The sequence below is a fragment of the Hemicordylus capensis genome, chromosome 1 (genome assembly GCF_027244095.1).
Source record: "Hemicordylus capensis ecotype Gifberg chromosome 1, rHemCap1.1.pri, whole genome shotgun sequence".
In the NCBI taxonomy this organism is placed as follows: Eukaryota; Metazoa; Chordata; class Lepidosauria; order Squamata; family Cordylidae; genus Hemicordylus; species Hemicordylus capensis.
Window position 1 is genome coordinate 428,364,300 of NC_069657.1, and position 1,066,561 is coordinate 429,430,860.

At 44.2% G+C, this 1,066,561-nt stretch overlaps 2 protein-coding genes, 4 long non-coding RNA genes and 2 other non-coding genes across 11 annotated transcripts; 2 read left to right on the forward strand and 6 right to left on the reverse strand.

Annotated features, from left to right (window-relative positions):
* Positions 1-18,226: 18,226 nt before the first annotated feature.
* Positions 18,227-25,512, reverse strand: LOC128339806 (uncharacterized). 2 transcript variants are annotated; one of them, XR_008313223.1, is made up of 4 exons: positions 25,262-25,512; positions 23,913-23,994; positions 20,440-20,577; positions 18,227-19,258 (listed from the first exon to the last, which is right to left on the reverse strand). It is a non-coding gene; the product is annotated as an uncharacterized LOC128339806 (long non-coding RNA). The 2 variants fall into 2 exon arrangements; XR_008313222.1 differs by lacking the exon at positions 20,440-20,577.
* Positions 25,513-115,406: 89,894 nt separating this feature from the next.
* LOC128340193 (uncharacterized) lies at positions 115,407-139,329 on the reverse strand. The gene is made up of 4 exons (XR_008313515.1): positions 139,259-139,329; positions 133,667-133,867; positions 132,479-132,597; positions 115,407-115,540 (listed from the first exon to the last, which is right to left on the reverse strand). It is a non-coding gene; the product is annotated as an uncharacterized LOC128340193 (long non-coding RNA).
* Positions 139,330-161,191: 21,862 nt separating this feature from the next.
* SRBD1 (S1 RNA binding domain 1) lies at positions 161,192-413,966 on the reverse strand. Of its 2 annotated transcripts, none has more exons than XM_053312100.1 (21): positions 413,153-413,966; positions 404,291-404,370; positions 396,794-396,971; positions 391,567-391,923; positions 386,415-386,581; positions 385,635-385,752; positions 382,950-383,088; positions 378,952-379,048; positions 376,505-376,640; positions 362,032-362,135; positions 359,183-359,290; positions 355,005-355,162; positions 352,031-352,121; positions 350,844-350,951; positions 310,648-310,739; positions 273,575-273,657; positions 208,843-208,949; positions 206,132-206,308; positions 203,475-203,627; positions 168,533-168,717; positions 161,192-163,279 (listed from the first exon to the last, which is right to left on the reverse strand). In XM_053312100.1, the coding sequence occupies exons 2-21, from the start codon at positions 404,368-404,370 to the stop codon at positions 162,990-162,992; spliced, it is 2,928 nt and encodes a 975-aa protein (XP_053168075.1). In that variant the 5' UTR covers positions 413,153-413,966; the 3' UTR covers positions 161,192-162,989. The 2 variants fall into 2 exon arrangements, with proteins under 2 accessions (XP_053168075.1, XP_053168083.1); XM_053312108.1 differs by lacking the exon at positions 413,153-413,966 and adding an exon at positions 407,459-407,644.
* TRNAA-AGC (transfer RNA alanine (anticodon AGC)) lies at positions 209,370-209,441 on the forward strand. Its single transcript has one exon. It is a non-coding gene; the product is annotated as a tRNA-Ala (tRNA).
* Positions 352,354-352,425, reverse strand: TRNAT-UGU (transfer RNA threonine (anticodon UGU)). The gene has a single exon. It is a non-coding gene; the product is annotated as a tRNA-Thr (tRNA).
* Positions 413,967-440,340: 26,374 nt separating the features above from the next.
* PRKCE (protein kinase C epsilon) lies at positions 440,341-959,231 on the forward strand. Of its 2 annotated transcripts, none has more exons than XM_053312122.1 (15): positions 440,341-441,677; positions 640,385-640,448; positions 784,094-784,253; positions 788,482-788,516; positions 789,770-789,855; positions 794,655-794,784; positions 798,895-799,037; positions 805,726-805,822; positions 813,547-813,758; positions 816,140-816,313; positions 890,026-890,180; positions 924,821-924,959; positions 926,633-926,821; positions 932,795-932,941; positions 952,084-959,231. In XM_053312122.1, exons 1-15 carry the CDS (start codon positions 441,330-441,332, stop codon positions 952,228-952,230), a joined length of 2,226 nt encoding a protein of 741 aa, XP_053168097.1. In that variant the 5' UTR covers positions 440,341-441,329; the 3' UTR covers positions 952,231-959,231. The 2 variants fall into 2 exon arrangements, with proteins under 2 accessions (XP_053168097.1, XP_053168107.1); XM_053312132.1 differs by lacking the exon at positions 952,084-959,231 and adding an exon at positions 939,998-940,027.
* LOC128352005 (uncharacterized) lies at positions 567,069-599,460 on the reverse strand. Its single transcript, XR_008320170.1, has 3 exons — positions 599,342-599,460; positions 572,622-572,742; positions 567,069-567,253 (listed from the first exon to the last, which is right to left on the reverse strand). It is a non-coding gene; the product is annotated as an uncharacterized LOC128352005 (long non-coding RNA).
* Positions 959,232-988,181: 28,950 nt separating the features above from the next.
* Positions 988,182-1,034,997, reverse strand: LOC128339978 (uncharacterized). The gene is made up of 3 exons (XR_008313370.1): positions 1,034,869-1,034,997; positions 988,977-989,183; positions 988,182-988,329 (listed from the first exon to the last, which is right to left on the reverse strand). It is a non-coding gene; the product is annotated as an uncharacterized LOC128339978 (long non-coding RNA).
* Positions 1,034,998-1,066,561: the final 31,564 nt, after the last annotated feature.

A 1,066,561-nucleotide genomic window follows, 5' to 3' on the forward strand; every position in this document is an offset into this window, starting at 1 on the left:
CTTGCTGGCATTTAATGGGAGACAATATTCTCTTGCTTAAGTTTCATTCAGGCCACATTTTCAGGCTGCCCTTTGGTACTCCCTAGCCTGCCTATACATGCTTCCAGCTCAGTCTGGATTTTTGCCTCATCCAAAACAAACTTTGCTTCCCTGTTCACTTGCTTGTCTGGGTCCTAGCCTGTGTGTTCCCATATGTGCCTCTGGGTCTGCCTGCTGCTTTCTAGACACCTTGGACAAATACAAAGGCAATAGACATGACAGGAGCTAATCCCAGAACATGGTTTCAAGACATAGGATTCAGCGGTCTTGCTGAAGCTAAGCAGGTCTGGTATGGGCAGTACCTGGATGGGTGAATCATTGTGTGAAGGAGTGGTGGGGAACTTAATAAATTCCTTCAACAGGTACTATCTACTTAGGATACAGTCCTAGATATTCTGTCTTGAGTTCCCAAATTGAAGAAAGTTGGAAGATAAATGAATGTAAGTAAATAAATAAATAAATAAATAAAGATAGATAGACAGATTCTTATTGTGGTGTTCTTGGTTAATCCATTCATTGATCCAGGCCAGCTTTTCAATGGTGCTTTAGTTACTTTTATTCCAGTCCTGGAGGAGGGGCTAACAAACAGCGAGGAGCAAGAGCACTGAAGGCAGACTGCACTTGCCTCTCTGTAAATAATATCTCTCATTAAACCAGTAATATTCCTGATTCAACTCCACTGTCTTGTCCTTGGCCACCACAACTCTTTCCTCTGGATTCTACACTTATCAGCTCCTCCAGAGACTACTGCTGTCTCATGTACCTTAGAACCATCCCATGGGAGTGGTGGAATCTCCATCATTTATCTACAGCCCACGGTTGACAGTTGTACAGTATAGTTCCATGAGGAGTGTACCACACACCTCCTTGCATTTTTGGATCCGCTCTGACTTTTCTCCTGAAATCTCAGGATTCCACATGTAGTTATTATCTGTTCTTTTCATTCTTCAACAAAACAATTGGTACAGGATATTATAAAGCATTATTTAGATTCCAGAAAGGTTATCTACTCCAATAGAAAATGGATTTTTTTAACATTTCTTTTTCTTTTTTTAAAGAAATTACTCCATGACTATATAACTGCTATTTGGATAGGAAAAAGTGCTTTAAATTTCAGTTAAAAGTTGAGATTCATTATCTGTCATGTAAAAGCTACTAACTCATATACCTGACATCAAGTCATATTTCAGAACAGCAACGTTTCCCCGTTTTCCTGCATGTCATAAGGTTTGAAGTTCTCACATTGTGTTTTAGCATTGCTGCCAAAATTGCCATCAAACAATGTGTCTTTAACTTTTCTGACCCTATTGTGTCAAAAACATATCTCCTACACCCGATACTAGGCCTTTTAGTCCTATTCTCTGTTCATATCTGAGGCTTAAGAAATTCTCTACAGGAAAACCTCAGAACATACAAAATACCTTTTTTTTAAACACTCACATCTGGAACCATATATCACAAATCATGTCCAGGTACAAATGAACTGTAATGTTTTTTAAAAAATCAGACATTAATGAAAAGAGTGGTAGCGAGTTCATGGAACACTGAGAGAATAGAAAACAAAACAAAACTAGAATTATCTTCCTGCCTAAACTATCTAGAATTTTTAAGCGTCCTGATAAGTTTTTTAATTCTTCAGTGTTGAAGACAAAGAACAGAGGTTCAGTGTCCCAGTTGCAAAACAGAAGCTATCCTGTTTCTATAGTTAAAAATGGTTGAAATTGCAAACATAAAATATTTCCTCTTGCATTTTGTAACGGCGTGCCTTGCTCTTTAATCCAATTCTCTGCTTTTCAGCCCTTTGAATTCAGAAGACAGAATTCTTAAACAAAGCCTTTACAGTAACAACTATAACAATTACAGATTTAGCAGGAGGGTTTATATATGTGCTCATCAAACTTAGGGCTACATTTATAGGATCATTTCAAGTATTCAAGACCTTTGTGTCATTACATTTGGTGTACTGTTTTCCAGGATGTTTAAATCCCTCTTTATATTATTAACAGGGTGTTGGGTTTTTGTTTTGACTTGAAGGTTTCTTTTCTTGCTATTTGTACAAAATCACCAGAAACGTCTATACAATTGGATAAGGTAAGGATCTTATCTCAACACCGTATTTATTTTTATTAGGTATCTTTTGGTTAAAAATATTGTATATGAAGCACTATGTTTTTGGTTACTATAATCTATATATAAATGTACCCGTCACTAATCCCATGCGTGGCAGCTCTCATGAGAGTTCGCAAGCGAGCTGTGTGTTGGGGGGTGGAGTGAACGGGCAGGCTAATAGATGGCTGGACAGCTGAAAGTGGTACTGGGGAAAGCAGCAGCAGGAGGGGGAGGCAGGAAGGCAGCGGCTGAAGTGAGCTGAGAACAGGGGGAGGGAAGGGGAGAGAAGGGGGGAGGGCCAAGAACAAGGGAGGGGGGCTGAAAAGGGGGGGAGAGCCAAGAGGGATGCAGGAGGGCTGAGAGCAAGGGGGGAGAAGGAGGGGGAGAACTAGAGGCGTAGATGCTCTGCGCCTGGGCCAGCTAGTTTGAAATATTACACGATACACACACACACACACACAATGTCATTTTCTTTATTTTAAAAAAGTATAACTACAGAAAATGAGAGTCCATTCTCTCACGGACTGAAGGAAAAATCTCTTTCCGTCTGCAGTTCTTATAAATACTTATATTGAACATTATTGTAACTCAGTGGCAGAGCACATGCCTTACATGCAGGCGGTCAGAGGTTCAGTCCCTGGTATCTCCATATAAGGCTAGGAAAGGCACTCAACGGAAACCCTGGAGGGCTCCTGCCATTCAGTGGACAACACTGATCTAGATGCACCATTGGTCTGATTCAGTATAAGGCTATTCCATACGTTTATGTTCAACACTAAAATCTGCTGCTGGGGGTCCCTTTTAGATGATCTAAAGTTTTGTAATGGTTTAATCTAACACGTTCATTGAATACACTTTGTAGGTCAATTTCTTAGTTTTAATTCTTATTTAAAAATATTAAGTTTTAAAAGGTCTATGAAGGTTGACAAGCATTTGACAATTCCCAAGAAGAAATTTTTATTATATTTTAGAACTCTTGCATAACCTTCAAAGCCCTGAATGACTTGGGCCTCAGTTACCTTGAGGCCTGCCTGCTCCCACCTGATTAGGTCAGCCAGGAGAGTTCTGTGCCAACACCTGCTGAAGTTTGTTTGTCATGCATACAGGAGAGGGCCTTCTTGGCAATTGCCCCCAGGCTATGGAATTTGCTCTCTCCTGAGATGATTTTCATGGCTCCCTCATTCCCATTCTTTTGGAGAAGACTGAAGACTGCCCTTTTTATTCAGACCTTTGATCAATAAATTGTTCCTCCTGGATCCCATGATAGATGGCTGTAGCTGGATTTGTTGACTTTTAGTGCATTTTTAAGGACATTTCATGACTGTTTTATTGGCTGCCAATTTGAATTTGTTTTCATCACCCTAAACAATAAACTGTGTTGTTGACCACCCTTGGCATCTCAAGATGAAGGGAAGTATACAAATGTAAACAAACAAATAAAATAAAGCTTTGCGGCCTGAGGTTGCACACCAAATGGCACTCCCCTACTTCCCCTTATCTTTTTAAACATTAAAATCACAGCCAAAATTCCTTCCTTCTTTTCAAATCTCTACTCCTTCCTTCCTTCCTTCCTTCCTTCTATATTAGGAAGGAAAGAGGAAAGGTAGCAGGCTGCCATTTTGCCTTCCTTCCACTGCAGGCTATCCACAGGGGAGGTGCAGGAGGAGAGCTGGATTTGTGGAAGCAAGCATGAATTGTCCCCTTTGCTAAGCAGGGTCCACCCTAGTCTGCATTTGGATGAAAGACTACATTTATTTTATTATTTATTTATTTTTAACATTTTTATATCCCGCTTTCCCTCCAAGGAGCCCAGAGCGGTGTACTACATACTTAGGTTTCTCCTCACAACAGCCCTGCGAAGTAGGTTGTGCTGAGAGAGAAGTGACTGGCCCAGAGTCACCCAGCTAGTTTCATGGCTGAATGGGGATTTGAACTTGGGTCTCCCCAGTCCTAGTCCAGCACTCTAGCCACTACACCACGCTGGCTCTTACATGTGAGCACCGTAAGATATTCCCCTTAGGGAATGGGGCTGCTCTGTGAAGAGAACCTGCATGCCTCCCTGGCATCATCAAGATAAGGCTGACAGAGATTCCTGCCTGCAACTGGGGAGAAGCCGCTGCCAGTCAGTGTAGACAATATTGAGCTAGATGGACCAGTGGCCTGACTCAGTATAAGGCAGCTTCCTATGTTCCCATGATTTCTGCACCGCCTGTGGTAAATGGCCGGCAATCTACTACCTAAACCAGCAGCTTCACCCTGCTTCATAACAGGGGCAGCCCTGAGCTCTAATTTGATATTCTAACTCCAAGAGTTATTGTAATTCGTTTCGACATACTGCTATGATATGCAAACAGTATTAATTGTTGAATGTTTCTCTTTCTCCCCACCTACCCCCTCTCCCACCCTGCAATTTGTTCTTTGGATTCCTCTTTATATAATCTGTATAATGTTATTATTCCAAAAGTTATATTTATAATTAAATTTTAAAGTACACTGACATTTTTCTATTCAGTGGAAAGTTCCCAGTCTGACTGTATCCCCCAGGCTTGTTCTGTCCTTAGTCCAATTGCACATTAAATCAAAAACTGTTTAATTCACAATGTACTATGATCTTATTAAAACTGTCAAGGTACGTGTCTTTCCTTTGCTCACAAATAACGATGCCATGGAAAGAGTGTGGGGATTTGTAACATTTGCTGATGCAAAGCAAATATTACATGGATGGAAGGACATTAAGTAATGTTTGCACAGTGTTCCCCAAGTGGGAAACATCAAAGAAACCCCTTGTTTACAGTGATTCATACAGGTACTCCATAAAGATGCTAGTGATGTGATATTATTTAAAGTACGAGTTCCTCAAGGCTTGTTGCCTCAGCCCTCCTGTAAGTCAAGAAACAAATAATTGGAACCTCTCCAAAGGTAGCAAAAACCAATGAAAGATGGATTGGCTGGCAAAAAGCTCTTTCTTTTCCCGAGCATAGAGCACTACAGACCAAGGGATAAGGTGCCACAGACATGGTGCCAGGGTAAAATGAGCCTACCTTTTTCTGGACCCAAGTTTGGATCATTCATAATGCCTATATAGCTGAAATAAATGCTTATTCCTCCCCGTGTAACTCTACCTCCCCTCCCCTCCCCTTCCCTTCCCCTGTTGGCTCCCTTGTTGAATTTTAGATTGCAAACTCTGCAGGGCAAGGAATCTTGTATTTGTAACTTCCATTCTGGAACATAGGAGCATAGGCAACTACCTTATACTGAGTCAGACCCTTGGTCCATCCAGCTCAGTATTGTCTACACTGACTGGCAGCAGCTCTCCATGATTACAGGCAGGAATCTCTCTCAGTCCTACCTGGAGATGCCAAGGAGTGAACCTGGAATCTTAGAAGCTGTTCTACTGAGCTACAACCCCGAGGAAAATCTTACAGCACTCACACATAGTTATCCATCCAAATGAAAACCCAAGTGAATCCTGCTTAGCAAAGGGTACGATCCATGCTCACTTCCACAAGACCAGCTTTCCTCCCTAATGTTTTGTAATGTTAAGGATTGGTGTTTTAGTTCTGCTTATTTTAAGTGGCCAACATCCAAGATCACATCCTGCTCGCAAAAGATAGTTTTTCATTGGACAAGCGGGGGAGGCTATTTTTTGGCTACCCCCCCTTCCCTCTGCAGCCACCTGTGCCTGTGGAACCCTCAGGGACATTATTTTCAGATGGCAAAGGCAGCTGCAGAGGGAAGGGGGAGTTGCCAAAAATCACCCCTCTCCTTTTGTGCGATGAGAAATGCTCTTCCATGAGTGCAATGTTAGTTTGGATGTCGGCCACTGCTTTTTAATGGCTGTTGTTTCTCATTTTGCAAGCTTAACATAGCTTAAAATTAACATAGATTAAAAGCAGGGTGTAAATAAGATGGATGGATAAACAGACAGACAGAGCCCGTTCAGGCTTTCAGTAGAAGGGTGACAAAGAACGTTATTAGGGAAGTGAGGGATTTGCTATACATGAAATATTTGTAGAGATACAATAATTAATGTTTTTTAATAAGCTTCTTATTAAAGAAGCTTGCATGACATTTTCAAACTTATTCAGAAAGTGGGTCAGATTTCCGTTAGAAAATACTGAGTTTGTTCACACAAAACAACAGAGAGCGCCAGGGAGGGTGAGAGGGGGGAAAGCCGGGTAGCACAATTGGCACTTCCGCAAGTGGCATGGTGTTCTGGGGGCCGGGAAAATGCATCCCAGCCTCCAGAAATCCCGCAATGCACTGCATGGCATGTGTGGTTCCCCCATGAGTTAGGGAACTCTGCCATGCATCTGTGTCTGACCAGGGCACACAACCCTGTACCTGGGTAGAAGGGTGCACTCGCACCCTCCTACCCAGGTAATTGGTCAGGTAAAAAACCTGGGCTACCTGGGAGGGCAGCGCTGAGATTGGCCTCAATACTGGCCCTTCACACAAGCAGCCCTACCCAGGTAAAGCTACCCAAGCCCAAGTAGGGCTGCTCATGTGAACAGCCTTGATGTCTTTTTGGATTAGGCCAAACCTCCCAGTCTGCTTTTCAGGCTAGTTTTCTCTTCTTGTCCAAGTGCATGTGGCAGGAAAGACTGGAGAGAGGAAAGGGGTCAGTACCAGGCTAGCTGAAATCTTCAGGGGAGATGAGTATAGTTCTACTGCAATGGCGTTCCCAAGTACTGCATCCACCACAGAGGCGCATCTAGGGAAAACAGCGCCTAGGGCAAGCACTGAAATTGCGCCCCCTGTCCAAACATCTGATACCCATCTTTCAGTTAACTTTACCATAATATCAGCTCAAAAATACAAGTCAAGCTTGTTAATCTTTCAAAAACTATTTAGCAGTGGACTTAGCCAGACCAAAAAATGCTGGAAAACTACAAATTTCAGTATGCTGGGGCTCATGAAATACCCAAATACTATGTGGAGGTATACTTGGAAAACTAAACAGAAGTGCCTGTCTAATTCTCTACTGTGCATTGTAGCATCACTATTACATAAGTTTTAAAAATAAATGGAGAATTTGACTTTTCCCAGATACTCTGAAAATAATTAAAAGATGTGCAGAGTAAACTGTATCACTGCTTGGAATATATTCTAGTATTTCAGAAAGACAGTTAAAATGAGAGAAAGAGAGCAAAAAACTCCCAGTGGGCCTTAATACTAAGGATTTCACACTGATTCAAAGACAAACTCACCATTAATAGCCATATTATTAAAACATCACATTTAACTCACTCATCACAAGAAGCAAAGTAAGAGCAAATGAATACAATCCTAGCTCATAAGCTTCAGCTCAGTGTTCACAAGCCCTGAATCTCTGTACATAGTGCCAAATTGAATATGTGTACAGTGACTTATATTATATTTAATTTTTAAAAAATGTTTTTACCTGTAGCCCTTGGGGGGGGGGGCTTCCTAAAGGCCATGGGGGGGTCTGCAAATATTCCCCCTCCCCCCACCAGCCTCAATTCACCACTGCAGTTCATCCCGGGCTGAGGGCCTCGCAGGACCATTTGAGCATGTGTAGTGTCCATTTTTTAAAATCTTTTTTTTTTTAAGTCTCCCTTAAACAAAATGGCCACCGTGCATGCTCAATTGGCCTCTGCGAGGCCTGGCATTGGCCATTTTGTTTTCGGTGGCCATTTTAAAAAAGTTTCATTTTAAATAATGGCACCCCCCTTCAAGTGGCGCCTGGGGCACGTGCCCTGCCTGCCCCACCCAGATACGCCCCTGACCCACCATCCAGAGACATCACCAAACTAAACCTGCTCTGAACCCCTTCTAACTGGGCAAAGAATTCCACCATCATATCTTCATACAACTGCACAAAGCAAAGCAGGAACTACCCAACTTTGAAGCGGTGGCTCTCCTATGTTTGGTAGGGGAATAGCAATTAAACCTATTCATCCCAGCAGAGCATGCCTCCCAGTGGCTGCTGCTGCTGTCTTCCTTGCATTTCTTAATATTGTCAGTTCTTTAGGGACAGGAAACCATCTTTTTATCCCTTTTGCGATGCAACCACTTTGTAATTATTGTTGTTGAAAAGCAGTATATAAATAAATTCTAAATTAGGCTCCCAACTGGGTCTTGGCCATTGGGGATGATGGAGTTGTAGTTCAACCACATCTGGGGACCCAAGGTTGGGAAACTGAGGAGGAGGAGGAGGAGGAGGAGGCGGAGGAGGAGGAGGCGGAGGTGGAGGAGGAGGAACGAACGGAGGAAGGAATGAAGGAAGGAGCTGGCTGACATGATGCACAGCAGTAGGTCAGCTTTAAAAAGGCTGTGGGTTCACAAGGAATTCAAAACTCAAATCGAATCACCCTTAGAATAAAAGGCCTGATTTGAGTTCAAATTGAATCAATTCAGATTTGAGCTCAAATTGATCTGAGTGATTTGAACACCATTTTGTCTCCATGATTTTCTCTTGCTGATTGGCTTTCTGGCACTGGATTCCAATTCCTGTGGTGATGGCCCATTGCACAGTCGATCTTCTCTCCCCTCCCTCCAAAAGCCCTTGCCAGTTGCATAAATTTGTTCCTGACATGGTACTACCTCCCCTCCCAGAAGACTTGTGTGATGTCACCTTTCTTCCGTCCTTCCTCAAAAACCAACTTTAAAAGCAAAACAAAACAAACTACCACCCTTTCCCCACATCCTCCTTTAACTAAGCCTGAGCATGTGTGAACTGAAATGACTCAATATTCTTTCTCTGTTCACCCCTGCCTCCATCTCCAGTCCCCTCTTTTTCTGCTGTCTCTCATGTCAAATTTTAGATTGCAAGCTCCTTGGGGCAGGAGCCTATCTCCTTATAGTTTGCAAAGTGTTATACACATGACTGGTGCCATATACATTCCAGATGATAGAAAAATGGCAGGCAGATGGATTCTGAAAGGCATGGCTCCTCTTCAGTCCTCAGTGGCTTCATCAGAGCAAGCACAGGCGCATTGTTTAGTCATTTGGCGCCCCAGACATGGGCCATAGCTGCTTTGCTCAAGGCATGTTGCACTAATCCAGGTAATGTTTATCTTACTTGTATATACAAGTGCTGCTTGTCTTACATTTATTCAGAGGTTGGCACTCCTCCTCTTCCGCTTTATGATTTGCTTTGTAGCCTGAAACCAGATACCTCTTTCCCTATTAATATCATCATGCCGCCTGGATATATTTTAAAACCTAGGATACTTGGCAATCCACGAGTTGGATTATGTTTTTGTTGGGCTGGAGTCTAGTATATTAAAAACCCAACACAAAATGGGCCTTATCCGATAACAAAATTATGAAATCATTAGAATAGAATAGACAAGTCTCACTGGAGAAAGGGGGAGCCCAACTCAGACAGCCCAGGATATATTTTCAGTGCGCCCCCCCCATCTCTTGGCATCGTACACAAACACTAACAATTGAAACAAAGGGCAGAGGGACACCACTGTTGTTGCTGAGCAGTTGGCAACCCTCTAGGACAGGACTGCATAACTTTGACCTTCCAGCTATTTTTGGACTATGACTCCCATCATCCCTAGCTGCAGTGGTCTGTAGTCAGGTATGATGGGAGCTGTAGTCCAGCATCTGCAGGGGGGTTGAAGTTGTAGAGCCCTGCTTTAGAAGCATTCGAGCGGCTAATTAAACCATTAGGACATACATATTCATTCAGTCCTAAAGTTGTTTTGCCTGAGAAAATGAGAAGGGATAGGGTTGCTCACAGGAGAGTTCCAAAGCCCTAAAAGGCTTGGGACCAGGCTACTTGAGAAAGCGCCTTTCCCAGGGGTGTAGCAAAGTTGTAGTGGGCCCAGAGACAAGATTTTAAAATGCCCCCACCCTCACTGAAGCTCAGCTCATGAAGTAAAGGAATCTTAAATGAGGCTGAATAGTGGTAACAAAAAGCATAGTGATAGATAGATAGATAGATAGATAGATAGATAGATAGATAGATAGATAGATAGATAGATAGATACACACACACACACACACACACACACACACACACACACACACACACCACCTATGTGCCACAACAGAACATAATCCTAAACTATTTTTTAAAAGGTTTTGTAAATTTAATGGTACTAGAGAAAGGCATGCTGTTCTGGTAGCTCCAGGTCTTAACACTCACATCAGTTTCGGAGGATGAACACAACTGAAGGAAGCCCGGGTGGGTGCGCAGCTGGGGGAGTCAGTAATGTCTCCTCTTGCCCTGTTATAGCTACACCCCTGGCCTTTCCTCATATGTTCCGACTCTGACATTAAGATCTTCTTTGGAGGCCCTGCTCTGAGTGTCCCTGCCAAAGGAGGGTAGGTGGGCGGCTACTAGGGAGAGAAGCTTTTTTTCGTTGGTGGCACTCCATTTATGGAATAGTCAACCCAGTGAAACTCGCCTGGCATCATCACTGTGCCCAGACTTAGGGGCAGCCAAGCCTGGGCTTGGTGGCCCATGAAAACTGCCAGGATCCACATGGATCCCGGTGGTGGAGAGAGGCCAGTGGGGCCCCGGGTTCTGCTGCAGCCGCAGCCACCTAACCCCGCCTCCTGCATCTGACATCAGGCACAGGGAGCATTTAGCCTTGCCCCCACGTCAGACACAGGGGCATGGTTTAGCTCCCAAACGGGGCCACGCAGCCCCATTTGGGAGCTAAATCACGCCCCCACTTATGACGTCAGATGCAGGTGGCAATTCTGGAGCACCAGGCATGGCGGCCCGGGTTCTTTGAACCTGGGTGTTCAATGGTGGCTTCACCCCTGGTGCCATGGTGCCAAACCCAGCACCAAAACCCTGACACAGAGATAAATGCCTAGAGCACTGGTCTCCCAAGGGATTACCCCAATGCATCATGCTCATCGTGTGGTGCATTGTAGGATTCCTCCAGTCTCCGGAACACCATGCCGGTCGCTGACATGGTGATCGTGTGTGCAGCGGTGTGACTGGGGCTAGTCTGGATAGTCTGCAAGGAAGGTACACTTAATCCTCTCTGGCTTTTAAAATTGATGCACCCTAAAGATACACAGTTTTCTTTGCTCATTGCATCTCAGCCCCTAATCAACAACTAGTCTCATAAGCTGCACTCCCTCTCTTGAATATGAATTGCCTGCCTCAACATTCATTTCCAAAAAGGAATGGTCTCAGACTGGATTTCCAAATTAACAGCAGCATCTTTTCATCTCTGAAGTCTTAGAGTTTTGCTCCTATAATAGACTGGGAACACTCTCCCACCATATCCTCTAACCAACATGAGCTAGCCATTCACTGGTCATTTGTGCAGGCTGGTCATTTGACCTGGTGAATGAGCAGTCTGCACAGCTCAGATTAAAGCCAGGCTTCCAAACCTCTCATCTGGGGTGAGGGTGAGGAGCACCAAAGTCAGACTTCCCACAGGGTTACAAACAGAGCCAGTATGGTGTAGTGGTTAGAGTGCTGGACTAGAATCAGGGAGTGGAGTTCAAAACCCCATTCAACCATGAAACTCACTGGGTGACTCTGGGCCAGTCACGTATCTCTCAGCCTAACCTCACAGGGTTGTTGTGAGAATAAACATAACCATGTACACCGCTCTGGGTTCCTTCAAGGAAGAGCGGGATATAAATGTAATATTAATATTAATAAGAAGAGGAAGAGGAAGAGGAAGAGGAAGAGGAAGAAGAAGAAGAAGAAGAAGAAGAAGAAGAAGAAGAAGAAGAAGAAGAAGAAGAAGAAGAAGAATATAAACCCAAAGGTCAGCCCTGCAGAATCCCATGCTATAAGCAACTTTGCATGATCATTGCAAAGCCCAGTTCCCGGGGAAATGTTGGGGATGTAAAAGGAAGCAGGAGTGCATACTCCCAGTGGGTATGTTGTGCAAACTAGCCCAAGTCCAGTTAGCAAGCTAGCCACCTGACATTCTACTGACTTCCTCCCACTCCACTTCAAATCTTGGATCCATTTGGGTGGAAGAAGTTGGTAGAACGGCTGGTGGACAGCTCAGGAACCAGACTTGGGCAATTTCAGAGCACCTGCCCACCGGGATTGCAAGCTCTTTGTCTCCTACATGTCGCCAACATTTTCCCGGGAACCAAGCTTCGTGGTGATCTTGTGAAGCTGCTGTAGATAGAGAAGAAACCAAGGCATTTGTTGGTTAAATTAAAATAGTCTGACAAGATGTAATCATTATACATTTGGCAGAAGCGAGGGGACATGTTCTAGATCCGTTTGCAAAAATCAAACCCATCTTGACTTATTCATTCATTCATTCATTCATTCAGTTTCTATACCGCCCTTCCAAAAATGGCTCAGGGTGGTTTACATCGAGAAATAATAAATAAATAAGATGGCTCCCTGTCCCCAAAGGGCTCACAATCTAAAAGGAAACCTAAGATAGACACCAGCAACAGTCACTGGAGGTACTGTGCTGGGGGTGGATCAGGCCAGTTACTCTCCCCCTGCTAAATAAAGAGAATCACCACATTAATAGGTGCCTCTTTGCCCAGTTAGCCGGGGTTATCATTCACTTATGCCTACCTACTGCATAAACAAAGCAGCCGTAGCCAGACTGCTTCCAACCAAACTCCCAGAGAAGTGTTACTGTAGGGCATATATAGAAGACTACATCTCATTGCACGAAGTATGCAGGAACAGCGAGTATAAGCAAGGAGGAGAGAGGAAATCATTTGGTTACAAGCCCCTGTTGTTCTTGGCCTCTCTAGAATTGAATGGCAATTGGATGTAGCAAAAGGCAAATATAATTGCCTGTTGGACCCCCCAACTTCTCTTAGCAGAAAAAACAGATTATGATCCTGAAGACCAATATGCACATTGCATTTCCCCTAGTTTTCTACAGAAACAGGGCCCATTCCCACATCTACATGCATGAGGAAAACATGGGAAGCGAAAGCATATGGATGCCACTCATTCTGGCTGAAAACCAGAATTCCCATATGATTCATTCCATGAATCTGATCCCAGGTGAAATCTGAGTAGTACCACTTCCACAGAACACCTTTTCCAGACCTGAAAATAGAGAAGTGACTCCTGAATTTGGAGAAAACTGGGGGGGGGGGCAATGTACAAATTAGCCCCAAGACAGAGCATCTGCGCCTCTACTGCCCGGCCAGCCCGCTTCTTCCCCCCACACCCACCCAAGGCTTCTTGCCCACCCACCCCCAGCATGTTCTGGCTGGCAGGCCAGCCAGAAAGCCAGCCTGCCACCTCATCCCACCTGCCCACCCACCTGCCAATTCCCAGTGGCTGGGCTGGCCCGCTGCTGCTGCCTGCTGCTCCCGGCAGCCAGGCCAGCCTGCCGCCACCTGCTCCCAGAGGCTGGGCTACCTGCTGGTGGCAGCATCTGGCATCCCTATTTTCTCCCCCATCCCCGTCGCTAATCAGCAGCTGCTCGTGAATTCTTGCAAGAGCTGCCACGCATGGGATTAGTGACAGGTACACCTAGGAGAAATAAATATATAGATGGCTAGGAACATAGGAAGCTGCCATATACTGAGTCAGACCATTGGTCTATCTAGCTCAGGATTGTCTACACAGACTGGCAACGGCTTCTCCAAGATTGAATGCAGGCATCTCTCTCAGCCCTATCTTGGAGATGCTGCCAAGGAGGGAACTTGGAACCTTCTGCTCTTCCCAGAGTGGCTCCATCCCCTGAGGAGAATATCTTTCAGTGGTCACATGGTTCAGAGGTGCATGGTAAACTCATAGGATAACAGATTTGTAAGAGATTTATGATTGCTCAGCTAGCAGTACAATAGCTTAGACAGAGGTCATTCTCATGACCAGCCCTACCCAGGTAGGAGAGCTGTAGCCCAGGTGGGGCTGGTTGTGAGAACCACCAGTACTGGTCCCTTGCATCGGCGGTGCTGTGCAATGAAGGATGCGGGAGAACTTCCTCCTCTGATTTAAGGATATGCGAACAGGTTCATTGTCGAACTGGTTTGGTTCAACTGTTCTGGGTCAAATCCAACCACACCTGTTCAGTCCGACCCCGGTCCGAACTGCCCTGTGGTTCACAAATTTTTTTTAAATTAGAATTTTTAAAATAACACTTACCCCCTCCGGGGGAGTTGTTAAAAGCGGCTGGGGGGGGTCTTCAGAGGTTCCCTCTCCCTCTGCCAGGCTCCCTTATACCATAATTCGGCCATTCGTCGGCCTTTCCCCCTCAGTGTGGCAACCATTTTAGAGGCTGCTGCACCTGCGCAATAGGTCTCTGTGTGGCCTGGGTTGTCCCATTATGGCATAAGGGAGGCTGGTGGGGGGAGGGGTAACCTCAGTAGACCACCCCCCCACACACTGCCCCCTAAAACAACTCCCCTGGAGCGGTCAGTGTAATTAAAAAATTGCTTAAAAAAAAGAAAAATTGAGGGGAGAAACCCCAGACCAGACCAAACTGGGGCGGGGGGGGGGGGTTCAAGGGGATGCTGGACTGAACTGGCCCAGTCTGGTTCAGGTCCAGTTCGGACTTGAACCGAAGCGGACCAGCTGGTTTCTTGCACACTCCTACTCTGGTTCCTGGCTCTGCCAATCGCCGTCGCGCTGCTCATGTGGGCACATGATTGGCAGAATGATGAACAGCTGGACACCTATTATCTTGAGAACTGAAATTCTCTTGAATGGTGTTTTTTTTTTAAAAAAAAAAAATCATGACGCTTTTTTTCCTCACCAAAACCAAAACTTGTTCAAGAATCCAGATGTAGTTTTTCAGTTTCAAGCAGCCTTTTGGAGGACAACAGGTACAAGTAGAGTCCTTACTCCACACCTTCAGAGAATTTCCATTAAAAGTCCTAACAGCCTTCCCCATTCCCCCATTCTGGGGCTTCGTGGTGGCTATTCCATCATAGGATGGAAGATGTGCTAAGAAGCAGAAGCCCCAGAAGATGTATGTCTGCCGGACTCTACCATTCCACTTTTGGAAGGACAGTATAGAAATCAATCAATCAATCAATCAATCAATCAAATAAATAAATAAATAAATATTTAAATAATAAATTACAAATGGCAGACATTCCTGAGATATCCAAAAGCCTAGCCTAGAATTTTCTCCCTGACATGGTGATTTCATATGGAATCATTTTTATGTGGATGAGCTCCTTAGATCTTCCACTTCTAGTGTGAAATGGCACAGGCCAGCAAAATATATCAAGCAGGGCTTCAGCTTGTTTGTTTTAGCCTTTACATTACATGATAAACATAGGATCCATAGTCTCATAATCCTAATGTGGGGGCTGTGGGGGCATTTGTGGAGGATAATCAGTGAGCACAAGAATGAGTAACCCTCCTGAGCATAAGAGTGATTAACCTGGTGATTGTCTTCTGCAAACCCCCCCCCGCCCCCATTTTTAGTCCGTTTCCCTTCCCTAGCTGAGCTTTCTACTCTTCTCCCTGCAGTAGGCCTGTGGTGGTCCTTAGGAGGCCTGTGCAAATTTGGATTAGAAAATTTGGACTTTATCCAAAATTGCCCCAATTTGGTAAAATCCAAACCCAGTTTTAATCAGATCAGTAAAGTCACAATTGATTCTGAAATATTAAAACTGATTTTGGAAATACTTCAGAATTTCAGAATTAGCAAAATGGAAAAGGATTTTTCCCCATAAAGGTAAATGGGAGAATTGAAAAAAATCACTAAATATCACTGGTTGGCCCTAGAGCCCTGAAACTTACCACATATGAGGGGAAGGCGATCAGGGCCCACTGTAATGAATTTGAAGATAATTGGCCAATTCCTTGAGTACTGGTGAATTTTTGAATATTTTGTTAAAAATGGCTACAAATGGTGAAATCTGGCTTGTTTCAAGCGGGAACTTTACAAAAACTTCTGAAACTAAAGACCATCCTTGGGCCATCATTCTACCCCCGTGTGGAGGGATCTGCCCTTTGCCTTCAAGAAAAGGGGGAACAGCATGCCCCTTTTGCCCCCCCCTTTGTATTTCTGGAATGTATGGGCATACAGTTATAAAATCTGGTACACATGAAGACCACATTGGCAGGACTCTGTGTAATATGTTTGTTTTTTAAAACCTATGAGTCAATCAACTGGTTTTTGCTGATTTTGGGGGGAAATTTTCTTTAAAATGGCAAAAAAAAAAATATTGATGGGAAGGGAAGTTGCAGAAGACAATCACAAGATCTGAAGAGGGTTAATCACTCCACTTGTACCTATTCTCCCCCAATGGCTGCCTGAAATTGAAAAGCTACATCTTGATTTTTGAACAAATTTTGGTTTGGGTGAAGAAAGAATTCCTCACAATTTAAAAAAAAAAAAAAACATTCAAGAGAATTTTAGTTCTCACGATAATAGATGATTTCACAAAAGTTTCGTGGAACTGTTTGCTGAGAAGGATTTTAGAAAGTTATCAGATGAACATCTATTCTGGAAAGTTTAAGAGGTAGTGCACATGGTGAAACAGCAAGGCTTGCCGGCGGGGGGAGGGGGAGAGAACCAAGGCTCTAGGACCAACTGGTGATTTTTGGTGATCCATCCCCCCCCCCCGTCCTCAATGGGTAAAATCCTAATGTAAGCCAGAATTCAGATTTGGATTCTGACTCCGATCTGATATTCGATATCGCCCAGGCCCATAGAATCTCAGTCCGATATTGTCATATTCAGATCAGGTTGAATCCAAATCTGTGTCCGAATTTTCTGAATGCCCCTAATCCTTAGGGCATGGTGCCATGAGAGTAGTGCTAGTGGATTGGCAGTGTGCAGCAGCATTGATTATAAGAAGCACAAAGCATTGATGGTGGCAATAGGTACCTTCATGGGAATCTCTAACCCACTGCTGTCCCTATCAGCTCCTTCTTGTGGATCTTTAATGGTTCCAAAATTAAAATAAATCCCAGACTTCCAAAAGGTGTTTCTTGATGCAGATAGTGATGGTGCCAAATTTCCTAATCAGCTAGTTCAGTATACAAATTTGTCCAACTCATAACATTTGGCTGTGTTCCAATGGAGCACAATTTATTCCATTCTTTTCTAGTTCAGCATGTTGAATGAATATTGTTCATTACATTGTGTAGTCAGTGTTCAGCAGACCAGGGTATGACCCACTAGCCTCATCAGGCAACCACCTCGAAAAGCAAGAGACTCACCCAGTCCATCCAATCCATGTGCTACATCCTGCTCCTTCAAGCCCTTCAATCAAGGCAGCTGCCAACCATCAGTCAGAATAAGGAAACATGTCCTACAACTTCAAACTAATGAAACTACAATTCCAAGAAGGCAATGTCTATGCAAAGGCCTATTAACATGCATGCAACATTATGAACTATAAGAGTGCTCTCAGAAAACCAACATGCTTTTTCCAAACACTTGCCAAGAAAGCTTGTGAGTATTCTGAAAAGATTCTGAACTGCGTAAGGAAGAGCTTGCCCACTGCAATCAAAAGTCCATCATGATGACATCAGGAACTGTCCCAGACAGCAAGTTTTACTGTGGGTTTTCTGCAAGGCTTTACTGTGAGTTTTAAGTTGTCTCAAAAAACCGACACAAAAAGTCGATTTTTTAAAATCTCCGGATATAAACCGGGCTCCACTCTAATGCAGGATGAAAAACCTGGATTGTGTGTGAAGCACTCCCTGATAGCTCACAGGATTTAGGGGTAAATTTGGCCAATATGTAAACACACACCTCCATTCCGGAAGAGAAGTGAACTAAACGCTGGGTGTGAAAAACTTTCAGAAAAACTCAAACCAATGAAGAACTTTGCAGCTGTACTACTTTTACCAGTACTTGGTGGTGTAATTTGTCTGAAATTAAAAAGTAATTGTTTATATAACCCCCTCCTTTCCCTCCTCCTTTCTGGCAATGGCATATGCCAACCCTTCTCTGTTTCAGCAGCAACACATACATATGAAGATTCTATCTGTTCCAGAAAAGAACAGAAATATAATATGTGGCAAAATAAGAAAATAGAGATTATTTCAGGAGCCCCTTAAAGCGCACTCTGTCTGTTGAACAGTTTGTTTTGCTTCCCATAGAATTTATTTTGGCTATAGCCAGATTGAAGGTGATTAGACTTGAAAACTCTTCCAAATATCTTTTGCATAAACACTTGGTTTGTTTGTGGAATGGATTTAACACAGATTTTGATAATGAGCATGCTCTTTATTAATGATCAGCCATGAATGCCAAACATTGCTGTAAAGTGGTCAATCAACAGTGCCACAATTTACCCTTTTCTTTGCTGGGTGTTTCCGATCAACGTAAGCAGTAGTTTGAAAACTATGCCATTTCTCCCGCCCCCTGGAAAAAGCCCTAAGTGATATCAAGTGTCTTATTAGCCTGCAAAGAGCAATCTATGTGACCCGAGAGATGGCAAACGTTCCAGAATCACCCTTTGCCAAGAAACCCAGGATTAATATGATTTTTTTGAAGTCTGATACAAAGTAAATCCTGAACCTCTTCAGCATCTTTGCAGATACAATCACTAGATTTTACATGCCCCCCTCCCCCCAAAAAATAGGCAGGAGGGAGAAAGGAATCTTGATCTGCTCCGGAAAGTGGAGCAGGAAGTGCCCACTGCAGAGTCTGTGGTCCGCACGGCTTTCATTTCACAGAGACACACAGACAGCCTATTCCCTGGTGACAGCTCTCTGCACTTTCCAATCCCGCACAGGATTTCCTTCTGTCTGAAAGTGTAAGAATCGCTCCAGTAAACACTGTGCATATGCCTTCCAGCTGTTGCGCTCATTCTGCCAGTGAAGACTAGTGACAAGAAAAGTATTATTTCCTCCTAAAACCTTTTAATCTCCAGGCTGTGGCATTTTCATAGGCATGGACCCGGCACGACTCACTTCACTCTTTTCTCAGGAACTTTATCTTCATTAAATGGAACTTTTGCCACTGCGTCATGCTAATTTCTCTCTCTCTCTCTCTTTCTTTCTCTCTCTTGTACGGCTGAACAAATAAGTATTTTGTAGGTGAGTTACAGAGTGTTAGCCACACCTACAGCTGGGCAGTCACTTAGAAAAATGCCTAGTTCGCAGTGCATATAACTTCCATGCAGGATTCCACTGTGCCATCCATTTGTTTTGGCAGGATCCTGCCATTTCCAGCACATTCTTTTTCATTCTAGAGTCTGCCAGTCGCAACAACATGAGTGAGGCAAAAGGGAAGTTATTTTCAACCTGCAGTAAGGGAAATAATAATAAGACACAAGAACAAGCTGAGGACATATCCTATTACTACCACAACAATGACTTTTTACCCTAAAAAGTAACTATCTTGTCCCTTGGGGACTTGTAGTGGAGTTTTGTTTCTTAAATCCTTTCATTATAAAATGGAGGTTGGTTTTTTGTTGTTGTTTGGATTACAGACTATTGCAAGGCGCACACGCGCACACTCACACACACACACACAAACACAGACAATTATCACCCTTAACAATAAAGGCATTTTTGACAGCAAAACAGTTGTGTGAATTTACAGTGATATTAGGCAATAATATCATGGCAATAATAAAGAGAATATAGCAAAATTATGACAGAGGGGAGTTTGGGAATTAAATGGAAATGATAAGTTAAACCTAATTTTATTACTTGACAAGTATATACTAAAATTAATAAAACATCATTTTTAAAAAAGATCAAATTTTTCTGTCTAGAAAAGAGTAAGCAGGTGAAAAAAACCAGACCTAAAAAACCTCACACCATATCCTGATGCAAAAAATGCTGAACGCTTTCTCTAGAAAGTGAAGCATGACTGCACACAAATACAAAGTAGGCAAGCTATTTTGCACAAGTTTTTAATCAGTTTAATTGCATTATAACAATCAATAATTGCAAAATGCTTCTAAAGAGGACAATAATTTGTAATACATGAAAATACCAGCCACTACACTCACTGATCCCTAGCATAAGGAACTGCAATATCTTTCAACCTCTCATTTCTAATTTCCTCAGCTGCTTTAGCAAATAATGCTGTCATTGAAATTACAAAGACACCTACATCAGCAAGAAGATAAATTCTCTGGATCTCTGTACATTCCAGTGATTTACTGATAAAAGCTTACACAAATTTACCTCTCCTATTCTTAAGCAAGGGACAATGAAGGAGATAATGCATTAGATCTTCAATTTCATTTTGTCCAATTTCATTTTGACCACAAATTCTGAAACAATACAGTCCCTTAGTTTGAACTCACCATGAGAGTGTTTGTAGAACTTAACAAGTGGGAGCTGTGTAGACAGTAGAAGTCACTAGTGCAATACATTTATGTATGGAAAGGAACATTTGTTTCAGACTATCTTCTGTGCTAACAAAAGATATTGGCAGGATGTTGACTATTTTCTGCGCTAACAAAAGATACCTTGAAAGCATCTCACAATCGTGTCGTATCCTGGAACACCACAACTTCACACAGCTCTGCAAACTTCTTAACCGTGTGCAACTTCTCTTGTTGCACTAGCTCAACACTAGTCTGGATGTCCTTCAACAGTAATTATAGCTGAAACAAATTTACAAACAGAATATCGGACCTCTGAAAAGTATAAGCATGCATATGTATTCAGTAGTTGGTTTGGGCCCCTTTTGCAGCAATTACTGCCTCAATGCGGCGAGGCATGGATGCTATCAGCCTGTGGCACTGATGAGGTGTTATGGAAGACCAGGATGCTTCATTAGCGGCCTTCAGTTCTTCTGCATTGTTTGGTCTCATGTCACTCATCCTTCTCTTGGCAGTGCCCCATAGATTCTCTATGGGGTCAGGTCAGGCGAGTTTGCTGGCCAATCAAGCACAGTACACTGTATACTTTTCAGAGGTCTGATATTGTTCTATTCTACAATCCTTGTCTTCTTGGTTCCATGTAATATTCTAATTTTCTGGGATTGTGGATTTGGGGTTTTCATGAGCTGTACGCCATGATCATCACAATTATAACAAATTAAGGCTCGACTTATCTCGCTTTGCATGTAATACGTCTGTCTCATATATCAGTTTCACCTTTTAATTTGCATTACTGAAATTAATGGACTTTTGCACGATATTCTAATTTTCCAAGTTTCACCTGTATACCACTCTGGGTACCTCAAGAGCGGGATATAAATGTTCCACATTAAACTGTGGAACATGTGGGCCAATAAATTAATAGAAATAATTATATAGGATTTACAGCTCCTTCAAGGTGTGCTTCCTTTCCATTTTTCAGCATTTTCTGCCTCTCCCAGCAATCCTCCACAGCCCATCTCACTTCCTTATGGGGGTGGGTGGGTTCCCTCAATGGAGAACTTTGGAGGGTGCAGAGGGCTGCAGCGGGAGAGGTGATGGGAAAGTTCTGTTACATAAGTGGGTTTCTGCAGCTTCGGATCTCACACATCAGTATCATAATCATAAGAACATAAGAACAGCCCTGCTGGGTCAGGCCCAAGGTCCATCTAGTCCAATATCCTGTTTTGCACAGTGGCCCACCGGATGCCGCTGGGAGCCACAGGCAGGAGTTGATGGCATGCCCTCCCTCCTGCTATTACTCCCCTGCAACTGGTACTCAGAGGCATCCTGCCTCTGAGGCAGGAGGTGGCCCACAGCTCTCCGACTAGTAGCCGTTGATAGACCTCTCCTCCATGAAGTTATCCAAACCCTTCTTAAAGCCATCCAGGTTGTTCGCTGTCACCATATCTTGTGGCAGAGAATTCCACAAGTGGATTATGCGTTGTGTGAAAAAGTACTTCTGTTTGTTGGTCCTAGATTTCCTGGGAACATCATAATCATAACGATTAAAAATGATTAATCATCATCATGAAAACTTCATGATTAATAATTAAACATCATGATTAATAATCATAAACATTATTATTATTATTATGTCTTAAGCACTTAAAAGAAAACCAAGTGCTGTATAATATAAAACACTGAGGGGCTATTCTTACGATCACAAAAATCGGGCTAGGAAAATCCTAGCCCATTTTTTGTGATCGTTAGAACCACCGGGCTCGCAGCCGAGCCCGGTGGCTCCGGAGCGGCTAACCCGCTTTTGTAGCCCACCTCTTAGCCCGGGTTTGCGGAGCGAGTGCTCCGCAAACCTGGGCTAACTGCTCGTGAGTAGCTGCGGCGTGGCTCCGCGCTGTGGCTACTCACGAGTAGACCCCCAGCCGGGAGAATTAAAAGCAGCCTCCCGGCTTGGAGGTCTCCCCAGTATGCCCTGCGCGCTCACGCAGGGCATACTGAGGCTTCCGGGGGCCACACGGCCCTCGAGCTCCCCAGCCCCCACCGCCTCCATCCCGGAGCCAGACATCGTGTGGCCGGCCACCCAGGGCTCCCTGCGCGCTCGTCTGCGGGGAGAGCGGGCTTAGCCCGCTCCCCCTGCAGTTTTGACAAAACCGGGTCTCATGGATAGTGAGACCCGGCTCAAAATCAAAGGCGCTCTTACTGCTGGACTTCGGGGCTGAAGTCCAGGGACTCCACATCCCCGGGAGGCCCCCAAATCATCTTTATTCTGTCCTGGGTGGTGTGGCTTGTGCCCTCAAAAACCTACATGTCAAAAATTGATGTTTAACTTGCAGCAGGGGTAGGAGGTGGGGGCGGGGTTGCCACAAGCCAGGTCCAAGCTCCAAAATTACCTAGGTGCACCTCTGCATAGAATGAACAGCAAACTCTGCCTATGGGCTTACAATCTAAAGATATATTTTTTAAAAATCTTAATAGATTTGTACTGGTTTTAGTATTCTAATTTTAATATCTGTAATTGTTAAACAGATTTGTACTGCTTTTAAGATGCTCTGAACTGCCTTGGGGTCATTTTTAATGAAAGGTACTGTGTACATTTAACAATAAACAAACAAACAGACATGATGAAAATGAAAGAGGAAAGGGGTAAAGAAGGACCATGGAGGACTAGAGACACTCCATTAAATGTTCTCAGTTAACAGAGAAAAGTGTGTGAAAATAGATATGACTTGAGGTGCCCCTTAAAGAGTAGGAAGAACTAAATCTACTGATAGGAGCATGATATGATGCCAAAATAATCAAGGAATCAGCTTGGCCCAGGGAAGCACTGGATTCCCAAAGCAATCACTACTATTACACTATTACTAGTATTACCTCTAATTATATATCACTTTTCCAAAAAAAAAAAAAAGTTCTTGAAGCAATTTCCATAGACTGTGAGCCCTTTGGGGACGGGATCATCTTCTTACGCTTATTCTGACATAGAATAAGAAGATGGTTCCCTGTCCCCAAAGGGCTCACAGTCTAAAAGTAATAAGCTTCATCATCTCGAGCCCTAGTTACAGCCCCACCATTGACTGAGATTCGATTGGCAGGGACAAGAGACAGGGCCTTTTCGGTTGTGGCGCCTTGGATCTGGAATGCCCTCCCTTATTTGTTTAGAGAGGCTTTTTACTGTATTTGTATTATAGCTGGATGGGTTTTTAATCTTAATTTGTTTTGTTTTGTTTTGTTCTACATTGTGGTTTGTTTTATTGTGTTAAATTTTATATTACTTCTATTGTCCCTGAGCAGTATTGTACTGGAGGGGCAGGATATAAATATTTTAAATAAAATAAATAAATAATGTTACATGCCATGCAGGTTATAAAACAGGGCAAAATATAGTTCAATAAAGAGAAAGATTCACACAAAAGGATGTTTCTAGCACATATGAAAGTCTTTGCAAAAATTTGTATTGGCAAAGGAACATATGACACAAAATGGTATAAAGCAGTAAAAGGAAATTCAAAGCATTGTTGTTTTTAGAGTTATTTCTCTTCATAAACCATTTCATAATAAAACAACTTCATTTTATGCCCTCTTTTTAACACCAACAAAAATATTTTAATAGCCATTACCAAATATTTTACTGAAGCAATTCAGCATTTGGGTGGTATCCATATCTTCTTGGTCCTGAGGATCATTCTTGAACTCCCAGATCTGGTGATTAAGAGAGAAATGGAAACCACAATGGTCACAGTTTCCATTATTCTTTGTCTCGAGTGGAATGACCAAAATCGATTCAAATAGTCAAGTATCTAAAATTAAGCACTGCTGCCAAGAAAATGACAGATTTACTGATTTCCAAATAGAGCGCATCATCATCCTAAAAGAATAATGCTTGCTGCAGTGGAAAGAAGAAAACATATATTCTAAATGTTTTCTTTATTATGCGATCATACAGCCTTTACACATATCCATATAGTCAAAAATATGCCCCCTGGCCCCCAGTATCTATTCAGCGATGCCTTCACAGTGAATATCAGTTACTAGTGCTTAATGAATTTGCATGTCATATTAGAACATCCCCTCCAGATGCAGTAATTTGGTTGGTAGCATAGCATAGTAGTTATTGTGCCCGTTCATTTTCACTGCTGTGTAATACCGTTGGATATTAACCCATTTAAACATTAGCAGTAGATAGGATCTCTAAAGCCAACAATATCATTAATTTTATTTTTTATTAGACTTTCTAAAACAAAGGTGTTTTTTTTAGACAAGCAATCAAAAGCTACGGAAGGGAGGTTTGCTTCTTATTTTTAAAAGACAACCTTTGGGGATATTTTTAATGATGGAAACTTGACCCAATGGAACTTTCTCAATGGCTGTCAGTGATGCACCAGTCTTGTCAGAATTAATGTGCAGTAAATTTATCAGTCTGTCTGTTTTCCTTAGGATTGCTTCTAAATTCCATTTCAGCAAGGCTCTCCAGACAGCACATTTCAAAGGGATTATTATTGCACTTACTGGGTGATTAAAGCCACTCTCCCTACAGCCTTGTGCCTATAATGCCACCTTAGGCATGCAGTAATAACCCAGAAATGACTGGCTGTCATGTCTTATTCCTTAATTATATTGTCATGGAACCACCCTTACGAGGAGTCATTTTCAGAGATTCCAAAATAAACAATCTCAATCAGAAATGTCCTCTCTCTTTCTCCCCTTTTCACAGTTTGTGTTTTTCAAAACATTAAACTAAACATGAGCCTCCTTAAAGAAACAAATCGGCATAGCCACAGGTTCTAAAAAGTCCCAAGTCTCAGGCAAACACTTCTTGTCTCTTGAACGGATGACATCTTGCTTTTGGCAGGAATTCACTGTTCTAAATCCCAGCCTGACACTTATCACAGTCCAATCTCCACTATTCAGCCATGTCTGGCAGGCTGATTATTTTTGGCATAAATAAAAAGGCCATACATTTACTCACAGATTCCTCCTTTGAACCCAATTCACACTCAGCTCAGCCCCCTCTCCTCCAAAACGAAAAACAATGGTACTAATTTTACAGGTGGGTGCTATGATCATGTGTCTCCGGTGGCCACAGTTATGCCTGCGGTGATGTTTTATAGCTGCTTCCCTCACAAACACAAAGTATTCTTATTTAGATTTCTCTAAGAGTGTATTCAGAAACAACTCCATGCTCTCCTCCTTTCCCTCCCATTTCCTTGCTGACTTCTCTCCCCCGCCCCCCGCTCTCTACAGGATCCCCATTGGGACAAACTTCTCAACAACACAACATAAACGTTCCTCAATAGAATGCAACAGTCATGTACTCAAAATCCACTCCCAGCAGCAAAATGGAAAGTAAAGCAATAAGTAGACAAACAAAAATAGCCGTTTATTTTGTATTTGTATGTTTGGGGATGTTTATCCTGCCTTTCCACTCAGCAAGTGCCCAAGATGGCATGAAGTGAGACTAAAAATTGAAATTAAAAAAGAAAAGTGGGAACAAAACAGCAGGGCATTCCATAGGATTCTTCTCCGGAGTCTTAGTTGATTGATCTTGCTTGCCTCACCAAGAGCAGAGACTAGATGGCAAAACATCTCTTCTGCTCTTCTGTTCTCCCAGCTGCCATGGGCTGCTTCTGTTGCCTGCTGGGATGAGGGGCGTGAGGGGGGCAAATCAAGTTGGGAAATTTATTTCCCTGTCCTTTAAATGGCCACTCAAGTGGTTGGGTGTCACTGGGGTGGCGCAAAGATGTCTCTGGATGTCATCCACAATGACCATTAAACTCAGCTGCTATTGGCCAATCAAAAACTTGCTCAGCGGAATACCAGCACAATAAAGTCACCATGGAGATAGCAGTGGGAACATCTCCACAATCTATTTATTTATTTAGCACATTTTTATACTACCCCATACAGAGGTCCTGTTGGAGCTAGGCAGCATCAGCTCTCAGCTGCAATGTCTCATAGTGACCACTGGCGGGGGGGGGGGTTGGGGTCATGGCTAAAAGTCCTCGACTCTTCCCCTCTTTGTTCGTCCAGTGTGAGTTTCTATTTTGTCTCTCCAGGGATGGCTGTTATTTTTGGTCTCTCTCTTCAGCCATGAGCTACAGCTGAAATTAAGCTGCAGGCTTTTTCACATTTGTTTGTAACCTTTTCTTTACATAAATCCTTGTAGTTCTTCAATACTAAAGAACTGTCTCAAGACCTCTTGCTTTGCTGCTTTCTCACCAAACTGGTTTTGCTCTGCTATTTGGGGACTGAACTGCCATTCTTCCCCTACAAGTCCCTGGGCGGTTTTTGTGACAATCATTCATGTCACAAAACCCAGTCCACAGCTCATTGCACACATGCCATTTCAACAACTGACCTGTTGGAAGACTCTAACATCAATTGAGCCTTAACAGTCCATTGCCCAAATATGTGGTGTTAGATTACCCCAGTCTTGGGCTCAATATAATAGAATAACACATCCACAGTTAGTGGCTTTCTGTTCTTAAAGACCGTGCTTTACCTCGAGAGGAAGTAGACTTTTAGTTATTCACACAAAGACAAATGATTTTTAAATTACATCCTAAAAGGCTAACAGACCATTAGTCATTTTAAATAATGGCAAAAGGTAATTTATTGCAGTGTTTATGCTTACACAAATAGTACAGGGTCACTTTTCCATGCCATACATCAGGAAAGCAATAAGAAACTAAAACTGAATGGAAATTACGTGGATAAAAGCACAACTTTTGGTTCAAGATTATATTTTAAAGAGAAACACGCTACAAATACAATCAGACCTCTAGATAAAATCACAGTTATTTCAAGAACTTTAAAACAAACATTCCAAAAATACTGTTTTAGGATGGTTACTACTGTAAACCATCCTAAAAACCATCCTGCACAGTGTTAGGTGGGTGGTAAAGCTCTGCAGGACCCAATTCCAATACATAACAACAACAACAACTTTCTTCGTTGGCCACTCCCTAACAATTGTTCTCTGAGCAGCTCACAAAGTAATAATGCACTATAACATTGCAGCATGACAAATATTACTTAGTTTTAAAGTTTTTGTTAGTAGATTTATTGTTGTTTTAATCCTCCGTTGGCTGGCTTCTGATTTGAAAGGCAGCTTATAAACTCTCCGACGGCTCCTCCCATTTTCTCCGCCATTTTTTCAGGCAGCAAACATGGGAGAACCAATTTCAGCAATTTCTCAAGCAAGCCCAAGGCTCTCTGAGGAATTTCTCAGCCTTCTGAAAGCCACTGTTTTTTTCTTCAGACTTGACTACAGGATAACAATACATCATGGCTAGTGTTGCCACCACTGTCTGCAGAGATGTAAACTTTTTTTAAAAAAAAGAAAAATTGCAGTTATTGCTGTAGCCACCAGTACTGATAAGCTGCCCCCTTGAAACTTTACCAAGGTTTTTCACCCTTAAATTGCCCTTGTTTGTTCTGAAACCCTTCAGCACCTTTGGATTTTGTTAAAACTGCTTCAAAAATATTTTCAGAGCAACGTTGAATAAACACAGCTGCTTCTGTCCATAAGCTCTTTCCACTGATAGTTTTTCTCAGAATAGTTAGAACTAGCCAACCTGCACAGAGCATCTGTCCACTCTTTGGGGCTGGCTGTTCCCCCCTCCCTCCTGCCCCACTCTCCCTCCTCCTCCCTCCCTTCTGCCCCACACTCTTGTCCCTCTTCCCCTCCCTCCCACCCCACTCTCTTGCCCCCTCCACTCCCCCTGCCCCACTCTCCCTCGCCCTCCTCTCTCCCTTCTGCCCCACACTCTTGCCCCCTTTCCCCTCCTTCCCACCCCACTCTCTTACCCCTCCCCTCCCCCTGCCCCACACTCTTGCCCCCTTTCCCCTCCTTCACACCCCACTCTCTTACCCCTCCCCTCCCCCTGCCCCACGCTCTCTTGCCCTCCCCATCCCTTGCACTCCCCCTCCCCCCGCTCTCTTGCCTTCCCCCCTCCCCTGCTCTCTTGCCCTCCCCACTCTCTTGCCCTCCCCCACTCTCTCCTCCCCCTTCCCTCCTCCCCATTTTACTCTTAACCGGAAGCGGGCGGCCAAAAAGGGCCCCTCCGCCGCCGATCCTCCTCCCAGACGGCGAACAGGGAAATTCCGCCACCCAGTTCCTTTCCAGTCCAGCATCCCACAGGTGCCTGGCCTCGGCGCCTGGCCCCACCGCCCCCTGGCCGATAGCTGCCTCCACAGCCAGGCCCGCCACCGGGCCGAGTGCCGCATTTGCGGCTGGGCCTGCCGCTCCAAGTGCCGCCTCCGTGGTCCGCTGCCGCTGCTTGCCAGCCTCTTCGGGGCCGGATACTTCTCCCCCCACCCCCACCTTCTGCCCCAGTCTCCAGGCTGAGACGGGCCCAGGCTGCCGGCCCGAGTGCTGCCTCCGCATCTGGGCCTGCCGCCTTGCCTCGCCTCCGCGGCCGGGAAAGACCCACCACCACCATCGCCACTGCCGGCCAATTCTCTTGGGTGCGCCAGCCAATCAGGCACCTCTGCCGCCCAGCCAATCTGGCTGGGTGCTAGGATGCACATTCAAAGGCACACCCAGGAGAAATAAATATATAGATGTCCATAAGCTTCTGAGGTCAGCATGACAGGTTAGTCAATGGCGAGGGGACCTCAGAGCATAGAGAATTCCGATCCCTAGACTTCTGTGATATCACAACGGCTCAGCTAATAACAAGGACTCATGACTGACAAGTAACTGCCAGCTTGTATATATTTTAAGTTTTGTTCTTTATTTGAGCATCCTGAGTCAGGATAAGAGCAGGGAGGGGATCCCTGTGCTTGCTCAGAGACGTGCCAGCAGCTGTGAGCTGTGCCTTCCTCTGATTTAACATGCACATCCTCTTACTTTTATTTATTTAACAGATTTTTACTGAATAGTGTGCTAAGCTAGGGATGGGGGTTCAGTTCAGCACTACTGGGAACCGGCACCTGTGTCAGAGGTGAGCCATAGGCAGTTATCAAACTGGAGACAAGAACCAGGAGCCAAGTCAGGAATCGGAGGCAGGAAACAAACGGCAAAGAGCCCAGAGCTAGGAAATCGTAGCAATGCCCAGGCAGTCTTCATAGCCCTTCCTGTTGAGAAGAGCCAATGGCCAGCCTGCGTGGACGGAGCCACCAATACCTTAGGAACCCTTCAGTGGCCAGGCAATGCTATAGTCTTTGATTCTAGCCCTGGCATTACACGGTAATCTCGTAAGTCAGGGTTCTCAAACTTGTGTCCCCAGTTGTTGTGGGACTGCAGCTGCCATTCGGCCATTGTGCCTGGGATGATGGGAGTTGTCTTCCAACCATCCACATTTGAGAACCCCCTGTTGCGAGTAACAATGCTAGGCCCTATGTTTTCCTTATAAGGAACTTGATCTGCAAGCTTCTGTGGTGTTTTTTTCTGCAGTTAGCTATCAGGCTCCTTCATCTTACACATCTCGAGCAACTCAGTGTGCTTAAAAACTGAGGCTGGCTGCTGTAATGATTTCATTGACGCAATGACATGTTATGAATAGCCAAAATATTAGACAGGCATTTGAGCATTCCTTCCTTGACGCATCAAATCCCTTGTTTGCTTTATTGCCTGCACACTGTTGGGTTGTCTGGTGGGCTCATATGCCTGGTAGCTGAGTGAAGCTGTCACAATATGATTTCCAGCAGACAATCTTTCTCCAGTTTGACTAAGTGCTTTGTGGGCCTCGCATGATAACTGAGCAAAATCTCCTGCTGCATCCCTCTTGCTGACATGAGCACCCCTCCCAGTCTGAAGCTCTTCTAAATCACGCAGCCTGCCAGGCCTACAAAATGTCTGGGTGATCAGAAGTTTGGATAAAGAGAAGCATGAGTTGTGTAATGTTTTGTGATGCTTTTTAAGTCTCAGTCATCTTTTCAGCAACCCTTTAGGTCAGGGGTGGCCATCCTGAGGTTACTGGACTACAGCTCTCACCATCTCACCGCTGGAGAGCTTCAGGTTGGCCACTTTTGCTGTAGGTTATGTTCACATTTATTTGCTTGTTTATTATAGTTCTATCCTGGTCTTCTTCTGAGGAGTTCAGGGTAACAGAATTTTGCAGATGGTAGAGGAGGTAACATAGTTATTGCAGATGGCAGAGGCGGGGCGGGGTTGAATCGGGAAGATAATGAAGCTCTTCTCATGACTGGTGAAAAGAGTTTCTTCCAGGTCTGCAGGGAGAGATTGCAGCATCCCAGCCAGGGGTCTCCTCATGTGTCGCCGCACACCGCGGTGACACATGAACAACCAAATGAGGTTAAAGGAATGCTTGCTCCGTTAACCTCATTTAAGAGGAGAGGGAATTAGGAGGGCAAGCCACATTGGGAGCACTGGGCTTGCCTGCGAGCGCGGGGGTTCCCATGATACCTGGAAAGCGGGCTGCTGCCTTAGCCTGCTTTCCAGTGATCATGGGAATAGCCTCAATGGCTTGCTGGCTGGCTTGCTTCTCGCTCTGTCTCTCTCTCTCTCTCCCCCTCCCTCTCCCCCAACCATCCTTTTTACTGAATTGTAAAATATGCACATTCCATTAAGTCCAAACCTGCTGCCTTATTGTTTAATGCAGGCGATCTCAAAGCTGGGTTCTCAAAGTTCGTTAATGCAATTGGTTCTCAAAGTTGGATCCTCAAAATTGTGTGAAAAAGTCAGTCCTAAATTTCTTGGCAATCAGTTTCATGGGATGACCCCTGTTTCGACTGTTATGAGAAAGGGAGAGAATTTCTCTCTCTCTTCACTCTCTCCGCACCATGCTTAATTTTCTAGACCTCTATCATGTTGCCCTTCAGTTTTTTTCTAAACTAAGAAGCCCCAGGTGTTATAGCCTTTCCTCGTAAGGAGCTGCTCTCTTGATCATCTTGGTTGCCCTTTTCTGCACTTTCTCGAGTTCTTTAATGTCCTTTTTGAGGTATGGTGACCAGAACTATACACAGTACTCCAAATGTGGCCATACCATAGATTTGTATAGCATTATGATGTTAGCAGTTTTATTTTCAGTTCCCTTCCTTTTTCACAGCTGCCACACACTGAGTCAACACTTTCAACAAGCTGTCACCCACGGCCCCAAGATCTCTCTCCTAGTCAGTCACCAACAGTTCAGACCCCATCAGCATATATGTAAAGTTGGTGGGGTTTTTTTGCCCCAATATGCATCACATTACACTTGCTTCTATTGTAGCAAATTCGCCATTTTGTCACCCACTCACCCAGTTTAGAGACATAGTTTGGGAACTCTTCATAATCTGTGGTGGGTTTCATTATCCTAAGTAGTTTAGTGTCATGAGCAAATGTGGTCACCTCACTGCTTACCCCAACTACTAGAGCATTTATTAAAAAGATTAAAAAACATTAAAAAGCATTGGTCCCAGCATAGGTCCTACCCCATAATTACAACTCCCATAATCCACAGGCAAAAACCGCTACAGCTAGGGATGCTGGGAGTTGTAGTGAACAACATCTGGGAATCTCTGTTAGAGGGAACACTGGACCAAATTTTTACTATTCTTCATTTAGAGCAGGGATCCTCAACATTGGGCCCCCAGATGTTCTTGGACTTCAACTCCAATAATCCCCAGCCAAAGGCCACTGGGCCTGGGGATTATGGGAGTTGAAGTCCAAGAACATCTGGGGGCCCAACCAACATTGAGGATCCCTGATTTAGAGAACTGTCCATTTATACCTACCCTCTGTTTCCTGTCCTTCAACCAGTTACCAATCCACACATGAACTTGTCCCCTATCCCATGACCAGGGATGTGCATGAAGCGTTTCGTGTACATCAGGGGGTAGGGAGAGAAAGAGGAAGGCAGTCTTACCTGCCCCTCCCTTGCTCCTCAACTCCCCCCTACCACCACCACCCGTAAGCAGCACTGCTTGTATTCAGCAGCCGGGTTCTCTGTTTGCCCGGCTGCATCTTGTTGGGAACAGGGTCTTCCCAAGGGAGAAAGGCAGGGAGGAACAAGTAAGACATGCCTTCCTCCTTTTAAATTTCCTGCTCATCCCCTGCTGAAACGATTCGGCTGGGGAAGCTTGAAGCATTTCAGCTCCTCGAAACAGAGGTGGCGAAATGCTTCAAGCACATCCCTACCCATGACTGCTAGGTTTTTTCAAGAGTCCTTGATGAGGAACTTTATCAAAAGCTTTTTGAAAGTCCAAGTATAATATGTCAAATGGATCAACTTTATCAACATGCCTGTTGACACTCTGAAAGAATTCCAAAAGGTTGGTGAGACAAGATTTACCTTTGCACAAATCATGCTGGTTCTCCTTCAGCAGGGCCTGTTCTTCTATATGCTTAACCACTTTATCTTTGAGAATGCTTTCCATCAGTTTGCCCAGCACAGACATTAAGCTAACCAACCTGTAATTTCCTGGATCCCCCCTTGATCCCTTTTTAAAAACTGGTGTAACATTGTCTATTTTCCAGTCCTCCTGGACAAATCCTGATTGTAAGGATAAATTGCATATTTTCGCAAGGAGGTTGGCAATTTCACATTTGAGTTATTTAAGGACTCTCCGGTGTATGCTGTCTAGCCCTGACAATTTGTTAATTTTAAATTTTTCCAGACAGTTTACAGTCTCAGCTCTTGTCACTTCTAAAGTTTTTAGCCTCTGTCGCTGAGTAGCTGTGTTCAGGTATATGCTCAGTATCCTGTGCCGCGAAGACAGATGCAAAGAACTCATTTAGCTTCTCTGTAATCTCCATATCCTCTTTAATAATCCCTTTCACATCCTCATCATTTAACGGACCAACTGCCTCCCTGGCAGGTTTCCTGCTTCTGATGTATTTAAATAAGGTTTTGTTGATCACTCTTGATGCTTTTAGCTAAATGTTCCTTGAACCCTCTTTTCTCCTACCTTATTGTCTCCTTGCATTTATTTTGCCAGAATTTGTGTTCCTTTCTGGTCTCTTCATTTGAGCAGGTCTTCCAATTTCTGAAGGGACTCTTCTTCCCCTTTATAGCTTTGTTGACTTTATTTGTTAGCCATGCTGACATCCTTCTGGACTTGGTCCTCCTTTTTGGTATAAATTCTAACTGGGTTGCCGTGTTGGTTATGTGGGCGCATTATTAGCGGAGCTCAGAAGAGGCTCTGGTTGTCTGGGGGAAAGTAGGTAGGCTCCTGGGTCACGCAGAAGCCAATTGTGCAGGTGTGGCAGCCTCCAAAATGGCCACCACGCCAGAGGGGGAAAGCCCGAATGGGCCAAAAAGCTGGCCGAATGGGCCGGTTTGGGCTTTGTCACGCAGAGGCCAACTGCAGGTGTGGTGTCCTTCAAAATGGCCCCTGCACCAGAGGGGGGAGGCCCGAACGGGCCGAAAAGCCGGCCAAACGAACTGGTTTGGGCTTCAAGGGAGGCCGGCAGGGGTAGGGAGAACCTCCACGGATCCCCCCCGCCCGCCCTGCTGCCTCCAACAACACCCCTGAAGGGGGTAATGTAAAAAATGTTTTTTATATTTAAAAAATTAAAATAAAAGGTTCACGAACCCCCGAACAGTCAGGGGTATTCAGTCCAGGGTGGGACCAAACAGGGGATGGTTTGGTTCAACCCTGAACCTTTGAACTGAACAGGTTCGACATTGAACACATCAAACATCGAAACTGTTCGCACATCCCTGGATGTCAGCTATAAGGAAAAAAAGATCCTCCAGGAATAGCTTCAGTCAGAAGTGCTATCCAGACATTAAGGTCATTCTCATGACCAAAGTGGAGTTGGCTGGTGGAAAAACACCTCCAACAACTCCCCCAAAGGGGGTAAGTTTTTAAAAAATTATTTTTATTTTACTTTGTTTTTAAAGGTCTGCAAACCCTGCCAGACCGAACCGAACCGGGGGGGCGGGGTTCGAAGGGGTGCTGGACCAAACTGTCCTTGTCTGGTTCGAGTCCGGTTTGGACTCAAACCAAACCGGGCCAGCCGGTTCCATGCACACCCCTACTGACAACTAGACTAATGAAGTGATGCTGCGGTGTGGATCCTACAAGTGTGTTATACTCTGAAGCTGACTGTGACTCCCAGAAACATGTCCCTAAGGATCACACAGCTCTCGGGGCCATATTTTTGGGGATTGTCAAGGGTTTTAGAGGGAAGAGGAGATAGATGAAAATCATCCCTCCCTTGTACTGAGGGATGCACACAGCATTAACTGTAGGGACACTCCAATACTTTTTACAATATTTTTCACAATATCAAATCATTAACATCTCCAGTCTTGCTTTCAATAGTTGCTTGACAATTGAGGCTGATTCCTGGAGATCCCAGAGTCGAGAACTATCCTAGAGAGCTGGCAACCCTAATCCTGTGAGAGGAGATAATTCTTTCAGTATCCCAGAGTTTTAGTGTGTACATTTACAGAGAAGTTTGAGAAGAATCTGAGGTGGTGGTGGTGGTGGTGGTGGTGGTGGTGGTGGTGGTGGTGAAGGGGGGGGGCATTTATTTCAGTTCTAACTTGCAACAAGCCTCAAAAGAAAATATGTCTATATTTTCCAAATAAAGATTTTCATCCTGTATTTTATAGGAAGTGCAGATCTCATTGTAAGTTTTTATTGGCCCATCGTTTCATAGAGTGCGAGGAGGTTCTCTCATTAAGCCCTTGGCCTTTTTTGCTTGAATTTCAAAAAGAAAGCTGCAGTTTAGTTTAAATACAGTTTCCGAAACGGCACAAAGTACTTCATAATAAATCTATCAATAAGCTTCTCAGCTTCAGAGGCTGAAGGGGAGCCTCATCTCTTATCACCTCTCACCATTTGTACAGATGATGGGGGAGAGGAGGCCGATATGGCTGGCCAAACAAGGAAAGGAAAGGAGAAATGGGAGGGAGGGAACTTGATTTTTCTTCAAGAAATGTGTTTTGCTTGATTCACAGCAGTTTTGTGAGCTTTGTGGAGCTTGGCAAGAGTCCTGTGGAAATGCACATGCCCAGAACTGTGTTTCTTAGGGCAGCAGCATTTCTGTCATGCAAGAAAGCCAAAGAAAAAAGAAACACTGCATGCCTTCCTGCTGTATCTATTTTGACATGACCATAAACTGGGTTCACACGGCCATAAACTGGGTAGGAGACAGGACCTACCCAGTTCCCAGAGCTGGGCATGCTTTTGTTTTGTGCTCATGTACTTGTAAAAAGAAGGGTTGGAGTTGGGGAGCTAGATCAACTTTCGAGCCCCAACTGCAAAGGACAAACACACCCTACCCAGATTCTGTCCCCGGCTTCTGAATGAGGTAGATCCCCTGCTAATTGAGCAAAGAGGCACCTTTAAAAAGTGGTGATTATCTTTATTTAGCATGGAGAGAGCAACTGGTCTTTCCATCCCTAGCACAGCATCCCTCTAGTGACTGTTGCTGCTGTCTATATTATGTTTCTTTTTTAGACTGTGAGCCCTTTGGGGACAAGGGACCATTTTAATTATCATTTATCTGTTTCTCTAAGTAAACCACTTTGGGCATTTTTGTTGAAACACAGTATATAAATATTAGGGATGTGCATTTCGTTTTGGATACAAAATGTTTTGTGCACAAAACAGGCCGTTTCGGCTGTTTTGTAGCCAAAACAAAACACCCAATGATCAAAACAGAAAATTTTGTAGCCAAAACAAAACGTCCCTGTTTCGGATACAAAATGTTTTGTTGTTTCGACTGTTTTGGAACTCCATTTTGCAATCACAAAAATGCTTTCTCCTTCAGTCTCCATGTTGAGTTTTGACATCTGTTTGAATTTCCAGCCCTTCCAAACCACAGACTGGCCAGCGAAATCATGGGCTGATCTGCTGGCAATTGCCTCCTTATTCCTTTTAAGCAAATTTAAGCGTAAATTTTACCCTCATTGGCTAGTGGGGCAGTGTGCATTTACCCTCACTGGCCAGTGGGGCAGTGTGCATTTCATTGTTGTTGTTTCACACTGTTGTGTGTAGTTCAATTGCATTTCGGGCGGGGGGATGTGGATGTGCATGACCTTTGGAAATCTGCCTGATTTTTTCCAAAGCTCTGCTGTTGTTGATGTGTGATGTTGATGTTATTTGGGGTGGATTCAGGGCAGAAAGGGGGCTTTGGGGGCAGAAGAGTGGTTCAGGAAGTAGTGCTGCAATGGGTGCCTGCTGCCACCCAGATTCCAAAAGAATCGGAAAAAGGGCTGATTTTTAAAGAATTTCTGAAGTTGACATGTCTTTGGGGCAGATTTGGGGCAGAAAGGGGGCCTGAGGCGCAAAACAGTGGGTTGGGTGGCAGTGCCCCAAGGGGTGCCTGCCACTTGCCCTATTCCAAAGGAATAGGGCAAAGGGCTGATTTCTTAGGAATTGTTGAAGTTTACGCTTCTTTAAGGTCCCCCACCCAGGGAACAATGGAGGTTTCAGAAGACCCATAACTCCACCTGGGGGGCACTGGGGTAGCCAGGAGTGAGTAGTGGTGTAGTGCACTTAGGGTGCCAACCACTCCCATGGGTCGCTAACCCATGGGGTGCTGGGTTCTGTTGTTTCTGAGGTGTTCTGAGTGTAGATTCTCTGGTAGCAAATAAGATTTTCAATGACAAACCATGAATCCACTCTCATATGCTACCAGAGAATCTGAATCTACACTCAAACATCTCAGAAACAACACAACCCAGTACCCCATGGGTTAGCAACCCATGGGGGTGGTTGGCACCCTGGTTGGCACCCTGGTTGGCACCCTGGTCCCCATAACTGTATGGGGCAGGAATTATGGAGGTCCATCATTCCCTATGGGGAAGAACTTTACAGACGTGCAAACTCCATTACATCTTTAAAAATCAGCCCTCTGCCCAATTCCTTTGGAATAATTCTGGCAGCTTCCTTGCCCCCACTGGGCACTACCACCCACCCTACTCTGCTCTGGGTCACCCCTTTCCCCCCAACATGAAGCTATACTTTTGCTGAAACCTCCATTCTTCCCTATGGGAAAAACCCTATACTTCAAAAATTCACCAAAAATCAGCCCTTTGCCCAATTCCTCTGAAATTTGGGTGATAGTTTCCACCCATCAGGCACTACCACCCCCACCCACTAGTTTCCCCCCGGGGCCATTTTAAATCCAAAATGTTTCAGATTTGGATTTTGCAATTTCGAACAAAGAACAAAATTGGAGTGTTTCAGATTGGCCTATTTTGAACAAAGAACAAAACGGGGGTGTTTCGGATTCGGGCCAAAAACAAAACAGAAAACAAAACAAAATGCACAACCCTAATAAATATTGGGGAGGGGGAGGATGAGGAGGGGAAATTGTCTTTCCCAACTGGTACTTGTGATGATCAAGCTCTTTCCCCCCAGCCTTACTTTTGACAAACACACATATGCAAAACAGGAGTGTGCTGAGCTCGGGAAACTGGGCAGGACCTCACTCCTACCTGGTTTATGGTCATGTGAACTGCCATTATATCTGTCCCTGCTCTATCTCTTTATATAGGAACAAGTGTAGCACAATGGCTAAGAGTCTGAGCTGTGACTGAGGACTTCCCTGGTTCAAATCTTGCCTTTGCCATGAACTCAGGAGGTGACCTTGGGCAAACTGTACTCACAGCCTCAGTCCATTACCTGCAATATGAGAACTAACAGGGGCAGTCCTTTCATGTGGTGACGTGAAGCGAGTGCCTCAGGTGGCAGATGATTGGAACCAGTAAGGTGGTTGCCACTGCCATTGGAGCAGTTCTTCAGGACCTGTTTGTTCTTTCCAAGCTGTGCAGGGAGCACCTCTCCTCACACTCCTTGCAAAGCCTGCATGCAGTACAAGGAGAGTAGAGGAGGCTGCTGACCATCTTCCCTGCTCTCTGTCTCCCCAGAACGCAACCCAAGCTTGCAAGGGCCTGTTTTGAAAGAGGGCTGCAGTGGGGGGAGTTGCTGGCTGCCAGGGCTTCCTTCTTTGAAGGAAAGCTTCAGCAGCCAATAGATTGAGATGGGGAGGAGCTTCCTACCCTTAACTCCTGTTTGTGTAGCTTGGACAAACCGGAGGTGCAGGCAGCAGCATCTGGATGCCATGATGCCATCTTCACACCTGAGATCTCAGTGGGGAAACTCACTGCAGGCCTAAGGTACAAACTGAGGTTTGGGGGCTAAAATTGACCAGCAGATCAGCAACAAAACCACTGTTTTCTACCTTTGGACTACCAAAATCTTTAACCTCTGGCACGTTTGCCTTCAGTTTGTCATTGTGTCTGAAGGCAGCCAGAGTTTGGCACCTCAGCTCAGGTCCCATTGGCCAGTAACTGGATAGTCTCTCTTTCATTTTTAGATACTGCTGTTGCTGATGCTCATTATCCTGTATTTTTTAACATATATATTTGTTTTTGTTGCAAACCATTCTAATATGTTATGCAGGATTCCAGCTAGAACGTGGGAATCCCACTTTTATGCTCACTATAATGATGCTCAACCCACGCAACTCTCTATGCCACCTTCATTTGAGGTGCTACCTCTATGGCCTCCGGTTATGTCGGGCGAAATAGCTGATTTACTTAGTCGTCTCAAAACTGGTAAAGCTCCTGGTCCTGATTTTATTCTTCCAGAGGTTTTGATAGCCAACGTGGATTGGTGGGCCCCGGTCTTAACTAATTTGTTTTCGATAAACAGTACAGGTATGTTCCCTGCAAAGTGAAGAATAGTAATAGTGGTCCCGGTCTTGTTGCTCTTATACAATTATTCATCTTGTGCTGTACACTGTCTTGAGGCCAATGGCAAAAGTAAATGAAAAATAAATAAACAAACAAACAAACAAATAAAGTGTGGATTATACTATTATGAAAGAAAAATAAATACAAGCTTGGATGGCTTTAAAAGGAGCTTAGACAAATTCATAAAGGACTGGTCTATAAATGGGTACAGTACTAGTCTTGATGGCTGTAGGCTACCTCCAGGCTCAGACACAGGATGCCTCTGAATACCAGTTGCAGGGGAGCAACAGCAGAGAGAGGGCATGCCTTCATCTCTTGCCTGTGGGCTTCCGAGAGGCATCTGGTGGGCCACTGTGGGTAGCAGGATGCTAGACTAGATAGGCCTTGGGCCTGATCCAGCAGGACTGTTCTTATGTATAAGATCAATATAGATATAAAATGGCCTTGCCTCTTGCCTTCTGGTAACTAGCTTGACCAGTCTCCCCCCTCCCCAGTCAGTTAGCAACGCTGCCACCAACATCCAACCATAAGGTACTTCCTGTTTCTGAAACATGGCCTCTCTTGTCCCTGTGCTGTGGCGACAGAGCCCAACATTCCAAATGTCCAAAACCATGCAGTTATGAAAACCACAGGAGCAGTCCATGCAGCCCCAAACCCTGGCAGCCAACGTCTCTCCATTTGGTAGAATGATTAGGCCATGATGTCCTCCAGACAGTATTTACAAAAGGGAACCTTGGGCTCATAATGAAAAAGTTAAGCCCTTCCCAAGTATTGCCTCTCAGATATATTACGTGCCACTAAAGGTGTCAAGGAAAGTTCAAGAGAACTGTGAAGAAATCCTGCCAAACTTCATGCCTGAACACATTTAATAACAAAATATGTGTACGCGACAAGTCTGTCTGGCAGATCTGTTTTCTAGACACTACATGATCTTTTGAAGGAACCCTCAAGATGCTGATAGATTGGCTTTTACAAACTTGTGGTACAGACTTAAAAGGGTGGAAGACAACGGACAAAAGCTAGATGTGCACCTGATTATATTTAAGCAAGATAAGTTCTGAGGAAAACATGGGAAGTAAATAAATAAGACAAGTACATTTTAATACAGTACAAGAAAGTTACCTAATCCTCCCAGCATAATTTTGGTGAAAATTCTGTACACACAAGCCCAGTCATCAGCTATACTTACTTTTTGTTTCATGATAGCTACGTGTTTAAGCAGGTAAAATGTAAGGTTGCCAACTGACCCAAGAAAAAAATAGCATGAAATGCCCCTTTGCACCTAAACATAGCTTTATCTGCCATTAATAATAGCAGGTGGAGCTTATCTCACAGAACTGAGATAAGCTTTAGACCTGTTCTTATGATGCAATCAGGTTGAATGAAGTTATGGAACAGGCTACCTACGTGCACTCACTTGAAAGTACAACTGTATGCACACAGTGTTCTTGCCGTGCAATCTGCACCCCTAATTTTCCAGGGTTCTAGATGGTAAGGAGAGAGCATATAAATTATGCATACAGGAGAACCCCATTATTTGTGGGGGTTCTGTTCTGTGGGGGATTAGCGAATCCGTGAATAGAAGGGCATTAGGGATATGGGAATCAAGGGGCTAGGTTGACAAAAATCACCCCCAAATGACCCCCCAAACAAGTAAACGGGCCAAATCAAGTGCCCTACCATGCTCCACTGTCCTTTAGGAGCCCAAGGATGCCCCCCAAGTGTCAAACGTTCACCAAAAATTGGCCCCAAATCGTCAGACTGGATCACTTTCAGTTTGTGACTCCTGGGGATGTGGACAAGCGGTTTTGGACTGTGCGTCCTACCACCTGCTCAACTTGGCTTATTTTATCTAACAATCAGATTGTCGGAGAGGATCTGGTAAACATAATAAATGCTTCTCTGGGGGAGGGTAGGATGCCTCCTTGTCTTAAGGAGGCTATCATTAGACCATGCTTGAAAAAAACCTACATTGGGCACCTCAGAGTTAGGCAGTTATACGTCCGTCTCTAATCTCCCATGGTCAGGCAAGGTGATTGAGTGGGTGGTGGCTTCTCAACTCCAGACAGTCCTGGAGGAAACTGACTATCTAGACCCATTTTAAACAGGCTTTCAGGAAGGCTATGGAGACTGCCTTGGTTGGCCTTATGAATGATTTCCAATTAGGTATTGACAGAGGGAGTGTGATCCTTTTGGATCTCTCAGTGGCTTTCAATACCATCGCCCATGGTATCCGTCTGGATTGCCTGAGGGAGGTGGGATTAGATGTTACTGTTGAACAGTGGTTCCTTTCCTACCTCTCGGGTAGATTCCAGATAGTGTCACTTGAAGACTGTTGCTCTTCAAAGTGAGAGTTACTGTTTGGCATTCCACAGGGCTCCATACTATCTCCAATGATCTTTAACATCTACATGAAATTGCTGGGAGAGGTCATCAGGAGGTTTGGTGCAGGGTGTTATCAATATGCTGATGAAACCCAAATCTGTTTCTCCCTGTCAACTTCATAAGCAACGACATAACTTCCCTAAATGCCTGCCTGGAGGTATTAATGGGCTGGATGAGGGATAAAAAACTGAAGTTGAATCCAAATAAGATGGAGGTACTGATTGGGGGTAGAGGTCAAGACCTGAGAGATGATTTAGATCTGCTTGTTCTCAATAGGGTTACACTCTCCCTGAAAGATCAGGTATAGATTGGCAGTACTCCTGGATCCAAAACTCTCTGGTTTCTCAGATTGAGGAAGTGGCCAGGTGTGCTTTTTATCAGCTTCGGCTGATACGTCAGCTACACCCATTTCTGGAGGTAAATGACCTTAAAACAGTAGTACATATGCTGGTAACCTCCAAGTTTGACTACAGTGATATACTCTATGTGGGGCTGCATTTGTACATCGTTCAGAAACTACAACTGGTACAGAATGCAGCAGCCAGGTAGGTCTCTGGGAAAACATGAAGGTACTATACAACACTGATTCTGAAAGAATTGCACTGGCTGCCGATATGTTTCCGAGCAAAATACAAAGTGCTCATCAGGTATAAAGCCCTGAACAGCTTAGGTCCAGGTTACTTAAGAGAACGTCTTCTTTGTCTTCAAACCTGCCACTTATTAAGATAATCTGGGGAGGTCCAGTTACAGTTGCCGCCCACTCATCTGGTGGCAACGCAGGGCTGGGCCTTCTCTGTGGCTGCTCCAAGGCTTTGGAATGCACTCCCTGTCAAAATAAGAGCTTCTCCATCTGTGACTGCTCTTAAAAAGACCCTTAAGATGCACCTCTTTTCTCAGGCTTTTAATTAAAATTAATTTAAAACTGTTTAATTGTTTTTATCCTGTGAAATTATTTTAACTGTTTCACTCTGTGAATTGTTTTTAATTGTTTTTATTCCATGAAAGTGTTTTAATTTTTTGTTTGTATTTTTATATTGTAATTTGGGTTGTGTACACTGCCTAGGCGCTTTCCAGTTAAGCTGCTCAACAGCAGAAAAATGCTTCTGTTCAGGCAAATTGCATTCAAAACGTAAACAGAAGAGGGAGCAGTCTCACAAAAACTAATAACTCAAAAAAACAGCAACTTCTTCACTCTGGATATACGATGTCATAGCACTATATCTCCATGATTAAATTCGAAACAAGGCATTGTAAATATGAACGGCACCCCACTGTCAGAATAGGGACTGTGGTGTCACAACACAGGAAGTGTGTAACCACACTTCAGAGATATGTCATGACCCCCCTTGCAGGGTCTAATCTGGAAAGCGCCCTAGAGATGTATATATCAGGCGGTATATAAATATGATAAATAAATTATATTGTGTATGAAACTTAACATTCATTAATTTTTGCATTTATATCCCCTTCGTCCTTCAAGCAGCCTAAAGCAATGTACATGGCTACGTTTATCCTCACAACAACGTTATGAGTTGAGGTCTTAGATAAATGGCTAACATGACATGCCTATCATGTTAGCCATTTATCTTAGATTAAAAGTTATTGGTGGCAGAGAGAACACAAGAGACAGTAATTTAGTGGGTCATCTTCCTCATATGGGTTAAGGGACAGGAGGGATCCTAGCAAAGAGCAGTAACTGGAGACTCCTAGGTAAAATCCAGGCCCTTGAGTGGCAATACCTGGACCCTCAGCTGCCAATCCTGAGGAAGAAACGCAATCATTCATGCCAGCTGGTCTCTTTAGAGCAGGGCTGCACAGCTTTGGCCCTCCTGCAGATGTTGTACTACAACTTCCATCATCGCTGACTATTGTCCACTGTGGCTGGGGATGATGGGAGCTGTAGTCCACAAAAAGTGGAAGGTTGAAGTTGTGCAGCCCTGCTTTAGAGGGTTGGCTGAAGCATTGGCCCTATTCGTGAAACTGCTCCTCCAACAACAATTGATCTATGGTTTCTTTCATTGGAACTCAGACCGAAAAGCAGACAATAGGACACTTTGGATGATCTTTTGTCCACCTGTCTGACTCCACAGGATAAGGGCATAAGAGCACATGTCCTTCCCCCTGCCAGTGTGCAGGGGCACCTTTCCCTAATTGCATGGGAAAGTATAAACTAGTATTTCTGGTGCAATTAGAAGGGTAATTCAGCCAAACTGCCTTCCCCTTTAGTAAAATGTGCCCTGGCTCACCAGGAATGAGGAAGGACATGCACACTCATGTCTTTATCCCATAGTGTTGGGCCAATGGATGAAATGGTCCACTAATTATTTCAATAGTCCGAGGAAAAGAAAGGAAAGATTGTGCTGTTGAGTTGGTGACAGCCAACAACCTGGATGGCCTTAAGAGGGGTTTGGATAACTTCATGGAGGAGAGGTCTATCATCGGCTACCAGCTGGAGGACTATAGGCCACCTCTAGCCTCAAAGGCAAGATGCCTCTGAGTATCATTTGCGGGGAGTAATCATGTGGCTTCCGGTGGCATCTGATGGGCCACTATGTGAAACAGGATGCTGGACTAGATGGGCCTTGGGCCTGATCCCGCAGGGCTGTTCTTATGTTCTTATATCAACTCCTAGCAATCACATTCTTTGTGATTTTCTTGGTAGAATACAGGAGTGGTTTTCCATTGCCTCCTCCCACGCAGTAGGAGATGATGCCTTTCAGCACCTTCCTATATTGCTGCTGCCCAACATAGGTGACTACAAATGTATTTACTAGCACAGTCTGGGACAATAGTCTGAACCGCCTCCAAAAAAGTATAATGTGGGATCTATTTCTGCAGTGTAATAACCATGTTCTTCCTTTGCCTAACTGAGCAGTCAAAACATGCTCATTTTTTAAAAAAGAAACCCAAATGGTAACAGCAGAGTAAAAAAAAAAAATTTGACAGAAAGAGCACTCAGAGTAATGAAATGATGCCGCCAGCCTATTTTCTCAAGAACAGCAATTTAAAATGACATGATGTTAATGTAAGTCAATCCAGAAAGAAAAACAGAACGCTCACCTGCAAGCAATCCCTTGAGACTGGTCAGCCCTGTCTCACAAATTGCCCAGTGTTTAACTTGAAGTCCATTTGTTAATTTTGTAAACACTGCTGTTTCCATTTCACATTGACATGATATTGACAATATGAGTCTAATCCTGCCAGGAAGGAAGTATTGGGTTTCAGGCAGCTACAGGACGCTCCTCAAGTCTATCTTCACCTGAAGGGTTTGGGCAAAAAGTTATTGACATAAGGAAACATGGTTGTGCTTCAGGCTATAGGTGACTGAAATCTGTCTGAAAATGTGTAAGTAACCACTTCAGCACTGGTACAGGATTTTCAGGATATATTTGTAATAATGAAGAAAAAGTGCCGGAAAAGTGCCATGGCACTGAAGAGCCTACCTGGTTCATTGTTTATTAAAGATCCTGCCACAATCAACCAGCTTGCCTCTAACCGTCTCTTCTATTACATCAGGGCGCCCTCTTTCCCTTTCTGTTTTTATGTTTGTATTGAACTGTTTTTATCTTTTTGTTAATTGCCCTGGGGTCTTAGGATGAAGGACAGTATATAAATAATATAAATTCAGATCCAAATCCAAAAACCTTCCGTTTAAGATTAGCATTAAGATGCTTTACATTTTCATTCGTGCTCCATGCACCCACACTTGCCCTGATCAGAGATGCATGAGGCAGAAATTCTTCAGGGGCATCTCTAGGAAGTGATTAAGGAAACTGTGTAGTGCACCACTCAGAAGTTTGTGGAATATAGGCCTGGAATATAGGCCTGTGTCTGATTTCATTTTTATATTAAGAGATGAAATCACACCTGAACTCTGGGTGAAATGCCTGCTCGGCCTCTGGGTGAGACATTCCAGCATTGCATTGTGAAACTGGGTACTTAAGATAACACAAAGGCTGGGCTTGAGCTAATCAATATGGTAAAATGTAACTCACTATCAGATAATGTCTGTGGAAGAAATCTATGCTAATCATTGTCAATGATTGGCTCTGCCATGCCCCAAGGGGGATTACTCAGTTGCTGTCTATAGAAATTCCATCCTGGGAGAACACCTGTAGATTTAGTCTTTCCACTAACACTTGCTTCCCCCCCCCCTCCCTTCCTGAGTGCACAGATTTCAGAAGATGAGATTCAGAATTCTCTGAACTGGCCAATATCCTGAGTGATTAAAAGACATTGTCCTGGAAGTAACAGCTTTGTCACCCCTTCTGGGGAACCCAGGAAAAGATGAGATTTGTACAGAGCAAAGAGAAAATCACTATGAGGCTTTTTGAGACAGAGAGTTAGTATTCTTGTGCCTACAACAAGATCTGCTCACACGCTTGCCCAGAGTTTGCTGCCCAGCCGTGGGGCTAAGCAGGAACTCTGCCCGTGCTCAGAGGCTATGACTCTCACTGCTCAGTGAGAAGTCAAGGCTCCCCAGCCATGGAGCTCTCAGCTATGACCTGTAGCAACTGCACAACTCCTGTCTCCGCCAGCGCCTCACTGCTTCAGCTGAAGTGATTCGTCTCTCTCCAGCCTCGGATCCTGGTAATATGCTACAAGCCTTGGGAATTCCCTTCATCTTTTTCCCCACTCCCTTCTCTTTCCCCCCTTTCCTCTACTAATTACCCCAAAACCATGTCAGCCCCCAGCCTTCCTTCTCCCTCCCCGTCTTTTCTGCCTGTATCTAAAACTGTACTAGGCTCTAGGAAGATTTAAGTGCACACACATATTTAGTTAGGAACACTGGGTGGAATATTGGTGATGGCTAGAATGTTCCATTTAAATACTGTTGCTAATATTAATAGAGTATTCTGCTCTCTGCTTGGCTAGATTGTTGCTAAGCCTTTTATATTCAATAAAGCCCATTGAATCCTGTTTGAGTGGTTTGCATCTCCTTTCTTCTTTGCGCCCAGATCCAACATGGGTCACCATATAAAAGAACTTGAAGCCAGACCTGATTTTGTATACTAGCTAATGAGCATATTTGGTATACCAATCAGGCCTGGTCTGTAACAACTGCACCTGTTAAATGTCTGCCTGGATGCATCCCTCCCCAGCCCAATGCCGAACTGAAAGACCAAAGCAAAGTGTGGATACATGGAGCCTCATTTCTAAAGCCATCATCATACTGTATACCAGGCTGTACAAAGTATTTACAGCTTATGGTGCCAAAGTTAAGATGAATGCCTTTAACTTGCCATTTCCATTCTTTTTAGGGCATGAGTGAAATTCTAAAGCAGCTTAACCTTAAACCAAAGGTTTTTGGATTACTGAATTTCCAGGCATTTAAAAAAGGGAAATCTGATTAGACACTATGGGGAAGAGCTTGCCCAAACCACAAGATAGAACTTCCTGATGCTGAACACCAAAAACATTGTAAAACCTTCAACTAAGATAAAATCACACTCCCCCACCGCCTGAAAAAAACACAATTAAATGAAATTAGTGGGTTCAGTAACAGTGACAGTGTGATCCCACATCATGACTATTCAGCAGTGAATAAAGACACAAGAAGCAGGTAATTTGTGTTCACTTTAAATCTGTACTTCATTTTTTTCTTTTTCTTAAAAAAAAAAAACCCACACAGAGAGAGACAAACAACAATGATGATTACAAATAACAAATGCTTTAACAACTGTGCCCAAAACTCTTCCCAGCAATTTCCCATAAACCTCACAGTTCTTCTTGATTTAATTTTCTTCAGGATGGTCTTATCTGTAAAATAGTGGTAGGTCCTAAGCCAATCTGATGAAATAGTTGGCCTTAACCCTCTGAATTGCACCTTTTTACCATATATAGTGACTCATACTCTGCTTTTTTTGCTGGCCCACAGGTAGGAATATCCAACAGCAGCAGCAGGAACCATGAAGAACTCTTGGCCCATCCTGGTGATGAGCAGCATCACCAGGTGGGGACCATATGCCCCCACCTAGGGCCATGGTACACTGACACCATCACTTTTGCCCCTTGCCTTTCCCTCTGATTCCAACCCACTGTCCCTAGCTTTCATTATATTTTTAATGATTAATTTTAATGTTATATTTAATGTGCTGAAAATTAACCTTGGCCCCCGCACATCAAGTCATGGTTGGTTCAAGCCTACTGGGGCATTTGAGTGCACACGCCTGTATTACTCCCCTGTGTACACCTCAGGAGAGGAGAGCTGGTCTTGTGGTAGCAAGCATGACTTGTCCCTTAGCTAAGCAGGGTCCACCCTGGTTGCATATGAAAGGGAGACTATAAGTGTGAGCACTGCAAAATATTCCCCTCGGGGGATGGAGCCACTCTGGGAAGAGCAGAAGGTTCCAAGTTCCCTCCCTGGTTTCTCCAAGTTAGGGCTGAGAGAGCTTCCTGCCTGCAACCTTGGAGAAGCCACAGCCAGTCTGTGAAGACAATACTGATCTAGATGGACCAATGGTCTGACTCAGTATATGGCAGTTTCCTATGTTCCTATGTATTACATTAAAACCCTCTCAAATCATAACCTAACCAAAATTTTAAACAACTGGACTCTCCTACTGTACGGCATATCACACCCATAATGTCACTACATAATAAACAACTTAGGTCCATGGTATTTAAGAGAACATCTTCTTCACTAGGAGCCCCACCGCCCATGGAGATCATCCAGAGAGTTCTGCCTGCGGTTGCCACCAGTTTGTCTGGTGGCTACTAGGAATGTGCTAACTGAGCTGTTTGAATAGATTCGACTTGAATCTAGGCGATTTGAGCTATTCAAATTTGAACCAAATCAGCCTAAAAAAGGCAGTTTGATTTGAACTCATATTGACCCAATTCAAATCAATTCAAATCAATTTGATGACCATTTTGGCACTTTTAAAAAACATTCATTTTTAACCTTGATTGGTTAAAAAAGGTGCCAAAATAGGGTTGAGTCAATTTGAATTTGGATCAAATTAATTTGCATTGAATCGACCCTGTTTCAAACTGATTTGATTCAAATTTGAATTGGGTAGATTCCATTCAAATTCAAATTGAATTGCAAAATTCGATTCATGTACATCCCTAGTGGCTACCCAGAGGCAGGCCTTCTCTGTTGTTGCCCTGAGACTTTGGAACGCTCTCCCTGATGAAATGAGCCTACCCATCTCTGACAGCTTTTTAAAAGACTTTCAAGACAAACCAACCAACCAACCAACCAACCATATTGCATCCATTATCACATCCACATCACAAAATGCCCTGGATGACATTCTGCATAGTGGCGTGTTGGCATTAGGAATCTGCTGGGCCTACTGAGCAATGTGAAAGGCAGCCCCAATGGCGTTGTGTGAGAAGGCAGCTGCACAACAACCTAAAACAGCTTCTAGTCAGTTGAAACACACTACTTCAATTGTTTCTAATGGAAGTAGCATTATGCAAGTGCCCGGATGCTGTTTGATGTCATTGCACAGCTGCCCTCTTACTAGGGTTGCCATATTCTGACTTTTCAAATCCAGGTGCCTAATTTGCATATCATGTAAATTGGCTTGAAAATAATTTCTGAGCAGACTAGTGACTGCACGTTTTGCTCCATAACTCCATTTCTACAAGGGCTAGAGCTTAGCCTTTTTTTCTCCCCCCCTCCTTTTTTTCCTTTTCCTTTTTTTTTTTTTTAATGAAAGCTGAAATCCAGGCAAATCTGGGTGGGCTAAGCAATCTGGGTGAGATGCTTAAAATCCAGAAACCCGGAATTGGGGGGGGGGCGTGGCCACTCTACCTGTTACACAGCACCATCAGCACCTTTCAAGTTGCTCAGCAGCCCCGCTGGGCCCCTAACACTGACATTCTGCTGCATGGAATTTCAGCCCCTGTGAATCTAATTATTACAATAGCCCTATCTGGACATTCTCCCTTATTCATTCATTGGACATTGCCCGGGTGGAGGGGGGCGTGTTGCACCTGCTGGCCCTGCCCCTGATTGCAGCAAACCCACCAGCTCTGCTCCCAGGCCCCTCGTTTTCAGCAAAATGTATGAAAGGGGGCTCTCTCTGTGATCAGCAAACCTGCTATGAGAGCTCCCAACTCATTTAGTCCTAATCTTTACATGAGGACTGTAGAGAAAGTTCTCAGATGTTTCTCCTTGAGAGGCACCTTGACATTCTCTTCAATTTTCTTTTTCTTTTTTTGCAAATTAAATTTTTATTAATTTTTAACAGTAATATCCATAACAATCATAATAGACATAGATGAACTTCCTGTGCACCTCTCTTTGTGAAACATCAACTATACAGTTTACCCTTGCTATAGTATTAGTACAAAACACAAATTTAAACCTGATAATAAAAACAAAAAACCATTAAAAACCAGTAGGTTACATTGTACACTTGTACGAGTTTTGAACATAATGTGTGAATGGGCCTATAGTTTCATGACAGTACAGCCTTACCACTGTGCAATCATGTGCACTTTTTACACTTGTACACTTGTGCAACTTCGTGAACATTATATTGCAACATGTATATAATGTTGCACAGTATATTACTATTACTACTATTTTAACATTTATATCCTGCTCTTCCTCCAGGGAGCCCAGAGCAGTGTACTACATACTTAAGTTTCCTCTCACAACAACACTGTGAAGTAGGTTAGGCTGAGAGAGAAGTGACTGGCCCAGAGTCACCCAGCAAGTATTATGGCTGAATGGGGATTTGAACTCGGGTCTTCCCAGTCCTAGTCCAGCACTTTAACCACTACACCACGCTGGCTCTTCATCCATCCTTGAAACTGATAGGCCTAGTTTGCCTAGTTTGTCTTTTTCCATTTCAATGGGACTACTTTGTGTAATTTTCCTCATCATGTCAGCTACTGAATGGTACTATCTGAAGAGTTGCCCTTCTGTTTGACACAGTCTCAGGAGCGTAGATCTTTATCTCCTTTGACAATATGAAATCAGTGACTGGCTCCTTCGTTTGACATAATTAATATGCTGGCAATCCCTGAGGTGACTTTCATGTTTTTGATCCAACTACTCCGAAGCACAGCTCTAAGCTGTGGCATCATGTGTACCTCATTTGAAATGAAATGTCTTCAGTAAGAGGCTCTGATGCCATAAATGATGCCAAATTGTTCTCTGTGGGCCACCCAGAGAACAATTTGTTATGGAGCGGCTAACAAATAAAGTTGTGTTTTATTTCATTTGATTGTTTGTTTGTTGTTGTTTGTTTGTTTATTTTATTATTAACTAACACTGTCCCCCGCATGGATACGCAGCAGCTTTCCTGCCAAAGGATTACATTCAGTCACACAGCATCTGAGAAAATAAATTCCAAATATATGATACTGGAGGAGACCAGAGGCCTAGATTATATTAATGATACAGGCAGGAAGGAACCCTATGCAACTGGCACTGCAAATGTAGGGGGGGAAATCAGACACTGGCATTCTGCCCATGCCCCAACCAGCTCAGCCAGACAACAATAAATGAGAAATAAGACTAATTATCTGCTTAGTGCTTGATGATGTTGCTTTGGGGACAATGTATTGGTGTGCAAATTTTGGAAGTAAAAATAAACACCTGTTGAAGATGTGACTCCTCAAGTATCGGCTCTCTGCATCTGTTTGTCCCACTGGCCACTAGGCATGTGCAAATCGATTTGGGTACATCATGATTTGTACCCAAATCTACTTGTTTGGGGCAATTTGTGGACAAAACAAATCGCCCCTGTGCTAGCTGGCCAGATTCAAGTCCAAAACAAATCACCCAGATTTCAGACCTGAAAAATTCATAGATTCAGCCCTCCATTTTGTGGTGATCTCTCTTGCTGTCTACATTCTGAAAATCTTTTGAAAATCCCACCCTCCCAATCTTCAGATTGGTGACTTCCAGTGTGCAATGATTGGCTGGCAATCCCCACCCTCGGTTCCAGATTGGCTCATTTTCATTCATTTTTTGTGTTTCCAGGGGTGACTGACCCTGCATTGGCTAGGGGAAAGGTCAGAGAAGGGACAAGGGTGGGGCAAGTTAGAAGGAGGGATTTTCAGATGTACTTAAGGAATCAGCCAGCCACCATCCTGCCTTCCTGCCTCGTGGGAGGAGAAAGAGAAAGAAAGCCAGAGGAGCGTTGCTTTGCTTTGCTTTGCTTTGCCTTGCCTGTCTGCTGCCTGGAGTGGATTCTCTGCTTTTTGTTCCTCCTTTTCTGATTGAGGAAAAGAGAAGAGAATTTTTTTCCCCACCCCCTTCCTGCTGCTGAGAGAATCACTGCCTGCGCCTGCTGTTTGTGCGAATTGATTCAGATACAAAACGATTTGTACCCGAATCTACCTGTTCGAGGAAATTTGTGGACAAAACAAATTACCCCTGTGCTAGCAGGCCAGATTCGGACCCCAAACAAATTGGGGTTACACAAGAACAGTTGAGTGATGCGACATTGGCTTCCACAGAGTGCAGTGAGCCATGCACGCAAGAGGGATACAGGCTTATTATTATTATTATTATTATTATTATATATTTTATATCCCGCTCTTCATCCAAGGAGCTCAGAGCGATGTACTACATACTTCAGTTTCTCCTCACAACAACCCTGTGAAATAGGTTATGCTGAGAGAGAAGTGACTGGCCCAGAGTCACCCAGCAAATATGGCTGAATGGGGATTTGAACTCCGGTCTCCCCGATCCTAGTCCAGCACTCTAACCACTACACCACACTGGCTCATTGACTCCACAGCACTCACTACTCTGTCACTGCTCTATCTATCTATCTATCTATCTATCTATCTATCTATCTATCTATCTTTATTTGCTTGCTTACTTGCTTGCTTACTTGTTTGTTTATGGTACATGTACCAAATTGTGAACCGCCCCATACAACAAAGTCCCTGGGCAGTTCACAGTCTAAAATCTATGCCAGCAACTCTGAGTCAGAGCAGCTGTGCTGGACTCCCATTCGGAATGATGGGATGCAGCTGCTCTGATGTACAACATTGTTGGCATGGAGCAATGGAGTGGTGAGTGCTATGGAGTCAGCGAGCCTGCATCCCTCTTGGCTGTGTGGTTTGTTGCACCATATATAAGTCCATTATTTCCAATGGACACTGTATCATGCAAGATCACTTTTGCGCAAGGTCGAAGAAGTGTGCAAACACAGGTGCACAATAAAAGGCCTTTGGAAATATTAGCCATCTATTGCACAGCTGCATTAGTGTAATTCTTCACTCTTGCACAAGGGTGCAGCTGTGCAAATGTTCAATTTTAAGACAGACGGAGCATTGTCGGTTATGTCAGCCACTGTTGGGTGATCTGAGGATTTCTTTGTTTATTGATTTATGTATTAAAATATTGCATACTGCCCTTCCACTGATATGGCCCCCAGGCAGCTGAGAACAAGAAGAAAGCAATGTCAAAATCAATTAAAACAAAACACAATAAAAATAAGCCAAGAGCAGGTAATTAAACACTCCAGCAGCCAAACTAAGACAAAAACTAATATATATATAACGGCAGGAATTCCAATTTATATCAGATCACAGGCCTAGTGAAAAAGGTCATCTTTCTGATCCTGCAAAGGGATGCAATGCAATAGGTCAGGCAGGCCTGACAAGGGAGGGAGGTCTGTCATCTGGGCATGACCACAGAGAAGACCCTGCCACAGATCCCAGGCAACCTCACATCTGCTACCAATGGAATACAGAGCAGAGTCTTCCCAGCTGACTTTAGAAAACAGCAGCAGCCTCATATGGAGTCAAGCAGTTCTTCACATACCTTGAACCAAAACCACTTAGGGTTTCAAAGGTCGACAGTAGCACTTTGAACTCAGCCCAGAAGCATATTAGAAGGCCATGCAATATGCATAAGATTCCACAGATTGACGGCATATGCTGTGCGAAATGGGCTTCCAACAGCCAGCCCATTTTGATAGGGGTAGATTTTCTCCTGCTGACTGAGCAAAGAGTCACCTTGTAAAGTGTACTCTTTCAAGGCGTTGAAAAGGCCTTTTTAAATCTTATTCATTCATTCATTTATTTATTTAGTACATTTATATACCACCCCATACAAAAATGTCCCTGGGCGGTTCACAAGATAAAACCAATTAAAACATGAACATAATTAAAACAATTTAAAATTCAATAAAAACTCTGAAACCAAAGCTTTATAAACGAAAGGCCTGACTAATCAGGTATGTTTTTAGGTCCTTCTTAAAAACATTCAGAGAAGGGGAAACTCTAATTTTTTTTAGGCAGCACATTCCAGAGTCCCAGGGCAACTCTAGAAAAGGCCCAGTTTCGAGTCACCTCCAACCAAGCCAGTGGCAACCGCAAACTGGACCTCCCCAGATGTTCTTAACAGGCGGTGGGCTTGATGAAGAAGGCGGCACTCTCTTAAATACCTTTAGCTTGGCTTTTCATAGTGTTTAAGTGGTTTTAATAGTTTTTAACGTTTTATGTTCATATTTTAAATGGTTCTATTTTTTTCATGTGAACCGGCCTGAGACATTTTTGGATGGGTGGTATATAAATGAAACAAAGAAAGAAAGATTTAGCAGACAGAGAGTCTGCTAGACAGAGAGTCTGCTAAAGGGTCAAATCCAGCTCCAGCACAGCATCCCTCCATTGGGTGTTGCAGGTGTCAGTGGTACAAATGCACGGTACAGATGGTAAGTGGACTTCTGCGCCTGCATTCAGCATAACACGTGAATGGCTGTAGCTGTGTACAGATCAGATCTGTACCTGTGTACACTGGTTGTACAAGTGTTGAACACAATGTGAATGGGCCTTCTGTCTCCTCCCCAGAAGGTGCAGTGCTGGGGACAAAACATCTACTTAATCCCCCAATACAGCACTTGTCTCATCCAGTTTCCCTATGGGGAGAAATCAGACATATATACTCAGGTGGTGGTGGTGGTGTGTGACTGAGTTTAATGATCAAAAGGGAGGTTGTGAGCCCAGACCCTGGATCCTTTAAGTACTTAACAACGCTCCTGTCTGAAATGTTTTTCTACTCTTTTCTGTATGTTCCCATTTTCAGTGACTGATTTGTGTCTGTCCATTCCCTTACAGAGGAAGTAAGACACTCTCGTTCATCAGCTGTAAATTGCCCAAGGGCACAGAATCGTCTGGAGCCATTCCGTCCTGTCACTTTTACCTTGACCCTTCCTGGTGAAGTCCTCCAGTGACCCGGCCAACTACCTGTTGTGTAGATATGTTTCACTCCCTCCTCTGGGTATCAGATGACTTATGTCATCCTTGCTCATCACCTCCCATCACTTATTACACTGTTTAGGTTACTTTGATGTGAATGGCTTAGCCTCGTAGCAGACATCCCTAACAAAAGCACAGATACAGGTGTCTCCTCCAAAGGGGAATATAATCGCTGGGCTCTCAAACCCCGGTCATTTTATTTATGTTGTTCAAAGCCTTTCACTACTGTAATCACTGCCTTTGGGCTTTTCCTCTTTCACTTTTTTGAAGCCCCTTTCTACAATAAGCATCTTTTCTTCTACAAAGAGGTGCCTGGTCTTTTTGTTCCTACTTGCAGACTTCTGCTTTGCTTGGCTGAGGTTGTCTGGGTGAATCCCATGCCATATAATTTTGCTCTAATTCATAATTTGTTTCACTCTTTGATGATCCTCAAAATCCCCCAAAATGATTACCTGTAAACTCTAAAGACATTTCTGTTGTTGTTGTTGTTGCATGCATGGGATTAGCATTAGGAGCTGAAATAACAAAGAGTTTTCTAGCACCATAAAGACTAACATATTTATTGTGGCACAAGCTTTTCCAGATGTCACTAAAACGAAACCTTGCCAAGAGTTCCTTTTCATTTTCATGGTGGGAAATACAACATAAACCTGAATTGTGAGGGTCAAATCCAGATACTAGGCAAGTCTCGAGGAGATTACTCCGGGGAGGGGGCACAGCTCAGTGGTATAACGGAAGTCCCAGGTTTAATCCCTGTCACCTCCAAGTAGCATTGGGAAATATCCCTGTCTGGAATCCTGCAGAACTGATGCTAATTAGTATAGACCAGGGGTTTGCAACCGGGAGTACTCCAGGTATTGAGAACCTACAATTCTCATCATCCCCAGCTACACTTTATTGTGACTGGGGATGATGGAAGTTGAAGTTCAGCAACAACCGGAGCACTACAGATCAGGAACCCCTGGTGTAGACAATACTGAGTTAGATGTACCAATGGTCTGACTCAGGATAGGCGTGTGCATAAAACCGGATTTGCTGGTTTTGACCCAGTTGAGCCGAACCCAGTTCAAAATTGAACTGAGACAGCTCGACCAGCTCGAAGCTCTACTGGTAAAGGGAAATCTGGAGGATCTCACTTTACCAGTACGGGGCAGGGGGGCTTTGCTACATATAGAGGGGCCGGGAGAGGAGTAAAAATGTACTTACAAGTACAAGCTGCAGCAGCAGTGGCAACTGCTGTGGGGGGGGTGGCTTGGGGGGGCAGCGAAGGCAGTGGTCATGCAATTTGGGTGGTCATGCAAATGGCCTCTGTGCATGCTTGGATTCCCCTTTATCAGTATAGCTCCGAGCCAGCTCGGTTCAAACCGGACACAGTTTGCCTCAAACTCGGTCTGGCCCAGGCCAATTTGGTTCGACCCCGAGCCCGTCAAGCTGAGCCAGCTCGACGTTGAACCTGGCTTGAACCGAGCCAGCTCGCACACCCCTAACTCAGGATGGACCAACTTCATGTGCTCTTATTTCCACTCATCAATGCTTGTAGAATATTATTTCTTTCATTTCTATCCCACTGGCAATTTCCATAGGGAAAACAGTGTTCCTGCCGTGCAACATGTTAGAATAGTCTGAATGTAGGATTTTGTTTCGCCCACTAGACTAACATGGGGCAGCTCTGAAATTTACATATGGGATGGTATAAAAATATGCTAAATAATAAATAAATAAATGATATCAAATATATTTTTAAAATTCACTCTGAAGTGAGAATTAAAATGCTTACAATTTTCACTCATGCTCAGGGGCACAGAAAGGTTGGAGTGGGCACAGAGACAAGATTTTAAAATGCCCCCCCCCCTCAGTGAAGCTCAGCTCATGAAGTAAAGAAATCTTAAATGAGGCTGAATAGTGGTAACAAAAAGCATAGTAAAATTATATATATACTGTATGTATATGTGTGTGTGTGTACACACACACACACACACACACACACACACACACACACCCCTATTTGGCACAGTAGAACATCATCCTAATTTTTTTTTAAAGGTTTTGTAAATTGTGGACGATGCAAGCCATTTAATGGTACTAGAGAAAGACATGCTGTTCTGGTAGCTCCAGGTCTTAACACTCACATCAGTTTTGGAGGATGAATACAACTGAAGGAAGCCCGGGTGGGTGCATGGCTGGGGGAGTCATTCATGTGGCTTGCCTCTGCCCCCCCCCCAAGGCAGTGAATCCCCAGACAACTGTCACCCCTTGCCCTATTATAGTTACGCCCCTGCTCATGCTCTAAAAAGTATGGAAATTGCTACTGAAGTTGACCTTAACTTCACCCTGATGTAGGCAGCAAGTTGTTCATTCTCATATATTATGCTGGCTTTACAAATGAGACTCCAAGCAACTTGCCTTGATCTTTCAGCTGGACATTATGCTGGGGAAGGCATGCATCCAGACAGGTATTCAACAGGGAAAGCTTCTCCAAACTCTTCCTAAAGATGCCCCGGTGAATTTCTGCCTGATTCAAAGTCAAATGCTTCCCCAAAATGCCACCAAGTATAGTAAATGTGCAGGCAGAAATTCAACAACTCTATAAAATTGCCTAATTGTAGGCATTTCTCCACCTTGGTGTCAGGTTACTAAATTTATGTGTTTAATATTTGTTGCACTGGCAAATATATTAAGATACCCAAGGCAGTTGAGTATTCCTTTAAGGAGGGAGCAGAAAGCAACAAACATTGCTTGCCCCCCACCCACATTCCATGGCTACTGGGCTGAAGAGGAAAGAAGAAACACAACTAGTTCCTAAGCTCTTTGCATCTTTGCAGGGCTCTTTCCATTGTCATAGCACTGCGGGGAATGCAGCAATTACCCCCCAGATACCACATTAAGTGAGCCCAAATGCTTTTCTGGTGTCCTGACTGCACACCAGAAAGCCAACACTGAGACATTCATGCACACCTCTTTGGGGAGGGCATTCCACAACCTAATTCAGTCAAGGTTTCTGGCATCCTAGGCTAAGTTTGATTTTGGTCCATCCACCCCACCCCATCCCATCTGAGAAATTCGGAGCCCTGGCTTTAATTGGAACCACACAAGCTGTTCATTCACTGGCCAGGAGAGAGATAGCAAGGCAAAGCATAACAAAGCAAGGTTGGTTTTGCTCACTCGTTGAATCTATCTCCTCTACACACACCACTCTCCCTCCAGGGAGGAGAGCAAATGAGGACTCCTAGCAAGTCAGACATGTCAGTGGTTGCTTGGAGAAGGAAAGGAAGGCATGTTGTGCCCCCCCCCCCAATAATTGGTGCCCTAGTCGACTGCCTAGGTCTGCCTAGTGGACAGGCCCTGAGTTCAGTCAACAAGTCCCTCTCTCTCATCATCACCCATCATACCCCAGATGACCGAGGCACCATCAACAGCTCCTCTTTTTTCTTGAAGGAAGCACCCAAGCAGGTACGTACAGACAGAGATGGTCCTTAAGACATCCACAAGAGCTGGTCTTGTGGTAGCAAGCATGACTTGTCCCCTTAGCTAAGTAGGCAAAGCATAACTGGTTGCATATGAATGGGATACTAGAAGTGTGAGCACTGTAAGATATTCCCTGCAGGGGATGGAGTCGCTCTGGGAAAAGCAGAAGGTTCTAAGTTCCCTCCCTGGTGGCATCTCCAAGATAAGGCTGAGACTGAGAGAGATTCCTGCCTGCAACCTTGGAGAAGCCACTGCCAGTCTGTGAAGAGAATACTGAGTTAGATAGAGATAGGAACAGGAACATAGGAACATAGGAAGCTGCCATATACTGAGTCAGACCATAGGTCCATCTAGCTACCACAAGACCAATGGTCTGACTCGGTATATGGCAGCTTCCTATGATCCTAGTCAGTAAAGGACTACTAATTAATCCTTTTAAAATTGCTAGCTGGCTCATTAGCTGTTCTTACAGCAGTGGTTTGTATTTCCTACATTCGAACCAGCAGAGCCACAGTGCTGCCTGACACACATAGAAACACCAAGTATATAGACAATATACAAATACTGACTGACACACCAAGCAAAGATGCACCAGGGCAGTGAGAGAGCAGGCTAACATCACTTCCCAACTAACCCCATTGGTGCAGTGCGAAAGTGGCAATTTTTTACACCCTCTATTCCACAGGAAGCTCTCTGTGCCAGCTGAAAATATGTTCCTGAGGGTTGTTCAGCCTTCAGGGACATATATTTAGGGGACACAGAGGGCTTCCTAGAGAAGGGGATGGCAAAAATTGACACTTCCCCACTGCACTGATGCAGTTAGTTGGGACGTTCTGCTGGGCTGCTTTCTCACTGCACTGGTGCATCCTTGCCCTGTATGTCAGCCACTAAGACTAGAACAATAAATACAAATGTCAGCCATCCCCCTCCTTAATATCTAACGAGTTCCAAATGTTAATAAATGGAATTCATGCCTGGCCAGTGACACCTTCATCATGCAATTGCAGCTTTTTATCTTCTTGGAAAAGATAGCTCCAAATTATGAAATTTCTAAAAGCCCGTAAGCCTTACTTACTACTACTACTACTACTACTTAGATTCTACTTTGCTGGAGTATATTTTACTGTGTGACACTCCCGATGATCTGATTAAAACACAAAATAATCACCTGGAGACATCTGCATTTCTAGGCTTCTGCCGCAATATGTTACCTAATGAGAAGAAGGGTGGCTGATTCTTTTAGCAGAGGGCCCCATTCAGGCTGCTGTAGCACCTCGAGCACCATTCTGGTTCCACACATTGGTCTGGGCTTTTCATTTGAGCCAATTGTTCAGTCCCTGTAACAAGGCTGGTTATAACAGAGATCTCATACCCAAAGAGGCAGCCACCTCTAAATCTTTCCAGCTGCCTTCAGGGCCCATATAGTATATGAGGTGAGATATTGTGAAATTTCACTACACAGTAAAGAGCAGCCAAAGGGCATTTTCTAACCTTTTCTTTCCCCTTTTCCTACAATCTCCTATTTGATGAAAGTGAGTGCACTTGTATCTTCTGCTGGCCTGTCTCCCAAACAGGCTCTCATTAAAAGATCTCTCAAAGGTATTACATGCCTAGATGGAGGGAAAGATGGTGCGATAGGTATGAAAGTGGAAAGAACAAATTACTACAGCACAGGGCTGTAGTAGTCCCTGACCTCCCTGTAGTCTGTTGATCCAGTTTAAAGACTAGCCTCTTCCAAGACCTACAGCACTTTCAGCTGCTGTGGCGAAGTGCCTTCAATGGTATGCACAGTCACTTCTGCATGCAGCTGCTTCCATTTCTCCATCCTTATGTATGCACTTATGGAATGTAGATGCTGTCTTTGGCCACAAGGAACTTACAGGTGACTTGTAACAACACCAAAAATGATAAAATACAATAAAAATACAGTTTCAAAAAGAAGTAAAACGACAAAGTGAAAGTAGCATAGCCGACAGGTGAAACAGTGAAAAACTAGAGGTGTGCACATAACCAGTTTGGTGGTTCAGTTCAAATATGAACCGGATTCGAAGAGACCCAGCCCAATCCATTCCGGTCCAACCACTGAAACCAGTTCAAGGGATATGCTTGTAAGGGGGCATCTGGTAAGGATTCCCCTTTACAAGTACAGGGGGTGGGGGACCCTTTCAGGGGTAAGGGGCGGCTGGGTGGGGGCAGTGAGTAAGCAAACTGCTTACTGGCTGCGAGTATTGCCACTTGCCCTCCTGGTGGCTCCAAGGAGTGTGCTCCCACCTCTTTTACCGAGCCGCCACCATGCCAGCTGCTGGCAGCTTGGTAAAATAGGGGGGAACGTGTTCCTTGGGACCACCAGGAGTTGGGCCTCCCAACCCAGCAGCTCCAAACCTAGGTAGCCCAGATCTGCTACCCAGGTTAAAAATTAGATAGGAGGAAAATGGAGCCCATCCTACCTTCTTTTGTGGTCATCTGCGCTGCCACATGACTTTAACGTGCTCTTGGACAGCCAGAGGCCATGTTAATCATAGAGTCCTGTGGCTTGCAGGGCCAGAGTGAGGAGAGCTGCTGCATTACGGAGGGCTGCCTCTCCACTACTCCCACAACGCATTGTGCTATATTAGGAGGCCCCAGCTCCTGATTTCAGCAGTGGAGAACACTGCTGTGGCGTTCATGTGGGCGTGTGACTTGCAGAGCCCAAAGGAGGCTCTAGAAGACACAGGGTAAGAGTATGCCTTCCCTCCAGCCCATGAGAACATGCCCATTGTATGTTAAGCAACATTGATCCTTGGACTTCTTGGTATGATTAATAACAAGAGAAACCAGGACACAATCCAGGAAGCTGCTCCAGACTTCCTAGTTCCTACTCAGTTTGCTGGCAGGTCCAGCAGCAGCAGCAGCAGCGAAAGTCTGAGAGAACTGCGGCTGCTGTTGGCTTAGTAGCACGGCAGCCAGCAACAGAAAGCTACCTGCCCTCTGCACACTGCCTCCTGGTAGATGTGCACACAAACAGACAGCCACGGCACCAGTCTGCTGCTCTGCAAAGAGGAGAGGGCATCACCCGGGCTTGCAGGGCTGGGGCAGGGTCAGTTGGGGCAGGGCTGGGGCAGCACCAGCTCCCATCTGAAGCCAGCACCAGCTACCAGAACCAGAGGCAGATGGCAGGGAAGGGGGCAGCAGGGGTGCATTCTGTCGCCCCCAGAAGGCTCTCAAAGGTACTGCCTGAGGGGATTGCTTCAGTTCACCTCATGTGGGAGCTTCCCCTGATTCTGCCGTTCCTCTTTCTGGCATGGCTGCTCCACAACTATTTATTATTTTTATCCTATCTATCTATCTATCTATCTATCTATCTATCTATCTATCTATCATATTCCTATACTGCCTGACATATCCCTATACTGAGAGACAGAGTGGTGTAGTGGTTAGCGTGCAGGACTAGGACCGGGGAGACCCGAGTTCAAATCCCCATTCAGCCATGATACTTGCTAGGTGACTCTGGGCCAGTCACATCTCTCTCAGCCTGACCTACTTCACAGGGTTGTTGTAAGGAGAAACTTAAGTATGTAGTACACTGCTCTGGGCTCCTTGGAGGAAGAGTGGGATATAAAATGAAATAACAATAATAATAATAATAATAATATCCTTAGGTGATATACATAAGTTAAAATACAAGAAGTATAAAACAGGATTAAATGATGAAAACAGTTTTATGATATAAAGCAGACCATTTAAAATGAATTGACTTAAAGCCTGAGAAAACAGGTGTGTCTTAAGGGTCTTTTTAAAGATAGCCAGAGATAGAGAAACTCTGGTTTTAACAGGGAGTTTATTCCAGAGCCCCGGGGGCAGCCACAGAGAAGGCCTGGTACTACTGCAATAAGACGAAAGTCCCAAAAACGCTTCTGCCTGACAAATAATTCATGATGCAAATAAGCTTCAAGATACTGTCTTCAGGTTTTTGCAACACCTGAAAGCATATTCTGTTCACAAATCAGCCTAATTAGTGGAGGCATTTTGGCATGCAGGATCTTAACTGCCATTGACTTTGCAAACATTTCAAATTGCCTTCCCTAAGCTCGGTATTAAGCACTAAGCAAGGTTGAGATGAAATGTTAGGCAGGTTAATTCAACTGGAACCTGCTCATTATTTATCGATATATGGCTGTCAGTTGTCTCACGAGAGATTAATTGTTGTGGTGATTAAGAAAAGCTTCTATTCATTCTTAAATATAGACATAAAATAAGAAACCTGCATCTTTCTGGACAGGATTCTAATGGTGGAATGTGGAAGTAAGTTTCATAGAGATCAGTAGGGTATGTTGTACTAAACACCTCATTTCATGGCTAGGATGCTAAAAAGTATAGTCAGTTTTTATTTTCCACTGACATCTTTCAAGGAAATGTTGTCATTACATGCTAGGTTTTAAATGCAATTTTTTTCTATAAAGTAAAGTTGTGCCCTCAATTCAGTGTCGATTCCTGGCGACCACAGAGCCATGTGGTTTTCTTTGGTAGAATACAGGAGAGCTTTACCATTGCCTCTTCCCATGCAATGTGAGATGAATGCCTTTCAGCACCTTCCTATATCGCTGCTGCCCGATATAGGTGTTTCCCATATTCTGGGAAACATACCAGCGGTGATTTGAACCAGCAACCTCTTGCTCGCTAGGCAAGTCATTTCCCTGCTGCGCCATTAGGTGGCTTCTACGCTTTTCTATGGGGATCTGAAATATAGCTAGTTGGGAGGAGAACTGGCCTTGTGGCAGTGAGCATGAATTGCCCCTTTGCTGAGCAGGGTATGCCCTGGTTTGCATTTGGATGGGTGACTTCATGTGAGCACTGCCTGCTGTAGGATGGGGCCATAGCAGAGCATTGGCTTGCATGCAGAAGGTCCCAGGTAAGGCTGGGAGGGACTCCTGCTTGAAACCTTGGACAGCCACTGCCAGTCAGTGTAGACCAGTGGTTCCCAACCAGGGTTCCTCCAGATGTTGCTGAACTACAACTCCCAGCATCCCCAGCCATAATAAATTCTACCTGAGGACAGAGACGCTCTTACTCCTGGACTTCAGGGCCAAAGTCCAGGGCCTCCACACACCCTGGCGGCCCCCCAATCCTCTATTGTCTGTCCTGGGTGGTGTGGTTTGTTCCCTTAAGAACCTACATGTTAAAAAATGATGCTCCAAAGGTCTCTAGGTCCAGGCTCCAAAATAACCAAGGTGCACCTCTGGCTGGGAGTTGTCATTCAGCAACATCTGGAGGAACCCTGGCTGGGAACCACTGGTACAGACAAATACTGAGCTAGACGGACCACTAGTCTGACTCAGTATAAGGCAGCTTCCTCTGTGCCTAACCAATGGCTTTGATTCATACAAAAACACTCCTATTTGAAGGGTGTATAGCTGAGCAGTTCAACTCCAGATTTACATATGCCTCTTACTGAGGTACATAGAACTCCACCCCACCCGACCCCAAGACCGATTTGGAAGATACTCCAAACTGGCCCATTTAAATAGGTCTCCCCCGCACACTCGACATGCTATGCCACTGCCATCGAATCCTGCAGCTGGAATGAAATTGGAGGGCAAATACTGGGCTGCAGTTGAGGCTGTAGGAACTGCCCCCTGTGTGATTGAGAGTGGTTCCCCATGGACTCAGTTCTGTTTCCATTTAGGATGAGACCATTAATGTGAAATGCACGGTTGTTTTTCATTCCCAAATCTAACACATGAGATGTTTGTCCCACATGCTCTGCCCTGCCCCATAATCCAGTATGCCCCTTCTGCGCCTCTCATATTTTTTTCTGTGCCATCACTGTCTCCAGAGAGGGTGTGGAAACATTGTGTGGAAACATCGCTATCTGAAACCTGGTAGAGCCGCTGCCAGTCAATATAGATCAGGGGTCCCAACAGGTGGTACTTGAAGGGCTCCCAGAGGGTACTCAGAGGCCTCCCACTTCTCCACACTGCAGCCACACATCTGTTCCCCATCTGAGGTTCGCTGGCTAGAACCCGATGCATCCTCAGCGATGTGTCTGCTGCAAAATGGGGGAGGCAAGTGAAGACCCTCTTCCTCTGCTCTTGATTGGCTGGCTACATGCGGAACCTCAGGGTACCCCCTCCTCTCAGCCTGATGGTCAGGCTTCAGAAAATTAGCACTGAGTATTTCCATTGAAATTAATGGGACTAGTAAACCTGTCCCGTTAATTTCAATGAGACAGCTTATGAGTAACTTAGTGTGGATGTGAGCCAATGACTGTAGTAGCCTGTCTCCCTAACTGTACTTCTTTAAATTTGTTTTCATGTATATATGAGTATACATACACACACCCCACACAGACATTCTTAAATGTTACAGGTATGAGGCAGGCTACTCCACACTGGCTTACAGCTAGGTAAGTTACTAATAAGCAGTCTAACTGAAATTAATGAGGAGAGCTGGTCTTGTGGTAGCAAGCATGACTTCTCCCCTTAGCTAAGCAGAGTCTGCCCTGGTTGCATATGAATGGGAGACTAGAAGTGTGAGCACTGTAAGATATTGCCCTCAGGAGATGGAGCCGCTCTGGGAAGAGCATCTAGGTTCCAAGTTCCTTCTCTGGCTTCTTCAAGATAGAGCTGAGAGAGACTCCTGCTTGCAACCTTGGAGAAGCTGCTGCCAGTCTGTGTAGACAATACTGAGCTAGATGGACTAATGGTCCGACTCAGTATATGGCAGCTTCCTATGAACCCTATGTAAATTTTACTTGCCCCATTAATTTCAATGGGGGTATTCATGAGTAACTAGTCTGGATGCAAGTGTGTGAGTGGGGTAAACTGTTTCATAACTGCAAGACTGGAGAGAGAGAGAGAGAGAGAGAGAGAGAGAGAGAGAGAGAACGTGAGGGAGAGTGCAAACACACAAAAAATCTCAATGGAATACCTGAGTTGAAGGTTCGCCTGGGGCAGAAAGTCTACACTTGTTTTAAAAGGCGGGGAACCCAAGTGATATAGATAATGCCAAGCTATCTGATTTGGGATAAGAGAGCCTCCTTCATAGGACAATGCTGCATTTGTTGCTACATTTAGTTTCAGCCTGAATTGGGAAGGAATGTGAAAGCGCTGTATCCTGAGCAAGTGCGTTTGGAATAACCACCAGCCATTTCCTTTGGCCAGGCATCAGATCTGTGACGTTCTCCCATAAGGTCTTGTAATGATATTCTCGTTATCGAAGAAAATTGCGGTTGTCCTGAACTTTCCATTGCGTCTTTGTACATGGCACTTGATTGCAGATAAGTAGACTGCTTTCGGTCCATAGGGTGTCAGTTCTGTGGCTCTTGTTTGGGCGAATTTCTCTCCCACTCCCTCACATACCCACAAAAATCCTCAACTAAAATAAGGCTGCCTCCTTTGGCTCACACTTTAAATCTCTTTGCTCTGCCTCAGTGATTCCCAGTGAGTTCATTTCCGCAATGGACTTTGCCCCATTAACGTCCAACTTCTGGTGCCAAGCAATTAATCAAAATGCGGGGGGGGGGGACCTCTTCGCTACAGAAAGAGTTGGCTTTTATATTTGAGATCTCTCCCAGTTTTATTGCTCCCAATCTCCTCCTGCTCAAGCTCCTCTGACCTCATCAATCTCCACATAAAACATTTCTTCAAAGAAAATGTTTTCACTTAAATATTCAGGCCTCTTCAGCCGGGGATGTTGCTTATTGCTGGCTGCATGATGTTTGCTAAGAATCCATTATTTTGTTTCTAAATTAAGTAAGCACAGCAGCAATTCTTCTTTGAACTTTGGAAGGTGAGAGTGATCATACGTAATGTGTAGGGATCTGTGAGAAAGCAGGATGGATGTTCTGGCCCTTTCTGTGCCTCCCAACCCATTTCCCTTGTGGGGCCTCAGGAGGAAGTTGGAAGGGAGGTGGTTGCGACATTGGAGTCCCCTGCTCTCCCAAGTGGAACTCAACTTCTGGTTCGCTCACCTGCTCGGGTTCTTTGCCCACAACGTTCCAAGCCCTCAGAGTCCACCTCATCCTCTCACCTTCATTGTTGACTTCAGATTTCTTTATTTATTCTATTTCTTTTTAAAAGATGTGCCCGACCTTTCTCTGCAGATTCAAGGCAGCTAACAAAACTTAAAAGAATAAAATAAAAATATTACTAACTAACTGACCTGGCACAGAGCATCTGTGCCCTTAGTTTCCCTATCCCCCTCCCCGCTTCAGCCCAGTTCATTCTCCCTCCCCCCCCCCCCGCTTCAGCCCCAGCCACCACTTCCTCTCGGCAGCCAGCCTGGCTGCCGCTTCCTCTCACCGGGCAGCACTTCCTGTTGCCACCTGGACGCCAACTTGGCCGCCACTTTACTTCCTCCCAGCGGGCGGTGCTTTCTCTCACCGCCCAGCAACTGGCGGCAGTGCTTCTTTTTGCTGGTCACTCGCCTTCCTCTCCCCCTCCCCTCACTTGCGAAATCTCACAAGAGCTGCCACGCATGGGATTAACAACGGGTATATCTTAGTGGATTAGATAGATAGATAGATAGATAGATAGATAGATAGATAGATAGATAGAAGCTACAACCACTATTCCCAGGCCTTCAACTGAGATTCGATTTTTAAATTTTAATGTGTTTTTTACATGTTTTTATCTAATTTTTATCTTATGGGTTTTAAAACTGTTTTATTGTTTGTTTTATGGTATTTTATATTTTAATTGTTGATTGATTATAACTGTCTTTGTTTTATTTGTAAACCGCCCTGAGCCAATTTTGGAAGGGCGGTATAAAAATTGAATGAATACATACATACATACATACATGCAATGAATATTTATATAACATTCTTCTACATGAATTCTCAAACCAGTTTACACAGACAAATACATAATAAATATAGATGCTTCCCTGTTCCCAACAGGCTCACAATCTAAACAGGAAACTCAAGAGAGACACAAGCAAGGTGTCTGGAGGGATGCTGTGCTGGGGTTGGAAAGGGAGAATTGCTCTTCTCCTGATAAATTTATTCAGTAATCCAAAAACCTTCAGTTTAAAATGAGAGTTAAGAGGCTTTACATTTTCACTCGTGCCCTAAAAAGAATGGAAATTGCAAGTTAAGGTGCCCATCTTAACTTCCGCGCCATATAAGCTGTGAAGACTTTGCACAGTCTGGTATATAATGATGGCTTTAGAAATGACACTCCATGCACCCACACTTTGCCTTGATCAGAGATGCAGCAGGCAGAAATTCATCAGGGGCATCTCTAGGAAGTGATTAGGGAAACCGCTCCTGTTAAATGTCTGCCTGGATGCATCCAATGTCCAACTGAAAGACCAAGGCAACAGCAGTAGGCAGCAAGGCCAGAATGGCGTGGCAGGCGGGAGTGTTCCCTGCCGGCTGCTCCACCCCCAGGGCTCAAATGGCCTCCACGCATGTTGGGAATCCAAGGCAACTGGCAGGGAATGCTGGCTTGCCGGGGCCAGGAGCCAGGGGGAGGCACATGCCAGAAAGTGTGAGGGGTACGGGCCAGAATGGAACAGCGGGCGGTAGTGGTGGGCAGAAGCTGTGGCAGCAGGCAGCAAGGTTGGGGCAGCTGGAGAAGCAGAGCGGTGAGTCAGCCGCCATGTTTATTTATTGTGGGCAGCACTGTGGGCACTGCAACCTCAAACGTACAACTGCACAGACACTTTTAGCACGAAAGATGCCATTTTCTCCCTCTTAAAACCCAACTTTGAGGATCAATTGTAAGATAACAATCAGTTGGGTCCCAGGGGGATATACAAAAGGCAATTTCCTGGCATGCAGTCTAATGGCTGAAACTATGCAAATGGACTACAAAATTATTTACATAGTACTTCCTCAGTCAAAAATATTTTTTTTTAAAAAAATGCCACCAACGCTTTAAACCCCTGTTCAAAAGAGAAAAAAACTTTAAACAGCTCTATCTAAGCCACGTTCCAACAGACCTCCACCAGATTTGCAGGGGAGGTGTCTCTTGTCACCTAGTGAATGTGTACTGATGGGCAGGCAGATCGGACACATGGTTTTGATTTTATAAGCAATAGAATGTTCAGGGCTGATAATGGTGGGACGCTGAAAACACTCTCCAGCTTAACTATACTGGTACCATCATGCCAGTATAATGAAAATCATCACCTCAAAGGTGTCTCTTTTCTCAGTTAGCAGGAGTATGAACACAATAAATGCAGAATAGCAGCAGCAGTTGTGGAAATAATAATAAAAAAATAGCATACAAACAGTATAAGAAACAGAAAAACCATAATCCAATTAAAACCCAACAACTCAGGAGATTTGGGGGAAAGTCTATTGGAATAGGAATGTCTTTTGAAAAAATTTAAAAAAAAAATTGTTTATTTGTTTATTTATTTATTTATCACATCTATATACCACCCAAATGTTCGTCTCTGGGCAGTTAACATAAAACAATTAAAACACATATAAAAAGTCAAAACAATTCAACAATTTAAAATCAATCACAAAATTAAAACCAACAAATTTTAAAAGGCTGAGAAAGCTTGGTTGAAAAGATGGGTTTTCAGATTTAAAAAAAAACATTGCCAGAGATGTGGAGAATCGTATCTTAGTAGGGAGCACATTGCAATCTCGGGGCAGCAACCGAGATGGCCCATCTCTGTGTAGCCATCCAACGAGTTGACGGTAACTGGAGATGGACCTCCTCAGATGACTTCAATGGGCAGTGGGGATCATAGTGAAGAAGACGCTCTCTTAAATACCCAGGGCCTAAGCCATTTAGGGCTTTATAAGTTATATCTAGCGCTTTGTGTTTTGTCCGGAAACCTATTGGCAGCCAGTGTAGCTCCATCAGTAAAGGAGTAATGTGGTCTATCCGAGATGACCCAGAGACCAACCTGGCTGCCGCATTAAGAACCAACTGAAGTTTCCGGACTACGTACAAAGGCAGCCCCACATAGAGCGCATTACAGAAGTCAAGTCTGGAGGTCACCAACAGATGCACCACTGTTTTGAGGTCATTGATCTCGAGAAACAGGCGTAGCTGGTGTATCACCTGAAGCTGATAGAAAGCACCCCTGGCCACCGCCTCAACCTGAGAAACCAGGGGGAGGTGTGGATCCAGAAGTACTCCCAGACTGCGAACCTGTTCCTTTGGAACAGGTGGAAGTGTGACCCCATCTAGAACAGGTAGATCAAAATCGTCTCTGGAATTCTGACCCCGCACAATAAGTACCTCCGTCTTATCTGGATTCAGCTTCAGTTTATTCTCCCTCATCCAGCCCATTACTGCTTCCAGGCAGGCATTTAGGGACGATATGCCAGCTCCTGAAGAAGTTGACATGGAGTAGTAGATCTGGATGTCATCAGCGTACTGGTAACACCTGGCTCCAAATCCCCTGATGATCTCTCCCAGCAGTTTCATGTAGATGTTAAAAAGCACTGGAGAGAGTATGGAGCCTTGAGAGACACCATACTTAAGCTCAGATTTTGGAGAGCAACAGTCTCCAATAGACACCATCTGGGATCTGTCCGAGAGTTTGGAGCGGACCCACTGTAAATTGCCAGGGAACAGTTGGAAGACCAAAGTTGTGCAGTCCTGGTGTAGACAATACTGAGCCAGATGGACCAATAATCTAAGGCTGCTTCCTATGTTCCTTTTATAACAGCCTCCCTCATAAACACAACACAATATTTTGTGTATTTATTCCAGGAAAAAAATCCATCTTCTCCTTTCCCTCCCCTTTCTTTCTGACTCCACGCCCCACACTCCCTAAAAGATCCCCATTGGGACAGATTACTAGATAGAGTACAGCCGTCCCTCTGTACATTTATGGTGCCATAATACTTTTCGTTAATACTATTGAACATTGATGACACTCTTTTACCAATATAAAGCAGGAACCATCTCCTCTGGCCCCAGCATGTGTCACACTTGTTGATATCACTCCTGCTTATGTTTTTTACATGAAAAAAGTGATGTTCAGCAAAGTAACTGATCTAATGGCTGACTATCTAATGGCCCTTTGGGGAATGCTGACAACTATTAAAAAAAAGATGGGTTGAGACTGCAGCTCCCACCCTTAGCACTCCCCTCCCCGATGAAACTGCTCTAAAATATGGCCACCCTACTTGCTATGAGAAGCCACACCTTTCAATAGACTCTCCACATTAACTGTTGCTGTTGACAGTTCCTAGCTTTCCCATATACTCCCCAGTCTTTAGCCTTGGGGCTATGTGTAACATGCTTCTCACGCTTTGCTATTAATGACAGCTTCCTCACAAATTACAGCACCCTGGGTGACAACTTGGTGTTTTATTCTTCGCTGGTTGTTGACACTCATATTTTCACAGACCCACTCATCTTTATCTCAGTGACAGCATATCTATGTAGGACATCTTTAGTTCTTTGATAGTAAATTTGAAGTGTTTAAGGGATGCACTTGAAATTTAACAATATATTTCTCAATAATGATTGTTTCTATTGCTGATGCTTTGTATCTTTTATAGTTATATTGTGCTTTTAAAAAAAAATCTTTTAATCAGAACTGTATTTTTATATTCTAGCTAATATTTTAATTGTGTGATTTTTGTAGTCTTGTTTTAGGTTTTGTGTGAACTGCCTTGAGATTGTTTTAATGCAAAGTGGTATAGAAATTCGACAATAAATAAATAAATTAGCACTGAGAGGCATCATTGCTCTTTCCCTCATGGTAGGCAAGCTTTTACCAAATTTTGAATATTTATCCAGTGTATAGAAGAAGAATCTCAAGCAGCACATGTCCTTCTTGATATAGTCTCTATGTCATTCCCTCCACACACACAAAGTGCTGTCCAGAAAGATTTACACTCAATGGCTGACATCCAGTTTAAGTTACTGAACAGTGCTACTAAAGAGTTATTTTGACCACAGCTTCTCAACCTTACATCCCCAGGTGTTGTTGGACTACAGCTCCCATCATCCCCTGCTACAATGGCCGAAGGCTGTGGATGATGGGAGTTGTAGTCCATCAACATCTGGGAACAGAAGGTTGAGAACTCTTGGTCTAAAGGACTACTTGATTTTAATTGGACTTCCATTAAGTAATTTAATTAATAGGACTTCTGTTACGTTACCCCTGCTAACAGAGCAAAGAGGCACTTTTCAAAGTGGTGGTTCTCTTATATTTAGCAGGGGGAGAGCAATTGTCCCTATCCAACCCCAGCAGTGTGGCCTCTAAGGTGTGCTCCCAGAACAAAACTCACTCAGCACAGAGATGGGGGTGGGAATAGAGAGCACACTGAACCCCCAGTGCATCATCCTTCCAGTGGCTGTTGCTGGTGTCTACCTTATGTTTCCTCTTGTGATCCCTTTTGGGACAGGGAACCATCTTATTTATTATTTATTTATTTTTCTGTGTAAACCACTTTGAAAACTTTTGTTGAAAGGCAGTATATAAGTAGTAGTAATTTAATCAGCATGTCAGCCACTGTTCACTGACACCACTGATCTATGATAAATTATATTGGCCACACAAGTGTAAGAGTGGATTGTCAGCAAAACCCAGTCGTGTCATTAACTATAAGAGATTCTGAGAAAGGGTGGCCAACAGTAATAAAAATGAGCATTATGGGAGGAGTGGCTTACATGCCGCACAGTGTAACACCGGTGTTGCAGAACAGTCCACACCACTGCAGGGCTCTTGCACACGCGGCAGTGGTGTTGCACAAGCAAGCCGTGCCAGAACCACTGACCTCTTGCACAATCACGCATCATGCACTGCTTCCATTAAATAATGCATGACATGTGGTCGCACAAGAGGTCAGGGCATACATAGAAAATGGTTGCTTGTACACCCAATCAGAAGAAGCTCTAGCTGACACATACTAGTTATTTACTGTAGAAGAGCTCTGGAATGCCAGCCTTAGGAAAGTGCTAACGTCTTTATGGTTTCAAACCATGCAGAAAGAAATGCTCCTGAGAAGGTGTACCGAGGACCAAAAGAGCAGAGATTTTGTATTTGTGGAGGAATTGGTGCTTTCTTGTGCAGCACCGTCACCACACGTGTAAGACCCCCACAGCGGCATGGCAGTTCTGCTACACCCATGTTATGCTGCAGGACCTGTGAGCATATTGACTTTCCCCCCCACTATGAGCATGTTTTTTGTGAGCTTTATCAGTATCTCTACTTCCATTTCATAGTCAATAGGAGTTATCCTGTTACCTTGAGTCTAGTTATATGCCCTTAGGTTCTCTTATTAGTCTTTGTATTCATCATCATCTTCGTCTTCATCCTTGTATTATTTATTTACATTCCATTCTTCCTCCAAGAAGCCCAGAGCGTTGTACATGCTTATATTTATCCTCACAACAACCCTGTGAGGTAGGTGAGGTTGAGAGATAAGTGACAGGCCCAGAGTCACCCTGTAAGTTTCATGGCAGGATGGGGATTGGAACTTGGGTCTCCCAAGCCCTAGTCCAAAACCACAAGCCCACATTAGGTCTTTGGGAACAATGGTTCTAAAGCATGTGTATAAGTAGGCTTGTTACAGTAGCATTTTAGGGAACCGGATTTTACTTATCAAGAAAATCACAGCAACAATGAACATGGAATTTATTTTTAAGCTCACATGCTCTGGGTTGGGATGTAGATCAGCTCAAATCCAAATAAGTGTAGCTGTGGATCACAGTTATCATTCAGTTAAAATTAATTTTTTATCAAAGTAAAAAAAAAAGTAATCAAAAGCAACGCGTGTATATAAAAACACAGTATGAAATTACTGAGACACCGGGAATGTGGACTTAAAAGGTATTAACTGCGGCTCTGTTATTACTTGATGACAGCTGCCAAAAATCTTTTTTTATATAATTATAAATGAGATAAGCACAAAGCAATGAAGAGTACATTAAAACTCTGGCAAGGCTAAGAAGGCAGGTGTTTCCCATGGCTCTCTATTAAAGGGCATGCTACACTTAACGAACCTATGAAAGGTTGTCTGTAGACCAGAAACATGTGCAACAACAGAAGACTAAAGTAAAGAAAGACCTGCAGGTATAAAATGGGTAGGAAAACTGGATCTGCAGCCAACTGCGCTGATACGCAACATAGCCTCTCTTAAATCTCCAAATTGCTTTGAACAAAATGAGCTGAGCTATTGATTTATGTGCTCCCTAGTTACTGAGGAGCTAATAACATTGCTAATTCCACGGCTGGAATACATTCCAAACGTTAGTGTTGGGGTCTAGATTCCAAATAAATTGTCTTGCATCTCTACACAAGTTCTCAGTGATGTTGGAATGATGGATCGGGTGCTGTGTTGTGCCACTAAACATTGGCTCAAAAAAGACTCATAAGTGGCCTGATGGGTGATATTAACTGTGACAGCTGTATATGAAACCTTCATGTATGAATGCAAGTATTTCATTGAATGCTGTTGCAGGAGAGTGGTAGTGTGGTAGCAGTGTGGATGGGCTAATGCCTTCATGCCCTGCCTGTGGGCTTCCCAGAGGCATCTGACTGGCCACTCTGGGTAACAAAATGGCAGCCTTGATGAAACTTTGGAGCGATCCATCAGGGCTCTTCATATGATCTTGATTGATTACAAGTCTGACAACCAGGAACAATGGTCGATACATGACTATCTAAAGCAGTGTTCTGTTTTGCAAGGCCTGGGGGCCAGTGGTGGACCCCAGTGGTAGCTCCCTTTCTCATTGATTTATTGGGCCCATGTGATACTGCAGCCAAAGCTGAATACTCTGCACAGTCCCCGAGTGCCATGTGGACACAAGCATTCTCACCATGCAGTGTTGTGCCTTGCCTAGTGCTGGTGGTGGTGGTGGTGGGCGCTCCTTTAAGGAAAACTGAACCCTCTTCAGCTCCTGTACTATCTTTTAAGGTGTGCACAGAGTGCTGGGAAGTGTAGCCCTTCCCAGGGCTTTCCTCCTAGAGCTCTTAAGAGAGGGTGTTGTGAGCTGCACCTGGTATCACACTCTGTATATGCTCAGAGGGAAAGAGAGAAAGTCACATCATACATAAACTGAATTGGTTCTTGGAGATGGCGACCATGTAGGATCTGGTCGAGCAAACAGAGATAGAGAAAGACACACTCAGAAAGTTCAATGGGCCTTATTATAGAAAGTTGCTCATCAGGATAACATTCAAACAGGTCATCCAAATTAAACATGTTTTCGATTCAAGGTGTAGTGCAATGTGTCTAGCTATCACATGTGTGTGCAATCAGTAATTACAGCTGTCTAACAAATCCTAATAAAACATTTAGAGAGAAACAGAGAGAGAGAGAAGAAAGAAGGGAGGGCTTAGGAAAGGGATGGCAGTGATTAGTAGGGAGGAGGGAAGGGGGAGCAGGCTGAGCTGTTCATTGAATAGGCATCGCACCAGGTTCACAAAGAAGGCTTCAAAGGACTTGTTGGTTGCTGGGCTTGGGAACGATGTAGGCTTCAAGCAGTCAGGCAGGCTGGTGGCAGATGCCCAGAGCAACGCAGAGAGAGGGAGCACCATGGCTGGGTAGTCTTGACTTCTCACTGCACAACAGAGGTCACAGACAGTCTCTGTCCATGGAAAGAATTCCTGCTTTAGCCCCGCAGCTTGAACAGCGAACTCTGGGATCGCTCTTGAGCAAAGATCTGCTGGTTAGGCAACGCTTGCTTATTTGCCATGTCCAGAGACCCCTTTTTATGGCAGCTGGATCCTACAGACCTGCACTAGGAGTTCTTCCAAGATAGCAGTCTCAGTCATGGATCTCCAAAGTGTCAGTCACTCTTATCATAAAACTTCCCTCTCATGACAAAACTGTTTCTTTGTTAGACCAGTTCAGAGCAGCATCCTCTGCATACTGTCTTTTTGTTGTCAGGAAGCAATTTGTTCCTCTGTTTGTTCTCCAAACATCTGCATTTCTTAAGTTGTTGGTTTGTCTTTGCCTAAAAGGCAGGCTCCTAGTGCCTCTTGCTCCAAAGACTGTTAAAAAGTCAAAAGGGGTTGTTTAAGAAGGAAGAAGCTAAGCTATATGTGTGAGACAACAATTAAATTACTTCTTGTGAACATCTACCTAGTGTTATATATATATATATATATATATATATATATATATATATATATATATATATATATGACTGAATGTTTAAAGTAACAGTAAAGGGGTACATGTCTGACGCTAGTTAATCAATGCATTTGACTAAAGCAAGACAATAGAGGTATAGAAATTGAATGAATGAATGAATGAATGAATATAGGTGGCATCAACATGGTAAGCATTCTGTCAGATGAAGTAAGGGATTAGCTTCCAGCTTGTCTCCTAGGAGTTAATCATTTCACTCAGAGTTGAGTGAGGCCTTGCATCAGTGTTTCTCTCAATGGGATTGCTGGCAAAGACACACAGGCCTCAGCCTGACCCGCTGGGCTATGAGTTCTGGTCCAATACGAGTGGCCTGGGCCATAACAAGGGCTCTGTCTCTCTTAAAGGGCTCCCCCAGCCCTGAGAAAAGTGAAGCACTGTGTGGAGGGCAGCACAGTAGGAAATGGTTCTCACACCAAAGGGTTTTTTGCCAAAATGACCCGCACTGGGCTTAGGGGCTGATCAATGAATCTGTAAGTCCATGGTTCAAATCTCATCTCTGCTATGAACTCACATGGTGTCCTTTCAAAGCCTTATCCCCTCACTATGTAACATGGGTATAATAGTACGGACCTATCTTATAGATTTGTTATAAGCATTACAAGATAACGTATTCAGACATTTAAAAGAGCTGAACAATGGGACGGTTCAGATGATCTTACCAGCCCACACAATTAGAAACGGGATGTGCCAACAGCGCATTCATCAGAATGTCTTCCAGAAATTGTCTGATGCCTTCCTGGCTTATCCTTTTATCTCACGGGGGTGGGCTATTCATCTGAAAACACAAAAACATGTACATAAATACAGACATCTGTATACACAATACAAGATAATGTCTAAATAAGACTTGTATGAATGGCTGTACATGTGTTCAGTTTAGAAGTGAAGCTGGGTACAGACCCCCTCAAATGCAGAAGTGTACATGCACTGAAGATAATGTCTGCATAACTGTAGTCCATATACTGTTCACAGATTGCATATCAGTTGAATGAGACCGTAGTAGGGATGTGCTGAAACGCTTCTCCTCCACTCACCGCCACTTCCATTATCATGATGCTCCCTCCAGCTAAGATTGCACAGCGGCCATGTGTGAGCTGACATTGTGCAGGGGCAGCTGGGAGATGCTCTGCTGGTGTGCAATCATAGCTGGGGGGAGCACCACAATATCTGAACTGGAGGCGAGTGGGAGGAGGAGCAGGTATGGACCTGCTCTCCTCTGCTGTGGAAGCCTTCAGTTTTAATGAGACTGTGCTGCAATTTGGCTGCTGAATTGCATTTTGAGCACATCCCTAGGCCGTAGCTCAGTGGCAGAGTATCTGACTCTCAGGTTCAATCCCTGGTATCTCTAGGTAGGGTTGGGAAAGACACCTGTATGAAACTCTGGAGACCTGCTGCCAGTCAGTGTAGACAATACTTTTTTAGATGGACCAATGATCTGATTCAGTATAATCGGATATAAGTAGATAGACAGTCAGACTGATAGAGAGAGATATTTATAGTACATAGGGGTGACAACGAGTGCAGCAACCAGCCGCAGAATTGACAATGAAGACATTGAATTGGTGGATAGTTTCTGCCTTTTAGGATTTACTGTCAACAGTAAAGGATCCAGTAGTCAAGAAATGCGCCGCAGACTAGCACTTGGTAGGGTTCCAATGAAGGCCTTGAAAAGGATAATTGGATGCTGTGATGTGTCTACACCTACAAAGATTAGAATTGTTCGGACCATGGTTTTCCCCGTGACACTCTATGGATGCGAAAGCTGGACTTTGAAGAAGCAAGATAGAAAAAGCATTGATAATTTGGAACTTTGGCGCTGGAGAAGACTTTTGAGGATACTATGGACAGCCAGGAAAACAAACCAATGGATCATAGAACAAATCAATCTAGAATTTTCACTCGAGGCACAAATGACCAGGCTCAAACTATCATACTTCGGACACATTATGGGAAGACCCAGCTCCCTTGAGAAGTCTATAATGCTGGGGAAAGTTGAAGGAAAGAGAGGAAGAGGACAACCAACAGCAAGGTGGGTGGACTCGATTACAACAGCAATGAATGCACCACTAAGAGACTTTAAAGGCCAAGTTGAAGACAGATCATCCTGGAGAGAATCTATCTATGTGGTCACTAAGAGTCGACACCTACCTGATGGCACTTAATCAATCAATCAATCACTGTGATTTTAAAGGGTCCCAGCAAACTGCACCCATAATGTCTACCCCCCTACACATGAAGGCTGTGGGCACAGAGATGGTCTCAGGAATCAGCTGTGGGCCCTTCTGAGGTCCCCACGGTCCTTAGCAGCTGTCCAGTGAGGCCAAGACTGACATTGGCCCTGATAGTATATAATAAAACCTAATAAAATCAAAACACAACACTAACTAATGAAACTATAATTTATATCCATAAAACCATCTTCTTCCAATCACCCACAGCAGAAAGAACAGGACCGATCCCAAGGCACCACCGAGCCAAGAAGCACAGTATGTATATATAGCTGAGGAAAACACTGTGCCTTCCTGTTTCCGTGAAGAATTTCACTCATTACTTGCTTGAATTATTTCAGTTTTTCTTAACACGCACACAGCTGCTGCTGACAATTTCCCTTTTGCTACTGATTAGTTTGTTCAAGGAAGCATTTTCCCCAAAACATATCCAAGTTATTCTTCCTGGAAAAAGTCTTGCTCACATTAGAGGATACTTCTGTCACTATGAGTCATTGAGGTTAGCTCAGCTCAGCTCTTTCATTTCTATTCTGGAGTAAAATAACAAATTCATGGATGGTGGGTGCATGCCTCAAATAATTCCCCAATGTTTAATCTCCACATATGTGCCACAGAATCATTCATTTAACATTTAACATATTTGTATACCGCCCAAAACACAAGTCTCTGGGTGGTTTACAACAAAACAATAAAAACAACAAATAAAAAGGTTAAAACATTGCAACAGTTTAAAATTTAAAACAATGGTAAAACTATTAAAAATCATCAAACTATTAAAACAGTATCTAATTAAAAGCCTGGGTGAACAAATGAGTCTTGACTGCATTTTTAAAAGTTGTAAGAGATGGGGAGACTCTTATTTCAGCAGGAAGCGTGTTCCAAAGCCTCAGGGCAGCAAAGGAGAAGGCCCGTCCCCGAGTAGTCACCAGAGGAGCCAGTGACAACTGCATATGAACTATTTGGTAGCTATTTGGTAGTTTTTATGGGTATTTTAGTTGGATATTTTTATATGTTTTAATTTTGGTTTGTTTTATTGCTGTAAACTGCCTAGAGACTTTGGTAGTGGGTGATATACAAATACGAGAGAGAGAGAGAGAGAGAGAGAGAGAGAGAGAGAGAGAGATTCTTTCATGAATTTGTCTAAGCCCCTTTTAAAGCCATCCAAGCTTGTGGTTATCACCATATTCCATGCCAGAGAATTCCATAGGTTGATTATACACTGTGTGAAATACTATTTCCTTTTGCCTGTCCTAAATTTCCTGGCAATTAATCTCATGGAATGACACCTTGTTTTGAATGACTGTGGGGAAATGAGTTAACAAATAAACAAATATCAGTATCATTATTTATCATTATTGTGTACTATTTATTATTATTTATCTTTATTGATGCATGTGTGTTTCATTCTGAGGGACAAACAGTAGAATATGTCTCTTTTCACATGACCTTGGTAGCAGGAACTCCAGTCCAAATGAACATTTATGTTGTATTCTATGTAGTAGTCTTTTATATTTTGTGATTTTAGAAGTTTGTTCCAGTGAGGATTCTGTAGAATGTTTGAGGATTGGCATGAGAAAGAAAAGGGAGGGAACGGAGAAGGAGGGAAATTGAGTTGTTTCCGAATAAAGTCTTAGTTAAACCAAGTTAAGACTACTTGGTGTTTATGAGGGAAGCAGCTATAAAAATTTGCTGTACAGATCTGTGTAAATCCTGTAATGCTTAATAACCAGGGTGCTTTCCAGACTACCTGCTCAACAGCAGCAAAATGCCTCCATTCAGGCAAGTCGCATTTGAAATGTAAACAGCAAGGGGAGCAGTCTCGCTGAAACTAACAACCAAAAAATCCAGCAACTTCCTTACACCAGATACACGATGTCCTAGCTCTTTATTGCAGTGATTACATTTGAAACAAGGCATTGGAAATGTGAATGGCACCCTGCTGTCCACATAGGGACTGTGGTGTACAACACAGGAAGTGTAGAAGCACATTTCCAAGATACAACATGACCCTGTTGCAGGGTCTAATATGGAAAGCGCCAAGGAGAACACCAAGGAAAGGAATTTGTGACTTCTCAGTGGTGGTGTTACAAGTGAATTTGATCTGTGAGTCAGTAATGTTGACTTATTTGTTTAATTGTTCCAGACTTTCTGTCACTAGTCCAGATTACAAAGGTATCATCAGTATAACACCATCATAGAAGTGATCTGTATTTTGAGAGCTGGTCTTGTGGTAGCAAGCATGATTTGTCCCCTTAGCTAAGCAGGGTCCACCATGGTTACATATGAATGGGAGACTTGAAGCGTGAACACTGTGAGATATTTCCCTCAGGAGATGGAGCCGCTCTGGGAAGAGTAGAAGGTTCCAAGTTCCCTCCCTGGCTTCTCTAAGATAGGGCTGAAAGAGATTCCTGCCTGCAGCCTTGGAGAAGCCGCTGCCAGTGTGTGAAGACAATACTGAGCTAGATAGACCTATGGTCTGACCTATGGCAGCTCCCTCTGTTCCTATGAATTCAAATGTTAGCACTACAGTTGCCACAGTGAGCATGGTATGCAAAAATGGAGAGGCCTGCTTCTGACTGCTTTTCTTTTTATTATACTGGCATGATAGTGCCAGTAGAGTTGAGGAGTCATTTCAACATTCTGCTAGGGGTACGCACGGAACCGCAGAGCTGCAGTCTGGCACTGGGGTGGGGGGTTCCATTAAGGGTGGGGGGGGCTTTACTTACCCCTCCCACGTTTTCCCAACTCCGGCGCCATATTTAGTGTAGAAATCCGGTGGCAGGATACCTCCTTGCCGCCTGCTTCAATCTCCGCTTGACTCCTCTGTGGTTAAAAATCGGGCGGCAGGATACCTCCCTGCCACCCCTTCAATTCCCGCTTGGCCGTCCCCTTCAATCCCCCTGCCGCCCCCTTCAATCCCGCTCCGCTTCGTCATTAGAAAAGGGGGGCAGGATACCTCCCTGCCGCCCCTTTCTAATGACGAAGCGGAGCGGGAGCGGAGCGGGATTGAAAGGGGTGTAGAAAGGGGCAGAAAGGGGGGGGATTGAAGGGGGTGGCCAAGCGGGGATTGAAGCGGGTGGCAAGAAGGTATCCTGCCGCCAGATTTCTAGACTAAATACGGTGCCAGAGTTGAGGGGTAAGTAAAGCCCCCCCACCCTTAATGGAACCCCCCACCCTAACCCTTCCGAATCGAACCGCCCCGTGTCCGGACTGGTCCGGAGACCAGTAGAATGGCCTCCGAACCGGTCCGTGCACATCCCTACATCCTGCTATTGTAAGCCCTGAGTATTCCATTCCTCATAAGATCTAAATTATCTATTCAATCTCCCAGAAATTTCACATACATCAATAAGTGACACCACCCCTCCAAATTTTGTGCAAATCTGTTGGAAAATGGCTAAGATGAATATAGCTCATGGGATTGTTTTGCTAGTGTTAGTGTGACCAGAGCAACATTTGAGTGGGTAGCCTACAAACTAAGCCTATATGTTTTCATTCAGTATTCAGTTTAGTACTCGGATTTGGTATTTCAGAGCATTTGAAAGCTTTGATTCAGTGCTTTGGATCCCCCCCCCCCCCCACACACACACACCACCCCCTTTTTGGACTTGAGGAATCTTCAATTTGTTTGAATGTTTGTTCTTAGGATATAATGGGGAAAACCAATAAAATGCCTGTATTGTCTTCATAAGCACTGAGGCATATCTTGGAGCTTCCGCCAATATAAATAAATGCTGTTGTTGCTGGCTGCTGCAGAATTAGCTCTTCAGTTACATCATTCATTATGAGTCCATTATTCCTGTGAGTTTTTAAAAAGTGACCATATGTGCTGTGTGAAGCTCTAAAGGTGCTTTCTCAAGAGTCGCTTAAAATCAGATAAAATTAACAACATTGGCACATACTCACATCTTGTGTAAGAGAAGCTCAAAGATGCTCTCTTTGCATAAATCCCTGAGCTGTAATACTGGCTAATCTACGTCACAGACAAAAATTAATCTATTCTCACGACCGGCCAAAAACGGGCTAAGGGAGCCCAGCCCAATTTCGGCTGGTCATGAGACCAAACAGGAGCTGCAAGGCTCCTGGCGGCAGCGTGGCACCGAGCCCTCTTAAGTGGCCCGCCGCTTAACCCAGGTTTTGGGCACAGGAGCACCCAAAAAGTGGGTTAAACTATTGTGTGTCAGTGTGGCGTGGCACACCGCACTGACTCATGAGTAGCCTCCCAACCAGGAGGCTACAACAAGCCTCCCTACATCGGAGGCTCCCCAAAAGGCACTGTGCACTCCCGTCGTGTCTTATGGGACTTCCGGGGCCAGGAGGCCCCTGAACCCCGCCGCCCCAACCAGTTCCGTGACAGAGCTGGTAATAATCTGGCAGCTGATTCAGCCACCCAGGGAACACTCCTTGATTGTCTGCGGGAAGACCAAGTCAAACCCACTCTCCTGGCAAACCCTGTTTTGTTGCTTCAAACTGCTTGTGTGAAGCGCCTCAAAGTGTACAATGCAGTTTAAATTAGGTTTTTAAAAAGATTTCACATTTAGTGGGAAGTTTATTTGTGCACTGCCATCTTAAAAATGATGGCCATACCAATTCATCAGCAAGAAGGAACCAAAGGCAGAGAGGAGGAGAAGTTGCTAAGATAATGTTTTTACATTACATTAACCTGACAATCTTTCCTCTGTGGCCAGATTTTGTATATTGCTGGAAAAAAATGGAAAACGTGATTAGCCAATTTGCATGACGAGCGTCCTTGGTTTCAAATTGCCTCAAACAGCTGAATGTGCAGTGCTGTAGGGGGAATAACTTTATTTTGCATGCCTAGCTCAGCTATGGAAAATCCTTCACAGGCATGTTTCCTCCTTATATACTGTATCTTTTCAATCTGACCTGAAGCATGAACACTGACCCATATTCTTCCTTTTAAATAGGCAACCAGCCAACAACTGTTTTGAAATATCAAGGGTTGGAAAACAAGCAGGAAACAGTTCCAGCAAATCCCCCTCCTCCCTCATGTTTTGCTGCCATTTATCAGCACATTCATTTCTGTTCTTTCAAGAGATTATGGCTGTAAATCAGAAGGAACTCTAGAAGAAAACAGAACAGAATGGGCAAAGGAAAGGCGAGCTAGATTCTGGACAAGGAGCTCCATGTGACAGTCTTCCCAAAGACAAATATCTCTGTGTTTCACATTGATGGCCCAGCATGTTCTAAAATGTGTCAACTAAGAAAGAAGGCACATCCCAAAGATAAAGCCTCAATTTTTATTAGTGACAGTTCATTCTGGATAAAGGTAAAGTGTGCTGTCGAGTTGGTGTCGACTCCTAGCAACCACAGAGCCACGTGGTTGTCTTTGGTATTATACAGGAGGGGTTTGCCATTGCCATCTCCTGCGCAGTATGAGATTATACCTTTCAGCATCTTCCTATATTGCTATATACCATTAGGTGGCTTACTCCTAGTATATTAATCGGAGCTAATATACTGCACAAGCCACCTTATGGCGCAGCGGGAAATGACTTGACTAGCAAGCCAGAGGTTGCCGGTTCGAATCCCCACTGGTATGTTTCCCAGACTATGGAAAGCCTATTTCCCAGTCTATGGGAAACACCTATATCGGGCAGCAGCGATATAGGAAGATGCTGAAAGGCATCATCTCATTGTGCACGGGAGATGGCAATGGTAAACCCCTCCTGTATTCTACCAAAGACAAATACAGGGCTCCGTAGTCACTAGGCGTTGACACCAACTTGACGGCATAGGAAGGGAGCCACTGATCCAAGAAAGAAGCACTCATGCTCTCTGAGAGCCACTGTAAAGCACACCTGCACAGCTTGCAGAGCCAGGTCAGCTGCATGCCTATTCAGCATTGTGCAATTGTAGTGGGGACACTACCCTCATTGGGAATGAGCGTACATGTACTGCAAGGACATTTGCCCAATGCACTACTTTGCAAGCAGTGCAGAAGTGTTTTACTGTGCTGTGGAGCCACTGGGGCGGGGGAGAGGGGCAGGGGTGGAGCTACCATTGAGCAAATGGGTTCAAAGAACCCGGGCCACCACCAATCGGGGCCACACCTCACAGCCCCGACACACCTCCAACATCTGACATCAGACACGGGGGTGCTGGTTTAGCTCCCGAGCGGAGGCCGTGCAACCCCTGTTTGGGAGTTAAATGGCCGCTGAGTTCGCGGCGCGGCCAGGAGCAGCTCTTCCCTGCCTTATAGGCAGGGAAGAGCTGCTCCTGGCCATGCTCAGGGAAGAGCCACTCCTGGCCACGCTGCAAATGCAGCACTGGCTGGACTCGAACTCCCAAACGGAGCTGCGCTGCTCTGTTCGGGAGCCAGACCATGCCCCCCACATCTGACATCAGACACAGGGTATGGCTAGCCCCACGTCTGATGTCAGACACGGGGGGATGGGGTGAGCGGGTCCGCTGCCACGGCTGGACACAGGCCACTGGTGGGCTGGCTCTGCGCCTGGAGGGGGAGGGGGGACGGGAGGGGGAGGAGAAGGCTGGGGACCTAGGGGCCCATCTACATCTCTTGTCTCAAGGCCCACTTGAACCATGCTATAGGTATGTGCATGGAACCGCGATGGGGAAGGCAGCGGGAATGCTGCTTTAAGAGCGGGGGAGGGTGCACCCCCCACTGGCATCCGTTTTGCTAATAGCTAATCAGTGCAGCAGCGTACCTCCCTGCTACCCCCTTTGCCCCCATTGGCTGGATATGGCCGGAAGTTCCAGGCACACCTGCACAATTTGTGCAGCGTGCGCAACTTATGCAAATAAGTTTATGCAAATAAGTTTATGCAAATAAGAAAGCCAGCGTGGTGTAGTGGTTAGAGTGCTGGACAAGAGCCGGGGAGACCCGAGTTAAAATCCCCGTTCAGCCATAAAACTAGCTGGGTGACTCTGGGCCAGTCACTTCTCTCTCAGCCTATCCTACTTCACAGGGTTGTTGTGAAAGCGAAACCTAAGTATGTAGTACACCGCTCTGGGCTCTTTGGAGGAAAAGTGGGATATAAATGTAAAAATACAAATACAAATTGTGCAAACACTAGACAGACATACTCTGGTGCAGTATGTCAGCCAGTACCCAACTTGATCATAGGAACAGGGCTGTTATGATTCAATGTCTCAGACCTTTCTAATTCAGAAATATGAGCATATTTTTGTGTGCATTTGATGTTTTAAGACCAGGTAATTTGTTAACATTTGGACAGCTGTTAGAAATGCGGGGGAAACTTTGCAGGCATGCAAGAAGCGTAACAGAATAATCAAAGGTTATGAATTCATATCCAATGCAGCCTTTTGAAACATCTCCAGGGGAAATCCATTACACACACATTTGTATTTATTAGAAAGGTGACTGTACAACTGGTCTCGTATCAAATTGCAACTGTAAAACTGGTCCTTAAACGGGTCAAGTCACTTGAGGGTGCTTGAGAGTAGAAGGCATGGTTGGAACACCATTAGTATATCAGGAATGGAGCAGATCACACAGACAGTGTGTATTTTCAATCATTCTTTTAAAAATAATATTTTAATTGTAATTTTTATAGAAAGAAATAATACAGCTAAACCAAACCAAGACATAATTCCAAAAAGAACTAGAAAGCACAATGCAGATATCAAAACCAAAACTGAACATTGTCATCAATTAAGACAAATTTTCAGAGAATTATCATACAAAAATCACACTGAAAGTAATAAGCCCTCCAAAAAGGTCTTTGTGATTTGAGAATTTCCGAAGAATTATAAGAAATATTACCCATCTATTAATAAATGAGTCTGATTGCCGTTCTCCATCAGACATACATATTTGTTCTGTCAATTATTCTTGACGACTGCCTTTTACATAAAAACAGATATAATAATCTGAATATAGGTTTACAAAAATAATGTTTAAAAGGCACTGTGTTTATAATAAGCATGTATTAGAAATGTGCCAGACTGGAGTGTAACTAAAGTTTTAAAATGGCTTCTCTTTTACTTCCTGGTCTTATTGGTTTATGTTGCTGCTGCTACCTATCCCTAACCCTTGAAATAAGGCAGATTAGCAAGATCGCAGGAATTCTCATCCTGGGTCAACTCTCCCCACTCATGCCATGAGCTAACTAGATGGCTTTAAAGCCAGCCACTTCCTTGCCATCTCAGTTTCTCAGCTGCAATATTGTCTACAATGCTCTTTAACATCTACATCAGTGGTTCCCAACCTGGAGGCCTCCAGATGTTGCTGAACTTAAAACCCCATCACCCCCACCCACAATAAATTGTAGCAGGGGATACTGGGAGTTGTAGTTCAGCAACATCTGGAAGCCCCCAGGTTGGGAACAACCACTGATCTACATGAAACCAATGGGAGAGATTAGCAGGATATTTGGTACAGGGTGTTATCAATATGTTGATGACACCTAGAATATTTATCCATATCAACTTCATCAGGAAATGGCATAACTTCCCTAAATGCCTGCCTGGAGGTGGTAATGGTCTGGGTGAGTGATAACAAACTGATTGATTGATTAAGTGCCTTCAAGTCAGTGTCGACTCTTAGCAACCACATAGATAGATTCTCTCCAGGATGATCTGTCTTCAACTTGGCCTTTAAGGTCTCTCAAGTGGTGCATTCATTGCTGTTGTAATCGAGTCCATCCACCTTGCTGCTGGTCATCCTCTTCTCTTTCCTTCTACTTTTCCCAGTATTATGGACTTCTCAAGGGAGCTGGGTCCTCGCATAATGTGTCCAAAGTATGATAGTTTGAGCCTGGTCATTTATGCCTTGAGTGAAAATTCTGGATTGACTTGTTCTATGATTCATTGGTTTTTCTTCCTGGCTGTCCATTGTATCCTCAAAAGTCTTCTCCAGCACCAAAGTTCAAAAGCACCAACGCTTTTTCTATCTTACTTCTTCAAAGTCTAGCTTTCGCATCCATAGAGTGTCACGTGAAAAACCATTGTCCGAATGAATCTAATCTTTGTAGGTGCAGACACATCACAGCATCTAATTATCCTTTCCAAGGCCTTCATTGCTACCCTACCAAGTGCTAGTCTGTGGCGTATTTCTTGACTGCTGGATCCTTTACTGTTGACGGTCTATCCTACAAGGCAGAAGCTATCCACCACTTCAGTGTCTTCATTGTCAATTCTGAGGCTGGTTGCTGTACCCATTGTCATTAGTTTAGTCTTCTTTACATTTAATTGTAGTCCAATTTTTTCACTGTGCTCCTTGACTTTCTTTACTAGAGCTTGCAGATCATCCGCATTCTCAGCTATCAGAATGGTGTCATCAGAATAATGCAGGTTATTGATGTTTCTTCCTCCAACTTTAAAACCACGCTCATCTTCTTCCAATCCAGCTTCTCTCAGTATATGTTCAGCATATAAGTTGAATAAAGAAGGAGAAAGTATACAGCCTTGTCTTACTCCTTTGCCGATCTGGAACCAGTTTGTTTCACCATGTTCCGTCTGGACTGTGGCTTCCTGTCCTGTATATAGGTTTCTCATGAGAACAATGAGGTGTTCTTGGATGCCCATTTTCCTAAGGATATTCCACAACTTGACATGGTCAACACAATCAAAGGCTTTTCTGTAGTCAATAAAGCACATATTGACTTCTTTGGCTTTCTCAATTTTCCAGCGTGCATCAGCAATAATGTCTCTTGTTCCTCAGCCTTTTCTGAAACCAGCCTGAACATCTGGCATTTCCCTTTTCATGTAGGGCTCTAATCTACGTTAGATGATCCTGAGCATTATTTCGCTAGCATGGGAAATTAAGTATATTGTGTGATGGTTTGCACAATCTGTTAAGTCTCCTTTCTTTGGTATGAAGACTGACCTCTTCCAATCTGTTGGTCACTGTGTCATTCTCCAAATTTGCTGGCATGGTTTGGTTAGAGCCTTGACTGATTCTTCTTCTATTGCCTGCCATATTTCTGTAGCTTCTTCTTCTATTGCCTGCCATATTCTGTAGCATCAGTTCCTGTAGCCTTCGACTTGGTAATGACCGGCATGCTGATCTAAGCTATATTTGGCAGCAGCAATATAGGAAGATGATGGAGGAGGACAGTCACTTCAGTGACAACGACAAAGGCATCATTTCATACTGCACGGTAGAAGGCAATGGTAAACCACTCCTGTATTTTACCAAGAAAACCATATGGAATGATTATTGATGTCGTGCTGGATGATGGGCCCCTCAGGTCAGATGGTACTCAACATGCTACTAAAGAAGAACTGAGGATCTCTCAAAGTACCGATGGTGTTTATAATGCAGTTAGACTAAAGCCTTTTGGATGTCTAGCAGCTGATGTTGCTGTGTGGGGAAAGAAATTCTGAAGCTGCAAGGACAGAATTACAATGGGAATGTGGAATGTAAGAAGCATGAATATGGGAAAGCTCAACACAATGAAAGATGAAATGAATCGACTGCAGATTGACATCTTGGGCATTAGTGAATTAAAATGGCCTGGAATGGGACACTTTCAGTCAGAAAACCATACCGTTTACTACTCAGGACACAAAAACCAAAGAAGGAACGGTGTTGCTTTCATAGTCAGGAAGGATATAACAAAGACAGTACTTGGGTACAATGTGGTCAGTGACCAACTAATATCAATTAGATTTTGTGGACAACCCTTTAACATGACAGTTCTTCAAGTCTATGCCACAATGACTGCTGTAGAAGAAGAGGAAGTTGATGATTTTTATGCTCAAGTTCAGTCTGAAATTGACAGAACATTAAAGCAAGATGTGATGCTGGTGGTTGGAGACTGGAATGCCAAAGTTGGAAAAGGTAATGAGGGAAACACAGTCGGCTTATATGGCCTAGGAAACAGAAATGAAGCAGGAGAACAACTTAATAGTTTCTGCCAAGCCAATGATCTCTTCATTGCTAAAACGTTCTTCAAACAACCAAAGCAGTGCCTATACACATGGACATCACCAGATGGAGTACACAGAAATCAGATTGATTACATTATTGGTGCAAGGAGGTGGAAGAGCTCAGTTATAACAGCAAAGACATGGCCGGGGGCTGATTGTGGAACAGATCACAAACTGCTCATGTGCAAGTTCCCGGTCAAGCTAAAGCAGAAAAACACAGCTATCCAGCTCCCACAATATAATCTTGAGAATGTACCCACCATTTTCAAGAACATCAGGAACCACTTTGAAGTTCTGAACCTCATTGATAAGGAACCAGAGGAACTGTGGAATGAAATCAAAGATGTTGTTAAGGATGAATGCCAAAGGCCAAGAAACAGAAGAAAGCAAAATGGATGTCAGAATAGATGGTGGAAATTGCCCAGAAGAGGAGAGAAGCCGAAGTCAAGAAAGATAAACCTCTCAGGATGGAACTTAATAGGGAATTTCAGAAAGCTGTTACAAGAGACAAGGAGCAGTACTACAATGACATCTGTAAAGACCTTGAGGATGGAAATAGACATGGAAAAACAAGGCAAGTTTTCCAAAAGATCTCTGAACTCAAAGGGTGGTCCCAACCTCGAATTTGTATGTCAAGGGAGGGATGCCAAAGAACAGATAGTAACTGAATTAGAGAAGACTGAACAGTAATAGAAAGAGTATACTGAAAATCTGTACAGCAGGGATGTCAACATCCAAGATACTCTAGAAGATATTCCCTAACAAACTGAAGTTGAATCCAAATAAGACAGAGGGACTGATTGTGGGGGATAAAGACCAGTGTTCCCTCTAAGGCATGCACATGTGCGTGCGCTCACACATTTTTTTATGTCCACTCAGTTAATTTTAGATCTGGCACAGGTCTCACTCTGAATGCCTCTTTGTGCACACACTGCCATGACACTGCTGCCCAGAACAAATCTAATCCCGCACAGATGAAAAAAAGTAGAGAGAACACTGGTAAAGACTCAAGAGAATTTTTATTTATTTTTTAAAACAGATCTGCTTGTTCTGGATGAGGCTACATTCTCCCAAAAAGAACAAGTATGTCGTTTGGGAGTGCTCCTGAATCTACAATTCTCTGGTTTCTCCAGTTGAGGCAGTGGCCAGGCGTGCTTTTTATCAGTTTTCAGCTGATACGTCAGCTACTCTCATTTCTGGAGGCAAATGACCTTAAAACAGTGGTACATATGCTGGTAACCACAAGGCTTGACTACTGTAATCATATGCATTCTGCATCAGGCTGTCTTTGTATGTAGTCCGGAAACTACAACTGGTGAAGAATGCAGCAGCCAGACTGGTCTCTGGGACAACATGAAGGGACCATATAACACCGATTTTAAAAGAACTGCATTGACTGCCAATACGTTTCCAAGTGAATTACGAAGTGCTGGTTATTACCTATAAAGCCCTGAAAAACTTGGGTCCAGGTACTTAAGAGATCGCCTCCTTTGTCATGAACCTTGCCGCCTATTAAGATCATCTAGGAAGGTCCGGTTACGGTTGCCACTGGCTCGTCTGGTGGCAACTCAGAACTGGGCCTTCTCTGTGAATGCCCCAGGGCTTCAGAATGCACTCCCTGTCAAAATAAGAGCTCCTGCATCACTGATTGCTTTTTAAAACATACCCTTAGGACACATCTGTTTTCTCAGGTTTTTAATTAAAACAGATTTTAACCCTCAGGAACCTAGTTTGAGGTGGTAGAGGTGGCTAGCCACCTAATGGTGCAGCGGGAAAATGATTTAACTTAGCAAGCCAGAGACAGCAATGGTAAACCCTGTATTCTACCAAAAGACAACTTCAGGGCTCTGTGGTCTCCAGGAGTCGACACTGACTTGATGGCACACTTTACCTTACAGTTGGCTACAGAGGGAGGGGGATCACAAAAAAATTGTGCACCTCCCTTCATGTAAAAGAAAACCATGGAACATCTGCACAGGTTTAGTCTGGATGTCTATGGCCTGGATGTCTATATAGCTCATGTGAAATACTGTACTCGAGATAAAAATTTAAAACAATAACAATGGCTTCCTGTGATGCCAATGTAGAAAAAGACAATAAATATGGATTGTGTCCAGGTAGTCATAGATGCATCTATGTGTTCCACATTACAGCTGTTCATGGAAAGGGCCCATTCAGATGAACACATACAGATCAAGAGCCCAACCTTCTCTCCTGATCAGCATGCATTCAGTATCCACACAATCTGAATTGTGTTGCCCCACTAAAACTGTTTCTAAGGGCTGAGGAACTGGCAGGAACATCTATATAGGGGGCAGTAGAGGGAGGTGGATATGGGTCGAAATGGTTGCATGTGCAAAATATTCAAATGTGAGAGTGGCACTAGTCTGGATGCTGCTCACTGACTGGAAGTGGCCCTGCAGGGTTTTAGACAGGGGTCTCTCCCAGCTTTGCCAGGAGTTGCCAGGGATTGATCCTGAGACCTTCTATGCAAAGCAGATGCTCTATTACGAAGCTACAGCCATCTCCCACCCCAGTAGTGCAGCTACTGCAACTTAAACCAATCCATAGGCTTGAGCCGCTGGTTATAAATGGATTTAAAAGAACACAGAGAATTGATTTTATGTGTTTTTAATTTACCCTTAAAATGAATATGCATTTGAACTCTTAATTTGATATAATAACCTTTGTTAATACATAACATGAATTAGGGTAAGCACAGTTCATAAATTTCAGGCCAGTCTCTTTTATTAAATGTGCTCAGCAAAATGCATTTCACTAGAAGCCGTGAATACAATCTTGCCCATATGGTTCTGAAATCAAAATTATCTCCTTGTTTGTATGACTTACTGCCTACTCCAAATCAATTTAAACTTAAACCAATAAGCATGAGTAAGTGATAGCTGCACTGAATAAATACAGAGGTAGCAAACCCTCTAATTCGAACGTGTTTAGCTTTGGAGCACAAGAAGTTAAACACTTTCTTGCAACACGTTGTAAACATGTCAGTGTGTTTAACTTTTTTAATGTGCTCTGTTCCCTTGCCCGCGTGCTTAAAAATGAAACAGGTTATGTTGTTTAACTAGCAAATGGATGTATGTGCTCATTCCTAGTAACACTTTTTAAACACTTTGGGATGCTTAAAATTATGATGTGCCTGAGATTTGAACACGTTGACTTTTCTACACTCTTAATCCAATGAATGGTGGATGCATTCATTCTGACCAGCGCACTTTGGCCACTGCCAGAGAGTATTCATCTGGTAAATAGCCACGCTTGCATTCTAAAACTTACCTTCGGAAGTACTGCTGCTTTATATGAAGCTGGTGAAATATGTCTTCGACCCCCAAAACTTTGGACTTCTCCTGTCAAATGCACAGGTCTACAGAACTAGTTAGCCAAACTATTGATCTGGTCAAACCATCCAGCAGAGAGCAGGATATTCATGCAAAATTGACGATGCTTTTAAGCATTGTTTTAATTATTTCCAAAAAATGTTTTAAGTGACAGAAGGAGCAGGTTTCTTCCCTGTTGCTGCTGAGGGCCTCACATTGTGAGGGGCCTCTGGATTTTTTTTTAAAGACTAAGTTTTACGTAATATATTTTCATTTAAAGGTATTTCTAATGCAAATGGGTATTTAAGAGAATGTCTTCTTTGCCATGATGTCCAAATTTATGACAACTAAAAGAAGTACACTGGCTACCAATAAGTTTCTGGACAAAATAGAAGGTGCCGGTTATATCCTATAAACCCCTAAACAGCTTAAAGGCAAAGGTAATGTGTGCTGTTGAGTTGATTTCGATTCCTGGAGCCCACAGAGCCCTGTGGTTGTCTTTGGTAGAATACAGGAGGGGTTTACCATTGCCTCCTCCCATGCAGTATGAGGTGATGCCTTTTTCAGCATCTTCTTATATTGCTGCTGCTTGATATAGGGGTTTCCAATAGTCTGGGAAACATACCAGCGGGGATTCAAACCGGCAACCTTCTGCTTGTTAGTCAAGCATTTCCCCACTGCGCTACTTAAGGCTACTTAAAGAGTTTAGGCCCTGGGTATTTAAGAGAACATTTTCTTCACCATGGGCCCCATCGCCAGTTGAGATCAACAGAAGAGGTTCATCTGCAGTTGCCACCAGCTCATCTATTGGCCACACAGGGACGGGCCCTTCTGTGCTTCTGCCCCGAGATGCTGGAATGTGCTCCCTGCTGAAATAAGATCCTCCTCATCTCTGACAACTTTTTTTAAGTCCTTAAAGACACATCTGTTCACACAGGCTTTTAATTAAATGCTGTTTTGATAGTTAACATTGTTTTAAAATTGTAAATTGTTGTAATGTGTTAACTTTTTCTATTGTCATTTGTATTGTTTTATTTTAAACCACCCAGAGATGCATGTTTTGGGCAGTATAAAAATATGATAGATAGATAGATAGATAGATAGATAGATAGATAGATAGATAGATAGATAGATATTAATGTGTTTTTATCTATTGTGATTTTTATCTGTTTTTATGAATTTTAAATGTTTTATATTATGTTTTAATCTGTACACCGCCTAGAGATTTCTATATTAGGTGGTATAGAAATTCAATAAATAAAATAAAATAAAGATTTGTGTCTTCACCCAAGCTTCTTAATTTGACTGTGGTTTTAAATTGTTTTGATAAATAAATAGGCTTATTGCAAGATAACTGTTTTTTGTTGCATCTTTGCCAATTAAAAATAACTAACTGGCCCTGGTGCAGAGCATCTGTGCCTCTGGTTCTCCCTTTTCCTCCCCCCTCCTCCCCCCTCATTCTCAGCCCTCCCCACTCCCTCTTGGCTCTCCCCCTATTCTTGGCCCCGCTTCCTCATTCTTGGCACCCCTCGTTCTCAGTTGTCAAGCTTGTTATTATCTCTCCCTAGGTTAACATGATGCACAGCGACATGACACACAGCACACCTTTTCAGGGCTCTCGTGGACTCAAAAGGCAGCCCCGATGCTTCAGGGAATGAGCAGTAATGCAATCACAACAATGGGAGTAACTGCAGTAGCACTGATTGTACTGCCCTTTCTCCCTTCAGCTTCGGGGCTGCCTTACCATATTTACCTGAATCCAAGACTAGGTTTTTTCCAGGTTCTTTGATGTTAGAAATTGGGTGGTCATCTTAAATTCACAGTCCTCTTCCTTTGGGGGTAAATACAGGTATAACCTGCATTTCACCTCTATATTTTAAAAGGACTCATAAACTGCCAACTGTGGGGCAATATAACAGCATTATGGTCTGGCACTGCTGGGCCGTGACGTCGTTATACCATGTTGTGGATAAGTCGTGGAAGCCATGACTCACCTTAAATTCAGAGTCAGCTTCAAGTAAATATGGGTATGGGTCTGTAGCAGCCCTGATGTGGTACCCAAAGGTGCCATACCGCTGGGCATCATGTTGGCCATCAGGCTGAAACTGCAAGGAAGCAGATTTAGGCTAGACAGAAGAATTCCCTAACTATAAGAGTTGCTTGACAGTGAAACAGTCTGACTCACGCAGTTGTCAGCTCTCCTTCTCTTGAAGTTTACAAACAGTGGCTAGACAGTCATCTGTCAGGGACTGGAACCATCAAGTGAGGTTCCAAACATAAACAGATGTGATGATGATAGTCATCTACATATCTCCGTTTCACTGGAATATGTTCCTGTCCACTCAGTTCTAAGCATCGCCTACACTAGTCTATTGTTCATTGCTTTATTGGTGTACGATCTGTTGTTTTAGTCTCAGGCATCCTGAAAGTCTTTTAACCTGAATGGCGGTGTACACATATCTAAATAGATCTATGGCAAAGCACCATGACATCATGGCACTGAATGCCATGTACATTCATGGTGCTATGACGACAGTGGCAACAAACCAATTGGATGGCTCAGACATCACTGAAACTGCAAGTTTAAGCCCAGTTCCACACAACATCTCCAAGCTCCAGAAGCATGCAGTCCCCACTTCCCTGCCCACACGAGTTTCTCAGGAATTCCATTTCTGATTTAGATTAGAAAGCAACCAAGATCAGTTGGTTTCCAACCAACCTTGAGTTATTATCCAACCAACCAACCTTGATTTATTATAATCCAGTTGCTTGAAATAAACCTAGATATGAAGCCCACTTCAAACCTTGGGTCCATATCTAGATTTATTTCAAGCAAGTTGGTTGGAATAAACCAAGACCTGTTGGTTTGGCTGACACTACCAACTTTGGTTTCTTTCTAACCTAAATCAGAAGGAGAGGCTAACATGTGCAGGGGAGTGGAGAGCACCCAAGGCTCAGAGATGTCATATGGAACCAGGTTTTAGCTCTTGCTCCCCATGACAGACCCAGCTAAGTATCTTGCTTGGGAACTGGATGTGAATAAAGTAACTAAAACTGAATCCAGATAAGACTGGGAGAAGCCCAGTGGTGTAGCGAGACAGGCAGTAGCAACTTCTATCCAAGTTGGCCATTGGCCTCGGCCCCACCCGCTATGTTCACCCACCGACCCCCATCTGCTCACTCACCTCTGCTACCGCTGGCCTCTATGCCCCCACCCACAACATGGTGTAATGACATCACAGCCCAGCAGGGCCAGAACATGACGCTGTTATATTACCCCACAGCTGGCAAACAACAGCAAGCCAGCCATGGCAACTGCACTACATGAGTCTGCGGAAGCCAGTGGTAGCAAGCAGGCTAGAGGTTGCGGGGGTGACAGGCTAGTCGGTGGGCCCAAGGCTGAAGGCAGGCTTAAGACGGACAGGAGGGCTGTAGGACCAGAAGGCAGGACCGAGGCAGCAGGTGGCAGATGGCTGGCGGAGAATCATGTAGGTGGCAAATGACAGAACCTGTGGCAGCTTCCCCCCACCCCTGGTGGGGCCTCAGGTGGCCCATGTGCTTGAACATGGCTGCTTGATTATAGATCTGTGTCTTGGGAGGCCTACAGTAGAGGGAATGGGAAAAACAAAATGCATCAATAGATTCATATCATATGAAGTTCTTGGATATCTTGCTGCACCTGAACTTTCTAGTCATAACATTTTCCACCAGTTCCAGCTGCTAAGATGGCTCTGGTGTTTTCCATCTGGTTCATACCAAATCAGCTATCATGTATACCTTGACTACCGCAACACATTCTTTTATGGGGCAATTTGAAAGCTGCAACTGAAGCAGAAAATGACTGCTCAACTCTTGGTGAAGGAGGACCATCAGGAGCCTATTACAGCAGCATTCCAGTATCCCTGCTGATTCTGTAGAACCCCCTAAGTAGGGGGTTTAGCTTAGTAGTAGTGCATATGCTTTGCATGCATGAAGTCCTTGGTTCAATCCCTGCCATCTCCACTTAAAAGGATAACAGGGCTGGAAAGATCTTCCCCAATAACCCAACATAGGCTAAGAAAACTATAAACTAACAGTCTCTTATGCAGTGGGAGAGAGAGAACCCCTCCGTTTGAAACTGAAGACAGCAAATAAGAAGCCGACTGTAGTATATATGTCCTGTCTCTTTAAGATTAGGTTGTGTTTGGTTGGGGGTGGCTTAGCTTTCTGTTTTCTAAATACAAGCTGCCCAGAGTTTGTTGCAGACTTGTCTGAATAAAGAAGGCTTCTAAACCTACGTTGTCTCCAGCTCCTTCAGGCCCAAGGCCAGGCCAACAAAGTGACTGGTTGTGAATATGCCTAACAACCTTACCTAGGGGAAGATACTACACAGACAAATAAACTGTCCCACCCCAAGCCAGTGCATAGAGACCCAGCTTAGTAAAAAGCAACTTCATAAAGCTTGCAGGACTGCAGGATCCATCCCAGAGATGCAAAAATGTATGTCAGAACAGGCCATAAGTGTGAGCCTTCCATAGAAGACTACAGGAGGAGAAAACCTCACATTCTAAGATTTGCCAGCTTTGGTTTTAGGAACAGACATGTAAAAGCTAAATGCTGGAGTTGTTAAATTTCTGGATGCCAGCTGCATTTTTATTGGCAGTCTGTGACTTCAAAGTCTTTTTCCTGCCTTAATGCCTAGACAAGCAAGTTGCTCTGAAATGCCATTACTGTAGTGAGTTGCTTATTCCGCACGCCCCCCACCCCTTTAACTGATCTTATCGGCATGTTTGCCAGTTTCCTACACAGCATAAAGCCAAAAGTGTGTTTTAAAGGAAACAGAGAATTAAAAGGAATACCCGCCATTTTACCTGCTGCAACCTATTTCTGATTTTTAAAACATGCACCTAAAAACACACAGTAAAAATATTCCTTGGACTCGCCACACATTTCTTAAATCTTAAAAGTCTGAGCCTACCAATACCTGGTAATTTGATACTCCGTGTGTGTCTGTGGGGGGGATAAATGCTGTAATAGTTTGTGAATTTACTTCATGTAAATTCACAAAATGTCAATATATTATCATTTTGTCCGATTTAATTTGGTCTGCATGCAAATACTTAATTGAAAATAGATGATGCAATGTTGAGTGTGGTTTAAAATGTGTTGACTTTACCTCTGCTTGCTTGCTTGCTTGCTTGCTTAAGTACCATCAAGTCAGTGTCAGCTCTTAGCAACCACATACAGGTGAAACTCGGAAAATTAGAATATCGTGCAAAAGTCCATTAAAGTCCATTCGGACCTCTGAAAAGTATAAGCATGCATATGTATTCAGTACTTGGTTTGGGCCCCTTTTGCAGCAATTACTGCCTCAATGCGGTGTGGCATGGATGCTATCAGCCTGTGGCACTGATGAGGTGTTATGGAAGACCAGGATGCTTCATTAGCGGCCTTCAGCAATTCTGCATTGTTTGGTCTCATGTCTCTCATCCTTCTCTTGGCAATGCCCCATAGATTCTCTATGGGGTCAGGTCAGGCGTGTTTGCTGGCCAATCAAGCACAGTACACTGTATACTTTTCAGAGGTCCGATATTGTTCTATTCTTCAATCCTTGTCTTATTGGTTCCATGTAATATTCTAATTTTCTGAGATTGTGGATTTGGGGTTTTCATGAGCTGTACGCCATGATCATCACAATTATAACAAATTAAGGCTTGACTTATCTCGCTTTGCATGTAATGCGTCTGTCTCATATATCAGTTTCACCTTTTAATTTGCATTACTGAAATTAATGGACTCTTGCACGATATTCTAATTTTCCGAGTTTCACCTGTAGATAGATTCTCTCCAGGGTGATCTGTCTTCAACTTGGCCTTTAAGGTCTCTCAAGTGGTGCATTCATTGCTATCATAATCGAGTCCAACTATCTTGCTGCTGGTCATCTTCTTCTTCTCTTGCCTTCAACTTTTCCAAGCATTATGGACTTCTCAAGGGAGCTGGATCTTTGCATAATGTGTCTGTATTATGATAGTTTGAGCCTGGTCATTTGTGCCTCCAGTGAAAATTCTGGATTGATTTGTTCTATGATCCATTGGTTTGTTATCCTGGCTGCCCATGGTATCCTCAAAAGTCTTCTCCAACACCAAAGTTCAGAAGCATCAATGCTTCTGCTTGATATGATATATGAAATGAATACTTTAAATGTCATGGAATGTGATTCAAAGAGATCACATCCCATTATATCCAGGTGCCCTCCAGCTAAAAGCCCTATTCCCATGTTATGTTCAACACTAAAGTGTATGCAAGTAAAATTATTAGCACATTACGTAGAGCACTGGTACAACGGTACACTTCCTATCTGCACCATGTACTTGAGGCACCTGACCACAGGTTCACTTTAAAATGAATACAGGTACAGTCATTCACAGATCATAGGAGTGTTCAGGAGTGTTCAGGATCCACAGATCAGGACTGATCCAAGATAGACAGAATCACCAGTAAACATACTTATGGCGCCTCCCCCTTCAGACAAACAGCACTGTATGAGTGTTCATTGGGCAGGAGGGGGTGAGTGACAGCAGCCGGGCAGGACTTCCTCCCTGGTTTTGCCATTATAAGTGTCAGCACCCATGGTGCTGATAAACTCTGAAAAGGGATGATACATTCTAGTTATTTCCCCTTCCTGAAGCTTTTCACACTCGGCTTTTGATTTGCATCTCCTCTGGAATGGAAGGTATGCATTCATTAATCAGCCAAGTTTACCCTGAAGTCCCTGCGGGTTATCAGGGAGCACTTCACACACAATTCGAGTTTTTCATTGTGTATTAGAGTGTCGTCTGATTTATATCCAGGGTAAAAAAAAACCACTTTTTGCGTCAGTCTTTTGGGGCAATGTCAAACTAGCAGTAAAGCTTCTCAGAAAACCCGCGGTAAAGCCTGCTGTCTGGGAAAGCTCCATGTTTTCGAGCTGTGATGCTAAACACATTTATTTAGGCTGCACTCACACAATCACAAGTGTCCTGGTTAAACGGGATTTCTGAGCCCAGCAGAGTGAATGCAGAATTCAGGGCAATTCTGGTCAAACTGCTCCAATTCTGATCAAACTGCTCCAACTGCCCGCCCAGAGACGAAAGTTTGGGGTGGTATACAAATCTGATAAATAAATAATAAATAAATTAACCAGCACTTAACCAGGATAGATAACCAGGATTCAGTCTACCTTGGCTCTAAAATTCTCAGTCATGGATTGATGATATTAGGGTGATAATAGGCTTTTCCACATGATGAGCCACTCCAACTAAACAGTTTGCCACCTAGGAGTAATTGACATAGGTGGTATGTTAAAGTTGCCATTTTTCTGTGTATCTTATTTTATTTATCTATCTGTCTATCTGTCTATCTGTTTATCTATCTATCTATCTTTCTATCTATCTATCTTATTTCTATACCGCCAAAAACTTGCGTCTCTGGGCGGTTTACAATTAAAATCATTTAAAACATTAAATCAATTAAACAATTAGAATAATTGACATTAAAACCATTTAAAACCCAACATTAAAAATATTAAAACTATAAATCTAATTTATAGATTTTATAGATTCATCCATAGCCTGGATGAATAAATATGGCTTCAGTGCCTTTTTAAAAGCTGCAAGAGATGGGGAGGCTCTTATTTCAACAGGGAGTGCATTCTAAAGTCTGGGGGCAGCAAGGGAGAAGGCCTGTTCCTGAGCAGCCACCAGACGAGTTGGCAGCAACCACAGATGAACCTCTCCAGATGATCTTAACAGGCAGTGGGGCTCATGGTGAAGAAGATGTTCTCTTAAATACCCATGGCCCAAGCTGTTTAGGGCTTTATAGGTAATAACCAGCACTAGGGTTGTGCGTTTTGTTTGTTTTTCTGTTTTGTTTTCAGCCCGAATCCGAAACACCCCCGTTTTGTTCTTTGTTCGAAATCAGCCAATCCGAAACACCCCAATTTTGTTCTTTGTTCGAAATTGCAAAATCTGAATCCGAAACGTTTTGGATTTTGAAAAATGGCCCCGGGGGAAAACTAGTGGGTGGGGGTGGTAGTGCCCAATGGGTGGAAACTACCACCCAAATTTCAGAGGAATTGGGCAAAGGGCTGATTTTTGGTGAATTTTTGAAGTATAGGATTTTTCCCATAGGGAAGAATGAAGGTTTCAGCAAAAATATAGCTTCATGTTGCGGGGGGAAGGGGTGGCCCAAAGCAGAGTAGGGTGGGTAGTAGTGACTAGTGGGGGCAAGGAAGCTGCCAGAATTATTTCAAAGGAATTGGGCAGAGGGCTGATTTTTAAAGATGTAATTGAGTTTGCGCGTCTGTAAAGTTCTTCCCCATAGGGAATGATGGACCTCCATAATTCCTGCCCCATAACTGCACTTGGGGGGCACCAGGGTGGCCCAGAGCGAGTGGTGGTGTAGAGCACATAGGGTGCCAACCACCCCCATGGGTTGCTAACCCATGGGGTACTGGGTTGTGTTGTTTCTGAGATGTTTGAGTGTAGATTCAGATTCTCTGGTAGCATATGAGAGTGGATTCATGGTTTGTCATTGAAAATCTCATATGCTACCAGAGAATCTATACTCAGAACACCTCAGAAACAACATAACCCAGCACCCCATGGGTTAGCACCCTGTGTACACTACACCACCACTCACTCCTGGCTACCCTAGTGCCCCCGAGGTGGAGTTATGGGTCTTCTGAAACCTCCTTTATTTCCTGGGGGGGGGGACCTTAAAGAAGCGTAAACTTCAACAGTTCCTAAGAAATCAGCCCTTTGCCCTATTCCTTTGGAATAGGGCAAGTGGCAGGCACCCCTTGGAGCACTGCCACCCAACCCACTGTTTTGCCCCTCAGGCCCCCTTTCTGCCCCAAATCTGCTCCAAAGACATGTCAACTTCAGAAATTCTTTAAAAATTAGCCCTTTTCTCAATTCCTTTGGAATCTGGGTGGCAGCAGGCACCCATTGGTGCACTACCAGCTGAACCACTCTTCTGCCCCCAAAGCCACCTTTCTGCCCCAAATCCACCCCAAATAACATCAACATCACACATTAACAACAGCAGTCTCTCCTAGATGACCCTGAGACCAACCTGGCTCCCCCATTCTCCTCAGTTTCCAGACTAGGTATAAAGGCAGCCCCACATAGAGCGCATTGCAGTAGTCCAGCCTAGAGGTTACCAGCATATGTACCACCATTTTGAGGTCATTCATTTTAAAAAAACGGACGCAGCTGGCGTATCAGCTGAAGCTGATAAAAAGCACCTTTGGCCACTGCCTCAACCTGGGACACTAGGGAGAGGTTCGGATCCAGAAGCACTCCCGGACTGCATACCTGTTCCCTCCGGGGTAGTGTGACCCCATCCAGAACTGGCAGATTAAAATTAAAAATTGTCTCCCAAGTTCCAGCTCTGCACTATAAGTATCTCCATCTTATCTGGATTCAGCCTCAGTTTGTTATCCCTCATCCAGCCAATTACTGCCTCCAGGCAGGCATTTAGGGAGGTTATGCCTTCTCCTGATAATGCTGACATGGAGAAATAGATTTGGGTGTCATCAGCATATTGATAATGCTCTGTACCAAATCTCCTGATGAGCTTTTCCAGCGGCTTCATGTAGCTGTTAAAGAGCATCGGAGACAATATGAAGCCCTGAGGGACACCATATGAAAGTTCAGATTTTGAATAACAGTCTCCAAGAGACACCATCCTGTGAGGTGGGAGCAGAACCACCGCCAAGCAGTGCTTCCCACCCCCAATCCCCTCAGACGTTCTAGAAGGATACTATGGTGCCTTCTATCAGCTTTGGCTGATACGCCAGCTGCGTCCATTTCTTGAGATAGATGACCTCAAAACAGTGGTACATCTGCTGGAAACCTCCAGACTATATTACTGCAATGCGCTCTATGTGGGGCTACCCTTGTATGTAGTCTGGAAACTACAGTTGGTTCAGAATGCGGCAGCCGGGCTGGTCTCTGTGTCATACACTGGCTGCCGATATGTTTCTGGGCAAAATACAAGGTGTTAGTTATAACCTATAAAGCCCTAAACAGCTAGGGCCCTGGGTATTTAAGAGAACGTCTTCTTCGTTATGAACCCTACCGCCCATTGAACCCTACTGCCCATACCTCTCCATCTTACCTCTTCATCTCCATCTCCATACCTCTCCATCTCCATCTTATGAACCCTACCGCCCATACCTCTCCATCAGGAGAGGTCCGTCTGCATTTGCCACCGGCTCGTCTGGTGGCTACTCAGGGACGGGCCTTCTCCATTGCTGCCCCGAGGCTTTGGAATGTGCTCCCTAGTGAAATAAGACCCTCCCCATCTCTGACAATTTTTAAAAAGTCTTTAAAGACACATCTGTTCACCCAGGCTTTTAACTGATACTGTTTTGATTGTTTTTAATGTTGTTTTAGAATATTGTTTTAAATTTTTTTAAATTATTGTGTTTTAAATTTCTTGTTTTTGTTTTTAACTAATGTTTTAATGTTGTTTTTATCTTGTTGTAAACCGCCCAGAGACGTAAGTTTTGGGTATTATAAAAATATGTTAAATAAATAAATAAATAAGGTCAATAGTATCAAAAGCCACCGAGAGGTCCAAAAAGACCAACAGAGTCACACTCCCTCTGTCAATTCCCAATTGGAGATCATCCATCTGGCCAACCAAGACAGTCTCCACCCCATAGCCCACCCAAAAGCCAGTTTGAAATGGGTCTAGATAATCAGTTTCCCCCAAGACCACCTTCTCAGTCACCTTGCCCAGCCATGGAAGGTTGGAGACAGGCCTGTAGTTGCTTAACTCTGAGGGATCTTCCCTCTCATTCTTTATTATTTATTATATTTATATTTATTACTGCCTTACAGGTCCCACAGAGTAATGCCCACATTACACTGAGGGACATGTAAGCTATTACTGTTGTTGTCAATTTTTATAAACATTCTCAAAGTGATTTACATAGAAAAAAGGAATTAGATGGTTGCCTGTCTCATAAAAACCAACTACTGGAGAGATTATGTGAAGGGAGTTGGATATGCTCCCCTAAATATATATATATTATACAAATATGCTTTCTTTCTAACAAAAATAAGAGAATCACCACTTTGCATAGTTAGCTGGAATTCTAATAGAGGCCAATTAAAATTTTTGCTTTTTTTAAATTGGCATTTAAAAATGTCCCTGGGTGCAGTAGAAAGAAGGCTGTTGTGGCTGAGGATTGTGGAAATTGTAGTCTAACAACATCTAGATACCAAAGGTTGGGAACCCCTGATAGAGACTATCTGAGGCAGCAAGTGGTCTAAAGTTCAGGGTCCTCCTAATGGGAGATTTCCTTCTCCTGACCAGCATGACGCAGTATGCCGAGGGAGCCCCCTCCATGTAGGGACTCCTCAGTTCCTTTCTGTGCTTGTAAAAGGCACAGAACAGCCCTCTCACTTGAAATCAGTGCAGAAGCCTTGTGTGCCGGTGACTCTCTGAATGTTTTAGCTTCACGCCTCTCGGAGATTAATGTGAATATATATACATGAAGCTGCATTGTACTGACGCAGATCATATGTCGATCTAGCTCAGTATCATTTGGAAGCGGTTCTCCGGGGTTCCAGGCAGAAGTCTTCCCAGATCTACTGGGAAGATCTTCAGGTTCAGGGACTGAACCTGAAACCTGTATGTAAACCATAAACCCTGTCACCCAGCTATGGACCCTCCCAGCTCTGTTGCCAGATTTGGCTTTTTTAAAGACAAATTTTGGGTTACGACCCATTTGATTCATGAGTATACCCCTTAGGTTCTGGCCACACTGCCAGTTCCTAGATTGAGGCCTATGACTTTGTTAGCAGCTCTCTCCTTTATTCAACCTTTAACTGGACTTTAAAACTGAAAACTCTCAGGCAAAAAATAGTATCAATGTAATTCAGGTCCTCTATACATATTGCATCTTGTTGCATTGGTCCATCTAGCCCAATACTATCTACACTGCCTTGTGGCTCTTCAGAGTCTGATACAAGTCTTGCTACCTGAACTCCTTTTAACCAGAGATCCCAAGGCCGGCCCACCGATGAGGCTGAGTAAGGCAGCCCTCTCAGGTGGCAGATTTTGGATCGCTTGCCATCCTTCTCTGCTGGCCCACAAGGTCAGGCAGTCTGTGCCAGTCTGTTGCCTCCTGTTGCCCCCGCCCACCACCTTATTCAGTGGCCTCTCAGAGGAGGAACTCTAGCCTAGCACTCTGCTCCCCTCCTCCATGCTTTCTTCACTGCTCCCTTCCTGCCTGCCCTTTGAAAATGCTAGAAACTGGAGGAGGAGGAGGACAGTGACATTGGTGGTGCCAGTGCACCGCTGGGTAAGGTAAGGAGAGGGAGGAAAAGGACCTGATGGGAAGGGGGAGGGGAAAGACGCACTTGGGCATGGAAAAGAACAGCATGTGGGGCACATTGCCATGGAGATGGACGAAAGAGCCAGGAAGAAAGAGTAGCACACCCTGAGTGCTCTTGGGCGAATGGGAATGGATGATCAGGGGACAGCATCTCACCACACCACCTCAGGTGCTGGGGGAACTTGGGCCAGTCATAACTAATCTGCGATGTTGTGTATGCAAAACACGTTTGCACAGCAACTGAGCTATAGCCCCCTCCCCTCCTTAGTGCATAGACATTATTTGCTGGATCCATCCATCTAGTCCCGGTGTAAACAGAAATGAGATCAGCATGGCATCCTGACTCTCAACAGAATAAGTCAAGACTTTAAAAAAATTTCTGCCATGGCTGGTGTTATATGAATCATTTATCTCTCAGCCTTTGTGTTCCTGAGTGTTAATTCTAACAACTTGTGTTAAAATCCCTGATGTGTAGTAACTAGGATGCAGATTTGCTTTTACACATGCCACAAGTAATTTCTTTTTATGAGACAGTTTTTATTCTATTTTGTAATTTTTAATTGTGGTAACTCTGATTTACATTGTGTTTTAAATGTTGTACACCACTTAGAGGTGTACATATCAGGGGGAATAAAAATATAATAGATAGATAGATAGATAGATAGGTAGATAGATAGATAGATAGATAGATAGATAGATAGATAGATAGATAGATAGATAGATAGATAATTGGTTCTCCCATCTAAACCATCCTTTTGCATCTAGCCCCAAATAACTATTTTATACCCAGCTCAAATTGGAGAGGAGAGCTGGTCTTGTGGTAGCAAGCATGACTTGTCCCCTTAGCTAAGCAGGGTCTGCCCTGGTTGCATCTGAATGGGAGACTTGATGTGTGAGCACTGTAAGATATTCCCCTCAGGGGATGGGGCTGCTCTGGGAAGAGAATCTAGGTTCCAAGTTCCCTCCCTGGCTTCTCCAAGATAGGGCTGAGAGAGATTCCTGCCTGTAACCTTGGAGAAGCTGCTGCCAGTCTGTGTAGACAATACTGAGCTAGATGGCCCTATGATCTGACTCAGTATATGGCAGCTTTCTATGTTCCTATGGTTCAGCCAAAGGAACAAAAATAGATCCCACAAACCAAAAATTCCCCCAACCCTGATCTAATCCAGCATTTTGTTTCTGACAACAACCAGATAGATGCCTCTGTGAGCTCAAAAGCAAAGCATGAACGTGATGGTCTTCCCCTGTTGTTGATCCTTAGCCTCTGGTGTTCAGAAGTATACTGTTTCTGAACATGTAAGTGCCCTTTAACTATCACTTATATCATTGATAATCCTAATCTCCATGCACTCATATAAACAATTTTTAAAAGTCACATAACTGATTTGCAACGGAAACATTTAAAAGAGAAACGTGTAGGAAAAAATAACATTGTTCATATTCACATTAGGAGCTCGGGGCGGGGGGGAATTAGCTGTGATTGAAAGCTTTAAAAATTACCACCTAATTTCAAACTAAGAGCCACAGTTTGGAAGAAAAGAAAACCACATTGAGAAACAATAAGTCAGCAAAAGCAGATTGGGGCAGTCCATGGTACCTGGCTGGGCTTCTGAAGAGGAAAAGCTTTGAAGTTGCAGACGGCCAATAAAAATGCAGCTGGCATTCAAAGCTTTAACATCTCCAGTGCTGTTTTTATATTACTAATAGTTAAGCCAAACATCACCAACCTCCAGCCTTCGTATGAGCGGGAGGCTATTCACATACAATTAATAACTGGGTGGGAGCCCTTTAAATGGATCCAATCTAGGATGACTATTTATTAATAACTGAATGCAAAGGCTAATTACGCATTCTTAATAGGTGTATGTGTTTTTCTTTTAAAAATTAAAATGTGGTCATTTATGGTTTGCTTTGGGGGGGGGGGTGACACACACACATTTGTGTTTTAAAGTGCACACCATGAATCGCCTGAAAACAGAAACCTTCTTCCCCTTCTTAGAAATGGTTCCATTATGAAACTGTTATATGGCACAACATTTAGAATGCATTTATAGACAGTGTCTGTTTTACACTGAACTTAACTCAACATATGTAGCATCCTTTTAATCTTGTCTAATATATTCCTTAATAATACAACATCATCAAAGTCCAAATGCAAAAACCAAGCCCTCCCTCCAGCTGGCAGAGAGACATATCCCATGTTCGTGGATCCAGGCCCAGGAAAGCAGCAGTGCCTGCTCTTTTTGCTTTCATCTTCACATGTACAAATTCCAGTGTTCCCAACAGATCTGACAGAATGCTTCCTGTTCAAGAAATAAACATGTCAAATGATTTTTGGATTTAATGTGATGGATCACAGTGGTTTTTTTGGTACAATCGGGGTTCTATTTCTTAAAAACTACAGCAACCTTTACTACCAAATATAAGAAATTGCCCGCAATTTCACATTTGCAGATATTTCTTCGGCTGCCCCCACCCTCACAGCTCCAAAAATATAACCTCCCTTCCTCCCCAAAAGGTCTGCTAGAATTCCACTTGAAACAAGAGGGCAACAAGTATGTGATTATTCATTCTGACTGAAGTCTGGGGTTTTTGTTTGTTTGTTTGTTTTCTTCTTTCATTTAAAACACACACACACACACACACACACACACACACACACACACACACACACACCTCTGGGTATTCACTAAAGGTAAAATATTTCACACCAGTTCAGAAATGCAGCAAATATTTGAAATACCAACATTTTCAAATTAGGGCCAACCTCCTTCAACCTTCAATGTGCAGTTGAAGAAAGCATGTGTGCAGTGGGTGTGCTTCTTCTGGAGTGCAGGTTTCCCATGTCCTGGAGGAGAACAGTTTTTGTTGATCTCCCCATTCCCTGGAAGCGCTCTGTGCAACCAGTGAATATGTCCTTGAGGGTTGGACAGCCATTGGGGATTTATTAGCCAGTTGAACAGAGTGCTTCTGTGGAAAGGGGAGTTTGGCAAAAATCCCCCTGCATGTGGGCAGTTGCACTGCCGAAGTGGGAGGACATCCACTTCTTTTGGCAGCATTACTCAGGATGCCAGCCTTTGGTTTTCTTCCATTTTATAGAACAGGCTTTTAAAATCCTGTTGATTAAACAAAAATGTTGCCAGACATTTTGTTTATTTTTTGTAGTCTACACTCACTGGCAATGGCTCTCCAGGGTTACAGGCAAGAGTCTCTCCGAGGCCTGCTTGGAGATGTCAGGGATTGAACCTGGGATCTTCTGTCTGCAAAGCCAATGCTCTTAGGAAACATAGGAAACTGCCATATACTGAGTCAGACCATTGGTCTATCTAGCTCAGTATTGTCTTCACAGACTGGCAGTGGCTTCTCCAAGGTTGCAGGCAGGAATCTCTCTCAGCCCTATCTTGGAGGAGCCAGGGAGGGAACTTGAAACCTTCTGCTCTTCCCAGAGTGGCTTCATCCCCTGAGGGGAATATCTTGCAGTGCTCACACATCAAGTCTCCCATTCAGATGCAACCAGGGCAGACCCTGCTTAGCCATGGGGACAAGTCATGCTTGCTACCACAAGACCAGCTCTCCTCTCTTCCATTGTGCTAAGGCCCATCCCCTAAGGTTCCTCCAGATGTTACAGAACTACAACTCCCATCACCCCCAATGACAATTTATTATAATCTTACATCACTCACATGTAGCCTCCCATCCAAATTCAAACCAATGCAGACTCAGTTTAGCAACAAGGACAATTCATGCTCGCTGCTTCAAGACCAGACGTCCTCCTCCAGCTCTTACTCCTGGGCAAGTTATCTTAGGATTGCAGCTCCCATTAGCTGAACTGGCCCTGGGCTTTTACTTGAACACCTATCAATAAATAAAAGCTAACCAAAGGTAGGGCTGGGACACCAGTTGGTGGCCTGGGAGTTATCAAAAGTTCTCTGAGAGTCAAGGTGACCTCGCTTATCTCATCACGGGCTGCACTTTGTCCATGCTATCTATTTCTAACTTGGCATAAAATATTAAAGTCAAGCCGTATCAATAATTCATCCTTCCCTGGAGCTGGGTAGCTCCATGACACAGGTCAGCCTGAGTTTGCCAAAATTAAAAGTGCAACTGTTATTTCATATAGGCAGCTCTGTAGCTTCAGAGTTTTTGCTGTTTTTCATCTGAGAGAGAAAATTAGATTTTTTAAATTAATCAATCAGAAACCTGTAACTGGTAGGTATTCTTCTTCATGGTACCACCATGCTTCTTTGTTCAGAATAGGGTAGAATATCTGCTTGCTAGCATGTATACATATGCCTGCCCATTCCTCTATGCTATATCACATTTTGTTTGACTTCTCACATGCAAATCTTTGTAGATATAAAAGAAAGGTATCCAACTGTTACAAGTCATAGGCTTCAGAGCCCCTCCAGGTCAGTTTTGTGACCCCATCCTCTAGACCAGGGCTGCTCAAGTTCAGTTCCCCTGCAGATGTTGGCCTACAACTCCCATAATCCCTGACAATTGGCCACTAGGGCTGGGTATTATGGGAGCTATCGTTCAAAAACAGCTGGAGGGCTGAAATTGTACAGCCCTAATTTATATCAGAGCTGCACTACTTCAACAGATGTTGGACTACAACTCCCATAATCCCTGACTATTGGCTACCGTGGTTGGAAATTATGAGAGTTGTATTCCAAAAACAGCTGGAGAGTCAAAGTTGTGCAGCCCTGCCCTTGATGAGTATATATATTCTCCCACCACCACCACCCCCAACCTTGACTATTGAATTAAGGCTTGCCACAAGCACTGGCAACTAAAACCTTTTTTTTTTAAGGTATATATACAGCTCCTTGGCAGAGCTCTAAGCACAGGTCTGCTGCAAGGTTCCTTCTAATTGAGAACAAAGAGCAGACAGACAGCCTGGAGGTTGAGTTGTAATTAAGACTGCCAGCACCTTAAGATGACACCCACTGTGCCTTCAGTGTGCCCCACTCCACTTGCTGTGGTCCCAATTCTGGTCGCCCCACACCCTGGCTGCTATTTATAGTTTTAAAATGAATACACTGTCATAAGAATGTAAGAACATAAGAACAGCACTGCTGGATCAGGCACAAGGCCCATCTAGTCCATCATCCTGTTTCACACAGTGGCCCACCAGATGCCTCTGGGGAGTCCACAGGCAAGAGGTGAGGGCAGGCCTTCTCTCCTGCTGTTGCTCCCCTGCAGCTGGTACTGAGAAGCATTGTGCCTCTGAGACTGGAGATGGCCCATAACCATCAGACTAGTAGCCATTGATAGACCTGTCATCCATGATTTTTTTAAAGATTTTTTCCACATCAGCAGCATCAGTGACATATCTAGGGGAGTGGGAGCCCGTGTTCAGCCTCGCTCCCCTGCAGCCCTGCTGGTGTTTATTTTTGTGCACATGTGCCAGCCACACCCCTCCATGTGACATCACACGCAACGGGACTGGACCAGACCCACGGAAGGGCCACACACACATTCCATAGCTCACTTCCCAGGCGTGCTCATTGGTGAGTAATTGTTTTGTTCATTCTCTCCCTTGCTCAGAGCAAGGGAAAGAATGAACAAAAAATTTGCAGCCAGCAATTAACGTGGCTTGGAAATTAGGGCTGCCTGGGGGAGGGGGTGGGGGGAGCAGTGAGCTGTGATCCAGGTGGCCCCCAGTAGCTGGGTGGCTCAGGTTCTTTGAACCCACTGGCCCTATTATAGCCCCGCCCCTGGACAATGTGCTGAAAACAGAAAAGAGGACTGAACAGAGGAACAACATCTACGTACCTACCTAAAGGCACTTATTTCCACATTTGATTCTAAAAGAGGCCCCCAGGGCAACTTACAAGCAATCAAAAGACTTACAGTACATAATTAAAAAATGACAATAACCAGTGGTCCCTCTAATTTTTTTCATCTCTGTGCATCATGAGTTTTGTACTGGGCGGCAGTATAAAGGCAGTGTGTGTGCACCTACATTCAGAATGGGGCCTTCCTGAGTGGGATCTAAAATTAACTGAGTGGGCATCCAAAAACTTGTAAGCATACTTGCACATGCGCATGCCTTAGAGGGAACGGTGACAATAACTAAGAAACATAACAAACAACTTAAGCAACTGAAGGAAAAACTGAGAACCAGCAGGGAGCAGAACATTCAGCATCAAAATGCCTTCAAAGAAAAGAGGTCCAGGTGACTCAAGCAAGTAAGCCATGCTACAAACAACAAAAGCAACCGTTATTTAGATGTAATAGCCTTCCCAAATCAACCTGATTTTGGAATGCCAGTGAAAATATAATTGGAATGCATGTCATTGTTTATAATCATATGTGTATAGCCAGTGAACTGGCCAGATATCCAGGTATTCCTGAGGAGCAATCATACGTTTCTTCTTAGACTGTGAGCCCTGATGGGACAAGGAACCATCTTGTTTCTTTTTCTACAGCTTTGAGAATGTTTTTGTTGAAAAGCAGTATATAAATATTGAAATGATTGATTGATTGATTGATTGATTAAGTGCCATCAAGTCGGTGTCGACTCTTAGCGACCACATAGATCGATTCTCTCCAGGATGATCTGTCTTCAACTTGGCCTTTAAGGTCTCCCAGTGGTGCATTCATTGCTGTCATAATCGAGTCCAACCATCTTGCTGCTGGTCATCTTCTTCTTCTCTTGCCTTCAACTTTTCCAAGCATTATGGACTTCTCAAGGGAGCTGGATCTTTGCATAATGTGTCTGAATTATGATAGTTTGAGCCTGGTCATTTGTGCCTCGAGTGAAAATTCTGGATTGATTTCTTCTATGATCCATTGGTTTGTTTTCCTGGCTGTCCATGGTATCCTTAAAAGTCTTCTCCAGCACCAAAGTTCAAAAGCATCAATGCTTTTTCTATCCTGCTTCTTCAAAATACACATTTAAATATCTTAGTAGAGCACAAGTTAATATTAGCCAAAACTGTGATGCAGCTGCTTCCGCCTCTACACTTCCTGTATTCTGTATACACTTCTACAACCTGTACACTTCCTGTATCCTGTATTTGGTTGGTTGAATTTCTATACCAACAACTCATAATGCTCATGATGGTTTCCAAAAATAGTTAAAACAGCAGCAAAACCAGTTAAACAACTAAAATAAATTAAAATAGCTAAAATGACTACAGCAACTAAAGCAATTAAGAGAAAAGAATTAAATATCAACCAAAGGCCTGATTAAGTAGGCGTGTCTTTAAGACCTTCCTAAAGGCCACCAGAGATGTTAGGTGTATAATTCTGTCAGGCAGCACATCCTAAAGCTCACGGGTGGCTAAACAGGGAGCACAACTCACCGCCAGATGAGCCGGCAGAAGCTTCAGGTGAACCGCCCCAGATGGCCTTAATAATGGATGGGCTCATGTAGAAAAAGGCTTTTCCTTAAAAACTCCAGATTTTTGGAAGGGCAGTATAGAAATTGAATCAATGAGTGAGTGAGTGAGTGAATGTAGGGCTTTATAGGTCATTTCGTACTTTACCTGGAAACATATTGGCAGCTAATGTAATGCTTTTAAAGTAGGAATAATGTGGGCTCCCTGAGTCATCTCAGAAACAACTCTAACCTGTCCACCAAATTTGGAATTAACTGGAGTTTCTGGACTATGTACAGAGGAGCCCTACGTAGAATGCATTGCAGTAGTCCAGACTGGAATATACCAGCATGTGCACCACTGTTTAAAAGTCATTCTCTTCCAGAAATTGGTGCAGCTGATGAATCAGCTGAAGCTGACAAAAAGCACTCCCGGCCACTGCCTCAGTCTGAGGTACCAGAGAGAGGCCTGGATCCAGGAGTACTGCTGCCAAGCTGCGTACCTTTTTCTTTGGGGGGAGTGTAACTCTATCCAGGAAGACCTATCCCATCTTCTAAGTTATGAGCCCCCAGAATTAGCACATTCATCTTGCTCAAATTTGCTATCCCTCATCCAGCCCATTGGTATTCACAATAGAGCACATTCAGCCACTGGACACTTCTGGTGAGGAAGGTCTAAACAGAGCTATGGGACTCTCCCCAGATTTTATTTAAAGGGGTCATTTCCAGAGTAACGCCTTTGGAGAGGGGAAAAATGGGGAGCCTGCTCTGAACATAAATAAAATAAAATAAAATAAAATAAAATAAAATAAAATAAAATAATACTTTATTTGTTAGCAGCCCCATAACAAATTATTCCCTGGCTTGCTCACAACACAACATTAGAAATGTCCAATAGCAGTGATGGCACTGCAAAAGATGACCTACCATTTTAAGAAATGGCCACACCTCTTTGAGATAATCAACTAGTTTACGTAAACGGTATGAATCCTGTGCCCAAATTATCTGTTGAAATGACTGATTCCTCAGAAACCATTAGCATTAAGGGCCTGGTTAAAATGGCTTCACCATGCCAGCTCTGTAATATTCACGGAAAATCGCATCTGTAGCACAGCTGGAGCAGCTGTGTTGGAAAATCAATCATTTTCTGGCAACTGAGCAACTGATTTTCCATCAATCACTACACAAGGCATTCTGTTCGGTTTATAAAACACATAAATTCTGCAAATGCAATAAGTGGCTTCGAACTGCTGCAGCAAGAGATAAAAGACAGCTTGAAAGCTGCTATCAGGATTAATTTGAAAGACGCTGTATTTATACGCACCTGAAATGCAGCATTACAATAATAAACAGATGAACAGCTCGACGTGATTAGCTTTTTAAGATCGGCAGTGCCAAGAGAGAGGACCAGAAATGAAGGCTTTTCTCTTCCATTACAAACATCTTGTGCTACATGACTATGTAATTTCTCTTCCTGATAAAATAGCCATTCATGGTAACAGTTATTTCTGAGCGTGCCAAGAACTCATAAATCCCTTGCAAATTCCTTCATCTTAGGCCATTTTCTAGTGTTTTATTGGCCTATCTCATCTCATCAAACTGGACTGCAACTCTTATTGTTTTGTTGAGATTACACCAGTTAGTGTCATCATTTTTCATATATATTCCTTTGCACCAATAGCAAAAAGTACATTTTTTGTGAGACAAATCTTACAAGGATAAATGTGTTTAGTGCTAGGGCTCAGCAGTATCTATCATAAGCACACGGGATAGCACAGAACTTCTGTCTCTTGGTTCTAATGAAATTCTGGAAGCTTCAGTGCAGCCATGGGACAGACAACTGTTCACTGGGATTGCTTGTTGCACAGGGAAAGACAACTCCAGAGAGCAATTGCCTGCCACTACCAGTTATTTTAAGAGCTAGTGGAGAGGGAAAGCGGGAGGATATTTTCAGCCTATGCATGGCCTTAAATGTTGAATTCCAATCCAATGCAAAGCTACTTTGAGACTGTTGGGAGTGGTGACATGGCCTCTCCCAGCTGCTGGGTCAGGAGTGTCAGGTCAGATTGTGTTGGAATACCAACACTGTTGGCGGAAATCCATGCCCAACCTCCCTCCATCCTCACCTGTCGTGCCCTCTCCTCCTTCCCCTCCCTTACCTGAGACCAGGTGGGGGTTGGGAGACTGCAATCCTTATGTCCTCTTTGCTCCATACAGAGTGCTAAGCCAGCAGCCTCGCCATTCACCTTCCAGAGAAGCTCCTCTGTAAGAGGCATAGGTTTTCCCCCTTTAAGTTCCTTTTAGGTCCCCAAGCAATGCCAGGGATTGTTGGAGTCATAGTCCCTCCACTTAAAAAAAACCCAAAACCAAAAACCTACAGTTCTCACAATCCCTGGTAACACTTGGGGACCTAAAAGGAACTTTTTAAAAAACACCACCTTTTACACAGATAATGTGCTAAGGTTGGTGACATAGTGGCTGCATTCGCATGTAACACAGAACCAAAGGTCCAATGGACCTATGGTTCTGCACCCCCATCCCTCCTGTCTGAATTTAGATGTACTGAAAAGCAGGCTCTCTGCAGTCTGTGAGACTGCAGAGAGGCTGGAGAGCTGGCTGTGTGGGCTTCCTTCTTTACTGAATGACAGCCCACACAGCCAATCACACCACGTGCAGGAGGCGCTTCCTCCCTTGACTCTGGTTCCAGGGGAAGCAACCTGAGGTTCTGAATTCAGATGTACCACAGGCTGCCTGGAACCTTGGGTTGCAGTGACAAAGCTCACTACAACCCAAGGGTTCAGTCTGTAGTACTAAATCTGGGAAACCTGCGGTTTCATCACTGCAAATAACCCGGGTTGCCCCCATTCGGACATGGCATCTGCAGAACCACAGGCCCAATCAACTGCGGTTCTGCGTTATGTGCGGATGCACCCCATGTATGCTTCACAACCCTCGAGAACATATCTTTGGGTGAAACAGAGGGCTTCGTGGAGAAGGGGAAGGCATCAGCAATTGTTGCTTCCCTGCTGCTGCAGCGGTGCAGTTATAGTTGGGAAGGTTAGTTAAGTTGCTCTCTTGCCGCACTGGCCTGTCCTTGCTCTGTATGACAGCCAGTTCCTTTAACCCTCTTCTCACAAAAGCCTCTGCACATTTCTTAATCGTCCCGGGTTTCCTCCAGTGTAAAGCAACCCTTTTCTCATGGGAGCCAAAAGTGTGGCTTCTGGGGGTGTGGCCAATGGACATGCCAGAATCAGGGAGGATGGCCAATAGGCACAATCCTGCTCCCCTCTCCCCCCATTCAGTAAACACAAGCATTGCATGAGAAGAAAGTGTTTAAAGCTGAAAGAAGGCTGTTGTCTGAATAATGAAATTTGAGGCCTGAAATGCTTCATGTGACTCCATTTTTCCATCGCGCACAGAGTTCTATTTGCAATTACACAACCCAGAAGGAGAAATTAAGTTGTACTGCATTAGTGACTAACTGTACCCTTCAGAAATTCTGATTGCAGGCCTTTCCTGTCGCACAGAAGACACACAAATGCAGCGGCACATTTTAATTACCTGTCAGGGACTAAATAAAAGATTTGTTTTATTGAATTCTCCCTGGGTGCGTAACATAACTATGGAAACAATCCGAAAACCAATTGCCTCTTCATTTACAGGCTCCTAAAGAGCTATTAAAACATAAAAGTGAACTATATAAAACCTTTTTGAAGTTTTATTTTTCTTTAATGTCAGGACTTTCTTTTCACCTGTTGGACAATTGTTCATGTAAATATTCACTGCAGCTTGATGAACTGTGTCATTCTGGGCTGATTTTTATTTTCTTCAGATAATGTTTTAAATGAAAATGTAACCGTGTTTTCCACAACTGACAACTTTCTATAAGGTAAAAAACAGAAAAGGTGTGGAAGAGGGCAACCAAGATGATCAGGGGCCTAGAGCACCTTCCTTGTGAGGCAAGGCTACAACACCTGGGGCTTTTTAGTTTAGAAAAAAGACGACTGCAGTGAGACATGATAGAGGTCTATAAAATCATGCATGGTGTGGAGAAAGTGGATAGAGAGAAATTCTTCTCTCTCAGGGGTCATCCCATGAAATTGATGGGAATTAGTCAGACACTAATTCTCTATCACTTTTATTTATGTAGAAGATTTCTATTCTGCCTTTCCATCAAAGATTTGTCTCCAAGGTGACTTACAATACTATTTAAAACAACAGAGTGGTTAGAGTGTTGGACTAAGTCCAGGTTGACCTGAGTTCAAGTCCCCATTCAGCCATGAAACTCACTGGGTGACTCTGGGCCAGTCACGTATCTCTCAGCCTAAGCTACCTCACAGGGTTGTTGTGAGGATTCACACAACCATGTATGAATCATGTTCTGGGCTCCTTGGAGGAAGAACAGGATCTAAATGTAAAAAATAAAAATAAATTTTTAAAAGAAAGTTAAAAGAGCAGCACATATTACAGCAGAAAACAAATACATTTAAGAACTGTCAAAAGCCTGAGTAAATTTTCAGCCTGAAAAGCCAATGGTTTTGGAGTATGTATTATCCTGAGTAAGATGATTGGGTCATGCCACCCAGAACTCTCTGCTCTGTCTGCCAGTGGCCAATCCAATCCACGTCCCAGACAATGGTCTTTCCTATTGCCTAGTTCCTAATCATTTTTAACTGGAGGTGCTGGGGGGAACCTTCTGAGAATCAAGGCATCATTGAACGTAGGACCTTCGTCTGCATGCAAAGCATGCGCACCACAATGGTGTTATGGCCCTCCTCAATTTGATAGTTGTAACTTGGGCAATTTTTCACAACATGGAAATAGTGGCCAACCTCCAAACCAAGCAGTGTTGTTGAGGATGCTGTGCATGCTACAGAATAAGATCAATTTCCATCAGTTTCCCTTTCCCTCTGAAGCCTTCTGTGTGACCATCAGAGATATATTTTTGGGAGTCACTGTCAGTTTCAGAGGAAAAGGCAGATTGACGAAAAATCACCCCTCCCCTGTAGTGCATGCACAGCGTTGCCACGCCAGCACTTAATTAGTCTTGATCTTGGCCATTGTTTTAATTATTATTTCTAGAAAATATAATGTGTGAAGAGCAAAAACTTAAAAAAAAAAAAGTATTAAAAATCTAGACGGAAAGATAGACTCATTATTCTATCTCATAAGAAAAGAATATCCCCGTTTAAGTTGAGAATGTTCTCTCTCTCTCTCTCCTCCCCCAACTCCCCCCCCCGCCCATTTCAGCTGTACAATTGTCATATGTAGCTAAGGAAATAATTTGCACATTTCTGCATTCACATGTGGATAAGCCTCCCTCCCCTTCACTGTGCATAGGTAAATGCGCTCCCCATAGAGACCCTGATTATCAGATTATCTCAAAGATGCCGCATTTTTAATTTCTCTCAGTTTCTTATAAACTCTGCTAATAAAATCTGCACCCTGTGGAATCCCCTCTGCTCATTAGCTATTATCCACCCTCCAGCGACAAAAGTCTGTTTACATTACAAAAGAGATGATAAAAGATGCTTCACACCAGCTCCCCGGCTCCTATGGGAGATGCGTCACCAGCCTCTGCCTTCTAACTATCCCTTCACCTGACTTTCAGCTGCCCTAGGATAGATTTTCCTTCATTTAGGTTCTATCGGACTTTTAACAAACCACTACAACTACCTTGGATCAATTTCTTAAATCACAGTTTAATTATTTAACGGGAGTGTGCTTTTGCTCTCTGTTGAAATCGCAATCTCTACCCCCCACAGAACAACATTAAATCATTGTTTAATCCTTATTACTGCCTTAGGCCTCCTTTCCTGCTGCGGCACTGCAGAAACTTAATTTCAATATTTACCACTTAGATCACTTAAGGGCTGTCAGCTTTAATAACATTTTATCAATTGGATACTTATATTATTCACAGTTTCATAAAAATAACAAGGCCAGGTTCTGCATTTCAATCATTTCTGAGCTAGCTCTGCCAACAGCTCAGGGAGTTTATTAGTGTTTGTATGTAACGTGAGTGTTTTTCTTAAGCAATATGGATAGTGCAGAATTTACTGAAGGGTAAATCAGTGTTGCAACTGAAGATTACAATTGCAAAACACAAAAGTTAAAAGCTTTGAATTAAAAAAACCCACACCTCTTGTTTATGCTGGTTGCAGGGTTATTCTAAAGCCAAGTCTCTTTGGGGGATATGGAGCTATCATGTTTTCCATTTCCTTCTTGAACTAATATGGCATTCCTCAATGAAAGTGTTGTGCTGATCTTCCACCATCATTCGAACATAGCAAAGCACAGAGGTCATTCGAATGACCAGCCATACCTGGATAGGGCAGGACAAACCCAGGTAGGGCTGGTCGTGTGAAGCCCCAGGATCGCTCCCAATCCCGCTTCTCCTCCCCTGGGTAGCCCTGATTTAAAACCCAGGCTTAAAGTGAGGTAGGAGGACAAGTGCCTCTTACCTCACTCACCTCACTGGTCATCTGGAGCTCTGCACTGCTGGAAGCTGTTCCCAGTCTGCCGGCAAGCATGTTGATCATAGATCCAGGGGGAAGGAGCGACCAGGCAGCACAGAACTTTCCCAATGCACTGTGCTCCTCTCGTGTTGCATTGTGGAATATCTGGCAGCCCAGCTGCCTTCCCCCCTACTCTTGATTGCCACCGTGCTGCTCGTGTGGACATCCGGATGGTGGAACCCTGATTGGATTCTGGTCCTCTCCTGCCTTCCTCCTAGCCCAGCCACTTGTGGTTGTGTGAACAAGCTTATAGTATATCAAACATTATACTAGTAGATTGTATATCAAACACAATAGGATATCGAACAAAGCATTGCACATCGAGTCAGTCCATGGTCCATCTATTATCTTGATTGCAAAATTGCAGTACAACGGAGGATGGGGCCATACCTCAGTGGTAGAGTGTCTGCTTAACAGACCTGTGCAGCCTAAAAAATGTCAGATCTGATCTGACCCAACCCGACCCAAAAGAAAAATCATTGGAAAGGATGGCATGGACCCCAGATTGTCCCGTGGGATTGTGCTGGATCAGAAAGCCAAAATTTCTCCACATTCTTTTCAAACCAAGTTAAAGGACCACCTTCTCAGATGGAGACGCTGAGTTGGTCATTTCATTTTTAAATGGCCTACACAGCTGAGAGGTGGCAAGATGTCCACTTAATTTTCCAACAGCCAGCACACCACGACTCCGATAAGAGATGCTGGGCTGACCATTCCGTTTTTAAATGGCCCATGTGGCACCTCTCATTTGATTGGTGGCTCACTGACCATTTAATGTGTTCAGACAGGAATGTTGGGATTTCCTGGAATTCCACTATGACAGGAAGGATTATTGTTCGAGTCCCAACCATTTTGGGTCCCTAATGTCATGTCAGAACTCCTTCCAATTATGGCTGACCAAGGGTGTATTGGTCTCACATGCCTGTCAGACTGACACAACTGCACAGTCCTATTGCTTGGCATGCAGAAGGTCCCAGACTCAATCCCTGAACGGTCCAGGTAGGGCTAACAAAATATTTCTGCCTGAAGCCCTGGAGAGCCACTGAGAGTCAGAGTAGACAATGCTGAGCTAGCGGAATTAATAGCCTGACTCAGGAGCAGGAAGCTATGTTCCTATGCATTCTGCAAAAAAGCACCACTTCTAAAAAAATGCAGTAAGATGCAATCCGCGGTAGAAGCTGAGTGTCACATATTGCATTATGTTTTTAATGTATGTGTATAAAAGATACATATCCCAGCAGTTGCCAAAAGCAGCAGAGAAAGCAATGAGGACGATGGCAAAGGGAGGGGGAGTGGCAAAGGCTTGAAGGGCTGCTCAGACAGACTTGTTGGCTGCTATGGGGAGAGCAGGGATCTAATAACGTTTATTATCTTTGTTCATACATCCTTCATTCCCTGAGTTCCCACATGCTCAATACCCCATAGAACATTGCTCCTTGAAACCGCAGCCTTGATGAGGCTATCCACACAACCAAAAAGTGGGTAGGATAAGTGTCCTACCCAGGTTTGGGAGATGTGCATGCTCCCAACTTTTGGTTGTGTGGGAGCAAACAACTAGGTAGGATGATGGAGAAGTGATTGTATGGGAGACAGGAGCTGAGTAGGATGGTGCTGTCCTACCCAGCTTTCCTACCCAGCTTTTGACCAAGGTAGGAGGAAAAGCTGTCTTACCCAGCTCTTGTCTCCCACAAAAACAGGTCTCCCTCCTCCTACCTAGTAGTTTGCTCACACACAACCAAACATTGGGAGCGTGCACAGCTCTCAAACTGGGGTAGGACAGTTGTCAAACTGGGGTAGGACAGTTATCCTACCCAGTTTTCGGTTGTGTGAACAGCCTTACTATGTTCTATGTGTGTACAGGTGTCTGCACACATGTCGACGCTTTGGTTTGGATGACTGTACATGCATTCATTTTTAAAATGAACCTGGGTACAGGCCCTTGAAATATAGGGCAAAAATAGGAAGTGCATTGCTGTATATGTGTCAAATATAATGTGTGAACAGAACTAGTCATCCTTCCAAATAGCTGTCTTTACTTCTCTGAAAGAAGTTGCACAACTGTTTCTTTGTTGTTAACTCTTTGCCAGATTGATGCTTTGATTGATTGATTGATTAATCAATCAATCAATTAATTATATAGACTATGAGTCATGCTTCCCCAGGTGGCATCCAATTGGCTGCTGCCACTTTTTGATGACACGGAGAGCCATAGCAGTTGAGTATGAAATGAGAGAGCCAGAGGCAGACAACTGTGGGATGGAGTGTCTCAGGAGGAGGAAAAAGAAGGGGTGTGGAGGAACAAGGCCTAGACCTCTTGGCTTTGTAAATGAGGCCTGGTATTGCAAATTCATGGTATTATTAATTTATTTGAAATCCCCAGACCTCTTGTTGTAAATAAGCCCTTGTATTATTGTATTAATATTCTGAAAACTCTTCTTTATTGTAAATAAGACAATGAGGTGGGTCTCACGATCAATGAGACCCACCTTGAGAGGGTTAGCGTGGAAAGCGAGCTTAGCCTGCTCTCCCTGCACACGAGCAGGGAGGCAGGCCTGGGCAGCCGGATCAGCTGCCCACAAAACTGCCGGCTCCATTACAGAGCCGGCAGGATCTGGGAGGATCAGGGGCTGCGTGGCCCCCAGAAGCTCCAGCATGCCCTGCACAAGTGCACAGGGCATGCTGGAGAGCCCCCCGAGTCTGCTTTTAAGCCTCCCGATTGGGGGTCTACTCGTGAGTTGCCGCAACACGAAGCCGCACTGCGGCAACTCACAATCGTAGAGCCCAGGTTAGCGGAGCACTCGTTCCACTAACCTGGGCTTAGGGGAGGGTTCTTTAAGTGGGTTAACCACTTGGAGGCCACCGGGATCGCCTGCAAGCCTGGTGGTTCTCATGGTCAGGCAATATCGGGCTAGGGCCCCCCCCCCACCCGATTTCGCCTGATCGTGAGAATAGCCTCTGTGTTTTTAAAATGCTTGCAAGTCCCTGTGTATATGGGGCAAAAATTGGCAGGATCAAGAGTTCATGCCTGCTGTATTTTAGTTTCACTTTGAGAATGTCAGTTTGACAGTTTGGTTTTGGAGGGAAAGGAAGTTTTGAGAAATGGAGGGAACTTTGAATTACACTGATTGGGTTGTTTAAAAAACTGTTGGAGCAAAATTTGTGTCTATATAGAAGTGAGGCAAGTTGAGTTTGGAGGCTTTGAGAAGAAGAGTTCAAGAGTTAGTTGAAGTTTGAGTCCTGGAAGAAAGTAAGATGAAGTCAGAATCCAAAGAAGTCAGAAAGAATCACCTAGAAGCAGTCAGAATTCGTTGATAGGAGAGTCCAATAGTTGATGCTGGAGTTGGAAAGAGTTGAAGTTGCAGTCAAAGCTGGAAAAGTTGGAGTCTGGAGAGAGACTACAGAACTGAAGAATTGCTGGCACAGAGCTGTTAAAATCACTGGCAGAGAGGTGTAATCTCTGCAGAGCTGAAATAACATAGAACTGGGAAAGAACAGAATCTGAGGCAAAATGGAAGAAAAGCCAGAGTTGCTAAAGGTGTTCATCAAGGACTCTGTTAGGGCTCAGTGAGAGCCAGGTTAGTGGGTGCATTTTTGACCAAATTTTGTTTATTCCTTATGCTCTTTTGGTTAATGTTTTTTTGTACTAAACTTGTGAAGAAACTGTTGATTTAAAATCGAACTATTTGCCAAGTAAAATTACTCATTTATCTTTAAAAGAAAAACTGTAGCTTTTGTTCACTCCACCCCACCTAAAGGCCTTACCACTCTACTTAAGTTTGTTTTTGCAACAGAAGTTTAAAAGGCTGTTGTGGTAGACTCTGCCTAGAGCACAGAGACGTCTACTTGGTGGCAGGGGTTAAACTAGTTATTGTCAGGGAGATCCATGTCTCGTGTTAGCAGCAGGGTGGATGCCTCCACATGTGGTGACAAAGCAGTGGGATAGACAGCGATTCCTCTACAAGGGGCCACAAGAAATGAGAGGGGAGATGGTGCCATGGGGCCTATAGAAGGGAAATGAGGGTTCATGCTCACCTGCCCTTGGAACTCTTGATTCATTTAAGCATTGCAATCCTTAAGCCAAGTTTAGGATAGCTCCCTGACTCCCTAAGAACATATATGTCATTGGAATTTCAGCTTGGGTGTGCCATCCATCAGGCAGTGGGATTGAGACAGAAGTGCCCGATAGGACAAGCCCATCCTGACTGATTGTGAAATTCCAGTTCAACTGAACTCCAGTAAGACGGCTGGAGCGCAAATGGAGTAGGACTCATCTTGAATTCGATAAGACACAGCATAGAGTCCATTTGAAGGCCTATGCTGTGGCAGTACATGCAGCAAGGCAGCTATTTTAGTCTGTGCATATCGCATCTACAAGTTCTCATCCAGGAGAGCGGTTCCAGATTATTAGGGGCTTAACTCAAGCTTTTTCTTTTTTTCAAATCTGTTTCTGGAAACAATGTCTCACTATGATGCATTCAGTGATTTCTTTGCAGATAAAACCTCTCACATTCAGGCTGATCTGGACTCCACTATTTCTGTAGGGCCAGTTAGGGAGGTTTCCAGCAATCCCTCCTGCAATAATAGATTAGATCCATTTCCATGTGACTCCTGAGGATGTGGACAAGCTGCTTGAAGTGGTACAGCCTGCTACCTGTTCTTTGGATCCTTGCCCAACACGGCTGATTTCATCTTGCAGAGAGGTTGTTGGACCTGGCTTAGTTGATATCATTAATACCCCTCTGTTTGGAGGGGCCAAGTTTGTTTATTTATTTATTCATTCAGTTTATATACCACCCTTCCTAAAGTGGCTCAGGGTGGTTTACATTAAAATAAAAAACACAGAATAAAACAATTTAAAAACAACAACATTTCAACCAGATTAAAATTAAAACTGAAATTAAAAACCAGGCTAAAAAGATGGGTCTTTAAGGCTCTCCTAAAGGCCAAGTAAGATAATCCTCTTATATCCATGGGGAGCGTGTTTCACAACTCAGGGGTGACAACTGAGAAGGCCCGATACCAGGTCACCCTGGTGGCACCCAAAGACAGACCCCTCCTTATTATCTTAATGAGGGGTGAAGATCTTGTAGAGAAAGGTTCTCTCTCAGGTAACCCAGACCTAAGCCATTCAGAGCTGTAAAGGTAATAACCAGTATTTTGTACATTGCCCAGAAATGTACTGTATCTGTAGCCAATGCAATAAGAACAGGCATAATGTGGTCTCTCCAGGATACCCCAGGGACCAATCTGGCTGCTGCATTTTGAACTAACTGAAGGTCCTGAACTATGTACAAAGGCAGCCCTACATAGAGCACATTGCAGTAGACCAACCTGGAGATTACCAGCTGTGTGCCTCTGTTTCCAGGTCATTCTCCTCAAGCAATGGGCAGAGTTGTCACAATCACAGTTGGTAAAAGCACTCCTTGGCCACAGCCTCAACCTGAGCCACCAGGATGAGGCCCAGGTCCAAGAGCACTCCCAAGCTATGGACCTGTTCTTTCTGGGGGAGTGTAACCTCATCCAGAACAGGAGGTTCTATCCCATCTTGCAGATTACGACCCCCAACAATGAGCACCTTCATCTTGCTTGCTTGAATACAGCTTTAGTTTATTATCACTCATCCAGCCCATTAATTGCATGTAGGTAGGCATTTAAGGGGCTAATGCCATTTCCTGATATTGATGACAAGGAGAAATAGATTTGGGTGTCATCAGCATATTGAGAACACTCAGCACCAAATCCCGATGACCTCATTCAACTGTTTCATTCAAAGCATTTGGGGACAGAATGGAGCCCTGAGAGACGCCATACAGCAGTTCCTGTTCTGAAGAGCAACTGTCACAAAGTGCCAGCATCTGAAATCTACCTGAGATATAGGAGCAGAACCACTGTAAAACAGTGCCTCCTATCCCCAAATCCCTCAGACGATCCAGAAGGATATCCTGGTCAATAGTATTGAAAGCTGCTGAGAGATCCAAAATAAGCAACAGAGCCATACTCCCAGCAGAGCCCTGTATATTAAAAGGGCTCTCCATAGCCATTGCTTAGAACTAAGATTTGGACCCCAATCAGAAAAATAGGCAGAAGTTTGGGATAACTTTCTCGAGCTTAAATATGATAAGAGTCTTTTTCACGTACCTATATCCATAGATACAAGGATGTGTATTTCTCTTCCTTTCCTCCCCCCCCCCGTTTTCTTCACTATCTTCCTTCTCTTTCTTTCCCTTTGTTTCTCCCTCTTTTTCTCCACCCCCCCCCCAGCTGATGTGGTGGGAGGATGTGGATTTGGGGTAGGCAGGGCTGATTTAGGGCAGGTAGGGGAGGAGGGGAAATGACCATGTTGTAAATCACATATTCCCTTGCAATTAAAACAAAAGTGTTAATAGGGTGTGTGTGTGTGTGTGTGTGTGTGTGTGTGTGTGTGTGTGTGTCTGTTTAAATGGAAGGAGGTGATCTGTCAGCAGAAGAAAGCAGGTCATATGGTGAATGCAGAGAGAAAGCAAGTTTACCTGTGAAAGCAGATGGACTTGCATGGAAGTAGGAAGTCAGGGCAGGTCTCTCGCCTCTTTTCCTCCCTGGGTCTCTGGTAGTGCAGTCTTCTGCTATTCTCTGAGAGACAAAGGGCTCTGACTTTCCATACTTATCTTCCAAACAGGACTGATGTCCCAGGGAATACCATCACCAGTATGATGATGCACTCCTTTGCTGGCACAGAGCTCCACACCTTTGCAAACAGCACAGGCAGGGTGTGCAGTGATACGGAAGCAGCAAGCGCACCTCTCCCTCGGATTGGTGGATCTCTGTGCCGAATGTAACCCAGTGTTGGAATGTGGCTCTTGATGCTTTTTTGGCTGCATTGCTCCCCCCGCCCCCACTTTATACTTACAGAAAATATAGATGTTTCTGTGCCATGTTGTATCTAAGGAGATCATGTGACTCAACTGCCTATTCTTTTTACCGGTGACTTTAACAGGAAGACCAGGAAGTTAGCAAGTTTTAGGGCTCCCTTGGTTGTGAATATGACATATTTCAGACTGAGGTTTGTAAAGGCTTGAAAATGTCCATAGAATGGCCCTCGTTGATGTTTATGCAGAGAGGGGGGATTTTGTGTGGAGCAAGGAAGAGGCAGTTTGTTGGGGATAGCTAAAGGGTTAAGCACTGAGGGAGAGGAGGAGTCAGTTATTCTCTGGTTTAGTACAGGGACCTGGTACCTACACCAGTCCCATGTGGGAAGGTTTGTGGTGGGGCTGGCTGTGGAGGCCACAGGCATCCTTTATCGGGGGATGGGGTGTCCCCTTCCACACAGGATCCCACACCACTCTTTTTTCAGGGCCCAGGTGTTTCAGCAATGTGGGAGACGGGCCTGCCTGGGCTGGTGTGGTGAGCTGGGGTCCTGCACCTTGACCTGATCTTCCTGCAACCGCCACCACTGAAGAACCTGGGTATACCACTGCCCAAACGGATGCTACCAAACCCCAGCCAATGCCCCAAAAGGATGCTACCAAACCCCAGCCAGTGGGGTGTCAGGTCTGAGACCAGACTGCTTGAGAGGCAGGCAGGGATCTCTGCCCTGTCCTAATCTTGTGACCATATCTAGAGACCTGTCCTGAGCAAGGCCTGTGGCTTTTTTGTCATCTGGATGGCCTTCCACTCACGCATTTTTTCACATCAGGCTCTGGTAGCAGCAGGGTTCTCATATCAGGCTTTGATAGTGGCAGTGTTGCCCGCTGGGTTTCGTTATGCACTCCTTCTGAATCGGAGCTGCTTTGGTGGCAGCTGCTGAGGGGTCCAATGCCTCAACACTAATGAGTATGGGTCGCTGGTGCTTGAGAGCGTATAAGGGTTACGTACAAAGGGGCTTATTCCTTTAGCAAGACCCTGTGAGGGAGAATAACTGAAGTTTCCCTTTTTTCCAGACACCCCAAGGGAGATGTGGATGGCCTCCGTGGATTGTGGGTCACAACATCCACTTCTGGGCCCACAGGAACATCAAGGACCCAAATCTAGAACTGGCACCGGAGGCAAGTGTGTACTGGGCCTGCAGGAGGAGCATGGTTCGGGATGAGGCAATGCCTGTGATGCCTGACCTGGTAGAGAACCTCAATGTGAATGACCTCATCAGGTCATCTGGCCTAGATGTTATTTCCTTCCTGCCATGAAACATGGTGGAAATAACCAAGTTGTTCCTCAAGGCAATAGCAGTCTTTGTGAAAATGCTGCCCTGTAGGGGCGTGGCTATAACTGAATGGGGGTGTGTGTGTGCATGCGTGTGCATGCACAAATGTCCCTGGGCCACTGAGGGAAAGTGTGGCCTGCCGGCTGAGTGACATCTTGCTCTCTAAACTTGCTATGCCCCTGCTGCCCCAGGGCCTCCGAGAAGCCCATAGGCAGAGGGTGAGGGCTTGCCCCCTCTCATGCCATTGCTCCCCTACAACTGGTATTTAGTGGCATCTTGCCTCTGAGGAAGCTACACGTGGGTGACCTGTGGATTCGGATCGGGAGCCTGCGAGACTGGAGGCTTCGCCAGCCCCTGCAGTTCTTCCCTACTCCTCCAGGGCTAGCCAAGTCACCCTTTATGGGGGTTATGAGGGGATTTTACCCACAATTGGCCCTGGGGATTGGCCCTTGGATTCCGCCCTCATCAGAACGGAGTCCCCCATTGGCAACATGATTTGGCTAACTGGCTTTCACCACAACCTTGAGGGCAGGGATAGCTGGATCAGATGGCAACAATGGCAGTAATTAGGAAAGAGAGGCCAGATGGTGCAGAGAGTCTGTTTTGGCCCGTGTCTATTACCTCGCTGTGACCTGTTAGGATTCCTGTTTGGCTTTGGATTCCCTCTCTCAGCAGTTAACAGCTTCTGTGGTCACCTTCATGTGGTCGGAGTCTCCACCCACAGTCTTACTCCAATAAAACCTAGCATTGCAGAAGTCACAGGCGTAGGGCCATGTGAGGAAATGCAGAGCCAGAAAATAGATTGACAGGCCCTGAGAGAAACCCTGCACTGGGTCCTCTGACGATGGTGTGCAGGGATTCACAACCTCTGGTGGCACACGCTGCGTCCCCTCCCTCCCACCTCCTGATGACACCTGGGAAAGCATACTGGGCAGTGCAGAAGATGCCAAATGGGCATTCTCCCAAGCCCTTGCATCACCACAGGGACCCCTGGAGGAAGCCAAATCAGGCCTGGAAGCTAGGGATGTGCATGAACCAGTTCAGCGGTCTGGTGTTTGGACCGATTCAGCAGTGGGGGGGTTACCTTTACAGAGCAGGGAGAGTGCCCTTACACCACCCCGCCCCCAGGGTCAGGCACTTCCAGTTTGATGCTGACTGGGGCTGCAAGGTGGTACCGCAGGAGCCCTGCGCCAGCAGTTTTGGTGGTAGCACCAGCAGGAGAAACACGGCCGGGGGCAGGATAATGGCACCCTCCCTGCTCCTTAAAGGTCCCCTCCACTGTCAAACTGTCCAACCAACAGTTCATGCACCATCCCTACTAGAAGTCTTTTGAAAGCGGGGGGGGGGGCGCTCAAAGCATTCGGGAGTCAGGATGTAATTAAAGTTGTGCAACCATGCATAAGGCAATAGTCTTTTTTGACATTGTTTTGGAAGTAGTCAAATAATCAGGGGTGGTTTCTTTGTATGGGATATATATATATATATATAGTTTGTATAATTTTGATAGTCCCTTAATGCTGCCGCCGCCGCCATCATTATCATGATCAATTTTCTGTTATTTTATTTCTTCTTCTGTTTATTATTATGTCTCTGTTACTGTTATGATTTTGATGGCTATGTTTTCCACTTTGTTGTTATTTTTGAGACTATTTAAAATTTTGCTATGGGCATCCTTGGGGACCCATAATGAGGTCAAAAGTTGGGGTATAAGTGTTTTTAAATAAATACATAAATACTGAGTCTCAGTTTCATGTGACAATGCTAAATTAGTTTGTTTTCTAAATATGGAAAGGAGCTTTCTAGATAAATCGTAATTTGGTGGGCTGGGGGCATACCTCAGTGGTAGAGCATCTGCTTTACATGCAGAAGGTCCCAGCTGAATTCCTGGCATCTCCCGGTAGGGCTGGGAAAGAGCCTGATCTGAAATCTTGGAGAGCTGCTGCCAGTCAGAGGAGACAAATCCAGAGCTAGATAGACCAAGTGCCAGGCTCAATATATGGCAACTTGCTCTGTGCCTAACTTGCTCAGATCTGTCTTGCTTAATCACACTACAAGTTTGTCAAGGCTAACATCCAGTCTCTAGCTATGGCCAGCCAGATGCCAGAGACACTAATGTTTCCAATCATTTCCTTCTCCACCGCCCCCAACATCCAATGCAAAACACTGGGGTATGATTCAGAAATATAAAAGAAATCCATTGCACATTTAACTGAAGGCTGAACCACAAGTTGGTAATAAAGTACTACTGTATCAAACTTTTTAATGGTCACTCGGTGGGACATAGGAGAGAAGGCAGCTCCGCATGTTGCTTAGCCAGCCAACCATGCCTTTAACAAAAAGCAGGTGCTTCTAGAGGGAAGTCCTGTAATTTGCTGGTTTATTCACGTCATGCTCAATTCCGCACCATTTTCTCAGAATGCACCTCCAGCAGAGACTGTTCATGTGGCCTCAATTGGATGCAACAATCCAGATGGCAGTCCAGCTAGTCTGCCTCCTATCAACTGGAGCACGGCTTGCTCAAGTTTCTTCTTTCACTGCACATAAAAAGTAGAGCCAGGCCATGTACACACTGGAGCCCAGGGGAGACCTTGGCATTGACACTGTCCATAGCCTAGGTGTTCTTTGCCATCTCCTAAACGTGCTCTGAGGGTTTCTCTTTTTAAATAAGCACAAGCAGATCAAAGGCGGCAAATAAATAGAGGTTGGTAGCATGACCATCTTGTTAAGTAAGTCTATGAACCAACTTAATATCAGGACTAAACTCTCCTTGCAAATGCACTTTTGAACAGGGCATTTCAAACGTTCCTAGGAGGAGACAAAAGTGAGTTGCACTTCTGTTCACCATGCTTCTTAGGAACATAGGAAGCTGCCATATACTGAGTCAGACCATTGGTCTATCTAGATCAGTAGTGTCTTCACAGACCGGCAGTGGCTTCTCCAAGGTTGCAGGCAGGAATCTCTCTCAGCCCTATCTTGGAGATGCCAGGGAGGGAACTTGGAACCTTCTGCTCTTCCCAGAGTGGCTCTATCCCCTGAGGGGAATATCCTACAGTGCTTACACTTCTAGTCTCCCATTCATATGCAACCAGGACAGACCCTGCTTAACTAAGGGGACAAGTCATGCGTGCTACCACAAGACCAGCTCTTTTCTTACGTCCTAGGTTCAATCCTTGGCATCTCCAGGTAGGGCTGGGAAGAACTCTTGTCTGAAACCTTGGAGAAGACACTGCCAGTCAGTGTAGACAATACTGAACTAGATGAACCAATGTTCTGACTCTTCGAAATCTGAGCTTAAGTATGGTGTCCCTCAAGGCTCCATACTTTCTCCAATGCTTTTTAACATCTACATGAAACCGCTGGGAGAGATCATCAGGGGATTTGGAGCTGGCTATTACCAGTACACTGATGACACCCAGATCTACTTCTTCTTGTCAGGTTCTTCAGGAGCTGGCATATTGTCCCTAAATGCCTGCCTGGAAGCAATAATGGGCTGGATGAGGGAGAATAAACTGAAACTGAACCCAGATAAGACAGAGGTACTTATTGTGTGGGGTCAGAAGTCCAGAGACAATTTTGACCTACCTGTTCTGGACGGGGTCACACTTCCCCAAAAGGAACAGGTTTGCTGTCTGGGAGTACTTCTGGATCCACACCTCTCCCTGGTTTCTCAGGTTCAGGCGGTGGCCAGAGGTGCTTTCTATCAGCTTCTGCTGATACGTCAGCTGCATCCATTTCTCGAGATCAGTGACCTCAAAACAGTGGTACATTTGTTGATAACCTCCAGACTTGAATTCTGTAATGCGCTCTACGTGGGGCTGCCTTTGTACGTCGTCTGGAAACTTCAGATTGTTCAGAATGTGGCAGCCAGGCTGGTCTCCAGATCATCTTGGAGAGACCACATTACTCCCTTGCTGATGGAGTTACACTGGCTGTCAATAAGTTTTCGGGCAAAATTCAAAATGCTAGTTATAACTTATAAAGACCTAGTCGGCTTAGGCCCTGGGTATCTAAGAGCGTCTTCTTCACTACGAGCCCCACCGTCCATTGAGGTCATCTGAGGAGGTCCATCTCCAGTTACCACCAGCTCGTCTGGTGGCTACACAGAGATGGGCCTTCTCGATCGCTGCCCCGAGATTGTGGAATGCGCTCCCTGTTGAGTTGCAATCCTCCCCGTCTCTGACTATTTTAAAAAAACACCTCAAGACCCATCTCTTCACCCAAGCTTTTTAGCTTTTTAGCTTTGTAGGTTTTAATTTTATACTGATTTTAAATTATTTTGTTTTAACCTTATTATGTATTTTAATTGTTTTTATCTCATTGTTAACCAACCAGAGATGAAAGTTTGGGCGGTCTATAAATTTGATAAATAAATATATATATATATATATATATATAAATATATATAGCAGGACCACCACTTTGAAAGATGCCTTTTTGCTCAGTGAGCAGGTGTTAGCAGTTCACTACCAAAATAAGCCTTTTCAAGATTGGTCATGACCCCTTTATAAAAGTCAAAGTTGGCTTGTGGAAGAGAAAGGACCAAATCATCTTATTAAAGGAGACACACTGGCTGCTGATATGTTTCCGGGCAAAATACAAGATGCTGGTTATAACCTATAAAGCCCTAAAAAGCTTGGGCCCTGGGTATTTAAGAGAATGCCTTTGTCGTCATGAACCCCACTGCCCACTGAGATAATCTGCAGAGGTCCATCTACATTTGCCACCGGCTCATCTGGTGGCCACTCAGGGACGGGCCTTCTCCGCTGCTGCCCCGAGGCTTTGAAATGTGCTCCCTAGTGAAAAAAGAGCCTCCCCATCTCTGACAGCTTTTAAAAAGTCTTTAAAGATGCATCTTCTCACCCTGGCTTTTAATTAATATTGTTTTAATGGTTTTAATGCTGTTTTAAAATATTCTTTTAAAAAATTTAAATTGCTGTAATGTTTTAAACTTTTCTTTTTTGTTTTAACTAATGTTTTACTTTGGTTTTTATTTTGTTGTAAACCACCCAGATATGTTTGGGCAGTATCGAAATGTGTTAATAAATAAATAAATAAATATCTTGTTGAACAGTAAGCTACACAACCCAGCAGATACACTGCCAGAGCAGTGCTCCCTTCTGTGGCAATATCCAGCTTCTGCATCTCCCTGATTGACTCTGACCATGGTCCTGACACATGGCCCTGTAGACTGTCTGAGATATCCCCTGTCTCAGAAGGGATCATGGCATCACCTGGAGCAAGACAGTAGGTGACGTCCATCAGACTAGCTAAACATCTCATTGCCTTGCCCCAGGGCAAGGGCTCCAAAGGTTTTTGTTAGCCTTCAAGTGGGACAGGGATAGAGAATGGAAAGTCTCACCACACTACAGATGTGACAAATATTTATATACCGTTTTTCAACAAAAGTTCCCAAAGTGTTTTGCATAGATATCAATCAATCAATCAATCAATCAATCAATGAATCAATGAATCCCGCCACTAACAGAGATCCAGTTGGCGGGGGGACTAGAGACAGGGCCTTTTCGGTTGTGGCCCCTTGGCTTTGGAACACCTCCCCTGAAGAGCTTCGCCATGCTTCCTCCCTCAGTCTTTTTAAAACACACCTTTTTAAGAAGGCTTTTTAATGCTCCATTATTGTTTTGTTATATCTGGTAGGTTCTTTAGCTTTTATCATTTTCAGTTTCAATTTGAACCTAATAATTGTGGTTTTTAAGCTTTTTATTTTTTTATTTTTAGTTAATGTTATTACTTTTATTGCATCTGTGTCTATCACTGCTGTGAGCCGCCCTGAGGAGTAGTGCACTGGAGGGGCGGGGTATACATATGTTAATAAACAAACAAACAAACAAACAAACAAATAAATGACTCCTTGTCCCCAAAGGGCTCACAATCTAAATAAGAAGCATAAGGTGGATACCAGCAACAGCCACTGGAGGGAGTGGAGAAGGGGTGGTGGAAGGGAAGGGGTGCTTAATCATTCCAAGAGGCTATTCTCATGATGGGGGGAAACCGGGCTAAAGGAGCCCAGTCCAGTTTTCCCCCATCATGAGAACCACTGGGCTCGCGGGTGAGCCCGGTAGTTCTCTGGTGGCTAGCCTGCCAAAGTAGCCCTCCCCTTAGGGAGGTTAGCAGAGTGAGCACTCCGCTAACCTCATTTTAGTGATTGTGAGTCGCCATGGCGCGACTCTGTCCTGCAGCAACTTGCAAGGAGACCCCTGCCGGAAGGCTAAAACAAGCCTCCCCGGTCCCGGGAGTGTCCCCAGGATGCCTTGTGCACTTGCACAGGGCATCTTGGGACTTCCGGGGGCCAAGGGGCCCCAATCCTCGCAGCCCCTACCGGCTCCACAGGTGATCGTCTGCAGGGAGACTGGGCTAAGCCCGCTCTCCTTGCTGAACACTCCCAGGCTATACACACCGCTCATGTGTAGATCCTCCAAGTCTGCTATTTTTCTTCACATCCCTCACCCTCAGACAGTTCTCCCCACTTGACTAGAAAACTGGAGCCAGTTGGGGTGTTGTTGTTGTTGTTGTTGTTGGAGCAATTACAAGAGCAGCAGGATGGGAGAGTTAAGTGCCTCGACCTACTGCTTCTCCTCTTCAAATGCCTCCCCACTTCCATTTTGCATGTTGGATACAAGCTGTCAAGACCTACCTCGCTGCCTGGTTCCTCCTGTGATGTCTGGTTTCTGCCTTGTTGCCTGGGTCCTGTCTTGCTGTTTGCCTCCTCTCTTCATTAGTCCTGCTGGTGTCCCAGCTCTGCTGTGGATTGACCTTAGCAGTGGATACAAGTACAGGTTTGGGTATATTGTTTTCTGGCTACCACCTACCTACGGCCAAAGTTGGCAACTCTCTTAAAATTAAAAACTCAATTCTCATGAGTCCCCCCCCCCAATTCAAATCAACACAAAATGTTTATGAGAATATCACTCAGCTCTAAAATCAGATTTATCTTCCCCCTCACATTTGAAGTGGTGTGCTTCACATAATAGGCTTGCATGCTCATTCAGCTGTTTACTTCTCTTACCATGCATCATACATTCAGCCAGGCACACTGAGTGACTGTCCTACCCTTAAAAAAAAAACTAATTGTGAGCCACTTTCAATATGTCTCCTTTTCTTAATTTAATACCCTCGGAAAGACATAATTGGGCCGGAGGGGAGAGTTTCCCCTCAAACAGTGAATTTCCTCTATAAACACAAACACAGAGGCAAGCTAATACAGTGAGGGAATATGGGATTAATTTTGAAATTGTCTTATTAGTGGATTGTTGTCCATCAATAATTGCCTTATATTTTCCCAAGGCCCTGTCTTTATTGGAATCTGGCAAGCGCATCTGCCTACGGAGTCTCTCAATCAGTCCTAACAGCTGGGAGGGTCTTTGGAGAAACCACAATTGTAAGCCTACTGGGGCACGTTGTTACACAAAGCAATATAGACCAGGCACACAAATCAGAACAATCCGTGCTTCATTTATAACATTTGAGTTACTAAACTCTGTCCGATAGCAGTGAATTGACTATTTCTTAACAGAGTCGCTCTTGTTCTTTTGGCTTGCAAAAGTGAATGCAAGCAAAAGTAAAACCCAGTAGATCTCATCCAAAGCACTGCATCAGCTTAAACATCACCGTGAGTTATGGCAGAATTGCTTCTTCCACAGTAAGATGTATTCCCGCAGGGAGTTGTTATCAGAAGCATGCAACTGCTAGGATTTTATAAGGGGCTCTGAGGCTAACGGGAGCATAAAACAAAAATTAAGCAGAGAGCAAAGGAGCAAGGAAGTTATAGAATGACTTCATTTAATTGATAAATGGTATTCTCAATGACCTAAAGAAAAGTTACCTCTTCCATTTCTAAATGCAACCAACGTTCACCCAAAGAGTACGAATCCTGGGAATAATCTACTGAGATGTTCTTCTGCAGAAGTCATATTGAAAGGAAAGGATGGATCAAAGGCATATTGGGACATTTCTTTTTCTTTTTTAAAAAACCAAGTTCTAAGTGGTGTGTTCCCTCTATCTGGTGCTAGGATGCACATCTATCCTGTTCAGTAAAAAAAGAAACAAGAGGTAAATAGGCAATCCCCTGCCCAATCCACCCATTGCATGAGGAAGGGATATTTAATTATGTATATCCCCTTTTTAAAAAAAGGTTCAGTGTACAAAATAATAAACCAGCCAAGACTAGAACCTGATTCAAAATCTGCCCATTGGGTCACCATGAAACCTCATGGTCTAAATAGGGTCGATGGTATCATTCTTTGATCCCTAATTAAACTATGATAACCAAAGTTCTCCGTTTATGGAAGGCTGATTTCCAGCCATTTATTTATAGTATTTTAATCCCACCTTTTTTCCAAAGAGATCAGAGTAGCATAAATGGTTATCTTTCTCTCAACAAACTTGCAAGGTAGAACAAGCTCCTGTCAATTATTCCCTTCCCATGTAGACTATGTAGACAGAGTCATCAGGAATGTAACCCAGTAGAAGTGCACCTGCTTTGCATGAAGGAGGCCCAGATTCAGTCCCTGGCATCTCCAGGTAGAGCTTGGAAAAATCCTGAAACTCTGGAGTGCCACCACCAGTCAGAAGAGACGACAATACTGAGCTAAATGGACCACTTTATAAGGCAGCTTCCTATATAACCTGTGATAGTAGCACGGCACTCATTGGGCTTGCCCCTAATGTTGCCATCATGCTCCTCTGGCCCCACCCCAACACATTAGCCAGAAGTTCTAAACATGATGCTTATACATGTATTGCTGTACACACGAAGGTGTTCTATGTGATCAGAGTCCCTGATCCAGCTCTAGACTAATCGGTGCCCTTTGAAAAAACTGAAATTGGTGCCTCCCCATGAAAAATACAAAGATCATCAAAAGGGTTGGGTTTTTGGTTTGTTTTTTTTAAAGAAAGAGGATAATTTTGTTCCCTCCTTTAAATGAACTTTTTTTTGGTATGAAATAACAAATATGTGTATTATACACAGTCTCAGCAGACATGGTCTCACTCCGCACACCAGGCATTTCGTCTATGTGTGCAAAGGGTAAATGAAAGGTGCTATAGCATTGATCTTCAGTATTTTTCAAGCAGGGATCACTTGGGCCAAAGACAAGCAAACAAAAAGCTTCAGTGTGAGATCCATTTTGCGCTGTGCTGACCTCTGCACAGTTCTGCACTTTCCTTTGTGCTGAGAGAGTGCTTTATGAGAGACGGAGACCTCTCTCAAGAGCTCTATGGGGAAAGCTCTGGGCAGGGCTACACTTCCCAACACTCTGTGAACGCCTTCCAAGATGGTGCAGGGGCTCCAGAGAGCTCCGTTTATCTCAAGGGAGCCTCCTCTCCATGCTGGACGAAGTGCAGCACTGCATGGTGAAAATGGTAATCTCCATATGGTGCTGGGGGACTGTGCAGAGCTTTCAGCTTTGGCTCAAACTTCACACAGGCCTAATAAACGACAATTCAGGAAGCTGCACTTAGGGCTGATGGGAGCTGCCATGGACCCTCAGGCCTTACCGTGAAGAACACTGGGCTAGAGTATCTCCTCCACGAAAATCCGATGAGCTTTATAGTTGATATTTGAACCCAGGATCTCACCAGTACTCCTACGACACTCTGAGGTCATTCACATGACTGGGCGGGTGGGGTGGCAGACAAAGAGAAGGCTACTTAAATTCACTTCACCCCCAGCAGACCTCTCTCCCAGACAATCCGTGATGCAGGAGATGGGCACTCTAGGCATACAACTCTGTGTCGGCTGTGACTAAACATAGCCCCAGTGAACACACGATCCCGGAGCCCAGGTTAAGGGCTCACTCGAGTGCTTAACCCTTGCTAAGAGCTGGGTTTAAAAATGGAGTTCAGTGGTGCTGCCTCACTAGGATTGGGCATGCTCCCAGGAGTTCTCACACACAGCCTAACCCAGACTGGGCTTCCCTAGCCTGGGTTAGGGTGCACATGAGAATAGCCTTTCTAATCGCTACATGACATTCACTCCGTCTTTATATCTGTCTGGCCAGCAATTTTTTTAAAAGAACACGTATATTTCTGACGTTACTTCATTTACAAAAAATTGCGGGGGTGTGTGTGTGTGTTGTATTATAATAGAAGAAATATGTCCTAATGCCATTTTGCACTTATATGTATATTCTTGCTCTGAAATGCACATGTTGAACTATCCTTTCCAGCCCCTGACACTACAGGCCAATTGTACTTTACAGACAATAAATAATTACAGAACAAATATCACTGCTTATAAATGACATGTACAATGTTTGCAATATATCGGTCTTGGGCTTCTTTGTGAAGAAAAAACAAAACAGCGCAGCTCCGAGATGAATCACTTGCATTCCATTTTTTAAAAGAGCCACAAACATATGTTTTTCACTTATGGTAAATGCCATAAAATAAATGACATCACTTCTTACAGCTCACCCTCATTCCCATGGGGAAAATCCCTACCATTTGGCCCCAAGAAAGCTTGCAAAATGTTAAGCTGCTGCAGTCTCCAGCTACTTACTAACACGTCCATTAAAATCAATGAAACAACTTTGGAATATGTGATTTGAGAATTTTATTCCTAGGTCACAAATCACCAGGAATAACCCACTGGGCTGTTTTCCTGTGAAATTCCTATTCATTTCAAAGTGGCTTGCACAGAGGACTTACTCAGCAAATATGCTCCTAAGGGTGGAACTAGGCATTGATTTATTTTTATTTTATCTTATTTCTATTTCCAAAAGCACTGGAAATGGTATGACCTAATGGACACATAAATAGAGCACCTGCAGGTGAGAGGGAGATACCAGCAAAATCAGGATTAACTGCAAATACACTGGTTTCACAAAAATCTGAAGGAAAGAATCCTAAGGGGGCACCCCCTCCTCCCCGCAAAAACCTGTCCAATGTAATTCAATGGGGTAGAATGTTCAAGGATTCAGAGGGCATTTAACAGAAAACCAGAGGGGTGGCGCTAATGGAACTCAGTGGTAAGGTGGTGGGGAGGAGGGCTTGAACAAAGAGTGGGAAATTTCTCAGCTTGAAGAATAAGACATTCAAAACGCATTCTACATCTGAGGGGGAAAGGTATGTAAAACTTTTGTTTTCTCACTAGCCATTTCACAACTTTGTGTTCCTGAGCGGGAAAGGATTTGACACATTTTAAGCACTTAGTGTGGGGGTCACCCCTCAAATTATTGCTAGAATTTATATCGCACTCAATTTACATTGAGTCTTCAAGATGCTTTGCACACATTATCTTGCTTTAATACTCACAACAACCCTGTTGGGTAGACTGGTATTTAAATCAAATTGCAGATGAAAGCAGAACTCCGTGGCCTGAAGCCGAGGAGTGCATGGCAGAAGTGTGACTTGAATCAGAGACTTCCTAATTCATAGCTCAGTCTCTTAGACACCATGCAACACAAGAAACCCCTGCCCCCACCAAAAACTGCCCCCTGTTGAATTTTCTACTTATGCTCCTGTAATATGTAATACAATTGGTCCTCACATAATTATGCTGAGTTTTTCTCCGCCCTCACCAGTGGCAACCAATAGGGATGTGCATAAAACCGGTTCTCCCGGTTCGGTTCGGGTCCGAACCGGGTCCGGACCGGACCGGGGTGGTTCGGTTTTGGTTTTGCCAGACCACCCCCCCGGTCCGGTTCGGTTTCGAACCGGTTCGGATCCGAACCGAACCGGTTCGGATCACAAAAAGTGGCTGGTTTTGAAGGGGACATTGTGTTCTACCTGCCACCCAAATTTCAAGTCGATTGGACCTTCCTCTGATTTTTTACAAATTTTTTTCAAAAAATAAATTTTTGCCCATAACTCACAATGTGGAGCCCTTAGGGGCAAAAAAGCTGGGGTGGGTGGTAGCCACCCATGGGTGTCCTCCACCCCAAAAATCCCAAGGCAATTGGTGGCTCCTAGTATTATTGGTGAATTTCTGAAGAAAATTTTTTTTCCCATTGGCTAGAATGGGGGTTCGGGGCTGCCCCAGACCCACCTCTGTGGGGTGGCAGCACCCCCAAAGTGGGTCCGGGGCCATGGCAAAAATGCCCTCAGTCCCTCCCAGCAATCCCCGTAGAGATAGGAGTGATGGTTCTGTTGTTTTTCTGAGGTATTCTGAGTGTAGATTCTATGATAGCTTATGAGATTTCCAATGAGACACCATGAATCCACTCTCATTTGCTATCACAGAATCCACACTCACTCAGAACACCTCAGAAAAACAACAGAACCATCACTCCTATCTCTACGGGGATTGCTGGGAGGGACTGAGGGCATTTTTGCCATGGCCCCGGACCCACTTTGGCGGTGCTGCCACCCCACAGAGGCGGGTCTGGGGCAGCCCCGAACCCCCATTCTAGCCAATGGGAAAAAAAAATTTCTTCAGAAATTCACCAATAATACTAGGAGCAACCCAACAATTGCCACCCCATCTTTTTGGCCCCTCTCTCTGGGCGCCCTAACACGTAACACCTAGTCAGTCCATCTTAATGCCTACCTACTACCACCACTCCTATCCAAGCAAGTAAGAGGAGGACACTCAGAGAGACAACACCCACTCTCTGATCTAACAAAAAGGCCACTGCTGTGCTGCCTGCCAGCACAGCAGCAGCAGCGGAGCAGCACACTAAGCACAAGAGCAGCACACACAGAGAAGAAGCAGGAGGCGGAGCAGCAGAGCAGCAGACCTGCCGCTCTGCATGATGGGTGACGTGATGCCCAAAGGAACCACCGCCTCACTCAGTGCCTGCCACTGACTAGGCCCGACAGACAGAAGCCAGCCAACCTGCTCTGCTCTGCTCTGATGCTCCCCATGGATGATGCACACACACCCTACATCTGCATCCCAATGACCAGACCAGACCAGACCAAGTGCGCAGAGTCAGCACAGGCCAGCAGCCACCAGCCCAGCAACAACAACAGCTACTACTGCTACCACCACAACCAGTGTTGCCGCTACAATAACATTCCCAGTCCAGTCACGCGCGCCACAGCCTGAGCCTAGCACACAGCCAACAGGTGCTGCCAGCCAGTGCCTGGCAAGCCCAGCCAACATGAGGAGGAGAGAGCTAACAAGTAGACGGCGCACGCACATCACCAACCCATCACGACGGCGCAACTGCAAGGGGAGAGGGCACAATTACAGGCAGGAGGAGGAGGAGGAGGAGGAGGAGGAGGCGGGCGAGGCAATCCTAGCACAGATTTGAAAGTTTAAAATCCACCAGGACATCTTCTAGAATCTAGACTTCTGTTTTTTCTACCACCAGCTGTAGTGTCTAGTTAGTCAGTGTGCTGTGCAGCTGAGCTGAGCTGAGCTGAGCTGCATGTGAGGAAGGGTGATTGTAGCTAGTTCTTTAGTTTCAGCAGACTGAGCATTGAGCATGGGCAGTGGCCTTGGGAAGCAACACAATTACACGACACTCACCTGCTGCTGCTGGTTCTAGAAGTTGCCTCTTCTCGTCTTCACCTCTTCGTGTGTGTGTGTGTGTGTGTGTGCAGTGAGTGCATGCCTTTTGCCTTGCTGGAAAGAAATGCTTCTCTGGTCCACCACCACATATCTGCTCAAGGACACAGAGGCCCAAGGCAGAGGTGGTGGCACCAGTGTGAGTGCATGTGTGCTGGTGGTGTTTGCCACCACAGGTGTTTTGTGTGTGTATGTGTGCGCTGCTAGCTAGGAGGGGGGAGGGAGGCAGGGAGGGAGGCTGGGAGGCAGGGGGGAGGAAAGGGGAGGGGGAGAGGGATGTAGAGGGGATTGAAGGGGGGAGGGTCCGGCTCAGAGTTGGTCAGCCACATATTTGTGCACACACGTGCTCACGTGTGTGCTTCGGTGGGAGAGACCAGACTCTCATCATCTGCCAGACCGGGGTTGGGGGCAGGTGAGGCGGTGGTGGGCTGGAAGGGAGGGAGGATGGAAGGTGGTGAAGAGGAAGGGGAGAGGATGAGAGGGGAAGGATGGAGGGAGGCATGGGGGGGAGGAAAAAAAACATGTAGACAGACACACACCACACTACACACAGAAAGCATCCACACACAGAGACAGTGCTAGGCATCCATTCACACAGACAGACAGACAGACAGACACACAACAGGAAGAGACAGACTGAGCCTGCACCACACACACACACACAGACCCAATTCCCCCCCTGCACAGTTATCAATCAATATGTTGTGTTGGCAGCCAGTTCATTGCTATTCTGATGGTTTTGGGTTTTTTGCCATCAGCCAACATCAACAGTGACCACAATCAAGATGAACATAAGATGATAATAATTCATTCGTTTCATTTCAAAAAATCACCCAATCATCTTCTCCATGTAAACCAAGCCCCCCACACATGATTTCTGGTGACATTTTCAATAAAATCAATTCATTTGGCATTCATCATTTTGTTCTCCCTTTGTCACCTTTTTTTCTTTCTTTTGCATAATTTTGAGGCTTGATTTTGACATGGGGTTTTTAAAGAAAAAATTATTTACATGTTTATTTACATACAGTATTTACATATCTACACTGCATTTTAGAACGTATACCCGCCGCTGCCGCTAAGTCTAGTACTCCGTGGGCTGTGCTACTTTGGGGGGGTGTGCCGTGCCCACGCCAGGTCCCCAAATGCTGACAGGTGGATAGATAAAGGGCCTGTGCTGGTCAGCATTGGGTTTCTTTTTAGGTGGGCGTGGGCATTGTAAACATCTGGCCAGTCGCAGCACTACAACTACTACTACAACTGCATCTCTGTGTGGGCACACTACACGCTGCGACTGGCTGGCACGGCTCAGCATCTGTCACGTCAGCTCAGCTAGAGGTGGAAGGGGGGAGGGTAGGGATAAGCACAGAGTTCGAGCCAGGCAGGTGACCAACCATGGGGCAACCCACGGTAATCACTCGCCCGTCTCAAACTGCAGCTTGGGGTAGCCCAACAGGGGGAGGTTCACCTTAAGGAAGACCAGCTGCTCCACCAGACCAGGGTCCAAGCGGGAGCGAGAGGGTGTCACCACGTCCCCGGCACGTGAAAACACCCGCTCGCTCTGGACACTGGTTGGGGGGCAGGAGAGGAGGCGCACAGCCACCACCGCCAGGTCCGGCCAGACTTGGCGGCGGCTCGCCCAGAACTGTGCGCAGTCCACGCCGTCTCCCTCCACAGGCTCCTCCAAGTACTGCGCAACGCATTGCTCAGCACTGGAGGGGGGCCTGGCAGGTCGAGCCTCCCGCATACCAGGCATGGCGCCATAGCAGAACCGCTGAAACCACTGGGCGGATCTCGAGTCGGTAGCAAATGGCTGCTGCGATGGCGCCGCCTGGGATGCCGCGCTGCTGGACTGGGAAGAGGGAGGGGAAGGGGAAGCTGACGCCGGCTGGCCGCCCATGCTGCTGCTGGGTGCGGGTTGGGCCGCGAGGGCTGCCCCCGCACCACTACCAACACCCTGGTCTCTGCGGGCCCTAGCGGCCTCCTCCTCCCTAACCTTCTCGACCAGGATGCCCTTCCACCTGGGCAAGTCGTCGGCACTCACGGCATTGCCCTTGAGGGCTGGGTGACAGAGACAAGCGAGGACATACTCCTCCCTGTCTCCCAGCACATCAACGAGCCGCTTGTCAACCCCAGACCTCAGCCTCCCAGCCAGAGCACGACCCTCTGGCGTGGTCAGAGAGATATGGAGTCCACCCATCAGCTTCTCGAGACCAACAGCTGTGGGCAGCGCCTGGCTCAAGGGAGTGGTGTCGCCACACAAGCCCTTCGTGGCAAGCTGGAAGGGCTCGAGTGCCGACACCGCCTCGGACATCTGCTTCCACTCTGCGTTCGAGAAGTCGCAGACATCCAAGGACTCGTCCCTCGCCAGGGCGACAAGGGCTCTCTCCTGCTCCAACAGGCGCTGGAACAGGAGGAAGGTGGAGTTCCACCGCGTCTCCACATCCGTAGGGATGAGATGGCGAGGAAGGCCAAGGTCATCCTGCTTCTGGCGAAGCAGTCTCCTGGACTTCTCGCTGCGGTGGAAGTGGGCGGCCAGCTTGCGGGACTTATCCACAAGCGTGGCCGTGGCAGCAACAGCACCTGCGATGGGGCGGGCCCCCTTCTCCTGGGACGCCCTCAGCTCCTTAAGGCCAAGGGCGTCCCTGACGGTCAGATGGAGCGTGTGTGCCATACACCGTATGTTCACACAGTCCATGACTGTCTCGACAGCGGCGGTAACGTTGGCTCCATTGTCGGTGACAATGAAGCCGCGGGAGAGGTGTGGACACCCGCCAATCCACTCCTCTATCTGGCGGTCGAGTACGGCCGCCACCTCCTCCGCGGTGTGCCTCGTGTCCATCGTCTCCACGTGCAGGACGGCCCACCTGTGCCGTAGTGCATCGGGAGCCGCGCCGGACCCGGAAGCATCGCCCGCGGAGGTCCCCTCACTCTCCGGTCCCCACCAGTGGGCAGTGAGGGCCAGGAAAGAAGCGTGCATCCCACTGACACTGGTCCAGAGGTCAGTCGTGAAATGCACGCTTGTCCCGGCCGGAGCTGCACGCAGCTCGGCCGACACGAGCTCCCTGCACCGGCGGTACAGGGAGGGGACCACGTTCCGGCTGAACGTCGTCCTTGAGGGGATGACGTATTCGGGAGCCAGGTATTGGAGAATACGGCGGAAGCCGTTGTTCTCGACCACCTGAAACGGCTGGTCATCGGTGGAAATCATCTCCCCTATGAGGCGGGTGAGGTGATGATGGTCCACGCGAACAATACGCTGGCTGCCCGAGGACTGCGTCCACCGCTGGACGGGCAGTGTAGCCTGCCTGCTGGCTGGCACACTGCCGCTGCCCGCCCTAGTGGCAGATGCACAAGGCGCACTAGCGCTGCCAGCCTGTCCCCTGAGACCTGGGTGGTGACGCTCTAGGTGTCTCCACATAGGCGTCGTACCCAGGTGCGCAGGGTCCCTTCCACGGCTGACAAGCATCCTGCAGTGGACACAGCGGGCGTGGAATGGGGCATCTTGAGGGACCTCAAAATGCACCCATGCACCACTGCCCTTGGCCTCCTGCGCCCTGGGCGCTGTCCTAGGCCGTTTCTCGCAGGGTGGCTGCAGTCCTAGGGGGGGGGCGGCCGCCGCTGCCTGCCCACTGCTGCCACCCAACCCGCCCCTTCCGCCCTCCACAGCGGAGGAAGGGCCCGGCTCAACTGGCATCGGAGAGGCAGGCCTCTCCTCCACCACCTCGCCAGACCGCTCCCCACCAGAGTGTCGGGCTTCACGAGGGGGGGCCCCACTGAGCGGCGAAAGGATAGGGGGAAGGGGCCCCAGAGGGAGGGAGAACCTGGCTGCATCGCTGCCAGCCGCACGGTCCTCACCGCCCTCTACCTGCTCTTCCAACTCCACAGTCTCCTCCACCTCAACAACTGGCGGTAGCTCAGCAGCACCTGGTGCCGCCGGCGAGGAGGGACCCGCCACAGCCCTAACGGTGCCTCTGCCTCTGCCGCGATTGGCGGCAGCAGGCGTGGGGAACTGAATCCTGCGCACCAAAGATGGGGCCGGAGCAAAGAATTCTCCAATGGGGAGAACTGGGGTGTCCTCAGGCTCCCCGCGTCCTCTCCCTCCCCGTGCCGCAGGCGCACCCCGCACCTGGCCTCTCCCACCTCTGCCTGCCAGCCTTGAGCGAGCCCTGCCCGCCACACGGCGCTCAGACATGCTGCTAGGTCAGAAGGAGGGAGACTTTAGGAGGAAGGCCAGACAGGGTCAAAAAAATAATTTGGAGGGGCTTAGGGGCCAAAAAAAAGGCAGCTGATTTGGAGGTGGCGGGGGGGAAGTTTGTTTTCAAAAAAGGAAGCCAATTGGGGGGAAAGGAAGACTTTTTGATATGGGGGGGGAAGCCAATCGAAGTGAGGGGGAGGGTGTCCTTTTTGAATTTGGGAGTCAACCACCAAGCCAATTGGGGAGATGGGTCTGGGAGGGTTTTTTTTAAGAAAAATAGGGGGTTAAAGGGTGGAACCCCGGTGTGGGAGGGTGGCACGGGCAGTTGGGTGGAGTAGTTGTGGTGTGGGTGGCAAGTTTTTAGCTTTTTTGGGGGGGGAGAGTGGATGGGGGGAGGGCACAGCACCTACCGGGGGTGGGGGAGGGATGCAGTCAACGCTTGGGAACCTGCAGATCAAAGGAGGAAACCCTTATTTAGTGAACTGGAACACAAAGTGTGGGTTCTGGGGGGTGGTTCTCAAGTAATGCTCCTGTGGGGGGAGCATCAAACTCAATGCAGCCTATTTAGTGACTCTAAATTGCACACAACCAAAACCAGAACCCAGTCACACCAACACAGAGGTTGAACCCACCCACTCTGTGACTCTGCCTGCCCAACGCCATGGCAAGCAAACAGCAGCAAACACTTGATGGCAGCCTCATGGATTGAACATCATGATCATCATCATACGTGTGTATTGGCCCAGCATGTAGTGGCAGCATCAGAGCCCAGCCAGGACCCCACTCAGACTGCCCCAGAGGCAAGGAAGCACTCTGGCATGGCATGGGCCCAGCATGTAGTGGCAGCATCGCATCAGAACCCTGGACCCCACTCAGACTGCCCCAGAGGCAAGGAAGCACTCTGGAAGGCACCTGTTCAAAAACCACCTGCAAGACGCATGCAATGCAACGCAACACACAGCAGCAATTTCTTTACTGGGCATGGGCATGAAGACACAAGTTTTACAACAGTACATCTCCTCTCCAAGGTTCCCTCCCTCCTCCCCACACCCAAATGCATTTCAGAATAGGGGTGTCCCTATTTAAAACCGCCAGCTAGGGAGAGAAAGGGGCAACAAAAGGTGCACAATCGCACACGCACTAACCCCTCTTCTTCCGGTCCTTCTCCTGCCACTCACTGCTGGTCACGGATTCGCCGCCGCCAGCCAGCCACCCTGGGCTGAGACACAGCAGGGCGGCCGCACGAGGCACACAGGCAACCGGGGTAGTTCAACAACGATGGAGGGGCAGAAGTGAGGAGACAACACTATTTGTGTCGCTCAACTCACCCCCAAGCAGAGACAAAATCAACCAAAAACTATAAAAAGAAAAAAAAAACCGATGGCAGCCGCCAGGTGGGTAGGCTACTGTGTGCGGCTGCAGCTGTGGGAGAGGAGGTGGAAAGTGAAGGGGAGCAGAGAGAGAAAAGACTAAGAGAGAGAGAAAAGAGAGGGGGGGCAGGGACAAAGAGAAAGAGAGGAGAGAGAGAGAAAAGAAAGAGAGAGAGAGGAGAAAGAGAGATGATAGAGAGAAAGAGGAGAGAGGAGAAGCGCAGCGCAGCAGGGAGGGGGGATTCAGGTGTGGGGGGAGGACACAGCAGTAGCAGCGGTCCAAAGAGGTGGGGGGAGCAGAGAGGGTGTGTGTGGTTGGGGGCTAGTGTGTGGCAGGGGGCCTGGGGTAAGTGGAGAGAGTCGGGGGCAAGGAGGAAAAGAGGTGGGGTGGGGGGAGCAGAGAGGGTGTGTGTGGTTGGGGCTAGTGTGTGGCAGGGGGCCTGGGGTAAGTGGAGAGAGTCGGGGGCAAGGAGAAAAAGAGGTGGGGTGGGGGGAGCAGAGAGGGTGTGTGTGGTTGGGGCTAGTGTGTGGCAGGGGGCCTGGGGTAAGTGGAGAGAGTCGGGGGCAAGGAGGAAAAGAGGTGGGGTGGGGGGAGCAGAGAGGGTGTGTGTGGTTGGGGGCTAGTGTGTGGCAGGGGGCCTGGGGTAAGTGGAGAGAGTCGGGGGCAAGGAGAAAAAGAGGTGGGGTGGGGGGAGCAGAGAGGGTGTGTGTGGTTGGGGGCTAGTGTGTGGCAGGGGGCCTGGGGTAAGTGGAGAGAGTCGGGGGCAAGGAGGAAAAGAGGTGGGGTGGGGGGAGCAGAGAGGGTGTGTGTGGTTGGGGGCTAGTGTGTGGCAGGGGGCCTGGGGTAAGTGGAGAGAGTCGGGGGCAAGGAGGAAAAGAGGTGGGGTGGGGGGAGCAGAGAGGCTGTGTGTGGTTGGGGGCTAGTGTGTGGCAGGGGGCCTGGGGTAAGTGGAGAGAGTCGGGGGCAAGGAGAAAAAGAGGTGGGGTGGGGGGAGCAGAGAGGGTGTGTGTGGTTGGGGCTAGTGTGTGGCAGGGGGCCTGGGGTAAGTGGAGAGAGTCGGGGGCAAGGAGGAAAAGAGGTGGGGTGGGGGGAGCAGAGAGGGTGTGTGTGGTTGGGGGCTAGTGTGTGGCAGGGGGCCTGGGGTAAGTGGAGAGAGTCGGGGGCAAGGAGGAAAAGAGGTGGGGTGGGGGGAGCAGAGAGGGTGTGTGTGGTTGGGGCTAGTGTGTGGCAGGGGGCCTGGGGTAAGTGGAGAGAGTCGGGGGCAAGGAGAAAAAGAGGTGGGGTGGGGGGAGCAGAGAGGGTGTGTGTGGTTGGGGCTAGTGTGTGGCAGGGGGCCTGGGGTAAGTGGAGAGAGTCGGGGGCAAGGAGGAAAAGAGGTGGGGTGGGGGGAGCAGAGAGGCTGTGTGTGGTTGGGGGCTAGTGTGTGGCAGGGGGCCTGGGGTAAGTGGAGAGAGTCGGGGGCAAGGAGGAAAAGAGGTGGGGTGGGGGGAGCAGAGAGGGTGTGTGTGGTTGGGGCTAGTGTGTGGCAGGGGGCCTGGGGTAAGTGGAGAGAGTCGGGGGCAAGGAGGAAAAGAGGTGGGGTGGGGGGAGCAGAGAGGGTGTGTGTGGTTGGGGGCTAGTGTGTGGCAGGGGGCCTGGGGTGAGTGGAGAGAGTCAGGGGCAAGGAGAAAAAGAGGTGGGGTGGGGGGAGCAGAGAGGGTGTGTGTGGTTGGGGGCTAGTGTGTGGCAGAGGGGTGTTGGGGGAAGGGGAGGGGGCAACAACAAACAGCAAAGGAGAAACTGGAACAACTCGGGCAGCAGCAGCGATTAGGCTGGATGGGGTGGTTGGGGGAGGAGCTGGGCCTGGGCTAGGGTAGGGTCTGGGAGGAGGGGGGGGGGGCAGGCAGGGGGGGGAGGAGGAGGAGGAGGGTAGCAAAATATATAAAGCAATATATATCAAGAGAACACAAGCCAGAAGTTTAAAAAAAAAATTAAAAGAAAGACTATAACCAGCAGAAAAAACTTGGGGGTGGGGGTGTGGGGAGGGGGAACCAAACACAGACTCTGAGGGGGGCCACTAAGTGAACAGAGACAATGAAACCACAATTGCTGCAAATTAATAATAGCAAATGAATAAGTGGAACCAAGCAAAGAAAACTGGACTCGGTTTGGCAGCAGCAAACTTGGGAGAAGGCTGGATGGGGTGGGGTTGGGGTGGGGTGTGGTTGGACTTGGAGGGGCAAGTTTGGAGCAGGGAACCAAAACTGATTATATGGGACAACAAGAAACAACAACAGAATCCTCTGGGGGTGGGGGGGAGGGATTCAGGGAACCAACTCGCAGGGCAGCAGCAGTCAGCAGAAACAAACAAAATGGTACAATTTAAGCAAAACCAGCAAGCAATATATAACTGAAACCAATGGAATGCAATGTGAAAATCAAAAAGTTGGACAACAACAAGGCAGGACAAAGAGCAATAATTAATGGAAGAAGATTTAAAGCAATGAGGATGCAGTGGGTGGGAGTGGGGGAGGGGGAGGGTAGGCCCAAAGGATGAGAAGGGAAAGGGGGGGGAGGGGGGGGAGAAAAGCAGACAGACAAGGAACAGGGAAAATTGGGGGAAATTAAGAAGAAAGTAAAGTGAAGTAACACACAGTATACAGGCAAGAGAAGAGACAGACAGAGAGAGGAGACACACAGAGAGTCACAAAGGGCTGGTGGACAAAGGATTAGACAGAGCACACACAGAGAGACACAGGACACAGTCAGGACTCACAGAGACACCAGAGCAGCCAGCAAAGGGCAAGCAGGTCTCAGAGATGATCCCACAACTGCAGCCAAGAGAAGTTTCCAGAGAAGAGGCTTGGGTTTATATAGGTTTGAAATTCCCTCCTTTGGGAGCCCCCACCTTTGCACTCCCCCCACGGCCAACAGGGTGCCAGCTCTCAACAGTGCAACAGCCAAGCAGCCTACCAGACCAAAGGACTCATTCTGGCCAATCAAGGATCAATAGCGCAGCCAATACAATGCCTGGAAATAGCATCACAAAATGGATGCAAGGAGGAGCAAAAGTTTCGGGAAGGAGACACAAAATGGAGGACACACTTGGAACTTTAAAGAGACACTCCAGAGACTCAATTTCGTTCCCGAACCGGTTCGGGAAACCCGAGCCGGTTCGGTACCGAACCGGCTCGAATTCGGTCCGGCTCGGTCCCCGGGAGGGCCCGATTCGGTCCGGGATCGAGCCGCCGGATCCGGACCGGTTCGGACGAACCGGTCCGGATCCGAACCGAACCGCACATCCCTAGCAACCAATGAAATGAGATGGGTATGGGGAAGTGTACGTCGTCATGACACTGGGGTAGCTACACTACAGGTCACAGAGGGAGAAATCAACAGGGTGCTCTAGGTTTTGGCAGGAGTCTCACCATTCTTATGACATGCTGTTCCAGCTAGGTTGTAATCTTGAGAGGTATGTTTGAGGGCCAGTCTAACAAAAGCATGGGCATCCACAGGAATTTTTCCCAGGAGGGGGCAAAGCACATGTGTACAAAGGTGTAAAAACATGTGAACAGAATTCTAAATGAATAAAAAGACATGAATCCAGGGAGGGGCAACTGCCCCCTCTTCTGTGGGCACCCATGATCAAGAGGGTGAAGATCCATGATCAGGTACTTTTTGCAAAAAACACGCTCAGCACCCATTCACTGTGATTCCAACTGGGACCATGGTGCTAGGGGAGTGAGAACTGATTCCTTTCCTTGGCTTGGTTTCCTGTTCCAAATCACACCCGCCCCCAAAGCTGCTAGAAGATCAGCAATGGGAAAAATACTTGTACCTTCTCCCCTGCCCCACCGCAGCTGCAGGTCCAAAAGCAGCATGGGGGGTTTATTTGGATTAGGGAAATGGCACAGGGGAATGGATTAAAGTGCCTCTACCCAGCACTATGGCTCTTATCGAAATTGGAGACCCTGTGGCTGCTTTCTAGTAAAAAGGTGGTGCTTTATTTATTTATTTACCTGATTTATATACTGCCCTTCCAAAAATGGCTCAGGGCAGTTTACATCAAAATAAAAACAGAATTAAAATCAAAACTAACTCAATTAAACAATTAAAATCATTTAAACATTAAAATCATTTAAAACCAACATTACAATTTATAACCGTAAATCTAACTAAAAGCCTGGGTGAACAAATATGTCTTCAGTGCCTTTTTAAAAGTTGCCAGAGATGGGGAGGCTCTTATTTCAACAGGAAGCACATTCCAAAGCCCAGGGGCAGCCACGGAGAAGGCCCGTTCCCGAGTAGCTGCCAGACGAGTTGGCGGCAACCACAGACGAACCTCTCCAGATGATCTTAGCAGGCGGTGGGGCTCGTGGTGAAGAAGAAGAAGCAGCAGCCCATAATCACAATTGGGTCCCAGGGAGATATTAAAAAGGCATATTAAAAAGGTTGAAACTATGCACATAGACTACAAAAGCATTTAAATAGCACTCCCTCGGTCCAAAAAATGTCACCAACCCTTTAAACCCCTGAGCAAAAGAGAAGGACTTCAAACTACTCTATCTAAGCCATTTTCCAATGGATCTTTGCCATATTTGCAGGGGAGATGTCTCTTGTCACCTACTGAATGTGTGCTGATGGCCTGGCAGATCAGACAGATTGTTCTGATTTTATACGCAATAGAATGTTGAGGGCTTATAATGGTGAAACGCTGAAAACACTCTCCAGCTTAACTATACTGGTAGAATTGAGCCAGTATAACACTCTGGACTAATAGTCTGACTCAGTATAAGTCAACTTGCTGCCCTCCCCAATTCTAATAAATCCATGTGCCAGCTTGACTGGTTGCCTTGTCTCTCATTCAAATCCTATTTGTTTTTCACACAGTAATTTTATTATCTTAACTGTGTAATAAATCATTGCCAAGGATGGCAAGCTCCAGGAAAATTGATAGAAGCTGTCTAAAATAGCCTGAAGACAGGAATAAAACCAATCCAAATGGCTACTTTAAAAAACACAAATTCTATCAGACAGTGTGAGGAATGTGAGTACCATTCTGCTTGGTCAAAGGCCTTCCGCCCCCCTTGCCCCATACCCAACTTCAAAGGAATCTTTGAAAGATCTTCTCATCTCTTCCACAAGAGTTAAAATCTGTCCACTGGAACAGGAAGCGACATTGGGGAGCCCTGTCTGCTGACCTTTCCATTAGAAAATGATGTATAGCAGGCGTTCTCAAGGTTGGGTCCCCAGATGTTATTGGACTTCCCATAATCCCCAACCAAAGGCCACTGGGGCTGGGGATTATGGGAGTTGAAGTCCAACAACATCTGGGGACCCAACCTTGAGAATCCCTGATGTATAGAACGTAGTTGTGAGGCATCACTTGGGAGGGGCCCAGGGATGATCATCATTCAGACTCCTGTACTGAGCTAGACTAGGAGGCTAGACTAGGAGGCTTCCAACGTCTGTCCCAACTCTATGAGGCTATTCCCACGATCTGCAAAAATCGGGTTAGGGAAGCTTAGCCTGATTTCTCCCAATTGTGAGCAGCAATGGAGCCACACGGTTCCCGGCAGTGGCTCGGCAGCAAGCCCGCTTATGGAGCCCACCGCTAGACCTGGGTTTCAGGTGTGGGAGTGCCCCAAAAGCCTTTTCCTTGATCATGGGTCGTTGCAGCGCAGTTCCATGCCACACCGACTCACAAGTAGCCTCCCGGCACTGGGAGGCTCCGCAAAAGGCACCGTGCACAGTGCCTTATGGGACTTCTAGGGGCCAGGAGACCCCTGAGCCCTGCCACCCCATTCGGCTCTGTGACGGAGCCAGAAATCGTCTGGACGGCAAACCCAGCCACCCAGGGAGGGTTCCTTGATGGTCTGCAGGGAGAGCGGGTCAAACCCCCTCTCCCCGCAAACCCCCTTTAGGCTCTTCACACAGCTTGTGTGAAGAGCCTCTATGATTCCTCAGCAGGGCTTATATTTCTATATCAAACTAGACAGGACTTTAAGCTCATGTTATGCATGGGGGCAGGATCTGATCTAGTTAAGGATGTGTCAGGGGAAGGGGAGTTGACCTTTTGCCCCCATCCCAGTCCCAATATGGATCAGGACCCCCCTCCCACACACGCATGACTACTATTTGATCTGGAAGGGAGATTCCCATTTTCTTGTTTCTCTTTTACAGCTATTTTCAAATTGCACCTAGAGATGTGGTCTGGATTGGGACCATGGCAGGGTCAAAGTCCCTCTACATGGTCCCAGTGCAGATGGGATCCCTACATGTGTCCTATATCACACAAGCCCTATTTAGACATTATGTTGTACCTGCATTCAGTCATCTGTACACACACATACGTTTTTGTGTGAATGACTGCACATTCATTTTAAGAGTGAGCCTAGGTACAGATCCCTCAAATGCAGGATACAGACAGGAAAGCCCTATTCAGAAATTATGTTGGAAGAGTGTACAGATGTGTGTACACTTGTACATGTTTTTGTGCGAATGACTGTACCTGTATTCATGTTAAGAGTGAACCTGGGTACAACACTCTCAAATGAATGGTACAGATAGGATGTGTTCTGCTGTACCTGCATTCAACATAACATGATAACTGTAGCTGCATACAGATCTGTACCTGTGTACACTACTGGCTGTGGTTCAGCAATGTTAAGAACATAAGAACAGCCCTGCTGGATTAGGCTGAAGGCCTATCTAGTCCAGCATCCTGTTTCACACAGTGGCCCACCAGATGCCGCTGGAAGCCACAGGCTGTAGTTGAAGGCATGCCATCTCTCCTGCTGTTACTCCCCTGCAACTCCTGCTTTTGAGGTTGGAGGTGGCCCACAGCCCTCCGACTGGTAGCCATTGATAGACCTCTCCTCCAATGTTGCTGCACCGTCTACCTTCAGAACATATCCTGGGACCATCAGGATGTTGTAAACCGCCCAGAGACGTAAGTTTTGGGCAGTATAAAAATATGTTAAATAAATAAATAAATAAATAAATAAATAAATAAATAAATAAAATCAGTCCAAAACATGAATGCCCAAAGACAGAAGCCCCTTGCTTAGATGAAAAACAACTGCCCCATGCGCATAGCATTGTTAGATTATGAAGTACAAACGAACAACTTCACCAACTGTGCTGAAATCACTTCCCCCCCTTTCCCCCCCTTTTGCAATTGAATATAACCAAGAGAAGTTTTTCACACCCAGCTTTTAGTTTGCATCTCCTCTGGAATGGAGATGTACATTTACATATCAGCCAAATTTACCCTGAAGTCCCTGCGAGCTATCAGGGAGCACTTCACACACAATTTGGTTTTTTCATCATGCATTAGAATGTAGCCAAATATATATCCAGGGTTAAAAAAAATAAATCCACTTTTTGCGTCGGTATTGGGGGGCAACGTCAAACTCGTAATACAGCCTCTTGGAAAACTGGTGGTAAAGCCTGCTGTCTCAGAAAGCTCAGAGTGGCCTTCTGAAGCACGCAGGGAATCTCTCCCTTTTGGCAAGATGTGGTTGCCTTAAAGTACATTCACACGTTTCAATTGCGGAGGGATTCTTCAGTGTCACAGGTGAAATCTGAGCTGGTTTCAAATTCAAGAAGACAAGTTTAAATTTGCAAAGCTTTGCCAGATTTCTCCACTCTGTATAATTTCATTTTCTGTTTGGTCAATGACTGTAAATAAAATTACAATTACAATTTCATTTCGGCTCCAGAAGAGAAGCATACGGATTGATAACGGCTCATATTGGGTTTCTTGCAGGACAAATGTGTGGAAGTTGCTGCAGTGTTCTGGAATTTTTTAAAAATAAATAATTTGGAGGACAAGTAGCTTGGGGTTGGCATGATTCTAATCAGGAACATGGCAGGAGGGGAACGGGTAAAACCTCCCTCTCTCTGCACTGAAATCTTGATCTGGATCAAGGCTCCATGACTATTCCCCCCCCCCCAATTGAAAGATGGAAATGCATTTCACTCTTAGACCAACTGAGTTTAACTAGTGAGTGGGAGTAGCCCTCTTGTGAAATATATGGTTTATAAACTAGGGGGGGGGGTGATTAAGATGGCTAGTTTTGTTACAAGGAGTTGCACTTAATATCATTTTAGCAGGGATATTTAAACGTGGGGAACACATTCTTTCCAAAGAACAAACTTCTCATTCCACCGCACAAGGGACCACACAATGAAAGGAGTTCCCAGTGCTTATTGAAAAAACATGTGTTTCCTAAAGTCTCAGAGCAAGGGAAAAGAATAGGAAAAACTATAATAATCAGACTACGATGGCAGGAAACTGAAAACCACAACGTCTAAAAAGGAAATTGATTCTGAAGATAATAGAAATTTCCAATTTCCAATCCTTCAGCCAGCATGGAAAGCAAGGTGTTCTCATGTGGGGTGGGAATCATAAGGCATTTTCTAAACTTTACATAGGAACATAGGAAGCTGCTATATAACAAGTCAGAATATTCATTCATCTAGCTCAGTATTATCCACACAGAACCTGGCAGCGGCTTATCCAAGGTTGCAGGCAGGAGTCTCTCACAGCCCTGTCTTGGAGATGCCAGGGAGGAAACTTGGAACCTTCTGCATGCAAGCATGTAGATGCTCTTCCCAGCGCAGCCCCATCCCCTAAGGGGAATATCTTACAGTGCCCATACATGTAGTCTCCCATTCAAATGCAAACCGGGGGGACTCTGCTTAACAAAGGGGACAATTTATGCTTGCTACCACAAGACCAGCTTTCCTTTGGGCTTTGAGGCCTGTTGCTTGATTCACTGGTTCTCTATGAAACTTTGGCATTCATATTATATTAGAACATATGCAAGCTCAGATGCATCATATCAAAGGCCCATCTAGTCCAATATATTGCTTCCCACAATGGCTAACTAGAGATTTCCAGGAAGTCCACAGGTAGGATATGAAGGCAGTAGGCCTTTCCTGTTGTTACTCACAAACATCTGGCTTTCAGAAGTGCACAGCCTCAAATGTGGAGCTCTCATAATCAATAGCCATGGACACACTTGTCTTCCAGGAATTTGTCTATTTATTTTTTTAAGCCATCTAACCTAGACCTAGTAGCCATCACCAAATCAGTGAGTTTCATCGTTTACACACACACTCTGTGAAGTTGTACTTTCCTTTGTCTGCTCTGAATTTTCTGCCCATCAGCCTCATTGGAATGACCCCAGATTCTATGATTAGGGGCGGGGGAGATATTTCTCTACGCCATGTGTAATCTTACAAATCTATAACTGGCCACAGTTCTGCAGGGTTTCAGGCAGGAGTCTCTCCCAGCCCAACCTGGAGATGCCAGGGATTGAACGTGGGACCTTCTGCATGCAAAGCAGATGTTCTACCATTGAGCTTCGGCACCATATTCAAATATTAGTGAGTTTAAGAAAAATTTGGGGTGCAAGTACATGGCATCAAAGTCCTTGCATGTTATATTAAGAGACATTTAATAGAATGCCTCATTTAAGTGTTTAAGAGAGAACCTTCTTCGTTATGAGCCCTGCCACCTATTGAGATCATCTGGGAAGGTCCGACTGCAGTTGCCACTAGCTCGTCTGGGGGCGACTCAGGGATGGGCCTTCTCCATTGCCACCCCAAGGCTTTGCAATGTGCTCATGCCGTAATAAGAGCCTCCCCATCTCTGACAGCTTTTTAAAGGGCTGTTAAGATGCATTTATTCATCCAGGCTTTTTATTAGACTTCTAGAATCCATCAGGGTTTTAAATTGTTTTAATATTTGAATTTTTGTTTTAATCTGTGTTATTTTGTTGGTAAACTGTCCAGAGATGTGAGTTTCTGGCAATATATACATATGTTAAATAAATAAATATTCTAGGTATTTGACTTTAGTCAAAGTATAGGCATTGTAGAAGTGTCGCTATCTGCTAGGCCGATTCTCCAGTTGGACAGAGATCTTGCGACATGAAGCCATGTTTTAGGAACCTTCAGACCTGACTACTGTGATGCATTCTATGTCCTTGAAAACAATGCAGAAGCTTCAGCTAATGCAAAATGCTGCTGTGCACCTCCTTAAGCCAACATTGCCCCAACTGCATTGCCTCCCAAGGAGCTACTGTCTCCATTCAAGGTGGTGGTGCTCCTCTTTAAAGCCCTTCACAGGCTTGGTCCAGGGGTATAGCTACGGGAGACGGAGGTGGTGTTTTTCCCCTCTCCAGTAGCCCCTCAGAGTGAGGGATACAATGAAGAAAATAGGGAGGGGTTGAGGTGGGGGCCCAGGTCCTTTGAACCCATCTGCTCAATTATAGGTACACCCCTGCCTTGGTCCCACATCCTTCAGACTTTGCCTCTCCCCCACTGGTCAGCTTCTGAGCCTCTGACCCAAGTTCTTACTTATTAGTTATTAATTATTATTATTATTATTTCTTGTTTACACAGTCAGACAGGTGTTATTGACTGGTTTGTTTTATCCAGACATCGAGTCCTTCCCAAGGACCTGGGATGGCTGGATTTTATCTTCAATACTGTTGGTTATTATAGATATTGTCGCAAAATATAGGCTGTTCATTATTATTATTATTATTATTATTATTACATTTATATCAAGGCAAACACAGCAGAAGAGAGCTATCTCCTTCATGCCTTGCTTATGGTTACTGATGGATTTAGGAAGATGGACTAGATCAGGAGGAGGCAACCTTTGGCATTTGAGCTGTTGTTGAACTACAACTCCCATCATCCCCAGTTATAGTTCAACAACAGCTGGAATGCCAAAGTCCCCCCCACCCCGGACTAGACTGACCCCTCGGTCTGCTCCAGCAGGGCTCTGCTTACATTCTCGGGTGTCCAGAAAGCTGGACTTTGTGCTCAAGTCTCCATTCTACGTATTTTTTTCCTGCACCCTGACAGAACGGCAGCATACACAGAGCCCTGATTAAGGATTGCAAAGGAAGCGGCTGTCGGTTGCCAGACTGGAGTTCCTTTGTTTTCAGTGGCTTTGTGCCCATGTACAGCACATTTCAAATAAAGCAAGCCTGGAAATCATAAAGAGGAGCTTCGCTGTGGCTACTTCTGCATCTGACAGGCCAGGCTGTTATTTGGCCCCATGAAGTCAGAAAACGCTTTTAGCAGCTGCAACTAATTAGGTACCAGAACCAAAGACCAATCCAAGAGGAGCCCTAGACTACAGCAAGCAAACAGCAGAGGTGGGGCTGAAGATACAGGCTGTGTCTAGTGAGAATGATGTTAAGGGCATTCACTCGACTAAAGATGTAGAGGGGAGGGGAGGGCTAGCAGGGAGGCAGGCTCCTACCAGCCTCCCCGCACACACTCGAATCTAGTTTTAAGGCTCTGGCACTTGCGCAGCACACAAGCTGTGCCACAACAAGCGGCAGAGCAGGTAGATAGAGGAGGAGGTCCTCCAGCATCCCTCAGTGCACTGCGCCTGGAGTGCGGAGCATTGAGGGATTCCCCCAGAGCTGGGCGCTCTTGCCACCCAGCTCTGTGTGCATTTGGGATGTCTGCAACCTGAGTGCACACAAGACCGGGGTGTTCCTGGGCTATCTGGTGGGCAGCCCTAACAAGCCGAGGTATGAATAGCTTCTGGGTATTGCTGGAGTCATCAACATTCTCATTACGTGCCCCCGCCCCCCTTGTTTGACTTTAACTCCAGCCAGCTTGCCTTCGTCCAAATGATGATCTCATTCTAGGAATGAAAGATGTGCGATAACGACAACAGCAGGTGAGGTATAGAAGCTCAGCCAGTGTGTTAAATGCATTGTTCCTTAAGGCCACTCACTGCCTTTGTCCTTGGCTAGGTGGGGTGAATTTGTGTCCCAGTAAAATTACCTTTGGAGAGACTCAGGCTGGAAGTTGGCTGGCATGTCACCCCAGACAGCAGCTTGTGTCTGCCTTCCCCACCTTCCTGGTACGTCAAGACTAACGTCACATGATGTAATTGCACTTCAAGTTGGGGATGAGGCCATAGCTCTGGCAGAGCATCTGCTTTGCATGCAGAAGGTCCCAGGTTCACTCCCTGGCATCTCCAGGTAGGGTTAGGGGAGACTCCTGCCTGAAAATTCTTGCCTTGGAGAGCCACTGCCAGTCCGCATAGACAATACTGATTTGGTCTGCTTCCTCCATTTCAGCCTTTAAGATCTTATTGAAGATGTTTCTTTTCCACCAGGTAAATCTCTCTCTCTCTCTCTCTCTCTCTCTCTCTCTCTCTCTCTCTCTCTCTCTCTCTCTCTCTCTCAAAATCTCAGATGCTGTTCTTGCCTTGTACACCATCCTGAGTCTGTGGATTGGGCAGTATATTAAATCTTTTAATAAATAAAATACTGAGCTAGATGGACCAATGGTCAGTCTCAGTAAAAGGCTTCCAATTGCTCAGTGCATCAACATGACGTGTGGGCAGACACCCACTTCCCCTCACTATGCATTTGACTTTCGTAGATGCCATGCGGTGGGAATCAAGTAGAACAAGATCTCTGGAAGGAGTCCAGTGCAAAAGGAGCTCCATAACTATCACTTATCATACATGCTGTGAATCCATAGGAACATAGGAAGCTGCCATATACCGAGTCAGACCATTGGTCTTTCTAACTCCATATTATCTACACAGCAGCTTCTCCAAGGTTGCAGGCAAGAATCTCTCTCAGCCCTATCTTGGAGATGCTAGAGAGGGAACTTGGAACCTAGATACTCTTCCCAGAGCGGTTCCATCCTCCTGAGGGGAATATCTTAGAGTGCTCACATGTAGTCTCCCATTCAAATGCAACCAGGGCAGACCTTGCTTAGCTAAGGGGACAAATCATGCTTTCTACCATAAGACCTGCAGTCAATTTTGTTTCCTACAAAGGCCAAGAACTATGTGAGAAGATAGTTTCATATCCATGTCCATAACCTAAAATGTTTTTTAAATGTTTCTTTGAGTAGCTCCAATGAACCTGTATCTGACAAATAGACATGCCGATCAACGGGCAACTCTTTTTCCAAGTCTACCACAAGTTCAAATTGCATCTCTGATCGAAATCTGAAAGGTGCCCTGATTATCTCTGTTCAACAGCCTCTGTGGTAGCTATCTGAAGAATCTTGTCAGAAGTTTTCACTAACTCCTTTTTAATAACAGCTATAGTGAAGGGAAGAGAGCGGGTTGAATCTATATATCAGAGTGCAAACATAAATTCTAGCTTTGGAGGAAACAGTTGTTAATTTTGCATCCATTATGGAATAAATGTATCAAATTAGATATTCTTAGATGAGAAGTTAATCATCTGGGTAGTACTCCAAACAACATTACTTTGCAATGTTTATATAAACATTTTATTGCCCGATATAAATTACAAGGCACTAACCTATCCTCTTATGAAGCAAATCATGTGTTTTCAGGTGCTGTTTTCCATTTGCCATGAAAGGGTGAGAGACTAGCAAAACCAGTTTTTAAAAAATTAATCTGAAATGCTGGCAACACGTTTTTCACACCATCCCACTAATCATGACCGCAACATTAATCTAAAAGGCCGATCCCCAAAATGTATGTAGCGGGAATGCAAAATAATTTATACCTCCCTTCCTGTGGAACAGATAGATTTGGCAATTATCCCAGTTCATTTCCACGAGACAAAGCTGTTTTGGAACAGGCACTGTACCACTTAAATCCAATTTATTATACTTTAGTCATAGATTTGGGGGAGAGGAAAAATTGAATGAATTTGCAATTAATGAATTTATCATTTACTTTATCATTTCATCTGATAAAGCAGACTCTTGTTTATGAACACATGTCAGAGACTCAGCATAGGCACTTTAATAGTTAATTAATCCAAGTTAGACCCCAATCATAGGCCACATTCACACATAACGCAGAACCGAGGGTCCAATGGACCCATGGTTCCAAACCCCGCCCCCCCACCTCCAAGCACTAACCTGTCTGCATTTGGACGTAACTGCCAAGACCCGAACTGCAGTGAGAAGACTGCAGAGAGGAGAGGGAACTGGCTGAGTGGGCAGGCGAACTGGCTGCTAGGTTTCCTCCTTTGCATGAAGGACTGCTGTGGCAGCCAATCGGAATGGAGAGAGGGAGGAACTTCCATCCCTCAACTCCAGGCTCAGAGAATGCTGCCTCCAGTTCAGCATTCGGATGTTACAACCCCGAACAAAAACCTCAGGTAGGAGCAGCAAAACTCACAACAACGTGAGGGTTCAAATTGGAGTTTGGAGGAGGAAACCTTGGGCCGCTTTTTGAACGGGACAGTGGTTCCATGCATTTGGACATACAAGAAATCCAACCTCTTGTCCCTTTTAACTCCGGTTTCCAGTTATGTGCGAATGCAGTGACTTTTTCACCCTGAGGCTATCACCAGGTTAAGGGAATATCTGTTGATTGGATGTATTGGTTTTAATTGATAATTTGACTTACTAAATTTGCAAAAACCTGCATATAAATAAAATAATCGTTCTGAAGAAGAATTCTTTCTTTTTAGATGATGCGTACGCACTGCAGGAGGGAGCACCTCACAAAAGATGAGCCACGCCAGGGTCTTCATCAAGGAAGGGATGGGAAACACCACAGACCGAGGACAGCTCCAGCTGCAGCGTGTCAGCACCTTGGCTAAAACTAACTAGGGTCACAGGAGCTGGGTAATGCCACCCTTTCCCTAGTGAAGGCTCTGTCTCTTAAAGGAACCTTGATTAATTTCTTAATTCCTCTGGCTCCTATGATGCGACGGGAACATCTGCTACAACTGGTGCAACCTCAGGGCCTTCCTTCATGTTGAAGGATGAAGGCAGGACTGTATCCTTGGATTGTAGTGGAAGTACTGCTCAGGTTACTGATTCTCCTGATGGTCCCAGTGGCCTAGTGCCATCTGGGGGCTGGGTTCTAGGTTCTTCCCACCCTGATTCCCCAGAACTGTCTGCCTCACCCCTCAGTTGAGGGGAAAGGTTCTGGATTCGAGATCATGATGGGTAGTCTCTCCTGAATGAAATTGGGAGAAGTCTCTTCTAAAATGCTGCCCCTCCATTTTTGAAAGTCCTTGTGTGAGCAACAGGAGGTGGGTGGGTGGAAGAATGGGAGGAGGGTGCATGGAAACTGCGGGGAGGGGATAGGGGACAGTTGGAGGGAGGGGTATGTTGGAATAAGGGAGACAGATGCCCTCTAAGTACAATTCTAAAGACACATCTATTCAGCCAAGCTTTTTAGCTACTTGTTAGTTTTTATGGGTATTTTAATTTCATATTTTTATATGTTTTAAATGTTAAAATTTCCTGGTTTGTTTTACTGCTGTAAACTGCCTAGAGACTTCGATAGTGGGCGGTATACAAATATGTCAAACAAACAAAGTGTTGATATCAATTGTTTGCATATCTTTTTGTATATGTGTTTTGCATATGTATATGTAATGAAGACATTTAAAAAACCTTATATACTACTACTACTGCTACTACTACCACTATGAAATGTTTTTCTTAAAAATCTGCTACTTGATGGATTGGGAGCACATTTGAAAACAACTTTTAAAAGATGGATTAATTGGTTGGTTGGTTGGTTAGTTGGTTGAATGCTACACTTCTGAGTGAAATGTGCTACTCCTGCTAAGAGGCACCTTTCAAAGTGTCAATTCTCTTATATTTAGCAAGGAGAGAGAAACTGCCTCATCCAACAACAGCCCAGCATCCCCCCAGTGGCTGATGCTGGTGTCTGTCTTATGTTTCTTTTTTAGACTGTGAGCCCTCTGGGGATGGGGAGCCATCTTAATTCTTTCCCCATGTAAATAGCTTTGAAAAACCTTTTTGTTGAAAAACAACATCTGCGTAGCCACCACCACCATCATGGTCTAGCTTGCCAAGTATAGCCCAGTTCCTAGAGGGTGTATATAGAGACATCTATATAGAGCAAGTCTAAATGCTAATTTGAGCAACGGGACTCAGAGGTAGGCATCTTTGGAGACTGGAAGTGATAGCCCTGAGCCCTTTGCCCCTCACAGGCAAGCTTCTCCAAGTGTCCTTCCAGCAAACCAGTTCCCAAAGGGGTTGTACAGAAAGGGCTACGCAGTACACTGGAGAGGGGGAAAAACACCCAGATACAGAAGAAAGTTTGTCTATGATTTTGTTTAATAGAAATGTTTTTAAACAAACCATTGGACAAAGCTCTTCCCTAAAATAAAAACACTTGTCTATTGGGTATTGACATGTTAACTGAAAATAAAAATGCATCCTGCAACTCAATACATAGAACAATTAATTCTATACTGAAGGCAGAGTTAACAAATCCTCTTTTTTAGGCTGCTACACTACAGTCCATCCTTGTATTTTGGCCTTAAACAACCTTCATTGTCAGCAGTCATTCCCCACCCCCCCACCCCCCAGTAAAAACTTCTTCTAAAGAAACATCGCAGAGAGAGAACCATGGACCATTCTTTTCTGAAGATGAAAAAGAGATGAAGATAACAAATGGCAAATCCTACCTATAATAAAGCAGGTGAGGTGTTATCTACTGGTAAGTAACCTATTACTCTGCTCAGAACAATCAAGATCTCACCTTCAAATGCAGTATATACATATCTCAAATGAAATAAATAAATAAAAATAAACACATGTTGGCTAGTGAAAACTGAGGTGATGAAACTATAAGTGCTACCTCTTCACACTACGCTAAGGGGGGAGTTACATGACTTAATTTTCCTCTATTTTTTTTTAACACCCTATATAGAGAATTAGGGTGTCAAGATGGCCACACAGCTAGAAAGCTTTTCCTTGATATTTAGTTTTCTGTATTCAAGGACATTTTTTGCATGAAGAGGTATTCATTCAGGCAAGCGCTACATGAAAGTTTGAAGTTCTACAGTCTAGACAGAAATTCCCTACATTAGTGAGAACAAGGCCTAAGCGAGATCCCTCCTGACATGGTTGAAAACACGAATAGGAAAACCAGGGGTGGGTGGGAAGAGGGAAAAGACCAAAGACATGAACCTTCATAATGTCAGAATGCAACATTTGGAGCTTGCCAATGAGTTCTGGATGTCCATAGGTTCCAAGTGCCAAGCTCCTGCTTAATTGTTCCAGCATTATATTTTTGTTTGGTTCCTTACATCTTAAAGACACGGGTATGGAAAAGGAAGCCAGAGGAAACCATTCAAATCAAAATATTCTGGGATAACCTGTAGATTAAACCACAATTTGCCAATTTTAGATTGCTAGATTGACTCATTTCTTTCTATTAGAGGAACTAAGGCCCAGTTCAGTTGCTTGATGGCCCATTCTACAATTGCCTGTGAGAGTGTGTAGGTCACCAGCAAATTCATACAGTGACAAGACTGTGTATGAACCAACTGTATAGAATGGGGTAGGGATGTGCAGAACGCTTCCAGCTCAAAACAACTTGAAACAGGTCATTTTGAGTGTTTCACGCTCAAAACAGAACACTCTTCAAATGCAGGGCCTGTTTTGAGCTCAGAATGGAACCCCCTTCCAAGTTGGAACGTTCTGAGTGTTCCAAGCGCCATTTTAGAGGGGTTTCCCCCCTTTGCTGATTGGTTTTGGAACTAGCTTCCGATTGGCTTGCAATCTCCTTGGTTGGCTTGTTATCATACAAATCAAGTTAATTTGTATGATAACAAGCCAACCAAGAAGCAAGGAGATTGCAAGCCAATCGGAAGCCAGTGCCAAAACCAGTTAGCAAGGGAAAAACATGGCTCTGAAATGGCGTTCCGAACACTCAAAACTCCCAAGCTTGTTCCCTCGGAACAACCCGGTCGACCAGTTGTTCTGAAGAAGTGTTCCATTACAAGCTCAGAACAGAACGCAAGTCCTGTTCCATGCACATTCTTAGAATGGCACCTCCACAAGCAGTTTACATATGCAGCCCCTGTGATTTGTATAATCAAGGCAACATGGAGAAACAATGTCAGAACAGTATGCATTGCTGCAGTCACTTAATATGCCCCACACCATTAATCATACAAATTGGAGCCTCCACATGACTTTGGCCTGGTTGTGATGCCATAGGCAGTCTGACACACTCCTGTAGATATAGGGGCTGTCAAGTATTTGAATTGGCCTACTTTTTCAGCTCCATTCTGCTCATTATGATGAAATTATAGAAAATGTATGTTGAAATCCTATGAAATTATAGAAAATATCAAATGAAAGGCACAAGTAAACCACTTATAAAACACGTATGAGGTCCAATGTTATCCTGGATCGCTGGATGTCAATTTCACGCACTCTGACTTCGACTTTTTCTCCTGGGCCCAGGCCGAGACTTCTTCTCTTCTTTGCTTTTGAAAGTTTGTCTTCTGTTATGTTCCGGATTGGAATCAGTCCTGCTCTACCAACTCCAATATCAACAAAAACACCAAAGAGAGTAGCGTTCTCAACTCTCCCTGTTAAAATAGTTCCAACACTTAAGTCTTCAAGACAGACGATGCTCCTCTTGAAATCAGGTTTATCAAAATCTGTAATGAAAAAATAAGATAAAAAAGAACCCCAAACCCATGCTTTAAAAACAAGAGATTTTGAAAAGGATCGCCAGAGCTGAATGATGGATCACTTACAAACGGCAAATAATAGCACACTCAGAGTCTCCAGTATGAGATTGTTCATCTTTCCATTAAAAACAACGGATAGAATAGAGTAATGGTTTTCCAGTTGCATTTCAGGAAAATACAAGCTGAAAGACAGCTTGCCTGCCATAATTTATGTTAGTGATCTTCACTGTTTTCAAGCAGAGGGCACTTTGGCAAAAACCCTTCAATGTGAGAGCCATTTCCCACTTTGCTTACCTCCATGCAGTGCTGCACTTTTCCTAGCAGGCCCTTTAAAGAGAAATGGAGCCTTGTTGAGCCCCAACATCATCATGGAAGGCACTCATGGAACACTTGGAATTATAGTCCTTCCCAAAGAGCTTTTCCCCTAGAGTTTTATGGGGGAAGCCCTGGGAAGGATTACACTTTTCTGCTCCCTGCAAGCCTTCCAAGATGGTGCCAGGGCTGTGTTTCCTTTAAAGGATCCCACTGAAACTAGACAAAGCACAGCATTGCACAGTGGGAATGGTTGCCTCTGTGCAGTGCCAGGGGGTCTTTGTGGAGTATTCGGCTTTGGCTAAAGCTTTGCAAAGGCCTAATAATCAATCAGTCAAGGAGCCACACTTAGGGTCTGTGGGAGCTGCCACGGGCTCCTGGGCCGTGTAATGCAGAATGCTGATTTACGTTTTCTGCTATGTAGGGCTACAAGGGAAGCACTAGGTGCATACTTTCAGTTGACAGCAGGCAACGGAGGCTCAGTGTCCCACTGAGTGTGCACACCCAAGAATATGCCTCAGAATACTTTGCAATGTAGAGATTCTATGGCAGTTGTACAGGGTCAATTTAGAAAGGTAGAAAGCTTGAAAACCACTGGAACAAAGGATTGTTCTGTCGCTAAGCTCCTGATTTGCTGCTCAAAATGATTCATGCTAGATGTTAAACGGAGCATAGAAAAATGGGTGGAACCAGTAAAAAAAGCGGGGGGGGGGGAGTTGCTTGTTGGTCATTCAAGCTTTCTAGAAAGACAGCCATCATTTGTTCAGGCAGGGTGGGTGGGTGAGTGTTTGTGCATGCACCTATTTATAGGTTCTTTATAATACAGCTGTATAATCATAATTATATTTCAGTGCTTGTGGTCTACAGCAGGCAATTCACCTCGAGTGCTCTGGTGACATTATAAACAAATCAAACACATGCCTATTCATATCCCCCAAATTCAGAGTCAGAGCTGGTTGGTTGCCACCATGGTTGCAAAATCCATACTTCTCCAAAACAAAAGCTTTCTAAAACCGGTGATCATCTCTCAACACGATTAGAATCAGAAGAGAGTAAATAGCCAACCCATCTGCCTTTTACCAAGAAATGTTTTTAGGGCAGCAGCATTAAAGGTACCAAGAGTCCTCTAGTCCCCAGGATACTATCCAGCATCAGTTGTCTTATTTCAAGTACTTATGTGTTTTACCCCACTAATCAGCCAAAAGATGAGGTGTCGTAATGGGGCGTTGCTACAATGTAAATCAGTGCAGCCTGTGGAGAGGAGAAAGAATGAATGACCACTGGCAATAGTGTGGTATAAGAAGGACACTAGAGTCCAGGATTTTTGACTTTCTGAGGAGAATGGATGTCCAAAGGCCTGGTGATGCACATGTAGACTTATGAGGAGTGTATCTGCTTCCATATACACTAATCGCAGTCTAATTCTACTGTACTTTAAAGATATTGCTTGCCACAGATCTAGCTGTAAATAGCTTCCAAATCCAGTCTTAGAGCCAATTTGCATGTTTAGATAAATCACATGGTACAAGAGTTCTAGGGACTGTACCATTTCACATTTCAAAATCTCCCTACCTCAGGGTTTGACAAATCCCAGGCACCAGGGCACCATGGTGCATAGAAATAAACCATGTCACTTAGACTAAGATTTTCAGAGCTAGAGTTATTTTAAAAAAATCTTTATTTGTCCCAGGCAGCCCTTTTCTGTTTTAAGAATGCAACTTGTAAAGAAAGTAAAAATAAGACAATTTACTCCCACCCTGTTCGCAATGTGCATGGCTAAGTCCAGTAATTTTATCGTGTCTACTGTCCAGCTCCTAAATTTTTGGTCTGGCTCCAAGATCCAAAGAAAAATTGTCAAGGCCTGCCATGCCTGTCCAAAAACAACCACCATTACCCGTGGTTCATTAGACTGTGAGTCCCTTAGGCAGAAAGTTGTCTTCTCATCTGTTATAATGCACCACGTATATTGATAGTACTATACATGTAATAAATCATAATGACTGGGTGAAGGTTTTAGCATAGCTTTCTCCCTGAGGTGCTAGCTTTCTGCAGGGCATTTAAAAAAAATGTGGAGAGCATTCAAAGAAACAATTTCCCCACCTGTAGTCTGGGATAACACAGCCCCAGAAACTCTGCATAATGGGATTTATCACGATGCGCATATCAGTTCTGCTTGTACACTACATGAAAAAATAGGGGACGGACCCTCGAGACTGCCTCTCTCTATTCAGTTTCACCGCTTGTTATTTTTAGACTACAATTTTATTGCCCTCTTTTCTCTTCCCAGTGCCCTGTCGCTGTGAGCTTAGCAGAGACATGCTCACATTTCGCAGCAAAATATATTTGTATTCTAAGACGCGGAACCAAAAGCTAGACTCCAGTGTATTTATTTTTAAGTGCAAGGTGGTGGCGTCACCTGAAATCAGGGAGAACATTTCTAATGTTTTTGGAAAGCTTTGGGGAGAAAAGACCCTGCATAGTCAAGTCCGGCAGTGGTAGCAGTAGACTGCATGACATCAAAGTTTCCAGTGAAGGAATGCACCTAATTACTCAACTCCCAAACAGTTAAGCTTCTTGCAATATTACACTAAGCAGGACAGGCACTTTCCAGTTAAAAAAAGCCCCAAAGCCTAACTAAATAGCTTTTAATGATTATAGCAGAGATGAGCTTAGGCAGCAACTCATATGTTTTCCAAACTACCTTTTTTTGGGGGGGGGCAGCTATTCCCGGCATGTCCCAGTGACTCTGCCCCGCCCCCCACATCTATTCCCCATACATGATCAGCTGTTAAACATTTGCACTGAGAAAGCCCTAGTTTTGTGTGGTCTACTACATAATTTAAACTTTGGCTGCAAGACCATCTACTATATTTTCTGTGATTTTTATTAGCTTTCTTCACTGAAGTCAGCAGCCCCCAAATCATTTATCTCCTTACATTCAGCTAAGCAGATAAGGGAGAGTGTACAAAATATAAACCAGGGTGGATCTTTTATACTGTAATTTTGCATCTTTTGAAATGACAACTGTTTCTAAAGTACAATATCGAGGCACAGGAATGTCTGAATACATAAGATGTAACGAGGCTCCCATTATAAGAGCTTTGACAGATATCTTTGGATGCCATGGTTCTGTCTTGAGTTGTTTTGCTGGATTATGAGATGGGGTTTTAAAAAATAATTTTATGTATGTTTTCTCTGTGTTTCTTTGAATCTTTATTATGGATTCAAAAATATTATATCTTTGAGGATTTGCACTTCATTCCAAACCTACGCGTACAATGTTGTGTGGAATTCCTGAGTAACTTGGTAGTAGTTGTGGCCCAATCTTATGGCTTGGTCTTTCAGCTGCGTACCTGGTAACTGTAGTGGGCTCTGCTGTAGTGCAGAGCAAATCTGGGAAAAATTGTGCTGAATCATCTCAAAAAGCTGCCAACCATTGCTCTCAGTTTCAAAGAAATTTAACTAAGGGCTGGGCCCATTGCACTGCATCCGGTTGCCAACTTTATTTCCTCCTGTAAAAGTTCTTTAAAGAAAGCTGATTACATATTGCCTTTTGTTTTCTAAGCTGCAACAACCTTTGCTCTGGTGCAAAGGTCTAAGTGCAAAGGATGCTTTTAGTGGCAGGAAACATGCAATCCGGACACCCACAAAAACAAAACATGACATTCGTGTACAACAAATCTCAATCATTTTCTTTTCAGTTCAGTCTCACTTCCTACTACCGGGGGCGGGGGGACTCCTCCTTGGACCAGCAGAGCAAATACAAGCAGGCCAGGGATCACAAGCTCAACCGTTGCGGAAACATGCTAATTTGTTCTAATTTGTGTTCTAATTCTAATTTAGAATTTTGTGTTCTAATTTGTCAGGAGTGGCAGAGACTATCCTCCTACAGCTTTAAAGGACCATAAATTTAAAGCCATGACCCAATGTTCTTAATGATAAAACTAACACATGCTTCCCAGTCCAATAAGTAATCCAATACTTTCTTCTCTCAGACAGCTTAAGAGCTAACTTATTCATCCATAGATGACACCAGCGTCATTAAACACACACACACACACACACAGAGCAAATTGGAGCTAAGAGAATCACTGGCCGACATCCAGACTAACACTGTGCTTTCCCAATCATATGCTAATGCAAGGATGCTGCACAAGCCAGAGGCACTAGATTAGGAACTTGCATTCTCTACTAGGAGTGTGCGAGCTGGCTCGGTTCGAGCCAGACTCAACGGGTTCAGGGTCCAATTGGGCCAGCCTCAGCTGATCCGGGGTTGACCCAAACTGGGCCCGGTCAAACCGAGCCAGTTCAGAGTTATACTAGTAAAGGGGAATCCGGTGAGGACTCCCCTTTACCAGCACAGGGGCAGGGAGACTGTCTTAAGTATAGAGGGGGTGGGAGGGGAATAAATCTGCACTCACAACTACAAGCTACAAACTGAGCAGCCATGCAAATGGCCCCCGCACATGTGCGGAGGTCACTAAAATGACCACCGCATATGAACAGAGGCTTGAACCGGGCCGTCAGTGGCCCGGGCTACTCTGTGTGTGTGTGTGGGGGGAGTTGCCGCTGCCCCCCTCCCCTGTGGCTGCTGCCATTGTAAAGATTGGATTCGAGCCAGTTTGGATTTCAGGAAACCGGTTTTGTGCACATCCCTCTTTCCTACTAGTTGTTGCCCACCAAAAAAGCTGTTGCCCACCAGTTTTTGCTTGGGCAACAAGGTAGCACCCCTGATGGTTTGTGTGTTTGTGTGTGTGTGTTTTAAAGGGAATTTTTGCACAGGGGCACAACTTCAAGCATTCCTGTGTCTTTGCAAAGCTATGCAACTTTCTTGCACAAGTGCCACCTTGTTCATTGTGTAAGCACAGCATTAGTCTAGATGTCAGTCAGTGGCTCCAAATGCCTTACCTTTCCGGATGTCAAAGCCTTCAGGTTGAGTCAGGCCATCAGTGATGATCTGAAGTGTCTGTCTTGTTGTATTGAGCATTTTAGCTATTCCGTCCATCCCTTCCTTTTCAATTATAGCATTCACCTTTTGCTGCATATCCAGCTTTCCTATATCACTGGGATTTCCTCCAATGAGAGTTAAAAACCTTAAGTGTAAAATAAAAAAAGAGGGGGGGGGGAAACTCCGATAAATTTGATGTAACCTATTTGAAATAATGTTTCAAATTCCTAATTTTTGAAGCCTGGAGCACACGGGGTGGGGGTGGGGAGTATAGATGTATTCAACACAAAGTGCTGTTCCATATGTATTTGGTAGTCTCAACCATCAAATAAAAACAAATTTCAGATGAAATAATCTGATGCTGGTTGTTGGTAATAGCAAAAACAATTCCTCATCTTAAAAAGAAGAAGAAGAAGAAGATGATCCCACCCAAGCCACTGGACATGCATTTTGTTTTTTAATAGCTGAATCATTCATGGCACTTTGTCCAATTGTCAATAATTTTCCTAATTTAACCCTCATCCAGATTTTGGGAGGGATTTCTGTCCCCAGCTGGTGAGGAGCCATACTTATGGATATATCTTACCAGAGTGCAGGTAAGAGTTTGACAACGAGAACATAGCTGGGACTGTAGTGGTTTGCTTGTTTACATACGCAACTTTACGCAGCTGAGGGTGGAAATCGAACCCCAAAACCAGGATGAGGGTTAAGGATTACTTTCTCTCATATGTTCCCTCCTGAAGACTCTGATCAACATCAATGTTCTGCTCCACTCCCCCCACCCCACCCCTCACAACAGAGCTACGGTAGGTGGATACAAGAGCCTTTTCAGTTACAGCACTAATGTCATGGAATACCCTCACTCAGGGAAGCCTGCCTGGCTCCATAATTCTATGCATTTTGTCACCTGGTAAATCAGGGGCTTTTGGGGAGGTAGATGACTGACTGGCATTTTGTTTATTGGTGCTGTGGACAGTGGGATATTTCATTTGTACCACTGGCTATTGCTGTATTAGGACTATGACCTATTGAATCCAGCATCCTGTTTCACACAGTGGCCCATGAGATGCCTCTGAGAAGCCCAGAGGCAAGAGGTGAAGGCATGCCTTCTCTCCTGCTATTGCTTCCCTACAACTGGTATTCAGAGGCATAATCCTCTGAGGCTGGAGGTGGCCTACAGCCATCAGACTAGTAGCCACTGATAGACATGTCCTCCGTGAATTTGTTTAAGCCCCATTCAAAGCCATCCAAGTTAGTGGCCCTCACCACTTCCTGTGGCAGAGAATTCCACAGATTAACTCCAGGCCCCTGAACATCTTGGTTGCCCTCCTCTGCACCTTTTCCAGTTCTACAATGCCTTCTTAAGATATGGTAATCAGAACTCTATGCAGTACTCCAGATGTGGCCGCACCATAGATTTGTATGAGGCCATTATGATGTTAGCAGATTTGTTTCTAATGACCTTCCTAATGATCCCCAACATGGAATTTGCCTATTTCACAGCTGCCATGCACTGAGTTGACACTTTCAACGAGCTGTCCACCACAACCTGAAGATCGGTCTCTCCTGGTCATGTTCTGGCAGCTCAGACCCCATCAGTGGATATGTGAAGTCAAATTTGTTTGCCTCAATATGCATCACTTTACACTGAACCTCATTTGCCATTCTGACACCCACTCACCCAATTTAGAGAGATCCTTTTGGAGATCTTCACAATCTGTTGTGGATTTCACTACCCTGAATAGTTTAGTAACATCTGCAAATTTAGCCACTTTGCTGCTTACTCCAACTTTTATGAATAAGTTCATTTATAATTTATGAAGAAGTTAAAGAGCAGTGGTGCCAGTACAGATCCCTAAGGGACCCCACTTCTTTCTTCCCTCCATTGTGGAAATTGTCCATTTATTCCTACCCTCTGTTTCCTGTCCTTCAATCAGTCCCCTTATCCCATGTCTGCAAAGTTTAATCAAGAGCCTTTGGTGGGGAACTTTGCCAAAACCTTTTTGGAAGTCCAAGAACACTACGTCAAGCAGATCACCTTTATCCTATCTCAAAGAACTCCAAGAGGTCAGTGAGGCAAGACATACCCTAGCAGAAACCATGCTGGCTCTCCTTCAGCAAGGCCTGTTCTTCTATATGTTTAACAATTTTGTCTTTCCATCAATACTTCTGCTTCCCATCCATTTACCCAGCACAGAAGTTAAGCAAACCAGCCTGCAGTGCCTCTCTCTGGGGGCGATGGTAGCTGCAGGGGGGGAGGGGGAGGGGAAAGCTCCCCCTTTTCACTCTAAAAAACATCGCCGCTGACGGGGCTGGCTGGCTACAGGGGGGAGCGAGGAGGGAAGAGTACCTTTTAAAATGCACCAGGAGTTGCGGTGGCTTGACTCTGGCCCCGCTGCCCTCCAGGAACTGTAGCATGCCTTCTTCGGCTCGCGAAGTCCAGCAAGCTCCTCTCTTCATTGCCTTCGGAGCCCTGGCCACATCCCTTTGCATATGACATCATATGCAAAGGGGGTGTGGGAAACCCAGCAAGCTTCTCTCCCCCTCGCATTTCAGGCAGCAACGGCTGCCTGAAAACACAGGTGGAGAGGAGCTCGCTGGGCTTTGCAAGCCGAAGAAGGCATGCTACAGTCCCTGGAGGGTGGCGGGGCAGGAGTCAGGCCACCGCCGCTCCTGGCGCATTTTAAAAGGTACTCTTCCCTCCTCGCCACCCCTCCCTGCAACTCGCTAGTCAGCTACGGCAGCAGCAATGTCTTTTAGAGTGGAAAGGGGGAGATTTCCCCTCATGCTCCCCCCCCCCCGCCCAGCGGCACAATCATCTTTGCCTATGGGCGGCAAAGTGGTTAATCTGCCCCTGGTGGGAATGCTGTCAATTCCACAGTTTCCCCTTTTCCTGATTATAATAATTATTGGTAGAAGGCCACTGAATTTACATGGCTGAGTAGTGTTCATCGGCCATTAAATCCTACAGAAGTAACTGTTGAATCTTAGTGTTGATAGATGGACAATGCTGCACCAGAATGGTAGTGACAGGCAACAGCTGTCGGAGGTCTGACTGATGTGACAGATGTAACATGACAGCCTCCTATGAGATTTCACCCGCTTATCTGTCAGTCTTGAAGATAATATATCCTTTCTGGAGGAGGCTTACAAACTGCCTTGCATTCATAAACTTGTATTTATTTTATCAGTGATAGAAATGTACCTTGAGTACCTGGAACAGGTTACTCTTGATTCTAAACATTTTAAATATGTTTTCAATACATTTAAACCTTTTAAGCATGCCTATTTGTAAATAACAACAGGCGTGATCCAGTCAAAAGGAGGCACTTTAAGGTTCCATTGAATTAAAGGGGTACATAAACACAGCTGTCCCACTGAAATCAACAAGTTTTGAAAGTATCTCACTTTTCCCCCAAAAAGGCACCCCTACCAAGCTTTTGGTAACATGCCACTTTGTTTAAATGTTAAATAATTAATTGGTGAATAGTTTAACCAGCATTCTCTTCAGAATCATAGCATACCTCATGTGCTTAGTTCTACTGGATATGCAGAGCACAGATGGGATGGAACAGTCCATCCCATGCTCTTATGCAATCTTGCAATGTGGAAGCAGTTCCCACTAGTGCTGAACGGGCCCCTCATTTTTGCTGCCCCCATTCACCATTTTTGACACAAAAATTTGGCAAAGTGGGGGTGAAATGTGGTGCTCTCCAGCAACAGCAGTTCACCTGAAGGCTGCATCTCACCCCCCACAATGCCCCTGTGAATGATGCTACATCATCACATAGTACCGTTCTGAGGTAAAAAGCCATCATTTTTTAAACCCACAATTCCCCTCAGAACAATGCTGCGTGATAATATCAAACCAACCTCAGAATTAATGAAATAAAATAGAGGCCTCTTCAAAGAAACAATATCATTCTCCTATTCCCTTGCTTGGTTTAAGGAAAACAGTCCTTTCCGTGTCAACAGTATCCTTAATGATGGCAGATGTATCCCCCCTTTTTAAAAAAGACTGTTTAATCTGGTTACATATTTCATAGATCATTTTCACCCAAATAAACGTGCTTGGAGGGCACTTGGAACAGAAATCAATATTAAACACAAAGCTCCATCTCAGCGGTAATGCATATTGACCATCTCTATTTTTAAATGTCATTGCTAAGAACAAAGTGAAATGCTCTTGCATGTAGGAAAAATGTCCTCGAAGTAACTTCAAGGTCACAGAAAATGGAGCCAGAATATAAGGATATTATATACTAAAAGAAAGGAAGAAAAATAGACTGTGTCACAAGCAACTTCCTTTTCTCCCTGCCTATGTTTGGTTTTTGTTGGGTTGAACAATGATCTGGCATACGATATTTGACATGAGAATGTTAATGGACAACTTCCAGTTGGCTATTTTTGGGGAGCAGCTTATAGGGCCATCATGCATAATTTCCCACTTTTAAGCACTGTGTCTTTATTTGTGTCTGAAAAAACCAAGACTGTCCTTGCTAATTACAATTTATTGTTATTATTATTATTTCTTGTTTACACAGTCAGACAGGTGTTATTGACTGGTTTGTTTTATCCAGACATCGAGTCCTTCCCAAGGACCTGGGATGGCTGGATTTTATTATCAATATCATTATTATTATTATTGTAGATGTAATCGCAAAATATAGGCTGTTCCCCCAGTAAAGTTGTTTTTTGTAGCTCTGTGATGGTGATTTTTGTGGCCCCTATGGTGTTTAGGTGCTTCTCAAGGTGCTTTGGAATTGCACCTAGGGCACCAATTACAGGGATTATTTTGGTCTTCTTCTGCCACAGCCTTTCAATTTCAATTTGTAGATCTTTGTATTTTGTGATTTTTTCTATTTCTTTTTCCTTTATTCTGCTATCACCTGGTATTGCTAAGTCAATTATTTTGACTTGTTTTTCTTTCTTCTTGACTACAGTTATATCTGGTGTATTGTGTGGCAGATGTTTGTCTGTTTGTAGTCGAAAATCCCATAATATTATTGCATCTTCATTTTCTACAACTTTTTCAATTTTATGGTCCCATCAATCTTTGGCTACAGGTAGCTTGTATTTTTTTGCAGATGTTCCAGTGTATCTTCCCTACTACCTTGTCATGCCTTTGTTTGTAGTCAGTCTGAGTGATCTTTTTACAACAGCTGATTATGTAGTCCACTGTTTCATCTGCTTCTTTACAAAGGCGGCACTTGCTGTTTGTTGTGGATTTTTCAACTTTTGCTCTTATTGCATTTGTTCTTAGTGCCCGTTCTTGTGCAGCCAATATTAAACCCTCTGTTTCTTTCTTCAAGTTTCCATTCTTAAGCCATTGCCAGGTCTTGGTGATGTTTGATTTTCCAGTTATATTGTGCAAATATTGACCGTGCAGTGGCTTATATCTCCATATTATTTATTTTTCCTGCTCGATTCTTGACTTGTTCTTACTTGTAGGCCTGCTTTGTTTCATTGGTGTTGAATAGTTTCTCGTTATTGACCATTTTCAGTGCATCTTCTTCACTGTCCTTGATATATTCTTCAAAGCCTCTTTTCTCCTCCTCTACTGTTTGATGGACTTGCAGCATTCCTCTTCCACCTGAGCTGCGAGGGAGGTATAGCCTATCTACATCACTGCGGGGGTGCAGAGCATGATTGATGGTCATTATTTTCCTGGTCTTACGATCCAGCGTCTCTAGCTCTGCCTGGGTCCAGTCTATTATTACTGCAGTGTATCTGATAACAGGTATTGCCCAGGTGTTTATGGCTTGTATGGTGTTCCCGCCATTGAGTTTGGACTTGAGGATTTTTCGAACTCTCCTGATGTATTCACTTCCAATTTTTCTTTTAACTTCAGTGTGTGTGATGTTATCAGCCTGGAGAATGCCCAAATATTTGTAATGTTCTTTCTCTTCCAGGTTCTTGATGTTGTTTCCATTGGACAGTTCCATTCCTTCCGTTTTTGTTATTTTTCCTCTGTTCATTATTAATGCAGCACACTTGTCTAGTCCAAACTCCATTGCTATATCGCTACTGAATATACAGATAGTGTTTAGCAGTGATTCGATTTCTGACTGGGACTTTCCATACAACTTCAAATCGTCCATGTACAGCAGATGTGTAGAAGATTTTACTTGATGTTTTAGATGTTTGATATCCGAGGCCTGTTTTGTTTAGCATTTGTGAAAGTGGAGTCATAGTGATTACAAACAACAGAGGGGATAGTGAGCCCCCTTGGAAAATATCTCTTATTCCACATGCTCATTGCATTTTAAAATAAATATCTGAATGTTTTTGCTGGCCCCAGTTGTTTCTAAACGTTTTAGTATCCATGTACGAGGCAATGAGTCGAAGGGCTTCTTATAGTCAATCCATGCCACACTTAGATTTGTTTTTCTTCTCTTGTAATTTTCTAAAATCATTTTGTCAATCAGCAGCTGTCTTTTGTGTCTCTGGCGTTCAGGCAATTTCCTTTCTTTTCAGCTGCATGCTGCTTATTAGTTAATAAGTGTTGCATTACTTCATCTGCTATTATTCCAGTTAATAATTTGAACATGGTTGGCAGGCAGGTTATCGGTCTATAATTACTTGGAACTGCACCTTTCGCTGGGTCTTTCATTGTGAGATGACTTTTCCCAGTTGTTAACCATTGTTCATTATCACCTCCTTGCAAAATGTGATTAAACTGTTTATTTATTTATTATTATTTCTTGTTTACACAGTCAGACAGGTGTTATTGACTGGTTTGTTTTATCCAGACATCGAGTCCTTCCCAAGGACCTGGGATGCCAGAATTTTATTGTCAATTGTTATAGATATCGTCGCAGAATATAGGCTGTTCCCATTAAAGCTGCTTTTTGTAATTGGCTGATGGTGATTTCTCTGGCCCCTATGGTGTTGAGGTGCTCTTCAAGGTCTTTTGGAACTGCACCCAGGGCGCCAATGACCACTGGGATTATTTGGGTCTTTTTCTGCCACAGCCTTTCAATTTCAATTTGTAGATCTTTGTATTTGCTGATTTTTTCTATTTCTTTTTCTTCTATTCTGCTATCCCCTGGTATTGCTATGTTGATTATTTTGACTTGTTTTTCTTTCTTCTCAACTGCAGTTATATCTGGTGTATTGTGTGGCAGATGTTTGTCTGTTTGTAGTTGGAATTCCCGTAATATTTTTACATCTTCATTTTCCTCAACTTTTTCAATTTTATGGTCCCACCAATTTTTGGATACAGGTAGCTTGTATTTTTTGCAGATGTTCCAGTGTATCATCCCTGCTACCTTGTCATGCCTTTGTTTGTAGTCAGTCTGTGCGATCTTTTTACAACAGCTCATAGCAAATATTGACCATGCAGTGGCTTATATCTCCATTTTCCTGCTCGATTCTTGACTTATTCTTTCTTGTAGGCCTGCTTTGTTTCATTGGTGTTGAATAGTTTCTCGTTATTGACCATTTTCAGTGCATCTTCTTCACTGTCCTTGATATATTCTTCAAAGCCTCTTTTCTCCTCCTCTACTGTTTGATGGACTTGCAGCAATCCTCTTCCACCTGAGCTGCGAGGGAGGTATAGCCTATCTACATCACTGCGGGGGTGCAGAGCATGATTGATGGTCATTATTTTCCTGGTCTTACGATCCAGCGTCTCTAGCTCTGCCTGGGTCCAGTCTATTATTGCTGCAGTGTATCTGATAACAGGTATTGCCCAGGTGTTTATGGCTTGTATGGTGTTTCTGCCATTGAGTTTGGACTTGAGGATTTTTCGAACTCTCCTGATGTATTCACTTCCAATTTTTCTTTTAACTTCAGTGTGTGCGATGTTATCAGCTTGGAGAATGCCCAAGTATTTGTAATGTTCTTTCTCTTCCAGGTTCTTGATGTTGCTTCCATTGGGCAGTTCTATTCCTTCTGTTTTTGTTATTTTCCCTCTGTTCATTATTAATGCAGCACACTTGTCTAGTCCAAACTCCATTGCTATATTGCTACTGAATATATGGACAGTGTTTAGCAGTGATTCGATTTCTGACTGGGACTTTCCATACAACTTCAGATCGTCCATGTACAGCAGATGGTTGATTTTACTGGATGTTTTAGATGTTTGGTATCCGAGGCCTGTTTTGTTTAATATTTGTGAAAGTGGGGTCATGGCGATTACAAACAACAGAGGGGATAGTGAGTCCCCTTGGAAAATGCCTCTTCTAACGCTAACCTGTCCAAGTGTCTCGCCATTGATTGTTAACAGTGTACTCCACATGCTCATTGCTTTTTTTATAAATATCTGAATATCTGAATAGCTGACACCAGTTGTTTCTAAACATTTTAGTATCCATGTGTGAGGCAATGAATCAAAGGCTTTCTTGTAATCAATCCATGCAACACTTAGATTTGTTTTTCTTCTTTTGCAGTTTTCTACATTCAATTTGTCAATCAGCAGCTGGTCCTTTGTGCCTCTGGTGTTCGGGCAATTTCCTTTCGGTTCAACTGGAAGCTGTTTGTTAGTTAATAAGTGTTGCATCACTTCATCTGCTATTATTCCAGTTAATAATTTGAACATGGTTGGCAGGCAGGTTATCGGTCTATAATTACTTGGAACTGCACCTTTGGCTGGGTCTTTAATGATGAGATGAGTTTTCCCAGTTGTTAGCCATTGTTCAATATCACCTCCTTGCAAAATGTGATTCAGCTGTTTTGATAGTTGTTTATGAAGGCTTGTTAGGTGTTTAAGCCAAAAGCCATGCAGTTCATCGTCGCCTGGTGCAGTCCAATTTTTAATTTTCTTTGCTCTTTCACTTATTAATTCTGGTGTTATTATTAGATATTGCATTTGTTGGTTACATTTTTTGACCTCTTTCATCCAGCCTGCTTTTTTATTATAATCTATTGGATTGTCCCATAATTTTTCCCAGAATTGCACTGTTTCTTCTTTATTTGGTGTTCCTATGTTTCTTGCAGTTTCTCCTTCTATGCTTTGGTAGAAACGTCTCTGATTCGACTGGAATTGGAGATTCTGCCTGTGTTGTGTAATTCTGGCTTCATATCTGCTAATCTTCTTTGACACTGCTGTTATTTGCTGCTTTATTATTTCCAGGACTTCTCTCATTTTCCTTGAATCGAGGTGGTATTTTTGGATCAGATACTGTTTGGTGTTTTCATTCTTCAGCTTCTTGTCTTTCATATCTTTCAATTTACTAGCATCTGATCTAAGCCTGGAGATTTTATTTTCTAATTGAATCTTCCATTTAGGTGATGTACTGCTTTCTTTTTTTACAGGTCCACTGATCTTATATCCGAGCTCTTGTGTTGTTATTGTTGCTGCACTGTACATTAGTTTGTTTGTTTCTTGCAAATTATTGCTTGTTATCTCTGCAAGTGCAGCATTGACATCTTTTAATGCCTGAGTGAGTTGTTTTTTGGCAACTGTTTTTAGAGCGGGAAGTCGAACCCTGGTGGTTGTTTGGTTCATGTGCTCAGTTATTTTTTGCTTTAGTTCTTGTTGCTTTTCTGTTAAATGGCATTTGGGTTTTTGAGGTGAAGGCAAAGGGGCGGTTGCCTGGTTTTGATTTTGATACAGTTCAGTAACAGTGGCATCCTCAATTTCCAACACCTCCTCCATCTGCGCCATGGCAACTTCTTCAATTGGTGGTAATTCTTCTTCCATATCTTGAGCCTGTGTTGCTCTTTGCAGTTCTTCCAGCTCAACTCCTGTGAATACTTTATTTCTTATTATGAATCTTCTGTGGTCTGCTAGCCTTTGTTCTGTGATTTCTGTATCTGGATGCTTCTCTTTCCAAATTTGGTACATTCTTTTTAAATAACCTCTTCTAGTTGGACTAGACTTGTAATAGCAGATCATTATTTCCTTGTTGGCATTTTTCGTATATTTTTTTCGGTTAAGCGACATTTCTTCCAGTAACCTTGCAGTCTCCAGCCCTGGTTGCTCAACTGAAGATCCTGAGTCCTGTTGCCCATTTGCCACCAAATGTCCAGGGACTATAGCACCTGGCGCGGTCCTTGTTGACCTGGGCGACGACCGATCCGGTATAGATTTATTAAAGTTACGTCTCTCCATATTGTTGATGGGAGAGGCACTCTTTGTCTGGCTCCTCTGGTGAGACCTGTCCAGTATGGTTGGACCTCTGGCATAGCTCTCACCTTCCTCAGAGCACACAAGCCCCACAACCACACCAAGGTAGTGCCTCACTGGGGGTGGTATTCTTATTCTTATTCTTATTCTTATTATTTACATACTGCTATTCAGCAAAAGGTTCTCAAAGCAGTTTACATGACAAAAGAAAAGAGAAAATGGTTCCTTGTCTGAAAAGAATTCAAAATATAAAAATAAACACAAGGAAGACACCAACAAAAGCCACTGGAGGGATGCTATGCTCAGATGAACTGAGACAGTTGATCTCCTCCTGCTAAATAAGTGAGAGCCCCCATTTTAATGGGTGCTTCTTTGCTCAGTTACTGGGGATTTTTGCTGATCACCCCCCCCCGACCTCCAGACTAGGGGTTCCCAACCTATGGACTCCTGAGTCCAGATGATACTGCACTACAACTCCCACTATCCCTAGCTACAATGTATTGTGGCTGGGGATGATGGGAGTTATAGTTCAGCATATTGGGAGTACCACAGATTGGGAACCCCTCCTGTAGACTTCACTTCATCCTGTTCCAGAGAGCTCCTCAATACTCAGGATGATTTCTGGGGACATAGGCTGCAATGCCAAGGAGATGGGGAATTAACTTGTGCAGATTTCCTTCTCCTCATGCTCCTTGGGATCCAACGCAATATCTAGGCCATTCAAGTGACATAGATTAAATACTGAGAGCACCAAATTCATTATGCTAATGCAATTTAATATGCCACACACACAAGACAAGTTTTCTCAGAGCATTTATGAACTCGAGATGTCATAGTTACTAATCTGCCACAAAGCAGAACAATCTGCAACTAGCAAATTAAACATGTATTTTAATAGTTGTTTAAAAAACCATAAAGTGAAACTTTAAATATCTACCAGAATATTCAAGCAAAAGCATTCAAAGTGTCCTACAAATCTGAAAGCCAGACTTACATATTCAGACATATGCAACAATGTATATTCAAGGATGTGGGGCAGAAATTTTTCTGTGGAAAATTGTCCGTTTCTCAAAATTTCAATCTGGCTACTTGAAAAACCTTTGCGATTCAGTGAGAGGAAGTTAGTATTGTAGAGTTGTTTTTAAAAACTCTATGAACAGGTCAGATTATCAGATCTCAACCTTTTTATGGAATCAGTGATGTATAGCCCTATTCACACATTATATTCAACATAGGAACAATCTGTGGACACTGTACACACGTACAGTTATTCACATGTTATGCTGAATGCTGGTCCAGCAGTATGCTTAAAATGAATGCAGGTACAGTCATTCACCCCAAGCTGTAAGAGTGTGCAGATATCTGAAAGCAGGTACAACATAGTGAGTTCGTTGACATGTTCATTTGCTGGGCCGGGAAAGGCGGGCAGGGGGAAGGCAGGAGAGCACCTACCTCCTCCCACCCCTGATGATCCAGCAACACTTCCTGCCATGTGGCTTGCGCACCCACACAACCAGTGTTGGCATAAGCTGTGCAACATTCTGGAGGCTGGGAAAATTCTTCCCGGCCTCCAGATATCCCACAATGCACCATGCAAAGAGTGTGGTGCATTGAGGGATTCTGTCGTGAGTCAGGTGTTCTAGGCAACCTGGCCTATGACTGGTTGGGCTGTGCGCAGCACAACCCCGTACAGGGTAGAAGGGTGCACTTGTACGTGTCTGTATAGGGTTAAAATTATTGACCATTGCATGTGAATTGGCCTATAGCATTGCTGTATGATGCATAGTCCTATTCATATGTTATGTTCAATGAATATACAGTTTACACTGGTAGAGATCTGCACACAGGAACAGTTATTCACACATTATGTTGAAGGCAGGTACAACAATCCACTTCTTACCTGTGCTATGCATTTGAGGGGCATGTATCCAGGTTCACTTCTAAAATGAATGTAAGTACAGTCATTCACACACAAACACAGGTACCAGTGTACAGGCAGTACACTTGTACAACATAATGTCTGAACGGGGCTTACAGTCAGGGGACATTGTGTGAAAGGATGGCTCTAGCCATGCAAGCGCTTACAGGAGCGCCAGTGTGATGCACACCATGCACGCTGGACTGATTTTGCTCATAAACGGGGCTGTGTGGCCTCTTTTGCGAGTGAAATCAATGCTGCATCCGCGGCATGGTCAGGAGCGATTTAAAAGGCAGTGATTTAAAAGGCAGGGAGAGCCGCTCTGGCTGTGCTGTGAATGCGGCGCCAGCCAGACTTAGCTTGCAAATGGGGCTGTGCGGCCCCGTTTGTGAGGTAAGCGACATCTCCTGCATTTCAGACTCAGGGGGCATGGCTTAACTACACGCCCTGCGTCTGACATCAGACACATCTGATGCAAGGGGCAGGGCTAGGGGGCCGCGGTGGTGGGCAGAACCCGGGCCGCTGCCAGTCTCCCTCTGCCCCTGGTGCACTAGATCTGCTAGCAATTTCCTACTGACCTATGGTCAGTAGTCAAGTCATGGGACAATGACATTTAAATTACCATTTAGGGACGCCCTTGTTTTAGGCTAACATTTTATTTGGGACACTCTGTTGTCCTCAAATAGTTCCACTTTGTCCCCCCTGTACTTCCAACTTCAGGAAATTAAGTGGCACAGCGGGAAAGATGCTGAAAGGTAGCATCTCATACTGCGCAGGAGGAGGCAACGGTAAACCCCTGCTGTATTCTACCCAAAGAAAACCACAGGGCTCTGTGAGCACCAGGAGTCAAAATTGACTTGACGGCACACCTTACCTTTACCTTTTACTTCCACTTTAGTGTAGGCCGAAAGGCTTTGATCAAATGAAGCTTCCCTACAATGATTATTGTATTATATATACTGCTGGTTTATTTAGAGCAGCTGCAGAATGCTGAAGGTGAAACGTCTTGCCCATTATATTTCTGTTTAGTTAATCAACAATACATTTATACTGTTGGTTTATTATATATACAGAGCGCAGCTGGGGCATATATCTGTTTTTCAACCCGCTCTTTAGAATATCATGGGGGAATAGCAGCATAGGAAGAGAAAGAAACACTCTTAAACAAGATTAACTGGTATTAATGGCACTCAGAGCGGCATAATTGACAAAAGGAGATTCCCATATGCACAGCGCTAAACACTATTATTTTTTATAAGCCATGGCACAAGATCCCTAAAATATCAATCCACATGAAACATAATCCATAAACCAGATGTTGCAATTTGGCCACATAATATACATAATCTGCTTAACATCCTGCCTTAATGAGCATTTTCTCTGGGATTTTCTTTTGGCAAACATTTACACCTAATTAATGAAAATCATCTCACCCAATAGGCCAACGCAATGCACAGCAACGGGAAAAAAAACAAAAACATATTCTTCTACCAAGATCCCCAAGCTGGGAGCCTGGATCCATTACCTCACTGTAATTTCTGAATGCTCCCCTAGTTTCTCTAGAGTAATTCTTTTGCAATATACACTCTGAAACCGGATAGTTGGCCCATATAGAATTAATTGCCAGTGGAGGAACTGCCACCATAGTCTGTTTTTCACATACAGATTTGCTTCAGAATTACAGTGCTAAGATTCCAGGAAAACATACTGCTGTGAAAGTGCTTATGCAGAAATCTTGCTTGCATTTTTTTAAAGCACAAGATGGATCTGTATTTGCATTACTAAAATACTTAAAAACATTAATCTGCTTTATTAGAATACAGAATTGTCTTAAGTTTCATCAGGGGAAAGGGATTAAAATCTTCTGATCATTTCCGCAGCACAGTCAAAATTACCCATAGGATGTTTGCCACATATTTTTCAGAACATTAAGGGGACTAAATTCTACATGTTGAAAACATAACTACTATTTGGGTTTCCATTACAATCTTTTCATCCTTATTTTCAGGAGTTTTTAATTCAACCACAAAAAGTGGCTGCAGATTGAAGCTGGGAAGAACAAGTCACCACTTGGGAGCAATTTGGTTTAAAACCAAATTTTAATATTAAAAAAGGCTTGGTTTTTAAGGCAATAGAATGCAATTTCAAAGAAAAAGTAGTTAGTGGTTTCAAATATTTGGTCGACTTTTGATACTTCAGCAGTACTGTTTTTTAAAACTGGCAATTTTGTACACTGTAAATCTATTATATGGTCTTTTTATGGCAGATGATATAAATGGCTCCTACAGTTTTGTTATGGGGACAGATGAATCATATCTGGCTTTTATTTGGAGCCAAGTGTTAGCAGGGCACCCCCCTGCCAGGTATCTCTTAGTGGGACAGAATCTTTAATGCCAACCATAGAAGCATTCCATATGAACCACTGTTGACTAATGGACAATTAGTTGAACCCCAATGAAATGAGCCTCTTACGAGTGAAAGTATTATTTCTATAAGATATTTATGTCCCACCTTTCTGTCCCATTCAAGGGACTATCAAATGGCTAACAACATTTTATGAAACAACCAACCAATAAAACACGGAACAAAAGGGGGAAAGTATCATAATTAGAATTTTCAGAAAAGGAACACTAGAGCCATAAAACAATAAGATATGCAGAGAGCAGCACATCAATAAAAACTTAAGTGGAGATGTATGTTTTTGCCACCTACTTAAAAATTGGCAATGATGAAGCAGATCTCAGGAGGGAAGGACTTCCATTATCTAGATGCTGCTACCAATTAGGCCCTTTACCTACAACCCCACCAACTGAAACTCTGCAGGTAATGGAACACGAAGCAGAACCTCCTATGACCAAAGCACATTCCTGTGGGAGAAGGCAGTAGACCTTCAGGTATCTAGGTCCAAAGCCATGTAAGGATTGATAGGCAATAACCAGTGGCTTGAATTGTGCCTGGAAATCTACTGGAAGCCAATGAAGGTTGAAGAACACCAGACTAATATGCTCCGACCAGCAGGCTCCATATAGCACTGTAACTGCTGCTTTTTGTACCACTACCAAATTATTATTAGGAACATAAGAAGTTCCCTTATACCAAATCAGACCATGGTTTAATCTAGCTCAGTATTGTCTACACTGAGTGGCAACGGCTCTTCAAGGTTTCAGGTAGGAGTCTTTCTGAACCCTCCCTTCAGATGGCGTGGACTGAACCTGGGACCTTCTGCATGCAAAACAGATACTCTACCACTGAACTACATCCTCATCCTTAAGGTGAAATATCTTACATCAGTCAGCTCTCACATGGACACACCCATCCAAATGCAGACCAAGGCACACCCTGATTAGCAAAGAGGAAAATCTGTGCTTGCTATCACAACACCGGGTTAATTCCTTTATTATTCTGGGTTCTCACACACACACACACATACACACACACACACACACACACACACACACACACACACACACACACACACTGTATATTATTACTATTACTACTTTATTTTATGTATTTACTGCCTTAAGACCATAAGAACAGCCCTGTTGGATCAGTCCCAAAGCCTATCTAGTCCAGCATCCTGTTTCACACAGTGGCCCACCACATGCCTCTGGGAAGCCCATAGGCAAGAGGTGAGGGCAGGCCTTCTCTCCTGCTGTTGCTCCCCTGCAATCATCTATAAAAGCCCTAGGTATTGTAGCCTTTCCTCACAAGGAAGGTGTTCCAGGCACCTGATCATCTTGGTTGCCCTCTTATGCACCTTTCCCAGTTCTACACTGTGTTGACACTTTCAACGAGCTTTCTACCACAACCCCAAGATCTTTCTCCTGGTCAGTCACCGACAGCTTTACACCTGCTTACATGTGTACGCTGAAGGACTAGGTTCGTAGCTGGGGATGCTCATTGATCTAGTATTGTCACTAGAGACTCAAGTGGCCTCTGTGGCTCGGAGCGCCTTTTATCAGCTTTGGCTGATATGCCAACTGTGACCTTACCTGGACAGAGAGATAGCTTTGTCACAGTTACTCATGCTCTGGTAACCTCTCACTTAGATTACTGCAATGCATTGTACATGGGGCTGCCTTTGAAAATGGTCCAGAAACTGCAGCTGCTACAAAATAGGGCTGCAAGATTATTAACTAGGCCTGGATGTTTTGAGCATATTATGCCAGTGCTTTGTCAGCTGCACTGGCTCCCAGTCAGTTTCCGGGCCCAATTCAAAGTGCTGGTTTGAACTTTTAAAGCAGGGTTTCTTAACCTTGGGCCCCCAGATGTTGTTAGACTACAACACCCATCATCCTGACATGGCCCACTCAGTTTGGAGATCCTTTTGGAGATCATCACAATCTGTTGTGGATTTCACTAACCTGAATAGTTTAGTGTCATCTGCAAATTTGGCCACTTCATTCCTTACCCCAATTTTTATGAATAAGTTCATTTATCATTTATGAATAAGTGATAAATAGAGCACTGGCCCCTCTACAGATCCCCTGTGGGACTCCACTTCTTACTTCCCTCCATTGTGAAAACGGTCCATTTATTCCTACCCTCTGTTTCCTGTCAACTGTTTTTTTCAATGGAGCTCAGGGTACTGTTTTTACAATGAGTTATCCCTTTTCCCCTCACATGAATACTGCGAGGCAGATTAAGCTGTAAGAGAAAGACAGCAAGAGAGATTGGCACAAGGTCATTCAGTGAGATTCATCTCTGGGCAGGAATGTGAATCCAGGTGCCCCCAGTGCAAGTCTAATATATATGTAGGGTGTAATTCATTACACCCTACATATATCCTTTGCTCTATCTATTACACGATACAGGCTCTGTTAAAAGGTTTTTAAATGGTTGCTAAATATTTTCTAAGTAGCATTTTATTTCATCTTAGGTGTACATTCCCATTACAACTACTGACACATTCTCTTTGTGAGTTCAACTAAATATGGTAGGCTGTATCTCCTATTGAACCTCACTCTGCAGGCCAGAAAGCATTTAGTGGGTAAGGGTTTGATGCAGTCTATGCAGCTCCACTGGAAGGTAGGGATGTGCAGAATGTTTTGACCTCGAAATATTCTGACTTGAAACGGGCCGTTTTGAGTGTTTCAAGCTCAAAACAGCCTTCAAATAAAGAGCCTGTATCGAGCTTGGGACAGAACGACCCCGTTTTGAGTCAGAACATTTTGAGTGTTCCAAGCGCCATTTTGGAGGTGTGTTTTTCTCTTCCTGACTGGTTTGGGGACTGGTTTCCAATTGGCTTGCGATCTCCTTGGCTGGCTTGTTATCATACAAATCAAGTTGATTTATATGATAAAAAACCAACCAAGAAGCAAGGAGATTGCAAGCCAATCTGAAGCCAGTGCCAAAACCAATCAGCAAGGGGAAAACATGCCTCTAAAATGGTGCTCAGAACACTTGGAATGCTCCGAGCTCGTTCCATTGGAACAACTGGCACAACTGGATGTTCTAATAAAAGGTTCCAGGCATCTCTTATCTTAGAAAGCGCCTTCTTCTGAATGATCCCCACTGCAAGTTAAGGTCATCTGAGGAGGTCCGTCTCGAGTTACCACTGGTTCATTTGGTGGCGACTCAGAGGTGGACCTTCTCTGTAGCTGCTCCAGGCCTGTGCAATGCATTCCTGACACAAATCTGTAGTCTGAGTTCATTACTGGCCTTCAGGAAAGCCCTTAAAACCTATCTGTTTGACCTGGCCTTCCAGGGTTTTTTAATTGTTGCAAACTGTTTTAAATGTTGTAAATGTTCGGCCTGGTTCTCCAGATTTTTTAACTGTTTAAATGAGTGTTTCTCAACCAACAATCTGTGGACCGGTGACAGTCCGCAAGGTGTTGGGTACCGGTCCGTGAGGCATCACTAATAAAAATCACACACACACCCCAAAAAACCCAACCAATTTTGGGCTGGTAGGAGCCGGCGGGAGCTCTCCAGAGCTCATTTCCAGGCAGCCCTCGCTGCTGGATAATGTTCTTTTCGCTTCCTCGAAATGAACATTATCCAGAAGTGAGGGCTACCTGGAAATGAGATCTGGTGAGCTGCCCGAAATTGTTCTTTTGTGGGTTCCTGAGGCTGGGGGTGAGGGGGGCAACCCCCTTACTAACTGCTGGTCCAGGCAAGTGTGCACAAATAATGTACTGATCCATGACTCCAAAAACGCTGAGAAACTGGTTTAAATGTTTTAACTGTTAATCCATTTTATGCTGTTTTTACAGTTTTGATTTTAATGGTCAATTGACTTTAATTGTTTTTATTTTGATGTAAACCACATTGAAGCATTTTTGGAAGGGCGGTATATAAATTGAATGAATGAATGAATGAATGAATACATAAATTTGCATTCCATTGTGAGCTTGGAACAGAATGTAAATCCTGTTCTGGGCACATCCCTATTTCAAGGTGTATAAATGCACTATGGTACTTCTTTTAGGATAATTGGCATAATTCTTATACACCCAAGATATATAGGGATGGGGTTTTAGCTCAGTGGTAGATCACCTATTTTGCAAGCAGAATATCCGAGGTTCATTCCCTGACTTAGGGCTGGAAAAGAGCCCTGCCTGAAACATTATGAGTGACTGCCAATCTGCGTGGACAAGACTGAAATGGATGGATCAAAGTCCAACTCAGTATAAGGCTGTTCCTAAGGTCCTATATATGACTTACTACTATTGGCTTGTAGTCAAAGGAAGTTAGTCATGACTACATCCCACTGAAATTAATGCAGCTTAAGTTAGTCAGAACTAACCTGTTTCATTGCTTTAAATGGGACATGTGGCCCAATACTATACATAATTAGGCCTACTTAAGCCAATTGAAATAAATGGATTTAAGCATACTTCATTCTGCATAGGACTGCTGTCTTAGACATAAGTAACTTTCTTGGGATACAACCCATTTTATATGGTTCCATTTCTTTGGTTAATCATATTATTCATTATCTAGTTATAAATGACTTAATTGCATAAAGGAGATATGGCTTCATTTCAGAGATCAAATGGTCACTGGGATAATCCAGAATTTGAAAAAAGCCAAATTTTTCGAACCAGATTCAACTTGAACAGGTTTGGTTTGACTGAACTGGACTGGCCCCTGGTCCAAGATTGAACTGGGTCAAGCCTGGTTAGAATCAAACTGGTTCAAACGTTCGAATGTGGCAGATGTCATTACTAAGCTGTGTTTACAATTTTTCTGCCCTTCTTATTGGTTTTCGGCCACTGTCATCTGCTTGGCTAGAGATCTAATTTACTCTGGTTGGCTTAGAATATAAGAACATCCCTGCTGGATCAGGCCCAAGCCCTATCTAGTCCCAGCATCCTGTTTCCCACAGTGGCCCACCAGATGCCTCTGAGAAGCCCACAGGCAAGAGGTGAGGGCATGCCCTCTCTCCTGCTGTTGCTCCCCTGCAACTGGCATTTAGAGGCATTTTGCCTCTGAGGCTGAAAGTGGCCTTTAGCCACCAAATTAGTAGTCATTTATAAGACCTGTTCTCCATGAATGTGTCTAAGCCCCTTTTAAAGTCATCCAAGCTAGTGGCCATCAACACATCCCGTGACAGATAATTCCATAGATTAATTATGCACTGTGTGAAAAAGTACTTCCTTTTGTCAGTCCTAAATTTCTCAGCCTTCAGTTTGATGAGATGACCCCTGCTTCTAATGTTGTGAGAGAGGGGGGGGAATTTATCGCAGTCCACTTTCTCTACTCTATGGAAAATTTTATACACCTCGATCATGTCTCCCCACAGTCGCATCTTTTCCAAGCTAAAGAGCTCCAGATGCTGCAGCCTTACCTCATAAGGAAGGTGCTCTAGGCCTGTTGTCATTCAAATCAGAGTGTTCTCAGGGCAACTCTGCCCCCATTGGTTGGGGAAGAGGGACAAGGGAGGGGGAACAAAAAGAGTGTTTCAAACTTTATTCTTCTTCTGGTTTCTGAGGAAGAGCTCTGGCTGTGCTGCTCAGTAGGGTTGCCATATTCTGGCTTTCCAAATCTGGGTGCCTAATTTGCATATTATGCAAATTGGTTGGAAAATAATTTCTGAGCAGAATAGTGACTGCACATTTTGCTCCATAACTCCGCTTCTACAAGGGCTAGATATGAGCTTTAAAGAATGAAGGAGAAGGAGAAGGAGAAGGAGAAGAAAAGCTGAAATCTGGGAGAATCTGGGTGGGCTAAGCAAGCTGGGTGAGATGCTTAAAATCCAGGTGAAACCTGGAGTTTTGGGGGCACAGCAACTCTCTGCTGTTGTGCCTTTGGATTGCTGCTGCTGCTCTCTCTGCACCTTGATGGACTGTTGCTGCTGTTGACCCCCTGCCCCCAACCCCTCTTTCTCTGACCCTGAGATCTGCTGACCCCTGCCTGTCTGCCGGCCTTCTTCAGAACACTGCCTGCCACCCCCTTCAGCCCCTGACTTCTCGATTACCATTTTGTTTGGATTGGATCACTGCCTGCCTTTTTTTGGATTACTGTTCCCACGTTTCCGTGGATTGATTGGTGAGATCCCACCTCCCCTTTTCTATTTTGTTCTGCTTGGTTGGTTAGTTTTGTAGTTTGTTTCTTTTTGGTTTAGGAGTTTTGGGAGAGTTTGGTGCTTGTATTTTTCTGTGGTTAGGCTTAGTTCAGTTCTATTAATTGGTTTTTTTAGTGCTGCTGTAATTTATTAAGTATTGTTGTTGGTTTAGTTAGGCTGAGTAGTGGTTTTGGTGTGGGTTTTGGTGGCTTTCTGTGTTTTCTATGTAGTTTTAGGTTCAGTTTGGTTTTTTGTGCTTTGCTTTTGCTGGTGCTTTGGTGTTTAGTTGGTTTGGGTTACTTGGTTTCTTTTGAAATAGGGCCTAGTTTGGGGGAAGGGATGTCATGCAGGGTGTAGGGAAGGGCTAGGAGCAGGCTTGGGGGCAAAGGGCAGGGTGATGCCCATTTGGGGTGAGGGCGGCTAGAGGGGCCTACTCCCCAAGTCCCCCTATAGGTTCATTGCGTACAGGCTTACACTTCCGGTGACACTTGCTCCCGCAGCACAGCTGCATATGGCAGCTGAGGTGGTAGTAGTAGGGGGAAGCCCAGTCAGAACCTCTTCCCTTGGTGAGCAGAGGAGGTAGCCTCACTCCTAGCCAGCCCAGCCAGATCCCCCCCTCCCCACTGATGCTCCTTCTCAGAGTGACCCCTGCCCAGTCCAAGACTGAGGATGAGAAGGAGCATGAGAAAGTAATTCCTGTTGCTGCCAGACCTTCGCAGCCACAGACAATGGAGGGTGGTGGGGATGCTGGTGGTGTCCGACCAGCAGGCCCAGTAATGCCACTGGCACCTAAGTGGTCCAAGACCACTGGCAGCACAGTGTGGGGCCACTTTGAATGCTGCCAAAGTGAGCCTACACATGCTGTCTGTGTCTACTGCAGGGCCCAGGTCAGCAGGGGAAAGGGATGTCATCAATGTGGAGGCACATCGAACGATGTCGTCCAGGCATCCTCACTCCCGCTGGCAGCACTAGGCAGCCTGCTGTGCCCTTGACTAGCGGTGGCAAGGGCTGTGCCCCTGCTCTCAAGCAGGGCACGTTGCCTGTCACACAGTGGGTGTATCCAGTAGGCAAGCGGTCTGGTCACCCAGAGGCACATCTCATAACCTGAGCCATTAAAGAGAAGATGGCTCTGGACAACCAGCCATTTCAGATGGTGGCCAGAACCAGGAGGAGAGTGTTGGAGTGCCTATTTCTAGTGTGCAATCCATGCCCAGCAGCACCACAACCACCACTTCCCAGCCCAGCAGTGTGGTGTCCCTGGCAGCATCAATAGAGCCGGCACTCCCACCCATTCATTCCACCCTGTGGTCCAAACAGGGGCGCCTTGGTGTCTTGCCAGGGGTATGGGAGATGTCAACTGTGCCCTGCACGAGTGCTGAGCAGAGTGTTCTGTAGGTACTGAAGTGGTGGTGGCAGACCCTGAGATGGATCTCATCCAGTTTTGGGCAATATGTCACCAAGTCTGGCTGATCAGTGTCCAGAGTGAGAGGGTGTTCTCCATGGCTGGGGATGTGGCCAACTCCCATCACTCATGCTTTGATGCTGGCTTGGTGGAGCAGAGGATCTTCCTGAAGGTCAACCTCCCCCTCCTGGGCTATCCTGAGCTGGATGTAGAGGGTGAGTGACTCATGGTCAGCCCCAACCACAGCAACACCAGGTCACCCTGTCCAAACTGAATGTGTCACAGTCTGCCCATTAGTGCTGCTGACACATGCAGACACACATGCATGCCAGCGCCAGGCTGGTGATGATGAACTGGTGCCCCTGGGTCAGCACCCATTGTAAGCATAGGTGGTGTTTTTGGCTGGCTTTAAAATGTTGTTGGTTGCTTTGGTTGTTGTTACACACACACACACACACACACACACACACACACACACACTCATGATGAGTCTAGATTGGTTTCTTGATGTGTGTCAGTCTGCAAGCTGTCAGCTAGGGCCCAGCCCAACCTAAGGCCAACTTACTGCAGACACGAAGAGAAGAAAGAAGACTGTTCATCAAGTATGTGATTTTCTTTTTTCTATCTCAGCATATGCACACACACACTTACTTAAATATGCTTGCTTTTGCTGTATCTCAAATGGACAAAAGAAGAAGAACTTGGTTGTCTTGCCTGCCCTTCCTTCCTGAGACTTGAGATTTAGTCTGGTGTGGCGAAATCTCTGTCTGTTGTTGATTTTTAATGTGAGATTTGCTCCATGATATGTGCCTGTCCTCGTAGCACACTGTGGACTATGGTCTGGTGGTCTGACTCTGTGCATTCTGCATGCTAGATGTACACTCCGTCACTGGCACTTGGTGGGCCACGGTGTGAAACACAATGCTGGACTAGATAAGCCTTGGGCCTGATCCAGCAGGGCTGTTCTTATGTTCTTCTGTCAAAAGGGTGTCACTGCTTCTGTTGCTATTGAATGATTGTGTGTGAGAGCAACTTGTGGCAATGTTGCATTGGTGGGGAGGGCACCTGGCACAGTGTGGCTGGCACAGCATCTGGGTCAGTGATTTTTGGGGGGCCTGTTTTGCGCCATGTTCTGTAGGAAAATCCCTTTTTAAATAATGTGCGTGTGAACTTTTAACATGTGTGTGCAGTGCTGCTTCTGGTTCTGCCCTAGGGAATAATGGGAACTTGAACTGGCCCATTATTCCCTATGGGCAGCACCTAGGGACACCAAAAGGGGTTGGGTGGTACGTCATGACGGTTACTACCTACCACCCAACCTGCAAAGCACCTACTGATGACCCTGGAAAAAAATTAAAATTAAAATTAAAAACTGTCTGATCGTTTTGCGGGTTGGGTGTTAGGTATAATACGGCTTTTATCTTAAGCTGTGTAGTTACTCCTGCCTTTTAAAGTGGTGATTTTCTTTATTGAGCAGGGGGAGAGCAAGTGGTTCTATCCAACCTCAGCACAGCATCCCTCCAGCGGTTGTTGCTGGTATCTATCTTATGTTTTCTTTTAAAATGTGAGCTCTTTGGGAAAGGGAACCATAACTATTATATATTTTCCTATGCAAGCCGCTTTGAGAACTTTGGTTGAGGAGAGGTACATTAGTAGTAGTAGTAGTAGTAGTGGTGGTATTCAACTATTTTTGTGTTGATATCTTACCAACCCAGGCAATTAGAAAGAGGGTGTGTTGAGAGAATGCCTGTTGTTCCACAGATGTCCCCACACCCTCCTGGCACAACCAGGAGAGCTGGTCTTGTGGTAGCAAGCATGACTTGTCCCATTAGCTAAGCAGAGTCTGCCCTGGTTGCATTTGGATGGGAAACTTGATGTGTGAGCACTGTAAAATATTCCCCTCAGGGGATGGAGACGCTCTGGGAAGAACAGAAGTTACCAAGTTCCCTCCCTGGCTTCTCCAAGATAGAGCTGAGAGAGACCTTGGAGAAGCCACTGCCAGTCTGGGTAGACAATACTGAGCTAGACAGACCAATAGTCTGACTCAGTATATGGCACTTCCTATGTTCCTAACCCTTTAGTGAATGGGAGGGGGATACTGTTAGTCTGAATGGCCACTCTACACGTGCTCCAAATACTACTAAAGGGATGTGCCAAGAGGGTACTGGGGTGCCCACAGAAGATGTGACAACAGGAGTGTTCGGTGTGCCCCCTTTCTATTCACATGGTCTGGTAACTATCATCCAAACCAGCCCAATGTCAAACTATTACTGGTATTCAAAAGAGCTTGGACTGGGGTGGGGGGAGAACATTCTCGTTAAAATACAATAAAGGGCAACGCTGCCATTACTGGGCAAAATGTATCTGCAAATGTTTCTTGCTCAAATCCCACTGAAAAACATGTGAGCTGTGCCAATGGGACTTCCACAAGAGAAATGTATCCAACGGTTTCTCCCCCAAGAGGATCGATTCTCATATCAGATACAAGAGCATGACAGCAGGGATCACATCTTAAGCTGGAGTTTGCCAACTGCATTGGCTGCTAACAAGTGAGAGACACATGAACTCCTCAAAATGTTTTGTGACCTATATGAAAAAAATATTTTCCAAAGGTCATACTGAATATTAAAAGTGACATGGTGCTATGCACCTGTAGGCATCTTAATTAACTGCTGTAAACCAGATCTTAAAGCTGAGAAGTGTAAATAATACTGGGTGTGGACCTACATGTATATATGGGAGGAACAGACTATAGTACTTACTTGCAAATAAAGATACTTTTGTTCTCAAAATAACTCCCATTTAAATTACTACTTTGGTAACAATAAAACCACAACTCAATGGCAAGCAAATGAGACCACAACTCAAACAATGAGACCACAACTCAATGACAAATAAAATGTTTGCCAAAACAATAATTTATAATTCCAGAATTCGTCAGAAAAAAACTAATGCTGTTACTTTGCTACTCCAAATGCAATTTTTGTTCTGCAGCCTTCCACATATTTTTTATTTATTATACTCATATACTGCCATTGAATGAATCAGCAGTTAAAACCATTACAGCAGTTAAAGACAATCAAAACAACTGAAAACTTCAACTAAAAGCCTGTGAAAAAAAGATGCATTTTCAAGCTTTTCTTAAAGGCCACCAAAGACATTAAGCCTCGTGTCGTAGCAGGGAGCATGTTCCAAAGCTTAGGGGCACTACAGAGAAGGCCTGGCCCAAGTTTCTGACACACAAACTGGCAGTAACTGCAAGCTGACCTATCCAGATGATTTCACTGAGTGGTGGCACTGGGCTGTAGCTCAGTGATGGAGCATCTGCTTTGCATGCAGAAGGTCCCAGGTTCACTCCCTGGCAGCATCTCCAGGAAGGGCTGGGAGAGACTCCTGCCCGAAACCTTAGAGAGCCACTGCCAGTTAGTGTAGCCAGTACTGAGCTAGATAGACCAATGGCCTGAGGTGGTAGAAGGCTGCCTCTTATTATTGATTACGATGATTTATTTACTACATTTTTATACCGCCTTTCTGCCTTGACAAAGGCACCCAAAGTGGTTTACAATATTAAAAGAAGCAAATTAGAGAATGTTAATAAAATGTTATCTCAGGCTGTGGGTCTTTTCAGGAGCTGAGGACAAGAGCTCCCTGGCCTGGGTGCCTCCTTTCTTGCCTCCCTCTCAGGTCTTTCTGTATTCCTGGGAAGGTGGGGAGAGTTGTACTCTTGGGAAGGCGGGCTGCCACAACTGTCCTCACAGGCCAGAGCTGGTCTCTATGGGGGCCGATGTTATGCTCTCTCCTGGCCTGGGTGCCTCTTTTCATGCCTATGTGCAGAAGAAGGTGTTCTCTTAGTTACCTTTTAGTTACCTATAAGAACACAGGAACAGCCTTGCTGGATCAAGCCCAAAGCCTATCTAGTCCAGCATCATTTTTCACAAGGTGGCCAACTAGACTCCTTTGAGAAGCTTGTAGGCAAGTGATGAAGGCATGCCCTCTCTCCTGCTGTTGCTGCCCTGGAACATAGGAAGCTGCCATATACTGAGTCAGACCATTGGTCTATCTAGCTGAGTATTGTCCTCACAGACTGGCAGTGGCTTCTCCAAGGTTGCAGGCAGGAATCTTTCTCAGCCCTGTTTTGGAGAAGGGAAGGAACTTGGAACCTTCTGCTCTTCCTAGAGCGGCTCCATCCCCTGAGGGGAATATCTTACAGTGCTCACACATCAAGTCTCCCATTCATATGCAACCAGGGTAGACCCTGCTTAGCTAAGGTTAGCTTAGCTAAGACCAGCTCTCCTCTCCCAACTCCCTGCAAGTGGTATTCAGAGGCATCCTGCCTCTGAGCCTGGAGGTATCCTATAGCCACCAAGATTATTAGCCATTGATATACCTGTTCTTCATGAACACCTGATAACTTGGCAAAGAGGCACTTTTTAATGTGGTGATTCTCTTTTATTTAGCAGGGGGAGAGTAACTGGCCCTATCCACCCCCAGCACAGTACCTCCAGTGACTGTTGCTGGTGTCTATCTTACATTTCTTTTTAAATTGTGAGCCCTTTGGGGACAGGGATCCATCTTCTATTTATTTATTATTTCTCTGTGTAAACCGCCCTGAGCCATTTTTGGAAGGGTGGTATCAATCAATCAATTTGTCCAAGCCCCTTATAAACCATCCAAGCTGGTGACCATCACTACATCCTCTGTCAAAAAGTACTTCCCTTTGTCAGTCCTAAATTTCCTGACAAATATAGCATAAACAGCAACAGCCTAGGAGTTGCAAATCACAGTTAAGACACAGAAATTGTCTATCATCTGAATACAAAATGCGGCTGAGAAGTACCAGGACTGAGTGTCCTTGAGGGATCAATTGTTCCACTTTTTTCAAGATACATCACCATCAGCATGGGATTTTAACCATATCCAAAAGGGGGAGGGGCTTAATATATACACATCTCATTGTCATCACCCACTAAGATTCTGACATGCCCTGAGTAGGGGAAGTCTGGGACACCACGAACTAGAAATTTTCTGGCTTTGGCAAAGAGCCTATGTCTGGTTACAAGATTATGCTTAACGTCTTCCAGTTCCTTCTAGCTTGCGAGAATGAAGAGCACTGTAAATGGTGAAAGACTAACATTACAAGAAGGGACAAAATACATTTTTATAGAAACCTATCCTACTTCTGTCTTAAATAGCAGGAATCTGGCATGGATACTTGCACAGCTACCATTTAAAAGGTCTAGTGATGCATTTCCAGCAACAGTTGCTTTTTCAAGTAAGAAAAAAGGAGAACCCAACACACTGCCAGTAGGTGAGCCTTTGATACATCGAGATGAACCAATAGTGCAGCACACACACCTTAGTGCACTGACTAATGCACTTGGATCACAACCTGATCAGATCCAGTTCCAACCACTGAAGCAATCTACAGCCCTGGTATCCAGTTGCAGCTATTAAAAGGTCTGAATTTACATAGCCCAGTTTGATCAATTTACACAGGCCAGAAATTAGTCCACAATAGGCAGAACTGCAGAAATCCACTAGTCTATAGCACTTACATTTATATACCGCTCTATAGCTGGAAGCTCTCTAAGCGGTTTACAATGATTTAGCATACTGCCCCCCAACATTCTGGGTACTCATTTTACCGACCTCGGAAGGATGGAAGGCTGAGTCAACCTTGAGCCCTTGGTCAGGATCGAACTTGCAACCTTCTGGTTACAGGGCAGCAGTTTTACCACTGCGCCACCAGGCGTCTATTCATCTATGACGAATGAAAAATGATGCGTGATGAATGAAAAAAAATTCTGACGAGCAATGTACCAACATAGCTTGACAAATAAAATATTTTGTCTGGCTGATAAACTAAGCCAACATTTATTAACACTTGACAATAGCTTCCACTTCCTTTAGTTCCAACAGGCAGGAGGCTACATGTCAAAGCTCCTTGTGTCCACAGCTACACTTTTGCAATGAGATATTCAAGATTCAAAGTCATATAAGTTTCACAGCTTCTTACCACAAAGATTTAAGAGAATGCCTTCTTCAAGGATCCCACCGCTTATTAAGATCTTCCGGGAAGGTCCGCCTATGATTGCCACCAGCTTGTTTGCTGGCGATTAAGGGTTGGGCCTTCTCTAAAGCCACCCCAAAGATCTGGAATGCACTCCCTGCCACAATAAGAGCTTTAACATCCCTGATATTTTTTAAAAGAACTCTTCAGACAGATTTGTTGAACCAGGCCTTTGGTTAATTTTTTAAATTTTTTATTTATTTATTTTTCACATTTGTAGACTGCCCCGAATTTCCATCTCTGAGCAGTTTAGAACAACATAAAACAGATTAAAATGAAAACCACTAAAAACAGTTAAAAAGCACAGTACAGTTAAAAAGCTTGGATGCAAAAATAAGTCTTTAGAAACTTTTTTAAAAGTCATCAGAGATGGGGAGGCTCTTATTTCAGCAGGGTGTGCATTCCAGAGTCTTGGGGCAGTCATTTTTAAAGGTTTTGTTTTGTTTTAATTGTAATTTTATGCAAACTGCCATGAGATATTTGTTATTGGCAGTAAACAAATATGCTAAATAAATAAAATAAGATCTGTATTACCTCCACTCACAACACTGTAATCGCAGGTGCACTGATAGGCCTTATTCATTTCTATACTACCCCATACAAAAAGGTCCCTGGAAGGTTCACAGTCAAAAATGTTACTGGGCGGCCTCATGTCCAATTACACATTTTCCTTTGAAAGGCCAGGCTGAGCAAGAATGGAGCCTCTCAACATCGATGAAACTTACTTTTTATATGTGAAATTCTCCCCAAAATGGAAAGAGTAAGTACATAAGATAAAGGCCAAAATATAGAGTCCTGGGTATTTTGTTAATAAAATAAATAGCTTTCTAAACCTCACCATTTAATAGATAACAAGTTGTTCTAGTAAGAACTAATCAGCCTACTTTCCTTTCACTGTCTCTACATCTGGACTACATTTGGTGCAAATCGAAGTCCACAAGTTAGGTCTCTTGCACCTCAAATGTTCATGTGTCCGCCATCTTGGATCGGGGTGGATGTCGTCATTACAAACTGCACCACTGAAGTGCCCCTGTGTGTCATTCACTCCAGCTGTTCCAAATTTGATTCAAACCGGTTAGACAGTTCTCAAGTTAGTGCACTTGTGCCTCCAAGGCTTATGCATCCACCATCTTGGATCGGGGTGGGTGACATCATCACAAAGTACACCATTGGGGCATCCCTATGTGTCCATTCAGCTGTAGAAAATTTGGTTCAAATTGGTTAGATTGTCCACAAGTTAGTGCACTTGTGCCTCCAAAGTTTACGTGTCCACCATTATGAATTGAGGTGGATGACATTGTCACAATCTTCGCTGTTGAGGTGTCCCTATGTGTCCCTACAGCTGCAGCAAATTTGGTTCAAATCGGTTAAGCAGTACACAAGTTAGCCCACTTGCACCTCAAAGGTTTATGTGTCTGCCATCTTGAATCAGTGTGGATGACATCATCACAAGCTGTGCCATTGATGTGTCTGTGTGTGTCACTCACTGTAACTGTACCTAAATTGCTTCAAATAAAGAGCCCCTGGTGGCGCAGTGGTAAAACTGCTGCCCTGTAACCAGAAGGTTACAAGTTCAATCTTGACCAGGGGCTCAAGGTTGACTCAGCCTTCCATCCTTCCGAGGTCGGTAAAATGAGTACCCAGAATGTCGGGGGCAATATGCTAATCATTGTAAACCGCTTAGAGAGCTCCGGCTGTAAAGCGGTATATAAATGTAAATGCTATTGCTATTGCTAAATAGGTTAGGCCACAGATTGCCTGCTTGCACTTCATATGTTCATTTGGCCACCATCTTGAATTGGAATGAACGACATCATCACACACCATGCCATTTGGGCATTCCTATGTGTATGTCTATCTGTAGCAAATTTGGTTCAAAACGATTAGGCAGTTCACAAGTTAGGCCACTTGCGCCTCCAAAGTTTACGCATTTACCATCTTGAATCGGGGTAAATGACATCACCACAAACTATGCCACTGAGTTGTCCCCATGCGTCACTCACTGCAACTGTACCTAATTTGGCTTAAATTGGTTAGACAGCCCACAAATTAGCTTGCTTGCGCCTCAGATGCTCACACAGCCACCATCTTGAACTGGAGTGGAGTGGAGGTGGTCCACAAGTTAGCCCACTTGTGCCTCAAAGGTTTACACATCCGCCATCTTGGATTGGGGTGGACAACATCATCACAAACTACGCTGTTGAGGTGTCCCTATGTGTCACTCACAGCAACTGTACCTAATTTGGCTTAAATTGGTTAGACAGTCCACAAATTAACTTGCTTACGCCTCAGATGTTCATGTGGCTACCATCTTGAACTGGAGTGCATCACACACCACACCCTTTGGGCATCCTTATGTGTCCCTACATCTGTAGCAAATTTGGTTCAAATCGGGTGGTTCACAAGTTAGCCCATTTGCGCCTCAAAAGTTTACGCGTCCACTGTCTCATCACAAACTACACCGTTGAGGTGTCCCTACAACTGTACCCAATTTGGTTCATTTTGGAGCTGCGAAGTGGATAGATAGCGGGGGACACATGGACACACACACAGAATGCCGGGTGATCTCATATGCCTACTGGAAAGTAGGCTAAAAATGTAAGGTCCTCCTTCTGAGATTCAATATGGCAGCCACGCAGGAAGAGTCTTCTTTGTCATGGCTCCCTCCCTCTACAGTTTTCTCACATACAAGATCTGACTTGTGTTTCCACTCCTGAAATTTCAAGATCTTGTAAAGGCTTGGGCTTTTCGCTCCCTGTGGGAACTTTTATTCTCTGATTTCTCTCATTTTTTGACATTGTTTTTTTGCTCAGCTTATTTCTGTTTTAAAAACTAACTTTGATTGTTTTAATTTTTGTAAGCTGTCTTGAATTTTATGAAAGAAAGGTGGAGTATTTAAAAATAAATAAATAAATGATGGAGCTCTGCAACAGCTGAAACTTACTGATGTGATCTTCTTTGCTAGCAGTCCTACTTAAAATATTTCTCCTGACCCTTTCATGCCCTGCTAAATAGCAAAGAGCTGCTGAAAGCTACAGAATATCACGGGGCCCTTCATACACTTGTAGGGATTATGTGCTTGCTTCAGCACAAATAAATGTGGTAATATTCAGCTGCATTAACACTCTATATTATTTCCCCATAATTGGTTATAAAGAATTCTGCACCTACTGCTGGCATCATAAAAGCATAAATTGTAAAGGAAATGTAAACATATGAATGGAAAGAGAAGGAAAGTAACACAGAACTGCCACTACATTAGGCAGACGTTTCATTTGCAAGTTTTCATATGCTATGCACCAAAAACCAATAAGCAGATAAATACATACAAATACTAATCTAAATTTTAAAAGCACAAACTGCAAAATTTGCACCTTATTCCTACAGTGCTGAATTATTCAGATAGTCCAGTTTAAGTACAGCTTTCAAGTCCTGAAACTTAATTTGTATTTTCTAGAAGCAAATGATGCATTTGGCAGTGGACATTTTTAAAAAAACATTTTTATCTGCTTTTCCATATCTCTAACAACTTACCAATAAAACACAACAATGATAAACCATGGGGACATAGGAAGCTGCCTTTTACCGAATCAGATTATTGGTCCCTCTAGCTCAGTATTGTCTATGCTGATTAGCCGTGGCTCTCTAAGGCAAGAGTCTTTCCCCAGCTACACCTGAAGACGCCAGGGGGTGAACCTGGGACCTTTTTGCATGCAAAGAGGATGCTCTCGCAACACACCAAGCATCAAACTACATATTATATTAAATACTAACGTAGTTTGGCTCTGGGTGTCAGTTTTTTCCATTGTTAGTAGCAGTTGCAGAGGGGGTGGAGAGAGGGGCGGGAGGAGAGGAGAGCTGGTCTTGTGGTAGCAAGCATGACTTGTTCCCTTAGCTAAGCAGGGTCTGCCCTGGTTACATTTGAATGGGAGACTAGAAGTGTGAGCACTGCAAGATATTCCCCTCAGGGAATGGAGCCACTCGGGGAAGAGCATCTAGGTTCCAAGTTCCCTCCCTGGCTTCTCCAAGATAGGGCTGAGAGAGATTCCTGCCTGCAACCTTGGAGAAGCCGCTGCCTGTCTGTGAAGATAATACTGAACTAGATGGACCAATGGTCTGACTCAGTATATGGCAGCTTCCTATGTTCCTATGAATCCGGATTACAATCACATGTGAGGATGGGGGTGAGCTCTTTCCCCTTGTACCCCAGTCTTGGGGAAAATACCTCCCAAAAGGAAGCTGCCATGGCAGCAAAGTTGTAAACAGCTTTGGGGAGAGATTTGTTCACCCCCGCTCCACTTGTCGTGGTACTGCCCAGGCTGCTCTTTACAATGGAAAAAATAAACTGTATTAATATGCAGAGCCAAACTACACATTCATTGTAACATATAATTTGGACCCAACATTCAAAAAAGTCACAGTGAGCTAGGGCAAAATCAGGCTTCTAGGGAATATTCAAACCAAGGGGATGAGAACAGAAAATAGTCTTTGAGGCTGTGCATACGAGCAGCCCAGCCCAGACTAGGGCAGCCCAACCTGCAGCACCGGGATTGAGATCGATCCTAGCACTGCTTCCTCCAGGAGCCTGGGTTAAAAACCCGGCCTTTAACCTGGGTTAGAGGGCACGAGCGTGCCCTCTAACCTAGCGTGCCCTCTAACCCAGGTCTGGGATCCTGCTCATGTAGTGCATTTTGGTATTCCTGGAGGCTGGGACCAGTGCTCTCTCTAATTTTGTTCATCTGTGTGCAAAATGAGTTTTGTTCTGGGAGGCAGTGTCAAGGCAGTGTGTGCGCCCATGGATTCAGAGTGGGACTTTCCTGATTAAACCTGAGAGGGATCTAAAATTAACTGAGTGGACATCAAAAAAAAAATGTGCGAGCTAAGGCGTGTTCCCACACCTTAGAGGGAACACTGGCTGGGACTTGTTTTCCTGGCCTCCAGTTATCTGTGCTGCCGGGAGTAGAATGGATTGTGTACAAGTGTGTGTGTGTGTGTGTGTTCATATATATATATTATATATATATATATATATATATATATATATATATATATATATATATATATGAATGAATGAAGATAATATATATATCTCCTATGTGCCACAACAGGACATAATCCTAAACTATTTTTTAAAAGGTTTTGTAAATTTAATGGTACTAGAGAAAGACATGCTGTTCTGGTAGCTCCAGGTCTTAACACTCACATCAATTTCGGAGGATGAATACAACTGAAGGAAGCCTGGGCGGGTGCGTGGCTGGGGGAGTCAGTCATGTGACTTGCCTCTGGGGGCCCCTCAAGGCAGTGGGCCCCCAGACAACTGTCTCCCCTTGCCCTATTATAGTTACGCCCCTGCTTGTTGGTCATCTGGGAGGAAGGTAGGTTCATCCCTGCCCACCCACCCCACCCCCTCATGATCACATGCATGACCGCTTTGTCTGGCAGCCAAACAATAGCAATGAAGGCACTAGACAAATATCTCCAGAGAGGATCTTTTAAGACATGGTGCCAATACAAAAAAGGCCCTGTCTCTGGTCACAAAATACTTCAGCTCCAAAGTTAAGGGTTGGTAAATGACAAGCTTTTAGAGGGAAGGTATAGTGGAGGGAGAGAGAGACACAAGGAGGAAACAACTATAATCGGAAGAGAGATTGAAAGTTCAATGGGGAAGGGATAAATGGTAAAGAGCAGTATCCTGGGAGAACATCATTGGATAAGAACATCTGATGTTGCTTCAATCTGTTGGGGTAGAGTGCAGTAAATGAACAAATATTCAAAATACATTTCTGACACTGAAATCACACAGTGAACACATATAATGAACACTATGGCTCACATACTAATGTGTGGACATTAGAACATTTAGCATGTGCGGGGGCGGGGTGATTTTTGCCAATCACCCCTACCCTACTGCCTCCTGAAAATATATCCCTGAATGTGCCTCAAGCCTCAGGGAGGGACATTTTTTCAGGGAGCATTGGGGCAGCATAGGAAAGGGGAGATCAGCTAAAATTGCTGCTCTCCCCTTGTTTATGTGAAACCTCCTTACACATGCATGATGTTAGTCAGTATGTGAGTCCATATTAACATACAGGTTGAGTATCCCTTATCCGGACTTCCGAAATCCGGAATGCTCCAAAATCCGGAGACCGCGCTGTAACAAAACCAAAATGCCTCAGCTCACTCGCTCGCAGATTCCCAATTTGCTGCTTTTAAACATGCAGTCAAAACTTACTTATTTCAGAAGGCTGTAGTGACATGGGTTTTGTCTGTAATTCTCTTTAGTTGCGGCTCTGTTTTTATTGTGAAGCTTTTTAATGTTATTGATGTTCTCGCTTTGGTGCTAGAGGGAAAAGGGAAAGCCACCCCCGCTCCCCACTCCCTGCTCAGTTTGGCGCCTGCTCTGTTGGTGTCTGTTTTGGCGCTCTGGATCCCATGCCCAAGATATCTCATGATGCAAATATTCCAAAATCTGGAAAAATCCAAAATCCGGAACACTTCTGGTCCCAAGCAGTCCAGATAAGGGATACTCAAACTATACCTTTAAATAACAATCCATTTTCAGAAAATTATCAGGTCTTCGTTCAGAATACTTTTAGCACCTCAATCCAGTGGCTCCAGCATGGATATGGGAAGTTCTGATGTACACATGATCAGGGAGGGGCCGATTCTATTCTATGCTACACTTTGTGTGCGCTAGTGGAGATTCCCTCCTGCGGGCATAAGTCATTTCTCAGTGCTTCAGAGAATGGAAGCTGAGCAGAGCTTTGGATCAGTGCCAAGGACTGCTAACCTCACCACAACTATAGCGTAAAGCCTTATTAAATTCAACATGTCGCTACCCAGATTTTTCCATTATCCTGGAAAAATGACTACTTCCCAGATTAGAAGCTAAATTTGCGAACTGTAGGCCCATTGTATGATTGCTTACCTCATTGCAATATCATATGATTCTGGGTGGACGCAAGTCTGATCCAAAGGATTTGGCTGCTGAACAATGTTTGCTGCCGCTTTGGCTTTCTTTTTACCCGGTTTCTCATTTGCGGCTGCCTTATGACCCCCAGCTGCAAGCTCACCCTGTTGACTGACGTCCAAAACCATGAAAGAAAGAAAGAGATGTAGTTATTGTGAGAAGAGAGTCTCTGAAATGTACATTTTCTTCCCTATCACATAGGGCAGAGCTAACACATAATCTGCTTGCCCACAAGATTAAAACTAAGAATTCTGCACCCATTTTAGCATCAAAAAGGGGAGAGTGAAAAGGAAGTGTAAACTGAGGAATGAAAGTGAAATTCATTACTGCCAAACCTGAATTCTGTCCTGAATGGACATGCAAATATCCTAACCACATTGGGGAATATCATGTTTGCCTCATTTGAAAGGTCGCTGGAGTTGGGCAGAAAGAACCTTTTAGGGGAGGGCCCACATATCATTATTTGCAGACATAAGGCCCCAGGTTCAATCCACACAATCTCTATTTAAAAGAGTTTTCTGATAATAGATAGCATCTCCTTGCCTGAAATGCTGCTGAGCTGCTGCCAATCAGTATAGACAGTTCTGAGCCAGGTGGACCAATGGTCTGACTCGGTAGAAGGCAGCTTTCTAAGCATCCTAAAATATGTGTATCAGTGTGAAGGCTGGAGTTAACAGCACTGACCTTACAACATGCTCTTTTCTCCTACAGAAACTGTGCAAGTTGCTCCTCAAAAGTAGAAAATAGCCTCACAGCACAGATCTCTCCATCTAAGTCTGTCTAGTACAGCAGGCACCCAGGTATTAATCTTGATCCTGCATGCTTTGAGGTCGGCCTTTCAAGTATCTTCATATCTAAGGATGGGTCACTGTCTCATGCCCAGTTGCAGACTGAGTTTCAGTTGCTATTACATTACTGTTCTACTTAACAACTAATTGAATTGTCATTTGGGGTTTCTTCTTGTGGAAGCAATGAGAATGTTTATTATGACACACAGTCCCAGCTTGCCAGAGCAGCCAAGGTCAAAATAGCATTGCAAGGACATAGGAGTATTCTGAAAGAATTAAATATTACAAGAGGGAATCTATGATAAACTGCAGGATGTGGATGGCACTGACACGGCTTCCTCAAGAGACCCTTCTTCTGAGCAAACATGTATAGGACTGTGTCGCACTAGACTAACAGTGTAATCCTAGCCATATGTAATTAGAAACAAGTCCCACTGAGTTCAGGGACATTTGGGGTGGCTTCACTCTTAATGTTGAACCTGCCATTTCCCCAGTCTGAGATATGGAGGGAACTTGAAGTTGGCATTGCAGACTATCACATATCTCAGTTTGTTGGAAAAAGCCGAGTTAAGCCAGAAGTATTCCCCCTGGCCAGGCATCCCAGTCTGCCTTGAGCTGCCTTGCAGCCATTGGTCAGGATGGCAAAGAGGGCAGGATGGAAACAGAGGTTCACGAAGAGTGCACGTTCAGACATAGCAGCCGCATTCACATGTAACATGAAACTGGAGGTCCTTTCACCTCCAGTTTTGGAAACTGAACATCCAAATGCAGACAACTGCAGTTTCGGGGGGAAATGGATCTGTGTTTTCCCTCCCTGGACAGAGAATTGTACCTTCAGTTTGTAGTGAAGTCAGCCTGGACCTCTGGTTCCATGGTGCCAGTGTTGAGTCCAAATGCTGGCACCGCAGGCTGCCTGTTTCCCAACTGGAGTTGAAGAAGGAAACCCCTCCCTCACTCTGGCTGCTATTGGCTGTGCGGGCTGTCCTTTGTGAAAGAAGGAAGCCCGCACAGCCAGTGCCCCCTCCTCTCTGCAGTCAGTGAGATGGCAGAGGAGCTCTCTGTTTCATCCAAATGCGGACCAGAGATCAGGGGGAGGGGGGTTAGGGAGTCCATTGGACCTGCGGTTGCACGTTACGTCCAAAAGGTAGCCAATGTTTGGCAAGCCAACTTCAAACCTTGGCTACACATCTAGGTTTGAGCCTTCAAGTGAACCTCAGGTTCCTGCCTTGGCATGGCTTCAAACAGTCACAGAAACGTTGTTTACTGACTCTGCATTCCATATTTTGTGCCTTTTGGGAGGCACAAAGGGCTGAAGAGGGAATGGAGGAAAGGCCACACACACAGCACATCAGAAAATGCTGGTGTGCTGGTGTAGTGTTAGTCTCATGTTGGTCACTGAATTCAGGTAATGCCTAAAACTCATACATTCATTAACGTCGTCGCCCCCCCCCCCCCGGGTGACAGCCCTAGCATTTTCAACATTTCCCAAGATTTGCACCCTAGAAACAACTCAGGGCAGGGAAGAAAGCAGAGGTCTCTAAGCTTATGGCCTAACAGTTTAGGTGGGTGGCAAAACGAGCAGGGGGTGCAGGTTTTACCGCCTTTGTTGTTCTCTGTTACATCACAATATAGCAGTTTAAAAATTATTTCTCTTCTAGGATACCGGGGGTGGGTGGGTGGGCGGCATCCTAGTGGGCTCCAGGTCTAGTCCCCTGCCTCCCAGCAGAAGCTGAGAGCCATTCCATGTTCATCTGACGACTTCCCTAAACAAAGAGGTGGGAAATCAACTTCACAATCGGTTACCGATGTCTTACTTTAATACATTACCTGCAAAAAGTTCTGATGTATTCTTGGTTGACCCTGATAAAGCCAGCACACTGCTGAAATGATTTTGGGCCTAGTCCTTTGATATCTTTGAGCTGATTCCGATTAACAAATGGGCCATTCTTCTCTCGCCATTCAATTATATTTTTGGCTCTGTTAGCATTCAATCCTGCTATATGTCTGAGAAGCAGAGAGGGGAGGGGAGATCAGTTTCAGACATCACCTGGAACCTCTGTTAATGCTCAGCTCTGTGCAACATCTTTCAGCCTTGGTAGTGCATCCTCCCCACTCCCATCCTCATATGAGCATCTGCTTCCTTTCTAGATAACGATGAGCTGAAATTGGTCATGATGTCTGAACTCATCAGTCTTGGCTTGTTCCAACCTACCTCCTTCAGAAACCCTGATCTTGAATCCAAGAGATGAAGCGAGTTTCAACTCTTGGGTTGTCTGAAGCAAGAATAAGCCAAGGTTGATGGGTTCAGATCTCATGACAAACCTCAGCTTTTCCTAACCTAGAAAAGAAGGAGATGCTTGCATGGGGACTGAAGGGGTGAGTATGTGCTACCAAAGCTGAGTGACATTGTGCAGAGCTCAGCGTTAACTGAGGTTAGCATTAACAAAACAGGTCAACACAACACTAGAAGCTGCCCATAGAGCTCCTTTCATACCTTCAATCAAAGGCACTGATTTTTTGGGTGGTGGGCAAGCGGATTGGGCACAATCCCAGTCCCGTATTCACTGAACACATAATTAAAAGTAAGAACCAGGCTTCTGACTCCTTCCATGCCTAGGTTCTATTCTAGATCTGATCAAACCAAGTCTCTTCTCTAACCTCTCTGCTTATCCCCAGCAGGAGATCTTAATATGTTGAACAATATACATGAAAATCTATATGTACACATAAAAGCAGTTCTGAACATTCTGTCACACTCTAGTGTGACCAAGAGACAAACCCAGAAATGGGCAAAGGCAGAAAGGAGCAGGCTTGAGTCTTAGTGGCCCTTAATAGCTAGGATCATCAGGGGGGAGGACCAGTTTTCATTTTCAGTAGGACCCCATCAGTCTGTGTAAAAGACTAAACGGATTGCAAACTGGGACACGGTTGTGAGGAGGACAAAATCTGCTTCCCACTCCAGACGCTGGGATCACTGAGGCCAATGGGCAGCTTTAGCTTCATTGTATTATTATAATTATTATAATTATTATTATATTATATTTATATCCCGCTCTTCCTCCAAGGAGCCCAGAGTGGTGTACTACATACTTGAGGTTCTCTTTCACAACAAACCTGTGAAGTAGGTTAGGCTGAGAGCGAAGTGACTGGCCCAGAGTCACCCAGCTAGTTTCATGGCTGAATGGGGATTTGAACTCGGGTCTCCCCGGTCCTAGTCCAGCACTCTAACCACTACACCACGCTGCAGGTGGAACAAGTACTTTTTCACACAGCACATAATTAACCTATGGGATTCTTTGCCACAGGATTCAGAGATGGCCACTAGCTTGGATGGCTTTAAAAGGTGCTTAGACAAAGTCATGGAGAACAGGCCTATCAATGGCAACTAGTATCCAGCTTCAGAGGCAAGATGCAACTAAATACCAATTGTAGGGGAGCAACAGCAGGAGAAAGGCTCACCTTCTGCCAGTGGGCTTCTTGAAGGCACCTGGTGGGGCACTGTGTGAAACAGGATGCTGGACTAGATAGGCCTTGGGCCTGATCCAGCAGGGCTGTTCTTATGTTCTTAAGGGGTGTGGAAGTGGGTATATGGGATGGTGGTAGGGATGTGCCCGAACCGGTCCGGAGGCCATTTTAGAGGCCTCTGAACTGGTTTGGACGTGGCCCAGTCCGGCGGTTCGGCCTGGGTAGGGGGTCTCACTTTAAGGGCGGGGGGGGGTGTACTTAGCCCTCCCATCTTTTTCCCCCCTCCGGCGCTCCATTTTTCAACAAAGTTTTTGGGGTGGCAGCATTCCTCTCTGCCGCCCCTGCTCCCGTCGTTAGCAGGAAATGGTGGAAGTAGCTGCCATGCATGCGCCTGCCGCATGTAGCGCGCACACGTCATGCACACAACATGCACACACAACGTGCACACACAACGTGCGACGTGCGTGGCGGACGTGCGCATGGCGGCAGGCACATGCGCGGCGGCTACTTCTGCCATTTCCTGCTAATGATGGGGGCAGGGGCGGCAGAGAGGAACGCTGCCACCCCCAAAACTTTGTTGAAACACTGAGCGCCAGAGGGGGAAAAGCGGCGGGAGGGATAAGTACAACCCCCTGCCCTTAAAGAGAGACCCCCTCAGCGCCGAACCGTGCCTCCACGGTTCCGTGCACGTCCCTAGATGGTGGTGGGAGGGGTAGGAGAATTTTTCCCCCGCTTGTAAAATTTAATGAGCTTTGTTAGTTGAACATAAAGGCACTTTTCTGAAGATATATTGGAAACCAGTGTCCCCTCTAAGGCATGCACGTGTGCGCGCATTCAGACATTTTTTGATGTCTGTTCAGTTAATTTTAGATCCCGCTCAGGTTTGATCAGGAAGGTCCCGCTCTGAATGCACATGCGCACACACTGCCTTGATACTGTCACCCAGAACAAAACTCATTCTGCACACATATGGAAAAAAAATTATAGAGAATACTGTTCTCAATACAGCTGAGCATAAGAAGTGCTGTAATCCAAATCATGTGATTACCAAGACGAAAGTATTCAAGACGCACCTTAACAATATTTCTGAGCAGATGTTAATATCGACTCCGACAAAGCTGACACACTCCTCCACCACACTGTCCAGGGTCGCTTTGAGCAAGGTCTGTGATACGTCATGCTGCAAGATGGAAAGCAAAAAAGGCAAAACAAAAAGAGAGGATATCAGATTACTGAAATACGGAAACCACACAGAAATGAGAATTCCAGAGAATGGCAATTTTAATAAAACATTTGCTGGTATAATATCAACACGTGAAACAGCCCAGTAGATGAACATCTGATGTACGGCCACTGTTTTTACAGTAGAAATAGCTTAGCTCCCTTGAATTTATTTTCAAGCTGCCCCTTTTTACTGTGCAAAAAGTCTGGATGGGTGCCATATACAGGACAGACAGCCTATCAAGTTTCTTCTCTTTCAAAAAAAGACCCATTACTTCTCAAACACAGGTCTATTTTATGCACTTTTATCTGGAGCGGAGGGTGGGGGAGGAAGTTACAGAAGGAATTATTGCAATGCATTGGTTTTGCTTATAGGAATGGGGCCATAGCTCAGTGGTAGAACATCTGCTTAGCATGCAGAAGGTCCCAGGTTCAATCCCTGGCATCTCCAGGTAGAGCTGAAAAAAAGTTTCCTGCCTGAAGCCCTGGAGAGCCGCTGCCATTCGGAGTAGGCAATACTGAGCTGGATGAACCAGTGGTCTGACTCAGTAGACAGCAGATCCCTATGGATGCTTCCTCTAGATTCTTCATTATATCTACTTTCATAGCAGAACTCATTACTAAAGCCATCAACAAATGCAGTAATTTTTAGCTGAAAAATCTTCTGCGCCTCCATCCAGCAAGCAACCCTACAAAGACTGAGGTGGTTGAATGGACAATCCAGACCAATCCAGTAGCTGGGGCAACTTTGCAGAAGGTGGACGGAAGGATCGGATTCAGTCCCCACTCTTGAGCATTTGACTAGTGCAATTCCATCTTCTTTACCAGGAACATACAAGTGCAATTCTTACTATTGTTGTGCGGAGCTGCTACTGCATCAGAGCTCTGCCTGATAAATAAAGAAGAACTTTGCCTGATAAATAAATTACTTATTTGTTTATTGCATGTGTATACCGCTTCATACAAATGTCTCAAGGCGGTCTGCAAGCAAACAATGAAACCATATTGAAAACCAAACATTAAAACAGATAAAAACAACCAATTAAACAAGAACAGCAACCATAAAACCAACTTACAGCTGATCGAAGGCTTGATGGAACAAATGAGTCTGGAGTGCTCTTTGAACAGCTCTTACAGCAGGGGGTTTGTTCCAGAGCCTCGGGGCAGTATAGCAAAGGCCTGACCCTGAGCTGACACCAGTTGAGTTGTGGGAAGCAGCAGGCAGACCTCTCCCGGAGATCTTAACAAGTGGTGGGGGGTCTTGAAATAGAAGGTGCTCTCTTAAATACCCTGGGCCCAAGCCATTTAGGACTTTATAGGTAATCACCAACACTTTATATTTTGCCCGGAAACATATGGGCAGCCAGTGTGATGCTTTTAAAATAGGGGTAATGTGGTCTCTTCGGGTTGCCCTGGAGACCAGCCTCGCTGGGCATTTTGTATTAATTGCAGTTTCTGGACCACATGCAAAGGCAGCCCCATGTAGAGTGCATTGCAGTAGTCAAATCTGGAGGTTGCCAACAAATGTACCACTGTTTTTAGTTTGTTCTATCGCCTCCAAAAATGGCTATAGCTGGCATATCAGCCAAAGCTGATAAAAAGCACCCCTGGCCACTGCCTCAACCTGAGAAACCAGAGAGAAGCCTGGGACAAGAAGTACTCCCAGACTACATACCTGTGCCTTCTGAGGGAATGTGACCCCTTCCAGAAAGGACGCGTTTACCCCATCTGAATTATGACCCACCACAATAAGTACCTCCGTCTTGCTTGGATTCAGCTTTAATTTGTTCTCCCTCATCCAGCTCATTACCACATGCAGGCAGGCAATTAGGGAAATTATGCCCTTCCCTAATGAAGATGATATGGAGATGTAGATTTGGGTATTATCAGCATACTGGTAACACCCAGCACCAAATCTCCTGATGATCTCCCCAAGCAGTTTTATATAGATGTTTAAAAGCACAGAAGACAGTATAGGGATGCCATAACAGTGGGGTGCCATAACAGTAGTAGTTTCCAAATGACACTATCTAGAATCTCCCCGAGAGACAGGAGCACAACCACCACAAAACAGTGCCTCCCAACCTCTGCAGACGATCCAGAAGGATACCATGGTACTCAAGGGGACCAGCAGAGTCACACTCCCTTTGTCGATTCCCAATTGGAGTTCATCCATCAGGCCAACCAAGGCAGTTTCAAAGCCATAGTCCACCCAAAAACCGGTTTGAAATGGGACCAGATAATCTGTTTCCTCCAATTAATTTATCTATTAGTTTTAAGTAAATTTGCATATTATCCAAAGTATAGGAATGTTTTTGCAATACTGATGGAAGTGTAATGCAACTTAAAATTTAACCAATAAAAATTGCCACTACTTGTCAGAAGGAAAGGTCATTTTGGATGTTTTCTTTTCCATTGCCTTTTGCAGCAATACAGTAGAACAATATATCCACAGAAATATCTTGCTTTTAGCTCACACTTGCAAGTTAAAAACCAACCTTCTCCAGTGAGAAAGGCCCCTACTGATCACACTAATTAAAGTTTATGAATAAAAGATATGTCGGTCCTTTAATTGTCCCTTTATTGCCCAAGATGCAAAAAGCTATATGCAACATTACACACACACACAGGCCCTTGTTTACCCTAACACAGGGATTCACAACTTGGGCCCTATAGCTTTGTTGGACTACAGCTCCCAGAATCCTCAGCCACCATGGCCAATAGGCAGGGATGATGGGAGCTGTAGCCCCAAAACAGCTGAAGTGCTGAAGCTATGCAGTCCTGCTCTGCATAACCAGGGATGTGCACGAACTGGTTCATGCACTGCCAGGAGGCCACTTCAAGTACTACACTGACCGGGGCTACAGCGAGGTATGCTACAGCCCTGTAACGATTTTGGGGAGAGCATCAACGGGGGAAAGCGGTGAGGCAAGTAAGGGCACTCTCCCTGCCCCTCAAACTGCTATCTACATGCTCACCCAAGGATATTCAGAAGGGTCTCCCAACTTTGGCCAATGGTTCTTTGGGGAGCATGAGAGCTGCTTGAAGGAAAGGGGGCCTCAGAAGTCCCCAGATGTTGTATGGGGCTACTCTACAATTAAACTGTCTTTCTATGGGTATGCACATCTCCTGGAAGATCTTGGGTTTTGGCAGGTATTTAGTATTCAGGGTCAGACTACTTGGCATGTTCTTTTGTCTGCTACATTTATCTATCTTCCAAGCAGAGTCACAAGTGAATATTATGTTGTGAATATTTATATACTGCTTTTCAACAACATTCTTAAAGCAGTGTACATGGACAAAAGACAAGATGGTTCCCTGTCCCAACAGGGCTCACAGTCTAAAAAGAAGTACACAAGAAGCACTAGCAACAGCTACTAGAAGGGACACGATTCTCTCCCCTTTCTAAATATAAGAGCCACCACTTCAAAAAGGTGCTTCTTTGCCTTGTTAAAAGAACAAAAACACAGTTTTATTTTAGTGCAGAAACAGTCCTAGTAGTCAATGGGTGGATCTTCACAACACCATTCCCCATTAGGCCTATCAAGCTTTTCTTGCGTTTAGGGCAATCCCAGAATGTACAGCATTGCCAAGAAACATCAAAAACACACCTAAAGTTTATTGGCCTATTCCAGGGCTGCACAACTCAAATGCCCTGGCAGGCCAGAACTGTCCACAACTTGGTGTGCAGGGGCAGAGGTCAATTTTCAGTATATTACTACAATAAAATTAAAAACATTATTAGTTATTTGTGGATCTATTCTCCCTGTCAATGGAACCAAAGTTTTAACCAATGGTAATGGCCAGAAAATAGGTCCTGTCCCTGCTCAGTCAGTGGGGCCACTGGAGTGCATGCCAGCCCCAAACAAATGCCAAGTCCTCTCCTCTCCCGAAATTGTCATTGCATTGCGGCTGCGATCCTAGGCATGTTTACATGGGGTAAGCCTCACTGGGTAAGCTATGCAACATATTTCTGAGAAAACATGGATAGTATTTAAATTGGTTTTAAATGGTTTTAATTGTTTTTGAATTGTTTTTATATTGTTTTTAGCACTAGGTTTTGAACTGTGTGTTTTCATGTCTTTTTAAAGTTGTTGTACACTGCCCAGAGCCTCTGGATGGGGCAGTTTATAAATGTAATGAATAAATAATCAATAAATAATAGGATGGTGCCATAATCCAGCTCCTGTATTGCTGCAGGATTCCTGGGGGCTAATAAAATAGTCTCTGTGGGCCAAATCCTGCCCCTGGGCCTTACGTTGTGCAGGCCTCTGTGTATTGCCTATAGGAATGGCACATTCTCCCTCTTGAAGGTTTCAAGAATAAACCCAAGAGAAGTCTTCCCTATAGGAGTGAATGAAAATCTATGTTGTATGTACTTAGGGATGAGAACATCACGAAGTATACATTTCAGCCCCATGGCAATCAAAAAAGCAAACAAAATAAATTACTGAGATTGGGAAGACTGACAGGTCTTTGGTTACTGCTTCTGTGCCGATAATTCCTTTTCATTTCCCCCCCTAGCATTTATTCCAGTTTCTACAAGCTAGTTGTGCTTTTCCAAAGCTCAAGCGCTCTAAATCTATCTGACCCTCTTTTTCTACAATAGAGAACATGCACTTAAATCAACAATAACACGAACTTTACTGCACCAGCCCACCAGAGCCAAGAAGCCTGAATGCTTTGCAAACGTAGGAGCTAATTCAATCACCATGTTGGCTTAGCTCAGGGGTTCTTATAAGTCACTCATATAAATCTGGGCTGATCTGCAGTGGTTTTCTGATGCATCTGTTCAGGACATCATGCTGGCTTCGAGCCAAGATCCCAGATTATTTCACCCAACCGTTTGTTTTATCTTCTAAGTCACTGAGTCCCTTTAAAGATATTTTAACAAAATATGACATGCTACCAGCATCAGCCTCCATCGACTCATATTTGTAATTCATTAAATTGTGGTTAAAATCAGATCATCTCCCCAAGCCGTCCTCCAACAAGCCCCCATCCCTTTATCACGGCTTATCAGCTCTAAGTGTCCAATGACCATGATGAACAGCAAAATGGGGTGTATATGATAGGCAAGGGGACCTCCCGGCAAAAGCCCCAGATAATATCAAATGCCACTGATGTTTCAGAGGAAGTCAGGGTCATGTATGTACCCAAATCTACACCTATGTACTCTGGTTTTACAACAGCAAACACCAAGAACCTGTATAACAGCCCTTGGGCATCAAGAACCTGAACCCAGCATGGGCTTATGTATGTGATGCAATGGCTAGAATGTTGGATTTAGACCAGAGAGATCCAAGTTCAAATGACAGTGCAGGCATAAAACTTTTACTGAGTGCCCAATCGTTCCTCCTCTAGCCTACCCCACAGGGTTGTTGTCAGGCTAAGTGGAGGGGGCCACAGTATGTGCAGGAAAGCTGGTCTTGTGGTAACAAGCATAAGTTGTCCCCTTTGCTAAGTAGAGTTCATCCTGGTTTGCATTTGGATGGTGGCTGCATGTGAATATGGTCTGCGGTAAGATATACCGTTTATGGGAATGGGATAGAACTCAGTGGGAAAGCAGCTGTATGCTTGCATGCAGAAGATCCCAGGTTCACTCCCTGGCATCTCCTGGTTGGGAGAGACTCTTGCCTGAAACCTTGGAAAGCCGCTGCCAGTCACTGAAGACAATATTGTGCTAGATGGATGGATAGATATAGATAGAACCACCAGTCCACAAACACAGCTGCCAGTGATGACTATAAATAACCCTGCAACCAGCAAGATGGCGCAGCCACTTCATCCACACTACCTTGCAGGAAGCCTGATCAGTCTGGACTTTTCTCTAGGGCTGCTGGGAATTTTGAGGGCCTCAATGCACATGGGCAGAGCATGTTTAGTTGTGCAGCTGCATTCCACTTGGGACGGAATCAGAGGGATCTGATCAGCCAAGCCCACCATGGCTTCTTGTACACCACAGCTGCTTGCCTGAGCAGCTGAAACTACTTTGACTATTTTGAGGGTAGTACTAATATCTTGAACAAGAAAGGGGAGAAAGTCTCCAGTTGAGACCAGTAAAACTGAACATGAGCACGGAGTTCACAAAAATGAGGTCAAATCGAAGAGGTAGCACACTGGTGACAACATGGAATTGCTGGCTATGCAGCCCAATCAAATTCTTCATGCCCCTGAAAACTGCACTGAAATCCTGGCTCCATCATAGAAAGAAAGAAAGAAAGAAAGAAAGAAAGAAAGAAAGAAAGAAAGAAAGAAAGAAAGAAAGAAAGAAAGAAAGAAAGAAATTTGCTTCTAATACCGTGAAATAAACATGTCCTGGAGGCTTTCTCCAATAATTCAAACACTTACGAATCAACAAGTAAACTTCTTTTAGGTTATCTTGTACTCTTTCCCCCCGCTTTCAGGACAACTTGACCTAAACTTGTTTAGAAATTGTTCTCATTTTTCCTCACCCCTTTTGTAGACACCAGTGACTCCAGAGTAAACAGTCTCTAGCACCCTGTGACTCTGCGCAGAACAGTTAATGAGTTGGAAGCAGAAGGTGCTTGAAGGCCCAAAGTAGAGTTAGATCGAGAGTGAATGACCTCCATCCCCACTTCCTTCCTCCAAGGCGCTTCATCTCAACAAGGCTTTTGTAGCACACACATTAAAGGCTGGTGGAAATCAACTGAAAATGTGTAGAAGCAATGCCTAAATATATCTATTATATATTTTGAAGAATTTGTTGGTTGGCTGGTTGGTTTGTGCAAAATAAAGCCATACTTCCAGATGACCTACAGAAACCAAAATTTGCATACACAGTCATGACACTGAAATTTGCTGAATGCACCACTTTTTACACCAGAATATGTTCAGTTAAAATTTAAATAACCTTTCTGTTGTTTTTAGAAAAAATTCTGAATATCAGACTTCCCAATTACCCACAGATACAAAAATTTGCATGAACTATTCTGCCACTTCAAACAGCTTACATTAGCTGAATGCACCACTTAAATTAGAATGCACCACTTAAATTAGCTGAATGCACTACTTTTTACACCAGAATATGCTTGCTGAATGGCTTACATAATTCTTGTTATATTTAGAAGAAGTTACGAATATAATAATCATATTTTAACTATTATTGTTCTAAGCATATTTTTAACACTCAATAATAAGATTAATAATTGCAAAACAACATCATGCCCAAGAAAAGCACAAGATCTTCAGATTCAAATTTACTATGATTCAAATTTGCTATATGGCAATTGGTCAATACAATGAATAATGTGCAGTTGAAATCCTGCAAATTTCAAACTGTTCTTACACATCCCTTTTGCAAGCATATTGATAAAGAAGTCTATGACATATATAGGTGGCACTCGAAAAGTGGTTTTGCGGGCTACTTCCTATACACCAATTTAGTTATAACGGGGAGGGAGTTTTGATTATTTGCTGTTTTCTACCCCCCCACCCCCAAATTGTTCTACAGTCTAAATAGCCACTCTCCCTGCTTCTCAGCTGATATATGGGGAGATTTAAAGAAGTGGTGCCAGAGATGCAGGCTGTTCCCTCCACTCTCACCGCCTGTGCCGCTCCTTTAAGGCTCCCCATGTCAGCTGAAAAGCAGGAAGTGTATCAATTTAAACTTCCCACTTCCCCACACTTTTCAGCTGATGTGCAGAGCAGTTTAAAGTTTAAACAGCCAGTCTTCCCACTTCTTAACTGACATACAAGGAGGTTTAAAATGTATGCCCAGGCTGCTCCATCCACTCTCGCCACAAGAGTGGATTGTTTAACCCTATTTTTTGGGTTAGCTCAAACACTCCAATATCACAGTTTCCATGAACATTAGGGGTGTGCACAAACCAAAGAGCGTGGTTTGGCTTGAATTTGAATCAAACGCAAGCAGAACCATGAGCTGTGGAACTGGCCGTTTGACCAAACCAGTTCAGCAGTTAATACTTGTAAAGGGGAATCTGGGTAGGATTCTCTTTTACATGTAAAGGGATGGGGAGTCCTGGCTACTGTCAAGACGAGGTGGGAGAGGCAGTTAAATGGTCTCCTAACCGCCCAGTGTGGCTGCAAGCACCACTGCTCCCCCAGTACAGTCCATATCCCAAGGAAGCACAATCCTCCCTCCTTTACCAAGCCGCCCGTAAACAGGAGAAGAATATGCACTTATTTCATTTCAATATATAGAAACCTCGATTTTCCAGCCTAATTGGGAAGAAGGTCAGTCCAGATTAGGTGACTGTCCAAAAAATCAAGCAAAAAGCATGTGGTCACAGAAATTGTTAAATAAACATCAACACAAAATACATAGTGTTTGGGACACAAAGGTGATGGACAACAAAAAATGGTATGCTACCACACAAAACAGTCTGGGAAATGGAAAGCAATTTTTCTGCACAAGGTTGCACAATGTATGTCCAGGACAATGGTCAAGAGCCGAATGAAAAGGCAAAATTACCAAATCTGGGTTCCACAAACACTGTCCGGAAAATCCAAAATGAATTGTATCAGGGTCTTGAAAATGTGTGGTTTCTCTGTATTTAGGCTTAGTTACAGTGGAATATGGGGTGACGGGGTGGGGGGACTAAGGGGTTATGCCAGAGGTTTAAGGGGAAAGGTAAATTTTTATTTTATTTTTCAAGGAATTTTTTAAAGTATTAAGAGAGGTGGCATCATACAGGTTCGGGGAAAGAGTTCTAGGCATAAAGGGTAGCGAGGGAGAAAAGCCGTCTTTTCAGTGTCAGGATATAAAGGGCATCACAAAGCTATGAATAAGTCTCTGCTTGTCATCCACAAATCCCATATGTGTTCTTAAACACAAGAAAGTGCCCAGATAATTGAGCACATCGCCTCTCAAACACAGCTAACACTGAGAAACCTATGCAATGCACACGGTTTACATATATTTCCTCCTAAGAAATAATTTCAGAATAACTATCCCATGGAGGAAAATATTGCCCTGGAAAATGTTTGTCAGAAAATGCTTCATATGATTTCTGATAGGGCAGGTTTCTGGTTTTTTAAAAACTTCTTTTAAAGAAGGTATTCACAATATTGTACACCATTTTGCTGAAATCACAGTTTTTCACCTGGGTTCCAAGTGAGACTTTTGGCTCTCACGTTTTAAGGTTATCATCAGAGAAACAGGAAGTACCACAGGATAAAATTAGATCATTCAAATGTCTGGTTACAACTGCTGCAATAAAAAATAAAAGTGTTACACACTGTAATTAACCATCAAAGGAACTTCTGATATTAAAATTACACTTTAACCCTTAAGCTTTATAACCAGCAGCTTGTAAACCTGGTTTATACTCATGTCTCCCCTTTGAAGCTATTCACTATTTTGAAAAGGGACTGTAAGTATTTTTGGTTTCCATGGATATTGTCTTTTGATTATTTCCATGACAAATTTGCCAACTTTACAAGTTAAAAGGGTGATGGTGGATGCAAGCATACACACCATAAGGCAAATGGTACTGCATACCTAGCTACCACTTACAGAAGGTAAAACACAGATAGATACACCTAAATTCTAACCATACAAGGTACAAAGATGAAACTTTATACAGTTGTAGACTGTTTCTAGGCAGTAATCGCAAAAATAAAAACTCTGGAACTTTTAGTTTCAGGAGGCAAATGGACACACACAGAGAAACCCTTTTCAGACATTATGCTACTCATTCGTTTGGCACATGAACATGCTTTTGTGTGAATAATTACATGTGCTTGTTTTAAAAGTCAACCTGGGGACAGACCCTCTCAAATGCAGGGTACAGATAAAGGTGTACTGCTGTACATACATTGAGTATAGCATGTGAATAACTGTATGTGCATACAGATATGTCTGTGCATACCCTGTACACAGATTGTATGTGAGTTGAACACAATATGTGAATAGGGCTAAATTCAGAGAGGTAAATTTCACAAGGCAGTGAAAAAGAAAAATAGTACAATTTATTTATAAGTGCATCCCAGTTTTCTATTGTTAACCTAACACATTTTGAGTGTGACAACTCTCCATTGGAAGCAGTAGTCACTTTTCCCTCATTCACTTCTTCCCCTCCATGAATCTACTGCATGGGAAAGGTGAGGCAGGAAACATAAATCTGTGCATGGTGGTTGGCCACATTCTAAAAACCAAATTGCCTGCTAACTAGGCTCCCCCCACCAGTGTCCACCAAAGGTGTGTGTGCATGTGGGGGGGCATATTATCTCTTGACAGCATTGCAGGGGGGGGGGGACTTCAGGAGATAGACCTCAAAATTATGTTTTGCCCTGTGCCCCAGGTTACATCTCTGCAGCCCTGGTGTTTGCATATTCAACATTGTGTGTAAAGAGTTCAGTGTGTATCGGGAGGCATGGCCAATAGATGGAATCTGCTCCCTTGCATTCAATTATACAGTTCACACGACTGAAAACTGGGTACGACAAGAATCCTACTCAGCTTCAGAAGCTGTACGCAGTCCCAAATTTTGATCATATGTAGGCAAACAACTAGGTGGGAGGAGCAGGGAGTGATCATGTGTGAAAGAGTAGCTGGGTAGGACGGCTTTCCCTCCTACCATGTTTAAATGCTGGGTACAATGATGGGTAGGATGGAGCTGTTCTACTCAATTCCTTTCTCACACATGATCACTACCACCTGCAACCTAGTTTGCTAGCACACACTGAAAATCGGGAGTACACACACCTCCTGAAGCTGGGTAGGACATTTAACCTACCCAGTATTCTATCATGTGAACTGCCTTGGTATATCTTGGCGGCGGCGGTGGTGGTGGGAGATGTTGTAAACATTCCTTGTCTCCTGAATGAGTAGTTTCTTCAACTTTTAGTGTTTGGGAGACAAGAAATGACTATTGCCTCTGGTAAAAGGTTGTCACACTCAAAATATGCCAGGCATAACCACAAATTAACAAACAAAAAACTGGAGTGCATTTTAACATAGATTTTTATGAGGTTTGCCTCTGTGTGTGTGTGTGTGTGTGTGTGTGTGTGTGTGTGTGTGTGTGAGAGAGAGAGAGAGAGAGAGAGAGAGAGAGAGAGAGAGAGAGAGAGAGAGAGAGAGAGAGAGAGAGAAGGGAGGAGAATGACCTGGATGTAGCTGACTGCAGTTTCACACATTCAAGATATGAGATCCCCACTCCCTCTCAAAGCTCATAACCAAAACATGAAGTCTTAAGTGCGGGCGAGGGGCTACACAATAACTAACACCCTTTCATGTGGAGAATTAAGAAAGAAAACGAACACAAGAAAAACACCTTACATCTCAGGTAGAAGTCTCTGAGAGTTCAGACCGGAGGTTTTAATCTTTAGCGTCTCTTTTGGAAAACCCCTTTCAATTAGATTCTAAGAACACAAGCTTAACCCTCTGATGTTTGATAAAAGAGTCTTACTTCAAGACTCTCTTTTGAAGATCTAATTTTTTTTTTGGTGTGGTTTCCCCCTCCCACTGCAAACTGGGATATTTTTTGGTTACAGTCTGTACTTTTACTCCGAGTCATTTCTTGTCCTTTCAAAGGCAAATGCTGTTTGTTTTTAATAGCAACATGTTATCCTAGAAATATCCCCAGAGGCAAAGAAATCAATTTTTATTTCAATCAATCAAAACATTTGACAAACCTGAAAATACCATTATGTTTTAAATTGCATTTTGGATTATCCATCTGTATTGAATTTACCTTATTCATTTAAAAAAGAAAGAAAACCTTTACGTCTGTCACAAAAAGAATGGTGTTATAAAACAAGCAATGGAATTTAATTCATGTACTAATAATGTTGATTCATCCAGCTTAGGACCTCTGCCTCCAGGAGTGTAAGGTAAGGGAAAACAGCACCAGAAATGGGGGGGGGATGCTCATTTCCACATTAGTCTGTCCCCTACACCTAACTGTTCACTGAAAATGCATGACACTGTAAGACAGAATCCATTGATGTTATCCACACATAGAAGAATTCCGAAGTCCACAGTGCTGCATATACAGTAGCCATTTATTGTTGATTAATTTAACTGAAAAATAATGGGTAAGATACTATGGCAGCTCTCGCAAGAGTTCGGAGAGCTGTCAGATAGCCACGGGACAGGTGGGAGGGAGGAAAATGGCGGCTGTGGCTGTGAAGAAAACCAGCCAGAAATCAGGGGGTGGCGAGAAACCGGAGCGGGGGGAGGGGGGAGAAGAAGCTGGCCAGCCCGTCTGCCAGCAAGAAATTGGGGGGCAGGAGAAGAAGCTGGTGGCCCGTCAGCCAGGAAGTGGTTGGTGGGCCAGCTGGCCAGAAACAGGGCGGGCGGGAAAAGAAGCTGTCCCACCTGCCCAAATGCGACGGGGTGGGGGGGGGGGAGAAGAAGCTGGTGCCTGGCCAGCCAGAAAGCACTGGGCGGGCCAGCCAGCCAGAAACAGGGGGAGGAAGGGAGAAGCAGCCCACAAGAAATCGGGGGCGGGGAAATCGGGGAAGGGCAGGAAAAGGGCAGCATGCAGGCTGGCAGGGGAAGAAGGCAGTGGTGGCAGGTGGGTGGGTGAGTAGATCAGCCGGAGGCGCAGATGCTCTGCGCCCGGCCCAGCTAGTTGCGATTATCTGATTACATTGAAAGGAAAAAATGCTTATATTATTTACTTTATCTGTCAAATTTGTACACCACCCCAAACCTTCGTCCAGAATGGCAGAAATTATAGCCCTGTTCAGACATAGAGAAACAAAGGGATGCTGTACTCATGTACAGAGTGCCTGAGTGTGCCTGGAAGACCTGTCCTCAGTACTGATGCGCTGAGAAGCCTCTCCCTCCCCCGTGCTCCTCCCAGTATGGTGGTTGTATGAAATAAAACGCTGCAAGTGTGATGGCAGTTGCGTCTGTGGTTGGAAGGCCGGGACTTCTGAGTGCACCCTAGGACACTGTACACAATTACAGCATCCTCCCCACCCCCATGTCTGAACAGAGCTAATGCCAGCAGGCTACATTGTTGGCAGCCATTTTGTGATACATTGGCAGTGGCCTCTCACCCTTTAAGGCAAAGGTGTTCACACAGCTTCAGCATCTCAATGCATTCATTTTCTGGGTTGGTGGGGGTCTTTTTTAGCCTGCTTTACAGTAGGCTTATGAGATCACCAAGCATTCTGTTTGTGTGTCCGTGTGTGTGTTTGTCCTCCTATCAACTTTGCAATGCCCGGGCCAATATGAACCAAATCGAGTACAGTTGTAGGGTCACATAAGGAAACCTCAATGGCGTGTGTTGTGATGATGCCATCCATCCCAATTAAAGATGGTGGACACAAACTTTTGAGGCGCAAATGGGCTAACTTGTGAACTGCCTAACTGATTTGAACCAAATTTGCTACAGGTTTGGGACACATAGGACACCTCATGGGCATAGTTTGTAATGATGTCATCCACCCTGATTCAAGATGGTGGACACGTGAATGTTTGAAGTGCAAATGGGAACCGATTTTGACCAAATTTGGTACAATTGTAGGGACACATAGGTACACCTCAAAGGCATAGATTCTGATTATGTCATCCACCCCAATTCAAGATAGTGGACACATGAACGTTTGAGGCAGAAGTGGGCTAACTTGTGAACTGCATAAGCAATTACCAAATTTAGTCCAGTTGTAAGGATAATGAAAAGAAAGTAGGCAGATTAGTTCTTACTAGAACTTTTTTTTAAGTCTCCCACCCTACATACAGAAAGTTCAAGATAGGATTGAAAATTGCGGGTGGTGGGTGAGATCATCAATGGAAAAAATACAGGAAATTTTCAATCAAGAATGAATGCTTATTTTCTCTGCTTAAAGCAAAGCATTCCACTTCAATGTGATTGGCACATGGCAACTCAAAAAAGTCACTCAGGGTTGTGTGTACATGAAAGACTGAAAGCTGACAGAAGACTGGGGAACATTTGACACAAAAGAGGATTGTGCGTTCAGTACGAGTTTCCCTGGGATTCTCCAAACAGAGCACAGAAACACCAACTGTGCTGTTCACAATTGGTACAAGTTTCAGCACTGCTTATTCCAGGCCTAAGCCACTCACAATTCAACAAAAGAATGAGGGATTCATTTGTTTTAGGGCAGTACATTTATTCTTTTAAACTGTGCTGGTCACCTCCAGAGAGGTGATGTATAAATGTGATAGATATAGGGTTGCCCCATTTGTCAGAGATAATTCTTGAACACAACTATCAAAGGTGGGGGAAAATTTAAAACCTTACTTAAAAAAAAAAACTAGGATTGGAAACAGTGCTCAATGGTGGAGCATGTCGAGATGTTTTCCCTACAGTGCTCTTTGCATGGGGAGGTTAGGCGCACATATAATTTTGGGAGCAGTAGCTGGTGGGGTGGAGCTTCTGCAGAGCTTCATCTTTCATGTTGTTAACAAAAAATGCGAGTTGTTTTTTATGGCTTGTTGCTCCTTGCATTTCTTCCTGCTACTCCACACAGGAACTACAGTAGGACCACGATATTTGTGGGGATTCTGTTCCATGCTACAACCGCGGATACAAAAACCACAAATATCGAGTCATTGGGGCAGTGGGGAATTGGGGGTTAGGTTCCTGGTCACCAGAAAACCTTTCTAAAACATCCAAATTGGCCAAATTCCTTTAAAAAGACAGCCATTTTGAGGCTCCAAAACACAACATGATGGCTAGAAATGACCTCCTCTGTCATTTCTGGTCATCCCCAATCTGCCAATATAGAGTCTGTGGATATCGAGGTCCTCCTCTATGTCCAAAGTTTCTGATTCCATTACATATGCATTTTGCATGTTTCAGACACAATCTGTAATAGTTAAGGATTTTTATAAAAACTAGCTGGGCTGGGCGCAGAGCATCTGCACCTCTAATCGCCTGCCCCACCGCCTCCCACCACCCCCCGCCGTTGTCTCCCCTGTCACTGTTTTCTCTCCCTCCCACCCCGCCCACCCTCTACCTTTCCCTGCCCGCTGGCCCACCAGCCGGCCACCCTTGCCTCCGTCTTCCTTGGCCGCCATCGCCGTTTTCCCCGCCCCTCCTTCTGCCATTTTGCCCGCCTGCATAGTGTGCAGCCTGCCACTGTTTTGTCCTCCCGCTTGTACTGCGGCTGGCCAGCTGCCACAGTTTTTTTTGGCTATTGCCGCCGCCATTTTTCCCTCTCCCACCCATCCTGTTGCTTGCCTATCCGTCAGCTCTCCAAATTCTCGCGAGAGCTGCCACACATAGGTTTAGCCACAGGTATGCCTTAGAGAATTAAATATATACTGTAGATATGTCATTATAGTAGATGTGCCCTTTCCAGTGGGTATATGTAGCTTTAACTTGAAAATTTATTTATGGCTACGGTCATTAAAAAGGGGGTCACTTGCTTGATTCCATTGACCTTGGAACTGCCATGGAGTCTCAAATGACACATGTACGCAAGGCTCAGGTGGTTGGAGATGCCAGATACAGCAGTCTTCTATGAGCGCATACGCCAACTTATACAGGAAGGAATGAGGTTTTACTATTATTCCCCACCCATCTCCCTTTATTTGGCAATACTTAGGGGTCTTTCATGGAGACACTAGCAATAGGAAAGGCCTTTTGGCTTGCTACTGGGAAAAACGCCCCTCCCCCCAGCACATTGGGCTTCTTTCATGCTTTGGGTTATGCATGTTTCCAAAATAGGCATGCGATATAAACATCTGTAACACTACAACAGATCCGGTTTTACTAGCATGAGAATATAGTAAATGAAAAAGGCATATATTGTTTAAGAGTTCTACAGAAGTAGCTGCTCAAAACTAATCTGTTTTAATCTTAGTGGTTTCTCCCAGTAACTAGATAGCTTGATCCTTACTTTAGATACAATAAGCTTCTCTCTAGTGTACATAAATATATGTGATCCTATCTGTTTCTGCAAATGTGTTTACATATTAGGACAACAGCTTTGCTGGTCAAGTTAAAGGTCTGTCTATCCATCAAGCCCTAAGATGCACATTTTTGGGATTTAGAAATAAATCCATTTCAAACCACCTCCTTTTCTATAATATTTGGGAGGAAACATTGCTAAGCAAGTGTGAGTTATAAATTCATATAAAGTAGCAGTATCCCAGGAAAGTGATCTGTAAGACAGATTCCAAAAGCAATCCACATAGCCTGTAACAATCTTGCTTTTCAAGCTTCTGTAATTTATTGCAACATCTGCATAGGAGGACACATTCCCAAACTCTCCACCACAGTGTTTCCATGTGTGGTTTATACATTCCTATGCAAAATTGAGCAGGAAATTCTGATTGAGCTGCCTTAACATGCACTCTGCACTCATAGCATATAGGTGTGAATGACTGCACAAGGTATACAGCAGGAGAGAATTAGGTCATCGTACCCAGCTAATAATCCAGTCACTTCAGGATGCTGATGAGTCAGTGATCTAATTAGGCAATTTGTTTCACGAGCCTAGCCTGTGTGTTTTAGTAACATTTTAATTGCTGCACGTCTTTATAGGCAGCCATTAAGTAATGTAATTGTTTTCTAATTACTTATTTTCTGTTTCATGGTATAACACGGCATTTACTAGAGTCCCAGAGGCCAGCATAGAGCCAGGGTGGCGACCATATGTGTCCTCCAAACACTCATCTCACCTGCAGTGACTTGTTAGAACCATGCCAGGGCTTAATGGGTGCTAGAGCTTAGTCCCTAAACTGATCATGAATGCCACCACACAATTCAGGGGCAAATAAGAAAAATAAAATAAAATAAAATAAAGACGTATGAACATCTGTGGAGCGAATTTCCCTCCCTACTGGGTTACTCTAACCAAGCCCCCCATATTTTGGATAGAAGTTGTTGTTAGAAAACAATCTTAGCTGGAACAGTAGGGCAATTCACACAATCATAGGCAGGAACATAGGCACATAGGCAGCTGCCATATACCAAGTCAGGCCATTGGTCCATCTAGGCCAGTATTGCCTACACAGACTGGCAACAGCTTCTCTAAGGTTGCAGGCAGGAGTCTCTCTCAGCCCTATCCTGGAGATGTTGCCAGGGAGGGAACTTAGGACCTTCTGCATGCAAGCATGCAGATACTCTTCCCAAAGCAGCTCCATCCCCTAAGAAGGGGAATATCTTACAGTGCTCACATGTAGTCAATTCAAATGCAAACCAGGGTGGACCCTACTTCCCTGCTCCTTAAAAGGTAACACACACACCCTGCTGTCATTTGGTTTGTGCATGTCTCTACTTCTCTGTTGCTGCCCTGAGACTCCAGAATGCATTCCCTGCTGAATTAAGAGCTTCCCCATCTCTAACAGCTTTTTAAAAGGCTTTAAAGACACATTTATTCACCCAAGCTTAGGAACATAGGAAACTGCCATATACTGAGTCCGACCACTGGTCTATCTAGCTCAGTATTGTCTTCACAGACTGGCAGCGGCTTCTCCAAGGTTGCAGGCAGGAATCTCTCTCAGCCCTAACTCGGTGAAGCCAGAGAGGGAACTTGAAACCTTCTGCTCTTCCCAGAGCGACTTCATCCCCTGAGGGGAATATCTTGCAGTGCTCACACATCAAGCTTTTAACTAGAATTGTGGTTTCAAGTGTTTTAATTTTTAAAAATTGTTTTATGTTGTTATGAACTGCCCAGAGCCATAAGTTTGGGGTGGTGTACAAATATAATAAATAAAATAAAAGTGCGAAGGACCTTAGCTCAGTGGGAGAACATCTGCTTTGTATGCAGGAGGTTCCAGATTTAGTCCCTGGCATTACCATGGGGCAAACATTCCTTTTTCTGGAACCTTGAAGGAATGCTGCCAGTAGACAATACTGAGCTAGATAGACCAGTGGTCTGACTTGGTATAAAGCACCTACCTGTGTAAAAGTGTTACCTTGGGCCCACAGGAGAACACATTTACACTTCCCAGTTACTTCTTTAACTATGTTTCAGTTTTTCGATAAGCCAGTCAGGTGCCTCACAAGCAGGTCATGAAGGCAAAAGGTCTCCACTGCATCTAGTATTCAGAGATATGTTACCTCTGAATATGAAAGTGCCATTTAGCTATCATGGCTAATAACCACTGGTAGACCTATCAACGATGGGAAAAAGAGATGGGAAAAAGAGTTAAACAGAGGCCGATCAATAATTCACCTGGATACCAATCCCATGGTGCGCTCTGGAGTCTTTCTCGGGGAGGTGCCATAGCTCAGTAGTAAATGCTTTGGAAGAAGAAGGCTCCAGGTGCATTGCCTCCAGATAAGGCAAGGAAAACTTATTTTTAACCCTTTGAGAACAGAGATTGACCTTAGCAGCTTTATACAGGAGAGACCCCATTGCTCCCACTAAACCAGAAGCTCTGACAAGACATTTCTGTGGCACTCTGGCTTGACTCACAATACACCATGAACAGAAATGAGTTATGCTGAAGTATATAAGAAAGAAAATTCTCCAAGGAGAAGGCACCGTTTGATCAAAAGTATTCAGTTCGTGACATTTAATTAACAACCACAGACTGAATCGGGAATGCAAGCTTCATCTTTCTTAAGGCATACTTCTAAGTAAGATTTGTCACTTCTAAACTCAACTAACTAGTTTTTTAAAATGGATTTTAGCAGATCAAATAGCACACAGACCCCGGAAGAATCTGAACCTTCCTCATTTGTCTACAGCATGTAGCACAGTGTCATGTCATAATAACTATTCAGCAAAAGAGCAGAGTTCAAATAATACAGCTGATGCTCATAATCAAGTCTCAGCTTGCTGGCTTTCATGCACCTTCTCCTAGAGAACCACCATATTTGAACTTGCCTGACGTTCTTGATGTTTTCCCACATAAAAGGGATGTAAAGCTGAAATGCATCTTTCACTAACTTTTGAAATACCACACCAGGATCCAAAGGCATGTGTGCACACACAACTCAGTTTTGCCTTAGAATGGGCTTTTTGAAACGTACACTTGCAGAATCACCCAAATTGCTCTTTAACCTCCACCAAGCTTTTTAAAAGATCATTTAAACGATTTGGCACACAATTCTTAGAGGAGAGATTGGAAAAGGAAGAGCTGTAGCATTTTCTCTTTAAAGCGCTCTCGATGAAGTTCCCAAAGTGTTTAAGGCCCTATGGGAGCACTTATTGTTCTTGCTAAGATAAACTTTATTAAAGAAATGTTCTTTAAAAAAATTAGAAAAAAGATTTTAAGTAAGGAGAAGATATGCAAATTAAAAATATACACCTGAAAGAAATAAAATATAAATAAGAATGCAAAATAAGAAAAAGTACTTTTTGCATTCAAGTATCAATCTATATATTTTTTCTAAGGCGTACCCGTGCTAATCCCATGCATGGCAACTCTTAAGAGAGTTCGCGAGTGAGCTACCAGCAGGGGGAGAGGAAAGCGGCGGTGGCGGACAGGCTTGCTGGTGAGGTGGGGAAATGTGGGGGGTGGGAGAAAATGGCAACGGCAGCAGTGGGCAGGCGAGGGAAGAAGGTGGCAGGAGGCGGGCAAGAAGATGGTGGTGGGTGGACCGGCCGGCAGGCAGGGAAAGAAAATGGCAGCAGCAGGCGGGTGGGGAGGCAACGAAAACAGCGGCGGCCGGTGGGCGCGCATGGAGAGGGGAGAATTAGAGGCGCAGATGCTCTGAGCCCAGCCCAGATGGTGTATATATATAAATATAAAATACTTAAGTGGTATGTGGCAAGCACCCCCCCCCACACAGCATCCAATGAAAACAAAGGCCCGTGCTTGGAGGAGGAGGAGGAGGAGGAGGAGAAAGCGACACAGATAGGAAGAGGCCACAGCAGGTGGGATGGTGGTGGCAGGGATAGAGGTGGCATGGGCAGTGAAGAGGGGAGACCGAGGTGGGCATGTCAGCAGAGACAGTGGTGGGGATGCGGCCGGTAGACGCGGCACTGGTGGCAGAGAGGGGAGACTGAGGCGGAGATGGTGGTGGAGGCGGTGAAAGCTCCTTCCATGGGCCCTCCTGCTGCCCAAATGACAGGTTGGGTCGTTTTCAGCCCATTTGGGGGCTTTCTGCACGCATATGAAGAGAAACCTGAAATGGCCAATGTATCATTTGGGCGACAGGATGGCCTATGGGAGGAGCTTTCGCTGCCTCCACCACCATCCCGGATGGCAGGGGGTGGCTTAAAGTGGGGGGATAAGGCAAGACAGGGGGCAAGATTAGCCCGTGGGGGTTAGAGGCATGCAAAACTAGCATGCAGATGCTCCACGCCGGCCCAGCTAATTATCAGTTAAGTGAGGATTATGGGTTGGGGGGAGGGAGTAATAGGAGGATTACAGTAACAAAACAGGTAAGAAAAATACATATTTGAATATACCAGGGCTGCTCAACTGCACCCTCCTGCAAATGTTGGCCTACAACTCCCATAATCCCTGGTTATTGCCTACTGTGGCTAGGGATTATGGAAGTTGTAGTCCAAAAACAGCTGGTGGGGCCTAAGTGGAGCAGGCCTGGTATGCATTCACTTGGAAGGAAGAGCTTCAATATCAGATATAAAATGGAACCAGACTGCCATTGTATTGGTATAGTGCAGCCTGGTAACTGAGAAAAAAATTCAGGTGTGTGCTTCTGATCATATTTAAATAATTATTTAAAGTTCCACATGTGCTGGGCAGTTTAAACTCAATCATGATGTCTGCACACTTAGGAAGATGATAAAGCTCTAGGGTAAGGCAAAAGCTCACAGGTTTATTCTAGTTGCACAGTCCTTAAGTAGCAGGAGCTGGGAGAGGCCTAAGAAATGCCATTCTGAGTAGACAATCTTGGGCTAGAGGGATTAAACACAGTTGGCCACAGATGAGGCCAGGTGAGGTGGCTACTTCAGGTGGCAGATTGGTGGGGACAGCAGATTGTCTGACTTCCTCTACTGGTATAAAGTAAAGGTAAAGTTGTGCCATCGAGTTGGTGTCGACTCCTGGCGCCAACATAGCCCTGTGGCTGTCTTTGGTAAAATACTGGAGAAGCTTACCATTGCCATTTCCCATGCAGTCTGAGACGATGCCTTTCAGCATCTTCCTATAACACTGCTGCCTGATATAGGTGCCTGAGAAACATATCAGCGGGGATTTGAACCAGCAACCTATTGCTCCCTAGGCAAGTTACCTTCCCACTGCGCCATTCCAAATCTCAGCCAATGGCACTCACATCACCCACTGCTGCTGCCACCCCACTTCCCTTCTACTCGGCTCACCCAGCCTTTTCAAAAGGCAGAGGGCAGCATAGAGTAACAGGAAGTGTCTTTTTTTTAAAAAAAAAATCCAGCTAGTTCCTTCCTCTCCCTCTGCCTTTTGAAAAAAACTGGATAGGACAAGGAGTGCAACAGTTGCTGCCATGGCCACTACCTAGTAAGCCAGGAGATGGGTGGGAAGAACTGGAGAGAGTGGGAGGGAGATTAGGCAGGGGAAACTGCCCACCATAGCAATGAAGAAGAGACTGGGGGAAAGGATGAAGGAGAAGACTGAGTGGGAGATAGATAAAGCAGGAATGGAGAGGTATCAGTAGAAGTGATAGGAAGATCAAATGAGGGAATTGGTGTGAGGTACAGTCAATGTACTCTGGGAGCAGGAAAGAAAATGGGAGGGAGTGGAGGGAAGGAGAGTGTTTGGGTGGGGAGAATCAGGTGAGAAATTGGGCAGGAAAATCACCATGCAATATGCTTCACAAAGACAGTGGCTCATCATACGGGCCTAGGACTAAAAGACTCTGTATAAGGCAGTTTTATATGCTCATTTTTCTTAATTTGTTTTAAAACAGGAGAGGGGGGAAAGCTATTAACCTGAAGGTCACATCCAGATGGTTTTAAAAGCAGTATCTATTCAACAGAAGTCTGCTTTTCTGTTCTGTTTCATTCAATTTTGCTTTTTATTGTTCATTTATAGAAGAAGAAACAAAACAATCTGGAAAGAACATTATGAAATAAAAAGCAGCAGTATTAGTAATTAGCAGCAGACACAAAGATAACTTCTAATAAAAACAGAATTCATAGAAAATAGAAAAAAGATGGATTCTAACAAAAATGTAATATATTTTAGTTATGGGATTTTATATTAAAATATGTCCACATCCAAAGTCTCCCGTGGTAATGATGGTATGGGAAGCAAACATCTCAATCAGCACATCCATACCATGGCTTCTTTTCAAATGCAGACAAAATGGTTTTGGAAGCCATTACATCAACATGGTTACATCACCACAGCTCCCATGCCAAACAGGTAACACATTGATCAGGTTATATGCTTCTTGTCACCTTTAGTTTTGCATCTGTATATTTTATTTGAAGCCATATGATTCTTAAATTCACAATTTTCTAACTCCAAGCATTGGGTCCATTTTTAAGTAATGGGAATCACTGTATGCAATTACTCACCCAGCTAAAACCAGAAAGGTATATAAAGATGTAAACCCTTTCCACTCAAATGTTTCATTTTATACTACATAAATTCCCCTACAATAAAGGGGTTGATTGTTTCAAGAACAACCCACTCTCACAAGTATGGTTATTTTATTTAAAGGAGGTTTACTAAAAGACTATGGAGTGAACCAGGAGAAAATCAAACATCAGAATCCCAAATATCCGGGGAAGGGTCAGAGTTTTGATCTAAATCACCCTCAATGTGGCAAAAACTCTCATTTAATAAAACAATAGTGACTATACTGATGTACCAGTTCAGATAAGGAGATATTCACAATTTGATTTTTATACTAGGTAGTATATAAGTTCAATCAATCAATCAATATTTCATTTTTAATTGATACATTCAGGAGAAGAAGTTCATGAGAAAGGCATCAGATGCCATATTGGTTTATTTAATATGCAAACTAGCACTTGGTAGGGTAGCAATGAAGGCCTTGGAAAGGATATTTAGATGCCGTGATGTGTCTAAACCTTCAAAGATTAGAATCGTCCGGACAATGGTTTTTCCCATGACACTCTATGGATGCGAAAGATGGACTTTGAAGAAGCAAGATAGAAAAAACATTGACACTTTTGAACTTTGGTGCTGGAGAAGATTTTTGAGGATATCAGGGACAGCCAGGAAAACAAACAAATGGATCATAGAACAAATCAATCCAGAATTTTCACTCAAGGCACAAACTATCATACTTCGGGCACATTATGCGAAGATCCAGTTCCCTTGAGATTGAGATAATGCTGGGGAAAGTTGAAGGAAAGAGAAGAAGAGGATGACCAGCAGCAAGGTGGATGGACTCGATTACAACAGCAATGAATGCACCACTGAAAGACCTTAAAGGCCAGGTTGAAGACAGATCATCCTGGAGAGAATCCATCTATGTGGTCGCTAAGAGTCGACACCGACTTGATGGCACTCAATCAATCAATCAATCAATCAATCAAAGCACTAAGGATATTACCCCTGAATAGTTATATTATAAACAATGGTTGAATACAAAGTGAGCTTAGTCTGAGGGGAAGGCACTCCCACTCATGCAAGGTGGAGCCATAATTTCCATTAAGTCCTCTATCAATTTGCAGCTCCACCCCCCATACTATCCCATGCTGTTCCTGACTCTCCCAGCTTTGTGGGGGAGGTACAAGAGGAGGGGTATGAAAAGCTCCATTACGTGAGTGGAGTGCTGCTAGCCACTTTCCAGATCTTAGTGAATAACATTAATACAATATCATATTTCTGCATTACACCAGAGTCACTAAGCAACATCCAAAAGAATCCTGCCCTGGTTCACATGTTTAATGATTTTTCGGGATCCCCTTTGTTCCCCAAAGCTCCGGGAAATACTGGGACTGGACTGGGGGATCCTCAGAGACATATGCCAGGAATCAGCAGAGCAAGGGGGATCAATAAAAATTGTTCCACACCTGAAATGTTCTAACACAAGGGCAGCATTAATCTGGATGCTGCTCTCTGTCTGACATATCTACTTTTTCAGAACTATGATTTGCTTGGGATCTATTTGACGCCACTATTAGATTGATACAGTTGTTTTTATGAGTATAAGAAGGTTAAAATAAGTCTGTGACATCGAAGTCAGATTCTATTGGTTTGGGCACATGGGTTGTGTCAGAAAAATGACTATAAATTCAAACAGATCTGCCTGTGAAGTTGAAAGGAAAATCAGGCAAGAGAGTTACACTCTGCAGGTTTCCTATAAACAATTAGCTTACCCCACAAGCATCTGATAAAAACAGGTTAGTTAGAAACGCTCTCATCCTCATCCAATTCAGCTTAAACACACCACTCAGTGATTAAATTTATGTTGCTTTTTCTGCTTTTATGATTTATTTTTTCTTTCTTTCAGACAACGAGTTCAATTAAGTTATAACTGTGCTATCCCCCTCAGGCTTCCACATTTAATGTTCTGAAGGGGGAAAACTATTAAATAGTATTGCAGAAGTTTAAAAACCTGGCAGCTATACGATCTGAATAACTCTTCCAGCTGCTTCCACACTCGAATCTACTAAACTCCAGCAACAGCAGTGAAATTAGGCCACCCTTATAGAAAACATAAGATGAAGGCTTCTGAAGTTTTGTTCAAAGATTTTCTTAATGCTGTACCTGCAATGATTACAGATGGTCATATAAAGACTCTGTGATAAAGATGGGTTAAAAATCCAAGAAAAAGAATTAAGCATGGAAATCCTAATTGATTGCCATCAAGTCGGTGTCGACTCTTAGCAACCACATAGATAGATTCTCTCCAGGATGATCTGTCTTCAGCTTGGCCTTTAAGGTCTTGCAGTGGTGCATTCATTGCTGTTGTAATCAAGTCCATCCACCTTGCTGCTGGTCATCCTCTTCTTCTCTTCAACTTTCCCCAGAATTATAGACTTCTCAAAAGAGCTGGGTCTTCACATAATGTGTCCAAAGTAAGATAGTTTGAGTCTGGTCATTTGTGCCTCGAGTGAAAGTTCTGGATTGATTTGTTCTATGATCCATTTGTTTGTTTTCCTGGCTGCCCATGATATCCTCAAAAATCTTCTCCAGCACCAAAGTTCAAAAGTGTCAATGCTTTTTCCATCTCGCTTCTTCAAAGTCCAGCTTTCGCATCCATAGAGTGTCATGGGAAAAAACATGGTCTGAATGATTCTAATCTTTGTAGGTGTAGACACGTCACAGCATCTAAATATCCTTTCCAAGGCCTTCATTGCAACCCTACCAAGTGTTAGTCTATGGCATCTTTCTGGACAGCTGGATCCTTTACTGTTGACGGTCGATCCTAAAAGGCAGAAGCTATCCACCACTTCAATGTCTGCTATATTTCTGTAGCTATTCCATCAATTCCTGTAGCCTTCCCACTTGGTAATGACTGGAGTGCTGATCTAACTTCATCTTCCTGTACTAGAGGTTCTTGCAAGTAGGGACTATCTTCTAGAGTATCTTGGATGTTGATGTCCCTGCTGTAGAGGTTTTCAGTATACACCTTCCATCTCTGTTTGATCTTCTCTGAATCAGTTACTATCTGTCCTTTGGCATCCCTTAACATGCCAATTTGAGGTTGGAACCTCCCTCTGAGTTCAGAGATCTTTTTGAAAACTTGACTTGTTTTTCCGTGTCTATTTCAATCCTCAAAGTCTTTAAAGATGTCATTGTAGTACTGCTCCTTGCCTCTTCTAACAGCTTTCTGAAATTCTCTATTAAGTTCCTTCCTGAGGTCTTTATCTTTCTTGACTTTGGCTTCTCTCCTCTTCTGGGCAATTTCCACTACCTGTTCCAACATCCATTTTGCTTTCTTCTCTTTCTTGGTCTTTGGCAGTCTCTTTTCACATTCATCTTTAACAACTTCTTTGATTTCATTCCACAGTTCCTCTGGTTCCCTATCAATGAGGTTCAAAACTTCAAAGCAGTTCCTGATGTTCTCCTTGAAAATGATGAGTACATTCTCAAGATTATATCATGGGAGCTGTATAGCTTTGTTTTTGCACTTTAGCTTGACTTGGAACTTTCACATGAGCAGTTCGTGATCCGTTCCACAATCGGTCCCCAGCCATGTCTTTACTGTTATAATTGAGCTCTTCCACCTCGTTGCACCAATAATGTAATCAATCTGATTTCTGTGTACTCCATCTGGTGATGTCCAAGTGTATAGGAGCCACTTTGGTTGTTTGAAGAATGTGTTAGCAATGAAGAGATCATTGGCTTGGCAGGAAACTATTAAGTCGTTCTCCTGCTTCGTTTCTATTTCCTAGGTCATATAGGCTGACTGAGTTTTCCTCCTTACCTTTTCCAACTTTGGCATTCCAGTCTCCAACCACCAGCATCACATCTTGCTTGCTTGTTCTATCAGTTTCAGACCGGACTTGAGCATAGAACTCATCAGTTTCCTCTTCTTCTGCATCAGTTGTTGGGCATAGACTTGAAGAACTTTCATGTTAAAGGGTTGTGCATGAAATCTAATTGAAATTGGTCACTGACCGCATTGTACCCAAGTACTGTCATTGCTATATCCTTCCTGACTATGAAAGCAACACTGGTCCTTCTTTGGTTTTCATGTCCTGAATAGTAAATGATATGTTTTTCTCACTGAAAGTATTCCATTCCAGTCCATTTTAATTCACTGATGCCCAAGATGTCAATCTGTAGTCGATTCATTTCATCTTTCACTGTGTTGAGCTTTCCCATATTCATGCTTCTTACATTCCACATTCCCATTGTAATTCTGTCTTTCAGCTTCGGATTTTCTTTTCCCACATGGCAACATCAGCTGCCAGATATCCAAAAGGCTTTAGTCTAACCGCATCATAAACACCATCGGTGCTCTGAGAGATCCTCAGTTCTTCCTCAGTAGCATGTTGAGTACCATCCAACCTGAGGGGCCCATCATCCAGCACTACATTGACATTCCATTTTGTCTATCCATGTGGTTTTCTTGGTAAAATACAGGAGTGGTTTACCATTGCCTTCTCCCACGCAGTGTGAAATGATGCCTTTGTCGTCGTCACTAAAGTGATCGTCTTCCTCCAGCACCTTCCTATATTGCTGCTGTCCAATATAGGTGCCTGTTTGCTTTAACTGGGCAGCTGGGATGACCTTTGTGCTTTGGGTGACCCTATTGGGAGTATACTTCCTGCTGAACTTCGTTCATCCCTCCCAGGAACATCCCCCTGCCCCGATGAGGCAGCATAGCAGGACTTGGGGGAAAATAAATTATAGCCAGCTTTAAATCACAAATATCTGAAAGCTGATATGGACTTGCTTGAGAAGCACATTCTCCCTCATTTAGATACTTTATTCCTTCACATTGCCTGCAATCTAGATTAATGGTACACTAGCTAGTTCTGCTAATTTAGGAGCTTGCATTCCAGAATAGTGTTACACTGGTGCAACAGGGTACACTTGTATAAATTGTGTTGCACCTCTTTCTGTGAAACCTCTTTCCTAGTCCATATATGTTGCAGAAAATTGCACAAATCCTTGTTATATTTGTTGCCCAAGTGTAATGCTTGCACAAGTGGACCACGAGCACAAGAGGCTGTGCAACATTCAGCATCTGCTCAGGTATATGACCTTCGTGCGTGGGTGCAACTTTCTTGTACTAGTGTAGCATTAAGCTGGTATCAGCCATTATCATTTTCAACATCAAAATGTTGCCAATAATGTAACCTTTCCCTGAAAATATTTAAAAATGGAACACTCTTGAAAATGCACTCCATGGAAAGACCACTATTTACCGCATGCTAAGAACATGGTAAGGAGAACTGGTCTATGGGAGGAGAGCTGGTCATGTGGTGAAGTGTACCGTCTTGTTGGTGTTGACTCCTGGTGACCACAGAGCCCTGTGGTTGTCTTTGGTAGAATATGGGAGGGTTTTACCATCAGTGTTCCCTCTAAGGTGGGCGCATGTGCGCGCACTCACACTTTTTTTTATGTCCGCTCAGTAAATTTTAGATCCCGCTCAGGTTGAATCAGAAAGGCCCTACTCTGAATGCATGTGTGCACACACTGCCTTGATACTGCCACCCAGAACAAAACTCATTCCACACACAACTGAAAAAAATTAGAGAGAACACTGTTTACCATTGCCTCCTCCCATGCAGTATGAGATTATGCCTTTCAGCATCTTCCTACATTGCTGCTGCCCGATATAGTTGTTTCCCATAGTCTGGGGAACATACCAGCGGGGATTTGAACCGGCAATCTCTGGCTTGGTAGCAAGCATCAAATGTCTCCTTGGTTAAGCAGAATCTGCTCAGGTTAGCATTTGAATGGGAGACGACACATGAGCACTATAAGATATTCCCCTTAGGCGATGGGGTCGCTCTGGGAAGAAAATCTATATGCAGACTGATTCATCAGGAGTGGTGAGTTGCCTAGTGAATTCGTTAATATGTTTAGACTTTTAAAGTTCAACTCCTCTAACCTAGGTCTAATATAACTCAAATAAAATGTCAACTTGATTTCTGGAGTATGTGCAAGCAGCAGGTCAGGACCCAATAACCCCATAGCTATAATCTGGTTACTGGGAAATATTAGTAATTAAAAAAATCTAACATCTGATCTCATGGAGGTGGGTGGGGTTCTTGCCAAAAACGATCGTGTGAATTTGGTCTATGACATCCTACTAGGAGCAGAAATGGTCTTCCGAGGCAGGTTGAGTCACTTTTCTTCTGTAGTAGACAGGTGGATGATGATATGACAAATCTTAGTGAAAACCACAAAAAATATCCCCGCAAGATCATAAACAATTTTTGAGAGCACCAAGGAAATCTGCCATTTCCTTCATAACTACTTAAACATTAAGCTGGTTCAGACATGACTATGATTAAGGCTGGCCCTGCATGATCTCTCCAAAGTTTGGGAGTGCATGCTATTCCCCTTCCATGCAAACGTCCACTTCTGATTTAGGTTAGAATACACCACAATCAGCTGTGACATCTGAACCAACCTATTTTGGTATATTCTAACCGATTTACTTGAAAGAAACCAAGAATGTGTTAACTCACTTCAAACCGTGGGTACAGATTTTGGTTTATTTCAAGTAAGTAGATTAGAATATAAACCAAGATTGACCAATCAATCTTGGCTTATCTATACATTTAAACCTCTTGGGACCATGCATGCCCAGGATTTGGCTGCGGAACTCTCGAGACACGCTGCGAAAGTTCAGGACTGAGGGAAACATCGGTTGGGGATTGGAGGAGCTCGGAGGAGGCCGAGGGGGTGCCGCTCCGGAGGCTGGGGGCGAGGGGAGGCGAGAGGAGAAAAGGCAGCGGGCGGCTGAGCCACGCCACCGAGAGGAGCCCAGCTTGGCGGGCAGCAGCGCTGGCGGGCTCCCAAAAATGGCCGGGCGGAGGCTGGCACAGCAACTGGGGCTGCTGTGGTGGGCATGGGGGCTGGGAGGGGGGAGAGTGGTGGAGGAGGTGGTGGGCCCTCGCAAAGGAGGTGGCCAGCGGGCGGAAATGACTGGGAACAGATTGGGGCGGAAGTGTGTGTGTGGGGGGGGGGAAGCGGCGAGGAGAGAGACTAGCAGCACAGATGCTGTGCGCCGGTTCAACTAGTTGTAATCTAAAATGGAAGTGGACGCTTGTGTGGGCATTGGAGAGACGGGGTGCATGTTCCCAAGCCTTGGAGTCAGTGTGCAGGGCTGGACTTAACCATGGCTCTGCATTATGACTGAACCAGCCCTAAAGAAAATAGAACACAGTAATGTTGGTTTAAATTAGCAGTGTGTCCAAACAAGAAAATATCATGAGAACTGCTGCTCATTCTGGCCATTCAAAAATACTATTCTAGACTTTAATTCTGTGACCAAAGTGTTTCTTTGACCAGCGGCAGCAAAATAGGGAACATTTTGTCATGGAATTTCCTCATTACTTTTCAGGCCAGCAACCAAACTTACTTCTTCTATATTCCTGAAAGGCTGCCTACCTGTAGCAGTTTCTCATTCTCCAACTTTCCACCAGGGAAAAGCTGAATTGGACTGGAACTGATGCTCACTGCAATGTTCCATGGAAACAAGCAGTAAAGTAGTCACACCTTTCCACCTTTTCTTCCTCTTTTGAGGACTGGCTATTTAAGTCAAAACGTCCCTCTCAGGAAAAGTGCTCGCAAAAATGCTTAGGGCAGCAGAGGCAGACAAGCCGACTCATCATCCATCCTCCATGAAAGAAACTTGGTGAAACTGGAGACGTTTAACACAAGCCAAGAAAGGCCTCGTATCATTAATTACTGTGCCTTAGCAAAACAGTGGAAGCTGCAGTGGTTCATTTAATGGAGAGAAATGGAGAGATGGAGTGGGAAGGGAGAATGAACACACCTTGGGTTTCTTGCTCCAGTTCCAGTTTCTTGCTGACAATTTCAGGACTTGGCAACAGATACTGCAGGACAGCTGGTTCAGTAGCACAAACCCAACCCACCCTGTACTTTTCAGTGCATCTGGACACAGTCACCTCAGCTTTTAAAACCTTCCCACTTTGTAAAGTTAATCACCAAAAGGAAGCACACAGAGAACCACTTTTTTCACTGTCCACAGAGAGTTTATTCACATAACTATGTCTGTAGCACAACTATCACATGACAGCTTGGTAGGGAAATGTGCTATTCAGTATCAAGATTGGCTATCAGTGTGACAGAGGCATTGGCCAAGGCTTACCACTTTCAAGCTGGGTTCCTACTATTGAATAATTGTCTGACATGATAACAATCCATGATCCACGATGGCTGGATCAATCATAACCCATAATATCACATGCAAGGCAAAATGATATTAGAGATGTAGAAAAACCTTGCTTTTAAAAGTTAACAGCACCAATTATTAATTTATTATTTCTTGTTTACACTGTCAGACAGGTGTTATTGACTGGTTTGTTTTATCTAGACATCGAGTCCTTCCCAAGGACCTGGGATGTCAGAATATTGTTATCAATGTTGTTGCTGTTATTTAAAGCTGCTTTTTGTAATTGGCTGATGGTGATTTCTGTGGCCCCTATGGTATTGAGGTGCTCTTCAAGTTGTTTTGGAATTTCACCTAGGGCACCAGTTACTACTGGGATTATTTTGGTCTTTTTCTGCCACAGCCTTTCAATTTCAGTTTGTAGATCTTTGTATTTATGTTATTTTTTCTATTTCTTTTTCTTCCATTCTGCTATCCCCTGGTATTGGTATTGGTATTTATTATTATTATTATTATTATTATCTTGTTTACACAGTCAGACAGGTGTTATTGACTGGTTTGTTTTATCCAGACATCGGGTCCTTCCCAAGGACCTAGGATGGCTGAATTTTATTGTCAATGTTGTTGTTGTTGTTGTTGTTATAGATATCGTCGCAGTATATAGGCTGTTCCCAGTAAAGCTGCTTTTTGTAATTGGCTGGTGGTGATTTCTGTGGCCCTTATTATTATTATTATTAATCATTGTATTCATATAGCTGCCCAAGAACAGTTGTTCTCTGGGCAGCTCACAAAATCAAAGTCTCACCTAGAACATATTTCCTACATCATTAATGGAGGGGCCTTGTAAATTGAAAACATGAAAAGGAGTCATGTTTTTAGGGAGGCACTTTAAAGTCTGACAGTCAAAAAAGGAAGCATCTTGATGTCTAGCGGATATATTAGGTGTATGCTTTCATGAACTAGAACTCACTTGATCTAGGCTAAGCTAGTCTAAGCTTGAGTCCACAAAAGCTTATGCCTCAGTAAATCCACTAGTCTTTAAAAGTAACACAGGACTCTTTTTTGAGTTTGCTGTAAGACCACTCCTCTGTAAACTATGGCTGACATTCCGAGCAGCCTACCAGTAGACTGAGCAGATGATGTGCCCACACTACAGAAAGATTTCCTAGCTGTGCTGCATAGGGGAAACAGAAGCAGGGAGCAAATTTGAACAATTTGCTCTGGCTCTGGAAGTGGCCTGTGTCACCCAAAAATATGTCCCTTTGGGTCAAACAGTCCTCAGTTCAGTGCAGCTAGGAAAGCACAGAGGCATTTTCCTGGCACACTGTTGGTAGCCAGCCAGTAATATTTAGGCTTTTAAAAAATATATGTTCCAGTCACCTGTTTCTTTGTCCCAATAAGCAGCACATTTCACCCAGAATATTGATGTTTCTTCTGAACTTCCTAAACCAAAACAGTTCTGCTGCTCACACGTTTATGTTCCGTCCCCGCCACCCACCGATGCATTCAGTTCAGTCCTATGTTTCTCATTCCACAAGACCAACAGCAAGTTAATACGATCCAAAGATCTTAGAATCTTAATAAGATTCTAAGTTAATAAGATTCTAATATAATGTAAAAATAGTTGTGAAATGCTGTGTTAGTCAATTATCTGGGTGTGAGGGAAACAAGGTAGCGAGGCTGTTCTAATGAGCAACCAAGACTACTGCAGTTAATCCCAGGCTTGGCTGCCCGTGGGAAACTCCGAGAGCCAACTGGCTCTCTGTGGCACCTCGGTGGCCAACCCAGCAAAGAAGCTGGGCTCTTAAATGAGGTTAAGGGAGCGAGCGCTCTCTTAAGTACATTTACCTGGCCGTATGTCAGCAGTCACCTGGTGCTGAAGCACTGACAAGCACCCGCCCATAGCTGGGGAGATACCCACAATGCACTAGCACAGTGCTTTGTGGGATTTCCAGGGGCCGGGACGATGAGTCCCGATCCCCACACCTCTGTACTGCCCATGGCAGCCACGGACCATCTGGGCGCACGGGTCGTCTGTGGGGAAGGTGAGTTTCTGCTGCCTTCCTCGCAGCCACCGCCCGCCCTCAAGCCTTCTCATGCGATTGTGAGAAAGAGTCCGGCCCTTTTAGATTAACTGTTGTTTTAATACATATGCTTTTGTTGGTTACAATTCATTTTTCCTGATGTAGAGATAAAGCAAAATTCTAATATAAAAGAATTACCCCAATAATTTTACCCATAACGAGAGAGGCAGAATCTCACCCAAAGTTACTTATGTTTTCAAAAAGTGCAATACCTATGAGGACTACAATCCCATGCACACTTACTAGGGAGTTAAGTCTCATTGTAATTGGTGGAACCTATTTCTGAATCAACATGCTCTGGACTGCACTGCAGAAAATCAAGGGAATGTTTTCCTCCTCTTATTTTACAGAAGCATTCCACTTTAAATTTTTAGACTTTCAATACGATCTAAAACAAAACCCTTTTGGTAGGTGTAACTACGGCAGCCAGTGAGGTGGCTTGTTTAAGAGAAAGGAAAGTTATGGTCAATGATCATATGTTTCGCTGACATCTAGCAAAATAATTACATAATTACAAAACCAATCATTGCACTGAAGGAATGTACTGTTAAGACAATAACAGCCACAATTTTTGGCAAGGGAGCTTGTATATTTTGTTTTCCCAGCTAGTGAAAGGACACACTACCACTCCTTTTGCTGCCTGGAAATCATACAGCATTTCTCTCAATTTCAGGGCCTACTACAATGCCCCTTATTCTTGCCAGTGAGTGTGCGCGGTGTGTGAGGCGTAGATACCCATTAAACATTATCAGTAGTGCCTCCAGAGAAGATCTTAGTTAACGCTGTGCTGAAAGAGCTCACACAATACGTATCGCCCGCCCCATTAGGAATGAAAACAGAAAACATCCATGATGCGGACCCGATAGTAGCTGTTTGGTATATCAGTGAAAAAGACAAAGATAGTGTAGCATATTGGTGAGAGTGCTGGGGCATGGGGCCATAGCTCCGTGGTGGAACACATGCTTGTTTGGTTCAATCCCTGGCATCTCCAGGTTTGGTTGGGAAATACATGCCTGCAAATCTGGAGAGCTACTGTTCAGTATTGTATACAATAGATGGACTCCGTATAAGGCAGCTTATTATCTTGAGGGTGGAGCCGTAGCTCAATGGTAGAGCATCTGCTCTGTATGCAGAGCATTCAATGCCAACCTTCAGAAGATGCAATACTTGGCATCTCTAGCTAAGGGTAGGAAACAATCCTGCCTGAAACCCTGGAGAACCGCTCTCAGTCAGTGCGGACATTACTGAGCTAGATAGACCAATGGTCTGACTTGATGTTATGCAGCTTCCTATGTGACTATTTGAGTGGGGAGACCCAATTTCAAATCCCTATTCTGCCATGGAACTCACTGGGTGACTTTGGACTAATCACACTCGTTTGCCCACATTAGCAAACACTAGGGGAAAGGCCGTTGCCCATGCCCTGCTGGGCTTCCAAGGAGCACTTGGTTGGCTATTGTGAGAAGCAGGATGCTGAACTAGTTGGAGGCCTGATCCAGAAGGGCTCTTCCTATGTTGCAAGGCATGCCACATGAATCAATATATATTGCTGGTCATCCGTGAGAAGGCCCTCTTAAAAGTAACTCTTGCGGTCAGAAAATTTCTTGCGAGTAAATATTGGCTGTAGAGATATTGTTCATTGCAAGAAAATGAAGATATATGCTGAGGGGAAATTATTGGTACTATCTCCTGGGTGGGAAAAGATTAAATTCAATCTAGTTGGCTTTTTCTAAATATGCTTAGACTCTAATAGACTGCAATAGACACTTAAATTTATAATTAGCATTGAGATAACCATAATAGCAATTAATAGCCATATCTTTAATTAAGTATTGAACTTAGATATATATTGAAATTGTAATAATCACTTAAGTATACACTCTTTGCTGTCTGTTTGATTATTTACAATTATTATTGTTGCTTTTACTCTTTTTTTGAATATTTTACTGTTCACATTTTAATTGTATTTCTTTGTTTCCTTTGTTTCTTGTTATCGTATTTCTCTCTATATGAGGGTTTTTCTTTTAAACTTTATAGACATACTTTCATTACTTTGCTTTATGGGAGTTTTGTGGTTGCTATGGATTGGCACTTTGTAATATCATTTGTGATTTGGAATGTCTGGACTCAACTATGTTTTTATTATAATTCTCTATTAAAATGTTTAAAAATCATTTTTAAAAAAATCAATGAGAAGGCACCAAAACCCGCCTCTTCTATGCTTCTTAGTGACATGTTAGCAGCACCCAGCAATACATTACATTAACAACAAACAACAGCAACACATTAGAGGGAATGTGAAAGACTGTGTAGACAACGACATACAGGTGGGCCTCATTATCTGCCGGGATTCTGTTCCCGCCAATTTCCACAGATAGTGAGACCAGAAGTCAACAGAAATTGGGGGCTTAAATTCCAGGAAGTTAAGAAGAAAAATGGCAATTAAAGAAAGGGAAGGGGAGCAGAAATAAGTGAATAAAAGTACTGTGGCATGCTCTGCAGGTGTCCAGCAACGTCCCCTGAACACCAAAATCCACCAGTTTTGCATGAAAAATTGCAGGGATCTTTTGTTTTACCTGAGAGCCACAAATGGCATCTTTTAGCAAAATGGCAGCCAGAAATGACCTTAGAGGACATTTCCAGCCACCCAGGAACCATGGATAGATGAATATTAACTCTTTTGTATCTGCGAATAATGAGGTCGGGTCTCCATAGCCCAACTGTGGATACTCGAAACTACAGGTGCTGGGACCGTGGATGACGAGGTCCACCTGCACACAGATATGCATGTACAGGTAGACCTATATGTGACTCTATTTGTCAGTCATATGAAGTACAACAAAGTATTTTTGAAAAAACGGAAGTAGATTTTTATTTGCTGGAACTAACTCTGAAAATGAGCAAGAGCAGAAAAGAATACAAAGGCAAATTACTGAGATCTTTACTCCAAGAGCAAACATGGAATTATTTATTTATTCATTTAATTTTATTAACATATTTTTATACTGCCCAAGACTTGCGTCTCTGGGCGGTTTACAACAAAATAAAAACAGAAAGTAAAACATTCGTTAGAACAAAAACAAAAAGTTTAAAACATTACAACAATTTAAAGAATATTTTAAAACAGCATTAAGACCATTAAAACAATATTAATTAAAAGCCTGGGTGAAAAGATGCGTCTTTAAAGACAGTTGTCAGAGATGGGGAGGCTCTTATTTCACTAGGGAGCGTATTCCAAAGCCTCGGGGCAGCAATGGAGAAGGCCCGTCCCTGAATGGCCACCAGACGAGCCAGTGGCAACTGCAGACAAACATCTCCAGCTGATCTCAGTGGGTGGTGAGGTTCATGACATTCTCTTAAATACCCAAGGCCCAAGCCATTTAGGGCTTTATAGGTTAACACCAACACCTTGTATTTTGCCCGGTAACATATCGGCAGCCAATGTAGCTCCTTCAGTACAAGAGTTATATGGTCTCTCCAAGATGATCCAGAGACCAACCTGGTTGCCGCATTCTGGACCAACTGTAGTTTCCGGGTCACATACAAGGGCAGCCCCACATAAAGCACACTGCATTAATCCAGTCTGGAGGTTACCAGCAGATATACCACTGTTTTGAGGTCATTCACCTCAAGAAACGGACGCAGCTGGTGTATCAGCCAAAGTTGATAGAAGGCACTTCTGGCCACCGCCTCAACCTGGGAGACCAGGGAGAGGCTCGGATCCAGAAGCACCCCTAGACAGCTGTTCCCCTACCTGTTCCTTCTGGGGAAGTGTGACCCCATCCAGAACAGGCAGATCAAAATCATTTCTCGAGTTCTGACCCTGCACAATGAGTACCTCCGTCTTATCTGGATTCAGTCTCAGTTTGTTATCTCTCATCCAGGCCATTACCGTCTCCAGGCAGGCATTTAGGGAGGTTATGCCCTCTCCCGATGTCAACTACTCCTGCTTTCTTAAATGGAGGACATGGAAATCGTTTTCCCCACTACTCTGCCATGCAAGGCTGCAAGTTCCATTTCTAGAACAAAAGGAGGACTGGATACAACAAAAGTTGCACAGTTTTGCATGATGCTTTGGGGTGAGGATGCCAAAAAAGGGGGGGGGAGCTGCTGATTTTAGAGAACGAAAATAGACTTTATTCTTTTCATAAATCAGAATTCTATCTTTAATAAAGAGGTCTGGGTGGTAGTTTTTTAACAGGTCAAATGTCTTTACAACTCTTAAAGCATAGTAACAATATACATTCGTCTCAAGAGCAAATATATCTTTTAACAAGCACATTACAACAATAGTGTGTTATTACACTCCATAGTGACACTCCATCATCAGTGTCAAAGTGGTAGCATTCAAATCTGGAATGTGTATTCACCAGGTTCATTTGATCAACATGTGTTTTAATACAGCCAAATGCAAGGCCATGCATCAAAGAATGTAGGTCATACCTGAAAGAGAGGGTACTGCATCCTGAGGAGGGGATGACAAGAAAAGGCTGTAGGAATGGGGGTACAAAACCACCCAAAGAAAGCAAAATGCCATCATGGGATGGATGAACAGAGAAAAGTCACATAGGAGAGAATGAAGAGGGCATTACCAATGTGCTAAATGCAGTACGGAAAATGATGTCGTCTCTGCTTCCAGGGATTACAATCTCTAGTGTTATGCAAGAGGGATAACATGCATGGTGTATCCCTCTCCATACCATGCATGATTTTATAGACCTCTATCATGTCTCCCCGCAGTCGTCTTTTTCTAAACTAAATCGCTCCAGGTATTGTAGCCTTTCCTCATAAGGAAGGTGCTCTAGGCCCCTGATCATCTTGGTTGCCCTCTTCTGCACCTTTTCCAGTTCTACAATGTCCTTCTTCTTTGAGGAAGGCAGCTTAAAGAAAACAATATCTATAAACCAGAAACAGTCACTGTGGCTGACTGCTCAAGGCACTGACTACATCTGCCTTGTACTTACTCAAATTCAAAAAATTAAAAAGTTGGGGGAAAAATGCCTAACTTCCACCCCACCATAAACTAGCCACCAAACCCCATTACCTGGTGGTTAAAACAAAACAAAACCCCAAGCCAAAGTGCAGTAATGACACCAGTCAATAAACTGTACAGTGCCATTAATTCAGAATTCATAAGCTCAACTACCATATAGCATTAACACTTAAGAAGATGTAATATTAGACTCTCTAAGAAAGAAAGTGCATATTGTATATCAATACAGTCAAGATATTTGTAGAATACTCCTTTTTAACACACGAGCAGGGTACTACTATATGTCAAGGACTGTAATGGACTCAAGGTGCTTAAATTCCTGTTTTGTTTACTTAATTTTACTTCTCCTAAGCAAATAAGGTCATGAATCTGAGATGTTAAAAATATACTTCCATGCATACTTTATTTTGGATCATGGTAATAGATGCAGAAAGGGAAACTGAGCATTTGGATAGCATCCCTCCCTTATATGCTTGACTTTCAAATAGCTGGCGGGCCATTAAAGGCATGATTGGCAAAGATTAGGAGAAAGTTATGATATATTACACACTAGCCTCTCGGTTTTCAGCTGGAAATTAAAGCGTAGTCAGTGCTATAACGGTTGGTAAAGACTATGACCTTTTGTTGTTGTTGTTAGGACCTCAGAAATAGTGGACTGAAGAAATATAAGCTAGCTAGAGTTCTTTTTGACTTCTACAAAGAAGAGATCACTGATGCAGCACATTTGAAAGTTTAGAAATGGTTTATATGCCAACACATAAAATTCACATATTCCATCAGGCAAACAATGGAAGAATTACTTGCTCAGCACGAGGCAAAAGAAGAAGTAAAAATCCAATTAAAACAATTATACAACAAAAAGTTTTCAGGAAGAATATCCATCAGGTCATGTTTAAAAACACATCAGAAGCACCACTGTTAGGAATTGCGCTCTCTCTAGGCTGAGTAGCACTATTAAATTCAGATGCAAGGTTCTGTTTAGATTGGACAGGCCCCAACAGTAGAACAAAGTCAGTCTGTCTTAGTACCATAACCAAATTCTACAAGTTAACAGCTTTTCATGAAAAGCTGCCATTTCAGAATGTCAATCAAGACGGAATATAAGTGGGAACTCCTGCAGAAATAACCAGCTGCAGGTTTGAAAAACAATTTTTTTTTTGTTCAAAGTGGAAACACAAAAGATATTTGAATGGGATCTCTTTTCAGTCGTGTAACTGTAGATGGCCATTTTCACAACATCAAGGACAAAAACACAAGACAACATTGCAAATAATGTCTCAAAAAGGACCATTTGTGGGGTGATGAATGACTGAAGTTACAAATGAAAGAATTATTGGCAAATAGAAACTCATTAATATGAAGAGGTTTCTCTTTTATGAGATTGTAGTTGGATACAACATTTTTTATTACACCTGAAAGATTATACTGTACTGAGGGAGTTTTGGTCAGGATTTAACAACTTTCTCTTTTCTACAAATGTAATGTAGTACACACTACAATGACCTTACATGAAACAAAAATTACACATCTCTGATTAATTTAAAATGTCAACCAAAAGTGAACACACACTAGAGCTATTGGTTCATCATCAAATTATAAAGCTACAATTGAGAAAAATAACTTATTGGATTGATCCTAAGATTAAGTGGAAGGCTATTCACAGAATAGAGCTCTCTCAACTCCTTCTTCCCACAACACCTCCCTCCGGAAAGTTGATCCTAAGGGCCATGTATGACCTTGCCCCTGCCAACTGTTCACAATGAGCTTTAGATTGTCAACAATATATTTATTAGGGCCACAGACCACTAGATTTTAAAATTACCAACTGGCTTTTAATCTGCACGATACCATTTCAGGTTGTAGTAGGGATGTGCCCAAACCTGTTTGGTGCCTCCTTAGGGCAGCGCTGAACTGGCTCGGGCACCCACATTTCAAACCGGTTCAGCGGGGTGGGGATCAGTTCCTTTTAAAAGCAGATAAGCACTTAGACTAAGAGTCTAGGACCAGGAATACTTGGGTTCAAATATGTACTCAGCTATAAAGGTCACCTTGGGCTATAAAGGTCCCTCAGCCTATCCTATCACACAGGTTGATTATGGGGATAAAAAGCAGGGTAGAATACCATGTCCACTGACCTCAGCTTCTTGGAGTAAGGGCTATATATAAATTTACAGTCTAAAATGGCACAATCCAGAAACTGCTAGTCTCTTTTAGCTTTGGGGAAAACAAGTATATATGATAAGGAACAGGAAGTTGTTGAGTCATTGAGCTGAGTACATGCAGAAAGGGGCATCCTTCTCACAAAAAGCACCTTATAGTTGAGCTAGGTTAGCCACAGTCTTCTCCTCTGGCTAGCTGTCACAGCCGCAACAGAACAGATTCCTGGTCCTCTGGATCTAGAGTTCAAGACTCATTGGCCTCAGATGCTGAGAGAATGCAGTACTTGGCCCTTGAATTTGCCACACTGTATGCTGGATGATGGCCCAGCAAGCAAACAAGGCTAGCAGAGGTGGCCAACCTAAACAAACCAACTTCTATATCCCTATTCACACATCATATTCAACACTTGTACAATGTGTGTCCAATCTACATAGGTACAACTCCTATAGTTTATTCAACTCCTATTTATTTATCCTATAGTTTATAGTTGAACACAGGAACAGCAGAGCACTTCCTATTAGTATTCTTCATTTCAAGTTCACTTTTAAAATGAATGGAGGTGCAGTAATTCACCCAAAAACATGTACATGTGTGCAGACTCTGAATGCAGGTATAATGTAATGTCTGAATAGGGTTAGTATCTACAAGGTATATATCCACATTTATGAAAGTATCTGAAATCTAACAGATTCTAAGATTACTGGGTTAGTCCCAAAGAATTAAGATGCTGGGAAGGAAACCAAGAACAATTTTTCTGAAGGCCTCAACTCCATATTACAACAGGTATTCTGCCTAGCACCAAGGCAATGCTGGCAAAATAAAGGGTCATCAGATACCCTTTGTAGAAGCCTGCCTTTATGTTTGCCCTGAACCAGCAAAAGAAGTCTGCATTACTTCTCTCCAAATCATTTTAGCAGGCAGAGCCTTAAGCCATTTTAGCCATTTAAAGATCAGTAAGATTAAGAGAGCAATTTTTAGGGGCAGCCTTCTACAGGGCTGCCACTACAGGTGAATGCAGCAATCTGATCTTGGTAACTAAGGCACAGCTAGGCTATTCTGTCCTGCCTGCCTCTAAAGCCTGACCAAAATATTTTCACAAATCCTTCATACAACATGGCACCATTACTGGGGATCTCAGTGTGCAACGCCATAGAAAAATAATCCCACCATGAGAGCCAGTGTGGTCTAATGGTTAAAGTGTTGGATTAGGAGCAGGGTGACCCAGTTTCAATCCCCGTCAGCCATGAAACTCAATGGGTGACTCTGGACCAATCACTTATCTCTCTGCCTAATCTACCTCACAGAGTTGTTGTAAGGAGCAGACTGCTCTGGGCTCCTTGGAGGGAGGGGGGGGGAGAGAGAGAGACAGAGAGAGGCAAAAACAAAACAATGACACGTGCAACCCAGCATCAGGTCTTGTCCAAGCTCCAGAACAGGATGCAGCTGAGGGTTCAAGTCCGGCACAGGCAGACAAAGATCAAAAGAGGCCATAGGCAGAAGGATGGGCTGGACGAGGTTCCAGAACAGGCAGGTGAAGGCAAGGGAGTCTGTATGGCATCTTGTAATGTTTCGTGGCCCACCTCAAGTTTCCCTAGTAGCTCTAATATGCCAGAATTTGGAGCAGTTCCAACCCAGGTTATATTATTATATGATACCTTGTACTAGAGTGCTGTGCATTAAAGGTGAAACTAAAAACTTAACTATGTTCTTTCACATGCACAACACACAAGCAGAAGAATGAGAACTGCGATAGAACCTACCTTTCTTAGTCCTACGAGGACCTCTTGCGCGAGCATTTATGAATTTAGGAGTTGTGTTTCTCCCACACACTGGCAGACATATGGAGTAAGGAAGCACCGGTGCAACAAGAGAAGTAGGATAAAAGCACTTCCCAACTAATGCCACCAGTGCACCAGAAAGGGGCAATATTTGGTGACCTCTTCCCCAGGAAGCGCTGTGTGCCACTCTGAAATCCACCCCTTAGGGCTGCACAGAGGGCTTCCTGGCAAAGGAGAGGTCATCAAAAGTTGCCCCTTCCCTGCATAGTTCACTGGGAAGTGCTTCAGCCTGCTTCTCCCGCCGGGCTCAACTGGTGCTTCCTTGCTTTGTAGCTCAGCTGTTGTTCTTTGGATCCAACCCTGTGAAAGTGCTAAGAATTAAAAGACAGTGACTGCACTCCAAGGATATGAACTCACTGTGTATGTTGCAACAGCGCTGAATATATTCATTACACAAATAAATAATATGTACATAAAACAGATTACGTATTAAAAATTTTAAATTTTAATGAGTGTTTTTATCTATTGTGATTTTTATCTGTTTTTATGAATTTTAAATGTTTTCTTTTATATTATGTTTTAATCTGTACACCACCTAGAGCTTTTTATACTAGGCGGTATAGAAATGCAAGCAAGCAATAAATAAATAAAAGATTGTTATTGCAAATATTTACATAGAACTTTTCAAGAACCACATTCTCAAAGCAGATTACATACAAGAAGACAAAATGGTTCTCTGTCCCGAAAAAGATGTTATGCAGTTACTTCTGAAATCATCATCTGTTAAGTTTACCAGTTTGCCTTCGATACAACACAAGCAGTTCCCAGAATCAAGCATGTATGGTTAAAATACAGTTCACCGTAACTGTACGAATATGATGTGATAAAGAGCCTTGCAAACTGACAAATGCTCTTTATACAAACTTGTCAATCTGATTACTGCAGACGCAGTTGCAAAACTTTTTTAAAAAAACTTACACTTTAGAAAATTTCTCACAACACAGAAAGCCCCCCCCCCCCGCATTTTTAAATGTTGGCGTTAGCAATTGTAAGCCAAGATTACTATTCCGTTTACAGGGGTGTTAAGGATGCAAATGGTTAACAGTAGTATAAACTCTCTACTCGGTTTAAGTTTGAATGTCTAAAGCTATTACACACGGCATTCATCTGCATTCCCTGTTTATGGGAATGAAATATGTAGTCATTTGAAGTCCACAATATGTATACTGTGTTTGTAATAACTGCAGATTTTACAAGCACATTATTCTTTCCATTAGGATTAAAACCTCACCGAATAGCAATTTGTGAAAGAATTCTAGCAGGGCCCTGAGCCCAGAACTCTGACCTCTGAAGAGATGCTTGGCAGCAGCGAACTCTAAGTCTAGGCAAAACATCTGGTTTCAGTTAGACTTCCTAAAAAAAATAGCCCCTGAACTGGGGAAACTGGTATTCACTTAGCTTTGTCTATATACTTTGACTGACTTCAGTGCAGCCGCAGAAAAAAAATAAAAATACCCAACCAAGACGTCTGTCAATCACTGTAGACTTCTTGGTGGCCCTTGCAGAGGCAAAACATTTACATTAAGAAACACTGCATGTTATTTGTTCAGTTTTCTTCTGTTTTCTCCTCCTGTCAGCATTTACAGCTGCATTGTTTATTTCAAAAGCATTTGCCAACTCACAGCCATCTAATCCAAAGCTGCATTTTAGTTTGCAAATGCGTATCATTCCCCAAAAACTGATTTTATCTATTGTAATCTCTCTCTGTCTCTCTCTTTCTCTGCATGTTTTGAATTTTAAAATAACCTTAAACCATTTAAATCTATGGAAGAATCGCAGGTAGGTTCAAGTTCACCACAGAACATAATAATGGGCAGTATGAATAACTTACAAAATGAAACATTGCACAGCGTATTATGAAGAAGCTTATAAAAAAGAAAAAACAAGGACACCTGGGGTACAATCTGGCCCCATTCCATAAACAGAGTTTATGGACTAGCAACTTGGCACAGAATTAATGCCTATCACTGTTTACAGTGAGACAAAAATCCAGTTCTCACTGGCACGTTTAAAACTGAGCCTGGCAACCAACGATCAGATTGCCAAAGCTTCACACCAAAGAGGGGAAAAAAGGCTGCCCCCCCTCACTTTGGTATTATCTCGTCTGCACATCCAAGCGCAGCTCATTCATTTCTCCCCCAAAATGGTGCATCTTTATATACAAGTCTTTACCTTTTCAGGTAAAGGTTAAGTCCCTGAACACTTTTTTGTACATTTTCCAAATTGCAGGTCAGTCTCTCAAAACTCACAGGCTTTATTTAGAAATATGTATATACTTTATATGTACACCGCATTTGTGCAAAGATTCATTGGGTACCTCAGCATTAAAAAATCACTCGCAAGAGTAACACCATCTCCTGGAAAAGGCAACTGGGAGCCAATGTAAGTTAGCTCCCAAGTGTCCTCCCAAATCTACTTTGGAGCCTTCCTAAATCTGGCAGGAAACATTGTGCCTACCTGTGACTGGCAAAAGAATGGACACAATCATTCTTTAAACCTTCCTTAAGCTGTCTCAAGCAATTCTCCTGACTCTACTTCAATGTACACTGATTCAGCCAAGCCTAGATTTCTCTTCTATGCTGTAATGTATACATATTTGGAGAAAATTGTATGATTCGGTGCTTAGGCAATGCTTTGGGATTTATTACCAATGTATTGGGCCTGAATGTAAACCTTACTCTCTTGAAGTAGTTTGTGGAGAATTGATATAGTCTCAGAACAGTACAGAACGTACTGTGAGAGTATTCTGCCCCCCTACTCTCTCTGGTTTCTTGGGACCTCAAGAATCAAGAGAATCAAATTCATTTCCCCCCTTCTTCTTTGCCTTTGCCAAGAGGTTGTTAGCCTGAAGAAATCTTTTTCAGGTTCACGCAGCTCCATAAAACATATAGTGTTTATTACTTTAGTTTATTTATATTTATTTAAGTCTCCGAGGTGAAACTCCAGTGGCGGCAGAGTTACAGTTCAAACAAGCAAGGCTTATTTTATAAATGTGCCTTTGTGAATTGGAGGTTGCATTTTGCATGAACGCAGGGGGTTGGTAATCATGGTCACGCTATTTGTTGCGGGGAGGGGGGGCTGTTGAGGGGGAAATCCACTTTTCATTCCAGTATGAAATTTTACTGTTAGAACAGGCACAAAACCCTTACACTGGCAATCAAGAAACAATAAACTGGGAGGAGAGCTGGAACAAACAGTAGCATTATAAAGCTACATTTAAAAAATATATATGTATTTTTAAGAGTCTCGGTGTATATTTAATATACGTCTCAATATACATTTTCTGAAAGTGCACACTTTAGTGCCAGCTAAAGGTCAAAATGCCTACCACAGTTTTCACATATGTTCGGACAAGAATCAGCAACAGCAATACATGCTTATTAGGGTAACTTATTAAATTAACCAGGCTTGTAAATTGTCAGCCGCCTGTAACCTGGAGTGAACAGTAATCACAATCCACCAAACTGATATCGAACCTTTGCAAAACATGTTATTGTTTTAATAGAGATGTTGAGAGACATCCAGATTAATGTTGTGCATGTTATCTTAGAGAGCACCTTCTTCTACATGATCCCCACTTCACGTTAAGGTCATCTGAGGAGGTCCGTCTCCAGTTACCACCAGTTCGTTTGGTGGAGACTCAGAGGCGGGCCTTCTCTGCAGCTGCTCCTGAGCTGTGGAATGCACTCCCGGCAGAAATCCGCAATCTGTATTCTTTATTGACCTTCAAGAAAGCCCTTAAAACCTATCAGTTTGGCCCGGTCTTCCAGGGTTTGTAATTAGTTTTAATTGTTTTAATGCTATAACCTGGTTTTCAGGGTTTTTAAAAAATTGTTCTGGTTGTTTAATTGTTTTTATGATGTTTTAATTGTTAATTGATGCTTTATATTGTTTATATTCTTGTTTTAACTGTCATTAGTTTTTATAGTTTTGTTTTAATTGTAAATCGCCCTGAGCTACTTTGGAAGGGTGGTATAAAAATCGAATGAATGAATGAATGAATAAATAACAACAACCCCCGCCCCCCAATGATGTGTGCACAAGCCATTCAAGTAAAGCAGTGCAGGCACAGTGGGGACGCAATTTTAGCTGATCTCCCCTCATGCTGAAACATTCTCTATCACTTGAAAATATGTTCCACCACCTTTGATTGGTAAATTACTCACACTGCTTTACTCTGGAACTGAGTAGCTGCAAGTGTGCCTCCTTTGTTGCACGTGTGTGGTGTTAGGATGTCGGCCATTGTTTTAATTCTTGGCTTGACGGCATGCTGCTTTGGGTGCTTTATAGATCCAATACGATGGTGGCAATGGTGATTCTTCTTATATAGCACCACCCATCTACATGCTGCTTTACCAAGTATGAAAGGATAGGTCCCTGCCCCACACATTTACAATCTATTATTCAACAGAGGGAAGGCAGTGGTAAACAGGGGAAGAATATGTGTTTATTCCATTTACATATATTTAGGCTTGATCACAGTAGGTATGGCTTCCTGGCAAAAGTGGCATTTGAAGAGAGATTTAGTCTACAAATGACCAACACAGGCATGCAAAGGCAAACAAGTATTTAGACATGTTCCAGGTACGCCAGTCCTAAAAGGTATTTGTCTTCTGCTTCAAGATTCCCACCGTTTATTAAGACCTTCTGCAGAAGTCCACCTGCTAATCTGGTGGCGGCTCAGGGATGGACCTTTTCTATAGCCACCCCAAGCACTGTTCCCTCTAAGGCATGTGCACATGCATGCGTGTTCACAAGTTTTTGGATGTCCACTCAGTTCATTTTAGATCTCGCTCAGGTTGAATCAGGAAGGCCCCATTCTGAATGCAGGTGAGCGCACATTGTCTTGATACTGCTGCCCAGAACAAAATTCATTCCACAGAGAGGTGAAAAAAAATTAGCGGGACCACTGGCCCCAAGGCTTTGGAACGAATTCCCTGCTGCTTTAAGGGCTTCAGCATATCTAGCAGCCTTTAGAAGAGCTCTCAACACATATATGTAATCAAGCCTTTGATGAACTGAAACTTGGTTTTACTGTTACTGTTATTTTAAATTATTTTCAACTGTTTTACATTGTTGCTTTTATCTGTGGTTTTATTGTTTTTAACTTTCTGTGAACCACCATGAGATGCCCAATATTGGTAGCAGTATAAAATGTAATAAACCATATAATAATAATAATAATAATAATAATAATAATAATAATAATAATAATAATATAATGTAATATAATATATAATAGGTGGGTGACTGCTTGAGACAGGGCCTTTTTGTAAGGACACCTCAATTATGGAATGCCCTCTTCAAACATATTTGCCTTGTGCCTGCCTTGCTATTGGTTAGACGATGGGTAGAAGAGTCCCTCTATTTTCCATCACTTTTGACAGAATATAATTATAGCAATGTTCATGATATTTTATCTGCTATCAAGACTAATGCTGTCCTGCTCTTGATTTTAGTCAGCTTTATTTTGTATTTTATCCTTGGATTGTTTTAAGTGAAACTTCACTTGGAAGAGAAATGCATTTACAGTTTTTCCTAATTAATACCTGGAATTAGCTCAAAATATGTTCTCTTCGTTACTGGCAACAAATGATTTTCTGCACTTTATTAACATTAATTAACAGATTTAATTAATTTTATTAACAGATTTTATTCACTTCCTTTCTCCAAAAGGAAGCTTTCTTCATACAGTTAGCAACAGAGACACCTCTATAGCCATAAAATCCTGCATCATGGAGATAAACTAGATGTTAGATTAATATGATGATTTAAAAAAAAGGCAGTATGTCTACTAGTAAATAGATGGGCTAAAGTCATTCATGGTCATATGAAATTTGTACCGTGTAAATAAAATAAAAAATAAAATAAAATAAATATGCAAGTTGTCATTTTAGTGCACTGATATATCAGGAGTGGTTATCTCCTGATAACCACTTATATCTATCTTTGGGATGGTGAAAATTATTTATGACACTTATACGCCACTCTTCTGAAACTACTTGCCGAGTCAATTTATAATTATAGTCTGCTGCATCCTAAAGGCTTGGAACAGATGAATAATTAAAAAGAACATGAACATCTTTTTAAAACCCAAACTCCAATTTAAAAATCCACACCACTCTGCCAGTTTAACACTGCCAGACTACTAAATTTCACCACACTTCTGAAAGATCCTCAAACTTGGGTTTGGGTGTCTCCTGCTTAGCCTCATAGTGGTCAACCTTGCTTGAACTTAAAACTGGAGAAAATTTTTAAAAGAAAGAAAGAAAGAGAGAGAGAGAGAGACTGACAACTGTCTATAGGTATAGGATTTTGCAAGCTTGAATGCAGTTTTAGAATCATCATCTGGGTGACAGTAATAAAGACAACATTCATCTTAAGTAACACTGAAAATATGTAGTTGAATAAATTTGAATTTGTTTTGATTTAAGGTCTTCCAAAGTTGAGGCCAACTTGCTGAAGGAAAACATTAAACTATCTATAACCCTGTGTCAACATATGATGCTACTGGGAATGGTAAGTGAATTAATTTTCCAAGGAAAATTAATTACTTATGACTTACAGTTGTAAAAGCAAACAACGTAACTCTGGATTAGGGCACATTTAATTTCTGTTTAGAGTAGCGATTAATTTAATTTCATATAATTCATGGTATGTAATGGAAAGCAGAACAAAGATGAAATTTTAGACAATGACTGACACTGAAAAAAGTGTATATGTTGGTGATCCAAAAATAAAGGTCAGAGATAATAATCACTGTGTAATAAAACAAGATATTAGTTTCTATGGCAAAGTGGTGCTAGGAGAAAAAAAGTTGCAAAGAAGTTATATTAGTCAGATATCATCTAGAAAGTATTTTTTTTTAGAAGATGACAAAAAAGGCATGCTTTGTATCAACACTACAGTAGAAAAGAGAAAAGCACAGCGCTTAGAAATATTTATTGTGTAACAGATAACACTGTTTTGCTAAAGTATTAGGATAAAGCAAGATACGTAGTAAATAGGGGAACTAAAGAGAAAGCAAAAAAGTAATTTTCATAATGTTTAAAAGCTATCTATCAACTTAATCCTTTTTTTTTTTTTTTTTTGCTGCTAAGTTACTTAAAAATGCAGAAGTATCAAAAACCTGTACGAAAATCCTGGCTGGGATCCAAAGAATTGTTCAACTAGTTCTGTGAGCTCAATATAGATTGCATCTTAAGAATCAATTTTAGGCATGGTGATGTTTTGAGAAGTGTTGCAGAAGAGCTGATGGATTTACACAGCAGTGTATCTCATCACAGTTGTACCTACTCCACAGCATCCATCCTTAACAATGGAATCTGCAGCATCCTGGGCAGCAAAAGTCATGATGTTAGATGACAGATCAAATAACGAAAGAATAGAAATGGCTGAAAGATTTTGCAAACATCTGAACAAAAGATTTGTAGAGATTTGGCAGGAACGTGCCGATGCTGCGCGCAGGGTGCTCGGAGCAGCATGGCAGCTGCGCACGGCCTTTTGGAAAGCAGGTGCCATGCCCGGAAAAGCAGTGGGGCAGTGGAGGAGCATGTCCTTTTAAAAGAACTGATCCCTGCCTTGCCAAACTGATTTGAATGTGGGCACCCAAGCCAGTTTGGCGCTTCCCTAATGAGGCGCTGAACCAGTTCAAGCACATCCCTAGTGAGGAGCTAGACACTGGATGACTTAAGAACATTTAAGTGTTGCACAAGATCTTGCACAAACATAAGAATAAGCTGGGATCATACGTCTTTTTTATTTAAGATACCATATTTACCCAAACAGAAGACAACCCTGAATTTAAGATGACTACCTTTAAAAAAATGGTTAAATATTGGTTATACTATTTCCCCAAAAGGAAGAGGACCCTGAATTTAAGACAACCTCCCAATTTCTAATATCAAATAACTTTTGGGGAAACCTAGTCTTGGATTCAGGTAAATACAGTGTTAAGTCCTTTTTCTAGTGCAACTTTCTTGCACTAGGTCAGAAACAGCCTTCTGCATGTGGAGAAGCCTTCCCGCACACCCATGGAAAAGGACCTTGGGCTATAACTTGTGTTCCACACAGTAAGCCACTTTTGAAGTTGATGGCACTTCAGAAAAAGGGTGACATGACATGAAAGCAAATTGTTCAAATAAATAAAGTAAAAAAACAAAACAAAAAACCTGGGCTAACACAAGCCCCTAATGTGAACTAAAGTAATTCCTTTGCTGCTCCTGCCTATGAATGGAAAATGCAAACTATTATTACAGTATGCATTACTTATTCCAATTATGTTTATAAAGGTTTTTAATATGGGCAGGATCCAGACTAAGTTAGTCAGTACTTACTTCTATGGAAATTAAGTCAAGACTAACTTATATGGAAATTAATGGAACTGATGTTCATCATATCTCTAGTGCTTAGTCGTGGCTAACTGTCTGGATTGTCCCCTATCATCCTTATTATTATTAAAAATATTTATGTATCACTTTTCATCAAGAGTTCTCAAAGTGGTTTGCATAACAAAATGTATGAGAAAATGGTCCCCTGTCCCAAAAAGGGCTCACAATCTTCAACAGCAAAAAGCAGACACCAGCAACAGCCACTGAAAGGGATGCTATGCTGCCCTGAATAGGGACAGTTATTATTCTCCCTTACTAAATATAAAAGAGCCACCAGTTTAAAAGGCGCTGCTTTACTATGCATATTTACTGTAATATATATTCTACAGTATGTGAACGTAAGTAAACTGATTCAGCACAAACATCCAAGGAGTTCGATGCTATGGCTTAAAGAGATATTTTGTATTTTCAATTAACTCAATTTCCTTAAACCATTCATTTAAACTATAAGGATGTCACATCTAACTTTTGATATCATAGGTATGCAGCATTTTTAGAAAAGCTTTTCTAAAAAGAGCTTTCTCAGCAGGTTCTGCACTCTAGCATCAATTATACTTTAAAAACAAAAAGCACAAGTTCTTAGACGATTGGCTTAGCACATTTCCCCCCTTCTATATATTATATTATATTATATTATATTATATTATATTATATTATATTATATTATATTATATTATATTATATATTATTTCAAATTTGTATACCACCCCAAACTTTCCTCACTGGGCAGTTTTAATTTTACGTTGTTTTTTGCTGGTTTTAATTTTATGCTGTTTTTAAATTGTTAAACTGTTTTAACCTTTTATATTTGTTTTAATTGTTTTTATGTCATTGTTAACCGCCCAGAGACGAAAGTTTGGGTGGTATACAAGTTAAATAAATAAACAGATAGACAGATAATAAACCCAGAAGGTCTGAGTTAGAACTGTGATGCATGTGTTGAGCTTTTATTTTATTTTTCTTTAGAAATGCCAAGCTGTTTCGACATGTCCAAAAACCTCACTCACACTATTTATGCTGTATGTCATCAGTCAATATGATTCTGTAATGATATGAAATGTTAAGGAGGCCCTGCACATGCTGATTTGCCCCTCTCCCCAGCCCCACACCCCACTAGGGAAGACCCTGCTTCTGAGTACCTGCAGAGAGTGGATTTTTTTCTCAGTAGAGTGAGAGACCACAACCAGCCCTACTTCCACATTGGGGAGCAGGGAGAATGACTTTTAGGACAGAGGGTGTAACTTCAGGAGCTCCTTGAACCCTGGCATGTCTCATCTATCTTAAAATTTTACCAAGAAGAGGCAGATTCCTCATTCTCTCCCCCCCCCCCAATTTTTCTCTTGAGGAATGGTGCTAATTCTTGCTTTTTTCTCTATTTCTCCACACCTATCTTCCTTGCTTCAATGGGACTTACTGGTCTCCTATTGGGAGCAAAATATGCTGGGAGCACAAATTAGTTTGATTTGCTTTACAACCCTGAGCATGTGCAATCCTATATGAACTTACCAGGGAAGGATCTAAGACAGTTGAATGCAATGGAGTTTATTTTTAAGTAGACATGCTTTCCTTGCTAGTAAGTCCTTTCGGTTTCAATGAAATGTACATCCAGGTAAATGTGGTTAGATTTGCTGCCTGAGGCTGTAATTCTCCACATACTTACCTGGGACTTTTATATACAGCAGGCTTTACTGCAAGTTTACTGGGAGACTTTACTGGGAAACTGAAGTTGTCCAAAAGGACCAACGCAAAATATTGTGGTTTTTTTACTCTGGATGTAAATCAGGCTACACTCTAACGAGCAGTGGAAAACCTGAATTGCGTGTGAACTGCTCTTCAATATCTCGCAGGGACTTGAGGGTAAATCTGGCCAACATGTGAATGCAGCACCTCCATTCCAGAGGAGATGTGTCTTAAAGGGCTTTAAAAGCCCCGTGTGAAAAACCTCCTGGAATCAAACTTTACTGAATGTGTTCAGAATTCTGAGAAAACATACACAGGCTCTCACTGCATGGTTGAAAGTCTCCTTTGTTAATCTGCAGCAAGGGGCCTATTTTAATAATTAGTGTTTCTAGTGAGTTCTAGGCATTAAAAATAGCACAAATATATAGTATTCAATGTATATAACTATATATTGTGAAGTGTGCATGTGTGTATTCAGTGAAATGTATTTCCAGGCAGCATACTTATTTTGAAATATCAGACTTAAATCCTTGGGGCCCTGGGGTGTGTGGAGGCGGCATTTTAAAATCTCGTCTCTGGGCCCAATCCAACCTTGCTACGCCCCTGGAGCCATGGTGCCTAGAAATGTATCTGGGACGTCTAGAAAAGGATATTCACAGCTAGCAGTTTTAATAAAATCTTTATTTGTGGTCTAGATATGTTACCTGTAAAGGGGATTTTTAAAAAGATCATTTACAGCCACACATACAATACCAGTCTCTAACTACGGTACTTTTGTCAAGAGTCTTTGGAGGAGGCAGTTTATAAGAAAATTTTAATAAATAGTAATAAATAATGTGTCCATGGTCTGGCTCCTAAATTGTTGGGCTTGCTCCTAGATTCAGAGAAAATTGGTCAAGGCTGCAATATACCTCTACAGAACTGTGAAAAGATAATGCCAAAGTATATACATCAGTATAAAATATTAAATCATATATATATGAGAGAGAGGAGGGTGGATATAACTCTTATCATATTGTGTCCTTTCTCACCCCTTTGTTACAAGACAAAAAATTTAAGTAGATGTGCTTCCAACACCGTTAGGGACAAAGGTCCTAAGGTGCTAAAAACAAAAACAAAACAAAAGCAACCCAAAGAAATCGAAATAGCCATTTTGGAGACAAACTGCGTATTTTAATGTTGACAGCAAAAATCTACAAATCAGGCCACTGAACAATCATTCCCCTGCAAACTGTGTGGTTTAAGCATCTCTACACAAGCAGCTCACAGCGCTCACTGAAAGTTCTGTTCACCTCATAAATTAGCCACCTCATTTCCCTCATCACAAAAAAATACAAAGCACCTTCATACATATTTGTTTTAATAAAAGTAATAAACCAAGTCCTGAAGTAATAGTTGTTATGACATAATCACACCTCAGAGACTTAAAAACTACTCAGCTGCACATCATTCCTCAATATCACCTTTTTCAAGCAAACTGTCTCTAGACACCAGCCTTCTATTGTACCCAGAATACCCTGTAGTCCTAGTCATCCATCACACACACAGACACACAGACACAGACACACACAACACCTCTACATGCACAAGTACTATTAGTCAACTGACATATACTATTCATGGCTACTAAAATAAACATAGTCTATGTACATCTTATACATTCAAATTTAAAAGAAATAATCTCCAAAGATCTCAAATGCTAAATACCTTAGCATGTGTGGCGGGAGTATATATGTGTGACACATCAATGTCTCTCTTCCAACTGTTTTTAAGATCTGAGATGTAAAAGAAAGTTTCTAAACTTGTGCTGAACATTAACTGAAAGGCAGCAGTTTGGGCTAAGTAGGGTGGGCTGACGGGGGGTGATGCGTGCTGCTTTTTGGAAAATATCTTCACCGATTTAGATTCACTGAAGCTGAAGCTCCCAAATTTTGCATTCTAGTGAACATGCATTTAAAAAGGTATTTCTAGAAAATTCAAATATTCTCTCAGATTTCTATTCACTGAAGTTGAACCAAACTGAAGTTTAGTGAAAACCCTGTTGGGTGTGTTCAGACAACACGCAGAACCACAATTTATTATAACTAAGGTTTTGTTTTTAATAAACCTAGATTGGTACCACATACAATCATGTGTCCTTACAGCTGTAGCAAATTTGGTTCAAATCCATTAGGCAGTTCACAAGTTAGCCCTCTTGTACCTCAAACGTTCACACGTCTGCCAACTTGGATCGAGGTGGATGACATCATTATAAACTACACCGGGCCTGATCAAATTAGGTCCCCCAGCTGTTTTTGGACTAAGCTCCCATAATCCCCAGCCAGAGTGGCTAATAGTCAGGGATTGTGAGAATTGTAGGCCAACATCTGCAGGAGGGCCCAAGTTGAGCAGCCCTGAACTACACCACTGAGATGTCGCTCACTACGTGTCGCTCATTACAACTGTACTAAATTTGGTTCAAATAGGTTAGACAGTCCATGAGTTAGCCCACTTGTGCCTCAAATGTTTAAGTGTTCACCACCTTGAATTTGGGTGGATGGCATCATCACAGACTACACCATTGAGGCCTTCCTATGTGTCCCTTCACCTGTAGCAAATTTGGTTCAAATCGTTTAGGCGGTTCACAACCTACTTGCACCTCAAAAGTTTATGTGTCTGTCATCCTGAATTGAGGTGGATGACATCATCACAAACAACACCACTGAGGTGCCCCTATGTGTCTCTACAGCTGTACACAATTAAGTTCATACTGGTCCAGGCATTGCGAAGTTGATAGCAGGGAACACACACATAGACGGACACATGGGCAGACCTACACACAGAATGCCAGGTGATCTCATAAGCCTACTGGAAAGTAGGCTAAAAACATTGTTCTGCATGATCTCTGAACCCACCTGTTGAAACAGAGACTGTGCATTTGTGAATCTCATTATGCAGTTAAAAATGCTGATCTTCCCTTTTGCTACCAAGGTGAACAAGCTATTATTGTGCCAAGATTAATGTTTCAAGTTTTTCCAGGTTGGGGTTTAAGAATATTGTCAATCATTCTCAATAAGTGCACATGTTCACAATCTTATTAAAAAGTAATTGATATGTCTGAACCACTTCTAGATATTAAACCCGAAGATATTAGACTAAATGAAAAGTTAAAGAAAAAAAGAGAGAAAAGAGAAAGAGAGAAAAGAGAAAGAGAGAAAAGAGAAAGAGAGAGAAAGCAAGCCATTATAAATGCAACCCACAAACTTCAGTTCAATGAAGTAAACACCAGGAATTATCATGTGATCATTCAGAACCTGTAATTTAGCTCAAAGGTCCTGCCACATACACCCAATGCTGTATAGGAGCCACTTCTGTGTGGCACGATCCCTTGCAGCTGCAGTTCACAACTAGAAGGAAAGGGCAGGTGACATGATCTTTTACTTCTTTGTCACTGTCCTCAGTAGGAGTCCTGCCCATATGGTTGTAGTATTTACACACATACCCCGGTCATGTGGGATTGCACCACAGCGCAGTAGGGGTGTGTGTGTGCACTCTCGCACATGCCACAAGCGCATGAATGTGAGTTTGTGAGAGATAGAAAGAGTGCACTTGATTGATACCCATGGAACTTCCAAATAAGTATTCTTGGATCACAGACTTTGGTTTTTCTCCACTGCAGAACATAAAATACCTCTAATACTTGCACAATTTTGTTTATGTATGTTACAACGATATTTCAGTTGCAGAACACTTTTAAATATGTGAGGTGCTTTACCATTCATAAAGCATATATGTTTGCCTATTCTGGACTGTTTTATAGAACTACTAGCTGAAGGTCCATCAAAAATGATGGACAGAATGACAAAAACCCGTTTTTGGTTTTATATGTCAACTTTCTCCCTCTCTCGCATGTTAGTCTCCTTTCCTTTCCTCTGCTCCTTTCTTTCCAGCCTTCCTCTATCCCCACTTTCCCTTCTCTAGTGCTCTCTCCTTGCTGCTCTCCTCTTTCTCTCTAGCCTTCCTTTTGCCACCATCCTCCAAGGTTTATTCTAACAGGCAGCTGGGCACATTTTGTGCAATGCAAACAACAATTGTGCAGTGGAAACTACATTTTTGTGCAATTGGCCTATGAAGTTGAATGAGGTTGTTTCTTTAAAAGAAATAGAGAAGGAAGACGAGAGAGGAAAAGGGGGGGAAAGATGAATACTGTCTCCCATCAATCTTTGTAACGTTATACAAAAAGCATATCAGGGCTTACTCTCTCCCACTCCTTTGCAAGGCACCTCCATTTTTATTGCTTTCTCTCTCATCCCCCCTTCTTTCTGTCTCTTTCTATTTCCCTCCACTTTCAGTTTCTTTTTCCGATTCACAGTTATTTCCCTTTCTCTTAGAAAATTTTGGCCCAGGGGGAAGCTCATGGAAGGGAGTGAGCTGCACTTGCTATTTGTGCAGTAGGAAACAAACCTTAGAATAAATCTTACCCCCTCCTTCTCTGCAGCCCTGTTTCTTCCAGAGTTTCCTTACAATTCCTTCTTCCTTTATTCTTTCTTTCCGTTCACCTCTCCTCTTTCCCAGTTCTTCTTCCTTGCCTTCATTTCCTTTGCCTAGCCCACCATCCCAGCACCCCACCTTTCCATCTTGCCTCCACTTCTCTTTCCCCACACTCCTGTTTAATCCCATCCATCCCCCCTTCCCTTCTCCAGGTGCTTTTTCTGCTACTCAAACACAGAACACTCAGCAAGCAAACATCCCAAGAGCCATTGTTCCGTTGAAAACAATACTACTACATTTAGGAGGAATTAAAATTCTAATATATTGATTTCCTGTTGGAGGGTGGGGTATACATCGGGTCTGAATTTTTTAAACTAAATGCCCTGGAAGGTGAGGGAAAAGATGGCTTTGGAAAATGAGCAACCAACCCATGGCATACACTTGGAAATTATATCTGTTAGATTGCACTAGCAAACTTATACATAAGAAAAAACTTACTGAACAAGAAACTCAGCTCTGACAAAACTCCAGAGAAAGTGTACAACACCACAGAATAAATATGCAGAGAAATGTCAACGTCTTTCATTAGATTCAGAGCAAGTTCATCATATGCAATCCCATCAGACTTGTGAATATGTTCACAGTCTACAAATATGTCACACTAGGTTGTGACTCTCCTTGTTTCAGTCATTAACTGTACACTGACAACCTAAATAGATAAGGGGAAAATAGCCCATTTTAAGTTTACCAGTGCTTTCCTGCTTGGGGGTCAGGAGGCAATTCTTTCTTGTTACAAGCAACCATAAGTGTGGCTATTTCTTGCAATACACATTACTTTCCCCCTCTAGGAGCCTTGATAGATCAGACCAAAAGGTCAGGCAACCTATTTCCTACAGTGGCCAACCAGATGTCCCTGGGAAGCTCACCACCCTGGGATGAAGACTGTTGCTGCCTCCTAGTATTTATATACAGGAGGATCTCATTACTCATGGATCCAGCATCAGCAGGTTCGCGTATCCTCGGTCGGGTAACTGGCACCCAGCCTTAAGGTGAAACTTTGACCTTGAGGGAAAACCAGCACAAAGGAGGTTAAATGGGCGTATCTGTAGATCGGAGACAGCCAGAAATGACTGCAGAGGCAATTTTGTGAATCGGAGCCATTTTGTGACTCGTTTTTAAGAAAAAGTCTAAAAATCACAATTTTTCACACAGAAAAAAACAGATTTTGGTGCTTTGGGGGGCATTGCTGGAGGTCCATGGACCACAGTAGGGCACTATTTCACCCCCCCACCCGGTTTTGACATGTTTTTTACCGTGGTTTCCAAGCCTCCAGAAACTTAAGCCCCACGATTACATTGGCTTCAATGATCCAGTATTTGTGGTTTCCTTATCTGTAGCAATGTCAGGGAACGGAACCCCCGTGAATACTGAGGTTTTCCTGTGCAGCTTTTCAAGCAAACCTTCAAAGTAGTTTACATAAAAGCACTAAAAGGGTACACATCAATAAAAACCCACACAGCACGAACCAGATCCTGACATATTGTGTTCTTTAGGCTGAGTCTCCTCTCTCTTCCCTTCAGAGCAAGATGGCTCTTAGGTAGCTCTGTGGTCAGTTGGGGGAGGGAGGAGCCACCTCAGCCAGAACTGGAGTATACAGAGGCATACTGCTTCTGGAGATTGTATTTAGCTATGATGACTAATGCACGTCAATTGACCTATCTTCCACGAATGTATCCATCCCTCTTTTAAAGCCATATAAACTAATGCGATCACCACATCTTGAACAATAAAAATTTATAGACTTGAGCAATTTGTACCCTACCTTTTCATTTATTTAAAATGCCTGCAAAAATGTTTACAACCCCACCCCCAAAACTCAACAGCTATAAAACAAATTAAACCCAGAAGAATGCAGCAATGGCAAGTAAAATGAGCAAACTAAATGAGAAAGACAAGCACAAATAGAGAGATGCTTCGCAAGATCCTTTACTGAGCTCAGCATCTTTCAAAGAAAAACGTTATCCTTTTTCAATGGCACTTTCAGGGGTAAAGCATAAAGCTGTTTTAAAAGAAGGAGGAAACTGTTGAACAGCAGTAGAGTTGCTAGAAGGTTTTCGGTTTTTGCTTCCCTTGAAAATGGGTAACTTCTTAAATCTGAAACACATCAAGCTCAAAAAAGAATGCTGTGAAGTACCTTAAAGATTCCCTCTTTTTGTGCTTTTTGGGTGGTGCCCCTGGTTTTAGCAGAGGACAGCCACCTAATTCTGCAATGCCAAGAGTTCCTTAAACCAGGCATCGCCAAACTGCGGCCCTCCAGATGTTGCTGAACTACAACTCCCAGCATACCCAGCCACAAAAAATTGTGTCTAGGGATGCTGGGAGTTGTAGTTCAGCAACATCTGGAGGGCTGCAGTTTGGGGATGCCTGCCTTAAACCAGTGAGCACTTTTAGTAAAACCCTCCTTCTGCAATATGACTTTTCAAACAGCTGCTAGAATTGTATTTTTCTTCAAGTAGAAATGCTGCAAGCAGGTCCACAATGTCATATGAGAGGGAGTCCAAGACTCTTTCTTGACAACGCCTTCCTGCATACATGCCCATCACTGGCTTGGCCCAAGCATAAAGGTCTCATACCAAAGGGAGGTGGAGAAAACGTCCACCCTGCTTGCCAGGAGAGAGGAACTCTTGGCTTCCCACTGGGATCCAACCGAGAAGACCTTGCTATGATTTAATAGGTCTATACATACCACTAAATGTCTAAAGAATTAGGTGCAAAAGCTGTAAACCAAGTCTATATTCACATGACAGCAATACCAGCAGGACACTTGAGAATATTAAAGGAAATCTCCCACTGTCAATTAAAGGGGAAGCGACCCTGAGTGAAACAATGGTGCCTTAACTTTCAGTAGGTTATTTTTGGAAAATGGTCTCCAGCGCCTTTACGTCAATCTTGATTTAAAAAAAAAAAAAGATACAAGCATGCTTGAATGTGTGATATCCAATTTCATTTGGAATGGTAAAGCTCCCAGAACAAAATATTTGAAAAGAAAAAAAGAAAAAGAAAAAGAAACAACACCCAGAATATTTAAGTACCAAGGGAAGAGTAGAAGGCCAGAGAGAGGGCAAGAGGGGAAGGCATGGCGTTACCCGCATTGTATTTAAACTTCACATTAGGTATTTCAATTATACTTTATAAAATTCTTCTTTGATCAGGACCCTGGAGCAATACATGAAAACTAAGAGGAGAAATTAGTTCAACTGTTTTCCCTTAAGGAGCCTACGTATAAAAGCATTATTCGCAGATTTTATTTGACACAAAATGCTGGAGCTACATCTGGAATGAAGTATGCTTCCCTTCTGGGGGTTTCAAAAACTATACATATTATCTCTCAGATGCTTAGAAGGATGTTAATTTCCCAAATGTGCTAAGGAGAGAATATTTAAGAGCGTAGAACAAGGAGGTATGGATTACTGAAAAGATTTTAGAGTGGTTTACAAACATGGCTGGTGGGGGGGGTGGAATGGGTAAGGTGTCATTAAAATGATGTTCATTAGGGCCCTTACTCATGTCAAATTTATGGCATGTGAGTCACTGCAAGATAGCTAACAGGGAATCCCAGATGCTGTTGACTACAACTCCCATAATCCCCGAGCACAAGCCATTGCATCTGGGGATTCTGGGAGTTGTAGTCAACAACATCTGGGAATCCCTTTTAGAGGCAACACTGGTGGGGAGTAGAAACTGCCCAATTTGACTAGTATGCCTTCATTATGCTTCAAATTAATTTTGTGAAACAATACATTTTTACTTGTACAAGGATTGGAATATAGGTACGACATAATGGGGCCATTCACATGACCTACCGGATAGGCAGGCAGGGGGAAGGCATCCGACACTGTGCCTCCCCCCCGCCCCAGACGATTGTTGATTGCTCGGTGGGAGCGCAAAGCATTCGCCACATAACCAGCACTGCTCCGTGCAGGGCGGACTGATCTGAGTTGTCCCGGCCTCTGTGAATCCCACAGTGCATTGTGCAATACATGCGATGGATTGGGAGATTCGCCTAAGAGACGGGCGATCTAAGTGCCTATATCTGTGTGCTGCCAGGCTGGAAGCAGCCCAGCTCGCACACGAGCAAGTAGTCTGGATTTAGGGAGCGCTCACTCCCAAACCTCGGTTAGCAGCTGGGCTAAAAAGCTGGGCTAGGAGGTGCTGGCCTGCCAGGATTGGGCCTGATCCCGGCGGTTCTCACGTGCAGCCTAACCCAGGCTGGGTGTCCTCAATGTCCAAATAGGTCTTAGGAATTGCTTTAAAGTGAAACTGGAGCCCTATTCACATGTTATAGTCAGTACTTGTACGATCTTTGCACAGCAGTACAGATCAGTACACAGATACAGTTATTCACATGTTATGTTGAGCAGATACAGCAGTACACTTCCTATCTATATCCTGCATTTCAGGGGCCCTGTAATATAATTATAATTATATTTTTAGGACTGTCATGGTAAGCAGTCTGGCTTGAAGAAATAACATGAGGTACCATCTATCAGGAGCTTCTCCTGTGGAGGACCCATTTAAAATGAATATTAAATTGTATAGGGGCTACTGTATGCTCTAAAGCGGATTCTCACCAGAACTGAAGATGCATCACTACCAGAAATTTACATGCGTCACTCGTCTTCTCTGTAACTGCTCATACTTATCAGAACACAAGGTTTGTTAGCTTTCTGCTAGAAGAGCTTATGGTATTAGACCTCCACTCCAATCTGCACAACTTCTTTTCTGAACAGGAAAGGCGGGGTGGGGGTGGCAGGGGAGAGACTTTGATAGTGTGGAGCAACTATTATCTGAGCATCTTTGTTTGCACTTCTAGATGGACTTATCCTAAAACTTTTCATTTGAAAACAAATAACTACTGGTCCTTAAAGGAAGAAAAGTCACAATAATTTTCTCCTCTCTCCTTAGACTTGTTCTGTTGCCCAAGGATAATAACTCTTTTGACACACAAGTCGCACAATTTGTCTCCCAAAGTGGCAGGGAATGCTCCGGTGATTTAGAATTCCTTTACATCACTGAGCATACATCTTATATACCTTCTGGGGTGATATTTTCACTTAAAAACTTCTGACAAGAGGCTTTATCTACCTAAAGGTATTATCTGCTTCACGAAGCTGGCAAGACACACGTGTCATTTGCCCACCCCCAGCATTTCCATTGGGGTACCTCTTCACCTCAGTTGGCCTGTACAGCTTTTAAAGCATCAAAAGATGCTCTCAGGGGGCTTGTTTCAGCATCCTAGTGAACGGCAGCAGTAGCATGTCACTTATGCATCGTGTCTCTGCTCCTTTTACTCATGAACCCTGATGGGCTTCATGAACCCAGCACAAGAGATACTGCTAGCTGATTCTGATCATAAACTAATCAAGGTTTTTAAAATTGCGTATTTGGTTTCTGTGTTTATTTCTTCATCAGATTACACATCATACAGGCGTTTTTATCTACCCCATCATTTATCCCCACCTCATTTTTAATATTTTTCAGATTTTCATGGTAAGCAAGCTTTCTTGAAGAAGTAACATGGAGATCCTGGGTTCAATCCCTGGTATTTCCAGACTGGGATGTGAAACACCCCTGCCTGAAACCTTGGAGAACCTCTGCCTGTCAGTGTAGAATATACTGAGCTAAGTTGAATAATGGTCTGACTCTGTATAAAGCTAACTTGGCAAAGAGGCACCTTTTAACATGGTGATTCTCTTGGTTTAGCAGGGGGAGAACAACTGACCCTATCCACCCCCAGCACAGTACCTTTTAGATTGTGAGCCCTTTGGGGACAGGGAGCCATCTTATTTATTTATTTATTTATTATTTCTCTATATAAACCGCCCTGAGCCATTTTTGGAAGGGCGGTATAAAAATCGAACTAACAACAACAACAACATCCTATTTTCCTGTGATTAATAAGTGCAAAATGCTTGGTCATTAATTTGCAACACATAGGAATGACCCTCCCTCTCTGGCTCAGTGGGCTTGATAGCAACCTTTTACAATGCTCATCAGGTTTAGCCAAGTAAGGAGATGGTATACCATAGTGGCTAAGGGCATGAACTGGGAAGTCTCCAGATTAAAACCCATGACAAGCCACCATTTAGAGATGTGGACGGAAAAGATTTTGTGTTCCGTTCCTAGTGTGGAACGGAACACAGAATCCTCAAATTGTTCCGTAAGAACAACCGGTCAAGCTGGTTGTTCTGATGGAACAAGCCCATCCTGAGTCAGAATGCTCTTCTAGCCTCTGGCGTGCTTCTGGCCTCTGTGCATGCACGGCAGCCATTTGCATGGTGGTGCTGACCACACAGATGGCTTCCACTCGTGCACAGAGACCAGAAGAGCGACATTTTTGACTTCAAAATGGCACTCAGGACACTCATTCCGAGTCAGAATGGGGTCATTCCTTTCCAAGCTCGGAACAGGCCTTTCATTTGAAGGGCATTCTGTTCCAAACACACAACACTTTAAACAGCCCATTTCGAGGCAGAACATTCTGAGACCAGAATGTTCTACACATCCCTAACACAATTCTATCATCTTTAATTCTCCATCAGTGGGAAAAGTAATGCTGGTCTATCTTACAGTATTGTTGTTTGGATTACTGACATAATGTACTTAGAGTAATCCTGGAAAATGTACATTTTTGAACAGAGCTATCAAATACCATGGGTTCTGTTTTAGCCACGTGTGGCTACATGCATGGCTATATACAACTGTAACTACATGATGCAGAAGGACAATTCAGTGGCAGAGCATCTGCTTTACTTGCAAAAGGCTGCAGGTTCAATCCTGGCCTCTCTGTTAAAAGGATCAAGTAGCAGATAATAAGAAACAGCTCTGCCTGAGACCCTAGATACCTGTTGCCGGTCACATCAGACAATACTGGGCCAGATGGATCAATGAAATGACTGTAAAAAGCAACTTCATATGTTCAGAAAATACTGAGGGTTTTTTTAACTATGTGAATCTTGCTGTTAAAACAGAAATCTGTTTATATTGTACTTTTCCAGAATGCTCAAACTGTCATTATCCCAACCTTGAGCAGAAGCACAAAGTCTGACCCTGAAGAGGGGGAATAGTCAGGCCAGAGGAGCCAACCCCAAGTCCAGTACCATCCCAGAGCCTAAGACCCCAGCACTGGCACAAATGGAACCAGAGTCCCACAAATGAACTGGCTCCTTCCACACTCCATATCTGACGGTCCCCAGGCCTGCACAACAGCACCAGCAATAGGTCAGGTGGCACTTAATGGAGCAAAGGAGAAGTGCTAGGCTCCAGGCCAGAGGACTAGCCCTTTAAATGTCTCTACTGTTGAGGCGGGGAGGAAGAGCCTAAGAAGAGTAATCTGAGCATGGAGGTATTTAAGACCTCATTCCAGCTCTGGCCCTTATTGGAGCAAGTTGCTCACTGGGAGCTATCCAGGGTGCTGCAACCCTTACTGTCTTGCTGATTCCTGATTTTAGGACAGGGCAGATAAAAAACATACTGTGGAATCCTACAATACTACAATTCAGTCAAAAGAATCATCATCTGCTATTACCAATATTTAATTCTCTCTTGAAGAGTACACTTTCACTAATATTCATTCAAGATGTGCCTTTGTCAGAGTATGTATAAAAAAGAAGATATGTTTGTTATCATATCTGCATCACTGCAACAGATTGTTTTTTTCAAAATATTTCTTGATGTCATTACCCCTTTCCAATAAAGCATTCTATTTGCGGGGTGGGGCTGCTAAAATTTACATTTTTGAAGACACCTGTTTGATGCAATGGATTCTGTCAACTTCAACCACACATGTTTACACATACCTGGTGACATACAACTGTAACCAATTCACTATTTTTCCAGTTTCAAAATCACTTGAAATTCCCAGAATGTGCTAACATACATATGCGCACAGATGTTTCCATTACCAAAGCATTCCACAGTGCATATTTAATCAATTAAAAGTATGCAAATAAACACTTTTACAAATATTAGCTGAAGAAAGATCATAGACAAGGACACAGCCAACAGTCTCTGAGTGGAGAATCAATATCTCATAGCAGTTTCCCAAGAGAGCTTAAAAAACCCCATTGTTGTAGCTCTGTGAAAGAGAGAAGGCTTTGCAGATCAAGTTACCAGCTTGATCTGATGTTTTTAATAGACAATAAATCTGACTGCAGCCATTGCTAAGTCTTAGTCGCAATCGTTAAAGCCAGAGGATTTTTAAAGAAATAACCCTCACAAGGACTTATAAATATTTATTACCATTCCACAAATCTTTTAAAGCAGACATATAACTAGTTGACACTTAATTACTGAGCACTGTTTCAGTGTTGCTTCATATCATGTTGGATTATACTTAGATTAAAATGATCAGCATGGCCTTACCTGATACATTCCAACTCCAATGTGTTTGGGCTCAATTTTCACTAGCTCAGCTAATGGGTCCTGTACACGTCTAGCTATGGAAACTGGGGGAGAAAAACAGAGAAAAAGTTGTTTTCTGTGAAACGCACAACTGTGTAAGTACTTTTCGTTGTGTTTTTCCAGAACTGCTAACGTTTATTCTCCTCTTTTTGGCCTCATGAAAAATAAAGCCAAAGTTAAGAGTTTCAAATGAGAGAAAGAAATTTCTTACAAGGAAAGCGGCACATCAAGGTACCCTTCAAAAATAATATCTTTGCTGTGAACCACATAAATAGAAAAGTATACTAAGTGTATACTTAAAAATGTAATTCAGGGAACAAATTAAGAGGACTACATGCTGTAGTAATTCGATAACAATACACCCAGTGAGTTACCTTCCGAAGTCAACATTAATTAGATTGGATAAGTTATATGAACAGCTGAAATTGATATTTTACATCACATTTTGCATGGAAAAATCAGTAGTGTGCTTTCTAAAACATGGCCTAGTAGTGCAAAATAGTAGACTATTACGACATAAAAGGCAAATTTTTATTGGGTTGAAATAATAAATTACAGGAAGCAAGGGATATGTTACTTTTGTTGACTGATTTATCCCATTCTGTGCTAGTTAGTATCCAGTGTTATAAACACACTAGCAACATATTTTAAGCAAGACAATATGAGTACATATTAAATACAGTGGCTGAGATCCAGAGAAGCAATTTGATGACGTGCAGAGAGGCTGCTCTTAAATAGCCATCATGGAATAGTTAGAGTGTTGGACTAGGACCGGGAAGCCCTGAGTTCAAATCCCCATTCAGCCTTGAAGCTCACTGGGTGACGCTGGGCCAGTCATGTATCTCTCAGCCTAACCTACCTCACAGGGTTGTTTTGAGGATAAACATAACCATGTACATTGCTCTGGGCTTCTTGGAGGAAGAGTGGGATATAAGTGTAATAAAATAAAATAATTAAGAGTCTTCCCAAGCAGCAGAGAGTGGGCGTGGGAGGAGGGGGGGGGGAAAACTTTCATTCAGCATATTTTTCATATCATGCAGGGACATATTTTTGGAAGGTAAAGAGCACTTACGGAGGTAGGGGAGAGCAACAAAAATCACTCCCCCCCACCCGCACTCTCTGCTACTTAGGAAGACTCTGGCTGAATTAAGAGCAGCCGCTTGTGAGGAGATATAGCCCCACATTGCTGATCTGGATGTCAATGCCAGTATTTTTGTATCTGAGTTGAAACAGCTTTTCTTACAATACAGCCTAAAAACACAGGCTTTATTATGTACCTCATATACATGGTTCTGTTATAGTCAACACTAACCCTAGTTACATATTTTACACATAGACATACACAAGATGTATGTGACAATAGTGTTTGTGATCAACAGAGACAGTAGCTGCACAGCACAGTGCACATGGTCAACTCAGACAAACTTCACCTGCATGCAGATTACCCTTGCTAAAACCAAATGCTGTACATTTTAGAAAATATTTTACACACAAGCTATTCCTGGCGATATCTCCTCAAAGGTCAATCCTTTGATTCGATCTTAACCAATTTCTGAGATATTGATTAAAAATAATATTGAAGGATTGACCTTTGAGGAGATACCATTAGGAACAGCAGTTCTGCATGTGCATCAAGTATTTAAAGCAGCCTTCTGACAGAGAGGTTGCTTTAACTCAGCCAGAATTTTCCTGGGTTACAGAGTGGGCAGGCAAGCAGAGTGATTTTTGCTGCTCTCCCCTGCCCCCATAAGTGCTCTGTGAAGAAAGTTAATTAAAATTCCTTTGGTAATTTGACAGAAAAATAATAATTAGAATATATAAAAAGATAAAAGCGTTCAAAATGTCTGCTTATATTCTTCTTCCTCTTCATCAAAACTATGGATAGATCACTATTATTCTTTGCAGTTTGGAAAACTGAGGCCCAGTTCAGACCATTCCTCTCTTAACAGTGGTTTAGAGCAGGGATTCTCAACCTTGGGTCTCCAGATGTTATTGGACTTCAACTCCCATAATCCCCAGCTCCAATGGCCTTTGGTTGGGGCTTATGGGGGTTGAGGTCCAACAACATCTGGGGACCCAAGGTTGAGAACCTCTGGTTTAGAGAACAGGATGGCCAATCTGAGGCTACAACTTGTGCACCTTGCTGCACAAGCACAACCATGTCTGCTCCCTCACTCCTGGTTTTCTCCTTGGGCCCTCTACTTCCAGCGTCAGGAACTTCTGACACATCCTCCAGTGGCTGCCCACAACCCAGGAGTGGACATCCAGACTAATGCTGTGCTTAATGCAAATAAATTGCACTAGTAAAAGGATATTGCACTAGCGAGTTGTACTAAGTAGACAACTTGTGTTCCAGAATAGTGTTGCACTGGTGCAAGAGGGTACACTTGCAAACCTGTGGCACACCTCCTGCTGTGAAACCTCTTCCTCAGTCCATATATGTTTCAGGGAATGATGCAAAGCTATCCACTATTCTTGCTGCACAAGTGGACCAAGGGCACAAGAGACTGAGCTACTTTGAGCATCCACTCAGTTATGTAACTATCGTGTGTGTGTCTTTGTTTGCTGCACTAGCACGGCATTAGTCTGAATGTCAGCTAGTACTGATGAGTGGCTTGCATGCATGAGAGAGCCTCTCTAAGAAGTCAGGAGTAACTTCAAATGTGTTTTTGTTGTTGTTCTTCACTCCCCTAGATACCCCATGCCTTCACCCACATGGGTGCATGGGAATGGGCAAGGAAAGCATAAGAACCACTGCAGCAGCTTTACCATACTCAAGGGTTTTGAGAAGGAAGAGCTTTTTACAGTCTGGATAAACTAACCTTTCCACGCTCAATGTCACTGGAGAACACTCTGGGGCAGTCAAAAACATGTTTGTGAGTCAAACCACTTAAGGTTATTTGCCTTCAGGGACAAATATTTTGTTTTCTTCAGTGACCCCAGTAATAAAACTTCCAAAACTTTTTTAGCTTAGCCATTTCGTTTCTGCATTCTAACCCATTAAAACAAAAGGCCCACATCACCATCATCCAATGTTACCTGTTACCTGAAAGCATGAACTAGAGTCCTAGGGCTGTGCATGTAGCTACTGCACATACCAACATACAATCAGATACTCAGCTGAAAACAGCTTTTCTCTGAGTTCATTGATCTGGACCACCATTCATTAAAATATATTTCAATTAATTTCATTACAAGTACTTCTAAGAACTGCAGATGGCAAGCACCGTCTTAGAAGAGGCACTCCCTCCCACAAGCCACAGTGGACGAGCATCTGCACGCTGGCAAGCAGAAGGTACAATGTTCACTCTCTGGCCTCTCCAGGTAGGGCTAAGAGAAACTCCTGCCTATAACTTTAGAGAGCCACTTTCAATCAGTGTTAACAATGCTGAGCTAGATCACTCACATAAGGCAGCTTCCTATGGTCCTTCCTATGACACATAGGCACTTTATCATATATCAATACTTTATGGCTAGAGCGCAAGCTTTAATTGTTGACATGAGATGCCTCAAGCACCACAAGCACAAGACACACCCATAAATATCAACGTGCAACGGAACACAGCATCAGCCACTTCACATTCAAAGGTCTACATCCCCACCTTCTGATACAGATGAAGATGTATCATTAACATTAAGTTCACGGCTCGGTCAGGCAAGAGTTTTCACATCCTTATTACAAGTTTTAACATCCACCGACAATGGCAGCTCACAGACTTGGCTTAGAAAGAACTACACTGGTGACATTTGATCTGCCGGCTTCTATAACAGAGAAGTTGTGAATTCAAAGGCTTTCACATATGCCTTTCTTGTCAAAATCACAAAAGGTTAATCAGTGCAACCACTACAGCTTACAAGAGAAATGCTTTCCTACAATAATCGCTCATATAATTACCAATTGGCACTGCAGTGGTTCAGATCAGGAACAGCCTTTAAAAGACAGTATTATTTTACAAAGAAGACAGAGAGGGAAGGTATGAAGGGGCGGGGTGGAATGGGCAGGATAAAGAACAAAGGGGTATGGGAAGTCAGTCGTAAACATTGTGCAGAATACGGGGGGAGGGGGAGGACAAGGAACAAGTTTGCCTGGGCATGTTTAAAGGAGATATAAACATCCCTATACCCTCACCCCCTCTCCCTCCCTCTCTCCATCCCCCTCTCCCTCTCTCTCTCTCTATATACATATATATATGGGGAAACAAGGAACAAGTTTGCCTGAGCATATACACATATAGATGGATGGATAAAAGGTATCTCACCTTTCCAGCAGCATCCTCAAGGCGGTTAACAAAAATCAAATCAAATTGCACAAAGCAACTAGAAGGAAATATAGCAGGTGCTGGGATTTATGTGTATATGCATTGTCTTTGTTCTTCCCACTGGTGTATTAGATGTATAGGCCTGGGGTAGATTTTAGGATGTTCGTGTCAGTCATCGGTTCTGTAGACTGATTGGTCAGTTTGTATTTCTTACTGGATGCTTGAGTCTGCTATTTTTCTGTTAGGATAATCTTTCACTCAGAGTAGGACTGTTTATGATTGGTTATAGTTAAGTAATAAACCTCACTAACTTTGTTCAATAAATTTAACAAGCCTCGGTTTTTGCTCTATTACACTCCGCTACCATAGGCACGGCATATGTGAGAATTGTATACAGCAGGACAACTTTGAGTCTCCAGATGTTGTGGGACTACAACTCCCATCATCGCCCGCTGCAGTGGCCTTCTGCCATAGTAGCTGGCAGTGATGGGAGCTGTAGTCCAATAACTGGAGACTCAAAGTTAAGAAGCCATGATACAGGGCAGGGCGGCAAAACTTCAGTCTTCCAGCTATTGTTGGACCACAGCTCCCATAATCCCAGACTACTAACTACTGTGGCTGGGGATTATGGGAGTTGTAGACCAAATACAGCTGGAGGACTTAACCTGTGCAGCCTTGATATAGGGGATGATGCCATAGCTCAGTGGAAGTTGTCCTGAAGCAAAGTCAAAACTATATATGGAACAAGGTTTAGAAATGGAAAAGCTTCTACAGAAAAATAAAGTTTGGGAAACTTTCCGAGACAGTTTTCAGCCTCACTTCTCCAATTGGCATCTTTGGCACTCATGTGCGCCAGGTACTTCCGGCTAAAGAGGGGACAGGGCAGCAGGGAGGTATGCTGTCGCCCCGAAGGACTTTACAAAAACCGTGTGCCGGCAGGGGGAAAGCAGAGGGAAGAGTAAGTGTACCCTCCCCCGCCCTTAAAGTCCGACACACACACACCTGCCTTCGAACCTTCCAGTGTTCGAACCTGTTCGGAGGCCCATAAAAGGGACTCCGAACAGGTTCGTGTACATCCCTACCTATAATTTAGTAAGAGGGATCTGGGCATAAATCAATTTCATACCTATGACCTGTCCTCTACTTGTAGAAGATAGTTCCCCCTTTTCCAGGGCTCACGGCAAAGATATATGTTCATGTTAGATAAAACCTTTTAGTATTTGTCACCTCAGTAAAGAAATATAAGTTAAAAAGGAGAAGCAATTCAATTCACCTGATCCATGCAACTGGATTTTCAAATCCGAAATATGCTCCAAGTAGGGCCTATACAACATACCTTTTATCCTCTTCAACCCAGCATATAGCATCACCAAGATGCAGCATCTCCCAGCCATAAAGTTCCTCTCTTATCCTTTAAACGTTTGCCATCTCATGCAAAAAGGGAAACATCTCTCCTTTGGGAACTGCTCAGAAAATCTCTTATGCAATAATCGTATGCATATTTACCTGAGAGTAAGCCCTTTCAACATAGTGGGACAAGCACTACTTCTAATTATTGGCCAGTGTGGCTCCGGAAGAAACTATCCACTCTTTTTTTCCAAGCCCCCCTTCCCCCTCCATTAGCTCCGTCCACCTGCTTGCCTGTTGAGTGCCCTCTGAGTCTGAATATTTCACTCCACTGAGTTACACTGGGGCAGTCTGAATCTAGTTTTGGCCCCCTTAGGTTTCTTTTCGCTCCAGATTTTCATGAAATTGACGTATGAGTTACCCAAGTCTGCCGGTACCTCCATCTCACCCACAGGTGCTCCGTTAAGTGTTAAGTGTCCATAAGCATCATAATATTCCCAGCTTTTTTGGAAACAGATATAAAATTAAGGGTAAGTGGGTTGGATCCAAAGTTTTCATTTTGTGAACAAAAGGAGTATTAATTCCTGGGAACAATCCTTCCATGAACAGACAGCTCTCCTTCTGGGAACAAGTTTTCCTTCCCTTCATGGATCCAAATTAAATACTTTAAAACATTCTAGAATACCATAATAAATGTTTTTAAATGTCTAAACAATTTTAAAATGTAATAAAATTATCCCAAAGTGAAACAACCTCTAAGTTAACTTTCTTGGAGCAGAGTATGGCACACACACATTCTTTGAGTACAATGTTTCTTTTGCAGTATCTATGTTGCCAATAGTTCTTTCATTTATTTCTTTTTCTTTTCATAAGGGGGGAAAAACAAGACCCTAAACATTTAAGTATGACATGGTAGTAATATATATATTTTTTGGGTGAGGGGGAGTTTCTTTAAAGGTCAGCTAGGACAAACATCAAAGAAAAAGCATAATATTTAATGTCAAAACATGAGAGCTGAAGTCTAGATGTGTGAAAAGAATCTTGTGAAGTTAAACCTTACATTTTTATATAATTTCTTTTCTTTAAAATAACCAGAAGGATACACAGCATTTTGACTTTTATAGGAGGCTGTTTCAATTTATTTAGTAAACATAACCTGAAGACTCCTCCTATCAAGCTGAGGCAAAGCCTTTTAGGTCGTCAATTAGGAATAAGAGAGAATTGTAACATCTGGCATGACAACAACATATTGTGCTGTCATGCAGGAAGCCCATGTAAAAATTCACTGCTGGAGGGAAGGGGAGGGACTAGGTGGCAAACCAAATTTCATGCACATACTTTTCACCTCTGCAAGTCTGCATCCCTGACATACAAAGCAGGAATTTCAGCACAGATCCCGTCTTCAGCCAGATCACTCCGGGCACCTTGCAAAAGAGGTGATTTAATAACAGTTTGGTAGTCTCAATCTACCTCCTACTCCATATTTGACATGACAAAGCCACCACATCGTTTAGCATTTTTGCCAATGAGCAGTGACGTGCATTGACAGCGCTGGTGGGGAGAAGAGAATGGGGAGGGGTCAAGGGAGGGGAGAGAGTAAGCTTTGGCTAGTTCTATCAAGCAAAAACCCAGCAAATAACATTAGCTTTTTAGCTCGTGATTATTGATAACTAATTGAGTTCTTTCTCAAAACACTTCATATATAACCATATTGATTCATTCTCTCAGGAATGAATCTTACAGTCAGTTTTTACTGTGCCTATAATAATGTGGGTCACCTTAAGTGGGGCAGTGGGAAAATGCTTGACTAACAAGCAGAAGGCTGCCAGTTCAAATCCCCGCTGGTACTATATCGGGCAGCAGCAATATACAGTAGGAAGATACTGAAAGGCATCATCTCATACTGCGCCAGAGAGGCAATGGTAAACCCCTCCTCTATTCTACCAAAAGAAAACCATAGCAGGGTTCTATGGGTGCCAGGAGTCGAAATCGACTTGACGGCACACTTTACCTTTACCTATAAAAATGTGAGTAAGTAATGGGTGCTAGAAGAACATTATTTCACCATCAAAGTGTACAAAAAAATGGACAGAGACATGCTTTGCTCAGTTTTTGATAATACTAAAACCTGGGGTTATCCAGTGAAATTGACTGGCAAGAGACTCAGAACAGACAGAAGAAAATACTTCTTTGTACCATGCATAATTAATTTATGGACTTTGCTGCCACTGGATGTGCTTTGAAACTAACTTGGATGGTTTTAAAAGTGAATTGGACAAACTTTAGGTCTGCCATTCACTATTAGGCGCCCATATAGAACCTCCATGTTCAGAGGCTATATACACCTTTGAATATCAATTGCTGGGCGGTACAACAGTAGGGAAGAGCTATTGCCTTCATGCCATTTGTGGACTTCCCAGAGGCCTCCGGCTGGCAAATGTAGGTGATCCAGCAAAGTTCTTCTTAAAATTACAAATCACACAATCAAAGAGGCTCATTCATCCAAGAGGGCAGAAGTGGATAAATATAGGGTGTTGATTTCTAACTACAGAAACAAAGAACAACATTAGCAGGCACAGCCAAGAAGAAGAAAAATAACCACTGCCAATGCAATCTCTTTAGCACCTGTTATATCTGGCTGTACAGTGTAGAATTTGAGGATTCTTTCAGACTTTGGCCACAGTCTAGGGCAAGTGGACAGAGGTTGCAGCCTAATACAGTGATACCAGAGAATCATTTATATACAGCTCTCTTAATGCAGCCTTCTACAGTTTTTCCACAACTGCAGCTGATGCTGGTCCCCACCAAAATGAGGCTGGTTCAACGGTGTGAGGGAGGGACTTCTACTGTGCTGTACTGTTCGCTGCTATTTCGAAGCATTAGAAGAGTTCAGAACTCGAGCTCCAAAAAAGGAGACGATGTCCCATATAGTGTACACAGGCCAATACAGTTGGCACTGTCTGACCAGCCTGCCCATTGCACAAGGAGGAGACAGTGTACACACACATCTCATCTACTACCCAAGGCACATTCAGCTTATGACTAGATTAGACTAGGGATACAGACGCAGTGTATACCCTGAAGGTCTCTAGAGTAGGCCTGCACAACTTGTGACTCACCATGTCAAATGCAGCCCCTTCGTCTGGGTATGGTAATTCATAGAGGCTCAGTAAAGATATTGGTTTTGCTGCCTTTCTCAGAATGCAAAACAGGAGAGTTGTCAAGCCAAGAAAAAGAGAGAGTGAGTGAGTGTGTGCGTGCGTGCGTCCTAAAATAATTATGTATCCAATCTTAAAACCTCCGGACTGATGCTACAAGGTTTCAAACACCTTGTAGGCTCCGATACATGACTGCGGACTGTATTCCACCTGGCGTGTAGGTCTGGCCTACAATAGATAGGTCTTCTGATTGCTTCCCTGGCTTACCACAATGGAGGGCTTTCTGATAATGATGATGTTGGGGTTTTGCCACCACTCCGCGGGATGGGGGAGAGAGGCAATGCTCGGAGACTCAATCTTCCTGGAGAGGCAGCGTCAATCCCCCTCTGCCCCACAGCCCCTGATGTGGCCGTCTCCCATGCTCCGGGAGCATCTGACTGGCCCCCTGTAAGTGCTGAGACCTGGGGCAACTCTCACGAGATTTCGGCTCGAAATCCCATGAGATGCGGGAGTCTCACAAGAGGTGCCCCATGTGTCAGGGGCTATTTAAACCCAGCCTGGCCAATAATGAGGGGCCGGTCCAGGAGGATGGCTGCCAAGAGCAGGAGCCCTGTGACTCCCCAGGACAACCTGGAGCAATGGTTTGGCAGGGCAGCCTGTGAGGCTAACAGGCTGCCCATAGGGCAACTCTGCAGTCCAGAGGCCAGGGCTCTGAGGCCAACTGAATCTGCGGCAGCCGGCAGTCCCAGACCTTACAGATTATTATTAATAATAATAATGGCTGATATACTGAGGAAAATTACTCGTAGTATTCCCATTGAAATTAAAAGGACAAATTGTCTTAACAACAACACCAACAACATGAACATGTTATTTATGGCATTACTATCTCTTTCTTTTTCTTTTTTAGCTACTATGGGGGAAATGCCTAAGGGAAAAAACCAGAAGTTGGTTTGCTGAAGGTGGGGAAACGCCATTCCTTCAATTTCTTCTGCTCTTCACAATTTTTGGAACACAGATCAAATGTTTGCAATCAAATCCACAAGTATTTTTCCTCAATTCTGGTCTTGTAAACAAACACTTTAGACAGTTACCCTACAAAGCATAACCACGTGCCAGACAACTTCAACTAAAATGGTTGCACCACTCAAAGCCAACAAGACCATTTGTATATTTAAATATTATGAGCCTTCCAGATGCTGGTGGAATGGCATGATTTTAGAAACAACCATATAAACAAACATATGATAACCACAAACTATTAGGCTAGGATTCGCTCAACCTCAGCCTTCCCATAAAATAAGAATGTTCTGTATTTTTTGTTTAAGTCTTGCTATTTTATTTTATTTTATTTATTTAACATATTTTTATACTGCCCAAAACTCACATCTCTGGGCGGTTTACAACAACATTTTCTTAATGTTGAAATGCACAAGTGCCAAACATGCATTGCATGCTTGTGAATTATACCTCTTCAGCTTTAAATCTAGGTTGACACTTTTTAAAAGTGATATTAAAAGAAATTTTAATTAAAAGATTTATAAACATACGTACAGTACTTCAAGGGGGGAAATAAAGAGCAGTTTGTAATCCTTGTAAGAAAATGATTTCAACAAATTACCTAACAGAGTATGAGGTTATTTGTGCCTACTTCTTGTGTTTGAGACTAATTACCTACTGTAAGAATGTACTAAAATATTAAAAACACTTTAGATTTAAGATTAAGACAGTTTAGGTGCTTACAATTTTCACTTGTGCTCTAAAAAGAATGGGAATTGCAAGTTAAGTTGACCTTAACGTCCGCACCATGTAAGCAGTAAATATTATGTATAGTCTTAAATGTCAAAGGGTTAGGATTGAGAGATACTGAACAGATTAAAAAAGAAGAAGAAGAACACATTCTGCTACATTTAAAGAGAATTTTTGTTTAAAAAAACACCACTCTGAAAGATTGGTTCCCCTAAGCCAACAAGGTGCCAACAAGTCGAATCAACTGCTTAGGGGGTCAATATTCAAACTGCTGTATCTTGGTCACCTCTCAACAGACTGGCATGACACTTGGAATGATGGAGGTATTTGTCACCTAGTTGCTCCCTATCAAATTTCAGTTGGATTGGACAGATCATTTGGACGTGACCAATAGAATGTTCAGGTCTTATAATGGCAGAAGGCAGCTGTTATACGTCACCTTAACTATACAAGCCCTACTGCAGTGATCTTCTCGATTTTTCAAGCGGGGCCCACTTCCCACTGTGCTGACCTCTGCAGAGACCCCTCTCTACAGCTCTATGGGAAAACGCACTGGAAGGGGCTACACGTCACACATTCCAAAATGGTGCAAAGGTCCAATTTCCCTTAAAGGAGCTCCCCACCCATCCACTGCTGGGCAAAGCACAGCACTGCACGGTGAGAATGGTCATCTCTGCATGGTACCAGGGGGACAATGCAGAGTACTCAGTCTTGGCTAAAGCATCAACGGACCCAATAAACAATTAGTCAGGGAGCCACACCAAGAGTTAAATAGGGTTGCCACTGCCCCCCAGGTCTTACAATGAAGAACACTGCCCTATTGTGCCGGTATAATTAAGTTCCCTACATTCCATAACACACAGTGACCAGGGAATCAAGGAAAGGGCTGTGCAGAAAGGAAAGGACTTGAACCTTAATGCCTCAGTGGCTGGGGCCACCAGAGGTTAGTTCCCAACCTAATGGTACCCCTGAGTACACTCCTTTATATTCTCCTTGTAAAGCGAATAGCTGCCATGTATTCCTAATGGGGGGGGAGAGAGATAAAGCACTACCACTTGAGTGGGGGTAAAGGTGAAGTTGCGCCATCAAGTCGGTGTCGACTCCTGGCACCCACAGAGCCCTGTGGTGGTCTTTGGTAGAACACAGGAGGGGTTTACCATTGCCTCCTACCGTGCAGTATGAGATGATGCCTTTCAGCACCTTTCTATATCGCTGCTGCCCAAAATAGGTGTTTCCCATAGTCTGGGAAACATACCAGCGCAGATTGAAACCGGCAACCTCTTGCTCACTAGGCAAGTTACTCCCCTGCTGCGCCATTAGGTGGCGTGGGGGAGAGAGAGCCAAAGGGAAGAGAGCCTAGGGGAAAGTGAACTTATGAAGGCACTTTCTACCCACTGGTCCATATCAGAACATGGAAAGAAAGAGATGAAGCTGTGGGGTGAAGAGTGAGTGTCAGAGGGGTGTCAGGGGATGAGACAGAAAGAGAACAAGGGGGATACTTCCACAAAATTAGTTCAGGAGGGCTGGTGTAAAGAGGGCTACGGTGAAGGACTGGAAAGGAATGAGTCAAGGGGATGGAGCCCTTCCGTCACCTTAGTGTCTTCTCCTGCTTGTGAGATTTCAGAGGCCTTTTACCAGTCCACAATAATATTTACTCACTGATTGATTGTTCGGGTTTCCTTATGCCCCAGGATATTTCTATCCTGTTGACCCAAATTTCACCTGCTTAGTAAAGGATACAGTAGTCTTTGTATTATGTATTTGCTCTCAGTGGGACAGGGCTTGTGGCACAAATCTGAGGCCCCATACATTTTCTCAGTGAGGTTAAAATGAGACTTATTTTAAGCAGCTGCTCAACAGCTGTACCTCATCCAGAACTCTATTCTGCAAAAGTTGTCAGGTTTTTGTTTTGAAAAGATTAGAGTTTGGATTATTTCTGACACCATAAAACTGATAACCTGCAACTTGGCGATGATTTATAAAAACAAAATGACAGTCTTCTGTTAACAGGCAAGGTAAAAAGGAGATTTAAAAATACGAGCAGAATAAATTGATCTTATAAATAAAATATTAAAAACATCTAAAAGTAAAATCAGCAAAGTTATTTTGCAGATTAATAGCAAAAAGGAAACATGGTTATATGAATGAGGGCCATTTTTAAAGTAAAGATGTGTCTCTAAAACTTGCATTCTAATTATTGGCTAGCTAATTAAGCATTTCTGAATATTTTAGGTAGAGTAATATGCAAGAGATTATTATGTGAAAACATCTCATATTTAGTAAAGCCTCCAAATAGTGCTAGTTCAAGTATTTACTCTCTTTTCTGTTCTACTAACAGCACTAAGCCAGGTATGTATAGTCATAAGCAAGTTACACTGTGTTCAATGGGCTTACTCCTAGAAGAGTATACACAAGATTATACGCTAACACTGAAATCCAGCGCACACTTACTTGGGAGTAAAGTAAAATTCAGTAAAACTTAATTCTGAGTAAATATAGATATATAATCAGGCGGCAAAGATAACCCACACCCCCAAATTTTCAGCATATTCTTCCATAGATAGAGTTGAGAGAGTCTGATATCATTACTCTTAGCGCTTTGCCACTGAGTTAAAATATTGCAATGATTTTATTTAGATTTTGTATTCTTAGTGTTTTTCATACTTGGTTTGCAATGAACTGTTAATTTTAAGACTGATTTGAATGGTCATTTCACTTAAATCAGTCTTACAATTAATAGTTCATTGCAAAACACGTTTTTATATTATAAAAACCCCACCACACAATCTACAGAAAGATTATTGCCCCTATTCTGATTTATAGACTGATTTCATGGCCTCAGGGAAACCATATTGTAGACCTCTGGAATTCCTAAAATGAATATTCTGTGGGTCATCAGTCCAATTCTCTAGCATTTGAGCCTCATGGAATACAAATCTAGAGTGCAACATCATGCACATCTAAGCAGTTGCTCAAAGCTTTGGGGAGATGAAGAAGCATGAAAGGAAAGGCAATACTGCAGAACATTTTAAAACAAAGGTGTAGCAGATTAAAGCCTTTGTCTCAGAGCAAGTTCAAGTGAGGGGGGGGAAATGCTGAATCATCCCTGCTTGAGCTGCCTGGTTAGACTTGTCCTAAAACTCTTCTGTATTATCAGTAGGTTCAAAATGCTGCTGCTGTCACCCCTCTTATCAACAGAACTTGAACCTCCCTTGGCTTAGGATGGAACCCCAGAGAAAACTCTCTTTATTTTGCTATTGGATAAGTACAAAAATCTTCCATTTGCAAGCCTACACGTGGGGAGAAAACTGATAGCTGCCGAACGTTTGAGGATGTGTTTGCACCAGAGAAAACTCCTTTGCCCCCCCTTTTCCTGAGTTGAAAACCAACTCAGAGAAGCTTGTAAAAAGAAAAGAACTATAAAAAACAGTTTTATTCAATTACTACAGACTGCTTCCGTCTGAGGCTTTCTCTGGTTTTAAATACACTTAAAATACTTAATAGGTAACAAAAATACATAATCTTAAGGCATGCTTAAATGTTTATGAGTCCTTTGCAACACCCTAGGTAGGATGGGCATAGGCTAGTGTTTCTTGTTTCAATTACATTACAGGTAAACAATAATAGAACTGTATCAGGAATATGCAAAAGCACACACACAAAGTAATGCAAGTTTCTAACACAAAGTCTGACTAAACAAACATTTTCCTAAATTAACCTTCCCGAAGCCAAAGCCCAGCCAAACTCACCAAACTCCAGATGAGAATTCAAGCTTCCTGCCCTCCTATCTTTCAAGGATCTGCAGAGTCATTCTCCTGCAGCCAGCCTCCATGGCCACATGTCCTTCTCTGCACCTCCCACCTAGCTACAAAAGCTATACCACATATTAAAGCAGAAATTATTATTTTAAAAAAACTGTTAATGAAACATTGAAATGCACATTTCACTATTTTAGGGATCAAGTTTAACCTTTTAGAATTACCCCTGAATTTTCTCCGCTATCTCTTAAGGAAATTTAACCATTTTACTTTCTTCACACAAGGCACTTTTTTCACGTAGCTGATTTCCTCCTTTTTTGTTGCAGGTGCATTAATCTGATGGCTGAGAATCTGCAATCCTAAACTTTTATCACATTTTTTGTGCTCAATTATCCATCTAGCCGATCTCAAATTTCAGAGATTCACCATCACTTCAATGCATGCACGCGCACACACCTGTGAAATATGTGTGGAAAAATTTCAAAGACATCATCACAGTATTTATCAATTAGCACATAACTCCTGAGGGAAATGATTACTGAGCAACTGTTTGTTTCCCTCAGGAAATGAACAGCAAGAAAGAAGCAATTAATGAAAATCAACACATTTGTTTCAGCTGAGGCTCAAATGTTGCTGTTTCATTATAGTGAACCCCTAAGCTTACTTGAGTGACTTATAGTGAGACTGGGCCCACTAATGTTGGCATGAGAAGCACCCATGATCTGGGCCACCCATGTGATCAAAGCAGCAATACATTATTGATATTACTGGAATCTAGCTACAGAGGGGGACATCACAGTAACAATTATGCTACAATTAAACATATGGTTATTTTTTAGAATGGACTTATTTTATGTTGTACCCAACTTGGGGGTCCCAGGACTCAAAGACAAGGTATAATGTATAATAATACATTATCACAACCACTTGGTGATAGAGCACGTGCTTTACCAGGGTTCAGTCCTTGGCATTTCCAGGTATGACTAGGAAAAGACTGTAAGCCGGGAGAGGCACTGCTAGTCATTGGTCAATAGATAGACCAATGGTTTGACTCAATATCAGACAATATTCTGTTCAATAGTAACTGAGGCGGAGTTAAAATTCCTTGAAATACAGTCATCCCCAACTTGAGTTGCCAACATTCTTGGCAACTATACAAACTGTATAAATATACAATAAATAAAAAATGATAGTAGGCATAGTGGGGGGGGGGGAAGGGTTGATGATGATAAAGGTGATATCATGTGGTGATGGCCATTAGCTTGGATGGCTTTGAAAGGGCCTTAGGCAAATTTGTGGAGGATAGGTCTATCCATGGCTACTAGTCAGGTGGCTATAAGCCACCATCAGCCTCAGAGGCAAGATGCCTCTAAACACCAGTTGCATGGGAGCAACAGCAGGAGAGAGGGCATGCCCTTACCTCTTGCTTGTAGGATTCTCAGAGGCATTTGGTGGGCCACTGTGTGAAACAGGGTGCTGGACTAGATAGGCCTTGGGCCTGATCCATCAGGGCTGTTCTTATGTTCTTACCATCATGGGAGTTTATCATAGTCCACTTGGGCATGGACAATGCTTTCCTTGGCCAATTAGCAATTTTTCAAACAGGCAGGCATTAGTAGTAATGGGAGATTTCAACAATCCTGACATCTGCTGAAAGTCTAATTCTGCTAATTGTGAGAGGTCCAAAAAGTTCTTGCCCTCCTTTGCTGACAACCTTATCTTTCAGAAAGTAGAAAGAGGAACAAGGGGCCTGGTTACCCTGAACTTAGTCCTTACCAACAGGGAAGAACTGGTTGATGAAGTGAAAGTGGAGGGAGCCCTGGGAATATCTTGAAATTCCTGATGTCAAGGGGAGAGAAAACTTCAGGAAGTCCAGCATGTACCCTGGATTTCAAGAAAGCAGATTCTAATGAGATTGGGGGGAAATAAGGTAAAATCCCATGGCAAACGATCCTAAAGGGGGGGAAATACAAAGAGATTCCAAATAGTGAGATAATGAAGACACCATTGCAAAAAAATTCCCATGAAAAGGAAAAATTAGGATTGCGAGTGATGCTAAAAACAACAAAAATGGTGTTTTACAGATATGTTTAAGGCAAGAGGAAGGATCAAGGAAGTAGTCTGCTGCTTGTGGAAGACAGTGAAATGGTAACGGTAGCCCAGCCTGGCAAGAGATGCACAAATGAAAAAAAGAGGGAATTGCATCTCACAATAAGAAAAGAGATGGTAAAAGAACACCAAGTCCAGATGAATTACATCCCTGGGTACTGAAGGAAATTGCAGATGTGCTCTAAGAACCACTCTCTGTAATCTTTGAGAATGCCTGGAGAAATTCCTGGCTTGGCAGCAATATATGTGACAGAGACCTAGGTGTTCTAATGGGCAAGTTGAACATGAACCAGCAGCGTGATGCGGTTTCTCAAGAAGCCAATGCGATCCTAGGCTGCAATTACAGAATTGTCATATCCATAATCCAGATAATGAGAAATGACCATTCCATTCTATACTGCATTGGTCAGCCCTCCCTTGAAACACCATGTCCAATTCTGGATCCTGCATTTTAGGAAGGGTGCTGAAAAATGAAAGGGTTCAGAGGTGGGCAACAAAGACCGTGAAAGGTCTGGAAATCAAATCCTAGGAGGAGCAGTTAAAGGAGCTGCATGTTTTCAGCCTGGAGAAGAGAAGACTAAAAGGGATAGAGCACCTCCCTTATGAGGCAAGGCTACAACACCTGGGGCTATTTTGTTTAGAAAAAAGGCAACTGCGGGGAGACATAATAGAGGTCTATAAAATCATGCATGGTGTGGAGAAAGTGGACAGAGAGAAAAATTTTATCCCTCTCTCAGAACATTAGAACCAGGGGTCTTCCTATGAAATTGATTGCCAGGAAATTTAGGACCAACAAACGGAAGTACTTTTTCACAAAGGCATAATCAACTTGTGGAATTCTCTGCCACAAGATGTGGTGACAGCCAACAACCTGGCTGGCTTTAAGAGGGGTTTGGATAACTTCATGGAGGATAGGTCTATCAATGGCTACTAGTCAGAGGGCTATAGGCCACCTCCAGCCTCAAAGGTGGAGTTGCAAAGGAGTAACAGCAGGAGAGAAGGCATGCCCTCAGCTCCTGCCTGTAGGCCTCCAGCAGCATCTGGTGGGCCACTGTGTGAAACAGGATGCTGGTCTAGATGGGCCTTGGCCCGATCCAGCAGGGCTGTTCTTATGGGATATGAAAGCTGTTTTCAAATATCTGAAGGGCTGTCAAAGAGGAACAGCAAACTTGGCATCTCCAGGTAATCCTGGGAAGGACTCATGCCTGAAACCTTGGAGAGACGCTGCCAGTCAGTGTCGGCAATACTGAGCCAGGTGGACCAATGGTCTGACTCGGTACAAGGCAGCTTCCTATGTTCCTATAACTTATTCTCTGTTGTTCCTGAGGGCAAGCCTGAAGCCAATGATTTGAAATTACAAGGAAGCAGATTCAGGCTTCACATTATGGGGAATTTCCTAACTGTAAAAGCTGTTTGATACTGGAACAGTCTGCCTCATGCAGTAGCTGACTCTCCTTTGCGGGAGGTTTTCAAACAAAGCCTATACAGGCATATGTCAGGGATGCTGAATCCAGATAAGACAGAGGTACTTATTGTGCTGGAGTCAGAAATCTAGAGACGATTTTGATCTACCTGTTCTAGACAGGGTCACACTTCCCAAAAGGAACAGGTCCACAGTCTGGGAGTACTTCTGGATCAACGTCTCTCCCTGGTTTCTCAGGTTGAGGCGGTGGCCAGGGGTGCTTTCTATCAGCTCCAGCTAATACGCCAGCTGCGCCTGTTTCTCAAGATCAATGACCTCAAAACAGTGGTACATCTGTTGGTAACCTCCAGACTTGACTTCTGTAATGCGCTCTATGTGGGGCTGCTTTGTACGCAGTCCGGAAACTTCAGCTGGTTCAGAATGCGGCAGCCAGGTTGGTCTCTGGGTCATCTCGGAGAGACCACGTTACTCTTTACTGGAGTAACATGGAGCTACACTAGCTGCCAATAGGTTACCGGACAAAATATAAAGTGTTAGTTATAACTTATAAAGCCCTAAATGGCTTAGATCCTAGGTATTTAAGAGAGCATCTTCTTCACTATGAGCCTCACCGCCCATTGAGGTCATCGGAGGAAGTCCGTCTCCAGTTGCCGCCAACTCGTTTGGTGGCTACACAGAGACGGGCCTTCTCAGTGCCCTGAGTTTGTGGAATGCGCTCCCTGCTGAGATATGACCCTCCCCATCTCTGGCAATTTTCAAAAATACTTGAAAACCCATCTTTCTGCCCAAGCTTTCTCAGCTTCCTAAATTTTTAGGTTTTAATTTCTGGTTTATTTTAAAATTGTTTTTAGTTTTTGTATATGTTTTCAACTTGTTTTATGCTATTGTTAACCGCCTAGAGACGAAAGTTTGGGGCGGTGTACAAATCTGATATATAAATAAATAAAATTAAAATAAAATGCTATAGCCGCTTCCTGTACTGAGCAGGGAGTTGGATTAGACATCTTCCAAGGTGGTTCTAGGATTGGCTTTCTGACTCAAAACAACACTATCAGCAAAATTCACCTAAAAATCTCAATGTATATCTAGCACTTATCTCAAGTAATTGCCACTGACTCGGATGGTTTGAAAAGCTAGAATCAAGTTTCTAGTTTGTTTCTACAAGTCTGTGATTGACAGCAATACTGGGATAGGTAAATCACATGTCCTGTTACTTGGAAAATATTTTTGTCCACTTCTCCGTCATTCTTCCAAATACTCTAACGTCATTCACACAATCAAAAACCTGTGTTCTACCCAGGTTTGGGAACTGTGCTCCCAATTTTCAATTGTATGGAAGCAAAGCAGGAGGAATAGGGGAGCAAACACAGCTCTCAAACCTGGTTAGAACATAGTTTTTGGTTGTGTGAATGACCTCTCCATTTACGGCAGAGGTTTCCAATACTTATCCCAACCAAGTCCTGCCAAAGAAAATTTTCTATAAGAACAATACTCAAATTTCAAAGCAGTGCAATTAATTTAGTCAATCAATGCAATATATGTTGGTTCTCTATTCTTAGAAAGTGGGCTTCCTCACATGATTTGCATTAGATTTTTGACATTTATTTCCCATTTAATTTATCTGAAGAGAGTATAAAAATCAGCCTCACTTGCTTAGCTATATACAAACATACCACAACTAAATTTAATACACTGTAATATTCCAATTAGTCATGATATCCTCCAGGGCTGGCTGAAGGATATAAGCTTCTGCCTATCGATCCAAAGGAATGTAATTCTAGTATGATAGAAACCAGACACTCATCTTGATGATACAAGTCTCACTTAAGTAAGATGGTATTTACACTGCAGCTTATTTTAAGTAAATATTGTGGCTTGGATCCCAAGAACCCCTTGCATGAGCAGAAAGTACTGCTTGTATGGGGTGGGAGGTCATGGATTTCTACGGTCGTATCTCCAGCTGCAATCTTTTGAACCATGCTGCATTTGATTCTAAAGGGTCTTACAATCCTTAGAAACAGATTTTTGAGAGGCACAAGAGACAGCAGTGGGAAAGCCCTGTTGCACAGAGTGGAATTCTGCCAGCAATATTTTGGATCCAAACAAACACAACTAACTGATGTCTGACAGTATCTCAGAATACCCAGTAGTATGCAGTTTAATCCAACAACTTATCAGCACAAAATTTCAAAGGATGTCTATGACTGTAAACAAGATGAATTCAATCCATGATATTATTCAACATGTTTCAAATTCAAGGAAATGATTCAGAGAAAAACCTCGCCTAGCCAAACGTTTCAGAACAGAAGCAACAAAGAAGCAGAGAAGCACAAGGTAGAAGTCCATAAAAGACCAGAAAAATTATCCCAAGATGGTTGGGAGTTCCCAAAGATGGAGTTACTAAATTTACTTATTATATTTATATGCCGCTCAACTGACCAGCGTCCTCAAAGCAGTTTACCAAAAAAGATTAAACAACAAATCTAAAACAACAAAACAAAAATAAACTCAAAACCCTAAAACAATTAAAACAGCCAGTAAAGCGACACAAAGCCAGCAGCAGCAATTACAAATTAAAAACCTGCCCAAAATTTGTGGTTCAAACACCTGAAGGATGGTTATATAGAAGAAGAGGGCAAAGACTTGTTCTCTGCTGCCCCGTCAGTTCTACTCTCTAAGTGCTCTTACGGTTGAGAAGTTTCTCCTAAATCCTAACAGGCTTATGTTATAGGAAGGTAGATTTTGGTTGAGCATTAGGAGAAACTTCTTATCAGTAAGAACACTTAGACAATGGAACCAATTACTGGAATTGGGTGGGGGCTCTTCCTCACTGGAGGTCTTCAAACAGAGGCAGGCTGGACAGCCATCAGTTGGAAATGCTCCAGCTCTGGATTTCCTAAATCAAGCCGGAAGTTGGACAAGCTGGCCTAGAGAGCCCCCTTCAACTCTATGGTTCTCTGTTCGAAGATCTTTCTTTCACAAAATAGGTAAGCTATACCCGTGGACCTATTTTTAATTTGAAACATCCTGGAAATCCTGGTTTGAATCAACTTAAATTTGCCTCACAGAAGCCTTTGACTGTGTCATATACTAGCAAATACAGACATTTCTATCAGTTCTGTGTTCGATCCTATATCTGTTCTTACAATCTTCAATAAACAGCTAATTTTGCACTTAAGCTGAAGATGCCTGACAGCATATTACATGGTTTAGCCCTTTTACTATTAGCATGCTGTGGTGGTTGTAATGTGTTTCTAATCCTGCATTAATTCACACTGGCTCTCTGTGGTTAGTTGCAAGTATTTTCCACTTAAAACCACCTCTCTCCAGTGCGTTGTTAAGTGTCTGACTTTTCTCTGGTAAAGTTTTCTAAAAGTGACCTTCTCTTTCAAGCAGCCAAAGGGGAACAGTGCTCTTTTAAGAAGCTGAAGAAATTAGCTCAAGTAGACATAAAGGCACTATGTCCCACACATCTAATCATCAAATGGTTTTACTTTCCCTGAGATAAAGTCAGAAGAAATTATATTGTCTCTGATCTTTACCTTCCATTTGCTGGGCACTGTGACAGCTCTGAATGGTGCATCTCTATCTGTAAAAGCACCCAAGGGGATAAGCCCCTGTAGCATGACAGTCTCAAAGTCCTAACAAGCCCTGAACGCCTAAAAGGCATTCTCTTGCCATGGAAAGTGCAAGTGCTTTGCTGAACTTTGAGTGTACAATAATCCAATGTATTCTGCCCTGTGGAGGGAAGACAAGCAGATGGGACTTGACAATGCTAAGCCAAGCTGTGTTACGTGACCTTTTGCTCTCCTTCTCTTTGCCTTCACTCAGAAGCTCTCCTTTTTTTTATGGCAGCTCCTATGATCTACAGTTCTATCTCCATCCCATGTACAGCATATGCTCACCTCTGAGGCACCCAGCAGAATACCTGCACAATGGCAAACTCAAAAGACCAACCTGGGGTAGGTCTGCATCTGCTCTCTCCTACTGTCATTCGGAAAGTTTTGCTTTGCTTTGACCCCTTCACAGAACCATAGAATGTTAGGCTTGGAAGGGACCTCAGAGGTCTTCTAGTCGAACCCCCTGCTCAGAGGAGAAATTAATTAATTAATTAATTAATTAATTAATTATTGCTGCGAATATTTACATTTATTTATTTTTGCATTTCTATGCCACTCTTCCACCATGAAGCCCAGAACATTGTACATGGTTATGTTTACCCTCACAACAACCCTGTGAGGTAGGTTAAGCTGAGAGATACCTGGTCATCCCACCCAGGTATTGGAAAAGCACTGCACTGAATGGTGAGAATGGTAATCTCCACATGGTGCCATGGGGACTGTGCAGAATATTCAGCATTGACCAAAGCTTTACACAGGCCTGTTAAATAATTCACCCAGGAGCCACACTTAAGGTTGATGCAGGTTGCCACTGGCCCCTGGGCCTTACAATGAAGAACACTACACTACAGAATCCCTGACAGATGACGATCCAGCTTCTGTCTGAAAAAAGGAGCCCACAAGACAGACCACAAGGTACCCGTAAGGCAGAGATGGGACAGAGAGAAAATTTCTTCCCTCTTTCACCTACAACTAGAACCAGGGGTCATCCCATGAAACTGAACATCGGGAAATTTAGGACTGACAAAAGGAAGTACCCCTTCACACCTCTGCCACAGGATGTGGTGATGGCCACTAGCTTGGATAGCTTTAAAAGGTTCTTAGACAAATTCATGGGGGATAGGTCTCAGTGGCTACCAATCTGGTAGCTATAGCTACCTCCAGCCTCAGAGGCAAGATGCCTCTAAACACCAGTTGCAAGGGAGCAACAGCAAGAGAGAGAGCATGCCCTCAGCTCTTGCTTGTGGGCTTCTCAGAGGCATCTGGTGGGCCACTGCAAGAAACAGGATGCTGGACTAGATGGGCCTTGAGCCTGATCCAGCAGGGCTGCTCTTATGTTCTTATTCCACTGTCAAACAGTTCTTACAGTTAGAACTTTCTTACTAATCTTTAGCCTGAATTTGCTTCCTTGCAGTATCAACCCACTGGTTTTAGTCCTGTCTTCCAGAGAAGCAAAGAACAAATCTGCTCCTTCTTCTATTCAACAGTTTGAAGATGAGTATCGTCAGGGCTCAGGAAATCCACTAATCTGTTTGTCTGTGATGAGTGAAAAAATCCTGATGACTAATGTAGCAACTCAGCAAAATGAGTAAAACGTTTTCGTCTGGCTGGTGAACGGAGCCAACATTTCTTGACCCCTGACTATCATCGTATCTCCCCTCAGCCTTCTCATTTCCAGCCTAAACGCAGGCAGCTCCATTAACTGCTCATAACAGGCCTTTGTTTCCAGACCCCTCACAATCTTCGTGGTCCTCCTTCAAACCCTTTCCATTGCATCTGTGTCCTCAAAATGCAGTGCAAAATGGTATTTCAAGTGAGATCTGACTTGTGCAGAATAGATTCGAATTGTTATTTTCCATGATCTGGACACTAGGCCTCTTAACGCAGCACTGACTTTTTAAGCAGCTGCATCACACTGCTAGCTTATGCTCACTTTACTGTCCATTAAGACATCTAGGTCCTTGTCATATTCACCACTACCAAGCCAGAACTCCCTCATCTTATACTTGTGCGCATTTGATTTTTCTTTCTTAAATGCAGTACTTTACACCTGTCTCTGTTGAATTTCCTCTTACTTAATTTGACCCAGTGCTCAAGCCCATCAGGACTGTTTTCCTCTTCTAATTTCCATGCATTTCCATTGCATCCATGACTGCTCCACCTTGGACTGAAAGTTTTTCTTAGGGTTAGATTGCTTAATATCTTTGAAAAATAATCATCAAATATGCCTACAGTCAATTCTGCATCACTGTATATGTACACACAGATACACACCATCATTTATGAGGCAAAGAAATCTTGTAGGAATGGAGAACTTTGAGATGTCTCTGTGGTCCTGCATGATGGTTACCACTATGCAAGGTCAGCAATGCACATGCACACCCCCAAAATATTTGAAAAATACAGAAAGATAAATACTTTCTCTTTATTTAGCAGGGGGAGAGTAAATGGCCCTATCAAACCCCAGCACATTACCTCCAGTGACTGTTGCTGGTGTCTATCTTATGTTTCTTTTTAGAATGTGAGTCCTTTGGGGACAGGGATCCATCTTATTTATGTATTATTTTGCTGTGTAAACCGCCCTGAGCCATTTTTGGAAGGGCGGTATAGAAATCGAATTAACAACAACAACAACTGCTGAACAGATGGATAGGCACAACACTAGCTCACATTTGTGATAAAGGATGTTGAGAGGCAAATGCTCAAACTACTAGAGACATGGCAGTGAATTCAGTAGCAGTTTAATGAGGTACTTTAACCCAAAAAGGTTACTCAGTTTCAAATGGAAGATATTTCCACATAGAAATTACAAGTGTCATTACAGGCACAGATGCCACCTGTGATGATACTATGTGTTAGTTTTTCACTACATGGCATGCTACTTCCCAGTGCATGTATAGGCAGTGAAAACTGCACATGTAAGATCAGATCATTCACTATTTTACCTATTTAAAAAGGCAGCCAACCATAATAAATCCCTCAAAACAGTACAGAAGCCACCAACAAAAAGAGTCCGCATAATACTGAAACAGTGTTATAAGAAGAGGAGCAAATCTTCATAAGCAGAAAAGAACTGTAGAACAGTACTGTCACCAAACAATGATTCAACATCCAGGAAGGGGCCATATGAGCCTCTTGAGGGAAGGCTGGACACCTTAAATGCAGAAGGCTCTGTCCCACATCCTCACCAACCAAACTTTAGATGTGGTTCACATTCTCAGAACATACCGAGTTCTTGTCAGGACCCAGACTCCAACTCAGAGAAGACCCTCTTAGAGGAAGATGAATTCGCCCCAGCCAAGACGCTGCTCTTGATGAAAATCCCCTTGATCCAATAGACCCTGAACAGCCAGAGCCTGTTGCCTCTCCTGCAATCACTGCCTAGTGCCTGTCTTGGAGGAGCCCTATAGTTCTGCAGACCTAATGTGCCCCACTCCTAGGTGAGGCTCCTGTCCTGTCCCCAGACCCCTAGGAGCAAAGGTGATGCTGCATCATAACGAAATGCCAACAGCAGAAGCAAAATACTCACCTGGCTCCTCGTGGCCTCCCTGAGAGCAGTGTTCCGTCTAACAGGGATTCCCAGATGTTGTTGACTACAACTCCCAGCATCCCCAGCTGCAATGGCCTTTGTCTGGGGATTCTGGGAGTTGTAGTCAACCATATCTGGAAATCCCTGTTAAGACGGAACACTGCCTGAGAAGACAGGGGATTGGTGGCGAGCACAACTAATAGCAGGCCAGTAAGCAAACCCTAAATTTGTGGATCCCTGGATATTGTATAGGACAGTGATCTTCACTAATTTTCAAGCGGGGGTCACTGTGACAAAAATAATAATCCACAATGTGAGAGCCATTTCCCACAGTGCTGAACTCTGCACAGAACTGCCTTTTTCTTAGTGCTGGGCCCTTTAAGAGAGACGGAGTCCCAGCATTCTGTGCACAACTTCCAAGACAGTGCAGGGACTCGAGAGGGCAATGTTGAGCCCCTTAAAGGACCCATCCCTCCAGGGTTGGGCAAAGCCCAGCATTGCAGGGTAGGAACAGCTTTGCACTGGCCCAATAAATAATTAGTCAGGGATCCACACTCAGGGTTGGTGGGGGCCACCATTGGCCCGCCAGCATAACAATGAAGAACAATGGTAGAGGAGGAGATGTGGACTGCACAACATATATTCTGGTGCAAATCATAGGAAATATCAGTTTCTAGAGGCATGCTGCTATTTACATCCTAACAGCTACCTGCTGCACCTGCAATGACAAGATACAGCTATAAAACTGGACACAGGCTCCCAGGCCTGGATTAGTTTGTGAAGAAAGCGGGTTCAACTGGAAAGAACTGCAGTATGGAAAAAGGCAAAACAGAAGAAGAAGAAGAAGAAGAAGAAGAAGAAGAAGAAGAAGAAGAAGAAGAAGAAGAAGAAGAAGAAGAAGAAGAAGAGGAGGAGGAGCAGGAGGAGGAGGAGCAGGAGGAGGAGGAGGAGGAGAACGACGACACTTGGCTTTAACAGGTGAACTTGAAATTAAAATGAAAGTGTCCCTCTGTGCTTCGTTGCACTAACTTACAAAAGTAATACAGACAAGCTTTACTAAGGAGATCTCTTTTGACATAGGCTAGTATAAATGCCCTTGTCGGGAAGAAGAAATGCCCTTTCCTATCTTACTCCATGTCAAAATAAATCTTTGTACTGTGGCTTGTCTATATTTCTTTCTGTGAATCGGTGCAACGAAGCACACCAAGTTGCTAGCTTGGTTTTATGTGGTAAAAGGAGCATAAAAACAGAATTCGGGTAGAAAGACGACATTTTGTCATTAAGGTAAAAACAAATGGAAACTATAGTGACTATCTTGAAAGAGAAGGACTTCTAAATCAACACAGCAACCACCAACCAAAGCACATGAGCCAGGCTTTTCAGCTGTAGCAGATCATAACAACAATTATCACACACTGTTTTAAGGCCACAACTTTTCTCCAGGATTTGGCAACATTACCGTTGCTTCAGGAGATTGTGCACAAATGTTAATTTCACAAGAGCTTTTCCTCCCTTCAGTAGCTAGGGCAGACACAGCACTTGATCAGTTGTCATCTATATTACTGGAACAGCCAAAGAGAGTAGTAGCCTTTTTTTTTTTCCTTTTTGCATGCAACAACACATTTTCTCCCCTGTCTATTACTCGTCTACATTAACTTGTATAAAAAAAAAAATTTGGAACAGCCTAATACTGTTCTTAAATTACCGTAAAACAATTAAGAATTGGCTATGCTGTATCAGACCAAGGTCTCTCTAGTCCAACACTCTGTCTCCAACAGTGGCAAACCAGATGCTATATTCCATTTACTAGTTCTAAAAATAGAAGTTCAAATTAAGAAATGGAAATAGTATGACGCTTCAAAGTACCACTAATGTGCAATGGCCGCAGTCCAGAAAAAGTCAAGTATGCTTAAATTACATTGAGATCCGTGGGGTGACATTGCACTGTTAAGCACTTAAGTCCTATTGATTTCAACAGCACCGCAGCTTGCTAAATTTCTCTGGATAGTATCCAATGGCTGGGATCCAGAGAAAGAAAGATGGCAACAAATGAAAAAGAGGGGAAAGTTCAAGACAAGGAGCTACCTTGCAAAGCTTGACGGCAGCATGGGATTTTGAGGGAGCTTTGCAACCAAGAGATAAAGTGCAGTGCGTGCATGCTTGCTCAAGGGAGATGTTTCTCGTGTGCACCGTGGCCTTCAGCATGCATGCTGAAAGAGGCACCTTGCGCATGCACAGAGGTGCATGTGCAGTTGGGAGAGCTCCTCTCTTCTTTCCCACACCTCACCTTCCTTGAGCCGAGAGACTTGGGGCAGCGTGCATGTGGCCTCTCATTGGCTGAGCGGGAGTGGAAGGTGTCTTGCTCGACAGTTGAGAGGAAGAAAGGAAAAGGAGGGGGGAAGAGGAAGCTATTCGCACAGGGACGGAAGCGCTTACTGGCTGGCTGTGGGGAGGCCTACCGCTCCCATGAGGGGGAGAAAAAGTGAAAGAGAAGACCTGTCTGCACCTTCATCTTTGCCGTGGCCTTCACCACTGCCAACATGAGCATGGAGGCGTACGGGCCGAGCTTGCATATACTGACGTTCCTGGACACAGAGGCGGCCAAGCTGCTGGGTGCTGACGTGCAGGGTTCTGAGTTTGAGTTCACAGATTTCACTCTCCCCAGCCAGACCCAGACCCAGACGCCCCTTGAGGGAGTGGGCCCCAGCACCAGCAGCAGAAGGCCACTCTCAGCTGGACTGCTGAGAGTCCAGCTGGGGCCTGGACTGCTCAACACCTAGGTGGGGGAGGGGAAGGAGCGGAGAGAACAGTGGAGATGCCTCTCTCAAGCACAGGGAGCAGGCAGCGTCTCATGAAACTGACAGCCAGGAAACGTCAGACCATAGATGAAGTGCTTTTCCACAGGTCATATCCTTAAGCTGTGGAACTCCCTGCCACGGGATGTGGTTCTGGCCGGTGCGCAGCAGCTGTGCTCAAGAGCATTAGGAAGGAGGTTGTAGAGGCAACTGCCAAAGTTATTATGCCTGTACACAAATCTATGGTGCTGCCACATTTGGAGTCCTGCGTGCGCTTCTGGCCACCATCTCTCAAAAGGGATATTGTACAACTGGAAAAGGTGCAGTAGAGGGTAATCGAGGTGATCAGGGGTCTAGAGCACCCTCCTTATGAAGACAAGGCTACAGCATATGGGGCTTTTAAGTTTAGAAAAAAGGCGACTTAAAGGGAGACATGAAAGTGGCTTATGAAACTATACATGGTATGGAAATAGTACATAGGGAGAAAAAATTCTCCCAGCGAGTCATCAGCCTCAGAGGCAAGATGCCTCTCAATACCAGTTGCAGGGGAGCAACAGCAAGAGAGAGGGCATGCCCTCACCTCCTGCCTGTGGGCTTCTCAGAGGAATCTGGTGGGCCGCTGTGGGAAACAGGATGCTGGACTAGATAGGCTTTGGGCCTGATATTGTCTTAGGTAACCAAAATCTATGTAGCACTGAATGCTGGGGTGCATGACTAATCCAGTGGAAGAGCATCTGCTTTCCATTTAAAGTTCTCAGCTTCTAGCCCCGGCATCTCCAGGTAGGGTTGGGAAACGGTACATCTGAAACCTTGGAGAGCTGCTGCCAGTCACTATAGACCATGGGTAGGCAACCTTGGCTCTCCAACTGCTGCTAAACTACAACTCCCATCTTCCCTAACCACAACTGTTGTTGGGCTGGGGATGTTGTAGACCAGGCTCCCCCAACCTGCGGCCTTCCAGATGTTGCCAAACTACGATTCCCATCACCCCCAGCTACAACTTATTGTGGCTGGGATGATGAGAATTGTAGTTCAGCAACATCTGGAGGGCTACAGGTTGGGGTAGCCTGTTGTAGACCATAATGAACTAGACAATAGTTGTAGATGATACTGAACTAGATGCCTCAACAGTTTGACTCAGGAAAAACCACTTGCGTTCATAGTTTCAACAGCAGTTACTACTACACAGAAAATATCTTCACTTTCTCCTGTGAGCAACTTCTGCAAGTGTACGAGATCCCTCCTGAAAAGAAGTGGTCAGAATAATCAAAGCAGCTGCAGACAGTGGGATAATTCCAATACCTCTGGTGTGGTTTCTGGGCTCAGGAAATCCTGCATTTTAATCTCTCCACTTCCTGAGTCCCCTACCAAAAGGTGTGATGAATTACTAAAAATCAAGGACATGGTGTGTTAAACATATGAAACTGTCAGATACTGAGTCAGAATACCAGTATTTCATATAGGGGTCTTTCCAAGCTGTACTTCCAGGTGCTAGGAAATGAACCTGAGACCTTACATATACATAGTACATTCCCATCCACTGGAATTAGGGGTCTTTTCCCCAAAGGACTAAGAACATAAGAAGAGTCCTGCTGGATCAGGCCCAAGGGCCATCTAGTCCAGCATCCTGTTTCTCACAGTGGCCCACCAGATGCTGCTGGAAGCCACAGGCAGGAGTTGAGGGCATGCCCTCTCTCCTGCTGTTACTCCCTTGCAACTGGTACTCAGAGGCATCCTGCCTTTTGAGACTGGAGGTGGCTCACAGCCCTCCGACTAATAGCCATTGATGGACCTCTCCTCCATGAAGCCATCCAAACCCCTCTTAAAGCCATCCAGGTTGTTGGCTGTCACTACGTCCTGTGGCAGAGAGTTCCACAAGTGGATCACACGTTGTGTGAAAAAGTACTTCCGTTTGTTGGTCCTAGACCTCCTGGCAATCAATTTCATGGAGTAACCCCTGGTTCTAGTGTTGTGTGAGAGGGAAAAGAATTTCTCTCTCTCCAAATTCTCCAAACCATGCACGATTTTATAGACCTCTATCAGGTCTCCCCGCAGTCGTCTTTTTTCTAAGCTAAAAAGCCCCAGGTGTTGTAGTCTTAAGAAAGATGCTCTAGGCCCCTGATCATCTTGGTTGCCCTCTTCTGTTGTGTGGAGATATGCCCAATAACATTTCCCTTGGAATTCCTCAGGAGTGAGCTTGGCTCCAACTCATACACTGACTGATCAACCTCTGGCTGGCAGGCAGGATTCCCCCCACACCCGAGATGAGATTGGCAGTGCTCTCTGAAACGTTCTTGGGCCAAACGCAGCCTGATTTATCCACTGATGGTCCTCCTCACCACAAGGAATGGGACTAGATAGCCTTTTTATCTCCTCCGGTACTACAATTTTAATTGCACTAAAACCCAGCTAAAATAAAAACCAGCCACTTAAGCTAGGTTTGTTCCTATCCGTAAGACTAGGTACAAACTACTTCCAGGTCAATATCAATTGAGTTTACTTCCAAGCAGTAGCAGTTGGGAACCACCAATCTTTTCCAGCATCTGGAAGAAATGTGTTGGTCAAGATTTCATAAGGCAGTACAGAAGCAATGGGGGAAGAAAATCCCTTCCTTGCTTCTTTCAAACAACAGCTGCTCTGGATTACAGCACACTCATCTGTACAATTTTGTATTAGTGGGAGATTTCGTTCTTTTTCAGAAGCCTACAGTACCGATCTGTGAACAAAAACATTTGAGATGTACGCTGTACTAAAATAACCACCTATCAAGCAACAATTGTCCATAATTGTTCTTTATAATCCTTGACTTCCCCTTCTTTCCTTCTTTAATCAGCTCACCCACCACCAAAATGTAGACTGCAAGCTCCTCAGAGCAGAGGCTCGGGTTTTTTGTGCTTGATGGTGCTACCCAACGTGACGTTAAGAACCCCTCGGGGCTGCTGCACAACTTGAAAGGCAACCTCGGCAGTGTAGCCCGACATGGATGCTGCAGAATGGCGTGTGGCTGCTTCTGGCAGTCAAACACCTCTACCTCCACTGGAAACAAGCCTTGCAAGTCGCACAGAAGCTCCGGCAGCTCCTTCATGTTGATGTAGGGCTGCCAATCATGCCAGTCACCTTCTCATTAATTCTGTGCAAAGTTAGTTTTAGGGAAAAGCACTAGACAGAAAAATCTAAGCAGCCATTAAATGATTCACAGGACTATTGTCTGGCTCTCATATGGAAGTGTGTCACTTGATTTCTCATCAGTTGATTACACAGTAGCTGACAACTTGCAGCTGAATAAGTTAATTTAAATGCCTGCAAAGGAAGGGTTGGAAGTTTCACTTCTCTCCCATAGTGCTCTAGCACAAGGTATTAAAAAAGGCAGCCCTTCCACAAGCCATTTGGGATGTGCATGGACTGGTCCAGAGGCCATTATAAAGGCCGCCGAACCGGTTCAAAATTGGGCCGGGCCAGCAGTCCAGTGCTGGCGGGGTGTCTCCCATTAAGGGCGGGGGGGGGTTGCACTTACACCTCCCGCCGCTTTCCCCCTGCCAGCGCTCTGTTTCAGTGAAAGGTTTTTGGGGCAGCAGTGTTCCTCCCTGCTGCCCCTGTCCCCATTCTTGTTTGGAAATACCGGAAGTAGTGAGCATGTGTGCGCCCGCTGTGCACATCCCTAAAAGCCATGGGATTTTAAAATTTTAATGTGTTTTCATCTATTTTATCTTGCTGTGTATTTTAAATGTTTTCTATTTTATATTAACTAACTAACTAATTAATTAATTAATTACAGAATTTAATTCTGTAAACTGCCTAGAGATTTCGATTTTGATATTAAATTCAATCCATCCAATCAATCAATCAATGTGGTCATGGCCACTAGCTTGGATGGTTTTAAAAGGGGCTTAGGCAAATTCATGGAAGACAGGTTTATCAGTGACTACTAGTCTGGTGGCTATAGGCCATCTCCAGCCTCAGAGGCATGATGCTTCTGAATACCAGTTGCAGGGGAGCAACAGCAAGAGAGTAGTCATGCCTCTCTTTCCTGTGGGCTTCCCAGAGGCATCTGGTGGGCCATTGTGTGAAACAGGATGCTGGACTAGATGGGCCTTGGGCCTGATCCAGCAGGGCTGTTCTTATAAACAAAAAACACCTTCTATATGCAAATAGGCATCTTTGGATATGACCTGTTATGTTTAAAGTGGTGTGAAATGATATCACATCAGGCTTTCTACCCTTGCTGTCTGATCGGGTCATTTATATGTGCAAGTTATTGTTTGATATATGGATGAACCAGCTGGGGTAACTCACTGTCTTTTCCGCCTCAGTAGCCATGTCTTTGGAACAAGAATAATTGTGACTATCCTTACAGGATTTTTGTGAGCACAAGCTAAAATCTGGAAAGAAGACTTTGTACGTTGAAAGCACTGAGCAAATGGTGAACAGTAAACAAATATCCCCTATCCTATGGGCTAAGATAATCAATTTGAAAGGCCAAATGAGATGGCAGGCTTCGTGAAAAGAATAATATGTTGAATAAAAGCAGATGTGATTTTTTTTTAAAAAGAGCCATAAGTATACAAGTCAAGAAAATGGATCTAAAAAGGCCCGTACATAGCACACAAAAAAGCCTGGTGGTTTTACATCAGTACTCTTTATAAGCAAATACAAATCTTTTCCCTTTATTTTGCTGCACCAACTCCTTACCCTCACTATCTATTTTGTACTGAAAGAAATGTTAAAATGGCAAACTACGTTAGGATCACAGCTATCTTGTGTAATGCCTGAAATACCTTTTATTTTAGCTTCAAATGTCACACTTATTCCTGCAGCTGTCAGCTTTTCTTTTCTTTAATGAACTAAATTCAACCATGTAGGGAAAGAACTTGACGTAGATTAACACAATTAAAGCAAAAGCAAAGTAATTAAAACAAAAGGGGGAGGGGGGAGAAGTCAAATTTCCTTGACTCTGTGACCTCTCATGACCTACAATATCAAACAAAAAGGGAAATTCAGCAAACAAGAAAAACAAATCATGTCAGAAACTCATTTCATCACAGTCCATCAGACATCTTTCTGAGCCTATGTGCTGCTGCTTCCCTTGAGAAGCAGACATTCAATGTCACCTAGCTACGTACATAGATTTTATACACTACACATTGTATGTTTCCAAATAACTTGAAGAAGATAAACAACAACCATCTAGACTCCATCATTATTTACATATATGATTAAACACAAGACTTATGCATACCTAGCTCTGAGTGCAAGCATGATGAAACTAAAACCATCATCATTTGGTGCAAGTAGTAACCATTCCCTGACAAGCCCTGGATGGAGCTACCTTGGCCACCTGCCACACTTGAGGCAACAAAGAGCTGGAACTGGGCAACACAACACTGGCTACACACATGGCTCTCTCTGGGCAGGCTCAGACATATGGCAGTATCTGAGGTTGAGCAGCTAATTACCCAGAAGTCTCTACTTCTTCCAGTATGCTGAGATTGGTGTGTTAAGACATAACCAATCTCAGCATCACCCGCCCTACATCCCTCAAGGAGACCAACATCTGTAACTTACTTCACATCTAGGCTACCAAGTTCAGGCTCCCTGAGGAAAGTAGGGGAGGATCTGCTGAGACTGGTATGTTCGGATGACATGACCATTCTCAGCATATCGAACACTGGAGCAGAAGTAAAGGAGTGCATGCTCATAAGAACAGCCCTGCTGGATCAGGCTGAAGGCCTATCTAGTCCAGCATCCTGTTTCACACAGTGGCCCATCAGATGCCTCTTAGGCATTTACCATTTTAGGAATTATCTCAGAATGATAAAATGAATGAAATATTCATTACTTCATCTTCCTAAACTGGGATGTGCAGCTCTTTGGCCTAGGGAATGTAAATTAGCATGCTGGAATTGGATGCTGGATTTGAACAAACAGCAATGGTTTGGTAGCTTGTATTCAAGGATTAATTCCAGTTTCATATTTACTTTTCAATGACAAAATGCTGAGACACTTCAAAATGTCACTCTTGTTCTCCTTAACACAAATCCTCAAGTTTTTCCTAAGTTATTCTATGTTACTGCTAGGGATGTGCATGGAACCAGTCCATGCACTCCCAGGAAGGTGAGGGGGAATTGCTTTAAATAACAGGGAAGGTGCTCTCCAGAAATGTAGGCGCCAGCCTTGAGCAGGGCAACACTGCTGGGGCTGCAAATAGGAATGCTGCAGCCCAGTGCGTGCCCACCTTTTTTTGAAGAGCACCAGCAGGGGGGAAGCGGCAGAGCGGGGGCTGACAGATAGGTGCCACCTTCCCTGTTATTTAAAGCACACACAAAAACCCACCCTCCAAACCAGTGTATCAGACCAGTTCTGTGCACATCCCTAGTTACTGCATTATATTATTATTATTAAAAATATGCACTGCTTTCATCATCATCAACAACAATAAAGTTCTCGAAGTGTAACCACACAGCAAAAGGAATGAGAAAATGGTTCTCTGCCCCAAAGGAGCTCTCAATCTAAAAAAACACAAGGGAGACACCAGCAACAGCCACTGGGAAAGATACCATGCTGGAATTAATACATACAATTGCTCTCCTCACAGTAAGCATAAGAGAATCAAAAGTGTAAAAGCTGCATCTGCCCAATTAGCAAGGGTCATACTACAGTTATCCTTGCCTACAGGTCTCATGCTTAAAGTGAGGGAGTGTGCAACCCCTTGAGGAATTCTGCTCATTCTTAGTTTCCCTTGAAAAACTTTTAGAGGAAACAACTGACGAGGATCCCACAAATTCACTGTGGATTGTAAGGCAAAGCTCTGGTTACAGCCTGAGTGTGCACAAACACTCACACATACAGCTAAGAAATGGTATTGATCTTATAAAGCCCTTTTGGCTCTCACACTAGGTGACATTTTTGTGGGAACTCTAGTTTTAGTTGGTAGCTTCAGTTTCAGCAGTATATTCGACAACCCTAGGCAACAGTAAAGATACACCATAAAATTTAGAACTGGTATACTACTAAAATTGGCCAAGAGAAATCAAGGAGGAGGGGTGAAGGGCTGCACAGAAGATTCTGCCTACCCAGCAACTTCTAGCTCCCCCATAGGGAACTCTACCTCCCACATTGAGAAACTGTGGGTGACCCTGTATGATAAAATGGCTCCTATTATTTCCCTTTACTGAAGCTGGAGCCCTCCATTCTATTTGCTCACCCACTTGTGGATCTGATAGCTCTGCTCAAATAAAAGCAACGTGTTTACATGTATGCGGATCAATATTTTTAAAAGCCAAGACAAATCAGTAAAGGTGGCCAGGAGAGGACAAGGTTCAAGCATTTGGTTTTGGTTTAAAGGAAATGGTTAAATAAAACTAATAAGCTGTTTCAGAAAGCCCCAGCAGGGAAGTAACCTGCCTAGAGAGCAGGAGGCTGTTGCTTCGAATCCCTGCTGGTGTGTTCCCCAGAATATGGGAACTCCTATACCGGGCAGCAGCAATATAGGAAGGTACTGAAAGGCATCATCTCATACTGCACAGGAGATGGCAATGGTAAACCCCTCCTGTACTCTACCAAGAAAACCACATGGCTCTATAGTCGCCAGGAATCGATACTGACTCGATGGCACCACCTTTCTTTCCTTTTTTATTTGCAGCATTTGGTGGAGATAAGCTCATTTCCAATAAACTCCTTTTTGAAGGGGAAGAATCACATAAACAGGGCCTCTACATTATTGTTTGCACAGACAGCCCAGCTCACTTAAAATATTATCTGTATGGTGGACGGGAGGGCCACATAAAGATAGAGTTGACCCCTTCAACCAAAACAAGTTCCTTTGCTTTCCCCATCAGTTTGTCTTCATTTCACAGCTTCCTGCATAAATTTATTTTATTATTTTTATTTTTACATTTATATCCCGCTCTTCCTCCAAGGAGCCCAGAGCAGTGTACTACATACTTGAGTTAAACGTGTGTGTGTACTACTACTACTACTAGTAGTAGTACTAACTATTGTTATTTTTTATAATTATTGTTATTTTTTAATGAAGTATTTAAATAACTGGATGCTAAACTCAATGCATAGGACCTGCCCAATAAGTTTGAAATCCCATTTAGACAAAGAAAAAAGTATCCAACATAAAATAGAACTAAAATTATAACTAAACACTCAAGGAGGAGAAAGCGAAAAACCTTTAGATATAGGCTAACTGAAATAAATGAGCGTGGACAAAGTTACAGAGAACCAGACAATCACCACAAGGATCAGGGAGGAGAGTACAGTATAGACAAATCAGAGGGAAAAGAAAGCAGGGAATTAATATTTTGAATGTACCAATACACACGTTTTACAACGTGTTTTTTGAAAAGGTGTGCAAGGAGATAACCCTAAAAAGGCACATAAAATTTAAAAATGTTACATATTAAATACAGTATTCATTAAGCAAATACAGATAGGTTTCTGGGTGCCACTGGGAATTTGCACTTCCCCAGTTCAAAGATCATGAAATCTATGTGAAGGAGACAGTCCACATACAGTGGCAGGCCCTCCTGTTTCTGGCTGCTGCTAGAAACCCTTCATCGGCCACTCTGCGAATGGTCAGGTTTGGAACTCCCAACCCATCTGTGCTTTGGCCACTGTATGAGGCGTATTTCATTTCTGGGATTTTACAAGAGACAGGAAAAACAACCCCTTTTCAAGAAGGGTTCAAAAACGTTGATACAGATTCCAACTTCGTGGAAGTATCTTTAAAAATTGTCTTTCTACAGAGAAAGATATGTAAAATCTATCACATTCAGTTCGTCCTCTGTTAACTTCCCTTCTGGAATTATTCTTACATAAGCAGCAGATATAACATTATCACCAAAATAAAGAGTTGTCAAACATACTGAACGCGTTAATGCACACGTCATATGCTGGAGGCAATAGGTACGCTAAGCATCGTGTTAAACAGACCTTGCTCATGCAAAATTCTTGCTGGTTTCAGTATCATATGAATACTAGGAAGACTTCGATCCCAATTACGTTCTACATCAATCTAATCAGCAAGAATCCAAGACTTCTAAATAAGGAAAACTCACATGTACAGTTTATTTCTATGGCCATGGAAACTGTGCCGGGGAAGCTTCTAAAATCAGAGGGACGCATGAAAGGAAAGTCATAGTGATACAAGTGATAGCATTAACTTAATTTCACCCCTATATCTACTTAAGCTCTAACTTTCATATCATCATCTTTAGTAAATGGTTCTATAACATACAGTTCACACTGAGTGTCATATGAATAAGAAAGCAACAAAAGATTACCTGCACTTCGTAGGTTAGGATCTAAATCTGGCATCTCCTTACAAGCTTCTGGACTAACGCTGTATATAGAGGCTCCTGCTTCATTGGTAATGCTGCAGAACAGAAAGCAGATAATCAAAACTTTGCAGCAGAAGATAATTTTTTAAAAACAAAATATCATGCATACAAACTTAATACTTAAAAACTAGGAAACTAATGTTTAAGGCTGAGATGCACCCATAAACGTAAGAAAATTAAGCTTTCTAAAAATTCAGGATGTGATCCCAAAAATGTGCATTTGAAAGCAATGTGCATGGAAATCTATGTGATTACTTCCAGTATTTAGGACCTGAATGCCTGACCTGTAAGATTTATACATGTGAATGCACACATAACACAGACTGAATTATGACTCCTCCTGATATGCTATAATTATGTTAAAGACAGAAAGATTGCCTGCTTGAGTTTTGTTTTTGTTTTTGTTTTGTTCTCTTTGGTTTGGTTTTACACCATCCCCTAATCACCTGGAAATCATTTGTTCTAATTTAGGCAGCAATCCTGTATATTTTTACACATGTAAAAGTCCCACAAGGTTCAACAGGACTTCTCTATGAACAAAACTGATTCCCAATATATTGGACTATATATTGCCCACATAAATAATCAGTTACCACTTAACATAAAATATTCTGGACACATATAAAAATAGATCTAATGGAAGCAAAAGTAACCAAAAAAATGCTGCTGGATGAGGCAGAATTATAAAGCACTTTGCTTTAATTATTTAATTATCTTTGTATTCTATTCATCATACAGGTTAAATATAATGGTGGTCATATAAATGCCACTATAACATGCTAATATAACAAGACATAAATTGCCCTTTCACCAGAATAGTGCGTTCCTCCTTGTTACATATTAATTCTAAAAACTGTAGCTCTGTCATTGTAGTTAACTCCAGTGTAAAGTTACTCAGGCAAAACAACACACTTCCCAATTCAGTGCAGATCTACCAGCGCACATGCACACACGCGCACACCTCACGTATTCACAACCTGCATACATGCTAAAGCATTCCAAAACATAAAGCATAATATTAACTTGCAAAATTGGAATAGAATTTGCCCTTTCAGTTACTAGCCTGTCTTACCATAAGGCTCGGGTTTTTTCACAGCTGTCTCCTCTACAAGCTATGGGAGCCACAACATCTCATACGAAGCAGGCCTTAATAGCTGAAGTTACCAGTCCCGGAATGCAAACTTACAAGGTATCAACTTTCCTTTGCTTAAGCATATTCAAAATGCCCCCAATGTTACAGACACATATAAAAGGTGAATTAAATAAACAAGCAAAGTTTTATCACAGTCCTACAAATCCTGAGAAGATGATCAGCTAAAAAAAAAGAACTTATTTCCACCTACTATCGAAAACCTTCAGACAGTGAATACGCTGACAGAAACAATGACATTTCTGTTTGCAGCAAGTAACCAGCCCTTTTAAAGAGCTACAGGTCAGAGGTAATCGGGCTCAGTTTTATTAATATATTCAGAGACCAAGCTCCATTAAGTATAAAGAAAGCTTTTATAAATAAATAAAATAGCCATTATCAAAACATAGTCCCTCTCCAATGACCAAATCAGAGCGTAACTCTACCAATGTTAGCACAAAGGCAAAAATTCTTTTAAAAGGAACAATTAACACTCTTTTCAAAGGGTTCTGAATTACAAAGATTGCTAACACCACACCTGGAGAACACAACCCCACTCTTCTACATCGCAGGCTTTTAAAAGAAAAGGAGGCAAATTGAACTTTTATGAGTTTGACATAAAGGCCATTTTTGACAAGTAAAAAAAATGTAATCACTTGTTTTGCATGTTCCAAATTTAAATTTCAAAAGTAAAACCAGGATTGGTTAAAATGTATTTATTCCATTTCAAAAAGTCTCTTTTCCACATTCTATTTTTCATAAAAGCAGTCCCAAAGAAAAGCTTCTGTAGTATCTATTCTGAAAATGTTAGCAATTGTGAAAACAAACTAATTCTTCTAAGATGTCAGTGAATATTTATAGTCCATTTAAAGCCACACAAGAGTTCTAAACATTTTGCAGTGACAACATCATTAGCCAGAAAAATCTTTTTTTTTCGCTTAGTGCATGTACAAAAAGCACCACCTTTCAAGTAATTTCTCTCAACACTGTGGTCCATTATATATGGCGAATGCTACTAAAGTTTCCAAAGGTGCATTCAACCTCATTATATAAAGAACATTAAAATGCAACCCAATTTTAAAACATTTTACCATGCCATAACAAGAAAATGGGATTGGAGATCCACACCTCAAGATATTCCCTGGACTCTCAGAACACCATGCCATGGAAAATATCCATTTATTGCATTTATCAATAAACATGTTAACATCAATAAAAAAATTTAACATGTTAAAAACGTAACAAAAGGAATCCAAAGATAACTAATATATCTTTGATTTTCATTAGCAAATTCTAACAATTTTTTCACATGTAAAATACTGATATGGGATAAACATTCAAGAAAATAAAGCACTGTATGTAAAATTTTACAGACAGAAGAAGGTGCTTTCCCACCCACCTCCTTCCAAACATCTCTTGCATTTAGCTGGCACTAATGGTACTAATGATATAAATGGAAAAAATACTACATGGAAAGATAGCCCTTTGATATTTTTGTGAGGATGACATTCTGCATACAGAAAGCATCGTGATATTTGTTAAGATATTACTGAGAATATTATTTTCCCAAGTGTGGTGTGCTTTCAAGATTTCTGCTGGAAAAAATCCCCCCCTCCAAATATAATTAAATTTTATTGTGGTTCAAATCTGAAAATTCTCTCATGAAACAAGAGGGTATTGTGAGCAGAAGGACAAGTTGATAATAAATGTATTAGTTTCACTCATTCTTAGCCAAGATTTTATAGACGTACTGTGACTGAGGTTGTAACAGCATAGTCATTATGGTTGCCCCTCTGAATTAGTAAAGGGAATCTGGTATGTTTATTCTTGATCACAGCTATCAGTTACATATGTTTCAAGTACTGTAAGCCAAGCCGTGATGAGAATTTTATTGTTCTGGTACTGCTCAGAGTAGGGTAGGGTGCCATTCCACTTCTTTTCAGGGGGGCTTAAAACCGTCCCCCCTTTTTTCCAGCCCCGAGTCTGGTCTCATTTGAAATGAAACCATTTCAGCCCCTTTTTTACTCCCACTTCAAGTCCTGGTTCTGGGAGGAGGACGAGGAGACGGTGACGGTGACAAGGAATATGTGGCAAAGAATGGAGAGGTTTGGAGACTCAAATGAAAGGCATAATCAGGCAACAAATTCATTACACACACACCCCGAGAGAGAGAGAGAGAGAGAGAGAGAGAGAGAGAGAGAATACAAATCACTGGATTGCATTCGAGGCAAGACACTTTGGGAGGTTGGAGGAAATATGTTTGCGGGGAGTTCAGAAAAAAGAGGGGAAGCTCCTCAAATGTGTATGGAGGATCTGCACCCTTGTCACGGAAGACCTAGCCAGCCACTCAAAAGCTGAACAATCAGCTTATCATCAACCAAGTAATATGGCAGTGAACTTTAGCCCTAGCCTCAGTCCCCCTCTTCCCAGATCAGGTGACTGAAATTGTCTAATAGCTGATCTTGTGTTTGGTAGTATATGCGTGACACAGAACCTACTTGAGGCCTATAAGCCCTACAGAGCTGTCCACACCTTTGGTAGGGGAGCTCCAAGAATAGGAACGTGTGCATGGATTTGACTCATTTTCTCACTGGATTGGGATAAAATGCAGACAATACTGCAGCACATTGGAATGAGATAAAGGTAAAGCACTTCACACATTAAAAGATCTGTACAAATGATAAACAATAAGTACAAAACAGCTCAGATTTTTAAGAGGATAGTTAGAAACAAATTCAGAGATAGCATAAGCAGAGATAAACGTCATCAGGTTTCTAGGATTAATTTGGTCCATATATTTTTCCTTTGATGCTCAATATGTGGAAATGATTTTTAAATTCATTTAAGAAAAGTACAGAGAAAGGATACAGCATGCATAATCTGGATTTTTAATCAACTTCATTTTTTCTTTACATTACTTTAAGAACTAGGGGAAGTGACCATGGATTTGGCATTCTCTGTATATCTTACTCATAGCTGGTTGCCTCCAAAGAATTAATATATATCAAAGAGGTGAAGCAGGAATCTTTTTATTGGATCCAGCTTCTATATATGTAGAATATGCAGTCTTTTGAGTTAAACAGAACTCATCTGACTTCAAGAACATCTAGGTATTATTCATAAGCTTGCAGATTCTTATACAACAATGGATTTATTAATCATCCAATAAAAGGTGCCAACTTATCTAGGTTTCTCTCTTTAGCACATGGAACTATCTATCCCAATCTGTCGTATCAGCTTCGGCTGATACGCCAGATACGTCCATTTCTGGAGAAATGACCATAAAACAGTGGTTCTTTCTTTCTTTCTTTCTTTAACACACTTCTATACCACCCAAAACTCACATCTCTGGGCGGTTTACAAAAAACAAAAAACTAAAATATTAGTTAAAATAAATAACAAAAAACTTAAAACAGTAGTTAAAACAAAATAAATGGCATAGTAAAAGTTAAAACATTACAACAATTTAAAATTTTAAAACAAAATTTAAAACAATGATAAAATTGCTAAAACAATATTTAATTAAAAGCCTGGGTGAATAGGTTGGTCACCTCTAGGCTTGACTACTGTAATGCACTCTATGTGGGGCTGCCTTTGTACATAATTCGGAAACTACAATTGGTACAGAACGCGGCAGCCAGATTGGTCTCTGGGTTTACTTGAAGGGACCATATAACACCGATTCTAAAATAACTGCACTGGCTGCCGATATGTTTCCAAATGAAATACAGAGTGCTGGTTATTACCTATAAAGCCATCAACAGTTTGGGTGCAGGGTACTTAAAAGAGTGCTTTCTCTGTCATGCACCCTGTTGCCTATTAAGATCATCTGGAGACGTCTGGTTACAGTTGCCACCGACTCGTTTGGTGGCAACTCAGGACCAGGCCTTCTCTGTAGCTGCCCCGGGGCTTTGGAATGCGCTCCCTGCTGAAATAAGAGTATCTCCTTCTCTGTTTGTTTTTGGAGGACCCTGAAGACGTACCTGTTTTCGAGGCTTTCAATTGAAATTTTAATATGTTATTTATTGAGATTTTTATCTGTTTTATAAATTTTAACTGTTTCATATTGGTTTATATTATGTCTTAACTTGCACACTACCTGGAGATTTCTATATCAGACAGTATAGAAATTCAATAAAACAAACAAACAAACAAACAAATCTCTGATGTCCTTCTGTAAAATAAAAAGAAATATTGCTGCAGAGAACCAGGGGGAAGAATGAATGTAATCCGGACTGCAAAGTACTCTGTGCTATAAATGTGTTGTATAAAGGAAAGGAAAAGGTTTAATAAGTGTCTAGAAACCAAGATACATGCCAGGTCTATCCTGACAGGTCTGTGTGATCAAATAATTTTTTTTAAAAAAATCCCCGTGAAACAGCTATCATTTGTTAGGATGTCTAAAACTAGCATAAGAGATAGCATCTTTGGATTTGTGTTTCTCCGAGACCAGCCTCCATGTTATTTGGGATACCTCTTTCAAAACAGAGGGGAATTTCCAAAGGAATTTGAAATATGGCACAAAGATCTGCCATTAATTGGAATTTGTTCAAATAATATATCCTCTGGCCTGTCCTAATCACATGGAGCAGAGCATGGGCAAGAATATGCGTATGACACCTTGTCACCCACATTTAGTTGCATGGGAAGATGGCTCATCTGAACTGCCCTCGACACACAAATTAAGTACTACTTTAAAGTATTATTTAATACAACTAAATAGTTTTATATAAACAGGTATTGTGAATAATAATAATGCAGGTGCTGAAGGGCGGTCCAGATGAACCTCCTCCTATAAGATTAGGACAGTGCGCCAGATGGGGGATGGCATGTCAGATGAGGGAGCATTGTGTACCCATGCATCTCCCCAGGTGACTGAGAAGTCTGGCTGCAGTATCGTCTGAACCAGCCCAATGTGTCCTTGCCCCAAAGGCTTTTAAAATGTAAAACCTGACTTTTTAGATCCTGGCCATAAGCTCCTCCTTAGAAGGGCACATATTGTTCAGATGTTTGTTTAGCCAGGCAAAGATTCAGCAAGGTCCAAAATGTCAGTCCTGGATATATTCAACACTGAAATTAAAAAGCCATGCATCATCAGATTATTCATTATGACTGCTTGCATTTCTAAATTCCGCAATAACTGCAGCAGTATTAGGAAGACGGAAGAGAACAGTTGGTCCCCACCCCCCACCCCACTGCCACTACACATCAAAGAAAAGGAATTTTTGCCCCTGGAATGTACACCTAGTAATATTGTTTACAAGAATAGTCATTCAGTAGGGATCTGTTTTGGTTGCTCACACACTGACGGCACGTAGGTTGGCAGAGGAACCGCCACCTGTCTGTCTACACTTTCATCCGAGGACCTGAACAGGATCCTGCATGTACTACCTGTATGTGCAGAAAGCAGACTCTGTGCATGGACAGAGCCCTCCGCACATAGAGATGTGCATAGAGGGCTCCTTTCAGATGAACATGCATAGACTGAGGATGGATCTTCTTCCCCTGATCTGCATGTGTTCAGTATCCACATTATCTGAATACTGGCATTGAGGCTCCCTACCCTCAGTAGAAGTACTCATATGTAGACTGAAACATGGCGATGGAGGGCACATTTCCCACCGACCTTTAAATGACACCCCAACAATGTGAACTGAACCCTAGAACAACCCCGCAGTATTTATTCAGTTCAAGATGACACTGTGTTTGAACTTTGGTGGAAATATGTTAATATTTGCTTCCTGCCACGTAATGGCAGGAATTTGGATTGTGAACACTGCCTAGAGATATGTGTGTGTGTGTGTGTGTGTGTGTGTGTGTGTGTGTGTGTGTGTATCAGGCGGTATATGAATATGATAAATAAATAAATAAAACCTCTGCTATTCTATATAAGTCTTTGAAAGTACATTTTTCAAGGGCGACTAAGGCTCATTTGAATACCAATAAACGACTCCTCCTCAGAAAAAAAAGTAACCCTTGAGAACCTTATAAACCTCATTTCAAGTTATCAGAAGGTGTACATGGCATCATGCTCACTGCAATCACCTAAAAAATGTTGCATCAGCACCATCTGGTGACTTCCTGTGGTTACTGCTAGACATTAAAAAAAAGATTAAAGAGAGCTATAATTCTAATCTACCAATTTTCAGTATACTGGACAAAGCCAAGCACAGGCAAGGCTCACCAATAAATGAAATATTGAACTAATTACGCTTTTCTCTTTATTACATGTCAAGAATTTTGGATTTAAAAAGGGATGGATTTGTTAGGCAGTAACTCTACAATGGTTACCATGGGCATATAATCATTAAAATGAGGTTTAAAATCTTAAACACAACTTAATTTGAATTTATTATTATCTCTTGTTTACACAGTCAGACAGGTGTTATTGACTGGTTTGTTTTATCCAGACATAGAGTCCTATCCCAAGGACCTAGGATGGCTGAATTTTATTGTCAATGTTGTTTCACAGGTGAAACTCGGAAAATTAGAATATCGTGCAAAAGTCCATTAATTTCAGTAATGCAAATTAAAAGGTGAAACTGATATATGAGACAGACGCATTACATGCAAAGCGAGATAAGTCAAGCCTTAATTTGTTATAATTGTGATGATCATGGCGTACAGCTCATGAAAACCCCAAATCCACAATCTCAGAAAATTAGAATATTACATGGAACCAAGAAGACAAGGATTGAAGAACAGAACAATATCGGACCTCTGAAAAGTATACAGTGTACTGTGCTTGATTGGCCAGCAAACTCGCCTGACCTGACCCCATAGAGAATCTATGGGGCATTGTCAAGAGAAGGATGAGAGACATGAGACCAAACAATGCAGAATTGCTGAAGGCCACTAATGAAGCATCCTGGTCTTCCATAATACTTCATCAGTGCCACAGGCTGATAGCATCCATGCCACGCCGCATTGAGGCAGTAATTGCTGCAAAAGGGGCCCAAACCAAGTACTGAATACATATGCATGCTTATACTTTTCAGAGGTCTGATATTGTTCTGTTCTTCAATCCTTATCTTCTTGGTTCCATGTAATATTCTAATTTTCTGAGATTGTGGATTTGGGGTTTTCACGAGCTGTACGCCATGATCATCACAATTATAACAAATTAAGGCTTGACTTATCTCGCTTTGCATGTAATGCGTCTGTCTCATATATCAGTTTCACCTTTTAATTTGCATTACTGAAATTAATGGATTTTTGCACAATATTCTAATTTTCCGAGTTTCACCTGTAGATATCAGCGAAGAATATAGGCTGTTCCCAGTAAAGCTGCTCTTTGTAATTGGCTGATGGTGATTTCTGTGGCCCCTATGGTGTTGAGGTGCTCTTCAAGGTCTTTTGGAACTGCACCCAGGGCGCCAATTACCACTGGGATTATTTGGGTCTTTTTCTGCCACAGCCTTTCCATTTCAATTTGTAGATCTTTGTATTTGGTGATTTTTTCTATTTCTTTTTCTTCTATTCTGCTATCCCCTAGTATTGCTATGTCGATTATTTTGACTTGTTTTTCTTTCTTCTCGACTACAATTATATCTGGTGTATTGTGCGGCAGATGTTTGTCTGTTTGTAGTCGGAAGTCCCATAATATTTTTACATCTTCATTTTCTTCAACTTTTTCAATGTTATGGTCCCACCAATTTTTGGCTACAGGTAACTTGTATTTTTTGCAGATGTTCCAGTGTATCATCCCTGCTACCTTGTCATGCCTTTGTTTGTAGTCAGTCTGTGTGATCGTCTTACAACAGCTGATTAGGTGGTCCACTGTTTCATCTGCTTCTTTACAAAGGCGGCACTTGCTGTTTGTTGTGGATTTTTCTACTTTTGCTCTTATTGCATTTGTTCTTAGTGCCTGTTCTTGTGCAGCCAGTATTAAACCCTCTGTTTCTTTCTTCAAGTTGCCATTCTTAAGCCATTGCCAGATCTTGGCGATGTCTGATTTTCCACTTGTATTGTGCAAATATTGACCATGCAAGGGCTTATTTCTCCATTTTTCTGCTCGGTTCTTGAATTGTTCTTTCTTGTAGGCCTGCTTTCTTTCATTGGTGTTGAATAGTTTCTCGTTCTTGACCATTTTAAGTGCATCTTCTTCACCGCCCTTGATATATTCTTCAAGACCTCTTTTCTCCTCCTCTACTGTTTGATGGACTTGCAGCATTCCTCTTCCACCTGAGCTGCGAGGGAGGTAGAGCCTATCTACATCACTGCGGGGGTGCAGAGCATGATTGATGGTCATGATTTTCCTGGTCTTACGATCCAGCGTCTCTAGCTCTGCCTGGGTCCAGTCTATTATTCCTGCAGTGTATCTGATAAGAGGTATAGCCCAGGTGTTTATGGCTTGTATGGTATTCCCGCCATTGAGTTTGGACTTGAGGATTTTTCTAACTCTCCTGATGTATTCACTTCCAGTTTTTCTTTTAACTTCAGTGTGTGCAGTGTTATCAGCCTGGAGAATGCCCAAGTATTTGTAAGGTTCTTTCTCTTCCAGGTTCTTGATCTTGCTTCCATTGGGCAGTTCTATTCCTTTTGTTTTTGTTATTTTTCCTCTGTTCATTATTAATGCAGCACACTTGTCTAGTCCAAACTCCATTGCTATATCGCTACTGAATATACGGACAGTGTTTAGCAGTGATTCGATTTCTGACTGGGACTTTCCATACAGCTTCAGATCGTCCATGTAAAGCAGATGGTTGATTTGACTTGATGTTTTAGATGTTTGGTATCCGAGGCCTGTTTTGTTTAGTATTTGTGAAAGTGGGGTCATGGCGATTACAAACAACAGAGGGGATAGTGAGTCCCCTTGGAAAATGCCTCTTGTAATGCTAACCTGTCCAAGTGTCTCGCCATTGATTGTTAACTGTGTACTCCACATGCTCATTGCTTTTTAAATAAATATCTCAATGTTTTTGCTGACACCAGCAATAATAGCAGATGAAGTGATGCAACACTTATTAACTAATAAGCAGCTTCCAGTTGAACAGAAAGGAAATTGCCCGAACACCAGAGGCACAAAAGACCAGCTGCTGATTGACAAAATGATTTTAGAAAATTGCAAGAGAAGAAAAACAAATCTAAGTGTTGCATGGATTGACTACAAGAAAGCCTTCCATTCATTGCCTCACACATCGATACTAAAATGTTTAGAAACAACTGGTGTCAGCAAAAACATTCAGATATTTATTTAAAAAGCAATGAGCATGTGGAGTACACAGTTAACAATCAATGGCGAGGCACTTGGACAGGTTAGCATTAGAAGAGGCATTTTCCAAGGGGACTCACTATCCCCTCTATTGTTTGTGACAATATCTATAATAATAGCAACAACATTGATACTAAAATTCAGCCATCCCAGGTTCTTGGGAAGGACTCGAGGTCTGGATGAAACAAACCAGTCAATAACACCTGTCTGACTTTGTAAATAAATAAATTATTTCTTGTTTACACACTCAGACAGGTGTTATTGACTGGTTTCTTTTATCCAGACATCGAGTCCTTCCCAAGGACCTGGGATGCCAGAATTTTATTGTCAATTGTTATAGATATTGTTGCAGATTATAGGCTGTTCCCAGTAAAGCTGCTTTTTGTAATTGGCTGATGGTGATTTCTGTGACCCCTATGGTGTTGAGGTGCTCTTCAAGTTCTTTTGGAACTGCACCCAGGGCGTCAATTACCACTGGGATTATTTTGGTCTTTTTCTGCCACAGCCTTTCAATTTCAATTTGTAGATCTTTGTATTTGGTGATTTTTTCTTCTCTTTTTTTCTTCTCCCCCCCCCCCCCCTTACATGCTCCCCATCATAATAACATAAGCACTGCTGGATCCAGCCCAAAGCCTATCTAGTCCAGCATCCTCTTTCACACAGTGGCCCACCAGATTTATTTATTTAGCATGTTTGTATACCACCCACAACCGAAGTCTCTAGATGGTTTACAACACTGAAACAAAACAAACAATTTTAAAACAATTTAAAACAATAAAAGTTCAAATTCAAATAGCTAAAAACCACTAAATAGCTAAAAAGCTTAGCTGAAGAGATGTGCCTTCAGTTGTTTCTTTAAGGTCAACAGGGGTGGAACAGCTCTTAGATCAGCAGGAAGTACGTTTCACAGCTCTGGGGCAATGACAGAAAAGGCTTGCCTCTGAGCCATCACCAGACAAGCTGGTAATGAACCTCCCCTGAAGATCTTAATAGGCAGCAGGGTTCATAACAAAGAAGGCGTTCTCTTACATATCCTGGGCCCAAGCCATTAAGGGCTTGATAGGTAATAACCAGCACACTGTATTTTGCCCAGAAGCCTATTGGTGGCCAGTGTAGTTCTTTTAAAACCAGAGTAATGTGGTCTTTTCAGGATGACCCAGTGACCAATCTGGCAGAAGCATTCTGCACCAATTGCAGTTTCCAGAATATGTAGAAAGGCAGCCTCACGCAGAGTACATTGCAATAGTCAAGCCTAGAGATTACCAGCACGTGCACCACTGTCAAGGTCACTCACTTCCAGGAAAGAGCACAGCTGGTAGACCAGCCAAAGCTGATAGACAGCACTCCTGGCCACTGCCTCCACCTGAGGTATCAGAGAGAGAGGGTTGGAGATTAAGGTGCTCCAAGAAGCTCACATGTAAGAGCTGAGGGCATGCCCTCTCTCTTGCTGCTGCTCCCCTGCAACTGGTCTTTAGAGGCATCTTGCCTCGAAGGCGGGAGGTGGCCTATAGCCGTTGATAGACTTGTCCTCCATGAATTTATTAAGCCCCTTTTAAAGCCATCCAAGCTATTGACCATCACCACATCCCATGGCAGAGAATTCCATACGTTATGTGTTGTTTGAAAAAGTACTTCCTTTTGTTGGTCCTAAATTTCCTGGCCTTCAGTTTCACAGGATGACCCCTGGTTCTAGTGTTGTAAGAGAGGGAGAAAAATCTCTCTCTGTCCACTCTCTACTCCATGCATAACTTTATACTCCACTATCATGTCTCCCCATAGTCGCCTCAACTAGACTCCTCCATCCAGGTCTCTGCAATACATACTAGGTCAGCTCCATCATCCACAGTCAAATCATGAATGATTTCTGTTTTATTTTGAACAGCATTACACAGAAGCAAGGTGAGGTTCTCTGGGAGGTTGGTACTGCTCCCCAAGGTCAAAGAGCTGGCAGGGAAGCTGGAAGGTGTAACCACTGTTAAATTTCTGATCTCCCTTCCCCTATGATAGCCTGCTACCCTGCCAACACCACATCTTCCTCTATTCCCCATCACCAATGGAATTGCCACAGGGACAGTGAACACACTTCCCCCAATGCCAGGTACACCAAAATACAAAAAAAAAATCTAGCAAATAAAGAGAGAGGTTTTAAAACCACCACAGCATGACTTGCCCCAGCCCTCCGTCCCACTCACCCCAAAAGGCCGGCCCCCCTTGGGCACAGTCCTCGGCTTTATAACTACAATGGCTGCCAGCCCCTCCTTCTAGCAACAGACCCAGCTAAAAGTTTGTTACAATTAGGCAGAAGATCAGTAGGCAGCCCACAAAGTAATGGCAAAGGCACAGCAAAAATAAACACAGCCGAGTGCCTTTGCCAGCAGATCCTTCAGTTGCCCTTGGCTTTCCGTAGATGAGAAACCAACAAGCTAAGCTGGGGGAAAGCTTCTGGGGGGGAAGCTCTCAACACTGCTGCTCGGTTTTTTTATTTATTTATTACTACTTGTTACTACTTGAAAATCCAAGCATACAGTGTCACTAGAAATATTAGACACAACTGGAGAACAAGCCCTCCTTACACAGAATCAGCACAGTTTCTGCAAAGCCACATGAACTTTTGGAAATATTAACAAGCACATCAATATCACCAAGGATTAGTGTAACAAATCATCTCCTTGCAGAAGCCATGCTGATTCCCTGTTAGGAAAGCTTGTTCTTCAGCAACGTCTAACATTTCTAGTCTTCATAATGCTTTTACCAGTTAAGCAGAGATCAAAGTTAACCGACTAGATTTGTAATTAATCTGGAGCATATCCCAATTGCTTTTTTAAAATTGGTGTTATGTTGGTCAGTCTCTGGTAAGAATTATATCAGTTCTAGAGATCTATTTTAATAGTAGCAGTTATTAGTAGGGATGTGCACGCAACAGGCGGCTGCCAGTTTGAAGGTGGTGGTGGGATAAATTTATGCAGTGGGGAGGGTGCTCTAAACCAGGGATTCTCAACGTTGGGTCTCCAGATGTTATTGGACTTCAACTCCCATAATTCCCAGCCCCTGTAGCCTTTGGTTAGGGATTATGGGAGTTGAGGTCCAATAACTAATGAGGACTCAACATTGAGAATCCGTGCTCTAAACCCCCTTCCCCCACTGCGTCCTGCCACTGGCGCTGTCATTAAAAATGGGCCCCGTGGTGCAGCAGCATACCTCGTTGCCGCCCTGGTACGTCACAGACCGGAAGTGGCCAGAAGTGTCTGCTGCACGTGCACACACGGATCGGTCACTTCCAGCCAGCAACATACCGGGGCAGCAAGGAGGTACGCTGCTGCCCCACGGGACCAATTTTAATGACAGCGCCGGCAGAGGGAAAGCGGCAGGGGAGTAAAAGCATCCTCCCCAGTCCTTAAAGTTATCCTCCCCCACCACCTTTGAACCAGCCGAACCACCAGACTTTCAAACTGGTTCCATGCACATCCCTAGTTATTAGTTAAATGAACCATTTTGCATCTGAGTTCTATAAGAATTCACCAGTGAACTCCAGTGACTGTCAGTAAGTTCTAAAGGTTCATCCTAGATGTGGCATGTGATGGAAGGGCAGGGGACAGGCACACCATTAATACTGAGCAGCAAATGGGAGAGGATGCAGCATGCATATAAATTTCTGGATACCACTATGGAGCGGAAGCAGAGAGCAGGGAGGCGATGGCATCAAGTTTATACTGACTGCTGCATGACATTTGCTGCAGAGCCTTTTCATTGCTACCATAAAGGAACAACTCATGGTACGTGAGTCCCATTCCTGTCTTAGAGCATGAGCATACTCACTCCCTCCCTGTCCCTCCCCCTCTCCCTCACACACACACCCCAGGACTGCTTCTTCTGATGCCACCTTGGTGTGCCACACTTCCACATTTGCACTCCCAGGAAGAAAAAAACTGGCTCTCTCTCAAACATTTAATTTTTTTAAAAAAAATAATTCAAACTTCCCTGCAAAGAAACAAAGATCAAATGGCACCATCGTAGACAGCTGGTTCTCCCCGCAAACCGAGGATACCCATAACCCGTGTGACATAGTGGTTAGAGCACGGGCAGGCATACTTCAGGCTTACAGGTTCAACTGGGTTTGCTTTCTTACTAGAACTCCCAGGCGGAAAAATAGTAAGATACAAAGCCAGACACAAAACAGTGGCTCAGTGGGTAGAGCTTCACTGCCTATTCTCTACTAATGTGAAAACTGCCAGTCTATTCAGCCTTCTTTCCTCATTATTATTATTTTTTTTAAACCAGCCTATCAATCCTTCCAAGAATTTGCCCTACTATCCAGTGACTGATACAATTCATTACGTATGTTTGGTAAAGGACTTTGATGAAAGTGTTTCGAACATCCAAGTACAGTATATGTGCATATATGCATGTGCACATATACACACACACACACTTACACTTCCTTGGTTCTGCTGCACCTTCCCCCATTATTGTGCAATGCTGCATTGAAGCACTTCATCTTCCAACATGGCGCTGCCACCCTATTCCCAAGCCACCAAAGACGTGCAGTTAAGTTTGATATGCTCATCAGACCTCCTTTTCTGCCTCTAGGGAATGCAAGCACGTGACCTTTAGCAAACAGACTCAACTTCCAGAAGCCAAGAGGTCAGAAGCGTAAGCCTCCCGCTCTTGAGAAGACTAACCTTGTGAATTGATTTCTTAAGTGCAGCTTGTGCTCTTGTAGCAAGTGCTTCCATGCATCCAAGGCTGAGCCAGAACTCTGCAAAAGAATACTCAATACGGATGGCACAACAAGTGAAACCCCATCTCATCTCACTCATCTCTTTTCTCCAAAGCTGATTCTCAAGACACTTTTTTTTTTAAATCGCTCCTTCTGCTGAAGTAAATGCACTCCCAATCTAATCTTCACCTAGATTTAAATCCCTACTTGAGCTCACTCAATCCTTTTCATTGTTCTCCACAAAAGCAATACAGGCATTTTACAAATACATACCTTCAAGGTTATGTCAAGGAAGCACTTGCAGTGTTCGGTGAGTGAAAAGAACATGAATTTGCTACTGTATTTCTGCATGCAAACAAAAGGAGGCCTGCATTTCCGTACTGTCCTCAATAAATGTTAATAGAAAAATAGAAACAACACAAAAGCGTATTTCAAACTTTGCTGCCCATCAATGTTATGAATTCTTTTATTATTATTATTATTTATTTCTTGTTTACACAGTCAGACAGGTGTTATTGACTGGTTTCTTTTATCCAGACATCGAGTCCTTCCCAAGGACCTGGGATGGCTGAATTTTATTGTCAATGTTGTTGCTGTTATAGATATCGTTGCAGAATATAGGCTGTTCCCAGTAAAGCTGCTTTCTGCTATCCCCTGGTATTGCTATGTCGATTATTTTGACTTGTTTTTCTTTCTTCTCGACTACAGTGATATCTGGTGTATTGTGTGGCAGATGTTTGTCTGTTTGTAGTCGGAAGTCCCATAATATTTTTACATCTCCATTTTCTTCAACTTTTTCAATTTGATGGTCCCACCAATTCTTGGCTACAGGTAGCTTGTATTTTTTGCAGATGTTCCAGTGTATCATCCCTGCTACCTTGTCATGCCTTTGTTTGTAGTCAGTCTGTGCAATCTTCTTACAACAGCTGATCAGGTGGTCCACTGTTTCATCTGCTTCTTTACAAAGGCGGCACTTGCTGTTTGTTGTGGATTTTTCTACTTTTGCTCTTATTGCATTTGTTCTTAGTGCCTGTTCTTGTGCAGCCAGTATTAAACCCTCTGTTTCTTTCTTCAAGTTGCCACTCTTAAGCCATTGCCAGGTCTTGGTGATATCTGATTTTCCACTTATATTGTGTAAATATTGACCATGCAGGGGCTTATTTTTCCATTTTTCTGCTCAGTTATTGACTTGTTCTTTCTTGTAGGCCTGCTTTCTTTCATTGGTGTTGAATAGTTTCTCATTCTTGACCATTTTAAGCGCATCTTCTTCACTGTCCCTTATATATTCTTTAAGGCCTCTTTTCTCCTCCTCTACTGTTTGATGGACTTGCAGCATTCCTCTTCCACCTGAGCTGCGAGGGAGGTAGAGCCTATCTACATCACTGCGGGGGTGCAGAGCATGATTGATGGTCATTATTTTCCTGGTCTTACGATCTAGCGTCTCTAGCTCTGCCTGGGTCCAGTCTATTATTCCTGCAGTGTATCTAATAACAGGTATAGCCCAGGTGTTTATGGCTTGTATGATGTTCCCGCCATTGAGTTTGGACTTGAGGATTTTTCTGACTCTCCTGATGTATTCACTTCCAATTTTTCTTTTAACTTCAGTGTGTGCGATGTTATCAGCCTGGAGAATGCCCAAGTATTTGTAAGGTTCTTTCTCTTCCAGGTTCTTGATCTTGCTTCCATTGGGCAGTTCTATTCCTTCTGTTTTTGTTATTTTTCCTCTGTTCATTATTAATGCAGCACACTTGTCTAGTCCAAACTCCATTGCTATATCGCTACTGAATATACGGACAGTGTTTAGCAGTGATTCGATTTCTGACTGGGACTTTCCATACAGCTTCAGATCGTCCATGTACAGCAGATGGTTGATTTTACTGGATGTTTTAGATGTTTGGTATCCGAGGCTTATTTTCTTTAGTATTTGTGAAAGTGGGGTCATGGCGATTACAAACAATAGAGGGGATAGTGAGTCCCCTTGGAAAATGCCTCTTCTAATGCTAACCTGTCCAAGTGCCTCGCCATTGATTGTTAACTGTGTACTCCACATGCTCATTGATTTTTTAATAAATATCTGAATGTTTGTGCTGACACCAGTTGTTTCTAAACATTTTAGTATCCATGTGTGAGGCAATGAATCGAAGGCTTTCTTGTAGTCAATCCATGCAACACTTAGATTTGTTTTTCTTCTCTTGCAGTTTTCCAAAATCATTTTGTCAATCAGCAGCTGGTCTTTTGTGCCTCTGGTGTTCGGGCAATTTCCTTTCTGTTCAACTGGAAGCTCTTTGTTAGTTAATAAGTGTTGCATGACTTCATCTGCTATTATTCCAGTTAATAATTTGAACATGGTTGGCAGGCAGGTCTATAATTACTTGGAACTGCACCTTTTGCTGGGTCTTTCATGATGAGATGAGTTTTCCCAGTTGTTAGCCATTGTTCAATATCACCGCCTTTCATAATGTGATTGAACTGTTTTGAGAGTTGTTTATGAAGGCTTGTTAGGTGTTTAAGCCAGAAGCCATGCAGTTCATTGTCGCCTGGCACAGTCCAATTTTTAATTTTCTTTGCTCTTTCACTTATTAATTCTGGTGTTATTATTAGATCTTGCGTTTGTTGGTTACATTTTTTGACCTCTTTCATCCAGCCTGCTTTTTTATTATAATCTATTGGATTGTCCCATAATTTCCACCAGAATTGCACTGTTTCTTCTTTATTTGGTGTTTCTATGTTTCTTGCAGTTTCTCCTTCTATGCTTTGGTAGAAACGTCTCTGATTCGACTGGAATTGGAGATTCTGCCTGTGTTGTGTAATTCTGGCTTCATATCTGCTAATCTTCTTTGACACTGCTGTTATTTGCTGCTTTATTATTTCCAGGACTTCTCTAATTTTCCTTGAAACTAGGTAGTATTTTTGGATCAGATACTGTTTGGTGTTTTCATTCTTCAGCTTCTTGTCTTTCATATCTTTCAATTTACTAGCATCTGATCTAAGCCTGGAGATTTTATTTTCTAATCTAATCTTCCATTGAGGTGATGTACTGCTTTCTTTTTTTACAGGTCCACTGATCTTATATCCGAGCTCTTGTGTTGTTATTGTTGCTGCACTGTACATTAGTTGGTTTGTTTCTTGCAAATTATTGGTTGTTATTTCTGCAAGTGCAGCATTTACATCTTTTAATGCGTGAGCAAGTTGTTTTTTGGCAACTGTTTTTAGAGCTGGAAGTCGAACCCTGGTGGTTGTTTGGTTCATGTGCTCAGTTATTTTTTGCTTTAGTTCTTGCTGCTTTTCTGTTAAATGGCATTCGGGTTTTTGAGTTGAAGGCAAAGGGGAGGTTGCCTGGTTTTGATTTTGAAGCAGTTCAGCAACGGTGGTATCCTCTATTTCCAACACCTCCTCCACCTGCGCCTGAGCAACTGCTTCAGTTGGTGGTAATTCTTCTTCCATATCTTGAGCCTGTGTTGCTCTTTGCAGTTCTTCCAGCTCAACTCCTGTGAATACTTTATTTCTTATTATGAATCTTCTCTGGTCTGCTAGCCTTTGTTCTGTTATTTCTGTATCTGGATGCTTCTCTTTCCAAATTTGGTACATTCTTTTTAAATAACCTCTTCTAGTTGGACTAGACTTGTAATAGCAGATCATTATTTCCTTGTTGGCATTTTTTGTATATTTTTTTCGGTTAGGCGACGTTTCTTCTAGTAGCTTTGCTGTCTCCAGCCCTGGTTGCTCAACTAAAGATCCTGAGTCCTGTAGCCCACTTGCCACCAGATGTCCAGGGACTATAGCACCTGGCGCGGTCCTTGTTGACCCGGGCGACGACCGATCCGGTATAGATTTATTAAAGTTACGTCTCACCATATTGTTGATGGGAGAGGCACTCTTTGGCTCCTCTGGTGAGACCTGTCCAGTATGGTTGGACCTCTGGCATAGCTCTCACCTTCATCAGAGCACACAAGCCCCACAACCACGCCAAGGTAGTGCCTCACTGGGGGTATTATTATTATTATTATTATTATCATCATCATTTATATCCCGCTCTTCCTCCAAGGAGCCCAGAGCAGTGTACTACATACTTGAGTTTCTCCTCATAACAACCCTGTGAAGTAGGTTAGGCTGAGAGAGAAGTGACTGGCCCAGAGTCATCCAGCTAGTTTCATGGCTGAATGGGGATTTGAACTCAGGTCTCCCTGGTCCTAGTCCAGCACTCTAACCACTACACCACGCTGGCTTTTGAAATTTGGTCTAAGACCAAGCTTTCACTATGAACCAAAACACTGTTTGTGTAAGATTGAATGCATAAGTAAATAAATAAGTAAAATAATAATAAATAAATAATAAGTTGCAATAAGGGCCCCAGGTATACCAGGTAGATCATCAATACTGGTCCCATTTTTGGGAAACAAACACACACATACACATCCAGTCAGTTAGGCAGAGTTAGAATCACAATGCAGCACACTTCTGGGCACCATAAATAAGAACTGAACAAGTTGAACTATTTAGTCAGAAGTAATTGGTATCAACTAAATTTTACATCTTTCCAAACCGTGTGCACAATTTATTGCTGATTTTTTCTTGACAGATTTAAAACAATTCTTTTTCAAATGTACCCGCATGTGTACACAGATAAATAAATGAATTCAACTCCAATTAGGTTAGCAGAATGTTGGATTGACAGTTTGTATTGCTAGAGCCAAACTCAGCCCTAGCACAGAAGAACCCTGGAGGCACTACAGCGGCATCCACTTACACCAGGCCCCCATTTGGCAGCTAAACCTGAGAATGAATTTGGACGCCCGCAACGGGTCAAGAGAGGTGGCATATGTCTCAAAAATAATGCATCTCAGAAGGGAACTGTCAGTTTTGCAGTGTCCTTGGTAAATTCCTACTATGGAAATGTGTACTGTGCACTGGCACAGAGGAGAAAGCATCATGATCCAACACTCAATTGAGGCAGGTCAGATTTATGTCCAATTTTATTATTTTGTTAACCTCGGCATCTCTTGGAATAACTCGTGTATCAAATACTGACATATTTAATCATTCTCTCACATTCTACAGTGCTATTGAAATCCCCCTTCATAATGAATTTAAGGGAGTCAGAGAAAGTTCAACCAAAACAATGTTTACGGCGGTGGGGAGATTCTAAGCAGCCAGAAACCTGAGAAATTAAGACTATCCTGACACAGTAGTTTTCTTTTCAAAACCTCTTTCCCCTTCCAAACATTGTTATATTTATATACTACTTTTCAACAACCATAAAACGTTGATACTTGCTCATCTATCACTTCATATGGGAAAACCAACACTAGTTCTCTACCTCCTCTAAGGCAACAATGCTTCGAATGATCCAGCAGAATGATTTTTTAAAGGCTCAAATAATTGTTATTTTAAAAATTGGTATAAGAAGGAAAAATTGGCATAAGAAGGAAATACCAATAACATTATGCTAACCATTCCACTGAATCCCTGGGGAGCTTTGACTAATACAGCCATCCTTCTCACCTATTTTATATCCTTGCAATGAATAAGAGGTACTCTTACAGTGTCTCCCACTATTAATTTTTGTTTGCTTGGAGGCACCCATGTGAATTAAGTCTTTGCAATGGAGAGCAACAAGGGGATATTATTCTAATATTGTGTTAGGATGCTCCAAGTGGTGACAAGACTGCGAACTTGACAAAAAAAATAAAGGGGGCTTCAAAATTCTCCAGGCAGGAAGCAACACTCATAATGATGAAATACCTCATTGACTGGAGGATGTCAGCAACATTTTCCTGAATGTTGAGTATAAAAAGCCACACAAAATCTAGAGAGATGCATACAATGCCTCAGCAGAGGAAGGACAAGTGCAGATGTCGGAGTAAAACTGAAGGGCCTCAAAACATTATTTGACATGTTTTATGATTACAAAGAGCTCACATCCTCTGCTAACTGGACAAAGAGACACTTTTCAAGGAAGTGCTACTCTTATATTGAGCAGGGGGAGAGCAACTGGCCTTATTCAGCCCCAGCACAGCGTTCCTCCAGTGGCCGCTGCCAAAGTCTGTCTTGTGTTAGTTTTAAAGGTGTAGCTACCTTTAGTTTAGTGTGATGGCCCTTTAGTTAGTCAGAAGGTGGACAGAAAACCACCACCTTATTTTCCTATGTAAACTACTTCAAGAACTTTTTCACTGGAACGTGTGTGTGTGTGTGTGTGTGTGTGTGTGTGTGTGTGTGTGTGTGTGATAGATAGATAGATAGATAGATAGATAGATAGATAGATAGATAGATATAGTGTTCCAGTGAAAAAGTTCTTGAAGTGTTTTATATAGATATGTGTTATTTATACACACACACACACACACACACACACACACAATATTCACATTATAGATTCAAAAAGAACTGATGTGCTCAAAAAAAGAGGCAGGAGGGGATAAAAAGAGGAAAGAAAATGTGAAAACTTCAATATTCTGACTATGACTTGTATCATCTACTACATTCCTATCCTAAATTTAGCTACCTGCCTACATTTAGTCTTTGGTCCTGTCTAAATTTAGTGGCCAAAACAACAAGCTGTGACATCTTTAAGGTTACATACTGATCCGCATCGTTTAGCAATTCCGTTAAGTTGCACAGCAAGTGTCAGCTGACCATTCCAGCCAAAAAAGGATCCAAGCTACTATATTCAATGGCTGGGACTTGCCAGACAAGATGCCAATACAGATGCCAGGCTGTATTTTATGCTTGCTCTGTATGGTGTTCACAATGCTGAAATTCTGGATGAAGCTCCATATTGTGCTTTTTCAAGAGATACCTGCTTGTCAATGACAGCTAGGTTTCACACACACCTTTACAAAGGAACATGGGGAGCTGCCTTATACTAATACTACGACAAGGAATACCTATATGCCGCTCTTTAACCAAGTTCTCAAAGCGGTTTACAAAGAAAAATAAATAATACATAAATAAGATGGTCCCCTGTCCCCAAAGGGCTCACAATCTAAAAAGAAAGACAAGGCAGATATACCAGCAACAAACACTGGAGGGATGCTGTGCTGGGGTTGGATAGGGCCAGTTGCTCTCCGCCTGCTAAATAAAGAGAATCACCCCTTCAAAAAGATGCCCATTTGCTCCATTAGCAGGGGATATACTGAACCAAACCCTGACACCTATTGAGATCATTTGGGGAAGTTTATTTACCGTTGCCACCAGCTCATTTGTTTGGGGACAGGCCTTCTCTATGGCTGCCCCAGGGCTTTGTAATGTGCTTCCTATCAAAATAAGAGCCTCTCCATCTCTGGCTGCTTTTTTAAAAAAACAACAAAAAAAACACCCTTAAGAGGCACCTTTTTTTTCAGGCTTTTAATTTAATGTTTAAGCCGCTTTAATTGTTTGTATTGTGTTTTCATTTTTGTTGTATTTTTTAAACTGTACATCGCCTATATAGATATATTAGGCAGTTTACAGATACAAACAAATAAAATCGCATTTCTGCAAAATGCTATTAAAATATTGCGGAATCTCATGCACATCTTCCCCACTTCCACCTTCTTTTTAACATTAAAGGAAGTCATTTCCTTTAAAGCTTCTACACTGATGATTGTTGGTTCCCAGGCAGACTGGTGAGAACAGCAGAGAAAATTCGGAATAATAAACCTCCCCAGTATTCCATTCGGAAGAGCACCTTCCAGTCTAAAGCACTAAGTCTTCATCTAGCTTACTAAACCAAGTGTAGCAAACTGTGCAACGATGACACTGGAATTCTTTATCCATTCATCTATGAACCATGCCCTCAGCACATCTCTGCAAAGGGAAGAACGATCAGATATCTGTCTTCATCTTGTCTGAAAATGATGACATTTTTCAGTAAGAAAAGGGTCCAAATGGCAGGTGTCAAAGAGCTTTAGCTTCACACGTGGCGCTAGGAGGCAGAAAAAACAACAGCAGCGTGTGGCCATGTCAGAACTACACAGTAGCTGCTGTAAGAACGCATATCTGAAAAGAGCAAACCTCAGAGTCTGTTAAATCAATCTAGTGCCAGATGCTGTTATCAGAAGAAAGCTGGTGCCGGCAATTCATCCCCCAGCAGAAAGACACATCCCAACTTACTAGCGGAAAGTGAGGTCCTGGCATGGCAGCTCTTGAGCTTAAAGGTGACAGTTACCTGCTCTTTCCCCCCACATTGTTTTCCGTTGACAGTACAAGACAAGAAGTTCTATCTCTGGCAATGAATCTAGTCTGGACTTGCAGCTTTTCTTTTGTTGTTGGAAAAAGAACTGCCAATCTGAGTTCTTATGTCCATGGTTCACTTCTAAATTATTTATTTCTATTTCTATTTATTTATTAGAAGCATTTAATATACCGCCCACTCCAAAGACTCCAGGCAGTGTACAATGGCATGTAAATAAGGCAACACTAAAAATTGCATTAAAAATTGCAAACTAAAATAGATAATGGGAAGGAAATAAACTACAGGGCAAATGCGCGGCAGAAAAGAAAGGTCTTCAGTAAGCAACCAAAAATGTCGAAATTAGTCTTCTAGCTAAAGAACGTAGTAGTTTCTTGTTTTTACTTTCAGGCTCAAATGAGACTTCAAAACCTCTGTCTCTGTGTGTGTGTTTACATTTATAGTTCACTCTTCCTCCAAGGAACACTAAGGTAGGTTAGGCTCAGAGTCACCCATTGAGTTTCATGGCTGAGTGCGGATTTGAACTTGGATCTCACCAGTCTTAGTCCAGCACTCTAATCACTACACTGAACTGGCTCTCTATTTCCAATCCTATGACCAGCAAAGTATGGTTTCTAGCTGCTTATCTGCTTTCATTCTCTACCCTTGCAGCATTTGGCTTGCTGAGTTCACTCCCAGCTCCACAGTACAGCAGATTAGGCGACTGTCACTCTGATTCCCCATTCCCATCCAAGAAACTGGGCCAGTTTTCCAAAGAAGCCTTGCGCCTATGGGGATCTTTTAGGGTTAAGTCCCTCAGCACATTTTTAAGTGCCAAAAATCACAAAAAAGCAGGGGAAAGCAGAAATAAGAGTACAGCACAATACCTTGAACTCTCCAGCTCCTCCAGTAATGACCCCCAAACCCTCTGAATTTAGCCCAAATCCCCACTGAAAAATCTAAATACCAGGCAGGAAAGCCCCCAAATTGCTCCGTGCTGCCTCCAAGCCGGAAATGTCACCAAAAGTGTGAAATATGTATGCAGGAACTGCAAATAGCCAAAAATAACTCCTGAGATAGTGGAAATCAGGTGTCTATAGCTCAACCAAGAATAGCCAAAATTGCAATGGGAGAACCCACGGAAAAAGAGGGTGTTCTGTATACACGATTCCACATTCTCATAAGAGCTTTAGACTAGTTTTTAACCAAGAGTTCTCACTCCTACTGCCAAACACTGCTAAGTAAAAGTGTTTCAGAAATAGTTTGTAGGATGGCAGGAAGCTTGGCTGTCCAAAGAAAAGAAGCCAAAACACACCAGTGGGCACATGCACACAAACCCTTAGATGCACCTAAATTAGTTTCTTACAAACTGAATAATGATGTTTATGCAATAGGGCCAGAATCTAATCTGGGTTCCTTATTCTTCTGACCTCTAACGCATAATTTGAGATCATCATGATGGTACGATAAGGTTGCTTTGTTTCTCATTAAATGCCTCATTGTGTGAAAAGGTTCAAGGGCGGAAATAAAACCAACTTAAAGATGTCTGCATTCTCCAAGAGGGAGGTGATACTCCAGCAGAGACTTGGCCTGTGATCCTAGGCATACTTACTTGGAAGTAAGTCCCATTTAAATTAAGGAGCAAATCCAAGTCAACATGATCAGGAGGATCAGTGTTTGAAATAGAGCTCTAGGCCAGAACTAGAAGCTGAGGAACAGTATGGCAGAACATAGCATTATTTTTTCTAGTGCTAATTGCTATTTCTATTGACTTTGAATTCTTGCATAGGAAAGGCAAGGAAAGAAAAATCTTGCTGCAAGTCAGCTGAAGTCTGTACTATTTATTCCTATGGAGATGTGCTCACATTCAGAGATTGCTTTTAAAAATATAACTACTTGCTATGGGTTTGCTGCTGCTTAGATATAATATTACTAAATACCTAAGTGTTAATGTTCTTGTGATGCCTACATTTATAATTTTACTTTTTTTTTCTTTGCTTATCAGATGCCAGGAGAGCGCTCCAAAGCAGCTTGTATTGCTTATGGTATTTCTATGCCACGAGCAGATTGCACTATAAAAATATCTTACCCTTTTTGTCATATAGAATATTGCTTTTATCTGGTAAACAGTGATGGGACCCGGCACATCCAGTCAATACATTTAACGTTCACCAAAACAGCAAGAGAATCACAGGTTCAAAAGTGAAACTGCCTGTTATAGAATACATCCTTGGGAAGTTAAAAAGCAACAAGAAATACAAGATTACAATAAGAGCAAGAAAACGGAAAAAGAGACAAGAACCAGCTAAGGTTTTATATATTAAGGTATATGTTAAAAAACAGTTCCTGTAGTGTATCTCATCAGCCCTAAAGACCTACATGTTAGGAAAAATTATTCTGATAGCCACAAAAAAAACATGCATGGATTTCATGCAATGCTCTCAAAAGATGTAGTTGTCTTCCTTCAGGCCTCGTTTTGCGTCTCCTCTACTCTTCCTCATTGTCAGAGTTCTAAATATTATTTTCGCCAGTTATCGAATACATCTGTTCAGCATCTGTCATCGCAGACGCTGATCTGAAGCCAGGATGGCTCCAAATATCAGGAAATCTGAGAATCACCCCCACTCTACTCTCCAAGACAGAAGAGCAGAGATATAACCCTGCTTTCGGAGATCACACTTACTTCACATTAAAGCAGTGTTAAATCAGCCCAGGGTGTTCCAATGACATCATACATTTAATCATGGTAGATCTTCAGACATTCTTTTATCGCAGCATAGGAAATGACATGCACAGGACCTGGGCAGATATTGTTGAGAACAGATGAATTCAGTATTCAGCCAGATCAGGGCCAAGCTAGACGTAATGTGGAAGACCCATGATTAAGATCTCCCTCTGGTTTGTTTGGGTTGGTTGTAAGTTGGTTGTCTTTTCAAGTAATCAGAAGCTCCACACAGATGCTTTGGAGATCAGGAAAGTGGTGCTGAGGGAGACGGTGTTTAACGTTTTCATCCTGTGCCATAAATCACCTTGACCGTGAGGGAAAGAGAAGAGGGGGCGAGGGCAGCGAGAGAAGGTGTGTGGCAAGGCCTCAAGCATAAGATTGGCTGCTCCTCATATTTGGTTCAAAAAACAACTGAGCAAGCCCAGAACATACACATTGATACTTGATTTACAGGGGAAGAATTGCTTCAGGAGTTTCCCTGTGAGGGCTACTTCACCATGCAGCTGTTCACATCCTAAATTTTACAAGGAAGTAGCTGACACTGCTAATTAAGCAAAGAGGCACTTTTAAAAAGGCCCCTTAGAAGAGGCACTCATATTTAGCAGGGGTGGGGAGCAACTGTACCTATCCAACCCCAGCACAACATCCCACACTTAATATTTAAACTGCTGGTATCTACAGTACCTTACATGTCTTTTTATTATGAGCCCTTTTGGGACACCATTTTACCTCTGCTTTGGAACACCCTCCTGGAAGAGCTTTGCCATGCTCCCTCCCTCAGTATTTTTAAAAAACTATTAAGGAAACATCTTGTTAAAGAGGCTTTTAAATATTTTAATGCTGCTTATATCTGGTAGGTTTTCTAGCTTTTTAGTTCTTAGCTTCTAGCTTTTTATTAATAACTATTAATTTGAACTTCTTTTTAAAAATGTGATTTTAAATGTGGTTTTTGCTTGGTCTTTAAACCTGTTTAATTTTATTAATCTTTTACTTTATATTGTATCTATTTTATTAATGTTGTGAGCTGCCCCAAGCAGTAGTGTCCTTGGAGGAGCAGGGTATAAATATTTTAAATAAATAACATATGTTTCTGTGTAAACTGCTGCACAAACTTTTGTACTGAAAAGCAATATATGAATATAAATAATAATAATAATAGTCAATATGCTACACAACGTTATGGTTGCGGAAGGATGCTGTGATGGCACAACATTCGTGCACCATCAGGATGTAGAGATGTTCCACTACATCAGGAGCTCACACTGCTGACTAGTCTTTCGACTTGCACAACTACAATAGCGCAAGAAATAAGCCAATGCTAATGCTGCGCACAATCTGTGCACTTGTGCAAGAGCAGTTAGCAGTCCAGGGTGCGCTTACACAAGATAAGTTGTGCAGTTGTGCTCCCTGTGCGTTTGGACATGACACAGCTAAAATATCTTCTTGTGCTGGTGCAAATTCCTGGTTCTTACCAGCATAATGTTGCATATATTAATCAACTAGTTTATTTCAGTCTACAGACCATAAAAAAGCAAACCACTTTGTTAAAATAACACAACTTTCTAATCTGATCTTTTAAGCTGCTTTGTATAGTATTTTGTATTTTCTTTTCACCTTTTTGTCTATTATGATTTAATGTGTTATGTGTTTTTCTTGTATATTTTAATCCTCTGTTGTAAGATGCCCAGGGGACATTTTTCATGGGGTGGCTAACAAATAAAGTTGTGGTTTTTTTAAACTTAATCTATCCCCTGCTAACTGGGCAAAGAGGCACCTTTTACTGTGGTGATTCTCTTTATTTAGCAGAGGGAAAGGAACTGGCCCTATCCACCCCCAGCACAGTACCTCCAGTGACTGTTGCTGGTGTCTAGAAGAAGAAGAAGAAGAAGAAGAAGAAGAAGAAGAAGAAGCAGCAGCAGCAGCAGCAGCAACAACAACATTGACAATAAAATTCAGCCATCCCAGGTCCTTGGGAAGGACTCGATGTCTGGATAAAACAAACCAGTCAATAATACCTGTCTGACTGTGTAAATAAATAAATAAATAAATAATTGGAAAATACAAAAGTTTCACATAAATTTTGCAGAGTTAACACAGGATTAATAACAGTTTCTTAACACAACTTATATTTGATCTTGTTTTTCTAGTTACAGCTAAAAACGTTGCTGTATTTTCAGCAATTGTAGTGCTAAGATCTAAAGTGTACAAGTATAAAAGTCATGAGAATTTCCTGGGTATAAACTAAGAGTAATACTAAGAACACTGAAGATGGAAACCGTTTAAGGGAAAAGCCAATGGGGGTCACCATGAACTCCTTGGAAGAGTTCCACGGTGTATGGAAAAGGAAAAGCCTTTCTAGATGTCCCAATTTTGCAGAGTTCTAGAGATGACAAGAGGAAAGTGATCCTGTAGTTGTGATCTTGTTACCATGTTGCTCCTTCCAGATAGAGGTGCAACTTCTCATATATACCTTGCGGAGAGGCTCAAGTAGAGTCGCACATTCTCTGGAATGTACCTCAGTGGAAACGCACATCCTTTATATGCATGCAGAGGCTCCCAAGTTTGATCCTTGGCATCTCCAAGTAGACTTGGAAAGAAATCTTTCAGACCCTTGAGAGTCTGAAAACCCAGGAGGAACAGCATGCCTGTCAAGATCCTGTCCCAACAGGTCCAGAACAGCCAGAGCTTGCTGTCCTTCCTGCAGTTGCCCCCTCAGAGGAGCCTGGAAACTCTGGGGACCTGGTGCCCCCCCCCAGTAAGGCTCCTGTCCTATCTCTAGAACCCCCTCCATAGCCCCTGGGATCCCAGGAGCAGACGCAGCATTGTTCCAGGGCCAAAGTCCAACACCAGAAGCAAAGTGCTTGCCTGGTTGCTCAAGACGTTCTACCTGATGGGCCTACTTAGGAGGAGGGGAGACCATCTCAGACACCTGCTTTGACTTGGGACCAGTTCGCCCATTTTCAGCCAGCCTTTGCTAGTTCAACAGCTCTTTCTTCAAGCTCTTGACTCCAGCAGCTGCCTTGCTAGATCCAGGGGCAGACAAATACTAATCTAGATGATCCCATGGTCCAACTGAGTATAATGCAGTTTCAACTGTTATTTTAAATGTCTCAGATTCACTCATGAAATGTAAAGTTCCCTGCCTCTTGCCACCCTCTTACTCGGCACTCATAACCCCATGATTCTGCTGGCCATGGGATGGAGAACAAGAGCATGTTCCCAGGGAATCATGCCCATAGTTCTTAAAACTGGCAAATGCAAGTAAGCATGTTTTGGTTTGGGGCTTGCCATGATACACAAACATGTTTATTTGGATTTCTAACAACTGGCAAGTGCAAATGCACAAGTTCAGCTGAGAACCTTTTGAGAACCTTCTTGAAGCCTTGTTTGTTTGTTTTAATGAAAAAGCCTCGGTCAAAAGGCACTTGTTATGAGTTTATAGTCTCTGAATATGTCAAAAGCACTTAAAATATATAAAGTAACCCACAACAGGCCTAGGATGTGATCTGAAACGAGCAATCTTGCTGAAGTGAAGAGGTCTGGGTCTGAGTGGATGGGTGTCTGGGAATCTCCATGTGGGGATTTAAGCTCCTCCATGTGGTGGGCCATTAATTTATTACATTTACTTTGTATTCACTTTAAAATATACAACCATCCCATGGTTCCCAAGCTTTGAAAGCCCTCTCAAGACCTCAGACAACTGTAAAATCCAACCACAGTGGCAAAAGTTTTGCTTACTGCTTTACTTACATTTTGCATGGAATAGAGGCTGGCCTATAGGGAACTACAAGGTACCCAGGAAAGCCTTCGAGTACTCCTGGCGTACACAAAACACAACCTGGATAGTCCATGAAATTTCAAAACTCACCTGCTTTAAACTTCAGAACTCATTGGCTGACATGATGCGTAAATGTGATTGTGAAATTTTAAATATTAGTGCAATAGCCCGTTGCAGGGATGATGGGAGTTGTAGTGCAACAACAATTGGGGACCAGAGCTTGAGAACCCCTAGTCTAGTTCCTTTCAAAAGCCAACTATTTAAGAGAATGCCTTCTTCGCTATGAAGCGCACTGCCCATTGAGATATCTGGAGAGATCCGTCTGCAGTTGCCATGGGCTTGTCTGGCAGCTACTCAGGGATGGGCCTTCTCCATTGCTGCCCCGAGGCTTTAGAACACACTTCCTGCTGAAATAAGAGCCTCCCCATCTCTTACAACTTTTAAAAGGGCAGTCAAGACTCATTTGTTCACCCAGGCTTTTAATTAGATATTGTTTTAATTGTGTTTTTAATAGTTTTAATATTTTAAATTTTAAATTGTTGTAATGTTTTAATCTTTTTATCTGTTGTTTTCATTGTTTTGTTGTAAACCGCCCAGAGACTTGCGTATTGGGCAGTATACTAACGTGTTAAATAAAATAAATAATAAATAACTAAACAAGAGGACATCACTCCATCTTAATGTAAGAAGCTGCCTTATACTGAGTCAGACCATTGGTCCATCTGGTTCAGTATTGTCTATACAAACTCGCAGTGGCTTTTCCAGGGTTGCAGGCAGGAGTCTGTCTCAGCCCTAACTTGGAGATGCTGCCAGGGAGGGAACCTTCTGCATGCAAGCATGTAGGTGTTCTTCCCAGAGCAGCCCCATCCCCTAAGGGGAATATCTTACAGTGCTCACACATGTAGTCTCCCATTCAAATGCAAATTGATTGACAAAGGGGACAATACATGTTTGCTACCACAAGACAAGCTCTCCTCCTCTCAATCTCAAAGGAGCAAATTCCAGAAATTAATTATTGCTGTATAAGCAGCACTTATTTGGTTCACCAGGTATCTACCATCAAAAAAAATTCACTGGGTGACCCCCTTTATTTGGTTCACCAGGTATCTACCATCAAAAAAAATTCTCTGGGTGACCCCAAGTTCTAGTATTGTAAGACTGGGAGAAGACTTATCTCTAACCACTGTTTGTGCACATTGACACAAAAATACGTACATTCTGATGTCCTTGTGGTCCATATAGAGATGTACCAGTGCATTTTAATGAATGACACAACTAAAGGAGTAGGTGTGTGGATTGGCTTCTTCCATAGAAATGGATTAGGAAGTCCAGGTGCATGAGGGAACTCCAAGCACATGCCTGAACTCCTGTATCTACAAATAACTGCTGGACTGGGGCAAAATAACGCACTATCCATATTAACTGACCTTACCAGTGCTGAGAGAAAAAGGAGCAAGATCACTCTGAACGTCAGTCTTGCATGATAAAAATTCTGCAGAGCAGAACCCACAAAGGAAAAATGCCAACTGGTCTCACTGAATTGTCCCTTCCAAAGTTCTTCCTCAGAGTACAGAAATGCAAGTGTGTGACAGGAGTGTTCCAGTGAAGGCACATGTCTAAATCAATTCCCCGAAATACTTCTTATCAGGTTCAAACGTCAAGCCACATTTGATCAACACGTTAATTCTAGTGCATCCTACCAAAAGTACTAAATAGCTTCCGATTTGAGGCTGACTAATTTACTTGCAGAAGAGTTAATTACATTTAATTGCATGAGACAATTCAATTGGGCTAGAGAGGATGTGGGTCTGTTTGAAGAGGGTGCTGCATCATTATTTATTATTATTATTATTACATTTATATCCCACTCTTCCTCCAAGGAGCCCAAATTGCATATTGGGACTGTTCAATGCAGAATGTGGTAGCCCACCTGTTATCAGGTATGGTCCAGTATTCAAACACATCATCTGTTTTAAGGCATATGAATTGACCCTGAAATGGCTGTGACGCCACACAGCCATTTCTGGCGGCTGCCCAACTGCCTGTCACCCCTCTGCCTCCTCCCTCCCCTGCAGCCGGGCCTCAGTCTCCTCCTCCTCCAGTCAGAGGAGAATAGAGGAAGGAGGACAGGCAGCAGCAGCGGCAGCAGCTCCCCCACTTTGGAGGCTCTCCAAAGTCTGGTGTCACTTGGCGGTGGCTGCCAGCAGAGACATCTGCCAAGGTGCATCACTCCTCCCTCCCAGGCTTCTCTTCCTTTCTGGCGGCTGCCAAACTCCCGATTTCCCCCTCTCCCCAGCTGGGCCAGTGCGTCACCTCCGCCTCCTCCCTCCCTCCCCGCTGGACCTCCTCCTCCTCCAGCCAGAGGAGGAAGGAGGGAAGAGGACAGGCGGCGGCCCCACCACCACCACCAGCCCAAAGAGAACGGAGGTGGGGTAAAAAAAGGTAAACAAATTTTGCGCGGGACATTAATTATTTGTGGGGGACAGGAGGAATTTTTTTTTTTTAAAGATTCCTGGTGTGGGTGTGTGAGTGTTATGTGTGCACATGGCCTTGATAATGCCACCCAGAACAAAACTCTTTCTGTTCACTGGTGATAAAAATTAGAGGGATCACTGACTGTATTTAACCTCTACTTTTTAAGGGGGTCATCTTAGAGTCATCTTTGATTTGGGTAAATATGCTATCTTTAAACTCCCTGCAGGCCTCAGGATCTTTGGGTGAAATCCTGCTCCAGATTCCATCTTATGGAAAGGCAAAATTCTCCACTTGGAGAATCTTTATGTAGCATTTTCTTTGCTTTTCAAAGGCAGGTGAAATGTTTGTTTTAGTCGGACTTTAAAAGTGCTGTTCTTTACTTGCCTTACAGGGAAGCAATGGAAGAAGAGGGGTGTTGCCTATATCTCTTGTTTGTAGACTTCCTAGAGGCAGTCTGGTAAGTCTGCTGTAAAGTCTTTTCTTGTCATTTCAAATAAATTTTTGTGTTGAGTCTTTATTGTACAATTTTATTGGTATATTATTATTATTTTTATTAATCAAATTTGTACAACGCCCCAAACTTTCATCTCTGGGCAGTTTACAATAACATAAAACTAATTAAAAACATATACAGAAACTTAAAAACAATTTAACAATTTAAAAATAAACCAGAGATTAAAACTCAAAAAAATTAGGAAGCTGAGAAAGCTTGGGCGAAAAGATGGGTTCTCAGATGTTTTTTGAAAATTTCCAGAAATGGGGAGGATCATATCTCAGCAGGAAGCGCATTCCACAATCTTGGGGCAGCAACCGAGAAGGCCTGTCTCTGTGTAGCCACCAAACGAGTTGGCGGTAACTAAAGACGGACCTCCTCAGATGACTTCAATGGGTGGTGGGGCTTGTAATGAAGAAAACGCTCTCTTAAATACCCAGGGCCTAAGCTGTTTAAGGCTTTAAGTTATAACTAGCACTTTGTATTTTGTCTGGAAACCTATTGGCAGCCAGTGTAACTCCATCAGTAAAGGAGTAACATGGTCTCTCCGAGATGACCCAGAGACCAACCTGGCTGCCGCGTTCTGAACCAACTGAAGTTTCCAGACTACGTACAAAGGCAGCCCCACGCAGAGCGCATTACAAAAGTTAAGTCTGGAGGTTACCAACAGATGTACCACTGTTTTGAGGTTGTTGATCTCGAGAAACGGGTGTAGCTGATTTTAAAAATATGCCATTTTTTAATTCTGCAAATTGCTACGATAAGAAGCAAGGATGTGCAGAACTGGTCCGCGATCAAACCAGTCCGCTGCAAAATGGTCCGGTTTGAGCGGTTTGATTGCAAAGCACTTCAAACTGGTTCAAGCTTGTTTGACCGAACCAGTTCGCAGAGCGATGGTTCAGCCCAAATTCGTCCATGCATAGCCCTAATAAGAAGTACCTTGCTGGATCAATCAAATGGCCATCTAGTCCAGCATCCTATTTCCCACAGTGGCTCAACCAGATGCCTCTGGGAAGTCTACAAACAAGAGATAAAAGCAATACCCCTCTCCTGTCATTGCGTCCCAGCAAATTAAGTTCAGGGGCATACTGCCTGTGAATCTGTAGATGGCTATCAAGACTAGTAGCCGCTGGGAGAACTATCCTCAATAAATTGATCTAATCCCCTTTCAAAGCCATCTAAAACTAGTAGCCGTCACTACATTATGTGGTAGTGAATTCCATACATTAATTTTGCAGAGTATAAATAAATGCTTCCTTTTGTCCATCATAAATCTCCTATCAATCTATGTAATCCAATCGCCCCAGGTTTTAGTGTTATGGGAAAGGTAGAAAAACTTCTCTGTCCACTTTCTGCACATAATGCATAATTTCATGTTGCCCTTAGCCATTTTTCCTTCGGAAATATGTTTTATGATATGAATAGCCGTCTATAGATATTTTTAAACAAACAAAATAAGAAAACCCCAATGTTACCAATACTGAGAATTCCATGTATCATAATGGAGCAAATTTCAGTTCTCCTATTAATCTTCCACCACCTCAATTCAATGCAGCAGATGTGTTTGCAACCAGAGGGAGCAGAAAGAAAGCATGGCCATAAGGAGAGCTGCTGGAAAGGAAAGTCAAACAACCCTTATGTGTTTTTTCTGTGTGATTTCTTCTCTCAGAAGCCAGTGTGTGTACTGCGTTTTTCTCCTTCCCACATTCATGAAGTGAGTGTGAATGTGAGTGTGTGTGAGAGAGATTCCTTCCCCAACTGAAAGCCTCCCTTGATGTGTCTGTGTTTTTAACCCATCCCCAAACCCTTGGTTGTACTTGTGTGTGAGATTTTTAACTTGTAAAAAAATATTTAAAATGATTGGGTTTTTCCCAGTAAGTCCTGACCCATGTGATTTTCCCCTCGGAACTTGCAATGAGTTGTTTTCCTCTCCGGGGAAAAGAAAGCAGAAAGTATGAAAGAGGGCAAGGGGAGTAAAGTTTATAGTGGCATCTTGCCTCTGAGGAGCAAGGGGGCCCATCTTCACTTTCTGTTCCTAGGCCCACTCCAACCTTGCTACACCCCCACAACCCAAACATCTCCCAAGTTATCCACTTGCACTAAGATCGAGGAATGCATAATTATAAAACCAACTGTGAGAGCGACTAATGACCACTGCGACTATCTCTAGCAACTGCTGCTCCACCAGCTGGGACTGGGCCCCTCTTCCTCCTAGCATCGTGGCAGCCATTAACACCAACTGTCCTGTTAGTGGGAAAGGGAGAGAGGTGAGCAAGGGAACCTCTGCAATCTCTACCTCCTGCTGCTCTAAATGCTCAATCTATGTTGGCGCTTAGGCATTTATTTCAGGCTTTGCCTGCTTCGACATTTATAACTGTGCATGGCCAACCACATTTTAGCAACAAATGTTTCCACCAAAGGCTCCTAGTTTTATGCAACCAGGACCCGAGTTCAGACAGCTCCTTGTTCCTCTTTGTATCAGCGATCGGATGATTCCCTGGACTATCTTTTTAATCAGACCAAAACAATAATTTCAAGGAAGCAAATATTAAAACTTTAACATGTTTTAGACTATCTGGAAGCTAAAGTGAGTGTTGAATTTTGTGGCCAAGCTTATGACTAAGATTAGCCACTGAAAGGTGCCTGATGAAGACCATTTTACTCTACTGTGCTTTCAGCAAATATTATAAGGAGGCTGCTGTTTTTATTGCTGGTTATTGCCATTGGCTGTTTAATTGCTGATCTCCTTGTATTGTAGTTCTGTCTTGAATGTTTTGGTGTAGGACTTACATGCTAACTGATTTTACTAAAGGCAGAAATAGAAAGGTTAGAGATAAACATGCATGCACTAGGTCGCTGTCGAAGTATTTTTTTCTGCAAACTGAAGGCACTCCCATTCACGGCATTTTTGCCACTGCCCCCTTCTCTGCAACCCCCCGTGCACACCCTAACCGCTGAAATCTACTCCTGTGAGCCACTCTTAGCAAATGCAGCTTATCACAAAAAAGAGAAAAGGCTGCACTTCTCAAAATCTCTTTGATGCACCTATTAAGAAGAACAGGACTCTGCCCTCTTTTGCATCTGATTATCCCCATCCCCCCCCACCGCCCCCAGAAATGAACAGGAAAAGGCAACAGTGGTGTTTTCGCTGACGTGGCCCAGTTATGAGTAGCAACTCACTCATGAGTCCCAACCCACCCAGTGAAGAACAGTGTGACAGGAGACATCTTCAACTTCCTTTCATTGACAAATAAAAACCTTTTCCCCCCATATGATTATTTAATTATTTATGACATTTCTATTCCATCTTTCTTCCATGATGGGCCTCAAGGCTATGACCCCACGTGGTCAGCTATCCGGGCTCTGACTAGACCCCTACACTTGCTTCGCTCCAACAACTGGATGTATCATTTGCCTTCAGTCTAATTCCTAAGACTTTTGGTTTTAATTGTTGTTATATATTATATGGTCCAAGCATTCCCAGCTAATGGCAGGTGCAATTCTTTTCAGTTGTGGCCCCCAGCTCTGGAATGCCCTTCCAGAAAAGATTCACCATGCTCCCTCCCTCAGGGTTTTCAAGAGAACTAGCTGAACCCATCCCCTTCCTCCCCCCCATTGCCCCCCCAACGTTTACCAGATGCCTGTTACTCCCTTCCCCTGCTTGCCAGTCACCCATTCTTCCCTCCCCTTGCTCGCCGGTCACCTGTTCCTTCCCCCCCACCCACTTGCTGATCGCCTGTTCCTCCCTCTGCCCTCCCCCCGCAGCCACTGCTTTCTCTCCCCGCCGGACTGCCCGCCCGTTGGCCTTCTCTTCACCGCTGCCGTCACTTTCCTCTGGATTAGCCACGGGTACATCTTAGTGAAATATACAGAGAGAAGATAGATTCTTTAAAGAGGATTTTCAGCTTTCATTTTTGTATAGTGGTTTTTGTTTTTTACTTTTGTAAACTTGGTTTTTAGCTGGGTCTGGTTTTTAACTTAATTTTTAAACTCAAATTTTAGTAATTTTGTTCTATCTATCTGTGAGCTGCCGGCAAGCAGTATTGTACTGAAGGGGAGCGATATAAGTATTTTAAATTAAAAAATTCTATATTTTTGTTGTTGCTTATACCCTGTTTCCCCAAAAGTAAGACCTACCCCGAAAGTAAGACCTAGCAGTAATTTCTGATGTACCGCTAATTGCCCTAGTGCATTTTTGGGGGCTAAAATTAATATAAGACACTGTCTTATTTTCGGGGAAACACGGTAGGTCATTCAGTTACTTTACTGTTCTAACCTTTTGAGGATTCAGGTGATTGGTTTTTAATCTTCTTGCACTTCCTTGCTTTGCATTTTTGGAAGCCGCTTTGAATATAGTTTGTCTATAAAAGAGTAACTCACACATTTAATATGTAATGATCACCATTTTAAGAGTGACAAAAATTTCTTCTTTCCTCTTGTGCTCCCATCAGACTTGAAACAAACTGCTTTAGTGCAGCAAGAAAAAGCTTGTAAAAGGATGCAAGGCAGCTGAAACATTTGACAGACATTATTAAATGCCGGGGGGATTTGTATCAGCCATTTTACTCTAAAAGGTGCTTTGATGTTGGCTATCTTTCATGTACTTCCTTCATGGCACATTAACAAAGAAAACTGAGTGGAGGTAAATCAAGTCCCAAGGTCACCTCTAGAGTTACAGCACTCTAGATACCTGATGAATTGGGAATTAATGTCACATGAATAGCAAACATAATAATAATTTTTAAAAACCAATGAGCTGCTAACCAATCAAGTTTTACAAGTGGATCTGAACCCCCTTTTATCTGCAACCAGAGCAAAGACATCTTAATCCCTCCCACCACAGTCTTGAAATATAATTATCACAATGTGAACGTGAACATTAAGTCTCCCTTCAAACTGAAAGTGCTGTGAAGCAGAAAAGTAAAGGTTATTAAGTTGGGTGAAACACTAGAAACAGAGGGGGGCAGAGGACTTGAAAGCAACATTTCTGGAAATCCAAGAGTATAATGCAGATATTCAGCAATGTAACACACATTAAAGGCGAAAGAAGCGCACAAAGGTTTGCCACAGACACAAATAAAGACACAAAGAAACTAGAACATGAACAAAACGTTAACCAGCTAGAGACCCACATCAAAGCGAGGAAGTGGCTCTATTAGAAAAGACCAAAGTGTTTAATACCGATATTCAAGTTGCTTGCCAATGAAGTAGAATGCAATGGAAATTAGAGTATCATTGGATTTTGCTTAATCTGTTTCAGCATATATAAATGCTACCAGATGATCAACTGGAACAAATATTGCCAGTTTCTAGAGAGATGGGACAGAAGGAAGATTTTTAACAAATGTGCAAAAATAGTGCAAAATCCCACAGAAATAAAAACAAAACTGGTAACAAAGGCAAATGTCAAGCATGTCAAAAGATACAGAGGGGGAAACTGGGCATAGCTTAACGTTAAATTTCATTGTGCATCATTTGAAATGTATTTCAACTTAAATATTTAGAATCTAACCAAGGTTAACCATCTAACCAAAGTTAATCACTTTTAAAGTCCAACTTATTTCAACTGGAGAGTTAAACACTTGACCTCCTCCTCCAAAAATGAATGGGATATAGAAATCCTCGATTTTGTTTGGATCATACATTTAAAATCATAGTGTCATCTTCATCTTTACCATCTTTATTACGGTCCAATACCAGCACAAAAATCATAATGAAGTGTTCCATATAAAGTATGGCCTAAATCAGTGTTTCCCTAAACTTCTGTAAGCTGAGACACACTCCCCGCCCCCGCCCCGAGCTAAAACTGCAGTCACAATTCATTCTTACACTCTCTAAAAGGTTTACTTTCAGAGCCAAACCAGACAAAGGAGATCTCTGATCAAGTGTATCAATATCTTTATTAACGCTTAAAAGCAGCCATGGGGGAGGGAGAATTAGCTTGGGGCAATCGCTGTGAAGGAAGGCAGCAGGGTTAACCCTTTCCCCTGCAACCTTCTCCCAGAGGGTTTTCCCAGGGGAGGGCATCAAATCGCCACTCCTTGCTACACTGGTACAATTAATTGGGAAGTTCTGTTAGGCTGCTTTCTCACTGCATCCTTGCTCTCTATGTCAGCTAGTACTTTATCGTGACTGGTTTCTTTATTACTCAGTGAAAGCAATTTTGATCAGAAAATGGATTGGGGAGGAACACCCCCCACCCCTGGCACCATGTATAGGTTGGCCTGTAGAAAGAGTAAGAGTAAATGTAATCTATCCTTTAAGAAGCCCACTTTCTCCGTGTTTCCCATCCATTTTTAATTGACTCCCATCTATTTTTATTAACTTTATTAGCAATTTATAGGCCACTTTTCCACTTATGAAAGCCTTCAAAGCGGGCTGCCATTTGAAACAAACACAGACTGTAAAGTCACGTCAAATGCTTTTAAAGTGCAAATAAAATAACAGCAGCAACAAAAATTCAAGACCCTAACTAACCATACGCCAAGTCAGTAAACAACAATGATGTGAAGGCTTCAAACAATTGATGGATCACTTGCCAGAAGTGCACACCCCCAGCAGACGGGTCAGGTGAACCCACGAATGACCAGTTCATGTGCTGAACTTCCTGATTTTTGACACAGATTCACCAACTTCCATAAATGAGATTTTAAGTTGGGTAGAGAAACTTGGTAGAATCTCAGCAACCCGGGGCAGGAACTAGCAGTTCATTTGGTGAAATCACAGGACCCTGCTAACTTGGCAAAGAGACACCTTTTAACATGGTGATTCTCTTTTATTTAGCAGGGGGAGAGTAACTGGCCCTCTCCACCCCCAGTACAGTACCTCCAGTGACTGTTGCTGGTGTCTGTTTTATATTTCCTTTTAGACTGTGAGCCCTTTGGGGACAGGGATCCATCTTATTTATTTGTTGTTTCTCTGTGTAAACCGCCCTGAGCCATTTTTGGAAGGGCGGTATAGAAATCGAATAAATAAATAAATAAAATAAGACACACACCGGGAGCACATGTTCACTGAGAACCAGAAATTCCCAGCTTACTGAATTGGCGGCAATCATGTGAAGCCACCCAATAGTCTGGATGTCTAAGGCAGCCCAGCGTGTGCATGGCTGAGGCAAGATCTGAATTTACAACTTTCTTAGCTGACATTACACTTATGCTCTCAGTGTTACCTGTCTCATTGCTTGGCTTGAAAAGGAAGGGGCTGCTAAGGAAATAGGTCTTCCACTTTTTAAAAAATTGCCCAGTACAGCACGTAGTTTTAAAAGGGTCTCTATAAACAACAAACAATAATGAAAATAAGAGAAAGGGGGTGTAATTTCCTCTCTGTGCACAGCAAACTATCCCAAGTTCTGTTCTCACAGGCTGAAACAGCACAGTGCAATATAAGGTGATCCATGGGGAAATCGCCATCTATAAAAATTCTTATGAAAATCATACACATTTCAAATTTTTTTTACCAGTAAGAGACATCCAAAGGCGCAAAGTATCTCTTCATAATTAGGTCAGCGAAGTAAGATTCTGTTTCTCTGCAAGCCGTTCCATTGCCAATCACAACAGTACCACAGCTTTCAATGGGAAGAAAGAGAACGTGAAAGTTAGGAACACAGGAATATAGGAAGTTGCCTTATTTCGATTCGGACCATAGGTTCATCTAGCTCCGCATTGTCTCCACTGGCTATCAGCGCCTCTCCAAGGTTTCAGGCAGCACTTTTTCCCAGTCCTGGAGATGCCAGGGAATGAACCTGAGACCTGGTGCATGCAAAGTGGATACCTAGCATTGAACTATGGCCCCATCCTCATGGGGCCATAGGAGAGGCCTATGGGTGGAGAGCTGGTCTTGTGGTAGCAAGCATGACTTGTCCCCTTAGCTAAGCAGGGTCCGCCCTGGTTGCATATCAATGGGAGACTAGAAGTGTAAGCACTGTAAGATATTCCCCTCAGAGGATGGAGCCGCTCTGGGAAGAACAGAAGGTTCCAAGTTCCCTCCATGGGATCTCCAAGATAGGGCTGAGAGAGATGCCTGCCTGCAACCTTGGAAAAGCCGCTGCCAGTCTGTGAAGACAATACTGAGCTAGATAGACTAATGGTCTGACTCAGTATATGGCCGCTTCCTATGGCCCCATCCCGTATGAGGAATATCTTATAGCAGACAGAGCCCACATTTATTTATCCATCCAGATACAAACCAGGCCAGACCCTGCTTAGCAAAGGGGACAATTCATGCTCGCTACCACAGGACTAGCTCTCCTTCTTGTTATAAAGCCTTTCATCCCACTATTGCTTCCCCACTCCATCAGCCACCAGGAAGCAATCTGGACCTGACATCAAGTCAGAAGGAGAGACATGTTCCCACTGCCAGAGCAGCAGAGTTGTAACTCCCTTTCTTATACCATGTTGGCAATTTCACTGCACGCCAGCACAGCAAGGCAGGAAACACTGGCATTGCTGCTTGTGGGCTGGAGAGGTGCTTCTCCTCCCACTTCTATTCCTGCCCCACAGATATTTTTTAAAGATTGCCAAAACAGAGGGCATGCTTTTCCTGAGAGATGATAAGGCCCATGAAAAGCACTCCCTCACTACTCAAAATTTCGGGCCAGGTCTTACAGGGAGACAGGTAAAAACAGTTAAATCTTCTTTAACGTACTTGTAATCCAGCAGAAGTTTCCTGATCTTCTCAGCTTCACGGAATCCTTTGCCAGAATGTAAGTAGACAACATCAGTATGGAGTATTTGACCTAAAGCAACCAAATGCAAGAGCTATTTAGTTAGGAAGCATACATGGGTTATTTTAGGAGACATTTGCAGTGCATTTTTTTTTTAAGCTGGCAAAGTTTTGCATTGCCCGTCTAGGAACATAAGTAGCTGCCCTATACCAAGTTAGACCACTGATCCACCTTGCTCAGTACTATCTACACTGCAGGCAGCAGCTCTCCAAGGTTTCAGGCAGTAGTCTCTCCCAGCCCTACCTGGAGATGCCAGGGAGTGAACCTGGGACCTTCTGCTTACAAAGCAGATGCTCTACCACTGAGATACAGCCCCATCCCCTTGAGCACTGGCTCCATTTAAATAAGATATCAATTCCTGACACCCAAGTATTTCCCTGTTTTTACATTCAAGCACCTCCTTTAAGTAACCAGTGGGAATTAAAAGAATCAGAATCTTATTTATGTATTAATTATTTTTCTATGTAAACCGCTTAGAGAACTTTGTTGAAGAGCGGTATATAAATATCCGTAGTAGTAGCAGAATCGTAAAATGTTACAGCTGAAAGGGACCTCGCAGGTCTTCAGAGTCCTGACAGATGGCCATCCAGCCTCTGTTTGGAAACCTCCAGCAAAGGAAAGCCATCACTGCATGAGGCAGACTGTTGCACAGTCAAAAAGTTCTTACAGTTAGGAAATTCTTCCTAATGATTAGGGATGGGCTCACCAGCACCTCTATTTCGAGGCGCCGAAACACTTCGAGCTGCCCTAGCCAAATCAAACATTCAACCAACTGTTGCTGAACACTTGAGATGGAGTCCGCACATGCTCGGATGCCATTTTCTCCCTGACACTGGCCAAAGGCTGCTGGGAACAGGGAACTTCCTGTTCCCAGCAAGATGCAGCCAGACAAAAAGTGCACCCAACTGCTGAATACAAACAGTGCCACTCAGGAGAGGTGTGTGGTGGGGGAGAGGAGGAGCAAGGGAGGGGCATGTAAAACCTGCCTTCCTCCTTTTAAAGTGCCTATTCTCTGCCCCCCCGCCAGATGTGCACGGAATGCTTGTGCACATCTCTACTAATGATGTGATGGGCTGGATGAGGGATAACAAAGTGAGACTGGATCCAAATAAGACAGAGATACTTATAGTGTGCGGTTTGAACTCAGGAGACGATTACTACTGGTTCTGGTGCATCACGCTTCCTCAGAAAGAATAGGTAAACAGTCTGGGAGTGCTTCTAGATCCAAGCCTCTCCCTGGTGTCCCAGGTTGAGATGGTGGCCAGAGGTGCTTTCTATCAGCTTCGGCTGATATGCCAGCTGCGTCCATTTCTTGAGATACATGACCTCAGGTTACATACGCTGGTAACCTCCAGACTTGACTACTGCAACATGTTCTGTGTGGGGCTGCCTCTGTATGTAGTCTGGAAACTGCAGCTTGTACAGGATGCAGCAGCCAGGTTGGTCTCTGAGTCATCTTGGAAAGACCGTATCACCCATCTGGTGGCTATACAGGGACGGGCCTTCTCTGTTGCTGCCCCGAGACTTTGGAATGTGTGCCCTGGTGAAATAAGAGCCTCCCCATCTCTGACAACTTTTAAAAAGTCCCTAAAGACTAATTTATTCACCCAAGCCTTTTGACTTGACTATGGTTTTAAATTGTTTTAGGTTTTATTTTTGTCTTAATTTGTTTTATGTTGTTGTAAACCACACAGAGATGGAAGTTTGGGGCGGTCTACTAAACTAGTTCATCTTGGTTTACCTTAGTTAAAACTCCTTCACTTTTATTATATTTTTTCTTCATCTCTAATATGTACTGTCTTTGTCCTTAGATTGTAAACCTATGGACAGGACTGATGCTATTTTTAAGTTTTGGACAGTGCCTAACAATTTTAGATGCTTCATATAATATCTGCAGTAAACAATAACAATTCAACTATGGATAAAATACTACATAAGCCAATCTTTTTTAAACACGGAACAGTTAAACCTAGTCTCACACCATGCCCCCAGACTCATAAGCACCTACTCCCCGTCTTCCGTACCCACCCACACAAGTGTCTACTTTCAATGTAGGTTACAATAAGCTATGAGCGGCCGTGTCATCTGAACTGACCAATCTCGGTTTCATCTCACCTACTTGAAATAAGCTGTGATTTGCATTCAAGTTTTGCAGTGAGTTATAGGTCACAGCTGAGCTCAAGTAAATGGGTTAGTATAAGCCAAAATCAGTCAGTTTGGACATTATGACCAAACTTATTTTAATCTTAACTAGAAGTAGATGCTTGCATGGGCATGGAAGAGGAGGACAGCATATTCCTGAGCCTCAGTTATACTGTGCAGGACCAGAATTAACTATGGTTCTACATTCCGTGTAAACCAGCCCAATGCAAAGACTTTCACCAGGAGTGTAGGGAGGCTGGTGGCAGCCCATGTACGGCCACTGCCACGGACCCCTGGTCCCACCCCTGCATCTGACATCAGATGAGGGGGCGTGGTCTCCCTCCCAAACAGGGCCGCACACCCCCGTTTGGAAGGGAGATTGGCCCGCGCTGCATTGGGCAGCACGGGCCAGAGCAACTCTCCCTGCCTTAAGGCAAGGAGAGCCATTCCAGCCGCACTGCCAATGCAGCGTGGGCCAATCTCCCTCCTAAACGGGGCCACGCAGCCCCATTTGAGGCCAAAATAACGCCGCCGCCCCCTGTGTCTGAGGCCATGCTCATGGCCCCTGACTGTTGGTGGCCCAGGTTCTTTGAACCTGTTCACCCAATGGTGGCTCTGCCACTTTCACCACCATCAGACCTACATCGCATTTGATCCTAAAAGGCAATGCTGTGTATGCAGAGCAAATGCTACCAGAAAAGATTTGTGCCCTAGTAACACGAACACTTTTCTCAACTGGACTATCAAACGTACTGGTTGGCGAAATTATTGCCAGCTTGCAGCCATGTGAGTAGCCAGGATCAACTCCCATCAAAGTTCGTCCTCTCACAGGACTCATAAGAAGCAGCTGGCGCAGGTTCCTGCCGAACATCATTACAGATTCCTTCTCTGCATCCGAAGTTAACTTTGATCTGGGAAAGAAGCACAGCAGGTTATTTCAGCACACCAGGCCTCTGGGTGTCAGGGATCAGACAACTTGGGCATTTGTCAGAGGGCCAGGGCCATGAGAGGGCCAGGAGCTGGGTGCCACCCAGTACCACCTTTGTACAGAGATGTCAGCTGAGCAGAGTGCTGCCCTTTTCTGCCCTCCCATTTATGAATGCCAGCTTTCTTCCAGAAGTCTCTGTGATGATGCAAGAAAGTCTATTAATGAGCAGGGAGGGTGGGAGAAGAGAACAGCATCACTTGACTGAGCATCATCTCTTCCAAGCACCCTCCACATTTGCCTCTAGAGAAAGCCCATTTGCAGATGAAATGGGCCTGAAGAGGCAATCTGCTGTCTCTCTAGTTGTGAGCAGTAGAGCAAGAAGTAGGGGAACATCCACTGCTGCCCAACATAGCCGAACAAGCTTGACACAATCCAGTATGGAACACTAGGCACCTCTCCATCCTTGTGTGGCCCAACAGAGGGCTTTCTCCAACAGCCCACCAAAATCTGGCTCTGCCTCTGACCCTGGCCCCACTCCACATTATTGGCCACTGTTGAAGTAGAAAAGGAAAACACACAACGTGATGTCATCACATCATACAGTTTTGCTTATTAAGGGGAGAAGAGATGAGACCAGATGTTATCAACCCTATAATTAGGAGCATTTCTAGTTTTGCACTCATCAGTTTCCACAGCTTGATAACGGAAACACTAATGACTCAAGTCACCGGTATTTTGAAGCTAGGATTTTGATAAAAACCTTAAACGAGTCCAAAAGTTGATATGAATGTCAGTCAGTCTTTATTAATACAGCCAATGGCCAGAATTGATATGAATGAAAGAATGAATGAATCTAGTATGATCATTGATCAAATGCGTACTACAACAATACAGTAATGAATTTAAGCCATTTTAGCACTACTGATGCCTATCAAAATCACAGTCCAAGGACTCAAAAATCCCCAAGTTCAATGGGATTTTTTCAAAAGAAAGTGTGCGCACACAAGGACTGCTGCCCAAACTGATTAAATCAAGAGTATTTTTGCTATAGCCGGGCAGTTAGTAATTTTAGAAATTGATTTTATGACATATGCTTTTTCACTCTCATCCATCTGGAAAACCAAAAACACACCAACTTCGAACTTAAATTTACATTTTATTTCTACAATGTAGAAATGGCATTTCAATGGATAACACTAGCCATTATATTGTCACTGACAAAACAGATTGCTCTGTAGTCATTCCAGTACCCATAGGAGAGTTGAGACCAATATTATGACTATCTGATTGTTAATTTAGGAGCAAAAAAATGACAGAAGGAAGAACATCTATCGCTAGAGCAATTAGCTTCACAGATTCTCCCAGAGAGGTATGTGAAATGGGATTAGAACAACGTGATGGAGTGCATTACTGAAACAGTGGTTGTGAAATGGATACAATAAAACAATTTTAACAGCACGCTAGTTTGCGTCAAGACCATTATATCAATCTGATGAATTGCTCAATATAATAAAAAACTACAATATGGTACTGTCATTAAAAATGTTAAGCAAATTGCAGTTTGCATACACAAACTGTCAACTTTTCCCCCCATTGAAAATGCATTTTTGATCACTAAATTGTTTCTCAGCAGCCTAACTGCTAAGGAAAAATGCCTTTAACATGCCAAAGTTTGCATATTCTTATGATCTAAGTAGTGAATTATTAATAAGTCACTGGTAACAGAAAACACATCTACTCGTCCAGGCCTAACACACCTAGTCAGAAATAAATCCTATTATTATTTTAAGGGACCTTATTTCTAAGAAAATGTTCTCAGGACTATAGCATTACCCAGTCTGTTTTTGTATCCTGGAATCCCCTCCCTTACATAAAAACAAAGCTAATTCCCCCACCCCCACTTAAGCACTGTTTACTAGGCCTGTGCAATCAGAAATGTCGGAATGCCTAGGAAAAAAATGCAGGTTGGGTAGATTAATTGTTTTTTTTGTTTGTTTGTTTGTTTTTAAGGCTTAAAATTGTGTTTTGTACTACTATTATAGCAAGGGTAAATTTTATAGTTGATGTTTCACGAAGAGAGGTGCGCGGGAAGTTCACTTTTGTCTATTATGTTTGTTATGCATATTATTGTTAAAACTAATAAAAATTGAATTTGGAAAAAAAGAAAAAAATGTCAGAATGCCCGAATGCAGTATTCCCTCCCACCACTACAGGTAGACAGTCAATCACAGGGCAACTGCCCCAGGTAGTACAGTTGTGGGGGTTAGTTAATGCCTGTCCCAGCACTGGTGTGGGGGAGGCAGGGCAGGTGGAGAGAATGCCAGGAAGGTCTACAGGGAGAGCAGGGAGTCAAGCAGGGGAGGCTGGGATTCCTCGGAACTAGAGTACCCAAGCATCCCCATGCTGTTTCCCAGCCTCCCCACACTCGACACCATCGTCCTGAGTGACTCCCCACGGACTCTCCCAGCATTCTCTTCACCCAGCTAGCCTCCCCTGCACCAGTGCTGCATCGAGCATTAAAGAACCTCCACCACCACTGTAACTATTACCTGGGGCAATTGCCCTGCAATCGGCTGCATGGCAGGGGAGTGAATCAGGCATTCCGACATTTCCAATTGCACAGGCCAATTATTGACATAAAGTATCATATTCTGCCTAGCCACTTCAACAAAGAGATCAAAGCACCTGACAAAAAGTTAAACACAAAAATCAAACTCAATAACATTGATGCATCAGTAACTTTAGTAGATTAGGCTCCCCCGATGATGTTGGACTCTAGCTTCAATTGCCTCCACTCACAACGGCCACTGTGGCTGGGGATGATGGAAGCTGTAGTCCAACAACAATGGGGGACCCAAGGCTGGGAACCCCTACTCTAAAGCAATATGCAGTGTAATCAAGATGTGACACTTACTACAGGAGAACCTCATTATTCACGCGGGTTCCATTCCTTGCCTACTGCCGTGAGAAACGGAACTGCGAGTAACGATGCATTAGGGCTATGAGAAAAGGGGGGTTAGGTTCCAGGCTGGAGGGAGGAAAAAAATTTAAGTGCCAGAACGGCCCCCGAATGGCCCAGAACTTACGGTGACATGCTCTGCGGGTCCCTAATGTGCCCAGGAATGCCCTCCAAAGGGCAAAATGCCCCCCAAAACTGTGAAAAATCACAGGGGGAGGTCTGTGGGGTTTTTTTTAATGAGCACAAAATGGCTCCTCCTGTCTCTTCCTGGGCTCTGAGAGACAAAATGGCGGCCAGAAGTGACCTCTGCGGTCACTTCTGGCCCTCGAGGAACCAAGGATACATGGGTTCTAACCCCTTCGTATCTGCGGATACTGAAAAAGGGTGTCTATGTGACACCCTGAAAATAAGCGGTTCCACAAATAACAAGGTTCTCCTGTACTATTATTTATATACAATCTTTTCAACAACAGAAAAGTATTAGCACCCATTCAAATCTTGGCCCAAGTGTTGAAAGTACAAAAAGATGCCATTCCAGCAAGCAGCCAACCCCAATTCCGTTACGTTGATGCACATAGGCTCCAATTGCCTACAGAGAGGTGCAAGTTCTCACTGCCTTCCGTGTCAGTGAAGACCTCTTTCTCGAACACAAAAGTGAATGGGGCAGCAGGAACACATGAGTTGCTCAGGGCCCTTTGGATCAGAATGCATATCACTTCTAAACAGAACTATATCTTGCTTAGATGGCTCTTTAAGGACATTAAACAAATTCATGAAGGATAGGTCTATTAGGCAGGGTGGCTATAAAGAACCTCCATATTCAGAGGCAGCATGCCTCTAAATAGTAGTTGCTGAGAAGCAACAGCAGGGGAGGCCTATAGTCTTTAACATTCCTGGGGGCATCTGCCTGCCCATTTGGGGAAAGAGGATGCTGGAGAAGACGGAGAAGACTGTTCTGACACTGGAGAAGACAGACCTTTGAACTGATGCATTAGGGCTCTTCTTATGTTTATTCATCCTACAGGGGAAGATGCATTGCTTTACCTGAATTCTCTGCAGAGGAGAGGATAAATAAGGCGCTTATATGAGTCTTCTACCGAATAACGCAGCATCTCCATTAATTCTGGCTGTGCATAGGCTTTTGGTCGCCACCTGTAAACCAAAGATTTTTAGATTCAGATCATTTGCAAATCCTAACCAGACAAGACACAAGCCATTACTTTGTGAAAAAGAAATGGACAGGACCATTTACAGGGTCCATTAAAAGACACCTTCTTTAGCACCTTGATTGCAAACCAGCTTCTGCTCAGAACATGTATACCCATAAGGCGGCATAATAAACACCTTTAAAAGACTAGTATTGCCAATCAAATAAGTGACCAAAGCTTGAACCACTACTATTAAGCAAATGCTCTGCTTCGGTACCACTTCGGAGCTTCCAAAGGGTTCCCTTTGGCGGATGCATGAGCAGGAGTTACTTCCGCATTTGGCAAACAACAAGGGGGCAGGGGCGGCAGGGAGGACCACTGCCTCCCCGAAGATTCTGCTTAAAACTGGAGCGCCAGAGCGGGAAAAGCAGCACGAGGGGTAAGTACAACCCCGCCACCCACCCACCCCGCCCTTGAAGCAACACACACACCCCGGCATCGGACCGCGCCTCTGCAGTCCATGCACATCCCTATTCAGCTTTTCTTTCCCAGGATTTGAATTAACAATTTTTAAAAGTCTATACTGACAGGATAGGGCTATAACTTCAGTCTTTGCTTTCCATGCTGAAGATCCTAGGTTCTATCCTCGGCATCTCCAGGTAGAACTGAGAAACTCTCCTGTCTGAAACCTGGAGTCAGGACCGATCTACATCAGGACCAATCTGTCTACACAGATTGAAACCAATCTGTCACAGATTGAAACCCAGGCAGTGTAGACAGTACTGAGCTAGAAAGACCAACGGCCTGACTCATTATAAGGCCGTTTCCTATGTTGTGGAATGGGGTAGAGAGTAATGTGCAGATGCTAAATGGAAGAGCATCTGCTTTGCATGCAGAAAGTCTCAGGTTCAATCCCGGCATCTCTGGCAACTCCAGGTAAGGTCGGGAAAGACTCCTGCCTGAAATCCTAGAGCAGTGGTTCCCAGCCAGGGTTCCTCCAGATGTTGCTGAACTACAACTCCCATCAACCCCAGCTACAATTTATTGTGGCTGAGGATGCTTGGAGTTGTAGTTCAGCAACAATTGGAGGAACCCTGGTTGGGAACCACTGTCCTAGAGAGCTGCTGCCAATCAGTACTGAGCTAGGTGGACCAATGGTCTGACTTGGTATAAAGCAGTTGCTTATGTTCCTATTGTCACCTTAAGTGGCACAGCAGGGAAATGCTTGACTAACAAGCAGAAGGTTGCTGGATCGAATCCCTGCTGGTACTGTATCGGGCAGCAGCAGTATAGGAAGATGCTGAAAGGCATCATCTCATATTGAACAGGAAGAGGCAATGGTAAACCCCTCCTGTATTCTACCAGAGACAATCACAGGGCTCTGTGGGCGCCAGCAGTCAAGACCGACTTTACCTTTATTTTCCAATTTCCTAAAAAAACCATCAGCCAGCTAACAAAAAAAAGAACACACACACACAAATTCAATTTATTTATTTTTAGCGCATTTGTACACCGCCCTATACAAAGTAGTCCCTGAGCAGTTCACAATTTTAAAAAACCATTAAAACATTAACATGATTTAAAGAATTGAAAATACAATAAAAACTTCTAAAAACCAAAGCTTTAGAACTATAAACTAAAAGCTTGACTAAACAGGTATGTTTTCAGGTCCTTCTTAAAAACATTCAGAGAAGGGAAGAATCTATTTTCATTAGGAAGCACGTTCCAGAGTCCTGGGGCAACTCTAGAAGTTTGGGGTGGTATAGAAATACATAAAATAAAATAAAATAAAATAAAATAAAATAAAATAAAATAAATAATAGAAAAGGCCCGGTTTTGAGTCACCACCAACCGAGCTGGTGGCAATCTTAACAGGTGGTGTGGTTGATGAAGAAGAAGACATTCTCTTAAATATCTCAGACCCAAGCCGTTTAGGGCATGCAACTAACATACTGCCCATATAGTGATTCATACAAGATGAGAGTTTATCATCTTGTTCCTGGTAAGAAGAATGCAGCAGCCAAGTCTTGGACACCAGTAAGTTATTTCTCATGTAGTATGTTCATTGAAACATGATCAAAGTACATAGAAAGCTTATTCAAGTAAGGGCTTTCCCCATGGCCCACATTCTTTATAAATCAGACCCACGGCACCCAGACAGCAGCACCAACTGAACTAGAATTATTTCAAAATAAACTTCTTTCCTTAATCTTAAGTGTTGAAAGAATTTGCCAAAATTCCCATGAAGCTTCCAGACACATCTGACTAATAAAATTATTGTTCCAGCGCTGGAAATAAGAACAGAATTCTCGCTTTTCCCAAGCTGCAGACTGATCTCAACCATATTTACTCAGAAGAAAGTCAACAAGCCTTTACTCCCAAGTAAGCATACATAGGATATTGTGAGCCACGCTGAACAGAAGTATATTGGAGGGGTGGGGGCTACACATATATTAAATAAAAAAATAAAAATAGGATTCTGGTCCTACATCAGAAAAATATGCAACACAGTGGACCAAACTACACGGTGGACCTTTCTTAATATACAGTGTCATATGGAGGTACATTTCAGTATATAATGGCTAACATCCAGATTAAATTATTAAACTGGATTAATAATTATTAAATAGTCCTTTGGAGCAACTTCTGAATACCTTAGTCTGGATGTCAGCCAATGTCTATAAAGGGGGGGGAAGAGATTTATTTAAAATATCTCCATACATGCGATTATGCTCCTCTACAGACCTTTCATTTACACACCACCTGCAGAATTCATTCTTCACTCCATCAGGAACGTTGACCTTCACTGTCAGAATTTTCAGATTTTCTCCTCGATTAATGGCTAGAATCTAAAAGCAAATATAAATGGGAGAAACATAACACACAAAATAGCCAGAAGATTTTAAAAAAAAAACCACACACACACACAGACACCTCCAAAATCATACAGCTTCTATTGCTTGAAAACTGTACAGGACTAGATTAGCCAATAGTTCAGCTCAATGCAAGTCATCTTCATATATTCACTTTTACAAGATTGACATGGCTGCATCAATGCCAGGATTTCACAGAAGCAAAGAAAGCAGCAGTGAGCACAAACTTCAGCTTCTTGAGAATCTCGAATTTCATTTTTTAAAAGCTTTCAAGTTTCTAGTCCTTAAGACTAAGAAAACATGTTTGAAAGTGTCTAAGCAACTGGGCTATGACTCAGCAGTAGAGCATCTGCTTTGCAGAAGTAGAGCATCTGCTTGCAGAAGGTCTCAGGTTCAATGTCGGGTATCTCCAGGTAGGGCTGGGAAAGCCTCCTGACTGAAACCTGGAGAACCACCCCCATTCAGAGTAGTTGATACTGAGCAACATGGACCAATGATCTGACTCTGTATATGATAGCTCTCTATGTACTGAAATCTTACGAGATCAGAGAGGTAACTGAACAAGATATCCAGAATCCTTCCCCCATCCTATGCCTAGCAAATTCACAATTATGTAAAAGAAGAAGAAAAAAAGAAGCCAAAACTTGCCAAAAAAAAAAAAAACAACCCACCAAATTATGTAAAATTAGAAAAAGTATGCACATGTACAGGCTATCAGAGCCAGTTCTTCTTGGACCAGAACTTGAATGTCCTGGATACAGGATTTATTTATAAGCAAAAGTCCACAGAACCCCAAATATTGGTTTCTTTTTATGCAGAACATCCATTTAACTGTGTGATCTTACATCATCACATGGGGGAAAAATAGAGAGGCCTCTGATGCACTCCACAGGAACAAAAACAGTTTAACTTGTCAGTTTAGAGTAACATTTCCTGACACATTCATAACAAATTAAGAGGATGAACTAGCAAATTTACCCATTACTGGCTTCACACAGCTACAATTGAAACGTGAAAATCAAATGTAACCACCCCACCAGGATACTACAGAAGATGCAGCGATCAGTGTTCCTTATTTGAACTGAAAAGGAAGCCCAACTCAAACCCTGCAATGAGTGAGATAATGTATGACAACAGAGCTAATCGTTTTAATTTGTTAAAGTACAACCTGTGAGAGGGTTCCCTCACCCCCCGCCTACCCCCAGGAAAGTTCATGAAGAGATGAAAACATTTGGGTTTCAGCCTTTAAAATGAAGTAGGCATTACTGACATTTCCAACAACAGACAGGGTCTGCATGCAATGGTGGAGATGGCCATTCCAAAGAAAGAGAAGGGCTGTCCCTCTGAATTCAACAAAGTGGTGTGTGAATGCCACACGCAGTGCAAAGTTGGGCTGATGAAGACAAGGAGTGGACCAGGTCTGTGACATTTTCAACAGATATTTGACCATTTGATCCACCAGTGAACACAAGAAGCTGCTATATGAGCCTCATTCAGATGTTATAAAATCGCCCCACTGTAGCCATGCACAGCGGCCACAGGAATTATTTTAGACATCTGCAGCAGCATGCCCGCACTGCATGGCGCAGAATGTTAGTCACAGAGTCAGACCATTTGTCTAGCAACCACTTTAATGTGCATGCCAAAAGCATGGAGACTACCTTTCAACGTCCAGTCTAAGAACATAAGAGCTGCCCTGGTGAGTCAGACTAATGGTCCATTCAAACCCAGCATTATCTTTCCCACAGTGGCCAAGCAGATTCCTGTAGGACAGCCACAAGCAGGACATGATGGTAATAGCCTCCTCCAGCAACTGGTATACTGCCTCTGAACATGGAGGTTCCAAAAATCCAGTGACAGATTTTTCCTTCATAGATGTATCTAATCCTGGAGTCCTCCAACTTGTGTCCCCAGATACTACTGGACTACAGCTTCCACCATAAGGGTCTGATTATTGTGGCTAGGGATTATGGGAGTTGTAGTTCAATAACATCAGGGGACACAAGTTTGAGAATCCCCAATCTAATCCCATTCTAAATTCATCTAAGCTAGTGGTCATCACCACATGGATTTCAGCAAAATTTAATAAATGAATTACCCTGAAAAAAAGTTCTTGATCAGAGACCTTACAATTAACATCTGATGGACTTCTTGGTGGGTTTGACCACGTCAGTTCTGCTTCCACCACCACCCTGACCCAGAAATTAACTGCTAAGGCCTGCTGAAGATGTAATATTGCCTGATGGTCTAATAACAGTGTCTAATAATCAGAAACACCCCTCAGCCTTGAGCACTCCCCTCCCCTCCTTCCAGAGTTTGCAAACTGTAGTTTGAGCCTGGCCATGGATGGAAGAATTCCAAATATGGTGGGGAAAACGTTTACACTAACTCCAAAGCTGAAAGACAGCAGAATTTCCTCAAGAGGAAAGAAGCATAGGAGCCCACATTCACCTTGCTGCAGTTAGGTAATTGGCACCATTACATAAGAAGCTGTCTCATACTACATCAGGTCATTGATTCATCTAGTTTAGTATTATCTCTACACTAACTGGCAGCAGATCTGCAGGTTTTCAGACAGGGGACTTTCCCAGCCTGCCTGAAAATGCCCGGGACTGAACCTGGAACTCTGCTAACTAAGCAAAGAGGCACCTTTTAAAGCACTGATTCTCTTATATTAAGCAGGGGGAGAGAAATTGGCCCTATCCAACCCCAGCACAGCATCCCTCCAGAAGCTGTTGCTGGTGTCTGCCTTATGTTACTTTTTTGTGAGCCCTCTTGGGACAGGTATCTTATTTTTCTATGTAAACTGCTTCGAGAACCTTTGTTGAAAAACAGTATATAAATATGTGTCCATGCAAATTCTACATACAACTCAGGTTTTCTATCACTCCTTCCTCTCCAACTGCTCTGGGCCTACGTGCAGTACTTGTTATAGGTTCTTCTTCTGACACATAGAAGTCAAACATTTGAATGAATGAATATGCGCAAAATAAGGAGTAAGCATTTTGAACTGCCAGGACAGAGGAAACAGATGATGGCTATGAATGTTGCTGCCTGTATGTTCCTGAAAGTTAACAAAACCATGTATTTCTGAACATTAGATCTGCAGAAACCATTACAAAGCTGTTAAAAGTTGACATTCCTGTGTTGCCGCACATGTTGATGTATGCTACAGGCCTTCAGCACTGTCACAAGCAAGCTTCCAGTGTCAATCATGAACTTTAATTTAATCACTAGCTAACTCAGACATGTCACATATGTTAAACACAATGGCCTAAAAATGACTCGGGGACATAGCACCAATTTATATTCCTCAGCATTCCTGTGCTCGTTGACATACCAGGCCTGACATATCATTGAACAACAAAGCGAATAATAGAAATTACATGTGAAATATTATAGCATCAGGTACCTTGACTGCCAAAGCAAATGTTTTCATGCAGGAATTGGGGGGGGGGGCACATATTTATTAACAAAGCAAACAGGCTCCCATGTTTGTTCCAGTTTGACAGGGGAGATGAAAGCTTAAAATGTCAATTGTGAGTGAAATCAAAATTACATTGTAGGCCAACAACTTCATCAGATACAGCAACAGCATCACTTCTCACTACACACACGGGCCCCATTTTCAAGGCCTCCTCCACAAAAGATGTAAATACACAGTAGGCGAAGACCAGCTTCTGAATCACCATCACCTCTTTTTATTAATATATGCATCTAATCCTGCTACAAATGGTAAAATTATTAACATAATCAAATTTAGCTTGGTAGACATGTAGAATTCTCCATGAAAACGTGGGTGGGTGAGAAAACAAGCATCCCTTTGTAAGAGAAACCATGTTATTCTCCTGCAGCTTTTTCAGACAGTGACTTTACCGCAACTTTACTTTGGGATGGTGGGTGTGCATTCACATATCAGCCAGTTTTAGCCCAAAGTCCGTGCAACATTTCAGAGAGCACTTCACACACGATTCAGGGTTTTCCCTCCGTATCGGAACCTAACCCGATTTATGTCTGTGGGGGAGAAATCCTCTTTTTGCATTGGAATAATCCAGGGTCACAGCGAGACTCCCAGGGACAAAATCTGTGGAGGCCCTCCCCATTGCATGCCCTAAGCCATGCCCCGTGTCTGATGTCAGACGCAAAGGGCAGGGCAACCAACATCTACCCGCCGCCACTCCTACTTCCTCCTCGGTGCCCCCGAAGCCGCTGCTGCTGCCCCGCTCCTGCTTCTTATCTTGGCCTCCCCCTCCAGGATGTGGGGGGTGAGCTGAGTGGGGAAGGCCACTTCCCGTGGTGGCGGCAGGCCTCTCCAGCCAGCCTGCCTCTCCAGCCGGCCTGCACAGTTCGAATATGGACGTCACATGACCATGACATCATGGGCATGCGCCATCCATAGTCGAACTGTGCAAATGCGCAATTCGGCCAGAGAGGCAGTTCAGCCAGAGAGGCCTGCCACCACCGCTGCCACAGGGGTTGGCCTACCCTGCTCGGCTCACACACACACACACACACACACACACACCCGGGAGGCCAAGATAAGAAGCAGCGGCGGCGGGACAGTGGTAACAGCGGGCCAGGGCAACGGCAGTGGGACATGGCAGGGCGGCAGGGGGGTGGCCTGCTTCAGGGCCCCCGACCAGTGTTCCTTCTAACAGGGATCCCCAGATGTTGTTCACTACAACTCCCAGCATCCCCAGCTGCAATGGCCTTTGGCTGGGGATTCTGGGAGTTGTAGTCAACAACATCTGGGGATCCCTGTTAGAGGGGAAACTGCCCCTGACTCTCTGGGCCCAGGGACAATTGTCCCTGTTTGTCATATGAACAGAGACACTTTGCTGCACTTTGGTTCAGCACTGAGTTACTTTAATGTGTCCTTTTTTTCTTTCTTTTTCATTTTGAACTGTACTTTGCACATTAGCCCGTGTTGCAATTCTGGCTTCAAGTGGTAGTCAGGGCTCACATGGAAGGAGCTCTCTTGCTCAGGAAAAGCAGCAGCACCAGCTGTGGAAGTGCTGGACCTGGAACCCACCCCCATCCCCTTCCACCTGAATCTCCTCTTGCCCTGTGGGCTCCCATTTACAATCAGGACAGATCGTCTGCTTTTTAAGCTACGCGATGGAAAAATAGGATAACCCTATATACTGTTTCTGAAAGAGCCGAGTGTCTGCAGGAAGGAGGTGGTATTGGCAGACTTGGGGTGCACTGCAAATTTGTTGGAGTTCAAAAAGTGGGGGGGCGCCTATGGTGCCCCCTCCAAAAACACCCAAACCCAAACTGCCCCCATGTTAGTCAAAGAGATGGAAAGTTCATGGCAGAGTGTGGTTAATAGACAAGTAGGTAAGCAGAGCTAATGAGACTCTGTGGTGACTGTAGAGGGGAAAGAGGGCTTGAAGAAAAAGAGTGGGAAATTTGTCAGCTTTAAGAATACCTCCTCAAGACAGTCACAATTCCTGCTTCTGAAGGGGGACAGTGTGTAAAAAGCTCTTTGGTTTTCTCACCAGCCATTTCACAACTTTGTGTTTCTAACAGGAAAGGTGAGAAGGAGATGGGCCTGAGCAGCAGTCCTACCCCATGCCCTGCCCCACCCCCCGCTGACAAAAAAAAAACACCCAACCCAGAAAATATAAAAAGATAATATCTGCATATGAAGTAAGACCCAAGTTAAAATAGGGACTCCCATCTTTGTAGCTAACTTATGTTCTTCCACCTGGCTCTGCCAGAAATCCAAATAATACATGCACACCAGGAATATACTGCAACACTTTGTTGGAGATTCTAAAATAAACTTGTATTTTAAACAGACAACATAAGGCAAGCAAAGAAGGGAGGACTGGAGGAAGGCATGGGCCAGAGAAAAGATGGGATGGGGAAGGTATGAGATGAACTCTGAAAAGGGATGACAAGTGAGGAGAGAGAATGGACAAAGAAAAGGGGGAGCAAAATAACCAGGCACTGCAGAAGAAAAGAAAGCTGAAGATCACACATGGATTTGAAATATCCAGCCACATTTCTGGCTGCTGGCCAGCAGTCTTCACAGTGGGGTAGGTGGGGTGGAGGCTCGTTTCAAACCAGAGCACTTCTCCAAATAAGCATGCAGCACAGGAAATCCATTTTAAAAGGCTCCGGAGGATTCAGGCTGAAGGTGAAATCCAAGGTTAGGAGGAAAATCCTCAAATGGCTTTTTCCATTTAGAAGCCGACTACAAGGCAAATGAAAAACACAGACTGGGATCTACATTCCAGTTACTCTAGCCCAGAGCACTTGTAACATTTCCTAATCACGGTTAAGTGATCGGGAGACCCCCACAGGTTCACACACTCCTATGCAAAATCACCCCACTTGCCCGTTCAGTATTACCACTGTGCGCTTTTAGGTCTGCACTTAGGTTAATAAGAACATGGTTACTGTGAAGCCAGTGTTCAAACCATGGTTTGAAGCATATCTGCAAACCCTAGTTAAAGGTTAACCAAGGTTAGCATTGACTTTGGTGAAAACAATGCTACACCATGGTCAACTCTGAAAGGAGAAGAAGGGGGGTTATGCAGCAGAGGGAGCCACAAGCTGCTCCTTAGTTATTTTTATTTAGTGCCATCTATTTGTACAGCTCTTTACACAGAATGAAAAAGACATGACCCTAGATCAAGAGGCTCACAATCTAAAAACGGACATAAGGAAGAAAACAGAGAAAGGGGAGGGAAGTGGAGGTGGGGATAAACTGTTGAAGCGTGTGCAATTAGTTAATTTACATGTGTTTCAGCTTTGTTACAGTACATTACAAAGACTTAGCAACAGTACATGTGGATTGGATCTAGGGGTCTTAATGGATCACAAGTTGAACATGAGCCAGCAGTGTCATGCACCTGTTGGGTTCCCTCTTCAGCCCTGTTAATCTGGGGAGCAAGCAACATCCAGCAATGAAAGCCAGGAGTACTACCGGGAGCCAGGTGGGGAGAGGAGGCAGCTAGAGGGCAGCACGATAGAGGGCAGACAGCTGGAAGAAGGGCCAGCGGCCACATAGTGGCCAACCAAAGTGTTGTGAGAGCACAAGTTCTCGTCCTCTTGCAGGGAGGTATTTATTTATTTATTTATTTTATATATTTATTCGATTTCTACACCGCCCGTCCAAAAATGGCTCAGGGCTGTTTACACAGAGAAATAATAAAGAAAGAAAGATGGACCCCTGTCCCCAAAGGGCTCACAATCTAAAAAGAGACACAAGAAAGACACCAGCAACAGTCACTGGAGATACTGTGCTGGAGGTGGATAGGGCCAGTTACTCTCCCCCTGCTAAATAAAGAGAATCACCACGTTGAAAGGTGCCTCTTTGCCAAGTAAGTAGGGGTGATGAGAAGGGAACGGAGGCTGCGGAGGATGCTGGAATCCGTGGATTCTCCCAAGGCAACCCAGAGCGAAGCAGGGAGCAGTAAAGGAAGTCACAGGATGGGGAGACTAGGAGTGGGGGAGAGTGAGAAAAAGCTCCCCACTCCCCTACATACCTCATTCCCAGCTGAGGCTTTGGCAGGGGAAAAGTGAGGGTGAAGAAACCTTAAGGGAAAAGCCAACCATCTCAGGGCTGGGACTCACACACCTGCTAAAAAAGCTAATGCAATCTTAGGTTGCATTAACAGAAGCATAGCGGCCAGATCACAAGTAGTAATACACCCTATTCACAGAAGAACATAACAGCCATCCATGTTACATTCAATGCCCAAACAATGCATGAAACACATTTTGCAAAATTATTATAGTTCTTATTATAATTATTAATTTTTTATTATTATAATGCATAAAATGGTAAATTAGAACAAATAGCCAAGCCATTTGTTCCGACAGAATGATTTCCAAACACTCAGAACATTCCAAGTGTCATTATGGAATCCAAAATGGCACTCTTTTGGTCTCTGTGCACACGTGGCGACCATTTGCGTGGTGGTGCTGACCATGCAAATGGCCACCACGCATGTGCAGAGGCCAGAAGAGCACCATTTTGGATTCCATAATGGAACATTGCAAATGTTCAGAAAGCATTCCATAGGAACCACTGGCTTGCTACCAAAAGACCAGCTCTCCTCCTTGCGGCAGTGGTTTCCTGCACAGAGTAAGGGGTTTGGACTACAAGAGCTTCAAGATCCCTTCCAACTCTGAAATGTTGGGAGCTGAGCCTAAAGCTTCACAGAAAAGACGGGTTTTCGGGGGTGGGGGTGGATTTGGGATTTAAAGTAAAAAGAGTGGCATGGCAGAGGTGTTCCATGAACCAATTCCAGGTGTAAGGGGCAGCAAGAGAGAAAGGGCAGAGACTTTTGAAAGAGGAGGGTGCCTTTGAATGGCTGAGAGTGGTGAAGCTGGAGCAGCAGAGAAAGAAGCTGGAACCAGGTCATGGAGGATTTTGAAGGCAAGGACAGGAAGCTTGTGCAGAATCTGGGAGCCAGAGGGATCAAGGGTGAGTGCAGCGATATCAAGAGTTATAAGAGGTGCATCAAAGTGCTGGAGAAAGCTGAGAGGCGTAAGGTGAGACAATGAGACTCTACACACGATCAGTGTGTAGAGCTTGCAGGGCTTGTGCGAGGAGAGAGGGCTTGACCCGCTCTCCCCGCAAATGAGAAAATGTTGAGCCCTGGGCAGCTAGATCGACTGCCCACACAACTACCGGCTCCATGACAGTAGGGATCGGGGGCCACCCAGCCCCCGGAAGTCCCAGGATGCCTCGCGCAAGCGTGCAGGGCATCCTGGGGAGACCCCAGAGTCTAGGAGGCTTGATGGAGGCTTGATGGAGAAACGCAATCAGTAAAACACAGTTAGCTGAGCGCTCACTCCACTAACCTCGTTTTAGGGAAGGGGTTCGTAGGTGGGCTAGCCGCCATTGAACTGCCAGGCTCGCCTGCGAGCCCGGTGATTCTCACAATGGGGGGAAACCAGGCTGGGCTCCCTTAGCCCGTTTTTTCTCCATCGTAAGAATCGCTTCAGTGGAAGACCAGGGAGGAGAAGGTTACAATAGTCAAAAGTGAGAGATGACCAAGATGTAAATCAGAATTCTTACCTAGGAGAAAGAAAGGTAGGATCCTATTTTTGCAAATTTGTTTGTCAAGGGAGAAGCAAAGTGGTTTGGCAATAAACTGGATGCAGCCAAGACATGGGGAAGTATGATATCTGCACTAGGCCTCTGTGACATTTAGCCCTGGAATAGTCCTGGAATTTAGTGGGACTAGTTCGGAGTAGAGTGCTTGCAGACTAAATAACAAACCAAATTTAAAACTAACTTCTAAACAAAATATTACGATCTTCCATCCATTTTTTAATAAAATACAAACTGTCTGCTTCCACCTTGGCATCAGGAACATTTACAACATAACTGAAGTTTGCAGTTTTAGAAAGAGAGAGAGCGAACTACCAGCCTTCCAGGTCACCTTGAACGACAATTACCTAACCTTTTCTCAATGCTTCAGACCAATTTCAACAGACAGGTTTAATGCTGAGCGGCTCAGAGCATTCTTCGATCATGTGGATGTTCTTTGAGCCATTCAGCACTGCAGCGATTGACACAGCAGACATGACATTGGACAAGAAGTCGGAGGTTAGATTTAGAAAACTACAGAATAAAATTGAGCAAACTGCGGCTCAAAGCACAGCTCAAAGTGACGGGGAGGGACTTGGGGCTGTGGGGAGAAGCAGCAAGCATTCCCAACTCTTTTCTCCTTGGGAGGAAACTATTAAATATTTCATTTGTCACCAGTCACTGTCCTAGAGTAACAAAGAATGTGCTCTCATATCAGTTGAGAAAAGGTTTTTTCACATATTTCACTGCAAACATTTGTCAGATTCATGAATCATGGCCATGGGGTCAATTCTGCTGCCCTTGGATGACCGCATAAGGAGAGCGTGGTGCAGATGGGCAACACAACCCTAGTATGTTATGTCACCCGTGCAGCAGAAGCATCCCATTATGGCCAGGTAATTCACTCTCATCCAAGGCAGTCAACTTGAACACAAGAATAGCCTTGATGGATCAGGCCCATCTAGCCCAGCATCTGTTTCTCAGTGGCCCACCAAATGAGTCTAAGAAGCCCACAAAAAGGAGATGAAGGCATGCCCCCTCGCCTGCTGTTGCTCTCCTGCAACTGGTATTCAGAGGCATCCTGCACCCAAACCTGGAGATAGCTTCCAGTCATCAAGACTAGCAGCCATTGATAAGCCTGTCTTCCATGAAGCAGAGGCCTACTGAAACATAGTTCGAGACCTACCCCATTGCTTCCCAAGTCACAAGTTTTTCCCCCCATACAAGTTTATTTATTTAACATATTTTTATACTGCCCAAAACGTACGTCTCTGGGCGGTTTTACAACAAGATAAAAACAACATTAAATCATTAGTTAAAAACAAAACCGAGAAATTTAAAATACAACAATTTAAATTTTTTAAAACAATATTCTAAAACAACATTAAAAACACAAAACAGTATCAGTTAGAAGTCTGGGTCTTTAAAGACTTTTAAAAAATTGTCAGTTCCACCCAAAAGGAGGAAAAGTACCACTAAGTCCAGGAGGATGCTAGCATGGATAACAGGTACTGTCAAGGAAGCCATAAAAGGAAAGAAGACTTCCTTCAGAAATTGGAAGGCCTGTCCAAATGAAGAGAACAGAAAGGAACACAAACTCTGGCAAAAGAAATGCGAAGTGACAATAAGGGAGGCAAAAAGAGAGTTTGAGGAACATTTAGCTAAAAGTATCAAGGGGAGTAACAAAAACTCCTTTAAATACATCAGATGCAGGAAACCTGCCAGGGAGGCGGTTGGACCATTAGAAAATGAGGGAGTGAAAGGGATTATTAAGGCAGATATGGAGGTTGCAGAGCAGCTAAATTAGTTCTTTGCATCCGTCTTCACGGCAGAGGATACTGAGCATATATCTGTTCCTGAACCAGGCTTTTCAGGGATGGAGGCTAAAGAACTGAGTCAGATATAAGTGACAAGAGATCATGTTCTAAACTGTCTGGAAATACTAAAAACTAACAAATCGCCAGGGGCAGATGGCATCCATAAAAGAGTCCTCAAAGAACTCAAATATGAAATTGCCAACCTCCTTGCTAAAATATATAACTTTTCCCTGCAATCAGGCTCTGTAACAGAGGACTGGAATGTAGCAAATGTAACACCGATTTTCAAAAAGGGATCCAGGGGTGATCCAGGAAATTACAGGCCGGTTAGCTTAACGTCCGTTCGAGGCAAATTGATGGAAAGCATCCTCAAAGATAAAATTGTAAAGCACACAGAAAAACAAGCCCTGTTCTTCTCATCATCATCACCACCACAAACTGTGCCTTTGAGGTATCTCTACAACTGTACCAAATTTGGTCCATATCTGTTTCCACTTGCACCTCAGACATTCATATGTCCAGCATCTTGAACTGGGGTGGATGACATCATCACAAACTATGCCACTGAGGTGTCTCTATGTGTCTCTACAGCTGTAGCAAATTTGGTTCAAATCAGTTAGGGGGTTCACAAGTTAGCCCTCTTGTGCCTCAAACATTCACTTGTCCACCATCTGGAATTGGGGTGGGTGACATGATCACAAACCATGCCCTTGAGCCAACCCTATGTGTCCCTACAGCGGTATCCAATTTGTTTCATATTGGTCCAGGCATTGCAAAGTTGATGAGGGGACACACACACAAAATGCCAGTTGATCTCATAAGCTTGCTTTCCTTAAGCAAAGTAGGCTAAGATTCCATGATTTTCATTGTATTTGATTGTGAACCACCTTGAGACTTTTGTTATACTTTATATAAAAAGTATCAAAGAAATTAAATAAAAATTGCCCAAAATGAAACCTGTGTAGTCATAGTAGCAGGAATCCCAAATATAGCAACAAGAATAGTTGTTATGATTTATATACCAATTTTCCCTAATGGTGCGGCGGAGAAATAACTTGCCTAGAGAGCAAGAGGTTGCCGTTTTGAATCCCCGCTGGTAAACACCTATATCAGGCAGCAGTGATATATGAAGATGCTGAACTGCGTGGGAGGAGGCAATGGTAAACCCCTCCTGTATTCTACCAAAGACAACCTCAGGGCTCTGTGGCTGCCAGGAGTCGACACCGAATCGATGGCACACCATTACCCTTTTCAACAAAAAGTTCTCGAAATGGTTTTACATTGCAAGAAGAATGAAAAGATATTTTCCTGTCCCAAAAGAAGCGATAATCTTAGAATAAACACAAAAGAAACACCAGCAACAGCCACTGCAGATATACTATCGTGGTCTGAACAGGGGCAGTTGCTCTTTCCTTGCTAAATATAAGAGAACCACTACTTTAAAAGGTGCTTCTTTGCCCAGTTAGCAGGAGACTGATTTTAGTGGATCTAGAAGTAACAAGAAGCTTGGCAATTTCTACTGGATACTGAACCATTAAGCCCTCCGTAGAGCATGAAGATGTACACAATAGCCCAGCATCAAGCTCAACAGCAAGCAGGCAAGTCAGAACTTTGCATAAGAAACAATGATGTATAATAGCCTGGTGCTCTGTAAGACAGCAATAGAAACTATATTCAGGAGAAGGGTGTGCACACATCAGTACCTCTGAAAAAGTTGCTTTCAATAGAAAAATTAAAGCAGGTCACTAAATATCGAAAGACAGAACAATGGGAAATAAGGATAGGACCTGAACTAATATGCACATTAATTTGGAAAATCCTGCCCAAGTAAGAACTGCACATCTATTATTGTGTACAAATTTGCCAAACACACGTCATCACTTTCTGGCCAGATAGAAATGGCCTTGAAAATAATAGGTATGGTTTCATACACCCCTGATTTTATTTTTCATATCAGTATTAGTGGAATTTTTCCAAGATGACAAGAATATTCACTACCTTTGGTCAATTTTTAAAAAGTTATCAAGAAATATATATATTTTTACAGGAGATTAACAGACTATGACCGGGTTCAGATGCAACAACCATGAAACCATGATTTCCTGCTACAAAGTCAAAGAACTTTTTATAAATCTAGCCTTGGATTCAGGTAAATACAGTACTAGAACCAGTTCACGCACCTCTTGCTCATCTTTCACTTGCAAGAGGAGAGTGGAAGTTTTTGCTTTTAATTTGAAATAAAACACAGTTGTGACATATATATGAACTTGCAGGAACCTATGGTTTATTCAAACCACAGTTACAGAACAACCAGGACCTGAAACCAAGGTTTTATCCTGGTTTCTTACACCAACTATGGTTTGATTAAACTACACCTCCCTGAATTCGTAACACATCATTTATTTTAATTGATTGATTTTATTTGGCACATTTCTATACCACCACATATGCAAATCTCTAGATGGTGTATAGTCTAAAACACAATTAAAAAGAAACTAAAATATAGATTAAAACTCTAAACTTTAAAACTATAAAAAGCCTGATTAAACAGGTATGTTTTCAGATTTTTCTTTAAAACATCCAGAGAAGAGGAGGCTCTAATTTGGTTAGGAAACGCATTTCACAGTCCTGGGGAAACCCTAAAAAAGGCCCAGTTTTGAATCACCGCCAACCTGGCTAGTGGCAACCACAACCGGACCTCCCCTGATTCTCTTAGTATGTGGGTTCATGAAAAAGGAGGCATTCTCTGCCTTGGACACAAGCTGTTGAGGGGATGGTGGGATTTGTAGTTTAGCACCATCTGGAGGAACCCTGGTTGGGAGCTACGGTCCTAGAGCGCTGCTGCCAATTATTGTGGACAGTACTGAGCTAGATGGACCAATTGTCTGACTCAGTATAAGACAGCTTCTTATGTTAGGGATGTGCATGAAACCACGTGGGGGAGGTTCGAACACAGTGAGGGTGCTGCCTTAAGAGCTGGGGAAGGTGCACTTACCCCTCCCACCGCTTCCCCCCCACCAGCGTCCATTTTTTTCAAAGCCCATCGGGGCAACAGCATACCTCCTTGCCGCCCCGTTGGCCGGATATGACTGGAGGTCTCTAGTGCGCCTGCATGAGCTGACACAGGCACATGCATCTCGCATCCGCAGGTACACCGGAGACTTCCGTTCAAATCCAGGCAATGGGGCGGCAGGGAGATATGCTGCTACCCCGATAGGCTTTGGAAAAAATGGACACCGGTGGGGGGAAAGCGGCAGGAGGGATAAGAGTACCTTCCCCCGCTCTTAAAGTTAGACACCGTGAACATCCCTAACCTATGTTCCTACGAGAAGCGCATGCAAGCCTACAGCTCAAAGCAGCTCTTCCCGAAACAAAAAACCACGATTTCCTGTTGCATCTGAACCTGGTCTAAGTCATCTTTTTAAAAAAAATAAAATCCTAGTTATATCACGTATACATCATATATATCATACCTGGTGATGCTGAATGTTCTTTATATTGCAAGAAAAATTCTGGTATAGATGGAATTTGTTGACATCTTTTTCATTGACCTTTTTGGAGGTCACTTTCGACAAAGATGACTGCATGCAAATGTATTTCCTTTGGCACCTATATGGTAAAAGAAAAAGATGAACAGAATTATTATTGTATACAAACACACATATACTGCTTTTCAACCAAAAAAGCTCACAAAGCAGTTTACATAGAAAAACAAATAAGATAATTCACTGTTCCAAAAGGGCCCACAATTTATTTATTTATTAAGAAGGTCGGGGGGAGTGCCCTAACACACACAGTAGCCACTGAAAAAATGCTGTGCTGGAATTGGATAGGAACAGTTATTGTTCCCCTGATAAATTTAAGAAAGTCACCATTTAAAAGGTGCTTTAAGAACATAAGAAAATCCCTGCCATATTAGTCTCAACTCAAGGCCCACCTAGTCCAGCATCCTGCTTCACACAGTGGCCCACCAGATGCCTATGGGAAGCCCACAGGCAAGAGGTGAGGGCATAAAAGCATTCTGCCTCTGAGGCTGAAAGTGGCCTACAACCCTCAGACTAGTAGCCATTGATAGACCTATCCTCCAGGAATCTTACAGGCCTGCTCAACTTAGCCCCCCCAGCTGTTTTTGAACTACAACTCCCATAATCCCCAGACACAGTGGCCAATAGCCAGGGATTATGGGAGTTGTAGGCCAACATCTGCAGGAGGGCCAAAGTTGAGCAGCCCTGATTCTTAAAGACATCCAGGCTGTTGGCTGTCACCACATCTTGTGGCAGAGAATTCCATAGATTTGCTCTGTCTCTTCATATATATTAACAACCACCCTATTTGCTCGTAATTAAAAGAACTGGAATTGATCTGACCATTTTATCAAATCTCATATTACCTTATAATAAATAAACAAGGATTTCTGAATTAAGGAGTCCCCCTGATACTAGAGCAGCATCACAGCAAAATGAGTGGTAGCCTCCACTCAAACCAACTCCCTGGCTGTGTGCATCCCTGGATCCAGATGCTCTACTCCCGAGCAAGGATTCTGCTGCATCACTTCCTATTCACTATCTGACTGTGCTGGACTCCAGCTGCTGGATCACTTGCATTTTTAATTCTACTGATGACCAAGGCTTGATGCAGGCCTAATGCTTGTTCTTTCAATTTGTAAACCAGAAACCAGTCTGGCGAACACTCCCCACCCTCTCTTTCTAAGCAGACAAATGCCTGGGTAACTCGCAACAGTACGCTCAAGCTTCTGGCCTTGGTTCATGCAAGAGAGTCTCCAAACGTGACAAGTGGCTGACATCACATGGAGAATCTCACAGCTGCCAGGAATGTGGATGAGGAGTATGGAGAACTTACCACAGGGATGCCATTTTCAATGGCATTCTCCTGGCCATATTAATGTGTGGAGCCAGCATGGGGTAATGATTAGAGTGTTGGACTGGGACCGGGGAGACCCAAGTTCAAATCTCCATTCAGCCATGATATCTGCTGGTTGACTCTCTCTCAGTCCAACGTACCTCACAGGATTGGTGTGAGGAGAAACGTAGCTATGTACAACGCTGTGGGCTCCTTGGAGGAAGAGTGGGATATGAATGTAAAAATGAATCAATAAAAATGCCTGATGCAGAATCACTGGGAGGAAAGGCCAGTGTTCTCTCATCAGCAGATCAGATTTGATATAGGCACAGAGGGAGTGAATGTCTCCTCACCAACATTAAAAAAACCTGAACACACATCTTTTTAAAGAGGGTTTTTTTTTAATGTTTTATGTGCTGGTGGGTTATTTATTATATATTTTATTTATATACCTCCTGACTCCAAAGGCTTTATTTTATTGTCTAGTTTTCATAGTTCTCAGGTTTTAGCTTTTTATTAATAACTTTTAATTTGATTTTTTTTAATGTGATTTTGAATGTGGTTTTGGCCTGGCCTTTTAACTTGTTTAACTTAACCTGTTAACTTTATTCGCCTTTTATTTTACATTGGGTCTATTTTATTAATGTTGTGATCTGCCCCAAACAGTAGTATACTGGAGGGCCAGGGTATAAATATTCTAAATAAATAAATAGAGAGCATGAATACAAAAGGAGAAAGCAAGCAAATGGGAAGAGGGAGGGTTATATGTTCTTTGACATTTAAATCTTAGATGGACATTAATTCAAAGTGTGGGTGAATGGGCAAACTAAGTGCACTACATGCCTTTGCTAAAAAAAGAAGTTTGAATTCAGGAGTTCATTCAGACCTGCTGCACAATTGGCTATGGGTGGTTTGTTTGCAGAATCTGATCTGACGTAACAGGAGAGCTACAGTTACTCTCTCTTTGCATCAGTACCTGATGCAAAGGAGGTTGATCAGTTTCCCCCCCCCCCAAAAAAAAGTATAAGAAAAGCAACCTACTTGCAACAAAGATACTTACAAATCTCTGATGAAATCCAGCGTATCTTTATCTTTAGCAACCATGTCAGCCAAGATGTGCTGTACTCCAGATTTTACTTCCTCAGTATCCGAAAGTCCTAAACAAAACAAAAAATTGTTGATTCAACAACTTGATTTAACAAAATCACTACATGTTAGCTCTTCTTTAAAAAAAAAAAAGCAATTAACCAGTAAAGAAAAAAGTTAAGTGTGTTCTCTTCAAGCAACAATCATAGAAACGATATTTTATTGTCTAAGATTGCCCCCTACAGATTTATCTATAATTACACTAAGAAATACATAGCTAAATCTGCAGAATTTGTGGTATAACACAACAAGTAGAAGTTTCTTGCTGTAATAGCAATTTTTGCCTCTTCAAAACAAACATTATCCCCATCTTGTTCTGCAAACTCCTGATTCTTATTCTCAGCCATCAGTTTCATATATAGGCCTCTGTGGTTGACAAGTGTCTTAATGCAAATGATTCCCAGCACGACTGCCTGAACCTTTATAGAGAACACTTTTGTAGCAAAAGGGAGTCTCAGGTTCACATGGGGTTCCTCTCTGCTGCACCTTACTGAGCATATTGAAATAGGCCAAAAAGAGAGGAGAATTCTCAAATGCCTCCAAATAAGACTTTATTGATGGCCCAGGATGTTTCAGCAAAGTCTTTATCGGGGGCTCTTATTCCAATTTATCTTGCCAACTAAAAGAAACTGGGAGGGAAAAGAGACATACTGTTCCTTGTAGCTGAACTCCATTATTGGCTTGGTGAGCATATTATCAACACATCTAAGCTAGGTTGTACGTTGTTCATCTGTATGTGGAATATCCCACAAGTCATCACCCTTCATAATTCAAGGATGGACTGTGCAGTCAGGGAAACCCAACTTCACATTTCACACACAGTAACAGGGAAAGGTATGTGGTTTTTGCATATGAATCAAAGACCTACTCCTGCTGTTACCACATGGGACCGTACTTCTGGGAGTAACAAGCCACACAATAAATCCTTATCATACACATCTATACAGATCCATCTGCTCTGTGACAAAACTGACTCTATAGTTTTACAACCAATCATTTCTGTCCTGTTTAGGTCCTGCTCCTTGGCAGGTTTTGTTTATCTGTGGTTTTCTGTGCCATAAAGTTGGTTTTTAAATCAGTGAGAAAAAAAAGACTACAGGTGCTTTTATTTATTTATTTTAAATTTTAAATAAAACTGTTTTCACGGCTTTCTGTAGATTTTACGCTGACTTATATTTCAATTTAAATTGTATGTTGTCCTGGAACGTTATGATGAAGGGCAATCTATCAGTGTATTAAATAAGTTCAATAAATTAAATCCCATTTTAAAAATTATTCACCAAGCAAAGAACAACTGCTGTTGCTGATGTCAAGCCGGAAGGGAGGAGGAGGCAACTGCTCATCCACATTTCACAGAATATTTCTGCCTGCCTGGGGGAGAATACCGCGAGGCCCTTCTCCGCCTGTTCTTGCCTGCCACTAGAAGCTGGGTTACATGAGATTGGGAGGATATTCATTCAACAAAAAAACGATATATGCCTGTGCAATTCACTGTGCATGTGTGGTTGGCATAGGAACATAGAAAGTTATCTTATACCAAGTCAGACCACTGGTACACCTAGTTCAGTATTGTCCAAAGACTGTCAGCAGTTCTCAAAGCTTTCAGGTGGTCTTCCCCAGCTCTACATGGGGATACCAAGCACAGAACCTGGGACCTTCTGCATGCAAACATACAGATGCTCTTCCACTGAGCTAGGCCCACATCCCCTAAGGCAGGCCTGTTCAGCTTCGGCCCTCCTGCAGATGTCGGCCTACAACTCCCATAACCCCTGGCTATTGGCCACTGTGGCTGGGAAAAATTGGAGTTGTAATCCAAAAGCAGCTGGGGGTGGCAGGGGGGAGATGAGTAGGCCTGCCCTAAGGGGAATATCTTACAACGCTCATATGTAGTCTCCTGTCCAAATGAAAACCAAGGCGGACCCTGCTTAGCAAAGGGGGCAATTCATGCTCACTACCACTAGACCAAAATCCACCTTAAGTGGTGCAGCAAGGAATTGCTTGACTAACAAGCAGAAGGTTGCCGGTTCGAATCTCCGCTGCTTCTATATCGGGCAGCTGCGATATAGGAAGATGCTGAAAGGCATCATCTCATACTGAGCGGGAGGAGGCAATGGCAAACCCCTCCTGTATTCTACCAGAGAAAACCACAGTGCTCTGTGGGCGCCAGGAGTCAAAATTGACTTGACAGCACACTTTACCTTACTACCAGACCAGCTCTCCTTCCCAAGATCAACTCCTTTAGATCAACTGCATAAGATCTATATTCCTATATATGCAGGCATGCACCCTTCTGCATACCCAGAAGTACATGCAAGTCCATTAGAACCAGTATGTAATATGTGTGCATTTGGGAGAGCATGAGATCAAATGTGCAAATGTAGTTCTGTAACAGTCAAATGGAAGGACAATGCGTACACAGGAAGCTGTCTTATGAACTAGGTCCACCTAGTTCAGTATTGCATACAGTGACTAGGCTTGTGCCCGAAACATATCGGCAGCCATTGAAAAGGCCGCCGAAACGTTTCGGGTGTCGGGGCAGATTCGGCGCTGGCGGGGGTAGGGCTTTAAGGGAGGGGGAGAGTGTACTCACCCCCCCGCCGCGTTTCCCCCGCCGGCGCTCTCCGAATTTGAAGCCCCTCGGGGCGGCAGCGTTCCTCCTTGCCGCCCCGTTTGCCCCGTCGGCCGGAAGTGGCCGGAAGTTCCGAGCGCCCGTCATGCGTGGGCGCACGCGCGCTCGGAACTTCCGGCCACTTCCGGCCGACGGGGCAAACGGGGCGGCAAGGAGGAACGCTGCCGCCCCAAGGGGCTTCAAATTCGGAGAGCGCCGGCGGGGGAAATGCGGCGGGGGGGTGAGTACACTCTCCCCCGCCCTTAAAGCCCTACCCCCGACGGCGCCAATAAATATCGTGCACATCCCTAACAGTGACATGCAGTAGTTCTCCAGGATCTCAGATAGGGTTCATTCCTAATCTTACCTGGAGGTGCAATTGAACCTTTAACCTTCTACATGCAGAGCAGATGCTCACTGAGCTATGGCCCCTCCCTGATTTGCACTACTTTCAGTGGATATCCAAACAAAGCATATTTGAAAGGAAGTTAAATGTCTTTCCAACACACCATGGCAGACACACCAAGGCAGCCCTATGTAGAGTGTATTGCAGTGATGCAAAAGACTGCACCTGCATTCATTGCAAAAGTGATTTGTAGAGTCTCTACAAACCTAGCCCACACAGCCATTCTTCCTTGATGGCAGAAATGCTCCATGAGTTGGCAAAAAAGATGGCAATAATCACCGACCAGCAGATTTGGCCAGATCCCCTCTTGACACTGTTAGGTATTTTTTCAAGACAATTAGAGACACTAAAATCTAAAGATTTACTGTCCTTTGTTGACTGCAGCTAGATTGATCATAGCCAAAATTTGAAAAGAGAGTACGTTATGATTTGTATAACTCACTCTGTTATACTGCAACAGCCAAAAAACTGACTTATTCTTTAAAAAAATCAAAAGGGCATAATTCTATCCCAATATTTTATTATGATTTGGCAGGATCTATTATTTATGAACGATAAACATTATGGTAGGGAGGGCACAATCCAATTCACTCAAATTTGGAAACATGTATTTGTTGAAGAATGACCTTGGCGTTGTTGAGTGTTGTGTGTCTAATGTTTTGTAGTATTAGGCTTGGGCTTCCTCTCCCCCTGCCGAATTTTAATGATGGTTTTTATAAATTATTTATTATTATGATTTATTCAATTTCTATACCACCCTTCTAAAAATGGCTCAGGGTGGTTTACACAGAGAAATAACAAACAAATAAATGCATTATAATGGTGTCTGGTGATTTTAAAAAGAAGAAAAAAGAAATGCTCCATGTTCTCTTCCTGCTTTCAGAAGGCATGCGCTTACCTTCCACACTGGGCTTGACATAAGAATGCAGATTGAGTTCTCTTGGGTTTTCAATGAGCAAATTGGCTGCATGTTCTAATCCCAGTTGCCTGGCTCTTTGGGCTTTGGTACCTTTACTTCCAGTTTTATATGGTGCATACTAGGACAGATAACACAGATGGGATGTAAGGAATACGAATATGACAAATATTTATATGCCGCTTTTTAACCAAAGTTCCCAAAGCGGTTTACATACAGAAGTTAATTAATCAATTAATCAATTAATTAAACAGCTGTCTGTCCCCAAAGGGCTCTCAGACTAAAAAAGAAACATAAGGAAGAAACCAGCAACAGCCACTGGAGGGATGCTGTGCTGGGGTTGGATAAGGCCAGTTGCTCTCCCCCTGCTAAATAAAGAGAATCACCACTTTTAGAAGGTGCCTCTTTGCTCAGTTAGCAGGGAAAATTTTGAAAATCAAAGAAGCAGAAAGCCACATTGTATTCTGGGTTTGGATACTACCGCTTTTCATGATTTTGGGGGTGGTGTACATTTTCACAAGAAGGCAATTGTAATAATAAAGAGGGAAATCATAACAATATATTGCTGACAGGTGCTCAATGTAGCTGAAACAATATTATATGATAAAAGCACATTACAACATTATCCTAAAAACCAACAGGGGGGAGGGGGTGAATAAAGAGTGTGATCCTAAGTGTGATCCCTAGAAGCAAGCTGCACTGAAATCAATTGGGATTTACTCCCAAGTAAAATTTATTAGGCTTTGGCTGTAAGGAGAGTCAGCATATGAACAGAAGAAGATGCCATGCAGTGAATCAAATTATGAGTTCATCAAGAGCCACTGTGGTGCAGTGTCAGACGAGGACTCGGGAGACAGGCTGGTCTTGAGGTAGCAAGCATGAATTGTTCCCTTTGTTAAGTAGAGTCTGCCTCGGGTTTCAATAAATGGTTGACTACATGTGAGAGGTTTCAGATACGCCCGTTAGGGAATGGGGGCACAGCTTAGTGGTAGAGCTTCTGCATGCAGAGGGTCCCAGGTTCACTCCATGGCATCTCCAAGTAGGGCTGGGCAAGACTCCTGCTTGAAACCTTGGAGAGCTGCTGCCAGTCAGTGTAGACAGTACTGAGCTAGACGAACCAATGGTCTGACTCAGTATAAGGCCACTTCCTATGTTTCAGGCTTACTGAGTAACCTTAGGCTAGTCTCTCTCTCTCTCTCTCTCTCTCTCTCTCTCTCAATCTCTCTCTACCCAACCTACCTTACAGAAGGGGGTCTCAAACGTAGGTCCCAAATACTGTTGGACTTTAAGTCCCTTCATACTCAGCCCCAATGGCTGAAGCTGTAATCTAATAACATTTGGGGACCCAAGTTTGAAAACCCTTGCCTTATAGGGTTGCTGCAAGGATAAAATGGAAGGCACCATGTACTTCTTGGAAGAAGGGTGAGCTGAAAATGCAATAAATAAAATCAACTTAGACTTGCCTGCTCTGCACTAACTGGCAGTGGCTGCCCAATTAAAGTTTGTTCTGAACAATTAAGAAATCAGTAACAGCAAACAAACTTTATATAAGGATGGGCAAGAGAGCTAGCCCAATATGATAAAATCTTCCCTGCAATGCCTAACTCTCAGAGTGCTGGGCTACCTCTCCCCGTCCTCTGTTGTCCCTCCTTAGATTGTAAGCTCCTTGTGGCAGGGACCTGTTCACTCTGTAAAGCATCTAAACGGCACTGTACACTCAAAACTTTCACATCTGTTCTTATTGCTGTTTTATTATCTTAACTGGCTATATTTTCATGTTCTCTTATCTGATCATATTTTTACAGTATTTGTATTCTGTACACTGACTTGGTATCTTTTAGATGAAGGACAGTAAATCAATTCATTAATTTAAATGACGAAATGAACAAGCAACCATGGTACAGCAGTATGACCTAACAGGCTCAAAGAGTGAACAAAAAGATACGCCTCTAGTTAGCGGTTGAAAATAATGTATCATGTGAAGCTAGCCTAACACATATCAACCAAGGGCTTTCCTCAGAGGCAAAGGGTCTTCATGCGTCCTACTAATACACCAGTTAAAACAACTCACCCAAGACAAGAAAGCCTGTTTTAACTGGTGTACCAGAATAATACAGATTTGTGTCCGGATTTAAGAAAAACCTCAAGGCTTCATATTTGCCTTTGTTACATTTTTCTCCCATGTGAACCCTCCCACACGATAAGCTGCTTTCTACTGAGTAAGACCATTGGTCCATCTAGCTCAGTATTGTCTACACAGACTGGCAGCGGCTTCTCCAAGGTTGCAGGCAGGAGTCTCTCGCAGCCCGATCTTGGAGATAATATCTTTCAGTGCTGATACATGTTGTCTCCCACTCAAATGCAAACCAGGGTAGACCCTGATTTGAAAGGGGTCAATTCAGCTGTGTTAGTGCTGCCACCACGAGACCAGCTCTCCTCCGGGATAATTTAAATCTTGAGCTTTCTCGATGAATTGAAAAGTCTGCAAGGGTTTGAGTGCATCTGGTGATCCAAATGCACACCCTAATAGTCACTCCATAATCCACTGCAACAAAGAGGGATTCCTCAGCAGGCAAACCAATGGGTAAAGCAGGGTGGAAGTTTGAAATGAACACTGCTCAAAAAGCATATGAACAACTACAATTTAAAAATAATAATAATACTTACCACATGATCCAGCCCCTCCAAAGTTTTGCAGTTTAACAAAGCATTCAAAAGGTTTGTTGTCAGTTTTCCTTCTTTCTTTAGCTTCTGTATGGCACCATGAACCTTTTTTGCTACAGTGCTAAAACAAAACACGGCTCATCAATTACAACTATTCACATCAAATTACAGTACAACACATATGTAGATATGCAACTCCCAGATCAGCATGGATCTCCTAGTCTACTTACAGGCTGTCCCATGTAATGACATAGGGACATAGGAAGCTGCCATGCCAAGTCAGACCATTGGTCCAACTAGCTCAATTTGGTCCACACTGACTGGCAGTGGGGATTGAACTCGGGACCTTCTGCATGCAAAGCAGACGCTCTACCACTGAGCTTTGGCCCCATCCCCATAGAAAGGGAAGCTCCGCAACTCAAAAGGGACATGTGCACGAACTGTCTCCAAACCTAAGAACTGGAATCAATTCATTCAGCTATATGAAAACACCAGAGTGGATTGGGGTATCTGGAATGGGGTCAGCAATCTGCCCCCAGCAAGACTAAACTAAACTTTCGGTTGGAGGGTGGTATGTTTCCAACACTTTGCTTTCCTGCAACCTCTTCAGTTGAAAGAAGCCATGTGTTGGAAGGGATATCCAAGAAAATCATCACAAAAAATCATCATTTTTTCCTACTCAAATTAAATCCTAAGGTGAGAGGAGGCATCTCCTCCTCCAGAAACCAATTTCACTTTGCATTTACGCTCTCCCTCCACTCCACTCCACTCCCCACCACATACTGTAGCTCCTCCATCGTTTGCTGCACCTCTCGCAAGGCATCGGCTTCCAGATTGTTGATCAGCTCCTTTCGATAGCGGGCAATGAAGGGAATAGTATTGTCATCTTTAAAAAGGCGGATGATGTTTGCACACACCCATTCTTCAATACCAGTCCTTTGTGACAAGACCTGGAAAAGACAACAGAGCCTAGCACATCTTCTCAGAGATTGTTTTTAAAAACTGTTCAGCTGAAATTCAAATAAAGACAGTATTTCCAGTTAAAGCATCCACCCAAGGCTAGAAGACGGACCTGGAAACAATCTGCTTCATACCTCATCTATCAGAAAGGCCCAATAGAATCTTCTATAACCTGATTCAGATCTTAATAAAAATCACACCGCTGTAGCCGTGTACAGTGGCACAAAGGGGAGGAAATCCCGCCCCTGCTGTGTCAACCACTCTCATGCCCCGCCACTCACACTTACAGTGGGGCTTGTCTGAAGAGGGTAGAGCCCTACCCGTGATGGCGGGTGCTTCCTTGATTGCTTGTCTGAAGTACTAACAGCCGTAAGCATGATGGCAGGTGCTTCTGTGATTGAGAGGGTGGATCGATGCAGCCTCACAATCACGGAAGCACCCATCATGACCAGTAGGGCTCTCTTCCCTCTTCAGACAGCCCCACTGTAAACATGAGCAGCGAGACACAAAGGTGATTGACACAACAGGGGTGGGACTTCCTCCCCCTTTGTGCCGCTGTACACGGCTACAGCAGTGCTATTTTAACACATATCTGAATATCCTGGCCATCTCAGCAGTAGAGCTGAAGCTGAGCCCACGCAAAGGCAAGATGACCTGGCTTCATTGCCAGAGCAACAGATACTTCCTGTCCTGACAGGGAAGCCAGGTACTTGTGGTCAGAGCTGCTGTCAGGCCTGTAGCTAGATGTTCAAAAACCAACGAAGCAGGATATCCCCAGATCTTTCCTGCAGCCTGGAGAGAAAAGAAGTGGGGCGTTGGGGAGAGAAGAGGATTCAGGGAGACTAGGCCTCCTCCCCTCTCACGAATGAGTTGGAAGTGAGCCACAGAGGAAGGTGAGCTGATTACTTCTCATAGCCAATCTATTCCCCAAATCCTGACTGTTCCACAAAGAGATAAACGGGAGTCATCTCCGCCCACCCTCTCAAGCAAAGCACTCTTACTATTTGTGAATTTGTCAGGATACATGAACTAAATCATGGTATAGCAAATCTATTCAAGCACATGTGTCATCGTAAGCAACTATACTAAGAAGCAGTTGGTCCCGTACAGACCTGGAAACAAAGATTGAAAATTCAAACAAAAATTGAAAATTCAGCTCTGAATGCACTAGGCAAATGACAAAGTGCCCAGTCCTCCTCATGGGAAATTGGAATATTAATGGCCTAGCATTCTGGCCTGTTCCAAGAACGAATGGGGGAGGGTTTTAAGACAGGATGTAGTCAAGACCAACTATAGGAACAATTACATACATAGGAACATAGGAAACTGCCATATACTGAGCCAGACCATTGGTCCATCTAGCTCAGTATTGTCTTCACAGACTGGCAGCGGCTTCTCCAAGGTTGCAGGCAAGAATCTCTCTCAGCCCTATCTTGGAGAAGCCAGGGAGGGAACTTGGAACCTTCTGCTCTTCCCAGAGCAGCTCCATCCCCTGAGGGGAATCTCTTCCAGTGCTCACACATCAAGTCTCCCATTCATATGCAACCAGGGCAGACCCTGCTTAGCTATGGGGACAAGTCATGCTCGCTACCACAAGACCAGCTCTCCTCTTAATATGTCATTAATAATTGTGCCCGATATCCCGAGTCAGGAAACGCTGGTGCCAGGGGAGAAGCATAAGAACAGTCCTGCTGGATCAGGCTCAAGGCCTATCTAGTCCAACATCCTGTTTCACACAGTGGCCCACCAGATGCCTCTGCTGCATCTGGTGGGCCACCCACTGCTGCTGCTGGGGTGTTCTACAAATGCAGCTCCAGTGATCACATGGGAAGAGGGCTGCAATTTTCTACAGTTTCCACTTTCTCTGGAAGCGCTCTGTGCAATGCTAAAATATTCCCCTGAAGGTCGCGCCTGCCTCAGAGCACTTCCAGGGGAAGGGGAGGTTACCAAAATCACCCTCCCATGCAAGGGCCCGTGCTATGTTAGTCTGAAAGTCAGCAGCAGGACCACTGGCCCTTTCTCCCCTACACCAGCACTTCCTGACTCAGAATGTCAGCTTGTGATGACAGTAACTCAGCAAAGAGGCACCTTTTAAAGTGGCGATTCTCTTTTCTGAGCAAGGGAATAGCAACTGGCCCTATCCATCCCCAGGAAGAGCATCCCTCCAGTGGTTGTTGCTGGTGTCTACCTTATGTTTCTTTTTAGATTGTGAGCCCTTTGAGGCCTGGGAGCTATCTTTAGTTGTTATTGTTTTTCTTTGTAAACCACTTTGAGAGCTTTTGTTGAAAAGAGGTATATAAATATTTGTTGTAATAGCAGTAGTAGTTTAAGCTCCACTTAAATTTCAGGTAACCCAAATCAGTATTAACTTTTAAAAATGATTACGATAGCCGATTGTGAAATGGCAGAAGACATTGCAAAGAAGCAACAGGGACCAAATATTGTTATCAGGATCTGTCCATCCATAGAATGAAAACGCAATTCAGTTGCTACATTTTCACCAGTAACCAACTTGGTATGAGTCAAGGTATAGGATATCATGTCTACTTAAATTAACTAAATTATATCAGAACAAGGGAAGGAAGGCAACCAGAAAATAGAAAATTTATTCATAATTGGTCCCTTTTAATCTATTAATGGAACAATAAAGTACAAGATAATAGGCAGCCATTTGCTTTGTTAGAAACAGTTTAAGATGAGTTAAAGGTACAGGTGGACCTCAATATTTGAGGGGGTTCCGTTCCCGGCTGCAGCAGCAGATATGGAAACTGCAAATATTGAGGCATTGGGGCTATGGGATCCCGAAAATCTGCCCATTTTGGTGGGGGGGGGAATATGAGGGGGACTCCTTAACCTACTTTGCTGCTCCCCTGAGTTGTGCTGTGTCCTGGAATGCCCCCAAATCGACTGAAAATCTGCCAAAAACTGCCAATTTTCCCTTTTCCATTTTTTACTTAAACAGAGCCATTTTGTGGCTCCGACAAACAAAATGGCACCCAGAAATAACCTCCATGGTCATTTCCGGCCACTCCAGACCCACGGATACGTGAGGTCAACATGTTTATTTCCTCTTCCCCCCCACACACACATATGCTGAGGTCGGGTGTCTTTTATCTGACTGTGGATGCGCGAATCCACGGATAACAAGGTTGTCCTGAATTGCATGATATGTCTTACACAAAAGTATGTGTGTGGATGTATCTTAATATAGAGAGCATGGAAATACGCATATAACACACACTGAGAGGGGAAAATGAATCTAGAACTGTGCATGTGATGAAGAAAAGGAAGCTCTTCCTATGGTGATAAGTTGGGCAGGAGCCATTTTTTAAATGTATTTAGAAAGCTCAAAGTAACAATGTATTAACAATTGTCCACCACCAGAGCCTTTGGAAGGGGTGGTATAAAAATATAAAAAATAATAATTATAATGGCTGATATCGAGACACAGAAGCTATTCTCACGACCAGCAGAACCCGGGCTAAGGGAGCCCAGCCCGATTTCTACAGCTAGTGAGAACCACTGGGAGTCACAAGGCTCCTGGTGGCTGTGCAGTAGCTAGCCCTCTTAGCCCGGGTTTGGGGTGCAAGCACGCCCAAAAAATGGGTTAAAGGATCGTGTGTCTGCTACGGCTGCTGGCTTCCCTTTGCCCAACCCTCAGAGCTGCCAGGTGAGGTGCGGGCGGACAGCAGGAAAGCCGCCACTCATCTGCGCTGCTGATCCGCCTGCACAGAACCCTGATGTGATCATTTGTGGGGAGGTAAGCGATTTTGGGCCTCCTCCACGCAAAAAGAGGGCAGCCCTTCTCACTTGATTGTGAGAAGGGCTTCTAAATGTGCTGGAGCAACAAACAAAGATGCATCTACACAAAAAGTCAAGCAGCTGAGCAAATCCTCAAAGCTGCACAGTCTCTTGCACTCTTGGTCCTCTTGCACAAGTATTGAACTTGTGCAAGAAGGACAGCAGGTAGCTTTGCATCATCCCCTGCAAAATACATGGCTTGAGGATGCTCTCCCAGCGCGTGGTGTGTCACAGGTGGCACATGGGAACCCTATTCCATTAGCACGTCAGTAGCCTAGAACACAAGCACCCAATTTAGCAGAACAGGCTAGTGCAACATGTTTGTATAAGCATGGGGTTAGTCTGGGAGGTCATTCACACAATCAAAAACTGTGTTCTACCGATTTTTGGGAGCTGTGTGTGCTCCCAGTTTTCAGTGGTGTGGAAGCATGAAAAGAGGAAAACCTGGATAGAAGTGATTGCGTGGAAAGAAGGTAGGAGGAAAAGCGAACCAGATTTTCCTCCTACCTTGCTTCCACACACCTCAAAATTGGGAGCACACACAGCTCCCAATCCCAAGTAGAACACAGTGAGGTCATTCACACTATCAAAAAGTATGTTCCACCTGGGTTTGGGAGCTGTGTGTGCTCCGAATTCTCCTCCTACCTTGCTTCCATGCAACTGAAAACCCGGGTAGCGGCGATTGTGTGGAGGCAAACCAGGAGGAAAAACTACCTAGGTTTTCCTCCTACCTTGCTTCCAAGGTAGGATTGTGTGAATGAACTCCACAAATAACATTTCAAAATTAAACCAACACGCCTTTACAGGAAATAATTTACAATCTTCCTACCTGTGAAATGTTGTGATCTGGAACTGCAACACCAAGTTTGCTTGTCGAGTAGTAATAAGATATCTGATAGTGTGCTTCATTACAAACATTAGAATAACCTCTTTTTCATATTTTCTTGTGAAACCCAATACTAACTGCAACCTCCCTGGGCCATAAGCTTATATTCAAGCTAAGTTCTCATTAAAGCACAGGAAAGCATGCAATTGATTTTATAAAAATAAAGACCAATTTACTTTCCGGAATACGTCCAGCACTTCTGTTAAGCACAATAGAAAGCAAATTTATATTTCTTAATGCAGTCTAGGCAGATACCAGCTTTGTTATGAAAGGGAAAAGACCTTATACCTGCACTATGTCCCAGTGCATGTTATGGTCTTCATCCATTTTGGCACTCGCTGCATATTTTACAGGATTTCCCTGAGGGCATGTTGCTGATTTTAATTTTTTTAAAGGAGGCTCATCAAATGTAAAGTCTTCTTCAGACTTTTCTGCCTTCACTTTCTTTTCTGATGCCACAGTACTTGTTGAAGTAACTCCGGTATTATCCAGACCATGGGCAGGAAGCCCTTGAACTGCACCGGATCTTTTCACTGGAGGAACTGTGCGGGGTTTAACAGGAGATCTCAGCTTGGCATCTTCCTCTTCTTTAGGCTGCAACCCTCCTTCATGACCTCCAGGAGCAGAAACTGGGAAAGAGGTATCCTGCCCAAAACACCAAAACACATTAGGAAGAGAAGTTGATAGCACAAAAAAAGATATATATTGGAACTCAATGGTCTAGCCCAGGAGTTCTCAAACTTGGGTCATCAGATATTGTTGGACTACAACTCCCATCATCCCCAGCCACAATGGCCTTTGGCCTTTGGCCATTGTGGCTGGGGAAGATGAGAGTTGTAGTCCAACATCTGGGGATCCAAGTTTGAGAACTCCTGGGCTAGCCTTATAAGAAAAGCCCAAGAGTTATCAAACTTGAGTCCCCATATGGGTCCCTCAAATGTGGCTCCCCTTCCACCCCTTCTTTCTCAAGTGCAGCTTTCTTCACTGGGCTTAGCTGAAACTAACTACAGTGGTCCCTCTACTTACGAAATTAATCCGTTCCGAATGCACATTTGTAAGTCGAAAAATTCGTAAGTTGAAAAGCGGTTTCCCATAGGAATGCATTGGGAACGGATTAATGCGTTCCGGAGCCTAGAAAAAGACCCAGACCCCCAGTAAGGCTTGCAAACTGCACAGGAACATTTCTTTTCAAGAATAAACAGGCAGTAAACAGGCAGGCAAGTCAAGGAAACCGCATGTAAAATTCGTAAGTCGAGGAAACCCCATCTAAAAATTTGTAAGTCGAGGAAACCCCATCTAAAAATTTGTACATCGAAAAAACCGCATCTAAAACCGGATCTAAAACTGCCGTTTGTAACTCGAAAAATACTTATGTCGAGTAGTTTGTAAGTCGAGGGACCACTGTATTGTTTTAGCAGTGACTTGAACCCGAGTTGGGCTTAACCTGATTTCTTGATTGATCCAGGATATGAAATCATACTTGCATGAAGATCTATGCATGGGCAAAGGGCGAAGTCCTAGAGTGAAGAACATAACAGCAGCCCTGCTGGATCAGGCCCAAGGTCCACCTAGTCCAGCATCCTGTTTCACACAGTGGCCCACCAGATGCCTCTGGGGAGCCCATAGGCAAGAGGTGAGGGCAGGCCCTCTCTCCTACTGCTAATTCCCTGCAACTGGTATTGAGAGGCATCTTGCCTCTTAGGCTGGAGGTGGCCTATAGCCACCAGAGTAGTAGCCACTGTTACCAGCAAAGCTTTTCTGTTGGCTCCCAAGAGCCCCATTCATGTTTCAGACTCCAGGCTTGGAGATCTCACTCAGTATATGCTCAGGAGCCTCACAGCATCGTGAGCTCTCTGTTTATGCACATGGGGACAGGTCACTTAGTGACAGTGGTCCAGTCGCCCCTAGATTTGGCTCCTAACAAGCAAATAGTAAAGGGGAGCAGAGGCATGCCCCTCTAATTCTAAATCGACCCCAGAAGTTAACTAAAAGCAGGTTAATTCTCTGTCAAGGCTGCTCTGCACTCAGGGTGAACCGCTTTGTCTTTTCCCTCCTTCCACAAAAGGGATAACCATCAGCAAAACAAGAAAAAAACAGATGAGACTGGGGGAGATAAATTTTCCACAAAGGAGGTTGAGCAAGCTATACGAACCTAAGAGATGCACCCATCAAAACCACCAATGAGATTACTGGACTTTTCTGTTTATGTAGATCCCCCTTCTCCCATCTGTACACTCTCTTTTCATGACAAAAGCCCTGGCATACCTAGGCAATTCTCACATTGTTACACTCAGGAAGCAAGATCAGCAACAATGCAATTCTTGCAGGTCCCTCCCAACACACCTGTTAGAAAACTACAGTCAAATGCAATTTGCCCCCAGGATATGTTTTTGGATATAAGTATCCCTACTTCCATGAACCAGTGTGCTCCTTTGGAGTTTCTACTTGGGACTCCAACCAGAGAGCACTCCCTTGTGCCTCTCACTTGGGACTCCATAGCTTACTCCATCCGTTTTTTGGGCGATTTACTGTCTACCGGCCACCATGCAAGGCGGTGTTCAGTATTGCGTGCTGTTTTCCAGAGCGTCTTCCTCGCCTAGACTGATCGGCCCAGTCTTCCTCACTAACCCGGGAAGCTGGGTCCAAGGAGGAAGCACCCTCCTGGAATCGCCTCCAATGACTAACCCCTCCAGCCTTCTCTTTCCTGGTCAGCCACCAACAGCTCAGACCCCATCAGTGTATATGTGAAGCTGGGGGGGGGGTTGCTCCAATATGCATCAATTTACATTTGCTAACACCGAACCTCATTGGCCATTTTGTTGTCCACTCCCCCAGTTTGGAGGTCGCCAAGTTCCTTTTGGAGTTCCTCACAATCTGTTTTGGATTTCACTACACGAAAGAGTTTGGTGTCATCCGCAAGTATGGCCACCTCACTGCTCACTCCAACTTCTAGATCATTTTTGAATAAATTAAAAAGCACTGGTCCCAGTACAGATCCCTGGGGAACCCCACTTCTTTCTTACTTCCATTTAGAGAAATGTCCATTTATACCTACCCTGTTTCCTGTCCTTCAACCAGTTACCAATCCACATATGAACCTGTCCCCTTATCCCACAACTGCTAAGTTTTCTCAAGAGTCTTTGATGAGGAACTCTGTTGAAAGTATAACATATCAACTGAATCACCTTTATCCACACTTGGGGTGTGCATGGACCAATTCTAGAGGTTCAGTTTGAATTTGGACAAAACTCGAGCCAAACCTCTGATCCACGAACCGGTTAAGTCGAAGGAGCCAATCCGGTCCGTTTGATCGAATCAGTTTGGCAATTCAAGGAGCTCTGCTTGTAAGGGGGAACTCTGTGAGGATTCCCCTTTACAAGCACAGTGGAATCCTGGCTTTAAAACGCTTCTAAATGGTGGCTTGGTGGGGTGGGCAGCAAAAGAGCACCTTTAGAAGTAGTTGTACTCCTGCCACGCAGGCAGGTGGTTAGCAGGGTGGGAGGAGAACCAGACTGGGAACAACCTTAAAATTACTTTTAAAGGTGCCCTCTTGCCTGCCCCCTTCAACCACCCTTTAGATGCCTTTTAAAGCCAAGATTCCCCTTTGCTTGTAAAGGAGGATCCTTACCGGTTTACCCCGTACAAGCATAGCTCCTCGAACTGGTCTGCCATGTACTGGGCTCGGTTCAATTGCAGACCAAACTGCCTCTCCTGGAAACCAGTCCGGTTCACAATTGAATCATCGAACCGGCCCAGTTCGTGTCGAACTGATTTGCAATCAAATGGTTCATGCACACCCCTAATCCACATGCCTGTTGACATTCTCAAAGAACTCCTAAAGGATGGTGAGGCAAGATTTACCTTTGCAGAAGTCATGCTGGTTTTCCTTCAGCAGGACGTGTTCTTCTATATGCTTAACAATTTTATCTTTGAGAATGTTTTTTATCAATTTGCTCAGCATGGGCATTAAACTAACCAGCCTGTAATTTCTCTGACCACCCCCTCCCCCCGCAGATTCCTTTTTTAAAATCGGTGTTACGTTTGCTACTTTCCAGTCCTCTGGTACAGAGCCTGATTGTAGGGATGTGTTACATATTTTTGCAAGGAGGTTGGCAATTTCACATTTGAGTTCTTTAAGGACTCTCGGGTGGATGCCATCTGGCCCTGGCTACCAAAAATCTGTTAATTTTTTCAGACAGTTTAGCACATCATCTCTTTCACCTCTATCTGACTCAGTTCAGTAACCTCTGTCCTAGAGAAGCTCAGTTAGGTACAGGTATACACTCAAGTGTCCTCTGTTATGTTGCAAAGAATTCATTTAGCTTCTCTGCAATCTTCTCTGCATAGCTTCCTTAATAAGCCCTTTCAATCCCTCATCATTTAATGAACCAATTGCCTCCTTGGCAGGTTTCCTGCTTTTAAAAAGTTTTTTTAAGTTTTTGTTATTCCCTTTGATGCTTTTAGCTAAATGTTCCTCAAACTCTCTTCTTGCATCTCTTTTGCCAGAGTTTGTATTCCTTTCTGTTTTCTTCATTTGGGCAGGCCTTCCAATTTCTGAAGGAAGTCTTCTTCCCTTTTATAACTTCCTTGACTTTACTTGTTAGCCATGCTGGCATCCTCCTGGACTTGGTGGTACCTTTCCTCCTTTTAGGTATACATTCTAACTGAGCTTCTATTATTGTGGTTTTAAGTTCCATGCATTCTGGAGCAAAGTGACTCTCTTGATTTTCCCTCTGTTTTATTTTCACCAAACTCCTCATTTTAGAGAAGTTTCCTCTGCTGAAGTTCAAAGTGTCTATGTTAGACTTCCTTGGCGATTCTCCCCTCACATATATGCTGAATTTGATTACACTATGGCCACGGTTCCCAAAAGGTTCCACAACACTGACATCACACACCAGGTCCTGTGTACAACTCAGGATTAAGTCCAAGGCCAGTTTCTCTCTGGTTGGTTCCATGACCAACTATCTTAGGGCACAGTTGTTCAGCGTATTCGTGCAATTGGCCTCTTTGCCATTACTTGAATGTAAATTTAACCTGGGTAATTGAAATCACCCATTGATGCAACTCTGTCTCTCTTTGATGCCTCCCTGATTTCCATCTGTGACTCCCAGTCACTGTCAGTGTTTTGATCAGAAGGGCGATAGCATATCCCTAGTAGCACATTTCTTTTCAGGCTTTGTATTGTCACCTGCAGAATTTATCCGGAGGACTCCCGTCTTCCAAGGTTTTCTAGTTTGTTAGATTCTATCCCTTTTTTAACATACAGTGCTACTCCACCCCCAATTCACCCCTCCCTGTCCTTTCCATAGTTTATATCAGATTTCTTTTCACAAACAAAAAATATTGAGTACCCCACATTCCTAAGTAAGACAATTTCCCTATGCCCAATATGATCCTTTGAAAAACCTAGCTAGGTAGGCGGATCTCCAAGCATAAACCCCTTAATAGACAATTTTAACTGATGGATCAAATGCTTTGAAAAATAAAATACTGCCCACACTATCCTACTTACTGGCTCCTCTTTCACTACTGCCTTCCGATTCTTTTTACTAGCCACAGCTGGTTTCTTCCGGGTTACGGTGGCTTTTTTTGGTGTGGTCGCTTTCGCTTTGGGCATCCGGGCTCTCTTTGTAACTTTCTTTTTGGGCTCCCACTCCTCTTCATGCTGATCTTCCTCTGATTCTGAAGATCTGAATAAAGAGGGAATAAACTTTAGAAGGGGGGGAGTTATACAGTTGTTAATTTGCAAGGAGGAAAAACCAACCTCCATAACAAGCAACATGCAGGAAATGTCAGGACTATGACCAAGTAAAAGAATCAAATTCACACATTACATACAATCTGTGCACTGTGTATGCACATACAGATCGGTATGCACGTACAGGTATTTACATATTATGCTCAATGCAAGTAGCACACTTCCTATCTGTACCTGCACTTCAGGGACCTGTACCAGGTTCAGTTTTTAAATGAACACATGTACAGTCATTCACACAGAAAACATGAATGTGCAGAGTGTAATGTCTAAAAACAGCCAAGGATGAAGATCAAAGCAATCAATTGCTTCTCAGAAGCAGTGGCAGAACGTCTTTATTCCATGCACATGTGTTTGTGTGAATACATACATTTTTAAAGTGAACCTAGATACAGTCCTCCTCAAATGCAGGGTTCAGACAGGACATGTGAAACTGTACGTGTCTTGAACATAATATGTGAATATTTATATAGCATCATCCATGTAAATGGTGCTTTGCAAAGAATGAGAGCTCATGTCACTCCCTGGGAGGCTTACAATCTAAATATCAACAGAAGGGGACAACAGGGGAAGAGAAGAGGCAGGGGTATACCCCTGCTAACTGAGCAAAGAGGCACATGTTAAAGCGGCAATTCTCTTCTGCTTAGCAGAGGGAGAACAACTGGCCCTCTCCAACCCCAGCACAGCACCTTTCCAGTGGCTGTTGCTGGTGTCTGTCTTGTGTTTCTTTTCAGATTGCAAGCCCTTTGGGGACAGGGAACCATCCTATTTCTTGTTCTATGTAAACCACTTTGAGCACGTTTCTTGAAAAGCAGTAGATAAATATTGGTAATACTTTGTGCTATTGTTGCAGCTAATGAGCATTTGCAATGGTTTCAGCGGGGCATGGGACCGAGATGTTGAGCCAAAGACTGCGTGGAATAGGTAGATCTTAAGAAGAAATGTGAAGCAAGTAAGAGAGGAGACACTGTGCAGGTGTTCTGAAAAGCGGTTTATAGTATAAGGCACAGGAGAAAGGGAAGATGCAACTCTTAGAACCGCTCTGAGCCATTTGGGAAGGGCGGTATAAAAATCGAATAAATAAATAATGAATAAATCAACAGAATATAGGAAGTTGCCTTATACAGTGTCAGACCATTGGTCCATTGAGCTCAGTATTGTCTACTAGTAGTGTGCACGGACCGGTCCGGGGCCATAGAAAAGGCCTCCAGACCGGTCTGGAATTCTGTAGGTCCGGGGCGGGGAGTGTGTCTTTAAGAGGGGGCAGTAGTACTTACCCCCCCCCGCCGCTCTTCCCCCTCCGGCGCTGGACTTTCCAAAAACGTTGTTGGGGCGGCAGAGTTCCTCCCTGCCGCCCCTGCCCCCGTCGTTGTCTGCAAAGGGTTAAAGTAGAAAAAGCTGGCGGCGCGCATGTGCCCTTCGCGGCGTGCGCTCATCTCTGCCACTGGTGCGCACGCGCGCCATACGTGATGTATGTGGCGCGTGCGCCAGCAGCGAAGACAAGCACATGCCGCAAAAGGCGCATGCGCGCCGCCAGCTCTTTCTACTTTAACTCTTTGCAGACAACGACGGGGGCAGGGGCGGCAGGGAGGAACTCTGCAATGTTTTTGGAAAGTCCAGCGCCAGAGGGGGAAGAGCTGCGGGTGGGGGGGAAGTACTACCGCCCCCCTTAAAGACACACTCCCCCCAGTGCCGGACCACGCCTCCGTGGTTCCATGCACATCCCTATTGTCTACACTGACTGGCAGTGGGACTTAAAACTTTCAGCCAATGTATCTCCCAGCCTTTCTTAAAGAGGTCAGAAATTGAGGCTGGGACCTTCTGCATGCAAACCCTACCACTGAGCTACAGTCCCATCTCCTATTCTCACCCCCCACCCCCGATTTATAGCCCGTTCTTCCTCCGAGGAGCTCAGAGTGGTGTACATGCTTAAAAAAAAAAAAATCCTCACAACAACCCTGTGAGGTAGGTTAGGCTGAGAGTTAAGTGACTGGCCCAGAGTCACCCAGTGAGTTTCATGGTTGAATGGGGATTTGAACTCAGGTCTTCCCGGTAACCACTACACTATGCTGGTTCCTATGGGAATATTGAACAGCAGACAGTGCTCACCCGCTAACGTGGCAAAGAGGCACCCTGCTAACGTGGTGATTCTCTTTATCTAGCAGAGGGAGAGTAACTGGCCCTATCCACCCCCAGCACTGTATTTCCAGTGACTGTTGCTGGTGTCTATCTTATGTTTCTTTTAGATTGCGAGCCCTTTGGGGACAGGGATCTGTCTTAATTGTTTGTTATTTTTCTGTGTAAACCGCCCTGAGCCATTTTTGGAAGGGCAGTATAGAAATCAAATAATTAATAAATGAATGAATGAATGAATGAATGTAGTCACCCATTCAAATGCAAACCAGGGCAGGCCATACTGAGCAAAGGGGACAATTTATGCTTGCTGCCACAAAGCCAGCTCTCCTCCCTGTTACTCCTGCAAATACAGATGTCATTCTTGCCTTTGATCTTTACCACTCCCTTCCCCAAGAGCAGGCCTAAACAATTTGTCACCTACTAAGCCCAATCACAGCCTCCCCGGTGTTGCATTCCTGCTTTTTTTGCAGTCCCAGGAGGATTGCCATACAAGATTGGGGAGCTACATTTGTCTTGGTGGGTCACTAAGCCTGCCCTAGAGATCCAGTTCCTTCCAGATGCACATGCAGAAGGTCCCAGATGCCACTGGGGACAGTCCATAGCTCAGAGATTCAGCACATGCTTTGCAAGCAGAGTTCCAGGTTCAGCCCTTGAACTGGCATACCCAGTTAAAAATGTTCTTTAACAGAGCATGTTGATAGGCACAGAGCTACTGCAAGCGCCGATTAAAGTGGGGTCGAGGAGAGACGAGGCATGCCCAAAAAAGTTAGATGGAGAGGAGCCCAGATCTTCCATTCCGCCTCCCCAGAACCAAAAATCACCCACAAAGAAACAGAAAGAACATACACTTTGCAGCCATGGAATACTCGAAGGAAGGTTCCAAAAGGAGGTTGTTCTCCTCCAGTCAATCAACAGGTTATGGTGAACAACATTGGAAGTTTGCAGGGGTGAAAGAATTGGGAGAAGAGGGTGAGGGAAGGAGGAAACAAGGAAAACCATTGACAGATGTCGTTAAAAGTTACACAAGACACAGCCTATATAAAGAAAAAGGGGGAAGAGGTGCTATAAAAAAAGACAGAGAGAGGACTTCTAAAAACAAAAAGAAATAAACTTTTAACAAGGAGAGAGAGAGAAAAGTGCTGTCATCAGTGGTTCCTTGGGATGACTTATTTGAAGTGTAAATATTCCTATAATGTGCTGCCAGTAATTTACCTATCTCCTTAGACATAGTTGCTGGTTTATTTTGCCACGTTAGGGAGGATATCTTTCTCTCTCTCACTCTTTCTCTCTCTAAATCCCATGCTCAGAAAGGATTCCTGCTCTTTCTGACCTTCTCAAAAATGGCAGTAGAAATGAGACCTCTGATGAGGAGAACTGAGGCTGGGGCACTTGTCACGGGTGAGGTGGCAAGTCAATTTGTAGATGCTTGACATTACTAGCCATAATTAGCCTATTATGGCTTAACTGCCCTCTAATCTTAACCTTCCCATCTAGCCAAAATCACCTACTTCAAGAACCTCTCCCATGTAAACGAGCCTTCCTTACAACAATTACTTTCCTACAAGCCTCCCTCATTCTAACATTTGCCACCTCCGAATTATCATTTTATATTCTATTTGAAACCACATTAATTCCTACCCTAATCACCCTCCCCCCCAATGAGGGGGCCAATCAGAACACCTAACCGCCAGAATTTACCTCTTATTCTGTACTCTAGCCCAGGGTTTCTTAACCTTGGGCCTCCAGATGATGTTGGATTACAACTCCCATCATCTTCAGACATGGCCTTTGCAGCTGAGGATGATGGGAGTTGTAGTCCAAAAACATCTGGGGGCCCAAGGTTAAGAAACCCTGCTCTAGCCGGTTCGATACTGATACTGATACTAATTGCCATCTTATATCTATATACTACAAATGCTAACACTTCAATTAACATAATTTTACTACAACCAGAAACATCCTCCTCCTGATCAAACACTATAATTTGACTCTCTTGTATAAATAGCTTTCCTAGTTAAAATGCCCCTTTATGGCCTGTATCTTTCATTGCCAAAGGCTCATGTAGAAAGCCCTAATTGCTGACTCTATGGTTCTTCTCTTTGCTGCCTGTTCATAATTCTTATCATACTGGGACTTATTATAACCAGCATAACATGTCTATGCCAAACAGACCTAAAACTACTAATTGCCTATTCATCTGTAGGCCACATAAAGGTAAAGGTATGCTGTCTAGTCGGTGTCGACTTCTGGCGCCCACAGAGCCCTGTGGTTGTCTTTGGTAGAATACAGGAGGGGTTTACCACTGCCATCTTCCTTTATCGCTGCTGCCCAATATAGGTGTTTCCCATATTGGGGGAATATTCCCATATTCTGGGAAACATATGGGAAACTTTCCCATATTCTGGGAAACATACCAGTGGGGATTTGAACCAGCAACCACTTGCTCCCTAGGTAAGTTACTTCCCCATTGCACCAGTAAGATTAGTAATTTCAGCCTCAATCATTCCAACTCCATGAAGCATCTCCAGAACAATCACCTTAATAGTTGCCCATGGACTAACATCTTCAACACTTTTCTGTTAAGCCAACACCAATTATAAGCCAACCCACAGTCAAACTCTCCTATTAGCCTGAGACCTCCAACTAATCCTACCACTAATAACCACCTGATTATCTTATCCTATCTGTCCTTAATTCCTGGGTCAAAAAAATCAAATTCTCTCCTCCTAAACAAAGTATTTGGATGCTAATCCTTCAAAATAATTATCTCTTGGACTTCCGAAACCTATTATCCCTCAACACTTTTTGCAAAATTGCTTCTTTGAGAAAGTTACCAAAATATCTCTTGGTTTGTTCAGTCTCTTTACAGTCCTCATTCCTATTCTAACCACTCATTCAAGACTTGATTCTGCTTCACTAACCAAGCCCAAAGAGGTTTTCAATGATATTCCGTCCCAATTGTTTGACCAAATTAAGAACTTCTATTTGCTCAGAGAAACCTCTAAATTTACGATTATATTTTCTAAAATCATTCTGAATAATTTCAAATCCCTCTTTAAAGTTTTCCTTGGTTTATACCAGAACATCTGGAATTAATGGAAACATCTGTAACCATAGAGAAATAACAAGATACTGAGGCTATTCACATGATGGGGCGAAATCGGGCTAGCAGAGGCTACCCGATTTCGCCCCATCGTGTAAACCACCGGGCTCGGCTGCCTAAGTACCTCTCCCCTAAAACCAGGTTTGCGGAGTGAGCGCTCCGCAAACCTGGTTTTAAAGACCGTGAGTAGCTGTGGCGCAGCTCCGCGCTGCAGTTGCTCACAAGTAGACCCCCAGAGGGGAGGCGAAAAGCCACCTCCCGGCTCCGGGGATCTCCCCAGTATGCCCTGCGCACTCGCGCAGGGCATACTGGAGCTTCTGGGGGCCATGCAGCCCCCGAGCTCCCCAGCCCCTGCCGGCTCAGTCACGGAGCCGTCAATCATGTAGGCGGCCAATCTGGCCGCCCAGGGCTCCCTCCCTGCTCGTGTGCAGGGAGAGCGGGCTTAGCCCACTCTCCCCGCTCACCCTTTTAAACTGGGTCTCACTGATTGTGAGCCCCAGCTCACTATTAAGAACTTAAACAACAATATACCTAGCTCTGATAGGTTTCCAATTGAGTATTACACAAAATCGCAAGAAACTCTGCCGGCATCCCTAATTATTATTAGGGTAAGAGAAGCCTCCTACCCTAGTTCAGAAGCAGAGCATGATCCTGATATTTGATCTTGTCTTAGATAAAAGCAAGGTCAGAGGTGGGGAGCTTGCTCATCTGTCAAGCCCCAATTGATTAGGAGGGTTTTTCTCCTAACTCATTCCAAAACTGGGGACCCAGATGGGTAGGATGAGCACACTCTACCCAGATTCCATCCCCAACTTCAGAGCAAAGTAAGAGGAAAAACCATCCTACCCAGCTGGGGCTTAGCACACGATCAATCTCCCCGCCTCCGGCCTTGTTTTTAACTCACAGACAATCATAGAACAGAAGCGTGCACAGGTCCCAGTTGATGATAATCACGTGAATGAACCCAAGATTTTCCTCCTGCCGCTCAATACAGGTAGTCCTTGTTATCTGTGGGAGTTCTGATCTGGCCTACAACCATGGATAACAAGACCTTGAGTCAATGGGAATTGGGGGATTAGGTTCGTTAAGGTAAAAAGAGGCTTAAAGGTTTTAAAAAAGAGGTGGAAATAAGTGAAATAAAGTACTGTGCCATGTTCTCCAGGTCTCCACCTGTCCAGCAATGACCCCCCAACCTCCCAATTCCTCCAATTTTCCACAAAAAAATCATGGGGGTGGAGGTTGAAGAAAGAGCCACAAAATGGCTCTGTCCTGCAAAATGGTGGCCGGAAATGATATCCGAAGTCATTTCCAGCCACCCAGGAATCATGGATAGGCAAATTTTGCTTATTTTTAGAACTGCAGATAACAAGATTGGGTCTCTATTGCCCAACCGCAAATATGCAAAACCATGGGTGCCGGGACCACAGATAACAAGGGCCAACTATATCCTATTCTGTCCCTTTCTCGCCAATATAACACAATAGGGCTGTTCTCATGATTAACAGAGTGGAAGAAGCCTGCTCCATGCATACTCCTGACTGGACATCATGAGAGTTTTATAATCCAAGGAGGAGGAGGGGAAAATGCTCATCTGCGAGCTGGAGGCAGGGGACAGTGGTGAGTCCAGAACTTGTAGCCAACTCTAGAGTGAGGATGGAGGGAGATCCCCCACTTCCCTACTCAGCTTGCAGACGAGCATTTCCCCCTCCTCCTACCTTGACTGTTGTATTCTCACAATGGCCTGTCGGGAGTGCTCATGGTCTGGCAGCTCCTCTTCCCTTAAGAGGGTCATGAGAATAGCCCCATGAGGTTTCAGATCAGATGCAATGTTTTTGTCACAGGTTCCATTTGTTTTAATCAAATTCTCATTCCTATTAGATTGTTCAGCACTGTTTTCTATGTGTCCAAAACCGCCAATAGCTGCAATTGATAATACCCCAGAGCTATCTCCAGACACTGAACACATGGCATTTAGCAGACAGCCCTTATTTAGAATAAAACAAATTTCTGCTCACGATATAAGGAAGGAAGGCAGTTCATCTTCTGGTACAGCTGGTTTTGCTGTTGTTCTAGCTCTTCTAGGTAGCTCTGACATCTGCAGAAAGAAAAAAGGGTCAACAGCAATGGGGTTCCCCCACACACACCCCTAAGGGCTGATGCAGATGCCATGCTGACAGCTGCTTGACCATGGCTGTCATGGGATCCCATGCATTCTTCCCCACCCTCTCATTTGGATTCCTTCTGCTGGGTCCAGCCACAGTTAACCATTTATGCTGTCAGCCACATTAACTGTGGGAAGGCCTACCTAGGGATCCAGTTTAACTAGGGATCCAGTTTAACTAGGGATCCAAAACTATTCTCAAACAATTATTTCAGATGCTGTGTTAAGCACAGCCCTGTGTTGTCTTCAGTACCTATTCAGCGAGTGCACTGTGAACACAAGCACTCTTCCCTCTAAGGTGCACAGCTGCACGCACGCACACACACACACACCCCAAGCCCCCCCACGCAGCAATCCCTTACTGCCGCTCACTTCTGCGGCTGCTTCTCCCCCCCACACACACCCCGCACCGCACCGCCCCCTTTCCCCATCGCCACAAACGCTTTTTGCCTGGGCTGGCTGAGCTGCCCGACAGTTGCTTCTTTTCACACACACACACCCTCCACCTCTCCCTCACCTGCCGCTTGGGCTCTTGTGAAGGGGGAGTACAGGAGTGTCGGATACTTCCGCCTACTTCAGGCAAAGGCAGCAACGAGGTGGCAGGGAGGTACGCTGCCACACCGGTGGACACGGAGCACTGGTGGGGGGAAAGGAGAGGGAGGGGTAAGTGCACCCTCCCCCGCCCTTAAAGCAGACCCCACCACACACACACACACCCCTTCTAACTGGTAGAACCACCCACTGTTTGAACTGGTTCGGAGGCCCATAAAGGGCCTCCAAACCGTTTCCATGCACATCCCTATTACCTCCTTCACAAGAGCTGAAGCGGCAGGTGGGGAGAATCTCCCCAGGCAGAGAATCACCAGCAGGCACCCAGTGATCCAACAGAACTTGACCAGTGGTCCACCAGTTGACCACAATCTCCTGTTTGCCCACCCCTAGCTTAAGAATGTGATACTCCTGCCGTAAAAGAATGCTTATCTTATGTGTGTATGTGATGTAGCTGGCAAGCTCAAATTAATTAATTTCATTAAGATTAGAAAAAAAACAGGCAATTAGAACACAGGCTTCAAAAGAAAAGACACCATTTGTACTATACTGGAATGGGAAATTTAGAACCAATAGATTCCAAATACAGTGGAAATGTATTATGCATTCCTTAAGCACTCTGACATTTTTCACTTGATTTATACACAACTGTTGTCATTTCAAGCTGGAGGGTTTTAGCTTTTGCAGCCAACAGTATTTATTTATCAGGAAATAGCTGAAAGCTTGGGCTCCCAAGAAAATAAGTTGGAAGGATCATGAGTTGGGAGGATCATGATCATCTCTCCTATTTCTGAAATGCATCCTAGTTTCCCCTGAAAGCCTTGACTTTCTAGACCCCCGTATTGTTAAGCCCATGAGCTCTGCAGTAATTTACATTGGCCTCAGTCTTGGGACCACTTCTGGCATAAAATACATCAGTGAGAGTCAGGGGAAAATCTGGTGAGTCATAGGCAGATTTAGTCAAGTCTTTATTTCAGTCATTGACCAGTGTGAGATAGGAATCATACAATCAATCTCCAAGAAGAACAGTACTGGTAAATTGGATATTAAAAAATAAACAAACATTTTAAAATATCTAAAATAACTAAAATATCTAAATAAGTATTTAAGATATATATAAATCAGATTCAGAAGGTCTCAAATAATTGATTATTTATTCGGGATAACTTCAGCTCAAATTTTGCTAGCAATATTGTAATAATAATGTATTTAGCAACATTATACAACCTAACTGGATAATAGGCAGATCTGTTGAAGTATTGCCTTGTTTTTATTATACTCTGTAATAAAATATAGCAGAATTGTAAAATGCACTTCTTTTTCCTTCCACATTTATGGTGCATATTTACAGTGCTTAGTAATGAATAAATAGTTTCAGTGTTAATTAATAAACTGCAGAAGAAGAGAGGTGGGAGGCGGGAGAGATAAAGAAATTGTGCAGCACAGTGTGTGTGTGTGTGTGTGTGTGTGTGTGTGTGTGTGTGTGTGTGTGTGAGAGAGAGAGAGAGAGAGAGAGAGAGAGAGAGAGACTGTGTTATGTGCACACACTGCCTTGAAACTGCCACCCAGAACAAAACTGTTTCTGCTTGCTGATGATAAAAATTAGAGGGAACATTGAGCACAGGTAGAGATAACAACATCATATGTTGAACACAGGTACACAGCAGCAGACTTCTATCTGTACCATGCACTTGAGAGGCCCGTAAGCCAGGCTCACTTATAAAATGAACACAGGCACTGTTCCCTCTAAGGTGTGTGGCGTGCACATGCTCACAAATTTGTGGATGTCCGGTCAGTTCATTTTCGATCCCACTCAGACTGAATCAGGGTGGCCTCATTCCAAATGCACATGCGTGCACACTGCCTTGATACTGCTGCCCAGAACAAAACTCATTCTGCACAGAGATGGGGGGGAAATTAGAGGGACCACTGAGCACAGAGGCAGTAAAAAGGGATGCAACCCAATGCAGATTAGAGGACACAGAACAGAAATTAGATCTAGTCAGCAGAGAAAGAAAAGAGGCTAAGACTGCCACCCATTTCCTGGTTGTAAGCAAAACCACTTGGCTGAGAGCATGGGTTCTCAAAACCAAGGTCATGTTACTCCTCTCATACCAAAAGAGCAGGCATGCTTGCATGTATGCTCAGCTACTGCCACTAAAGTGGACCGGCAGCCAGTACACTTCAAAGAGCACCTTCCTAGTCATGAACACTGTCGCTTGTTAAGATCATATGGAGAGGACCAGTTATGGCTACCACCGGCTCGTTTGGTGGCAACTCGGGACAGGGCCTTCTCTGTGGCTGCCCCAGGGCTTTGGAATATGCTCCATGACAAAATAAGAGCATTTCCATCTGTTTGCTTTCAGGAAGACCCTCGAGACACACCCATTTTCTCAGGCTTTTAACTGAAATTAATGTAAAATTGATTTACTGCGGGTGTACCGGCCAGCCCGCTGCACTTCAGTCTCCCTACCTGAGCTGGCAGGGGTAGTCTCAGAGGTGGCTTTGAGTTCCCCCAAGCTTATTGTCTTGGGGGATTTCAATGTCCATGCTGAGGCCCCCCTAGTAGGAGCAGCTCAGGATTTCATGGCCTCCATGGCAACCATGGGCCTATCTCAACTGATGTCTGGCCCTACCCACATGGCAGGAAATACTCTTGAATCTGGTTTTTGAACCTGGGAATAAATGATCTGGAGGTGGGGGAGTTTGAGATAACTCCCTCGTCATGGACAGAGCATCATCTGGTGGGGTTTAGTTTGACTGCTCCGTCTGCCCCCTGCAGGGGTGGTGGACTGATTAGAATGGTTCGCCCCTGGAGGCTTATGGATCCACTCAGTTTCCAGACAGCCCTCAGGGTGTTTACCGTGTTCAAAGCTGGTGACTCTGTCACCAGCCCTGGTGAATCTCTGGAACGGAGAGACAGCCTGGGCTGTTAACACAGTTGCTCCTAAACACCCTCTCCGGCTTGGTGAAGCCCATTCTGCTCCTTGGTTTTCCCTGGAGCTTAGGGCGATGAAACAACTCGGGCAACAGCTGGAACAACACTGGAGAAAGAGTCATGATTAATCTGACCGAACACGGGCTAAAGCCCATTGTAGGGACTACTCTGTGGTGGGGGGGATAGTGAAGAAATGCTTTTCTCCACCTCCATTGCATCTGCTCAGTGCAGACCAGCGGAGCTGTTCCATGTCGCAAAAACACTGCTCCACACATCCTCCCAGGTAATTGGAGAGGAATCATCTACAGCCTGTTGTGATCAGTTCACATGTCACTTTGCAGATAAAGTCGCTTGCATCCGTGCTGATTTGGACTCCAGAGTTTTGGAAGTTCCGACAGATGTGCCTCATGTATCATCTGGTCCTACTGTGTTGGATTCTTTTCAGTTGGTGCAGCCTGAGGATGTGGACAAGTTCCTGGGAGTGTGTGAGTGATATTGTGCACTCTTGATCCTTGCCCTTCATGGCTAATAAAAGCTGCCAGGGAGGGTTCAGGCAGATGGTTGGAAGTGATTATTAATGCTTCATTAAGGGAGGGCAGGATGCATGCCATCGTGCCTCAAGGAGGCGGTGGTAAGACCATTATTAAAAAAGCCCTCCCTTGATCTGGACAACTATAGACCTGTATAGACCTACCTGGACAACTATAGACCTGTATCTAACCTTCCCTTTTTGGGCAAGGTGATAGAGCATGTGGTTGCGTCCCAATTGCAGAGGGTCATAGATGATATGGATTATCTAGAAGCTTTTCAAGTTGCCTTCCACCCCAGATATGGGACTGAAACTGCCTTGGTCGCTCAAGTGGATGACCTACGCTGGGAACTAGACAGGTGGAGTGCATCCCTGTTGGTTCTGCTGGACCTCTCAGCAGCATTCAATCCCATCGACCATGATATCTTTCCGGACTGCTCCCAGACTGTGAGTATGGGAATCAGAGGTACTGCTTCGGAATGGCTCTGGTCCTTTATTGGTGGGGGGGGGTTTCCAAAAGGTGGTGCTGGGGGAATATTGCTCGGCTCCATGGCCACTGGTCTATGCGGTCCCACAGAGTTCGGTTTTGTCCCCCATGCTGTTTAACACCTACATGAAACTGCTGGGAGAGGTCATCTGGGGACTTGGACTGAGTTGTCAGCAATATGCAGATGACACTCAGCTCTATCTCTCCTTGTCACCTGATGCTAGGGAGGCAGTGGATGTCCTGATTTGGGGGCTGGAGGCCATGATGGGTTAGATGTGGGCTAATAATCCCAATCGGGATGAGGAGATTCTACCAGTTCTGGATGGGGTTGCACTCCCCTTGAAAGGACAAGTACGCAGGCTTGGGGGTATTGCTAGACCCAGCTCTGCTTTTGGAAGCCCAGGTGGAGGCGGTGGCCAGGAGTGCCTTTGCATGGCTTCAGTTAGTGCACCATCTGAATCCCTTTCTCAAGAAGGCAGATCTGGCCACAGTTACCCACACCTTAGTACATCATGGCGGGATTACTGTCATGTGCTCCACGTGGGCCTGCCCTTGAAGAATATTCCGAAACTGCAGCTAGTGCAAAATGGGGCAGCTAGGATTTTATCTGAAGCTGCCAGTTGGGATCACATCACACCCATTTTCAAAGAGCTGTACTAGCTGCCAGTTCGTTTCCCGGTCCAATTCAAAGTGCTGGTTTTGGCCTTTAAAGCCCTTCATGGCTTTGGCCCTGGATACCTGAGGGACCTCCTTCTCCCAAGGGTTGCTGCCTGCATGATGAGGTCATCTGAGGGGGCTCTGTTCCAGGTGCCGACAATGAAGGAAGCTCGGTTGTCTTGCACGCGCGACAGGCCTTCTCTGTTGCTGCCCCCAGACTCTGGAATGCTCTCCCGGTGGCTATACGCTCCTCGGTCTCCATCACAGTTTTCAGAAAGCGTGTTAAATCTTGGCTTTTTACTCAGGCTTTTATATGATTGTCTCTACTGCTGCTGCTTTGTATTTTGTATGGTTATATTGTGCTTGTATTTTAAATATTTTTAGTCAGATCTATGTAGCTTAATATTTTAATTGTGTAATTTTTATAGTCTTGTTTTAATTTTTCTGGGTGAACTGCCTTGAGATTGTTTTAATGAAAGGTAGTACACAAATTTAATAAAATAAATAAATCCAACCATTTAATTGTTTTTATCCCATGAAGTTTGTATTCTGTGAAATTGTTTTAATTGTTTTTACTCTGTTTTGTCTTCCTTATGTTTTAAATTGTGTACACTGCCTAGAGATACACGTATCAGATGGCATATAAATATGATAAATAAATAAATTTGGACACATACACCCTTCCCCGCTGTCCACAACTCTACCCACTAACATAGCTCCAGAAATCCCAATCAACCCTTACTGGCGGGAATCCTGCCCTGTGGCCCCAGTTAGAGCAAAAACAGTGACCTGAATAAATCAGACTACTGAGGAACATACTGAACACACTTGATGGAGCCCAGTTCAGACTAAGACAATAGCTGATCAATTAGGTAGGGATGTGCATGGAACCAGTCCTTTATGGGCCTCCAAACCAGTTCGAACAGCGGGCGGTTCCACTGGTTCAAAAGCAGGGGGTGTTCTGCTTTAATGGTGGGGGAGGGTGCACTAACCCCTCCCTCTGCTCCCCCCGCCACCGGCGTGCCATGTTTCAAATGTCCACCAGGGTGGCAGCATACCTCCCTGCCACTCCGTTGCCCGCTTTACTGGAAGTAGGCGGAAATATGCGACACATCTGCACACGCTGGACATGTGCGCGGGCTTGTCACGGGCACACACGCAGGCAAATCGGATACTTCCATCGCCTTCTTCCAGTAAGGGGGCAATGGAGTGGCAGGGAGGCACGCTGCCACCCCGGTGGACTTCTGAACAACGGAGCACCGGCAGGGGGAAAGCAGAGGGAGGGGTAAGTGCACCCTCCTCCACCCTTAAAGCAGAACCCCACTCCACCTCCAAGCTTCCCCTGCCCTGTTTCCTGCAGATCCTCACAATTAGGGACTCTACCTAAAGAATCAGCAGCGAGTTGGCTTTCAAGATATTGGGTGTTACAGCCTTCAGCAGATGGTGCAGACCAAACTCAAATTGCACACCTCTCTTCCCCTGACCTTCAAATGAAGGCAGAATTGGTGTAATTGTTACCCCAGATACTGATTATAGGGAATGGATGTTGAAGGTAGTGTTAAGGCAAAAATCTCAACAGGTTATTTATTATGGAAATCTCAGCTAGAAGCACCTGAAGAGTATGCAGCACAGCAAGAAATTATTAGGAATCTTATCCCATACAGTGCATGTAGTAAATATGATGTCAGATATGATGTCAAAATATGATGTCAAAATATGATGTCAGCACTTTTGCAGAAGCGGTGCATGAATCTCAGACTAAATTGGTCATTGGGAGACCCGATATTAACACCATCACATGGGATGAATTACACACAGTCATTAGACAGATACATTCCTGACTCAGGTGCTTTCAAAAGAACAAGCAGCCCAAGGAAAAAGGCTTCCCTTGAACCCATTCAGGCAGTAACTTTGATCAACCATGGACCACACTCCACTCTCCCTCCAGGACCAAATAAATCTACTGGATTTATTAAAATTAGCAACCTGTGTCTCCCCTCAGTCCATTCTGACACACAAGTAACTGTTAGTCAAAAGGTCCCTATGCATGTAGGGAAAGATGCTCTGTAGCAGTAGTAAAAATTAGGTATAGGGCGGCTGAACCTTGACTCCAGTGAAAACTTTGGTCCTGTTCAGACATTATGTTCAACACTTGTATAATAAGCATATGATGTACACAATTCACACATTATGCTGAACACAAGTTTCTATCTATACTTTGCATTTGAGGGGCCTGTAGCCAAGTTCACTTTTAAAATGAATGCAGGTATAGACATCCACACAAAAACATGCAAATAACTGTACACTCACACTGGGCCGGTTCAGATGAACCTCGCCACACACCACCACCACCACCACCACTACTCCTGGGGGCTGTACTGAAAACTCACCCTTCCCTACATCACTCAAGGGCGTGCCTACACATTCACAGCATGCCCTTTACTCAAGTGTAAGGGATGATCATCTGAATCACCCTTCTAGATGTGCTGCAAAATCCAGGTTTTTCTCACATTGGAGCCAGTGCATTCTCAGCACTGCCCCTACATTACATAGGAATTTAGGAAGGGGCCTTCTACCGAGTCAGACCATTGGTCCATCTAGCTCAGTATTGTCTAACCAGACTGGCAGCGGCTTCTCCAAGGTTGCAGGCAGGAATCTCTCTCAGCCCTATCCTGGAGATGCAAAAAGTCAAGAGTATCTCTTCTAAACAGCAACGGGACAAATTGTGGAAATGCACGTTGGACATAACACCCCTCCCCGCATTACTTGATGTGCCTTGTAATCCCCGAGTTACAGTACTAACTGCATATACTTCATAACCTTGTGGGTTTCCAAATCCTTGTGTGTAAATCTTTGTACATATATGATGTACAAACAACCACTTTGTATATAATTGTGCTTTGGCAACGTACTGTATGCTTTGGTAGTCTGTTGGTTCAATTAAAAAAATCTTGTCCTATTAAAAAATAATAATCTTGTCCTATGCTGGAGATACTGCCCAGGAGGAAACTTGGAACCTTCTGCATGCAAGCAGGCAGGTGCTCTTCCCTGAGCGACCCCATCCCCTAACGGGAGTATCTTACTGTGCTCACCTGTAGGCTCCCATTCTAAGGGGACAAATACGTGCTTGCTACCACAAGATCAGCTGTCTTCCCATTACCATATGTAGGACAGCGGTGGACTGAGGTTCATCGGGACCAGCCCTCTATGTCCAAACCGGGGTCTGGATTATGCTTGTTTTATGCGACAGCTCTGGTCTTCATCATTTAAACAAAAATGAGGTAGACTGCCCCTGAACATTACAAGCCAGCACCAATCACGTGTACCCCACTCCTATAAAAACACGGAGGGAGGGAGCTGATAAGACTGTTCCCTTTTATTTTAAAGCACCACGAAAACCAGTCGGATGAACACAACCGCCCTCCTGTCAGGAACAGCAACCCTCTCAGGTTTCAGGATATGCACCACCACCTCTGGAGGCTCGGATCCTGGCTCCCCACATCTGCCCCATCCCATCACGATCCCATCTCCTCTCCGACTCTATTCACACACCTACCTTCCTGTAGGCTTGGGCTGAGAAAGTATTTCGCGACGATTTCTTTTCTGCGTCCCTCCACTCGCTGCTGCGCGCTAGGGGTTTGAAAGCAGCGCCAAAGCAACTTGAGCTGCAAAGTAGTCCTAGCCACGGACACCTCAAAAGGCTGCTGCAAGCCGAGCCAGGGGAGGAGCAGGAAGTGATTGCCCTGAGAAGCCCCGGAACAGCCCGCTTCCAATCAGCTAGCAGAGGGCTGGGTTTGCGAGATGTTGCTGGCTAGAGTCTCTCTCTGACAAAGCTGGGGAGCCTGCAGGATCGTTCTTGTTTCCCAACCCCAGGCACTGTGCACAGTAATTGATCTGCCTGAATAAAAATCCACTATGAGATACCATTTTGAGCGCTGAAAAGAGGTTAGATCCCCTTCCTTGCAAGACTTGGATGTTTGCGAAAGCTGCAATCCTCTGCTGACTCCTCTGAGAATAATCCCCTTGAATACAGTGGAGCGGAGTGTTGAGTAAACATGCAAAAGAGAACAGCTTAAGGAAGAGTCTGGCGTTATCTAAAGGCATCCCCCCGCATTTTAAGCACCAACTTTCCCAAATAAAGGGACAAGCTAAAATGGGAAGGCTAATGTTTTGCAGGTTTATCCTTTAGCCACCAGGTGCCGCAGTGTGCCAACAAAGCGTTTTCAAGTCGCCCTAGTGGTAGTTGTAATAACAATGGCTAACTGACAGCACACAGAAGATACAATAAGTGCAGCTAAGAAATAAAGAAAGGACAGTCTAGACATTAGCTGGTAATGTCTGCTTCCAACATTAGGCGCAAAGGATGCACGCTTCCTTTGTGCGCCCGTCCAATCGCTGCTGCCCGCTATGGGTTTGAAAGCAGCGCCAAAGCAACTTGAGCTGCAAAGTAGTCCCACCCACCCACGGACATCTGGGAAAGCTGCAAGCCGAACCAGGGGAGCAGCCGCAGGAAGTGATTACTCTGCGAAGCGAAGAAGCCCGGAACAGCCCCGCCTCCAATCAGCTGCCAGCCTGCTAGCAGAGGGCTGCGTCTGAGAGAGGTTGGGGCTGGCGGGGGCCTTTTTTTTTAGCATTAACCGAGTACCGCAGGTCGGAGGAGTGCTAGTCGTATCCCCAGGGACTGCGGCATGAGCTACTGATATTAGTGTTAAAAGGAGATTAGGTGCCCTTCCTTGTAAAAAAAATGACGAAGGGAGGGATTGGGCGTTTCTGGAGGCTGCAGAAGTAAACTCCCAATTGCATACCGTGGTGCCGATGGTTGAGTAAGCGACGCGTGCATAAGATCGGCCATTGAGTTCCCTTCCCCCGCCGCCGCCACTACTCCGCAAAGTGAATACTCGCCTTCTATTCTAACTTGTAGCCATCTGCGTGAAAATTAAAAAGCCAGGCCTCCACAAACTGCCCCACCAGGTCCTTGCACCCTTGCGATTCTCGTGCTGTGCGTGAAGAGGCCAAATATTGAGATATACAACATTTTTTTTTTTTTAAGTTCTCTTGCCGCTTGTAGCCCGAGCCTACGCACTTGTATTAAGATACCACTTTGTTCAATCCACTTTCTCCCCCTTATACCAAATCTGGCCATGGTCCATCTAGCTCAGTATTTACACTGATTTATTTATTTATTAGATTTGTATACCGCCCTTCCAAAATGGCTCAGGGTGGTTTACAGCACGATAAAAACAATTAAAACAAGTTAACAATTAAAATCAAACTATTGAAACACAATAAAACCAATTAAACAACTAAAAACCCTGGAAATCAGGGCAACAATTTAAAACAGTTAATCAATCATTTTAAACCCTGGAAGGCCAGACCAAACAGCAGCTCTCCAAGGTTACAGGCAGGATGCTTTTCAAGCCCTACCTGGAAATACCAGGGAATGAACCAGGGACCTTCTGCTTGCAAGCATGCAGCTGCTCTTCCACTGGGCTGTGGCCCAGCACTCACCGTTACATGTGGTCTCCCATCCAAATGTAAACCAAGGCATGCCCTGCTAAGCAAAGGGAGCAATTTATGCTTTCTTTGACAAGATTAGCTCTCCTCCTCGGCAGCTAGTGCTGCTATCGTCCTGCAGAAGTAACACAGCTTGCCTTTGCCAACACCTGTTGGCCTCAACAATCAGGCTCTGTACAGGAGGACTGGAAAGTAGAAAATGTAAAACCGATTTTCAAAAAGGGATCCAAGGGCAATCCAGGAAATTACTGGCCAGTTAGCTTAACATCCGTTCCAGGCAAATTGACGGAAAGCATCCTCAAGGATAAAATTGTAAAGCACATAGAAGAACAGGCCCTGCTGGGAGTGAACCAGCATGGCTTCCGCAAAGGTAAATCTTGCCTCACCAATCTTTTGGAGTTCTTTGAGAGTGTCAACAAGTGTGTGGCTCAAAGTGATCCAGTTGACATAGTATACCTGGACTTCCAAAAAGCTTTCAACATAGTTCCTCATCAAAGACTCCAGAGAAAACTTAGCGGTCATGGGATAAGGGGACAAGTACATGTGTGGATTGCTAACTGGTTGAAGGACAGGAGAAGATAGAACAGAAGATAGGGATAAATGGAGAGTTTTCACAATGGAGGGAAGTAAGAAGTAGGGTCCCCCAGGGATCTGTACTGGGACCGGTGCTTTTAAATTTATTCATAAATGATCTAGAAGCAGGGGTAAGCAGCAAGGTGCCCTAATTTGCAGGTGATACCAAACTCTTTCGGGTAGTGAAATCCAAAACGGATTGTGAGGAGCTCCAAAAGGACCTCTCCAAACTGGGTGAGTGGGTGACAAAATGGCAAATGTGGTTCAATGTTGGCAAGTGTAAAGTGATGCACATTGGGACGGAAAAAACCTTCCTCACGTATACGCTGATGGGATCTGAGATGTTGGTGACTGACCAGGAAAGGGATCTTGCGGTCGTGGTGAACAGCTCGTTGAAAGTGTTGACTCAGTGTGTGGCAGCTGTGAAAAAGGCCAGTTCCATGCTAGGGGTCATTAGGAAGGGGATTGAAAATAAAACTGCTAGTATTATAATGCCCTTATACAGGGGCGTAGCTAGGGGAGAGGGGGCCCATGTTCATCCCTCTCTCTGGCGGCCCCCCAGAGTGAGGGAGATAATGAAGAAAATAGGGATGGATGGAGCTGGAGGACCCTCAGGAGCTGTGGGCCCATGTTCTTTGAACCCTTTCACTCAATTATAGCTAGGCCCCTGCCCTTATACAAAACTATGGTGCGGCCACACCTGGAGTACTGTGGACAATTCTGGTCACCACATCTAAAGAAAGACATTGAGAACTGGAAAAGGTGGAGAAGAAGGCAACCAAGATGATCAGGGGCCTAGAGCACCTTTCTTATGAGGCAAGGCTACAACAGCTGGGGCTATTTAGTTTAGAAAAAAGATGACTGTGGGGAGACATGATAGAGGTCTATAAAATCATGCATGGAGTGGAGAAAGTGGAGAGAGAGAGATTCTTTTGCTTCGCCGCTGTGCCATTAGAGAGAGCAGGAGGATGTTGGTTCGAATCCCCACTGGTGTGTTTCCCAGAATATGGGAAACTCCTATATCAGGCAGCAGTGATATAGGAAGGTTCTGAAAGGCATCATCTCATACTGCACAGGAGAAGGCAGTGGTAAACCCCTCCTGTAGTCTACCAAGAAAACCACAGGGCTCTGTGGTCACCAGGAGTCAACACCAACTTGATGGTACAACCAACCAACCAACCAAAGTGATAAGAGACTGTAAGATTTTGCAGTTTTATTGTTTGGCCACCAGATGCTGCTGTGTGCCAGCAAAGTGTTTTCAAGTTCACACTGCATTTTATGGTTGGTCATTATTAAGGCTACCAAACAGCAGATCGATAGCATTTGGAAGATAGAATATCTGGCTATATGGGTACCAAGAAAAGCCTAAACTTTTTAAATACTGGGTACAAAGGAGCATCTAGGAGGAAACTGTATTAGCCGACAATCTGCTAAAACCTCCCTTCTCCCCTGCCCTCTATGTAAGTATTTACCGGACTAGGACACACTCAAAGGCACTCTGTCTTACCCCTGAACTTCCAGGCCAAAGTCCAGGGCCTCCACACCCCCTGGGGCCCTCCAAATCCTCTTTAGTCTGTCCTGGGCGGTGTGATCACTGCACTGCTGGCCCACACCACACCAGGCAGTCAAGCCTGACTGTGACTTGGAGTGTGGGGAAAGAACCCTGCTAACTTGGCAGAGAGGCACCTTTTAACATGGTGGTTTTCTTTATTTAGCAGCGGCCCTATCCAAACCCAGCACAATACCTTCAGTGACTGTTGCTGGTGTGTGTATCATGCTTGTTTTTAGATTGTGAGCCCTTTGGGGACAGGGATCCAGCTTATTTATTTATTATTTCTCCATGTAAACCGCCCTGAGCCATTTTTGGAAGGGCGGTATAGAAACTGAAATAATAATGATTAATATGTGGGATGGGGATATGTTAAGTTGTGTGTTGAGATGTTTCTGCCACTGCATATTTGCATAAATATACCTATTTTATATTCTTACATTCTTGTGAGTTCGGTTGCTGTTTGTGCACTCAAGAACTCATGTGTTAAAAATACTGTGTGTGTCGTGGGGGATGATGCTTAGCTTGCAGCCGCGGGGTGGGGGGGGCTCCAAAGGCCTTCAGGTCCCGGTTCCCACTCTAGACACACTGACAGTGCAGCTGGAGACTTTAGCAAGAGGAGTCTGAGGAACTGATGCTCATCAACTTAAGAATAATAGTGCTTAGCGTTTATTTAGCACTTCAGAGTGTCCAGAAATGTTTTGTTTGTCAGTAATCCCCACCGTAGCCACCTAATGGCTCAGTGGGGAAATGACTTGATTAGCAAGCCAGAGGTTGCTGGTTCGAATCCCCACTGGTACCTATGTCAGGCAGCAGCGATATAGAAAGATGCTGAAAGGCATCATCTCATACTGCGCGGGAGGAGGCAATGGTAAAACCCTCTTGTATTCTACCAAAGACAACCACAGGGCTCTGTGGGCGCCAGGAGTCGACACCGACTCAATGGCACACTTTACCTTTACGTTAATCCTCACAGTAACTCTAGGTAGGTCAGTAACATTGTCTTCACCTAGGGGACTGGGAAAGGGGCTAAAGCTGAGGAATAGTGGCATGTCTTAAGGCCACCTTATGAATTCAGGGGCAGAGATGAGATTTGCACTAGGATCTTCCCATTATTTAATTTTATTTATTTATTTATTACATTTTATATCCCGCTCATCCTCCAAGGAGCGCAAAGCAGTGTACAACAAACTTGTTTCTCCTCACAACAACCCTGTGAAGTAGGTTAGGCTGAGAGAGAAGTGACTGGCCCAGAGTCACCCAGCAAGTATTTGGCTGAATGGGGATTTGAACTCGGGTCTCCCCGGTCCTAGTCCAGCACTCTAACCACTACACCACACTACCTCCCAGTCTCAGCCACTACACTAGGTATGAATTGCATCTTTTAGGGTGACCAATAATGGATATCCCATGGTCACAGGGCATCTGCTGGATGAGGAATCTGACATGTACACACACCTGCCCATCATACTGCTCCTTTGCAGACAACAGGCAGTAGGGTTGCCAACTCTTTTCCAGCCCTTGGTCCTGTGACCATAACAGGAAATGATCTGCAGACACTTAACAATAAAATTTGTATCTTCATGTTCGGAAAAGCTTCACCTTTTGCAACTTTCTGCAAATCAACTGGCTGTTTATGGCATAAGAGTGGGCCATGTTCTTTCCTGGCAACCCAAGTCCTTTTCTGGCCAGTTGGCAAATGTAGAAGTCCTGGGAAAAGTCCGTGTATTTAACAAAACAAACTCAAATCTCACCCACCATCTTCTTTTAAATATGCAAAGACGTGTGAATATTAATAACCTAGGTTATAAATGCTAAGCATTTGCTCTAATCATCTTTTTCCCTTTTTAATATTTGTGATGAAAGGCTTGGGTACACCCCATAAATAGCTCTATGCGTCATCTACTTCCTACAGTGCTTTGCAGGAGAATTCTGTCTTTCATAATGCAAAAATTAGCTTCATTCATACCTTTTTATAGTTTGAAATCATTAGGCCATCATTCTTAGGAGATTAAGGTCTGGTTTAAACAAGCAGAAGAATGAGGTGGCAGAATCCTGAGGTGGGCAAGTGGGTTGCGTTCCTCCAGCCTGCAAGTGGGAAATGCCATTTTTAAAATGCTCTCCCATGTTTGTTTTTCATTTCCCCACCTAGGGCATCAAATATTGGGGCGGGGGCGGGGGCGGAGGGGGCGCACATTAACAGTCCCAGAATATAGCATTGCCAATTATTTTTGATCTCCCTCTTGCATTACACACCTGAAATACTGCACAGTGCTGTAAGAACATTATATGTAATACTGCACTCTGCCACCCAAAGGGAGTGCACTTTCTGCACCCCAAAATACACAAAGACTTCACATGAGCAGCCCTACTAGGGTAGGTCTGCTTGTGTAAAGCGCCAGGATTGAGGCCGATCCTGGCACTGCTCCGCTAGGGAGCTTGGAAATTTTTCCCAGGCTATTACCCAAGTAGAAGGGCGCGAGCACACCTTTCTAGCCAGGTACCTGTGTGTGTGTGTGTGTGTGTGTGTGCAGGCTGCAGGCAGCCCATGAACATACAGAACCCGGCGGCAAGAGCACCTGGCTGAGGAAGAATCCCTCAACTCACTGCACTCAAGGATGCCGGAGGGCTTCCTCCTCCAGCTCCCTGCTCTGCCACTTGCTGCAGTGCAGCGCGTGTGCCACGTGAGCAGTAGAGCTTTGGAAATAAATTTGATCGTGTGCAGGGAAGCAGGGAGGAGCCTGACTCCCCACCAGGCCTCCCCTCCCCGCCAGCATTACCGGTTGTGTGAATGACTTTACAGTCTTCTCTGCTCATTGCACTCAGCCTCCAATGAACAGTTAGTCTCTTAAGCTGCACTTCCCCTCACAAAGAGGAATGGCCTACCTCAGCATCCATGAAGAAATGGTCTCAGACTGGATCTCCAAATCAACAGCAGCATCTTTCCACCTCTGAAGTATTAGAGTTTTGCCCCACAATGGACTGGGGTCTCTCTCCCACTGTATCCGCAAAGCAGCATGGGGTAGTCGTTATCTGGGCATCCACGCAGGCTGGTCATTGGACCTCGCAAGTGGGCAGTCTGCACAGTGCAAGGTAAAGCTGGGGCTCTGCATTTCTTGGATGTGGGGGGTGGGGGCACCAAAATCAAACTAAGACCCTAAGGCTGACCCTATTCTATTCTGTCCTGGGTTGTGTGTGTGTGTGTGTGTGTGTGTGTGTTTTTAAACAAGCCTAGCAGGAGGAAGGTTCTAGGCCAGGGATTCTCACCATTGGGTCCCCAGATGTTATTGGACTTCAACTCCCATAATTCCCAACCAATGGCCACTGGGACTGGGGATTGTGGGAGTTGAAGTCCAATAACATCTGGGGACCCATCATTGAGAATCCCTGTCCAAGTCCAACCTGCCTTCCAACAACAAGAAAAAGATAAGCTGAATTTCACAACTGACAGCTGGATAGAGAAAGCATTCAGCCACTCCCCAGGCCCCACATGCACTTCCAAGGCATGGTCACATGTTAGCAAAAACCGAGGTAGGAGGAGGGAGACGTGTTTGGGTGCTAGCTGCAGTCTGGTTAGGTTGGCGGGAGCCAACCCACATCGTCTACCCTAGAGTTGCCAACATTCTGTTGCCCAAATATGGGATGCAGGGGGGGGGTCTCAGGTAAGGGGCCAGGGGAACATATCTCAGAAAAGGCTCCTGTCCCGTTTCAACCCCCTACCTATCCACCCAAAGGGTACATAATTTGCCGAGAGCCATAACACAGGAGCATAGAGTGTTCCTTTTCTTGGGAACACTCTTCCCCACCAGTGTGTTCAGCCCCCTCCCTAGCTGTTTTTAAGGCCCTTCTTAATACCTACCTGTTTCGCCAGGTGTTTGTCCTTTATTTTATTTCAGTTTATTGGTATTGGCATTGTTGTCCACCACCTAGAGTCTTTGGAGGAGGTGGTATATAAGAAAGTTTTAATTAATAAATAATGAATAAATAGTCATGCTTCCTAGAAAGCCTCCAGGCAGTAACCATGTCGATGCAGGTAGAGAAACATTAGCAAGAATAAATCCTCCACACAGATGCCTCCCCCAGTCTCTTAGGTCTGATGACCAAAAGTATCCCCCCCCGCCCAAATTCACATCACATCACACACATTCCATCACAGAGATAAGAATAAACTAGAGGAACTCACTCCATTTTCTGGATTGCACTTCCAGGTTCTTCCAGGTTCCTTAAGAAATTTCGTAGTGTCTGATCCTCCCCCGGGAACGGAAGTGAGCATTTCACAAAGAAAACATATAGAGAAATCCAGTATTTTAGCATAGCTGTGATGATTGTCCACCCAGGAACAAAAGGCAGTAGAATTCTGGGGGGCCCATCACAAGCAGGCAACATGTGCAATGGAGCCAAAATATGGGTGAAATGGCATCCTGGATGGGACGACTACTTTCCACCAAAAATACGGGGCGTCCCGGCTAATCCAGGAGTGTGGGCAACCCTAGGCCTACTCACCACTGTATCATGGCTGGAAGAAAAGCACACCTCAGACCATCCTACCCAAATCGCGGCTGGCACATGATCACTTCCCCCTTCTCCCTCCATTTTTGCTGACACATGGCTGTTTCTTGGAAGCGTGCAGAGGCCTTGGAGCCTGAGTGGACGAGCTCCTACCCAGCTGAGTCATGAGCACCAGCCCTGTTTTCCTTTTGGTTGAAGAAAACCAGAAAGTTGCTTGCAATCGTATATCAACAGTTTGCCAAATATAGTTCAGCAATTGCAGCATGTGAAATGACAGGCCGTTTGCAGCATGGGGCCTTCGTGTTCATGTGTATGTCTTTCTCCTTGCCATATGCAAACATGCTAGAGAAAAGATGCATCCATCCATCTAAGAGATTTGATTTGAAAATTGGCTTGACTAGCAAGCCAGAGTTTGCTGGTTCGAATCACCGCTGGTATGTTTCCCAGACTATGGAAAACACCTATATTGGGCAGAAGCGGTATAGGAAGATGCTGAAAGGCATCCTCTCATACTGCACGAGAGACGGCAATGGTAAACCCCTCCTGTATTCTACCAAAGACAACCACAGGGCTCTGTGGGCGCCATGAAATTATGCCTTTCAGCATCTTCCTATACTGCTGCTGCCCGATTTGGGGGTTTCCCATAGTCTGGAAAACATACCAGCAGGGATTCGAACTGGCAACCTTCTGCTTGTTAGTCAAACATTTCCCCGCTGCGGCACTTAAGGTGTTTGTACCTTTACCTGTACCTTTATTGTTCCTTTGTCCACTTTCTCTCCTCCATGCTATATAGCATACCTTGAGTCCTCCTCGTTTTAACAGGCAGAAGAGGAACAAAAAGAGGATCTGCGGGAGCAGGAATGGTGGGAGAAGCCTTTGCATCATTGTTTCTTAGTTCATGGATGCTGCTGAATGTGTAGCCCAAATCTCCCTGTGGTAAATTGGCAACCCTAGACACAGGACCTTTACTGGGGTGCGGCGGGAGAAGCTGGTAGTTCTTATTTCTGAACTTTGATATATTGTAGTTGCAGCATTCTGCAGATGTTTGGGAGGGGGACTGTGACACTGGAAAACAGCTCCCAAACTGGCAAAATCTGCATAATCCATGTTATGATATGGGACTGCAAGATTGCAGAAGCCACAGAGTACATATTCCTGTTTCAGCTGCCAGGAATTATGTTTTATTGATGGAGACTCGGAAGGCCATGCTATCTCTGAACTGAAAATGCTGTAATTGATTTATATGAATGCATGCTTTCAATTAGCGCTAATCTAGAGCACATATTTCCTCTTTAAGGAAGAATGTAATGTTCCATCATGAAAGGAAGCTGTGTACCAATCACTCCGCTAAATGCATCTGAAATCTTTTGGGTGGGAGACTCCAGCTATTTAGTTGTTTGGATGTCAGTCAATTACACTTAGGAAGCACTGGCTAAATATATTTGTGAAGCTTTTCACATCATTAAGCCATGAAATTCAATCAACTTGGATGAGCAGAGGCATATTTGCACCTAATCAGGATTTTGTCACTGCTGGTGGTGTGCCATTCCTGGAAGAGACAAGGTATCCTTCCCACAATTTATGTTACTAGTAGCATGAGTTTTGCTGCAAAAAAACCCGAGTACCACCCAGTGTGCTTAAGTGCACCTAATTCTGTTTTGGAATGTTGCTAAGCAGTCACCAACCCCAGTCCTCACAATTATTGGCTCCTCTGGGAATGAGCACGGTGCAGTAGACATGTTGCGGACTTCCTTGGCAAAGGTGGGACATCAGCTGAGCATCTTAGGAACACTGAACATGCAAAAGATTGAACCAGGGGCCTTCTGAACTCAAACATGTGCTCTGCCACTGAATTATGGCCCCTCTTTTCATCATAACATGCCTTTCCTCAATCTTGCAAGGGAGATCTGTATGCAGATGCAGGATTCACACACACAGCCATTGTGAGTGCAGGACTGCGCGTACAGAGCCACAGAGATCCTGGTTAAAGAGTTGACCAGGATAGCAGAGTTCTGCAGAGCTGAATGTGAGAACCCAGAATTCCTGGGCAATTCTGGTCAAAACACTGTGGTTAACCTGCATTTAATCAGGTTCTGATCCTGGTTTGACCAGAACTCTGCTATCCTGGTCAACTCTTTAACCAGGATCTCTGTGGCTCTGTACACGCAGCCCTGCACTCACAATGGCTATGTGTGTGAATCCTGCATCTGCATACAGATCTCCCAGAAATTCTGGTTTTCACAATCAGCTCTGAAGGGCTCATCTATCCTGGTTAACTTTTTAACTAGGATTGCTGTGATGGTGTGAATGCAGCCCATTATACATGCACAATCTTGTCCTTGTTAAACTGGATGATTGCATATTTTGCTGCAGATGGGAACATGTGTCCCATCATAGCCTATAGTTTATGAGTAAACCTGTTGTATCCCTTCTGTTGCAAACCATCAGCTCGGGGCGGGGGGAGAGGGAGAGAGAGAGATTTAAATGTTACAGTCATAGTAATTTTAAACATATTGTGTTTATTCTGTAAAATTCTTAATTGTTTTTATCCTTTTCTTATAATTGTTGTATTTAAAATGATGTATACCACCTAGGGATACACACATCAGACAGTATATAAATATGATAAATAAATAAAATGGCATATAAATATGATAAATACATAAAATAAATAAGAGCAACCCCACCATAGGGATTGCATTCATTCCTGGGGTAGTTTTTCTCCCAATTGACTTAACATAGGAATGGGAGAGATTGCACCCCACCATAGGGAGCCCATTCATTTGGGGTATTTTTCTACCATGTGTAGGAGTCCTGTCCTTTTGGAGCCACCACAGAGGAAGTACTGCTCGTAGTGATTTCTGGTCCCACCTCACTAGGCAACCTCACCTGGAGCAGGACTCCAGATGTTGAATGGAGTAGATAGGAACACTGGAAACTGCCTTATACAGAGTCAAAGCATTGGTTCACCTCATTCAGTATTGTCTATACTGTCTGGCAGTGGCTTTCCAAGGTTAAAGGCAGGAGTTTCTCTCCCCATCCCCTCAGGGGAATGAATACCTTACAGGGCTCACATGTAGTCACCCATCCAAATACAAACCAAGACAGACTCTGCTTAGCAAAGGGGGCAACTCATACTCGCTACCACAAGCTCTCCTCCCCTCTAGTGTTCCTCACTAGGCACAAGCACCTGGAGCAGGACCTCAGGTCTTGAAAGGAGTGTTTGAGGAGGTATATGCAGCCTGTCTGTCAGGAGTTTGTGACAGGCCCTGTTTCCTCAGCTATGAAGAAAGGTTCATTCTGTGGCACCACAGCTGCCCAAGTAGCCATCTTGGTTGAGCGCGCAGGGGTGTAGCTATAATTGAGCAAAAGGGTTCAGAGAACCCAGGGCCCCCCAGGTCCTGTGAGGCCCCCAGCTCTATCCCTTCCTATTTTTTTTCATTATCTCTCTCACTCAGAGGGGCCACCAGAGAAAGGGGTGAATACGTGCCCCCTCTCCCTTAGCTACACCCCTGAGGAGTACTGAGGAGCTCTCACCTGGTAGGCTCTCACTGCTAATTGACAGACATTTCCCAGCCTATTTATGCCTAGTTGCGGCCAGGTTGGTCTCTGGGTCATCTAGGAAAGACCATATTACTCCTGAGTTCAAAGAACTACACTGGCTGCTGATACGTTTCCGGGTAAAATACAAGGTGCTGATTATCACCTATAAACCTAAACAGCTTAGTAGTAGTAAAGTGCTCCGTCAAGTCGATTTTGACTCCTGGCGCCCACAAAGAGCTGTAGTTTTCTTTTGTAGAATACAGGAGGGGTTTACCATTGCCTCATCCCGCGCAGTATGAGATGATGCCTTTCAGCATCTTCCTGTATTGCTGCTGCCCAATATAGTACCAGCGGGGATTTGAACTGGTCAGGCATTTCCCTGCTGCGCCACTTAAGGCCCTGGGTATTTAAGAGAACGTCTTCTTTGCTATGAGCCCCACCGCCTGTTAAGATCATCTGGAGAGGTTTGTCTGCAGTTGCTGGCAACTCATCTGGCGGCTACTCAGGAACGGGCCTTCTCCGTTGCAGCCCCTCGACTTTGGAATGTGCTCCCTGTTGAAAGAAGAGCCTCCCCATCTCTGGCAACTTTTAAAAAGGCACTGAGGACACATTTATTCACCCAGGCTTTTAATTAGATTTGTAGTTTTAAAAAAGTAATACTGGGTTTTAAATGTTTTTAATGATTTGAATTGATAATTGATTTGATGTTTTAAATTATTTTACTTGTGAACTGCCCAGAGACGTACGTTTTGGGTGGTATAGAAATATTTTAAATAAAATGAAGAAATAAAAATAAATAGTTTGCTTTTCTGGATCTCTCCTCTCTCTGACAGATTACGGCACCAGAAAAAAGAGCATTTGTCTAAAGAAGACTCTCATAGGTGTGCAGTGACTATCACCTGTGACCCCTAGGAACACATTGCAGTATTCCCTTCGGAGAAGAACCTTGCATTCCAGCGCCTGCAGCAGCAATGGCTGCAGTCATGATGAAGAGAGCTCATTAAACATTCAGTCTCTCTTGGGGTTTGGCACACTCCTTCCACCAGATAGTGCTGTTTCTCCACACAGCCCACTTAGCATTCACAGCAGGCCATGTAAAGGTCAGGGGCTGGCTCAAGGTAACACACGGCCTGCAGCTGTCAAGCGCTTCTCATTTCACTGTGCTGCTGTATACAAGCTGAGAAAGTGCGAATGCAGATTTAAAGCACCACACAGCAGAAGCCAGTTCTTATATCCACATTCCATTTTCACATGCGCACACACATAACTTCCTGTTGCTACTTGCATTATTACTGCATTTACCTGAATCAAAGACAACTCTGATTTTAAGACGGCACCATAAAAATGCAAGTTATACCTGCATTTATTTATCTATATGTTTGTTTGCTTGCTTGCTTGCTTGCTTGCTTGCTTGCTTGCTTGCTTGCTTGCTTGTTGCATGTATATACCACCCCATCCAAATGGCTCTGGGAGGTGCACAGCAGCAAAAATAAAATCCGCGAATCAGGCCTTTAGAAACAATAATTACAAAACAATTTAAAAACAATATAAAACCATTAACAATGGAAGAAGGCGTTTTCTAAGGTAGCCCGGACCCAAGCCATTCAGGGTTTTAAAGGTAAGAACTAGTACTTTGTATTTTGCCTGAAAACATATTGGCATCCAGTGCAACTGTTTTAAAACAGGCATAATATGGTCTCTCTGAGTTACCCCAGAGACCAGTCTGGCTGCTGCATTTTGAACTAACTGAAGTTTCCAAACTACGTACGAAGGCAGCCCCACATAGAGCACCTTGCAATAGTAAAGCCTGGAGGTTACCAGCTGATGCACCACTGTTTTGAGGTCATCATTTTCAAGGAATGGACACAGCTGTTGAATCAGCCAAAGCTGGTAGGAAGCACTCCTGGCCATAGCCTCCATCTGAGCACCTGGATCCAGGAGTACTCCCAAGCTGCGTACCTGTTTCTTCCAGGGGAGTGTAACTCCATCCAGCACAGGAAGATCTAACACATCCCTCAAATTCTTAACCCCTACAATGAGCACCTCTGTCTTGCTTGGATTCAGTTTCAATTTGTTATCCCTCACCCAGCCCATTACTGCCTGTAGGTAGGCATTTAGGGAATGAATGCCATTTCCTGATGATGAGGAGAAATAGATTTAGGTGTCATCAGCATACTGATAACACCATGCACCAAATCTCCTGATTACCTCACCCGGCAGTTTCATTTAGATATTAAAAAGCATTGGTGACATAATGGAGCCCTGAGGGACTCCATATAACAGCTCCTGTTTTGAGGAGCAACTGTCACCAAGCTCCTCCATCTGGAATCTATCCAAGAGATAAGAGCAGAACAATTGCAAAGCAGTGCCCTTATCCCCAACTCCCCCAGGTGATCCAGAAGGCTACCATGGTCGATGGTATTGAATGCTGCCAAGAGATCCAAAAGAACCAAGAATGAGTCACATTCCCTCTGTTGATTCTCTGATAATGGTCATCCATCAGGCTGACCAAGGCTGTCTCAACCCCATAGCCAGCTCTAAAGCCAGTCTGAAATGGGTCTAGATAATCAGTTTCCTCCAAAACCGCCTTCAAATTTTACTCAAAAGAAGCAGGACTCTGAATTTAAGATGACCTCCTGGTTTCTAATATCAAAAAACTTGGGGGGAAACTAGTCTTAGATTCAGGTAAATACAGTATTGCAAGGTTAAACACATTTGCACATCACTACAATAAGGCCACACTACCTTAAGTGGCACAGTGGGGAAATGCTTGACTAACAAGCAGAAGGTTGCCGGTTCAATTCCCTGTTGTTACTATACTGGGCAGCAGAGATCTAGGAAGATGCTAAAAGGCATCATCTCATATTGCACGGGAGGAGTCAAAATCGACTGGATGGCACATTTTACTTTACAATAAGGCCAGGAAGAAATCCCCACCAGCCTCTCAACATTCAGTTAGAGGCTCTCAGGGTTTGAGTGTTTTTGTTTTCTTTCATGCCACTTCCTCTTGCAAATAAATATATGAAGCCACTTCTTCTTTAGTCAAGCTGTTATCTAGCCCACTATTGTCTATTCTAGGGTGGGCAGACAGTATCTGCCAGATCTACTGGTAGATCTCATCTCTGCCTGATTTGCTGTAGATTAGCAAGAGTTTCTTACTCCAATTGTTTAGTAAAAGTGAGTAAAATTGCAGGGTGTTTTATTTTATTTTAAAAATCTCTGTTATGGCTGTCCTTGTGCTAATCACTTTTCTTTCAGTCTCAGCGTTCCTCACCTGGTAAAATATGAGCATTATGGTTCCCTTTGACCAGGTGTTTTTAAGCTCTACAGACCAGAGTTTAGTGTTAGAATCTCTCGTCTATAGAAACTCAGAGGTAGATTAGTATTTGCATATGCCAGACATTCCAGTTTATGGGTCATGGGGTGCCATAAGTAATTGGTTTACTCTGCCCCAAAGTGACCATTTTTCATTGGGCTCCCTACTGCCCTTCACCTGACTCCAGCTGGTGACACTTGGTAAAAACCCAAAACTGATTCCACAAGAATCAGATGAGTGCTGGTCTTATGGTAGCAAGCATGACTTGTCCCCTTAGCTAAGCAGGGTCCGCCCTAGTTGCATATGAATGGGAGACTTGATGTGTGAGCACTGCAAGATATTCCCCTCAGGGGATGGAGCCACTCTGGGAAGAGCATCTAGGCTCCAAGTTCCCTCCCTGGCAGCATCTCCAAGATGGGGCTGAGAGAGATTCCTGCCTGCAACCTTGGAGAAGCTGCTGCCAGTCTGTGTAGACATCACTGAGCTCGATGGACCAAGGCAGGGTTTCTTAACCTTGGGCTCCCAGATGTTGATGGACTACAACTCCCATCATCCCCAGCCATGTTCACTGTGGCTGGGGATGATGGCAGTTGTAGTCCATCAACATCTGGGGGCCCAAGGTTAAGAAACCCTGGACCAAGGGTCTGACTCAGTATATGGCAGCTTCCTATATTCCTAAGCCAAAAATCTGCCCATCCCTGGTGTTGGTAATAGTTGTTAGTTGACTGACTGACTGACTTATTTATTTATTTATTTATTATCATTACATAGTAGTAGTAGTAGTAGTAGCCAACATGCTGTGCAATGAAACATCAGCATTAGAGACACACTGAACTGCTGCACATGGGAAAGCTGGCCCTGGCAGGGCTGTGCAAGAGGTCAATTGTGAAACTCTTTCAAACAGTACGAGGGCCTGTATGTTGCACAACTTCAATTGCAAACAGTGGAAGTAGCACTGCTGAAGTGCCCACCTGCTGTCTGTCTGTCTGTTTGTCTGTCTGTCTGTCTGTCTGTCTATTTAAAATATTTATTCTATCCCACACCTCCAGTACAATACTGCTAGGGATGGCTCACAACAGCAAAAGTAATATGAAATGTAAATCAATGTGCACTGCATAAAACACAGCACAGAAGAGAATCAATTAAAACAGACCCGATTAAAAATAAAAACCAAACCAAATAACAAGTCCTTCAATTATAATTAAAAAGGTTTTAAAAGCATCTCTCCAGACAGGTGGGTTTTGAGGTATTTAGAGAAGAAAACCAAACTTGAGAGAAGGAGCATTGAGAAGTTTCATAGCTGCCTTGTTGAGCAGCCCTTCCAGGGATGGCCTTTACGTGCACTTCACCCCCAGCAGGTCCCTGATGCCAACATTTCACGATATAGCATGTTAGCCTTTGTTTATTTGTTTGTACACTGTTTCTCAACAACAACAACAACAACAAAAGCTCCCAAAGTGTAGCAAACATTATTTGTTTCTAGGCTATACAGGTGAAACTCGGAAAATTAGAATATCGTGCAAAAGTCCATTAATTTCAGTAATGCAAATTAAAAGGTGAAACTGATATATGAGATAGACGCATTACATGCAAAGCGAGATAAGTCAAGCCTTAATTTGTTATAATTGTGATGATCATGGTGTACAGCTCATGAAAACCCCAAATCCACAATCCCAGAAAATTAGAATATTACATGGAACCAAGAAGACAAGGATTGAAGAACAGAACAATATCGGACCTCTGAAAAGTATAAGCATGCATATGTATTCAGTACTTGGTTTGGGCCCCTTTTGCAGCAATTACTGCCTCAATGCGGCGTGGCATGGATGCTATCAGCCTGTGGCACTGATGAGGTGTTATGGAAGACCAGGATGCTTCATTAGCGGCCTTCAGCAATTCTGCATTGTTTGGTCTCATGTCTCTCATCCTTCTCTTGGCAATGCCCCATAGATTCTCTATGGGGTCAGGTCAGGCGAGTTTGCTGGCCAATCAAGCACAGTACACTGTATACTTTTCAGAGGTCCGATATTGTTCTATTCTTCAATCCTTGTCTTATTGGTTCCATGTAATATTCTAATTTTCTGGGATTGTGGATTTGGGGTTTTCATGAGCTGTACGCCATGATCATCATGATTATAACAAATTAAGGCTTGACTTATCTCGCTTTGCATGTAATGCGTCTGTCTCATATATCAGTTTCACCTTTTAATTTGCATTACTGAAATTAATGGACTTTTGCACGATATTCTAATTTTCCGAGTTTCACCTGTATATGCAGATGCCACCACTGGCTCCATTTTGTCTCCTAAGATGGCACCTACCATGTGTTGCTTTTCCAAGAGCATGTATTAAACATAATGGAAAAACTCTCCTCCCCACTCCATCAGGGTCCCCCTTTTAGTCATTCAAAAGGTTTTTGACCATTTCAGTCAGCCAGTTTAACATACAGCCCAAGCCTATGCAAAGTTACTCCAAAGTCTGTCCCACTGAGTTCAGTGCAGGTCATTCACCAGTTGCAGGGGAGTAACATCAGGAGGGATAGCATGCCTTCAACTCCTGCCTGTAGGCTTCCAGGAGCATCCGGTGAGCCACTGTGTGAAACAGGATGCTGGACTAGATGGGCCTTGGGCCTGATCCAGCAGGGCTGTTCTTATGTTCTTATTCCCAAGGAAGCATGCATCAGGTCAGCCTAAATGTTGCATTGCAAGTAGGGATGTGCAGAACGTTTTGAGCTTGAAACGTTCCGACTTGAAACAGGCTGTTTTGAGTGTTTTGATTTTGAAACAGAACGGCCTTCAAATGAAGGGCCTGTTTCAAGCTCAGAATGGAACGACCCTGTTCTGAGTCAGAACGTTCCGACTCCGAGCACCATTTTGAAGGGCTGTTTTCCCCTTTCCGATTGTTTTTGGTACTGGCTTCCAATGGACTTGTTTCTTCCCTTGCTTCTTGGTTGGCTTGTTATTATACAAATCAAGTTGTGCACTTGATCATACAAATCCCATTCTGTGCACATCCCTAACCGCAAGTATTATGTTTGACTGTCTCCTAACAGGATTTGTTAGGATTGCCTCCTAATCAGAGTTTATAATACTGGCTGTATATCACCTCACTGCAGCTGCTATCAAAAATGGTGTGAATGAGCCCAAAGAACTAACTGGTGGGACAATATTGCATATTCCCTCCTGTTAAGAACACTGCAAACTCTCTTGCAACAGGAAGAAAATTGCAAACTCCCTCCTATCCCTTCCTCCTTTCCAAATACCACACTCACAAGAATGAGTTCTCTTCCTTGAAAGTTTAGTCTAGGCTCCAGCTGACAAGACCATTTCTCTTTGGTTTTCTATTAACTTCTCAGGCCCTTAGGGGGCTGAGGGAGGGTTTTTTTGGTAGAAGCCAAGTCTCTGTCCCCTCCAAAGATATAGAAAGTTTTGTCAATGCAGCTGATGCTGCCCAAAGGGATACTGAAATCCCAACATGTTACCTCACTGTCCCTTAGCAAGAGATGTAGGGGGTTGACTTAAGCCAGACACAGCTCATCAAAGCAATTAAGAAAAGGAAAGGAGTCCAATTCTGCCTGTGTCCAAGCTTTACATTTGTCAATGATTATCACAGTTTGGAAAGTGCTAAGAAGAGTCCAGTGGGATTGATGTTAAGATAAATGAAATGAGGCAAGGGAATTAAAAAAAAAACCAGCTGGATGGAAAATCCTAAGCAAGTCTATTCATACCAGATTTTTGCATCGTTTTTGTGCTCATGTCATGTCTTGGCACCAGTATGCTAATTATTCTGTTCTTTATTCATATAAAAAGTGTAATGGCTATCCATTAGGCAGAGGCATAGCAAGGTTGAAGTGGGCCCTAGGCCTAGATGGGCCTTGGGGGGGGGGGGGCACTTGTTCTTCTCCCCCCCCCCCGTGTATTTGCTGCAGAAGAACTGTATGGACATTTTCGCCATGCCCTTTCTCACACTCTTATGCAAATAATATCATAGACTTCTCATGTATACAGATACTGTCACACATACACTTGAGGGTGCACATTTCCCTGGCCCAGAAACATTTTTTAAAACAAATATACCTACCATAATCACCTCAAATATGCATAGAACTTCAATAGTGAAGAGCGTAAAGTGAGCTGTCAACCAGCTGGTGGGTCCCCCTCCCCCAGGGGCCCAGGGACACACACACAACACACACACACACGTTCAATTATTGATTCATTCATTCATTCATTCAATTTTTATACTGCCCTTCCAGAAAGGACATTAAAACAAAACCATTAAAATCAGTCAACAATTAAAACAGAAATTATAAAACAGTGTAAACAATAATTAACAATTAAAACATCATAAAACAACAATTAAACAATCAGAAAAATAAAAAAAACACCCTGAAAACCAGGTTGCAACGTTAAAACCCATTAAGACAATCTATATATTTAATTCTCTTGGGACATGTGTGCCCAGGATTTGGCGGCTGAACTCTCAGGACACGCTCGAGGGTTCTGAAGTGAGGACTGAGGAGGAGAGGGGGAAGAAAGTGCTGGTGGTGGCCAGCTGGCCGAGGAGTGGGGAGAGAAAGATGGTGGCGGGCAGTGGGAGAGGGGAGAGAAATGCGGCGGCGGGAGGGCAGAGGGGGGCGAGAAAAGCCGCGGCAGCGGGAGGGAGAAGAAACGGCGGTGGCGGGGCCCTTCTTGGCCACCCTCTGCGGCTCTGTGTGGGAAGAGGAACAGGAGGGGAGGAGGGCTGGAGAGCACGGGGTGGAGGGAAGGGAAAGAGAGGAGAGACCGGGGCAGGAGGAAGAGGGAGGGGAAAACAGCCAGCCCCAAAGTTCCGTACAGATGCTCTGCGCGGGGTCAGCTAGTCTATATAATTAATTCTCTTAGCCGGTGCATGTCCAGGATTTGGCGGCAGAACTCTCGTGACACGCTGCGAGAGTTCCGGTGGAGTGAGGAGGAGAGGGGGAAGAAAGTGCCGGCGGTGGTCACTGGCCACCTGGCCGCCAGCAGGCAGAGGAATGGGGGAGAGAAAAGCGGCGGCAGGGAGAGAAAGGCAGCGGGCAGGCGAGAGAAAAGCGGCAGTGGTGGGCGGGTGGAGTGAGGGGAGAGAAAAGCGGCGGCTGCGGGAGGGCGGCGGGGGGAGAAAAGCCGCGGCAGGCAGACGGGAGGGAGGAAAAACCGGCAGCAGTGGGGCCCTTCTTGGCCGCCCGCCGTGGCTCTGTGTGTGGGGAGGAATGGGAGGGCTCTGTGTGAAGGGAGGAGGGCTGGAGAGCGCGGGGCTGGAGGGAAGGGGAAGAGAGGACAGACCGGGGCAGGAGGAAGAGGGAAACAGCCGGACCCAAAGTGCCACACAGATGCTTTGTGCGGAGTCGGCTAGTATTAATTAAAAGCCTGGGCGAACAGGTGTGTCTTTAAAGACTTTTTAAAAGCTGTCGGAGATGGGGAGGCTCTTCTTTCACTAGCAAGCGCATTCCAAAGCCTGGGGCAGCCGCGGAGAAGGCCCGTCCCTGAGTAGCCAGTGACGTTCTCTTAAGTACCCAGGGCCCAAGCTGTTTAGGGCTTTATAGGCTATAACCAGCATTGTATTTTGCCTGGAAACATATCGGCAGCCAGTGTAGCTCCTTCAATATGGGAGTAATATGGTCTCTCCAATTATAGCTACGCCCCTGCCATTAGGGCAGGGATTCTCAATCATGGGTCTCCCATTGTTGGGCTGCAGCTTCCATCATCCCCAGCCACAATGGCAGAGGCGGAGCTAGCAGTGCTCAAAGGTGTCCCTGGACCACAAGCCCTGCCATCCCAGAGTGCCACCTCACTCCTTTCCCAGCTCTGGCTGGCCACTCCTCCCCCTGCTGAGTCAATATGAGTATGAATATGAGGTAGTCCCTTACCAAATGATTCCTCCTCTACTTGCATATGACATTTAATCCTAGTTCTCTAGGGTGGGACTGTAACTCTGGGGTAGAGGACATGTTTTGTATAGAAAAGATCCCAGGTTGAACGAGAATGGGAAGTAACAAAGGTCCCCAAATCCCAGGCTCTGTTCTCTTTGAGCTGGACTGCAGGAGACCCCTGTCTGAAAACCCTAAAGAGCTGCTGCTAGTTATGTAAACAAGGCAGAGCTAGACAGGTCAGAGCTCTGGCTCATTATAAAGCAGCAATCTATGACAAGAATGTAATGCCCTCCCCAAAACTCTGTAAATTCCAGGGGTTAGGTCATCTCCAGCTGATTCTATCTTAAGGACTGATCTTTGGCAATGTGAAGCAATACTATTATTGTGCTCAGGGGCAGCTCCAGCAGTGGGGCATGGGTGGGCAAGCAACCCCCCCCCAATATACAGTTTGCTCGTCTACTCCCCACCACCCAATTATGAACTCAACAGGGTTTATTTTCAGTGGAAATTTGTTCAGGATGAGAGTGTGAATGTGAAATACACTATTATTTCAGTTTCAAAAAACATGTGGGACACAGCTCATCCACCCAGAAATGCACTTTGCCCCTGCTGTGCCCACCCTCACCCCTCATTTCTTTTTTGGCGCCACCACAGATAGTGAGGTTATTCTCACAGTCTGCCAAAATCGGGCTAAGGGAGCCTAGCTCGATTTTGCCAGACCATGAGAACCACCAGGCTCGCAAGCGGGTTTTACTATTTTGCTTGTTTTATAAGGATATTCGTGAACTTTTTATTACACCTCTATTATGTAAATTTCCAGGTCGACAGGATCAATATTATTGCTCTATGTTGCTCTCCAATTCAGAGTCTGCTGTTACATCTAGAGTTGCTAGATACTGTGCTGCTGCCATTAATACTCGTCGGCGGATGATTAATAAGGGAATTTTATTGTTTTAATTTAATTTATATTATCTATTTTATTGTTATTGATACATTGTATCTTAACTAGTTTTAAAATTCTTATTTGCTGATTTCTGGTTCTGGTCAGTGACCGTAACAATAAAGACTGAGACTGACTGACTCCCAAGCGGGTCACCTGCTTAACTACCCCTCCCCTCAGCCCAGGTGAGCAGAGTGAGCGCTCAGTTAACCCGGGCTTCCGGATCATGTGTTGCCGTGGTGTGGCTCCGTGCCACGGCAACTTACAAGGAGACCCCCGACAGGGAGGCTAAAAAGCAGCCTGCTGGCTCAGGGGTCTCTCCAGCATGCTCTGCACGCTCGCGCAGAGCATGCTGGAACTTCCGGGGGCCATGCGGCTCCTGATCCCCACTGCCCCCACCGGCTCCATGATGGCCGGCAGTCATGTGGGCGGCTGATCCGGCCGCCCAGGGCTGCAGCAGGGATCATCTGTGGGGAGAGCAGGCTAAGCCCGCTCTCCCCACAAACCCATGAGATCGTGAGACCCGCCTCACTGCCTCTGAATGAGAAAGGTTAAACTGCAATCTTGTACTGAATTCAGCAGGACCTGCTTCTAGATAAATGTATATAGAATTTGGCTGCTACGTGCTGGATAAGTTGTCCCACAGACTTTATGGTCAGCGACAGCACAACTGGAAGCACAAAGCACTTGCACATTTGGGTGGCTGAGCTTATCATAACATCTGAAGTAACTCTCTGTTTCGTGCCTGAATATAACTTTTTCATCTCAGTGTAATCCCTCGTAGCTGGGATTACACTGGAAAAATACTTGTCTTAGATTAAGGTAAATATAGTATATAAATGTGTGTGTGTGTATTTGCATGTAAACTTCTGCACACATTTACTGTTATCCACACTTTACATTCATTGCAGATACAGCAGTACAGTTCCTACCGTATCTGAACTTTGCATGTAAATGTGTACAGACATCTGTACACACATACAACCTAATGAGGTCATAATGAGGTCATAATGAGGGTGTGCATGAATCAATTTTTGCTGTTTGATTCGAGCTCAAATCAAATTGCAAAAAACTCAGATTGATTCATTGAGAACAGCTGATTTGGCCAGCAGCCTCAATTAATCAATCTCGAATCACTTGAATCAATTCGAGTGATAAGGCTGCCATTTTGAGGCCCGTTTTTCAAGGGGAAATGGGACTCAAAGTGGCTTTTTCCTGGGAGAGTTGGTCTACCAATTGGGGTTGGCAAGTAGACCAGCCCTCCGCTCCAGACTCCACGTGTCTGCCTACTTCAGAGGACTACTCTACCAGCTAGACCCAGAGTGGAGGGCTGATCTACCCACCAATCCATTTTTATAGGAAAACAGGCCTCAAAATGGCATTTGAATCACCTAGATTTATTGGGTGTTGATTCTCCTCAACCCCAAATCAGGCCCTCTATTTTGAGGGTGATTAGATTCAGGGTCAAATTTGCGAATTACCCCCAATTAAACCAAAATCAATTTAAGGGCAAATTGAATCGTATACTGCTAGTCATTCACACAACCCAAAACTGTATCCTCACACTTTGGGAGCTGTGCGCGCACCCAATTTTTGGTTGTCTGGGAGCATACAGCTAAGTAGGAGGAGGAAGAAGTGATTGTATGGAATCAAGTGATTGTGTTTCGTCCTCCACACAATTTCTCCCTCTTCCTACTTAGTTGTTTGCTCCCACACAACCAAAAATTGGAAGCACACACAGCTCCCAAACCTAGGTAGGATACAGTTTTAGGTTGCGTGAATGACCTCAATATTTGAATAGGGGAAAATTCACATGAGTATTTCTGGAAGGCACATGGGATGTTTTTGGACCCACAGTGAGCTGGGCAGCACTCATGTGGAGGCATCATTTGCATCCTCAGACCACTCACTTCCTCTTAAAAGAGTGTAACAAATCAGTGACAATATTTTAAGAGTGTAACAAACTGGTAACAATATTGTTATGTATGGAACCAGTGTAGGAGGGACATTCCTCTGTAAGGCTAGTGGGCTGGACTTCTGTGTTCGGAATATCTGAGAATCTAGGTCAAAATCTTGCACAGAGTTGTCAGACACTAGGACCAGAAAAGTTACCCTTTTGGTTCCCAGTGCAGTTTCTGACACCTTTAGCACACCCACACAAAGGATTAAAGCCACATTTCTATGGACACTTACCCAGACTTAGTTTCACTGGAATTGAATTTATTTCTGGTTAAATAAACATAGCATTGGGCTGAACATCAAACCTACTGTGTATCTGTGTATTTCTATCAACTTCCTTCACACCATGCATGATTTCATAGACCTCTATCGTTTCTTGCATGATTTTATAGAACCACCATGCATAATTTTATAGGTCATGTCATATAATTCTTGCAGTCAATATTTTAAAACTTGCCAGAGCTGCAGAACCAATATCTATCCCCAGCCCAATCTTGTGCCCTATATGAGTTGATATTGATGGCTTGGCATTGGATTCAGATGGAATAACTGACATTGGGGGCGGGGGGGAGTGCCCCTGGCTTCCACAGAAATGGGAGCGTTTGGCAGCCTACGTTTTTTTTAGCAACTTTGCATTGCCTGGATTTTTCTGTTTTATGTTGTTTTATCTGCTGTGCAATGATTAAAAACGTTATGATTTTTCTTACATCATTTTTTTTTAGTTTGCTACTATGAGTGATTGTTGTGTATTTTTAAATTTTGTTTTATCTGTTGTTGCATTTTTACAATATCTTATATATAATTATATATAATATGTATATAATATGTTCAAATAATGTGTGTATAATATGAACAAATATAAATAATTTGTTTACTGTCTTGAGCATGTTTTGTGGAGAAAATTGAATAGCAATTGTAATAATAGTGAGTTACTTTGGGGACCAAACTGTTCAAAAACCAAGGCAGAAATGTTTAAACAAATATTTAAATAAAATAAGATGTAAATAAAACAAATACATTATCAGATCAAATTTATTTAAATGTCTCTTTGTTATATTCTTGGACTTCATAAAATTAAAAAAAATTGAAATACTTTAAATTGCTTCCATCATGTGCTTCAACTATTCCTATTTGTCAGTGAGGGTCTTCTTCTGGTGCCTGTCCCTGGCAAACTACAATCCTGTTACTTTACTTTACTTTTTTGTTTTTGTTTGTTTGTTTGTTTTGCAGTTAAGTAAGTCCACTGAGTTCTATGGAACTTACTCCTAAGAAAGTGTGCTTTAAGACTGCAGCAATTAGCTGGGGCCAGAGATAAAAGAGAGGCCAGATATAACCTCTTTTATTAAAAGCTGTAATCCTAATAACTCTTAGGTCTGAGTGTGCATTCTCTTAAGACTATGCAGTTTTAAAAATGGTTGTGGGCTACTTTTATTAAACCTTATATTTTAAAAAAATGTTATGGTAGGCAGCAGTTTTCTCTGTAACAGGGATTCCCAGATGTTGTTGACTACAATCTCCATCATCTTCAGTTGCAATGGCCTATGAGGGGGAATTATGGGAGTTGTAGTCTGGGAATCCTTGTGACAAGGAACTTTGGTGGGCAGTTTAGTAAGCCAATCGGTGTGCCATAGCACAATCCTTGTGCCATAGAACCAGGGGCATAGCTATAATTGAGCAAAGGGGTTCCGAGAATCCGGCCCCCCAGCTCCAACCCTCTTTATTTTCTTCATTATTCCCCTCACTCCAAGGGGCGAACACTGCTCCCTCTCCCCTAGCTACGCCCCTGCACAGCACACTATTGTGACCTGAGACAATGTCCTGTATGCTTTGTTGAGTTGCTCTTAGCTCCAAAAGCAAGGAGTTTAAACTCCCCGCTTTCCCTTTGGGGCCTGCCTCACCCCATAATACACCAGGAAAGAGACATCCTTTCTGGTATATCATGGGCCAAATCAGCTCCATGAGGGACTAAGAGTAAAGGTTATATAAGAATAAAGAAGAGGGAGGAAGCATAAATTCCCTGCTAACTGAGAAAAGAGGCATCTTTTAAAAGTGGTGGTTCTTCTTATTTAGTAGAGGGAGAGCAACTGGCCCAATCCATCCCCAGCACAGCATCCCTCCAGTGGAGGGATCGTGTGTGTGTGTGTGTGTTGTTTTGTTTTAGATTGTGAGCCTTTTGGGGATGGGGAGCCATCTTGTTCGTTTGTTTATATGTAAACCGCTTTGGAAACCTTTTGCTGAAGAGTGGTATTTAAATATTCGTCTCATTCGTAAATCAAGAAATAGAAATTGCGCTGCTGTGTGCGTGCTAGGGTATATGATGCACCCCCGTGATGTTTTTAATGTAAATGTGCCTCAGGAAGGATGAAAGTGGCTGGGGAAAACACCCGGTATAATGAACCGACCCTGCTTCTGACGGCGATTGCAGGGCAGGCTGTTGAAGAATACAGCATGGAGCAGCACAGGGAGAGGAGGAGGAAGGGGTGGGGGACCCTTGAGCAATGACGTGGGCACTTAGAGGAAGACCACATCTGTGTAGGGTGACACTGGGGTGTCCCAAGTAGGAATCAGAGGCATGCATCCCTGTTGATTAGAGGCGTTTGTTTGCGGCCAAGAACGGGTCAGCGAGCAACTCGCCCCCTTCGTTCCCTGGTCTGCAGCACCAACTTTGAAATAGGCGGCAGAGGGCGGCGGGGTGTGGGGGAAATCTCACCCAGTCCCAGACTCTCAATCATTACCCAGCAGATCTGTCGAAAGCCACGACCCCAGGGAAAGCGGCAGCCGCGAATGTGCCCCCCTCTCTCCTGGCTTGTAGCTGTTGCTGCCGGTGTGTGATCACTTTAAGCGCATTGCTCCCCCAACAGGCAAAACTTTCTGTTCACTAACTCTCTCTCTCTCACACACACACACACTGACGTCTTTTGCGCATTTCCTGCATTAGGGAGACAGACACAGACTAGCGAGAGAGAGAGAGAGAAAGAGAGCGAGCGAGAGGCGGGCGTGAGTTAGCCCTCAGCCCAGTATCAGACAAGCAAAGCCAGCAAGCACAAGCCGCCCAGAAGGCGCGGGGGTAGAATCACGGTCCTGGTTTTTTGTTTTTTTAAAAACAACAACAAAAAAATAATTTAAAAAAAAAATCAATCTCCCGAGCAGCCCGATCCGGAACAGTTTCTCCTCATGCATTGGATTCAATCCACTGGATCCTTGGCCTTGGAGGAGGAGGCGGAGGAGGAGAAGGCGGCGGCGAGGACGATCCTGCAGCCGATGCGGATGTAAGGCTCCCCAGGCTGTGTGCTTTCTCCCCCCTCTGTCGGGAGACTGTGAAGTAGGCAGGGCTGCTGCTTTGCTTTGGTGTTTCTGGTGGGGTTTCTCTCCCCCTCTCTCTTCCCCCCTCCCTTCCCCTCCCTCCCTCCCCTCCTCTGCCGCCGCCGCCGCACAGACAAGACAGCACTAGCGCGTGCAAGAGCTTCGGATTGCTTTTTGCAGGAGACTGATCCAGGATTATGATCTAAAAAGGAGGAAAAAAAAGTGGAGGAGGAGGGGGGCAGAAGGTCTGTTTTGCATCCACTCTGCGTGGACTGCTTGCTTGCACTAGGATTGCATTTTGGATTTCTGCGACCAGGGACGTCCCCCCCACCCCTTCACTCCTGTCTCCTCCTTGTTTTTCCGTTAGAAAACACACAGGCACGGGGGAAAATATATTATCTATATCTATACATACATGTATAGATGTATGCACTGGGTGTCGCAAGAGGAAAGGCTAAATTATCATAGGTGGCAAAAGCAAGCCGAAGCAGCCCCCTACCCTCAGCCTGCAGCCTCCCCTCCCTTCACTCAAACCTGCCTTCTTATTTATTGGAGAGATCTCCCAGGCTGTCTCCTCACTCCAGAGGGTGCTTAATCCCAAGGAAAGGAGAGGAATTCAAAGTGAAGCCATCTAACCATGGTGGTTTTCAATGGATTACTGAAAATCAAAATCTGCGAAGCGGTGAATCTCAAACCCACACCTTGGTCACTCAGGCATGCGGTGGGTCCCAGGCCACAGACCTTTTTGCTGGACCCATACATTGCCCTCAACGTGGACGACTCCAGGATCGGGCAGACCTCGACCAAGCAGAAAACCAACAGCCCTTCCTGGAATGATGAGTTTGTTACTGAAGTTAGCAATGGCAGAAAGATCGAGATGGCCGTTTTCCATGATGCCCCCATTGGGTACGACGATTTTGTGGCTAACTGCACCATCCAGTTTGAGGACTTGCTACAGAATGGGAGCCGCCACTTTGAGGACTGGGTGAGTCTCTGGGCCATGTGTGTGCACCTGTCCCTGTCCAGTCTGATATGGCTTTCAGCTGGATGAAGCATCTCCCTTTGTTTGACAGATGTGTCAGCTGCATGAAATGGCTTTGTTGATGCTCAGGCAGGTGGCAGAGCTGCAGATGCAGATGTTGTGAGATGAGGTTTTTGAGGCTGCCATGTGGGAGTGAGATGTGTTGGAAACAATAAGGTGTGAATCTTGACCATGACCATGTTTGTTTTCATGTCACTCACCTGGGAGTATTCTCAGGTGCACATTGCCTTACCCCTGCAAAAGAGAGGGAAAGCATGCAGATACATCTAAAGAGCACCGTTGCTGCCTCAGTCCAGTTGGGTCCATGTTGTATCTTCGGTAGTGACTGTGTCATGTTGTCCAGTCTAGCACTTCAGTGTAGACAATTTTGTTGCCATAATTGCTCAGCTCTTTTTGTGGCAAAGGAGATGCTGAAATCCTTGGCGGGGGGGGGGCACACACACACACACACACACACACACACACACACACAGATACACACACAGTGCATAATCCCACACATCCCAGGCATATCAGTGACAGAACAGCCTCAGATTCTTATATATGGTACCTAGATTCTGAGACTTCCTGGGTCACTGCTTTCCATGGCCTGCATGATGGATAGATCTGGCTGCATTCAGACTTCAGAAGCATTTTGATGTTTGTGTGTTCTCTACAAAGTGTATCTAGCATCTCATGATGTAACACGGAGGCGGGGAAGTTTAAAGACCATTGTATAGAGGCCTGGAGCATACCGAAATGAAGCAGCATGAAAGTATATTTAAAAATAAAATAAAATAGACTGTTGACAAAAGGATCTCATTTTTGAGTGAGCGATGAGGCTGGCAGATAGGGCTTTGAGGGTATTCAGCTCTTACCTTGCTCTGGCGATTCTTCCTGGGGTGACATCAGGAAAGGAATTGGAGCTTGCACTCCTGGATATGGGTAGGAGTTAATTAGTGATGTGGGAGATATATTATATATTTCACCATGAGATTTTCCGGTCCAGAGTCTCTCTTCCACTGATGAGCAGACAAGCACAAGATCCCCTCCTGATCTCATCCTTGGTAGACTCTAGTGGAAAAAGTAAAATTTAAACAGGGCCCAAAGTGTATACCTCTGTGATTGCTGTTGGGTCAAGAATTGCACAGCAGGACTGTGAAAGCACAAGTGGAATTTAATTGGGTTTAAGGGAACTGCTGTGATGTTCAGTCATGTAAACACATTGACAGTTGTTAGTAAATGTAGCTGTAAGTTTCTCTTTAAAAAATTGTGCGGCCCATAAATGTGGGTTTAGAACTCTCCGTAATTCAGAGACAGCTTAAAGTAACCTTACTGAAGGCATAAATGATATAAACATAATTCATGGGTCTTTTCACATTGCTTTTATGGAGTAAAGATAAATTAATGAAACTCCAGCTCACTGTATGGCTTGACTAGGAAGTAGATAAAGGCTCTTGTGTATCTTTGTTTTACATATTAAATCATCTGTGTACCTTTTAAACTAGTTCTCTGTTGCAAGTTGAAATCTGTACTTTGCAAAATATGTGTCTCGATGGATTGTTCCAGTGGTGCAGGAACTGAGTAAGCCTCTTCATGTGAGCATCTAAACCTGAGTTATCTGCCTCTAACCTAGGCTTGCATGCTTTTGTGGACCAGGGCAAAACCTCCAAGCCTTGATAGTCTGTATCTGGGTAACCCAGGGTCCAGCAGGGGCCCTGCTTCCTGGGTTTGTGGATTGTGGGTCCTCTTTCTGCTCCATTTGCAGATCCCGGCCACCATGGGTGTAGCTATAATTGAGTGAATGGGTTCAAAGAACCCGGGGGCCCCAGCACCACCCCTCCCTATTTTCTTCATTATCTCCCTCACTCCGAGGGGCTGCCAGGGAGAGGGGTGAACACAGGCCCCCTCTCCCCTAGCTACACCCCTGCCAGCCACCATGTTTGTTAAAGAGTGCTGAAGCTGGAGGGGCTGTGATCTGTGAATGTGCCGCTCTGCACAGCCTTCCCTATGATCACTTGCTTGAAATGACTTGAACGGGGCTTCACTCTCGTGGCCAATCAGAGCATGGCTGCTGGTGTCATGGCGTTTCCTGCCTCCTGGTCATGTGATGCATTGTAGGAAGGTTGTCCAAATTCTCAGAAGCCTTCCTCACTCTGAGCTTTCTGCTGAGGTGCTCAGCTGGGAGTGGCGGTTGCAGAGCCCAATGGAGGCTCTGCTTCTCTGCCCAGGATGGGGTAAGGACTCTTCCATGTTCCAGACCAGCTACTTCTGATTTTGTGCAAGTGCCCAGAATGTGTGAGCATTGGCCCCAGTCTTCAAGATCATCTCCAACTAATCAGCAAGATTATTTTGAAAAAAGTAATTGGAGGGTTATCATTTCTAATAGTAAAAATGGGGTTAACAGAAAGTTAAAGCTTGTAATGTAAGCAAAATGTGCTCTGGTATTTTGGCAGTAAAAGTAACACTAATTTACTTATTAAACGGTAAATGAGTGGTATTTACAGTATCTGGGCATGTGAAAATGTTTTGGCAGTCTCTTGCATCTTCTTAGGATCGATTATGTAGATGGCCTATTTGATGTTGGTAGCTTTTGGCCCTGCAGTAGCCCTGTGCCAGGCCATTGCTGTGCCCATTTTACAGATATGAAACTGAGACAGAGAAGGTGAGTTTCTAAAGGCCTCCCAGTGTGCCTACAGTTGAGCCGGGGTTGATTGAGCTTGACTGTTGGGGTCCGCCACGAACACACCTCAAATGGGAGGAGAGCTGGTTTTGCAGTAGCAAGCATGAATTGTCCCTTTTGTTAAGCAAGTTCTGCTCTGGTTTTCATTTGGAAAACCAACTACATGTAAGCACTGTTTGCTGTAAGATATTCCACTTAGGGGATGGGGCCGTACCTCAGTGGAAGAGCATCTGCTTTGCATGCAGATGGTCCCAGGTTCACTCCTTGGCATCTCCAGGTAGAACGAGGAGAGACTCCCGTTTGAAACCTTGGAGAGCCGCTGCCTGTCAGAGTAGACAATACTAAGCTAGATGGCCCAATGGTGTGACTCAGTATAAGGCATCTGCCTATGTTCCACATCCAGCACTCTTACCAATTGGACCAGATGCAGGCCCAGAAACTTGGCTTTTATGAAGTGAACCTGTGTTCAGAAGCAAGTCTTCCCAAGTAATTGACCATAGGAGTGCAGCTCTTAGCAGAACTTTTCTCCTAGAATACCTGCAAGTGAACATATAGGGGGAAAGAAAGAAAAAACTACCTAAGGGTGAAGACAGACAGGCATTCTGCAGTGGAAGTGGTTTGAGCACATATTGCCTGTCCTGAAGACAAATGCCTCACAATGCTGCAAATACAAATAAGGCCACAAATACAAATAAGGCCACTTCTACGGACTTCACTCTTACTCTGAAACAGAACATTGGTCCATCTAGCTCAGGACTGTCTATTCTGACTGGCAGTGGCTTTCCCAAGGTCTCAGACGGAGGTTTTTTGTGAACATGTTACCGGAGAGATGCCTCTCAATACCAGTTGCAGGGGAGCAACAGCAGGAGAGAGGGCATGCCCTCAGCTCTCACCTGTGGGCTTCCCAGAGACATCTGGTGGGCCACTGTGAACAGGATGCTGGACTAGATAGGCCTTGGGCCTGATCCAGCAGGGCTGTTCTTATGTGAGCCAATCTACGCTTTTTCCTAAGTGAGGTTTGTTTTCCTATTAGGTTTGTTTTAAACTGTCAGTGCGTCTTCTTCCTGCAACTACAGCACATGGAGAGGAGGGATTTATCCTTCCCCCAGAGGTCATTTTCCTTATGAAAATTGCACCCCTGCTTGCTCTTTACCCCTAAAGTGACTATTTAATAAATAACTAGTCACTATTTAATAAATAGCCACTTTGAGAGGGGGAAAGTAGTCTCTTCAAGGGACAGTTTTGGTGAGAAAAATGGCACAAAGAGAAAGAAGTAACCCCCCCCTCCTCATCTGCTATGGTTCTGATCCAAATTGGCCTCCCAAGATGGCTTTATATGAAAGAAAAGGCACGTCTGGTTTTAAGCATGCTTCTTAAAAGGGCATTTAGGCAAGTGTTTCATTTTGCCTTGGGATTCCATTCCCCCCCTCCAGCTGAAGATCAGGGATTGAATTTGGGAGCTTCTGCATGCAAAGCAAGTGTTCTGCCATTGCTATATAGGCCCTCCCCCAAATTTGCAGAGATGTCAGACTCCTCCCATCCAGCACAAGTAGCCTTGAACCAGGACCAGAGATCTTGTACTCACAAAATACTGAAAGCAAGAAGCTCCCAGCTGAGCCACACTATGTGCTCCAGTTGAGTGTTTCAGGTCCCCTAAACAGCAAAGATTCATTAATTGATAGCATGATTGTTTGGGGGATGATAGATCAATACACCGTATAAGAAATATCTGCAGTCTCTTTTCATTGATCCAGCAGAACTGAAGTATGGAAGGGTTGGCTAGTGCAGGTATATGTGTGCCACATTGTCATCTCATCTTTAGTGTTAGGCATTGATGGATGAAGCCAAATACTGCCAAGATTCAGTTTTAGTGGTTTGCAGAATAACTTCTGGCTCCATCATATGGATATTTACTTAGCCCAAGACTGCAATCAGAATGCAGCACCTTTAGTGTTCTAACTCAAAGGATATAAATGTAGGAAACTGAAAGTGGAGTGGGAATTAGGATTTGTGACTAAAATAGGGAATACTGCTTTTGGAAGGAACAGCCGCCTATTATGAGCTGTTTCACACATTACACAGAAGCCAACCTGGATTTGTCGCCTGGGCATTTGTTCATCAGGGAGCTGCAACCAGTCATGACTCTTTGACAAGCAAAACTGTAAGACACATATGCACACAAGCCTCTGTTTGTCATGTTAACATTTCACATTTTTAGGTGTACTCTTAAAACATATTAGGCGCACACTTAAAAAATTTAGCTTGTGAAGTAGCCTGGGGCAAATCTGCAACTAGTGTAAAGAAACAGAAAATTAAACAAATGTATTGAGGATATTAAAAAGAAATCATGAAATCATGATGTCAATGACAATCATTTTTGCTTCTTATGTTGGGGAAGAAGAAGGGGGAGAAGTGCACATGGCTAACACACACACACACACACACACACACACACACACACACACACACACTAACCTGAGTGTAGAAATACAGTACCCTGTTTAAATCTTTATGTTGCCAATCTCAGGTATTGAAAGAGAAACAGTTTGAAACAAGTTTGAAACAAGTTAATTCTTTAAAGCACTTCTGACAGTGGCTTCTTGAATTATTTAAAGCTTTAAAAAAAAACAGCATTGAAGAAGCTCATTCCTAATCTGTGCAAACATGGCATAAAATTAACGGAAGCAAGAAAAGGTGTCTAAAAGTTTTATTTTTAAAAAACAAATTCCTGCCTAATAATAGTCATATCTTCATGTTAGTGTAATACAAAACAAGGTCATTTACACAATGAAAAACTGTGTTCTACCTGGGTTTGGGTACTGTGTGTGCTCCCAATGTTTGGTTGTGTAGAAGCAAGGCAGGAGGAAAACCTGGGTAGTAGTGATTGTGTGGAAGCAATGTAGGCGGAAAAGCTACCCAGGTTTTCCTCCTACCTTGCTTCCACACAATCACTTCTACCTAGGTTTTTCTTTACCTTGCTTCCACAAAATCAAAAATTAGGAGAGCACACAGCTCCCAAACCTGGGTAGAACACAGTTTTTTATTGTGTGAATGACCTCGATATCTTGCAGCATCTTTGGGTAATTGGTTGACTCTTCTCATCTCACTGATTCTGTCAGTTTTGTAGCCAGCTCAGCCTTTCCATGACAGTTGAGCTAGCACGTTCACTGTCATTTTATTTTATTTTTATTTATTACGCTTTATATCTTGCTCTCCTCCAAGGAGCCCAGAGTGGTGTACTACATACTTATGTTTCTCCTCACAACAACCCTGTGAAGCAGGTTAGGCTGAGAGAGAAGTGACTGGCCCAGAGTCACCCAGCAAGTCTCATGGCTGAATGGGGATTTGAACTCGGGTCTCCCTGGTCCTAGTCCAGCACTGTAATCACTACACCACGCTGTCATGTAATTGGGTGACTACTCCTCATATGTGGAAGAGGGGAAACATTGACATCTGCTTGTCTGCCATAGGGACATGCATCTCCATGTCAACTGCTATAGTTTTCACCTAAGGTCAGCAGCAAAGTAACCTCCTGTGTTAAGCATGAATTGGCCCATAATAACATTTATAATTTATAGGAAGCTTTCTCAGCTTCCTAAATTGTGGGGGTTTTAATTTCTGGTTTATTTTAAAATTCAAAACTTGATTTCCGGGCTTTCAGTCACTGTAATTGTTTAATTGTTGTTTTAAAATGTTCTTAAATTGCTAATTGTTATGTTGTTTTTTAATTTGTTTTAGCTTTTTACTGTTTTAGTGGTGTGTTTTAATTGTAAACCACCCTGAGCCATTTTGGAAGGGCGGTATACAAATCAAATCAAATCAAATCAATCAATAAATAGATTTTGCTACATTTCAAATTAAAATACACATACATAGGCTAGAAGACCTGAATCAGGTAAAGGTTATACATGGAATAAACTTATTTATATTAGAGCCTTGTTTGTCCTTTTATAAAACTATTCCACTTGCAAAGAAACTGTGTGTTTTTTTTAAACCGCGCCCCCACCCCAAGAACATATACATTCAATTTCCCTGTTTTCTGTACATTCCTCATGGCTGTTTATTTGCTCATGTAGATTGTCTCCTAAATTCTGTTTCACCACCCTTTTGTTGTCGGGATTTGTGTGAATTTCCATTTCTTTGTAATTGCTCTCCTTGTGGCAATATTTAAATTGCTAACAAGTTTTACATGGCTTGGGTTAACATGGTATTTTTGCAGTTCAAAAAGGCATAGTGGAGATATCAAAGGAAGGTGGAACTGTCAACCCCTACCTTGTTTCTAGTGTGTTGATTCTGCACAGCTGCTGCCTTTTCTCATCTAGCATAATGCTCTTCTGTGCTGCTTCCAAAATTGCACTTTCTTATTACAATGGAATTGCCAAAATCTTAGCACATTAATAACATGTCCTATCAGCATATTAATAGCTTGAATGCATTCTGCCGTAAAACTAAGATAATTTTTAATGGTGCATTTACAAGCAAATGCCATTTTGTGTGTGTGAATGTCAGTTCTAAAGAGAGATTACTGATTATGTTCAGTGTTCTAGAACAGTTGTTAAGGAGCCTATATGTAGACATCTAAGCCAGTTTTGCATATCAAAAGGAATGCTGTATGGTTTTCGAGGAAGATTCACAGAAGCCTTTATGTTGTTAGTCATTTCACTTGCTTTAGTTGCTGTAGTTCATTACACATATTTTAATATGCTGTTTGAGACAATAATTGTGAACCTTTCCAGAAGAGGCAGAACCCATCTATAATCTCGATCTCCGATGTTATTGCAGTGATCTACCACTGTTATTTGTTTTAATCATATATTTCAGTCCTCCTTTGCATGTTCTCTTTATTATTCTAATTCCATCTCTCTGTATGTCCTCCTTACTCTGTTACTTCTCTTTAAGAGCACATAAACAACACAAAGAAAATGGTGGAGCTACTGCTGGTGTGACCCTCCATTGGCCATGGTGTGATCCAGTTGTGGGTCACAACCTGCCACTTGGAGGCCAGTGGTTTTAAGGGATTAGAGTGTTTTCTTTTTTCTTTTTCCTGTAGGAAGATACTGGATATTTCTCTCTCTCTCTCTTATGGATCTGATGTAGACTGATTCCATGGTTACAGAGCAAGCGCTTGCAGTGATACACAAGTACTGTGCATGGAATCACGATAGCAACTGTTGTATTAGGCAAAATATGATATGCGTTCAGAAAACAGCTTTCCTTTTTAGCCTATTGAATATCCGCAGTCCCCCAAATAACCCAATTGATTACATGAGCTAACTCAAAGTTTATGTTTTCTCACAGGGCATTCTTAATGGGAAGTCTTACATAATATGATTGCCAGCACATATCCAGTGACTGATTTGTTGTGTGTGGGGGGCAGGTAGTGGGGAGGCTTTGCTAAAGACAAAACAAAAAGTTTGCATAATTACAGCGATGGCTGTTTCTGGAAACAGCAGTTAGATGTGTGCTTTTCTAGACACTGTATCAGGTTTTCAGATTTGTGTGATTTTTCGAGAGCTTTGAACACGAGCTATCAAAGGTGTGATGGTAAGAGAATATCATGAACTGAAGTGCAGCTGCAATAGCTAGTGCTCAGAATGGGGAAAAGGTAAAGGTGTGCCGTTGAGTTGGTGTTGACTCCTGGTGGCCACAGAGCCCTGTGGTTCTATTTGGTAGAATACAGGAGGGGTTTACCATTGCCTCCTCCCATGCAGTATGAGATGATGCCTTTCAGCATCTTCCAATATTGCTGCTGCCCAGTATAGGTGTTTCCCATAGTCTGGGAAACATACCAGCAGCTAAGGTAGGGCTTGACAAATCCCAGGCACCAGAGAGCCATGGTGGCGAGAAATTTTAGTGTGGCACCTAGACAAGTTTATTTGTCCCAGGCAACCCTCTTTCTGCTATGTTACTGGAAAAGGGGACAAAGAGTAGTCCATTGACAGTCTTTTACCAATTTCAACATGCACTCATGCATCATAGGTATTTATTATCTATTTATCTAAAATATTTATACCCTGCCCCTCCAGTGCCCTACTGCTTGGGGCGTCTCACAGCAATAAGGTAGATACCAGATACGATAAAATTAATAAAATGAACTAAATTAAACAAAAAAAAAGTTGTCAGATTAAAAAACCCACAAACATCATTAGTTTAAAATTAGAGGTTATTTTAAAAGCTAAAAACTGAAAATGATAAAAAGCTAAAGAACCTGCCAGATATGACAACAACAACAAAAATGATGGAGCATTAAAAAGCCTCCATAAAAAGGTGCGTTTTAAGATTTTTTTAAAAAAACCACTGAGGGAGGGAGGATGGCGTAGCTCTTCAGGGAGGACGTTCCAAAGCCGAGGGGTTTGCTACAGTCGTGCAATGGCACCCTGGCTGCATGGTGTACTAGTCGCTGAGGGAGAGACCCCTCTTGTCTCCTAGCTGGCCTTTGCCGTCTTTCTCCTAGCCCGCTTGGCAAGTTGACCTGCCCTCCCAGCTGGACTTTTTTGCCCTGCCATCATATGACTGGTAGACCTGGCAGAGTGGCTCAGCGGTAAGGCATCTGCTTTGCATGCCGAAGGTCCCGAGTTCGATCCCTGGTACTGTATATCTTGGTTGGAGTGTGCACTTTCCTCCACCAGGTAGGGATGTGCATGAATGGCTCGGGCAGCCACTGCTGGGCAGTGGGGAACGCTGCTCCCTGCAGCCTCCGCGTAGCATCGGCACGCCCCAACACCGCATGGAGGCTGCAGGGAACTGTGCCCCCCACCACATGACCTTTTGGAGAGTGCGTCACCGCTGGAAGAGCAGTGAGGTGGGGAAGGGCAGGTAAGGAGCTGCTTACTGGCTTGTGCCGAACCGGCTTGTGCACACCCCTACCACCAGGTGGGATTGTGCACCCTCTGCATCCCCCCCCCGTTCCCCAGCCATAAAATGTATCACTCGGTGTATTATACACATCTTATATTTAAAGGCCTGGGGGGAGCAACTGTCCCTTCAGAAAATGCCTCTTTGCTCAGTTAGCTAGTCCCCAAGAGACTATCTATAGTTTCAGATGTTAGAGAGTGCTTCCTGGGGAAGAGGAGGTTGTTGAAAGGTGCCTCCACTCCTGAGCCAGCCGTGGAATGGAGCTGAACTTCCCAGAAGCCCTGATGCATCTCCTGGTGCACCGGGGCTTTATTAGTCAGGATGTCAGCTAGTATGCAGTCCTTCTTAGAGGGGAGGGAGAACTTCTGGACAGTGGGAAGTTGCTTTGCTTTGAATTAAAGAGGGATAGCACAGGTTTTTGACTTTGCATTCCTCTGGTCTCCGTGAAAGAATGCTGTAAAGTTGCTCTTAAGCTTTGACCGGAGTTTAAACAGTCTTATCAAGGGGGCTTCTGCACGTAGAGGATTCAGGAGGATTTTTTATTTTATTTTATTTTATTTTTTTAGCAAGGATTTGCTTGACAACTGTGTGATTTTGCTTTTTTCTTTCTGCATTCTTTCTGGCGCCAAAGAACTGTCAGTAAGATTCTGTCCTTCCGAATGGCCTGTTTCTCGCTGCCGGATTTATTTAGTGATAGCAAAGGTACTGCTTAATCAGATCTCATTTCTGTGAAGACGTCTGTGCCTTCAGACTGTGCCTTCAGACTGTGGCATCTCTGTGTGAACCAAGAGTAGTCATGTCCTACCCTGGCAGTTAAGCTCAGTAGGAATGAAGCAGTATGCTCACTGACAAGCTGTGGCCAGAAGTAGGCAACAGACACTCTTTAGTCTTTCCCTCAATAGAGGCTGTCTTCATTTGGAACTTGGTTCTGTCATGAGATCATTCTTTTTGGTCACTGTTCTTTTGGCATTAGCATATCTGAAAATAGGTTAAGTGCCTGCAGAAGGTACTCCGAAAGGGCCATCTGTGTGGGAAGCTGGCTGTGCTTGTGGACTGCCCATCTTTCTGTACAAGGCAGCCATTTTGATTGGAATGAGGAAAGAGGTAATCTGAGTACTGAAGCGCTGTGAGGCACCATTCCACCAGGATGGCTGTCAGAACCAGGGGCTAACAGGGTTCTAATGAGCATCTGGTAGGGAGCTGCGTTAGTAGCCCAGTGGAGGGGCACATTAGTGAGATGGACGACTTCCCCAAGAGTCAGAAGAATTGAGTCAGCCTAACCTACTTCACAGGGTTGTTGTGAGGAGAAACTTAAGTCTGTAGTACACTGCTCTGGGCTCCTTGGAGGAAGAGTGGGGTATAAAATATAAGAATAAATAAAATTGTTGCTGTGACTCTCATTTTCAGGCCATGAAATCCACTCCTTCTCATGAGCTAATTACACATTAATGTAAATCTACAAGTAAAATGAATAATAAATAAAGGCTGTGTTGTCATAATCACAAGGATCCTGGTTAAAAGGTTAATCAGGATCTGGGAGGCCTGCTGCGCATTCTGTTCTACCTGCCTTTGCTTTAGATCCCCTCACCTACTGAGCAGGCGTCTATAAAAGCAGAGCCTTTTCAGGTGTGGCACCAGCCTTGTGGCATGCCCTCCCCAGGGAGTCCCACCTAGCTCCAGCTGTAAGCCGAATTTAGAGACTAGGGAGATAAATGACTGTTTTTATGATGGCTTCCACATCTGCTGAATAGCTGCTTTGTTTTGCTTTCCAGCTGATTATTATTCTGAGGACTGTGCTGAGATGGGATGCTGTTTTGGCTTTGAGAAGATTGTTGCTTATTTGTTGCTGATTGTTTTTGTGATTTTCACTGTATTTTTTTGTACTGTTGCAAGCCTCTGAGGATTATTTTGAAGAAGGGTAGGGTATTTGGTTTTTATGATAGATAATGGGCAGGCATCTGCAAATCCACTTGCCAGCGCACCGGTGGCAAGTGCCCCTAGCCCTCTGCCTAGCAGGACACCCAGCACTGCACAGATCTCTTCCCTAGAGGTCTCATTACCACTGCCGTTTTGAGAATACAAAAACCAGCAAGAATACTTCCTGAGCAGTAGTAGCAGGCTCCCGATGTTTCTTACCACCTCCGTATCCCAGTGCAAATGACAGAAGACCCACTTCTCTCCTCTCAGCCTGCGTGCCGGAAAAGGATTTGAGGGGAAAGGAGGGTGGCAACCACAGATAATGGCTGGCTAGTGAGCTAAGCCTAACTTTGGGCTTCTCGTTTCATCATGTGGCCCATCAGGTCATGCAGCTTGGCCTGCAAAGTAGCTGAGAGGAAGGTGTGATGGCACTAAGGGCACCTCCCTGCCACACTGGCAGCAGAAATGCGACGTGTTTGCCTTTGCAACCCTGAGCTGCCAGTCCTGAAACCAGGGAGATGTTCTCCCAGCTGGTCTCAATGAAGAGGATGGTATTGGCAGCACCCACGCTGGAATGGTGTGAGAGAGGATGAAAATGAATGAGAGAATAGGAGCTGTATTTGTTGGGGAATACAGTCAGTAGCGCTATCCTTTGAAGAGGGACACGCTGCAGCCAGCAACGGCTGTTCTGTGTGCTGATTTAATTGTAAAGGTTGCTTCAGTGCCTGGCCTTGCTTTTCAGCTTTTTTTTTAACCTCTCCTTGCCTTCTGTAATAACTCACTGGAGCTGACAGAGCCAGGAGTTCTGCTGTAACCAGAGGACACCGAATTAAATCATAATCATTTTAGTGCAGGTCAGCTGGTACGTTAACCTCTACTTATGCTCAACGTGGCCTGTTGGTAGCAGACTGGTGGCGTGCAAGTCCTTCCCGTTCTGTTCGGTTCTGGTTTTCATTTTGATGCATTGAGCTAATCAGTGCAGTATAGAATGTACAGGCTCGCGCTTGTAAAATCTTTTGCATCTCCATGGCATAGTCAAAATGAGATCCTAATCAGTAAAAGAGGAGAGCTGGTCACAGAGAGGAGAGCTTGTTTTGCAACATTGTCCACTTTACTAAGCAGAGTTTGCCTTGTTTTGAATTTGGATAGATAATTACCAGTGTTTCCTGTAACAGGGAAGGCCATATGTTGTTGACTTCAACTCCCAGCATCTCCAGCTGCAGTGGTCTTTGGCTGAGGATACTGGGAGTTGTAGTCAACATCTGGGATTCCCTGTTATAGGAAAATCTGGCGATTACATGTGTACGCTGTCTGCTGTAAGATATTCCCCTTAGGAGATGAGTCCATAGCTCAGTGGTAGAGCATCTGGTTTGCATACAGAACGTCCCAGGTTCAGTCCCTGGCAACTCCAGGTAGGGCTGGAAAAGACTCCTGCCTGAAGCCTTGGAGAAGCCCTCACCATTCAGTGTACTGAGCTAGATGGACCAATGGTCTGACTCAGTATAAGGCAGCTTCCTGTGTTCCTATGTAACTCTAGCACTGTTCAGACATTATACTGTACATGTGTACAGAAGTCTGCACATGAGCAAGTTTTTGACTATATATGTGTTCACTTTAATAGTGAACCTGGATGCAGGCACAGATAGAAGTATAATTTTGTATGTGTACTGAACATACAAAAATACTGCATGTGCATTCAGTGTACCCAGAGGTCCTATTCATATATTGTACTCAATGCACATAAAATCTGTGTACAGTGTGTGCATGTACAGATCTGTATGCATTTACAGTTGAGCAACTTATAGTCATTCACATGTTACATTCAACACATGAACAGTAGCACACTTCATAACGGTACCTTGTGTCTGAGGAGGCCCTGAACCCATGTTCACATGTCATTCACATAAATTGTGTATACGTATACAGATACCAGTACGCACATACAACGTAATGTCTGGATACAGCTAGAATTTACATGCATTGAACATAAGGCTTAATTATGAGTGCACCCTTTATCCCGGCATTGGGATTAAGGGTGCGCTCACACCCTTAACCTTGGCTAAAGGCCGGGGTTAAAAGTCGGTCTAAGCATGAGTGCAGTGCTGGGATTGGGTTTGATCATGGTGGTGCATGTGAGCAGCTGTACCCAGGTAGGGCTTCCCCAAGCTTACTGTGTGTAGCATAGCCTTACTGTGCGAATAGGGCTGACATCATCTGAGTGTGATAGAGGGGCTGACAGTCAGCATCATAAAGGAATTAGATTTGTAGGTTTTTTTAGGATGAAGGGATATAGCCAAATCATCCGCTTTATGCCAAAACAGGGAGCAAGTCTGTGTGAGGCCCTACACACGATCAACACAACCCCTGCTAACTTGCCAAAGAGGTACCTTTTAACATGGTGATTCTCTCTACTGAGCAGGCGGAGAGTAACTGGCCCTCTCCACCCCCAACACAATACCTCCAATTACTGTTGCTGGTGTCTATCTTATGTTTCTTTGTAGACTGTGAGCCCTTTGGGGACATGGAGCCATCTTATTGATTTATTATTTCTCTGTGTAAACCGCCCTGAGCCATTTTTGGAAGGGCGGTATAGAAATCGAATTAACAACAAACAACAACAACAACAACAACGTGTAGAGCCTAACCGGGCTCGGTGGAGAGAATGGACTTAGCCTGCTCTCCTCACACACGAGCAGATAGCTGTCCCTGGGTGGGTGGATTGGCTGCCCACATGACTACCGAGCCGATAGGGGTGGTGTGGATTGGGGGCTGCCCAGCTGGGGGCTGCACAAGTGCATGTGGCATTCTGGGGAGACCCCCAAGGCCGGGAGGCTGCTTGTAGTCTCCCGGCCAGGGGTCTACTTGTGTGTCGCTGTGACGCGGAGCTGCACCACGGTGGCACATGATCAGTAAACCGGGGTTAGCGGAGCGTTTTAGGGGAGGGGTTCTTAGGCAGGCTAGCCGCTGTTGAGCCATCAGGCTCACCCGCTAGCCTGGTGGTTCTCACAATGGAGAGAAACCAGGCTGGGCTCCCTGAGCCTGGTTTCTCTCCATCGTGGGAATAGCCTCTTTGAGTGAGGCAAGGTTGGGTTAGGCACTGCTAAGGGGAAGTGGAGTTGAGATGAAGGGTCACTTTAACGCTAGAATACATTCAGACAAATAAATAATATATGCAACAAATTCAATTTGGAAATATTTTCCTGGTGTACACCACTACAGGCTGCAATTGGGGGATTATAGCTTTGAATTCTCATCCAAATTAAAGGCTTCCTGCCTATAGAAAATTAGCATGTCAGGGATAAGCATTCAGCCTAGCCTTCCATGCTATTTTTCTCTGTGTAGGGAGACTTTTGTATGTGTAAAATAAAGTTGTGCTGTCAAGTCAGTATCGACTCCTGGTGACCACAGAGCCATGTAGTTTTCTTTGGTAGAATACAGGAGGAGTTTACCATTGTCATCTCACTTACAGTATTAGATTATGCCTTTCAGCATCTTCCTATATTGCTGCTGTCCAATATAGATGTTTCCCCATAGTCTTGGAAACATACAAGCGGGGATTCGAACCAGCAACCTCTTGCTCCCTAGGTAAGTTACTCCCCCACTGCACCGTTAGGTGGCTCTTTCATATGTGTAGAAGCATTCAAACATGCAAATTCTGAAGCAAAGCCTTTCCCCCCAAATAATCACAAAACTGTTTTAGAAAATGCCCAATGTATTGCAGTATTAGTTTTCCTCAGATGCACTTTAAAAAAATTTGTGAAATTATTATTTTAAGAAGGTACTGAATGTTAAACTGAATCAATACAATTAACCTTTCTGTGAAAGATATACACGATATAATGTTACATAAACAACTCATCAAAGATACATAGTCTACTTTTAGCCACCACCGTTTTGAAACATGTTGGGCATATGTCATCATACATTTTCAGTTTTTTAGGTGCCGGTTTCAGAACTTGCCTTAAACAAACAAAACAAAAACCACCAACTCCTCTTGGGTGCTGTTCCTTTGTAACAGCCATGAACATCAGTGCTGAATTGCCTGAGCTTAGTAAGTGTGACAGCAGATGTTTCAGAAATAAAGCACTATTTTCTGCATTCTTTCAAATTAATTTCTGGTTTCAGGAAGCAGCTTATTCCTTCCTTGCTAACTCCTTGCATCTCCTTAGGAAGGCTGCTTTCCTACTTAGAGATTACGATCACAAACAGTTGACGTTGTCATCCTACCTGCTACAAAGCTCTAGTAACCCACCCTAATCTTTGAGATCAGCTGTGTGAGTGCTCCACCCAGTATGCACTGAGGCTGTGCAACAAGTGTAGTGCTACATTTGGCTGTTCCACATTTATGGAACAAAATTCTCTCCCCTTTTAAACTCACCAAAGTGGGCAACTTTTTGCAAGTTTCTCATTTATGCATCCTGGCTGTTCACTTATGAGGCAACATCTTAGCAAATTGCTTAGATTAAGCAAATATTTAACTAATTTGCTGAGTGGGACATCTGTCCTTTTCAGACAAGGATAATCGTGGAACCGGATTTTTGCTCTTCACTCCCTGTTAATTTATTGTACTGCAGACATTCATTCTGTAGCTTGTAATTGGTATAGAAAATTTCTGTGCAGTTAATTCTTTGCATTGCTATGGAGTAAAAATAAGGCTTTTAAATATAATTTATATAGACTTTAAAAATATTGTCTGTCTCACTGGAGTAGTATGAATGGGATGCAGCATATATGTATTCATTTAAGATTGCATATCCTATGCATACTAAGTATCTGAAGGGTGCATACTTGGAAATAAATGTCATTAAAATAAGTGAAATATACTTCTGAATGGAAGTGGTTAAGCTGGAGCTCTCTATGCTTTTTAAAATACTATCAGAAATGGAGTTCATCATCTCTGTAACTTTTGTTTTAGAAAGGAATGGGGCCATAGCTCAGTGGTGGAGTCTGGTTTGCATGCAGAGGGTCCCAGGATCATTCTCTGGCATTTATAGGAATGATTTCTGCCTGAGACCTTGGAAAGCTCCTGCCAGTCAATGTAGACAATACTGAGCTAGTGAACCAATGGTCTGACTCTGATTAAGGCAGCTTCTTATGTTCCAGTGTAATTCTTTAATAAACAAATTGGTTGCCTTCAAATATGGAATATATTTACATCTGATTTAATTATATGCTTTTAAAACAACATTTATTATTATTATATTATCACCATTTCTTGTTTACACAGTCAGGCAGGTGTTATTGACTGATTTGTTTTATCCAGACATCGAGTCCTTCCCAAGGACCTGGGATGGCTGAATTTTATTATCAATATTGTTATTATTATTATAGATATTGTTGCAAAATATAGGCTGTTCCCAGTAAAGTTGCTTTTTGTAATTGGCTGATGGTGATTTCTGTGGCCCCTATGGTGTTGAGGTGCTCTTCAAGGTCTTTTGGAATTGCACATAAGGCGCCAATTACTACTGGGATTATTTTGGTCTTTTTCTGCCACAGCTTTTCAGTTTCAGTTTGTAGATCTTTGTATTTTGTTGTTTTTTTCTATTTCTTTTTCTTCTATCCTACTATCACCTGGTATTGCTATGTTGATTATTTTAACTTGTTTTTCTTTCTTCTCGACTACAGTTATATCTGGTGTATTGTGTGGCAGATGTTTGTCTGTTTGTAGTCGGAAGTCCCATAATATTTTTACATCTTCATTTTCTACCACTTTTTCAATTTCATGGTCCCACCAATTTTTGGCTACAGGTAGCTTGTATTTTTTGCAGATGTTCCAGTGTATTATCCCTGCTACCTTGTCATGCCTTTGTTTGTAGTCAGTCTGTGCGATCTTCTTACAACAGCTGATCAGGTGGTCCACTGTTTCCTCTGCTTCTTTACAAAGGCGGCGCTTGCTGTTTGTTTTTGATTTTTCTACTTTTGCTCTAATTGCATTTGTTCTTAGTGCCTCTTCTTGTGCAGCCAGAATAATCATCATCATCATCATCATAGCCAATTACAAAAAGCAACTTTACTGGGAACAGCCTATATTCTGCGACGATATCTATAACAACAGCAACAACATTGACAATAAAATTCAGCCATCCCAGGTCCTTGGGAAGGACTCGATGTCTGGATAAAACAAACCAGTCAATAACACCTGTCTGACTGTGTAAATAAATAATAATATAATTTATTATTCCACCACTTTTCAACAGAAAAATTTTCAAAGTGGATTACAAAGAAGAAGAAGAAGAAGAAGAAGAGGAGGATGGTTCCCTGTCTCCAAAGGGCTCACATTCTTTTTAAAAAAAAGTGCGCGGGAGACATCAGTTTCAGCTACTGGGGAGAGTCCTGTGGTTTTCTTTGGTAGAATACAGGAGGGGTATACCATTGCTATTTCCCGCACAGTATGAGATGATGCCTTTTAGCATCTTCCTATATTGCTGCTGCCCGATATAGTACCAGGCAGGATTCAAACCGGCAACCTTCTGCTTGTTAGTTAAACATTTCCCCACTGTGCCACTTATATTGAATACAATATTTTAATTGTGTACAAACTGTTGCTCTCATATAATATTTATACCTAAGAGGCTTAAAAAAGTTTGTTTTCTCGTATTTTAATACCTAGATTTTGAAAATATGGTTCTATGGAAATAACAATTGAGGTAATACATATGAAACGGTTTCATACGAAGTCAGACCAATGATCCAATCAAACCTAGTATAGAGACACAGCAGCTGCTCACTCTTAGAGGAGGCTGCCTGGGGTACCTCTTCATGGCATAGGAGGCCCATGCAGATCAATGACTCATTCAGAAGCAGAGTTGGTAGACTCCTCTAAGGGCAGATTGTTCTTACTTTTACACATTAAAAAAACCCCTTTTTAGTTGTAAAAGCTGCTCTCATTTTAATTAAGAAAAAACCTGTTACCTCCCCTGTCAGAAATTTGGGAAATACAGGACTAAGGGCTGTAATACAATGAGGCGATTCTCACAATCACCCAAAAGCGGGCTAAGGGAGCCTAGCCCGCTTTGGGGCAATCATGTGCGGCAACGGGAACCGTGTGGCTCCCGACTGCTAACGGCCTTAAATACTCCTCCCCTTAGCCGAGGTGAACGGAGCAAGCGCTCCTTTAACCTCGTCTTCTTGCTCATGTGTTGCCGCGACTAAGCCTGCTCTCCCACAAACCCCATTACAGTGCTTCTCACTGATCGTTAGAATCGCCTCAATGTATTCTGCATTTGGGGTTTGATTAGTAGATTACAATATAATAATAATAATAATAATAATAATAATTTAAATAATTAATAATTAACAGGGTATTTCTACCCTGCTTTTCAGTCCAGATTGGCTGTTGCAGTGAAATAGGGGTATATCTTTCACTTTTGCTAAACTGTACTATATTAATTTTGTTGCATTACATTGCAAGTATAAAATAGCACATTTAATTTAATTTAATTTAATTTTTACATTTATATCCTGCTCTTCTTCCAAGGAGCCCAGAGCGGTGTACTACATACTTGAGTTTCTTTTTCACAACAACCCTGTGAAGTAGGTTAGGCTGAGAGAGAAGTGACTGGTCCAGAGTCACCCAGCAAGTATCATGGCTGAATGGGGATTTGAAGTCGGGTCTCCCTGGTCCTAGTCCAGCACTGTAACCACTACACCACACTGGCTCTTTGGGTACATTCCATCCAAGTACCCAGAGCTGAGATAAAAACAAACCCTTTAAAACTTTCAGTCAAACATTTAAGATAATTCTAAAAAGAAATTGGATTAAGATGGATAGGTTAACAATCTGAAGCATTTGCCATCTTTTTTCTCCTTCCCAGAAAAGTTGTTTTCTTCTTCTACATTCACAGAAACCAAGTGTGCAAGATATAGAGAATAAGAGCGATTTCATAACCAGGCTTTTCTTATAAGGGGATAATCTCTGTATAGGAAAATGGATCAACAGTACTATCATGGCTGAAATGCAGCTTGCCTGAGGCTTTTGTTTTTGTTAATGAAGATTGCAAGCAGACAGGGCATGCACACAGCAGCTGCCTGACCCTATGGCAAAACAAAACCCCACCCAAACGCAAATCTAAACCAACCCTGCTCTTCCTGCCCCACACATTACAGTCATTATGGTGTCAGTACACTCTCAGCTTTCTATCAGTTTAACTGTCCTGGCTTCCCCCCAAAGAATCTTGGGAGTTGTAGTTTGATGCTGAAGAGAATTCGGTCTTTAACTCCCATCCTAGAACTACAATTCCCAGAGTTCATTGGGAAGAAGAATTACTTAGACACCTTGTTGTGTTGCTAGGCCTTAAGATGATCTCCACACACAGGAAAAATCTAGCTTGCTAAGGCAGCCCTCTAAATACCATTTATCCCAATCTTAGCTATTAAGCTAATGGAGAGGGGAGCCTTTGTCTCCCAGATGTTGTTGGACTACAACGCCCATCATCCATCAGTTGCAATGGACATTGTGGCTGGTGAATGATGGGAGCTGTAATCAAGCAATATCTGGTTGGGAACCCCTGTTGGAGTGGATAGAATATTGGAATAGTACCAGGGAAACTTGGGTTCAAATCTGCACTCGGCCATGAAGCACATTGAGTAGCCTTGGCTCAGCTGCCATTCCTCGGCCTAGTCTACTTTACAGGGTTGTTGTAATGATAACAAAAGAGGCATAAGCCCACCTGCTGTTCTGAGCCCCTGGAAAAAGCATGAGATACAAGAGTGATATAGAAGTAATACAGCCAGACCAGGGAGGGGGCAACTGGCCCTATCCATCCCCAGCACAGTATCCCTCCAGTGGCTGTTGCTGGTGTCTGCCTTGAGTTTCTTTTTTAGATTGTGTGCCCTTTGGAGACAGGGAACCATCTTATTTATTATTTATTTATTTTCCTATGTAAATTACTTTGTAACTGTGTGTTGGAAAAGTGGTGAAGAAATTGTAGCAGCGGCAGTGGTCGTGCTCATACACCTTCCAGCATTTTCCTAGTGGTGTGCACAAACCAGTTCGAAGGGCATTCAAAAGGCCTCCGAACCGGTTTGCACAGGCGCCAGCTCAACAGTTCGACGCTGGGGTGTGAGTGTCTCCCTTTAAGGGTGGGGGAGGGCGCACTTACCCCTCCTGCCGCTTTCCCCCTGCCAGCACTCCGTTTTTACGAAACGTCTTGGGGCGGCAACGTACCTCCCTGCCGCCCCTTACTCCGTTCCTGGACGTAAGTGGCTGGAAACAGCGACTGTGCGTATGCCCACTGTGCGCCCGCACCCACTGCGCATGTCTCACAGCTGCACGCATGCATGGCAGGCACACACGCAGTCACTGCTTCCTGCCACTTCCTGCCAGGAATGGGGGACGGGCTGGCAGGGCGGTACGCTGCTGCCCCAAGAAGTTTCTTAAAAACAGAGTGCCGGTGGGGGAAAGTGGCGGGAGGGGTAAGTGCACCATCCCCCGCCCTTAAAGGGAGGACCCCCCCCCCACGTCGAACTGTGCCATGGCGGTTTCATGCACACTACTACATTTTACATATGAAAGAGAGGAGAGCTGGTCTTGTGGTAGCAAGCATGACTTGTCCCCTTAGCTAAGCAGGGTTATCCCTGGTTGCATTTGAATGGGAGACTACATGTGAGAACGGTAAGGTATTGCCGTCAGGGAATGGAGCCACTCTGGGAAGAGCAGAAGGTTTCAGTTCCTTCCGTGGCTTCTCCAAGATAGGGCTGAGAGAGATTCCTGCCTGCAACCTTGGAGAAGCCGCTGCCAGTCTGTGAAGACAATACTGGGCTGGTTAGACCAGTGGTCTGACTCAGTATATGGCAGTTTCCTATGTTCCTATGAAAATAGGAACATACTGGTGGCACAATATTCATAACATTAGTGCCTGTGTTCCCACCCGCCCACCATTGTATGTTATATATTACTGAAGGCTCTTTTGAGTGCCTATGTTTACTTATTCTGAAATAGTCTGTCTTCCACTAAATTAATAGAAAAAAGAGTATTTTTCCCCCTTTTGGCTAAAGGAAGACATAAATGTATGTATTTATTATATCTTGCTTTTCAAATAAAGTTTTCCAGGGTGGCTTTCACCACAAGAATTAAAACATCATAGAAAATGAAAGCAAAGAAACCCTTCAGTGAAAATAAAACAGCAGATTAAAAAAATAAAACAGTAGATAATGCAGCACAAAACCACTACAAATTCAGGACTAAGGGTTTTTTGTTTGTTTGTTTGTTTAAACATGGGAAAATAGAAAAGGCCTTTGCTTGACACTGAAAAGAGTACAGCTTAGGTGCCAAGTGAGCTTCCCTAGGGACTCTGTAATTGCCCTAAAATATATTATCAACAGTTCATAATATATAACTCATCAGCTGCTGCGGACAAAATGTCAGACTGCTCACTCCATGGTGCTTTTGTGCTAATGTTCCTATGCGTGTTCCTTTGCATGTGCAGTGTGCACTAGAGTGAAGATGGACCCCTCCCTTATTCAGAGATCTGTTTTCCAGAGACCCTTCAGAGGCAACTGTACTGCTACAATTGACAAGATCTTTAAGTTCATTCTAACAAACATTTAACAAGGAATCCCCCAGAGGCAAAAATAGGGGGAAATAGGAGCACTATAGCCCTGTTCACATGCTATGTTCAACACTCATACCATCTCTGCACCGTGTATACAGGTACAGATCTGAACACAGGTTCAGTGATTCACATATTCTGTTGAACATAGGTACAGCAGTACTCTTCATATGAAGGGGCTTTTACCCAGGTTCACTTTTTAAACGAACACGAGTGCAATCTTTCCCACAAAAATGTTTTATTTTTTTACATCCGTCTCTTCCTTCAAGGAGCCCAGAGCAGTGTACATGATTATGTTTATCCTCACAACAACCCTGTGAGGTAGGTTAGGCTGAGAGATTCATGACTGGCCCAGAGTCACCCCGTGAACTTCACGGTTGAATGGAGATTTGAAGTCGGGTCTTCCCGGTCCTAGTCTAACACTCTAACCACTGTGCCATAAAGACTCACTTGTATGTGTACGTGTGTACCAACATCTAAACAAGATATAGCATGGGAGTGGGGGTTTCACACATAACGGTGGCAGGTAAGTACAGAAGAGCTGCCGGGTCTTGCTGGGCTTGTGCTCCTGCTATTGCCAGAGTTTCCATGTTGTGCAAACCAAGAAGTGTTGGGTGGAGAACGTTATGGACCCACCTCACTCCAGTGTCAAGCCAACTTCAAATGTTGGTCATGACTCTCAGGCTGAGGTGGGTCACTGACATTCTGCTTACAACATTTCCCAGGTTTTCACAATATGGAAACAGTGGAGGGAGCAGGAGTACACACCTGACAGGACCCGGCAGCTCTTCCTGCAGCATTCCCTTTAATTATTTTCATATATGTGTGGAATAAGTTTTGTTCTGGGTGGCAGTATCAAGGCAGTGCACAGACAGGCATGTGCATTCAGAATGAAACTGTCTTGATTCAGCCTGAGTGGGATCTAAATAAACTGAGCGGACATTAAAAGAAAGTGTTCCTTTTAGGGAACACTGCTCTTCTGTACTTGCTTGCCACTGTTACATGTGAACCCATCCATAATGTCTGAATAGGGCTTATGTGACTGATGGAACCGAAGTTAAGGAAAGCAGGTTAGCTGAGGGGAAGCTGTTTCCAGGCGAACAACCTCATTCTGGATGCAGCTTGCAGTACAATAAAGTATTTATCGCAGGCCTAACCTTTCTAAATCTCTCTCTTTACAACTTTAAACAATAGGGGCAGTGATTTATCAGGGATAGTGACCAGAAAACAGTTAGAGGATATGAGTTGAGTGTCTAGTTCTGCTTGCTGCATTTCGGAGAATTGAGAGGGAGGGATTCAGAGGACAGGGGTGAAGATAAGAAAGGCTTTGGAATCTGGAACATATGGAGAAAGGCTGAGGATACCTGGGTGTCTTTAGCTTAGGAGAAAAGAAGATTAAGGAGGAAGCATGATAGCAGTTTTCAAATATCAAAAAGGCTCACTTAAAGAAGGGTTGGATCTGGGCTCAGCAGGTCTCCTAGGGATGGCCTCTTATCATTTTCAGCAGAAGGCAGGTACATTTATTGTACATTGCAGAAGATAGTCGTTACTCAGACTTTGAGAGCAAAGCATTTTTGGCATGTTTTCTTCATTTGAAGTTCAACACATATACCTATTTGCAAGCATCTTTAAAAAAAATACATATTTGTACACAGAGATAGCCCAAATCTATTTAAAAATATAAATGTAGATTTGTGTCATTCTTTGGGACTTAGAAAAGAGAGTGTCTCCAGTGGGACTTGCTCCCAGAGAAATGTACATAGGATTGTAACCTGAGACTGGCAGTGTCTGAGGTCATTTACAAGACACTTCTTAGCTGCACGGCTGCTTGTTGATTTTACATCCAGGCGCATTTTTAAAATTCTGGTATGTATACTAGAATTCTTCTCTCACAGCAAAATGATGGGGGCAAACTGCAGTTCATTCACACAAACCCTATGGCTTGGTCCGGGTTGGTGCTAGGAATACATAGAGCCCTGGGCGAGGAGTGCCTTCTGCACCTCCCTATGGTTAGTGTATCAGTGTTGCCAAACTGTTTTGCTTGTGTAGGATTGCAGTGTCTAGTAGTGTAACAGGCCCTACTGCTCCCAGGCTTTCCCAGCAACACCTGTGTAAAGGACATAGACTGACCTCTCAGTATTTTGCTGCTTTGCTGGCAGTGTTGTCTTGCTGAAGTTCTCGGATCCCAGGAGTCTCACAGCGTTCTGCAGCTTCACAACAACAACAAATATTTATATACTGCTTTTCAACAGAAGTTTCCAAAGCAGTTTACACAGAGAAATAATAAATAAATAAGATGGATCCCTGTCCCCAAAGGGCTCACAATCTAAAAAGAAACATAAACCAGCAACAGTCACTGGAAGTACTGTTCTGGAGATATATAAGACCAGTTACTCTCCCCTTGCTCAATCAAGAGAATCACCACATTAAAAAAGTGCCTCTTTGCCCAGTTAGCAGGGGTTCAACAAAGAGTATACTCAGCAGTGAGCCGCCAAACTCAGCTTGGCACTCTTGGGCAACCACCTGGCTCACCCACCCCTAAGGCCAGACTTGGGCCTGGTAACAAGGATTAACTTGTTGATCTCGCTATCCTGAAGGCTCACAGACTCCCTCCCCCTTTCCACTTTCCTCTTTCAGAGTTATTTTCCCCTCCCTGTCTTCCATTCCCCTTCCCAAGCCACTGATTTTTCATTTTTTAAATTAAACTTTTACATGTTACACATACTTGTGCATTATTGTTATAGCTGGCATAACAAACAATAAGACATAAGCAATTGTTTATAACCAATAACCTCCCCCCCGCCTCACCAGTTGTCACTATTTCCAATCTAATACTTGTGTGTCCTGAATTCCAACATTGAAACATCTAAGAGCACAATTCATGATTATATTATGCTTTCTGCCATGAGTACAGTAGATATAATTGAGTGATGTGGGATTGTGAACTTGGTCTACCTTCCTCTGCCAATTTCCAGAGGGCTCCCACCTTCTTTAATAGAGAGTATCCTGGCTACCCTGAGCATCAGGTTTCAGTGCTAAAGATATTTTGCTCATCATTATAGTCCAGACATTTGTTAGTCAGTCCCTAATTGATAGATGACAAGGCTGTTCTCACACATGGCCTAACCCAGCTTGCCATTAACCCTAGTTCTGGGATCATGTGTTCGCTCGGGCTGTGCTCATGGCATGGTGCACTGTGGGATATCCACAAAAGCTTTTTGGAAGTCCAGGTATCCCCTCAGGGATCTGTACTGGGACCGGTGCTTTTAAATTTATTCATAAATGATCTAGAAGCAGGGGTGAGCAGCGAGGTGGCCAAATTTACAGATGATACCAAACTCTTCCGGGTAGTGAAATCCAAAACGGATTGTGAGCAGCTCCAAAAGGATCTCTCCAAACTGGGGGAGTGGACGACAAAGTGGCAGATATGGTTCAGTGTTGGCAAGTGTAAGGTATGCACATTGGGAAGAAAACCCCCAACTTCAAGTATACGCTGATGAGATCTGAGCTGTCAGTGACTGACCAGGAGAGGGATCTTGGGGTTGTGGTGGACAGCTCGTTGAAAGTGTCGACTCAATGTGTGGCAGCTGTGAAAAGGGCCAATTCCATGCTAGAGATAATTAGGACGGGGATTGAAAATAAAACAGCTAATATTATAATGCCCTTATACAAAACTATGGTGCGGCCACATCTGGAGTACTGTATACAATTCTGGTCACCACATCTAAAACAGGACACTGTAGAACTGGGAAAGGTGCAGAAGAGGGCAACCAAGAAGATCAGGGGCCTATAGCACCTTCTTTATGAGGCAAGGCTACAACACCTGGGGCTATTTAGTTGCAGTTGCAGGGGAGTAACAGCAGGAGAAAGGGCATGCTCTCAACTCCTGCCTGTAGGCTTCCAGTGGCATCTGGTGGGCCACTGTGTGAAACAGGATGCTGGACTAGATGGGCCTTGGGCCTGATCCAGCAGAGCTGTTCTTATTGTCTTATCCAGTGGCTGGGGTGCATCATCTTGGCTTCTGGAGCTCCATGCTGCATGGTTCAGCTAGGATTGTCTAGGAGCATGGTCTGCGCTCCCAGCAACATTTCTGCGATAATCTGGCGGGGGAGGGGGGAGATGAGTTGGATCAATCTTCCCCCCCTGCCTGCCCACCCACCCACCCCTGATTGTGTGAATGGTCTTTACCTCTTTTATGAAAACCATTGTTAAAGTAAAGTAGGGTCCTTTGAATTCATCATTTTAAACCCCACTTTAAAGAGAATCATGACTTGTGTTAATGGACATGTAAAACCATGGTTTAATACTGGGAAGTGGAGAGGGAAATCTTAATGAAGAGGGTTCATATGAACTTGTGGCCCTTTCTTGATTTTTTTAACCATGATTAAGAGATCAGTGACAATATAAGGGTATTCTCATGACTGGGAGGCGAGGAGCGCAGGCAGGCAGAGGGAAGAGGGAAGGCTGCACTAAACGTACTTTCCCCCCACATGATCCTTCATTGTTGGTGGGAAGACTGCACCATCAGACTATGCCCTCTCACGATCTGTGCTGCTGCATGCAGCATGGATCTCCAGATCTCCATGTATCGACGTGGATCTCCATGTATCCCACAATGCACTGTGCGACGAGCGTGTTGCATTGGGGGATACCCCCATGTGACGGGCGCTCCAGGTGCCTGTCTCTGTCTGCTTGGGCTGCAAGCAGTGTGAATACCCTTTATGTCTGCACCTGATCAGAGTGGTTTATGCAGCATTATTATTGAATGAACTAGACTGGTGTCTCATCTATGCACCACCAGAAAAGCGATAGCTACCAGAGTCATATCTTGGCTGATTAGATCAAATCAATATGCTATTTGTATACATCAGGCCCAAAACCCCCAAAGCTGAGCATAGTTCATTTTGAATTGCATCAGTCTTCTCTTCCTAATTTAAGAACTATTGGGCCAGGGATCTGTCTTTCTGTGCATTATTGTCTGAAAATGTTTAACTGAAAGTTGATTTTAATGTATAGCTTTTATTTGCTAAAATAATTACATGGTACACTTTTGTTTTAATAATCTCTACTTCGTTGTTTCCCTCTTGCTTAAAGTGTTTTTTAAAGAGACAAACTATGTAAATCTGAAAGGTCCTATTTAGATTCAGGTCTACAAAATAAAACAGTAATACAGAACAATTCAGAATACTATACTGTTAGCTTGTCAAGATCCAGGCTCATATAGGTGAATTTCTGGACATGCTTTAAAACACTCCAGCAATTATATTCTTTTTTAAAAAAGCACACACGCTCCACAGCCAAGTGCTGGTTGGTTCCCCCCCCCCCTTTTCCCCTTGTGAGTGACTATTTGTGTGAGTAACTTGTCACAAATCCTTCAAAATCCTTACAGCATAATCCAAAGTTTAGATCAGAGGCCAGGTTTTTTAAGTCAGATTTGAAGTGTGAGAAGGTCATTTGGCAAGAAACTCAGTTTCTGAAAAGCTGGGGAGAAAATTAGCATGCAAGTAAAACTGAAGACTTGAAAATAAAACATGTTTGTCTGATAAATGCTCGGTGCAGACATAATGCTTAACCATGGTTTTCAAAACCACTTTTCATCACTGCTTCACTCAATCATATGAATCTAGGTTTAATGTAGGTTACCAATATTGAAGTGATTGTATGAACCCATGCCAAGATGCCTTATGGCCTCTCACCTTGACATAGGTTCACACAGTCACACTAATGTTGGTAAACCACATTAAACCTAGATTGAAACAATTGTGTGGACAAGCCTAGTGTAGCTTGCAGCCCCTTCTTAACCATGATAAATATTCAGACACCATGCTTAACCATAGCTAAGGAAAACAAACTGAGCCTAGATGTAATCTCTGCACAGGATCATAATGAGGTGATTCAGATTTAAACATGAACAAGCCAGGCACCAAATGAAGAAGTCAATCCAAGACAGCTTTAAGTCACAGTCATTCACAAACAGAACAGCTTTTAGGAATGGTGTTCCCAATGCATTTCAATGTTAATATTTTGTTAAAGGAATATTCAGTTCCTTCATAAAGCAACTTAATAAAACTGCAGTGTGACATCTAAGTTTGCTAAAAGTCACTACTATACACTTTTATTGAGCTGTTGTATGAAGGAATTGAATATCTCCTTAACAAAGAATAACATCTAAATGCATTGGGAACACTGGTCCTAGTAGCTGTTTCATTACATGAACGAACCTCAGGGTTGCCTGTTCCCTCCTCCCTTTTAAAGTTGGAGGAAGAAACATCAATAACCTGAGCTATGCTGATTACACCACTCTGATAGCTGAGAATGCAGATGATCTGCAAGCTCTAGTAATGAAAGTCAAGGAGCACAGTGAAAAAAAGTAAAGTAATGTAAAGAAGACTAAACTAATGACAATGGGTACAGCAACCAGCCTCACAATTGATAATGAAGACATTGAAGTGGTGGATAGCTTCTGCCTTTTAGGATCAACCATCAACAGTAAAGGATCCAGCAGTAAAGAAATATGCTGCAGACGAGCACTTGGTAGGGTTGCTATGAAGGCCTTGGAAATGATATTTAGATGCCGTGACGTGTCCACACCTACAAAGATTAGAATCGTCTGGACAATGGTTTTTCCTGTGACACTCTATGGATGCCAAAGCTGGACTTTGAAGAAGCAGGATAGAAAAAGCATTGACGCTTTTGAACTTTGGTGCTGGAGAAGACTTTTGAGGATACCATGGACAGCCAGGAAAACAAACAAATGGATCAAAGAACAAATCAATCCAGAATTTTCACTCGAGGCACAAATGACCAGGCTCAAACCAACATACTTTGGACACATTATTCAAAGATCCAGTTTCCTTGAAAAGTCCATAATGCTGGGGAAAGTTGAAGGAAAGAGAAGAGGATGACCAACAGCAAGGTGGATGGACTTGATTATGACAGCAATGAATACACCACTGAGAGACCTTAAAGGCCAAGCTGAAGACAGATCATCCTGGAGAGAATCTATCTATGTGGTTGCTAAGAGTTGACACCGACTTGACGGCACTTAATCAATTAATCAATCAAGAACACTGAACTCCTATTCAGACATTATATTGCATATATATACAGGCCTGTATATATATTTGTGTGTGAATGACTCTTATTATAATTCTGCATTTATGAATGCAGGGGGTACAGGGCCCCCTCAAATGCAGGGTACAGATAGGAAGTGCTCTACTACGGTATATGTGTTTGTATGAATAACTATAAATGTGTACAGGTCTGTATGTATATGCACTGTACACAGATTGTACCCATCTTAGACCTGGCGTGTGAATAAGGCTTGGGTCTGAACAATGTCGAGGATTTAATTTTTTAAAAAAATCAGGAAGAGGACAGAGTGTCTTTGACATGTCCCACATTGAAACATTCCATCTTTGGTTTTATTAGAAGATGTATTCTGTATGTAATGTGGGGCAATAACGTAGGGCAAACTCTAAACACAGAGGGGTTTCTTTCTCTCCTGGCTTTACATCCTTCCTCTCTGACACCTGGCCCGGAAGATGTAATAGTGGATGGCTGCCAACTCTACTTGCCCTTTTTGGCACCATACATTACTGGAATTTGAAATTAATCCTCACTTTTATTGATCCATTGCTATGTTTGTTTCTTTCCTTTTAAAGAAAGGGATGAAAGTCAGTGGCGTGTTCTCCGAAAGACGTAGGTTCTGTTCATGGGGCTGCAAAGGGCTAAAAAGGCTTGACAGAGTTGCCTTGACAGAGGATCCTCATGGGAAAGCTGTGTGTTTGGGGGGAACATAGGAAGCTGCCTCACACGGAGTCAGTCCATTGCTCTATGTAGCACAGTATTGTCTACACTGGGGCTATTCCCACGAGCACTGGAAAGTGGGCTAAGGGAGCTTAGTCCGCTTTCCAGTGTTCATGGGAACCACCGGGCTTGCGGGCAAGCCCAGTGCTCCCAAGGTGGCTAGCCCGCCTAAAATGCCCTGCTCCTAAATGAGGTTAACGGAACAAGAGCGGCGACACACAAGTATACTCCCTGGCTCAGGGGTCTCTCCAGGATGCCCTGTGCGCTCGTGTGAAACATCCTGGGACTTCCGCGGGCCGTGCGGCCCCCGATCCCTGCAGCCCCCACCTGCTCCGTGATGGCTCCACCGCCAATTGTCTGCGCAGGCGCGTTGGTGACTTCCGGTCATATGCAGAAGATGAGCGCAATGGGGCAGCAGGGAAGTACACTGACTCCCCGATCGGCTTTGCAAAATACAGACGGTGGGGGGGGGAAAGCATTGGGAGGGGTAAGTGCACCCTCCCCCACTCTTAAAGAGAGACCCCCCACCGCCTTTGAACCCTCGGAAACGCCGGTTCCATGCAGATCCCTAATAACGATGTGTAAAACAGAGAACAAGGGAAACTCTCAGGAAAAACAAAAGAACGAGAAAGAGGGAGAAGAGAATTGTGTGGAACAAGAAGGCCATGACGGGAGAGATGCATGCAGCTGTTCCCGCCACCGAAAGCATGGAGCAGGAAGGCGGACAATGCCTCTGCCCACACCCCTGGTTGCTGTGTGCTTTGCTGAATTGGTTAGAAGGGCCTCTATGCACGTACTGGTGTTCTCATGCAGAGGCCCTCTTTATGCATCTCGGTGATCCCAGAGAGGGCAGGGCCAGCGGCATGTCTGAGGGTGTGTCAGCATTGGGGACCTGGTCCACAGGTGTGGTTCCACTTCCTCCACCAATTTAGGGCCTCCCCTAACTTTGTATATTTCTCTGCAACTACCCTGTTGTAATGATTCCCTTAGACTGCATATGATTTTAGAGGTTGTGTTTTACGGAGGTTCTACACATGATCAATGCGTAGAGTCTATGGGCTTAGCCTGCTCTCCCTACACATGAGCAGTCACTCGTTGCTGGGCAGCCAGAATGGCTGCCCAGATGAACGGCAGCTTTGGCCGTGTGTTCCCATGCCCGGCCGTGGCTCACCTGAGAGCTCCGAGGGAAGGGAAGCACTGCCACGTGACCCCCCAGAGCCCCAGGAAGGCACAGTGTGTCAGCCACGGCCGCTACAAGGTTAACGGAGCGCTCGCTCTATTAAGGGGAAGGGTTGTTAGGCTAAGGGGAAGGTTTGTTAGGCTAAGGGGAAGGGTTGTTAGGCTAAGGGGAAGGGATGTTAGGCTAAGGGGAAGGGATGTTAGGCTAAGGGGAAGGGATGTTAGGCGGGCTAGCCCCCATGGAACCACTGGTCTCACCAGTGGTGGTTCTGACGATCACTGGAAATCAGGCTGGGCTCCCTTAGCTCAGTTTCCAGTGATTGTGGGAATAGCCTCAATGTGTTTTTAATGAATTTTGTTGTCAGTCTCCATGAATTTGTTTATGAAGAATGGCAGCGTATAGATCTTTTAGATAAGTAAATTTGGGATAACCTCTGCTAAATGGACAAAGAAAAACACCTTTTGAAAGGGTGGCTCTGTTATATGGTAGTCGGGCAAGATCAGCTGCCCCTATTCCATCAAGAATAGTATCTTTATAGTGGCGGCTGCTGGTGTCTGGGGTGTGTGGAGTGTTGTTGTTGTTGTTGTTTTAAAGAAGTTGAGCCCTTTTGGGCCAGGGGACCATTTTCTTGTATTTTTTGGTATGTGAACTGCATTGAGAACCTTTCTGCTGAAAAGTGGTCCATAATATTTTTAAAATAATAATTATTATATGTGAGGTGGAGGGAATGATTGAAGAAGGTTGAGGTAATGGCTAGATCCCCCTGACTTGGCAACATGCATGGGAGGAGCAAAGACTGGCCTCTCGCCCTGCTAAAGAACTCAGGAGCCTGCTGTGTGGCCCAGTATTTGTGTTGCCAGGGGCAACTGAATACCTGGATTTTTTGCACTGAATACTCTGCTATGTACATATGCAGTGTACATAAGCATTTGTGATAGAAACACAATCACACCAGATGAAGAAATCAAAACAAATACATGCCGTTGTAAATTGCTCAATAGTTGTCTAGATACAGATGGTCTATTAGAACTTGCTTTCTGCTGTTAGTGATGTACTTTTCAAAGATGTTATTATCTTATTTTATTATCAGCAAGTCTTGCTTGCTTGTTTGTGGTAAAAGACTCTCAAGTTTATTCAACAGATTTCTGGCAATAAAGTGTCATCTAACAGTTTGGAGAGTAATATACTCCATCACTGCCTAATTTAAGGGTCCTGGAATTCTAAATAAGACCCTTCCTTATATCCACTAAGCTGTCAACTGCCTGGGCCAAAGTTTCCAAGGACTTCTATGACATCAGAGCAGCTAAGCCAATGACAACCAAAGGAGCCATTGCAACTGAAGCCTGCTTCAAGCTCTCTGCTGTCACATTGGGCCTGGCCAGCATGGGTTATTGCAACTGACTTATCTGCAAAAATAAAACACAGGGCCATTGCAACATCATTCAAATCGCCCAGTGGCATCCAAAGGGGTGAAGCAAGAGGAAGGGTGCATAGAAATATCAGGTTTGCTAATATTTACAGTGTGTTGTGCAGAAAGGCTGTTAGCTAGTTGTTGTTAGGAGCCAGCGTGGTGTAGTGGCTAGGACCAGGGAGACCCGAGTTCAAATCCCCATTCAGCCGTGATACTTGCTGGGTGACTCTGGGCCAGTCACTTCTCTCTCCACCTAACCTACTTCACAGGGTTGTTGTGAGGAGAAATCTAAGTATGTAGTACACCGCTCTGGGCTCCTTGGGGGAAGAGAGGGATATAAAATGTAATAAATAAATAAAAATAAAATAAAATATTAGTCCCATTGTACAGAAGGAGTAATTAAGATACAAAGAGATAATGAACTGATGTGTCTAGCGACATATTTACACTGTCAGTTATACTGGGTTAACAATCTCTCACACTAGCTTCCTCTGTTTATATCTATGGGGGTAGGAATGAGAGCTGAGCTGAAAGTCAGTTTTGTGTTTCACTCCGAACCACATAGGAGTGGCAAGAACACATCCTTTCATACTTAGCTCACCCACATATGTCCATAGGTGCATATGTCCTAGTGAATAACATTGACTCAGATGCAGGATTTTATTCTAACTTAAGATGTGGGTGTTGCTGGAAATAAAAGTAATGATTATGGTTGTTAGAGCACTGGATTGTAATAGCAGGAGAGAGTGGAATGACAGTGACAGGCTATAGAATTCTTATTTATAGACATTTTAACATTTATTACATCTGTATCCTGCCGTTCCTCCAAGAAGCTCAGGGCTTCAGACATGGAAATATTCCACTGTATTCCTGTGAGTCGAGAGAGAGATTTCCCCAAGGCCTCCCTCTTCCAAATCCAAAAACAGCAGAGGGTTTCAAACTTTCTACCTTCAGGGAACCTTTTTTCACATCAACGTGTTTCCAAGGAACCCTGAACACCTGCCATGGATTCCCTGTGAACCACAGAGGATTCTGGAGCATAGTTTAGGAAACATTCAGTTCTCATGAAGCCTTATCTAGCCCTTCTAGGCTTCACCTTGTATGAACTGAAAACTACGGTAATCCTAGAGCATCACTAATGCTCCCCTGCAGATGTTCCCTGCAGGGGAAGATTGTCAGTGGAGGAACAAGACGTATTGTAGAGAAGCTTGACTGCCATTACTATTATTATGAATATTCAGGGCTCAGGAAATCCACTAGTCTAGTTGTCTGTGTTGAGTGAAAAATGATGCCCGATGAGTGAAAAAAATCCTGACGAGTAATGTACCATCCTGATGAGAAATGTGTCCTCATCAGGATTTTTTTCCCGTCGAGTAATTTACTTCGCTGAGTAAAAATTTTGGCTGGCGAACAGAGCCAACATTTCTTGACACCACTTTTCAACAACAACAAAAAGTGTACAAAGCAAAAGTAATGAGAAGATAGTTCCCCGTTCCAGAAGGACTCACAGTATGAAAAGAAACACAAGGGAAATGCCAGAAGCCGCCTCTGGGAGGGATGCTATGCTGAGCTGAATAGAGATAGTTGCGCCCCCCACCCCCCCACCCCCAGTAAATGTAAGAGAGCCTCACTTCAAAAAGTGTATCTTTGCCCAGTTAGCAGGGGGCATTACTTCTCTTTACACTGAAGAACCCCTGATAAGCTTTTGAGGAACCCCAAACTGGAGCATGATTAGAAGCGCCAAGGAAAGGATGTGCCTCACTTTTAATTTAAAATGCTTCATTTTTAATTGCTTGGTGGGCAGGCATATCACCTGATGTAGACCAAGTGCTTGTGAAACACCCAGTAATAGATCAAGTGATACATTTCTTCTATGAATGCTCCCAACTTAGTGTCTGAGGAGAACCCTAAAGGAAGCGGCTTTCATTGCATTTTGCACAGTGGAGTTACATGTAATGGCAAATGGCAAATCATTCTCCCCTCAGATAGAAATCTGTCACTCATTCTGACTCTTCAGCTTTACTATAGTTTGCGGCTGCACAATGATAAATGCATTCGAGCTTTGCTGGAGTGATACGGCCCCAGCTGGGCGCAGCCGGAGTTGTAAATGTTTGGTAACAGGTGCTGTGCCGCGGGAGACAAACATGCTTGTAATTAACACCTGAGCATGATGATAATAACCCCTAATTCCTTGGCATGTGAATATATCGGTGTGGATGGTGTCTCTGCTCTCTGTACAGCATTGTACTTTATTAAGGCCACTTCCCACATTACAATTTTAAGGACATCCAGTTTTTTGTTCTTGTTTTTAAGTGTATAAAGGGCCGGCCCTAGAGTTTTTGGTGTTCTAGGTGAAGTTTGACTTTGGTGCCCCCTGGCCAAAAAGTGTGGACATAAGAACAACCTAGCCAGGGGCGTAACAAGGTTGGAGTGGTTCCAGAGACAAGATTTTAAAATACGCCCTGCTCACTGAAGCTCAGCTCATGAAGTAAAGAAATCTTAATTGAGGCTGAATAGTGGTAACAAAAAGCATAGTGTTATTTTTATTTTTTTATATTAATATTATTTATTTTAAAAAGGTTTTGTAAATTGTGGATGATGCAAGTCTTTTAATGGTACTAGAAAAAGACATGCTGTTCTGGTAGCTCCAGGTCTTAACACTCACATCAATTTTGGAGGATGAATACAACTGAAGGAAGCCCGGGCGGGTGTGCGGCTGAGGGAGTCAGTCATGTGTCTTGCCTCTGGGGGGGGGGGGCTCAAGGCAGTGAGCCCCCCAGATTACAGGTGAAACTCGAAAAATTAGAATATCGTGCAAAAGTTCATTAATTTCAGTAATGCAAATTAAAAGGTGAAACTGATATATGAGACAGACGCATTACATGCAAAGCGAGATAAGTCAAGCCTTAATTTAGCAATAGCAATAGCAATAGCACTTACATTTATATACCGCTTTATAGCCAGAGCTCTCTAAGCGGTTTACAATGATTTAGCATATTTGTTATAATTGTGATGATCATGGCGTACAACTCATGAGAACCCCAAATCCACAATCCCAGAAAATTAGAATATTATGAAAAAGGTTCAACAGTCTAGGCTCCAGGTGTCCCACTCCAATCAGCTAATCAATCCATAACACCTGCAAAGGGTTCCTGAGCCTTTAAATGGTCTCTCAGTCTGGTTCATTAGGAATCACAATCATGGGAAAGACTGCTGACTTGACAGTTGTGCAGAAAACCATCATTGACACCCTCCATAAGGAGGGAAAGCCTCAAAAGGTAATTGCAAAAGAAGTTGGATGTTCCCAAAGTGCTGTATCAAAGCACATTAATAGAAAGTTATGTGGAAGGGAAAAGTGTGGAAGAAAAAGGTGCACAAGCAGCAGGGATGATCGCAGCCTGGAGAGGATTGTCAGGAAAAGGCCATTCAAAAGTGTTGGGGACTTTCACAAGGAGTGGACTGAGGCTGGAGTTAGTGCATCAAGAGCCACCACACACAGACAGATCCTGGACATGGGCTTCAAATGTCGTATTCCTCTTGTCAAGCCGCCCCTGAACAACAAACAACGTCAGAAACGTCTTACCTGGGCTCAAGAAAAAAAGAACTGGTCTGTTGCTCAGTGGTCCAAAGTCCTCTTTTCTGATGAGAGCAACTTTTGCATCTCATTTGGAAACCAAGGACCCAGAGTCTGGAGGAAGAATGGAGAGGCACACAATGCAAGATGCTTGAAGTCCAGTGTGAAGTTTCCACTGTCTGTGTTGATTTGGGGAGCCATGTCATCTGCTGGTGTTAGTCCACTGTGCTTCATTAAGTCCAGGGTCAACGCAGCCGTCTAACAGGAGATTTTGGAGCACTTCATGCTTCCTTCCGCAGACGAGCTGTATGGGGATGCTGACTTCATTTTCCAGCAGGACTTGGCACCTGCCCACACTGCCAAAAGTACCAAAACCTGGTTCAATGACCATGGGATTACTGTGCTTGATTGGCCAGAAAACTCGCCTGACCTGAACCCCATAGAGAATCTATGGGGCATTGCCAAGAGAAGGATGAGAGACATGAGACCAAACAATGCAGAAGAGCTGAAGGCCGCTATTGAAGCATCCTGGTCTTCCATAACACCTCAGCAGTGCCACAGGCTGATAGCATCCATGCCACGCCGCATTGAGGCAGTAATTGCTGCAAAAGGGGCCCAAACCAAGTACTGAATACATATGCATGCTTATACTTTTCAGAGGTCCGATATTGTTCTGTTCTTCAATCCTTGTCTTCTTGGTTCCATGTAATATTCTAATTTTCTGGGATTGTGGATTTGGGGTTCTCATGAGCTGTACGCCATGATCATCACAATTATAACAAATTAAGGCTTGACTTATCTCGCTTTGCATGTAATGCGTATATCTCATATATCAGTTTCACCTTTTAATTTGCATTACTGAAATTAATGAACTTTTGCACGATATTCTAATTTTTCGAGTTTCACCTGTACTGTCTCCCCTTGCCCTATTATAGTTACGCCCCTGAACATAGCTAGATCAGGCCCAAGGCCTATCTAGTCCAGCATCCTGTTTCACGCAGTGGCCCACCAGATGCTTCCGAGAAGCCTACAGGCAAGAGGTGAGGGCACGCCCCTCTCTCTCTGGCTGTTGCTCCCCTGCTACTGGGCTGGTTGGACCTCTGGCTTCAACTTAAGCCATGCAGGCTTCTCATTTGTGAGGGCCAATGACCAGCCCATGAGGATGACCAAGGAATGACTAGCCTACACTGGTTTGAGGATACAGTGGGAGAGAGATGAATACACTTCATCTACACTTCCGAGATGCAAAGACGCTGATGTTATTTTGGGATTCTATTCTGAGACCATTTCTTTCTGGAAATGAATGCTGAGGCAGGCATCTGCAGTTTATGAGATTAGCTGTTTATTGGGGGATGAGGTGCAATCAGCAAAGAAGACTCTATATTTTGGATTGCAGAATGTGCAGGATCTTTGGGTGAACATATTGCATTCTTACAGCACTGTGCAGTACTTCTGAGGTGCAATACAAGAGGAAGAGGAGGAATAATTGACAGTGCTATATTCTGGCACTATGCGTATCTTCCCCCACCCTGCCAAGAACTGGTGCCCTAGGAAACTGCCTGGAGTGCTTAGTGGATGGGCTGACCCTGAGTATATACCTAACATGTAACAAGTCTATGTGGCAAATGTATGTTTGGAGATATGTGGATCATAAAGGTGCAGTTGTCAGAGAACAAAGATTGGCTGTAGTTGTCTGTTGAGTGTTCCCTTAGTTGCAAACCTGGGTTTTCTGCCATGTAACGTGTGAATCAACCCAGCCAAAATGCACTGCTTTTTTATTAGCCACCTGAAGAATACACAAAACAGCTCACAGCTCTAAGTGCTGAGGCTGGAGAGGAGTAGGGGGAAGGAAGGCACCTACCTGCCTCCCCCCCACCCTACAATCTGAGTCCACAGAGTGCCCCACCGCTCATGTGTCCGCACGAGCAGTGTGGTAGCAACCTCTGCGGCAAGCAGGAAGGGGTGGGTGGGAACAGCCCAGTTGCCAGATACACACAGTGTACCAATGCACCATACACACAGTGTACTGCACCATACACACACCATACACATGGTGTACTGCACTGGGATATCCTTGGCTGCTGGGATGCTCCTTCCCCCCAGTTCTCTGGTAAGTACGGCTTACCACCTGCATCCACCTACCTCACTTTTAGTCTGGGTTTCAAACTCAGGCTCCCCGGTGGTGGAGCCCCGGTGCTCCTCACAATGAGTTCTACCTGGGCTAGCCTAACTGGATAGGGCTGGTTGTGAGAATGACCCCTTAGGGTCTGGTATCAAGAATCCTAGATGCAGACTGTGGATATTCTACTGACACCATCCTGGTCTGCCTTCTGAAAGCAATGTATATAAAATGTATACAGTCATAAACCAAGTAGCAGAATCATATGATTAATTACTGTAGAGTACAAGCAGGATACTGAAAATTCAGCGATGACAAGCTGCAAATTATTGTGTCATAGGATTAAAAACCTAAACTGAAATGGGTGGGGGGAGGTTTGCACATTTGAAAATACCAGAATAACAAAATATATACAATAAAAGCTCTTTCAGTGACAAACTGCTACCATGCAAATTTGGAATGCTCAGATGTGCTCTTCAACTGTCGTTAGGGGAGTTCTTTACTTTGATTCAACTGTAGCTAGGAGAATTTTTAAATTCAAAATTATTAATGGCATTCCTCACTATATTCTGTTTCTGTGCTCAGTACATATACCTCCCCCTCCTTTTGAGGATTGAGAGTTGTGCATTTTTGTATACATTGCAAAGAATTTATATTTTGTTCATGACAAGGGCCGGAATCCAAAGAGCAGCTTTGCCTGGGTGAACAGTTTATGCAAGCCCAGCAGAATTTGTGACTTTCCCCCTCTTTGAACACCTGACCCCACACCACGTCACAAATAAAAGTAGCTTTTCAGAGGGCACAAGAGGGAGGTAAGGATTTTGCTGTAGTTTTTTGTTCAGGGTTTTTTTTGGAGGGGGGACCCTTGGACTCACCAAACTAGTTGTATAGTTATTTGGATTCTGGCCCAAGAACTAGTAGGACACTAATGAAATGTGCAGGCTTGGGTTACCTATAAGAAAGAAGGTTTACGGGAGTTTGGGGGACAATTGAATTCACTTGGAATCTTGCTGTTTGCAGAACGGCTGTGCTTCTCTCATTAGGCTGTTTTTTTTTTTTAACTTAAGGTGCTCTTGGAAATTTCATTCTGTGTGAAGCGGCGAACTTCCTAGATCAAATACTCACATGTATTCCTTAACAAGGACAGAACAAGTTATTTTAAGGCCAAGGAAGGTCAGTTGAGTTATAACAGGCTCTGATTATCACACAGCTAAATGGCAGTTTACTTTGGTCCAGCTGGTCGACTCTCAGAAAGGGGAGAGATTCTTTCCTGCCTTTTGAAGCCATCAAAGAAAATGAGAGAAGCTTTCCTTTCCAAAAGGACCTGCAATCTGCATGTCGGAAAGCCCTGCAGTTCAGGATAAGTGAGCAGTAAACAAGGCACATGCAGCTGTGCGGCTTTTGTAATGTAAGGGTAGAATCCTCTGATGTGCTGGGTACCCTCAGGAAGGACAAAGGGATCATACTCAGCTTGCACTGAGTCAAGCAGTGCTCAATGCTGCAACAGCGCTTACTACACCTTTGCTCTGTTCCCAGACTGTTGGTATAGGTCATTTTTAATATGCACTTTCCCCAGGAATTCTTCTTGCCTAGTATCTTCTGTAGTCTTTGTGGGTTTTTTGCCAGATAAAAAGTAACAGAAGTTTTTTTTCAGTATGTATGAAATACGTTCTTCTTAAATGTGGTTAGAATTTAACCACATACCAAGTACTTTAAAAAGTACTTAGTAGTCACTGGCTGATTCCCTATCACCAGAGCGGGTGTGGAATGGAGAGCTAGGTGCCCACTGTGGCAAGCTTCCCCACTAATGCTGTGCCCAATAGGGGTTCCTGCCTTTCCCTTGAAGTGCTCTGGACCTGGTAGAAATATGTCCCTGGGGGTCATGCAGCCCTCAGGTACATACTTTTGTGTGGCGCAAAGTGCTTATGGGGGAAGGAGCAAGAGGTGACATTCCTCTGGAATGCGCTCCTTCCCCCAGAATCACTCTGCGACACACAGAAGAGTGTCCCTGAGGGCTGCATGACCCTCAGGGACCTATTTTAACTAGGCACAGGGTACTTTAAAGGGAAGGTAGGAACCCCCAAATTCACCCTCCCTGGTACATGCTGGCTGCAGCACAACTAGTTCTGATTGTCCACAGCAGATATGCAACTTACATTCTACATCTGCTTCATTAATCAGGATTTCAGTTACTGGATTCTGATAATTAAACAGCTCTGCAGAGAACAGGAGTGTATCTCCATTGTACACTTGAACAGGATTAATAGGCATTTCCTCTCTTCAGGGAACTCTGGGAACAGTAGTTCTCGGTGTGAGGAATTGACAGAAAGATAAGTATGGAACCCTCCCTGTTCAGAGGTTGCATGCCACTGAATACCAGTTGTTGGGGGGAAACTGTTGGAGCTAGGACCCTGGCACCATCAGCTCTCAGGAGACTGGTGGCAAAAGGATTCTTGCAAATATATGGGGAAGGTTATGATGAGACATTTGCTCCTGTTGTAAAACACACCTCAGTAAGGACACTCCTAAGCATTGCAGCGGCAAAGAAAATGCAAGTGGATCACATAGACGTGAAAACTGCATTTCTTCATGGAGACATCAGAGAAAGTATTTATATGGAGGAGCCTCCAGGATTTGTGGAACCTGGTAAAGAAAAACTTGTATGTAAACTGCAGAAAAGTATTCATCGACTAAAGCAGGCTGCAAGAGCCTGGAATGTCAAATTAAACGAGTTGCTAGTCAATGAGGGATTTATCCAAGGAAAGACTGACCCTTGCCTGTACTCGAGGCTCAAAGACAACAGATGGACGTATATACTTACTTGCATTGATGATCTGATAATTTGTTAGGAAAGTAGAGAGGACAGCCTTGAAATAATAAAGCACCTGAATTGTGAGATAGAAGTAAAAGAACTTTGGCCTGATTCACACTATCTTAGAGAAGAGAGCTGGTCTTGTGGTAGCTAGTGGTGTGCATGGTTCGGTTCGGACCCATTGGGAAAGCCGCCGGACCGGACCGGAATTCCGGCGGTCCGGTGGTTTGAAAGGGCGGGGGGTGTCTCTTTAAGGGGGGGGAGGACTTACACCACCCCCCACCGCTCTTCCCCCTCCAACGCTGGTGCTTTTACAAATCTTCTTGGGGCGACAGAATTCCTCCCTGCCGCCCCTGCCCCCATCGTTGTCCGTCTATGCCTTAAACGAAGAAGAGCTGGCGGAGCGCATGCGCCCTTCGCGGCGCGCGGGCTCGTCTCTGGCACGGGCGCGCACAGCATGACGTATGCGGCATGCGTGCCCGCGGCAGAGATGAGCGCATGCGCCATGAAGGGCGCATGCGCTCCACCAGCTCTTCTTCGTTTAAGGCATAGACGGACAACGACGGGGATAGGGGCGGCAGGGAGGAACTCTGCCGCCCCAAGAAGATTTTTTAAAGCACTAGCGCCGGAGGGGGGAAAGCGGCAGGGAGGGGTAAGTACTACCACCCCCCCTTAAAGAGACACCCCCCAAGTGCCGGCCCATGCTCCTACCGAACCATGCACACCACTAGTGGTAGCAAGCATGACACGTCCCCTTAGCTAAGCAGAGTCCACCCTGGTTGCATATGAAAGGGAGACTAGAAGTGTGAGCACTGTAAGATATTCCCCTCAGGGGATGGAGCTGCTCTGGGAAGAGCAGAAGGTTCCAAGTTCCCTCCTGGCTTCTCCAAGATAGGGCTGAGAGAGATTCCTGCCTGTAACCTTGGAGAAGCTGCTGCCAGTCTGTGAGGACAATACTGAGCTAGATAGACCAATGGTCTGACTCTATATATGGCATCTTCCTATGTTCCTAGACAGCAGCACGAGCCAGTGAGAAGGAGTTTTAGAGCTAGGACCCTGGCAGCATCAGCTCTCAGGTGCAATCTCTCATTGTGACTACTCTGTGTGTGTATGTGTGTGTGTGTGTGTGGTGGTTTAGAATCCTTGATAAAAGTGCTAGACTCCTCCCCTCTTTGTTCTTCCAGTGTTAGTCTCCATTTTGTCTCTCCAGAGAGGGCTGTTAGTTCTGGTCTCTCTCTTCAACCATGAGCTACAGCAGAAATTAAGCTACAGGCTTTTTCACATTTGCTAGTAACCTTTTTAAAAAATAAATCCTTGCAGTTCTTCAGTACTAAAGAACTGTCTGAAGACCTCTTGCTTTGCTGTTTTTCTCACCTTTTGCTTTGCTATTTGGGGACTGAACTGCCATTCTTCCCCTACAAAAACTGGAGGAGAGAGAGCTATTATTTGAACGTGCATTGCTTGCTGGCTTCTTGGAGGCATTTGGTTCACTGCTGCAGGAAACAGAATGCTGGGTTAGATGGACTGACCCAGCAGAAATGCTCTTTTTATTACTATTTTTTAACATAATTAAAATATGTTATATATAGAAAGATAGCAAAGAGACAGCCAACAAGAAGGAAAATATAGGAGTGTAAGCCCGTTCTGAGAATTTTAAGCATCCACGCTAAGCTAAGGAGAAGTCTTGGTAAATTCCTGTGAAACAGATGTGTTTGTAGTGTGGATATGATTATGACAGTAATATCTATTATTTATATAAAACCTAAGATGGGGAGGGGGGATCCCTAAGTGCTTTTCATAGATCCTGTTAGCAGGATCTCTGTCTAAAAGAGTCAGAAATTAGGGAAGGGTATTTGATATAAAATATCCCCCCACCAGCACACACCCAAAGACTCCTTGTTTTTCCATTCTTCCAAATATAATACAGTCTTGGGTAACTTCTTGTTTTTTAGACTACAACTGCCATCAGCCTTTGCCTTTGGCCACTGTAGCCAGGGACGATGGGATTTGTAATTACCCAAAATACATATTAATTTTTAATTGCAACTTAACTGCAAAATATGTATTATTATTTTAGCATTCTCTAAACAGCATAGTAATGAGTAATCTCTATAAGGCCTTAGTTCCATTTCTCATACCAAAGTGCAAAACAGTCAGGACAAGTGTTTCTACAAATGATCAGATTTGTGTCCTTCCTGTATGTCCAGAAAAAAATTAAGTTTGGAATATCTTTCTATTGCCTCCAAAAGAAAATCAGATGATCTTTTATTGATTTTGTTAATCCACATAACATAATAATCCATACAACATAGTGGAGTCTTAACATAATTTTAGTGGTTTTTATTTGCAGAAAGCTATTTAAAATAATCACTGTTTTACTTTGATAAAAACATGTTTGCAGATCAAGGCAGGAAGTGAGGTGTTGTCCTTCAAACACCTGATTAACAGAAAAGGGTATTTCTGACGCATGACCTTAACTGAACAGGAATTCCTTTGCCTCCTTAACATGAGCTTCGTCACCACAATGCATCCTTTTGCAGCTGTGTAAAATGCAGGATCACTTAATAGATGTTTGAATGAGATATTCCAACCAGGATGCATTATGTAATGGTTGGGCAGATTACTTAGTTCTAAGGGGCCACAGCAAAATTATTATGAGCAAAAGTGCCACTGATAATTTTGCATGCAATTAACTCAATCTGTACAGCAGATTTAGGAACACTGAAAGAGTTCAAGCTAATGGGAATATTGTCCTTCAAGTTTCTTAGAGAGACTTGGAGTATATCCTTTCATTGATTTATTCATTCTTTCTCTGTATATGCTCCATTTAAAATTAATAGTGACTGTAGTGACTCCCATTTAAAGTGAATAGTGACAGTGGCAGTGCTAGTTGGTTGCTCTTTTGCAGCCAAGTCTAGACTGGAAAAGTTTTGGGTAGGCTCTCAAAGCTCACCTCAGATAAGAAGCGAGCATTGCAAACCCCCCAATTCTCCTCCAGCTTGGCTTAAAATCCATACCAGAGAAGAATTCGTGGCTCACCACCCACCGACTTGGCCATCAACCCCATCCTGCCCCATTTTTCAACCATGTTAGCCCCATTCCAACTGGGGCAGCATCAGGGAGGGAGAGGAAAGAGGAGATCCTTTTCTCCTTCCCCTCTCCCTCTAGGGGGCTGCTGCTGCCCTGTCCAGGCTGGGTAAGCATTGCTGAAAGAGAAGTTGGGGCAGGGCTTGACTGGGTGAAAGAGGTGTTGTGGGTTGGATGTTCCCAATGGTGAACTGGTTTGGAAATAAGTGGAGGTATCTTTCCTGTTTTTTGTTTTTTGTTTTAAATAGCACTGTTTATTTCAAAGTCAATCCATTGAGTGAAATGTGGTGCTGGTGAAGCTTGTTCCACTCTTTGCTTGGAAGGAAGTCCCGCTGAATTAAAGTTAGGCTGTATGGGATTGCAGCTTCAAAATCATGAGGATGGGGAAATGTCATTTGAGTTTGTCTTAATGCAGACAGATGGTAAAAAACCTTGAGACAGGAATACTCAGCAGGCTATTGCCCACAACGCTGTGGTGGAAGAAGCAGAAGTGAATGTGCTCTGTGTGGTTAGATGTTCACTTTTTGAGTAGTCAGTGTTGGAATGATATTGATATACTTTGAGAGTGTATAAGTGGATCCAATTGAGTGTTGCTTATCTTTAGGCAGAGGCTTTCTGTCTTTATTATGCTTACCCTGGAAATTTAGCGAGGGAGGTCACACTGTTGAAAAATTGAGGCTTGGAAGTAACAGCTGGGATTCCAGGAGCATCTCTTGCACACGTGCTTGCATGTACCTGCATTTCTTTTTCCTTTATGACTACATCTCTTCATGCTGCCTTGGAAGGCTTGGGGAGTGGGACAGAAGCTGTCCTTGTAGAAACGGAGGGGACCCGTGCATGAGCCTAGCGTTTGCGTTTCTTTCGTTCGCAGAAGGAATTTCCAGTGACTTCCACAAAACGTCCACTGCCAAACTGCTTCCCCCTTTTAAAAACAAACATTATGTGCTGGCCAGTTCATCATGGACACTTGTGAGCATGGACAGCATGACCATGGGGGACCCACAGGTAAGAAAGTGCTGGTCAGAGGGGAGCTGCTCACTTGGGGACACCTGCCTGACAGCAGGGGATCAGAGGCACAGAAAGTGCACACGTTGCATTGGGTCATAGAGTTGCAATATTCTCCACAATCAGGGTCTGTGGGTAGGGCCCAAACAAGGCCCCTCCCCTGCTCTCTTCGCTGGTAGTCTGACTGAAAGAGGAGGGAACAGAAGATGTCGGGGACTTCGTGCAACAGGAAATGCTCCATGGCTGAGAGATCATGGGCAGCCAACCTGTTCAACCAGCTGAGAAGGCTGTTGGTGTGAACCTGAGAGTGATGGGAGGAGCCTCCCGTCAGGCCGTGCCAGAAAGCCTCTGAGGGAAGATTGACTAATAAGGGAATTCCTGGTACTTTGTCGCCTCTCCTGAGTCAACAGCTGAGTTCTGACTGCTGCCTCTTTTACAGAACCAATGCTCATCCCAGAACCCTTCGATGTGGAGTTGCCACCGGTGGGCGGTGGAAGCCCCTTTTAAACCAATTTAAAAAACATTATTTATTTAAAATATTTACATCCCACCTCTCTAGTACAATACTACTTGGTGCGGCTCACAAAGATGGCATTAAAGTATTTCAGTGGATTAATCTGAGCAATTGACTGAATGTTGCAACCTTATCATAGTTGATGTTGCTGAATATTTGAGTTGCAGCTGTTTGGTTCATGCAACCAGATCTATTGTAAGATTAGACATTTTATTCAGCATTCTTGATTTTGTAAAATAGGTGTGCTGTTGGCGGTCAGTTTCATCTACAGCACCTGGAAAAAAGCTTGTTGCAATGTGCAGGAGGTAGGAAGGATGCTCAGGAAATGACCCTATTCCCATAGCAAGGATATTACAAGTATTTTACCTGCCTTGCTATTTTCTCAGCAAAATGCTAGAGGCTGTGTTAGCACAGGAGCTTCTGAATGGTCCTTCATTCTAGCAGGCAATTGGTTTCCTTTAACCACTTTTGCTGTGATGTGTTCCATGATTTGAGTAACAAATTAGAAAACCCAAAGACTAACAGGCTTACAGTTAAGCTTTGCAACGGAGCTTGGCAGGGAGCCAAAGCATTAAAAGGTCACCTTTAACGTGTAGATATTCTTATGTATAAATTTATAGTTCATGCAAACAGCAGAGTTTGGTGAGTTTGGCTGAATGGATGTAGAAGGCAAAAGGGAGTCAGTCTGCCAGGGCCGGGCCCCAGGCGGTTTCCTGAAGTCCAGTCGCCCTTAGTGGCCTCAGAGTATTCAGCTGGGGCTGGCAGCGCTTTGATGGTATCCCAGGCCTGCCTGTTACTTCACAGGCAGGTCCCTCTGTGTCTGCTGTTGACTGTCCCCCTTAGGAGTCCCTGGGCTCCTTCTCGTGGCAGCCTTCCTCCTTGACTGTCCCCTCATCACGTGTGGGGCTGGTCTTATATAGCGCCTGACATGTGGTACAGCTCTCGCGAGATCCCTGGGTCTGGCGAGATTTCAGCCCGAGATCTCATGAGAGCTTGTCCTGATGGCGAACTCCCGCTGCACTTAGGGGACGAGCGCCATTCGCGGGCAATGGTGGGATGGGAGGGTGGCCCCGGTACTGGGTCAAAGAGGGGCAGTGCTTCCCATTCAGGTAGGGTGAGCCCATCGCAGGCCTCCTCCTCACCTGGGTTGGGGTTTGTGGAACCCCGAAAGCCAGCTATTCATGCCAATGAGCGGGCTAAAAATGCTCCTGGGTATCCCTCTCTTCACTACTTGTCTGCAGTGGCAAGCTCTGAATGTGTGAATACCTGGGGTCATGGCTAGCTGGTTATCTCCAGTTTCCCGCTCTTATGTATAGGCTGAAGGTGGTTTGGGACGACAGCTGAAGAAGGTGGTATAGCTGTTCCTGGATTGGATCCTTGTGAGGTGATATAGATGTTCCTGGATTGTACTACTGTAGACTGCATACGAGGGAGTAACATGGCAGTTTTTCAGGGAGAAGCATTCTCTTGCCATACAAAATGAGCACATCGGGTAGAGAGAAGAGGTTTTAGTCACCCTCATCCTCCTCTGAATGGAAAATTGTCCCAGCCTTGCCCTTCTCTGGGAGCCAAAGCCTTCTGTCTTCTTGAGTCCACAACACACTTATTTATTTTATTTATTTATTAGAAGCATTTAATATACCGCCCACTCCAAAGACTCTGGGCACTGTACAATGACATGTAAATAAGGTAACATTAAAAATTACCAAAAAAATTGCATTAAAAATTGCAAACTAAAATAGATAATGGAAAGGAAATAGAGTAAACTACAGGGCAAATGCCAGGCGGAAAAGAAAGGTCTTCAGTAAGGAGTTAAAGACTGGTAAAGAGGGGGCTAGACGAATCTGAAGGAGAAGAGAATTCCAAAGAAGTGTGGCAGCAACCGAAAAAGCCCTTTTGCGGGTCCTAGAACTCCGAACCTCTCGAAAATCAGGGACCGACAAAAGGGCCATCTGAAATGATCTGACCAGACGGGATGTAACTGGATGGGAGAGGCGATTCTGTAGATAAACAGGCGCCAAGCCCTGCAAGGCTTTGAAGGAAAGAACCAGGACTTTGAATTAAATTTGGAAGCGAATGGGTAACCAGTGTAGCAACTGCAGGAGAGGTGTTACCCTATCATATCTTTTGGCACCCATAAGTAGGCAAGCCGCTGCATTCTGGACCCGCTGAAGCTTCCCGATCATCTTCAAAGGTAACCCTAGGTAAAGTGCATTGGTGCTTCCCTCTTTAAATGTCCGTCTATAATACACACAACCGTGTTGGTCACTTCCGATTCTCTGTCTCATGATGGTTCCTGTGTTCCCCATCGTCCTCCCTCTTCCCTCTTTGCTCGTTGAGCCGGGCTGGATCGACTGCTGTGCTGTCGAGATCCTGCCTCCTCCTTTGGGGCTGCTTCTGTGCTGCAGCTGATGATGGGCCACTGGAGAGTGGGCCCTGCTCCTTGTTGGCTGGGAGTGGAACTTCTCATGCCTCCAATGCAGAGCATGGGCAATAAGATACTTTAGGACTGTATTCCTACTGCAGAATAATGGCAGAATCATTCTACATAATTGCAGGATAAATACATATGGTACAAGTGAAGACCACGCCAGGAACATGTAATTGGAACAGGACTCTAAACAGAAATGTGTAATAGAACAGAGCTGTTTACAAGTGCACAGGACAAGTCTCCCTATTTTCTTCGGTGAAATGCTGGAAGTTATGTTTCATTTTCACCTCTTTCAGCTGCATTCACAGATCTAACTTTTGTCTGCAAATGAAAATACAGAACTGCTGTATACCATCAGTCCATCTCGCTCTGTTTTGTCAACTCTGACTGGCTGTGAGTCTCCAAGGTTTCAGGCCAAGCTCTTTCTATCTCATTTTTTTTCCTGGGGATGCCAGGGATCAGTCGAGCAATCCACCTTTATTATGGTCAAAGACCAGCATAAAATACAGGGAAAGGATACAGTCAATACAAGTCAAAAAGCCATAAAAGGCATGGAGGCTTAAGGCATCATAAGACATGAGACATAAGAGGGTGAGGATTGCATTAAGAATTATATAAAATGCATAAAATTGTGTGATTGGCCACGAGGACCATATCATTCATAAAAAGACATAGAGGCGTAAAAGGCATAAAAAGACATGAAAGGGTAAGGATTGCATTTTTAAAAATTATATTAAAAGCATATCAAATATACAAGGGCAACCATAAATGCCTGGGATTGAATCTGGAATTTCCTGCATGCAATTATGAACATCCCATTCCGTCTCTGGGCCTAACTAAGCAGTTTTGCAAAAGCATGGGGCTGGATCAAGGGCCTGTTGATTATTATTCTCCCAGCTGAGATCCATGAGGGCTGTTCCGAACTTCTCATGGCTGTTAGATGACACTTCTGCTACCTACCTTCGGGAGCTTTGCGCCCTCTTGACCTTTGGTCGCATGTGAGTTAAAGCTAGGTCAGTGGAGAGGCAAGTGATGGTGTGTGAGGCAGGCACAGGCTCAGATGGCATTGTCATGCCCAACACTTTTTTCTAGCACACTGCCAAGGTAGAAGGAAACTCTGACTTGGCTTCTAACTCACAAATGACTGAAAACCAGGAGTATGCACTGCTCCCAAAGCTGGGTAGGACAAGTGTTCTGAGGACACTTAATGGTTGTGAAAAACAGTCTTTTGATTGTAGGCATGGAAAGCCCAATGCGAATCAAAACCCCAGACTTTAACACAAATATAAATTCTGGAGGAAGTTGTGTGGTAAAAAATAGAGGTGGGAGAGTGGAGAATAGAAAGGAAGGGAGCAGCTGGCCTGCAGAAAGACTGTATTTGCCTTATTTAACGAGGAGTTTTGTGTCTGACAAAAATGCTTTGGGCCTGAATTGTGCTGCAGATGTGTCCCAATTCTTTGACATAAACTCAAAACATGTTTGCACCAATCGCTCTTTCTCAAGCAGCATATTATAATAAACCTACTAATACACTTATGCACAGACATGGATGCTCCAGTAATTTATGTGCCATTTGCTTTCACACTTCTCAGTCCATTTGCAGTAAATAATATTACTCTGGGAAAATCATGTCTTTCTAAAGGTATGTGGTTACGAAACTGAGATAGTGATTGTTAAAGGAGGTATTTATTATTGAGTCATTTGCAAAGGACAGCAAAAAACCTGTCGCTGTATTTTATTTCATTTTATTTTTTAGTAGAGATGGGCAGAACCAGCTTCTGTTAAACAAGGAAAATGTCTACTTGACCTCACTGGGATTTCTGCCAATAAAAGAATGTCATGCTAAGGAATTGGCATTGGAGTCTGTCCCATAGGAAATCACTGAAGGGAAAAGCAGCGGCTATATTCAGAAATACGCTCATTACAAATTACAAATAAGCACATAAGAGAACAGCATACATATGTGGTTTCCTTAATAACAGGCTTCTCTGGAGAACCAGAGCTCTGGACAGTATTTGGTGGGCTGCTGGTCTTGAGAGTGCAGTGATTAGTAAGACATCTACTCCTCATTTCTAGAAAATCTTTAACTGTAGATAAGTAAGTAAAGTGTGCCGTCAAGTCAATCTTGACTCCTGGTGCCCACAGAGCCCTGTGGTTTCCTTTTGTAGAATACAGGAGGGGTTTACTATTGCCATCTTCCCACAGTATGAGATGATGCCTATCTTCCTATATCGCTGCTGCCTGATATAGTACCAGCGGGGATTCGAACCGGCAACCTTCTGCTTGTTAGTCCAGCATTTCCCTGCTGCGCCATTTAAGGTGTGATTTAACTATAGACAGCAGAAAGCAAAATCACATTTATATAGCACTGTACTAAATAAGATCCCCCGATCTAGGTAAAGTTCGTTGTGGCTAAGGGCCAAACTAGATGATGATAAAAATATAATTTTATTATTTATGTATTTATTTCTGCTTATATGTAACGATCTCTTTTTGCAAGACTTGTGTACTATCGTTTCCCCTGTGTTATAAAACATCTAAAAAGAGTTTTCAATTGTGTTATATTTTATATTGCAAAAGGCTTGTAAAAAACAAAATTCCTGGGGCGCTAAACATTTGTGTTTTGTCAATGCCATCATCATCACTTTCCTGTTTAACTTTCAGAAGAAACGAAAAGGACTTTTGCAGGACCCATTGGAAGCAGAAGCTTCTCATCACTTTCCTGTTTTATTTTGGGGTTACTAAAGATAAAAGAACCAGGGTTAAACTGCCCTTCCTTGTCAAATAACTAAGGGCAGTGTTTCTTGAGTGTCTTTAAGTTTGGCCTCCCCTTCTGAACTTATTCTGCCTCCTTGGCTCCTCCAACTCATCGCTGCCAGCCAGCTGTTTCACAGCAGTGTGCCAAGATCATTGCACACAATCATGTGGATTCAGCCTGCTGCTGTGTGCAAAGACTGAGGCACTGAGCCAACACTGGTGCGGTGCTCAAAAGGGGAATAGAATGAGGCATCTCAAACCTCTTCTAAAGCTACACAGATAGCACAACCCTCACCCTGAGCAACAGGGACCAGAAAGATCCCTGGGGGATCAGGAGAGGAGAGCTGGTCTTTTGGTAGCAAGCATGACTTGTCCCTTTAGCTAAGCAGGGTCCACCCTGGTTGCATGTGAATGGGAGACTAGAAGTGCAAGCACTGTAAGAGATTCCCCTCAGGGGATGGAGCCACCCTGGGAAGAGCATCTAGGTTCAAAGTTCCTTCCCTGGCATCTCCAAGATAGGGCTGAGAGAGATAGGGCTGCCTGCAACCTTGGAGAAACCGCTGCCAGTCTGGGCAGACAATACTGAGCTAGATAGACCATTGGACTGACTCAGTATATGGCAGCTTCCTATGTTCCTGTGTAAAGATTGAAAAAGCCCACACTGGACTGAGACCACAACATTAGACTGGACAGTAGGCCTCTCAGCCAAGAAACCTAGAATGGGCGCTCCCTGAGATGGTGCCCTCTTAGCCTCCTGAAGAACTGGCCCCATCTACACGAAGAACCTCTTGATTTCCAGAGCTTGTGTGCCATCAGGAGGCCAGGAGGGAACAGATGGAGAGGAGGGATACAAGGCTGCAGGTGAGAGGACTGGCCCTTTTAGACTCTCCACTCTCTAGGCAGGGGGCAGGGCCTGAGAAGAGTAGTCTAGGCCTAGGGACATTTACTCAGAGCTATCCAAGGTCCTGGAACTCTGGCCTCTCTTGTTGATAGCCTGGCTAGGCCTCCAAAGATTCTGCTTTGGGTCTCCTGGGGTTTCACTCAGTAAGGATGGGACAGCATAGAGAAACAACTTTAAGGAGGGGGGGAGCATTGTCTCTTCCTAAATCAGATGGAGATGAAGGGGTAAGTGGGGAAGCAGTCACAAATCTATCTATCTATCTATCTATCTATCTATCTATCTATCTATCTATCTATTCGATTTCTATACCGCCCTTCCAAAAATGGCTCAGGGCACCTAGAAATTGAACCATGACACCTAACTAGTAGATTCAGAGATAGAGTAATTTAATAAATTCTTTATCTGTCCCAGATAGCCCTGTTCAAAGTTACTTGGGTGTTACTTTTAAAGGGGATAAAGAAAAGCCCATTTACCCTGCCCATCCACAGTGCCTGTTACTAAGTCTGGTAATTTTGTCAAGCGTCCATTGCCTGGTTCATGTTTGAGAGGGCTCCTACATCCACACCCAAAGGAAAATGGTCAAGGCCCAGGCTAGTGAGGGGAGGAAACCCTTCCTGCTTCAGGATCCTATCCCTCCCTCAGACTGTGAACTCCCTCTTTCCAGGCTTCTATAACTCCTGAGGTTCAGAACCACTGACCAAAGGCCAGTACATGATCTCCAGACTCCAGTGTTTTGCAGCTCAGAAGCACAATTCATTGTGTTAATGTGCTAGGTATATTTTCTTACATAGATCTTCATAGAAGGAATGGCGCACATGTAAGGGGAACATTTCTAACTTTAGTTATTTGTGGCCAAACCACACAACCCACTTAAGATGATGTGCTGGATTGGAGTCTGTTTAATCCACAATCCTTCAAATGTATGTTGGTGTTCGCGTGGGCGGTTTACAGTATGTGGGACTTTTGGTTCATTAAAACCAACATATGCTTGTATTTCCAAAATCCCTGATATAAGGTCTCCTGCTGGCCTCAGCTGCCTGTCCCATTGTGGCCTTGTGCAGAAAGACCTCTTGTGCAGGGGGAAAAAAAACCCCTCATCTACTCACTCCACCCCCACCAATATATCATCAATGGTGACTGGGAGGATGGCTAGGGAGAAGATTGTTTTAACATCCCCAGGGTAGGGCAGTCCAGACTGGGACAGCAATATGGAGGAAAGGGGGCTTTTACCTTTTGCACTGCCATGGGCCTGATCCATATCTCAGACTGCTCTTTACCGTAGGAGCAGAGCTCCTATTGATGTCAGTGGCTTCTTCTCACCTAGGGCAGCTAGCAACTGTAAGGAGACATAGGAACATGGGAAGCTGCCGAATACCAGCTCAGACCATCTAGTTCAGCATTGAGCCAATTGGCAGTGGCTCTCCAGGCGTCCAGGCAGGAGTCTCTCCCAGCCCTACCTGGAGATGCCAGGCAGTGGACCTGAGACTTTCTGCATGCAAAGCAGATGCTCTACCAGTGAGCAAAGGCCCAGTCCCCAAATGGGTATCTATGGCTCCTGATCAGGATGGCAGGGGCAAGGCGTTCAAGCCCCACTTCCCCCACAATGCAGCCCCAGTCGGGATCAGTGGAGGGCTCGTGGTTGCTAGTCACATCAAAAGCAAAAGCAGTGCATAGCACCAAATAGTGGGATTAATGGTACAACTTTTCAGATGCTGGAAAGCCTGAGGCTGCAAAGGCTGTAGTGACCTGGCCACAAATTTTCTCTCTCAATCACTGTCAAAGAAATGACTGGAATAGGAGGCTGAATTTTCACATGTACCCTGGATGATGACATACAGCTCCTAGTGGAAAACGAGTTTGTGTCCTTTCCTTGAAAACATTCAGTCATGAGTTTGGGGAAATATGACTCTTAATCTGAGTATTTACCATTCTTCCCTCTCCCCCCCCCCCCAAGCTGGAAATTAGAGATGGAAACTATATGAGGTGAGAAATTTTATCATATTCAAAGCAGCAAAATACTATAATACTTTCCTCATGAGCCCTTGGAAAATAACACATAAATCTGCCATCCCCTGTATATTTTATAGGTTGGAACACGTTATTTGTTCCTTAAAATTCCATACGGTCTGTCAAACTGATCCTTAAAAAAAGAAAAAATTAAACCTTTTGGGAAATGCTGGAGTAAATTATTCAGTTTAATATCATCTCCTTTCTTTTGTGCCAGGATGTTTTTTAAAAAACAAAACAAAACAAAACCCCAAAATGAGTAATTTGCATTCCTGAACAATAAATTATATTTAACTTAGAGGTATTAAATTACGCATAACTTTTATGCAAGAAATGTGTTTGGAATCTCAATAGGCTTAAAATGGTTATTTGTGACAACATTTCAAAATTAGTCACTCCTACCCAGCAAGAGAGATTGGTGTGCACTTGTGATGTGGATGCAGAATCACACATCCACCACAGTGCTCTGATGATCCTGATAAGGCAGATGGTGATGTGTGAAAGGAAATGTGTGGATTTTTTTTCATTTTGGATCCCCCTTACTTTTGAGGGTTGCTTTCTGTAAATTTGAGGCTTTAATTTATCATAAGTAGGGATGTGCTGGAACGCAAATGGGACTGTCCAAATTGCCAGCACCTCTCTTTAAATTTGAGGACTTACACAGCCCTTTTATAGCAGAAGAAAGCAGTTCCGTACCTCTCGTATGTGCAGAGGCCATGTGTGTGCCGGTGCCGCATAGAGACAGCTGGGAGACACCCCGCCGGCTTGCAGGCATAGCTGGAGTGAGTGCTGGGATGGTAGCAATGGTGTCGAGCAGAGGTGAAGCAGGTACGGTCCTGCTGTCCTCTGCTTTAAAGGGGCTGTGTGAGCCCTCAAATATAAAGGCAGGTGCCAGCGATTAGAACAGCTGAATGGTGTTTGGGAAAATCTCTAATGTTAAGTCATTCTGTAAAACTATCTCCATTTTTGTATGGCACTAGATTTCCAAATATGTCTTTTAATTTCAGTTAAGATTCTAAGCAACATTAGTTGGACGTAAGTTCCACTAAAATCAATGTGATTTACTTCCAAGTTAAATGTATTGAGGATCAGACTATAAAAAGCTGATTCTATGCACCCACAGCATCTCTGGCTTGGCACAATAATCCAGTCTGGCTAGTTGTGTCCCTTATGGGGCTGTTAAGGATTCCTGAGATAATGTATGTGAAGTTTGCTGAATGCCTAAATTATGCTGTTTAAATGCTAAGCATTAACATTTCCATCAGAACATTAATGGCCACAATTTCCGGACCATTATTTAAGATAGTTGTGGGTTCTGAGTAAGTGTATAATTAAATAAAAATAAAAATCATAGGACCACGTTTGCAAGCAGTAGATGCTACTGCTGTGTGAATCAACTCTGATTTGATTCTGAGGCCACCTTGGTGCTATGGAGAGCCCCTGATTTGAGACTTAGGATTGGTGAAGTGGTTTGATTCGGGTTGAACCACTTCAGCCATCTTCAGTAGTCCTCCTAGTAACTCCCCCCACCAACCCCTTTACTTATAGACAGGAGGCAGCTGATGCAGCTTTGGTCTGAAAAGGCTTCCAGATGAAGTTTTTATTTCCTCTTCCCACAGTCCTGGGAAAGGTGCAAGTTCTTTGGGGAATTGTAGTCTTTTCCAGGGTTACAGAGACATTTGGAACCCTATGATGCAAGGTAGCAGCACTTCTATGGGCTAAGGTGAAATCCCCCCCCTCCCAATCACTATTCCAATCATAGGCAGTAACATTTGGGGAGATTCAGTTAAGTTGGGGGGATGGGCAGCAGCTGAGAGTCACCATTTTCCCCCACAGAAGCCACCTCACAGTCATGGTACTGATGATATAGTGTCATTCTAAGGAGAACTTGTGGAAGATAAAAATGACAGCTGCCAACCTCTGTAAGATTATTGCTGTCATGCATAACAGACAGCAGTAGCAAGGAATTATAAAATGTCAGATGAGTTTTGACTCCCCCTAACAACCGCAGATTTTGAGTGAAAGTTCTCTAAAGAACTCTGAGCTCAACTTTAATTTGACTGGCTGAGTGACTGCTAGCGGGCTGTGCATTTTACATGGTTGTTTTCTGATTAGAAATAATAATAATATACTAGTGGCAGACACCCAAAGCAATGGACCATTTGTGTAAGGATGTTGTGCTAGCGTAAAAATATTGCCCTAATTCTGGACCTTGAGCTCCCGATGAGCGTTGCGCCCGTGCAAGCATGTTTGCACAACAGTTGCAGAATTGCAGCATGCCTTGTTTGTTTTCATGGAAACATTTGCACAAGAGCTCTGTAGCACTACAGGGCAATTCTGCAAATCCCCACTTCCAGTACAACTACGCTAGCTTCTTGTGCTAGTGCAGATTTCCTTGTTCTGCAAGTGGTTCGTTGCTCCAAGTGTCAGCCAGTTACAACTATTATTCCTAAAATCATGGTAAAGGTAAAGTGTGCCGTCAAGTCGGTGTCGACTCCTGGCGCACACGGAGCCCTATGGTTGTCTTTGCCATTGCAAAGACAGGAAGGCTTTGCCATTGCCTCCTCCAGTATGAGATGATGCCTTTGAGTTCACACAAAATTTTAAAATGAAACAGGCTCTGCTTGCAGATGTACAATCAAATGTTAATGACAGGGCAATTAGCTTATCATCCTAAATGTAGACAGAATAAGCAACAGGTTAAATGTTCATAAAGCAGATGGATCACTTTGCCCTTCCTTGCGAAGCTCAGGCAGGAGTCCCTTTCAGCCCTATCTTGGAGATGCCAGGGAGGGAACTTGGAACCTCAGATGCTCTTTCCAGAGTGGCTCCGTCCCCTAAGGGAATATCTTGCAGTGCTCACGCTTCTAGTCCCCCATTCAAATGCAACCAGGGCAGACCCTGCTTAGCTAAGGGGACAAGCCATGCTTGCTACCACAAGACCAGCTTTCTTCATCTGGATCTGTGGATGGAGAATTGCCAAAAAAAGGGCAAGGGCCTTTGCTTGGATGGGAGAGAAACTGCCTTCCATGGTGGCCTGCAGTCCACAAATCACACTTAAGAAAGGTAATTAACCTGTGAAGATCTTAAACTGCTGATGCACCATTCTGAAAAGACAGGAGCAGCAGGATCACTTTCAGGGCTCAGCAAGAAGCTCAAGCAGGTGACTAATCTTGTTCTCTTAATAATTGCTTTATGATTATTTATAATTGAGAGCTTGGCCCTAGTACAAAGTGTCTTGCACAGTTGGGATAAATTCCAGGGTTGGGATTTATCAGCAAAAACAAAATGGTTATGCTCCCCCTTAGAGCCCATAGTCACTTGTCAGGTAAGCAATGCCATATTTAGCTGCCTTTAATATTTGATTGCATGATGCTCTTCATAGGAAGGAACATAAGAAGCTGCTGTATACTGAGTCAGACCATAGGTCCATCTTGCTCAGTATTGTCTACACAGACTGGCAGTTGCTTCTCCAAGGTTGCAGGCAGGAATGCCACGGAAGGAATTTGGAACCTAGATGCTCTTCCCAGAGTGGCTCCATCCCCTAAGGAAAATATCTTACAGTGCTTACACTTCTAGTCTCCCTTTCATATGCAACAGGGCAGACTCTGCTTAGCTAAGGGGACAAATCATGCTTGCTACCACAAGACCAGCTCTCTTCCCTGTTATCTCCTGCGTGTGAGTGTGAGAAGCAGCGGACATGCCATTTTAGGCACCAGTCTCACCACTGTGTAATGGAGTAATCAACCTGTGGCCCCAACCAATAATTCTGCAGGACTGGCATCAGGCTGTTTGTGTCCCCAGATGTTGACGGACTACAGAGAGAGCTGGCATGGTGTAGTGATTGAAGGGTTGGACTAGGATTGGGGAGACACGAGTTCAAGTTCCCATTCAGCCATGAAACTCACTAGGTTACTCTGGGCCAGTCACGTATCTCTCAACCTACCCCCCAGGGTCATTGTGAGGATAAACATAACCATATACACCACTTTGGGTTCCTTGAACGAAAAGCAGGATAGAAAAGTAAGCATAAAATAAAAATAAACAAACTAATGCTAGAACATGCCTGACCAGTGACCATCCTGCTTTTGTCTGAATACCTCTAGTGAAGGAGAGCCCACATTTGCACAAGGCGTTCCACTGTCAGTCAGCTCTTACTGCTAGGAAATTCCTCCTGATGTCTAGCCTGAATCTGCTTCCCGCTAATTTGGTCCAGTCCATTGGCCCAGTCCTGTCCTCAGGGACAACAGAGAACAAATCTTCTCCTTCTATGTGAAGGCAAAGTTGAAGCGGGCCCTGAGACAAGAAGTGAAGATGGGCCCCTGGGCTCCCCTGTGTCCTTCTCCTCTCTCCATGTCTTTGCTGCAGAAGGACTCTTAGGACATGGTGGAACACAAAACATTCTTGGCATGCCTTTCTCTTGCTCCTATGCAAATAATATCCTACACTCCAGTCAGGAGCCAGCAGCTTGCCAGGGAGGGAGGAGGGGAGCGTGAGCTGTTTCCTAGCCAGCCCCACTCCATAGGCCCAGGGACATAGGAAGCTGCCATATACTGAGTCAGACCATTGGCCTATCTAGCTCAGTATTGTCTACACAGACTGTCAGTGGATTCTCCAAGGTGGCAGGCAGGAATCTCAGCCCTGTCTTGGAGATGCCTCCAGGGAGGGAGCATAGGAAGCTGCCATATACTGAGTCAGACCATCGGTCTATCTAGTATTGGCTACACAGACTGGCAGCGGCTTCTCCAAGGTTGCAGGCAGGAATCTCTCTCAGCCCTAAGAGGTTCACGCAGATGAGACAGTAAATCTCTTCTGGAAAAGTTTGTATGGTTATGTGCAAAAAGACAAGAGTATCTCTTCTAAACAGCAATGGGACAAATTGTGGAAATGAACGTTGGACGTAACCCCCCCAATTACCTGATGTGCCTTGAAATCCCCCACCCCCGAATTACAGTACTACCTGCATATACTTCATAACCTTGTGGGTTTCCAAATCCTTGTGTGTAAATCTTTGTAGATATATGATGTACAAACAACCACTTTGTATAGAATTGTGCTTTGGCAACGTATTGTATGCTTTGGTAGTTTGTTGGTTCAATAAAAAATCTTGTCCTATTAAAAAAATAAATAAATCTTGTCCTATCTTGGAGATGCCAGGGAGGGAACTTGGATTCTTATGCTCTTCTCAGAGCAGCTCCATCCCCTGAGGGGAATATCTTGCAGTGCTCACACTTCTAGTCTCCCATTCATATGCAACCAGGGTGGACCCTGCTTAGCTAAGGGGACAATTCATGCTTGCAACCACAAGACCAGCTCTCCTCCCTAGCATTTGTCATCCCCTCCATCCCCCGCCACCATTCAAGTATAGCTGCACCCCTGATGACAACCCTTCAGATATTTAAAGATGACATAATTATATCTCCTCTTAGTCTTTCCTTCTAGAGTCTAAACATTCCCAGCTTCTTTAACTGTTCATCATAGGAACACAGGGAGTTGTTTTATACTGAGACAGACCATTGGTCCATCTAGCTCAGTATTGTCTACCCAGACTGGCAGCGGCTTCTCCAAGGTTGCAGGCAGGAGTCTCTCAGCCCTATCTTGGAGATACTGCCAGGGAGGGAACTTGGAACCTTCTGCATGCAAGCAGGCAGATGCTCTTCCTATGGTAGCCCCATCCCCTAAGGGGGATATCTTACTGTGCTTACATGTAGTCTCCCATAAAAATGCAAACCAGGACAGACCTTGCTTAGCAAAGGGGACAGTTCATACTTGCGACCACAAGACCAGCACCTTAAGTGGTGCAGCAGGGAAATGCTTGACTAACAAACAGAAGCTTGCCAGTTCAAATCCCCACTGGTACTATATCAGGAAGGAGCGATATAGGAAGATGCTGAAAGGCATCATCTCATACTGTGAGGGAGGAGGCAATGGTAAACCCCTCCTGTATTCTACCAAAGAAAGCCACAGGGTTCTGTGGGCTCCAGGAGTCGAAATCGACTTGACGGCATGCGTTACTTACCACAAGACCAGCTCTCCAAGACCATAGGACCTGGTCAGATTCTGCCCTCTGCATATTGGGTATAATGGAAGAATTGCATGTGGATAGTGTTCAAGTGTGTCAGTGGAGGTACTTTGGTACATCCATTGAGTTGTTTGCATAGGTCCTGTTCTTACATTATACCCAACACAAGGTGGGGCTGCCAGCCACATGCTGAGGGGGCCTGCAGGGCCAGCTGGCCCTATCATTGAATGTGTGGAGGGAATGCACGAGAAGAAGGTCCAGCTGTATTTCAGCAGGGTTTGCCACTGGAGTGTTAACTGTGTAGACCATTCACAGTTACCGACTGCCTGAACAGGTTTCATAGGAATGCCATTTGATATTCTTTACGGTTGAGAATAGCTTGCTTGCTGCATTCTGCCACTGCAGTTTCTCTGTTATGTTGTGTTTTGGCTTTTTCTTCTGTTCGTGTGGATATTTTTTAACATGGTTGTATATTGTTGTTGTCAGCTGCCTTGTGGGTATTTTTGGGTTCTAAATAATTTAAACATATTTTAAGGTGGTATATGAATATTTTAAATGCATCTTTTAAAATGGAGCTATACTTTTTTGTTGTTGAGGTTACTTCACCCACTTCTGATTACAATTCACCCGATGTTGGGTTGTATCACTTTTCAAATATGGTGGAAGACGAGAGGCTTGAAGTGATCTAGTTCAGCCCAGCCAGAGATACATCTCCAGAGATACATCACAAACTGTTGATCATGAGGTCATTCACACAATCAGAAATTGTGTTCTACTCGGATTTGGGAGCTGTGTGTGCTCCCAGTTTTCGGTTGGGTGGAAGCAAGGTAGGAGGAAAACCTGGGTACTTTGCTTCCACACGATCACTGCCACGCAGGTTTTCCTGTTACCTTGCTTCCACACAACTGAAAATTGGGAGCACATAGAGCTCCCAAACCCAGATAGAACACAGTTTCTGATTGTGTGAATGACCTCCATGGCTTTCTGCCCTGAACTTGTCAAGAATTCTTGTAGAAAATCACATCATTGTGGGTTGGATTCTGGAATACAGCAATTAGAAAGCAGCAGTATTTTAATATTGATTTTTTTTTTACTGCATTATACAGAATTATACAGAATGAATGGAGTGACTCTGAGTTCTTCCAGTTCATTAAGGCCAGATGTTCCTGAACTTGGCAACATTGGGTCCCTAAATGTTGTTGGGCTAGAGCGCCTAACATTTACATGCAGGACTCTAAAGAGTCAATAGAAAACATACTGCAGGATGAAAACACACTGGGTAGGGTTTAAACAATACTGATCTAGATGGACCTATGGTCTGACTCAGTATATGGCAGCTTCCTATGTTCCTAAGACATATGTCAGTCTGCTAACTGAGCAAAGAGGCACCTTTTAAAAGTGGCAATTCTCTTTATTGAGCAGGGGCAGAACAACCAGCCCTTTCCTTCCCCAGCACAGCATCCCTCCAGTGGCTATTCTGGGTGTCTGTCTTACATGTGAGGAGAGCTGGTCTTGTGGTAGCAAACATGACTTGTTCCTCTAGCTAACAAGGATCCACCCTGGTGACATTTGAATGGGAAACCACATGTGAGCACTGTAAGATATTCCCCTTAGGGGATGGAGCTGCTCTGGGAAGCACATCTAGGGTCCAAGTTCCCTCTCTGGTTTCTCCAAAATAGGGCTGAGAGAGATTCCTGCCTGCACACTTGGAGAAGCCACTGCCAGTCTGTGTAGGCAATACTGAGCTAGACAGACCAATGGTCTGACTCAGTATACAGTAGCTTCCTATGTTCCACAGCTCAGTGTTGTAGTGTTGCAGAGATGCACAGGGGCACACAGTCCTGGTACTTTCCCCCCCTCCAGGGTCTCAGCTGGGATGCAAAGCAGCTGACAAAGAGGGGAGCAATTTTGCCTTTCTTGCCTCTTGTCCTGTCTTTTCTACAGCGACTCCAGTCTCTGTGATCCGTTCTCCCCGCATCTATTGCTTGGCTGAGCAAGCAGTAATTGCCTTCCCACTTCTGTAATGATTAGCCCTTTGCTTTCTAAATGGAAATAATATGCTGCTCTTGCTATTCCAACAGTTTGTTTCATAACTGAACATTGGACTAAAACTGATGTTATTACCATTATTTCTGTCTTCTATTAAAAAGAGTATCCTCCACTCTTTGTGGCTGACAATCCAGACTGCTCTTCTGTGTAAATGACCACATGAGGTCCAAGCTTGGTAGAATTAGGAAACTGTCCTTGACTTCTTGTAAGGGGAGAGCTGGCCTTGGTAGCAAGCATGAATTGTCCCCTTTGCCAAGCAGGGTCTGCCCTGGTTTGCATTTGCATGGGAGACTACATGTGTGAGTACTGTAAGGTATTCCCCTTAGGCTGCTCTGGGAAGAGCTCCTGCAGGCTTGCATGCAGAAGGTTCCAAGTTCCCTCCCTGGCAGTATCTCCAAAATAGGGCTGAGAGAGGTTCCTGCCTGCAACGTTGTAGAAGCTGCTGCCCGTCTGTGTAGACGATACTGAGCTAGGTCGACCAAGGGTCTGACTGGGTATGAGGCAGCTTCCTCTGTTCCTAACCCCCCAGTTATTGCCTCTAAGTGGGGTGTGTGGCCGTAGTGGTGTCATGGTGTGGCTGTGGGGGCTGTTGTGCACTTCTGTTTGTTGTAACTACCCCACTGCAACAGCCACAGCGTCTGAAGGCCCAGGGGATGATGGGTGTTATAGTCTAAAAACACCTGGCGGCGTTTGAGAACCCTTGGTTTAGGAAATCCATTTCCAATCTGTTTGCAGTCTGAACAGCCACGGAACATGTCAGAGCAGCTATGAGACTCCTCTGCGCACAGTATGACTCCTAGTCTGCCCTGTAACCTTCAAATAAGTCTTTCTTCCCCTTCTCCCCACCCCGCCAGGTTTTGTTTATTCATTGTGATTAAGTGACCTGCACTTCACAATTATTCTTTCAGAGACAGTGCCCTTGTTTCTAATCTGCTGGGTTATTAAATAGCCATGAATCACACGTTATTGCTGCCTGTCTTGAAGGAGTCTCTGTGGGCCTTCTCTAGGAGGAGAGGCTTCAGTTAACCTTCCAAGGTTCTCTTTCCCCCTTTTTGCAAACGGAGTATCGACCTGTAGAAACACTAGAATTGTCTGAAGGTTTTGGTTTCAGTTTCCTTCTTGGCTCAGCTGTGGAAGTTTCTCCCCCCACTCCCCCCCGCCTGCTCTTCTCCTTCCCCTGAAGCCTGACAACTGCAAAAAAAACCTTCCTCAGGATGTGGAAACATAATCACACTGCTTTGAATCCTGCTGCATCAAATTCTGAGCCATTGTTTTTTTGTACCTGTAACTCCTCCCTACAACAGAGCAAGAATTCCTGGAACGTGAGGCCTGGTGCATAACACTGTAGTCTGCTTGGAGCCATTCCTCTCATTGGACAGATCAGGTATTTGCCTTGGCTGCCGGCAGTTGGCTGCCTGCTCTTTCCCTTCCATTTCCATACCTTGCTTTCTCTTGGCTGCTGCCTTCTGATGCTGGTGTTCTTCTTATGCTCTGTCAAGAACATCAGAAGGATCTTGCTGGCTCAGGCTGGGCCGGGGCCGTAACGCAGTGGCAGAGTGTCTGCTTTGCATACAGAAGGTCCCAGGTCAATCTCTGGCATCTCCAGGTCGGGCAGCAGACATCAGGGAAGGCATTTTGGTGACCTTCTGTGTGAGGCAGCCAAATAGGCATGGACGAGGGGTGAAATCTAGATGTGGTTGGGGAATCCTTCGGGGGGGGGGGGGGCTTCCATTCCCAGCCCCAGCCCCATAAGTCCTATGTGAACATTTTTCAGGGGACGAATTGTCTGAGAATTTGATGTACGACAGCAATAAGAAATATTTCCAGCACAAATATTTAGTTTCTAGAATACATGTATTATTGGCAAGACTCTCTCCAATATCCCCTCCTCCCTGGAAAGGAAAGAAGTGTTTGTATAGAGAGTCACAGCATAGCCAATGTAATGACATTCAAAGTTATCCTACAAACCAAATTTATTGGTGAACAGTTCCAAAAGTTCCGTCCACACATGTGAGAATTTGGCCACCTGCCCCTTTGGTTCAAAAGTTACTTTGTCTTTTGCGGCTAAGGCTACTCATCCTAAGAGCCAATCCTCAACACCTGTGGTCTTTGTCCCTTTCCATTGTTGAGGCACTGATTGTTTAGCTGTAAGGAATGGTTGCCCTTTTCTTACAGGCCTCTCAGGTGATAGGACGTAGGAGTTATTTTATTTATTTATTTATTTATTTATTTATTTATTTATTTATTTATTTATTTGAAACCTTTAATATACCGCCCACTCTGAAGACTCTGGGCGGTGCACAAAAACATGCAAAATAAGGCAACATTAAAATTTACATTCTAAATTAAAAAACTAAAGTAACTAACAAAAATGCATGCACACACACACACAAATAAGTAAACTACAGGGCAAAAGCCTGGCGGAAAAGAAAAGTCTTCGATAGAGATCTGAAGATCAGTAAGGAAGGGGCTAAATGAATATGAAGGGGAAGAGAGTTCCAAAAAGTGGGGCAGCAACCTAGAGGCCCTTTCACGGGTCCTAAAGCCCCGAACCTCTCGGAAATCAGGAACTGACAAAAGGGTCATCTGAGATGATCGAATCGGACGGGATGTGACTGGATGGGAGAGACGCCAAGCCCCACAAGGCTTTGAAGGTCAAAACCAGGACTTTAAATTGAACTCAGAAGTGAATAGGCAACCAGTGCAATGACTGCAGGAGAGGTGTTACCCTGTCATATTTCTGGCACCTATGAGTAGGCGAGCCGCTGCATTCTGGACCCGCTGTTCCTTCCCGATTGTCCTCAAAAGTAACCCTAGATAGAGAGTGTTACAATAATCTAAGTGGGAGATAACAAGGGCATGGGTCACTGTTGTTAATGTCTGCCGATCCAGGTAAGGGCGTAACTGGCGAACCAGATGGAGCTGGGCAAAAGAACTTCTGGCCGCAGCCTCCACCTGCTGTTCAAGCAGGAGGTGCGAGTCCAAAAGGACCCCCAAATCATGAACAAGCTCCTTTGGGGCAGCGACACCCCATCTAAAACAAGGTCCACATCCAGCTGCTGGCCGGTACGAGGGCTGAGTAAGAGTAGTTTGGTCTTGGTGAGATTCAGTCTGAGCTTGTTTTGATTCATCCAGACCTTAACAGCTTCCAGGCATCAAGTAAGCACAGAAACAGCATCTCCAGAATGGTTTGGGATGGCAATATACAGCTGAGTATCATCAGCGTATTGATGAAATCTCACCCCAAACTGGGGAATGACCTGACCCAGTGGCTTCATATAGATGTTTAAAAGGACAGGAGCAAGAACTGAACCCTGGGGAACTCCATAAAGGAGTGGCCATGGTTCAGAGCATCTGTCCTCAATGAATACCGTCTGGACACACCCACTAAGGTAAGAACGGAACCACTGTAAGACAGTGCCCCCAAAACCCAACCCACGCAGGTGGTCGAGAAGGATAGCATGATCGATAGTGTCAAAAGCCGCTGAGAGATCTAAAAGGACCAAGAGGTCCCCACTACCCTCATCAAGGTCCCGAAGAAGGTCATCTACCAGAGCGAGCAATGCTGTCTCTATGCTATGCCGAGGCCTGAAACCTGACTGATAAGAATTAAGATAGCTAGTTTCTTCCAAAACCCTCTCAAGCTGGGCACATACAACTCTCTCTAACACCTTCACTATAAAAGGGCGGTTGGAGATCGGTCTATAGTTGTCAAGGTCCTCGGGGTCCAGGGAGTGTTTCTTCAAGTGAGGGCGAACTATTGCCTCTTTAAGGACTGCTGGCATGAAACCCTCACATAACGAGGAGTTAACCAACTCCCATAGCCAAGAATTAACATTCCCACCGGCTGTTCTAACCAGCCAGGAGGGACAAGGGTCCAAGCAACATGTTGCTGCACCCATACCCGAAAGAATTGTGTCTATATCCTCGACCAACTCAGAGGTGTCCCATGTAACATCACAAGGCGGAATCTCCTCTATCTGATCAGATCCTATAGAAGCAGAGTCCAACTCTAGCCGAAGGTGAGTGACTTTATCAGCAAAAAATCGAGCAAATTGATCACAGCGGCCAGGTTGAACGTCGACCGGATCCACTCTCCTAAGAAGGGAGCCGGTAATCCGGAATAAGGCCACTGGATGAGAGTCAGCTGATGTGGTAAGAGCGGAGAAATAGTGAGATTTCGCCACTCTTATCATCCTAGAATATTCCCAAATATTGTTCCCATAGGCCAGGGTTTTACTCTTGGGCCCTCCAGCGGTTGTTAGACAACATTTCCTGTCATCCCCACCCACAGTGCCCAATAGGGATGAGTTGTCATTCAACATCTGCAGGAGGGTCTCAGTTGTACAGCCCTGCCATAGGACGTAGCGGGCTACTGGAAAGAATACGAATACAACAAACATTTTATACCGCTTTTCAACCCAAGTCCCCAAAGTGGTTTACATAGATATAAATAATTAAATTAAATTAAATTAAATTAAATTAAATTAAAACAAAGTTGGAATTTTGGGGATGTGTGTGTGTGCGTAAGTACTTAGACTTGTCTACGGTGCAAAATAGTCTGCCACCGGCCCTGTGCGTGCAGTATGAGATGATGCCTTTCAGCATCTTCATATATCGCTGCTGCTCAAGCCACCTAACGGCACAGCGGGGAAAGGACTTGACTAGCAAGCCAGAGGTTGCTGGTTCAAATCCACGCTGGTACGCCTATATTGGGCAGTCGCGATATAGGAAGATGCTGAAAGGCATCATCTCATGCTGCGCGGGAGGAGGCAATGGTAAACCCCTCCTGTATTCTACTAAAGACAACCACAGGGCTCTGTGGGAGCCAGGAGTCGACACTGACTCAACGGCACACTTTACTTTACTACAGATAGGCAGAAGGTAATTAAATGAGAAGCAGTTACATTTCAGCAATTGGTATTGCACTGTATCAGCCTTGTTGTGGTGGGCCCAGTCACTTTTTCCATTATAAACTCCTGCAATACAGATTGGAAGACCTTGGCACTGAAACTTCTACTCTGGGAATGCCAACTCCTTTTTTTTTTTTTTAACCCACATACTATAATGTTCTCCAGATGTTTTTGATTTCTCAGGATTAAACTTAATTTTAACTTTTTCATACGTGGATATTTCTCTAAGCATGTGTGTAGATAGATACCATGCGAAGCGACGAGGCTGTTAATTGTTTTACGTGGCACTTTTTGTAGGCAAAGGATGTTATGCTTTCTCTCAGAACCAGCTTGAGAAATAGCTAACTGTTTCGATTCCACACATGGAACTGAGCTTGACTGATAGACACGGGAACCTTGGCATCACAGAACGGAGCAGCCATGTGAAGGTTCTGATCTGTGGTGTGGTCGGTGGCGATCCAAGGCATTTTGCTGCCCGAGGAGGAGGACAGTATGATGCCCCCACGATCTGCGAGCTCAGCATTTTCAAGCCATGCTGCAGTGGCGGTCGCACACAAGCACTCTCAGACCACCAAGCCAAACAGCAGTGTCAGGAGCTTTCCTAGCTCACAATGGTGAGCAGGGGGTGGCGGGCGGGGAAGAGAGGAAATAGAGGTGCACCACAGCAAGGCAAGGAGGGATGAAGACGCTATTCATCGTGTTCTAGAGCAGGGCTGCTCAACTTCAGCCCTCTTGCAGATGTTGAACTACAACTCCCATCATAACTGACTCTTGGCCACTATGACTGGGGTGGTTGGGAGCTGTAGTCCAAAAACAGCTGGAAGGCCAAGGTTTTGCAGCCCTGTTCTAGAGCCATCTAGTTCTTGAATATGCTCCTGGTGTTGGAGCCTTGAGCAGGTTAGAGCACTGGTTAAGCTTGCCAGAATCCCCCTCCCAGATATTTAAGTCATGGGGCCAAATGAAATGTTAGGAACATAGGAATATAGGAAGCTGCCATATACTGAGTCAGACCATTGGTCTATCTAGCTCAGGATTGTCTTCACAGACTGGCAGCGGCTTCTCCAAGGTTGCAGGCAGGAATCTCTCTCAGCCCTATCTTGGAGAAGCCAGGGAGGGAATTTGGAAACTTCTGCCCTTCCCAGAGCAGCTCCATCCCCTGAGGGGAATATCTTACAGTGCTCACATGTGGTCTCCCACTCAAATGCAACCAGGGTGGACCCTGCTTAGCTAATGGGACAAGTCAGTGGGGCCATAGCTCAGAGGTAGAGCATGTGCTTTGCATGCAGAAGGTCCCAGGTTCAATCCTTGGCAGCATCTCCAGGATAGGGCTGGGAAAGACCACTGCCTGAAACTGTGGAGAAGCCCCCGCCAGTCAGTGTAGACAATACTAAGCTAGAGGGACCAATGCAGTGTTCCCTCTAACAGGGCATTCCAGATGTTGTAGACTACAACTCCCATAACTCCCAAGCAGAAGCCATTGCAGGTGGGGATTCTGGGAGTTGTAGTCAACAACATCTGGGAAGCCCTGTTAGAGGGAACACTGGAGGACCAGTGGCCTGACTTAGTATAAGGCAGCTTCAGAGGTTCCTATGTTCTTTAATCTACTTCACTGAGGGAGGAGGAGTCAGGAGCGACAAAGCATCAAGGTAAAGTGTGCCGTCAAGTCGATTTCGACTGCTGGCGTCCACAGAGCCCTGTGGTTTTCTTTTGGTAGAATACAGGAGGGGGTTTACCATTGCCTCCTCCTGTGCAGTATGAAATGATGCCTTTCAGCATCTTCCTCTATCGCTGCTGCCCGATACAGTACCAGCGTGGACTTGAACCAGCAACGTACTGCTTTGTTAGTCCAGCATTTCCCCGCTGCTTCACTTAAGGTGACTGACAAAGCACTCAGGAGTGCTTAATCCTTTCCTCACGCAATGTTTTTCCATTGAAAATTGCCCCACACGGCTTCCTTCCCAGTAGATACACATCTAGAAACTCAGGGGTAAAAACAGTAGCATGGAGGGATGATTTTTAGTGGAAGACTGGCAGTTGGGGAGAGGATTAAGTGTGCATACACACACACACACACACACACACACACACAACCTTAGCCTTTTCTATATTTCATATCACTCTCTCCTTGTGCAGTTTCCAATGAAAAGGGCTGCTAGGCTTTTATTACGCATTTAGTTAGACCCCCAGTTACTTCCGTGCGTAGACTCAAAATGGGGTATGCACAGCTGACAGTTTCCGAAATGGCAAAGTTGTGCTGAGAATGTTGAGTCGCACAATGGCAGATATTTTGAATCCTGGGACCACCTGTTTTGTGAACAGGTTAGCATTTTTGCTTGACTACAGAGGACCTGGTTAATGGTCCATTGCTATCAGAATGTTTGCTGACAACTACCAGAGACAGGGCCTTTTTGGTGGTGGTCCCACACTGGTGGAACTACTACTCTTTAGACTTAGGAGAGGAGAGCTGGTCTTAGGAGAGGAGAGCTGGTCTTGTGGTAGCAAGCATGACTTGTCCCCTTAGACAATCAGGGTCTGCCCTGGTTGCATATGAATGGGAGACTAGAAGTGTGAGCACTGCAAGATATTCCCCTCAGAGGATGGAGCCACTCTGGGAATAGCATCATCTAGGTTCCAAGCTCACTCCCTGGCAGCATCTCCAAGATAGGGCTGAGAGAGATTCCTGCGTGCAACCTTGGAGAAGCCGCTGCCAGTCTAAGGCAATACTGAGCTAGATAGATACTGAGCTAGATAGACCAATGGTCTGACTCAGTATGTGGCAGCTTCGTATGTTCCTATGACTTGCTCCTTACCCCCCCCATTTTTAAATGGAAATTGCTGCAGAAAGCTTTTAATAATGGGAAGAACTGACTTTATATTGCTGTTATTTCGTCTGTTAACTGCTGGTTTGCTGTTTCTCTGTTTATTGCATTTTAAAAACTGGTTTTAATTGTAAGCTGCTTTGCTACCCAGCTTTGAGGGTATCTGCCAAAACATTTTCTTTTTCAGATATTGAACTGACTAGCATGGGTATTGTGTGTGTGTGTGTGTGTGTTGCAAAATGTCTTAGTTGCAAACCTTCTCCCACTTAGCTGCTGATGGTTTGCTTTGCTTCAGCAAAGGCAGCCTGAGTAAATTTGTAGCCAAAGCTAAAAACTATTCTTACGCTGTAGTTTTAGAAATGCATACCAAGGGACCAGTTAGTGGGTGAAAATTATTGCCAGTATAGAGTCATTTCAGTATGGATTTGCCCATTTGTGTAGCCAACCAGGGATGGTGTGTGCAGTCAAACTCCTTTAAGTTAACTCCAAGCTGTGTAATTCTCATCATTTTACCCTCTGTTCCTTTTGACCTTTTTGGCTTTCCACTTAACATGTTTTTTTGCTGTGCTGTTGTTTTATCAGCTTCAACATTCTGTTCCTTTGTTGCTGATGGCGACAATGATGATGATTTTTAGGGAGTTATATCCAGTTTTGATTTTTTAAATATATCTTTTATGAAATCTGGGTTTAATTTTTGTTTGCTTGCTATGAATGTTAGCCATCTTGAGCATCCAGAAAGGAAGGGTGCACATGTCTCAAATAAATAAATGAACAAATAAAGCCTGTGGGTCTGGCACAGAGTAATTCTCTACTCCCTGTGCCTCTGGGAGGCAGGGGCCATGGATGGCAATGCAGGCAGTTTGACTGAGGCCACTAACATGCACCATAGGCCAGAATTCTTCTGGTTGTGGAATCAGGCAGTCCTAGACAGCCAACTCCCTGCCACAGTCTGATTTAAGGCTGCCAGATGTCCTGCACTCTTCTGAAGGGGGTGAGGGCATGAGCTACAGCCCTTTGGGTAATTGCCAGCTGTCAGCTCTGAGCACCTTCATTAGGGTTATTTCTTATGCTCCTGTACTTTAGACAACAAAGATTTTATTTTAAAATGCTTATAGGTATAGAAGATTGGTCATATATGAAAAGAAGTGTGTGTGTGTGTGTGTGTGTGTGTGTGTGTACGCACACACACACACACGTATAGACTTGCACCAATAAAATGAAAACAATATGTCGCCTAGCTTGAAAATGAAGCACCATATTCCAATATTTTCAGAATTTAACTTAACTTTATCTTTATGCTTAAGGGGAATCTCCCCCCCCCTTTTCAGTTATACTCACATATATAATTGCTATCCTTGATTATGTTATATGCACTGTTGTAATCTTATTGAAATAAAAAGGGGGGGAGGGAGATTACAATACTGTATACAATTACAGAAGAGTAAGTCCCATTGAATGGGATGGGACTCGCTTCCAGGTAAATCTACATAGGATCGGGCTGTTAAATTACTAATGGAACCTTCTCCATATTTGATCATGGAGGATATTTTCATATTATCAGCATCCTAAATTGTAACTCACCAAATGGAGAGGAGGAGCATCTGCTTTCAATACTTGGCTATTAACAGTTCAGTCACAACTGGTAAACAAAACTCAATTTCTTTCTGCTCCTTTCAAATAAGTTTTTAAATAAGCTAATAATTATCTTCCTCTTGGGTCTATATCTAACTTTTTTTGTTAAGTCCAAACTAGAATCCCTTTCCAACATCTATTTTAGAACATGCCAACAAGATCAGTTTTATAATCTCCTCATCTCTGGCAGTAGCAAACTCTTAACACAGGCCTTGACGATTTTTCTTTGGATCTAGGAGCCAGACCCAAAACTAAAGAGCTGGATAGTGGACACTTGACAAAATTACCCGGTTTAGTGTCAGAAATTGTGCAGGGCAAGAGTAAATGGTCTTCTCTTTCTTCCCTTTACAAGTAATTTACTTAGAACAGAAACAGTCTTGCCGGGAACAAATAAAGATTTTGTTAAATAATTCTGGCTCTGAATATCCTAGTCTAGGTGCCAGGGTTTAATTTCTAAGCATCATGATTCCCTGATGCCTGATAGCTATCAAGCTCTGTCTTAACATCATCAAACATCTTTAAATTTCAGGGAAGTGTAATAGTGCTATATGGCAACTGTTTAATAAATTGTTAAGAATAAATTTTCAGTATCATGCATATTTGAATTAATTTTCACAGCTGTTTCCTGGAGTTGCCCACCATTCCCACTCTGGTATGTTATTCTGTAGACCTCTCCCACCCTCAGCACCCAAGACTGAATATCTAATTTGATATATCTACTACTTTTCAGAAAAGCAGGTCTTGGAAAGTAATTTCCCTACTGTTACTGTAAATGATCTTTCAAAAAAGACATTTCCTTGTTTGTCCATATATGATCCTTGAATTGCTCTAATGAGTTTCAGATTTGGAAATACTGAAGAAAAATGTGTATTGGAATTGATTTTCCTTTATTATGTCTCTAAATATTACGGTTGAGTGATCTTCTCTTTCTCTGCTGGAAAAAAGACTCTTCAGTCCATTAAAATAAATTGCAATGGTGCTGTTTCATCACACAATGATAATCAAGACGTCTATAATTTCTGAGAACATGGAGCATTGGAACTCAGCATTTGTTAAGACCCTTTCAATTTGATTCCTAATCCCACTGCATGATAAATATAAGAGTGACTTCATAATGCAGGGTGCGGTGGGAGAGATGGGAACTGTAACCTTAAGGAATGGCCACTTGATCTCCACACCTCTCTAATAATACTTTGCTTGTGTTGATGCACTTTGACAGTAATATAATGATGAAACTCTAGCATATTCAGTAAATGCTGGAGTGGCTGTCTTTTTAACAGGCTGAAAGTATTGCTATGAACAATGCACAGAATATGGTAAAATAATGTCCCATATTATGACATTTATCCACACAAAATTATTTCCTTATAATCATCGCACTGCCCTGGCCAGTGAGATGACTATAATGAACATTGGCCTTCCGTAGAACATTGCACTATTAAAAAATACCACATCAAGATTAAACTTTTGCATGCAAATATGTAGAAATGGGTCTCTGTGGTAGGAATAACATAACTGCTATTCAGCGGGCTGAAGTTACATCTTTTATTGAAGCATGCATTCTAACCTTGCAGAGTCCCTTGGAGATTCTTGTGATTCATTACATCTTCGTGGGTTCGGAGGTTTGCATCAAAGCTACATTATCCAGTAGTACTGCTAGAAATAATACAGCACAGTAGTGAATGCTGGCTCATCTCAATATATATAAACACCTTTGTGCCTTCAGAGAGATTCTGGCTGCCGGAGAAGAGCTGCTTCTCCTTATTAAAGAGTCCTAATCTCTGCACTACAGACAGGGAAGGGAGGAGGATACCTCCAAGAGCCACCGTGATCTAGCAGTTAGAATGCTAAGTTAGCACTTAGAAGGTCCAGGTTCAGACTTTCGCTCAGTTATGAAGGCCGGTCACTGGCTGACTTCCAGACTAGGGTAATTCAGACAACCATAAACTGGGTCGGAGACGGGTTCTACCCAGTTTGAGGAGCTGCGTGAGCTCCTGTTTTGCAGCTGTGTCACATGCTAGATAAAAAAAAAGGCAGGAGATGTGGAGCTTGATTGTCTGTCAAGCCCCAGCTGAGTAGGACAAGCAGGCCTTTCCCAGATTCCGTCGCCAGCTTCTGAACAAGATAGGCAGAAAAATCGTCCTACTCAGCTGCGTCTTGGCAGACAGTCAAGCTCCCCGCCTCTGACTTTTGTTTTCAATCTGATAGAGGTAGAGGTAAAGTGTGCCGTCAAGTCGATTTCGACTCCTGGCCCCCACAAAGCCCTGTGGTTGTTTTTGGTAGAATACAGGAGGGGTTTACCATTGCCTCCTCCCACGAAGTATTTTGATTGATTGATTGATTAATTAATTAATACATTTCTGTGCCGCCCCAAACGCAAGTTCTCTGGGTGGTTTACAAAACAATAAAAACAGCCAATAAAAGATTAAAACATTTCAACAATTAAAATTTAAAAAGTTAAAACTATTAAAACACAATTAAAACACAATTAAAACAATATCTAATTAAAAGCCTGGGTGAACAAGTGCGTCTTGACTGCCCTTTTAAAAGTTGTAAGAGATGGGGAGGCTCTTATTTCACCAGAAAGTGTGTTCCAAAGCCTCGGGGCAACAATGGAGAAGGCCTGTCCCCAAGTAGCCACCAGACGAGCTGGTGGCAACTGCAGACGAACCTCTCCAGATGATCTCAGTGGGCAGTGGGGTTCATAGCAAAGAAGATGTTCTCTTAAATACTCAGGGCCCAAGCTGTTTAGGGCTTTATAGGTTATACGCAAAACCTTGTACTCTGCCCAGAAACTCACCAGCAGCCAGTGTAGATGTTTTAAGATAGGAGTGATATGGTCTCTCCAAGATTACCCAGAGACCAATCTGGCCACTGCATTCTGGACTAACTGCAGTTTCCGGACTACGTACAAAGGCAGCCCCACATAGAGCACATTGCAGTAGTCATGTCTGGAGGTGACCAGCAGATGTATTACTGTTCTGAGGTCATTTATCTCAAGAAATGGACGCAACTGGCATATCAGCTGAAGCTGATAAAAGGCACCTCTGGCCACGGCCTCAACCTGGGACACCAATAGGAGATGATGCCTTTCAGGATCTTCCTATATCGCTGCTGCCCGATATAGTGCCAGTGGGGATTTGAACCAGCAACCTTCTGCTTGTTAGTCAAGCATTTTCACGCTAATACACTGTCACAAAAAGGGAGTGTGCCCAGCTCCCAAAACTGACTAGGACTAATCTCCTGCCTAATTTATAGTCCTGTGAACTCCCCTATTCAGTGCACATCTAACAAAGTTGCACACATGCAAGAAGGTTACCAAGGTGTACAAAGGTGTGTGAGGCTGTGCTTGCGCAAACAGGATAGAGGAACAGGATGTGGACATTCCACAGTAGGAGGTGCACCATGGATTGAGGACCTTGTTGTGCAAACACACTCTATTGTGCAAGAGCAACACTAGTTTGCAACACAACCTCCCAACTTATTGGAACTAGCTTTGAAAACATGCTAGCACAGCATGTTTGAGCTAACACAGTGTGAGTCTGGATGTCAACCACTAGGGATGCGCTTGTGCGGGTTCTTGGGGGCAGTGCTGTCACAGCAGGAAGCTGCATGCAGCGGCAGAGAGCAAGTAAGGACCTGCTTTCCTCTTTTTTAAAGATCCCGCTCGCTGCTCCCCACCCCGTGGTGCTGAATCTGCCGCCGAACCACTGGAATGAGGTCCGAAACAGTGCCGAAACAGTGCACGGACGTTGCTTTGTGCACATCCATATCAGCCACTGTTCCTCAGACTAACCTTTCGCAAAAACTGCACCTTCCCCATTGCATGCGCAAAACATTCTTCTATGCACATGTTGTTCCCTGCTAACTGAGCAAAGAGGCACCTTTTAAAAATGATTTTCTTTACTGAGCAGGGAGAGAGCAACTGGCCCTACCCAACTGTTGCTGGTGTTTATCTTATGCTTCTTTTTAGATTGTGAGCCCTTTGAGGAGAGGGATCCGTATGTATGTTTGTATGTATGTATTTATGTATTTATTTATGTTTCTCTGTGTAAACTGCTTTGGGAACTTTTGTTGAAAAGCAGTAAATAAATATTCGTAGTGGTTAGTCTGGATGTCAGCATCTGTTCTCAAGTTTAGAATTATTAGTTCTTTCCCTGCTCTGGTAGTCCACATTATTTAGAATTTAGATTTAGAATTTTCTTTGAAGTTAAACCTTGCATGCTGCCTAGAGATTTAGAATTGCTGTATTACCTTCTGCAGCTTTCAGAGCACAGTTAGGTGTAGGATTAAAAATTTATAAATAAATATTCAGTGATAAAATCTATTTGTCTGATTTATATATTTTAAGCAGTGGAAAAAACAACATTAAATTTTAATGATCGAACAGGATGATCACACAGATGGTACTGCTGGGTCCATCTGACAGTATAAACTGCAGGGAATTTTAATTTTTTTCTTAGATTTCTTGTTTCCCGTTTGGAATTCAAGGTTTTTTTAAAAATGCTAAGGTCTTTTACATAATTCCATTTTTTTAAAAAAAGCCATTTTATTTTACCCAAGTTAAAGCATATAGAGAGATCAGAGGGTCAGTGTGTGGCCAGGTGACTGCTTCTCCATAGTGTCCTGAATTTTAGTTTTTTCTCAACACAGGGAGGGAATGGAAGCTGAACCAAAGTAAAATGTAATTGCATGGAAGCTAGATCAAACCAGCACAATATGTGAGACAAAAAGTGTTTATGAAGTTTGCTTGTTTTCTCTTCTACATTTGTTTTAATCTCATGCTGGTTGCTGACCGAAATAAAGAGATTTGAAAAGTGTTTATTGCCTACTTTGTATTTATTTTAATTAAAATATTTCTATCTTATTTTATTTTATTTTATTTTTACATTTATATCCCGCTCTTCCTCCAAGGAGCCCAGAGCGGTGTACTACATACTTGAGTTTCTTTTTCACAACAACCCTGTGAAGTAAGTTAGGCTGAGAGAGAAGTGACTGGCCCAGAGTCACCCAGCTAGTATCATGGCTGAATGGGGATTTGAACTCAGGTCTCCCCAGTCCTAGTCCAGCACTCTAACCACTACACCACGCTGGCTCCCCTCTAGCACACTGCTGCTTGGGGTGGCTTACAATAAAATGCATACAATAAAGCAATAATTTAAGAATTGATAATAAAGCATACATAAAAAACCAAAACAGGAAGGACTAAAACTGAATTAAAACAGGAAACTCAGTTAAAACCAATTTTAAAATGCTTCTTTAAAAAGGAGGGTTTTCAGATCCTTTTAAAAAGTGACCAAGGAGGGAGGCCATTCCAAAGACCGGGGGGCGTGCACTACTGAGGTGGACCTGTTCTTGGTGCATGGCACAGAAGTCAAGCCTTTATCATGCATCCTGGTCCCTGACCCTGACCCTGTAATATTTGGGTCTGATATAGAGGACTTACAGGATGAGGTGGTGTTCAAGGGTCCTCCACCTCCAACATCAGGGTCTCCTGTACTTGCTAACGCCCTTAACACTCCTCTACACTTGTTCTCTTAGGACAAAGCAGAGGCACCACCAATTCTACCTGCAACTACCCAACTCCACCAGGCTGTTTAAGACCTGTGATATTTTCAGTGGTGGTGGTGCGGGAGGAATTTCTGGACGCTCAGTGTAAGGCTTCAGTTTGCCTCTGCATCCAGATGAAGCAACTTGGTTGTGGATGCACTCTGACTGGTTCTGGTTTCCTCCACTCTTGTTTTTTTGGCTCCTGACCTCCTGCTTGTTGTGACTTCAACCTAGCTTGCTCCTGAAAGACTGATTTCCTGGCTCTTGACCTCTTGCCTATAGTGACATTGACCTAACTTGCTCCTGATGGTCTGCTTCCTGGCTCTTGATCCATCGGACCATTCTGACACACTTGCCCCGCCCAATCACGCTGCTGGTTGCCAGTATACTTCCAGACCCATATTCAAAGTGCTAGCTTTGTCCTTAGAAGCCCTACAAAGCTTGAGACCAGGTACTTGAAGAACCACCTACACTCATATGAACCTGCCTGGGACTTAAGGTAAAGACTGCAGGCCCTGTTCTGTGACCCGCCATTATCTCAAGTTCATAGCAGTTATCCCTGCTAACTTGGCAAAAAGGCACCTTTTAATGTGGTGATTCTCTTTATTTAGCAGTGAAAGAGTAACTGGTCCTATCCACCCCCAGAACAGTACCCCTCCAGTGACTGTTGCTGGTGTCTATCTTGTGTTTCTCTTTAGAAACATTGGGGACAGGGATCTACCTTATTTGTTTGTTATTTCTCTGTGTAAACCTCCCTGAGCCATTTTTGGAAGGACAGTATAGAAATCAAATCAAATCAATCAATCAATCAATCAATATATGGTGGTGACCACAGACAGGGCTCTTTTAGTAGTGGCTCCACAACTATGGAATATCCTCCCTGGGGAGATCTGCCAGGCTCCATCTTGGGCAATATTCAAAAGGGCCCTGAAAAACATGTTTTCCAGGAAGTCTTTAGTTTCTTGCTATAATCCACAAAGCCTACTTTTTAGCGATTGTGTTTTTCTCTTAGTTTTATTGTTACCGATGTTGTAAGTTGCTAGTTTTTGTTTAAACCAATGCTATAAACCAATAATTTATTGCTATAAACCAATAAGGCTGTTTTTATGTAATCTGCCTTTTGAGGTATTGCGCCTGAAAGGTTGGGTAAATCAAATCAAATAAACACTCTTACTTTGGGGATATAAGGACTCAAACCATGAGATGTTGGACCATTGTTCCCTGTAACAGAGATTCCCAGATGTTGTTGACTACAGTTCTCATAATCCCCAGCCAAAGGCCATTGTAGCTGGGGGTGCTGGGAGTTGTAGTCAACAACATCTGGGAATCCCTGTTAAAAGGAACACTGGTCAGGCCTGGGATTTATATTGGTGAATGCTCACCTAAAACATTGTTGTGGACAGAACTCTAATACAGAGGTGGCCCTCGTTACCCGCAGTCCTGGCACCTGTGGTTTTGCATATTTGTGGTTGGGTCATAGGGACCCACTTGCTTTATTCGTGAGCAAAAATAGGGTTATTTTGGCCTGTCCACGGTTCTTGAGTGGCCAGAAATGACTTCTGATTAGGGATGTGCACAAACCTGTTTGGTGTTCTATTCCTAGAACGCCCAACAGGTTCAGAAACCCTGTGTTTGAACTGGTTCGAACATGGAGGCAGGGGCTCCTTTAAGTCATGGGGAGAGTGCTTCCCCCTCCTTCGCATCCGCTACTTCTGGTGTTATGCTGACCGGGGCGCCAAGAGGGAATACAGCTGTTCTGTGCCAGTGGTTTTTACAGCAGCTCCAGAGGGGGAAGTGCAGCAGAGGAAGTAAGAGCACCCTCCCCTCCCCTTAAAGGAGCTCCCGCCTGCCTCCCGGGTATGCACGGAACCGGTTCCGTGCACAAACCTATTTCTGATGTCATTTCCTGCCGCCATTTTATAGTGTTGAGCCATTTTGTGGCTCTTTTCAGCAAACAAAACAAACCCTCAAAAAGAAACAAAAATTAAAGGATTTGCAGGTTTGGGGGGAATTGCTGGAGAGCTGAATCGCTGGAGAGCAAGGTACTTTGCTCATTTCTGCTCTCCACTGTTTTTTCTTGTGATTTTCAGCACACTTCAGTGTGCTTAGGAACCTAATTCCCCAATCCCCATAGGGCTAAGGTTTCTTTATTCGCGGTTCATTCGCAGAAATGGTCAGGAACAGAACCCCCGCAAATAATGAAGGCCGACTGTCTTGCAATGCAAAACCGGTTGACTTCCATGCGTCTTCTGAAATACAACAGGACTCGTTGAGAGCCTGAACTTCTGAGAAATGTAAACTTCACATCCTTGTATATCTTCCCTCTGTACTGCTCAAGTATAAATGTTTGCAGAACGATGAACCTGCATCAGCAAGTAGAGGGGATCTTTTGGTAGCAGCACTTCTGCATTGGGATACTTGGGAATCTGCTGCCCAAGCACTCCTGTCAATATGAAACACAATTCCAATCCAAACTGAGGCAGATTTTTTGTAGCTAGTCCCTTTATCCGTGGGTGGGCTTGGCACCCAGTCACGAACAGATGGGCATTTGTATAAGCATCAGCTAGGGATGTTTGGGCACAATTCCCAAAGCGAAAGCGTTTTTAAAATGTCGTGAGCCCTGAGCTCCCACAGCTAAGGTAAAAGAGATGTGTTATTGTTAATCCATCTCTGAGTAGGATTAACATTTGAACATTAGAAATAGCAACTGCCATTGTTACATAAATGGAGCTCGGTGGACCCAGATTCAATAAACAACCTGGCAAAGTGGTGCTTTTCGGCCCTGTGCATAGTTTTGTGCACGAACCACAGCAGAGATTCATGGGACTGGCGCACTTATGTGCGCATAGTTTATTATTGATTTATTTTATTGATTTATTCAGTTTCTATACCGCCCTTCCAAAAATGGCTCAGGGTGGTTTACACAGAGAAATAACAAATAAATAAGATGGATCCCTGTCCCCAAAGGACTCACAATCTAAAATGGAACATGAGATACACACCAGCAACAGCCACTGGAGGGATGCTGTGCTGGGGTTGGATAGGGCCAGTTACTCTCCCCCTGCTAAATAAAGAGAATTTATTAGGTGCCTCTTTTCCAAGTTAGCAGGGGTTAATTTGTAAACCAAAAGTATTTAAAAAATTAACAAGTATTTATTTAGTTGCTCAGGATCACAGCCTCAAAGACCTAAGATTGTGTGTTATCAAATTGTAGGGCCAGTGCATACAATCAGTAGCTCCCATGTGATAACCCCTTGGTGTGGTACCAGTGTCAGGTGTATGGGAGCCCTCAGCCAAGAGCTTGTGTGGACCCTTTAATGGGAGTGGGATCAGTGCAACCATGCTGCCTGCTACCATCTTAATATTCCTATAATGCAATCCCGCCCCCACCCCAGTCTCCTGATGAAATGGCAGGGACAGGCCATTACATGGTAGGAAAAGAAAGAGGACAGTCACCCGTGGGGCAGCCAGAGAGCACTCGGAGGTGCTGCCAGAGCTGCCACTGATATAAAGAAGGGTTCAGGGAGGCTTGCCTTGTGTGCAGTGGCAATGGCTTGGAGTGCTTCTTGGTGGGTGTACTAGTGCAGGGTTAGGCAACATGCAGCTCTCCAGATGTTGCTGAACTACAACTCCCATCACCTCCAGCCACAATTTATTACAGCAGGGGATCAGGGGTCCAGAAATGTTGGCTCAGTTTATCAGCCAGACAAAATATTTTACTCGTCAAGCTATGTTGGTACATTGCTCATCAGGACTCTTTTTTTCCACTCGTCAGGCATCATTTTTCACTTGTCACAGACTAGTAGACTAGTGGATTTCTGCAGCCCTGCTGGGGATGATGATAACTGTAGTTGTGTGCTGGTGAATGTCATTTTTTCTCACCAGGGCCTCAGAGGTCAGTCATGGGCCCTTTGATGGCCTTGGGCCCTTGGCTCAGGCCTGAGTTGGCCAGCCCTTGATGCTGTCCCTGTCTAGATGTATGTGGAGCCGTAAGCAAATTCGTGATCTGGCTGGGATCGCATAGAGGTGTGGCTGGTATGAACTGCTGCCTCCAGACATGTGGCTGTGGTGATGGTTGTGAGCCTTTGAAAGGATTAACAAGACTGCAGACCTTGCATTTGGGCTTGCTTCTGCAATTAGTTCTGCAAATCTAATTGCCTGACTGAGTGGGGGCATGGCTTTACTCTCTCTCTCATCAAGTGATCAGGATTGCTTTTACTTTCTCATTCTTTGCTCTCCAGTTTCTTCTCCCACAAAGCAACCTCTCTTGCTCCCCTCCTGCAGAAATGTTATTAGGGAATGCAATGGTTTTGATGTCAAAATCCCTTATTCTGTGAACATATACTTTTGAAGAAGCTTCCATTCTTTGACTGACCACCTCCCCAAGCCACCATTTTGAGACAGACTTGGCCTCCCCAAGCTGCTATTTTGTGCTGATAGCTCCCAAGGCTAGGAGTGTGGGGAAAGGAAGCTCTCAGAAGTCTTCCCACCCCAATATAGAGGAGGGGCCATAGTTCAGTGGTAGAGCATCTCCTTTGCATGCAGAAGGTCTCAGGTTTAGTCCTGGACCTCTCTAGGTACAGCTGGGAAGGTCTCCTGCCTGAAACCTTGGGGGCCCGCTGCTAGTCAGTGTAGGCAATACTGAGCTAGATGGACCAAGGGTCTGAACTGGTATAACCATGAAATAACCATCCATATATAAATACATCATACAAAACTATAGATGGTCACAAAACCATGATAAAACCATATACAAATGAATGCTTATCATGGTTATTTGAGAAAATTTATTTATTTATTTATTTACTTATTTATTTATTTGATTTCATTTCTATACCACCCTTCCAAAAATGGCTCAGGGTGGTTTACACAGAGAAATAATAAATAAATAAGATGGCTCCCTGTCCCCAAAGGGCTTACCATCTAATGAAACATAAGATAGACACCAGCAGCAACAGTCACTGGGGGATACTGTGCTGGGGGTGGATAGGGCCAGTTACTCTCCCCCTGCTAAATAAAGAGAATCACCATGTTAAAAAGTGCCTCTTTGCCAAGTTAGCAGGGACTAAAATATCATGCCAGTGGCCATGTGATATACTAAGTGCTATCTTGGTTGGATCTTATGTTGTTAGTTTTGGTTATATCTGTGGTCTCCAGGAGACGACCGACCAGACGGCATACTTTACCGTTATACATATCAATATACCGAGTTCTGACTCGGTATAAGACAGCAATACAGTACATGGTTTGCATCTAGAAGTTGCATATTTCATATTTCAGCCTTTCACATGGAAGCCCTGCTTCGTGGAATGGATGTTACTCTGCCATCTGGATTGGGCCATGAGCCCACCAGCAGCCCTGTGCCCTTCCAAAAACCACTGTATGGTGTCTGCCATCTATGTGAAGTCACAGGGCTCGTTCTCACAATCAAAATCAAGAGCAGGAGGAGTGTCCAGCCATGCTTCAAGCCCCATGTCTACTCCCTAGAAACAGTCGTGTGTTGGGAAACTTCAGGGGAGGAGGAGAGGAAAGTAATCGTCTGCTAGTCCAGATCTGGGTAACATGGCACACTGTGTGCTTTCCCTCCACCCTCGCTACTATGCTGGGTACAGGAGGTGGGCTGACTGCTGCCATCCTATCTAGATCAGGGCTATCAGACAATCACTTCCCCCTCCTCCTGCCTCATTGTTTGTGGACACACGGCTGTTTCTGAAGTTGGCCGGACTCTCCTCCTACTCTGGTTTTGATCGTGAGAACCAGCCCGTAGAGTTCAGGCCAAAAAGTTCAGTAGAGTTTGGTTCAAACTCAGGTTCCTGACTCTGATTCAAGCTATTCGGGGAGATTTCCCACACCCCTATATATTTTTCTAGTATTTTTCACAATATCAGGGAATTAAATCCTCCATGATTGCTTTCCATAGTCACCTGGAAATGGATGCTGATTCCTGGAGACTGTGACAGTTCTGGAGGTTGGCAATCTTAGTTCAGACCTGTTAAAAAAAACCCTGCAAACCTCTGATGCTTCTGGGGATGCATTCACATTGAGAATATAATATACAGTAAAACCTCATTATCTGCATGGGTTCCGTTCTCACAGATGACCGTAAGTAATGAAATTGCGGATAATGAATCATTGGGTCTATCGGAATGCAGGACTTAGGTTCCCAGACTAAAAACACACACACAGCCAAATCACCCCCAAAATGTGAAAACGGGCTAAATAAAATTCTCTACTGTGCTCCACGAGCTGTCAGGAGTCAAGGATGCCTCCAAGTGCAAATGTCCCCCAAATTTGGCTTAAAATTCTTTTTGTTTTTTTAATCACAAATGAGCCATAAAATGGACCCCGCGCTCAAAATGGCAGCTGGAAATGACCTCTGGGATCATTTTTGGCTGGATTTATTTTACATATGTCGAGGTTGTGTGTCCATTACCCGACCGTGGATACACGATGAGGTTCTCCTGTATGTCATTCCACGCTTCTGTGACCAAGGCTGGATCATCCACAGGAGGATTGTCTTTGATTCTAGGCTGCACAGATTTTCTTCAGAGTCTTACTGAAGCACAAAATTATTGGGCCTGGGAACAGACATTGTGGGGGGAAGCATAAATGGACTTCTCTTAATCCTTTCTGAAGAAAAATGAGACCGCCTGGTACAAATATAATAACTCTGCTGGTGAATATCCTAGTCCAGGCACTATTGACTATGTGTGAGCTACTTTCTACCAGAGACTACATGTGAGTGCTGTAAGATATTCCAGGGGCTGATCTGGGAAGAGCATCTGAGGTCCCAGGTTCCCTCCCTGGCATCTCCAAGACAGGGTGAGAGAGATTCCTGCCGGCAACCTTGGAGAGCCGCTGCAGGTTCGTGTAGACAATACTGAGCTAGATGGACCAAGGGTCTGACTTGGTATATGGCAGCTTCCTATGTTCCTATATTCCTATGTTACCCCTCTCTAGATCATTGGAAGCATGTTTTCTAAGAGATGGCAGCAAATTCCAGTACTGCTCCCAGTACCTCAGAGCTGCGACTGAAGCTATGCATTCCAAAAATAGATTTCAGTCTCACCTGCATGTTAGGCCATTGTCTCCGGGGATGATGGTTTTACTTCTTATTTGTTTATCTAAGCAGCAGCCTTCTTCCTTTCTTATTTATTTCGAAAAATGCAGTGGAGTTTATGATGGCATAGTAAGAGTTCAGTAATAACAGTGCTCTTGGTCTGGCACCAATTTTAATGTTTTCCCTTTTGGTTCACAACTATGTAAACCCCACGCACTGGTAACTAGCTGCTTTGGGCCAAGACTCTGGTGGTGGCGGGGGGGGGCAAGGAGCTTCAGAGTGTGCCAGCTGACCCAGAACTTGGACTTTCCCACTTTTTTTCTTGTGCATTGGGAACTCCTGTAGAATAAACTAACTGGGTGAGTGAAATGTGTGAGGTCATTCACACAATCAAAAAATGAGACCGGGTTTGGGAGCTGTGTGTGCTCCCAGTTTTCAGTTGTGTGGAAGCAAGGTAGGAGGAAAACTTGGGTAGCTTTTCCTCTTAACTTGCTTCCACACAATCACTTCTACCCAGGTTTTCCTTGCTTCCACACAACTGAAAATTGGGAGCACACACAGCTCCCCAACCGGGGAGCTGTTTCTGATTGTGTGAATGACCTCATTCTCTAAGATGTATGCAGGCCCTCAGGCCTTTTAGTTGCAGCCTGAAAGTTCTCACAAAAATCGTGGATCTCCATGCTTCATTTCCAAACCAATGTGCTACCTCTGCTGCCTCATGGCTACTAAAGCAGCAACAGATACTCAGACTCGTAAGGTGGCAAGAAGTACCTTCAATTGGAAGTTGTTCACATGTTAATGCCCTTCCTTCCACGTTATTAGAGGGCAGATATTGTAAAATCCCTTCTGCCCAATCAGTGTTCTCTCTAGGTTTTTTCATCTATGTGTGGAAAGAGTTTTGTTCTGAGTGGCAGTATCAAGGTAGTGTGTGCACACATGCATTCAGAGTGGGACCTTCCTGATTCAGCCTGAGCGGGGTCTAAAATTAACTGAGCAGACATTTAAATAGTGTGAGCACATGCACACACACACACGCCTCAGAGGAAACAGTGTGCCCAATGTTTGTGCCCTTGCGGCTCTGGAGAACTTGAAACGATAATGCGTGTAGTTCTCTATTGTAGATTTTATTCTGATTTGCATAATAGTTTGATTTTGTCTATTTTATTGAAATTCCCTAGCCATCCTGATGTCTTTTATGTATTGTTTCTTTTCTCTGGTCATCCTGATGTATTTTATGCATCGTTTCTTTTGCAAGGCAACACCAATATTCCCGATTGGCCCATTCTGCTACTGGTGCAACAGTGTGTGTAGTACTTCACAAGTGCTGGTATGCTGTTTTAAGTAGTTGTGCAAGCACCCCCAGGGCTGGCTTCCTCCTGCGTAGCAGGACCAGCCAGTTGGGATTGCCTGCGTTGCCTTGCACATCATGTGGATCCGTGATGTTAAAATCTGAGCCTGAAAAGCAGCGTGCTCTCTTGTCTTCCAAATAATGCACATTTCAGATGGCACTTTTTGGTCACTCCACAAACTTCCCACGTCTTTGATGTGACCAAAGGACAGATGAGGTAATGTGTTGTAGACGAATAGGGTAACTAACCACGAAACTCCTAGCGTTCATGCATTTTATGATGAAGGTCTTGGCTTGCTGGAAAGAATGCATTTTATATATTATCAGTGTTTTGTTTTGAAATCTGCATGTCTGTTTGGATGTGATCTGACAGAGTTTTTATATTATTTGCATTATATATGCTTGGAAACCCACCACCCCCGAAAATATCAGACACTGGATGTCAAAATCTCAAATACTTGTTGCTTCAGAACTGAATGTATTATCATGGTATACTCATACATATATATGGTGCCATCATCATACAGAACCACTGGTGTCTAGTAATGAACGCAGAGACACATTGCTGCCATTTCCTATTGTAGGCTGCACACATCATTCTGATATCAGGGAGCATATTATTAAAGTTAATGGAAAAAAATGTTTCCAGCAAGTGACAGACATCAAAGCCATCCTGTCCTCTGCCTTTGCTGATCAACCCGTGGGATAACAGACTCTTATCTAAAAACGCATGTAAAGGGGTGGGTGGGGAAAAAGCAGACATGAAAGATATCTCGTAGCTGATTAGAAACTAGCAGATTGCGTGGAGAGGCTGAAAATGTTAGCGCAGAGCTTTGTCTAGATCAGGGATTCCCAACGTTGGGTCCCCAGATGTTATTGGACTTCAACTCCCATAATCCCCAACCAAAGGCCACTGGGGCTGGGGATTATGGGAACTGAAGTGCAATAACATTTGGGGGCCCAGCATCGAGAATCCCTGCTCTTGATAAGCCGCTCAACACTTGTGAAAATTGTTTCTGGGCAATACTGCTTGAGATTGCAGACGGGATTGTATGATCACGTTTCCCCATATAGAGAAACTCCCTTTGTATAGACATCTAGGTGTTGGGAGCAGAGTTATAGCCTAGCTTTCTTCTTCACACTAGCTTTCTATATAATTTTTTTTTTAAACTGTGGGGAGTAATTCAGTGCTGCAGGTGAAATTGTGTAGTCTAGAGAGACAGTTTTAACACATGATGCTGCTCTTCTAATTATATATACTCTATTTACTGCTGTATAATTGTAATCTTTTTCTTTTGTTTTGGCTTGTGGCAGTAACATTAAAGATTTGATTTGATTCGATTCGTGATGCACGGTTTGCATCATGACCAGACCTTAGTTGACTAGTTGGCAGTGGACTTGGACGAGCAGCATCCATCTACTCCATCAGGGCACATGAGCGGCCTCTTTCTCAGTCTGCTCCCAACCTCAATGAAAGCGGAGGGGCCCAGGAGCCTGGGTGGGCGGGTGGCAGGAATGGTGATGAGCAGGAGTGCTGCGCACTTCCCCAACTACTGAGAATGAGACTCAGTATGAGAATGAGGCCGCGCATGTGCCCTGATGGAGACATAGAGTGTACACACACCCTCGTTCTCAGCTAGTTCCTGGCCCCGACAGAGGCAGAGGGGTGTGGGAGCTGGGGCGGGGGGAGGTGAGTGGTGGTTCCCCTGCTCCCGAGGCAGCACAGTAGCTCCACAATGGCTTAGTTTCTTAGGACACCCTTGGTTGGCCAGGGCGAGTGGCGGCAGGAGACGAGCGGCACCTGACATGCAGCTGCGCCTTGCCTCATCACTCACAGGGTGTAGAGAGCTGAGCGGGAGGTGGGGAGGTCGTTAAATTACAGTTGCTTTACTTTTATTAAATTCATTTTAATGAATTTTATTTTAAATTGATTTAATTTGATTACTTAATTAACTAATTAATTTAATATTAATTTAATAGCTAGTGCCCTCAAGTTTGGGCCTAAAAATTGACCTCAGCCCCTGCCCATCAAGTCACGGTTGGTTTTGGCCCACCGAGGCATTTGAGTGGTGCACTCCTGCTGTGGGCTGCCCCAGCCTCTGAGGCAAGATGCCTCTCAATAGGGGAGCCATAGCAGGAGAGGGGGCGTGCCCTCACCTTTTGCCTGTGAGCTTCTCAGAAGCATCTGGTGGGCCACTGTGGGAAATGGGATGCTGGGCTAGATAAGTCTTGGGTCGGTCCAGTAGGACTGTTCTTAGGATGTGGTACTTGAACTGCTGCAGATGCAGGTTCTCAGTTTAGCGTTACAAGACTGCATCAGAATCCTGCCTGCGAATGTCCCTGTAAAGTGCTGTGCAACTCTCCTGGGCGCAGACCTCCGGAGGAATGGAGGAGGAGTTCTTTTGAAAGGCAAGCCTTGTAGCAGTGCATGTAAAAGACAAGTTAATGATCAGGTGGATGCTAGACTTCTCATTGCTTATTCTTCTTGGCATGTTGGTTACTAGGAATCTGTAGGTTAATCCCTTCCATTTAGGTACAAATGTGAGGAATTTGAAGTCTCTGGTGCAGTTTGAATTGGAGCTGACAAGAGACCTAGTAACCCCGACTGCTCTGTTCTGTTCAGCAGCAAGAGAAAAAATTATCCACTGGCTTGACAGCACCTTGATACTGCAGGCTTGCCTTGTGTGGATTTTTGTGTTCCCGTGCCAGAGAGAGTGAGGGGGGGAGAGAGAGAGAGGGAAGCACAGTCCCTCTGGTTTTCATTAAAGGAACTCTAGACTTGGCAGGTTATTTCCCCTTCTTTCTTTCTCTTGTGTGTATGTGTGTGAGGACTCTAGCAGCTGAAACTACTAAAGTCATACTATTAAGCAGAGTCTTCCCTGCCCCACCACTTTCTTTCCTTGGGAAAGTTTACATGACCACTTCCCATTCTGGAAGTGGGGGAAACTTTGGACATGGGAGCACATGCTCCTGGCGGGTCTGAACCTACCCAAGTCCAGTTCCCGCGCTGCATTTTCGACATGTGCTTCAGCGCCGTATTTGAAACTGGGTGGAGAATTTCGGGTGATTGTCAGTGATGTGGTGTGGGAAGGGTCAGATGTTGCACCCACTGGGAACACACACTCTTATGTCCCAACATTTTACCACCATATTCCCCATTTCCAGATTGGCGAGTGGATATATACACCTTCTTTCTTGTCTTTCCTATCCTTTTCCTTTTCTAATTTCCTTTATATGTTATCTATACTTTTGTTAAGCCACCTAAGGGCACAGTGGCGAAATGACTTGATTAGCAAGCCAGAGGCTGCTGGTTCAAATCCCCGCTGGTATGTTCCCCAGACTATGGGAAACACCTATACCGAAGCAGCGGCGATGTAGGGAGATGCTGAAAGCCATCATCTCACACTGTGCGGGAGATGGCAATGGTAAACCCCTCCGTATTCTACCAAAGACAACCACAGGGCTCTGTGGTCGCCAGGAGTCGACACCGACTCAACGGCACACTTTACCTTTACCTTACACTTCTGTTGCATGTTGTATGTTAGAGTCTTGGCAAATGCTGCTTTGAAAATTCCAGGCCAAACTGGACATGATGGGGCAGACCTGTATATCAGATCCACATGCCTCCCTCATTCATGTATACATTGTCATGGGGAGCAGTCTGCTCTTTAAATGAAACAGAGCATGCAGAGGTGAAGAACAAGACTCACCCTTGTGTGAGATTCTGTAAAAAAAAACTTGCAAAAGATCCTTGCGTAATATCTCTGCTTTAGGCCTGGCAGAATAGATGGTACTGGACTAGATGAACCAATGATTGTGTCAGTATAAGGTGGCTTCGGGCAGTTGCTTCTCTGTTTATTATTAGAGGGGTCATAGCTCAGTCGTAGAGCACATGATCTGCCTGCAGAAGGTCCCAGGTTCAATCCTTGGCTTCTCAGTTAATAGGAGCAGGTGATGGGAAAGAGTCCTCCTTGAGATCATAGAGTGCTGATATCAGGAAGAAGAGGCAAAATTGTGCTAGATGCCCAGTGATTAAGATATTTTATGAAGGCTCTCCTTTGCATCCCCTGAGTATGGGGCAGCGACTCCCTGGTAGAGCACCTGCCTTGCATGCAGAAGGTCCCAGTTTCAACCCCCGGCCTCACGAGGAAGAGATGGGAAAGATTCCAGCTGAAATCTTGGAGAGTCACTGCCGGTCAGTTTAGGCTGGGACCTTCTGCATGCAACACGGGTGGGATCATAGAGTACTTTGTAGAAGTAGTAGTTGTGCAACTGCAGCACATCTCATTTATTTCAATGGGAACTATTGCAAAAGAGCACTATAGTGCAGTAGTGCCCTTTCATAATCCCAATTTTGGATTGCACTACAGTGCTCTTGTGCAACAGTTCCCTTTCACAATGCCAGTTTTCAGCACAGCTAAGCCATTTTCTTGCTCAATCAAACAGTGCTTGTCCTGCTTCTGATTCTTTTACCTGGATGTCAGTCAATATGCATAATAACCAATTGAGCTTTTCTATTCCTCTCACAGATGCAAAAGTGTCACTTGTACAAACAGCTTCATTCATTTTAGTGCAAATCAACCTCCGTATAATAGATTTGCTAATCAACAGCCTGATGTTTTAGTCCGCTGTGGAGCTGGGCATGGTTAAAACTCAGTGGGTGGTACCTGCAGTTTCCCTTATTTGGGATCAGGATATTTTTAGGGTCTCTCTTATTCTAGAGCTCGTTCTAGAATATTCTACACACCTTCAGCCCTTCAGCTGTTTTTGGACTACAACTGCCATCATCCCCAGCCACAGTGACCAATAGTCAGGAATTATGAGAGTTGTAGTCCAACATCTGGAGGGACAAAGTGGTGCAGCCCTGCTCTAGAGAAAGACTCCTTATTCCAGAAAATGGGAAGTGGTGAATGCTACTCACTGAACTTGAGTGTACTTAATGCCATGCTAGAGTGTGGCCCAAATTGAGTTGTTCTTCCCTAGGTAAAAGTAAGATTAGATTTCATAGTCGATCATGGAGGATCTTACGTGGCTTCTGATGCTGAAAGACAGTGACTAATTGTTATTTTTCCATCTCTGCCAGAGGAATTTATGCTTCTAACATGCAACACATTTTTCAATTTAGCATTCACATCCAAATCGTTACTATTTAAATGCCACAGTGTAATCTGCAGTGCTGTTTGACGTGTATTCGACAGGGAAGTAGTCATACTCAAGCAGTATCAGATGTTAACTCCATATGGCACTATTCTGTGTGGTGATGTAGTCTCCCCGCTAGCATTAGAACATGGTATTAGATGCAAATAGACTGTGATGCAGTAGAACCACACCTACCCACCCCAGATAATACCAATGCAAGACACAAGAGCTGTCCAATCTGTTGAACATCTCTTTCCATATTCACTCAGTCAATGCTGGGCATTGCAAGAGCTCCAAAATCAGTCCCACTATCAGAGACTGGGAGGAGCTGCCCTGCAGAAGCTGGTGAGCCTGGATCTTTGTGGAGGAAGGAGACCGCGGCAGAGGCTGGCCAAGGAGGAACTCTAGACAGTTGGGTGCCCGCCGCGCAATATTGAAATATTGCTCCTGTCCTGGGAATGGGGCCGTAGCTTAGTGACTGAGCACCTGCTTTGTAGGCAGAAGGTCCGAGGTTCAATCTCTGGCATCTCCCATTTCAGGTTGGGAAAGACTTCTGCCTGAAACTTTGGAGAAGCTTCTGCCAGTCAGTGTAGACCAGTGCTACACAACTTCAGCCCTCTAGCTGTTTTTGAGATGACAACTCCCATCATCCTCAGCTGCAGTGGCTATTAGTCAGGGATGATGGGAGTTGGAGTCCAACATCTGCAGCGGGGCCAGTGTTGTGTAGCTGTGGGGTATACCAAGGATTCTCAGCGTTGGGTCTCCAGTTCTTATTGGACTTCAGCTCCCATAACCCCCAGCCCCAGTGGCCTTTGGTTGGGGATTATGGGAATTGAAGTCCAATAACGTCTGGGGACCCAACGCTGAGAATCCCTGGTGTAGACAATACAGAGCTAGATGGAACAATGGTCTGACTCAGTATAAGGCCATTTCCTGTGTTCCTAGATTGGATTTCCTGGGTCTGGTGGTCCCTCCTCACTCCTCCCTGCTACCTATTTTGTGCTTGGAGCCATAGTGCTCCACTTCAGCTGCTCAGTTTCAATTTTCTAAAACTTTCAAATCCGTTACTGCCTGCTGGAGTCCCATTTCTTCCACGACTTGTCCACTGTGACTTTTAGAAATGTGTACGGTACTCTAACTTTCTAACAAATGACTCCAAGTGGCTGATAGCAGAAGAACATTTAAAACAGCCAAACATCAATAGAACATCAAAGCAGCAACCCTGTTGCAAATAATAATAAACAAAAGGCCCCACAGCCAAGCCCCCCCCCCCCACAACACAGTTCAAGAGTCAAGATCTGAGTCAAATCAATCCAAGCCAAAGCCAGATGTTGGCTGGACTTCTGAGGGCATGCAGTGATGGGGCCATATGGACTTCCCAAAGGGGGATTTTCTACAAAATCACCATCACCACAGAAAAGATCCTGCTCCTATTAGAAATCTGCTGAACTTCAGCTGAGAGTGGAACATGGAATAAGGCCTCAGTTGTGGGACAGGATGCACGCAGGGTGGTGTATAGGAAAAGCTGGCCCTTTGGATACGCAGGTCCCAAGACATGTAGGGCTTTGGTCTCCAAAGCATTTACTCCAGAACTATTGTATTCCATATCCCCACTTTAAGATAGTGCTGAACAGGTTCTGGCTGGGACTACCAGAATCGCATTCCCCATGTATGTCATGGGTGTACTTAGGATGAGCACCTGTCAGGGACTCCAGGGTTTGAACCTGGCACTCTTGAAGTCCAGCTCCTATTTCCATAGCCCCACCCCTTCATTTGCATTGCCCAATCCTGGATTTTCTTTTCGAGGCAGAGAGCGCAATCGGACATTCCACCTAGAGTGCGATGGGACAGCATGAGAAGGGCTGTAGCTCAATAGTAGAGCACATTCTTGGCACACAGAAAGTCCCAGGATCAACCCCTGCATCTCTAGGCTGGGCTGGACTAGCGTTGGTGCCAGGCTTGTGATGGCCCTCAGCCACATGCCTTTGTGGGCTTCCTTGGAGGGTGCGGCACTATCTCCACCCTCATTGTTGCATCATGAACACAACGGCAGGAATAGGGCAATCATGTTGTAAGTAAAGGAAGACGTCTCACTGACAAAGAGTGCTTTGAGCCACTACCCCCACTAAGAAAAACCACTGCCAAGATTTGTGGGAAGCTTACCTTGATGAAAGTGGCAACATTTTGGAGTGACTGTTGGCAGCTGTGCTGGGGGCCACCGTGTGTGTGTGTGTGTGTGTGTGTGTGTACACACACACATATATACACACACAATTTTTATATATATATTAAAAAAAATTACCAGGACTTCAGTGGTCTCAGCCATGGGCACATTGATGGCCTTGGACCCTTGGCCAACTCCCGACACTGACCGTGGCTAGGAAGGTCCCCTACTGAAAGCCCTGGAGAGCCATTGCTAGTCAGTATAGGCAGTCCTTTACTAGGTAAACCCATGGGTCTGCCTCAGCATAAGGTAGCTTCATCTGGCTTTTATGCGTGCAGAAACCTACACCAACGTCCAAGGCGATGCCAAATAAATGTCTCATTTGCCTTCTGTGCCAAGAAGACTCCTGTGACCTGTACACATTGTGCACATGTGCCTGTGTTTATCGTAATAGAAATATTATTAATATAGCGCTGCCAGTGTGCATGACATTGTGCAGAGTAACAAACAAAAAGATGGGTGTTGTGCCGAAGAGCTAAACATCGGACATAGGGGAAAGCAGCCGAGGAAGAGGAGGTAGCTGGAGGCCTGAGGCCGTAGCGTCAGCTTTCAGGGCAGAAGGCTCCAGGTTCAGTCCCTGGCAGCATCTGGAACCATCTGGAAAGGAACCATCTGGAAAGGCGTGCATGGAGTGCTGGGAAATGGCTCTCACACTGAAGGTGTTTTGCCCAATTGGCCCCTGCTTGAAAAATCGTGGAGATCACTGGTGTCCATAGTGCTGAATTAGAAGGACCAGCAGTCTGGATTTAGAATAAGGGGTGGCTCTCTTGAGCCCCACCCCGCCTTCTGAGCCCCACCCCACCTCCGCACCAAGGAAACCCTGCCACAAAGATCTGGGGCAGGCTTACTTGGCAGAAGGCTTCTGGAGTGCTCATTGGGGGCTGTGCTGGCAGCCTCCAATCTTTCCCCCCAGGAAGGGTTTCCCTCAGTTTGGTTATACAAACTTAAGTTTAGTTTCAGTAGGAAGGAGGAGGAAGCAGCCATGCCAAAGGCTTCGCAGAAAAACGGGGGTTCTCTCGATTTGCTTATTCTACATAGCGCGCTCGCGACTTCCGACGGGGCTTCAAAATGACAGTGCGCCGGTGGGGGAAATGCGGCGGGAGGGGTGAGTACACCCTCCCCCACCCTTAAAGTGAGTACACCCCCCCCCCATCGGCACCGAAGATCTTCGTGCACATCCCTAGCAAACAGACGCAGCAGACACACGATCAATTAAATGAGGTTAAGGGAGTGCTCACTCCCTTAAACCCCTTTAACTAGGAGGCTACTTAGGCGGGTTTGCTGCCATGTAGCCACCAGGATCAGGCGTGATCCTGGTGGTTCACATGAGCATGCAAAACCAGGCTGGGCTCCCTTAGCCTGGTTTTGCTCACTCGTGTAAATAGCCTCAGTGTCTGGTTTTCATCCTGGTTTTGTAAATAACCACTAGCCTGAGCCCCTGTGTGATGAAACGTCTTGTGGTATCAACCATGAATTGCCCCATTTGCTAAGCAGGGTCTGCCCTAGTTTGCATTTTAATGGGAGACAACATGTGTGAGCACTGTAAGATACTCCCGTTAGGGGATGGGGCCACTCTGGGAACAGAACCTAGCGCCGAAACGTTTCGGAGGCCTTCATAATGGCCTCCGAAACGTTTCAGGCACCAGCCTACTGTTTGCAACCATGGCGGGCACACTCGGTGGGGAGGGGGATCCCAGAAATGCACTGAGCACTTGCACAGTGCATCATTTGGGCTTTGGGAGCATGGCACTGCACAGCAGCGCTTCCTACACCTGACCCCTGGAGCGGCCGGGCGAGCCGTGAGCGAGCCACAGGAGAGCTGCTGCCCATCTGGGCGAGCGATCCACCTGCCCGGCAAAGGGTAAGTGATTGTCTGTGGGGAGGCTGAGCAAAACCTGTTCTCCCCGCAGACCTTGAAGTAGCTCTTCTCCGTGATCGTGAGAAGAGCTTCGCTATCTGGCTTGTGCAGTTCAGATGCTTGGGATGAGCATATCCAGTCTCTGACAAAATGCTCCGATGGGTGCTGTTACCACAGTGTAAGGTAAAGGTAAAGTGTGCCATCGAGTCGGTGTTGACTCCTGGCGACCACAGAGCCATGTGGTTGTCTTTGGTAGAATACAGAAGGGGTTTACCATTGCCATCTCCCACACAGTATGAGATGATGCCTTTCAGCACCTTCCTATATAGCTGCTGCCCGTTATAGGTGTTTCTCATAGTCTGGGAAAGATACCAGCGGGGATTCGAACCGGCAACCTCTGGCTTGCTAGTCAAGTCATTTCCTGCTGCACCGTGTTGATCCCGTCTGAGCTGCCGAAAAGGCAGATGCACGTCAGCCTCCATTTGAAATTGCTCAGATATCCAAAACAGGATTTCTAAACCCAGGATCTTTATGCATCTATGAAATGCCTCTGCTTGAGAGGAACTCTTGGCAGAATAAAGCAATCTGTACCCCAAGTGGCTCGTAGACAGGGCAGGGAGGGAGGCTGATTAGTTCATCCTGTTAGGCTGACTTATAAATGTCAGCACAGATGGGTGCAGTACAGATGACAGAGCAGCCCAAGCTGGCGAATGTGTCACTGCTTGGTTACTCAAACTGCTAGGAGGAATTGAGGAGGAGGAACAGGGGGACATGGCCTTGGGACTCAGCAGGGCAGTTCACATGACCATAAGCTGGGTAGGAGGTGCGTCTTACCCCGTTTCGAAAGCTGGATGCACTCCTGTTTTGTGGCTGTGTTAGAGAAAAACACGGTAGGAGGTAGGGAGCTTGATCATCTGTCAAGCCCCGCTGGCCTACTTCATTCAGAAGCTGGGGACAGAATCTGGGAAGGGGGCACTAGTCCTACCCAGCTGAGGCTTAGCAGACAATCAAACTCCCCCCCTCCTATCTTGCTTTTATCTAACACACAATCACAAAACAGGAGTGCAGCCAGTTCCGAAACTGGGTAGGACATGTCTCATGTCAAGTGTAAGTGTGTGTGTGTGTGTGTGTGTGTGTGCGTGTGCGAGAGAGAGGGAGGGAGAGAGGGATTATATAAGAAGCTGTCATATACTGATCATCGATCCCTCTTGCTCAGTATTGTCACCATTATCATCAGTATTGTTGTTATTGTACTGATTGGCTGCAGCTCTTCTGGCAGGGATATTTCCCTGTCTTACCTGGAGTTTCCAGAGATTGAACCCTTCTGCGTGAAAATCATGTGCTCTGCTACTGAACTCCAACCCCTCCCCTAACATCCATAAGTAATCTGGCTCCATTAGCCCACAGCACTTTGATTCAAGACATCATTGCACTTTGACTGTAGGCGATGCATGTCTGGGCTGAAGTTTAGCTCTTGCGTCATATCTCTGCCCTTTGAAGGTACTTGCCAAACTCGTCTGCACCTGGCTCCTGTGTCATCGGAATGCTCAAGAGTTCACAGATTGGCAGAAAATAGTACCAGGAACAGAACTGGAACCTAGGTTCAATAAATAGCACTTCATCACACATCCTACACACACACACACACACTCCCCTCCTACCCTTCAGTTACCCGACTTTCTCTTTCTGCCACCAAACTGCTCCTTGCCAACGCCTTGACATTTTGCAGAATGTGACTTTTCCAAATGATGAATGCAAATTGAGCAAGCTGTTCCTAATGGATAAAAATATAAGAATTGCCCGTGTTGGATTGCATCAAGGGCCCATGTAGTCCCATGCTCTGTCTTGAACCGTGGCCAAGCCAATATCCATAGGAAGTTCACAAGCAGAGCAAGATGAAGGTAGACACCCTCAGTTGCTTCCCTTGGACAATATGTGTTAGCATACATATACTGATTTGTGTCATTTGGTCACAGGATTCTTGTTCCCTTGGCATAGTATTTCCATTTCTTTAGGGCACAAATGAAGAACTGTCTTTGGGTACAATCATGACTTCAGGGGGACTTACTTATGCATGAGGAACCGGGGGCAGGATTTGAATCTTAACTCAGGCTCTTTCCCTCTGAATGAAGATCTACAAGCATGAAGCGAAACTTGGCCTGAGGAAAATCCAAGCCTGTGTGCATATTCTAGTAAACTGAAAGATGGACATTGGTGGGCGGGCTGTAGTTCAGTGGAAGAACACGTGCTTTCTATGCAGAAGGTTCCAGGTTCAATTCTTGGCATCTCCCGGTAGCACCATTCAGTGTAAATGGTACTGAGTTCGGTGGACCAATGATCTCAGTAGAAAATAGCTTCGTATGTTCAGCATTGCCTCTTAAAATAGACACATGCTCCCTTTTTAAGCTCTACATCATTTCTTTAAAATATTGTATGATTGCTAGCAGTAGCGGCCGGTGTTGGTACCACTGGGGCGGGGTGGGGGGAAGAGGCACCTGTAAGCATAAATTAGAAGGTGCTTACCTTCACTCCGGCAGCACCTGCAAGCATCTGAGCTGCAGTGCGTTACCCAGCACTCTCTGTGGCAGGAGGTTGGCCATGGGAGTCACCTGGAAGTTATTCACACTTGGCTTCAGGCTTCGGGGTAAACATTGGGCGAAGCCACTTAGAAATACACTCGCAGCATTGAGGGAAGCAGCACCTCCCCTCTGCTCTCGGGTTTTATTTTGGTGCAGGTTCACATGGCATGCCTCCGTGTTTTCCTTCTAGCCAATGAGGGAGGGGGGAAGGAGAGAGATTACTAAAGAGCTATATCTGCATTTCTGAAGAGAGCATGACTCTTATCGTGCTAATGATTGTATGTCAGTGCCTTTCCCATTTGCTCCAGCGTTTTCAGAAAAAGTAGCTTAAAACCAGCATTTTAAAAACCCAGACATACACCGGGGTAAGCTAGAATTCGCATCACAAAGCCTGGTTTGTGTGTGAAGTGCGTCCAAAAATTTCAAAAGGACCTCAGGTATGTTTGGCTGGTGTGTGAACTCACACACACTCTTCTGATAGCCAACAACCTGGGTGGCTTTAAGAGGAGTTTGGATAACTTCATGGAGGAGAGGCCTATCATTGGCTACTAGTCGGAGGGCTGTGGGCCACCTCCTGCCTCAAAGGCAGGATGCCTCTGAGTACCAGTTGCAGGGGAGTCAAAGCAGGAGAGAGATCATGCCCTCAGCTCCTGCCTGTAGGCTTCCGGAAGCATCTGGTGGGCCACTGTGCGAAACAGGATGCTGGACTAGATGGGCCTTGGGCCTGATCCGGCAGGGCTGTTCTTATGTTCTTATGAAGGAGATTCGGGGCAGAAGCCCTGTCTGTAAAGCCTCCTGGCTTCCGCTGAGCTGATCCATCACCAGCGGCCAGGTGAGTGGTGGAGCCTATTCCCCGCTGCAGGGAATACAGCTTGCAGGTGCTGCCGGAATGAAGGTAAGCACCTTCTAATTTATGCTTAAAAGTGCCTCTTGCCGCCCCCTGGCAGCGCCTGCACCCGCCGCTACTGATTACTAGTAGTCTTTACAGAATGAAATTGATGTAGGAGTGAGCTGGGCTGCTTCTCAAGGTCATTGACCAACCAAATACTAAGCCATGAACATGCTGTATCTCAGGGGAAAGTTGTAAAAAGGAACAATTTATATTTCATCTGCAATAAAGATTTCATCTCCAGGAATAAATCTTGAAGATAGGGTCTGGTCAACAGCTTGCTTTCTGCTTCAGGAGGATAAACTATTCAAACCACTTAAATCTGAGGAGTTCAGCTGAAGCCAGACTGAAGTTGGACTGCTCTAAAATAAGTAAACAAATGTCCGTAGCATTCTACCTTTAAAATGTACTGCTTGAAATAGTCAGGTGGCATAATGGAACTGAATAGTCCTGCTCCCCACAGGGAGATTCAAGTCAGCAAACAGGCTCATTCACACAATTGAAAAGTGGTGTCTTACCAGTGAAAACTGGTGTCTTATCCAGTTCCGGGATCTGTGCATGCTCCTGTTTTGTGATCATGTGCAAGAGAGAAATAAGGTAGGGGGCGCCAGCAGTGATTGTCAGATAGCCACCCACTGGGTGGAAGGGCTTTTCCTCCTACGTCATCCAGCAGCTAGATGCACAACCACAACGCATCTGCTGGAGGTGGCCTATAGTCACCAAACCATGCTACGGTCACAACAGCAGAGTAAAAATATCAAAAAACCAACTCTAGTGTTCACTGTGAAGAAAGGATAGAAACAATTGCATAGCAGCCCTACCAGTTGTCAATCGTGTGAACGAGCCTAAAGTAGAAGCAAGAGGGTGAGTTCAGGCATTGTACAGAACCTCGGTTGCAGCTGAGCTCCGTGCGACCTTCGTCAGCCTTGGGACCATGCTCCCCCCATCCTCCATGAGATCCTGCTTCCTTTCCTGGTTAGGATATTGGTCCCACTGTCCAAACCCACCAATCTCGGGATATTCCAACTGACTGGATAGCTGTCCCTTCCTGGAGTGTTGTACTGCAGGGATAACAACCCTGCTGGATCTCCACCTGTTCTTGAACTACGACTCCCATCAGCCCCAGCCACAATTTATTGGGAAAGACTCCTCCTATCCAATGTATTGATGGAGATGATAAAGTTTCAGTTCAACAACAACTGGAGAGCCAAGATTGCCTGTCCTTGTTACAGAGGGAAAATGCCTGAAACTCATGTGAGAACCTGTACCATCTTGTCCCTTCACTGCATATGATGGGGCCATGACAGGAAACCAACCAATCTCTGCCTGGAATTCATGTGTTAAGTTCAAAAATGTAAAGGTAACTTGGAAATATATCATTTGCTGGATGATGCTACTGGCAATTTGGTTATTGGAAGCTAATCAGTCGTACCAAGTTGGCTTTCTGTTCTCAGCATCCTGGCAGAGTGCAGAAAAGCCATCTGTATCCTATTGTGTCTTGAGCCTGATTTATTCATTGAATTCCTGCTCCCCACAGTTCAGCTCTGTGTGATCTCCACAATAACAGAAGAATATCCATATACACATCAACTGCAAAAGAATACCCACAGTCCATATTGTTACATGACAATGGCTTCATTATGAGCCACAATGGAAGAAGTTTGGAAAATGTGGACAGCAGGTTAATGAACTCGCAGCAGACAGTTGAATGTAATGCATTAAAAATTCTGCCAGAGATGAACTGGAGGATCAAGCTGGCTACACTGGTTTCTTAATCCTGTATTTGGTGTGGTAGTAATCTTGATGGGGGTGCTATCTTGGGTATGGAGCTGGCCAGCAGGCTGTGATAACTGGAATTAAAAAACCTCCAATTAAAAAACTCAACTCTCTTGGCCTCTTCCCTTGGACAGGACCTCCTGCAAGTTAACCTGCTGGCTGCTTTGTATTTGAAGGTTTGACATATCTTCTCCTGCTCATTGGCCTTGAACACTGAGATTCTTGAAAACATTCCCTCAGGATTTGAGTGGTAACTTTCATTAAATCAATGGACTACATAATTAAGGTGTTTAAAAGCAAGTGTTGGATTTCATTCCCCAGTCAGGGATCTGCATATCCATTTACCTATACATGCTGACCTGGAGCCAGGTTTTGAGAAGTTGAAGCCACACTTCTCTGAAATGTGAATAATTAGATGCATGATTAATGATGACAGATGGGAAGTTTTCCAAATCAAAATTCCAGGCAAAAATATTAATGTGGCGCAGTACTCAGATTGGCTAGTGAGTGCCTTTTGAAAGCCAAGTGTGGCTAGTGCATCTTGAAAGCAGCATTGAACCTTGAGAGCATATGTTGAGCTATTGCTACAAAAATTGTGATTCTACATCATTTTAGAGATTGTATTCTAATGGAAGAATCTGCTGAATTTAACTATTTGTGCAGTTTGTGGCAGTGTATTTGATCCCTTTTTTTTTTAAAAAAAAAATTAATTTAATTTAAATTAAAAAAATTAACATTTAATAGGAGCTTAGGAAGTAGATCTGAAAGACTGGCTGTGTCAGAAGAGTTTGCAAGATTCGAGAAGCAGTGGATCTAGACATTGAGAATCCACCTTCACTATCCAGAATTGAGATTTCCTTGTACTGCTTTGTGTGTGCCATGTTATTGGCTGCTCTTTGATAGCAGAAGGTGCTAGGGTTTCTCAGCCTCTTCTAATGTGGGTAGAGATTGGGCTGCCTTCCATTTCCCCCTGCAGATGGATGAAAAAGGCATGGAGGTGGGGGAAACAGAGGAGTAGTCAGAAATGTGGAAGAAAAAGCAGAACTTTCTTGAGCTGCTGGGCAGGATCTCCTCCCTTTCCAAAGAAATTGTAGGAACTTAATCTCTCTCTGACTCTTATAACTAATGGGAGTTCTCCTTTCCACTCTGGCTGACAGATGTCCAGGAGGCCTGCCAATGGTAGCACATAGAATAAGGATGAGAGGAGAGGAGAGCTGGTCTTGTGGTAGCAAGCATGACCTGTCCCCTTAGCTAAGCAGGGTCTGCCCTGGTTACATGTGAAAGGGAGACTAGAAGTGTGAGCACTGTAAGATATTCCCCTCAGGGGATGGAGCCGCTCTGGGAAGAGCATTTGAGGTTCCAAGTTCCCTCTCTGGCTTCTCCAAGATAGAGCTGAGAGAGATTCCTGCCTGCAACCTTAGAGAAGCTGCTGCCAGTCTGTGAAGACAATACCGAGCTAGAGGGACCAAGGGTCTGACTCGGTATATGGCAACTCCCTATGCGCTTATGTTCCTATGATGGGGTCTGGCTGGCCTGTGAATCACATGCTTCCATGTCCTAACTTCTGAAGGAGCATATCGTAATGTTGACCCTACCTTACAGGGTTGTTACATAGGAATTATTGTCTGCACAGACTGGCAGTGGCTTCTCCAAGGCTGCAGGCAGGAGCCTCTCTCGGCCCTATCTCGGAGAAGCCAGGGAGGGAAGCTTCTAAGGAAAAGATAAGAGCAGGGTTGTTCTAAGGACACCTTATTTGAACATATTTTGTCCGTGCTAGGCATCACAGTTATTATGAGCGTAGTACTAATTATTTAGCATTATAGAGCACATGTTGATTGTTCACAATACTTCCCATCCATTACCTTATGACAGCTGTGAGAATAGGACCGATATTCTATAAATAATAAATAAATAAATGACAAGCTGCCCTAGGTATTAGTCACCATATGGAAGTAGCTTTTCCATGGGGATAAAGTCACGTATAGACTGTGCCTCAGCCAAATGGCTCTGAGCTGAAGTACCCCCCACTAATACCGTGGCATAAGAACGTACCAAGAAGATATACTGTAAGTATTACTCTGTAGTCCAAACTTTTATGTTACCAACCAACTGCTGTGTTCATCCAATTTCCACCAGTTTGAAGAAAGCCAAGATCTCTCTTCCTACAAATTTCCTTCCATCCATTACTCCTTGGCAGATGGGCCTTGTCTTTCATAGCTCTCCTTTCCTACTGGAGGATCAAAGATAAAGAGTTTAAAATTAGAAGATTTGCCTTGCTTCTTACCAAGGGGTGGTCTTCAGATAATCTCACCAATTGGATAATGGCTAATGCTGACAGGCCTATTTTTAGAAGACAACGAACACCAGTCAAATTCCAGGGGTGACAACTTGAGCCTCATAAATGAAATGAGTGGCAAATTACCTCCCCTTCAGTGGCTGCTCTTTCCTCCCTTGCATTTAGTGTGGGTATCCTTCAAGGATGAAACAGTTCCAAAATACTGACTTACGTCAAACAGGTAGAAATTTTGTTACTTAGTTTACTTCAGAATTCAGTCAGATGTAAGCCATTTTAAGACTGGGTACAGATTGCAGAGACTTGAATTTAGTATGTAGACCTGCCTCTGCCTGTAGGTGCATTTTTCTCCTGTCCTGCTAGGCATGTGCAAAACCGGTTTGAATCGAACTGGATTCGATTCGAACCAGCCCAGTTAAACTGGTTTGAGCTCGAACTGGCCCGACCGTCCAAAAAGGACAAACCTGTTTTGTCAGGAATCATAGCAGGTCATAGGGGGTGTGGACGCTCTGTAGGTGCAAACGTGCATTTCTCTCCTGTCCTGCTGTGGTTCCTGACAAAACAGATTTGACTGGTTTCTGAAGTGCTACAAAAACCTAAAAACAAAACAAAATAGAGGTACTTGTCAGGAGCCTGCTCTAGTGGCTTGCTGTAAGGAAACCATTGGGACTCCTGTTGATGAATCTGCAGGCAGTATGGGGTGCAACATGGCATACCAGAACCCCCCAGGAAGCTGCAAGGTTGTCTTTGGTCTTGTTTGAGCCGCTGCTGGCATAGGGGGAAGAATCAGGGAGGGGTCTCTTAGGAAGGTTGGGGAATCACTGGAAAGAAGGGGTGGGGCTTGCAAAGGGGAAGGAAATGACCTTTTAGGAGAAACAAGGGCGTGTTAAATAAGTGTTACATCTATGATTATTATAATAACCACTTTGTGTTGTGTATAGTGGCTCACATACTGCACATTGGAAATGATGGGCTTACTATGTGACATCATTTGCACAATGTTTGCATGTGCACAATTTGCACAGCTTGCATGCATGCAATGTTACTGGACTGATGTACCCTTGTGTGGTAGGTCAGCCAGTGCTTCTTGAGTGTCCAAAGTGCTCCTCATGCGTTGCATACCAGCACCTGGTATTCAGAGGCATACTGCTCCTAGACTTGGAGGTTCCACCTAGCTATCATGTCTGGGAGGCAGTCTGCCCTTGAATGCCAGGTGGTGGGGAGAAATAACAGGGGAGGCTTGCTGTCTCCATGCCTCTGCTTGTAAGGGGGCTACTACACACATGGAGTGGCATGTAATTTTTCCTTGAGGGGTTTCGGGTGAGGGGGCGTGTTTTAAAAATCCACCCACTCATGGAGGCTATAATCCAGGGCTGCGCAACTCAAATGCCCTGGAGCTCCAAAAACAACTGTGGCTTGGTGTGCAGGGCTGAGATCATTTCTCAGCACAATTATGTTAAAATTTATGATTAAAAATATTAATGAAAGTGAAGGGGCAGAGGGCTGGAATTGGGGGTGGGGTAGAAGGTGAGGGGAAAGAGGGGTGGTGTCTGTGGGCTCTGGCCCAAGGGCAGGGGGCATCTGCTCTCAAGCGGCCAACTGCATTGAACCACTGCTGCTCATCCACACGGTGGGCCAAGAACCTGTTGCTGGAGGGTATTCCTACCTGAGGACAAGCCGAGGGGAAAAGTCCCTGCGGGTCCGATCCATGTGCCCACCCACTAGGCTTTATGTTGTGCAGGCCTGCTATCATCTGAAGCATAAGGCCCATGTGGGATGAGAGGCTTCTTAACCCTTCTGCATTCAACATTCCCCCTCCCCACCAAAAACCGGTCCCCAGCTCTGTGTTCCCCTGTGAGCGAAAAGACACCGGTACCTATGCTTATACTAATTTTTAAAAACTCTTTTTTATGATGTTTGAATGTGTGGATATTTTTATGAATCTGTTCCATCTATTTGCAATAACATCAAAGGTTGGCTTGGCCAACTAAAACAGAAAATATGGCTCCCCAGATACAACCTCTTTATTAAAAAAAAAAAATCCCCAACACAGTCCTTTTGTTTTTGCCAGGTCATCTCTAACTTGGTCAAATGGGAAACACCCTTGTCTACAGGCCTGTACTGGAACATCTCTGAACAACACACTTCCCCTGTCTGGCTGGCTACCATGTCACCCTTGTCACCGTCATCAGAATCACCTTCATATTGTATTTGTGAAACACCTGCATTATTTGGAGCTGTAGAACAGATTAAAAAGAGGAATCCCTGCGCTTAGGTCTTGCAATCCAAAAATGAGCAGCGTGATTGGAATGGAATGGAATGGAGTGGAGTGGAGGATAAAGCTAGAGGCTTTCTCCTCCATATATGCTGCTGGCACAAACATGGATCCCCTCTGTTGAAGACTCCTGTTTGGCATGACAGGCCAGTGCTTTAAAGCAAATTTCCAGTTTTTAAATTTCTCTGGAAGAAATGCAGGAAAGTCACATAATTAATTGTGATTTTATCCAACTTTGACTATTAAAGAGGTGGAATCAGGCAGAGAGTGAGGAGACTTTTGGATAGTTAAGCTGTTGGATTTAGGAACGTAGGAAGCTGCCTTATATGGAGTCAGAGCATTGGTCCATCTATCTCAGTGATGTCTACACTGACTGGCAGCAGCTCTCCAGGGTTTCAGGCAGAAGCCTCAGCCCTACCTGGGGATGCTAGCGAGTGAACTTGCGACATTCTGCATGCAAGCATGCAGAAGCTCTTCCACTGAGCGATGGCCTCATCCCTTAAGGGGAATATCCTACAGCATTCCCATGTAGTTGCCCATCCAAATGCAAACCAAGGCAGACCCTGCTTGGCAAAGGGAACAGTTCATGCTTGCTACCACAAGACCAGTTCTCCTCTCATTCCATGGAAGGCAAACAAGGCTATCTATGGTTAAAGCATATGTTCTCCAACTGCACCTCATCTCTGTCTGAACGAGTTGGGATTTTCTTTGGAGCAACTTATACATTTGGCTTATGGAAGATTTTATCTTAAACCTTTGCTTTTGGCAAGGCAAGATCCTTTATTCATTTGAAGAGAATGTAAACAATGTTGTCTTGGCAAACACATGTAGTTTCTTCTGAAGGAGAGGAGAGCTGGTCTTGTGGTAGCAAGCATAATTTGTCCCCTTAGCTAAGCAGAGTCTGCCCTGTTGCATATGAAAGGGAGACTTGATGTGTGAGCACTGTAAGATATATTCCCCTCAGGGGATGGAGCCGCTCTGGGAAAAGCATCTAGGTTCCAAGTTCCCTCTCTGGCTTCTTCAAGATAGAGCTGAGAGAGACTCCTGCCTGCAACCTTGGAGAAGCCGCTGCCAGTCTGTGAAGACAATACTGAGCTAGATAGACCAATGGTCTGACTCAGTATATGGCAGATTCCTATGTTCCTATCTGTGGTCTGGTTCGTAGTTACTGGACCACTGACTGAGCCTCTTCTCGTGAGCGGCCATCTTGTGGATGGCTCTATCACCTCAGAAACGCAAACTCATATTAACATTGAAGGTGACTATGTATCTCATGAAAAGATACATATTCACCTGAATGTATAAAATGGGGTATTTTATTTGAGAACACTTTCTTCTAAATGACCCCTGCAGCTTATTAAGACCATCTGGGGAGATCTGCCTACAGCTGCCGCCAGCTCGTCTGCTGGCATCTTGGGGTTCGGCCTTCTCCATAGCCACCCCTGGGCTTTGGAACATGTTCCCCACCGAAACATCTCTGGCAGCTTTTAGAAAAGCCCTGAAAACACCCCTGACCAGCCAGGCCTTTGGTTAGCATTTAAGTTTTAAAAGTGTTTATGTTGTTTTTAATTGCTTGATTGTTTTAATCCGTTGCAATTGTTTTAGTGGTTTTTGTTTTAATTCTGAGTAAACCTCCATGGGACTTATGTTTTTGGCAGTATATAAAATGTGCTAAATAAAATAAATAAAACGGCCATCATAATTTACTACCTTACGCAAATGCCCCTCAATGGAGCTGCATGAAGCACAGTTTGTGCTAATTAATATCTGAATCTAAGAGCCATACTTTGGGCCATGCTCTGTGCCCTGAGACCAGTGTTCCCTCTAAGGGCATATGTGTGTGCTCATACTTTCTTTGATGTCAGCGGGCAGCGGACAGGGCGAGAGAAAGGTGGCGGCAGGCGGGTGGGGGAGAGGAAAAATGGCGGCGGGGCCCTTCTTGGCCACCCGCCACGGCTCTGTGGGGGGGGAGGAACAGGAGGGGAGGAGGGCTGGAGAGCGTGGGCTGGAGGGAAGGGGAAGAGTGGAGAGAGCCGGGGAGGAGGAAGAGGGAGGGGGAAACAGCCGGCCCCAACGCGCAGCACAGATCGTCTGTGCGGGGTTGGCTAGTATGAGATTAATGCAGCAGGTGATTACAGCAGCTTATAGCAGCAGTATTTGTCTTTCCATTCAGATTACAACGATGTTTGTTTTTCACAGCTCAGCAGTCTCTTATCTTAATAAGGAGGCCAGAAAACGAGAGTGGATATTTAAATCTGTTTTGAGGAGGTCAGTACCCTTCTAGGTGTGACGTGACCTTCCAGGTTTCTGTGCATGTAACTCTGGCAATTGATGCCATTTTCCCTAAAGAAGATAGGAGAGAATGTGCATGCTTTAAATCCCCCACTGCTGTTTGGGAAACTATGGAAAATGAAATATTTCGTTAGAAGAGAAGTTACAAAAATCCCTTTATTTAAGTTTGGTTTTTTTTTTTAAGTAGGATATATCTCTGTCAAGAACATGGTTCCATAATCCAGCGGCCTTAGTAATCAAGCCTCTAGTGCATTTTGAACATGGAACCTGAAGCATGTATAGTTGGACATCAAGCTGTGCAATGCCACCTAGCTCTGGCTGAGGGCCAGTCCTGGAATAAATAGACTGACAGGACTGAAGAGGACTGAATAAATAGAACACAGGAAGTTGCCTTACACCGAGCCAGACAGGCGGCTCTCCCAGCCAGTGTTCCCTCTGACAGGGATTCCCAAGTGTTGTTGACTACAACTCCCATAATCCCCAAGCAAAAGCCTGGGGGTTCTAGGAGTTATAGTCAACAACATCTGGGAATCCCTGTTAGAGGGAAGACTGCTCTCAGTCCTCCCTGGAGATGTCAGGGATTGAACCTGGGACCTTCTGCATGCAAGGCTTGCAGTTTCATGCTACCTGAGCAAAGAGGCACTTTTAAAAATGGTGATCCTCTTTATTGAACAGCGGGAGAGCAACTGGCCCTATCCAGCTCCAACACAGCATCCCTCCATTGGCTGTTGTTGGTGTCTCTCTTATTTATTTATTTTTTTAAAAGATTGTGAGCCCTTTGGTGACAGGGAGCCATTTTATCTATTTATTTATATCTATGTAAAGCACTTTGGGAGCTTTTACTGAAAGGCAGTTGTAGTGATTAGCCACCCCTCCTCTTAAAGAGTTAACAGGAAGTGAACCCTTGTCTTGAATGACATGCTGGTGAATTCCAAGGCAGCCAATCAGTACACCAGGTGGGTGGGATGTAGGGATGTGCACAGAACCACGGAGGCGTGGTCCGGCACTGGGGGGTATGTAGCTTTAAGGGCGAGGGGGTAGTACTTAACCCTCCGGCTGCTTTCCCCCCTCTGGTGCTCGATTTTTTAGCAAAGTTTTGGGGGCGGCAGCATTCCTCCCTGCCGCCCCTGCCCCCGTCATTGCCCGGCAAAAGAGGAAGCTGAGTGCACACATGCACCTGTTGTGGCGCGCACGCGCCCGTTGCTGCTGCCATGCACGCGCCGCACATGTCACACGTTGCATGCGCATGCAACGTGTGACATGCGCAGCGCATGTCGCAACAGGCACATGCGTGCACTCAACTTCCCCTTTTGCCGGGCAATGACAGGGGCAGGGGAGGCAGGGAGGAACGCTGCCGCCCCCCAAACTTTGCTAAAAAGTCGAACATTGGAGGGGGGGAAAGTGGCAGGAGGGGTGAGTACTACCCCCACCCTTAAAGCTACATCCCCACCCCACCCCGCTGGACCAGCCCCAATCCGAACAGGTTCGGAGGCCTCTAACATGGCCCCAGACCGGTCCGGTGCACATCCCTAGTGGGATGCAGAGAGAGGCTGCAGGGAATTCTGGCAACAAGAAGGGCAGTCTTTGTTGGAGAGAAGTGTGTGTGGAAAGGCTTGGTGAAGGGCAATGGAGTTTGCTCCTCCATGGTTGAAGCCAGCATGGAGGTTTCTCTCACAGGATAACTCTGTAGATCCTTAAAAGAAAGGATTGCAGGAAGCTTGTTTCTCATCAGGAATTAGGTGAGTTCAAGGAAAAGGGAGTTCAGCATAGGGAACAGTTTGTTAGTCAGACTGCACGTTAGAAACATATATTTCTGTGTGTGTGTGTTCTGCATATTCCTGATACTGTTTTATTATCATTTACCAGAAACATAATTGAAATAAGAAACACTTGCCCATGCCCATCCTACCTAGGGTATTGTAAAAGCCTCTGTAAACATTTAAGCATGCATTAAGACAACCTATTTTTGTAAATTTACTAAGTATTCTTAACTGTATCTAAAAGCTAGAAAGCCTCAGACAGAAGCAGTCTGCAGTAATTGAATAAAACTGGGTTTTTAAAGTTCTTTTCTTTTTACAAGTCTCTCCGAGTTGGTTTTTAACTTAGAAAAAGGGGATTTTATGGTTCAAGCACATACTCAGACATTCAGCAGCTATCAGTTTTCTCATGCTGTTCAATCTAACATGTGGAAGGGTTTTTTAAAAGGGGTTTTTGTATTTGTCCAGAGGGACCTTGGATTACAGCACCCATTCCACGGGTCTGGTTCTCTGCAAGTTTTAGGGTGCTTGGTGGCAGCAAGTTGAATCTGCCAATAATTACAGTTTTAGGAGAAGCCTAGTCAGGCAGCTCAGCAGGGATGATTCAGCATTTTCTTTGCCTCACGTGAGCTTGCTCTGAGACAAAGGCTTTAATCCACTGCAGCATATATAAAAATATTTTATAAATATATAAATTTACATAAGTATTTAAATATATAAAAAAAATTGTTGTATTCATATTCATAAGGATAGCAGCCAGCTGGGTCTTGCTGTTGGTGTCACCTGAACATGACTCTACCACTGAGCTATGACTTGACCTCTTAAGGGGGATATCTTTACAGCACTCTCATGTAGTCACCCATCCAAATGCAAACTAAGATGAACTTTGCTTAGCAAAAAGGAGAAGTAATGCTTGCTACTGCAAGACCAGCCCTCTTCCTTGGGTGAAGCGTGCCTTTGCCAGCACCACCCCAGTTAGTTTATCAGGAAGCATTTCACATGGGGCTTCTGAAGCCTTTTAACTTATATCTCCTCCGGAATGGAGGGGGTGCGTTCACATACTGACTAGATTTGCCCTGAAGTCCCTGCAAGTTATCATGGAACACTTCACACACAATTTGGGTTTTTCACTGTGCATTGGAGTGTAATCCGATTTATATACGGGGTAAAAAAATGCACTTATTTGTGTTGGTTTCTGGGGACAACTTCGAGTTCGCAGTAAAGCCTCCCCATAAACCCGCGGTGAAACCTGCTCTGCGTAAAAGCCCCCAGAGTGACCTCTCAGTAATTTGCTGCTTTACTGGCAGCACTATTCTGCTCCAGTTCTGGGATCCCACTGAAGACTGACAGGCCTTCTGAAGCTTCTTCTTCCTTCTTTCTCCCTAGCTCCCTACAGAGAGTACACTCAGCAGACAGTGAGCCACCAAGCTCAGCTCTGTGCCCCCTTCAGGTAGGTGCTCTGGGCGACCACCTGGCTTGTCCTCCCTCAGGCCAGCCCTGCCTGGTCCAAGTGGCAGGCAAGGAAGTTTCCTTGTACCAATTGTCCAGAGTGGGTCAAGTGGTGCTCCCTGATCACTGAAAATACCTTCTGTACTGGACTCTTCGTTAGTGTAGGACAGGGCTTGACAAATCCCAGGCGTCAGGGAGCCATGGTGCCTAGAAATTTAACTGTGGTGCTTAGACTAGGATATTCAGAGACAGAGTTGTTCAATAAAATCTTTATTTGTCTCAGGCAGCTCATATTCTGTTCGGAGCACATTATTTGTAAAAGGGGTAAAGAGACATCCACACCGCCCGCCCACCCCACGATACCCTTCGCTAGGTCCAGTACCTTTCTCAAGTGCCCAGTGTCTGGCTCCTAAACCTCTGGGCTGGCTCCTAGATTCAAAGAAAAAATTTCAAGGCCAAATTAGACAGAATTTGTCTAAGCAATCAGGCCCCATCTTGCCTTCGTTTAGAAAGAGCTGGGGTTGAAAAGACCTTGCTTTATCTGGAGCTTGTGAATTCTGCTCCAGTCTGCTGCTTACAATGACAGGGAGATGCTGAAGAGTGAATCAAGATAATTCTCTCCTCCAGGAGTTTAACCTTCTGGTTATTCAGTGCTAGCAACACCTACTGATCCTGGACTGTCGACTGACTTAGTAATACTGCAGTCAGTGTAATTATCAGCCTCCTAGGCTGCAGCAAAGCCCTATTCAACACTCTGATTTGCATAATCTTCTAGATGCTTCTGTCTAATTATGCTTTGGTTCTGGTTATTATTGCAGGGACTTACACAGTAGAGGAGGTGTTCTCATTGTGTTACCTTCCCCTTCAACTATTCCAACAGTTATTTTCACCTTCATGAAATGTTGAAGATCAATTTCTCTCTTTTATCTGCTTACAATTGGCCTACTGCTTGTATAAGCCTGCGAATAACCAATGCTGCCATCTAGTGGCAATGAAGATTTTGCCCTGTTATATTCCCTTCCCCATGCCTGTGAGAGAATATTTTGGTTTATTTATCCCCCACCCCTGAACCCTAGACATTTATGTGTTCCAGTCAGAGTTATAAATCTCTCCCCTCCTCTGCTCTCATTTCAGTTTGTGAGCAAAAACAACAATTACAATTCCAGAACTCTGCATTTTAATATTTCTTTTTCTTTCTTTTTACTGCATTCACCTCATCTGTGCCCTGAGCAGCCACAACAAATGCTGTGCACTAGATCTTGCTGCCTCTCCCTCTTTTCCAAAGACACCTTTTTACTAAGATAGCTGTTCAGGAGACCATATCATCTTTACTAATGCTATATATCCTTTATCTATGGATATACAAGGAGTTACCCCCCCCCCACATATTTATATTTATATTTATATGTTTATATCCCGCTCTTCCTCCAAGGAGCCCAGAGCAGTGTACTACATACTTAAGTTTCTCTTTCACAAAAACCCTGTGAAGTAGGTTAGGCTGAGAGAGAAGTGACTGGCCCAGAGTCACCCAGCAAGTCTCATGGCTGAATGGGGATTTGAACTCGGGTCTCCCCGGCAGAGGCGTAACTATAGGGGGGGCAGGGGGGGCACATGCCCCGGGCGTCATCTTTTCTGGTCACGTGGGGGGCGCCGCCATGACCAATTTTTTTAATTTTTTTTTTAATTTTTTGTTAATACAAATGTTTCCTGCTCAGTGCAGCAGTGCTGCAGCAGTCAAGGGAGCACGTCGGTGCCCCCTTCCCCACGAGCAGTCCCTTCTGCACCGCCTGCGCCCCCCCCATTACTTTGCTGGCGCCTGGCGGCCAGTCAGTGGCCTGGCTTGGCGGCGGCGGCGGGCGATGGGGGAGGAAAAACCTAAGTATAATGTAGTATGTTGGGGGGGCGGGGAGCACCATTTCAGTGCTTGCCCCGGGCGCCATTTTCCCTAGTTACGCCTCTGCTCCCCGGTCCTAATCCATCACTCTAACCACTACACCACACTGGCTCAGAAGTTGATTTCTGGACAGTCCCAACTCTGTGCTAATGGCAAGCTAGTTTCAACACCAGCTTGGATCATCTTAAGCAAATGTTTCTTCCTAGGGCTTCCTAGAGACACCAGAGAATTAAAGAAAACAATCACAGATTTTTAAAAAATCCCTGTGAATCTTTCACTACAACCTTTTCTAACCAAATTTCAAAGGTGAAATTGAACCTAACTCTGTCCTTATAAGGAGAGGAGAGCTTGTCTTGTGGTAGCAAGCATGTCCCCTTAGCTAAGCAGGGTCTGCCCTGGTTGCATATGAATGGGAGACTTGATGTGTACTGGAAGATATTCCCCGCAGGGGATGGAGCAGCTCTGGGAAGAGCAGAAGGTTCCAAGTTCCCTCCCTGGCTTCTCCAAGATAGGGCTAAGAGAGATTCCTGCCTGCAACCTTGGAGAAGCCTCTGCCAGTCTGTGTAGACCAGGGATTCTCAACGTTGGGTCCCCAGATGTTACTGGACTTCAGCTCCCATAATCCCCAGCCCCAGTGGTTGGGGCTTATGGGAGCTGAAGTCCAATAACTTCTGGGGACCCAACGTTGACAATCCTTGGTGTAGACCAGGCCTGCTCAACTTAGGCCCCTCAGCTGTTTTTGAACTACAACTCCCATAATCCCCAGTCACAGTGGCCAATAGCCTGGGATTATGGGAATTGTAGACCAACATCTGCAGGAGGGCCGAAGTTGAGCAGCCCTGATGTAGACAATGCTGAGCTAGATGGACCAATGGTCTGACTCAGTATATGGCACCTTCCTTTGTTCCTGTGTATGTCAGTCTGCTAACTGAGCAAAGAGGCACCTTTTTCAAGTGGTGATTCTCTTTATTGAGCAGGGGGAGAACAGCTGGCCTTTCCCACCCCCAGCACAGCACCCCTCCAGTGGCTGTTGCTGGTGTCTATCTTATGTTTCCTTTTTAGACGGTGAGCCCCTTGGGGACAGGGAGCCATTTCATTTCATTTATTTATAGCTATGTAAACTGCTTTGGGGACTTTGGTTGAAAAGCAGTATATGAATATTCACCATATATTCATATGAAGCTGCCTTTAATGGAGTGAGACTCTAGGTCCACCTAGCTCTGTGCTACTGCCATGGCTGCCAGTGGCTCTTCAGTGCCCCTGGGTCTTAGCTTCCGTGGATTCATAGTCAAAATGAATTCAAGACTCGACTTGAGTGCTTGGGGAACTGTGCCAGTTGTCCTGACAGAAGCCTGCAGCGTTTCTATCCTTTTCATTCCTGTTGTATTCACTTGCTATTGCCGTTCTGGTTAGGGGGGCTTTGTTGCGAGACAAAAGGGATAGGAAGTCTCTCATTTAGCCTTAGGTGAGTTTTTCCTCCTTTGTGTTAGAGTAACCCTGGTTGCGGTCAGTAAGAGTGGCATGGCATCTCTGGGCAGAGGGCTATAGTTTGTTCCTGCAAAAATAATGGTTACCTGCAGAAATAGTCACCCCATTCACATGACCATGCATACCTGGGTGCAGCCTCTGACCTGGGTAAGCGTGGCCATGTGAATGGGGTGAGTCATTGGCGAATGCTTTCTTATTATTTAAAGAATGTGAGGTGGGCAATGTTGTACAATCTTCAAATAACTTAAACAAAGGGTTTCCTTGTTTTCTGTTCGGAATGTTCAGTGCAGCTATAGCTATTCTTACCACCAACATGTAGACAGAAAGATAAACTGCAAGTAAGAATGTTCTGTTAAAACCCACAGAAAAATCTGACAGCCAACCTTCACCGGCATTAGGGACCCACCAGGGCTGCTTGGCAACATGAAAGTGGTGCTTGGAGACAATAAGTTGCATGGTGGCTTAAAACCCACCGCACAACTTACGTGGATGCTTCTGCGGTGCTGCTTCTGTTGGAACCAATAGAAGTAGCATAACACAAGGGCCTACATGCTGCTTTAGGCTGTTACACAACTTCTTGCCTCCATAACACCACTAGGGATGCCTTGCACATTGCACAGCAGCCTTGGCAGGTCCTGAGCATCATTATGCCACTGCACAGAATGTTAACCACCATCTTGAAATTGCTGGACACTTGTGCTGTTATTGTGTATTGCCCAACATCGCCCCTGCCTGCTCACACAGACAGAGTAACTAGCTGCTCAAACCCTGGCCTGGTTCACACAATTGTTTGATACTAGGTTTAATGTGGGTTACCAGTTTTAGCGTGATTGTGTGAACCCATGTCAAGGCAGGAATCTCAGCTTCTTCTTGGGCCATAAGCCACCTTGGCTTGGAGTCTCACAATCATACTAGACTAGTGTCTGTAAACCTAGATACAAACAATTGTATGAACCAGGTTCCTGAAACTACCCACCCAGCTTTCTCTTTTGGTGTCAGCATGTGCTGAGTTGTATTTATGTTGAGTCAGCTTTTGGAATTTGAAGGAACAATTCCTATCGGTTTTTCCTGCGTTTCCATCTCCCTGCCCTTCCGTTGACTGCTCCCTTTTGGACAGTGTTAGTGATCTCTGATGTAAACAACTCACTGACAGCTGATCAATTTATTTAAGTTGTCCTTAAATTTTTTGTTTCTTTTTAAATTTTACGATTCCCAGATTTCTCCATGATCCCCCAGGTATTGACATTCAACCAGAGCCTTTAGCTAACAGCTTGACTTCATGATCTTATGATCAAGATATTTTCTCTTCATCTCACAAAACTGGGATTTTGGTTTCCTTTATAGCTAAACCATTATGACATTGGCCATCTGCACGAAAATTCTGGCAGAATACAGGAATGTCAGTACAGTAATACAGATACGCTGATTTTGGACAGTGGTGTGGTGTTGCTTAAGCTGCTGCCAAAACAGTTTCTTCTCTTCCTGCTTCTGCTTTCTCCTACCTGTGTCCCCAAATGTCTGGTTCTTTTCCACCAGGTTTTGCTTTCTGGTCTGCTCTTCCTTGGAGCTAACACTACACAGAACTGAACAGCTGTTGGCTTTATATGAAATCAAATCTTCAGAGTTTATCTCTTAAAAAAAACCCGTTTTATAAATGATGTGGGAATTGTTTCCATCTCCACAGAGGGAAGCGGGGAGGTTGGCTGGAGAACAGAGCTAGCTTTAGTACCAGATGGGAGCTGAGCTTGTGCAGAAAGGGTCCTTTCAATAAATTGACCCCCCTCCCCACATCTGACCTCAGTAGAGGGAATTGAAGGGAGGTTTTTTGTCTGTTTTAACATAACTTATAATATCTCACCTTGCAGGTGGCAGGCATTGACTCTGTTACAGTGATAAGCCCCTGACGTTTCTTGTGCCTTCATACATGCAGATGCATGACTGGCAATTATATTCAAAGTAAAGTTGCGTCGTCAAGTTGATGTCGATTCCTGGTGCCCACAGAGCCGTGTGGTTGTCTTTGGTACAATACAGGAGGGGTTTACCATTGCCATCTCCCGTGCATTATGAGATGTTGCTTTTCAGCATCTTCCTATATCACTGCTAGCCAATATAGAAGTTTCCCATAGTCTGGGGAACATACCAGCGGGCATTCGAACCGGCAACCTCTCGCTCCCTAGGCAAGTTACTTCCCCACTGCGCCATTAGGTGGCTGGCATCCACAGTGAACACACTTGGGGGGGAGGGGGAATCCTGCATCACACACTTGCGAGGTGCATTACTGGGGCTACGGGGGGGGCGCTATGCAGTGGTGCCTCCCTTCACCCCTCCCCCGCCCAAGCAAGCCGCGGCCAGGCACGGGAGCACTGGAGCGAAGTCGCCACTCGTCTGGCTGCCCCGCCACCTGCCCGAGGAGGGGGGGGGTGTATGCTCTTCTGCGGGGATTGCCTGCTCTCCCCACAGAATGCCTTTCGGCTCTACACACTGATCATGTGTAGTGCCTTATCATCTTGTAATATAACACAGCTTCACTCCAGTGGTTGCTGCTAGTTTCTACCTTATGTTTCTTTTTAGATGGTGAGTCCTTGCGGGACAGAGAGCAACTTTGTTTCATCTTTCTTCTTATATGTAAACCATGTTGAAAGTGTATGTTAAAAAGTGGTATATAAAGATTCGTAATTGTAGTCCTACAGTCGAAGTGACTCCACTGAACAGCACTGAGTAGAGGTCTATCTGTGGCATTATATCTCTGTTGATGCATTCACTATGCATCTTACCATTGGATTTGCAGTTACCAAGGAGAAGTTCACACGAGCATGTTGACTGCTTGATCCTTGCAACATCCACTGATGGGTGCATGTGTGAATGGGCCATCATAGAAGGTCCACCACTGATGGATTTTTCATCTCACCTCACTGTCGTGCTATTCAGCTGAGTCAGTTCATACATTCAAATGACAGCTACAGAGTACACAGAAATCAATGTAATAAATGTAAGGGACAGTCTCTACATACTTATGAGCCGAAACATTCTTCTTTTGTCAAAGAAGTCCTTAGAATCCCATAGAGCTGGACATTCTTACAAGCTTCCTTTATTCCTTAATGCTGTTATTTCTTGCAATATAGTTCTATTTTATTATGCTTGAATTCAGATGATCTTCTAAATCAGAGATGTTCAACCTCAACTGTTATTGCACTATAACTCCCATCATTCCCAACCACAGTTGGGAACATAATTGTTCAATTATACATCTCAATAAATACTAGAGATCAAGAAATTTATAAAAGAAAGAAGTATCTGATGTGTTTCTCTCACAGTTATGTAATATAGAATGCTAGATACAAATGCAGAATGCAATCCCTGTTAGCTTACAGTGCGCTGTATGGAAAAATCTCCCTATCTCAATTAACACCTGTTCCTGTATGAACCACTCTAGCCCTACTCTGGGCGATGCTCCTATCAGTGGTTAGGTGGGTGGCAGCCATACACAAGACCTTCTCAGCAGATAAATACAAGTTTATTTTCTCCGCGTCTAACAACTGATTTGTTTGCTGCTGCTCTTTTCAGTTACTCATTGCTGATGTGATTACATTGATAGGAATTACATTTATTTGGTTTTGTAGCTTATTTGCCTCTGTATTTTCTTGTTTCCTACCTTGGAAGTGTGCTTAAAATCTAGAAAAATGGAGTATACATATGTTAAATACATCAAGTAAAATATTATTTTCCCCGTCATTATGCATTTTATTGCCTGTTTTCTTCCTGCACATCTATTTTGTAAAGCACTGGGAGTCATTTAATTGAACCCCTGATAAACAGCATACTACTTAATTGGTGCAGTTGCTAGGATGCACTGAGAAAGGAAACAATAACCTACTGTTATCTGAATCTTATTCCTTCAGTAGTCGATACCGAGAATCTTTTTCTCCCTTTTCAAACTGGGCTTCTTTCCTGCTCCAATGTGTGGGAAGCCATCTGTTTCTTTTTCATACAGTTCCTAAGATTAAGGATCCAACTAATTACTGATTTTTAAATCCATTCATAAAACCATTTTGAGACTGGCTTTCTTGGTTCATGTTCCATAGAATTGGATGTGAATGGTGACACCCAGTGACAATTCATACCTTGCTGGAGAGGTGTGTTGGAGTCCCACACTGTTTCAGTAATGTCTGTAGAAAGGAACCCTTGAAGTGGTTTCTTCCTAGAGGGGTGACCCAGATGTGGATAGGAACCATGTGATTTGGCCAACCCATGTGGGTTCTAATAAGTAATAGACATTACTGTGAAACAGGATGTGCAGAAAGTTTCGAAGTTGAAATGTTTTGTTTCGGAATGGGCTGTTTCGAGTAATTCGAGTTAAAAACAAAATGGCCTCTAAATAAAGGACAAATTAGTCTTGTTTAGATCAAAATGTTTTGATGTTTTGATTGCCATTTTGGATGCCTGTTTTTGCCCTGCTGATGGGTTTTCTAGCACTGGCTTCTGACTGGCTTGTGATCTCCTTGCTTCTTGGTTGGCTTGTTATCATACAAATCAAATGTTGTCATGGGCAACTGTGCCCCCATTTGCTGGGGGGAGAGAGGAGGGAGGGAGATTAAAAAAGGAGGGAGTTTCAAAGTGTATTCAGAGGGACTGGGAGACAGAGAGAACCCTTATGCCTCTCTTGAAGAGGATACATCAGGACAGAAGGAAGGAATCAAGGAAGGTTTTGTTTTGTGGTTTTTTCTCAGCACTGGGTATAATATGCTGAGCTGTTGCTGCTATAACTGTCTAGTTTTGCTGGATCTCAAATTGATAAAGGCAGAACTTGGGTGCCTGCCTTCCTTGAGTTGTGGTTTGTTTTGTTTGTGAGATAGTGTTGTGGTGAGAAATGGACAGTGGCAGGTGTGTGTGTGTGTGTGTGTGCGTGCGCACACACACACGCGTGCTTGGTGATTGCTGTGATGAGCCCCATGTCTGACCTTGAGATTAACTTGGGCTTCACTCACTGCTCTGGTCTGCTCTGCAACCTACATTGCAAGGTGTACTTAGTCAAAATGTGGCTGATGTTGCTCTAGTTGAGCTTATGGCTATGCTTGATGCTAAGGCAAGCTGTGGCAGCTGTTGCAATGCTAGGAACTAAGGAGTCATAACTATGTGTGTGAGAGAGCGTAACTTGTGCCAGTGATGTTATTGCAGCTTAGGCACTGTGGCTGGCAGTGGATTCTGGGTCTGTGATTTGTTTTTGACCATTTGGGTTGTGTTTGAAATGTGTGTTCTGTGTTGGGAGGGACAGATTCCCTTTTACTGTGTGCTTCTGCAGAGTTTTTCAAGGCAGGGTTGCAAAATGCATTGCAAATTGCAGTGCAAAACCTGTGCATGTGCACTCTGTGGATGCAGCTTGGGGATCTTATGTGGATTTGGGGAAATCGTTGAAAAATTGTTAAAAATCGCCCGGTTGCCCATTTCTTTTGTGGGTTGGGCAGTAGGTAGCACCCATCATGCCCTACTATACAACCCACCTTTATGTCCCTAGGAGCTACCCATGGGGAACAATGGAGTGTTTTGAGTTCCTCATTGTTTCCTATGGCTGAAACATTTCAAGTTGTTTCTTTGAAACAGCCGGTTCATCTGCTTTTTCAACAAAACATTTTGGTTGTTTTGCGTTTTGTTTCAAGCTCAAACTCAATTTCATGCACATCCCTATGAAACATGGTGAGGCAGGACCTTAGAGAAGTGGCTCCCGGTCAGCTCTAGTAATGTATGAACTGGGCCCAGAAGTTGGAGCTTACAAACATTGTGATCTATGGGTCACTATCCCTATTGAAAACTCTTATTGTCTAAGAATTTATACACACACACAGGCATAGTGTCACTCAGAGGCACATTACTCCCACTTGTGCTGTTCTTATGAATGCCATAAAGTGCATGGATTGTAGCTTTATATCCACAAGAGTGTTTCTGCAAAGACATTGGACCTTTGGACAAGCCAGTGCCAGTGTTCTCTCTAATTTGTTAAATCCGAGTGTGGAATGAGTTTTGTTCTGAGTGGCAGTATCAAGGCACTGTGTGCACACGTGCATTCAGAATGGGGCCTTCCTGATTCAACCTGAGCGGGATCTAAAATTAACCGAGCAAACATAAAAAACCACGTGAGCACGCACACAGGCACACACCTTAGAGGGAACACTGGCCAGTGCTCTGAAGGCTGTGAATGTAGTTGTTCCTCTGATAAATTACCTGCAAGGTTGTATTTTATAGATTTACTAGTGGAACCAGCGTACAGCATCTGCACCGCTAGTCTCTCCGTGCTGCTTCCCCCAACCTTCCGCCCTAATCTATTACCAGTCATTTTTGCCCGCTGGCCGCCTCCTTTGCCAGGGCCCGCTGCCTCCTCCACCACTCTCCCCCCTCCCAGCCCCTATGCCTGCCACAACAGCCTCAGTTGCTCGCCAGCCTCCACCCGGCCATTTTCAGGAGACCGCCGCTCGGCCAGCTGGGCCCCTCTCGGCGGTGCGGCTCAACCGCCTGCCACCTCTTCTCCTCTCGCCGCCCCTCGCTAGCCCGCTGCCACCGCTCATCTAGCCGGGCTCCTCTCCTCTTCTCCTAGCCTCTTCTCCTCTCGCTGCCCCTTGCTAGCCGCCCCCAGCTGCTGGAGCGGCACCCCCTCGGCCTCCTCCTCCGGGCGGGCTCCTCCAACCCCCAACCGACATTTCCATTCCCTCAGTCCCATATTCTCGCAGAGTGTTGCGAGAGTTCCACCGCCAAATCTTGGGCACGCATGGTCCCAAGAGAATTAAATATATAGATAAGAGCCTCATGCGCGAGTTAGGTGATGTGAAAGCCATGCATGTCCACTGGGGGAATAAGACTCTCATCCGAAACATTCCTGCGGACGTGTCTGTAGCTTGATAGCCCTACGATTGATTGCCCACATTTTAGAAATATGTTGTGTTGATGCAGCTCTTAGTACACTTTGTTTCAAGTAATTGTTTATAGTGATGAGCAAAACTGCGTGATGAGCAAAATTACTCAACGGAATTCCATTTAAACGAAGAGGGCATATTAGGCATTGCCCAAGTTGTCTTTCTAATTGCAGTAGGGCAAAGTAGTCCTCATCGTTTCAGCCAGTTTCTTGGGTGTTTAGGTGAGACTGTGAAGGAACATTATGCAGACCAGCAAACAGCTTGACAGCTTTCTGGGGTTTTGTTACAAACCTTTTGGTTTTGAGTTTGTGCCTGTGGTTTCAAACTCCTTCTCACCCCTTTCCCCCCACCTCCAATTTTCCCTTTGAAAAAGGAATACTGAAAGTGAAACACAGCATAAATTAGCACATTTTTTCCCTGCTTTGAGTAACTATTACAAAAATATCTCAGTTTCCTTTGCAGCCGTGAAGTCTAGAGGCAGAGGGGGCAGAAGATCAAGGAGAAGGAACCTTAGGAAGCCGTAGGTGGAGGAAACTGAGGCTTTGCATACCTTCTCTTGGTAATCCATACAAAATGTGTGCAGTGTGGTTTTTGTAAGATCAGTCTTGTTGTTATCTCCAAAATGGAGATAGGGACATAGGCTGAGAGAGTGGCTTACCTAAGGCCACCAAAGGTGATAGTTGAAGTTGAGTGTTCATTGTTCACAGCTCTGACTCTCGGTCAATATGCGAAACTAGTACTGTTATGGAGTTTCACTTTCTTTGGTGATTCTCTCCCACCCCCTGCAAATCATGGAACCTTTTGTGGGCCACTGTGTTTCTGCAATGTGTCCAATGCAAATTTGGGGGTCAGAGTATGGATTATCAGTCTTGAACAACAATCCTGTCCCCTCACTGTTCATGCTACTTTTGTGAGGTTTTACACCATTCTGCTTTTGGGAGAAGACAGAGGCAAAATGGGAATTGAGCAGTTCTGTCTTCTCTTTGCCACCATTATCCCTTCATCATCTTTTCTGAGCAGTGGGTCTGTCATTTCCTTCCTTTCCGTCTTATTTCAAGCATACCCGAAAGCTCTTGGTCTTTCTTGCCAGCCACAGCTCATGCTGCATTTTAGCATTCTGGACACTAGCTAACATCCAGGTTATCTACTGAATAGCACCATTCAGGGAGCAGTTTAAAGGAGCACTTAATTTCAATAGGACTACTCAGGAGTAATTTAGTATGGCACAAAGGAAGCTTCTTTATACTGAGTCAGACCATTGGTCCATCTAGCTCAGTATAGTCTACAGTGACTGGCAGTGGTTCTCTGAGGTTTCAGGCAGGTGTCTTTTCCAGCCGAACCTGGAGATCCCAGGGGCTGAACCCGGGAGGACCTTCTGCATGCAAAGTAGATGCTCGACCACTGAGCTACAGTTTGTTCCCCCGACTCTATGCATTATCATATTGTCTCAGTTGCAGTGCTGTTGTTAAGTTTTCTAGACATCCCCACAATTTGCCCAGCACCTTCTGTTGCACCCAGCTGTGTGTCACATTCTGGACCCATGTGCCAGGGAGACAGCACACTTTGTGAGCTACCAGGTCCAACCTTGGAGAAGCTGCTGCCAATCTGTGAAGACAATACTGAGCTAGATAGACTCATGGTCTGACTCAGTATATGGCAGCTTCCTATGAAGCGCAAATCCTGCTGAGCTCAAGGTCATCTCTGGTGTCAACAGCGGAGGCTGCTGGGAGAATATGCAGACGAGCTGCTCCCATCCCAGAAATGTTTTCGTAATCTCCCCTGTGCTTCATCACCAGCTTGCATTCCAGTCGCAGCCCTTTATGTATGCCTCTTGGCAGGCAAGCAATTAATTTTTTTCTTCCTTTGATACTGGGCAATATGGGATGGCTTTATGTTAACGGTGCAAATTTGACAGGTCCCCCTTTCTCTGATGCCAAATTCTGCTGCCTCCAGTGCTTTCCTGCTCCCTCCTCTGCCTCTTCATTCATTTCAACATACACTTCTGCCTGCCCAGGGCATTTCTGCTGCTTCATTGCTTGTCTCCTTTATTCCCACTCCTTTTGATGCTGTGTGTAGGAGGCATTTCTATCCATGGTGCCCATATGGCATCTGTTGAGGATGTCCAGGATCATAATTTCAGCCCTTTCCCCTCCTCGAACCAGATCTTTTTTCTTTTTCTTTTTTTTTAACGAAGCCAGAGACATGGTATTCTCTCCATCCTTGTCTCCCACACAGGGATTCTGCCCACATGCCGCTAGATAATGAGAAGTCCTGTTCCAACACAATTATGGTGCATCCATACGGAATGGCAAGATGGTTAGGGCTAGATAAGTTTAAAGCAAGGAGGCAAATCTAGCATTAAATTGCTGGCAAACGTCGCTCGGAGGGGTGCAGTGGAGGAGGCTTGTATGGATAATGAAAAGCAGGCAGCAGTTACAGGGAAAATGGAAAACCCAAGGTGTTGAAAAATGAAAAAAAAAACACAAGAAAAAAACCATCACAGTTCATTGATACGTTAATTTGAAATTGGCAAAATTTGCCCTAATCTAATTCCCTTTACTCTGAGGAAGGGTATTGGCAGGGCCTGTATCTTTGATTGGCTTCTGATAATAAACATCTCTGAATACATGGAGGCCAATGCACTCTAGTTACATGTGGTATTTGTGGTGTTCCTTTCTGACCCAGCCGGTGGGGTCCGCTTCTTCAGGTTGGCATTCCTCTCCCCATGAAGCATCCGGTTCACAGTTTGGGTTCACTATTTGATTTGCCCATGAACCAGGCCCACACATTTTAGCCAGCTGTTGCATCTTAGGGAAAGAATGCTCATAGTGGTTTATGGTAATGTCTAATCCCCTAACGATGGAAAATAGGTGAGATCGCATTGTTGCATTTAAAGCTTTCTCTGTGTTATCACCCTTCTTTATCCCTCTCCCCAAACGATTAGGGTAAAATTGCAGTCATTTTGGCAAAGATCCCTGCTAACTTGGCAAAGAGATACCTTTTAATGTGATGATTCTCTTTACTTAGTAGGGGGAGAGTAACTGGCCCTCTCCACCCCCAGCACTGTACCTCCAGTGACTGTTGCTGGTGTCTATCTTATGTTTCTTTTAGATTGTGAGCCCTTTGGGGTCAGGGATCCACCCATCTTATTTATTTATTATTTCTCTGTGTAAACCACCCCGAGCCATTTTTGGAAGGGGGGGTATAGAATTAGAATAGATAGATAGATAGATAGATAATAACAAAGAGGAAAGAGTTAGGGTAAGGACTAGGGTAACAATGAACACATAGTTGCACTCTCTCCATGGGATAATCTTTGGAGGACATTCCTGCCAATTTCCATTCCCATTCCTTTGACAATATTGATTAAATGGGAGCCAGTGTGGTGTAGTGGTTAGAGTGTTGGACTAGGACCGGGGAGACCTGAGTTCAAATCCCTATTCAGCCATGAAACTCACTGGGTGACTCTGTATCTCTCAGCCAAACCTACCTCACAGGGTTGTTGTGAGGGTAACTATAATGTTACCCTCACAACATGTACACTGCTCTGGGATCCCTAGAGGAAGAGCGGTACATAAATGTTATAGCAATTTTTGTGTTTTTTAAAATGTTTAAAAGCCTTTATAGCACCACTGCAAATTTGGCCACTGTGGGCCTAATGGTCAGGACAATAAAATCATGATAACCCATTGAAAGCTGAAAGCATGGCAGTGCTATCACCTGTTTCCCATCTCTAGGGGTTTGAACCTTGTCAGAAATCACAATGAGCATCCCCCCCAGATGGTACCAATCACCCCAGCTGATCCATATACTAATCAGACTGGGTGCCTGTGTGGATGGCATGAAGCACTGTCATCAGCTTGGGCTGTACTGAGTGCAATATCTCCTGGACAGAGAGAGCTTGTGCCTAAATTACAATTATTGTATGGTGCTCTGTGTTTGAAGATTACTTGGAAACTTAAGTTGCTTTAAAATATGAAAGCCAATCTACTCAGGCATGCAGGTCAGTTGGGACACATCTGGCCAGTTTTGAAACCACTTTGGTGACTCCTCGTGCATTTCCAGGCACTTTTCAAAGTCTTAGGACTTGATAGGTTATTTGACTCAGGACCAAGGTATGCTGAGGACAAATGGCTCCCGTACAAACTTGTTTGCTGGTTACGATCATCTGGATAAGATAGGATCTTCTCTGGATGCCCCATCTATAGAGGTTAGGCAGATGATGATGAAGTATTAGGCATTCTTGGGAATTGTATCACAGCTTTGCTATGCCCTCCCAAGAGTGGTTTGCCTGGCTCCTCCTACGTTTATTGGTTTTAGCCGCACAGAAAGAAAACGGTTTTATTTGCCCATGCATTTTAGAGCAGGGGTTCACAACCTGTGGTATCCCAGATGTTGCTGAACTACAACTCCCATCATCTTCAGCTACAGTTCATTGTGGTTGGGGGTGAAGGGAGCTGTAGTTCAGCAACACCTGGAGTACCCAGGTTGGGAACCCCTGTACAGGAGTACAGGAGAACCTCGTTAATTGCGGGAGTTGCGTTCCTCACTTACCACTGCCAAGTAATGAGACATTATGGCTTTGGGGAAAGGGGGGGTGGGGTAGGTTCCAGGGTGGAGGGGGAAATGGCAGAAAAAAGCGAAAACACTTACTGTGGTGTGCTCTGTGGGGTCTGCGTATGTCCAAGAATCCATGTGCCCAGGGATGCCCTGCAAAGGACAAAATGCTTCCCCAAACTTAGAAATAACAGAAAAAGGTCCAATTCCCCCCCCCCACACACACACCAGAAACGAGCCACAAAATGGCTCCTTTAGACAAAATGGTGGGCAGCAGTGACCTCCATGGTCACTTCCGGCCATCTAGGAGCCGCGGATATGTGGGTTTTAACTCTTTTGTACTCACGCATACTGGAAACGGATGTCTATTAGACACCCCGTAGATAATTACGTCCTCCTATCATTCTTTCTTCCTTTCCTCCTCCTTCTGGTTTGCATTGCTGCTTTTCTGTGGTCTCATAATTTTTTTTTGTTATTTTATTTGATTTCATTAAAAAAAAAATTCTGCAAACCTCCTTGAACTTGTATAATTGAAAGGTAGGATAGAAGTGTTTCAAATAAACAAAATGGCATTCCAAATGACCAGGAAGAACTGCATAGATGCAGTGATCCATAAAATTTCAGACTGATAATTCTAGGAGAATGGATACAGAGGATCATAGCACCTGTATGAATAATTCTCTCTCCTAGATATCTGTCAAACGAAAATGTGATAGTATCAATTATTATCATTGGACTCGTTTACCACAAAATGTTCCATTTCCTTTTACATCTCTTGTTTGAAAAATCTATATGATTGTTTTAATATACCAAGATTGCTCTCTTTCAGTTAGAACCCTGAATAGAATCTAAAACCTCAAGTACAAATCCTTTTTTAATCTAGCATACAACATATATTACAAAACCACTCATAGATCAGCTATTTCATGATAATAAAACCTTCACATATTTTTTTAAAAAGATAAAATCCACTGTAAACAATACGTAAGGAATTCATACAATAAGCCTCATATTTATAGAAGTCCAATCCACTGACTATAATATTGGGAAAGGGTGCAGTAAAAGCGTCCTATGGAGCTCTGGATGAATGAAGTCCGATCCAAAGAAGCTATAAGAAGCACATTTCAGCTATTGATAAGCCTTCTTCTAGTCACTAGGACATTCTATAAAATATAGAAATGCATAAAACTATAAAAACCCCAAACAGGGCTAAAACATACATAAAGTCAATATAAAAACATTCATGCATCCTGGAAAAACCCAACTAAGCAATGTAAAACAGGTTAAGGTTGCCAGGAGGAAGCTGCTGGACAAAAATAAATTGGTGACGTTTTTACTGCATACAGATGCAGTGATGGGGAAAAGCTTTACTTTCTGAACTATTACTTGGTACAAAGCTTAAAACAGGTCCTGACAAATTTTCTTTGGATCTAGCTGAAACTTTTAGGGGTCAGACAACGGAAACTTGACAAAATTACTGACTTAGTGATGGATATCGTGGAGAGGGAGGGTATGTGGGATTCTCTTTATCCTCTTTCCAATACTTAGAACAGAAACAGGCCTACCTGGGGGGAAATAAAGGTTTTATTAAACAACTCTACCTTTGAATATCCTAGTCTACGCATCACAGTATTAAATGGCTAGATTTCTAGGCACCATTGCTTCCTGCTGCCTGGGATTTGTCAAGCCCTATCGTAGCTTGTTCCGAATGCAGCCAGCTACAGTTTGTTGGACCAGGAACAAACTGGGCCTTTTGTGGCATAAATGCAGCCAACACAGCCAATTATCTATCTGCTCTGGAACCATAAGAAAGCACCCTTCTTTCTGTTGTGGCAAAGATAATATTGACATGAACACAAATTGCCGAGTTTGATTTTCACAAGCAGAGACTTTGAAGACAATAAAAGCATTCATGGCATAACGTTCTGAAGTCATAAAATGATAAAGTATATGTAATAGTTAGAAATAAAGTTTTAGTGCACTTAATTTCACCTTGGAAATTAATACCATCAGGAGAGCTTCATATCTAAAACCACATGAAACACATATTAAACCTGACACCATCAAAAGGAATCCACATTTAAAACCTGTTTTCCTTTGACTTCCATACATGTGCAGACCATTTATTTTTGCATGCTTGATGGTAGAGCAGAATAATGACTCAAAGCTTAGTGTGGTTATTTAAAATAACCTATGTTGCCAAAATAACGGCTCAGTATAGAAGTTTTGTTCCACTGAAATACAATGGAAGGAAGCTGGATAACAGGAAGTCTTCATTATATCAGGAGATCCACACTTACTGGTATCAGCTATAGCTTTTAACTGTTCTGCACTATACAGTGTTTGGCAATGATGTTTGAATACTGAACTTTTGTTGTTGTTGCTTTTAACCTCTTGAGACCTCTCCAGTAAGAGGTGAGAATTTAGTGGAAATTGCTTGAATGCAACAGAAAGTGATGTATTGTATTAATGCTAGAACTTTTCATACTATGGGAATTCTGAAATATTTATGGACACCACACCCTCCTCGCCATTTCCTTGCAACTTCCTGACTTCTTTAGCCCCCTTCGAAGCTGCACTACAGTTTATTAGTTTTAGCACACTCTTCAGCTGTCTTTATTTCCTAGGAAAAGTCCCTGTTTTCATTGTCTCTGGGAAATCACTATCTCTAATTTGCTTTGAGGGAATTAAAAAAAAAAGTTTTTACCAGTGTTAGTGCACAAACACATGCGCTGTTGTACTTAAGAGTTTCAGCCACCTCTCTTCCCCACCAGGTCTCTAAAAATTAAATCTCTTGAATGGTATGCAATGCACCCTGTATTTACTGTGCATGCATATTATACATGTTCATGGTTGAAAACAGGGGCGTAGCAAGGTTGAAGTGGGCCCAGAGACAAGATTTTAAAATGGCCCTCCCTCACTGAAGCTCAGCTCATGAAGTAAAGAAATCTTAAATGAGGTTGAATAGTGGTAACAAAAAGCATAGTAAAATTTCACACACACACACACACACACACACACACACACACACACACACATCTCCTATGTGCCACAATAGAACATCATCCTAAATTATTTTTAAAAAGGTTTTGTAAATTGTGGATGATGCAGGTCATTTAATGGTACTAGAGGAAGACATGCTGTTCTGGTAGCTCCAGGTCTTAATGCTCACATCAGTTTTGGAGGATGAATACAACCGAAGGAAACCCGGGCAGTGGGCCCCCAGACAACTGTCTCCCCTTGCCCTTTTATAGGTACACCCCTGGTTGAAAAGAGTCACCGTGTAGTATCCCCTCTGTCTCCCCCAAATCCTGTCACAACAGACAGACAGAGGCTATTTACACACGCTTGTGAAACCGGCTAAGGGAGCCCAGCCCAGTTTTGCATGCACATATGAACCGCCAGAATTGGCCCAACCCTGGCGGTGCCACGGTGGCAAACCTGCCTGTGAAGCCTCCCTCTAAAATGGGGTTCAGAGAACGAGTGCTCTCCCAACCCCCTTTTTTAATCGTCTGCAGCTGTGGCTGCAGGATTGTGAGGAGCCTGGGGAGGAGCCAGTGTGGTTCAGACAGCATAGCTATCCATACAAACCAGAAAATACATTAAGAAGCCAGATGCTTAAAGGGAAGGAGGAAGAGGGAGTGATTGAGCTCTTCAACCACAGTTTGTTGTACCGAATGTGAGATCTGAACTGGGGTGTGTGTGTGTGTGTTTATGGGATCTTGGGCAGCTATCCTTGGTGGGAAAATGCGGATGTGCCAAGTACACAAGAGTGCCCTCTTTCCCCCCATGAAATATTGTTTAGTTGGTTGATCTTCCAGTGATACCATGTAATGCTTGCAGCCTTCGTATATGTCCTGTCAGTAAAAAAAAACTCAAAAGTTGAAAGTTTCAAGCTTATGAGTATCACATAAACTCTGTTCAGATATTATGTTTAATGCATGTACAATCCTTACAGAGTGTATTATTATTATTGTTTACACAGTCAGACAGGTGTTATTGACTGGTTTGTTTTATCCAGACATTGAGTCCTTCCCAAGGACCTGGGATGGCTGAATTTTTATTATTTTAGTAATTAAAATAATAATAATAATAATAATAATAATAATAATAATAATAATAATAATTATTATTATTATTATTCAATTTCTATACTGCCCTTCCAAAAATGACTCAAGGCGGTTTACACAGAGAAATAATAAATAAATAAGATGGCTCCCTGTTCCAAAAGGGCTCACAATCTAAAAAGAAACACAAGATAGACACCAGCAGCAGTCACTGGAGGTACTGTGCTGGGGGTGGAGAGGGCCATTTACTCTCCCCCTGCTCAATAAAGAGAATCGCCATGTTCAAAGGTGCCTCTTTGTCAAGTTAGCAGGGGTTGCTGTACTCTGCATTTGAGCAGGCCTGTACCCAGGTTTGCTTTGAAAATGAACGCATGTACAGTCATTCATACAAAAACAGGACATCTGTACATACATGCTGAACACTGTCTTAATTGGCTTTTCAGCAGGGGAAAAAACAGGATTTCCTCTAACAAGCCTCCATTTGTTGACCTTGCCTCTATGGAGTAGCTTCCCACATAAAGCTGAACAGCTACTATTTGCAAACAAGAGGCCCTTAAAATTTCATTCGCTGTGCAGAAGAACTTTATTATTATTATTATTATTATTAATTTGATTTCTATACCGTCCTTCCTAAAATGGCTCTGGGAGGTTTACACAGAGAAATAATAAATAAATAAGATGGCTCCCTGTCCCCAAAGGGCTCACATTCTAAAAAGAAACAAAAGATAGACACTTCCTAATGCACCGTTGTCTTTGCCACACATTGGAATAAAGCGTGTGTCAATCAATCTGTATCTTAATGGAGCATTCTTGAAGGCAGAGATCCAGAAGGCAGAGGTCTGTAGTGACACTCTGTGGTATTTCCTTGCTGGATGGAAGACGTTTTTGAAATTGGCCCTGCACTATCCTTTTGGGCTCTTCCCAGGTATTGCAAGCACGATGCCCACACCTTAAAAACGCAGTTCCAAATATCGGACTAACTTCTATTTTCCTCTTCTTCACTCAGATTGGCATTGCAGAACCACTGCTCCTGCCGTTTCCCTCTTTGCTTTCCTCCACACAGTGTAGTGCTGAAAAGAAGGCTGTTATTTCTGGAAATATTTTCAGGAGGTTCTGTACAGGGCTTTGTATTTGCTTGTACCCAACAATTAACTGGAAGTGATTGGAGGGGACGGGAGGGTATTATTGTGCGGATGACTGCTGGGTGTTGAATAGTATTTCTACATCTTTGCTTTTCCGAGCTATCAAATATGTAGTAGTAATTTGGATCGCTGCAGGTGGATATGCGAAACATACAATGCTTTATATTGGTCTATATAAAACAAGATAAAGGCACTCCAGTGACTGCAGTGTTCAAACAGCTTGTATTTTTTATCTGGACTGAAGGGTGGTCTAAGAACTGCACCTTGACTGCATGAGACATTGTTCTGTCAAGTGTGTGTACATGTGAAGCAGCCATATACCGAGTTGGGCCACTGGACCATCTATTTCAGTACTGCTGTTCTGATAGGCAGTGGCACTACAGGATTCCAGGCAAGAGATTCCTTTTAACTGGTGATGCCAAGGATTGAACCTGGGACCTCCTGCTTGCAAAGCACGTGCTCTACCACTAAGCTAGGGATATGTGAAACCTTCCATTTTATCCCCCCACCCCCGCCGGATGAAAATTTATATTCAGAAAATCAGTCTACAGGCAGAACCAAAAATTAGTAAGCCCTATTGGAGCATTTTCCTCCTAAAATGATTCTGGAGAAAGATTCCTCCGATATTGGCACCCGATTTGATACCATATTCAATCGTATCGGTATGTTGTCGAATAGGATCGGAGGATGGTGTGGGGGGCTTACCTTAAACAGAGAGCTGGCGTCTGTGCAGAAAGTAGCTGCTTTCTCAGAGCTGCCGCAGTGGTGGTTGCTCCATCTTCATGCCCCAGAATGCACCAGGGCAGGAAGCAATGTCTTTATGTTGTGTCCCTTTCCTAGTGCATTAGTCAGGGGTGGGGGGCAGAATGGCCGTGCTGTGTAATACAGCCATTCCTCCCCCAGTAATGCACCAGGAAAAGGACTCAACGCAATGATGTTGCCTACAGTTCTGGTGCATTTCTAGGGTGTGAAGATGGAGGCAAAGGCGGTGTTTTGAAATGCTACTGCTGCAGCCACTTCCTTTTACAGAAACTGGCTCTTCACTTAAGGTAACCTCGCCCTCATCCAGACCACCTTAAGTGGCGCCGCGAGGAAATGCTTGACTAACAAGCAGAAAGTTGCTGGTGCAAATCCCTGCTGATAGGTTTTCCAGACTATGGGAAACATCTCTATCAGGAAGCAGCGATATAGGAAGATGCTGAAAGGCATCGTCTCATACTGCGCAGGAGGAGGCAATGGTAAACCCCTCCTGTATTCTACCAAAGACAACCACAGGCTCTGTGGGCGCCAGGAGTCGGAATTGACTGGACGGCACACTTTACCTTTACCGCTGCATCAAGCTGGTAACTCATAGCTGGATACGATGCTGACCATCCTCTGCATAGCATGATGTGAGAATGGCTGGGGTTGGGATCAGGCAAATAATCTGGTCCATTTGCAGCCCTAATGGATATATAATTTTTATCAGGATAGGATATTCTGAATGATTTTTTGTTGATTTAATTATCGTAATTGCTTCAATTCTGCCTTTCGAGCTCAAAATGGGCCTGCAAGATAGCTTCCAAGTAATGTTGTTTTCTATCAAATGCACTGATTGGCTTTCTGTTGTTTATGGGGCTGGGTTGTGGCTCAAAAGACCAGACTGTTGCCCATTTTCTGATACTGGTTGAATTGTGGAACATGTTGCTCTATAGTTATCTTATTATATGTCCCACATGGAACTGAAATGACTATTTGGAGACTTGTTGCTCTAAGCGAGACAATTGTTTGTAGTTATGGACACCCATGAATATTTGTTCAATCTCTGCTGGTGACCCTATGAAAAAGGCATTTTCTCATGGTAATCTGCCCATCTCAGCCCCCTCTTAAAAAGTGTGTTAATATGCCCTGAAGCTCTTTCCTTAGGATATATAACAATTAATAAGGTAAGGCAATTTGGGAGAAGAGCTGGTCTTGTGGTAGCAAGCATGAATCGTCCCCTTTGATAAGCAGGGTCCACCCTGGTTTGCATTTGAATGGTAGACTACATGTGAGAACTGTAAAATATTCCCCTTAGGGGGTGGGGCTACTCTGGGAATAGCATCTGCACACTTCTACGCAGTGTCCAAGGTTCCCTCGCTGGCATCTCCAGATAGGGCAGAGAGAGACTCCTGCCTGTAACCTTGGAGAAGTTGCTTCCTGTGTAGACAGTACTGAGCTAGATGGAGCAATGGTCTGACTCCGTATATGGCAGCTTCCTCTGTTTCTATGTTCATATGGACAATCCATGCGAAATGAAAACATATGGGCAATTCCAAGGGTTAAATTCTGATTCCTTTACCAATGTATTGTGCATGCTCCAGACCCTTATCTATAATAGTTAAGGGTTTTGTAAAAAATATAGTCTTATAGTAGGAAAAGTTTTCTTGCCAGTGGATATCTATCTATCTATCTATCTATCTATCTATCTATCTATCTATCTATCTAATATTAGCTTGAGAATTTGATTATGGCCATAATCATTGAAAAGGGGCAACATGCCTGATTCTGTTATCCTTGGAACTGCCTATACAGGTGAATTAGAATATCGGAAAATTAGAATATCGTGCAAAAGTCCATTAATTTCAGTAATGCAAATTAAAAGGTGAAACTGATATATGAGACAGACGCATTACATGCAAAGCGAGATAAGTCAAGCCTTAATTTGTTATAATTGTGATGATCATGGCGTACAGCTCATGAAAACCCCAAATCCACAATCCCAGAAAATTAGAATATTACATGGAACCAAGAAGACAAGGATTGTAGAATAGAACAATATCGGACCTCTGAAAAGTATACAGTGTACTGTGCTTGATTGGCCAGCAAACCCGCCTGACCTGACCCCATAGAGAATCTATGGGGCATTGCCAAGAGAAGGATGAGAGACAAGAGACCAAACAATGCAGAATTGGTGAAGGCCGCTAATGAAGCATCCTGGTCTTCCATAACACCTCATCAGTGCCACAGGCTGATAGCATCCATGCCATGCCGCATTGAGGCAGTAATTGCTGCAAAAGGGGCCGAAACCAAGTACTGAATACATATGCATGCTTATACTTTTCAGAGGTCCAATATTGTTCTATTCTTCAATCCTTGTCTTCTTGGTTCCATGTAATATTCTAATTTTCTGAGATTGTGGATTTGGGGTTTTCATGAGCTGTACGCCATGATCATCACAATTATAACAAATTAAGGCTTGACTTATCTCGCTTTGCATGTAATGCGTCTGTCTCATATATCAGTTTCACCTTTTAATTTGCATTACTGAAATTAATGGACTTTTGCACGATATTCTAATTTTCCGAGTTTCACCTGTATGTAGCTGCCTTATACTGAGAGATATTTCCTCCAACTAATCCACTGTTGTCTGCTCTAGCTGGTAGCAGCTCTCTGCGGTTCCAGACTAAAAGGGATCTTTCCCAGCCCTGCTTGGAGATGCCAGAGATTCAACCTTGAACCCTTTGGCATCTAACTCCAAGCTAGGGCCCGTTTCCAAAGGCGAGAGGGTTTCTGTGTCCCTTTCCTTCTGATGTGTTGTGCTGCTCTATAAACAGCTATTGTGTGCAGGCCACCTCCACAGAAAGACCACCTGGAGGCTCTAAAAGCCACAGCTGTTACAGCACTGGTTCTGCAAATGAGATTACATCATTGGAAAAGTCCTTTTAGGGAGTCGCTTTGCATTATTGATTTCCCGAATAACGTGCCTTTTGAGCTCTCTCCTTTTCTTCTCAGCAATTGACTTCGCCTTCTCTGTTCCCCTTCCTTTTATTTTTGCTACCTGGGAATTATTTGATATCCAGCACAAGACTCGTTGCTTTACTAAGTAAACACCACCACTTTCTGTCTCTTTCTGAATCATGAATTTGTAAGGAAAAGGGCTTAGGATTTCACGTATAATGGCCATATCGTCCATAAAATTGGCCATGTACTCCATAAAAGCTGCTAATTTAATGTGGACTGATTCCAGAAAAATAGCTATGTTAGGGTTTCTTTCAAAAAACATGCCCAGTGCCATCGGAGCCAGTTAGAACATAAGAACAGGAACATAGGAAACTGTCTTATACTAAGGCTATTCCCACGAGCACTGGAAAGTGGGCTGAGGGAGCTTAGCCCACTTTCCAGTGCTCATGGAGACCACCGGGCCAGCCCGCTGCCCCCAAGGTGGCTAGCCCGCCTAAAACACCCTCCCCTTAAATGAGGTTAATGGAGTGGGCATGCTTTGTCTTGTTGACCCCCGGCCGGGAGGCTACAAGCAGCCTTCCGGGCTCGGGGGTCTCTCCAGGATGCCCCCCGCACCTGTGCTGGGCATTCTGGGACTTCCATGGGCCATACAGCTCCCATCTCCTTAGCGCCCGCCAGCTCTGTGATGGAGCCGGCAGTCATGTGGGCAGCCGATCCAGCCTCCCAGGGCTCTGCTGCCAATCATCTGCGGGGAGAGTGGGCTAAGCCTGCTCTCTCCACAGACCTCATTGAGGTGCTTCACAGACCACTGGTCCATCTCATTCAGTAAGGTGTGAACCCTTCCTGCTGGAAAGTGTGTGTGTGTGTGTGTGTGTCCTGGTCTTCTCCTCCATGTGTGCCTTTGTCTCCCTCCCCCATATGGGCTCTAATAATGTAATCATCGTATGTTTTTCTGCCGCCTCTACACATCATCAGATGCCACCCGTTTGGTGGGGATAGGAACATAGGAAGCTGCCTTATACTGAGTCAGACCATTAGTCCCTCCAGCTTAGTATTGTCTACACTGACTGGCAGTGGCTTCTGCAAAGTTTCAGGCCGGAGTATTTCCCAGCCCTACCTGGAGATGTGAGAGATTGAATCAGACACCTTCTGCATGCAAAACAGATGCTCTAGCACTGAGCTATGGCCCCATCCCCTTAGGGAAATTTCTTACAGCAGACAGTGCTCATACATAGTCATGAAACCAAGGCAAAGCCTACTAGCAAAGGGGACGATTCATGCAAGACCGACTACTGCAAGACCGGCACAGCGTGGAAATGACTTGCCTAGGGAGCAAGTGGTTGCTGGTTCGAATCCCGCTGGTATGTTTCCCAGACTAGGGGAAACACCTATATCGGGCAGCAGCGATATAGGAAGGTGCTGAAAGGCATCATCTCAGACTGTGCGGGAGAAGGCAGTGGTAAATCACTGCTATATTCCACCAAAGAAAACCACATGGCTCTGTGGTCGCCAGGAGTTGACACTGACAAAAGGGCACAATTTTCCTTTACTTTACTGCAAGACCGGCTCTCCACTTCACATGTACAGTGCAAGGATGTCAGGACATAGGAACATAGGAAGCTGCCATATACTGAGTCAGACCATTGGTCCATCTAGCTCAGTATTGTCTTCACAGACTGGCAGTGGCTTCTCCAAGGCTGCAGGCAGGAATCTCTCTCAGCCCTATCTTGGAGAAGCCAGGGAGGGAACTTGGAACTTTCTGCTCTTCCCAGAGCGGCTCCATCCTCTGAGGGGAATATCTTGCAGTGCTCACGCTTCTAGTCTCCCATTCAGATGCAACCAGGGCAGACCCTGCTTAGCTATAGGGACAAGTCATGATTGCTACCACGGAGTATGATTTCTTTTAAAATTTTCAGTTTAGTGATAACCCAAAGGCAGCTAACATAAAACTGTAAAAAACACAATTACAATTCACAATATTATACATAATAAAAGCATAAATCATTCAGCTAGATCATAAAGCCAGATCATAAAGCCAGGACAGGGGGCAATAAAATACCAGCACAGCATTGAAAGTATAATCTACAGTAAGTTTCTCCAGTTAACTCTTAAAAGGCTGGCAGAAGAGGGAAGATTTTAACGTCTTCTTGAAGGCTGATAGGGAGCGAGCATCAAGGAACCTCTGTGGAAGGCAGTCCCACAGCCACCAAAAGTATGTTTAGTACATGTTTAGTACATGTTACGGAGGAGGAAAATTCAACATGGAGCCTTTGGTTTTGCTGGCAGCCTCATGCTTCTTGTCAAGTAGCAATCTACTGATAGAAGTCCCTCATTGATAAGAAAATCAGCCTGAACTCATAGGGCTGGTTCACACAGCCGCAGGAATGTGGGCTCCACAAGGAATCCCTGGAGAACCTGCTAACCCTTGGAGAAACTGCTGCCAGTCTGTGTAGACAATACTGAGCTAGATGGACCTATGGTCTGACTCATTATATGGCAACTTCCTATGTTCCTTTGTGTGTGGGGGGGGGGTTGAGTTCACATAACATGCTCTGCGGGAGTGTACACACTTTGGGCATATTTATTTATTTTTCAAATGTGTAGACCACCCCAAACTTCCATCTCTGGGGCATCTCCACATTTGAATTTTGATTTCCCATGGAGTCCACGTTCCCACGATCATGTGAACCAGCCCATAAGATTGGCTCCTAAGATCACATTTTTGTTTTAAAATTTAAATTGTTGAAATGTTTTAACTTCTACTGTATCACTTATTTTGTTTTAACAAATGTTTTAAGTTTTCTGTTATTTATTGTAAGTAATGTTTTAACTTTTTCTGTTTGTTTGCTTTGTTGTAAACTGCCCAGAGACGTGAGTTTTGGGCGGTATAAAAATATGATAGATAGATAGATAGATAGATAGATAGATAGATAGATAGATAGATAGATAATAAAATAACTAAATTACAGGAACAGAAGTTGTCCCATTTTGCAAGAGGGAAAAGGCCAATTTTTGCTGACTTCTCTCCCTCATCAGCCCCCAGAAGCCCTTGAAAATCTGCTCCGGAGTGCTGGGTAAATCTCAGGAATGTATTTTCAGGGGCCACAAGGGGCTACAAAGGGAAGAGGAATCTGCCAAATTTGCCCCATCTCCCTTGCATAATGGAACTGTTGGAAATTATCTGTGGTGAGAGAATCCCTTTTCTCATTATAGCAGAGTGCACAGAGGCACAACACAGCGGATTAGTTAAGCATGCGTGTGTGCTGAGAGTAAAGTAACTTGGAGCCAATTCATAGTTTCAAATCAATATAGAAGTTATTTATTAAGGAACTCCATTCTAGATAGGAAAGTGAGGAGTTAGGATCTCTAATCTATCTATCTAGCTGGATGCAGATGGATTCTGCATCCTCTCTGCACATATGGTGCAGGGAGAGAGGCTTGCCATGTTGCAAGGTAGGAGGCCAGGTAGGAAGAGAGAGAGGGGAAGGAAGTCCCTGAGATTAGCAATCTACACATCAAAGGGATAGCATCAGAGCAGTGGATAAGGGATGACAAATGTCTTGACCCTCTAGCCCTCTGACTTACTAGTCTGTCCTCCACTGTCTGAGACAAAGAGACAGCGCAAAGTCCTTTAACTTCCAACAGGAAATTCAGCCATTGGCACAAGTTTATTTATTTATTTTATTTATTATTACATTTATATCCCGCTCTTCCTCCAAGGAGCCCAGAGCGGTGTACTACATACTTGAGTTTCTCTTTCACAACAACCCTGTGAAGTAGGCTAGGCTGAGAGAGAAGTGACTGGCCCAGAGTCACCCAGCTAGTATCATGGCTAAATGGATCCAGCCATTGCTTAGGATCCAGCTCCAACATTCTTTCTCCACATTTGAAGGAGCAGATTAAAATTAATTCCCCCCTTTTTAATTTAAACCGTGGTTAGAGTTTAGCAAATGCAAGAGTACTATTTTAACCTGCTTAGAGGCAGAATAAATAAGCAGACTTCTGCCTAGAATGTAAAATCCAGTTTTATGTGCCGGACTGTCAGAAAGCGAACCTTAATTCAGGGCTGGGGCAATTTTGTAGGAATTGATTATGCTCCAGGAGAGCCAGCTTTGTATGTAATTTTGTCAGGTTTTATATCTCTAGCAATTGTTTATCAATTAACATGATAAAGTCTTGAGACATGAGCCAAAGCTGTTAGGAAATGACTCACGGTCCTGCTGAACGGCTTGGCTTGGAATCTGAAAATGGATGATCTTCACCTTAAAAATTAAAATAAAAGAATGTGGGACCAACCATAGACAGAGATTAATGAAGCCCATTGGCAGCTGAAGACCTCTGTGCACCTGAGGGACCAAATGCCACCCCTCCTTTCACAGGCCCTCCCCCACTTTTTAAAGCAGGGGGCAGGAAGCCATCTTGCTGCCTTGCTGGTACCTCAGTAATCTGCTGCCTGGCTTCATGTAAGGGCTGAAGTCTTTTTCTCACCTGCCTTCCACACGTGTAGGAACATAGGAAGCTGCCATATACTGAGTCAGACCATTGGTCTATCTAGCTCAGTATTGGTTTCACAGATGGGCAGCGGCTTCTCCAAGGTTGCAGGCAGAAGTCTCCCTCAGTCCTATCTTGGAGAGGCCAGGGAGGGAACTTGGAACCTTCTGCTCTTCCCAGAGCGGTTCCGCCCCCTGAGGGGAATATCTTCCAGTGCTCACACTTCTAGTCTCCCATTCCTATGCAACCAGGGTGGACCCTGCTTAGCTACGGGAACAAGTCATGCTTGCTACCATAAGACCAGCTCTCCTCTCCTTACTGACTGAGCACTGGAGGGAAAAGAGGATTGCATGGCTGGCTCCACCCTCAATCAACCCTTGGACTAGCCAGATGACATCTGCAGAATGCAGGTGCAAAATTGTCAGTCTGAATTTATATTTATCTATGGAATTCTTTGCCATGGGATGTGGTGATGGCCACTAGCTTGGATGACTTTAAAAGAGGCTTAGACAGATTCATGGTGGACAGGTCTATCCATGGCTACTACTCCGATAGCTGTGGGCCATCTCCAGCCTCAGAGGCACAATGCCTCTCAATACCAGTTGCAGGGGAACAACAGCAGGGGAGAGGGCATGCACATACAGGTGAAACTCGGAAAATTAGAATATCGTGCAAAAGTCCATTAATTTCAGTAATGCAAATTAAAAGGTGAAACTGATATATGAGACAGACGCATTACATGCAAAGCGAGATAAGTCAAGCCTTAATTTGTTATAATTGTGATGATCATGGCGTACAGCTCATGAAAACCCCAAATCCACAATCCCAGAAAATTAGAATATTACATGGAACCAAGAAGACAAGGATTGTAGAATAGAACAATATTGGACCTCTGAAAAGTATAAGCATGCATATGTATTCAGTACTTGGTTTGGGCCCCTTCTGCAGCAATTACTGCCTCAATGCAGCGTGGCATGGATGCTATCAGCCTGTGGCACTGATGAGGTGTTATGGAAGACCAGGATGCTTCATTAGCGGCTTTCAGCTCTTCTGCATTGTTTGGTCTCATGTCTCTCATCCTCCTCTTGGCAATGCCCCATAGATTCTCTATGGGGTCAGGTCAGGCGGGTTTGCTGGCCAATCAAGCACAGTACACTGTATACTTTTCGGAGGTCCGATATTGTTCTATTCTACAATCCTTGTCTTCTTGGTTCCATGTAATATTCTAATTTTCTGAGATTGTGGATTTGGGGTTTTCATGAGCTGTGCGCCATGATCATCACAATTATAACAAATTAAGGCTTGACTTATCTCGCTTTGCATGTAATGCGTCTGTCTCATATATCAGTTTCACCTTTTAATTTGTATTACTGAAATTAATGGACTTTTGCACAACATTCTAATTTTCCGAGTTTCACCTGTACGTCTTGCCTGTGGGCTCCCCAAAGGCATCTGGTGGGCCACCGTGTGAAACAGGATGCTGGACTAGATGGGCCTTGTGCCTTACCCAACAGGGCTGTTCTTATGTTCTTATGTAATGTTCTGCTGTAGAACAGGGTTCCTTAAGCTTGGGCCCCCAGATATTGTTGGACTACAACTCCCAACATCTTCAGCCACAAAGACCATGTCTGGTGATGATGGGAATTGTAGTTCAACAACATCTGGGGGCCCAAGCTTAAGAAACCCTGCTGTAGAACAATGTCTCTATAAAACAATGTCTTTGTGTGTAACAGGCTTGCATATAAAGAAGGAGGGTTCAACACAGCCTTCTCCCTATCTTGGTTTTTAAAGAAATATATTCAGGGAGTTTTGTCATTGTGAAGGATTTATTTATTTTATTATATTTGTAGCTCACCTTCCTTCCACCATGATAATCAAGGTAGCAAAAATTGAGTCCCCAGCTGTGATTATAATAGGAGCATAGGAAGCTGCCATATGCTGAGTCAGACCATAGGTCCATCTAGCTCAGTATTGTCTACAAAGACTGGCAGCAGCTCTCCAAGGTTGCAGGCAGGAGTCTGTCTTGGAGATTCCAGGGAGGGAACTTGGAACCTTCTATGATGATGATGATTGATGATGATGATGATGGAGGAGGAGGAGGAGGAGGAGGAGGAGGCGGCTCTGACCACAGAGTGTGTTGGTACACGGGGGCATGGATAGTTGGCGTGCTTCTGATTGTCTCTCTGACCCGGATTCAGGTTGAATGTCTGAAAAGTGGTTGGCATGACTTTATTTCATATGACAATTGCTCCTCCTCCTCTACTACTACTACTTAGCAAGTTTCAACCAAAGTTCTCAAAGCGGTTTACATAGAAAAACAAATAATTGATGAATAAGATGGTTGGTTCCCTGTCTCCAGAAGGCTCACTGTTGGAAAAGGAACATAAGGCAGCCACCAGCAGCAGCTCCTGGAGGGATGCTGTGGTTGGGCTGGAAAGGGACAGTTCTCCCGCTGCTAACTATAAGAGCATCACTGCTTATCCTACTCCTTTGGCCACTTAGCAGAGTAGTCACTCATCCAGGCGCTGACCACACCTAGACTCACTCTATCATGAACAATATTAAAATATGTTAAACAAATAAAATAAAATAAATAGCTTGTGTCATCTAACCATGGCTCATTGAGGAAGTCAAATAGCAGCCTGAAATGGCAGCCGCCTCCGCCCCCATGGCACCATTTGATCCTACTTGTTATTAGAGGTGTATACAAACTGCATTTCAAACTGCGGTTTGGGTACCTTTTGGGAGCAGGGACCAGGAACTTTAAGAAAGAGGAGAGCAGGTCCTTACCTGCTTTCCACTACTCCATGCAGCTTCCTGTTGGGGCAGCACGCATCCCAAGTACCCCCGCGTGGTGCCAGTGTGCACATTTTGTCTGCACATGTGCGGGTGCCATTTGCTTGGTCAGCATGGTGTGACCACCCTGGTGTGACCGCCATGTGCATGCCGGCGCCATGTGGGGCTACTTGGGACATGCATCACCCCAGTAGGAAGCTGTATTGGATGGCGGAAAGCACTTAAGGACCTGCTCTCCTCTTTCTTCAAGTTCCTGGTCCCCGCTCCCAAAAAGTGCTCGAACAATGGTTCATTCGCTTATATAAACCGGCTAGCCCCCTTCTTCTGCCCCCGGGACAGGCACTCTTTTTAGGCTGTTTATGCAGATTCTTGACGCACACTGGTCTGACCTGTAGCATGATCCTTCCTTCCCTAGAGTGGAGTCTGACAAGAGACTGCGAAGGCATGATGAGCCTCCCAGTCAGTTCCCAAGGAGTGCCTTGAGCAAGTCAGCAAGAGAATGAATAAACAGTGAGCAAAAAATTAAAGGGAATCTAAGACTCCTTGGCACGAGTACCGATACGAAGCTTATGAACGGACTCAAAGCACTTAGAAGGAGATGGAAAGGGTTATTCTGGAGAGCTGTGAACATAGGGCATTAGCTGTGCCATCCCGTGGATCCTTCAGATGTAAATTCTGTTGAGTTTGGTGAGGATTATTTTTATTTATATTATTTGTTGTTACATTTCTGTATCGCCTTCCATTAGAACGATCTCAAGGCGGGATTGCTGAGTGCTGCTTTGGATGACAGCCATACAGTCCCGTCCAATTATTCCCACTTTTAAAATACAGGTTAAATACAGGTTATAACTGTATGTATCAAAAAAGGAAGCGGACTCTGAGTTTAAGATGACACCCGCCCCCAGCCCCCAAATGTCTAACATCAAAGAACTTGAGGGGAAAACCATTCTTGGATTCAGGTAAATAGGGTATGTTGTAAGAGTTGAAGTCCCAAAGATGTGCTGTCTGCTAATGGGTTTTGTGAGCAGGCATGGAGCCAGCCAAATGGTGGCCTGTGTCCAGCCCTGCCCGGCAGCCCCTCTAGTGACGTCCCGTGTGTGTGATGTCACTTGCACAGGGGCGTGACTTGGGCTCCGGAGAGCCCTGAGCGAGCTCTCCCCTGTCCATTTCAGGCAGCACTTGCTGCCTGACAGCATTTATTTCTCTTTCTCTCCCTTGCTGGAGGGACTTCCAGTGACTGTTGCTGGTGTCTCTCTTATGTTTCTTTTTAGATTGTGAGCCCTTTGGGGACAGGGAGCCATCTTATTTATTTATCATTTCTCTATGTAAACGGCCCTGATCCATTTTTGGAAGGGTGGTATAGAAATCAAATGAATGAATGAATGATTGGCAGCACACACTTCATTCCCAGGGGACAGGAGACTGTAAACTAGTGGTTCTTAATGTTGGGGTCTGCCAGATCTTGCTGAATTGCAACTCCCAGCATCCCCAGCCACCTTTTATTGTGGCCAGGGATGCTGGGACTCAGAGTATTAGTTCAGCAAGATCTGGCGGACCTCAGGTTAAAAACCACTGGTGTAAACCAACAACTGCTAAGATTTACTTGAAGGGAGGCAGCACGTGTGTTCAATGCTTCTTGATCCCAGTCTATATGACCTCCAATGACTTCACCAAGGAAAGACCCTTTCTTGTGAAGGCTTCCTTGAAGACTCTTTCTTAGCTTTACTACCTGATTTTCTTATTCTTAACTAGTCTGTATGCAAAATCTCCCCCCACTACCCCCACTATTTATTTTCACTGTTTCCCCCAATAGCCTTGCGTTATTCCCACCATTTTTTAAATTTATTGTGTGTGTTTTTTAATGGCCACCACGCATGCTCAAATGACCTCTGCGAGGCCCTGGGCCATGCCAAGCCTTGCAGAGGCCATTTGAGCATACGCGGCAGCAAGCAAAATGGCCACCACGCCGATTTACGGAAGCCCAAATGGGCCTAAAAGGAAGGTTTTATGGGCTGCGGCAGTAATAAATGAGGCTGGCAGAGAAGGGAGACCTTCATGGGCCCCCACCAGCAGCCTTTAGGAAGCCCCCTGAAGGGGCTAATGGTACTAAAAAAAATATTTATTTTTTTTTTTAAATCCATGAACCACCCCCTCTTGGGAACTGACCGAATCGAGGGGGGATTCGATGGGGACTGGACCGAACTGGCCTGGTCAGGTTCAAGTGCAGCTTGCACTCAAACCGAACCGGGCTAGCTGGTCTCGCACACATCTCTAATCATGAGTGTGTGAAGGAGGGTGTCTGCTTTCTTTTCTGATAGGGCTCCATTGCCTTTTAACAGCTGTGTGACATATGGGAATTAAACAGGTCAAGTTCTCCTTTCACTGCATGCATATGCTTAGGAAACATTTGCTGTTTAAAGAAGAGAGTCTGTGTTAAAAAGTGTGACAGCTCTGAGATGGGAATCCATACTGAGGCACAGTTAGTCTTGGGGTTGTTGCCTTCTTGGTCCGCCTTACTTCTCTGCCTTTAGGTGCATTTTTCTCAATCTTGTACCAGATAAATGAATCATTTGCTGTTTCTAGGGTTGCAGGCTTTTTTGCTGGCAGGACTCAAGGTATTCCGGCTGATACCTTGAAATTGATAGGACTTTTCTGTTGCAGGAAAGGTTCTGCATGCTAAACTTCTGCATGTTGGCCATTGAATAGAGGGGCACAAGCCCTATTCATTCATTCATTCATTCATTCTCTCTCTCTCTCTCTCACACACACACACACACACTGCTGTTTTTTCATGCAACTATAATCTGTGTTGAGCTTATTAGTGTCATAGTTTTAGCAAAGATTGTTTCATTGGTAAAAGATGGATCATACAGTGGGTTATGCCACTTACCTAGTTTTCTTCTCTGAGGAGAAATAGGTGGATAATCCTATTAGGATTCTGCACCATCTCTTCAAATGATGATGGAAAAAAGTTACAGTTGCTAACTTTTTTCTCTATAGCGCTACAGTGCCTTTTAAGCCAAGTCTTGACAAAGCCCAGGTGCCAGGGAGCCATGGTGCCAAATATTTAACTGTGGGTCCTAGACTGGGATTTTCAGAGGCAGAGTTATTTAATAAGACATGTTATATGTCCAAGGCAGCCCTGTTTCTGTTCTGTTTATTGGGAAGGGGATTAAGAGAATCCCACTTACCCTCCCCCTCCATAGTGTCCATCAGTGTCAGTAATTTTGTCAAGTTTCTGTTGTCTGGCTCCTAAATGTTCCAGCTAGATCCAAGGAAAATTTGTCAAGACCTGTTTTAAGCTTTACACCAAGTGGTCATTCAGAAAGTGAAGCTTTTCCCCATCACTGCATCTGTATGTAGTAAAAGCTTCACCTGTTTATTTTTGTCTCAAGCTGCCAGCTTCCTCCTGGCAACCCTTATCCTGTTTTACATGGCTTAGTTCAGTTGGGTTTTTCCAGGGTGCATGAAGACCAAGGGTTGGTGGGCTAATGCTAACACCCATTATGGGTGCCAGTAAATATGACAGGGTAACTCCTCTCCTACAGTCATTGCACTGGTTGCCTATTCGCTACCGAGTTCAATTTAAGGTCCTGGTTTTGACCTTCAAAGCCTTGTGGGGTTTGGCACCTGTCTACCTACAGACCCGCCTCTCCCATCCAGTTACATCCCATCCGGTCAGATCTGCTCAGATGGCCCTTTTGTCGGTCCCCGATTTCCGAGAGGTTCGGGGTGCTAGGACCCGTGAAAGGGCCTTCTCGGTTGCTGCCCCACTTCTCTGGAATTCCCTTCCCATGAAGATTCGTTTAGCTCCTTCCTTGTTGATTTTTTAATCTTTATTGAAGACGTTTCTTTTTCGCCAGGCTTTTACCCTGTAGTTTACCTATTTGCTTCCCCCCCCCTTTCTTTTTTGATAGTTACTTTAGTTTTATTTAGAATGTAATTTTAATGCTGTCTTGTTTTGCATGTTTTTGTGCACCGCCCAGAGTCTTCGGAGTGGGCGGTATAGCAAATGTTTCAAATAAATAAATAAATAAATAAATAAATAAAGGTGCAGTGCCATGGGAAATCTCCAGTTTCAACCCAGTTCCAAATGGGAGGGGGGACATTAAAATTATATGCAAAATGGATTTCCCCCCTTTTTTCTAGTTATAATAATCATGAGTGGGTGACAACAACAGTTCATTTTAAAGTGAATAGCAGCATAATGGTCTGAGTGGGAACAGTTCAGTATAACGTGTAGAAGACCTCCCCCTCTTCTTTTATTGGAGGCAGCAACGAGCATCAACTCAATAGGTTATTATGGCTGCACAGAGATTTCCACTTAAAACAGGATGAATCACCCTTCGTTTCACACTTGAACAGCTTAATTGAGTCTCTAAATTTGGCGCAGTAATTCTTCATGGAATAATTGTGTTTTCTATCTAATATATTTAGTAAAATGTTTACTGCAATTTCTGTGTGCATGCAGAATAGACATTGGGATAAGATCACCTCTTTCAGAGTAAAACAGTTTATTCTCCAATTGTTGGAGTTGAACTAAACAGCTATTGTTCCTGTACACTGCTAATTTAATGATTAGGCTGTGTGTACTTTCTTCCTGCTTGAAAAGTAATTTTAATACTGTCGTTTTTTCCAGGAAATGATGCCCTTGGAAATGCTCTTTTTGATGTCTTTTTAAAATCAGTGTGCTCGAATTGCTATGTAAGATTCTATACCAGTATCTTATACTATGCTCTGTCAATGGCATCTGATGCCTTATCATTTGAGTAAGTTGTGTAGAAATGAAAATGATAAAAGTAGGGAATGTACACAAACCAAAGCTGACACTTTGATTTTGAGGATTAGATTGTCTATACAGTTGGGTGAGTGATAGATTATCCTTTCCTCTTGTGTCCACTAAAGGTTTTATTTGACAATTCAGATTGTATAGTTCAGAAAGAACTCTCTGGCTCAATCTGGGATTTATTAACAGCAGCAAAGATTTTAATTGTAAAGAAATAGTGTGATTCTACTTTTCCCTCATTGAAAGAATAGTGAGCGAAGATTCACTGCCTGAATTATCAAACCAAATATGTTTGATAATTCATATTTGAAAGCTGCCTGAATTATCAAACCAAATATGTTTGTCTTTAAACAGTGGGCAACAGATTTGGGGGAATAAAATGGTCCGACTTTATGAAAGCTAGATATAATTTGCATATTATTATATATGACCTTTTAATTATCCCTGTTAAGAGATTTAATTAACTTTGAGTTTCATTGCATAATAATCAATGCTATTAGTGGTTGTTGCCTTACTGCCACTGCTGATTAGGAGTTTTGTTATTTCAAATAATACAGTATACACAAAAAGGCTGTTTGTGAAATAACAGTGTTACAAAATAATTATCCTGCCTATCAGAAAGAAAAAAACAATAATGAGATGAATTTATAACCCTGTTGTCTAGTCCTATATGTTGATATATAAAAAAAAACCCTGCCCTTCAGCACATCAGTGTTTCTAGGGAAGCTCACAAAATTAAGTTAAACAGAGCAAGCAGATAAAAACACAGGAGATAAAAACCAGTTTAAGAGTGGTTTAAAAAGCCTGAGAAATTCTTTTTAAAAATATTTTTTTTGCCTGGTTCTGGAATGACATTCAAATGGCTGCTAGGTGAGCCTCTGTAGGGAGAGCGTTCCATGAGAAGGCCTTGCCATTGTCCTCTTCACTTCAGAAAGTGGAAGGGAGGAGCTTCTGAAATAGGCCTTGGCATCCAGGCAGGCTGATCCTGAATGGAATCATCATCATCATCATCAATCATCATCATCCATCATCATCATCATCATCCCCAGCCCCAGCCACAGTGGCCAAGAGTCAGAAATGGTGCGAGTTGTAGTCCAATATCTGCAGGAGGGCCAAAGGTGTACGGCCCTGGTGCACAGTGTACCTAGGTGCAGATCTGTAAGCAGGTAGTTAATGTATTCACCTGTTATCTTGAATGCAGGTAGAGTACTGCACTTGCTATCTGTATCCTGAATTTCAGGGGACCTGTACCCAGGTTCACCTTTAACATGGTCATGGGTACAAGTATTGTGTGTACAGACAGCTGCACACAGGCTAGCCATGCCGAGGTCATTCACACAACCAAAAACTCTGTTTTACCTGGGTTTGGGAGCTGTGTGTGCTCCTAATTGTTGGTTGTGTGGAAGCAAGGTAAGAGGAAAATCTGGGTAGAAGTGATTGTGTGCAAACAGGGTAGGAGAAAAAGCTGCCTAGGTTTTCCTCCTACCCTGCTTCCACACAATCATTCACTTTTACCAGGTTTTCCTCCTACCTTACTTCCACACAACTGAAAATTGGGAGCACACACAGCTCCCAAACTCGGGATAGAACACAGTTTTTGACTGTGTGAATGACCTCATCTGAATAAGGCTCATATTATAATATATGTTGGGCTGCCGCCACGAAGGGCAGCCCCACATTGAATTCTTCTCTCCCCCCTCTTTCCATCGTGTGTAGTACAACTTACCATGTGAATAGATGCCTTTCTGTCAGTTTTTCCATATTTTCCTCCACATATTTTGTTTGCTACTGACAGGGCGAGGGAAACATTTCCCTAATGGCATCAAGATGTGGGATGGATTTTGTATTACGCAATATAATATAGGAACTGCCACAGAGGATATATATATGCTCCACAAGAGAGCTGTACTGTGTGAGAAGTACGTTTGAATTATCTGTGAGAAGTATGGATCCAATAGCTTCAGTGTGCCTGTAGGGTCATTGCGGCTTTCTCAACATGTAAGGCTTTTCCATGCTCTGATTTTAACAGGGGAGCAGTCTGTGCATGCAGTGGGGAACCCCAATGGTCACACTGAGTAATTCTTTTTCTAGAATAGAACAGACCAATGTGTACACAACTTTGGATCTTGTCCTTAATAAATTCTAGAACATAACATGGAAGCCGCAAAGTGGCAGATCTGTATTAATCCTTTGTTGTTGATAAGACTGGCTTAATTACGCATAGGATGGTGACAATGATGATAATGCTTATCTTTTACATAGCACTTTCAGGGCCAAATCAGATATTATTTTCAGCATGTGCTATACAGCTGCATGCTTGTTTTTTCTTCCTGAAATAGCATGTGTGTGGAGGCGAGGAGACCCACAGGGGATATTTAACCCTTGCCCCCACTGTGGCCCCAATCCAGATTGAGCATCCCCCCTACCGCATGTTATTTCACAAAGAAAAAACATGCACCATACTGAAAGTGCTTGTTTTTTCTACTAAGTGAGCAAAGAGGCACCTTTTTAATGTGGCGACTCTCTTATATATTGAGCAAGGGGAGAGCAACTGGCTAGGGATGTGCACGGAACCACGGAGGCGTGGTCCGGCACTGGGGGGAGTGTCACTTTAAGGGTGGGGGGGTAGTACTTACCCCTCCCGCCGCTCTTCCCCCTCCGGCGCTCGTCTTTAAACAAACATTTTTGGGGTGGCAGGGTTCCTCCCTGCCCCCATCGTTGGCTGCAAAGTTCTGAAGTAAGTATAAGCTGGTGCTATGCATGCAGCCGGTGCGGCGCACACACACCCATTGTCGCCGCCAACGCACGTGCGTGACGTATGCGGTGCATGCGCCGGCGGCGACAACGGGTGTGCGAGCGCCACGCTGAACGCATGCATAACGCCAGCTTATACTTACTTCAGAACTTTGCAGCCAACGATGGGGGCAGGGGCGGCAGGGAGGAACCCTGCCACCTCAAAAACGTTTGTTTAAAGACGAGCGCTGGAGGGGGGAGAGTGGCGGGAGGGGTAAGTACTACCCCCCGCCCTTAAAGTGACACTCCCACCTGCTGCCGGACCACCGGACCGGCCAAATTCCGGACCGGTCCAGAGGCCTTTTCCATGGCTCCGGACCGGTCCGGGCACACCACTACAACTGGCCCTGTCCAGCCCCGGCACAGCTTCCCTCCAGGGGCTGTTGCTGGTACCTGCCTTATATTTCTTTTTTAGATTGTGAGCCCTTTGGGGACAGGGAGCCATCTTGTTCGACTGTTTGTATGTAAACCACTTAGGAAACTTTTGGTTGAAAAGCAGTATATAAATATTCATCATTGTTGTAGGTTCACACAATCACTGCCAAGCCCGGAATTGGAGGTTCCTGGCCAGCACGCACTCCCAGCAAGCGTCTTGTGTGAACTTGCCGGCTGGTGGCTCCTGACCCGTCCGCCCGAGGTTCTACCGACCGTCTCCACCCAACTCCAAACCTTGGTTTCAAATGGGCAGAGAAAGTCAATTGAATCTCAGGCATATGGGTTGAGAACCTCCAGTTGTCAGGTTCGCATGACACGAACCTGACAAGAGTTGGAGGAGATCTGGTCTTGTCGTAGTGAGCATGGATTGTCCCATTTTCTAAGCAGGGTTCACCCTGGTTTGCATTTGAGTGGGAGACATGTGAGCACTGTAAGGTATTCCCCTGAGGGCATGGGGCCGCTCTGGGAAGAGCATCTGCCTGCTTGCATGTAGACGGTTCCAAGTTCCCTCCCTGGCATCTCCAAGATCGGGCTGAGAGAGACTCCTGCCTGCAACCTTGGAGGAGCCGCTGTCAGTCTGTGAGCTAGATACTGAGCTACATATCTGTGAGCTACATACTGAGCTAGTTGGACCAATGGTCTGAGCTCAATATATGGCAGCTTCCTATGCCTGCTGGGAATGTCTAGTTCCTGGTTTGTGGACTTGGCAGCTAACATGTTAACCTGCCCAAGTGTCTATAACTGAAATGCCAATAATGTAATGGATGTATATGTCATCATGCAAAGATAGACGACCCCTTAAGTGTACACAGCAAGTTGCACCTCCTCTGGGATTCCTGGTGATGGGAGCAGGGCCATTCAAGGTCTGGTGGCAACAACTTCTATGCCCCAAGTGTAGCAACGTGTTTTTCTTCATATGTCTTATTGACATCCATCAATTTATAATTGAGAAGGTAAAGGGTGAACTTGGAGGCACCATTGCTGTGGGAATTTGGTGCTGGCAACCACAGTGTCTATTGTGGTCAAATTTTGCTCCTTCTCAACTGTATCCAAGGCTGCATCCAATCTCTTTGCAGTTGTCTCCCTTTGGAGATCGATCTAACTTCTTCCGTTTTTAGTTATTGATGCTGAAAGGCATCATCTCATACTGCGCGGGAGGAGACAATGGTATACCCCTCCTGTATTCAACCAAAGACAACCACAAGGCTCTATGGGCGCCAGGAGTCGAAATCTACTTGACTGTACACTTTAAAAACCAGTTTGTTCCAACTAGCTTTCCCCATAATGTGATGGTTTGACATGGTTTCTAACTCATCTTCTCTCTTGGCCTGTTCATTCTGTTGTTTTCCTAAGTGTGTGTGTGTGTTTATTGCTGTTAGTCATGCTGAGATCATTCATGCAATAAAAAACTGTGTTCTATCCAGGTTTGGGAGCTGTGTGTGCTCCCAATTTTTGACTGTGTGAAAGCAAGGTAGGAGGAAAACCTGTGTAGAATGATGATGTGGAAGCAAAGTGGTAGAAAAACCTGGGTAGCTTTTCCTCCTAGCTTCCTCCCGCACAATCACTTCTGCCCAGGTTTTCCTCTTACCTTGCTTCCACACAGCTGAAAATTGGGAGCATTACAGCTCCCAAACCCGGGTAAAACACAGTTTTTGATTGTGTGAATGACCTTATAATCTATTTTGAGAAAGGGGAGCTTTAAAAAAAAAATTACATTGTCACATAGAACTCAATGGATCCCTTTAAGAACTGAGCCAGCCCCAACTAGCATGGTCGTGCTCCCAGTTGCATTTCTTGATGGGGCCATAACTCAGTGGTAGAGCATCTGTTTTGCATGCAGAAGGTTCCAGGTTCAATTCCTGCCATATTGAGGTTGGGCTTGGAAAGTCCCCTTCCTGAAACCTGGAAAGCTGTTGTCAGTCAGAGTAGACAAGCTGGATGGAACAGTGTTCTGACTCTGTATAAGACATCTTCCTATGTGAAGCTAGGGTGTCATCACACCCTGGAAATTAGTATTTACATATATTGATGCTTATTTAAGTAGATGAATGTCCAATGGTCAAATTTTATATGTTGAAAGTATATGATGGTTTTTACTTCTGAAATTTCAAATGTTAATATAATTCCTAATTATACATAGGAACAGAGGAAGCTGCCATATATTGAGTCAGACCCTTGGTCCATCTAGCTTCGCATTGTCTACACAGACTGGCAGTGGGTTCACCAAGGTTGCAGGCAGGAATCTCTCTCAGCCCTATCTTGGAGATGCCAGGGAGGGAACTTGGAACCTTCTGCTCTTCCCAGAGTGGCTCCATCCTCTGAATATCTTACAGTGCTCACACTTCTAGTCTCCCTTTCACATGCAACCAGGGCAGACCCTGCTTAGCTAAGGGGACAAGTCATGCTTGCTACCACAAGACCAGCTCTCCATAAAATGTATAGCATTATTTCTACAGATTCATTTGCTAAAGGATATGCACTGAATCTATCTGCATATTTCCACCCTTTAATTTATATTTCTTAAAACAGAGTTAAAACGTAATTATACTTAGATGGCTCCAATTAGCTACCTTAAGTTAACATTTTCTTTATGTGGGAGCAGTGTGAAACTCTCCTTCCTGTGTTGCTACAACTGTTGGGGAGGAGTCGGCAGCATATAACTTGAAGGGCAATACGACATAACTTGACACCTCATTAAATGTTTTAACATTGTTTTAATTTATTCTCTCCTGCATTTGGACATGGACCATAATGAATCATAGTTCCCTGGAAGATTTTTATTTATTTTTTAATATTGAGGGGTTTTTTGTTTTTGTTTTTAATTGTAGGAAAATTCTGGGGCAGGTCCAAGAATATTGAAGCCAAGACCAATGGAAAATGTAGCTAAGGCCCTAACATGTATGCCTTCCTAGATTGCCCGGGAGCCACTTGTGGCTACCATCAACCTTAATGTGGCTCCCTGACTAAATGTTTCTTTGGCTGAAGCCAAATACTCTGCACAGCGCCCCTGGCGCCATGCAGAGGAGACCATTCCCACTGTGCGGTGCTGTTCAACACATATACAATCTGTGTACAGTGTATGCGTGTATAGATCTGTATGCATACAGTTAATCACATGTTGAACACATGTACAGCAGTACAGGAGGCCCTCATTATACACAGAGGTTGCATTCCCGCCTATTTCCACGAATAACGAAACCGCGGAAAAAGATACCTTAACCCTGTGGGGATTGAGGGGTTAGGTTCCTAAGCACACCAAAGTGTGTGCTGCAAATCACAAGAAAAAGCAGGCGGAAGCAGAAGTAAGCACAGTACCTTACTCTCCAGCAATGCCCCCCAGACTTCCAAATCTTCTGATTTTTGTTGGGGGGGGGCAGAAAAGAGCCACAAAATGGCTCAGCACTACAAAATGATGGGAGAAAATGACATCTGGAGTCATTTCAAGCAAACCAAGAACTATGGATAGGCAAAAAAAATAACCCTATTTTTGCCCTGCGGATAAAGAAACTGGGTCCCTATGACCCAGCCACAGATACGTGAAACCGTGGGTGCCAGGACCACAGATAACCAGGTCCACCTATACATTTACTGTGTTTAAGAGCATCTCTTCCCAGATTCATGTTTAAAATGAATGCAGGTACAGTCATTCACACAAAAATATGTACAATTGTACAGACATCTGAATCTGAATGCATGTACAATATAATGTACATATGTCACCTTAAGTGGCGCATCGGGGAAATGCTTGACTAACAAGCAGAAGGTTGCCGGTTCGAATCCCCACTGGTACTGTATCGGGCAGCAGTGATATAGAAACATGCTGAACTTGCATTTTGGGCGGTATAAAAATGTGTTAAATAAATAAATAAATAAATAAATAAATGCCATCATCTCATACTTTGCGAGAGGAGGCAATGGTAAATCCCTCCTGTATTCTACCAAAAGAAAACCACAGGGCTCTGTTGGTGCCAGGAGTCGACACTGACTTGATGGCACACTTCACCTTTACCTTTGTGTTATATATATATATATATATATATATATATATATATATATATATACACATACACAGTGGTCCCTCTACTTACGAAATTAATCCGTTCCGAAATGCACATTTGTAAGTCGAAAAGTTCGTAAGTCGAAAAGCGGTTTCCCATAGGAATGCATTGGGAACGGATTAATGCGTTCCGGAGCCTAGAAAAAAGACCCAGACCCCCAGTAAGGCTTGCAAACTGCACAGGAACATTTCTTTTCAAGAATAAACAGGCAGTAAACAGGCAGGCAGGTCAAGGAAACCACATGTAAAATTCGTAAGTCGAGGAAACCCCATCTAAAAATTTGTAAGTCAAAAAAACCGCATCTAAAACCGGATCTAAAACTGCCGTTTGTAACTCGAAAAATACTTATGTCGAGTAGTTTGTAAGTTGAGGGACCACTCTGTGTGTGTGTGTGTGTGTGTATATATATATATATATATATATATATATATATATATATATATATATTCCATCATGGTGTTAGAGGTTAGAGCTCAGGTTCTTCCAGGTGTTGCTGAACTACAACTCCCAGCATCCCCAGCCACAACAAATTGTAGCTGGGGATGATGGGAGTTGTAATTCTGCAACATCTGGAGGAACCAAGGTCGGGAATTACTGGGTTAGAGTGTTGGAATAGCACTGGGGAGATCTGAATCAAAATTCCCATTCAGCCATGAAACTCACAGGGTGACTCTGGACCAGTCACGTCTCTCTCAGTCTCACCTACCTCACAGGGTTGTTGTGAGAATAAACATAACTCTGTACAGTGTCCTGGGCTCCTTGGAGGAAAAAAAGCCTATCAGGAAGCAACAGTTGGCTGCTTCTTCTTGTTAAGTGGGTCCTCAGAAGAACCCCCAGGCTTGCCTCAGCAGATTGTGTCAAATGACCTGAGAAGAGAGGCAAGAGATCTTTTCTGAGTGTGTTTCTTTTCCTCCCTCAACCTTTGATTGACCCCTTGAATGTATTAAACGGGGTTTGTGTTTTTTGGTGTGTGTGTGTGTGTGTGTGTGTGTGTGTGCGAGGTTGAAGTGAGTTCAGTAATTGTTATCCTAGCATGACTGATAATGTAAGCAGGCCTCTAAATATCTTAGAATGACTTCTCAGGTTTCACATTGAGGGAAAATAAAAATTTTATATTTTAGAGGGACTTTGTGGGGGCTTGGAGTGGAAAACACTTTATGAGTGGGAGGGGAAGAAGAAAGCGTTTTGTTCCTCAGTTGAAGGCCTCCCGAAGCAGCTGGTTTGCTGAGGCTGTGAGTTGAGCTGAGGCAAAAGAGAAACTCTGTAAACTCCTGGGGAAAGTTAGAATGCTGCATATTGGATATAGCCACAAGCAGTACATTGGAGAAGGTCAGTGAATCATAAATGGAACCCTTCCAAAGCTCACACTTGAGTGTTCCACACAGGCATTGTGGAGTTCTACAAGGGTCATATGAACATAAGAACAGCTCAGTTGGATCAGGCCCAAGGCCCATCTAGTCCAGCATCCTGTTTCACACAGTGGCCCACCAGATGCCTCTGGGGAGCCCATAAGCAAGAGTCGGTGACGGCATGTCCACTCTCTTGCTGTTGCTCCCCTGCAAACTGGTAGTCAGAGGCATAACTGCAGGGGAAGCTCAGTTTGCCCTGACAGGGAGCAAGGTCATGCCTGTATCTGAATCATTCTGCTCTTACAACTGTACAGAAAACCACTCTTTCCCTCTGATATCATTTTAAATGGTGGCCAATAAACGGTTCAAGTAGCCAGACCTTTCTGGAATGCTTCAATTTGAGCACTTCAAATTAAGCAGTGTGTGTGTGGCACAGTAGGCCTGTGTCCTTTGTGACACTGTTTTTAGAAGGCTGCAAGGTGGCAATGATTTGGCTACAACTGAGGGCATATGTAATGAATAATACAAAAGAAGCCAGAGACCCTCAGGCCAAAGGGATTAGAGAGAGTGTTGCAAGCTCTTAAAACACCAGTCCTGTGTTCAAAATCCTGAGTTCAAAGCCACCTTGCAGATGTTTGACCTCTTTACAAAGCAGGGACTAGAGCAAGGGTGAGGAACCTGGGACTGTCTGTCTGTTGCTGGACTACAAAACCCATCATTCCCAGCTGCAATACATTGCAGATGGGGATGATGGGCTGGAGAACCTCAGGTTGGACACCCAGCTGTAGCTGATCATATTGGTTGTACACAACCATATTCTATGTTTAGCAGCTAAACATAGTTACCACCATCCAGAACAGGACAGATGCGTGAGGAAGGGCAGATGATTCAGGCACAGAGAGGGCTGCAGAAAATGCGGGTGCATCTGTCCATCTATGCTGCATGCTCAGCTGGTTCTGGCTGTACTGGCTGGATGCTTGTTCTAGTCCTTGTGGATGCCGGTGTTGCTAATGTTGTTTTTATTGTTCTCTGTTTTTTTAGCTTTTTAACTAACTTTTAATTTGAAACTTAAAAACAACTCTCATTCTGACTGTGGTTTTAGCTTGGATTTTTAAAAACTTAATTTGGTTGATTTTATTAGTCTTATTTTACATTGTATCGGTTTTATAAATGTTGTGAGCCACCCCAAGCAGTAGGGTACTGGAGGGGTGGGGTATACATATTTCAAAAAAATAAATAGATCAACCCTCCAGGCAGAGGCGCCCGGGGCAAGCACTGAAATTGCGCCCCCCCCACTCTCCTTCCCCCCGGAAATATGGAAATGTGTCACAGTCATAGTCAAGTGGGTTGTGGGCTACATCCATGCAAGTATACTGGGACAGGAAAAAGGAAACATGAGGCTACAAGGCTCTTTAGAAATATATATTTTAAAGAAATGCCTTGCATACTAACAGCCTAAGTTTGCAGTCCTCATGGCCAGAAAATAAATGCTTTTAAACATAGCAATAGGTTTTGTGTCCCAAAATGGAAAAGACAAGACAGGTATTCTAGTCTTTTCCATCATAGATATTCTAGTCTATTCAAGATTTATGCTTATATTATAATAGAGACTTAAATTATAATAGACATATATTCTAGTCTATCATAGATATTCTATGTTTATTAATTCTATAATAATGTCTATTTGTAGCACACTTTACGTTGGTTGTATTCCTGGGAAACTCAATGGCCACATTCAGCCACCATTATTTGAGCCATGATCTCCTCCTCTTTCTGCTTCCCTCTCATACACAGTCTTAATAAATAACCTCCTGGTTTAATTAAATCACCGTTTGCCTATGCACCTGAACAGCAAAACTGAGGTTTGGGCCCTTCATATACCAGAATTGCAAACCACACTGTGTGATCCTAGTTTGGAGGGCTTACTCAGCAGTTTATTGGATGTAAGCTGTGAATGTGAATGCATCCAATTGGACTGAACGTAAGGGCAAGTTATGATTTGATTACGTAGGAAGCTGTCTACAGAGTCAGATATTGGTCCACCTAGCTCACTATTGCCCACACTGACTGGCAGCAGCTCTCCAAGGTTTCAGGCAGGAGTTTCTCCCAGCCCTACCTGGGATCTTCTGCATGTTATTTGCAATTACATCTGACTTGCTTGAAATTACACAGGCAAATCAAGAAGATCATGAATAAGTAGGGGTGAGATTTTTCTTTGTTTTAAAAAAGCCTTCCCAATTTCCTCTTATTTTTAAAACTCTCTCAAAGGAAAATATAAGTTTAATATGTAAAACAAAATACACATTGAATGAAAAACCGTGATTAACTTTTTAAAAACTATTAAGTATGTAATTAGAAGAATTCCATTACATTAAGATACCAATTTCTTTAAAGCCAGAAATAATACCTACTGAAACTTTAATTATTTAAACAAGGAGAGAAAAAGGCATGTTATCTTCCCTAACAAAGATTAAAATCAATTTAATTGGTTCTCCACTGCCTTGACATGATTCTCTCTGTGAGTCAAGCAACCAAAAAGGGAAATTAATATCGCAGCTGTTAATCAAGTGATATTTGTGCACTCTATCTTATTAAAGCTACAGGGGCAGAAAGAAAAACTTCCCATTGCTACTTTTTGGACCAATTTGTTCACACTGTATTAAATGGGATTTCCCCCCCTTCAAAAATATAGATGCTGTACTTATGTTTTGGAGACAGAACATCTACAATATGCACCAAATGAACAAGGCTGAAAATGTTGTAGACTGTATGTTGCTAATAAAAATCTGCTATAAAGAATAAACCTAGTATTAGCAATAGCAATAGCACTTACATTTATATACCGCTTTATAGCCGGAGCTCTCTAAGCGGTTTACAATGATTTAGCATATTGCCCCCAACATTCTGGGTACTCATTTTACCGACCTGGGAAGGATGGAAGGCTGAGTCAACCTTGAGCCCCTGGTCAGGATCGAACTTGTAACCTTCTGGTTACAGGGCGGCAGTTTTTACCACTGCGCCACCAGGGGCTCTTACTTAATTAATTTAATTAATTAATCCAGACAGACTGAACATTATTCAAAAATTATATTAATGAGTTCCAAATTAAATTGCCACCCCACCCCCAATGCTAAGGGATGATCCAGAAGTTGTAATTACTAGCAGAGCTGCAAAGATCTTGTGTACTAGTACTACTAGTTTCCTTTTGCAATCCCACCTCTGCAAAAGGAAACTCATGCATGCAAGCCAGGAGAGTGACTTGTGGCTCCATTTGCATTGCATGAGTTTCCTTTTGCAGAGGTGGGATTGCAAAAGGAAACTCGGGCAATGCAAGTGGAGCCACAAGTCGCTCTCCTGGCTTGCATTGCGTGAGTTTCCTTTTGCAATCCCACCGGGACTCACACAATGCAAGCCAGAAACACAATGCAAGCCAGAAACTCACACAATGCAAGCCAGGAGAGCGCCACTGGCTCCACTTGCAGGCAGCTACCCTCGGTTTGGGGGGGGGGGGTGAAGCCTGCTATGCAAAGCACAGAAGAGCTAAAAGGAGGACGTTATGCAAGGGAGTAGGGGCATTCTCTCACACACAACACACACAGGGGAGAGAGAGAGATTTGAGCAATGAAACTTACTTTGTTAATGCAGAACAGAAGAATAAAATGCAGCCAGAGGGCAGTGTGGTGGGCAAACGGCAGGCAGGCAGATTCAGGGAACGTCCCCAGCAGCAGCAGCTCTCGCAAGCTACTCCGCTCCACTCCTCCTGCGTGCAGCAAGCAGGGAGGGAGGAACTGAGACAACCAGCATGGTGGTCATGTGTTCTCCGGTAGCCAATGGGAGCTCCCGCCCACTGGAGATCTCCGTAATGACGAAAAAAAAAAATCACACAAAATTTTTTTTTTGCCAAAAGCAGGGGACTGGCAGGGGCACTTTTTGGCGCCCCCTCCCAAGTGGCGCCTGGGGCATGTGCCCCCCCTGCCCCCCCTATCGTTACGCCCCTGCCTCCAGGATTCTCCTAGAGTCTCCAGGAATCAGCATCAATCTCATAAGAACAGCCCCGCTGGATCAAGCCCAACACTGATCTAGTCTAGCATCCTGCTTCACCCAGTGGCCCACCAGCTTCTTTGGGGAATCCCACAGGGAAGAGGTGAGGGCATGTCCTCTCTCCTGCTGTTGATCCCCTGCAGCTGGTATTTAGAGGCATCCCCCCTCTGACCCTGGAAACGGCCTGTAGCCACTTCAAGACCAGTAGCTATTTGTTGATGAAACAGGGGTTACTCTGTGCTTTCTGGGGATTTACTCTCAGTAGAGAGATTGCTCTGATCCCATTCTAGGAGCACGCCGTTCCTTCAAGGTAAGTTGCCACCAGATGAAGATTTATTTAAAGCTACTGACCAGGCTTAGACACGGCTTAACCGACCGTGAGCTATCTGGTTTGGGACTTACGGGCAGTGTACAGCTGAAGTCCACACAACTCAGCTCTAGACAACAATATATTATTGAGAAAACAATTCAACAGTAGTGAATGATCTTACGAGGCACATGGGGAAGAGTTTTGCAGGTAACCCTCCAGAACAGTTACAGTAAGTTTATTGCGGTCACAGACCAGATAAACAATCACAATTAATAGCATTGATAAGAAAATTCAAAAATTTCAAAAGTTTACAAAATCACAAACTATTCAAATTACTAATACAGTCTTTACAGAGCTTCGACGCCACAAAACAGAACTTTGTCACATTATCTGAAATTACAGGTTTAAAATTGGCCAGCATAATTTCCAAATAAAATTGGTCTGTGTGACCAGGATAAATTGCTAAAATAAGAGCAATAAATTTGGTGCAAGCGTCCTTATAAAACTGGCAATAAAGAATAGCATGGGTGATAGACTCTATATCCCACGAGCCACAGGGACAACAGCCCTGATCATAAGGAAGTCGTTTGAATTTACCATCAAGTACTGCCGAAGGGAGAACGTTCAATCGCGCGAGGGTCAGAAATCTCCTAAATTTTGGTACCAAGATCTGGTCTAAATATTCAGCCAATTTATAGTTAAAAGTTTGAGAACCTAAGTAAATTCCCTTAGGTAACTCCTCCTGCAAATCTATATCTCGGAGCCATTGCTTCACAAAGCAAAGTGCCTGCTCTAATCCTCGCCCAATAAGATCTTCTTGAGATGTGCCCAAGTGATGCAATTTTAATTTCAAAGCTGATTTCCATTTGGAAATGAAACTGTCTGATAACACTAAAGGGGCAAGACCAGCTGGAAAGAAGACCAGGCTTAACCAAAATTTAATTATGCAAAACCATACTTTTGCTTTTAGAGTGGTGATCCCTGCTTCCTTATGAAGGACGGAATTTGCTGTACCCCTGGGTACCTGAAAAATAGCCCTCAGGAATTCGGTTTGTACTGTTTCAAGCTGAGAGAAATTTTCCAGAGGACCGATCTGCACCCCATAAAGAATTTGGGGTTATATCTTGGCCTTCAACAATTTTATAGCCGCTGGTACGAAAAAGGCATCCCTAGAATAAAAGAAGGACTTAATCACATTTGCTGTCTGTTGAGCACCTTGGGAAATATAATCAAGATGGGCTTTACGTGTTCCAGCTTGGTGCAATACTACTCCCAAATACAGTGGTCCCTCTACTTACGAAATTAATCCGTTCCGAATGCACATTTGTAAGTCGAAAAATTCGTAAGTCAAAAAGCGGTTTCCCATAGGAATGCATTGGGAACGGATTAATGCGTTCCGGAGCCTAGAAAAAAGACCCAGACCCCCAGTAAGGCTTGCAAACTGCACAGGAACATTTATTTTCAAGAATAAACAGGCAGTAAACAGGCAGGCAAGTCAAGGAAACCGCATGTAAAATTCGTAAGTCGAGGAAACCCCATCTAAAAATTTGTAAGTCGAGGAAACCCCATCTAAAAATTTGTAAGTCGAAAAAACCGCATCTAAAACCGGATCTAAAACTGCCGTTTGTAACTCGAAAAATACTTATGTCGAGTAGTTTGTAAGTCGAGGGACCACTGTACTCAAAAACCTTAACCTGTTCAATACTATGCCCGTTTATTGTCCATTTAAAGATTTTGGAGTGCTTTGAAAACACCATTATCTTGGTCTTAGAATAATTGATCTCTAAAGCCTCCTTCTCAGTATACTTACCTAAGGAGGTCAAAGCACAACTGAGACCTATCCTGGTTTGAGATAAAAGAGCAATATCATCCGCATAGAGTAATAATGAAACATGTCTGCCAACAAGTTTGGGGAGGTGCAAATCCAAATCATTAAAATGCGAAACTATTGAGTTTATGTAAAAATTAAACAAGACTGGGGCAAGGATGCATCCTTGCCGAACTCCTTTATAGGTAGGAATCTCAGACGAGAGGTGCCCTTTTCTAGAGCATTGTATTCTGAGATGGGTTATTATTAAATCGTAAATAGGTAAAAGTAGATGGCGGTCTATAGATGATCCCTTTAACTTCAGCCAGAGTTTGTCCCTAGATATGGAATCGAATGCTGCCTTAAAGTCTATAAAAGCAGTAAACAGGGACGATTTAGGTCTAAAGGAATATTTTTCAGCCAAAAATTGCAGTGTAAATACTTGATGAGTTGTAGAGAAGCCTTCTTGAAACCCTCCTCGCTCAGCCATTAGGATACACTGATCATCCAACCAATCCTGGAGTTTCCTCAAAAGATGCCTGGCATATAACTTGCTGACAATGCTAAGAAGACTAATTGGTCGGTAATTATTTGGATCCTCCCTTAATCCTTTCTTGTAAAGTGGTACTATTATTGAAACACCCCAGTCCTCCGGGATTATAGCCAAAGCATCTATGTAAGTAAAAAGGGAAGCAAGGAGGGGAGCCCACCAAACAAGGTTATTACTAACAAATTCAGTTATAATACAATCAAGTCCTGGGGCCTACAGAACCTTTTAAATCAGACTGAAGCCACTTCTAACTATGAGCCTGAGCCATTTTTGGAAGGGCAGTGTATAAATCAAATAAATAATAAGTATGTATATGAAATTTATTATAAAACAAGGGTTGCACACAAATTAAGGAACTTGGGAAAATAGGGGAAACTGGAGTAAATAAAATTTCATCACACCATTGATAGACCTGTCCTCTATGACAGACCATGACCTGTCCTCCAGGTCGCTACTGAATGGAATTGTAGAAATTTCAGTGGTTTGATATTGTGATGTTTACAGAGTCAATGTGAAGCAGTGGCTAGTGCAGGGTTGGCCAACCAGAGTCTCGCTGGCTGTTGCTGGATTACAACTCCCATCACCCCCAGGTGCAATTGCAGCTGGAGATTATGGGAATTGTAGTCCATCAACAGCTTGCGAGCTTCTGGTTGACCACGCTTGGGTGAGAGTGTCAGGCTAGGACTGGGGATGTCTGGAGTCCAAAACTCACTCAGCCATTCATCTCACTGGGCAACTTGGCCACGGCCAGTCACTGAGGAGGGTCTCACGATCAGTGAGACCCGGTTTTGCGGGGAGAGCAGGTGAAGCACGCTCTCCCTGCAGACGAGCAGGGCGGGAGCCGGCCCCTGGGTGGTCGGATTGGCCGCCCACATGACTGCCGGCTCTGTGATGGATCCAGCAGGGGCTGAGGAGTTTGGGGGCCGCGCGGCCCCCGGAAGCTCCATAATGCCCTGTGCAAGTGTGCAGGGCATACTGGGGAAACCCCCAAGCCGGGAGGTCTACTCGTGAGTAGCCATGGCACGGAGCCACGCTGCGGCTACTCACAATCCCAAAAACCAGGTTTGCGGAGTGCTCGCTCCACTCACTCGGTTTAAGGGGCGGGCTACTTGAGTGGGTTACCCGCTCAAGAACCACCAGGCTTGCAGCCAAGCCTGGTGGTTCACACGGTTGTAGAAAATTGGGCTAGCAGAGGCTAGCCCAATTTTCTACAATCCTGTGAATAGCCTCACTCACTCTCAGCCTAATGTACCTCCCAGGGTTGTTGTGAAGATAAAATGGAAAGAGGAAGAAGACCGCCCTGAGTATATTGGAAGAAGGGTGGCATATAAGTGTAATAGAACATCCCTACAAGGAACTTAAATATTCAACACAGGCCTGAATAAGAGAATACAGTGAATCAAGCCTGCTACAGAAGCCCGATGTTTATGAAATGCCTTTTGCAGTGGTAATTCGGAGCCACCATTTTCAGTGGTAATTCGGAGCCACTCAGCTGAGTGGTGCCAACTGGAGTCAGGTTAAAATCTACTGAAAAATAAGTATGTCGAGTGAAAGGTCATGGGTTTTCAGGAGGACAAAAAGCCCCAGAGTGTTTTCGATGCTGAAATGTAACAGAAACAACTTCTCATCTGGGCAAACTATGTAAAGTCCCCTCACCAATTTTTTAAGAACTCTAGTAGAAACGTGGACTTTTTCAGTAAATTGGATGTTTTGAAAACCCACCCCACTGTTTGTCCTCTCTATCCCTGTGTGTGTGTTTTAGATTGGCCTGTCCCCCGCCCCCACGCCCCCAATTTTACATAAACTCAGCTTCCATGCTAAGCAGTAAAAAAAAAACTGAATTTAGGGCAGTTGCCCAGTGAAAGAAATCTGAGGGTCAAACTCAACATTCATTTTAAAAAGAGGTGTGCTTTCAGCTACAAGCACCTCTCTCGCACGTGCGGGCGCACGGAGGGGGCAGAGGAACAAGGACACTAATCCTGACTTGAACTGTGGCACACTGGAAGGTTAACTCTTTTCTGCTTTCCTATTAGAAATTCCACTTGTGCTGTTTTTTGCTACTGTGAGCTGTTCCTCTGTGCATCTTCACTCACAGTGGATATGTCATGTGAGTAAGGCTATAATGTGCCTGTGCCCTTACTCACGGTTTAACCTATGGGTTCTTAAACTCAGATGTTATTGTACTACAACTCCCATCATCCCCAGCCACAATAGCCAGGCCATTTTATAACTGTTTTAACCTGTTTTGCAAACACAGACATGGATGCATGACATGAATACAACACGAAAAGTTACACTTATTTAATAAAATAAGTAAGTAATAAAAGTGACAATAAAAGTGTAATAAATGTTACACTCAGCCCCCAGCAGAGGGGCTGGGTTTCTGCAGTTTCTGCAGTTTCCCAGTTGAGGGCTTCTCTTTGATAGCGAAAACATTTTTGCCGTCTGCACCCTTTGATAATCGGTCTAGTAAAGGTAAAGTGTGCCGTCAAGTTGGTGTCAGTGACCACAGAGCCCTGTGGTTGTCTTTGGCAGCCAATAGAAAAATCTAGGCTTCACTAAGCAATGTAATTAACTACATTCTACAGTCACACTACAGTCACATTCTACAGTCAGAAGTTAATGATGGATTATGTGCTTACTGCTCAGAGATGCAAGTTTTGGGTGGTGTAAAAATCAGTTAAAATAAAATAAATAATGAAAACAAGCACTGAAGCCAGGCAAACAGGAAAATGAACCCATCTGAAGCTGCCTTTAGAGTCTGGCCATTGGCACCATCGAATCTAGAACTGCCTTCTCTGACTAGCAGCAGCTCTCCAAGGATTTAAGCAGAAAACTCTCTAATCTTACTCAGGTATGTCAAATCCCAGGAGAGAGGCACTTAGGGAAGGGGAGTGCACAGGCTAGTCTTGTCTTCCCATCAATGTACTTTTTGGCCATGCCTTCCTTACATTCAGAAAGCATTCAGGCATTTTATAATGCCTGAATAGAACTTATCTGAGAACCTTTTAGTGGAAATGGCAGATCTGAACCCAGGACCTTCTGTGTAGAGAGTATGCACTCTGTGATAACTGGAGTTGCACCATGACTGGAAGTATGCATTCTGCCATAACTCTGGTTGTGACTGAGCAATGGCTCCTCCTAACCGTCGGCTGGCCATTGTCCAAGCAGAGTTGGATGCGTGCTGCTGCAGAAGGAGCTTTTTAATACCTGAATCCAAGACTAGGTTTCCCCCCATGGTTTTTGATATTAGAAATTAGGAGGTCGTCTTAAATTCAGAGTCCCTGTTCCTTTCGAATAAATGCAGGTATAACCTGTATTTGGCCTCCACTCTTCAAGGGGGCCATCGTAAATTCAGAGTCGTCTTCGATTTGGGTAAATACGGTAATGTGCACTTAGTGCAGCTGAGTGGAACTGATATAAGACAGAAATTCAGAGAAGAGAGGTGGTCTTGTGGTAGCAAACCTGACTTGTCCTCTTTGCTAAGGAGGATCCACCTTGGTTTGCATTTGGATGGGTGGCTGCATGTGAGTGCTGTAAGGTATCCCCTGGGGCCGTAGCTGAGTGGAAGAGCATCTGCTTGCATGCAGAAGGTCCCAGGTTCACTCCCTGGCATCTCTGGGGAGAGACTCCTGCCTGAAACCTTGAAGAGCTGCTGCCAGTGACAGTAGGCAATACTCAGCTAGATGGACCAATGGTCTGGCAGCTTCCTATATTCCTGTATAATGATTTAAGGCAGTATAATCCCATGGATAGTGTGCTGGGCTGGGGAAGATAGAAGTGGGAAGATAGAAGTTAATGAACACTGACAATTTGAATGTGTGAATGGGCTGTTTCGGAAAACATTGTAGTTGAGAGGATGCAGCCGTGGAGGGAGGCCAGCTGTGGCCTGGGTTCTGCCGCAGCGGCGGCCCCCCTAGCCCCACCTCCTGTGTCTGATGCCAGATGCAGGGAGCATCTAGCCACACCCCCACGTCTAACGTCAGACACGGTGGCATGGCTTAGTTCCCAAATGGGGCCATGTTTAACTCCCAAACGGGGCCACACGGCCCCATTTGGGAGCGAAATCATGCCCCCCCCTTTTCTGACGTCAAACGCGGGGGGCATGTCTGGGGCACGAGGCGTGACCCCTGAGGGGCGGTGGCCTGGGTTCTTTGAACCCGTTGGCTCAATGGTGGCTCTGCCCCTGAGAGGATGTGAAAACTACCCCTCTGGCTTCGGCTCTGTAGCGGCTCCTTCACACATGTCAGTTACCCTTTGATACTTCTTCAGCCGTTGAGTGACAAGCATGCACCTAGATTTCAACCTAAGGAACAGAAACAAACTTAGCTACTGTGAGGATGCATTTGATAAGGATACCCTGCGATACAATTGAAATTAGGATTAGGTTAGATATGGAGATTGATATTGTTATCGCTGTATGCATTATAATGATTACCAGTATGGATCCACAACAAATGTTGCAGCATATCCCTGGTGGGTATGTGTTGCCTGAGCATGGTAACAGTTTTAGGCACCTTTTCCCCTCAGAAGCAGAAGACAGACGGACTGCCTATGACTATCTTGTGGGAGTATTCAAACCAAGAAATCCCCTGTTCTTTTTGTTCAAGCCTTCCTTCCCCCCTCTCCTTACCACTGAGTTTTGTTAGCTCTGCCCAACTGGTTATCTGTTAAGTGTTCTCTGAGTCTGCAGACATTCTGCTCCATTGAGTCTGCGGACATTCTGCTACATCGGTGCAATTTTGGTTGTGGTGGTGGTTTTTTTTGGGTGGGGGTGTGCCTCCCTTGGGGTTTTTCCCTACAGACTTTTGAGAAACTGATGTATCTGTGGGTTACGGCAAGTTTGCCAGTACTTCCCTCTTACCCGCAGGTGTATCTGTCCATAAGGATCATAATATTTCCAGCTGTTCTGGAAACAGATATGGGATTAAAATTACTGATCTCCTACCCTTTGATCTCAATCTGAGACACTCAGTTTAGTGGCCTGCAGCCAAACACTACAGAGCCAAGGAAAAACAATATGAATTGATATGATCTTGTAAATTGCCAGTTGTCCTAAGGATTCCAATTTAGGATTGAAGGTGTGGGATATTATCTATAGAAATGTGTTTTTTTTAATAGTGGTTCTTCTGTAATTTTAGCAGTGGGGAAATCACCAACACAAACCAATATAGCAAATATTTTATCTTTCCTGTTGATAGGTTTTTGACCTGTAGAAAGGTAGATGCTCGTCTGAGCGTCTGTGGCGTAGTTCACCCAAAGGTGGTGACACTGTTCTTAGACTATGCCATTTTAGGCAGCGAGTGGACTTGCATAGTTCGAGTTGTGCGTCCCTGTGGGGGAAAAATCCCTGAATAAAAATGTGTCACAATGAAAATAAGGCCCTTCCTCTTTTCATCTGGTTTTCTACACGCAAGGAGGTTTTTTTTATGTAGAAGATCTCATGTGTGATTCTCCACCTGTAGTCTGAAGTGGTACAGTCCAGGAACAGTTTTATTGCCACATCTATCATTAGGGTGAGCTTGGTCACACAGAGACAGATGAAATATATATCCCTAAAGCACAGGGATTAGCCATGTCTAGAAAAGGTGTTAACGGAGACTAAGAGATGCCTTTTCTTTTTAAAAGGACTGATACCTGGCAAAGGTTTGGTACTGAAAGCAGTTTTTAGCGTTGTTCTAGCTCATAATAAATTGTCTTAGAGCTGTAACAAATTGTAATGAAATACTTTGTGCTCTGGGGTTATGCTTATGGATGCCTTCCAAATTCAGCCGTTCCAGGAAGCCATCCAGAATGGCCATAAACTTGCTTTACATTTCCTGGCCAAATCTCCTCCACCATCACGATCATCTGTATCGTGCTGGCTCTTTATTTTTTATTTTGTTGCTACCTTTTTTTTTTAAGGTGCTGTGGTTGCCCGATTATTCCAGCAAGAGCAAATTACCAGGGCAGCATCACAAGTTACCTGCTGTAACACAGGCCTCCTGAGTCTGCTGCTTTTCCTCCTCTTGGCTGTCCCAGCCTGTTTACCTGCCCTTTCTGAGTGAGCGAGCAGAAACAGGAGCAAGGAGAATGGGTAGCAGCCTCTTCTCGCCTGCCCTGCCCTCTTTTTCTGGGCTGTGATGCAGACTGGGCCCATAGGGAGCAGACAAGCAGATGGAGTGCAAGGAAGAGGTGGGCCCACTTGGGGAGAAGGGCCCACTGAGGGCAGTTTGCCCAAAGACCCCCTAAAACCAGGCGCTAACAGTTAGTTAGTTGTTTATTTACGATCTTAGATCAAACATCAATAGACACAGAATATACACAGTAAAGAGAGAAAACAAAAACGGAAACAAAATCTAAAATGTCATCAAATACATAAAATCAGGAACCTTTGACAGTAACCGATTGCTGTGCTCTAGCTTCTCTCTTAGTTTGGTCAATGTGTAACAGAATTTAGCAACCGCCAGGGATATTGTTGGGTCCCTATCGCCTAATAAACATGTAAGAATTGTCTCCACTGAGTGGCTTTTGAGATCTTTCAGGTACTGAGATAAAAATAAATCTCTTTCATCAGTATAAAGTGGACAGTGTAACAGTGAATGCATCAATGTTTCGGGAGCAGATCCGCAGCGGCATAGTCTCTCCTCATAGGGTTTTCTCTCAAATTTCCCTGCTAACATCGCTGAGGGTAGAGCATTCAAGCGAGCTCTTATAAACGCCCAGTGAAGATTTGGTGAATAGATTGTGTAGAAATAAGAGGCTATGACCCAATCTTTCTTGGTACTTAGGAATTGTAGAGGCCTATTTATAGAGGCCCTTTCCTCCTGGAAATTTATGTCCCTAAGCCTTTGTTTAACTAGGCATCTTGCAGTTGACTCGCCCTGTTCTAACAATTGTGCTGGGCAGAAGCCCATCTTCCGGAGTCTTTCCTCAACCGTCATACACCAACGGGGTTGTGGGGTAGCAGCAAGGAGATGAGGTATAAGTCCTATCGGGTAAAGATAAGTCTTGATCCAATACAGGATAATAAGAAGCCAGGCCCTGGTCTCCAATTTCCATAGCCCAGCCGTATTAAGGAGTTCGGGACGCATTTTGGTACCCCCAACCAGGCGCCAACACTGCAAATGGCAAGGTTCTTGTTTTAAACTTTCCCATTCCCTTTGTCTTCTAGCCCACTTAGCTTTAACTGGGTTAATGTTAACGTCCAACCCAGGCACCCACAAAACCACTTGCCAGTTCACCAGTGGTGAGTCCCCCCAGCCCTTTAGTGAGCAGGGTACCCAGCACCACACAGAGCTCCTCACAGAGGCCTCATTTCTACTGCTGTTTTTGAGAAGGTAAGAAACTGCAAGGATCCTTTCTGAGCTGTAAGGGAAGGTTCCCACGGTCTCTTACAATTTCCTACCCCAGTGCAAATGACAGAAGACCCGAAGGCCCTCTGAAGAACTCTGCCTGTGCCAGAAAAGGATCTGAGGGGATTAGTGGCAACCACAAATAATGGCTGGCTAGTGAGCTAAGCCTGGTCCAACCTGATAACATCATTTTTTAATGTTTTATTTTGTTTTATAAAATTTCCCCTGAAGAAGAGTTCTGTGTCACTCAGAAATGTGCATCCAGCATTTGGAACGTTAGTTAGGGATGTGCATGAACCAAGGTTTGTGGACAGGTTTGGCGCTGCCGGGGCCGGGGAGAGCGGTGAGCGGGATCTTTAAAAAGGGGGAAAGCAGGTCCTTACTTGCTCTCTGCTGCCTCATGCGGCTTCCTGCTGCAACGGCGCTACCCTCAAGAACCCGCGCACGGTGCTGGCACGCACATGGTTCTTGCAGGGAGCGCCATCACAGCAGGAAGCTGCATGGGGTGGTGGAAAGCAGGTAAGGACCTGCTCTCCTACTTTTAAAAGATCCCGCTCCTGCTCCCCCCCCCCCCCGCCGTGGCACCAAACTGGTTCGGACCTTGCCTGAACCGGTTTGGTGCTGAACCGTGGTTTGGGCACATCCCTAAAGTTAGTCCTATAACAACATAATTCTCGTTTGCTGTGTGTGTTTTAATCTGTGAAACCAGAACAAGTGCAGAACCTAAATTTGTTCTGTATTATTCCCCCACTATCCCCAGAATCTCTGCACTCGTGAGGCAGTGCTGACATGCTCTTGCTTTGTTTCTCCTGCAGGTTTGTTTGTTTTTGGTTGGTTGGGGTTTTTTTAGAATTTTTATTTTGGACTAGCTGGTGTCTTTCAGGGCAGAGCCTCTTCCGTTCTGGCCTGAAAGGCAGGTAGGACGGATCCCATTTTTTAAAAAGCAGAAGTGGGTTGAGACTGGGGTTGCCTTGGTTTTGTTGTGGTTAAGGAATTGTAAAGGAAGCTGGAGTGAATCATAGGTAATTTGCAGTCTTCATCAAGGATGGCCATTTTGTTAAGAGAACTGGCTTCATTAATCCCTTTCTAATCTTCTAAAGTAAACAGAGCGAGAGAAAAGCTGCATAAATAAATCAAACAATGGAGTGATCCACACATACATCCCATCAAAGCATTTATCAAGTCACTCTCTGTACTATTTTTTGGTAGCGGTGATGGTGGTGGAGGTGTGTCTTGCGGCAGAATGGAAGGAGGCAAGTATACTTATTTCAGGCACAAATAAGATACTCATTTTTAGAACTGGTCATTTAAAGCCTTTGAAGACATTTGTGTTCTAAGAATTTGTGTTTCACTGTAAGAAGGTTTGGAGGCATTTCATTTCACTTGATATTTTCAGGCTTCCAGCAGAAAGGTTGAGCCCTTTCTCACGATCAAGTGAGAGGGCTTGAGGGCAGGTGGTGGGGAAGGCAGCAGAAGCTCGTCTTCCCCGCAGATGATACACGTGGAGTTGCTGGGTGCTCAAATTGTGTGCCCAGCCCCAGACTGTCTGCAGCTGCCACGGGCAGTGCGGAGGTACAAGGGTTGGGACATGTCACCCTGGCCCCCGGAAATCCCACAATGCACCGTGTGAGTGTATGGTGCATTGTGGAGATCCAACCCCACCAATGGGTGGGCGCCCATCAGTGTTTCAGCACCATCTGAAAGCAGCCGGCACTGGCACAGGGTCAATTAAATGGCGTTAAGGGAGTGCTCGCTCCCTAACCTCATTTAACAGCCCAGCTTCGTAGCCAGGTTTGCCACTGTTGTGTAGTTGGGAGCCATGTGACTCCCAGTGGTTCCCACAGGCAGCCAAGCCTGGGCTTAGCTGGTCTAGCCTGGTCTTGGCTGCTCATGAGAACAGAGAGCAGCCGAGCCTCAGAGATATATTTTCAGGTTGCATGTGTGAGGACTGCAAGATATTCCCCTCAGGGGATGAAGCCACTCTGGGAAGAGCAGAAGGCTCCCTGGCTTCTCCAAGATAGGGCTGAGAGAGATTCCTGCCTGCAACCTTGGAGAAGCCGCTGCCAGTCTGTGAAGACAATATTGAGCTAGATAGACCAATGGTCTGACTCAGTATATGGCAGTTTCCTATGTTCCTATGACTTCTATACCGCCCTTCCAAAAATGGCTCAGGGCAGTTCACACAGAGAAATCACAAATAAATAACATAAACAAAATGGATTCCTGTCCCCAAAGGCTTCACAATCTAAAAAGAAACATAAGACAGACACCAGCAACAGTCACTGGAAGTACTGTGCTGGGGATATATAGGGCCAGTTACTCTCCCCCTGCTAAATAAAGAGAACCCTTAGTTTACTGGTGCTTCTGTGCATGGGTTACCTAGAGATTGTTTTCATTCGCCATAGGAGACCAGGGGACAGGCTTTTCACAAGCCTGATTTAGTTCGTTGCAGACACTAACCAAAATGGCTTGAGTCTTGCTTCTTTCAGATGTGCCTCCCTCAGAGATGTGTGGTTGAAAATTTTATGTGGATAACTTTTCAAAGCAGAAAACATTCCTGCACTTTATTTTTCCATTAATTTTTCCATTTCTAAAAAATAATTGTTGGTAATTGTTTCATAAAATGCATTAGTAACAATGGATACCAATGCAATATTAGGCAAGCTTGGTAAAATTGTAATTAGTTAAGTTGCCATTTCAAAGTTGTAATTAATGCTTTTCAGGTGATTATTTGCAGGAAGTGTATGAGAGACTACATATTTGTTTTACTGATTGATTGCACCAATAAACTAAACCATTTATGTATGTTTTACGTACATATGTAAACAGGAGGGTTCTAAATATATAGGGCAAATCAGATACAAATCCGATCACAATCTATTTAAGGCATCAGGAAAATTTGCATTCAAAAATTGATGGAAAAACCTTAACTCTGGCCTCTCTCTTCCCAAGTCAAGACACTGCTTGTTGCCTAGGGAAATGCTCTAATCTGGTTGGTGGATCAACCAATTACGGCAGCTGCCCCAGAACCATGGATTCCTGGTTCCAGCCCCAGATGGGACTTGCCTGGGTCCTAAAAGTTGGGAAGCCTACCGCAGTGCAGCAAGCTGCCACAAGGGGCAGCAACATGCACAGTTAGAACATGACTGTATATCCCATCAGAATTAGAGTGGTGTAGGGGTTAGTGGCTGATGTATACATCAAGGAGGTGCCAGTGCAGTGAGAGAGCAGCCGAGCCTCAGATATATATTTTCAGGTTGCATGGAGGAGTTCCTGGGGAAGGGGAGGGCATCAAAAATAGCCTCTTCCCTAAGTCACCTTAAGTGGCACAGCAGGGAAATGCTTGACTAACAACAGAAGGTTGCCGGTTCGAATCCCCGCTGGCTATATAAGAAGATGCTGAAAGGCATCATCTCATACTGTGAGGGAGGAGGCAATGGTAAACCCTTTCTGTATTCTACCAAAGAAAACCACAGGGCTCTGTGGTCGCCAGGAGTCGGCATTGACTTGACAGCACACTGAACCTTTACCTGCTGCATCACCAGTATAGTTTCTTGGGAAGTTCTGCTAGTCCAGGCGTTTCCAACCTCTGGTGCTCCAGATGTTGCTGAACTACAACTCCCATCATCTCCAGCCAAAATAAATTGTAGCTGGGATGATGGGGGTTGTAGTTCAGATCCTTACTCAGCTGTGAAGCTTCCTAGCTGACCATGGGCCAGTTCCTCTCTCTGCCTAGTCTTCCTCACAGGGTTGTTGTGAGTATAAAATGAGACAGAGAAAAGAACCATAGATGCCATTCGGAGCTCATTGGAGATAGCCCGGGATATACATCTAATGTTATTAGGAACTACCCCTGTTGATTCCCTGCCTAACCTTAAAATCCGAGAAGCAAAGCTAGTTTTGCACTTGAACTGTACTTTCATTTTGTTGGAAGAGCATTAATATTTACACTGACTTCAGATTTTTTGTAAGGATGTAAATCAGTTAAATACTTGGCAAGTGGTGTGGAGCCTGGGCCAAATTATTTGCAAGGAGGGCACATTATTTAAACACTCCCTGCAAGCTCTGTTCTGCTGCTGCTGTGCTTTCTGTATCATCAGATATTCAATTATTTATTTTAATATTATTAATATTTATTTTAAAGGGGGACTTAAAAGCCAGGATTTCTCTCTAAGTCCCCCATTGTGTATCAAAGGGCCTAGATTGCCTTGGTGTGGAATAAATTTCTTGCTTCCACCTTCATAAACATGAAGGAAGGTTTTTGTATACAATACTTTGAAGACTATGCCCTTCTCATTATGTTTCAACTTGGTTAGAAGTGTCTCCTTGTTTTTCTTCTTATTTATGTTCACAAACTGCATGTCTTTCATCCTGATCTGAAAGAGATATGCATGGAGCGCAGAGAATGAATTGCATCGATGTAGCTTCAGTTGCAGGGCAGCTGGGAAATAACATAGGGAGCTGCCTTATACTACCGAGTCAGAGCATTAGTCCATCTACCCCAGTATTCCCCACACTTACTGGCAGCAGCTTTCCAAGGTTTTAGGCAGGAATCTTTCACAGCCCTAGCTGGAGATGCCAGGGGTGAAGTGGGGTCCTTCTTCATGCAAAGCAAGTGTCCTACTACTAAGCTACATGTTGGGGGTTGTTAATTTTACCCCCCAGTGGGTAAAAGTGGCGCAGCAGGGAAATGCTTGACTAATAAGCAAAAGGTGGCTGGTTCAAATCCCCGCTGGTACTACAGTGGTCCCTCGACTTACGTATTTAATCCATTCCGAATGCACGTTCGGAGGTCGAAATTTTCGTAAGTCGAAGAGCGCACCACGGAAGTCTGGAAACATTCGTAAGTCGAGGAAACCGCATCTAAAAATTCGTAGGTCGAGTAAGCTGAATCTAAACCGGCAACTACTTCCGGTCTTTTTTGTCGCTCGTAACTCGAAAACATCGGATGTCGAGTAGTTCGTAGGTCGAGGGATTACTGTATATCAGGCAGCAGTGATATAGGAAGATGCTGGAAGGCATCATCTCATACTGTGCGGGAGGAGGCAATGGCAAACCCCTCCTGTATTCTACCAAAAGAAAACCACAGGGCTCTATGGGTGCCAGGAGTCGAAATCGACTTGCTGGCACACTTTAGCTTTAGGTAAAAAGCAGAGCACCAAGCAGAGCACACACTCCAGTTACAGAGTAGGTAGCAGAGGATGGTTGTGTTGTTGCAGCTATTTAGAGAAAACACATGGAGATTCTTGTGGAACTCAATACAGAGGCGCTTCACATGATTGCTATGAAGCACCTCAGTGTGGTCTGTGGGGAGAGTGGGCTTAGCCCGCTCTCGCTGCAGACGAACAGCCACTCATACAGTAGCTGGGTGGCCAGATCGGCCACCCACATGGCTGCCGGCTCCGTCACAGAGCCGGCAAGGGATTGGGGGCTGCGTGGCCCCCAGAAGTTCCAGGATGCCCCGTGCAAGTGCACGAGACATCCTGGAGAGACTCCCGAGCCCGGGAGGCTGCTGGCAGCACACGATCGATCGCCCAAAAGGGAAGGGAAGGATTGTGACTCAGCACAGGAAATGCTGAAGAGTAAGATCAAGGGTCATAGAGTAGGGACAGATAGGCAGACCCTGACTCACTGTCTCTACTCTCAGTGCCCCCTAGTGGTCATTAGGATAGTTGGTGCAAAAGGTCGATACACTGGAACTCCATTTCCAACACTACAGCCCCAAGCTGTACATTTAAGCAACCTTAAGCAAATATAGAAAATGGCTTCCTTGAGTTTCCACCTTCTTGCTCATATGCAGGAAATGGTTTGTTCCCAGCTTTGCCATCCAGATGGTTTTCTGAGTGTTTTCTTAAGTCAATAGACCCGCCAAATCCTGAACGCTAGTTGGCTCGGGTCATGCATATCAAAAATACATAATCTCTTTCTGTGCATTCCATCATTTTTTATTATATTAATGGATGGAAATGGAAGGAACATATTATGAAGGAACTTGGAAATGATTACATTCATACAGAAGTTTGACCACAGTCTACGTTCCTTCCTTGGCTGGTTATCAAATGCTGGATAAGATGCCGATTAGGACCCCTGCTGTATGTTAACAAAAGTAATGGGAATGTGTTGGAAGGCAAAACCTTCGATCCTGTAAGCCATAAAATTTAGCAGATAACTTCCTGAGTACCTCCAACCCTGAGTAGTAATATGTTAATGATACCCAACTTGTGCCAAACTAAATGTAATGTCTGGAGATCCATGATCAGATCTCCCACTTTTTTCAAGGGCGGGGGAGCAGAATCAGATTGAGACTACGGCATTTTGGAAGGCAAGGCTTAACCCTTTCCTTCCAGGCCATTTTCTTGATCTGAATTAAATCTCCAGCTAATATGTGCCCCATGGGGAAAACATACAGGTACAAAGTCCACTGCAAGCTGCGGTTTCCAATTTCAGTTTGGAGAACAAGTATGAAGCATAATTTGTTGACTTGGATGTTACTCCAACTGCAAACCAAGATTAGAGCCATGCATAAAAGAGGAGGGTGTGTACCCCCATGGATCACTACTGACACTCCATACTATTATTTGGAAGATCATCTGGACTTGCCTGTGTTCATTTAACACAGTTGTACACCTCAATTGAACACCAGAGTCATCAACACCAGTGATTTAATATACATCCCCTTTCTGCAGGAACCTGTAGTTAGATTAGAAGGATTCAGGATCTCTCAAAGGCAATTCCCAGTATCCTCATCAAACTGCAGTTCCCAAGAGCCATTAAGGGGGGAGGTGATGACACTTGAACAGGTGGAAATCTAGTGTGTAGATGTGCTGCTTGATGTTTTCTTCTTTAAAACCGGCCTCAAATATTTAGGCCTGCTGCTTTCCCGAAAAGACATCAAGTCTGCAGCTAAACTCAATTGGTTTCATCATACCAGCCCTCTCATTTGCAGTGGTCCTTATTTTAAAATACAGGCATGTGGTGTACCAATTTCCAACTCTGTCTTTTAGGTACCAAGTCTGTCCCAATGGTAGGAAGAGCCCAGGCAAAGTTCTCTGGTTTCATAGGAAGATGTTAGCAGTTAAGGAGGATATACAAAGTTGCTTTGCAGAATGTCTGCTCATTCATCCATCTAGCACAGCTTTGTTCTTATTGACTGGCAGCAACGGCCCTCCAGGGTTTCAGACAGAGGATCTTCCCCAACCCTACCTGGAGGTGCCAGGGAGTGATCCTGGGACCTTCTGAATCCAAACCAGATGCTCTAACACTAAACTTTAGCCCCTTCCTGAGTGGCCAAATTTCCTTATGTCAGCTTCATGATTTCATCCCATTTATTTAGCCTTTATTTGGATAGAGTTTTGTTTTGTAGAGGAAGGATTTGAATTATGTCCCATCAGCCAAAAAGCTCACAGCTGTTAATCTTTCAGAACTGCCAGGCTTGCTTTCCACTAAAAACACCCCCACCCCCACCTACCCCGTTCTGAAGGTTTTGCAGGGCTGGAAAAATCATACATATCGTGTCAGTTGCTACTTATCAGTTTGTTTTTTCCAGGTGTTACATACAAATGAGCTGCTAGGACTGAAGAAAATTGGAGTGTTTCTCCATCTCTGCTGGACTGAGCAGTGGTACACTGCTTAAGTACAATAGAATCACAGGGTTACATGAGAACCAGCTGATCACCTACAGTCTCAGTAATTGTAGAAACTCTGGGAAAGAAGTGCAAGAGGAGTAAAGAATGACATCAGATAGAGGGATTATAAAAATGTGAATGTGTTGGTGCAGTCCTTGAGTCTCTGCTTTGCATAGTGCAAGTGTTATCAGCCTTGGTTCTCCAGCTGTTGTTGGACTACAGCTCCCACAGTCCCCACCCCCATTGGCTATTGTGGCTGGGGAAGTTGGGAGCTGTAGTCCAACCCAGAGGCGTAACTAGGGAAAATGGCGCCTGGGGCAAGCACTGAAATAGCGCCCCCCGCGCCCCCCCGCGCCACAACATACTACATTATACTTAGGTTTTTCCTCACAAGCGCCCGCCGCCAAGCCAGGCCACTGACTGGCCGCCAGGTGCCAGCAAAGCAATGGGGGTGGCGCGGGTGGCGCGGAAGGGACCGCTCATGGGGGATGGGCTGCCTACGCGCTCCCTTGACTGCTGCAGCGCTGCTGCACTGAGCAGGAAACATTTGTATTAACAAAGAATTTTTAAAAAAAAATTAAAAAATTTTGTCATGTCGGCGCCCCCCATGTGACCAGAAAAGATGGCGCCCGGGGCACGTGCCCCCCCTGCCCCCCCTATAGTTACGCCTCTGGTCCAACCACACCTGGAGAACCAAGGCTGGGAATGGCATAGTGAGGAACCAAAGACTAGAACTAGACATGAGCTCCCTAGTTAACTTACAGCTGCCTTACAGTAGATTTAACTAACACATTATGCTGGCAATTAGATGTCACACCCCTAGGAATCTGCAGCCATAAAGACACATATTCCATAGATCTAGATATTATCGGGGAGGAGAGGCAGATGGGGCATAGGACTCCTGGTGATGGCCTCACACCAATTGTAACACCTTCTTCCAGCTCAAGCTGCTCATGTTTCTTCACTTTCAATGGTCACTATACAATGGTCTCATTTAAGTTGCAGGTTTAAGCTGGTTTGAAAGATAACTGAGCAAAGAGGCACCTTTTTAAAGTGGCAATTCTCTTGATATTATTTTTTGACTGGTTTGTTTTATCCAGACATCGAGTCCTTCCCAAGGACCTGGGATGGCTGAATTTTATTGTCAATTGTTATAGATATCGTCGCAGAATATAGGCTGTTCCCAGTAAAGCTGCTCTTTGTAATTGGCTGATGGTGATTTCTGTGGCCCCTATGGTGTTGAGGTGCTCTTCAAGGTCTTTTGGAATGGCACCCAGGGCGCCAATGACCACTGGGATTATTTTGGTCTTTTTCTGCCACAGCCTTTCAATTTCAATTTGTAGATCTTTGTATTTGCTGATTTTTTCTATTTCTTTTTCTTCTATTCTGCTTTCCTCTGGTATTGCTATGTCGATTATTTTGACTTGTTTTTCTTTCTTCTCGACTACAGTTATGTCTGGTGTATTGTGTGGCAGATGTTTGTCTGTTTGTAGTCGGAAGTCCCATAATATTTTTACATCTTCATTTTCTTCAACTTTTTCAATTTTATGGTCCCACCAATCTTTGGCTACAGGTAGCTTGTATTTTCTGCAGATGTTCCAGTGTATCATCCCTGCTACCTTGTCATGCCTTTCTTTGTAGTCAGTCTGTGCGATCTTTTTACAACAGCTGATTAGGTGGTCCACTGCTTCATCTGCTTCTTTACAAAGGCGGCACTTGCTGTTTGTGGTGGATTTTTCTACTTTTGCTCTTATTGCATTTGTTCTTAGTGCCTGTTCTTGTGCAGCCAGTATTAAACCCTCTGTTTATTATTTTTATTATTATTATTATTATTATTATTACATTTATATCCTGCTCTTCCTCCAAGGAGCCCAGAGCGGTGTACTACATACTTGAGTTTCTCTTTCACAACAACCCTGTGAAGTAGGTTAGGCTGAGAGAGAAGTGACTGGCCCAGAGTCACCCAGCTAGTTTCATGGCTGAATTGGGATTTGAACTCGGGTCTCCCCGGTCCTAGTCCAGCACTCTAACCACTACACCACACTGGCAACTGGGAGAGCAACTGGCCATATCCAGCCCCAGCACAGCATCCCTCCAGTGGCTGTTGCTGGTGTCTACCGTGTTTCTTTTGAGATTGTGAGCCCTTTGCGGGGAGGGGGCCATCTCATTTCTGTATTTTTTTTTAAATGTAAACCTCTTTGAGAACTTTGGTTGAAGTGTAGTATATAAATAATCACCATCCCTGCCGTCATCGTAGTGTTGTGGTTGTTGTTGCTATTTTTTCGATTTCTATACCGCCCTTCCAAAAATGGCTCAGGGCTGTTTACACAGAGAAATAATCAGTAAGATGGATCTCTGTCCCCAAAGGGCTCACAACCTAAAAGAAACATAAGATAGACACTAACAACAGTCACTGGAGGTACTGTGCTGGGGGTGGATAGAGCCATATACTCTCCCCCTGCTAAATAAAGAGAATCACCACGTTAAAAGGTGCCTCTTTGCCAAGTTAGCAGGGGTTACCTCGAAGAAAACAAGTAGAAGAAGAAAACAATTTAACTAATTAACCGCCTTGGGGTTTTCTTTTAATGAAAGGCGGTATAAAAATGTAAAAATAAATAAATTAAATAATTTGAGTCTTCCTTGTTCCCTAACAAAACATAGGAATGCTAGTTCAGATGTCCCCCACCACCTTCTGAGTATGAGCCGCCAGGTAGGAGCGGAGCCCCCATATAACCAGGCCCCCAAGTCCCAACCCAGAGAGACGACCCAGAAGGATACCATGGTCAGGGGTATCAAAAGACACTGAGAGGGCCAGGATAATCAACAGAGTCACACTCCCTTTGTCTATCTCCCGGCATAGGCCACCCACCAGGGCGACTAAGGCATTTTCCATCCTGTATGCGGGCCGGAAGCCAGACTGGAAAGGATCTAAGTAATCAAATTCATCCAGGGCTGCCTGGAGCTGATACGCCACCCAAGAAAAGGGAGGTTAGAAACTGGTCAAAAGTTTGAAATGACTTGTATACGGCAGCGTTAACCAAGTTAATGTTGGCATATGGCAGATATGGAGTAGGAAAGTAAGATGATAAAGGGACACACAACTTCCCATTTAAAAGGTAGCGCTGTGAGGAGGGGAGAGAAGAAGAAATGGAACATCAAGAAGCCATTTCATTGTCACAGAGGACAGAAGCCTCCAGGCACAGCAACTGTTGTGGTGTGGTGTTTTGCATGTCAGGTTAGGATTGGGGAGGCACAGGTTCAAATCCCCACTCAGCCCTGAAGCTCACTGGGCGGCTTTGGCCCATCACCGTTTCTCACCCTAGCTTACCTCACAAGGCTGTTCTGAGGATAATCTGGAAGGGAGGGGGGGACATCTACGCTCCATTGAGGTCCTTGGTGGAAGAGTGGGATAAAATTGACAATGAAATAATCCCTCGTCACTTTCATAATCAAGAAGTCAGTCTTGGGGTGGAGAGCCGGTCTTGTGGTAAGGAGCCTGAATTGTCCCCTTTGCTAAGCAGGGTTGGCCTTGGTTTGCATTTGGATGAGTGGCTACACGTGAGCACAGTCTGCTGGGAGATGTCCTCCTTAAGAGATGGGCTATAGCTCAGTGGTAGAGCATCTGCTTTGTATGCAGGAGGTCCCAGATTCAGTCCGGCATCTCCAGTAGTGCAGGGAAAGACTCCTGATGGAATGAAATCCTGGAGAACTTGCTATCAGTCAGTGTAGATGATACTAAGCTAGATGGACTAATGGGTCTGACTGAGTGTGGCATCTTCCTATGGAAATGTACAGGTGAAACTCGGAAAGTTAGAATATCGTGCAAAAGTCCATTAATTTCAGTAATGCAAATTAAAAGGTGAAACTGATATATGAGACAGACGCATTACATGCAAAGCGAGATAAGTCAAGCCTTAATTTGTTATAATTGTGATGATCATTGAAGAATAGAACAATATCGGACCTCTGAAAAGTATACAGTGTACTGTGCTTGATTGGCCAGCAAACTCGCCTGACCTGACCCCATAGAGAATCTATGGGGCATTGCCAAGAGAAGGATGAGAGACATGAGACCAAACAATGCAGAATTGCTGAAGGCTGCTAATGAAGCATCCTGGTCTTCCATAATACCTCATCAGTGCCACAGGCTGATCGCATCCATGCCACGCCACATTGAGGCAGTAATTGCTGCAAAAGGGGCCCAAACCAAGTACTGAATACATATGCATGCTTATACTTTTCAGAGGTCTGATATTGTTCTATTCTTCAATCCTTGTCTTCTTGGTTCCATGTAATATTCTAATTTTCTGAGATGGTGGATTTGGGGTTTTCATGAGCTGTACGCCATGATCATCACAATTATAACAAATTAAGGCTTGACTTATCTCGCTTTGCATGTAATGCGTCTGTCTTATATATCAGTTTGACCTTTTAATTTGCATTACTGAAATTAATTGACTTTTGCACAATATTCTAATTTTCCGAGTTTCACCTGTATATATGGGGAAAGATCAGATGAAAAGTTAGTATGCATGATGCATTTATGTTGTGCAGGCATTTACAAAAGCCTTGAAATTTCAAAATCATATCCTACATTTATTCACAGATTCAGGCAGCGATCATGTGATTCCCCTCTAGCAAAGCCTCCATTACCTCTAGCAAGAGGGAACAATACACACCATCGGGTTAAAAGTAGTTCAGTCTTCTGTATTTGTTTCCATGTCCAGCTAATTTGCAGTCTCCCTGCTGAGAGTGCCAAGAAGTGTGCCAATTAATGTCAGTTGTACGCAGGGATTTTCTTATTATATAACCTACGGATGCTGGGCTCATACCACAAAGCTCTTCTTAAACAGGCCACTGAACATCCAACACATGCTACCTTTTCCTCTAATGACTTCATCTGACCTAGATTTAGCCTCAAAATTTCACAAGTGCACCCTGTCACTAGCCTAGAATGTTGTTGGAAGATAGGCAGCTGCTTTCTGCTGAGTCAGAACATCAGTCCAGCTCGCTCAGTTGTGCCTGCTCTGACTGGCAGTGGCTTAGGGCTAGGAAAAACCCTTGTCTGCTTGCCAGGGATTGAACCCAGGGTCTTCCACATGCAAAGCAGGTGCCCTGAGCTGCTAATTGATCTTCAGCCCTTCCCGCAGTTCTCTCTGACTTCTCTTTTTGTGGCATGGGAGCCTCTGTAGTGCAGCCCTTTACTGAAACAAAAGTGCTGGGCCCCTTGGGAGAAGCTTCGATGCTACTTTCCCGGATTCCAGCGTCACCCCATCCTTCCAAGAAACAGACAGAACACTGGCACAGGGCAGCCTGCAAAAGGCAATGACAGGGTGGCATTAAAGCTTGTGGCACTTTAAAGGGTAACAGATTGATTGTGACATCGGTTTTCATGGAATGGGCCCATTTCATTAGCTTCATTGACGTGCTGTTCTCAGTAGCAGGATATGTACATGAGAACGGAGGGGGAGGGACATTAAACTGTAGGGCCAAACGGTTGTGAAATGCCTGAGGTACAGTCTGTGACAATTTTGTGCAAGCTTAAATATTTTTCTTTTTAGATTGTGAGCCCTTTGGGGACAGGAATCCATCTTATTTATTTATTATTTCTCTGTGTAAACTGCCCTGAGCCATTTTTGGAAGGGCGGTATAGAAATTGAATTCTTCTTCATCATCATCATCATCATCATCATCATCATCATCATCATCACAGAATACAGGCTGTTCTCAGTAAAGTTGCTTTTTGTAATTGGCTGATGTAATCGGCTTTTTGTAATTGGCTGGCCTATATTCTGTGACAATATCTATAATAATAACAGCAACAATACTGATGACAAAATTCAGCCATCCCAGGTCCTTGGGAAGGACTCGATGTCTGGATAAAACAAGCCAGTCAATAACACCTGTCTGGCTGTGTAAACAAAAATAATAATTAATAGTAATTAATAATTAATGCATACAAGATAAGTATAGGGGCTATCTGCCACAGCAGTAATAAGTGGTAGTACAGTCTCCCTGACTTTGCTTTGCTAACTTTATGCCAGCAGTGGGAGAAGAAACCATTGGCCCAGGCCAAACTAGATGAAACAAAAAAATACATGATTGGATTTCTATGCTGTTCATTTGTAGAAAAAGAAATAGAAAAGAAGCAACTGCAAGGAATTGCAGCCCAGGTCACAACCATGACACCTAATAACAACTGTGCAAACAGGCCTAATATTTCTGCTCACATTTCCCCCCCTCCTGGAGCAAGTAGCAACTTCAGAGTAGGGATTTTCACCGAAACCACAGCACAGGGGGTAATGGTTAACCCCTCTCCTGCACAGCCCTGCAGATCTAGAAGGGGAGCCTGTGCAGCTGCTTGAGTTTAAGAGAGAAAAATGCAACACATTTCTTACCACATCTATTTGCCTCCAATTTACTGATTAAATTCTAGTTCAGCAGTTCCTAACTGGCGTTTGTGTTGCGTAGCCTGAATAAAGACCATTCCTGGACAACCTTGCTCCTGTTTATTCATGTATTTTGGATATCATTTCCCAGTTCCTCCCCTCCTCTTTCCCCTTTTGCAGGGTATACAGATAAATAGGATGTTTCTTTATCCATTGATTGATGCTTTGGGAATAATTTTCAGTCCTTACCCACAGGTCATTTTGCTCCACTAGTGGCGGTGGATACTGTTTGCATGTGCTGATGTCCCAAATGCACATGACTAATATCTTAGGGATATTGAATGTTGCATTTTGACAGGTAATTGATTTCCTAATGTTATTGTCTATGAGTTGTTGCATTGGCTGGCTAGCGTTTTTCTTACATTTATATGTATGCATGGATATCTGTCGGGGATGAGTACTGGATTTGTTACATAGGTCAGCTTTGCAAACAAGTCCATGGAGGTTATTAGCTTACAGTTTGTTTGTTTTCCAGGTTAGATGCCTATGATGTGTTAGTGATCTATTGCACATCATTATTCAGAAAGAGAGCGGTGGTGGTGGTGGTCAGTTTAGAGAAGTTTTCCTTTCAAGTGATCTGGAGGAGTATCCTACTTGCCCCAAATGTGTGAGTAGCTGTTTACAAGCTGGATATAGGGAAGAATTCTGTACAGTGGCTGACATCCTAACTAACAAAACATTGGTGCACAACATGGGTGCATCGAAGAAGCATCAGTGTGACACCAGTGCTTCTGGACCATTCCAGACGAACTCTGCATCAGTTCTTGTGTGTGTGAATTTCAGTGACCTCCTTTCCCCTGGAAGCCCTCTGTGTCACTTGAAAATATGTCCGTGAGGACTGTGCAGCTCCCAGGGACATATTTTTGGGTGGCACAGAGTGCTTCCTGGGGAAGGGAAGATCTAAACTTGTCCCTTTCCCCTGAGCCAGCTGTGGAGCCAAGTTAGCTGAACTTTTCAGGAGCACCAGTGTTTCTTCCATTGCACTGATGCTTCGTTAAGTAGGATGCCGGTCAGTGTCTCTAATTTTAATTAGGGTTGCTTACCTTTTTGCTGCTCTGCTCCAGTACTGGTACTGCCAGCCTGACACACACATCTGACAGCTGAAGTTAGGGGCAGCCCCAAGACAGGATGAGAAGGTGGGGCCCACTCCCACCCCTGCTGCCACCAGCCTTGCCTCCCTCCCTCCCCTGCTGAGTGTGCCACCTGCACTGGCCACACCCCCTCTTGCTCTGGCAGCACACTGGCATAGGGGGCGTGGCCAGCACCAGGGACCAATGCACGGCTGGACATCCAATGCTGGACAGCGTTTTCTTTGTGCTGCCCAAAAGGGTTTCCCCCCCCTCTCCTTCATGAAGGAAAGGAAAGAAGCACCCAGTTGGGCCTGTTAAAAAAAAAAAACGCTGGCCAGCTGGATGGGTCCCACGTGCCAGCAGAAAAGTGCATGGGGCTCAGCGGCATCCGGGTGGGGTGGAGTGGAGCTTGGTGGCAGCTGCAGCAGCCGGGGGTGAGGGAGTGCCCAGGGGGAGGGGCGAGAGGAAATTCTCCCGTGGCCCGAGAAAATGTGTTTCTCCCTTTTTCAATGGTGGCTATGCCACTGGCTGAATCGCTGCCTGGTATGGAGCTACAGTGATAGGAAAAAGCTTAACCTGTTAAATTTCTGCCTGCTGGGTTAGTCTCTAAAGGCATAGAAGCAAGGTTTGTTTGTGTGTGTGCAGAATATATACCCTGCTTTTCATTACATTACATTGCAAAGTGGCTTCCAAAATTCTAAGAACCATACAACTGCAACAAAACAAAGATAAAATGGTTGCATCCCTGCTGGCTTCAGAGCAATACATATGATATCCATGGGCAAAGGAAGAGTGAATTTTCTACAATTTGCTCAGAGTCAGCCCTCATTTAAGGGGTGGGAGAAAACTAGTTTGACTTCCCCTCCTAAGAAGAATAACTGGGGGGGGGGTGAAATTGTATTTGCTCATTGGCTAACTACATTTATACACATTTTTTCTTCCAATCCAGTCTGTATGACTCACAGTTTAATGGGTATGATTGAAAAGGAGAAACAGATAGGGGACCGGGTCTCACGATTAGTGAGACCCGGTTTGGGGCAGTGAGCGGGAAGAGCGGGCTAAGCCCGCTCTCCCCGCTCACGAGCGGGCAGGGAGCCCTGGGCGGCCGGATTGGCTGCCCACACGATGGCCAGCTCCGTGACAGAGCTGGTGGGGGGTTGGGGGAGCGGGGGCTGCATGGCCCCCACAAGCACCAGTATGCCCTGCGCAAGTACTGGGGAGACCCCCTGCACTGCGGCTACTCACGATCCTAAAAAGCAGGTTTGCTGGAGTGCTCGCTCCACAAACCTGCTTTTTACCAGGGGTTCTTGAGCGGGTTACCCGCTCAAGAACCACCGGACTCGGCTGCCGGTGGTTCTTACGGTCAACAAAAATTGGGCTAGCCTCTCCTAGCCCGATTTTTGTTGATTGTGAGAATCGCCGCAGGGAGTGTAGAAGTAAATAAGCCAGTTTGGGTCCTGTAACCACCACTGCATGAGATGGTTCTGCTATGAAGGCAGTTCTGGGAGGGGAGGAACCACATGGCTGTCGGTCCAAGCATGGCTCGCTCCTAGCGTGACTGTCTAACCTCTCTCTTTGATGCAGCCAGGTGGAGATAGTTCTGAGTGGAGGAAATTGCAAGTTAAGTAGACTCACGTGGAACTGGCTCCTAGGTCTGTCAGGTTAGGTGTGCAATGGACCCAATGGATACTATTCTAGCCCACCACACAGTGGAAAATCATTTCCAAGATAATGGCAGCATCCAAATGTGAGCCTGGCCTTGTGCCCAATGCCATGGGATTTCCACTTTGCAAAGACGGCAAAAACAACCAAAAGCCAAATCCTAAAGAGATTTTAAAAGTAAGGTAAAGTGTGCTGTCAAGTTGATGTCGACTCCTGGTGCCCACAGAGCCCTGTGGTTTTCTTTGGTAGAATACAGGAGGGGTTTACCATTGCCTCCTCCCACGCAGTATGAGATGATGCCTTTCAGCATCTTCCTATATCGCTGTTGCCCAATATAGGTGTTTTCCATAGTCTGGGGAACATACTAGCAGGGATTCGAACTGGCAACCTTCTGCTTGTTAGTCAAGCATTTCCTAAACCCACTGAAATGTAGGAAAGGCAAAACTGGCGTTGTCACAAATGCCTTGGTCACATCCTAGTTAACTACTGGAACACTCTCTAATTGGGTGTTGAAAAGGGTTTGGAAACTGCAGGTGGCATAGAATGCTACACCCAGAGTACTGAGAAGCTCACATCAGCTTCGACCTTCTGTTCTTTCTTCACCTATTTTGTTAGTTGGGTGATGGAGGTGAAAGTGGAGGAGAGGTGTTTGTAATGCAAATGAGCATTCTGGCCAAGGTGTAGTTGACCCTGTGCATCACAATGTCATTGAAGCAAGAGCTGCTTTCGGTCTGGTGTGTGTGAAGCTGCCCAAAGACTGATTCTTCACCCAGAAGAAAAAGCAAGAGGCAAATGGTTGCAGGTTGATTGTGATTGCATTTGCTCCATTTGGAGTTTTCCACTCTCCTTTCAATTAGAGACTTGTGTATTATTCATGCAAACACTCTGAAGATGAAAAATGCTAGCAAAGTGTTTTGGTGATCAGTGACATACGGCTGTGCCTCAGGGGAGAGATGTGGATTTAATTTCAACATGCAGTATCAAAATGTCATCACGTTGTGTCATGACAAACCGGAAAACCTCGCATCAATTTGACAATGCATCTTGTTCTGTCTCTGACAAAGCATAATATGAACACAGCATGTCCCTGTTTCAGCTTCTTTTAATGCCTTCTGCTGGCTCAGGCAGAAAACAGAATTCTCAGGGAGGTTTATAAACCCAAGGGCAGAATGCACAACTGTTGGTTTTTAGTGCTTAAGAACCCAGCTGATTTCAATGTTGCTTATCCCAAATAATTGGTGCTGCAGTGTTCCTGAGGGCTAGATAGGAAAGATTCCATGAATCTCTGAGGCCTTCTTCAGACCTTCTTAAAAAGAAAAAGAAAAAGCGCCACCTAATGGCACAGCGGGGAAGCAACCTGCCTAGAGAGCCGGAGGCTGTTGGTTCGAATCCCCGCTGGTGTGTTTCCTAGAATATGGGAAACTCCTATATCGGGCAGCAGTGATATAGGAAGGTGCTGAAAGGCATTATCTCATACTGCGCAAGAGAAGGCAGTGTTAAACCCCTCCTCTCCTCTATCAAAGACAACTACAGGGCTCTGTGGTCACCAGGAGTCGACACCGACTCGACGGCACAACCAACCAACCAACATGCTTGCAGTGGGCAAAGTGGGCCAGAAGTCCCGCCCCCAGCATCCCTCCAGTATGTCAGTCATCCTGCCACCCACTCTCTTCACACATAGGATGTTTGTCCAAAGAGGTGAACACCCTAAGCATACTTGCACCCATTTCTGTGATCTGCCGGCTGGAGCACCCCCGCCCGCTGATCACGCAAACGGGCGTGAACACACAAGCATGTACAATGGACTTTTTGTTGGATGCCTAAACAGAGTTTGTGTTGCTAGTCAGTTTAACTGGGTTCGCTTCCATCTGCAGCTTGGAGACATAAGACAGTGGCTGACAACCAGAGCCATATGAGTGGCAGAACAATTGCTTTGCATTCAGAAGCTCCAAGGTTCAGTCCTTGTTCTCTCCAGATAGGGCTGGAAGAGACTCCGACCTAGAACCTTGGAGAGCTGCTCCCAGAGGTTCCCAAGAGCGGGGACCGGGTGTGTGTGTGTCCTCAGAGCCTTCGTGCCTCCTCATGCTACAACCGCACTACTTGTTTCCCTTCTAAGGATCACGGGCTTGAAGAAGATGCATCCTCAGTGAGGCGTCCCCTGCAGAAGGGGAGGGAGGAGAGTTAAGACCAGGGCTGTCCTTAGAGAGCCCTGGTGGAGTGCGGCGCCCAGGGCAAATCAGCCAGTGCAGGGGCCCCTTCCAGTTCATTCCAATGGGGGTTAAAAGAGCGGGCCCGGAATGGTCACCCTGCTTGCATGCCCTAAGGACAGCCCTGGCGAAGACCCTTTCCCTCTGCTCCTGGTTGGGTGGCTATGTGCTGAAGCTCAGCATACTCCTCCCCTCCGCCTGACTGACAGGCTTCAGAAAATTAGCACTATGAGTGCACTGAAATTACTACGGGTAAACTGCTCCCATTAATTTCTGCTCCTGGTGAGTAAGTTGGTGTGGCTGTGATCTAGTGACTGTAGTAGAAGTCAAGTATTGTGACCTGTAAACCACTTCTTGAAGATGAAGAAGAGTTTTACTCGAAATGTGTCGGGATCTACTCTTTAATGAACTGTATTGTACCGTTCCTGTTTTCTTCTCTCCCTCCCTAACCATGAGACTTAAAATTGTGTTCGTGTATATATTTATTTTTTATTTTTTACATTTTATATCCTGCTCTTCCTCCAAGGAGCCTCCAAGGAAGGAGCTCTTCCTCCAAGGTGTGTTGCATACTTAGGTATGTAACACACCTCACAACAACCCTGTGAAGCAGGTTAGGCTGAGAGAGAAATGACTGGCCCAGAGTCACCCAGCAAGTATCATGGCTGAATGGGGATTTGAACTCGGGTCTCCCCGGTCCTAGTCCAGCACTCTAACCACTACACCACGCAGGCTCCTTTCACATATGTGTATGTTTATACACATATACTTTACTGTTAGATTTATGAAACAGGCTACTGCAGTCACTGCCTTAAATCCAGATTAAGTTATTCATGAGTAAAGGTAAAGTGTGCCGTCGAGTCAGTGTCGACTCCTGGCGACCACAGAGCCCTGTGGTTGCCTTTGGTAGAATACAGGAGGGGTTGACCATTGCCATCTCCCGTGCAGTGTGAGATGATGCATCTCTCTCTATCGCCTCTGCCCGATATAGGTGTTTCCCCATAGTCTGGGAAACATACCAGCGGGGATTTGAACTGGCAGCCTTTGGCTTGGTAGTCAAGCCATTTTCCCGCTGCACCATTAGGTGGCTTATTCATGAGTGCTCCCATTGAAATAATTTAATGAGTAACTGTCTGGATGTAAGCCAGCAGTAGCTTGTCTCAGAACTATAACATTATAAGTGTGTGTGTGTGTGTGTGTGTGTGTATGTATTGTGCACACCATACCATAAACAGACAGACACACACACACACACACCCCTATGGGGTACCTGAGCTGAAGGTTTGCGACAGAAGGGGCAATCTTGTTTTTGAAAGGTTGGGACCTCCTGGTGTAGACAATACCGAGCTAGATGGACCAAGGTCTGGTTCAGTATAAAGCAGCTTCCTATGTTTTAGCCGTCCAGTAAGGGAAAAGGAGGACATGCTGGTGTTAGGAAGACTGATGGTGGACACATTTTTGAGTGACATAGGACACCTTTGGAGCCATCACAATTTGTGCCTGAGGCTGTGCAGCTGGTGAGGAAGTGCTCCCTCATGCTGGCAAACCTTCCTTCCTTGCTGCCAAGAGCCTACTCTGGACGGCAGCCAGGACCTCTGAGTTATGGCCTGACCACCCCAATCAAGTCCAGGTTGCCTCCGCCCCACTTCAAAGACAGTGGGTCATGGAGTCCATTCTGCAGTAGGTAGTTGGTACATCAGCAGAAGCCAGTGTCTTTCTTTCTGCAGGGATGCACCTTCTGTGTTGCATGCCTCCTTTTGCAGACCCAAAGTGTGCCACTCCTTTGCCCTGCATTCTCTTAAGGTTTTCCTAGAGCACCTGCTGACACTACATATCCCGCACTGGTGGAAGAGTGGGTGACATCCTGACTAAATTACTCAGTAGTACTACTTAAGGAGTTACTGTAAAGGACAACTAAAACTGAGTAGGATGTCCTCTAGTAAATTTAGTCAGGATTTGATGTTAACCTCTGTGAAGCAAGAGAAGCAACAGAGAAATGGAGTACAATTATCCAAAACAAGTACATATTGGACCTTACATAATGTATCCCTTGATGTAAAAATCTGGGTTTTTATATACAGGGTCCTCCCTGTTGAATGTGTAATTTGCACAACAAAAACAATCTAAAACGTAGGAGATTAAATAGAAAGTGGAGAAGATGTCCTGTTCATTTGAAAGCAATTTTCACAAGAAACTAGATTTGAAATGAATTGTTAATTCCACTTAAGGGGCTCATATAGGCTTTTTTATAAGATGATGATGATGATGATTTCTTTTGGTCCTGGCTTTTTTGCCGTCTTGCTTTCTTCATATATTCAATTGGAAGTAATATTCAATCCAAGTAATACTCAATTCAGTTGAATATTAATAGTGATATTCTATTCAATTGGAAGTAGTAATCAATTCAATTGGACTGCAGTCCAACATTACTAATGCAATCCTTTGCCGTGTGTCAAGCCGTGTGCTCTCGAACTTCTCTTTCCAGACATTGCATAATGCACGAATGTCACAAGAAGGAAGTGCTTTTATGGATAGAAAGCAGACTGTATTCCTTAGAGGTTTTTCAGATTCTGTTTTTGTTGCTACTGTGGTGTTCAGGTTCATTTAGCTTTATGGCTTCACATAGCTCATGAATCCCAGAGAAAGTCAGGAACAGCCTTTCATTGAAGCCAGGATGGGTTTTGTTTTAGGGCTGCAAATTTTAATCAGTAGATTAATCAAATAAAATTTTAATTCCAGTTTACAATTTCCCTTCACATTTTTTAGTGGGGCTAAGATTGCCAAACACGCTGTTATGTGGACCGTAGAAATATGGTGGACCCCTACTCGTGCTGAATATGATGGGGGGACCCTAAAAAATGGTTATTAGATAGTTTGACTTGCTTTGAAGGTTTTTTTTTTTAATTACCTATTAATCTTAGATCTTTCAATAGGAAGTTATAAATGATGATAGTGGCTTACATGCAGCGCAGCGCCCCATCAATCCAAGAGTGGGGCTTGTGCATTTATTGAGGCTCTTCTCACAACCGCGCAGAACCGGGCTAAGAGAGGCCAGCTTGATTCCGCCGGGTCATATGCTGCAGTGGGAGTCACGCGGCTCCCGGAAGCAAACCTTCTAAAATACCCCTCTCCTTAAATGAGGTTAGCGGAGCGAGCCCTCCATTAATCCCATTTTTCTGATCGTGTGCTGCTGTGATGCGGCGCAGTTCTGCGCCATGGCGACACATGAGTAGACGCCCGACCGGGAGGCTACAACAAGCCTCCCGGCCTCTAGGGTCTACCAAGAATGCCCTGCGCACTCGTACGGGGTGTCCTGGGACTTCTGGGGACCGGGCAGCCCTCAATCCCTGCTGCCCCTACTGGCTCCATGACTGAGCCAGTAATTGTGTGGGTGGCCGATCCGGCCACCCAGGGACGGCTCCCTGCTCGTTTGCGGGAGAGCCCGCTCTCCCTGAAGAGCCTGCTTAGGCTCCCCACACTGCCTGTGTGGAGAGCCTCATCCTGTGCCTCTCCAAACCACATCCACACTACTAACGAGCTCGGAGAGGCTCCGTGGCTCCTAAGCACTGTATCACTGCTGAAGCAATGCTGCTCCCATTATTCCCAATGGGAGCAGCGTTGCTTCAGCAGTGACACAATTCTTGGGAGCCATGGAGGCTCTTTGAGCTTGTGGATACAGTTCGGAGAGGCACAGGATGAACCCACGCTTGGATAGGCGGGGCACCGCATGGAAGCCATTGTATACACCAGAGCCCCTGGTGGTGCAGTGGTAAAAATGCTGCCCTGTAACCAGAAGGTTACAAGTTCGATCCTGACCAGGGGCTCAAGGTTGACTCAGCCTTCCATCCTTCCGAGGTCGGTAAAATGAGTACCCAGAATGTTGGGGGCAATATGCTAAATCATTGTAAACCGCTTAGAGAGCTCCGGCTATAGAGCGGTATATAAATGTAAGTGCTATTGCTATTGCTATACAATGGCAACCTGATCTTGAAAAGACTGGCTCTTCGAGCCAAAGAAAATTGGTCTCAGCCTGGGTTAAGTGCCCCTTCCCCCCCTCTTCCTTTCCCACACCCCAGTACTTCCTCCCAGAGGAGAAGGGTCTGTTGAGGGGATGTGACGTGTGCCTTCAGTGTCACTTGTAGTACAAGGGACTTGAAGTTGTAGGAAGAATTCATTGGAACCCAATTAAACGCTGTGTGAGAGCAGGAGCCTGGTTTCGTTTTCTTCTAGAAGGCCATTTGTAGTGTCTTCCAGATGTGGTTCAAAGGCAGCCATCCTCTCTGACTTCACAACATTTACCTCGCACCCTTTTCTTCTGATCTCCTAACAGATTGCACTTAAAACATTTGCAAAATAGAGAGCGGGCATTTCAGCATCACCAGTGCCTGTTTTATCCTACAGTAATTGCTGATATTTTATTGCGCTTCATAGAAGGGGAGGGGGAACTCGCCAGAACAGCTATGATAATTTCCTGTAAAGATGTTTATAACTCTTTCCTAGTCAATCTGCAAAGCACCATTGTACGTTTTTGATCTCACCACATGGTCACCGTTTGCTATTGCCTCTCCCCCTCCCCCTTTTAAAAAGTGGAATGACTCATGAACGAAAGTGCACTTTCTGGAACATTTACTTCGTTCAGCCAAAGTTTGGAATTGGAAGTGGGAGGAAGAACTTCCAGGCTAGCTATGAGCCAAACCTCAACCCCTGGCTCAGCCGCAGCCCACCTCAACCGCTGTAGTCACCCTCTCCCCTTTCCTGCCGATATGCATGTCTTGGCAACAGTAGTGACAAGTGTCATAAGCCTGTGGCGGCCTGTGTTCTCCCCATTGCCGGCCCCCTGGGGCTGGTTTGTGGCGGGCGGCATTAGCCCTTCCATGTGGCAACTCCCGGAAGCAGCCGCAAATGAGGGGGATGGAATACATGCCCCCCTCACCACCAAATAAGAACATAAGCACAGCCCGGCTGGATCAGGCCCAAGGCCCATCTAGTCCAGCATCCTGTTTCATACAGAGGCCCACCAGATGCCACTAGAAGCCTACCGGCAGGAGTTGAAGGCATGCCCTCTCTCCTGCTGTTACTCCCTTGCAACTGGTACTCAGAGGCATCCTGCCTTTGAGGCTGGAGGTGGCCCACAGCCCTCCAACTAGTAGCTGTTGATAGACCTCTCCCTCATGAAGTTATCCAAACTCCTCTTCAAGCCATGCAGGTTGTTGGCTGTCACCACGTCTTGTGGCAGAGAATTCCCCCAGTTGATCAATAGGGAGTGTAATGAGGGTGGAGGCAAGAGGAGGGTGGAGGCAGCAAGGCAAAACAGGGGGCTGCGCAGAAGGGCTAGCACCAGCCCCCCAAAGTAGTGGCAGCTCCTGGGGGTGTGGTGACTCATGTTTACAGGACACGTGTGAACACTGGTGGCTACACCCCTGAGTAGTAACGAACAGGGACGCTCCTGCAGCCAGCATTAGGCGGCAGCAGGGAGAGGGGTCTCAGTTTGTGCCAGGCATGAGAAACCAACTTTGCCCTCCCCAAGTTCTGCTGGTATTTTTTTTATCTCAGGGGAGGAGAGATATTTTGCTTCACTCTATATAAGTTGGGAAGCTCCATGGTAGAGAGAGAGAGTCCTGCTCCATCTGTATTCTCCAAAGGTTGATGTAACGCAAGAGGCCCTCTCCAAGTATTCATTGCATGCTGGAATACACAGTAGAGTGGGTTGGGTCTGTTGACCTCATACACTAGTGTGGTGTAGTGGTTAGAGTGTCAAACTGAGGGCGATTTCCCACATAATGTGGCAAGTATGGCACACAAAAAGCCACCTAATGGTGCAGAGGGGAAATGACTTGATTAGCAAGCAGAGGTTGCTGGTTCAAATCCCCACTGGTATGATGCCCAGACTACAGAAAACACCTACATCGGGCAGCAGAAATATAGGGAGATGCTGAAAGGCATCATCTCCTACTGTGCAGAAAATGGCAGTGGTAAACCCCTCCTGTATTCTACCAAAGAAAACCACAGCAGGGCTCTGTGGGCACCAGGAGTCAACACCGGCTCGACAGCACACTTTACCTTTATGGTTACCACAAACTACTGGTTCTCAGAGCACACACGGGAGCCTGACTTCTAGTGACGGGAAGCACTGATGCTAAGAGAAAGGGTTTGGCTCAGAAGTCATGCTGCACTCATGCTGCACGTCTGCCGACTTTCCTCCTCCATTCCCAGCGGCATGCTGCACTCCTGCAGCCTGCCACTGCCCCCAGGTGCTCATGGTTCTAACCCTGAGGCAGCTGGGAATGAGGCTGCGCATGCACCCTGTGTCATCAGGGTGCATGAATACCCTTTAGCCCCAATTGCTTTGAGAGCAGAAACAGCTGGAGTGCAGCTCATGGAAGTAAGATTGTGCTGTCGCCATGAGGGGAAGGTCGCTGCTACCACTGTGGGTGCCGCCAGGGATGGGGGAGCGTGCCCCTACCGGGTGAGGAAGCATGCCACCGCTGGGTGGGGTGTGTGCCCATGAGAACACAGGCCACCTATGCCTCACTATGCCCCTGCAGGGAAGTATTCTTAATATGCCCCACATTTAATCTTCTTTCTGAGAAACAAGAGGGTGGAGCCATGGTGACTGCAAATAGTGATTGGCTATCAAGTCCAGCCGGAATTTGTTTGGCTGCTGCCTTTGACCTCATAGTGTCCTGTGAGTTAGACTGGGCTTGGACACTTGACCCGGCCTTCATCCTTGCTTCATCTTTGTTCTTGTAACCTTGGCTGAGGAACAAGTCATTTGCTTGGCCAATGAGGTGGTGGTGTGGGGAGATGAGCCTGAGCTTAGCCACCTGGAAGGTGAGGAGAGCTGGTCTATGAGAGGAGAGCTGGTCTTGTGGTAGCAAGCATGACTTGTCCCCTTAGCTAAGCAGGGTCTGCCCTGGTTACATATGAATGGGAGACTAAAAGTGTGAGCACTGTAAGAGATTCCCCTCAGGGGATGGAGCTGCTCTGGGAAGAGCAGAAGGGTTCTAGGTTCCCTCCCTGGCTTCTCCAAGATAGGCTGAGAGATTCATGCCTGCAACCTTGGAGTAGCCGCTGTCAGTCTGTGTAGACAATACAGAGCTAGATAGACCAATGGTCTGACTCAGTATATGGCAGCTTCCTATGTTCCTATGAGGTGGTCCCAATAAGGGTTGCTTAAAGGCATTCTTATCTCCCCCAGTTGTTCAATGTAGTCAAAGTAGTTTGTAGCCATAAACGGCGGCGCACCTTAAAAGGGATGCAGCAGTACGGGAGTGCAGAGTCCTCCTCTTCCCAGCAGTGATGTAATCCTGACAGGGTCTGTTATGTTCTCACATTACTGAGACATTATCATAAATAATTGAGAAGTAAACTCTACTTGTCAAAACTAATGACCAAAGTGCTGTTTGCGGGGCATTATGCAAACTCTGTGGTGTGTATGTGTGTTCCCCTCCTCAATAACTGGCACATTGCTGTGAATAACATAATGTGTATACAAAACATTTTATGTTTTCTTTTACTAGCAAATTTTATGTGAATCTAAGGGGAGAGGGCTTGAATACTGCTTTCCATTTGTAGAGCTCAGGACTAGGGAGGACTTAGGGAGGACAACTGGTCTGGGAGGAGAGCTGGTCTTGTGGCAGCAAGCATGACTTGTCCCCTTTGCTCAGCAGGGTTTACCCTGGCTGCATATGAATGGGGGACTACATGTGTGAGTACTGTAAGATATTCCCTTTAGGAGATGGAGCCTCTCTGAGAAGAGCATCTGCCTGCTTGCATGCAGAAAGTTTCAGTTTCCCTCCCTGGTATCTCCAGATAGGGCTGAGAGAGACTCCTGCCTGCAGCCTTGGAGAAGCCGCTGCCAGTCTATGTAGACAATACTGAGCTATATGAATCAGTGGTCTGACTTGGTATATGGCAGCTTCCTATGATCCTATGTACTAGTAAATATAGGCTGTAGTCTAAAAGCATAGATGAGCTGCGTGCTTTAGTTGTAGATTAGTTAACTAAGGCTTTAGTCCTATTCACACTTTCTTGGGAGCAAGTCCCATTTAAAATAAGTGAGACTTCCAAGGAAACATGTATAGCAGGGGTGACCAGCCTGAGACGCTCCAGCTGATTGTTGAGATTCTTCAGTGAGAAGATCAGCAATGACGGACAGTCTTTCTTGAAATAAAATGTTACCACTTTCCCTGTTAAGCATCTTCTCCTACCATGTCTAGCTGCAGGAATATGTTGGGCATATTTTAGGGCTGGAATTTTCAGGCTTTTCAGATTTGCCTTTAACCACAACCAGCTACATGGGACACATGTTCCATTTTCCACTGTAAATCTCTGAGTACAAAGAGCCAGCAAGGTTTTAGATTATTATCAAGGAATACAACATGCTCTTATTCTGCTTAAATCAGTGATAGTGCAAGGATCAGAGGATCAGAAGATGCCCCTATCTTCACTCGCACCTTGGCATGATAACTAACAGCTTTATGCATTGTAAATTTGTGGGTGTAGGTTTTTTTGGTCTTGAATGATTCCTCCTGAGTTTATAAATGCTTGGTAAAACTAGTTTAAACTCATGGTGTAATGAGGACACTCCTAATATCCTCACATGGTTGCGTACTCTCTCTCTCTCCCCGAAGCATAGGCAGTTGGCGCAAATACTGTCTGGACTCTGGAAATACTCTTAGCCCTGAAACACGTCACTCGGCCATCAGCAATGTGATTCCAGTCTAAAAGAGCATTTCCAGAGCTTGGGTGAGTTTTGAAAAGTGTTTGCACTCTTGTGCAAGACTGGCTATGCTTCAAAGAGCACGCACAGTGGTGCCCGGATGCTAGGAGTAACACTAGGTTGCTTGGGATGTCAGCCAGTAATTTTGCCACCGATGGAGTTGTACTTCCTCTGACAGATTTTGCTAGGGACAACATGGATGTTGTACTGAGAGCAGGAAAAAGGAAACCTGGAGAGATTAGAATGCTAAATTGCAATTAAAATCCCGAGGTTACTGCCTTTCAATTAACTCCTAAGCCCAACCAAGAGAGACAGGGTAGGCAAGAGTTAGCAGTTCTCTTCTGCATATCCAGGACCTCTTGTGAATGCAAAGTCTCAATGTTTGTTACTGTTAATGCATAAAAGACAGTCATGGTGGGAGGGACAATTCTTTTCTGAAGTTGGCTGGGCATCCTGGCAGACTGCATATTGGTGCCAAATACCCACATATATTGTATCCATGGCCCAAAGTATGCAAGAGATCACCTCCTCCTCCCATGCCAAATAAAACTTTCCAAGATCAAGTGCGAAGACCATTGAAATTACCGTCCACGTGCCAACTCAAGACAGATAGATAAGTAGCGAGGAGGTGTTCTTGGCTGCCTCTGGAACTTTTTGGAGACTCACCTTGTGGAGTGGTTGTCAAGGGCTGACTTTCAATAGCTCCTATTGCAATAGTTGGCAAGACCCTAAACCCTATGACTAAAGTAAAGCTATTGGGGAATATTGATAATCAGCAAATCCAACATATGGAATGAAAACACACCATTCGTATCTGTAAAATTTTGTTGTTTAGACAGGCATTTGGGAATCAGTTTTGGCAGAGTTTTGCAGACTTTAAAATCTATTGCGTTTTAGTTGGTTTAATATAATTTTAACTGGATATTTTATATCTGATTTGAACTTCTATGTATATATCCCAAGCTTTTGGAACAAGCAGTGCTTTAAATTCAGTAAAATACTTCCCTTACTTGTTCCCACAATGGAGGAGAGGTCTATCATCGACTACTAGTTGGAGGGCTATAGGCCACCTCCAGCCTCAAAGGCAGGATGCCTCTGAGTACCAGTTGCAGGGGAGCAACAGCAGGAGAGAGGACATGCCCTCAACTCCTGCTTGTGGCTCCCAGCGGCATCTGGTGGGCCACTGTGTGAAACAGGATGCTGGACTAGATGGGCCTTGGGCCTGATCCAGCAAGGCTATTCTTATGTTCTTATGTTTTTATGTTAATACTAACAAGTCTTGGAATGTAAGGTAGCCCATGAGGACCAAATCCAGATTGGTTAAACAAGGGAATATCCTTGCATTAGCAGGGAATATCCTTGCACTGTCACAGCATTATTCTGGATCTCAACCACTGGATCTTGGGATTCTTGTAGATATTTGGTTAAACATCCACAAGAACCCCAAAATTCAGTGGCTAGCATTCAGAACACTTACTTACTTACTTATTTATTTATTGAATTTATATACCACCCAATATCAAAATCTCTAGGTGGTGTACAGAATTAAAACATAATATAAAATATAAAACATTTAAAATTCATAAAAAGATAAAAAATCATAATAGATAAAACACATTAAAATACAAAAATTTTGGTATCAGTTAAGGCCTTGGAAAATAGGTTGAAGGCCTGGGAATAATGCTGCGATAGTGCAAGGATATTGTGCTAGCTACTTCTGCTAAGTTGGGAGCTTACCTTTCCGACTAGTATTGCACCAATGCAACAGGATGCACATGTTGATGTACCTCCTGCTGTGAAACCTCTTCCTCGTTTTGGTTGGGTTAAGACATAGAACCCAAATCTTGGATGAAGCTGAGCTCTGTCCGGCATCCCTCTGCCTTGGGAGCTTCTATGTCCTTTGCAGGTTAGCATATGCCAAGACGGGTTGTGATGTGTGATCCCACCAATCTCTGCATATCCTTACCTATTTGCCTCAAAGAAGATGAGATTGGAACCTGACTTCAAGCCTGGGCTCAGATCATGGCTTCTTTGAGCCAAACTGATTAGAATATGCTGAGATGGCTGGGATTGCAGGCCATGACCAACCTCAACATGCCGTAACCTACAAAAGAAATAGAGGCTCACATGGGGATGGGAGTGGGGGAGGGTGCACACCTGTGGCTGAGGAAGGTCGCATGGAGGAAAGCTGGTCTTGTGGTAGCAAGGATGAATTGTCTCCTTTGCTAAGCACGGTCCTTCCTGGTTTCATATGAATGGGAGACTACATGTGCAAGCACTGCACAATATTCCCCTTAGGAGATGGGGCCACTCTGGACAGAGCACCTGCATGCTTGCATGAAAAAGGTTCCAGGTTTCCTCCCTGGCATCTCCAAGATAGGGCTGAGAGAGACTCCTGCCTGCAACCTTAGAGAAGCTGCTGCCAGTCTGTGTAGATGATACTGAGCAAGATGGACCAGTGGCCTGGCTCTGTATAAGGCAGCTTCCTTTGTTCAGCCAAGGTTCTGTGCTACATCTGAACCAGCTCTCCATATATGTTGCAGGGACAGCTAGCCATGATCATTGTTGCACAAGCACAAGACTGGCACAAGCAGACTGAGAGGGCAAGAGGTTGCGCCCCTTGAAGCATCCACTCAGCTGCATAGCCTTCTTGCCTGCGTGCATCTTTGTTCGTGGCATTAGTGCAGTGTTCATCTGGAAGGCAGCCAGGGTGCTGGCTTGAGATGGTGCCTCAGAACCTGCCAGCCTTTTCAAGCCTGTGGAACTACTGGCTGCTGCAAACATACTGAGGACAATACAGGGATTTGCAGTATGAATGTAGCAAAAAATAAACAAACCTTATGAAAGTGGGAGCACAATAATGATTCTAATCCTAAATATGTTTGCTTTCTCCAATTGCAGATTGATTTGGAACCAGAAGGAAGAGTTTATGTCATCATAGATCTTTCAGGCTCATCAGGAGAAGGTAAGACCCAGGATTTTACCTCATTCCCTCATGAATAACAAGATTTGCCGCACCTTCTAGGCTCCTTAACCTGAAGATATTTCTCTATGTGCATGTGTCACATGGAGCCCAGCCAATTCAATCAGAAGCTTTCTCTGACATGTCCTTATATCAGATATACATTTTTATTGTGTTTTAACCCAGTGGTTGGCTGAGGTGTGCCTGATATTGTGCCATTCTTGCTAAGAGGATATGGATCTGGTCAGTAACTGGATGGGAGACTTTTAGAAGCCCCCCAAAAGCAACTCTGAACTTTCCAAAAGAAATGTACATATGTTAAGTAGAGCTCACCTGAAATGGCTGTTTTGGGTTGGGTTTGGGACTATGGCATCCCCCTGCCCCCGAATGCCCCTTGAAATAATCCTCTTCTGGGGCATCCTAGGAAAACCAAAATGGCAACCGCCAGCCCGAAAGGGCTGGGAGCAGTGCCAGTGATTCTTGCCCCTAAACCAAACCAAAGTGTTGCCCGAAAAGCCAAACAAACTTGTTTGAAAGTTCACTTAAGCAAAATTTTAAATTTCTACAATTCTACATTCTACAATTCATGGAATTTTGAGATGAAAAGCATAGGTGAGCATTTATTTAAGGCATAGGTTGGCTTGACCAGCAATTAATGGACTTCTGTGTAAGATCTGGCACATGAAGTTGCCATCATAATAAATATGGTGGCAAGTAATGTGCAGACAGAGATACTAAAGGCATATATTTATTTATGATGAAGGGAATGATCCTAAATTTTATAAAACAGAAGACTTCAAGACAAAAGCCTTCACATTGGAGGGTATTTTCCATTAAATGTAATTGTTGAATAGCTGAAAACAAGTGTGTTTATACACAGTTTTCAGCATGAATAGAAACAGGCCTGATTGTTTTACTAATAACAGTATGTTGCATTGTGTGTCTTCTCAATGATCTTGCTAAGGACTTTGAACTGCTGGCATCCATTTTATTAAGTAGTGTTTTACTTTCTGCTTTGGTATGAACTTAATTTCTACTTTTTGTCAAGTTGTTGTGTAAGGATGTCTAGCTTTTTGTAAACAGGCGTCTTCTAGCTGGGTATTGCTTAAGGAATGTTTACCTAGGCTTCACTAGAAAGAGAAATCGGAACTCCTCTGCCTGACACTTTGAAAGGATCAGAGGAAGAAACATTTGCTGTGCTTTATCATGCTGGTGTTCAAGATGAATAATTCCTGCACTGGAGTAAACTGTAGTTCAGAGAAGCATACAGTGGCGGACATATCAATGAATCACCAGTGCTCCATGACATGAGCCCCAAAGAGACAATAAGGGATACAAAAAGAGAGGCTGTGGAGCATATAGTTAGAAGTTACAAGGGGAATAACAAAAACTTATTTAAATATATCAGAAGCAGAAAACCTAGTGGGGAGGTGGTTGGACCCCTAGATGATGTGAGTGTGAAAGGGATTATTAAGGAGGATAAGCATATTGCAAAGAAGCTGAATGAGTTCTTTGCATCTGTCTTCATGGCGGAAGATACTGACCATATCCCCACTCCAGAACTGAGCTTCTCAGGCTTAGAGGCTGAAGAATTGGACCAATTTGATGTAACGAGAGAGGATGTTGTAAATAGAGATGTGCACGAATCATTTTTTGCTATTCAATTTGGGGTTGAATCGAATCAGCCAGATTCAATTCTACCTTGAATCTTGCCCCCTCGAATCAGCCCAGATTCAATTCGAATTCAGTTCAATTTACATATGAATTGATTTGGGGAAAATTTAAAGGGCCAGGGGGCACCAGAGTGGGTATGGTGGTAGTACCCACTGTATGGCAACTACCACCCAAATCCCAAAGGAATCGGGCAAAGGGGTGATTTTTGTTAAGGAATTTTTGAATTTGGAGTGGTTTGAAGGATTTTTTGCCATGGGAAATAATGGGGATTCAAAGCGGCCCCATTACCCTCTAGGGGTAGTGCCAAGGTGGTCCAAAGTGGGTTAGGGGTAGGGCACATTGGTTGCCAACTACCCCCAACCCTCAAGCCAGTGGGGTACTCAGTTGCTGTTGTTTTTAAGGAATTTTTAAATGTTTATAGTACTCTTTGGCGTGTTATGACTTTTTATCATAATGAATCTCTGTGGAGATTCATTACACACCAAAGAGTCTAAAAAATCAAGAATAGACTCCTCAGATTGTGAAGATCTCTAAAAAGATCTCTCCAAACCCTGTGAGTGGGTGACAAAATGGCAAATGTGGTTCAGTGTTAGCAAGTGTAAAGTGATGCATATTGGGGCAAAAAACCCACTTTCACATATATACTGATGGGGTCTGAGTTGTCAGTGACTGATCTGGAGAGAGATCTTGGAGTCATGGTGGGCAGCTCATTTAAAGTGTCTGCCCAGTGCATGGCAGCTGTGAAAAAAGGCAAATGCCATGCTAGGGACCATTAGGAAGGGGATTGAAAGCAAACATGCTAATGTTATAATGCCTTTATACAAATCTGTGGTGCGGCCACATTTGGAGTACTGTGTGTAGTTCTGATCACCATATCTTAAGAAGGACATTGTAGTACTGGAAAAGGTACAGAAGAGGGCAACCAAGGTGATCAGGGGCCTGGAGCACCTTCCATATGAGGCGAGGCTACAGCATCTGGGGCTCTTCAGTTTGGAAAAGAGGTGACTAAGAGGAGACATAATAGAGGTGTATAGAATTATGCGTGGAGTAGAGAGAGTGGACAGAGATACATTTTTCTCCCTCTCTCACAACACTAGAACCAGAGGTCATCCCATGAAGCTGCAGGCCAGGAATTTTAGGACCAACAGAAGGAAGTACTTTTTCACACAGTGTGTAATTAATCAATGGAATTCTCTGCCACAGGATGTGGTGATGGCCACTAGCTTGAATGGCTTTAAAAGGGGATTAGATAGATTCATGGAGGACAGGTCTATCAATGACTACTTGTCCGGTGGCTATAGGCCACCTCCAGCCTCAGAGGCAAGATACCTCCAAATACCAGTTGCAGGGGAGGAACAGGAAGAGAAAGGGCATACCCTCAGCTCTTGCCTATGGGCTTCTCAGAGGCATCTGGTGGATCACTGTGTGAAACAGGATGCTGGACTGGATGGGCCTTGGGCCTGATCCAGCAGGGCTGCTCTTATGTTCTTAAGCTATTCCCAAAATGACCCAAGTAAAATAAATAACTTAGTTCATTCTGCTAAGGCTTTATTCGATTTTGCTGCCATCCAGGTTTGAAGAAACAAACCAACCGGTCGGGACTGACACATGATTGCCACAAATCAGTGAGCTTCAACCTGGTTCAATCCAGTTGCAGCTCACGGATTCACCGTGATCACACTTACGGCGGCGCCCCCTTCAGAACAACAGCACCATAACTGTGATCGTCTCCATGAGGGACTGATTGACGATGGGGCGACTGGGTTAAAAAAATATTGTTTCCTGTAGCTGCTACTGTGAAGAGCACCACCACCATTACATATGCCAGGCTTTCATTCTGCCCTCCAAGGACCCCTCCAGTTTCCAAAGAGCCCAAATGGGGTGGCAAAACCTAAGGGTTGGGATGTGTGCATGCTACCTCAACCTTATTTGTTTATTTACTATATTTTAAAACCACCCCATCTTAATAGCTCTGGGCAGTTTGCAGTAAATAAAAGCAACAAAAATGTACCTTCAATTAAAATGGCAATCAAAAAAATTAAAACCATCTAAAACAATTTAAAAACCCTGGATGGCCAGACTAAAAAAATGGGTATTAAGGGCTCCCTTAGAGGTTAGTAGTGTTGTTGAGCTTCGGATCGTTGTTATAATGATATTGATGTTTGCATTAATTCAATTAATGCAATAAATGATAGCTTTTGTATTTCAGCTTGCACATATGTTTGAAACTGAATGTGTTGGAGTTGTCGGATTTCAAGTATTTGTTTCGTTACTTATGGTTTCATAGTTGTTCCATATTCGGAAATATCAGCCATTTGCATGCATTTCTTTCTCTGCAAATGTATCTGTGTATGAGCTGGAAATGGAGGGCCTGCCTCCAGGCCTCCCACAAACCTTAAATCTTTAAAAACTGAATATAATGCATTGGGGGGTGGGGGAATTGGCAATATCTGTTTTTGCACATAGTCATGAACAATAAGCAATCACAAACACTGAATATATGAGAACACATTTTTCCGATGAGAGCTTCCGTTTTCAGGATTCCAACAAGACCTCATGCTCTGCAAGCAACAGGTAATGCCTGCCTGTTTAAAAAAAAAAAGCTTAAATGTGCACAGTTTTAGCCTCATTTTCTATCTCAAACCTCAGAACTCTCAAACAATGAGCCTTTTCTCATGATTGGAGAAAGGGCTCAAAAGGGGCAAGGGGAGGAAGCCTTGTAATGCTTCGCCGCCAATTATTTCCCTGGCATTGCTGGGTGGCAGATCGCCTGCCCAGATGACTGCCTGCCTCTCCCGGCAGCACAGAGGTTTAGGGGCCAGGAAGCCCCCAGAACGCCCATAATGCTCTGCTAGAGTGTGCAGTGCCTTATGGGGACCCCCCCCTGACACGAGCCCCGCAGTCTCCCAGCAGGCAATTAAAAACAGGGGGTTGAGAGAGCACTTGCTCTTAACCTCATTTAAGAGGCTGGCCTCTTTGCGGGGTTTGCTGCCGCCGGGAGCCACACAGTTCTCGGTGGTTCATATGATCAGCAAAGGCTGGGCTTGGCTTTACTCGCTTGGTTTTGGCTGATCGTAAGAACAGCCTCAACGTTTTGGGAAGCACAGTGGGAACTGTTTATCCCCATTTGGAAGCCAGCACATGGCTTGTAATATAATAAGACCATCCCAGAAGAACAGTGGCAGTTCTACAGAGAGGGTGCACAAGCTGTGATCCGCCCAACCCTCCAGTTGTTGTATCTTGCCAGTTGTTGGATAACAAGTCCTCTTGTTGGAGGCCCAGGCAGGCAGCAAAACCATGAAGCTTGGGACCAAACTACATATATTGTGAGATCAGAACCTGCGTAAGCTCAGTGGTAGACTACCTGCTTTGCATGCAGAAGGTCCCGGGTTCAGTCCCTGGCGTCTTCAGGTCGGGCTGGGAAAGGCTCCTGCCTGAAATCTTGAACAGCCGCTGCCAGTCAGGGCAGACAATACTGAGCTAGATGGACCAATGAGCTGACTTGGTATGCTTCCTGTGCTCCTATAAAAGTTCCTATTGGTGCCAATAGCAGCTGTGGTGTGTGTGTATTCCAGATTGGGACCATGGGGGGCCAAAGGGTTAATGCTCCTCTTTCCTGCTGCAGTCCTGAAGCAGACCAGGCCACCCTGTAAATGTGATTTACACTAGAAAAATGAGAAATGCATTCATGCAATTGGCATAGTGTCTAGTTTGCCTGTATTGAGCCCTCAAAACAAGAGCATTTATCTCGGGGAGATCACAAGTTGTACAGGGCTGATCAGCAGTGAGAGATGAACATTAGCAATTCATGTCTTGTAAAGCTGCCTTTTGAAGAAGTATGCATTTGCTAAATCAAGAAATCTCCAGGGCATTTAAGTAAGTGATCCTCGTGTACCCCAAGTTTTTGTACTCTTGATGCATTAAGGAAAATTAGGTGAAGGATTACAAACCTTGATTGTAATTGACATTTGCATATGTTCTGCAATGATAGGGTCAATTTTCAGGTTATTGCATAGAAAGGATTTTAGTTAATAGTCCTTTTCTTACTGGTAGCATGAAATAGAACAAGACCTCCATTTTAATTCCAACTCATAGCCCTAATCCTTATATTCTCAGAGCTTTGAACAGAAGCTTTAAAATGTCATAGTAACATGAGTTAGCATGATCAAATTTTATCTTGCTGTTCTGCAAATTAAAGCGAGACTCAGCACAAAGGGGAGGTGGGATGGGAAATCAATCCTAATAATTGTGTGAAAATAAATGAGTAGGATTGACTTCTGCATGTTCACTCTGATTCAGCACCCTGTGTACTCTCCGAGAAGGTATGGAGCAATTCTGAAAGTGAGTTTGCATATATACATGGCTACAGACTGAGTGACTGGAAAGGGAAGCTTGTACACAAAATGAGGCGAGTCTCACGATCAGTGAGACTCGCCTCTAGAGGGTTTGCGGGGAGAGTGGGCTTAGCCAACTCTTAGCAACCACCTAGAGAGATTCTCTCCAGGATGATCTGTCTTCAACTTGGCCTCTAAGGTCTCTCAGTGGTGCATTCATTGCTGTCATAATCGAGTCCCTCCACCTTGCAGCTGGTCATCCTCTTCTTCTCTTTCCTTCAACTTTCCCAAGCATTATAGACTTCTCAAGGGAGCGGGGTCTTCACATAATGTGTCTGAAGTATAATAGTTTGAGCCAGGTCATTTGTGCCTCGAATGAAAATTCTGGATTGATTTGTTCTATGTTCCATTTGTTTATTTTCCTGGCTGTCCATGGTACTTCTCCAGCACCAAAGTTCAAAAGCGTCAGTGCTTTTTCTATCTTGCTTCTTCAAAGTCCAGCTTCCACATCCATAGAGTGTCATGGGAAAACCATTGTCCAAACGATGCTTATTTTTGTAGGTGTAGACACGTCACGGCATCTAAATATCCTTTCCAAGGCCTTCATGGCAACTCTACCAAGTGCTAGTCTGCGGCGTATTTCTTGACTACTGGATCCTTTACTGTTGACAGTCAATCCTAAAAGGCAGAAGCTATCCACCACTTCATTGTCTTCATTGTCAATTCTGAGGCTGGTTGCTTTGCCTGTTGTCAGTAGTTTAGTCTTCTTTACATTTAATTGTAGTCCAATTTTTTCACTGTGCTCCTTGACTTTCATTACTAGAGTTTGCAGATCATCCACATTCTCAGCTATCAGAGTGGTGTCATCAGTGTAGTCCAGGTTATTGATGTTTCTTCCTCCAACTTTAAAACCACACTCATCTTCTTCCAATCCAGCTTCTCTCAGTATATGTTCAGCATATAAATTGACTAAAGAAGGAAAAAGTATACAGCCTTGTCTTACTCCTTTACCAATCTGGAACCACTCTGTTTCACCATGTTCCATCTGGACTGTGGCTTCCTGTCCTGTGTATAGGTTTCTCATGAGAACAATGAGATGTTCTGGGACACCCATTTTCCTAAAGATATTCCACAACTTGATATGGTTGACACAATCGAAGGCTTTTCTGTAGTCAATGAAGCACATATTGACTTCTTTCTGGTATTCTTTGGCTTTCTCAATTATTCACCATGCATCAGCAATGATGTCTCTTGTTCCTCGGCCTTTTCTGAAACCAGCTTGAACATCTGGCATTTCCCTTTCCACATAGGCCTCTAATCTGCGTTGGATGATCTTGAGCATTATTTTGCGAATAATGTGAAATTAAGGATATTGTGCAGTGGTTTGCAGTCTGTTAGATCTCCTTTCTTTGGTATGGGTATGTAGACTGACCTCTTCCAATCTGTTGGCCACTGTGTTGCTCTCCAAATTTGCTGGCATAGTTTGGTTAGAGCCTTGACTGATTCTTCTTCTGTTGCCTGCCATATTTCTGTAGCTATTCCATCAATTCCTGTAGCCTTCTGACTTGATAATGACCGGAGTGCTGATCTAACGTCATCTTCCCATACTAGAGGTTCTTGCAAGTAGGGAATATCTTCTAGAGTATTTTGGACGTTGACATCCCTGCTGTACAGGTTTTCAGTATACTTCTTCCATCTCTGTTTGATCTTCTTTGAATCAGTTACTATCTGTCCTTTAGCACCCCTTAACATACCAATTCGAGGTTGGAACCTCCCTTTGAGATCAAAGATCTTTTGGAAAATGTGCCTTGTTTTTCCATGTCTATTTCCATTCTCAAGGTCTTTACAGATGCCATTGTAGTATTGCTTCTTGTCTCTTCTAACAGCTTTCTGAAATTCCCTATTCAGTTCTTTCCTGAGGTCTTTATCTTTCTTGACTTTGGCTTCTCTCCTCTTCTGGGCAATTTCCACCACCTGTTCCAACATCCATTTTGCTTTCTTCTGTTTCTTGGTCTTTGGCAGTCTCTTTTCCCATTCATCCAACTTATTTGATTTCATTCCACAGTTCCTCTGGTTCCCTGTCAATGAGGTTCAGAATATCAAAGCAGTTCCTTATGTTCTCCTTGAAAATGTTGGGTACATTGTCAAGATCATATTGTGGAAGCTGGATAGCTTTGTTTTTCTGCTTTAGCTTGACTTGGAACTTGCACATGAGCAGTTTGTGATCGGTTCCACAATTGGCCCCGGCCATGTCTTTGCTGTTATAACTGAGCTCTTCCACCTCCTTGCACCAATAATGTAATCAATCTGATTTCTGTGTACTCCATCTGGTGATGTCCATGTCTATAGGCACCGCTTTGGTTGTTTGAAGAATGTGTTAGCAATGAAGAGATCATTGGCTTGGCAGAAACTAATAAGTCGTTCTCCTGCTTCATTTCTGTTTCCTAGGCCATATAAGCCGACTGTGTTTTCCTCCTTACCTTTTCCAACTTTGGCATTCCATTCTCCAACCACCAGCATCACATCTTGCTTTCATGTTCTGTCAATTGCAGACTGAACTTGAGCACGACACTCATCAAATTCCTCTTCTTCTCCATCAGTCATTGGGGCATAGACTTGAAGAACTGTCATGTTGTCCACGAAATCTAATTGATATTAGTTGGTCACTGACCACGTTGTACCCAAGTACTGTCATTGATATATCCTTCCTGTCCTATGAAAGCAACACCGTTCCTTCTTTGTTTCTCATGTCTTGAGTAGTAAACAATATGATTTTCTGACTGAAATGTCCCATTACAGTCCATTTTAATTCACTGATGCCCAAGATGTCAGTCTGTAGTCGATTCATTTCATCTTTCACTGTGTAGAGCTCATGCTTCTTACATTCCATGTTCCCATTGTAATTCTGTCTTTGCAGCTTCAGATTTTGCTTTTCCGCATGGCAACATCAGCTGCTAGACGTCCAAAAGGCTTTAGTCTAACCGCGTCATAAACACCATCGGTACTCTGAGAGATCCTCAGCTCTTCCTCAGTTGCATGTTGAGTACCATCCGTCCTGAGGGGCCTATCATCCAGCACTACATCAATCATTCCATTTTGTCTATCCATGTGGTTTTCTTGGTAAAATACAGGAGTGGTTTACCATTGCTTTCTCCCGCGCCTTTGTCTTTGTCACTGAAGTGATTGTCCGCCTCCAGCACCTTCCTATATCACTGCTGCCCCATATAGGTATCTGCTTGCTATAGCTAGGCAGCTGGGATGACCTTCATGCTTTGGGTGACCCTACTGGGAGTATATCTCTCGGTGTACTTAGCTCATGTGTCCCAGAAAGACCCCCCACCACCACAATGAGGCAGCATACCAGGACTTGCGGGGGGGGGGTCAGGTGGCAAAGGGGACCCAATATTGGCAATCTGTTATTTCCAGGTTTGGACAACACTGAAAGGGGTGTAAGCACTGGCTTGTGTGAGGAGTGTGCACTCGCCAGAAACCAGAGGTTTCCTCTTTCTTACTTGCGTCTGTTATGTGTAAAGCTGCCCAATAAGTCCAAACGACTGAGAGGCTATTCTCATGACCGCTCAAACGCAGGCTAAGGGAGCCCAGCCCACTTTCAAGTGGTTGTGAGAACCACCAGGTGAGCCCGGTGGTTCAGCAGTGGCTAGCCTGCCTCAATACCCCTCCCCTAAAATGAGGTTAGCGGAGCGAGTGCTCCGCTAACTCCTTTTCTGGGATCAAGAGCTGTCAAAGTGTGGCTCCACGCCGCGGTGACTCATGAGGAGATGAAACAAGCCTCCCGATGTTGGGGGTCTCTCCAGAATGCCCCATGCACTCGTGCAGGGCATTCTGGGACTTCTGGGGGGCGGACTGCCCCCGATCCCCGCAGCCCTTTGTACTCTGGCTGCCCAGGGCTAGCCCTCTGATCGTGGCTTGACCTGGTCTCCCCGCTCTCCCTGCAGAACCCTATTAGGCTCTACACACTGATCATGTGTAGAGCCTCTGAGAGTGGTTCAGATAGAATTACCCCTGCTGAGCAGAGAGACACATTTTAGAGCTGTGAGTCTCTTATATTTAGGGGGGAAGAGCAACTGGTCATATCCATCCCCAGCACAACATCCTTCCAGAGACTGTTGCTGGTATCTGCCAATACTAATGTTTCTTTTTAGATCGTGAGCCCTTTTGGGACAGGGAGCCATCTTATTTAAATATTATTTATTTTTCTATGTAAACCACTTTGAGAACTTTGGTTGGAGAGTGGTATATACCTATACCACTCTAGTTTGGCTAGTAATTAACTGTGTGGCTTTGGAACCGTCCTGATCAACATCTGCTTTCAATTTGCAAAAAATCAGAATAACAGAGCCTAGTTTCCAAGCTTTTTTTTAAAAAAAGCATTTTGTGTATATGCATAATTAATAATGTGAGCTGATCTTTAAAACTCCTTATGAAGTCCACCCCTGAGATCTCTGGCTCTTGGCCTTGCCTTTGATTTATCAAAATGGCAAATACTGTAAACTGAACGGTTCTGAAGAAAACGCTGCATTTCCAAGTGAACGCATTTATGGTCTCACTGTTACTATCCAAGCACACTGCAGAAGTAACTCTACCAAGAAAGCAGGAAAGATAAAACAGGAGTAGGGAAACGGTTCCAAGTATTCAATTATCTGTTCTGGTTATACTGTCATTCTTTTTCACTGTATCTAAGTTCTGGCCTTAACCTCTTGTCATATTTCATCTCAGCATCTCATAGTGGAAACAGTTTTTGTCTGGTGTGTGTGTGTGTGTGTGTGTGTGTGTGTGTGTGTGTGTGTATACACCCTGCTGAGATTGGCTCGGACCTGAGCAGCCTACTTTATAAACTCCAGCTCTGGTCATCACTGAGTCAGCAGCTTGAAGGAGAAAGCGTTTCAATTCTCTTTTCTTTGATGGAAGTTGATAGTCTTAATGGTACAACATTCCTCCTCCTTTGGCACCTTTTATGTTGGCCGTGATCCAGGACCACATTGATTTTCCATAGTAAGCAGCCTTTCCTCTTCTGTAAGCATTATTTCTAGAATGAAGTACATCTACTGCTTTTTCTTTGGTTCTTATAATGATGCCCCTTTAATCTACTTCCGGTGTGCATGAAACTTATGTCTAAATTTTCTTTCTTATGTATCAGAAATGTGATTGAAGAACGAGAGCAAGAAAGAAACCTCTTCAGTTAACACAAAGGTTTTCAAAGAGTTTTGAAACTCTTTCAGGAAACCTTCCCACCACATCTTGTCTGCTGAGGTCCTCTGTGTATTGCAGATCATAGGGATGTTCTAGAGTGCACACTGGGTTCTGTTGCTCTACAGCAGTGTTTATTTATTATTTATTCATTTAGAATATTTATACCCCACCTCTCCAGTACACTACTGCTCACTGGCAGTAAAAAAGCTTTTTGCAGCCAAGCGGGGGAAGGGGCGGCAGGGAGGTATCCTGCCGCCCCGATTACTAAAGAAAATACAAGCACCAGAGGAGGGAAAGTGGCGGGAGGGGTAAGTAAACCCTCCCCCACCCTTAAAGGAACCCCCCACCCCAGTGCCAGACTATAGCTCTGCGGTTCCATGCACACCCCTAGTTACGCACTCGGGCCCTGCCAAGCCACATCCACCCCCCCGCCTCCTCCTCATTTATTTATTTATTTATTTTATTTTTACATTTCTATACCGCCTTTCGTTAAAAGAAAACCCCAAGGCGGTTTACAAAAATTAAAACATACAATAAAAGCAGTAAAAACATCAAGCAATAAAAACATCAAGCTAAAAACATTTAAACAAGCATAAAAACATGACAACAGATAACAGATTCATTCACTCAGCCCTCCAATTTCTTCGTGTGGGACAGCGGAATAGGCATGGCCCCTCCCGCCCCTGGAAAGAGCAAGCTGCAAATGTGAGAAATCATTATAAGCCCCTCATGCTCGTACTATGTGGAAATAACTTGACTTAATTTGTGGAGGGTTTGGGTGGGTTTTTTTTTGTTTGTTTTTAGCATTTTGAAATACACCAAAGCTGCAGAGCCAGGCAGATGGTTTTCTAGGCATTCAGGGCTACAAGTAAAAAGCGAGAGGGAAATGATCGATACATATTTTAAAACTCTCTGTTAGGCATTTCTGAAATAGTAGAAAGGGGCAGGTGGGCCAGGCTTCCAGAGAGGCCTATGCATAGACCTCGCTGAATGAAGCCTGAAGCGCTCCAGGCAGGCCTTGGAGATCGGCAGGAGCAGAGAGTCAAGGAAGGGTTAACTTTCCTCCCAGCCCTATTGGGTCTCCTGGAGTCTTGTGCTCCTCCCACGCTTGGAATTTGTAGGGAACTGCATTGCCCAGGAAGCTGGCTGTTGGGCTGAGGGTCTCCCTCCAAGGAAAGTAAAACACTTGCTGTTTGAAAGTAAACCCTTTGCTGTTTGTTTTGTGTGTGTGTGTGATTTGTTCCCCTTGGTCAAGCTACCATGTTGCTCTCCCCCCCGCCCATGAACCGTGTGTGTGTGTGTGTGTTGCACATGGGAGAGAAATCCCATCCTGTGTGTGTGTGTGTGTGAGAGAGAGAGAATCCTTAAGCTTTAAAAACAACCAACAAAACATGTTCAAAGTATGCCAGAACATGTACTCATGGCATGTTTTTATAACTGTCTGAAAATGGGTTTCCTTGAGTGCAGAGGCTTTTATAGGCATGTTCATTGGAATGACATAGCCACCTAATGGTGCAGTGGGGAAGTAACTTGCCTAGGGAGCAAGAGGTTACTGGTTCAAATGCCCACTGCTATGTTTCCCAGACTCTTATATCAGGCAGCAGTGATATAGGAAGATGCTGAAAGGCATCATCTCATTCTGCGTGGGAGGAGGCAATGGTAATCCCCTCCTGTATTCTATCAAAGAAAGTGTTGTTGTTGTTTTGCTTCACTCTTGCGCCCCCCACTTTGGCTCTGCTCACCTGCCTGGCACCCACCCAGTCCCAGGAGTCACCAGCCGCCACTGGTCAGACCATTGGTCTCTCTAGCTCAGTATTGTCTTCACAGACTGGCTGGCAGTGGCTTCTCCAAGGTTGCAGGCTGGAATCTCTCTCAGCCCTATCTTGGAGAAGCCAGGGAGGGAACTTGAAACCTTCTACTCTTCCCAGAGCGTCTCCATCCCCTGAGGGGAATATCTTACAGTGCTCACATGTAGTCTCCCATTCATATGCAACCTGGGTGGACCCTGCTTAGCTAAGGAGACAAGTCATGCTTGCTACCTTCTCAGGTCCTTTAGATTCACATGCTTCATGACTGACAATAGTCAGCTAATCCAAATGAGAAGGTCCAAGTCTCATACCTGCTTAGATAGCCACCCTCTGATTGGAAGCCCTACCATCATAATATCAAATGTGTACATTTTGGTTGTATCTTCTTGAGGTGTTTACTCAGAAGCCCTCTCTAGTAGGTAGGAAGGGCCCATGGAAGGCAGTCTGCTGAGACACCCTGAAGCCTGTCCTGATTGGATTGCCCTGAACGTGTCCTGACATCCAATTATGGAAAACAGGTTCTGGGCTAAGGCCTGGTTGAGGCCTAGTTCAAATTGAGCCCTAGTTAGCCATTTTTCTTCTTGTTCTCAGGTCCGGAAGCTGGCCAGACAGGGATCAGAGAGGAGTTCTTGTCTCTCTTTACAGATGGCTGTTCCCTGATGACTCTAATCGTTCATTAATTCTAATTAAAGCTTTTTCAGTTGCAGCCTTACTTGTTTGCTTCCCTGGAAAGCACACTTAACGTTTGCTGACAGGCTTATACCAGCCGGCAAGCAACTCTCTCATCTTGGGGCTGCTACTGTTTCCCTCTCTTCCATATTTGGTCCAGAAGCTAGCTAATGATTCACATCCACCTTCATATTTCCGTTTGCCATGCCTTCTAGAACCGAATGTCTTTGCTTTAAGCTCTGGAAGGCAAGGTGATTAATTACGTTTGTCTAGTTGCCTGCACTTAACTGAAAACATAGGTTCAGTTTTCAGCGCAAGAGTGGGAAGATTAAGCTTCAATAAAATATCACAGCTCATGGGTGTGGGTGGGATATGTGTGTGTCACCAAGTGTAGTGCATTGAAATCTTTCATTCCCATGCTCACAAATCATGCCTTCACAATAAACATTTCATTACAGCCTGTGCAATGGAACCTTTTCCCCCACCATAGGATGCAGAATTTCTGCATTACGTCGTAATAAAGACTGATTTCTACGGCTAGCTGTTAGGGGATAACCCTGTTAACTGTTCCTGTTAACAGGAAAACCTGTTAATGGGTTTCATGCATTCCTCTATGTATATTTCCTTTTTTTTTCATGAGCTTTCTGCTTATCTCCCCCACCACCATGATTCCACTCAGCATAATTCCATCATTTGTTACATTCAGTGGGTTCCAGTAAAAAGATCTCCAGCTGTGAGTCCATACATCTAACATTTGACTGCTGAACAAAATTTGCATTATGTAACTATGTGTAATGTAACAGGCAACATATGTGACCTATTCAGACACAATGTTATATGAGTATATAGATGTCTGACACTAGTTAATGGGTTTATGTGAATGACTGCACCTGCATTCATTTGAAAATAAATGCAGGATCTGTTCCCTCCCTGGGTACCCTTAAATGCAGGATACAGACAGGAAGTGTACTGTTGTACCTGCGTTCAACATAATGTGTACAAATCTATATCTGTGTATAATGAACACTCGTACGAGTGTTGAAGATAATGTGTGAATAGGGCTATGGTGAAAGGAAGCAAAGCATAATAAGGTAAAAAGCAGGGCGTGCACACACACACACACACACACACACACACACACACACACACACTTACACTTTAAAAGCCAACATCCAGACAAATGAAGTGTGTTTGCAGCAAACGTGCAGCTTGTGTTCTGAGGGAGGGTTTATTTTCTATTTCCTTCTGAAACCAATTATAACTCCCTAAAATATGTCCCTGAGGGCTGTACGACTCCTGGGGACATATTTTCAGGAGTTGCTGTCTGCTTCAGAGAGAAGGGGGGATCAGTGAAGATTTCCCCTCTCCCAAAGTGCATGTGCCCTTATGACATCCATAATAAGTCTGGATGTTCCCAAAAGTACTTATACGCTATCTCTTAATCACAGGAACTGGGAAGACCCCTATTAAAATCCCCACTCAGCCATGAAGCTCACTGAGTGACCTTGGCCCAATCACTCTTTCTCTCAACCTAACCTACCACACCAGTTGTTGCAAGGATAAAGGGGTGGGAGAGCCATATGCACCACCTCTGAGCTCCTTAAAGAAAGGGTGGGGTATAACTGTTGTCTCTTGGTTTGATGGGCCTTAGTATGCCTTTATGCATCATGACATAATTGTACAAATCATGACATTGTACAAACAGTAGGTGCCAAATATGTAAAATCCGAGACTTACTAGCCCTGTTAATTCCGTAGTAAGAGCAAGTGAAATGACATCTCATATTGGATCAGCTAATGTTTAAAATGCTAGAAGCAACAAGCTTCTGCATAAAGTAGGAATTCGTCACCAAAGCAATGAAAGGGAACCCCTGCCCCCCACCCATTTTTAGGGTGATACTGCCCAATGACGTCTGCTTTCAGAACAAAGTATCAATTAGCATAAAGCTGGTTCAAACATTAATGATCCCAGGAACTGCCCCTAGGGGCTGAGGTGTGGATGTAGATACAGAAGGAGGGCTGGCCTTGTGGTAGTGAGCATGAGTTACACCCTTTGTTAAGCAAGGTCTACCCTGGTTTGCATTTGGATGGGTGACGATGTGTGAACACTGTCTGCTATAAGATATTCCCCTTAGGAGATGGAGCCATAGTTGAGCAGTAGAACATCTGCTTGCATGCAGAAGGTCCCAGGTTCATTCCCTGGCATCTCCAGGTAGGGCTGGGGAGACTCCTACCTGAAACTTTGGAGAGCCTCTGTCAGTCAGTGTGGCCAGTACTGAGCTAGATGGACCAATGGGCTGACTTGGTCTAAGGTAGCTTCCTATGTTCCTAGATCCCACAGTTATGCTCCCTCTCCTCCAGTGGTCCCTCTAATTGTTTTCATCTCTGTGCGGAATGAGTTTTGTTCTGGGTGGCAGTATCAAGGCAGTGTGTGCGCACCTGCATTCAGAATCGGGCCTTCCTGATTCAACCTGAGCGGGATCTTAAATGAACTGAGCAGACTTCCAAAAATGTGTGAGCGCACACACTTGTGCACACTTTAGAGGGAACAGTGTTCTCCTCCTCAAGAAACAACATGTGACTTCACAGATGATGCATAAACAACATCTGATGACTGTCTTAGAACCAATTATCCCTGGGATATTTACGATTGCTGATATTGTGCATGTATAATATTTGTGTTTTAATGATAAATATGCTTGTACTGTTTCTTTTAAAAATATGCAAACTGCTAGGAGGCTCTACCATAAAACAAAAAAGGCTTATGAGTATAGAGCTATTTGTTTCCAGATTATTTAAAAATATGGCCTTAGCTGTACCATTGGTAAGGGGAAATCTAGAGTCAAGCCCTGATAGTAATTTCATTTCCATATGAAAAGATCACAGTGTGTATAATCTCACTGAGCTGACTGAGAGGCAGTCTTACTTAGTTTGTGATAATCAGCCATAGGAGGAGGATATGGAGTGTATAGAATTTAATAATTTGATGGTAGGGGCACAGTTAGCAGTTCAAGGTTTTCTTCCTGAAGAAAAAGTCCTTCTGGATACCTTCTTAACATCATCATAGTGTAGTGGTTAGAGTGTTGAACTAGGACTGGGAAGACCCGAGTTTGAATCCCCACTCATCCATGAAATGCACTGGGTGACTCTGGGCCAGTCATGCATCTCTCAGCCTAACCGACCTCACATGGTTGTAGGAAGAGCGGGATATACATGTACATAAATATATAAAATAAAATAAAATCATCTGCACAAGTGCAGGATGAAAATAATAAAAAGATTGATACTTTTGAGGGAAACTTTATTATACTCCCAGAAAGGCAATGGCCTAAATTTGGAGGTATCCCTGGCCTTAAATATATCCGCTACCACTGGTGTGGATAAGGAGAAGATTGAAGAGCTCACAAGAGCTGAGCAATCCTTTAACTCCCTTTTTTGTAAGGATGGCCAAAAGGGCGGGGCGGGGGCAGTGATATGTAATTTCTTCACATTTTTTTCTGTTATGATGATGATCATAGGGGTTTCTTTTTAAGTGCTTATGTGAACCATTGTGTTCAGAGAGTGCAGCCTTTTCAGTAGTTTTATTAGCAATTTGCATTTCCCCTTGAATTTAATCAAACTGCCATGACATCATGTTTCATAGTGAGCCATCAGCTGCTGTGGTCAGAGGCAGGCTCCACAATAATGTTTGCTGGCACTAGCGGAGACTTTCCAGAATCTGACTGCTGTTAGAAAGATTGGCCAGCTGTCTTTCACCTTGGCAGCCTGAAGGTGCAATTGCATTTATGAATGATTCCGTCTGCCTGTGTTTCTCATCAGGCTAGTTCTTGGGCCCCTTAGCAGTACCCAAGGCTGTCCCTGTTTGAGTCCAAGAAGAAAGCTATCTGATATCCCATCAGAGCCTGACAGTATAAGTAGCATTCACAGTGACACTTGGGGAAGGGTGTGTGTGTTTTGCAGTTAGTGAGGCTCTCCACATGAGCAGTGTGCAAGTGCACAGGGCACGCTGGAGAGACCCCCGAGCCGGGAGGCTGCTTTTCAGCCTCCCGGTTGGGGGTCTCCTCGTGAGTTGCTGCGGCGCGGAGCCGCACTGTGGCAACTCATGATCCATTAACCCGGGTTAGCGGAGCGCTCGCTCTGCTAACCTGGGCTAAGGGGCGGTCTAGCTAAGCGGGCTAGCTGTTTGTAAGCCACCAGGCTAGCCTGCGAGCCAAATGGTTTACACGAGCAGCAAAAATCAGGCTAGGCTCTCCTAGCCCAGTTTTTGCTGCTCGTGGGAATAGCCTCATTATGTCATGATGACATGAGGTAAGCTCTAATAGACATTATGGAGGAATGGGAAGAACTAGAGAGGGGTTCGTCTGCAATTGCCTCTGGCTCGTCTGGTGGCTGCTCAGGGTGGCCTTCTTTGTTGGTCGTCTCCATTTCTGCCGCAAGGTTTTGGAATGTGCTCCCTGCTGAAGTAAGATCTTCCCCATCTCTGACCAGTTTTAAAAAGGCAGTTTAGACACATTTTTTTCACCCAGGCTTTTAATTAGATGTACAGTTTGAAATAGGGTTTTTTTAAACTTTGTGTTAACTTTTATTTCAATGTGTTAACATTTTAAGTTTGTTTTAATTTGTATTGTTTTATTGTAAACCACCCAGAGATGCATGTTTTGGGTGGTATACCATTGTGTTCAATAAATACATAAATAATAAACTAGTCATGTGGCAGTCGTGCAGTTGCCATAATGTCTGGTTTGGTCCCTGAAAGAAGCTAGATGCAGGTCTGTGTTGGCCGGAAAGCATCCTAGTGGCCAGACATGTCCTTGGGATGCTGCACTGCAGACCTATCCAGACCCCTGTCTTCTCAATCCTTCCGGTATCCTGAAGCTAATGTTAGCGGTGCTAGTTGGCACAGTATTGCCAACAGCTGCTGGAAGCACTGTTTCTGAGCTCAGGTTTGTCTTCCCAATCAACATCATATATTATAATTTGGCATAGGTGGGAGACCTTTTGCTCTTGGCCCCTGATGCTCTGTTCCCAGGGCACTGATCTGCCAATTGTAGATTAGTCCTGAAGCATTGTTCAATTATGCAACTCAATAAAGACTGGAGATCAAGAATCTTATTGCTACAGAGAATACGAACAAGAATGCATTGTACGTTCATCAGTATGTGATATGTTCCCTGCACAGTTAAGAAATACAGAATGCAGTACTGGATACAAATGCAGAATGCAGCCCACATTACCTTACAGTGAGTGCACTGTATGGAAAAATTTCCTTATTTGAAAATTCCTGTCTAAGTCCCATTGACTTTAGTGGGGTCAAAGGGATGAATTAACCTCTTCTAACTGAACAAAGAGGCCCCATTTAAAGTGGCAGTTCTCATATGCAGCAGGGGAAGAGCAACTCCCCATGCTAATGACAATAAATCCTTACAAAATTTGAATTACCGCCTTCTCCCCCGTATGAACCTGCCTGTTTGCTGAGTTCATCTTCAGGAGCCCTGCTCTGGGTATTGCTGTGCCAGGGGTTAAGTGGATGGCAACCAGAAACAGGACCTTCTCGGCAGATAAGCACAAGTTTATTTTATCAGCTTCTAACAACTGATGTTTGCTGCTGCTCATTTTGGTTATTTTATTGCTGATGTGTTTATATTGAGGGCTTTTTAAAAATCTTATCTTCTTCTCCTCAATTTTCTTGTTAGTTGCCTGGAAAGTGTTCTTAAGAAACTAAAAAGGTGGAGCACACATATTTTAAATACATAAAGTAAAATATTATTTTCACTGTCGTTATGCAATTTATTGCCCTTTTCCCACCTGCACATCTATTTTGTAAAGCATTGGGATTCATTTAATTGAACCCCTGATAAATAGCATACTACTTAATTGGGGCAGTTGCTAGGATGCACTGAAAAAGGAAACAGTAACCTACTGTTGTCTGAATCTTATTCCTTCACTAGTTGTTACCTAGAATCTTTGTCTCCCTTTTCAAACTGGCCTGCTTTTCTGCTCCTTTGTGTGGGAAGCCATCTGTTCCCCCCACCAATACAATTCCTAAGATTAAGTCCCAATTAATGACTGATTTTTAAACCCATTCAGAAATCCATGTTGAGACTGGCTTTGTTGGTTTATATTCCATAGTGTTGGGTGTAAACGGTGAGGTAAAGCTCACGCAGGTTTTATTCATACTTTGCTGGAGAGATGTGTTGTGTAACCCCACACTGTTTCAGTAATGTCTGCAGAAAGGAACCTTTGAAGTGGTTTCTTCCTAGAGGGGCGATCCCGTTGTGGGTGGGAACCATGTGCTTTGGCCAGCCCGTGTGGTTCCTCTTGATCGCCATTGCTGGCACAGTGTGAAACAGGACCATGGAGAAGTGACTCCCACCAGTAATGTATGAATTGGGCCCAGAAGCCCCTAGGTGTGACAATTCTCTAGCTCTGTGCTCCTCTCAGCATTTTTGCAGCAGTATTCTGCATGGACTGAAGATTCCAGAGTCGACCTATAGAGTCAGTCCCATATGGAGTACATGACAGTAGTATCTCACTGGGATAGTACATTTTTCCTGCTTTGGGTATCAGTGATTTAGATTGGCCGCCCACATGATTGCCGGCTGATCGGGGGCCGAGTGGGGGATGGGGCGAGCAGGGCATGCTGGTGAGACCCCCAGAGCTGGGAGGCGGACATCATACCAAAGTTCAGTTTTTGAAGAACAGTCCCCGAGGGACACCATCTGGAATCTGCCCAAGAGGTAGGAGCGGAGCCACTGCAGAGCAGTGCCTCCCACTCCCAACCCCCTCAGATGATCCAGGAGGATACTATGGTTGATAGTATTGAAAGTTGCCAAGAGGTGCAAAAGAACCAACAGAGTCACACTTCCCAACCAACAGAGTCACAGTTCCCAGTTGGAGATCATCCATCAGGCCGCCCAGGGCAGTCTCCACCCCATTTTCTTGTTAATCCGTATGAAAAACCCATAGGATAGCCCAGTCTTGTTATCTCCATAAGGCAGATGGGGGGGTGCTTCTCACAATCAGCAAAAATCGGCCTAGCAGAGGCTAGCCCGATTTTTGGTGACCGTAAGAACCACCGGTGGTTCTTGAGCACCAAACCCGCTTGAGAAACCCTGGTAAAAAGCAGGTTTGCGGAGCGAGTGCTCCAGCAAACCTGCTTTTTACCATCGTGAGCAGCCACAGTGTGGCTTTGCGCTGCGCCTACTCACGAGTAGGCCCCCGGCCGGGAGGTGAAAAGCCGCCTCCCGGCTCGGGGGTCTCCCCAGTATGCCCTGCGCACTCACGCAGGGCATACTGGGGCTTGTGGGGGCTGTGCTGCCCCCGCTCCCCCCACCCCCCGCCGGCTCCGTCTCGGGACCGGCCATCGTGTGGGCGGCCAATCTGGCCTCCTAGAGCTCCCTGCCCGCTCACAGATTGAAACCAGGTCTCACTGATCGTGAGACCCGGTCCAGGGACTGAGGCTTAATTTAAGTCATTTAATGCTTTTATGTCAAAGGTGACATTTGAAGCAGGGAGTTGCTAGTCCACAGCTTTGTCTCTTGGCCAGTATGTTATGGTAAACAAACACTACTATTTATTGTTTAGGAATTAAATGTTTCCTCTTTCTTTGGTGATTTCCCCCTTTTGTCCCTCTGCTGCTCTGAAGTTTCTTCTTCTTCTTTTGGCCACTGTGTTTCTGAAAAGTGTTAAATGCAAGCATTAGGGCCAAAGAACACATTTCATTGGAACTCTGTCATTGGAATTCCCAATGCTATCTTGTAAAAGCAGCTGTAGGGCCCCTAATTTTAAATTGGGCAGCAGTGGGAGGTCTAATCCTTTCCTCCTGAGTTGTGGCCCCAACACAAATGTCCCCCTGAAGCTGGTATTACCAAAATTGTTCCCAAAAATGTTCTCCTCTGGCTAATAGCAGCAGTTTCAATAGAATTTGGATTGTGTCCATCATACAGGAAAAAAGGTTTGAACCTCCACACTAGGGTAGCCACATGTCCAGGACTAGGCTAGACATCCAGTCATCAGATATTCTGTCCAGGATGTAGGAAAGGTGTTCTGGACACAAAATGTCCAGTCAGTAAGGGTGGTAGTGGGCATCTGGGTTTAGTTGTAAAGTATATGGACAAAGAGAGTTCTCTCTGTGGGGTAGCATTGAGGCCTTACTTCTCTCTAGAGACTATTCATTGCCTGATGCAGCACCTGCAGTCTTGTAAGGACCCTTCTTTGTCAGAAGGAAGTATTGCCTGTGTGGAATAGCAGGAAGAAAAATGAAGTATACACCAAGTATAGAAGAAGGGGAAAGGTCCCAAGTCTAATTGTATTTAAACAATGGTCAGTTTGTGAACCGCCTAGAACAGGCATCCCCAAACTGCGGCCCTCCAGATGTTGCTGAACTACAACTCCCAGCATCCCTAGACACAATTTTTTTGTGGCTGGGTATGCTGGAAGTTGTAGTTCAGCAACATCTGGAGGGCCGCAGTTTGGCGATGCCTGGCCTAGAGCCTTGGAGTCAGGCGGTATATCAATCAATCAATCAATCAATCAATCAATCAAATAAATAAATAAAATTTTATTAACTGTTATTAAACAAAGTAAATACTTAATACAGATTTTTCTTCATTTCTCATCTCCACTTGTGTTACTGCCATATTTATTTCACATATATGATTTTGTTTATTGAGGGTGAAATGCTCCTGACCCACTCCTGTGTAAAGAAAGCTATAGGGGAAAACAGCTCCAAGCTCCACTGTTGAGCACTCTTTCCAGTCCTGCTAAGAAAATATGGGTTTTAAAAATCTGCACGCACACCAGGAATTCTCTCTGATGAATGTGGCGACCCTACCCCATGCCCTCCCCTCTTACCACAGCTTCAGTCCAAATAAAGGCTCCCTACACCTGCTTTTACAAGATTTACTTGTACAGCATGAGAAAACTGTTGCTCCAGTTCCTACAGTAAGCCACCCCTCTTCTGTGGCATAGCCAGAGATGCATCTAAGTAGTCTAACCACTTGTGGCTGGAAGGGATGGGATACCACCTGGAAGTGCCATGGGAAGGGGTTGTAGCTGAAAGTGGACTTAAAGTAGGAGTGGACATGGAGCTGCTCCAGAAATGGGCCAGAGGACAGTCAGAGGGGTAGTGCTGTAGCTCAGGCCCCTGACCAGAGACGTGAAGGGGAGGGATGGGAAGGCCAGTGGATAGGGATGAAGAGGCCCAAGGAGGCTAGGCCTTGCAAGTGAAGTACGCTGGAAAAAAGGGTCCCTGTGACATAATGGGGACCATAAGGAAACCTAGGCCGGCCTAGTAAGCCCAGGAGGAACACCAAATACATCCTGATGGGTGGGGCATAATGTTGAAGCTATTCCTATGATCACTAGAAAAGCGGGCTAAGGAAGCCTAGCCCGCTTCCTAGTGATAGTCGGAACTACCGGGCTCGCTGGCTTGCCCGGTGGTTCCATGGCGGCTATCCCGCCTAATTCCCTCTCTCCTTAAATGAGGTTAACAGAGCAAGTGCTCCATTAACCTTGTTTTTTTGCTTGTGTGCCGCCACGGTGCATGGCAACACATGAGTAGACCCCTGACTGGGAGGTTGCAGCCAGCCTCCCGGCCTCAGGGGTCTCTCCAAGCATCCTGGGATTTCCGGGAGCCAGGCGGCCCCCAATACCCACAGCACCGATTGGCTCCATGACAGAGCCGGTAGTCTTGTGGGCGGCTGATTCAGCCTCCCAGGGCTCAAAGTTTGATAGTCTGCGGGCTAAGCCTGCTCTCCGTGCAGCAGCCCTGCAGGCTCTACATTGGAAGACAAACAGTGAAGTCATTCACACTATCAAAAACTATTCTACCCAGGTTTGGGTAGAAGCTGTGTGTGCTGCCAATTTTTGGTTGCATGGAAGCACACAACCCAGGAAAACCTGGGTAGAAGTGATTATGTGGAAGCAAGGCAGGAGGAAATGCTACCCAGGTTTTCCTCCTACCTTGCTTCCACATAATAACTTCTACCCATGTTTCCCTCCTACCTGGCTTCCACACAAGTGAAATTTGGTAGCACACACAGCTCCCAAACCTGAGTAGAACACAGTTTTTGATTGTGTGAATGGAGCTACCCATGGAGCTACTGAGCCCTTTGAATGTGGAGCTTCCACCCCTCTGCCCAGGTGACAACGTTCCAGTCTTGGAACTCCAGTGTAACCTGTTGTTTGGTCCTTATACTCTCAAGGGCAGTACTTATTTGAAGAGGGCTTATGAATTGGCTGAGCAGATGTGATGCTCATATGTTGAACATTTATTTATTTATTATTGTTAAATTTATATACCGCCTTGTGGAACATGCGGGACAGAGCCTTCTCAATGTTTGTCCCTAGGCTGTGGAACTCGCTTGTGGTTGAGATGGCTCCTTCTCTCCCAGCTTTTCGGACTGCCTTTTTAAAACCGGCATTTGGGCAATGAGTGGCCCCCACCCAGCTCTCTTTTTAACCTGTGGTTTTGTTTTAGCAGTTTGCTTTTATTGAGATTTTACTACTGTTTTTATCTTCTTGTTCATCACCCTCGGGTCTTAGGATGAAGGGTGGCATAAAAATATAAATAAAAAATAAATAATGGACAGCCAGGGCCAGACCCAGGTTCTGCCAGGTGTGTGGCACTTACTTGTGTGTGTGGCACTTACGTTGCCCAGGTGTGCCTGTTGGAAGTTAAAGGACTTTGCGCTGTCTTTTTGTCTCAGACAGTGGAGGACAGACTAGTAAGTCAGAGGGCTAGAGAGTCAAGACATTGGTCATCCCTTCTCCACTGCTCTGATGCTATCCCTTTGAAATGTAGATTGCTACTCTTAGGGATTCAAATTCCTTCCTCTCTCTCTCCCCTACCTGCCCCTCTACTTTGCAACATGGCAAGCCTCTCTCCCTGCACCATATGTGCAGAGAAGATGCAGAATCCATCTGCATCCAGCTAGATAGATAGATTAGAGATCCTAACTCCTCACTTTCCTATCTAGAATGGAGTTCCTTAATAAATGCCTTTTATATTGATTTGAAACTATGAATTGGCTCCAAGTTACTTTACTCTCAGTATACACGCATACCTAACTAAACTACCGCTGTGTTGTGCCTCTGTGCACTCTGCTATAATGAGAAAGGGATTCTCTCACCACAGAGAATTTCCAACAGTGCCCAGGTGTGTGGCACTCACATTGCCATGCCAAATGCTATACCCCTCATTTGATGGTGCACTGAGACACAAATAACCTCCCACATTCCTTGGATTTAAAAAGGAAGCAGGGAACAAAAAGGAAGAGTGGTGTAGAGAGGAGTGATGGGCTAGAGTGTCTCCTGCCTGCTGGTCTTGTTTGTCTTTCTATCTCCCCATAAGCCTTCTCCAAATAAGTACTGCCCTCAGAGTAAGGGCCAAACCATGTTACATTAGAGCACTGCCTCAGTCTGCCTCCTGGATGAGCTGCCTATGAGAACAAAAGAGCTCCTATTGCTTGAATCAGTTGAATTGATGAGGGAACTTTATAATATGTAACTTATCTCTTTCCCATGTGGCAAACCACATCTGCTAAAATTGCCTTTAATACACCACACTGTTATAGAAACTGGAATCCTATCCACAATCTGCTTATTAAATGGTGGGCTTCAAAACTCAATGAGCACAATCTAGTCAACTAATTTGGAGGTGAGAATTAAGCTCATGCATTCTCTCCCACTAATACAACAAAAAATTATATACTTTTCCAACAAGTTCTCAAAGTGGTTTGCATAGATAAATAAGAGGGTTTTCTGTCCCCAAAGGGCTCACATAAGAACAGCCCTGCTGGATCAGGCCTAAGGCCCATCTAATCCAGCATCCCGTTTTGCACAGTGGCCCACCAGATGTTGCTGGAAGCCACAGGCAGGAGTTGAGGACATGCCCTCTCTCCTGCTGTTACTCCCCCGCCACTGGTACCCAGAGGCACCCCACCCCCGAGGCTGGAGGGGCCTACAGCCCTCTGACTAGTAGCCGTCAGTAGACCTCTCCTCCATGAAGTTATCCAAACCCCTCTTAAAGCCATCCAGGTTGTTGGCTGTCACCACTTCCTCGTGACAGAGAATTCCACAAGTTGATTATGCATTGTGTGAAAAAGTACTTCCGTTTGTTGGTCCTAGATTTCCTGGCAATCAATTTCATGGGATGACCCCTGGTTCTAGTGTTATGTGAGAGGGAGAAGAATTTCTCTCTATCCACTTCCTCCACACCATGCATGATTTTATAGACCTCTATCATGTCTCCATGCAGTCGTCTTTTTTCTAAACTAAATAGCCCCAGGTGTCGTAGCCTAGGCTCATAAGAAAGGTGCTCTAGGCCCCTGATCATCTTGGTTGCCCTCTTCTGTACCTTTTCCAGTTCTACAATGTCCTTTTTTAGATGTGGTGACCAGAATTGTATGCAGTACTCCAAGTGTGGCCGCACCATAGTTTTGTATAAGGGCATTATAATATTAGCAGTTTTATTTTCAATCCCCTTCCTAATGATACCTAGCATGGAATTGGCCTTTTTTGTAGCTGCTGCACATTGAGTCAACACTTTCAACGAGCTGTCCACCACGACCCCAACATCCCTCTCCCGGTCAGTCACCGACAGCTCAGATCCCATCAGCATATACTTGAAGCTGGGGTTTTTCGTCCCAATGTGCATCACTTTACACTTGCCAACACTGAATCGCATTTGCCACTTTGTCACCCACTCCCCCAGTTTGGAGAGATCCTTTTGGAGCTCTTCACAATCAGTTATGGATTTAACTACCTGAAAGAGTTTGGTATCATCTGCAAATTTGGCCACCTCGCTGCTTACCCCTGCTTCTAGATCGTTTATGAATAAATTAAAAAGCACCGGTCCCAAGACAGATCCCTGGGGGACCCTACTTCTTACTTCCCTCCATTGCGAAAACTCTCCATTTATACCTACCCTCTGTTTCCTGTCTTTCAACCAGTTAGCAATCCACACATGTACTTGTCCCCTTATCCCATGACTGCTAAGTTTCCTCAGGAATCATTGATGAGGAACTTCGTCAAAAGCTTTTTGGAAGTCCAGGTATACTATGTCAACTGGATCACCTTGATCCACACACTTGTTGACACTCTCAAAGAACTCCAAAAGGTTGGTGAGGCAAGATTTACCTTTGCAGAAGCCATGCTGGTTCACTCCCAGCAGGGCCTGTTCTTCTAGGTGCTTTACAATTTTATCCTTGAGGATGCCTTCCATCAGTTTGCCTGGAACGGATGTTAAGCTAACCGGCCTGTAATTTCCCAGATCACCCCTGGATCCCTTTTTCAAAATTGGTGTTATATTTGCTACTCTCCAGTCCTCTGGTACAGAACCTGATTGCAGGGATAAGTTATGTATTTTAGCAAGGAGGTCAACAATTTCACATTTGAGTGCTTTGAGGACTCTTGGATGGATGCCATCCGGCCCTGGTGATGTGTTAGTTTTCAGTTTTTCCAGACAGTTTAGAACATAATCTCTTGTCACTTCTATCTGTCTCAGTTCTTTAGTTCTTTAGTCTAAAAAGAAACATAAGACCCAGCAACAGCCACTGAGGGATACTGTGCTGAAGGTGGATAGGGACAATTACTCTTCCTCTGCTAAATATAGAAGATTCACCACTTTAATGGTGTCTCTTTGCTCAGGTAGGTGAATTGATTCTTAAGTCCCACTGACCCCACTAAAGTCAATGGGGCTTAAAAGATGGCTCTTGCCCTAATTGATTCATATTGAAAAATGTCTCCAAAGTGTTCTGCCTCTTGCTCACAAACACATTTTCCTTATTTTATATGGTGATAAGCAGAAGTTGCACCATTACATTTCATTCAAACACAGCCAGAAGGAGTGATGCAAACACAACACAAATGTGTAAAAAAAATGCAGAGATGAAACACCACCAGCTAAAAATATAAATGCTCCTGTGCATGAGAGATCAGAAACTTAGCAAGTTTGCTGAAGATGTTAGGGTATGACCTAGCCAAAGTTAAGCATTTAGAGTTCCCATTCATCTTGATGGAAGAGGCTTGTGCAAATGCTTGACTTGCCTGTTGAAATCAGTAGCCTTAAAAATGAAGTTTTGATGAATGAATTTCTCCAGGTGTGGCATTTAGTATAGTCACATATGTTATATAGGTGTCAACCTTCACATTAAATAGTGCTCTTAACACATTAAACTGTGCACTATAAATGCTACAACTACTAACAATAAGGGAAAGAAAAGTATTCATAGCATTTATAGTGCAGTATTTAATGGGTCAAGCATTTTCATTTTATTTATTTTTACAACAACTCTGTAAGGTTGTTGTTATTATTTTTGTTATTTTAGATTATCGTGTATATAGATGTTTACATTAAACCTATAACTTTACGTAATGTTCACAAAATCCTTATTGAGGAAATATAAATTTTACTCTGTGAAATTCAGTATTTAATTTATAAAATATTTCCTCAATACATATTTATGTTGATTTCTGTGCAATCTTGTTTCCCAGCAATTATTATTATTCCTTTTGAAAACTGAGGGCTACTTATGACTAATATTTATATACCACTTTTCAACAAAAAGTTCACGAAGTGGTTTACATAGAGAAAGAAATAAGAATAAGATGATGATCATTATTACTCATCTCAAGAATCCAAACTAGAGATGCTAGTAAAACTTGTATTTCTGGGGCTTAGATATGAATTTTTGGTTCTTGGAAAGAAGAAGCAAGTATTGAGAGTCCCGAATTCAAGGAAAAATTCAAGTTGGAGAATAATTCCTATACAAGCCACCCAGCTCCCCAGAAACTTCTCCTTGGAGTGGGTGGTGGACTGGAAGGGGGAGTGAGGTGGGGGTGCACAGGAGGCACAGGGCAGGGAAAAAGTAGTTTTAACTGGGAAGTAAGCAGAGCTGCTTCCTCAGTTTTGGGGAAAGTAAAGGTAAAGTGTGCCGTTGAGTCAGTGTTGACTCCTGGCGACCACAGAGTCCTGTGATTGTCTTTGGTAGAATACAGGAGGGATTTACCATTGCCCTCTCCCGCGTAGTATGAGATGATGCCTTTCAGCATCTTCCTATATTGCTGCTGCCCAATATAGGTGTTCCCCGTAGTCTGGGCAACATACCAGTGGGGATTCAAACCAGCAACCTCTGGCTCTCTAGTCAAGTCATTACCCGCTGTGAAAGTAGCTCAGATTATTTCTGAGCCAAAGCCGATACAAGCCATGGGGCGTTGCACACCTCTCCTCCCTTTCATGTCCCCACCACTACCTATCTTGACACTGGGTAAATATTGCTCCTTTCTATGGGCAGTGGGTGGGTGGCGGGGAGGAGACTGGCCTTTTGGCCTGCTCAGTCAAGAGCAACAGTTGCCACAAGAGTTGCCCACATGTGATACCAGCAAGCCCACTGCCTGGAAATAGACTTGTAAGGCCCTAGAGGCAATTGTAATTCCAGAAAGTGTTATTTTAGGAACTGCAATTTAAACAAAAATATACACATATAAAATCAATACCTGATTTGGAAGCAAACATGGGGAAAAAACCTCCTTTGTTCCTTTGACTAGGAAATTGCAAATGGCTTTTGTTGCACAGAAGCAGGAGGAGGGGACATGTATGTTTGTTAACTTCATCTTTTTTGTATTTTCTGTATAATGTCCAAAGTAGGAACACCTGTGTTTCTCCTGCAAAGAGATGCACGGATGCCTCCACATCTGGAGGTCATACATCTTCGCAGAAGGGAAATGTGCAAGTTCCCACTTCAAGAATCGCAGAAGAGGTGTGAAAGGAGGGACTGTGAATGGCTCATGATTTCTTTCCCACTTTTCTATGTCCTTTCTGAACTCCATCTGCCCCAGAATTCGTTCTTCTGACTCTCTGGGAGAAAGAAAGCTTTTGAGCAAAAGATGAAACTTACTGAAATGTCAGAGGGTTAGCGTGTGTGTGTGTGTGTGTGTGTGTGTGTGTGTGTGTGTGTGTGTGAGGCTTTTTTTTTTTTTTTTAATTGAAATGAAAGATAGAGGCTGTTCTCATGGACTAGGGCAGCTAAGCCCGGGCTTGGCTGCCCGTGGGAACCAGTGGGAGCCAAGCGGCCTGGGCGGCAAACCTGGCTAAGAAGCTGGGTTCTTAAATGAGGTCAAGGGAGGGAGTGCTCCCTTAAACCCGTCAAATTGATCGTCTGTCAGCGCCAGTACTGAAACACACACTCACGTGGTGCATGCTGGGATTTCCGGGGGCCGGGATGACACTTCTTGACCCTCTCACCTCTGAGCGGTGTGTTGTCGCTGCAGTCCATCTTGGTGCATGATTTGTGCGCCTAGCAACTTCCCGTTGCTTTATCTGCGGGGAAAGTGGACTTCTGCTGCCTTCCCTGCCGCCGGCCCTCAAGCCCCCTGAGTCATGACAAAGGGGTCGTAGACTTAGAACATTTTGAGTCTCTTCTCACGAGCAGTGAGAAGGGCTCACGGGCAGGCTGCAGGGAAGGCGAGTTAAACCTACCTTCCCCACAGACAATCACCTCCCCTTCCCTAGGCGGGCGGATCGCTTGCCCACATGAGCAGTGGCTGCTCCTAGCAGCTCTGAGGGTCGAGGTGCAGCGATGCGCCGTCACACATTGCTCCCCTGCCCCCAGAACTCTGATAATGCACTACGCAAGTGCATTGTGCATGATGGGGATGCCCGCTCTCCGAGTATGCCAGCCATGGCTACAAGCAGCCGCAGCTGACACACAAGCAAAAAAAAAAATGAGGTTAAGGGAGCTCTCACTCTCTTAACCTCGTTTTCAAGGGAGGCTACTTAGGCGGGGATGCCGCTGTGTTGCCGCCAGGATTGGCCCGATCCCTGTGGTTCACCGGTGCATGCAAAACCAGGCTGGGCTCCCTTAGCCCGGTTTTACACATGTGTGTGAATAGCCTCTTTAACATGTATTTCTCCTGCAGCATAGACTGGTATTTAATTCTGCTTCAAAGAAATAGCTTTATACTGTACTTTTAATGTGCTCTGATAATTGCATCACTTGAAGAGGGAGGGAAATTGCTTTGACAGCACAATATGCATGAAATCTGGGCAAATGAGCGGAACAAAACTTTGATTACAACCCAGTCCTATATGTGCTTATTCAAAAGTCAGTTCAATGGGATTTTTACTTCTGCAGTATTGAATCCTTCAATAGTGTAGGTGTGGAGGAATGAGGCCTAGACCACTTAGTTTTGTAAATGAATTGTATTATTATTGAATTGATATTCCCAAACCTCTTCTTCTTGTAAATAAGCCCTTGTAAAATTGTATTAATATGCACAAACCTCCTCATTATTGTAAACAGGATTCTGTGTTTGCAATTCCCTATGCATGAAAAAAGTAGCAGGGTCAAAAGCACATGTCTGCTAGGTATTTTGGTGGTTGTTTTTGTTTTGTTTTAGTTTCACATTTAAAATGTCAGTTTGACAGTTTGGTTTGGGAGGGAAGAGAAATTTTGGAAAGTGGAGGGAACTCTGTGTTATGATGATTGGATGGTTTGGAGAACTGTTGGAACAAAACTGGGTGTATATATAAGAGGCTGCTTTATCAGAGAGTCTGAAGTCAGTAGTGAGAGCTCCGTTTCAGAAGAGTCAATCTGCAGGAGAGTCCTGGAAGAAGTTAGAGTCCTGAAGGAAGCCCGTGTGCCCTTTGGAAAAGAGGGAGAAGGAGAGTCTCTCTGAAGACACAGTTGGAGAACCAGAGCTGAGGAATTGCTAGCACAGGCTGAGAGATTCAGTGGTGTGGCTAGAACTGGAGCTGTAATCACAAGAAGAACCAGGCTGGGTTGATTCCCAGGCCTGAACAGTGACCAGGATAAGAAGCTAGTTGCTGAGAAGGTAATGAAAAAGAATTCTCTAAAGTTATTGTTGATTAACTAAACAGAAATACAATGGGCAAGACGATTCAGCTTCCACCTTATTCAGCTGTTCTGATGTTAATCAATGTATAGATACCCTGCCCACATTCTTAATGGATAGAGGGACAAATAATGACTAAAAGGTTGCAATAATTAATCAGGCAGCAGATTATTTTAATACATATTTTCTATAACAAATACCTACCAGAGCTGCAAATGGGAAGAACCATCCTAAATAAGGCATCCCACCTTTCCCCTCCTGTGGGAAGGGATGCATGTTCTAAGGTCATGCCCATTAAGAGACATCTATAAAAGTAATGGAAATGCACTTTTTGATTCACATGCAGATTCGACTGACTTAACAGTTCAATCCTGTGCATCTTTACTCAGTAGAAAATCCCTCCATGTTCAGTGGGGCTTGATTGATTGATTGATTAAGTGCCATCAAGTTGGTGTCGACTCTTAGCGACCACATAGATAGATTCTCTCCAGGATGATCTGTCTTCAGCTTGGCCTTTAGGATCTCTCAGTGGTGCATTCATTGCTGTTGTAATCAAGACCAACCACCTTGCTGCTGGTCATCCTCTTCTTCTCTTTCCTTCAACTTTCCCCAGCATTATGGACTGCTCAAGGGAACTGGATCTTCACATAATGTGTCCAAAGTATGATGGTTTGAGCCTAGTCATTTGTGCCTCGCGTGAAAATTCTGGATTGCTTTTTTCTAAGATCTATTTGTTTGTTTTCCTGGTTGTCCATAGTATCCTCAAAAGTCTTCTCCAACACCAAAGTTCAAAAGCATCAATGCTTTTTCTGTGGGGCTTACTCCCAAGTAAGTGGGCTCAGGATTGCAAACCTAAAACTCAAAATCAACTCAGATTTATTTAATTAGGTCTCTAATTATTACACTTTCCAAAAATTGCAGCTTGATCCCTTGCAGATTTTCTCTTCAGTAAACATTGTCGTGTTCCCCTTATAGTTGCAACAAATGTGACAAATAAGCTTCTGTAAGACTAATATATGCGCCCAGCTTGTATGTGCCCAGCTTGAGAGGGTCTTAGAGGAAACTGGTTATCTTAATTCTTATCAGTCGGGTTTCAGGCCTTGGCATAGCACAGAGACAGCATTGCTCACTCTGGTGGATGATCTTCTTCGGGACCTTGATGAGGGTAGTGTCCCTCTCTTGGTCCTTTTAGATCTCTCAGCGGCTTTTGACACTATCGATCATGCTATCCTCCTTGACCGCCTGCATGGGTTGGGTATTGGGGGCACTGTCTTACAGTGGTTCCGTTCTTACCTTAGCGGGCGTGTCCAGTCGGTATGCATTGAGGACAGATGCTCTGAACCATGGCCAATCCTTTATGGAGTTCCCCAGGGTTCAGTTCTTGCCCCTGTCCTCTTTAACATCTATATGGAGCCGCTGGGTCAGGTCGTTTCCCAGTTTGGGGTGAGATTTCATCAATATGCTGATAATACTCAGCTGTATATTGCCATCCCAGACCATTCTTGAGATGCTGTTTCTGTGATTACTCGATGCCTGGAAGCTGTTAAGGTCTGGATGAATCAAAATAAGCTCAGACTGAATCCCACCAAGACTGAACGACTCTTACTCAGTCCTCGTACCGGACAACAGTTGGATGTAAACCTTGTTTTAGATGGGGTGGTGCTGCCCTTGAAGGCGCTTGTACATGATTTGGGGGTCCTTTTGGACTCTCACCTCCTGCTTGAACAGCAGGTAGAGGCTGCAGCCAGAAGTGCCTTTGCCCAGCTCCATCTGATTCGTCAATTACACCCTTGCCTTGATCAGCAAGCATTAATAACAGTGACCCATGCCCTTGTTATCTCCCGCCTAGATTATTGTAATGCCCTCTATCTAGGGTTACCTTTGAGGATGATCAGAAAGCTACAACGGGTCCAGAATGCAGCAGCTCGTTTACTTATGGGTGTCAGAAAATATGACAGGGTAACACCTCTTCTGCAGTCATTGCACTGGTTGCCTATTTGCTACCGAGTTCAATTTAAGGTCCTGGTTTTGACCTTCAAAGCCTTGCGGGGTTTGGCACCTGTTTACCTACAGACCCGCCTCTCCTATCCAGTTACATCCCATCCGGTCAGATCTGCTCAGATGGCCCTTTTGCCCTTTTGTCAGTCCCCGATTTCCAAGAGGTTTGGGGTGCTAGGACCCGTGAAAGGGACTTCTCGGTTGCTGCCCCACTTCTCTGGAATTCCCTTCCCCTGCAAATTCGTTTAGCTCCTTCCTTGTCGATTTTTAAATCTCTATTGAAGACTTTTCTTTTTCGCCAGGCTTTTATCCTGTAGTTTACCTATTTTCCCCCGTTAGTTACTTTAGTTTTATTTAGAATGTAATTTTAATGCTGTCTTGTTTTGCATGTTTTTGTACACCACCCAGAGTCTTCGGACTGGGCGGTATATAAAATGTTTCAAATAAATAAATAAATAAATCTTTTTATTTATTATTGTTGTTATTATTATTTATTTATTATTATCTTTGAAATTTAGCTTCTAATAATATGGTGGGATTTAGGGGTACCATTTTATTGGAATACTTTAACCCTTCAAGCCTGCTCTCTGTTGCTTAGAAAGCATTATTGTAGGTAAGCCTTTCAAAGTCTTTTGGCTGCCTTCATTATTATTTTCCATTCCACTTTGGCAGAACAACCATTGTTTGCAAAATCTGGAAGGAATTAGTGCATTATGATTACTTGCAGGCCTTCAGCTTAATGAAGAAGGCGGCTCACTGCAATATACCCATGCAACACTGCAATAAGACACAGGTGGTTTCCATTTTCCTATTTCCCCCCTCTCCCTCTGCTTTTGGAGCCAATGGCAAAACTCAAATTAATTTCAGCGAGAACAAGATCTTGACCTCCCATTTCTGACTGTTACATTTTAATGGTTAAGGTCTGGTTGCAGCAAGAATAATTTGGCTGGCTGAATAGCTGGCTTCTGCTTCCTGTTTATAGATGGGAAAACACTGTACTGTAATGGAAGTACTTTTAATTTTTGCATCACTAGGACAAACCATGCAATGAGTGGTTCATCATTCAAAAGGAACTAGACATATGAATCTGCTTCATATAAAGTCAGACCACTGATCCACCTAGCTCAGCATGGTTTGCTCTGGTTGGTAGGGAGACTCTAGGGTTGCAGATAGGGATAGTTCCCAGCCCCGCTAACTCCAATCTTCTTAACTAGAGATGTCATGGACTGAATGGGACCTTGGGGGAAAAAATACAGAGTCCTGACCTCTTTCCACTGATTTGTTGACCAGAAAGGTAAAGTAGTTAAAAAAATAAAAAGACCTTGTTCCAGCTCAGCTATTTCTATAAAAAGACATTTGAATTGCACATAACTCCTTTAGCAAATTTATTTATTTATTTATTTATTTATTTATTTATTTATCATATTTTATACCACCTGATATGTACATCTCTAGACAGTGTACAAGATTTAAAACAATATTTTAAAATCAGCACAGATCAAAATACATGAAACAAAACGGTAGCATAAAACAGAAATAAAAACAGTAACATAAAACAATTATTAAAATGAATTATTAAAATTAATTCTAATTAAAAGCCTGTGAGAACAGGTGAGTCTTGAGGGTCTTCCTGAAAACAGAGGAGCTGAGCTAGGTGGATCACTGGTCTGACTTCATGTGAAGCAGATTCATATATGTCTATTTTATGCCAGAGAATTTGGCACAAAATAGTGCCTAAGTTTTATTTCAGAGTGAAACAAGAAATGATGTTAAGCTCCTGGGACCCCTGATGCCTTTTCCCACCTGCCCTGTATCTTCTCTGCAGAACTATTTGGACATGGTGAAAAACAAAACATTCTCAGCAAGCCCTTTCTCTTGCTCATATGCAAATAATATCACACACTCCCCACATTCATCAGAGCCAGCAGTTTGCCAATGAGTCAGAGAGGCAGGGGAAGAAAGTGAAGACTGCCCCCCCCCCCGCTAGTGGATGTCTTCTCCCTTATGGGCCCAGGGACCTCTGTCTCCCTTGGAGTCCCTCCCTTGTTCAGTTATAGTTATACCCCTGTAGTCATTCCAGGTAGCCCAACATAAGAACAGCCCTGTTGGATCAGGCCCAAAGCCCATCTAGTCCAGCATCCTGTTTCACACAGTGGCCCACCAGATGCCACTGGAAGCCTACAGGCAGGAGTTGAGGGCATGCCCTTCCTCCTGCTGCAACTGGTAGTTCCTCTGCAACTGGTATTCTCCAAGGCATCCTGCCGTAGAGGCTGGAGGTAGCCTATAGCCTTTTGACTAATAGCCATTGATAGACCTCTCCTCCATGAAGATCTCTCCTCCATGTTATTGCAAGAAGGAAATCAGGGTTTTCAGGGTTTTTAAATTGTTCTGATTTCTTAATTGCTGTTTTATGATGTTTTAATTGTTAATTATTGTTCTTTTACCCTGTTTTATAATTTCTGTTTTAATCGTTAACTGATTTTAATGGTTTTGTTTTAATGTAAACCGCCATGAGCCTTTTTGGAAGGGTGGTATAACAAATGAATGAATGAATGAATGAATGAATAAGACTTCTTGAATGCTCAGTCTAAAGTTAATTATTTGGCCCCAGGGTTTTCAAATTTTTAACTGTAGTATTCAAGAAGGTTGGGGGACTTCTGGGAATGATGAGGGTTAAGGAAGGAAAGCTGGAGTTCTGCAGCTCAGAGTTCTATAGGAGCTGAAGAAAAATTGGGGGCTTTAGAAGCAGCTCTTGTGGAAGCGAGCATGGATGGCTCCACTTGCTAGGCAGAGTGCACCTTGGTTTGCATTTGGATGGGTGACTACATGTAAATGCTGACTGCTGTAAGATATTCCACTTAGAAGATGGGGCTGTAGCTCAGTGGTAGAGCATATGCTTTGCATGCAGAAGGTCCCAGGTTCAGTCTCTGGCATCTCCTGGTAGGACTGGGAAAGACTCCTGCCTGAAACCTTGGAGAAGCCGCTTCCGGTCTGCGTAGACAATACTGAGCTAGATGGACCAATGGTCTGACTCAGTATAAGGCAGCTTCCTATGTAGCTCACTTCTCATTCAGATAAGCTTTTTCAACCCTCAGATTTTCTTATCTAGGCTTTGCTTGGAGAACTTTGCTAGCAATTCTACTACAGACTGTATGTGATCATAAGCTTCCATGGGCTGGATGGAGCCCACTTTGTCAGATATATGAAGTGGGCTATAGTTCACAAAAGCTAAGGGTGCAATAGAGATGGAAGTCTCTAAAGTACTCTTGGTTGGTTTTGCTGCAACCAACTAACATTGCTCCCCACCTCCGGAATCCCAAAAGCAGATATTGAAATCTTAGGCAGGCTACAATTCTCCCTTGGTGGGAGACTTCAGTATGCAACAGATATATCCAAAGTTCGGGTTAAGAACATCCAAATCTTCTGTGTTATCCAGTCATGCTACCCACTACAGGTGAAACTCGGAAAATTAGAATATCGTGCAAAAGTCCATTAATTTCAGTAATGCAAATTAAAAGGTGAAACTGATATATGAGATAGACGCATTACATGCAAAGCGAGATAAGTCAAGCCTTAATTTGTTATAATTGTGATGATCATGGCGTACAGCTCATGAAAACCCCAAATCCACAATCTCAGAAAATTAGAATATTACATGGAACCAAGAAGACAAGGATTGAAGAATAGAACAATATCGGACCTCTGAAAAGTATAAGCATGCATATGTATTCAGTACTTGGTTTGGGCCCCTTCTGCAGCAATTACTGCCTCAGTGCGGCGTGGCATGGATGCTATCAGCCTGTGGCACTGATGAGGTATTATGGAAGACCAGGATGCTTCATTAGCGGCCTTCAGCAATTCTGCATTGTTTGTTCTCATGTCTCTCATCCTTCTCTTGGCAATGCCCCATAGATTCTCTATGGGGTCAGGTCAGGCGAGTTTGCTGGCCAATCAAGCACAGTACACTGTATACTTTTCAGAGGTCCGATATTGTTCTATTCTTCAATCCTTGTCTTCTTGGTTCCATGTAATATTCTAATTTTCTGGGATTGTGGATTTGGGGTTTTCATGAGCTGTACGCCATGATCATCACAATTATAACAAATTAAGGCTTGACTTATCTCGCTTTGCATTTAATGCGTCTGTCTCATATATCACTTTCACCTTTTAATTTGCATTACTGAAATTAATGGACTTTTGCACGATATTCTAATTTTCCGAGTTTCACCTGTACATCTCCCCCTCAAGAAATCCTCTTCCCCTCATGACAGCCTCCTCCTCCAAAACCATTTGTAATCCCTTCACGCCAGACATTATTCCTGTTTACTAGATAACCTCTGGCCATCCTCCATTTTATGGGAAATGGCAGGGAATAAATTTCTAACTGCTCGTCTTATTTACTTGAGTGGAAGCCCTAATTCCTAATTCTCCCAAATGTTATCTGCTAAAGCAGCCTCGTAAACAGGATTAAAAACATTATGTGCCCACTAAAAATGATGCAGTAGCTGATGTTCACCCTACCCATTGACCTGTGAATAATGGTGTCAGCTGTTGCATCACTATGAAGTCTGACTTGTCAACAAGCTTGATATGTCCTTTCAGTACTCAGCCTTGCGTGTTGATGTTTCCAGTTTTTGAAATGGCCCCACACTCTTGTAACTTATTTCTTCCCTTTCTTTATGTGCCTAAGGCAGAGAACAGAACTTTGGCCCATTTAGTCCTGTGAATCCTGTTCTCATCCCACACACACCAGTAAATGCTCCACTTTCCCTTTCCATAATCAGTCTTAGCATATAACCTTCCATATTGATAGCATTTGGGCCAACAAATAAAGGCATTTGTTACAACCATAAACTGGGTAGGAAAAGCATCCTACCCAGCTTCAGGAGCTCTGTGCTGTCCTGAGTTTTGATTGTCAGTCTGTAAATACCTAGGTAGGAGGAGTGAAAGTTTCCTACCACCCCCTTCCCACTGCAACTCCCTGAGCCCCCCCAAAATTGTTCCACAAGGTTGCTGGACCCTCTAGCAACATGAGCTGTGGTTTGGTGGTGTACTGGGAAGTAGGAAAATAGGGACAGCCCTCCCCTGTACAAGCAGAAATGCCATTTGCTTACACATTGGCACATTCGGGTGTAATTTATTGAGATTCAGCCGTATGTTCACTGCAGTACTGCTACTGGGGGGATGGGTAGGTGTGGAAATCTGCAGGATGTTAATTTAACCAGTCTTTAAAAACTCTCCATGCTCTGAAGCCATAGCCTGATTCAGACATTATGCTCTACAAGTGTACAGATGTCTGTACATTCATGCATGTTTGTGTGAATGACTGTACCTGTGTTCATTTTAAAAGTGCACCTGAATACAGGCCCTTCAAATGCATGGCACAGATAGGAAGTGTACTTCTGTGCCTGCATTCAGTATAATATGTGAATGACTGTAGCTGTGTACAGATCTGTACTTGTGTTCACTGTACACTCGTTGTACGAGGTTTAAACATAATGTGTGAATTGGCCTCGTGTGGCAATTCCTCCCCTTCTTGTATAAGCAGGATTATTCACATAAGCATTGCAAAATCTTCTTGCCTCTTTAATTTTGCTCTATGTCTGTTGAAAAGGTTAGTGAACATTGATATCTAAGGCCATCTTTTTAAGAAGGCCGCCTTCTAAAGTGGTGGCAGGAGATTCCGAGTCATTCCTGTCTCACCCTGTTTTTCATCACAGTCACCTGCCTGGTAGTCAGAATCCTACCCAGACAGCAGCATTCTGTCACAGCGATAAAGAGGTGGGCTGTTTTTGTAGGTGCAATATCCTGTCAGCAGATAGAAGGTCACATCAGAACGAAAGTGCTCCTGCTAAGTAATTTTACCCCTCAGTGCGTTTGCGAAACTGCCAGCTCACCTTGGCGTCATATTGTCACACAAACTTGCCTTGTGAGAAATCCTGATTTACATCTTTTAAAAACTTACAAGAAGGAAAGAAAGAGCTTGTATATAACAAAGCTGGAACAGTCTAAGAAAGCGTATTTTAATTCTTTCAGAGCAGGAACCTTGTGAACCGCTTTCTTGTAGCAGAAACAGTAGAGTTCTGTGGCTTCTTAAAGATGAACAGATTTATTTCCATATAAGCTTTTGTGCATTTGAATCTACTTCACCGGATAAATGAAGTGTCATCCTCTCTTGGAAGTGATAAATATAGCTGATGTGGGACAGAGAAAGGGCTATGAGATGAAAAAGGTACAGTCCATGACCATTATGTCAGCTATAATAGGGCCAGCATGGTGTTAGAGAGTTGGTCTAGGGTCACAGATATCTGAGTTCAAATCCCTGTTCAGCCATGAAACTCACTGGGTGACTCTAGGCCAGTCACCCCTCTTGCAGCTTAACCTACCTAGCAGGTTTGTTGTGAGAATAAACCTAACCATGTATAGGAGAGCCTTGTTACTCATGGGGATTCTGTTCCTAGCCTACTACCGTGAGAAATGGAACTGCCTGCTCAGTCTGAACCAGTCTGGGCTACTCAGGGGGAGGCTGGTGGGATGGGGGTTAGGGTCGGAGCTGCTGCCACAGCTGCTGCCAGCAGCACTTTTGGGGTACTTTCTTTCTCCCCTCCTGCCCTCTCTACTTTTAGGGAAGACCCCCCCGCCCCTCCTTACTGGTAAAGGGTATCCCTACTGGATTCACCAGAGTTATGAGCCAGGCCCAGTTCCAGTTCAAACTGGGCCTGGTTTGGTTCGAACGCTGACTGGCTGAGGCCCATCTGGTTCTACCCCAAACCCTTCAAGCCGAGTCGGCTTTACATTGAGCTGACTCGCACACCCCTATCTCCTCCTGCTCCAGTTATTTTTGACAGGTGGAGTGAGGTTAGTTGTATATGTCAGCTTTCTCTCTTTCCAGTTATGTTAATCTCCTTTATTTTTGTTTTTATCTTTGTGCCAGGAGAAATCTCCTCCTCCTCCTCTCTTTCTTCTTCCACACTGTTTTTCTAGCCATCCATCTCTCAGTTTTTCCTTCTTTGCTTTTACCCTGTCTTTTGAAGCACATCATTCTTCCCAGCATTTGCTGTGACTGTTTGTGACAGTTGGTATTACGTGTTGTGGCTTTTTGATACTTTTAACTGTGGTTTGGAGTATTAGTGATGCAGTTTTTTAGGGGACCAGCAGATGTCAATGGTCAAAATTTGTGGAAAGGAAAGCAGGTGGCGACAGGAAACACAAAAACGTTTCTATCTGCTTGCCCTTCCAGAGGCCCAGCCCTCCTCTGAAAATAATGACATTTATTTTAAGTGTAATTAAAGGTAATTAAGCTTGTGAGGTGGTAGTTTCCTGTAGGGAGATGTAATATACATCCAGTCTGAATTTTCTAAACCTTTAAATGTCCCAGAAGATGAGGAAGTATAGGTTTTGGAACATGAACAGCCAACTCATGGCAAGCACTTAAAAATTATATATATTAAATGGCTGAGCTACTTGATCCGCTTTTAAATTAAATATTATTTAGATGCACAAAATGGGGAGGGGAGAGCAGACAAATCAAGCATAGCTGCTGTTGTGCTCTGCTCCCAAAATTACTTATTAACAGTAGGGTGGCTGTATTTTGACATGTAATTGATTAACTGTCTTAATAGGTTTGAATCAATTGCAAAACAACCCTGGAACCAGGAAAATGCACAGTATTGCTCCAAGTAATTTTCCAGGCCTTTGTCACTACAACGATTGATACCCATGCTTACAACATAATGCCGGGTCTGATTTTCATCCTCTGTTGCTGTTGTGGCAGAGACTTAACAGAGTTGGCAATAGGCAGTTGAGCATTTGCCCCAGGCATGGAAAGCTGGCTCTGAAGTGTGAGCTATACCGTGGTGTCAACATGGTTTGTAACGCATGGATTCCATCCTAGATTAATGTCGGCTGCTCCTTGCTTTGCAAGTCCTTTTGAGCTCAGGATATTTTGGTAATTTTAGTTGACAGTAGGAGAGAAACAAATTAGCTTGGCCTGTCTTATCTTTTAGCAAAACAAGAGGAGAAAAAAGAGCCCAGTGTCTCAAAGTAATTTGTGGATTATGGGAGCTGTAGTCCAAAACCGAGCTGGAGATTCAACTTTGTGCAGCTCTGTTCTAAAGTATGGCTTCTAAATGAGTGCTTAGAGCACTCAGCACTGTAGTGGAAGAAACTTTGACACAGTTTGTAATATCCATTTGATAAATAAATGGTGATGTCATTCTCTTGCCTTGTTTTATTGCATATACGATCTGAAAAATACTTTTTGGCAGACTTCTGGGTCAGCAAGTCCACTGCTTCTAGGGCACTGAAATCATACCTTTCTGGAAGATTTTGCTTGTTGCTCCTGGTATTTAGATAGAGGAGCCTTGTCATCAAGCAGGCAGCTTCACCTTTGAGAGCTGTGGTTTTTACAGGCTTTTCACGCCCACATCTTTGCAACTTCCAAAAGTGTTTGTTTAAAACCAGGCTGCCCAGGGGCATTTCATTGTCACTTTTAGAAGGAGTTTTTCAGAACTGTTTCACCATTCTTAGGAGAGCAGCTTCAAACTTTCTTTTTAAATGCCCCAAATTCAGTTTGTAAGGAGTGTCGGTGGATTGGAGAATCCAATCATGTTCGTATTAAGGATCCTAAAACATTTAAAAACTAGATGGGTTCATAGATTATTCACATCATGCTGAGATAATGATCTAATTTCTTTGGTTATTCTGAGGATATGCCTTATTCTTCATTTTATGATTGAGATTTGTTATAAGACATTTTGCTCTCGGGTATTTCCAGAAGCAAATCAGAGGACTAAAAAGAAGGAAGAGCTGCTTTGTGACAGCCTTAATTTGGGAAATTACACCGTTGGCAGTGACCAAAAGATCATCTAGTTTGGACATCCTTTGCAAGGGGGATGCAGTGCTGTCTAGACCAGCCTTACTAACGTTTGCTGTACTTGCTGTATTGCTGGTCCCACCTCCTCTCTGGCCTGGGGTTCCCATTAGGCTTGTGCAAGGGCTAACAAGAGAGCCCGTGTGTGCTAGAAGGGCATTGCCCTTGGAGGCGACAAGTATTCTATAGGGATGTGAGAATCGATTCAGGTACAAAACTATTTGTACCCAAATCTACCTGTTTCATGTGATTTGTGGACAAAACATATAGCCCCTGGGCTAGCCAGCCAGATTCAGGTCCAAAACAAATCACCCAGATTTTCGGACCTGAAGAATTTGTAGATTCGGACCTCTATTTTGTGATGATCTCTCTTGCTGTCTCAATTTTGTATCAGGAATTTTTTAAAAAAATCCCGCCCTCCCAAGCTTCAGATTGGTGACTTACAGTGTGCAACAATTGGCTGGGGCCCCCCGCCGCCCGATTCCAGATTGGCTCATTTCCATTCAAATCTTGTGTTGCTAGGGGTGATTGACCCTGCATTGGCTAGGGGAAGGGTCAAAGAAGGGATAAGGGGGGGTTTTCAAATGTACTTAAGGAGGCGGGCAGCCACCATTCTGCTTTTCTGCCTCGTAGGAAAAGAGAGTCAGAAGAACTTTGTACTTATTTATTTATTTATTTGTTGATTTGTTGATTTGATTTGATTTGATTTGTATACCGCCCTTCCAAAATGGCTCAGGGCAGTTTACAACTTTGCTTTGCCTCGCCTGCCTGCTTCCTGGAGTGGATTCTCTGCTTTTTGTTCCTGCTTTTCTGATTGAGGAAAAGAGAAGAGAATTTTTTTTCACCCTTTTGCTGCTGCTGAGAGAATCACTGCCTGTGCAAATTGATTTGGGTACAAAACTATTTGTACCCAAATTTAGCTGTTTGGGGTGATTTATGGACAAAACAAATCGCCCCTGTGCTAGCTGGCCAGATTTGCACCCAAAACAAATTTATTTATTTATTTATTAGAAACATTTAATATACCGCCCACTTCGAAGACTCTGGGCGGTGTACAAAAATGTGCAAAGCAAGTCAACATTAAAATTACATTCTAAATTAAAAACTAAAGTAACTAACAAAAAGGGGAAAAAAACCCCAAATAGGTAAACTACAGGGCAAAAGGCTGGCGAAAAAGAAAAAGTCTTCAATAGAGATTTTTTTTAAAAAATGGGGGTGATTCGATTTGGGTACTAATTGAATTGAAAAAATTGATTTGTGCACATTCCTAGTATCCTAGCAGTGGCATCCTGGTTAGTCTAGAAACATAGAATCTTTGGTGGCAATAATTATTTATGCTTCCTGTTGGAAAACAAATCTGATTCCAACTTTAGATGATTGGCAACTCAAACTTGGGGAATATGACTCAATGGGCAAAATAACTGCATATATTAAAAACAAATCTGAGAAATCCCCCCCCTCGCCGTCCAAACATGGGAACCATTTATTCAATACTAGCTGGGCCAGGCGCAGAACATCTGCACCTCCGGTCAGCTGGCTCACCCACCTGCTGCCACCTTTTTCTTCCTCCCCCCCAACCCCTGCACCTTTCTGGCTGACCAACTTGCTCCTTCTCCCCCCCCTCGCTTCTCCGCCCCTGCGCCGCTTTTAGGCTGGCGGGCCAGCCAGCCTGCTTCTCCCCCCTGCTTGCTTCTCTCCACCACCACCTTTAGGCTGGCGGGCCAGCTGGACTGCTTCTTCTCCCCCCACTCTGCCCCCCCTTTTTGTCTGGCAGGCCAGCCGGCCAGCCTGCTTCTTCTCCCCCCCCCCACCGCTGCTCGCTTCTCCACCCCCCAGCTGCTTTTTGGCTGGCATGCTGGCCAGCCCACTTCTTCTCCCCCTGCCCACTTCTCCACCTCCCCCACCACTTTTTAGCTGGTGGGCCAGCCGTCTGGCTTCTTCTCCCACCTCCCGCTTCTCCGCTGCCGCTTTTAGGCTGGCGGGCCAACCAGCCAAACTGCTTCTTCTCCCCACCCCAGCTCAGCTTACTGCCCCCCTTGCTTTCCAGCCAGCCAGCCCACTGCTCCCCCCTGCCGCCAGCCACCATTTTCTTCTTTCCCGCCTGTACCCGTGGCTATCCAGCAGCAGCTCTCCGAACCCTCACTAGAGCTACCACACATGAGATTAGCCACAGGTATGCCTTAGAGAATTAAATATATAGCTAATATATTGCAGGGTTAGGTACCTCATCCGAGATTTGGCTTTTCCTTGTAGAGGAAATCAGTGCTGATGGTCAGAATATAATTTTTGTTATCTTTCAGTTCTGCAGTCAAATATTTTATAGAGTAGGGGAAGTGGGGGAGAGACACGTTGGTTGAAGGAATTCAGGTTGATGTATACAGACTGTAATGAGAATCATTGTACCAATGAGTTTTACCAATGCCCTGGTGGCGCATTGGTAAAACTGCCGCCCTGTAACCAGAAGGTTACAAGTTCGATCCTGACCAGGGGCTCAAGGTTGACTCAGCCTTCCATCCTTCTGAGGTCGGTAAAATGAGTACCCAGAATGTTGGGGGCAATATGCTAAATCATTGTAAACCGCTTAGAGAGCTCCGGCTATAGAGCAGTATATAAATGTAAGTGCTATTGCTATTGCTATTGTATTTGCCAGGTTTGATTATCTTGTTTTTCTCTTCCCGCTTCCGTCTCTTATGTTTCTCTGTTTATATCTTTGTTAAAACAATAAAATAATATTTTAAAAAATATAGAATCGTAGAGCCTTAAAGTTGGAAGGGACTTTGTATTTCCAGTCCAACCCACTGCTTCATTCAGGAAACTGCTGCAGAAGGAGCCCACCACTTTGGGTCCTCATATCGATTTGGACTACAACTCCCATCATCCTCAAACACAGTAGTAGTAGTAAGTTTAGTAGTAGCCAAACACAGTCTACAACTCCCATCGTCGACTAGACACAAATGGCCAAAGGGCAACAAAATCTGAGGCAAATTTGAGAACCCCTGTATTATAGCATCCCTATTTATTCCCTAACACAGGAAGCTGCCTTGTACCAAGCCATTCTGTTGCTAGATCTAGTGTTTGGTAGTGGTTTCAGGCAGGAGTCTCTCCCAGCACTACCTGGAGATGCCAGGGATTGAACCCGGGGTTTTCTGTATGCAAAGCAGATGTGCTGGCACCGGTGGCCATCCAGATTCTGTTTGAAAACCTCCAGCAAAAGAGAACCAATCACTGTGCGAGGCAGACTTGCTCCTCCACTGTTAAACAGCATTTACCATTCAAAAATTCTTCTTAACATGTAGCCTAAATCTTCTTTCTTGTAATTTCAACCCGTGGTCCTGTCCTCGGGAGCATCAGGAACCTTTGCGTATGGGCTGCAATTCAGTAAGAGAGCACATACTTCTTCAAAGAAGGAGAAGGTTGACTTCATCTTTGCTTGAGGAACATTTCATCTATATATTCAATTTTCTTAGCCGGCATGTGTGTCCTGGATTTGGCGGCAGAATTCTCGCGACACGTTGTGAGAGTTCCGCCGCCGAAGGGCAAGAGTTGCGGGCAAGAAAAAATGGCAGCGGGCGGTATCGGCGGGCTGCAAAACAGCCCGAGGAGGTGAGGCGGCGGGACGGCCTAGCCAAGTCAGGCTGTCTTGGGAAAGGACAAGGCGGCACAGCCTGGCCTGGCCGCTGGGAGCGGGAGGCGGTGGCAGAAGGACGGCCGGAGGAGGTGCCGGCCAAAGAGGTGAGTGGGAAACAGGCAACAGCACGAAGCCCTGGGCTCCCGTTGGAGGGTGGGGTGGGAGGGAAATGGGCGGTTGGACTTTGCCGCCCTGGAGGAGGTTCCCTGTTTGCCACCCACTGAGGTAAGATGCACAATGCCGGGGTGGGGGGGAGCTGGAGAGGAACAGAAGGGGAGGGAAGACAAGAGAAAGGGGAACAGGAGGGAGGGGGCAGGAGGAGGGAGGGCAAGACAGTGTAGGGCAGGAGGTGGCAAGAGGGGAGCAGGAGGGAGGGGGAGGGGGCAATCAGGAGGGGGAGAAGGGCGGGGGGGAGGGCAGGGGCAAGAGAGTGGATCAGGAGGGGGCAGGGGTGGGGCAAGAGAGAGGGGGCAGGAGGGGGAGGGGGCAAGAGAGAGTGGAGGGTGAGGGAGGGCAAGAGAGAGTGGGGGAGGGGCAGGAGGGAGGGGGAGGGAAGGAAAGAGAGTGGGGCAGGAAGGAGAGGGAGGGAGGGCAAGAGAGTGTGGGGCGGAAGGGAGGGCAAGAGAGAGTGGGGCAGGAGGAAACAGCCGGCCCCAAATAGCGCACAGATGCTTTGTGCAGGTAGGCTAGTATTTATTTATTTTTCCTCTGTTAAGAAGAAGGAAGAAGAGTATTTTCCGCATTCTTGTTTTTAAAGGCTTGAAAGCAGGTGCATAATGGGCAATTTTTAATTAGAAGGGGTTTTTTGGTGTTGGGGGGGGGGAATGTTCCGTGCTGTGCATTCCATTACATCTTTGTAACAAAGGGAGTATATTTTATGTTTGCTAAATCACCGTGACATTTAAAGATGTTACATAACAAGCCACAATTTTGGTAAGAGCTGGCTGCATCGAGTACAAAGACCAGCATACCCCAGCAACTCCAGTGGACTGCTGTTGCAGCCGGTTAACACTTAACACAGCGAGGTTGCTTTGCAGTGATGAACGTTAATAAAGATGAGTTAATATTAACTCCTTGGCCTGCTGCTTTGCGGTAACAATGGGTTCTTGTTGATTTAGTGTGGCATAATACGCAACTCGTTTGGCTAGAGGGGCATATTGGAAAGACAAGCGGGAGTTTGCCAGCCAAGACTCTCTGCTGTGTCACTCCCCACAATGCAGCTCTCCTAACTCTTTTCCCTCTAGGGCTGGATTGGTAACAAGAGGGCGGGTGGGAAAAGGCAAGGCTCAGAAGGCTGGACTTGATGTAGTGCAGGGGTTATCAAATGCGGGTTCACAGCAGTGTACCCTGTAACAGGGATTACCAGACATTCTTGACTACAACACCTATCATCCCCAGCTGCAATGGCTTTTTGCTGGGGATTACGAATATGATAAAAAATTTAACAACCAATTTTCAACAAAAGTCTCCAAAGCGATTTATATAGATATAAATAAATAAATAAAATGGCTTCCTGTCCCCAAACGGCTCACAGTCTAAAAAAGAACCATAAGATGGTTCTGGAAGGATGCTGTGCTGGGGGTGGATAGGGCCAGTTGCTCTCCCCCTGCTAAATTCTGATCAGGGTGGTGTTCCGTGAGTGGGGACTCCTACGATTTCCCCGTTGTCATGGACAGACCACCATCTGGTCAAGGTTGGACTTACAACCGCTTTCCACTTTCGCAGGGGCGAGGGGCCTATTAGAATGTTCCGCCTGAAGAGGTTACTGGATCCGGTAGGATTCCAAGAAGCCTTGGAAGGATTTAATGTTGGCTCTGCTGGTGATCCTGTTGATGCCCTGGTTGAGAACTGGAACAACTTGCTTACCAGGGCAGTAGACACGATTGCTCCTAAATGTCCCCTCCAACCTGCTTCAAAATTGGCCCCTTGGTATACAGAAGATCTACGGGGGCTGAAGCGGCAAGGTAGGCGACTGGAGCGCAAGTGGAGAAAAACTCGACTCGAATCCAACAGATTACAACATGGAGCACATTTAAAGATCTATGCTCAGGCAATACGTGCGGCAAAGAAGCGGTTCTTTTCTGCCCGTATTGCCTCTTCGAGTTTACGTCCGGCAGAGTTGTTCAGGGTTGTGAGGGGACTAGTATCTGCTCCCTCTCCCTTGAACCAGAATTTGGAGGCATCAGTTACCTGCTGTGGTGTGTTTAATGAATGTTTCGCAGACAAAATCTCTCGGATTAGGGCCGACCTAGATGAGGACTCCACAATTAATTTGATGTCTGAACTGGAGGTGTCCGACAACTCCTCTTATACAATTCGACTGGATCAATTTCAGTTTGTGACTCCTGATGATGTGGACAAGTTGCTTGGAGCGATGAGGCCTACCACTTGTCTTCTTGATCCTTGTCCAACCTGGCTTGTTCTATCTAGCAGGGAGGCTGTTGTAGGTGGCCTGGTAGAAATCATAAATGCTTCTCTGAGGGAGGGCAGGATGCCTCCTTGTCTTAAGGAGGCAATTATTAGACCTCTTCTAAAGAAGCCTGCGTTAGATCCCTCAGAGTTGAGCAATTATAGGCCAGTTTCCAATCTCCCATGGCTGGGCAAGGTAATTGAGAGGGTGGTGGCCTCTCAGATCCAGGCGGTCTTGGAGGAAACTGATTATCTAGACCCATTTCAAACTGGTTTTCGGGCGGGCTGTGGGGTGGAGACTGCCTTGGTCGGCCTGATGGATGATCTCCAATTGGCAATGGACAGAGGAAGTGTGACTCTGTTGGTCCTCTTGGATCTCTCAGCGGCTTTCGATACTATCGACCATAGTATCCTTCTGGAACGTCTGAGGGGGTTGGGGGTGGGAGGCACTGTTTTACAGTGGTTCCACTCCTACCTCTCGGACAGATTCCAGATGGTGTTGATTAGAGATTGTTGCTCTTCAAAATCTGAGCTTAAGTATGGTGTCCCTCAAGGCTCCATACTCTCTCCAATGCTTTTTAACATCTACATGAAAACACTGGGAGAGATCATCAGGGGATTTGGAGCTGGGTGTTACCAGTATGCTGATGACACCCAGATCTACTTCTCCATGTCAACTTCTTCAGGAGTTGGCATATCCTCCCTAAATGCCTGCCTGGAAGCAGTAATGGGCTGGATGAGGGAGAATAAACTGAAGCTGAATCCAGATAAGACGGAGGTACTTATTGTGCGGGGTCGGAACTCTAGAGACGATGTTGATCTGCCTGTTCTAGACGGGGTCACACTTCCCCAAAAGGAACAGGTTCGCAGTCTGGGAGTACTTCTGGATCAACGTCTCTCCTTGGTTTCTCAGGTTGAGGTGGTGGCCAGGGGTGCTTTCTATCAGCTCCGGCTGATATGCCAGCTGCGCCTGTTTCTCGAGATCAATGACCTCAAAACAGTGGTACATTTGTTGGTAACCTCCAGACTGGACTTCTGTAATGCGCTCTACGTGGGGCTGCCTTTGTACATAGTCCGGAAACTTCAGTTGGTTCAGAATGCGGCAGCCAGGTTGGTCTCTGGGTCATCTCGGAGAGACCACATTACTCCTTTGTTGATGGAGTTGCACTAGCTGCCAATAGGTTTCCGGGCAAAATACAAAGTGCTAGTCATAACTTATAAAGCCCTAAACGGCTTAGGCCCTGGGTATTTAAGAGAGTGTCTTCTTCGCTATGAGCCCCACCGGCCACTGAGGTCACTTGAGGAGGTCCGTCTCCAGTTGCCACCAACTTGTTTGGTGGCTACACAGAGACGGGCCTTCTCGGCTGCTGCCCCGAGATTGTGGAATGCGCTCCCTGCTGAGATACGATCCTCCCCATCTCTGGCAATTTTCAGAAAACACCTGAAAACACATCTCTTCAACCAGGCTTTCTCAGCTTTTTAAAACTTGTTTTTAAATTGTTCTGATTATTTAATTGTTGTTTTATGATGTTTTTAATTGTTAATCATTGTTTTATGTTTTATAATTTTTGTTTAATTATTAATTGATTTTAATGGTGTTTTAATGTAAACCGCCCTGAGCCTTTTGGAAGGGCGGTATAAAAGTTTTAATAATAAATAAATAATAAATAAATAAAGAGAATCACTACTTTTAAAAGGTGCCTCTTTGCTCTGTTAGCAGAGGGTTTATTATGGGAGTTGAAGTCAACTCCCTCTATTATGGGAGTTGTAGTCAACAACATATGGGAATCCCTGATACAGGAAACACTGGTCCTCAGGCGATGTTGAACTACAACTCCCATCATCCCCAGACACAAAGGCCGACCATTGTGACTGGAGGTGATGGGGTTGCAGTCCAACAACATTTGGGGATCCATGTTTGAGAACCCCTGGTGAAGTGGATAAGGTGTTGACCCAGGTTGAATTCCTTGCTTAGCCATGAAGCTCACTGAACGTCCTTTGGTTAGTCCAGAGCTTGACAAATCTCAGGTGCCGTGGCATGTGAAATTTCACTAGACTAGGATATTCAGAGGTGGAGTTATTTAATAAAATCTTTATTTGTCCCAGGCACCCTTGTTTCTGTTCTAAGTACAGTAGTATGCCACTTGTAAAGAGGATAAAGAAAAGTCCATTAACACTCTCCCACTCCCCGTAATGTCTATCATGAAGTCCAGTAACTTTGTCTATTGTCTGGCTCTGAAATTTCTGGACTGGTTCCTAGATCCAAGGAAAATTTGGAAAAGTCTGGTCTAGTCACCACCACTCAGCCTAAGCTACCTTACAGGGTTGTTGTGGGGATTAAAATTGAATAATTTTGTTTTCATGAATGTTTTACTTTGTTTTTATTTTGTTGTGAACCGCCCAGAGACGTAGGTTTTGGGCGGTATAAAAATATGTTAATAAATAAATAATAAAAGGGGGAACTGTGTTCTTAACCTGAGCTCCTTGGAAGAACAGGATGGTGGGGTGGGGAATTTGTAATATAATAGTAAATGGTAAAGTATATCTTATAGACTAGAAAATCTTCCATCGCTGCATAATCTGCTAAGCTAGGTGTCCTCAGCAAGCTTCCCATGCATTTTGCCATAAAATCCTTCATGGCCCAGGATTTTAAAACCACTGCTTTTGCATATGAGCCTGGGTGAACTTTCCGTGTAGACTTGCAGAGGTCGCACTGAACTCTGCGTAATGAGTCCATTAGAGGCAACAGCAATCAATATAGGACTACTGGCTCTTATGTATATTGATGAGCTAAAGGCTCTTGGATGGTCAACAGGGAATTGGGAGTCATTTTGATACAGTCAGGATGGCTGGTGATGGCTTCTGTAATCAAATTAAAACATCAGGCGATGTAGCGAGACATACCCGTAAGCACAGCAGAACAAATTGCAGAAATGTTGCACATGGCAAGGGCTTGATGGTACTGAAGATACTGAACCAACTGCTATAATAAATGTTAAGCATCATCTACCTTTCCAAGGAGAAAGCCAAGGACTTAGAACAGTAGGAAATATCACTTTCAGACTACTAAAAGCAGAAGGGGAGGAGAGCTGGTCTTGTGGTAAAGTGTGCCGTCGAGTCGGTGTCGACTCCTGACAACCACAGAGCCCTGTGGTTGTATTTGGTAGAATATAGGAGGGGTTTACCATTGCCATCTCTCTCACAGTGTGAGATGATGCCTTTCAGCACGTTTCTATATCGCTGCTGCCCAATACAGGTGTTTCCCATTGTCTGGGGGACATACCAATGGGGAGTCGAACTGGCAACCTCTGGCTCACTAGTCAAGTCATTTCCCTGCTGTGCCATTAACAAGCATGAATTGTCCCTTTGTTAAGCAGGGTCTGCCCTGGTTTGCATTTGAATGGGAGATGACATGTGAGCACTGTAAGATATTCCGCTTAGAGGCTGGGGCCAGGCTCAATGGAAGAGCATCTGCATGCAGAAGGTCCCAAGTTCCCTTACTGGCATCTCCAGATCGGGCTAGGAGAGACTGCTGCCTGTAACCTGGGAGAAGCTACTGCCAGTCAGTGCAGACAATACTAATAACTTTGCTTTTTATTCACCCGTATTTTAAAGTACTGGGCTTTTCCAGTGAGTGCTAACCAATAGTTGAGTTATCAAGAAGGGGCCTGGTATATAATTCTGTCCTCACATAGTCAGCATGACAAGCCACACTAGAGTGGCAGATTACTGCTGCTGCCACTATTACTACTACTTTCTATATACAATTCCCCCCCCCAAAAAAGTGTCCAAAGTAGTTTATACATAATAATCTATATAAATAAAGCGCTAAGGTGATGCGTGACACGTGCATGTGTGGCACGCTGGAGGTGCCTGGAGCGCAGAGCTGCGTGGGTGTCAAGCCCAGTCAGAGGTGGTGGGGGCAGTGCTGCTGCTGCTCCTCCGGGGGGGGGGGCAGCACTGGAGCTCCTGTTGGGAGCCGCTTGAGACCTGCAAGGAGGAGGAGGAGGAGAGGAATCTGGGGCTCAAGTGAGGGTGGAGATGTCTCTGGGGTGGCAGGGGTCTCTGCCTCTGGGGTGGCAGGGGTCTCTGGCTGTGGCAGGGGGTGAGGAGAGCAATATAGTACTAGCCCGCAGATGCTCTGTGCCAGTCAAGCTAGTATTGAATATGATATTATGATTCTTGTCTAAGAAGAAACACAAATGAGACACCAACAACAGTCACTGGAGGATTGCTGTGCTGGGGTTCAATAGGGCCAGCTGCTCACCCACTCCTAAATAGGAGAATCACAACTTTGGAAGGTGCCTCTCTGCCTAGTTAGCAGAAGGCTGGTGGAGAGCTCCCTGGGCAGTAAAGGGTTGCTGTGCTCCTGCCTAGCCAGACTCCCCCTAACTGCTCCCTGTTCAGGCCAGAACTGTCTGGGCAAGAGCAGCATCCACTAGGTTGCGTTTCCTGGCTTATGGTCTTTGGCTCATGCTTCCCAACTCCTGGCTCTCATTCAGTAGCTGCTTCCTGCCCATCTCGGATACTCTCTGAAACTCCCAATGTTATAATGCTTCCTAAATTGTTCTCCATGGCTGGCTGAGACAAATATAAAGAAGACCACACTCAAAGCACGTAGATGAGAATCCACACTCACACAGCATGTAGATCAGGCCTGCTCAACTTAGCCACCCCCCACCCCACCCCAGCCACCCCCCAACTACAACTCCCATAATCCCCAGCCACAGTGGTCAGTAGTCAGGGATTATGGGAGTTGTAGGCCAGCATCTGCAAGAGGGACGAAGTTGAGCAGCCCTGACGTAGATGCAGCACGATCTCTTTGCAGGGATCTCTCCTTTACCATGACCACCGTAGGCCCAGATTCACTTTGACCTAAGTGCCTCCCTCTCTGTTCCTTTCACACAGTTTATACTTCAAGTGACTCATTCTAATCCTAATTATTTTTCTGCAACCACATTCACAATGCATGTGTGTTGTCTCCTGTTCCTTCACTTCTGGATCCAGGCTCCATACAGGTGTTGGTAACCAAACTGATGCTCTTACAAGGTTATATACAACTCCCTGGCAAGCTCTTAACTCAGGCCTGCGGAAGGTTTTCTCCTACACCAAGGGATGTGAGGTGGAGGAGAGGCTGGGCTGTACTTAAGGTGACAGTGCGAAGTTAATTCAGGGGATCTGTACTTTTTGCACAGAACTTTTTGCACAGTATAGTAATTTCCTAGTATTCTTTTTAGGTGTATTCACGTCAGTTTAGATAGCTCTCTGTGTAAAAATACTTGTGCTTCACTCAGAAAACTAAAATTATTAAGGTATTTAAACCATAAATTAAAAATAAAAAGTTAATACATTTATGAAACTTAGCTATTCTAGTCAGAACATAAGCTGTACTTACATTATATAATATAGATATTTATAAGACATAGATATTCAGTGTGCACATTGCAATATGCCATAAAAGGCCTACATGATGGTAATAATTTGTTTTCCACTGACCAAAATATAACTCTAAAAATATTTTGCTTATAAATAATTGTAGACGCTCGACCAAATTTGTCTGCCGTTTATAGAAATTTGGCAATGTCTCCATGCCAAAATTGTGACTGATGGTCCATTAAGCAGCTGGTGCTTGTTCCTCTGACTACCAAGGCTAGTATAGAGGAGAGCTGGTCTTGTGATAGCAAGCATGACTTGTCCCCTTTGCTAAGCAGGGTCTGCCCTGGTTTGCTTTTGAATGAGAGACTACATGTGAGCATTGCAAGGTGGGGCTGTTCTGGGAAGAACACCTGCAAGTTCCAAGTTCTCTCCCTGGCATCTCTAGATAGGAATGAGAGACTCCTGCCTGTAATCTTGGAGAAGCTGCTGCACATCTTTGTAGACAATACTGAGCTAGATGGTCTGATTCAGCAAAAGGTAGCTTCCTTTGTTCCTGAAAAGGTAAAGTGTGCCATCAAGTCGATTTCGACTCCTGGTGCCCACAGAACCCTGTGGTTTTCTTTGGTAGGAGGGGTTGACCATTGCCTCCTCCCCCGTGCAGTATGAGATGATGCCTTTCACCATCTTCCTATATCACTGCTGCCCGATATAGTACCAGCGTGGATTCGAACCGGCAACCTTCTGCTTGTTAGTCATACATTGCCCTGCTGTGCCACTTAAAGTTCTTGCACTTTTTTGCACATAAACTTTAACCTAATGTAAAGTTGTTTAAAGATATCAGCATGGAGTTGTTGCTGGACCAGATAATGGTATCTATGTAAACCTTTCAACATCTATTTTTCAAATGTGCTTTTTAAAAATGGGACAATAAGAAGAACAGGTTGACTCTTGATGGACATAAAATCAAATGCGTCTGTTTCTTTAGATATGGTAAAAAATAATATTTGTTAGACTTCCTCGTCTCAATGGCCCTTCCCCTCCCAATATCTGAAAAGATATTGCAGCCTTTTTGGTGAAGTTTCCAAGCGCCAGTGTAGGGTAAAGGATAGAGCAAGGATTACCCACCCAAGGCTCTCAACTGCAACTGGGGATTATGGGAGTTGTAGTCCAGGAACAGCTGGAGAGCTTCAGATGGGCCATTCCTGGGACAGAGTGTTGGACCTGGTTTCAGCGAAGAACACTAAGTCAAGGGAATCATCTGGAACAAAATGCTGATCCAGATAAGGTGTTGCATCAGCAACCGCCAGAAACCAGCTGATCAACTTGATAGCTGGCCCCACTGCTCCATCCCTTCCTGAAGCATCAGCAGGGCCCTGATCCGGAGCATGCTCTGGTTCTGGCCTCCCCCTCCTCCTCCTGAGTTGCGCTGCCAGATGGGCACTCAGCCTCTTGGTCTCTTCCTTTGCCTGGACTTGCCTGAGCCCCTGAGGTCCCAGAAGTCATTTGTGGGGGTCTGAAGCTGGGCATGGGTGAGATGAGTCAGGGTGGGTCCCCTGAATCTGAAAAGAGCCACCCTGGAGTGAGGCGCCTTCCTAGGTAATGGTCTGGAGGGGTCAATATCCTCTGACTCGCCTTTGGATGGGGGCCTTCACTGAGGAGGTCTCATCCAGCTCTGCTGTGGTGCTGACAGGAAGGAGGTGGAGCATGTTCCCATTATAGGCTGACGCCAGCATGCTTAACTGTGCTTGGAAACACACTTTCCTTTGAGAAAGCTTCAAGGCATTATTTTAGCCTCCCATTTGCTGTTCTGTTCAAAAAACTGCTTTTAACATGGGGAGGTGAGGAGTGCCGGATAGCTTAACATTCCTTTGTAGACCCTTTCATTGCTGCCCTACAGATGCTTTGATATGATTCTTTTAACAGTTCCATTAGACTTTAAAAGGTCCATTATTCATGTTAGATGATAGCATCCATTAGCTTTTGAGAAAAAGGATATAACACATACAGAACAGGCTTCAAATGTATTCTTTCCCCAAGTGTTTTCCTCCCCATTTTCAGTAATAACATTTTCGATCATCGTTTGATTTCTACGCTTGGAGCTTCTATGCACTCCCAAACAGGTTTCAGGTATTGCTTCCTAAATAGAAAGGAAAGATTATCTGATTATTAGATTATTAAAGTACAATGGAAAGATTATCTGTATATGTGAATATTCAGAGAGAAATGTATGTGTGAAAAGTGGACAGAAATAAATTTCCGACCCTCTCTCACAACACAAGAACCAGGGGTCATCCCATGAAACTGAAGGTCGGGAAATTCAGGACCCCTGCATCTGACATCAGACACAAGGGCCCAACTAGCCATGCCCCCGCATCTGACATCAGACATGGGGCTGTCGTTTCCATCCCGAATCGGGCCGCATGGCCCCGTTTGGAAGGGAGATCAGCCTGCGCTGCATTAGCCAGCATGGGCCATAGCGACACTCCTTGCCTTAAAGGTAGGGAGAGCCATTCGGCTATGCTGCCAATGCAGCGTGGGCCAATCTCTTTCCTAAACGGGGCTGTGCGGCTCCGTTTGGGAAGGAGATCAATCGGCCCCACTGCGTTGGCAGAGAGTTCAGGAACGGCTCTCCCAGCCTTTAAAGCAGGGAGAGTTACTCCAGCCGCACTGCCAATGCAGCGTGGGCTGATATTGGTTCCTAACGGGGCCATGTGGCCCCGTTGGGGACTGAAATAACACCCCCTGCATCTAACGTCAGATGTGGGGGGCGTGTCTGGGGTTGTGCTTGTGGCCCCTGATTGGTGGCAGCCCTTTGAACCCATTTGCCCAATGGGTTCACCCCCACCTGTCGGCCTGAATTTTTTGGGGTGTGTGTGTGATTTGTATTACTGATGCACAACAGCATAGGGAGGCTGGCGGTGGCCCATGTGCAGCTGCCTTAGGGGCCACCTCGCCTTGCCTCCGCATCTGACATCAGACACAGGGGCCCAGCTAGCCACACCCCCGCATATGACATCAGACATGGGGCTGGCAGTTGAGAAACACTGTTCTAAACCATCAGACGTGATGATGTTCCAGTTGACATAGTATACCTAGACTTCCAAAAAGCTTTTCACAAAGTTCCTCATCAAAGACTCCTGAGGAAACTTAGCAGTCATGGGATAAGGGAACAAGTACATATGTGGATTGCTAACTGGTTGAAAGACAGGAAACAGAGAGCAAGTATAAATGGAGAGTTTTCACAATGGAGGGAAGTAAGAAGTAGGGCCCCCCAGGGATCTTTCCTGGGACCGGTGCTTTTTAATTTATTCATAAATGATCTGGAAGCAGGAGTAAGCAGTGATGTGGCCAAATTTGCAGATGATACCAAATTCTTTTGGGTAGTGAAATCCAAAATGGGTTGTGAGGAGCTCCAAAAGGATCTCTCCAAACTGGGTGAATGGGCGACAAATGGCAAATACAGATCAATGTTGGCAAGTGTAAAGTGATGCACAATGGGACAAAGAACCCCAACTTCAAGTATATGCTGATGAGATCTGAGCTGTCGGTGACTGACCAGGAGAGGGATCTTGCGGTCGTGGTGGGCAGCTCGTTGAAAGTGTCGACTCAGTGTGCGGCAGCTGTGAAAAAGGCCAATTTCATGCTAGGGATCATTAGGAAAGGGATTGAAAATAAGATGGTTAATATTATAATGCCCTTATACAAAACTATGGTGCCACCACACCTGGAATACTGTGCACAATTCTGCTCACCACATCTAAAAAAGGACATTGTAGAACTGGAAAAGGTGCAGAAGAGGACAACCAAGATGATCAAGGGCCTAGAGCACCTTTCTTATGAGGCAAGGCTACAACACCTGGGGCTTTTTAGTTTAGAAAAAAAGATGGCTGCTGGGAGACATGATAGAGGTCTATAAAATCATGCATGGAGAAAGTGGATGGAGAGAAATTCTTCTCCCTCTCCCATAACACTAAAACCAGGGGTCATCCCATGAAATTGATTGCCAGGAAATCTAGGACCAACAAATGGAAGTACTTTTCCACACAATGCATATTAAACTTGTGGAATTCTCTGCCACGAGATGTGATGACAACCTGGATGGCTTTAAGAGGGGTTTGGATAACTTCATGAAGGAGAGGTATATCATCGGCTACTAGTTGGAGGGCTACAGGCCACCTCCAGCCTCAGGGGCAGGATGCCTCTGAGTACCAGTTGCAGGGGAGTAACAGCAGGAGAGAGGGCATGCCCTCAACTCCTGCCTGTAGGCTTCCAGCAGCATCTGGTGGGCCACTGTGCGAAACAGGATGCTGGACTAGATGGGCCTTGGGCCTGATCCAGCAGGGCTGTTTTTATGTTCTTTTGTGATCAGTCTAAGGCTCTCCAGCTGTTGCTGCTCTGTTTCTAGTTTAGTTGATTGTCTGAATCCATCCAGAGAGACAGAGAGAAATTGCAGCTTCAGCAGCTGGCAAGTTTTGCTTGACAAGTGCAGTGGAGGCCTGTAGCTACTCCAGTCTTGATATGAGCATTTGCTGTTTTCTTCAGAGAATGAGCGGTGTTGTGTGAGTGTGTGTGTAGAATAAGACCCCAGTGCTCCACTCTGTATCACCAGATGGAAAACCACTACATTATTCTGAAGATGCAGATCTGCTTGTGTCTCAGTATTCTTTGGCTCGAGACACCAGCATTTTCCATTTTTGCTGAGCAACAGAATAATGTGTTGATTGTTTGATTGTTGAATGCAGGCTTCAGACAGGGATCTTGAGCCGAGATTCATGAGGTAATTACAGGGATCTTTCAACGGCCAGGGCAAAGTATTGTGTAAATGCACAGTCCTTAAGCACTTTCAGGATTATTGATCACATGCAGAACTCACCCAGTGATAGAAATCGATCACAGCCTCTTCTGGCCATTAACTATGTCATCAGTGTGGCCCAATAGACAACTATTTATTTCTGTGAGAAATAGATGATGAGATTCAATGTTTCTTGCTCTCTGTCTTTGAGCTGGATCTAATGATACCTTATGGGGCCCATGTGATTAGAAAAGGGATGTGCCAAGAGTGTGTTCATTGTGGCATCTTCTGTGGACATCCCAATGTCCTTCCAGTAGTTCCTTTATCATGTGCCAGGGTTGTTCTTCTGAACAGCCGCTCTCTATACATGCTTTCAGTACTAGTTTATTTGGAGCACATATAGAGCGGCCATTCAGACAAACAGGTCCTCCACACATGATAAAAGAACATGCTAGGACACCCACAGAGGACGTCACGATGGGTGTCCCCTTTCTGACCACATGGTCCAGTAAGATGTTGCCTGAACCCCACCCCTCCCTTCCCTTCCCTTCCCTTCCCTAGTTATCTTCCGTCTCCCCTTCTCTGTCTTATTCTTTAAAGTAAAGAGATGCTTGTGGATAAAGGCAGGCTGCACTCACCCCTTGTGAGCCAGCGTGGTGTAGTGGAGAGCCAGCGTGGTGTAGTGGTTAGAGTGCTCGACTAGGACCGGGGAGACCCAAGTTCAAATCCCCATTCAGCCATGATACTAGCTGGGTGACTCTGGGCCAGTCACTTCTCTCTCAGCCTAACCTACTTCACAGGGTTGTTGTGAGGAGAAACTCAAGTATGTAGTACACCACTCTGGGCTCCTTGGAGGAAAAGCGGGATATAAATGAAAAATAAATAAATAAATAAATGTGCAGAAGGAAACAAGGATAGAATACATCTTACCCATAAATCCCCCAGAAATCATGGCCTATCATGATATTGGGGTAATTCCCAGGGGGCATGGGGAATTAAAATGGTGCCTGTCATCTGTCTAGAAGAATGGTGCCACCATGAAACTTGTAGCGGCAAAGAAAAAGAGTTTAGCTGAGGGGACAGTTTTGGAGCAGCTTTTCCTCCCCACACCCAAAATATTTAGCTGAAAATTATCAAGAGGTAACTATTTTTGGCTTAGCCTTACTGGTGACAAATATTTGACTTCATTCCCCTAAAATAATTTTCTACCTCAGCGTAGACTAAGCCAGGAGTTTTTAGGCTTTGCCATATCTGGCCCAACCCATCAAGTCAATAAATATTTCATCTTGCCATCTTAAGTGTAAGGCCTGGTCTACACATGCAACAGGAAGAAGCAGGGATGAGGTGGTGGAATGAGATGCATAGGTTCAGATTACAGGTGGGATGGTCAAGGAGCAAGGCCTCTTAGAAACTCTCTCCATGATGTGCTAATTTAATAATATTTTAAATGGTTTTAATAATGAATTTTATATTAATATTTTAACTGCTTTTATTTTATGTTTTATGTGAACCACCCTGAACCGTTCTGGGATGAGTGGTATATAAATGAAATAAATAAATAACTTTTAAAATATGTTTATAATACTTTGTGTAATGTGTGGAAGATGTCTCTTATAAATGCCATTCATAAATGGAAAAATGCCATTCATTAATTGCATCCCCTACTACTAGCCAAAGTGAATCAGCCACTCTATAATCTTCAAGCTCTACTGCTTCATTCTTGCCTGCAGTGTGGGGAAATCTCATGTGGGTTATCCTCCCCACATGCTCCAGAGTGTTGGACAATCAATTAATAGTAGCCTTTGAAAGGCGGGATAGGATAACCCCTCCCAGTTCAGTTTGTCCTGCTAGAGCTCCAGAGAAGGTCATCCTCACCATGGCTTCTAGCTTTCTCTTCCTCATCTTCAGCTTTTACAAATTTCTTGCCTATCTTTTTGCTTATCCAAAAATATTTATCTTCCCTTCAAGCTTATTTCTGCCTCTTCACCTCATTATTGTAAATAGGATTCTGTGTTTGCAATTCCCTATGCATGAAAAAAGCAGCTTCTTGGTAAACACAGCCAAAAGCAATCTAGTACCATCCACCCAGATACATCACCTGGGTGATAATCATAGACACCCTCAGTAAATGTCTGTTCCTACATAAAGAACACATGGACAAGCTACATGCTCTGATCTGATGAATCCTGTCACCCAGGTCGATACCCCTGCTCACTCTGGTGCAGCATATGGGCCATGTGGTCTCCTCCATAGAAGCTGTCCCCTGGGCATGTTTCCATCTGCACCAGCTTCAATGGTTCTTCAGAACTCCATAGCCCAATGCTGGCACCTCAAGTTACAACTTACAACATCACTCAAAACTTCATTATGCTGGTGGCTACAACCTGCTCACATGGCACGGGGCCGCCCATTCCTGGACCCTCCATGAACCATAATTATGACGGATGCCAGCTTTTCAGACTGGGAAGTGCAATGCCTCAGCCACTCGATTCAAGTAGTGTAGAGTCCAGGCACAGCATCAACTGGCTGGAGCTGAGAGCCATATGGCTGGCACTGTTGGCCTTCCAAGACAAGACCTTGCACCAACATGTCCTCATCAGAACAGACATCACTGCCAAAACGCACATCAACCGACAAGGAGGGATGTGCTCCAGACACTGCATGAAGAAGCAATATTCCTTCTGTCTTGGCAGGAGAGCCATGTCACCTCTCTTCTGGTTCATCATGTCAGTGATGTCCTGAACACACAAGCAGACTGAGTGAGCAGACAAGATCTATAACCAGCAGAGTGGAGACTCAAACCACAAGTCTTTCAGATGCTGGCTCACGTCCTGGGACACCCCAGGATGGACCTGTTCTCATCAGAGACCAACACACAGCTCCCCAGGTTCTTCTCTTGCTCCCCATGTAATCAGGAGGAAGCAGTAGACGCCCTGTCTCCACCCAAGGAACTACTCTATACATTCCCTCCAGTGCCACTGCTCAGCCGCCTCTTACGCCTCTTATACCTACTCAGGGCAGAGATGGTCTTGGTGGCACACTTTTGGCCTCCCTGCCCCTGGTTCCCAGAAATCCTACACTTCACCATGGAAGGCCCATGGTTCCTGCCGGTTCCCCCAGATCTTCTCAGCCAGAGCCTGGTACTACATCACCATCCTGCGTGGTTCAAGCTTGCTGCCTGGTGACTGAATGCAGCCTCCTGAAACATCATGGATACATTGCACAGGTTGTAAACACCATACTCACATCCAGGTGGGCATCAACTAATAGGATATACCAATCCAAATACCAATCCATGTGGAGAGTTTTCCTACACTGATGCCAACAGTTTCTGTCCCGAGAAACTTGTGGAATTGCGCAACTCCTTTTTCTCCAAGCCAGCCTAGAGAGGGCCTCAAGGCAAGCACCATTAGGCACCACACCACCGCCTCGACCTGAACCCCTATAAGGGGAGGAGTATACAATCTCATCCTCATCTCAAATAATTCCTCAGAGGTGCAGCCCTATCTTCTCCGCCTGTAATCCATAGGTTCCCCTCCTGGGACCTGCACAAAGTACTTCGAGTTCTCCACACACCTCCCTTCGAACCCATAAAATCCATGCTTCTGCTAATGCCATCCTTAAAGTTGGCTTTCCTCATAGTGGTTACTTCAGAATATCAGAACTAAGAACGCTCACCTCCAGTCCCAAGTTCTGCATCTTCTCTCAAGACCCGATCTGGCTTATACCGGATCCATCATTCCAACCTAAGGTCGCCTTAGTATTCCATAGATCTCAGGACATGCTATTTCCATCATTTTGTCTTAATCCTTCCACTACCAAGGAAAAACAGTGGCACGAGCTTGATATAAAGCGCTGACTAAAGACATAGCTGTCCAGAACGGTGTCCTTCAGGGCATCAATGAGTCAGCAAGTCTTATCAGCAACTCTGGCCAGATGAATCAAAGCATGCATCACCCTGACATATGAGGTACAGCATCTTCCTGCTCCAGTTAAGATTACAGCGCATTCAACGCAATCAGCAGCTACTTCTGTGGCCTTTTCCACAAATGCCCCACTGGAAGAGATCTGCAGAGCCGCTACAAGGTCCTCCGTGTCTACATCCACTAAACACTACAAATTGGACTTTTCAGATCAGCTCAGGCTGCATTTGGCAGCGCATCCTACAATAGGTTCTTCCACCTCAATAGCCCTTGACGCTCCCGTCTGGGGTCTCTTAGCTGTGGCATGTCCCATGTGAGATGTCCTCTTTGAGCAGCCGAGAAAGGAGCATTGGTCACTCATTGTCAAGGCTTCTTCTGGCGGCTGATGTTGACGACATCTCAACCCACCCTTAGGGCATCCAGGGCTACTGGTAAGCGTAGTTTTCTGTCATTGGTTTACCTTCCGTTCATTGTTTTATTTCTGTATTTTTCATATCCTTTATTTCCTTTCCTTTCTAGGAGCTTGACTTGACCAAACAGAACTGGGAGGGGCTATCCTCTCCCACCTCCTCTTAAAGGTTTCCATTAATTGATTGCCCTGCCCTCTGGAGCGTGTGGGGAGGATAGCCCACGTGAGACGTCCTCAACACCAGCAGCCAGAAGAAGCCTTCATGGTGAGTGACCAATGCTCCTTTTCATTCCATGTTTAGACTAGGCCTAAGACTGAGAATGTACCAATCAATCAATCAGTCTTTATTATGGTCATAGACTGGCATAAGCGAAAACATTGGCACAGGCTTGACGTACGGTGCTGCCTAAAGTCATAGCTGCCCAGAATGTAAAAGGCAAGGTTGATTTCAAACTATAAGAGAAGTTTTTATGCCATAATAGGCATGAGCAAAAGAGACATAAAAGGCATAAGAGAAAAATTTCAAAAACTGCAAATTCTAGACTGGAAGTAATGCAGGTACAAGGTTATAAAATTGTTAAAAGTATAAAGGCTGTAAAAGGCTGTATAAGTATAAGGCTGTATAAGTATGGGACCATAAAAGCATAAAAGGCATAGGAAGCATAAAAGATACGAGTGGTAAAAATGCAGAACAGTAAGACTATGAAGCTGTAAAATTGTAGAAGTATAAAAACTATTTTGATTATAAAACAGTAAAAATATGGCACTACAGCCCTGAGCTATTCTATAAGGGCGAACTAGAAATCGAACAAATAAATAAATAATAAATCCTCTATAATAAAGACCCTGAGTGTGCGGCCGTGCTGCCTGTGTCTTTTTCGGTGGTTCTGAGCATGCGCGGAGCGGCCATGTTGGAGGAGAAGCGGCGGCCCAGGAGAAGCGGCCAACGCCAGGAGGAGAGTGCGGGCGAGGCTGCGGCGGGGCGACTGGCGGCTGAGGCGGCGGCGGAGCCGCGGCCTCGGCCAGACGTGGCGGTGGCGGTGGCTGCGGCGGGGTGACTTGCCCCGATGGCGGCGGCCGCCACGGTGGCAAGAGTGCAGGTGAGGCGGCCGCGGCGGGGCGGACTGGCCCCGATGGCGGCGGCTGCGGCGAGAGTGAGGCGTCGACAGCTGCGGTGGGGCGACTGGCCCCGATGGCGGCCGCGACCACAGCAAGAGGTGGCGGTAGCCGCGGGGCGGACAGGGAAGGACTGGGCCCGCTGGCGGCTGCACTCGGGGGGCGGGGGCGTGCCCCCCCATAATTAAGGGGCAAATTGGCCCATGCAATTACCACCACGGACGCCGTCGCCGACCGCCCTCCCGCCCTCCTAGGTGCCCGATTCCTCCATTGCTGCTCCCCCCCATTATTAAGGGCCAAATTGGCCCATGAAATTGCCGCCGCGGCTGCCGCGGCTGCCCTCCCTCCCGCCCTCCCAGATGCCCGAGTCCTCCTTACCTGGAAAAATGCATATTCAGAGAAGGAGAGAGGAGCTCGCAAACAGAGCTCCTCTCTGTGCAAAGCCTCTGCCCATACTGCCGCTATGGACGCAAAGGACGCCATAGGCATCCTTTGCGCTCAAAGCGCCAGTTTGGGAAGAGGCTTTGCAGAGAGAGGAGCTCTGCTAGCGAACTCCTCTCTCCTGCTCTGATTATGTTTAAAGATCACCCGACTGACACAAGCCAGAGCAAAGGATGGAGGAAAACAAAGACAAAGATAAAGAGAGAAAGAGACAAAGAGAGAGAGACAGACAGTCAGGTAAAAAAAACAAAAAACAGGGACACACACAAACACAAAACCAGAGGAAAAGAGATGAGGAACGCTTAAAGGGTGAAAAAAGGGTGGAGGAAAACAATAACAAAGAGAAAGAGACAAAGAGAGAGAGACAGACAGTCAGGTGACCAAAAAAAAAAAGAGAGAGAGAGAGAGATAGATGAAGAACTCATAAAGGGGGGGGGAAGGCTAGCGCCCGTTATTATAACGGGCTTAAAATTACTAGTAGTAAATAAAAGGCCACCTAATGGTGCAGCGGGGAAATGACTCGACTAGCAAGCCAGAGGTTACTGGTTCGAATCCCCACTGGTATGTTTCCCAGACTATGGAAAACACCTGTTTTGGGCAGCAGCGATATAGGAAGATGTGGAAAGGCATCATCTCATACGGTGTGGGAGATGGCAACGGTAAACCCCTCCTGTATTCTATCACAGACAACCACAGGGCTCTGTGGTCACCAGGAGTCGACACCAGCTCAACGGCACATTTTACTTACAGTGCTAAAGGGCTGGAGGAGTGCAAGTCTTTCAAAAGGCACACTGTGTTGGTGAGTGATGAGTGCATTGAAACTACACTGGGGAGTCGGAGGCCAAGCTATAGCTGGTTGGACCCGCTACCTACTAGCATCCAACGGATTTTGGACGCTGCCGCGCAGAACCTAGCAATGCTATATGTGTCACATAGCAGCAAAGAGATGGCGTCTTGGGTACTTGTGTAGCAATGGTAGGATGAGGGAGGAGCGAATGTCTCTGTAGTACAAACAGTGAAGAAGGGCATGCTCAGTTGTTTCAATCTGCCTGGAGTCACAGGGGCATTGTCACTCCGAGAGTGGAATCTTTCTGTAACAGCCTTCGAGCACAGCGGAGGGATGGGCATGGCAACATTCTAAGGTGCAAGCCCTCCTGTACTTTTGAACTTCTAGTTGTGTTAGGTATGCCGGGGTGGCTGGGGAGGGGAGGTGATTATCTAAGTCCTTCACTAATGAAAACGTTTGGGGCCCTACTTAGATCAGTTTAAGATCTTAGAGAGCCAGCATGGTATAGTGGCTAGAGTGCTGGACTAGGACCGGGGAGACCCGAGTTCAAATCCCCATTCAGCCATGAAACTAGCTGGGTGACTCTGGGCCAGTCACTTCTCTCTCAGCCTAACCTACTTCACAGGGTTGCTGTGAGGAGAAACCTAAGTATGTAGGTTTATATCCCTAAGAGCGGGATAGAAAATGTAAAAAAAAAAAAAAAGTTTGGCACTCAATGTCCATTATGTGCTGTTTGATGAAAGATTTGGCCTGGTTGTAGCCCATGTCAAGTAAGATTGGCAGAGGAGAGGCCCAGGGATGCTATTTTTGTCTCAGTTGTCCACTCCAATTGGATTGGAAATCATCTCATAGGGTTAGGGAGAACTAAAGATGTACAATAACATTTGCCAGGGCTTGCCAGGAAGCCATAGTGCCTAGAAATTTAACCATGGTGCCTTGAGTAGGGTATTCAGAGGTAGAGTAATTTAAGAAAATCTTTATCTGTCCCAGACAGTCCACTTTCTGTTCTAAGTATGCTACTTGTAAAGGGGATAAGAAAAGCCCATTTGCACACAATGTCCATCCCCAAGTCCATTAATTTTTTCAAGTGTCCACTGTCCCGCTTCTACATTTTGGGTCTGGCTCCTAGATCCAAAGAAAATATGTCAATGCCTGATGATGGTGCCTGATGTCACCACAAGGTGATAAACCACTGCACATTTTTAATGGTTCCTTGCTGTTATAAATATAACCCTGTGTGGGTGAAAGGGTGATTGAAATCCTTCAATTGAAAATTAACAGTTTGTTTCCCTGGCTGCATCTTGTTTTATTATTTGTTGGTTATATTTACAGAGCGTGTCCTGCTTGTACTGACATCTCATTTCAGTGCTGGAAACTGCCACGTGTTTGCTCAGGGTAGCAAATCCTCCTTTTATGTGTGAGGCTGCTGCAAGTTAAGAAAACCAAACAGCATACTTCTCGTCATTTCAGAAGAGTAATGAGCTAAAGCAAGTTTCACTTTGATGAGTACAGGAGGAGGAAACAACTGTTTATTAGATCCTGAAATGCAATGACTCAAAAATCTGGCTTATATGGTTAGTTGCATTGGACAAAAATAGCTTGGTTTCGCTGTTGTGAGCACTCTGCCTGTCAGTGCCCCAACATGAACTAAATTTAACAGCAGACGATTGAGATATAAATATACTTGAAATGAATAATAATAATAATATCAGAGCAGTTTCCCAAGGCTTCGGAATTGTCTCGGTGATGCTGAGCTGAGCTGCTTGGAAATTGATGATGGGTTTAATAATATTACAGTTGCATTAAGTTAGGCTAGTGTCGATTGCTTAAAAAAAAAATCAGCGTATGCCAAGGAATCCATAGCACGGGGTTTGTGAAGCATTGCATAGTTATAAAACTGGCATACTCAATACAAAAAGGAGTCTAGCAAATCCTATCATGATCTTCTAAGGGGCTCTTCATGTGATTGACTTAGTGTCAGCTCTGTGGGAATCTAAAGGTCCCTGCTGTGTGCTCATTCCCATAGAATGATTGTGTAAACCCAGAAAATTTCCCCCAAGGTTCCATTTTGACATGAAGCTGAAATCTGTAATCTCAGATTTGAATTTGGCTTGCCAATGTAGGCTTCATGTTGGGCTGATGCTTTGCCAACCAAAGGTTGGGGGAAATTTCTGGGTTTATATGACTGCTCTATGGAAGTTTGTGTGCACTACAAGAATCTCTAGATTCCCATTGGGCAAACATTGGTTCTATCATGTGTGGACCCATCCTGTTTGTCAAAAAATTCTGGAAGACTAGTTAGGGCCAGCACCACAAACCATTTGGAAATGGGAAGAGATCAAAGCAAAGTCCAGAGGAAGGATTAGATAATGGAAAATCTGAAGGGGAGAGCCTGATTCAGGGATAGTGAACCTGACACCAAGCAGCTACAAGGCCATTTTAGTAAGAGAGCATCTTTTCTGTTTTTTTTAAATAAATGTATTGTATGTACTATTGTATATATGATTGTATTGTATGTACCACCTTTCTGACAGAGCACTCAAATCAATCCACATGTTATAATAATAGTTTACATTGTAAGACACTTCCAAAGGCAGAAAAAGGAATGGGGAATGGAGAGGAAAATAAGCATATTCAGGCACCATCTCTCATACTGTTACACAAAGAAGTTGCATGTTCTTCCACGTGGTCTCTGTGCTCTTACATGATTGGGCTTTGTTCCTGCACAGAGACCTCACTGGAGTCTTTCCAAGCTGAAATTCTTCTCTCTGAAATGGGCAGTAGCCCCGCTCGCTCTGGTGTAGTATGCATGTGTCCCAGCAGTCCTCCTCAGTCTTTCTTCGTCTGCTGACAGATTGACATCTCTGTGAGTTGCTCCGAGTTGAAACAAACAAAAAAACGCTCTTCTAATTTCCCTTCGTAGTTTTACTCCTTCTCTCTCTCTCCATTTAGTTCAGTTTTATATGTCTTCCCTTTTGCGTTTTCATTTCTTTCCTTGGCCCCCCCGCCCTGCCCCTTAGGGCCCCAACTTCTGCCCTTTTGGTTTTCTTTTGGCCAGTAAGATCACCTTTAAGTTTTGTGCCTGGTGCAGGGCTAAACTCCCCTCCACTGACAGACACAGACACTGTTTGTTTTGCCTTGGCGAGGCCCTCAAGTTCGAAGCTTGTTCCCATTGTGCTAAATTTACCCATCAAGCCAGAAAAAAATCACGCCTCGCGCCTTTGGTCTTGGCTTTGGGAACAAGCTCTCAAGTCTTCTCACATGGCAGCAACCCCTTCCGATGCCTCGGGGATGCAGACAATGATGAATTCTCCCCCGGCAAACTCAGGCTTACAGCCCCCCTCTTCTGCTGCCTCCACTCCCACCCCCCGGCATATCTCAGAGCCTATGGCTCCTAAAATGGCTGCCTCAATCCTGACGGCCTCTACCGCCTCAGCTACAGGTTCCACTATGCCAGCTCCTGGCCCCTTGGGCTCGACCAATTCTTCTTCCTTATTGAAGAAAAAGAAGAAGAAACCTTGGCAGCCTTCTCAGGAACCTCAATGTACATTGGACGGCGGACTGGCGTTCTTCTCCAGCATTATTGTTCTCACACTCGGGCCCCAACCGTGGCTGTCAGGCCTCTGCACAAACTATCTCTCATTGGGTTACCCGGACTATCACATTTTGCTATCAACTTGCAAAGAAACAACTACCTTCATCTCTAAAGGCTCATTCCACCAGAGCTGTGGCAGCCTCTGCTGCGTTTGATAAAGCCGTCCCTCTGGATGTCATCTGCCAAACTGCTACATGGGCATCACCTTACTCCTTTTTGCAGCATTACGCCTTGGACATCTGTTCCCATCGGGATGCCGCCTTTGCACTGTGGTCTTTTAATCACTCTTTGCATGACATCCCACCTCCAGGTAAAATTTGCACGGGGTGCAGCTTGCTATGCGCCCAGTCATGTTGAGCACAGAGACCATGCCGAAGAATGACTGGTTGCTTACTTGTAACTTTGGTTCTTCTAGTGGTCATCTGTGCACTTACATGCCCACCCATCCTCCCCTTTTAGTCTTTTAGGTCGCCGGACTCATTGACTGAGGAGGACTGCTGGGACACATGCGTACTACACCAGAGGGGGCAGGGCTACCGCCCATTTCAGAAGGAAGAATTTCAGCTTGGAAAGACTCTGATGAGGTCTCTGTGCAGACACAAAGCCCAATCGTGTAAGAGCACAGATGACCGCTAGAAGAACCAAAGTTACAGGGAAGCAACGTATCGTTAGCCCTCAGCAGTCATTCATTGGCATGTGTTGTAACCCCCAACTCTCTTTGAATACTACATTTGTTTGCAGAAGCAAACACTGTACCCAAGGAAAGCTTCTCCCCATGATCACAAGCGAAAAACTCTCCCTGGGTACAGCATTTGTCTCTGCAGACAAACACTGTAGTCGGGGAGAGTTAGGGGTGTGGCTATAGAAGATGTGGAGGTGGGACTAGCTCATTTCCTCCTGTGTTCCATGTAGTCAGGTACACAGTGAGTGAGCAGTGCTATTAACTGAGTAGAATAGCCACTGCATGAGACTCTGTGTGTGTGTGTGTGTGTGTGTGTGTGTGTGTGTGTGTGTGTGTGTGTGTAGAAACCAAATCACGGTTTGTCCTATCTTGGTCAATGGAAGGGACTTTGCTGTCACCACTTTCTCAGATACATCCTGGTGAAATGGCTACAAATGCAGACAGCTCTGGAAGGGAAGGAACAAAATGGCTGCTGGTCCCAGATAAGCCAGTAGAGGAGACCACTGTTTCTCACTTCTCCCATGCATTGAGTCCAAAGACTATTGCCATGGTGAAAGAGAGGGATTTGCATTGTTCTTTCACCACACTGTTCTGGTTGCCAGTGGAATCTATGAAGAATGGACCAGTTAAGATATAGTACTAATCCATGGTTTAGCATCAAAAGAATAAGCAGTGGCCTCACAAAATCCTTCTCCTCTGTCCTCTTCCTTTGCATGCAAGAGAGAATGAAAGCTTCTCTTTTCACTTTTGACTAAGCTACAGCTTATATCATATATGAACTCCGGGATCTGTTGTTTGTTCAAACTATGGTTAATTAAAACCATCAAGAATTTGAAACCATAGTTGGATCCCAGTTCATTTTAACAAACTAGAGTTAGAAGGAAGCACAAGTCTCAAGTTTTTGTATAATGGGAATATCCTGTTTTAGGCTGATCCAGGATCAGCAAGGATTCAGGAGTGATGCAGACCTTGGACAGCTCCGAGGGCAAACCTCAGCTAGTTCCAAGCAGGAACACAGGAGCTGAACATAAAAGTGATATTGCTCCAGCAGCTTCTTGGAGCAGACTGCCAGGTTTTGTGGCTGCTGCCCAGGCAGATGGAATTAGCCCTGCCTTCAGAGGGGTAATAACTGTAACCTCAGAGGGCTCCTTTAAATCAGAGAACAAAGGCAAGGCTGTGTCGTCAGCTCTTGGTCAAGATGCTGGCTCAGCTCCCCTGTTCTCTTGGTGTCAGAGCTGATAATACTCGGCTAGATGGACCAGTGATCTGACTCTGTATGAGGCCACTTCATGGACCCGTTTCCTTATATATCCCCATATACAGAGCACAAATGGCTCATTCTGCAGGTCTCTACAGGCACAGTATGTCTGGGTTGTACAATATATCTCAGTCCTTGCCTAATAAAGTTTGGTAGCAAAGCGGGTATTTAAACAACCATCATGTAGCGGTAAAGGAAAAAAATAATAATAGCAAATATGGTATTACACCTTTTCAGAATGCTGGGAAGAGAAGAAAGCTTTAAGCTTGTTCCTCCCCACTGCTTTCAAGTGACCTGTGTTTTATTCATAATGATACATTGATGATGGCTCATTGATCCTCTTCTTAAGACAGAGGGCTCATCTGCAAAGGCTGTTTTTCAGCCAGACCTTGTTCTTCCTTCCCCCAGACACAAATGCTTTGTAGGTCGCTGCCTTATGAGCATTTTTCCTGGAGTCCTTGGTATTAATATTATCCCTGTGTGTGCTTCCTTGTAAGACTTGATCTACATCACAGGATCAGCAAAGGAGATTTTACTGGAAAGTTGATTCTTAGAAAACCATATTGAATATTAACAGCATAAGATTTCAGGAGCTCGCTCAGCTTAATTGCCATCACTGCATAGTACAAAGGCTGAAGTCAGATAATAATGGTACCTTCTCTCTTACTGAACCATTAATGAATACGAACCATTAGTGAATATCTTAGTAGCCACTGAATCTTACAGAAGGGCAAAATGGCAGAATAGACCATTAATTGGCATCAGAGTAAAATGTTATTTATTAATTAAAATGCCTATCCCCATCATGGATGTCCCAGGAAAATGGAAATTATGGAAAGTTTTTGTGTTTGCTGAAAGCTGTTAAAGATGTGAAAGAAGTCAGAAGCCTCCCAATTTACCTTTCACAGTAGTTTTAGTGGGGAATGGAGTGCATTTTTGAATTGAAAGGCAAGGGTAATATCAGGCAGAAAGAGAATGAATCAATGCACAATTCCTTTATGTTAAGTGACCAAAAAATTCAGTATAATTTAAACAGGATAAGTGAGTGGGCCGTTTTCATGGGGTCTAGTGATGTACAGAATTATTTGATTTACTTTAACATACAGTCTTTCTGTAATCCAGAGTGAACATTTAGGTGTCATAAATTTGTACATGTTTGTCATAGTACACCTTGCTTCCAAAATATTAAAATGTACTAAATTTCAAGACAGAGTTTACATACCAAAGAACATTATGATTATAGCTCCAGTTCTCAGATAAGATGGGCAAAAATGACTCAGTAACAGTCAGGTACATTTAAAAGGTGAGCTCCACTAGGTAGGCACTCAGTGTACACCAGCAAACTGTATTTGCTTATATTATTTACTTATATTTTAATATTTTAAAATAATACTTTCAATATTTTAAAGTAAAAATAATACTGTATAAATGTAAATTGGTGCATAGTATATGTACTGTAGTTCTACAGAAATAATCAGGGAGTGATTTTAAAAAACACACACCAATAAGTTCTGGTAAGAACTAATTTACCTGCTTTTCTTTCACTAGATATAATATTAATTGATAATTACCATCTTCACAAGTTAACCCACTTCTGCCTCAAATGTTCATGCATCCGCCATCTTGAATTGGTGTGGATGACATAATCACAAACTACGCTGTTGAGGTGTGCCTATATGTTCCTACAACTCTGCCAAATTTGGTTCAAATCAGGCAGTTCATAAGTTAGCCCACTTGCGCCTCAAACGTTCACATTTCCACCATCTTGAATTGGGACATCATCACAAACTACAGCATTGAGGTGTCCCTTTATGTCACTACAACTGTACCAAATTTGGTTCAGATCGGTTTCCACTTCCACCTCAAATGTTCATGTGTTTGCTATCTTTAATTGGTGTGGATGACATCATCACAAACACTACGCTGTTGAGGTGTCCCTACAACTGCACCAAATTTGGTTCAAATCATTGTGAAGTTGGTAGGGATGTGTCATGCGCGCACACACACACATCACGGGGTGATCTTATAGCTTAACTTTCCTTAAGACAAGAAGACTAAAAATTGATATAGAAATCAGATGTGAAGATTACAAGTTTAGAAAAAAATGAGCATGTTTTATGTGTAACATGTGGTTAGGATATTAAAATTAAAATTTAAAAAGCCCATTTGGCCGCTTTCACTTATGCCTTGGTCACAGCAGCAAGCCCAGTTCCACCAATCACAAGTTCCTGATGAGCAAACAATCCCGGCATGAGCTGCTAGTTTGCTACCTTTGATGTCATCTGAACTCACCATTGCCAGATTACTGAGCACCATCCAACATCGGTATCCCAGATTTGAAGTTGGGTGATGTATGTTGGGTGGTATAGGGAAGTGCTACTTGGCAACCCAACATTGGTTTGTTTGGATGACATGGAATTAGTGGCTCGCGCCAGAAGCGTGCACTCACTGGGAACCAGCTGGCAGAACTGGACTTGCCACCATTATGTGTGAAGCTGGCCATTGAGCCTTGACTGCTATAATGCAGTCTAGGAGCTATCCTTGAAGAGTGTTTGGAAGCTACAGCAAGTCCAAAATGCATCCGCTAAACTATTGTTGGGAGTCAATGCAGGGATCAAGTGACTCCCCTGTGATACATCTTTATTGGCTCCCAATTCATTTCACTGCACGTCAAAGTGCTGATTGTAACCTTTAATGTCCTTAGTAATAAAGGACCAGACCCCACCCCCCCCGCAAACACTGAGATCAACAAGGAGTCCTTACTTTGAGTCACCACCCTCAGGTTTGGTTGGCAGTGACCCTGAACAGGGCTTTCTTGGGAGTGGCACCAAGGTTGTGGAACTCCTTCCTCCCTGAGACCTGGCAGACCCCTCTCTCTGGCAGCCTTTTGCTGAGCAGAAAGGAAATTCTCTTTAGGCAGGCATTTGCCAGATATTGAGCAGTTTTTTAGGTACCTGCTCTAATTATAATACTCGCTTTGTGTTCCCCATTGGCTACTCTCCTGTATTTTAAAATTGTGTTTCAGTCTGTGTTGTTATTGTACACTGCTTTACATATCCTTTGGGCAGAAAAGCAGCACAAAAATAATAAATGAAGTAAATAATTTAAGGAATATGTGTTTAAATTCGATCCGCTTTAAATATCAAATTATTTGGGAATATAGGAAGCTGCCTTATACTGAGACAGAACATTGGGCCATCTAGCTCAGTATTACCTACTCTGAGTGGCAGCAGCTCTCTGGCAATTCAGACAGGGATCCCCCACGCCCCACCCCCCAGCCCTACTTGGAGACGCCAGGGTTTGAACTTGCACCTTCTGCATGAAAGGCAGGTGCTCTATCCTTGGACATGCACAGAGCTACATTTTATATGCTCTCTTTCTCAACAAGGGACCAGATAGACATGGGCTGGTTTAAAGCAAATCCAACTGTGCCTTCTGGACTCAATTTTAGCCTGTTGGCCTTGACCATGTCCTTTAGCTGAGTGGATTTTGCTTGCTTGCTTGTTTTTTTGCCTAGGTCTTTAGGCTATGAGAAAAATGGCAGCATTCCTAGATTTCAGTCTGTGGTCTCAGTGGCATATGAAATCTCCTCCAGGCATACAATACGAGTCCAATTTATATTCTATTATTAGTTTACTTTTGTGCTGTATAAAATGTATGCAGGGAGAGATCTCTCCTTGATTTTGTAATTTCACTCTCAATTCTTTACCCAGTGATCTTTTATTTACCACTCCAGGAGGGAACGAGCAAGGAATATGAGACTTTCATAACCATATTTTTAGCAAAGAAGCACCTTTTAAAGTGGTGTCTCTTATGTTTAGCACTGGGAGAGCAACTGTCCTTATTCAGCCCAGCATGGCATCCCTCGTAGTGACGATGACTGGTGGCTCCTTTCCCTCTCTCCCTCTCCCTTTTCAGGACCGGAACCATCTTATAATTCCTTTTTCTATACAAACTGTTTTGTGAACTGTTTTTTGTTGAGAAGCAATCTATAAATATCCTTAGTAATTATAATTAGTGGCCTACTATAGGCCTGTGCTGCAGGAAAAGGAAAGGTTATTGGTACAACTGTATCAAAATGGAAACATTTGATTTAATTTTGGTACAGTAAGGCCTCTGGGCATTCTGTAGACTCTGTCTGATGCACTTTAGCCCTGCATGTTTTGATTATACAATATTGGAACTCATACCAATATTATATATAGTGGTGCACTTTTTTTAAAAGGAAAGGGGGACCCCAATTCCAAAGCTACATAATAAATGTAACCCCTGCTCCTTAAAGGTTAAAACATTAGGTGCTATAGGCTTGTCCAGTAGGGGGCTGCAGAGCTGAGTAGGGACTACTAGGGATGTGCCAAAATGTGATTCGGACAGCCGAATCACGATTCGGACAACCAGATCGCATGTACCTCCCTTTAAAACTGAGGGCTTGCACAGCCCCTTTAAAGCAGGGGAGAGCAGGTCTGTGCCTGCTCCTCCTCTGCTCACCACTATTGCTGCCATCCCGGCCTCTCCCCAGCATGCAGGTATAGCTAGGGGGAGCGCCAGGATGGCGGCAATGTCGGTGAGTGGAGGAGCAGGCACAGACCTGCTCTTCTCCTCTTTAAAGGGGCTGTGTAAGCCCTCAGTTTTAAAGGGAGGTGCACATGATCCGGTTCTCCAAACCGTGTTTTGGCACATCCCTAGGGACTGCCATGTAAGGGGGAAAGGGTGCACTCCTCAGTGGATTCAGAGGGCCTGAAGGAGAAGCTCTCTGCCAAAGGAGCTATGTGTGTGATAAGCCTATATTGAATGATTTCAGGTTTCAGATTACAAGAAGAGGGGACAGCCACAGCAGATTGTGTCTCAACACTAGCCCAGACAGATCAAGATACAGAAGTGTGAGATTCCAGATTCTGTTTGGACATTAGTTGGGTGGAGGGTAAGAATTCTCAAACAAACCAAACAACGACGACAACAAAAAAATTATGTTTGGGACACATGCATTTGATCAAGTCTCTGTACCTTTTTGGGGGGTGGGGTGGGCAAATTCTGTCATTTGTGTTAGGAGGAGCTAAATTTTGAAGTATAAATTTATTATGTCGTCATTGTTACAATTGTGATCATTTCTATAGAAATTTAGAGGGGAAATATAACAGTTTCTACATATTGTGGATAGGTTCTTCCACAATGGCAGTATAATCTTGCCTTGTGGGATTTCTATTTCCTCTACATTTCTATAGATATGATCACAATGATAACAACTATTAAATACAGTTGTCCCTCACCAACTGCAAGCTTCCTGCAGGATTTGCGTATCCACGACTGAGAAATTGTGGCAGGTCTCGCCAACTGCACGAACTGAGTATCTGCAGTTTGGTGATTTTTTTGGGGAAATTTTGGAGTTTTCTGGGTGAATTTCTGGGTGACAGGGGCTCATTTCCGGGGGTCAGGGGGCAATTTTCAGGGGTTCTGGGGCGATTTCTGGGAGTCGGGGTAATTTCCGGGGGTCAGGGGCAGTGTTCCCTCTAAATTTTTTCATCAGTGAGTGGAGTGAGGTTGGTTCTGGGCAGCAGTATCTAGGAGGTGTGCACACATATGCATTATGTGCCTCTATAGATGCAACACACATACACACAAATACTGAAGGAAATTCTATTCTATTTATAAAATTATAATATACAATATTATTTATTCGATTTGTAAATTGGGATTTATAGCTTTATAGTGCCAAACTAAGTATACTAGCTTTTGGTTTGAAGCTGAGCTCTTAATAGTCTTTAATAGAGTCTTTTTTCTTTTTCAGAAATATTCTGAATATGATATTTTAACTATTATTCTCAGTAAAGTTTTAACACTCAATGATCTCAATAATAGTTAAAATATGATCATAATTTTCCTGAAAAATAAAAGAAATATTTTCTGAAAAAGAAGACTCTATTAAAGACTCATGTTTAAGTAACAAAAACAGCTATAAATATTTCCTAGTTAATTAATTGAAGGCTTTTGTTCTATATGTGATCCAGTTATCCCAGATCGTATCTTCTGAGGGAATCTAGCACTATTCCCAAGAATTATCAAATTTTGATAAGTGGCAGAGAAGATATAGAGTACAGCAAGCAGGAGCCTAATGCACAGGTCAAAAGCAATCACCATATCAAAATTTCTCCTCCTAACACAATCAAACAACATAATTTGCCAAAAAAAGAAAGTTACAGTGACTTGATCAGACTCATGTCTTCCAAACATAATGTTGTTGTTGTTGTTTGGTTGGTTTGAGAGTTCTCCCCCTCCCACTCAGACTAATGTCCAACCAAAATCTGGAATCTCACAGTTCTATGACTTGGTGTTGAGACACAATCTGTTGTTGCTGTCCCTTCTTGTAATCTGAAACCTGAAATCATTAAAAATAGGCATATCAAACAAACAGCTATTCTCACAGGAACTCTCTTGGCAGAGAGCTTCTCCTCCAGGCCCTCTGAATCCATTGAGGATTGTGCCTCCTCCGCCCCCACCTCTCCCCATATATAGTGGTCCCTCATCAGCTCTGCAGCCCCCTACTGGACAAGCCTATGGCACCTAATGTTTTAACTCTCAAGGAGCAGGGGTTACATAAGCACCACTGCCCTCATAGGTGGAACTGGGGGGGGGCAGGCAGGGCACGTGCCCTAGGCGCCACTGAGGTGGGGGCGCCACACCAGTTCCTGCCACCCCCACCCCATTGCCCACCTGCCCAGCCCCAGGGCCCCTCAGCCACTTGCCTCCAGCTCCGGCTGATCCGCAAGGCCTAGGATCGGCAAGGCCTGCAAACTGCAGAGCTCTTCTCTCCCCACCTCTCAGCTGATCAGTGGGTGGGCGGGGCTTCCAGAGAGGCCTCCGAGTAGGGGAGGCCCTGAAGCCTTTACTCAGCAGGCCAAGCAAGCCAGGAAGGAGGAAGCAGACAGAGTTCTCTGCATCAGCAGCAGACCCTCTGCCCAGGCCATCCAGCACAGCTTTTGCCAGGTAGGCTCTGAATTCCTTTTTGTGGTCCCCCCCTCGCCCATAGGAATCTGCTTGCCATAGGGCTTTGATATGGGGGGTGGGGTGAGACTGAGAAGTCTCTGAATATTTAATTTAAAACAGACTGAAAAATGTGCTGGCTTTAAAAACAAAAACTATCTAAAAAGGCCTATAAGTGGCTTGATTCAGGGCAGAAAATTACAAAAGCTTCTGGAACAAGTATATTTTATTTATTTTCATTCATTCATTCATTCATTCATAAATGCACTTATGTTCAAGTTGTTTTGCAACCCAGAAGGTCTGAGTGAGAACTGTGAAGCATGTGTTGTGCTTTTATTTTATTTTATTTTATTTTATTTTATTTTATTTTATTTTTCTTGTGTGTGAACTGCTCCCCAATAACTTGCAGGGACTTCAGGGTAAATCTGGCAAACGTGTGAATGCAGCACCTCCATTCCAGAGGAGATGTGTGTTAAAGGGCTTTAAAAGCCTTGTGTGAAAAACCTCCTGGAATCAAACTTTACTGAATTTGTTCAGAATTCTGAGAAAACAAACATAGGCTCACCCTGCATGGTTGAAAGTCTCCTTTGCTAATCTGCAGCGAGGGGGCCATTTTAATAATTAGCATTGCTAGTGTGTTATAGGCATTAAAAGTAGCACAAATATATAGTACTCAATGTATATCACTATGTACTGTGAAGTGTGCATGTGTGTATTCAGTGAAATGTATTTCCAGGCAGCATACTTATTTTGAAATATCAGACTTAAATCCTTGGGGGCCTGGGGTGTGTGGAGGCCCTGGACTTTGAGGGGCTGGGGGCCCATTTTAAAATCTCATCTTGGCCCATTCCAACCTTGCTATGCCCCTGGCGGTCACTACACGTGGGTTTCTGCACAACACCTGCACAGAAGAAACTTCCATGTAGAAAATGTGTATCTTGTAAATTGACCCTGAATTTTCCATCCATGACTGGGATATCTGAGAGTTAGAGTCAATAATAAAAGAACAGCACACTGCTTGTGACAGGAAGGGGCAAATTACAATGATTTCTTAGTCTGGCTGGGGCTGGTTTTGGCCCTGGCAGAACTTGGCTGTCTGCTCCTGTTGCAAATTCCTCTGTCTAGTGTGGCAAACTAATGTATCCTCCTCCCTCTTGGTGTCAAAGTAAGCACTAGTGTGGTGAATGCACATATAGCCCGTCATGAGCCAACAGTCATCATAAGACAAAGGCTGGCAGGAATTATTCACTGGTTTATAGACACACACACACACACACAGACACCACCACCACCACCACCTTCTTCTTCCCCTATTTTGCTAGTGGCTTTTTGGGCAGGTGATCCTCTAGCACAAAGTCATGTTTTTTAAAGAATGAGATGAGACAGAGAAAATGACACTTTGAATCCTCGCATAACTCCTGACTTGTTGTTCTAAGTCTTTTACAGAGATGGCTCATGTTTTCAGGTTTTGATCAACAACCATGTCTAGATGGTACAGTGTTCCTTTTAACAGGGATTTCCAGATATTGTTGACTACAAGTCCCATCATTCCTGTTTGGACAGGGGCGCAATTTCAGTGCTTGCCCTAGGCGCTATTTTCTCTAGTTACGCCTCTGACTGCCCTTAAAACCTATCTGTTGGGCCTGGCCTTCCAGGGTTTTAAAATTGTTTTAAATGTTTTAATTGTTAATGATTTATACTGTTTTAAAATTGTTTTATAATGATTGTTTGTTTTTAAAGGACTGATGCACGGGTTTTATTTTGGGGGCTGTGCAGTGCCCAGAGCCGTTTGGGTGGGGCAGTATATAAAGGATGGAAGGAAGGAAATAAATAAATAAATTAAAGGTCAGCCAGCTTTTATGTCCCTGAATATCACTGAAATTACCCCTCCTATTGCACTCCTTATGAATGGGGTGGTGAAAAGGGCGGGGTATCTTAACTAGCCCTAGTTATCACTTCGTTCTTTTGAAAGCTATGATACTTTAGTTGGTCACCACTAAGGTATTCCTTTGGTTTCAGTGGGGCTTAGTCAGAACTAACTTTAGCTGGATTGCACCCATTGTATTTCTTGGAGCTTCCACCATGGCATGCTTGCAGCTTCAGTCTTATGTCTTCTGCTTTGCAGATTTGGTTTCTCTTGTCTTTGCAGGAACAAGATCAGCCAGGAACATTTTTATTTATTTATTTATTAAAAGAAACGCTTTGGGAATTGATTTCTCATACATCTGCTGTTGCTATGGGAACTCTGTTACGAGCTGAAATGCATAGAGGTGGGAATATCACATACTGATAATGTTCTTGGTGAAATGGCAAAAACAGCATTTTCTATTCATGGTTCTTAAGAATGGGTTGCTTTTGTTTGACTCCCATGGAGCTACAGTGGAGCAAGGAGTGTTAGGATGGGCTTCCTCCTCTAAATAATTTTAAATATTCTTCATGATTTCCATACCCATCTACTTGAGAGAAGAATCAAAAGCATAATATGAAGCTTCAACTGGTGCAGAATGCCGCTGCCCACTTTGTGTCAGGTATGGAGAGGAGTCCTCACTTCCAGCCTGTTTTGTGCCATTTAAATTGGTTATCAGTTTGCTTTCAGGTTTAATTTTAGGTGTCGGTTTTAATTTGGCCTTTGACCAAGATACATAGGTACCATATACAGTATACTGAGTCAGACCATTGGTCCACCTAACGCAGAATTTTCTACACTGACTGGCAGCGGCTTCTCCAAGGTTTCAGGCAAGAGTTTTTCCCAGCCCTATCCGGAGATGCCAGGGTTTGAAATTGGAACCTCTTGCATGCAAATTAGATGTTCTACCACTAAGTTACGGCCCCATCCCCAAAGAACCAAATGATGCCCAAAGAACCATCTGAACCCGTATGAGCCCATGTATCCATCCACTCAGATCTAGTCAGTCGGAACTGCTTACTCTTCTATCTTGTGGCAGGTGAGGCTCATAGCAGCAGGGCCTTTATGGTCCCTGAATTCTCAAAGCTTCTACGTATAGAATTGCAGTAACCTGCATCCTTTGGAGGACTCAGAAGCTATAAAACCTTTCCCTTCCAGCAATCTTTTGGTTGATTCTGTTTTAGGACTAGAATATGCACTAGCATATGTATTTATTTTTTACATATTTATCCTGCCCTTCCTCCAAGGAGCACACACATCATTCATGGTTCTCCTCCCCTTATCCTCCTCATAACAGCCCTGTGCGGTAGGTTGGACTTGGCGGGGAGAGAGAGATTACCCAGTGAGCTTCACGGCCGAGTAGGGAATTGGATATCCCTTTGTCTGACATGCTCTCCTCTTCTTCATGTGCATGCCTGAACCTAAATTGTATGATGGAACTTCAAGAGCAGGCCTGCACAACCTACCAGCCATGTACTGTATGTCGGCACATGGAGGGCTCAGTAAACATGCTTATTTTCCCACTGGTAAGGAGCTGCAAAATGTGGGTGGTAGTTAAACACCTGGCAGGTCACACTATGTGACTGGTGGGCTGTGTTTGGTTTGGTGCATGGAGTTTAACGAGGAGAGCTTCCTATGTTCTGGTGACCTCATGTGCTGACATGCAGTACCTGACTGGTAGGCTGCCCTCCATGGACCCCCTCCTACCTGGGAAGCTCCCAAGAGAGTCAGTCATTCTGTTGCCACCACACAAAGGCTGTGGGTTCAGTAATAGCTTCAGGAATTAACAGAGGGTCCTTCTGAAGGCCCTAGACTCTGAACAGCTGCCTCATGATATCAGCCCCTGACACCCACTTTCAGTGGGTCATGTGCAAGCCTGTTTTAGAAGATTAACTTTCAATATAGCTTTATTTTATTGTTACTGGAGTTAAAGCATACGGTTCTGCATGACTGTGGTTTGATTATGGCCCTCTACCTTATTTATTTGAAAAGTAAACCATCGGTTCTATTGTTTGAGAAGTCTCTCTGTGGTGCACTTAATTACACTAGTGGAGACTTGCCAAATCACACAGTTTAGTAGCTCATTAAAAATAAAAACCCAGATATCCTATCAAATTCTTAAAAGCTATCTGCTAATTCGTATGCAGGTCTCAAAAACAAACAAAGAAGACGTTAAATATATATAACACCTTTTCATTAGCTTTGAGCTAGTCCAGTGACTTCCAGATGTTCTAGCATAAGCAAACTGTCTTCATATTGATTTATCTGTTGAGAAGCTCCTGCACATATTCTGTGGAGCCCCCGTCTGTTGGCAAGGATTCTGGGGAGAGTTTTAAGGTGCACTCTTTGTTCATGCAAGGCACTGGCCTCTCACTCTGGCTGCTGACCCATTTATTCTACTTATTGGCAGTGATTCTGTTGTTAAAGACCAAGGCCCATGGAAGAGACTCCAATGGCAACAGGGCTGCGGAGAGTACCTGAAATCCTAACTATAGGAGAGATCAGTGTTTGGCAAGCATACTACTCTGACCACACTGTTCCCATTGGGGCTGGAGAGATGGTATCAGGACCTTGGACAGTGAAGTTAAGAACATAAGAACAGCCCTGCTGGATCAGGCCCAAGGCCCATCTAGTCCAGCATCTTGTTTCACACAGTGGCCCACCAGATGCCGCTGGAAGCCACAGACAGGAGTTGAGGGCGTGCCCTCTCTCCTGCCATTACTCCCCTGCAACTGGTACTCAGAGGCATCCTGCCTTTGAGGCTGGAGGTGGCCCACAGCCCTCCGACTAGTAGCCATTGATAGACCTCTCCTCCATGAAGTCATCCAAACCCCTCTTAAAGCCATCCAGGTTGTTGGCTGTCACCACATCCTGTGGCAGAGAGTTCCACAAGTGGATCACGCATTGTGTGAAAAAGTACTTCTGTTTGTTGGTCCTAGACCTCCTGGCAATCAGTTTCATGGAGTGACCCCTGGTTCTAGTGTTGTGTGAGAGGGAAAAGAATTTCTCTCTCTCCACTTTCTCCACACCATGCATGATTTTATAGACCTCTATCATGTCTCCCCGCAGTCATCTTTTTTCTAAACTAAAAAGCCCCAGGTGTTGTAGCCTTGCCTCATAAGAAAGGTGCTCTAGGCCCCTGATCATCTTGATTGCCCTCTTCTGTACCTTCTCCAGTTCAACAATGTCCTTTTTAAGATGTGGTGACCAGAATTGTACTCAGTACTCCAAGTGTGGTCGCACCATAGTTTTGTATAAGGGCATTATAATGTTAGCCGTTTTATTTTCAATCCCCTTTCTAATGATCCCTAGCATGGAATTGGCCTTTTTCACAGCTGCCGCACATTGAATTGACACTTTCAATGAGCTGTCCACCCCCCCCCCCAAGATCCCAATCCTGGTCCGTCACCGACAGCTCAGATCCCATCAGCATATACTTGAAGTTGGGGTTTTTCGTCCCAATGTGCATCACAAGTTACATGCATGGCTAAGACCAACTATCAGGTAGCCCAGTTTTAAGTCCAGCCTTGGTCAGCAGCCTCTTGAGGGCTGAAAAATGCAGCAGGGAGATGTTTGGTCTTGGCACCACCTCTCTGAAAAAGATATAAGAACAGCCCTGCTGGATCATGTCCAAGGTCTGTCTAGTCCAGCATCTTGTTTCACACAGTGGCCCACTCAGTTTAAGGGATAGTAGCAGCGTTACCTTAAGTGGCACAGCGGGGAAATGCTGGACTAACAAGCAGAAGGTTGCCGGTTCAAATCCCCGCTGGTGTGATTCCCAGACTATTGGGAACACCGATATCGGGCAGCAGCGATTTAGGAAGATGCTGAAAGGCATCATCACATACTGATGGAGGAGGCAATAATCAAAAGAAAACCACAGGGCTCTGTGGGCACCAGGAGTTGAAATCGACTTGACGACACACTTTACCTTTAACTTATCAGGGACAGAGCTGCCAGAGTTCCAAGGTGACTTGGAACATGAGCCACTCCACCTCTTGGGGCCACCCCTTTTTCAGAGCAAGAGATGATATGTTACCTTCAGTAGTGCTCTTGGGGAGGTTTCTGGGGATTCCTAGGGAGGATAGATTATGCCCATGTGGTACGGGGGAAGTCAAATCCATCCAACATGTTTTGTTGCGCTGTCCATTATATAGAGATTTAAGATGTTCCTTATTAACTCCTCTTCTGACACCCTTCTCAGGTTGCTCAGGAGATTTTTATGTTTCCCATCTTCTTGTGGATAGAACTTTAGATGTCACCTGTAAGGTGGCCAAATTCTGTTCTATTGCAGTATTGTTACGGCAGCAAGCTTGTCTTTGATTGATTTTAAAAATTTTACTGATTATTTATTAGTGGATATTTATCTATATATTTACGTATTTCCTTTTCCCAATTGTATCTTTCTATGTTATGAGATGTTTTGTTTATGTTATGTTATGCTGACCTTGGGTCACAAATAAAGAACTTTGTACTTTGCTTCTCTTGGGGCCCCCTCCCCAAGAGGTGGCCCCTCACCTACCTCTTCTGGCTGCTCCACCTCCGCAGCCTGTCCCCTTTGCACCTACCTCCGCCCACTCATTTTGTGCTTGGTTGCCTCCGCCATCCACCAGCCTTTGCCATTTTCCAGCACTTCCTTCTTCTGGCTCCTGGGTAGAAGAGGGAAGTGCTTGCAAGCCGGGTAGCAGGAGTGGAGGCAAGCTGCCACCACGGGTGAAGAGGGATCCATCTATGTGTGCTGCTGGGGGAGAAGCCCCATGCCGGGTGGTGGTGGTGGTGGAGGACACAGGTCCCCTGTGTGTTAGCTACGCCCTGGATAGTACTCTGGTTCTTGAGCATGAACTCTGGTGATGCTGTAATCCCTTGATGTACTCACTACCAATTCCAGGATTAATTTGGTAGCAAAGGCCCGTTGCCAGGAGTTGGATGAGTTTTCTGGGAAGGAGTCATTAATATGAAGAGAAATACAAGTGAATGATGGAGAAAATATTGTCCCTGGGGGCTCCTCCCGTCTTCCTCCTCAGCTGATGAGGCCTGTGCAGAAGAGGGTTGCTCAGCAGTGGTGTCCTGAGATGGTCCAAAGCAAGAGTCTCTATTAATCTCAGGTCCTTCCGGCCCTCCAATGCAGAGGTTTTTGCATCTGTGCCTGGACCATGATAAGGGATGCCGGAACATTTGTCGTCATATTCATCATCATTCTGAGCAAAGCATTAGCTGTCAGGGTAATGCTTTCAAATGGGCAATTAAAAAATGATAACATTTAGATGTTTCAGAAGTTGATTTTGTTCTACTATTTCATGTCTGGTCAACCAAACATTCATGACGACATAACGTTTTCCAATGGGTGTTCCTAGATAAAGGGGTTGTTATTTAAGCAGTAAAACTCAACATGATTTTGTCTTTTGCAAACCAACACAAGGAGGCTTTTCCCACGATCAGGTGAAATCAGGCTAGTGGAGCCTAGCCCGATTTCACCTGACCGTGAGAACCAGCCCGGTGGCCTCCAGGTGGTTAACCCGCCAAACTACCCCTCCCCCTCACTGTTTTTTTAACTTGTGAGTTGCCTCAGTGCGGCTCCGTGTCGCAGCAACTCACGAGGAGGCCCCAACCGGGAGGCTGAAAAGCAGCCTCCCGGCTCGGGGGTCTCTCCAGCATGTCCTGCGCGCTCGCACAAGGCATGCTGGAGCTTCCGGGGGCCACATGGCCCTCAAAATCCCCAGGCCCCGTCGGTTCCGTAACAGAACCGGCAGTTGTGTGGGCAGCTGCTACCCCCCTCATCTCCCTGCTCTTCCCCCCCATGGCTTTTCTCACGATTAGTGATCAAGCTGTTCAGTTTGCATAAATCTTGGCTGGGAAGACCTTTAATACTCATATTTTAAATTTGATTTATTGTTGGGTGAATGAATTCAAAAGGCAAGCCAACAGTGCTCCTCGGGTTAAGCAAACTTATAGTTTGAAGTTAGTTACTATGGGATTGTACACATGGATGATTCCTGGAGGTTGAAGAGAACATAGCCAACCATGCTTGAAACAAACTTCCATGTGCTCACAAGGGGTGTTTTTATACTTCAGTATGGTAGAGAAAACGATGCCAGTTTCATTGATGTGAAACGGAATGATAGAAGAACCATAGCTGGAACTTTTGCAGAAGTCCCTTTCATTTCCATGGGACATATGTGGTAGAGCTTCTAGGCAGAATGTGCGCACACAAGCGTTTCCCCATTCATTCAGATTGCATAGGGCTGCTCAGTGGTAGAGCATCTACTTTGCATGTAGAAGGCTCCAGGTTCAATCCCTGCCTTCTCCAGGTAGAGCTGAAACATTGAAGAACTGCTGCTGGTCAACATAGGCAGTACTGAACAAGATGACCCCATGGTTTGACTTGGTATAAGTCAGCTTCCTCTGTTCCTATGCATCATCTGCATTTTGATTACATAGATTAGTGATGGCCAATATTTATTTATTTATTTATTTATTTACCACCTTTCATTAAAACAATCTCAAGACGGTTTACAAAACATTCAACAATATAAAACCATTAAAACTACACAATAAGAATGAAAATAAAATATAACAATACAAATCCAATTAAAAGTTTTAAAAAAACATGTACAATATAACCATGAGATACAAAGCAGCAACAAACAAAACCCTCATTTAAAAGCATGTGTAAAAAGCCAAGATTTTACTTGCTTTCTAAAAACTGTGATGGCAATTGGGGAGCGGAGGCCCACTGGGAGAGCATTGCAATAGTTGGGAAAGGACCACACTCAGACTTCTTTGCTCTTACACTAATTGGATTGGGATTTTTAAAGCTGCCATACCCAACTGGGGAAGTGAAGATACAGATTAACATAGGCCAAAGGTTTCTGAGTTTGGATTTTGTGTTGTGACAATAGAGTAAGGCTGCCTTCATGCCCCTCTTGTGGGCTTTCTAGTAGCATCTGGCTGGCCACTGTTAGAAATAGAGTGCTGGACTGGAAGGGCCCTTGGTTTTTCACTCCGCAGGGTTCTTCTTTGTGTTCATATGGGTTCTGCCCATTGCTAATGCTGTCTCTTACGTATGAGGGAATGAGACCGTAGCCCAGTAGCAGAGTGTCTGCTTTGCATGCAGAAGGTGTCAGGTTCGATTCCTGGCATCTCCAGGTAGGGCTGGCAAAGACTCCTGCCTAAAAAAGCTGTTGCCAGTCAGGGTAGACCAGGGCGGCTCAACTTCAGCCCTCCTGCAGATGTTACCTTACAGCTCCCATAATCCCTGGCTATTGGCCACTGTGGCTGGGGATTATGGGAGATTTGTTTGTTTGTTTGTTTGTTTGTTTGTTTGTTTGATTGATTGATTTTTATACTGCCCTTCTGGAAAGGCTCAGGGCGGTTTACAATTAAAACAAACCATTAAAACCAACAACAAAACAATAAATATAAACACCAATTAACAATTAAAATCTTTAAAAAACAATTAAATAATAAGAACAATTAAAACCCTGAAAACCAGGTTAGAGCATTAAAACAATTAAAACTTAATTAAAACCCTGGAAGGCCAGGCCAAACAAATAGGTTTTAAGGGCTCTCCTGAAGGTCAATAAAGAATTCAGATTGCGGATTTCTGCTGGGAGTGCATTTCACAGCCCAGGGGCAGCTACAGAGAAGGCCCACCTCTGAGTCGCCACCAAACGAACCAGTGGCAACTGGAGATGGACCTCTTCAAATGACCTTAACGTGTGGGAGGATCATGTAGAAGAAGGCGCTCTCTAAGATAACTCGGACCCAAGCTATTTTTTTAGTCCAAAAACAGCTGGGGGGGCCTAAGTTGATCAGGCCTGGTATAGACAGGGAGCCCTTTCTCACGATCACTGACGGGAGGGGAGGAAGCTTCAAAAATCTTACCTCTCCCGCAGCTGACCCTTTCGTTGCTGCTGAGCAGGCAGATCACCCGCCCAGACAATTGCCAGCTTGTGCCAGCAGTAGGGAGGTTTGGGGGCTAGAACTCCCATAACGCACCACGTGAGTGCATGGTGCATTATGGGGAGTAGTGTGCCACCGGCCAGGGGGGCTGCTGGTGTGTCGGTGCCACACGGACACACGTTCAGTTTGCGCCCTCAACCTGGGCTAACAGCCGGGGCTCCCTTGCAGTTTTTCTGCCGCATCACAGGCAGGAGCTGAGCAGCTCCCAGTGCTTCTAATGCGCAGGCAGAACTGGACTGGGCTTCCCTATCCTCGTTTTTCCTGCACTTGAGAACAGCCTCAATATTGAACTAGTTGGACCAGTACTGTGGCTCAGCATAAGGCAGATCGCTATGTACATGGCTTGCCATTTGGGTCTCACTCTGTTTATTTAAAAAAACAAACTGTTTCTTTTGTTTCTGTATTTTACTGACTAGTCACGTTACTGATACAGCGTGGTGTAGTGGTTAGAGTGCTGGACTAGGACTGGGGAGCCCTGAGTTCAAATCCCCATTCAGCCATGAGACTTGCTGGGTAACTCTGGGCCAGTCTCTTCTCTCTCAGCCTCACCTACTTCACAGGGTGGTTGTGAGGAGAAACCTAAGTATGTAGTATACCACTCTGGGCTCCTTGGAGGAAGAGCGGGATATAAAAAATGTTAAAATCAAATTAAAATCAAATCAAACAATTTTTACTCTTTGTTAAACATCCATTGGATAGGGATTTTATAACTGTAGCCTTCTGTTGTGCCCCTTCTTAACATGTTCTACATGCTAAGTTAAATTTGGTAAGAAAATAGTTACCTCGAAATAGTTACCTTGGGAGGGAGGAGGAATAGGGGGTACCCCAGGAAGGCATTACTGGGGCTCTGGGGGACTTCCCTTTGCCCGACCCCTGGAGCTGCTGGACGAGCCGCGGCTGGGTGCAGGAGCGCTCAAGCGAAGCCGCCGCTCGTCTGGATGGGCGATCCGCCCACCCGGAGAGTTCCGTTTGATCGTCTGCGGGGAGGTAAGCACTTTTGGGATTCCTCCCTGCATAGTATAACAGGGTAGCCCTTCCCACTTGATTGTGGGAAGATCTTCAAGGTGCGACTGTCCAATGCACCTTGGCTTCTTCTGTGGTTCAGAAGTCAAGGTGGAAGCCTTCAGTTTCAACTTCTTTGCTTTTTGATGCATAAATTTGTAAGAGCTTTTATCCTTCTCTTTAAGCGTTGCATCTTACAAATGAAGGAATCCTAGCGTTAAATAGTCCTGATCTGATGAATATGACATTCTGAGGATTATAACATTGATGACTGTGGTAAATGGCTATTTCCATTACTGAGCAACTAAATATCAGAACATGTTGAATTTAAGATTATCTTTCATCCTTCGTTGTCAAGGATACACTTGGCCAGGGATGTTGTTTAGGCAGCGGCTTAGGAGATGCTGCAGAAACATGCATTCTCTCCCTCCTTCCCTACCTCCCTCCCTTCCTCCACAACTTCTTAAAAACACAAAGTGGCTTCCCATATAAGTGTGTGTTAAGATGTCTGAACTCTTTTCAGATGCAGACAAGTAATTGGGGTGTTCAACATCAGCCCCTACAATTTTCAGGTAGGATGAAATATCTGGATTGGCCAGGCCTGATAGAAATGTTTGGAGCCTGACTTTCTGCACTTGCCTGGCCAACAGAGTAGTGCCAGCGGCCAGTTGCACTTCCAGCTTCACCCGCGACTGACCTCGGGGATGCTGAGCTGGAGAACACACCCTCCAGGTCAGGATTCAGGAATGGCTGCTCCTTGTAGTGCATCCTATTGCTCCTGGCCTCTGCTTATATTACCCTGTAATTTGGATTGTATGTACTGCTCTGTGTGGTGAGACTGGTAGATAGGTGGACGGCTCTCCCCTGGAATACAGTGGTCAGTTGTGATGGTGTCCTCCCGTCCTGCGATTCAATGAAAAGACAAGACTGGAGTCGTCTAGAACATCTCTGCTCCTTCGCACAACACCAACAGAAACAATGGCCGCTCTATTTGTATGGATTGCACAGTCACGGTAATGTGTTTTCCCATTGCTGGTCCTCTAGCATTCATTTAGCTAATCAGTGCTATTCTGAGAACTGTGCTGACGTTAGCCATGATGCTGGTGCAACAGCTAAGATGCTCTCCTATGATAAGGGGTGGCAGAAATGGAAGTCGCTGCTGTTAGCGTTAAACAGAAAAGGCCATGTTAATTGTGGTTTAATTGAGAACTCTGAGGAAATATTATGATGGAAAACGACAGCACCGGCAGCAGCACAGGGGCAGTACCTTTGCTTTCCAGCTCTGAACATTGTGCTGGTGACCTTATTAACGGGCAAGGACCTGCAACCTAAAAGGAAAGGACAGGTGGGTGGCTCTGATTTGAGAAAATGTACCTGAATACTTAGGTCCACTTGATGCATTTAGAGAGGAGAGCTGGTCTTGTGGTAGTCAGCATGACTTGTCCCCTTAGCTAAGCAGGGTCCTCCCTGGTTACAAATGAATGGGAGACTTGATGTGTGAGCACTGTAAGATATTCCCCTCAGAGGATGGAGCCACTCTGGGAATAGCATCATCTAGATTCCAAGTTCCCTCCCTGGCTTCTCCAAGATAGGGCTGAGAGAGGTTCCTGCCTGCAACCTTGGAGAAGTCTCTGTCAGTCTGTGTAGACAATACTGAGCTAGGGTCTAACTCAGTATATAGCAGCTTCCTATGTTCCATTACATGTGCACATAAAAATATAATGTGAGCAAATGACAAATACATGATGCGTATAAATACATGTCTCAGGGGCGTAGCAAGGTTGGAGTGGGCCCAGAGACAAGATTTTAAAATGGCCCCCCCCCCCAAAGTCCAGGGCCTCCGCACACCCCAGGCCCCCAAGGATTTAAGTCTGATATTCCAAAATAAGTATGCTGCCTGCAAATACATTTCACTGAATACACACACACGTCACAATATATAGTGATATACATTGAGTACTATACATTTGTATTACTTTTAATGCCTAGAACACACTAGAAAGATGAATGATTAAAATGGGCCCCTCGCTGCAGATTAGCAAAGGAGACTTTCAACCATGCAGGGTGAACCTATGTTTGTTTTCTCAGAATTCTGAACAAATTCAGTCAAGTTTGATTGCAGGAGGTTTTTCACAGGAGGCTTTTAAAGCCCTTTAAGACACATCTCCTCTGGAATGGAGGTGCTGCATTCACATGTTGGCCAGATTGACCCTGAAGTCCCTGCAAGTTATTGGGGAGCAGTTCACACACAAGAAAAATAAAATAAAAGCACCACACATGCTTCACAGTTCTCACTCAGACCTTCTGGGTTGCAAAACAACTTGAACATAAGTGCATTTATAAATGAATGAATGAATAAATAAAATTAATAAAATACTGTTCCAGAAGTTTTTGCAATTTTCTGCCATGAAACAAGCCACTTATAGGACTTTTTAGATAGTTTTTTTAAGTCAGCAAATTTTCCAAGCTGTTTCAAAATAAATTTTCAGAGACTTCTCGGTCCCTCCCCACCCCATATCCAAGCCCTATGGCAAGCAGATCCCTATATATGGGGTGGGGGTGGGTGGGAAAGGTAACCACAAAAAGGAGTTCACACTCTACCTGGCAAATGCTGGTCTGGGTTAAGCAGGGCAGCAAGGGCTCTTCTGCTGCAGAGAACACTCTGGCTGCCTCCTCCTTCCTGGCTTGCTTGGGCCCTACTCGAGTTCAGGCTTCAATGCGGCCTACACGGAGGCCTCCGTGGAAGCCCCGCCCACCCGCCGATCAGCTGAGAGGCGGGAGAAAAGGAGTTCTTGGCCGCTTGCCTGCTGCTTCGATTGCGGGCCAGCAGAACAAGCAGGAGAGACGGCGAAGAGGGCAAGTGGCTGAGGGGCCTTGGGGCTGGGCAGGGGGCAATGGGGAGTCACATGAGGTGCCTCTGGGGTGCCCCTCCAGGCAGTGGGGCCCCCAGACAACTGTCTCCCCTTGCCCTATCATTGTTACGCGCCTGACATGTCTCATCTGGGTATGCACTATAGCAGGAGTGAGCAAATTTGGCCCTCCTGCTGTTGTTGAACTACAACTCCCATCACCCCCAGCCACAATTTATTGTGGCTGGAGGTGATGGGAATTGTAGTTCAGCAACAGCTGGAGGGCCAGGTTTGCCTACCCTTGCACTACAGAGAACTGGGAGTAGCCACAGCTCTGCATATATGAGGCTGCAAATCTGACATTTGATGCTGTGTGATGTGTGAACATGTTCTGAAGCTGCTTCTGATGCCTACATCAGATGTATATATAGCATACATGAATGACTGTAAATCAATCTTGGATGGTGATTTATTTGTAGAGATAAAAACTTCACACTTAAATGGCTGTTGCCTTTGCAGTTTCTTAGGACATCAGGGTAATGGGAACTCTGGTTCATGATAAACCATTTAATCTGTGTACACTACATGAATGTTGGGGGCAATATGCTAAATCATTGTAAACCACTTAGAGAGCTCCGGCTATAGAGCGGTATATAAATGTAAGTGCTATTGCTGCTATTGCTATGAATAGCCACCTAATGGTATAGCGGGGAAATGACTCGATTATCAAGCCAGAGGCTGCTGGTTCGAATCCCCGCTGGTATGTTTCCCAGACAGTGGGAAACACCTGTATCGGACAGTAGCGATATAGGAAGATGCTAAAAGATGCGCAGGAGATGGCAATGAAAAACCCCTTCTGTATCCTACCATAGACAACCACAGGATTCTGTGGTCGCCAGGAGTTGACACCAACTCAATGGCACACTATACCTTTACACTTCATGAATAGCTCTACAGAAGAGATGAATAAGAGTGTGTGTTCATTCTCATTCTCTCTCTCTCTCTCTCTCTCTCTCTCTCTCTCTCTCTCTCTCACACACACACACACACACACACACACACACCCCTACCTTTTTTGCATTGTTGCCATCCAAGATGGTTAAAAAAAAATCAAAAACATGAAAACATAATTAAACAGCTATAATGAACAATGGGCAGGTTCTAGATTAAGTTAGTCATGAGCACAATTCAATGAACGGGATTTATCCCATGGAAATTCCGTGGGATAAGTCCTATTGAAATTAACAGCTTTCATTCTGTGTGCTCTGATTGCATGCTCTGATTCTCTCACTCATGTTCTGATTCACGGTATGCCCATGTTGTTTTTAAGAGACACTGAATATAACCCTGCTAACTGAGCAAAGAGGCACCTTTTAAAGTGGTGACTCTCTTATATTTAGTAGGGGGAGAGCAACCATCCCTAGCCAACCCTAGCACAGCATTCCTCCAGTAACATAGGGAACTGCTGTATACGGAGTCAGACCATTGGTCCATTTAGTCTGTATTGTGTACATGATTTGAGGCCTTTCACATGATTGCGTGGGCGGGTGGAAGGCAGGGTTAAGCCTATGCTCCCTGCAGACTATCTGGACCGGCCCCAGCTGTGCTGTACCACCATGCACACAATCACCACGGCGGCAACCAGCATGATGAGCACGTTGCACTGAGGGATTCCTCCAGGAGACTGGCGCTCTAGGAGCTCGTCTCTGTGTCACCGTGGGTTGCAAGCAGCCTGCACGGACACGTGATCCCAGAGCCTGGGTTAACAGTGCGCGCTCACTCTGTTAACTTAGGCTAAGAGCTGGGCTTTGGCGCTGTGTTTGGCACTGCGCCACTGACAGGATCCACATGGATCGTGGCATTTCTCACGGGCAGCCAAGACCAGACTTGTCTGCTCGTGAGAACAGCCTCATAGTTTCTTTTCTGTAGGGACATAGGAAGGTGCCTTATACTGATGAGTCAGACCACTGGTCCATCTAGCTCAGTTTTTCCTACATGGACTGGCAGTGGCTCTCCAAGGTTTCAGGCAGGGTTTCCCCCCCAGTTCTACCTGGAGATGCCAGGGTTTGAACCTGGGACCTTCTGCATTCAAAGCAGATGCTCTTCTTCCAAGCTGTGCCCCATCCCAAGTGATGGTTGCTCGTGTCTATTTTTCTTTTTAGATTGTGAGCCCTTTTGGGACAGGGAACCATTCTATTTCTTTTTCTGTGTAGACCGCTTTGAGCATATGTTTTGGTTGAAAAATTGTATATAAATATTCATCACCATCACTGAAAGATGAATTCATTTTAAATTTATAAAAATGTGAGGTTGTTTAATATTTAAAAAGCATCAGTGTTCATCCTCCCAATGAGAGATGGAAGAGTTTCTTGCAGATGGAGCCCATCCCTAAATATTGCTGATTTGGAGTTGAAAAGTGGTTCCAACCCCAAATCAAATTGCATCTTGCAAACTGAATTCTTTTTGTTCTTAAAAGCCCATCATCCCAGTCAAGCAAGACTTCAGTGTTCAGCTCCCCTTGCTTGATCAGGAGTTATGGACATACATCAGGTGGAGATGCGCACCCTGCAACGCATTCAAATGCAAGGCATGAGGTTTGCCCCTCATTTACATTGCAAGGTATACTGATTACAAGGTACACCATTGCAAGGTGTACATTTCCAACTGGATTGTCATGCAGATGGGAAAGGGCTTCCAGCAACCACCATATTTGGCTGCCTGAATATTGTTATTTGCAAGAATATCTGAATGGGGAGCCATTGTTCTTATACAGCTGTTGTTACAAAATGATCCAAAAAGTGACTGGCGGAGTTGTCAGTGATTTTGCAGTATTTCATCTTGATGTAAACTGTCATTAGAAATGAACTGTTTTATAAAAAAGAAAGAAAGAAAGAAAGCTGTCCCAAGAACTTTCATAATGACTAAGCCTGGTATTGTTTTGTGGCAATAGTATCCAGAGCAGCAAGGACCTGTCATTTCCTTTCTCTTTGTTCTGTTTTATAAGGCGATTTTGGTTTTTCAGACAGCATTTTTGCCCAGACTGGACATGTTTGACAATATGCTTGGTTTGATTCCTTTTGTCTGGGTGGCACGGAAGATAAGGGATGGTGATTGCCTTCTTCCCTCATAGTTTCCAGCGGAAATAGCGTTCTAATAGCAGAATTGATGCTAACAAATCCTGCCTGGACTTCTGTTGCTTAGCAGCCCGCTTTATGGCATTTAAATCTTGGGCTTTTTAAAAATAAACTTGCAAAATTAATTCAAATCCGGGATATCCATGGACACATTAGTTCTGATTCCCTATGGCCTTCACACATTTTATTTTAATCTTTTCTATTATGTCTTTGCATATGCTCTCTTTTAGTTACTTGTTAGAAATCAGATGTAATCAACAGGCTGCCTTCAGCTCGTCTTTCATCTCTGCTTGCTAATGGATACCTGATAGCAAAATACCACTTTGCAGGGCATCAGCCTGCATTACCCCCCTGGGAAATGCATCTGCCAGGCACACCCAGCTCTTCAAGCTGTGAAAAGTTTTATTTTAGATGACAATTATTTCATGATCCCTCCTTTTGATCCCTAATGGAGAACTCCCTTCAGGTGACCAATATACAAATGGACATACGATACAATACGACGAATATTTATATACCGCTTTTCCAACAAAAGTTCCCAAAGCGGTTTACATAGATATAAAATAATAAAATAACCTACAAGACCGAGGTTTGCTTCTTTCCCCCTCCCATACACAATACATTCAGAGAATGCGTGAGGGGAAAGCAGGATGGCCAGGGGCAGAACGATCATCAGGTGACCGTGTTCAGTGACCATGGGCCACCCAAAGGGGCTGAGGGGGCTGGGGCCGCCGCCACGGGCCTCCACAGCTGCCTGTCTGCCTCCCTCCCTCCCTAACTTGCCAGTGCTGGCAAAGAGCCAGCACTCATGGGGCCAGCATTGCAGGAGTTGCTTGCCTGCCTCTCGCTTGCCTATGAGTTAATGCCGTCACCATTCAGTGACACATGCTGGGGAGGGTGATATCATTAGTCCATGCACAAGGCCGAGGGAGAGAGGCAGGTGGGTGAGCAAGAAGTGGGTAGTTGGCTCACCCCCAGGCCTGGCCCCACATGTGCTGGCTCTTTGCCGGCACTGATGAAGGATGGAGGTGGGCGGGCAGTTGTGGTGGCCACTGGCAGCAGCCCTCTTGCGCAGCAGGGGGAAGGGAGGGCCACTAGAAGACAGCCACTGCCCATGTCACTCTGCCACTGAGGACAGTGCATGGTGGCCATGTAAGGGCAGAGTTGCCAAGAGGAGGGTAGAGGAGATGGGAGAACCTGCCATTGAGAACCCCAGAGGCAGCAGGGGCAGCACCAGAGGAAAAGGCTGCAACATGTTGTATACGGGAGCACAATTCCATTGAAATTAATGAAGTTTATTTTTGTGTAAACATGGATAGGCTTGGGATACCTCTCACACCATTTATAGTATGTCTTCATGCATGACTGGAGTGGGAGAATAATATAGGAAGGGACCCTTGCCAAGCAGACGTTCTTGCCGGGGGGTGGGGAGAGTGTATGTGTTTGTCTGAGTGTGTAATCCACATAGCATGGGCTGGGGCCACAAAATCCTCTTGACTCCACTGATGTGCACGGAACTGGCTGGCCTGGTTCAGTTCAAGTCCGGACCAGTTCAGTCCGGCACCCCTTAGAACACCCCCCACCCCCAGTTGGTTCGGTCTGGGGGGGTTCACGAAGTTGGGTTTTAAAAGTTTTTTTTTTAACCTCTAGCCCCTTCGGGGGGCTTCCTCTAGGCCATGGGGTGGAGTCCATGAAGGTTCCCCCTCCCCCTGCCAGCCTTGTTAATCGCTGCCACAGCCCGTTTTAGACTCTTTTCCGGCCGGGCCTCCATATGGTGGTGTGGTGGCCATTTTGCCGCCTGCTGCACATGTGCAAATGGCCTCTGCGAGGCCTGGCAGGGGAGGAACCGTTGAACCGATCCAGTTCAATGTAGAACCAACCCCCCCTCGTACTGTTCGCGCATTCCTAATGTGCACTGGCCACATCCCTGATGTCCACACATCCAGATCAGATTTTGATTGATTGATTGTCTCCACACAAGCAGTGTGGAGAGCTGGATGGGGTTTGGTGGGGAGAGTGGATCAAACCTGCTCTCCCTGCACACGAGCATCAAGCCCTCACATGATAACCAGCTCCGTCATGGAGTTGGTAGGGGCGGCGGGGATCAGGTGCTGTCTGCCCCCTGGAAGTCCCATCATGCCCTGTGTGGGTTCATGGGGCATTCGGGAGGGGGACCCCTGACACTGAGGGGCTTGCTGGAGCCTAGTGGGGATCTACTAGTGAGTCGCCACAGTGTGGAGCCGCACTGCAGCATCTCACAATAGAAAGAAAAACAGGGTTAGCAGAGCGCTTGCTCTGCTAACCTTGTTTTAGAGGAGGGCTACTTTGGTGGGCTAGCTGCCGTTTATCCACCTGATTTGTCCATTAGCCCAGAGGTTTTCATGATGGGGGGACACCGGGCTGGGCTCCCTTAGCCCGATTTTACCCCATCGTGAAAATAGCCTCATTTATTCAGTCAGTCAGTCAGTCAGTTTATATACCACCCTTCCTAAAGTGGCTAAGGCTGGATTACACTACAATAAAAAAAATTTAATAATTAAAACCAATTAAAAGCGGATTAAAATTACAATTGAAACTAGATGTCATTAAAGGTCAGGCTAAAAAGATGGCTCTTTAAAGCTTGCCTGAGGGCCTCGAAAGAAGATAATCCTCTCATATCCATGGGGAATGTGCGCCACAACCTAGGGGTGAAAACTGAGATGGCCCTCTCCCAGGTTACTGCCAGATGAACCGATGGACCCCTCCTGATGATCTCATTGAGCAGTGGGGATCTTGTAGAAAAAGGTGCTCTCTCAGGTAACCCATTTTGGGAGATATGGCCAAAAGATGTGGTTCTGTTTTCTCCTCACACATTCCCTGAACATGTGAGAAGGAGAACAAGAAATTCAGTGGGTCTGTAGCTTAGTGGTAGAGCATCTGCTTAGCAATACATTGGAACTGGGGATGATGTGAGTTGTAGTTCATCAATATCTGGAGTACCGCAGGTTGGGAGTCTCTGGTGTAGACAGAACTGAGCTAGATGGACCAATGATCTGTCTCAGTAGAAGACAGCTTCCTGTTTTCCTAGAAACAATAATAACAAATATCAGTTAAACCATCAAAATCAGATCCAGAGGAATGGGACTTTCCCCAACTCTCTCTTCAACTATACCCCCTGGCCAACCCTATTTTATGAAAAATCAAATGTTGGCAGTCATAATTCTGAGGAGAGGAGAGGAGAGCTGGTCTTGTACTAGCAAGCATGAATTGTTTCCTTTACTAAGCAGGGTCTACCCTGGTTATACCTGAATGGGAGACTACAAAAGAGCCCCTGGTGGCGCAGTGGTAAAACTGCTGCCCTGTAACCAGAAGGTTACAAGTTCGATCCTGACCAGGGGCTCAAGGTTGACTCAGCCTTCCATCCTTCCGAGGTCGGTAAAATGAGTACACAGAATGTTGGGGGGCAATATGCTAAATCATTGTAAACCGCTTAGAGAGCTTCCAGCTATAGAGCGGTATATAAATGTAAGTGCTATTGCTATTGCTACATGTGTGAGCACTGTAAGATATTCCCCTCAGGGGATGAAGTTGCTCTGGGAACAGCAGAAGGTTCCAAGTTCTCTCCCTGGCATCTCCAAGATAGGGCTGAGAGAGACTCCTGCTTGCAACCTTGGAGAAGCCACTGTCAGTCTGCGTAGACAATACTGAACTAGATGGACCAATCCTCTGGTATAAGGCAGCTTCCTATGTTCCTATGACCCATCTTTCAGTTCCAACCCTTTGTTCATTGTGTCATGTGCTTAACTGATAGACATATCTGTACCTGATTTGAAACCAATTGGAAGCTGTACCATGTTGCTTTTTTGCATAGATGCAGTAATAACAGGTTTTTCCAATGGTTTGTGAATTATGGGGTATTCTCAGTGTCTGAGTGGGTATGTAAAACTTTAGCATTGTGGTCTCATTACAAACCCACAGCACTGTCATGGTCTTCAAGTCAGCCACATAGCATTCCTCTCCCTCTGGAGGTTCACATTTAATGAGCTCTTTCATGGCTTCGAACGACTGGTTAGAGCTGAGGAATAATATGTAGCCTTCATTTCACTCATGTGGTTTACATTTTATATAAAAGATGATCCCTTTTTTTTTTAAGGCAGCAAATATGTTTGTAGCCATATTTCTCTATATGGTTGGAATGTCACAGAATCCCACATGTTGGTGAATTGCTCCTGTGTGGAGTTCACAGAAAGTTTATGTTCATTTTCTCCTTTGAGCTTGGGAAGATTTGACAATGGGATTCCTCTCACGAAGGGCTCTTGTTGCTGAGATTTTGTGAAAGATGGCTTTGGCTATTGCTCCTTAGATTTCTATCTCATCCTGTCACAATGGTTTAAGAGGGGTTATAAAACTGCTCCCCTTTCTCAGTATGAGGTTTATAGATCACTGCAGGGCAATGATATATGTGAGGGTGAAGATAAGTTGTGAAGCAGCAGTTGCAACAGATATCTCTCCCCAGCCACTTTGATCTGCACTCAGAAAATTAACTTTTGTGTTTGGTTGTGAGGAAATCTTCAGGCTGCATTGGGCGTGTTAAGAGTCAGGAATGGAAGGTTCAGCTTGAAACCCAGAGTTATATAGTCTGACTAGGATGGCGCTTCATTTTATTACTTAAAACAAGATTAAGGAACAAACAGTAGTACAATTCACACAACTATAAACTGTGTAGGAGACGAATCCTACCCACTTTTAGGAGATGTGCACGCTTTCGATCTGTGATTGCTTGTTAGATATTCACATTTACCTGAATAGAAGGTGACTCTGAATTTAAGATGACCCTCTTAAAAAATATCGGTTAAATATAGCCTATACTATTTTTTTTTTAATCAAAAAGGAAGAGGACTCAAAATTTAAGGCGACCTCCCAATTTCTAAAATGAAATCACTTGCAAAAAACCTAGTCTTGGATTCAGGTAAATACAGTGGAAACAAGGTCAGAGGTGGGGAACTTGATTGTCTGCTAAGCCTCAGCTGGGTAGGAGGCTGTGCGGTACCCAGGTTTCCTCCCCAGCTTCTCTAAAAGGTTGATGGAAAAATCATCCTACCCAGATGAAGCTTGACAGACGAAGCTCCCTGTCTCTGCAGTTCCCCAGACTGAGTAGGATTCATTTTCTACCTAGTTTATAGTCAGGTGACCATAGTGAGATCCAATTCAGCTTATATATTATATTATATTATATTATATTATATTATATTATATTATATTATATTATATTATTTATTAACATATTTTTATACTGCCCAAAACTTACATCTCTGGGCGGTCTACAACAAAATAAAAACAAAGTAAAACTTTCGTTAAAACAAAAAATGAAAAGTTTAAAACATTACAACAATTTAAAAAATTTTAAATAATATTTTAAAACAACATTAAAATCATTAAAACAATATTAATTACCTGGGTGAACAAATACGTCTTTAAAGACTTTTTAAAAGCTGTCAGAGATGGGGAGGCTCTTATTTCACTAGGGAGCGCATTCCAAAGCCTCGGGGCAGCAGCGGAGAAGGCCTGTCTCTGAGTGGCCACTAGACGAGCTGGTGGAAACTGCAGACGGACCTCTCCAGCAGATCTCAGTGGGCGGTGGGGTTCATGACGAAGAAGGCATTCTCTTAAATACCCAGGGCCCAAGCTGTTTAGGGCTTTATAGGTAATAACCAGCACCTTGTATTTTGCCTGGAAACATATTGGCAGCCAGTGTAGCCCCTTCAATACAGGAGTTATATGGTCTCTCCGAGATGACCTAGAGACCAACCTGACTGCTGCATTCTGGACCAACTCTAGTTTCCGGACCACATACAAGGGGACCCCACATAGAGCACATTGCAGTAATCCAGTCTGCAGGTTACCAGCAGATGTACCATTGTTTTGAGGTCGTTCACCTCAAGAAACGGACGCAGCTGGCGTATCAGCCGAAACTGATAAAAGGCACTTCTGGTCACCACCTCAACTTGGGAGACCAGGGAGTGGCTCGGATCCAGAAGCACCTCTAGACTGAGTACCTGTTCCTTCCGGGGAAGTGTGACCCCATCCAGAACAGGCAGATTAAAATCGTCTCTCGAGTTCCGACCCTGCACAATGAGTACCTCAGTCTTATCTGGATTCAGTCTCAGTTTGTTATCCCTCATCCAGCCCATCACTGACTCCAGGCAGGCATTTAGGGAGGTTATGCCTTCTCCTGATGATGCTGACATGGAGAAATAGATTTGGGTGTCATCAGCATACTGATAGCACCCTGCACCAAATCTCCTGATGATCTCTCAGCGGTTTCATTTGGATGTTAAACAACATCAGAGACAATACAGAACTCTGAGGGACACCATACAAATGTTCAGATTTTAAAGAACAGTCTCCAAGGGACATCATCTGGAACCTGCCCGAGAGGTAGGACCGGAACCACCGCAAAGCAGTGCCTCCCACTCCCAACCCCTTCAGACACTCCAGTAGGATAGTATGGGCGATAGTATCGGGAGTTGCTGAGAGCCACCGAGTTTAAGCTTTGATGTGCTTAAACCTGAAAGTGCCTCTCTTTTGATTAAAAACAGTCATGAGGGGACCATAGCATGGTGGAGAAGTTAACCCTTTTCCCTGCTGCCATTTTCCTGCTGAAAATTGCACCCCACAACTTCTGTTTTCCCCTGAAGTGGCTGTTGCTTGCAGTAGCTTGTACTGACTGTGTAAAAACGATACTTGTGATGTGAACTTTAGATGTTTTATTATTTGATTTATGTAATTTTGAGTCTGTGGCCCACATGTTACACAGCCTGATGCAGCCAGTGCCAGTCCACCCAACCTGCTGTTGCAGGCTCCTAGCAAAGTGTCTTGTGCTTCTGCACAGGAGTGCAAATACTTACAATAGCGTGCCTGCACTCCAGAAGCACCACTTAGATTGGAAATCGATTGCTTGGCCATCAGCAACATGTGTTCTGATCTAATTAAGACTTCTGGAAAGAGGGCTTGCTGCTTTAAGTCTTTGCATGAAGCCCCAGACCACAAGACCTTCACCAGGAGCTCCATTAGGCTGTACACAGGGGTGTAGCTATAATTGAGCAAAAGGGTTCAAAGAACCCAGGGCTCCAGCTCCTGAGAGGCCCCCAGCTCCACCCCTCCCTATTTCCCCCCGTTGTCTCCTTCACTCTGAGGGGCCACCAAAGAGAGAGGTGAACATGAGCCCCCTCCCCCCAGCTATGCCCCTGGCTGTGCAACATGTAGGCCCGTGCATTGTAAACCTGTGTTTGGGTATATTGATAAATTCTGAAAGTTAATTCATTACACTGTTTGTTCCATTGACTAACCAGTTGAGTTTTTCTTTCCCTGATGAGCAGTCTTCTTTATAATGGATAAAACCCATGTCTTATTCACTTATTCTGCATCTGACTACAACCGATTCTGTTATTTACTTATAAAATCCAAGCTGTTACGTGCACACCAAGTATTTTAAAACAATTCATGAACTGGGATAAGAAGAAACTATTGGTTTGCGTTGTCTCCATGTACAGAATGAAAACAACTCATTCCAGATTGAAGCAATCATTACTAATCAGTTGATTTTTGCTGTTCAAGCCCACCATTTCCCATTCAGTTCTCACCTCAATGCTTCCATTATTGAAGTTTCTGCTACCAAAATAATCCCATTTGCGCAGGACAGATCGGTATTCAGGTACAGTTATTCACATATTATGTCAAAAGCACACTTCCTATCTGTAATATGCATATGAGGGACCTGTATTTTTAAAATGAACATAGGTAGAAGCATTTACACAAACACATGTACAAGTGTGCAGACATCTGTGCACTTGTACAACATGATGTCGAAATAACGTTAAAAGTTATTCTTTTTTGAGAAAGAACTGCAGAGGTGTTCCCCCATTCCCGGCCAACTTGAAGACCAACTTGAAGAGGCTGCAATGCTGTGCATGCTTACCTGGGAGTAAGTTCCACTGAGCATAGTAGAGCTTACTTCAGAGAAAACATAAACATGTATAGAATTGCACTTTAAATGCAACTGCTTTTTTTAAGTTTGGCACAATCCTGTATTAACTGAAGAAACATAACCAGTTTGTGTGTGTAAGGGAATGTCTCTATGTGAGCAAATGAATATGCTCATGAGTTATTGGGTGTGTTAAGTTTCGCCAATTCAAAAGCTGGCGATGTAATTCCCAGAAAGAAAATGCTCCCTACCCCTTGTGTTAATTTCTCCCCTTCTGTCTGGTATTAAATCTTTGAGCTCTGAGAAGTATTGTTGGAATTTATCTTATATAAATGTAGGCTGTGCTAGTAATTGTCATAACTGTACAGAACTAGAATAAGATGAGAATTACTGCAGAAGATGGCTGCCAGTTTTGTAATTGACATCCACAGTACAGCTACGATTACTTGATACTTTAATATTACGCATGTAGGATAATAACTTTTATATAGCACTTTTATGGGATAGCACGTGGGATAATAATCTTTATATAGCACTTTTATATAGCACTTTTGATAATTGTGTTATAATAGTCTTTATATAGCACTTAATTCACATACATTATCTCAGTATGTCTGGGGTGGTATGAGAGATCGTCCTAGCAGGACAGACGCATTCACTAGGTTCTTTCCTGAATTCTGTGAGCAAAATGGAAGGAGAAAATCCTTGGCCATTCTGTAAAAGTGTTATTTCAGCAACTACCTGCAGCACACTCATGTCTGGCTGGTGTTAGTTTGACTGTTGTCCTGACCAAAGCTCTTAAAACAGCACTCATTTTCTGCACAATCTCAGATATCTTTTCCTGCCACGCTTCTAAATGTTGAGAAGTGTGTCATTATTTTGGAGGGAGAGTCATCCTTGGCCATTGTTAACATTATTAAAGGAAATAAAATGCATTGCAAAATACATTGTCTGGGTTACTGGCCTGGATGCATGAATTTGGAGCTGTTTCTCTGTGCCTGGACATTTCAAAACATGCTGGATCTGCAGAAGGCAAAGATATCAGTAGAAGGGTGAGCTGTTATACTTCCCTGGAAAAGTGATTTATATATTATTTATTTATTTGATTGATTGATTGATTTCTATACCCACCCTTCCAAAAAGGCTCAGAGCAGTTTACACAGAGAAATAAATAAATTATATTATATTATATTTAGAAAACTACTACTATATAGAATATTATAGAATTACTATCTCCTATGCAACGTTTATTTTGCCAAGAAAGTTGTGTGGTTCAGCTCCAAGACAACTTTGACTGTGTGTATGTAAACTTGCAGCAACCTTCCTGTGAAGTGTGTGTTGGAGATGCGGCTGGGTGGGGGTGCGGAAGCAGAGATTCTGTAGAGCTTGGTGTTGCTAGCAGGCTGCATAAATTCTAGATGTTTAAGGGAGTTCCCCAGGGAGTTACCAGACTACATTACATTAAACATCCAGCTGAAATTACGTAAGCATTTCTAATGCCAAAAGTTCCTATCACTGATAAGCTGCACTTCTGGAGCTGAGATGTGGAAATCTGTTTTTCTTTTTTAAACAAGCATACAATAGAAATGATTCCACTGAAAGAACAGCACTGGAAAAGCTGAAGAGTGAAGACTGGATTCCGTCCTTGCTACTAGTGCCTCCTCCCATGCAAATTATGCATACTTTTCCCATTGACTTTTTTTTTTGGTCAGTCCTAAATTTCTCGACTTTCAGTTTCATGAAGTGAACCCTGGTTCCAGAGTTGTGAGAGAGGGTGAATTTTCTCTCTTTCCACTCTCTCTACTACATGCATAATTTTATACACCTCAATTATGGCTCCCCTTAGTCACCTCTTTTCCAAACTAAAGTGCCCCGGATGCTGTAGCCTTGCCTCATATGGAAGGTGTGCCAGGCCCTTGATCATCTTGGTTGCCTTCTTCTACAATATCCTTCATAAGATACGGTGACCAGAACTGTACGCAATACTCAAAATGTGGCCACACCATAGATTTGTATAAGGACATTATAATACCAGCATTTTTATTTTCAGCCCCCTTCCTAAAGATCCCTAGCATGGAATTTGCCTTTCTCACCACTGCCATGCACTGAGTTGACACTTTCAACGAGCTGTCCACCATGACCCCAAGATCTCTCTCCCGGACAGTCACTGACAGCTCAGATCCCATCAGCGTATATGTGAAGTTGGGTTTTGCCCAATATGCATTACTTTATGCTTTCTTACATTGAGCCGCATTTGCCATTTTGTCGCCCACTCCCCAAGTTTCGAGATATCTTTTTGGACCATTTCCTGTGCCTATTAAAACATCTCATTTTGCGCTCTTCAGTGTGATTGTATGGGCTATACCTGCTGAAATTTCAGAAGTTGCTGAATAAGATCCCTTATGGTGGTGTGGAGCGTTTCAGTGCCCTGGGTGGCTCCTGGAGCTCATATCTGTGACCAACTCCCCAAAAGGAGTGACTAACCTCTGATGGAGTGAAGATATGACAGGAACCATAATGATGTTAGTGGAACCTTTTGAAGCAAACAAACAGAAAATGAAGAGTGGGGAAATAATGAAATATTATCCTTGAGGAAGACATTCTGTTGAATGATGTTTGGGCCTGTATCATGTTGAATAAGGCATTTCCTGCATATATGTGCGTTCATATATGTGTGTGCACTGTACCGTTAAGAGCTGGTATAGTACTGTGGTGAAGAGATTGAGCTTCAATTTAGGATTTCTCCAGTTCAAGCCTGACTTCCACCATGAGCTCACCAGGGGAGAAATTCTCTGTTACAGCACATGTTCAAACTTTCAACAAAAGTTTGGGCGGTATAGAAGTTTAATAAATAAATCAAAAAAAAAAAACATATATACATGAAGAACAGTGATATCTTGAGAGCCAGATCTAACCTCTACCGATTGGATCGGTAGAGAAGGAAGGTGAGACAACCTCCTAATGAATAATAATACATTTATTTAAAATGCACATTAGAATGTTCACAGCAATAAAAAATGGGAATTAGTAATAATATTGATCCAATTTTTGGTGAGAATTAGCAACTGTAAATAGTACATTTAAGGCAGAGCAACTGAAATACATTGAAACCATAGAGTTCTGGGAAACAGAAATCCTAGATTGGTTAGGAAGTGAATGCTAGTAGTGACTGAAATAACAGAGACTTTAGCCCATTTCAGGCATTCATGAGGGCCACTGCTCTCACTGTTACAGCTCCCAAAGCAGGGAGGGAGTCCCACTTCGGAGCTGTCACTCATTACCTTGAGCTGGGCTCCCATGGCTCTCTTTGTGTGAAGGGGGAAGTGCCTTAACCATGATGGCTGGTGCTTCTGTGAGCAGCAGCCTGGATTGCCCAAGGTTGCTGCTTGCAGACACGCTGGCCATCATGGTTACGGTGCTTCCCCCTTCACACATACAGTGCTGTAACCATGAGCACCTGCCTTAAGGGGTTGAGTAACAGCTCCAGGGTGGGACTTCCTCCCCACTTTGGGAGCTGTAACCATGAGCACAGCGGCGCTCAAGGATGTCTGTAGAGGGCTATAGAGACTATGGATCAGGGAAAGTCCTAGAACAGGTTATTCTAGCAGGGGAAGGAAACTGAAGAAGAGAAATCAGGGAAGTGCAGCCATAGGAGACAGAAAGAACTGTTAATCTTGGGGGTGAAGCAGTTTGAAAATAAGGGGGTGGGCAAATAAAGGGAAGCCCAGGAATGCACAACGGTTGTGTTTTATTGGAAGCAATGTACTTACTCTACAGTAGCAGAGTGGATGCTAGGAAGGGAGGGGGAATGAGGTAATGCGGGGGCAGAAAAGCTCAGGGAATGTTCTGTTTGGAATGGAGGTTTGCAGGTGTTGGGGAGATAGGGGATGTTGGTGGGATGCTTTAAAGGGCAGAAAGGTTTGTAGAAATAATTCAGGAGCTGGGTTTTGGAGCCTATGGATGTTACTGGTGACTTGGCATAGCCAAAGGACAAATATTCACCAATACAGGGATTTTGCTGCTCACTTTGTTCATGGATTGTCCATGAACAAAGTAAAACCATTTTGGTCCTCTCTCCTTCTTTCTGAGGGAGACTTTGAAGTCCCTGCACAAGACTTGCACTGGCAAGCTATCAACCAGCCCAGCAAATGGAAGGCAGCGGGGCAACCACTGAGCTAAACTGGCACAAAGTGGGGACACTAGGGCTCCAGTTATGTTAGTAGAAGATAAAGCAAGCAGAGAAGCAAAAAGAGGTCTCTGGAAGGCAGCAAGGAGATCTCTCCAGAGCAGTTTACAATGCCTTCGTTGAACCTTGGCAACAAACTCTTCTTGAGTTTCAGCTCTTGAGGAAGAGCAAGAAGGAAACACAAAGGTTTTGGGGAAAGAGTTTCAGCAGCTCAGAGAGAGAGAGCACTGAGCCCACAATATGTGGCCTTCAGTGAGAAAGACACTTTTCCTAATCTGTGAAGCATTCCTGGGCTTTTAATGGAAGTGGGGTGATGGACAGAGATGTGCCACAAAAGGACTCCAAAAGATAGCAGTTTGTTCTATCTGGTGTCCAGTTGAGTGTCAGGCTGCAGCTGGTCTCATGCAAGGGACTGTCTCAAACTGTGTGGGACTGTCTCAGAGTGACCGTAGTCAATCTCTTGAAAGGGGCTGTCTCAAAGTGCAGCTCCGAGGATCTGCTAGTTATACCTGAAATTGAAAATCCTTTCACTAGATGCAGCTGTTCTGCAAAGGCAGATCTTTTCACAGGGGCGGGATGAGGAAACCCAAGGATCAAAGCCTTTACAGGTTCAGCTAGCTATGCTAATATGGTTAATCCTATTATTGATGGAGTTGCTTTGTTTTATTGCTCAGATATTGTTAGCTGTGGGTGCAGGCCCACCTTCCTTCCAGGGAAAACAAGTCAGTTAGCTTAATTCCTGTTCTCCTGGGAAGGATTCAGGGGACTTCTGATTGGTTTAACCATGTTGTAGGGTACACATGGGTCAATCTTGATCTTATTCAGACTTACTTGGATGGATATTCGGGATGACTTCACAAGTAATGGCAGAAAGTAATAGCAGAGAACCACTGGTTCCCGGTGAGCACACCGCTCCTGATGTGAGCCAGTACTTCTGCCCCTTTCTGCAAAGGCAGATCTTTTCATAGGGAGATGCCTTATACTGAGTTCGACTATTGGTCCATCTAGTGCAATATTATCTACTCTGGCTATCAGAGGCTTCTCTGGGGTTTCAGGCAGGAATTACTCCCAGCCATACCTGGGTGCTTTCCAGACTAGACCCTACAACAGGGTCAGGACGTATCTTGGAAGTATGCTTCCACACTTCCTGCGTCGTGATACCCCAGTCCCTACATGGACAGCCAGGTACCATTCACATTTCCAATGCCTTCTTTCGAATTTAATTGCTGCGATATAGAGCTAGGACTTTGTATACCCGGCATAAAAATGTTGCTGGTTTTTTGGGTTGTTAGTTGCTGCCAAACTGCTCCCCCTGCTGTTTACATTTCAAATGCGACTTGCCCAAACGGAGGCATTTTGCTGCTGCTGAGCATCTAGTTTGGAAAGTGTCCTGGAGATGGCTGGGATTGTACCTGGGATTTTATGCATATGAAAAACATAGGAATTGAGGAACATAGGAAGCTGCCATATACTGAGTCAGACCATTAGTCTATCTAGCTCAGTATTGTATTCTCAAACTGGCAGTGGGTTCTCTGAGGTTGCAGGCAGGAGTCTCTCTCAACCCTATCTTAGAGAAGCCAGGAAGGGAACTTAGAACCTTCTGCTCTTCCCAGAGCTGCTCCATCCCCTGATGGGAATATCTTACAGTGTTCACACTTCTAGTCCCCCAGGGTAGATCCTGCTTAGCTAAAGGGACAAGTCATGCTTGCTACCACAAGACCAGCTCTCCTCTGAAAGGTGATGGAGCTATGGCCCCATCTGGAAGTGTAAGGTTGCCAGTGCCAGGTCCCTTCTGCCTCTCAAGTTCAAATCTAGGAAGGCATCTTCCTCTGCTTACTTGCTGCTGTTATGTGTGAAGCCTCCCTCAGCGTCCATATTTGGTTTTCTGATTGCACCAAACTCTGGCTAAGGAGACACATACTTCCCAAGTTAATTTGCTTAATGGATGGCAGCAACATTCTTGGCTAAGAGTAGCATCTTTGATTAGAATTTCAGAAATACTGTGGACTGTGTGCTACGGACTGTGTGCTACGGCGTCTTATTGGAGAGCATTTACTCTCACACCTCCCTGTCGTAAATCTGTCAGGCTAGCCAGACACAGCATAAAACAGGCAGAGGCAGAGTAGAATAGCAAAGTCTTATCAGAAGAAATTCTACAAACCAGGTTGAGTCCGAGTCCGAGTCAAATCCAATCAATCCAACAGAGTCCAAATCGAAGTCCACAGGCAAGGTCAACACAGTTCAGGGTCCAAACACTTTCAAAGCAATACATGAACACAGCCAATTAGCTCACAGGAAATTGACGTTGCTATCAGCAGGGTAGCTGTGGTGCACTTGTCTTAAATAGGCTGACCCCCGGTGTTGTTAATCAAGAGATCCTGAGTCAGCAGCTTTGCCTGTTTTTTCTATGCATGCGGTTCCTTAACTCTTGCTGTCTCTTGGACTGAGGCCTCTCCACAGCTGAGACCGGTTGCGCCTCCTCCACAAGAGCTGCCTCACCCGGCTCTAACTTATTTTCAACTCCCCGTACGTCTGACCCACTCTCCTTTGCAACTCTGGTCCTTGCCCTCCCTCCTCTGCTGTAGCCTCCATCCCCTCCTCCAACTCCTCCTCAGAGACTTCCAGCATACCCATGACACTCCCCTCCATGTCTTCACAGGCTTCTGTGCCAGGCTTTTTGCTTTCTTAGTCATAAGAAAGCGGAGTTGGGGAAAGAGATTGTTTACACTCAAGCCTCTTTTCAAAAATCCACACACACCCCTTCTCTGACATATACTGTACAAATGGACCTGGGGTCTTTTCTTCATCAGGGAGATCTTCCAGGATACCCCACCCTGTGGATACCCTGTGGATACCCTGGTTATAAAAGGCTATATTAATATGGCACTAGTATGAAATGCATGGATTTTCTGTAGTCAAATATATGAGGTAAAAGAAAAACTAAGACTGACTAAATAGTCCATAATTAAAAACATGGAGCTGAGATCAAGCTGAGGCTGTTGCCTGTTTGGAATTCATGCAGAGCTGTCATGGGGCTGTGTGACTATGAACTGCCCTCGGGGCAAGGCCTGGTGTCTCTCAGGGCCCGGTGTATCCTACACGCTGCCATGCAGAACTTGGTGTAGGAATGGCTCAGGCATCCAGGGTACTTAATAAGTAAGCTTGGCATGACTGTTTCTATAGAATAGGCAGAAGAGGAGTACATGCTCCATGGTTTTGACCTGCCCAGTGTCGCAGGGATATAGCCCTTCCATAGTTGGGGTCCTTCTATATCTGCCTTTTAATACAGCGGAGAGAAGGGTGTGGTTTTAGGAGAGGGAGAAGGCCCTCCTGTGGTTGGGAACTTTGAGCTGTGTTAGATAAGCATCAGGGGAGGCAGAATATCTAAGTCTTTCCAAATGAAAGGAAGTTTGGGTCTCAGGGTAGTCGCCCAGAGTCGGGGATAGAATGCCTCAATAGCAGGCCTCTGGTTCACAAGTATATTTGCCAGAAGGCCATTTTGAGAGAAGCATAAAGGGAGATGTGCCAAGGTTCCAGATTTCACTTCTAAAATGGCTGGAACCCTCAGCTGTCCTGAGATGGTTAGATCAGAGGTTCCCAACTTTGGGTCCCTAGATGATGTTTAACTACAGTTCCCATCATCTCATTGTGGCTGAGGATGATGGAAATTGTAGTCCAACAATGTCTGGGGTCCCAGGTTGGAATCCCTTGGGTTAGATAATATCATTCATTCATTCAGTTTCTATACCGCTCATCCAAAAATGGCTCAGGGCGGTTTACATTAGAAAATAATGAAGTATTATTACATTAAATAATAATAAAGTATACCCAAATCAGGGAAGAGCTGATTGTTTTGTTACTGACAAATAGCATCTATCTATATAATTCTCTAAGGCATACCCATGGCTAATCCCGTATGTGGCAGCTCTCATGAGAGTTCGCAAGCAGCTTCTGGATAGCGACGGGGACAGAAGGGAGGAAATAAAATGGCTATGGTAGCAGCTGGGCCCAGGGCCCAGCAGGGGAAAAAGATGGCGGTGAACGGCAGCAGCTGGACAGCTGGCCAGTTGGCTGGTGGGCAGAGAAAAGGTGGGGGCAGGCCGAAGAAGGCGGCAGAGGCCAGATGGGATGAAAACAATGATGGCAGCAGCAGGCAAGCGGAGGGGGGAAGCAGTGATGGGTGGGGGGAAAGGTGGGTGGGAAATGATGCGGGCAGGGGGGGAAATGGCGGTGGTGGCAGGGGGGAAAGCGGCGGTGAACTAGAGGTGTAGATGCTCTGCGCCCAGCCCAGCTAGTTTTATTTATTTTCAGTCTATAATTGTTTTATTGCATTGCATTTTAAATGTTGTGAGCCACCTTAGGGGCCCTGCTGAGGCTGAAATACAGAATAGAAGTGTTTTAAATAAAGAAATACATGAACCAAATTTGCATAAAGGTGGCAGTGCAGGCCCCCAATGCCCAATAAACAACGGCTTGACAAAAAATGGGAACTCTTCATTTTGGACAAAAATTTCCACCCAGATTAGAGGATCAATCAGTCTGTCCTATGTCAATGATTTCTGTGAAAAGTTTTTTCAATCTGCAAAGATTCAACAAATAACCCTTATGACTCAGCTCTATTTTTATTTTGTAAAACAAGCTGGGGAAGCATTGTTCAATAAGTGTAAATTTAGATTTACTCTTGAGTTGCAATGGTCCTTGCTTATTGATTCACCTGGAGTCCACAGAGTGGAAAATTTTATGCCGTTTGATCTGAGGGCTGTTTTGCAATCTGGAACTTTCTGCAACCTGTAGATGTCAACAGACAGAAAGCTAGTTCAGCAACAGCTGGAGAGCCAAAATTGCCTGCCTCTGGTGTAGGCAATACTGAACTAGATGGACCAATGGCCTGATTCCGTATAAGGCAGCTATGTCCTTACTGTTCTGTGTTCCTAAAGGACTAGCGTGTGGACTAGTACTGCATGCATGCTGATGTTCGAAGCACACATAGAGGTCATTCACCCAGTCAAAAAATTTGTTCTACCTGGGTTTGGGAGCTGTGTGCGCCCAGTTTTCGATTGTGTGGAAGCAAAACAGGAAGAAAACCTGGGTAGGAGACTGTGTGGAAGCAAGGTAGGAGGAAGACCTGGGTAGCTTTTTCTCCTCCCTTGCTTCCACACAATCACTTCTACCTAGGTTTTCCTCTTAACTGGCTTCCACACAACCAGAAATTGGGAGTACCCACAGCTCCCAAACTCAGGTAGAACACAGTTTTTGATTGTGTGAATGACCTTATTCAGTGTTAGGATGTCAGCCACTGGGAATAATAGATTATTATTCTCAGAAGGATGGGTGTGGTTGCTGACCCCCTACTGAGAAGCCTGTGGTTGCTGACCCTTACTGTAGCTGTGTAGGGCTGAACACTACTAGGGCCATAAGACATTGCAAACAGTAGCCGTAGCTACGTTTATATTGTTGCATCACTAAGCATTTAGTTCTGATGAGATCAAACCCTTCCCTTGCATTATCCAAAGTGTGTTTAATTCCGTTATATAGTGACTTCAGCTGTCGGGGTCTGTGGTTTTACTCTTCTCAAAGTGCTTGGCTGAGCTTTTAAAGCTTCATTGATTTTGACACAGCGCTGAGGATGAACCTTTTGATACTTAATTCCTTTTGCTGTGCTTAAAAATAAATTAAGTTTATCTTCACAGTCAGGGTTCGCCTCTGACATGGACTCATGTACATTTAAATTCCTCTGTATTAAATAGCAGAAATTCTGTAGGGAGCCCTGATTCATGAGGGATCCTTTGGCTGCTGCAGCTTACAGTGATGCACTGGAATGAAGAGTTATACACTGTAAACGGGGAAAGAGGTTTTTGCAGGTGATCTGCCCTGTCTGTCTGCTGCCTTCCAAGGGCTCTGTTGGGTTCTAAATGGTACTTATCAAGTGGCCAGGGGCAGTAGAGCAGGGCTGCACCACTTCGGCCTTCCTGCAGATGTTGGACTACAACTCTCCTCCCATTGCCCCAGATTATTGACCACTGTGGCGGGGAATGCTAAACGTTGGAGGGCTGAAGTTGTGCAGCCCTGCAATAGAGGAAGAAACTCCTGGGCCTTTTAAAGACGTTTGATCAGTGCAACTTCTCTTGTTCTAGCACTGCAGCAGTAAGCAATATTTTACTCACCAAAATGCTGCAGCAGTAAGGAATACTTTACTCACCTTCGTCTGCTCCATTCTTAAAGGAGCATGAGTTCTCATGTCTGTTTCATCTGCTAAAGTTCAGGCATGTTTAATTGGTGCTTGGTGTTTCCAAAGGAAATATGTGTTTCCAGTTACAGCTTTGCCCCTTATGTATGTATGTATGTATTTATTTAGATTTTCTTATATACCGCCTCCTCTAAAGACTCTAGGCAGTGAACAACAACAAAACCACTGCCACCAACACCACCACCACCACCAACAACAATTTATTATTATTTCTTGTTTGCACAGTCAGACAGGTGTTATTGACTGGTCTGTTTTATCCAGACATCAAGTCTTTCCCAAGGACCTGGGATGGCTGAGTTTTATTATAATATTGTTGTTATTATTATCATTGCAAAATATAGGCTGTTCTCAATAAAGTTGTTTGTTTTTTTTTGTAGTTGGCTGATGGTGATTCTGTGGCCCCTGTGGTGTTGAGATGTTCTTCAAGATGTTTTGGAATTGCACCCAGGGTGCCAATTAGCACTGGGATTATTTTGGTCTTCATCTGCCACAGCCTTTCAATTTCAGTTCGTAGATCTTTGTATTTTTCTATTTCTTTTTCTTCTATTCTGCCATCACCTGGTATTGCTGTGTCGATTATTTTGACTTGTTTTTCTTTCTTCTTGACTACAGTTATATCTGGTGTATTGTGTGGCAGATGTTTGTCTGTTTGTAGTCGAAAGTCCCATAATATTTTTGCATCTTCATTTTCTATAACTTTTTCAGTTATATCTGGTGTATTGTGTGGCAGATGTATCATCATCATCATCATCATAATTAATTAATTATGGCAAATGGCTGGTGAAACATGTGGGTTTTAAGAAGGGCCTTAAAAGCAGCCGGGGAGGGGGCTGAACAAATTGGGGGGGAGGGGGGAGAAGAGTGTTCCAAAGAAGAAGGGCGGCCACAGAGAAAGTTGCTTGTAAGATTGTTAAATCTTAAATAAGCAAGGCTTATTTGCAACCTTCATAAAGCTACCTAAGAAGCTACCTCTGCGTTCCACTGTAACTTCTAAGGCAACACTGTCATATGAGCATAAGAAGTTACCTTTTATTGAGTCACACCATTGACCTATCTAGCTCAGCATTGTTTACGCTGACTGGCAGCAGCTCTCCAAGGTTACAGGCAGGGGTCTTTCCCAACCCTTCTTGGAGATGGCAGGCATTGATCCCAGGACCTTCAGCAGATGCTCTTCCACCAAGCTATGGCTCCATCCCCTAATCCTAATTCCCTAAACTGCCATACTGAGTCAGGGATCATTAGTATCCCAGTGCTGTCCCTTTCCCTCTCTTGCTGGCATTGAACATGAGACCGTTTCCCTTTCCCTGTCTTGCTGGCATTGAATGTGAGCTACGGCCTTTCCCCAAATCCCTACAGCGAGTTGTCCCAAGTCTTTTGGTTTGTAGACATCAACCTCTGAGCAAGAGCATTTCTCCAACCTTTACATATGTAGAATTAAAGGGAATGGTCCAGAAGAGGCTCAAGCACACCACTTGAGCACTGCATTATTTCATATTGCTGTACAATTTCCTGATCTCTTAAGGTTGCTTTCTGTGTGCCAGCTCAGGAATGCTAACTTGCTTAGAGAGGCATTCTCTATGGCTCTCCTTCACCGTGGAATACCTTTTCCTGTTCTTGGTAGATCATGGGCATTAGCCAGCTAAAATTGGGAACTTTAAAATAAATAGCCGCTATCTAGAGCAAGGGAGCACGGATGCTTCCAACCTTGAGCACCCACACAGCACTAATCTCTGTGCTGGTCCCTGCACTTTCCAAAATGTGGGCAGTCGCGCTAATCCTTTTTGGAGCTGCCCATACCGCAGAAGTGCTCTACTAGAGTGGGACCACATTGGCTGAGGGTCAAGCAATGTGTTTCTGCTATAACAGAGCCCTTCTGGAGCATGGGCTAGCTCCGAGAAGTAATTGCATTCCTGCACCCTCTTTGGAAAGTGCAGGAGCCAGTGCAGGCAATAGCGCTGCATGGGTGCTCATGTCAGAAGCATCCACTCTCCCTTGCTCTGGATGTCAGCCAATGAAACTTAAATACACTTCGTTCTGGCTGGATCATGCCCAATGTTTTTAATCAGCAAGTGGCATTCAGACCTCAGGGCAGATAGCATTCTGATGTCTGCATATGTGGAAAAGACTGAATTAGAAATTGCAGTGAGACCCGCAGATGATACTGTTGTACATAAAAGCAGCCATGACTGTTTCAGCAATGCTTTGGTGCTTTTAAAATCTAGGCAAGGAACAAAACAAAGGCAAAATCAATGTCTGACATCCTATAAAAGGACAAAATTGATCCTGAAAGAAATACTGTTTTCCAAGGTTTCAGGTGGAGTTATGAAAAATAAAAGTGAAAGTTCACACACACACACACACACACACACACACACACACACACACACCCTTAACAAAAAGTGAGTATGCCTAAGCCTTAAATGGACAGCTTGACACTTCCTGTGGACTCTAATCGGTGTCAAGATAAAGAGGAAAGCAATGCCCATCAGTCACATTTTTATGGATGAACCCCTAAGAGATCGGGGCAAACTTCTTGACTTTTGACTCCCTGGGGCAGAGACATACTGCCAATTCCATGAGTTTCCTTTCCAGCTTGTTTTAATTTCTTAGGTATGTTCCTGCTTTGGCCAATCACACATCATTCTTGGAGGTCTGCAGAGTTTTTAATTAAAATGTAAAATGTAATGGAAATAGAAGAAGATGCCCTAATTCAGCAGTCTACAGGGATTTGAGATGGGAGATGTCCTAAATTAAATCTGGTTATTCTAATCAGTTTTTATTAGCTTGGGAGGTGCTCAGCTGGGCAAAGAAGAAAACTGCTAGGTCAAAGGAGGTTTGTTAACCATATGCATGAGTTCACGTGCTTCCTAGAAAGAGGCAGGCATTTCTGGTGGTAGTGCCTTCTTTGTGGAATTCTTTACTCCGAAATAGGGTTGCCATATTCTGGCTTTCCAAATCCGGGTGCCTAATTTGCATATTATGTAAACTGGCTTGAAAATAGTTTTTGAGTAGAAAATAGTTTTTTGCTCCATAACTCCGCTTCTACAAGAGCTAGAGCTTAGCTCTCCCCCCACCCCACACCACTTTTTAAAATGAAAACTGAAATCCGGGCAAATCTGGGTGGGCTAAGCAATCTGGGTAAGATGCTTAAAAATGGGGGAAACCAGAGGTCATGGCAACTCTACCCCAAAAGGCCCATCTTTCTAAGGACTGTGTACATTACTCAAAACATTTTTTGTTAAGGCAAGCTTTTGTAGCACAGAACGGTTGTTTGGTCATTGATTGGCTGTCATGGATTGCTTTTATTCTGCTAATTTTGACTGTTCCCTCATTTTAATTGTTTTCTATTGATCTTTTTGTGTATTTTGATCTTACATAAGCCTCCTTGAAAGGCCCATTTTCTAAGCTAGAATGCAGAGATGTGTTTGTAAAGAAATCCCAGCTATCTTTGAGTGAAAATGGAAAGCTTGCGTCCTAATCCACAGCATGCGGCAACAAATTTAAAAACAGTATTATAAAATCAAGGATTGCTTATATAACTAAATACTACAATGGTGAATTGGAAATCCTCGAAATGGCTCAGTATAGTATCTTGCAGTTCACTGAGGCCCAAGCTGTATGTTGATATTTCCCTCCAATATTTCACAGATGGTCTAGGGACAGTCAGGTGTTTGTGAAACACACATTGGCCTGGTTCACACATTCATCTGAATCTAGGTTTAATGTGGGTTACCAACATTAGCATGATTGCTTGAAATGAACCCACGCCAAAGTGGTTTATGGCCTGAGATGAACCTGAGATTCTCACCTTGGCGTTGGTTCAAACATTCACACTAATGTCAGTAACCCACATTAAATTTAGATTCAAATGATTGTATGAACCAAGCCCTATGAACAGGGGCTTGAGACCCTGCCTTCTCCATTCTGGAGGATAATGCCTGCTGTTCATTTACTCCAACATGTTCAGCAACATTTGCAAATTGGATAGACTTTTATTGGAGGCAGGAAACATAATAGAATGATAGAACTGGAAGAAACGTTGGAGGTCTTCTAGTTGAATCCCCTCAGTGCATGAAACTGCTACATCATTCCTGACAGACGACTGCCCAGCCCTCTGTTTGAAAAGCTCTAGTGATTTGTCTGGCATGACTTTTTCTTGACCAACCCATGCTGGCTCCTACTAATCGCCACATTCTTTACTGGGTATTCACAGACAGGCTACTTAATAATCTGTTCTAGGATCTTGCCAAGTATGGATGTCAAGCTGACAAGTCTGTACTTTCCCAGTTCCTCCTTTCCCCCCCCTTTTGAAGACAGGGCCAATATTTCCTTTTCTCCACACTTCTGTACCTCACCCATTAATCTCCAGGAGTTCTCAAAGATTACAAACAATGGTTTTGAGATCCCTTCAGCAAGTTCCTGGGCTGGGCTATATTTTCCTTGTGAGAGGAGACAAATGCAGAATAGGCATTAAGCAGCTCTCCCTTTTCTCTCTCACCGGTTACTGTTTCGCCATCTTCTCCAAGTAATGAAGCTACTGCTGCCTTGGCCTTCCTCTTGTTCCAGACATATCCATAAAACCCCTTTTTGTTGTTTTTGGGATCCCTCTCAAGCCTCAGCTCATTCTGAGCTTCAGCTTTCCTGACACCATCCCTACACATTTGGCCCACTCTTTTGTACCCTTGTCCTGTTATATACCTCTCTTCCCATTTCCTATGTGTGTTTGTTTTGCTTCTCAGCTGTTTAGAGAGTTCTCTGTGCATCTACCCTGATTTCTTGAGGTGTGTCTCAAGAAAGCAGGGTGGGTGTTTTCCTTCTCATGGGACTTATTTGCAACTGTGTCTACAGTATCTCACTTTTCAGAATCTCCCTTTCTTTTTAAAATTCTTTTTCCCCTTTAGGATTTCTAGTAATAGGATTCTACCTAGTTTTTCTCTGAGCTCATTAAAGTCACTGTCCCTGAAATCCAGGGTGCACGCTCAGTTTCCTGAAGTTTTTCCTCCCCTTGATATCATGAATTCCAAGATGGTGTGGCCACTTTCCCCCAGGGCTCCCCTCCACCCCACTTTCATTTCATCAACCAGTTCTTCCATGTTGGTAAGGACTAAGTCTAGGATAGCTGAACCCCCTCGTTCCACCTTCTGAAAGATGATGATGTCTTCATGAGAGGTCAGGAATTCATTGGACCTCCCACTCTTAGCAAGTTAGAGAGAGTTGTGCATGGAACCAATTTTCGCGGTCCGGTTCCGATTCGAATCAAATTTTCAGACCATGGTCTGCAATAGAAGGCGCTTATTGGCAGCACTCCCCTCCCCATCCTTGCAGTTCTGTATGACTTTTAAAGGCACCTCTCACTTTCCGCTCCGCCGCCCCACTTTATAAAACCTCTTTTTACTTCAGAAGCAAAGGGGAATCCTCACCAGATTCCACTTTACAGCCACTCAAACTGGCAAACCGGGCCACGGGCAAACCGGGTTTGGCCCAGTTAGATTGCAGACTGGACCCCTTTTGCAAGGGCTGGTCTGATCCGCGATTGAACCTGTCAAACTGGACCAGTTTGCAGCAGACCAATTCAATGTGGACCATTTCAGCACACCCCTAGAATTAGACTTCTTGCAGATTATAATGAACAGTGTACTGGCAACTGGTGACTTTGTGCACACATTTATATGCATCCGCACTAGAGTAAAGATGCATGTCACTGCACCACACTGCCTTCTAGAGACCTGGGTTGGAAGCTGAAACCTGAAGATAGGAAACCTGGGCAAGTCCAGATAAATTAATCCCTGCTAACTTGGCAAAGAAGCACCTTTTAATGTGGTGATTCTCTTTATTTAGCAGGGGGAGAGTAACTGGCCCTATCCACCCCCAGCACAGTACCTCCAGTGACTGTTGCTGGTGTCTATCTTACGTTTCTTTTTAGATTGTGAGCCCTTTGAGGACAGGGTTCCATCTTATTTGTTTGTTATTTCTCTGTGTAAAGTGCCCTGAGCCATTTTTGGAAGGGCAGTATAGAAATCGAATGAATGAATGAATGAATGAATTCACACTCATATGTCCAAAAGATATCTCTAAAATAGGGACATTGATGTTCGAGAGCAGGGGTAGGCAACCTTGGTTCTCCAGCTGTTGCTGAACTACATCTCCAATCCTCCCTATCCACAATTTGGGGGGGGGGATTATGGGAGTTGTAATTCAGCATCAGATGGAGAGCCAAGGTTGCCTATCCCTGTTCCAGGAGAGACAGGTATCACAAAAGACTTGGTAATGAGGGACAGTTAGAGCATATGTGGTTGCCTCCTACACCACTACATGGAACAAATAATACAAATATAATTTGAAAGAACTCCTTAATATAGAACGGCAAATGCCAGAAGGATGGCTTAGAAATACCTGGAATGGCTCACTGTGTTCCTACTTCTCTGCTGCTGTAACATGTGATTCAGTCACATATAAAGAAGGAATTACGTGATATGAAGATGTGCATGACAACTCCCTACTTTGTATCTGCAGATTCCTGGAGATTGGCTGTACTGATGTGGTCATTTTTTGTTTGATCTGCCCAACTAATACAATGTAGTGTATGAACCGCAGCCCATGTGAGACGTCAAGGTGCCCTCCATACACAATTCTGATTTCCCCCTACGCATTGGAGCTTAGCCTGCATTATCTCCGTGCTAAGAAGTTCCACTTTTTACAGCACCTTTTGGGGATACTTTAATATATCCTGACGTTTCTTCTGAGATGTATGGAGGGGCCATACTGACAGAGCTCCTTTTCTTAAAGCCTCACTTTTCTTTTTAATTTTTTTTTAAAAAAAAATAGATTTACTAGGTGATCTTGCGGAAGATTGACTGCCTGAAGGAGGCGCAATTCACCCACTTCTCTCAATGCTCTTCCACAAGTTTGACCAGGGGAGCAAAAAAGAAAGAAACCCAGAGACGTCTATCCAGATACAAAACCCAACAGAAGAGTGCAGTGGCATAGGAAGGGCATAGGTGCCCCGTGTTAGGGCTGCCTGCCCCACCAATGCAGGGGTGGCCCCCTGTGGCACCCCCTCTTTTTCTGCCATGCGGGGCGAGCCCCTTTTCTCCCTGCTGCATGTGGCAGTGGCAGCAGCAACAGCCTCAGTGAGGGAGCTGTATCAAGGCTCCTTGGTTTGGTGCACATCTCTTTGTGGTTTCTCCCGACTCCTTCTTTGGCCTGTTTGTGACCTCTCCCTACCTGCTTGATCCTCTTGGTTCCTGACTACTGATCTGGCCTGACCTTCAGTGTGGCTTTGACTCCTGGCTTCTGTCTTGACCCTCTGACCTGGTAGATACTTGCCATTGACCCCTGACCTGTTCCTGATTCTTGGTTCCTGTCTAGATCCTCTGACTTCTGTTCATCTCTCTGTTTGACCCTTGCCCTATGCCTAACATTCATCTCCTGCTTCGTCCCTCTGGCTAGTCTGACCATCTGTTAGATTTTACTCCCGGCTCTCCAAGAGGTGGCCCTGGACTTGTGCCCCTTAGTGACTACTTCCCAGTGACTCAGCCTCTATGGCAGGGGTGGCCAAATTTGGCCTTCCCGCTGTTGTTGAACTACAACTCCCATCATTCCCAAATTGTGGCAGGGAATGATGGGAGTTGTAGTTCAACAACAACTGGAGGGCCAAGTTTGCACAACCCCTGCTCTATGGCACCCTCTTTCCTTGCCAATAGAAAAGGAAAGAAGAGGAATAGATTTGAAAGAAGGAAGGAATTGGAGCTATGATTTTAAATGAGAAAAGAGAAAAGGGAGGGAATGGAAGAAGGCGCTGTTTGGTGCTCTGCTTCAGGCAGCAAAATGTCAAGGGCTGGCACTGATTGGAGCCTGTACTGCCCAAAACAATTGCTGGACTGGAATTCCGTGTTGTGTGGGGTGGTGGGACAGGAAAGGAAGTGGTCTCTAAATTCTTGTGTGGCTGTTGCATAATTTGTGAGTGCCTTAGGAACAGAAGTCCTGAAGATCCAAAGGGAACTGAGCATTGGCTTCCATGAGGCTTTTGCTAAAAGCACCCCATCCAGTACCCTGTAGCTATTCTTAAGGCTGTGTGAAAAGGTAATTATTAAATCATGTGACTTGCCTTTTCAATAAAGAATGAGCTTAAAAGGGAAAGCAGACCTGCAACTATTTTCTGTAAAAATCAGAGTAATCAACGAGAAGATATGCAACGCGATGGGCATCATCCAGCAAATGTTCTACGGGACTAAACCTCTTTGAATTCATTGCGAGCAAAGACCTGTGTAGATATCTGAAATGAATGCATAGCGCAGAGCTTGAATGAATGCATAGCGCAGGGAGCCATGGTGCCTATAAATTTATTTATTTATTATTATTTATTTATTGAATTTATATATCGCCTAGTATAAAAATCTCTAGGCAGTGTACAGAATTAAAACATACAATACAACACATTCAAAATTCAATTACATCTCTAAAATTCATAAAAAAGATAAAAATTATAGATTAAAAACACATTAAAATTTAAAATCTAAAAATCAAAACTCAGTTGAAGGCCTGGGAAAACAAATTCGTTTTCAGAGTCTTCCTAAAAGCAAACAGAGAAGGAGATATTCTTATTTCAGCAGGGAGCGCGTTCCAAAGCTCTGAGGCAGCCACAGAAAAGGCCCGATCCCGGGTTTGTGGCACCCATAGTTGGACCTCTGTTTTATTTTTAATTTAACTTTGTTGCCTAGACTAGGATATTTAGAAGTAATATAATAAAACCTTCACTTGCCCCAGGCAGCCCTGTTTCTGTTCAAAGTGTGTTACTTGTAAAGGGGATAAAGAGAAGCCCATGTACCCTCCCCCTCCACAATGACTGTCAATAAGTCTGGTAATTTGGTCAAGTGTCCATTTTGGGCTGGCTCCTGGAGCCAAAGAAAATACGTCAAGGCTTGGCATAGAGTGCCATGATTGTGCAAGTAGGCCTCATCCCTTTGGAGGAGAGCTGGCCTTGTGTCAGCAAGCCTGGAATGTCCCTTTTGCTAAGTAGGGTCTACCCTGGTTTGCATTTGAATGGGAGACTACATGTGTGCGCACTATAAGATATTCCCCGTAAGGGATGGGGCTGCTCTGGGAAGAGCACCTGCATCAGGGGTGGAGCCAGCGTTGAGCAGACTGGTTCAAAGAACCCGGCTGTGAGCCACAGAGGGCTGCGTAAGCCCTCCGGAGTTCATTTGGCTGAGTGCATTTCTCTCTCTTTCTCTCCCTCGTTGGAAGGAAATGAAGGAAAATAAATAAATGCTCTCCAAAGGGCTCACTTGGGCCCTCCGGCGATCGGGCCATGCCCATGTGTGCGTGACATCATGTGCAAGGAGTGTCACTGGTGCGTGTGGTGTGCGCATGGCTGGGGCAGAACCCAAGCCTCCATTCTCTGGCTCCGCCACTGATCTGCCTGCTTGCATGCAGAAGGTTCCAAGTTCCATCCCTGGCATCTCCAAGATAGGACTGAGAGAGACTCTTACCTGCAACCTTGTCTATTGTGTAGACAGTACTGAGCTTGATGGCCCAAGGGTCTGACTCGGTATAAGACAGCTTCCTATGTTCCTATAGTGCTCCCAACTGTTAATGTGTTTGACAATGTATTTGCATGCAGGCAGGTTCCAATTGTGTATCTAATTTTGTAGTGTGTGGATTATCCAAATTGGAACCTAAGCAATTGGGGCTGTGCATTCTTTATATGGCATCAAATGTGGGGAGGGCAAGCATGTCAAAGAGGTGGGGTGAGTCCCCACCTCCATTCATGCCAAATGTCTCCATAGTCTTCAATCCCGTTCTGTGTATTGCAGTCACTGAAAACACTTCAGCTCTCTTCTTATTTTATCTCAGGTTTCTAATGACAAAAAATGTGATTCAGAGACAATCTCTTTGTTAACTAATTGCACAGGAACTTGAATGGGGAATAGTTGATGGAATGTTGAAATGTTGAAATATATATATAGGTTCTTAGTGGAATAAAAGTTCTTTGTGGAAAGGTACTTTTAAAAAAGAATACTTTTAAAAAGCAATTGCCATGGTGTGCAGATACACAATCCAAACAGTATACATCATTTGAAGAAATTTTTGAAGTACGCTTTCTCCCACACACCTTGATTGATTCTTCCACAGAGTTTTTGTATATTTTGCGTGAAAATCAACCCTTGGCGGATGTTGTTGGGAAATTGACTTTTAAGACCTCGGCACTTCAATAATTAAAAAGGAAAACATTTCAATGTAGAGCTCATTTGCTATTGTTTTAATTGCCAGACTGGGGTGACCCCCAGTGGTGTGTAAGAATAATTTAGATTGCTGACCTGGAGGGAAGTGAATCACTTACGTGGGCTTGAAGCAACAATCGTATAATTTAACTTCAGCATGAATAGTTTGCTATAAATAATCATATTTTTGTGCTTGTGGGGCTCATATTCGCTTGCATAATTAGGAATGCATTTTTGGCAACACAATTCTATAGGACAAGTGGCCTGATCTGAATCATTAGATGCAATATTGCTCTCTCGACATAGTTAGGCTTTCTCCACTTGACAGTAGTTGCATATTCTTCAACTGTACCTTTTGAATATTCGTGCCTACTTAACAGGCATATTGTCTTGCCTGTTCTTGCATTTCATTAACTGGACTTTCACCAGGCCAAACCTTATTTCATCTCCTATTTTCTCTTTCAAAGCTGCTCTCAGTCCATTCTCCTTATCTCTTAACCCAGGGATTCTGAAACTTCAGTCTCCAGGTGTTGCAGGACTACCGCTCCCATCATCCATAGCTTCAGTGACCTCTATCACTGAGCTACAGCGCCATCTCCAAATGTCTCTGTTGCTCCTGAGGGCAGGACTAGAACAATGGGTTGAAATTACAAGGAAGGAGATTTAGACTAGATAGGAGGAAGCATCTTCTAATGGCAAATGCTGCCCAGCAGTGGAATAGTCTGTCTTGCCAGTGGTAGGCTCTCCTTCACTGGAGGTTTTCCAACAGAGGCTAGATGCCTACCTGTCAGGGATGCTGCAGTGCAGGGCTTCTCAAGTGTGGGCCCCCCAAGTAGGAGCATAAGGGCATGGGAAGCTGCCTTATACCAGGTCAGACCATTCATCCATCCAGCTCAGGATTGTCTACACTGACTGGCAGCAGCTCTCCACGGTTTCAGATCGGTGTCTCTCTTAGCCCTACCTGGAGATGCCAGGAAGTGAACTTGGGACCTTCTGCATGCAAGCAGATGATCTGCCACAGCCTCATCCCCTATGGGGAATGTCTTAGAGCAGCCAGCACTCACACGTAGTCACCCATCCAAATGCAAAGCAGGGCAGACTCTTCTGAGCAAAAGGGACAATTCATGCTCGCCACGGCAAGATTAGCTCTCCTCCCCTGAAGAACAGAGATTAAGACAGGAGTTCTCAAATTTGGGTCCTCAGATGTTGTTGACCTTCATCCTTTGAGGATGGGGATGATGGTAGTCCAACAACATCTGGGGACCCACATTGGAGAACCCCTTTCTTAACCTCTGTTCTTCAGGCAGGTTCCTCTAATAGCCTACATTGTTCTTTCAAACGCAAACACACACTCCTCAACAGTCTCCATCCTGGCTGCTGCATCTGTCAGTGGGGTTTTTGTTGTTGTTGTCGTTCTACCAGAATATTGCTTAACTTCTTCAAATGGGATACTGCAAAACAAAGAAATCCTATAATCAAAACATCAGAAAGGCCAAATGCCGTCTCCCTCCCAGGATGTGTCCACATTTGTTCCATACATAAATCATACAAGATGGCTTAGATCCAGCCACCTTATTCACTGCAGCACAGAATGAAGCACAGACTATCATACTTTCGTTTCTTGCTTTGTTGTGGTGGTGGTGATGATGTTTGTTGGCTGGTTTATGTAGTCTTGAAAGTGCTTTATACTTTGAGCATAATTCAAGCACAGTTCAGCACCTTCAGATGTAATTGATTTCTGTAGGAGAGATGTCAGCATTTGTTTGGACCTCTTGGTCCTTGGAGACGAGAGCAGGTCTTGTGGTAGCAAGCATGACTTGTCCCCATAGCTAAGCAAGGTCTGCCCTGGTTGCATATGAATGGGGATGTGTGAGCACTGTAAGATATTCCCCTCAGGGGATGAAGCCGCTCTGGGAAGAGCAGAAGGTTTCAAGTTCCCTCCCTGGCTTCTCCAAGATAGGACAAGATTTTTTTTTATAGGAAAAGATTTTTTTATTGAACCAACAAACTACCAAAGCATACAGTACGTTCTCCAAGATAGGGCTGAGAGGGATTCCTGCCTGCAACCTTGGAGAAGCCGCTGCCAGTCTGTGAAGACAATCCTGAGCTAGATAGACCAATGGTCTGACTCAGTATATGGCAGTTTCCTATGTTCCTAACTTTGGGATAAATGAAGTTTCAAAGTACTTAACTTTGAATGGATCATACCCTTTATGTACGTCTGCAGGCATGTACAGTGTACGTCTACATCCATGCACACACAAAGTTATATAGATACACTTTTATATACATGTACAATTACACATTTATTTCTTCCAACCTTTGAACTGGAATCTGGATCCAGAAACCTTGCCATTCACATGTCTAGTACTAGGCATACATCATGCCGCGTGAGTGTACAGATGTCCATACACAGGTGTATGTTTTTATGTGAATGCAGGATATAGATAGGGAGTGTAAGGTTGTACCTGCATTCAGTATAACATGTCAATAACTGTACCTGTGTACGCCGCAGAGAAAGCCCCGTCCCTGGTACCTACATTGCTGAATGCTGCATTTCCTCGTTTTGTGGCATTTCTCACCAGGTGCAGCCATAATGCTGCCTCCTTGCAAGCTGAAGTTTACAGATTGGGAGTTCATTGGGCACAAACATGGAGGAGTTCAAAATTTGTCTTAATTGGAAAGGTGTTTCATATTCTGTTTCCATGAGGCGTGGACACTTGGTAGAATGTTTTCTCGTGCTGCCTGAAGTCAGGGAGGTGAGAAACAATAATCTTAAATTTTCAAGGACATGATGACATAGTGTGACTAGGGTTGCTGGATCAAAGCTCCAGAAATAAAATGAGGTCATTCTCATGATCAAACCGGCAGCGGGGGGAGCTGGAGGGAAGGCAGGAACCTACCTGCTCCTTCCCACACGATCGGAGCCTCTGTTTGGCTCTGCCACCTGGGTGCCCATATAAGCAGCGTGCTGGCAAGCCCAGTGGTGATCAGCAGGGAGGGGGAAGCAAACCAAGGCTGCCAGATACCCCACAATGCACTGTGCAAACAGGGCGGTGTACTGGAAAGTTCCGTGCTGCCTGGTTGCTCCTGCCCCTGGCTCTATGATAAAGATGGCTGCCAGCAGACCGGGAGCAGCTGCCGGCAGTGTGGAGCTCCACATGACCATCAGGTGAGGTAGAAGGCACATGCTTGTTCTTCTAACTCACTTTAAGCCTGGATTGCCAGACAGGGCCACCCAGGGGAGGAGCGGTGGGAAGGGAACCTGTACCCAGGTTCACATTTAAGTTGAATGCATGCACAGTCATTTACACAAAAACGTATACAGCCAGTTTAGATTTTCATCTGTCAGCACATGCAATAACCTCGGGGACATGCCGAGAGCACACCTGTCCTGATGTCACCAGAGGATGCCCTGACGCACTCCACGATTTCACGTTTCTATGGTTGGGGACCTGACACCCAACCTCAGCATATCTGTGTGTGGAGGGAGGTTTTAAAAGGGTTAAATCTGTGTATCCGCAGGTCGGGGGGTGGCCGGAAATGATATTGGAAGTCGTTTCCTGCTGCCATTTTGTATCTCTTGAAGTAAAAAACAGAACAAAAACCCCTTTCCCATTAAAAAAAACCCATGGAATAATGGCAAAAATCAGACTTCTGGGAGACATGGCTAGAGGCCTGTGGGGCACAGTAGGGCACTTTATTTTGTTCTTTTTGCCCATTTTTCACCATTTTCTGGAAGATCTTCAGGCCTCCAGGAACCTAACCCCCACGATCACATTGACTTCTATGACTGGTTTCACTATTTCACGGTTTCACTATCTGTGGTAATTGCTGAATATGGACACACATACACCCCCCCGCAAATTCTGAGGTCCACCTGTGCAGCATAAGGAGGCTGTTCACACAACCAAAAATTGGGTAGGACAAATGTCTTGCCCAGGTTTGGGAACTGAGTACTCTCCCAATTTTTTATTGTGTGGGAGGGAGGAGCCAGGTAGGGCAGCTTTTCCTCCTACATTGGTCAAATGCTGGGTATGAAAGCTGGGTAGAACGGCACTGTCCTACCCAGCGCCTGTCCTACCCACTCCTGTCTCCCACACAATCACTTCTCTCTCATCCTGCCTAATTGTTTGCTCTCATGCAACCCAAAATTGGGAGCACCCGCAACTCCCAAACATGGATAGGACAGCTTCAGTGTCTGAATAGGGCTGCAGCCTAGCATCATGTCAGTGCTTTGAACATATAATTGCATTCACATAATGAGAGGGGGGAAAGAACAACAGATTTGATTTACAGCATGCAAGCAAAGCTAATTTTTTTAGCACTTTGCCCAATGATAATTAGTCTGCTAAACGTCTAGTTCCAAATTACTTCATCTGTGCTTAGTTTATCTAGACTTGAGCTAATGCATTTTGGCATTTATCCGCTGGATCAAATCTTGTCACTACATTTCTTCCTAAAGTCTAATGAGCATGTACAATAAATTAAATTAAGTAATGATTTTTAATTACCGCATTGATTTTGCTATGCTACAAGTGACTATTTTAAAGAGTTCCAGGCGCTGGAAAATTATACTACTGTGTTTTTCTGATGTTTTCCAATATAGAAAAATAATCTATAGCATGCCTGTTCCGGGGCTGACCCTGACACTGAGCAGCATACCTGCCTGTTAAAATCCTAGTGACATGGCTAAAGAGGCTAACGGTCGATAGACATGCAGACATTTGAAGCTGCCTTATGCTGAGTCAGTCTACTGCTCCATTAGCCCAGTATTGTCTACTCTGACAGGCAGCAGCTCTCCTGAATCTCAGGGACTGACATCTTCCAGTCTTCTTGATGGACATCTTTTAACCTTTGACCTTCTGTAGTCAAGGCATGTGCTGTGCCACCAAGCAATCGTCCCCCTTCCCCAAGAGGACTGCAATAAATCACGTCCTTCCCTAGAAAGTGGGGTCTGCCCACCTACATGAGCTACACCCTTCCACTTGGGCTGCTGTCTTTGAATTTTAACAATTCTGGAGCTTGCTTGAGGTTGAGTAAGAGCCTGGCGAACTCTGTGAACCCAGCTTATAACAAAAGCATTGCTTAGTCCTAGCAAGTAGTGCATGAGTAGAGCTTAGAGGAAAGCTGGTTGTGAATTTTCCTCTTTGTTAAGCAGGGTTCAACCTGGTTTGCATTTGAATGGGAGACTACATGTGTTAGGAGAGGAGAGCCGGTTTTGTGGTAGCAAGCATGACTTGACCCCTTAGCTAATCAGGGTCCACCCTGGTTGCATATGAATGGGAGACTTGATGTGTGAGCACTGTACAATATTCCCCTCAGGGGATGAAGCTGCTCTGGGAAGAGCATCTAGGTTCCAAGTTCCCTCCCTGGCAGTATCTCCAAGATAGGGCTGAGAGAGACTCCTTCCTGCAACCTTGGAGAAGCTGCTGCCAGTCTGTGAAGACAAAACTGAGCTAGGTAGACCAATGGTCTGAGTCAGTATATGGCAGCTTCCTATGTTCCTATGAGCGCTGTAAGATATTCCCCTTAGGCGATGGAGCCTTTCTGGGAAGAGCAGAAGGTTCCAAGTTCCCTCCCTGGCATCTCCAAGATAGGGCTGGGAGAGGCTCCTGCCTGCAGCCTTGGAAAAGCCTCTGCTGATCTGTGTAGACAATACTGAGCTAGATGGACCAAGGGTCTGACTTGGTAGAAGGCAGCTTCCTATGTTTCTATGGTACTTCTCATTCAGGATGACGACGATGGGCAGGGAAGTGGCTATAAAAGCAGCCCCGCTAACTTCCACTCTCAAGTCACCGCAGTGCTTTTATGCCATCCCCTGTGCAACAGAAGCTGGGCAGATTGAACGTAAAGAAATCATTGCCATCAGTGTCTGTGGATGGAGGAGTTCACTCTAACGCCTCCTGCTTGCTCGCGATGGCATGCATGGGTGCAGCTGAGCAAGGGCCATAGCTGGCTGTGTGCAGAGCAGCCTGGCTGTACTACAGACCCACTTTCTTTGCAGAGATGGATTCCTCCAAGATTTCTGGCGCAAAACAATTGCCTGTAAACTTCAGTGTGGTGGTGTGGGAGGAAGTTGCATGCATCCGTTGATTTCTCTCTGTGCTGAGATGCACAAAACATGCTTGGGACACATTTTCTGCAAGAATCCTTTTGGACTTTCACTGGGACCGGCAGGCCTGGGATGTGAACTGACGTGCAGGAGCTGGCCCTGGTGTTTGCAGGATCAGGCACTAGCAGGATGTATTGATGATGGATTTGTGGTCCGTCCCCCCCAATTTAAATTTTTATTGATTTTAACAATATCTTAACATTCACAACACATTAAACAAATATTGACTTCCCGCTCACACCTCCTCGTGAATCACCATCTATAAAATTAACCCTTGCTATAATAATAATTCAAAACATACATCTAAACCTTACAAACACGATTGTTGTTGATGATGGATTTGTGTTGTTTTTTTATTCCAAGAAGCTCAGGGTCATGTACATCGTTCTCCCCACATTTAGTCTTCACAACAGCCCTGTGAGGTGGACTAGATTGAGAAGTAGTGACTGGATGAGGTCATCCAGTGAGCTTCATGGATAAGCAGGGGTATGAACCTCCTTCCCACCCAGCCCAGTCCAGTCCAGCAATCTTAGTACATCGTCACATCGGTGAAGCATGACAAGAGCCAGCATGATGTAGTGTTGAGGGGGTTAGATTAAGACTGGGAAGAGCTGAGTTCAAATCCTCATTCAGCCATGAAGCTCACTGGGTGACTCTGGGCCATCTACTTTTCTCTCAACCTAACCTTCCTCACAGGGCTGTTGTGAGGATAAGCACTCTGCTCTGGGCTCCTTGGAGGAAAAGCAGGAGATATATTTATAAATAAATGACAATGAGTCAAGGGAACAGACGATTAGGAGTGTTGCTATAGCCAAACTTAAAAATGCATGGGGTGTGGGTGGGGATTGACCAAAGCAACAACTGGAAATGTTTAGAATCAAAAATTTGGTTTTGACCTCAGATATTTTTTCCAGTTCCACATTTGTTTCTGCATACCACCAGAGTATGCCTAGAGATCAGCCAACAACACAAATTTCTTGTTATGCCAAGTGAATTTGTATGTTTTCTATTATCTGAAAAATGATGGTTTTGTAGCACTGCACATCTCCTTATTTGCTTTAGCTGCCAGGATATTAAGAGCTAAATTTATGGCCCAGCTGTAAAAGTCTACTCCTGTTCTTTCGTCCTTGTGTTACGACATTTTGCTAAACAATAAAATTGATAACAACACAAAGGCCACAACATCCAGGAGAAAGAAGTCTGTCCAAAGGAGTAAGGCAGGGGGTCTCAGGTGTGGGCCAAAGTCCATTGTGCCTGGGGGTTATGGGAGTCAAAAGTCCAACAACATCTGGCGACCTCAGTTTGAGTACCCCTGGAGTGAGATCGAGAGACAAGGCCAAGCAGAATGCTAGTTTGGGTTGAGCCTGGGTCACTCTAGGAGACACAGCATGCAAAAAGGAAGCAAAGCAGTTCACTCTGTTTCTGTCTTGCACATTAACTTGCATTATACACTGGAGGAAGGAACTTTGAAATATGGCAGCTCTTTTTTTAATGTGCAAGCAGACACAAAACGTGCAGTTCTGAAAGAACATTGGTGCCATTCAAAAATTCAAGACATGCAAAAGTTGTACTCTTTTAGATAATGTAAGCAGTGGCTGTTAATGAGAAACTTAAAGTGAGTCCAAGCTCCTCTAGAGCCCAGAACCTGACCAAGTGTACCCATTTCTTCTCCCCCTGCCAAAGACGCTTCCTGCAGATTCCACTACTACTTTCTGCAGAGTCTTCATCAATGAATATTCTGCAATAGTGCTGTCAAATGTCCAGTTCCGGAGATTTTCTCCAACTTGGTGTAGGCTTCTAAATGTTATGGAGTGTGACTCTAGTAACCAAGTATATGTGAACAGAGATGGAAAATACACAGGTGTATGTGCTGTAGCAGCACATGCTTTGTGCATGAATTACCCTCACATACCATCGTGCAATTCTTATATAATTGTATATTGTTTTATGTAGTAGTTGTTTTTTCTGTTGGTCTCTGACTGTAATAAATGCTGTCAGTCTTACTGATTTATCACTCTGGTTTATTACTCTGACTGTAATAAATGCTGTCAATCGATTGATTGATTGAGCAATTCTGAATGTTCCTTTTTTTAAAAAAGCCCTGGAAGATGGATTAGAATTTTTTGGATGGGTGCTCTTGGCACCCTGAAATCCTTGGTTAGGGACACTGAACTTCAGTCTTCTGTGAATTCCTCTCTTCCAACATTACACTGCTCTTTAGGTGGGTTACTTCCCCACTGCACCATTAGGTGGTTCATACCACTCATACAGGCAGTTAAATGTTCAGGAGAGTCAAGGAAGGGGTGGATTGGCTTCAGCTTAAGGAGACACATTTGAAAGCTCTGATTCGAGTTATTCTCTTAATTAAACCACTGGTCACTTCTTTAATTTCTGCTGTAGGCTGCAATACTGCAGTATCCCATTCATTCTCTTCATCTGGTTTTTGCACATTCTGAAACTCCTCCCCAATTAAATGGGATATCTGTAGAGCCTCATTCAGCGGAAGTATCTAACTCAGAGGTAGGCAGCGTTGGCCCGCTCAGTAAATTGCAGCTGGGCATGATTGGAACTGTAGTTCAGTAACAGCTGTAGAGCCAACGTTGCCTACCTGTGATCTAGAGCAGGGTTTTTGATGCTGAACGGAGCGTGCATGGTTGGCATATATGGAAGAAGGCAGTCCTTAAGATATCTCCCCACCCCCAGGTCCTTGGCCCCAAGCCAAATTGCAACCCCCACTGAAGCTCCTTTTAGCCATGGAGGGGAAAATAGCTAACCTGTACATGTTCCCCTTCTGTGGCAAATAGCAGTTCCACGGGGCCTTTCCCAAGTCTACATGCTAAGATCTTGTTAAATGAAGATGCTAATGTGGAGCCTTGTGCATGCAGTCAAACACATAATAGGGAAGATCTTAGAATCATAGAGCTGAAAGGGTTGTTGGAGTCTTCCAGTGAAAACCCCTGCTCAGTATATGTATCTGCTATAGCATCCCTGAGAACTTCTGCCTCTCCTGAAACCTTGTCATGACCCCCATCCTGAGTAGTGACTCTTTGAGTCTGATCCTGTGGATGCAGGACCAGCAGTCCTGGACCCTGACACTGGGCCGTGAGGATGCAGGACCCCAGGCACGGGCCCTGACACTGGACCAGAACCTGAAAGAACTACGGAATTGGAGTCCTCTCAAGAATCTCCCCACAAAGAGCACATTCAGAATCTGAGCTTCCTGAAGAGCCAGCCCCTCCCACAATCTTTCACTCCCTGCTGTCTCTACACCCATGCCAAAAATAGGGTAGCCCATCTGGTAGAAAATAGGAGTGTCAGACTCCAGGCCAGAAGGTCTACCTCTGATTGCTGTTGGAGCAACTTGTCCTATTGAGCTGTCTGTGGTGCTGCAATCTGCCTTGCCTTGCCTTGCCTGTCAGGTCTTGTTCTGGGACACAACAATCCCAACCCAAAAGGACATATTGAGGAAGTCTCCAACTGATGCCAAGATGCTGGGAGTGGGTTGCTACTTTCCCCGCAACGACAATATTTTTCTATAAGGTTATCTATACAGCAGTGTTGCCAGAACCTAAGGGGTATACTCGTGAGTCAAATTGGCTGTAAGCCAGAATTTGGCTTTCTTTAAGCCAAATCTGGCCACCTAGCTATACAGAGCTGGTTAACTTGCATTTCCAGTTATATTGCCAAATCACCCTTTGACACTGAAAAATGATGCAAAATAAGATTCCTTTAGCATTTGTGGCAGTACATTTGAGAGCAAACCCATACCACAGTCTTAAATCTCATTTCCAGGCACTCCATTGCTCTCACATGAGGATTTGAAAATATATATTCATTTGCTAATTCCTAAATAAGTTCTGAGTAGCATCAGGTGTAATAAGTTTTTCTATTAATTCTTCCCTGACCTGCCAAATCCAATTAAGTCCATGCAGTGCCACTGTGATCCAATGTTGTTGTTTACAGTTGGATATGAGTGACAAAAGGTAGACACTTAGTTTTAAAAGTAGCAACCAACATCCAGATTAAAGTTGCATGAGTCAGAAAAGCATTTTGTGCAGATAACAGAGGAGGGCAATTTTCACTGATCTCCTTTTCCCTCTGCAGCCCACTCTGCTTCCCGAAATTATGCCCCTGAGGGTTGTGGAACCCACAGGGGCATATTTTCAGGAAGCAGAGTGGGCTGCATAGGGGAGAGGAAACTGGTGAAAAGCACCCCTCTCCTGTTGCATGCATGAACTTTTTCAGTATGCACACCTTAGTCTGAATGTCAGGCAACAGTGTTGTTATTCATGCTTATGAATAATTTCATTTTTTCCAAGAGGGAAAAAAAAACTCCAACTGTTTAAATTTTACCATTTAATGGTACTGGCTTCCAGAATGATTCTTGTTATTAATGTTGTCCTTTTCGTTAGCATATTTTTGAATTTTCAAACATTTCATATGCATTTCATCCTCCCATGGGCCCTGTTCAACATCTAAGGTAGAACAGAGGAACAGAGAAAGCTGCCTTATACCGAGTCAGACCATTGGTCCATCTAGTTCATTATTGTCTACACCAGAGCTGCTCAACTTCTGCCCTCCGGCAGTTTTTGGACTGCAGCTCCCATAATCCCCAGGCACAGTGGTCAATAGTCAGGGATCATGGGAGCTGTAGGCCAACATCTGCAGGAGGGCCAAAGTTGAGCAGCCCTGGTCTACAATGATTGGCAGTAGCTCTCCAGGGCTTCTAGGAAGAGTCTCTCCTAGCCCTACTTGGTGATGCCAGGGATTGAACCTGGAACCTTCTGCATGCAAGGCAGATGCTCTGCCCCTGAGCTACAGTCCCATTTCACTCCTAAAAACCTGATTCTGCCTTGTACATATTTCACCCTTGCCCAAGGCAAGGCAGTAAGAGTATTGGTTGCTGGATTAATAAGAACATAAGAACAGCCCTGCTGGATCAAGCCCAAGGCCCATCTAGTCCAGCATCCCGTTTCACACAGTGGCCCACCAGATGCCACTGGAAGCCTACAGGCAGGAGTTGAGGACATGCCCTCTCTCCTGCTGTTGCTCCCCTGCAACTGGTACTCAGAGGCATCCTGCCTTTGAGGCTGGAGGTGGTCTATAGCCCTCCAACTAGTAGCCGATGAGAGACCTCTCCTCCATGAAGTTATCCAAACCCCTCTTAAAGCCATCCAGGTTGTTGGCTGTCACCACATCTTGTGGCAGAGAATTCCACAATTTGATTATGCGTTGTGTGAAAAAATGCTTCCATTTGTTGGTCCTAGATTTCCTAGGCAAAAAAATGAGGGATTGCACGACTAATGAGTAACCAGATAAATGCACACCGTGCAAAGACAATAAATCAGTGGTTACTAATGAAAATGGTAACACTTCCAAACTGTACATCACATTCACAACTCTTATCCATGAGACAAACTAACCATATGTATTTATATAGCAAAACTCAAAGAACTACAGTATTGTGAAAATATCCATTATTATTTGAATGTACACAGTGACATAACTTCAAAAGATTTCCATTATTACATACCAATTTCTTCCAAGAGATATATAGAGTGGAGGCTGTGGCTGTTATCACTATGTTTGTCAGATAACGCAATTAGCTGCTAGACTGGTTAGTGCTTGCTTTGTATTTACAGAAGCTTTGGGGCTCTGATGAAGGATGTCTGAAATGGGCTGGATAATTTCCCGGGTTAGCCCATCAGTTTTTGTTTCAGACAGATACTCCTGCACAGATCTGCTGATCAGAATTTGCAGCTCAGACTTCTGCATTTAGAATTCCTGCAGTTTTTTCTACAAGTAACAAGATTTCTCTACACCACTTGATCATCTGGATTTTAAGGACTCACGACTATTCTGTACCAATGGTACTAATTGTGCTTTTTGTGCTTATTTAGCTATGATTGATGTGATCTATATATCACGATCTTTTGAAGTTATGTCACCGTGTACATTCAAATAATAATGGATATTTTCACAATACTGTAGTTCTTTGAGTTTTGCTATATAAATACATATGGTTAGTTTGTCTCATGGATAAGAGTTGTGAATGTGGTGTACAGTTCGGAAGTGTTACCATTTTCATTAGTAACCACTGAATTTATTGTCTTTGCACGGTGTGCATTTATCTGGTCCTAGATTTCCTGGCAATCAATTTCATGGAGTGACCCCTGGTTCTAGTGATATGTGAGAGGGAGACGAATTTCTCTCTATCCACTTTCTCCACACCATGCATGATTTTATAGACCTCTTTTGACTCTTTTGGATCTGTCCCTTTAGATGTCCCCTGAAACTGATGTTGGTTCATTCAGATTTTCCTGTGATTATTTTTTTCCAAGCTGGGGAGCGGCTGTGGTTTCACTTGGTGAAATGTAACACAGCTGGAAACAACATCACATCCTCAGCGTGGTTTCGCTTTGATGGTGGAATCGCAGCTGGAAACAAAAAGGTGTGTGCATGATCTCTTTGCATGCCTCAGCCCCCACACCCAGCAACAGTTTGTCACAATAGCAGAAGGCAAGGGAGAAGCCACTGCATCCCAATTTAAGAAAACAGGTGGGCATGGCAAAGAAACTTACCAGGATTGAAACTACCCTCATATCCCTTTGCCCCTGCTAATTGGGCAAAGAGGCACCTTTTACCGTGGTGATTCTCTTTATTTAGCAGGGGGAGAGTAACTGGCCTATACACCCCCAGCACAGTACCTCCAGTGACTGTTGCTGGTGTCTATCTGATGTTTCTTTTTAGATTGTGAGCCCTTTGGGGACAGGGAGCCATCTTATTTATTTATTATTTCTCTGTGTAAACCGCCCTGAGCCATTTTTGGAAGGGCGGTATAGAAATTGAATTAATAATAATAATAATAATAATAATAATAATAATAATAATAATAATAATATCTATCATGCTGTATCCTGTATCCTAAAAGAAACTCTAGAAAATATGCAAAGTCTTGGGAAGTTGGAATGAGATGTGCTGATGGGATACTTAGTTTCCCTGTCTGGAAAATTAATGTACATCTGATGCAGACAGTGTGCTGACACTTCACATTCACAGTCTTTCAATTTGCATTAACATCCTGCAGTTTCATTAAGAGATGGGACATAACATGATTTATGTGACCTCAATTCAATCCCTGACATCTCCTGGTAGAGGTGGAAAACCTCCCCCTCTTCATCCCTAGGGAGCTGCTGTCAATTAGTGTAGACAATACTCATCTGGAGGACAGGTTTATCAGTGGCCACTAGTCTGGGAGCTAAAGGCCACCTCCATCCTCAGAGGCAAGATGCCTCTAAATACCAGTTGCAGAGGAACAACAGCAAGAGACAGGGCATGCCCTCTCCTCTTGCCTGTGGGCTTCTCAGAGGCATCTGGTGGGCCACTGTGTGAAACAGGATGCTGGACAGGATGGGCCTTGTGCTTAATCCAGCTGGGCTGTCCTTAGGTACTTACGAGCTAGATGGACCAAGGGCCTCATTCAATAGAAGCTTCATATAATGTTTGCCTTTCTTCCCTTTTGTCAGCCCTGTGATCCAGCCTTGTCTGCTGTTCAGCCCGTGCCAGGCAGCTGATGGGGCTCAAGTCCAAAGCCAGAACTGGGAGAGACAGGTGCTCACCAGAGCAGGCAGTCAGAAACCAGGAGGATTAAGACAGAAGCCAAGAGTCAGGAACGCACCAAAGGTCAAACCAAGGAGTCACCAGGAGCCAGAGTGTCAGGCAGAAACCAAGAGCACTGGAAGTCAAGCCACATTTCAGCCAAGCCAGAGAACAGGAACAGAACAGAACAGGAGCCAGGAACAAGCCAAAAGTCAAGCCAAATCGACAGTCAGGAGCTAGAAGGTCAAGGAGTTTAAGTTTAGTTGAGGGGTCTCAATGCATGGATGCAGGGGTTTAGATTTGTTAGGCACTGGGATACACTTTGGGACAAGACGAGCCTGTACTGAAGGGACAGGCTCCACTTGAACTAAGATGGAACTAGACTGCTGGCACTTAAAATTTTTAAAAGGTCACAGAGCAGCTTTTAAAATGATACCTGGGGGATAGTCAACAGGAGCTGGGTGGTATCCAGTTTGGCAAATGCTATCCCTTAAGGTGCGAGGGTATAAATGCTTCAGATAACCCCGAAGGGTAAAACCAGGAAAGAGCAGACTGAAGGATTTGCTAGCTGATCTAAGAGATCAAATGGCCATAAGAAAGATAGCACACCAGGTAAGAGATCCAGAATATAGATGATTGTATGCCAATGCCAGAAGCCTCCGAGCCAAGATGGTGAGCTGGAGTGCTTGGTTGCTTATGATAACATAGATATAGTGGGCATAACATAAACATGGTGGAACAGTGAGAACCAGTGGGACACTGTTATCCCTGGATAGAAACTCTATAGAAAGGACAGGGAGGGGCACCTTGGAGGAGAGGTAGCACTGTATGTTAAAGAAGGGATAGAATCTAACAAGCTAGAAACCCTAGGAGGACTGGAGTCCTACACAGAAACCCTGTGGGTGACAATACAAGGCTTGAAAGGAAATGTGCTGCTAGGGATGTGCTATCGCCCTCCTGATCCAAACAATGACAGTGACTGGGAGTTGCAGAAGGAAATCAGGGAGGCGTCAAGGAGAGAAAGAGCTGTAATAATGGGTGACTTCAATTACCCACACATAAGACTGGGTAAATTCACATTCAAGTAGTGACAAAGTACTCAAATTTCTAGATACGCTGAACAACTGCCCCCTCAAACAATTGGTCATGGAACCAACCAGATAGAAGGCAACCTTAGATTTAATCCTGAGTGGTGCCCAGGACCTGGTGTGAGATGTCATTATTCTATAACCTTTAGGGAACAGTGACCATAGTGTGATCAAATTCAGCATACATGTGAAGAAAGAAGGAAATCTAACACAGATTTGAAGGAAATCTAACACAGACACTTTGAGCTTCAGAAGAGAAAACTGAAAGGGAAAATCAGGAGACTCACTTTGTTCCAGAATGCATGGAGTTTATTTAAAACTACAATAATAGAAGCTTAGTTATACCAAAATGGAGGAAAGGTGCCACCGAGTCCAGGAGGATGCCAGCATGACTAACAAGTCAAGTCAAGGAAACTACAAAGGGGAAGAATTTCTTAAGAAACTGGAAGCCCTGCCCAAATGAAAGGAACATAAACTCTGGCAAAATAAATTCAAGGAAACAATAAAGGATGAGAAAAGAGAGTTTGAGGAACATTTAGCTAAAACATCAAGGGGAATAATCAAAACTTCTTTAAATACATCTGAAGCAGGAAATTTGCCAGGGAAGTGGTTGGACTGTTAGATGATGAGGGAATGAAAGGGATTATTAAGGATGCTCAAACTATCATTCTTCAGACACATTATGCGAAAACCCAGCTCCCTTGAGAAGTCCATAATGCTGGGGAAAGTTGAAGGAAAGAGAAGAGGACGACCAGCAGCAAGGTGGATGGACTTGATCACAACATCAACAAATGCACCACTGAGAGACCTTAAAGGCCAAGTTGAAGACAGATCATCCTGGAGAGAATCTACCTATGTGGTCACTAAGAGTCGACACCGACTTCATGGCACTTAATCAGTCTATCAGTGGAGATTGCAGAGAAGCTAAATGAGTTCTTTGCATCTGTCTTCATGGCAGAGGATACTGAGCGTATATCTGTGTGTGAACCGGGCTTCTCAAGGACAGAGGCTAAAGAACTGAGTCAGATAAAGATAACGAGAGATGACGTTCTACACTGCCTGGGAAAATTAAAGATTAACAAATCACAAGGACCAGATGGCATCCACCCAAGAGTCCTTAAAAAACTCAAAAGTGAAATTGCCAACCTCCTTGCAAAAATATGTAACTTGTCCTTACAGTCAAGCTCTGTACCAGAGGACTGGGAAGTAGACAATGTAACACCGATTTTCAAAAAGGGATCCAGGGGGGATCCGGGAAATTATAGGCTGGTTAGCTTGTGCCAAGTAAATTGATGCAAAACATTATCAAAGATAAAATTGTTAAGCATACAGAAGAACAGGCCCTGCTGAAGGAGAACCAGCATGGCTTCTGCAAAAGTAAATCTTGCCTCACCAACCTTTGGGAGTTCTCTGAGTATGTCAACAAGTGTGTGGATAAAGATAATCCAGTTGTCATAGTATACCTGGACTTTCAAAAAGCTTTTGACAAGTATAAATGGACAGTTCTCTAAGTGGAAGTAAGTAAGAAGTGGGGTCCCCCAGGGATCTGTATTGGGACCGGTGCTTTTTAATTTATTCATAAATGATCTAGAAGTTGGTGGAAGCAGTGAGGTGGCCAAACTTTCAGATGACAATGAACTATTTAGGGTAGTGAAATCCCAAAGAGTTTGTGATGTGCTCTGAAAGGATCTCTCCAAACTGGGGAAGTGAGCAATAAAATGACAAATCAGATTTAATGTTAGCAAGATCAGGGGAAAAATCTTGGGGTCGTGGTTGACAGCTCGTTGAAAGTGTCAACTCTCTGCAGCAGCTGTGAAAAAGGCCAATTCCATGCTTGGAATCATTAGGAAGGGGATTGAAAATAAAACTGCTAATATCATAATGCCCTTATACAAATCCATGGTGCAGCCACATTTGGAGAACTGTTGTACAGTTCTGGTTACCACACCTCAAAAAGGACATGATCGAACTGGAGAAGGTGCAGAAGAGGGCAACCAAGATCTGTGGCCTGCAGAAGAGGGCAACCAAGATGATCAGGGGCCTGGAGCACCTTCCTTAAGAGGCAAGGCTAGAACACTTCGAGCTTTTTAGTTTAGAAAAAAAAGATGCCTGAGTAGAGACATGACAGAGGTCTATAAATCCATGCATGGTGTGGAGAGAGAGAACTTTCTCTTTCTCGCATAACACTAGAACCAGGGAAATGGTTCCCATGAAACTGCTTGCCAAGACGTTTCCGACAAAAGGAAGTACTTTTTCACATGATGCATAATTAACCTATGGACTTCTCTGCCACAACATGTAGTGACAGCAACCAGCCTGGATAGCTTTAAGAGAGCTTAGATAAATTCATGAAGGACAAATCTTATCAAAGAGTACTAGTCTAAGGGTTATAAGCCTCCTCCAGCCTAAAAGGCAAGGTGCCCTCTACATACCAGTTGCAGGGGAGCAACAGCATGAGAAGGCCTGTCTTCAGCTCTTTCATGTGGGCTTTCAAGAGGCATCTGGTAGTAGATAGTATGCCTTGGGCCTGACCCAGCTGGGCTGTTCTTGTGGCAGCAAGCATGAATTGTCTCCTTAGCTAAGCAGGGTCTGCCCTGGTTGCATATTTATTTATTTATTCATTCATTCATTCGATTTCTATACCGCCCTTCCAATAATGGCTCAGGGTGGTTTACACAAAGATATAACAAACAAATAAGATGGAACCCTGTCCCTGAAGGGCTCACAATCTAAAAAAAATGGGAGACTAGAAGTGTGAGCACTGTAAGGTATTCCCCTCGGGGATGGAGCCGCTGTGGGAAGAGCAGAAGGTTTCAAGTTCCCTCCCCAGCATCTCCAAGATAGGCTGAGAGAGATTCCTGCCTGCAGCCTTGGAGAAGCCGCTGCCAGTCTGTGAAGACAATATTGAGCTAGATAGACCAATGGTCTGACTCAGGATATGGCAGCTTCCTGTGTTCCTATGTTCTGTGTTCTTAAGGAGGTAATAAGGCATCAAAGCAAGCCAGAGGTCCTAACAGGACAAGCAGTAATACATACTAGAACAAGGGAACCTTGATACTGAGGCAAGGTCTGCTTCCACCAGGAAACCTTTTGTGGTTCCAGCTGCAGGGTAAGGCCCACTATGGCAGGTCTTGTCTAGGACTTCAGTGGCCTAAGAATCTGCTGCAATGCCTCAGGTAGCCACTAGGAGCAGTAATGTGCAGGGCCGCAGACGGAGCATGACACAATACAAGAAGACTATGGCAGGAACAGAGACTGCAAGGAAGGATGAGTTGAAGAAAGCAGGGCCGGCAGCATGAGCATCCCCTTTCAGTACATCCAAAGATCGTCAGTCAACCTTGGGGCATTTTTACATGAATAAAAAGCTGCGGCAGCATAAGACAGGGGAGAGTAGTATTATTCTACATAGAGGTGGAAACCAGTTTTGTATGCTAAACAAGCAAAGGGATCTGGAATTACCTTGCGCCTGAGTTACATCTGGCACCCCCCCCCCCGCTCAGCTGGTTTTAAAGCATACATTGAAAATGTTATTGTTTCAACAGCCTTTTTGAAATCTTCACTGAACTATTAATGTTTGCTCTAATTGGTTCTCTGATCTTATTTGATGTTTTTATTCCTTGTCTTTGCTGATTCTTATTTTTTAATTCTATTTGATTGTATTCTTATTTCTTTATATTGGCTGACATGCAGCACAGCAGAGCAAGAGCAAAAGCCCCTTTATCTGCCACGAATACGTCCTCGAGGGCTGTATGACACTCAGGAACATATTCATGGCAAAGACCAGGGCTTTTGTGAGGAGGGATGGGAGAGAAGTGAAAATTAGGATTGTGCATGAATCAAATTATTCTATTCAAGGTCAAATCAAATCACAGAACCATTTAACTGATTCATTGAGAACAGCTGGATAGGCTGGCTTTCTCGACAAATCACCCCCAATTCAACCCAAATCTATTTGAGTGATTTGAGTGCCATTTTGAGGCCTGTTTTTCTGGGAAAACGGACTTCAAAATGGCACTCCCCCCCACCAGGAGAGGTGATCTACCAATTGGGGTTGGTGGGTAGAGCAGCCCTCCAAGGTGGGCAGATGCACCATATATGGAGTGGAGGGGTAGTCTACCCACTGACACCAATTGGTAGACCAGCCCCCCCGCCCCGAAATACAGGAGCCTCAAAATGGCATTCAAATTACCTGAATTGATTTCAGTTGAATCAGAGGTGATTTGCCTCAACCCCGAATTGGGCCCTCTACTTTGTGGGGGATTTGATTCTAGCTTAAATCTGTGAATTGCCCCCAATTTGACCTGAATTGATTCAACCTCAAATCGATTGCACCCCCCAAGTGAAAATCACTTCCCCAACCCTCTCTCCACATGTTGAGCTGTGAGATGAGCCTCACAGTTTGGGGTCGGCAATGATATGTAGGCCTGAGGTTTAAGATCCATGTACTCCCACATTGCTGTTGGGCAGCCTCGAATATGTAGTTTCAAATTCTTGTTGGCACAGTTAACTGAACCTGAAAGCCTTTAGGAACTGTAGATGCCAGATGCTGCAGCAGCATATGCTGTCCCCCAGCATACTCACTAGGAGCATCCAGTACTGCTAGGCAGGGGCAGAGCCACCATTGAGCAGACTGGTTCAAAGAACCCGGGCCACTGCCCCTCGGGGCCACGCCTCACGCCCCAGACACTCCCCTCACATCTGACGTCAGTCGTGGGGTGTGTGATTTAGCTCCCAAATGGGGCTGTGCAGCCACGTTTGGGGTTTAAATCAGCCAGCACTGCCTTCTCAGTCTGGCCAGAGTGACTCTCCCTGCCTTTTAACGGCAGGGAGAGTCGATCTGGCTGCGTTGCAAATGCAGCGCTGGCCACTTTAACTCTCAGATGGGGTCATGTGGCCCCGTTTGGGAGCTAAACCATGCCCCCACGTCTGACATCAGGCTAAACACTCCCCACATCTGACGTCTGACATAGGGGGTGGGGCTAGAGGGCTGTGGTGGTGGCAGAACCCCGGCCACTGCTGGCCTCCCTCCTCTCCTGCTGCTGGGATGCCTGGGAAATGAAGTTTTCAGTGCATCCAGGCTCAATTGATTGAGCCAGGAAGCACGTGGATCTAAATATCCCAGGCTTGAGTATGATTTTAAGCAGAGAAGTGCTCACCTTGTATATCTACCAAGCACCATGAGCCAAGAAATTAATTTACAAGCCAGGTAAAACCAGGTAATTACAAACTTTAATCACATAACTACTGAAACCCCTACTGAGTATTCTCCCGGCTTCAAATAATTCACCAGACATTGCTCATACTTTTAAGACAGTCCTTCCAGCAATACCTAAACTATTAGAAACTTGCTAAAAAATTTTTTTTAAAGATTGAGGATCTTACAATGCTGAATTCTATGGCTTTTTTGCACTTGCTTAGAATTGTGGAATACTCAAAGGTGTACGGGATTCAAACAGCTGTGCTATCTATTTATTTATTCTCGGCAGTGTTTATGTCTTTAATATTTCTGTGCTGACCTTTCCTTTCTTCTCTCTCTCTCTCTCTCTCTCGTCTCACCAGCACCCAAAGACAATGAAGAACGAGTGTTCAGGGAGCGGATGCGTCCCAGGAAGCGCCAGGGGGCAGTGCGGCGGAGGGTCCACCAGGTTAATGGGCACAAGTTTATGGCCACCTATCTTAGACAACCAACCTATTGTTCACACTGCCGAGATTTTATATGGTAAACATTTTATATGGAGCCATTCCCGGTTATCAGCTACTTTGTTGTGTTGCATGGGGGCAATACTGCCATTAGTTGCTTGAATAATTCATTTGAGAAATGCAACTCATAAGTAATGATATTTCTTGATAATTGCCATTATCGTTTGCAAACATACCTGACGACGACCAAAGTATTTACACTCTGAAGCAGTGATACAGGGAAGTCTTTTAATTCCCTCGGTGAGTTCAGAATTAGGGCTCAGGGCAACCCTTCCATAAGGCATAAAGCAGGAGGAGAGCTGGTCTTGTGGTAGCAAGCATGACTTGTCCCCTTAGCTAAGCAGGGTCTGCCCTAGTTGCATATGAATGGGAGACTTGATGTGTGAGCACTGGAAGATATTCTGCTCAGGGGATGGGGCTGCTCTGGGAACAGAATCTAGGTTCCAAGTTCCCTCCCTGGCATGTCCAAGATAGGACTGAGAGAGATTCCTGCCTCCAATCTTGGAGAAGCCGCTGCCAGTCTGTGAAGACAATACTGAGCTAGATAGACCACTGGTCTGAGTCAGTATATGGCAGCTTCCTATGTTCCTATGTTCCTATCTCTGGCCACAAGTGCCACCTCATGGGCCTGCCTGCTGCCATTGCCCTCCCTTACTGCACTGGGGCATGCAGCTCATTCCCCCCTTCTTGTCCCATTGTGGTGCACCTCTTCTTTCCCCAACTTTTAATTAATTAAATGTCAGGGTTAATTAAACGCCCCAAACCACTGTCTCCAGGCGATTTACATCAACGTAAAACAAATCAAAACAGGAATTAAAAACTTAAGACGGTTTAAAACCACAAGTCTAGTTAAAAGCTCAAGTGAATAGAACGTTAAAAGTTGTCAAAAATAGAGAGGCTCTTATTTCAGCAGGGAGTGTCATCCAGTGTCTCGGGACGGCAACAGAAAAGGGCCCGTCCTTGTGTAGCCACCAGACGAGCTGGTGGCAACCACAGATGGACCTCTTCAGATGATCTCAACAGGTGATGGGGCTCATAGTGAAGAAGACGTTCTCTGAAATACCTTGGGCCTAAGCTTCCATGAGCTAGAAACATCCTTCCCTCCACCAGTGTTTCCTCTAAGGCGTGAGCACATGCCTGCACTCACAAGTTTTTTTTAATATCCGCTCAATTAATTTTAGATCCTGCTCAGGTTGAATCACACATTCTGAATGTGTGTGTGCACACGCTTCCTTGATACTCCCGCCTGGAACAAAACTCATTCCACACAAAGATGAAAAAAATTAGAACACTACCCTCCACTGCTTGGCTGGGTGGTACAATCTGACTGTGCCCATGTGCTACTGGTGCTCCCTAAGCAGCGTGGCCTGAGAATGCTGAACACCCACCGGAAGACTGGAGGGCATAATATTGGCTTTTGTCTCAGGCAGCAAATACGTTCTACCGCCCCTGTAAGAGCTTGTCCAATATTCTAACAGTTCCCATGCCCAACTGGTGAGAATCAAGCAGATCCGTAAAGGAGGTCCAGCATCAGACCCTATATCCAGCATTCTTCTGAGAAGCTAAATTTCCATAGGCCGCTCAATGAGTGGTTGCTGCGAAGGGCACTGCTGTGTGGATCCATTCAGTCAGTCTAATTCTGCTTGATTGCTACCACTTGGCATCTGCAAAGCTAGGCAGGCAGCAGTGACGGAATCAATGCATTGTGTATGTCACCATACATGGAGGGAACACAGTATCCAAGGTGATCAGGTAATCTTGGGCCTGGTATGCACATATTGCAGAATAAGTTGGTAGTGTGATTTCTGTGCTAGTAATGACTGCACATTGCAGTCTGTAAGAAGGGGGATCAAACTGTTGAATATGTTAGAGATGGCGTTCCAGTGCATCAACCTTTTGCACCAACTATCCTAATGACCACTAGGGGCATTGGGAGTAGAGGTAGCTAGTGAGGGTCTCCTGCTTGCCTCTGCTCTATGACCCCTGCTTTGACTCTTCAGGTACTTCCTGTAGTGAGTCAGTCCTCTTCCTTTCCTCCTAGAAAGAAGATGGTAACATCTCTCTCTCCCTCTCTGCCTATTCATTGAAGCTCTTCTCACAATCTGTGAGAAGAGCTTCTGTTGGGTCTGTGGGGAGAGCGGGCTTAGCAGCCAGATCGGCCACCCACATGATTGCTGGCTCTGTCACGGAGCCAGCAGGGGTTGTGGGGATCGGAGGCCGGCCAGCCCCTGGAAGTTCCAGGATGCCTTGCGCAAGTGCGCGGGGCATCCTGGAGAGACCCCTGAGGCTGGAGGCTGCTTGCAGCCTCCCCGTTGGGGTTCTACTCGTGTGTTGCCATGCACTGAGGTGACACGCGAGGAACAAAATGATGTCAACAGAGCGCTCGCGCCATTAACCTCATTTAAGGGGAGGGTGTTTTAGGCGGGCTAGCCATCTTGAGAGCACTAGGCTCGTCCGTGAGCCTGGTGGTTCCCATGATCAGTGGAAAGTGGGCTAGCCCACTTTCCGTTGATCATGGAAATAGCCTCATTATGTAGCTGATAGATAGTATAGGTCTTTTCTATCTTAAATGTACTTCACCAATAAATCAATTTAGTTTAGACTCTACAGTGATCTCCATGTGTGTTCCTTAAATAGCTGCAACAACTGCACTCTGTAACTGGAGTGGTGACTTCCTTCGACTTTGCAAATAACTACAAACCCCAACAGGGTTATGGGCCCAGAAGCCCAAGAGTCTGCTGCAGAGTTTTCCTTTTAAAGAGCAGCTGAGTGAGTTAGTAAGACAGCATGGATCCATAGGTGAGCAAGGCTGCCCTCTCCGAACAGAATGGAAGGAATTACAATCAATGGGTCAGGAAAATGGAAGCCCTCCTGAATGCTTTTGTGCATGGGAGAACATTTAAAATCGACCGCTTGGAAGTGGTGCAGTCTATTTTAGAACCTCATTTCCCTGAATGCATAGACCAGAAGATTCTATCTGGGAGAGTTTTGCAGGAGGAGAGCTGGTCTTGTGGTAGCAAGCATTAATTGTCCCCTTTGCTAAGCAGGGTCTGCCTTGGTTTGCATTTGAATGGGTGACTACATGTGAGCACTGGAAGATTTCCCCCTTAGGGGATGGGGCCGCTCTGGGTAGAGCACCTGCATGCCCCAGGTTCCAAGTCCCCTCCCTGGCATCTCCAGATAGGGCTGAGAGAGACTCCTGCCTGCAAACTTGGAGAAGCCCCAGCAGTCTGGGTAGTCAGTACTGAGCTAGATGGCAGAAGGCAGCTTCCTATGTTTCAGGACTTATTCTCCCTCAAATCTGTGATTACCACCTTTCCAGAATGATACCAGCTCAGGGGTTGTCAAACCTGGCTCCCCAAATGTTCCCAGCCCCAGTGGCCTTTCACCATTGTGGCTGAGAACAATGCAGGTTGCAGTTCCACAACATCTGGGCCGGGGGTGTCCTTAGAGAGCCCCGATGGGGAGTGGGGTCTGGGGCAAATATGGGGGCCAGTATGGGGGCCCCTTCCAGTTAATTTTAATGTTAGCACCAAGAGCACGCCCAGGTGCTTGCCCTTCCCATCCTGCCCTAAGAATGGTCCTGATTGGGGGACCCAAGTTTGAGAAGCCCTGGATTAGCTGGCCCCCTTGTGTATCAGTGACTGGGGTTTAAAGTCTGACCCTTGTTGCACCTGTACCTTTAACAGCTTGGTGGCAGGAAGAAATCCATTAGCTGGGACTTTTTTGGTCTTTGCAGCAAAGTGATAGATGAAGTGGAACTTGCCAGATTTCTTTTGTGTAACACTCCTCCAAGGTATAGGCGCTCCATTCCAGGCCAAGCTTTGCAAACCTTATCCATACAATGAAATCTGTGCAATTGTATTGATGCACAGAATTCCTTCTTTCATATAATTATGTACACACACACACACACACACATCCCTAAACAAAAAAACAGGTGCAAAGGAACTCTAGAAATTATCTATTTTAATTTTTAGCATGGGAAGAAGGAGGGTGTGGTGGCATTTTTTTTTAAAGGAGAGAAATAAGCAAAAGCAAGTTTCATCCACGAGAATTCCATCTGTAGAGCCAAGAAAAAGAAACCCTTGAATAAGTCTGGAATGCAGCCAATATAGCCCTCCAGATGGCGCATTCATCCCTGGTCATTTACTGTGTCTCTTTACCATGTCAACATGATGATGTAAAATATGTTCAGTATTGTGTTCTCAATTCCTAATCTGCTTTTTATGTGTTCTTGTCTACAGGGGAGTAATAGGAAAGCAAGGGTACCAATGTCAAGGTAAGGAAAATTACATGGAAATATTTGTAGAACATACAAGGAACTAGCATGTATGGAATTCATTGATCTTTGCAGCAGAGTTGGTGATTCGTGGCTTAGAGAAAATGATTTCCAGACAAATTTTTATAACTATCCAGTAATTTTGGATGCCTCTGGGGTGACTGTGGTTACAGAAATAAACATGGGAAAATGTGGATGCAATTCAGTGCAAAACAACCTGTGCATATAGCTCCATAGGGTCCCAGCACTCTAAGAAAACAGGAGTGCTGTCCTCTATATCCATCAACCTATGTGGAATTCAGCTCTGCGCTGGTAATACAGGAGTTGCAGGCAGATTGACAGAGTGAATCCGCAGACCTGTTTCCAGATGTATAAGGTGTTCTGGATGTGGAAATGGGCACAATAACCGTCCAGTGTGGGTAGCCAGCCTGTCCTCTTAATGTAGTGGCAAATACATATCTGCGCCAAAATACCATGGCCGCATTCTTGGTAACCATGCAGTCACACAGAGAGAAGAACTGTCCCCACTATGATGAGCTTCCTGAGCTCCACAGAGCAGAATGTGCCCCTTCCCTCAGAAGTTCCCTGCGTCACAGAGAGTTTTATTAGCTGCAAAGCATGGGAATGGGGGATGATTTTCGGCTATCTCTTTTTTCCCTGCACAACCTCAAAATATGTCCCTCCATATGCCCTTAATGACATATTTTTGTGTTGCACAGAGCATTCCTGGGGGAAGCAGAGATAGTTGAAAATCGGCCCCACATCCTCTGTGCTCCATACTGTGGTACTCTAGAACAGGAATAGGCAACCTTGGCTCTCCAGCTGTTGTTGAACTACAACTCCCATCATCCTCAGCCAGGGAGTTGTAGTTCAACAACAGCTGGAGAGTCAAGGTTGTCGATCCGTGCTCTAGAAACTCTCTGCAGTGTGGATGCATTTTCGTGGCATGCATCCACCATTAGTTAAGATGTCAGGCACTGGGGACAGGTATTTAGACTATGTTAAAATTTGGTAAGGTCACTGGATAAAGGTGCGGATCCCATTGGCCAGTTCTACTCTAGTTCTTATGGCACGACTTCTGTGTATGCACTGGAGCCCCACAATGCCTACTATTATCAATTTATGAAATTTTGGCTTTCGGACCCCAGAAAACCTTGCCAGAGCTTCCCTCTGCTTTAACTTCAGACTTCCACTTTGGAAATTAGTAATGCCTTTTTGAAAATGCAGGCTTTCACAGTTTCTCTTGTTTACAGTTTGCACTTGCGTAGTCCACAAGCGATGCCATGAGCTTATAATAACGAAATGCGCTGGCTTGAAGAAACAGGAAGCCCCTGACGAGGTAAATATTTATAAAAGAAATGCTCTAGATAAAAGGAAGTCATTTAAGAAATTCATACTGTTGGTTCAAATTCCTGCCACCTCCCCTGTTTGTTAAAGGAAAGTAAAAGAGAGAGGGAGAGATGAGTTTTGTTTGTTTCCTTCCAGTCACTATTTAGTATAACATTTACTTTTGAATACATGATTGCCATAGAGGTTCTGTTTACATGGGAACTACTAAGAAAGACGGAAGGAAGGAAGGAAGGAAGGAAGGAAGGAAGGAAGGAAGGAAGGAAGGAAGGAAGGAAAGTGTTCAGACAACCACTGGCTGGTCTGTAAACTGGTAACAAGTTGGAGAAATGTTGGGATGTAAGAAAGTGCACTTCCAGTGATGTCTGAATCCACCCAAGTCCGGTTCCTGTGCTGCGTTGCCAACATTTGCCCATCATTCTCTTTGCAACTTCAAATGGGCTGAAACTGTGCAGAGAATGTTGGGTGAATGTCAGTAATGTGGTGCAGGGAAAAGAACTTGAGCAGGTTCAGATATTATACCCTCTGGGAGCATGCCTGCAGTCTCACATTCTGACATTTCCCTTACTTGTTGCCACTATATGGACCAACTGGTGGTCATCTGAATCCTAAGGCAGGCAGGCAGGCAGGCATCATATTGCTTAGTCCTCAGACCAGATCAAGGCATTCTCACCCTTGCCTGTCCTAAATCAGCTGTCTCCCAACACCATCTCTTCCATGAGCCCAGGGTATGCCACCCTGAACTTCTTGGAGAAAAGTCGATACATATTAAGCAAAGGACTGGTTTGGGTGATATGCCTGCCGGCACACGTGATAAGGATGGTGTTATGCCAAGAGAGCACCCATTGTGACATCAGTGGAGAGCATCCATCATGCTCTTAGAGCATCCCTTTATCACGTGAGGGGTCTGTTCATCTGAATTGCCCCTCTACACGTATTCCCAATACCTGTATTGAGAGTGTGTATAGAGGGGCATTATTATTGTTGTTGTTGTTGTTGTTGTTGTTGTTATTTCGATTTCTATACCTTCCTTCCAAAAATGGCTCAGGGCGGTTTACACAGAGAAATAATAAATAAATATGATGGCTCCCAGTCCCCGAAGGGCTCCCATTCTAAAAAAAGAGAGAGAGAGAGAGAGACACCGGCAACAGTCACTGGAAGTACTGTGCTGGGGGTGGATAGGGCCAGTTACTCTCCCCCTGCTAAATAAAGAGAATCACCACAGTAAAAGGTACCTCTTTGCCCAGTTAGCAGGGGATAATTGTTCTTAATTCAGATTAAGAACATAAGAAAAGCCCTGCTGGATCAGCTGCAAGGCCCATCTAGTCCAACATCCGGTTTCACACAGTGGCCCACCAGATGCTGTTGGAAGCCTACAGGCAGGAGTTGAGGGCATGCCCGCCTTCCTGATGTTACTCCCAAGCAACTGGTGCTCAGAGGCATCCTGCCTTTGAGGCTGGAGGTGGCCTGTAGCCCTCCTACTAATAGCCATTGATAAACCTCTCCTCCATGAGGTTACCCAAGTCCCTCTTAAAGCCATCCAAGTTGTTGGCTGTCACCACATCTTGTGGTAGAGAATTCCACAAGTTGATGATGCGTTGTGTGAAAATGTACTTCCATTTGCAGCTCCTTCATATGATTAACAGCCCCTTCATATGATAAGATTTTTATTGTTAATGGATTTTAATTGTTTTTACTTTGATGTAAACCGCTCTGAGCCATTTTTGGAAGGGCAGTATATAAATTGAATGAATGAATGAGTGGACATGCCGAGAGCATATCAAAACACCTTCTTCCCACGTCACGGCATTAATACATATATGTACCATTTTCCAACAAAAGTTATGGAAACGGTTTACATAGAAACATAAATAATTAAGATGGTTTCCTGTCCCAAAAGGGCTCTCAGTCTAAAAAGATAGACACCAGCAACAGCAACTGGAGGGATGCTGTGCTGAGGCTGGACCGGGACAGTTGCTCTCCCTCTGCTAAATATAAGAGCGTCACCACTGCAAAAGGTTAGCAGAGGTCCATCCTTATCATGTGTGCCAGTGGGTGTATCATCTGAACCAGCCAATGTAGAACTGAGAATCTTCTTTCACCCCTCACCTCCCACCTTGCAAATGGACAGAGTGGAAATGGATGCCTACTGTATCACTATCCCAATTCAGACATTATGCTGTACAAGTGTACAGATATCTGTACACTTGTACATGTGTTTGTGTGAGTGACTGTACCTGTGTTCATTTTAAACAGGAACCTGGATACATGCCCTTCAAATGCATGGTGCAACCAGGAAGTGTATTTCCGTACCTGCGTTCATCCATCCATAACATATGGATGACTGCACCTGTGTACAGATTTCTACCTGTGTACACTGTACACTCATTGTAAGAGTGTTGAACATAACTTGTGAATGGGCCTACTGTTACAGTCTTATTGCAAATGAGAACTATCCTTTCATCCTCTGCGCTGGCCCATAAACCTTGCAAGTCAACTTTAGAAAAACCTGCTCTCTTGTGAGAACTGGTGCCATGCTTCAGTGCCAGCAAGGGTTATGAGAGTTCCTGTGTTGATTTACATTTGGAGGCTCCAGACTGCAGGAAGCTTTAAAGCATTTCTGAGCTGGTGCCCTCATTGTTTAGAGGATATGAGAGTATTGGATAAAAGGCAGTGACAGAGGGAACATGAGAAAAAAACAAAACAAAACATGTAATTTATCTCCCTCTGCAAGTGGGCACTCTTTAAACAACCAGTGGGTTATTTATGTAGCACACGTGATTCGTTTAACAGCAGTGGTTTTCAGACTGTGTTCCATGGAATCCTTGAAAATCCTAGAAAGGTTATCAAGGCATTCCTCAATGAGAAGATCAGAAATGATAGGAACATAGGAAGCTGCCGTATACTGAGTCAGACCATTGGTCTATCTAGCTCAGTATTATCATCACAGACTGGCAGCGGCTTCTCCAAGGTTGCAGGCAGGAATCAGCCAGGGAAGGAACCTGAAACCTTCTGCTCTTCTCTGTCCCCTGAGGGGAAGATCTTCCAGTGCTCACACTTCTGGTCTCCCATTCATATGCAACCAGAGTGGACCCTGCTTAGCTAAGGGGATAAGTCATACCACAAAACCAGCTCTCCTCTGGAGGACAAGCTTCCCTGAAAGCCACCTTGACCCCCCGCTATTGATTTTTCCCTGCAAAGAGCAGCCATTGGAAAGTGTTGGGTGTGTGTACTAGGGTCATTCCTAGGTCACATGAACCATGAAGTCTGAGTGACAGGCCTGGCCAGTGCCCAACATGACCAGAGGCCTGGTTTGGGGCCTAATGCATATTAGTAGAATAAGGTAGAATTGGGTGCAGGAGGGGTATCAGTGTGTGCTAGGGCTCTCGTTGGTCACATGGAACAGATACAGGCCTGGCCAGTGCCCCACATCACCAGAGGCTTGATTTTGGGCCTAGTGCTAGAGAGCTGGTCTTGTGGTAGCAAGCATGACTTGTCCCTATAGCTAAGCAGGGTCTGCCCTGGTTGCATACGAATGAGAGACTTGATGTGTGAGCACTGCAAGAGATTCCCCTCAGGGGATAAAGCCACTCTGGGAAGAGCAGAAGGTTCCAAGTTCCCTCCCTGGCTTCTTCAGGATAGGGCTGAGAGAGATTCCTGCCTGCAACCTTGGAGAAGCCGCTGCCAGTCTGTGAAGACAATACTGAGCTAGATAGACCAATGGTCTGACTCAGTATATGGCAGTTTCCTATGTTCCTAAGGAGTAGAATGAAGTGGTAAAATGGAGTGGATTGTACCACTTCTGACTGCAGGTGGGGTATCAAAGGGAAAGCTTGAGGAGCAATTCCTCACTTAAATCTTTGGGTGGAAGAGGAGGAAATTTTGAAATTTAAGGAGGGAAATATGTTTTGGGGATCAAAGATATGGGTTATTAGGTCTGGCAGGGGGAGAGTTCAGTAAAATTGGGGGGGGCTCTTCAAATGCTTAGGGGGAATTTGCACTCCTGTAGGGAATCACATTTTAATATTCCTCTACAGTAAAAAAAACTCCCATAAGCACAACATCTCAGGGAGTGGGCTGGACTGGAACAATTCTTCCTGATATTTTGTGCGATGGAATGTAAATCGCCCAGAGATGCAAGTTTTGGGCAGTATAAAAATATGTTAATAAATAGATAGATAGATGTGAGAAACAGGCTTCTCATAAGCCTTATTCAGACTTTCTGTTGTGCACTGAGTGTACAGTGTGCCCACGTGCAGATCTGTACACAGGTTCTCTCATTCACAAGTTATGTTGAGCACAGGTATAGTAGTACCCTGACTGCCTATTCCCAGGTTCAATTTTTAAATGAATACTTGTACAGTCATTCACACAAAAATATGTACAAGTGCACAGATGTCTGTACATTTGTACAACATAATGGGCTGTTTGAGACAAACAGCCTATACACACGCTGTGAGAACGTGTCCGTCCCAACGTCACAAAAGAATGTGTTGATGCTATCTCAGCCTGTCCTTTAATCATGTTTGAGGGGTGTTCATCCAAATCGTCCCTCTACATGCATTACAAAACCCTGTTTAAACCAGGTTGGCATGTCCTTTAGTGATGTCGGGGTGGGCATGTTCTTGCCACGGCCCCATCCTTCTTGCATATAGAGGAGGATGCTCATCTGAACCAGCTCTATGCCTGAACAGGGCTGTATACTTGAGGACTTCCTAGTTCATTGGGTGGGAAAGAACAGAGAGCAATGTGGTGTTTATTCTGTTGTATTTATGCTGCTTTCCCCATCAGGTGGGCTCCCAGCGCTTCAGCGTCAACATGCCTCACAAGTTCAGCATTCACAACTATAAAGTGCCCACCTTCTGCGACCACTGCGGTTCGTTGCTCTGGGGTCTGCTGAGACAAGGTTTACAATGCAAAGGTAAGGTGTATTCCTCCCTAATTCTCTAGTCCAGGTTTTCCTAACCTTGGGTTCCCCAGATGTTGTTGGACTGCAACTCCCAAACAACAACGTGAAGGATCTGAAATGTAGTACATAAAAACGAAACAGATCCTGATAATATAACCAAAACCAACCAATCCCCAACTAAATATGTGAATTGAAATTATATTGAAAGTAGATCAATAATTCGTATATGGTGATCTGGATATATATAAATAAGATGTAATGATCAAACATTTATAACAATACATATATACAAACAATAGAACAATAATATAAAAAACTATGAGAACACAATAGCTTTCCGGTATTATCCTCTGTTTCAATGTGTCTTTTTCAAGTATCCAGTAAGTTCAATTAATCTTTGATAAGTATCAGCAGTGGTGTCTTGCTATTGTGTTTCTGTTGGACAATGAGTATTTCTCAGAGGGAATCCATCGGTTGTTTCCCGTCATCTTTCATCTGTCCATTCTACAAGATATCCATAAAAAGACACATTGAAACAGCGGATAATACCGGAAAGCTATTGTGGTCTCATCGTTTTCGATATTATTGTTCTGTTGTTTGTATATATGTATTGTTATAAATGTTTGATCATTACATCTTATTTATATATATCCAGATCACCATATATTAATTATTGATCTACTTTCAACATAATCGAAATTCACATATTTAGTGGGGGTTTTTGTTCTTGATTATATTATCAGGATCTACTTTGGTTTTTATGGACTACAACTCCCATCATCCCTATCCATGACCTTTGTGACTGGGGATGATGGGAACTGTAGTCCAACAACATCCTGGGACCCAAGGTTAGGAAACCCTGCTCTAGTCTGCGCTTCAGGGTCATGTCACATCATCCTTATATCAGTTGCATGGGTTGCCTCTATCTTCTAGGTGGAATTCTGGGTGCTGGTTATTTGTCTTTAAAGCCTTAAATGGCTTAGGACCAGCATACCTGAAGGATCACCTCCCCTACAACAGACAGCTGAGCCCCTGGTGACACTCCCTTACACACTCCACCACTCCCTACAGTAAATTGCTAAGAACCTGGGCAGCCTGGCACCTGGGATTTTTTCCATCTGAACTCACATTTTTATTTTTGGTGGCCTGTCCCTTACTCTTTGCCATCTCATTTTCACACAGGCACAGTTTATCTATAATAACAACTGCAATGGGGCGGGGGGGGGAAAGAAAAGTACCAACATCTGAATAATTAGCCTGTGCACTCCCTTTTAATTTGTGTTGTTGCATGCACCACCCAGAATATTTCCAAAATAGGGTAAATTGAGTCCTTAGGCAGCAGCTGTTGTAATCCATGGTATCTTTCCCATTTTTGGCAACAATGCCTCCCTGAACATTCTCCTTATATTCACTTAGTTGGGTTACAGGAAGGTTCTCCCCCACCCCTTTCATTTATGATGTTTTGAGAAAATATTATCATAATTTTTGAAGCATCCATAGCTTTTATGACAACGTTGTGGACCTTGTTTTCAGCACACACTACATCCTAATGAGATATGAAAGAGATAATTCATCAAGTCATATAGATTAGGGCAGCACAGCTTTGGCCTTCCTGCAGATGCTGGACTGCAACTCCTATTATTCCTGACTATTGGCTGCTGTGGCTGAGGATTATCAGAGTTGTCTTTTCCAGTCCAAAAACAGCTGGAAGGCCAAAGCTGTGTGCCCTGATATTGATCTTCTATTGGGAACCCTTGGCTTAGGCTAACGTTCCAAATATTTAGAAAGGCCAGTAAAGGAAGGCCATTGTTCTCTAGAAAGCCTATTAAATGTCGCAGGGCTTTGTTGATAGCACATAACTGAGCAATAAGTACTATTATAAATATACTTGGGCAACTTGATTGTAGGAAGTAAAATCATTCCTAATTGGTTGCTGTCTTATTATGTTTAAGTTCTGTTTAAAGGGCTTTTTCTTCCCCACCACCTTTCATTTTGAGTTATACGGATATATACTATCCACGATCATGTTATATGCACTGTTGTAATCTCATTGCAATAAAGAAAAAAATTCATTCCTAATTTAGCTGCTGTTCTGTGGAGCCAAAGCAGTCATCATGAAAGCAGAAAGTTTTTCACACCCAGTTTTTAGTTCGCATCTCCTCCAGAATGGAGGTGTGTATTCACATATCGGCCAAATTTAACCCAAAGTCCCTGCAAGCTATTAGGGAGCACTTCACACATAATTCAGATTTTTCATCACACGTTAGCGTGTAGCCCGATTTATATCTGGGGTAAAAAAATCCACTTTTTGAGTCAGTTCTTTGGGGCAACTTTGAACTCGCAGTAAAGCCTTGCAGAAAACCTGAAGTAAATCATTCTGTCTGGGAAAGCTCCTGTTCATTTAAGGGCAAGAAATATTTTTCTCTATAAGTATGCAGCATTGTCTGTGTCCGTAGTATTGTATGCTTTATATTTGCTCTTTTTCTCCACAAGAGGGCAATCAAACATAAGGTATTATGCTTGAGGCACCATGCTGTCAGTGTCAACAAACAAGAATCTGCATTTTAAGTAAGGTTGTTGCCAACCCTCCAGGATTTGCCTTTAGGAACCAGCATCATTCTCCAGGAGGCTATTGAAAGCAATCCTAGAAATATTAACTGCTTGCTATTGCTTATTTATTGCAAATAAATAAATAAATAAATATGAATATTGTGAAAAGGGGTGGGGGTGGGATCACCAGTTATAGCTTTAGTCAGAGTTGGCAAACCATAATTTTAGATAGCCCAATTATTTGCTGTTCCCATTTATATGTATGTGTGTATATATACCAGAACTCCTTAAAATGTTTGTCATGTGTTGTTTTCTGATTAATGTATGCTTATATTAATTTCTAATTGATGGTCTTGATTTAGACTTGTACTGCATTGGACCTATGGACGACATCTGGACTTTTCCTGCTGCTCTGTGGGAACAGCTAAGGTTGCCCAGACCTATCACAAATGTTGTCCAAACTGGCCCAGAATGATCTAGCAGGGAATTCCCAACCTTGGGGTTCCCAGCTCTGGGTTCTCAGATGCTGGACTGCAACTCCCATCAAAGTTCTTCACTCAGGCTTTGAGAGTATAGTTTTTACTGTTGCTGCTTTGTGTGTTAGTGTTTTATATAGGTTTTTAAACTTTTAAATAGAAATATATTATTTTGATATTTATATTTAATATTTGTTTGTATTTTAATTTATATTGTTTTAATTATATTGTAAACCACTGGGATTATTTCAATAAAAAGTGGTATAGAAATCACACAATCAATCAATCAATCAATGTCACAACATGTGGGTAACTGTACAGTACAGGGCAGAACTCAACATAGGGCCACCTTTGGAATGATGGGCGTTGTAGTCAAACAACATCTAAGGATCCAAGGTTGGACAGAAAAGGAAGGTGTTCAGAGAGTCCCATATTGATGCAGAAAAGAGAGAGATTATTGTATATTATGGGGCATTTACAAAGGGAAATTAACAGAATGGGATAAACGAAAAACAGGTTTGAAATTGTAATAAAAATCCTTTTCTACAGTTAACCAACCAATGTGGCCTTCCTGAGTTAATACAAGCATAAACATGGCTTTCAGAGTGATTTGAGTTGTCCGTAACTATCTTAATTCAGTACTAGACATGGTATATCTGCTCATGTAAAGATATTTTTCTTTGGTTTTGCTTTTTTCTAATTTTCACCTTAGGGCTAGCTCATCATTTACAAGAAGAATGGGTCCCTGAGTTCTCAAAGCCATGTCTTTTCTGTAATGCTTGAAGGAGCAATGCATGTAATGCTTACAGGTGTCTGTCTTGCCACAATGGGAAAACGAATGCTGGTCTAGCTGAACCTTTCCAGTCTGATCCCCCAAGACAGTTCTTCTGTCCTTAGACTATAATGTAATATGAAATGAACGTCACATATCCAGTTTAGCTTCCCCATCTCCCAGATCATTTTTTCATTACACGTTGTTACCCTTTGAGACCCTGAGTTTTCTACAATAAGGCTAGATGTGTACTGATATTTCAGAACAATGTGATCTACTTTAACCCTGGTCTTTTTCTCTCTCTCCACTTGGTTTAAATTGAAGTTTGCAAGATGAATGTACATAGACGCTGTGAAACAAATGTGGCACCAAACTGTGGAGTGGATGCTAGAGGAATAGCTAAAGTACTCGCTGACCTTGGTGTAACTCCAGATAAGATCACCAACAGTGGACAAAGGAGGAAGAAGGTAACCATATCATGTTATATATGAGCCAATGAATGCTCTGCACTGTGAAAAAGGCAGACCTTTGTCCTGTTTCCTTCAATCTTTCAATCTCAGAGCAAAACTATGCATTCTGGGTAACACAGAGATGCCAATGAAAAGTGCAGCAGCCCTGCATTGAGTTCTGCCCTGTACTGCACAGTGACACCCATGTGGTGACGTCACCATGTTGTTTCCTCATCAAACAATGAGCAGGGGCAGGGAAATGTGCAGCATCATGTTTCACAACATGAGTTAAATGTCCTTAAAGGCATGAAGAAGAGAATTCGACATGGGGATGCATTTTTAGCAGCATCTCTGTGTTGACTCTTCTGTGTCGTTTCACTCTGATTGTGGTTATTTTGCAAGTAAGGGGGAGTAACTCTTTTTAAAGTAACAGCCACTTTCTGGTAGAGTGGAACATCTAAGAGCAGCCAACATGGTTTTAAATCTGGAATCTCCTTAGCAAGAAACCTGAGAATTTGTTGATAAAATATTCCGTTCTCCTCACTTTTCCATCTCAGCTAGTCCATGCTTATTTGTTTTGAGGTCCTACTAAATCTTAGGGCTTAGTTAAGGTCCTCCTAAATACCACCCTTTCCCTTAGGTCAGGGATTCTCAACTTTGCACCCCAGATATTGTTAGACTACAGCTCTCATCATCCACAGCCACAGCAGATTGTGTCATTGTGTCTGGGGATGATGGGAGTTGTAATTTAACAACATCTGGGGGGCCAAGTTTGGGAATCCCTGATCTAAGGTAGCCAGGAAGATAGTGTGGCTGAAGCACCCAGAATTTCCTTGTTTGTGCAGACCAGGATTATCCGCTCAGAATAATTGTGCTGAGGTGTGATTCTTCTATATCTACCTGAATATATGAAGCTGCCTTATAATGAATCTGATGATCAGGCCATCTAGCCGAATATCATCTACAATGAGCAGCAGCAGCTCTTCAAAATCTCAAGCAGATGCCTTTTCCAGGTCTGCTAGAGATGTTAAGGCAGAGGTTCTTAAGCTTGGGTCCCCAGGGAACATGTATCCCCAGATGTTATTGGAACTGAATGGAATCTTTATTACAGTCATTGACCAGACAGAAATATAACACAATAAGTAATAACCTACAGCAGTCGTGATTTTATCTGTACTTTCTTACGGAACACAGTTCAGAATATATAATACAACCAACACAGTTCAGAATATATAATACAACCAACGCTCATGGTTTTACCAATTGTTTTCTTACACAACTTGTGATGTGACAAAATTTTGCCACTATGACAGAAACATTAATATTACTGTCAGACAAAAGAAGAGATACATAAAAGGCTGATGGCCTACTAGAAATTTAGATAAAGTAGATAGTAAAATGCTGACCGAATATCCCTATAAAACAAACAGTGGAGCAGCATGTGATAGATGATGTTATTGGTATACAGCTCCCATATTTGGCCATTGTGACTGGCGTTGACGGGAGTTGTAGTCCAACAACATCTGGAGACCCAAGGTTAAGACTAGTCCAGCAATATCTAGAGACCCTGTGCTAGAGTGTTGAACCAGGGACCTTCTACTTTAGGTTAAGAAACCCAGAGCTAGTGTATTGAACCAGGGACCTTCTATTTGCAAAGCATGTGCTCTACTACTGAACAATGGCCACTCCCCATCCACTTTTGGTCTCCTACTGGGTAGCCTCCTCCAGCTTACCTAGGCTAGCATGAAGAGCATATGCACAAGGTCAGAGGTTCTCAACCTTGGGTCCTCCAATGTTGTTCGATTGCAATGCCCATCTTTCCCATCCACAAGGCCATTGTGACTAGGGATGATGGGACTTGTAGTCCAACAACAAATGGGGGCCCAGGGTTTGAAGCCCTTGCATTAGATTTATAGAAATCAAAAGCAACTGGGCACAATAATGCTATCATCACCCCTTAACAGAGGCAAACAGACACTGATGCATCAGTGTAATGAGCTGGAAGAAGTCCTAGAAGACCAGATTGATTTGACCTCAATCAAATGAAGTCATGAAATGCTTTATTATTTTTCAGTTGTCAGAAGGAATCCTTCTTGTCAGAAAGCCATATAAACATCAAAGCCGCTACTTTGAAGTCCCCTTCTGGGAACACATGTGAACATAAATATTTCTTATCTAGTTGGAAAACTGGCGTGAGATCATTCCTTGCCAGATGTTCTGTTCTACCCTCCATAACGATACAATGATGACAAATGGAAATGCACTGAAATAACATTCTTTGAAAGGAGAATTGGATTCAGCAGATGTTTTCAAAGTCACTTCACAGAAGCTAATCCCTTCCACACTGGGACAAAGAAACCCACATTGCATGTACACTCTTAATCCAGGATACCATGTGCTTTCTTCTTATATCTGTACTGATGAACAACCTGGTCATTGACCTTTTTTATTTACAGTTGATTGCAAAGACAATCAAGCTGCAGTATTGGCCACACAAGTAAATGACTGTTCATTGTCCACATAGGAACACAGGAAGCTGCCTTATAGCCAGCCAGACCATTGGTCCACTTGGCTCAGTATTGCCTACACTGACTGGCATCAGCTCTTCAAGTTCAGGCAGGAGTCTTTCCCAGCCCTCCCTAGAGATGCCTGGGATTGAACCTGGGACCTTCTGCATGCAAGGCAGATGCTCTGCCACTGAGCCCCTCAGCAGTTTTACTCCCAAATATCTATCATTAGGATGGATTCTTATACCCCGGGGGTTCTCAAATTGGGGTCTTTAATCTGAGGGAATACAACCCCCATCACCCCATTCAGCTGTTGTGACTGAAGATGATCAGAGTTGGAGTTGAACAACATCTGGAGACTCATATTTGAGAATCACCTTGATCCGAAATGTGTTTACTGACAAGCAAATCTTTTTAATTAATTAATTAATCCTTATCCCCAAAGGGCTCACAATCTAAAAAGAAACATAAGATCCTTCCATCCTTTATTATTATTATTATTATTATTATTATTATTATTATTATTATTATTATTAATTTGATTTATATACCGCCCTTCCAAAAATGGCTCAGGGCTGTTTACACAGAGAAATAATAAATAAGTAAGATGGCTCCCTGTCCCCAAAGGGCTCACATTCTAAAAAAAACAAACACAAGATAGACACCAGCAACAGTCACTGGAGGTACTGTGCTGGGGGTGGATAGGACCAGTTACTCTCCCCCTGCTAAATAAAGAGAATCACCACCTAAAAAATGTGCCTCTTTGCCCAGTTAGCAGGGGGAGAGTAACTGGCCCTATCCACCCCCAGCACAGTACCACCAGTGACTGTTGCTGGTGTCTATCTTATATTTCTTTTTAGATTGTGATTATGTTTCTTTTTAGATTGTACTGGAACTGGAATCGGAGCAGATCCACAGGAGGGCCAATCCAGTAAGAGTCAGTTTGCAAGCCCAGGTGGGAGCCATGAGTTTGATGATCCGGGGCTAGAATAAGGAAGCAGGGAAGGGAATCAGCAAGCAGGCAAAGAAGCTGGAAGACTCGGAAAGAATAGAATTGGGGTTAGAAGTGGAACAGGCAGCCTGGTAGGGGGAGACGACTAGAACTAGATGAAAAAGTCATGCAAGTCAGAGTATGTCTATTGCCCAGGCAAGGTGTGAGCTGGAAGCATTTATTTCCAGGCCAGGTCTCAATAAATCAATAGCTTGCATGGAGGGTGGTGAGGATGAAGCCATGCTGGGTCGTGGGAGGTCAGCATTGCCCTTTCTTCCTCTGCTCTGCACTGCAAAGGACACCAGTTTGCATAGGTGGCCTTTTTATGGAGCGAGGGGACTGGCGGTATTTAGTCCAGAAACTGCAGCAGCTGCAAAATGCAGCAGCCAGGTTGGTCTCTGGGTCAGTTTGAAGAGACCATATTACACTTATATTAAAAAAACCCTACACTGACTACCAGTATGTTTCCAGGCAGAATACAAAGTGCTGATTATAACCTATAAAACAGTTTAGGCCTGGGGTATTTAAGAGAATGCCTTCTCCATTATAAGCCTCACCACCTACTGAGATCATCTGGGGAGGTCTATTTGCAGTTGCCACCAGCTCGCTTGCTGTCTACTCAGTGATGGGCCTTTTCCATTGCTGTCCTGGGCACTCCCTGCAGAAATAAGAGCCTTCCCATCTCTGTCAGCTTTTAAACCTTCTTCACCATGAGCCCCATTGCTAGTTAAGATCATCTGGAGAGGTTTGTCTGCGATTGCCACCAGCTCATCTGGGGACAGGGCTTCTCCGTTGCCGCCCCTGGGCTTTGGAATGCGCTCCCTGTTGAAATAAGAGCCGACCCATCTCTGACAGCTTTTAAAAAGGCACTGAAGACACATTTGTTCACCCAGGCTTTTTATTAGATTTATAGTTTTAATACTTTTAATGTTAGGTTTTAAATGATTTTAATGTTAATTATTTTAATGATTAAATGATTTTTAAAATTAATTTATTTTAATATTTAAATGATTTTAATTGTAAACCGCCCAGAGATGCATGTTTTGGGCTGTATAGAAATATGACAAATAAATAAATAGACTGTTAATACGCATTTATTCATCCAGGCTTTTAATTAGGCTTCTAGAATTAATCATTGTTTTAAAATTGTTTTAATATTTTTGTTTTAGTCTGTTCTTTTATTGTAAACCACCCAGAAACATGAGTTTGAGGTAGTATATAAATGTGCTAAATAAATGTATGTAGCCTCCGGTGACAGCAGACAGCAAGATGCACCCCTTCTTTGCAAGGAGCTTTGCAAAGGAGCTCCTCTCCTCATGCTCCTTGCAAAGTCTGCAAGAAGCACAAGGAGAGAAGAAGAGGCTGCTGGGAACCTTCCCTCCTCCCCAACCCCCTGCCACTTGCAAGGCTCCGTTTTGAATGGGGGCTCACCTCCCACCGGGCCATGGGGCAAGGCAGTATTTTGCGCCTTGCCTCGGGTGCCACAGTACCCTGAGCTGCCCCTACCAGTGTGCAGAAGAGGAGGCTTTAACTTCAGTAGCAGCTGACTACAACAGCAACCCATGAAGCAGCCTTGAGATAAAACCTCATGGAAGATCTTCATTGCCACAGAAACGTGCTTAATTTCCCCAAAGGTTGCCTCCTCAACAGGAACTCTGTCTTCTTTTTTTACTGCAGGGTCCAATGTCACACTGCACTTTTTTGAGCATCTAATGCAGGGGGGAACCCTACATACACATAAAAGAAAAGGGCACTGAAGACATATCCTCCTGAATATCACATTTTACCCAGGTTAATTGTTTTTAGTGCTTATGGTACCTACCAACTAACACTGCTGCCTCATCACAGAACCCTCTTCCTGTCCCATGCTTGGTTGACGTTTGATTTTAGATCCTTGAAAAATAATACAATAATTGATTTTCACAGCAAAGATCTAATCTTGATTAGAGTAATTTCTAGCTGAGATAGCCCAACAGAATTTATGTCACTAATAGGATGGTGGTTTTAAAAATGAACTGCTATGTTGCAGGGTGAAGGGTAGGTGGGAGCCTAGAGTTTGGAAATACCTGAATTTGAATCTTAGGAGGAGCTAGAGGCTCATTGGGAGGCTTTAGGCAAATTGCTGCATCTTTATTTAAGTTCCCTCTCTGTTTATTCTAATTAAGAAAATATTATCCCCTTTGCTGAGGTTTGAAACTGCCTCTAGATTTCTTCTAAAGTCTTGCTTGCTTGCTTTCTTAATGTGTATCCTGCCCTGCCCAAGGTAGCTCACAATAATGGTTGCATACATAGGTAGATATGGACATACATTCATGCAACAACAATATCCAGTATGAAACATTAAAACAAAAATTAAAAAGTTGGAGACATAGGAAGCTACCATATACTGAGTCAGACCATTGATCCGTCTAGCTCACTGTTGTCTTCACAGACTGGCAGTGACTTCTCCAAGGTTGCAGGCAGGAATCTCTCTCAGCCCTATCTTCGAGAAGCCAGAGATGGAACTTGAAACCTTCTGCTCTTCCCAGAATGGTTCCATCCCCTAAGGAATATCTTACAGTTCTCATATGTGGTCTCTCATTTAAATGCAGCCAGGGTGGACCCTACTTAGCTAGGCGAACAAGTCATGTTTGCTACCACAGGGCCAGCTCTCCTCTCTGAGACAGACAGGGCAGACAAAATTTAAAACACCACTAGTAAAAAATAATCATGATAGGTCAAAAGATTCTTTAAAGTGCTCATCTGCCAGATGGCTGAAATCTGGCTGAAATCTACCATATCCTACCCTTGTACAACACTTGTTCATTTAATGGCACATGCATTGGAATGGTGTCCAGTAAATTCTGAGTTTTTGGATTGGCAGGTTTGGAATCCAATCCAGAAATTCTTTTAGGAATAATTGGTTCCAGAAATTATTTGAGTTTTTTGTGTTATTTTTAACACTCCCATGGGTGGCTGAAGGAGCTTTATATACTTTTCTTTCTGTGAATTTGGCAAGCATAGCAGTTCATCTTTAAAAAGAAAAACTTAGATTTGCTGTGTTTAAAACTTAGTTTTTTCAGGCAGATGGCAATTCAACAAGTCTTTTCAGTTTCCTTCCTCTTTGTGTAGAAGCTTTGTTATTTCAAATTGCATCCTTGCTCTCCCACAATTGTCAAGCTGAATCCCTTACTATGTCTAAGTATCTCTTTTGTCGAACTATTCTTAGCTTCTTCCAGGTGCAGAGTCTCAGCCGCCAGTTCCTGGATCATCACCAGGAGAAGATGACAGGTCAAAGTCAGCACCAACTTCCCCATGTGACCAAGGTTCAACAACATTTATTTTCTTCTGAGAAATATTGCATTATTTTGTTCTTGTCACTGAACTACAGCTTTGTAAAAATGTGGCCCTGGTTGCTCATATTTAACTAAGAAAAGAATATAGGAGACACTTTAATATCATGGGGTAGTGTCCCACGCAAGTACTGCAAGAGTTAAAATTGTGATAGGCAAGGCTTCCTAACCTGAATCATGGGTTTAGGTTCTTGAGAAGCAGCGTAGGTTGCTCCATTGCTTTAATTTTTCTTTCTCAGATGAGCAGTGGTATGTGGTGCTTATTCACAGGGCTGGGGATTTAAAAATTAAAGCCTGTGCCAGTTCTCAGTTGAGTGGCAGCGTGGACAGCTCATTTGTGGCAAACACATATAGTGGTTTGGGTCAGTTGTGGGGTTGGGGATTTAAAATTTAAAAGGGGCTTATCTTTTACATTTTAAATCTCAATGGGAAAACCCCACCAAAGATCCAAACTAGCCCCATGATAATCACATTTGTGTACAGAAAGTTGATTCACAAAAGATCAAAACTGCAGAAGCTAAACCTGTGGTATCTATGGGTATCCTTTTGATTTATTTATTTTTTGAAAGCGTCTTAATTTGGCTATATCAGACTTGGGGAGCTAAGACCCAAACTAGCCCGATGATGACAGATAGATAGATAGATAGATAGATAGATAGATAGATAGATAGATAGATAGATAGATAGATTTTATTTGTTAGTTTCTCCGTAACAAATTGTTCTCTGGGCGGCTCACTACAGAAGATTAAAACATACAATAAAAACACATAACACATTAAATCATAACAGACAAAAAAGGTGAAAAGAAAATACAAAATACAATAAAAAGAAGCTTAAGCACTCATTAGTTAAAAATCAGATCAAATCTGAAAACCCAAATTTAAAAGGCCTGGGTGAACAAAAAAGTCTTTACCTGGCATCTAAAAGAACAAAGTGATGAAGCCAGGTGAACCTCACTGGGGTTTCACTGCACTGAAACCCAGTTAAAAAGTAATATAAAACACCTTTTCCTATTCTAACACTCAATAATATTAATTTGTTTTCATCAAATCTTTAGCATACTTGGGCATCAGGAACTTAGATACACTGAACTACATTTAAGTTAAGAGTTGTGTTCAGGAAATACAGACATACAAGAAGGGTGAATTTTCAGTGATTCCCCCTTCCATTCACAGTCACCCATGCCTCCCAATACTAATACTATTTATATAATGCTTTTCAACAAAGTTGAAAAGTGGTGTACATAGAAAAATGCAGAATAAATAAATAAGATGGTTCATGATAATTACATTTGTATATGGATAGTTAATGTCTTAATTTGGCTATATCAGATGTAGGTGTTTATTGTGCTTAGGGAGCTGCCTTATAGTGAGTCAGATCATGGGCCTATTTAGTCCAGTACTGTCTTTTGCAATTACTCTTTAGTGGTGTTTCTCAGCCCTGGCACCCCAGATCCATTCCACTGGAGATGCCGAGGACTGAATTTGGAACCTTCTCTAGGGAAACCGTGTGCTCCAAAACTGAGCCATAGACTGCCCACCTATGACCTACATTTTATCAGATTTAATAGTGAACATGTTTGCTAGTGGCCATAATCTCAGGAAGAGGCCTTTTCTAGTCCTCGTATAATGGGACCTGGAAACTTTTGCATGTGCTTAGCCTCCAAGCTATGGACCTTCCTTCTATAGTCCGAAGCTCATGAGATCCCATAGTGAACTTTTGTGCTCTTGTAATCTGCTTGGTTGCAATAGTGTGAGATAGGAAGTAGCCTGTACCTGACTGTACAATGTCTACTTTCACCATTGGCAGAATCAGAAAGGGCTCGATTTACATTTCCTGAAGGCTTTTGGAATTCCGAACCTTGGTGTGCATTACAATGTACTTACATAGAGTCAGTCATAGAGTTGGAAATGCTTGTTCTAGACAGGCCATCTTGGAAATGCTTGTTCTAGACAGGCCATCTTTGATTAAAGTATTCCTAACAAATGCATGCCTAACCTTTCCTACATGTGGTAGAGGAGGAGGAGGAATGAATAATTCATTCCTTATTCATGGCAATGGCCCGTCATTCCCTTCTCTGAGCCATGGCATTTATTTAAAAATTGTATCCTGTCTTTCTCCAACATGGGTCTGGAAATCAAGTCCTTTATTTATTTATTTTATTTATTGTTAAATTTATTGTTAAATTTATATACCGCCTTTCATTTAAACAAAAACAAAAACCAAGAACATAAAAACATAGAAAAAAAATTAAAACAGTGGGCGAAATTCTCCCAGTGGGCGAAAAACTGTGACTAGATGTTTGATTAGAAAATAACATACATAAACTCATTGATTACTAATATGCAAGTTTAATTGAAATGAATGAGTAGCAGCTTATTGAAGCACCACACCCAATGCACAAGAGATAGGAGATAAACCCTTAGTAATTAGTCTAACATAAATGGTTAGATATTTCTACAAACTGCCTTATTTTTATGCATTCTGTTCCTCACACTTACCGCCTGTACTTAGAAAGCTCTATTCATTATTCAAGCCTAGGGGGGAAAACACATACTGATAAAGAAAGAGGCAAGATTACTGTCAGAGATGAGGAAAATACTTCTAAAACGTATTTTAGATACAAAATACCCGAGCAAATGTATTTTAAATACAAATATTTGGTAAACAACCAATAAAAATATAAAATGCAAAACAGTAGTTTAAAATATATCTTAAAATACAACATACAATGCCTGAAAAAAGGAAACAATGTTGAAATGTTGGTTACTTATACGAACTTGTTTCCATATCCTTTAAGTAATATAAATGTTTAAAGATTAAATCACACAAGTTGTGCCTTCTGGGGCTGGGAATCACCCCAGCAAAGGAAAAAAACTGTTCTACGGGACCACTTGATGTTAGACTTGCATTATATCTTTTAAAATAGCTATTAGACATTGGGATATCCATCCAACGTACTAATGTTTTTGGATTTGTCCTTCAAAAACTGGAGTATTTCCAGCTTTTTAAACACTCAGTCAGATCAATATTTGCAAAACATAATAATACCCTGTTTCTTTTTGCTTTTTCTCCATTCTCACCACCCTCCATGGGCGTCTACAGAATTTATTTATTTTTGAGGGGGGATACACAAAGTATGTCAACAGAAATCAAAACACAACAGGATGTATCCAGTGTTAATCCTGTTTAGAAATAAGTGAAATAAGTGAAAGTTATTCACTTAACCATTGAAAGAAGTGAAAGTTAGTCATGACAAAGGCTCCAATCCTATAGCTGTGGCATAGTCAAATGAGCAGCAAGTTGCATTTATAATGACGCAATCATATGATTTCACCTTAAGTGGTGCAGCGGGGAAATGCTTGACCAACAAGCAGAAGATTGCCGGTTCAATTGCCCACTGGTATGTTTCCCAGACTATGGGAAACACCTATATCGGGCAGCAGCAATATAGGAAGATGCTGAAAGGCATTATTTCATACTGCATGGGAGGAGGCAATAGTAAACCCCTCCTGTATTCTACCAAAAGAAAACCACAGGGCCCTGTGGGCACCAGGAGTCGAAATCAACTTGATGGCACACTTTACTCATATGATCAGATCATATGGGGACAAAAACAATTCATTTTACCCCAATTAATCTGTTCCCCCCTTTCCTCTCTCTTTATGCTATTCTTGAAGCACTGAGAGCAATTGGGGAGTGGGTGTTTTACAGGAGTGACTCATAAGGATTCCCCTAAACCCAAGCTGTTACACAATAAGAAAGCTAAAGAAAGCTTCTAGTTTATATACAAAGCAAAATGATTTATTTGTATATCCTCCTACAAATCAGAGAATAAAGAAGATTCTAACTGCCCCGTAAGCCAGTGTGGTGTAGTAATTAGGTTGTTGGATGAGGACTGGGAGACTCAGGTTGAAGCTCTCAGTCATGAAGCCCTTGGTCAGATCACTGGGTGATCTTGGCCCCTCACTATTTCTCAGCCTAGCCTACCTCAAAGGATTGTGCTAAGGATAGAATGGAGGGAAAGAAACTTGGGATGCTGTACATGGAGTCATCTGCTTCTATGAGGCAGTCTCTCTCTCTCTCTCTCTCTCTCTCTCTCTCTCTCTCTCTCTCTCTCTCTCAATGTGACTGCCTTTACAAGCTGTTGTGAGGGAAAAGATGGCTTTTAAAATTTTAGAAAAAATTTATCCCGTCTAAGCAAGCAGGGCTGCTTGGTTTCCTGTACTGTTCTGTGTGTCCCACAGTGATAATGAGGGTGTTCTCATGACCAGTTTAACCCATGCTAGGGCAGCCCAGCCTGGGTTAGGATGGTTGTATGAAGCGTTGGGATCCTCACAGATCCAGGTGCTCCCGTGCAGCCTGACCCCCTTACTAAATCCAGCTATTAGCCAAGGCTAAGGGTGCAAGCACACCCTTAATCCGGCTGCTGGGTATCATGTGTCGTAACCCAAGGAGACACATAGATAGGGAAATCTCCCAATGCTTCGTGCAGGGTGCGTTGTGGGATATGTGGCAGCCGGAACAACGAGTTCCAGCTACATATCCCTCCATGCTTTCCCGTGGAGTGCTGCTTGTCTGGATGCACGGAAGGTGCCCCGAAGAGCCAGGGCCTGGTAGTCTGGGGGGAAGGTGAGTTAAAAGCAGCCTCCCCTCCCCCACGCCCTCCCCACCCACTCTTGGTGATCGTGAGAATTGCCTTAATGTGCCCCACTCCCACCATAACCAGGTAACCTGAAAAGCCAGCTAACCACCCTGCATGTCCTCCAGCAATCTGAACACAAAGCTCTCTAAAAGTGAACTGCAGACAGAGAGTATGCTGATGCTCTCACAGAGAGGAAAGAAATGGACATTTGCTACCATTAGTCAGCCACAGTAAACAGTAGGGGACACAGACAGGGAGATATTTGTAAACTACTCTGCAAAACAACCTGCCTAAGCCTTAGGCAAGTTGCAAATTTTCACAGAGACTTGGCAAGAAGAACTTCAGCCACTTCAGGTCAGATCAGGTTTCTTGTAGTGTTGCAGCTAGAGGGGCAGAGAAACTTTAAAGCAAGCGAGCTGTGAGGTAGGGAGTTATCTTGCATCCAAAATCCAGTGAGGCAGGGAGCTGCTCCCTCTTGCCCCTCCAATGCCACTCTTACCCCTCATTTCCCATTTTACTCACAGGGGCAGTCTATCTCTTTTCCCCCATTGATTTTCAAATGTGGCTGGCTGACCAGTCAGTAGCAGTGTAAAACTATTCAAACTTCAGGGGGCAGAGCGGGAGGAACAGAGCACACACATGAGGATGCTTGGAAGCCAGTGGGCTGCCTGCTTGCAATAAAAAGGCAGCTCCTGAAGCAAGAAAGCAAAGCACTGAATGACTGAGATGTATTTTAGTTTTGGCAATGCGTTTTAAAAATACAAAATACTGAGCAAGTGTATTTTAGATACAAAATACTTTCCTGAAAAGTATTTTAGATACAAAATACAAAAGTATTGAAAATCCGTATTTTAAATTTTTGTATTTTAAATACTGCCCATCTCTGGTTACTGTACACAGAAACAGTGATACACCTGGAAAAAAGAAATACATTAAACCCGAAAGAAAAAAAGTGAATAAGAAGTTGAATGCAAAAATAGATACCAAAAAAAGAAAAGGGAAAGAAATTGGAGAGATTAGGGTAGAAGAGAGATAAGGGGTGGAAAGTTGAGGAAGGAGATTCTCAGAGATGTCCCATCACTGAGATGTCCCCAGGAATCTGATTCTAGGTGTCTAGTCTCTTAGTCTTTTACAGGGGCATAGCATCCATTGGACAACAGAGGACAATTGTCCCTAGGCCCAGAGGGCCTGGGGACCCCCCCAAGGCCTCTCAGCTGGTCCCCCTTGCCTGCTCACCCTCTCTCCTGCTCACTCTCCTGCTCACTGGCCAGGCGAGCTAAGCAACCTGCAAGCTGCTGCAGCTCCTTCAGTCTGCACCTCTCAGCTGTTTGGCAGGTGGGCGGGACTTCCAGAGAGGCCTCCGTTCAGGCCTCATTGAAGCCCGAACTCTAGTGCTGGCTACTGGCAAGCGGACAGGCAGACAGCAAAGGAGGCAGGGTGGCCAGTGCTGGCTGCCCTTGCCTACCACAGCTCTGCCCAGCCTTTGACTCCTCAGGCTTAGTAATGGAGGTATGATGTGATTGCCTTTTTGTGGTTATTCCCCCCACCTTGGATATTTAAAGATTGGCTTGCCGTAGGACTTTGATATAGGGGGCGAGGTGGAATGTCGGGCAGATTGAGAAGACTGAATATTTAATCTGAAACAGATTGAGGAATTTGCTGGGTTTTAATATTTTGTTTATTTTTTAAAAAAGCATCCAAAAAAGTCCTAAAAGTGGCTTGTTTCATGGCAGAAAATTACAAAAATGTCTGGAACTGAAGACTCCTCTTAAGACATCATTCTACCCCCATATGGAAGACTCTGCCCCTTGCCTTCATAAAAAAAACAACCCCCCTTTCTGCCCCAGCCTTTAGATCACCTGGAATGACTTGGTCTAGGGCTTTGGTATTGAGCAGAGATGTAGGGCAGGGCGGGAGGAATATGAAGTGGATTGGACAAATTGTTGGTTTTTAATTTTTTTAAAAAATCTAAAAAACCACTAAAAGAATCCTATAAGTGGCTTGTTCCATGGCAGAAAATTGCAGAGTCCTTTAGGTTTCGGTGAAATGTACTTCCAGCGAAATGTTGTTAGATTTGCTGCCTGCGGCTGCAATTCTCCACAGACTTATCTGGAAGCTAACTGTACTGAATTGGTTAGGATCTTTGACTTTTGGCCATTGTGACTGGGAATGATGGGAGTTGTAGTCCAACAGCAGCCGGAGGGCCAAAGTTGTGCACCCCTGTGATAAACAAGAAGAAAGGAAAGGAAGAAGAAAGTCATCAAGAATTGGGTGGGCTGTACTCTCCCAATGAATGGTTGAAAGCTTTCTATATAGACCAGTGGTTCCCAAACTGGGAGCCTCCAGATGTTGCTGAACTACAACTCCCATCAGCCCCAGCTATAATTTATTGTGGCTAGGGATGATGGGAGCTGTAGTTCAGCAACATCTGGAGGCTCCCAGTTTGGGAATCACTGGTATAGACAATCCTTTAGAACAGGGCTACACAACTTTGGCCTTCCAGCTGTTTTTGGACTACAACTCCCATCATCCCCAGCCACTGTGGCCAATAGGCAAGGATGATGGGAGTTTTTATCCAGCAACTTCAGGAAGGCCAAAGTTGTGCAGTCCTCCTTTAAAAGCTTTAGTTTTAGACTGGGAAATAGAGCCCTCTCCACTCCTTTCCCCAGAATTAATATAAAAGAACATTAGGAGCATAGGAAGCTGCCATATACCGAGTCAGACCATTGGTCCATCTAGCTCAGTATTGTCTACACAGACAGGCAGCAGCTTCTCCAAGATTGCAGGCAGGAGTCTCTCTCAGCCCTATCTTGGAGATGCCAGGGAGGGAACTTGGAACCTAGATGCTCTTCCCAGAGTGGCCCCATCTCCTAAGGGGAATCTCTTACAGTGCTCACATGTAGTCTCCCATTCAAATGCAACCATGGCAGACTCTGCTTAGCAAAGGGGACAATTCATGCTTGCTTGCTCTGATAGATAGATAGATAGATAGATAGATAGATAGATAGATAGATAGATGTGTGTGTAACTACTGATTTACTATTTTTCACAGAAATTAAAGAGCTTGAAAATAACATTAGGAAAGCATTATCATTTGATAACCGAGGAGAAGAAAACAGGGGAACAGCAACAACCTCAACTGACAACCAGCTTAACACACTTGGGGAGAACGGTGAAAACGGGGAGGTCAAAGCCCAGACAAAACGAATGGGCCTCGAGGAGTTTAACTTCATTAAAGTATTAGGAAAAGGCAGCTTTGGGAAGGTGAGTTGCTTGACTGCTTTTGACCTGTGCTTTAAAAATGTGCATTTATTAATAGAGATAACCAAGGCTGTGAATGTGCCTGCATAGGCACAGTACAGCTTGTGTCCTGTGGCATTATGGGAAATGTAGTTCTTATAGCAGCATGGCCTCCAAGCCTGCCATGTCCTTTCCTACGTGGCTATGGAACACAGACACACACACTGGCAGGAAAGGCTAAATCCTTGCAGCAAATTCAGAGGATTCCATACCTTGGCACAGATCAGTGACATTATGTTCACACACACTTAAAAGTATCTGGATAGGCCTGTCATGCGTTCTGACTTGGCAGAGGATCAGCGTAGACCCAGATTAACTTCCTTACTTAATTTGGTGGCACACATCCTCTGTTCCAAAAAAAGCCTATTCAGCTAGATCCCCAAATTGACCACTGTATATATCATATAAAATTGCTCACAGTGTAACAAATAAGAACTGTTGTCTTCTGAAAACAGCCATAACCATAATGGAAAGTAATGTATTTTTGATGTGGCCTTTGGTGCTGAAAAGCTTCCCTGTCTCTAGGCTGCATTTTGAAAATGTCAATTTTTAATTATGTTTGCTAAAGTGGAAAGAGAGTACGCGCTAATCGAAATGCTAAGTTGGTGTTGGTGTCTTCTATCAAGGCACCTGACTACAGAAAGTGCTTTGTAGGGGGTCTGACATTTTTTCTCCCTGTAGATAGATGATTTCCACTTCACATTTGCTGCTTTTGCAAGTCAAATGATGTGTTTTTCAACTTGCCAGCCATGCAAACTCAACAAGGCATGTAAATGTTAAGCTGTGTTTACACTGCCTCCTGCTGCTATACTGTGAAGAGGAGAACTAGAGGTGATATTAAAGGTTGAGGAAGTGGCAGTGTTGAATCACATTCTCTCTTTTAGAGATGTATTGTGACTCCTTGCTGACAGTACTCGTTGATTTTTTAAAAATTCTTAATGATGTACACAGATATCGCTTGACATCTGGAGTGTTGACAGAGCTTATGAGCAGGACAGCCACAGTCCTAAAGCTTAAGACAGGTTGTTGTCGCAAAGTGGTTGTGCTCTGAAAACCATGCCTGTTTCACTGTCAAGCATAAATGCCCATGTGCACACAGTTAGAAGCCCAGAATGGGCTGTGACTCCTCCTCATATGTATGTGAGTGTTTAAGAATGTGCATCTGGCATTTATACTGCACATTTTTATTGTGGGAAGCACCAGCATAATACTAGAGTACTGTCAACAAGCACAAAAGTGTGGAAGTACCCTAAGTAAGGTCCTAGGTAGTCCTTAGTTGTCCAGTCTAAATCCAAATGTGAATTCTCATGATCAAGCTAGCATGGTCTTAGACTTTATTTAAATTCAGTCATTTGACCAGCATAGAGCTAGCATGGTAAATATGTGAGATGACTGAGTTCAGCCTGTGGCTAAGTAATCATTTGATGGTTAACCATGTGTCTTAAGCCCTAATCCAGACATTACGTTGCACATGCATACAGGTGTCTGTACTATATATGGATACATGTTTTTGTGTGTATTTGCATTCATTTTTAAAGTGAACCTGAGTACAGACTCCTTCAAATGCAGGAAAAAAAGAAGTGTACTACTTAGTGAGGGTGTTCACATGAGTGTGCAAAACTGGGCTAAGGGAGCCCAGCCAGGTTTTGCACACTCGTGTGAACTGCCTGAATCAAGCCTGATCCTGGCGGCTTTGTGGTCACAAACTTGCCTAAGTAGCCTCCTTCTTAAATGAGGTTAAGGGAGGAGCCCTTAACTTCATTTTAATAACCTCATTTTATTTATCGTGTGTCAGCTGTGGCTGCATTATTGGAGCTCCAGGGGGTGAGGTGGGGCACGTTGTCGCATCCTGGCACCCCAAACCCAGGAGCTACAGTGGGAACCACTGTTCGTCTGGGTGGGCAATCCTCCCGCCCAGAGACGAAGAGCTGCTTGTCTGCGGGGAGGGTGGGTCAAGCCCGCTTTCCCTGCAAACCTCAATGGAGCTCTTCTTCTCCCTGATTGTAAGAATCGCTCCTAGGTGTGTCGAACATAATGTGTAGCTTATGCACATTTAGATCTATATCTGCTTACAGATAGAATGTACTTTGAGCATAATTTGTGAATAGGGCATATTTTGTAACTCACTCCCTGTTTACTTACTGCAGTGCCACTAAACCCCCTTTCAGTGGTGGTTTAGTTGTATGGCCAATGTGACTTGGATCACCAGATGGACATGCAATGAACATGTATTGAATTCTGCAGAGATCCACTTCAGTTTTCTCAGTGAACTGTGACACCCTTCCCCAGCTGTGCATTTAGCTTGTAAAAGATGTGTGTAAATGGAGCTTTCTCCTTGGCTCTAGGTCATGCTAGCTGAGCTGAAAGGTAAAGATGAAGTCTATGCCGTGAAAGTCTTAAAGAAAGACGTCATCCTACAAGATGATGATGTGGACTGTACAATGACAGAAAAACGGATTTTGGCATTAGCACGGAAACACCCCTACCTAACACAGCTCTACTGCTGCTTCCAGACTAAGGTAGGCTAAGCAAATCTAGTCATGGCTTGCAGTATGGATGCTCCACAGTCTGCATGTTGATCTATGGAAAAGTGTCCGCAGAAGCATATCAGAAACATGCATTGCTGCAAGCCAACCTATTTTTGTTATTTTTGTATGGAAATAAATGTGTACCCTGCAAATCAATTTGGTTGGAAACAGGTAATTCTTACAGAGGAGAAAAGCAAAGGTTTTAAAACAGAAGGTATATGCTAACATACTGAAGCAACTGGGCATGTTTATGTCAGGTGGAAGGTTATTTTGGAGAGAGATATGTCTTTGGATATTTAAATCTAACATAAAAGGGAATGGACAATATCAATGGCAGGAAGGAAAATTTAAAACACAAAGGGCACAGTACAGACAAATGTAATTGACTAAATCCAACTGAAAGCAATGGAATAGGACAGGCTGTGATATTTTTACTTCGGGGTAGGCCCCATTAAACTCCCATTGAAGGGATCCCATTGAAGGGATTTTCATCCTTAATTAGTTATGACTAACTTCTGATGAGTAGCACCAATGGCTACTATTCATCAAAAGTTAGTCATAACCTGTTATGTGTGCTTACTCGGATGAAAATCTCTCTGAGTAAGCATTTATATGATTGGACTATGCATGACTTATGACTAACCTGAATGTGCTTAAAACATTGGAGGAAATATTTGAACCTATACAAACAGTTGGCAGTGAAAATTTTCAAAGGACATCTTGGAATCTGGGAAATGGCTATTACCAGTTATTTGAGAATTCTATCACATTAGAATACATGTCTCCTGAGATATCTTCTAGCCATTGTCTTTCATAGAAGGTTGGAATGACATTATTATAATGTGGAAATCTGAGTAGGGTTTAGCTTCCTTTATTGAACATTTTAACAAACATGCAAAAGAAAGCATTAACTATGGAAAGCTACTTTGCCAAACAGATTTGTTTCTGTTTGTACCAACTGAACTTTTATTGTACACACTCAATTTAAATGAACAGAGTTGCTGTAACATTGTTAAACACGTTATTTGTATTGTCTCACAAATGCCAGAAGGTGGTGCTAAAGATGCAAAAAACAAAAAGAACATTCATTTGGTACTCACTGTGCTGGAGATCAGTGGCTTACATAACTATTGCAAATAGGAGTTACATTGTAGTAAAATCCTTTTGAAACTGTTCAAATGTGTGAACATAGACTTAGAAAAAGATCATGGTTTCTTTGTTAGAAATTTTTTTGTGCTCAGTAGTAGAGGGCATCTTGAATTTATGAAATCCTGAGACAAGTAATATCAATTATAGTTAGAGGATCTTAATTTAGAATTAGTTAGAGGGCTAGGAAAAAGCTTGGACTATATACAAGGCAGCTCCTCCCATTTCCCCTCTTAAACCCCACCCCCAATCTCATCCAATTCTCTAAAATGCAATACATATTCATTTGATATTTGTTTGTCTCTTTGTTTTTTAAATGTATTATTAAGAATACAGCTTCACACCAACAAGTTTCAGTTCTCCTAAAAACTATTAGGGCAGTTCCCATGATACACATTAGGGTAGGAGAGGCCTCCTACCGTAATTCAGGAGCTGGGTCTGCTCCTGATTTTTGATTATGTGTTAAATAAAAATAAGGCTGGCGGCAGGGGACTTGATCATCACCAGTCAAGCCCCATCTGAGTAGGATGAATGCACCCCACCTGGATTCCATCTCTGGATTCTGAATGAGGTAGGTGAAAAAATCATACTACCCAGTTAGGGCTTGACTAACTGGCTTCAGGCTCCCCACCTCTGACCTTGTTCTTATCTAACACGTAATTGCAAATAGGGAGCATAACAAGCTCCTGAATTAGGAAAGGAGCTTCTCCTACTGTAAAGTTGATTGTGTGAACCTCCCTGGTGTCTATGTCTACACAGGAGGAGTCACCACAAAGGCATGAAAAAGATGCTGCAAAGGCACTGCTTGTAATATAGAAAAGTTTGGTATGTCCTTAATAGAGGGGTTGTCAAACTGGGGATTATGGGAGTTGAAGTCTGACAACATCTGGAGGCCATTTTGGCTGGGTATTATGGGAGGTGGTCGCATAATATTTGGGGACCCAAGTCTGAAAATCCCTGCCATTAAAAAAAGATAACTGTGTTCACCTTTCTGATGAGGCTAATCTCATGACCCCAGGAAAGCGGGCTAAGGGAGACCAGCCCGCTTTCCTGCGGTTGTGTGCTGCAACGGGAGCTGCATGGCTCCCGGCAGCAAACCTCACTAAGTACACACACACACACGTTAAATGAGGTTAGCGAAGCGAGCGCTCCGCTAACCCGTTTTCCCAATCGTGAGACTCCGTGGTGCAGCTCTGCGCTGTGGCAACCCACAAAGAGACCCCCGACCAGGAGACTACAGCAAGCATCCCGGCCTCGGCAGTCTCCCCAGAATGCCCTGCGCACTCACGCGGGGCGTTCTGTGACATCCGGGGGCCAATCCCCCCTGCCCCCACCGCCTCTGTGACAGAACCAGTAATCGTGTGAGCGGCCTATCGAGCTGCCCAGGGTGAGCTCCCTGCTCGTTTGCGGAGAGAGCTCGCATTGAAGTCCCCACTGAAAGCTATGTAACTGTGCCACAGCAGCTTTCTAGTGACTGTTTCGTGGACTGCAGACTGCATTTCTCTTTTGTAATCATATTTTGAGGGGCAAAAGGTGTCATTTGTGATTTAGAGTGAAAATTATCCTGGCTGGTCAGTGTTATATATGTCTGGGGTTAATCAATGGTTTTAAATTCATTTTAGCTGATTGTCTTGTCGATAGGCTGCTACACAGCTAAACCTGTTATGCTGCTATGCTGTATGGGTGTAATCCACTTAAGGTGCATTTACATTATCCAATATGACTGCTGTGTGTCACATTAGAACCTTGGGGGGGCTATATTTCATGCTCTGAATCTCAGTGGCCATCAAGACTAACAGATGTCAATATGAAACTATGTTTCTGTCAGGATAGTTCTGTTTAGTCCACATATGCACACTCTGTTTGTAAGCCAACATGAGCCAACATTCTCCCAAGATATTTCATAAAGTAGATGTGTCATGGTTCCTGCCCCCCATGGAGGTAGCTCCTTCTGCATTGTGGTCCCCAAGGAAACCCGAGATCCATAAAGACTAGAGCAGATGTAAGCATGGAAATTCTGACAATCAGATTCATTGGTACTGGGTACAAGTTAAGGTAGGGGGCGCCGCTACCCACTCTAGCCCTCTGGTCTCCCAATGGGGGACCCTTTCCATTACACGTACACCCTGCCAGGTCTTCCAGCAGTCAGATGGGTTATTCCCCGCCCCCTCTTTGGATCTCAGGTCAGGCTTTGCTCAGTCTTCTCAGAGACATACAGCAATCTCCTGCTGTATCAGGTATCTAGCTTTCTTTGGCTCCTCTCCCCTGCAAGCATCTAGCTGGCCTCCTCAAATAGGGACAAGAGTAGGGCATGGCACGATCACCACCTCCTGGTTCCAGATGGGACAGTTATTCTGGCTCACCTGTGGTCTCCCCCGCCACCCACAGCACAGGCCCATAATAGGACTGGGGTGGGAAACTAACTGATACATGACAATGAGGGGGTCCTGTTTGTACAATATGTTGTGCAATATACTGTTTTTACCCAAATAGAAATAATAATAATAACAATAATAACAATAATAATAATAATAATATTTATATACCCCTGCTAACTGGGCAAAGAGGCACCTATTACCGTGGTAATTCTCTTTATTTAGCAGGGGGAGAGTAACTGGCCCTATCCACCCCCAGCACAGTACTTCCAGTGACTGTTGCTGGTGTGTGTCTTATGTTTCTTTTTAGAATGTGAGCCCTTTGGGGACAGGGAGCCATCTTATTTGTTTGTTATCTCTCTTTGTAAACTGCCCTGAGCCATTTTTGGAAGGGCGGTATAGAAATCGAATTAATAATAATAGTAATAATAATAATAATAATAAATAATAATAATAATAATAATAATAATAATAATAATAATAATAATAATAATATACCGCTTTTCCAATAAAAATTGCAAAGCGGTTTACACAGAAAAATATTTAATAAATAAATAAGACAATTCTATGTCCCAAAAGGCTCAAAATCTAAAAAGAAATACGAAGTAGATACCAACAACAGCCACTGGAGGGATACTGTGCTGGAGTTGGATAGGGCCAGTTGCTCTACCCCTGCTAAATGTAAGAGAAGCACCACTTTGAAAGCTGCCTCTTTGTTCAGTTAACAGCGGTATGACTTTGAATCTAAAACAACCTCTCAAAAAGTATAGGTTAAATGCAGGTTATACCTGTATTTACTGAAAGCAAGGGGATACTCAATTTAAGACGACCTCCCCAATTTCTGTCATCAAAGAACTTGGAGGGGGGGGCGGGAACTAGTCTTGGATTGCGGTTAATATTATTCTTATTTATTTATTTATTTAAAATATTTATGCCCCGCCCCTCCAGTACACTACTGCTTGGGGCGGCTCACAGTGTGATACAACGTAACACAGTATTGTTTGTCTTTATAATAGTAGTAAATTCAGCTAGCATTCTGCAAGCAGAGACAGACGTTCTTTGCTGCGAATGGAAATCCTCCTAAGACTGATTTAAGAGTCTGAAGGGGCAATGAAATGTCCACAGACCCACATTCATCCTAGGAATGATTTTGCTTGCTCTGCGCTGGAGGTAAACATCATGAATTGAATTTTGACTGTCAAATGTAAAATTGTTCCCTGTTCAATTTTTTTCTTAGCAATCAGCCTTGGACCATAGGTGTAAACGAGGGCGCAAGAGAGGCTGCTTTGTGAGAGAAGAAACAGGAGAGAAATCAATAAGAGAGTAAATAAAAATAACCCTGGGCATCCACTGGGATGGCACCCAGCATTCATTAGACTATCTATAGAGAACTCCTGCACATTCAACTGTATGTATGAAGGGGACCCTTTGGAAGATGACATCTTTGGAAGATGCCATGAAGCAAAACCACTGAATGCATATAGTTGTATGTGCAGGAGTTCTCTACCTTTAGTCTAATGAATGCTGGTTGCTGTGATCTGACCCACACATTCATTAGATTGTCCAAAAGGCCTTCAGTGAATGCAGGATCTGGATCACAAGATATGGAGATGCCATGAAGATGGTATCTCCCAAGCAGGCATTACATTCTGTGAACTGCAAGGGAAGTAGGAGAACTGCAGGGAGAGGAGCCATGCAAATCTGATACTCCCAGTCTCACTGCACCTACATGAGTGGTGTGGTGGTCAGAGTGCTAGACTAGGAGACCCAAGTCCAAATTCCCAGTCAGCCGGGAAACTGGGTGACCCTGGGCCAGTCACTTATCTCTCAGCCTTACCTACCTCACAGGGTTCTAGAAGGGATAAACATAACCATGTACACTGCTCTGGGCTCTTTGGAGGGAAAGCGGAATATAAATTAAATTAAAAAAATAATGATTGAAGGGCAACAATTTTCTGACCAGGTCAATGATTTATGATAGAGAAGGCATCCTTGCATTGGGATTCAGTACTTATGTCAAGAAATCCATGGGAAAAGCTAGGAAAACAAAACTGCTTTATGTAGGTAACCGTGAGATGGGAAATGGTTCACACAATATATTTCTTGCCCATAAATGCAGACTTGGATTTCCCTTTCTCATGAACAAATGTGGTATGTGATCAGCCAATGAAGACCATTGTGATTATGGCCGAGCTCTCTAGTACTGCCAAAATAAAGTAACAGAAACTGTCACAAGATCATATCCATTATTGCCTAAAACTGGCAATAAACTCTCTCTGAGGGCTGGCCTTAGAGAAGGCTTTCTCTGATAGCCATATCTCCCACAGTTTGGAGATAAAGGGAGAGCTCTTGCTTCTTCCAGGATGAAGTCTCTTTTTAACTTCAGGGTGAGCACACTTGAATCGTGGGCTGTTGATTCAGCTTCCCAAGCAGTTTACTCAGGAAACACGCTAAGAGGTGATTACAGTTTTGAATCCTCCCTACAGCCAAGGTTTTCAAAGTGGCATTTCCTAAGGATGTGTGGGCAGCTGCTAGGAAGAACTGGGAGCTCCTCCCTTGCCATTCTCACATACACTTTTGGCATGACTGGACTGGCCCGGCCCATGCTGTGTGTTAAGAAAGTCCCCTGACACACACACTGTTTTTTGTGTGAGCTGTTTGCATCCTTAGGATCCAACATTGTTTGTATCCTTACAGCACATTCTGCTGGCCTGTGCACTTTTGCTCCTTACCATTTTTGTTTGAGTTGGGCTTGGGTTAGAGTGAGCACCAGCACTCTTTGCCTGACCTTGGGCAGGGGTGGCTCTTCCATGAGGCAAGGTGAGGCAGTCGCCACAAGCGGCAAATTACTGGGATGTCTGCAGGGTGGCAAGATGTTCTCCTGCCCCCGGCTTCTTCACTTGCCTTCCCATGCCACACACTGCCATGGTAGCAGCTCTTCACCAAGTAGGGACACAGTCCATTCTGCCATCTCATTCTGCTGTATGTGTTGACAAGGACTTAGAGATGCTCTCTCCAATAGAGTATGAGACCTGCCACACTTGTGGGAGCCATTGCCCTTCCTCCCAAAACAAGCAAACCATGTGTTCATTAAGTGTCAAAGCCACTTAAATTCCTAAGCTACCTCTGTTTGTTTATAGCTCCTTTAAGGAGCTTAGAGCAGTTCCCTTGTGGTTTTTAGATGGCTGCCCACCCAGGACGTCTCAGAACCAGACCTCCTCCTTAGCTGCAGAAGCTCACCCATATAATGTGCCCCATTTTGTTACATTTATATTCCACCTTTCTTCCATTATGGAACTCAAGGCAGAATAGATGAGGTTCCCAGGCAATCACCTCTCCAGGCCCCGCCCAGACTTGAACCTGCTTAGCTTCACTAAGCTGTATCATATGCCCTCAGACCATGCCCTGGGAACAATGGTACCTGCAGACCATTCTCTGTGTCTTGCTAGGTTCACACATGCCACAGAACTGAAAGACTGTCATGGCCAGAAACAAATGTCTAATGATCTTGGATGATGGACACCAGAAGGATAGGTAGTAGTAAATAAAACTTATAAATAAAACTCCTTGGTAGTAAATAAAACTTATCTGATAGCGACCATTACAATGAGATATATTGTAGTCTGTAGCTGTCAATGTTAAAAGGCTGTAAAGCAAAATGCAAGGAGTTAAAATAAAATAAAAGCAGAGAGCTCTCCAGAAGCTGTTACACCAACGCCATCTTAACTCCTCCCCCCATGACTCTCAGAAGGATATCTATTGTAATAGTAAGTCAGGCTTACTTGGGGTTGCATGCAATTATTAAAAACATTTGATTATTGTATTTTAGCTCCTTGGGATTATCTGGAGAAGGACAGGCACCTGCATATGCTCAGAATATTGTTTCATCTTCAGGGCTGAGTTGTGGCTATCCTGTGTGGTGGCAATAATGGCCAAAAGAGACATGATGTAAGGAGTATATGACTGAATTTATCATCTTTAAAAAATATATTAGAACAGCCAATAGGGGCTCTCATCTTGACTGGACTAGTGGTCCTGGAGGAGTGGACAGGATTTGCCCCTTTCCTCCCACGTTGTTGCTCAGATCTAAAAAATTCAGGAACCAGGTGTCTTTCTTTTCCAGTGGGGCTAATTGACAGGTCTGGAGGAGGCAGGAATTTAATCAGGGAAATGACATGAGGAAAATGGTCTAAACTCCCTCCTCCAGCACCACTGAGTCAATCAAAATCAGATTGGCCCAGTGGTACTTTAAAAATAAATAGAATAATATAATTTTGGCTTTGCAGTTCTGTGGCTGATTATTAAGTCCTGCCTTAATTAATTAATTAAGCCCTGCCCTGATAGGAAAAATGTAATATGTGAATTGCCCATGTTTTGTAAAGCTGCTCCCCCACCTTTTTCTTAATTTCAAGAACTGTGCAAAATTATATTCAACATGCAAATGTATTGTTTATAAGCACAACAATTTCCCATGGTGGAATACTCAGGAGTATAATCACCCTGTACTATCCTTGCTTCCCTCTCCACCTCCTTCCAAAGTAATAGTGTCTTGGAAGAATCCCAAATATGATCACTTCCTGCATTCGGGGAAGAAATGCTGCTAAAGAATCAGATTTTTTATGTACTGTTTCCTTTTTCCTGAACCTTCCTACAGGGTTATGAAGTTGTTTACTTGAGGGAAAATTGGTTCATAAACATTCATTTAAAGGATTCTCCCACAACGAGGTGACCACATCCACAGCAGGCAGTTTCCTTTGCTATGTTTAAACAAATAGGCACTAAGTTGAAAGGGGTGGGGGTTGCTCTTTGCAAACATTTTTGGCAACTTTGAGAAGCTCACCAGCTTCATTTTGGTGGTGGTTGTGAAAGGGTTCAATAACATTTGCCAATTCAGGAAGCATTGCTGTCACTCTGAATTGGCTTTGTTTGCCCTTAATGATGTCATCATGTAGCCAGATCTGATAATGATCTCATTCTCTAAATGATCACTGATTGGGTAGGATTGTATATGGTTCTGTTTTCAGGAAGGAGGAGGAGACCCAGAAAGTATAAGAAAACAATCTATTGCAGCAGCAGTAGATCAGTAAAACAATGGAGAAGAACAGGATGAGAAAAAAGGAATGTTCACACCATTTAGATTTTTTCCAGGAAATATTTCTGCTCCCCAAAAGCACTACTTTAGACCCAAAAACTGAGATGGGAGAATGGAAATGAGAGAATTTGTATGCAGATTAGGCACAAATAGAGTAACCAGACTAACTCCAAAATCATCATCATCATTATCATTATGTGTATTTCTTCCGCCCAATATGCATCTCTGGCTGGTTTACAGGATATGCCAAAATCTAAAAACAACCAGCAACAATTAAAATATTAAAATAATTAAAACAGTCTTTTAAAAAACTATTTCAGTATACACTTCAACCTTTTTAAGTCTTGAGCTAAACTAAAGGCCTGATTAAACAGGTATGTCTTCAGCTGTTTCTTTAAAACAACGAGAGATGAGGAGGTTCTAATTCCATTTGGGAATGCATTACAAATTAATGTTTAGCTTATGTTTGGAGCCATAACACTCTAAATGGCGTACCAAAGGGCATGTCTGATGATAATTGTAAACTTGGTACATATATCCAAGTACAAAATACATGCCCCTCTAATTAGCTATGAATGGATCATATGCATTCAGATAATCAGCAAAAGTAACTATGAAATGAGATCCACATATTTTCTAGTGACTTTAATCTAACATTATGCCTCATATTCATATAAACATATTATGCTATGTTATACTGAGTTGGGCCACTGGGCCATCTAGTCCAGTATGGTCTTGTCTAAGAGCCTAATCAACAACACAAACTTCTAGCTGGTTTAACAGTCAGTGCCTCTGCCTTGGGAAGTCTGGGAAGTGTAGTTCTGTTGGTGGCTGGACTAGAGATTGCTAACAGTTCTCATCACCCTCACAAAACTACAATTCCCAGGATTTTGAATAGGAAGCATGGCAGTTAGTACTAGCATAAACATGCCATGGCTGGCACCAACTGTTTGATCTCTTCCCCACTCTTTGCTGTCTGGAAAAAGAGATCCTTGAACTGGAAATGCCAGGGACTAAACTTGGGATCTTGTGCATGAAAACTGTGTGGTCTGTTGCTAAGTTAGAGGCTCTCCCCAAGGAGAAAATGTTAAATAAATAAATAAATAAATAAATAAATAAATAAGATGCAACTGAATGTGCAAGAATTCGACAGATGTTACAACATGGGTTTTCCTGCCTTCATGTGAGGAGTCCCAATTATCCGCAGGTACACATTTGTATGGATAAATAATGTGTGAAGCAGTCAGTCATAAATACAGTTGGTAGCAATTTCCACTATCATGGCAACTGGGGAAAATGGGGCAGATCTTAAAAATCCACCACATCCTGATTGAGACAAAACATATTCATCTTGGCTGAAATTTGTTTTATACCTCCCTGCCATCCTGGGCGGGTCTGATATTGATGCTGAACAAAATGGCATTTTGTAGAACAGGTCACATAATTGAAAGGTTGTCCTTAATTGTAGCTATTCTTATTTGGCAACTGTAACATTTTAATAGACTCTTATGTATGAAGGCAACCTCAGCACTTCCGTTTATGTATGCAAATAAAAATGGCATCACCATCTGGCTTTAAAGGAGCCTGATCAAAAATGCAATGAGTTGAAGCTGTTCATTAACACTGGAACAACCCCCGCCCCAACATCCATACACCTTCCAATATCTTAACGGGCAGATTCCTAGAACTGCTTTCTGTGCTTTGTGGGAGTAAATCCAGCTAAGGCACTGGATGGATTTGTACTGATACTCTAAGTGCTAAAACTAAAAGGGCTGAGGCAAACAATAGAGCTTCAGTGAGCTACCCAGGGTTTAATAATTTTCCAAGGGCAGCTAGAAACAACAACACAGCATATCAGGAAGTTTTCCAAAATCAGGTCAGTAATCTAGACACACAGGGGCTTGTGTCTATGAAACAATAACCCTATTTACTCAGCTTTGCCATCCTGCTTATTTGCTAGTCCTCAATTATTCCTCCCTACAATATATTTTTTCTTTCTTTTAAGCAACACACACTGATTACTTGCACTATTCAACTGTTAGTGTCTTCGGGGATATCCAGGTTCCATCACATTCTGCAAAACCTTGGTTGTGTCCCATCCTGCAAAACATCATGACACAAAGGCACATAGAAAGCACCAGTCTAGCCACCTGTCCTAATGACTACATTGGAAATAGGTCCATATAAGAAGGCTAAGGTCAGTTGGCATGCTTTAATTGCATGCTGCTAACTGAATGTACATATCAAGTCAATGAATGTATCCAGATGTATTGTTTTATTTAAATATGTATATACCATTTCCTCAAAGCTCATATAGCTGTACACCTTTCCCCCAAACCCAAATAAAGCAAGAGTTTACAAAACAATATAATCAAGAGGAACCAAACAATCTAGAATGGAAAAGTCAATTGAAGGCTTGATCAAACAAGACCTACAAAAAGACAATACACACAAAGTTTTCCTAACCTCTTCTTGGATAAGGTTTGAAAATATAGGGGAAAATGCTGAGAAGGTCTGACCCCAGCCACCCGTGTCCACATTTCACACATTGATGACGCAGAGCAAACAGACTAGACTTAACTGGCAAGAGGGCTGATCTAGTTTTGGATATTTGCAATCTTTCTATCACACTTTTTTGACTTATACAAGTCCACAAAGCAGCTTACAAACGGTAACAATAACAATACAATTAAACAACAAAAACATCAAAACAGTAATAAGAAAAGAAAAATCACCCAAAGCCACAGCAGTTGATTAAAAAAAAACAACACCAGTTCCCAACCGCCCTCTGATATATTTATCCTCACCTGATGGCTAAAAACCCCTCAAAAGCTCACTCCAATAAAAGTGTTGTGCCTTCATTCATTCAACACAGGAAGCTCCTAAACCAGGGGTCAGCAACCCCTGGCATGTGTGCCCAGGGTAGCCCACGATGGGGCTCTGTGTGGCACTGAACCTGGCTGTGGGCTGGTGTGGAGACTGTGCAGGAAGGAGCCAGACTACCCCTGCCCCTAATGTTAGCATGAGGGGCATGGCCGACGGCATCTGGGCATCACCTCAGCACTTGGTACACCAGTTTGAAAAGGTTGCTGAGCAGGGGTGTAGTCGCAAATTCTCAAGTGCAGGTGCTGACCATGGCAGTCCCCATAGCCACGCCCACTCCGACAGCCATGGGCCCCGCTTTAGACAGAATTTGCGGGGTTTTATTACAAGAAGTCAAGGATCGTTTCCTAATCCTACGGAGCATGAACCTCATGTGGTGATTCACCCAGAAGAGCAATTTGGATTGTCAACCACAACTTCTGGAGGATAGTCCTTGTAACAGAAGACAGGAAGAACACAGGAAGAATGTTCACAGAATCAATTGTACTGCAATGTTCAGTTATGTAGCAAACTGTTGGAATAGCAAGAGCAGCACATTATTCCCATTTAGAAAGCAAAGGGCTTTGCCTCCCTGCAGAGACCCTGGAGGGGAAAAAGCACTGGGACGGCATCCTTGCCTTCCCCTACAGCATTACACCACTGTATGCTGACCCCTCTCCTAAAAGATGTGGATACATAACTTACCCACGAGAATATGTTTTGATGTGTAAGCCAGAGACCCTGGCTTACATGCCTCACAGCATCATATGGGTGTTGCAGAACTGCCCGCGCCACTATGGGGCTCTAATGTGCTGCACATGAGGGCAATCTTGGAACTACTGACCTCTTGCAGGATCCCACGCTGCTTCCCTTATTCCAATGGAAGAAGCGTGCAACTTACAAGTGTGCAAGAGGTCAGTAGTTCAGTAGTTCTGGTACTGCCGTCTTGGTACAGCACCTTTGCCGTGTGTTACAGCCCTGTGGTGGTGCAGGCGGTTCTACAACACCTGTGTTATGTTGCGGGATATGTATACCAATGGCAGTGTTTGTGAATACTTGGTGCTGAGAAGTTGTTCCCTTTTGTTCAGGGATTGACATATTAGACGACTGAAGAAAACCTAGTATAAGTCGAAATGCATCTGTCTGTCAAAGAATCTGTTATTTTATACATATTGAGCAAGTTGTCATCTTGGCAAAGAATTTATCGTATTGCACATTGTATAAACTTCAGGTCTCATTCTGACAAAGGACTTGCTGTTTTACACATTGCAAATTTTAAGTATTTGTTTAATATTTTATCGTGTACAAAATATTTTGAAGATCTGTTTTTGACATTTTATGTCTTTTGAGATGATGAATATTTATATACTGCTTTTCAAGAAAAGTTCCCAAATATATAAATAATAAATAAAGTAAAAGGGCTCCTGTCCCCAAAGGGCTCACAATCTAAAAAAGATTAGATAATCTAATTACTATTTTTATCTAAATAATCTTTATTTAGATAAAAATAAAGATTATCTAAATAACCTAAAATATGTTTTATTAGATTATATTTTCAGGTTTAAATTTGAATAAATATCTCTTTAGATTGAGTATTGTTTGATATATTTGGGTCTTCGTTTTGGTTTTGAGGGCTTGTGCACTAGTTATGTCATTTCCAGAGCATCCAGAAAATGAAACACCTATGGGAGTACACCTATGGTGTACGCCCTTCCTGTTCTCCAGCAAAATTCTCCTGGAATTCAGCAGTTTTGACATTAAAAATCCTTTATTTCTGCAGACTGTTCCCTAAACTGTTCTGTAAACAATTCTGTAAATTGTTGTACAAGCTGCCATTTTGTGACTGGCTCCACCTCCTCAATCCACTATTTCATGCTGATAGCTCCCAAGGTTCTGTCAAAAACGAAGGTAGCTTTCAGAAGCGTACCCTGTTACAATACCTGAAAAGAACTTGAATCTATAGGCTCCTGGTGTATCAGCTCCAAGTTTCCATGCCCTTAACCACTAAATTACACCTATAGGAGACTCTATTTTGGATGTCAGTACAAAGGAGCAGACTTTCAGGGAAAGCGTTGGCCTTGGGAAAGCAAATCTGGAACTGGCCTTCCTGACAATTATAATATGGTGATGTTCAATTATTTTAGGATGTAGAGCTCTTGGAATCAGCGCTAGAAGCCATTGATCTTTGCAGTAATCCAGGGCTACACAACCATGGCCCTCCAGCTGTACTACAACTCCCAACATCCTCAGCCACAGTGGCCAATAATCAAGGATGATGGGAGTTGTAGTCCAACAACAGCTGTAAGGCCAAAGTTCTGCAGCCCTGCAGTAATCCAATGTCTAGTTGGGGAAATGACCCCCTCATCCTTTTTTGTTTAAACAGGATGCATTCAATTCCCGCTCTTACTTACTCTCTCTCTCTCTCTCTCTCTCTCTCTCTCTCTCTCTCTCTCTCTCTCTCTCTCTCTATATATATATATATATATATATATATGATTCACTGTGGCAACTAAATACAATAGGAATGGTGTCTGTGGCATTTCTAGAATTACCTTTAAAAAGAGAAAGAGACAACTAAAGTTCATATGGAGGTTTGTGCTGAGCCTTCTGTTAAGGATCTGAACTTTGGAAGATGTCATGAAGCAAAACCACTGAATTTTTGCAGATACGCCCGGCCTGAAATGATCCATCTGTGGGAAAAGCTGAGACAGAATTGTTCCTGGTTTTGTGCCCATGCAGATTAACTGGCATCCCCGTAGTTTTAGGTTAAGGTGTATTGTTATATAATAATACTGTGGTGTGGTTCATATATCCCTAAGGTGAATACGTGAACTCAGCCATGTGAGTAACACAATACCTGCACATTGTTTTCTTTTGCCCACTTAACTCTATTTAGGATGAAATTCAGTTTCTAAAAAGGCTTGCTCCAAATAACTCCAAATCCAAGTATGTTCCCCATTCTTTTGCCAGTCAGGCTTGTTTGTGATGCTAATCCATGCAGTGAACTGTTCAGTACACAACCTGGCAAGACTGTGCAATAGCCATAGACACACCTAATGTGCCCACAGGATCTTTTAAAGGAAGGGAGAAGAACCACCTACCTTGCCAACAGTTTATTTACCTGCATGCCCAGTTAATATTCAGTGCCAGCTGTCTGTGCAGAGCCATCAGGCACCCCACCCCTTTACAAGTAGTAACTTCTATGGGTCCAAGTGGCATTCAGACATTTCCTGAATACAAACATATGCAAGCTTTTGTGCTATACATAATCCTTTCTAAAGTATGGGGGTTTGAAGCAAATGAAATAAAATTAAAAATGTCTGGGTTTTTCTTTCTTTTGATAACATTGCAGCTAATGTAGTGAAGTTCCTTGGTGTTTTTTCTCTCCCTTGCCTTTCTAAAAGTCTTGTTAGTTGATTTGAGAAGTATTTTCAAGTTTTGCTTGTAGCAATGTTGATTTTGTTTCCTACTTAGATTTTATTTATGGTCCTGACTACTGGCCTCAATAGCACATAACATGGAACTGCGGGTCCAATGGACCTGTAGTTCTGTTCCCGTTTCCCACCCCCACCCCGCTCTCCTGTCCGCATTTGGATGAAAGGGACAGGAAGCTCTCTGAAATTAGGGAGACTGCAGAGAGGAGCAGGAACTGGCTGTTCGGGCTTCCTCCTTGCATGAAAGACAGCCTGTGTATAGCCAATCACAGATGCAGAGAGGGAGGAGCTTCTTCCTTCAACTCTGGTTTTAGCCAGCCCAGCTTAAAGTCCCGCATTTGGACATACTGCAGATGGCTAGAAACCTTGGGTACAAGCTGCAAAACTCACTACAATCCGAGGTTTCAAATTGGAGTTTGGTGAGCAAAACCTCGGGTCGCTCTTCATATGGGACCGATGTTTCACACATTCTGACATACGGGTTTTGGCCCCTTCAACTCCAGTTTCCCATTACACACAAATGGGATCACTTTTAGTTCGGCTCATTATAAGCTAGTGGCCATAACACTGCAACTCTCCATTCCCACAAACCCATCTACTTACCTGCCTCAATAAGCAGTATTATAGATTTTCACTAACATGACAGTACAACTGAACAGGGGTCCCCAACTTTGGGTCCTCAGATCTTTTTGGACTAAAACTCCCATAATTCCCACCCACAGAGGCCTTTGGTGGGGCCATCGTGGGAGTTGCAGTCCAACACCATCTGTGGACCCAGGTTGGGAATGACTGCATTATAATGCAGCAAGAACTAGCAAAAGGTCAGACATGAATGTTTCCAAAGCATTCTGTAGTTTGAAGAGAGAGGGTTGGGTTCTAAACAGGAACAACACCAAGCTCTCTAATCAACAGGGGCGGAGCCACCATTGGGCGAAAGGATTCAAAGAACCCAAGCCGCCAATGGCAAAAAGCCGCCGAGAGAGCCCCGCCCTGTGTGGCTTGGGCTCCATAGGAGCCCAGAGCGAATTCCCTGCTCCCACGTCCGGGCCGCCAAGAGCCCGGGCAAACTCTCTGCCAAGTATTTCAGGCAGCTCCGACTGCCTAATAAAAAGTTTTTCCCTTCCTCTCCCTTTCTGGAGGGAGACAAAGGGGAAAACGTCCTATTAGGCAGCCGACCCTGGGCTCTCGGCAGCCCAGGCCACGCCCCCTTGCACATGACAAAGTCACATGACAAGGGGGCATGGCCTGGGCTGCCGAGAGCCCAAATGAGCTCTCGGCATGTCATTTCAGGCAGGGTCGACTGCCTAATAGGACGTTTTCCCCTTTCTCTCTCTCCAGAGAGGGAGAGGAAGGGGAAAACGTTCTATTAGGCAGTCAGAGCTGCCTGAAATCCTTAGCAGAGAGTTTGCCCGGGCTCGGCAGCCCAGGCGTGGGAGGGGGGAGTTCGCTCTGGGCTCCTATGGAGTCCAAGCCACGCCCCGTGCACATGACGTCACGCACACGGGCATATCAGAAGGGGCCGCCGAGTGGGGCTGGACATAGGCCGCCACTCGGCTGGCTCCGCGCCTGCTAATCAATAGATAATTTCATTGTCTTTTGATGTTGCTTTTGGAAATGTTTGGGCTCTTGTATGTTAATTCATATGTACATCTCTACATCTAAATTAACATATGCAGATTTCATGCAAATTAGTTTCACTTTTCATCTTTTGTCCTCTTTTCTTCTTCTTCTTCTTTTCAATGAACATCATATATGTCCTCTTCTTTGGTGATCCATGTCCTCTTTTTTTGGTGATGTGGACCTGGCTACCCTGTTGGGGGCAAATGGAGAAGCAACTGCTTCACAACAGAGAAGGGATACAAGGGTTGGCCATTTTATGTGTGTTTGTTTTTAACATGAACTGAAGGGCAGATTTCATTAATAACCAAGATGTTTCCCAGACAGCAGAGAGAACATTGTGTCTTTGTAGACTGGGTGGGGAATTCTACTCGGTTATATTTGAATAAAGAAACCTCAACCACCAAAAAAAAAAAAAAAGCTTTCCCTAGATCTTATCTTCATACAATTGCTGGGTTGTACTAAAAAAAATAAATTAATTAAAAAGCCTTCTGTTTGTTCCAGCCACATTTGGTTACAAACGGCCAAGATACCTCCTTTTCTAAAAGCTTATGTCATTAGCTGCAAGGAGGCACATGAGCTACACATGAGCTGATGATGGATCATTTAAATATTGACTTTAATCTCATTTATTTATTTCAGACTGGGCTACTTTTCTCTTAAGAAAATACACTAAGGACTGGGTCTCACAATCAGTGAGACCCGGTTTTGTCTGGTGAGCAGGAAGAGCGGGCTAAACCCGCTCTCCCCGCTCACGAGCGGGCAGGGAGTCCTGGGTGGCCGGATCGGCCGCCCACACGATGGCCTGCTCGGAGACGGAGACGGCGGGGGGAGCGGGGGCCATGTGGCCCACGCAAGCCCCAGTATGCCCTGCACGAGCGCGCAGGGCATACTGGGGAGACCCCCGAGCCAGGAGGCTGCTTTTAAGCCTCCCGGCGGGGGGGGAGTCTACTCATGAGTAGGCGTGGCGCGAAGGTGCAGCGTGGCTACTCACGATTGCAAAAAGCAGGTTTGCAGGAGTGCTTGCTCCGCAAACCTGCTTTTTGCCAGGGGTTCTCGAGCGGGTTAGCCACTCCAGAACCACCGGGCTCGGCTGCGAGCCCAGTGGTTCTGACGACCAACAAAAATCAGGCTAGCCTCTGCTAGCCCGATTTTTGTTGGTCGTGAGAATAGCCCCTAAGTGGAGTATAGTTAAAAACAATCTTAATTGTTTCAGTATCAAACAGAATAAAGTTAGGCACAGCATATTAAAACAGCAGTGGAAAACAGCACAGAACAGTTGTTTCTAAAGAGCCTGAGAGAATAAAACAGCCTTGGCTTCATGCCTAAAGGACTGTAGTGTAGGTGCCAGGCAAGCCACCCCAGGGAGAGATTTCCACAGGGGTATAACATAGGAGAAATATTATAACTGTTCAAGGTGAAACTCGTTTAAAAAAGTGTGGAGACTGCTTACAGGTGGAGGGGCTGAAGGAAGCGAGCACTCCCTAGCTACCTCCTAGCTTCTTAAAAACAAAACAAAACATTTTGTTATGGCTGCATTCACACAAAGATGGTGATCCTGGTTAAAGAGTTAACCAGGATCGCTGAGCCCTAAAGAGCTGATTGTGAGCACCCACAATTTCCAAGCAATCTTGGTCAAACTGCTGTGGCTAAACCACATGTAACCGGGATCCTGATTATCTGTCCTGGTTAAATGTGGTTTAACCACAGCAGTTTGACCAGGAATGCTGCTTGCATTTAAGCCTTTGCAGGCTTACAGAAGGCAGCAGCAGATGCTCCTCCTTCATCTGTGGCACCATTTAGATTTCCCATCATGCCATGTTTTAGATTTCCCAATGCCCTGAAATAGCATTGGGCATGGGGGAATGGGACATGACATGAAGGGAAATATAAAATGGCACTTTGAATGAAGAAGGAGCATCCGCTGTTGGCGCTGATACACACAAAAAGGTAGGCCATGGGCAGGTCCTTGAAGGATCAACTGGATCGGCTGCTTGCACCCTGTGATGGCTGACCAGTCTGGCTGAAGCCTTATTCTGCCCCTGCAAGAGGTGCCCATTTTTATTTAATGGAAGCAGCTAGAGATTATTTCTTTACCTTGTCAGGATGATTACTTAATTTTATTTTTATTGTATTTTATTCTTGTTTTAAATCATCTCTACACTACCTGTTTGAGGCAGTGTGGGATATAATGATAAATAAATAAATGGTGACAAAAAATACCCCTCAAACCCTAGGCCAGCGGCTCACTGATTTCTGTCAGGAAACATCCCCCACCCAAAGATATCCTAAACAGATTTTAGAAAACTGTTGCCATACTGTAGGAAATTAGATTAAAATTAGATTAAAGCAATTTAAAAGAGCAAATACTGTGATTGGTTTTTTTTAACATATCGTTTCCCCGCTCTCTAAATAGAAGCACATGGGCTGCTTCTTCCCTAAAAAGTACTTGTGCCCAGACAGGTAAGTTCTGGGGCTCTTCTAGCACATGGCTGCTTCCAACAAGCATGCCCTCTTACACAAAACCCTGTTTCTACTCCCCATCAAAATTACTGTTTCTCTGAGGAAGTGAGATATGGATAGTCTTCACTGGATCAAGGCCAGAGCTGAGTCAAATCAGGAGCAAGTGAGTTAATTTTCTATAAGGAAAAGGCCAAAAGACTCAAGACTGAGCAGTCTGTGCTTCTGTGATTGCACTGCGCAAGTGCAGTTCGAGATCCTGGGAATCTCAGATATCTATGTTTTTAAAAAGCAAGTTTCAGGCCTTCATGGGAACAGACATGAGCTTCAGAGGGGTAGCCATGTTGATCTGTCACAGCAAAAAGAGTGGCTGAAATCCAGAGTCAAGGAAGTGCTGGTACAGTGATAATGCAGGTGACTCATGACAACCTCCCCTTGCCCTGGAAATGCTCTGTGCAATGCAAAAATATGTCCCTAAGGGTCACACAACCATTGGGGACATGTTTTTACATTCCCCAGAGTGTTTCTAGTGAAAGGGGAGGTCGTTGAAATCGGCCCCCTCCCTGCCCTGTGTTAGTCTAAAAGTCAGTGGCAATACCAACACTTTCTCGCTTAGTACCAGTGCTTCCTAACTCACAATGTCCGCCAAAGAACCTTGTGAAGCCGGGAAGACTAACAAATTTATTGTGGCATTACATAAATTTTCATAAGCACATTTTGCTAGATGTATGGAGTGGAATTCTATTATGCTATAAGGATGTCTTAACTGAGTTCTGACCTGAACAGGGGGTTGGACTTCCGAGGTATCTTCCGACTCTAAAATTCTGTGATTCTTTGGTTATCCTCAGTTGACAGATACAGACAGAAGAAAGGGGAGGAGTGTTCTTACACTGTGAGCAAAAAGGCCCAGCAATGCAGGAAGTACTTTTCATGTTACATAGGAAGAGCAAAGATGAAAACAAGATCCACTCAAAATAGTAAATGATCCATCCACAGTAGGTGTGGCCCACCCAAGTGGAAATGGACTGGCAAAGCAAGATGAATAATATATGTCTAAAGAGGGAAAATTATGTTCCGTAGTGAGCTAGACCCTCCCCACTCTCTTGACTCCAAATCTGATAAGGTCAAATATCTATTATATTAATTCTCCTGGGTGTGCCTTGGAATGTGCATCCCAGAGCCCACCTGATTGGCTGGGCGGCGGACGGGCCTGATTGGCTGAGGCGCACTCAGGAGGATCAGTTGCCACGGCGGTGGCCCGGCCGTGGAGGCCAGAGGTGGCGGGCCCAGCCGCGGAGTCAAGGCCCAGGAGAGGGGAAAGAAAGTGGGGGGCAGAAGTGGCAGTGGGGAGGAGAGGTGGCTGGGCCCGGAAGCAGAGACTGGGGCAGAAGGTGGGGAGAGGTAACTGCCGGCCCCAAAGAGCGCACAGATGCTCTGTGCGGCATTGGCTAGTGCATATGAATTTTAGCTCAGCAGCTTCATGCCATCCTTGAAACCATTTTTGTTGAAGTATGGCAACTTCCACATTTCCTTGAGAATGGAGGGAGAGAGAGAGATGGAAATGCTCCCCTAATATTGTCTGAGTCATTGTTGAGCTAAATGTTCTCCAGTGAGAACTTTCAGATCTCAAATTTACCTCCTGTTCATCTCTCCCTGTTTCGGAGTGGCAGCACTCCTCCTGGTGGCACCCGTGTTTTCCCAGAATATCCATCTCAGAATGACACTAAAGACCCATTCACACAATATGTACAACACTCATACAAAAGTTGCTCACTGTACACAGATACAGTCATTCACATGTTATGCTGAACGCCTATACAGAAGTGCACTTCCTATATGTACCATGTGCATTTGAAGGGCCTGTATCCAGGTTCACTTTTTAAATGACACAGTGCGGTCATTCATAGAAACACATATACGAGTGTATAGACATCTAACCCTGCTAACTGATCAAAGAGGCACCTTTTTAAAATGTTGATTCTCTTTATTGAGCAGGGGGAGAGCAACTTGCCCTATCCAGCCCCAGCATTGCATCCCTCAAGTGGCTGTTGCTGGTGTCTATCTTACATTTCTTTTTAGATTGTGAGTTCTTTGGGGACAGGGCTCCATCTTTATTTATTTTTATTTCTCTATTTTAAAAGTTTTGGGAACTTTGTTCAAAAGCGGTATATAAATATTTGTCATCATAGTACAGTATAATGTCTGAATTGGGCATAACGTGTGTAGTGCCACACTGGGTGGAGGAATGCAGTGATAGCCATTGGGAGAAATTCTGTCCCTCTCCCTGGTAAGTCACTCCCTGTCCCCTACCAGTTGCCAAAATGGTTCCCCAACTTTGCTGTACATCAGGTCTGCACAACTTTAGACCTCCTGCAGATGCTAGACTTCAACAGTGCCCTTCATACTTGGCTACTGTTCACTGTGGCTAGGGATGATGGGAGCTGAAGCCCCCAAACAGCTGGAGGACCGAAGTTGTGTAGCCCTGCTGTATGTAAATTAACTTATGAAAGGGAAGTACATTTTGGCACAACTGTGTTTCTTTTTTTAATTAATGATTTCTGCCCATAATACACAAACTTGGAAATATGTAAGCAGTGCAGGAGGAGATGGCAAAATTCAGAAGGTGGTTGAACAGGATTTCCAGGATTCAGGGGCTGAGGCTCTACATATTGACAGTATGCCTTGCTGTGGCTAGTAAAAATTATTCAAAATAAGTCAATATATTTCTTCAGGAATTTGCCCTACTGATTTGAATACCAATCTTTTTTTAGCATAAGGGAAGCAGTACTTTAATGCACATGTAAATCAACCAGGATTTTTTAAAATGACATTTCCAAATTTCCCCACAAGGCAAAATAGGGACAGGTACCAGAAAACAGGGACTGACCTTGGTCAATAGGGACAGTTGGAGCTTACAGGGTATCCATCCAGAAAACCCATTCTCCTTGGATGGAGGAGAGGGAGTGGTGAATCTATAGCATGCATCAAGCCCAGAATAATCTCTACCATCTATCTCTCTTTGCTTTTCCATAAGCCTTCAGAGAGATATAATAAATGTTCCAGTCTCACGGAGTATGGAAAATCCAACCTGTAGTCTCAGCAGAATTTTAGCACCACTTGCTTTTCAACCTGCCATGCATGGAAGCAGATATACTGATCTAGGCATGTCTTTTTTGTGGACTGCAACAGCTAATTTATGAGCTGGCTAGATGTTATGCAGGAGCTTTGTTTATACAGGCAAAGCAACCATGGTTCCTTTCAGATATAATGATTTCTTAGAGACTAGCAGAAAATATACAGGAGCCTACTTCATGTCAATATATATTGCAGGATTGTTTCTAGCTGTTTCCCCCAGTCCCTCCCTCTCCACCCCAATCCACTTAAGTGCTCTAAAATATCCCCCCCTTGCAGCTTCCCTACCACCACCCCTGCCATGCCAATAAATTATGTAGGTATCCTAGGCTACTCCTTACGAGATAGCTCTGTTTAATATAATTCAGTTGCTGCTGTAAGAACTTTGATCATAGCATTCTACATTCTAAGGAGAATGGGCAAAATATTGCAGCCTTGATCAAATCTTCGTCACTGTTTTATTATTGGTCTCCCAGTGCTGTTGCCTACTCCCCATCCATGGTATGATATACTTACAAGAAATAGGAGCGAGACAAGAAAAAGAGTTGGTCAAAAGATTTTGTGTGTGCATGGGCAAACAGAAGTACAGTCTTGCTACAGAAGATCTTGTCACGAGCAACGGACAACCAAGTTCTAAGATCGTAGTCAACCTCCTTCTCTTTGTTGTAAGGTTTGTTTTATTAGTCAGCCATGCTGACCATGCAAAAGGCCACCACACAGGTGCAGAGGCCATGTGCGTGCTCATGTCATGTGAGAGCATCTGGGGAGAGTGCGGCGAGCTCACGATGATAGCTGGGGGCTGCACTGCTGATTCAGGAAGTGGCGGTGAGTAGCGGAGGAGCAGGTATGCACCTGCTCTCCTCCATTTTAAAGGAGCCGGACATGTGCTGCGAATCTCAATTTGTGCACATCCCTATTTCATGGATCATTTTTACAGCACTCTTCCTTCCAGCAGCTCAAGACGGAGCAAAGAGTCCCCCTCCTTTATCCTCTGTGAAATAGGTGAGGCTGAGAGACAGCAACTGGCTCAAAATCTTCCATTAAGCACTACAGCTGAGTGGGGATTTGAATTCATGTCCTCTCAGTCTAGGTCCAGCTGTAACTAGTGCATCGCTCTAGTCTAGTGTTAGATGAAGAGCTGAAATTGATAGTGACTTTCCCTAAAGCCATGCAATGAACTTGAACCCTTACTAGATCTTTGTATCTTCATCCCCCGTCTAATAGTGAAACTCGATTCAGGCCCATTTTTCTGTCTTTTCTAAGTGAAATATAAGTAGTGCTAAGCAGAACTAATAAAGCTAATTCCACTTCTTTAAGTATGGTGACTCTTTTCTGGAATTACACCCCTGCCCCCATGTGCTGTTAATTTGGTTTGTATTAGACTGTCATCACATGAGTTGCAAAGGGATGTTTGCCTGTACTTTAAAATAAATGCTGTAAGCTGCTCTGAGCCTATGGGATACAGTGGAGTACAAATCTAATGCATAACTAAAATAAATGTTTGAGTGGCCGATCTTGAATCAACATAATAGATGGGCAATAACAATAATAATAATAATAATTCTGAAGGCCCTCTTCACAGGGTTTCCATTCCAGCCTATTGCTCAGATACCGAAACTGCAAATAAAGAGATCTTAACTCTATGGGATTGGAGGGGGTTGAGTTCCTAAGCACACTGAAGTGTGCTAAAAATCACCAGAAAAAGAGGGAGAGCATAAATAAGCACAGCACTTTGCTTTCCATCTCTCCAGTGATGTCCTCCAGCTCCCCAAATCCTGTAAATTTTGCCCATGGGTGGGGGGCTTTTTTTTTTTTAAGAAAAGAGTGATACAAAATGGCAGCCAGAAATAATGTCAGAAGTCATTTTGGGCCACGAATAGGTGAAAATAGCCCTATTTTTGCCCTACGATTAAGGAAACTGGGTCTCTATGACCCAGCCACAGACACACGAAACTGCAGATGGAGAATCCGTGATTGAGGGTCTCCTGTACACTCATTAGAGTCCCCTAGGCCCTCTATCACAAAGTGTGTTGCCTATATTTTTGGTGGCTGCCAACTTGAATCAAAATGGCAGATCAGTTAGAAAATACCCCAGTCAGGGTCTCCTGGATCCTTGTCCCATGTGCTGTGAATTTGGTTTGTATCAGGCTGTAATTGCAAAAGACTTCAGAGAGGGTCACACTGACACACTTAGAGACATGGTGACACTTACCCTTGGAAAGTTGGCTAAAAATGAAATTTCAGTAGCTCATCATTCTTCCAGGGTAGTGGCTGATACAGAAGATGAGTTGGAGGCCAATGGCCTTGAAAATGTTGATAACACGCCCAGAGGGAAGCAATAGATTTTCTCAAACTTCAAAAAATTAAAGTGACACTATAAAGACTTGGATTCAGAGGGTACTAAGAGTCAGTATTTGTGGTTATTTTTCTGTGTTTAGTCGCCTGCGTGTTGAATCTGACAAGTCATGATTATTTAAATGTGAATTCTCTCTGAATGGCAGTCCCTGAACAGGATGGTTGTTGTTTAGTCAAAACACAGCCCTTATAGGTGGCAGACTCAACCTGCAGTTAGCAACACCTGGTGGCAGACCACTGCATTTCCAATCTTTAGACTAAAGAGAAGTCACACAAGGAGAGCCTCCAGAGCAACCATCCAAAATGATCTGTGCTAGGATGGGACAGATTCCTGAACACACTACAGAAAGAAAGCTGGTCTTGTGGTAGCGAGCATGAATAGTAGCATGGATTTTGCTAAGTAGGTCTACCTTGGTTTACATTTGAATGGGTGACTACATGTGAGCGCTGTAAGATATCCCCATAGGGCAGGACTGCTCAACTTCAGCCCTCCTGCAGTTGTTAGCTTACAGTTCCCATAATCCCTGCCTATTGGCCACTGTGGGATTATGGGAGTTGTATTTCAGAAACAGCTGGGGAGCTAAGTTGAGCAGGCCTGCCTTTGGGGATGGGGCCATAGCCCAGTGGAAGAGTCGCTGCTTGCATATAGTCGGTCCCCAGTTCACTCCCTGGCATCTCCAAGTACAAGCTGGGAGAAGCGCCTACCTGAAACCTTGGAGAACTGCTGATAGTCAGTGTAGACAGTACTGAGCTAGACCACAGGGGCATAACTATAATAGGGCAAGGGGAGACAGTTGTCTGGGGGCCCACTGCCTTGAGGGGGCCCCCAGAGGCAAGTCACATGATTGGCTCCCTCAGCCATGCACCCGCCTGGGCTTCCTTCAGTTGTATTCATCCTCCAAAATTGATGCACATTTTAAAATCTTGTCTCTGGGCCCACTCCAACCTTGCTACACCCCTGTAGACGGACCAATGGTCGGACTCAGTGTAAGGCAGCTTCCCATTTCCTATATGCAAAAAGGCACTTACTGGAGTGTGTCAGATCCATTTTGTGACCATCATCAGGGCAAAATATCTGGGAATTCTAAAATGGCACCGTTGTCCATGGCGGCACTGAAGGAGGAGTTGCTGCCGCTGCCTGATGAGCTTGCCAGAGCCCAGTGTGTAGCCTACTGGGTAGCAGTGGCATCAGCAGCTGCAGTGAGGGCTCCTCCTTCAATGCCACCACAAGTAGTAGCACCTTTTTCAGAGTCACAGATGCCCTGCCCCCTGACCTAATCTGGGAATCCTAAAATGCAGAAGGAGCTGCCCCACTTACCCAGAGCCCAAGTGCAGGGAGAAGCTTTCAATGGCAACTCCTTCGGCGTCATTGCAGCACTGAAGAACAAGCTGTCACCTCTGCTCCTGCCCAGTAAGCTAGCCAGGCCAAGAGCCAGGAGACGGGCAGACCATGTTAGGAACTGGTCGCAGACCAGATGCTATGGGGATTGGCTTTGTCTAAGCGCCCATCAGAACAAGGTGTCATTCCTCGTTTTAATAGTTAGGAACGTAGGAACATAGGAAGCTGCTATATACTGAGTCAGGCCACCGGTCCATCTAGCTCAGTATTGTCTTCACAGACTGGTAGCAGCTTCTCCAAGGTTGCAAACAGGAGTCTCTCTCAGCCCTATCTTAGAGATGCCAGGGAGGGAACTTGGAACCTTCTGCATGCTTCTCTCTTCCCAGAGCAGCCCCATCCCCTAAGGGGAATATCTTACAGTGCTCACAAATGTAGTATCCCATTAAAATACAAACCAGGGTAGACCCTGCTTAACAAAGGGGACAATTCATGCTTGCTACTGCAAGACCAGCTCTCCTCAGTTGCACAATGTTCAAACATTCCAGATGCTAGCTAAACTGTAAAAGCTTGTTGACAATTAACTATGTACCTAAAGACAACTCCCCTGCCCCAAACTCTAGGCAGGCTTGTACTTTTTCAAGACCCTGCTTGTTCATTTATCCCAGAGGTCAATCTCAATTTGTTCTAGGATCTCTGCCATAATCTTATCGCTCTAATTATAAATCCCTAAAAGGCAGAGGAGTTGTATAACTCTTTCTAAACTTGTTAGAACATCCCATGGACCTACTTCACACTGCAGGGAAAACATCTTGCAATGCAGTAAAGGCACATGGGGAATATCAAAACAAGAGGAAACACTTGCAAAATCTAATTTGAGAACGGTGCAGTTGGTAGAAATACATTCTGAGAACATCCAGCCCCGAAAGGACCTTAATTCCTTGGATCATACTGCATTGGAGTACAAGACCTTGCCATTCTCAATATCTGACTGCTAGTTCTTACTTTACCAGCAGTGTCAAGAAACTTTGATTGCAACGTTGATTTAGCAGCCTTGGGCAGCTTCACAATTTGCATAGCTACACCACTGCAGTACGTACACCAGTGTGTTCTGCAACAAACATGTAAAGCATCGGCAATAGAAGTCTGGTACCAGCTCTTGGCCCCAGGGTCTGGACTGAAGGCACATGAGGCAGCAACCCAGCTGGAGTGAAGCAGAGATGGGAGACCACTTGGGTACCCCACATTATGCCACCTAAAGTTACAGCATGGAAAAAAGGTGTAATATAAAAATAATTACCAAATAAATGTTTCTCATTTCTTTATGATTCCCATCTCTTTATGGTTAAGTGACTAGAAGCACACTGCTATCTCTCTCTCCCCATCCCTACCATGAGAATTTCTACTTGCCATCCCTGTTCACCTCACCAGGGTTATCTGTAACCTGGGGATTAAAGATAACAACCCAGGTTTCAAAATCTAATTTAATGCTAGCCATGGTCCGTGCTAACTTCAGTGCAGACAGATGTTGTACTAACCATGAATAATGCGGAAAAGGGATGAATTCTACATGCCTCTTGGAGAATTAGACAAATCCTGTTTCTTAGGTAGGTATACAGAGGTGTTTGAAAATGCTGGTATTTCACCCACACTATAGGCTCATTCACACAACTGCCAGCAGGGTAGGAGAAGCATCATTTATTGTTTATTTATTTATTATTTATTTTTACATGTATATCCTGCTCTTTCTCAGAGGAGCTCAGAACAACCCTGTGAGGTAAGTTAGGCTGAGAGATAAATGACTGGCCCAGAGTCACCCAGTGAGTTTCAAGGTTGAATGGGGATTTGAACTTGGCTCTTCCCAGTCCTAGTCCAACACTCTAACCACTATGCTATGCTGGGATCATACCCAGCTTCAGTAGTTGTGTGCACTCCCAGGCTTTGGCCATGTGCTTGCAAAACCCTAGGTAGAAGGAAGGGAACATGATCGTGTGCAAGGTGGCAGCTGGATTTGATGGTTTCCCCTCCTACCTCAGTAAAATGCTTGGGACAGATTCAAGGTAGGGCATGCTTATCCTACCAAGCTGCCTCCCCTTGCACAATCATGCTCCCTTCCTCCTACCTAGGTTTTTGCAAGCACGTGTCAAAAAATTGGGAGCGCACACAGCTCCTGAAGCCAGGCAGGACATTTCTCCTACCCTGCATATCATGTGAACAAGCCTTATATGTATTTGCTGCAAGAAATACCAATCTACCCATAGCAGTTGTGTCTGCTGCAGAAAGTGTGAGCTTCACTTAAAAGGCCTTTGAGCTTTCCACCATCCATGTGTTAAAGCTAAAGCCCTATTCACACCTGCACAAGTATGGGAGCGACATCTTAGTTGCTTTTTCACAGACCACTCCAGTACATCTCATTTCATATTTGTATGCTGCTTTCCCACAACCAAGTTGTGCTCATAGAAACTCACACATTTTGATTTCTAAAACTGTTGATACATATCCATCTATCAGTGTAACTATATGAGGAGCATTGTTTTGCAATAAACCCTTTATAGTGCTTTGAGGGAGGATTTGGAGGATTTGAGGGAGGACTAGGCCTCACTTAGAGCAAGTGCTGGGAGGATGGTCTTTCCTAATAAGACGAAAAGCCCAGGAACATTGAAACAGAAGGGGAAATTGGAAGGCCAAAGCCTGGAGGCTGAAGACAGCAGGAGGATGCCTGCCTGTGAGTAATAAGACAGAGACCGGTTTAGTTAGTCGTGTGAGGGAAGTTATTTTACTTTATTCTCTTACTTGAATCTGAGTTGCCTGGTTAATGAAAACTTGGGGCTATTCACACACACTGGCAAAACCTGGCTAAGGAAGCCTAGCCTGGGTTGGCCAGCACGTGTGAACCGCAAGGAACCAGCACCATGTGGCTCCTGGTGGTGCGGCGGCAAACCTGCTTAGGGAGCCTACCGTTTAGCCCAGGTTTGGGGTGTGAAGGCACCCTTAGTGCCTGTGTGTTGGTGCCGCATGGCTCTGCACAGCACCTACACATGAGTAGCCTCCTGGCTAGTGCTGGGAGGATCCGTATAGCAGGGTTTCTTAACCTTGGGCCCCCAGATGTTGTTGGACTGCAACTCCCATCATCCCCAGACATGGCCTTTGTGGCTGAGGATGATGGTGATGTGAATTCATTCACATCAATGGGAGTTGTAGTCCAACAACATCTGGGGCCCCAAGGTTAAGAAACCCTGCTGTATAGCATTATGTAGGATCCCTATAACATTATAAGAGTTCCGGTGGCTGGTAGGATGCATCCCAGCCCCCGACCCTTCACGCTGCCGGCAGTAGCTGGCTATCGTCTGGGTGGGTGATCCGCCCACCCAGGAAGGAGCTCTTGATCGACTGTCAGGGGGGTAAGCATTTTAAGACTTCCTCCCCTGCAGATTGGAGCCCGTTCTCACTGATCGTGAGAAAGGGCTCCTTCTCTCTCTTGCAGTCTGCTCTATGAAGAGACAGTTGTTCTTATTGCATACTCTTGTTTTCTTTTGATCTAATAATAAACCCTTGTTGATTTAAGTGTGCTGCTCTTCATCTTGGGTCTGCCTTAGTCACACGCCTCAGAAGGCCTAGGAATGCTCAGCCCTTCTAGGGAGGGCCTTGCCACTTTACCCTCCAGAAATCTTACATGGAGAGTGGGTTTTCCCCACATCAAAATAAAATGGATGGTGGCAGCCTACTGTGAATCTCTTACAGTCAATAATTGACCCCTGTTAACTCCCCCCTCCTCCTCTGGCTCTGGTAGGAGCTATGACACCCTTCAACACAAAAAACATAGCAACAGAGTCAGTAATATGTGAACTCTTCCTCAAAACACTGAGAGCTACAGTATTGGCTTGCTTTTAAATTCCCTGCCAATAGCCTGTTCATCAGACTCTGTTCAGTTTGCATGGTTACCACACCAATAAGAGTGTGCCAGTAAGCCCCGCCCCCTGCACCAATGCACTCGCTAACCTGCTTGCCCCACTCTTCACTGTTAACAGTGTTTGCAGAGACAAACACGATGCCTGGAGAGAGCTATCTTCTCGCGATTAAGAATGCTGGGTGACCAAGCAAAGATCCCTGGGGATCTCTCCCCAGCTATTGCATTTGCCTCTGCAGAAAAATGCAGTATGGTACTCATGACAAGTAGCTATGGGGCATGCTGTATAGGGGTGGGGCATGCTGATGCACTCCCATTGGTGCTACAAACAGTCCCCAGATGTTGTTGACGACAACCGTTATCTCCGTTTGCAATGGCCTTTGGCTGGAGATGCTGGGAGTTGTAGACAACAACTTCTGGGAATCCCTGTTCCAGGGAACACTGGCTGTAACCATGTACAGCAGGACTGTACAACTTCGGCCCTCCAGCTGTCACTGGACTACAGCTCCCATCATCCCTTACTACTGTCCACTGTGGCTGGAAACTATGGGTGTTGTAGCCCGAAAACACCTCTAGAGGGCTGAAGGTGCGCAGTCCTGATGTACAGTGTACACGGTTTGATAACAACTGCACAGGGCGAATGCGTCCCAATCTGAAAGTTCTGGTTTTCTGAACAGTCGGGTGATCTTTTATTTAGCTTTTCACTGCTTTTTCACAGGGAGAAGACTCTTGTAACACACATCCTCTGAAGTGGGTTGCACTTTTGAACAAAGGGCATAGTTTTAGTTGCACACCCACCCACACACTATGCTCTTCCTTGCCAGTAGCTTAGCTAAAGGCAATAAGTCAAAGTAAATATTCCAGTGTTTGGATAAAGCTCTCTTTTATCCCTCCCCCCCACATTAAAAAAAACACCCCAATAAATATCTTGTTCTATTTAAGAGCTGTACTTTCTCTTTTGTGCCTGTACTAAATTTTCTAGGAACTCTCAGTTTATTTCTTTACACCGATGTCAATGGTAGCTGCTTGCTTCCAGTAATCACCACACACTAGGTTCTTATTTCTGTTTATTCCCTAGAGTTATCCCTGTATCCTGCTAGAGCTGTGTTTCCTGTACTGTGGATCTGACTATCATAATGCCAAATATATTTTATTGGAAGTCTGGACTTTTAAAAATATAACTCTTTCCTCCTTTTGTTTGCAAGAGATGCATCATTTACAGTAACCCAGTTGAAGATGCCTGAGATCACTGGTCCATTTTCCTCAGTATCGTCTTCATTGACCCACACAAGCACTCCAGGGTTTCAGGTGGGAGTCCTTCCCAGTCCTATCTGGAAATGCCAGTGGTTGAACTTAGGATCTTTTGCACCCAAAGCAGATGCTCTTCCATTGAGCTATGGCCATAGTTTTATTTATTTTTTAAAGCTACTTACATTGGGTTTATTGTGTAACAGACAACTCTAAAAGAGGGCTGCACAAACTTATGAACAAAAAACAAAAAAGGCGGAAACCCCCCCAAAACTACAAAAGGCTTTATTCCTTGCGACAATGAAATGCAAGTGCCCTTGGTTGCTTGATAGAACAGATTGATCCAGGTATTCCAACATCTTCCATGGTTTTACTTTTGAAGTTTTGGTATCATATGCAAGATTAATGGAGACATCTTGGAAAGTGAGGTTCCTTTTCATTAGGTTGTGAGTGGGCTTGCTAGTTGAATCTCTTTGACTGCTTTGATATGGTTGGTCCAGAATTTGCTTGGAGATCTGAGTTGTACACCAAAATATATTTGTGTTTTTTAAATTTTCCTGTGGCAGAAGTTGTTTGCACACACCAAAGGCAAATGCATGGCTAAAATGTTCATGTAGCAATTATATAAGAACATTATTATAGAAAGGCACTACTGATCGTTTAGGATTTTAATTAATTCAATTAATTAATTAATAATATTCCCCTTTTAAAAAACAAAATGTGTTATTTCCCTCCTTGATCATTTGTAATGAATTGGGCTCTAATTAAAAATTATCTCTTATCTATTTATGGGCATGGCTATAATTGAACAGGGTGGGGGAGACAAATGTCCCTAGGCCCATGAAGGAGGCTGGGGGTGGGGGGCATTGACTGGGAAATAATCCACTCTTTGCTCTGCCCTCCCACTTCCCTGACTCAGTGGCTCTTGATCAGAATGCGAGATATTATTTTCATGGAAGCAAGAGAAATGACATGCCGAGAGTGTTTAGGTTTCCCCCCACAATTGTCCATACGGTTTATTTCTTCTGCCGCCATGAAGGGGCCCAAGAGTCTGTCTTCATCTCTTGTCCCAGGGCCCACTTCAAACTTGCGACACCCCTATTTTTATTTCTGTTGACACAGCGATACCTCCCATTGGAAAAATCTGAAGGCAGAGTCAGCCTTTTGAGGTCGCTAAGCTCTCTGCTCATCACTGCTACACTTTCCACGTAATAGCTTAAGGAGAAAACTAGGACAGACCAAGACTTTGAAACAGGTGAAGCACAAAAGCTTGCAAGGAATCTGTTTGTGGCAGTGTCATACCTCTTGGTATCACTATTCCCCTTTATACCCAGCCTTTAAAACAAAGCAATAACTAGCCAAGGTCTTTCTAAGAGCAGTAGCCCAGCTGCCCAGTACTTCCTCTGCTTAAGTGAAGTTCAAGAAGCCAGCTGCTTACAAAAAGGAAAATGCTTATTGTTAAAATCCGCCTCCCACCTCTTCCTCCTTGCCAAGGTTAACTGTGCCTTCCTACATTGGCGCCGCCTTTGTAATGTGTCCCTTGATATTCTGAGCAACAGCTTTCAGGCTATAGATTCAGGACTGTACCACAATATTGGTTTTTGCATCAAAGTTAGTTAGTTAGTTCTGTAAAGATTTCATAGTCTCTCTACAGACTGATGTACTGAAATCAATGGGACTTTCTTCTGAATAAGAATGCCTCTGATTGCACTGCATATCTGTTATAATAATACAGAGCTGCACAACTTCAGCCCTCCTGCAGATGCTGGACTACAACTCCCATCATCCCTTATAATTGGCCACAGTGTGACTGGGGATGATGGGAATTGTAATCCAACAACAACCGAAGGGCTGAAGTTATGTAGCCTTGTATTAAAGTTAAAATAGAAATTGTTCCTGAGTTGAATCCCAGTGGCCAGTTCCATCCTGCCAAGGCCCTGTCAACCTCTGGAATGAAGATCTGACCAGGACTATCTATGTGATCTTTTTATTACAATATATGGCCATATGGTAGAACTTTATGGTGGAACTCAGGGAGCTCCCTGGTTTTCCACAGAGCTGCTGGTGATGAAGTGGCAGCGAGGACAATTGGAGGGACCTTGGAGGAAAACTTGCAACAAATCTGATGAAAGACAGGCTAGAGCCCATTACTGGAACTGCTCCATGGCAATGACAACAGCAAAGAAATAATAATAATAATTTATTTTTACATTTATATCCCGCTCTTCCTCCAAGGAGCCCAGAGCGGTGTACTACATACTTGAGTTTCTCTTTCACAACAACCTTGTGAAGTAGGTTAGGCTGAGAGAGAAGTGACTGGCCCAGAGTCACCCAGCTAGTTTCATGGCTGAATGGGGATTTGAACTCAGATCTCCCCGTTCAGCACTCTAACCACTACACCACGCTGGCTCTCTCTGTCACTGTTGTGTTCACTGAGAGACATCCCGTGGAGCTTTTTCGGCTGGTGTGGGGCCTACTACATCTTGACCTCTCCAATCTTCTGGGAGACACCTCTGTAGCCCACTGTGTCTGTGACCAAGTTGCAGAGCATGTTGTGGATGGAATTGTTCACATCTGTCATAACTTGGGTATCACTCATTCTGTGTGGTATGGATAGCTGGTCTTGTAGTGGCAAGCATGAATTTGCAAAGCAGGGTCTACTCTGGTTTGTCCCCTTTGCTAAGCAGTGTCTACCCTGGTTTGCATTTGAGTGGGAGACATGTGTGAGCACTGTAAAATGTTCCCCTTAGGGGATGGGGCCACTCTGGGAAGAGCCCGTGCATGCTTGCATGCAGAAGGCTCTGAGTTCCCTCCCGAGCATCTCCAAGATAGGACTGAGTGCGATTCTTGCCTGCAACCCTGGAGAAGCTGCTGCCAGTCTGTGTAGACAATACTGAGTTAGATGGACCAGTGGTCTGACTCAGTATAGGGCAGCTTCCTATGCCCATTACAAATGCTGCACTGTGACACCTATCTGCCCTGTTGTTACAGATTTTTTTCAGGTTGTTCAGCATGAGGATTTAAAAAGAATCCTTGGAAATGTGAGGGCCTCCACATGCCCACTCAATCCTTGCCCTGCCTGGCTGGTTAAGCCAACCTGGTGCGGCAGGGGTATTGGCTGATTGGAGCGGAAGGTGCTCATAAGAACATAAGAATAGTCCTGCTGGATCAGGCCTATGACCCATCTAGTCCAGCATCCTGTTTCACACAGTGGCCCACCAGATGCCACTGGAAGCCTACAAGCAGGAGTTGAGGGCATGCCCTCTCTCCTGCTGTGACTCCCCTGCAACTGGTACTCAGAGGCATCCTGCCTTTGGGGCTGGAGGTGGCCTATAGCCCTCCAACTAGTAGCCGATGATAGACCTCTCCTCCATGAAGTTATCCAAACCCCTCTTAAAGCCATCCAGGTTGTTGGCTGTTGCCACATCTCATGGCAAAAAATTCCACAAGTTGATTATGTGTTGTGTGAAAAAGTACTTCCATTTGTTGGTCCTAGATTTCCTGGCAATCCATTTCATGGGATGACCCCTGGTTCTCGTGTTATATGAGAGGGTGAAGAATTTCTCTCTATCCACTTTCTCCACACCATGCATGATTTTATAGACCTCTATCATGTCTCCCCGCAGTCGTCTTGTTTCTAAACTAAAAAGGCCCAGGTGTCGTAACCTTGCCTCATAAGAAAGGTGCTCTAGGCCCCTGATCATCTTGGTTGCCCTCTTCTGCACCTTCTCCAGTTCTACAATGTCCTTTTTTAGATGTGGTGACCCGAATTGCACACAGTACTCCAGGTGTGGCCGCACCATAGTTTTTTATAAGAGCATTATAATATTAGCAGTTTCATTTCAGTCCCCTTCCTAATGATCCCTAGCATGGAATTGGCCTTTTTTTTTTTCAAGCGTATACTTGAAACTGCTTTATTGCTTTATAAAGCTCAGTGCTTTATTGGGGGGGGGGCTGATTTCATCAGGCTTTGGAGCTTTTAGGGGAGACTTATGTTTTACCATAGGTTGCTTCTATTTCTATTTCTCCAGCCAGCTGGGGATATGTGAGAAAATGACTGAGTGCTGTCTCAGCAACTCAGCAGCCATCAGATGATCAGTTCTCATCATCATCACCGCTATCATCCGTGCAAGTACTTTTGTCACTTTCTGGGTTGCACATCATTCAACTGTTCAAACTCGAGGAAGGCCACATGGCATAATTAAGTGATCACTAGCATCTAGCTGTGCTCTGAATGTCCAAATTAGGGATGTAGCAAATGTTCATGCTTTTCTGCTCTAAAAATGAAAACTGCACATACAGTATTGCAAATAACTGTCCTGAAAGGGAAGCAAGTTTTAAAATATTATTGTCAGATCTGCAGTCAGAAAAAAGAAGCATCTAACTTGCAAGATTCTGAGTTACTAAGGCTGCAATCCTTATCTGGGAATAAATCTTACTGAATTTATTTATTTATTATTTAATATATTTATATAACGCCCCAAAGTGCAGTTAATCATACTTCTGAATAAACAGGCATAAGACCCTGGCAGAGAGCCAGTTGTGGATGATAAGAAGGCAATGTGAAATAATTATTAAGATTTGCATTATAATAGCTTAGAGAAAATTTCTTTTAAATGGGGGGTGATCTGCTTATTTTACATTTTTGTGTTGACTTTTATCCATCCATTCATAGAGCCAAAAGTGTGCATTTACAGAGGACCAGTTCTCACAAGCAATGTAATGCTTGCCAAACAGCTTGCCAAGTAGGTCAAATGATGGTAAGGGGGGTAGCACACACCAACACCGGGTGAGGGGCCCGGCGTATAGGTATCTGTATACCAATGCCAGAAGCCTCCAAGCCAAGATGGGTGAGCTGGAGTACTTGAATACTAATGACAGCAGAGATATAATGGGTGTGACAGAAACCTGGTGGAATGGTGAGAACCAGTGGGGCACGATTATTCCTGGATATAAACTCTATAGAAGGGACAGGGAGGGGAGGCTTGGGGGAGGATTGGCACTGTATATCAAAGAAAGGATAGATTCGAATAAGCTAGAAAACCTAGGTGGACCAGAGTCCACCACAGAATCGTTATGGGTAACATTACGAGGACTGAAAGGAAATGTGTTACTAGGGATGTGCTATTGCCCTCTGGATCAAAGCGCTGAGAATGACCTGGAGTTGGAGAAACAAATAAGAGAGGCATCGAAGAGAGACAGGGCAGTAATAATGGGTGACTTCAACTACCCACGCATAGACTGGGTAAATTCACATTCAGGTAACGACAGAGAGTCCAAATTTCTAGACATGCTAAATGACTGTGCCTTAGAACAGTTAGTCGTGGAACCAACCGGAGAGATGGTGACTTTGGATTTAATCCTGTGTGGTGCCCAGAACCTGATATGAGATGTCAGAGTTGCAGAACCATTGGGTAGCAGTGGCCATAGTGAGATCCAATTCAGCTTATATGTGAGTGAAGAATTGTCAAGGAAGTCCAGCACAGATGTGTTGGACTTCAGAAGAGGAAACTTCTCAAAAATGAGGGTACTGGTAAGAAATAAGTTGAAAGGGAAAATCAGGAAGATCATATCACTCCAGAAAGCATGGAACTTATTTAAAATCACAGTACTAGAAGCACAGATGGAATGTATACCAAGAAGGAGGAAAGGTACCACCAAGTTCAGGAGGATGCCAGCGTGGCTAACAAGTAGAGTCAGGGAAAGGCTTCAGAAAATGGAAGTCCTGCCCAAATGAAGAGAACAGGAAGCAACATAAACTCTGGCAAAAGAAATGCAAGGATACAATAAAGGCTGCAAAGAGAGAGTTTGAGGAGCATATAACTAGAAGTGTCAAGGGGAATAACAAAAACTTCTTTAAATATATCGTAGAAAACCTGCCAGGGAGGCAGATGATGAGGGCATGAAAGGGATTATTAAGGAGAATAAGGAGATTGCAGAGAAGCTGAATGAGTTCTTTGCAACGGTCTTCACGGCGGAGGATACTGACCATATACCCTCTCCAGAGTTGAGTTTTTCAGGTTTAGCAGCTGAGGAACTGGATGAATTTGAGGTGACAAGGGAAGATGTTCTAAACTTCCTTGAAAAGCTACAAATTAACAAATTGCCAGGGCCAGATGGCATCCACCCAAGAGTGCTGAAGGAACTCAAATGTGAAATTACGGATCTCCTAGCAAAAATATATAACTTGTCCCTACGATCAGGCTCTGTACAAGAGGAATCAGGTTCTGTACCAGAGGACTGGAAAGTAGCCAATGTGACTACAATTTTCAAGAAGGGATCCAGAGGGGATCTGGGAAATTACAGGCTGGTCAGCTTAACCAGTGCTGGGTAAATTGATGGAAAGCATACTTAAGGACAAAATTGTTAAGTGTATAGAAGATCAGGCCTTGTTGAAGGAGAACCAGCATGGCTTCTGCAAGGGAAAGTCTTGCCTCACTAACCTTTTGGAGTTCTTTGAGAGTGTCAACAGGCATGTGGATAAAGGTGATCTGGTTGACATAGTCTATTTGGGCTTCCAAAAAGCTTTTGATAAAGTTGCCCACCAAAGGCTCTTGAGTAAACTTAGCAGTCATGGAATAAGAGGACAGGTTCATGTGTGGATCAGTAACTGATTGAAGGACAGGAAACAGAGAGTAAGAATAAATGGACAGTTTTCACAATGGAGGTAGGTAGGAAGTGGGGTCCCCCAGGCATCTGTACTGGGACCAATGCTCTTTAACTAGTTTATAAACAATCTAGAAGTTAGAGTGACCAGCGAAGTGGCCAAATTTGCAGATGACACTAAACTATTTAGGGTAGTGAAATCCACAACAGATTGTGAGGAACTCCAAAAAGATCTTTCCAAACTGGGGGACTGGGTGACAAAATGGCAAATGTGGTTCAATGTAAGCAAGTGTAAGCTGATGCACATAGGGACAAAAAACACCAACTTCACATATACACTGATGAGATCTGAGCTGTCGGTGACTGATCAGGAGAGAGATCTTGGGGTCATGGTGGATAGCTCACTGAAAGTGTTGTCTCAGTGCGCGGCAGCTGTGAAAAATGCTAATTCCATGCTAGGAATCATTAGGAAGGGGATTGAAAATAAAAATGCTAATATTATAATACCCTTATACAAATCTATGGTGCAGCCACATCTGGAGTACTGAGTACAGCTTTGGTCACCATATCTTAAGAAGGATGTTGTAGAACTGGAAAAGGTGCAGATGAGGGCAACCAAAATGATCAGGGACCTGGAGCACCTTCGTTATGAGGCCTACGACATTTGGGGCTCTTTATCTTGGAAAAGAGGTGACCAAGGGGAGAAATGATTGAAGTGTATAAAATTATTCATGGGGTGGAGAAGGTGGACAGAGAGAAATTTTCTCCCTCTCTCACAACACTAGAACCAGGGGTCACCCCATTAAACGGAAGGTTGGGAAATGTAGGACCAACAAGAGGAAGTCCTTTTTCACACAGCGCATAATTTTCCTTGCCATGGGATGTGGTGATGGCCACCAGCTTGGATGGCTTTAAAATGGGTTTAGACAGATTCATGGAGGACAGGTCTATCAATGGCTACTAGTCTGATTACTGTGGGCCATCCCCAGCCTCAGGAGCACGATGCCTCTCAATACCAGTTTTAGGAGAGCAACAGCAGGAGAGAGGGCATGCACATACTTCTTGCCTGTGGGCTCCCCAGAGGCATCTGGTGGGCCACTGTGTGAAACAGGATACTAGACTAGATGGGCCTTGTGCCTGATCCAGCAAGGCTGTTCTTATGTTTTTAATGTAGGATTAACAGGGATCTATAGATTCCCACCACATGTGTGCTCTTTTCTCAGAGCACACATGCTCTGAAAACCCACAAAAAGTGGGCAATCTCCATTTGACAGCACACCAACCTGACATTTACCTGAGATCGATAAGGCCCATTAAAATCAGATTACTGATCTGGGGTAAATGGATTGTCATGCTTCCAACTGGAGGTTGCCGACCTTTTCTAGTTTCTCATGACCTGCTCTGCTGGAGTGCAAGCAGGGTGGTAATCTATATATTCCCATTAATCCTACATTAGTTGGATTGTGAGAACTGGCCCAATGTATAAGTATTGCAAGCCGGTGTAGTGTAGTGGTTAGAGTGTCAGACTAGGAGTAGGGAGACCTGGGATATAATCCTCGCCGAGACATGAAGTTCACTGGGTGACCTTGGGTCAGTCACTGTCTCTCTGCTTAACGTGCCTCACAGGGTTGTTGTGAGTACAAAAGGGGGTTTGCTGTGTACACTTCCCTGAGGTCAATGGAGAAAAAGTGAGAAATAAATGTAAATAATAGTGGAAATGGAAATAATTATGGGGGGAAATGTAAATAAGAAGTGATTGTTTTAAGCACTTTCATTCTGTATTGCTTTTGTGGAGACATTCTTGTTGTTGTGGTTGATATGGTATATTTGTAATGCTGTAAACTGCAAATCTATGTATAGAATAATATGCATACCTTGTACAAAAATATTTTGCATCCACATTGCAAAAAGCATAGGCCGATATGATGGGCAACGCTCTGTCAATAGGGATATGCAACGGCAGCTCCTTTCTGTTGTTTCCACTAGAAACATTGTTAAATTTATTTTGCTGTGCAAGTTGGTTAGAGAACTTTTTTGTTCAAAAGCAGCATATAAATGTTATTGTTATTATCGTATCATCATCATCAATGATAACTGACACACAGATGAACATTGTGCGCACTGAGTGAAGGTTTGTTTGTTTGTTTGTTTATCTATTTATTTAATAGTTTTAATATACTGTCCAATCCACAGACTCCGGGCGGTGTACAAAACAAGACAAACATCTGAGATTTTAAAATAAAAAAGAAGATTTAAAGGGCAAACACCTGGCGGAAAAGAAATTTCTTCAATAAGGTTTTAAAGGCTGAAGGGGAGGAGGCAGACCGAATCTCGGGGGGGAGAAAATACCAAAGTGAAGGGGCAGCAAGTACTATCCACGGGTGCTAGTACTATGGACCTCTCTGAGACCAGGGACCAAAAGGAGGACTATGCATGCAAGGAAGAAGAGGTGATTTTTGCTGTTCTCCTCTTCCCTCTGCAGTCCACTGTGCCTCCCACAAATGTCCTTGAGGGTTGTGAGACCCTCTGGAACATATTTTTTGGTAATCACACTGGACAGTAGAGGAAATGGAGATAGGAGAAAACCACACATCTCTCATTTCATGTACAAAATATTTATGTGTGCAAAATGTTTTTCAGCATAAGAACAGCCCTGCTGGATCAGGCCCCAAGCCTATCTAGTCCAGCATCCTGTTTCACATAAGGACAGCCCTGCTGGATCAGGCCCCAAGCCCATCTAGTCCAGCATCCTGTTTCATACAGTGGCCCACCAGATGCCTCTGGGAAGCCCACAAGCATGAGGTGAGGACATGCCCTCTCTCCTGCAATTGCTCCACTGCAACTGGTATTTAGAGGCAACCTGCCTCTGAGGCTAGAGATGGCCTATAGCCACCAGATTAGTAGCCATTGATAGACAGGTCCTCCATAAATTTATCTAAGCCCCTTTTAAAGCCATCCAAACTAGTGACCATCACGACATTCCATGGCAGAGAATTCCATAGATTAATTATGTGCTGTGTGAAAAAGTACTTCCTTTTGCCAGTTGTAAATTTGTATAAGGGCATTATAATACTAGCATTCTTATTTTCAATCCACTTCCTAATGATCCCTAGCATGGAATTTGCCTTTCTCACTGCTGCTGCGCACTGAGTTGACACCTTCAACAAACTGTCCACCACAATCCCAAGATCTCTCTCCCAGGCGCTTTCTAGACTAGACCCTACAATGGGGTCAGGACGAATCTTGGAAGTGTGCTTCCACACTACCTGCGTTGTGACATTGCAGTCCGTACATGGACAGCAGGGTGCCATTCACATTTCCAATTCCTTCTTGCGAATTAATCGCTGCAATATAGAGCTAGGACGTCGTTTATCCGGCATTTTTTCAGGTTGTTAGTTGCTGTTAGACTGCTCCCCCTCCTGTTTACATTTTCAGTGTGACTTGCCTGAATGGAGGCATTTTGCTGCTGTTCCAACAGCTAGCCTGGAAAGCACCCAGGTCAGTTACCGACAGCAAGCTCCCATCAGCGTATATATGAAGTTGGGTTTTTTTGCCCCAATATGCATCACTTTACACTTGCTTAAATTGAACTGCGTTTGCCATTTTGTCACCCACTCAAATGGGCGACAACATTAGTCTGGATGTCATACAACAACGTGAAGGTATTTTTCTGTTTGAGTCAATGGAAGATTAAACATGTAGAAAGAAATAAAAGTTTTAAAATAATGTTTTTTAAAACTCAGAGTCATCCTAGAGAGATTTGATTTCTGGGTCTATGTAAGGTTTAGATGTAAGGTTAGGCTGTCAGCTTACAGTGGCATAAACAGGTACACCTCCAGTGATTTCAAGTGAACTGTACCCTGCCTTTCCCAGTTATGAGCTTGGCATCCTTTCTGAAGTTATAATTTAACAGGTTCTCAACATGTCTAGAGCTTTGTTGAAATGCACAGTGATCTGATATGCTAGGTAATCTCTTTTTTTTAAAGGAAGGGAAAAAGAACATAAGCCTTCTGCAAATGTATGACTCAAAAGGAAAAACATTGCCACTGAGGCAAAACTTTAGGTGGTTAGCTTTTGTGGAGGAGAAGCATTGTATAGAATTTGTACTAACATTCCTCAGAGTTCTGCAGGTTTATGCTGCATGGATGACATGTTTGGAAGGAACAAATGTATTGCTCAGGAGCAGCAAATATTTATTTGGTCAAACCAGCAACATTTCAGTAATGTTTAACTTCCAGATTTGCTTGGGGGGAAGTGTAATTTAAGGCAAGCTCATGGATATTGTTGTTTATGGTGTGATTGGCAGAAATGCCCGTCATTAAGAAAGCTGGGTGCTGCAGACATACAGGGTCATAGCTATAATTGAACAAGGGGACATTGACACAAATGGCCCTGGGCCCCTGAGGGAGAGGAGGGTCCCGCCACTGAGTGACAGCTTGCTCTTACCTCTCCCCCTCCCACTTTTCGGAAGAAGAAGGCAGAAAGGGGAAAGGGGCCCATCTTCACTTTTTGTACCAGGGCCCACCAAGCTTGCTAAGTGCCATATATTGGAAGGACACTTTGAACTCCCTGCAGGGACTTAGTAGTCAGTGGGAGGGCTAAGCCCCTCTTTGTCAGGGTAGGAGGGAGATTTTGTTCTTGCTACATCCTGTTTCCCCAGATTCAGCACTTCACTTGGTTGCTTTCTCTCCTATAGAAAACTGTAAAGATGCGCTGAGGATATCACTGGAGTTGGGAAAGCGGGAGTACATTCATTGCCTGACTCTGGTGATTGCTGCTGTGAAAAACTAAGTGTGCGCCTCTCTGCAAAGCCTCAGTTTACATTGGGGCTATTCCCACAATCAGGGGAAATCGGGCTAGGAAAGCCTAACCCGACTTTTCCCGATCGTCAGAACCACCGGGCTCGGCTATGAGCCCGGTGGTTCTAGAGCAGGTAACCCACTCAAGAACCCCTGCCCCCAAACCAGGTTTGCGGAGTGAGCACATCCGCAAACCTGGTTTCCTAGATCGTGAGTAGCCACGGTGCGGCAACGCGCGGTGCCTACTCACGAGTAGACCCCCAGAGGGGAGGCGTAAAGCCGCTTCCTGACTCCGGGGGTCTCCCCAGTATGCCTTGCGTGCTTGTGCAGGGCATACTGGGGCTTCCGGGGGCCACGCAGCCCTTGAGCTCCCCAGCCTCCGCCAGCTCTATCACGGAGCCGGCAATCGTGTGGGCGGCCGATCCGGCCGCCCAGGGCTCCCTCCCCGCTCACCCCACCAAACCGGGTCTTACAGATCGTGAGACCCGGCTCATTGTATTTCTCCCCAGCCCCCGCTGGCTTCGTCTTAGAGCTGGCCTTCACCCAGGGCTCCCTTCCCGCTCACTTCCCCAAACCAGGTCTCATGAATTGTGAGACCCGGTCCAGTGTGTCCTTATATTGAATTGTTTTGCATTAAAATATTGAGTAAAACAATATGAACCGTGTGTGTGTGTGTGTGTGTATGTATATGTGTGTGTGTGTATATATATATATATATATATATATATATATATATATATATATATAAATGAGGCGCTTCACATGACACGTGTGAAGCGCCTGACAGGGTTCCGTGGGGAGAGTGGGCTTAGCCTGCTCTTCCTGCAGATGAGCAGCCTCTCGTAGCTGGGCAGCCAGATTGGCCACCCACATAGCTGCCAGCTCCTTCACAGAGCCAGTGGGGGCTGCAAGGATCGGGGGGCGTGTGGCCCCCAGAAGTTCCAGGATGCCCTGTGCAGGGCATCCTGGAGAGACCCCCAAGCCCGGGAGGCTGCTTGCAGCCTCCCGGTCGGGGGTCTACTCGTGTGTTGCCGCATGCCGCAACAACACATGAGCAAAAAACCAAGGTTAATGGAGCAATCGCTCCGTTGACCTCATTTAAGGGGAGGGGGATTTAATGAGGCTAGCTGCCGGGAGCCGCACAGCTCCCATTGCAGCACACGATCGCCCAAAAGATCGTGGGAATAGTCTCAATGTATAATCTAAGGAGATGCACAACGGTATAACAACAAAAACTTATCAATCATAACAAAAATGTGTAGCGCTAATTTCTTTCATATTTCCACATCTTCATCCTGTATTTGCAAAGCAGAATTCACATAATCCAGACATCTGTGTGGTTCAAATCAAGTCATCCGCACTGCTCCTGGCAACACTGGTTGTGGGGGTGTCCGGCTTGCACACCACAGGGGCGTAGAGCAGTCATCAGGGGGATAGTAGGTTGAACCCTGCCTCCCCCCACTCACCCAACCCCATGTGCGGTCATGTGAATAGCCCCAATGCCTACAGTATGTGATACGGGCTGCGTGCGCTCCAGTGAAGCAGGCAAGTTGGATTTAGATGAAAAACCAAACCCATCTTTTTAAAAGTTGGCATCACTTTATCCTCAGCCGGGTGCCTATTTTAGGAGCAGGACAATAAAGCTCGAAAGAGAACAAGGAGTCTGAAAGCCAGGGATATTTTTTCCTTTTTGCTGCTATGTAGTGTTTTTGTTTTACTTCCTGAGCTGCAGCAGCTGAAATAATTTTTTATTGTTTTATTCTCACTCGGCGCAGACATAGGAACATGTTTTCCTTGGCTTGGCTCTTAAAAGCCCACCTGACAAGAGAACGGAACTGGTTGTCTAAGAGGCATTTGAGGTTGTGTGAATTGATTTCAAGTTTATTTTTTTCCTATGGGCAGTAGATGACCCCCCAAAAGGGGGTGGGGGATGCTCCCATGACATAAATATGAACTACATTGAATTTGAACTAGACTTCCGGATGGGAAAAAGGCTCTGGTTATTATGAAGTTCTTCAGAGTGTAAATCTTGCTTTATTAAGTTCTTCTTAAAGTGCCCTCTCAGCCCAGCTACTTAAGAAATTGAATCATAAAGTTTTTTAATGTCATTTGATCCCAATCAGCATTCAGCACTGAGACTTGTTACAGGCTATTTGAAATGAATGCATGGAATTCCTTTCCCAGAGAGGCAAATGCTAGGCTTCTCAGAGGCACAGGGAAATTTCCAGATGATTCTAGAAATGCCCAAGAATCATCTCAGACCCTACACAAACTTAGGAACCTGGGAAGCTGCCTAATACCGAGTCAGACCACTGGTCCATCTAGCTCAGTATTATACTTCTAAATACCAGACGGTGGGGACAAAGGGCCTCCATGCCCTTCTTGTGGTTCCCGGAAACAGCTGCTTGCTACTGTTGGAAACGGACTATTGGACTCGATGGACCCTTGGTCTGATCCAGCAAAGCTGTACCTCTAAAACACTCTTAGTAATTCCAAGAGCTGACCAGGCTATTCTTTCTTTCTTTCTTTCTTTCTTTCTTTCTTTCTTTCTTTCTTTCTTTCTTTCTTTCTTTCTTTATTGTATTTTGCTCAACTGAGATGAGATAACTTTGACATGTTCGAGTTGACTTCATTATACCTTTTAAATACTTTAGGGGCGAACCTTGCATTGTCCAGATTTGCAAAACCAGTATCATTTGAGTTTCTTGTGTGATGTGTGCAAGTCGGATCTGAACAATATCCATGAGCGTGTACATTCCTTACTTTGTTTATCTTAAAGCAAAAAGACATTCTGCAGATTCCTTTTACAAGCATCTTTCTCTTTTTATGAGCATTCCTAAGAGTAGGGTAACTATTCCATAGTCATGTTTTGATGTTGCAATAAGTACTCTGTGAGCATGCATATACCCAAGAGGTAAGCTTCACAAAAGCTCAAGAAGAAGAAGAAGAGGGTATGGCTGTGTGCTCCCACTTCCCCAAATGATGAGAAATTTCACAGGCAGCACTCCTTGGGTTCTGGTTTCCTCTGGAGGAGAAAGCACCAGAGATTTATGTCACTGTAATAATACTGTCTTAATTTGCAAATATATGTGGAGCATTAGTGGAAGCAAACAGCATGCACTCCTACCAGGCCAGAGATCTGCTGCTTCGCATGTTCAGTGACAGGCCCCGGACCCCAAGGTGCCTTTATAGGAATGCAGGAAGCTGCCTTATACTGAGTCACACCATTGGTCCATCTAGCTCAGTATTGCCTACGTTGACTGGCAGCGGCTTCTCCAAGGTTTCAGTCAGGAGTCTTCCCTAGCCTTACTTGCCAGGGATCGAACCCGGGACCTTCTGCATGCAAAGCAGATGCTCTACCACTGAGCTATGGCCCCATCCCCCAAGGGGAATATCTTACAGCAGGCAGAGCTCATGTATAGTCACCCATCCCAATGTAAATGAGGGCAGACCCTGCTTAGCAAAGGGACAACTCATGCTCGCTACCACAAGACCAGCTGTCCTCCTCCTGCACATCTGTGCATATTTACTTGGCAGTCCCAGTGAATTCAGTGGGTCTTCTTCCCATAGGAACATAGGAAGCTTCCTCATACTGAGTCAGACCATTGGTCCACCTAGCTCAGTATTGTCTACACTGATTGGCTGCGGCTTCTCCAAGGTTTCAGGCAGGAGCCTTTCCCAGCCCTATTTGGGGATGCTAGGGATTGAACTTGGGACTTTCTGCATGCAAAGCAGATGCGCTGCCAATGAGCCACAGCTAACTTGCAGCTCTCATGTGTCCGTGGGCCAAAATGTGTGTTATATTAAGCTAGACTTGGAGCCGGGTCTCACGATCAGTGAGACCCGGTTCCTGAGAGTGCGCGGGGAGAGAGGGAGCCCTGGGCAGACAGATTGGCCACCCACATGATTGCCGGCTCCATGATGGAGCTGGCGGGGGCTGGGGAGCTCGGGGGCTGCGCGGCCCCCAGAAGCTCCAGTATGCCCTGCGTGAGTGTGCAGGGCATACTGGGGAGACCCTTGGAGCCAGGAGACCGCTTTTCACCTCCCGTGGAAAAGGGTCTACTTGTGAGTAGCCGCGGTGCGGAGCCGCACCGCAGCTACTCACAATTGGAAAGCCCGCGTTTGCGGAGCGCTCGCTCCGCAAACACAGGCTAAGGGGAGGGCTAAAAAAGCGGGCTAGCCGCTTGTAAGCCACCGGGCTTGCCTGCGAGCCCGGTGGTTCACACGATCAGCCAAAATCAGGCTAGGCTCTTCTAGTCCGATTTTGGCTGATCATGAGAATAGCCCCTTGGTCTTTTCTGGATGAGGGTTTCAGTGGGGGTTGGGAAGGTGGTTTAACTGTAGCCCCCACCATGATCCTGATGGGACTGCTATATCACAAGGAAAGGGAGCTCCCCCCACCCCACCTTGTTAAATAGCAACTGTAGGTAGCAAGGACATTTCAGATTAGATATGTAGTAGGGTGTCGGGTCAAAGTCCCCTTACCTCCCACTGCAATCCTGATACAGCTGCTGTTTTAAACAGAAGAGTTTGACTCATCTACACTAATTATAAGGGAGATATGTGCTGACAAAGGAGAGCTCTTGTTTTAAGCAGTGACCAAGACACTGAATCAGAGGAGGCATCAGATAGCCTAGCAGCAGGCACTGGAGGGATGCTGTACTGGGGCTGGAGAGGGCCAGTTGCTCTCCCCCTGCTACATATAAGAGAATCACCACTTCAAAGGGTCTCTCCTTCCCCATTACTCAGATGCCAACAAAGTCATCAATTTGATGAGGTAGCAGATCCTCTTGCCTGGTAAGAGCCAGTCTAGCTGTAGTGCGCATGAATTGTTCCATTTGCTAAGCAGAGTCCACCTTGGTTTGCATGTGGATGGATGCCTACATGTGAGCACCATCTGCGGTAAGATATTCCCCCGAGGGGATGGGGCCGTAGCTCAGTGGAAAGGCATCTGCTTGCATGCAGAGGGCCCCAGGTGCACTTCCTGGCATCTCCAGGTAGGACTGAGAAGGACTCCTGCTTTAGAACCGCTTCCAGTCCTGAGCTAGATGGAGCAATGGTCTGGCTTGATTTTGAGAAACCACCAAGTGGTGATGGAGTGCAAGGCTACTGGTGAGAGGAAGCTGCTCCTTTAAGGGCTGTATTCCTCAAAGTGGGGGGAGGGACCTGGGACAGGTAGCAGGACAGATGGCGATGAGCACAGGCAGGCCCTGGAATTTGTGGGAGCAAATTGTCTGCTCTCTGGGAGCCTCCTTGCATGCTGCTAATGCTGTCTCTGACTGTCCTCATCTTCTGCTTCCCAGCTGTTCTTCTTCACTATGTCGTTGGCCTCCCAATCTATCAGATGGATTATTTATTTATTTATTTATTTATTTACACAGTCAGGCAGGTGTTATTGACTAGTTTGTTTTATCCAGACATCGAGTCCTTCCCAAGGATCTGGGATGGCTGAATTTTATTGTCAATGTTGTTGCTGCTGTTATAGATATCGTCGCAGAATAGAGGCTGTTCCCGGTAAAGCTGCTTTTTGTAATTGGCTGGTGGTGATTTCTGTGACCCCTATGGTGTTGAGGTGCTCTTCAAGGTCTTTTGGAACTGCACCCAGGGCGCCAATGACCACTGGGATTATTTGGGTCTTTTTCTGCCACAGCCTTTCAATTTCAATTTGTAGATCTTTGTATTTGGTGATTTTTTCTATTTCTTTTTCTTCTATTCTGCTATCCCCTGGTATTGCTATGTCGATTATTTTAGCTTATTTTTCTTTCTTCTCGACTACAGTTTTATCTGGTGTATTGTGTGGCAGATGTTTGTCTGTTTGTAGTCGGAAGTCCCATTATATTTTTGCATCTTCATTTTCTTCAACTTTTTCAATTTTATGGTCCCACCAATTTTTGGCTACAGGTAGCTTGTATTTTTTGCAGATGTTCCAGTGTATCATCCCTGCTACCTTGTCATGCCTTTGTTTGTAGTCAGTCTGTGCGATCTTTTTACAACAGCTGATTAGGTGGTCCACTGTTTCATCTACTTCTTTACAAAGGCGGCACTTGCTGTTTGTGGTGGATTTTTCTACTTTTGCTCTTATTGCATTTGTTCTTAGTGCCTGTTTTTGTGCAGCCAGTATTAAACCCTCTGTTTCTTTCTTCAAGTTGCCATTCTTAAGCCATTGCCAGGTCTTGGTGATGTTTGATTTTCCACTTATATTGTGCAAATATTGACCATGCAGTGGCTTATTTTTTCATTTTTCTGCTCGGTTCTTGACTTGTTCTTTCTTGTAGGCCTGCTTTGTTTCATTGGTGTTGAATAGTTTCTCGTTATTGACCATTTTAAGTGCATCTTCTTCACTGTCCTTGATTTATTCTTCAAGGCCTCTCTTCTCTTCCTCTACTGTTTGATGGACTTGCAACATTCCTCTTAGCCTATCTACGTCACTGCGGGGGTGCAGAGCATGATTGACGGTCATTATTTTCCTGGTCTTACGACCTAGTGTCTCTAGCTCTGCCTGGGTCCAGTCTATTATTCCTGCAGTGTATCTGATAACAGGTATAGCCCAGGTGTTTATGGCTTGTATGGTGTTCCCGCCATTGAGTTTGGACTTGAGGATTTTTCTAACTCTCCTGATGTATTCACTTCCAATTTTTCTTTTAACTTCAATGTGTGTAATGTTATCAGCCTGGAGTATGCCCAAGTATTTGTAATGTTCTTTCTCTTCCAGGTTCTTGATCTTGCTTCCATTGGGCATTTCTATTCCTTTTGTTTTTCTTATTTTCTCTCTGTTCATTATTAATGCAGCACACTTGTCTAGTACAAACTCCATTGCTATATCGCTACTGAATATATGGATGGTGTTTAGCAGTGATTCGATTTCTGGCTGGGACTTTCCATACAACTTCAGATCGTCCATGTACAGCAGATGGTTGATTTTACTTGATGTTTTAGATGTTTGGTATCCGAGGCCTGTTTTGTTTCGTATTTGTGAAAGTGGAGTAATGGTGATTACAAACAACAAAGGGGATAGTGAGTTCCTTGGAAAATACCTCTTCTAATGCTCACTTGTCCAAATGTCTTTCCATTGATTGTTAACTGTGTACTCCACATGCTCATTGCTTTTTTTATAAATATCTGAATGTTTTTGCTGACACCAGTTGCTTCTAAACATTTTAGTATCCATGTGATGATATTATTATTATTATTATTCTTACTACTACTACTACTACATTTATATCCCGCTCTTCCTCCAAGGAGCCCAGAACAGTGTACTACATACTTGAGTTTCTCTTTCACAACAACCCTGTGAAGTAGGTTAGGCTGAGAGAATGGTGACTGGCCCAGAGTCACCCAGCTACTTTCATGGCTGAATGGAGATTTGAACTCGGGTCTCACCAGTCCTAGTCCAGCACAGAAATGGGAGCAAAGGAGATAAACTGTCACTGAGCCCCACAAGGCTGATGGCTTCCACTGTGTAAATTCATATTGGCAGCATTCGAGGGGGGATGCAAGACGTGGGCCCAAGACTGTTTTCCCCATGGGCCACAGGTAACCCCTGCCTTGGTTCACCTGAGATCTTTTGTTAACTCATCCCAAGTTAGGTTCTGACCCAGCAGGACTGGATAAGAGCACACAGCATCCAGGGAGTTTTTCACACAGGGCTTTTAGTTCACATCTCCTCCGGAATGGAGGGTATGCGTTCGGCCACATATTGGCCAGATTTACCCTGAAGTCCCTGCGAGCTATTAGGGAGCACTTCACATACGATTTGGGTTTTTCATTGCACATTTGAGTGTAGCCTGATTTCTATCCAGGGTAAAAAAATCCACTTTTTGCTTCGGTTTTTGGGGGGCAACTTCGAACTCACAACAAAGCCTCACAGTAAACTTGTGGTAAAGCCTGCCATGGGAAAAATGCCCTGATTAACCTTCCTAAAAGAACAATAAATGATATAAAACATGTACATACCATATACTTCAATATAAGCTATAAAAATTAATAAGGCTGCATTCCTGTGTATGTTTACCTGATAATAAGTCCCTCAAACTCAGTGGGATTTACTTCTGAGTAAACATGTATAGGATTGTGCTGTAAGTGAACAATTTTAACTGAACAAAATTTGTCTGAAGATCTGGATAAAGATAGGAGGATATTTCTGCACATTATAGAAGTAGCATAAACATCATTTACTTAATATCTGGTAGTTCAACAGGTGCAATTTTTCCCAGCATGGTGATGTAGGAATGTTGCAGCCTCAAAACTAAACAGATTCCTGAACAGGAAATTGTTAGGTCTGTGCACGGGACTCAATACCAAGATTTATGTGATCCTGATAATGATAGAATTGTGCACCACACATTCGAACACCCAGGATCACATTGAACCAATACTACTTTTGGTATCAGGAACATTTGTCATCGGATTCATTTCCTGTTAAAAATGTCCCAATATAGCTTTCATCACATCAGAACTGATTATTATTGTTCCGATTCAACTGATAGCCCTAAAAATGAGGCTGCAGTCCTCAAACCTATATACACTTGAGCCAGCCCAGTGAAGCCGTCAATATCTGCAGCATACACTGCAGTAGTTGGTTTGAGGTTGAGGTTTCATCCTTGATGCATTCCAGCAATGACTTTCATGCTAACTTTCCATCCCTAAGGAATTTATCTGGTCACTTAAAAGAAATCCGGCTTTGTGGAAATTTAATAAAATTTATGTTATTTGGAACACTCTGTTCAAATAAATTGTGCAAATAAGCGGTTTCTTAGACCCAGGGCATAGTTTGTGACCCAAAAGTATCTTTTGTAAATTTTCCATTCAAGACGATCACAGTGCTCTCTGAATTCTCCTGCTGTGCTAGGAAGCTGGAACCTACTGTTGTCACTGGCTGACCTCTGAGCAGAAGTACGTGGGAACTTTGCTTAAAGACTTCACATGGTCAAGGAGGATAGAAGAGGTTTCTTTTCCTGCTTTTGCTAGGAAATATTTTCACATCAGCCTGTTTATAGGACCCAAGTACACATTAAATTAACATGTCTGTAGCACAAAGCCAGAGGTGCCTTCCTTTACGGAAAAGCTACTTTGGGAGGAAGATTTGCAATAGAGAACCTGCAGGGGGAGGGAATGCTTGACCCTCTCTCCTCCTATCACTTCTCCACTCCAAATGCCTCTCCCAAATCTTTGGTTGCATCTGTATGTATGTAATGGGTAGCTCCTCTGATCTTAGCTGGATCTCTTTAATGAGTATTGAGCTTCCTCTTCTAAAGTTAAGAGATGAAAATGAATAGAGTTGTGTTTTGGATTCCATTTAGGGTTGATTCCTAACTTCCCTAGGTCGATTCCTGTTTGGATTCCTAGCTATGTTCAAAGTTCAGCTAACTCAGAATCTTTTGTGAATGAGGCTTGAGGAAGCAGCACATTCCCTTCCCATCACTAGCTTCAGATGTTACAACTGGAATTTTCAATTCAAAGCATAAGTTCCAGATAGGTGATTCAGCTTAGGTGGGAGCTACAGGGCACAGGGACATAGGAAGCTGCCGTAGGAACATAGGAAGCTGCCATATACTGAGTCAGACCATTGGTCTATCTCAGGGGCGTAGCAAGGTTGGAGTGGGCCCAGAGACGAGATTTTAAAATGCGGCCCCCCCACTCAAAGTCCAGGGCCTCCGCACACCCCAGGCCCCCAAGGATTTAAGTCTGATTTTCCAAAATAAGTATGCTGCCTGGAAATACATTTCACTGAATACACACACGCACACGTCACAATATATAGTGATATACATTGAGTACTATACATTTGTTTTACTTTTAATGCCTAGAACACACTAGAAAGATGAATGATTAAAATGGGCCCCTCGCTGCAGATTAGCCAAGGAGACTTTCAACCATGCAGGGTGAGCCTATGTTTGTTTTCTCAGAATTCTGAACAAATTCAGTCAAGTTCGATTCCAGGAGGTTTTTCACAGGAGGCTTTTAAAGCCCTTTAACACACATCTCCTCTGGAATAGAGGTGCTGCATTCACATGTTGGCCAGATTTACCCTGAAGTCCCTGCAAGTTATTGGGGAGCAGTTCACACACAAGAAAAAATAAAATAAAATAAAAGCACAAGACATGCTTCACAGTTCTCACTCAGACCTTCTGGGTTGCAAAACAACTTGAACATAAGTGCATTTATAAATGAATGAATAAAATAAATATAATACTGTTTCTTCCAGAAGTTTTTGTAATTTTCTGCCATGAAACAAGCCACTTATAGGACTTTTTAGATAGTTTTTTTTAAGCCAGCAAATTTTCCAAGCTGTTTAAAAATAAATATTCAGAGACTTCTCAGTCCCACCCCCACCCCCATATCAAAGCCCTATGGCAAGCAGATGCCTATATATGGGGGGGGGGAAGGTAACCACAAAAAGGAGTTCACACTCTACCTGGCAAATGCTGGGTTCAGCAGGGCAGCAAGGGGTCGTCTGCTGCAGAGAACAGTGGTGGCCACTCTGGCTGCCTCCTCCTTCCTGGCTTGCTTGGGCCCTACTCGAGTTCAGGCTTCACAGAGGCCTACTCGGAGGCCTCCGTGGAAGCCCCGCCCACCCACTGATCAGCTGAGAGGCGGGAGAAAAGGAGCTCTTTGCAGCTTGTCTGCTGCCTCGATTGCCGGCCAGGAGAACAAGCTGGAGAGACGGCGAAGAGGGCAAGTGGCTGAGGGGCCTTGGGGCTGGGCAGGGGGCAATGGGGAGTCACGTGAGGTGCCTCTGGGGGGCCCCTCCAGGCAGTGGGGCCCCCAGACAACTGTCTCCCCTTGCCCAATCCTTGTTACGCGCCTGGTCTATCTAGTTCAGTATTGTCTGCACAGACTGGCAGTGGCTTCTCCAAGGTTGCAGGCAGGAATCTCTCTCAGCCCTATCTTGGAGATTCTGCCAGGGAGGGAACTTGGAACCTTCTGCTCTTCCCAGAATGGCTCCATCCCCTGAGGGGAATATCTTACAGTGCTCACATGTAGTCTCTCATTCAAATGCAACCAGGGTGGACCATGCTTAGCTAAAGGGACAAGTCATGCTTGCTACCACAAGACCAGCTCTCCTCCCTTCTACCTCGCCTTCTACTGAGTCAGACTATTAGTTTTTCTATCTCAGTATTGTCTACGCTGGCTGGCAGCAGCTTCTCCAGGGTACCTGGCAGGAGTCTTTCCCAGCCCTACCTGGAGATGCCAGGGACTGCACCTGGGACTGTCTTCATGCAAAGCAGATGCTCCGCCACTGAGCTGTGGCCCCATTCCCTCTGAGTAGGCTGTCTAAGGCCAAACAGAAGTATGATGAAAGGTTTTCCTGGAATCTCCAAGGAAAGAAGGATATTCCACAGCCTTTCTTTTGTACAGTTATTGATCCATATTACACTACTGGTATCTACATTTTCCATGTTCTGATACAGGAAATATATATAGTTGTCCCAGCTGAACAAGGGACATTTATGTGTGGACAGTGCAGATGTGCAGCGGATGCAAACATATCCGCATGTGCAGCTCAATCCATATCATTGTGCTCATCCACATTCCACTGAAATGCCTGGATGCATTGTTGCATATACATGGGGCTGCATATAATAGGAACATGGGAACCTGCCTTATACTGCATCAGACCATTGGTCCATCTAGCTCAATATTGGCTACACTGACTGGCAGCGGCTCTCCAAGGTTTCAGGCAGTGGTCTCTCCCAGCCCTACCTGGAGATGCCAGGGATTGAACCTGGGACCTTCTGCGTGCAAAGCAGATGCTTTGCTACTGAGCGACGGCCCCATCCCCATACAGAGCTACCAGTGACACATTGACTAGAACTGAATATAACCAACTCCTATCCTGGCTGATTACAAGTAGGCCCTTAGGACCTCTTCATGTTGACAGACATTTAATTATTGGCTCTGCCAACATTTTACGCCAGTTTTTATTAAATTTTTAACTTGCAACTTTTGACAATTTCTTACCTTTCGGGTTTGTTTTTTACATAAGAATTTCTTTTTTTTGTATTTTACTGTTTGTGTGAAATTGCATTTTTAGAAAGGTGGTATAGACATATTGTGTAATACATACATACACACATACACATACATACAATCCACTAATAAAGTATCCAGTGCAACCCATCTGAAATTGCAGAGACCTATGCAAGAGCATAGCCCTTGCCCATACAATTCAGTGGGGTCATGGAGGAGAACCTCCCAGTCGATTGTGTCCACGGGAGTGATTAACAAAGCTGGTGCTACGGTTGAACAGTTGGCTTTCCTCTTAGGTAAGCTGCAAAGTCCTGTTCCAGCAAGGAACAAGAACTGGCTTTATCTTTAAAAGCTGTCAGAGGACATGGGCTCTGCCACTACATGCAAGCAGCTCATATTTGAAGAGTCTCTGTTTCCATCTTTCTGTATAACTAGCAATAAAGGATTCATAAAGTAAAGTAAAGTGTGCCGTCAAGTCAATTTTGACTCCCGGCACCCACAGAGCCCTGTGGTTTTCTTTGGTAGAATACAGGAGGGGTTTACCATTGCCTCCTCCCGCGCAGTATGAGATTATGCCTTTCAGCATCTTCCTATATCGCTGCTGCCCAGGGCTGGCCAGGAAGGAGAGCGCTTGCCGCCGGGCGGGAAGGGAAAGCACCTGCTGCTGGGCCAGCGGACGGGGAAGTAGAACACCCACCGCTGGGCCGACTGGCAGGGAGGGAAAGCGCCTGCCGCGGGCAGGGGGGGAGGAGAGTGCCCACCGCCAGGCCAGCCAGCGAGGAAAGAAAACTCCTGAAAACATCAACAGCTGGTAGGGAAAGAGAGCGCCCTCCGGGTTGGCCAGCTTCAAAAGAAAGCACCCGCCTCCAGGCCGGCCAGCAGGGGAGGAGAGAGCCTGCTGCTGGGCTGGCTGGCGGGGGAAAAGAGCGCCCACCGCCGGATTGGCCGGCTTGAAAAGAGAGCTCTCACCGCCAGGCCATCCGGCAGGGAAGGAGAGTGCATGCTGTCGGGCCAGCCGGCCGGCAGGAGAAAAGGACAGGATGAACTAGGGGTGCAGATGCTCTGCACCAGGTCAGCACAGTCAGTGTATATATATAAAAATATATATTTCTCTAAGGCGTACCCATTGTTAACCCCATGTGTGACAGCTCTCGTGAGAGTTCACGAGCAAACTGCCAGCGGGGGATATCACAAGCTCACTTGACAGAAGATGCTGGCCAGAGATATATGATACAATAGCCAGTAGCTCAGGTTTCAGTTTTATTGCTAAATAGGCAGGTTTAACAGTCTCACCAAGGATACAGAAGTGAGCAATGAGAAGCTCAAATTCCAAGGTCACAATCTCTTCGACAGAGGCTCAAGCCGATTTGACATGTTGTTTCCAGCAGCTGTTCAAGGCACGTGCACTTAATCAGCACTCCAGCCCCGCCAGCTGCCACAGATTCAATCCGGCTCCTGCTGCCTCCTCACGAGCCAGTGGCTCCTCCATAATTCCCTCACCTGTTGCTGATGTTTTTCCCATCTGCATCCTCGAGGAGATAGTGGTTGTTCAGACTCTGGCTCGGATCCTGACCCTTCTCTCCAAAGGTCACCCAGCCCTGCTGGCCCATCCTGAGCCAAATACTCGCCCTGGCCTGTCTCAGTTATCTCCCCATTCACATCACCGGCCTGCTCCTCCTCAGGTGCCTCCCCACCTTCTAGTAAGTTGTCTGACCCCCACTCCTCTCCAGTGTCCTCAAGTGGGGGTGTGACAGGGGAGAGGAAAGCGGTGGCGCCAGTGGACAGTGGACAGGGATGAAAATGGCAGCGGTGGGTGGGTATGCAGGAAAGAGGGGGGAGAACTGGAGGTGCAGATGCTCTGCCCCCGGCCTAGCTAGTATAGGTTAAAATATCCAGGAATACACTCCAGTCAGAGTTGGCAGCCTTCTTCCCAGCCCTACCTGGAGATGCCAGGGAAGCAGATGCTCTTTCATTGAGCTATGACTTCATCCCTCCTACTTACTGTGGATGTGTGTGTGTTGGCATGCACTGAACTTCTGCAATATGCCCTTAGTGTATGCCTGGCATCTATCATCCAACCATACTGTTAAATAAAGTATTTTTTAGCCTTATGTACAACCCATAATCTGAAGATGACAAGCAGGAAACATACAGAGGATTTAGAAATATTCAACATGAATTTGGGATATCGTATTTACCTGAATAGAAGATGTTCCTGAATTTAAGCCAACCCTCTTTCAAAACAGAGTTTAAATACAGGTTATACCTGTATTTACCCAAAAGGAACAGCATTCTGAATTTAGGATGACCCCCCAATTTCTAACATCAAATAACTTGGAACTTGGTTTTTCAGGTAAATACAGCATTTCACTAATAATTCCCATGAAATTATCCTTACTGTTCAGAAAGGACATCCAATAGAGCCTAAGGCAGGAAGTGCTACATTCTATGGTTTTGACTGCGATGTATACAGAAAAACAGCAGTGTACATACAGCCTTTTGAGAACAGGGCGCTTTCCAGGTTAGCCGCTCAACAGCAGCAAAATGCCTCCGTTCAGGCAAGTTGCATTCAAGACATAAACAGCAGTAGCAGCAGTCTTGCAAACACTAACAGCCCCAAAAACCAGCATCCTAGCTCTATATTGCAGTGATTAAATTCGAAACAAGGCATTGGAAATGTGAATGGCACCCTACTGTCCACATAGGGACTGTGGTGTCACAGCACAGGAAGTGTGGGAGCACACTTCCGAGATCCCACATGACCTCATTGCAGGGTCTAATCTGGAAAGCGCCCAAGTGAACTGTGGTAGCTGATGCAGCAGAGTGAGGTAGTAGAACAGATTGTCCACTTTGAACAACATGGGGAAGGGGGAAGCCTTTGGAAAAGCTACCCAGGTTTTCCTCCTGCCTTGCTTCCACACAACCAAAAATTGGGAGTACACACAGCTCCCAAACCCAGGTAGAACACAGTTTTTGATTGTGTGAATGACCTCAATATTTGCTAAGCTCTTTGAACTCCCAAAGAAGATTATACATGTAGAGTGTGATTATTGGTGGTAGTTCTTATTATTAGAGCATGGCTCATGAGACTTGTTTTTTCTTCATGCATCATGTCAAAGGAATAAGCATTTGTTTGAACCTGGAAAGGAATGGCAAATATGCCATTTGCATATCTTTGTGGTCTTTTTTGCCAGCAATCCCCCAAGATGGAGGCAAAGAGATTCAGAACATAGCAGTGTTGTTGTTCAGAGACCCTTCTCTTGTTTGCACTTAATATTGTGCACCAAGTCCGGTGTCTCTGTGCAATTTCAATCAGAAGCAGGAAATGTTTATTCAAGCCCTAATGGGTGGGACAGTTGCTGCAGTTTTCAGTAATTTTAAACAAACCGTTTGAGCATCCTGTTTAAATAGAGTTAAGTAATCACAGTTTTATGCCGGCTGGGAAAGAGTTTCATACCCTCATAATCTGGAGTAAAATATCTTCATACAAGACACACCAAGGATACGATAATATATTCAGAACCCTCCCTGTTGACTTTTGCATCCAGTTAGCAAAGTGCACTTTGTATAGTAGAGTCATATGTAGGGATGCGTAAGTTGTATCACTTGTGCAGAAGATGGCAACCAAGATGATCAAGGGCCTAGAGCACCTTTCTTATGAGGCAAGGCTAAAATACCTAGGGCGTTTTAGTTTAGAAAAAAAGGAAAGTCATGACTGAGGGGCAACATGATAGAGGTCTATAAAACCATGCATGGTGTGGATAGAGAGGTTTTCTTCCTCTTGCATAACACTAAAACCAGGGGTCATCCCATGAAACCGAGGGCCAGGAAATTTAGGACTGACAAAAGGAAGTACTTTTTCACACAGTACATAATTAACTTATGTAAACCCCTGCTAACTTATGTTAAACCCCTGCTAACTTGGCAAAAAGGCATCTCTTAATGTGGTGATTCTCTTTATTTAGCAGGGGGAGAGTAACTGGCCCTCTCCACCCCCAGCACAGTACCTCCAGTGACTGTTGCTGGTGTCTATCTTGTGTTTCTCTTTAGACTGTGAGCCCTTGGGGACAGGGATCCATCTTATTTGTTCATTATTTCTCTGTGTAAACCGCCCTGAGCCATTTTTGGAAGGGCGGTATAGAAATCGAATGAATAAATAAATAATAATTATGGCATTCTCTGCCACAAGATGTGGTGGCAGCCACAAGTCTGGATAGCTTTAAGAAGGGCTTGGATAAATTCATGGAGGACAAGTCTATCAATAGCGACTCCTCTGAGGGCTATAGGCCACCTCCAGCCTAAGAAGCAAGATGCCTCTAAATACCAGTTGCAGGGGAGCAACAGCAGGAGAGAGGGCATGCCCTCAGCTCTTGCCTGTAGGCTTCCCAGAGGCATCTGGTGGGCCACTGTAAGAAACAGGATACTGGACTAGATAGGCCTTGGGCCTGATCCAGCAGGATGTTATTATGTAATTTCTAAGTTATGAGGGCCTTAAACTGGAGACTGGCAAAGGAAGCCTTTAGTCTCTGCGCTGCTGTAGTTGTGGAAGGAGTTGTTGGACTGCTGCACTTCAGCCCCACTGCTGCAAATGACTAGAAGATGGTATTGCAGTTACCAGCTCAGTAGGGGTCAGTTCAATAGGATTCCACCTGATAAAGCTTCTGACTCAGACCTGGCATTTCAGGCTGAGCAATTGGTTGCTCATGTACAGACCAAGTTACTTTCAAATTGCCTGGCCCTCCTTGCCCACTTGCCTATTTATCTACTGACCAGCTCATCCCCACTCCTATTTCCTGGCCTGAGAGCATGCCTGCTTACCTCCAGATTGCCAGCCCCAGCATATCATGACTTCCTGCACCCTGGCACTTAGAGATAGGCTTGAGGCAATTGTAGTGACATACACCACCACAAGTAGAGTGCAGTTCTCTGCCTTGAAGACAAGGCACCTCACCATCTGAGGTAGGGCAGGCTGGAGGCCTTTCACATGTGGCTTTATGCCTCGGGGTATCTGAGAAGTGAATCTACTTCGCAGCTGCTTCGAGGCAGTTTAATTTGGGGAATTAGATGGACACTTCCCGTAGCCATCGGCTCCCCACTTCACTCCCTGCGATCTTTCTCCTTGGTGTGTTCTCACTGACTACTCTGGGTTTTTTCTCCGTTTCTCACATGGCTGGGCTGGGAGTGGGTGATGTTTGGAGAAGCCAGTGGGACTCCTGGAGTCTCTCTGGCCAGGCAGGCGAGGTGGGGGTGTTGGTGGGGGCGTGGATGGGGAGGGGGTTGCCTGGCAAGGAGGGCATGCCCGGGACCCCCGGCAGCGAGAGAGGATGGCTGCAGAAGCTTTGCTGCTTTGACTTGGCACCCCCATGCTGCTACTGTGGCTGCATCCCTGTGCTTCTTGCGCGGCGCAGGGAGTTGATCCCCAGCATCCTCCTGGTTGGCGCACCCCAGCGGTGATTTTTGTCGCTGCTGCTGCCGCCACTCCCCAGTCCCTAATCCAACACAGCAGGTGGCCAGAAAAACAAAACAGGCACACACTACGGGCGAGAGCGAGGAAGGGAAGGCAGGCAGGCAGGTGGATGGGATGCAGGGAGGTCTTCACAGCCCAGAGGCACTTTGCTCCAAAGGCATCGCGCCCCCCTACCCCAAGGGCAAGCAGGGAAAGGGGTCACACGGCGGCAGCGGGGCTGGCTCTGTTCCCCACAGCACACCAGAGATGTGGGCAGGCAACCTGCTGACCCTCCAAGGCAGGGGGAGGTTGTGAAGAGTATCAGCAGATCCTCCAATCACATCAGAGACCGAGGAGGAGGTGAGAGAGCTTGACAGCTGGTTATGGAAGAACAAAGTTTCACCCATCTGCCACAACCCCTCCCACCCAGTGCTTGCAATTGCAACTTACTGCCAATGGCCAATCTACACATCAAAGGAGAAGTCCTGCAGCATTCAAGAAAGCTCAGGTTTTCAAAGAAAACCTGCCACAAATAGAGGATTTTTTTTTTTACCCCAGACATAATTCAGGCCAATCTAGAATGCGCAGTAATTTTTTTAACAGTAATTCGGAGAAAAGCAGAGTCAGTAATGTACTGGTCCCTGATAGCTCGCGGGGACTTCGGGGTTAATCCTGCTGATATGTGGACTCGCAGCCTCCATTCAGGAGGGGATGCGGGCTAAACGCCATGTGTGAAAAACCTCCTGGTGACTGGAGACAGGACCTTTTCAGTTGTGGTGCCCTCTTTCAAAAAGGTCTCCTGGCACCATCTCTGTTATTTCCAGCACCAGTGAAAATCATTTTATTTGCCTAGATTGATTGCATTTTTATGCTGGTTGGTTTATTGGCTGCTGTCATTTATTCTCATGTTATGTAGTTGTTATTTATATTTTAATTCATTTTGTTGTATGCTCCTCTGAGAGCTTTGGCTGAAGAGCAGCTGATAAATATGACAAACTGCACATTGCAGTCGTAAAGCTGTATTTAGTCAGCTTGCATGTGACTGCTGTATTGGGTAAGCAGTGTGAGAACGGCAGCCTTCCCAGGCTTCCATTCTTAAGCTAGCAGAAATGATGCTGCTCTTGCCTTAATAGCCACTATTTATTTTAGCTTTGGGAGAAATAATGTCATTTACTGGAACAATTTCCAAAGCGAAAGGAAAAAAAGAATCTGTTGACACAGTGAACTTAGTTTAAGGACTGGTTGAAATCAGGAAAAAAAAATGCTTCACACCCATTTATAGGAGAAACATAAAACAAGGGAAAATGCTACTTGGAGAATGCTGATAACTCTTATCAGCTGTGACTTCTAGTTATTGAGGGGCGTGTGTATGATGCTTTTCCTGATTTGGGGGTTTTGACCGCGTGCAAGAATACCTCCTCGAGCCTAGGGCCGCCGGTGACAATGATGCTTGCCTGACCCGCAGCACGGATACACGTCTCAGTTTTGATTCATGGCCTGATTTATTCCTGCTTTGTGGCTTTTCAGCCTAATCAAGCTGTCTTCAGCTTGCCCGGCAGGCCGCCCAGCTCTCAACATTTCACTGAGAGCAGGGTGAGATTGTCCTCCGGGTTCCTAGCAGTAGCCACGCAATATGCACCCTTGCTCACTGCTAAGAGTGTTTTTTGCCACACCAAGTAATCTATTACAGTGTCATTAAATGTATGAAAGTGGAAAAGCAAACAAACAAAAGAAAAGATGGATTAAGTTCTGTTAGTATCTGGTGGCGGGGGGAGTATTCTTTAAGTAGGCAGACAATGAACATTTCTCAGGCTGAAAACAATACATCAAAGGAATTACCTTTTGTCTGGAATTTACATGAAGTCCATTCCCCACTGATGGTATCTTCCCATGTGTAAACAATGAAGGGTGAGCAGACACTCCTGGACCCAAGCAAAATAGGCTGGCATGAATAGTTATCCCTCCCAACAGGAAGTTCTTGGCCATCACTCATAGCTCCTTATAAGAGTGCCCAATTCTGTTTGCAACAGTTTACATTTTCAAGTGGGGAAAGTGTGCTTAGCACTTTCTCATAGGAACATAGGATGCTGCCTTATATCAAGTCAGGCCATTGGTCCATCTAGCTCAGTATTGTCTACACTGACAGGCAGCGGCTCTCCTAGGCTTCAGGCAGGAGTCTCTCCCAGCCCTACCTAGAGATGCCAGGGAAGGAACTTGGAACCTTCTGCATGCAAGCATGGAGGCCTTTGGCCCCATCCCCTAAGGGGAATATGTTACATATGTTACATATGTTACACTTACATGTAGTCTCCCATCCAAATGCAAACCAAGGAAGACTCTGCTTAGCAAAGGGGGCAATTCACGCTTACATGGGATGCACAAGTGGTCTGCACCCAAAGAGGTCTGTAGAGCACACTGTGGTCTGCACCCAAAGACTGTAGAGCACACTGCATTTCTCTAGATTCCCAATTGTGTGTAGTGCCTCAAGGTGTGGCTAGATATTCTTGGACTGTCTTTTGTACTGGAAGAACAGAGATGCCCAGACGACCAGCTGCTCCAGTTGGGTGTTCACAGCCGCTGCTCCATTTGGAGCTCTGGGGGAATGGAGATGGGGAGCGCCGCTGTGTGGCACCCCGGCCCCTGAACCCCAGGAAGGCACCATGTGAGTGTGCAGTGCCTTCCTGGGGTCCCTCCTCCCTTCTCCCCCTGCAAGTGTGTCAGCTCGGTCTGTTAACCTTGTTTAGGGGTAGGGTTTTTTAGGTGGGCTAGCCGCCAGAGAGCCACCTGCAAGCCTGGTGGTTCTCACGTTTGCTCAAAACCAGGCTGGGATCCCGTATCCTGGTTTTGAGCAATCATGTGAATAGCTTCATGGACACTTGTAAAGTTACCAGAAAACAGAAAGGCTATAGGATGGAAATGGGTGTTTACCATTAAGTGTGATGAAAAAGGAGACATTCAGATCTATAAAGCCAGGTTGATTGCTAAGGGGTATGCACAGAAATATGGTGAGGACTATGAAGAGACCTTTGCACCAATGGTTAAATACACATTGATTAGACTGTTACTTACAATTGCTGTATCTAAGAGAATGGATGTGCATCATCTAGATGTAAAGACTGTTTTTTTTAATGGTGATATCAAAGAGGAGATAGATAGATAGATAGATAGATAGATAGATAGATAGATAGATAGATAGATAGATTTATTTATTTATTTGTTTGTTTGTTTGTTTGTTTATTTATTTATTTTTTTAGCAGCCTCCAGGTTTTGAGGAGGTAAGTAAAGAAACTCTTGAGTGTAAACTACAGAAAAGTATATATGGATTTAAACAAGCAGCCAGAGCTTGGAATGGTAAATTAAGCCAAATGCTTCTGGAAGAAGGATTTAGACAAGGAAAAACTAATCCTTGTCTGTACACTAGAAATAGAGATGGAAGATGGACATTCATTCTTACATATGTAGGTGATCTGATTGTTTTCCATTAGGATAAGAAAGATTATGATGAGATAATGAAGAACTTAAATAAAGAAGTAGAAATTTAAGATTTGGGTGAAATATTGTATTATCTTGGGGTACAAATAAAAAGGCAGGATGATGGAAGTTTTACACTCAATCAGAAGCAAAAGATAATAGACTTAATTGAGTGTCTTGATTTAACAGAGGCAAATGAGATGAGTACTCCAATGTAAGTGGGTTTCTTAAAGGAGGAGGAATCCAATGAGGCTCTCCATATGAGCAGTGTGGAGAGCCGAGGAGGATTTGGCAGGGAGAATGGGCTTGGCCCGCTTTCCCCCCGCTTTCCCCGCACGTGAGCACTCCGCCCTCCCTGGGCGACCGGACTAGCTGCCCACATGATTACTGGCTCTGTCACAGAGCCAGTAGGGGCAGCAGGGATCGGGGGCCACCCGCACCCCGGAAATCCCAGGATGCCCCACGCAAGTGCACGGGGCATTCTGGGGAAACATCTGCCACATGGAGGCTTGTTGTTGGCTCTCAGTCAGGGGTCTTCTCATGAGTCACCGCGGCACGGAGTTGTGGCACAGCAACTCACAATCAGGGAAATGGGCTTAGTGGAGCACTTGCTCCGCTAACTCATTTTAGAGGAGGGGGAATTAAGCGGGCTAGCAACCAGGCTTTCTCACGATCCCAGTGGTTGTGAGAATAGCCTCAGTGAGTATCTGGAAAGCAATGAAAACTAGGAATATAGGGGGGCAATTCTCCTGATCAACAAAAATCGGGCTAGGAGAGCCTAGCCTGGTTTTTGTTGATCACAAGAACCACTGGGCTCGCAGCCGAGCCCGGTGGTTCTTGAGCGGGTAACCCGCTCGAGAACCCCTGCTAAAAAGCAGGTTTGCGGAGCGAGCTTTCCAGCAAACCTGCTTTTTAGGATCATGAGTAGCCACGGCGCGCCTTCGCGCCGCACCTACTCATGAGTAGACCCCCAGCTGGGAGGCGAAAAACCGGCTCCGGGGGTCTCCCCAGTATGCCCTGCATGTTCGCACAGGGCATACTGGGGCTTGTGGGGGCCGCGCAGCCCCCACTCCCCCCACCCCCCGTCGGCTCTGTCACGGAGCCGGCAACCGTGTGGGCGGCCGATCCGACCGCCCAGGGCTCCTTGCCTTCTCGTCTGTGGGGAGAGCAGGCTTATCCCACTCTCCCTGCAGTTTCTAAGAAACCGGGTCTCACGAATCATGAGACCCGCCTCAGGAAGTTGCCATATACTGAGTCAGACTATTGGTCTATCTAGCTCAGTATTGTCTTCACAGACTGGCAGCGTCTTCTCCAAGGTTGCAGGCAGGAATCTCTCTCAGCCCTAGCTTGGAGAAGCCAGGGAGGGAAGTTGGAACCTAGATGCTCTTCGCAGAGCGGCACCATCCCCTGAGGGGAATATCTTACAGTGCTCACGCTTCTAGTCTCCCTTTCATATGCAACCAGGGCAGACCCTGCTTAGCTAAGGGAACAAGTCAAGCTTGCTACCACAAGACCAGCTCTCAGACTGGGAATTGGAAAGTTATTGTTCATTACAACTGTATCACATCCTGATATTGCAGCAACATGTGGAATATTGTGTAGGAAAATGAATTCACTGACAAAGGAGCACTGGATTGTACTTAAAAGAACTGCCCAGTATTTAAAGGGCACAGCAGATCTGGAATTAGTGCCACCAGCATGTGAGCAACCCAAGTTAGTAGGATACATGGATGCCATCTGGACTGAAGACAGAGATGACAAAAAGTCAACTAGTGGCAATATATTTGTCTGTGGAGGAGGGGCAATCTTATGGTTAAGCAAAAAACAATCTATTGTAGCTTTATCTTCAACTGAAGCTGAGTATCTATCCATGGCACAAACTTGTCAAGAGGTTATTTGGTTGCATAAGCTTCTAGAAGATTTTGAGTAGTTTCATAGAAGCCTACTATAATGTATGAAGATAATCAAAGTTGTATTATTCTGTCACAAAGTGATAATGTTACACAGAGAAGTTAATATATTGATGTGAAATATCATTTTGTAAGAGAATTACAAGAGAAATATATTATTGATATAAAATATTGTGCTTCAGAAGAAATGGTTGCAGTCATACTGACAAAATAATTAACCAGAGAACAGTTTCAAAATCTGCAGATGGCAATTGAGCTTATAAATTAAGGAACAAGACAATGAGAAGGGGAATGTTGGGATTTATGTGTATATACACTGTCTTTGTTTTAGCCACTGATGTATTATATGGATATCTGTGTGTCAGAGATGTGCGAGCTGGCTTGATTTGAACTGCGTTTTGAATCAAGCCGGCCTGATTTGACCTATCTGAGTTCAAACTGGGCCAGCCCTGGTTCTTTGAACTGGTTAGGGGGTATGCTTGTAAAGGGGAATCTGGTGAGGATTCCCCTTTACGAGTACAGGGAGATTCCCTAACATAAGGCAGTGGGGGGGGGGGCGGTGAGCAAAGGAGTCTTTACTACCTTTAAATTCCAGGCCACAGCAGTAGCAGAGAGTCTCCAGAGGCAGTGGGGGGGGAGCTCCTGAAAGCCCCCCACTAGCCTTCCAAATGACAGCCCAGACTGGCTGCAGCCCAGTTTGGGCCTCTGCGCACGTGCAGAGGCCATTTTGTGAGCTCCACGCATGCACAGAGGCTAGTTGCATCACCATGAGATTTGGAGGACCCCCCACGCCACCCCCCACAGCCTCCAGAGACTCTCCGCCACCACCGCTGCTGCAGCCTGCAATTACAAGGCAGTAAAGACTATTTTGCTCACCCCGCCCCCTGCCTTATGTTAAGGAACCCCCTTGTGCTTGTAAGGGGGACTCCTCGCTGAATTCCCCTTTACAAGTTATACCCCCAAACCGGCCCACAAACCTGTTTGACCAGGTTCATCTGAGCCCGAAGCCGGACTGGGCCAGTTTGAATCTGATCCAGATTCAGGTTGAACGGACAAAACTGGTTCCATGCACATCTCTACTGTGTACAGGCTTGTGGTAGAGTTTTGAATGTTTGTGTCAACCGTCAGTTCTGTAGACTGATTGGTCAGTTTGTATTTCTTACTGGATGCTTGAGTCTGCTATTTTTCTGTTAGGATGATCTTTCACTCAGAGTAGGACTGTTGTTTATGATTTGGTAATAGTTAAGCAATAAACCTTAGTAACTTTGTTCAATAAACTTAACAAGCCTCAGTTTCCACTCTGTCACACTCTGCTACAAAAGCTCATATGGGGCTCCTACACACGCTACTCACTGTAGCACATGTTTAGGCTCACTGTGAGCCTTTAAGAGAGCCCTAAAAACCTAATTGTTTGGCCTGGCCTTCCGAGGCTTGTAAATTGTTGTAGTTTTTTAAAAATAATTTTAATTGGTTTTAATTATTTTTGAATTGTTTTAATATTGTTTTTAGCACTGTGTTTTGAATTGTGTGTTTTTATGTCTTTTTAAAAGTTGTTGTACACCACCCAGAGCCTCTGGATGTGACGGTTTATAAATGTTGTTGTTGTTGTTGTTATTATTAATATAAATACTTACAGGAAAAAAGCAAGTGTGCCATGGCCACACCTTGTCCCATTGCCTCTCCAAGTCCTGGTCACATATAATCTCATCTCTTCCTTTCCAAGCCCTTCTCCCTGCCTAGACCCCCGTTCTGTAGGGTCTGAGCAGCTCAGTCAATGTCAGCCAGAGCTCCTCTGCCTGCCACACTTCTCTATCATACCAGCAGAGTTCAGTCAGTCACCATTAATACAGGTCAGGTCTCCACAACCTGTGAGCCACCCAGCTGAGGGCACCCACCAGCCATATATGGAAGGCCTTCAGAGATTGAGTAGACCTCCCTTTTCTGCTTGCCTGGTAGGTGACAATGAGGTCATTCACACAACTGAAAACTGTGTTCTACCCAGGTTTGGGAACTGTGTGTACTCCCAGAGCTGGGTCTCACGATCAGTGAGACCCGGTTTCTTCAGGTGAGCGGGGAGGGAGCCCTGGGTAGCCAGATGGGCCACCCACACAATTGCCAGCTCTGAGACGGAGCCGGCGGGGGCTGGGGAGCTCGGGGGCCGCGCAGCCCCCGCAAGCCCCAGTATGCCCTGCACGAGCGCGCAGGTCATACTGGGTTGACCCCCGTATGGGGGTCTACTCGTCAGTAGGCGCGGCGCGAAGGCGCGGCTACTCACGATTGTAAAAAGCAGGTTTGCAGAGCACTCGCTCCGCAAACCTGCTTTTTACCATGGGTTCTAGAGCGGGTTAGCCGCTCCAGACCCACCAGGCTCGGCTGCGAGCCCGGTGGTTCTGACGATGAGCAAAAATCGGGCTAGCCTCTGCTAGCCCGATTTTTGCTGATCGTCAGAATAGCCCCAGTTTTTGATTGTGTGAATGACCTCGTTGACTACAACTTCCATCATCCCAAGCTAAGGGCCACTACAGCTGGGAATGATGGGAGTTGCAGTCAACAACATCTGGGAAGCCCTGTGACTAGGAACATTGCTGGTGACCTCTGTTTGGCTTTATGTATCTTTTTGCTCTGAGTACACAGTTGCCTCATTTTTGGCAGAATAGGTTGAATTGTGGCACACACGAAATGGAAAATAGGGCTTCCCTCCCCCTAAAAGCTTTAATTACTTCTCAAGACACATTAGCTTATGTTACAGGGAAGCTTTTCTTGTTTTCATTTCACAGATGTCAGAAGAGGATTAGTCGATAACTATTTTGTTTGTGATCTTTCCTCTTATTTCAGCTTATGTAATTTAGGAGTTCCCAGGACTGCTGAGGGTTTATGGTGCTCCCTAAAACAGGCTGATAAGACGTGAGAGATACAGATCTCAAAAATAATCAAACACAAATGGAAAGTATACACATATTATAATTCACGAGATGTTGTGAAAACAGGCATAAGTGCAGGAAAGACAGTCAAATAGGGCAGAAATGAATTCATGGGGTGAGTGGGTGTGTATCTCCATGCATTGATCAGAATGTGCACATGGGGTTTAAGTGCATACACTCATACATCCAAGACAGGGCACAAAGGCCACGTGCGCCATGCCACTGCTTGGTGAAGAGCTGCCCCAATGATGGTAGGCAGTAGAGAAAGGTCAATAAGGAGGTGGAGGTGGCATCTTGCCATCTTGTGGGTGCCCCAATAATCTGCATCTTGGGGTGAGCACCTCATCTCACTTCTTGGAAGGTCTTTTCCTGCATACAGCTCCATATGTGAAAGTCTTGAACATGCAATCTGTATCCTCCATTTTTTCAGGGTATGGATTCATAGACTGTGCACTGTATGTGTATATACCCAGTCCATACATGGGGGTGGGTACAATCCAATTTCCCCCTCTAGTTGGTATGATCCCATTCCTCTCCATCACATATACTAAGCGGGTTTGTTTTGGCATAGGGCTCATGTCTGCCCTTCACAGGGTTACCCTGCACAAAGCTACTCTTTTCAGTCCTTGATTGTGCTTTGGCTCTGACAAATGCCTACCAACTACTCAACTAATGGTACAATCCATCCCTTCTCATGTGCACAGGGTCGAACTGTGTAGGAGGGGTTCCGGGGGGAATAAAATGAGCCTTTTAACTCTCCTCCCTCACTGGTACTTGATCATAATGGAACATAGGAAGCTGCCTTGAACCATTGGTCCATCTATCTCAGTATTGTCTACATCAAGGCTGCTCAACTTGGGCCCTCCTGCAGATGTTGGCCTACAACGCCCATAATCTCTGGCTATTGGCCACTGGCTGGGGATTATGGGAGTTGTAGTCCAAAAACAACTGTGGGGCCTAAGCTGAGCAGGCTTGGTCTACATAGACTGGCAGTGGCTTCTCCCAAGGTTGCAGGCAGATGTCTCTCTCAGCCCTATCTGGAGATGTCAGGGAGGGAACTTGGAACCTTCTGCATGCCAGCATGCAGATACTCTTCCCAAAGCAGCCTCATCCCTTAGGTGGAATATTTAAAAGTACTCACACATGTAGGTTCCCATTCAAATGCATATCAGGGTGGACCCTGCTTAACAAAGGGGACAATTCATTCTTGCTACCACAAGACCAGCTCTTCTCCCATGTTGTCACACCTATAATGTCACACCATTCTGCACTCAACCATTAATTACTGCGGACTCAAGCTACTGATGCCCAGAATATGAATTGCTGCACACCTTGGAACTATGGCAAATGGCGATTGATCAGTCGTCGAGCCCTGGATGGCCAGATCAGCCACCCACATGACTATTGGCTCCATCACAGAGCCAGTAGGGGCGGCAGGGATCAGGGGCCACCTGGCCCTCAGAAGTCCCAGGATGCCCCACATACTTGCTGGGAAGATCCCCAACACCGGGAGGCCCAGCCCAGTTTTCCTCCATTGTGTGAATAGCCTCCTTTAAACTAAATGACCAACTGCTATAGTTTGTATCACTCAGCATCTCTTCAGCTGGATGCCTCTTTGTAGACCTGGAAGTAGCCATTTCTTGTTCATAAACTTCGAGGCGATTCTCACAATTGCCAAAAAGCGGGCTAAGGGAGCCTAGCCCACTTTTTGGCGATAGTGTGCTGCCGTGGGAGCCATGTGGCAAACCACCAAAACTACCCCTTCTCTTAGCCAAGGTGAACAGAGCGAGCGCTCCGTTAACCTCGGTGTTCTGCTTGTGTGTCACCACGGAGCACGGTGACATATGAGGAGACCCCCCCGGCCGGGAGGCTGCAAGCAGCTTCCCGGGCTCAGGGGTCTCTACAGGAGCGGGGCATCCTGGAACTTCCGGGGGTCGCATGGCCCCTGATCCCCCCAGCCCCCCCCCCCCCGGCTCCATGATGGAGCCAGCAGTCGTGTGGACAGCCGATCCAGCTGCCCAGGGCTCCTTTAGTGATCGTCTGTGGGGAGACGCAAACTCCCCACAAACCCCCTTACGGCGAGTCTCACTGATCATGAGACTCACCTCTTCTTCTTGCCTATTTTATTATTTCCAGCACTCTGGGCCCATAACTTCATGAAGCGGAGTGTAACAGAGAGGAAACTGAGGCTTGTTAAGTTTATTGAACAAAGTTGGTAAGATTCATTACTTAACTATTACCGAACCGTAAACAACAGTTCTACTCTGGGTGAAAGATCACCCTAACAGAAAAATAATAGTCTCAAGAGTCCCATAACAAATAGAAAACTGACGAACCAGTCTACAGAACTGATGATTGACACGAACATTCTAAACTCTACCACAAGCCCAGACACAGATATACATACAATACACCAGTAGCAAGAACAAAGACACTGAGGCTATTCTCACGACCAGCAAAAACTGGGCGATATAATCACTCTACTAACCTGGGCTAAGGGGAGGGCTTCTCAAGCGGGTTAGGCCCTTGTAAACCACGGTTTACACGAGCAGCAAGAATTGGGCTTGGCTCTCCTGATAACTCATGGAGCTCTTTTACCTGGTTGGACAGCATCCTGTGGCCCTCCCCTGCATGGCAACCTGGCTGCATTAAACTTTGGTGCAAGGTTATAGTAGTGGAAATGTCAGTATGTGGGATTCTCAGAAATTTGAATTTTTCCTTTTAGGACTTGCCACAAAGCCACTTCATGCATTGTATTTGCTTGGGGTGTCGATCTGAGTTTTGTTAACTAAAAAGGGTATTTGCAAGAAACCACATGTATTGTACAGGGGCATTTGCCAGGGATCTGTGATTGATTGACATCAGCTTCCTATTGACAGTATGTTCAGCGGCAAGCCTCGGCTTGCCTTTGCATCAGGAGTTCAATGTCTCTCAGCCCCATGTCCTTGACCTCCCATCTTTGTGTCCCTTTACAGCCCTCATATTGCCTCTAAACAATGTCGCAATTGGCAGCTCAGTGACTGGTTCAATACATTGATTGTAGGGAAGAAAGCGGAAAGATATTTTCATGCACACAGAATTATGGTAAAGGGTGAGGGGATTGGGAAGGTGACATAGAAGACGGGTTGGGTCTGTCAGGTCACCTGATCCAGGAAGTCAAATACTGACTGTGTCCCATACAAGCCCTTTCAGAAGTGCCTCCAGGAGTTGTGGTGATAGTAAGCTTATCACCAGTAAGATAGGAAGCTGCTCTAAACCACATTGGACTCTCAGTCCATCTTGCTCAGGATCATCTCCACACTGACCGGCAACCTCTGCAAGATTTCAGGCAGGAGTCTTTCCCAACCCTTCCCGAAGATGCCAGGGATTAAACCTTCTGTATGCCAAGCACATGCTTTCCCACAGAACTTCCACTTTTTAAAATTTTATTTTATTTATCATGCTTTGCCATTTGCAACAGAAAAATTCTCAAAGCCATTCACACTGAAAAAATAATAACAGGAAAAAGATAATAGAAATAGTAAAAGCCAGCATAGTATAGTGGTTAGAGTGCTGGACTAGGACTGAGGAGACCTGAGTTCAAATCCCCATTCAGCCATGATACTTGCTAGGTGACTCTGGGCCAGTCACTTCTCTCTCAGCCTAGCCTACTTCACAAGGTTGTTGTGAGGAGAAACTGAAGTATGTAGTACACCATTCTGGGCTCCTTGGAGGAAGAGCAAGAAAGAAAATATTTTAAAAAAATAATAAATAAAATAAAATCATGGGGATTTTCTTTTACATAGAAAAAGTAGAAATAGGAAAAAGACCTGTCTACAAAGGGCACACTTTCTATAAGAAACACAAAATAGGCACAAGCAGGAAGAATACTGTCCTGGAGAGGAATAGCGAGTGTTGCTCTCCTCCTGCTAAATAGTAAAGACATTCTGCTGTCTTTTAAAAAGCCTCTTTGCCCAGTTAACAGGGCTTGCACTGAATGCTTGAGTGGGGAGCAAGATCATGCCTGTCTGGCACAACCCTCGATTGCACAGGGCTTCTGATTGTGCAGAGCACTTGTCAGACATGGACATTAGAGGTGTGCCTGCAGAGAGCAGCAGTGGAGGGGCAGCAGGCCAAATCCCGCGCTCCCCAATATACACTGAAGCAGCTCTGAAAATGTCAACCAAAGGGGACTGCTGCAGAGCATCTGCAGGACATGTGGTAGCCATGCCACGTGTCCTCATGTAGCAGCTCCCTCATCAGGGCAACACATTCATTTCCTGTACCGAGCAGGACTTTTTGCATATCGTTGCATACCCACTGGAACTGGGGTATTCCAGACAGGGGCTCAGCCCCTGCCAAGGCTTTCTGTCTGGAGCACAGCTAGTACTGAGCAGGGAGTAAGGATTCCCTGAGAGTAGACTGGCCTTCTCTCAGGCAACAGGTTGCTCACATTGAGGGGCCAGGCTAGAGCCTGAGGTTTTAAAGAATCTGGTAGGATCCTATTGGGTCCTCCTGTTCCCTGGCCATTGCTAAACCAGAAACTGCAGTACCACCCTCTGGCCAACTACAGTGGTGGTGCCAAAGTGCAGCCCAGAGCAGGCTAACATCTTCCTCTGAGAGTAAGGCACATGGGATTGGCTCAGGACCCTACCCAGCACTCTCTCACACCTGCTTAACATGGCAGGTTCACTAGAAGCAAGAATTTCAAGTGCCTACCCACATGCCCAACGATTGTATTGCTGCTGACCCTGAATGCACCACCCTGGAAAATCTGCAGATTTTCTGGGGAGGAGGGCTGGTCTTGTGGCAGTGAGTGTGAATTGCCCCCTGTGCTAAGCAGTGTCTGCCTTGGTTTGCATTGGGATGGGGACTGAGGACTGTAAGATATTCCCTTTAGGGGATGGTGCTATAGCTCAGTGGTAGAGAGCCTCTGCCAGTCAGTGTAGACAATACTGAGATAGATGGACCAATGATCTGACTTGGTATATGGAAGCTTCCTATGTTCTTGTGTTCATATGACCTGTGCGAAACAGGTCTTTCTGCACATGCTGCAGATGGGATATTCCAGGTGGCATGCAAAACAGGTTCAGCACATGGCAGCTGTCAAGGCTTTCTTTTTCTCACTAGAAGCAAGAATTTCAAGTGGCTTCTATATATACAGATATTGTATCGGTGCTGAACCTGAAGACACCACCCTTCAGTATCTGCAGATGTGGGTAGATTTGCATCACCATGTAAACAGCCCCTTTTGATTTATGGCAGCTTCTTCACATGTTTCCTTTGGAGATGCAGGGACAAAATATGTGATTTCTATGAGGCTTATGCAAAGGTTCCTAGTGGATTGTGCTCCTGGTAAATGCTTCTTTGAGAAGTTAGAATTAGATGTAGTAATTGTAAAGAAATGCCAGTCGTTTTTCAACATCCTTTAATTATCTTTCATTTCAGCAATGTGCTACACATTCTAAAACACACACACAGGCTTCTAGATGTCGTTTTTTCTTTACACAAAATTTGCAGTTTTGTTTCCTCCGCTTCTGGATGCAAATCCTCATTTCCGAATGTGTCATGTACATACAGCAAGTCTTTGTACGACCAAAGAAATTAGCTAAATGGCACTTTCTTCGTTCCTTTCAGGACCGCCTCTTTTTCGTCATGGAATATGTCAATGGAGGAGACCTAATGTTTCAGATTCAACGTTCGCGCAAATTTGACGAGCCTCGCTCCCGCTTCTATGCAGCAGAGGTCACATCGGCACTCATGTTTCTCCACCAACATGGCGTCATCTACAGGTACTTTCTCTTTGGGTTTGGAATAAAGAATTCTTGATGCTCTTGGTTTTATTCTGGCGGAAATCCCATGTCTCTTAGCAACCGGATTGGCTGGGTTTTTTCCCCCCTGCTTGCTTACATAGAACTTTTTTTTCTGTCTTTCTTGGGGGATGGGAGTGGAGAAGGCTGTTTATCATTCCAAATGTTAACATCTGAATAGTCTCTGCAGTCATCGCCAGCTGTGGATGCCAGTTTTGTATTATAAGACAAGTAACGCTTTTTTTAAAAGCTTGGCACGCTGTGACCCAAAGTTGACTTTGGTTGCAGATCAGTGTGATCTCTTCAGCTTTCTCCTTCTGCCATAGATTTCCTCTCAGTTTCAAACTCCCTGCCACTTCCTGAGTTTGTTTGTCCTACTTGTCTCCAGCCTGATAGAGCTGGGATAATCGTTTTTGCAAGGCTTTGTACATGATGCCCTTTTCTCTTGACTGCAAGGGCGAAGGCTCAGCCGCTAACAGGAAGCACCTCTTTTTGCAGACAACTTGAATTTGTGCCTTGCCGCTCCAGGTCCCCATCCAAACAATAACAAAACCAAATCACTAATCTTTCTGTCCAAAGCCCATTTGTGCCATTTTTTTAATTGTTACGCTCTGAAGAATGCACCAAGGGATAAATATTTATTATTAGAAACAAGGAACTACTTGGGAAATGTTCACCTACTATCTCTGTGTTTATTAAGGCCTTTATCTTGTCGTGTCACTCTTCCTCCCCTTCTTTTCCCTTTGTGGAAAAAAAAATTGGCAGCTTTTCACTTCTTCAGATAAATCTTGGCAGGAGCGTACAGAATGAACTGCAGTTAGGGAAGTTGGCTGCAGGACCGTTTCTTTTTCGTAAAATACTCTGGGTGCAGTCCACAAAGCACTATTCACGCGGCAAGGGGGTTGCTGCGCGCACACCACCGGCATTTGTAGTGGCAAGTGCCAGAAAGTGCAAAGCAGAACAAATGCATGCTTGTCATGTTTATTATTTCAGTGTGGCTGTATTTTATTTGTAAGCCACTCTGGTTTCTTTTTGAAGAGCAAGGTATAAGGGCTTGGGGCCATAACTCAATGCTAGAGCATTTGCTTTGCATGCAGAAAGTCCCAGGTTCAGTCCATGGCATCTCCAGGTTGGGTTGGGAAAGATTCCTGCCTAAAACCTTGGAAAGCTGCTCTCAGTCAGATTAGACAATACTGAGCTAAAACCGAGGATCCTATGGGGGTTTGGGGGAAAGCTTAAAATTTTGTTTAAAATCACCCACTTGCCCATTTTTTGTGTGGGTTGGATGAAGAGGTGCACCTAAGTAATTTTGGAGCCTGGACGTAAAGGCCATTGGAGGCCCATCACCCCGTCCACTCCAGGTTAAGCATCATCCCCCTACACATACACCCTGTGACACACCCAGTATTTTTAACATGTTGAGTTATTGAGGGCACAAACAGCAACTGAACTCACAAGAATGTAAGAATATAAGACAGGTATATTTATCAACTTGTGGAATTCTCTGCCACGAGATGTGGTGACAGCCAACAACCTGGATGGCTTTAAGAGGGGTTTGGATAACTTCATGGAGGAGAGGTCTATCATGGGCTTCTAGCTGGAGGGCTAAAGGCCACCTCCAGCCTCAAAGGCAGGATACCTCTGAGTACCAGTTGAAGGGGAGTAACAGCAGGAGAGGGGCCATGCCCTCAACTCCTGTCTGTGGCTTCCAGTGGCATCTGGTGGGCCACTGTGCAGAACAGGATGCTGGACTAGATGGGCCTTGGGCCTGATCCAGCAGGGCTGTTATTATGTTATTATGCAGATATGCACAAGTGGAAACATTTCAACACACAACATATTCCCATCTCACATGTTTCTTTCCTGACTCCTCCTTCCCCTTTCTCTAAAGCAGAGGTCATGCCCGGCGCAGGTCACAGTTATGCTTGACCGTCTAGCGCAGTGTGGGCTGGCGTCACAGCAACCACAGCACCTGGGACAGACTAAAAGGGATTTGGGGCCCCCCAGAAGTTGTGGACACCCTGGACTCTGGCCCAGAAGTCCAGGATAAGAGTGCCTCTGGTGGGTTAGTAGGTAGCACCCATCATGTCCTACCATACAACCCACTTTGGTGTCCCTAGGAGCTACCCATGGGGAACAGTATTACAATTACAGAGAGAGAGAGAGAGAGAGAGAGAGAGAGAGAGAGAGAGAGAGAGAGAGAGAGAGAGAGCTGCCACTGTCCATTTCTCACCACAACACTATCTCACAAGCAAACCAAACCACAACTCAAGGAAGGCAGACAACCTTGTTCTGCCTTTGTCAGTCTGAGATCCAGCAAAACCAGATCATTATAGCAGCAATATCACAGCATATTATACTCAGTGCTGAGAAAATAGAATCTCAAAATCAATCCTTCCTTCCTCCTTTCCTGATGTATCTTCTTCAAGAGAGGCATATTATAAGGGTTCTCTCTGCCTCCTAGTCCCTTTGAATACATTTTGAAACTCTCTCCTTTTGTGTCCCCCACTCTCCTCCCTCCCCCCCAGCCAATGGGGGTATAGTTGCCCATGTTAGCACTTGATTTCAGGGGCATAGTTGCCCATGTTAGCACTTGATTTCTATGATAACAAGCCATCCAAAAAGCAAGGAGATTGCAAGCCAGTTGGAAGCCTGTGCCAGAAAACCAACCAGCAAGGGAAAAACAGGCCTCCAAAATAGCGCTTGAAACATTGAAACATTTCGAACAGAAATGAGGTTGTTTTGTTCCAATCTATAGGCCCTTTATTTAAAGGGCATTTTGTTTCAAGCTCAAAACACTCAAAACAGCCTGTTTCAATGTTGAAACATTTTGCACATCCCTAGTTCCTATCAAGTTTTTAAGAAAGCACCATGGCAGGAGCACTTCTGATAGCTTCCTGACTTACACAGCACCAGCGCTCACATGCTCTGTGTGTGTGTGTGTGTGTGTGTGTGTGTGTGTGTGTGTGTGTGTGTACAATTTTGGCAATCTCCCCAACCTCTGGAAGTTCTCTGTGTCACCCAAAAATATGTACCTGAGGGCTCTGGTCTTCAGATTCATAGGTTTTTTTGTGGCACAGAGTGCTGGTGTAGGGCAAGTCATCAAAATTCACACACCTCTCATGTGATTGCTGCTGCTGAGTTAGTCAAAGCCATCAGGAGTGCCATGGCATCTCAAGTAGCACTGGCACTTCCTTAGTCTGGATGTCGGCCACCATGCACTTTATGCGATTTGCATTCCAGAAATGGAAATTTACACCTCATTGTTCACACAGATCTCCTCTTCCATGTCTCAGGATTGCAGCTGTAAAAACCTATGAGATTACTCCAGTGAGAGGATTACAGGGCCAAACTCCATATTTCTTGCAGTCATGTGTAACTTGCCACTGACTTTAAAAAAATAAAAACTACCCAAGGGAGACTTGGGCATTGTCGTTTTTCCTCAGCAGGAAGAAAGGCACCTGAAGGTAATTGGGAACCAAAAAATGCCCCAAGGAGAAAGTATTAGTCAGCTTTCCTCCTCAGACCTGTTCTCCACTCAAGATTCCAGCCTCCCATAGCTGTTTCTCGTTAAAGGAAAATATTGGTAGAAGATGTAATGTAGACCTCAGCAATAAGACCACAATCCATAAATCCACATCTCAGGGCTTTAACAGCACTTAGGCCAAGGTGGCTTTGCAGCTTTATTGATATCATCATTGGCTCTGAGATCCAAGTACAAATTAATTGCTGACACCTTGTGCAATGCAACAGTGGTGTTTCCAGCTCACCAGGGCTGCTGCACACATGAAAGATAGCCCTGGCAGTGTTGCGCAAGGGCACACCTGTGCAACTCACTTAACACACTTGTGTTGCGCTATTTCCATTGGAAACTTCCATATGGGAAGAGAGCTGGTTTTGTGGTAGCAAGCATGAATTGTCACCTTAAGCTAAGCAGGATCTGCCCTGGCTGCATACGAAAGGGAGACTAGAAGTGTGATCGCTGTTAGGATATTCCCCTTAGGGGATGGAGCCACTCTGGGAAGAGCATCTAGGCTCCAAGTTCCTTCCCTGGCATCGCCAAGATAGGGCTGAGAGAGATTCCTGCCTGCAACCATGGAGAAGCCACGGCCAGTACAATACTGGCAATACAATACTGACAATACTGAGTGAGATGGTCCTATGGTCTGACTCAGTATATGGCAGCTTCCTATGTTCCTATGAAACAATGGAAGTAGTACTGCGCAAGTGCTTACCTGCTGTTTTAAGTAGTTGCACAAGTGCCCTCTTGAATACCACCACCAGGGCTGGCTTTCACTTGCACAGCAGCCCTGGCTGGTCAGAAATCTCAGTGTTACACTGCACATCATGTTGGCAAATGGCATTCATACTGTCAGAATGTAACACTTCATAGGCCACTTTGATGAAAATTCTTTTAGCAAGGGTGCTAGGATCTCTTTGGGTTCCCACTTTTGAAATCTAGGTTGTTTCCACATCAGCAGTTTAGTACAGACTTGCCACCCTTCATTCACTCCCTTTCTACAGACAATGAAGTTATTCACATGTGTAGGCAAAACTGGGCATTATTGGAGCTCCAGCGGGTGGGGCAATGTGTCCCGGCACCCCAGCCGTCCAAGCTACCAACAGGAACCAGTAGTCATCTGGGCGGGCAACATGCCTACTGAAGAGGACACCCTCAATCGTCTGCGGGGAGGTAAGCTCTTTAGGGCTTCCTCCCCACTAACCTTCTTGCCCTTTCTCACTGCTCATGAGAAAGGGCTCAATATATATCACGTTGTGGTCAACTCATTGCATTCCAATGTTTGACCGTGTTGACCTCCCATCCTTTTTAGACCCGATGTGTGGTGACACACACACCCCGCCGCCTAAATAAAATGCAATTCCAGCAACAGTGTGTCCATTGTTGCTGGGCCAAGCACTACTGAAACGTTTCAAGGCTTTCTACTAATGTAGACATACCCTCCACGAATGCATGGGGATTCCATCCGGGAACTGAATAATCATGTTTAGGAGAGAAGTGGAGCTTAGGACCCTCCTGCTATGCATTATTCAGTGCATGAACGGCACACATAAAAGGGGCTTATTGCTCAGCCTCTCAGGGTTGTTACAAAGATAAAGCAGGGGAAGAATTCTCAGCGCCTCCCTGGGCTGTTTTGAAGAAAGACAAGATAACAATCTAATGAATAAAATAAATATTGGCCTTTGGTATCACACCCTTTACTTCTAGCCAAGGATCTGCACCATTTGTGGCCTACCAAGCCCAACACAGTTCCCCATAGTGTTGTGGAAAAGCCATCTGAGCAGATTCACTGATATTTCTCCTTGCGAGAAACCCTGAAATACTCCCCAAATTTCACTTTTTCTGTGGGAGGAGTCCTGAAATACTCTTTGAATGTTCACAGCTTTCAAACTTCCAGCATGCCTTGCACGGCAGCCCACTAACAGTTTGTTAAGCCTGTTTCGCTGCCTGCCTGTGACTGTAAACAGTGGTCTGGTCAAGCATACCGGCCACGTCCTTGGTTTGGTGGGCCACAAGTGCCAGAGTTCCCTGAGGCTGGGACTCTGCCTACCACTGCCCCTTGTGGTGCCTTGCTGTACTGCAAGATTTGAGTCCCCATATTCCGCCGCCAGCCCCCCCCCCCCCCCCATGCTGTGTGGCCCATTATTGGCTTCCCTGCAGACAGGAAGAGTATAAGAGACTTCCTCTCTGAAGCAGACCTTGCCTCAGTTTCAGGATCTCCTTGCTGCTGACGTATTTGTCCTTGCTTGCTCAGTGTGCGTCCTGACTGCCTACTCAGAATGACCTCTGGTGTGTTCCTGGCTACTGGTTTGACTCTCTGGCTCTTCGCCCCTGTAGCTACCAGCTTGTCACAGGAACACAGGAAGCTGCCTTGTACTGAGTTGGACCATCTAGCTCAATATAGTCTACACCAACTCTCAGTGGCTCTCCAAGGTTCCAGGCAGGCGTCTTTCCCAGCCCTGCCTGGAGATGCTGCCAGGGAGGGAACTTGGGACCTTCTGTGTGCAAAGCGAATGCTTTACGGCCCCATCCCCTGTACTGTGTGGCTCTCCTTGTTCTGGCTCTCCAGTCCTGGTCTCAAACATACGGACACAAGAAGAGCCCTGCTGGTACAGGCCCAGGGCCCATCTAGTCCAGCATCCTGTTTCACACAGTGGCCCACCAGATGCCGCTGGGAGCCCACAGGAAGGAGTTGAAAGGGGCATGCCCTCTCTCCTGCTGTCACTCCCCTGCATCTGGGGACTTGCACCCACTCGTACCCACTGCCCACAGCTCAGCCCTGATAACAAATTTCACAGGTCTAGTCTGTCTAGCTGTGGGCTTTCTTTTAGCCAGTGCAAACGAGTAGCAACGTTTTGGTGTCCAGTTTTGTCCTCAATTTACCCAGAGTTCAAAGGGTCAGCCCTTTTACAGTTTAACAGAAGGGCTCCACCTCTGAGTTCGTGTCATCTTTTGGCTGGCACGGTCACAGGGCTCCTTTCCATTCCTTTTATTTAAAATACATTTGAATGCAAGAATGACCTTGTCTGATCCTGGTGGTTGTGAAGAAAACAAAAGTCACATTCTCAGTTCATATAAATATTTTCATAGAAAGATACATTGTTATATCAAAGCCCATCCTGCGGCTGTTGGTTCCCATTTCATTATTATTAGCTTCTTAAGACACTGCAGGAACTGAGCACTTCAGTAATGTCTAGCATGATCTGATAGAGGCTTGGTGCAGGTACTGCATTTCCCAATTTATTAATCACGTTTAAGAGAGCAGGAGCGCCCCAAAGGCTCCCACACTACCTCCTCCTCCATCCCTTTGCAAATACTCTTGGCAGTGTTAGCCATGACATTGTGCTACATCTGTACCGGTATGAATGCTAATCGTTCGTAACTTAAAACCACTTCGGATTTGGGCGGATTTGGGTGTAATAGTTTGCTGATTTGGATGTAATGCCAAACTCTGGTTTTGCCAAGCCAGGAAATCAGGGAGGGCATCAGAGCACGTGCGACAAGGAAGGAGCAATCGAGCCTAAAGCTGAGACCCAATGGCCAAGCCATGGGTCATTGCATCTGAACCAGTATAGTGAATTTGTGATGGAGGTGGGTCCACATCTATGTCCCTTCGAGGTAGCAGAGCAGTTTCCTGCCAGTTACTTTCCTCACAGTCTGCTGCTTGCTCACCTTCCTCACAGGGCCTCAGATTGGGAGGGGAGGGGTTGCCAAAGCCAGGCGGACTCATCTCCTTCCTTCACTGTTGGCATCCTCAGTTCGATCCTCTCCAGGAGCTGAGCCAACCATCCCTTCTCCTCTTCGGCCATCCTCCCCACCTCCACCTACCTCCAGTACTTATGAGAGGTCTCTGGCTCCTTGCGAGGGGTATTTGGCCTCTTACAAGGTGTGCAGGTGGCTTGGGGTCCCTGTCTCCAGAGCAACTGGAACACCATCCACTCAGCTGATCCCCTGCAGTCCACCAGACTGTGACTGTAGGCATCTGCCCTACCAGCTGCTGCCAAAGCACCTACTTCCCCTCAGGAGTGTAGATCCCCCTTAAGTTCTGAGGAGTTCCCCCACCCCACCAAACCTAATAACCGATATCTTCATTCCCCAAAACACATTTTACTCCCTCCCAAAAGTATCTTTCCTGCCCCCCCACCCCAAAGAACTGAAGTGAGGAGTTTCTCCTCAAGCTTTTCCTCTGTTTGCAACCCTGCTTCCATGGTTTGTTTTGCAAACCATGTTTGCAAAACATGGGTCTTGTAATGGGTTTTGCTCATAACTCCTGGGCAGATGAGTTGTGTAGGGCACCATCCGCCAGAGGGAGGGAGGGAGGAAGGTGGTGGTGGTGGTGGTAGTAGTAGTAGTAGTAGTAGTAGTAGTAGTAGTAGTAGTAGATCCTTGCCAACTCTTAGCCCATTTTAACTGATCTCCTCCTCATCTCTTGGGAAATGTCTACTGGAAAGGCAGAACACATGATTTTCCTTGAGAGAACTGCAAGAGTTTCACTTTCTTAATGCTCACCTGTGCATCATTGCATCACATCAGCAGAGCCTTGACCTTAACATTAGGATAATTGCTTGGGGCTTTTGTTAAAATGAGAATGAGAGAGACACTCAGAGGCTGCCAAGAAGCATTGCCAAGTTTACATTCCTGAGAGGGCAGCCGTTTTCCTGCAGAGTTTATAGGAAGGGGACCCATGCTTTCTGTCAGATAACAGCAGCAAAATAATTTTGCTGAAAGGAAGTAGGGGGAAATATTTATCTTCTACCTTCTCTTTTAAATGTCAGTTATTTAATATTATCTGATTGTTATATTTACTTTCTTAACAAGACAAAAACATGTAATATCTTCATACATTGGAAAATAAAGACTTTAAGTGCAAGCAAGGCAAAAAAGTACACCTGTCCTCTTGCGTGTGTATGCGTGTGTGTGTATGTGTGTGTACAGATGAACCCCGTTATTCACAGGAGTTCCGTTCTCCGCTACAGCTACAGATAATGGGCATTAAGTCAATGGGATTTAAGGGATCAAGTTCCCAGAGACTGTAGAAATGACGAAAGGGGGGCAAAAGGGGGTAGGAATAATGGAAACAAAGTGCCCTGCAGATCAGCAGCTGTCCCGCAATCCCACCACCACAATTTCCAAAACTGCCATTTTTCTGAGATTTGTTACGGAATTTAAAAAGCAAAAAAAACCCCAAAAAACCCCAAATGAGCCAAAAATGGCTCCTCACCTTAAAATGGTGGCCGGAAACTACCTCAGAGGTTTTTTCTAGTCACCCCAAAACCATGGACACACCAAAATTAACCCTTTGTTTACCCCCCCCCCACGTATGCCAAGGTTGGGTGTCAGTTACCCGACCACGGATATATGGAACCGCGGGTGCTGGGTCCACAAATGGTGAGGTTCGCCTCTGTGTGTGTGTGTGTGTATATAAAGTGGAAAGGGGTACCAGTACTTTCATAAAAGTGGAAAGGGGTACCAGTACTTTCCACTCTTATGATAAGCATACAAGGGTGTACACGCATGGTATTGTGAGAACCAAATAAGCAAACACATTTCCATAGTTTCTAGTGATATGCCCTTTAAAAGGCTTTTGGAAATACCTGCAAAATTTCATCTTTTGCCAGGCTTGCCTGGCACCACACTTGATGAATATTTGGTGCTGTGCAAAGACCTTTTAATTTGCTGTTGCCTGCTGAGTTAAATTTATCCACCATTTTTCTTCTTCTTCATTTATTGTGGCCAACTTATAGATCAATGAAGCACACACACAGTGAACACATAGCAGACACTACAGGGAGGACAATTTTCATCAATCTTCTGTTACTTCTGTAACTCAAAAATATGTCCCTGAGGGATACACAACCCTCAGGGACATTTTTTTAGGAGTCACAGTCCGCTACAGAGGGAAGGGGAGATCAATGGAAATTGTTTCTGCTACATATGATGCACAGTGTTGCTGCATGCACACTTCATTACTCTGGATGTCAGTTTCTATTTTTAATTTGGTTGATTACATTTTCAAAAATAGAAATCACACAAGAGTAAATGTATATTGTAATTGTATAATAATAATGCTTAATAACAATCTAACATTACAATTATATATACATTTAAAACAAAACAGATAACAAAAGAGGGCGGTGGGGAGGAAACTACAGTCAAGGAGAGGAATGTTTTATCAGCCATGAGTTTTATCAGCTTCTTTCCTTCTTGGCTGTTGCTTTTCTTATGCTTATTTGATTTAAAGGCATTCTGTAGCAGCCCCATCACTACACCACAGGGACTGTGTTTTAAGTTGTACAGCACCCCTGGCGGGTCCCTACCCTCAACAGAGGGTTGTCCATCATGGTGGGTAACATTCTTACTATATTGTGAGCCGCCTTGAACATTCTTAGAATTAAAAGGCAGAATAGACTTTTTTTAAAACACCGAACAAATAAAACAATCATGATTCCCCCCATTCTGAAATGGTTTTCAGTCATTTCCAAATGCAACATGCTTGACTCCTGGTATAGCATAGTGCACTAACAGTGTGAGTCAGGAAGTCTCCAATTCAAATCTTGCTTCAGCCACAAACTTTGTGTGATCCTGAGAACTTTACAGTGGAACATGGACAGTGCATTGCATTGCATCTAAATGCCAGGAGCTCTGAACCAAACAAATGTCCGTCTCTGGCAACCTGCCTGCTCCTCTCATCATTAGCCCTTGTTTTCCCCACCCATAGGAACATCGGAAGGTGCCTTATACTGAGTCAGACCATTGGTCCATCTAGCTCAGTATTGTCTGCACTGCCTGACAGCGACTCTCCTAGGCTTCAGGCAGGAATATCTCCCAGCCCAACCTGGAGATGCCAGGGAGGAAACTTGGGGCTTTCTGTATTTATTATTATTATTATTTCTTGTTTGCATAGTCAGACAGGTGTTATTGACTGGTTTGTTTTATCCAGACATCGAGTCCTTCCCAAGGACCTGGGATGCCAGAATTTTGTTATCAATGTTATTGTTGTTATAGGTATCGCCGCAAAATGTAGGCTGTTCCCAGTAAAGCTGCTTTTTGTAATTGGCTGATGGTGATTTCTGTGGCCCCTTTGGTGTTGAGGTGCTCTTCAAGGTCTTTTGGAACTGCACCTAGAGTGCCAATTACTACTGGGATTATTTTGGTCATTTTCTGCCACAGCCTTTCAATTCTGATTTGTAGATTATGATTATTTCTTGTTTAAACAGTCAGACAGGTGTTACTGACTGGTTTGTTTTATCCAGACATCGAGTCCTTCCCAAGGACCTGGGACGGCTGAATTTTATTATCAGTGTTGTTGCTGTTGTTGTAGATATCATTGCTAACTATATCATTGTTATTATTATCATCGCAAAATATAGGCTGTTTCCAGTAAAGTTGCTTTTTGTAATTGGCTGATGCTGATTTCTGTGGCCCCTATGGTGAGGTGCTCTTCAAGCTCTTTTGGAACTGCACCTAGGGTGCCAATTACTACTGGGATTATTTTGGTCTTGTGCCACAGCCTTTCAATTCCGATTTGTAGATCTTTGTATTGTGTTGTTTTTTCCTATTTCTTTTTCTTCTATTCTGCTATCATCTGATATTGCTATGTCAATTATTTTAACTTGTTTTTCTTTCTTCTTGACTACAGTTATATCTGGTGTATTTTGTGGCAGATGTTTGAAACAGTACAAACTAAATTCCTGAGGCTATTTTTCAGGTACCTAAGGGTACAGCAAATGCCATCCTATGTAGGGAAGCAGGGGTCACCCCTCTGAAAGCAAAATTATGGTTTTGCATAATTAAATTATGGTTAAGCCTGGTCTTCTTTCCGGCTGGTCTTGCACTAATGTTATTCTTTATTGTCAGTTTTATAAGGATGCTCACACCAAATTTATTCCTCCTGTTTTAGCCATTTATCCTGGTCACATAGACCAATTTTATTTGGAAATTATGCTGACCAATTTCAAACCTGCAATTTCAGATAATGTGGCAAAGTTCTGTTTTGTGGTGTCGAAGCTCCGTAAAGACTGTATTAGTAATTTGAACAGTTTGTGATTTTGTAAACTTTGAAATTTCTGAATTTTCTTATTAATGTTATTAATTGTTATTAATTGTTGATCTGGTCTGTGACTGCAATAAACTTACTACTACTACTACTACTACTACTACTACTACTATTACTTTGTCTGTTTGCAGTCGAAAGTCCCATAATATTTTTGCACCTTCATTTTCAACAACTTTTTCAATTTTATGGTCCCGCCAATTTTTGGCTACAGGTAGCTAGTATTTTTTGCAGATGTTCCAGTGTATCGTCCCTGCTACCTTGTCATGCCTTTGTTTGTAGTCAGTCTGTGTGATCTTTTTACAACAGCTGATTAGGTGGGCCAATGTTTCATCTACTTCTTTACAAAGGCGGCACTTGCTTTTTGTTGTGGATTTTTCTACTTTTGCTCTTATTGCATTTGTTCTTAGTGCCTGTTTTTGTGCAGCCAGTATTAAACCCTCTGTTTCTTTCTTCAAGTTGCTATTCTTAAGCCATTGCCAGGTCTTGGTGATGTCTGATTTTCCACTTATATTGTGCAAATATTGACCATGCAGTGGCTTATTTTTCCATTTTTCTGCTCGGTTCTTGACTTGTTCTTTCTTGTAGGCCTGCTTTGTTTCATTGGTGTTGAAAAGTTTCTCGTTATTGACCATTTGAAGTGCATGTTCTTCACTGTCCTTGATATATTCTTCAAGGCCTTTTTTCTCCTCCTCTACTGTTTGATGGACTTGCATCATTCCTCTTCGACCTGAGCTGCGAGGGACATATAGCCTATTTACATCACTGCGGGTGTGCAGAGCATGATTGATGGTCATTATTTTCCTGGTCTTCCAACCTAGCGTCTCTAGCTCTGCCTGGGTCCAGTCTATTATTCCTGCAGTGTATCTAATAATAAGTATAGCCCAGGTGTTTATGGCTTGTATGGAGTTCCCACCATTGAGTTTGGACTTTAGAATTTTTCTAACTCTCCTGATGTATTCACTTCCAATTTTTCTTTTAACTTCAGTGTGTGCGATGTTATCAGCCTGGAGAATGCCCAAGTATTTGTAATGTTCTTCCAGGTTCTTGATGTTGCTTCCATTGGGCAGTTCTATTCCTTCTGTTTTTGTTATTTTTCCTCTGTTCATTATTAATGCAGCACACTTGTCTAGTCCAAACTCCATTGCTATATCACAACTGAATATACGGACAGTGTTGTTTAGCAGTGATTTGATTTCTGATTGGGACTTTCCATACAACTTCAAATCATCCATGTACAGCAGATGGTTGATTTTACTTGATGTTTTAGATATTTGGTATCCAAGGCCTGTTTTGTTTCGTATTTGTGAAAGTGGAGTCATGTCTGTTACAAATAACAGAGGGGATAGTGAGTCCCCTTGGAAAATGCCTCTTCTAATGCTAACCTGTCCAGGTGTCTCACCATTGATTGTTAACTGTGTACTCCACATGCTCATTGCTTTTAAAAATAAATATCTGAATGTTTTTGCTGACACCAGTTGTTTCTAAACCTTTTAGTATCCACGTATGAGGCAGTGAGTCGAAGGCCTTCTTGTAGTCAATCCATGCAACACTTAGATTGGTTTTTCTTCTCTTGCAATTTTCTAAAATCATTTTGTCAATCAGCAGCTGTTCTTTTGTGCCTCTGGTGTTCAGGCAATTTCCTTTCTGTTCAACTGGAAGCTGCTTATTAGTTAATAAGTGTTGCATTACTTCATCTGCTATTATTATTATTATTATCATCATCATCATCATCATCATCATCATCTATTTACACACAGTCTACCAGATGTTATTGACTGGATTTGGTACTTTAATTATGGGGCCCTTTCTAAGGGTCTAGCATAACTAAAGAAAAATTAAAGATACAGTTGTCGTATTTGTGCTGTCCCGAGTAGTGTGGCCTTCTGTAGCTGATGTGTTGTAATTTTATCGATGCCCAAGGTGTCAGGATGGTGTTCAAGTTCATCATCATCATCATCATCATCATCATCAATTCTATTTCTATACCATCCTTCCAAAAATGACTCAGGGTAGTATACACAGAGAAACAACAAACAAATAAGATGGACCCCTGTCCCCAAAGGGCTCACAATCTAAAAAGAAACATAAGGTAGGTACCAGCAACAGTCACTGGAGGTACTGTGCTGGGGGTGGATAGGGCCAGTTACTCTCCCCCTGCTAAATAAAGAGAATCTCCACATTAAAAGATGCCTCTTTGTTAAGTTAGCAGGGGTGGTTCCATCTGCATAGAAGCAGATGCTCTTCCTCTGAAATACAATCCCATCCTTTAAGGGGAATATTTTACAGCAGACAGCATTCACATATAGTCACCCATGCAAATGCAAACCAGGGTGGACCCTTAGCAAAAGGGACAATTAATGCTCGCTACTGCAAGACCAGCTCTCCATCCCTAGACCCCCAGTTTCCCAGTGGCTACACTTTATTTCTGGTGCCTAAACAAGCTACATAGGCTAAGAAGATTATAATGATTCTTGTCATTATAATGTCCCAATTTGAGTGTGAGTAAGTGTGTGTGGGTATGTGTCTTTGTAACACCTTTCCATAGTTCCACACTACAGCTGCTTGGAATTCCCCAGCTATCATTGGATTAAGATTCCCCTCCATTAAGGCTGAGGTGTATGATGCTACACTGTGTAAGTGAACCCTTGGCTTTATTGTTATGATGATAGTAGCAACTTAGCTTTAAAAAAAGATGTACAGCCCATTAGCACATATTGTTTTAGGTAACTATGTACTTAGGCAGTCCTTTTAGTATGTATTCGTTCCCTTCTGCCAAGACTGCTGGACTGTTCCAGGACAATTAGTTCAGTGTGTGTTTGGAATCTTTAAAAGCCATTATTCATTCAGTAGACTGCAGAATTTTTACTTGCCGCTATTTAGCTAATAGACCATAAAATTGCCCTTTAAAGCCCTTTGCTATCAGGTAAATATATCACTGAAGATGCCAGCAGTGTTCTAAACATAACATATACAATTGCTAAGGACTTCTGATCTTTCCTTTGCACTTCGAGATGCCTCATTCCCTTGGTCAATAGTCATCAACTGGCAGCTCCTAGACCAGCCCCTGCCCCATTGAGAGATACCAGGTGGACTGCAGTTGCCAATCCAGCAGCAGAAGGGCAGTATGGGTGGAGAGAGTAGCAGCCGCATCTGCCCAGTTGCCAATTATCCACTTTGGGGAGTGCTGGTGGGGTAGGTGGCAGCCCATTCTCACCCCCACCCTCAAAGTGGCCCTCCAGAAGACCTACCTGCTGACCGTGGCCATCTCTGACAGCTTTTAAAAGGTCCTTAAAAACACATCTGTTCACCCAGGCTTTTAACTGACACTGTTTTGATTGTTTTTAATGTTGTTTTAATTTAGAGCATTGTTTTTAAAAAAATTAAATTGTTGCATTTTAAATTTCTTGTTTTTGTTTTTAACTCATCTTTTAATGCTGTTTTTATCTGTTGTGAACCGTCCAGAGACATAAGTTTTGGGCGGTATAGAAATATGTTAAATAAATAAATAAATAAATGGGCAGGATAGACTGCAAGGAAGCATAGCCATATCTATCTATCTATCTATCTATCTATCTATCTATCTATCTATCTATCTATCATATTTGTATACTGCCTGATATGTACATCTCTAGGTGGTGTACAAAATTTAAAACAATATTTAAAAATCAACACAGATTAAAATACCACACAATTAAAACAGTAGCATAAAAACAGAAATAAAAACAGTAACATAAAACAATTATTAAAACAAATTACTAAAATTCTAATTAATTTTCAAGACATTTGCTTCCATGTGATATTCATCTGAACTGCATTTCCAAATGAATCCTCGTGGATGTCAGTAGCTGTTTCTTGGCCATTGTTGATCACTTCCGTCACCATGTTTGAAGTTGGTTTGCCGTCATTCTGAAGCACCAGTGCTAACTGAAATGTTTGCCAGAGACACCTGGTTGGCATGGAGCAGGATTCTGGACTGGATGGGCCTTGGGCCTGATCCAGCTGGGCTTTTCATGTGTTGTTGTGACTAGCACAGCACCAGGATTTGTGCGTGGGGGGAATTTTGGTGACCTCCCATTCCCCCAGAAGCACTCTGTGCCACCCAAAACTATATCCCTTTAGAGATGTAGGTGCACATCTGTGCAGGTGGCACAGAGGACATCCAGGGGAAGGGAAGCTCATCAGTATTGGCATATCTCAGGTAACACCATTGCTTGCTTAGTCAGGATGTCAGCCATTGAGTATTTGAGTGGTGTTCTTAGTGCAATTAGGTGTTAAATACTCCCCACATTGTTCTTCATTTTATAGAGTTACAGTAAAGAATACATTTGAGGGCCAAAATAAACAATATTTTGGTTTTTTGTATAGTAGCTGTGTGGTGGTAGGAGCTCCAACTCTGATTGGAGCATAAATGCTAGGGCATTTAACCCTTTCTGCTCATGATGTTTTCCCAGTCTAAATGCTTCTCAGAGCTATTAAGACCTTCCAGGACAAACAAAGAACACCCTGCAGGCTTATCAGTATTTTTCTGCAGTGAAATAAATAGCAATTTGAGCTGATTTAGAGCAGCAAAATGGTGTAAGAGGTCAAAATCTGTCTCCCAACATTGCTCCAACAAAATTAGCCCCCCCGCCCAGCCAATTAATTTTTTTTTTATTTTTATTTTTTTAAAGATTGTAAGGAGATGCAGTCATGGATTTGCTGTCCCACATCTGTGTCAGGTGCATAACATAAGACTTTTCAGATACAGATCATGAGACTGTTTCAGATGCATATTGTGGCTGACATCTTAATGTGACGGTTATGCAATGAACCAAGTTGTGCTAGTGTAAGAAGCACAACGTAGTGTGCTTCTTACACTAGTGACGTAGGTGTGCTATGTCACTGGGATTTTTGGAATGGCACTCTAGTGGCACTATTGTGCAAAGGTTCCCTGAAAAGCACATGAGGTGTGCCAGAGGTTGGACACCTTGTTGTGCAAGCACAAACACAACACTAGTCTGGAATGCAAGCGCCCAACTTAGCACAACTAGTTAATGCAACAGCCTTGCTCTAGCGCACCATCCTTGCGCGAGCTTAGCATTCGTTAGGATGTCAGCCCACGAGATTAAAACTTTTTGTTTCACCCAGAGATGCATTGTAACCACAATTTCCTACCCAGTGTGCTAGCGGGGTATCTAGATGTCTCATGATATATGTAACCTTCCTATTAGGCAGTCAAGTCACCATGAACATCTTTATCTGTACACCGCCTAGAGATTTCTATACTAGGAGATACAGAAATTCAGTGAAAGAAAGAATGAATGAATGCCATCAAGTGCCCTGTTATCCAGTTCCAGGGAGTTATCTCAGTTGTGGGGAAAACCCATAAGGACAGCCCTGCTGGATCAGGCTGCTTCACACAGTGGCCAACCAAGTGCATCTGGGAAGCCCCTAAGAAGGGGGAAGAGGGCAGCCGCCCCCTACAATGCTTCTGTTGCTTGCACAGTTTCACAGGAACAGATTGCTACAGCTCTCAGCAAGCTGTGGTAACCTCCTTGGGCCTTCCTGGCTGCTTCCATATCAGAAAATGACACACACACCCCAAGCAAGACACACGTCAATGTTTGTTTCTTAAAGCAAGTGATCTAGAGGCTTCTCCCTTGTTGTCCTTCTCTCTTTCTCTTCCCTTGAACTACTCTACGTAGAAGTTCTGCACGTGTAGCTTCAGGACCTTTGGTGCTTTGTGGTAGAATACATAAGCGTAATGTAGCGGTTAGTGTGTTGGACTAGGGCCTGGGAGACCCGAGGTCAAATTTGTATTCAGCCATGAAACACACTGGGTGACTCTGGGCCAGCTACTTCTCTCTCAGCCTAACCTACTTCACAGGGTTGTTGTGGAGATAAACATAACCATGCTCTGGGCTCCCTGGAGGAAGAGTGGGATATCAACATAACAATAAATAACGCCGATAACTGAAACACTAACCACTCAGAACCATGTGTAATGCTAGCAGGAAGTATCTCATACATGAGGATGCTAGGTGCAGGCATCAGATGGTACATGGTGCATCAGATAGTACGTGGTGGTACCCTTGTGCAGATGGTACCCTTGTGTATCAAGTGGTATGTGGTGGCTCTTAAACACAATTTTTAAAATTCTGTTTAGGTCCTGTTTAATATTTTGATTTTATTCCTGTCAGAACTGAAAAGGGCTTTTGTATAAAAGTTATTTATTAAAGCAAAGTTATTTAGTAGATCCATATAACATGTCTCTCCCGAGTTACAAGCCTGTGACCTTTTTTCCTCGAATTAAAAACAAAACAAAACACCACAAGCAGAGGCACATGAACTTTGTCGCTGGAAACTCTCTAGCAGCAGAAATTAAAACTTTCCTCCCAGTAGTCCTTATAAGTCAACAGCTTGTTAGGGAACCACATATTTGACATGTTGTTTCATTATGTTTAAGTTCCATAAATATTACCAACATCTGTTGTTATGTAAAAGCCATCTATATTAATTTGTCTGTGGACTGGATTCCCATTACAATCCGTCCTGAAGCAGCGGAAACATGCGTTATTGGGCTGAACGCTACTTGTTTCTTCCCTACCAAGAATTCTCCCAAGAGTACAGCTGACAAATCTATTTTCCTTCATAAAAATAGAAGACATTTTGGCTATATTAGTCCAGGACATAGTAGCATACCAACAAGATGCCCATCAAGTGGTGGGAATTTTTGAATTCTATAGTTTGGCCTGCCTTGCTGTTGTGCCCCTGGAATTTTTAGACGGAAAAATGAAGGCGAGGACTAAGGGAGATAATTGGTTGACTGGCTGGTGATGTCACAATGGCTGTTAAGTGCTCCTCGAGAGAGTCTTTTTTCTTACTGCATGTCTCAGATGAGTGGGCCATTTGTGGCACTCTCTCTTAGGGAGAGTCCCCAAAATAGTCCATTACAGCACAATTATTTTGGAGCCCTCCCCATGTTCTGGAAGCCCTCTGTTAGGGTGGATACGGGTCCCTGAGGGCCAGGGACGGAATTCCGTTCTAACAGTGCACTTCCAGAGCACTCCCAAAATAGTTGTGCTGTTGTACAAAAGCATCCACCCTTCAGAAATGTGGGGACTAGCATTGCATGCATTTTGGTGTTTGGAGCAGACACGGATAGGATGTTAGTCATGACTCTTAATGCTCACCTTAAGGTGTCCTCACAACCACACCACATGAAATGCCCCTGTGGTTTGGCATGCTGGTCAGTGGCTAACAGCCCTAACAGCCCTCTCTGTGCTTCATTTGCATTCTTTAGGGAAGTTGTGGCACCCTGCCAGAATCACAGAGCATTTCAGATTTGAGACAAAACAGCAGTCCTATGCATGTGTGTTGAGCCTTGATTATCTAATCACTTACTAATGTTTTCTAAAGAAGCCTCATTCAGTTGCTTAGATGCCTCATAAATTGCGTTCTTAACTGGACAACTTAAGTAAGGGCAGCTTCACATGATCAAGCCAATCTTGCAAAATGTATCTTGGGTGGATCTACATTGCAACAGAGTAGTCACATGATTGCTTTGGCATGCTTTGAAATTGACAGGGAAGCAACTAACATTCTTGCGAAAGCCTTTCAGTGTTAGAATCATTTTGGAGCTAGGCCTATGCACACAACTGCAATAATGTCCACTCAGCTGACATCACAACACATGCATTCTCCGGAATCAACACTAACACATTCGTAAAGTAGGCCCTAATTTCTTTTAAAAAACCCTCCTTTGTATCTCCTTCAAGGAGCTTGTGCTGAACCAGACTATTAGTCCAGGGCTGAACAACTTCAGCCCTCTTGCAGATGCTGCACTACAGATTCCATCATCCCTTGTTACTGGCCACTGTCTCTGGGAATGATGGAAGTTGTAGTTCAGCAACAGCTGGAGGGCCAAAGTTGTGCATCTTTATTATGCTCTCCAGAATCTAAGAGTTAAACTAGATTTGGCTTTAGGGATGTGTTAATACATCCCAAACTTTTTTTAAAAAAGTTATTGTTTTTGTTATAAAAAGAAATTTTAGGAGCCCGCAATTTGGACTGCTGTCATAGTGTAGGGCAGGGGTTCCCAACCAGTGATACTCCAGATGTTGCTTAACTACAACTCCCGTCACCTCCAGCTACAATACATGGTGGCTGCGGATGATGGGAGTTGTAGTTCAACGACCTCTGGAGTACCACTGGTTGAGAACCCCTGGTATACAGGAAGAGGCTTTTTAACCTTTCCCTCCCCCCAGCTGATTTCTCAGTATAAATCTCCCGTCCCTGCAAAGTTATGATTACTCATGGGCACTTGCTGGGCCTCTATGCTGAGGTGCCCAGTTCCATTCTCCCCAGCCACCGTGGAGAGCCTTAGGTTGGCCATTCCTGCTCTGTGCTTTCCCCTCTGTTGCTAACAGTAGCTTCAGGGAGTGATTTGGATCGAGATATGGGGGCAAAGGGTTAAATTTCCCTTCCCCCACCCCATGCCATTGCTCTGCTTTTAGCAACAACAACAACAACAAGGAAAAAGGAAGGGGGTCTCAGGGTGTGGTCTGAGGGAATACAATGCAGCCACCTTGCTGAAGCTAAGCAGGTCTTGGTTTGGTCAGTGCATGGAAGAGTAATTGCTTAGGAATCCCATGGATGCCATCTTGAGGCTCTTGACGGAAGAAAGGCAGGATATTGTGTTTTGAGTTAATCCATTCCTTGATCCAGGCCAGCTTTTGAATGGGGTTTTCGTATTCCAGTCCTGGAGTAGAGGAGAGGCAGGGCTTAAAAAAACAGCCAGCAGCAAGAGCACTGAAATGCAGCCTACACTTCCCTCTCTGTACATAATATCTGTTTCGTTAAACTATTAATATTCCTGATTACACTCCACTGCCTTGTCCTTGCATATCAAACTCTTTCCCTTGGATTCTACAGATATCAGTATAATAAATATGTAGGCATGTCTTTTTAAAATTATGTCGGAGATGCAGCCATCTATGTCTAGCTGGCCATCAGCCAGAAGTCCTTTCCAGCACTATTATCGGAAGTGAAGTTCACATAATCCAGCCAGTGAATGGGGGTCATGTGCCCCAAGTGTCACATGCAGGGCTAAGCAAAGGTTGTGGACATGCACCCCAATGCATAGAGCTCCTGATACTCTGGAGGCCAGAGCAACTAACCAACAGGAGCCGGGGAAGATGGATAATGCCTGAATTAGTCAGTGAAGAAAAGTCCCACTCCTGTGTTGATCGCATTTGCTATTGCTAAAAGCATGTGCCTTGGGACATCAAGGCATCTTAGTAAGGAAGCAGAAAAGAATCCAAAGTGCTTTCCTCTTGTGCTATAGACGTAATCCTCGGAGAATTGGTGAAGTGTCTTCGGAGGAGAGATTCATTTATTAGGAATGTAAACTGTTTGCTTTAGAATGGCCGCATTGACCAAATAGTGACGTGTCCTTCTGGTGTGAAGCTTGCAGATATCACGAGATGTCTCAGTAATCTGTTGGAGTGCTGTGGAGAACTCAGAGATTGTGACATGAGCTTGTCTGTTCCCCCATGCTTAAAGCACACATAAGAACATAAGAATAGCCCTGCTGGATTAGGCCCAAGGCCCATCTAGACCAGCATCCTGTTTCACACAGTGGCCCACCAGATGGCAATGGGAGCCTACAGGCAGGAGTTGAGGGCATGCCCTCTCTTGCTGTTACTCCCCTGCAACAGGTATTCAGAGGCTTTCTGCCTCTGAGGCTGGACGTGGCCTATAGCCCTCTGACTAGTAGTCGTTGATAGACCTCTCCTCCATGAAGTTATCCAAACCCCTCCTAAAGCCATCCAGGTTGTTGGCTGTCACCACATCTTGTGGCAGAGATTCCACAAATTGATTATGTGTTGTGTGAAAAAGTACTTCCATTTGTTGGTCCAAAATTTCCTGGCAATCAATTTCATGGGATGACCCTTAGTTCTAGTGTTATGTGAGAGGGAGAAGAATTTCTCTCTACCCACTTTCTCCACACCATGCATGATTTTATAGACCTCTATCATGTCTCCCCACAGTTGTCTTTTTCCTAAACTAAAAAGCCCAGGTGTTGTAGTCTTGCCTCATAAGGAAGGTGCTCTAGGCCCCTGATCATCTTGGTTGCCCTCTTCTGCACCTTTTCCAGTTCTACAATGTCTTTCTTTAGATGTGGTGACCAGAACTGTAAGCAGTACTCCAAGTGTGGCCACACCATAGTTTTGTATAAGGGCATTATTATATTAGCAGTTTTATTTTCAACCCCCTTCCTAATGATCCCTAGCATGGAATTGGCCTTTTTTCACAGCAGCCGCACATTGAGTTGACATTTCCAATGAGCTGCCCACCACAACCCCAAGATCTCTCTCCTTGTAAGTCTCTGACAGCTCAGATCCCATCAGCTTATACTTGAACTTGGGGTTTTTCATCCCAATGTGCATCACTTTACATTTGCCAACACTGAACTGCATTTGCCATTTTGTCGCCCACTCCGCCTGTTTGGAGAGATCCTTTTGGAGCTCCTCACAATCAGTTTTGGATTTCACTACCCATAAGAGTTTGGTATCATCTGCAGACTTGCCCACCACTTACTCTTACTTCTAGATTTTATGAATAAATTAAAAAGCATCAGTCCCAGTACAGATCCCTGGGGGATCCCACTTCTTACTCCTGTTCTTCAACCAGTTAGCAATCCACACATATATTTCTCCCCTTATCCCATGGCTTCTAAGTTTTCTAAGGAGCCTTTGATGAGGAACTTTGTCAAAAGCTTTTTGGAAGTCCATGTCAACCAGTTCACCTTTATCCACACATTTGCTGACACTCTCAAAGAACTCCAGAAAGTTCGTGAGGCAAGATTTACCTTTGCAGAAGCCATGCTGGTTCTCCCTCAGCACAGCAGGGCATGTTCTTCTATGTGCTTTACAATTTTATCCTTGAGCATGCTTTCCATCAATTTTCCTGGAACAGACATTAAGCTAACCAGCCTTTAATTTCCTGGATCGCCCCTGGATCCCTTTTTGAAAATCGGTGTTACATTGGCTACTTTCCAGTCCTCTGGTACAGAGCTGGTTATACATACAGAGATATGTATTTTTGTAAGGAGGTCGGTAATTTCACACTGGAGTTCTTTAAGGACTCTTGGATGGATGCCATCTGGCCCTGGTGATTTTGCTATTTTTCTATTTTTCCAGACAGTTTAGAACATAACTCTTGTCACTTCTATCTGACTCAGTTCTTTAGCCTCTGTCCCCAAAAAGCCTGGTTCAGGAACAGGTATGTGCTCAGTATCCTCTGCTGTGAAGACAGATGCAAATAATTCATTTAGCTTCTCTGCAACCTCTATATTCTCCTTAATAATCCCTTTCACTGCTTCATTGTCTAACAGTCCAACTGCCTCCCTGGCAGTTTTCCTGCTTCTGATGTATTTAAAGAAGATTTTGTTATTCCCCTTGATGCTTTTAGCTAAATATTCCTCAAACTCTCTTTTCACCTCCCTTATTGTCACCTTGCATTTCTTTTGCCAGAGTTTGTGTTCCTTTCTGTTCTCTTCATTTTGGAAGGAAGTCTTTTTGGAAGGAAGTCTTCTTCCCTTTTATGGCTTCCTTGACATTACCTGTTAGCCATGCTGGCATCCTCCTGAACAGTGATACCTTTCCTCTTTTTGGGTATTCATTCTAAATATGCTTCTAGTATTGTGATTTTGAGTAAACGCCATGCATTCTGGAGTGAAGTAACTCTCCTGATTTTCCCTTTCAACTTTATTTTCACCATACTCTTCATTTTGGAGAAGTTTCCTCTTCTGAAATTCAAAGTGTCTGTGTTAGACTTGCTTGCTGATTCTCTCCCCACATGTATGCTGAAGCACTATGGTCACTGTTCTCTAAGAGGTCCATGACACTGTCATCACACACCAGGTCCTGGGTGGCACTCAGGATTAAGTCTAAGGTTGTCTTCTTTCTGGTTGGTTCCAAGACCAACTGTTCTAGGGCACAGTCATTCAGCGTATCTAGAGATTTGACCTCTTTGTCATTACCTGACTATGAATTTACCCAGTTTATGTGTGGGTAATTGAATTCACCCATTATTACTGCCCTGCCTCTCCTTGACACCTCCCTGATTTCCTCCTGCAACTCCCAGTTACTGTCAGTGTTTTTATACAGAGGGCGATAGAACATCCCCAGTGACACATTTCCTTTCAGGCCTTGTATTGTCAACCACAGGGTTTCTGTGTAGGACTCCAGTCCTCCTAGGTTTTCTAGCTTGTTAGATTCTATCCCTTCTTTAACATACAGAACCAGATACTGCCCAGCTCCTGTTGGCTATTCCCCAGGCGTAATTTTAAAAGCTGCTCTGTGACCTTTTTGATTTTAAGCGTCAGCAGTCTGGTTCAATCTTGGTTCAAGTGCAGCCCGTCCCTTTTGTACAGGCTTTGTTAGCTCCAAAATGTATCCCAGTGCCTAACAAATCTAAACCCCTCCTCCCAGCACCAACGTCTCATCCATGCATTGCCAGGAGAAACTGGGTATGTGGAGGTTACTCCCATACCTGAAAACCATTCACTGCCCAGCGAGACTCATGGGAACATGGGAAGCTGGCTTTTGATGAGTCTGACTATTGGTCCATCCGGCTCAGTATTGTCTACACTGATTGGCCATGGCTCTCCAAGGTTTCAGGTAGGAATCTCTCCCAACCCTATCTGGAGATGCTGCCAGGGATTGAACCTGGGACCTTCTGCATGCAAAGCAGATCCCCTGCTAACTGAGCAAAGAGGCACTTTTTAAAAGTGGTGATTCTCTTTATTTAGCAGGTGGAGAGCAACTGGCCCTGTCCACCACCAGTACAGTATCCCCCAGTGGCTGTTGCTAGTGTCTATCTTATGTGGCTTTTTAGATTGTAAGCCCTTTGGGGGCAGGGAGCCATCTTATTTGTTTATTCATTCATTCATTCATTCCTCTCTCTCTCTCTCTCTCTCTCTCTCTCTCTCTCTCTCTCTCTCTCAACCACTTTTGGAACTTCTGTTGAAGGCGGTATTTATCTTTTTGCTCTGTGTTGCTGCGGCATTTGGCAACACATGAGTAGACCCCCCGACCGGGAGGCTGCAAGCAGCTTCCCGGGCTTGGGGGTCTCCCCAGGATGCCCCATGCGCTCGTGCAGGGTATTTTAGAACTTCCGGGGGCCACGCAGCCCCTGATCCCCGCAGCCCCCGCCGGCTCTGTGACGGAGCTGGCAGTCATGTAGGCAGCAGGGCTGCCTTTGGATTGTCTGCGGGGAGAGCAGGCTAAGCCCACTCTCCCCTCAAACCCCCTTACGGCTCTTCACACTGATCGTGTGAAGAGCCTCATAATGTATGTAATAGGACAGTTACACACTGTGCGTGTGGGAAGCAAGCAGCTGGATCACAAAATACAGGAAATACCTTTAATAAGTGCGGATTACAGTAGCTCTGTATGTGTGAGGGAGAAAGGTGTGAAAGGACAAAATCAGTCATAACCCTCCTAAGTTTCCTTGTATCAAATCAGGACAGCAGTAGGAACATAGGGAGCTGCTTTGTACTGAGTCAGACTATTGGTCTATCTTCTCGCTCAGAGTTACCTACACTGACTGACAGTGGCTCTCCAAGGTTTCAGGCAGGATTCTCTCCCAGCCCTACCTGGAGATGCAGGAGATTGAAGCTGAGACCTTCTGCATGCAAAGCAGATGCTCTACCACTGATCTTGATTGATTGATTGATTGATTGATTGATTAAGTGCCATCAAGTCAGTGTCAACTCTTAGTGACCACATAGATAGATTCTCTCCCGGATGATCTGTCTTCAACTTGGCCTTTAAGGTCTCTCAGTGGTGCATTCATTGCTGTCATAATCGAGTCCATCCACCTTGCTGTTGGTCGTTCTCTTCTTCTCTTTCCTTCAACTTTCCCCAGCATTATGGACTTCTCAAGGGAGCTGGGCCTTCACATAATGTGTCCGAAGAATGATAGTTTGAGCCTAGTCATTTGTGCCTTGAGTGAAAATTCTGGATTGATTTGTTCTATGATCCATTTGTTTGTTTTCCTGGCTGAGCTTACAATGCCCTTGTTTTCCCACTCTGCTTACAGTGCCCTTATACAAAACTATGGTGCGGCCACACCTGGAGTACTGCGTACAGTTCTGGTCACCACATCTAAAAAAGGACATTGTAGAACTGGAAAAGGTGCAGAAGAGAGCAACCAAGATGATCAGGGGCCTAGAGCACCTTCCTTATGAGGCAAGGCTACGACACCTAGGGCTTTTTAGTTTAGAAAAAAGACGACTGTGGGAGAGACATGATAGAAGTCTATAAAATCATGCATGGTGTGGAGAAAGTGGAAAGAGAGAAATTTCTCTTTCTCAAACATAACACTAGTACCAGGGGTCATCCCATGCAATTGATTGGCAGAAAATTTAGGACCAGCAAACAGAAGTACTTTTTCACACAACACATAATCAACTTGTGGAAATCTCTGCGACAAGATGTGGTGACAGCCAACAGCCTGGATGGCTTTAAGAGGGGTTTGGATAACTTCATGGAGGAGAGGTCTATCAATGGCTACTAGTCGGAGGGCTAAAGGCCACGTCCAGCCTCAGAGGCAGGATGCCTCTGAATACCAGTTGCAGGAGAGTAACAGCAGGGTTCTCCAGTTTCCCTAGATAATCTTTCTTGTGAAACCCAGCCATTGTTTTGCTTTGCATTATGATTTCTCATCGTTAGTCTTCAATTCACTTGCAAGATACCTTTTTGTGACATTTTATCTATACATACACTGAAATCACCTGAACAAAACAAGCAATGGGTTGTTTGATAAGTCAAATTAATCTTTTCAACCTACATGAATATAAAACTCAACTACAATATGTGTCTAGATAAATTTGGCCTCCGAGGACAAGCTGACCTTATTTTTTAAGCATTCAGCTATAAAACGTGATCTGACTAGATTTTAACAGCATACCATCTTTTCATCATGTGGCTTTTGACAGGTAAATTTTTAGCTGTTTTGTGTGAAAGGATTAAAATCATACATGCAAAAAGTTTTAATTTACACTTCACTGCCTCTATTCTAAAGCATTTAGTTTATTTACTTTATAATAATGGCATGCCAGTTTATTGTAAGACTTCTTTTCTTAGTAAATAACTGAGGACAAATGGCATTTTGCCTTTAAGAGTAAAGTTATCTTGGAGAAATGAATCCTATTTAAGCCTATGGAACTCTGTTGTCTCCAGCTAAGTCACAGTTCAGTTGCCAGAGGAAGGTTTTGGTACATGGCGGGCTAATCAAGAAATTACAAACTCTACTTAGAGCCAGTAGAAAGTGCCCTCACACGATAGGACTCAAAATGGTGGACAGAATATCTGATAGTTACTGAGCCCTTTCTCATGATGGGAAGGGCTCAAAAGAGGTGAAGGGAGGAAGCCTCGAAATGCTTACCTCCCCTGTTTATCTCCCTGCTGTTGCTTGGTGGCGGATTGCCTAGCCAGCAGCATGGAGGTTTGGGGATGGGAGGCCCCCAGAATTCCCATAATGGACCACACAAGTGTGCGGTGCATAATGGGGATTTTATTGATGCCAGCCGGGAGGCTGCTGGTATGTGGGTGCCATGTGCACCATCACTGGCACATGATCAGTTAGCCCAGGTTAGAGACGCCCTTAGCTCTGACTAAGTGGCAGGCTCCCTAAGCGGGTTCACCACCACCAGGAGCTGCGTGGCTCCTAGCAGTTTACATGCGCAGCAAAGATCGGGCTTAAGCAGCTGAGCCTGGACTTTGCTACGCAGCTGAGCAGCCTCCCTTTCTAGAGATTTGAGGAAGACCATGCCTCAGTGGTAGAGCGAGCACATACTTTGCATGCAGAAGGTCCCAGGCTCACTCCTTGGGATCAGAAGCATAGGGAGGCTGGCAGCGGCCCATGTGCGGCCGCCATGACCCTCTGGTCCCGTCCCCTATGTCTGACATCATACGCAGGGGGCTGGCTAGCCACACCCCTGTGTCTGATGTCAGATGCGGGGGCTTGGTCTCCCCCCCCCAAATGCAACCCTGTTTGGGAGGAGATCGATCGGCTCCACTGTGTTGGCAGCGAGACCAGGAGCGGCTCTCCCTGCCTTTAAGACACGGAGAGGCACTCTGGCTGCGCTGCCCAACACAACGTGGGCCCATTTTGGTTCCAGACAGGGCCGCGCGGCCCTGTTTGAGACCGAAATAACACTCCCCCATGACTGACGTCAGATGCAGGAGGCGTGTCTGGGGCCACGCTCGTGGCCTCCGATTGGTGGCAGCCCAGGTGAGCGCTGACCTTTGAACCCTTTTGCCCAATGGTGGCTCCGCCCCTGCCTGGGATCTCTGGTTAATAAAAGGGACAGGTAGCAGGTGTTGAAGATGACCTGTGTCTGAAGTCCTGGAAAGCCAACCATAGCCATAGTACACAATACCAGAGTAGATGGACCAGTGGTCTGACTCAGGATAAGGCAGCATCCTATGTTTGTATGCCATGGCTGTCAAGTCACAAACCAGTGTGACAACCTGCGGATGTCAGACAGGGATTAGTCCTGTGCCCCTGGAATCCCCAGACCCAACTTTAACATTCCCCCTGGCTAACACCGGTTCCCCTCTAGATTCACCCCGCAACATGGCTTCTCAGGGTGCGTCCCCATGCCGGCACCCGAGTGGCTGAAATGATGCCAAAGCCCCAGCACACATCCGGTAGGGCATCCACAGCAACCCAAGCTGCATTGCAAGTAGAACTGATTTGGGGAGGGCCTCTCAGGAGAAGGGGTGGGGGAAACAGTCACAGGAATTTAGGAGGTGGGAAAAGATATTTCCTCGTGTGCAGGGAGAAAGAGGAGACTTCTAGCCCAGAGGAGCAGCTAGAGGAACACATTCTCTTGGACGAGGGTGGGGTGGTCTTGCTGTAGTGAGCATGAATGGTCCCCTTTGCTATGCAGGGCCTGCTCTGGTTTGCATTTGAATGGGTGACTACAGGTGAGCGCTGACTGCTGTTAAGACAGCTTCCTCTTAGAGGATGGGGCTGTAGCTTAGTGGAAGAGCATTTGCCTTGCATGCAGAAGGTCCCAGGTTCAATCCCTGGCATAAGCAGGTAGGGCTGGGAGAGACTCCTGCCTGAAACCTTGGATCATTGCTGCCAGTCAGTGTAGGCCATACTGAGCTAGGTGGACCAATGGTCTGACTCAGTCTAAGGCAGCTTCCTATGTTTCTAGCGGTGGGATCAGTGACCACTGAGGGATGCTCCCTTGGCTCTTCCTGTCTTCCCTCAAGGCCTTCTTAGTGGAGGAAAGGGAATCTTCCATTACCCCTCTTCCTCCTCATAGCGACATATAAGCTGGCCTTGGGCCGAAATAAACAAATACATACATACATAGCAACATAGGAAGCTGCCTTATACTGAGTCAGTAGACAATAGTGAGCGAGATGGATCAATAGTCTGACTCAATACAAAACCACGAGGCTAGTCTCACGACCAGGCGGGACCAGGCTAAGGGAGCCTGGCCCGGTTTCACCTGGTCGTGTGCGGCCATGGGAGGCATGCGGCCCCCAGCAGCCAGCCTCCCTAAATGCCCCTCCCCGTAAACGAGGTTAGCGGAACGAGCCCTCCACTAACCCCGTTTATTGGATCGTGTACCACCGTGGCATGGCTCCGTGCCACATTTACTCATGAGGAGACCCCCAAATGGGAGGCCACAAGAAGCCTCCCAGCATCGGGGGGGGGGCTCTCCAGAATGCCCTGCACACTCGCAAGGGGCATTTTTGGACTTCTGGGGGCCTGGAATCCCCCGATCTCTGCCACCCCAACCAGCTCCGTGATGGAGCGGGTAATCATGGGGGTGGCCATTCTGGCTGCCCAGGGCAAGCTGACTGCTCACGTGAGAGGAGAGTGAGCCAAGCCCACTTTCCCCACAAACCCCCGCACAGCTCTCCACACTGCTCGTATGGAGAGCCTTCATGTTTTGTGTTAAGGCCTGATCCCAGCCAATGTGTGTATGTGAAAAAGCACACCCTTCTTTGTATTCTTTTATAGAATATTGTTTTTCTTTTATATTCTTTTTTTGGCCAGTTTAAATTGGGAAGTATGGTCCTCTGACAGAAAAGATTTTCCATTAGTGACCAATTTCAAAGTTACTTCTGTAGATGTAGTCCTTCAGTGGCTCAGTGGGGGAAATGCTTGACTAACAAACAGAAGGTTGCCGGTTCAAATCCCCACTGGTACTATATCGGGCAGCAGCGATATAGGAAGATGCTGAAAGGCATCATCTCATACTGCACGGAAGGAGGCAATGGTAAACCCCTCCTGTATTCTACCAAAGAAAACCACAGGGCTCTGTGGTCACCAGGAGTTGACTTGACTGCCCATTTTACCTTTACTGTAGATGTAGAGCTTTCCTCAGCAGTTAACTGATGGGCATGAAGACCATTTGCGTGTTGAAAGATATTGGCAACTAAATCTGAGGCCCAACTCATTCTGTTAAATTCTGTTCTTTCTTTCTTTTCTTTTTTTCACAAGGAAAGCTTATGTCACTGACTGTTTAAGTCAACTGAATTGTCAACAGCAAACCAGTTTTGAAGAAATACAGTTTAATATATCACCATTTCATTCATACAAGCCAGGTGTTTTCCAGGTTGGGCTGCTTGTTATCATGTGTAATTAATCTGTGACTAGAATTTGCCTTTTCTTGTTTGGATTGACTTCTTTTTTGTAGCTAAAAATGTAAAAGGAGGGCGGGGGGAAGAGCAATTTAATAGAGCTCTGCCCACTGAGCTACTCAGCACTATTATCCTTAGGGACGCTCTCATTGCAATACAGAGAGCTGGCATTATACAGGGAACCCAACAAAAGAGGAGATAGTTGGGTTGTAGACATTTCTCTTGTGCTCCAAAGGCTGGCAGTTACTGAGTCACTGTCCTAGCTGGCTGCTCTTCTGAGCAGGTTCTGGGAAGCCCTGTTCTCCCTCCATGCCTTATGAAATCCGAATCCTGCTAGGTGTTAGCAGTTTTTTTTACTGTCCCGTGAAACCAGTATGAATTGAGTGGTGTGTGGGTTCAGCAACAAGAAGCAGCTTCTTGGGGGCCTTTTTGCAAGGAAAGTGCTTAGAAGGTGAGCTCATCTGAGCATGGTCCAATTGTATTTTCTCAGTCTTACCTACAAGACTCACCACTGAAGTCCCATGTTGTAAATGTCCACAACGAGTAGGAAATAATCTGTTGTCACATTTTCCTCCTGCGATGCCACCCACAGGGCTTTTTAATAGAGATGTGCAAAAAACTGTTGCGAGTATTTCAAGCTCAAAATGAAACACCTTCAAAATAGAAGGCACGTTTCGAGCTTGAAACAAAACTACTCCTTTTCGAGTAGCTGGTCCTCTGCTTTCAAGAGCTGGTCTTGTGGTAGCAAGCGTGAATTGTCCTCTTTGCTAAGCAGGGTCTTTCCTGGTTTGCATTTGAATGGGAGACATGTGTGAGCGCTTTAAGATATTCCCCTCAGGAGATGGTGCTTCTCTGGGAAGAGCACCTGCATGCCTGCTTGCAGAAGATTCCAAGTTCCCTCCCTGGCATCTCCAAGATAAGGCTGAGAACGATTTCTGCCTGCAACCGTAGAGAAGCTGCTGCCAGTCTGTGCAGACATACTGAGCTAGATGGACCAATGGTCTGACTCGGTATAAGGTAGTTTCCCATGTTTCTATGAGTTTGAATCACTTTGAGTGTTTCAAGCTCCATTTTGGAGGGCTGGTCTACCAATTGGGGTTGGTGGGTAAACCAGTCCTCCAAGGTGGGCTGACACGCGAAGTCTGGGATGGAGGCCTGGTCTACCCGCCTCACACAGCGGGTAACCAGGCCTCCACTCCAGACTTAGTGGTTCGGGTAGTTTTCACCAATCCCCTTCCCTGCAGTCACCAGTCCCTGCAAAAGTGTTCCCTGAAATCCAGAAGTGCAATGCAGAGGGCTGCGTGACGCTCAGGGACCTCCTTCTGAGCCACAATCCCCAAGGGGGATTGGAAAAATAGCCGCAATCCCCCAAACACTCAGCACAACTCTGCATTACTAAATGCTGTGGAGGGGGTTTGCATGCTACACCTCTATACCATAAGCGAGGGTGTCAGCCAGTGTGTATTTTATCATCTGTCTTGACCAGGGCTGCACCATTTTGCAAGTACGCAGCTTGGGGGTATTACTGGACCCGGCTCTGCTTTTGGAAGCTCAGGTGGAGGGGTGCCTTTGCACGGCTTCAGCTAGTGTGCCAGCTGCATCCCTTTCTTGAGAAGGCAGATCTAGCCACAGTTACCCATTCCTTAGTCACGTCACAGCTGGATTACTGTAGCACCCTCTACATTGGGCTGCCCTTGAAGAATATCAGGAAACTGCAGCTAGTTAAAAATGTGGTCGCTAGGATTTTATCTGGAGCTGCCGTTGGGATCACATCACACCCATGTTGAAAGAGCTGCACTGGCTACCAGTTTGTTTCCGGGTCCAATTCAAGGTGCTGTTTTTGATCTTTAAAGCCAACGGTTTGGGCCCAGGATACCTGAGGGACTGCCTGCTCCCAAGGGTTGCTGCCCACTTGACAAGGTCATCTGAGGGGGCTCTGCTCCAGATGCCGACAATGAGGGAGGCTCGGCTGTTGTGCATGCGGGACAGGGCCTTCTCTGTTGCTACCCCCAGACTCTGGAATGCTCTCCTAGTGGCTGTTCGCTCCTCAGTTTCCATCACAGTTTTTAGAAAGTGTGTTAAAACTTGGCTTTTTACCCAGGCTTTTATATGATTGTCCCTACTGCTGCTTCTTTGTATTTTGTACAGTTCTTATGCTTGTATTTTAAATCATTTCAGTCAGATTTGTTTTATATTTTATCTTAACATTTTAATTGTGTCATGTTTATAGTCTTGTTTTTAATTTTTGTGTGAACCGCCTTGGGATTGTTTTAATGAAAAGCGGTATACAAATGTAACGATAAATAAATAAAATAAATTTTTGCCCTCCTGCAAATGTTGGACTCCCATCATCCCTGACAATTGGCCACTGTGGCTGGGGTTGTCGACCAAAAGCAGCTAGAGGGCTGTTGTTGACCATAGCTTTCAACATCTGTAGGAGACACATCTTGTTTCCAAATGGGATGGCAGAGTAGCATTTATCCCTAGTTTGTTAAACATATTGCCCCTAAAGGTCTTCCATATGACAGGTTTGCATCTCACCACTCTGATCTTACGACATTACTATTAGAAAACACAGAGTTTTTTTCAGTTAATCTATGTGCAAACATGGTTACATGCAGTGGAGTTTGGTTTGCCAAGGGAACAAATGCGTCATGAAATGAAGGCTACTTAAGGGAAGGTTTCTCAAATAAAATAAAATAAAATAAATAAATAAGATATTGATGAAATATCTAAATGTGCTCAGCCACATGCACTGCAAGAGCATATTCATACATACACATATGCAGTGAACTTGATTATGTCGTAAGAACATAAGACAGGGCCTGCTGGACAAGACACATAGGCCTGATAGCTTGTCCTCCATGAATGTATTGATTCCTCTTTTAAAGCAATCTAGACTAGCTACCATATTGCATGGCAGCAAATTTATCCATTAATTTTGCATGCTGTAAAGGAACACTTTGGGGCTATTCTTACGATCACAAAAATCGGGCTAGGAAAATCCTAGCCCGATTTTTGTGATCGTAAGAACCACCGGGCTCGCAGCCGAGCTCGGTGGTTCTGGAGTGGCTAACCCGCTCCTGTAGCCCACCCCTTAGCCCAGGTTTGTGAAGCGAGCTCTCCGCAAACCTGGGCTATCTGCTCGTGAGTAGCCGCGGTGCGGCTCCGCACCGTGGCTACTTGTGAGTAGACCCCTGGCCGGGAGGCTTAAAAGCAGCCTCCCGGCTCAGGGGTCTCCCCAGTATGCCCTGCGCACTCACGCAGAGCATACTGGGCTTCAGGGGGCCACACAGCCCCCGAGTTCCCCAGCCCCCACCGGCTCCATCTCGGGGCCGGCCATCGTGTGGGCGGCCAAGTTGGCCGCCCAGGGCTCCCTTCCCGCTCACTTCCCAAAACCGGGTCCTTTATTTTCTCTCTCCTGAATCTCCTACCAATCAGTTTCATTAGAAACATAAGTAGAACCTTTCCAGATGAGTCCCAATGCCTAATCCAGCATCTAGTCCAGCATCTTGATCCCCAAAATGGCCCACTGGATGCCTCTGGGAAGCCCACAAGCAGGAGATGTAGACATGCCCCCTCCTGCTGTTGCTCCCCTGCAACTAGTATTTAGAGGCATGCTGCTTTTGAACCTAGAGAATTCCCAGACACAGAGCTTTTAGCTCACTTCTCCATTGGCTGGATTCATGCCAAAGTCCATGCAAGATATTGGGGAGCACTTCACACACGATTTGGGTTTTTCATTGCACATTAGAGCCTAGCCCAATTTATGTCCAAGGTTTAAAAAAATCCACTTTTTGCATTGGTTTTTGGGGGCAAATTCGAACTCACAGTAAACCCATGGTAAAGCTTGCTTTCTGGGAAAGCTCCTGGAGATAACAAATAGCTATCAATGCTGGAAGCCATTGACAGACTTGTCCTCCATTGGATGAACCCAGGTTCTAGGTTTTGTGGAGGAAGAAAAGTTTCTCCACTTTTTCTACATCACATATAACGTTTTGAGCCTCAATTGTTTCCCCCCAACTTGGTGACTTTTTTGTAAACTAGAAAGCCCCAAAAGTGTTTGCCTTTCCTTATAAGGAAGGTGTTCCAGGCCCCTGAGCATTATGGTTGCCCTTTGCCACACCTTTTCCAATTCTACAGAATCCTTTTTGAGATGTGGCAACCAGGTGTTCTTAAACTTACTACCTCCATTAGCTAAACAGCACAGAATAAAATATGCTGGGCTTTCTAAAGAATGAATGTGTGTTTATTTACACATATAGCTGACAGCCAGACTAAGTTACTTGTGAGTAATTCCACTGCAATTAATGGGGCAAGTTAGTCACGACAAGCCATATATAGGCTTTTGCTAATGAGGGATAAACTTGCTTCTTTGTTATTCTAGGGACCTGAAACTGGACAATATTCTTCTGGATGCAGAAGGTCATTGCAAACTGGCTGACTTTGGAATGTGTAAGGAAGGGATCTTGAATGGAGTAACAACGACTACCTTTTGTGGAACACCCGACTACATAGCTCCAGAGGTATTACAGTTTGTCCCTAACTGCATGGGAAAGTATTTTCAGTAATACAGCACATTTGCACAACGGATCAGTTCACACATGTTGGCACTGCCACCGATTTCCCTCTATGTGCTTATGCTTGGGCTTATGTATTTTAATGATTGTTGGGCTTATGTATGTTAATGATTGGTGATATATTCAACTGGTAGAGTATCATTTTCATAGACATAGGAAACAGTGCATGGTAATGCTCCTGTTACCATGGGCAATGGTCCTAAAGAAACTGAGGTTAGGCATGTTCATGGCCCCATAGGATCGCAACAGCTCCTGTGAACTCTGGCATGTACAGGCAATGCTTGGATTAGAGAAATCACTGCAGTCTCATGCACATGTTTATTTCTGGTTCATGCAAGATCTCTGTGCAGTTGTACACATGTATGAGCCAGAGAATAATCACCTGTAGGAAATTATTCAATACTGCCACATGACTAAACCAGCCCAAAGTATGTAATGTGTTCCAGACAGACTTAGAAAAAAAATTGAATCGAATCATGGGAATGCTCCATTTATTTCAATCTATGACCAACTTAGTACCAATTTTAAACATTACATTAACAAAGAAGAGGGGGACTTGTAAAGTAATATTTCTAAAAGCTACATTTATCAGCTGCATGGCATATCTACTGATTGAGACCATCCCTTACTAGTCCTTGTCATATTCTAGAAGCAGCAGCACAAAACCTAGCAACATTGCGGGTGACTCCTGTAAAAGTCAACCAATAACCAAAACACAGAATTCATCAGAGTGCCCCAGAAAATTATGTAGTAAGGGATAACAATTCACCCTGGAAATCCTGATAAAATGGGCAATATAATAATACATGTTCGATAGATGCAACAGCACCTAAGCTACAGGAACACTTTTGGTCACTATAAGGGAATCCCCATGATTCCATTCTCCTGGGAAGATAATTCTATAAGCTAGAATTCCAGCAGTTAACTCTTGTCCTTAATGTAATCGTTGTGGGATATATATCTGATCATGTGGACAAATGGGATAAACACACACCCACACATCGCAAAAAGCAGCAAGAAAAGCTTCTTTTCTCTCTTACTGTCTTGAGAGCAGTCTCCATCTTGTTATGCAACTGGTGACATATTCAACTGGTAATGTATCATTTCCACAGTCATAGGGAACAGTGCGTGGTAATGCTCCTTTTGCAGAGAACATTAGGACAGCCCTGCTGGATCAGGCCCAAGGCCCATCTAGTCCAGCATCCTGTTTAACACAGTGGACCACCAGATGCATCTGGGAAGCCCACAGGCAAGGGCTGAGGCATGCCCTGCTGTTGCTCCCCTGCAACTGGTATTTAGAGGCAATTTGCCTGTCAGGCTGGAGGTGGCCTATAGCCCTCAGACTAATAGCCATTGATAGACCTGTCCTCCATGAATTTATCTAAACACCTCTTAAAGCTATCCAGGTTGCCTTTAAAGATGGATCTTTGAGGAAATTATAGTTCATGTTTAAAGGTGTAGTATGTGCTCTTCTCAAACTGGTGAAAAATGTTTATCCAGTTTGTTCTGAAATAGCAGGGATTCAGAGCCTGTTAGTTTTTGTCCAGTCTGACATTTCCCTTCCTCTCTCCCTCCCTCTCTCTCTCTCTCTCTCTCTCTCCTCTTGGTTCCCCTAACAGATCCTCCAAGAATTAGAATATGGTCCCTCTGTGGATTGGTGGGCACTGGGTGTCCTCATGTATGAAATGATGGCTGGCCAACCCCCCTTTGAAGCTGACAATGAAGATGATCTCTTTGAGTCCATCCTTCATGATGATGTACTGTACCCAGTGTGGCTTAGCAAAGAAGCTGTGAGCATTTTGAAAGCTGTAAGTCTGTCTGTCTTCCTTTTTAACTGAATTTTCCTGTAATAGTATAAGGATGACCACCACTGGGAGTTCAACTGCAGTTTAAGAGTGCTAGTGTCAATATAACAGGGTCTGGGATGAATTACACTTCTTGTGGGAAAGGGACAAAATGTTTGTGTTCCTTGTGGCTGTATACTGTATAAACCGATGCACTTAAGAGTCATATTTCAGGAAGAAAAAGCAACACAAGCAAACTGAACTATCTTACCAGGCTGACACTTCATACTGCAGGGCTGCCATAGTGCAGGGGATGATTATGTAATTAAAGAACCACTGCCTGCATGTTTACGTTGGGCCCCAATCCAAAGCACATTTAATACACACCTAGCCCAATCCTAACCATGTTTACTTGGAAGTAAGTCCCAGTAATTTCAATGGAATGTAACTCCCAAGTAAGCATGCTTAGGATTGCAGACAATCATTTAAGTGTAGTGTCTTGAAGTACTAGCCTATGCATATTTACTCTGAAGTAAGTTCCTCTGTGTTCAATGGGACTTACTCCCAGGTAAATATGCATAGGATTGTAGCATTTCACCTTGTCACCTTAAAACAGGTGAGATGTTAATTTTAGGGATGTTTAAAACTTTTCGACATTGAAATGTTTCGGCTCAAAATGGGCTTTTTCGAGTGTTTAGAGCTCAAAACAGAAAGCCTTCTGCTTTGCAGTCTTTCTACTCCTACCTCTCAGACAGATTCCAGATGGTGTCACTTGGAGACTGTTGGTCTTCAAAATGTGAACTTTTATATGGTGTCCCCCAGGGCTCCATACTGTCTCCAATGCTCTTTTAACATCTACAGGAAACCACTATTTGGTGGAGGGTGTTATCAGTATGCTGATGACACCCAAATCTATTTCTCCATGTCAGCATCATCAGGAGAAGGCATAAACTCCCTAAATGCCTGCCTGGAGGCAGCAGTAATGGTCTGGATGAGGGATAACAAACTGAGACTGAATCCAAATAATATGGAGGCATTTATTGCGTGGGGTCAGAACTCAGAAGGCAGTTTTGATCTGCCGGTGCTGGATGGGGTCACACTTCCCCAGAAGGGACAGGTATGCAGTCTGGGAGAGCTTCTGGATCCAAACCTCTCCCTAGTGTCTTAGGTTGAGGCAGTGGCCAGAGATGTTATCAGCTTCGGCAGATATGCCAGCTGTGTCTGTTTCTTGAGATAAATGACCTCAGAACTGTAGTACATATGTTGGTAATCTCCAGACTTGACTACTGCAAGTGGGGCTGCCTTTATATGTAGTCCAGAAACTGCAGTTGGTCCAGAATGTGGCAACCAGGTTGGTCTCTGAATCATCTTGAAGAGACTATATTATTCCTATATTAAAAGAACTACACTGGCTACCAATATGTTTCTGGGCAAAATACAAGGTGTTGGTTATGACATATAAAGTCCTAAACAGCTTAGGCCCTGGGCATTTAGGAGAACGTCTTCTTCGCCATGAGCCCCATTGCCTATTGAGATCATCTGGAGAGGTTTGTGTGCAGTTGCCACTGGCTCATCTGGTGCCTACACAGGGACAGGCCTTCTCTGTGGCTGCCCCGAGACTCTGGAATGTGCTCCCTGCTGAAATAAGAGCCTCCTCATCTCTGACAACTTTTAGAAAGTCTCTAAAGCAGGGTTTCTCAACGTGTGGGTTCCCAGATGTTATTGGACTTCAACTCCCATAATCCCCAGCCCCAGTGGCCGTGGGTTGGGAATTATGGGAGTTGAAGTCCAATTACATCTGGGGACCCACACGTTGAGAAACCCTGCTCTAAAGACATATTTATTCATCCAGGCTTTTTAACCAGACTTCTGGTTTTACATTTCTTTAACGTTTCAATTCTCCCCCCACCCACCCCATTTTAATTTGTCTTTTTCTTATATTGCTGTGAACTGCCCAGCTGGAAGTTTGGGGCAGTGTACATATATAATAAATAAACATGTGTGAAGGCTACGAGAATTCTGCCCTGCCTGTCAGCTGTTTGACCACCACTACTCATTCTAGCATCTTGTTGAACATAAGAACAGCCCTGCTGGATCAGGCCCAAGGAGGCCCATCTAGTCCAGCATCCTGTTTCACACAGTGGCCCACCAGATGCCACTGGAAGCCTACAAGCAGGAGTTGAGGGCATGCCCTCTCTCTTACTGTTACTCCCCTGCAACTGGTACAGTTGAAAGTTGGAAGAAGTCCCCAAGGCATGAAGGAAGTCCATTTGGGGCTTCTGCTTGCTTCTTGTTATCAAGGCTGGCTGGGGCACTGTTGCCACAGCAATAGAGCCATGGCAACCTCACTGCAAGATCTGGAAGTCTCGCAGGAGTTGGGAGAGCCAAAGAGCACACGTGCAGCTTGCCATGCTGGCTTCATAAGTGGGAAGGAAACAGCCAATGAGGAGGCTTGTTCTCTCCTTTGCTCTGAGTCGGGGAGCTAGGAAGGAGCAGGGGGGAAAGCAGGAAGGCTTATTTAACTCCTTTTCTTTCACACCCAAGGCTACAGCAGCAGGAGAAGCAGCACGATCCCTGGCTTCCTAGGAGGGGGTACAGCAGGAGCAAGACCCGCATACAGTATTCTGGCCTCTAGCTTTTAGTAAAAAACCTTCTGCTGGGTTAGTTTCAGGCTTAGCTCGGTGTTTGAAGCTTGTGTTTTTCACCGTGTATGTTAGCTGCATTCAGTGCAGCAGGAAAAGCAGAGGAAATGGAGAGGCGTCTATGTACTTGACTGTGGAATATTAACAAGGGATTAGCTTTGGAACGCTTTGTTTCCTCACATTGTACGGTTAGACAAGGGTTTTGTTCTTTGAGCACTGTAACTCAAGAGCCTTATTAAGGAGACTTTTAAAAACAAATTCTAAGTAGCTATTGCAGAACCGTGTTTGTTTTTCCACTCCACAGTATTTTCTGTGCAGTCTTTTGCCATTGATTTCAAATTTCCAGCACTGGTCTATATTCTCAGCATCCATGGGTGCTGCCCAAAGCCTGAGGCTGGGAAGTTATAAACTATGAGAATATAGGATTTAAATTTCTCAGGAACAACACTGAAAACCTTCCAAAGTACTCTGTTGGCATTCATTCATTTCAGAGGTTTCTTGCTAGTACACAGCTCTAAAAATAGGCTATAGTTATTAAAAGGTTTATGTATCTCATGACTTCTGGGAGTTTGAACCTTTTTTTATTTTATAGTTCAATTTGTATACCGCTTGTCATTAAAATAATCCCAAAGTGGTTTACAATATAATTTAAAAAAAATTGGTAGCCAATGCAGCTCTTTCAGAATAGGTAAACATTCTGCCAACGGGCAGCTCCGGGTAAAATCCTAGCTGCCACATTTTGCCCTAGCTGCAGTTTCCGAATATTCTTCAAAGGCAGCCCACATAGAGCATGTTACAGTCATCCAGCCGTGATGAGTCTAAGGTGTGGGTAACTGTGGCTAGCTTTATAATGGTTCGTGCTGGTTCCCTGGGAAACAAGTTGTGTGTGAGAGGTGGAGCAGCCTTAGCTTAGGAACAGACCACATGCATTCCCAGATTCAATTCCTGGTTAAAGAATTTCAGGAGGGACAGCTGAGACTTCAGTCTGATGTCTTAAAGAGATGCTGCGAGTCAGAGGAGTACTACTACCATGAATATTAATATACCACTTTTCAACAAAAGTTCTCAAAGCAGTTTACTTAGAAAAATAATAATAATAACTAAAGGTGGTTCCCTGTCCCCAAAGGGCTCATAGTCTTAAAAAAAAGAGTATGAAGTTAGATAGAGCCATAACACACATGCAAAGAACAGCTGCAGAGATGGGTGTTTTGTATTTTGATGGTATTTTTTATCTGGGGGCAATGTATCATGTAACTCCTTCAAAGACGTTCTCAACAAAACTGCATGCTACAAGCAAAAATGACATCTGTCATTTTCCTTGAAAAAGATCCCATTGAAACATATCAGAAACACCCATTTCTGCTGTTGTTCTTTGAGATTTTGTTTAAGATTATGCAACATGAAGGCTCTGTTGAGCATGTTTATGGGTGAAGAGTTATATATTTATTTTTCCTTGATAAAGATACCATCAAAATGCATTGAGAAAATCAACCCTTGCAGCTCTTCATTGTGCCTGTGTTTGTGTCTTCTTAAGCTTTTTAAAATCAACCTAGTTGTTTAGATCAGGCCTGCTCAGCTTCGGCCCTCCTGCAAATGTTGGCCCACAACTCGCATAATCCCTGGCTATTGGCTATTGTGGCTGGGGATTATGGGAGTTGTCATCCAAAAACGTGTCTATACCTACAAAGATTAGAATTGTCCAGACAATGGTTTTTCCCGTGACACTCTATGGATGAGAAAGCTGGACTCTGAAGAAGCAAGATAGAAAAAGTATTGTTGGTTTTGAACTTTGGTGCTGGAGAAGACTTTTGAGGATATCATGGACAGCCAGGAAAACAAACAAATGGATCATAGAACAAATAAATCCAGAATTTTCACTCGAGGCAAAAATGATCAGATTTAAACTATCATACTTTGGACACATTAAGTGAAGACCCAGGTGCCTTGAGAAGTCCATAATGCTGGGAAAGGTAGAAGGAAAGATAAGAAGAGGATGACCAGCAGCAAGGCAGATGGGACTCAATTATGACAGCAATGAATGTACCACTGAGAGACCTTAGAGGCCAAGTTGAAGACAGATAATCCTGGAGGGAATCTATCTATGTGGTTGCTAAGAGTTGACACTGACTTGACAGCACTTAATCAATCAATCAATCAATCAGTCCAAAAATAGTAGCGATGTGCAAATTGATTTGGGTACAAATTGATTTGTACCCGAATCTAGCTGATTTGGGTGATTTGGAGACAAAATAGATCACTCCTGTGGTCCATTGGCTAGATTTGGGTACAAATCGGATCACACCTGATTTGATTCAAATCGATTCGAGATTCAGATCCCTCCTATTAATTCCCCCAGATTCCCGGGTTTCATTTTTTGACACATGGCAGTTGACAGACTGTCCAATGATAGTCAAAATGAACAAAATAAATGAAGGTGTATAATAAATCCTCATAGGGATTAATTATGAGGAAAAGTTATTAGACACCAAAGAATCTAAACACTTCAGTATTCCTAAAAATTAAAATGAGTACCCCACTGCCTTGAGGGTGGGGGTGTAGTTGGCATATGGCAGTTGACACTTGGCACTGTCCAGTGGCAGTCAAAATTAACAGAAGATATGAAGGTGTGCAATGAATCCTCATAGGGATTCATTGTGAGGAAAAGTTATTATACACCAAAGAATGCAAACATATGCAAAATAATGACTGCACATTTTGTTCCATAACTTCACTTCTACAAGGGCTAGAGCTTAGTTTTCTTTCTTTTTAAAATGAAAGCTGGGGATCTGTTTTAGGGTTAGGATATGGCAACTTCAAATCCCCATTTTTTCCTATGGTGGAAATTTTCAAAATCAGTAAAAACTTTTTAAAAATCATTAAATATCAACCAAGTATCCCACTGCAATGAAATTTGGGTGGTAGGTGGCACCCATGGGGACCTACTCACCAACCAAATTTGGTGCCCCCTAGGACCTTTTTAAGTGGTCTGAATCAGTCCAAATCATAGCAAAGCAAATACAAATAGAATCTTGGGTGATTTAGAGGGGTTAGATTTGGATACAAAACACACAAACAAAGAGGGAAGAGGGAGAGAAATGATGCAGTACCAGCAACTGGAAATGAAAAGAGGTGGGGGGAGACTCCCAAAGGTGCTGGTAGATTTCAGTTAATTTATTTAATATATCTTTTTACTGATGCATTTCATATTAATAAGTTCAGTATTGCCTAATGTGTTTCGTGCTGAAATGCTCTTCTTCAGAAGCAATTCTTAAGTAAATAAAGTTGATCACAATAGATTGTGTTTGTTTTTCATGATTGAATAAATAAAGTTTGGTACCTTCTGACTTTCCTCCAGTTCATGACAAAAAATCCAAACAAGCGACTCGGCTGTGTGGCATCGCAGAATGGCGAAGATGCCATTAAGCAACACCCCTTCTTCAAGGAAATTGACTGGGTCCTTCTAGAACAAAGGAAAATCAAGCCACCCTTCAAACCTCGGATTGTAAGTACTAATCTGAGTTTGTGGAAAGGAATATGATAGAAAAGGCATACAGTTGCTTGATTTCCTTGATGATAAGACTACTGAACTGAAAATCCAAAATGGCAAAATATGTGCTCTGTCAAAGAGAGTCAGGCTGTTGGTTTCTTTAGAGGCGAGTGTTGAGTTAGCTTACCATACACTGAGGCTATTCCCACGACCAGGAGAAATAGGGCCAAGGAAGCCTAGCCCGGTTTCTCCCGGTTGTGTGCTGCAACGGAAGCTGCATGGCTCCTGGCAGCAAGCCTTTAAAACTACCGCCCCCCGGTTAAATGAGGTTAGCAGAGCACATGCTCCGCTAACAACCACTTACCTGATTGTGAAATGGTGCAGCTCCGTGCCACGGCGACTCATGAGGAGACCCCTGTCAGGAAGCTCAAACAAGCCTCCTGGCCTCAGGGGTCTCCCTAGGATGCCCTGTGCACTCACAGGGTGGCCCCCGATCCCTGCTGCCCCTACCGGCTCCGTGATGGAGCCAGTAATCATATGGGCAGCTGATCCAGCTTCCCAGGGACAGCTCCTTGCTCGTCTGCAGGGATAGCCCAGTTAGGCTGTCCACACTGCTCGTGTGGAGAGCTTCAGTGACTGAGAAACAGCCAATTTCTCTTTATTCCAACCTTGGGAACTTATGGAAACCTGTTTGCTCAAAGTAAGTGTGCATTAAGGCTGCAGTCCTAAACACACTTGCCAGAGTCTGAACACAGTGAGATTTACAGGTAACCATGCACAGGATTGCACTCTTAGTCATATAAGTGGTATCACTTGTGAGTCTGATCATTTAACACTACTATCCTTAGTTATAAAGGATAGCTGAGCTTGTGCCAGGACGTTGCACTAGCACAATGCTGTTGTGCTAATGTGTTGCACGAAGTCTGGAGGCTGCATATTTTCACTTGCACAACCTGTGGCATGCCTCCTGTGTTGTTTTGCAGGGAACTTGTGCACAAGTGCACAATTCCAAAAATCCTCCTGATTTAGCACAGCTATGCAAGTTGTTGCACTAGTGCAACTTTGTGCATCGTGCATGTACTGCCTTAGGATGTCGGCCACTGAGGTCAGGCATCATGGACTACTGCCACTTACCAGGCCAAGGCTGGGAGGATAGCTAAGGTAGCCACACCTTGGCTAGTGCCTATCAAGCAAGCTGAACATACGATTTTTTACCCTTGGTTTCCAAGGCTATTTGCATCTGAAACATGTTCTTCATACTGGAATATGCATGAACTCCCAAAACAGTCCCATGGTCTGTGTACCATGGAGCCTTTGGGTTGTATGTTGGGGATAGGTATCCCTGGCTAACAGCCTGACTAATCAAGTGTGTCCATAGGAGGGCCTTGGTGGGGGACACGGGGAACCCTCATGCAACTCCCCCTGCCCGCACACAGACCACAAGGGTTCTGCCACTTTGGAAATACATTGCTGAGGTTCACCGACATGGTTCCAACCTTGAAGATCTCTTCCAGAGCATGGGGAGTGCTCCGGACTCTAAGGGCATTTGCACAACAGCGCACATGCTGGGGGACTGGAGCTCCCACTTGTGTCCCCACAGTCCCTCAAAGTCCACCCACTTGGTTAGTCATAATTTTTATTTATTTATTTATTTTACATTTTATATTATACATTTTATATAATATTGTACATTTTATGATGTCAGCCAGTGATTCAACGTCATGACTAGGATCTTATTTTCCTCTTTCTTTTATTGTGAACTATTGCAATAAAAATAAGATGAAGGTCTAGGAAATAAAAAAGAATAGTTTGCTTGAGGGGCAAGCATATGGGATGGCCATTGCAGGCATGCTTAAGTGTATTTTAAGCACAAATATCTCTTTGACAATCAAAGCCAAGCAAACAAGTTTTCTTCTCCTTTCTGATCAAATTTTATGTGTTTAATTTGAAAGCTAAGAAAATATCAAGCAGCTTCCATCTTGACTGGAAACTTAGTCACTGACCTCACATATTTTGGTAAACAGCTAAAGAACTATGTGGAGGCCTGTGTTTAGACATGGTGTCCCAATGTGCCACGCAAGAGCTCTGGCACTAGAATTGCCATTGGTTCCCTTTTCTACACAATGTTCTTTTTAACATGAGCACTGAAAAGCTTCATGGTTCTCTGACTCTGTGTCGTCTCTGTTGCTCTACTTGCTTTTGTCAACATGCTTTATCAATGTTGGAATTTTTTTAAAAAAAATCATTGATAAGGTTAACTAAAATGGTTACGCCAGTGACCCTAGTTAATGCCAGGAAAATAAAGCCTCAAAAAATTTAGTTGGTCACCTGGTGCTTGATCCTGCTTCCACTGGAGACTTTAGTAGACTCGGCACTAAGATCAAATCCAGTCTATTATGTTGTGGTTGATGTTAGGGCACTGATGTGTGGTTTTCTAATACTTCTGATGGCTAAGTACATTTCTATCACTTTCTGGAGATAACATATAATTGCTGTGATAGATTTACCTGGAAATGTCCAAGATTCCCCCCCCCCCACTCCCATTTTTATTCACATTATTCCTAGTTTTTGGCCTGGTTCATGCATGATCTTTAGACGTTGACTGTAGCATCAAGGAATAGGTTGCATGTGTGAATGAGCCATTGGATTAATCATGACCATATCACCTTTTTTCATATCATCCATTGTCAGCTCAAACAAAATGGAGTCAGTTTTCACCTTTAGCGGAGTGTCATGATTGATGTGAGGCTACACCATGTCCATGCATGTGTGAACTGGCCAGCTGGAAGAGAATTCCACTTGAATTATCCTCAGTCATTTCTTTCCATCTCTTATTCATCCTCAAGATGTATTCTTAACAGTTGCTTTTATCTGCCATACATACTGGCACCATTTAACAATCAGCAAGCCTGTACATGTTGCTGTCCTGTTCCTACCCTCCCTTACCCTTAAATTCATCAGAACCCCTTGGCAAAGAGCAACAAGCGATAAATTCAATGTTCCAGGTATAAACTCACTTCCACATTCCTGTAATTGTGATCTGTTTTTGCCTATACAAGATTATGATGAGGGTAGATGTATGTTGGCTGCTACCCATGCATCCGTTTGCTTCTCTCTTGCACAGTTCTAGTGCTTATGAATAAACATTTCCTCAAGGCTGGCACTGGCTCCCTGCCCGACCAGGGCATGAGGAAAGTGCTGTATGCATTTACTTACTTACCTGCTTATTGATAATATTTCTATACCACCCAGAACTTGCATCTCTGGTTTACAATTAAAACCATTTAAAACATCAAATCAGTTAATAATTAAAATCATTTAAAAATACTGAAAACATTTAAAACCCAGTATTAAAAATATTAAAATGATAAATCTAACTAAAAGCCTGGGTGAATAAATGTCTCTTCACTTCAGTGCCTTTTTAAAAGTTGCCAGAGATGAGGAGGCTCTTATTTCAATAGGTCTGGAAGTGTTGCACTGCTGTGCGTAAGTTTGCTGATTCCACCACCAGTAGCTAGGCGGGGAACATTATAGGAAGAGCTATCTCTGCCATCGCTGGAGATGCCTTTTATGGTGGAGGTACCCAGTTTAGACAGTTACATCGGAAGCTGCCTTATACGAAGTCAGACTATTGGTCCATCTAGCTCAGTACTGTCTACACTGACTGGCGGCAGCTTCCAGTGTGTGGTAAGATAGTCTGGTCGGCCATACCCTGAGTCCTTGCAATCTGTTCGTCCTTTCTGCCCTGCCCCTTATTAATGAGGGCCACTTCACTAATAATTAAAATTGCCCACCAGTAATTCAGCTTTTTTCATTCCTTCTTCCTCTCCATTCTTCTGTTCTCCATTTCAATCGTCCTGTTGTGCAAGCACTTCCAGTCTAGCATTTAAAGATGCAAGAAATCACTCCCATCTCTGAAGAGACTTGCAGGTCTCAGCAGGCCTCCAGGCAGTGTGTAAGGATGCTTGAGAGCCATTCTCCTTTGTTACTTATTCAGCTTATTAACATGATTGCATGTTCCATGAATTTGGGAGTGGTTCGTGGGAGTTACAGTCCATCATGCATGAGTGAAAACCAGTCCTAGGAGATCCGTCTTGGGTCTGCATAAAAAAGAAAGGGGCAGTAGCCCTATTCAGGCAATATGTTGAGCACATGCCCATTTGTATATACACATCCAGATCTGAACACACGTTCAGTTATTCAGACATTTTGTTTAGCGTGTATACAGTTGCTTCCTAACCGTACCCTGCATTTAAGGGAGCCTGTACTCAGGCTCACTATTTAAACGAATGCATTCAACATGTACATGTATACAGACACCTGTAGGCACTTTTGAGTGTAATTTCCGAAATGGGCTAAGGTCCTGAAAGTGAATCAAGACCAGTTGAGTATGAGGACATTTCCATTCTGGGAGCAGTTTTTCTGTCTTCGCACCTCACTTTTATTCCAGGCATTAGTCATTTATGCAGGTGAGATTAATAGTGCCCAAGTGTGTTTCTATGGTATATCTATATTTATACCGATATATCTACACTATAGACTAAAACTGGTTTAACAATCATTCATTCTTTCCAGTGAACCCTGGGAATTGTTGTGATGTGAGGAGGGCTTGGCGTTTTTAGCCCAAATCTTCCAAGTAAAATTCCCAGAATTCTTTGGGGAAAGTCAAGGCACTTAAACTTAAGTTGATATATGTTGGTAGTGGGGTGATATCCATAAGAGTACTGCTCTGTCACTAGCGCTACACCACAGTATGCCCTTTGCTTTCTTGATGTGCAAACTGCAGAGTCATTCATGTGTAGGGAAAGAATGCATTTATTGGGGGGGGGTATTGAATGCAAGTGGTCTTTATCCAGATGCTGGGTGGCACGGAGCACCGGCTCTGTTTACCTTAAAGAAGCCACCCACCCACCCCAGAGGTGCGTTCACAAGCCGCGCCTGGATTCAATGGGAAAGAGTTGAGCATTTGGAATTTTTTTCTCCATTGAATTCAATGCAACATAGGAACACTTAACATGGGTTGGTTCATGTTAGATATGCCCTTTGTCAGTACCATGCAAGCATCTTTGCAGTCGTGTCTGTATTCAGGTGCTACTTTCTTGACAGTACAGTCAATGTAGTAAAAGTAGGGGTGAGACTTAGGGGTGCATATACCCTCCTCTTCTCTCAGGCAGCTTTGCTGAGACTGAGGCAAGGCAAAGGCAGAGAGCTAGCAAGACAAAGGTGACCCATCACTAGCCAGAACAGAGTCTAAGGACAGAGGAAGCTGCTTTACACCAAGTCAGATCCATGGTCCGTCTAGCAGCTCAATATTGTCTAAAGTGACTGGTAGTTGCTCTCCAAGGTTTCAGGCAGGAGTCGTTCCCGGTCCTACCTAGAGATGCCAAGGATTGAACCTGGGACTTTCTGCATGCAAAGCAGATCTTCTGAGTTATGGTCCCATCCCCTAACAAGAGTCTCTTGCTGGTTTAACTGTCCCAAGCAGCTTAACCTGAAAAGACATTCATAGGCCTTTGGGTGAAAAGAGGCTCCCCTGCTGGTACAGCTGGCCTCCTTGCACTTTTGCTATTTGATCAGAGTTGTGTTGTGTGAAGAGGCTGAATCCCCACCTGGCATCCCTCTCAGGTCAACTCAAGTCCTGGTACATTTATCAGTCTGTGGGATTGCCCCGAGCACTCCATTTGCAGGTCCTTGAACATTGAGATGGGGAGATCCCACATGGTTAGGCAGATGCATACCTCTTGCCCCATTGACTGTATCCTCAGGAGAATACCATCTAAATATCTTTCTGTTTAAAAAACCCAAGACAAGCCTGAAGAACTTGTGACCTGCAGCACCAAATGCAGTCTATCGGCCTTGTAGTAGGGCCTGTCAGCTGCTTCACTACCCCCTTGTCTTGGCAGGCAGGCAGGCAACAAAACCAGAAGGTTTATAAAGCCCCTGGTAAGCTGCCATAGGACTGTCGTGTTGGGTCATAAGTTGTGCAGACTTGATCTAAGCTAATATGATTATTAAAAGAGGAACTTGATATTTTGGGGTTGCTAGCTAACCCACTACTTTTCAGGCTGTCCTGTTCTCATCTTTGCCACAGTGATAAAGATAGAAAAATCGTCCTGTCTTTAATTGGTGCATTCTAAGCTACTATATGTTTATTTCCTTCAAATCTGTCCTTGTAGCTTTCTTGCTCCTTGCAAGTCTTGTCTTAAGGATGCCAGCGATGTGTTTGATTTTCAGTTTTGTGCTGCAGCAAGGTTTACATCTGAATAAACCCAGCACCAGAACAAATTTTTAGAAGTAGCCAGTCTGCATTCCTGATGAGTGCCAGCAGCCAGTATATGAGAGGATTTTATTTTTCATTTTGGGGGAGGTTACAATGAAAGAAAAACCACCAAATTTTTCAGAAGATCTTTCTCACTAATTCTCTTCAAAACCGTCTGAAGACTATTCTGCATGCATAAAAATACCAGAAATCTGGGTGAAATAGGACAATTGCCAATAGTTGCACTGGAGTGAGCAGTGATTCTGTTTTCAGAAGGGAACACATGTCAAATGCAGCTGCTCATTTGGCAGATGAGGGCCTTTGTTGGGCAGAAAGGTGGCATGTAAATCAAATTATAAGGATGTGTCAGCGGATTGTGCAGAAAAATCAGTATTTGGCTTCTTCAAAACACACACACAGACAGACAATGTTGCAGCAGATCTCATGTTGCTAAGAAATGTGGCTGGAATCCTTAAAGAGGGACTTTCTTTCTGGAGACAACATTTTATATAGAAATAAACCTAAAGAAATTTGCCATGTTTGCTTTCACTTTTTTATGACGTTAACTGCTAATGAGCCAAAATATTTGTGCGTTTGAAACTAGGGTTTTCTATCCCGCTGCTTTGAAGTCATAATGTTGCATTTGCAATTTCTTACTGGACCTATCCTAGGCATAGGATTATGACTTTGCAGTTTGGCTGTGGCAAAAGAACTTCTTCTTAAAGTGCAGTATCCTTCAGTAATAGAATGGGAGCACCAGAAATTACTGGCCAAGTAAATTTCTTTTTGTGTGAATGTTCTCTCTTTTCAAGTTTGCTTCAGTGTGAATGTCCCTCTTTAAGGTAAGGCCTACAGTGTGGGGAAAATGTCCAGGTAGGTCAATTTTTAGGCCTAATACAGGTGTCCCTCCAGCCTCATAATATATTTCCATCCAGTCATCCGGGTGCATGGCAACTGGCATCTAGCAGAGGGGGACGCAAGGGGCCGTACTGCATGCATTTGCATGGAATGTATTTTGCTCAGATCAACTTTGGGCAATGGGGTTGGCCCATGTACCATTGTACAACACTCGTTCATTGATTCCCCACCTCCCTTCGTACCCTTAAGGACATACACGGAACCCTTATTCATAGTTGGGCCGATGTCCTGGTCAGTGTATAAAAATAAATGCTATACTTGGCCTATGCATAGCTTATGGTTTGTTAATATATTCAGGAGTGCCCAGTAATGTCAGAGCAGTAATTCCCAAGCTGTGTGCCACAGGAGAATTGCTCGTATGCTGTGAGAAAACCACCATTAAAGGCAAGATTTAGTGAGCCTAAATACCACCCTATAGAGGAGGCAGCTGCTGTACCTCTGTAAAAGTCAATCCTCTGGATATACATTTTTCCAGGAACACTATTCAGGGTGGGCAGTTCTGCTGTGTTGGGAGCAATTAGGTCCATTCAATCACTGGCAAGATAGACAAGCAACAGAACGTACCTGCCAGTCACTATGCGTAAGCAGAGTCTTGCTGGATCAGACCAAAGGTCTGTCTAGCCCAGCATATTGCTTCTCACAGTGGCCAACCAGAAGCATGGGTGATCTGGACATATCTTCTTCCAGTGAAGAGGCATACACAGATCAGTGACTCGTGCAGAAACACAGTAGACAGCTTCTCTGAAGACAGGTAACTCCTACTCACTCTTGCAGTTGGGAAGGTTTACTCTTAGAGTTAAGAGTGCATCAGTCGTTTGAGGGAAACTGACTTAGAGTAACCTTGCAGTTAGCCACATCTATTCATCTGGAGCAAGTATCCATCCTTTCTGGGAGAGTTGTTTGCCAAACCCTCCACTGAAGCTGAAGCTGCCCTGTGACAGCAAGTATGTGAATAGGTGGCTAATAAAACTTCTTTGTGAAGTAGTACGTGTGTGTGTGTGTGTGTGTGTGTGTGTGTGTGTGTGTGCACGCGCGCACACCTACCCACAAGTCCATTCATGCCACATGCTCTTCCCATTCAGCAGATGGTTCCATGATCGGATGCTTGGGAAACTGTGTTATAGGAATGGCCAAGGCATTTAAAACACGCAGCACTATTCCTAGGAGCAGAAGTTCTCTGAAATCAAAGTTTTGTCCTTCAGTATGTTGGCATGTTGTTTGCTTTACTACAGTGGGCAACATCCAGACTGTTAGCCACGACTAAGCACCATTGAAATCAATGAGACAAGTTAGTCATGGCTAACATAAGTCCCATTTATTTCAATGGGACCTAGTCTTAACTAACTTAGTATGGATGTTGCGCAGTATCTCCACAAACATATCCCTAGGAATCCCATTATGGGATCATCACCATTTTCTAACAGGAAGAATCTATTGTGTAAATGAAAATGGAGGGGACAGGGTTACTGAATCTATGTTTTATGCCAGATAACATTTCACAGTATTTGTTGTGGTGGTGATTAACTGAGCTTTTATTGGTTGAAAAGCTTTCAGTATTTGTTGTGGTGGTGATTAACTGAGCTTTTATTGGTTGAAAAGCTTTCAGGTGCCACATTCATTTTTTAAAAAAAATTCTGTGAAAGAGTTTTGTTTTTGTTTTTATTTTGTAATTTGGATCAAGTACACACCTTGAGATATTTATTATTATTATTATTATTATTATTATTATTATTATTAATTCGATTTCTATATTGCCCTTCCAAAATGGCTCAGGGCGGTTTGATATTGATACGGTATATAGATATAGATATATAAGGCGATAAGAAGGCCGCGAATGCAGCACCGGCCAATTAACTCCTGAAGGGACCACGTGGCCCCTTCAGGAGCTATTTAGGCAGCCAGGAGCGACTCTTCCCTCAAGGCTCCGTTTGGGAGCCAGACCATGCCCCCCATGTCTGACGTCAGCTGTGGGGGGCGGGGGTCAGCGGGGCTGCGGCCACACACAGGCCTCTGGCGGCCAGGCTCTGCGCCTGGTTCACAGACAGTCAAAATGAATAGAAGAAATGAAGGTGTGTAATGAATCCACATAGGGATTCATTGAGAACAGTTATTATGCACCAAAGAATCAATCCAAACACTTGAAAAATAGTGACCACACATTTTGCTCCATTACTCCTTTAAAAAAAAATTAATGCTGAGAATCTGGGGAAATTAAAAGGAATCCAAATCTCGAAACAATTCAAATCTGGCACAATTCAATTTGGACCAGAATCTAGCTAATGGATGACAGGGACTATTTGTTCTGTCTCCAAATCCTTGAACCCGTTCACCCAATAGTAGCTCTGCCCCTGCTCTGAACAGTGCCAACTGTCATCTGCCATGTGCCAACTACACCTCACTTCCACGCACAAGGCAGTGGGGTACTACTCAGTTTATGTTCTAGGAATTTTTGTCTGTGGATATGGGCCCTGTCTGGAATAGAGGCCTTAATTCACAAAGGACAAACTTCTGAAGGTATCTTACAGCAGTCATGCATAGGCCCCTGCTAACTTGGCAAAGAGGCACATTTTAATGTGGTGATTCTCTTTATTTAGCAGGGGGAGAGCAACTGGCCCTATCCACCACTAGCACAGTACCTCTAGTGACTGTTGCTGGTGTCTATGTTATGTTTCTTTTTAGATTGTGAGCCCTTTGGGGACAGGGATCCATCTTATTTATTTATTATTTCTCTATGTAAACACTTTAACCTCTACTAATTCCCCACCCCCACCACCTGCAAAGCAGTGGGGTCAAAATGAACAGACGAAATGAAGGTATGTAATGAAGACACCAAAGGATCTAAACACTTCAAAAATTCCTAAAAAATAAACTGAGTACACCGGAGGGGGGGGGTAGGGGGGGTTGTAGTTGCCACATGACAGTTGGCACTGTCCAATGACAGTCAAAATAAACAGAAGAAATGAAGGTGTGCAATGAATCCTCATAGGGATTCATTATGAGGAATGTTTTTAGACACCAAATAATCTAAACACTTCAGTATTCCTAAAAATTAAATGAGTACCCCACCCCCTTGCAGGTGGGGCAGGGGGTGTAGTTGGCACATGGCAGTTGGCAGTTGGCACTGTCCAGTGGTAGTCAAAATAAACAGAAGAAATGAAGGTGTGCAATGAATCTTCATAGGGATTCATTATGAGGAAAAGTTATTATATACCAAAGAATCCAAACACTTGAAAAATAGTGACCACACATTTTGCTCCATGACTCCACTTCTACAAGGGCTAGAGCTTAGCTTTTATTTTCTTTTTAAATGAAATCTGAGGATCCATGTTAGGGTTAGGATAGGGCGACTTTGAATCCCCATTATTTCCTATGGCAGAAATATACACAATCAGTAAAAACTAAAATAAATTCATTAAAAATCAACCAAGTCCATTGAAATATGAGTAGGAGGTAGCACCCATGGGGACCTACCCACCACCCAAACTTGGTGCCCCTAGGACCTTTATAAGTGGTCTGAATAAATCCAAATCCAAATCAAATCCGGGGTGATTCGGGGGAACAAATTTGGACACAAAACAAATCAGGGGTGATTCAATTCAGGCAGAAATCAAATGAAAAAAATTGATTTGTGCACATCCCTACTATCTAGTAGTCTAGCATCCTGATTTCCAAAGTGGCCCATCAGATGCTTTTGAGAAGCGCACAAGCAAGAGATGAGGGCATACACTCTCTCCTGCTGTTGCTCCCCTGCAATTGGTATTTAGAGGAATCTTGCCTTTGAAGCTGGAGGTGGCCTATAGCCATCATGACTAGTTGTCACTGATAGAACTGTCCTCCATGAATTTGTCTAAGCCCTTTATAAAGCCATTGGATTTTGCCAAGCCATCCAGTCCAGAGAATGTGTGTGTAGCTTTAAATTCCCAGATTAGAAGGACAGACTTGCTGGATCAGGCCCAAGGTCTATCTAGTCCAGCATCCTGTTTCACACAGTGGCCCACCGGATGGTGGATGCCTCTGAGAAGCCCACAAGCAAGAGATGAGGATATGCCCTCTCTCCACTGTTGCTCCCCTGCAATTGGTATTCAGAGGCATCCTGCCTTTGAAGCTGGAGGTGGCCTATAGCCATCAAATTTGTAGCTATTGACAGACCTGTCCTCCATGAATTTGTCTAAGCCAGGGCTGCTCAACTTCGGCCCTCCTGCAGATGTTGGCCTACAATTCCCATAATCCCAGGCTATTGGCTACTGTGGCTGGGGATTATGGGAGTTGTAGCTCAAAAACAGCTGGGGGGCCTAAGTTGAGCAGGCCTGGTCTAAGCCCTTTTTAAAGCCATCCAACTCGTAGCCATCACCACATCCCATGGCAGGGAATTCCATAGATTAATTACGTGCTTTATGTGGAAAAAAGTGCTTCTTTTTCCTAAATTTCCTGGCAGTCGGTTTCATGGCCATTGATGCCGCTCCATAAGTTCAAATTCTGTCTGGAATGACTAAAAACTATTGCTGTTGTGTGAGTAGGGAGGGAAATGCTGATGTTTCAGTGGACAACAGTTTATTTCAGTAAGATATCATCTTTGGCAGCTTTAATAGAATTGGGCTCAGTGGCAAAGCCACCATTGAACTGCGGCGGGGGGGGGGGGCACAAATGTTACCCAGCACTCTTTAGTAAGCACAGAGCTCCCCAGATTAGCAGGCTTTTAATTTTAATTTTAAATTTTACATATGTTTTAGATGTTTAATCTTTTGGGTTGTTTTGTTATCGTAAACCACCTAGATACATTGGTAGTGTGTGAGATGTGAATCTGTTAAATAAAATAAATACATACATACATACTTGGGCAGGTGGCTTGCTGTGCAGGATGTAAGCCCATGTCAGAACGCCAAGAGGATGGAGAAGGAAATAGACTGTGTTTGGTAAACCTGGCAAGTTTTACCTGGGAAAGAGCAACACATATTCATGGATGCAAAGGGGGCTTTTGCAGGGAGGGGAGAGGTGAAAATCCACTTTCTGATCTCTCTGCCCTGCCACACACTGCCTTGCCCATCAAGCCTGGAGAGCAAGGACTCTGAAGACTCTGAAGTCAGCAGCTCTGACTACATCAGGGGATCGCTGCCCATCATGTCAGCCTGCCATTGTATATCAGGCCAGACCATTGACTCACTATTGTCAGAACAGACAATAGTGGCGCTCCAGGGTTTCAGCTCTACCTGGAAATGCCAAGGATCAAACGTGGAACCTTCTGCATACAAAGCAAATACTCTGGCACTGAACTACAGGCCCATCCTTCTATTGAACTGACTTTTACATTAGTCTGAATTGGACTATAATTTGTGCCTGGTAATTGGATTTAAATGGTACAATAATTTTTCTCTTTTGCTTTATATGTTGCCACCTTTGGGGATAGCATTTGGATACCCTTTTATGTTTTTTATACAAATCTTTTGTGGTTTTGTTGGTTCCCTGAATTTTAAAAGTATTTTATTTTATTTGTGCACCGCCCAAACCTCCATCTCTGGGCAGTTCACAGCATCATAAAACAAATTAACCATAAATTAAAAACTTAAAACAATTTAAAATCACAAGTCTAGTTAAAAAGCGTGGGTAAATCAATATGTCTTTAGATACTTTTAAAAAGTTGTCTGAGATAGGGAGGCTCTTATTTCAGGAGGAAGCGCATTCCAGAGACTCGGGGTAGCAACGAAGAAGGCCTGGGTAGCCACCAGATGAGCCAGTGGCAACTACAGATGAACCTCTCCAGATGATCTCAGTGGGCGAATGGGGCTCATAGTGAAGAAGGCGTTCTCTTAAATGGCCAGGGCCTAAGCTGTTTAGGGCTTTATACATTATAACCAGCACCTTGTATTTTGCCTGGAAACCTATTGGTAGCCAGTGTAATTCTTTTAATACAGGAGTAATATGGTCTCTTCGAGATGACCCAGAGACCAACCTGGGTGCCACATTCTGCAGTTCCAACTGCAGTTTCTGGACTATGCACAAAGGCAGCCCCACACAGAGAACATTGCAGCAGTCAAGTCTGGAGGTTGCTAGCATATGTACCACTCTGTTGAGGTCATTTATCTCAACAAATGGACACAGCTGGCATATCAGGCGAAGCTGACAGAAAACACCTCTGGCCACCACCTCAACATGGGACACCAGGGAAAGGTTGGGATCCAGAAGCTCTCCCAGACTGCATACTTCTTCCTTCTGGGGAAGTGTGACCCCATCCAGAACCAGCAGATCCAAATTACCTCCGAGTTCCGACCCCACACAATAAGTACCTCCGTCTTATCTGGATTTAGTGTTTTTTTAATTTCTCATCCAGCCCATCACTGCCTCCAGGCAGGCATTTAGGGAGTTTTTTCTCACATAATTTCTATTTTTGCATTCACATTCATATCATTCATTTTCCTTACTTAATTTCCTATTTTAGGCACTTAACACTTGAAACAATTGCTGCCATCTGAAGCAGGGCGACTTATCTATGGTCTTTTAACTGCCAGTGCCTTATTTCCTTACCTTTCTTCTTGCCATAGATGTATTATTATTTCTATAATTTTGTTCACTCACCCTTTTCCACTGTTTGTATTATTCTTCATTCTGTTCTGTGGACTTTTGCTGTCTTATATTACAATCTTACATCCCCCCCCCCCCCCGCCCTTCTGTCTGTAAACTTTGTTTCTCTCTCAGGATCACATTCTCCGCTATGCCACGTGGCAACATATCGCCCCCATGTTGCGGCATCCCTGTAAGGATCATCAGTGCTGCTGTGCCACAGTGCAGCTGTGCTCTGGCATGAAGTTGCACAAACACAGTTGTGCAACAGGATACCTGTTATTTCCAGTAATGAGCACAACTTTTGCACAATGTTTCACTTTTGCGCAACTTCATACTGGAGCAGAGCTGCATTGTGGCACCACATCTGTGGTGCCTACGCAGGCCCAGCAACATGGGCAGGGCTCTTACTACCCACATTGCATGGGGGAGAATGTGAAGCACAGTCTACAATGGCTGTGAACCGTTAGGTGCAGTTTTTCAGATCAGCTGTCATTTTAAACTGGCCCACAGACTGTGCAAAGAAACATACAAATACGACGGATGTTTATATACCACTTTTCAACAAACGTCCCCAAAGTGATTTACATAGACATAAATAAATAAATTCAATTGCTCCCTGCTGCCAAAGGGCTCACATTCTAAAAATGAAATATGACAGACCCCAGCAATAGCCACCGGAGGGATGCTGTGTTGGCGATGGATAGGGCCACTTGTTCTCCCCCTGTTCAATAAAGAGAATCATCACTTTGCCTCTTTGTTCAGTTAACATGAGCAGTCCAACCCCTATAGATAAGAATGGGGTTACCTTTCATACGTTTTTAACTGAACACAATGAAATTTGTAGTTATTTTTAATACCTCATGCTTTCTGATAACAATATCCTATCTGTTCTTATATTAGGAGATTTATATCATTGTAATTTCTCCCTTCGACTGTGCCTAGCAATATACTAGGTGCCATATAACAATGTAAAGATAAATGGCCCTACCCACTGGCTTACAATCTAGTAAAACAGAGCACACTGGGAAAAACTATCAAATCATGATTAAGCAGTCACTTATTTACATAAGAACGTAAGAAAAGCCCTGCTGCTTCAGGCCCAAAGCCCATCTAGTCCAGCCTCCTGTCTCACACAGTGGCCCATCATTTACAGAGCCTTCATAAGGATTAACTTCTCTAGCAGTCAGTATGACATTCAAAATGCAAACAAACCCCATAAAGCTGCTGGCTGTCACAAATCAAGGAGAGTGAGTGAGTGAGTTAGTTTGTTTATTACATTTCTATACTGCCCAAAACTTGCATCTCTGGGCTCTGTGAGTTGCAATAATAAACAGAAGACTGGTTTTTTTCATGCTAATTAGGGTAGGAGATGCTTCCTCCCCAAGTCTGGAAGCTGTGCACACTCCAAAGTAGGAGGGGGAGCAAGTGGAGAGGAGAGCTGGTCTTGTGGTAGCAAGCATGACTTGTCACCATAGCTAAGCAGGGTCTGCCCTGGTTGCATATGAATGGGAGACTTGATGTGTGAGCACTGTAAGATGTTCCCCTCAGGGGATGAAGCCACTCTGGGAAGAGCAGAAGGTTTCAAGTTCCCTCCCTGGCTTCTCCAAGATAGGGCTGAGAGAGATTCCTGCCTGCAACCTTGGAGAAGCCGCTGCCAGTCTGTGAAGACAATACTGAGCTAGATAGAGAATGTCTGAAATTTGCTCATATGAATTCAGCCAAGTTTATGACTATGTGGAAATTTGAGAGACACCAGTGAATGCCAATAGGCATTATTGTCAGCATTCATTTATGTATGTCTGAAAATGGGGGACATACATATATATCTACTTAGGAGCATTCATGTAATAAATTTTGGATTGTCTGGATTTTCGTGTGAATGTTGACATTCACCAAATATTGGCCATCTTCTTTAAAATACACATTTTAACCATCATGGCTATTCCTGCTCCCTCATGGAAACCATGGAAACTACTGTTATTATTAACTCACAAAGCACCTAAAACGTTCTAGATGCTGTTTAAGATTAAAGAACAACGTGGGCCTCTGTCTAGGAATTCTCAGCTCCTTTGAAAACTACAGTTCCCAAGATTTCCTGAGGGAGCCATAGCAGTTATACCAATTTTATAGTGTAGATCTAACCCAAGAGGAAACCTGGCAAATCAAGACAACCAGTCAGGAGAGTTACATGAGTTGTCCTTTTGGTTCTGTGGCAAAATTGCTTCCTGTAGAAATTAAAAAGCATTGCCTTCCACTTTCCATACCACATACAGAACATTCAGAAGGGTCACTTTAGAGACTTAAAAGCAATAAAGCTTGTGTGGAAATGACCACTACAGTGTTAAGCTTGGTATCCTGACCACGTTCTAGGTGGTCACATTTTATAAAGAAGTATTTTCCTTCATTGATGGAAATGCAGTGGATACCTTAAGGATTGTTTGAGTTGTATAACAGAAAACTGCAGACTGCTGTATGCTTGCCAAGTATAGACCACCATGTTTTCCCACATTACAGTTACCATGGGTTTTTGTAACAACTTTGCATAGGTAAAAATCCGTTCTCAGGTGGGCAACAGAGAAGAAACAAAAAGAGGTTTCTGATGGTGGAGATGGTCTGTAGTGGCCACAGCCTATAGGGAAACTAATTTGAAGGGGAAATGCTATTTGCCTTTGAACTGCCTTCCCTACCAATGCAGACTTTCTCATTTTGGAAAATTTTCAGTTCCAGTCTTAGGAAGAATACGATGCTGGGCTGGCTTATCAAAAATAGGAGGTTCACAGCATGGTAAACACATGCTTTGAGATCACTTTGTACTGCATGTATGACTTTAGCATAATTAAAATTTTTAAGTAAATTAAGGTGTTCAGCGTCCTGTGTGTTTCACATCTCTTGCAGCTTACTTCCATACACATCCTGAGTAACTCCTTCCATGGTTGCTATATCGTTAAAATCATCCATGTCTTTGGACTAGGCACCTGTGAACCACCCTTAAAATTGGGTTGTTAAGAGAGTGATGCTAAGAACCCGCAGAAATGCAGTTGTATCTGTTTCACAGCTGCAGAGAAAGGATGGATAGTCTACGGCAGTGTTGCACAACATGGCCCTCCAGCTGTTGTTGGACTACAACACCCATCATCCCTGACTGTTGGCCACTGTGACTGGGATGATAGGCATTGTAGTCCAACTGCATTTAGGAAGGTCAAGGTTATGCAGCCCTGGTCTACAGCAAGGTGTTCTCAAATACCTACCTACCGCACAATGTCCCGTGGGCAGTGTCTTCACCAACCACACTGCTGCAGGCATTTAAAAAACCTCCATAGTTGTTCATGAGTACTGTTGCGCAAATACCAGAAAATTGCACAAACACATTTGGGTAACACTATGGCCATTATTTCCAATGGCCCTATTGTTGCGCAACTGTGTTTGCACGATTTTATAGCACTTGTGAGAAAGCGCTCTTGCACAACTACAGCAATTTTTAAAAAATCCCTGCAGCAGCACACCCAGTTTCCTCACCATATGTGGGGAAACAGGATGTGGGCTAAAGTGTGTACAGGTGAAACTCGGAAAATTAGAATATCGTGCAAAAGTCCATTAATTTCAGTAATGCAAATTAAAAGGTGAAACTGATATATGAGACAGACGCATTACATGCAAAGTGAGATAAGTCAAGCCTTAATTTGTTATAATTGTGATGATCATGGCGTACAGCTCATGAAAACCCCAAATCCACAATCCCAGAAAATTAGAATATTACATGGAACCAAGAAGACAAGGATTGTAGAATAGAACAATATCGGACCTCTGAAAAGTATACAGTGTACTGTGCTTGATTGGCCAGCAAACTCGCCTGACCTGACCCCATAGAGAATCTATGGGGCATTGCCAAGAGAAGGATGAGAGACATGAGACCAAACAATGCAGAATTGCTGAAGGCCGCTAATGAAGCATCCTGGTCTTCCATAATACCTCATCAGTGCCACAGGCTGATAGCATCCATGCCACGCCGCATTGAGGCAGTAATTGCTGCAAAAGGGGCCCAAACCAAGTACTGAATACATATGCATGCTTATACTTTCCAGAGGTCCGATATTGTTCTATTCTTCAATCCTTGTCTTCTTGGTTCCATGTAATATTCTAATTTTCTGGGATTGTGGATTTGGGGTTTTCATGAGCTGTACGCCATGATCATCACAATTATAACAAATTAAGGCTTGACTTATCTCGCTTTGCATGTAATACGTCCTTCTCATATATCAGTTTCACCTTTTAATTTGCATTACTGAAATTAATGGACTTTTGCACGATATTCTAATTTTCCGAGTTTCACCTGTATTTAAAGCAGCAATGGCTAAGTTGTCACACTTTGTGTCGGAATGGTTAGCTTTTGCACATGCTGGCTTCCACCAGCCTGCTCCTTTCAAACTACGGTCCACAGCAGATTGTTTGACATACTCCTGATAATACTTTACATAGGAGAAGGAGCCTTTGAGGCTCGGTTACTTGTGATGGCAATGTAATGAGGAGTTTGCCTGTGAATGAGCTGGGGTATGTAGAGATTGTGAATTCCAACTGTATCCCAGCAATTCTCAGAAACTTGTTACTGGAAAATGTAACAAGCTAAGAGTGCTTTCAGAGAGAGACTTCCCCAGTGAAGCTGGGAACTTGGAAGAGAAATGGGAAGCATTTCATAGATCACCCACTTGGAATTGCAGGGATGTGGAGCTGTGGTTACTCATTATGTACAATGGTTTCTGTTGCCCCTTCCCACCTGGTGCTGATCTGGGAAGTAAGTTAAGACAAGAAGCAGTCAGTATTGAAATCAGCACTGGGAACATCAGAGTCGTGGGTTTCTGACAGGTCAATGATCTGCAGAAGTGTTATGATTGCTGGAGAAGCCAGTGCCAGGAAGCACCCTGAGATGTGTAGAAGCTGAGAATGTGTGAGCTTTAGCTTGTCACCGTGTCATCTTTATTGAGGATAACAGGGGCCAAAATCCCTTGCCTCTCTGCTCATGCCAGATTTGTAGTCAACCCATGACACCATTTATAATCAAGATATGTTTGAATTCATGCTTCCTTCTCAAAATAATGCTCACCTTGATATACAGTGGCTACCCCTGCTGTATAACATCATGTTTTCAGCTAGCTGTTCTGTTGTCACGTTGCTCTCAACTTCTCTGTCAAGGGCCCACCGACTTATCTGAAACCATTCTTTGCTTCTGTGATCTCACTTGGTCATCTTCATTACCCCTTGTATGAAGTAGATCCTATTTATATCATTTCAGAAGTCTGCCTTATTTCAGAAGCTCCCTCCCTCCGCTCAAACACTTCACACCACTCTAATAGCTACTTTTGTGAGGTTTTTAAATTGTTCACATGAAACTGCTCCTCATCCGTAACTTTTTGTTTTTCTTCCTCAGAAAACCAAAAGGGATGTAAATAACTTTGATCAAGACTTTACGCGAGAAGACCCGGTATTAACGCCAGTGGATGAGGCCATTATAAAGCAAATCAACCAAGAGGAATTCAAAGGCTTCTCATATTTCGGAGAAGAGCTGCTGCCATAAGACTTCCATTAGGACCACCAAAATCACTGACACTGCAAAGTGTGGTCTAAAAAGATCCTCTAGATGTTCAATCAAGAACTACTTATCTGACCATGAGCCTCTATCCCCTCACTTTATACTATCTTTATATATTTATTGTTATTTTTCTTTCACCTTTGATCTGGAGGCACTCTTAATTTCTGTCTCACAAAGCAATGCAAAATATTTTGTATCAGCAACTGTAAAGGTAACATTGTGGCTGTTCATTGCTTCAATTTGGGATCTTCCTTGTATTCCCAGGAAGGCTGTGACTTGTTTTTTGTTCGTTCATTTGCTTTAAAGATGGCACCTTCAAAACCAATTTACAGTCACTTTTGAGGCAGTCACTAGAACGTAATTTTTCTGCTCATTTTTCACATGGGTCGAGAGATTGTATCTCCCACTTGATAGAATTTTTTTTAATGTGATAAATAATCATCCCATCACATAGTGGTATATGTAGTCCATGTGAAAACTGGGGGGGTCACCTCATGGTGACTTTTCCCACCTCAAAAGTGATCATATAAACTAGCCATAAGATTTACTGTGACAGCACAAGGTCAGGGAAACATGGGCTGACATCCTCACTAACACATGTGCTTCTAACAATGGTGCAAATGCAGTAGTAGCCCCCATGCTTCCGAACCAGGCGCTTTTGCACAAGAGTGCAACTATTCTTACACTTCAAGGCATATTTTAGAAATCAATGGACAGGTTCTCACAATTTGCCTGGTGAGATTCCCAAGACATGCATGCTCCCTCAGAATGTGTTGTGAGAACCCAGAAATTATCAGAAATCTCAGATTTGTGCAGTGGGAAGCTACAATGAAGCTAAGATCATCAAGCTAAGATCAGATCTTGGTTGGCAATCTTAGCTTCATTGTAATTTCCCACAGCTTTGAATCTGAGATTCCTGGTAATTTCTGATTCTCACAACATACTCCATGGGAACAAACATGCTTAAAGAATCGCAGATTCCCATTAAACTAACATCTCACAGATTCTGAGAACTGACTCAATGAAACTTCCTTCCAATTTAACTGTGTAGAATCAAGGTGTGAGTCAATATTCCTGTAAATAGCTAAATGACCTTCTATTAGGCACCTAACTGAAAAATTCAACACTGAAATTCCAGCTTATTATTTATACCATTCAGAGTAAGGTGAAGGACTAGGATTTGTCTATTTCAATATCTTGGTATCTGAGTGTCTGTGCACCTAACGTGGCTGTCATATGTTGGCCACATTAATAATTCTCTATAGTGGCTTTGTCCACATTACAGGGGGGTTGTGGAATCTCACTGCCTCATGGCAAACCATTACGCAGCCAACAGTTCATGGCTGAGATCACCATCTCAGAAAACTATTTAAGAGCTGTGTTGCCATTGTAACCTGTGTGCTGGCCTTTAGTTGAATAGAAATTGGTTTTAATCAAAGTACTTCACCTTAACTAGGGTATAGATCACAGTGATAATGGGAATATATACGCGTGCGTGCATGCACAGAGGCCTGAAATTGCCCACTCTGTGTCATTTGCGAGAAAGCCAGGCTTGGGTGAGGACCTCTTTCACCGCCGTCCTCCAGTGCCCGACCTCACCTGCTGTGATGGTTAGGAGGTGGCCAGAGCCTCTACCACTGAAGACTATACTGAGCTAGACAGACCAATGGTCTGACTCAGTAAATGGCAATTTCCTGTGTTCACTACACAGCAGCATTTTCAAAGGTGTTGGTGGGGAACAGAATTAGGTTTCTCTCCAAGATGTGGTTCCCCAAGATTTACTGCCATAGGCAGCTGCCTATATTGCCTATGCAGTAATCCACCATTAGGAGTGAGTCCTAAGCAGAAGGCACAGCACGCTCTTTCTCTGAAGTTCTGCAGTTCTGCACTGTCAAGCTGGGCAGAATCAGGGCTTTGTTTGTTAAGGGCTGCTGTCTGTCACTTGGTCCATGAATGCCTATGCTGTGCCTAATGGTTTTGGCTCAGTACAAAGGAGGCTGAAGAGAGATTCCCCCGCCCCCCAATCCTTTGTTAATTTGGATATGAACATAGCTGAGAGTGCAATAGTGATAAAAGTGCATCACAGGTTAAGCAGCACTTACATAATTGTACTAGAATTCTAAATGCATTTATGGAAGTGGACTAGAATGTGTTTCTGGCTCCCCATCGAGGTATTGTAGAAATCTATTCCTACGGACTTTTCACATCCCACCCCCAAGAACATAAGGCAACTGGGGGAGATTTTTCCCTCTCCAGAATCTCCTTTTTGCCAGTTACACGCATGCTTATGTTCAAGCAGTTTGCTGACTACTGGGACGATAAATGAAAGGGCAGATGGACTGACAAAATATTTACCAAAAACAGCTAAAATAAATACAAAAAAATGTAGAGTTAAAGTATATTCAAATATAGTTTGACTGAAGGAGTTCCAAATAATTAAAACCTTCTGATAAAGCTGTCATGGAAATTCTTTTTTAAAAAAATCAGAAAAAATACTTTTTTCTAAGAACACATGACCATTTTTTTTTTTAAAAACTATCTTTTAAGGGTTATATTTTAAAGGTTTTTTAAAAACACATACAGATGCTTTACAGACAGGTGTTAAAGGGCTAAAGAGTGGACAAATTATCCAAAAGCCTATAATAGCTTTAATAAAGCAATATAGGTTTACTACAGCTTTTACAGGGTTTTTTGGCACGTATATGTTTCTTTTTCCATAATAGACTATATGAAAGCTAGTACCTCAAGCAATCATGTCATTAATGCAATGACAGGCCTGAAGTAGATTTAATTTTTCCTAAGATAGAATTTCACTGTATCTGATTTCCATAATGTCCTGCTTTATTTATTTCTTTTTACTTTTAATAGCAGTGTGTTACTTTTACAGGCTTTTACAAAGGAAAAAATTGGGCATGATCCACCTGTCTTTGGGCACAGCCTTTTCCTTCCTTCTTCCTTCAGTACTGGTATAAATGGGGGGTTGCCTTCAATTCAGAGTCCTCTTCCTTTCGGGTAGATACACGTATTACTTGTATAACCTCTATTTTTTTGGTGGGGGGGGTCATCTTAAATTCAGGTTGTCTTCTATAAATATGGTATATGCAGATCCATCTAGTATTTTGCACAAATGGCGCTGAGAAGGAGTGGGATGCTTAGATGTACATGAGAAAGGTAAACATAAGCTTCCCATAGTAGGTAGTGGCTGGGGCATTTTGGCACATAAACCTTGGCCAGCATTTTGGCTGCTGGCCAAGGATCAGTGGGGAAGAAGGAGGGGCAAAGCTCACCCAATCATGTACCATGGGTCCAGCTGGATCATGCCCAGTAGTACTACTGTTCTTTTGTTTGTATTATTTAGAAAAATCTGGTATGAAAACTGTGCTATAGGAAGACAAAACCATTCATTATGTGAAAGCATATTGAGACTGAAGATCAACATTCAAAAACTGACATTTCTGAGTTGTAAATGGATTTTTTGATGGGACATTTAAAATGGTAACTCATGTGGACAATATTAACAAATGTGACGTTACCGCCTGTAGATATGCTGACAGTGTTATGTACTTATATTTCCGGGAGTAGCCTGTGTTTTGTGTGCGCGTGCGCGTGTGTGTGTTCATGTATCGCTGAGGTGTGTGTGTGTGTGTGTGTGTATATATATATACAAATAATTTTTTTTACTGGACTGAATGAGCAGTCAGGGAAATCCATTTTACTTGTTGCACTTGGATTTTCCGGCTGCACACTATATATATATACTTGTGACCGGCAGAGTGGCACTCAAGAAGCTTTATTTCTTTTCTTCTTTCTTTTTAGTTGTTTTCCCCTTTTTGCCTTTTGTACAGGTGAGGATTTTGTATATAGGTGTTTACTGCAAGGCCTGTGGAATTCAATGAATATAGAGGTATCAACTGCTGCATGTTCAGGCATATTATTAAAAAAACACACGTTAGCCTATGAAAGAATAATTATAATGTCCATGTGCAATACTCTGTATGTGTATTGGTTCAAGTTACTGTCAAAGATGAGATTTTCCCCCATTTGTTTTCTGTTAAAGTATGTGGACCTATATTAAGCTGTACTAAAACTCCTGTATAATTCTCTTAAACTCTATATGGAATGATAGAGACTGGGGGGGGGGAGAGAAACAGCCATTATTGACAGAAACACAGGCAATTGAGTTGTAGAGATGGAACCCCTTCTCATGGTATCTCTGACAGAGTTCACATGTAACAGTGGTGAGTAAATACTGAAGAGCTGCTGGTTCCCACTAGGCACGCACTCCGGTTCGTAATGCCTCTTCCATGTCATCAGAACCTGGAAATGGTGGGTGAAGAATATTGGGTACCCATCTCCACCCATCATCAAGCCAACTGCAAATATTGGTTGTGAATGTTGAGCTGAGGTGGACACCCGGCATTCTCAACCCAACATATCCGGGTTCTGATGATACAGAAGCAGCAGCAGGAACAGTAGTGTGTGCCTGGCAGGAACCACCAGCTCTTCCATACTTGCCACCATTACATTTGAACCCGTCCTCTGCTGTGTGAGTTTTACTGAAATGAAGCTCCGCCCCTCACTTCTTATGTGCAGATTAAATGAGAAACCCTGGGCCATGTGGAAGGAGCCCCACACCAGTGGAGATATCATGCCCCAGTTGCTGGAAGAACTGACACTGGTGTGGGGAGGAGCCACAACATAGGCTTTTCCCATATGGCCTGGAACGTCTTTATGTATGGGAAGGGGCAGCACTATAGCGACTCCTATGCCACAAAAGTAACTTGAGCTGTTAGTCCAAGTTGTCTTCTCAAATAGGCAGATTAGGTTGACGTCAGTTTTGCGTCTGGCTGTTCATAGCCACTTTCAGTGACAATGACATTCAATTCCATTTTGTTTGTTTGTTTGTTTGTTTGTTTTAAAAGAAGCTCAGGTGTAATTATATATATATAAATATATATATATATATGTATGTATTCATATGATGATTTCAAATATTATGCTATATCAAGTCATGTGTTGTCTGGCTTACCAGTGTAATAATGGATCAAAACTATTAGAATAATTTAATTTATCGTCATTAAATTTTAAGGGCTGGGGGCACAGGGGAAGAAAAACCCCTAGCTTCTAGATTTGGAAGCACAGAGACGTCATTAAGGTTACATCATCTCATTATTTTATTTTTATTGTAGGAAAAATTAGTATAAAACTGCCCATTGGTTTTTGTGTGGTAGTATCAGCTCTGTGTCTTTCTGCCACATGTTAGCTTTGGACATCCAGGCAAGAACTGACAATACGGAGTGGTCTTTTCAGTAGAAGAGCAGCAGCTTTGGAGGCAGTAAGTGGCCTTCTGAAGCTGCATGTAGACTGGCTAGAAGGACGAACTATTATGTAGTGCACTAGTTTGCGTGAAACAAGAGGCCTTTGTACAAAATGGGGATTAGCCATTTCTATTTTTATTTTTGGAAGGGAAGAATTACATTCCACAAAGCTTTTGAAAGCAAAACTGTGGAGTACGTAGCTTCTACATTTCTGCCATAGAAATCACTAACAAACATTTGCTGACATGATGAGGAAAATTACTCAAAGTAGTTCCATCTGTAGCAGCCCATACTAACAAGCTGGAAGGCTGGAAAAGACGGCCCAGTTGCTTGGGTAATGACAGTCGTTTTTTTTCACCACCTTCTGATCCCACAACAGCTGTAACTGAGCTGTGTGGGCTGGTCATTTGTCCAATAGGGGAGGGAAATCCTCAGCCTTGGTCATTCTCCTCATCACGTTGGCCACTTGCACTACAAATGCCACACCACCAGCATGTCTTTCTGCAGGCCAGAGTAAAAAAAAAAAAAAACCTTAGCACAGGAGATAGTTTGGCTGTACAGTCAGGCTGCTTAAAACCCATTGAAGTCCACTGCCCCGATCCAGCAAGAGAAAGCCACACACATAAGCATCTTCCCACAAGTGTTGCCAATGCAGATGTAAATCCTCAACTGCATCACATGCTCATTCAAGCACTCTTGAATTGGCTGCATGCATCCTTTGATGCAAATCTATGTGTGCATCCACAGCCAAGGCCTGCTTATGTCAACAGCTAGTTCAATACCAGTGGGTAGGGATGTGCATGAACCAGGCGGTTCGAACACCGGGCAGTTCGCAGGGTTCAAAGGCAGGGGGATAACTTTAAGGGTGGGGGGGTGCACTCCCCACCACCTTGTTTCCCCTGCCGGTGCTCACTTAAAAACTGGTCCAGTGGGGGGGCAATGCACCTCCCTGCCGCCCCGTCCACTCCTCGGACTGGAAGTAGAGTGTGTGCATATCAAGTGCATGTGTGTGCTCCCCCTGCCGCCTTCGAGCCGGTCCCCGCCAGTTCCGTGCACATCCCTACCAGTGGGATTTAAACAGCCTCGTATTGGAGCACTCCTCAGTACAAGTGATTTCAATTCCAGTAATTTTCTGTTTGGTTTACATTAGTAGGTATGTCTGTTACCTTTCCTATGTTTAAAGATACTTCTTTGAAACAAACATGCTGTTACATTTCTTCTTCGCCTGTAAATTGTTTCCACCACCACACTTTTTCGATGAAAGGTGTGCAAAATGCCAAACATTTGGAAAAAATCAGGATATCTGTTTTTTTAGTAACTCTGTTTAGTGCAGACACAGAAATTTCCATACCGTAAAAACAATGCTCTCTCTCCAAAAAGGCTTTTAAAAAATTAAAAGACCTCTTTTGAAATAATGTGCAGAATAGTTCTGGGAAAATATGAAATGTATTCAGTTTTACAGGAGGGGGGGAGGTTTTTTTAAAAAATTGTGAGGCTTTCTTTGTACAGATTTTTTCCCCCCTCTTATGGTTGTAATTTGAATCTCTTGCCATTCATTAGGGTTATTTCATTGTAGCCATTATTACTGTGCCAAATGTACTGTATTCTAAAGGATGTGAATGTGTATTGTTTCAGAACCTAATAAATACAATGATGTTAAAATCTTAATTTGTTTTGCCTCTGTCATGTGTTTCTAAATGAGGAATAAAAAGTTCCCAGTGGAGTCTGAAGGAATTTTTTTTAAATTAATTATATAGCAACACAGGAACATAGGAAGCTACCTTATACTAAGTAAGACAATTGGTCCATCTAGTTCAGCATTCTGCTTCTGGCAGAGGCTTCTCCAAGGCTGCAGGTAGGGATGTGCGAATCAATTCAGGCACAAAACAATTTGTACCCAAATCTACCTGTTTTGGTGATTTGTGGACAAAACAAATCGCCCCTGTGCTAGCTGGCAAGATTCGGGTCCAAAACAAATCACCTAGATTTTGGACCTGAAAAATTTGTAGATTCAGAGCTCCATTTTGTGGCAATCTCTCTTGCTGTCTCCATTTGGTTTCCGGCAGATTAGGGGCTTACAGTGTGCAACAACTGGCTGGTGAATCCCCCCCAGTTCCAGTTGGCTTGTTTCCATTCAGATTATGTGTTGCCAGGGGTAGCTGACCCCGCATTGGCTGGGGGAAGCGTCAAAGAAGGGACAAGAGTGGGGGAGTTCAAAGGAGGGATTTTCAAATGGACTTAAGGAGGCAGGCAGCCACCACTCTGCTTCGCGGGAGAAGAGAGAGTGAGAGAACCAGAGGAGCCTTGCTTTGCCTCGCCTGCCTGCCTGCTACCTGGAGTGGATTCTCTGCTCTCTTTTTTTTCCTGATTAAGGAAAAAAGAAGATCATTTTTATCTCCCCTTCTTGCTGCTGAGAGAATCAATGCCTGCGCCTGCTGTCTGTGCAAATCGATTTGGGTACAAAACAAGTTGTACCCGAATCTACCTATTTCGGGACAGAACATATCGCCCCTGTGCTAGCTGGCCAGATTCGGACCCTAAACAAAATGGGAGTGATTTGATTTGGGTACAAATCAATTTAAAAAAAAAAAAAGATCTGTGCACATTCCTAGTTGCAGACAGGAGTCTCTCAGCCCTATCTTGGAGATGCCAGGGAAGGAACTTGGGACCTTCTGCGTGCAAACAGGCAGGAACTCTTCCCAGAGCGGCCCCATCCCCTAAGGGGAATATCTTACAGTGCTCACATGTAGTCTCCCATTCAAATGCAAACCAGGGCAGGCCCTGCTTAGCAAAGGGGACAATTCATGCTTGCGACCACAAGACCAGCTCTCCTCCCATAGGCAGAATTCATAAACCATTAGGTCAATATTCTTCATTGCAAGGCGGATCCCATCGATCCTAAGTGTAACTCCTTGACTCATTGTTCGTTAGGACACCTGTGCAAAGCTTCAGCTATAGCCGAATATGCCACACAGCCCCCTTGTTGGTGCGGGGGCAACTGTTCCTACTGTGCAGTGCTACACTTTGTCCAGTGCCAGCAGGGCTTCTTTAAGGGAAATGGAGCCCTCCCACGCCCCAGTGCCATCTTGGAATGTTTGCGCAGAGTGCTGGGAAAGGTGGTTCTTCCCAGTGCTGTATCTCTAGAGCTCTATGGAGAACGCAGTGGGGAGGACTACCCTTCCTAGAACTCCATGCATGACAGGCACTGGAGGCTGGCACTGGGGACCGTGCAGCACTGCGAGGAGGTCAGCACAGTGGGCATCGGCTCTCAACCATTGGAGATCTTTTGCCAAAGTGTCTCCTGCTTAAGAAATAGTGGAGATCTTTGCATTAGGTGAGCAGGGCAAAGGAGTGATGTAGGAATAGGTCTGTAAACCAATTACAGAAAACTTAGCTGATCAACTGCCTAAAAGGCAGGGAGATTCGCTCCCGGTCACGCTGTGAATGCGGTGCTGGCCTGGGATTTTGCCTGCCAACGGGGCTGCACGGCCAAAGATGTCAGATGCAGAGGGTGTGGCTTAGTGTCTGCCATCACGCATGGGGCAGGGCTGGGCGGGGGGAAGATGGCGGGCTGGACCCAGGCTGTTGCTGGCTTTCCTCCACCCCTGTGCAGTGCTCTTCCCCTTGTTTCCAACTGAAGTGGAGCTGTATGACTGCCTGGAAGCCATTTCAAGTCATCCCGCAGCTGCCTCATCACATGACTCCATCAGTGGTCCACTACCTGTGCTACAGAGAGTCAGTGGATGATTGAAGACTGGCAGAGCAATTGTGCTGTGCATTCATTGCAGACGAATTGATCCTGCAATTCGAATTGATTGTTTGGAACATGAAAATAATGACTAGCATATCTTTTATGTGTCACACTTCCCTTCCCTGTTCTGCCTCAGGACTCCTTCTGACATAATCTTATTTATTGATTTATTGGTTTTTAAAAAAAATTATACCCCCCTTTTATCTAAGATTCACTTCATGAGAGCCTGTTCTAGAAATCTGAGATCATGTGTGAAGAGGAGCAAAGCAGCTCTTTCCTATGCCAGTGTGAGTATCAACCCTGGTGTGAGCAACCCTGCTCATGTGGGAAGAAGGTAGGTCAACTCCCTCCTACAGCCTGGAGATTGGTGTGCCATCTGCAATTAATGGATTAAGTTGATTCCCGCCCCGCCCCCCCAAGGGATGGGCCCCGTTAACACTTATCGACAGTTTCAACAACACATAGAAATGGGCCATATGCACAATATTAGCAAACAATGGGATTCCATCTTACATTTTCATTCCTATCAGTTACGAGCAAACCAAGACAATGTTTTATGGATATAGATAGACAAAACTATCTATCCTTGGTCTCAAATTCTGGCAATGCTTAGATGTGGAGGAATAGAGCAGAAATGTCTCTGTACCTTACCCTTCTTATTACCCCTAAATGCCACGGAGTCTTCTAATTGGCAAGGGTTGACATTGTCCCTTCAGCAGTTTTAGAAGGGCAGTTCAATAAAATCTCCTACAATGAACAGTTCTATCCGTGGGGTGTAGGGACAACTGAGATTCTGGGACATAGTTTATTGTACTGCTCTATTTATTGTGATCTTAGAAGGAGCTTAATTCTCCCCTTATTATCTTGTTCCATAGAGCATACAGATGAATTTTGCATATTATTTTTGTTATAGGATAAACATCCAGGGGTAGCACTCAACGTTGCTAAGTTCTGTGAAGCTGCATATAAGATACGGCAAGAATTTATTCAAGCTGTCTCTAAGTGAGGTTGCAGTTTTCAACTTACAATGGGAAGGTATTGTGTTTTCTTATTGGTCAATGATTTGATTTGATTTTGACACGACTGGAGTGATACAAGGAGGCTGCCTTCAGCTATGCCTCCCACACAGCTCAGATGGCATCAGCAGCAGTCATTCGTCTGCTGAGCTCCTGTAGCTTATGTTGCAAGACATCAGTACTAATCACAGAAGCGTATGCAGCTGAGAACACTGTGCGGCAGCCTCGCATTTCGGAACAAAATGACACAGGAAGCCGCCTTCTACCAAGTCAGACCATTGGTCCATCTAGCTCAGTACTGTCCACACAGACTGGCAGCAGCTCTCCAAGGTTTCAGGCAGGGGTCTTTCCCAGCCCTTCCTGGAGATGCTGCCAGGGAATGAACCTGGGACTGTCCGCATGCTCAACGAATGCTCTACCACTAAGTTACAGTCCCACCCCCAAACATTTCAAGGATGCAAGAGACCACCACAGCAGGTGCACTGAAAAGATACGGCTTATTGAAAAGGCGCACGCTGCCAAAACTCTTATTCAGGGGCACAGGGACCTCAGGAGTACTGCAAATGCAAAAAATCCCCTTACAGGTCAAAATCAATGATACCTGGTGAAATGAAAAAAAAAAACAACCTTCTATACACAGGCCACGTGTAGACTTATAGCATAGCATGTAAAAGCATGTTTGCGTGTTGCCAGGATGATACCAGTGACCCAACATCATCACAGGCTTTCTAACAGGAGCCTTTGCAGATTGCTCGGGATAACGTTTTGGCTAAGGAGCACGCTGGACAATACAATGCAGCCACATGGATCAAAGTCCAACACCCCCTTCTGGCTTGGAAAACTACTCGCAGACTGGGCAGCTGGCCTCAGAGAAGAGCCTCAGGGAAGAGCCAAGTGCTGACGTCATCCTTGGCTTTCACCCAAGCTCCGCCCCTCCGCTACATTTCACCCCCACAGGGAACGAGACCAATTTGCTGAGTGAAGTGAACAAAGGAAAGAGGTGGTCTTACTTTACCGGACTTAAGGTTATATTTTGATGCTGTTTGTTTGACGTGGCTAAAAGAATGGATAACATTAAGAAACCCTAGCATACTTGATTTGGAAGGATTTGATAGAAGGTTTGGATGGCATTCATATCTGTGGTATGAAAAAAGCAAAATACATAAAGATTTTTTGAACCACTATGTGAGAAGGAGTTTAATGAGGGTGTGGCTAAAATATGAAAATTGGTTGGAACCTAAAACTCCGTTATGGGTATCTCCGATTGAAGCTTTATCACGTAAAGAAGTAAATATGCAACTGCATTGGGGTACCTATAGGGATTTGTTATATTTTCAGGAAAAGGACTGTAAGTTAAAAAGTTCAACTGAAGTACAAAATTTGGTCAGAGATTGTTTTCAGTATCATCAGTTAAATGAGATATATAAGAAGGATTTTAAAGTTGGATTTGAAGATCAGATTTCAAGCTTTGAGAAGGAATTATGTAAAAATGATGAAAAATTAGTTTCTAAAATGTATAAACTTTTACTTCTGGAGGAGACAAGAGAGGAAGTGGTTAAAACGACTATGATAAAGTGGGCCCAAGATGTGGGGTGTAATATAGAAATGGCAGCCTGGGAAAAATTATGGGAAAATTATTTAAAATTTACTGCATGTTATGCTTTAAAAGAAAATTATTATAAAATGATGTATAGATGGTATTTGACACCAAAAAAATTGGCATTAATGTATAAAAATGTTTCAAACAAATGTTGGAAGTGTGGACATTCTGAAGGTACTTTTTTTCATATGTGGTGGACCTGCGGGAAGGCTAAGGCCTATTGGGATATGCTATATAATGAGTTAAAGAAAATATTTAAAATGACATTTCCTAAGAAGCCAGAATCCTTCCTGCTGGGAATAACACAAGGTGTAATTTCTACAACTAATTTAACATTTTTTATGTATGCTTCTACGGCGGCCAGAATAATATATGCACAGAAATGGAAGAGTAATGAACTGCCTTCAAAAGAAGATTGGCTGATAAAAATTTTGGAATATGCGGAGATGGCAAAACTTACAGTACTGATAAGAGACCAAAATTTAGAATACTTTAAAGAAGATTGGAAACCATTTTTGTTGTATCTAAAGAACTATTTTCCTACTATGGACTTTATAGCAGGGTTTGAAATTTAGTAAAAATTGCAGGTTGGGGAGATTAACTGTGTTTGTAAGGGTTTAAATTTATGTTTTGAATTATTATTATAGCAAGGGTAAATTTTATAGCTGATGATTCACGAAGAGATGTGTGCGGGATGTCCACTTTTGTTGATTTGTTAATGATAATATTACTATTGTTAAAATCAATAAAAATTGAATTTGGGGGGGAAAAAGAGTGAAGTGTTCAATGCTCAGCAGAAGCCTCATGTCACAGAGAGCAACAGAAAAGTGAGTTAAAGCTAAGGCCTCTCATTGCTCAGCCGTGGAAATATATATACCATTATGGGGAGGGATTTTGGGTGAAGCTTTTGTAATTTTCGCGGCCAGCTTTTCTCATGGAAACCATGTTGTCTTCCAAACATCAACAACCAGAACTGAGACACACACACCCCAAAGTCAGCCCCTTCTACTTGCCTGCTTATCTGCTTTGCAAGCTGCCATAAGCCTCCAGAGTCTAAAGCTTACCAAATCCCAAGCACGGCCTGTCTGAAAAGCAGACCGAGGGCTCCGGGGCAGTGCTGTTGCTGCTGCTGCTGCTGCTGTGTTTTCCTACACAGTGATGGCTATCTTGGCTTCAGGGCATAAGCTCCCTTATGCCTCACTCCCTTTTTCCTCTCATGCCTTGAGCCTCCAGGCAAGGCCCATGTTTCATGTTAATCTTGTATGCACTTAGATGCTTTAGGTGCTTAAGAAAGAGTAAGTGTTGCTGTTCTTATCAGGGCCAGTTCCAGGCTTCCGAGGTCCGGCCTGCCTACCTGAGTGGGCCCCCTCAAGGTGGTGGCTCACGGTGAAGTTTACCCTGGCAGAGGAGATGGGAGAAAGGAGGAATGCTCTCAGCCAAGACAATCACTTCACCACCACTGCATGATGAAGCAGGGGCCCCCAACCACCTTGAGATTGTTTTGAACTGCCTTGGGATTTTTTTAATGCAAGGCAGTATAGGAATTTAACAATAGACAAACAATAAAATAAACTTTTGGGGTGGTGGTTTGGGGTTGGGGGAGGTGTGGGGTGGTGGTGGTGGTGAGTCCCCAACCTTTTTGATAGACTAGAATGCCCATCATCCCCAGCCACAATAGACAAAAGCCAAGGTGGCTGTGGATGATGGGAGTTGTAGTTCAAGCAACAGCTGGAGACCTAAGGTTGGAAACCCCCGGCATAAAGGGCGTGGGGACGAAATGGTCTCCGGGATCAGCAGTCGGCCCTCTTGAGGGTCTTGGGCCCTCGTGCACTGCCTGATGATACCAACTTCTGAAGCTGACCGTTGTTATTGAACCATGCATGCAGGTAGGACTCCAGAACTGCTCTGGAGTCTCCAGGAACAAACAACAGTGTCCGGACCATGGAAAGAAAACTTGAGGGTTGTAATGCCTTGATACTGTCAAAAATATTAGGAAAATGTTTGGAAAAATTATCCAGGGATAGTTTCAGCCAGAGTTGGCACGGCTACAAACAGACATGGTTGGTGCAAGATTGGGCAAGGGGGGGGCCCTCTGGGAGATTCAGTGGAGCTGAAGTAGGACTTTTGTTTAAGTGGGAGGGGGCAGCAGTGCAGCTCTTCCTCCAGCGTCTCCGTTCTGCAGCAGCAGGAGGAACTCCCGTTCGTTGCTGTCCCTGCTCCTCCCCACTCTCCAGTGGGTCTTGGCTGGGTGGTCACAGGTAGAAGCCAGCCCTCCTCCTCTACCTGGGGGTGCCATTTCACAGTGCCTAGATGCTTTGGCACCCTGGTGCTGTGCCAGGGGCATGGGGCATTTGGAGACTGTTTAATGGAAGGAAGGGATGGTCTGCCGTTGCTTCTCATCACCACCTGGGAAATCTTCCTCCTGGGTCTTGGCTTACTGATCCGGGGGGGGGGGGGCAGCAGCAATAGTGAGCTATCCATGCTCCTTTAAAACTACTGCCATTTTGCAATTCCCAGCTGCCCTAGTACTATGAGGAAGCATCAGGTACATGAGACATCTGAGGATGGATAAGTACATGCAGTAGGAACATAGGAAATTGCCTTATACTGAATCAGACCATTGGTCCATTAAGCTCAGTATTATCCACACACAGACTGGCAGCGGCTTCTCCAAGGTTGCAGGCAGGAGTCTCTCTCAGCCCTATTTTGGAGATGCGAGGGAGGGAACTTAGGACTTTCTGCAAGCAAGCATGCATGCAGGTGCTCTTCCCAGAGCAACCCCAGGCCCTAAGGGGAATAGATCACACATGCAGTCTCCCATTCAAATGCAACCAGGGTGGACCCTGCTTAGCAAAGGGGACAATTCATGCTTGCTACCCCAAGACCAGCCATCTGGGTAGCTCAGTGGTAAAGCATCTGCTTAGCATGCCAAAGGTCCCAGCCTGGTATCTTGAGGGAGAGCTGGCAAGGGCTCCAGCCTGAAACCTTGGAGAGCCGAAGCTCATCAGCATAGGCAACACAGAGCTAGATGGACCAATGGTCTGACTTGGTAGAAGGCAGCTTCCTGTGTTCCTAATTGTAAAATAGTGCTGTTGGGGGGGGGGGAGGAAGAAAGTTTGCTCCTGCTGTCACTCCTCACCACTGCCCAGTAAGCCCCCCACCCCACCCGTGGGCCCTGAATAACAGGGTAGTGGTGGGGAACAGCTGTGTCAGTAGTGGACCCTCGGGGGCTTCAGGGGACAATTAAGCATAGAAAGGGCTTAGAGAGGGCAGCTGGTCTAAGAGAGGAGAGCTGGTCTTGTGGTAGCAAGCATGACTTGTCCTAAGCAGGGTCTGCCCTGGTTGCATGTGAATGGGAGACTTGATGTGTGAGCACTGCAAGATATTCCCCTCAGGGGATGGAGCTGCTCTGGGAAGAGCAGAAGGTTTCAAGTTCCCTCCCTGGCAGCATCTCCAAGATAGGGCTGAGAGAGATTCCTGCCTGCAACCTTGGAGAAGCCGCTGCCAGTCTGTGAAGACAATACTGAGCTAGATAGACCAAGGGTCTGACTCAGTATATGGCAGCTTCCTATGTTCCTATATTCCTATAAGGGCATTTTCCGGGGTATGGGCCCTCATTCCATGCCTGACCTGACCAGCCCTGACACCAGCCACACATACAGGCATGGCGCATATGATTACCCAGCTCAGCCCAGCAGCTGGGCCTGCTCATGCATGGCTTTTTTCCAAGCTGAAATCCTGAGTTGTTCAGGAGATGAAGCGGGAAGGGGGGGCTGATAGAGTCACCCTTCCCCAGGCGATTGCCCCCAAGCCCCACACTGGCACAGGCCCCGCTCTGGGCACACGGCAGTGCAGCCTGCCCTCTTCTCTCCCCACCAGCCCAAGTCGCCGCCACTGATCTTTCCCCTCGTATCGCCCTGCCAGATCCGGTCTTTTGTGTGGATGTGCAGCACAGGCTTGAAAGGCTCCCAGGCAAGCGGCTAGAGCTCCTTCTCGCTCCGCCTCTCAGCTGTTTGGCAGGGCTTCCAGAGGGGCCTCCATGCAGGCCTTGCTGAAGCCTGAAGCTCAGGAAGGAAGGGAGGAGGTAGGCAGGCAGGCAGAGTGGCCAGCGCTGTCTTTCCTTGCCCACCACACCTCTCTGCAGACCCTCTGCCCTGCCCAGCCCAGCCCAGCCTTTGCCTGTTTAGTAATGGAGGTATGGTGTGATTTCCTTTTTGTGGTTATCCCCCCCACCTTTGAATATTTAGGGATTGGCTTGCCCTAGGGCTTTGGTATTGCACAGAGATGTAGGGCAGGGTGGGAGGAATAAGTATATTTCAAGTGAAGTGGATTGGGCAAATTGTTGGTGTGTGTATATATTGCATTTTTTTTAAAAAAACTATCAAAAAGTCCTATGAGTGGCTTGTTTCATGGCCTAAAATTACAAAAATGTCTGGAACTGAAGCCGCCGCCGCCCTTAGACCATCATCCCCCCCCCATGGAAGAATCTGCCCTTTGACTTCATAAAAGAGGGTAAAATACCCCCCCTTTCTGTCCCAGCATTTAGATCACCTGGAATGACTTGGCATAGGGCTTTGGTATTGAGCACAGATGCAAGGCAGGGTGGGGGGAATAGGTATATTTAAATTGAAGTGGATTGGATAAATTGTTGGTTTTTTAAATATTTTTTTGAATTTAAAAAAAAACCCAACAAAAAAGTCCTATGAGTGGCTTGTTTCATGGCAGAAAATTACAAAAACTTCTGGAACAAACAATTATTTATTTTATTTTCTATTTTCTAAATAAATAAATAAATGCACTGTGCTCAAGTTGATTTGCAACCCAGAAGGTCTGAGTGAGAACTGTGAAGCATGTGTTGTGCTTTTTATTTTTATTTCTTTAGAAATGCATTATATGTCCAAAAACCTCATTCAGACTATTTACACTGATTGTCATCGATCAGTATGATTCTGTAATGATGTGAGATGTTACGGAGGCCCTGCAGATGCTGATTTGACCCCAGCCCCATACACCCCTAGGGACAGCCCTTCCCTTCCCTCTTCCCTGCCAACTGGCTGATCAGTGGAGTTTCTGAACTGTTATGCATACACAACCCGTATGGGCTCTGTTGGACTGAAGCTATTTACTTCAACAGAAGAGTTTTAAGACTTACTTAATTTTGAATGCATTGTGGCCATGATGACAATGTGCATTAATAAGAATCGGAACTGATCTGAACATTACATGTTTACAGGTAAGGCTGCCACACATGCAAGGATTGCTTCGGATGCTACGTGCCTAATGTCTCCATTCCTTAGCACATGTGGGTTCAGTCTGCATTTGTACAATATGAGATCTGGATGGATCTCACCTGCAAGTGCAAAAAATGTATTTCCGAGCACCCAGGCTTCAAAATAACATCTGTACATTTATGTTGCCTTTGGGGTTGGTGCCCAAAGGAGGAAATTATCCTCATTTCTGTCCTATCCTCAGTAGGATAATGTCCAATTCAGCCCTGTTTATGCAGCAAACACAGGAACAAGTCTGGTGGCTGTAAGGGTCTGGACGGGCCAAAACAAGCTCAGGCTTAATGCCTCCAAGACCGAGTTGCTATTGTTCAGTTATCGATCTGGCCAGGTTCCGGATTCGAGTGTTTCCCTTGATGGGGTCGCGCTCCCCTTGAAAGAGCAGGCCCGCGATTTGTGGGTTATCCTGGACTCATGGCTCCTGCTGGAACAGCAGGTGGAAGCCGTGGCCAGGGGAGCCTTTGCCCAGCTTTGTCTGGTGCGCCAACTGCGGCCTTACCTTGACCAGCAGGCCCTGGCAACTGTCATGCCCTCGTCACCTCACGGTTGGACTACTGCAATGTGCTCTACCTGGGGTTGCCTTTGAAGATGACTCGGAAGCTTCAGCTGGCCCAAAATGTTGCAGCCCGGCTGCTTATGGGCGGCAGAAAATATGATCATGTTTCACCTTTGCTGAGGTCGCTGCATTGGCTGTCAGTCCACTTATGGGCCCAATTCAAGGTGCTAGTTATCACCTATAAAACCCTTCAGGGTTTGGCACCTAGGTACCTTCAGGACTGCCTCTCCCGTACAACTTCGACCCTCCCTGTGAGGTCGTCTCAGGTGGGCCTCCTCAGAGTTCCGGGCCCAAGGTTGGTACGTGGGGCCTGGGCTCGTGGGAGGGCCTTCTTTGTTGCAGCCCCCTCCTTATGGGACACTCTGCCTCCAGAGAGTCATAATGCCCTCTCTCTTCTGTCCTTTAAGAAGCTCCTGAAAACCTATCTATTTTGCCAGGCTTTTAGTTTTTAACGTGTGTATGTGGGTTTTTGGGTTTTTTCCCCCCTTCCCCCCCCCCACTTTCCCCTCTTCTTCTCTTGTCTTCATTGTTGTTTTAGTTTATGTAAACCGCCTCAAGTCTAAGGAAGTCAGGCAGTCAATAAATTTGCTAAATAAATAAATAAATAAAATTTTAAGTACTCAGGGTTTTTTCCCCTTTTGTCATTAGCATATAAAAGTAAATTAAAATAATTACACCATACATATTTTGATATATTATTACATCATCTATCCATTCACGTACTTTTAAACATTACCAATAGCATATCAACTGTATCCTCTTATTCAGATATTATGTTGGACGTTTGTATGTGTGTACAGTGTACATATGTACAGATCGATACATAACTGCAGTTATTCACATGTTATGTTTACAGCAATGCACTTCCTATTTGAACCACACATTTGAAGGGTCTGTATCCAGGTTTACTTTTAGCATGAACGCAGGTGCAGTCATTCACACAAAATCATGTAGGAGTATACAGACACTTGCACACTCACATAACATAATGTCTGAATAGGGCCTGTACTGATGCTTGTTAAGTCTCACATCTATTTAATTTCATTACTCATTCACCTAAAACCGATTCACTCATTAAGATTCTGAATGCAGTGCACGCAAGCAGATGAAGATGGGCACCATGCAGGCAAGCCACAGCACTCCACAATGGTGTGCTCTGAGGGCACTCCTGCTTTCCCCAGGTTCTGCACTTCTCTGCAGAGGCAAGCGCTGAACCAAGGAGAATCCCGGCCCCCGCCTTCTGGAACCAGTCATTCAAGATTCTAGAATATGCAAAGAAAGTCTTCCCAAGTTCAGTGTTTGCAGCTTCATTAAGCAGCTTCAAGATTCAATGCAAAAACAATGGAAAGGGAGGCCAAACGATCTTGGGAGACACAATTCAGGTGTGGATGAATTAACATGGAATGGTGTTGGATAACGGTCAGCCTGACCAATGACTTGGTCCATTCACTTGTATGTGGCTTCACATTCAATGCTTGCTATAGAGTTGCTAGTGGTAGTAGGTCCCCAGTTCACACAAGGCCTGTTCACGCAACCATCAGCATCAGGGTAGGAGGTCTTGGCTTGTACCCTGGTTTTCATGGTTGTGTGAACTTACAAAAATCCCTCCAACCTAAATGCAAAGAGGTCTATTGACGGCTACTAGTTGGAGGGCTGTAGGCCACCTCCAGCCTCAGGGGCAGAGTGCCTCTGGGTACCAGTTGCGAGGGAGTAACAGCAGGAGAGAGGGCATGCCCTCAACTCCTGCCTGTGGCTTCGAGTGGCATCTGGTGGGCCACAGTGTAAAACGGGATGCTGGACTAGATGGGCCTTGGGCCTGATCCAGCAGGGCTGTTCTTATGTTCTTATGTTAACCCAGGTTGCTTAAAACAGGCTAGCCCAGCTTTTGTACCCTGCTGTTAATCAAGGTAAGAAGAGAGGAGAGCTCTCCTACCTTGTTTTTCTGGTTGCGTGGGTCCCTTTTCCTTTTCTAGCAACTACTGGGAATGAGCAGGCTTGAATACAATAGAGAGCTGTGGCTATAGGGGCTGCCATCCATGAATGCACCACTCTGCTAAGCACACTCTATGATCCTATACTTGCAGCCACTTCAGCAGAGCTGGACCCACCTCCTGCCCCTTTGTGGCCAGTCAGAGAGCAGCTGCTGATGTAATGAGACTTTCCAGTCTACTGGCAATGCAAAGCATGCTGGGAAGGCTTTCTAGTCCTTTGGATAATATTCTACGCTTCCAGCTCCCAGTTTCAGCAGTGGAGGCCTCACCTGGTTTACTCTTGTGTTTGCTGGGTTTCGTGCTTCTGATCATCTGTTGCTACTAGAGTAGGAGGTCTCTAACCTCTCAACCTACCCCCATATTGTTGTGTGGACGACTCTAAACACTCACATTCTTCCTATTGACAAAAAGAGAGAAGCTACCTGGCTCATAAAATGATGGAAGAGGAAGGGAGAAAAGGAGAGGACATTATCTCTGTTTAAACTAGATCAAATACTCTCACTATGTATCAGTGCTGAAAGGGTACAATGAAGTTGCCAGAAAGCACTGGAACAAATAGACTACTTTAATTCCCTTTGCGTGTGTGTGTGTGTGTGTGAGAGAGAGAGAGAGAGAGAGATTTTGAATCTCACCACCACAATGCTTGAAAGTGTGTGTGTATGGTTTCATTTTCCAACTTTTCCCTGTGGTTTTTTTTTTCCTTGCGGGGAGAGGACAGGGGAAGAAGATCACGAGTTAATGCTCTTGCAAAATTTATGTGTGTTCATTTGGCGGGAGGAGGAGTGTCTTTCTGCCTTTTGGTTTACCATGTGCTGGCTATTACAGGGGATCAGGTTGGAGAATTGTAGATTAATTGTTTGTTGCATTAGTGTTTGGTCAGAGTTTTTCTGTGTGTGTCTTTTTCTTGGGCCTTTATTTTTTGTAATTTAAAACATAATTAAATAAAAAGTTATCAAAATGGTTTACATAGAAAAACATATATGGAAATTATGTATCTTTATGATAAAAAAAAAAAGACGAAGAAAGAATTACAGGGGAAAGGTTCCAAGCAACTGGTGACATCTTTGAAAGTATTTTTTCTTTTTTCTATTTCTTCTTTTTTTTAACATGTATGCAATTGAATGGTGGTGTAAAATTTTGTTTGTGTAATAAATTCCAGTCATTCACAAGTCAGATGTCTGAAATCAGGAAGGCTGAAAAATTAATCTGACTGCTAAATTTTGGGGTTGGCACCTAGTAGATCCAAGATAAAGTGGTCAAGGCCTGCTTTGCATTGATATAATCAACATTTTGTCTTATTTCATTCCTCATGCAAATCACATAAGTACAATTCAGACATTGTAATGCTGAACAGCATTTAATTTTTCACTGAGCTGTTGAAGGTAGCTTATTCTGCTTATTTTCTGTACTGCACAACTAAAATTGTAACAGCCGCAAATATGTGGTTCTTCAGTTCTCATTTTAAAGAGTAAAACTAGATGTGATGAGAAATGTGTCATCTCATTTCCACCTTATTATTTATTTAAAAAAGAATTGGTGGGGATTCCCTGATCCAGTTTGAGATCACAGTGGGGGAGGAAGGGCTTAACTTCTCTTCCCCATGCCATTTTCCTAATGAAAATCACGAGAGCTGGTCTTGTGGTAGCAAGCATGAATTGTCCCCTTTGCTAAGCAGGGTCCACCCTGGTTTGCCTTTGAATGGGAGACTATATGTGTGAGCACTGTAAGATATCCCCCTTAGGGGATGGGGCTGCTCTGGGAAGAGTTGAAGGTTCAAAGTTCCCTCCCTGGCATCTCCAGCGAGGGCTGAGAAAGATTCCTGCCTGCAATCTTGGAGAAGCCGCTGCCGGTCTGTGAAGACAACACTGAGCTAGATAGACCAATGGTCTGACTCAGTATAAGGCAGCTTCCTATGTTCCTACAAACACACACAGCTATTTACCTGTAGAGGGAGGGGGAAACCACATGGGTGTTCCCTTCCAGGGCAAATAGTAGTTTTGAGGAGTGATTTTCATTGAGAAAACAATGTGGGGGAAAGGGCTAACACACACACACACCCCACACACATGCTACTGTCCCAATCAATTGTATCAGTGTCCTTTGCAGCTGCTATTTTTTAGAAGTGGAAGATGGAAAATGCAATGGAAAAGATTACAAGATGAAATTGCAATGAGTCATTGGAGAAGGCAAGGCAATTATTTATTTCTTGTCCTATCTAGTTTGACCTTAAATCTCTAGTCTTTTAATTTGTGGAGATGCAAGGAGGGGTAGGGAATACAGGCAGTGCTACCCAATCTCTCACTTAGAAGTAATACAATTAAATAACGTCAAACCTATCAGGCTACCTACATGTATGTCACAGCTCTTCTGCAATTATTTCCAGCCTTAGTGCCACCCTCCACCACCGCCGCCGCCCCCCCCCCCGCCTGCAATTACCCCACTACAAAAATCCTGGCTACTTGTCTGGTTTATAGAGGGCTTGTTTGGAAACCACCACCCCCCCTCAATATTTTGAAGTAACTTGTATTTGTCTTAATGTAAAATTACAGGTTCCATAGACAGCATCACTTTGAACCTATTCTTTTGGCAAAAGTTGTAAGTCAGCTAACATTTAAACAGCACACTCATCCCAGCACCTGGTTTTGGAAGAAGAGAGGAGCTCGGCTGGGTAAGTATAAGTAACCTGCATGGCGCATTCAGAGAGCGGCTACATTCATGCCGTGCAACCTGAAAAAGGCTCCTCTGACCTCTGATCCTTGCTTGTAAACAACAGATTCCAGGAATTCTCCTTGAAGTCGTACAGTTTCAAGGCAAAAATTAAGCCTAGCCATAAATGCTCTTCCTTAAATGACTGTTCACCAAAGAAGCTGGAAGTGGAAGAATGGGAGACCTTGAGGTGTAACATGATCACTGGGGAAACAGCTTAGGCCATCATCTCCTCCTGAACATCTGGGAAAGCACACTGCCTTGGGGGTCCCCTACAAAGGCAGAAAATGCCATCTGCCTATGGCACGCAGCTCCTCATTGCCAAGCGGAGATGCCTTTTTGGTCTTTGAGGCAGAAAATGCAAATGGTGAGACCTGTCCCCCACTGTGGTAAACAATATGCTAATAAACTACGAGTGTGTTCCCTCCTTAGACTGGGATATCCATCCTGCACAAAGGGTTCAGCATAGGGCTCAGCAGAGGCACCCCAGCACTCTGACTGAAACAGGTTGCCCACAGGTAGCTCCAGAAGAGAGACAAGAGCGGGCAAGTACTCTCTCAGACAAGTAGTTTCTACCCCCACTTGCCCATTTCTGTTTCAGAAACCTAATATGTGGGACAGAGCTCGCCCAAACAGAAATGCACTTTCCCCCCTTCTGTGCTGCCCTCTCAATTCCCCCCTGCCCCGCTGGTGCCACCGCTGGGAAACACCGCTGGGAAACAGCGCAGTGTGCCGCCCATGGAAAGAGGATGCATGAGCACTGACTGAGTGTGAGTCCAAACGACATCCTCTCACTTCTTCTGAGCTCACAGAGCCTCCGTGGTTCTTAAGAATTGTGTCATTGTTGCAGTGAAGCTGCTCCCATCGGGAATAATGGGAGGTTTGTTGCTGCAGCACTGATGCAATTCTAGGAGCCACGGAAGCTCTCCAAGCTTGATAGAAGCGACGACGCAGTTTGGATTCACATGGAGCCAGTGTGCATGTGTCCCTCTTCTGTGGGCAGCACATTGCACTGTATATGTAAGCCAAGTCGCCCATGTCCTTAGCCCCATGCAGCTTCCTTTTATTAACAACATACAAAACAGCCTCAGGAAAATCCAATGCTGACCACAACACATTCCTTCACTAATATAATACATGTCCACATACACAATATGCTTCCCCATTTCATGTCACATTATATGGACTTGAATCAGTTATATTAATGTATACAGCTGGACCTCGGTGTCTGCAGACGCTACATTCGCGGATTTGTGCATCCGCAGTCGGGTAATAGACACCCAACCTCAGCATATCCAGGGAAAACCTGGGGTGGGGGGGCTGTGTCGACCTTGTGTATTCATGGGTCAGGGGTGGCTGGAAATTACCATGGAGGTCATTTCCGGCTGCCATTTTGTGTTTTAGAGCCTCAAAACGGCTTTGTTTTTTAAAAAAAACAGAAAACAGAAAAAACTTGGTGACTTTTGTGTGCTTTGGAGGCATTTGGGGGCACAGTATGACTTGGGGGAAGTAGCTAAGATAGTAGGCAGCTGCCCCCTGTGCACGCGCACACACACACACACACACACCCCAATTTGATGTTTTTATGAGATTTTCCAGTGACCAGGAACCTAACCCCGAATTCCCCATTCTCAGTTTCCATATCCACAGTTATAGCATGGGACGGAACCCCCACAAATACCGAAGTCCTCCTGTATTTTCTTTGCTGGTCAGAGAACGAAATAAAGTGTGATTGATTGATATTAACTGCTGTTTGTGTTTCGACCAATGTTGCTTAGCATTGTAAATTTGTTTTAATAAAGAAATTTAAAATGTTTTTAAAAATTAAAAAAGATGATTGATAATTAACCTGAATCTTAATCTTTCCAGAATAAGATGTTTAAAAAATCCATTTGTTACAATAACAATCTACCTGTTAACTCTCCTGAGCCCTTACCATATTTGTTGACTTAACCCAGGCCTGCTCAACTTAGGCTGGTTTTGGACTACAACTCCCATAATCCCAAGCCATAGTGGCCAATAGCCAGGGATTGTGGGAGTTGTAGGCCAACATCTGCAGGAGGGCTGAAGTTCAGCAGCCCTGACTTAAACGAATACACCATATCCCAAACTCTGAATAGCTATTCCAGTATTGTAGGGGGATGCAGTGGCATTCTAAGCCCTATTCACACATTACATTCCACACACTGTACAATATATGCACAGTGAAACACATACAGATCTGTATTCACATATTGGGCCAGCTCATAGAAACACCGGAAGCTGCCTTATACCAAGGCAGATTGCCAGTCCAGCTGGCTCAGTATTGTCTACATTGATGGACAATGGCTCTCCAAGGATTCAGGCAGGAGATTTTCTCAGCCCTACCAGAAGATGCCAGGAACTGAACCTGGGACCTTTCCCATATTTATTACAGTCCATGACCAGAAATGAAAGATACAGTATTCAGTCCAAACATTTACAATATAATAAAATAAAAATATAATATTCAGCAGCTCAGTGTTTAACTCTTCAACAGCTGTCTGGAAAATACAGTGCAAGATCACCTCAGGCCTTCAGTAGGCAAAGCCTGTCCACACAATTAAAATGGGATGCACTGAGCATGTCCTGGCATGTCCTGACATTCTCGCAGCATGTTCCTAAGGTGGAACATGCTGTGAGAAGTGGTTCGTTCACATAGCCACTTTACATGAAGCCCAAATACTACTTGGACCTTTGATTTCTGCATCTCCCACAGATGTTGTACACCCTGAGATAAACCTGACTCAGACCACTCAGAGTCATATACCATCCAAACAAAAGTTTTAAAAAAACCTCTTGAGATTCATACTTAAGAAGAGTTATCGAAGTTATCTTAGAGGTCTATCCCTGCTAGCTGGGTGAAGAGGCACTTTTCAAAGTAGTGATTCTCTTATATTTAGCAGAGAGGGAGCCACTAACCCTATTTTACCTCAGCATAGCCTCCCTCCAAAGACTGTTGATGGTGCCAACCTTATGTTTCTTTTTCGATCGCGAGCCCTTTTGGACAGGGAACTATCTTATTTATTGTTTATTTTTCAACATAAACCACTTTGAGAACTTAATAATTAATTATTTGATGAAAATTATTAACCTTTCCTTTCCACTGAAGCAACGTAGCTGAGCAAGAGAGAGGGGAAAGAGTGCTTTTGAGCTCCTTGATCTTTCCTAGTGCCCTCAGTGACAGACAATTTGAGTGCTGTTATAGAGAATAACTCTTGTGGACAACTGAGGATGTGGCGATGTTCCCTTTCTAAACTGTACAGTAATTTTGACCCAAACCCTTAAGGCCAATTCAGTTGGTTTAGTTTCATTTCACTTTCCATTCTGCGGTTAGCATTTGTTAGTTATCCCCAGGCAGGAGTCAGGAGAGGGCATGTTTGGTTCTAATAAGGTTTTCAACGTTTTTTGTAATGGGCACTTCTGGAATTATTAAAAGGGCCTTTTAAAGATACCAACACAATATGGAAATCAATATCAGCTGCAGATCACCACAAAAGCAAAGACAAAAACAGCTGTGTAAAAAGGAGCATTTATTCCCAATAAGTTTCAACAGGAATCTTTCTCAAGGGAATTCCCTACTAGACTGCTTGGAAAAGATGCTTTCCTCCCAAACTCCTAAGCAGATGGATCAGCATCTTTTCCAAGCAATCTAGTAAGGAATTCCCTTGAGAAAAATTCCTATTGAAACGCATTGGGAATAAATGGTCCTTTTCATACAGTTGTTTTTTTCCTTGCCTTTAATGGCCTGTCTCCAACCTCCCATGGCTGGGCAATGTAATTGAGAGGGTGGTGTCCTCCCAGCTCCAGGTGGTCTTGGAGGAAACTGACTATCTAGACCCATTTCAAACTGGTTTTCCGGCGGGCTATGGGGTGGAGACTGCCTTGATCGGCCTGATGGATGATCTCCAACTGGGATTTGACAGAGGAAGTGTGACTCTGTTGGCCCTTTTGGATCTCCCGGCAGCTTTCGATACTATCGACCATAGTATCCTTCTGGAACATCTGGGGGTGGGAGACACTGCTTTGCAATGGTTCCACTCCTTCCTTTCTGGCAGATCCCAGATGGTGTCACTTGAAGACTGTTGCTCTTCAATATCTGAGCTTTTATATGGGGTCCCTCAGGGCTCCATACTGTCTCCAATGCTTTTTAATATCTACATGAAACCATTGGGAGAGATCATCAGGAGATTTGGTGCTGAGTGTTATCAGTATGCTGATGACACCCAAATCTATTTCTCCATGTCAACATCATCAGGAGAAGGCATATCCTCCCTGAATGTCTGCTTGGAAGCAGTAATGGGCTGGATGAGGGATAACAAACTGAGACTGAATCCAGACAAGACGGAGGTACTTATTGTGCGGGGTCGTCACTCGGGAAGTGATATTGATCTACCTGTTCTAGATGGGGTCACACTTCCTCAGAAGGAACAGGTACACAGTTTGGGAGTGCTTCTGGATCCACACCTTTCCCTGGTTCCCCAGGTTCAGGCAGTGGCCAGAAATGCTTTCTAACAGCTTCAGTTGATACACCAGCTTCGTCCGTTTCTTGAGGTTCATGATCTCAGAACAGTAGCACACTTGTTGGTAACCTCCAGACTTGATTACTGCAATGGGCTCTATGCGGGGCTGCCTTTGTATGTAGTCCGGAAACTGCAATTAGTACAAAATGCGGCAGCCAGGTTGGTCTCTGGGTCATCTCGAAGAGACCATATTACTCCTATATTACAGGCTGCCAATAAGTTTCCGGGCAAAATACAAAGTGCTGGTTATAACCTATAAAGCCTTAAACAGCTTAGGCCCACGGTACTTAAGAGAGTGTCTTCTTCTGCATGATCCCCATCATCCACTGTGTACATCAGGGGAGGCTCATTTGTGGCTACCTTCATGTTGTCTGGTGGCCACCCAGGGACCAGCCTTCTCTGTTGTTGCCCCGAGACTTTGGAATGCACTTCCCGTGGGAATAAGAGTCTTCCCCATCTCTAGCAGCTTTTAAAAAGTGTCTAAAGACTTATCTTTTTACCCAGGCCTTTTAGCTTTGTACCTTTGTAACTTTTTAAATTTTGGATTATTTATTGATTTGTTTTAAGCTGATTTTAATATTTAATTGATTTTAATGTTTTGTTTTTATTTGTTGTAAACCGCCCTGAGACCTTGGGTTAGGGTGTATAAAATGCACTAAATAAATAATAAATAAAATAATGGTGCCCCAAAATCTGGATATTGAAGTTGGCCACTTCATGCTGCCTAATGGCTAGGCTGGCCTTGTTAACAAATCATCTAATCTTCACTGATCATTCCTCATTCCATTAGGGAAGATCAGGTACACCAGAGACAGCAGGGCAGGAAAGAGTCCAGCCAGGAGCAATTCTTTCTTCCCTCTACTCCTGCCAAAGGTGAGTACAATAAAAGATGGTGAGGCCACTCTCTGGTCAACAAGATACCAGGGCAGAGTAAGGGACAAGCCACTCCTTCAGGCCCAGCCTTAATTGCTTGGAGGCATGGCCAGTCGGAGAGAATTTATCAGCTATCCATCTCATTATCCTACTAGACAACCACCCCACCTATTGTCAGATGTATTCTCATAAAGTTACATAACAAGCAAATAGATCAGGGTGATGTTTGCCTCTCACTGAGCTGGTTTTGCTTCTTTGATGTGTGCACAAAAGGAGCCTGCCTGGCAGCTCTCATAAATTATGTTGAATAAGAGAGGGTCATTACGAAGTTGGATTATTTGATCTTTAGTGCTTGAGATGAACTAGTTTAAGTAATTTGGTAGGTAAGACCCAGATATCACAGGATCAGTAAGAAAGTAGTTCCCCAAAATAACAGTAGGGGGAACTTATGTTCCTTGAAGGGTGGTAAAGCCCTTCCTTGACTGTGTCATAGTCCACAGTCCTTGACTGTACCACCCTTATCTTTCAGGAGGAGTGTAACCCCATCGAGAACAAACAGATCTAAGCCATCTCTCGGGTCTTCACCACCACCACCCCGCCCACACACACAGTCAGTACCTCTGACTTATTGGGATACAACTTCAGTTTGTTATCCCACATCCAGCCCATTACTACCTCCAGAAGGCATTTAGGAAGTTATGCCATTTTCTGATGAGGTTGACATGGAGAAATAGATCTGGGTGTCTTCAGCTTATTGATAACACCCTGCACCAAACCGCCTGATGATCTCACCCAGCGGTTTCATGTAGATGTTAAAGAGCATTGGAGACTGTATGGAGCCTTGTGGGACTCCACACTTTAGTTTTCACTTTGCAGAGCAGCAGTATCCAAGCAACACCAACTGGAATCTACCAAAGAGGTAGGAATGGAACCACTGTAAAACAGTACCACCCAATCCCACCTCCCTCAGGCAACCCAGAAAGATACCATGGCTGATGGTATCAAAAGCTGCTGAGAGATCCAAAAGGATCAGCAGAGTCATACTCCCTCGGTCAATAGCCAATCAGAGATCATCCATCAGGCCAACCAAGGCAGTCTCAACCCCATAGCCCACTCGAAAGCCGGTTTGAAATGCGTCTAGATAATCTGCATAATCCCAAACTGTCTGCTTGTTGAGACGCCACCACCCACTCAGTCACTTTGCCCAGCCATGGAAGATTGGAAATGGGACTGTAATTAGCTAACTCTGAGGGATTCAATGCAGGTTTCTTCAAATAAGGTCTAATAACAGCCTTATTAAGACAAGGAAGCATCCTGCCCTCCCTCAGAGAAGCATTTATAATATTGGCCAGACCTTCTCCGATAATACTATTACCAGATGAAATAAGCCACGTTGGGCAAGGGTCAAGAGACCAGGTTGTAGGACACACAGTCCAAAGCAGTTTGTCCACATCCTCAGGAGCCCCAAACTGAAAGTGATCCAATCCTGGATCCAAGTGAACCAAGAGGAGTTGTTTGACACCTCCACAGTAGGCTATGCAGGCCCCCATATATAGCAAAGATCACCGCTGTACCATATCAGGCTACCAGGTAGTGTTAGCTGGAATGTTTGGGTATGATTATAGGTTGTGGTAGTTTGTATGTTTTCCCTACAGGGTGAAAAACATCTCCTTGTATATAAGGAAGTAGCATGTCAGAAAAAATGGCTAGGCTATTTCCCTCAGACCTGAAGGGATATTTCCCCCCTCATGCAGGAGCTTTAAAGGTTACAACACACCCTGCCTGCAGAACATATAAATCTGGCTGTTGAGTTCAGGGACGATATCAGGGGTTGCCATCACAGAACAGCTGCCGAGGGGACCTCAGAAGAGCCCCCCCACCCCGCTGATCCTGGAAACCCCCTCTGTGCCCACAGCGTTGAGTGGTGATGCTGGAGGAGCAACCCTCTCGTGATTCAACCACGCAGGCATGTCCCAAGGGCCTTTGAAACCAGAAGCTGACCCTGATTGAGCTCCAGTAGGAGTAAAACCCGTTTGGTCTCTGCATTCCCAAATGAGCAAGATTTGTGGCAGGGCAGGGCAAATCCCAGGCACCACCGAGCCATGGCACCTAGAAATTTAACTGTGTTGCCTAGACTAGGGTATTCAGAGACAGAGTTGTTTGATAAAATATTTATTTGTCTTAGACAGCCCATGTATGCCACCTTTGGAGATGGGGCTGTAGCTCAGTGGAAGAGCTACTGCTTTGCATGCAGAAGGCCTCAGGTTCAATCTCTGGCATCTCCAGGTAGGGCTGGGAAAGACTCCTGCCTGAAAGCTTGGAGAGCTGTTGCCAGTGGACAATACGAAGCTAGATGGACCAATGGTCTGACTCAATATAAGGCAACTTCTTCTGTCCATTAGTCCCTGTGTGTCCACTTTCCCTCCTCTAGCAAGATAATGCCATTCCCACCACTATTTGGAGTGAATGCTCTTTATCACATGGCCAATTGCCACAGAATGTATGTGGCCATTTGGTAAACTACAATGCCCCATCTAGTGGCAATGAGAGCCTTACCATGATATTGGGACAGAAGCAGTGTCCCCGACTTGCTTATGTGCACTGACATCTATGTGGTATGTACGCCATTGGCTCACATGGTACACAAGGCAATGTAGGTGGTTCTGAACCACTCACGCTGCTGTGGGCATCTAAAACAATGCCTGCAGGGTTGCAAAACTGGTCTGCTACTATCTGAAATTGCAACACTATGGCCATTATTTCCAATGGCCATAAAGTTGCAGAAGTACGAGGGTATAATTTCAAGTAGTAGCGTATGAGCTTCAGTGCCACAACACCACGTGTGTTGCTTAGATGCTCCAGAAGTGCAGGCGGTTTCATAACTGCCTGCGCTGGCTTGCACAACATGTGAGCCACTGGCCTAGCGCTTCTGAAGAGTCCAACTAACTCAGCTTTACTGCTTGTGCAGGGGTGTGTGTGAATTTCCCTTTTTCTGGGAAATTCTGTCACCCAGAATATGTCCCAGAAGATTATGCTTTCATTAGGGACATTTTCAAGTGGCACAGAGCACTTCTGGAGCAAGAAGAGATTGTTGGAATTAGCCCCCCAGTGCCTCCTCCCGTGCCAGTGCTTCTCCCATAGTTCCAGCATTTTCATTAATCTGGATATCAGCCATTTTTATTCTGCAACAATGGGAGAGGGCTATTGCCATCAAGTCCTGCTTGTAGGCATTGTGGTTGGTCACTATGGAAAAAAGCATTAGGGGCTAGAGCAGTGCTCCCTCTAACAGGGATTCCCAAATGTTGTTGACTATAATTCCCATAATCCCCAAGCAAAAGCCATTGAAGGTGGGGATTCTGGGAGTTGTAGTCAATAACATCTGGGAATCCCTGTTAGAGGGAACACAGGGCTAGAGAAGCTTTGGTCTCATCCAAAAGGAGGACTCTCCTTTATGTTCTAAAGGTGGTATCATTAGGCTTCCACCGGCTTTCCCAAAGCCAACAGTTGGGAGAGTTACGCTTGGGGATGGGACCATAGGTCAGTGGCAGAGATTCTGTTTGCATGCAGAAGGACCCAGTTTCACTCCCTGGCATCTCTAGGTAGGGCTGAGTAAGACTCCTGCCTGAACCCCTGGAGAGCCGCTGCCAGTCAGAGTAGACAATTCTAAGCTAGAGGGACTAATGATCTGACTCAGTATAATGCTGCTACCTATGTGCTATCGTATTAATGGTAGGCCTAACCTAAAAGGTATACTCCCTGGAATGCTGACGTTACCTTGCTTCAAATCTTGTGACACAAACCCTGAAACAGGTATTATATGAAGCTATCCTCCCAGTCTTGCTTTTTTTTATGAAGAGGTGAAACTAAATGCCTGAATAGTCACAGGTTTCATTCTCTCACCTGGAGAGAGAGAGAGACTTCTTCCTCCTCCCTCCCCTCTTCTTGTAAGTATCTAGCAGCAAGGGATGTAGGCCTTAATCTATCTCCCTGATAGATTTCCTAAATAAAATACTTAAGTTAGAACTTTTAACTCCATGTCTCCAGACAATATTAATTAGCAGTGCTCTCCTTACCTGGCGCACTTCAGCTGCAGCTGGGGTAGATTTAAAAATATCCCCTCCAAGCTATTTAACAGTGTTATGGGCTGAGAGAAAGCACCCAAAGGCAAACAGAGCCCAGGGAAAGCAGTCAAAAAAGGCACAGGAAGTAAGTGGAATGCCTGCTTGATTGAAAAAGAGTTGCAGAGATAAAAGGACAGAGAGCCTTTTAGCCATGGAGACTGCAGCACAGGGGCAGCCACTGAGCCCGAAACTGGATGGATTTAATTATGAAATGTGGTCATTTAGGATGGAGTCCTTTCTCATGGCTCAGGGGAGGATTGACCTCAAGCAGAGGTCTGTCTTGCAAGAGGACAGACCTGAAGCAGCTGGAGAACAAGCAGCAAGGGATGCTAAAAATAGAAAGGTCTATGGACTCATCTGCTTGTATGCAAATGATCCAATCATTGTGCATGTGAAAAAAGACCAAGATAGCTAAGGAAGCTTGGGAGACTTTAAAATGCCTGTATGCTAGAAAAACAACTAATACTAGTGTTGATCTGATTGTCAGATTGTATAATAAGAAACTCAGAGAAGGATAGATATTGCAAGCAGATATGCACAAGAAAATGTAAGACTCCCAGATTAAACAATTGATGGATTTTTTTTTGAATAGTCTGCCTGAGATAAATGATACATTTTGTTTTGGAATCAAAAGAGGAGATTGATTTGAATTTGTAATTTCTAGACTTCAGGATTTTTATATGAGATCAGATGCAATCTCTAGTGAGCTCTCTGACCAAAAGAGTCAGGTTACAACATTTCAAACCAAGCAAAAGGGCAAGATATGTTGGCTGTGTAAGAAGCCAGTCCATTTACAAGTCCATTGTCCTCAGAACAAAAGCCATAGCCATAGCAGAGCTGCAGGAAAAAAATTCCAAAGGGGGTGACTCATCACCCAGAATCTCTCCAAACCAGGAGAAAACAGGGCTAACAGGGATTCAAAGAAAAGGGCAAGAAAGGGCTTGGAGAAATTTTTTAAGCTTTTGAATCTAGTGAAGTGATGTTGAAAGTAATTGCAGAAATGACTATGGAATCTAGTCGCTGATAATGGCACAACTGCAAATTCGATTAAAGACAAGGAACTGTTTAGTGAGTTGGACTTGAATTATAAGACCCCAATAAGCCTGGCAGATGACAGAAAGATCACTGCAGAGGGAAAGCAAAAATCAGATGCAAGCTGCCAAAGGGAAGGAGCATAACCTTGAGAACTGAGGAAGCTCTTTATGTCAACTCGAGAAGGAGGATTTAGCAAGAGGCTTGAGAGTTCAGCCCTACAAAAGCAATGAATCACCAAGTGTGTGCTATCTGAAATGTAAAGTGATCAGAAATAGCTTTCACCAGAAAACAGAGTCACAGCGCTCCCTAGAGTTGATTCATAATGATGTCTGTGGACCAAAGCAAGTTGAATCACCAGGAGGAAACAGATATTTTTTGACTCTCATTGATGACTACTCCAGATACACTTTTACTTATATGCTAAAAGAGAAAAGCCAAGTTCTGAAGAAATTTAAGAATGTTGCAATAGTGAGGAACAAGTTTGGCAGAAATCCTCAAAGACTAAGAAGTGATTATGGGGTGGGTTTACATCAAAGGGAATGTCCAACAATTATATAAATAAACAAGTTATTGAACATGAACGAACTGTGCCTTACCACCCACAACAGAATGGCTTAGCAGAAAGACTCATTCCCTATTAGAGATGACAAGGTACATGATGCAAGATTGGCAAGCAAATTTTGGGGAGAGGCAGTCATGACTGCCAATTACCTACAGAACAGACTGCCACCGAAAGCAACAGACGTGACACCTTTTGAATTATGGCATGGGAACAAAGCCAATTTAGGACATATTACAGTGGATCAAAAGTGTATAAAATAAATAAACGGAACTGCAGATGTGAAGAAAGAATATTCTTTGTATATACACTAGAGGAAAAGGATACAGAATCCTTGATGTGGCCACTGGAACAGTGAGATTATGCAATGTAGTATACTTAGATGAAAGACAAAGGCTAGCCACCAGTGAAGTGCATGAAACTGGACCAGAGATCCAGATCGAAAAAGAACCAAGAGAAGAAGAAATTCCCATAAGCCTGGAGCTAACACGCAAACCAGAAGGTGAAGTAGAAGTTGAGCCAGAAGTGAGACATTCACAGAGATCCACCCAGGAGACTCTCCTACATGACCAGAAAGGAAGTGACCCAGGAACCCTGCATATGGGAAGACACTGAAAGATTACAAACACATGAAGCTAAACATTGGAGAAAAGATGCAGAAGAAGAAGAGAGAATCTCTACCCAAAAATAAAACTTGTGGAACTACTCGCTGGAAGAAAGTCAGTAGGATGCAAATGGAGCTTCAAAACCAAGTACAATGCAGAAGGAGACACTGAGCGCTACAAAGCCAGATTAGTAGCCAAGGGATACTCTCAAAAATATGGTGAAGACTTTGATGAGACATTTGCACCTGCTGTGAAGCATACTTCAGTAAGAACACTTCTCGGCATAGCAGCAGCAAGAAAGATGCAAGTTGATCACCTAGATGTGAAAACTGCATTTCTGCATGGAAAAACAGAGGAAGATTTCTACATGGAGCAGTCACCTAGAAAAGAGAGGCTTGTATACAAACTCCAGAAAAGATCTATGGCTTAAAGCAAGCTGCTAGAGCATGGAATGAGAAGCAGAACCAGATGTTACTCAAGGAGGGGTTCATGCAAGGAAAAGCTAGCTGACCCCTGCCTATATTCGAGATTCAAAAATGACAGATGGGCTTACATTTTTACTTATGTTGATGATTTCATCATTTGCTATGAAAAGAAGCAAAAAGAGTCATGAGATTGTGGAGCACCTGAATAAAGAAGTAGAAGTGAAAGATCTAGGAAACATTTCCTATTATCTTAGCATGCAAATGGAAAGAGAAGCGCAACATACTCTCCCCTAAATCTGCTTCTTGTCAGATCCCTGCATAAACTGACAAACCTGTTTATCCTTTGCTGACATCTGTCAAACTGCCAAAAACTATTTCCTTCAGCTCCTTGCTCAAGCAAGTAGCCATCAGTGGTTAAAGGACATCGAAAACCCAATCAGGCTATACAGATTCCTAGAAAGATAGGAATCTCTTCACTTGACATGAAGCCCTGCTTGTGAACCTCACTTAGCACTGCCAATTTTATTCCAGCCCCTGCTCCTGTGCAGGTTAAGCTACTTGAATGACAGCTTAACCTGCAAATATTAGCAGGTGATAATGTCCCTGTTGTCATGAAAGGTTTCACCAGTTATTTTCTTCAAAGTTGCTACCACAAGCAGAACAGCAGGTTGTTTTTTGGTCAGTTGGCAACCCTAACTAACTGATGCATCAGGCTGGCCAGGTACATAGAGGTACATAGAGCACTGATCCAATCCAGAACAGTTCTTACCTTCTTATACTGTTGAATCCACTTTCCTTTCCATTGCTTATTCTGCATGGCAGAGGAAAGTCCCTACCATCCACATTAGCTGGGTTGCCTAGTGATAAGGCCAGCCTCTGGCCAACGTTCCATTCAAAGGGGGATGATGAAATCACACTGCCATGTCAGAGCAGATTCTAGATTAGGGAGTCAACTTCTGTTGCTGGGAGTTGCAAGACTCAAAAGATTTGTGCACAAGTCTTTCCCTACCCACTAACAGACACACATTCCCAGTCTGAGAACCAAAGATGAAATTTCCGGAAGAATGGTAGTAGCTGAATAATTCCAGCCTTCAAATGCATTTTTTAAAAAAACCAAATATCCACTGGTTCTTGGGACAGCAAAGCCAATTGTGACTAATTCTGCAAAATGTGCTTTTTCGGAAGACAGAAACATTCTACTTGCATTTTTTTTAAAAAATGGCTGGCATTCTTTCTGCATTTCAGCCTCCTGAAAAGGAGTGATGAAATTAAGGGAAGCAGATCCCCCAAAGCATGTGATTTGACAAGTTATTACAAAGCCGCACTGCAGAGCGTGTACCCTTGGAATGTACCATTTTTGCAGATAAAATCAGAGTCTTGATCAAGATGCTAATAGGTTCCTATGTGTCAGCTCTTGCCCCCACAGTTGACACTGTAAATTGGCTTCAAATTACAATATAAGAAGCCAGAGACTTTTGTGCACTCACTACTGTGAGGGCCTGCAACCAATGAAAGAAGCTACTGATTCAGCCTACCGTGTTCTATCACAGATGCCCAGTGACGAAAACCCAAACAAACTGCATCTTCAAAAGAGACCTTTCGAAACAGAAAAACACCCTGACATCAAATACTTGGGAGTTTGCCTGTAGCTGTCGTGACTGTTGATCAGTCCTCTTCCCTGGATACTGAATGGATTGGTGTCCTGCAATAAAGGAAGAGAGACTGAGAGTTCTTGCAAACTTGACTGAAAATCAAGAGATCTAATATAGCTAATTAAAAAGCCACAGAGCCCAGATTTCACTTTTCAGTATGTACGGTGAAAGCTGTAAAGAGGCTACAAGCAGATGGACTGGTAAACGGGCACGTCCTGCTTTCTGTGGAACTGCAAAGACTCTTTGATTATTTTTATGGGCAGCCTCCAGGGATTAATTGGAGTTAAGGTTCACCAATGCTCCACTCTGAGATCAATTTATATTATCAAAACTCTGCTCCGGAGGCAATACTATGCAATGTTTCTGAGCATGTAAAGACTGAAGGCAGGTAAAGGTAAAGTTGTGCCATTGAGTCAGTGTTGACTCCTGACAACCGCAGAGCCCTGTGGTTTTCTTTGGTAGAATACAGGAGGGGGTTACCATTGCCATCTCCCATGCAGTGTGAGACAACGCCTTTCAGCATCTTCCTATATCACTACTGCCTGATATAGATGTTTCCCATAGTCTGGGAATTCGAAGCAGCAACTTCTTCCCGCCTAGGCAAGTTACTTCCCCACTGTGCCATTAGGTGGCGACTGAAGACAGGAGTAACCCTTTAACAGAAGTGACAGTTATGCAGTTAACAATTTGCTCTTACCAATTTTGGTGGCTAGCAGAAACTTGAAGGAGATACACCAAGCCTCTCAAATATTCTAGATATATTCAGACAATTGGATTTTAATCTAATTGAGCTTTTGCCTTCTTGACCTCTGTCCAAAAAGGAGGAGGAAGAGGAGGAGATTGTTTGCCAAGATATCTCAATTTTGCTTCCATCCAGTTCATCTGAAAGCATCCCTTTTGGATCCTTAATACAAAGGACAACATTTATCAGAAAACCAATTGCCTACAAATTGCTTTACAAATATGAATACGATCAATAGGTATATACCACTTTTCAACAAAAGTTCCCAAAGCGGTTTACATAGATAAAAATAAATAAAATGGTTCCCTGTCCCCAAAGGGCTCGCAATCTAAAAAAGAAACATAAGATAGACATCAGCAACAACCACTAGGGAGATGTTCTGCTGGGGATGGAAAGGGCCAGTTGCTTTCCCCCTGCTATATAAAGAGAATCACCACTTTTAAAAGGTGCCCCTTTGCTCAGTTAGCAGCATAATTTAAATACAATTATGGAAGCAGCTAAGAAAGTCCACAACTTTAAAGACTTCTATGCACCCAACATATCAGTGTTTAGTGCTTGATGCCATTTTAAGATCATGTAGATAAAAGTAGGAAAAATTATACCAAACCAAAAATTATTAAAATTATTTTATAATATTTTAAAGTTACATTATAAGCTACTAATAATCTCTAGGCACCGCCTAGAGATGTACAAATCAGGCAGTATAAAAATATGATAGATAAATATGATAGGTAGAAAGATAGATAGATAGATAGATAGATAGATAGATAGATAGATAGATAATTGAACTTTATATTTAATGATGTTATTATTGTTTTTAAATTTGGGGTATCTGTATTGAGATATTTCTGCCATAGGTGAAATTATTTACAACGTGGATGTTATAAATTGTATTGCTTTTAAAAATGTGTTTTGTGTTATGTTTGAAATTATCAAATAAAACGTTTAGGGGGAAATAATGTCTCTAGCACTGATGAAATAGAGGTTAAGATTCTGACAGACATCACTGAGCACCGTGCAAAAGAAAAGCTTTGGAGCAAAGACATCATTTGGCAGGCGACAGAGAATGGGCTTGTTCAGACGACCTTTAGGTGGGTAGGATAAGTGCCATACCCACCTTTGGGAGCTATTCGCACCCCCAATTTTTACACGTGGGTTAAATGATAGTCAGAGGCAGGGAAATTGATTGTGTCAGTGCATCCGACAGCGTCATCTGATACTCCGACAGTGTCTTTCGACCCAAAATATTACTAAGGTAAGAGAAAACTCCATTGGAGCCCATGCCTGCCTCCCACATGATCACTTGATTCCCCCTCCTCTGACCACATGATCTGACTTAGCTTTTAACTCACACACAATCAAAAATCGGGAGCGCTCACAGCTCTCAAAGATAGGTAGAATAGGAGCATAGGAAGCTGCCTTATACAGAGTCAGACCACTGGTCCATCTGGCTCAGTATTGTCTACACAGACTGGCAGCGACTACTTCAAGGTTGCAGGCAGGAGTCTTTCTCAGCCCTACCTTGGAGATGCCAGGGAGGGAGCCTGAAACCTTCTGCACACAAGCATGCAGGTGCTCTTCCCAGAAAGGCCCCATCCCCTGAGGAGAATATATTACAGTGCTCACACATGTAGTCTCCCATTCAAATGCAAATCAGGACAGTCCCTACTTAGCAAAGGGGACAATTCATGCTTGCTACCACAAGACCAGCTCTCCTCCCATATTTTAAATAGTAGTCATAATCTTTATTACAGTCACAGACCAGAAAAATCACATGATATCGTAAATAAATAAATGAAATCTAACAGCACATGACAGTAATATACAATAGACACCTTCCTCCTTGCATGCTGTCCACTTAACAGTCATGTGAAGAAGCCTAATATATCTCCTCTCTCACACATGGTGGAAGGGCCACACTGTAACACCTGACTGTTGTCCAGGATTTCTCTAAAAAAAACCCACACCAACAGCAGCTTCTTGTGGAAAGGATCTTCTTAAGTAAAGGTCTCAAAATTACCTCCTTCAAAATGGAGGCATCCTGCCCTTCCCTAGTGCGCGCCTGTGCAGTTGGGAAGCGACGCCGGGCCAGACGGCAGGCCTAGGCATCGCTCTGCTGCACTCGATGATCTGCCACCACCCGCCACCGCCGCGCTCACTCCCGCCGCCGCCGCACGCCACCACCGCGCTCACCACCACAAGCCATGATCCCAGGGGCACACGATGACGATCCGCTGCCACCCGCCACCGCCATGCGATCCAGGGGGGATCGGGGGGGTCGTGGCACTTTTTGGCACCCCCCCACGTGACCCACCAAAGTGGCGCCCAGGGCACGTGCCCTGCCTGCCCCCCCCTATCGTTATGCCCCTGCGGCCAGCCTCCCCCCTCACCGGCCCAGTCATGTGTCCCCCTGGTTTCTCATTATCTCTAAGCCCAGCAAATGTCAGGGATGCCCCTGATTTTAGCCTAATTTTCAAGATGTCTGCTATTATTCTTACAATGTCCTCGGTTTCACCATATGTTCCCATTCTACTCCTGTGCTAAAGTTCCCTAAAATTCCATCCCTGCAACTGAGCCAGGTTGCATTACTTTGCGATTACTGCCAGGAAAACAGAAAACACTCCTCAGAAACCTAGAGCTATCCTCTGCTTTCTAGAGATTATTAGGAAATTTAACTTTTTACAAAGTAGTCCTGTGGTCTAGAGCAAGCATCTACATTTGCATAAAACACAAAGAAGCAAACATTCTTGTTCTGATGAATTATAAGCTCTTTCTAAGAGGAGTTGCATCCTGCAGAAAGATATGAAGCTCTCCATCATGTAATGCTTCACAGAATTGTTTTTTGAAAATTGTAGCTCTCATTATACTCTGATTTCAAGATATTTTGACCCTCATTGCCAATAATTTGCTGAGCCTCATTCCATCCAAACTTGATGTGACGTTAAATACACTGAGGTCATTCACAAATCAAAAACTGTGCTCAATCCGAGTTTGGGAGCTGTGTGTGCTCTCAATTTTCAGTTGTGTGGAAGCAAAGTAAGGAAAACCTGGGTAGCTTTTCCTCCTACCTTGCTTCCACACAGTGACCTCTACCCAAGTTTCCTTCATACCTTGCTTCCACACAACCAAAGATTGGGAGCACACACAGATCCCAAACCCGGGTTGAACACAATGTTTGTTTGTGTGAATGACCTCATTGACTTACATACTGTGCAGCACCCCCCCCCCCACACACACACAAAGGAAGAGCGGGGTTCACACCCTGGCTCCAGGCAAGTCCAAACCACATCCACACTGTTAGCAAGTGTGGAGAGACTCCATAGCTCCTAAGGATTGCATCAGAGCTGGTGCTCCAATTTTCCCATTGGGAATTATTGGTGCTACAGCTCCGATGCAGCCCTTAGTTGCTACAGAACCTCTGCACGCTCACTAGTAATGTGGATGCAGTTTGCGCTGCACGGTATGTAAGTCACGGTCTTATTTGGGGCTCACTTTCACTTGGGAGCTTCAGCCAGATCTGGAACATAGCACAGAGGTACAGCATGTTTAACTCTTTAATTCTGCACCCCTTCCCTGCTAATAACAACAACAACAACAACCCTGCAAAGGTACCATTGCAACAAATGGCACTTTTGAAAACCTATAGGACCTTTGGGCACAATGGGGGGAAATGACACAGAATTAAAGGATTAAGCACTCTTTACCTCTGCACCTTGGTCTGCATTGACGGTCTGTAGAGCTGCTGTTGGAATGTGAAGGCAAAGCCCCAAAGCATTGAACATCTAATCTAGTTTGAATCCTAAATCTACATAAGTATGTAAACGAAGTTGTAGTACTTGTTTAGAGATTTTCATACGGAATTCAAGGGAACCCTTGGCTTCTTCAGAAACTTAGTGGGGATTCCTCCGTAAGGAGACCAATAACGGCAGGCACAGCAATAGTGCACTTCCACCTTCATCTGGATGTTGGCCAGCAATTCTGAAAAGTGGCATACTGGGGTATACAGGCAAACCTAATCACACACAGTTTCACTATTCACAGTTTTGCATCGGGTCTCAAATAGACACCCAACCTCCATATCCATGGATATAAAAGGGTTAAATCCCATGTATCTGCGGTTCCTAGAAGGCCAGAAATGACCACGGAGGTCATTTCCAGCCTCCATTTTGTCTGCAGGAGCCATATTGTCAAACATAAAAATTTTAAAATGGAAAAATTCCATGGCTTTGGGGGATCATTTGAGACTTGCTCGATGCCAGGAGCCCTGCAGAGCACAGTTGGGCACTTTATTTGGCCTGTTTTTGTGGGTGGGGGCATTTGGGGGCAGGGTTGAGTCTAGGAACTTAACCCCTGTGATCCCATAGATTCAATGCCTCATTACCCACAGTTCCATTACCTGCAGTAATCTAAGGAACAGAACCTCCACAGATAATGAGGTCCAACCTATATACCGATTTCCGCTGCAATCCTATGCATTTACTTGATAGTAAATCCCAAGGAACTCAGGAAGATTTATTTCTGCAGAGGAATGTACTGGATTAGTCTGTTTGTATCGTTTGAGTCAACAGGGCAAGATTTGCATAAACCCAGTTACTCTGGCTTGTGCTGTGAATCAGTGATAAATAAGGCCTGTTCACACAACCATCAACATTAGGGTAGGGGGCCTTGTACCCTGGTTTGCATGGTTGTCTGAACTCACAGAAATCCTCCAACCCAGACTGCTTAAAACAGGGTAGCTAAGCTTTTGTACCCTGCTATTAACCAAGGCAGGAGGAGAAGAGAGCTCTTCTACCCTGATTTTCTGGTCATGTGGATGCACTTACCTTTTCTGTGCAGCTACTGGGACCAGCAGTTCTGGAAACAATAGAAAGCTGTGGCTACAGAGGCTGCCACCCATGGATGTGCCACTCTATTATCTGTAGCTGCTTCAGCAGGGATTGGTCCACCGCCTGCTCCTTTGTGGCCAATAAGAGGGCAGTTGTGGATGTAACTAGGATTTCCAGTCTACTGACAGTACATTCCATGCTTCCAGCTCCCGAATGGAAAAGAGGATGGCTTGACTGTGTGTTCCCTGGGGTTGCTGGCCCAAACAGAGGTTGTAGCAGGGGTAGGAGCTCTCTGACCCTCCTACCTACTTCAAATGGTCATGTGAAGAGGCTTAGTGGCGTTTGGGGGGGGGTTGAGGGGGGAGTAATTTCATATAAATGCATTTAGATCCAATCATGAAAGGCTGCTGACTCATTTAAAACTACTGTTGACTCATTTAAAACTACTTTTGATTAATCTGCAGTGTGTAAGATTTGAGACATTTGGCCAGAACTGGCACCACATGCAATGTTTTGAAAAGAGTCAGCACAGAGATAACAAAACAAGGCCGTAGTCTAGCCTGTGGTAGATTGTTGAATGTTACACAAGGTGACAAGTAAAGTGGGGGTGAATGTTGTGGTCTCAGCTGCAAACTTTAATAGAAGATAATAAAGGGAGATTACTCCACCCCGGCTTCTACCAACTGAAGTCTGCAAGACTGTGTAGTAATGCTCCTCCTGAAATAAGTAATGCAGCCATTCTAGTGTGGAACACAATATGCAGTGCATCCTTAGAGCAAGAGATTTTCATCAGTCTGAGAGGTTACTAGACTGGTTACACAATACCACAGACATTTTAAAGAGGCTATTAAAGAAAATACCTTTTGCTGCAGTGGGTGGGATTATTTAATCTTCTTGCTAAGAGCCAAACAAGCAAACTACATGTGATATGGGAGTTCCATCATAGAGACTTTCTGTGTTTTTCCATCTCAAAAAGATGGAAAATTTTCCATTTTTCCATCTCAAAAAGCTTCTGCAGGAGTCCCAGTGGGCCATGATGCAGGGGGAGGGGGAAACTAACCCTTTGCCTCATGTCACAGCCCCAGTCCATTTGGGACAGTGAACCATTTCCTCATTCTTTTGCCATGTAAACCACTTTGAGAATATTTCTGGTTGAAACGGCAGAAGGCAGCTTCCTATGTCCCTAAAAGCAGTATACAGGTACACCTCGCCATTTTTGGAAGGACGGTATATAAATCAAATAAAAATAAATAATAAATATGCAGACTCTATATCCACAGTTTCGCGTATCCGTGGGTGTCTAATTGACACCCCACCCCACTCCATAGAGTCAATGCCTTGGTATCCGCGGTTCCGGCATCTATGATCCCCACCAGGGAACGGAACCCCCACTGATATAAGTATTTTTAATAATAATAGCGGCTGATATTCTGAGCAAAGAAAGACTGCTGCAGTGAGAGAGCAGCCTAACTGAACTTCCCAACTAACTGCATTGGTGCAGTGGAGAAGTGACAATTTTTGACACGCTCCCCTTCCCCAGGAAGTACTCTGTGCCACCAGAGAATGATGGGTTGCAGGGCTGCATGGCCCTTGAGGACATGTTTTTAGGTGGCACAGAGAGCTCCCTGGGGAAGGGGAGGGTGTCAAAAATTGACGCTTCCCTGGCTGTACCAGTGCAGTTGGTTGGGAAGTTATGTTAGGCTGCTCTCTCACTGCACCAGCGCTTCCTTGCTCTGAATGCCTAAAATACACACATACGTACATACTAGCCAGGCATGGAGCCAACTACCATCGGCCCGTGTCCAGCCGCAGCGTGTCCGTGTGGCCCCCACTCAAGAGCTAAACCAGCACCCCCACGTCTGATGTCAGAAGCTGGGGGCATGTTGGGGCCGCAAGGCACGGCCCCTGATTGGCGGCGGCCCGGTTTCTTTGAACCCGTTCGCCCATTGGTGGCTCTGCCCCTGATACTAGCAGCGAAAGTGAGCTTAAAGCAGACTGTAGCAAGGTAAGATGGAGGAGGGGACATGGTTTTAAAGGGTTTGAGAAACCATGAGATAAGTTTTCCAGGACTAGAAAAGTGAACACTAGAAAGGCGAAATGAAATGTAGTCAATAAATTACATGAACAGATGCCTCTTCTTCCACCATCTTGCTTTGATGGTGGGAGCAGTTGCAGAGCACAGTGCAAAGCAAGTGAAACCTGCTGCAGAACCAGTACATTGTTGTGTGTGAAAGCAACTGCCATGAAAACCTGATTCATAGCCATCCCAAGCTGCTTTTTCACCAAGGGGTGCACATGTATGTGGGCAGGGAGAGCGGCTCCACAAACGGCTGGAGCAATGTTCGGACACATGCACAGCTGAAAGGGCAAGCCACTCCTCAGTTTAAAATGCAACTTCCCTGAGCAGTCCCAGGAGCAACTTGCATCACGCCTCTGATTTGTGTGCACAGTTGTGTGCAATCTTGAAAAGAACGCAATGTGTGGAGGTGGGAAACTGCACATAACTAGAGGTATTGTGCAAGTTTCTGCTGGAGAGCTGCTTAGGAATGCTGTACACACACACACACATAAACACACACACACGTTAATGTGTCCCACATATTTTGAGTCACCTTGTCCTGAAGAGGTAAGAGTGAAGAGTGCGAGCTGAAAGGGGACATAGCTGCTCACTGGGTGAGTGTCTGCTGCAGATTCCTGGTTCAATATCCAGCATCCCCAGTTTTTATCCCAGGTAGAAGGACTATGGCGGTCAGGATAGGCTAGGTTGGGCAAGACGGACCAACAGTCTATCTAACTCTGTATAAGGCAGCTGCATATGTGCGAGCTCTTACCATGAGGCCAAGAAGAGATCTGTATCAAGGACTTCCTTAGGCAAGCAGCTGTCTTTCGGCCTCATCTCCCCCCCTCTCCCACCTGCAGCCCATCTGCAATACATGTTGGAGACACAGCTCCAGTTGCATTGCCTGCTTGCAACTTCTATCCTAGTGAACACTAGGGTCATTCGGAGTAGAGATAGTGAGGAAGGGTCTTCCTCTGTATCCCCCCCTCTTGTTGTCTCTCCCTCTGCTTTGGAATTCTCTAATTGGTAGACAGATATTCTCAGGGGACTCTCTCTTCCTCCTTCTTGCTCCCTGCTCCACTGCATTCTCCATTTGCCGCATGGCCTCGTTCTCTCTCCCTCTCTGCTCTGCACTATGAAGACAGAAACCTCAGGGACACAGGTTTTTCTACCCAAGGATGTAACTTCCTCAATAACCATACTTGCTTTTGAATCTTTAAGTCTGCCTGAAGATACTCTTTAATGGGCTTGCTCTTCTCACACAGGCTTGCTCTGCTATAGCTGGAGTGAACTAAACTTCTCCCCTCCAACAATACAGACATAATAATATAAGCCTACCTTGCAGAGTTGTCATAAGGGTGAAGCATTTTTAAAAGTCCAAAAAGCTACATGAATACTAAAAGCTACTGCCCTTTTCCAAGAGCGGATCTAAAATACTCAATGCTTGCATTCTCCCCAGGCTAAAAAGCACCCTGGACAAGGAGTGCCTTCGGTGCCCCCCATGTTCAGTTTATCGGTGTGGCTTGTGCAAATTTGCAAAACTTAGTGGCATCATAGGTCCTACTATTGTTCCCAGACTTTCCCAACAATGCCTATGAAAAGGGCCTTCCAGTTTTTTGCTGCTTTGCTGCCAGTGCTCACTTGATCCAGTGCTGTGATCCCACTGAAGTCTGGCATCTGCACTATAAGCAATACATTTAACAATGAGCCACCAAGCTCAGCTTGGCACCCCCTTCTGGTAGGCACCCAGGGCAACCTCCTGGCTTGCCAGTCCTTAAGGCTGGCCCTGATTCTCCTCTTGACTTCTACCAGGGTGAGTTATTTAGTTATATAACTGTGTGCAAAATGAGCTCTCCGATTCTGGCTTTGTAGCATTTCCCACTTCCTTGCCATAACTCCAGAGAGTTATGGAATGGTGAGCCCTCTTTTTCATTCCTGACAAAGGCTATTGACCTAAGCCGTGACAACACTAGGGACTACCACCAGTTATAAAATGACGGATGAAAGAAACCAAAAGCCATGCATGCCCTGTTTTACATTCTCCTCCAGGCTTTTGAACCTCAGAGATAGCTTCTTCACTCCCCAAGGAATGCAAGATGGAATGCCGTGAGCAAAAGGCGTCTCTGAGGCTGCCTAACTGTGCCTGAAAGCAAGATAGGCTGGGAGATCCAGCATCAGTAACTGAGGGTGTCTCCTCCAGAAAAAGAAATGCCTGCATGCTCTCTTCTACCATTCCATAGACTGTCTGCCATTTGTTCAAGAAAACAGACAGATTCTGAGAGGTGCGGAGTTATCTCTGAACTCTGAAAATTGAGAGGACATATTTGAACTAAGCAACAACAACAAAAGTTAAAGTTTAAAAAGATTAACATTCTTGACAAGAAGATTAAGAGTATTTCTTGGCTGATAATGAGCTCGGCAAAGAGGTTTTTCTTGCTGCCGTGGTTGTTGCCCGTTGCTATGACAGGATTCTCTTTTCACTGTTAAGAATAGGACATGGCTCTTACTGTAAGCAGAGCACCAAACATTTGAGCGTAAGGGTTGGAGGGAGAGAAAGGGGACTCATTTGTGCACGGGGAAGGCTTCCGTAACATATGCTCCAACTACCCCATTTTCTAGTACCCACCTCTAGAAGAGCACTATCCCTATTTTGTAGATTGTTTGCCTCTCCAGGAAAATTTGGCAATGCCTTTTGAAAAAATATATCTAGTAGCTCAATACTGTGTGGCACATCAGTCTAGTAAGTGTGTACCCAAGTTGTGCAACTGCGCAAGCTGTGCAACTGACAAAACTGCCCTTAGGAATTACAGAAGAGTGAGCTCATTGGAAATAATGGGCTTACTCTTAACTGTGATGCCATTTGCACAATTTTGGGGTTTGCACAGCTTGTGTGCACCCACCGTTACTAGGCGGATCTGATGTACTGTTGCCGAGTAAGTCAGCCGATGTGCACTGTAAGGTGCGCTATCTTTTCTTCCATCCCAGCTCCTCTAATTGCCTATCCACATAGAGCCAAACTTTCTGCCTTACTCCAAACTGTCTGCCTTAAACATTCCAGGGAGATACACATCCCCGCCCCGCAGTGTAGCATCTCCTAATCAGGCATAGGCGTATTCATTCAGACATTAATGAAGACTTTAATTCATGTTTTTGGAGGCAGCATGCTGGGAAGGGAGGTCTCTTTGCTTATGTTCCTCCTGCATGATTTTAGGACACGTAGTTCAGAGTAGGATACAGGAGGGGTTTACCATTGCCATCTCTCATGCAGTATGAGATGACACCTTTCAGCATCTTCCTGTATCGCTGCTGCCCGGTATAGGTGCTTCCCATAGTCTGGGGAACATACAACAGGGCTCTGTGGTCACCAGGAGTCAACACCGACTCGATGGCAAACTTTACCTTTTAGTTCAGAGTACCATCCAAAATGGCCCATGACTGTATTGTGCTACAGCCGCTGTTCTATAATAAGCAGAACCAGTCCAATGTAAGATACTTAGGGGGTGTCAGAGGGGAGCAAGTACCCCCAACAAGTAACTTGTCCTCCTCACTCCCCCCCCCACCGCCCATAACAGACTCATTGCTGAATCATACACTAGAAAGTAAATCAAGGCTGCAATGCTAAGCATGCTTACTTGAAAGTTAACTCCATCAACATCAATAGGACCTACTTCAGAGTAAATATGCTTAGGAAAGGAGTGTCAAAACTGAAACACACAGTTGCTTCTTTTTCAGAAATATAATGCAAAACAAAACTATCCTCCCGTCTCAAAAATGCACTTTGTACCTTCTGTGCCTCTCAAAAAAAAAATTCTGCCACCATTGGTGAAATTAAGTTTTCTATTGAAAATTCTTACTTTAAAAAAAGGGGGGGGGCTGTTACTGTCACTAACACCTACTAACACCCATAACAAAAATGCTAGTGCAGGATAGGCTATTGAACAATAAATTGGTGTTGCTCCTTTTTTAAAAAATCATTTTGTTTTTTATATTTGTGTCAGCCATCTTGGAGGCTGCATTGTGGAGACAAAAAGTATAGTAGAAATGTTTTTTAATATTGTTTTTTAATGTTACATTTTTACTTTTTGCTGTTTTTTATTGTGTAAACTACCTAGAGATTTTAATTTTGGTGGTTTATTTTATTTTATTTAATTTAACATTTATATCCCACTCTTCCTCCAAGGAGCCCAGAGCAATGTACATGGTTATGTTTATTCCCACAACAACCCTGTAAGGTAGCTTAGATTGAGACACAAGTGACTGGCCCAGAGTCATCTAATAAGTTTAATGGCTGAACAGGAATTTAAACTCTGGTCCCACCAATCCTAGTCCAACACTCTAATCACTAGATCATGCTGGCTCTTAATGCTGGTGGAATATAATATAATATAATATAATATAATATAATATAATATAATATAATATAATATAATATAATATAATATAATATAATATAACATAACATAACATAACATAACATAACATAACATAACATAATATAATATAATATAATATAATATAATATAATATAATATAATATAAGCCATGCTGGCGGTATATAAATGTGTAAAATAAATAATCATTAATAATAATCAATTTATGAATGAGTGAATAGATACAATGTATAGCAAGCAGACTAAAGCCTCCTGCAAAGCATAGTAGCAGAGGGAGGGAAGGATGCACTCATCCTAGATGTGAAAATAAGGAAGTTAGAAGCACACAAGTTTTAAAATACATAAAAATATAATTATAGATCATTGTAATATAATTTAATATACAAATATATAGATATGTAATGAAGCGATCCTCACAATCACTCCAAGAGGCTACCCACTTCTGAGGGAGGAAGCTCAAAAGGGCTCACTTCCCTGCATACGGCCGCTGCCTCATCTCTGGGCAGCCAAATTGGCCGCCCACACAATCGCCGGCTCTGTCACGGAGTCAGTTGGGGCTGCGGGGATTGGGGGCCGCCTGGCCCCTGGAAGTCCCCGGATGCCCCATGCAAGTGGGGAGCCCCCCAATACCGGGAGGCTTGTTGTAGCTTCCCAGTTGGGGGTCTCCTCTTGAGTCATGGAGCTGCGCCATGGCGATTCATGGTCAGGGAAACGGGGTTAGTAGAACTAGAGGGGGAATTAGGAGGGCTAGCAGCCGGGAGCTGTACAGCTCCCGGTGCTGCACACGACCGCTCAAAATCGGACTGGGCTTCCCTTAGCCCACTTTCTGATCAGTCATGAGAATAGCCTTAATGTCTTTATTTATTGGCTTAAACAAGAACTGTCAAAATAAAAGTCCTTTTATCCCTACTCACCTACAAGCACAAGAAAAGAGGGCTGGCCCAAACCCCGGACACCTAAGGCAATGTGGCAAGGTGCCAGCCTCCTTGCACGGAGCCTTGTCCCAGCCATGTGCATGCCCTCCCTCTTCTCCAGCAGTACACCAGCACCTCTGCTGCTGTTCTTACTTGGCACGGCACCTGTGCACTGCAGCTGCGTCCTCCTCCTCTTCACGTCCCCACTTTTTAAAAGCGGAGAAGGAACTGTGAAGAAGAGAATGTGGACTAGAGAGCTGAGATGCGTTCGCCCATGCTCTGCTCTCTTCCACACTAATTCTTCTTACCCCTCCTTTTGAAATAGTGGGAGCCAGAGGAGAAAGAACATGCAGTAGCAGTGGCACAGCAGTGGTGCACCTCTGGGGAAAGGGGATGCTGGTGGGAGCACAGCAGAAGAGTATAGGGTGCCCCCTGCCAGTCCACCACCTAAGCTGACAAGACTCAGAGCCGGGCCTCACGATCAGTGAGACCCGGTTTGTAAAGGGAAGCAGGGAGAACGGGCTAAGCCCACTCTCCTCACAGACAAGCAGGGCGGGAGCCCTGAGTGGCCAGATCGGCTGCCCACATAACTGCTGGCTCCATGACGGAGCCAGGAGGGACTTGGGAGTTCGGGGGCCGTGCAGCCCCCAGAAGCTCCAGTATGTCCTGCGCAAGCACGCAGGGCATACTGGAGAGACCCCCGAGCCGGGAGGCTGCTTTTCAGCCTCCCACCAGGGGTCTACTCATGAGTAGCCACGGTGTGGAGCCGCACCGTGGCCACTCACAATTTTAAAAAATGGGTTTGTGGAGCGCTCGCTCTGCAAGCCCAATTTAAGGGGAGGGCGGGTTTGGCAGGTTAACCGCCAGGAAGCCACCGGGCTCGCCTGCAAGCCCGGTGGCTTCCACGATCAGGCAAAATCAGGCTAGGCTCCCCTAGCCCGATTTCGCCTGATCGTGGGAATAGCCCCTCAGTCAGCCTCAATGGCAGGCTGGCCATGCAAGGAAAATGTTGATACATGCAGAATACCTCTTTCTGCTTGCAAAGGTTACCCTTTTCACTCAAAAGTTGTTGTTGTTGTTTTAATTCCATGAACAGAACAGAACAAAAACACCCCAAACTGGTCAAAGAACAGGTACTATAGCTTTCTTGGCCAGGGCTGGTAGTGGTGATGGTGATGATGATGATTCCTTCTCTCTTACAGTTTACTGAGGCTGTTCTCTCTCACTCTCTCTTAAATATATTTTTATTATTTTTTCCAACAAAATAGCAGAAATAGGAAAGGAACATAAAAAAAGAAGAAAGATAAAAGTAACTTTGCAGTTGACATCTCTTGAACGTCTCATAATTACATACATCGATCGGGAATTCAACAGCCCTCCGTTCTCAACCCTCCAAACACTCACACACACAACCACGTATTGTAAAATAAACCCCAGAAATAACACTTTAATTGGCCGTCTACTCTCAAAAGAAAAACCAAATCTTGGCTGAGGGTGTTGACCAGGTGCTAAATTGTAAATTATGAAAGGTTCCCAAATTGAAACAAATGTTTCATCAGAAGTATTCTGTAAGTAAGCAGCAACCTTAGCCATAGAGGCATATTCCCATAGCTTTAATAACCACTCATCTACAGTATCTGTTGTCTCCAATTAGCAGCATATAAGAAAGATCCTGGCTGCAGTAATCATATTAAAAAAACAGCTCCGTATATTTGGTAGGAATACAGGATTTAGTCATATTTAACAAAAGAAATAACCTCTGGAGAATAAGGGGAATTTATGTTTAAAATTTCTTGCATCTTACGGTGATTCCCCCCCCCATACACACACACCAATTGTTGTGCTTTGCGACATGTCCACCACATATAATAGAATGTTCCCGCATGGCTCTTACACTTCCAACAATCTCCAGAGTAATTACTATCCATCTTTGTAATCATCATGGGAGTAATATACCAGCGGAAATACATTTTATACCAATGTCCCCTTAAGGTGCTATTTGCTGTAAATTTAATGTTCACCTTCCATTGATATTCCCATTGTTGCATATCAATTGTCCTGTTTAAATTTTGCATCCACTTAATCATACAGTCTTTTACCTGTGCTTTTTCTGACGCATATTTCAATAGCAACTTGTATATCAATCCCAGTAAATGATTGGTATTTTTAGTAATTAATACTTCAAATTCTGTTAAATTTTTAAGTTTGCCACCTTTTCTTTGTATTTCTTTCTGCATTATAGTACTAATTTGTAGATATTGAAACCATGAGGGCTCTTTGGACCATTCCAAAGCTAGAGTGTGGATGGGTTTCATTTTCCTGTAGTTAAGCTTTGCAAATTGTATGCCTTCTCTCTCCAGTGGGCAAAATTTCTAGAATGTTCTTCTCCATGGAAAAAGATATTTAAGATAGATGCCAAAGGCAATAGCTCCAGACTTAGCCTGTTCTTATATTTGTCCCAAACATGTAATAAACTACTTCTAATTGTATGGGATTTTATGTCATGATCTTCCTTTTTTGTATTTGTCCATAAATACTTATGTCACTTTTCTGGAAGGTCAGACCCTTCCATAGCCACCATCGAACTGTATGGTTCTCTAATCCAATCCAGAATCCATGACAAACAACTGGCATGATGATATAATTTCAAATTAGGAACAGCCAATCCTCCCCATCCTTTTGTATCTCGCATGACCCTGAAATTAATTCTTGGTTTTTTATTGGCCCAGATAAAAGAATTTATTATTATTATTATTATTATTATTCGATTTCTATACCGCCCTTCCAAAAATGGCTCAGGGCAGTTTACAAAGAGAAATAACAAATAACAAATAAGATGGCTCCCTGTCCCCAAAAGGCTCACATTCTAAAAAGAAACATAAGACACACACCAGCAACAGTCACTGGAAGTACTGTGCTGGGGGTGGATAGGGCCAGTTACTCTCCCCCTGCTAAATAAAGAGAATCACCACGGTAAAAGGTGCCTCTTTGCCCAGTTAGCAGGGGTTATATAGCTCTGCCATGTATTAAATGTTTTATCCTCAATTTTAATAGGGATCATTTGAAATAAAAAGTTGATTCTTGGTAAAATATTCATTTTGACAGATGCTATCCTTCCCAGCCAAGAAAGATTTATTTTTTCCCACCTGGTTAGATCTGCCACAATAATGCTCCACGATGGTAAATAATTATTCTTTAACAGGTCTTTGTTATCTGCTGTTAAATTAATCCCCAAATATTTGATTGGTTTTTCTGTCAGTTGGAATCCAATCTTGTCCTTCAAATACAATAGTTCTGTATCTAATTAGTTCCATGTAAGGATCTGAGTTTTATTTTTACTGATCTTATATCCTGAAACCATGCTATAATGATTTATATGCTCCATTATTGAGTCCAAAGAGTCCTTTGGTTGAGTAATTGTAAGAACCACATCATCTGCATAGAATATTATTTTATGTTCTTGGTTCACCATTTTTTATTTTTTATTTATTTATTTATTTTTTCACATTTATATCCCGCTCTTCCTCCAAGGAGGCCAGAGCGGTGTACTACATACTTGAGTTTCTCCTCACAACAACCCTGTGAAGTAGGTTAGGCTGAGAGAGAAGTGACTGGCCCAGAGTCACCCAGCTAGTTTCATGGCTGAATGGGGATTTGAACTCGGGTCTCCCCGGTCCTAGTCCAGCACTCTAACCACTACACCACGCTGGCTTTTAATTCAAGAAACCTTGAATCGCCAATGGTTCAAGAGCTAGGATAAACAACAATGGTGACAGTGGACACCCTTGTCTAGTACCCTTTGTAATAGGGCATTTTTTTAGATAACATCCCATTCACTATTATCTTTGCTGATTGTTCCTGGTAAATGATTTGAATCCATTAAAGGAAATTCAGACCACAGTTCATTTTTTCTACTAGTTAAAACAAGAAGGACCAATCAAGATTGTCAAAAGCTTTCTTCGCATCCAAGAAAATCATCGCTAGTTTACTCTTATTCTTTGAAATATCATCTATTGCATTCAATATATATCTCAGATTCTCTTTCATGTATCTCTTTGGTACAAATCCTGCCTGATCTGGATGTATTATATCAATTAAAAAAACATTTCAACCCAGAGGCGTAATCAAGGTAGGGCAGGCAGGGCACGTGCCCTAGGCGCCAGCTGAAGAGGGCGCAAAGTTCCCGCCATGCCCCACCACATTTTTAAAAAAAAAAAAAAAAAATTCCCACCTAAATTCAATCAGGCAGCCCAGCGGGTTCCTCCGGGCAGGCCCGCTGCATTACCACTGCTGTCTCTGGCTCAGGGCGGCATCCCCGCTCACGCAGGTGCAGCAGCTCCGAATCTGGGTGGGTGACGGGGGCAGTGGGCGCCCATTGGCTGTCCCATTGGCTGGGGCATGGTGCAAAGTGCCTGCCATGCCTCGCCCCGACGACCACAATTTTTTTAAAAAAACAAAACAACCCCATTCAGTCAGGCAGCCCAGTGGGTGCCGCCCGGCAGGCCCACTGCATTACCGCTGCCGCCTCTGGTTCAGGGCGGCGTCCCCGCTCCCCCCATCACCCACTCACGCGGGCGCAGCAGCAGCTCTGAATCTGGGTGGGTGATGGGGCGACTTGCGGGCGCCCATTGGCTGGCGGAGAGCGTGAGCGTCCCAGCCGCGCCAGTTCAATCAGAGCATGCCGGCACCACGACCACGTGGACTAGGTTGGGGAGAGAGCAGCAACTGCTGGGTGTTCCCGTGCTGCTGTAGATACTTCCTCGTGTGCTGCTGCCTGCCAGCCTGCTGACTGTTCGTTATTGATTCTTGTATTTGCATACCTAGATGCATACGAGTAAGTAAACTGCTCTCAAAATAATCTACTATCTCTCGTTCGTGTGTGTGTGTGTGTGTTTCTGCAGCGTTTTGATTCTCTATTCTATATGCTGCTTCATTTATATTCCTGCAGTGCAATGGTTACTTCAGCCCAAGGCAGGAACTTTTGTGTCAGACTCTCTTTTTCTCTGTTATGGAAATGTTGCCTAATGCCTGCTTCTGCTGCCATCACACTGATTCACTGTATATCCGCTGTTCTCGCCTCCCTCCACTTGGAGGAGGAGGAGGGGGTGATAGTGGGTTGTATGGAGGTGGGAAGGGTGTGTGCGATTGCCCTTTCGGATCTGCTGGCCAGAGCTATTGCATTGCTAGGAAGCGAGCGTGTTGCTTTTTGTTCCCTTGCTTGCTTTTCCCAGTTCCACCCCCCTCCCCAATCAGTCCGGCGTGTGTCTGTCCCCTGCCTGGGGTGCGCGCACACACACTTCAGTTCTTGCCTCGCTTGGAACAGAAGGTGTGGGGAGGGGTTTCTTCTTTTCTGCGGCGTTTTCCCCAGCAAGCAAGCCCTCCCTGCCTTGGGTGTGTTTTAGTGATGCTTGGCTTCCAGTCTCTGGGGTTTGGTATGTCTTAGACCTCTTCCTCTTCCTCCCCCGCTCCCCTTTTGCCTAATGTTGTTGTTGTTTCAACTCTTCAAAACTATTTGAGGCAGGCAGCTTACAAAATCTTAACCCCAAAGCCAACAGAAGAATAAACAATTAAAAACCATTCAAAGACAAAGAGCTGCTTTGGCCACAGTACTTAAATATGTAAATCTGTAAGATGGACTGATCTCTTTCTCTTCTTGCATAGTGATACTGGGATGGAGAAAAAGAGTTTTAAAAAGTAAAGCAAGGGGTGGGGGGTCACTGGGACTTACTCCTGAGTAAATATGCATAGGACTGTGCTTTAAACATGCCTGAATAAATGGGACACTTCCACCTTGAATCTATGAGCCTAGGCTCAAGAGCTGTTCCGAAAAATCAGCACCAGCGTCCGGCTGCTTGGGTGTCTGTGGTTGTGAAGAATATGGAAATTATTATTTGACTGTCAACAGTCATATGACTGTTGTGCTAAGCATATGTAGCCAAAAGAAATACCCATGAGGAGGAATTGCACAGGGGTTGTCAAACTGGTACAATAATTTCATTCTATTGCAAAGTGTGCTTAGCTTTAAAGATATTGAAACACAATCAGAAACTGTGTTCTACCTGGGTTTGGAGGCTGTGTGCGCTCCCAATTTCTGGTTGTGTGGAAAAAAGGTAGGATGAAAACCTGGATAGCTTTTCCTCATACCTTGCTTCCACAAAATCACTTCTACCCTGGTTCTCCTCCTACCTTACTTCCACACAACCGAAAACTAGCACACACAGCTCCCAAACCCAGGTAGAACAAAGTTTTTGATTATGTGTATGCCCTCACTAACCCTTCACAGCAACGGGCAACCAACTTTTGGGTACTTTAGGGCTTGAACCAGAAACCCTGCAGATCTAGCCTTGGCTTCCTGCTCACCACATTGCCAGAGCAACTAGTCAGAGGATGGAACTGCAGGCCTTTCATTCTGATGAAGTCGCCATAACCCAGAATCCCCCTCATCCCATGCTGCTATAAAACCAGCTGACTGGTCTGCTGCTGACCCTCAATTTAGACACCTTGTTGCTGTGGGAGATCACAGACTAGTCCCACATGGTGCCTCGCAACTACCTGTTCTTAAAGTAGCCTGGGGGGCTACTCTGAGAGGCAGATGAAGGGTCATTGGCCTACAGTAACTCTCTCGCTCCCAGAGTAGGCTGCTGGCAAGGTCCGTGGACAGAGCTGCTCTCTTGCTCTGTCGCAACTGGGGGGCAGAGTTGGCTTGGGGGACAACAGCCTGTTTCTGGTTTCAGTTGGGCAACGTGGGTTTCCCCATCCTTCTGGATTAGCCTGCAGCTGTGCATAACGGCTGATCAATGCAACGGTGGTATCAGTAGTGGCCCTTCAGCAGATCCCCTGCTAACTGGGCAAAAAGGCACCCTTCACAGAGATGGCCCTCTGATATCTAACGGGGGGAGCAACTGCAACAAAGCATCCCTCCAGTGGCTGTTGCTGGTGTCTCTCTTGTGCTTCTTTTTAGACTGTGAGCCCCTTGGGACCATTTCCACCTTGATTTGTCTCATTCCTTTTGCAATGTAACCCACCTTGTGAATGATTTGCTGAAAAGCGGTTGTCTGGCTACACGTCCCTGTCCCTGTCCCTGTCCCCTTTCCCAAGCCTGGCTGGGCTTACCGGGGCCGGGCTCAGAGCAGGGACTGGGAGCGGGTTGAGTGTCACCCTGTGCCTCCTCCGTCCCAGGCTGCTTGCTCCTTGTGTCTACCCCTCTCTGGGGGCCCCTGACACTCGCCACCAGCCAGCCTCTCATCACCAGCACACTTACTGATTTAGGTTGCATTTTGATGAAGGGGTGGCCAACCGGAGGGTCTCCAGCTGTTGTTGGACTACAACTCCCATCATCCCCAGTCACAATGGCTGGGGATGATGAGAGTTGTAGTGCAATAACAGCTAGAGACTTTCTGGTTTGCTGCCCCGTTACAACGTTCAATTACATCCTTTCAGTAGTGTAATGAATTTTGTTCTGGGCAGCAGTATCAAGGCAGTGTGCGCGCACATACATTCAGAGTGGGGCTTTCCTGATTCAACCTGAGTGGGATCTAAAATTAACTGAGCAGACATTTAGAAACTGTGAGTGTGCTCACATGCACATGGATACCTGAAGGCCCACCTGCTCCTAAGGGTTTCTGCCTGCCCAACACGGTTTTCCGAGGGGGCTTTACTCCATGTGCTGACACTGAGAGAGGCTAAATTGTTGTGCAAGCGGGACAGGGCCTTCTTTGTTGTTGCCCCCAGTCTCTGGAATGCTCTCCCAGTGACTGTCTGTTCTTTGACATCTGTGGCTGCTTTAAAAAATACAACTAAAGTTCTTTTTATTTGTTCAGGCTTTTACCCTTAGGAGCTGCCAGGTTTCTCAGCTCTCCTGCTATTCTGACTGTAAGTTTATGGTTATTGCTTTTAGATGTTTTATGGTTTTATGGTTTAACTGATTTTAATGTTTTAATATGATTTTTATGGACTTTTATTTTTGTAAACCATCTTGGATTGAGTTTTATGAAATGCGGTTTAGAAATTGAACTATAAATACACAAATAATAAATAAATAAATAACTGAACATCGCTCCTCTCTTTTATTTTCTTTTTTTACGGCACCACTGATACACCTGATTTATTTAAAAACTTATTTTTATTTTCTGGGCAGCCCCCACTGCCACTGCCAGCCTCCAGCCTAACTGCTACCAGCTGCCTACCCACATGCCTCCTTCCCTTACACTGGGAAAAGGCTGGCATGCATGAGTCTGTTCACCTGAGCATCCACTCCAGCACTGGCAACCCTGACAAAGGATTCATCCCATGAAACTGAAGGACGGGAAATTTAGGACTTTTTCACACAGCGCATAATAAATCTATGGAATTCTCTGCCACAAGATGTGGTGACAAGCAACAGCGTAGATGGCTTTAAGAGGGGTTTAGACAAATTCATGGAGAACAGGTCTATCAGTGCCTACTAGTCTGAGGGCTATGGCCACTAGAGGTGTGCAATTCAGATTTTTTTGTGTTTCAATTCGAATCTGAATTGAAACACCCCTGATTTGTTTTGGGGTCTGAATCTGACCCATTTGAATCATCCCAGATTCGATTCGGATCCAAATTAATCCGAATTGGAATGATTCGGATAAAAAAATGGGTCTCAGGGCCAAAAGAGTGGGTTGGGATGGTAGTGCCTAATGGGTGGAGGCTACCAGCCAAATTGCAGAGGGATTGGGCAAAGGGCTGGTTTTGGGTGAATTGTTGAAGTTTATACATATTTAAGGTTTCCCCCCATAAGGTATAATGGAGGTGTATTGCTTCACATCTGGGGGAAAGGGGTGGCCTAGAGTGGTGTGGGGTTGGTGGTAATGCCCAAGGGGGGCAAGGAAGCTACCAGAATTTTTTCAAAGAATTTGGGCAGAGGGCTGATTTTTGGTGATTTGTTGAAGTTTATGCATCTTTAAGGTTTTTCTCCATAGGGAATCATGTAGGTTTCAGCATCCCCATAACTGCACTTGGGGAGCATTGGGGTGGCCCAGAGTGAGTGGCAGTGTAGTGAACAGAGGGTGCCAGCCACCCCCATGGGTTTCTAACCCATGGGGTACAGGGTTCTGTTGTTTCTGAGGTGTTCTGAGAGTGGATTCATGGTTTGTATTGAAAATCTCATTTGCTACCTGGGAATCTACACTCAGAATTTCAGAATGAGAATTTCCCATTCTAAATACAGAAATAATAATAATAATAATAATAATAATAATAATGTATTTTTAAAGCACCACCACAACAAATACACACAGAGAAGATGCACTAGCTTTTCACTCTTTCTTTTCTACCCCAGTCCCCATATTTACCAATGAGGTCCCACTTAGGAATAGTAATCATTCGTGAGAAACTGTTTGGCTCAGTACCTTGAGCACAATAATAAGCTTCTTCAGCAATCCACATTATTCTCACTAAAACTAATGTGAAAAGTCTAACTGAAATCTTCTGTAGCTGCTTTATTTACTCCAGAGGGCAAGTCATTTTCAGTCTAATGTAAGAGACAGGCCTTGATTATCTATAAAGGGAGGGTGGGGGGACCAGATCATGAAATATGTGTGCATCAAATGGAGGGGCCACAACTCATTGGCAGAGCACATGTTCTGCATACAGAAAGGCCTAGGTTCCATCTCCAGCATCTCCAAGCAAGGCTGAGAAAAATATCTGTCTGAAACCCTAGAGCAGTGTTTCTCAACCACCGGTCCATGGACTGGTCCCGGTCCGTGAGGCATTGGGTACCGGTCCGTGTGGCATCACTAATAAAAATCACCCTCTAAAAAAACAATTTTGGGCCGGCAGGGAGCTCTCTGAAGCTCATTTCCAGGCAGCCCTTGCTGCTGGATAACATTCATTTCACTTCCTTGAAATGAACATTATCCAGCAGTGAGGGCTGCCTGGAAATGAGCTCCGGAGAACTGCCTGACATTGTTTTTTGAGATGTGCCTGGGGGTGCGGTTGGGAGTGAGGGGGGCGACCCGCTTACTAACTGCTGGTCCAGGAAACTGCACATAAATAGTGTACGGGTCCATGACTCCAAAAACGTTGAGAAAGTTGAGAAACATTGAGAAGCGTTTGAGAATGTTGAGAAATGTTGACTCTGCCAGTCAGAGTCGATCAGGGCTGGGCAACTTTGGCCCTCCAGCAGTTGTTGGAACAACTTCCATAACTGCCAGCCCCAGTGGCCAATAGACTGGGACAATGGGAGTTGTAGTCCAACAACTCCAGCAGGGCCAAAGCTGTGCAGCCCTGGAGTAGACAGTACTGAAGAAGATAGACTAGTAGTCTGACTCGGTATAATACGTCTGTTCAGGTATTGCCTACCTAGTTGCAGATCAACTAAATGTGTTTGGATTCTGGCAGTTTCAACTGCCTATTTCAACAGGCCTGAATTGCCTGAAACTCTATTATCTACTGAAGTTATTAATCAAGTGGAAACTCAGCAAAGATGAACATTTCCCATACTGAAGCTCAACTATAAGAATATTTTAAATACAAAGAGTTTCTTTGCAACAGGTTCCATTACCGTTCCCTCCAATGACTGACATTTGAATGCCACTTTTTAATTCTATTGTCTTTCCTGGACATTCCCATCCTTAATACTGTATGTGGCTTGATGGCCACATATTTGAGTTGCAAACAAGTGGTTCATATTTGCAACACCTTGAATTATTTTTGCAACTGCAAAAGACAAAAAAAGTGTTGTATTGCCCTACAGGTGAACAGACTTATTGTGGAATAAGCCTATGAAACATGGTTGCAATGAAAGATACACACACACACACACACACACACACACACACTACACCAGACCAGTTCTTACAGTACAGGGAAAAATGCAGAAGAGGGCAACCAAAATGATCGGAGGGGTCGAGCTTCCTTACAAGGAAAGGATACAACATTTGGGGCTTTTTTAGTTCAGAAAGACGGTGAATAAAGGGAGACATGATTGCCAGGAAACATAGGACAGACAAAAGCATTTCTTCACACAGTGCATACTGTAATTAGTCTATGAAATTGGTTGCCATAGGATGTCATGCTGGCCGCCAGCTTGGATGACTTTAAGAGGGCCTTAGACAAATTCACAGAAGACCAGTCTATCGACGGCTTCCAGTTTTGATGCCTATATGCTACCTCTGGGTTCAGAGGCAGGATGCCTCAAAATACCAGTTGCAGGGGAACAGCTGCAACTGTGGGAGAGGAGATATGCTTTCATCTCCTGCTTGTGGACTTCCCAGAGGAATCTGGTGGGCCACTGTGCAAAACAGGGCTAGACAGATCTTGACTAGATAGCTGAACTAGATAGATCTTGGGCCTGATCCAGCAGGCCTCTTCTTGCGTTCTTATATTTAGTTATGTCCCAATCTACTAAGAGTGGCAGACACACAGAGCAAGAATGCACCAGTGCAGCAAGACAGCAGCTTAATACAATTTCACAACTAACTGAATCCTACCCTTCTGCAGAAAGTACTCTGTGCCACCTGCAAATAGGTCCCTGAAGGTTGCTCAACCCTCAGGGACATATTTGCAGGTGGCACAGAGGGCTTCCCGAGGAAAGGGAGAGTGTCAAAAATTTCAGTTCAGTTAGTTGGGAAGGATACACACCAGTGCATCCTTGCTCTGTAGGTCAGCCAGTAATTCAAAAGGGGGGGGGGGAATCTGGATCTGCCCTTGGGAAAGGTGCTGGAGGAGAGACTAGCATCTAGGGGTGTATGCACACATTGCACAAATAACAAATGTAGGGCACTTGGCAGGTGGGCAGGCTCAGACCAGGACTCCCAGCTGCACTGCCCCAGCATCTTCTCTCCTGTGCTGTTAGGAAGAGCAATGCATTATCACAGGAGTTTGTCTTTTGCTGCTACGGCTATAACTGCTATTTCTTGGGTAGCATATAGTTGCATGCACAGCACCAGTATAACTTCAGGTTTTCTGCATAAGATCTGATGAGGCAGCCTTGTTGATGCTGAACTTCATGCATGGAAGCGCCTGTGTTGGTCTAAGGACATGTCTATCTGGTTATCTCCCTTACCTCTCCGATCCATTTATCTAAAATCTACCTTCTCTGCTAATGCTGACATGGTAAGTATAGGATGTATTAAAGCAATCATTATAATTATGCCCATCTTTCACCATCAGACAGCTTTTGGAACTCCTCACCTGTCGCCTCAAGGGCAGTTCCGACGTAATTTCTCAGATTTTTCCAAATAGGCAGGCTCTGGGTGGGGTGAGAGGTCTGCAGGAATTTGTGTGCATTGCAGATAAGGGGGCAAAATTTTGCCCTCCCATCCCAATCAGCACTGCAAATATCTCTCTCTCCCCCCTCCCAGCTAGGTTAAGTTAAACTTTTGACAGGTACCTGCAGTCAGGTGCCGTTTATGTAACAGTCTGATGGCTTCAGCCGTCTCCACAAAATGAGGCTGCTCAGATTAATGAATTGATTGCATTTAGATAATGACATCGGGCAATCTACATGAGCCAGAGCACACAGCAGCCACACCTCTATTTTGGCTCTGTAACCATTTATATTCCATTCTAAAAATGCAGAATTTCAATCCAGATCATGAAATCACTAGGCTGCAATCCTGTGCACCCTTTCCTGGAAGTCTGTCCCATGGAACACAGTGGGACTCACTTCTGAGCAAACAATGTACAGGATTGTACTGCAATGGAATCGCCAGCCTAAGAAGTTGAGGGTAGTGTGTGTGTGTGTGTATGAATGTATGCAAAATTTATAGACCACTTTTCTATAAAAAGCCATGAGAATGACTTACAACAGACCTAGACAAATCTTTGGAGCCAACCCAAAGAGTTAGGAGCCAGACAATGGACACTTGACAAAATTACCAGTGATGGACACTGTGAAAGTGGGTGGCAAATAGACTTCTCTTTGTCCCCTTCACAATAAACATCCGGGTTGCTTGGGAAAAATAAAGATTGTATTAAATAACTCTGCCTCTGAATATTCTAGAGGTCATTCACACAATAAAAATTGTTCTAACCAGGTTTGGGAGCTGTGTGTGTTCCAAATTTTTGGCTGTGCAGAAGCAAGATTATTTATTTATTTTATTGATTCGATTTCTATACCGCCCTTCCAAAAATGGCTCAGGGCGGTTTACACAGAGAAACAACAAATAAATCAGATGGCTCCCTGTCCCCAATGGACTCACAATCTAAAAAAGAAACGTAAGGCAGATACCAACAACAGCCACTGGAGGGATGCTGTGCTGGGGATGGATAGGGCCAGTTGCTCTCCCCCTGCTCCATAAAGAAAATCACCACGATAAGAGGAAAACCTGGGTAGAAGTGATTGTGTGGAGGCAATCACACAATGATTTCTACCCAGGATTTCCTCTTACCTTGCTTCCACACAACTGAAAATTGGGAGCACACACAGCTCCCAAACCCAGGTAGAACATAGTTTTTGATTGTGTGAATGACCTCCTAGTCTAAGTACCACAGTTAAATTTCTAGGTGCCATGGCTCCCTGGTGCCTGGGATTTGTCAAGCCCTGACTTGACAGCACTAAAACCAATGGCTCATTCCAGACTAGTGTTGTACTAGGGTGGCAAGAGAAGATGCTCACACTTAAAATGTTTGAATAGCTTCACAAAGTTGTGGTGTTCCATGATGTTGTGCAAGTGCTATCGGAAGACTTTCTTAGGGACTCATAGCAAGTGCTGTGCAAGCTGTTCTGCACCTAAAGACTGTTGTGTAATCTTCCACATCTGGAACAAACGTTTCTTTCTTCGCACAATGCCATTCCACTATATCCTTATGTTAGCACAACACTAGTCCAGATGTAATAACTATAAAACAGATTTGAAATAATAAAGTTGTATTCCGACCTATGAGGTCTTCTCAGCTGGCCCTCGTTAGTGCCCCAGGCCCTGGTGTAGTGTGTGGTGCCTGGGTCCATAGGAGGGCCTTCTCTGTGGCCGCCGCTCTTATTTGGAACACACACACACACACACACACACACACACACACCAATTCGTTCAGCTCCCTTCCTGGCTGCTTTTAAGACCCTTCTTAAGACCCACCTGTTTTGACAGGCATTTGCCCTGTAATAATAACAACAATTATTATTATTTACAGTCAGACAGGTGTTATTGACTGGTTTGTTTTATCCAGACATCAAGTCCTTCCCAAGGACCTGGGATGGCTGAATTTTATTGTCAATTGTTATAGATATTGTCGCAGAATATAGGCTGTTCCCAGTAAAGCTGCTTTTTGTAATTGGCTGATGGTGATTTCTGTGGCCCCTATGGTGTTGAGGTGCTCTTCAAGGTCTTTTGGAACTGCACCCAGGGCGCCAATTACCACTGGGATTATTTTGGTCTTTTTCTGCCACAGCCTTTCAATTTCAATTTGTAGATCTTTGTATTTTGTTACTTTTTCTATTTCTTTTTCTTCTATTCTGCTATCCCCTGGTATTGCTATGTCGATTATTTTAACTTGTTTTTCTTTCTTCTCGACTACAGTGATATCTGGTGTATTGTGTGGCAGATGTTTGTCTGTAGTCAGAAGTCCCATAATATTTTTACACCGTCATTTTCTTCAACTTTTTCAATTTTATGGTCCCACCAATTTTTAGCTTGTATTTTTTGCAGATGTTCCAGTGTATCATCCCTGCTACCTTGTCATGCCTTTGTTTGTAGTCAGTCTGTGCAATCTTTTTACAACAGCTGATTAGGTGGTCCACGGTTTCATCTGCTTCTTTACAAAGGCGGCACTTGCTGTTTGTTATTGACTTTTCTCCTTTTGCTCTTATTGCATTTGTCCTTAGTGCCTGTTTTTGTGCAGAGAGTATTAAACCTCTGTTTCTTTCTTCAAGTTGCCATTCTTAAGCCATTCTTATTATTATTTTAATTAATTGTTATTGGTGGTGGTGTTGTTCACCACCTAGAGTCTTTGGAGGAGGAGTGATATGAGAAAATTTTAATAAATTAATAAATAAAGCACAGTATTAGTGCAATAATCTGCAAGGATATCACTAAATGGGAGTCCTTCTCTCATCATCTGGTATCTAACAGTTTTTGCTAGTCTGTGGAAGGCCAAAAGGGATGGGGCTCCACAAGCCCCACAAGGGAAGAAGTCCCAGAGCCTGGGTGCTACCATGGAGAAGGGCTTGAGTAAAATGTACTGCAAAATCGCCCACCCCCATCATGGGGTTGGCAAAATTACTTTGTATCTCTGTCTTTAAAGAAGAGATGTGGCCAGAGGCAGGAGGAGCTGGTGCTAAACAGGTGTGTCTGAAGGAGGAAGGCTGGGACTACAACATCAGTAGCACCTACAAGGGTTGTTGGGGTTTTTTGCACTTACACAGTACCCATCCATGACATTGTCCTGTCTAAAGCAGGGTACTGAATAACACCCCAGCTCTTCCATCCCCTTTATCATTTTTTCTGTTACAATTGCACCCACAGTTCCTTCCTTCTTTCAGATCTCTTCCTTTTCTGTTAGGCTGTGAAGAAGAAGAGCAGCATGGTGCCATTTTGCTTTGCCATCGGAGCAGGTCAGCTCTGGTGGGCTGCTATCCCACCTCTGAGAACTGGCACCATCTGCTGCCTGCCCATTTCACCCTGCTTTGTGTTAGGATTGGCCCTGTAAATTATTCAGAAAAGGAAGGAGACAGAAATTGAAATGTATCTTATTTCTACATGGGTGGGCACAAGAATTGAAGTCATGGCCTTCTCTATAGCCTGCCAGGCTGCTGAAGTGCAAGGTGGGAGATGAACTGAGAGGAGGTAGATTACAGAGATGGAAGATAGCTAAAAATGATCCAGCGTACCATTGTAGGTCATTGCTGCTGCAGCCTTTACAGCTACCAAGATTTGTATTGCTAGGCTGTGAGGGGTGGGGAAAGATCAACGGATGAAGAAAATTTGGGAATGCATGATTATATAAAACTTACTCAACAAGTTAGGCAGGCTAGGAACTCAATAGCAATACAATGGCAGTTGGGCTCCTTTTTACATCTTATACTGAGATACTGAGTCCTTATTACATCTTATATTTTACATCTTTATAAGATCTTATACATCTTATAAAGATGTAAAAAGGAACCCTCCAGGCAATGTATAAAAACGTATATATTTCTAAACTGTACAGTTAGTGTCATTCTCTAACATCTTGCTTCCCAAACTTAAGGCTTCACTTGTCTGATAATACTGGGAATGCAGAAAGATCCTTTTTTTCTTACTGGGTAATCATTATTCTTTTATTTATTATAGCTCATTTATTTTAAGGACTTCTATTCTGCCTTTCTCTGTTAAATCAAGCCCAAGGAATCTGAAAATTCACTTTTAAATGCAATAAAATTGTCTTTCACAATTTAAAATTTATTATTTCTCTATGTGTATATTTTTTTAAAATGTATGTTTCTTCTTTGGCTGTAATATTTTATCTTGTTTTGGGGAAAAGAGAAATAATTTAATGTTCATGCTAAAAGTAGTTTTTGGATAACTGAGCAGTCAGTCGGGATAGTGGGGAATCATAAATATTTTCTAGATCTCAAGTAATCTCTAGACTTCTTATTCCCCACATTGTGCTGGTGTGTCAAGAGAGAGGAAGGGAAGAAGCAGACCTCAGTCTGCTGGGCCTCACATGTGGAAGGACTATGCTACAATTATTTCGGGGCAGAGATGTGGCTAGGTAATTTTGGACCCTGGACATAATGAGATGGTGGGGGAGGGGAGCTGCAAAATAAGCATCCTTTCCATATATATACATTTCACCACAAACCCACAGGTCTGGGACAGAATGCATTTGAGGGGGAAAGGACTACACAGCCCCCAAAGGATCCATACATTTTCTTGATTGTTCACCACAAACCTACAGATCTGGGCCAGAATGCTTCCTGACAATTCACAAACTAACTTTTTAAACAGTTCTAACACAAATCCAACTTCAACATATAGTGCATTTGTAAAAGGGGAAGGGGTTTAAAACCACAACAAATGCCCCTTGCTTCACAGTTCTCATGCAGACCTTTTGGATCACAAACCAACGAGCACAGTGCATTTTTAAGAAGAAGAAATGTTTGTTTATTCAGATGTAATGGTTTGTTCCACTTCCACTAGATGTGAAGTACTCTATGGATAGAGATAACACTTTCTGGCAGCTTTACTGCAGTAGGAAAACATTCATTTAAAAAAATCACAGGATTGACAAATTCCCTTGAAATAAAAATATGCAGAGTCCTGCCATCTTGGACTATATGTGTGCCTAACTTCAGAACTCTAAACCCAGCCATTTTGCAAATGTAAAGGGTTGGGCAAAGTGTGTGTGGGTGAGGTGTCATATTGCACTTTTTTATGCAGGCAAAGAGCAGATTCCTTCACATGAGGGTCGAATGATGGTCCAAGTGGGGCTTTAGTTCCAGAAGTTTTTATAATTTTTTTGCCATGAAACAAGCTGCTTTTTGAAGTTTTTTTTTTAATTCATAAAATCATTAAAAATGAACTTATTGACCAACCCACTTCAGAATCCATACCCTTCGGAGTCCTGCTAACCTGACCTACATCTGAGCCCAATTTCAGAACTCTAGGCTAAACTGTTCTGGAAATAAAAAAGGTACCCTCTTCTACCTTGGGGGAAATCATGGGGCCTTCTAGGAGAGTGGGCACATGGACCTCGGCCCCCCAAATCCGTGCCTAATGGTGCCCCTGCTTTGGGGGGGTGGGAGAAGCTGATATTCCCTGGAGCCTCCCTGCAACTCCTAAGCCACACACATGTAAAATGGTATTTCATGTTTCCTGTTGACTGGAGATTACCTTCTTCTTCTCTAGGAAGCCATGCTTCCCAGAACATCATTTTAGAAGTTCTCCCTCCATTTCAGTGAACTCCCCCCACCAAATCAAGTAACCCAAACCTTTAATCCCCAAAATATTTTTCTCCTTCCTGACCAAAAAAGTTTATATCCTCTCCCACCCCTCCAAAAAATAATTGAGGAGTTGCTCCTCAAGCTTTCCCTCTGTCTGCACCCCTGCTTTCCGGGGGTGGGGGGGGATGGTTTATGACAGCAACAAAAAACAAATAAGGCCAAGGGACCAGAAAAGAACAAAAGGCTTGGCATTTGACAGCAGTTTTATCTGTCAGTGGCCAGATCTTCATTCTACGTCAGCAAGTGTCACTTTTCATGGGATGAAGCTAAGTATAACCACCTGTTAATGTCTGCAGAGTACAAATGAAACTGTTGTTGAAGACACGTGAGCAAAAGCCAGCAAAAGAGAAAGAGAGAGCAAATGTTGGCAACCATAACAAACACCTGTGTCTATGTAACACTGGCAAAACTAAATTCAACAATGATGCAAATGAGTCCCAGACCGATGTTGGCATGGCTCCCTTAATCTGGAGCAACCCACAAAGAGCCAGAAGCCCCTAGTTAAGTTTCAGTAACTTGACCAAGAAAAGTACAGCAGAAACTCCTGCTAACTTGGCAAAGAGACACCTTTTAATGTGGTGATTCTCTTTATTTAGCAGGGGGAGAGTAACTGGCCCTATCCAATGCCAGCACAGTACCTCCAGTGACTGTTGCTGGTGCCTATCTTATGTTTCTTTTTAGAATATGAGCCCTTTGGGGATAGGGTTCCATCTTATTTGTTTGTTATTTCTCTGTATAAACCGCCCTGAGCCATTTTTGGAAGAGCGGTATAGAAATCGAACAAACAAACAAACAAACAAACAAACAAACAAACAAACAAACAAACTCTATATATATATATATATATATATATATATATATATATATATATATATATATATATAAATATATAAATACAGCAGAGATCTTTGTTCTACAGGATGATAGAGATGAAAGCATATATTTTCCCTGGATATGTAGATTTTACTATTCCCTGGCTCCTATATATTCCTTCAGGCTACAGACCCATAAAATGCCTTTTGAGCATCTTCTCGCTGAGACCATTCCTATAGTTCTTTGGTAACACATCAAACAACGAGAAGAATGTTTGGCTTCTACCCCTTCTTTTAATGTTCATAATTAGCATAATTATTGTACAACGCATATATAGTACTTTGCAGTTCCGAAGCTGCACACAAATGTTGATTTAGCAAAGAGAGAGGTTTCGTTCTGTGGATATGGGCCCTGTCTGGAATAGAGGCCTTAATTCACTTGGCATGCTCCAGCTGGTAACATCAAAGAGCAAAGGACAAACTTCTGAAGGTATCTTACACCAGTCATGTGTAGGCCCCTGCTGAGCAAAGAGGCACCTTTTTAAAGTGGTGATTATCTTTATTTTGCAGGGGGAGAGCAACTGGCCCTATCCATCCCCAGTACAGCATCCCTCCAGTGTCTGTTGCTGGGGTCTATCTTATGTTTCCTTTTTAGATTGTGAGCCCTTTGGGGACAGGGAGTCATATACATTTATATTATTTATTTCTATGTAAACCGCTTTGGGAACTTTTTGTTGAAAAGCGGTATATAAATATTCTTCGTTGTCGTCATCATTCCCAAATCTGTACCTGGGCTCACTAGTGCACAAGAGATCTCCTAGTCTGTCTCACCTTAGCTAAGCACTGGGAAGGCTGCAGCGGGATGGTTCTAGTCTGGACAGGTTCAGAGCAGAGGAACAGAGGCAGGCAGGGCCGGCCTGTTGGGCATCAGTTCTTGGGGGGCGCTGCAGTTCTCTGGGTGGAAGTCAAGTGAAAGGGGCCTGCCTCCTAGCTGGTCTCTGGTGTGCTTTCCTCCTCCCCGCTCCCCAGCATGCTCTGTCGCTACCTCCTCTCTGCCTCACTCCTCTCTGTTACTGCTGAGGCTGCTCAGGCAGGAGGAGCCTCCTCAGTTTCTCAAGTGCCTGGGCCCAAAACAGGAAATAAATGGTGCACATGACCAAGGGTGAAGAAATGTTGAAATCAGCCAGACAAAATATTTTACACATCAAGCTATGTTGGTACATGGTTCATCAGAATTATTTTCACTCATCAGGCATCATTTTTCACTCAGCACAGACTAGTAGACTAGGGGATTTCTGCAGCCCTGCACATGACGGTTGGCTTGGCTGAGGTCAGGCCTGTTTGGGTCATGGAGGGAAGCTCCTCACAATGCTATTAGAAGCTGCCTTTGAGGAAGACAGAGCTGGCCCTGCAGGGCCTGCATTGTTGACAGGATGGAGGTGGCTGCAACAGGGGAAGGGTAGGTGGTGGCTGGGCTCCAAGCGGCTCAACTCTTTCCCCTCTCCCACCGATCCCTAAACCAGCTCATGCTCGTCATTAGCTGGTTATCCACATGCATTGGTCATTCAACCCAGTGAATGAGCAGCCTGTGTGACTCAAGTTAAGACTAGGCCAGGGTCAAGTATTGGCTGAGACATGCAAGCAGAGGACCAGAGGCAGAAGGTGTGATCAGGGCCAAGCAGGAGTGGCCCAAGATATTTTACTGCCTGAGGCAATGGACAGGATGGTGCCCCCTCCACCTGCAGTGGTTATGCTCAGTACTCTCAGCCCATGCTCTTGAGGCTGTGGCATGCAAGCGCTCTCAGATTATGCCTCCAAGCCAAGTCGTGGTGGTAGGGGCATTCCTAGCTCAAGTTGGGGACGGTGAGATGCACTCCAAGTGAGGAGGGGGAAATGAACAGTGCACCCCACCAGGGCAAAGATGGGCAGCAGAAGGGTGGTGCCCATGGTGGCAGGGACCAGAACTCACTGCCTCCTGCAGCCCTCTTCGTACTCATGCTTAAGGCAACCACCTCTCCCTGCCCCATGGAAGAGCTGCCCTTGAGAGCCAGGCTAGAACTGAGTACCAATTGAGACAAGCAGAGGGCCAAAGGTGGGGTAGGATGAGAGAGTCTGCATCATCACTCCAACCAGTTGCTCAGACTGCCAGGCTGGATTGGAGACAAGGATTTTATTGGGCCTAGGGGTCAGCTGACTGTGCTCAGCCTGGTAGGCTCAGACTGGCTCACCGAGCAGCAGGGCATTTTCCCGGTGCACCCTCACCTGGTGCACCCTGCTGCGCTTGCTGGGCTCTCCCCAAGCCAGCTGCCCAGCTCCCCTTTCCCCCTCTCCCTGTCCGGAGACCCCCACCTCCTCGCCTTCCGATTGGTCGTGAGAAGTAGGCTCAGACTGCCCTCAGGGCAACAGGGCATATTCCCGGCGTGCCCCACCTGCCCCACCCCACCTGCTGCACCCCACCCCACCTGGTGTGCCCCGCCCCACCCCTGTGCCCCAACTCCCACCCTTAATTACCCATTCTGCTTAAAACCTGGCCCCTCCCCACATACATTCCACCACCCTCTCAGTGCCCCCAGTCCGGCTGCCCCCTAGAGGGTGTCCTTGTTCTTTGAAGGTTTACTTGGCCTGGCTTACTGAAGGACCAGGGCATGGATGACACAGGAAGTATGGTGCTAGAGAATGGCCATGTGGAGTCTCGGTTGAAGACCCCCCTTCCAAGGCACTGCATGGAAGCTGGGACAGGGCTGGGATCTCCATATGAATACAACACATATTTATATACCTCTTATCAACAAAAGTTCCCATAGCGGTCCAGATAGATAGATAGGCTCCCTGTCCCCCAAAGGCTCACAATCTAAAAAATGGACATCGGGGGCAGGTCTGATAGTTGCAGACCTGCTTCCCCTCCCTATATGTATACATGTGGAGGTCCCATATGAATACCCTGTACATTTCCTTCTATAAAGGCCCTACCTGCTGACAACTGACAGGGAGGGTAGGAGGGATCATACTGGGTAAGGAGTTTTCCGGGTACTGAACAGAGTGTTCTGTGGCAAATAAGAGTCTATGAACCTGGGTCTCCACTACTATGCTACAAGCCAGTGGGAGGGGTGTTTCAGGGCAAAGCAAGAGTGGCGTTTAACTCCCCACCCCAACCTGCCACTTTCCTTCTTCAACGCTTCCTTGCTGCTTTCTTCTGAGACTTGTGTTCACCATGTCAGGTGAGGAAAAACACCTGAGTGTGGGGGGGCGGGGCTAACGTAGTTGGAAGAGTTCCCTACTAAACACTCCCAGCTGCCGCTTCCCCCCTGCAACACTCCCCGCTGCTGCTTTGTACTACAGAAACTGTGACCTGGGGCTGGGATATTCAGCCCTGGAAGCTGGGGTAGTCTGCTGTCTCCTGGAAGTTTTTCACACCCAGCTTTTAGTTCACATCACCCCCAGAATGGAAGCGTGTGTTCACCTATCGGCCAAATTTACTCCAAAGTCTCTGCGAGCTATCGGGGAGCACTTCACATACAATTCAGGTTTTCATCACACGTAACCGTAAGGGAGAGGAGAGCTGGTCTTGTGGTAGCAAGCATGGCTTGTCTCTTTAGCTAAGCAGGGACTGCCCTGGTTGCATATGAATGGGAGACTTGATGTGAGAGCACTGTAAGATATTCCCCTCAGGGGATGGAGCTGCTCTGGGAAGAACATCTAAGTTCCACGTTTCCTCCCTGGCAGCATCTCCAAGATAGGGCTGAGAGAGACTCCTGCCTGCAACCTTGAAGAAGCCGCTGCCAGTCTGTGAAGACGATACTGAGCTAGATAGACCAATGGTCTGACTCAGTATATAGCAGCTTCCTATGTTCCTAACCCGATTTCTATCTGGGGTTAAAAAATCCACTTTTTGAGTCAGTTTTTTGGGGGCAACTTCAAACTTGCAGTAAAACCTCATAGAAAAGGTAAAGCCTGCTGTCTGGGAAAGCTCCGGCTCTTGAGTAGTGCTGCCTGTGCCTGGCCTAAGATTTATTTTGCCAGTTTTTTTCAAACTATAATTAACTTAGTTTACTTGTAATATGAAGCCCTGAGAATGCTGGAACAACCATAGAAAAATCATCGCTAGCAGCAATCCTTTCACGTGCCATGCTAATTATATTCCCCAAAAGGCATTTGATTGTCCCCATAATAATAATGTTTAAATTATACAGTGCCTTTCATCTTAAAGGTAACTCTCTGTACTCTTTAAGGTTTATGAGCAAATGGGATGTCCTCAATTACAGCTTTGCCAAATGCTGCTTGAATTGAATCTACAGCTGTAGAAAGCAACATTCTAGGCAGAAATCATGTCAGGTAGCACATGAAAATATATAATGGAGAATTTGTTTGAGAAGCATCTCTATGTTAAACTTCCTTGGCAATTCTCTCCTTTGCATGTATGCTGAATTTGATCATATTATGGTCACTGTATCCTAAAGGTTCCATGACACTGACATCTCATACCAGATCCTGTACACTACTCATGATTAAGTCCAATCAGAAGTTTTCTGCATCAACATTTGCCACTTGTTTGAACACAGAATGAGACAGGGATTCTCAAACTGGGGTCCCCAGATGTTGTAGGACTACAACTCCCATCAACCTCAGCCACAATGGCATTCAACCATAGTGCCTGGGAATCCAACAACATATGGGAACCCAGGTTTGAGAACTCCTGGTATATGATTAATAAATATGCTAAAAGAAAACTGAAAGGGAAAATCAGAGAGTCACTTCACTCCAGAATGCATGAAGTTTATTTAAAATCACAATAATAGAAGCCCAGTTAGAATGTATACCAAAAAGGAGGAAAGGCACCACCAAGTCTGGGAGGATGCCAGCATGGCTAACAAGTAAAGTCATGGAAGCTATAAAGGGGAAGGAGACTTCTTTCAGAAACTGGAAGGCCTGCCCAAATGAAGAGAACAGGAAGGAACATAAACTCTGGAAAAAGAAATGCAAGGAGACAATAAGGAGTACAAAAAGAGAGTATGAGGAACATTTAGCTAAAAGCATCAATGGGAATAACAAAAACTCCTTTAAATACATCAGAAGCAGGAAACTTGCCAGGGAGGCGGTTGGACTGTTAGATGATGAGGAAGTGAAAGGGATTATTGAGGAGGATATGGAGTTTGCAGAGAAACAAAATGAGTTCTTTGCATCAGTCTTCACGGCAGAGGACACTGAGCATATACTTGTGTCTGAACAAAGGTTCTTAGGAACAGAGGCTAATGAACTGAGTCAGATAGAGGTGACGCGAGATTACATTCTAAACTGTCTGAAAAAAATTAAAGTTAACAAATCGCCAGGGCCAGATGGCATCCACCTGAGGGTGCTTAAAGAACTCAAAAGTGAGATTGCTGACCTTGAAAAAATATGTAATTAGTCCCTACAATCAGACTCTGTACCAGAGGACTGGAAAGTAGCCAATGTAACACTGATTTTCAAAAAGGGATCCAGGGGGGATCCGGGAAATTACAGACTGGTTAGCTTAGCGTCTGTTGCAGGCAAATTGATGGAAAGCATCCTCAAGGATAAAATTGTTAAGCATATACAAGAACAGGCCCTGCTGAAGGAGAAACAGCATGGCTTCTGCAAAGGTAAATCTTGCCTCGCTAACCTTTTGGAGATCGTTGAGAGTGTCAACAGGTATGTGGATAATGGTGATCCAGTTGACATAGTATACCTGCACTTCTTTCAAAAAGCTTTTGACAAAGTGCCCCATCAAAGATTATTGAGAAAACTTAGCAGTCATGGGATTAGTAGCAGAGGTGCACCTAGGACCTAAAGGTCCTTGGAGCCCCACCTCACCCCTGCAAGTTAATGATCATCCCCCTATACACACCCACACACACCGTGACATACAGTATTTTTAATACATGGGTTCTTGAGGGCACAAACAGCAACTGATCGCACAAGAACGTAAGAATATGGCCATTCGTTCCAGTGGCCATTCGTTCCTCGGACTCCATCACGGCTTTTAGAAAGCTTTTAAAGACTTGGCTTTTTACCCAGGCTTTTACATGATCGTTTTCTACTGCAGCTTCTTTGTGTTTTTATTTGTTGTATTGTTTTTATGCCTGTTTTTATGTTTTTATATTTTTAACATGATATTTTTATTGTCTTTTTATTGTATGTTTTTAACTTTTGTAAACCGCCTTGGGGTTATCTTTTTAACGAAAGGCGGTATATAAATGCAAAAATAAATAAATAAATAAATATAAACAGGTATATTTATGCAAACATGCATTAGCAGAAACATTTCAACACTCAACATATTTCCATCCCACATATTTCCCCCCCATTCTGTATGCAAAACAGAAGTGACGCTCGGCACCCGGCACAGGTCACAGTCATGCTTGGCTGCCCGGAGACCACAACGACCACTCCATCCAAGACAGGCTAAATAGGATTGGGTGGGGTGGGGTGGTAGGAGTCCAGGAATAGGAGCGCCTCTGATAAGGGGACAGGTTAATGTGTGGATTGGTAACTGGTTGAAGGACAGGAAACAGAGGGTAGGAATAAATGGAGAGTTTTCACAATGGAGGGAAGTAAGAAAGGGGTCCCCAAGGATCTGTACTGGGACCAGTACTCATAAACTTCCAAAAGGAGTTCCAAAAAGGCCTCTCCAAATTGGGGGAGTGGAACAAGTATAAAGTGATGTATATTGGGGCAACACACACACCCCAAGTTCACATATGCTGATGGGGTCTGAGCTGTCCGTGACTGACCAGGAGAGGAATCTTGGGGTTGTGGTGGACATCTCGTTGAAAGTGTCAGCTCAATGTGCAGCCTCTATGAAAAAGGCCAATTCCATGCTTGGAATCAATAGGAAGGGGTTTGTCAATAAAATTGCTAATATTATAATGCCCTTATACAAAACTACAGTGTGGCTACATTTGGAGTACTACGCGCATTTCTGTCACCACATCTGAAGAAGGACATTGTAGAACTGGAAAAGGTGCAGAAGAGGGCAACCAAGATGATCAGGGGGCCTAGAGCACCCTCCTTACAAGGCAAGGCTACAACACCTGGGGCTTTTTAGTTTAGAAAAAAGATGACTGAGGGGAGATAGGTTAAGGGTCTATAAAACCATGCATAGTGTGGAGAAAGTTGATAGAATTTTTTCTCCCTTTTGCTTAAAACTAGAACCAGGGGCCATCCTACGAAACTGATTGACAAGAAATTTAGGACCGACAAAAGGAAGTACTTTTTTATACAACATATAATCAGCCAGAATTCTCTGCCATGAGATGTGGTGACAGCCACCAGCCTGTATGGCTTTTAAGATGAGTTTATATAAATTCATGGAGGACAGGTCTATAAATGGCTTAGGCTGGAGGTAGCCTATAGTCTGAGGGCTATAGGCCTCCTCCAGCCGAAGAAGTAGGATGCCTCTAAATACCAGCTGCAGGGGAGCAACAGCAGGAGAGAGGGCATGCCCTCAGCTCTTGCCTGTGAGCTTCTGGTAGGCCACTGTGTGAAACAGGATGCTGGAGTAGATAGGCCTTGGGCCTGATCCAGCAGGGCTTATCTTATGATTTTATATCTATTTCTTCCCAGGGTGGAGGTCTGGGGAGAATAATCTGTAAGTCTGGAGTAGAAGCTGACTGTGCACTTCAGTTATGGTTTACCTCCTGTGATATGTGAATCAGAGCAGTTTACACTCTTAAAAGAAGTTTAATTTTTAAAAAAATCAACAGGGCAACAATAACAACTGACATGACACGCAAGTCTAAAGGGTATTGAAGACATTGGCGGCAGCGCTGCTGTGGCCACAGATGCAGCAGCCCTCCTTCTTCTGAGCAGCGGTTGCACTAGCTAGCTACACCCCTAAGGTTGATCCCATTCACCACAATAGGAGAAATCAAAGAGATGCTGCTTCCATATCCAAAGCAATGGTGCTGCCAATATCTTCCATCCCCATTAGGCTAATGCATCATGTCAGCCATTATCTGTTCAAAGGGTGAATACAGACAGTCATTTATCAAAAGGGAACTTCAGCTGTTCATATAATCATTTGGTAAAGCTGTTGCCTCATATATATTTATATATAGGTTATATAAAATTAGATACAAGATTATACCTACATATATTGTAAATATATACAAGGGTTGTTGTTTTTTTATCAAGCAACAGGGCAGGCAAAAGAAAAGAACAGGAGAAGAAGAAGAAAATAATGCTGGAGAAGGAGTAAAAATAATTAGGCAGAGTTAAGCAAACAGAAGCTACCTAATGGTGCAGTGGGGGAGTAACTTGCCAAGCAAGCAAGAGGTTGCCAGTTTGAATCCCTTCTGGGATGTTTCCAAAACTATGGGGGAAACACCTATATTGGGCAGCAGCAATATAGAAAGATGCTGAAAGGCATCATCTCATACTGCGTGGGAGATGGCAATGGTAAACCCCTCCTGTATTCTACCAAAGAAAACCACAGGGCTCTGTGGATTCAACGGCACAACTTTACCTTTAAGCAGACAGAATGAGGTACAACAAAACAGTAATGAAGTAGATCCTACAGATAATGTGACATGACAAATCATCAAAAGGTGAGTAGGTTTCTGAAGTGTAAGAATGAGGGTGTTGTTTGATAGACATTGTCCAATTAAGTCAACCTATTATGCCACATAAAAAGAGATTAAGTCTTTGTCCTTGCTTTGGCATGCCACAGTTGATGGTATTTTGATGGCATTAGCCCAATCCAGACATTATGTTATACGTGTGTAGAGGTATCTCTAAACTTGTACATGTTCTTGTGCAAATGACTGTACATGCATTCATTCTAGAACTGACCCTGAGTATAGGCCCCTTCAAATACAGGGTAAAGATAGGAAGAGTATTGATAGGAAGTGTACTGCTGTCCATGTGTTGAATATAATGTGTAAATGTCTGTTTGTGTGTACAAATTTGTATGTGCCACACCAGGGTTTCTTAACCTTGGGCCCCCAGATGTTGTTGGACTACAACTCCCATCATCCTCAGCCACAAAGGCCATGTCTGGGGATGATGGGAGTTGTAGTCCAACAACATCGGCAGGGAGGGGGCAAGATCAAGAAACCCTGTGCTACACTGTCCACAGATTGTACGTGCATTGAAACTAACGTGTGAATAGGACTATGGTCCCAGATCTTACGGTACCAGGATTACATTGTTGGAATTGTGGATTTCCAATAGAAGGCTGAGAACACACTAGCCACAACAAAAAGAAGGTGGGCAACAGCTCACAAGGCAAAGCACATGGTTTGCAAGCAGAAGGTTCCAGGTGCAGTCTCAGGCATCTCCAGATAGGGATGGGAAAGAGAGTTGCTGCTAGTCAATGTACATGAATTAATGGTCTGCTGCAGTATAAAGCAGCTTCCTACATTCATCTAAGAAAAACTTAAAATAAGGTCTTGGTGTAGCATGGAATCATCATTATTTTCTGGAAGAATGCCCCCATGTCCAAGAAAAGGAGATCTTGGGACTTCTTCCTTGATGACTGTATGCTGCTGTAGTTGCAATGGTGATTTCTCATCAGATTTCTCATCAGAGAAGATGTGTGGAAACATAAAATTCCTTTTATTGCTTGGCAGACCATTACAATTGACTGGTTTTACCAATTAAATACAAGCACACTGTGGACACCTGGTGAACATAGGAAACTGCCATATTCTGAGTCAGACCATAGGTCCATCTAGCTCAGTATTGTCTACACAGACTGGCAGCAGCTTCTCCAAGGTTTCAGGCAGGAATCTCTCTCGGCCCTATCTTGGAGATGCCAGGGAGGGAATCTGAGACCTTCTACATGAAAGCAGGCAGATGCTCTTCCCATAGTGGCCCCATCCTGAAGGGAATATCTTACAGTGCTCACATGTCGCCCATTCAAATGCAAACCAGGGTAGACACTGCTTAGCAAAAGGGCCAATTCATGCTTGCTACCATAAGACCAGCTCTCCTCTTCTTAGGTGACCATCTTGTTGATGGACAGCTGCATGCACCCAAGCACACAGGTGCAAATATGACACCCAGCTACATCAGAAGGGATGGGGGAGACTACTCAATTTAAACAAGGTTCATGTCAAAATTGTTACATAAGAACATAAGTACAGCCTTGCTGGATCAGGCACAAGGCCCATCTAGTCCAGCATCCTGTTTCACACAGTGGCCCAACAGATGCTGCTGGAAGCCGACAGGCAGGAGCTGAGGGCATGCTCTCTCTCCTGCTGTTACTCGCCCGCAACTGGGACTCAGAGGCATCCTGCCTTTGAGGCTGGAGGTGGCCTGTAGCCCTCCAACTAGTAGCCATTGATAGACCTCTCCTCCATGAAGTTATCCAAACCCCTCTTAAAGCCATCTAGGTTGTTGGCTGTCACATCTTGTGGCAGAGAATTCCACAAGTTGATCATGCATTGTGTGAAAAAATACTTCCGTTTGCTGGTCCTAAATTTCCCAGCAATCAATTTCATGGGATGACTCCTGGTTATAGTGTTATGTGAGAGGGAGAAGCATTCCTCTCTATCCACTTGCTCCACTCCATGCATGATTTTATAGACCTCTATCACATGCATCTCCCCACAGTCATCTTTTTTCTAAACTAAATAGCCTCAGGTGTTGTAGCCTTGCCTCATAAGAAAGGTGCTCTAGGCCCCATGATCATCTTGGTTGCCCTCTGCTGCAACTTTTCCAGTTCTACAATGTCCTTTTTTTAGATGTGGTGACCAGAATTGTACACAGTACTCCAGGTGTGGTTGCACCATAGTTTTGTATACGGGCATTATAATGTTGGCAGTTTTATTTTCAATCTCCTTCCTAGGAACATAGGAACATAGGAAACTGCCATATACTGAGTCAGACCATTGGTCTATCTAGCTCAGTATTGTCTTCACAGACGGGCAGCAGCTTCTCCAAGGTTGCGGGCAGGAATCTCTCTCAACCTATCTTGGAGAAGCCAGGGAGGGAACTTGAAACCTTCTGCTCTTCCCAGAGCAGCTTCATCCCCTGAGGGGAATATCTTGCAGTGCTCACACATCAAGTCTCCCATTCATATGCAACCAGGGCAGACCCTGTTTAGCTATGGGGACAAGTCATGCTTGCTACCACAAGACCAGCTCTACTCTCCTCTCTTCCTAATGATCCCTAGCATGGAATTGGACTTTTTTAAGCTGCCGCACATTGAGTTGACACTTTCAACGAGCTGTCCACCACGACCCCAAGATTTTTGTTGGGAAGTTATAATTGGAATCATTGGAATCGCTAACTACAACAAAAACCTCTCTCCATGAGGAAACATCTACCAAGGATAAGGGAAGTGGGGAAGGGAAGGGAAGGGAAGGGAGGAAGAAAGATAGAAAGAGGCTAGATATGTTTGCACACAATAAGGCTTCAGGCACTAAAGTGAAGCCTTCAATTACATTTTTCACATAGTTGTCAGGCTGTTAGGCCTGCATGACCCACAACAGCTTTGGCAAGCAAGACAGGCTTGGCAAGTTCCCCCTCAACTCTTTTACAGAGCCCGAGGCAAACATAACAAAGTCTCAGGATTTTGCAAATCTGATCAAAATGTTGAAAATACGACCCCTATGCTACACATGGGGGATCTGATTTTGCAGACTCTGTGAACGCCAAGAGGGATGTGTGGGTACAATCTATACATCAAAATAAATGCACAGCATGAAAACTGAGATGGGATGCTATGCAGATATGCCATGGCTTGAAGGCAAGTGAATTTTAGTGGAAAATCTATCCTCAAAACTGATTGTACAATGCTGCTCCCATTGACCATCAAAGAGCATCCTCCAAGATTTCACAGATGAAAATAAGGGCATCCTAACCATATTCGATTTCATAGTCTCATCACAGCCTAAATCTCTCACCCCATTAGTATCACCCCACTGACATTTTGCTGCCTAAATCTGAGTACCAAATGGTGCTTCATTTCTCTTTCCTTTCTTTTTTTCCCTATGAAAACCACACCCACAATTCCTTCCTCCTTTCAAATCTCTCCCTTCTTTTCTATTATGAAGAGAAGTGGAAAAGAAACAAGCTGCCATTTTTCCTTCCTTCCTCTGCAGGATTCTGGGTGGGCTGCTGTGACACCCCAGCGAATGGGCCCGCAATCTGCCACATGAAGTGGAAGCATCACTCTGCCTGAAACCTTAAGGACTTGGCAGAGCTCCATATCAAGCTAGAGGAGCCTGGACTATACTCCATGCTCACGTTTAACCTCACCGTCCTTGACCATTCCAAGTACATTTTTCCAGTTTGCTTACCATGTTACACCTAACCTGATCTAAGTCACCGCTTAGATTTTATATGTTAAGTGTGTGACTGAAGAGGATGACAGGCAGTGAACCAGGTCTCATGATCAGTGAGACCCGGTTTGCGAGAGTGAGCGGGGAGAGCGGGCTAAGCCTGCTCTCCCGCACACAAGCAGGGCAGGAGCCCCGGGTGGCCGGTTCGGCTGCCCACACAATTGCTGGCTCTGTGATGGAGCTGGCGGGGGCTGTGGGGGAGCAGGAGCCGATTGGCCCCCAGAAGCTCCAGCATGCCCTGCGCGAGCGTACGTAGGGGGGTTAACTTAGGAGGGATACTTAGGAGGGGTACTTAGGTGTGCTAACCTCCGGGAGGCCACCGGGCTTGCGTGCGAGCCCAGTGGCGCCCACGATCAGCCAAAAATGGGCTAGGCTCCCCTAGCCCGATTTGGGCTGATTGAGGGAATAGCCTCAGTGTGTATCACAGAACATGTTTAAAATAAAGTTTCTTGTATATGTCCTTGCTAAACCAACCTTCTAGCACATGGTTCCATTGTGCTGTTTGTATTTTCCATTGTAGAAAATGTAGCCTCTCTCTTTCATCTCATAAGCCACACCTTGACCTGATGTTTTTCTGTATACTCTTTTGCTTACTACAGCACTTCCATAAGGTAGGCTGTACCAACAGTGGGACATAGGCTTCATGGTAGGGTTAGCCCCGCTGCCTATACACACTGTTGGAGGCTATTCTCTATCTGCTGCATGCTGTATCAGTTTACTCTAAAGCAGCTTCTCCTGGGCGCTTTCCAGACGATGCCTCTGTTCAGGCAAGTCGCATTTGAAACGTAAACAGCAGGGGGAGCAGTCTTGCAGAAACTAACAACCCGAAAAAAACTGCAACTTTCTTACGCCAGATATACAACGTCCAAGCTCTGTATTGCAGCAATTAAATTCAAAACAAGGCACTGGAAATGTGAACAGCACCTTGCTGTCCACATAGAGACTGCGGTGTCACAGCACAGGAAGTGTGGAACCACACTTCCTGTGCTGCCATTGATTGATTTATTAAGTGCCATCCATCTTATTTATTTATTATTTCTCTGTGTAAACTGCCTTGAGCCATTTTTGGAAGGGTGGTATAGAAATCAAATAAATAATAATGATGATGATGATGATGATCATCATCATCATCATCAAGTCGGTGTCGACTCTTCGCGGCCACATAGATAGAGTCTCTCCAGGATGATCTGTCTTCAACTTGGCCTTTAAAGTCTCCCAGTGGTATATTCATTGCTGTCATAACTGAGTCCATCCACCTTGTAGCTGGTCGTCCTAGACCCCCTTAAATCCTTCCCAGTGATGCAATTTTAGAAGAAGGGCATTGTGGGAAAATGCTTTTAATTGTTTAATTGATTTAGTTTTGATTTTAATTGTTTTGTTTTTTATTTTGATGTAAACTGCCATGAGCCATTTTTGGAAGGGCGGTATATAAATAAATGAATGAATTAATTAATTAATGTAAAAGTAAAATAGCACCCCTAGCTGTTCTGATGCTGAGAAGAATGCTGTCATCGTTACCATGGCCACAGCAGCACAGCTGTAACAACCACTACCATTTGCCACCCAATAAGCCCAACAAGGCCTACTCCCATGGGGGGGCATGGGGGGTATCCCTGAGTGGGCATTTTACCCAATGCCCTCTCAGACCCAGAGCTAGCCCTGGCTATAGCCATACTACAACATTAAAATAATTCCATGGGAGGAAGCTAAATTTAAGAAACTCTTATTCTATCTATCATTCTGTCCTCTGCTAACTGAGCAAAGAGGCACCTTTTAAAAGTGGTGATTCTCTTTATTTAGCAGGGGGAGAACAGCTGGCCCTATTCAACACAGCATCCCTCTGGTGTCTGTTGCTGGTGTCTTTCTTATGTTTCTTTTTTAGACTGTGAGCCCTTTGGGGACAGGCAGTCATTTAATTAATTAATTAATTAATTAATTACTGTATGTAAACCACTTTGGGAACTTGGGTTGAAAAGCAGTATATAAATACTCATCATATATGTATTCTTATTCTTACCTAGGCCTTTACTAACATTATGTAACCAGATGCATACAGGCAAAGAAGATAGCTTCTGAAGAATACTTAGTTATTTAATTATATTTTTATTTATATTTCTACATTACCCTTCATCCTAAGACCCCAGGGCAGTTAACCACAAGATAAAAACAATTCAATGAAAACAGGCCAAATGCAACTACAAAAGTCTGAATAAAAAGGGCAGTCTTCACTTTCCTCCTAAAAGCTGGGAGAGAGGGAGCCATAATAATAATAATAATATCATTATCATGATAATGATAATGAAACTGCAAACCAAATAAATAAGCAAGTAATATGCAACAATTATATCCTGAGAGGGAAAACGCCTCAGCTTGTGTCCAGAGGGGGGAAATTGTAGGCCCAACTACCCAAGGAAGTTTCAGGCACAAACAAACCAGGTTGCTTGCCTGTGACTGATGATCTCTGAGTGGCCCTAACTGATTATTTCATTAATTGGTTTAAAGTGCTATCTTTCACTCACACACACATACTTCAGAGTAACCTCCATTTCCTCTGCTACTCAGTCTCACAGCTTTTCTTCTTTTTAAATACCAACTCTCCTACCACCAGCTCCTCAGGGCTCCACTAACTTAGCAAAAAAAGAAAAGAGCTTACCCTGTTTAGGTAGATTTTCAGCAAGGAGAAACTAGAGTACTACCAGGGTAACACTTGTCGAACTTCCAGCCTCCGTTCAAGAAAGCCACACTGATGGCATCTTGTTGCTGAACAACAGCTTGTGGGAGGACCACCCTCTCCTTGAAACCCAGGAGGACTACCAGTACTCAGTCGCTCCTGCAACTCCTCTTCTGTTCTAGTGGTTTACTGGAAAATACAGTTTCTCCAAATGCAGCTGGAGCAGGAAAGAAAGTGGTTGTCCCTTCTCAAAAGAATTTTCTGAATGCCTGATATTTATTTGTTTGTTTCTCTGTCTCAGTTGTTTCCACTTTCAGTTTGGTTACTGTATTTAAGGCTTAACGAGTAGTTTGTCTACTGTTGCCACTGGCTCGTCTGGCGGCTACTCGGGGACAGGCCTTCTCCGTTGCTGCCCCTGGGCTTTGGAATACACTCCCTGTTGAAATAAGAGCCTCCCCATCTCTGGCAACTTTTTAAAAGGCACTGAAGACATATTTGTTCACCCAGGCTTTTAATTAGGTTTATATTTTTATTAGTTTTTAATGTTGGGTTTAAAATGATTTCAATATTTTTATCATTTTGGGTTTGGTTTAATTTGTATTGGTTTTATTGTTTACTGCCCAGAGATGCAGGTTTTGGGCGGTATAAAAACATGTTAAATAAAATAATAAATAAAATAAAGTGTTACCAGCTTGTATGCTGAAAAGAGCACGGATGATAGTATTTTACACCAGAACATTTGCTTTGCTTACATTTTATTTATTTATTTAATACATTTCTATACCGCCCAAAACGCAAGTTCTCTGGGCAGTTTACAAAACAATAAAAACAGCCAATAAAAGATTAAAACATTTCAACAATTAAAATTAAAAAGTTAAAACTATTAAAACACAATTAAACGCACAATTAAAAACATACTTACATGCTTGCAAGTTTGCACATTTTTGTGCATCCTATTTTTGCACATTAAAGAGATCATATTTATTTATTTATTGCCAGGTTTTGAACTGGTGTCAGGGCCCCCTTGGGCCCTGAGGAGGCCCTCTCAGAGAAGGAGGAAGAGCAAGTCCAGCCAGGATCCCAAACACCAATGGGAGCCCTCCAGGTCTCAGAGACCCTGAAGAACTGGAACTCACTCCTTCTATAGCCAAACTGGGGACACCACGGTTCCAGTGCCCCCCAGTAGGACTCCTGTCCCACCCCTGGAACCTCTTCCATCACGCCTGGAACTCCAGAAGTGGAGATGATGCAGAGGCAGAGCCGAATTTCAACACCAGAGGCAGAGTGCCTGTCTGGCAGCCCAAGGCCAATTTCCCAGCTGGCTTATGCATGAGGAGGACGAAGTTAGCTCAAGCAATTGCCCTGGATCATGGACTGTCTGATGCTCCAGGAAGAGGCAGGGTTTCTGGCCCTTATATGAGCCTCTGATTCCCAGCCTCACCTTTGCGGATGCAACCTCTCCCTTACTAAGCTCCTTGACTCCTGTCCAGCTGCTTCACTCAGGTAGGCATGGCCAACTGGTTACCACTTTTTGCATGTAGGGGGCTCAGATGTGGTTCAGGTTCAAGGCAACCAAGAAATTTTAAGTTTGGGTTCAGTTTTGTTTCCCTGAAAAAACCTATTTGAACCCGTTTTCAAGCTTGGGTTGGTTCCTTGTTGCTAATGTAGCTCAGAGGTAGACTACATGCTTTGCATGCAGATGATCCCAGATTCAATCCCCAACATCTTCAGGGAGGACAGGGAAAGATCCTTGTTTGACACTGGGTCGCTGCTGCCAGTTAGTATGGACAATACTGAGCTAGATGCACCAATCGTCAGACTCACAAGACAGAATCTTATGTTCTAGTTTATGCATTGCTGACATGGCAGACGAAGGGAGAGCATGATCCATTCTTAGGAGGCTCCTCTGTACACCCTGCCCTCCACATGTAAATGAGTCAAGATTGTGCCTATGGAAGTGATACTGTTTATTGTTCCAACCAGGGGAAAGCGTATGGAAGTATTTTGCCAACATAAGTTCATCCAATAAAAGGTTTAAATTTAGTACAATCTGTGTTTACCTTACCCCGCCCCCCACTGGTAGCCATGTGCTGGAAAGAATATAGAACCCTGACACTCACAATCTTTCTCCAGAAAATTTCATCCATTTGGTAGGTATCTCTTATGGTTGACCTGAATGAGGTTGCAGTGGCCTGAGGTGGGAGCATGGCATTTCAGACTGCAGGTGGGTGGTAGTGGTTTGAATACTTCCATATGGAAAAGATCTCATTGCATACAGTAAATTAGCACAGCAGTGGGTGGGCTGAACCATTTCCCCTATTTACTTCTTTTCAAACTGTGGGGAGTATTTGCCCAGAGAAGTATTTACCAAAACGGCACCCCTTCCCTTGCAATCTGAAGTGGTACAACCCACTCTACCTCCTCAGGATTCTACTACGGGTACTTCTTTCTGCTGCATAGGTAGACCAGGCCTCATTTTCTGCTATCAAGGTCTTCACAGTTTCTGTTTTTAAAAAAGAATGTATAAGGATGGTGCCATAATTTTGTGACTCCAGCTGAGAGCCCCTTCACACACGATTACCCTTCCAAGATAAAACACTGATGGAGGAAAATATATATATACCTCGGTGTACATTGCCATATGTCAAAACCACACATCTATTTGTCACACATTTGTCTAGTTTTCCAGGTGTATGCTCTGGAAAGGTATGCACATTTAATTTCACACATTACATTTTCACATGTTGCATTAAACAGTACACCTTTTTAATGCTTCACATATGAATATAAAAAATTAATTTAGGCATGCAAGACACACATGTGTTGTATGGGCACTCTGGCCAAAGAGCTGGGACTGACTGTAGCATGTATGTATGTAGAATGTATGAGCGTACATTCTGTGGCAAACATGGGTTAGGCTAGGAGTTCTCAAATTTGGGTCCCCAGATGTTGTTGGACTACAACTCCCATCATCTCCAACCACAAGGACAGCCATTCATGGGCATCTGCACGGGGCGAGGGGAGGGCTGTTACCCCCATCCCCGAAATTGAGTGAATTCCCATTTAATTCAATGAGGCATACTCCCAGGTAAGTGGGTAGAGGATTGCTGGCTTTGCCACTCTCCCCCCAAAAAGTACTGGAGACGCCCATGCAGCCATTGTAGCTGAGAATGATGGGAATTGTACTCAAGTTTGAGACCCAAGTTTGAGAACCCTTGGATTAGGCACTGTGATGTGACTGTTGAGAAGCTGAAAACGGCAGTAAGTTCCCAACAAGCACACACTGCCATGCTTAGCAGTGTATACCAGTGCTCGTGAGCTTTCTCCTTACATCCGTGGATATCTTTGTAGGGCAAAAGTCATCTCTAAAGCAACCCTAACTTCACCAGGGTCAGCCTCAAATACCTGCAATACCCAAGCCCTATATACCATATCAGCGTATTGGACCTTGCTCAATGGCTTTTGATTGCTCATAGGAAGAAGAAATCCAAGATAGAGATGCATTAACGCTGAGTGTCTTTTCCCTAATCCTTTAAAACCACTTAGGACATTAGAGGCTCTATCTGCCAGCAGTTACGTAGTCAGTCTGGACTTTGGACCTGCAAAGGATGGGGATGTAGGCAATAATAAGGTGGTGTCTAGTGGGGGCTGATGTGTGTGAAGGCTATGTATGTTGTAGAAAAGCTTTTCTTTTTTTTTGCCCAGGCAGAAACCAAAGGAAAAAATTGGATTCTAGCCCCAACATATGTAATCAAGACTGGAAATCCCAAGCCACTCACCTTTGAGATAGCATTGCATATATTTCATCAAAATGAATGAAACTTCTCTAGAATGGAAGTGTTGATGAGAGACAGGAATCCTTCACAGATTTAGTTCTGAAGTGAGTCCTGTAGCAAAGGGAGAAGAGCTGGTCTTGTAGTAGCATGTATTGTCCCTTTTGCTAAGCAGGGTCCACCCTGGTTGCATTTGAATGGGCACCTACATGTGTGAGCACTGTAAAATGTTCCCCTTAGGAATGGGGCCGCTCTGGGATGAGTATCTGCATGCAGAATTAAAGGAAAGACCACCACTGACTGACACTTGTAGAATAACAATTTAGCCCACAATTTATTTAGGTAGCGTTCCTGACTAGGTCCTCCACCTGATTTCCTCTTCTTGATCTGGCCCATGTGCATGTAGGGAATGAGAGCTTACCTCTCCCCTGCATTTATGCAGGGCAAAATTGTGCAAGCAATTAATTGATTTTATTACATAATTTTTTGACCTGTGTGTGTTGGATTTTATGCATGTAGGCTACATTTGAATTTTATGCCTCCGTGTGGGCATTCCAGGCAAGGAAGTCATGCCAGGTGGCAGGAGGTGGGGCAGGCTGGCTTTCACCCCTCCCCCCTCCCCACCTCCATGTGTCTTGCTGGAGCCAGAAGATGTATCCTCTGATATGGCCTCTCTTTTTATCTTATGTAAAGGAACAGAATTGCCAGGAATTGCCTGCCAGGGAGTTCAAAATGGATCAACTCTGTTAAATTTGCAATCCAGTTCCAATCCTGAACCCAAGGTTATATTTCTAAACATGGTGTAGTAGTTAGTGTGTTGGACTAGGACCGGGGAGACCCAAGTTCAATTCCCCATTCAGCCATGAAACTCACTGGGTGTCTCTGGGCCAGTCATGTATCTCTCTGCCTAACCTACCTCACAGGGTTGTTGTGAGGGTACACCTAACCATGTACACTGCTCTGGGCTCCTTGGAAGAAGAGCGGGATAGAAATGTAAAATAAAAAAATAATTTTACAAAAAGATCCAGATTTAAATAAGACGTTTTCTAGTGTGTGATGAATACCAGGAGCAGCATAATCAATGTCTCTTTCTGGGCTCTCTTAAACATGTCAGCAGGGAGTCACCAAAGGCTTGAAACAACCCAGGGAGTGACTAGGGCATTACAGCCATTTATGAGAGACCTGACACATAGGAATGAGGAGCCCCGGGGGAATAACTGTATTGCCTTGAAAGTGGCAACTTGTCTGTTGGGAACAGGCTCTGAGCAGTTTAGCGCACAATCCGGTTACATTTAAATGTTTTAAAAATAAACATAGATTTTCATGCAAGCAAGGCCGGCCCATGAATGGGGTACAGTGAGGTGGCTGCCTCAGGTGGCGGAGTGGTAGAGGTGGCAGGGGCACCACACCAGCTGCTGCCTCTGTCAGCTGCTTCATGGTGCCTCCCTAGTCTGGCACTCCCCTTCCCTTGCAGCAGCCACCACCCTTCCTGCTCTTCTTCCTCCCACTTCCTGGCTTTTGAAGAGGCATCGGATGGAGGATGGAAGGAAATGTGGAGGAGCAGAGTGGTGGGCTATCTAGATCTGTATAACTATGCATCTAGATAACGTCACCTCGAAAAGACCATATTACCCCTGAATTGAAAGAACTACCTATAGGTTTCCGGGCAAAATTCAAGGTGTTGGTTAAAGTCTATAAAGCCCTAAATGGCTTAGGCCCTAGGTATTTAAGAGAACGTCTTCTTCACCATGACTCCCACCGCCCATTAAGATCATTCTGGAGAGGTGTGTCTACAGTTGCAACCGGCTCGTCAGGTGGCTACTCAGGGACAGGCCTCCTCCATTGCTGCCCCGAGGCTTTGGAATGCGCTCCCTGTTGAAATACGGTGCCTCCCCATCTCTCTGCAACTTTAAAAAAGTCAATTAAGACACATCTGTTCAGCCAGGATTTTAATTAGATTTACTGTTTTAATATTTTTAACCTTGTTTAAAGTTTTAAATTGTTTTAATGTTTAAATTTTGTTTTAATTGTGTTTTTATTGTAAACCGCCCAGAGATGTAAGTTTTTGGGCAGTGTAGAAATCTGGTAAATAAATAAATAGATCCATATATCCCCCCATGATCATAAGGCAAACAATTGGAATACCCTGAGAGAACCTGAGCACACCAGATAATCACATAATCCAGGAATGACTTGCATGCTCATGTTCAGTGCATTCAATCTCCAAGCCAGGTTTTGTTTTATAATCTGCAAAATTTCTGCATAATCTGCATAATCTTTCATAAGTAGTTTATATATTTCTCTCTTCTTTTTAAATTTTATTTACATGATGCATTTTTTGTATTTCTTATATATTGGTCTATGACTGTAATAAAGTTCTGTTCTGTTCTGTTCTCCAAGCTTCATAACCTCCTTAATTGTGCTCAGGGTCTCTATTACTGCATCACCTTTTATTGCACAGTTTCCCAAAGTATGACGGGGACAATGTGATACATATCACTAAGCAAAATATAATGAAAGGCAAGAAAATGTTTCTAACATCAAAACACAGACACTTGTTGCCTGCTCATATTAATGTTTACTATCTGTAATTGTTTGCTGATATTATTTGCTGATAGGATATCTCCGAAATTTGTAATCAAATGATAATCTCTCACCCTTGCCCATTTTTTACACCTTCTTCCTGGGTTTGGTAACATAAGTAGATCATTCTGTATCTGTTAGCTCTTTGTGCCACTTTGTCAACATTTTCCATGAAGGCCATCAATGAACCACAGATGAAAGCACAAAAAAATCTTCAGCACTATGCAGGACAACGGTCAGTGTCTGTATAATTAAGGCCCAGGTCATAGTCACAACACTGCTGTGCTGGCTGAAGGTATAGGTGTTGTCAGATAAGAATTATGGGTAACTGGGAAAATGCACTCTGGACTCTATCATTTTTTCCTGTTAGCTAGTTAGTTAGTGCTTCTATCAGTATACATGGCACTTTGCAGAGTGTAAGAAGACAAGGCGATGCCTCAAAGGGCTTACAGTTTAGAAAATAAGAGGGAAATGGAAGTAAAGAGGCAAAGAGCAGAAGTAAAGAGATAAAGAGCATGTGATTTTGTTGTTGTTTTTCAATTACTCATGCTTTTGTTGTTGCTGTTCATTCTGCCATTCAGCTGTTTAGTGTCAAGGTCAATAAGGTAACTGGGACAGACCATTGGACTTTTCTTAGATTTTTATAGTCCTGCATTATAGCCTGGAAGTGCACTCCAGCTAGCCACAAACCCCACCCCACTATTGCACCCCTCTAGCCACGCCCCCTGCTCTTGCTGGACCCTTTCTTCCATGTGCTGCTGAAGAGAGAGGAGAGCTGGTCTTGTGGTAGCAAGCATGACTTGTCCCCATAGCTAAGCAGGGTCTGCCCTGGTTGCATATGAATGGGAGACTTGATGTGTGAGCACTGCAAGATATCCCCCTCAGGGGATGGAGCCGCTCTGGGAAGAGCAGAAGGTTTCAAGTTCCCTCCTTAGAACCTCCCAAGATAGGGTTGAGAGAGATTCCTGCCAGCAACCTTGGAGGAGCCGCTGCCAGTCTGTGAAGACAATACTGAGCTCAATAGACCAATGGTCTGACTCAGTATATGGCAGCTTCCTATGTTCCTATGTTCCTAACCTGAGAGAGGTGTCTAACCCTTTCCTCTGTGCTACAGTCCTGAGCCACCTCACTCCCAGCAAAAAACTATGAGCTGTGGAGCTGATAAATTATGGGCACAAAAATTGTGCTTGTAAGTTTACCGTTCTGTGGCTAGTGGTGGTTTTCGATAGGGGATTATTTAAGTCAAGGAATCAGGGCAGGGGCAAAGGGTTTATATACTCTCTAATGTACTCTGTAATTCATTCAACAAAATAACAGGATTACAGCAAATTCATTTCTATTTATATACATCCCTTCATCCTAAGACCCCAGGGCAGTTAACACTGAAATAAAAACAATACTAAAATCCCAATAAAAATAACCTAAAAATAAAACAAACACAGCTACAAGTTAAAAAGAAAGCAAGTGGGGGACAACCAATTGGCCAACAACCTGAATAAAAAGGGCATTTTAAAATTTCCTCCGAAAGCTGGAAGAGAGGGAGCCATTAGAGGGAGATATTATAGCATATAAAACTGCACTAACCAAATATTAACTAGATCGTTTATGCACCCACAAATTCTAAGGCACTTACGAGTCCTTGATCTGGGTGTCCCTCTGTAAGTGAAGATTGAATGTTCACAGAAAAATATGACCTGTACTACCCTAAAAATGACTGAAATTAATACTGCTGTGAATGTGGCATGAAGACTGTGTGGAAATCTTGTAGGCTCAGATTTTATAGAAGAAAGTTTATGGAAGAAGATATGACTGAAGCAAGCTCCTTTTGAAAGGAACTGTCTAGAAGTCTAAATGTTTTTTTAAATCATTGTCAATTAGGCTGGTGGAGCAAGTTATTCAATCAATGGAAAGTATCTCTGAAAAAAGAAAAAAGGCTGAAATTCTAACTGTGGTACATTTAAAATGAATACGACCAGAGTAAAGCAGAGTAAACATACTCTCTGTATTTGTTTTATTAGGTTTTCTTGTCTCTTTTGCAAGCAAATGATGATGGTGATTATCTTCTAATTACACCTATATTTTGCTGACACAAATGCAGAGTCCCCAAATCTGTATGCACATTTATTCATGTTATTTTATTATTTAATCTTTGCACAACCAGTAGCAAATAGTTGAAATGAATCCAAGAAGTCCCCAAAATACAGATAGGCTGTGTTCCAAAAGTTTGTTTTTAAGTCAAATGTTCATAATTCAGAATGCATATCATTCCCAAGAGTGATGTTTGTATGTGCGGGTTGGTGTCTGTAAGTTGGGAACTGACATTAATGCTATATTGCTATAGAGACACAAGTTTTGGGCAGTATAGAAATATTTAATAAAATAAATATATCTTATGGAGTGGAGCTTTGTAAGCATGGATGTTTGTAAGTCAGAAGTTTGTAACTCAGAGAGTGCCTGTAATGGCCCTTTCAGATGATCCTTGAGGACTGGAAAATACGTCTGTTCAAATAAGGGGGCTAAAGCAATCTAGCCAGCTGTGCATCTGGCCCCAACTCTCCTTCCGATTTTCAGGTGTCCAAGCAATCATTAAAGTGTTAACTCAGGCACTCCAGCTGATAGGCTGGCACTGTTCTTCACCTTTGGACTTTGATTGTGATTTGCTACTTCCATTTTCAGTTTTGTGTTCTCAAGCCATAAAGCAGTACGATGCACACAGCCTGCCTGCTCTAACTCTGCTGGAAGCAAACACAATGGAGAGGTATAGGGCACCTTGAAGACAAATGGACTGAAGCTTCTGCTTCTGTGGACTAGAGCTCATTTTATCAGATGCATCAATCGTAGTGGGCTGTGTAGGATGGACAACACTCACCACCACCACTTTTCAACAAAATGTTTTAGCCAAGGGAATCAGATAATGGTCCCAAAGGGACTCACAATCTAAGAAGGAATATAAGGGATACACCAGCAACAGCCACTGAAGAGACATGAAACTGAACGGAATAAGGAGAGGAGAGCTGGTCTTGTGGTAGTAAGCATGACTTGTCCCCATAGCTAAGCAGGATCTGCCCTGGTTGCATATGAATGGGAGACTTGATGTGTGAGCACTGTCAGATATTCCCCTCAGGGGGTGAAGCCGCTCTGGGAAGAGCAGAAGGCTTCAAGTTCCCTCCCTGGCTTCTCCAAGATAGGGCTGAGAGAGATTCCTGCCTGCAACCTTGGAGAAGCCACTGCCAGTGTGTGAAGACAATACTGAGCTAGATAGACCAGTGGTCTGACTCAGTATATGGCAGTTTCCTATATTCCTATGTTCCTAAGTATTGTAAAGTGGCCAGCTTTGTGCACCCCACTGCTCCCTGTCTTCTTGCTCACCCACCTGTCCTACTTGTTCATTCACCTACCCGCTTGCCATCTTGCCAGTGCCACTGTTGCTATTGGAAAGACAGGGAGAAGAGACACTAGCCCACCACTCTCTCCTCCACTCCTACCCCTGCTCCCTCCCGCTCCTCCTTTTAAAATTCAATGCAAGAGGTGGAGCAGCAGCCAAGAAAATGGACAACAGTCAGCACACACAAACCTAAGCAAGCAAAGTGAAGGGATCTGTCAAAGGCACAGAGTTATGAGGGTCCAACCTTGCTTTATCAGGTGACATCCATTTCTGTGCCAATGGTATGACCTTGTTTTTTATCCTTCTGGTATACTAATAAGAAGTGGTTTCTATTTTTGGCTTTGTACGTAACTTAGTTGAATATTTATTTATTTATTTATTTATTTATTTATTTATTTATATTGTTATGTTTATATCCCACTCTTCCTTCGAGGAGCTCAGAATGGTGTACATGGTTACGTTTATCCTCACAACAACCCTGTAAGGTAGGTTAGGCTGAGAGATACATGACTGGCCCAGAGTCACCCAGTTAGTTTCATGGTTGAATGAGGATTTGAACTCGGGTCTTCCCAGTCCTAGTCCAGCACTCTAACCACTATGCTATGCTGGCTATGCTATGCAGTGCTATGCTCTATTAGGCTATGCTTGCCAGTTAAAGATTACCTGTGCTCTGAATTCTTTAAATTGTGCCCTGGGAAGTCTTGTGCTGCATCTAAAACTCTTGCAGTAATAAAATAAGATTTAGGCTTGCCTCTCCCTTTGTTAATGTCAGTTATTATCTTACTGTTGCTTTACGCCGAAGTATACTAATAAAAAATAAATGCCATTACTTATAAGCTAAAGCATTTAGTTTAGCAGTCTTGACTAGTTACAAATTTACACATTTGTATTCCATGGGGTCCTTCTGCAATAAGTTGTGCTGTTCCAAGTGTGAGTTTACTCACCCTCCACAGACTCTCACAACTCTCATCCTCTTTCCCAGTGCAAATTCACACTCTGTTTAGATGCCAGTCAGGGTCCTTGCACCATTTTCACAGCACCACCTGCTGGTCAACTCTTGAATTCTGAGAAGAATCACCATTCACCAGAAAAGTAGCAATCAGTTCTTCTCAGAAAGCAAGAGCTGACCAACAGTGATGCTGCAAAAATCACACACAGACCCTGCTCAGCATCTGAATAGAACGTGAGTTTGCACTGGAAAGGATGACAGAAGTGTATGGATGAGTATATGGTGGGTAAGTAAACTCACACTTAGAAGAGCACAGCTGATTGCCGTGTGAAAGGTCCCGCATGTTATTTCATCCAGGAAAAACTATCACCCGCTCCCCAGTTAAATATTAACAATAACTAAGATAGAGCAGAATTACACTAGCCAACTCACCAGGAAATGTCTGCCCTGCCCTGCTCTTGTGCTTTCAACAGCAGTTTTATCTGCAAGAATTAAGTGATAAATAGTGGAGATAAATAATTATCACTTGCTAATTCCTGCAGATTAGATTGCTGTTAAAGATACAACTGTAGGGGCCAGTTCAAAAGATCACACCCCCATTTTGCCCATAGACATGTATGAAAAGGATGGGGAAATTATACTCTCTCAAAACTTATGAAGCTGTTTATCAGATTTCTAACTACTGACAACTGACTGGCTCAATATGTATGGATTCAGACTTCATGCAGAACCAAGATTAAATCTCCGTTCTGAGCAAAGTGCTTGAAATAAACTGAGATCTGAAACCAATGTTTGAAGTGGGTTTCAAACGTGAGTTTACATCAAGCACTTTGACTGGAATAAACTAAGCTAGGTCCGTTACTTTGGATGTCATGACTGATCTTGGTTTGATCCTTACCACATTTGGAAGTATGATTATTTCAGTTTGTGTATGGGCAGGGGAGAAAGAAGCATGCATTCCCAAAGCTTGTCCACACAACCATTAAGTACCCTTCTTTGGGAGCTGTGCACACTCCGAATTTCCAGTTGTGTATAAATTCAAAGTTAGGTCGGAGGAGGAGGAGAAAGTGATTGTGTGCTAACTGGGGATATCCCCTTCTAACTGGGCAAAGAGGCAGCTTTTTGAAGTGGTGATTCTCTTTAGTTAGCTGAGGGAGAGCAACTGGCCCTATCCATCCCCAGCACAGCATCCCTCCAGTGGCTGTTGCTGGTGTCTATCTTACGTTTCTTTTTAGATTGTGAACCCTTTGAGGACAGGGAGCCACCTTATGTATTATTTCTTGATGTAAACCTCTTTGGAAACTTTCGTTGAAAAGTGGTATATAATTAATTTATTATTATTATTATTATTATTATTATTATTATTATTATTATTATTGGTGCTGGTGCTGCTGGTGGTAGTAGTAGTCATGTGGGAGGCAGGCTTAGGCTCTGATGGTGTCGTCCTACCCAACATTTTTGCCCAGCATATTACCAAGGTAGGAGGAAACGCTATCAGAGCCTGCGCACACAATCACTTTTCCCTCTTCAAACCTATTTTTTAACTCACACATGGCCAACAATTGAGAGCACACAAAGCTCCTGAGGGTCGGTAGGAGACGTGTCCTACCCACTTAATGGTCACATTAACAAGCCTATGGTGTGGAACTAACTTTGGTTCTGTACGACATCTGAACCTGCCCAGTGACTGCATTCAAACATAATTACAAACCATGGTCTGTTGTTGTGTTCATGAGCAGCTGTAAGCCTTGGGTTCATGGACTAACATTTTGGTTACCAGACTTTTTTCAGGAGCATGTGGTGGTGAGTGGCTAAAATGTTAGGAATGTACCTGTAAGTAATCAGTGCACTGACTGAGTTTATTAGGGAGCTTTTCTCAAAGGTGTGTATTTACTATATTGAAAATATGCCACAAGACATGCCAAGTTATTTGCTTATCCCTTATTCAATCTGTCTCTCTCCAAGCCTTCTGAAGATCAAGCTCTAGGAATTGATTGACTTGTAAATGAAGTTTTACTTATCTGAAAGCTTCCTTTCAGGGTGTCAGTCACTCTGTGATCTCTTTTTTTTTGTTGAAAAGTGGAGTAGTAGTCAGGGGCGTAGCAAGGTTGGAGTGGGCCCAGAGGCAAGATTTTAAAATGGCCCCCCCTCACTGAAGCTCAGCTTATGAAATAAAGAAATCTTAAATGAGGCTGAATAGTGGTAACAAAAAGCATAGTAAAATCAATTGTTTTTAAAAAGGTTTTGTAAATTGTGGATGATGCAAGTCATTTAATGGTACTAGAGAAAGACATGCTGTTCTGGTAGCTCCAGGTCTTAATACCCACATCAATTTATGAATACACTGAAGGAAGCCCGGGCGGGTGCGTGGCTGGGGGAGTCAGTCATGTGACTTGCCTCTGGGGGGCCCCCGAAGGCAGTGGGCCCCCAGACAACTGTCTCCCCTTGTCCTATTATAGTTACGCCCCTGGTAGTAGTAGTAGTAGTAGTAGTAGTAGTAATGTCATGCTTATATTAGCAAAGTTCTTATTCCTTTAAAATTGAAAGTGTACGGTTATATATCCCCATAGCAGCATCTTGAAAATGCACACCTTCTTTATGAAACTGACCTTTAAGAAACTGACCCAAGACTGACCTTATTTGCATATTGTTATAGCAACAGCGAAATAGGAAGGTGCTGGAGATGGACGGTCACGTCAGTGACAACGACAAAGGCATCATTTCATACTGCACGGGAGAAGGCAATGGTAAACCACTCCGGTATTTTACTAAGAAAACCACATGGATAGACAAAATAGAATTATTGTTGATGTAGGATATGCAGAGTAAATTGTGTCACTGCTTGGAATATATTCTAGTATTTCAGAAAGACCGTTAAAATGAGAGAAAGAGAGCAAGAAACTCCCAGTGGCCTTAATACTAAGGATTTCACACTGATTCAAAGACAAACTCACTATTAATAGCCATATTATCAAGACATCACATTTAACTCACTTATCACAAGAAGCAAAGTAAGATATGAATATAATCCTAAAGCAAATGAATATAATCCTAGCTCATACATTTCAGCTCAGTATTCACGAGCCCTGAATTTCTGTACATAGTGCCAAACTGAATATGTGTACAGTGACTTATATTATATTAAATTTAAAAAAATTACCTGTGCCCCTTTGGGGGGTTTCCTAAAGGCTGTGGGGAGAGGGTCTGCAAAGGTTCCCCCTCCCCCGCTGGCCTCTTAATTCACCGCCGCAGCCCGTCCCGGGCTTGAGGCATATCAAGCAGTTGCATATTTAGCCTCTGTTAAATGCATAGTACTGTAATATTTCCAGGGTTGGGGCTTTATTGTGAAAGGAAGTGGTGTAAGCTAGGAGGAGTTAGGGTGACAGTATATAAAGCACATATAAGCATGTTCAGGCATAAATAAGCATATATCAGAGTAAATTGGGGCTGTTCACATTGCTGCCTTTTACTACGTATCAGCACTTTTTTTTTCTTACTTTGGTTTGCTTGGTGGGCTTCCCCTTGTCCACCCCTCCAATGACTGGCCAACAGGGTGATAGAGGAGGCAGAGGCATTTGATGCAGAGGTGGATGATTACTAGGGGGAGCATGACAGATCTCTCCTGGGAGGGAGTTCCAAAAGTGAGGCATTGTTACCAAAAAAGGCCTGTCTCTGGTCATCAATGTATGAGTGTTAGACCTTAATGGACTGGAGAACATGGTTTGCAAGGACTATCTTAGGGCCAGGGGAAAATTACACGGCCACAGGCAGTTCTTCAGTTATGCTAGCACCCGGCTGTAAAGCGCCATGTAGGTTAAAATGATCCCCACCGCCTGTTAAGATCATCTGGAGAGGTTCATCTGCGGTTGCCACCAACTCATTTGGCGGCTACTCAGGAACAGGCCTTCTCCATTGCTGCCCCTGGACTTTGGAATGTGCTCCCTGTTGAAAGAAGAGCCTCCTCTTCTCTGGCAACTTTAAAAAAGGCACTGAAGACATATTTGTTCACCCAGGCTTTTAATTAGATTTATAGTTTTAAAATTTTTAATGTTGGTTTCAAATGATTTTAATGTTAATGGTTTTAATGTTTAAATGATGTTAATTGTTTAATTGATTTAGTTTTGATTTTAATTGTTTTGTTTTTATTTTGATGTAAACTGCCCTGAGCCATTTTTAGAAGGGCAGTAAATCAAATCAAATCAAATCAAATCAATAAATAAAACCAGCCCTTTGACTCTGGCTTGGAAGCAAACTCCTAGCTAGCAAAGCAAGGAGGGATGTTGCACTCGTGTGTTGTTTTACTCTCACAAGCATTCTTGCTGCAGTCCTCTAAGGAACGGAAGCTTCTGGACAGTCTTCAATGGCAGCCCTTTGTAGACTGCATTACAATATCATTCAGAAGCACTAGACGCCCAGCTGAGGCATCTTTTTTCACTCCATAGAATAAACTTTTCCAGAGGTTCAAAAAAAGGAGGAAGCTGTACTCAAAACCAGCAACCGAATGTAATAAAGTGTATTTAACAGAACTGTGGGAACAGAAAAGTTAATAGCTGTACGAGAGGCTTCTACCACCCGAGGTGTCCTGGGAAGAAGAACCTCCTTGCTGATGAGAGGACAACTGGTCTTGCCTCCTTTGCTAAGCAGGGCCCACCCTGGTTGCATAAGAATGGGAAACTACATGTGTGAGCACTGTAAGATATTTGCTTAGGGGATAGAGCACCAGAGGTCCTGAGTAGCCTCCCTGGCAGCATCTCCAAGATAGGGCTGAGAGAGACTCCTGCCTGCAACCTTGGAGAAGCTGCTGCCAGTCTGTGCAGACAATACTGAGCTAGATAGACCAATGGTCTGACTCAGTATATGGCAGCTTCCTATGTCTTTTAGAGGGGAGAGCTGGTCTTGTGGGAGCAAGCATGACTTGTCCCCTTGCTAAGCAGGGTCTGCCCTGGTTGCATATGAATGGGAGACTAGAAGTGTGAGCACTGGAAGAGATTCCCCCGAGGGGATGCAGAAGGTTTCAAGGTCCCTCCCTGGCTTCTCCAAGAGAGGGCTGAAAGAGATTCCTGCCTGCAACCTTGGAGAAGCCGCTGCCAGTCTGTGAAGACAATACTGAGCTAGATAGACCCATGTTCTGACTCAGTATATGGCACAGCTTCCTATGTTAACCACAAGATGGCTGATGGAATCAGAAGCTCCAGTTGTTCTATGCATGTATGCAGGGGCATAGGGACCATAGAGCAAGGGGAGATGATTGTCTTCCAGCTGCCAGGGTCTGCGGCTAGGCCACCAAGGCACGATCGTCCTCCTCGGCCAGGGCATCCCCCGGGCCCCTCCTGCACTCAGCCAGTGAATGAAGTACCGGTACTCTCTGGCTGGAAGTGTGAGGCATGCTCCTCTCCTCCCCAGCCAGGGTTTCACTGGGTGGGGGGTGGGGAACCCAACCAGCCAGCATTTCAATGAAATGCTGACTGGGGAGGGATGGGAGAAGGTCTGAATGGACCTTCTCTTGGGCAGTGCCTCCTCACGAAGGCAGGGAAAGGAACTTCCAGCCAGTGATTCTGCAGATCGCTGACTGGGGAAGGGAAGTTCTGCTGGGGTGACGGGCCCCGTCCTCTGCACTGGCCCTACTCCCTTGTGTCTAATGTCAGATGCAGGGGGTGTGGCTTGGGGCACATGCGTGGTTGTAAAACCTCCTTCTCCAGCCGCGGCCAAGCTCCCTACACCCCTACATGTATTATTTAGTCTCTTAAAATAAACACCTCTAACTTCATTTCATCAGAAGTAAGTTGTTCAGTGGTGAAGATTACAGGAATGGGAAGTTCAATTATAACACCGAAGAGTGTGTCTGCAAGGCCTGCCCTGGCACTCATGTGCTTAGAAGTCTCATCTCCGCACTGAACATGCTTAGAGTATTTGTCTGCAGAGACAAACGTTGTAAGCATGAAGAGATTATTTCTGTGACCGGAAGATTGGCACACGCTTGGGATACTGTACTTGAGAACAGCACCCTCTCCTTTTCTTTTAACATTCGATCACGGCTAATGAATCCCTCCACGTCCCACTCTTGGAGAAACTAGACTCAGGAATGAGACGCTTTCCAGTTATGTGTGATTGCTTGTACCTTAGTTGGTTTTCTCCTCTTATCTGCTAACTCCCCGTTCTTGTACATTCTAGGCCTCACCAGCTGAAGCAGGCAAAACCTGGCCCCAGCCTTCACAAGGAATGTCTCTGCTGCTTGCAACACAGAGCTGAGCCTGAGGTCTGGAAAATCTGAGTTCAAGGGTCACTTTTACTATGGACACACTGGGAGCTCCCAAGTAGGGGTGTGCATGGAGCCGGTTTGGCTTGAATCTGAACTGGATTTGAATTCACTCAGCCTGGTCCGGTTCCAGATCCAGCTGAACCAGGTCCGGTCTGGTTTGCCCATCAAACCAGGCTGAACTGGTTCATGAGATATACTGTACTTGTAAAGGGGAATCTGGCAAGGATTCCCCTTTGCAGGTAATGGGGCATTCCCTAAAGTGGCGGGGAGGGTACTTGCTGTGGCCGCGATGGAGACATTGGCTGCTGCGGAAGCGGCCATAGCGGGAGCTCCTCCAAACTCTCCGCCGGCCTCCTGAGGACCAGCTGGGCTGGCTGCAGTCTGGTTCAGGCCTCTGTACATGCACGGAGGCCAGAATGAAACCACCGCTGAACCGGGTGGCTTGGTAAAGGAAGGGGAGTGAGCTTTGGACCATGCCAGGCAACCAGTGGAGAGTGGTGGCACCAGTAAGGAGCTCCTTATCTCTCTCACTGCCCCCCAGCCACCCCTTACCTTCCTGTACTGGTTCGCCTGAACCGGGCCTGGCTCGGTTCAATCACGGACCAAACCGCCCTGGTTCAGTCTGTGATTGAACCCCCAAACTGGTCTGGGACGAACCGTTCATGCACACCCCTACTCCAGAATGCTCCATTGTCTCTCAGGCAGTTTGCCAGCTGTAAAACAGAAGTAACAGAGACTTGCCTTACAAGTCCCTTGTTGTGAAGGGAAAACACAGTAACATCTTTAAAATGGTTGTAAAAAATTTTAAAAATGTATAGAATTTTTAGCAAGTCTAGTATTACTTGGAGCACTTTTTCTACAATTGATCAACTGTCAGCTTGACTAGAAACTCTGTTGTATCAATGCCACCACATAAAACAATAACACACCTCATACTGCTAGGCACTCTATAACTACATAACAGAAACTCAAACAAAATGTAACCATTAGAGCAAATTGCCACAGATCTTCAGCACACAAGGCACCTATGCCTATGATTACTATCTGATGTCTACTGCTCCCTGAAGCGTTAGGCGTGTATGTGAGCTGTACTACTTCCAACTGCAGGATGGGGGTTCTTGATTTGTCTTTAAAATCTATTTATTTATATTTATATATTTATATTTATATCCCATGAGCCCCGAGCCCATGGTTATCAGGGGCAGAGCCACCATTGCATGAACGGGTTCAAAGAACTCGGGCCGCTGTGCTCAGGGGTTGTGGCTCGTGCCCCAGCCATGCCCCGTGTCTGACATCAGATGCAGAGGGAGTGGGGGGGGTGGCAGTGAGCTGAACCAAAGCCATTGGTAGTTCCCTACACTCTTGATGGTTATGATTTTGCACAACCCTTGTAGCTTAAACTGAGAGATAAGTGACTGGCCCAGAGACAGCCAGTGAGTTTCGTGGCTGAATTGAGATTAAAACCTGGGTCTCCACAATCCTAGACAAACACTCTAACCACTACACCATGCTGGCTCTTTGTAGAACCATTGTATGTGGCCTTCTATCAATATGTCCTCTTGATCCCTGCCCAACATGGCTTATACTATCTGGCAGGGAGGCTATTGTAGAGAGCCTGGTAGAGATTATAAATGCTTCTCTGAGAGAGGGCAAGGATGCCCCATTGTTTGAAGGAGGCAATCATTAGACCACTTCTGAAGAAGCCTGCCATGGATGCCTCAGAGTTAAGCAACTACAGGCCTGTTTCCAACCTTCCATGGCTGGGCAAGGTGATTGAGAAGGTGGTGGCCTCACAGCTCCAGGCAGTCTTGGAGGAAACTGATTATCTAGACCAGAGTTTCTCAACATTTTCAGAGTCAAGGACCAGTACATTCTTCATGCACAGTTTCCTGGACCAGCAGTTAGTAAAGGGGTTCCAAGTTTAAGTTTGTTAGTTTAACGAATTTCTATACCGCCCAAAACTGGGCGGTTTACCATTAAAATCATATTATAAGCATTAAAATTAAAATCATTTAAAAGCAAACATTAAGTATTAAAACTATACATCTAATTAAATAAATCTAATTGCTTCCTAGCTAGAGGAACTAGACAGGACTGAGAGAGAGACTCCTGCTAGGGATGATGGGAGTTGTAGTTCAACAACTGCTGGAGAGCCAAGTTTGCTCACCCCTGCCCTAAGGGGAATACCGTACAGTGATCACATGTAGATTCAAATGCAAAACAGGGTAAACCTTGCTTAGCAAATGAGAGAATGCATTTTTGCTAGCACAAAACCAGCGTATCAACTTAATTGATCGGAAGCTTAAAACACAAAATCTCATATCATACTGGAAGTCTGGAACCAAACATCCAAAAAATCTCCAAGCACTACACTCATAAGAACATAAGAACAGCCCTGCTGGATCAGCCCCAAAGCCTATCTAGTCCAGCATCCTGTTTCGCACAGTGGCCCACCAGATGCCGCTGGAAGCCACAGACAGGAGTTGAGGGTGTGCCCTCTCAACTGCCATTTCTCCCCTGCAACTGGTACTCAGAGGCATCCTGCCTTTGACGCTGGAGGTGGCCTACAGCCCTCTGACTAGTAGCCATTGATAGACCTCTCCTCCATGAAGTCATCCAAACCCCTCTTAAAGCCATCCAGGTTGTTGGCTGCCACCACACCTTGTGGCAGAGAGTTCCACAAGTGGATCACACATTGTGTGAAAAAGTACTTCCGTTTGTTGGTCCTAGACCTCCTGGCAATCAATTTCATGGAGTGACCCCTGGTTCTAGTGTTGTGTGAAAGGGAAAAGAATTTCTCTCTCTCCACTTTCTCCACACCATGCATGATTTTATAGACCTCTGTCATGTCTCCCCGCAGTCGTCTTTTTTCTAAACTAAAAAGCCCCAGGTGTTGTAGTCTTGCCTCATAAGAAAGGTGCTCTAGGCCCCTGATCATCTTGGTTGCCCTCTTCTGTACCTTCTCCAGTTCAACAATGTCCTTTTTAAGATGCGGTGACCAGAATTGTACGCAGTACTCCAAGTGTGGCCGCACCATAGTTTTGTATAAGGGCATTATAATGTTAGCCGTTTTATTTTCAATCCCCTTTCTAATGATCCCTAGCATGGAATTTGCCTTTTTCACAGCTGCCGCACATTGAGTTGACACTTTCAACGAGCTGTCCACCACAACCCCAAGATACCTCTCCTGGTCCGTCACCGACAGCTCGGATCCCATCAGCATATACTTGAAGTTGGGTTTTTTTGTCCCAATGTGCATCACTTTACACTTGCTAACATTGAACCGCATTTGCCATTTTGTCACCCACTCCCCCAGTTTGGAGAGATCCTTTTGGAGCTGCTCACAATCCGTTTTGGATTTCACTACCCGGAAGAGTTTGGTATCAACTGCATATTTGGCCACATCGCTGCTTACCCCTGCTTCTAGATCATTTATGAATAAAATAAATACAACTAAAACACACAGCCCTTGAAAAAGTAATGTTCTGGTAATGAACTATACACATAAATATGGCATCCACATTAGAAAAGTAAACCACAGAGAATGGGGTGGGAGATTGACCCTTCATACCACACATTCATATATATCCAGGTTTTTACAACTGTAATGATTTTTAAGCAGAAGTTTAAGGAGAATGCTTTGTACCCACACATGAGTGGGGAAACTTTGAGTGGGTCTCTTCTTCATCTTTCTTTCCCTCCTTCCCTGTCCTCCATTCACCATTTCATACCTTGCTCCACACAGCCCCCACTCCATCCCCTTTCTCATGATCTCTCTTTTCCACTGGTTTTCTCAGTTCACACACACTGCACTAGTTCTCTCTCCTGCCTGCATGCTTGCTTTTTAAAATCCCAGTTTATGTTATCTCCATCCCCTTTTTGGTAAGTCAGTAGCCCACCCCAGCCACCCCTTTCTTCATTTCCCTCATTCCCTCCCCCCATTTGATTTCCCAGTTCACACAAATTGCACTTGTTCTCTCCTGCATGCTTGCTTTTAAAAATCCCCTTTTATTTGATCTTCATCCCCTTTGGGTGAGTCCTTCAACGATCAGCCCACCCTCACCCCCACCCTTTTCATTCTTCTTATCTCTCCCTCACCTCCCTCTTCCTTTTTCATTTGATCAGCACTGTTGCTTACTTTTGTTTATGTTGTTTCTTATCTTTTGCCTGTCTTCCTTCCTCGGTCCTCCTCTGTAGTAGCAGTAGCAGTAGCTGCTGATATGTATCCGAGCAAAAGACAAGGTGCTGGTTATTACTTATAAAGCCCTAAACATCTTAGGCCCTGGGTATTTAAGAGAACATCTTCTTCACCATGAGCCCCACTGCCTGTTGAAATCATCTAGAGAGGTTTGCCTGCAGTTGCCGCCAACTTGTCTGGTGGCTACTGGGGAACGGGCCTTCTCCATTGCTGTCCCTGGACTTTGGAATGCGCTCCCTGTCGAAATAAGAGCCTCCCCATCTCTGGCAACTTTTAAAAAGGCACTGAAGACACATTTGTTCACCCAGACTTTTAATTAGATTCATGGTTTAAATTTTTAATGCTGGTTTTAAATGATTTTAATGTTTGTTTTTTAAAAAATGTTTAAATGATTGTTATTGTTTGATTTAGTTTTGATTTTAACTGTTAATTGATTTTAATCATTTTTATTTGTTGTAAACCACCCTGAGCCATTTTTGGAGGGGAAGTATATAAAACAAACAAACAAACAAACAAACAAACAAATAAATAAATGGTTTAACAGCTACATCGCTGCTTGGAGAAAAAATGGTGCAGGGGAGGAAGTGTTACCCATCCTTCCCTGCGCACAGTCCCTCCTCATAGCGGCTTTTGTCCTTTCCTGCGGTATACCTATTTCCAAAAGTTGGGCTTACAGTAACAAGTAGCTTGGCTCCTCGTTCTAAATCCGAAACTGGGGGTTGGGGCCTTGGTTCAGTAGCAGAGTTTTATGTGCAGAAGGTCCCAAGTGAACCCCTGGTATCTCCAGCTGCAGCTGGGTGTTTTTCACACAGCAGATTTACTGTGAGGCTGTGCTACGAGTAGTACAGGGGGGGAAAAGTGGATTTTTTTACCCTGGATATAAATTGGGCTCCACTCTAACACACAATGAAACACCCACATTGAGGCTCTTCTCATGATCAAGTGAGAAGAACCAAATCAGGTCTGCGGGAGGGTGGGCTAAGCCCACTCTCCCCATAGATGATCAGTAAGCCCTCCCTGGGTGGCCGCAGTGGCCACCCACATGACTGCCGGCTCGTCATGGAGCCAGCAGGGGCTTGGGAGTTCGGGGGCTGCGTGGCCCCCGGAATTTCCAGCATGCCCTGCATGAGCGCGCAGGGCAGGGCATGCTGGAGAGACCCCCGAGGCTGCTTTTTAGCCTCCTGGTTGGGGGTCTACTTGTGAGTTGCCACAGCATGGAGTCGCACCGTAGCAACACACGATGTTAAAACAGGCTTGCAGAGCACTCGCTCAACAAACCTGGTTTAAGGGCAGGGGCAAATCAGCAGGTTACCAGCGTGTAAAACCACTGGGCTCACCTACAAGCCCACCTACACAACCAACAAAAATTGGGCTAGGCTCTCCTAGCCTGATTTCCGCTAGTTGTGAGAATAGCCTCATTGTGTGTGAAGTCCTCCTTGATAGTTCGCAGGGATTTTGGGGGTAAATCTGGCCAATATGGGAATGCACACCCTCCATCCTGGAGGAGATGCAAGCTCAAAGCCCTGTGTGAAAAACGCCTGGGGACAGAGTCCTGAGAGCCACTGCTAGTCAGAGCAGATAATATTGAGCTATTGTAGATGGTCGAATGGTCTGACTCTGTATAAGGGAGCTTCCTTATATACCTAAGATGTAATACAGGCAGAGCTAGGCTCTCAGGCACAGTCTAGGCTGATGGACCCAGCCTATCTAAATTTTGGCTAAGTGCTTTTCATTTAGCCATTTGAAATATTTTATTTGTCTGACTGTGATGTCAAGTGTTTATCCTAGAATCAGATACAGAAAGGAGCTCTGATTTCAGTTCAGATCAGTGAGGAACCGAACGTTCAGTTAATCTAGGGAATGAGTGACCTGGTTCTTTGATGTTGCTTGCTACATTCATCTATCACCAATCTATTGGCCACATTTAGGCTCCAACACAGACAGACTGTTAACGTGACTGCGTTTAAAATATTTTCAGGTTACCTTTGTTTAGATTTTATTACCATACAATCAGATTGCTACTTTCCAGGCATGCCTGATGTTTTTCAGATGAGAAAACAAGAATAGATTTGATTGATAGTGTATGCTCCAATAGTCTCTCTAACAGGAATTGTTATGCTTTTCACTGTCCCCTTTCTCTATCCCTATTTGCCTGTGGAGGACATTTTGAGGAATGCCTTTTAATAATTTTGTTACTGTAGCTTGCTAGAGTTGTCATTCTGCATGCTTCAGCCCCCTTCCTATGTCTCTAGAAGTTAAATTGCTGAACATAGCTAATTGCCATCAAAGTTGACATTATTATTATTATTATTATTTCTTGTTTACACAGACAGGTGTTATTGACTGGTTTGTTTTATCCAGACATCGAGGACCAGCAATGGCTGAATTTTATTATCATTATTGTTGTTATTACAGGTACTATCACAAAATGTAGGCTGTTCCCAGTAAAGTTGCTTTTTTGTAATTGCCTGATGGTGATTTCTGTGGCCCCTATGGTGTTGAGGTGCTCTTCAAGTTGTTTTGGAATTGCACCTAGGGCGCCAATTACTACTGGGATTATTTTGGTCTTCTGCCACAGCCTTTCAATTTCAATTTGTAGATCTTTGTATTTTGTTATTTTTTTCTATTTCTTTTATTCTGCTATCACCTGGTATTGCTATGTTGATTATTTTGACTTGTTTTTCTTTCTAGTTATATCTGGTGTATTATGTAGCAGATGTTTGTCTGTTTGTAGTTGAAAGCCCCATAATACTTTTGCATCTTCATTTTCTACAACTTTTTCAGTTCTATGGTCCCACCATATTATTATTATTATTTCTTGTTTACACAGTCAGACAGGTGTTATTGACTGGTTTGTTTTATCCAGACATCGAGTCCTTCCCAAGGAGCTGGGATGGCTGAATTTTATTGTCAATTGTTATAGATATCGTCGCAGAATATAGGCTGTTGCCAGTAAAGCTGCTTTTTGTAATTGGCTGATGGTGATTTCTGTGGCCCCTATGGTGTTGAGGTGCTCTTCAAGGTCGTTTGGAATTATTATTATTATTGGAATTATTATTATTATTGGAATTATTATTATTAATTTATTCAATTTCTATACCGCCCTTCCAAAAATGGCTCAGGGTGGTTTACACAGAGAAATAATAAACAAATAAGATGGCTCCCTGACCCCAAAGGGCTCACAATCTAAAAACAGGAAAGCTTCGGAAGGAATAGACATAAGAGAGGTTGGTGGAAAATCTGAGCTTGTTTATTGGATCTTGGAATAGCAGTTCCCAGGATGGTGTATGGTTATGTCTCTGTCTCTGTCTCTGTCTCTCTCATATAAGTAACAAGATGAGATTTGTAATTTATAAATGTACATGTAGAATTAAAGATCTTCCGTTGATTGGGATCTTCATTTGGTGGGATTTTGTTGCTTATATGGTCTCTGATACTTCATCTGTATTGTCAGGCTATTCTTTAGCTGTAAGGCAAAGAGAGAAAGGGTTTTGCTTTGCTTTCAAGCATGAAAATGAATTGACATAAACATCAAGTGTTCAGTGTGAGGAGCAGAGGGGACATACTTTTGTACACAAACACAACAGATATGTTCTAGAGATAGAACAGTAAGATGCCAGCCCAGCCGGTGTTTAGGGTAAGAGTCACATTTATTTCCAACCAAACAGGAGTAGCAGGTGTTTGCTGTCCCTTTCAGCTGCTTAATGCAGTGCTTTGCTGCCACACCAAATAAAATGTAGACAATCCAAGTTGGAAAATGGAAAGAAAGGACTGGGTTGAACAATCGGATTAGCAAATCATAGATGGTAAATGCATTCCATCTGCCAAGAAATTGTCATCCTAGAAAGGACAGGAAACAGGGAGCTTTTCTTTACAGAGAGGATAAGGGGATTTCCCTTGTTTCCCCAACCCCAGTAAATCACTGCACTACATTACTGCAGGTTCCCCTATGCCATGGTGTTATCCAACAAGTGGAAAATCCCCAAAATACATGCATACAAAGAATGATCTGTAGAAAGGGGCAGACAACCCTGTGTCAAAAACGAATAAGTACAACTCAATATGTCATGAATGACAGTGGGTATTGTTTCACAGTCCCCACTTTCTTGACCTCTCCTTCTAAGGAGAACACACTAGAGCAGAGGTGCACAATTCAAATGCCCTGCTTGGCTGGAACCAATCATGTCTGGGTGTATGGGGGCCAATTTTCAGCACATTATTATATTAAAATTAATTATTTAAAACATTGATGAAAATGGGGCAACAGAGGGTTGGAGTCAGGGGAAAGATTGAGCTGCTGCTGCTCGTCAGCAGTACAGGCTGAGAGCAATTCACGGCTCCTGCTGTTGCTGCAGGATATCCCTACCTGGGGCCAGCCAAAATAGTCCCTGTGAGCCGAATCTGACCCCTGGCCTTTATGTTGTGTAGGCCTGCACTGGAGACTTATGGTGATTTTGTAATATTTGTTAGTTGAATAATATATAGTTTGATTATGGGAGCGCAGGCACCCAGATAGACATCTTCAACTCTGTTTTCGTAGCAATGAGGCAAGGTGGTAGCGACGGTATGAAGATCTGCAGGAGGTGAGAGGAAGGGTGAGGGAATGGAGGAAGAGAAATACTGAAGCAAATGGTGGAAAGATGCAAGACATAAACAGAGAACGCTAACTCCCCTCATGGTATTCCAGGTCTGTTCCCTGAATGTGCTATTTTAATTTACTACTACCAAATAATAATAAATGTCTAGTCTTTTTACAGGCAGTGACTTAAAACTGGGCTTGACAAATCACAGGTGCCAGGAAGTCATGGCACCTAGAAATTTAACCGTGATGCTTAGGCTAAGATATTCAACAGCAGAGTTATTGAATAAAATATTTACTTGTCCCAGGCAGCCCTGTTTCTGTTCTATGTTACTCAGAGGTTTATCTAGCGAAAATAGCGCCTAGGGCAAGCACTGAAATTGCACCCCCTGTCCAAATATCTGACACCCATCTTTCAGATAACTTTACCATAATATCAGCTGAAAAATACAAGTCAAGCTCGTTAATTTTTTAATATCATCTTTTAATATTTCAAAAACTATTTAGCAGTGGACGTAGCCAGACCAAAAAATGCTAGAAAACTACAAATTTCAGTATGCTGAGGCTCATGAAATACCCAAATACTATGTGGAGGTGTACTTGGAAAACTAAACAGAAGTGCCTGTCTAATTCTCTACTATGCATTGTAGCATCACTAATACATAAGTTTTAAAAATAAATGGAGAATTTGACTTTCCCCAGATACTCTGAAAATAATTAAAATATATGCAGAGTAAACTGTGTCACTGCTTGGAATATATTCTAGTATTTCTGAAAGACAGTTAAAATGAGAGAAAGGCAGCAAGAAACTCCCAGTGGGCCTTAATACTAAGGATTTCACACTGATTCAAAGACAAACTCACCATTAATAGCCATATTATTAAGACATCACATTTAACTCACTTATCACAAGAAGCAAAGTAAGTGCAAATGAATACAATCCTAGCTCATAAGCTTCAGCTCAGTATTCACAAGCCCTGATTCTCTGTACATAGTGACAAACTGAATATGTGTACAGTGACTTATATTAATTTTGTAAATTTTTTTTAACCTGTAGCCCCTTCAGGGGGCTTCCTAGAGGCCGTGGGGGGGGGAGTCTGCGAAGGTTCCCCCTCCCCCTGCTGGCCTTTAGGGCTTCACAGGGACCATTTGAGCATGTGCAGTGGCCATTTTTAAAATTTTTTTTTAAAAAATGGCCACTGAAAACAAAATGGCCACCGTGCATGCTAAAATGGCCTCTGTGAGGCCTGGAATGGCCTAGGGCCTCACAGAGGCCATTTGAGCATGCACGGTGGTCATTTTGTTTTTGGTGGCCATTTAAAAATTTTTTAATTATTAAAAATGGCGCCCCCTTCAAGTGGCGCCTGGGGCATGTGCCCTGCCTGCCCTACCATAGATACGTCCCTGATGTTACTTGTAAAGGGGATAAAGAGAAGTCCATTTACCCTTCGCCCATAATGTCCATCACGAAGTTCAGTAATTTTGCGAAGCGTATTCTATCTAGTAATCTTTTGTGTTTTGTTGGGCAGCAAGGGCCCAGTGGATTGGAGTCAGAAAGAAAAAGGGAAGGAAAGTAGAAAATCAAGTTGTTTCTGAATAAACTCTTATTTAAATCTACATACCTTCAGGACTTCTTCTCCCAGCCAGTCTTGTCCCGTCCTGTGAGATCTTCTCAAGTTGCCCTTCTTTCAGTCCCTGGTCTCAGAGAGGTTCATAGTACTAGGACCAGTGGAAGGGCTTTCTCTGTTGCTGCCCCTTCACTTTAGAATTCTCTTCCCTGCCCCAAGATTCGGTCTGTCTCCTCCCTTTCAGCCTCTAAAAAGCCATCACGGAAAGCTTGTTAAAACTTGGCTTTTTACCCAGGCTCTTACATAATCATTTTTACTGCTGCTTCTGTGTGTTTTTACCTGTTGTATTGTTTTTATGCCTGTATTTTATATGTTTTTATATTTTTTAGCTTGATTTTTTATTGCCTTTTTATTGTAAACGTTTTTATTGTAAACTTTTGTAAACCGCCTTGGGGTTGTCTTTTAACGAAAGGCGGTATATAAATGCAACAATAAATAAAACTTTATTGAAGACATTTCTTTTCTGCCAGGTGTTTGCCCTTTAAATTTAAATAAATAAATAAGTCTTGGAAGCTGTTCTTGTTTGTACAGAGTCTGTGGATTGGGAGGTATATTAAATATTTTAATTAATAAATAAAATAAGATTGCTTTATGAAGGAAGCAGATATAACACAGTGTCCATTGTCTGACTCCTAAATTTTGGAGCTGGCTCCTAGAACCAAAGAAAATTTGTCAAGGCCTGACTTAAAAGTACTCAGTAATCCAAAAACCTTCAGTTTAAAAAGAGAGTTAAGCTGCTCTGTGCCATAAAAAGAAGGGAAATTGCAGGTTAAGGTGCCTATCTTAACTTCTGCATCATATAAGCTGTAAATACTTTGTATGGTCTGGTATATGATGATGGCTTAAGAAATAAGTCTCCATGCACCCACACTTTGCCTTGGTCTTTCAGTTGGACATTGGGCTAGGGAGGGATTTATTTTATTTATTTATTTAGTACATTTAAATACCGCCCCATACAAAAGAGTCCCTGGGCGGTTCACAATATAAAACCATTAAAACATTAACATAATTAAAACAGTTTAAAAGACAATTTAAAAAAAATACAACAAAAAGGTGCATCCAGGCAGACATTTAACAGGTGCACTTTCCCTAATCACTTCCCAGAAATGCCCCTAATGAATTTCTGCTAGATGTATCTCTGATCAAGTTAAAGTGTGAGTTTGCCCACAGTACAAAATGGCACCTAATGGTGCACCAAATGACTTGACTAGCAAGCCAGAGGTTGCCAGTTCAAATCTCCGCTGGTGTGTTTCCCAGACAATGGGAAACACCTATATTGGGCAGCAGCGATATAGGAAGATGCTGAAAGACATATCATCTCATACTTCGCAGGAGATGGCAATGGTAAACCCCTCCTGTATTCTACCAAAGACGACCACAGAGCTCTGTGGTCGCCAGGAGTCAACACCAATTCGATGACACACTTAACCTTTATAAAATGGACTACAAAATCATTTAAATAGCAGTCCAAAAAAATGTCACCAGCCCTTTAAACCCCTGTTCAAAAGAGAAAAACTTTTAACTGCTTAGTCTAAGCCATTTTCCAATGGATCTTCACCAAAATTTGTAGGGGAGGTATCTCTTGTCACCTAGTGAATGTGTGCTGATGGCCAGGCAGAACAGACAAATGGTTTTAATTTTATAACAACAACAAATATTTATATACCACTTTCCAACAAAAATTTCCAAAGTGGTTTACATAAAGAAATAATAAATAAATAAGATGGATCTGTCCCCAAAGGGCTCACCGTCTAAAAAGAAATGTAAGATAGACACCAGCAACAGTCACTGCAGGTACTGAGCTGGGGGTGGATAGGGCCAGTTACTTTCTCCCTGCTAAATAAAGAGAATCACCACGTTTAAAAGGTCCCTCTTTGCCCAGTTAGCAATAGAATGTTGGGGCTACTCATTACTCAACTTTAATTCAGTCTACATGCCACTAGAGCATTTAGGTAGAGATAGGTAGAGACATGCACGGAACCGGGCGGGGGAAATCCGAAGCTGGGGGGTTGACTTTAAGGGTGGGGGAGTATGCACTTACCCCTCCATCTGCTTTCCCTCTGCTGGCGCTTCATTAGCAAAGGGTCGGTTGAGGCGGCAGCTTACCTCCCTGCCGCTCCGTTGCCTTGTCGGACCCTACATACTTTATGCACCTGCGCGCATACGCACATGCATGTTGCAGGTGCATGGGCGCGACATGCACGTGCCAATGCATGCAGGTGTGTTGGGTACTTCTGGCAACTTAGGGTCCGACGAGGCAATGGGGTGGCAGGGAGGAACGCTGCTGCCCCGATGGACCCTTTGCTAATGGAGCGCCGGTGGAGGGGAAAGTAGAGGGAGGGAAAAGTAGAGGGAACCCACCCCCTTCGAATTGGTGGAACTGCAGGTCCTTCGAACTGGTTTGGAGGCCCATAAAGGGCCTCCAAACTGGTTCTGTGCACATCCCTAGTGGCTGTTGAGGTGGATGGGAGCTGTGCTCTGCCAGCAGCAGCAGTGACAATATTTCTCACTGCAGCCCACCTGGAGTATGACTTCCATTTGTCACAGTGGTTGCCCTCCAATTTGGCCAGCAAAACAAAGCATGTAGTGGTGCTGGTTGAGTTGGTGGGTGGCGGCAGCAGTGGCAGCGAGTCAGCGATGCTCCACCACAGGCGGCCTGCATATTCCCCACTGCCACCATCAGCTCAGTGTGCGGTTGGCTGTCCTCCAGTTTGGCAGTACTCTTCTTGGTAAACCAGAGCGTGTCAAGGGGCTGGCTGAGTTGGAGGACAGCTGCTACAGTGGCGGTGCAGATATTTCCCCCTGTTGCCAGCCTGGAGTGGAGCTCCCAGCGGTTGCAGCTGTTTATCTCCAGCTTTGCAAATCAGCCTACTCTGCAAGGCTGGCCGAGTTGGAGGGTGGCCTCTGTGGCGTGACGGGCAGGAGCTGTGGTCTGCCATCGGCAGTGTGGATATTTCCCATGGCCGCCGGCCCAGCGTGTTGCTCCTGCCTGTTCCCCCCGCTTAGCGGGGCCCCACTGGTCGCTCTTCTTGGCAAACCATAGTGTGCTGTGGGACTGGCTGACTCAGAGGGTGGCTGCTGTGGTGGCCGCTGCACTCAGCGTTGGAGGGGCAGATATTGCTCACTAGGGATGTGCATGGAATTGGTTCGGAGGCTCATAAAGGGCCTCCAAGCTGGTTCAATGGCAGTGGGGATGCCGCTTTAAGAGTGAGGGAGGGTGCACTTATGTGCAGGCACGCCGGGGACTTCTGGTCCTATCCGGAAGATGGGGGCAACGGGCGGCAGGGTCCAGGGAAGTATGCTGCTGCCCTGATGTGCTTTCCAAAAGACGGACCCTGGTGGGGGGAAGGCAGCGGGAAGGGTAAGTACACCCTCCCCCGCTCTTAAAGTAGCACCACCACCACCTTTGAGCCTCCCCGCTGCGGTTCTGTGCACATCCCTATTGCTCACCCCTGCTGGGCCCCAGTCTTACAGTGCCCCATTAGCAACCCCTACTAACTGAGCAAAAAGACACCTCTTAAAAGTGGTGATTCTCTTATTTTTAGCTGGAGGCTTTACATACAGGGCTTCTACCCGGAATCTCCTTAAGACGAGTGTGTGCGTTCACACACCAGCCAAACTTACCCCAAGTCCCTTTGAGATCCTTGGACCCACTCCACACACAAATCGGGCTTAGTCTTGCGAATTCCAGCTTATCTTGAGGTATTTCCCGGTTTTAAAAATGCTGGTTTTAAGCGACTTTTGCTGGATACGCAGGAGCAAATAGGAGGAGGCACTGCTGTGGAATCATTAGCATAAGGATACTCTCTTTACAAATGCCATGTAACTCTTCAGTGCTCTGTCCCCTCACCTGTCACCCCCATTGGCTAGAAGGAAAACATATGAACTCGCATCAAAACAAAACCCGAGGGGAGGGGCTGCTTCCCTCGATGCAGAGTGTGATTCGAAGTGGCTTCGCTCAACATTTACCCCACAGCATGAAGCCATGCGGGTATAACTCCCCCAGGGGGGAGTAATAGGAAAGCAATCGGATCTATCCAAACCCAGCACAGCATCCTCCTGTGGCTGCTGGTGGTATCTACTTTTTTGGACTGTGTAAGCCCTTTGGGGTCAGGGAGCCACCTGAATTATTCATTTCCCCCCTGTGTAAACCACTTTGGAAACTTCTGTGTCAGAGCGGCTTATAAAGAGTCGTCGTCGTCGTCGGTGTCGCCTTCTAGCTCGTTGGCCCCGGAGTGGGCTTTGCTCAGGAAACCCGGGCAGCGTGGCTGAGATGCTGCTGCGGAGGGCAATAACCGGAACCGCAGTGCAGGCGGCGCTG

Coding starts and splice junctions, on each gene's coding strand:
- SRBD1 (XM_053312100.1), bottom strand. CDS start 404,370: ATGTCAGAGCTACCTAGAAGAGCTAGAACAACAGCAAAACCAGCTGTA. Junction 376,641..378,951: donor CTGGATTTCATCAGAGATTT/GTAAGTATCTTT, acceptor TTTACCATATAG/GTGCCAAAGGAAATACATTT. Junction 362,136..376,504: donor AGAACATTCAGCATCACCAG/GTATGATATATA, acceptor ATTTGCTTTTAG/ATTCTAGCCATTAATCGAGG.
- PRKCE (XM_053312122.1), top strand. CDS start 441,330: ATGGTGGTTTTCAATGGATTACTGAAAATCAAAATCTGCGAAGCGGTG. Junction 788,517..789,769: donor GCAAGGGTACCAATGTCAAG/GTAAGGAAAATT, acceptor TCTTGTTTACAG/TTTGCACTTGCGTAGTCCAC. Junction 924,960..926,632: donor CCGACTACATAGCTCCAGAG/GTATTACAGTTT, acceptor TTCCCCTAACAG/ATCCTCCAAGAATTAGAATA.